The 1,153,433-nt window shown below is 43.9% G+C and overlaps 4 protein-coding genes and 1 pseudogene across 13 annotated transcripts in view; 3 read left to right on the forward strand and 2 right to left on the reverse strand.

The window, feature by feature from the left end:
• Positions 1-73,966: 73,966 nt before the first annotated feature.
• Positions 73,967-653,771, reverse strand: UBAC2 (UBA domain containing 2). 5 transcript variants are annotated; one of them, XM_033949111.1, is made up of 10 exons: positions 653,487-653,771; positions 600,461-600,588; positions 588,430-588,549; positions 563,758-563,864; positions 536,908-536,932; positions 350,522-350,645; positions 324,917-324,964; positions 273,434-273,564; positions 183,253-183,372; positions 73,967-74,479 (listed from the first exon to the last, which is right to left on the reverse strand). In XM_033949111.1, the coding sequence occupies exons 1-10, from the start codon at positions 653,515-653,517 to the stop codon at positions 74,372-74,374; spliced, it is 942 nt and encodes a 313-aa protein (XP_033805002.1). In that variant the 5' UTR covers positions 653,518-653,771; the 3' UTR covers positions 73,967-74,371. The 5 variants fall into 5 exon arrangements, with proteins under 5 accessions (XP_033805002.1, XP_033805000.1, XP_033805005.1 ...); XM_033949109.1 differs by lacking the exon at positions 536,908-536,932 and having other exon boundaries at positions 273,434-273,679; positions 653,487-653,752; XM_033949114.1 differs by lacking the exons at positions 183,253-183,372; positions 536,908-536,932 and having other exon boundaries at positions 273,434-273,679; positions 653,487-653,769.
• GPR183 (G protein-coupled receptor 183) lies at positions 376,315-417,010 on the forward strand. 3 transcript variants are annotated; one of them, XM_033949106.1, is made up of 3 exons: positions 389,304-389,386; positions 391,065-391,166; positions 415,835-417,010. In XM_033949106.1, the coding sequence occupies exons 2-3, from the start codon at positions 391,114-391,116 to the stop codon at positions 416,964-416,966; spliced, it is 1,185 nt and encodes a 394-aa protein (XP_033804997.1). In that variant the 5' UTR covers positions 389,304-389,386; positions 391,065-391,113; the 3' UTR covers positions 416,967-417,010. The 3 variants fall into 3 exon arrangements, with proteins under 3 accessions (XP_033804999.1, XP_033804998.1, XP_033804997.1); XM_033949108.1 differs by lacking the exons at positions 389,304-389,386; positions 391,065-391,166 and adding an exon at positions 376,315-376,421; XM_033949107.1 differs by lacking the exon at positions 391,065-391,166 and having other exon boundaries at positions 389,276-389,386.
• GPR18 (G protein-coupled receptor 18) lies at positions 504,165-530,162 on the forward strand. Its single transcript, XM_033949115.1, has 2 exons — positions 504,165-504,246; positions 528,805-530,162. Exon 2 carries the CDS (start codon positions 528,826-528,828, stop codon positions 529,822-529,824), a length of 999 nt encoding a protein of 332 aa, XP_033805006.1. The 5' UTR covers positions 504,165-504,246; positions 528,805-528,825; the 3' UTR covers positions 529,825-530,162.
• A 67,549-nt stretch (positions 653,772-721,320) lies between the features above and the next one.
• Positions 721,321-724,056, reverse strand: LOC117362908 (annotated as a pseudogene).
• Positions 724,057-727,569: 3,513 nt separating this feature from the next.
• The window catches only part of DOCK9 (dedicator of cytokinesis 9), a 1,074,749-nt gene continuing 648,885 nt past the window's right edge, over positions 727,570-1,153,433 (forward strand). For 2 of the 4 annotated variants that reach the window (XM_033947591.1, XM_033947593.1), the window contains exons 1-9: positions 727,570-728,046; positions 938,957-939,073; positions 969,360-969,449; positions 1,019,057-1,019,139; positions 1,055,331-1,055,400; positions 1,088,934-1,089,029; positions 1,111,959-1,112,093; positions 1,132,656-1,132,830; positions 1,147,898-1,147,965. In XM_033947591.1, coding sequence (XP_033803482.1) covers positions 727,930-728,046; positions 938,957-939,073; positions 969,360-969,449; positions 1,019,057-1,019,139; positions 1,055,331-1,055,400; positions 1,088,934-1,089,029; positions 1,111,959-1,112,093; positions 1,132,656-1,132,830; positions 1,147,898-1,147,965 — 951 coding nt within the window. In that variant the 5' untranslated portion in view covers positions 727,570-727,929. Of the gene's footprint in view, positions 728,047-917,852; positions 918,045-938,956; positions 939,074-969,359; positions 969,450-1,019,056; positions 1,019,140-1,055,330; positions 1,055,401-1,088,933; positions 1,089,030-1,111,958; positions 1,112,094-1,132,655; positions 1,132,831-1,147,897; positions 1,147,966-1,153,433 lie in introns of those variants that run through there. The other 2 variants (XM_033947592.1, XM_033947594.1) reach the window with 1 other exon arrangement.

Raw genomic sequence — 1,153,433 nt, forward strand, 5'->3', positions numbered from 1 at the left:
TCTCCACCGTCAAAAAAGCTTTATCTAGCTGGTCCCCCCTTCACCTGTCTTGGTGGGGATACTTGATACTTTGAAAATGATGGTAGTCCCAAAAATTACATGCATGTTCACCATGTTCCCTTTACTGTTCCCTCCCTCTTTTTATAAACAATTGGAAAAACTACTGTTCAATTTGCTAAGGAACAATAAACCTCATAGAATTTCACAACAAAGACTAAAATCTAAATCGTTAGGAGGAGTCAATTTCCCTGATCGTCTTATATACCATAAGGTCTTCCTCTTGAGACAGGGAACTGAATGGTTACATGAACCAGATGTTTCTCTTTTACCTAATTGGTTGAGGCTCCTGGCTTACTTTTCATGAGTTACAGCATAAATATAATTCGGCGGACTCTCAATTTTATCAATGGCTGCAATTACGTTTGGTCCTACAGAGGTCTGATCTTGATTTGACAGCTTCTATTCATCTCCCCACATTGCTCACTCTTTCCAACCAATTTCATATACTAGGTCACTTTGCATCTAAATACTACAAACTCCTTAAAAATATACACTATCCGCTTCCCAACGGTGAAAAAATCTTGGGAAGAGGATACAGGTTGCCCTATTTCAGATCATGACTGGACCTCTTTCCTGAAATCCATTTTTCATTCATCCAGGTCTGCCTCCATCACACAAAGCATGTTCTTCCTTTGCCACAGAGCCCAATGGACCCCAATTAAATCTCACCAGATTAATCCCACTTTTGCCAAAGAATGCTGGACTTGCAACAAAGACATTGGCTCCCTTAAACATTTACTATTTCTCTGCCCTTCCATTTAGACTTACTGGTCGTCGATATGGGATACTATTTGTTCTCTGTTCCATATCAATATAGCTCTCTCTTACCAAATTCTATTACTTAAATCTGCTCTCTCTTCCCGCTTATCACTAGAAGATGAATACCTCTTTGATGTCCTAATTTCTTTAGCCCTGAAAATTCTTCTAAGTTCCTGGAAAGACGTATCTAAGGCTTCTATGGCCCAATGGTGGAACCTTGTTTGCTTGACATATAGATTTGAAGCAAATCTAGCTAAAAACTGTGATAGATTTCCACAATTCCAAAGTAAATGGTGTTCTTTTAAGCTCTATTTGCAAGGCTCTGACTCTTGATTTCTTTTTCTGCTCTTCCTTTTCTTCATTTTCTTCTCTCTATATTTTCTTTTCCTTTCCTTGTCATAGAGTCAAATCTAGGTCCATATTATATTTTAGTATTTTTTAACTTAGATAATTGTTGCTTCCTTGTGAGACTTTTTTCATATATACCCTGTTACACATATGGTATGTTGTTCCATTTATTAGATATGCATTATTATGTACTGTTTTCTGTTTCCATCTCACATTGAATGTTTCTACATGTATTGTAAAATTATTCAATAAACAAACCTTGACTTAAAAAATATGGAGACAAATCGATTTGATTTTAGAATCTTCAATTCTGCTGTCTTATGAGGTGGTTATTTGTGGTATGTTGTTGTCACCTAAACCTCCTTTGGACAAATATAAAAGTAGATTATTTTCCATCATGACTAGGATAGCCACGCAAATGGTTACCAAAAACTGGAAAAATTGGGATCGACTTAATTTCTCCTTTTGGTGGGACTCTTTATGTTTATGTTACAAATATGAGAAAATGAATTCAGAAATGTTGTGTAATAATAAGTTATTTAAATTAACATGGAGTCCATTGACAAATTTTGTTAACGATGATTAGCTGGATTATTCTCCTGATTTCTTATTTGATTTACACATCCAGGGAGTGTGGGTGGGCGGAGGGGTATTATATTTTGATGTTATCATTGATCAATAAGTTCAATATGATTTTCACTATATGTCTGAAATAATGCATTTTGTTTTTGTTCCTGTATTGTGGTGGGAGGGAGGGGGAAATGTTTTTGAAATATTTCTATGATTGATGTAAATGCAATTTTGAAGTTAATTATATTTATGTATATTTTAATGCATTGTTTTTGAATGAAAAAATTAATAAAGATTTATATTAAAAAAAGAAACTTTCACTGAACAACCCCACCATTTTGCTTCCTTAAGCACTCTGCTTTCTAGTGCTGTCCGATTCACTGATTCAAATTGATTCACCGATCCATTTCAGTGAATCAGTTTGATTTGTTGTCCGAAAAAATTGGACTCACTGATTCAGCAAATCCCCTCCCTCCCCCCCCTGTGAAATCTGATATACCTCCAGGCCTTCTAAAGCATCAGCAGCAGTGGCAGCAGCAGCAGTGACTGGATAGCAGCAGCAGCACTCTGAATGGTTGCTTGTGGCCTGACCTGCGGGGCCTTTCCTCTGCTGCATCACTGATGATGTCACTAATGATGCAGCAGAGAGAAACCCTGATGGGGTTCATAGCACTGCCTTTTCAAGGCTGGCTATCGCCACACAGCTACTGCTTTGGGAGCCCGGAGGTATGTCAGATCTCACAGTGGAGAAGGGTCGGTGGGGTACTGCTGCACAGGGGATGGAAAACTATTACACAGGGGGATGGGAGGAAGGGATGGAAAACTGTACAGGGGGGATGGATGGGAGGAAAGCTCAGGGGGATGGGAGGGGAACAAAGTTGCTGCACATGGGAGGAGAGAGGAAGAATTGTTGGGGTGCAGGAGAGGTAGAAAGAGGTGAGAAGGAGAAATCCTGCATATGATGTAGGGGTGGGAGACATGCATGGAGAAGAGAGAGGGAGAAATGTTGGACTTGGGTGGAGGGCAGGGAGAGATTGTGCATGGGGAGAGAGAAAGAAATGTTGCACATGATAATGGAGGGTAGTTATGGAAAGATGCTACATGGAGGGGAATAGAGAGGTTTGACCCAGGGCACAAGGCAGTGAGGGGGGGGGAGAGATAAAGAGAGAGAGAGATGTTTGTTGGCCTGCGCATACGCAGATGAGAACAGGTTGAGGGGGCGGGGCTGTGTGGAACTGGGCAAGCCTGGTGGTGGGGCTATGGGTCTGGATTTTAAAACTTGAAACTTGAGGAGTAAAATCTGGTAACCCTAGAAATGTGTATCCTTCCAGAGCAGGTGTTAGACAGTGAGCATAAACTAGGACCTAACAGAAAGAAGAAGAGATTTTTTTTTGTTTATTTTGTGTAAACCACAGCACTGATGTGGGCTTGGAGAGGGCAAAGAGGGTAGGGTGAGTAGAAAGGCTACAAAATAAACCTGCCAGGACATTTGAAGAAAAATGCCCAATTGGGCAGAAAAAACAAATCATATCGAATCAAAAAAATCGATTCAATAGGTCAAATTAAATCAAAAAATTTTCCCCTGAATCATGCAGCACAGTCAATAATGGTTTGGGGACTCTTAATGATAGAGTTGCTATTATATGCAAAGATTCCTCCAAACTTCCTGCTGTAGACTCTCTGTCTCTCATCTCTATGATCTCCCTGCAGCTCAGAGGCTTTGTGCATGGGCTCATCCCCTGAGCAACCCTCAGCATTTCCTCTGCTTTAAATTTATATATTTCTTTTCTTTCTGTTATACTTTGGAAGAAATTTGGGAGAAGGGAGATATGATAGAGACATTTAAATACCTCTGTTGAATAAATGCACAAGAAGTGTGTTTCTTTCTGCAGAGAGGAAACTCTGGAATGAGGGAACATAGAATGAATGTGAAAGGAAACAGACTCAGAAGTGGCCTGAGGACATACTTCTTCACAGAAAGTATGGTGCATTTGTGGAATGTACTGCTTGTGGAATTGGTGGAGACGAAAACTGTATCTGAATTCAAGAAAAGCTTGGGAGAGGAAGGGATTGTAGATGACATGGCTAGGCCATATGGTCTATATCTGTCTTCATTTTTCTCTGTTTCTGTGTTTCAACTTGCTGAGGCTGCTGTGAGAGATCATGGCATTCATTTTTCTATGGCAGCTGCAAGAGGCAAGAGCAATTGGGCTTTTCTCTGCCCTCATGCCCCCCTCCCCCCCACTTGGACCACCAGGGATATCAGTTAAGCCTGGGAGGCCTATCTACATTGAAGGGGTTGGGAGGATGTACAGGAGGGGTTAGAGTGTTTAGAATGGTGGCAGGTTGGGAGGAAAGAGGATTTGGGGGGGGGCCAAGAGAGCAACTGGGGGTGAGTGGGATTTTTAAAAGGCAAAAAAGTTTTGTAGGTCTCGGCTGAAATCCTGCATGGCCAAGTTGGAACAGTTTTTGAGCCATCCTGACTTGTTAGGTATGTGGGTCCTGGAACAGTTTTTGAGCCATCCTGACTTGTTAGGTATGTGGGTCCTGGCACTGAATATGGTGTCAGTTGTCATAGTGTCACCCCTGTGTCTGTAAAGGAAATGCTGCAACACCAACAACTTCCTTTACATACCAGTTCTAAAACTGACAAATTGCCTAGAACTTGGTCTAATTTCTCAAATTGCCTAGAACTTGGTCTAATTTCTCAAAGAAGCTAACATCAGGGAAAGGTCAGGAACTACCAGTCCCAGCATGCCCCAGGGTGGGAGGAATGCAAACCAGGGCTGGAATAGCTAGACCATTCAGCCCAGGTGTAAAGAGCTGTAATCAGCTAAGAATAACCCAGAAGATAGCTGGCGAGTGCTAATCAGCACAATATAGCAGAAAAGGGAGTGGCTGTTAGGAAGCAAGGAAGCCCACACCATTTCCCAACTGATTTAGAATGGAGTTTACTCCAGCACCGGGCTGGAGGACAGCAAGCAGCTCTCTCACCAATGGCTCAGGTAAAGACTTCTAATGCTGAACTATCTTCTAATTATGAAGACATTGAAATGGAATCAGATGCTCTAGAACAGTGGTCTCAAACTCGTGGCCCCCCGGGTGCTATTTTGTGGCCCGTGGTCTTGTATCCGATCTAGCACTCTGAGCAGGAAAAGAGACGCCGGCGTTAGCTGACTTGCAACTTCCCGATACCGTCGCTTATGCCAGGACTCCTGCCTTCGCGTATCTTCCGGATACGTGCAGGCAGGAGTCCCGGCATACGCGACGGCTGCAGGAAGTTGCAAGTCAGCTGATGCCGGAGCCTCTCTTCTTGCCAAGTGTGCAAGATCAAGTACAAGACCACAGCTGCAAAATACAGGTACTGCTGGACAAGGGGAGGAAGGGAGGAAGGAAGAGAGAACCTGGCCAGAGGCAGGGAAAAATGCCTGTATCTTGGTGTAGTATATAGACCTCCAAGACAACTGGAAGACAAAGACTCCGAATTAATTGAAGACATAGAGAATATCACTCTACGGGGAGACGTTCTGCTAGGGGACTTCAACATACCTGACGCAGCAGGAGACTGTTAACATCCATAAAGGGAGCACGACTCAAACAAATGGTACTGGAACCCACTAGGGCCCAGGCGATCCTGGACCTGGTACTCACCAACGGGGATAGCGTCTCAAAGGTCTCGGTAGGAGATACATTAGCCTCCAGCGAACACAACATGGTGTGGTTCTACCTCAGGAAAGGTTTCCCTAGATCAAAGACGAAAACAAAAGTACTCAACTTCCGAGGCACTGACTTCGAACGCATGGGAGATTTCGTCCACCGGACACTGCAGAACCAAGCTACAAAAGATGATGTGGAAGCTATGTGGTCATCCCTGAAATCTACCATATATGAAGCGACAAGCTTCTACATTAAATCAGTACACAAACGGCGGAGAAACAACAAACCCCAATGGTACTCCGCAGAAATCTCGCACCTCGTCAAGGAGAAGAAAAAAGCATTTATTTCCTACAAACGAACGGAGACTAGGGAAGCTAAACTAGAATATAGGGCGAGGTCTGCAGCGGTCAAAAGGGCAGTCAGGGAGGCTAAACTTCAAGTGGAAGAGACTCTGGCAAAGAACATGAGGAAAGGGAACAAATCCTTCTTCAGGTATATTAGTGATAGGAAAAAGAACACAGACGGGATAGTATGCCTTAGAAAACCAGATGGGAACTGCGCAGAATCAGATTCCGATAAAGCAGAACTACTGAATGAATACTTCTGCTCGGTCTTCACCTGCGAGGCACTGAGGCACGATCCGCAGTTGCAGGCAAGGCCCAGCGTGGAAAACCCGTTTCAGAATTTCGAGTTCACACCTGGTGATGTCTACTATGAACTGGCAAGACTCAAGGTGAACAAAGCCATGGGACCAGACAATCTACACCCCAGGGTGCTCAGTGAGCCGCATGATGTCCACTATCAGGACTCTTCAATCTCTCCCTAAGTTCGGGGAGAGTCCCCATAGACTGGAAAACAGTTAACGTTGTTCCACTGCACAAAAAGGGTTGCAGGGCAGAGGCTGCAAACTACAGACCGGTGAGTCTCACATCAATAGTATGCAAACTCATGGAAACACTAATCAAACATAAATTAGACGCAATCTTGGATGAGGAGAATCTACGGGATCCCAGTCAACACGGATTCACCAAGGGTAGGTCCTGCCAATCCAATCTCATCAGCTTCTTTGACTGGGTAACAAAACAGCTAGACTTGGGAGAATCTGTGGACGTCGTATACCTAGACTTCAGCAAAGCTTTCGATAGTGTCCTGCATCGCAGGCTGTTGAGCAAGATGAAATCAATGGGGCTGGGAGAAACACTAACTACATGGGTCAATGACTGGCTGAGTGGCAGACTTCAGAGGGTGGTAGTTAACGGTACCCTCTCTAAAACATCGGAGGTGACCAGTGGAGTACCGCAGGGCTCAGTCTTGGGCCCGCTCCTTTTCAACATATTCATAGGGGACCTAACTCAGGGGCTTCAAGGTAAGATAATGTTATTCGCTGACAATGCCAAACTTTGCAATATAGTGAGAGATGGTAATTCACCCGATAGTATGACACAGGACCTACATTTGTTGGAGCTTTGGTCCTCGACCTGACAGCTGGGCTTCAATGCTAAGAAATGCAAGATCATGCACCTCGGCAGCAGAAATCCTTGCAGAACGTACACCTTGAATGGTGAGACCTTAGCTAGAACTTCAACAGAACGAGACTTGGGAGTGATCAGCGCAGACATGAAAACTGCTGATCTTGTAGAGAAGGCTTCATCTAAGGCAAGACAGTTGTTAGTCTGCATCCGCAGGAGTTTCGTCAGCCGGAAGCCTGAAGTCATAATGCCATTATACAGAACCATGGTGAGACCTCATTTGGAATACATTGTGCAATTCTGGAGGCCACACTACTGAAAAGATGTGCTGAGAGTAGAGTCGGTGCAACGGATGGCCACAAGGATGGTCTCGGGGCTCAAGGATCTATTATACGAGGAAAGGCTGAAAGATTTGCGGCTGTACTCACTCGAGGAATGTAGGGAGAGAGGAGACATGATCGAGACGTTTAAGTATATTACCGGCCGTATCGAGATGGAAGAAGAGATTCTCTTTCTCAAAGGACCCTCAGCCACAAGAGGGCATCCGCTCAAACTCAGGGGCGGGAAATTTCATGACGACACCAGGAAATATTTCTTCACCGAGAGAGTGGTTGATCCTTGGAACGAGCTACCGGTGCAGGTGATCGAGGCAAACAGCGTGCAAGAATTTAAGAGCAAATGGGATGCCCATGTGGGATCCCTTAGAGGGTTAAGCCAAGGGAACCTGTCACCAGGAGTGGAATCCCTAGGATAGTAGACTTGGGGGTGAGTCAGTAGAGTGGGCAGACCTGATGGGCTATGGCCCTTATCTGCCATCATCTTCTATGTTTCTATGTAAGTTGTGCAGCTGGACAAGGGGAGCAGGGAAGGGAGAAGGGGTACTGCTGGACAGGGGGAGCAGGGAACGGAGAAGGGGTTATACTGGACAAGGGGGAGGTGAAAGAAAGAGAGAAGAGGTGCTGCTGGACGTGGCAGAAAGGGAGGGAAAGGAAAGGTGGTACACACGGGAGGCTGAGATGGTGCATGGGGAGAGAGCATATTGGGTTGGGGGTGGGAAGGAGGGATGCCACTGAGGGAAGAGGCAAGGACAGAGAGAGAAAGCGTGCAGGAGGCAGAAAGTGTTGGACTCATGGAGATGGCGAGATGGATGGGGAAGACAGAAAGGAGGGAAGGAGAAATATTACACTGGGGACAGGGAAAGGGCAGAGAGTGAAAAGTTGGACTCTTTGAGGGAGAGAGGGAGAGATGTTGTTTGGTTGAGGGAAGGAGGACCAGAGGAGAAGCATGCAGGAGGAAGAGAGGAAAAAAATGTTGGACTGGTGGAAAGGAGGGAGAAATATTGGACTGGGAGGGGGGCCAGAAAGGAAGAACGGAAAGGAAGATGGACTGCAGGGGGCAGAATGGAGGAAGGGAAAGAGAAATGTTACACTGGAGGGAAGGAGAGAGATGTCAGATCATGGAAATAGGAAGGGAAGGAGAGAGAAATAGGAATGGAAGACATGGAAAAGTTTCACAGATTTTGAGAAGAAAGCAGAAAAATGGAAAAATTTAATGTTAAGTTAATGCCAAAGATGGATGATAGGGAGAAAGTGAAGATAGAGAGAAAAACAGTCAGTGGACAAGAAGGCCCTGGAAACAGTTAAAAGCACAGAAAAATAAAGTCACCAGACAACAAAGATAGGGAAACTGTGAGGGCCGCAGAAAAAATAGGGTATTTGGAGGCGCGCAGAAAAATAGTTAATGTCTTATTAAAGAAATGACAATTTTGCATGAGGTAAAACTCTTTAGAAACCAAAAAGAGTTTTACCTCATGCAAAAGTGTTATTTCTTTAATAAGACATTAACTATTTTTTACTGCGTCCCTCCAAGTACCTACAAATCCAAAATGTGTCCCTGCAAAGGGTTTGAGTTTAAGACCACTGTTCCAGAGGAGGCAAATGCCTGGAGCATGAAGCTGTAGAGTGTGGAGGTGGGGCTGATCTAGAAGTAAAGAAACTGAGCTAGAAGCTGCCATACATTAAATAATGCTTGCTGATAAAGAAGAATAGTTTGTGATTTGAAGATTATTTCCCCTTTTGCTGAAATAAGACCCAGATATTGCTCGAACTGTGTTTTTCTTTTTGCCTGAATGAGAACTTGTAAGGCAGCCAGTTTATGTTTTGGAGATTTCAGTGGGTAGGGAAACTAGAGTTCCGGTTCCTTTATGGGAGGTGAAATTCCAAGGTTGGGAAACGGTTATTCTTGTTTTCTCCCAAGAACTGGCAATTAAACATAGAGCAAATAACCTGAGCTACAAGCAAATCATGTTTTGTTTTTTGGAATGTTTGTGACTTACCTGGTTTTTGCACTGTGTGACAAAGCCAGAAGCAGCAGAAGGAAACTATGAATTTGAACTTTGATATGTTTTTTGTTGTTTTCATTGAATATTGTGAAGCCATAACAAGCTGAACTGATTTATGCAAATAAAGCACATTTTCTTTTTTCACCTAAAACCCTGTGTGTTTACTGCCTTTTCTCTACTCCATATTCCAAGCCTCACCTTACCACTCAGCCAAAGTCTGTGTGCTTCAGGCGATGCCCTAACTACAGCCACGCCTGGTCAAACAGTACAAGGTGTGTTGCTTTGGAATTTGTTACATGTCAAGATCAAGCAAGCTCATAGTGTGTTGCAATTTAGAAAAAGTGGGCCAGATTCACTAACCTGCCCGATTAGGCCCGATACGGGCAGGTCCGACAAATTCTCAAAGCCCCAATATGCAGATGGGGACGATCGGAGGAACACCCCCATCTGTCTGCACGGATCGCTGTTGTGCAATCCGTGCACATGCGCAGACCATCTCTAGATGGTCTGTGCATGCCCATCCGAGCCGTGAGCCCGTGGTTTTAACCTACTTTAAACCCGCAGGTTAAAACCATGGGCTCGCAGGCCGGGGAAGGGCAGGAGAGATTTGAGGAAGATCGGGGCAGAGCATGGTGGCATTCAGGGGGAAGCAGGCAAGACAGATTGCAGGGCAGAGAGCAGGGCTTCCAGTCGGAAAGATGTTTTCGACTGGTCCCCAGCAGTCGCTTCTTCAGTTGATTGACCAGCTCAGTCGGATCGGATTGATTGTGTTGTGAATTGCTGCCTTCCCTACTTTTGAATGTCCCTCACTTCATTTTCATGCCAGATTGGAATTTGATTGCTAAGGGGTTGCAAACTGATCGGTACACGATCGGTTTGCTTTGTGAATCTAACCCTATGTTGTTTGAAAGAGAATATATCTAAATAGATTTTTTAAAATTTTTTTTTTAATTCTTTATTCATTTTCAAAATTACATTAAGTGTTAAATATATTCATTCAGATTAACATTAACTACATCACTTACAAACAATCATTGATATATTACATAAAAACATATCCCTTCCCTTTTCCCACCCCACCCACCCTTATATTCCATTATCATATAAAACATGTAATAATAAAATTCCCCCCTCCCTACCCCTTAAATCGATAAGTATAAGGGAAACAATTTCAAATTAATCTTTTTTAAAATAAATTTTTTAAAAATTGATATCCAGCAGGCTTTTTTTAGTTTATTGCTGTTTTGAAAAAGTGTTAAATGAATGTTAGTTAAGAGAGAACTTTTGTAAAGGTTTTATTTTAAGTATATGTTTTGTGAGACAATCGTTTGCTTGTTATAATTTTATAATATATGTATTTTTATAACCTGCACAGAACTCTGGGAAGTCGTGAGCTATAAATGTTTATGTCAATCTGTCCATAACCTGGGTAACTGACTCAACCTCTTGTAATGTAAACGGACCTTGAACTGAATAGGTAAAGGTGGAATAGAAAACCTGATTAACATTACATATTATTGATACAACTCTGTACCACCCTAGTTCCTTTGTGAAAGAATTGTAAAAATCTACCTTAGGAAGGAGTTCTGCTGCCATATTGTAGGCCTGGTTTCAGTTTCTAAAACTGTGTTAAAAAAAAGTTTAGAAGGCAACATTCCTAGTCTGCAAGGAAGAAGGAAATGACAACCACTGCACAACTATCATTAATAAGTGGAATTCTAGCCTATCATAATCTGAGATGAGTCATGCTTGTCGTCGTGTTTTTTATGTTTTTTATATTATTTATGTAGGTGGTAATTCTATAACAGAAAGTAGGTGCCTACTTTCCTTTATAGACTACTCGTATAACTAGGTGTATATGAGTGTATGTGCTAGGGAGAGAATTTCTGATAGTCAAAAACTGCTGAAAGTGTTACATTACATTACATTTTACTTGTTAACTGTGTAACCATTAGTTCGACGCAGTTTACAAAAGATTATTAACGATAAACATAATACAGGAAATAGAAATTAATTAGTCAAATGCTTAGAAAAAAGCTAGGTCTTCAGTTGCATTCTAATATGTTTGTAGGAGTAAGCTGTGAGCAGTAGTGCTCGAAATTCTTTGTCATGAAAAGCTGCTTGGAACGCTAAAGTGTGATTAAGAAATTTCTTGCTTTTGCAGCCCTGGATAGGAGGAAAGTTAAAGAGGGCATGAGTTTTTCTGCTATGTTTATATGTAGCTATAGAAAATCTGTTAATCAAATAAAGAGGGGCTGTTCCATATAAAATCTTGTATGTGCCAATGTTCCAAAAATACGATTATATTTTTTATATGCTGCCCCCAAGCCAATAATGCAGTTTACAGTTACAGTAGGTATTTTTCTGGCAGAAGAGGGTTAAATGACTTGGGGATTTCAACCACACTGAATCCCCTTCTCAGCCTGCTGCTCTAACCATTAGGCTGCTCCTCCATTCCCATGCTCCTTCCAGACTTCAACCATGTGTACACTTACCTGCAAACTTCACATGCACCTAGTTACAGAATAGCTCTTAGGTGCATCTTCTCAGGCCATTGCACTGCTGTGTATCTTTTCAACAGCTTAAAAAACTTTTAAAGACTCGTCTTCTTGTGCAGGCTTTTATGATTACTTGAAGGAGATTTTATTAGAGGGGATGATGTAGAAGAGCTTCTATAGTAAATATGATATGACTATTTTGTGTGATTATATTATTTTAAGATTTTAATGTGCATGTAAATTATTTTTGTGAACTGTTTAGTTGTAGGCAGGTTATAGATGTATAAAATAAATAAATGTGTGTATGTGTTCATATATGCTGGTATACTCAAAATATTTTTAAAAACTATTTATTAGGATTTATTTGCCACCTTTTTGAAGAATTCACCCAAGGCTACTGCAAGTATAACCTAGGAATAGGCAGTAAACAATTACAGCAATAAAAATATTCTAATAACAGTACATATTATAGTATAGTATGCATAATACAATATACTTTAAAACATTTTAATAGATAGCATAGGAGGTAAGGAGAACATAATTAGAAAAGATAGGATGACCAAATTAAGGAAAATCATGTGTGGAAACAGAAATGGTGCACATGTGTTAAAGCAAATCCTAAGGCTCTGATTGGCCCAAGAGCCTAAGGCCTCTCTTATGGGAGACACCAGGAGGGAGTGGGCATCCCTCCTGCCGTCCTTCAATTAGGGGGTCTTTTTTAAAATTTGCTGGGGGATGGGAGTTTGTGTCTGAGTTGTCAAGCCTTACTTTGCAGTCAGTGCCTGAACCAATCAGCGCTCAGGCATTGACTGGAAAGTAAGGCTACAATAGCTCAGACCCTGTTGGAAAATTTTGCCCACAGATGTGGCACAACAAAGTTAGGGAATCACCTGACGATGGTAGAGAATCACCTGGAGTAGTGCTTTAAATATTGATGAGATCATTTTACTACCATTTTAATATTAATAACCTCATTGTGCTACATTTGCATGGCAGAGATGGATACTGTTAGGCAGCTCGGAAAAAGCTGTTCTGATAATCAGCCAGTAAAATACTGGCACACTAAACTGGCTGAAACTGGTTTAGTGGCTATCAGTGAGGGCACGGTAAGTTTTGAGAATCCTCCTCATAGTTCCCTATAGGCTGTGAAAACCTGCCTCCTTTCCTATCACCCCAAAATACACAAGAGCCTCTCCTCCTTTCCACCTCCTCCGCGTACCTCTTAAATGTTCACCAGCACGAGCAGCTTCTTCCACTTGCTGCCCATGCTGGCCTCGGCTCCCTTCTGAAGCCACTTCCTGGTAATGCTAACCATGTTATCTTTTCTAATTCCAGTATATCTTTTTTGAGATACGGCAACCAGAATTACATATAGTTCTCAATGGAGAAATACAGAGCATTATGCCATTTTTAGTGGGGTTTTTTCTATTCCTTATTAATTCCTAACATTCACTTTACTTATGAAATTATCATTAAGTAATTAAAAGAGTGATATAATTTACAAATATTCAAATTTTACTGTTTTCAGGATATCTATGAAATGGCCAGTAGAGGGCAGAAAATGATTGCTTTTGGGTGTAATCAGTAAAATATACTGATCCCTCAGAAGTGTTTTAACTGTTGCATTTTAACAAGTTATTTCTTTCCAAATAAATGTATATGTCATATTGCATCATTTGATCCTGCAGTGACTGTTAAAACCTTTCTATACCACTAGAAAACCCCTTGAGCTGTTTATCCTTAAACAAATACAGGTAGATCACTGCAACTGTTGTACAGACCAAGACACACTTGACACGATCTGTTATATTTCAGTCTTATGTAAACTTGCTCTTTGATAGATAGTGTATTATTCTTACACACTTGAATGAAAATATACAATGATACTTGATAGGGCCTATTTATAAGAAAAGGAAGTTCTTCACAAAAGTTGCCAATAGTAACCAATCCAGTTTCATCTTTTCTCTGAGAAAATGAAATGTGACATCTAATTGGTCACTATGGATAAGTACTTGAATACACATCCTACATGCTTTCAGCCATTCTGCCCTTCTCTCTCTCTCTCTCTCTCACACACACACACACACACACACATCCCACCTGCCCTTCAGGACCGGCATTCAGGGGGGGGGGGTGGCAAACAAGGCAGTTGCCCTTGGCCCCATAGCACCAGGGTGCCCCATGGCCCGGCTTTTCCCATCTATTTCTCAGCATGGTCTGACATTGCCTTCCCTTTCCATTCGCTTTACAATTGACAAAATCAATTTCCCACAGCAACAACTCCTATCAGCTGCCTTGAAGATATCTCTTTACCGCATTGGAAGTTGCATCGGGCAGGGTCAGAACATGGCACAGAGAAAGCTTTGGTCAGAGTAGCTGCCATGGGAAATATATTTGGTAGACTGGAAGGTGAGGAGGAGGGAGGGGGAGAAGGGAAGAATGTTGGGCCATAGGGCTCCCTGGAGCTATTTTAAGTTAGCACTGGGAGGGAGAAGGGATGTGAGACAGGGGGAAATGCTGGGCCAAAGGTAGGAGTGAAGAATCTCAAGAAGGAAATGATAGGCCCAAAAATGGGGTGAGGGTGAGGGAAGAAAGAGAAATATGGTAGACAGTGGGTAGGTGGGTGGGAGAGAAAGGAGAGATTTTGGAGGCAGAGGGGATGATAGAGATACTGGATGAGCTGCAATCAGGACACAAGAGTGATGTCCTGGGGGTGGGAAGGAAGGAGGGAGAAATGCTGTACAAGGAGGAGAGAGAGAAATGTTGGACTTAGGGGAGGGGATGAGATATTGGATAATGGGGCAGGAATAGGAAAGAACAGCAGGAAAGAGGGAGCAGAACTGGATGGGGAGAGAAAGAGGAGGGATGTTGGATCATGGAGGGGAGGAAAGATGGATCATGGTAGGGGGAGGAATTGGGAGAGAAGAGAGATGGTCCAGGAAGATGGTGGAAGGGAGGGAAAGGAGATGCTGAACAACAAGACCGGAGGGTTGGGAAATGATGGAATCTTGGGACAGATCAAGGGAAGAAGAGTCAAGGATATGAGCAAGAGGACATAGTGAATACAGAGGTAGAAATAGGATAATGAGTTGTAGATGAAAAGTAGCAGGGAATAGGAAATTGGGGAAGGAGTAAGATGGGAAATCAGAGTGCTAAAGCGTGAGAGAAATGATAAAAGTTGAAAAAGAAAAAGAAAAAGGAGGAAAAACCTAAGAGGGTGAAATTTGAGTGGACAGGGGCAGAAAAGAAAAAAGGAGAAAAAAACCTAAAAGGGAAAATAAGTATATCAAAGATAGGTGTGGTAAGGAAATGAAACAAGACAAGAATTAGGAATAGGATTAGAACTCAGAAGGAACCGTATGTGCTGGGAGGTGAGAGGCTAATATGCATGGATGGGGAGAGGGATCTTGGGATAATAGTGTCTGAAAATCTAAAGGTGAAGAAACAGTGTGACAAGATGGTGGCTGTTGCCAGAAGGATGCTAGGCTGTACAGAGAGAGGCGTGACCAGTAGAAGAAAGAAGGTGTTAATGCCCCTGTACAGGTCAATTGTGAGGCCCCACTTGGAGTATTGTGTTCAGTTTTGGAGACCATATCTGGCGAAGGACATAAAAAGACTTGAAGCAGTCCAGAGGAAGGCGACGAAAATGGTAGGAGGTTTGCGCCAGAAGACGTATGATTCAGATGTTCAAATACTTGAAAGGTATTAACATAGAAAAAAATCTATTCCAGAGAAAGGAAAATGGTAAAATCAGAGGGCATAATTTGAGGTTGACGGGTGGTAGAGTCAAGAGTAATGTTAGGAAATTCTTCTTTATGGTGGAAAGATAAGGAGCTCAGTCTTGGCCATGTTTAATTTTAGATGGCGGTGAGACATCCAGGTAGCAATGTCAGACAAGCAGTTTTTCTTTTTAGATTTCAGGTATAGAGATAGATCTGTGAGCCATTGGCATAGAGGTGATACTGAAAGCCATGGGCGGAGATTAGATTACTAAGGGAAGAAGTGTAGATGGAAAAAAGAAGTGGTCCAAGGATAGAGCCTTGAGGTACACCAACTGACAGCAGGATGGCAGTGGAGGAGGATCCACCACTGCAAACGCTAAAGGTGCAATGGGAAAGATAGCAAGGAAACAGTAAGATAACAGAGCCCTGAAATCCAAGCGAGGACCTGAAACCTGGTCTGTCTAGTCTTTATAAATGTGTTCACTCATATTGTATTCTTATACATTTATATTAACTCCAGACCTGGTATTAATGTGTGTGGTTTCATTATAACCATCATTTAGCAGATTTTCAGGGGCAAATTTATAATAATGGATAAGTACCTATTGGGTTCATTTTAAAAAAAAAAAAAGAAAAATGTCCAAAATGTGGTATAAAGGTGTAAATGAATGTTTTTCTTGCTAAATCCTTCCAATTTGCTATTTTTTAAACCTATTTTTTCTGAGTGATCTCAAACTCGCGGCCTGCCAAGTACTATTTTGCAGTCCGCAGTCTGTACTAGTGCTCTTTGCAGCTTCCTCCGGCTTCCCCCTCCGGCCTCCCGCTCTTACCTTCAGATAATTACCGCAGCCTGCAGAGAGTATCGCCGGTGCAGTAGCGATCCTTGTAGGCTGCCATAGTCCTCAGCAGCACGTTCCTCTGCCGCAATCCTGCCCCTGACGTCAGAGGAGAGGCAGGACTGCAGCAGAGGGAACGTACTGCGGAGGCCGATGGCAGCCTGCAAGTATCGCTACAGCACTGGCGATCCTCTCTGCAGGCTGCGGTTATTAGCTGAAACTAAGACTGGGAGGCCAGGGGGGAAGCTGGAGAACACTGCAAAGAAGGGGGGAACATGCAAGCCTTCAGGGAGGCAGGCCTTTGGGGGAGGGTGGCCCTGGTGTAGAAGTACACAGAGGGAGGGAAGGGAAAAGGGGTACTGCTGGACAGGGGAGGAGGGAAGGGGTACTGCTGGACAGGGGGGAGGTAAAAGGAAGGGAGAAGAGGTGCTTCTGGACCTGGCAGAAAGGAAGGGAAAGGTGCTACACAATGGAGGGGAGGTTGAGATGGTGCATGGAGAGAGAGCATGTTTGGTTGGGGGCGTGGAAAGGAGGGATGCCACTCGAGGGAAGAGGCAAGGACAGAGAGAAAAAGCATGCAAGAAGCAGAAAGTGTTAGACTCATGGAGAAGGCGAGATGGATGGGGAGGACAGAAAGGAGGGAAGGAGAAATACTACACTGGGGAAGGGGGAGAGAGCAGAGAGTGAAAAGTTGGACACATGGAGGGAGAGAGAGAGAGAGAGATGTTGGTTGGGGGAGGGAAGGAGGACCAAAAAAGAAGCATACAGGAGGAAGAGAGGAAAAAAATGTTGGATGGGTGGAAAGGAGGGAGAAATGTTGGACTGGGAGGTGGGTCAGAAAGGAGGAAGAGAAGGGATATGGACTGCAAAAGGCAGAAAAGAGGAAGGGAATGAGAGATGTTACACTGGGGGAGGGGGAAGAAGGGAAGGAGAGCAATGTCAGATCATGGAAATAAGGAGGAAAGGAGAGAGAGATAAGAAGGGAAGGTAAGACATGGAAAAGTAGACTGAGAAGAAAGAAAAATTGAAAAACCAAATGTTAAGTTAATGCAAAAGATGGATGCAAGGCAGAGAGTGAAGATGGAGAGAAAGCCAATCAATGGACAAGAAGGCCCTGGAAACATAGTTAAAAGCACAGAAAATTAAAGTTACCAGACAACAAAGGTAGGGAAAATGATTTTATTTTCAATATAGTGATTGAAATGTGTCAGTTTTGAGAAAGGAAATATGTTAAACTTTAACTGTGAGGGTCACAGAAACAATAGGGTACTTGGAGGGCCGCAGGAAAAAATAGTTAATGTCATTAAACAAAATGACAATTTTGCATGAGGAAAGATTTATAAAGACATTAACTATTTTTTTCTGCGGCCCTCCAAGTACCTGCAAATTCAAAATGTGGCCCTGCAAAGGGTTTGAGTTTGAGACCACTGTTCTAGATGGATATCTGTGGTGTTTGTCTGCATTGAGTCTAAATCTCAAGGGGGAGCTTTAGAGGCATGGTGTGGGCGGCTTAAGACTTGGATGTTTTTCTGTCATAATCAAACATTTTAAGAATATGTTTAGGGCACAATTTAGATGTTTGGAACTAGATCTGTTTTAATAATGAATAAGCATCAAAAAGGTGACCAGACTGACCAGATGACCACAGGAAGATGTATACATGACTCCCCCTCACACTCCCTTAGTGGTCACTGACCCCCCTCCCCCCACAAAGATGTGAATGAAACAGTGCATACCTTCCTGTATGATAGCTTCAGATGTTATGGCCAGTCCTTGTACAGCAGCAAGCAGATCTCTGGAGTAGCCTAGATGGTGGTATGGTCAACCACTCAGATAGGCACTCAGGCCTATATCCTACTCTAACTACTAGTGCTGCCCAATTCAGGAAAAAAATTTTGATTCGATTCAGCCTATTGAATCGATTTTTCAATTTGATTCTCCTGCCCAATTGGGTGTTTGTTTGTTTTTCAAACATCCTGGTGGGTTTAGTTTATAGCCTTTGCCCTCTCCTATCCACACTGGCAATGTGGTGTAAACAAAATAAATAAGACTTTTCCTCTCTCTGTTAAATCCTAGCTCAAGTTTGCAGTCTAACACCAGCTCTGGCAGGATACCCATTTCAAATCTGACAAAACAGAAAATAAAATTATATTTTATACCTTTTGTTGTCAGGTCATTATTCAAATCATGTTGGCCCCAGGCTCTGGTTACCTTTTGATAACTTGCTTCCCAGGGACTCCTTCTTTTTTCTTTCTCCATGCTAACCATCCATCTTCCATCTCTGTACTCCCCTTCCATTTCCCTTCCCTCCCCCGGAGGTCTGGCATCTTTCCTATTTTTCATCTCCATACCTGCAGCTGCAGCGATGGACCCCAGCATCCCCAGATCCACCATCTCTCCTTTTCTCAACTACCCTTTCATCCAGCATCTCTCCCTCCTTCCCCACCACCCCAGGGTCCACCAGCTTTCCCTTTCTCTTCCCAACTACCCTCCTGTCCAGAATTTCTATACCCCCACCATCCCTTGTGTCCAACTTCTCTCCCTTTGTGTTCCTTCCATCCCTATATCCCATTGTCTACCATCTCTCTCCTTCTCCTCTGTTTTTAGACCCATTAATTATTTCCCCCTCCCTCCCTCAGTCCGGTATATGTACATCTGTTTGAAGCCCCCTTCCCTCCCTCCATGTACTTCTACACCAGGGCCCCCTCCCCGAAGCCCTGCCCCTAAGAGTGGCTTGTGGACTGTAGGGGGTGATATCTGTGGTACATTAATGGAATGGACAGTGTAGGACATGATGGTGCAGTATTTTGTGGAGTTTTTCTACAAAAATGCCTACTGTTCGTATGGTTCTGGGTAACTCTAGTTAGATACAAGCATATGTGTTAGTTAAGGCCACGCCCAATAGAAGCATATGAAAAGTCGGTGAATATAAATCTGAATATGGATGTAGCCAAGGCCAGAAAAACACATTACAGATTAATATTAAGGAAAAGCATAATAATATTCTCTTTATGTACTTTGCTCTTAGCCAGACCACAGAGGAAATCAGGATATACATGATACATAGAAAGATATTAAGAACTCCATTATGAGGTAATGACTCCATTTTGTTTTCTGTCTTTCTGTATCTTCTGCTTGGCTTTATTCCACTTTGTGTTCGGCTTATGTTCCTTCTGAGCCTTTGTTCAGCTTCCCTCGTGGTTTTAAATTGATAACAGATGTGCTTAAGCTGGTTAGGAAGAGCATATTAGACTCCATATTCCAAACTGAGATATAATATGTATTAAGTATGAATGTAATATATCGTGTTGTGGATGAAAGGGGCCCCGAACGAATGATGGATGTATGAAAGATATGTGAAAGAATGGTGTGTACTTAATTTCTAATATTTTATATACAGTCAAACCTCGGTTTGCGAGTAACCCTGTTTGCGAGTGTTTTGCAAGATGAGCAAAACACTCAGCAAACTTTTGACTCGCAAAGGAATGTTGACTCAATTTGCGAACACCCCCCCGATAACCGGCATCGCTTCCCCCTGCTCGCAAAGGCCCCCTCGCTCCAACCGGCAACTCCCCCCACCGCGCGAACCGGCCCCCCCCCCGCCAGTAAAACTTAAATTTACCCACCTCCCTGTCTAGCACCAGCACTGGCACCGGCACGCAGGCACAGCTCGTGTGCCTAGAAAATCTTCCGGCTTCGGTTCATAGACAAAGCGCGCCTTTGTCCCGTCGCACATTTGACCTGACACCTCTGGCTTCTGCCTGCCTGCCTTGAGCATGCATCTGCGCATGCTCAAGGACTTCTAAGTCCTTGAACCGAAGCCGGGCAGAAGATCCTCTAGGCACATGAGCTGTGCCTGCGTGCCAGTGCCGGTGCTGGTGCTAGACGGGGAGGTGGGTAAATTTAAGTTGTACTGGCGGGGGGGGGGGGGGAGGGTGGTTCACACGGTGGGGGGGGGCTGTTGGAGCGAGGGGGCTTTTGCGAGCGGGGGGAGCGATGCCGGTTATCAGGGGTGGGGGGAGTGGGAACGTATCAAACTGAGTTTCCATTATTTCCTATGGGGAAACTCGCTTTGATAAACGAGCATTTTGGATTACGAGCATGCTCTTGGAATGGATTATGCTCGTAATCCAAGGTACCACTGTATTTTAAACCTGAAGGAACACTAAGGAGAAATCCTAAGGCAACATCTGGAAATAGTTAAGTTAGAATCAGAGACGCTGTACTAGCCCACCAGTATAGGAAGGTTTCTGAGTTTTTGTATCAGTGAAATTTGAAACTGTCAGTTTTTGCAAAGAACAGGGTAGGAGGTGGAATATCCCTCCTCCTTTTTTTCCTGTGCTGATAGGGACAAGAACTTTTCAGCAGGTTGCCTTTTACACAGACGAACAGTCTGAAATAAATTTTGAGAGTGACAAAAAGAATATTGGATATGTAGTAAAATGTTTATGTATATTCAGAAATGAATATAAACAAAAATATGATTTCTGAAAGTTTTATTTCATGTTAAAAGGAAGTTATTTGTCCAAATTTAAGGACAGCCTCTGTTAATGGATTGGTTGACAAGTAATGATGTCATGCAGGACAAAAGGTACATTTTGGGGAGCAACGAATTCTCAGATTGAGATCTTTGTCAGAAAGGCCAGCATTTTGGCGTCTGTAAAGACCTCCCAGATGACGCAAAACTAACCTTTTGAGGTCCATTATGACAATTAATAAAACGGAATAACTATTTTAATAAAATTTGCATCATGTGTCATTTTCCATGTACTTTTTGCACACCTAGAGTGAAAGTTAGCAGCTTAATTGGCAACTACTGCTTAAAGCTTGTGTACCCATTCTCAATTGGCGAGCCAGCCAGGAGTATGCACACTTCACACTCTTGGTGTTTCCACATATTGAAACTTTGGTGGACAATCGTTTCTCTTGGAGGTGGAGCAAAAGGTGATCTGTTATCAAAATAACAGATTTTGCAGATCCTATAGAAGATGGTTGATGGGCAGAACCATGCGTGGGATTTGTGAAGGGAAGAAGAATAACTAAAAATGTAAGAAAATTGTTGCTGTCTTTGGAACAGAGGGCGATGTATAATTTACCTTCAGTGCTGATCAGTTTTGATGCTGAAAAGGCGTTTGACAAGGTACGATGGGATTTTCTATATGATACATTAAAAGTATATGGTTTTAATGGTTTTTTTGTATCTGCGGTCCGTGCTTTTTATGCGCTTCCACAAGCTAAATTGGTGTTAAAAGATTTTGAAACTGATAAGTTCTCTATTTACAGGGGGATGAGACAGGGTTGTCCCTATCTCCGTTATTATTCGTACTTACTTTAGACCCCCTTATTCGGGATATATATGCAATGCCGTCTATACGAGGGACTGATATCGGAAATACAACTTTTAAACTTTCGGCTTTTGCAGATGATATTTTAGTGCACCTCACGGATCATTTGCCTTCTTTAATGGCATTATTGGAATTGATTAAAGAATATGGTGAATATGCAGGTTTCTGTTTAAATTTAGAAAAATCAGAGGCACTAGCGTCCTCTGTGATGGTAAAGGCCTTATGGGGGTCGGAGTTTCCGTTGACTTGGGCGCAAGGGCAATTTATGTATTTGGGGACAGTAATGACTATGTCGACTTCCCAATTATATCGCCTTAATGTGGATAGGCTTCAACATAAAATGGAACTATTGTTGGATACATGGCAAACGTTGCCCCTTTCTCTATTGGGTTGCATCTGCTTGGTTAAGCTGTTTATCTTTCCTAAATGGTTGAATATGTTACAAACTTTGCTGTTATGTTTACTGAAGAAAGATTTAAAGATCTTTTATAAAAAAATTACTTTTCTGTTGGGTTGCTAAGAAACCTAAACTAAAGTTGACATATTTACTGGGTAATTGGAATAGAGGAGGGTTGGGTTTGCCGGATATGCAGGTCTATAATTATGCATGTTTGCTTCGTCATTTAAATGATTGGGTAAATGTGACAAGCATTTATGCTCCACTTCAAATAGAACAGGAGTTTTTAGCTCCTTATGATATTTTTGCGTTACTACATAGTACGTGGAATGCATTACCATCTCTTATTCATTCAAGTGTGGTATTTAATACTTTACAGACGGCATGGCGTTGGCTTGTGCAATTTTTGGGAGGGAATCCGATGGTCACTGATCTCTTACCTTTGCAGGGTAATCCAGCTTTTCTCCCGGGTAGAGACTCTAGGGAGTACAGATTATGGGGAGCAAGAGGAATTTCAAGATTGGAACATATACTGGGAGAAGAGGGGGAGTATTGACCCATATAGAATTGTTAGCTAAGGTTGGAGAGACTTGGGGAGCACAGTTTACATGTATACAAGTGGAACATTATGTGAGATCCCTTGACAGAGCACAGTTGAGTTTGCATTTGGGGGCTAGATTGAGAGAGTTGTTTGTTCAGGAGGAGGGGATGTCTCTTTCAGTGTCTAGTATTCATGCTATTATACAAAAATTACAACCAGATAAGGAATATCAGAATATTCGGGAGAAATATTTGCAGCTTAATTTGATTCATTAGGATGTTGCCCGTACTTTAAGAGCGACAACTGGGGTGATGTCGTGTACATAGTTAAGAGAAACATATTATAGGGTTACATTACGTGCCTATTATACACATACACAATTGTTTTATAGTGGAAGTCTTCCTACACCATTATATCATAAATGTGGGAGGGAGGGTCATATTTTAGGTCATGCATTTTGGTTTTGTCCCATTATTAAGCACTTTTGGAAGCAAATAATAAATTATATGTCAAAGATAATTGGAAGACCTTTGCGCTGTTCTCCTTCCCTCTTTATTTTGGATTTGCCTAAGGGACATAAGGCGCTGTGTAGGAAAATGAGTCTATTGGCTAGAAAATGTATACTTCAATATTGGACGATCCCTTACCTTCCAAGGTTTTGGCATTGGCGAAACCAATTACATCAGTTGGCCATTTGAAAAGCTAGAGATGCTGGATTTACTAGAAAGCGAAAGATGTTTCTACAAACCTGGGATTCATATTTGCAAGATTTACATCCTAAGGGCCGTAGTGCAGTTTTAAGTTTGGTCTCTTAATTGGGCTTTTATTTAATTGAATGAAAATAATACTGGTATGTTTTGATAAGGTAGGGTAGAGAGTACCATTGGGTGGGGTGGGGAGGATGTGGAGAGGGGTGGTAGAGGTTATTGAAAGGTTCAAACACATAGTCACATATAAAGTGGGGGATTATTGAAAATTGAATATGTTTATTTTATTATGTATATTATTTTATTATATTTGTTGCATTATTCTTGTAATCAATGCCTTGATGTTATATTTGTTGTATTTGATGATGTTTGCATCAATAAAACCGTTTGAATCTAATTTGTAAGATAATAGCGAAATGTAAAAAATTAGCAGAAAACGGAAAAAAAGGTAACATGTAATAAGCTGTAAATATGTAACTAAAGTATAAATATTTAAGGAGAGGAGTTTTGAGGTTATAATATGTAAAATCCGTATGTTAATGAAAACCCCCCAGAAAAGGCAGGAAAAAGAAAAAAAGATAAAACCCAGGGGAAAAGCAAGCATGGTTTCTGGCTTCTTTGCTACAGTCCAAATTGCTCCTCCTCTGTGAAAATGAGAAAGAAAAAAATAAACCTGCAAATGGCATCTTTTAAATCTGGGTTTTCTCTGCTGAGTTGAGCAGAGCCAGCATGTTTGAATTAAGTTATGGAGAAAGAAAAACTTTGTAGTTGTGGTATCTTTTCTCTTCTCTGCAGTGTTTCCAAGCTGTCTCTCTGAACTAATTCGTACTTTTCTTCTCTGTGAAAAAGAAAAAGTAATGGCTGCCCGTTCTAATCTGATTGTGAGCGAACTTGTTTGGAAAAATGTTTTCCCGCCCTTCAGCTCTCTTTGTCTGAAAGGGTGGGCTTGCTTATTCACCCCCTCCTCCTTCTCCCTCAATGCCTTCCACAGTGCCTATCACATGAGCTGGAAGGCGGGCTTTTTGAAGGCCTCCCCCTTGTTCTCTAGGAAGAAGAGGGGGAGGGTGGGGGACTGAAGAAGCATGGCTTTTCCTTTGTTTCAGGGCTACAGACTTCCCAACAGTTTATATATTAATTAGCCAGTCGAGGAAAATAGTTTGCATATTAAAAGGTTTTATTGTGAATTTGTAGTTTAGTAAGGCATGAGAATTTTATGCATGTGGTTTAAATGTATTTCCGATGCTGAATATATTGCTTTAAGTTAAAAGGGGACAAGCACTTGGCATTTTGTAATTTAGTACGCTGAAGCCAGATGGAGAGTCTTGCATAATTAAGTGATCCCTGCTGTGTTTAGCTCTATGTGAGCCATGTGGATAGGTTTGCATCCCAGAAAGAACAAAGAGAGAATTTTGTGTAGCTAGAGCTGTTGAACTGCTAGCTTTGGAGAAAAAGCATGGAGAGAATAGGGGTTGGGAAATTGGTTAGAACTGGCTGCAAGCTTATTGCAAGTTATGCTTGGAATGAGTACATTTCCCTTGTCCTTTATTTTTAAAAGTTATGAGGGGACAGCAAACATTTGGTTGAGTTTTGTAAAAGTTTATAGGAAAGGAAATAGAATGTATGTCTAGAAAGAATGAGAAGTGTTTTTCAGACAAATAAAAGATTATAAAGATGAGATTGGTGGTTTAATATTTGTCAAATGAGCAAGGCACCAGAGTTGGATAGTAAGTGTGGTGGATTTTTGCCATAAGTGAATGGACAAAAGAAGTTTGAATAGCTAGATAGTTGAAATGTCTAGCTGTTTCAAAGCAGGACGTTAGAAAGAACGGACAGGAATGTGGAAGAAAGTTTTGTGAAACGTGTTCAGGAAAGTGTGTTATGGAATGTATTTAGCAGTGAAGGAATAATTTTGTGAAAGGAAAAAAATTTATTCTAAAAAAAAACCTGATACCATATTTAAACAAAAGATTGTTTTTGTGAGTGCAAGGACAGATTCGGCATGCATGTGGGGTTTGTGTTAGGCGTGCATAGAAAAAAAAAACTCTGCCTTTGTATTTTTATCCCAGTGTTTCAAATTAGTTCTGAATATGAATTTTTGTTCCCCTGCATGGCTTATAAAGTATTTTAAAATTGTGTATTGCCCTGAATGTATGCTTAGGGATTAATCACTTTTAATTCTTTTGTGCTAGCAGAAAGTTTAATTGTGTCCCGTAGATAGTGGGTCTGCATTTTAAATTTTCCTGTGGCCATATTTGGTATCACAGGACCCTGTAAAAAGTTTATTGAATCTTTGCTTTATCTCCCAGCAAATACAGGTCACAGTCTCGACAGAATACCGGTTAGTCCTGTCTACAGAGGGAGACACCACGTTATTTTCTCTTTGTCCTCCTGTTAATGAGTATGTGCTTTCTTTGCAGTGGCCACACCGTTCTCTGAGGGAAAAGAACAGTACCACATTCTACCACTAGAGCTGTATTTGAAGAGCACAGAGAATCCAAAGCTGAGTTTAGGAGGGAATTTCAGTTTCATTGTTCCCCACTAATTATGTGCTTATTTTCCAGCAGTAGCAGTGCATTCTCTCTACAGATAAGTAAATACCCCAGTCACTCCTCAAACATTGACCAATAAGTTATAACTAATATCAGAGGACAATGTCACAATTTTTTATCAATTTTCTTAGGGCTTCAGACATACCATTTGGTCTCCCGTTTTTTTCTCGGTGACACCAATATCTTGATGGATATGGCTGTGGCTTCTTCATTTGCCCACTCTATAAATATTTTCAGCGTTTTTTATTTTTATTTTCTTCTTGTTTTTCTTATATAAAGTGCTTAGTGCTCTCATAAATACTCATAAATAATTAACTTATCTTAAAAGATGATTTCCTTAATCGAATCGGGTCAGGGAGTATTTATGAGAGCACTAAGCACTTTATATAAGAAAAACAAGAAGAAAATTAAAAAAAAACGCTGAAAATATTTATAGAGTGGGCAAATGAAGAAGCCACAGCCATAGCCATCAAGATATTGGTGTCACTGAGAAAAAAACGGGAGACCAAATAGCATGTCTGAAGCCCTAAGAAAATTGATAAAAAATTGTGACATTGTTCTCTCTACAGATGGCATGCTTTTTACTCCCTTGCACAAAGGAAAGAAAGAAGGCACCCATATACTCCCAGCATCCAGTAGCAGTTCTGTAGTTACAGAGAAGACGAGCTTGAATTTTCCCCGGCAGATAACAGACAAGATTTCCTTTAAAACGCTGAAGCATGAACTTCTAGTCATTATTCAGTTTCACTGAAATTAATTCAGAGACTCTGACCTTACAAGTTGCTAAAATATTTGCAAAGACATTCTGGACTCTTAAAATTTGAAAAAACAGACTTTATCTTAAACCACTTTAACTTAAATCACTTCATTTGAATTAGGCTTCCTAACTTTAATTATGACATCGTGTTAGCAACTGTATTTACTTTATCATTGTCCTCATGCATTGTTCTCAGAAAATATTTTGTATATCCTGTATTTTAAATTTTACTTCATATTTGCTGTATTCTATGTACGGTGACAGGTTCTAAGCTTGTCACACAGTGCAACAGTGTCTCTTATTGGGTTTAACTGCTGACATCACCAGTTCTTTTAATGATTTTAATTTAAATTTGAGAAATAAGTTCTTGCACCACACACAGAAAAAGAAAACTTATATCTAGTGTGCATTCACTGAGTGCATTATCTGCACATGGGTTAAATTTACATATTTGGGTTTCTTAGCACTCTGCATTATTTTACACATTATTGATTTAATTTTAGATTACTATGCTAAACACTTCTGAGCATAGGGACCAATTCTAAGTTAGGTAATATTGAGGTTCTCTTATTTTAGGCAAAGTTAGGGATTTAGATATGTCTAATATATATCTAAGGTTCTATCTTTCTCTTAGCTATACTTTCTTTACATTTTCTGACCTTTATACCTCAAAAGTACTAGAGTTTCATTGATACCTCTATGAATAAAAGAACAGACGCAAGTTTAGTCTCTGCTCTGCTCTGCTCTAGGGATATTGCACCTGGACTAGAACAGACATTACCTATATACCTGCCAATGGAATGGTAAGTTCCTGTATGGTTAGCTTAGCCAGCAACTTACATAAATTACTTGAATAGGTTTTATCTAGGACAGTGGATGGGATTTGCTTGCATTCTCACTTGAAAATTCAAGTATGCTTTGGGTAAGATCTTCTAGGCACCTTCCTTTAAAGGTCTAGAAGGCCTTATATTTTTCTGGCTTTTGTGCAGTCAGTCCTATTTAATTGACATTAAAAGAATATACTTGCATGGACACACACTGATCCATAAGAAGGGCTGTACCCCAAGAAACCCCCCTGAGAGCCAGAGATAAAACCACGAGCACCCCAGCTGTGAATATCATGTGCATAAACTTACACAATATTCAAGAGGGGATTGAAGAGTGGCTCGTGGACTGTAGGGGCGATAGCTGTGGTACGTTAATGGAAGGACAGTGTAACATAGTAACATAGTAACATAGTAGATGACGGCAGATAAAGACCCGAATGGTCCATCCAGTCTGCCCAACCTGATTCAATTTAAATTTTTTTTTTTTTTTTCCTTCTTAGCTATTTCTGGGCGAGAATCCAAAGCTCTACCCGGTACTGTGCCTGAGTTCCAACTGCCAAAATCTCCGTCAAGACCCACTCCAGCCCATCTACACCCTCCCAGCCATTGAAGCCCTCCCCAGCCCATCCTCCACCAAACGGCCATACACAGACACAGACCGTGCAAGTCTGCCCAGTTACTGGCCTAGTTCAATATTTAATATTATTTTCTGATTCTAAATCCTCTGTGTTCATCCCACGCTTCTTTGAACTCAGTCACAGTTTTACTCTCCACCACCTCTCTCGGGAGCGCATTCCAGGCATCCACCACCCTCTCCGTAAAGTAGAATTTCCTAACATTGCCCCTGAATCTACCACCCCTCAACCTCAAATTATGTCCTCTGGTTTTACCATTTTCCTTTCTCTGGAAAAGATTTTGTTCTACGTTAATACCCTTTAAGTATTTGAACGTCTGAATCATATCTCCCCTGTCTCTCCTTTCCTCTAGGGTATACATATTCAGGTCTTCCAGTCTCTCCTCATACGTCTTCTGGCGCAAGCCTCCTATCATTTTCGTCGCCCTCCTCTGGACCGCCTCAAGTCTTCTTACGTCTTTCGCCAGATACGGTCTCCAAAACTGAACACAATACTCCAAGTGGGGCCTCACCAATGACCTGTACAGGGGCATCAACACCTTCTTCCTTCTACTGACTACGCCTCTCTTTATACAGCCCAGAATCCTTCTGGCAGCAGCCACTGCCTTATCACACTGTTTTTTCACCTTTAGATCTTCGGACACTATCACCCCAAGGTCCCTCTCTCCGTCCGTGCATATCAGCTTCTCTCCTCCCAGCATATACGGTTCCTTCCTATTATTAATCCCCAAATGCATTACTCTGCATTTCTTTGCATTGAATTTTAGTTGCCAGGCATTAGACCATTCCTCTAACTTTTGCAGATCCTTTTTCATATTTTCCACTCCCTCTTCGGTGTCTACTCTGTTACAAATCTTGGTATCATCTGCAAAAAGGCACACTTTTCCTTCTAGCCCTTCAGCAATGTCACTTACATACATATTGAACAGGATTGGCCCCAGCACCGAGCCCTGAGGGACTCCACTAGTCACCTTTCCTTCCTTCGAGCGACTTCCATTAACCACCACCCTCTGGCGTCTGTCCGATAGCCAGTTTCTGACCCAGTTCACCACTTTGGGTCCTAACTTCAGCCCTTCAAGTTTGTTCAACAGCCTCCTATGAGGAACTGTATCAAAGGCTTTGCTGAAATCCAAGTAAATTACATCTAGCATATGTCCTTGATCCAGCTCTCTGGTCACCCAATCAAAAAATTCAATCAGGTTCGTTTGGCACGATTTACCTTTTGTAAAGCCATGTTGCCTCGGATCCTGTAACCCATTAGATTCAAGGAAATACACTATCCTTTCTTTCAGCAACACTTCCATTATTTTTCCAACAACTGAAGTGAGGCTCACCGGCCTGTAGTTTCCTGCTTCATCCCTGTGACCACTTTTATGAATAGGGACCACATCCGCTCTCCTCCAATCCCCAGGAATCACTCCCGTCTCCAGAGATTTGTTGAACAAGTCTTTAATAGGACTCGCCAGAACCTCTCTGAGTTCCCTTAGTATCCTGGGATGGATCCCGTCTGGTCCCATCGCTTTGTCCACCTTCAGTTTTTCAAGTTGCTCATAAACACCCTCCTCCGTGAACGGCGCAGAATCTACTCCATTTTCTCGTGTAACTTTGCCGGACAATCTCGGTCCTTCTCCAGGATTTTCTTCTGTGAACACAGAACAGAAGTATTTGTTTAGCACATTTGCTTTCTCCTCATCACTCTCCACATATTTGTTCCCAGCATCTTTTAGCCTAGCAATTCCATTTTTTATCTTCCTCCTTTCACTAATATATCTGAAAAAATTTTTATCTCCCTTTTTTACATTTTTAGCCATTTGTTCTTCCGCCTGTGCCTTCGCTAAACGTATCTCTCTCTTGGCTTCTTTCAGTTTCACCCTGTAGTCCTTTCTGCTCTCCTCTTCTTGGGTTTTTTTATATTTCATGAACGCCAACTCTTTCGCCTTTATTTTCTCAGCCACTAGGTTGGAGAACCATATCGGCTTCCTTTTTCTCTTGTTTTTATTGATTTTCTTCACATAAAGGTCCATAGCCATTTTTATCGCTCCTTTCAGCTTAGACCACTGTCTTTCCACTTCTCTTATGTCCTCCCATCCTAACAGCTCTTTCTTCAGGTACTTTCCCATTGCATTAAAGTCCGTACGTTTGAAATCTAGGACTTTAAGTATCGTGCGGCCGCTCTCCACTTTAGCCGTTATATCAAACCAAACCGTTTGATGATCGCTACTACCCAGGTGAGCACCCACTCGAACATTAGATATACTCTCTCCATTTGTGAGGACCAGATCCAATATCGCTTTTTCCCTTGTGGGTTCCGTCACCATTTGTCTGAGCAGAGCCTCTTGAAAGGCATCCACAATCTCCCTACTTCTTTCCGATTCCGCAGTCGGAACATTCCAGTCCGCATCCGGCAGGTTGAAATCTCCCAACAGCAGAACCTCCTCTTTCCTTCCAAACTTTTGGATATCCACAATCAGATCCTTATCAATTTGCTGCGATTGAGTCGGAGGTCTGTAGACTACACCCACGTAGATAGAAGTTCCATCTTCTCTTTTCAGAGCAATCCATATCGCTTCTTCCTCTCCCCAGGTCCCTTGCATTTCGGTCGCTTGGATATTGATCTTTACATAGAGAGCTACTCCTCCACCTTTATGACCATCTCTGTCCTTCCTAAAAAGATTATATCCCGGTATGTTTGCATCCCATCCATGTGATTCACTGAACCATGTCTCTGTGATAGCAACAATATCTAGATCTGCCTCTAATATTAGGGCTTGCAGATCATGAACTTTGTTGCTTAGACTGCGAGCATTTGTGGTCATCGCTTTCCAGCTATTTTTCAGCGATAATCTCCTTTTTCGTATGGATTTTTGTGTCGTTTCACTTTCCGCTGCAATACTAAGAAATGAGTTGCTGATATTGCTTTTGTTGCAGCCTTTACTACTATCACATCTTTTCTTTTGCCGGGGGTGGTCTCTACATACACCACCCCCACCTTCTAGTTTAAATGCCTAGAAAAATATTGTCTAAATTTCTCTGCAAGGTTTCTTTTTCCTGCTGTAGTAATATGTAGCCCATCAGTGCAATATAGCTTCTTGTCCTTCCATGTATTTCCCCATCCTCCTATGTACCTGAAGCCTTCTTGATGACACCAGGCTCTGAGCCATCTATTAAAGTCCTCTGTGTTTTTCATTCTTTGCTCTCCTTTTCCATATGCAGGCAGTATTTCAGAAAAAGCTAAAGTCTTTACAAAAGGTTTCACGCCCTCACCAAGCTCCCGAAAAGCTTTCTGTGCTGCAAGTGTGGAGTTGTTGGCCAGGTCATTTGTTCCCAGATGGATAACAACATCAGTGTTAAAATCCTTAGTTTCTTCCTTAATTATAGTCAGTATTTGCCTGGAACTCCTGGTAGCTGAGGATCCTGGAAGACATTTCACTATTTTGGACTCCTCGCCCTGTGTTCCAAGGTTAATGCCTCTGATGATGGAATCTCCCAACAGTAATAGTTTTCTGTTTTTGGCTTTTTTATTTGTACTTAGGGTGCTCTTGTTCTCTTGAGTTTCTTTCATTGGTTCCAGTCCCACCTCCCTTCTGTTTTCCTGAGTATCGCAGTGCACTAGTGGAGCGAAGGAATTCTGTAGAGGTAATATTAGTGAAGGTGGATGTTTCTGTGTTACATGTCGCAGTCTTCCTGAGCCTACTGTGACCCATTTATTCCTGGGCTGTTTTATTCTTTGAGGTAGAGGTGGTAAGTTGGTATGATTTTGTGGAGTGATGGAAGCTGCTTTAATTGTATTCAATTCCTGTTTAAGTTTACAGAGCTCCTCCTTAATACTGGCAAGTTGAAGACAGATGGGGCAAGCCTTAAGCCTCCAAATAGTATGTCTTGGAATTAAAGCACCACAGTGATTGCATAGAATAAAGGTCATCTTGATTGGTTGTGAAGTCCTGATTATATGGGTCTCTATATATGAATAGTGGTCCCTGGGATTGGTGGGACTATAAGTAAGACTACTAGTAAGGCAGAAATATAGGCTCTATACCACCTAAAACACAGTATTTTAAACAAAACTGCAGGAAGAAGAAATAAGATTTAACAGAGGAAAGAGAAGGATTTTTTTGTGCTTTTTTTATATTTTTTTTTTAGTAAGAAACAGGGAGGAGAAGAGAAATTAAGCAGATATAATGCTGAAAACCAGTGAAAAGCTGAAATATGAAATGCTGAAATATGAAAATCTGAGTAACTTAGCTTTTAGAAGTTCACAGGGCAGCCTTGTTTCAGCAATGTCCCAAAGATAATGCAATTAACCTTAGAAGTAAAACAGAGCCCCTCCCTTCTCCACCTAATCAGACACAATGTTTAAAAACTAGTGAGTCAGAAATATAGGCTCTATACCACCTAAAACACAGTTTTTTAAACAAAACTGCAGGTTCTATCAGTGCTACCCTAAAACACAGGATTTATAACAGGATTTTCCCTACTTTAGTCACCTTGAGCCACAGGCACCAGAAATATAGGCTCTATACCACCTAAAACACAGTTTTTTAAACAAAACTGCAGGTTCTATCAGTGCTACCCTAAAACACAGGATTTATAACAGGATTTTCCCTACTTTAGTCACCTTGAGCCACAGGCACCAGAAATATAGGCTCTATACCACCTAAAACACAGTTTTTTAAACAAAACTGCAGGTTCTATCAGTGCTACCCTAAAACACAGGATTTATAACAGGATTTTCCCTACTTTAGTCACCTTGAGCCACAGGCACCAGAAATATAGGCTCTATACCACCTAAAACACAGTTTTTTAAACAAAACTGCAGGTTCTATCAGTGCTACCCTAAAACACAGGATTTATAACAGGATTTTCCCTACTTTAGTCACCTTGAGCCACAGGCACCAGAAATATAGGCTCTATACCACCTAAAACACAGTATTTTAAACAAAACTGCAGGAAGAGGAAATAAGATTTAACAGAGGAAAGAGAAGGATTTTTTTGTGCTTTTTTTTTAGTAAGAAACAGGGAGGAGAAGAGAAATTAAGCAGATATAATGCTGAAAACCAGTGAAAAGCTGAAATATGAAATGCTGAAATATGAAAATCTGAGTAACTTAGCTTTTAGAAGTTCACAGGGCAGCCTTGTTTCAGTAGGACATGATGGTGCAGTATTTGTGGAGTATTTCTACAAAAATGCCTGCTGTTCGTATGGTTCTGGGTAACTAGTTAGATACAAGCATATGTGTTAGTTAAAGCCACATCCAATAGAAGCGTACAAAAAGTTGGTGAATAAAAATCTGAATAAGGATGTAGCCAAGGCCAGAAAAACACACTACAGATTAATATTAAGGAAAAGCATAATAATATTCTCTTTATGTACTTTGCTATTAGCCAGACCACAGAGGAAATCAGGATATACATGATACATAGAAAGATATTAAGAACTCCATCTTAAGGTAATGACTCCATTTTGTTCTCTGTCTTTCTGTACCTTCTGGTTGGCTTTACGCCATTTTGTGTTTGGCTTATGTTCCTTCTGAGCCTTTGTTCAGCTTCCCTCGTGGTTTTAAATTGATAACAGATGTGCTTAAGCCGGTTAGGAAGAGCATATTAGACTCCATATTCCAAACTGAGATATAATATGTATTAAGTATGAATGTAATATATCGTGTTGTGGATGAAAGGGGCCCCGAATGAATGATGGATGTATGAAAGATATGTGAAAGAATGGTGTGTACTTAATTTCTAATATTTTATATATTTTAAACCTGAAGGAACACTAAGGAGAAATCCTAAGGCAACATCTGGAAATAGTTAAGTTAGAATCAGAGATGCTGTACTAGCCCACCAGTATAGGAAGGTTTCTGAGTTTGTGTATCAGTGAATTTTGAAACTGTCAGTTTTTGCAAAGAACAGGGCAGGAAGGGGAATATCCCTCCTCCTTTTTTCCTGTGCTAATAGGGACAAGAACTTTTCAGCAGGTTGCCTTTTACACAGACGAACTCTCTGAAAAAAGTTTTGAGAGTGACAAAAAGAATATTGGATATGTAATAAAATGTTTATTTATATTCAGAAATGAATGTAAACAAAAATATGGTAAAAGGAATTTCTTTATCCAAATTTAAGGACAAAATGTACATATTGGGGAGCAACAAATTCTCAGATTGAGATCTTTGTCAGAAAGGCCAGCATTTTGGCGTCTGTTTAAGACATCCCAGATGACGCAAAACTAACCTTTATTTTAATAAAATTTGCGTCATGTGTCATTTTCCATGTACTTTTTGTACACCTAGAGTGAAAGCTAGCAGCTTAATTGGCAACTGCTGCTTAAAGCGGGCGCTTTGTGTACCCATGCTCACCCCCCCAAGGCCTTCCACCCCATTAAGGCCTGGCTCCCCCTCCTGAAGGCCTGCATGTTCACCCAGCTTCCCCTTGGCCTCCTGAAGTTTCAGCTGATTACCACAGCCTGCAGAGAGGATCGCCGGTGCTGTAGCGATCCTTGCAGGCTGCCTTCGGCCTCCGCAGCATGTTCTCTCTGCCGCAGTCCCACCCCTCCTCTGACGTCAGGGGCAGGATCATGGCAGAGGGAATGTGCTGCTGATGACTACGGCAGTGTGCAAGGATCGCTAAAGCAACGGAGATCCTCTCTCCAGGCTGCGGCAATTTAGGTAAGAGCGGGAGGCCAGGGAAGAAGCTGGAGGACACTGCTGCACTTTCCGACTGACCCTCCCCCTCGTCAGTGGACAGCCAGCAAGAGGTATCGCTGCTGCTCCTGCTTAAGAAGACCTGAAAGCACGGGGAAGAGGGTTGGTCACCAAATCGGGAGGCCGATGTTTTAAAAAAACAAATTGATTCACCCAAAGTGTATCAGTGAATTGATCCGAATTGGAAATCATGCAGCACTACTAACTACTACATTTATTTATTTAAGTATTTATATACCACTTAAAGTCTAAGTGTTTTATATTCAGGTCCTCAAGCATTTTTCTCTATTTGTCACAGTGGGTTCACTCTATCTAATGTACCTGGGGCAATAGAGGATTAGGTGACTTGCCCAGGGTCACAAGCAGCAGTGTGGGATTTAATATATAGACTGATTGATGTGTATAGTGAAAAGAATAATAAAATAGGATGCTTGGGGGAGGGGGGTGGTGGCTGGTCTGACCTTATGTCTTAAAGTTATCGTAATATAAGGGGGGAGGGTTATGGGAGGGTGAAGGGAAGGGATTTTGCAATCTTATAAATATGAAATTCAAAGAATTAAGGGTAAGGGAGGATGTTCTATATTGTAAATTAAGGGAAAATAATTTTATGCAGAGAAATTATAAAAGGATGAAGTATTTGTTGAAGTTCAGGTATCATAGGTATAAATATCTTAATGGAGTTTAAATTATTTTTGTTAAATGTTAATGGCCTCAACCATCCAATAAAAAGGAAGAAAACTCTTGTTTTTAAAACAGCAGAATATAGATATATGCTATATCCAGGAGAGTCATTTATCAGCTATAGAGTCCAAAAAGCTAGAAAAAGGTTGGGTAAAGCATTGCTTTTTTGCCAGAGTTGTTAAGAAAAATGCAGGTGTAGCAATATTAGTGAGTAACAAATGTAATGTGAAGTTTAAGTTGATTGCCGCTGATCCTGCAGGAAGATAGATACATGTAGACATGAGCATGGGAAATACTACCATGGCGCTATTCAATGTATATGCACCTAATTCGAACCAGATTGAATTTTTTAAATGTCTACATTTGTTGTTACCACTGGCTGCTTCTAAATTAGTTTTGGGAAGGGATTTTAATGCTGTTATGGATCCTTTAATGGACAAAAAAACTAGCAGAATTATGAAATCATTAGGATTAGATAATTTGGTACAAAATTGTGACTTGAAAGATATATGGCGAATATTTCATTTTAATGATCGGGAATTTTCATTTTGCTCCCATGTTCACAAATCATTTTCAAGAATAGACCAAGTTTCCAAGTTTATTATATAGTTTGATTAATCGCCTATTCTACATTCTAGGCGATGTACAAATTATTAACAATATCTAAAATATGGGTAACATATTACGTAGACATACAGTATATCATATTAAATTTTTTAAAAAAAAAAGATATGGGCATTCTTATACAGAGATTAAATCATTTAAGTTAAATGGTTTGTAAATACAATATCAAAACAACAGGGAAATTATTTAGTGGTTACAATCAATATTAAATTTAATATATTAAGGTAAAAACATTAGGAGGGAAGACAAACATGAAAAAAAAAAAAGAAATGTAAGATAAAGAGAGATAAAAGAATTATTTATTCATTAAAAACATCATTAAAAAGGAAACTTTTAAGTTTGGTCTTGAATTTGTCTAAATTCTTTTCCTCTCTTATATACAGTGGGAGATCATTCCAAGACTGAGGAGCAGTCACTGAAAAAATAGTATGACGCCTCGTATTAACAACTCTCAGTGAGGGAATGGCCAATAAATGTTGATCCTGTGATCTCAGTGTTCTAGAAGTAGTATAAGGAATTAAAATTCTGAAAATAAAAGCGGGAGTTTGAGATATTAATGATTTAAAAGTAAGTAAACATAATTTAAATAAAATGCGACTATATATTTGCTTCAAATGCATTAATTCAGCAAGCAACACAAGCCTCCATTGATCCAATTATTTTATCTGATCATGGTGGGGTGTGGATTAAAATTAAAATAATTGACCAAGAGGATAGAAGACCTGTATGGAGATTTGATAATACTTTGCTGACGGAACCAAATTTTATAGAGGAAATACAGTTGAAAATTAATGATTATTTTCAAATTAATAATATGGAAGATATCTCTATGGAAACGCTGTGGGATGCTTTTAAGGCAAGATCCACAAAAAATTAATCAATAGAGCAAAAACCATCAAAATTTTGATGATATTAATCAAAATGAAGGAAAAGATCTCAGACTTGCCACTCCCAGGATCATAATAATATCATCCAGAATGGAATTGTGGCGTGGGTATCTTTCATTGATCAAAAAACCTTCATAATTAATATTATTTGACTTAATTTGTCATTATTAAATAAATGTGAATGTATTATTTATTAAACCTACTTCACATATAATAAAAATTTTTTATATACTTTTCTTTTTTAAGAAATATAAATTAATTTATCCGGAAACTGTGCAAATGAGCATGTATCAAAGCTGTGCAAATAACAATTGTAAAGTGGCTAGTGCATTAGCTAGCCTAACAATTGTAAAGTGGCTGGTGCATTAGCTTAGCCTATTCGATTATTCATTCATCGTTCAAAATGATTGTGCAAACGAGCATGTACCAGACTGTGCAAAATAGCAATTATCCAATTGGCTAATACGTTAGCTGGCCTAATGATGCAAAAAAACTATATGACAGAGCCAAAAAACTAGCACTTATCTTTTTGCTTGATTTATCTTTTTGGCTTCTTTTGGCTTAAAGTTGAAATTAGTTTGCAGAGACGGCATACAAAATATCACCGCTCTGGCCCCGGGTATCGTATCCAACAGGAACCCATTTTGCCGCTATCAAGCGGCTTCGTCAGGGTTAAGGATAAATGGGCTGCAAATAAATATAAAGAGATGATAAAAATAATTAAGATTTCAATGCATATGGATAAAAATAATTACAAACTGAATTGCTTTTGTTAAAGTAAGTACACTGTGCTTATATTTATGGCATTACTATACGCATTGAAATCTTAATTATTTTTATCATCTTTTTATGTTTATTTGCAGCCTGTTTATCCTTAACCCTGACGAAGCCGCTTGATAGCCAGAGCGGTGATATTTTGTATGCCGTCTCTGCAAACTAATTTCAACTTTAAGCCAAAAGAAGCCAAAAAGATAAATCAAGCAAAAAGATAAGTGCTAGTTTTTTGGCTCTGTCATATAGTTTTTTTGCATCATTAGGCCAGCTAACGTATTAGCCAATTGGATAATTGCTATTTTGCACAGTCTGGTACATGCTCGTTTGCACAATCATTTTGAACGATGAATGAATAATCGAATAGGCTAAGCTAATGCACTAGCCACTTTACAATTGTTATTTGCACAGCTTTGATACATGCTCATTTGCACAGCTTCTGGATAAATTAATTTATATTTCTTAAAAAAGAAAAGTATATAAAAATTTTTATTATATGTGGAGTAGGTTTAATAAATAATAAATTTGTCAATTATTTAATAAATGTGAATGAAGTCAAATAATATTAATTATGAAGGTTTTTTGATCAATGAAAGATACCCACGCCACAATTCCATTCTGGATGATATTATTATGATCCTGGGAGTGGCAAGTCTGAGATCTTTTCCTTCATTTTGATTAATATCATCAAAACTTTGATGGTTTTTGCTCTGATTAACCTTTTGTGGATCTTATTATTAGTGGTTAATCTTTTCTCCATTTTTTGCATTATTTGATTGATGCTTTTAAGGCAACCATGAGAAGTCAAATTATTTATTTTTCGGCATACATTAAAAAACAAATTAAAAAACAATTTTATAGATTGGAACAAGATATAAAGATATTAGAATCAAAATTGATTGACAAATGGGAATACTCTACATTACAAGATCTCTTGAAAGCTAAAGGAAAATATAATGAGATTTCTTTTAAAATGATAAAGAAATATTTATTTTCTCAACAGGCATTGTATTATGCAAATTCAAATAAGGCAGGAAGATTACTGGCAAATTATTTAAAAGCAAAAAAATGAAAAACAAAAGTAGTGGTGATAAAAGTTGAAAAAGGAAATGCTTTTACACAAATTGGTCCTATTTTAAAACAATTTTAACATTTTTATAAAGATCTGTATTCTTCTTCTGAGCCTTATTCAGATAAAGAAAAGGATGGATTGGAATTTTTAAATTTAATTAAGGGGCCAAAAATACCTGAGCATTTAAAAGAAAGCTTAGAAAAGCCAATATCAATAAAAGAATTGCAAACAGCATTGAAGTCCCTTAGAGTTGGATCTGCTCCAGGTGGAGATGGTTTTACAGTAGAGTTCTATAAATCATTCCAAATTACCCTATTACCATATTTGTTAAATTTATATCAGACTCAACTATCTAAAGGTTGTATTACGGGTACCATGGCGGAATCATTAACTATAGTCTTGCCAAAGCCAAATAAAGATCCCACACTGGTTTCAAATTACAGGCCTATTTCTTTAATTAATGTAGATGGAAAACTTTTAGCTAAAACATCGGCTATACGTTTGGCTAAAGCTCTCCCTTTTATTATTGGAATGTACCAAACAGGATTTGTTGCTTAAAGACATTCTTCTAACAACACTAGGCTTGCCTTGCATATGTTGAATTTGTCAAAAGCCTTAAATGATCCGGCTTTTTCTGTGTCCCTGGATGCAGAAAAGGCCTTTGATCGTGTTGAATGGACCTTCATGTATCAAGCGTTGGAATGGTTTGGTATTGGTTCAGGATTTATACAAATGATTCAAACATTGTATAGCTCCCCTGTTGCTAAATTGTATATTAATAATAATTTTTCAGAAGGTTTTAGGTTGCAGAGGGGGGTTAGACAAGGCTGTCCCTTATTTCCTCTGCTTTTTGATATTGTATTGGAACCCTTGTTATTAGCAATTCAGCAAGCGAAGGAGATTCAGGGTATTCCTCGTAGAGATCGGGAATATAAGGTCTCTGCTTATGCGGATGATATATTGCTCTATTTGATAAATCCTGAGACAACCATTCCTTGCTTACTTGAAATGAGAAATTTGGAAAATTTTCTGGTTACAAGATAAATTGGAGTAAATCAGAAATTCTTCCATTCAATGTCCACTGTACAAAAGGTTTGTTTGATTCATTTCCCTTTCTTTGGAGGGAGGATGGAATAAAGTATTTAGGCATTTGGATTAAAAATACGATGGAAGAAACAATTAAAATAAATGAAAAATCGTTATTACAGAAGGTTACAGAAATGTGTGAGCAATGGAATCCTTTACATCTTTCATGGTGGGGGAGAGTCCAAACTATCAAGATGATGATTTTGCCTGTGGTTTGTTATCAGATGGATATGTTGCCGGTTTATTTTCAAGGGTCCTTTTATAAAAAATTAAATAGCATTCTTATAAAATTTATTTGGCTGGGTAAAACTCCTAGAGTGGTTTTGGTATCTTTACAAAGGCCAATTTCAGAGGGAGGGGTAAATTTTCCCAATTTTTATAGGTATCATCAAGCCTATATTTTGCGCCAGGGTATGTATTGGGTCCTCCCAGAGCTCATGGAAAAACTCCCAGATTGGTTGTGGTTAGAATGGCAACTCATGTCTCCATTATGCCTTTGCCATGTGCTCAGTATCAAAATGCCTAGTTACAGTAAAGATAACAGAATATTAGCTGATACATGGAAAACATTGCGTTATGTAAGTAATTTAACAACTATTCCAATTTACAAATCTACAAATCAATCTATATGGCTAAACTCCAAGATTCAAATTGGCGGAGAAAAGATCATCTGGAAGCATTGGATGATAGCTGGTATACGTTTATTGAATGATGTTATCTCTAACGGTAAAACTGCTTGAGTTTTCACAGTTGCAATATAAATATGGCCTTAATAAATCAGAAAGTTTTAGATGGTTGCAATTGAGGCAGGCCATTCAGGCCGGGTTCCCTGAATGGAAAAATCTTAGTGATCAATATAGTATGGAGTTCTTATGCTTTCAGGCAGACTTCCTGGGTCACCAGGCTGCCCAGTGGTATAAATTATTAACTGGACTTAATAAAAAGAAACCAAACACTGGTCTGAGAGACATTTGAAGCATAGAGATCAAACATCAAATTTCTGTGTCTAAATGGATACAAATTTGGACTTGGAGCTATCCAATTTTTGTAACCGAACCGGGGTCCATAATGCTCTATATAACAGAAAAAACTATGTTTGTCTCAAAGATGCTGACATTGTACATCTCATCCTCCAAGTCTAATAGATGTTTGCACTCTCATCCTCCAAGTCTAATAGATGTTTGCACTGTCATCTTAAAGCAGGGACTTTAGATCATTTGTTATTCTAATGTCTATTTGTTATGACTTTTTGGAAATTAATTTGGGAACAAATTAATTGTTTATTAGAAAACCCAGTGGCATTATCATATGATTCTGTGCTGTTTGGTATGGTAATGAGTGCAAAAAGTCAGATTTCTTCAAACAATAACAAATTATTGCTTATAATGACTGGGGTTGCCATTCAACAAATTACTTAAAACTGGAAGAATTGGAGTAGATTAAATTATAATTTTTGGTGGAATTCCATATGTCACATGTATAAAATGGAAAAATTTATTGCAATACAGCGAGGATGTTTTAGGAAATTTCAAGATGTGTGGGAGCCATTAACAAATTATTGTACTGATTAGATGACATTTTTTCCCTTAAATTACAGGTTCAATTATGAGGGGGAGGGAGATAATTTTATAATTTTATTATTATATATTGTACTATGTATGTGATTATATAATAGGAAGGGGTGGGAAGGGTGGGTAATAATAGCATATTATTTATTATATTGATGTTTATTAAGTGATATATTTATGATTAATTTGTCTTAACATATTGATACACTTATTATATGTTTGAAAATGAATAAAGATTAAAAAAAAAAAAAAAGACTTTCCAAGATTACTGTCATAAACTCACAACCTAGTTATAATAGAAGCTTGCTTTGTAGATTTTACACAATTCCAAATCTTGTGGCTTTTAGAAAGGGAAAAAAAGTCTCTGTACAGCATCATCAGCTATTATATACAGAACAGATGTAAATGTACAGAAGACAGATGAAAATTATGCATGGAGACAGAAACAAATAGTACTGGAATTTAAGAAAGCATGGGACAAGCATAGAAGCTTCTTAGCTCTGGGGAAATAAAAGGAGAGCTGGTGACTGTATATTAAGTCAATATGAAGGTAAAAGGGGAAAGGGACATGTATACTGCCTTTTTGTAGTTTTACAACCACACTCAAAGTGGCGTACATAGAGGTACTGGAGGAGCCCGATAGGCCTCTATGACGGGGAGAACAATCCAAATGCAGGAGTCGTGAGGAAAATATGTCGATCATACAGTGGGGGGACTTGTCCAAAGTAAACTTTATTGGTCAACAGCATGATATAGAAACATAGAAAACATAGAAAAATGACGGCAGATAAGGGCTATAGCCCATCAAGTCTGCCCACTCCACAGACCCACCCCCTAAGTCTGCTCTAGAGCCCCTGCTCCAAATGACCCATCCTTACATTCACCCTCTCAGGGATCCCACATGGACCCTTAAAATCTGGCACGCTGTTGGCCTCGATAACCTGTATCGGAAGCTTGTTCCAATGTTCAACTACTCTTTCAGTGAACTCTTTCTGGTGTCACCATGAAATTTCCCGCCCCTGAGTTTAAGCGGATGCCCTCTTGTGGCTGAGGGTCCTTGGAGAAGGAAAATATCTTCTTCAACTTCGATACACCCGGTGATATATTTGAACGTCTCAATCATGTCTCCCCTCTCTCTGCGTTCCTTGATAGAGTAGAGCCGCAATTTATTCAGCCTCTCTTCGTATGAGAGATCCTTGAGCCCCGAGACCATCCTGGTGGCCATCTGCTGAACCGACTCTGCTCTTAGCACATCTTTATGGTAATGTGGCCTCCAGAATTGCACACAGTATTCCAGATGTGGTCTCACCATGGTTCTGTACAACGGCATGATGACCACAGGCTTCCGGCTGAAGAAACTTCTGCGGATGCAACCCAACATTTGTCTTGCCTTAGATGAAGCACAGTCTCAACTGACAGCGTTTAATTTATTTGCCCAGTCTCTGGTATCCAAAAGGGCAATTTATGATTTTTATTTTTTTTTATCATGATTATGGTCTCTATGCTACATTTATATTCAGCTTTACATGGTCAGTCTATGGTTTTAGTTCATTTACTTATGTTCGTCCAATGTGTTGACATTCCATGTACACATGATTTCTTTGATATATTTGGTGGTCTGTTGTTAATTTTTAACTTTTGTGATTACTTCATTTTAACTGATATGTTTTCATTTTTACTAAAGTGTTATGCTCACAATTTATATATCCTTGGGACTGTTTATGTTTGAGACGTTTTTAATATGTTTATTTTCTTTGGTATTAAAATTGTTCTTAAATATGAGAAAATGAATGCTGACATGCTGGGGCATAATAAGATATTCAGATTAGTTTGGGGGTCCATTGACGTCTTTTGTAGATTTGCTAAAGTTGTCCTTTATCTTTATTTTCTGTTGTTTTTCACCCACACATCCAGGGGGGTGGGAATGGGAGGGGGGTATATCTTTTGGTATTATTCCTGATGGTAATGATGGATGGGGGAGGGAATTTTTATCTTTTGTATAGATACTGATTGATTAGAAGTGCTTGGTTGATTATCATTATTTGTATATAAATTGTATTGTACTTTTTGTTGGCATTAAAAACTAAATAAAGTTAAAAAAATTGTTCTGTTACACATTTTTTAAAAATATGTAATTTAATATGTTTATACATGTAAATTTATTTGTTTTTGTTCTTATATTTTTTTGTACTCTTATGATTTATTAGCCTCTTGACAAAGGCAGAACTGCCAAAACACTGTCAGTATCGAGTCTGTACAATTCATATAGTGCTGTTGATGAACAAAGTTCACTTTGGACTAGAGAGTTGCGCAGGGACAGAAATCCCATCTGTCCCTGCCAACGTCCCACCCGTCCCCACCTGTCCCCGCGAGGAATCCCTCCATCCCCACCCGTCCCCGCGAGGAATCCCCTCCATCCCCACCCGTCCCCACGAGGAATCCCTTCCGTCCCCGCCCGTCCCTATAAACTTCAGAAATAGTTATTTCATTTAATTACGCTACTGAATTAAAGGCTCTGGTAGAAACCCATTTACAAATAAGCAAAAAGACTTTATTAATTTGGAAATATTAATTGGGAAGAATACATACTTTGTAAATGGGTTTCTACCAGAGCCTCTAATGTTTATAAATTTTTATCAACACAACTAATATACTACTTTATCCTGAAGCAAAAAAAAAAAAAAAAAAGAAATAGAATTTTTTTCCTACCTTTGTTGCCTGGTTTCTGCTTTCCTCATGCTCTCATTCAATTCCTTCCATCCACTATCTCTCTTCTCTCTGCGTCTTCCATTTGCTCTGTTACTGTGCCTCTCCCTTTCTCCCCCCTTCCAAATTGGTCTGGCACCCATCTTCTTCCCTCCGCTCCCCCCATAGTCTAGCATCTCTGTCTTCTTCCATGCCAGCGTCTTCTCCCCACTCTCTCTTCCCCATTTCCTTTCAGCGTCCTTCTCCCCCCCATCTTCCCTATGTGCTTTCAGGGTCCTTCTCCACCCCTTTGTCTTCCCCAGTGCTTTCAGCGTCCTTCTCCCCCCTCAGTTTTACCCATTTCCCTTAAGTGTCTTTTCCTCTCCACTCCACCTTTCCTCCCTTTCTCTCTCCCTGCCCCTTACCTTCGTGCCGCTTTCCCGCCCGCCCGACAACAGAACAGGCCCGGTCCGACAAACCTCCCTGCCCTGTAGCCGTGAATCTAAATTACCTTCTTACAGCAGCTGGAGTATTGAAGCTGCTGTAAGAAGGTAATTTAGATTCGCGGCTACAGGGCAGGAAGGTTTATCAGACCGGGCCCGTTGTTGGTCGGTCAGTTGGGGGAAGTGCCACAAAGATAAAGGGACCTGGCCGGCTGTGCACCCCCCCTAAGGCTGCACCCGGGGCGGACCTCCCTCCCCTTGGTACGCCACTGCCTTTCCCTACCTGCCCTGCTGCAGCACACAGCCGACCGGAAGTCTTCCCGATGTCAGCGCTGACGTCGGAGGAAGGGAGGGCTTCGCTTAAGCCCTCCCTCCGACGTCTGCGCTGACATCGTGGAAGACTTCCGATCGGCTGTGTGCTGTGGCAGGGCAGGTAGGGAGAAGACGAGCCTCGCGAGTACATCCAACCCCGCAGGAACCCCATGACCCTAGGGGACGTCCCCATGGGATCCCCGTGACCCTAGGGGGTGTCCCCATAGGATCCCCACGACCCTAGGGGGCGTCCCCACGGGATCCACGTGACCTGAAGGGGGAACCCGTGGGATCCCCGTGAGTAATGCGGGATTCCCGTCGTCCCCGTTCCCGTGCAGCTCTCTACTTTGGACAAGTCCCCCTGCTGTGTGATCGACATCTTTTCCTCATGACTCCTGCATTTACATAGAGGTACTTCAACCATTTTCCCTGTCTGTCCCAGTGGCCTCACAGTTTATCTAATGTACCTAAGGCAGTGGAGGATTGAGTGACTTGCCCAGGGTCACAAGGATCAGCATAGGGTTTGAACTCACAACTTTAGGGTGCTGAGGCTGTAGCTCTAACCACTATGCCATACTTTCCTCCAGGAGCAGCATAGGGTTTGAATCGGGTGCAGAGGCTATATCTCTGACCACTACGCCATACTCTTGAGATAGATGTAACAAAATAAGTTGCATTACTTCAGAGGTAATTCATCTGTCTACTAGAAGTACAACATATTTATAACGATGATCATTTATTAACAGCTAGCATTTGCTAACAATGTAATTGTGTGTTATCTGCCCATAAGGCAAATAACACATGATAATGGCATTAGAGTATGCTAGCTGCCACTGTATCAACAGGAACCAAAATTAAAATCACTGTTCAGAAATCAAAATTAAAGCAAAAAACAAGGACTTAATGTCAATCATCATATACAAGTTTCAAGTTTATTTAAAATATTTGATATACAGTACTTATAATAGTGCAAATTGCTAAAGATGTTTAGTGTGTTACTTTCAAGAACAGAAGACTTGATTGCTTGAGAAAACCAAGAGTTATCTGAACATAAGAATAGTTTTACTGGGTCAGACCAAAGGTCCATCAAGCCCAGTAGCCCATTCTTATGGTGGCCAATCCAGGTCACTAGTACCTGGCCAAAATCCAAAGAGCAGCAACATTCCTTGCTACCGATCCAGGGCAGTGCCTTGCCCTCTGTATATCTGCTCTAGAATTGTGACATTCCCATAAACAGAAGTCATGTATAGCACTATACTTATAACCAAAAATGTATGAAATATCTAAAAATACATTATAGAACATTTCAAACACATGTCAATATATGAATAAATGGAAACATCTAAAATACATTTTTAATGTATAGAAGCAGGTATTAGAGAAAAAATAGTAAATCAGTAGTGGATAAGAAGGAGAAATTCAGAAAGCTTGCTTTTATAACTTGTGTAGAAATAAGGGAAATACATCTCTTCAGTGTCTGTGCTTTAACACTTTTTATGATGTCATAATTTAGAAGACAAAAATATTTTTGACAGAATAAACAAAACAAAAAACTCCAAACAATGATAATGACTGGATATCAAGAAGCTGTAAATATCTTAGAAAAACAATAGTTGTGTCAAGTTGAATAAGTTTATGTCATTGTTGGACATAATTTCAGTTACTTTGCAAACAAAAATAAATGCGAAATCAAAAGCCTGGCTTTCCAAATTAAAAATCAAAGCAAAATTTTTGAAGGAATGCACAAACAATGTGAAATCCAGACCAGGTTTCAAGAATATCATTGCTTTTGTTTCAAGAATAAATTTCTGAATGCTACAGTATATAATGAGGGCTTCCAGTTGACCCTGTTCTAATTTTACAGCACATGATTAAAAGTTCATGCATGTATAGTATGCTATAACCAGGACTGAATCAGATTGTTGCCAAAACGAAATGGAGCTAAGTGGCAACCATAGCTGTAAACTGCAGAAGAAATTCCAGTAATGTTTCTTTTAAAGAAAACTTGATTAACTACACATTAACAGATTATTTACAAACTAGTAGGAATCTGAACAAACTTCATGTCTATATGGTGTATTTCCAAATTTATAGTTAGCATAATTTGTGAATTTCATTTACATTCACATCTGCACTGACAAACTAATTTTTAAAAAATTAAGAATAGCCAGTATTCTCTAGGATGATATTTACATAAACAAATATTTATGTAGTATCTTCAAAGTATTTATCCTCTGCATATATTACTATACTTGCACATATTTTTTACACATGTAGTCCCAAATTCTATAAAAGACACCTAGCCAATCTAGGCACCTTATTTAAAAAGTTTAATCGGCACTGATAACAAGCAATTAGCACTTCATAATTGGTTTCAATTAAAATTAATTGGTTGCTATGTGACTAACTCGGTAGGTGCCTACCACTTTCAGGTAGATGCCTAGTCCAAAGTACCTAACAGGAAATGGGCATGGTTAGGGGTGGATCCTGGGTGTTTTGCATGTAGACGCCTATAGTGGACTTAAGTTAGGCGGCATTTATAGAATCATGCCTAGTGGCACCTGAAGTGGACTTAGATTCTCCCTATTTATGCCAGGGTTTTCTAGGCCTAAATACCTGCGCCTAACTTAAGATAGACATGCGTTATGTGCCGTGCTCCTTGTTGCCTATTTTTTAGGTGCTGTTTATAGAATCAGGGCCATATTGCTCAGCAATTTAATAAGCACATATTCTTGTGCTTTTATGGATATTCAGCTAGTGGTGCTCAGGGTTAAAAAAAAAAAAATGCTGGCTACTATGGATGTTTTATATCTGGATAATCAGTACTGGATTGCACCCAGATAACAGCACTGAATATTTGGGCATTTGTTGGTAACCAACACTTATCTAAGAACCAGCAATATTCAGGTTAGATGGGGATAATGATCCAGATAAAGTTAAGACAGACCTTTTACTGTCCTAACTTTATCTGAATAATTACCTATTTAGCGGATTGAATAATGCTGCTAACCCTGGCTCTGCCTCTGAACCACCCTGGCATACCTCAGATACTGCCATGATGGTGTGCTCCAATTTTCAGCAGTACTATCTGGGTATGACTACTAGTACTATGTATTATTTCCATAGTGCTACCAGGCGCATGCAGTAGGACTTATCTGGATAAATTCCACTGAATATTGGTCCCAAACTGTTTGTATCAGGTAGCTTAGTGTTTCCAGTCTTGGCTATAATAATCTCATGATACTCGAGTCCTTCCCTGTTGCTTATTTTTATGCACAAAACCAGTTTTAGGAGATAGGACTAGTTGCCTAGGATAACATAATTCTGATGCACTAAACAATTTGCAATTGCAGTAATGGAAGCTATTGCAAACAGGAATGTTTGTGTGAGTGAGTCTGTTTTTATTTTTGTAGGTCAGGATCAAATATCCAAAAGGGTGGAGTGGGGGAGTAGTAGGCAGAGAAGAGAGACTTCTGTGTGTAAACTCATGGAAACTCTACTTAAAGGTAAATTAGACACGATATTAGATGAGGGGAATCTAAGGGATCCCTGTCAACATGGATTCACTAGGGGCAGGTCATGCCAATCCAATCTTATCAGCTTCTTTGATTGGGTGACAGGAAAGCTAGACTCTGGAGAGTCTCTGGACATAGTGTACTTGGATTTCAGTAAAGCTTTTGACAGTGTCCCACACCATAGACTATTAAACAAGATGAAATCGATGGGGTTAGGTGAGAAACTAACTCAAATGATTGGCTGAGTGGAAGACTTCAGAGGGTGGTGGTCAACGGCACCCTCTCTGGGACATCGGAGGTGACTAGCGGAGTGCCGCAGGGTTCAGTCCTGGGACCATCCCTTTTCAACATATTCATAAGGGACTTGACCCGAGGACTTCAGGGTAAAGTAGCACTGTTCGCCGACGCCGCCAAACTGTGTAATATAGTAAGTGAAAGCAATCTCAAGGATAGTATGACGCAGGATCTGATCACGTTGGAAAACTGGTCCTCGACATGGCAGCTGGGCTTCAACGCCAAGAAGTGTAAGGTCATGCATCTCGGCAGCAGAAATCCATGCAGAACATACAACTTGAATGGAGAAACACTAGCTAGGACTTCAGAAGAACGGGACTTGGGAGTAATCATCAGTGCAGACATGAAGGCTGCCAAACAAGTAGAGAAGGCCTCATCCAAGGCAAGGCAAATGATGGGATGTATCAATAGAAGCTTCGTCAGCCGCAAACCTGAAGTCATAATGCCACTTTACAGAACCATGGTGAGACCTCATCTGGAATACTGTGTGCAATTCTGGAGGCCACATTACCGTAAAGATGTGCTTCGAGCTGAGTCGGTCCAGCGGATGGCCACTAGGATGGTCTCCGGACTCAAGGGTCTCTCATACGAGGAAAGACTGGGCAAAGTGCAGCTCTATACTCTAGAGGAGCGCAGGGAAAGGGGTGACATGATTGAGACATTTAAGTACGTCACAGGTCGTGTCAAGGTGGAAAACTACATATTCTTTCCCAAGGGACCCTCGGTCACAAGGGGGCACCCGCTCAAACTCAGAGGAGGGAAATTTAGTGGTGACACCAGGAAGTATTTCTTCACAGAAAGGGTGGTAGATCACTGGAACAAACTTCCGGTGCAGGTGATCAAGGCCACCAGCGTGCTCGACTTTAAGAATAAATGGGACATCCATGTGGGATCCCTACGAGGGTCGCGTTAAGGAACTAGGTCATTAGCACTCAGACTTAATGAGGTGGGTCAGTAGAGTGGGCAGACTTGATGGGCTGTAGCCCTTTTCTGCCATCATCTTTCTATGTTTCTATGTTTCTGTGGGCCAAAATGAGATATCAGGATGGAACAAGGCCAAAAGCAGAACCAGTGTACAGGAGCAGGCCTAGGAGACTTGGTAACTGAACGGCGTTCTGCAGTAGAACATGGTTGAGGAACCATAAATCCTCAACTGTATCAAATGCAACTGACTTGGAGAGAAGAGGTAAATACAAGCTTCTTATCCGATGTGGCCTGACCTGGCTTTGTAATTTCTGAGTTTTAAACCCAAGTCTTAGAAGTAAAAAAACATTAAGCTACAATTTATTATAAACAAATGTATGTCAACCTAGATGGAAAACGTATTCTGGTTCTCCTCAACTGCAATATTTTAATTTTCTCTACTTCGTTCACAGTTCTGATTTTATTCAATATAACATAAATTGTAATAGCTGTGCTCTTTTTCCAAACTATAAAATGGTATGTAAAGAAATTAGAGAGAGAAACATGAAAAAGAAAAGGAAGGCCTAGGTTACAAATTCGTCATCTAAAATGTGGGAAACAATATCAACATCTCTCCAGCTGCAGTTCCCTGCTTCATGGTCTGCATAAAGTTAGGCATACTGTTGGAGGAAGTGATGTCATTGTCCTAAATGGAAACTTGATCCCTTTACTCCTTCCTCATGCTGCTGAATAAATCTAATCCTTGGACAACAACTACAGTATTAACTTCTCCCTGCAGCATATCCTATGTGTGCATAGCTGAATTATGACTCATAAGCTTAAAACAGCTAAGAAGGATTCTGGCAAGCTATCCAAACGACTCGGTGCCAAAAGTCCCTGGTACCGTACTTTCCCAGCCTTTGAATTGGCCTCTGATGTGGAATTGGACACCTCAGCAGTGGAAATGGTTAGGGTGGGAAACCTACGACTTATGTCATGGGCTTAAAAATATATATTGGGGAGGACTGTTAAGATGCCTGCTTGACTTGCAGATGATACGAACACTGGGACTTTAATTGGCATTCATACCTTTCTCTGGTGCCAATATGCCTCATACCAAATGCAAAGATGTTTGGTTTTCAATGACGTTAACCCAAACTTTGTCACCAGCACAGCAGACCCTGGATCATTTCACCATGAAGTGGTCTCTTTTGGAAACCAGAGGGAGTTCCGTTGTGGTGAAAGGTCACTTTGGTCAACCACAAAACTTAGAGACTTGAAGAAAGCACAGATGTTTTATTCAGCATATGAAGACCCCTGAGCCCCAAGCTGGCTTCAGAAGTCCCGAAACCAGGAAGTTACAGAGATATTTATACATTCTTCTGGCTATACAACTGAATTCTAGAAAAAACTTTTCACATGTTACTTTTCTTAACAATCATTGGTCCTAAGCTCACACTAGCAGGTCACTTATCTAAGCCCTGCAGTCTTTCTGTTACATGTCCAGGAGGGTGGAATACAATATCGTGTATGCTGAGATAGCCATAAGAAGCTAGAATGCCCAAGCTAAAACACCCAGTGCAGGCAGGCTAGAACATGAGATAAGTTAGATCTGCAATGAAACATAATTCAGCATTTTATTAAAGAGAAAACTTAGTTCAACACTTAGGAAAACCAGTACTAGACTCCTTCAGTGGAACCTGGTGAAGGGGCACCTGGACTCTTGTTTCTTGAGGCTTTGTGTTTGCCTCCAGTGGACACCATGCTGCTGTGTCCTGCTGCAACCTGATTCCTGGCTGAGGTTACAGCTCAGGTGGAAGTTGCTTGAATTGATTACAGCAGGGCCAGGCAGGATGAGTTACCTCAGTAATCCAGGAGAAGCTATCAATTTCTTCAAAAAATATCATATGCAGATTCTGAAATATACCCTAGAAGCTAAACCTCCTTTAAATAAATTTTATTTGCCTGATTTTACTAAAGATTCAGGGGCACCTTCAGAATATAGAGCTGAGATACAAACACAAGCACAAGGAGAAGGTGTTACTATCAGAATTTGTCTAACATCCTTGAAGACTAACTAATATAACAGATTGTGGAACGCTTTTAGTTTTCATTTGTCTTCAAGCAAGATATGAATGCAATTATGAGACTGACTGTTCTTTTGGAATTCCCAAAAAAGATGCACAGCTTTTTTTTGGCCTTAAGGGAAAAACTCATGGTTAAAATTTGGGCCAGAAATGTTTTCTTTTTACCAGAACAATTGAGGGCTTTTCTGGATATAAATACAATTTCCAATGGGACTGTAACTATATTTAAGTAGCATCTGTAGAAGTATTTGGAGGGCCTTTACAGGCTTATGGTTTTTTCTACTTATGACACATTGCATTTCTTTTTCCTTTGCTGATCTCCTTCCATGTTGACCTCTCCTATAATAATAATAAATTAATTTTTATATACCGCAATACCCAGGAGTTCTAAGCGGTTCACCACAATTAGATAAGATACAAACAGTACAAGTTATTTAAAAAAGCAGCAATTGAAGGCAGCTAATGGTGGAATACATAAATTATAAAATGCATGCAGTATAAGAGAATGCGGAGAATTTTACATAGCAAGATAAAAATATAAAAAAAGAATTAAGAAACTAGCCTGTTAAATAATTGAGTTTTTATCTGTTTTTTAAAATCCAGGTAAGAAGAGGCTTCTAACACACTCTGGGCAAGCCAAATATTTAATCTAATTCTTTCGCAAAACCTTTTATACTGGCAAAATTTAACTGAGGGATAGGCGAACAGATGTAATCTTCGAGAACTCTTGTTTGTATAACTCAGATTAAAATGAGAATTTAGGTAACTCGGAAGCATACCGAATGTTATTTTATAACAGAAGCAAGAAAACTTAAACAGAACTCTGGATTTGAATGGCAGCCAATGAAGCTTTTGATGGGAAGGGGTAATATGTTCCCATTTCTTTAGGCCATAAATAAGGCGGACAGCCGTGTTCTAGACCATCGTTCATTTTCTAATAATTTTCTTGGGTGGTTTAAAGAAGAGTTAACTTTACTAATTTGCCTATTATTATTGTTTATACTGTCAAAGTAGGTATTTTTAAATGATATAACATAAATAAAAAATATATATGGGATCTGCGACAAGAACTCAAATTGAAATTGCGCCTAGTGATCTGCAAGAATTAGGAGGCTGTGTGAAGGACATGGACAGCAGGATACAAGAGCAAGTACCGGACATTTTGGAGACAGGCTTATACAGATCATCTGACTGGATTGCTTTATAAAACAGATGATCTTTAAAACTGGGGCAAACAAAAGAACTCACAGGTGCATTAGATAGACTGTGAGTCTGCCAGGACAGACAGGGAAAAATGCTTGAGTACCTGAATGTATCACTTAGGTTATAAGTGGTATATAAATGCTAAAAATAAATAAATAAAATAAACATTGCCGGAAAGTACTGGAAGGTTTTGCTTCGGAGAATGTTGCAGTGATTGAACAGCACCTTTGCCGGTCCATGACTGGGACTGAGATAGCCTTAGTGGAAATTGCAATCGAAAGAGCACATAGGGCATTGGTAACTCCCCTGAATAACCAACCCTGTGAAATCATAGTAAAATTTGTTAATTCTGTGGATAAGGAATGCCTTCTGCACCTGACTCTGTGATTGCCTTACAATGAGGCCCTAATTCAAGTATTTCAAGATGATTCTAAATTCACATTACAAAACTGTAAGGCTATGAAGCCGGTAATGGACATTCTACTTAGAGAAAATTCAATAGCGCTGGGCATTTCACATTTCATTATGTTTCACACTAACTGGCAAGATGCATCATGCTAAGAGTGACACCAGTTTAATAACTACTTCATTTCCACTGTATGCAGTGGCACCAGCCACAAGAGCTAAGCTGAAGCAGTGGCTGAGACCAGTAACTCCTAAATCAGAAAAAAACAAAGGAAAGTGCTCCTGCTCCTCTTGAACAACTTTTCTACTTTGGACCTGTGGACATATTTATTCTAGTTGCTGGACTACATCAGGGATTTCATACACTGTATGGATGCTATCTGGCCCTTATATCATTTAACATAACATTACACTTTATTTTTATTCCATAAAACCTTCCAGTTCTATGCAGATAACAAAAGAAAAACTGCACAAACACAGTGAGCTACAAAATTGTAATCAATATAACAAAACATAGTAACATACATAGTAACATAGTAGATGACGGCAGATAAAGATTCGAATGGTCCATCCAGTCTGCTCAACCTGATTCAATTTAAATTTTTTTCTTCTGGGCAAGAATCCAAAGCTCTACCCGGTACTATGCTTGGGTTCCAACTGCCAAAATCTCCATTAAAACCTACTCCAGCCCATCTACACCCTCCCAGCCATTGAAGCCATCCCCAGCCCATCCTCCACCAAACGGCCATATACAGACACAGACCATGCAAGTCTGCTCAGAACTGGCCTTAGTTCAATTTTTAATATTATTTTCTGATTCTAGATCCTCTGTGTTCATCCCACGCTTCTTTGAACTCAGTCACAGTTTTACTCTCCACCACCTCTCTCGGGAGCACATTTCAGGCATCCACCACCCTCTCTGTACCACCACCCTCCTGGCCACGGCAACCCCCTACCCCCACCCCGCACTACATTACGGGCAGGTGGGATCCCAGGCCCTCCTGCCCTCGACGCAAATCCCTCTCCCCCCAGCGACTGCCCCCCCAAGAACCTCCGACCGCCGCCCCAGCCGACCTGCAACCCCTCTGGCCGACCCCCACGACACCCCCACCCCCCTTCCCCGTACTTTTGTTTAGTTGGCTGGACAGACGGGAACCAAACCTGCCTGTCCGGCAGGCAGCCAACGACGGAATGAGGCCGGATTGGCCCATCCATCCCAAAGCCCTGCCTACTGGTGGGGCCTAAGGCGCCTGGGCCAATCAGAATAGGCCCGGGAGCCTTAGGCTCCTCCTGGGGGCAGGGCCTGAGGCACATGGGCCCAACCCAACCAACTAGTGTGGGGAGGGGGGTCGCCAGGGCCAGGAGGGGGCAAGAGGGCTTGAGCTCCCTCTTGCCCCATTGTTGTGTGTGTGTGTAGGGGGGAGTGATGCATCGCGGCAGGAGAGATGCCTCATCTCCCCTACCATGATGCCATCACTCCTCTACCCGAACTGCCGCGAGTCACGGCAGTTCGGGAAGAAGAGCGATGGCATCGCGGTAGGGGAGATGAGGCATCTCTCCTGCCACGATGGTTAGGTTGCCGGGCCACTGAACTGATGGCGCCAGCGGCCATTAGCTCAGCGGCCCCTTTTTCGGCACTTAGACCTGGTTTTATTTCGTCTAAGTGAAAAAGGTCTAAGTGCCGACTAAACTGTATTGGTTATACCTGTTGTACGGCTAGGTGTAGATCGGCCCACCTCCCGCCCACTGCCCGCCCTTTCCCCTCCTCTAAACACACCTCTTTTCTCTCTGTGCGTTTAGAGGCAGGGGAAAGGCCTAAGCTGTTTTTAGATACGTCTAAAAACCAGCTTTGGTTATGGGTACTTGGACGATCAGGTTTTTTGATCGTCCAAGTAGCCATTTAGGACACTTTTTAGACTTTTTTTTTTTTAATTATTACCCCCAAAGCCTTTAGGTGAGGGAAATGTAAAGACCAAATTATGCAGATAATTACATACCTGTATGAGTTAAGATAATTTTGAAAGTGTTTGTCTGTTTGAGGTAGTGTGTGTGTGTCAATTGCGAGTTGGGAGGTGGGGGTGGAAGAGGGCTGAGGCTGGACAGAGTTTTGGGACAGGCCTTCTTTAGTATCAGTTTAGATATTTTGGGACTTTGCACAAGAGTGTTTGAAGTTGAGAGAGAGGGTGGATGAAGTTGAGATAAATTGTGGGGGGATATTCTGGGACTATTATATGGTATGTTTGTTATGTGACTTGCCAGACTTGTTTTATGCTAAATCCCCATAAGGGGGTAAAAATTTGAGCTCAGTGCCCAGAGATCACTCAACAAATTTTATTGCCTTCAGGGAGTATGAGTATTAATCTGGCCACTGTTACTTTAAATATTAAGGGATTTAACTTCCCTAGGAAAAGACAACTTATTTACAAACAGCTGACTTCATTAGCACTGCAATATTGTACTATTTTGAGACACACATCTCAGAATGGAGAATTTGCTTCTGATAGAACAGGCTCTAAAAAATAAAAAAAGGGAGGGGGAGGGTTGACAATTTTGTTTGATGATGATTCCTTATTGATCTGGACATGTAGAGGGCTATTTTCAATTGAATGTCTAAGTCTGACTTTGGATGTTTCCCATAAGACATTCAAAGTGGAGAAATGGCCATTTTCGAAACTGGCAAAACTGCTATATGCCCAAATATATATTTATTTTTTTACAAAATCGCCTACTTAGAAGTCTTGGCCGCCATGATGTCCAACCATAGGATGTTCAACTTTGATTGCTATTTTTGAGTACAAAAACATCCAAGTTCAAAATGTCCAAATCCAAACCATTTGGACATGGGAGGGGCCAGCATACCACACAATATACTGAGCAGTGGGGCACCTTAGAGGACACTGCTGTGATCTTCACAGAAAGGGTGCCAAATATACATTTCACCATATACGCTTTATAATTTTTGTCAAGTGCTCCAAAACCTACTATACCTACCTGTCGACCACCCCAATAGCCCTTATGGTTGCAGACGGCACATAAATAGCAGGATAATAGGGTTTTGGTGGCCTCACACTTTGCACCATAAATGTACTGTTTAGAGTGGCTTATGGGCCTGGGTCCTCCTCTCTATGGGTCACTAGCCCATGCACCAGGCTACTTAAGACACCTGTGTGGAGCTGTACTAGGCCTTCCCATTCCAGGTACTGCTGTTCTAGAGACAGGTATGTACTGTTTCATTCAGATCTTTGTGGGGTGGGAAGGGGTTAGTGATCACTGGGGGAGTGTGTGTTTGTCATAACTTTATCCCTCCAATGATTATCTGCTCAGTTTGGGTACCTTTTTGGCACTTAGACACTTTAAAAACAGGTCTAAAGGCTTCCTATAATCCAGAACCTACAGGGTTAAAACAATTAAAGAAAAATCAGAACCATGGTCCAACCCTTGCGGAGTTCCACAGGGATCACCTCTATCTTCCACACTATTCAACCTATATATAGCCTCCCTCAGCTCCTGCCTTGACAAACATGGCATAACCTCATACAGCTACGCAGATGACATCACCATTCTCCTCCCCTTCGACCACCCAGATCCCACCATAATAGGCATAATACACAAAACACTCGAAACAGTAGCAACATGGATGACTGAACACAAACTAAAACTCAACCCTGACAAAACAAATTTCATCCTCCTAGAAAACAGCAAAACTCCTACCTTCACAAACATAGCAATAAACTCAATTTCATACCCCATTCAACCCACACTAAAACTTCTTGGAGTACTGATTGACAGAGGCTGTACCATGCAACCTCAAATCAACAAAGTAATAAAAGCATCATTTGTGACTATGAGAAACTTAAGACAAATCCGAAAATTCTTCGACAAGAAACAATTCCAACTTTTGGTAAAATCTCTTATCCTTGGACTAATTGACTACTGCAACATACTATACCTCCCTTGCCCAACAACCATGATAAAGCAATTACAAACAATACAAAATACAGCCTTAAGACTCATCTACTCATTGAAAAAATATGACATCACAGAAGCATACCACAACTCACACTGGCTCCCAATACAAGCAAGAATACACTTCAAATTCTACTGCCTACTTTTCAAAGCTATTAATGGAGAAAGCCCATCCTACTGGAACAACCGACTAACTCAATCCACCTCAACTAGACACAGGAGAACTCACTCACTATTCACACACCCACCAACCAAAAATGTGAAACGAAGAAAACTATATGACAATCTAATGGCCTCCAAAGCAGCAAAACTAGACAGACAAATCACCACTCTGCTGTCCTTGACCACAGACTACAAAACCTTCAAAAAAGAAACTAAAACCCTACTCTTCAAAAAATGCATAAAACCTATTTAACACAACCAGTTCCTTCCCAATCTCTACCTACCACACCCACTACCCCTTTCAAATCTAAAATGTTTCTAATTTACCCAACATGTATTGCCTCAAGTTCCCGACAATTCTTATATAACTCCTATGTAATTCCTATGACAATTCTTATATAAAGTTACAATTCTTGTAACTCCTAATAAATCTTATGTAATCTGCCTTGAACCGCAAGGTATTGGCGGAATAGAAATCACTAATGTAATGTAATGTAACGTCTAAGTTCCATCCAGGACATCTTGGGAATGGTTTGACATGCCTAAAGCCTACCCAGAACATGCCTCCAACCCCCCCCCCTTTACTCTTGGACACACAGCAGCTGGAATGCCTCACAAGATGTCCAAAAAGATAGTTTTGAAAACTGACACGGATGTCCTGGCGAATGGAACGTCCAAGTACCAATTTATGTCATTTTTTGGATATCTGTGTTTTGAAAATGCCCTTAATAGACCCTTAAGGTATGTATCCATTATCTACTAGATAATCAAGAGATCATAATGACTTGTATTTACACTCTTAGTGCCACATTCTATAAAGAATGCCTATGTTACAAGAGAAAAAGCAAACCAATATGGTTCTCCAAACTAGTGGCGGAGAAAATAAAGGCGAAAGAGTTGGCATTCATGAAATATTTAAAAAAACCAAGAAGAGAAGTGCATAAAAGACTGCATAGAACTTCACGGTACTGCGGTATATAAACTGTTATTATTATTATTACAGGGTGAAACTGAAAGAAGTTGAGAGAGAGATACGTCTGGTGAAAGCGCAGGCGGAAGAACAAATGGCAAAAAATGTAAAAAAGGGAGACAAAATTTTTTTTCAGATATATTAGTGAAAGGAGGAAGATGAAAAATGGAATTGCTAAACTAAAAGATGCTGAGAACAGATATGTGGAGAGTGATGAGGAAGAAGCAAACGTGCTAAACAAATACTTCTGTTCTGTGTTCAAGGAAGAAAATCCTGGAGAAGGACCGAGATTGTCTGGCAAAGTAACATGAGAAAATGGAGTAGATTATGCGCTGTTCTCGGAGGAGAGTGTTTATGAGCAACTTGAAAAACTGAAGGTGGACAAAGCGATGGAATCGGACGGGATCCATCCCAGGATACTGAGGGAGCTCAGAGAGATTCTGGTGGATCCTATTTTTTAAAAAAATTCTTTGTTTTTTAAAAAATTCTTTATTATTTTTCAAACTACAAATGCGCATTCACATTTTTGTACATTATATAATAAGCGCAACAAACTTACAAATATTACTGCACAAAGAAATTCCCCCCCAACTAATAATATGTACAGTACTCATTGTATCTTCGCTGTAAATGTACAGTCTCTTACACTGTAAACCGCTCTGAACTGTTTGTGGTACTGCGGTATATAAAATAAAGTTATTATTATTATTATTAAACAAATATATCAAAACCTTCATTAAACTATTCATAAAATCCCTGGATCTATTCCAATTCCACTCCCTTCCCTTACCCCCCAGGATGTGTATGTTTACTTGTCAATAAAATAAAATTAATTATTTCTCTTTACAGTATTTAGCCAATGGCTCCCAAACATCCCTAATCTTGGCCACTTAGTGACACTTAACTTTAGGATCCATATTGTGGCCGGGCCTGGCCCAAGGTGAGTGGCAAACCCTGGTTCGGATCACAAGGAAGATTTTCAGTGCGCCTTTTATATGGCTGGTGTAATGAAAAATCCGAAGTCTGGATTTCTTGTAAACAAACTTCACCGTGTTTATTATTAAGTAAAAGAAAAATTACTCAAAACATAGAGTGGTTTCTCACAGTCACGAGTTCTACAGTTCCTACCACTTAGCTCCAGTGCAGGATGTCTGTGCTTTAGTTAATGGACTGGACAGTCCTTGTCCTCAAGTATGTAAATCAAAACAGGCTTTTCAGTCTCTCGGATTCTCCAAGTTTCCCACCTTAGGGCTGTTGGCAGCTATTAGCCACAGTTCTTGCCAGCTCTGGCTGAGCACTACAGGTGCCAGCCCTTCTTCAGTCAATCTTCACACAGAGAAAAACAAAAGTCCTCTTTGCCACTGCTTTTGTTATACTAGCACTTCTGTCCCCTATACGGACTTTCACAGCTCTGCACTGCAGGCTGTGTGGAAGCAAGCCTCCCTTTTGCTCACAGCTGTTCAGACCCTCCCAAATGCCCCCAAAGTCCAATATCTTTTTATGCTTTGAGGACCTTGCTACTAAAGCTACAACCGTTTTATCCTTCAGGCACTGTTGCCTTGCTATTTCCTGCTGCTTCAATTAGGCTCAGGCATCTCTGGGCAGAGGATTGACTTTTCTTGGAGGAAGGTAGTAACTTGTTACATTCAAATCACATCTCCATACCTTCCTCGAGCACACAGAACTCTCATTCAGCCTCACTATCCCTCCCCCACCTTGTATTACTGAGGCTATAGTCCATTAGGTCTCCTGTTCACTTTCCACCTCCCATCCCCCTTCCTGGGTGTTTGGGACAGATTCAAAGCAGGATTCTTTCTGGCTTGAGCTAACCTCTGGCCCTACCACCCAAGGCTTATATGGTGTATTACCATACCTCCCTGAAGGGAATATTCCTGCCCTTTCTGACCTGGAACAAAACTCCTGCATTGTTGATAAGGGAAGTTTTCTGGGCTGCTGCTCGTGTGCTGTGTCCTGCCTCTCCTGATAGAGTCAGCTGGAGTTAATTTATTCATCTGCAGTCCTGCTTGAAGCTGATGTGCCTGCCAAGCTTTGGGGTTAACTCCACCCCCCTCTGGGTTGATTTTGTGTTTCTCTATAGCTCTGGGAAAGGAATAATAGGGGATAGATTGTGTTTTCTATGCCCTCCCTACCTGAATACCTGGCTGTGACATCACCTGCCTTCTCTCCTTATTCCCTGGCTTTATGACAGCTGGGCTTTTGGTAGGCTGTACAGGCTTATTTTTAGGGATTGCCGGTTTGAGGGCTGTATTTTTGACTAGGTTAGCAGTCTTAGCCGTGACAGGAGCTTCCCTGTCACAATATGCATCTCTTTTTTGGGGGAGGGCTTAATCAGTATGGTAACTGACTATGCTGGTTTTCAGCCAATCCCCCCCAAAATTTGTAATTGCCAATTAATATTTTGGTGCCGAACTGTTAGGATGCCTTGCAATGCCTAAATGGAGGCACCCTCTGATGCTTAATGATGCCTACCTGAAAAGTAAGCATGATTAGGGGCGGAGAATAGACACAGTTGATTTAGGCATCGGTAAATTAGACCTGGCCTAATATGTAGGCATCTACCTCTAGGATACCTACTGACACTTAAGCAAGCCTAGGCACCACTAGGCAGGATTCTATAAACAGCACCTAGCAGTTGATTGACAAGCGCACCGAGTCAGGCCTACAATGCTTAGGCACCGTTTATAGAATCTGGCCCTTGAAGTAGAAAGGGAAAGATTGGTAGAAAAATTAGGCACATCTTGACAAGTTTTACAGGGAGTAAGCTGATTACAGAAGGGGATTTCAAAGCAGACAAGCATCCGGGGACAGACTGTACAGGGTTTCCCGCTGGAGAGGATTGTATGGCCTCCAAGGCACTGAAGTCTCTGAGGCATGTCTTTGATCTACGCGTATTTAACTCTTGGAGTACTGATCACCCCAGGGTGAGGGACTAAACATTCTACTCCCATTCACAAATGTCATTCTTTAGCACCGATTATGTATTTTTAGATAAGAACCTTTCAGAAACTAGTATCTCATCTCACGTTGGATCTATTACCATCTTAGACCAATGCCCCCTGTTGAGTAAACCTTTCTACTCTTTTAAATGTGGGAAAAAGAGAAATGCTGGTCATTGAATAACTCCCTCTTGCAAAATAAATATTAATGCTTAGTTAATAGAAAAGAGTTGTGAAACTTCCTAGACTGTAATTTGCATTCAGACCCTTCTTTGGGAGTACTGGATGCCTTGAAAGCTGTCTCCCAAAGTTCTTTCATTAGAAAAAGCTAGTTAGAATAAGCATAAAGCTGCAGTTCTTATATATGTACTTCAAAGAATAAACCAAATACAGAATCTAGAAGCTTAATACAAGCTTACAGTACTTCAATGTTCTTCATGAGGTTCAAATAGCCAGATTATAGCTGGACTATTTACAAACAGGAACTGGAATTTCATAATTGCTGCCTGTGGCAAATTGGTTATGAAAAAAGTAATAAAATGGGTAGACTTTTAGGGATAATTCTCTATAGATCCCCTAAAAAGTTAAGCACCAGGATGAAGTGCATTAAGTGTGAATTCTACAATGGCAGTTGTGAGCGCAGCTGCTGTTATAGAAAAAATAGTGTATTTACTCACCTAGCTTTAGGGGTGACGTTTATTAAGGTACTTATATAGTGTTCTTTGCAAGACCATCAAGGCGGTTTTTACATTCAGGTACTCTTAAGTATTTTTCCTTATCTGAACTAGTGGGCTCAAAATCTAGCTATGGTACCTGAGGCAACCAAGGGTTAAGTGACACCCAAGGTCATAAGGAACAACATGGGGATTGAAACTGCAATCTCAGGGTGCAGAGGCAGTGGCTTTAACCACTAGACCACTCCTCCACTCCATGTGATCACTTATGCTAGCTCAATAACTGGCATAAATACTTGCACCTAACTGTAGGCTGTTAGGCACGTAAATATTAGTATTCTATATCCCACATGCCTGACATGCCCTGACTTGCCCATGCCTCTCCCAGGTCCAGGCACTTTTGCTGGTCATGCCCTATGGTGTGTGCCTTTTGGAGAGCTATTCAATATACATTATAGCTCAGAATTAGTTACATTGTCAAATCTCATGGGACCCTGTGATCTTCATACTTAATAGATCTATGGCAGATGTGCTATGTAACCAGCAGCCTTTAATGTTGCAATACTAATAGCAAGCCACGGGAAAAAAAATGCCAATTCCATCCTTATCTAAATGGGTACAAAAGTTCTGGTATGTTTGTGAGATGAATGATTGACAGCTGAGCATTAGTGAACGCTTGGTAAATGGGAGAAAATCTGGACATCATTCTACTTAATTGAACATGAGTTTCCTCCTTCTCCTTTTTTGTTTTAGCCTCTGGTCTCCCTCTCTTCCTATGTATTTTGAGTTATTTTGCTTTGCCTAATATCTGGAGTCAGGGTTTAACAGTCTGGGAGGTCTCATTTATTTTTAATATGCTGCTCTATAGTTGGTTTGGGATGGGGAAGGGAGGAGTTCTGTTGTAAATTTCTTTCAAAAATTTGTACATAGATGTTATTAACACTCTACTAGCTTAAACAATCATTTCTAGTTTTGTTTTACACTATGATCATTTGGAGGATTTATAGAGGAACATGACTGCTTTTACAGTATCTATGATGTATCATGTATTAAAGTTTCTTTGGTGTAATATTGATGCCTGGTTCCTAACAAAATCCTCAAAAAAAAGTAGGCATGCTTTTTTGTGAGCATATTTTTAAAAATAAAAATATAGCCATGTGTAATTTTATAAGGACTTTTTACTACGTGAAGAATTTGCTTTGCATATGGGAAAAGCTTTACAAAATTACCCATATGGAGAGTACAGTACATAAGAACATAAGAATTGCCGCTGCTGGATCAGACCAGTGGTCCATCATGCCCAGCAGTCCGCTCACGCGGTGGCCCTCTGGCCAAAGACATCTGTGTTGTAATGACACCCCCTCCTCCATATTCGTGGGGCTTAGGTTCAGAGACCCTTTGTGAATAAGAAAAAATCATGAATAATTTTTAGGGCTGACTCTGAACCACCTCCTCTTCCAATCTGCCTTCCGGATCTCTCCACACTTTACTTTTCAATCCTGGTGGTCTAACTGTGAAGCAGGGCAGGAGTGAACTTCCTACTCTTCTGCTCCGTGCAGAGCCACGATCAAAAATGGCTGCTGTGAGTTCCCGCTACAGTCTTGCAAGCCCACATGAACTCACGGTACCCATTTTTGATAGTGGCTTTGCACGGGGCAGGAGCATAGGAAGATCAAGCCCAGTATCCTTTTTCCAACAGTGGCCAACCCAGGTCCCAAGTATCTAGCTAGATCCCAAGTAGTAAACAGATTTTATGCTGTTTATCCCAGGAATAAGCCAAGCCACCTCAAAAGTGGCCTATGGACCTCTCTTTTAGGAAATTATTCAAACCTTTTTTAAACCCAGCTAAGCTAACTGATTGCACCGCATTCTTCTAGTATTTTTGGAAAGAGTGAACAAGTGATTCATATCTACCCTTTCCACTCACTCATTATTTTATAGACCTCTATCATATCACCCCTGAGCTGTCTCTTCTCCAAGCTGAAGAGCCCTAGCCACTTTAGCCTTTCCTCATAGTGAAGTTGTCCCATCCCTTTTATCATATTCATTGCCCTTCTCTGTACCTTTTCTAATTCCGCTATATCATTTTAGTGATACGGCAACCAGAAATGCACACAGCATTCGAGGTATGCCATACTATGTATACAGCGATATAAGGGCATTATAACATTTTCATCTTTGTGTTCCATTCCTGTTCTGATCATTCCTAACATTCTATTTGCTTTCTTAGCTGCTGTCGCATAGTGAACTGAGGGTTTCAATGTATCATCAACAATGACACTAGATCATTTTCCTGGGCAGTGACTCTTAACATAAAACCCAGCATCACAGAGCTATAGTTCATGATCCTCTTTTTCACATGCATCATTTTGCACTTGCTTACATTAAACATCATCTGCCATTTTGATATCCAGTCTCTTAGTCTCACAAGATCCTCTTGCAATTTTTCACAATCCTCTTGCAATTTAACAACTTTGAACAACTTTGTGTCATCAGCAACTTTAACTATCTCACTAGTTATTCCCATCAATAGATCATAAATAAATGTTAAATTTTAATTTCAATTTCTTTTTTCTTCCTTTCTGAGAAGTAGCTAATTTTATTGTATGTTTTATAAATTATGTGAACCACTCTGTTATTGTATAAGGAAGGGCGTTATATTAAATAAAATAAACCATAAAAAGAAGTGGTCCCAGCATGAACTCTACTATTTGCTCTTCTTCATTGAGAATACTGACCATTTAAAACCTACTCTCTGTTTTTCAACCAGTTTTTAATCCATAATAGGACATTCTTACCTCTTATCCCATGACTTACAAATTTCCTTAGAAGTCTTTCATGAGGTACTTTGTCAAATGCCTTTTGAAAATCCAAATACACAATATCAACTGGCTCACCTTTATCCACATATTCATTCACTTCTTCAAAGAAATGTGATAGATTGGTGAGGCAAGATTTCCCTTGACTAAATCCATGTTGGCTTTCTCTCATTAATCCATGCTTACTTATATGTTCTTTTTTTTTAAGATTAGCACTATATCTTTATGTAATCGCTCTTGTGCAAGCAAAACTCTGTATACTGAAAATGTGAAATGGATGTCACTTCCACACCCCTTTCACACTTGTCAAAAGTTTCTTCAATATTCACACGGCGAAAGCTTTTAGAGGGATATGAGCCTTGAAAAACCCGTTGGGTGAAACATGTCGGCATAGATGTCCCTACAAACTGACCACCTGAAGGCAAAAAGTTAAAAGCTAAGTACCTTTTTTAGAAATGGTTGTTTACAAAATGTTTAAAAATAACTTTAAAAACAATTCAACTAAGACAGTTAGAAAAGTTGGACCCAGTGAAGATATAGTGCGTGAAGCCAGATACAGTGAAATGTTTTGAGTATCGTGGTGGCACTTCTGAGGGTTGGTTAATATTGAAGAAACTTTTGTCTATGGAAAGGGGTGTGGAAGTGACATCTGTTTCACATTTTCAATATACTTATATGTTCTGTCATTTTGTTCTTTATAATAGTCTCTACCATTTTGCCCAGCACCAACGTCAGACTCACCTGTCTATAATTTCCCGGATCACCTCTGGAAACCTTATTAAAAATCGGCATCACTTTTGCTACCCTCTGAATTTTAGAGAAAAATTACAAATTATTAACAATAATTAGAGCTATTAACAATAGCTCTAAAAGTTCTTGTTTCAATTCTATTAGCACTCTGGGATGTATATTATCCAGACCAGGTAATTTGCTACTGTTGAATTTGTCAAATTGACCTATTACATCATTCATTGTTACAGAGATTTGTTTGAATTTCTCTGATTCGTCAGAATTGAATACCATTTCTGGCACCGGTGAATGAATGAGGCAAAGAATTAATTTAATCTCTCTGCTATGGCCTTGTCTTCCCTGAGAACCCCTTTTATCCCTTGCTTATCTAGAAGTCCAACTGATTCTCTTCCTAGCTTCTTGCTTTTAATATCTCTAAAAAAGTTTTTACTGTGTGTTTTTGCTTTCAGTACAGTCTGAATAATTTTGGAAAAATAGTTTGTTTTGGCCCATTTAATGCTGAAATTGCAGATAATCTGACATTCTCTACAGACTTTTAAAGTTTCAACTTTGTGGACCTATAATTTGGATTAAGGATGACTGCTATAATGCTATGATGAAAATAGTTTGTGTTTTTGAAGGTATTGGGAAAGATATACATATATATATATATATTTTTTTTTTCTAATAAATAAAAGTAATTATCTTATCCAAGTTTGTATTGCTTTAACTTTCCATAATATCAATAGGGTATAGGATCAGATCATTTTATTTTAAACTGTCACATTTTGGCAGTGCTTGCCAAGAACAACCAGCTCTTGTTTTGACACACATCTCTGAAATTGTGATATTGGTTTGGTTCCACCCCTAACTATCTCCGTTCAGAAGTATCTCTTCCTCATATTAAAAATAAGTTTAAAACTTTTCTATTCCAAGACACTTTTGACACCTAACTGCCGTTATTAGGGCTAAATTTTTAATTATTTTTTAAATCCCTTTCCTACCGTACCTTACCTTTTATGTTAACTTTACTTTGATTATTGTAGTTCCTCCCTTTTTCCTCTTGTTCCCATTCGTTTATTACATTACATTAGTGATTTCTATTCTGCCATTACCTTGCTGTTCAAGGTGGATTACATAAGAAGTTATCCATTCTGAAGAGGCAGGCCTGCCAGCCAGAGGGAATAGGAAGCCCTCTGGCCGGCCTTGCTGAATAAGGTCTGGGGTGGGGGTGGTCAAGGTTTTGGGGGGTGCCAGCAGGAGGGCATGGGCATCCCTCCTACCAGGGATGTTGGGGAGGTGCCAGCAGGAGGGAATGGGGGGAGGGGTTCGGGGGTAGTGGCAAGAGGAAGTGAGCATCCCTCATGCCTGCCAACTTGTGGTGGGGTTTGGGAGCTCCCTGCCATGGCTGCTCAGATGATCGCAGAAGGGAGATTTCCTTGTTGCGATCAGTTTAGCGGCCGCGGCTATTTAAAATGTGGCGCTAAGGAGATGCCTAGGGCAGCTTAACCTCACCTAAGGCAACTTCTGTGCAAAACCTCGCCAACGACCAGACTTGGGTGAGCTTAAGCACTAGGGATACGCTTCCTTGCACCCCCAACAGATGCCTACAATGTGGGCGGCCTGCCTCAGGTTGTTTTTTTCAGAAAACATGTGTCCCGATTGGCTGCTTATACAGTGGTAGGATGTTTACCAAATTTAGCCCTTACTCTTTTCTTCTTATTTAAAACTATTGTTGGATAATAGCTGTCAACTACTGCTTTTGATCCCATTCCATCTCAACTACTGTAGTTAAGAACGTAGATGCAAGTCTATTACTGGCCCTACATAATTTCATTAACTCCAGTCTTTTGAACAGACTTTTCCCCACACTTTGATATGAAAGGGTTGTTAAAGATTAAGCAATAGTTTAAAGGTATCTTATGGTCTAGTTCTGGTTTTTTAATAATGGATGAACAACTGCATTTTTCCAAAGACATTCAAAAAGGTTTCCAATTAAGATCCTTTCTTACCTGTCAGTTTGGTTTCTGCAAATACCATAGCACAGAATCATGTTTCACTTTTTAATCAGTGATGCAAGTCAATTTTTGAGATTTTAGCAAATATGCCATTATTGCAACCCTGGACTTGTCAGCTGCCTTTGATATGGTAATAATCATGTATTACTTTCTTGACTTTCTGTCTTGGGAACTGGAGGTACTATTTATACATGGTTTACCTCCTCTCTGATTAACTATACTTTGTCCTCTAGACATTTTTGCTATGTACCAAAAGACTTAGTTCAGACACTAGTGTTATTTAATCTTTTACTTGTTGTTCTTGATGGTTTAGATATAAGTCCCTATTCTGTTGATTTCGTGCCCACTCAATTTATGCCTCTCTTGAGTTGCTCAATGGCTTGACGATCAACAACTAAAATTCAACCCTGATAAATGTCAGGCGATGTAGATCACTGATCACACCTCCATATCAGTTATATTCAAATTAACGCCTTTCCTATTCACTTCAATCATCACTATAGATATTAAGGATCAATTCTGACCCTCAATTATGCTCTTCTGGTCAAATTAATTTCATCTGTCATAAAGATTTCTTTTTTAGCATTGTATCAGATTAGATCCTTGAGGCCTGTACTGGAGAAGGTGGCTTTAGCCCTTTTATTCTATGCTTTGGTTATGAGACAATTGTAATTTACTTCACAATGATCTTTACCTGTCAGCTTTGAAAGAATTACAATCTATTCAGAACACAGCCTTACAACTATAGATAGATTAAAAACTGACAAATCTCCAGGCCCAGACGGAATCCAGGCCTAGGGTATCGAAAGAGCTAAAAGAGGAAATAGCGGAATTACTACAGCAGATTTGTAATCTATCCCTGAAAACAAGGGTGATCCCGGAGGATTGGAAGATAGAAAATGTTACACCCATCTTTAAAAAAGGATTGAGAGGCGACCCGGGGAACTACAGACCGGTAAGTCTAACTTCGGTTCCGGAGAAGATGGCGGAAGCTCTGATAGAATACAGCATCGATGAGCATCTAGAAAGGAATAAACTGACGAAAACAAGCCAACATGGCTTCTGCAAGGGAAGATCGTGCCTAACGAACTTATTGCACTTCTTCGAAGGAATAAACAAGCAAATGGATGAAGGGACCCCCATAGACATCGTATACTTGAATTTCCAAAAAGCCTTCGACAAGGTACCCCATGAACTCCTACTTAGAAAACTAAAGAACCATGGGGTGGAAGGGGATGTACATAGATGGATCAAAAATTGATTGGCGGGTAGGAAGCAAAGGATAGGAGTAAAGGGCCACTACTCGGACTGGAGAAGGGTCACGAGTGGTGTTTCACAGGGGTCGGCACTCGGACCACTGCTGTTCAATGTATTCATAAATGACCTAGAAACAGGGCTGAAGTGCAAAGTTATAAAATTCGCAGATGACACAAAACTTTTTAATGGGGTTAGGAATAAAGAGGACTGTGAAGAGTTACAAAGGGACCTGAACAAACTGGGAGAGTGGGCAAATAAATGGCAGATGAAGTTTAATGTAGAGAAATGTAAAGTCTTGCATGTAGGAAACAGAAACCCGATGTACAGCTATACGATGGGAGGGCTGGTAATGGGAGAAAAGTAGCCTAGAGAAGGACTTAGGGGTACTGGTGGACAAAACAATGAAGCCGTCGGCACAGTGCGCAGCAGCCTCTAAGAAGGCGAACAGAATGCTAGGTATTATCAAGAAAGGTATTACAACCAGGACCAAGAACGTTATCCTGCCATTGTATTGGGCGATGGTGCGCTCGCATCTGGAGTAAGTCCAATATTGGTCACCGTACCTAAAGAAGGATATGGCGATACTCGGGAGGGTTCAGAGGAGAGCGATGCGACTGATAAAGGGTATGGAAAACCTTTCATATGCTGAAAGATTAGATAAACTGGGCCTGTTTTCCCTGGAGAAGTGGAGGCTTAAAGGTGTCATGCTAGAGACTTAACAAGATCATCATGAAGGGCACAGAGAAAGTGGAGAGGGACAGATTTTTCAAACTTTCGAAAACTACAAGAACGAGAGGGCATTCGGAAAAATTGAGAGGGGACAGATTCAGAACCAATGCTAGGAAGTTCTTCTTCACCCAAAGGGTGGTGGACACCTGGAATGCGCTTCCAGAGGGTGTGATACGACAGAGTACGCTGCTGGGTTTCAAGAAGGGATTGGATGATTTCCTGAAGGAAAAAGGAATTGAAGGGTATAGATAGAGGATTGAATGATTTCCTGAAGGAAAAGGGAACTGAAGGGTATAGATAGAGGATTACTATGCAGGTCCTGGACCTGATGGGCCACCGCGTGAGCGGACTGCTGGGCGTGATGGACCTCTGGTCTGACCCAGCAGAGGCACTGCTTATGTTTTTATGTTCTACAGTATATAACATTACAACTTTAGATTTCATTTCTAAGTCTCACATGCTCCCAGTGACTTATAGGATTAAATTCAAAATACTTCTTAACTTTTAAGGCATTACAAACTGGTCTACTTCCCATGTTGTTTATATGTTTGATACCATATATTCCTTCTTGTGCTTTAGGTTCACAAAATGCTAATCTATTGTCTATCCCTTATCATTTCAGAGCCTGCCACAAATCTTCTTGAGGCTCTGCTTACTCTTACTCTTGATCTCTCTAAGTATCTCAAGGTTGAGAGTTCACTGCTTACCCTGGATCGGTAGCATGGAATATTGCTACTCCTTGGGTTCTGGCCAGATACTAGTGACCGTGAGAATGGGCTACTGGGCTTGATGGACCATTGGTCTGACCCAGTAAGGCTATTCTTATGTTCTTACTATACAAATATAATACATACTATTTTTTTCTAGCTTATGGAGAGTGACCTTCTGAGTTCCAACAGGGTATCCAATCAATATCTCAAGCATTTCTTCTTTTCTACATGTCTAATTTTCTAACTTACAGTTTTTCTAAATCTTTTTTTCATTCTTTTTTAAATTAATTGTAAAAAGCTTTGTTAAATATTTTGAAACGTGATAGACAAAGCACTATAATTAACATTGTAAAAATATAAACATAGCCTTGGCTGATCACAGACAAGTGGCAATTTATCTTGGCAATTTATTTTCCTGGTTCCTGAGGTAAATCATCTTCTACATCCCTGGTCATTGGTTTTATCATACCAGTACACCAATATAATATGCTCCATTAGGTTTAAATGCAGCTTTTTATATACACTTTAGTACAGATGTTTGCACACATTTAATGCAGAAAAGGAGTGAGCTAAACTAGTGCACTTCGGGGTCTTTTTACTAAGGTACGCTAATGATTAGCATTTGCTATATGTTACTAAAGACACCCATTGTATTCCAATGGGTATTTTAACATTTAGCATGTGCTAAACTGGTTAGAACACCTTTGTGTCCTAATAACCTGCATGTGGAATTATTTCCAGTGCAGAAGAGTACATTATACATTTGTGTATTCTTTCACTTATATTTTAGTGCTAAAACTTGAAGTCAATATGAATTTAAGAATTCACCTAACAAAGTTCTAAGATCCCTAATTTGGAAACCTCTGAAGTTGGGATTTCCAATTTGTGGGCGTACATATTACAGACTCCCTGACCCAGGCTAACTCAAGGTCTCTTGTACTTGGACAATCTGGAGTATTTTTGAAAGGAGGTGAAGGCTTAGTGGGTAAGAATGTTAGTGTGAGGCTCTCTGGGGAAGTGTGAGCATCTCCCTGCCTAGGGAGTCCTGAGTCATTTGGGACTGGTCTTGAGTCTCCAATTTAATAGTTAGAGATGCTAGTTAAACTTGACTTCCATCATGGAAGTGAAATAGAAATAAAGTAAACTTCAAAGTTAACTTTACTTCCATTTTAACACCTTTTTTTAACTTCAGTTTTAGTATATAAATTTATCTACAGTATTGTGTGGGTATATGCGGTGCATCTCTATTACTTACAAGGTAAAAATATGAAGGGCAATAACTCAGTGTCTAGAGTTAAGGCAGCACAAAAAGTGCCCATTTTAAGCTTACTTTTTTTTATACACTATTAGCATAAGTAGCTGAAAAACCACCTTAATTTAAGGCGCAATCACTTACACCAGCTCGAGACCTGGTGTAAATGAGCACACTTGTATTTTGCAAATATGTGCACAAATTAGAGTATCTTATGATCAACACATATATTTGCTCACGCTACTCATGCTCTGCCCAAACTCCATTTATATGCACGCCCACAGCGAAAATATTCATCATTCTAATACTGTGTGTACTTTTATGCTGGTTGATATTTTATAAGATGCTACTTATACACATAAATGATTACAATACCGCAATTTATGCGTGCTTTTGGCATCTAAAGCTAGATGGTTTCTTATAAGATTGTCCCCTTGCTAGGAAGTAAAAGTGTTAAAAATTTGTAACACAATTTTTTACTTCCATATTAAGGAAATAACCTTATAATGAGCTGCCTGTCTTTAGGTGCCAAGAATGCACATACGTGGTGGCATTTAATCACTGGAAACCCCTGGCCTACATTTCTGGTGCCTACATTTGTTGGAGGTGCGATTCTCTAACTGGTGCTGTCACATGATTGATATGCAATTGGTGGCCATCGACAATGACACCGGTTAGAGAATCTGGGCCATAGGTCTGGATTCTGTAAATGGCGTATAAATTGGTGGTGTCTAGAATCATGGCTAACAACGTCTAAGAAAAAACTTAAGATCTTGCAATGTAGGCCAGCGTTTTACTGGCTTACATGCAGGCGTCAAAGTTCCTTAGTGAATCACGCCTAAAGCACCTAAGTCCCGCTCTGCCCCAACTACACCCACTTAGACATAAGGCGCTGTTAGGTATCCTGCTGTAGATGCATTAATGGTGTCTGCATTGTAGATGTCTCCTGGCGCCTATTTTTTTAAACGAGTTTTTAATCAGTTTTAAATAATGCGGTCAATTAAAGCACTGATTTAGCCAATTAAAACAATTAAATTAGGCAGCAGTAGGGCGCCTACTGCCACCTAACTTACGGTGCCATTTATAGAATATACACATATATATACATGCACACAAATCCTATAATAATAATCCCAAATATAACTTCAATCTTCTATAAATATTTAAGAGCCCTTTTATTAAGCTATGCTGAGAAATGGCCTTAGTGCATTCTTACACAGGACTTTCCTCTGTGCCAAGCCCATTTTCAATGTGGCTGTCAAAAGGACTTTATCCTATTTGTCGAATATATGGCCATGTGCTAGCATTCAGTGGTCTGGTTGACGGAGTTAAATGTATTGAGGGATTATAAGCCTTAAGAAAACCTTCATGGGTGAAACATGTTGGCTCCTAGATCTCTGAAAGGAAGACCACTTATAAAAAGCTAAGTACCCTTAAGAAAGGAATATGCTATAAGGCAGTGGTCTCAAACTCAAACCCTTTGCAGGGCCACATTTTAGATTTGTAGGTACTTGGAGGGCCGGAGAAAAAAATAGTTAATGTCTTATTAAAGAAATGACAATTTTGCATGAGGTAGAACTCTTTATAGTTTATAAATCTTTCCTTTTGACTAAGAGACATATGATCAAGAAACTGTTTAAGTTTACTTTTGTGATTATGATAAACATACTGAGGGCCTCAAAATAGTACTTAGCGGGCCGCATGTGGCTCCCGGGCCGCGTGTTTGAGATCACTGCTATAAGGGGTGTTAAATAAAAAGAGAATTACCTCCGGTGAGGAGGTAGTACATAAAGCCTAGGGCAGGGGTAGGCAATTCTGGTCCTCGAGAGCCGGAGCCAGGTCAGGTTTTCAGGATATCCACAATAAATATGCATGATATAGATTTGCATCTCAAAGAGGCAGTGCATGCAGATCCATCTCATACATATTCATTGTGGATATCCTGAAAACTTGACCTGGCTCCGGCTCTCGAGGACCAGAATTGCCTAACCCTGGCCTAGGGCAATGAAAATCGTTTGAGCCCAGGTGGTACTTCTGAGGAACTGGGGACTATATATTGCATGTGAGGTGCTGGGAACGTATACTTATTGCAGTATAAGTTTGGAGAGATATATCATTAACACATGGCCCTATAAAAAAATTAACACAGGAGCATTTAGTGCCTCCTATTTAGGAAGCACTAAGGGCTCGCTTGTTGTGGACACGCTAACCAGTTAGTGTGGAAGTGATGTCAGTGAACTAGCTGATTAGTGCATCCACGTCTTCACCCCAAAATGCATACTCCCCTATAAATTTTTTAAAATAAATTAACACATGATTAGTACGCGCAGATGACAAAACAATCACAAAAGAGCGGGTCTGTTTTAGGCCATTTTTGTGCGTTCGGTGCACAATAGCACCTAACACAGCTTGGTAAAAGGGGTCCTAAATCAATAAAGTCTAAATATAATAATAAAGAAATTTTTATCACATAAAGAACTAATTAAAGAAATGCAGCAGCATTTTTATTTTGCTTTCTGAGAGGTATTTCACTTTGTTTGGCAGTTGAACCTCCTTCAGTATTCTTACTATGAGGAATGATAATGAACATTTCTAATATTAATTCCCATATTAAGAAAAAGACACCCCAATTATTTTCACATACATACTGAAAATAGAATAATGCATAAAGATCTAGATATTTTCAAAAGCATAAATCACCACAGTTTCCATCTCAGAAGAACATGCAGTGCTATTCACTAAGCAATATTTCACACAATATCCTTGTCAACAGACTTTTAGGACTTTAAGCTTGCAATACGATTATCTTGATTTTATCCAGTAGTTGACATTCATTGTTCCTTGAGTATTGTAGAAATGTGTTTTCCAAAAGAAGGAATAATCAGTGTTGTAGGAGAAAGTTGGTAGCTACATTGATGTCATTGTTTGAAGCCCTCAGTGCTTCCAGTACAGCTACCCTAGAAAACCCCATCTCCATGAGCCGTGTAACCTGCAAGTAAAACAAATATTTATGTTTCAAAAATGCACTCAATTTCTAGGTAAGGAGAAAATAGAACTCCCCATCATTTTTCCCACAATTAATCTAATCGTTCCATTGAATGAACAAGACTGTGTACCAGTATAACCTTCAACCTAGTAAAATTTAAAAGCCCCATCTGAGACAGTACATAGAAATAGGAATTGAGACATCTAGGTTGGGACATGTGAATGTCTGTTAATATTTCAGAACAGATTGGTTTATGTAGAGCCTTTTCTAAAATACATGCAGGAATGGATGTGTATGTGCTGGCTATAAGCTGTGGCAGCATCCATTTTAGAAATATCAACATCTCAAATTTCAATCAGGCCAATGAGGTTACATACACATGTATACACTGGCATATCATGTGCATTTTGGTATTTTACAAACAAAAAAAGGAACTGTAGATATGTACAAAATGCAGGCAAAATTTATTGTGACAAAGTGAGACGCTTTACAGCAGTTGGCGATTCAAGGCGCATCGGACCTTTTGGTTTATGACATTTTTTACTCTACAATTTTTTGTGGCATATTTTTCCAAACCTTTTTTCATCTTGGACCCCCGACGAAGGTTTGTCCGAAACACGGACTGTGTCGGATCCATTGTTTGGTAAAAAGGTTTTTATATATTTATATTTGTCACAATACATTTTGCCTGCATCTTGTACATATCTGCAGTTCCTTTTTTTATTTGTTCCTGGTTGGTTTTTTTCTGCAGACAAGGTTGGACCTTTCCTCCCTTTTTGTTGCTCCATTTTGGTATTTTAGAAATAAATGTGTATTTGTGTCATTTTACAAACCTACTGTACCTTCTCTAATCTTTTGTAAACCGCATAGAACTTCATGGTGTTGCGGTATATAAACTGTTATTATTATTATTATTACTTATATATACTCGAATATACTGTGAGATTTTTGGGCCCAAAAAAATGGCCCTAAAATGGGGGTCTCATCCTATATTCGGGTCATCATCTGACCCCTTCCCTGACTTGATGCAGACCTCTGATAGGCCAGGACAGGAGGGATCCCTCCCATCTCCCGTCCCAGCCGATACTAATAATTTTTTTTCCCCCTCTCCCACCGTGTACCTTTTCTGTTATCCCTGGTGGTCCAGGAGCGAGCTTCTCGAGCTCCCACATGGCCCGGTGCCACTCACTGAAAGGCTTCCGCCAGTTCTTGCTGGACCTGGCGGCAGCCATTCAGCGAGCGTTGCAGGGCTGAGTGCAGAGCCTGGCAAGGGAGGTCTTGAGGTTGAAGACACTGGGTGCAGATAACCACATCATTCTCTAATGTCTAGTTTTTGTGCTTGATTTGTGTATCAGAGGCCTACATCAAGTCGGGGAGGGGGTGCAGAGCCTGGTAGGGAAGGGGTCTGGGTGAAAAGCTTTGCAGGGCATGGAGGTAAAGAGACTGGGGGGTGGGCTGGAGCCGCCGGACCCATGAGCGAAGGGGGAGGTGGGCTGAAGCCACCGGGCCCATGAGGCGAAGGCCTGGAGCTGCCAGACCAGCGATGAGGGGAGGAATGGGGGATATCAGGACCTGTATTGGGTGAGGTTCCCCGCAGGAACAAAGCTGTTCCTACACCGGCGGTAAGCAGATATACATTTTACTTGTTCCTGCGGTTTTCTTGCGGTTACCCGTGGTAACGGGTCACCATGTCATTCTCTACTAGACATCTCTGGGAGTAACTGTAAACACCGAAGTTGATTTCAATGGGCCTCAATGTGCATCCCCCTTTAGAAATGAGTTTATTTTAGTCCTGTCCAAAATGCACCCAGACCATGCACCCTTGCCATATGCATGTATTCATGATTTAGACATTTGGAGGGGCATTTAAAAAAAACAAACAAAAAACCCCGGATGTTACCAGCTGGACGTTCAAAGTTGGAACAGAAATGACCATTTTCAAATGGCAAACTGCTGGATATCTATCTATCTATCTATATATTTAAATCATCTATTTAGATGTCTTTGTCATCGGGACATCTAGGCTGCCAGAAAGTCTAACTTTATACCCCATTTTTGATCAGGAAAACATCCAAAACCCAGACCATTTGGATGTGGGAGGGGCCAGCATAGTAATGGACTGGCCACATAGACATCCCAACAGAGCAATGGAACACCTCACTGCTGTGAATGTCACATAAAGGGTGCCAGATGTATATCTCACCATAACCTTATTATAATTTATAGTGAGCCTCCCAACCCCCCTATACCCACCTGTGTACCCCCCCAATAGCACTTATAGCTACAGATGGCACCTATATGGCAGTATAGTAGGGTTTGGGTAGGTTTATCTTCTTCCATACATGTAGTGGTTAGAGTGGTTTATAGGTCTGGGTCCTCCTCTATATGGCTCACTAGTCCATTCACTATATGGCTCACTAGTCTTTCCCTTCCTATTGTTTTTTCCTTTTTAAATGTACTTTATCTTATTTTAAATATTGTAGTTCTTCCCTTTTCCCCTTTTGTATGGAGTTTACTTTTTTTTTTGTCTTTAGTGGTCTTTTGTTAGGTGTAACTTTTAACGATTTCCCATATTTTACTATTATTGTACACCGCCTAGAAATTTATATAAGCGGTATAACAAACTTTTTAATAAACTTGGAAACCAGGCTTCTTAAGACACCTGTGTGCAGCTCTACTAGACTTCCCCATACCAAATTCTGCTGTTTTAGAGACAGGTATGCACCTTTTTGTTGTTATATTTGTGTGGTGGAAGGGGGTCAGTAAGCACTGGGGGAGTGTGGGGGATTAGAGAATGACACGATGGCTGTTAAGAACATAAGAACATAAGCAGTGCCTCCGCCGGGTCAGACCATAGGTCCATCCTGCCCAGCAGTCCGCTCCCGCGGCGGCCCAAACAGGTCACGACCTGTCCAAATCACCAGAAGGGGCCCCCATGCCACCTTGGTTTCCTATTGAGTCCTATCTTCCCATCAAAGTCCTAGCCCTCCGGTCTTGCACATGCACGACCTGGTCGGGTTTCTATACTTATTTTCTGGTTAGCTTTCTCAGTATCCCACGATCCCTTTATCCCTCAGGAATCCGTCCAGTCTCTGTTTGAATCCCTGTACCGTACTCTGCCCAATCACGTCCTCCGGTAGCGCATTCCAAGTGTCCACGACCCTTTGGGTGAAAAAAAACTTCCTTGCATTCGTTTTGAACCTATCTCCCTTCAGTTTCTCCGAATGCCCCCTCGTACCTGTTGTCCCCTTCAGTCTGAAGAATCTGTCCCTATCCACCCTCTCTATGCCCCTCATGATCTTGAAGGTCTCTATCATATCACCCCTGAGCCTCCTTTTTTCCAGAGAGAAGAGCCCCAGCCTATCCAACCTCTCGGCATATGGGCAGTGTTCCAGCCCTCTTACCAGTTTTGTTGCTCTCCTTTGGACTCTCTCGAGTACCGCCATGTCCTTCTTGAGGTACGGCGACCAATATTGAACACAATATTCCAGATGCGGACGCACCATTGCTCGATACAGTGGCATGATGACTTCCCTCGTCCTGGTTGTTATGCCCCTTTTTATGATGCCCAGCATCCTGTTGGCTTTTTTTGAGGCCGCTGCGCACTGTGCAGATGGCTTCAGTGATGCATCCACCAGCACTCCCAAGTCTCTCTCAAGACCGCTTTCTCCCAACAATGCCCCCCCCAATTTGTAGTTGAACAACGGGTTCTTTTTCCCTATATGCATGACCTTGCATTTTTCCACGTTAAAGCGCATTTGCCATTTGTTCGCCCAGTCTTCCAGCTTGTCTAGGTCCCTTTGCAGGTCCTCACACTCCTCCCTGGAGCTAACTCTGCCGCACAGTTTGGTATCGTCTGCAAATTTTATAACCTCGCACTTTGCCTCCTTTTCCATGTCATTGATAAATATGTTGAAGAGTAACGGCCCCAGCACCGATCCCTGCGGCACACCGCTCGTGACTCCCCGCCAGTCAGAATATTGGCCCTTTACTCCGACCCTCTGCAGTCTACCCGACAACCAGTGCTCTATCCATCGGTGCACATCCCCTCCCACCCCGTGGTTCCACAGCTTCCTAAGCAGCCTTTCATGTGGCACCTTGTCGAAAGCCTTTTGAAAATCGAGGTAAATGATGTCGATGGGTTCCCCATTGTCCACCCGACTGCTTATTCCCTCAAAGAAGTACAGAAGGTTCGTTAAGCATGACCTTCCCTTACAGAATCCGTGCTGGCTTGTTCTCAGTAGGCCATTTCTCTCAATGTGCTCGCAAATGCCGTCCTTTATCATAGCTTCCACCATCTTCCCTATAATTGAAGTCAGGCTCACCGGCCTGTAGTTCCCGGGGTCACCCCTCGATCCCTTTTTGAAGATAGGTGTGACATTCGCCAATTTCCAGTCCTCTGGTACCTCTCCAGTTTTCAAGGATAGGTTACAAACATGCTGTATTGTGCCCGCTATTTCTTGTCTTAGCTCCTTCAGAACCCTCGGGTGGATCCCGTCCGGACCCGGTGATTTGCCGCATTTTAACCTGTCTATCTGTTTGAGGACATCCTCCTTACTTACCTCTATGTGCTCCAATTTTTCAGCCTGTTCCCCACTCATGAGCTCCTCTGAGTCCGGTATATTAGATGTGTCTTCTCTCGTGAAAACCGACGAGAAGAACGTGTTCAGCCTCTCAGCTACCTCTTTATCCTCTTTAATCACTCCCCTCCTATCCCCATCGTCCAACGGCCCCACCTCCTCTCTTGCTGGTCGTTTCCCCTTTACGTAACTGAAGAATGCCTTGAAGTTTTTCGCCTCCCTGGCCAGCCCCTCTTCGTATTTCCCTTTTGCTTTTCTAACCTCTCGGTGGCATTCTTTTTGGCATTTCCTGTGCGCCTGGTGATTTTCCTCCGTTGGATCCTTTTTCCATCTCCGGAAGGATACTTTTTTGTCGTTTATTGCCCTCTTTACTTCTGCTGAGATCCAAATCGGGTCCTTTGACCGCTTGTTCTTGCAGCCTTTCCTGAAACTGGGGACGTACATTTTTTGTGCTTCCTGCAGGGTGTCCCTGAATAGGGTCCAGGCGCTTTCCACAGTCTCCATCCTAAAGATGTATCTGAGCTTCCTCCCCACCATTTCCCTCATAGCAACATAGTTCCCCTTCTTGAAGTTGAGCGCAGTTGTTGCGGTCCTCCTTACTATGGGTGTCCCCCTTTCTAAAGTGAATCTGATCGCATTGTGGTCACTGTTGCCTAGTGGTCCTCCCACTTCTACCCCTCTTGCAGGCCCTCCTAATCCGTTCAGGATGAGGTCAAGAGTAGCACTCCCCCGCGTCGGTTCCCTGGTCAGTTGCTCCATAAAGCAGTCCCTCACAGCTTCTACAAATCCTGTTTCCCTAGTGCAGTTGGAGTGACCCGTACTCCAGTCTATCCCCGGGTAGTTGAAGTCCCCCATCACTGTTACACTTCCAGTCCTGCACTCCTGTCTCAGTTCAGCTTCCAAGTCGTGTCCGACTCCTTCCGGCGCACCAGGTGGGCGATAATACAGCCCCAGTTTTATGTCTGCACCCTTGTTTCCCGGCAGTTTGACCCATAGCGATTCCAGCCCCTCTGCCTTCGTTGCCATATCCATCCCGACCGAGTAGATAGAGTCTTTTATATATAGTGCTATGCCTCCCCCCTTCTTGTGGGTCCTGTCTCTCCTGTAGAGCTTGTACCCCGGCAGCGCCACATCCCATTGATTCTGCACTGTCCACCATGTTTCTGTAATTCCAATTATATCTAGGTCTTCCCCCTTGGCCACGACCTCTAGTTCACCCATCTTGGCCATGAGGCTTCTTGCATTTGCGTATAAGCACCGCAGGTCCCGTTGTTTTTTCTCCACCTCTGCATTCACCTGGGCCGCCTCTCCTGTTCCCTGTACTTCTGCTTTGCCCTCAGCCTTTACCCTCGTAGCTTTCATCTTCCCCACATTTCCGCCACCCCACTTCCCCGCTTTTCCTCTGGGTTTTCTTGCCCCCTCCTGGGCCCCTGCCTCTGTTCGATCCCCCTCGCCTTGTGTAGCCCCTATGATACCCTCAACTTTCGCCCTCGCGCCACCCAGTCCTCCTGTGTCTCCATGCCCTTTAGTCTCTTCCCAGCAAGCTCCCTTTACCTGTTGTTTCCCTCGCTGTCTGATCATAAGGTCCACTGGTCTCTCTACTTCCTCCGTGCAGTCAGCCCGTTCAGCATCTGTTCTGGATACTGTTGTCCGAAGCGTCAACATCAGATCAGCTGTCGGCTTTCCCCCTCTCCTCAGTTTAAAGCCCTCTCGATCTCCTTCTTCACATTGGCAGCCAGTAGTCTAGTTCCCTCTGTGCTCAGGTGCAGGCCGTCCCGCCGGTAGAGCTTACTCTTTCCCCAGAAGGACGTCCAGTTCCTCACAAAGTGGAAGCCCTCCTCCTGGCACCATCTCCGCAACCATGCATTCACAGCTAACATGTTACCCACAGCTAACCCACTGAAACGGGGGGGGGGGAAGAGGGGAAGTGCTCATTGCGGGTACGGGGACAAGGCCATCCACCACCCCGTGGAGCAGTGGGGGATTAGAGAATGACACGATGGCTGTTACCCACGGCAAACCCACTGAAACGGGGGGGGGGGGTAAGTGCTCACTGCGGGTACGGGGACAAGGCCATCCACCACCCCGTGGCCTTGTCCTCGTAGTTAAGGGAGGGAACGCGCGCGGTCACTGGCAGACAGTGGATGGAAGGAATTGAATGAGAAGATGAGGAAAGCAGACACTAGACAACAAAGGTAAAAAAAAAATTTCTATTTCTTTTCTATCTTTTTTCTTTTTTTTTGCTTTAGGATGCTTTAGGAAAAAGTAGTATATTAGTTGTGTTGATAAAAATTTATAAACGAAGTCCTGTCAGCTGACCATCTTTTTCTCTAGTTCAGCAGCCAGAACTTTGATTTATAAGGAAGGAATAAGCTAAATATTGCAGTACTGAGGCTTGTATGGATGCTGTGGGGATAGTAGTCACGGAGATGGGGCGGGGACAGTGGTCGCGGGGACAGGGACAAATTTTTTCCCCGTGTCATTCTCTATGGGGGAAGTTTGGATACCTTTGTTACACTTAGATGCTTCTATAACAGGTCTAGTTCCAAACATTTAAGTTCCGTCCAGGACGTTTTGCAAAACGTTTGATTATCGCTGCAAGACATCCAAGTCTAACCCGCCCTTAGACACACCCAAAACCAGCCAATAACTCGCCTCCACCAAACCCATCTCGAGCTCTGGACACACAGAGGCTGGGACATCTCGCTAGACGTCCAGAAAGACGGTTTTGATTATCAACACTTGGACATTTATATTTTTTGCTTATGAACCCCCATATATTCTGGCTTTCTCAAATCAGGCCCCCAGGCAGCTAATTTGTTTTATGTGAACTACTTATATGCCAGTTCTTGGCATATGCAGTATATCAAGCAAATATAAATAAAATGAAAATAAATAGAGTTACGGTCATATTAAACTGTACTATTATTCCAAGATGGGATACCGAGTGAATGTCAGATACTATATTTCAAATTCATGGATTGTTGTTATTACAGGACAAAATACAGAACTAAAGTCGTATTAATTATACATTTTTGACAAAGTATCTAGTATCATATTTATTTTGAAAAAATTACTCTTAATGAATATCCAAATAGTTTAAGTAAACACCAAAAAGTCCAACAGGACAGAGAACCCAGGGTATAAAACAGTACAAAAGGAAGTGGGAACGGACAATGAACACTCCACTGAAGATCACTGATGTAAGACGAAATTGCCCCTAAACGAAATAGCAAAAGCTGCCTAAATAAATATAATAAATGGTTTGACACTGAACTTCTAAAAATGAAACAAGTAGTAAGACTATTGGAAAGGATCTGGAAAAAAATGGGAAAATTGTCAGACTGGAGATCTAACATAAAAATCTACAAACAATTGATAAAAGAAAAACGTAAAGCTCTCAGCCAGTCTCCTCTGGCTTTTCCAGGTCTCAGGCAATCCCACACATTAGCACAGCACCAAATTCTCACACAAAAACACTTGCCTTTCTTCAGCAAACGTCCACTACCTTTGGTTGCCCATTAACTGTATCAATTTCTATGTCCCAATTCATGGTTTGTTCTGGGCTTGTTTCAAGACTCTGGCTTTCTTTTTTCTGAAACACTGGTATCAATGTCCATACCTTCAGCAGGCTCTAGCTGTGTGCTTCTCAGCTGTCTGTGGTTCTGTGCTGTTGCTTCTCTCCCTATAACCAAACTCCCAGATTGTTTAAGGTGTGAATGCTACACCCAAAACTTCCAGCCTGAGTGAGGAAATCCTGTACTCTTTGACTACCTCTCTGGCCCTGAGAGAAAGGATTGGACAAATTCCTGCTGGAAAAGGGGATAGAGGGGTATAGATAGAAATTTACCGCACAGGACTGCTGGGCGCGATGGACCTCAGGTCTGACCCAGCGGAGGCATTTCTTATGTTCTTATGAGACATGCTGCTCTGATTCACACAGGGTTTTTCCCTCTCTGAGTTTTGTGTCTTCCCCTAGCTTAGTGGTAGGCAAACTCATTAGTCAAAAGAGCCAAAGATCAGCAGTATACTTCTCCCTCCGTATCCATGGGGGTTAGGTGCAGAGCCAGACCGTTAAGTGTGAAAAACTACAAATAACTTCTCGGCCGGCTCTGATCCACCCCCGCCTCTCTCCTGCCTTTCTTCCGGCATCCCAGACCTTACCTGGTGGTCTAGCAGGCTTTTGGGGCAGGAACGATCTTCCTACGCTCCTGCCCCGTGCAGATCACTCACAGGAAATGGCTGCCCCCCAAATAATCGCGAATAACCGAATCCGCGGATGCTGAAACTGCGTATTCGGAGGGAGAAGTGTACGATTAAGATTTCTTTTCAACAATCATGTTTTTAGGAGTCAGTTTAAACTAGCTACTAACATTAAATAAAACCAGATATCATAATAATAATAATTTTATTTATTGACAAAAAAATCATTTTCTACCTTTTGTCACTTCTGCTTTAATCATCTTGTCTTCACTCACTTCTTTCTAGCCAGCATCTGTCCTCTCCCTGTCTTCCATGCAGCAACAGCCCCTTCCATGTCTGCCCTCTCTCTCTCTCTGCCCCTGCCATCCACTGTCTGCTCTCTCCCTATTCCATATGGCACCTTCCTTCTTTCTATGCTCCTTCCATGAACTGTCTCTCTTGTGCCCCTTTTCTCCTTTGTACATGATTCATTTCAGCTCTGCCACCACCCCCTCACCTATTATCTGGCATCTCTCTCTTCTCCTTTCCTTTCCACTCCACGGTCTAGCATCTGTCTCCTTCCCTTCCCTGATTCCCTGGCATCTCTATCATTTCCTTTCATCTCTCCCTCCCCATCCATGCCCTAACATCTCCACCTTCCTTTTCCCTTGGTCTGGCATACCTTCCTCCATCCCTCCATGTCTTGGCATATCTCCCTCTCTCTTTTCCCCCATGTCCTGGCATCTCTTCCCTCCATGCCCTGGTATCTCTTTCCTCCATGCCCTGGCATCTTTTCCTCCCTCCCTCTCTTCCCTCCATGCCCTGGCATCTCTTCCTCCCTCCCTCTTTTCCCTCCATGCCCTGGCTTCTCTTCCTCCTTTCCTTCCCTCTAAGCCCTGGCATCTCCTTTCATTCCTTCCTTTTCCTCCAGTTGGGTGCAGCAATTCTCTCCCACCTCTACTCTCTTTCCTCCTTCTGTCACCCTGTCCCCAGTTGGCAGTGCAGTCCCTAAGCGGGTGCTCCAAGGCCTTGTGTCATGAACTTCTTCAGGCAGCAGCAGCAATCACAATTTGCTGCTGTTGCCGGCTTTGGGCCTTCTTTTCTGTTGGGTCCTGCCTTCATGGAAACAGGAAGTAGGCAGGACTCAGCAGAGAGGAAGGCCCGAAGTTGGCAACAGCAGCTAATTGTAAACGCTGTTGCTGCCCAAAGAAATTAAAGATGCCAGGCCTTGGAGCACCCAGGGTAGACCGCTTCTCTCCCTGTAGTCGGGGCCCCTCTGAAAAGGAACATTAAGCTCTCCCTTCCATGTGAACCCCGCTGACTCATCGCAAGACAACCGACAAACCTCCCTCCAGCACTTGTCGGCAGCTGCAGCACTCTAAACAGGCTGCTTTGAAGTTTGCTGCCTTCTGCAAGTGATTCCCTCTGCTGCATCACTGATGATGTCATCAGTGATGCTGCAGAGGGAATCACCAGCAGAAAGCCCTCATTGGCCCTTCTCCCCCTCCTGCCTAGCGTTTTTGTTAAGTCTGTAATCAAAAAAAATAAGAAAAACTTAGCTCAGCAGGGATGGTTATTCAAATGTATTCAAACACTGAAGTTCTTTCTTGCTATCTTTGCTGGTCTGCTCCCGCCAACGTAAAGCTAGCTGGCATTTCGCTATGTAGCTGCATCAGGGCGGTGGACTCTCGGCGATTCTAATCACGCTTAATACGGCAAAGATCTCTGGTTCAGAATTTTTTTTTTCTTGGTTTTTCTTCCTCTACACATAGGTGCGTCTGGTGGTAGGCAGCCCATAGCCCCCTGGTATCTTTTTTAAATGCCGGTGTCTGGTGGTAGGCAGCCCGCAGCCCCCCAGTACCTTTTATAAAAACCGGTGGTCCAGCGTGGCCTCCCCTCCCTTTCTTGACGGCTGCCTCCTTTCTTGCTGCAGAGCAGTGCATAAGGCAAGAGCACGAGTTTTTCGCTTCCTGCCTGGTCCCACACCGCTTCCTGAATGGCTGCCGACTTTTGCTTCAAGTCTGATTATTGTATTTTTCCAGCATTTTTCTGTGAAAAAGCCCGGAATGGGTTCTCTGTGAATATATGATGATATTCATAACCCATAAGGCATCTGTCAGTTTGGGTGTCTGGGTGTTTGAAATTCACAGGTTCATTTCTAAGTGATATCAGTAAATCTAGTTTTGCTTTATTTGTCTCAGAGTGTATATATATTAGCCAAACTTTAATGCCAAGAAATGCAAGGTCATTCATTTGGGCTGCAAAAACCCGAAGGAACGGTACAACTTAGGGGGTGAAGAACTTTTATGCACGGCAGAAGAGTGGGACTTAGATGTGATTGTATGTGATGATCTTAAGGTGGCCAAACAGGTTGAAAAGGTGACGGCGAAAGCTAGAAGGATGCTAGGTTGCATAGGGAAAGGTATGGCTAGTAGGAAAAGCACAGTTACTTACCGTAACAGGTGTTATCCAGGGACAGCAGGCATATATTCTCACACATGGGTGACGTCATCTACGGAGCCCCAGCGCGGACAGCTTTTTCAGCAAACTTGCTAGAAGTTTCAAGTTTGCACACTGCACCACGCATGTGCTAGCCTTCTCGCCACTAGAGGGCGCATCCCCACCTCGTGGTCCTCAGTTCCATATCCAGCAAAGAAAAGCCATCCCCGGGGAGGTGGGCGGGTTGTGAGAATATATGCCTGCTGTCCCTGGATAACACCTGTTACGGTAAGTAACTGTGCTTTATCCCAGGACAAGCAGGCATGATATTCTCACACATGGGTGACCTCCAAGCCAACCAGAAAGAGGGCAGGTGGGAAGATGGCAATTTAGGAAAACAGGTTACGTAACACCGACTGGCCAAACCGGCCGTCACTCCTGGACAAGGAGTCCAAACAGTAGTGGGAGGTGAACGTATGAACCGAAGACCAGGTGGCAGCTTTACATATGTCCTCCATAGGAGTAGAATGGAGGAAAGCAACCGAAGCTGCCATCGCCCGGACCTTATGACCCGTGACTCGACCCGAGAGCGGGAGACCAGCCTGAGCGTAGCAAAAAGAGATACAAGCAGCTAACCAGTTGGACAAGGTACGCTTGGAAACCGGATGTCCTATCCGATTAGGATCAAAGGACAAAAATAATTGAGGAACCTTCCGATGAGACTTAGTACGTTGGAGATAAAAAGCCAACGCCCTCTTACAGTCAAGCGTGTGAAGCGCCGTTTCACCAGGATGAGAATGGGGCTTTGGAAAAAATACCGGAAGAACAATGGACTGATTGAGGTGGAAATCAGACACAACCTTAGGCAAAAATTTGGGATGGGTGCGAAGAACCACCTTGTCATGATGAAACACCGTGAAAGGAGGGTCCGCCACCAAAGCCTGTAGCTCGCTAATCCGACGAGCGGACGTGAGCGCAATCAAAAAGACTACTTTCCAAGTGAGAAATTTAAGAAGAGCTTTATCGATAGGCTCAAAAGGAGGTTTCATCAGTTGAGCCAAAACCACATTAAGATCCCATACCACAGGGGGGGGCTTGAGAGGAGGATGAACATTCACAAGACCCCTCATGAAACGAGAAACCAGAGGATGCAAAGAGAGGGAACGACCCTCGAGATGTTGATGAAATGCAGCAATTGCACTAAGATGCACTCGAATGGAAGTTGTCTTCAGACCAGAATTCGACAGATGCAACAGATATTCCAGGACCGAAGACACAGGAACTGAATCCGGGTCCAGGTGATTGGTGGAGCACCAAGAAGAAAATCTGGTCCACTTCTGGGAATAACAAAGCCTAGTCGAGACTTTGCGAGAGGCCTCTAGGATTTCCCGCACTGAGTGAGAAACCGGAATCGAAGTCAAGGGGAAAGGAACCAAGCGGTTAGATGTAACGACTGAAGATTGGGATGTAACAGCGAACCCCGACTCTGAGACAGCAGAGAGGGAAAGACAGGCAGAAGCAGAGGCTCCCTGACACTGAGTTGAAGAAGCAGGGAGAACCAATGTTGCCTTGGCCAACGAGGCGCAATGAGAATCATAGTGGCTTTGGTCGATTTTAGATGAACCAGCGTTCTCAAAATCAGAGGAAAAGGAGGGAACGCATAAAGGAACCTCCCCTCCCAGTCGAGAAGAAAAGCATCGGCCTCGAGACGGTCCTGGGAGTACATCCGAGAACAGTAGAGGGGTAGTTTGCAAGTCTCGGGCGAAGCAAACAGATCCACCTGAGGAGTCCCCCATCGGTCGAAGACCTCGCGTAGAACTCGGGAGTTCAGCGACCACTCGTGCGGCTGGAGGAGACGACTGAGCTTGTCTGCCAGACAATTCAGCTCCCCCTGAATGTAAACCGCCCGCAAGAAAATGTTCTGAGAGACGGCCCATGTCCAAAGCCGCAGGGCTTCCTGGCACAGAGGCCAAGAGCCCGTCCCTCCTTGCTTGTTGACGTAATACATTGCCACCTGGTTGTCTGTCCGAACGAGAACTACTCGATCGTGCAGAAGGTGACCGAAGGTCCGAGCGGCCAGATAAATGGCACGAAGTTCCAACACGTTGATGTGACACCGACGGTCCGTGGCCGACCATAGGCCTTGCGTTCGTAAACCGTCCAGATGAGCCCCCCACGCATACTCCGAAGAGTCCGTGGTCAGGACCTTGCAATGCGGAGGGACGCGAAAGAGCAAACCCCCGGACAGATTGGTAGAGCTGGTCCACCAACGGAGCGAGCGTCTGAAAGACGGAGTCACAGTCAAGCGTCGAGACAGTGGGTCGCGGTCCTGACGCCATTGCGAGGCCAAGGTCCACTGAGGAATCCTCAGGTGCAACCGAGCAAATGGGGTCACTTGGACCGTCGACGCCATGTGCCCCAAAAGCACCATCATGCGTTGAGCCGACACTACCTGCAGTTGCGAAACCTGCCGGCCCAGGCGAAGCAGGGCCTCCAGTCGTGGGGAAGGAAGGAAGGCACGGAGGCGAACCGTGTCCAGCACGGCCCCTATAAACTGGAGGGATTGAGTCGGCTGCAAGTGAGACTTGGGAAAGTTCACCTCGAACCCTAGACCCTGAAGAAGCGTGATAGTCTGTTGGGTCGCTGAAATAACCCCCTCCCTTGTCGGGGCCTTGATCAGCCAATCGTCCAGATAGGGAAAGACCTGCAACCCCCGGGAACGCAGAGCAGCCGCGACCACCACCATGCATTTCGTGAATACCCGAGGGGACGAAGCCAGACCGAAGGGTAGTACACGGTATTGGAGGTGCAAATCCCCGACCCGAAATCTTAAAAACTTCCGAAAGTCGGGATGCACCGGAACATGGGTGTACGCTTCCTTCAAATCGAGGGAGCACATCCAGTCCCCTTCGTCCAACAGGGGATATAGAATCGGAAGCGATAACATACGGAACTTCTCCCGGACCAGGAACTTGTTGAGCTTCCGGAGGTCCAAAATGGGGCGCAAGTCCCCGGTCTTCTTGGGGACCAAAAAGTAACGGGAATAAAATCCCCGGCCTCGCTGATCGAGAGGCACCCTTTCGACCGCCCGAAGGCTCAACAGGGCCCCGGCTTCCTCTCGGAGAAGGGTCAACTGGCTTCGATTGGACGGGCACGCCCCGGGGGGCATGTCTGTAGGCTGTCTGGAGAAGTTTAACGAATAGCCCTCTGAGACGGTCCGGAGCACCCATGCGTCTGACGTAATCCCAGACCAAGCTCTGGCAAAAGCCGTGAGCCGACCCCCGATGGGGAGGGGGTTGAGTGATCTCGCGGCGGGGACCAGCCCCCGGCCGCTCATCCCGTCAAAAAGACGGCGCCGGCTTGGACGCCCCCTGGGCAGCGGGTTTGGCGGGTCCCCCTCTACCCTGTTGGGTAGAGCGACGGGGTGGAGGCCTCGAAAAGGCCGGCGTGGATTTTTGAGGGTACCGCCTAGGCGGTTGTTTAAAAGGCCTCTGAGCCGGCGGCTTAGGCTTTGGACGAACCAGAGACGCCAGAGAGCGCTCTTGCTCAGAAAGTCTCTTGGTGGCCGCATCCAGGGAGTCGTCGAATAACTCCGACCCGACGCAGGGTAGATTGGCCAAGCGCTCCTGCAAGTTGGGGTCCATCTCGAGGGTCCGCAGCCACGCCAGCCGGCGCATGGCTACCACACAAGCCGAGACCCTCGAGGCAAGCTCAAAGGCGTCGTAAACCGCATGAAACAGATAGAATCTGAGCTGGGACAGGTTCGACGCAAAGGTGGCAAATTTATCCCTGTGCGACTCAGGAATCACCCCCTGAAAATCCGGCAGATCCTTGACCATGGATCTGAAGTAGGAAGAGTAGGCGAAAGCATAGTTGAGGACCCTTGTGGCCATCTGGGAATTCGCGTACAGACGACGGCCGAATTTATCTAGGGTCCGACCCTCTCTCCCCGGGGGGACAGCAGCCGAGACTCTAGAAGGCTGCGTGCGCTTAAGAGCCGACTCCACCAAGAGCGACTGATGGGAAAGTTGCCCCTTGTCAAACCCCTTAGGGGGAAGGGTCCGGTATTTGGATTCCATCTTGGTGGGCACTACCGCCACTGTAAGAGGGGTCTCAAAGTTCCGCAGCAAGGTTTGAAGGAGGACCTTGTGAAGCGGGAGGCGGGGGGATTCCCGCTGCGGGGCCGGGGAATCCTGTTCCTCCAAAAATTCTGTGGTATAGTGCGACCCTGCCGACAGGTCCACCCCCAAAGCCTTCGCCATGTCATGGACAAACTTGGAAAAAGAGGATGTCCGTGCAGGCGGGGAGGGTGACCGAGACTTCTCAACGGAGCCGAAAGGAGAGGCCTGGCGAGAGTACCCGAACTGTCCCCCGGACTCCGAACCCCAAGAGGCACGCTCCCGTGACCTCGAAGGAGTCGGGGACACCGTCCGGCGAAGAGACCCCCGTGGGGAACCCCCCGGGGTACGGGGTATGGAGGCCCGTCCCTTCCGCCTCGGTGAGGAGGCACGGGAACTCTTCCCGATCGGGGACCGTAAAAGATCTGGGTTGTCGAGGCGGAGTTCCTCGACACGCAAGGCTCCGGTCTCGGGCGGGGTCGAACGCCGACTCCTCAGCGGCGAGGCTCGAGACCGCTTAGCCTTTTTAAGGCGGTGCTTCGCCCGAGGCTTACTCGAGGGCGAGGAGCCCCGTGACGACCTCGGGGACGAGGAGGAGGAGATCCGGCGTACCCGGCGCTGCTTGTCTCGGGATCGCACACTGACCTCGGGCTGTCTCACCGGGGTCGGATCCGAGGGAAGCGTCGAGGTCGAGGCTGAGGGAGCTTCGGCCGCTGAGAGGCCGGTGCCCGAGGCCGAGGTCACCAACTGCGGGGCCCCAGAGACCGAAGGCGAGGCCGAAGCCTGCTGCAAGGTCTCAATGGCCCCGGAAAGCTCCGAGGAGATTAAAGCGCGAAGCAACTCCTGGAACGCCGGGATAGTGAGACCCGGAGGCAACACCTGGGGGCGCTCCGCAGAGGGCGACCTCGGTTTCGAGTATTCCCTCGGGGCTGACCCCTTCGACACCTTGGGCTGGGTCGAGGTCGACGGTCCCGCCGCCGACGAGCCCGAGGATGGCTTCCTGTTAGATGAAACTGAGGAAGGAAGTGGAGACTTACCCGGGGCTTGCTTCAGCGAGGCAACCGGCTTCGCGGGAGCCGAGGGGTCCGATGTCGAGGCCGAGGTCGAGGCCGGGGCCGAAGCCGAGGCCGAGCTCGAGGCCTTCCCCGTCGGGGTATCGACGGCAAAGAGATCAGCCATGCGGGCCTTGCGCCGAGTAAGGGCCCGTTTCTGGAAGGTGGCACACTTAGGGCACGATGCTGTCGGGTGATGGGGCCCCAAACACCGAATACAGCACCTGTGAGGGTCAGTGATGGACAAAAGTCTATCACACTTACCACACTTCTTAAAACCCGTTACGGGCCGGGACATGGGCCCAAAACAAGGCCGGGAACAAACGAGGTTCCTCGGCCACGGCTACCGGGAGCCCCCGGAGCGAAAAGAAAAATGAATTTTTTTTTTTTTTTTTTTGAGAATCAAAGAAAACAAAGAAAGAAAAGAAACGTAGCGCAGCGACCGCGTCGAAAATCCGAACACAGCCGCAGCGACAGAAGGCAAAAGTAGCACAATTTTATCCACAGGGCTTCTGGCTCCGCGGATGAAAATGAACTGAGGACCACGAGGTGGGGATGCGCCCTCTAGTGGCGAGAAGGCTAGCACATGCGTGGTGCAGTGTGCAAACTTGAAACTTCTAGCAAGTTTGCTGAAAAAGCTGTCCGCGCTGGGGCTCCGTAGATGACGTCACCCATGTGTGAGAATATCATGCCTGCTTGTCCTGGGATAAAAGGAGGTATTGATGCCCCTGTATAAGACTTTGGTGAGACCTTATTTAGAATATTGTGTATAATTCTGGAGGCCGTACCATCAAAAAAGGATGGAGTCGGTGCAGAGGAAGGTTACTAAAATGGTGCATGGTCTTCATCATAAGACGTATGGGGACAGACTTAAATATCTTAATCTGTATACTTTGGAGGAAAGGCGGGAGGGTTCATAGTCTGTCGCGCGCAAGACACCGGTGCGCCGACAATCCAGCGCTGACAATTTGGCACAAGAAAGAAGTGCGTCGCAGAAAAACTTAATTTTAAAGAGCTCCAAAGCAGGGTGTGAGTGGGAACCCCCCACCCCCACACTTTACTGCATAGTGTTCTCGCTGCTGTTGGGGGGGGGGCTTGTGGGGTTGGAACCCTGCATTATAGAGAAAATGGAACTTTTTCTGATTTTTTTCGGGAAAAGTTCCATTTTCTCTATAATGTGGGGGGGTTGCACCCCCCCAATGGCAGTGCAAACATGATGCAGTAAAGTGGGGGGTTCCCCCCCATACCCCCTGTTGGAGTTCTTTAAAACGAAGTTTTTCCATGGTGCGCTTCTTTCATAAGAACATAAGCAATGCCTCCGCTGGGTCAGACCTGAGGTCCATCGTGCCCAGCAGTCCGCTCACACGGCAGCCCAACAGGTCCAGGACCTGTGCAGTAATCCTCTATCTATATCCCTTTATCCCCTTTTCCAACAGGAAATTATCCAATCCTTTCTTGAACCCCAGTACCTTACTCTGCCCTATTACGCTCTTTGGAAGCGCATTCCAGGTGTCCACCACACGTTGGGTAAAGAAGAGCTTCCTAGCATTCGTTTTGAATCTGTCCCCTTTCAACTTTTCTGAATGCCCTCTTGTTCTTTTATTTTCCGAAAGTTTGAAGAATCTGTCCCTCTCCACTCTCTCTATGCCCTTCATGATCTTGTAAGTCTCTATCATATCCCCTCTAAGTCTCCTCTTCTCCAGGGAAAAGAGTCCCAGTTTCTCCAATCTCTTAGCGTATGAAAGGTTTTCCATACCTTTTATCAAACGTGTCACTCTCCTCTGAACCCTCTCGAGTATCGCCATATCCTTCTTAAGGTACAGCGACCAATATTGGACGCAGTACTCCAGATGTGGACGTACCATCGCCCGATACAACAGCAGGATAACTTCTTTCGTTCTGGTTGTAATACCCTTCTTGATTATACCTAGCATTCTATTCGCTCTCTTAGCGGCCACTGCGCACTGTGCCGTCGGCTTCATTGTCATGTCCACCATTACCCCCCAAGTCCCTTTCTTGGGTACTCTCATTCAATAACATCCCTCCCATCGTACCTCGGGTTTCTGCTTCCCACATGTAGTACTTTACATTTCTCAACGTTGAACTTCATCTGCCATCTCGTCGCCCATTCCCCCAGTTTATTCAAGTCCCTTTGTAATTCTTTGCAGTCATCTTTAGTCCGAGCTCCACTAAATAGTTTGGTGTCGTCCGCAAATTTTATTATCTCGCACTTCGTCCCTTTTTCTAGATCGTTTATAAATATATTAAATAGCAGCAGTCCGAGCACCGAGCCCTGCGGAACACCACTCGTGACCCTTCTCCAGTCTGAGTAGTGGCCCTTCACTCCTACCCACCAACCAGTTTCTGATCCATCTATGTATGTCTCCTTCCACCCCATGGTTCTTCAGTTTCCGAAGTAGGCGTTCATGAGGTACCTTGTCAAAGGCTTTTTGGAAATCTAGATATATGATGTCTATGGGGTCTCCTCTGTCCATCCGTCTGTTAATTCCTTCGAAGAATTGCAATAAGTTCATTAGGCATGATCTCCCCTTGCAGAATCCATGTTGGCTGGTTATCAGAAGTTTGTTTCTTTCAAAATGTTCATCAATTTTGTCTTTTATCAGTGCTTCTGCCATTTTCCCTGGAACCAAGGTCATACTCACCGGTCTGTAGTTTCCCGGGTCACCTCTTGATCCCTTTTTAAAGATGGGCATAACATTGGCGATATTCCAATTCTCTGGGATCACGCATGTTTTCAGGGTTAGATTGCAGATTTGCTGCAGTAGTTCCGCTATTTCCTCCTTTAGTTCCTTCAGAACCCTTGGGTGGATTCCATCCGGACCCGGGGATTTGTCAGTTTTTAATTTTTCTATCTGCCTGCGTACGTCTTCAAGGCTCACTTCCATGGATGTTAATTTTTCTGCTTGATCTCCACTGAAGATTTGCTCAGGTTTGGGTATTTTGGATGTGTCTTCATTTGTAAATACAGACGAAAAGAACATGTTAAGTCTTTCTGCCACTTTCTGCTCCTTCACCACTCCCTTCCTGTCTCCGTCGTCCAGCGGTCCCACCTCTTCCCTAGCCGGCTGCTTCCCTTTAACATATCTAAAGAACGGTTTGAAATTTTGTGCTTCCCTGGCTAGCCTCTCTTCATACTCTCTTTTGGCTTTTCGAACCATACGGTGACATTCTTTTTGATACTTCCTTTGCTCTTTCCAGTTCTCCTCAGTTTTGTTCTTTTTTCCATTTCCTGAATGAATTTTTCTTATTGCCTATCGCTTCCTTCACTACTTTAGTTATCCACGCCGGGTCTTTTGTTCGACTCTTTTTGCACCCCTTTCTGAATCTGGGGCTATGCAGATTTTGCGCCTCGCTCACCGTGTCCTTGAAAAAAGACCAGGCATGTTCTACCATCTGCCATTTCTTGGAAGTATTCTTAAGTTTCTTCCTTACCATTTCCCTCATTGCTTCATAGTTTCCTTTCTTGAAGTTGAAAGTTGTCGCTATGGTTCTCTTTCCTTTCCTACCTCAACCTTGAACTTGATCATATTATGATCGCTGTTTCCCAACTACTGTTTCCCACTACTTTCTTGTGCAGATTTGTCAGCGCTGGCTTGTTGGCGCGCTGGTGTCTGGCGCGCAATTATCCCATCACCAGGCGGGAGAGGGGAGATATAATAGAGATGTTTAAATACCTACGTTATGTAAATGCACATGAGTCGAGTCTCTTTCATTTGAAAGGAAACTCTGCAATGAGAGGGCATAGGATGAAGTTAAGAGGCGATAGGCTCCGGAGTAATCTTTTTTTATTATTATTATTATTGCAGAAATATAATGTGCACAGGAAATCCTGTTTTATAAAAAGGGCGGTAGATGCATGGAACAGTCTCCCAGAAGAGGTGGTAGAAACAGAGACTGTGTCTGAATTCAAGAAGGCACGTGGGATCTCTTGGAAAGAGAAAGAGATAATGGTTATTGAGGATGGGCAGACTAGATGGGCCATTTGGCCTTTATCTGCCATCATGTTTCTATGTTTCTATACAAGGATTATGAAAAATTACAAGAGGACTTGTGAGACTGGAAGACTGGGCATCAAAATGGCAGATGATGTTTAATGTGAGCAAGTGCTAAGTGATGCATGTGAGAAAGAGGAACCCAAACTATAGCTACATGATGCTGGGTTCTATGTTAAAACATAGAAAATGACAGCAGAAAAGGGCCACAGCTCATCCAGTCTGCCCACACTTGTGACCCACCCCCTAACTTCCTCGATGAAGAGATCCCACATGCCAATCCCATCTTTTCTTAAAATCTGGCACGCTGCTGGCCTCGATTACCTGTAGTGGAAGATTATTCCAGCGGTCAACCACCCTATCGGTGAATAAATATTTTCTGGTGTCGCCATGAAATTTCCCACCCCTGATTTTCAGAGGATGTCCTCTTGTTGCCGTGGGTCCTTTAAGAAAGAAGATATCTTCTTCCACCTCGATACGGCCCATGATATATTTGAACATCTCGATCATGTCTCCCCTTTCTCCTCGTTCCTCAAGTGAGTAAAGCTGCAACTTACCCAGCCGTTCCTCATACGGGAGATCCTTGAGCCCTGACACCATCCTGGTGGCCTTTTGCTGAACCGACTCAATTCTCTGCACATCCTTTTGGTAATGTGGTCTCCAGAATTGTACACAATATTCCAGATAGGGTCTCACCATGGATCTGTACAACGGCATTATGACCTTGGGCTTACAGCCGACGAAACTTCTACGGATAAAACCCATGATTTGTCTAGCCTTGGAAGCTTTCTCCACTTGATTGGCAGTCTTCATGTCTTCGCTAATGATCACTCCCAAGTCTCGTTCTGCTACAGTCCTTGCTAGGATCTCACCATTTAGGGTGTAAGTCCTGCATGGATTTTTGCTGCCTAGGTGTATGACCTTGCATTTTTTGGCATTGAAACTTAGTTGCCCAGTCTTTGACCAATGCTCCAGTAGGAGTAGGTCTTGCGTCATACTGTCGGGCATTGAGCTTTTGTCGGGCGCTGTGCTTTTGCCTACTATGTTGCATAGTTTGGCATCATTGGCGAATAATGTAATTTTACCTTGAAGCCCCTTAGCCAAGTCTCTTACGAAGATGTTAAATAGGATCGGGCCTATGACCGAGCCCTGCGGCACTCCGCTGATCACCTCCGTCGTATCGGAGAGGGTAGCGTTTACCACTACCCTCTGAAGTCTACCTCTAAGCCAGTCCCTAACCCATGCAGTTAATGTTTCACCTAATCCTATCGAACTCATCTTGATCAATAACCTGCGGTGTGGGACGCTATCAAACGCTTTGCTGAAGTCCAATTACACGACGTCCAGGGACTCCCCTATATGCAGCTTTCTTGTTACCCAGTCAAAGAAGCTGATCAGATTGGATTGGCAGGACCTTCCCTTTGTAAATCTATGTTGATGGGGGTCTCGTAGATTCTCCTCGTTCAGGATCGTGTCTAATTGGCGTTTGATTAGTGTTTCCATAAGTTTACTTACTATCGATGTGAGACTCACCGGTCTGTAATTCGAAGCCTCCGTCCTGCATCCCTTTTTGTGGAGTGGAATGACGTTAGCCGTTTTCCAGTCCAATGGGACTTTTCCTATACTTAGGGAAAGAATGAAGAGCGCAGATAACGGTTCCGCCAGGACGTCACTCAACTCCCTGAGCACCCTGGGATGTAGTTTGTCTGGTCCCATAGCTTTGTTCACCTTAAGTTTTGATAGTTCATAGTAGACACTGCTGGGTGTAAACTCGAAATTTCAAAATGGGTCTTCCGAGCTCTCCCTTGTCTGCAGCAGAGGGCCGCATCCCAGCACCTCGAAAGTGAAGACTGAGCAGAAGTATTCATTTAGATGTTTGGCTTTATCGGAGTCTGATTCTACATAGTTCCCGTCGCCAGATCCTAGTGGGCTCTAATACCATTTGTCTGAGTCTTGCTCCCTTAATAGAGATTAATAGCTTTCTGCTGCTGCTGGTCGTAGTGGAAAGTTTGTTCCAATCCACATCAGGCATAATGAAATCTCCTAACAACAATGTGTCTCCATGCAAAGTGATATTCTCTATGTCTTCGACTAATTCTATATCCATGTCATCCTCTTGTCTTGGAGGTCTGTATACTATGCCAAGATACAGGCATTTGTCCTTCCCCCTAGCCAAATTCACCCAGAGGGATTCCCCGGTGTACTTGACATCTGCGATTCTGGTAACTTTAATGTCCTCTTTAGTGTATAGTGCTACCCCTCCTCCCATTTTGCCCTCTTTGTCTCGACGAAGTAAGTTGTATCCCGGTATAGCCATATTCCACCCATGGGAGTCTGTGAACCAGGTCTCAGATATCGCCACCACATCCAGGTCAGCGTTTCTCATTTCCGTCTCTAATTCCAGAATCTTATTGCCCAAACTGTGGGCATTAACGTACATAGCCCTCCATACCTTATGTTTGTTATGTCCCTGTGGAGATATTCCTGCTTGGGCTAATTGGATTCCTATAGTACTGTTTGCAATGTGTTTACTTACCTCAGTCTCAGAAATGTAGTGTGTACTTACCTCGGACTCAGAAATGGATTGGCATCTTACCTTGCCTGGTTGGTTACTTACACCAGTACGTGAGTGTGTACCCGCCCCCAACTTACCTAGTTTAAAGCCCTACAAAGTAGGCGGGTTAGTCGTTGTCCAAAGACATTCTTACCCCTTCTGGTCAGGTGGAGCCTGTTTGGTCCCTGTAGTCCTTGCAGCGCCTCTCCATGGTTCAGGAATCCAAAGTTCATCTCCCTGCACCATCGTGCAGTCGTTTGTCCTCTGGATACGATCCTCCCTGGCTCTTCCCTTGCCCCTCACTGGGAGGATCAAGAAGACCACCTGCACTTCCATCCTCCTCAGATTCTCACCTAGGGCTCCAAAGTCTTCAGGTATGCTCTCCAGGATGTTCCTGGCAGTGTCGTTTGTTCCGACGTGGATGAGAAGCATGGGGAAGTGGTCATGGGGCTTGTGTGTGAGTCTGTCTAGGCAGGCGGTCACATCTCGGATCCTGGCTCCTGGCAGACAGCAAACCTCTCTCGACTGCATATCTGGTCTGCAAATTGGTCCCTCGGTGTCTCTCAGCAGGGAATCCCCAATGACTACCACTCTGCACCTCTTTGGGGGGAGCTGATCTATTGTCACCAGAACCGGAACCGTCTGTTGGAAAACATCCTGCACCTCATTGGTAGGTCCTTCCTCTAACAGCTAGAATCTGTTCCTCAAGGTGATTAGTGGGGTCGATGTAAAACTGCCCTGTGTACGAAAGAATGAGACAAAAGAAGAGGAAGGTCTTCTGTGTTTGCCTGTGGAGGAAGTTACCAGCTGCCAGGAGTCAGCGTCTCCAGCCTCTTCTTGTACCCCAATCGTTGGTTTCAAGGATGCAGGTTTGGGCGGATTGGGCGTCCTGAGGATGGTCTTGTCTGGCTCCTGGTCGGTGATCTGGGATAGCTCCTGGATGACTCCGTCGATGAAGGCCTCGTCTTCCCGGATACTTCTCAAGCGCTTTACCTCCTCTCTCAAGCTCCTCAGCTCCTGCAAGATATCTCCATCTAGCTGATCCATCTTTTCTGTCTGTGTGGAGACTGTTAGGAGTCACTGCCCAGGAAAAGGATCTAGGTATCACTGTTGAGGATACGCTCAAACCCTCAGCTCAATATGTAGTGGTGGCTAAGAAAGAGAACAGAATCTTAGGAATGATCAGGACAGGATAAAAGAGAATAGGAGATGGGGGAATAAGTGAGTGGAAATGAGAGAGCTTACGACTAAAAGAAGATGGAAAGTCGATAGGTAGTTTAAAGGTACAAAGAAGAAAGTAGTGAAATGGACGTTGAGAAAGAGAAAAAAAGGGAAGAAAAAACTAAAGGGAAAGATAAGACAGACGTGAGGGAGTAGAAGACAGGAGTGAGGAAAAAGGATGATTAAAAACAGCTGCTAGTGAGTGTTAGCAGAAGATAGACAGAAAAGCAGAAAAAAACATCTCATCGGGACTAACATGACTGGAAAAAATAAAATGCCCAAACAACAAAGATAGAAAAAAATATTTTATTCTGAATGTATGTCAGTTTTGGGAAATGTGCATTGTGGATGTTTTTGTAAAGTGTTCAGTTCAAGAGGAAATTAATTTGGTTTTCTCTCTCCAGTTTTGTGGTAAATGCCGATTTTGACTTCTTGAGGTTACCAGTTCAACTTTTCTTTTCATATATCTATTTCAAATTTGTGATCTGTATTTGGTGAGGGTCTATCTGTGCATAGGTGCTAATGATTGAAAATGACTGTGGGCACAAGACACAGTACAATAAAAAAGCATGTTTAATATTAGGGGTGCTCAGCACCCACTAGATCCACAGAGTAGGCTCCTATGTGCAGTTTTGCCTGTGACCAGGGTACAGTATTTTGTTTTCGTGTAGTTTGTGTACAGATCTATAGCAGCCCCATTTGTTGTGTTTTACCAGGTATAAAGCTGTTTTAGAGCCCAGTCTAATATTTGTAGTGCTGCCTATTCATAAGTAGGGTTCTTGCTGTTTGATTCATAGGAATTAGTACTACTGTTGTATGACAGTTTTGCTACACGTATGTTAAGTTGGGATTTTTTTTTTTGTTTTTAGATTTTGTATTTTTCAGCTTGCCTGGTAGTGGACAGAGTTTTATTACTCAGATGACATGAGAATCAGAATATCAGAATAAAATTACTAGGAATAACAATCAACAGATGCTGTACCATGCAACCGCAAATCAATAAAACAATACAAAAATCATTCTCAATCATGAGAAACTTAAGACACGTTCGGAAATTCTTCGAAAAATCACAATTCCAGCTCATAGTACAGTCCCTAATACTAGGCCTACTAGACTACTGTAATATCCTCTATCTCACCTGCCCTGCAACAATAACAAAACAACTACAGTTCTGCATTGTGTCAGACTAAAGGTCCTTGAAATATTTAAGTTATATTTAAAATATTAACTATGGAGTCAATATTCAGCCACCGATGTTAAACCTGAATCAGCACTAAATTTCCAGGTTTCCAGATCTGGCTAACATATAATTGGTTACGTGCAATATTCAGCACTTAACTAGCTATAAGTTACTGACCTGACAATAGGACTGACTTTTATGAGGTTCTAATTATGCAGTTTCCTGGTTAAGTGCTGAATATATCGACACTTAGGGCTCCTTCTACTAAGCTGTGTTAGGGCATTAATGCGCGCTGAATTGCCGCACGCACTAGACCTTAAAGCCAGCATTGAGCTGGCGTTAGTTCTAGCTGCGTAGCGCGCAGTAATATCCTGCGTGCGCTAAAAACGCTAGCGTACCTTAACTGGCCAAGTGCCTGGAATGCTCCCATAATAGTTGGTATTCAGTTCAGCGCTAACCGCCTATTTTCAGTGGCACTAACTGTTAATGTTAAATTACACAATTTTTTCCACGGATTATGCATTGTTCTGGGGTGAACAATGTGATATCAAAGTATAAATGTTGAGAAAAACACTGATTAGTCTAAGATTTTGTTCATAGTGTGACAAAATTGTACTGCTGTTGGTGATATTCTTTAATCATTTTTAATTAAATATATGATTTTTTCAAAGTATATGTACATACCAGCTTCCTTTCTATCCACAAATGAAGTATTGTGTGTATAGGAGACAGGAATAAATTCATTTCTGGTCCTCCTGGCCCTGCAACCAGTTCCACTTCCTTTTTGTCTACAAATTAAGCCCTCCTTGTACTTATGGTTTGTAGATGATCTAAAGCTTTTTCAGCTCCATAATCATCATGTAGCAGAACAATTTCAAGTAGCACACAACTTCTCAGATGACAATAGGATGACTATTGGCCTGGATAAATGTGCCAAGGTAACCTTCCTTAAACGAAAGCTAAATAAAATGAAAACTTTTCTTTGAAAATTTCAACATAGAGGAACTTGAGCAGAAAGGTGTATATAAATATTTATGAAAGAGGAGGGAGGAATAATCCAAGACAAATTACTGAGAGAAATGATCAGCAAACAACAGTACAGGAGACTGAAAATACTGAAAACAGCTTTAACAGTACACAGTATGCTATCAACCATCTTGGATTTCCCATCATAAAGATGTTAAAAATTTTGGATGCAAGACCATTAAAATCCCACCATGCCTATGAGGTAATAATGTATAAGAATCACTGTATACCAAGACTATATATTCCAAGAGCCAAAGAAAGAATAGGACTTATAATAATAGATTATACATCCAGAACTGCTATATAAGCCTCCAGAAAATATTCAACAGCACACATAGATTCAAATATGCAAAACGTGCTATCCTATAAAGGTAAATGTCCACAATTGAACACACATTCTGACAAACAGGAGGAATGGATGAGAATTCACTAGCACAGGTGGTGAAAGAGAAAAACAAAATTTGCAAAACAAGAAAAAAATAGTGCAGGAAATACAAAGTTCTATTTCAGAAACCACACGTAGATCAAAATCTGACATAAATAGTTAAGAAGCGGTGAATTTAAACATAAAGATGAGAGGCTGCTAACTGCAGCATAAGATAGTAGACAGACTGTGGAGAAGATGGTTCACAGTCAGCATAGATAAAAATGTTAAAATAGACAAATTTAGATACTGTAGCACTGAACTGAAAATGGTTAAATATGTTATCAATGGCTATGATGTACTTTATCAGTTATTTGATAGACTACCATCATGGTTGTGAACATACTAAAAAGTGATTGCAAGGATAGTGTGACAGGGTGCACAGGATATTCAGGAGAGGTCTGCACACACACATAGCTAGGACACAACTGAACATGAAGAGAAAGACGTTTTATTTTCACTTCAGTACAAGCCTGTTGCCTTAATGGCTTAAGGAACAGTTCTACTTATTAAGGCACAAAAGAAAATACAGTACAGTTCTATGTTACAAATAGAGAATGACATGTGGAAAAAATTTGTCCCTGCCTAGTCCCCATCCCCACTCTGTCCCCACACACCATCTGATCCCATCTGCACAAACCTCGAATAGTTATGATTTTATATTGAACTTATTTTAAAGTACGGTAAGGATATTTTTATTGAGCAAGTGAAAACTGATACAAAGCATTGAAGCAAAAAACAAACAGCTCAACATTTTAGGCAAACAAAACCAACCCCCAAAGATCGCAAACCTTCCCAACATCCCCCTCCCTCCCTAAAGAAACCCAAACAAACCACACACACCCCCGGGTCTTCTTTCAAATATTCAGCATCAAGAAAACACACAAAAGAACAGGTTTACCAGTCAGAACAAAATTAGGCATAAAATAAAAGTCAACAGTTCAGCACCCGACTGCGAGCCAAAGGAGTCAGGGTTGTCCAAAATGGTTCCCAGGTTCGCTGAAAAACACGGCCTGGGAGATTAGAAAGATCCTTCACATCCCTCCGTTCCCACATCATAAGAGTAATCATCCAGCAGCGCCAGAGTGAGTAATCCGGAGCATCTGACTTGAGCCATTTCAACAAGATACATTTCAGAGCTACAAGTACAGTCCACTTGAGGAAGGATGCCACTCCCTTCAGACGAGGAAAATAATGTGGGACAACCCCAAATAATAGCAAAGGGGAACGGCGAATGGTAATGTCCCAAATTCTCTCCACGAAAACAAAAATATCAGTCCAAAAGTCTTGAACATTAGGGCAGGACCAGAACATGTGTCCCAAGCCCGCATCAGGGGCCCGGCAGCGAAGGCAGAGAGCAGTCTCACAGAAGTGTGCTAAGTAAGCCCTTTTCGGAGAGATATACAAACGAAAGACCAACTTGTAATGTTGCTCTCAAAATGTGGTGTATTCCCTAAAGGCAGGCAGCCGACGGACAGCCTGCAAAAGGGCATCAGATGGTAACTCCACAGCGAGATCACGAGCCCAAGCATCTCGCAACTTAGAATGGTCAAACAACGGGGACTCATCCTTCAAATGGCGATGATGGAACTTAAGAGGGACGGGAAGTTGAGAACCAATGGTAAAAGCCGTAGATAACAGCTCCTGACATGAGGCCTGTAAGGAACTAGAAGGTAAGGAGGAAATATAATGTTGGATCTGCATATAAACAAAATAATCAGTGGGCGGGAGATCAAACTCATCTCGCAACTGTGCAAAAGACTTGAGTTTACCATCATCATCCACCAAATGAAATATGTAATGAATCCCCCTTGTCTCCCACCGAGCAAAACTTGGCCCATCAATCCCAGACAGGAAGGAGCCATTAAAGCGGATAGGCAGAAAGGGAAAAACAGAAGCAGAAAGAGCGTGAAATCCACAAACCCAGCGCCAAACCTTCCACAAGGGACGGTGCTGCACTTGTACAGGAAGAGATTCAGGTACAAGAGAAGGAAGAGAATGAAGATAAGCACTAAAGTGATTAGAGTGAAAACAGGAAAGCTCCAAAGAAGTGTTAGTGAACATTGAGGTACCTCTAAAAAGATCATTAATGTGGCGCATGCCACAACCAACAGTCAAATATCTGAGGTTCAATAAGCCCAAGCCACCCCTGTACCAAGGGGTCGAGGCCCATTTATAAGGCAAACGAGGCTTCCTTCCGGCCCAAAGAAACCTCTGTACCAAACGTTCCAAGCGCCTCTCATCCCGGGATGTCCCGCTTATTACATTACCATTACTCGATCTAGATAAATTTAACTCTGTAACAATAAATGAACAATTAATTATTTGGAACAAAACTTGTCAATCACTTCTAGATAAAATAGCTCCAATAACATCCCAAACTATCTCTCCTAAAAAGCAAAAAAACCCTTGGTATAATTCTTCTCTTGCTTTATTAAAATGACAGTTGCGTTCAGCAGAATGCAAATGGTGCTCCAAACCTACACAAAATAATTTGGACAATTATAAACAACATTCTCAATATTACCGTCAAATGATTAATAATACAAAGAAACAATATTACATTAAAAAAATTTCTATAACCAAGAATTCCTCATCTCTTTTCAAAATTTTAAATCAATTAACAATCTTTAAACACAAACCAACAATTTCAACAGAAGATACTCCTTCTGCCAACTGCTTAGCAACTTTCTTTCAAACTAAAATTTCAACAATCAGAGTAAGTATAACTAATAAAGTCTCTACTAGTTCAGACAAGAACAGTTATAATATATCAAACTTCTCATCTACTGCCATCTCCGATACCTCAGACAAAGAACAAAAAAGTTATATGTCCTTAAAAGCTTCATGTTCTAAATTTATTCTTCCATCTTTAAAAGAAATAGAACATTTATTTCAAACTATTAAACTCAAAGGTTCCAAAATTGAATCTTTTCCACCTTTTCTTCTTAAACGCTATTTTTCATTATTTGGACCAGTTATTCTCCAAATTATTCACAAAAGTTTGTCTACTTCATCTATCCCAACAGAATGGAAACACTCTGTTCTCCTTCCGATTATTAAGGAACCTAAAAGCAGTCTCTATGACTGTTCAAATTATCGCCCAATAGCTAGTCTTCCATTTTTATCAAAACTTACTGAAAAAGTAGTATTTCAGCAACTGTCAGATTTCATTGATAAAACTCAGGTTTTGCATCCTAACCAATCAGGATTTCGTAAAAATCACTCAACCGAGTATTCACTAGTAGGTCTTGTCACATCTATTCACTACTACCTGGACCAACACAAATCTGTCATTCTCATTTCCCTAGATTTAGCAGCAGCATTTGACACAATAGATCACCATTTACTACTCCAACGACTTTCTTCCATCGGTCTAAATGACCAAGTACTTGAATGGTTCAGATCGTATTTTACAGATAGATTTTCTACAGTGTATTTCAAAAATTCTTTCTCAGAACCCTATCACACAAATTATGGACTACCACAAGGTTCTATATTGTCCCCATTACTGTTTAACATCTACCTGGCCCCTTTCCTAACCCTTTGTCAAACCATCGGATTCACAGTATATGCTTATGCAGATGATTTCCAACTACTGCATACAATCGACCCCACAAGTGCACAGGACATATCTAACATTAATCAAAAGCTAGCCAAAATCCATGACTGGCTAAATGTCAATCAGCTATTCCTAAGCATCAACAAAACAACTACTGTGCTCTTTTCAAGGAAAGAAGGGGCACAACTTATTAACCCAGTCTTAATCGACAACAAGCCACTTAATCAAACTAATAGCACAAAAATTTTGGGTGTTCTAATAGATAATAAACTTACGTTTCGGTCACACATCAGTTCATTGGTCAAAAATTATTTCTATAGGTTGAGGATGATTCGATCACTTGTCCCCCTCCTCGATAAATTATCCCTTAACACACTAGTTCACTCCCTAGTAATATCAAAACTAGATTATTGTAATTCCTTATTAAAAGGGGCATATCTTAAGGACATAAGGCGTCTTCAACTTATACAAAACACAGCAATAAAAATAATTTCAGGTTCAAAAAAATTTGACCACGTTACACCTTTGCTGCAAAAAGCTCATTGGTTGCCAATAACATATAGGATTACATATAAAATAGCCCTTTTAGTCTTCAAGATAATAAAGACCAACACACCAGCATTTATAGACAGGCTCCTGATTCCATATAGTTCATCTAGAGTTCTTAGATCATCCTCCCAGTTTACCCTTAATGTTCCCTCTTTAAAAATTATCGGAACACGCCGTGCTACTATTTTTTCTGTAACAGCTCCAATGACTTGGAATTCTCTTCCATTATACTTAAGACTCGAACAAGACTTGCAAAAATTTAAAAGTAGCTTAAAGTGTCTTCTTTTTAAAGAAGCCTTTAACTGAAAAAAAAAAAAATAACAATAAAGTTCATTGCAGCTGTAATACTTTAAGATTCTATCTTCCCCAAAACTAGATCACTAACAGCCTTTTCCTTTGATCCTTCTTCTGTCATTCTCTTCCCCCCATACTCCTATTATACTTCCCTTTTATGTACTTTTTCTTCAAAAATTGTATTTCTACCCCTCTATCCTACTGTTTCCCGTGGTTTTAAAAGTCAATTACCCTGTAAGTCTGATTAATATATTATGTATATTGTGATTTCTTTAAAAATCATTTTTTTTTAACTTTTTGTACAACGCTTTGTAATTTGGAAAAGCATTCAATCAAATATCTTGAATAAACTTGAAACTTGAAACTTAAAGAGGAAGGACCTGAAAGACATAGAGCCAACAGGGAACGACGAGCATGTTATACAGATGTACCCGGCCCAAGAGCGAGAAGGGGAAAGTTCCCCAAAACTGGAGTTTGTTCCGAAGGGCCTGAAACAGTGGTTCCACATTTAAGCGATACAAGCTAGACAAGTCCCGAGGAATAATGACCCCCAAATATTTCAAAGTCGATTCAGCCCAACGAAGGGGAAAGACACCCCTCCATGCTGCACATAATTCAGGGGGAAAAGGTAAAGCCAGGGACTTATCCAGATTAAGTGATAGACCCGAGTAAAAACCAAATTCAGAGATGAGGTCCAATACCGTCGGTAAAGAATCCTCAGGCCTAGTGAGAATCAAAAACATGTTATCTGCATACGCTAAGGTCTTGAGCTCAAAATCACCAATCTGCAGGCCCCGCACTTCCGCAAATCCCCGAAGGGTACACAGCAAAGGCACCAACGACAGGAGAAACAGCAGGGGGGAAAGAGGGCAGCCCTGTCGTGTTCCACGAAGGACAGAAAAAGAGTCCGTGCGAGTCCCATTGACTAAAAGCGAAGCCCTCAGATTAGAATAGAGGGAACGTATGGCGTCAAGATAAAACCCGCCCAAACCAACATGTTCTAGGGTACGAAATAAGAAAGACTAATGTATACTATCAAATGCCTTTGAAGCATCGAGACTGATGAATAGAGCCGGAATCTGATGAGAATGAAAATGAGCAAGTGCGAAGAGAACCTTGCGGATGTTATTAACCGATTGACGGCCCCGAACAAAGCCAACTTGATCTTCATGGATAGGTAGATGAAGAGCAAGACGATCAGCCAGCATGCGTGCAAAGAGTTTCAAATCCACATTAATCAAAGAGATGGGACGGTATGACTCAGGGAAAGTGGCCTCCTTTCCAGACTTTAACAATAAGGAGATAAGAGCCTCATTAGCATAACGCGGAAAGGAGCCCTTAGTAATAGCCGCATTGAAGTAAGCCAACAAAGGTCCAGAAAGAGTAGGAGAGAGAAGTCGGTAAAAGTCCCCCGAAAATCCATCCGGACCCGGGGCTCGAGCAGGATGGAGAGCCTTAATGGCTGACTCCAATTCAGCCGCCCGAAACAGAATGTTGAGAGAAGACACCACGTCCTCAGGTAAACGAGGAAGACCAGAAGAAGAAAGATAATCTGAGAATAACTCCGGCGAGATTTCATCAGGAGCATCATATAACCGGTGGAAGAAATAAAAAAGGACCTCGGAGATATCAGAAGTAGTGGTCACCCCCTCCCCCCCCCACTTGGGGACCGCAAGGACAAGATCGGTTTCCTACCCGTTTCAGTGCGAACCAGGCGGGCCATTAAGCGTCCAGGCTTGTTCCCGTAACGTTGAAAACGGTGCTGATAATAAGCCCTCCACTTCTGAGAATGAGAATGAAGTAGGGAGTTTAATGCTTCTTGAGTGGTCAAATAGCAATCCCGAGTCTCCCGTGAGGGACGCATATGAAAGGACCGCTTAGCCAAGTGTAAGGCACGTTCTAGATTAACGACACTCTGGTTGATATGCTTATTTTGAGCACTCAGAAAAGAGATAACGTGACCCCAAATCACTGACTTTCCGGCCTCCCAAAACAAAATAGGATCATCCATGTGGGGAGCATTATTGGTGGAGTATTCATCCCACTGAGTCTGTAGGAAGGTCCGAAATTCCTCATCCTTAGCAAGATAAGATGGGAACCACCAGGACAACATCCATAGATACGTGGTATCCAGGTGGATATCCACCCAAATCAGGGCGTGATCAGAAATATTCAGAGGACCGATCTCGGCCGACGAGACGGAAGAGAACAGATGCGAAGATAGAAGGATGTGATCAATCCGAGACCAGGTTCCATGGGCACGAGAAAGATGTGTGTACTCACGAACTTCAGGGTGAAGAAGGCGCCAAGGATCCACTACTGAAAGAGCATCAAAAAAGTCTGAAAGAAGGCGACCCCTAGAACCCAGAGAAGAAACAGGGGATCCGGACTTATCCTGATCAGGATTCATTACCAAGTTAAAATCTCCCATGAGGAGCAGAGGATCACCAGGAAAACGAGAACAAAGTTTAAGCAACCGTTGCAAGAGGGCCGATTCTCCAGAATTAGGGCCATAGACCACAAGAAAAAGATAGGAGCGACCTCCTAAGGTAAGTTGTAAAAGCAAGGATTGACCATCAGCCGCCTTATCAAGAACTTGTACTCCAATAGGCGAAGACTTGCGGACCAACACAGCAATGCCCCCATGGCGGCCTTGAGAGGAGGCAAAATATACCTCTCCCACCCAAGAACGGCGCAACTTAAGATGTTCTGCATCAGTCAATCGTGTTTCCTGTAGACAAGCAATATCTGACCGATAGCATTGTAGGGCAGCAATTATTTTGGACCTCTTGACGGGTGACATGATGCCTCCAACATTCCAAGATGTAAGTCTAAAAGGGGTACTCAAAGCAGGAAATCAGGAAAGAAGCAACAGAAAAGAAAAGAAGAAACAGGTGAAAACTACCCCAAGGGCCCAGCTACCCCCCAGAGTAGTAGTGACAATTAGATGATAGTGACTGATAAAGAAACTGAACAATTGCACATATCAAAAATATTGAACAAACATATAGAAAGAGGACCCCCCACCCCCACCCCACCCCACCCACGTATCCCCCCTCCCTCCCAAACCAATATCCCAGACACCAACGAAAGCCCCGTCCCACAAAAATGGAACGGAGAGAGAGCCACGTTAAGACGTATGCAGGGCCCCCAGTCCCTCAACCCCATCCACTCCATGCACCCCACGCCACCCCCAAGCACCCACGGCAAATCATCCACTCACCCCCACCCAGCCAATCAACCACCCAAGAAGAGTTGCAAAGCTACAAGTAGCAGAGATGCTTAAGAACACAAGACCTACCAGCGCCCTCGGGCTGCAGAGAGCACCACAGCCCCCCAACCTGCCCACCCAAAAGAGACACCAACACTCAAACAGGGATACCACCCAACATCCCAGGCACAAAGAGGCAACACAAACAAACACAGATCCAGGAAGAAAAAACCAACCCTGTATCCACAATCAAGCCCCACTCAAATAGAACAAACAGACCCCCCCCAGCATCCCAAACCCATCCGGACTCAGTCATTCCGCAACCCCAAGCAAAAGCAGAAACCCCACAAGCATGCTCCAAGCAATCAAGAAACAACAGGCACTCAAACAAGACGGAAAGCAGACACTCAATGGCCCTCTCAAGAAAGGAGGTAATACGCTCAGGCCCGAGAGGTCCAACAAGTGCAGACAACACAGCTGCACAGTCCATTAGGGAGCACACCAGTCCCAACCCCCCCACACACAAACACTCCCGCGGCGCCAGTGTTCCCGCTAAGCTGCGTTGGCCTGCGCTCGCGCACAAAATATTACATCGCAGCGCAAAGTTTCTCTTCACAGCGCACACACGCGTCGGTAAGGTAAGGGGACGCATTGGGGGGATTGCACTTCCCCACAATTGCCATGCTTCGGTTCCTCTTCTTCCTTCCTTCCTCCCCCCCCCCCCCCCCGCGGGACCCTGCGGCACCATCAACTCTTACTCCCTCTAATGTCGGCCCTGCAGCTCCAGACTTCCTCGCACCTTCTCCCCTCCCCCTTTGGATCGCTATTATTTTAAATGTTATAGCCGCGGAGCTGTATCCATCAGTGGAGATGTCTAACCTCGGCCTGCCCCGGAACTCTTACTGCAACAGTGACTTCCTGTTCCTGCCTAGACGGGCGTCTGCTGCAGTAAGAGTTCCGGGGCAGGCCGAGGTTAGACATCTCCACTGATGGATACAGCTCCGCGGCTATAACATTTAAAATAATAGCGATCCAAAGGGGGAGGGGAGAAGGTGCGAGGAAGTCTGGAGCTGCAGGGCCGACATTAGAGGGAGTAAGAGTTGATGGTGCCGCAGGGTCCCGCGGGGGGGGGGGAGGAAGGAAGGAAGAAGAGGAACCGAAGCATGGCAATTGTGGGGAAGTGCAGAGCTGCAGGGAAGAGTGTTGCGGTACCCAGCTGGAGGGAGAAGGAAGATGAGGGAGGGAATTAAAGGAGATGCCAGGGCTTGGAGCGTAGGAGGAAGGTATGCCAGTCTAAGGGAAAAGGAAGGGGGAGATGTGAGAGCATGGAGGGGGAGCGAAAGATGGAAGAAAAGGAAAGGAGAGAGATGCCAGAGAATCAGGGAAGGGGAGATACCAGACTATGAGGAGAGGTGTGGGAGAGGGAAGGCGAGGAGAGAGATGCCAGACCAATGGGGTGAAAGGAGAGATGGAAGGGGGAGGCATACAGTTTCTGGAAGGGGCATAGAAGGAGAGAAGATGCCATATAGGGGAAGAGAGACGGCAGACAGTGGATGGAAGGAAGAGAGTTACAAGAAGATGAGGAAAGGAGAAACCACAGAAGACAAAGGTAGAAAAAAATTTCTATTTATTTATTGCTTTAGGAGACATGTGTCACTGTTTCTGTGAAGCATTGTATGCAGAGTCCAGCTTCTTGCTGGTTCAATTTAACCTTTGTCTATGTATTTTTATTTTATCCCCCCTTTTATAAAACTGTGAAGCGTTTTTAGCACCAGCCTTGGTGGTAGCAGCTCTGATGCTCAGAATTTTATGAGCATCAGAGCTGTTACCTCCGTAGCTAAAATCCACACTACAGTTTTGTAAAAGAGGGAGGGGTTAGTTTGTGATTACATATTCCTTACTAGGCGAAGGTGTTTTCTGTGTTCTGTGTGTTCGAAAGACATGGTTTTCTGTTAGGATTGACGGTGTAGGATTGATCTGTGCTGGTCTGGCTTGTTTAGTTTTACAATGGGTGTATTGATGTACTGCTCACTGCAATATGTAAGATGCTGCCTTTTCCTAGGTACTCATGTGTGACGTGTGGTTTGTTACTAAAAATCATGTTTTTCTTACAGATGGGGGGGGGTGCCAAAAAATGATGGGCCCCGGATGTTACATATGCTAGGTACGCCACTGTATGTAAAGATACCAGAAAGCTGGCGTAGCAAAAACTTCTAAGTTTTGAGTATTTAACCCTCCCACAATCTCACGGGCACTCGTTTCAAGTTTATTGAGATTTTGATTTAAACGCAATATCAAATATTTTCAATGCGTATAACAAAAATAAATTTGGGGAAATAAATAAAACCATTTGAACCAGTGTTCCCGCTAAGCTGCGCTGGCGTGCGCTGGCGCACAAAATATTACATCGCAGCGCACACGTTTCTCGTCACAGCGCACGATCGGAAGAGGCGTACGGCAGATGGCAGGGCGGCGAGAGGAGAATCGGGCGAGTTGGCTCATAACTTGCTGGCGCCCGATATTTTTGGCTCACGGTGAAAAAAGTTTGCTCACAACACCCGCCCGCTTAGAGGGAACACTGCTCCCGCCATAGCCCCAACTATAGCCCCCCTAGTCAACCAACACCCCAACAGACAGCCTGCAAAAGACCAAAGCAAACAATATCACAGCCATGCACTCCTCAAAACAGCCAAAAAGGTCTTGGAGAGGCACATGGTTAAACACTATATACCGGAGTGCAAACACAGTAATGGGTAGGAGTAAAGTGTCACAGTTCAGGTGTAGCGTCAATGGGGCTCTGAACAACTCCATAGTAGAGCATGAGGAAACACCCCACCCAGAACCGAGATACAAGGGGTCATAGTAGGTGCAGTGAATCAGCAAGGCACTGCATGGCCAGTACCAACAGGAATGAAGAAAACGCCGCCATCAAAGAGTATCAGTGGTACGCTCCAGCTATGCCGCATGGCTAAGGGGGCCGAAGAAGGCCCAGACTCTCCCGGTAGAGCATTTATGTAGGCCTGTGCGGCCTCCGCCGAGGCATAGATCTCCCACCCTTTAGGGTCCAGATCTTCAGCTGCGCTGGGTAGAGAAATTGAAAGCGCTGTTTCCAATCGAACAGCGCTGAGCACACACGGGAGAAGCGATGTCGACGCTCCTGAAGCTCCTGAGGAGTGTGTGGTGCAGTGGTTGGATCTACAGCCTCAGCACCCTGGGGTTGTGGGTTCAAACCCCGCGCTGCTCCTTGTGATCCTGGGCAAGTCACTTAATCCTCCATAGCCCCAGGTACATTACATAGATTGTGAGCCCACCGGGACAGAGAGGGAAAATGCTTGAGTACCTGATTGTAAAAAAACCGCTTAGATAACCTTGATAGGCGGTATATAAAATCCTAATAAACTTGAAACTAATAAACTTGCTGGTGAGTAATCTTGAAACAAGCGCACCGGCGTCCCCTCATAGAGAAGGGTATTCCTTTTTTGTCTGTATTGCCGCATCAGCTCAGCCTTGACAGCCGAGTTATGAATTTTAAAGATGGTGACCCGAGTGCGATCTCGATCGTCAGAGCGCCGGCCCAGGCGGTGCGCTCTGTCGAGCTTCAGAGGTCCCACACTAGCCGGAAGGGGCCGCGCAGACTGGATCCACGACTCCAGAGTAGAAAGGAGGCGAGAGTCAGGAACCGCCTCGGGGAGACCGACCAGAAGTAGATTGTCCCTTCTCGAGCGGTTCTTGAGATCTTCCAATTTGTCCACTTGCCTCTGGAGTTGTGCTTTCAGGGACACCATATCCACAGCAGAAGCAGCGTTAAGAGTCTTCCACCAACGAGACCCGGTGTTCCAACTCTCCTGTGCGCCTGGTGGTTTCCCCAAGAGGGACTCGAGCGAGGTAAGCTGGGAGGAGAGCTGGACAAAGTGGGAATCCAACGCCCGCACCACCGATGCCGACAACGCGGCGATATGGGCCTCCGTTAAGGGGAGCGCGGAACCCAAGTCTCCCGCCGCCATCTTGGAGTCAGGCCGCGCCGATCTCGTCTCCCGTTCTTTAGTGGAGTGGCTCAATTTGGCACTCATGACCGGGCCAGTGTACTGCAGGAACTTGTCTATGCACTACCCCGACTGTTAGGGAAAGTGCTGGACCAGTAGGAAAGAGTAGGTTAGGCACAGAGGGACTCGGGGCCCCGGAGCACGAGCAAGGCACGTCTTACTCGGCTCAGCACATCACGTGACTCTACTTATTTTAAAGTATAAAAAGAAACAATATTCTGTACAATTGTCACTTTATAAAACCAAATAATACAGAACAAGAATAGGTGGCAAAGTTGGATAGAAAACAAAGGGTAGGGTTAAATAGTTATTTTTCTCAATGGAGGAGAGTAAACAGTGGAGTGTCACAGGGCTCTCTACTGGGATTGGTGCTATTTAATTCATTTATAAATGATCTGGAAATTGGAACAATTGAGGTGATTAAATTTTCAGATGACACTAAACTGTTCAAATACATGCAGATTGTGAAAAATTTCAAGCGGACCTTAGGAAATTGGAAGACTGGGTGTCCAAGTGGCAGATGAAATTTAATGTGGACAAATGCAAAGTGATGCACATTGGGAAGAATAACCCGAACCACAGTTACCGGATGCTAGAGTCTACCTTGGGGTTAGCACCCAAGAAAAGGATCTGGGTGTCATCGTAGACAATACAATGAAACCTTCCGCCCAATGTGTGGTGGCGGTGGCAAAAAAGTAAACAGGATGCTAGGAATTATTAAAAAAGGGATGGTTAACAAAGCTAAGAATGTTATAATGCCCCTGTATCTCTCCATGTGGTGCAACCTCATCTGTAATATTGCATTCAAATCTGGTCTCATTATCTCAAAAAAGATATAGTGGTGCTAGAAAAGGTTCAAAGAAGAGCGACCAAGATGATAAAGGGGATGGAACTCCTCTCGTATGAGGAAAGACTAAAGAGGTTAGGGATCTTCAGCTTGGAAAAGAGATGGCTGAGGGGAGATATGATTGAAGTCTACAAAATCCTGAGTGGAGTAGAACGGGTACAAGTGGATCGATTTTTCACTGTCAAAAATTACAAAGACTAGGGGACACTCGATGAAGTTACAGGAAATACTTTTAAAACCAATAGGAGGAAATTTTTTTCACTCAGAGAATAGTTAAACTCTGCAACACGTTGCCAGAGGTTGTAGTAAGAGCAGATAGCGTAACTGGTTTTAAGAAAGGTTTGGACAATTTCCTGGAGGAAAGTCCATAGTCCAATGCTTGTGCAGGATAGGTAGTGTGGAATATTGCTACTTCTTGGGTTTTGGCAACGTACTTGTGACCTGGATTGGCCAGTGTGATAATGGGCTACTGGGCTTGATAGACCATTGGTCTGACCCAGTAAGGTTATTCTTATGTTCTAACAAAACTTCTGTCTCCCCTCCTCTTCATAAATATCCCTTTCACTATCAAGAAAACTGAACAAGCCAATTTACTACAGAATGCTATATAGAAAAATCAAGCAAACAGAATTCTTCAGTCACACATGGCAGGAATAGTGTTAGGGGAGGGCAACTGCCCCCTGGACCACCACTAGCTCTAGCAGGATACATATCTCAAATCTGATATAAATAAAATTATTTTTTTCTACCTTTTGTTGTCTCATCATTTTATTCTTCAAATCATGTTGGTATCAGGCGCTGGTCTCTGTTTTCTTTTGTCCTCTCTTAACTCACTTGCCAGGGTCTCCTGACCATTTGACATTTTTTTTCTCTCCATGCTCACCATCCATCTTTTACCTCTGAATGTATTGTTCCCCATGTTCAGCATCTCCCTTCTCTATGTCTTCTATACATCCCTTTCTAGTATTTCCCTTGTACCCATCAAGTGGTACAATATCAAATAGAGGCTGGAAAATTAGGAGACAGGCTTAGAAGGAGGGGCTATCCAGAAGGGGCAATTAGAAAAGCATATCTAAGGGGAAAATATGCACAAAGGAATCTCCTTTTAGATCAAGTGAAGGAAATTCCTCAGGGAGATTTGGGCCAACTGACCTGTGTATTGTCGTTTTCCAGGGCAACGAGTGCCTTGGTAGGTATGCTCAGGAACCATTGGCATATATTACAGATTCACAAATCTCTAGACCAGTTCCCTCTGGTTGCCTATTCTAGGGGGAGATCTCTAGGTCAACGCTGTTGTTTCCAACGATATGGCAAGAGAGAAAAACATATGGGGGGGCACCATGGCAGTTGTGGGAAATGCCAATGGTGTCCGCTCACTATCCAGGGGGCTGATTGGTCGGTACCAGGGAGGGATCTGGTTTTAACATCTAGGAGGGTTACGAATTGTAACTCTCAGGGAGTTGTGTACATAATAGTCTGCCCATGTGACTTGGTTTACATTGGCCATACTAGCCGCAAGATTAAGCTCCGTCTGACAGAACACAAGTCCCGAATATTGAATGGGGTTGTCCAGGCTCCTTTGGTTGAGCACTGGATGAAGTGTAAACACACCGTTCAACAGTTGAGATGGCGAATCATTTATAAGTTAGCTGAGGAGGGGGGGGGAGGGGGATTCGAGATGTTTGAATGAACAGGAGCAAAGATATATTTTTTGGCTTAATACGGTAGAACCCCATGGGTTGAATAATATGATAGAGTGGAGTTCCCTGATATGAGTTATTTTCCGGGTCGGGCCAATGGACAGCGAGGGGGGCGGGTACTTTTCAACAGCTGAACAGTATTTAATTGATGTTCCAGGACGCCGACGCCATCTTTTGCTCTTTAATCTTTTGGAGTCGGATGACGGCGGCGCACCTCGGTAAGATTTATACATTGATGTAGAGATGGAATTATTGCGGGTAAGGGAGGGGGCGGTTCATAAATGGAGATAACGGCTCCTTCTCTATATATATTATATTTATTTTACAGGGAGACCCTTGAAAAAGCACGATATACGTGCGAAACATGTCGGGTCTGGCTCCCTTGGTTGGCTGAGATAAGTATTATCCCTTGAGGATTTCACTTTCTAATTCAATGCATTTGAGAAATTTAATACTAATATAAAGGAGTAACTAAGAAAAGATAAAAAAATTTTATAAAAAAATTTCAAAAAATATTTTTGTATTAAATCAAAGACAGCCAATGATGAAGCACCACCAGAGACTTCCCGCGATTTGAATGAAACTTTCTGCGGTGGAGTGGTGGGGCTGAGGCGTCTTGAGAAGCAGTGTATAGTTTCAAAGATTTAGATAAAATCCAGACCAAAAATAATTTGGAAGTTAATGTCTATCGATGTTGGCTGGATGAGGATATTTGTTAAGGCCAATATTAATAGATGCTAAAGATGGATGCAAGGCAGAAAGTGAAGATGGAGAGAAAAACAGTCAAAGGACAAGAAGACCCTGGAAACATAGTTAAATGCACAGAAAAATAAAGTCACCAGACAACAAAGGTAGGGAAAATGATTTTATTTTCAATATAGTGATTGAAATGTGTCAGTTTTGAGAAAGGAAAGATATTAAACTTTAAATGTGAGGACTGCAGAAAAAATAGGGTACTTGGAGGGCCGCAGAAAAAAATAGTTAATGACAATTTTGCATAAAGTAAAACTCTTTATAGTTTATAAATCTTTCCTTTAACTGTTAAAGGAAAGATTTATAAACTATACAGAGTTTTACCTCATGCAAAGTTGTCATTTCTTTAATAAGACATTAACTATTTTTTTCTGCGGCCCTCCAAGTACTAATAATCCAAAATGTGGCCCCACTAAGGGTTCGAGTTTGAGACCACTGCTTCCTGCTCAACGTTGGCTCGTGGGACTTGCAGTTTAGTAATAAAGCTAAGAAGTCAACAAGGGGAGGTGGGCAGGTTGTGACCTCAGAGAACACTTGCTACAGGTATAATATTCTCACATGTGGGACACCCAAGCTGCCGGGATCATGACACTGGAGAATATATAAAACATGATCCTGATGAAACCCAAAAAGGGTTGGCAGGAAAGTTGGCATTCAGGAAGTAAAGAGATTTTGCAGAACTGATTGCTCAAACTGATGGTCTCTTCTGGAGTTTTACTCTAAACAGTAGTGTGAAGGTATGGATTGAGGACCAAGTGGCCGCTTTGCAGATGTCTTCAAAAGATGTAGGGCAGAAATAGACTACTGAAGCTGCCATTGTGGGCTGTAACACGGCCTTGTAGTGTCAGCCCAATCTGAGTATATGGATAGGAGATACAGTCTATTAGCCAAGAGGAGATGGTTCTCTTGATAACAGAAGCTCTAAGTCTGTTAGTGTCAAAAGCCACAAAGATCTGGGAAGAATTTCTATGAGATTTAGTCCAATCAAAGATGGTAAAGGAGATGGAACTCCTCTCATATGAGGAAAGACTAAAACAGTTAGGGCTCTTCAGCTTGGAAAAGAGACGGCTGAGGGGAGATATGATTGAAGTCTACAAAATCCTGAGTGGAGTAGAACGGGTACAAGCGGATCGATTTTTCACTCCGTCAAAAGACTAGGGGACACTTGATGAAGTTACAGGAAAATACTTTTAAAACCAATTGGAGGAAATTTTTTTTCACTCAGAGAATAATTAAGCTCTGGAACACATTGCCAGAGGATGTGGTAAGAGCGGATAGCATAGCAGGTTTTAAGAAAGGTTTGGACAAGTTCCTGGAGGAAAAGTCCATAGTCTGTTATTGAGAAACACGGTGGAAGCCACTGCTTGCCCTGTATCGGTAGCATGGAATATTGCTACTCCTTGGGTTTTGGCCAGGTACTAATGACCTGTATTGGCCAGCGTGAGAACAGGCTACTGGGCTTGATGGACCATTGGTCTGACCCAGTAAGGCTATTCTTATGTTCTTATGTCAAAGTAAGTTTGCAGTCAAAAGTGTGGATAGCTGCTTCATCTGGATGAGAATGTGATCTTGGGGAAAAAAAAACAGGTAGACCTAAGGACTGATTGAGATGAAATTGAGACAACTTTAGAAAGGAATTTTCGATGGGTCCAAATAATTATTCTGCTATGGTAGAATCTTGTATGGGAGGGGATCTGATACAAGTGCTTGAAGTTCACTTACCTGGGGTGCAGACATAAGGGCTATGAGAAAAAAAATCACTTTCCAAGTACTATGTTTCAGTGAGTAAATAAATGTTGAGTGGTTCAAAGGGAGACATCATAAGTGCAGTGAGTACCATGTTAAGATCCCAAGCTATAGGCAGGGGGGGGGCCTTGATAGGTGGTTTAATATGGTAAAGTCCTTTCATGAACCTAAATACCAAAGGATGAACAGAAAGTGACTTTGTATCCAATGGAGAGTGAAATGCACTGATTTCAGTGAGATGAACCTGAACCAAGTTAGTCTTTAAGCCTGAATTGGAAAAGTGAAGAAGGTAGTCCAGAATAGATGGGAGTCGAAAAGTGACAGGTTCAAGAGAATGGAGTCCAACACCAGGCAGTGAATTTTTTTACCATTTGAAACAGTAACACCTTTGTGTGGAGGGTTTTCTGGTTGCTTCAATAACAGCTGAGACTGGAGCAGAAAGTGTGTAGGTATTTATGTGCTTGGAAAAAATACCATGCTGTGAGTGCCAATCAGCAAGGGTCGAGATGAAGGAACGAGCCTTCATTCTGTGCAAGAAGTGTTGACAAGAGTTGTAACTTGTAGGGTTCCTGACTTGAGAGATGTAGAAGTAGAGAGAACCATAGGGTGTGATGAAGGTCATGGTGTCCTGACCCTGGCAAAGTTTGAGAAGAGTTTTCTGGATAAAGGGTATTGGAGGGAATGTATATAGGAATCTTTTCCCCCATTCGATGAGGAAGGCAGTCAATCAGCTAGCGCAGGGGTGCCCACACTTTTTGGGCTTGCGAGCTACTTTTAAAATGACCAAGTCAAAATGATCTACCAACAATAAAAAATTTTTAAAACCCCCACAAAGCACACTGAAAGGCAGAGAAAATGTTAATTATCATTCATATTCCGGGTTTTTTTCAAAGAGGTCAAGGCAGATGACTCTATGTAATGTCATCTCAATAACAACCATACAAAAATAGACAAATATAGCCCCTCCCTTTTTACTAAACCACATAGCAGTTTTTAGCGCAGGGAGTTGCGCTGAATGCCCCACGCTGCTCTCGACGCTCATAGGCTCCCTGCGCTAAAAACCACTATTGTGGTTTAGTAAAAGGGAGCCATAGTGCAAAATATAGACAGCAGATATAAATTCTCAAAACAGACACATTTTGATCACTAAATTGAAAATAAAATCATTTTTCCTACTTTTGTTTGATGATTTCATGAGTCTCTGGTTGCACTTTCTTCTTCTGACTTCTTCTCACTTCACTCTGGCTGCACTTCTTCTGACATCTTCTGATTTCAGCCCACTCCTTCTTTCAGCCTCCTATATGCTTTCTCTCTTCCATACCTCATTCTCTCCCCCAACTTTTTCTTTCTTTCTCCCTGCCTCCTGTTCTTTCTTTCTTTCTCTCTCTCTCTCCATGCCCACTTTCTTTCTGTCTCCCTGCTTGCCCCCTTTGTTTCTTTCTCCCTGCCCTCCCCCAAGCCACTAGGTTTGCCGTCGCCACCGGGGAACAGGCCTCCAAGCCACCGCCCCCCAAGCTCTGCATGCAGAAGCCTTGCACTGACCAGCATTCTGCTCCCCTTCAATTCTGATGTCGGAGAGGAAGTTCCGGGCCAGCCAGGCAGCGATGTAAGAATTGATGTCGGGGAGAGGAATGCTGGTCAGCGTTAGGCTTCTGCAGGCCCAAATCTCTGGATCCCCAGGGCCGAGGAAAAGAAAAGAAAAAAAGCCAGTCTTCCATGAGAGCCGTTCCAGTCTCTTTTTAGCAGGACACTCAACTTCACATTTTCAGGCTCAAGACGTCAGAGCAGCAGCAGCAGCTCCGGCATTTTTGGGCAGAGCACCTCCTGCTCCCGACCGCCTTTCTCCAGTCTGGCTTGTCAATTCCACCAGGGGCAGCCGGCGCTCAGCTCTCAAGGGTCGTGACTTCCCTAGACCTCCCTCCCGCCTTCTCCCAAAGGAAGTGACTTCATCCCCCAGTCGGAAGACGCAGTCGGGCAGGAAGGGCGCAGCAAGAATGAGTGTGCGTGGGGAACCTTGGGGAGATTCCGGTGGGGAACCTTGGGGAGAGGAAGGCTGATCGGCCGGCCGATTGGAACGGCAACACGAGATCGACTGGCGTTGCCTTCCCGATCGACAGGTCGATCGCGATCGACGTGTTGGGCACCCCTGAGCTAGCGGCTCTGCACAGGCAGAAGTGAAGGAAGTTTGCACCTATTTTCTTAAAACAGTATTTAAATACACATTTCCCCACATACCTTCCATTGTTTCCACAGACATCTCTCATATTCCTATCTAATTTAGAGCACAAGAATTGCGGCTAGGCATTCTTCCATTTAAAACAATTCATCAGCTGATCACTCCTCCCCATTACATAAGCACACTGCATTACATTCGAGATGATCATGCTAATTCAGCGTTTAGGCCACTAGGTGTCACTGTCTGCAATTTATAAATGAAGATAGGTTAAAAGTAATTTTTGATCTGTTTCTACAGGGGGAAATCCTTGAAAAAGCAATTTTTGCGAAACATGTTGGATATTAAGTATTCCTGGTTAACGGATGGAACAAGATACTTAAGCTTTTAAGATAAGTTTTCTTTATTTATAATATTTATATGTCTACTTATATGGTTTAATACAGGGGTGCCCAAAAGATCGATTGCGATCGACCAGTAGATCGCAAAGGCAACGTGAGTCGATTGCGGAGCCCGGGATATGCAATAGACTTGCGTTGCCTTTGCATTATGTTCTCCCTGCTTCCCCGACGTCAGGCCAGGCGCGTACAAGTGCCAGGTCCACAGCCTTCCCCCCCCCCCCACACACACACATCAATTCCGACATCGGAGAGGAAGTTCTGGGCCAGCCAATTGCTGTCTGGCTGGCCTGGAACTTAAATTGACATGGGGGGGGGGGAGGTTGTGGGCCCTGCACTTGTACGCGTTGGCGTCGGGGAAGTAGAGAGAAATCGGTGGCTTGGGGGGCAGGGAGAGAGAAAGAAAGAAATATTGGATTTACAGTCAGAAGAAGGAAGTGGAACCAGAGTCTCATGAAATCACCAGACAGCAAAGGTAGGAAAAATGATTTTATTTTAAATTTAGTGATCAAAATGTGTCCGAATTTATATCTGCTGTCTATATTATGCACTATGGCCCCCTTTTACTAAACCATGATAGCAGTTTTTAGCCCAGGGAGCCTATGAGCATGGGGAGCAGCGCGGGGCATTCAGCGCAGCTCCCTGTGCTAAAAAACACTATTGTGGTTTACTAAAAGGGAAGGGGGTATTTTTGTATAGTTGTTACATTGTATATTTTATAGAGGTGACATTGTATATTTTAAATAGCCGCTGGTAACCCATATGTGATGAAAAACCAATGTATGATAGAGTAAACACTTTCAACACTTAATGTGAAGATGTCCCAAAATATAAGACAGGAACAGCATAGACCTAACTCAATCCAAAAAATGAAGGAAAAAGCCTCAGAAAGGGCCCTTCCACCTCACCAAAACGGCTCAAAGAGGTGGTCGAGCGTTCACCTCACTGGCAAAAAACCTTCATTATATGATAAAGTCTTATGCTGTGCTGTAATGTGCCAACGAAAATTAAATAATAGAGGAATTATTTTCACTTATCTTCACTGATTGACTGCAGGCAGTTCTCATGAGTCGTGAGAGCTGACTGCAGTCATTCAGGCAGGCGCGCGGGACCAGGCAAGCGCACCTGCCTTGTTCGCCGCTCTGCCTCTCTCTGCCGCAGCTGTCCGGCGAAGGAAGCGCTGGGATTAAAAACAGGTACAGGAGGGGGAAGCTCACTGCCGGGGGGGGGGGGGGAGCTCATTGCCACAGCCGTCCAGCTAGGGAAGTGCCGGGATTAAAAGCAAGCAGGGGGGGGGGATGGAAGAGGACAGGCTGGAAGGCAAAGGCAGTGAGGGGAACATAGGAGGGAGGGAAGGACAATTGTTGGGCTGAGGTGGGGGTGGAAATGACAAAGGCAGTGAGGGGAACATAGGACAGAGGGAAGACGGGACAATTGGGCCTGAGGATGGAAGGAAAGAAAGAAAAAAAAAATCCTCAGACAACAAAGGTAGGAAAAATGATTTTATTTGCAATTTAGGAATCAAAATGTGTCAATTTGGAGAATTTATATCTGCTGTCTATATTTTGCCCTATATTTAATAATAATAATAATTTATTTCTTATATACCGCTATACCGTGAAGTTCGAAGCGGTTTACAATAAAGCACAGTTACTTACCGTAACAGGTGTTATCCAGGGACAGCAGGCATATATTCTCACATGTGGGTGACGTCATCTACGGAGCCCCAGCGCGGACAGCTTTTCAAGCAAACTTGATTGAAGTTTCAAGTTTGCACACTGCACCACGCATGTGCTAGCCTTCTTGCCCACTAGAGGGCGCATCCCCACCTCGTGGTCCTCAGTTCCATATCATAGCAAAGAAGCCATCCCCGGGGAGGTGGGCGGGTTGTGAGAATATATGCCTGCTGTCCCTGGATAACACCTGTTACGGTAAGTAACTGTGCTTTATCCCAGGACAAGCAGGCATGATATTCTCACATGTGGGTGACCTCCAAGCCAACCAAAAAAGGGTAGGTGGGAGGATGGCAATTTATGAAAACAGGTTACGTAACACCGACTGGCCAAACCGGCCGTCGCTTCTGGACAAAGTGTCTAGACAGTAGTGGGAGGTGAACGTATGAACCGAAGACCAAGTGGCAGCTTTACAAATGTCCTCCATAGGCGTGGATCGGAGGAAAGCCACGGAAGCTGCCATCGCTCGGACTTTATGACCCGTAACTCGACCCGAAAGCGGGAGATCAGCCTGAGCGTAGCAAAAGGAAATACAAGCAGCTAACCAGTTTGACAAGGTGCGCTTCGAAACCGGGTGTCCTAAACGATTAGGATCAAAGGACAAAAACAATTGAGGAACCTTCCGATAAGACTTGGAGCGTTGAAGATAAAAAGCCAACGCCCTCTTACAGTCAAGCGTATGAAGCGCCGCCTCACCAGGATGAGAATGGGGCTTCGGAAAAAACACCGGAAGGACAATAGACTGATTGAGGTGGAAATCAGACACAACTTTAGGTAAGAATTTTGGATGGGTGCGAAGAACCACCTTATCATGATGAAACACCGTGAAAGGAGGATCCGCCACCAAGGATTGCAGTTCACTAATCCGACGAGCAGACGTGAGCGCAATCAAAAATACCACTTTCCAGGTGAGAAACTTAAGATGCGACTTGTCGATGGGCTCAAAGGGAGGCTTCATCAGCTGAGCCAAGACCACATTAAGATCCCACACCACCGGAGGAGGTTTCAGAGGAGGATGGACATTCACTAAACCCTTCATGAAACGAGTCACCAGAGGATGAAGAGAGAGAGAACGACCTTCAAGGTGCCGATGGAATGCAGCAATGGCACTGAGATGTACCCGAATAGAAGTCGTCTTCAGACCAGATTCAGATAAATGCAATAGATAATCCAGAACCGAAGCCACAGGCACCGAACTCGGTTCCAGACGATTCAAAGAACACCAGGATGTAAACCTGGTCCACTTCTGGGCATAACAAAGCCGAGTCGAGACCTTGCGCGAGGCCTCCAAAATGTCCCTCACGGCCCGAGACACCGGAATCGAAGTCAGGGGGAGAGAAACCAAGCAGTCAGATGTAAAGACTGAAGATTGGGATGTAACAGCGAACCCCGACTCTGAGACAGCAGAGAGGGAAACACCGGCAGAAGCAGAGGTTCCCTGGCACTGAGTTGAAGAAGCAGGGAGAACCAGGGCTGCCTGGGCCAACGAGGCGCAATGAGGATCATGGAGGCTCCGGTCGATCTGAGATGAACCAGCGTTCTTAAAATCAGAGGAAACGGCGGAAACGCATAAAGGAACCTCCCCTCCCATTCGAGGAGGAAGGCATCCGCCTCGAGACGATCCTGAGAGTAAATCCGAGAGCAATAGAGGGGCAGTTTGCGAGTCTCCGGAGAGGCAAACAGATCCACCTGAGGAGTTCCCCAGCGGTCGAAGACCTCGCGAAGTACTCGGGAGTTCAGAGACCATTCGTGCGGCTGGAGAAGACGACTGAGTTTGTCTGCCAGCTGGTTCTGCTCTCTCTGAATGTACACCGCCCGCAGGAATATGTTCTGGGAGATCGCCCATTCCCAAAGGCGAAGAGACTCCTGACACAGAGGCCAAGAGCCCGTACCCCCTTGTTTGTTGACATAGTACATCGCCACTTGGTTGTCGGTCCGCACGAGCACCACCTGGTCGTGCAGCAGGTGGACAAAAGCTCGTGCGGCCAGAAAAATGGCGCGAAGCTCCAGCACATTGATGTGACATCGGCGGTCCTCTGCCGACCACAGACCCTGCGTCCTCAGGCCGTCCAGATGAGCTCCCCACGCGTACTCGGAGGAGTCCGTGGTCAGGACCTTGCTGTGAGGTGGAACGAGAAACAGCAAACCCCCGGACAGATTGGAAGAGCCGGTCCACCAACGGAGCGATCGACGTAAACAAGGAGTCACTGATATCCGGGAAGACACCGGATCGCGATCCTGCCGCCACTGCGACGCCAGAGTCCACTGCGCGAGCCGCAGGTGCAAGCGAGCGAAAGGCGTGACGTGAACCGTCGACGCCATGTGACCCAGCAAAATCATCATGCTCTGGGCCGACACCTCCGACTGCCCTTGACAGTGGCGGCTCCACCGAAGCAGAGCCTCCCGCCGAAGCGTGGGGAGAAAAGCGCGGAGGCGAACCGTGTCCAGCACGGCTCCAATGAATTGGAGAGACTGCGCCGGGCACAATTGAGACTTGGGAAAGTTCACTTCGAACCCCAGGTCCTGCAGAAGACTGATAGTTTGTTGGGTCGCTAAGATAACCCCCTCCCTGGACGAGGCCTTGATCAGCCAATCGTCCAGGTAGGGAAAGACCTGTAGACCCCGCGAGCGCAGGGCCGCCGCAACCACTACCATACACTTGGTGAATACCCGAGGGGACGACGCCAAACCGAAGGGAAGAACCCGATACTGCAGGTGCAAATCCCCGACTTGAAAACGCAAGAACCTGCGGCAAGCGGGATGCACCGGAACATGGGTGTACGCTTCCTTCAAGTCCAGGGAGCACATCCAATCCCCCTCCTCCAATAGCGGATAGAGAACCGGAAGCGATAACATACGGAACTTCTCCCGGACCAGGAACTTGTTGAGCTTCCGGAGGTCCAAAATGGGGCGCAAGTCCCCGGTCTTTTTTGGGACTAAAAAGTAACGGGAGTAAAACCCCTGGCCCATCTGCTCGCGAGGTACCACCTCGACCGCCCGGAGGCTCAACAGGGCCCTGGCTTCTTCCATGAGAAGGGCCAACTGGCTCTGATTGGGAGGGCAAGCTCCGGGAGGCAAGTCCGGAGGCGGACTGGAGAAGTTGAGCGAATAGCCCTCTGAGATTGTCCGGAGCACCCATGCGTCTGACGTAATCGCCGACCAGGCCCCGGCAAAAGCCGTCAGCCGACCCCCGATGGGAAGGGGGTGGCACGATGTCGCGGTGGGGGCCCGCCCCCAACCGCCCACCCCGTCAAAAGGACGGCGCGGCCTTGGCCGCCCCCTGCGCAACGGGCTTAGAGGGGCCACCTCTATTCTGTTGGGGTGGACGCCGTGGCGGCGGTCTGGAAAAGGCCGGCGTAGACTTCTGAGGGTACCTTCTCGGGGGCTGCCGGAAGGGACGCTGGGTAGGGGCCTTAGGCTTCGGGCGCACCAGAGATGCCAGAGAGCGCTCCTGTTCGGAAAGCCGCTTGGTCGCCGCATCCAAAGATTCGTCGAACAATTCCGACCCAACGCAAGGCAAGTTAGCCAGGCGTTCCTGCAAATGCGCCTCCATCTCGAGGGTACGGAGCCACGCCAGCCGGCGCATGGCCACCGCACAGGCCGATACCCTCGAGGCAAGTTCAAACGCATCGTAAACTGCGTGGAACAAATATAGGCGCAGCTGGGCCAGATTAGAGCTGAAGGTGGCAAACCTGTCCCTATGCGACTCTGGTATCACCTCACGAAAAGAGGGGAGGTCCTTCACCATCGTACGTAGGAAAGACGAGTATGAAAAGGCGTAGTTCAGGACCCTCGTTGCCATGAGAGAGTTCGCATAGAGACGACGCCCGAATTTGTCTAAGGTCCGGCCCTCCCTACTCGGCGGGACCGCGGCTGAGACCCTGGAGGGCTGCGATTTCTTAACCGCCGATTCCACTAGGAGCGAATTGTGAGAAAGTTGGCCCTTCTCGAACCCCTTGATGGGGAGGGTGCGATACTTCGACTCCATTTTTGAGGGGACCACAGCGACCGTCAAGGGAGCCTCAAGATTCCTCAGGAAGGTCTGGCAGAGGACCTTGTTAACCGGAAGGCGCGGGGATTCCCGAGGTGGGGCAGGAAGATCCTGCTCCTCTAAAAACTCCTTGGTGTAAGTGGACCCTTCAGACAAGTCTACACCCAAAGCCGCCGCCATATCCTGCACGAACCTCGTAAAAGAGGAAGGTTTAGCAGGAGGAGAGGGAGACCGAGACTTCCCGGCGGAGCCGAAGGGAGAGGCCTCGTGAGAATATCTGGGCTCCCTACCGGACCCCGACCCCAACGAGGCACAGTCCTGCGACCTCGACGGAGTCGGAGACCGGGTGCGTCTAAAGGAACCCCTCGGGGATCCCCCCGGGGTCCGAGGCACCGAAGCCCGACCCTTCGGTCCCGGCGAGGAGGCCCGGGAGCTCTCCCTGGCCGGAGACCGGAACAAGACGGGATTATCTACCCGCAGGTCCCTCACCTGCAAGGCCTCGGCCCCGGCCGGCGACGAGCGACCGCGCCGCCGAGGCGAGGCCCGAGACCGCTTGGCCTTCCTCGGCCGGCGCCTCGCCCGAGACCTGCCCGAGGGCGATGAACCCCGCGAGGACTCCGAGGACGAAGACGAGATCCTCCGCACCCGGCGCACCTTGTCTTTTGGGCGCACGCTACGCTCCGGCGGATCCCGCGAAGCCGGGTCCGAGGGTACTGCCGAGGTCGAGGCCGTGGGCGCCTCGGGAGCCGAAGCCCCGGTACCCGAGGCCGAGGTCGTCAACTGCGGGGCCACCGAGGCCGGAGCAGCCGAGGCCGAAGCCTGCTGCAGATGTTCAATGGCCCCGGTGAGCTCCGAGGCGATTAACGCCCGGAGCAAGTCTTGGAACACGGGGATTGACATTCCCTGTGGCAAGACCTGCCGCTGCTCCTCAGAGGGCGACCTCGGTCTCGAGTATTCCCTCGGGGCGGCGGACGCGGGCATCTTGGGTTTAACAGAGGTGGACCCTCCCGCCGAAGAGCCCGAGGATGGCTTTTTGGACGATCCTGGAGCTGAGGAGGGAAGTGGAGACTTACCCGAGGCCTTGGATGAGGCCGGCTGCTTCGATGGCAACGAGGCCCGAGGCGAAGCCGATGGTCCCGAAGCTGAGGTCGAGGCCGATGTCGAGGCCGAGGTCAAGGCCGGGGCCGAAGCCGAGGCCGAACTCGAGGCCTTCCCGGGCGGGGACTCAACCGAGAAAAGTTCTGCCATGCGGGCTTTGCGGCGTTTGAGTGCCCGCTTCTGGAAGGTGGCACACTTCTCGCAGGACGCTGTCGGGTGTTGGGGCCCCAAGCACCTCAAACAGCACCTGTGTGGATCAGTGATCGATAGCAGCCGTTCACAGCGCCCGCACTTTTTAAAGCCCGTTACGGGCCGGGACATGGGCCCAAAAGAGGCCGGGAACAAGCGAGGTTCCTCGGCCACGGCTACCAGGAGCCCCCGGTAGCGATAAAATTCGAAATTTTTTTTTTTTTTTTTGAAAAGAAAGGAAAAAAAGAATAAACAAGACAAAAAAACGCAGCGACCGCGCGAAATACCCTACACAGCCGCGGCGACAGAAGGCACAAGAGCACAATTTTTTCCACAGGGCTTCTGGCTCCGCGGATGAAATTGAACTGAGGACCACGAGGTGGGGATGCGCCCTCTAGTGGGCAAGAAGGCTAGCACATGCGTGGTGCAGTGTGCAAACTTGAAACTTCAATCAAGTTTGCTTGAAAAGCTGTCCGCGCTGGGGCTCCGTAGATGACGTCACCCACATGTGAGAATATCATGCCTGCTTGTCCTGGGATAAAGATACATTTGACAGTACATGGGATAGAAACGGTTTACAATAAAGATACATTTAGTCAGTACATGGGATGCAAGTTACAGTAAAGATATATTTTGTCAGTACATGGGATACAAGTGGGTTACAGTAAAGATATATTTTGTCAGTACATGGGATACAAGTGGGTTACAATACAAGTGGTTTACTATCAAGGTGCATATTGTCAGTGTAAGGGATACAGGTGGGTTACCATAAAGATACATTTAGTCAGTACATGGGTTACAATAAAGATATGTTTTGTCAGTACATGAGATTCAAGGTGGAAAGTATAATTAGTTTCGGGCCTTGGAATTAGGAGGCGAGGTGGAAGGGTCATGGCGAGGAAGAGTTGGGTATGGGAATTTAGAATTTGTTAAACAGTCGAGTTTTCAGGGATTTTCTAAAGTCTGCGTATGTAGTGGCCTCATGTATGGGCTTTCCAAGCCATGTGTTCAGCCTAGCTGCCTGGAATGATAACATTCTATCTAGAAACTTTTTGTATTGGTAAGATTTCAAGGAGGGGTAATTAAATAGGTTTGTTCTGCGAGTGCTCTAGTTGGACTCGTTGGGCGAGAACTGGGAGATTAGGTAAGCTGGAAGAATCCCAAAGACAGCTTTGTAGCAAAAACAAGCAAACTTGAAGAGGACTCTGGATTCTGCGGGTAACTAGTGGAGTTTCTGATAAGGGGAAATGTGTTCCCATTTTTTTAAACCGTGGATTAGTCGGATCGCGGTGTTCTGAATTAATCTCAGCTTGTTGAGGTTCTTTTTATAAGCTCCTAGGTATATGATGTTACAGTAGTAACTAGTAAACGGAAAGACTTTTCATCGAAGAATTTTTTAATAGTTCGAAGTTTCCAGAGGACCGAAATACATTTTTTAAACAGTAGGTTTGTGTGGTTTTCCAGGGTTAGGTGTTTGTCAAGTGTTACCCCCAGAATCTTTATGGTTTGGTCAATTTTGTATTCTCGGCTCTGTAGGTGAACTGAATTTTCTTTTATCTTTTCGTTGGGTGATGCCAGGAAGAATTTGTTTTTTTCTGTGTTGAGTTTCAGTTTGAAGGCCATCATCCAGCGCTCTATTTGATTTAGGATGTTGGTTAAGGAGTTGGAGAATTGTGACGTTAGGGCGGTTAGCGGAATCACTACAGTAATGTCATCTGCGTAGATGTAGAAGGTGAGCCCTAGGCTTTGTAGCAGGTTTCCTAATGAGCTGAGGTAGATATTAAAATGGGTCGGGGATAGGGGGGAACCCTGAGGTAATCTGCAATTGTTATTCCAGCTATGGGAAAGTTTGTCATCTTTGAATACTTGGTAGGATCTGTTCCTGAAGAATCCCTGGAACCAATTGTGAGCGTAGCCTGTGATGCCTGTGGTTTCTAGGCAGTTCAAAAGAATGGTGTGATCTACTAGGTCAAAGGCGCTACTTAGGTCCAGTTGTAGGATCATGGCGCTGGTACCTTGGGCGAGGAGGGCGTAAAGGTGGTTAAGTAGTGAGGCCATGATTGTTTCGGTGCTGTGACCAGGTCTGAAGCCTGACATCTTCACATTCAGTGTTGAAAGTGTTTACTCTATCAAACATTGGTTTTTCATTGGTTGTTGTGCAGTAAGTTGAATTTGTCTAAATATGAGTCTATTTTTCTATAGTTGTTACTGAGGTGACATTGCATATTTTAAAAAGTCATCTGCCTTGACATCTGTGCCCTTTCCCTGCCCGCCCTGTGCCCTATCCCAGCCTACCACTAGACCACCAGAGGGGGGACAGGGTACAGAGCCTGGCAGGGAGAGGGGACAGGGTGCAGAGCCTGGCAATGAGTGTGGGGTTGAGTTCATAGCCTGGCAGGGAGAATTTGGTTCAGAATGTTTTTTTTCTTGTTTTCCTCCTTTAAATTTAGGGTGCGTCTTATTGTCAGGTGCGTCTTATGGAACAAAAAATATGGTAACATTTTTTCGGCATACAGTGTGCTTTGTGGGTCTTTTTAAATTTTATTGTTGGTAGATCATTTTGACTTGGTCATTTTAAAAGTAGCTCGCAAATCAATAAAGTGTGGGCACCCCTGGTGTAATATAGTGAGAAGAACAGTATTTAACGTGCATAACAGTGAAGAAAAGTGTGATGACGATTAAAACTTTGAGACAATGAGAGCTTTTGAGTCTTAAGTGGTATTGCTGACATCTGTGGAAACAAAATGAAGTACGTGAAAGAAGTTATTTAAATTTCTCAGTGGATGAATGTAAATTAAGAGAGTGTAATAAGCTGGGCTGAACAAGTCTGCCGATTGGTTGTAGACTAAGATTGCATACATATATCTAAGTAAATAAAACTGATTCATGTCAGTAGAAAATAACAGGTTTTGCGTCTGGCAGACTAACTTGAAAGACTAACTTGAAAGAACCAATGACATCAGCTGGTGTGAATGTTAGAACTAATACTTCACATGGGCGACAAATTATTAAAACTGAAATAAACCTGACATCATATCTATCATTAAAGTTGTTTTGATTGAACCTCAACTGGGTGGCCTTTAATGACTTTTTGCTGCAAACTAATAATTTCTAACAGGGCGATATGTACTATAAAAGTGTTTTTCTCGTTTATGTCTATGGGGAAAACACAATGTCTGGGGTAGAGTGAGGCAGCAGTATTTAGAAATGAGCAAAAATCCAAGGTAGTAATAGAAATGAAAAGAGAGCCAAGAGAAAATAAATCAAATTATAGAATATCACAAACCTGTAGTAAAGATTATGAACCTCTTTTACTAAGCTGCGATAGAAGTTTCTACCATGGCCCAGGGCGTTAAATGCTCCAATGTACATAGGTATTCTATGAGCATCAGAGCATTTAGTGCTCTGAGCCATGGTAGAAACCTCTACTGTGGCTTAGTAAAAGGGGGAGGAGGTATGTGAGAGGAAAGAATTCAAAAAAAATTATAAAGCGGTAAAATTATAAAGATTGAAAAAAACCCCCCCAACAAACCAACAGAGAAAAGACACTAAAGGAAAGAGAACAGATGATGAATATATAAGTCATAAATAATTGTTCGCCCTAAAACTGAAAAGAGTGTTCTGATGATGTGCTGGCACTTGAATGAGGGAAGGAGAAAAATGATGGAGACTATGGGGGGGGGGAGGAAAGAGAGAAATGATGGACATCATGGAGAAAGGTTGCAAGGGATGGAGAAAGAGAATGATGCTGAATGCCATGGGAGGAACTATGGAATGGTAGGAAAAGGCTGGGGTAGAGCTATTTATTTATTTAAAAAAAATATTTACATTATACTTATACCTGAGCAGATTATAGACTCCCCCCCCAATCATAAGATAAAAGTACCAAAACAGTATAAAACACAATAAAACAAAACCATGTACAAATATTTCCATTAATCACTTCATTCACTGCTTCTTAATTACTTAAAAAGCTTCTATAAAAAGAGATGTTTTTAATATTTTTTTTAAACTCTGAAAGTTATTATTCATTCTCAATTGTCCAACTAGAATATTCCAAAGCTTCACCCCTACCACCAAAATAGCCATAGCTCTGGTACTAGCATCTCTCACATGCTGTAATTTCATCAACAGATAAAAACATCGTGTGCTCTGACCTTAAGGATCGATGGGGCTGATGTAATGTCACACCATGTGAAAGATGCCATGGTATTCCTTGGTGAATTGCTTACAAAATCAATACCAACACCTTAGATTTAAAGACAGCCAATGCAATTTTCGTAGTAAAGGTGTCACATGCTCAAATTTACTGCCACCAAAAATTAAACACGCTGCAGTGTTCTGAATCACTTGAACAGGGGTAGGCAATTCTGGTCCTCGAGAGCCACAGGCAGGTCAGGTTTTCAGGATTTCCACAATAAATATGCATGAGATAGATTTGCATCTCAAGGAGGCAGTGCATGCAAATCCATCTAATATATATTCATTGTGGATATCCTGAAAACCTGACCTGCCTGTGGCTCTTGAGGACCGGAATTGCCTACCCCTGCACTTGAGGAACATAAACTGGAACTGAACTCTGATCCTGTAGATTACTATTTTTACATAATTTGAAATGATTGTTTTCTTACAGTTCATTTTAATAAACAATATGGTTTTCTTGCATATTTAACAAAATTATGCCTATTGTTTTGTGTTAAATTTTAAACAAGTTACTGTATATGATACATTTTATGTTTTGCTTGAACTTACAAGATCTTTTAAATGTGGGTTGGATACAGGGATGGGAAAGAAAACTGCGGGGATAGCATCAATATGATGGAAATGGGATGGAATTGGCTAGTGTTTTTCACCCCCCCCCCCCCTGAATAACAAGTCCTCAGCAGTACATCCTCTGATTTCTAGATTTATGAGGGGACTCTACAATATCAAGCCGCCTCCAAAACTTCCTCCAGCAGCTTGGGACCTTAATGAAGGCCTTTACGCACTCCTTCATCTCTATATTAGTGGATAATGCTCACATCCTCCCTGCCTTGTCGGCTTGCAACCTCAGGGTCATCTTTTGACTTGTCTCTCTCCTTCTCTTTGCATATACAACAGACTGCCAAAACTTGTTGTTTCTTTCTCTATAATATTGCTAAAATCCATCCTTTCCTTTCTGAGCATGCTGCCAAGACCATCATCCATGCTCTCATCACCTCTTGTCTGGACTACTGTAATGTGCTCTTCATAGGTCTTCTGCTAAGTCATATCTTTTCCCTTCAATCTGTTCAAAATGCTGCTGCGCACCTCGTATTCCACCATGGTCGCTATACCCACATTACTTCTCCCCTCAAGGGTCACCTGTGGAATCTGATTTCTTAAGAAAGTCCTCAAAGTTCAGTCTGGGTACATTTGTTTCAGTGGTTTTTATTTCTTGTTCTATATGCATTGTTGTTGCTCTTATCCAGTTGATTATTTTGTTTTCCGAGACTGATCAATAAAATTATTTAAACAAAAAAAAATATAGGTCTCATAAGTATGTTTTCTGTCCCCGGAAGCAGTAGCAGAGAGAAAACTTCCAGATGGCCGAAGGCAGTGTGTTTACATCACATATGCTGCCATCGGTTTGAAGAATTACAACAGTACCACTAGGAAGAACGGTGAGCAAGTACCAGATCCTGTGTGTGTGTGTGTATGAATAGCATTGGAAGGGTAAGAGAGGTGCTAGACCGCGGGGATGGGGAACGGAAGATGCCAGACCTCCAGGGGGGAGAAAGGAAAGGGGTAGATAGAGATGCAGAGGAGGGAGGGAATAAGAGAGATGTCAGACCATAGAATGGGGAAGAAGAAAGAGATGACAGACTAAGAAAGGAGAAGAGAAAGACAGAGAGATGTCAGACTACAAAAGAGAGAAGAGAGAAAGGAAGGAGGGAAGAGAGATGCCAGACTGTGGGAAGGACAGGATAAAGATCCCAGACCATAAAAGGGGGAAAACAGAGTGTTGGACCATAGGAGAGGGAGGAGATAGTACACAAAGGGGAAGGGGAGAGAGGGAGATCATAGTGTATGGGGATGGGAGAGGGAAGAAGGGAAGAGAGATGGAAGAAATGCTGTTTATGGATAACATAGATAACATAACATAACATAAGATTTTATGTATATGCCGTTAAATGCCTTTCGGTTCAAAGCGGATACAAGAAAAATAGGTACAACAAAGAAGAAGAAAAATTTTTTACTTTAAAAATTAATAGAATATTAAGGCACACATAATTTTCCTGCCTGTTCCAAATTGGAATCACAATATAAGCTAAGTGCCAAAGAAGTAATGAAAAGGTTAAGTATGAAAAAAAATACAGATCAAATTTAACACAAGAAATGATACAAGAATGCATATAAAGGGATGCATGTTGAAGAAGATAGGATGGGATTTCCTGGCAAGGCTCTGTGCAACTTATCTTAATGTTATCTACTTTAAACACTGCATCGCACAGAGCCTATAGTTACTTCAAGGGAGGTTTTATACGCCAATGAGGTTTTTGCCTGACCACCTTAAGCCACCATTGTGTGGTGGGAGGGTTTGTTTCTGAGGCTTTTTCCTCCCTTTAGTTTGACACTTTTGGCTTGTGCATCGTTTTGATTTAGCATTTGCTTCACTTTATTTTGCACTGTCCGTGTGAAAGTGTCATATGTCAGCACTATTGGATCTTCACTTATTCTGTGGCATATTGACTGGTCAGTTTTCAGAATTTACATCTACTGTCTATATTTTGCATTGTTCAGGAAGAAATGCATTTCTTTCTATTTCCCAGGTGTTGCATTGTACTCAACGCAGAGTTTGGCAGCTTAGGGTTTTGCTTGTGTATATTAGAACTTTGTTTGTGGTCCTGTATTTGCAAAGAGTTTATTTGTGTTCTGCACATGTGACCAAAGCCAGGTGTTCTGGTAGGAATGAATGTTAAGACCCCCAAGTAGGAAGATATTTGTCAGCAATTTGTCTGTGCTTTGGAAAACCCCAAGCTTGGAACCACGTCTGGAGTGCCTCTGCACATGTGTGGACGTCGTCCGGCAGGGTTGAGAGGAAAGGAGCCACCATCTTCTCTACTTGCTCTTCCAGACATGACTGCCAGAAGCCACATCGGGGCTGTTGCTCCACCCCTGCTCCAGCAGATGACTCTTCAGCCCTTTAAAGGGCCTTCGAGGGAGCACTGCAGCATTTCTTCGTCTGGCAGGGTTGAAAAGAAGGGAGCCACCTTCTTCCCTCTTTGCCCTGCCAGACCCGACCGCCGGAAGCCACATCAGGGCTGTTGCTCCGCCCCCTGCTACAGCAGACAACTCTTCAGCCCGATGGTCAGGTAGGCCTCTTCTGCCGAAGGGCCCTTTGAGCGGCCCTTCACGCAGACCAAGCAGAACCAGCATGGCCTATCAGGCCAAATCCCTCTATGGCAGGAAGCCCGGGTCCACCCACCTCAGGAGCTACTAACCTCCACCTTAACCCTCCTAAAGCTCCACCAAGCAACTTAACAATCCCTCAACCATTTCTATAATGTTCTCCCACCCCTGACTACCACTATCCTGCAACTAACGGCCTAGCTCTTAAACAGGCTGCCACAGGATCCCCTGCACCATCAGACAACAACTGGACAACACAGCGAGAAGGTGCGAGGCCACCAAACAATCAGGCCCCACTGAGTCTACATCCACTCAACCCCCTGAAAGGATCCCCACCCCAGACCTCCTCATTCCTCCCGCAACACCCAACCTCACCAAACCTACTCTCCTCCTCCCACAGCTCATCCCCACAATTCTTCCCCCCACAACAAAACAAATATATATCATCCTGCTGCTCGCTTTGCTCCTAACAAACTTGAAAGCAGCTGGGAATTACATATCCCCAATCCCAGTAGTGCCAGAAACCTGTAGACCACACCACCCAGCCAGGAAAGGCTATATAGACAGAAACCTGATAGATTGCTCATCCTACATGCACAAAAGCATACCCCTAATATGAGGAAGAAGACCATCATCCATACCAAGGAACACTCCTCCCGATCAAATAATCTTCTTTACCCCAAATGGATCATCAACACATACACAGAATACACCTCAATACACGGAATACACCTCAGTAACCTGTGCCTACATGAACATCAGAGCGATAGGCCCATAGGCTGACCTAAAAAAGGATTGGATAGAGAAAGAGCAGCTAGGATGCCTATTTGTTGCCAAAACCTGGCTAACCTCTGACTCTGACACTCGTATAATAGAATTCTATCCATGGGGCTACAAACTAAAGGTGGTCTGTCAAGAGAAAAAACAAAGGGGAGGACTGGCCATTCTAGTCAAAAACAACTTAAACACAGAAATACTGGACAAATCCTCCACCCCCTACATGGACCTACTCGCCTACCAATTATCAGATGACACACTAAAAAGTTCCATGACCTGTCTTCTCTGCTATATAACACCAGGAAAATGGAGCATTGCAAGACTGGAATTTAAAGACTTTATATACCAAAACTCATTATCGTCAGTACATATCCTTATCCTAGGTGACCTAAATCTTCACCTCGAAGACTGCTCCTCCAAATAAGCAGAAAATCTTCTCTCACTCCTCAAAGCACTATCCTACCAGATACTAGACACCCAAGCCACACATGAAAAAGGTCTCACTCCCTTGAAGATTTAAAGTTTGTTGTATTGGAAGCCCCTATTCTCCATAGGGGCGGGAATAAACAAACATTACTATGGAAACATGAACAAGCCTGGATTTTCCATTGGCAGACTGTCAGCCCGGCAGGTTTGAATAAAGAAGTGGAATGGTGGGCGTTCCTCCACTAAGATTGATAGGTGTATCTGCATATATAGTGGGAGTTTAGGTGGAAGTTGTTTTCAGGAAGTGATGTAATCACGAGTGACGAGGAAGGTACCACCGGCAGCGATGTAAAGTTCAGTGAGTGTTTATCTGTATAATTTTCTTTTAAAACAATGTATCATTGAAAGCACTCTCTTGTATTGGCAGGAAGAAGTTTTTACTCAGTTCCAGCTTGTTTGGCGGCTCTCTGAAGAAGCTTTGCGGCGAAAAGTGTTAGAGCCTGCTGGAGTGAGACAGCTTCCTAAAGCACCCATGCAAGCTAAGTTCATATTTTTGAAAAAAAACATTGAAGTTACTATTTTGTTCACACGATTGTTTTGGGACATTAATTCAATTTTTTGAAAAAATTGGTTCACTATATTCTTTCTAACAATGGAGAGGATGCAATGATAGAACACTGAAATGTCTATAGGGGCTTGTCCCCATTAGCATTCATTCCACCTTGTTTTTCAAGGTTCTGAGCACCTCTCAGGTTGAAAGTTTATATTTTCAAGTGAAGTTTACTTTATTAGTTCTTCCTTTCTAGTTCTGTTGTATGTAATGTAATGTAACATACTTCACCCCTCACAATCCAGGTTCAGAACCAACTATAGCACAGATACACTATTAGGATCTGTCCTGGACACAGTCCGACAGCACCTAAGCAAAGGCAAAAGGAAGCTGATCATTCAACTTGATCTTTCTGCAGCACTTGACCGGTTAGATCACACCATACTATTACAAATACTGGAAGCCATAGGGATCCCACACAGGGTACACACTTGGTTCCAAGGTTTCCTACAATCAAGATCATACAGAATCAAGACAAATGGTCATAAATCAGAATCCTGGTCCAACCCCTGCGGTGTTCCCCAAGGGTCTCCCACTATCACCAATGCTTTTCAACCTCTTTATAGCCTTCCTTGGGTCCAGCATAGACAAACTAGGTGTAACATCATACAGCTATGCAGATGACATCACCATACTCCTGCCCTTCAACCTATTAGCCTCTGCCATAATAGAAAAACTGCAAAAAACAAAACAAAACAAACCAACCCAAAACAACCCACTAGAAACAGTAGAAAAATGGATGACAGATCACAAACTAAAGATGAACACGGACAAAACAAAATTTCTACTGCTAGAAAAGGACAAAACCCCAACCATAACAGAATTATAAATAAACACCATCAAATATCTGATACAGCCCGCCCTAAAACTCCTTGGGGTGATAATAGACAGATGCTCCTCTATGCAGCTACAAACCAACAAGACCATCTAGAAATCCTTTGCAGTCATGGGCAATCTATGACAAATAGAAAATTCTTCGACAGGGAGCAATACTGTCTCCTAATTTAATCCATAGTCCTGGGACTTTTAGGCTACTGCAACGTCCCTTACCTGCCAGCCCTGCGAGCATGATAAAACAGTTACAGACAGTTCAAAACACAGCCCTCTGACTGATCTACTCACTAAGCAAATATGATCACATCACCACTGCATACCTTGACACACACTGGCTCGCTATGCAAGCACAAATATTATTCAAATTTTACTGACTATTATTCAAAGCGATGAATGGCACCGCCCCCACCTACCTGAATGATCGCCTAAACTGGAACAAATCAACCAGGCCAAGGAGGACTCAGACCCATTCTCTCACCCCTTCCCAATCAAAGGCACACAGTGCAAAAAGATGTATAACAGCCTACTAGCAATGCAAGCAGCGAAACTAGATTACCACCTTTCCAACATACTGATAACGACGACTGACTACAAAATATTCCAAGAGGAAATTAAAACCCTGCTATTCAAAAAATTTATCAAGACAAACTAATACATCACCTTAACTATTCCCAATCTTGTAAATTTCCCTGCTAAGACTCAGTCATGTAATTAGTACCCTGTCCAGTTCTCCTCTTTTGTAATCTGCCTAGAACTGCAAGGTATTGGTGGAATAGAAGTCACTAATGTAATGTAATCACACGCAAGCGCATATGAGCGTGATGTCATGATGTCGACATCCATGCATGCGCAGAGGCCCTCTAGTTGTGGCCTGGTACTCAGAGATGGAGACACAAGGCTCATGAGGGGGTGGGACCAGGGGCAGAACATGGCGGGGCAGGGGCGGACTTGTCCTCTTTCTTTAAAGAGGAAATCTGGTAACCCTACTAAAGTGTCCCCCCACTGTCATCATGGGCCTATTGGTCCTATTCCTAGTGGTCCAGAGGTCTTAGGGCAGGAGTGGTTCCCAGTATACTGTATAGAGTGGGCCAAAAGTAGATATACAGTATTTATTCATTATTTCTTTTTATTTTACAGGTGTCACAAATAACATTCGTGTGAAGTTTTTGTATTAGTTATATTATATCGTTTTGCTTTTACTTGATTATTGTTCAGTACTATATTATACCTATTCAATACGTGTACAATAAAAAGAAATAATGAATAAATATTGTATACTTCCTTTGGCCCACCCTGTATATTGAGAATTATTTAGCAATTGTTAACCACTTTGACACTGATCTAAATTGTGGTATATTAAGTCAATAAATCCAATCCAATCACTCCTGCCCTTCTGGCGTCATCTCTAAAATGGTGCCTTTAAGGGTAGTCTCATGCTATTGCCACTAGGAGTCATGTTTCCTATACAAAAATATTGAGGGACCCTTTCATAAAGCCGTAGTAGTGATTTCTGTGCAGCAAATGTGATACAGTCCATTCAGTTCCTATAGGCTGTGTCACATACATGTGCAAGGAGAACAGGAAGGAGAAAAAGATTAGTGACAAAGAGTCACACTACCTCATCTTACTGGTCCTCCAAAGTGAAGAAAAATAGGGAGGACAGGAAGAGGGTGCCCAAGGCCACAGCTTTGCAGGTGTTGCGCAAGATCTGCAGTACCCTGGAATGATGAGCTAACAGAGTCTGCAGAACAGTGTCTACCACCACTGGAAGTGGCTTAAGACCCCGAATGGGCCAGGTACCTATGGGAGGGGCCTTAGGTATCTAAGAAAATCAGAGCCTTAGGCCCCTCCACGATGTATCCCTCCACGATGCATCCCTCCAGAATGCACTGGGAAGGAGAAGACCTGCAATTTTGGTGTGGCGGGAATGCCAGCCGGAGGGTACAAGCATCCCTCCAGCCAGGCTTTGCACAAAGAGGTACGGGAGATAGGGCTTTGGGGTAAACTGGGGGGGAGGAGTTTGTAAGGGGGTGTCACCAATTGGGGGCAGTTCGGAAGTTCCAGGGTGGTTCCGGTGGGAGGGGATGGGCAGGTCATCCCTCCTGCCGGGGAAATTCACGGTGGGGGGGGAGTTCAGGGGTTCCGGCGGGAGGGAGTGGTCATCCCTCCTTCCGGGGGAATTCACTGGGGTGATTCCCTGCTGTGCATTTTGCTGGCCTACATTTTAGGTGTCTGTTGTGGCCCTAGGGAGATACCTAAGACCATTTAAGCTCACCCAAGGCCACTTCCGGACGAAACCACAGCCATGCCCAGCTTTGGGTGAGCTTAAGTGTCCCAACAAATGCCTAGAGTGTAGGCAGCCTACCTCAATGTTTTTTGTTTTTAGAAAACGTGCATCCCGATTGGCTAGTTAGGCAGTGGTAGAATGCCTACCGCCGCCTACAATTGGGATGCCATTTATAGAATCTGGCCCAAAAAGTCTGTATAGTTAGGTGCTGAAATAAAGGATAAGGAATGGATGGGTTTGAGGGGTCTAGGCTGAAGGAGCAGCCAAGAAGAATCTAGGAGCAGAAAGGTAAGAAGATCAAAGTTTAGAATACCAAAGGATACCTCTGCCCTAAGGAGTTTTTCTTCCCTTCATGTGAGGTGAATGAGACCAACAAAGTATCCACCAATGAGAGACCCAAGTGATGGGGACCAGTCACCTTGGTGAACCCTTAACACCCAATCCAGAGCAGAATTCCTAAGCTTTTGCCTTCATGGAATTTTTCTAAAATTTACCCTCTTGGGGATGAGAGTAAACATTCCCATTTTTGTACATCCATTTAAGCAAAGAAATGCAGAAGAGTGTTTTGATTTTGAATAACTGTTCAGAGAACAAGACTAATTGTATTTGCCCAAGATACGATACTAATGATTAGGAGTTTTGCATTTTGCAAGTGTTTTTGCAGATATACTTGAAGGAATATGCGTTGCTCTGCCTGGGATCCCTGAAGAGAGAAGAGTTAAAATCCAGAGAAACTACTTCATGGGCTCTTTTTACTAAGGTGCGTTAGGGTCTTAACGCACGGAATAGCGCTAGACCTTAACGCCAGCATTGAGCTGGCATTATTCTAGAAGCGTACTGCGCGGTGTAGCACGCAGTAATTTCGTGCATGCGCTAAAAACGCTAGTGCACCTTAGGAAAAGGAGTCCCAAGTCTTAGAACTTGAACTACTGATTCTTTCAGACACTGACTGAATTTACCCTTTAATTTTGCTCTGTTTTTGCATTTTACATAGTTATTTGGGGGTTATCAAAAATGTGTTTTATCCAAAGACACCTTTGGAGATGTAGTGTTTGAGTTTTAAATGTTTTCTTCACTTCAGCTTAGGCTTTGTTGTTTTGCTTTCCTTATTCTACCAGGACACTCGATTTTTATTGCATCAATAGATTTTCTTCTGTCCCCAACCCCTTCCTTATTTTCTTAGTAACAGTGATCTTTTATGTACCATCTCCAAGGACATCCTCGCCTCATTCAGTGAAATGTGTAGCTACAAAAGCATACAATAAAAATATTGAAAAAAACAAATTATGTATGGAAAAAACACGACTTATGCAGATCTGACCTTACAACTTCTTTTTTTAAAAATAGACATTAGTTTACATCAGTAATATCATGGGCCAGTACAGCAAACAATGACAAATTCACATGACTGGCATAAACCTACATGACTGGAAAGTCTGAAAATAAAGCTCATTCTTCCTTTCATAAAACTAAAGGTAGAATAAGTACTTATGAAAATATCAAATTTCCCAAACAAAACTGTATAAGTTTCAAGTTTATTAGGTTTTTATATACCGCCTATCAAGGTTATCTAAGCAGTTATCTAAGCATTTTCCCTATCTATCCTGGTGAGCTCACAATCTATCTAACGTACCTGGGGCTTTGGAGGACTGAGTGACCTGCCCAGGGTCACAAGGAGCAGCGCAGGGTTTGAACCCACAACCCCAGGGTGCTGAGGCTGTAGCTCCATCTGCCGCTCCCCAGGAAATGTGAATGTGTATTTTAAAGAGGGGCAAAGAGGAGCCTGAGATAATGTGTGGTGACCATAAGTGAGGAGGGGATTTTCCTTGCTGTCATCTTTATCTTATACTCTTTAAACTTATGAGCTCAAGCTTATGAGTCCACAATGCTCAATGGTGGGTGGTTGGATGGCACAGGATGGCACAGCATTGCACGGCAGAAGACAACGAGAGCGAGCCAGCTACCCTCCACATGGCTGACCCATAAGCCTCTCTCCGATGTGAACTCTGACATCGGAAAGAAAGCTTCTGGGCCAGCCACTTACAAAAGAGAGTGGGGCTCCAAGGGGAGGGACCAGGGCAGGATTAATGCTTCGAGGGCCCCTAGGCACACAAGTATATTTGGGCTCCCCTGGCCCTGCCCTGCCCCGCCCATACCCTGCCCCCATTTATCTGTTTGCTTATTCACTTCTATTTCTTTTTTTAAAATTCAAAACAAAGATTAGCATACCAGTGCACAATTTTTCTTCCATGCAACCCCCAAACATCTCTGAACAAATCCCCTTTTGCTTCCCACCTACTTACCCAGGACTTTAACTCTAAACTCTTTTCATCTATAATAATAAAATGCTAAGCGCGCATGCGCATTCTCACCGCGTGTTCCCTGAGATCTGATTTGTCGGGAAGTGGCCGGTAGGAGTGCGCATGCGCGCCAGACAAGCCTTCCTGCTCTCCATCTCGCACCGTTGCAAGGATTCCGAGGAAGGCGGCATAAACTTCGGCACTACACTCGCGGCTCTCTCCCCAAAGAAATAAATCAAAATCCCAGTTCATATCAGGAAACATCTGCACCTTTTGCTTCCTCCTTCCTCCCTCCGGCACAGCTGCCCTTCTTAGCAGCTTTCATGGTGTCCGGTTGGGTAAGGGGTCGGGGGGGGGGGGCAGAGTCCTGTGCTGTCCGGCGAGGATCCAGTCCTAAAGGGCAGATCCGGAGCGCTGGCTGCTCCCAACTCGGCTGAGGTCCATTGTAAAGCTCCAGGGGCGGAGAAAATTAGGGCCTAAATCCCGCATCCAGAACCAGAACAGCAAGAGCCCAAGGGGAACACGCAGTAGGTAACACACTTCCGGGAACCTTATCACAGACCGCAGAAAAGGAGCAGCATCCCCCCAAACCGTTTTCTTCTACATCAGGTCACCAACTTCGGCTTTATTCTACCCACCGAAAAATGTGACCGGTTTGAAAAAAAAGCCCCATACGCAGGCAAAGAATTAAAAAAAACCCAAAACAACCCAGAGAGCACTTCATAATCAAGTTATATCCAGCTGTCCATCAGTAAAGAAAGTGCTGGGTTTTGATTTTTTTAAAATTCCTCTTTTGCTCTCTTTTCAGTTTGTTCTCGCCCGGTGGAGATCAGCAGGTCCAGCCTTCCCTAATCCTGGCCAGCTCCAGCTGGGATGGTAGAGAGGAGAGAGCGCCCAGGCTGTCACAGGTGCATGGGGGGGGGGGGGAGGAGGAAGCAGAGGAGAGCAAAGGGAGCTCATGTGATGTAGTGGAAGCTACTCCTGAACTGGGCAAAGGGGGAGGGGGAGAGGGGGGAGGGCGGGGGAATAAAAAGGAAGGGAGGCCTACTACTGCTGGACAGGGGGGAGGTAAAACAAAGGGAGAAGGGCTGTTGCTGGATAAGGGGAGCATTGAAGGGGCGGTGGTGGACACAGGGGAGGTAAAAGGAAGGGAGAATGGACAGGGGGAACAGGCAAGGGGTGGTGCTGGACAGCCGAGGAAAAATAAATAAAGAAAGACAGAAATACAGAAACAGGCTAAGGAGAGAGAGAGAAAAAAAGAAAGAAAGACAGACACATACATCTATTCTAGCACCCGTTAATGTAACGGGCTGAAAAACTAGTACGTATATAATAGTGTTAAAATATATTGTAAAGCAGTAATACTATCTGAAATAAGTCTATATTAATAATCAAGTTTACAACGCCTCTCAACTGATCTCACTCTATGTCAAGCAACTGTAACCCATATGTATGTATAAACAACCAAATCTGTAACTCCACTAGTACATTCCATTCCATGTATGTTAACTTGTAACGAAACAAGGCAAGCAGTCCACCAAAGAATCCAACATGAAACAAAAGAAGATCGACAGAAAATAAGGAGATTCAAATCAGGTTTATTCAAGGTGCTCCCAAGAACCATGACCGATGCATTTCGCCAAACAAGGCTAGTCAACGATACTAGAAAACCATGTCTTTCATAACACACAGAACACAGATACACCCTCACCCAGTATGGAATAAGTAATCACAAACTAAAAATAGAAATATGTTGATAAAGGTTAAACTGAACCGCCAAGAAGCCATTTATACAGTGAAACACCACAGAAACAATGACATATAGCCCCCTAATACTCTGCAAAATATAAATATAGCAGATGCAAATTTGAAAATTCTGACAATCACCATTTTACAAATTAACAAATAAAAATAAAACAAAAATTGAAAATAGGAATATACCATTTTATTGGACTAATCCATTTTTCAATTAACTTTCAGAGGCTCTAGCCTCCTTCTTCAGGTCAATATAGTATACTGCTGTTACATTATACTATCCTGACCTGAGAAACGGGGTTTTGGTCTCTAAAAGTTAGTAAAAAATGTATTAAAATTAGTCCAATAAAAAGATTACCTTATTTTCTGCTTATAAAAGTTTTATCAATACAACTACAATACTATTTTATTCTAGAGCAAAAAAATTTTTTTTCTACCTTTTGTCATTTCTGCTTTAATCATCTTGTCTTTACTCTCTTCTTTCTAGCCAGCATCTGTCCTCTCTCTGTCTTTCATGCAGCATCAGCCCCTTCCATCCAGTCCGCCCTCTCCCTGTTCCATATGGCATCTTCCCTCTTTCTATACTCCTTCCATAAACTGTCTATCCTGTGCTCCTTCTTTCCTTTGTATATGATTGATTTCAGCTCTGCTACCTCTCCATTTTTCTCTCTCTGTCATCACCCCGTCCCCTATGCTCTGGCATCTCTCTCTTCTCCTTTCTTTCCTTCCCACCCCATGGTCTGGTATCTTCCCTTCCCTGATTCTCTGGCATCTCTCTTCTTTCCTCCCATCTCTCCCTCACCCTCCATGCTCTGACTTCTCCTCCTTCCTTTTCCCTTGGTCTGGCATACTTTCATCCTTCCCCTATGCCCTGGCATCTCTTCCTCCTTCCCTCATCTTCCTTGACCCTCTCTTTCTCCCTCCAGTTGGGTGTAGCAAGTCTCTCCCCCTCTGCTCCCTTTCCTCCTTCTGTCACCCAAGGCCTGGAATCATGAACTTCTTCGGGCAGCAGCAGCAGCAGCATTCACAATTCGCTGCTGTTGCTGGCTTCGGGCCTTCTTCTCTGTCGGGTCCAGCCTTCATGGAGACAGGAAGTAGGCAGGACCCAGCAGAGAGGAAGACCTGAGGCCGGCAACAGCAAAGAATTGTAAATGCTGTTGCTAGCTGAAGAAGTTCCTAACGCCAGGCTAAGTACTCAGGGCAGACCGCTACTTTCCCCTCCCCCCAACCCTCCAATCTCTCCCTCTTTTCCATCGTGAGACTCTAAACAGCACCACAGCACTCTAATCAGGATGCTTCGTGACTTTCTCCTGCCGGTGATTCCCTCTGGCCCATCACTGATGATGTCATCAGTGACACGCCAGAGGGAATCACAAGCAGGAGAAAGCCATGAAGCAGTCTGTTTAGAGTGCTGTGGTGCTGTTTAGAGTCTCACGATGGGAGGGAGAGATAGGAAGGTTGGGTCGGGGAAGGGGGCAGGGATGATGACAATGCTGCTGCTGCCGCCAGTGAATCTAGCAAGGGTGAGGCCCTAAAGCACCGCACCGGCGGGCCGTACTGGGCCTATTCTTTAATCCGGCCTTGGGCGGGACGAGGCAGTGTGGCAGTGCAGGATCAGGACAGCAGGATCGCGATGGTGTCAGTGATTTGCATCCCGTTTGTTTTCTGCCACTGCCACAATCCTGATCCTGCTGCCCTGATCCAGGATCAGGGCAGCAGGATCACGAATGATTGCAGCGGCAGAAAATGGGACATTTAGGCGTCCCGAAGCGATGGCTTGGGACAACGGGACGGTGGGTCTAATAACGGGACAGTCCAGTTGAAAACGGGATGTATGGTCACCTTATGCATGCAGGTAGTGCTATAGAAATCATAAGTAGTAGTAGTGGTTTAGGTAGCAATGCTATTTCTGGTGTAACTTCAATTTCTTATAAATTTTAGATCAGGTAGTGCTATAGAAATCATAAGTAGTAGTAGTGATTTAGGTAGCAATGCTATTTCTGGTGTAACTTCAATTTCTTATAAATTTTAGAGACTTTGGAGCTCTTTCAGTGCCAGTGTTAGGAGCCCCAAAATGTCTAACACCAACCCTGGTCCATTTACTTAAGCTGCAGTATAAAATGGGCTTAGTATGTCCTAATGCAGGATTTTCCCAGGTGCTTAATTTTTACCTCAGGTGTAAAACCGGCTTTTTTCTTTTTTAAATTTTTGATGGTTCGCTACTAATTTTTCCATTAGCACACAGGACTGGCAAAAATATTAAGGCAGGAGCACTTACTGCCTCCTATTTAGAAGGCAGTACATGCTCCAGCATTAACCCTGCATTAACCAGTTAGCATGCTAATGTGAATGTGTTAGTTGACTAGTACTTCCACATCTGTTCCCTGTGCATGCCATGCCCCCTCCCAAAAAATAATTCAGAAAAATAAATAGCAATCAATTAGCTACAAACCCGGGACATTATAGCAGGATGTTTAATCATGCCCTTCAATGAGCTTTTTTCACTGCTTTAAGCTTAAATTAGGGTTTAGCATACCTTATTAAAAGGGCCTCTTTATGTCTTCATCCCTATTTCTCTCCTTATGCCCAAAAAAAACAAAGATCCTGCAAGCAGCAGATTTGATAAATGAGATTTTTATTTTACAAGGCAATGGAGGTTCTAAACTTCTGGCAAGGCAGCAAATGTATAGTTTTTCTCTCTCCCTTTTTCACTACCAATGGGATACTGTCATATTGGGGTACAAGCTATATCGTAGTGACAGAGTAGATCGAATTGGTGGAGGTGTAGCATAATATGTATGCTAAGGAAGGTCTTGAATCGAATGGCCTGAAAATTCTACACTCCTTGGAATCCCTATGGGTAGAAATTCCATGTGTAAAGAGGAAAATGATAGTGATAGGAGATGAGCGGACAGATGCTGAAATGTTATCAGAAATTAGGGAAGCTAACAAACTGGGTTACACAATAATAATGAGTGATTTCAACTATCCTGATACTGACTGGATAAATGTAACATCTGGGCATGCTAGGGAGATAAAATTCCTGGATGAAATCAAGGTCTGCTTTATGGAGCAGATAGTTCAGGAACCAAGAACACAGTAACATAGTAAATGACAGCAGATAAAGGCCCGAATGGTCAATCCAATCTGCCCAACCATACATGCTCTATAAGTTAATAATTTAATTTAAATGGTCCTTTTTCTTAGATATTTCTGGGCCAGAAACCCAGAGCTATGCCTGGTAGTGTGCTTGGATTCCATATACAAGAGTCTCCGTCAAAGCTCACTCCAGCCATCGAAGCCCTCCCCAGCCCATCCTCAATTGAATGGCCATATACGGGAAACAGTCTGCCCAGTACTGGCCCTATATCTTCAATATATACATTATAATACATTAGGGATTTCTATTCCGTCATTACCCATATCTATTATTTTCTGTGTTCATCCCTTGCTTTTTTGAACTCTGTCATCGTTTTCCTCTCTACCATCTTCCTTGGGAGTAAATTCCAGGCATCAACCACCCTCTCCATAAAGAAGAATTTCCTAACATTACTCTCGAGTCTACTACCCCTAAACCTCAAATTATGCCCTATGGTTTTAACATTTTCCTTTCTCTGGAAAATATTTTTTTCTAAGTTAATACCTTTCAAGTATTTTAACATCTGAATCATATCTCCCCTGTCCCTCCTTTCCTCTAGAGCAGGGGTGCCCAAATGGTTGATCACGATCGAAAAGTAGATTGCAAAGTGAGTCGAACGCATTGCCTTTGCGATCTTGTTCTTCCTGCCTCCCCGAGCCAGGCCAGGTATGTACACCGGGCCCACAAGCCTTCATCTCCGATGTCAATTCTGACGTTGGAGAGGAAGTTCTGGGCCAGCCAATCGCTGCCTGGCAGGCCTGGAACTTCCTCGTCAATGTACGAATTGACGTTCGGGGGGTGGGGGGAGGAGACTTGTGGGCCCGGTGCTTGTATGCGCCAGGCCTGGCTCGGAGAAGTAGGGAGAAATCGGGGTGGTGGCTTGGGGGGGCAGGGAGAGAGAAAGAATCGGGGAAATGGAGAAATCAGCATGATGGCTGGGGGGGCAGGGGGAGAAAGAAAGAAGACAGGTAGGTAGGGGGAGAGAGAAATAAAGAGGGGATAGGGGGAGCGAGAAAGACAGGCAGACATGGGGAAAGAGAAAGAAAGACATAAATAAAGAGGGGGGTAGGGGGAGAGAGAAAGAAAGGCAGGGGGGGAGAAGAAAGACATAAATAAAGAGGGGGCAGGGGGTGAGAGAAAGAAAGAGAGCCAGAAAGAAAAGGGGGGAGGGGCAGAAATAAATAAATATTGGATTTACAGTCAGAAGAAGGAAGCGCAACCAGAGACTCATGAAATCACCAGACAAAATGGTAGGAAAAATGATTTTATTTTCAATTTAGTGATCACAATGTGTCCGTTTTGAGAATTTATATCTGCTGTCTATATTTTGCACTAGAAACATAGAAAGATGACGGCAGAAAAGGGCTACAGCCCATCAAGTCTGCCCACTCCACTGACCCACCTCCTTAAGTCTGAGTGCTAATGACCTAGTTCCTTAACTCGACCCTCGTAGGGATCCCACGTGAATGTCCCATTTATTCTTAAAGTCGAGCACGCTGGTGGCCTTGATCACCTGCACTGGAAGTTTGTTCCAGTGATCCACCACTCTTTCTGTGAAGAAATACTTCCTGGTGTCACCACTAAATTTCCCTCCTCTGAGTTTGAGCGGGTGCCCCCTTGTGACCGAGGGTCCCTTGGGAAAGAATGTCATTTTCCACCTCGACACGACCTGTGACGTACTTAAATGTCTCAATCATGTCACCCCTTTCCCTGCGCTCCTCTAGAGTATAGAGCTGCAATTTGCCCAGTCTTTCTTCGTATGAGAGACCCTTGAATCCGGAGACCATCCTAGTGGCCATCCGCTGGACCGACTCAGCTCGAAGCACATCTTTACGGTAATGTGGCCTCCAGAATTGCACACAGTATTCCAGATGAGGTCTCACCATGGTTCTGTAAAGTGGCATTATGACTTCAGGTTTGCGGCTGACGAAGCTTCTATTGATACATCCCATCATTTGCCTTGCCTTGGATGAGGCCTTCTCTACTTGTTTGGCAGCCTTCATGTCTGCACTGATGATTACTCCCAAGTCCCGTTCTTCTGAAGTCCTAGCCAGTGTTTCTCCATTCAAGGTGTATGTTCTGCATGGATTTCTGCTGCCGAGATGCATGACCTTACACTTCTTAGCGTTGAAGCCCAGCTGCCATGTCGAGGACCAGTTTTCCAACCTGATCAGATCCTGCATCATACTATCCTTGAGATTGCTTTCGCTTACTGTATTACACAATTTGGCGTCGTCGGCGAACAGTGCTACTTTACCCTGAAGCCCTCGGGTCAAGTCCCTTATGAATATGTTGAAAAGGGATGGTCCCAGGACTGAGCCCTGCGGCACTCCGCTAGTCACCTCCGATGTCTCAGAGAGGGTGTCGTTGACCACCACCCTCTGAAGTCTTCCACTTAGCCAATCTTTGACCCACGCAGTTAGTTTCTCACCTAACCCCATCGATTTCATCTTGTTTAATAGTCTACGGTGTGGGACACTGTCAAAAGCTTTACTGAAATCCAAGTACACTATGTCCAGAGACTCTCCCGAGTCTAGCTTTCCTGCACCCAATCAAAGAAGCTATGGCCCCCTTTTACTAAAACCGCGATAATGTTTTTTAGCGTTGGGAGTTGCGAGGGACATTCAGCATAGCTCCCTGCGCTAAAAACTGCTATCGTGGTTTAGTAAAAGGGGAGGGGGTATATTTGTCTATTTTTGTATAGTTGTTACTGAGGTGACATTGCATATTTTAAAGTCATCTGTCTTGACCTCTGAAAAAAAAAACCCAAATACAAATGATAATTAACATTTTATCTATGTACAGTGTGCTTTGTGTTTTTTAAAATTTTATTCACTCAAATTATTTAAAAAAGGGGAAAAAAATTTAGATCCAAGACTTAATGAGTAGATTAGTTAAATCAAAATAACCATCAAAGAATAGCTACTACTGAACAGAGAACTAATTAATATAAGGCACTGTTGTTACATCATTTTCAAGACATTTCATTGAAAGTAAACTTAAGTTAGAATGTCTTGATCACACTTTTCTGTACAAGATGTTTATGTTTGGTATATTTTTGTAAAATTGCATAAATAAAAAAAATAAAATAAAAAATTTTATTGTTGGTAGATCATTTTGACTTGGTCATTTTAAAAATAGCTCACAAGCCAAAAAAGTATGGGCACCCCTGCTCTAGAGCAGGGGTGTCAAAGTTCCTCATCGAGGGCCGCAATCCAGTCGGGTTTTCAGGATTTCCTCAATGACTATGCATGGCATCTATTAGCATACAATGAAAGCAGTGCATGCTAATAGATCTCATGCATATTCATTGGGGAAATCCTGAAAACCCAACTGGATTGTGGCCCTCGAGGAGGGGCTTTGACACCCCTGCTCTAGAGGGTATATATAATCAGGGCTTCCATTCTTTCATCATATGTCTTTTTGTGCAAACCTACTACTATTTTTGTCGCCTTTCTCTAGAAGTGAAGCTATTCTAGATCTAGTTCTTAGTGGAGCACATGAATTGGTACAGGAGGTAATAGTGCTGGGGCCGCTTGATAACAGGGGTTTGGTCACTGTTGGAAACAGGATACTAGGCTTGATGGACCTTCAGTCTGCCCCAGTATGTCAATTCTTATGTTCTTATGTATACTTGAAACGTGCTGGTTTATGCATAGCTTGTGAACCCCTTATCAGTAATGCTTACAATAATCAGTGACTTTCATTGGGCAACGCTATCATGTCAAACAAACAGTTCTGTAATCACAGGAGAGAAGTTTCTTATTCTATTTTTTTATAACTCAGCAGTTTCCTCCTGCTTCGTTATACATTCAGCTTAGTCAAAATCAGTTATGGTATCCAGGTGCCATGAGTCTTCACTCACAAATGCTCTCAGATTATTTTCACCAAAGTTCTTGGCTTGGAAGAGTAGCCTAATGGTTAGAGAAGTGGACTGAGAACCAAGGAAACAGAAATATAGAAAAATAAAGGCAGATAAAGATCATATGGCCTATCTAGTATGCTTAACCATACCATCTACTATCCCCTTTCCCTTAGAAATTCAATGTACTTACTACTAATGATAATAATAATCATTTCTATAGAGCTACAAGATGCATGCAGCACTGATTTGTCCTAAGCTTTCTTGAATTCAGATACACTTTCTCTCTCCAGTCTCCATCACATCCACCAGGAGGCTGTTTCTAAGCATTCACAGGTCTAGAACAATTCATTGCAGCCAGTTCATCATGGCTGTTTCAGCACACTGAACTAGCCACAATGAAACAACCAAAACCAAGGCTCACCTGCTGCAGGCACCTCATGCCAGTCTGTTCAGTGTCGAGCTCACTGGAGTAGGAATGGCCTCTCTTGCAGTGCCTGCCCTTGCGCACCCTGTGAGTAGCATTGTGAACTGTGCTAATGCCCTGATTCAATGTTTAGGGAGGCGATGCCCCCCCACCCAATTTATTCCCTCCCCCTCCTCCCTGTCTGTGATCTGGTACATCTCCCTCAAGCACTCCCACCAGAAAGGGACCCGGTACTTCTATCTCTTTCTTTAAAAAAAAAAAATACTTTTTATTGATAAAGCAGCCAACATCACAACATGAAACAGAAGCGGTGTTACAAAAACAGTTATAAACAATACAATCTGTCCAGGAATCGCAACAAAAAAAAAATCTGAAGAAGTCAGCCAAAAAAGGCCAACAAATGCAATGCCCACAGGAGACAAGGGTACTATAGCGGATCCTGTAGAAAGTCTTGAATCATCCTTCCAATATGAGTCTCTGGGACTCCCAAAAGTCGCCCTCCTGGAGAACTAGTCAGGGCCGCAATAATCTTTTATATGTATTAAAGAAGCAAACCCAAGTTCCCCCTCACACCCACAACCAGTCCCGCAGACAACAGTAATCAATACATACCATATTAGCCACACCACATAGACCCTAGACAAACCTCCATGCACACACCAACCATACACCCCCATTCATACCAGCTTGAGAGTAAGTAAACAGCACTGAGTCCCCTAGAACCATCAAAGCAGAATCACAACTGGGCAGTGGAAACAGTCGCCTCAGCTGCTATCCAGAATGCTCTCCACAAGGAAATGTAAAGGTGATTATAGCTAGATAATGTTGAATGATAGGTGTGGATCTCAAAGGAGGCAACCCCTTGCATCTTCTGTAGCCACTGTGGAAAGGAGGCAGGTGTTGAGACCACCCAATGATGTAACAAGAGCTGTTTCACTAACAGGAGCGCAGTGTACAGAAACTTCCGATATGGAAGAGCAAATCCCTTGTGAAGCATTTCCCTCTGATCCCCTAGTAGCAACAAGCCATAGTTCCGGGGCACCTGCCTCCCCACCAAGTCATTGAGGAAAGGGAGACGGACGGAATTGGAGCCAGACGGCCACATGAGGGCATTCCAAAAACATGTGGACCAGGGTACCCTTGGCCCCTTGGCAATGGGAACAAGTGGCATCATCCCAGAGACCCATAGTTCTACCCCACACTCTAGAGATATAAGCACGGTGCAAGATTTTAAACTGTGTTTCTCTGAGGTCTATAGAGCCTACTAAAAGGGAAATATTGGCAAAAAGATCCAAGAATTGAGCACTAGTATAAGCAACTTCCAGGTCCCTGGACCACAGGCCAGCCACTCTTGCCAGAAATGTATCTGAAGGGACAAGCTTAAGGACATTATATCACGTAGCTAACCTGTTCATCTGTGCGGGTATCAATATTAATTGTGAATCTAAGTTGCCAAGGGGCCATTGCTGCCCCCCATTGATGGACTATGGAAGAGTAGTAATGTCTTAACTCTAAATATGCTCAGAAGTGTGTAGCAGGAAGCTCCTACCTGGTCTGTAACTGAGAAAAGGAGGGGAAAACCTCCATGCTCCCTTCAAAAAGATGTTGCAGACTAACACAGCCCCGAGTCTCCCACAACTGGAACCCTGAGATACCTATTCCTGGAGAGAAGTCAGCATTCCCCACTAAAGGGAGGAAAGGAGATGCCTGAGGGGATCGCTGCTGTCTCCTCCTCTACCACCGCCATGCCTGGCGCAAAGGTTTCAGAAATTGGAGCTGAGAACCAACCTCCGAGACAGCCCGGGGCGACACATGAAAGAGATATAAAAAGGAATGAGGAGCGCACCACTCAGTCATCCAACCACTTGGGGAAAATTTATAGCAGCCCGTGATGCCCTCATGGACCAACCGCATCAGTGATGCCACATTATACAGATGAATATCTGGGAGATTCAAGCCACCCAAGCGCTTGTCCAAGGATAAGGTGCGGAAACTTATCCGGGCCGCTTTATTACGCCATATGAAAGAAATGAGAATAGATTTAAAGGCCCGCTCATCTTGTTGGTAATCCAGAGGGGGACAGCCTGCAAGGGATATAAAAGTTTAAGCAAAAAGACTATCTTAAACAAAGCTACCCTGCCCCAGAGAGAGAGTGGCAAGTCTTTCCATTTTACACAGAGAGTACGTATTGCCTCAATATGGTTGAGAACATTATATTGGTACATAAGTTTCAGATGGACACTCAGGTAGACCCCCCAGATAGCGCATCAGTTTCTGGACAGGTGGGATAGGTAGATTGTCATGCCATCGCTCATCTCAGAAGCCAACGGGAGCAGTTCAGATTTGGCACAGTTAACACGGAGACCAGATATGGTCCCAAAGGCCTGCACAATAGTAAGAGCTAGGGACAGATGTAAATGGGCGTATTCTATATATAAGAGGATGTCGTCAGCAAACAAGTTGACGCGACTCTCCCTAGCGCCTATCCTAATACCTGTAAGGATAGGGTCCGAACGAATCTTAACCGCCAAGGAGGAAGAGAAGTGGGGATAGCAAGAAGGAAGAGAAGTGGGGATAGTGGGCAGCCCTGATGTGTGTCCCGCTCCAGAGGAAAGGAAGGGGTGAGGTGGCCATTGACAAGAAGTCTAGCCTGAGAAGAAAAATAGAGGCTGCGCACCCACTCCAAAAACGTAATGACCTAGGATCCAGAAAAGATAGGACCAAGATATGCTATCGAACGCCTTTTCCATGTCCAGCATCACAATAGCTGCCCTACTGTTACCTTCCCTCCTCAAGTAGATGGCCATCAACGCTCTAGTTAAATTCATAGAGGCATATCTAACTGGGGACAAAGCCCACCTGATCCTCATGGATGAGGAGGTGCAGAAAAGCATTCAAACGCTTCTCTAGCAACGTAGCCAGCAACTTTGCATCTTGATTAAGGAGCGATATAGGCCTATAAGAGCCCACCTTGGATGGGTCTTTACCTGGCTTGGTCAGTAAAACAACATGGGCCAAACTGTAGCTGTCCAAGCCCCTCTGGGTTTGCAGAGAATTGAAGGCCGTACTCAGGGATGGCGAGATAATATCCGATAGAACCTTATAATATTCAGGCCCATAGCTATCGGGACCCGGAGATTTAGTGAGCTTAAGTCCTTTAATACCCGCTTCCATCTCCAGGCGTGTAATGGGAGCATTCAGTTCCTGAATCTGGGCCTGAGGAAGTAATACATCTTGAAAGAACGCATCTCGATCTGTCTCTGCATAAGGCTTGTGGGCATACAAATCTTTATAATAGGTCACGAATTGTTAAACTAAACTAAACTAAACTAAGCCTTAGGTTTATATACCGCATCTTCTCCACTGAAGTGGAGCTCGACACGGTTTACAAAGTTTAAAAAATATGGGAATAGAGAAAAGAAAGAGTTTACAAAGCATAAAAAGAGGGGATGTAATCAGGAGAAGAGATTATTATATGCTAGAGAAAAGCCAGGTTTTCAGTTGTTTTTGGAATTGCTGATGGATATGAGCTTCTGTCGTATGCGTATGACCCTGTGGGTCTGTAATTAATGTAATAACCTGGCGCTTACAATATGGTTGGACTAACTGGGCCAGCAAGCTACCCGCCTTCCCCCCAAATATCCTGTTCTGCCCGAGCTGTGAGAATAGCATCAACCCGCTGTCAGAGCTCGCACAGTCTAGAACAGTCTGACATCGTCAAACTGCACTGGTGGCGCCTACGTAGTTGTTGCATCTCTCCAGACAATGCCTGCAGCTCCTCCTCCTGTTGCCTCTTCTTACCCGCAACGTATGCTATAATAAAACCCCTTAGGATAGCCTTGGACGCCTCCCCAAAAAGGCCCGGGTCAAGGTCAGGCCATTTGTCCCACAGGAACTTATGGAAGGTAAGATCCTTGTACAAATAGCAAGGGAAACGCCAAATCCGCTCAGTAGGGTCAGCAGTTTTCTGGAGAGATAGCATCACGGGAGAGTGATCCGACAGGGGTACCTCCAAAATGTCCACCACCTCCACCACTGGTAGTAAGAAAGAGGACAGCAGGAGATAGTCCAGTCATGTGTAGAGGTTATGTGGGTTAGAGAAGAAGGTATAAGTATGCTCCGTAGGGTGCAACAACCACCAGATATCCAAAAGTCCAAGCTGCTGGGTCATAAAATTGACCCCTTTGCCACCGTGGTCTTGGGGAAAGCGTTTAGGAGGAGCGCAGTCCAGAGTTGGGTCCACGGTAATGTTAAAATCCCGGGTGCTGTGCCAGCCTCGCCAACATCCTTGAGAAGAAACGATGGTTATAAAGCAGGGGTGTCCAACCTATTGGCTTCCCTGGGCCGCATTGGCCAAAAATTATTTTTCTTGGGCCGCACAAACACTAACTAATGAGCAGGTCCCAAATTTACAATCACTAATATAGAAGATGTATGTATCTAATAATAAACCTTCTTTAAAGGGACACTGTGGAGAGGACCCCAAAAAAGCAGTAATACTTACCCTGACTGAGTGATCCTCCACGTACACCGCTGACAGTGGGAGCAGCCACAGGCTTCCGCATCCCCATTCTGATGAGCAGGGATGCGCGCTCCTGCTTCTCCCATTCACTTCTATTACAGCTACAGTAAGCCTCTTCAGAGGTGAGCCTCATCAGAGCGGGGATGCTGAATCAGCTCTCAGCAGGGCATGTGGAGGATCATTTAATCAGGGTAAATATTACTGCTTTTTTGGGTCTCCCACTTTGAGCTTAGGCTCCCTCAAAATGAATATCTCCCCTGCTGTAGCTAGTAGGGATAGCCAAGCCTCACCAACTGACAGCCACCTCCTCTCCCTCCAACTTCCCAAGTTCCACAGCTGGCAGCAATATTGCAGAGCTGCTGCCTTCCCTCCTCCCAGCTCCCCCCACCCCTTGGCTTTCAAGCATGCATGAAAGTAGGGGCAGCTTGAGGATATTGCCATTGGCTGCAAAGCTTGGAGATTTTGAGTTGCCAGACTGGAGGAAGATGTCTTCAGTTGGCAGGGCTTGGGAATCCCCACTAGCTCAAGTATTTATAAATTGCACTCAGGCAGGGAGAAACTTTGGTGCCCATCCACTAATTTTGGGTTCCAATCCCTCCCTCAAATCAGCTGTATATGACTACACCACTGAATACAAAAATAATTGTGATGTACATATCCCAAAGCTAACATATTCCAGTTAATAAATTCAAAATAAAACAATTTTTTTCTACCTTGTTGTCTGGATGTTTTGTTTTTTCATCATCTTTGTCCCAGTTTCTCTTTCTGCTTTTTCTCTATCTTCAACTAATTCTCTTTCCAGTGTCTGCTGTCCATTTTTTTTCTCCTCTTCTCTCGTTCCATTTCCTTCTTATGCCTATCTCCAATGTATTGATTTTTCACTTTCAGCTTTCTTAACTGTTTCTTTTCTGCCTCTGTCCACTCAAATCTTGCCTTCTTTCTCACCCTTCTTCTTTTTAAATGTTCAGCTACCTCTCAATTCTCCATCTTCTCTCAGTCCCTAGCTTTCCCATTTCCCATCTCACTCCTTTCCCACTCAAATCTTGCCTCCCTTTCTCACCCTTTTTCTTTTTAAATGTTCAGCTACCTCTCAATTCTCCATCTTCTCTCAGTCCCTAGCTCTCCCATTTCCCATCTCACTCCTTTCTCAGCCTCCTATTCCCTTCTATCTACTTCCCAATACCACATTTCTACCACTGTACTCACTGCTCTCACTCATCTTGTCATCTTCATTTTGACCTCATCCACATGGCTCACCACTTTCAGAATCCCCCCTCCCTCTCTCCACTGTCAGGCTATAACTCCCTGTCCCTTTCTTTCCATCCCCTAGTATCATCTTATCCCAGCTCTCGTCCCACCTGCTCTTCCATGATTCAATCTTTCCTCCTCTATCTCCATGGTCAAACATTTTGCTCCCTCTTTTCTGTTTTTCTTCTTCCCTCCCCCCTTGATGCTGAACAATGAAATGGAGAAAAAAGAGATGCAGCATCTCTCTGTCTTCCATCCACAGGCCTAACATTTCTCCCTCCCTCCCATCCCCAGATTCAACGTCTCTCCCTTTCTCTTCCCAACTGCCCCTATCCCATCTCTCCCCCTGCTTGCCTGCCTCCCTTCCCCAGGTCCACCATTTCTTTCTTTCTCTTCCCAACAATTCTCCCTTCAAGTATCTCTTTCCTTCTTCCTCCATACCACCCCAGGCCCAACTTCTCTCCCTTCAGACCACTGCACACCATCTCTCTCTCTGTCCTCTGTGTCTGGTCCCATAAGCTCTCCCCCCACCCCCAATCTGGCACTTCTTTTAATATCCTCCCCCCCAAAAAAAAAAGTCCATGAGGTTTCCTCTGCCCAGCATGTTCTCCCCTTCTCTCTGCGCCCATGCATCTCTACCTCACTCCTCTCCCACCACCATGTCCAATAATTCTCTCTCTGTCTCCGTCCCTCCTCTCTCTGCCCAATAGTTCTCCTCTTTCTTTATCTCCCTAATTGTACCATCTCTTTCCCTCTCTCAGACACCCAATTCTCCCTTTCTATTATCTCCCTCACCTCTGTATCTCTTTCCCTCACTCCCTCCATTCTTCCATCTTATGGCTCATGCTCCCTATCTTTCCCTTCATTCTGTGTCCTAAGTTCATGCTCATCCCTCCTTCCTTCCATCATTTTTCCCAAGTTTGTGCTCCCTCCCTCTCAAGTCCTTTCAAGTCTCACACCCTTCTCCCTCCCTCCTTCCCTTCTATGCCCCGGGTATTTACCTTCAGGCCAGCTCCCTCCTCACTGTTAGTTATTTTTTGCTGAAAGCCGTGGGCAGCGCCTCCCTCTCAAGTTCCAACACACCCTTCTCCCTCCCTCCCTTCTGTGCTGTGGGTGTTTACCGTCTTGCCTGCTCTCTCCTCCATCTTGCTGCAGCATTCGCTCAAAGCCACGGGCAGCGGCTTCCACGCACCTGGAAGCGTTCCCTCTGACGTTGATACAAGTACACCTACTCCCTGAAAAGGAGCATGCAGGAAGAACAAAAAGAGAAAAGGGCTTCCAAATCATACCAGCCAAGTCCTCATGGAAGCCAGGAAATAGGGAGCCATGTTGTCAGTTTCCACCCAGGCGACAAAAGGTCAAGAGAGCCCCAGCCGATCAAGAAGCATCCTGGTACTCATCCAGGAGGGGCTCCATATGCTAGGACCTGGCACGGCAAGTACAGAAGAGAACAAGGCACCAGCAAGAATCTTCTCAAAGTCCTTCCAGTCAGTCCAAGGCAGAGTTCAGGCAATCACCGCATCCCACCATTGGCAGCAGGCCACCCCACTCACGGGGCAGGCAATTTTGCCAGGAAGGCGTGCAGGTCTGCTGGGGTGTCCAGAGTAACTGTCCCATTGTTGTGGTAGATGCAGACTTTTGCTGGGTATTGAAGAGCAAATTTGATCTCCCCTGGAATGCAGCTGGGTGCAGTATGGGGCCAGGGCTCTGCGATGGTCCGATAATTTAACAAAGAAATCCTGGAACAGCAAGATTTTTAGTGCCCTGATACTCCAAAATCCTGGTCTGCCGGTAGGCCTCCAAGATCTGTGCCTTGACAGCATAATTTAAGAAAGCGGGCTATCACGGGCCTCACACCGTCTCCATGCAGAGCCCCGATGCAATGAGCCCTTTCCACTTACACTGGGCCCAATGATGCAGCCACCCCCAAAGTCTGTGGCAGCCAATTCGTTATTAGATCTCCCAGCTCCGAGTCTTTTATAGCTTCCAGCAGCCCTATTAACCTGAGGTTTTTTGCGGCGGCCATGATTTTCTGCATCCTCCGCTCTCTTCTCTAATGCTTTCACCTGTGTCTCCAGTGCGGTAACGCGCTGCTCTGTGATCACTGCCCGATCTTCCTGCGCCAAAATCCTTTCTTCTGCCTGCTGGATACGTGCAGCATGATCGGCGATGCTGTCCTTGACCTCCTCTAGCACGGTGTGTAGTTTGGATAGCTTTTCATCAAGGAGTTGAGAAAGGTGGCAGATGGAGACCTGCATGCTAACCTCGTGCGAGGGCGGGCTGCTGGGCGCTGAGCTAGAAGCCACCATGCTGGAGTGCTTTGCAGGCTTTTCTTTCCCAGGCTGTGATGCCTTAATGGGCATAACTACCAGGCTGCAAGGAAGGCAGCTCTGAAACTCTTCTGATGGTTAGCGGGAGCAATCTGGCGACAGATGGTGCCTCTGAGATAAATTAGTTTTGCTGAGAAGCACAATTTTAGGGGTTTTTGAATGGAGGCAGAGCGGAGCTCGAGCTATCTGATCAGAGGGCTTCCATCACGTGACCCCCCTCAGTACCTCTATCTCAAGCACTCCCACCGGAAGGGGAAGATTCAGTACAAGTTCATCGCAGCTGCACTGAAGCAGCCTGTGATGAAATGGTCACAATGAATCCTCCCATTCTGTGCAGCATAGATTTGTCCCAAGTATTCTTGAGTTCAGATACACTTTTTGTTTCCACCACCTCCACTGGAGGCTGTTCTAAACATTCACCACCCTTTCCATGAAAAAGTATTTTTTGAGGTTACTTCTGAATCTATCCCTTCACCTTTATCTTTTGCCACTTCATTCCAGAGTTTCCTTTCAGTTTGAAAGACTTGCTTCATGCGCATTTATGCAATGTAGATATTTAAACATCTCTATATCACATCACCCCTCTCCCACCTTTCCTCCAAAATATACATATTAAGACCTTTAAGTTTGTCCCTGTAGGTCTTATGCCGAAGACTACCAACCATTTTAGTAGACTTCCTCTGGACCTAATCCATCCTGTTTACTGTATGTCTTTTTGAAGGTGTGGTCTCCAGAACTGTACACAATATTCTATATCAGTGGTCTCAAACTCGTGGCCCAGGGGCCACATGCGGCTCGCTAGGTACTATTTTGAAGCCCTCAGTATGTTTATCAAAATCACAAAAGTATAATAAAAAAAGATTCTTGATCATATGTCTCTTTAGCTATAAATGAAAATATTATTATTAAGACTTAGCCAAAAAGAAAGACTTATAAACTATAAAGAGTTTTACCTCATGCAAAATTGTCATTTCTTTAATAAGACATTAACTATTTTTTCGGAGGCCCTCCAGGTACCTACAAATCCAAAATATGGCCCTGCAAAGGGTTTGAGCTTGAGACCACTGTTCTATACATCTCACCAGAGTATTCTACAAGGGCATCAATACCTCCTTTTTCCTATTGGCCATTCCTCTCCCTATGCACCCAAGCATCTTTCTAGCTTTTGCTGTTGACTGTTCAACCTGTTTGGCCACCTTAAGATCATTACATACTATCACATCCAAGTTCCACTCTTCCTTTGTACAAAGGTTCTTCACCCCCTAAACTAAAGCATTTCCTTGGATTTTTGCAGGTCAAATGAATGACCTTGCATTTCTTAACATTAAATCGTAGCTGTCAAATTCTGGACCATTCCTCAATCTTAGCAGACATCTCCTTCAGCAATATCGCTTACAAAAATGTAAAATTATGTCTTACCTGTTAATTTTCTTTCCTTTAGAAGCAGCAGATGAATCCAGAGACCAATGGGATACCTCACATCTACCAGCAGGTGGAGATAGAGACACTGATTAATAGGTGTACTTATTTGCTGGCACTCCTCCTGTCTCATCAGTATAGCTCCTTGCCCAAGCATATTTAACCATCAATAGGTATAGCATGTAAAAAACTTCTTTCCCAGAACACCTCGCAACCAGCAATGATACAGAATACCATCATTAAGAACACCCAATCACTACAAGTCGCACTCGAAAAAACCGACAACCAAATACCAGAAAGGGTGGGGCTCTGGATTCATCTGCTGCTTCTAAAGGAAAGAAAATTAACAGGTAAGACATAATTTTACATTCCTTAGCAAAGCAGCATATGAATCCAGAGACCAATGGGATGTAGCAAAGCAATCCTTAATCTGGGTGGGAAGCAAACGTCGCCTTCGCAACGACCGAAGCATCAAAAAACCCCTATCGCATGTGCCCGCACATCCATGCAGAGCCGCGGAGAGAAGGTACTCTCGGAAGACCAGTTAACCTTGAGACAAATCTCCTCCAAGGCACAAAACCTCTGGGCCGAGCCCACGAAGCAGCTATCGCTCCAGCGGAATGGTCATGAAGTTCAATCGCCATCCGCTCCCCGCCAGGAGGCAAGCACAAAGAATGTCCTCCTGGACCTAATGAGCGAAGTAGGCATCGGACACCGCCATACGCATGAGGCGGCCCTTGAAGAATATCCAAAGGAGATCTAAACAACAAACAGTTGATAGAACCGAGCTCGCGGAGAACTCGGCATACGTATCAAAAATTGTATTGAATAAAATCACTGCTCCCAATATCCCCTCCCAGGAAGAAGGAAGGAAACAAGCGAGCCTGACAGAAAAGAAACGATGACACCCTTCCAGAAAGAAATAGTGGTACCAACCAAACTGATATCCCCTATTTTGGGAATCCGACATAGGAATACCCGTTGAACAAGGCCTGCCATAAAGAAGATTGCAGAGCTGAAGCCATGGCCACAAGAACACCCTGTTCAACGGCACAGCCCTTTGGAATCCCAAAAGACACGGAGGAAATAAAACCTTCGGAAACCTGCGAAGACATACGTGAGGAATGTACTCCAAATCTTGCTCTCCATGAGGTGCCTGAATATACCCCACTCTGTTTAGGGACTGAACTACATAAAGCTGAGAAGGAAACGAAGAGCAACCTACCCAGTCCTTGTAACAAGCCAAGAAAGGCTCCAGAAGTGGAAGGGAATTGAACGCTAAGCCCTTGGCAATACACTTGTGTCATAAAGGAACTCTGGAGTGGTTCAAACGTGAAGAAGCGCCCCAGAAAGGAAAAAACCCTCCCCCAGGCAGCCGAAGCCACAGGAGATGTCTGTAGCACCTGGATAAGAGAAGAAACAACCATCTTCGCCTAACCCGTACACGTCAGCGAAGCTTAACCCAAAAACTAGGTTGTAATACTAAAGTAGTACCATATCCATGTGGATCGGACCCTAGGCGGGCAAAGCCGGAGACGCCAGGAAATTTCCTAGTCCAGCTGTCGAAAGACTCATCAAATCCGCCTAGTAACGATGGCGCCGCCAATCCAGAGATTCTACAAATACTGCGCCCAGAAAGCGAGCTCGAAATGGCAAAACCAAGCCATCATCAGCCAGCGGAAAACACTGAAAAAAGAGGAGGCAGAGGCGAGAAAGGAGCCCTGCAGCCACCCCCTCTGACTCCCACTCCCTGGGCCTGCTGAAGAAGCTAGGCAGCTTAGAATTGAGAGACAAGGTCATGAGGTCCAGTTCAAGGAGATCTCACGTCCATAAAAAGAGCTAGAACGCCTGAGCCCCAAACTCAACAACCAGGATGCAGAAGAATACACTATTACCAACATGCACACTTTCCAGCGTACACAGCGCTGTACACTGGAACCTACAAGAAAATGAGCCACGCTCAGATTCCGCAGAGAGAAAGTCTATCCAAACCCCGGTAACCGAAGATGAAGATGAAAGTCCACCCATTGCAGTAGACCAACTTCACCTGCCAACTGAGGACAACCCCTACTGCCTAAGCTGTAGAGAAATACCCCCATCCTAATACTGACCAAATGATCGGCGGTCATGAGCTATTCCAGTAAAGACCGCGGCATGCCTTGAAAAGAGAAATCGCTCTGAGCCACCAAAGATAAAGAGCGATGCAGGGGGAGCCTACCAAAAATTTGGAGTCCTGAGATACCAGGAACCACTGAAACAACAGTGACTGTTGAAGCGTAAGAAGGGGAAAAGGAAGCCACAGTTCCCAGTGGAGCCAGGAATATGGATCCTAGAAACTGTACAGAATCCCATACTCTTAGTCATGGTAAGCGAAGAAGCAGACCAAACTGAGACCGAGACCCCACGCCCAAGTCTGCGGAAAGAAACACATGTCACTCCAATATGAATAAAAACATCACCCCGTTAAACCTATGAATAGTACCGGAGAACAAAAGCGCTGTGCAAATTCGAAGATGCACGGGTAAAGAAATGAGGGAAGATACCACCCTTTTTCTGTCTGTCAAATGGCCCGACTGGAAGTCATCCGAATCAAGTAGGCGATCAAGAAAACACTAGATGAATCGCCTGGCATTGCCAAAATGGAACTACCGCCCACATCACCTAAAACGGTCGTGAAGCCTTAGGTAGGCGAAATGGCCTGTGCCAAAACCGAAAGCGCCGCTCCAAGAGAGGCAGGCATCCCAAGCGCCCATTTGGAGTCCATCGAGAAAATGTAAAAATATTCCCAGGGTGAATGCAGAAATGTGTAACCCCGAGAAACTAATTCAGCAGACCGGATTGAGCCTGCCCAATGCCCCCATCTCGGGCCCCACACAGGAAGTGGAAAAACGTCCCTTAGTTCCCGAAGAATTACAAGAACTGCCCTGAGGACCAGGAACACTGAAAAGGGAAACACAAAACATAGAGACTCCAAGAATGAACTGGAAACCTGAGGAGGATGCAAAGATGCAATCATCATGAAAAACCTACACCCCCCCCCTGACCTGACAGTACAGCGTCTTCTCCCTCATGAGAAAGCCTGAAGAGACATTGGAAGTGCATAAGGTCAGGGAATGTTAGGATGAGACTGCCGGATCTGTAAGAAGAGTTTCCTAGGACAAACAAGAGTCCGTGAAAGTGAAAAACGCACTAGACTTAATCAAGAGGCTGCATCTACCGCCCCGTGGAAAACAACAGCATCCTTATAGGTATCAGACAAAGCTCACATTGCTAATGAGAGCTTCAGGGATGAGGCTAACAGCCACATAGCTCGCGTCCTCCGCGGGTTTGATAGAATAGTTAACCGGCTCCTGGTTAAAAAGGAGCTGTACAGTCCGTCTTGTCTGGTCGGGGGGCCTATCTAGTATGTGCCATGATAAAATGGTGACAGGAGAAACTAGCACGATAAGCATGGAAATCCGAAGTCCAGGCCTCCTCGGAAACCAAGAAAGAGTGCCCTTAGGAAAAGTATACAGACCCGATGTCTGAAAGATAAGACACCCATTCCAAAAGAAAAAACGTCAGGGAATATTCAACTGACATATAGCCCTGTTGTCTCCTACTGAGAGTCCCTGCAAGGTGAAATGAACCCTCAAACAACCTGGCAAAACAGGGTGTACAGCCCCCTACGGCAGGAAAAGATGGTAGCCTCATAAGACTGCATAGAAGCCAGTCAACCACAGGACCTTACATCACTCCTGAAATAAGACAACCTAGCCCTGCCCGTAAGAGAAGGCAAGGCACCACCCGGCTACCCCACTCCAGCCATAGGTAGCCTCTCACTAGGAAAACCTAATAAAAAGTAATTTCCCTAGCGCTAGCAGACCACCGCTGCGCAGCCCGAAGGAGCAAGGAAGAGGAAAGCAGACAAACTGCATAAGCACCAGACAGGTACCCCGGGAGAGAGTAGGAGAGATCCGAACCCAGATCCGGATATCCCCCCCGTTGCTGACCTCCGTCAGTGACAATCTGACTGCTGCCGGTCTAGTGTTTTTTATTTTTATTTTTTTTTAGTGACTTGCCCAGAGTCACAAGGAGCTGCAGTGGGAGTCAAACTCGCAACCTCATGGTGCTGAGGTAGCTGCTCTAACCACTAGGCTATGCCTCTACTCCAGGAACAAGCAGCAACGCAGGAGCCTCCCTCTCTCTCGTCCTCTGGCCAGTCAGGACGACTCCCATGCCCGAGAAAAAACAGATAGGCCCAAACCACAGCCTCGGGAGAGAGTCTCTGGCCGCACTACTGGCAACTGCAACTCGCAGAAGCGGCCATGTCCAGCAATTGGGAGCTCGCAGAAAGCGCCGCGAGAGGAGAGATGTCAAAACAGACAAAAAAGACGCCGCGGTGCTCCCGCCATTTAATCAGTATAGCGTCGGAGCACAAGCGCGGGCGTCCGGGCCTCCGTAAGGCACCGGCTCCATAAACCGTCACCAGTAGTGCAATTACACACAGCTGCAGGATACGCCGTGCAAACAGCCGCATAAGTGACCAGGCCATAACCATCAGGATAGATCCCCGCCCACGCAAGAAGGCAAGCTCGCACCTTCCACGCGCGGGAAGGCACCGGCCCCACATACATTCCCTAGCAACCGCAGGGAGCTCTCCATCGACCAGTTACATCGAAATTTAACAACGCGGAGCCGCTGAGAAATCAATCATCCCCTGGTTGAGTCCCGTGACCACACCAAACATAAGCTCACCAACAAAACCCGCAGCTTCCAGAAATTATAACCCACCGAAGTAACATAAAAAGAAATACTCACAACCTGGTGGACAGGGCTTGCAGAGCCGGTAGGCCCTGGCTGAGCCCCAAAGACAGGGCAGAATCATACCTACCAAATGCGGTCTCCCTTTTTTTTTTTTTTTTGAAAGGGAAAGAAGAAAAAATTAGAGACCAAATTAAACCCTCTATCATTGGAGGGAGGGTGAGGCAGGGACAAGGGGGGGCCCAAGTGTAACCTCCAAAGCCGGCACCATTTAGCCGAACACCCCTGTCTCACTGAAGAGAAAAAACTCAACAGGAGAAACAGAATGGCAGTCTCACTGAAGAGAAAATCTCAACAGGAGGTAATAAAGTTCCAGCCACAGCCAGAATCCAGGAGCTAGTTGAATAGCGACTTCCACCTGCTTGGAGATAGAGAATACTGATGAGACAGGAGGAGTGCCAGCAAATAAGTACACCTGTTAATCAGTGTCTCTATCTCCACCTGCTGGTAGATGTGAGGTATCCCATTGGTCTCTGGATTCATATGCTGCTTTGCTAAGGAATGTTAAAAAGAACAAGCCCAAGAACTAAAGCCTTGCGGCATACCACTGATAAAACACAGTTACTTATCGTAACAGGTGTTATACGGAGACAGCAGGCAGATATTTTCACATGTGGGTGATATCATCCATGGAACCCAGTACGAACAGTGTTAAAAGTGAACTGTAACTTTAAGTTTTAAGAAACTTGTGATTGCCCGCTCCGCGAATGCCTTCCCACCAGATGCCTGTTCGTGATACTTCAGTTCCATAAGCAAGCTAAGAAGCCAAACCAGGGGAGGTGGGAGGGATGTGAGAATATCTTCCTGCTGTTATCTGTACTTGACATTGTACATAGGGAGTATCTTATTAAATGGTATTTCTGGATGTTTCAGCAGCATTTGATACCATTAATCATCAAATTCCAAGGGTGATATTGAACACCATGGGCATTGCTGGAACAGTCTTGGACTGGTACTGGTTGATCAAATCGGGAAGGATTCTGGAAGACTGGAAAGTGGCAAATGTTACGCCGATCTTCAAGAAAGGTTCAAGGGGAGATCTGGGAAACTACAGACTGGTGAATCGGACCTCGCTACTGGGAAAGATGGTAGAGGTGCTGATAAAGGACCGCATCATTGATCACTTTGACGGACACAATCTGATGAGGACCAGCCAGCACGGCTTCAGCAAAGGAAGACCTTGCTTGATGAACTTGCTGCACTTCTTCAAGGGAGTAAACAGGCAGATAGACAAGGGTGACCTGGTCAACATTGTATATCTGGATTTTCAGAAGACAAGGTTCCGCATGAACAACTACTTTGAAAAACTGCGAGCCATGGAATTGAGAATGAAATACTCACATGGATTAAAAACTGGTTGGCAGATAGGAAACAGAGAGTGGGGATAAATGGACAATACTTGGACTGGAAAAATGTCACAAGTGGAGTGCCTCAGGGTTCGGTGCTTGGACCTGTGCTCTTCAACATATTTATAAATGACCTGGAAATTGGTAAGACGGGTGTGAGGTGATTAAAATTGCAGACAATACAAAGTTATTTAGACTAGTAAAGACGCAGGAGGATTGTGAAGACCTGCAACGTGACAAACACGCTCGAGAAATGGGCTGCGACATGGCAAATGAGGTTTAACGTGGATAAGTTTAAGGTGATGCATGTCAGTAACAAAAATCTTATACACGAATACAGGATGTCCGGTGCAGTACTTGGAGAGACCCCCCAGGAAAGAGACTTGGGAGTACTAGTCAATAAGTCAATAAAGCCGTCCGCGCAATGTGCGGTGGCGGTGAAAAGGGCGAATAGAATGCTAGGAATGATTAAGAAGGGGATCATGAACAGATTGGAGAAGGTTATCATGCCGCTGTACCAGGCCATGGTATGCCCTCACCTGGAATACTGCGTCCAGCACTAGTTGCCAAACATGAAGAAGGACACAGTACTACTCGAAAAGGTCCAGAGACGAGTGACTAAAATAGTTAAGGGACTGGAGGAGTTGCCGTACAGCGAGAGATTAGAGAAACTAGGCCTCTTCTCCCTTGAAAAGAGGAGACTGAGAGGGGACATGATTGAAACATTCAAGATAATGAAGGGAATAGACTTAGTAGATAAAGACAGGTTGTTCACCCTCTCCGGTAGAGAGAACGAGAGGGCACTCTCTAAAGTTAAAAGGGGATAGATTCCGTACAAACGTAAGGAAGTTATTCTTCACCCAGAGAGTGGTAGAAAACAGGAATGCTCTTCCGGAGATTGTTATAGGGGAAAACACCCTCCAGGGATTCAAGACAAAGTTAGACAAGTTTCTGCTGAACCAGAATGTACACAGGTAAGGCAAGTCTCAGTTAGGGCACTGGTCTTTGACCTAAGGGCCGCCGCGTGAATGGACTGTTGGGCATGATGGACCACTGGTCTGACCAAGCAGCGGCAATTCTTATGTTCTTATAGGCTATTTTGTGTCAAAGTGGGACAGGAAAAATCAGATTGGTCCACATTGAATTGTGGCATTCCTCAGGCGTCTGCTCTGTCTGCGGTTCTGTTCAACATTTTTTGCCATTGTGTAAGGAGCTGCAAAATTTGGGTGTTAATTTTCATCTTTAAGCTGATGATATCCAGTTCCTGATTCCTGTGGATAAATCGTATGATAAAGCATCGTTAGATCTTAATGCTTACCTTTGGGTAATACAGGACTGGATAAGTCAAAATCAGCTAAAATTGAACATGGTAAAAATGGAGGTTTTGTTCATTAGTTGCCAGAACTTATCAGCGTGCCCTTCTGAAATCTTGTTAGATTGTGTTGCGGTCCCTGTTCTACAGCAATGCAGAAATCTGGGGGTTTTGTTAGATTTTTCTCTATCTTTTAAACTGCAGATCAAGGCTGTGCTATCTCATGTGTTTTCAAATTACAACTGTTAAATGGACTGACAATTTTAGAACTGTCATTGTTATGATGACAACTCCGGTATTTGATTACTGTAATTATCTCTACTGGGGTTACCTAAATGTGTGTTGCAGGCTATGCAATTAGCGCTGAATGCTGCTATACGCGTAATTGCAGGTGTCACATCGTTATCACGGAGCCAGGTTTCTGTAATCATGAGGGCATCCCAGCCCTTGCCAAGGATAAGATAATGGCCACCATCTCTCCCTCTCAGCCTCTTCCCCAGCCTCTTCCCCAACCTATCAGAGGTTGGCTACAATTGTATCATCAATGTTGGGCTCTCATCACGATGGACTCTTGGGTTCTAAAAGTCATCAAGGAGGGTTACTCTCTCCATTTCATAACCATACCTCCAAATCACCCTCCAAGAGAGTCCTCTTTCCTATCATAAAAGATGTCCCTTCTTCTTCAGGAAGTAGAAACTCTGCTTTAACTAAATGCCATAGTAGTTCTTCCTTCTCAGAAAAATCAGGGGTTCTACTCCAGGTATTTTCTAATCTCTAAGAAGATGGGAGGTCTTTGACCAATTCTTGAGCTCCGAGACTTAAACACATACCTAGTCAAAAAAAGTTTTGCATGCTATCTATAGGGATTTTATGCACTCTTATAGAACGAAACAAATGGCTATGCTCTCTGGACCTCAAAGAGGCTTACAAAATATAACCATATATCCTGCTCACAGAAGGTTTCTGAGTTTTCACATAGCTCAACAACATTTTCAGTACAAATTTCTGCTATTTGGCCTGACTTCTTCACCAAGAGCCTAGTGGTCATAGCAACAGCTCTACGTACTCACGGGTTTCAAGTGTTTCTATATCCGGACGACTGGCTGATAAAAAACTGCATCTCCTCAAGCAGTACTTTCCGCAACACAGTTGACGACAACATTTCTTCAGCAGCTAGGGATTTACAGTCAACTTTCCAAAAGTCCCAACTTCAACCCTCTCAAAGACTGCAATTCACAGGACACTGCAAAGTTGAATAAAAGTGTCTTGTCTTTGTTGGGGTAGAAAAACCTGTAGATGAACAATCAGGTCTTGCTTATACAAACCATTTGAGTCTGATAGATGATGCAGCGTTTGGGTCATATGGCATCCACTGTCCATGTTACCCCCTTTGCAAGGCTCCATCTCAGATCAGCTCAGTGGGCTCCCTTGTATCTCAGTGGTCTCAAGATCCTGATCCCTTCTCTCAAAAGATTACAGTCACCTCACCTCTTATATCCCTGTTGAAAATTGCAGGATATAAGTAGTTGTATTGTATCTCATCAGTGGTAGATGGATCCATCCAATCTTTCCAGAGATCTACTGTTTCACATCCCTCCACATCAGAAACTGTTTACCATAGACACATCCAAGTATGCTTGGGGAGCTCACCTTGGATGGTCTTTGCACACAAGGTTGCTGGTCTGTTCAAGAGAAGACATTAAACATCAACCTATTAGAGCAGAGGGCAATTTGAAATGCTCTAAAAACTTTTCAGAGCAGTCTTTCCAATCAGGTCCTCCTGGTTCACAAGGACAATCAAGTAGTGATGTATTATATCAACAAACATGGGGGAACAGGCTCTCTCCCTCTTTGTCAAGAAGGCAGCACATTTGGAACTGGTTGTTTGCTTGAAACATATTTCTCAAAAGCCATATATGTTCAAGGTTCACAGAATATTCTAGCCGACAAACTCAGCAGATTTCTTTGACTGCACGAGTGGACTCTCAACTCCAAAGTATTATGCCACATTTTCTCACTATGGGGGACTTCCTCAGATAGACTTGTTTGCTTCTGCCCCAGACAGTATTCTCCCCAATGTCTGAGATGGCATTTCTAGACACTTCCTCTCCATAGATCGCAATGCATTTGTTGGCCAATAAAGCTGCAAAGCAGTACGTAAAACAGACAGACAATTGTCCTGCAACAGCCTAAAAATTATGCATAGAACCTTAAATTTGATCCGAGCGCCAGTTGGCAGCCAATGTGATATGCAAACTTGATAGTGAATCAATCGCTGTTTGAAAATCGGCCAGATAATCAGACAACAGCAATTGAGTCACTATCTTTAGTGAATCTAGCTCTTTGAAAGCTATTTTCAAGTACAGATAACCTACTGCTTCTTTGAATGTATAACTGGTCCTCCTGCTGTGCTGATTGCTTAAAAGATTAAGATCGGCTTAAACAAACGTTGTGTTTAGCAGTGTCATGGCTAGAAAGCCATGAGACCACAGGCACTGAAGCTAGGCTTAATTACTGTTCTCTTCCCTGCCTAAGGAAAGGTGATTAATATCAGGAATGACACATAACTGTTTCTAAAGTCACTGAACCTTTATGGTTCTACCTTTTTCCTGTTTTTGGTAATTATTTTTTCTTGGTAGCTGTATTGTTTCTTTTTCCTTTGAACTCTTATATTTTAAGAAGGTTATGGAATAAAAACCTCAATGGGACATTCTTACCTGGTGAAGAATGTTGATACAAGTATTGTTCAGTCCAGGAGTGCAAGTGTTTGTGTTTGGACTTTTAAAAAGATAATATTGTACAGAGATTTTTTTTTTCATTTGAAACTGCTCTAATTGCCTGTTTTCCTTTGATGCCTGATTCTGTTTGGAAAGATCAGTGAAGCTGAAGACCAGTATCAGTTTATTAAAAGACCAACAATAAAGACTGATTTTTGTTACTCTGGCCTGGATTTCTATTTTCCTATGATTGGTTAAAACAATACCAAAGTTATACTTACCTGAAGAGAGTCTTCTCTCTTCCTAAGGAAGTCATGCCAAGGCCTCAACAAGTCACTGTCAAGGCTGCCTGCAAACCTTGGCAGGAGCTAACAGTGTGACACTCTGCAGAAAACGAAGAGCTGGCATCAGGTCAGAAGGCACTCATGCATGTGTGATGTGGGCAGTTGCAAAGTTTCTTAAAACTTCAAGTGACAGTTCACTTTTAACACTATCCATACCGGGGCTTCGTGGATGATGTCACCCGCATGTGAAAATATGCTGCCTGCTTGTCCTAGGATAACATCTCTTTCCTCAGAGAGTTCTCCGTTGACCCTTTGTCCCCTTCCACTCAACCAGTTCCTGACCCAGTCTGTCACTTTGGAGCCCATACCAATGGCATTCAGTTTATTTATTAGATGCCTGTATGGAACACTGTTAAAGGCTTTGGTAAAATCTAAGTATACCACATCTAGCGCTCTCTTTTTATCCAATTCTCTGGTCACCCAGTCAAAGAAATTGATCAGTTTTGTCTGATATGACCTGCCTATAGTGAATCCATGTTACCTCTGGTCCTGTAATTCATTGGATTCCAGAAACTTCACTATTCTCTGTTTTAAAATAATTTTCATTAATTTACTTATCAGGGAAGTCAGACTTACTGGCCTGTATTTCCCTATCTCTTCCTTCAGCTTTTGTGGAGAGGGACTCTACAGAAGTATTGAAAAGGTCAGCCAGTGGAGTTGCAAGATCTTTCCTATGTTCCTTCAGCACCCTCGGATGTATCTATCTGGCTCCATCGTTTTGTCCACCTTTAGTTTAATTAGCTCCTGACGAACACAGTCCTCTGAAAACTGTGAAACAAATTTTAACTTTTTTTCTGGAGCAAGAAGAAAATGAGGTTTACTTTATAGAATTTGACCTCCTGTATATGAAAATAGCCTCAGTTTTCCACTATCCCATATAGGTTTTGAGCAAATCACAAATATCTATAGCATGAGAAGTCATAATGTAACGCATTGCACTAATTTAAGTTTCTATATTGTTTTCTAGAATTGTTTTGCTGTTGAGGTGCATTTATAAATGAGATTAGGAGCATCTCTAATTAATATCCAACAATATCGGGAAGGGGTAAAATGCAGACCTCATGGACCTCGCGGCAGGGCCGCCATCAGAAATTTCTAGGCCCCTTACTGAGCAATCCTATTGGGCCCCCCACGCACCCCTTCCCCCCCGACCCCCCCTTCTTCCATGGGTTGAATACACACATACTTTTTTTTTCTCTGTCGCTGCACTCTTTGACCAAAAGATTTGTAAGCCTGCAAGTTAGACTCTTTCAGCAGGGCCCTAACCTAACCTAAACTAATCTATACCTATCTATTCTAAACTAACATATATCTAATACTGAACTAATAACAAACTAACAAACATCTGCATAATAAATAACTAATAAATAATAGTGCTAGTAGCTATAATTCACTTTTGAACGTAAAATCTCAGTTAAGGATTTCTTTTGACCTTTGTAGGCCAGAAGTAGATCACAATTGCACAATATTTTTTGTAACAAGTATTAAATGTGTTTTTATAAATACTGTAAGCTTAATAAATATATCAGAAAAAACTACACATCTGAGCGCATATTTGAACATACACATCTGTATGATCCCATCCTCCTCAGCTTGCCTATAGCTGCATCATGCATGTTAAAAATGTATGATATGTTCATATGTGCACCTTCCTTCCTTCCCATCCATCCTCCTCAGCCTGTCCTTACACATCCACAACTGCATGTTAATGATGATGTATATGTTATGATGATAAATAAGTGCATATGAGCACATCATTAACATGCAGCTATGGATGAATATAAAAAAGAAACAATATTCTGTACAATTGTCAATTTATAAATCAGCGTCTTCTCCCCACTCTCTCTTCCCCATTTCCCTTCAGCGTCCTCAGCCCACTCTCTCTCTACTTTCCTTCAGCGCACGCACATAAAAACAAGCAAGTAATTTATATCATTTTCATTCTATTCATTCATAGAAATTAAAGTCTAAATAATGCCAGTTGCATAACAAAACATGATTTTACAAAAATAATTCTCTGCACAGTCAAGCCTGCAAGGATTACTAGATGTCTTTCAGCAGCTCCCCTCCCTCCCTCCCCCATACCTTTGTGGCCAAGTCAAAATGATCTACCAACAATAAAATTTTTAAAACACAAAGCACGCTGTATGCAGAGAAAATGTTAATTATCATTTATATTCTGCAGGTTTTCAAAGAGGTCAAGGCAGATGACTTTATGCAATGTCACCTCAGTAACAACTACACAAAAATAGACAAATATTCCTCCTCCCTTTTTACTACAACGCGATAGCGGTTTTTAGCGCAGGGAGCTGCGCTGAATGCCCCACGCTGCTTTCAACGCTCATAGGCTCCCTGCGCTAAAAAACGCTATTGCAGTTTAGTAAAAGGGGGCCATAGTGCAAAATATAGACAGCATATATAAATTCTCAAAGCAGACACATTTTGATCACTAAATTGAAAATAAAATCATTTTTCCTACCTTTGGTAATTTCATCAATCTCTGGTTGCACTTTATTCTTCTGACTGTGCATCCAATATTTCTTCCCTTCTTTCAGCCTCCTGTATGCTTCCTCTCCTCCAGACCTCATTACCTCCCCAAACTTTTTCTTTGTTTCACCCTGCCCCTTCTTTCTTTTTCTCTCTCTCCATACCCCCTTTCTTTCTGTATGTTTGTATTTCTCTCTCTCTCACCCTGCCCCTTCTTTCTTTCTCTCTCCACATCCTCTTTCATTCTGTATGTCTGTCTTTCTCTCTTTCCGTGCCCCATTTTTCTTTATTTCACCCTGCCCCCTTTCTTTCTTTCTGGCTTCCTGCCCTCCCCTATGCCACCACCATTGGGAAAATGCTGCCACCGCCACTGGGGAATAGGCTGCCACTGCCGCCATCGGGAACAGGCCGGCGCCGAGTTCGCCCTGCTTCTCTTCCCCGCGGGGCTAACCAACTCTCACCATCCGACGTCAATTCTAACGTCGGAGAGGACGTTCTAGGCCAGCCAGGCAGCGATTGGCTGGCCCAGAACGTCCTCTCCGACGTCAGAATTGACGCGAGTGGCGAGAGTTGGTCGGCCCCACAGGGAAAAGCAGGGAGAACTTGGTGCCGGCCTGTTCCCGATGGCGGCAGTGGCACTGAAGTGGCTAAAGAGCCGCAGTTTGCCGGCCTAGGGAGAACACTGGAGGGTGGCCAGCTGTGCACCCCCTTGGGACGTAAACCCGGAGAGGGGCGGGGTGGACCGCCCCCCCCCCCCATCCTCCCCCACCTTGGTATGCCACTATCTGTACCTCACTCCCTCCTATGACCAAAAATTCTCCTTTCTTCTATGCCCCGTGTACACAACCATCTCTTTCCCTCCCTTCCCTCTCCCAAGTCCATGCCTTCTGTGTCCAAAAACCCATTCCCTCCCCCACCTCAGCATCTCTTTCCCTCCCTTCCTCCTCCCTTCCTCTCTCCAAGTCCATGCCTTCTGTGTCCAAAAACCCATTCCCTCCCCCACCTCAGCATCTCTTTCCCTCCCTTCCTCTCTCCCAAGTCCATGCCTTCTGTGTCCAAAAACCCATTCCCTCCCCCACCTCAGAATCTCTTTCCCTCCCTTCCTCTCTCCCAAGTCCATGCCTTGTGTCCAAAACACACTCCCTCTCCCCTTTTGTGTTCCGCGTTTGCCTCCCAGCCCATCTTTGCAACTTTCTCAGCAAAACGGAGCTCGAGCCGAGAGGCTTGTCTCCTGTTTCCTGCCTACCCTGCTGCGCACAAATAGCCGACCGGAAGTATTCTCCGATGTCAGCGCCGACATCGAGGAACACTTCCGATCGGCTATATGTGAGCGGCAGGGCAGGTAGGAACAGAAGACGAGCCTCGCGGCTCGAGATGTATTGAACTCCGCGGGTCCCCCGCAGTGTTCCCTCTAAGGTGAGTGCATGAGCAATTGCTCACTATTTTCAGTGGCGTCGCTCATGCGCTTTCTCCTGTTGCTCACTCGAGGGCGAGGTGAGAGGAAGCGGCGGCGGCCTGTATTTTAAAGTTGAAATATGCAGCAGCGGCTCCTCTCAAGATCCCTGACTGCATCGGACTTCCGACGCAGGTGGGGATTCGCGAGAGGAGCTGCTGCCATGTCTTCAGTGCCATAACGGGGGGGGAGGCGGTCCGCCCTGGCTGTGTACCTGCCCTAAGGCTGCAGTCGGAGAGGAAGTTCGGGCCAGCCAATCGCTGCCTGGCTGGGCGGAACTTCCTCTCCGATGGCAGAATTGATGTCGGGGGAAGCAAAGAGAGCTTGGGGCAGCTGCGGCAGTGGCTTTGGGGCCTGTTTCCCCCGATGGTTGCAGCGGTGGCTTTGGGGCCTGTTTCCCCCGATGGTTGCGGCGGTGGCTTTGGGGCCTGTTTCCCCCGATGGTTGTGGTGGTGGCTTTGGGGCCTGTTTCCCCCGATGGTGGCAGCAGTAGCTTTGTGGAGGGTAGGGAGAAAGAAAGGGGGCAGGCAGGGAGACAGAAGGGAAACAGAAAAAAAGAAAGGGGGCATCAAGAGAGAAAAAAAAAAAGAAAGGGCAGGGAGAGAGGAAGAAAAAGTTGGGGGAGGGAATGAGGTCTGGAGGAAAGGAAGCATACAGGCTGAAAGAAGGGAAGAAAGATTGGATGCACAGTCAGAAGATGAAAGTGCAACCAGAGACTCATGAAATCACCAGACAAGGTAGGAAAAATGATTTTATTTTAAATTTAGTGATCAAAATGTGTCTGAATTTATATATGCTGTCTATATTTTGCACTATGGCCCCCTTTTACTAAACCGCAATAGTGTTTTTTAGCGCAGGGAGCCTGAGCGTCGAGAGCAGCGCTGGGCATTTAGCGCAGTTCCCTGCACTAAAAACTGCTATTGCGGTTTATAAAAAAGGGAGGGGGGTATATTTGTCTATTTTTGTATAGTTGTTACTGAGATGACAATGCATAGAGTCATCTGCCTTGACCTCTTTGAAAAAAACCCAGAATAAGAATGATAATTAACATTTTCTCAGCGTATAGTGTGCTTTGTGTTTTTTAATCTTATTGTTGGTAGATCATTTTGACTTGGTCATTTTAAAGTAGCTCGCAAGCCCAAAAAGTTTGGGCACCCCTGAGTTAGAGTGTTGAAGCTGTGTATTTCTATTTTATCCCCCCTTTTACAAAACTGTGGAGCGTTTTTTAGCACCAGCCGTGGTGGTAGCAGCTCTGATGCTCAGAATTCTATGAGCATCAGAGCTGTTACCACCGTGGCTAAAATCCACACTACAGTTTTGTAAAAGGGGGAGGGAGTTAGTTTGTGATGACATATTCCATACTAGGCGAAGGTGTTTTCTGTGTTCGAAAGACATGGTTTTCTGTTAGGATTGACGTTGTAGGATTGGTCTGTGCTGGTCTGGCTTGTTTAGTTTTACAATGGGTGTATTGATGTACTGCTCACTGCAATATGTAAGATGCTGCCTTTTCCTAGGTACTCATGTGTGACGTGTGGCTTGTTACTAAAAATCATGTTTTTCGTACAGATGGGGGAGGGGGTTGTGCTAAAAAATGATGGGCCCTGGGTGTTACATATGCTAGGTACTCCACTGTATGTAAAGATACCAGAAAGCTGGCGAAGCAAAAACTTTAAGTAAATTTTTATTCTTCTAAGTTTTGAGTATTTAACCCTCCCACAATCTCACGGGCACTCGTTTCAAGTTTCAAGTTTATTGAGATTTTGATTTAAACGCAATATCAAATATTTTCAATGCGTATAACAAAAATAAATTTGGGGAAATAAATAAAACCATTTGAACAATAAACATACAAACATATCCATAGATGATTAAAAATACATAAGGAGTACAAGGATAAACTACATTTGTTTTAAAATGCGTCCTCCGCGCCTGCTCATAAATTTGTGGAGTATGTAACTTGTCGCTCATGCATATTTTTTTTTGCACACACCTCATCAATCCTTAGAGGGAACATTGGTCCCCCGTCCAGCTCTCTCCTGTGCACCTGGGGCGGACCTCCCCCCCTAGGTACGCCACTGGGACCGGCACCGGTCTGCGGACCGGCGGTTGAAGAACTGTGGCCTAGAACCCTGGGGGAGCCCGGGCCCCCTGTCAGCTCCGGGCCCCTGAATGCAGGACTGGTAGTACTGCCCTGATGGCGGCCCTGCCTCGCGGATCTAAAACCGCACGTCCTTAAAAATCTGAGGTCCGCGCCACTTTTAGTCTCTGGCTCTGACAGACCTCTATGACAATTTAGCTCTGACAGATCCGTCTCAGCATAGGGAGGGAAAAGGATTAGGATCCGTCAGCACTAAAATGTCATAGAGGTCTGTCAGAGCCAGAGACTAAAAGTGGTGTGGACTAGAGAATGACACGGTGGCGCAGCTACCGCTTTTAGCCGCGGGTAACCCGCCGGAACGGGAAAAGAAAAAAAGCAGTCGCTGCAGGGACGGGGACAAGGCCATTCACTGCCCCGTGGAGCAGTGAATGGTCTTGACTCCGCAGTGAGGTATCAAGGATCGTGCGGTCCCCGTAGCCACCGCCTGCCCGTAGCATTTAGCCAGCTCCCTCCCTCCACCTCACCTTAAATTTCGAGTTTTCCGGCTTCCTTTTTTCCGAGCCGCACGCGTTCAAAAAGCCGTGCACGCGCGGCTGCGTGAGTCAATCAATATTCTCCTCTGATGCAACCGGAAACAGGAAGTTGCAGGAGAGGAGAAGTTTGATTGACTTGCGCAGCCGCAAGTGCATGGCTGTTTGAACGTGTGCAGCTCGGGAAAAAGGAATCCGGCAAACTCGGAAGGAATATAAGGTGAGGTGGAGGGAGGGTGGGGGCTGCTGGACCATTCTTCATTACCTTGCCATACTAATTCCATTCTGTGTTAGGTGCCACGGACTCAGATTCGAGTCCTAGCGACGATGAGTTAAAGATCCCAAAAGAAGCCAACTTCTAAATCCAGTGGTTAGAGCTACACTCCTTGTGACCCTGGGCAAGTCACTTAATCCCTATTGCTTCTGACACAATGGGCAGTTCCAAAGACCAAGACTGGCCAATGTCAAAGACAGGATGCTGGGCTTGATAGACCCTTAGTCTCCTCTGTTTTTAGTGATCAACAAAGTTCTATGTTTCTATAATCACCCTAATTCTGTTATCATTGGACTAGATATTCAAAATGATTTAAATGACCAGGACAAGCTCCTTGCTGTTCAAATCATCTGTCCAGGGCTAACCAGGCATTTTCAATCTTCATGTTCAGCCCAAATGGTATCACACAATTCAGCAAAAATACCCAATGTTGTTCCTCATAATTTAAATATTGCTCATAGAAGGAACAACATTGGATATTTTTGCAAATGGAAGTTGGATGGTTAATTCCCTTGAAACAGCCAATTGAGTGAAACATGAATTCATGCTGGGACACAAGATAGGTTGAATATGTTTTGAATTTAAAAGGAAAAATGATCAATGAAGAATACTATAATGCTCTAAGGACAAAGTTTTGAAAGGCTAAAAGGCTCTGATGACCCAAACAAGGTTCTCTACTTTCTCCAATACATATATAAGCTAATTGTTATGCAGTGCCAGACTGCAAGCTGTTTTCTTATGCAGTTGATACAGTCTTTTCATGCTTGTTCTAGTCCAGGCTGATTGTGTTAAATTTTAAGGGGGAATGTTATCGATATGGGCTACTGTTAAGAAGTGATATTTAACTATTAACCCCAGTCATTGGAAACTAGGTCACATTGCATAAAATGAGATCTGTGCTAAAATAGTTAGTGGTAAAATAACATATGTTGCCATACGGAATAGGTCCATCAAGCCAGTATCCTGTTTCCAACAGTGGCTACCTCAGGTCCCAAAAACCCGGTAAGATCCCAAAAGAGTAAAACCGATTGTGTGCTGTTTATCCTAGTAATAATCAGTGCATTTCCCAAAGTCCATCTAAATATTGGCTTATGGACTTTTTTAAGGAAATTATCCACACTATTTTAAACCCTGCTAAGCTAACTGCTTTCACCACAGTCACTGGCAATGAATTCCAGAGTTTAATTACACATTAACCCCTGGATTCTCTAACCAGCACTCATGTTGGCAGCTGCCTTAAAAGCAGCTGCAGATCGTGTGTCAATCACACAATAGTGCCAGTTAGAGAATAGCACCTCAAGTGCCTACATAGACACAATTCACACAAAGAAAAGCGCCAGAAATATACGGTAGGTTCAGAAACCCCTGGCCTACATTTCTGGCACCTATCTTTGCCTACAACAGTCCACAGTCTGCAATCAGCAGATCATGGTAGAGGAATCCCTGATCAGCTGAGCCAGCAGGATTCCCAAAAACCGTGGCTTTGGGAAATCCTACCAGCTCAGGTGATTGGGGATTCCCTTGCTGCAATTAGCTGAACCAACAGAGCAAACACCAATTCCTCTCTCTCTCTCTCTGACCCCTCTCTCCCACCCACCTACCGACTGATTCCTTCCAAGCAATGGCGTAGCAAGAGTGAGAGGTGCCCGGATTGGTGATGTCCCTCCTCCGCCCTCTTCTCCACCCCACCCTCTGCTGCATGCGTGAACACCCCATCCCTACCCCGTACCTCTTTTGACTTTACTGTTTCGTTGTGGGTATTCTCCCCTCTTTAGCAGAACTGGTTTATCATTTTAAAATCATGTGTGGCACCAATGGCAAGAAAATATAATGATAAAACAGCAACTAATTTTGCCTATTTTTATATATTAAAAAAGTACTACATTTGAAATGTATATCACCCAGTCCATAAGGCGAATGTCCATATTGCTGTCTGTTGTTCTTCTGAGCACTGGCATTGAAACAGCAAAATGCATTTATTGCATACTTGTCCTCTGTCGGAAACATTATGGTGGTATATTAGTTGTGTTGATAAAAATTTATAAACAAAGCCCTGCCAGTTGAACATCTATTTCTCTAGTTCAACAGCAGGAACTTTGATTTATAAGAACAGAATAAGCTAAATATTAGAGTACTAAGGCTTATATGGATGCTGCGGGGACGGTGACGGGGCGGTGAATGGGATGGCAGTGGCGGTGACGGGGCGGTGAAAGGGATGGCAGTGACGGTGACGGGGCGGTGAAAGGGAACGGCGGTGACGGGGCAGTGCAGAGGATGGTGGGCTGGGGACGGGGCGGTGACGGGGACAGATTTTTTCCCCGTGTCATTCTCTAGTGTGGACCTCAGATTTTTAAATTTACTGAAAACAAACAATATATAGTACTCTTTAAAGAGCACAGAAAATCTTATACGTGCTAATCTGTGAATGCAAATTTCGTGCTATTTTGCTGGCAATAATTGAATGTTTATAGAGCCCGGACGGTTGGGCTGGGTCCCCACCACTGGTATCTTTTGCAGGAGAGATTTTCTGCAAAAGTTCATTAAGGGGAATGGTTTTAGTAGAGCCTAAAAGTGCAGCCTCCCCTCCTGCAAATAATGAAGGAAACTGAGTGGAGTAGCCCTTATGCAAAAATCACTGTAATGTTCAGAAAGTTTTGAAAGCGAGTATCATGGGTGTTGCCTTGCTGATCCATGAGTAGCGCTGCCGGATGATTTGCAGACCTTGAATTCATCAAATTACAAAAATATCGTCAATATGATTAGAGGTGGAGAACATTTTTAATACATTATTTTACCACACAGGATGTAAACAGTGTAATATATACCATGCTTTAAGCAAGCTGGAGAATAATTGTCTTTCTGATTTATCCGTTTGGGAAATGTATGGCTTCATTGTTGCTCATAACTAATATTTATTTATAAAACTTTATATACCCTCTTCGTGGCATCTGCAATTCAAGATCGTTCCTACAAACCAACAGAAGACATATAAAAATAACAATTACAATTATAAACCCCCCTCCCCTCTTTAAGATCCATAAAACAGTAACCAATGTGAAACAGAACACGAATGAGTATGGACAGCGCCCAGAAAGAAAGTCAGGTTTAAGCAGACACTTATAGGCAGAGTGGGATAGGGATATAGCAAGCACAACCACCTCTCACTTTCTTTTACCAGGAAAACAGTTTAAAGGATTCGTTTTAGAGCCACTCCAGCACTAGTCTCTGGCTCTGACAGACCTCTATGCCACTTTAGTTGCTGACGGATCCTAATGCTTTTCCCTCCCTATGCTGAGAATAAAAGTGGCACAGACTTCAGAGCAAAAGTTTTGCCGCCAGTCTCAGCATAGGGAGGGAAAAGCATTAGGATCCGTCAGAGCTAAATTGTCATAGAGGTCTGTCAGAGCCAGAAACTACAAGTGGCACGGACCTCAGATTTTTAAGGATGTGCGGTTTTAGATCCTCGAGGTCCGTCAGGTCCGTGAGGTCCGCGTTTTACCCCTTTCCAACAATATCCAACAATAGTTAGCCAGCATTGATGAATTCCATCTGCCCTGAAATAATTTCTCCATGTAGAAACAGCAAGGAAATCAGTTTAATAAGACTCACATGCCAAAAACGACTAAGGGGGTGACACACAATAGCAGCAGGACAAAAGTCTTGTGCATATCTGTAGTTTACTTGGATTTCCAGAAAGCGTTCGACAAGGTTCCGCATGAAAGGCTTATGAGAAAACTACTGAGCCATGGAATAGGAGGAGAAGTGCACAGATGGATTGGCAAATGGCTATAGAACAGAAGGCAAAGGGTGAGCATAAATGGGCAATTCTCGGACTGGGAGAGAGTGACTAGTGGCGTGCCCCAGGGTTCGGTTCTTGGGCCTATTTTGTTTAATATTTTTATAAATGACCTTGAAGAGGAAACAACATGCAATATAACGAAGTTTGCAGATGATACAAAACTATGTCGGGTGGTTGGCTCTCTAGGGGACTGCGAGGATCTCCAGAAGGATCTAAACCAGCTGGAAACTTGGGCGAAAAAGTGGCAGATGAATTTTAACATAGACAAATGCAAGGTGATGCATCTAGGAAAGAAAAACAAAGAACATGAGTATAAGATGTTGGGGGTGACATTAGCCATATGCGAACAAGAAAGGGATTTGGGGGTACTGATAGACAGAACCCTAAAGCCTTCAGCTCAATGTGTGGCGGCGGCAAAGAAAGCAAACAGGATGTTGGGCATGATTAAGAAGGGGATCACGAGTAGATCGGAAGAGGTCATAATGCCACTTTACAGAGCAATGGTCAGACCTCACTTGGAATACTGTGTCCAACACTGGTCTCCATACCTTAAGAAGGATATAACTCTGCTGGAGAGGGTGCAGAGACGAGCCACGAAACTAGTCAAAGGTATGGAGAATTTGAGCTACGAGGAACGTCTCAGAAAACTGGGACTGTTCGCCCTAGAGAAGAGAAGACTGCGAGGGGATTTGATAGAGACTTTTAAAATATTTAAAGGATTTGATAAAATAGACCAGGAAGCAGCATTGTTAACATTTTCGGAAGTCACACGGACACAGGGTCACAGCCTGAAACTGAGTGGCAGCAGGTTCAGGACAAACGTCAGGAAGTTCTGTTTCTCACAGCGAGTGGTTGGAGCTTGGAATGCTCTCCCGGAGGAGGTTGTGGCGGAGACTACTGTTCTGGGTTTCAAGCGCAAGTTGGATGCACATCTTCTTGAAAACCATATTGAGGGATACGGGAAATCCGGGTCTCCCAAAAGGTGTACTTAAATGGGCCACCGCGTGCGCGGATCGCCGGACAGGATGGACCTCGGTCTGATCCGGTGAAGGCATTTCTTATGTTCTTATTTTTCTACATTGTTTAAAAGAAATGTTCTGATGTCAGTACCACTGAACATCAACCGCTTGTGTGGCTAACATATCTTTTTTGTCTACGGAGAAAAAGGTATATATGCTTTTACCCTTACATCATCCTTTCAAAGAAATCTAAGCTATTGGATAAACATACTTGTTCTTCTGAAGCTTCAGCAGAAGGAGTTACTTGTTCAGCCTGATGATTATTTGGGAGATCCATGTTGCGTCTGGGACGCAAACGTGCAAAGAATCGACTCCAGTTAATCACTCTTCCCTGAAAACAAAACAAGATGTGAACAATGACTGTTTTCAAAAGCAAGCCTATAAGAAGGCAACTTTCTTAATAAGTACTTCTACAGTGGAACTAAACAATATTCTCTCCCATGACAAGGAAGTGAAGTGTGTGTATTAGTGCTGCCCGATTCAGAGAAAAATATTTTGATTCAATTCACCCTGTTGAATCAATTTTTCGATTCGATTCACTATTAATGACACAGCTTTTTAAGTTTAAACATTTTATTTAACCAAGGCAATATCATATCAAAAATTCCCAGCTTCCATCCCCAGCCCCCCAGACTCACCAGCCCCCCTGCCGATTCTGAGCTTCCATCCCCAGCCCCCCTGCCGATTTCAGCTTCTATCCCCAGGCCCCAAGACTTACAAGCCCCCATTCCGATTCTCAGTTTCCATCCCCAGCCCCCCTGCCGATTTCAGATTCCATCCCCAGCCCCCCTGCCGATTCTGAGCTTCAATCCCCAGCCCCCCTGCTGATCTCAGCTTCAATCCCCAGCCCCCAAGACTCACTAGCCCCCCTGCCGATTCTGAGCACTCCCTGCCGATTCTCAGCCCCCCTGCTGATTCTGAACACTCTCTGCCGATTCTGAGCACCCCCTGCCGATTCTCAGCCCCCCTGCCGATTCTGAGCCCCCCTAACATAGTAACATAGTAGATGACGGCAGATAAAGACCCGAATGGTCCATCCAGTCTGCCCAACCTGATTCAATTTAAAAATTTTTTTTTTTTTTTCTTCTTAGCTATTTCTGGGCGAGAATCCAAAGCTTTACCCGGTACTGTGCTTGGGTTCCAACTGCCGAAATCTCTGTTAAGACTTACTCCAGCCCATCTACACCCTCCCAGCCATTGAAGCCCTCCCCTGCCCATCCTCCTCCAAACGGCCATACACAGACACAGACCGTACAAGTCTGCCCAGTAACTGGCCTAGTTCAATCTTTAATATTATTTTCTGATTCTAAATCTTCTGTGTTCATCCCACGCTTCTTTGAACTCAGTCACAGTCACAGCTGATTCTCAGCCCCCCCTGCTGATTCTCAGTCCCCCTGCCAATTCTGAGCACCCCCTGCTGATTCTCTGCCCCCTGCCGATTCTCAGCCCCCCTGCCGATTCTGAGCACCCCCTGCCGATTCTCAGCCCCCCTGCCGTTTCTGAGCACCCCCTGCCGGTTCAGTTACTTACTTGACTAGATGTATAATCGCGGAGACAGCCAAAAAATACCCTTTGCTTCCAACTGGTCCGCTGCACGAAGTCTGATCGCTCCCCCTCGACGCTCCCATGTCCTTTCGTTTCTTCTGATGTAACTTCCAGTTTTGCAAAACCGGAAGTTACATTAGATGGGAACAAGTCCGGCGGCCGGCAGTGAAAAAAGAATGAACTTTAATCGGGATGAATCGGTAAGTCCGGCTTTTTACAAAAACGAACTGATTCGAATCGATTCACCTGATTCGAATCGGTGAACCAATTCGAATCGTGAATCGGGCAGCACTAGTGTGTATATATACTAAGCTATATATTTATTTATTTATTTTAAAAATTTCTACAACACCTAAGACCTAAGCGGTTTACAAAGTAAAGATACATAATCATGTATACACACACAATTAGTAAAACATCTACTTACTCCTCCAAAGCTGTCTAACTTACTAAAACTAGCACTTGGCTAATAAAACTTCAATAAAAGAGTTTGTCAAAATCTGAAACATCACTCCCTAGTAAAAGGCTTTCACAAACAAATATGTTTTTAGTTGCTTCTTAAAAGGCATCTTGTCTTTACATAGCCTCAAATATCCTGTTAAAGCATTCTATTTCAGAGGACCCGCCATAGAAATGACAGCAGATAAAGACCTGAACAGTCCATCCAGGCTGCCCAACATCCACACTTGTTATACATTCATGTTTAAATTGCCTTTTCTTTAATATTTCTGGGCAAAAGACCATAGAAGTCTGCTCGGTACTATCTTTAGGTTCACACTGCTGGATTTGCCATTGAAGCCCATTCCAGCCTATCCTAACCATCCTGTCACTGAAGCTTCTATCAAAGCCCTCCTCAGCTCATCCTAAACCGAATCACTATTCTGTACAGTATATAGGATGCCTAGTACCGGCCTTCATTTTATACTATTCATTTTCTAATTAGAGATCCTCTATGTTTGTCCCATGCTTTTTTTTGTTAAAGATCCTCTGTGTTTGTCCCATGCTTTTTTGAATTCTGTCACCATTTTCATCTCCACCACCTCCCTCGGGAGGGTATTCCTGCCATCTACCACCCTCCTGTGAAAAAGAATTTCCTTTTTTTTAACTTGAAAATTTATTGAAGTTTTGTAAATTACAAAAAGGGGAAAAAGTATACAGTTAATGTAGTAACAACGTTGGACATTCAGAAGGATTGGCAAAAGAAAAATTTCCCATTGAAAAAGACAAGGAAAAATGCAATAATCAATATTTTATAATCATTGTGTAAACAAAGGGAAGTAATAAAAAGAGGATGAGAAGATAAAGGAGGAAGAGAAATTCTACTTTTACACCTGTCTTCCAAAGTCCATTTTAAATGTACCGCCTTTTTGGAGCATCTAGATTCTCTCTAACATATTTCTCTCACTGCACATCTAAATGTCATCTTTGTTCTATCTATCTACTATCTCTTTCTATCTTTTCCTTTTTCTTCCTTTCCTTCCATGGTCTCTGAAGGACTTTTCTTCCTCTATCCGTTATTTCTTTCTCTTTCCTTAGACAAATAACGGATAGAGGAAGAAAAGTCCTTCAGAGACCATGGAAGGAAAGGAAGAAAAAGGAAAAGATAGAAAGAGATAGTAGATAGATAGAACAAAGATGACATTTAGATGTGCAGTGAGAGAAATATGTTAGAGGGAGTATAGATGCTCCAAAAAGGCGGTACATTTAAGATGGACTTTGGAAGACAGGTGTAAAAGTAAAGATCAATATTTCACATTTGTGCCGGAGTAGTACAAACTGAAACCAAAAATGTACCGAAAGTGAATCAAATAACTTCCAATTAGAGAGTATGAGTCTTAGAAGGATTGTAGTAGAGGACACTCATAGAGCATATGGAGAAGGGAGCCAGGTAGAGACTTACAATTCCAACATTTGTTAGAAGGGAGAAGACCAGCAATATGAAGCTTTTGAGGTGTCCAAGTCGTCCTATGGTGTAAGAGAAACATTGATTGGATCGAGTTTGCAGAGGGGATGGTTCTAATGATTTTGGACCAGAGGGCCATCCATGGTCTGTCTTGTATCAGGTGCCCTATATCATGTTCCCAGATTTTGCATAGCGAAGCATCCGTGTTTGTGTAAGGAGTAATAAGCAACTTGTATTTCTTTCACCAAACAAATATATTTCTTTCACCACTTCTAAACATAGCACAATCTCTAGGTTTTACAGCTTTCGTCTATGCAGATGATATTCAGCTTATTCATCCATTGGACCCAGATAGTAATGACGACATCGCAGCAATTAACAATAAACTGGTAACAATAAAAAATTGGCTAACTACAAATAAACTATCATTAAACATTAATAAAACAAAAACGATGCTTTTCCCTTGGAAAAAAGATATAATTTTGAGATCTCCAATCTCTATCAACAATACTAATTTAGAACAGGTCTCCTCTTTAAAAATATTAGGTGTTTTGATTGACGATAAGCTTTCATATCACGACTACATAAACAATATCGTTAAATCATGTTTTTATAAACTGCGATTGATTCGCTCTCTTGCAAAATTCTTACAACCAGAATCTATTAACATTCTCATTCATTCCCTAATAATGACTAAATTGGATTACTGCAATTCTCTTCTCATAAACATAACACAAAAAGAAAAAAGAAGGCTGCAACTTATACAAAATACCGCCGTGAAACTAATTTACAAAGCTAAAAAATATGATCATGTTACCCCGTTGTTGATTAAATCCCATTGGCTTCCTATAAGCCATCGTATCACCTTTAAATTACTGTTTTTGGTGTTCAAAGCTTTAAATTTTAATGAACCCCAATTCATTAACAGATGGCTTATCCCATATAGTACAACACGTTCACTTCGTTCATCTTCATTTAATCTTCTTACAGTACCTTCTATTAAAATGATAGGAACTAGAAGACAAGACATGTTCTCAGTTATGGCCCCTCATTCTTGGAACCTTTTACCACAATATATTAGAGAACTAAAAGACCTAACACTGTTTAAAAAAATGTTAAAAACCTTTCTCTTTAAAGATGCGTATGGATCCTAGGACAAATAAAAATTGATTATCTTTTAACCATTACCGAATTTTCTATTTTTTATTTTTTTTAAAAACAACCATTATAACCCACCTTTTGTTTTTCCCTTTTATGTTTTTTCTTCTCTTCTATCAAAAATTGTAACTATTCCCCCTCCTAACCCACACATGTCTTGTTTGTTTTACCCACAAATTATTTTAAACTTATGTTTACACTCAGTTTGTTAAGTGTGCTAAATTTTAACTAACAACAAATTTGTTTTTATGTCACCATCATTATTGTACTTGTTTCGTTTATTAATACATGTTATTTTATTGTACATCGCCTAGCAATTTAAATAGGCGATTCATCAAGAATAAATAAACTTGAACTTGAAACTTGTATAGTTGGGATGCTACATGACCTGTTGTAATAAGCAGAAAACAGTGTGAGACCAAGGAAGGGATTCCTACAACAGTAGAATGTAAAATTTTTGATTTTGTAATTAAGGTAGTAAGTTGTAATCACTGATAGAATGCCGAGGCTGGGAGGACAAATTTGTCCCGTAGATCTGCAAATGTCAAAAGTTGTACAGTTGGCGTACAAATGTCGGTTAGGAATTAGATCCCTAATTTAGCCCAGGTGGGCCAAAAAAATTGGTGTTTTGCCAATTAGAAATCGTGGATTATACCAGAGAGAAATCGAAGAAGAAGTATGGATCGATACATTGAGCAATTTATCCAATTCAAGTAGACAGGAAACTGATTGAGAGATGATAGTTAGTCTTGTGCAATTTTGTGTGAGATATCAACAGCGCAAGTAATGAAGGAGAGAAACTACAGAGGGAGCGCTCTAGATGCAGCCAAAGAGGACAATAGCTGGAGGCTAAGGAAAACCAGCAGCTAGACTGTTGCAGTATAAAGGCCTTATGATAAGTTGTGAAATCAGGAAATAACACTCCCGCCGTAGTTTGGGAAGCTTTAAGTTTGCTTTAAGTTTTTTAAGGGCAATTTTCGGTGGCTTTAGATTCCATAGAAAAGATGAGATATGTTTATCTATCGATTTGTAAAATAAGTCTGGAAATAATCGTGGGATCATACTGAGTACAAAATTGACTTTGGGGGCTATGATCATTTTAATAGTTTCGATTCTGCCCTACCAGGAAAGATGAAGGGGGTGCCATGATTGCAACAGAGTCTTGACATGATCAACAAGTTTTTCACTATTATGATGTATTGTAGCAGTTAGAGTAGCATATAAATCAATTCCCAAATATCTCATAGATGTGGGGGACCAAAGAAGTTGAAAGGATTGAACCAAAGCTGATTGAGAATGTGCGTTGAGTGGTAGCACTTCAGTTTTATTTTGATTAATTTTATAGCCAGAGAAGAGAGAGAAAGAGCAAATTAAATCAAAGAGGGCAAGTAGAGATTGGCCTGGATTAATAAGATATAAAAGCACATCATCTGCGTAAGCAGTCAAATTTATATTTCATCTTGTTGTGCAGAATACCTGAGATAAAAGCCTCCACAGACTTCAGCGGATTCAGAACGCCGCAGCTAAGCTTGTTTTCGCGAAAAGCAAATTTGATCACGTCTCACCACTCCTGTCTAAGCTCCATTGGCTCCCAGTAATCCCCAGGATCCACTTCAAATGTGCGTGTCTGGCCTACAAGATCCTACATGGCATCCTTCCTGCCGTTATCCCTTTATCCTGGAACTCCCCAACCCCTACTTCCTCCAGATCCTCCCAAATTTTTAAACTATTCTTCCCTTCCATAAAAGGTATTTCCCATGTAGGCAAACTTGGGTCATCCCTCCCCTTTAGAATCACTGAGATCTGGAATAACCTCACCTCCCCTCTCCGAATCTCAAGCTCCCTCCAACTCTTCCGCAAACACCTAAAAACCTGGCTATTCTCAAAACTGTAACACTTCCCCCCTCTTAGGCCTCTCACCTTCCCCCTTTACACCTAACTCTTTAATCTCTCCACTGTAGTTCCTCTCTCATCTTTCTTCCTGTAAACCGTGCCGAGCTCCGCATTCATGGAGATGGTGCAGTATATAAACCCAAGGTTTAGTTTAGTTTAGGTTCAAGAGCGATATTAAATAGATAGGGCGAAAGGGGACAACCTTGTCTGGTACCTCTATATAACAAGAAGGAGGTAGATAAGATATTGTTCATAATTATAGAGGCCTTGGGGAGGAATAAAGGATTTTAACATAATCGATGAATTGAGAGGGAAATCCAAACCAATGCATTGTTTGAAACAGATGACACCATTCAACCCAATCAAATGCTTTTTCAGCATCCATGGATTTTTGGAAGTACGTGCACTGGAAGCAAGATGAAAAAAGAGACGGGAATTATCTGTGATAAGTCACTCCGGCATAAAGCCCACCTGATGAAAAGAGATAAGTGAGCCTATTGAGCGTTGTAGTCTGGTGGATAGAATGGTAGCATAAATTTTATAGTCAGCTTTGAGTAGAGAGATAGGTCGATAGTTTGAAATTTGGTGAGGATCTTTGCCAGGTTTTGGAATAACAGTAATAATCTAGGAAGTGACTCTTGGACACACTCTGCGGATTTAATGAGTTGAATAAAAATGTAAGTGTATGAGAAAGTTTATCTTGGAAGAGTTTATAAAATTCTGTTGTGATACCATCAGCTCCCGGTGATTTACCAGAAGACAGATGTTTTATAGCTACAAGAATTTCTGACGACTCAAAGGGGCATTTAAGTTCTTCTATGTCTGAGGAGCCAAGTTTAGGCGATCGTAATGGGGCAAGAAATTTGTCAGCACGGAACGACTGTTGTGAGACTTCTGAAGAGTAAAGCCGAGAATAGAAATCGAGAAAAGCCTGAGAGATGTCAGAATGCGATGAAAGGAGTTTCCCATCTGAAGCTTTAATAGAGGAGATCTGAACTTTAGTTCTTTTTTGCTTAAGATAGTTAGCAAGCATTTATTCATCTCCAAATAATATTTAGTGGAGGTGGTAAAAATATCTTGTTGTGCAGCAAGACTAGCTAATTTATTAGCCTAATAGACTACTTCAACATTCTATATCTCCCCTGCCCAACAACAAAGATAAAACAACTCCAAACAATACAAAACACAGCCCTAAGACTTACTTACTCTCTGAAAAAGTACGACCACATCACGGAGGCCTACTACGACTCACACTGGCTCCCTATTCAAGCCAGCATACAATTCAAATTCCTTTGCCTACTTTTCAAAGCCATAAACGGAAACAGCCCTTCCTGCTGGAACAATCGACTAACTTATTCCACCTCAACCAGACACAGGAGAACCCACACAATATTCGCACACCCGCCAACCAAAAAGGTCAAACGGAAAAAAATATATGACAACCTTCTGGCCACCAGAGCAGCGAACCTGGACTGACAACTCGCCAATCTGCTGACTTCAACCACAGACTACAAAACTTTCAAAAAAGAAACAAAAACCTTACTCTTTAAAAAACACATAAAACCAATATAACATTACCAACAAAGTTCCAAACTCCACCGACACTACCAATCTACTCCTTAGCAAATTAGAAAATGTTCTCATTTAAGCTTATGTATTAAAATCATAACAATTCTTATGTAATCCGCCTTGAACCGCAAGGTAAAGGCGGAATAGAAGTCAATAATGTAATGTAATGTAATATTTTAATTTATAAAATGCAGGCAATAGAGTTTTATCATTGGAGAGAAAAAAATCATGTTGAAGACTCTTAATTCGGATTTCGAGATTGTGTTATTCTTTTTGATCCTGTTTTAATTTATATGCTTTAACACAAAAGAACAGGGGAAACAAAACCACAGATCTCAAAAGAGCAAAACCAAAGTGGAATTGTTCCAAACAGAACGGTGCACCAAGAAATTGTCTTTCAACTCATCTGTTAAATACCAAATATCTTTATTCATCCAAGGTTCCGTAAGTTCATACACTGACTCAATGACTCGACATGTACATGTTTCGGCCTACCCGGCCTGCATCAGGAGTCTATAAATTGTACATATAAAAATAAACAAATCAATAGTCATATACATAAATATAAAACATGAGGCAATTATGGAATACAGGGAGATAAAACAGAAAACATAAAACAATTCAAAAAGACAGCAAAGAATAAATTGAAAAACTTTAATAAAAAATGTATTATGCTATGCAGACATATATTAAAAAATATATTAAAAAACGTATATATGTATATATATATATATTCATCATTGCTAAAAATACATTTCATGTATAACATAAATCATAAAAACACCTAGGAAAATATACTAATATCTCTATCTTCAAAAATACTTTACTAGAACAATTCATGGAGCGAATATCTCATTAAAACAAAATTCATTCAAGTTAATCAATAATAACAACCCCAAAAGTATTTTAATACATAGTTTAAAAATTTACACTACCAAAGAAATAGAAAATAACCAATAATGTGTTTTCTAAAACCAATAAAGTAAAATATATGAGATATTAAAAACCATATATAATTTATAGAAACTCCTTTAGGCAATGATGTAAAAATATCTATAATTGTTCTAGTAAAGTATTTTTGAAGATAGAGATATTAGTATATTTTCCTAGGTGTTTTATGATTTATGTTATACATGAAATGTATTTTTAGCAATGATGAATATATATACATATATATACATTTTTAAATATATTTTTTAATATATGTCTGCATAGCATAATATATTTTTTATTAAAGTTTTTCAATTTATTCTTTGCTGTCTTTTTGAATTGTTTTGTTTTCTGTTTTATCTCCCTGTATTCCATAATTGCCTCATGTTTTATATTTATGTATATGACTATTGATTTGTTTATTTTTATATGTACAATTTATAGACTCCTGATGCAGGCCGGGTAGGCCGAAACATGTACATGTCAAGTTATTGAGTCAGTTTATGAACTTACGGAACCTTGGATGAATAAAGATATTTGGTATTTAACAGATGAGTTGAAAGACAATTTCTTAGTGCACCGTTCTGTTTGGAACAATTCCACTTTGGTTTTGCTCTCTTAATTTATATGCTTGACAGGAAATCAATTCACCTCGTAGGGAAACTTTGAAGGCCTCCCATATAGTTAAGGAATCAGTGTTATTAAAATGGAAAAATTTGTCAATAAATTTAGAAATCCACTGTCGGACAGATTCATCAGACAATAGATGATTGGGCAAACGCCAAAGGGGGGAATCTAGTTGGGTTTACTATATCCCATTTTAGTTTGAGCGACACAGGAGCATGATCAGAAATAACAATAATGGTAGTTGAAACTAAGTTAGGCAATAGTGAGGAGGAAATAAGGAAGTAATCAATCCTTGAGTAGCTTTTATGTGTGTGGGGGGAGAAATAGGTATAATCTCTATCATCTTGGTGTTGCAACCTCAAGGCTCCGTTAAATCATAGTGTTTAAGCAAGGATTTTAAGACAAGATTAGCTTTAGAAGGGGCGACGAAACTGGAAGAGTGTCTATCCATCCAAGTATCTAACGATACTTTAAAGTCGCCAGCCATAATAAGAGGAAGAGAATCAAATTCAGCAATAGTTTGAAGCAACTGAGTGAAAAATTCAGGAGAATCTGTGTTTGGGGAATATATATTAATCAGGAGAATTTCCTGAGAGAAAATGTTTGCCCTAAATATTAACCATCTGCCTTCAGTGTCATGTTTAATTTCCAAGAGTTGAATGGGAACCGCTTTGTGAGATAAGATTGGTACACCATGTTTTCTACCAAGCGCTGGGGCTTCTGCTAAGTGAGCTAGCCAATTATTGGTACCTAAATAAGGAGAGAGATTAGGGATATGAGTTTCCTGTAGAAAAACAATAGAAAGCTTAAGTTTTTTAAGATGAGTGAAGATTTTTTTCCTCTTTATTGGATGTCTCAGGCCATTAACATTCCAGGATATACCGTATTTTCGCGGATATAACGCGCACCCATGTAAAACGCGCACACGGGTATAGCGCGCAGAAATCACGATGATATGTACAAAAACTTTTGTATACCGCGCTCACGGGTATACCGCGCATGATGCCCGACGCTCCTTTCGCCCGCCCTGACTTTCCGTGCGCTGTCCCGACTCTCCGTTCACCCTCCCTGACTTCCGTGCACTGCCCTGACTTTCCGTGCGCTGTCCCTAATCTCCGTTCACCCCCCCTGACTTCCGTGCACTGCCCTGACTTTCCGTGCGCTGTCCCGACTCTCCGTTCACCCCCCCTGACTTTCCGTGCACTGTCCCCCCTTGAAGTCCTGTCCCCCCTTGAAGGTCTGTCCCCATCCTGAAAGCCTGATGCCCCCCCCCGACGTCCGATACATCCCCCCCCCGGCAGGACCACTCGCACCCTCACCCCGAAGGACCGCCGACTCCCCAACAATATCGGGCCAGGAGGGAGCCCAAACCCTCCTGGCCACGGCGACCCCCTAACCCCACCCCGCACTACATTACGGGCAGGAGGGATCCCAGGCCCTCCTGCCCTCGACGCAAACCCCCTCCCCCCAACGACCGCCCCCCCCAAGAACCTCCGCCCGTCCCCCAGCTGACCCGCAACCCCCCTGGCCGACCCCCACGACACCCCCACCCGCCTTCCCCGTACCTTTGTGTAGTTGGGCCAGAAGGGAGCCCAAACCCTCCTGGCCACGGCGACCCCCTAACCCCACCCCGCAGTACATTACGGGCAGGAGGGATCCCAGGCCCTCCTGCCCTCGACGCAAACCCCCCCCCCCCCCCAACGACCGCCCCCCCAAGAACCTCCGACCGCCCCCCCAGCCGACCCGCGACCCCCCTGGCCGACCCCCACGACCCCTCCACCCCCCTTCCCCGTACCTTTGGTAGTTGGCCGGACAGACGGGAGCCAAACCCGCCTGTCCGGCAGGCAGCCAACGAAGGAATGAGGCCGGATTGGCCCATCCGTCCTAAAGCTCCGCCTACTGGTGGGGCCTAAGGCGCATGGGCCAATCAGAATAGGCCCTGGAGCCTTAGGTCCCACCTGGGGGCGCGGCCTGAGGCACATGGGCCCAACCCGACCATGTGTCTCAGGCCGCGCCCCCAGGTGGGACCTAAGGCTCCAGGGCCTATTCTGATTGGCCTACGCGCCTTAGGCCCCACCAGTAGGCGGAGCTTTAGGACGGATGGGCCAATCCGGCCTCATTCCTTCGTTGGCTGCCTGCCGGACAGGCGGGTTTGGCTCCCTTCTGTCCGGCCAACTACCAAAGGTACGGGGAAGGGGGGTGGGGGGGTCGTGGGGGTCAGCCAGGGGGGTCGCGGGTCGGCTGGGGGGGCGGTCGGAGGTTCTTGGGGGGGGGCGGTCGTTGGGGGGGGGGGGGGGGTTTGCGTCGAGGGCAGGAGGGCCTGGGATCCCTCCTGCCCGTAATGTAGTGCAGGGTGGGGTTAGGGGGTCGCCGTGGCCAGGAGGGTTTGGGCTCCCTTCTGGCCCGATATTGTCGGGAAGTCGGCGGTCCTTCGGGGTGGGGGTGCGAGTGGTCCTGCCGGGGGGAGGATGTATCGGACGTCGGGGAGTCGGCCGGGCAAGAGGGCTTGGGCTCCCTCTTGCTCCGATCGTGGGTGGGAGCGCGTGCGAGCGGTCGTTCGGGGTGGGGGTGCGAGCGGTCCTGCTGGGGGGGTGAATCGGGCGTCGGGCGGGGTGGGAACTATGTTTAAAAACTTTTGTATACTGAGCTCAGGCATATAACGCGCGAGGGGTATGCGCGGTAGGTAAAAACGCGTATAACGCGCGCGTTATATCCGCGAAAATACGGTAAATGAAAGGTTGGATGGTACATTATTATCAGCCATAGCAATTCAATATACTGTTTGCATTTCAAGAAATAGTGAGAAAGAGAGAATAAGAAAGAGGGGCCTCTGAAGGAAAAAGAGAACGAAAGGCATAAAGAGCTGAAAGAAGCTCAGCCGGTTTGCAGAGATTGAGAATAAAAGGGGGTAAAGCAGATAGACAAGAGACGCCTGTGAGAAGAGCATCCTCCTATTAATAGGACATGGTGTAGGAAAGCCAGAAATCAAAGAACAATATGGTAATAGGAAATAGTGTGGAAAACTACATCAAAAGTTATAGAATAAATTATATAAGGCAAGAATAATTTCAGCAACATAGGCTAAGCAGAGCAAAAGACATTATACATATACTAGAAGATCAACTTATAAAAGTAAACAATGCATTAATCAATAGACAAAATATAAATCAAAGGACAGTGAAATCATCAGACTATAACAAATTCATCAGTGTGAAATAGGGAAATATCAAGTTGATATGGGAGTACCAGAGACAAATAGAAGAATCAATAGCACAAGGGAAATCAATCAGTACATCACATAAATTAGACAGACTAGGAATGTAAATCATGTGCTAGAGGAAATTATATAATTCATTAGAAGGGATGTTGAGAATCAATTAAGTCAGGAATCCAAGTTAATAGCAGGTAATATGACAGTAAAAAAGTAATCAGATAAACTACTTAAGATCATGTATAGTGCAAATAGGAACATTACATCAAAGCCAATGTTTAAAAGCAGGAATATATAGTTAATTAGAGCAATAATAGTAAGGAAGACATTGCAGTTAAATAAGGAACTTAAATGTAATTCATGTGATGAAAAAACTCAGAGCAATTCATCATTTGAGATATAATAATAAGAGGGACAACACTGGAGTTCTAAGCAGTAGAGGTCAATAAAGAAAATTCATTTTGTATAGAAGTAATAGTGTGAGAAAGTGTCACTCAGCATAAAAACTTGAAAGCTAAGTAAAAACAAATAAAATCTGCATTCAAAGCAGCAATTAAAAAGCATATCATGTAGTTAAAAAACAAAATGTTACTATAAGATCATACAGAGAATAAACAGAAGTAGTTCATTATATTAGTTGTGAGTTAGGCAATTAGCATCAATGGTTAAAGCAATTAATCTTAGAGCACAAAATTAAGAACAATTAATAATATGAGATATGTTTTATACATAGAGTTGTTATATGGCCTGATGGGAGATTAAGATGGTAAAAATAGCATTTTAGACAATAAGAAAAAAAATATAAACATAAATGAGGACAAGGTGTTGGCGTAGTTCATATACAAGGTAGAGAGATAAAATTCATAACAAATAGGATCCTAAATTAGGTAAAGTTGTCATATTTAGCAGTAGCTATGAAAAAGTGATAATGTAATCAGAGAAGAGGCTACAGGTTAAGCAAATCAGAAAGGAAATATTAAAACATCAGGAACAGGAGCGTATGAACAAATATCATGAAGAAATCACATCATAAAATGTATTAAAAATGAATTGCAGAGGTAGCAGGGACGAAAGGGTAGAAGAAAAATGAAATATAAGAATAAAGTCAGTCGTGAAACCTAAAGTCTAATATTTAATAGTTAAGGAAGAGAAGCAGTGTAAATAAAACCATAATAGTAAAAATCCACATCCTATAAGTAAACATTATGAGAAGAAAAGGAACATATACAGATCATTTAGGGAAGAGCAGCTAGAAAGGGAAAGGATATTTCGACGAGCGGAATGCGGTAGCATTAGGATCTGCTACTAACAGAAAGAGAAACAACAGTTCATATGCTAGCGACTATGGAAAAGCAAAAGAAATAAACTAAGGGAAGGAAAGGGAAAGTACACATTACATTAGTGATTTCTATTCCGCCATTACCTTGCAGTTCAAGGCGGATTACAAAAGAATTATCCAAGATGTATTATAACAAGAACTTACCAAAAAAAAAAAAAAAATTGGTCATTTTCAAAAAGAGTAAGAAATGGGTAAGGTTATTTGTTTGGGGTAGTTGGCTTTAGTGAGAGGTGGAGTTTGAGACTTGCGGTATTATTTCTTTTTTCAGAGTTTTCTTGAAGAGTATGGTCTTTATTTCTTTTCTAAAAGTCTTGTAGTCGAGGGAAGAAATGTTACGAATATCCAGTATTAAGAGGATAACGTATGGAGGATAACAACCGCTCGCGAACAGTAATTGCTAGATATATTAACTGGAAAGACAAAGAACTCATCATGCAAGCCTTTCGGAAACATGGTCGACTTGAATATGAAGGTCAAAAATTACTATTATTTAATGACTACTCCTTACATGTATCCACCCTTCGCAAGGCAATGGTGCCACTATGTTCCACGCTTCATCGTCGGGGAGTGAGGTTCGCACTTGTGTACCCGGCATCTTTACGCATATGGAGAGATGGGAAACCACATACATTCACAGACAAAGTAGCCGCACAACTATTTATAGACTCTATGTCTGAGAGTATGATCAATAATACCCCAACGATTTAACTCTACTTGTCATCAGTCGTGCAGTTTTCTTTGAGTCTCTGTCTGATCAAATCAATTCCAGTTTTGATATTTCAGATTGTGCCAATAAGTTCTTATCTCACTGTACTATGTAATGAAATACATACTTTGTATAGTCTACTAAGTTAAGCACACTAATCTCACATTTTATATTACTGATTAGGTGTGGATTTTGTTAATTGCTTCACATGTGTTATTCTTCTGTGCTCATAGGAGCACCCTTAAAATATTTTAAGATATGCATAATATTATGGTTTACTTCTTTTCTAACCATATATTATGCTGATAATACTGATTTCTTCTTTCTTATTTTAATGCTCTTTCTATTTTTCTTCTTAGACAGGAGTGTCTACCTAACTTTACAAATATATCAGCTATTTTTTCTTGACCAAGGGGATATACTTTATATTTCACCAATGCATATCATATATTATGGCTGACCTACATGTCTTTTCTTTTAATGTGAATGGTCTGAATCATCCCATTAAAAGAAAAAAGATATCTAATTATGTGTTCAACAAACATCCAGATATAATTTTCTTACAAGAAACCCACCTTCCACCCGCTGCTGCCACAAAATTCCAACTAAAGGGATATTCCGCTCATTTATACTCCCCTGCAACTCATCAAAAGAAAAATGGTGTTTCAATATTTCTTAAAGATAAACTCTCTCCCATTATTCATTCAATTAAAACAGACAAGGAGGGAAGATGGTGTCTGGTACATGCTGCGTTGCACTCAGTGGATTTTGTTCTTCTTAATATATATGGCCCGGTTAAAGATCACCTGGATTTTTTTAGAGATATTCAGCTAGCGCTAATTGAATTTGGTTCTTGTTCTCTAATATTGGGAGGGGACTTTAATCAAATCCAAGACTTGTATATTGATAGATCTTCTTCTTGTAAACCTTCCAAATCCAAGTCTTTCACAGCTCTTCAGGCTCTAAATGATGCCTTCTCACTTGTAGATCCTTGGCGATTACTCCACCCGAAAAGTAGAGAATACTCACATTTTTCACCACCACACAATACTTACTCGAGAATTGATTTCTTTCTCATATCCTCTTCTCTCATTCAGGATCTTACCAATGCTATTATACATCCAATCTCTCTTACGGATCATGCTGCCATTTCTTTATATATTTCTATCTCGGCTCCACGTAAAGAATCTCCTTCTTGGAGACTGAACAACGCCCTACTTTTAGATGACAAAACTGTTGAAAAAATTAATTCGTTCACAGTAGAATTTTTTGAAAATAACTCTAAAGACCCTGAAGTTTGTCCTTCCATAGTCTGGGAAGCTTACAAAGCAACCCTTAGAGGTGAATTGATGAAAATTGCCTCTTGGAAAAAAAAACAGTCCATGATAAAGGAAAAAGAATTAGAAAACTCTATTAAAACATTAGAAATACAACATATGTCTAATCACTTACATGACCCAAATATTCTCCAAAATATCCAAAAACTTAAATATGAATATAATACCTTAGTTTCATGCACAGCCAGACGGGATATCTTCATCTCCAAATCTGGCCATTATATGGGAGATAATCTTATGGGTCGCCCCTTGGCCAGATACCTTAAAATTAAATCCAAAAGATTACATATCACATCTATCCAAAATTCATTAGAACAATTAGTCAAAACCAGATCTTTAATTTCTTCTCAATTTGAAAATTTTTATGCTTCATTATACCAATCTGAATTTGCGGCTTCTGAATCAAATATAGACTCCTTTCTTTCCTCCTTATCTCATCCGACCATATCGGACACTCTTAAATTGGAACTAGATTCTCCGATAACCATAACAGAAATAGAAGCTGCCATATCTCCCCTACCGACTGGGAAAGCTCCTGGTCCGGATGGTTTCACTAACGAATTTTTTAAACAATTCAGAAACATTTTAGCTCCTCATCTCCTTAAATACTATGATTTCCTCCATTCCACTCCAGATAAACAATTTAATTTCACTGAAGCCACCATTGTAGTAATTCCTAAGCCTGACAGAGACCCCACTTTGGTCAAAAACTTCCGTCCTATCTCTCTCCTTAATTTAGATTACAAAATAATGGCAAAATTACTTGCATTAAGACTTACCAAAGTGATTCCACATCTTATACATAAGGATCAAACAGGGTTTATCAAACAAAGATATATAGGAGATAACCTGCGCCTCTTTCACCATATTAATGCTCATGCTAAAACTTTGACAAACCCAATAATAGGCCTAGCTATAGACGCTGAAAAAGCCTTTGATCGAGTGGAGTGGAGCCTTTTCTTTTCTGTGTCTTGAAATGGTATAACTTTGGCTCATTTTTCACGAAATGGATAGAAACATTATATCACTGTCCCACCGCTTGTATTCTAATTAACAATTCTCTATCCAATAAATTTCCCCTTCACAGAGGCACTAGACATGGATGTCCTCTCTCACTACTACTGTTCAATTTAGTGTTGGAGCCTCTTCTCTCTGCTATTCGACAAAACCCCTTAATTAACGGTATTCCCTCCTCTGATCGAAACTTTAAATTAGCAGCCTATGCTGATGATGTTTTAATTTTTCTTAGGAACCCTTAATATTCTCTTCCTCATCTTATACATATCATCAAACAATACTCCCGATTTTCCGGATATTCTGTCAATTGGGAGAAATCAGAAATCTTTCCTCTGAATAATAACATTCTTCAATCAGATTTGGCTAACTTTCCATTCACATGGTCTAATGAAGCTGTGAAATACTTGGGGATTTTAATACACAAGGATCCGGTCCTCGCTCAAGATCTTAATATATCTAAAATCAAAAATTTAATTCTTAACACTACATCTCGGTGGTCTCCACTTTATTTGTCTTGGTAGGGTAGGATAGCATCCATCAAAATGACCCTAGCACCTCAAATTAATTACATTCTCTCTATGCTTCCTCTTTTATGCCAGAAATCATTTTTCCATTGGCTAAATAGGAAGCTATCTGAATTTATATGGAACAAGAAAAAACCTCAAATTGCTCTAGCCAAGCTGAAGGCCTCTAAAATTAACGGTGGTCTTAACTTCCCGGATTTCTATCATTATTATATTGCTTCATTAGCTAAATATGGAGCCTACTGGGTTAATGACTCCTTTTCTCAAGACCCTCCTACTTGGTTTGAAATGGAGTGTTTTCTATGCAAACCTCTACACATCTCCTGCTTACTAACGATATCAATACCTAGACATTTGAGAAAGTATTCTCTGTTGAATTCAACGCAGCATGCTCTCCATCATTTAGATAATATAGCTGAGATCTCAATTAGTGTAAGCCCACTCATGTCTCTTTGGAATAATCCCAAAATCCAAAACCATGGCAAATCCCTTTCATGGAAACGGTGGCAGCGAGCAGGTATATGGTTTGCTCATCAATTGTCTACTCTCACTACGTCAATTCCTTTTGATATACTCTGCTCCAAATACATGTTGCCTTCCTCTGCCTATTCACAGTGGATCTCACTTATTGAAGTGCTGTCTTCTGTGCATATTGTAACCACCACTGTAGCCCAGGAGAGGGCTCAATATCACTCACAGTGGTAACCACAATAAAGCACTCTGACGTGTGACCCGAAATGGAGCCACCCTGCAGGACCGGATTCCAAACCGGAATCAACAAAAAAAAAAGTCACCAGAATTGTAATTCAAAGGAAAATAATACCATTTTATTCATTCCTTCATCAAGGTAAGTAGTCTTTCAATATAGCTGCCAAACTGGTCAGAATGTTCCCAAATAGCAGCAAACAAAAATATCAAAACAAGCAAGCAAACAACCAGCCTACAATAAAGTTCTTGGCTTGCTCTCAGCAAGGATTTAGTCTCAGCTGTGTCTGAGAATTCAGCTCTCCTCAGAGCCAGTTCTGACTGCTCCCAGGCAGGCAGTTTCAAAAACACAAAAAAAACAGTTCATGGCACTTATTCAGTAGTACTAGTGCTCAAAGTTCATTAAAGCCTCTGGCCAGTTCAATTCACTGCCAGGACAGGAGAGTGTCAGGTTTTGCAAAATAAAGCCTCTAGACAGGCTTTCAAAAATTCCCTCCCAGGGTGTTAGCAAAACCTCTCCCAAACAATTCACACTCCTAGCTTAAAAAACCCCAAAAATAGTCCCAAACAGTAAAGTGCAAAATCAACTCACTGTTTGCAGGCTGAGGCCCAGTCCACATGCATGGCTTCAGGAAAAACAGGAGCACCCTCAGTCAGACTTTCTTCACATTCCATGGGTTGTTCTTCTTCTGGAATCAGTAGCTCCTCAGCTTGTCCAGCCTCTAACAGCTCCATGGGTGTCGGTTGGTTGCTCCTGCTTGGCCCAGGGAACTCCCTAGGGAGAAAAGGTTTAAACCTTCTCCCTAGCTGGCTTCCTTATCTGTTCTCCACTGCTGGATTAAGTACTCTGGGGCCACGCCCTACTCTAATTGAGTCAGCCGTGTTCCTGGGACCTCTTGGGCTCCCCTGGTGGTGACTCGGGGATAGATCACCTACCTCTTCCTCAAACACCTCAGGCTCCCTCTGGTGGTCACAGGGTAAATTAGCATTCTCAGGAACCATATACCCCTTCCTGATTCCACCCCGGGCTTTCCTTTTTACATTTTCCCCTGCCCTAACTGGGACCTTGGCAGGGAGAATACCTGGCTGGTCACAATATACGGTATGACTTCATGTCTTCCAGAAACACTATCTACCATTGGTCTTTATGGTCTCTATCAAAAGGAAAAGCTATATCTTTTTTCTATAATATTCTGAGAGATCATTTATTCACTTTTTCATATCAATCTATGAAACACTGGGATAATATACTCACCATTCCGCTATCTGACATTGATTGGGAACTCTTTTGGTCTTCAACAAACCGCCCACTTCTATCTTCTAGAGTTTCACAATCAATGTTCTTTATTATGTGGAATGCAATATGGACCCCATTTCGCATGTGGAAAGCCAACTTAAAACTTGACTCTATTTGCTGGAACTGCTTGAAAGAGGAGGGAACTCTTGATCATATGTTTTTTCATTGTACTTTAGTCCGCTCTTTTTGGACCCAAATTTGGAATACCATACAATCTATCACTAACTGCTCAGAAGAAATTTCTATGGACATTATAATCCTTCGATCTCAACATCCCTGCTTCGCACAATCAAAATGTCCTCCTAAACTCATTGATACCATGATTGTGACTGCTCTCATGCACATTCTGAAAAATTGGAAATAATTTTCGTTATTAGATTATACGTTTTGGTGGAACTCACTATGTATGTATCATAGACTTGAATCATATGCATATGAGAGTAAAATCACACTCCGAATCTCCATGAATTTAAAAAGCAAGAAATCACCCTGGTCATTTTTAGATTCATATGTACGCTCTGCTTTGTAGACACTCCTGTCTTCCCTTCCTTTTCTCCACCTTTCCTCTTTCTTTCCTTTCTCTTTTTATTTTTACTCTGTCTTCTTTCATCTTTTTCTCATACAGTCTTCACAAACAACTCCATTACTCTGAGCTTTTCTTAATACTATGGTCCTTTATAATTAATTTTATATTTATAGATCATATATATATACAAAACGTTATCTTATTCTTATGTATTTGAATTGCTCCTTGTATTTTTCAAAATACTCAATAAAAATTTATTTAACTTAAAAAAAAAAAAAAAAAAAAGAAGATAATAAAAATAGGGTAGATAATTCATGAGTCAGAATCAATAAAGCTTACAAAACATAAGGCAGGAAAAAAATCTTCTGTAAGAAAATGGAGATGTAGCAAGTGCGGGAAAGGCACAGAGAGCAAAGTGAAGAAGACGACATATCAATAAGGTGGCAGAAACACATACACTAATTATATGCGATCAACAATTTTAAAAACTTTTTAAAAATTAGCGAGAACCAGACATAAGGATAAAAGTTCTATATTCAGTAAAGTGAACTCAGTTAATTCAAAGAAGAAAAAAGTCAATAATAATTGAAGAGAACCGGATATTTTACATCAACCAAGCCTGTTGCTAGGACCAGACAGGAACTAGTGTGTGAAGGAGAAACAGTCAGGTTCTCATTCCCTGCAATTGGATCTGATCCAGATGTGCCTGAAGTAAGTCTGGGGAATCAAATACTTGAGTAGCGTTATTAATGGTCACAATCATGCGAGCTGGGTATTGTAGACCATAGCGAGCATTCATTGATTTTAGTCTCGGTCGCATAGCCAGGAAGGACTTCCTCTTTCTAGCAGTGGTTTGTGCTAGGTCTGGAACAATGAAAATCTTTCTTCCATCGATGACTAATCCGGTATGCGATCTAGCAGCAGTAAGAAAATGAAGTGCTTGCTGAAACGGAACAGTTTAACAACAATCGGGCGTGGAGAAAATTGATTCTGGTGCATCCAGGAGGGCACCCAGTGAGAGCGCTCAATATCTATAGCACTTTCAGACTCCAGCTGCAGGACTTTAGGCAACCATTTCTGCAGGAAGGCAGACATATCAGATCCTTCAATTCCCTCTTTTAAACCGATGATACACATGTTGTTTCTGCGGCTTCGGTTGGCCAGGTCTTCCAGGTCCTGTTCAAATTTTTTAAAACGTTTGTCCATGAGGCTCTGAGATTGTGCTACTCCAGGGCAGCAGCGTCTGCACGTGATTCAAGCTTCTCTATGCGAAGCTGAAAGTTAGATAGTGAGATGTTAATTTCTGCTAAATCATCTTTCAATTCCTTTGTAGTTTCAAAGTGTTTAATTGTGAGTTCCCTGAGGGCACGGAATTCATCCAGTACAATATCACTTGCAGTAGTGGCTTTCTTTTCAGGTGATAACTTTTCTGGAGTCGGTGGATCAGGTTTGTTCATTTTAAGCCAGCAGATGAGCTAGCAGCCACATCCATTTTACATGGTTTTGACGACGACATTATGCTTTGTGAGAACTGCAGAGAAAAAAACTGCTTTCAGATAGTTAAATAGGTCTGGCTTTTAAAATTAGTAGAGAAAAGGAGGAGAACAGAGTTCAGGCGTCCATCTTGTCTAGAGCTCAGACACACCCCGAAAAACAGTTTCCTAACATTACTCCTAAGTCTGCCAGCCCACAACCTCAATTCATGCCCTCTAGTTTTAACCATTTTCCTTTCTCTGGAAAAGATTTGTTTCAAGTATTTAAATGTCTGTATCATATCTCCCCTGTCCCTCCTCTCCTCTAGAGTATATATATTCAGGTCTTCCAAACTCTTCTTGTACATCTTTTGGACAAGCCCCATACCATTTTTGTTACTTTTTTTGGGCCACTTCAAGTCTTTTTACATCCTTAGCCAGATACGGCCTCCAAAAATGAACATAGTATTCCAGGTGGGGTCTCACCAATGACTTGTACAGGGACATCAACACCGCTACACACACACACGCTTTAAATTTCATTTGAACTGTATTTATATAAAATGTATGCTTCTGTTATATTTTATTTATGCATATGTTTGTTCTACACCACCTTCTGATTTGATCTATACGTTTAAAAAAATGAAATTTCCTTTTAGCATTATTTAATGTAGAAATAACATTGGACAAGCACAAAATTGTATATTTATAATTTTAATACAAATTAGCAAGCATACATTTGTATCAGCAATTATAAGACAACTAATTAGGTCAATTAGATCATTTAATAAAATGAATAATAGGAAAAAACAAATCCATTACTAATTTCTAATAATATTAGTCAACAATCAAAAGAGAGGGTGGAAAAAACCCAACAGTGGAGTTACTTAAATTAAAAAAACAAATCAAAACCCAATAACAATAACAACAAATAAAGAAAAGGATATGGGCAAACTCTATAAACTAGCATCTAGAGACATATGCCACTTATGCAAGTCAAAGGCACAACTAATTGACAGGCACTTGTGCACTAGGTGCTATCCTATAATCCTATATATCCTAGGTGCCAACACACACATCCTTTATGCTCATGTGTATGTTTCTCAGTTACACACATAGGGATCGATATTCAACCAGTGGTGCTCAGCATTTTGCTGACCATTACTGATGTTATACTTGGAAATTCAATACTGGTTCATGACTGGGCTTCATCACTGAATTTCCAGGTTTGCGGAGTCAGCTAGAGCATAGCTAGTTAAGTGCGATATTCGGCACTTAACTGCCTCTGGGGTACCACCTTGAGATGGGACTAACTTTTACATAGTCCTGTTATGCAATTACCCTATATGATTAAGTGCTGAATATCAGCACTTAACCGGACAAGTGCTGTTTCCGCCCCTGGAATGCCTCCAAAATAGCCAGTTTTAAGGTAGATGTTAACCAGATATTTCCGGTTAGCCCTGAACAAGTGATTTAACCAGTCAGTTGCCATTTCTGGCTGGTTAAATCACTTAGAATAGTGACCCAGTAGTTTTAGATTATAGAATACTAAAAATTATGTACATTATTTGGCACACTTAGGTGAGCCAAATTACATCTGTCACTGACATGGTGTAAGAGGATGCACAAATTGTTGACATACATGGTTTGACATTTAAGTTCATGAACTCATCCTAGAAAAAGTACAACATACCTAAGGTGACCATATGTCCCGTTTTGAACGAATCCGTCCCGTTTTTAGAAACCCTGTCCCGTTGTCCCCGCACACAGCTTCGGGACGCCGAAATGTCCCGTTTTTCAGGGACAGTGTCCCAAAGCTATGTGTGGGGCCAATGGGACAGGTGATCACTTCCCCTCCCTCCCAGCTGTGCCAAAGCCAGCCTCTCTCCTTCCCTCCCTAAAGTGCCCGATTCAAACCTCCCTCGGGTCCACAGCCGCTGCTGCTTGCCAGCCTATCTTACCTCTCTCCAGCGCCGATTCAACCCCTCCCCCTGGTCTGCTGTCGCTGCTTGCCGCCCAGAAGCCTTCTTCCCGACGTCAATTCTGACGTCAGAAAGGAAGTTCCGGGCCAGCCAGGCATTCCTTTCCTGAATGGAAAAATTTTAACAATAAGTACAGTTTGCCTTTCTTGTATTTTCAAGTAGACTTTTTGGGTCACCAGGCTGCACAGGTATAAATTGATATCTGGATTTATAAATAAGAAACCAAAAAAGGGCCTTCAGGATATTTGGAGCATTGAGATTAAGCATCAAATTACTGCATCTCAATGGCCACAAATTTAGTCTTGGAGGATGAGATGTACAGTGTCGGCATCTATGAGACAAACTTGGTATTTTCTGTTACATAGAGCATTTTAGACCCCGGTGCGTTTACAAAAGTTAGATTGTTCTAAGTCTAATAGATGTTGACATTGTCATCTTGAAGCTGGGACATTGGATCATTTATTGTTTTATTGTCCTCTGATACACTGTTTTGGAAATCTATTTGGGGTCAAGTTAATAATTTACTTGAGAACCTGGTAGCATTTTCATATGATACAATATTATTTGGTACATCAATGAGAGCAAAGAGTCAAATATCCTCTAAAAACAATAAACTTTTACTCATAATGACAGGAGTTGCCATTCAACAAATTACAAGTAATTGGAAGAATTATGATAAACTAAGTTATAATTTTTGGTGGAATTCAATGTGCCACATCTTTAAAATGGAAAGAATTTTAGCTATTCAGCAGGGATGGTATAAAAAGTTCAATGATGTTTGGGAGCCATTAACAAAGTATTGTAATGATTGATTATAACTAATAATTTATTTTTCCCCTTTTGATTATTGAAGTATAGGGTGGGGGGAGGGGAGGTCTGAGTTTTTAAGATTATATGAATTTAAGAAGTTATATGGCATAAGGGAGGGAGGGAGAAATTATTATATGAATTAATATATGTTTGAATAATAAGTGATGTTACAATGCATAGAAATGTATTTCTTTTAATCATTTGTTGAAAGTTTAAAAATGAATAAAGAATTACAAAAAAAAAAAAAAAGCTGTGTTCTTCAACCTTTTTACACCTATGGACTGGCGGAAATAAAATAATTATTTTGTGGACCAGCAAACTACTAGGACTGGAATTTTAAAATCCTGTTTCCGCCACGTCTCCGCAAACTCGGTCCCTGCAAATCATCTGATCCCATTCGCACAAGCCTCAGTTATGATTTTATATTGAATGTATTTTATTAAAGTATAAAAAGAAACAATATTCTGTACAATTGTCATTTTATAAATACAAATAATACAGAGCAAGGATTAACAAAACCCCTGTCTCCCCTCCCCTTCACATATATCCCCTCTACTATCAAGAAAACTGAATAAGCCAAATTATTACAGAATGCTACACAGAAATATCATGCTAACAGAATACTGCAGTCACACATGACAGGAATAGTGTTAGGGGAGTGCAACTAGGGCAACTGCTCCCTGGTCAGAGAGAGCCCTAAGCCAGCTGGAAGCTAAAGAAGCAGTCACTAGTTATGTCTAACACCAGTTCTAGCAGGATATGTATTTCAAATCTGATATATTCTAATCACAAAATAGAAATAAAATTATTTTTTCTACCTTTTGTTGTCTCTGGTTTCTGCTTTCATCTTCTTTTCACTCTCTTCCTTCCAGCGTCTGCCCTCTCTGTCTCTTCAATCTGCATCTGCCCCTTCCATCCACTGTCTGCCCTCTCCCCCTTCCATATGGTATCTGTTTTCTTTTTATGCCCCTCTCCCCTTTCCATCCAGCCTGTGCCCCCTCTCTCATTTTTACATGATTCATTCCAGCTTCACTGCTCTCTTCATTTTTATCTCTCCTACACCAGATCTAGCATTGTTGTCCCTCTCTGTTATTTTTCTGCTGACCCCTTCCCATCAATCTTTCTACTTTCTCATGCCTGTCTCTCCCCTTCCCCTCCTCTAATCTCGTTGCCAGCTGTTTCCTTCCTTTTTTTCCTTCCTCCTTCCCGCCTCCTCCTGTCCAGCAGTAACTCTCTTCCCTTCCTCCCCTCCCAGCAGCATCTCTCCTCCTTCACTCCAGGTCCAGTAGCAGCTGTCCCTTTTTTCCCTTGTCCAGCAGCTTCCCAGACTCTTTTTCCTTCCTCCCCTCCCAGCAGCATGTCTCCTTCTCCGTCTCTCCAGGTCCAGAAGCAGCTGTCCCTTTTTTCCCTTGTCCAGCAGCTTCCCAGACTCCTTTTCCCTCCTCCCCTCCCAGCAGCATATCTCCTTATTCCTTCTCTCCAGGTCCAGTAACAGCTGTCCCTTTTTTTCCCTTGTCCAGCAGCTTCCCAGACTTCTTTCCCTCCTCCCCTCCCAGCAGCATCTCTCCCTTCTCCCTCTCTCCAGGTCCAGAAGCAGCTGTCCCTTTTTTCCCTTGTCCAGCAGCTTCCCAGACTCCTTTCCCTCCTCCCCTCCCAGCATCTCTCCCTTCTCCCTCTCTCCAGGTTCAGTAGCAGCTGTCCCTTTTTTTCCCTTGCCCAGCAGCTTCCCAGCCTCCAACAGTGGCTTTCTCCCCTCCCAGCAGCTCTCCTTACTTGCCAGTGCAGCGATTCACTAAGGCAGCCTCGGGTCCTTTGATGGGTTGCACCGCCTCTGAGGAAAGAGGAAGTTGCATCATCAGAGGCGGCCGCAACTCAGCAAAAGCCCCAAGGCTGCCTTCCTGAATCGCTGCGCTGGAAGGTAAGGAGAGCTGCTGGCAACGGTCCACGGACTGGCGGTTGAAGAACAGTGCTTTATAGTTATTAGATACATTTTCTTTGACTCTACACAGTTATCTAGATTTATTGTGGATAATGGGATAGTAATAGCAAGTACCCCGACCAATAGACAAGTTAGGAATTTGGGGTCTTTTTCAGGTTGTCTTTCTTGATTCCTAAATTATGATGAAAAAGTAATATGTTCTCCAATTTTGTGAAAACTCCTTCTCCAATTATTGTGGACTAATGTACAGTGGAAATAGGAATATATTATTTTGCCTTTTTTGTTTATTCCTCTACTGTAGTAGGAATGTATAACTATGGATACTGTTGTTTTCAATATGATTGTGTTATTATAAAAATGTGTAATTCAATAAAGAATAAATTAAAAAAAATAAAAAGTTCAGGTCGTTTTCATCTTAACTTTTTCATCCAGGCTTTTCAGCACTTCTAAATAGTAAACTTGCCCAGTTGGTACAAATTCATAATGAACAATCCCTCTGATATCAAAAAGGTTAGCAACATCATTTTGACTCTTGATTTGGACTGGTGGAACTTTTTTGGTTGTGGAGAATTGACTGACTTCCATTATGCACTTTGATGCTATGTTTCAGGGTCGTATTGGTTTCATCACGTTACCCAAGTGATAACATGGCCCAAAATACTGTCTTGCCTCTCCAAAAGGTCTTGGCAAACTTCAACTCTCCTTTACTTTTGTTCATCAGTGAGCTCCTTCAGGACCATTTTTGCACACACCTTTCTCAAGCCAAGATTTTCAGTTATGATTTTCCTGTTTTTCTATTGATGTTTACTAGGTCTGCTAAGATTCTCAGTCAGCTGACAATTTTGATGCACAATTCAAAAAATTTTTTGCAATATTTTCATCAGTTCTGCATGTTACTGGAATCCCTGACCTTTATTCATCAGTGACACTTTGAGGCATATTCTATACACGGCGTCTCGACTGTAGGTGGCGGTGGGCATCCTACTGCTATCTGACCAGCCAATCAGGTTGCACATTAAAAAAAATAAACACCGTAGGCATCTGTCGCGGTTGAGGGAGACATGTAGGGACGCTTAAGCTCACCCAAGGCTAGGTGTGGGTGTGGTTTTACCTGGAAGTGGCCTTGGACGAGCTTAGGCAACCCTACGTGTCTCCCTAGTGCCGCAATAGGCACTTGAAATGTAGGCCAACAAAAAGCTGGTCTATATTTCAAATATACGTGGCCGCTATGCTGATCGTGACAAAGAAATCTAACTGCTGCTTTGGGGGGATGCTTTGGGGGGGGGGGTAGCAGGAGGGAGTAGGCATCTTTCCTGCTACCCAACTTCGCAGGGGATGTAGGAAAGGGTTGGGGGTTTCCTGACGCTGCAGTTGTCACCGAGCTGACTACAGCAGGGAGATTCCCTTGCTGCAATCAGCTCAGTGGTAACGCAATTCTCTAACTGGCACCTGTGACATACATGGCGATTAGAGAATTGGGGTGGTTAAGTGGGATTACATGGGGTTAGGTGTCTGTCCATTAGGACAGACATGATTGTATATAGGATGTCTGTGTGCAATTCTCAAAAGCCGCTTAGGCGACTGCTGAGTCCAGGCGTCCTACACAGAATCAGGCCCTTTCTCTCCCCTCAGAAAAACGTTTAATCCATTTGTACACTGCTGTTTTTTTCATGGCATTATCCCCATAAACTTGGACTAACATGTCACTGATTTCACTTCCATCCTTGCCAAGTTTAACAAGAAATTTAATGTCTCAAATGTCCAATCCCAATGGGAGACCCTGTTTCGCAGATGCATCTTCAGGGAAAATGTGTAGATATTACCATGCAGCAAAGTAACAATGCAGCTACTTGTAGGAAGAAAGCTGACTCGTAGTTTAAAAACCTTCAGTGTCAACCATGCCCTCAATGTATCATACTTCAGTGTGATAACATCACTCACCCAGCATACTGACATTGTTCACAAGCATCCATCAATCAAGTACTGTTTTCTCTCGGTTGTCATTAATCCAATCCATGCCTCTTCAAACAGGCACCTATCAAAGAAAAGCCCTCTATTCTATAGCATGGTTCAGACCCACTGGCGATACTGATTGTAGTTTAAAAATCTACCATTGCTCTTTTTGTTGCAAATAGCGTCATATATTGCCATGACGATTAAACATTGATTGTTCCAGGACCACACAGTGAAATGCAGCAAATTCATGATTCTTTGCAAGGCAATAGTTACGAGAGCTCTCTGGCAGATAATACAGTGTTGATGTTCAATAGGAAATGTTTTAAGAGGACGGGAGGTTTGTCCCACATTTATCAGGATAGTGTTGTCAACTACCCCATTACTGACTAGGTAAATGTATCATCAGGGCATGCTAGGGAGATAAAATATCTTGATGAAATCAAGGACTGCTTTATGGAGCAGCAGGTTCAAGGACCTACAAGAGGTGAAGTAATTCTAAACCTAGTTGTTAGTGGAGCACATGAATTGGTGTGGGAAGTAATGGTGTTGGAGCCACTTGATAACAGTTATCATAACATGATCAGATTTTATATAATTCCTGAAATAAGTACACACAGGAAATACAAGAGCATTTAACTTTAGAAAAAGGAGTCTATGATAACATGAGAATGGTATGAAAAACTTAGAGGAGCATCTGTAAAGGTCAAAAATTTATATCAGGCATGAATATTATTCAAAAACTGCAGCACAACAAAGAAAAATAGGGAGACTCAATAATCCACAGTGAAAACAATCCACCAATGAAAACAAAAAACTGTGAATACAGATGTTCTGCATAAAATTTATTATATACTGCAGTGTTCTCCCCAGACATTTTTTCCAGCCAGGTGGCATGAAAAAGTAGCCGGGTGGGGCGCGATGGGAAAATTTGGTGGTGGGGAAAATTAACCCCCTCTTTTACTAAGGTGCGCTAACATTTTTAGCACGCGCAAACTCCTGCGCTACACGGGAAAACTAACGCCAGCTCAATGTTGGCATTAGCGTCTAGCGCATGTGGTAATTCTGTGTGCGCTAAGCACATGCTAAAACCATTTTCGCAACTTAGTAAAAGAAGCCCTAAATGTGTTCTATTTTTATTAGTTAATTATTATTATTTTCCAATGCTCAATATGACTTCCTTTTTTAAGGTTTGACACTTGTGCCAGAATATTTTTACTTAATTTAAGAAGCATCCAATGCTAGAAGGGAATAATTAGATATTTGCCCTCTTTCACATGGTATAGAGCAGGGATCTTAAAGTCCCTCCTTGAGGGCCGCAATCCAGTTGGGTTTTCAGGATTTCCCCAATGAATATACATTGAAAGCAGTGCATGCACATAGATCTCATGCATATTCATTGGAGAAATCCTGAAAACCCGACTGGATTGCAGCCCTCAAGGAGGGACTTTGAGACCCCTGGTATAGAGGTTTAAAAAAGGGAAAGGCGTTAATGAAGTCATTAGGTTCAATTTAGCCATTTATTTCTGCATGAATTTAAACAACTAAAAAAAAAAGATAAATAAAGCTCATCCAGTCATACAAGAATGGCTCTACAGCAGGAGTGCCCACACTTTTTGGGCTTGCGAGCTACTTTTAAAATAACCAAGTCAAAATGATCTACCAACAATAAAATTTTAAAAAACACAAAGCACACTGTACGCAGAGAAAATGTTAATTATCATTTATATTCCGCGAGTTTTCAAAGAGGTCAAGGCAGATGACTTTATGCAATGTCACCTCAGGAACAAAAATAAACAAATATACCCCCTCCCTTTTTACTAAACCACAATAGCGGTTTTTAGCGCAGGGAGATGTGTTGAATGCCCTGTACTGTTCTCGATGCTCATAGGCTCCCTGCGCTAAAAACCGCTATTGCGGTTTAGTATAAGTGGGCCATAGTGCAAAATATAGACAGCAGATATAAATTCTCAAAATGGACACATTTTGATCACTATATTGAAAATAAAATCATTTTTCCTACCTTTTTGTCTGGTGATTTCATGAGTCTCTGGTTGCACTTCCTTCTTTTGACTGTAAATCCAATATTTCTTTCTTTCTGCCACTTCCCTTTTCTTTCTGTCTCTCTTTCTTTCTCTCTCCCCCCCCCCTGACTGCCTGTTTCTCTCTCCCCCTGCCCCCTCTTTATTTCTGCCTTTCTTTCTCTGTCCCCCCCAAGCCATCACGCCGATTTATCCACTGCCCCATTCTTTCCCTACCCCCTAAGCCACCACGCCGATTTCTCCCTGCTGCTTCCCTGAGCTTAGCCAGGCATGTACAAGCGCTGTACTCACAAGACTTTACCTCTGACGTCAATTCTAATGTCGGAGAGGAAGTTCCAGGCCAGCCAGGCAGCGAATGGCTGGCCCAGAACTACCTCACTGACGTCAGAATTGACGTCAGAAGTGAAGTCTTGTGAGTCTGGCGCCTGGCCTGGCTCGGGGAGGCAGGAAGAAAAAGATCGCAAAGGCAAAGCAATCGACTCACACTGCCTTTGTGATCTACAGCTTCGGCCGGTGCAGGAGGCAGAGGGCACCGGCGAAGACAGCGACAGGAGAGAGAGAGGAGAGAAGCCGGCGAAGGAAGCAGGCAGCGTGGGGTAGCGGTGAGAGGAAGCTCCGCCCACCCCAATCGTCACTGCCAGCGTCATCAGAAGAGCGCCCGGACTCCCCCTTAAAGGAGAAGACCAGCGCTGGGACTAGGAGCTACAGCTTCGGCCGGTGCAGGAGACAGAGGGCACCGGCGAAGACAGCGACAGGAGAGAGAGAGGAGAGAAGCCGGCGAAGGAAGCAGGCAGCGTGGGGTAGCGGCGAGAGGAAGCTCCGCCCACCCCCATCGTCACTGCCAGCGTCATCAGAAGAGCGCCCGGACTCCCCCTTGAAAAGGGGGGGCCAACGAGCGCCTTTGGGAAGGAGCTTGGAGAAGGAGCCAGGAAGCCTAACTGAGAGCCCCAAAACGTAAGTAACATTCTAATTTGTTTGTTGTTTTATTTTTATCTAGCGGCACAACACACACCTAGACAAGAACTCACAATCAATTCAGCAGCATCATCACAACGTGAAACCGACAACCAACAGAAATACAGAAAACAGGAGATCAGGTTATACAACTAAGAAGGAGAATAGGATATGTGCACCCACAGAAGACAGGAGATGAGCTTTCCAGTCTTCTGCACCGGCTGCGGAATGTATGACTACCTCCCCTCGGGGACTAGGGCATACTTCTGCAGCCGATGCAAGGAGCTGGACAGCCTGAAACTGCAAGTTCGGCTACTGGAAGGAACTGTGATAGAGCTGGAAGAACTCCTTGCCAAGAGAGAAGAAAACCGCTTGCAGGAGAAGTTGCTAGGAAAGTCCAACACCAGTGAAGTGATTGTAGAATTGGAAAGATTCATCGAGGAAGCCCACCAGCAACATGTGGAGGTCCCAGGACTGGAAATCCCAGCAACCATGGAAGAGGGCCCGGGCGAAACGGTAGGAGGTTCTGCTTCAACTGAAGAAGAGACTGAAGCGGAGAGCCCAGGCGATACGGAAGGAGACACCGTTACATCAGCTGAAGAGACTGAAGCAGAGGTAAAGGATGAACACACACTTAGAGGAAATGAGAGCTCATCTGGGAATCCACTACAGAAGAGAGAAGACAGGTCCTACACCTTGGATACAGACTTGCATCCTCCTAAGAACCCCCGAATAAAGAAGATAGGGATCATCGTTGGAGATTCCATCATACGCAATGTGGATAGCCACATTGCAGGAGGAAGGGAAGATAGAATGGTCACCTGCCTGCCTGGCGCTAGGGTGAAGGATGTGGCCAGCAGGATCACCAGGATCATAGACAGCGCGGGAGGAGAGGACACTGCTGTGATCATCCATGTGGGAACCAATGATGTGAGCGGACGGAAGTACAACAGGGAAGAAATGATGGGACAACTCCGCTCACTCAGAAGAAAGCTGAAGGTCAGGGAGGTGAAAGCGGCCTTTTCAGAAATCCTCCCAGTACCGAGAGCAGATGGAAAGAGGCAGGAGGAGATACGAGCAATCAACGCCTGGATGAGAAGATGGTGTGATGAAGAAGGATTCGAGTTCGTGCACAACTGGGCGACATTCTGGGGAAGCAGATACTACAGGAACGACGGCCTACACCTCACCAAGCAAGGAGCAAGAGTCTTGGCTGAAAACATGAAGAAGACCTTTGAGAAGGCTTTAAACTAAGAAACAGGGGAGAGCCGACAGTCGACATCCAGTCGATGGCCCGGACATCAGGTGATCCCAAAGATGGATCTACAAACAACGGCTCAAATAAACGGGAAGATCATGCAGAAATTGAAAGTGACAGAGAAAGAACGCAAAAAGAAACAAAAAGAGTTATAAAGACTGGAAAGTCCAAGAAGACAACACAAAGGGATCTCAAATGTATGTACACGAATGCCAGAAGCTTATCAAACAAAATGGGGGAACTAGAAGCACTAACAAGACAAGAAGAACTAGATATCATTGGAATAACCGAAACTTGGTGGAATGAAGAAAATGAATGGGACACAGTACTAAAAAGGGGGTGGTATTGCCCTGTATGTCTATGAAGGAGTCGAGTCCATTAGAGAAGGGAAGACGGAAGGAAAAGAAAAACTAGAGTCCCTCTGGATAAAGATTCCAGGACAGAGCGGAGCAGACGCAAAAATTGGCCTCTACTATCGACCCCCAGCACAAACGGAAGAAGCAGACACAGCAATGAGGGAGGAAATCAACCATGAATGTAGAACAGGAAACGTAACGATCATTGGAGACTTCAACTTTCCAGGGATAAACGGGAACATAGGAACCTCAAATTGCAGCAGGGAAACAAAGTTCCTGGAAACAATAGGAGACTGCTTCCTGGAACAATTGGTGTGAGAACCGACAAGAGGAACCGCAACCTTGGACTTAGTCCTAATTGGCATAACTGGAAGGACAACAGATGTGGAAGTCTCGGTCCCGCTGGGGATGAGTGATCACAACATGATCAAATTTAAAATTGGCATCGGGAAGGGGAAGCGAACCAGGACCCAAACCACAACTTTTAACTTCAAAAAAGGGAATTATGATAGCATGAGAGCCATGGTAAAAAAACGACTCAAGAAAATGACAGCTGAAATCAAAACGGTCGACCAAGTATGGTCCCTACTAAAGAATACCATCACTGAAGTGCAGATTCTCTACATTCCGCAGATATCCAAAGGAAGGAAAAATAAGAACAAAGGAGAACCAGCTTGGCTAAATAAAGGGGTGAAGGAAGCGGTAAGGGAAAAGAGGAACTCGTTTAAAAAATGGAAACGAGAAGGAACAACAGAAGCTTGGAACAGTCACAAGGTCGATCAGAAGAAGTGTCACAAGGTGGTAAGAGACGCAAAAAAGGCCTATGAGGAAAAAATAGCGCAAGACGCCAAAATCTTCAAGCCCTTTTTTAGATACATAAAAGGGAAAAAACCAGCAAAGGAGGCAGTGGGCCCTCTCGATGACCAAGGAATAAAAGGGTGCATCAAGGAAGACAAACAAATTGCGGATAGGTTAAATTCATTCTTCGCATCTGTCTTTACCGAGGAGGACACTACAACAATGCCCGAACCAGGGAAAGCATTCAGGGGAGAAATTGAGGATAGCCTCATTACAGTGGATGTGGACTTGGACATGATATACTATCAAATCGACAGGCTAAAAAGTGACAAGTCCCCTGGACCGGATGGAATTCACCTGAGAGTACTAAAGGAACTTAAGATGGAAATCGGAGAGCTTTTACAAACCCTAGCTAACTTGTCAATTAGAACCGGAAAAATACCAGACGACTGGAAGATAGCAAATGTCATTCCAATCTTCAAAAAAGGATCGAGAGGGGAACCGGGCAACTATAGACCTGTGAGTCTTACGTCGGTTCCTGGGAAGATGGTTGAAGCAATAATCAAGGATAGCATAGTGCAACACCTGGAGAATCATGACCTGATGAGAGCTAGTCAACACAGCTTCAGGAAGGGGAAGTCATGCCTGATGAATTTACTTCAATTTTTTGAGAAGGTGAACAAACAAATTGATAGCGGAGACCCGGTGGATATAATATATTTGGATTTCCAGAAGGCGTTCGACAAGGTTCCACACGCTAGGCTTCTGAGGAAACTACAAAGCCATGGGATTGAAGGGGATATACTACGATGGATAGCAAATTGGCTGGAGAACAGATTGCAGAGGGTAAGCATAAATGGAAAGTTCTCGGACTGGGAAAATGTGACAAGCGGTGTGCCCCAAGGCTCAGTTCTTGGACCCATATTATTCAATATATTCATAAATGACCTGGAAGAGGAAACCAGAGTAATATAATCAAGTTCGCAGATGACACGAAACTATGTCGACCAGATGGATCACATAAGGACATTGAAGAACTCCAGAGAGATCTGAACCAGCTAGAAAAATGGGCAGAAAAGTGGCAGATGAAGTTTAATGTAGACAAATGCAAAGTGATGCATCTGGGTACGAAAAACAAGGAACATGATTATATAATGTTAGGTGTGACATTGGGCAAAAGCGAACAAGAAAAGGACCTGGGGGTACTGATAGACAGGACCCTGAAGCCATCGGCACAATGCGCAGCGGCAGCAAAGAAAGCAAACAGGATGTTGGGCATGATAAAAAAGGGTATTACAAGTAGATCGGCAGAAGTCATCATGTCTCTTTACAGAGCAATGGTCAGACCACACCTGGAGTACTGTGTCCAACACTGGTCTCCTTACCTAAAGAAGGATATAACTCTGCTGGAGAGGGTGCAGAGGCGAGCCACGAAGCTAGTAAAAGGTATTGAGAATTTGAGCTACAAAGAACGCCTCGTAAAACTAGGATTGTTCACCCTCGAGAAGAGAAGGCTGCGAGGGGATATGATAGAGACTTTCAAAATACTAAAAGGTTTTGACATAATAGAACAAGAAGCATCATTATTGATGTTGTCAAATGTGACTCAGACGAGAGGCCATAAACTAAAATTGAGGGGCGACAAGCCCAGGACTAATGTCAGAAAGTTCTGTTTTACACAGCGAGTGGTGGACGCTTGGAATGCTCTCCCGGAGGAGGTGGTGATGGAAATCTCCATTATGGGATTCAAGTGCAAGTTGGACGCACACCTGCTTGCAAATCACATTGTGGGATACGGGAAAACAGGGTCTTCATCTGGGAACATCTAGGACGTAAACAGGGAACACCTGGATTGGCCTCCGCGTGTGCGGGTCACCGAACTGGATGGACCAATGGTCTGATTCGGTGGAGGCATTTCTTATGTTCTTACTGGTTGATCGCGATCGACCATTTGGACACCCCTGCTGTTATGGTATCCTGTCCTGACCTGAGGAAAGGGGTTTAGTCCCAAAAAAACTGCCTTATTTCAATTTCCTATTTATAAACTTTAATTAATACAGTTACAATGCTACTTGATTCTACATAAAGCAATAAAAAAATTTTTTTTCTACCTTTTGTCATTTCTGCTTTAATTATCTTCCCTTCAGCGTTTATACTCGCTCCCTTCCATGCAACATCTGTCCTCTCTTTGCCCCTTCCATCTACTGTCCACCCTCTCTCTGCCCCTTGCATTCTCTGTCCACCCTCTCTGCCCTTTCCATCCAGTGTCCGCCCTTTTTCTGTTCTATATGGCATCTTCCCTCTTTCTATGTCCCTTCAATAAACTGTATATCCTGTGCCCTTTCTCTCCTTTGTACATGATTCATTTCAGTTTCACCCCTCCCCTATGCTCTGGCATCTCTCTCTTCTCCTTTCCTTCCTTCCTTCCCACTCCACCCCATGGTCTTGGCATCTCTTGCCTCTCCTCTCCCTTCCCTAGTCTTCCTTCTCCCCTCTCTCTCCCCAATTAGGTGCTGCTGCAGCAGCACTTCTCATCCCCCTCCCCCTCCCCAATTGGGTGCTGCTGCAGTACTTCTCTTCCCCTCCCCCTCCCCAATTGGGTGCTGCTGCTGCACTTTTCTTCCCCTCCCCAATTGGGTGCAGCAGCAGCTTTTCTCTTCCCCCCCAAATTGGGTGCACCAGCTTTTCTCTTCCCCCTCCCCCCAAAAAAAAATTGGGTGCAGCAGCAACATTTCTCTTCCCTTCCCCCCAAAATGGGTGCAGCAGCAGAATATTTTTCTTCCCCCTCCCCTCCCCTATTCGGTGCAGCAACAGCATTTCTCTTCCCATCCTTCCCAGCTCATAAACCCGGTAGTCGCTAGGCAAGTTGTAAGCTTCCCTCCATCGCTGACCTATCTTTCATAGATCAGCGATGGAGGAAAGCTTACAACTTGCTCCTTTTACTTGCTTCGGGCCTTCCTCTTTGCCGGGTCCTGCCTACTTTCTGTTTCCGTGAAGGCAGAACCCGGCAGTGAGGAAGGCCCGAAGCAAGTAAAAGCAGCAAGTTGTAAGCTTCCCTCCGGGGCTCTGTGTGCGTGCTGGCTTCCCTTCTCTCCGAAACCGGAAGTTGCATCCCGTGGGGGGGAGGGAAGAGAAGGGAAGCCGGTATGCACACAGAGCCCCAGAGGGAAGCTTACAACTTACTGCTTTTACTTGCTTCGGGCCTTCCTCGCTGCCAGGTCCTGCCTTCACAGAAACAGAAATTAGGCAGGACCCAGCAACAGGAAGGCCCGAAGCAAGTAAAAGCATGCTGGCAAAAAAAAAAAAAAAAAAAGGCAGGCGTCAAAACAAAATTTTTGGCGGCGAATCAGCCCGGGAAGGAGCATTGGCGGCAGCAGCAGCAGGATTAGCTGGGCGGTCATCTAAATCAGCCGGGCGCAGTGCCCGGCTGTAAGGCCCTGGGGAGAGCACTGCACTGACATATAAAAACATGAAAATGCAATTAAAAAAGTACAATGATTTAAAATACAGTGTAGGGTCCGGTTGGATTTTTATCACTGTATTTTTTATCATTGTACTTTATTAATTGCATTATCATGTTTTTATATGTCAGTGTATAATGAATTATCTCCAGAACATCTGTATCCACAGTTTTTTGGTTTTATTATTCAAAAATACCATCCTAGAAGCCCAGGATAGATATATTCCATGTATTAAAAAAGGAGGAAGGAAGACCAAATGGCAACCGGCATGGTTAACGAATGAGGTAAAGGATGCAATTAGAGCCAAAAGAGAACCCTTCAGAAGGATCTGACTGAAAATAATTGCAAACAGTACAAGGAATGGCACTATTACTCATCTTTGATCAAAAATAAACTCTGATCCCTGCAGGGCCGGTGTTAAGGGAGGGCAAACAGGGCAGCTGTTCCAGGCCCCACAGCTCCAGGGGGCTCCACAGTCCGGGCATCTATTCCCTTTGATGGCCCATCTCTTTCCCTTCCCCTTCCCCTCACCTTCATCTTTCCAAATCACAACATGGCAGCTGTTTTCATAAGTTGCAGGCGAATGCATGAACCACCCAAGCGGAAACAGGAAGTTGCATCAGAGGGGAAGCTTTGGGCAGGTAGCTACCTACAACTTATGAAAACGGCTGCTGAGCTGGGGCCCCATTGAAAAAGAAAACTGTGATTTGGAAAGGCAACCATGAAGGTGGGGAGAAGGGGGAGATGGGGAGGTTGAGTGGCGCTTGAGCTTTATTATGTGCCGTGAGGAGCATGTGGGAAATCAGCAGCAGCAGTGGGGAGGAGAGGGGGAAGGCTACTTGATGGAATTGGGATGGAGGGAGAGAGCGAGGGGGGGCAAGATACTCAATGGAATTGGGGTGGAGAGAGAGAGAGAAGGGGGCAGGAAACTTGATGGAATTGGGGTGGAAGGCGAGAGGGGGCAGAAAGAAGTGGAGTGGAGGCAGAAGTGGAGTGGAGTGGAGTGGAGAAGTGGAATAAAGGGGCAGAAAGAATAGGGCAGCCATTGGATGTCAGAGGGGAGAGAGGAAGAGCAGATGCAGAGGGCACAGACTGGATAGAAGGAGAGGATAAAGAAACAAGGACACATGCTGGATGGTGGAAAGAGGACAGAGTTAGTGAGATACTGGAAGGGGTGAAGAAAAGGGGTGGCAAGCTGTAGGTAGACACAGTGAAAAGAGGTAAATTGAGGACGGGATAGTAAGAGAATCTAGATGGAGGCAGAAAATAAATTGAGAAGGGAGACCAGGAAAGATAAGGGAAGAGAGGAGAGGGAGATACCAGATCTGGGGATAGAAAAGAAGGAAGGAGACAGAAATACCAGGGGAGGAAGAGAGAGATGCTAAAAACCATAGGGGGGGGTGAGGGAAGGAGATGGATGCCAGACCATGGGGGGAGTGGAGGTAAGATGATGGATGCCAGACCAATGGGGGATGGGAAGGGGAGATAGACAGTTTCTGGAAGGGGCATAGAAAGAGAACAGATGCCATATGGAAGAGGCAGAGAGAGGGCAGACTGGATGGAAAGAAGAGAATGAGGAAAAGATGAGGAAAGCAGAAACTAAATGACAAAAGATAGAAAAAAATGTCTATTTATTTTTTGCTTTAGGATAAAATACTACTGTAGCTGTGTTGACAAATGTTTATAAATAAAAAATGGAAATAAGGTGATCCTTTTATTGGACTAATTTTAATGCATTTTTTAAAATTAGCTTTCAGAGACCAAATCCCCCTTGTTCAGGTCAGGACAAAATACTGTTAACAGCAGAATACTTTACTGATCTGAGGAAAGAGGTTTTGACTTCTGAAAGCAAATTGAAAAATGTATATGTCCAATAAAATGTTATCATCTTATTTTCCATTTTTTGTTTTATTTTTATTTGTTAATTTGTAAAGTGATTTGTTATTTCTCTTTTCTCAAATATACATCTGCTGTCTTTATATTTTGTACAATATTAGGGGATATACATCACAGTTTCTGTGGTGTTGCATTGTATGCAGAGTCTGACTTCTTGATGGCTCAGCTTAACTTTTGTCTACATATTTCTATTTTTAGTTTGTGATTATTTATTCCATACTGGGCAAGGGTGTTTCTGGTTTTCTGCTAGCACTGACTATGCAGGATCGATCTGTACTAATCTGGCTTGTTTGTTTTACACTAGATGTATTGATGTTCTAGTGCTTGCTGCAGTGTGTAAGATGCTGCTTTTTCCTCTTGTAGTGACTTGTGGTTTATTACTAAAAATCATGTTTTTCATATAGAGGAGGGGATGTTATAAAATGATCGTCCCTGGGTGTCATATATGCTAGGTATGTCACTGGTGGAATATGTTAGCTTTGGGATATGACAAATATGAATATAAGTGAAGCAGTATAAACCATCTATAACACTGCTGTTAGCTACAGCGCTTGATCTTCAACTGGCAGGGTTTGGGGATCTCCTCCATCCAGATCAAGAGAGGTGGCAAATTTTTGGTGGACTTGGGCCTGGGTATGTTCAGTACAGAAAGAAGTGCATATCTGTTTTTATTTCTTACTTGCTTAGTTTAATTTCTTGGGGTTCCCAGTTCAATTTATATTTGTGGTCTCTTGTTCTGTATTTGGTAAAGGTCTGTGTTTTGTTTGTGAAGAAGTCATTTAAAGTTGTTTTATGTATGGTGGAAGTAAGGGAGGTGGGGATATCTAATCTAATCTTCTATTTGTGCATCTCACATACCTATTCAGGCTCAAGGTGACATCAAGAGAGGAAGGATCAGGACAAGAGGGGAGGAGGAGAGGGAGGGGGAAGGCAGGAGGAGGGGAGAAGGGGAGAAGGGGGTGTTATGTTTGGTAGAAATGGGAGGTAAGGATATCAGGGGGAAGGTGCAGAAAGGATAGGGGATCAGGGGCCCCCTCCTTAATTTCTGTCCTGGGCCCCAGAATGTCTAAAACCTGTCCTGGATCCCTGAGTTAGGCTTTTGACATATCCAGCCATATGAAGCAAACTGTTAATATCTGAAATTACTAACTAGCTTGAGGCAGTTAAGGCCTGGGGTTGTCTACTCCTGCTTTAGAATCACTGATGACCAGAGATAAATATCAAAGCCCATCTTCCACTTTGTGCAAATGAATCTGTGTGCTACATGGCAGGAAAATAAAGACTTCACAGAACACAAGCAAAAATAAAAAAGTTTCCTCCTGTGATGTCCATACAAAAATTTAACTCCTGTGATGTCCATACTTTTCTGTGCATGCAGTGAGCTTCAAGGCTAACAGGAGAGGGATAGATTGGTAAAAATGCCCTTTATCTTCAATGCAATCATCTGCTCAGCCTTACATTCAATATTAAATAATATATTGACATTTAGGGTGTATTCAGGAAGTTTACATTACATCTTGTGCACACACTGCTCCTCTAGCTGTTTTTCTGTTTAAGAATAAGTGCATTCGACTGCACTTTCAATTTTCATTCTGTGGTTTCCTTTATTTTTTTCTACTTTTCACGTAAACTAGATGATATACATCAAAACCCTGTACGGAAGAATTTTTAGTTTGCATACAGTTCATAAACATGTTTCAATAAACAAATGTTATAATCTAAACTACTAAACTAAACTAAACTAAACCTTAGAGCTCGGCACGGTTTACAGGATTAGGTTGAAAAGGAGCTACAATGAAGGGTTATAGGAAAGGAGCTAGGAAGATAAAGAGGGACAGGGTACCAAAGAGCGGGAGGTGTTAGATTTTTGAAAAGAGCCAAGTTTTCAGATGTTTGCGGAAGGATTGGAGGGAGCTTGAAATTCTGAGCGGGGATGTGAGGTTGTTCCAGAGTTCTGTGGTTTAAAGGGGAAGGATGTTCCTAGTTTTCCTACGTGGGATATACCTTTTGCAGAGGGGAATGATAGTTTCAGTTTTTGGGAGGATCTAGTGGAATTAGGGTTAGAGGAGTTCCAGAAGAGAGGGATAATGGGAGGGAGGATGCCATGTAGGATCTTGAAAGCTAAACAGGCACATTTAAAGAGGAACCTGGAATGAACAGGGAGCCAGTGAAGTCTGGACAGGAGTGGGGAGACGTGGTTGAACTTGCCTTTAGCGAAAATAAGCTTGGCCGCGGCGTTCTGGATTAGCTGAAGTCTATGGAGTTTTTTAGTTAGGCTTAAATAGATGGAGTTGCAATAATCTAGTCTAGAGAGGATGGTGGATTGAACAAGGACGACGAAGTGAGAATGATGAAAGTACGATCTCACTTTCCTCAGCATATGAAGACTAAAGAAGCATTTTTTTACCAAGAAGTTGAGGTGGTCATTGAAGGAGAGAGAGGAGTCTATGATGATGCCAAGGACTTTGCTTGAAAACTCAAGCTGAAGAGTGAAGCCGGAAGATAATGGGATGGAGATGGGTAAATGACCTAATATTGGGCCGAGCCAGAGTAGTTTTGTTTTGGACTCGTTCAATTTCATTTGTACAGAATGTGCCCAGGATTGAAGGTTCATTATACATGCGGATATGTTCTCAGCGAGGTTAGTGAGGTTCGAGTCGGTCTCAAGGAGGATGAGGATATCGTCAGCATAGGTGTAGAGAGTTTCCAGGGGGGATAGATGAAGGAGTTTCAAAGAGAACATGTAAATATTGAAAAGGATAGGAGAGAGGGGTGAGCCTTGCGGGACTCCACATATCGGCTTCCAGGGAGGGGATGAGGTACCGTTTATGTTAACGGTGTAGGAGCGTAAGCGTAGGAATTTCGAGAACCAGTCTAGGACTGTGGAACTTATGCCTATTTCAGAGAGTTGGAAGATTAGGATATCATGATGGACGACGTCGAAAGCTGCGGAGAGGTCGAATTGTAGAAGTACAGCGAATATGTTGCGAGAATGAAGTTGTTGTACCTTAGAGATTAGTGAGGCTAATAGGGATTCGGTGCTGAAGTTGGGTCTGAAGCCGAATTGGTGGGGTAGGAGAATAGAGAATCTTTCTAGGTAGGATGAGAGTTGAGTGGATATGATGGATTCTAACATCTTGGTTAGGAGAGGGATATTTGCTATTGGACGGTAATTGGAGGGAATATAGGGGTCAAGGTCGGTCTTTTTCAGTAGAGGGATTAGTGCAATATGTCCCATTTCGGAGGAGAAAAGGCCCGATGTTAGAGCAGCGTTTATAAGTTTGGTGAGGGAAGCGATGGCCTATGTAGAGATATTCTCGAATAGGTAGGAGGGGAAAGGATCCAAGGTACATTTGCAAGTTTTTAGTTTGAGGCAGAGTTTGGAGACTTGCAATTCGGAAACAAGCTCAAAAACGGTCCAGGATCTGTCGGCTGGAATGGGATTGGAGACAGGTAGGGAAGGGTTGAGGTCAGTAGAGATTAGGGAGTTGTAGGAGACTGTAGGCGGGAAGGAGCATCTTAGGGTGGTATCCTTTTCATTGAAGAATTTTGCAAGGGCATCTGCTGATAGAGATGAGGGGAGCAAGGATGGGTCCTTTTTTTGTAGTTAAGGAGCGCCACATGTTAAACAACGCACTGATCTGGTTGTTGGATCTGGAGATTTTATCTCCGAAGAAATTCTTCCTGGCTTTTTTTAGTAATGAATTGTAAAGTTTAATATTGACCCTCCAGGTCTGTCTATCTGAGGGGGATTTAGATTTTTTCCATTTGCGCTCCAAAGTGCGACATTTATTTTCAGCTCTCTATGGAGCGGTAGATACCAAGGGGCCTTTCGGGGGTAGGAGATGGTTTTTGTGGATATTGGAGCGAGGGAGTGATAGATGGATTCGGAGAGGGAGATCCAATTGCACCAGCAGGATTCAGAGTCTGAAGGCTTAGGATTGGAGGAGAGTTGGTTAAGAAATTTGGACCAGAAAAGATTACTCAAAATTTTCTTGCAGAAGGTTATTGAATGGGAGGAATGGGATGGGGATTCAAGATGTGACATGAAAATGGGGAGGCAAGTAGCCCCTAAGAAGTGGTCAGACCAAGGGACTTGTTCCCAACGGGTGTCATCGGTTGAAGTTTTGAAGGCAGTAAGGTCGAGGAAAGTGGTGAAGTCTAGTGTATGTCCTTTTTCGTGGGTTGGAGAAGAGGTAGGTGAGGGGAAACCTAGAGAGGTAAGGAAGTTGTTAAATTTTATCGTGTCCTTGCTGTTGGTGTCATCAAAGTGGAGATTAATATCACCAACAATCAGTAATCTTTGAAATTTAAGAAAGGCGTTTGTTATAGCCTCAAAGACGAGATTGGAGGAGTTTTCCAAGGGGTGGGTGGGCGGTAATAAGATGCCCAATGGGTGAGTTCATCATTGACAGAGACAAGCATATATTCTAGAGAGGTGTGAGTGCCCTTCTTGAGGAGCTGGACATCAAAGAAAGATTTGTAGAGCAGTGCCAGTCCGCCTCCTTTTCGGTTGGATCTGGGGGAGAAGAGGCCTTGATAACCATGATGGAAGAGTTCGTTTTGTGTAAAAAAATCATCTTTGGCGATCCATGATTCCGTGATGCACAGGAATCTAGGGTCGAACTCATCTAGAAGGTTCTTCAAGATTTGGGTCTTATTGCATGCTGATCTGGCATTGCAATAAAGAGTCGGGACTGGGGTGAGAGAGTCAGAGACAGCATTGGGAAGATTGGCTGGGGGCAGGGGCTTTAGTGAGTTTAGGTTGACTTTTCAGAGATTTTTCTTGAAAGGGGGACTTAATTAGGCTGGCTGAGTGCATAGTCAAGAGTAGGGAAGAAAGGCGAAACCTTTGGCAGTAATACAGTTTGGCACTGAACAAAAGCACAGACAGTAATAAACTTAGGCAACTAAAACAAGAGCATGGACAATAATAAAAAATATGGAGCTAAAACAAGAGTATAGACAGTAATAAAATTTGGCCCCCAGTGGATCTCGATAAGCCAAGGAGGGGGAGGGCGGTGAGATTGTCAGAAAGGAGCCCCGTTGGTTTGAGCATCAGACTGCAGCTCTCAACTGTCAGCTCTCCCCTAATCACATATTAATTCCTTGCAATTCTAACTATATAGTAAAATATTTGAAGATATAACTAAAAGTGGAAGAGCAGACTGGTTAGAGCAGCAGAACGAAAACCAGGGAAGTCAGAGTTCAAAGCCCAATGACATTCCCCTTGAGATCCTGGGCAAATTACTTTAGAGGGGTAATTCTATAAAAGTGCACCTATGTAGTACCTACAGTACCTCATATTCTATAAAAGAAAGCAGGCACCTACTTTTCTTTACAGAATACTAGCATAACAAATAAAATGCACAGGTATAATTTAAATGCAAGCACTTACCAGATCCAGAGAGCCATTGGACTCGTGTACGTAACTTATAGCATTCTGTAAGTTACACACACATGAGTCCTGCCCGCATGTGACCTAGAGGCTTACCTGAAAAATACACACTATGTAAGATAAGAGCATTAAGTAGTTACAAAATAACATTCAGATAGAATTTTGGCATTTACACACCATATGTCATTATTCTAAACATCCATGTACATAATTTGTGAATAAATGTTAGTGCCCACTTTATAGAATTACCCCCTTATCTTTCTATTGCCTCAGGTACAACCTCAGACTGTAAGACTCCAGGGGACAAAGAAATGTTTACTGAATCTAAATGCAATCTGCAAAAAAAAAAAAAAAAAAAAAAAATCTATATAAATAAATAAACTAAAAAAAATTCCAGTCCTCCTATCCCTTTATATTATAGTTCCAAGCATCACCAAGTGTCCTTTAATACTACTACTAATCATTTCTATAGCGCTGCTAGAAATACACAACACTATACATTAAACATTTAAGACATAATCCCTGCTCAATAGCGCTTACAATCTAATTAAAACAAACGGGACAAATAGAGGTTAAGGAATTTCTCACTAAACTAAACTAAACTAAACCTTAGGTTTATATACCGCATCATCTCCACAATCGTAGAGCTCGGCATGGTTTACAAGAGTTGAGAGAGAAAGGAACTCCAATGAGGTTAAAGGTATAGTGAGAAGGATATTTGGGGGGCTTAGGATGCCAAAAATGGGGTAGGTATTACATTTTTGAAAAAAGCCAGGTTTTCAGATGTTTACGGAAGAGTTGGAGAGAGCTCAGGATCTGGAGGTGGGAGGTAAGGTTGTTCCAGAGCTCAGTGAATCTGAAGGGGAGGGAGGTCCCTAGTTTTCCGGCACGGGAAATGCCTTTTAATGAAGGAAAGGATAATTTAAGTTTGTGAGTGGGTCTGGTGGTATTAAGATTTAAGGAGTTCCAGGAGAGTGGGATGAAGGGAGGGAGGATGCCTTGAAGGATTTTGAAAATTAGGCAGGCACATTTAAAGTGGACCCTGGCGATAATCGGAAGCCAGTGAAGCTTAGACAGGAGCGGTGATGACACGGTCGAATTTACTTTTTGCAAAGATGAGCTTGGCCGCGGCATTCTGGATCTGCTGAAGTCTATGAAGGTTTTTCTTGGTAAGGCTTAGGTAGATTGAGTTGCAGTAGTCCAGTTTGGACAGGATGATAGATTGGACGAGAACGGTAAAGTGATTTTGATGGAAATAGGATCTTACTTTCCTTAGCATGTGAAGGCTGAAATAGCATTTTTTTGCCAAGGAATTGAGGTGATCGTTGAAGGACAAAGTGGAGTCGATGATGATGCCCAGAACATTGCTTGAGGACTCCAGCTGCAGAGTGGAGCCAGATGACAGGGGGATGGAGGTGGGAAGTTGGTCTAGTTTAGGGCCGAGCCAAAATAGTTTAGTTTTGGACTCGTTCAATTTCATTTTGACAGTATAGGCCCAGGACTGGAGGTTCGTTATACAGGAGGATATGTTCCTTGAGTGGTTGGTAAGGTTTGGGTCGGTCTCGAGGAGGACTAGGATATCGTCAGCATAAGTGTAAATTGTTTCTAGGGGGATAGATGGAGGAGTTTAAGGGAGGACATATAGATGTTAAACAGAAAAGGAGAAAAAGGAGAGCCTTGCGGGACTCCACACGTTGGTTGCCAGGGGGCAGATGAGGTGCCATTTATGTTGACGGTGTAAGAACGAGAACGTAAGAATTTTGAGAACCAGTCTAAGACTGTGGAGTTGATGCCTATCTCGGAGAGTTGGTAGACTAGGATGTCATGGTGGATAATGTCAAAAGCAGCAGAAAGGTCGAATTGAAGGAGGACGGCAAACTTATTTCGAGAGTGGAGTAGTTGGACCTTTGAGATGAAGGAGGTCAGTAGTGATTCGGTGCTGAAATTGGGATGAAATCCATATTGGTAAGGTAGGAGGATAGAAAATCTCTCTAAATATGATGTGAGTTGAGTGGCTATGATGAATTCGAGCAACTTGGTTAATAGAGGGATATTTGCTATTGGGCGATAGCTGGATAGTGTGGAGGGGTCTAGGTCAGATTTTTTCAGTAGAGGGGACAGGGCAATATGGCCCATTTCTGGGGAGAAAAGGCCCGAGTGTAAGGCGGAATTGATGAGTTCGGTAATAGAAGAGATGGCCTGCACGGGAATTTTCTCATATAGGTAGGAGGGGAATGGGTCTAAGGAGCAGTTGCAGGATTTCAGTTTGAGGCAAAGTTTGAGGACCGAGGATTCGGATACGGGCTCATAGGTGGACCAGGATCTATCGACTGGGATGGGGTAGGAGGACGTTAGGGTAGAATTGGAGTCGGTGGGCACCAGGGAGTTGTAGGGAACTGTGGGTGGGAAGGGGGATCTCAAGGTCATGATCTTATCGTTGAAGAATTTTGCCAGAACATCAGCTGAGGGGGAGGAGGGGACCGAGGTGGAGCCTTTTTTGGAAGTTAAGGAATGCCAGATATTGAATAGAGTACTGGTCTGGTTGTTGTATCTGGTGATTTTATCTCCGTAGAAGTTCTGTCTAGCTTTTATCAGAACTGTATTGTAGAACTTGATGTTGACCCTCCAGGACTGTCTGTCGATAGGGGATTTAGATTTTTTCCATTTGTGCTCCAGAGCTCGACATTTCTGCTTTAGTTCTCTGTGATAGGGGAGAAACCAAGGGGCCTTATGGGAATAGGAGATGGTTTTAGTGGAAAGAGGGGCGAGGGAGTGATAAGTGGACTGGGAAAGTGTGACCCAATATGCCAGTTGGATTCTGGGTCTGCAGGCTGAGGAGTGGAGGAGAATAGGTTGAGAAATTTGGTCCAGAACAGGTCGTTCGTAATTTTTTTGCAGAAGGTAATGGAATTGGAAGTGCGGGGTGGGGCGCCAAAAGGCGACATGAAAATGGGGAGACAGAAGGTCTCTAAGAGATGGTCAGACCAGGGTACATGATCCCAGCGAGTATCGCCGGCTAAAGTTTTGTAGGCGGTAAGATCGAGGAAGCTAATGAGGTCAAGTGTGTGCCCCTTTTCATGGGTTGGAGATGGGGCGTGGGGGGGGGGAAGCCAAGGGAGGTGAGGAAGCTAATAAATTTGGTTGTGTCCTTGCTGGTGAGGTCGTCTAGGTGGAGATTGATGTCTTCAATAATAAGTAGAAAACCAAAAAAACTCTGTGGAGTGACGATGTTCCTAAATGGACTTTATTTGAAAGTATAAAAGTTCCAAAGGTACACTAAAATCATCCACATAAAATAATTCCATCCACATAAAAGTAAATCATCCACATAAGAGCCTTAAAGGACCTAGTCCGCTAGGGATACAGGACCCAACACGGTCCGCGTTTCAACAAAAAGTCTTCTTCAGGGGTCCTATAAATAATGAGGGGTACATTAAGAATGCATGTAAGTTATGAATAGTAGTGGTGATAAAATATGAAACTGTGAATGATATCTGGCATGCAAAGAGTATGAAAGATATGTGATAAAAGGACACAGTGATGTAAATGGCACTAATAAAAATGAGTTGGTGAAAAAGGTGATAAATATCATAAAAATGTGAAAACAGAAAATATTTGGATCTATGCAAAATGCAGAGTGGAGTGAAAAACTTAATTGCATTATAAAAATGGTGAACGTGCGAAGACCATGCTCAACAAATGATCAGTGAATACTTATGTTTAAACTAGAAAGACACAAAGGGGACTGTATAGGACAAAAAAAGGAAGAGGAATACATACCCTGGGGGTCCTATAAAGGTGTGTACGTGGGAAACTAAAATAATATTGAATTTAAAATTTCAGAAGTTAAAACCATATGTAAAACTCTATACTACTGTCAAGTTTAAAATTAAACATATTAGCAAAGCCATATAGAATGTTTTTAATAAAGCTATGTAGAATATTTTAAAACCCTAAAACAGATACAGATGATAGATGTTAGCAAAAAGGGGGCCATGCAGTAAAAAAGAGGGGGTGAGATCTTCCAATAAAGAGGCTAAATGAAAACCTAATTGAAAAACAAACAGGTCAAAAGCCATACAAGTTAGCATACCCAGTAAGCTGTGATTAAAAGAAAAACGGTGAAAAGGAGCCACAGAAAAGTGATAGTGGGGGATGGGCTCAGAAATGGAACCATGCTGCACATTACTAAAAGACACTAAAAAAATAATAAAGGATATAAAAATACATAGCTGAATACTGCTAATTAAGAGAAAAAAAGAAAAAGCCAAAGGAAAAAACCAAAAGAGAGTCATCCAATAAACAATATGGAAAACATCCAGTGAAAGTTAAGAGGAAAATTAAAACAGAGAAAAACGAAATCTAGAAGAAATCATCAGAGACCCATGACATCCTGAAAAGTGCAGTGTAAAAGAGTTGTGCAGGTTTGAACAGAACAGAAGCAGAAACCAAAATAAGAACCAAAGTATAAAACGAGTGAGAAGCACTTACCAATTGTGTGGTGAACCGGAAGTGAAACACTGCTTGCATTTGCAATGGAAAGGGAGTGCATTGAAGGAGGAGCAATTAAATATGCAATCTGATTGGTGGATTGTGCCACAAAACAAAAAGAAAGAGGGGGAAAAAGGAAACTAACAGAACTGAAGTAAGTGAATGCTAGTTAAAGTGAATTGTTTCAAACACATATTAAAAGTTAGGTGGATCGATAGAAAAAAGAAGGATTACTAGAAAAAGGATAGAACATCAAAAAAAGAACATCAAAGTAGACTATGAATTGCATTACAGAAATTAAAACGGACCCTAATTAATGGAACATTCCATGTAACAGGAGATGAGAAGAAATGGGAATTGCTGAAATGAATGAAATTAGTCAAGTGCAATGTAAAAAAAGCATGAACACATATTAAGAATATGTTTTTAAACATATCAGTGAAGGACTTTGATAAATGAACTTTATATAAAAAGATGAAAGATTTTAAATATAAAAAAGATTAAGATTTTCCATATATTATATCTGCCTACATCAGGAACAGAATAAATGACATGATTATAATGAATTACAAATAAAGATATGAATATGCATATAGAAACATAAATATGCAAATATGGATGTGTGTATATATATATATATATATATATATATATATAAATATGTAAATGTGAGTATAAATATGCGTATTAAAAGTATAAATATCATAAATATACATAATGATTCTATGTGGAATATAAAGAATTTCTGCCTTAACACTCTAAAAGCAGTCATATATAGAGAAAGATGTTCAAGGAATGTGTCCTATACTATAACAACAAACGATTGGTTTTTGGGATGGCTTAGTTCACATTGAACATATATAAGAATGCTTAACATACTGTGGTCTAGCCGGCGCCTGAGGATAAGGTAGGCTCCGGTCCAAGCACACAAATACTCACACTTGACGTGCTTCCATAAAGTTGGAAGTCCTGCTGGGCTCAATGTTCATTGGTAAAGCATGAAAACAAAAATTCAAAAGAGTCAGTTTTATAGTTCATGCTACAAGTCACTTTTATTGGGGCTTATATGGGGAGCCAACTTCCATTCAGTCTGTACTCCAAGTCACCAATACAAGTATCTCAAAACAAAACCAGAGTTGATGAAAAACAGTATGTCTCAGCTCTCATCTCCATACAGGTAAGTAACCAAAACACTTTACACAAACGTTTGTCATCAGTGGCCAAGATAAATCTTCAAAACAATACTGTTATCTTCAAAAAGAAAGGCAGTTAGCAAGGTTGCTATTAGCACTGCCTGTAGTGCTGTGTCCAAGCCTGAGAGTAAAATAGGCTTGGCCCCAGCCAGCTCCAAAGGAGTTGGTGGGGGAGGGGAGTAAGCGAATCCACCAAAATATCTGTTAACACAGAATGCCCAAATGGCCCCACAAACCCATCCAGTTGTACAGTGGATTCTCCCCACACTTACTTCCTCATTCTTCAGCATTCAAACACAAAAGTAAACTTAACAGAGCAGATTTCTTCCATTAAAGAAAAACGTTTTTTTTTTTTTTCTTTTCAAAAGTTCCCCTGAAGGGAGAAGTGCAGCACTGCTCTCTTTCTTCCCTCAAGTGCAAACAGCTGCTGTGAAGCAATCCAAACAATTTGCTCACCTGAGCTGGAAGAAAAACCCAAAAGTTTCACAAACATGTATCCTATTATTCTTCCATAGGCATACCTTCAGGAAAAACTGCAGATTCCTGGCAATCCATAAATTCAAGCTCTGCTGGCTGGTTAGTCTCAGGGTCAGTATCAAACTCTAGCATTTCCACATCAGCAGAGCTGTGAGGATCAGGAGCATTGTCCTGGATACCTCCTTCCTGAGCAGGCTCAGGGCAGACTGACTTCCTTCCCCTCAGAGCAGCTTCTATTACGTTCAGCCGGGCACGCCCAGTTCTCTGAGGGGGAGGGCCAGCCTGCAGCCCTTTCCTAACTCTCCCAGGAGCAGCAATCAGCTTTTGCAGCTGAGAGTTGGCAGGAGAGGAGGGAGTGTTCTCAGGCTGTTCCAGGCTGTTACATTCAGCGTCTTTCACACCCTGGAGCTCAGCTACCTGAGATTTAAAGGGAAATGAACCATCTTCCCTATTCTTTCCCTCTGGCTTGCTACATTGATCAGCCCTTCTGACAGTTGTAATAGGTTTAGACAAACCCCTGCCTGGCACAAACCCAGCTTTAAGGCTAGGGGTGTGACATACCCTCACCCTTTGCTTCTGACCCTCCCTAACCTCCAGGGGCGTATGGCTCTCCTCCTGCATCCTGGATAGGGTGTCCACGTTTGTGCTTAGTTTGCCCGGGCGATGCACCACCCTGAATCTAAATGTCTGCATGGCCAGATACCATCGTGTTAGACGGGCATTGTTGTTCCTCATGGTGTTGAGCCATTTCAGCGCCACATGGTCCGTTACCAGAGTGAACTCCCGCTCTTGCAGGTAATGCTCCAGGGTCTGCATCGCCCATTTGGCTGCCAAGCATTCCAATTCAACTGTGGCATAATTCCTTTCATTGGGATAAAGTTTGCGGCTCAGAAACAAAACCGGATGCTCCATCCCCTGGACCTCCTGGCTTAGTATTGCCCCTAACCCTGTCCCTGACGCGTCTGTCTGTAAGACCAAGGGTTTAGTAAAATCTATGGATACCAGCACCGGGTTAGTACATAAGGCTGCTTTAAGGTCCTTGATAGCCTGTCTCCCGCTATTCTCCCATCGAAGCTTGTCGGGCCTGTTTTTCTTTAACATATCTGTTAACACTGCGGCCCTCGTGGAAAATGCAGGAATGAAACGCCTATAATAGCCGAGAAGCCCCAGAAAGCCTCTCAATTGTTTTTTGGACTGGGGTAAAGGATATTCCTTCACGCATCTCACCTTATCAACAAGGGGTCTAACTTGCCCTCTCCCCACTACATACCCCAGGTACTTCACTTCTTTCTGCCCTAGATAGCACTTTTTGGGATTGATTGTAAAACCCGCCTTTCTCAAGGAATCCAGAACTGCCCTTACATGCTTCATGTGTTGCGCCCAGTCAGAGGAGAAGATAACAATATCGTCCAAGTAGGCTTCCGCATAATGGTGATGCCCACGTAGAACCTCCGTGATTCCTCTTTGACATGACGCGGCAGCACCATGAAGTCCGAAGGGCATTCTCTTAAATTGGTATAGCCCATGGGGAGTGCTGAAGGCAGTTTTAGGCCTGGCCTGGGACGTTAGAGGAATCTGCCAGTACCCTTTTGTTAGGTCCAAGGTTGAGAGGTATTGCGCCTGACCCAGCCGATCTAACAGGTCATCAACCCGGGGCATAGGGAAGGCATCAAACTGAGATACTTCATTAAGTTGCCGAAAATCGATACAGAATCTGGGTGTTCCATCAGCCTTCGGAACAATGACAATGGGGCTGCACCAGGGGCTCTGCGATGGTTCGATAACCCCTAGTGTCAGCATCTCCTCCACCAGATTCTGTACCAACTCCCTCTTCCCCTCAGTAAGCCTATAAGGTTTGACCCTCACCACTTTCCCCGGGGTGGTCACAATATCGTGAGTCACCACCTCCGTACGCCCAGGTATGGGGGAAAACACATCTTCAAACTCCTGTACTAGGGATCGTACTTGCTCCGCTTGCTCACTGGAAAGCTGGGTCCCTATATTGACCCCCTCGGCTTGGTCCATATCGGCAATTTGTGGGCCCAGATCATCGTCAGGAGTCTGATCAGCCCACAGGGTTAATATTTCCCTATCCCGCCATGGCTTTAGCAAATTGATATGATAGGTCTGTATCCTGTTCTTCCCGTCCTTGACCTGATAATCCACTTGATTCAATTTTTTTACAATAGTGGCAGGTCCCTTCCATTCCGCTAGGAACTTATGGGGGTCTGAGGGCACTAATATGAGCACCTTGTCTCCCACCTTTAAATGGCGTTCCTGGGTTTTCTTATCATAATAATATTTCTGTTTCTCCTGACTCCACTCTAGATTACGCTTTCCTAAGTGGGCCACTTGGCCTAGTCTCTTCCTTAACTGGGCCAAATAGGATATAACATTAGTCTCTTCTCCCTCTTGGGACCCCCAATGTTCCTTGACAATATCTAATATTCCCCGCGGAACCCTGCCAAACAGCATCTCAAAGGGACTTACCCCTAGAGAATCTTGTATTTTCTCACGTGCCGCGAACAGTACCAAGGGGATATACAAGTCCCATTCTTTTTTCTCTTGGCTCCCAACCTTCTTCAGCATTTGTTTTAACGTCTGATTAAATCGTTCCACCAACCCATTAGCCTGGGGGTGGTATGCTGAAGTTTTTAGGTGACGGATCCCAAAGCCTTGCCAGAATTTCTCCATTTCCCTCGAGAGAAAATTGCTTCCCTGATCGGTCAAGACTTCGCGAGGGAAACCCACCATGCAAAAAAGCCCCATTAATTCTTTCATGAGGGCCGCCGAGGTCGTTTTCCTCAAAGGAAAAGCCCAAGGGTACCTAGTGGCGACATCTATTATTACCAATATAAAGGTAAACCCTCGGGGCGTCCTTTCTAGTGGCCCCACAATATCAATAGCTAATCGTGTAAGGGGCTCCCCTACTTTAGGAATGGGAATAAGCGGGGCTCTGGCTGGCCTACTCAATGAAAGCTTCTGACAAGTAGAGCAGGACTTACAGAAATCTGCAACATCTCTAGATACCCCTGGCCAAAAAAATCTACGCAGTACCTGAATCTCCGTAGCTGCCGCTCCCTTATGTCCTGAGAGGGGGTGATCATGTGCTGTCTGTAAGACTACTTTTCTAAAACCCCGGGGAATCACTAGTTGTTCTCTGTTATCTCGCGGGTCTTTACCTGTCACACATCTATATAATAACCCTTGTTTTACTTTAAAATAATTCGGGTTATTCGTAGGGACAGCTGCCTGCTTCCAAAGTTCTAACAAGGATGCATCTGCTCTCTGTTCATCAGGGAAGGTGGGAAATAGCTTCACCAGCTCCTTTGGAAGCCAAGGGATGTCCTTAGCCCCACTAGCCTGCATTAATGCTTGGCTTCTCTGACGTTTCTGCCTCTGATTTTGAGCACGGGAATGGGGATTTGGAGCCCGGGTATTCTCTTCCACCACCCCTTCCTCAAAGGGAAAGATGGTCCCTAGCTCTTCCTCCTCAAGTGAGACTACAGGGCCCTGAGAGCGAGTTCCCACCAAACCTTGCTTGGGTTGGAGACATTCCTCCAGGCCTTTCCAATCCCTGCCCAGTATCAGATCATAGGGAGCACCCGGAACGATAGCAATCTTTACCTTGTATACTCTATCTGCGCTCAAGACAGTGATATCCCGGAGAGGGTATTGCACACTATCCCCATGAACGCACTTAATAGTGACCGTATCTCTCTTCTCATGTCTCTTCCCCCCAGGGAATAGATGTTGAAAACACCGGGTGGACATCATCGATTGATCGGCCCCAGTGTCAACCAAGGCCGACAGCTCCCTTCCTGACACACATACTAACACCTTATATGCCTCAGGGATAATAGGGGCGTCCTTTCCCTGAGTAACTACGAGGTCCTTTAGCACCCTACAGGCCCTTTGGATATGGCCTGCTTTCCCGCAGCGATAACACCTAAGTGCTTCTTTCTGCTGGGGTTCCTTGGCCTTAGGGAGTTCTGTGGTTCTACTTTGGAAGCCTTGTTCCCTGTCAACCTTCCCCTTTCCACGCATCAGAGGCACAGTAATACGTTCCTCCTCATAGGCACCCTGAGCATCAATATAGGCCTCTGCCACCTCGAGGGTTTGGCCTAGAGTTTTACAGCCCTGTCTTTGCACCCACCCTCGCAGGTTCTTCGGGGCGGACTGCAGAAACTGCTCACGTATCACCTCCAACACTAATGCTCTGGGGTTCCCCAACCATGGGCCAAGCCACCGCTCTGCCAGTTTGGTTAATTTCTGTACCACTGCCTTAGGCCTTTCTTTATCCTGCATTACCGTCGCCCTAAAACGCTGACGGTAATGTTCAGGCGTATACCCCAGATATTCTAATATATGATTTTTTACTGCCTGGTAGTCATTCGCCAATTCAGGGGCTAATGTCTGAAAAGCAGACAGAGTTTCTCCCGCTAAACAGGGTAGAAGCCTAACAGCCCACTGACCCTGAGGCCAACCAGCAGCAGTAGCTACCCTCTCGAATGCGACCAGGAATTCATCGGGCGCATCGGCTGGAGTTATCTTACACAGATTTACCAACGAGAGGGGGGGTAGCGGCTCCTGTGGTTTGATGAATGGCACTCAGTCCTGAGTCACTACCCGTAGCTGGCGGGGGTCTTTGCAAAATTTGAGAAAGTACCTTGGTTTGCTCCCCCATTGCCAGTACCATCTCATCATGTTGACGGCGAGACAGCTCCTGGGATCTGTACCAAAGTTCTTGATTGGTTTTCAAGACAGCCTGCAAGTCCTCGCTTTGTTTCTGCCTCTCCGCTGCCAGGAACGCCATCAGTTGTTGCTGGTCCATCTTCTCCCCGGCCTGAAACAGAAACAAAGAGAAAGACCAACCCAAGTGCGATACTTTTTACTGAGGTAGCCAATCTCCCTCACCCCCCCCTGGTCAAGTACCTTACCAGAGAGAAAGGTGAGTCTACGCCTTTTGTTTTTAGGCCTCCTTGGCCCCCAGTCGCTTACTGCGTTTTTGTCCTCTTATCAGTGCTGAGGTCCTCCTCCGACTCAGGTTCACCACCGGTACACTTGGATCCTTCTGGTCGCGTGTTCCCTCTGTACTCCCCGTCGTACGACTCTGGATACTGGGCACACTCGAACAGGAACCAAAACAATAAACTAAAACAACAAGCTAACACAACAAATTAGCCAAAGTCCAAAAACTTCTTTCTTTTTTTTTTTTTTTTCCTCCAAAAACCTTATTTTTTTTTTCCTCCAATAATATCAAAAAAAAAAAAAATTTTTTTTTTTTTTCCAACAATTCTCCAAATGTCCAGCAGGAGGCGCTCTATCCCACCACTGCCACCAATTGTGGTCTAGCCGGCGCCTGAGGATAAGGTAGGCTCCGGTCCAAGCACACAAATACTCACACTTGACGTGCTTCCATAAAGTTGGAAGTCCTGCTGGGCTCAATGTTCATTGGTAAAGCATGAAAACAAAAATTCAAAAGAGTCAGTTTTATAGTTCATGCTACAAGTCACTTTTATTGGGGCTTATATGGGGAGCCAACTTCCATTCAGTCTGTACTCCAAGTCACCAATACAAGTATCTCAAAACAAAACCAGAGTTGATGAAAAACAGTATGTCTCAGCTCTCATCTCCATACAGGTAAGTAACCAAAACACTTTACACAAACGTTTGTCATCAGTGGCCAAGATAAATCTTCAAAACAATACTGTTATCTTCAAAAAGAAAGGCAGTTAGCAAGGTTGCTATTAGCACTGCCTGTAGTGCTGTGTCCAAGCCTGAGAGTAAAATAGGCTTGGCCCCAGCCAGCTCCAAAGGAGTTGGTGGGGGAGGGGAGTAAGCGAATCCACCAAAATATCTGTTAACACAGAATGCCCAAATGGCCCCACAAACCCATCCAGTTGTACAGTGGATTCTCCCCACACTTACTTCCTCATTCTTCAGCATTCAAACACAAAAGTAAACTTAACAGAGCAGATTTCTTCCATTAAAGAAAAACGTTTTTTTTTTTTTCTTTTCAAAAGTTCCCATGAAGGGAGAAGTGCAGCACTGCTCTCTTTCTTCCCTCAAGTGCAAACAGCTGCTGTGAAGCAATCCAAACAATTTGCTCACCTGAGCTGGAAGAAAAACCCAAAAGTTTCACAAACATGTATCCTATTATTCTTCCATAGGCATACCTTCAGGAAAAACTGCAGATTCCTGGCAATCCATAAATTCAAGCTCTGCTGGCTGGTTAGTCTCAGGGTCAGTATCAAACTCTAGCATTTCCACATCAGCAGAGCTGTGAGGATCAGGAGCATTGTCCTGGATACCTCCTTCCTGAGCAGGCTCAGGGCAGACTGACTTCCTTCCCCTCAGAGCAGCTTCTATTACGTTCAGCCGGGCACGCCCAGTTCTCTGAGGGGGAGGGCCAGCCTGCAGCCCTTTCCTAACTCTCCCAGGAGCAGCAATCAGCTTTTGCAGCTGAGAGTTGGCAGGAGAGGAGGGAGTGTTCTCAGGCTGTTCCAGGCTGTTACATTCAGCGTCTTTCACACCCTGGAGCTCAGCTACCTGAGATTTAAAGGGAAATGAACCATCTTCCCTATTCTTTCCCTCTGGCTTGCTACATTGATCAGCCCTTCTGACAGTTGTAATAGGTTTAGACAAACCCCTGCCTGGCACAAACCCAGCTTTAAGGCTAGGGGTGTGACAATACAAAGAAAGTTAAAAACAATGGTGTATGAGAAACTTATAAACACATTAAAATAAAAATATCATAATAATAATCAATGATTCATAAAAAGTAATTAAAAACATACATAAAAATCATTACTGGATTCTCAATAGACATTAAAATGCAAAACCCATGGAGACATATAGATTGCATGACATATCGAGCCACTTAATGAAATTCAATTCCACATGAACATGATAAATTAAATTATCATACATAAAGAATCATTGTACAGTAGGCATTAAAAGGTTATGTGGTTATAAAATGTGAAGAACAAGAAATCTAAAGAGCCACAATGGCATGAGGGTCATAATAAATATCAGATAAAGTATACACATAAAAATATATTATATATTATATTTAATATAAAACCAGTTTAGAATAAATATATTAATGTTCAAAGAAAAGAGATATAATCTATATCCTGGTTAAGGCCTACAGGAATTATGGTGTCCATTTCGAAAATCGCCCTCTGCTCTGATTGTAAAAGTAACTGATTAATATCACCTCCCTACTGTCGTGGTTTAAATGTTTTGAAAACAAAAAAATAAAGATCGTCAATGGTGTGGTCCATTTCTATCCAATGAGTGACTAATGGAGCGGATACTACTTGTCTTAAGATACAGCTGCGATGTTCTATAATTCTAATCTTTATTTTCCTCTTGGTTTTCCCGATATATAGAAGGTCGCATGGGCACTTGATTATGTAAAGTACATTATCTGTATTACAATTGCTATTAAAGTTAAGTTTGTATTCTTTTTTGGTTCTTGGATGTTTAAAAGAATAAATATTCGAAGTATGTTTACAGACGGAGCAGCAGCCACATGGTTGGTGTCCATGGTGCGTTTCATATTTTCTCTTGATCGTAGGTAGTGCTGAAGAGACTAATTGGTCTTTCAAGTTCCGATTTCTGGACAAGGCAATAGTGGGCTTGATGTTACCAAAGCACTTATGTAGAGTAAGAATATGCCAATGTTTAATTAAAATTTTGCGTGTATCATTGGATAAATGAGAAAACCTAAGAGTACAGACGATGTCAGGCACTTTTCTTATTTTCTTTCCAGTCTGTAATAAATCTTCTCTGTGTAGCAGTTTGGTTTTCTGATAACCTTCTTTGATCTCCTTCTTTGGATATCCTCTCTGTTTGAAACGATTAGCCATAGTTATTGCTTGTGCCTCAAATTCAGATGGTTTTGAACATAATCTTTTTAATCTTAAAAATTGGCAATATGGTAAGTTATTTTTGAGCTGTGGCTGATGAAAGCTCGAATAATGTAAATAGTTATTTTTATCAGTTGGCTTCTTATAAATACTTGTTTGAAAGAAATATTTGTCCTTCTGAATGAGGATATCAAGAAAAGGTATACAGTTGAAATCATATTCCATTTTAAAGCGTAAATTGCTATCACAGGAATTTAACCAATTAAAAAAATCATACAATCTGGAGAGACTTCCTTTCCAAATAATAAAAATATCATCAATGTATCTCTTGTACAGTCTAAGTTCTTCCTTAAAAAGATGATCACTAAGGTGTTCTCTCTCAAACTGTGCAACGTACAGGTTTGCTATATCAGGAGCCATGGACGCCCCCATGGCTGTCCCCTTGATCTGAATATAAAACTTATTTTCAAAAGAAAAATAGTTTTGGGTAAGTGCAATTGTTGCAAATGTGACAATAAGTCTATTTGGTATCCTTAAATCAGTTGTCCCCAGTTGGAGTGTCTGTTCGATAATTTGGATAGCTGCTAACTGAGGTATATTAGTATACAATGATTCAATATCTAATGTCACCAGAATAAGATCTTCCATACCACTGTCGAAATTGTCTAAAATTTCGATCATGTGAGCAGAATCTCTAACATGCAAATCAATCTGGGGAACAAATGGTCGTAAGAAGAAATCTACAAAGTCTGACAGTGGTTCTAAAACAGAATTATTACCTGAAATAATAGGTCTTCCTGGGGGATCAATAAGAGACTTATGAATTTTTGGTAAAATGTATATGGTTGGTATGGTTGGATGATGGTTGATCAAAAAATGTTTCTCTTTTGAAGTCAAGATGCCAGCAGTATGTGCATCTTCTACCAAAGTTTTAATTTCTTCCAAAAGTGTAAACGTAGGATCTTGATCCAATGGAAGATAAAATTCCTTGTCCTCAATTTGTCTTTTTACTTCAATAATGTACTTTTCTCGATCCAGGATGACGATGCCACCACCTTTGTCAGCTGGTTTAATTACTATTTCGAGATTAGTTTTTAATTCTTGAATTGCCTCTAATTCAATATGATTAAGATTATTTTGATATTGATATTTTCTTTTCTGGCTTTCTAATTGTTCGATGTCCCTCATGACACAATTATAATATGTTAAGATTTGAGGATCACATGATCCTGGGGGGATCCATTTTGAGTTCTTTTTCACAACGGACATATCCGAGTAGGTGTCAATATTGCCATCTTTTGCGAAAAAATGTTTTATCTGCAGTTTCCTTTTGAATTTGAATAAATCTACTCTTGTTTGAAATGAATCATACCGTGTAGTGGGGACAAAGGACAGTCCTTTTTGTAATATTTTTAGTTGTGTACTAGATGGTATAAAAGAGGAGAGATTATATATAGGAATCTCATCTAGTACCATGTTTGGGTATTGTAGAATGTTCTGCCTCTGCCTCTCTGAAAGCCTCTGTTGGTATTGTTGTATTGGCCTCGTCCTCTCCTGGTTATGGATGAGCCTCGGATCTGATGTCCTAAATGCCTTCTGGTGGGGCCCACAGGCCACAGTAGATCTAAAAAAATCGCTATTAATGTTAGAGGACCCCGCCTGGGGTGTGTTTGGTAGATCATTTAGGGGACTTGTTGGTGGTGAAATATATTCTTCTAACGAACTGCTTCTAACTCTTTTTCTTCCACAATCATAATATTGAGCATTTTGATTATTAGAGTGAAAGTTGTGATTATTAGTATTATGTTTATTGTGTATAGTCTGGGAATTGTGTGTTTTAGGTTGTGTTATATTCAATTTGCCATTACGTGAGACAGATCTGGTACTCTTCCTGCGTGTGTATTTAGGTTTCGATTTGGACCAGGGATAAACACTGTCTCTTTGATAGTCAATTTGGTCCCTTTTAAATTTATCTAATTTGGAAATTTTTATGTCTTTTTTATACTCTGCCATTTTAGGTTGTATATCTTTAATAACAGTTTCAAAATTGGAATCTTCATTTTTAAGATGTGTGAATTTTGCATCTAGCTCTGTTCTTATTTTATTAGATTTATTTTGTGAAGTTTCAATTAATAAAATCATTAGATCTAGGGAGCATTTATTTAAAATCTTACACCAATCATTTAAAAAGTCCTGGTTATCAGTGAACATCGTCGGTCCCTTCATTATCCTCAGGCCACGTGGTATCATCTGTTTCCTGCAGTACTCTAGAAGGAATGCGTGATGTAAATCTAGTCTAATGACTTCTTTATTAAGTTCGACGATATCCTTCCACTGTTCAAAAAGGGTAGGTGCATTTTCATCAGCTTCCAACGGGGGTAAAGTAGTCTTTGGAATTTGAGGAAGGCATTTGTTATAGTCTCGAGGACGAGTTCAGAGGATTTGTTCCAAGGGGTGGGTAGGCGATATAGAAGCAGGATACCCAGTGCATGGGGAAGGAGTTCATCGTTGACAGAGGCTAGCATGTATTCTAGTGAGGTGTGACTGCCTTTTTCGAGGAGCTGGACATCGAAGAATGATTTGTATAGCAATGCGAGGCCACCTCCTTTACGGTTGGTTCTGGGAGAGAAGAGGCCATGGTAGCCGTGGGAGCAGAGTTCGTTTTGAGTAAATTGGTCATCTTTTGTGATCCATGATTCCGTGATGCATAGGAATCCGGGGTCAGAATCCTCGAGTAGATCCTTCAAAATTTGGATCTTGTTGCATGCGGATCTGACATTGCAATAAAGTGTTGGGACTGGGGTGAGGGAGTCGGAGACGAGGTTTGGGAGGTTGGCAGGGGAATAGGCTTTAGAGGGGCAAGGTTGGTTTGTCGAGGGTTTTTTTTAGGGGGATGGTTTCTAGTGCGTATCAGCGTGGGGATTCTGAAGCCAGAGCAGATATTACTGACACTTGCGGAATTAAGGGGATTGGGGGAGGGAGGTAGTAAGCAGAGAGTGATGTTGAGCGAGGAGTAGAGTAGGAGGAGAAGGAGCCACAAGGGTGGCTTCATGGTGAGAGATTGGGAAGTCTTAGTGGGTGGGGAGGCAGGTAAGAACTGGGGAGCCTTTGGAAAGGGGAGGCAGGACTTTTTTGTTGTTGTTGTATTTTGTTTTTTATTTATTTATTTTTTTTTTAAGAAAGCTAGGATGCCTTTAACACGGCAATAGACGGAAGAGGGGGGGATAAGATGAAGGAAAGCTTCCAACTTCCTCAGCCTGGGAAAAGTCGCTGGGGGGGATTTTTGGCGGCCCTCGGGGATCTGAAGATGAATCTGACGCTGGAAGCTTTCAGCGGCCCTAGGAGGGCTGAAGATGAGTTCGGCGCTGGAAGAGTTCAAAGTAGAAGTGGGCAGAGTCAGCCCAGGTGGTCCTGTACCGGCAGGAACCTTTGAGTCGGCGATCCCCAGAGGCTGGGGGGAGAACAGGGCTCTGAGGGCAGTGGCAGAGCCGATCCCTCTTGCTGAAATGGCGTCGGGCAGAGGGACAAGATGAAGGAAAGCTTCCTCCTTCCTCAGCCTGGGAAAAGTCGCTGGGGGGGGATCTTTCGGCGGCCCTCGGGAGGCTGAAGAAGAATCAAGGCGCTGGAGAATACAAAGGAGGAGCGGGCAGAGTCAGCTCCAAAGATGGCTGTTTTTTCGGCCAGGGAAACGGCTCAGCAAGGGCTGTTGGGGGCGGAGTTGGTCTCCCACGCGGGCCAACTCCTTCCCTTGTGGTGGCTGGAGCTGAAGAGGAGCTGGGCTTCGAAGATGGCTGTTTTTTCAGTCAGGGAAACGGCTCAGCAAAGGCTGTTGGGGGCGGAGTTGGTCTCCCACGCGGGCCAACTCCTTCCCTTGCGGTGGCTGGAGCTGAAGAGGAGCTGGGCTTCGAAGATGGCTGTTTTTTCAGTCAGGGAAACGGCTCAGCAAGGGCTGTTGGGGGCGGAGTTGGCCTCCCACGCCGGCCAACTCCTTCCCTTGTGGTGGCTGGAGCTGAAGAGGAGCTGGGCTCCGAAGATGGCTGTTTTTTCAGTCAGGGAAACGGCTCAGCCAGGGCTGTTGGGGGCGGAGTTGGTTTCCCACGCCGGCCAACTCCTTCCCTTGCGGTGGCTGGAGCTGAGCTTCCATCCACTGTCTGCCATCTCTCTCACAGAGGCCGAATAATAATACAGACACGGGTACTTTACAAGTGAGTGGGAGTTAGGAGTTAAAAGCAGCCTCAAAAAGCGGGCTTTTAGCCTAGATTTGAATACTGCCAGAGACGGAGCTTGATGAACTGACTTAGGCAGTATTTTCCAGGCATATGGTGCAGCAAGACAGAAGGGACGAAGTCTGGAGTTGGCAGGAGAGGAGAAGTGTACAGGTAAGAGAGACTTACCCGATGAATGGAGTTCCCAGTGAGGACTATAAGCAGAGATAAGAGAGGAGAGAAACTGAGGAAGTGTAAAGTGAATGCATTTGTAAGTCAATAAGAGGAGTATGAGGGAGTCTATAGAACTCTGCCACTTCCCCTAGGAGATTCTTCCTCTCTAGGTCAGAAGTACATTATGGAAAAGGGTGCATTCCACCTGTCAGCATTACAGCATTCTTGTAACAAAAAGTGGTTTAAAAAGACCGCCGGTCGTGATTTTCCTGTTCCTTAAGCGTTTGGAAAAGCGAATAGTTAGGCAGCATTGACTTTTCCATAGTGTTGTGTGTTTTCAATCGGTTGGTATGCTGACTATAGCATGGGTCAATGTTGGGGGGGGTCTGTTGTTTTTATTTGAATTGTTTCCTTTCCATTTCATGACAACATCAATGGATGCATGGAGTGGAGGGAGGGGGGCCTGTGTTTAATGCTTGTGAATGTTTTTGTGTGTTTCCATCAGTTTTGCAACATAACCTAGCAGATGCATGCAGTGGGAAGGAGGGAGAAGCTCATGCATACAGTGTTTGGGGATAGGTTCTTACCTATAACCTCTTTACACAATCATGTAACAGATGTTTTTGTTTCCATTTATTTGGCACCGAACAGTACATGGAGCAGCAGGTGGATGGGGAGGGGGGGCAGTCCGCAGTTAAACCCAAGCAGTTATGAGCACCCAAGTTCAGTGAGGGTGAGCTAGAGGTTTTGGTGAATTAGGCCTGTGATCAGTTTTACCAACTTTTTAAAAATCCATGGCTTTCTGCTAGCCACAAGAAACTGCTCTGGACCCAAATTGTCAGTGCACTGGGAGTGAAAAAAAACGCACTGTATGGCAGTGCAAGCACCATTGGCAGGACATCTGTGGCTTGGTTAAGGAGAAGGCGAGCAAGATAATGAAACACAGAAAGGGTGGAGGGGAGTGCCTCTTATGTCACACATGTGCCCCCAAAGAGTGTGATGGGCAGCCAGGTGGTGACATGCTGCTTAAATCTGGTGTGGTCCCTCTGAAACTAGGGGAGTTTCTCATGACATTACTCCCTAGGCAATAGCCTAGAATTGCTCTTGCAATTGATCTTGCAATATATAACATTTAGTCAGAATGGCCGTAAGAAAAAATATACACTTCTCCCTCCCTATTTGCGGTTTTAGCGATCGCAGTTTCGAATATTTGTGATTTTTTTTTTTGCCCAGGCCCCCATCCTACAGAATCGCTTGGAGGCAGAACCGGCCCCAGGACTTGGATCAGGGCGAGGAGGAGAAGGCGATCGGAGGCGAGCAGGAGCACAGCCCTCAGCCTTAGATGCAGCGCCAGAGGCAACTTCATGCGCAGACCTTATCTGGTGGTCTACTGGTGATGCGGGACAGGAGCGATCTTCTTACACTCCTGCCCCATGCAGAGCCGTGCTGCGAGTTCCCATAGTCTCATGAGATTACAATGGGAACTCCTGTTGTAGTCTTGTGAGACCACAGGAACTCACAGCACGGCTCTGCACAGGGCAGGAGTGTAAGAAGATCGCTCCTGTCCCACATCACCAGTAGACCACCAGGTAAGGTCTGGGGATGGGTCAGAGTTGGCCAAAAAGTTATTCGCGGGCCAGCTCTGCCCCTAACCCCTGCGATTAAGGAGGGAGAAGCATAAACTTTATTTGTCCAATGGCCTCAAAATCATAGTCCATATCCTGGGCTTGGTATTGCAACACAAACATAAGCTCATCACAGGTTTTCATGCAAGCAAAACATAATCAAAAGAAAAGATTCCTCCAAACAAACTTTAACTCAGCCCCAAGTTCTGGAATTTAGTAGATAGATCATACACAGTTCTCTTCACCCGAGCCTAATGTTAGGAATGCATTGTACAAAAACAAACAAACAAACAATAATTTTGATTAACTGCTCCACTATTTTACAGCAGCTCAAAATGAGCAGCTCTCTGTTCCTGAGCTGCAGGATGGGGGCTTACTGCAGTGATTAACAAGCCAGCAATACTGGGCTACAGGCACAGGTAGCCAGGAGAGTCAGCACAATTTACACTTCTGTGCAGACACTGGTTCTTAAAGATGAACTCAATCAAAACTAGGGAAACTGAGGATGAGAAGGTGTACCATGCACTCAACTTCATCCCATGCACAATTGAAGAAGGAGAGGAAAATGAGACATGGGCTGGGTCTCCAGATCATGTGTTTATCCCCAGGTCTACAGAGGTAAGGCAGGTCTCTCCTTGAGCTCCAAAGCCTGTGAACCCCCCCAGGGAGAGGCAGGTCTCAGCTTGAGCTTGAGGGCTTGTACGCCCCCCTAGTGAAGCATATGCAGATCTTCAATGGGTGATGGAGGAGCAGGACAAATGGAATAATAAGACGCAGGGTCTGCTGAGAAATACTGCTGATGGGGCACAAGACAGGCCATTGTTGGTGGAATGTCACAGCATTTCCAGAATCTGTTTATGGAGCTGTGGACACAGAATCAGCTTTTCTGGGATCTGTTTAAAGAGCTGCGGACACAGAACTAGGTTATGCTAGATATTCAGACAGAGCCAGGATCTCCAGAGACAGAACTAGGTGCTGGTTATGGAGCTGAATAGACAGACAGAGGCAATGCTTAGGGCGGTGTGCCCAAGTGGTAACCCGTGTAAGCCACAAGGTACAGTGGGTAGGTCACTACAATGTTTTTCTACATGTTTAGTATTCTGCCCTGTCAGGGGCCTGCGGTGATGACTGTGAAGTGTTTTATCTCCACAGGCTTCAATAATGTTTACAGTGTAGTTCCCCCCACCCCCATATCTCCAAGCCCTACCCTTCATGGTAAGTATCCTCTATGTGTGATAGGTTTTGTTGTCCACCCTCTAACCCAATAACTATATGTAGGCATCCCTGATCATCCTACTTACAAACTTCAGGTCTGCAAGATAGCTTTGCAAGTTGGCAGTCACCACTCCTGTTCCCTCCCTGGCCTTCATCATCAAATACAGGTATGCAGTTCAATACACAGCTTCACTAGTTGACTATCTTACACACACAAGGATGGGCTGTTCTTACTTCATATGTTTGTTTCTTTATCTGTAGTTGTGTGGGGGACTTCGACGTCCATGCAACATAGAAGGAAGAATATGCTTGTATTTTGCCTTATTTGACAATGTAGGGAGGTATAGTATCCAAGTATGTATTTGAGAAGATCTATGAACTTTATGATGTTTATGTTATAGTTTCATAGTTTATTAAAATTTGATTAAACGCTTATCATAACATTCAAAGTGTTATACAATTAAAAAGCTAAAATATAACATGGGGGAAACAAACAACAGATAGTAGACAAAATTTTCATACAATCATACATACTTGATTGGGAAAGGGCAATTGTAAACAAGAGGAAAGAGGGGAGAACTACAATTTAAAAGTAAAGTAAACATAAAAGGATAACACAATAAGATAAGAGAAGTAGGGATTTGCTTCAGAAATAAAGGACTGAAGAATTGGAAAGCTCAATCGTAGACGTCTTTAAACAGAAAACATTTTAAGCTACTCTTGAATTTGTTCAGACTTTGTTCTGCTCTAATAAAAAGTGGGTGGGAAATTCCAGATTAAAGGAGCAGTGATCAAAAAAATGACTAGTGCCTATTTTAAGTGAAGGGACTTTGACGTTATGTTGCGAGGTGGACCTTAAAGTTCTGGGGGGGATCATAAGGTATTAAAAGTCTGTCTAGGAAGGCGGGGGCATTAGTTTTTTGAATTTTGAAAGTTAATAAGGCAATTTTATATGTAATTCGGTGCGGAATGGGTGACCAATGTGCATTCTTTAATAATGGAGTAACATGATCAAATCTTTTCGCGTTCGTAATAATTTTTATGGCCATATTTTGAACGAGTTAGAGATGCCTAATATCTTTTTGACACAGTCCTTTGTAGACAGAATTACAATAATCGATTTTAGATATGATGAGAGAATGAATTAAAATGCTGGGAGACTAAGGGGCTCATAATAATAATATAAAAAAAAAAGTCTAAAGAGTGGCCTAAATCGGTACTTGGACGATCAAAAAGCCAGATTGTCCAAGTACCGATAATCAAAGCTGGTTTTAGAGGTATCTAAAACCAGCTTAGACCTTTCCCCTGCCTCTAAACGTCTAGAACGAAAAGAGGCGTTTTTAGAGGAGGGGAAAGGGTGGGAGGTAGGCCGACCTAGACTTGGTTGTACAGCAGGTATAACCAAAAGTTTTAACAGGTTGCCTAGTCGGCACTTAAGAACATAACAAGTGCTATCTCCGGATCAGACTCTAGGTCCATCAAGTCCGGCAATCCGCACACGCGGAGGCCCCGCCAGGTGTACCCTGGCATAGTTTTAGTTCCCATATCACTCTAAGCTTCTCGTAAAGAGAAGTGCATCTAGCTTACCCTTACCCATGTCACTCTATGCCACTCATAAGGAGATGTACATCTAACTTACCCTTAAATTCTAGAATGGTGGATTCCGCAATTACCTCTTCTGGGAGAGCATTCCAGGTGTCCACCACTCGTTGCGTGAAGCAGAACTTCCTGATATTTGTCCTGAACTTGTCCTCCCTTAACTTCAGTCCATGTCCTCTTGTCCGTGTCACATTGGAAATTTAAATAATATTTTTTCCTGCACTATTTTGTCGATTCCTTTCAGTATTTTGAGTCTCGATCATATCCCCTCGCAGTCTCCTTTTCTCAAGGGAGAACAACACCAGTCTCTTAAGTCGTTCCTCGTAATCCAGGTTCTCCATACCTTTCACCAACTTTGTTGCTCGTCTCTGCACCCTCTCCAGCAGTTTTATATCCTTCTTTAGGTATGGAGACCAATGCTGGACGCAGTATTCCAAGTGTGGTCTGACCATTGCTCTATAAAGCGGCATTATAACTTTCTCCGATCTACTTGTGATTCCCTTCTTTATCGTGCCTAGCATTCTATTCGCATTCTTCGCTGCTGCCGCACATTGCACTGATGGCTTCAGAGTCCTATCGATTAATATTCCCAGGTCCTTTTCCTGTTCGGTTTTTCCCAGAGTTGCACCTGACATACTATACTTGTGTTCCTTATTTTTTCTGCCTAAGTGCATCACTTTGCATTTTACACTTATATGTTTTGACTTAGACCAAGTCAAAACAGGTATAAGTGCTGAAAAGGGGCCATTGAGCTGATTGCGGCGGATGCAATCAGCTCAGCGGCCCTGGGAACCTGTCCACCCCCCACCACAACGATCGTGGCAGGAGAGATGCCTCATCTCTCCTGCTGCAATCCTCTCCCCGATGTGCCGCGGTTTGGGGGATCGCCATTGTGGCAGAAGAGATAGCCAATCTTTCCTGCCGAGACGTGACCCCTCATCCCCCCGATCCGATAAGGGCAGGAGGGAGCCCAACCCCTCCTTCCCTGGCGACCCCCCCACCCTCCGATCTGATAAGGGCAGGAGGGAGCCTAACCCTTCCTGCCCCGGTGACCACCCCACGCCCTGATCTGATACCTGTAGGAGGGATCCCAGGCCCTCCTGCCCCGGTGACCCCCCACCCCCCAATCTGATATGGGCAGGAGGGAGCCTAACCCTTCCTGACACGGTGACCCCTCCACCCCCCGATCCAATACGGGCAGGAGGGATCCCAGGCCCTCCTGCCCACAACTCACCCCCTCCACGACCACCCCCTGAACCCCTGATCAGCCCCCCAACCTGCGAGAAAGAGGTGAGAAAGAATGATGACTGTCTCTTAAAATATGATAGAAGGTAGATATCGCTTTCCTCGAAGAGATGACTAAGGAAGTCCAATGTTGCAGGGAGGACGCATATATTTTGTTCTTTGGATGTAGAGTCACATTTGTTATAGCAGCAGTCAGAGTGAGCCATTGCGAGTGGCATATCTTAAGAGGTGGGTAGTGAGTACATAATAATGAGAAAAGAGTAATCTGGCATTGCAGACGAGTTGAGACACTGACCAAACTCCAGCCTTTTGCCATTTCTTCCAAGCGAAGGTTTTCCCATTATGTTTGAGTTTGGGATTGTCCCAAATCGACATATCAGGGCTATTGTAGAACGAAACATCAGCCACCGCATTAAGATTACGCTAGGCTTGTTGTGTCGCACTCAGCAGGGATTAGATCCTCAGTTGTTTTGGAATGTTCATAGTGCCCAATGTATAAAAAGGATATGGGGCACTTATAAATGCCTCAAATTCTAACCAGGAGGGGGAGTCTTGAGTAGGTGGTGTATGAATCCAAAAAGCATCAGATTTGGCTAGTGAGCAGAGTTTTGGCTCTACCCTGCTCATAGGTGCACTGAAATGATGATAATTGTACAAATATTTCCCATAAAATATTTTTATTCAAAGTTTAGACAGTCCTGTTTCAAGGCATTCATTTGTACAATGGAGGAACAAGTCAGAGAGTATAAATGCAACTTCCCTAACTTAACGCCCTCAAAATTCTGTTCTGCTAGGTTCACTTAAATATACCTAACTAGTCCTAACTAGTCTTATAGCCCATTACATTAACGGGTGCTAGAATATATGTGTATGTGTGTGTCTTTATTTTTTTTCTATCTCCTTAGCCGCTTTCTGTATTTCTGTCTTTCTTTCTTTCTTTCTTTTTTTTTTCTTTGGCTGTCCACCACCACTCCTTGCCTGCTCCCTCTGTCCATTCTCCCTTCCTTTTACCTCCCCTTTGTCCTCCACCACCCCATCATTGCTCACCTTATCCAGCAGCAGCCCTTCACCCTTTGTTTTACCTCCCCCCTGTCCATCATCACCTCCTTCCTGCTCCCCCTGTCCAGCAGTAGGCCTCCCTTCATTTTTCTGCCCCCCCTATCCATCAGCACCTCTTTCCCTGTCCATCAACCCCTTTTTCCTGCTTCCCCTGCCCAGCAGTACGCCTCCCTTCCTTTTTCTGCCCCTCCATTTCCCTGTGCTGCAGCATTTCCCTCCCACCCCACTTCCCTGTGCAGCATTTTCCTCCCCCCCCCACATACCTTCCGCCTTACCTCCATGCCCTACCATTCTCTCCCCCTCTGCTCCCTTTCCTCCTTCAACTTCATTGGGCAGAAGCAGCAGCAGCATTTATAATTAATTGATGTTGCCGGCTTCAGGTCTTCCTCTCTGGCGGGTCCTGTCTTCATGAAAACATGAAGTAGGCAGGACTCGCCAGAGAGTAAGACCTGAAGCCGGCAACACCAGCAAATTTTAAATGCTGCTGCTGCCCGAAGAAGCCAGGCCTTAACCACAAAGCTGGGGGGGGGGTGGAGAGTTTTAAAAGGTACAGCGGCAGTGGTGCAGGGGGGGGGTTTGAAAAGCCATCGGCCGTGAAGTATGCTGCCTGCATACTTCACGGCCGACGGCTTTTCAGGACTTTAAAAACTTGCCCGTTTTATTTTTAAATGCCGTCTGGGCTTGGACGCCGCGGCCAGCAGCCGCTGCAGCCTGCAACCGCCAACAGCCACAGCGGCCGACATCTGCCTCGGGCCGCCGACAGCCGCCGCAGCCGACATCCACCTCGGGGGTGGGGCAGAGAGAGAGCTTCGCGTGCATGCGCACTCCTACCTGCAGTGCTCTACAGCACACGGAAAACGGAACACACAGATGGGAGTGCGCATGCGCGGCTAGCGTTTTATTATATTAGATACATGATGACATTTTACTGCCTGCATATAATTGGTCATGAATGCTTGATACCATATAAAGTGCTTGCATGCATATTGGGGGCGTGTCTGTCCCCCTTACACAAGAATTCTTAAAAGTTACATTTTAATACTAGGTTATCTAATAAAGAAAAGGTGCAGAAGAAACCAAGAAAAAGTATTACAATATACTTATAGAGGAAAATTATCCATACACACAGCTTTGAATCTTTTCTCCTTAAAAGTCAAACTACTGCTCCCATGTTACTGAGTCATTTAAGAGCATGCACTGAAAATCCTGTCTCAGCACTGAAAGGGGAGTGGCCAATCCACTCCCACAAACCCTACATTTTCCTATATGCATCCTCCAGTACAATTTTTAGAGGTAATTATATTTCAATCTGAACCCTTGAATATGAAAGTTCCTACGTTATTAGTTTACTAAAATTTAATTCATCATATATGCATTTTGTATATTCGATTAGAATTTCTAATTTACCCTGGAAAAAAGGAGAGGGAACCCTCCTCCCCTGGAATGTAATCTGTAGTAAGAAGAAAAGTCCATCTCTATAGCAACCAGGTCAAAAGCCAAACCTTATCTGCCATACAGGTCTTTGGAGACCAGACTGGACACACATTGAAACAATGGAACTTCATAAAAATAAGCTACAGCCTGTGTGTATCTTCTCTGGTCTTCAACAGAGCTTATATATTAATTCTAGTGACCTGAGAAAAGGCCTATTCATGTTTCCAGTGACCTCAGCACAAAACACATATTTAGGTCAATATATTATCCCATATTTGTCTTATCTGGTTTGTGTTCTGGCTTATCCAATTGTAATTTTATATAGCCAATTATAAACCCTTCTCCTCTGCCCTTGGATTAGATCCTTATCTTATAAATCAAACCCTGACTAGTAAACCCAGAGCAATGGGAGGAAAATATAATGACTATTTTATTTTTCATGTTTGCCCATTCCACCACATATCTGTCCATTTTTAATACGCTGCCATGCCCAGGTTCAAAAGAGCCACATCACTAGAGATGCTGTTTGATACAAATAAAAATCTGGAAGGTTCATACCACCATTCGTTTTGGAGGCCATCAATTTAGAGGCTTCTTGTTATTTCAAATGAAAGCAGAGAGTTTCCTATTAATCCACTGAAATATAGGCTTTTACAACAAAAAGATAGCATGGACAATATATATGTGATTTGGGGGGCAAGGGTCATTTTCACCGATGCAATTCTACCCCACCAAGATAAAAACAGGGGGACCATTTAGTTGTAGATTTAGTTTTTAAAAGCTTAATCCTATCAACATTGAGCTCCATGGTGTGGTAAGGGTCTTTGTGAATCAGTATACCAAGGTATTTGACAGCTTCAGAAGACCATTTAAATGGGAAATGAGACAAATCCGCCATGGTAATAAGGTCATTTAATAGAAAGAGTTCCAATTATTCCCAGTTGATTAGGTATCCCGATAAGGGGGAATATTGTGCAACAAGAGTGATGAGGGCCATTAAGGAGGAAAGTGGATCTCTGACGAAGATAAGGACATCATCCGCGTATGCAGCGAGTTTAATATGTCTGGGGTGAGAGATGATACCTTTAATAGAAGTGCACGAGTGAATGGATGCTAGAAGGGGTTCTATGGTGAGATTGAATAAAAGAGGTGACAAAGGGCATCCCTGCCTGGTGCCCCTGTAGAGGGAGAAGCTCTTTGAAAGAGAGTTAATCCAGTTAATAAAGTAATCACCAAAATTGAACCTGTGCAGAACCCGCAGTAGGAATGACTATTCAACACGATCAAAAGCTTTTTCAGTGTCAATGGCGAGGCCTACTACAGGCTCTGAGAGGTGTTTAACATGAGCATTAATATGATGTTAGAATCTTAAATTATCTCCTATATGGCGATTCCTGATGAATTCTATTTGATCTTTATGAACTAAAGAGGAAATCACTTTGTTAAGTCTGAGTGAGAGAATTTTGGCCAGAATTTTGTAATCCAAATTAAGAAGGGATATCGGTCTAAAATGTTTGATATGAGTAGGGTCTCTATCTGGTTTTGAGAAGACCACAACAGTGGCTTTGGTGAATTTGAATTGTTTTTCAGGGGAATAATGGATGAAATTATAGTAATTAAGAAAATGAGGGGCAAGGAGATCATTAAATTTTTTTAAAAAATTCACTGGTATACCCATAGGGTCCAGGGGCCTTGTTATTGGCCAAAGATGATACTGAAGGAAGAATTTCAGAGGAGGATATGGGAGATTCCAGTTCTGATTTAGAGGAATCACTCAAGTGCGGAAGGTTAATGTTAGTTAGGAATGGATCAATGTCAGAATCAGAGGATGTAGATTCGGCTTTATATAAGTTGGTGTAAAAGAGTTCAAATTGAGATGTAATGGCTTCATTAGAGGTTACAATTTGTCTAGAGGAAGTTTGAATAGAAGATTTATGAAGTTATTTTGCTCTCATCTTGAGATACCTGGCTAGAGGTTTGCCCATGAGGTTATCACCCATATAATGACCAGATGAATGCAAGAAAAGGTCTTGTTTGGCTTTGTATGAGATAAGGGAATTGTATTCATATTTAAGTTTCAGAAGCTGCTGGTATGCTAAGGGATCAGAAGTGTTATCTAGCATATGTTGAGATTCTAGTTGTTTGATGGACAATTCCAACTCTTTTTCTTTCCTTATTGTTTGCTTCTTCCTCCAGGAGGAAAGTTTAATTAATTCCCCCCCAAAGGGAGGCCCTTGTAAGCCTCCCATATGATGAAAGGACAGATCTCAGAATCTTTAGAGTTTAATGTAAAGTATTCGACAGTAAAGTCCTTAATTTTTTTGATAATGTCTTCGTCTAAAAGAAGGTGATTGTTAAGTCTCCAAGAGGAAGTTCTACTGGGTTTGGGGGATATGTTGAGATGTAGCGAGATAGATGCATGATCAGTAAGGTAGATTATAACATCAGTCACAGAATGTATGAGAAGAGGAGATATAAGATAGTAATCAATCCTAGTGTGTGTGTGTGTGGGGGGGGGGAGTAATGAGAATATTCTTTGCCTTTGGTGTTAAGAAGCCTCCATGGATCCACTAAGGAAAAATTATCAATAAGACTGTGAAGTTCTGAATAGGTTTTGGATTTGGAGGGTTTGCATAGAGATGATCTATCTAGTATCAAATCTTATATTTGGTTAAAGTCGCTTCCTGTGATAAGAGAACAAGAGCCAAATTCTAAAAGGGTGTTTTACAGAATTCTGAAGAAGTCTAGGTCATCAGAGACTGGAGAATAGACATTCAAGAAGATATATTCAACTGAATGCAACACAACATGTACCAAACACCATCTACCCTCTGCATCTGTTCTATGTGATTGATAATTTGGTGTTAAAGAGAATAGATACACGATTTTTTATCCTATGAGTGGCAGGCCAGTATAAGTGGGATAAAATCCCTGGATGTGGAATTTAGATGCAGCTGCCAAGGGAAGATGTGTTTCCTGTAAAAAAATGATATCAGGATGTTTTGCAGTAAGATAATGGGTTATTTTCTTGCGTTTGATGGGATGATTGAGCCCATTGACATTGTAAGAGATTATATGTTAATCAGCCATTGCTAAAATTATGAGATTCAGTAAAACATAAATCATAAGATTCAGTAAAACATAAACACAGCAGTAACCATGGAAAAATAATACATGATACCAGTAAAATGAAAGACCACTCCTGATAAGAAACTGTAAGAAAGAAGAAAGGAAAAAGTAAGACATATAGTCAGAGGAATGAACCCACTGCATGACAATGAAAGAAGCCATGTGAGTGAGATGTAATCACACAATTTGTGGGTGCTCCTGCAGAACACAGAGGAGGAACACAAGGAGCGTGCAGCAGTTCCACACTATTAGTAACAATACCACAGGTGGGCATTCAAGCAATATAAAAAAATGAGAATAGCAACTGGCCATTCGAAGAAAAATTGAGTCATTGCATTTTCAGAGAGTCTAAGAAGGATTTCAGGTCATCCTGATCAGTGTATGAGGAGGTCCGGTTGTTATACGTTACCCTCATCCTGGCCGGGTACATGAGGCCATATTTTGCACCAATGTCTCTCAGTTCCTGGTGGTGAGAAAGGAATTCCTTGCGCTTAAGCGCAGTTATTTTGGTGAGGTCAGGAACTATGTAGAATTTTTTGCCTTGATGCGGATGGGATTTCGCTTCAGAGATAAGTTGAAGAACGTGCTGAAAACATAGCAGTTTTGCTACAATGGGTCTTGGAGTAGTTAGGTGCGTGGAGGACCGAGATGGGACATGGTGCGCACATTCGAATTCCAGCAGAGCAGAAAAAGACAGGCCCAGGGCTTTTGGCAGAAATTCAGTGAGGAATTTTGTCAGGTCGGCCCCCTCAGAGGTCTCTGGAATACCGATGATTCGGATATTATTTCTCTTGCTGTGGTTCGATAGATCTTCGACATCACGCTGCAGAGCTGAGATAAGTTTTTCATGTTTGTCCACCAAAAGGAGTTTGGATTGAATTGAGGCAGTTTGTTCCTCGAGAGCATCAAGTCGGTGTCTGGCGTCAACAAACTGGGCATTAAGAGCTTCAATCTCCACTCGTAGCAGTTTAGTTTCTTTAACCTGTTCCTGCATGATATGTTTAATGGAGCGCAGCTCTTTGATAAGAGTGTCAAGTTGCGGGTCTTCGTGTTTAGGCGCCATCTTTTCAGGCATGCAAGGATTTGTCTTCGGCCTTTTACCGCTGGTATGTGGTGTCGGTATTAACTCTCCTTTTGCAGTTTTCGGCAGTCAATTATAAGAATAGGTCGTACACAGTTGGTGTAAAATATAGCAAAAATCAGCTTGAATGCGCTACTATAATCTATATTTAGATGCTGGTGTGGAGGAGCAATCACTCCATGCGTCTGCTCGTCTTGTTCATCAGGCTCCGCCCCCCGACTCGCCTTTTTAAAATCATTATAGTAGTGGCTGCAACAGCGGTCTGTCAGATTTTATCGCAAACATTTTAGAATTTTCCTATCATTCTTTTTTTCTTTTCCTTGTATCCCTATTAGTGGTATAAAGACAGGAAGATGCTCACCGTTAATCGTGGTGACCTGTGGACAGCAACAATATCGATTTCCTGTTAATACTTTTCAAGTTTATATTGCATAACTTTTAAGTTAATACTGTACAGTTTAAAAGTTTATTTTATCAATAGTTAGCTGTTAATTTATTTTCTCTCCATGTCATTATGTTACTGTTCAAAAGTGACCTTATTTACTGCAGATGTCAAACCTAAAAAAAAAAATGGTAATATGCTAGTTTGTTAGATTTCAAATACAACCAAACAAAATACTGGGTTTCACTCTTATTTATTTCCCAAAAATAAGGGAGAGAGGTACTGGTTCACCATGGCTAAACCATAAAAAAAGAACTTGGCAAGACATGGCCCATGCTCTAGAAATATGCACACAGTACATAATGATGTCCTGTCATTACAGCAAAACATAGATACACAGTAGGTTACAATGTTATGGTATTATAAATAAAAGAATAAATACGTACATTTGATGCTCTGGCATAAGAGCAATGTGGGAGAAAGGTACTGGTTCACTCAGTTTACAACTAGAAAGCAAGAACCCTGCAAGACAGGGTCCATGCAACCCCCCCCCCCCAAAAAAAAAAAAGACACATCATCTTGCTAATATAAAACAACAACAATTGGTTCATATCATAGACTGGTCTAGGGGCCCTATATCAGAGAGAGGTTACAGTTCAACATATAGAGAGCATGCACAAAGTCACAGTTCAGTTCATCACTTCAGTTTACAGCCAGAGAGCAGCTCAGCAGGAACCCTGTAAGACAGGACCCATGCAATCCAGAAATAGAGACACATCAGGGTGTAGTCCTCAACAGATGGTTGCTGCAGCTGCCACCCTCTGTGCTGCAGGGAGTCTGCTAACAGCCATGAGACAGTGTAGTCCACAAAGACCCCCAGTGCTGCCTTTGAAGGTTGTTGTCCTGTGCTGGCTGCAGCTGCTGCCCTCTGGTCAGAGTTAGGCAGAAAGGCCCCAAGGCCTTATGCATGCAAACAGGTACATGTAAGGGTGGGGAAAGAGAGTGGGAACAGTGGTGAGGGTAGAATGGAAGAGGGGTGGCACAGTGGGGAAGGAGTCTGGAGAGGGATGGACAGTGGGAAGGTGGGAGTCTAGAAGGGGGGGGGGCGGCACAGTGGTGAGGGGGCTGTGGTGCGGCACAGCAGAAGAGAGTAAGGGGGGAGGGATAGCCGAGCTGCATGAAGCTGGGACACGCCCCAGTGCCTCAGCCATGTTCTGGAGGGTCTCACCATTCCACCTAGACATGACAGGCACTGAAGTGTATCAATCCCCATATGCATCAGGTGAGCCGCCTGCTTAAGATCTTCCGCTGTTCTGGGGCTGGTAGGGAGAGGTATGGCCTAGGTGGCACAGTTGACAAGGGTGGGAATTGGCAAGGAGGAGATGGAACAGACAACAAAGGTGGGGATGGACAGGGGAGAGGTGGCATAGGCAACAAAGGTGGGGCAGGCAAAGGGGTGGTGGTACGGTCAAAGAGCATAACTTAGGAACACAATCCAATGAGAGACAGACAGACGAGGACAGCCAGCCAGATGGACACTTACCTGCCTAGATTGACAAATGCTGAAAGCACTGAAGGATAGGTGTAGTGGCAGGGGTTGTAGAGTGAGACAGGGTGGCTTTGTGGGTGTGGAGAAGACAGGCCATGGTGGAAGGGGGCTTGGGCGGGAGGTTGAACTGGCTAAGGTGGAAGGTGGGCTGGGACTGGAGCATGAGTGCTGGACTAGGGCAGTGGAGAGGGCAACACATAGACATGGGGGAAGGGAAATATATATGAAAGGAGGATGGGCCAGGCATGGGAAAGGAGGGAGCAGGGGGTGGGTCTGGGGCATTTAGGCATGGGGTCCTGGACCAGCTTGGGGTGAAGGAGGGGATTGGGAAGTAGAGGGCCTGGAGTGAGGGGCAGGACCAGCCGGGAGGGGGGTGGAGGAGAGTGTGCCGGTGCAGGAGACATAAAGGAGGATTGGAGACAGGAGCAGCCGCGCTGACTCCTCCTTCTCCTCCTCTGAACTCGTCGCTGAAGAGAGAAAACAAGAAAAAATACATCCATGAAAGATAATAGCAAATTCAACAGATAGAGCCCATTCCAATCAACACATATCACCATATCAGCCACCCATATGTTTTGGGACTGTACCTGGGGTGTTGTTCAGGTTTTCTCTGACACTTTTCACCCACTCTGGATGATTTAGGCAGAGGTTCCTGGTCCGCCTCTTCAGTTCTTCAACCTGGCATTCAAACCCAAAAATGCAATAACCACAAATACACATAGATGGTCTGTTTGTTTGAAATCTTAAAAAAAAAAAAAAAGAGGCGATAAGCAGACAAGAGAGACAACAAATACACTTCCCAGCCCTATCTGAAATAATAGTTAGAGGGAAGGCAATCCCATTATTAAAATGGGAGGAACAAACCAGTTTGAGGTAGAGAGAAGACAAGAGGGAGAAACAGGTGCCCAAAGTCCCCCTCCTACCCCCCCACACACACCCTCAGAGAAGCAAAGAGGAGAAATGCAGAGAAAGCCAAAGAATATAACCCATGAAAACAAGTCTTGTCTGTCTATGCTCCCATCCCATGGGAGTCCCTACACTACACTTTTAACACGCACATTATAAGCGTTTTTAACACACACACACATTATATGTGCGTATTAAACACTTATGTTTCAAATTCCACAACGGACCGCGAAGAATATTATGTATGGGAATGTTCGTTTACTGATCGTGGGATGGAGGCACCCTCATTAAACAGCCCCTGGAGGGTCTTCCAGGCGCTGTCCATCTCAATGATATTCCTCCTCCTCCCTGGTTGGGGAAAGAGGAGGTTCTTGTTAATATAGAATAGCTCTGTTAGCCAGAGCACATCTCTCTCTGTGAGATTTGGCTTGCAGCCCCTTGGAGTGCCATCAGCCATTTTCGCAATGGGTAAGTCAAACGATTTCATTCCATGCGCATGTTTGGCTGACATTACTGCTTAGATGTTCTGCTGTCATCTGAAACTAAATGTCCAAGACTGAGCTGCTCCTCTTTCCTCCTAAACCCTCTGCTCCTCCTCCTCCTCCTTTCTTCATCTCAGTAAATAATACTGTCATTGTTCCTGTCTCCTCTGCTTGCAATTTTGGAGTCGTCTTCAATTCAAACCTCTCATTTTCTATGCACATCCAACAAGCTGCTAAGACCTGTCGCTTCTATCTCTTCAATATCACCAAAATTTGCCCCTTCTTCTCTCTGAACACACTACCTGGACCCTTGTCCATGCTCTTGTAACCTCACGCTTAGATTACTGCAATCTACTTCTAACTGGTCTCCCAGTGTCACCTCTTCCCTTTGCAATCTGTGCAAAACTCTGCTGCACAACTCATCTTCTACCAACCTCGCTACGCTCATGTCCCACCTCTCCTTAAGTCACTTCACTGGCTCCCTATCTGCCATCGCATACAGTTCAAGCTCCTATTGCTGACCTACAAGAGTGTTCATTCTGCTGTTCCTCAATCTCCCCTCTTCTCTCTCCTTTCTCCTTATACACCTCCCAGAGAACTCTATTCCTCAGATAAGTCACCCTTAGCTTTGCCCTTCTCCTCCACTGCCAATTCCAGACTTCATTCCTTTCATCTAGCTGCCCCCTATGCCTGGAATAAATTCTCGAGTTTGTCTGTCAAGCACCTTCCCTTATTTAAATGTAGACTGAAACCCCACCTTTTTGATATAGACTTCAATCCTTAACTCTACTCCTCTGCCCTTCAACCCAGCCATCTGATTAACCGTTCCCCTTAACTGTATCCATGACATCCTGTTTGTCTGTCTTGGCTGTTTAGATTGCAAGCTCTTATGAGCAGGGGCTTTTTCTTCTTTGTGACTCTGTACAGTGCTGCATACAACTGGAAGTGCTATAGAAATAATTAATAATAGTAGTAGTAGTGTAGGGGAAGGGAGGGTTGTAGCGGGTCAATTGTGCACACATATGGTTTATTTTTAAAAGACACATATAGTTTATTTTTAAAAGGTTTACAGCTGAGGAGGCAGGACTTCCCGAGAGACAAGATTCACTATCAACCTATCCCCTCCTCACCCAACATGATCCCTACTTCTGCCTAAACATTCACCTATCTCACACAACAGTACCTAATGGGGACCTCTAAGAGAAATGTTACACAGCAAGTGTCCTGTACTAGTGCTGCCCGATTGAGGAAAAAAACATTTGATTTGATTCGATTCGATTCAGCCTGCTGAATCGATTTTTCGATTCGATTTTCCTGCCCAATTGGGTGTTTTTTTCAAACATCCTGGTGGGTTTATTTTATAGCCTCTTCACCCCCTTTGCCTTCTCCTAACCACACTGGCGATGTGGTGTAAACAAAATAAATAAACAAAAAAGACTTTTCCTCTCTCTGTTAAATCCTAGCTCACGTTTGTGGTCTAACAAAAGCTCTGGCAGGATATATGTTTCAAATCTGACATATTGTAATCACAAAACAGAAAATAAAATTATTTTTTCTACCTTTTGTTGTCTGGTCATTGTTCAAATCTTGTTAGTCCTAGGCTCTGGTTGTTTTCTGATAGCTTGCTTGCCAGGGTCTCCTTCTTTCTTCTTTCTCCATGCTAATCATCCATCTGCCATCTCTGTCCTCCCCTTCCGTTTCCCTTCCCTCCCCTGGAGATCTGGCATCTTTCCTTTTTTTCATCTCCATCTACAGATCCACCTTTTCTCAACTACCCTTTCATCCAGCATCTCTCCCTTTCTATAACTTTCAACCCTAAATCCCATTGTCCACCATCTCTCTCCCTCTCCTCTGTTTTTAGACCCCTTATTTCTTCCCCCAGAAGTCCGGCATATGCACGTCTCTTTGAACCCCCCCTTCCCTCCCTCCCTCCGTGTACTTCTACACCAGGGCCCCCCTCCCCTGAACGTCTGCACCCCCCTGAAGGCCTGCGTATTCAATTTACCTAATTTCAGCACCTTCCCTGCAGAAGATCACTGGCTCTAGCGATCTTTGCAAGCTGCCATACGTCGTCCGAGTTGTCTTCTCTCTGCCGCGGTCCCGCCCCTCCTCTGACATCAGAGAAGGGGCAGGACCACGGCAGAGAGAAGACAACTCGGACAATGTATGGCAGCTTGCAAAGATCACTAGAGCCAGCGATCTTCTGCAGGGCAGGCTGCTGAAAATAGGTAAATTGATGCAGGGAAGCCGGACACCAACGGGGAAGCCACTTCTCGACTGACCCTCCCCACTCACCCTCTAAAGCAGGAGCAGCAGGCCATCAAGAGGCAGCGCTGCCGCTCCTGCTTTAGGGGCGAGGGTCAGTGAACGAATCGGGAGACCGATTTTTTGTCGTGGTAAATCGATTCGAATTGTGAATTGGGCAGCCCGATTCTCAGCTTCCCCAGCCTGATTCTAATTTTCCCCAGCCCCCTGCCCGATTCTCAGCTTCCATCCCTAGCCCCCCTGCCGATTTCAGCTTCCATCCCCAGCCCCCAAGACTCACCAGCCCCCCTGCCAATTTCAGCTTACGTCCCCAGCCCCCCTGCCGATTTCAGCTTCCATCCCCAGCCCCCAAGACTCACCAGCCCCCTGCCGATTTCAGCTTCCATCCCCAGCCCCCAATACTCACCAGCCCCACTACCGATTTCAGCTTCCATCCCCAGCCAAGACTCACCAGCCCCTCTGCCGATTCTCAGCCCCCCCTGCTGATTCTCAGCCCCCCCCACCGCTGATTCTCAGCCCTCCTGCCAGTTACTCTTTGCTCCTGAGGTCTGCTTGCTCCCCCCTCGATGCTCCCACGTCCTTTCATTTCTTAGGATGTAACTTCCAGTTTCGCAAAACCGGAAGTTACATTAGATGGGAATGAGTCTGGCGGCCAGTGGTGAAAAAAAGAATTAATTGGAATCGGGGCTGAATCGGTGAGTCCAGTTTTTTTACCAAATAGAACCGATTCAAATTGATTCACCTGATTCAAATCGTGAATTGGGCAGCACTATCCTGTACTACTTAAGTGCAAAAACAGGTCCTCCACATCTTCACACAAGAGCTCCAACCCACTAACCCAAGTGGACAATCCTGGACCCACCCACACCATCACTACAGAGGGTAACCAAATGGCTGCAGAAGGAGGATAGCAGAATGAAAATTTGGGGTTTTGAACACGATGGAAGTGAAACAGGGTGATGATGGGGAGGAACTGAAAGAAATCTCTGTGAATCTGGAAGATGGACTAAGCCAAATCAACAAATTAAAAAGTGATAAATTGCCTGGACCGGATGGTATACATCCTAAGGTACTAAAAGAACTCAAACATTAAACTGCTTACCTGCTGTTAATAATCTGTAACTTGTTACTAAAATTGTCTGTAGTACCTGAAGATTGGAGGGTGGCCAATGTTACGCCGATTTTTAAAAAGGGTTCCAGGGAAGATCTTCAGTGCCAAGCAAAATGGTGGAAACAATTCTAAAAAATAAAATTCTGAACCCGTAGACAAACATTATTTAATGAGACAGAGTCAGAAAGGGTTCAGCTGATGGAGATCTTGCCTCACCAATTTGCTTGACTTCTTTGAAGGTGTGAATAAACATGTGGATAAAGGTGAGCCAGTTGATGTAGTGTATCTAGATTTTCAGAAAGCTTTTGATAAAGTTCCTCATGACAGGCTTCTGAGAAAATTAAAGAGTCATGTGATAGGTGGCAAAGGTCAGTTGTGGATTAGGAATTGGTTATCGGATAGAAAACAAAGGATAAGGTTAATTTGTCATTTTTCTCAATGGAGGAGAGTAAAAGTGGAGTGCTGCAGGGATCTGTACTGGGACCAGTGCTATTTAACTTATTTATAAATGGTCTGAAAATTGGAACGAGTGAGGTGATTACATTTGCAGATGATACTAAACTATTCAAAGTTGTGAAAATTCATGTGGATTGTGAAAATTTGCAGGCAGACCTTAGGAAATTGGAAGATTGGGCGTCCAAGTGGCAGATGAAATTTAATGTGGACAAATGCAAAGTGATGCACATTGGGAAGAATAACCCAAATCACATTCACTGGATGCTAGGGTCCACTTTGGGAGTCAGCACCCAAGAAAAGGATCTGGATATCATTGTAGACAATATGATAAAACCTTCCGCCCAATGTGTGGCGGCGGCGAAAAAAGCAAACAGGACACTAGGAATTATTAAAAAAGGGATGGTTAACAAGTCTAAAGAATGTTATAATGCCCCTTTATCGCTCCATGGTGTGACCTCACCTAGAGTATTCCATTCAATTCTGGTCTCCTTATCTCAAAAAAGATATAGCGGCACTAGAAAAGGTTCATAAAAGAGCGGCCAAGATGATAAAGGGGATGGAACGCCTCTCATATGAGGGAAGGCTAAAAAGATTAGGGCTCTTCAGCTTGGAAAAGAGAAGGCTGAGGGGAGATATGATTGAAGTCGCTAAAATCCTGAGTAGAGTAGAAAGGGTACTAAATGGATCAATTTTTCACTCCGTCAAAAATGATAAAGACTAGGGAACACTCGATGAAGTTACAGGGAAATACTTTTAAAACCAATAGGAGGAAATACTTTTTCACTAAGAGAATAGTTAAGCTCTGGAACACATTGTGGATAGTGCAGCTGGTTTTAAGAAAGGTTTGGACAATTTCCTGGAGGAAAAGTCCATAGTCAGTTATTGAGAAGCCACTGCTTGCCCTGGATTGGTAGCGTGGAATGTTGCTACTCCTTGGGTTTTCAGCAAATTGTAGCTCTATCCTTCCCCCCTTTCTCTCCCCCCTTCTACACATAAGTTCATGTAATCCTTTTTCTTCTTCTCTACCCACTATTTTAAGTTCTTGTAAACCGTGTTGAGCTCCATTCTCATGGAGATGATGCGGTATATAAACTTAAGGTTTAGATTAGATTAAATTAGATTAAGTTTTCAATGAAGGAAGAACAAAGCACTCAAATATACATGGTGTACAACAAGATTCGTGGATACCAAATTACTGCTCAAATTTACCAACACATTCTTGAGCCCTCCCCCCCATCCCACCCACACCCACCTCCCCTCCCATGTCCCAAACAAACAAATCATAACAAAAATCCACTCCAGTACAGTCTCAAATATATAGTCAAACATTTAACAAATGACTTCGAGCTCTTGATGTTAAAGTATCCCAGAAAGGAGCCCAACATTGACAGAACAACCTGCCCATTGCGGAGTCTAACATAGAAAAGCAAAGTCGCTCCATAGAAGCTTGCTGTATCATCAGAGTCCGCCAACGAGAAAGCGTCGGAGATTCAGACGAAATCCAGTAAAGTAGAATAGTCTTCTTCCCCAATAACATAGAACGGGCGAGAAAGCTCCGAAACCCCTTAGGAGCTGACAGGGGTACATATTCAAGGGTAAACAGCATCTGTTGATCTAAGGAAAAGTTGTAATTCCGCATGGTTTGAATATGCATACACAGCTGTTGCCAAAAAGCTTGAATCCGAGGACACAACCAGAACTGATGTCCCAAAGTGGACGGAGAATGAGAACATTTAAGACAGCAATCTGACAAGCACATCTTTGCTCGAAATTGGTAGGAGGTAGATCTGTACAACCGATGTAAAAATTTATAGTTCATTTCAAATTACTCCTTGGGTTTTGGCCAAGTACTAGGGACCTGGATTGGCCACTGTGAGTACGGGCTACTGGGCTTGATGGACCATTGGTCTAATCCAGTAAGGCTATTCTTATGTAGGGACTGGGTAAAACACAGACTTTGCAAACCCTATGAACCACATGGATCTTAACTGAATGTCCTTAATCTGCTCACCTCAGGGGTGAACAGGATCCGTGAGATCTGAGAGAGTTAAAACGAGGATCCCTCTAGTCTACTGCCACGGATAATTGAGAGACTGGCCGAGTCAGGTAACTGCCCCTGGTAACCAGCCATGACGTGGAGTCCGCAGAGATCCTCGTTTTAACTGTTGAGGACCTCATGGATCCTGTTCACCCCCAAGGTGAGCAGATTTTTAAGGGTGTGTAGTTAAGATCTACAAGGTGTATGGGGCTTGCGAGGTCTGTATTTTATTTGTTTTTAATTTAATAATCTTTTTATTGCAATCAAGGAAAATTACAACAACCACACAAAGACAAAAAAATTCTGTAACAATAACCCTTACCCATCCGTCCTCAAACCCCCCCCCCCACCCGCACAGGACCACTCTGCCCTTCGGCCCCTCTCCCCCCTCCCCCAGAAATACAGTAGGCAACCCAAGTATACAAGTCATAGATGGTTCAGAATCTGACTGCGACTCCTTGGAGCCAGGACATTCAGATAAGGAGTCCACACTTGAAAAAAAGTTTTACATTTACTCTGTGAACCAGCTACAGCTCTTGCCTCCCTCCGCATCAGAGTATGAAGTTTATTCCTCCAATACCACACAGAAGGAGGCTGGTCAGACAACCAATGGTTTATAATACATTTCTTCCCTAAGACATAACACTTACTCAGAAACAATTTTTCTCGAGCTAGATGCATATCGAACAAAGTAAAATGACAAAATAACATACCAGGCACCAAGAGAGAGACGATGGTGTTTAAAGTTGTACCCAAAAAGGAAGCCACCTCCCTCCAGAAATCCTGGATTGTTGAACACGCCCACAGACCATGCACATAGGAGTTCACAGCTGAATGACATTTGACACAAAGCTGTGTGTCTATACACCCCATATGATAAGCCTGGCTCTGGGGGACATAAGCCCTCATCACAGTACGATAATGACACTCTTGTAATTCTGCACTTCCCACTACCCCCAGTACACCCTTAAGTGCCCTCATTAATACAGATAGGGTTAATTTCCAATTGAGATTCCACTGCCAATGCTGAATGACCCCAGAGAAATCCCTAGTAGTTTGTAACTGAAGCAAGCCCTTATGGATATAGGAAACCGATATTCTGGTTCTGCAGATGCCTCCAGAAATTCCTCAAAGCGGACCCCAAATTCCCAGGACAGAGAACCTACCAGGAGGGACCTCACATAATGTTGAATTTGTTGATAAGCATAGTGTGTCCCCAAAGCTGGAATCCCTCTAGAAAGCAAATCCTCATAGGAAAGCAAGGTACCCCTTTCTTACAAAATATGACATAATTAGAAAATACCCCTGCTCCTCCACCAGCTGAATATAGAAGGCGTGAGCCCCGGTGGAAAGGTGGCATTACCCACCAACGGCATGAACACACTAAGATGTGGATCCTGCCCCCAATAGGAAAGAACTTGTTTCCATACTGCCCAAAAGGGGCGGAACAACACACTGCCCCGGATGGGCTGAGAGACATCTTTAAGCCGTGCATGCAAAAGATACAGCAGGTGGAAAGGGTAAAAGTAGTCTTTCTCAAAGGTAACATCAGTAAAGAGATCTGTGTCCAACACCCAGTCATGGATATGGCATAAAATACGAGCCTGATTATAGAGCCTGAGATCCGGTATGCCCAAGCCGCTTCGAGCCCAATGCTAGTCTAACCATGCTAGCCCACCTAAGCTTAGGCTTCCTCCCTCCCCAAAAGAACCCAGACAGCAGGAGTTGAGGGTTTGAATATCTTTCTTCAGTAAGTATACCGGAAGCGTCTGGAGAACGTATAACCACTTGGGGAACAAGATTATATGGAAAAGATGTATTCTACCCATCAAAGACAAGGGTAAACCCTTCCACCGCACCAATTGGGAGCACGTATCAGCCAACAACTTATCAATATTGAAATGATACAAATTTGCCACATTCATAGATAACTGAATATCCAGATAACGGAATGAACCCTCCGCCCATTTAAAAGGAAAGCCCCCATACCAAATCCTATGCAGGGAAGGGAAAGAAGTCAAGGAATCTGAGTTCCCAAAGTTCAAGGCACTACCCAAGAAGTCACCATATTCCTACAGACTCTCCAATAAAGTCGGCAGTGACCGATGCAAATTGGAGAGAAAAGCCAGTAAATCATCCGCAAACGGCTCAATCTTAGTGACTAGCCCCCCCCCCCGAGGTAACCCACTAATCTCTAAATTTGCCTGAATTTCCCTAATCAAGGGGTCTAACAAAAGTACAAATAACAATGGCAATAAGGGACAACCCTGCCTGGTCCCAAGATGTATTTTAAAGGGCACCGAAAGCGTCCCATTGACCCATATCCGAGCGCTTGGGTCACTGTACAGCAGGGGTGCCCACACTTTATGGGCTTGCGAGCTACTTTTATAATGACTAAGTCAAAATGATCTACCAACAATAAATTAAAAAAAACCACAAAGCACACTGAAAGGCAGAGAAAATGTTAATTATTCATATTCCGGGTTTTTTCAAAGAGGTCACGGCAGATGACTCTATGCAATGTCACCTCAGTAACAAAATACAAAAATAGACAAATACACCCCCTCCCTTTTTATTAAACTACAATAGTAGATTTTAGCACAGGGAGTTACGCTGAATGCCTCGTGCTGCTCTCAATGCTCATAGGTTCCCTGCGCTAAAAAACACTATTACGGTTTAGTAAAAGGGAGCCATAGTGCAAAATATAGACAGCAGATATAAATTCTCAAAACAGACACATTTTGATCACTAAATTGAAAATAAAATCATTTTTCCTACCTTTGCTGTTTGGTGATTTCATGAGTCTCTGGTTGCACTTTCTTCTTCTGACTGTGCATCCAATCTTTCTTCCTTTCTTTCAGCCTCCTGTATGTTTCCTCTCCTCCAGACCTCATTCTCTCCCCCAACTTTTTCTTTCTGTCTCCCTGTTCCCCCTTCTTTCTGTCTCCCTGTCTGCCCCCTTTCTTTTTTCTCCATGCCCTCCCCCAAGCCACTCGGTTTGCTGCCACCGCCATCAGGGAACAGCCCCTAAGCCACCGCCATCCCAAGCTTTCCCTGCAGAAGCGTCGCGCTGACCAGCATTCCGCTCCCTGACGTCAATTCTGACGTAGGAGAGGAAGTTCCGGGCCAACAAGGCATTTCTCCTCATTCCATCCAGCCTGAGCCCCATCTCTCCTTGATCCAGCATCCCTTCTGTGTCTGTCAGAATTACCATTCCACCTATTTTCCAGCATCACCCTTCTTTGTGTCCATCTGACCTATATCCCTATCTCACCACTTTTTCAGAATCTTCATTTGTCTCTGTCCTTGTCTTTACCCCATGTTCACCATTTGCCCTTTCAATGTCTTTATCTCCCCCCCCCCACACACTTTTTCAGCATTACTTCTATGTCTCTATTTCATCTCCTCTTTATGTCCCCTCTGTATCTCTATCCTTATTCAGTAGGTCCTGCTTACTCTTTCTCTTCTTTGTGTCACTATCTCCATTTTCAGCTTTCCCCCCTTTTCCTTTGTTAATGCACCCTGTAGCCAGAATCTTTCCACCCTCCTCCACTCCGGCCAAGCCCAGTATGAAATATTTCCTTTTGTTTCCCTCCCCTCTCTCTTTCTCTCTCTCTTCTTCTCCCTCACCCACGAGTCCTGCATCTGGCCCTCTCCCTTCTACCTACACCTGGCAACATCCCCCTGCTCCGCGGCTCTCTTAAGCAACTCGTCAGCAGCGGTGATCAAGACAAGCTGCCGACATCGAGGCCTTCCCTCTATGAGTCCCGCCTTTGTGGAAAAAGGAAGTTGAAACAAGCGGGACTCACAGAGGGTAGGCCCCGACGTCAGAAGCTTGTGTCGATCGCTGCTGCTGAGTTGCCGAAGAGAGCCGCGGAGCAGGGGGTGTGGCCGGAAGCAGATAGAAGGGAGAGGGCTGCTGGAAGAGGTAGAAGTTCCGGAGTATGACACCGACCCGGGCCAGGATGATTTCTTTTTCAGGCTGTTGCTGCTGCTGCCGCCACACCACCTCGCGCCCCCCCCCCCCCCGAAATGACAAAAACAGCCTAATGCCCTGCATTGGCGTCTTTGATGTCGTGGAGAGGAAGGCTGATAGGCCCGGTAGATCGGGACGGCAACACGAGTCTATCACAGAGCCCGGGATGGGCTCTGCAATCGACTCACGTTGCCTTCCTGAGCTACCGGTCGATCGCAATCGACGCGTTGGGCACCCCTGCTGTACAGCATCTGGACCGCACTGTAGAAGAATTGCCCCACCCCATAAGCCTGAAGCACCGCAAACAGATACTCCCACCATACCCTATCCGCGAGAACTGACGGCAGCCATTCAGGGAGTGGCGCAGGGCCAGGCAGGAGCATGAAAAAGCTCATGCCTGCCTTGTGTGACGTTCTACTGCAAGAGATGAGGAGGCAGCCATCCACCAAGGGAGGGGCAGGAGTGCGGAAAGCTCTTGCCAATACAGCGCTGGACCACTGGAATTTAAAAAAGGTAAGAACATAACATAAGAACAAAAGAATTGTCGATGCTGGGTCAGACGTGGGGGTCCATCGTGCCCAGCAGTCCGCTCACACGGCGGCTCTCTGTTCAAAGACCAGCACCCTAACTGAGACTAGCCCTACCTGCGTACGTTCTGGTTCAGCAGGAACTTGTCTAACTTTGTCTTGATTCCATGGAGGGTGTTTTCCCCTATAACAGATTCCAGAAGAGTGTTCCAGTTTTCTACCATTCTCTGGGTGAAGAAGAACTTCCTTATATTCGTACGGAATCTATCCCCTTTCTATTTTAGAGGGTGCCCTCTCGTTCTCCCTACCTTGGAGAGGGTGAACAACCTTCCCTTATCTACTAAGTCTATTCCCTTTAGTGCCTTGAATGTTTCGATCATGTTCCCTCTCACTCTCCTCTGTTCGAGGGAGAAGAGGCCCAGTTTCTCTAATTTTTCGCTGTACGGCAACTCTTCAAGCCCCTTAACCATCTTAGTCGCTCTTCTCTGGACCCTTTCGAGTACCCGGAGGTGTGTGTATGTGTTTATATTCACTCCATAAGACGCACCTACATTTCTACCCACTTTTAGGGGGGAAAAAGTGCCTCTTATGGAGAGAAAAATTTTGGTCGTATAAGCAAAGTTGTATAGAAATAACAGACATTTTCTGTCATTTTAGGCAAGAGCAATTAGGAAATTACACTTACTGCCCAGGAACAAAAATCGTATTACATAGTGTTATCTTTGATAATTTAATAAAACAGTTTACCTAAGATTAAGGTCACTAGAGATAAGCTAAACAGCTTTTACCTATACAGTATTTTACTATGTCTCAGATTTATTTGACCACCACCTCTATTACTTGGATCTTCCTCCCTCTTCTAGTTTTTAAAACAGAACATAAACCTTCATTTTAGTCTTTAAGAAAACTGTGTTTCATAATGCAATGGTTAAAAACTGAACAGGAACACCCTGTGGTTTCACAGTTGGCAAGGAAACCAGATACAGACTATTTCCTGCTAGCCTTATTTTCTTTCACTAAATAAAAATTGCATAAAAGAGTGTGCCATCTGGTTAGCCATGTAAGCAATATTTATGCTGACACTAAACTCTGAAAAGAAGATGGTAACTAATCCATAACATCTAATAATTCATTCTGCTATGGAACACAGCATAGGCCTCCGAGGATCACTGTAAGCAAGAAGGACCAAACTTATCACAGTATGAATTATAAAGAAAAGCTAACTACAAGATGGACAACAAATCATGGCTTGCTGCAACAAGGCAACACAAAAAAATGGTTAATTATTACCTGCTGTTGTCTCTGCTGTCTCATCTGATCAAACTGAGACAACATAATTTGCTGATCAATTAACTCCATCCTCTGTTGTCTCTGGAGGTCTATAGTTGCTCCCATTCCTTCTCGAGCCTCACTGGTTGGCTCTGCAGATGAGAAAATTGGTTCAACGGTCTGAGAAAATATCTTTGCCACCCAGTTGGGGACACAAAGTATTTGATGAATATTCAACATATTACTGTGGTAGAATAGCCCAGATACCTACATGGAAAAAGGAAATATATTTTTAATGTGTAAAATAAAAATAAATTGCTTTAATAAAAGTATCAGTTCTTTAATAGTTCTTAAATAATTCCTGTAGATTTTGTTTTATATGAAAAAGCAATCACAACATAACAGTAGTGAAGGACTTTTACCTCTTTAAATACAACACACCAGTTTTATCTTTCAATTTGTGCAAAAAAACATTAGATCTATTGCTTGAAGCATGAATTGTAAAAAATTTAAATGACTGGAGGCACCTGATTTCAATGTCGGGTATACAAATTCAAATGTGCTGCTGCCTGGTCTGTCAGTATCACTCTTCTAGTTGTGGAAAGATAAAAAGTGTATTTAATTAACCAGAAGCCACTGCTGTGGCTCTTACTATTTCATTGGAGGCAATAACAAATTTTCAGATGGGAGCTCAGATCTGCCAATTGATTTTATTTAGAATTTTGGGACTGGACGGTTTCCATGCACTTCTTTGGTATTCCAGTGCAATTAGATGCAGCTTTTACTGGAACCAACTATCTTAAGAACATAATAGTCATAATGGTCCATCTAGCCGAATATTCTACTTCCAACAGTAGCCAATTCTGGTCACAAATACATGGCAGAAAACCAAATACTCATAGGTTTATGCTTTTAGGTGCACCAAATGACACATATAAGACTCCTTTTACTAAGCTGTGCTAGCATTTTTAGCGTGCGCTAACCCTGCGCTACACAAAAAATATTAACGCCAGCTCTATGGAGGCGTTAGCGTGTAGCATGCATGGCAATGTAGCACATGCTAAGTGCGCACTAAAACCACTAGCGCAGCTTAGTAAAAGGAGCCCATAGTTTATAACATTCTATCAACTATGCATGTATCTGGGATACATACCCATGGGCTGCTCATTTTCTGTCCATGTGTACACTCCCCATGTACCTTCATTGAGTATCCCCTAGTATTTATACTTTTTAAAAGAGTGAAAAATCAATTCACTTTTACCCATTATACACCACTCAGAATTTTGTAGACCTCAATGATATTCCCCCTCAGCTATCTCTTTTCCAGAGCCCTAAGCTGCTTAGCCTTTCCTCATATGAGAAGTTTCATCTCCTTTATCATTCTGGTCACCCTTCTATGAGCCTTTTCTAATTCTGTTACATCTTTTTTAAGATACAGCAACCAAACCTGCATTCAGTACTCGAGGTGAGGTCGCACCATGGAGCAATACAGAGGCATATAATAATAATTCCTAATAATTCCTGGCATCCAGTTTGCTTTTTTGGCTGCTCTGCATACAGGGTGAAAGATTTCAATATATTGTCTATGATGACACTTAGATCTTTTACTGGGGTGCTGACTACTAAAATGGACCATAGAATCAAGTAACTATACAATTCAAATTATTATTCCCAATGTGTATCACTTTGCATTTGTCCACATTAAATTCCATCTTCCAATATCCTAAGGTCTTCCTTCAGTTTTTCATAGTCTGCATGTGTTTTAACATGTTTGAATAGTTTAGTGTGATCTGCAAATTTAATCACCTCACTTGTTCCGATTTCCAGATCATTTATAAATATGTTAAATAGCACCGGTTCCAGTAGAGATCCCTGGGATACACACTATTCATGTTCCTCTATTAACAAATGGAATATCTATCCTTAAGGATTCCATACTGCTATCAATTTAATGCAGAATGTTTAATTTGTTAGATTTGATGAAACAAACACTAAATAAATCACACAATATACTGTATAATTTCAACGCTGTTTATATAAGTCTAATAATTAATCAGCTCAACAATACTAAGAGGAGTGGCTTAGTGATTAGAGCAGCTGCCTCAGAGCTAGATGCACTAAAGTCAGCGATCATTTCTGACTGGTTTAGTAACAATAATAATAACTTTATTCTTATATACCGCCTGTAATCTTGCGACTTCTAGGCGGTTTACAGTAAAGAGACTGTAAATACAATAAATACAGTAAATACAATAAAGAGAGGCTGTACGTACAACGAATTAAGGAGTATAGCGGTGTACATCTCGTACAACGAATTAAAGAGTATAGCAGTATACATCTGATAACATTAATAGTGTTAACGACAGTTTGTGTGTTGCAAGGTCAGGAAGTGCCAAGCTGTTTACATAGAGGTAGAACTTTCCGTAAATTGAATAGAGTGTTCGTAGTTAGTGATTAGGGGTTGGGGTTAACAGTTTGCAAGTTCAGGTATGTGATGATTTTACGAGGGGGGGTTGATGTTCCGGTTCGTTACCTAGGTATTTCAAGAATAGGTAAGTTTTTAGGTGTTTCTTAAATTCTTCATAGTTGTTTGTGTGCGCAATTAGTTTTTCTAGGTCTTTACCCCATATGGCTGCTTGATATGATAGTAGTTGTTGATGGTGTCTCTTATATTTGCACCCTCTAGTCGGTGGGGAGACAAATTTCATGTGTGTTTTTCTTTCATGTCTGTTGGTTGGGAATGAGAAGAGGTCTGTAATGTATTTTGGGGCTAGACCATTTAATACTTTGAAGCAGAGACATCCTAGCTTGAACTTCGTGCGTGCCTCCATCGGCAGCCAGTGTAGGAGTCGGTAGGAAGGGGTTATGTGATCGGACTTCTTCAGCCCGAAAATCATCCTGACTGCTGCATTTTGTATCAGTTGTAGTCTTTGCATTTGCTTCTGGGGGATTGTCAGATGGGTGATGTTGCAATAGTCCAGGTGGTTTAGTATTAGGGATTGTACTAGAATTCTGAAAGCTGAAGTGTGGAAGTACGCCTTAATGGTCTTAAGTTTCCAGAGAGTGAAAAACCCTCTTTTGATTAAGGAGTCTATGTGGTCTTTCATGGTTAATCCTTGGTCTAGTATTACTCCTAGAATCTTCATCGTTGGTTGAATGGGGTAGTTTAGATTGTTAATGTGTAGTGATATTGTCGTGTTCTGTGCGTGTGGTGAGGCTATGAAGAATTTAGTTTTTTCTGAATTGAGCTTCAGTTTGAAGTCTGTGGTCCATTGTTCCATCATGTTTAGCGCTTCAGTTGCTGTGGGGGTGATTTCGGAGAGGGATGTCATAAATGGGATTATGATTGTGAAGTCGTCTGCATAGCTGAATACTTTTATGCCTCGCTGGGTTAGAAGCTATGTAGACGTTGAAGAGTAGTGGGGATAGTGGGGACTCCTGTGGGACGCCTGATGGGTTTCTCCATGTTTTAGAGAGGTTGCAGTTGAAGCGAACTTGATAGGTGCGGGTCGTAAGGAAATCTCGGAACCATTCCAGCACTTCGCCTCCGATGCCAATTGAATCTAGACATTGTAGTAGTTTTTTGTGATCAACCAAGTCGAAGGCTGAGCTCATGTCGAATTGCATCACTAAGGCTTTGTGTCCCTAAGATTCTAAGATTGCTGCTATCACTGTCTCAGTGCTGAACAGAGGTCTGAATCCTGATTGGGTTTCATGTAGCAGTGAGAACCGATCTAGGTAGTCCATCAGTTGGGTTTGTACCAAACCTTCCATTATTTTTACGAAAAATGGGATGGATGCTACTGGTCTATAGTTGGTTGCTGATGTAAGGGGTAGTTTACGATTTTTTGGGATTGGGGTGATTATAATGTGACCATTTTTTGATAGGAATTTTCCGTTTTTGAAATTGTTGGACATATGAGTCCAAAGTGTTATTTTAAAGTCTAGAGGGGCTGCTTTCATTATGTTGGGTGGACAGGGATCTAGGATGCAGTTTGATTTGGTATATTTGTTATAGAGTTTTATGAAGTTGTTCCATTCTAGGTCCTGAAAGGAGTTCCAATACATGTCCACTGGTGTTTCGTTTTCATGTATGTTGGCTATTTGCTGTTCATCTGTGTTGTTTGTTGGGCCGTTGTTCCTTAGGTTCACAATTTTTGAGTTAAAGTGTTGTGCTAGATCGTCTGCTGATGGAAGTTTTATGTCGTGCGTTGATTGACTGTGGCGTGTAGTGTCGCATAAATTTTTAACTAGATTGAACAATTCATGAGTGTTAATTCCTTTTGAACTTGTGTTGGATGTATATATTTTGGATGAGTAGAATTTTTTCCTTTTTTCTTTTATCAGTTGTTTATATTCCTTTATGTTTGATCTCCAATTGTTCCTGTCAGATATTTCACCTGATTTGTTCCAGATCCTTTCTAGTCGTCGTATTGATTGTTTCATTTTTTGTAGTTCGGAGTCGAACCAGTTGTTATATTTATTTGAGCGATTTGTTCTGATTTGTTTGGGAGCTATTTTGTCTAAGATGGTTGTGCTTGTTTTTGACCACTGTTCCCAGAATTCACCTTCATCTTTCATCTCCTCGTGCGCCTCATAGTGGGCCCAGTATTCCTCTGGGTTAATGTGGCCCCTTGTGAGATTTTCTTTTTTTGTCCTTGGGTGTGTTTTTTCTTTAGGTTGGTTCCAGTTTAAATTAAAGTAATAGGTGTAGTGGTCGGACCAGATGTCGTGATTCCAGATGCCATTTGATATGGAAATAGTGGGATTTAGGATTTCTTTTGAGGACATAGCTACTAAATCTAGTTGGTGGCCTTTTTCATGGGTTTGTGTGGATGAAGGGAGAATGAAGTTGAGTAAGGATAGGAAGTTTTTAAAATCTTTTGTGTCGGGATTTCCCTCGTTTTCTAAATGTAGGTTTGCGTCTCCTGCTATAATATTGTAAGACGGAGTGATTGAGTTGTGTAGGATGAATTCATAGAAGTCTTCTCTGGCCTTTGACCAGCATTTTGGTGGTACATAAAATAGAATAAAGGAGAGGTACTCTTCTAGGTCCTTATTGCTAATTTTGCATGCTAGTGTTTCTAGATGGTTGGTTATCTTGGAGTCAACTAATTCAAGTTCGAGTTCTTCCTTGAGGATGACTGCTAGTCCTCCCCCTCTACGGTCTTCACGGTTTAACATGTGAATTTTGTAGTTATCTGGTATTAGGTCATTTAGTATTGGATCCTCTTCTGATAGTAACCATGTTTCCGTTAGAAAGAGGCAGGCTATCTTTTTGTAGACGATCCAGTCTTTGATTAAGAAAGCTTTGTTCCTTACTGATCTAGTGTTGAGGTAGGCGCAGGGAATGGAGGTAGTTGTGGTGAGTGTGGTGGGTGTATTAGTTTTGATGAGTTTTATCTCCCTTGGTCTTTTTTTGAGGGTACGGTGAGGTCTATTATTACTTGTGATTATTTTAATATGATTTACTGTTTCTTCCTGTTGGTTAATTAGTAACAATTGGTTTAGTAACGATCGCATTTGCTGACCCAATGCACAATACAGCTCATCACATGGTTTTGTGCACGATCGCTCATTCTCCAATCTGGCCATGCAAATAAAGTAATTAATATTGAAATGCCATGTAAACTAGCAGAGTGATTGATGTTCTAACATGGCTTCCCAATGCACAAATAAAAAATGATTGCTTTTAGTGATCTTAAAAAAGTTACTGGTCAAGACCAGTCACTTACCTGTACTACCGATACATATTAATATATTTATAACGTCATACTTTTTTTTTTAATGGGCACAGACGCTATGTGTGTTTTACACACACACACACACAATATCTGCCCCATTAAAAAAAACACCCACAAGCTAAGCGGCTACCCCCCCCAACAACCATGGGTTCCCAAACCCCCCGACAGACAGGAGGAATGCCCACTCCCTCTTGCAACTGCAAAACCCCCTCGTGCCACCCAAAATTGGCAGGAGGGATGTCTACTTCCTCCTGCACACCGGATGCCCACCCATGCATGCTAGACGCCCCCCCCAAACCATCCCCTACCCTTCCACTTCCCCCCTCCCCCCAAAAAAGGCAGGAGGGATGCCCCTTCCTCCTGCCACCGGGCCAATCAGGGCCTTAGGATCCTCCCTTTGTATCCCTTGGGAGTGGCCTTAGGCATCTGAGGCAATCAGAGCCTTATGCCCCTCCCTGTGCATCACATGACGCACTGGGGATGGCCCGCCATTTTGGACTGGCAGGCCTCGGAGCAGGAGGGACCAAGCATCTCTCCTGCTCTCAACTTCTGACAAAGGTATGGAGGAGCAGTTTCGGGGGGTGGTGGGAGCATCCGGTTGCAGGAGGGAATGGGTCTTTTTGGAGGGGAAGAGGGAGTGGATGGTTCATGGGGGCGTCTGGAACAGGGGGGCCTCTGTTGGCAGGAGGGAGTGGGCATCCCACCTTGCCATTTTTGCTCCCTTGGGGTTTGGGGTAGGAGTTTGCCTGGTAGGAGAGAGTGGGCATCTCTCCTGCTATTTTCGCTACCATGGGTTGCTGAGGAAGGAGGGAGTGGGCATCCTTCTTGTCTCTCGTGGGGGTAGGCATCATCGTTGGGGGACGACGACCTGTGGTTGTTGTTGTGTGTGGGGGGGGTTATGATGGCTGTGGTCAGTGGGGAGAGCCGGCATGACTTTTTTTATTTAATGGGGACAGATATTGTGTGTGGGTAACATACACAACATCTGTGTTCATTAAAAAAAAGGTTTCCTGCCCGAACAGCTAAGTGGCAGGAGCTTCGGGACTTCCTCTGCCGGCTCTACGTATGTGTGAGAGTTGCTCTCACAGGAATTCATCGGTGAGATTGAACGGGGATTATGACGAACCTCCACTCAAATCATTTGTATGCAAACTTGTTTGAGCATCAGTCACTCTTTTGGAATCAGCCAAAAATCGGACCACAGCAAACCCATGTGGTCTTACCAACCCTGTTTAATTCATTTAGCCCTCAGTACCCTGATGCTGTGAGTTCAGTTCCCACTGCAGCTCCTTGTTGACTCTGGGCAAATTACTTAACACTTCATTACCTCATGTAAACCGCTTTGATTACTGTAAACCACACAGAAAAAGTGGTATATCAAGTCTCGTACCCTTTATCCTTCAATTCTCTCTTTTACATATAACACAACCCCTCCCCCTCCAATTTGATCTACTCTATCACTGCGATATAATTTGTTCACTGATAAAACAGTGTCCCATTGATTGTCCTCCTTCCACTAGGTCTCAGAGATTCCTAATATTATATCTACCTCTTCATTTTATGCTATATACATTATTCTAACTGTCCATCTTTATTTTTTAGGCTTACATCATTTGTATAGACACTTTAAATTATTTTTTTCCTGCATCTACAAGATGCTTGGAAGTTGATGAGGTTAATTTGTTTCCTTTACTCTGCTCTCCCTTTAAACACCAAGGAAGCAACAGGGTCTGCTAAATCCAAGATGGCAAAATAATATATAACAGATCCAAACAGGAAATCTTGTGTTCATACACTTTATTAGCTATAACCAATGATGCATAAGCATACTACACTCTCCGTGTTCTGCAAGCACTACTTCAGGGGCATAAAACAACCAAATGATGTTTCACTATTGTATCACCAACTTGATTAAACCACTCTCTCCTGAGGATGGCAATAGGATGCAGCTGCATTCCTTAAAACACTCCTGGCTTTATTTAATCGTTAAAACCTCTCTATTGGATTCTCTAAATGTCCTGTTTCAATACCATGTTTCCCCCAAAATAAGACCTACTCCAAAAATAAGCCCTAGCATGATTTTTGGGGTAGGTCTTAATATAAGCCCTACCCCCAAAAATAAGCCCTAGTTGCCGGAAGCAGCACACCCCCCACTGACCCTTCCATCTCACCCTCCCAACCCAGACCGTGAGACCGAAATACCTGGTAACAAATGGCAGCGTCAGCAGCACAGGCTGCATCGTGGCCTGCCCTTCTCACGTCCGGCCATTCCATGCCGCGATGCTGATGACATCATCAGTGATGCGGCAGAGGAACGCCAGGAAATGAGAAGGGCGGGCTGCAATGCAACCTGTGCTGCCAATGCTCCCATTTGAGAGGGAGAGATGAAAAGGTCAGCAGGGGGGGTGTGCAGCGGCGGTGGTGATGGGAGGAAGGGAGGGATAGAAGCTTCAAGGGTTCTACTGCAGGAGGGATAGAAGCTTCAATGATTCTGCTGCACAAGGGATGGGAGGGATAGAAGCTGCAAGGGCTCTGCTGCATAGGGGGATGGGAAGGAAGGACGGAGGATAGAAAGATACTGCACAAGGGGATGGGTGAGAGGGGAGGAAAGAAGCTGCACATGTGGAGGAGCGAAAAGAAATAGGAAGAATTGGGGTGGAGGAGAGGAAGGGAGAGATGATCAGTGTACATGAAAAAAAAAAAGATCTACCCAAAAATGAGACCTAGTGCCTTTTTTGGGCCCAAAATTAATATAAGACAGTGTCTTATTTTCAGGGAAACACGGTAGTATTCTTCAAGCATACTCTACTCTAAACCATACTCCTGAGCAATTATTAGCTTTCCCTCCCCATTCTAGTTTAAATGCCGCTTTATTTCCTTTTTAAATGTTAGTACCAGCAGCCTGGGTTCATCATGGTTAAAGTGCAGTCCCATCCTTTTGGAACAGCCTCGCCCTTTCCCAGAATGTTGCCTAGTTCCTAACAAATCTAAATCCTTCATTCTTGTACCATTATCTCAACCACACACTGAGACTTCATAGCTCTGAGTGTGGAACAAAGAACACTTCTGAAAATGCTACCCTAGAGATGTAGATTTCAGCTTTCTACCCAAGATACTAAATTCGACTTCCAGAACCTTCCTCCCACATTTTCCTATGTCAATAGTACCCACATATACTAAGACAGAAGACTTCTCGCCAGCACTACCTAAAATCCCACCTAGGTGATGTGTGAGATCTGCCACCTTTGTACCAGACACAGAAGTGTCCAGGCAGTCCTCACATCCACCAGCCACCCAGTTATTTACATGCCAAATGATGGAATCACCAACTACAACGGCTGTCCTAAACCTTCCCTCCTGGGCAGAATCCCCTGGAAACACAACCTCAGTGCAAAAGGATATAGCATCCCTTAGTTGGCAGGTTCAGGCCAAAGCATTACTTCCTACTTCACCAGGGTGATGTACTTTTCTCTTCCAAGGCAGCACAGGGTCTGCCAAACTGGAGGTGAGACTCCTCTACTATGTCCTTGTAGGTCTCCTTTATTTATTTTTTTTTTGAACGTCATTTTTATTCAAGAGACCACAACAGAAACAGGCAAATGTCCAATAAGACAGAACAAAATTGCAAAGACATGCAGGCAGTACAGAGGCAGAACATGCATAATAGCTTTATTTATATCCTGTTATACCTTTTCAGTTCAAGATGGTATACAATATTTAAACGATTATATGGTACTGGTACAGTTACAGGTACAGGTTTGGGGAGAGTACAGGTTTATCAGGATAAGACAATATGGGACTAAATGGAGGGAAGCAAAGTAAAAAGGAAGAGGGGATATTTTGGGGGAGTTAGTCAGTGAATGGAAGGTTGGGAATTCAAATGAATTTGTCGAATAGGTAGGTTTTCAGTGCTTTTCTGAAAGATTGGTATGTCGGGGAATTCAGGAGGAGGTCACTTAGGGTGTTGTTCCAGATGCCTGCTTAGAAGGATAGTATTCTATTCAGGAATCTTTTGAATTGGCATCCCTTGGGATTTGGGAAAGCAAATAGTAATGGTTTGCGAGAGAGGCAGGGTTTATCCTGTAGGACAAAGTGTCTCAGGAGATAGGTGGGTAAAGTGCCGAAAAGTGTCTTGTGACATAGGCACCAGAATTTGTAGATAATTCTGGCCTTGATCAGTAGCCAGCAGAGTTTTTTGAAGTATGGGGTGATGTGGTCGGATTTTTTCAGTCCAAAGATTAGTCATACCGCTGTGTTTTGGATCGTTCTCAGTCTTTTTATGGTTTTTTGTGAGATCCTAGGTAGATTATGTTGCAGAAGTCCAGTGAGTTTAGGATTAGTGATTGTACGATGTGAAGTCAAAGTAGGGTTTTAGCGTGCGTAATTATACACCTCAATGTTTTCCTCAGTTACTCTAGCCTCAAGCGACCAGACTTGTCCTCTGAGAGTTAGGAGCTCTTTGCATTGAGCATACATGTATAACTTCTCACCAACTGAGAGCTAATCAAACATGCATCACTCAGTGCAAAAGACCGGATAGCACCCCTCTCACTAGTGGACCGCTGTCTGCATCTTAGTACTGTTGAGATGTTTAATTAATTAAAACTTGTTAAAGTACCAGGGATATTAGACTAATATAAACAGCCTTATACAGTATATTGTGTGATTTAGTGTTTGTTTCTCAGCAAGTATAAAATTATTAAAGCTAATTACTTGCAGATGAAAATACTCTATAATGAGAAACTCTTCTCCTGCTATCCTAATTAGAATAACTGATTATAAATTAAGACTATAAATGAACAGATGTGCCAGAGGTGGGTGGGATTTGCGGAAGAATGGGCAGGAAAAAAGACTGAACTAGGCCCTACTGTAGACTATTATCAGTTAAATTCTAACCTCTGACAAAAATTTCAGTTTCAAAACTATGGGAAAAGTGTTTTGCACTAAATTAGTTAATAAAATTTGCTTTTAAAAAAAATCAAATTGTTTTTATCAATAAGTCTACAATATCTCTTTTATTCCTATCTTTATATCAAATTCTTTTTATTATTAGAATTCAATAAACAATCAGGTATACAAGAAAGTACAGCAGTCCCTGGGTTAAGAACGTCCGACTTATGTTGGATTCGTACTTACAAACTGGGGTCTGCTTCTCCCTTCCTGTCCCAACGTGACCCTCTTCCACCCTTCTGTATCCCAATGCGCCCCTCATCGCCCTTCCCTCCCTCTGTGCTGTGTCCCAAATGCATGACTCCTTCCCTCCTGCTGGTGTTTACCTTATCTAGCCAGCTCCCTGCTCCCAGCCACACTTGTCTTCAGAAAACTGCAGCCGCAGTTCTTACATGTGCCCCATGGCTTACCCAGAAGCCTTCCCTCCAATGTCAGAGGGAAGGCTTCTGGGTCAGCCGCAGGCAGTGTGCAGGAGCCGCTGCATGCGACGTTGTGAAAACAAGTGCAGTTGGGAGGAAGGAGCTGGCCAGAGTAAACACCCATAGGAAGGAGGGAGGCAAGAATTTGGGACACAGCACTGAGGGAGGGAAGGACAATGAGAGGTGCATTGGGACACTGAAGGGAGGAAGAGGGTTGCATTGGGACAGGAAGGGAAGAAGAATGTGTTGGCACAGAAAGGGAGAAGCAGGGTTGAGTTGGGACACAGAAGGAAGGGAGGGAGCACAAACTTCGGATAAGAGATGGAAGGAAGGAGGGAGGGAGCATGAACTTGGAACACAGAACAGAGGGAGAGAGGGAGGGAAGGAAGCATGAACTTGAGATATAGGATGGAAGAAAGAAGGGAGTGAGGAAAGAGATGCTGAGGTGGGGGAGGAAATAGAAAGGAAGAATTGTTGGGCATGGGTGTCTGAGTGAGAGGGAAAGAGATGATGCAACTTGGGGAAATGAAAAAAGAGGAGAACTGTTGGGCATAGGGAGGGAGAGAAATATTGGATGTGGTGGTGGGAAAGGTGTGAGGTATAGATGCATGGGGAAGAGAAAGATGAGAGGGAGAAATTTTGGATGTAGTGGTGGAGAGGGAACTGTGGGCTAGATGAAGAATGAAAGTGTAAACCTTCTATCTTTTCTTTCTATTTAAACTACAGTTTAATGTTCTTTAATGTTTTTATGGACTGTGTACTTTACAGGATCCGAGTTACATACAAATTCAACTTGGTCACTGTGGAAGGGCAGACTAGATGGGCCATTTGGCCTTTATCTGCCGTCATGTTTCTATGTTAAGAACGGTTTAAAAAACGGAACTTGATCTTAACCCAGGGACTGCCTGTATTATAAAGTCATTTTATACTAAACCATATCCCCATTCCTACCCAGAACCCCAGAACTAATACATCATCTACCCAATATACAAAGATGGTCTCAAGACTCATATCTGAAGAAAACATTCAGAACCCAACTCCCCCTACCATTCCTCTCTCCACCACTCTCGAATAAGAAACCACTATATCAAAGAGATTGATGTGATAGATCACCCAATGTGCTGGAGATTTGGACTCTTATAAGCCCCTATACTAAGAAAGCAAACATAAAACATAAAAATATCCTTACTGGGTCAGACCAATGTTCCATCTAGCCCAGAATCTCGTATTTATGGTGGCCAATCTAAGTCACAAATACTTGGCAAAAAAATCCCAAATAGTAGCAACATTCCATTCTACTGATTTCCAGGGTAAGCAGTGGCTTCCCCCATGTCTGTCTCAATAGCAGACTGTGAATATTTTCCTCCAGGATCTTGTCCAGACCTTTTTTAAAACCAGCTATGTTAGCTGTTCTTACCCCATCCTCTGGTGTTATATCTCTATTTTGATTTTAATATGATTATTATGTAATTTGAAATTTAAAAAGAAGCTTGACCCAAACAGTTGTATAAAGTTTCCAAAAGGGCTGAAGTATGAATCATGACAAGGATGCAGAGATTCTGGACACAGTGTCATCAACTTACTGGGGAACTGCAACAGAGGCTCCTAGGTCTCATATACATTCCAGGTCACTTTACTGATGTAATCACTTTTTACCCTACAAGCATGTTTTCAACCTAGTCCTCAGGACATACCTAGCCAGCCAGGCCCTCAGGAAAGCTACAAGGAACATGCCCTACATCCACTGCACACAAATCTAATGTAATCTGGTATTTATGAGTCACGCTATGCTTAAACAGGTTCAAGGCAACTTACAGTATTTTAAATTACAGCATTAAAATACTATTTTATAGTAGTTTGAGGAGGTCAGAATTATGGTTTTATAATAGAGAATAGAATGGAGGTTCTTATATTGTATTGGTAAAGTGTTTGAGCAGAGTGAGAGATGGAGTGGTATTAGTTATTTTGAGTTAGTTGTCTACAGTGTGTATACTTTCAAAGAAGAGAGTTTTTAATTTTTTTCAGAATCTGTTATAGAATGTTTCCATCCTGATGTTTGTCAGGAGGTTGTTCCAGGTCTTGGTGCCAAGATATATGAAGAGCAAGTCATATACACATTTGTATTTAACCCCTTGGAGGGACGGGAGCAGTAGTTGAAGAGATTTCAGTTTTCTGGTTGATAGACCAGGAGTTGACAAATACGTTTATGAGCGGTTCAGCAGTTTTTGCAAATAGGATTTAAAAGATTATGCATGATAGTTTGAAGGTGATACAGGTTTTGATAGGCAGGCAGTGTAAGTCCTTATAGTAGGGTGAAACAGAGTCAATTTTTTTAGTTTGAATATTAGTCTGACTGCTGTGTTTTGAATCATCTGTAGTTTATTCAGGAGAGAGGAGTTTAGGCCCGCATAGAGGGAGTTGCAATAATCCAGTTGGGATAGTATAAGCATTTGCATTAGTACGGCAAAGTGGCGCTCTTGAAAGAAGGGCCTGATGAGTCTAAGTCTTCTCATATTGTAGAAGGTTTTCTTCCTTAGATTGGATACTTGAGATTCATAAAATAGGGTAGAGTCGAGAATGACTCCTAGTACCTTAGACGTCTTGCCGATTTCTAGTGTAGAGCCTGAGGTTAGAGTTACAGCATTAGGAACCATGTGTACAGAGTTATGAAACCACAGAATTTTGGTTTTGTCTGCGTTTAGTTTAAGTTTGTTAGATGCGGCCCAGGTCTGTATTTTTTCTATTCCATTTGATATTATCAGCGTAGAGTCCCAGCAAATTGGGATAAGTAGAAGAATGTCATCTGCATATGAAAATATGTACTCCTTGTTGTCGAATGTGATTCTACCTAGTGAGCTCATAAACAGGTTGTAGAGGATCTGTGATAGTGGTGATCCTTGTGGTACGCCACAGAACACTTGCCAGTTTTTTGAAAACACTTAATCTTTGTATACAAGATATCTGTTTTGGAGGAAGTCCTTGAACCAGTTCAGGACGGTTCCTACGATGCCTATTTCATTGAGCTTGGTTGGTACAGTATAATCTCGTTATAACGGACTTCAAGGGACCTGGAAAAATGGTCCGTTATATCAGAGTTGCATTTTTAAAAATCTTTATTTAGGTCAACTTGAAACAATGTTCAATCAATGAACAACAGTCACTGCACAACCATATTAGCAACATCAAGAACAAAACTCAGCAAAACATTGGTATGACACGAGATGATTGCAAAACCAGAATACTAAAAGATGTTCTAAAGCATTATGTCGTACTTTACTGAAAAGAAAAATACTCTCATTTTTTTCTGAGCTACATTTTGATACTATATCACTGGCATGCCACGCGCCTTGTAGGCGGAGCCTGCATGTCCGTTATAGCTGAAGAAAACTACAGCTAAAAGCAGCTCTGGGGACCAAATTGGTTGTCCATTAAATCCAAAAGTTCATTATATGCGAGTCTGCTATATGAGATGATTTTCTGTATGTTTATAATGGCGCACGGCTGGGACCAGCGGGCCTCGTCTGCTATAGGCGAGGTTTCATTATAAGTGAGTCTGTTATAATGAGATTAGCTGGTGGTCCACTAAATCGAAGGCAATGGATATGTCAGATTGGAGGAGGATCGCCTGGTGACCAATGCTCAAGTGTTGCTCAATTTCAGTAGTTAATATCAGTAAAAGGATCTCTGTGCTGTGATTTGAGCAGAATCCAAATTGAATAGGATGGAGGCAAGAATGTTCTTCAATTTAGGTGGACAGCTGTTTGCTAATGTGTGTTTCAAGAAGTTTGGTCAGTATTGGGATTCGAGTTATGGGTCTGTAATTTGAGGAGTTAGAAAGGTCTACATTCTGGGCTTTAGGGATCGGCATGAGAGCAATTAGCCCAATTTGAGATGGTAGTTGGCCTTGGTGAAGAAAATTGTTTAAGAGTTTTGTCAGCCAGTCTATGATGTGGTCAGGGGCTTCTGCAAGTAGACAGTTGGGGCATCGATAAGCAATGCCAGCAAAGATTAGTCTTTGAGACCTGCACGAAACATTTTACTCGGTGTCCAAAAGACTTCATATGAAAGAAAATATAGGGATTGTGACATGCTGGAAGAGGCCTTGGGATGTAAAATTTGACTGAAGTAATGTTCCCAATTTTGTGTGGATCCATTCCAGGATGTTTCTTGCGACCACGTATTGGTAGACTTTTGTGATCTGGGGAAAAGTTTTGAACAAAAGTCTTTATAGAAAAGGGATGTAGTATGACCGAGGGTATAACTCAGATTTGAAAAAGAAAGGAAAGCTGAGGACTTGGAATAACTACTTATGGGTGGTGAACATTTTTGAATGCAATGGGAGAGTTGCAACCAGTGAAAGAACTCTGTTGAAGGCATGTTATGTTTAGTGATGATTTGTGAGAAAGATAGGAGAGTACTGTGTTCAAGGATATGATAAATTGACCATATACCCATGTCCATCTATCTGCGCCAATGAATTTGTTGATTATCAATTTGGAGTTGTGAATTATACCATAAAGGAGAAGAGGTGGAATGCCATCTCTTTTGATGAGAAATGGAGTCAAAGTGTTAAATCGCATGAATAGTGGCAACAATGGTGATTGATTTATTTGGAACCATATGTAAGGGTACATATGGTAAGCAAGAAAGTGGTTTAGGATATACAAGATTTTGTTCTATGGAAAACCATGCAGAGTATTGGTCTATTAAAATGGGTTCTTGAACCCAAAAGGAGCTATATCGAAGGAACGCAATGATGTGATAAGAAAGAAGTCTGGGAAACCCATGCCTCCACTTTCTTTGGAAGATTTTAGAATTTTTAGAGCAATCCGAGGTTTTTTTTTTACGCCAAAGGTATTTAGTTAATTTACTTTCTATAGAATTATAGAAGTCACAAGGGGCCAATTTAGGTAACATGGATAAATAGTAGTTGACAATATGGGTGACAGTCATCTTGATCGCTTCCATGCGACCCAACCAGGAGAGGGCTAAAGGTGACCATCGTCTTAGTAATACATCCACTTTAAAAAGAAATAGTCATAAGATTAATGGACATCATCACATTGTTATCATGGTGGAATAGAGCTCCCAAGTATTTCAGAGACATGGTAGACCAGCGGAAATTATTAGGTCCACAATTGGATATAGAAGTATAGTCATTCAAAGGCATGATTTCTGACTTGTCCCAGTTTATATAATAACCAGCACAGCATGAAAATTGAGATACGACTTGAGATACTGTATAAAGGAGGCAGGATTGGATAGAAATATTAAAAGGTCATCTGCATATGGAAGGGTTTAAAACTGCTTAGTGCCAGAGGGTATACCAGAGATGTTGGGATGAATTCTAATGGCTATCAGAAGAGACTCTAAAGCAGGGATCTTAAAGTCCTTCCTTGAGGGCCGTAATCCAGTCGGGTTTTCAGGATTTCCCCAATGAATATACATTGAAAGCAGTGCATGCATAAAGATCTCATGCATATTCATTGGGGAAATCCTGAAAACCCAACTGGATTGCGGCCCTCAAGGAGGGACTTTGAGACCCCTGCTCTAAAGCTATATTAAAGAGGAGTGGGGATAAAGGGCATCCTTGTTGGGTACCTCTGTGGAGAAGAATGGGAGTAGAAAGAGAATCATTGATGCACAGTTGCGAATAAGGTTTGGCATATAGTAACTGGACCCATTTCACAAAATCAGTCCCACAACCAAACCAATTGAGAGTGCTGATAAGGTGAGGCCATTCCACTATATCGAACGCTTTTTCAGCGTCAAGCGAAATAGCTACCATAGGATGAGAAGAGGACTGAGCAACATTTATTAAAGAGTGGAAGATACGTGCATTATCCCCAATGAATCGATTTTTCATAAACCCGACCTGGTCAGGATGAAATAAATGGCCTAATATTTTATCTAGTCTTGAAGCTAGTATTTTGCTAGAATTTTACAGTCCGTATTTAAAAGCGAGATAGGTCTATAATTGGCCACATTAGTTTCATCCCAACCGGTTTTAGGCATGACAATGATGTTTGCTTCCATGAAACTACCTTGGTCCTCGGGGTAGGAAAAGAGATAAGCATAAAGTTGTTTCAGAAGAGGAGCTAATTCAGGAGACAAAATTTTGTAGAGTTCTGCCGGATAACCATTAGGTCCAGGTGTTTTATGAGTGGATAAAAATTTTATGGCGGCTAGAATTTCTTCTTCATCTATAGGAGCTCCAAGACTTAGTGCTTGTGTATGTGGTATAGAGGGATGAAGGAGATCATTTAGGAAATCTGGACTCGAAGAAAACGAATTGAGAGCTGAGGATGAGTACAGGTGTTCATAAAAGGAGGAGAATACTCGGGAGATAGATGTATCATCTGTGAGAATATTTCCATTAGTATCAACCAGGGAGGCAATTCTGGAGCATTGTTTGCAATTAGTTAAATACTTAGCGAGGAGTCTACCCAATTTATTAGCAGACATATATTTGCTAGATCTGGAGAGCAGAAAGTCTTGTTGAGCTTTGGCATAGAAGATTGTATTCAGCTTTTTCCTGCACTAGAGCAGATGGCACAGTTTGAGTTCTAGATTCTAGAGTATTAAGTTTAAGGGATTCATCCTTTTTCTTTTATGACATATAGCTGAGAAATTCTCCTCTAAGACTCGCCTTGAAAGCTTCCCAGATAGTATTATATAAAGTTACTGAGTCCTTATTATTAAGGAAAAATTCCAAAATGAAGCATCGTATTTTATCCAGAAAGGTGGTGTGTATTCATTCTCCAGTGACTCTTAGATTTTGCATGTTGTATTTCCAGGTGCAGTCCGACAGAATATTAGGATGAATAACGGAAGCACGAGTTTGAGGTAGTAAAGTCTTGGATATAAGAAAATAGTCAATAATGGAATATGATCTGTAAGGTGCTGAGTAGAAAGTAAAAGAATTTTCTTTGGAGTGCAAAGTTCTCCACGGGTCACAGAGACTCAAGTCCTGGATAATATGGTGAAGGTCATTCCACATCTTAGGAATTCTAAACTTGGTGGAGGATTGTCTATCATTTATAATGTCCAATGGAAGATTGAAATCACCACCAATAAGAAGAGGGTAAGTAGAGAATTTAAAAAGTGTTTCTCTGAGGGAGATCATGAAGGAGGGTAAATCGATATTGGGTGCATAGACATTCATGATGGATAGACATATAGAGCCCAATCGACTTGAAACAATAATCCATCTACCATCTATATTAGACGTTTGATCTAGAATCTGTATATTGATATTGGCTTTAAACAGTATTGATACACCTCTCCTCTTCCTTTGAGCAGGGGAGAATAAATGAGTGCTAAACCCAGCAGGTTTAAAAAAGGAGCATTCCTTCACATTGAGATGCATCTCCTGTAAAATAAAAATATCATAGTCCTTCAGTCGAAGGTAGTCCAAGAGTTTTTTTACATTTGAGTGACCGATTTATGCCATTGACATTCCATGAGGCAAATTTAAGTGACATCATATTGACTTACGCGGAAAATATTTGAATAAATTCTGTTGAAGTAGTTACACACTCCATAGGTTATCATGTAAGGGAAGCATTGTGAGGAGACAACATATGAGTAAGAACAAAAGGGAAACCCTCTCCAGAATTCAGGCAGAAAGGAGCACTAACCGGTTTATCAAATGTGACCAATGGGGCTAGAGGAACCCACTTCCAGTTCCGTGAGGATATAATAAGATAAGGATTATAGCTTGAGATGTAATTACAACTATTATGTAAAAGCTTGGAATTGATCAAGTGATAGTAAAAACAAACCATAAATGTAAGTCAATCATTAGATTGTTAGCAACACTTCTACAATAAGAGAGTACACTTAATTAGTAGGAGAAGCATGTAGAAATTTGCTCTGCATTTATTCAAATAGTACAAGCAATGTTATCAAGAAAATATCAGAAAAAGAACTATGGAAGAAAGTGGCAGCTTGACATCATAGGGAGATCTAGTCAATATAACAGATCAGTCATCACACTATGATAGTATTCATCACAAAGAGGAAAGTCCTGTGAACATAATATTAAGCACAAAACTAACCCTCTCTTCCACTAAACTGCGCTAGCAGTCCGCAGCACAGAGAGCCATGCCACATGGCCCACGCCACCACTGACACCCACAGGAACTCCATGAGTGTCAGGAGCAGTGAAGGCCACCCAGCGTGGCCCACCATGATAAAAAACGCCAGCACAGTCCAATAGAAGAGGCCCTGAAGAAGGGAAACGGTAAACCAAAGAATATTTAATAGTTTTGGTATTATTGGTATGAAATCTAGATATAGTGCCAGTCCAAAGTCCCCATCCCTGCCCCGTCCCCGCGAGTTCGGTCCCTGTCCCGTCCCTGCCTTGCAGACTGTCAGATCCCATGCGCACAAGCCTCAAATCGTTATGATTTTATACTGAACTTATTTTATTAAAGTATATTTAAATCTTTTTATTGAGCAGTGACAACAGCAGGTATAACAATAGCAGAAAACAAGGTTTACAATAACAACCAGCTACCGCGGAGGACTGGACTCTGATGTCCTCCACAATCCAGATCAACACCCCAACCCCCCCAGACAGAACCCCACCCTCCCCCCTTCCCTCCCACCCCCTCAAAGAAAAATATTCTACAATACCCAAACGGGGGGAGGAGAGACATCAAACAGATATACTCAATTACATCTGGAGTCTATTCAGGATATGGCTACGACTCGCAGGGGACAGAATGTTCAAGTATGGAGTCTCTGCTCCGGCGACGAGAAGAACAGGCCAAACGGGCCTCCCAGCCCAAAGGTTCATGAAGTCGATTCCTCCAAAGCCAAAAGGAAGGGGGCTCAGAAGAGAGCCAACAACATAAGATACATTTCTTCCCCAAAATGAAACATTTACTAAGAAACAGTTTTTCTGAAGAAGTGTACACAGAGAATATAGTAAAATGAGCAAATAACATAGGAAACACCAATACAGGCACGAGAACCTGCAAAAGGGCCTATAAGAAGGAAGCCAGTGCCTTCCAAAAGACCTGAATCTCCGCACAACTCCAGATACCATGAAAGTAAGAGTTAACCTCCACAGAACAACAGACAGAGTTGAGTGCCAATACAGCCTATATAGTACGCCTGATTTTGGGAAACATAGGCCCGCAGGACTGTGCGATAGTGACATTCTCGCAATTCAGCACTATAGACCAGTCCAGCTGTACTCTTCAACACCTTTACAAAAAAGTGCCCCCCAAGTCCCTGCCCAAGTCATGCTGCCAAGCGTCCAAAACCCCGGGGAAAACCCTAGGTGAGCGAAGGGCCATAATCTGGCTATGAAAGTATGAAATCGAGACCCTAGTGTCTTGATCAGCTGTCAAAAAAGCACAGAGACGGATCCCAAAGTCCCCCCCCCCAGGGAGCTCCCCGGGAGAGAGCCCACATAATGCCTGAGTTGATAATAAGCAAAAGGAAGGCCAAGCCCGGAACCCCCTTCCTCTCCAAAGCATCGCAAGAAAGAAGGGTCCCATCGGCCTGCAGAACATGCCATAACTGCTCCACTCCCCGAGCCCACCAGCGACCAAAAATGGACAGACCCATCCCCGGAGGGAAAGATAAGTTCCCTACCAAAGGCAAGAGTACACTAAATGGGAATCCTGATTCCACAACCGAAGAGTCTGGTGCCATGCTATCCACAAAGACCAGAAAATAATACTCCGTTTACAGGGACTCGGCAACTTGGATAGAGGGGCATGAAAAAAATACAAAAGATGAAGAGGATAAAAATAGTCCCGCTCCATGGAAAGATCAGTATATAAAGAGGTGCCCAACACCCAATCACTGACATGACATAATAAGCAAGCCTGATTATAAACCCGGATGTCAGGCACCCCAAAACCGTCCCTGGTAGTCGGTCCAACTAACAAAGACCAGCGTAGTTTGGGCCTCCGCCCCCCCCCAATAGAACTTGGATAACAAAGAAGCCAAGGTCTTAACATCTCTCTGCAACAAAGAGAGGGGGAGAGTCTGGAGAACGTAGAGCCATTTCGGGAATACGACCATACGAAATAAGTGTATTCTACCTAACAGTGAAAGCGGCAGATCTTGCCAATTGACTAATAACATTTTAGTGTCTGCGAGAAGTTTATCGATATTAAGTCGATACATTCAGGAAGATCCATAGTCAGCCAGATCCCCAGGTAACAAAATGAGGAGTCTGCCCAGCTCAACGGAAAGCTACCCCCCAATGCTGCCGAAGCTGGTCCGAAGAAGCCAAAGCCTCTGACTTTGATAAATTCAGAGCAAAGCCCAAGAAATCTCCATATTCCCGCAAGCTCTCCAGCAATGCAGCAAGGAGTGCTGGGGTTCTGTCAAAAACACCAGAAGATCATCTGCAAATGCTGCAAGTTTAAAATGAGAATCACCTAGTGCCAAGCCTCGAACATCTGCATTAGCCCGGAGCTCACGAAGCAGGGGGTCTAAAGAAAGCACGAACAAGAGCGGTGACAGGGGGCATCCCTGTTGAGTGTCACGCCAAATATTAAAGATACTAGAAAAAGCCCCATTGACGTAGAGCAGTGCAGCCAGGTCACTATATAACGCCTGAATCGCAACAAAAAAGAAGGGATCCAGGCCATACATCTGAAGCACCACAAAAAGGTAACCCCAACGTACTCTCTGTCAAAGGCCTTCTCGGCGTCAAAACTAATAAGCAGGGAGGGGTTATCCTCTGCTCCCGCCCGCTCCAGAGCCAACAACATATGTTCTTAGCCACCGGTCGATCCCTCACAAATCCCATTTGAGATTCCGAAATCACCGAGAGCAACGCCTGCGCCAGACGGGTAGCCAAAATTTTTGCCATGAGCTTTGCCTCAAAGTTCAACAGAGAAATAGGCCTATATGATTCAGGTAAATGAGGGTCTTTACCAGGTTTCAGAAGGACAATAATATGCGCTAAGTTCAAATATCGAGGAAGAAAGCCCTTAGCAACACTCAGATTATAAACCTCAGCCAACACCGGTGCTATCTCGTCCACCAACAGTTTATAGAACTCACTCCGAAACCCATCTGGAACTGGCGCTTTACCAGGGGACTAACCCTTATTGCCCACTGCACCTCTGCCACAGTAAAGGGAAGATCCAAAGCACCAGCATCCTTATGGGACAAATGAGGCAAATCAACACTGTAAAGATAGACCTACCCGTCCAAAACCGCATCATCCAGATCCACATAGACTTCTGCGAAAAACGTCCGCAAAAGCTCACAGATCTCTGTTGGTCTATGATGCAGCACCCCATGAGAGTCCCGAAGAGCGGGAATGTCCATTGGGCTGCCTTGCGTACGCACCATTCGCACCAGCAACCGGCTGCTCTTATTCGCAAAACGAAATAATTGAACCTTATAGTGTGCCCGCATGGTCTGGAGGTGTAAAAATTAGTTCAATTCTTGCTGTACCTCCAAGAGTTGCATCCGAAGCAAAAACGAGGGTGTCCTGCTTTATCAAAGTATAAAACGAGACAATATTGTGTATAATTTTCCTTTTATAAACACAAATACAGAGCAAAGATCAACAAAACAACCCCCGTCTCCCCTCCCTTTCACAAATATCCCCTCCACTACTGTGAAAACTGAACAAACCAAATTACTACAGAATGCTACATAGAAAAATCAAGCTAACAGAATACTTCAGTCACACATGGCAGAAATAGTGTTAGGGGAGTACAACTAGGGCAAGAAGTCAGAGAGAGCGCCCTAAGCCAGCTGGAAGCTAAAGAAGCATAGCCTGGGCTTTGCGGTCTCCAGTTATGTCTAATACCAGCTCTAGCAGGATACATATTTCAAATCTGAAATATTCTAATCACAAAATATAAAATTAATTTAATTTTTTCTACCTTTTGTTGCTGGTAATTTTATTCTTCAAATCACATTGATCTCAGGCTTTGGTTTTGGGTTCCTTCTGTCTTCATTGTGGCATGGCTGACTCCTGAAAGGTAAAATAGGCACAAGAGGAGCTGGGGAGATGCTGAGTTTGATACGGGTGCAATTTTTTTTACCATGGGGTGGTGAAAGGTCTTGTCCCCATTCCTGCGGTAAACCAATTGCAAATGTCTCCATTCCTGCGGCGACCGTGGTTTACTGCGGTAAACGGTCCCCATGTCATTCTCTAGTGTACATAAGATAGGCCAAGAAAAAGCAGACAGTGCCTGCGATGAACATATAGGAATAAGCATTAAGATCGAAGCAAGAAGGTATTCAAGAATGAAAACAGTGACTATTAGGTTTTAAAGAAATCTGGTAAATTCAAAAAGCAAGAGGTCATTTTTATTCAACCCTTAGGTCAAACCCAATTTGGGAAGATTGCAGACAAGAGATATATTGAGAAAAATGTAGCCACTAGCATTTGCAACATAGTAGACTAGAACATTATTAGTAAAAGATTACATTCACACAAGAGAGTGTAAGAAGTAAAATATAAATGAATAACAGACTGTATCAGTCAGTATTATTATATAAAACAGAGCAGCTTAGCGTGTGAGCAAGAGTAAAAGAGGACAGCATGAAAGTCACCCCATTTTTGTTTGATGGATCCATTTGCAGAGGAATTCAGGATCTGTGTAGTTGTCAGTATGGTTCCGGTAGGTGACATGGAAACGTGCCAGATAGAAAAGACCATATTGCGCCCCTAGGTCTTTGACATCTTGACGGAGGGCTAGGAAGGCCTTTCTCTTTGCCGCAGTGGAGAGTGCCATATTGGGAACGACAGGATCTTGCGACCCTGATGCAGCATGGAAGCTTTACCTGCTGCAGCGGTAAGTATCTGAAGAGCTTGTTGAAACCGAAGAATCTTGACCACAATATATCTTGGATGCTTGTTGCCCTGGAGAGGTTTTGAAGGTGAACGGTGTGCTCATTCCAATTCGAGATTAGGAGAGAACTCCAGGTCGAGGAACTTTGGCAGCCAGGAAGAAATAAAAGCATCGTATCGGTTTCTTTCGGCACCTTCGGGCATACCCAAAATACATATGTTACTCCGCTGACTGCGATTAGCCAAATCTTCTATGTCGGTCAAGAGTTTGTTAATGGTAGTTGTATTGGCGCGCATAACCAGCATCTCGGATTCCACTTTTGAGAGACGGGGTGAAAGCTGCTCAAAATGTTGTTGAGAAGCAGCGATCTGGGAGTGAATTGACTCCAGTTCGACTCGCATATCCTTTGAGACATCGATATGATTTTTCATCATTTGTTTGATGTTTCTGAGCTCTGATAAGATGGGATCGTCAACCTCCTTGTGTTCTGCTCTCCTGCCTGACTTCTCTGGAGAAGGTGGTATGGATTTGAGTCTCTTGTTCGCTGGTTGTGGATCCGGTTTGCTTTTTTTTTTTAAGCCATTAAGTCAGGGTAGTGATAAACATGCACTAGTAACAGGTTTTAGTGCAAAAAGGTTCCCAAAATGTTGTTCTTAGATCGATTATCTGCAAAGGGAAGTGGGAGCTCACAACTCACGTGGCCATCACGTTCAAGCATCAAACGGAAGTCATCCATGTATTCTATTTCTGGTTGTATAGTTGAGTCAGCTAGTGAGAAGTGGAAAGAATTTTTGTAGATCAGAGCAAGGCAAGCTCCCCATTTTTTGGTCTCGGTGTATGAATGATGTTGTAACCTGGTGGACAGAGGTGGGGAAGTTCTGGATTTGCAATCTGTTGTAGCCTGGTTTCTGTGAAGAAGGCGAGACCTGCATTGTTTGTGGATATCAAATCATTTATTAGTAATGGTTTGTTGGCTAATGACCTTGCATTGATTCAAGGGGATTTTTTTTCAACTAGGCAATATTTCTATATGGTGGGGCTTTAGGTTTCCTTTTATTGGCTGGGTGGTTTCCAGTGATTGTGGGGACTGTTGTATAAGTTGAGTTTGGATTAATCATGATGAAGTGGTTGATAGGTAGAGAGAGTCTATATGGGTATTGGTTTTGATGTGCAGGATCCACATTGGATAAGAGGTGTTAATTGCTAGATGATCATTAGCTAGGTTGAGTTGTCCAAGTAGGAAGATTGGTGATGCTTGAGACCACTTCATGGAAGTGGTTTATGCATTAATGGGTGAGAGAGGCATGATGAATTGGGAGTGTGGTGGCTATTTTGCTATAGGGAGATGTATGGCTTCTAGATGTAGGGTATGGGTCTTGGTTGCTGTGCTCTGTTTGCTGGAATAGGAGGTAGGTGACAAATCTAGAGAGTCTAAAGAGACTGGGTTTGAAGTGATGATTGGTTGGAATGGATTAGCAGGATGGGTGGTAGGATTGACAATGGAAGCCTTAATTGGTGTCAGTTTGTAGTTGTGACAACCAATTGCTTAGGTAGGTAGGTGGGAGTATAAGTGTACTGTGAACCAAGGGATGGGTGGGATGAGGGGCAGGGTGGGTGGGTATAGACTTCAAGTCTGAGCACAGTGTGGCTGTAGAAACTACGGCCCAGAATCAATAATGATAGAGATTCAATCGCTGTTGGCTGATTCTTGGCCAATTTTAAAACAGCGATTGATTCACTATCATTTTTTGCATGCAAATGATTTGCACGGAAGTGCAAATCATTTGCATACAAACTCCCAACTCAATTGCTCAGTGAGTGATTGAGTTGGGGCAGAGCCCTGATAGTAGTGACAGGAGAAGCAGCCTCCTGTCACTGCTGGCAGGGCTTCTGCCGTTTTTTTTCTTAATCGGGCAGATATTTTGCGTGTATTACACATGCAAAATATCTGCTTCCAGTTTAGCTTTGGAGTTTTCTCTAAAGATACATTTTTCAAGGTAGGAACATATTTATTGTGGGCATTCCGAAAACCCAATGGCTGGGAGTATTCTGAGGAATAGACTGAGAATTCCTGTCCTATCAAAGTATCCACTAGGAAAATACAGCACAACTACAATGACTCTGTTCCATGAAGAACAGAATTGTGCAAGTCCACTTTAGTTCACCTCCGATCCGATTCCGATTCGTGCATGCAAATGAGGAGGAATGGCATTCAAATTATGGCAGGCAGCGATTCACTAACAAAAAGCCTGCAACACCGATTGGGCTGGCCAATCACAAACAAGCGACTGCTGGGGCTAGTCATTCACTGCTTTCTGACTGCCATCTCCTGCTCTCTGCCTGCTGTCTACCCCAACTTTTCAGCTCTCTGCCCCCGAATTCCTGCTCTTTCTGCCCCAACTCTCTGCCGCGATTATCTCCTGCTGCCCTGCTCTGCCCCAATCTTCTCTCCTGCCGCCCTGCTCTGCCCCGAATCTCCTGCATGGCTCTCTGCCTCATGCACTGCCCTGGCCTTTCGCGGCACTGCAAGCCCATGGTTTCAACCAGCGGGTTAAAACCACGGGCTTACTCGGCTAGGTAAAAGTTTTTTAAAAAGAGTCGCTGCTCTTCGATGCATATGCAGACCATCTACAGATGGTCTGCCCATGCATCGGGATTGCTACAGAGCAATCCCGGCAGTTGGTTGGGGGTGTGATTCTGATCGCCCTCATTTGCATGAGGGCGATTTGTGAATCAGCCCCCCCGGACACGGATCCGATCCGTGCCCTTAGTGAATCTAGGCCTTTGAGTTTTCCAGGTTAAGCAATTCTACATTTTATTAAGTAGACTGTAGAAAATTATTCTGTGTAGAAATCCTTTGTTATGGTGTGAAAGCAGAAAATGTTTGTTTTATTTTTCTGGGAATAGTTTTGTTTCCCTCTGTCATCATGGAAGCAATGTTGGAAAAAGCACAAACACTTTTGAAAAAGCACAAGTTTGTACACATATGAAATTGTGCTTTTTCTGCCAACAATATGAAACAAGATGGGATGTGTCACTGGCAATCAATAGATATCCCTTCTTTTAAAACCGTTCATTTACAAAAAGTTTAGGACAGTCTTTCTTATGACGCTGTACCTATCTGGAATGCTCTTCCAATTAAGATTAGAATTATTGACTCTTATGTTCTGTTTCGATATACTCTCAAGTCACAATTTTGGTAGATCTTTGTCTTGAATCAATTCTTTTTTATTTTTTAATCAATAGCTTTTATTAGCAAAACAAGCATATAAAACATCAATCCACAACTTCAAATAGATCAGATGTAAATATTTGGACAAGTGCACAGGGTTTCTTAAATACATTTACCCAGTACTCAACTGTTAATTATTGATTTCTACAACAAATTCTCCCTCCTCTTCTCAGAACCCATCCCACCCACAATCCCCCCTACCCTACTGCCCAAGGTGACAAGTTTATGACTAGGAGTTAAACTTCATCTCAGCATGAGGTCTTATCTTTTAGCCTTCCTGTGAAGCTGGTTATGTTAATTCAAGAATCACATGGACAAGGGGAAACTACCTGCCAAGAGAGAACAAAAAAAGCCAAGGGTATATCTACCTAATTTTTCCCTTCCCTAGAACCTCCCCTTCTCTGGAATTGACAACCCCCCCCACCCCACCTCAGCCACAACTCATCCCAGAGTAATTGGAGAAAGCCAACAGTTGCCCAGGAGCAAATGATTCAGTGTGGGGGTAACCTTAAAGAATACTGTTGAATCAGAACATTTAGGAAGTCCCAATAGAGAGGTTTCAAAAAAGATGAAAGAAAGCCAAGAGTGCTTAAGAGGGAAGCAGAGTAAAGATGTCAAGTTATCCCTGTCATCTTCTCAGCAGTCTGTAGATACAAGGAAAAAACATAATTTGAAGTGTCTGTATACAAATGCTAGAAGCCTAACAAATTAAAAAGGAGAGTTAGATATATAGCACTGAATGATGAGGTAGATATAATAGGCATCTTGGAGACCTGGTAGAAGGAGGACAATCAATGGGATACTGTATTACCTGGGTGCAAATTACCGTATTTTCGCGGATATAACGCGCACCGTTGTAAAACGCGCACAGGGGTATAGCGCGCATAAATCACGAAGATATGTAAAAAAACTTTTCTATACCGCGCTCAGGCATATAACGCGCATGCTGCCCGACTCTCCTTTCGCCCGCCCTGACTTTCCGTGCGCTGTCCCGACTCTCCGTTCACCCCCCCTGACTTCCGTGCACTGTCCTCCCTTGAAGTCCTGTCCCCCCTTGAAGGTCTGTCCCCATCCTGAAAGCCTGATGCCTCCCCCCGACGTCCGATACATCCCCCCCCCCGGCAGGACCACTCGCACCCTCACCCCGAAGGACCGCCGACTCCCCAACAATATCGGGCCAGGAGGGAGCCCAAACCCTCCTGGCCACGGCGACCCCCTAACCCCACCCCGCACTACATTACGGGCAGGAGGGATCCCAGGCCCTCCTGCCCTCGACGCAAACCCCCCTCCCCCCCAGCCGACCCGCGACCCCCCTGGCCGACCCCCACGACCCCCCCACCCCCCTTCCCCGTACCTTTGGAAGTTGGCCGGACAGACGGGAGCCAAACCCGCCTGTCCGGCAGGCAGCCAACGAAGGAATGAGGCCGGATTGGCCCATCCGTCCTAAAGCTCCGCCTACTGGTGGGGCCTAAGGCGCGTGGGCCAATCAGAATAGGCCCTGGAGCCTTAGGTCCCACCTGGGGGCGCGGCCTGAGGCACATGGTCGGGTTTGGCCCATGTGCCTCAGGCCGCGCCCCCAGGTGGGACCTAAGGCTCCAGGGCCTATTCTGATTGGCCCACGCGCCTTAGGCCCCACCAGTAGGCGGAGCTTTAGGACGGATGGGCCAATCCGGCCTCATTCCTTCGTTGGCTGCCTGCCGGACAGGCGGGTTTGGCTCCCGTCTGTCCGGCCAACTTCCAAAGGTACGGGGAAGGGGGGTGGGGGGGTCGTGGGGGTCGGCCAGGGGGGTCGCGGGTCGGCTGGGGGGGAGGGGGGTTTGCGTCGAGGGCAGGAGGGCCTGGGATCCCTCCTGCCGTAATGTAGTGCGGGGTGGGGTTAGGGGGTCGCCGTGGCCAGGAGGGTTTGGGCTCCCTCCTGGCCCGATATTGTTGGGGAGTCGGCGGTCCTTCGGGGTGAGGGTGCGAGTGGTCCTGCCGGGGGGGGGGATGTATCGGACGTCGGGGAGTCGGCCGGGCAAGAGGGCTTGGGCTCCCTCTTGCTCCGATCGTGGATGCGGGTGCGGGTGGGAGCGCGTGCGAGCGGTCGTTCGGGGTGGGGGTGCGAGCGGTCCTGCTGGGGGGGTGAATCGGGCGTCGGGCGGGGTGGGAACTATGTAAAAAAACTTTTCTATACCGCGCTCAGGCATATAACGCGCGAGGGGTATGCGCGGTACGTAAAATCACGTATAACGCGCGCGTTATATCCGCGAAAATACGGTATATTGCATGGATAGATTAGATCAAATTGGAGGGGGGTTGTGCTATATGTTAAAGAGGGAATTGAATCAAATCAAATAAACATTCTGCATGACACAGATAGCAGCGTGGAATCCATATGGATAGGAATTCCATGTGTGAAGGGAAGGAATATAAAAGTAGGGTTATACTACCGTCCCCTGACAAAATGAGCAGACAGATGAAGAAATGTTTTCAGAGATTAGGAAAGCTGGCAAATTGGGCAAAAGTATAATAATGGGTAATTTCGATTACCAAAAAGAATTAAGGAGAGAGCATGAAAAATCAACCCAACACAAAAACATGCCCTATAAAGCAACTCAGAAGATCCCCTCCTCACCAAAAGCCCCCCCCCCCAAAAAAAAATATATATATATTTTTCAATCACAAAAAATTCAAAGAAGTGGAGAAAAACATCAGTTGAACTTCATACGTAAAAAACCCCCCACCACTTCACAGGCAAACATCACTATACTACTCTCTTGAATTATGGTTTAAATCATATCGCTATATTCAGCATTCATTGTCAATTGAGGCACATTAGTAATCAGAGAGACAAGATCCCCACATCAAAACACTGGCACAAACACACTAATAATAGCACACAAAGTCCAAATTCAAATGCAAACATGCCCAGTTTAATAGTAATACATCTCATATGCAGTAAGAAATATTCATTTAGCAGCATCAATTGACAATGAATGTTGACTATAGCGATATGATTTAAAACTTAATTCAAGAGAGTACTACAGTGATGTTTGCCTGTGAAGTGGAGTTTTTTTTTTTTTACCTAAGATGTTCAACTGAGGGTTTTTTCCACTTTTTTGAATATTTTGTGATTGAAATTTTTTTTTTTTTTTTGGGGGGGGGGACTTTTGGTGAGGAGGGGAGCTTCTGAGGTACTTTATAGGGCATGTTTTTGTGTTGGGTTGATTTAAATTACCCCAACATTGACTGATTAAATGTTACATCAGGGAGTGCTAGATAGGTAAAATTCCTAGACATCATAAATGATCGCTTCTTGGAGCAGCTGGTCCAGGAACCGACAAGAGGAAGAACAATTTTACATATGGTCATTAGTGGAATACAAGGCATAGTACAGGAGTTGACTGTGTTGGGTCCGCTGGGAAACAGTGATCATAACATGATCAAATTTGAACTGATACCTGGAGTGACATAGCAAAAGAAATCTATTATAGAGGCATTTAATTTTCGAAAGGGCAACTATGATAAAATGAGGAAAATGGTTAAAAAGAAGCTAAAAGGATCAGTTGCAAAGGTTAGGACTATAAACCAGGTGTGGATGTTATTTAAAAATAACATTGTGGAAGCCCAGACCAGGATGTATTACATGTATTAACAAAGGTGGAAACAAGAGCCGGCATGGTTAAAAGGTGAAGTAAAAGAGGCTATCAGAGCTAAAACAAACAAACAACAAACAAACATTTTTTAAAGAATGGAAAAAGGATCTGAATGAAGAAAATAAGAAGAGACACAAACACTGGCAAGTTAGATGCAAAGCACTGATAAAGAATGCTAACAAAGAATATGAAGAGGAACTTGCCAAAGATGCAAAAACTCATAACAATTTTTTTAGGTATATCAGAAGCAGAAGACCTGTGAGGGAATCCATGGGACCACTGGATGATCAAGGAGCAAAAGGAGTGCTCAGGGAGGATAAGGCCATAGCAGAGAGACTGAATTCTTTGCTTTGGTCTTTATGGAAGAAGATGTAAGAGATCCACCTGACCCTGAAATGGTTTTCAAGAACCTGAAGACAATCTCATTAAATCTTGAAGATGTACTAAGCCAAATCGACAAGTTAAAAATTGATAAATCACCTGGACCAGATGGTATATATTCCAGGGTACTAAAAGAATGCAAAGTCCTATATTTCAAACTTACGGACTTTAATAAAATGGGAGAGTACCTGAAGAAAGAGTTGTTAGGATGGGAGGACATAAGAGAAGTGGAGAAACAGTGGTCTAAGCTGAAAGGAGCAATAAAAATGGCTACAGACCCTTATGTGAAGAAAATAAATAAAAACAAGAGAAAACGGGAAACCGATATGGTTCTTCAAACTAATGGCAGAGAAAATAAAGGCAAAAAAGTTGGCATTCCTGAAATATAAAAACCCCCTAAGAAGAGGAGTACGGAAAGGACTACTGGGTGAAACTGAAAGAAGCCAAGAGAGAGATATGTGTGTCAAAAGCGAAGCGGAAGAGCAAATGGCTAAAAATGTAAAAAGGGAGACAAAACTTTTTTCAGATATATTAGTGAAAGGAGGAAGATGAAAAATGGAATTGCTAAACTAAAATATGTTAGCAACCAATATGTGGAGAGTGATGAGGAAAAAGCAAACGTGCTAAACAAATATTTCTGTTCTGTGTTCAAGGAAGAAAATCCCACAGAAGGACTGAGATTGTCTAGCAAAGATACATGAAAATGGAGTAGATTCTGCGCCATTCACAGAGGAAAGTGTTTATGAACAACTTAAAAAACTGAGGGTGGACAAAGCGATGGAACTGGATGGGATCCATCCCAGGATACTGAGGGAGCTCAGAGAGGTTCTTGCAGGTCTTATTAAAGACTTATTCAACAAATCTCTGGAGACGGGAGTTGTTCCTGGGGATTGGAAGAGCGGATGTGGTCCCTATTCACAAAAGTGGTCACAGAGATGAAGCGGGAAACTACAGGCCGATAAGCCTCACTTCGGTTGTTGGAAAAATAATAGAAGTGTTGCTGAAAGAAATCTAATGGGATATAGGATCCGAGGCAACATTGGTTTACTAAAGGTAATAACTCCTTCAAAACTCTGGGACCTGCTCAATTAACAGTACAACTGCGAGCACTTGAGATCCATAATAAACCTTTTAATTCAATTTAAAGAATGTTATATGGTTCTGTGGCTCTGGCAGTAGCCTATATATATTTTATATTAAAGGTACATTTACTAAAGGTAAATCATGCCAAATGAACCTGATTGAATTTTTTGATTGGGTGACCAGAGAACTAGTTTGAGGACATATGCTAGATGTCATTTACTAACATTTCAGCAAAGCCTTTGCCATGGTTCCTCATAGGAGGCTCTTAAACAAACTTGAAGAGCTGAAGTTAGGACCCAAAGTGGTGAACTGGATTAGAAACTGGTTGTCGGACAATTGCCAGAGGGTGGTAGTTAATGGAAGTCGCTCGAAGGAAGGAAAAGTGAGTAGCGGAGTCCCTCAGGGTTCAGTGCTGGGGCCGATCCTGTTCAATATGTTTGTGAGTGACATTGCTGAAGGGTTAGAAGGAAAGTTTGACTTTTTGCAGATGATACCAAGATTTTTAACAGTGTAGACACCGAAGAGGGAGTGGAAAACATAAAAAAGGATCTGCATAAGTTAGAGGAATGGACTAATATCTGGCAACTAAAATTCAATGCAAAGAAATGCAGAGTAATGCATTTGGGGATTAATAATCGGAAGGAACCGTATATGCTGGGAGGAGAGAAGCTGATATGCACGGACAGGGAGAGGGACCTTGGGGTGATATTGTCCGAAGATCTAAAGGCGAAAAAACAGTGTGACAAGGCAGTGGCTGTTGCTAGATAAAGCGAAGTGTATAAAGAGAGGTGTAACAATCCAATATAGTGGATGGAGCCGTTAGTTGAGTGCTTCGCCACAGCACGTCTCATCAAAAGCTTGTTTTGGATTATCTACGAAAAATTTACCTGAGCTATGCCAAAAAGGAGAGGCCGAAGCGCCGCTGGAGCCTCGCAACGCTCAGGCCAGTCCAGTCTCTGTACTATTGATGAGCTCCTGCGACGACTGCAAGAAGTATCAGCGGCATCGATGCACCCACTGGAGACGCTCCGGGGTGAGACGGAAGTGATCTCCTTGGGTTTGGAAACCACCTTGAGCCCCGATGCCAGGGCACCTCCCCCTTTTCCCCAGACTGCCAGCTCCGCACGGGTAGAGGAACAACCGGAGTGCATAGTGCACTTCTCCCTGGATGCCAGTGAGATCAGTGAGGGGAACTTGGAGTTGGACTCCCTGGATTTATAGGAGAGCCCCGTGGAGCCTGAGGTTTCATCTGCTCTGAGGGTGGAATATAAACAGAAGAGCCCTGACCAGAGGGAGAAGCCGGCTGGTGAGAATATGAATATTGAAACTCAAAAGATTTCCTTTACATTGGAGAAACCCCTAGATGTAACATCCAAAAAAAAAAAAGACCACATTAGCCCCTACTATAAAAAAACTGCACTGGCTACCAATGGAAGCACGAATACTATTCAAATTTGCATGTATCTGCTTCAAACAAGTCTGGGGTCTATCATCTTCCTACCTGCAAACACACTTCATTCTGCACAACCCCACACGAACAACCAGAAACAAAATTATCTTTGCATACCCAAAGATCACAGGCTGCAGATACAAATCCTTAACCTTAATGTTCCAAGTGAATAGACAGCAAGTCTGGCTGAGAAACTTCATAAATGAACCCAAACTGACCTACAACGCATTCCAAAAATCAATCAAAACCGCCCTATTCAACAAATTCATTGACTAAACAAACGACCCTCTCTCACTACGATATTCCCCATTGTAAACACTAATTAAATCTCAGGTAACTCCAATTTTCTTGTATTCTTTACCCATGGATCCCCAATTAGTATATAACTTTGCTATCTTGCTTCCTGTTATTCGCTGACTGTCCAGCCTTCTTTCAATGTGAACCGCCTAGAAGTTGCTTGACTATGGCGGTATAGAAAAATAAAGTTATTATTATTATTATTTGGGATCTCGTGGCAGACCTGGCTAAATCAATTAAACCCCAGCTGGCTCAGCTGGAGCAAAAAGTTAATATCCAAGAAATTGAAATTAAAGATGTTAAAACTGAATTATAGGACTTTAAAAATTCTACTGCAGTATCTAAACAAATTACAGATACATTAATAAGAGACAATATAAATTTGAGAAGGAAATTGGAATCTTTAGAAAATTTTTCTCGTAACAATAATCTTAGATTTATTAACTTTCCTAGAGTAGCGACAATATCTCCTAGAGCTATGTTAAAACGCTATATGATGGAAGTTCTAGAAATATCAGAGGATCTGTTGCCACCTTTTTCTCAGGCGTATTATTTACCTATAAGAAGAGAAGGATAACTAAAAATACAAGAAGATCAACAATCACCTAATATTACATCGCTTTTGGACCTTTCCGATAGGGAAGCGGCAACACTTCTACTTACAGTGGCCTTAGCACCAGACAAAAATTGGTTACTCAGACTTTTCTTTAAAAATAAACAAAGGGAATTTTTTGGATTTAAAATACAAATGTTTCCAGACCTAACCCACTAGTCTCTGGATTCATCTGCTGCTGTTGCTAAGGAAAGTGTCGATGTGATGGGTGAGAAACTGTTAGTTAAAAAAGAGATGACGGTATTGGGAGTATGTTTGGATAGTTGTTTGATTATGGAAAAACAAATTTTGAAAACGATTCAGATAGGATATATGCAATTGCAATTGTTATATAGATTAAAACCTATACTACCAGTTTATGATTTTCGTAGTGTGGTGCAAGCAGTAATACTAAGTAGAATGGATTATTGCAGTTCTCTTTATTTGGGAGTTACTAAAATGAAGATGAGGGCACTGCAGATGTTAGTTAACTCTGCAGCAAGATTGATTACTGCGGTTTCAAGAATGGCTCATATAACCCCAGTGTTGAAACAACTGCACTGGTTACTATGCAGCAGAGAGTTCAGTTTAAGATTCTCTCAATCATACAGCAAATCTTATATCACGTTTCCCCAAGGGAACTAAAGGAGGTTTTTGAAATCTATCAATCCAGAAAATGTTTGAGATCTAAAAATGGTATGAAGTTGAATTTGGAGGGTAAGATGTTAGTCTCTCATGTTAAGATTGGGGCAAAAATGCTGTCTGTAGCAGGTGCCAAGCTTTGGAATGTGCTGCCTGGTATTCTGCGATTTTGTGATGGGAGACTGAATTTTAAGAAAATGTTGAAAACACAATTATTTGTTAATGCCTTCATGTGCTAATGCTATATACTGCTGAAGCCTTACTGTCCTGTAAATGTTTTTATGGGATTTTGTCTTTCCATCTTGGATTAATTTGAAAAAGGTTTTAATAATGCTACTGTTAGTTAATGTTTTATTGTGTTTGTTTTGTCGAAACATGTTTTAGTATTTTTAATATGTATGCATGTAATTTTGTAAACCACATAGTTTTTATGCGGTATATAAATTTTTAAATAAATATAATAAGTTACAAAAGAACGCAGAAAGAAGAAGACAGTCAAAAATATCTGGAAAAATTAAGAGAGGCTGGTTGTGTAGTCAGGAAAGCAAAGATGCAAATGGAAGAAAAAAAATAGCTGACATGGTAAAATGGGGAGACAAGACATTTTTTAAGCTAAATTAGTGAAAGGAAGAAGTGCAAAAGTGGCATTGTGAGGCTCAAAGATAAAGGAGAGAAATATCTAGAAGCTGATAAAGGCTGAATTGCTTAACAAATATGTCTGCTCTGTATTCACAGCTGAAGAAGCACTGGGACCGGGACTGCAAAAAAACAAACGTGAACAGGGATGGAGGAATGGTAGACCCTGATCAATTTTCAGAGGTTTGTGTTCATGACGAGCTAGCTAAAATAAAGGTAGACAAAGTGATGGGGCCGGATAGTGTACATCCAAGGGTGCTGAAGGAACTTAAGGAATTCTGGTGGCTCCGCTGACTGACCTTTTCAATGAGTCTCTAGAGTAGGGAGTTGTACCGGAGGACTGGAAAAGGGCAGATGTGGTCCCTTTCCACAAAACTGGAAGTAAGGAATTACAGGCCGGTAAGTCTGACTTCTGTGATAAGCAAATTAATGGAAACACTTTTAAAACAGAGAATGGTCAAGTTTCTAGAATCCTGTCGATTACAGGACCGGAGACAACATGAGATAGGTCTTCTCAGAAAAATCTGATAAATTTCTTTGACTGGGTGACCAGAGAATTGGATAGAGGATGTGCTCTAGATGTGATGTATTTAGATTTTAGCAAAGCCTTTGACAGTGTTCCACACAGACGTCTAATAAATAAACTGAGTGCCCTTGGGATGGGTCCCAAAGAGACGGGCTGGGTCAAGAACTGATTGAGTGGAAGGCGACAGAAGGAGATCACTTTGAGGAAAGGGATGTTACCAGTGGTGTGCCTCAAGGTTCTATTCTTTAGCCTGTTCCTTTTAACATTTTTATAAATGATATTGCTGTAGGTTTGTCGGGTAAGATTTCCCTCTTTGCGGATGATACTGGATGGTGTGAATAACATGAAGAAAGACCTGGCGAAGCTTGAAGAATGGTCTAAAATTTAGCAGCTAAAATTTAATGCTAAGAAATGCAAGGTCATACATTTGGACTGCAAAAACCCGAGGGAACGGTATAGTTTAGGGGGTGAAGAACTTATGTGCACAACAGAAGAACGGGATTTGGGTGTGATTGTATGTGATGATTTTAAGGTGGCCAAACAGATTGAAAAGTTGACGGTGAAAGCTAGAAGGATGTTAGGTTGCATAGGGAGAGGTATGGTCAGTAGGAAAAAGGAGGTAACGATGCTCCTGTATAAGACTTTGGTGAGACCTCATTTAGAATATTGTATACAATTCTGGAGGCTGCACCTTCAAAAAGATATAAAAAGGATGGAGTCAGGCCAGAGGAAGGCTACTAAAATGGTATGTGGTCTTTATCATAAGGCATATGGGGACAGACTTAAAAATCTTAATCTGTATACTTTGGAGAAAAGGCGGGAGAGAGACATTTAAATACCTATGTAATGTAAATGCGCATGAGTCGAGTCTCTTTCATTTGAAAGGAAACTCTGCAATGAGAGGGCATAGGATGAAGTTAAGAGGTGATAGACTCTGGAGTAATCTAAGGAAATAATTTTTTTTACTAGATGGACCATTCAGGTCTTTATCTGCCATCATTTACTATGTTACTATGTTACAGAAAGGGTGGTAGATGCATGGAATAGTCTCTCAGTAGAGGTGGTGGAGACAGAGACTGTGCCTGAATTCAAAAGGACCTAAGATAGGCATGTGGGATCTCTCAGAGAGAGAAAGAGATAATGGTTACTGCGGATGGGCAGACTGGATGGGTTGTTTGGCCTTTATCTGCCGTCATGTTTCTATATTTCTAAGTTAAGAGGTAATAGGCTCAGGAGTAATCTAAGGAAACACTTTTTTAAAGAAAGGGTAGTAGATATGTGGAACAGTCTCCCAGAAGAGGTGGTGGAGATGGAGATTGTGTCTGAATTCAAGAAAGCCTCGGATAGGCACATGGGATCTCTTAGAGAGAGGAAGAGATATAACACTGGTCAACAAAAAAAGTTTTCTTTGCTAGTGAGAACTTAATAAGTGTTCTTAGTTAATTTAATGATGCTGATTTCATATCTGTAATTGGAATTCAGCTAGCACATGAGGTTTCTCAGATACACATTACTGATTTTTTAGACAGTTTGCCATATCGGCACATTTCTATGTTTCTATTATTGCAAGTATGAACTGTGTCCCTCCAAACTTGTGTTAAGGAGTTTACTCTGAAAACTAACACGAAGATAATAAGGGGACATTTTATAGCATATATTTATGCCTCTCTTAACTCACACAAAAGTGATATCAGCATGTTCAGAAATGTTTGACACACTTGCTTTTACGCTTGTACTGTACATTTGTCTCTCTTTGCAAGAACCAACAACAATAGTCTCCCATCACTTGTGTTTTTTCGATAAAGTAGAAAATTTGTAGAAAGACTACTTTCTCAGTGAGTTTGGTGAGGAATGGAATGTTAGCTATCGGGTGGTTATTAGAGATATCTTGGGTACTAACTTTGTGATCCTTGACCATATGATAAATTATGAATTCCTTCCAACTTTTAGGCAGTGTAGCAGAGGATAAGCTAGTTTTGACAAGATCAAGAATGGGGGGGGAGGGTCCGAAAATGGAGTAGAAGTATTTTAAGATTTGTGAGGGAATTATTTCTAAATTAGTCCCTTTTATATTCATTGAGTTTAGGTATCTCTGGATATCTGTAAGAGTAGGAATGCTGAAGTGTGAGCATTTGGAAAACAGCAAGGTTGGATGGTCATACTTGGGACCAATAGTCTAAGTGTTCTGTGGTAAGATAGCTCTGATTTTCTCGATTTTATCAATGAAATATTTTGCCAAGGTGATGGAAAGCAGATATCAGGGAAACTTGGAAATCTTTCCCCATGCTCATCACTGACATCACCAAGATTGGGTACGAAGAAGTCGAGGTGAGAATGTAAGAAGTGCATTTTAAGTGACATTCTGGCACCCATTAGCTGATATGCTGTCAACATATTTTCCACAAGCTTAGCATAATTCTCTGATCTGTGATTATCAAGAAAATTCTGAACAACCAGCACAAATGCTTCCCATGCTGCTGATTCAGCTAGGTTCAGCTTCTGTTTGAACGCATCATCAAGGATCAGTTCACAGATTTCGGGTCCAACAAAAACACCTTCTTTGATTTTGGCTTAACTTTTCTCAAAACCAAAAGGACTTCTTAGATGCTGAAACGCATCACCATTTCTGTCCATCGCCTTGACAAAATTTTTCAGCAGACCCAGTTTTATGTGAAGTACTGGAAGATAGATTTTCTCATGATGTACTAACAGCAGGTGCTTCACATTGTATCTGCCAGGTATGGATTCATCTCGGTTTGGCCATTGTTTCTGCCTGTAGTGATTGGCATCATCACAACTGTTCCAAAGACACAAAAAGCACATGTATTTGGTGTACCCTAGCTGCAGACCCAGAAGGTGTGACACAACTTTGAGATCACCTCAGAGGTTCCACAGGTAATCTGCATAGCGTATGAGTTAAAAGTGTCTCCATTGACTTGTACGTTTCCTTCAACCCAACTGCACAAGCAACAGGAACAGATGGCTTCTGGTACCGCTTTAAGGCTTGCTTTGCTTGAATCAATGAATAGTCTCCATTCATAAGAAACATGTTCATATCCCAGTTCACGTATGAAACCATGAATATCAGTACAGAAACAAATGTTTCCTTTCATTTGATAAAAGGAAGCCAGGATGGTGTGATGATCACGAAAAAAATATATTTTAGTGTCCTGCCTTAAAAGATTCCATTGCTTCTGCCTGGAACCCAAGAATTCTGCTTTCTCCTTTGACAGTGACAAGTCTCTAACCGGAAAATTTAGATCTTCTTGAGTTAGCAGGTGAGGTTGTTTTTCATTCACTTCAGGTTCATATAACTCCTCCACAGCAGCAGAGGCACATTCATCATCTGAACTTTCGGCACATTGTGCTGCAGATGTAGAAGGAGGAATTGGAACAAGAGGGCACTCGGAAAAGTTGAAAGGGGACAGATTCAAAACGAATGCTTCTTTACCCAACGAGTGGTGGACAACTGGAATGCGCTTCCAGAGGGCGTAATAGGGCAGAGTACAGTACTGGGGTTTAAGAAAGGTTTGGACAATTTCCTGCTGGAAAAGGGGATAGAAGGGTATAAATAGAGGATTACTGCACAGGTCCTGGACCTGTTGGGCCGCCACGTGAGCGGACTTCTGGGCATGATGGACCTCAGGTCTGACCCAGGAGAGGCATTGCTTATGTTCTTATGTTCTTATGAGGAACGGGTTTAATTACTGACGGGCAATCAGGATACAGAATTTTTGATTTATTCCTCTTTGTGAATCCAGCAATTTTTGTCATGCAAAAATGACAGTTTGAGTGATGATTTGTTGGTTCACGACAGACCATGGGTTCAGTGAAAGGCATCTTCTTCCGTTTCCCATTCTGCCACTGTGATAATCTGGAATAATAGACAGTGCAACACACATGAAATGACCGCGCTTTATCTTGGTTGCCAACTTTACAGCCAAAATAATGCTTGTATACACTTTGAAGTCTGCTGGACTGATTATTTTGATGATCTTATGCAGTAAATTGTCCACAGACATAACAGAAATTATAAGTATAGTTAACACCTCATCTGTTGTAGTTCTTTCCTATTTCTCCTACTGTAAACCGCGTCGAGCTCTACGAACGTGGAGATGATGCAGTATACAAACCTAAGGATTAGATTAGATTAGATTAGAATTATAATATCTTAGACAAAAAAAACATATAAAAATTCACAGGTAAGAACATAAGAATGTAAGAATTACTGCTGCTAGGTCAGACCAGTGGTCCATTATGCCCAGCAGTCCACTCACGTGGCGGCACTCTGGTCAAAGACCAGCACTCTGAGACTAGCCCTACCTGCATACATTCTAGTTCAGCAGGAACTTGTCTAACTTTGTCTTGAATCCCTGAAGGGTGTTTTCCCCTATGACAGACTCTGGAAGAGCATTCCATTTTTCTACCACTCTCTGGGTGAAGAAGAACTTCCTTACGTTCGTATGGAATCTATCCCCTTTCAATTTTAGAGAGTGCCCTCTCGTTCTCCCTACCTTGGACAGAGTGAACAACCTGTCCTTTTCCACCAAGTCTATTCCCTTCAGTATCTTGAATGTTTCAATCATGTCCCCTCTCAGTCTCCTCTGTTCGAAGGAAAAGAGGCCGAGTTTCTCTTATCTTTTGCTGTAAGGCAAATCCTCAAGCCCCTTAACAATCTTAGTCGCTCTTCTCTGGACCCTTTTGAGTAGTACCGTGTCTTTCTTCATGTACGGCGACCAGTGCTGGACACAGTACTCCAGGTGAGGGCGCACCATGGTCCGGTACAGCGGCATGATAACCTTCTCCGATCTGTTCGTGATCCCCTTCTTTATCATTCCTAGCATTCTGTTTGCCCTTTTCGCTGCCACCACACATTGCGTGGACAGCTTCATCGACTTTCCTGGGAGATCTCTCCAAGTACCGCACAATCACTTTTTAGTATAAACTTTCAAATTAGTGGTATATGTGATCAACAAGCTGTCCTAAAATGCAATATTGTGTTACAGAAACTGTAAAATACCAACGCTTCACTGTAGTGTTATTGGTGAAAATGATATAAACACAAACTGATGCATAACTTAAAAACAGGATGTGATAGACGAAAACTGTTTTCAGATTTAGAGTCAGCATGTGGCCCTTGTTAAGGTATAGGTGACAGAACTCTAATAGCATAATGCTTGTTGACCAGTGTAATGGTTACTGCAGATGGGCAGACTGGATGGGCCATTTGGCCTTTATCTGCCATCATGTTTCTATGATCTGTAATCTGTTGTTAAAATCGTCTCTAGTGCCTGAAGATTGGAGGGTGGCCAATGTTATGCTGATTTTTAAAAAGGGCTCCAAGGGAGATCTGTGAAATTATAGACCAGTAAGCCTGACTTCAGTGCCAAGCAAAATGGTGGAAACAATTATAAGAAATAAAATTGTGGGACACATAGACAAACTGATTTAATGGGACAGAGTCAGCATGGGCTCAGCTGAGGGAGATCTTGCTTGACTTCTTTGAAGGTGTGAATAAACATGTGGATAAAGGTGAGCAAGTTGAGGTAGGGTATCTAGATTTTCAGAAAGATTTTGATAGAGTTCCTCATGAAAGGCTCCTAAGAAACTTAAAGAGTCATGGGATAGGTGGCAAAGTTCAGTTGTGGATTAGGAACTGGTTATCGGATAGAAAACACAGGGTAGGGTTATATGGTAATTTTTCTCAATATTGGAGAATAAACAGTGGAGTATCACAGGAATCGGTGCTATTTAACTTATTTATAAATGATCTGGAAATTGGAACGACGAGTAAGGTAATTAAATTTGAAGATGACACTAAACTGTTCAAAGTTGTTAAAATGCATGCAGATTGCAAAAAATTGCAGGCAGACCTTAGAAAATTGGAAGACTGGGCGTCCAAGAGGCAGATGAAATTAATGTGGACAATGCAAAGTGATGCACATTGGGAAGAATAACCCAAATCACATTTACAAGATGCTATGGTCCACCTTGGGGGTTAGCACCCAAGAAAAGGATCTGGGGGTCATCATAGATAATATGATGAAACCTTCCATCTAATGTGTGGCAGTGGTGGCCAAAAAAAGCAAATAGGATACTAGGAATTATTTTAAAAAGGGATGGTTAACAAAACTAAGAATGTTATAATACCCCTGTATCATCTAATGGTGTGACTTCATCTGGAGTACTGCGTTCATTTCTGATCTTCTTATCTCAAGAATGATAAAGCGGCACTAGAAAAGGTTCAAAGAAGAGCAACCAAGTTGATAAAGGGGATGGAACTTCTCTCATATGAGGAAAGACTAAAAAGGTTCGGACTCTTCAGCTTGGAAAAGAGACATATGAGGGGAGATATGATTGAAGTCTACAAAATCCTCAGTGGAGTAGAACGAGTACAAGTGGATTATTTTTTCACTCAGTCAAAAATTGCAAAGACTAGGGAACACTCAATGAAGTTACAGGGAAATACTTTTAAAACCAATAGGAGGAAATATTTTTTCACTAAGAGAATAGTTAAGCTCTGGAACGCATTGCCAGAAGTTGTGGTAAGAACAGATAGTGTTGCTGGTTGGCCCAAAAATGGGGGTCCCGGTTTATATTTGGGTCATCCTCCAGTGTTTTTATGTTTTTCTTTTTATTATACCATAATTTTAATGTAAATCGCTTAGAAATTACTTATAAGCGTTTTTCAAATTTTTAATAGAAACTTGGAAAGCGGCTGTGAAAAAGGATCAAAAACTGGAGACCATGTAAACGCCAGAGACTACTAGGTAGTTCAAAAATGAAGTATCATGAAGAAAGTAATATGGATTGAAGCCATGTGATCCAAGAGTCCCATCGGTTGTCTCACTGAAATAGGCAGAAAATGAAAGATTTGACTGGAAAGTTGAAAAAGGTGGTCCTGTCATTGCTGGGTGGTCCTATCATTGCTGAAGTAAGAAGGCCCTGATTATAATTATGTTGAGCAGGATTGTCATGAATTGGAGTGGTTAAGAGGATTAAAGCTGAGATGTCAAAAAAGCTAACTGGAAACTTGAATGTCTGAGAGCATCCTTGAGGAGAGGCATCCTATAGCAGCCAATCATCGAGATAGGGAAAAATGGCATCAGAACATCGCTATGATGAAGCCTCCTGGAGGCGGTCTGGCTGAAGGGCAGAACTGTGTATTAAAATTGTTGGTGGTTCATCTGCCAATGCAGCTGTAGGTCCCAAAGGTCAGGTGAACGAAGATTGAGGCATAGCGAAATCTAGTATGCTCGTCAGAGGCAAATGAAAAAGGACTGAGCATATTAGAAGGCGCTATTATGTGAATTTTCTGAGGTTGCTGCTGCTAGATTTCTGGTTTTGCAGCAAGAGCCCAGTCTTGCCTGTGACTCAAATAAAAAGGCAACTGTTATTCAAAGTATTCCAACTCCTTCCATGTTGAAATGTAATGTGACCACTAGATGTCTCAGAGCTCACAACATAGCAGATGCTATAGATAAGCATCAGAGATTAACCTTAAAATGCAAATTCCAGTCTATGAATTTGATACTATAAAAGGTACTCCGGAGAAATATACTGGTTAGAGACAGATAATTTCCTTATGAGTTGCTATTGGAAAAACAAAATCCTGTTCACCAGTATAAATTTTTGATAATGGCGACAAAGTTGTTAAGGTACTAAGGATTGTGTAGATTTGAACCCATGACATTTGGAAGAGAGAAGCAGTGCCTTTAACCACTGAGCTTCCTTGCAAGAATGTATTTTTTATTTTTTTAAATATATTTTTTAAATGCAAAAAGAAATTGAATTGCTATTCCAAACATGTAGGAACTCAGCAAGAGCTTTAAACTTAAAGTAGACCTGTGCTGAGCTCATTATATATCCAGGAAAGAAAAGATCTACTAGAGAAGATCTGATGCTGGGAAGCAATTCCTTGTAAAAACAGTTCTAAAGGAATGCTGGAAGAGTTAGGCATAGGTAAAGCCAAAGCAAAGCCTAAATGAAAGTTAAAAATTCCAGTCTTTGAGTAAAAATAGGATGATCTCGGTATCGATCCAATGAAGACAATGTTGAAGATTGATGAGTATCTCTTATTCACTTAAACACAATGCAATGGAGAAGAGCAATGGAGAATGGAGAATGTTGATGCAATGGTGAATGTTGATGAGAAGAACCAGAAGTTTGATAAAAGATCGATGTCTGGTTAATGGGAAGTGCTCAAAAAATCCACAAGTAGTAAGAAGCTCTGAGGGATAGCTAGCCCCGATACTTAAGAGGCCTCGTAGTGAAAATCTCAGCGGGTCGGTACCAAGGGAATGCATGCTAGCCTCAGCATGGTGCACCAAATTTCCTTCTATAGGACTCATGTAGGCTTGTCCTAAAACATGTACCGGTATCAGTAAGCGAATATTTAGTACCATCGGTGCAGAAGGTTGTCTCGATGCACATAGGAAGCTGAAGAAACAGTGGTGATGTTGAGTGTCTGCATCAAATAACTGGATGCTGTTGAGACCTACAACTCCTTGAAGTATGAACCGAGGGTACTGAACAGGCAGTACCCTCGGTGCAGCAGGTTGAATCAAATTGGATGACTTCAATAAGAATACATAACTAAGAGAAAAGTCAACCTGTGAAGCTAGAACACAATGGCATCAATATATGGTCTGCATGAAGATTCGATGCTGGTAGGAACTTTGACACTTTGAAGTATGCACCAGTACTATCCTGCTCAGCTGCCTTGACTCCATCGGCATCACTAGCCAAGTACTAAACTGGTTCTCAAGCTTCCTAACTAACCGTACTTACCAGGTCCACAGCAATGGAACCTTCTCCCATCACTGGCGCAATCTCTGCGGAGTCCTACAAGGCTCCCCTCTATCCCGGACACTAGCCGACTTAAACCTAAAATCATTCATATACGCAGATGACATCACCATTATCATTCACCTAGCTTCATTCAAACAACAGACGGAACAACTCACCTCTTCTGTCCTCACCAAGTTAGAACTGGGATGGGAGGACATAAGAGAAGTGGAAAGACAGTGGTCTAAGCTGTAAGGAGCGATAAAAATGGCTACGGATCTTTATGTGAAGAAAATCAATAAAAACAAGAGAAAAAGGAAGCCGATATGGTTCTCCAAACTAGTGGCTGAGAAAATAAAGGGGAAAGAGTTGGCGTTCATGAAATATAAAAAAACCAAGAAGAGGAGAGCAGAAAGGACTACAGGGTGAAACTGAAAGAAGCCAAGAGAGAGATACGTTTGGCGAAGGCACAGGCGGAAGAACAAATGGCTAAAAATGTAAAAAAGGGAGATAAAAATTTTTTTCAGATATATTAGTGAAAGGAGGAAGATAAAAAATGGAATTGCTAGGCTAAAAGATGCTGGGAACAAATATGTGGAGAGTGATGAGGAGAAAGCAAATGTGCTAAACAAATACTTCTGTTCTGTGTTCACAGAAGAAAATCCTGGAGAAGAACCGAGATTGTCTGGCAAAGTTACACGAGAAAATGGAGTAGATTCTGCGCCGTTCACGGAGGAGGGTGTTTATGAGCAACTTGAAAAACTGAAGGTGGACAAAGCGATGGGACCAGATGGGATCCATCCCAGGATACTAAGGGAGCTCAGAGAGGTTCTGGCGAGTCCTATTAAAGACTTGTTCAACAAATCTCTGGAGACGGGAGTGATTCCTGGGGATTGGAGGAGAGCGGATGTGGTCCCTATTCATAAAAGTGGTCACAGGGATGAAGCAGGAAACTACAGGCCGGTGAGCCTCACTTCAGTTGTTGGAAAAATAATGGAAGTGTTGCTGAAAGAAAGGATAGTGTATTTCCTTGAATCTAATGGGTTACAGGATCCGAGGCAACATGGCTTTACAAAAGGTAAATCGTGCCAAACGAACCTGATTGAATTTTTTGATTGGGTGACCAGAGAGCTGGATCGAGGACATATGCTAGATGTAATTTACTTGGATTTCAGCAAAGCCTTTGATACAGTTCCTCATAGGAGGCTGTTGAACAAACTTGAAGGGCTGAAGTTAGGACCCAAAGTGATGAACTGGGTCAGAAACTGGCTGTCGGACAGACGCCAGAGGGTGGTGGTTAATGGAAGTCGCTCGAAGGAAGAAAAGATGACTAGTGGAGTCCCTCAGGGTTCGGTACTGGGGCCAATCCTGTTCAATATGTATGTAAGTGACATTGCTGAAGGGTTAGAAGGAAAAGTGTGCCTTTTTGCAGATGATACCAAGATTTGTAACAGAGTAGACACCGAAGAGGGAGTGGAAAATATGAAAAAGGATCTGCAAAAGTTAGAGGAATGGTCTAATGCCTGGCAACTAAAATTCAATGCAAAGAAATGCAGAGTAATGCATTTCGGGATTAATAATCGGAAGGAACCGTGTATGCTGGGAGGAGAGAAGCTGATATGCACGGACGGGGAGAGGGACCTTGGGGTGATAGTGTCCGAAGATCTAAAGGCGAAAAAACAGTGTGACAAGGCAGTGGCTGATGCCAGAAGGATGCTAGGCTGTATAAAGAGAGGCGTAGTCAGTAGAAGGAAGAAGGTGTTGATGCCCCTGTACAGGTCATTGGTGAGGCCCCATTTGGAGTATTGTGTTCAGTTTTGGAGACCATATCTGGCGAAAGACGTAAGAAGACTTGAGGCGGTCCAGAGGAGGGCGACGAAAATGATAGGAGGCTTGCGCCAGAAGACGTATGAGGAGAGACTGGAAGCCCTGAATATGTATACCCTAGAGGAAAGGAGAGACAGGGGAGATATGATTCAGACGTTCAAATACTTAAAGGGTATTAACGTAGAACAAAATCTTTTCCAGAGAAAGGAAAATGGTAAAACCAGAGGACATAATTTGAGGTTGAGGGGTGGTAGATTCAGGGGCAATGTTAGGAAATTCTACTTTACGGAGAGGGTGGTGGATGCCTGGAATGCGCTCCCGAGAGAGGTGGTGGAGAGTAAAACTGTGACTGAGTTCAAAGAAGCGTGGGATGAACACAGAAGATTTAGAATCAGAAAATAATATTAAAGATTGAACTAGGCCAGTTACTGGGCAGACTTGTACGGTCTGCGTCTATGTATGGCCGTTTGGAGGAGGATGGGCAGGGGAAGGCTTCAATGGCTGGGAGGGTGTAGATGGGCTGGAGTAAGTCTTAACAGAGATTTCGGCAGTTGGAACCCAAGCACAGTACCGGGTAAAGCTTTGGATTCTCGCCCAGAAATAGCTAAGAAGAAAAAAAAAAAAAAATTTAAATTGAATCAGGTTGGGCAGACTGGATGGACCATTTGGGTCTTTATCTGCCGTCATCTACTATGTTACTATATGTTACTATGTTACTATGGACCTCACAATTCAAATTAAAATTGAACACCGAAAAAACCAAAATTTTCCTAGCAAGTCCTACCCATAAACTAACAAACACTTCCCTGAAATTGAACGGCCTAGACTATCCTATCAATCTCACCATAAAAATCCTTGGAGTCCTCTTAGACAGATGCTTGACCTTCGAAGATCATACCAGTGCCCAGGTCAAAAAATGTTTCTGCTCCCTCTGGAAACTTCGCACCATTAAACGCCACTTCTACCACCTCTCCTTCCAACTTCTGGTCCAGTCACTAATCTTAAGCATACTGGACTATTGTAACATCATATACCTGGGATCCTATAAAAACACCATCAAACATTTAAGAATAGTTCAAAATGCTGCCGTCCGCCTCATCTTCGGCCTCAAAAAATATGACCACGTTAGCCCCTATTACACTAAACTCCACTGGCTGCCGGTGGAGGCAAGGATCATCTTTAAATTCGTCTGCCTCTGTTACAAAACCTTAGCAGGCTCTTCACCAATCTACTTGTCTGAGCACCTTGAAATTGCAGGCCCCTCTCGTACACGAAACACCTACCTGTTTTCCTTTCCTTCCCTTCCCTGAAGGGCTGCCTCTACAAGAAATTCCTTGACAGATCCCTAGCATAGCAATCAAGAAGGGTATTACAACAAGGACAAAAGAAGTTATCCTGCCATTGTATCGGGCGATGGTGCGCCCACATCTGGAATACTGCGTCCAATATTGGTCTCCGTACCTTAGGAAGGATATGGCGTTACTCGAGAGGGTTCAGAGGAGAGCGACACGCTTGATAAAAGGGATGGAAAACCTCTCATACGCTGAGAGATTGGAGAAACTGGGTCTCTTTTCCCTGGAGAAGAGGAGACTTAGAGGGGATATGATAGAGACTTATAAGATCATGAAGGGCATAGAGAGAGTAGAGAAGGACAGATTCTTCAAACTTTCGAAAAATAAAAGAACAAGAGGACACTTGGAAAAGTTGAAAGGGGACAGATTTAAAACGAATGCTAGGAAGTTCTTCTTTACCCAACGAGTGGTGGACACCTGGAATGCGCTTCCAGAGGGCGTAATAGGGCAGAGTACAGTACAGGGGTTTAAGAAAGGATTGGACAATTTCCTGCTGGAAAAGGGGATAGAGGGGTATAAATAGAGGATTACTGCACAGGTCCTGGACCTGTTGGGCCGCCGCGTGAGCGGACTGCTGGGCATGATGGACCTCAGGTCTGACCCAGCAGAGGCATTGCTTATGTTCTTATGTTCTTATTCCAAGCGGGCAAATAGAACAAATGCCTCACAGCCCTCATCTCCAATTCCCCCCCTACCAAATGTTCAGGAACTCAATCAAAACCTACCTGTTTGACAAATTCCTCTAACTTCTCCCCCCTCTTCCTTGTCCTCCTCCTCTGACCTCGACTTACCTCCAGACTCTCCGACTCCTCCAATCTTGTCAGCCACTAAATGGCTTAACAAAATGGATCACTCTATCCAACTAATTACCCTGTCTTCGTTACTCCCCATACTAAATGCCTCTGCTCTGCCTTATCGAACACTGCAGTATGTATCTACGCCGTAGATAACACTGCTGTATGTAACACTGCTCTATGTAACTCACAGCAAATGCAACTTCTCTGCAAATGTAACCTAGCTGTAAAATAACTTCATCGTAAATGTAACATCGCCAAAAATGTAAACGTAGCATCGCCGAAAATGTAACTTCAAAATGTGATCTCTTCATCTGTAAACCGCATAGAACTTCCATGGTAATGTGGTATACAAGAATAAAGTTATTATTATTATTATTATTATTACTAAAGGCTCTATAGCCGATACCATCAGTGAAGCAGGTTGTCCTAGAATGGTTGACCTTGATGCACACCATGAAGGAGAGACAACCTGTGAAGCTGGGGAGCATCATTGTTGAAAAGTGGTCTGTATCAATTGACTTGATGCTGTAGAGACCTGCGACACTTACTAAAAAGGTGAAGTATGCACCAATACTAAAGGCTCTACAGCCAGTACCATCAGTGCAGCAGGTTGTCCCAGAATGGTTGACCTTGATGTACACCATGAAGGAGAGACAACCTGTGAAGCTGTGGAGTGTCGTCTAAAAAATGGTCTGCATCGACTGACTCGATGCTGTAGAGACCTGAAGTATGCACCAGTACTATAGGCTCAACAGCCAGTACCATCGGTACATCAGGTTGTCTCGAAATGGTTGACCTAGATGCATACCATGAAGGAGAGTCATGATTTCAATGTCAGAGACTGTGAAGACCTGGCATCGTCCATGCTTGCACCAAAGAACTGTTCTTGACAGAAAAAAAGGGCATGGAAGAAAGAAATTATTTTAAAGAAATAAATTAAAGAGGTGTTACAGAAGAAAGTCGCCAACCTTTGAAAAAGGTTACAAAAGACTGTAACTACCGCTGCACAAGCCGTCACCACTGATGGAAGAAGTCTTTAACGGAATTACTAAACTTGAAAGAAAAACATAGAATAGAAAATAAAAGACGTGAAACGGGAAGGCAACAAAAACTGAATGGAGTTCAGTGAAAACAAACTTCGCTCCACGGAAAACGAAGAACTAATGGGTTAGGCCTGGCGTCAGACAGGAAGGCATGTGTGGTGTGGGCAGTCGCAAAGTTTTTCAACTTAAAATTACAGTTCACTTGTCAAACTCTCCGTATCGGATTCCGTGGATGACGTCACCCATATGTGAGAATATGCTGCCTGCCTGTCCTAGGATAATTCAAAATATCCTAACTTAAGGAGTCTATCCCATCTGTTTTTAAGTGAAAACAAGGTGTTCTGAGGCAGATAGAGGCTTTTAAATTAAAATTGGATAATCCAAGATGACCACAGCAGCAGCAATTTTAGAGCCAAAAATGGCCTGGGGGTGCCACATCGAAAATAAAAACCAATCAATTTTAGAGGTAGGGGAATCTGGCTCTAACCCTAGAAACAACAACAAAAAAAACATTTTAAAGACACTTTCCTCCCTCCAATTTGGTTTGCCAGTTTGTCATCCTGTTACTCACTGTGCATTGCTGTGTGCTGGGAGCTGCAAACAGCTTACAGGGAGAATCTCTGCCTTAACAAGCCTGGAAACCGGCCTGCTTGTGACTTCTGACTTCCTCTCAGGCCCCATCCACCTACTAGAGAGCTCACCCTCTCCACGGATCTCATGCATGCCAAATGGGGGTGGGGGGGAAACAGTTGGCCCCGATCCTGAAAACTGCCACAGAGCCTCTAAGCCTGCACTCATGCCCACTGTGGATGAACCTCGGGTGAGCAGTGCTCCCAAGGGAATAGTCCCTGAGTCTTCAAACTTTGAAGGCTGTCCAAGTGGGTGAACTACAGAGCAGCCAGCGCCTTGGAAGCAGACTCTAGCCCTCAGAATCTATGCTCTCCCATAACCAGAACTGTCCTACTAAGGGGATCTTCTGCAGCACCAAAAGCCTCACAAACAAAAAGAACATAAAAGACTCACATTTAGAGAAAACAAACACAAGTAGAAAAGAAAAGCTTGCAGGAAGACAACTGAGGAGTTGAAAGACAGCCCAGAGGTAAGAGAGGAGTAAAAAAGTATGAAAATGAAGCTTCCTACAAGAATTCTCAAGAAAAGGGATTGATTACCTGAAGGTTCATACTGTCTGTCATACTAGAATTTTAATTGTTGGTAATGGAAAACATATTCACTCCTTAATGTTTGCAGACTTATTTTTTAAAGCTATCTTCGCCTATTCTTTTTGTCTTCAATAGTGTTTCAAATTGACCAATATTAACTTACCAATCCACTTAATCCTAAAATCCACATGTAAGAGCTGGAGGTTAAAATCTAGAAGAAAAAAACATGAAGGGTTCATATATAAAACAGCTTTTAATGCATGAAATCCTTTATATTATATAGTAATATAGACAAAACATTCTCATGCATTCTATTTGCTGACTGCATTTATAAATAATGAGATCAGTTTTAAGTGGCAGGCCAAATGCATGTTAAATATATAATTTATCTGCATATAACATTGAACAGATAAATATATATCTAATATTTTTACTGTGACACTTAAACAGATAAGTAACCTGTTTAGCAGATAAGTATTACTGCTTAAACAGATAACTTTTTTGAGGCTCTGAACAACCCTCCATCATATGTCTTCTTTAAACTGGATAAATTTTGTCATTTGAGGGATAATTTTATAAAGGTTTTCCAGCACATAAAACCTATTTTACAGCCAGAAAAGGCCTTTAATAATATTGCATGGATGTTCTACTTGTTTTTGTCTCCTGCCACATGCAGCACTGTATAAACTGTTTCTATTACCTCTGCTGAACTGCTCCTCTTACCTCCTAAATCCCCTGCTTCTTTTCTTCTGCTCTCAGTCTCTGTAAATAATACTGTAAATGTTCCTGTCTCCTCTGTTCATAACCTTGGAGTTATCTTCGACTCCGACCTCTCATTTTCTACCCATATCCAACAGATTACTAAAGCCTGTCGTTTCTATCTCTACCAAAGTTTGCAAAACCCGAGTTGGTATAGAACAAAGAATAATAGGAGAAAAACAAGTTCTATAACTTCAATATTAAATAAACTGTGCAGCGCTGCACAAACAATATAATATCTAGAATGTTTATAATTTTAATAAATTTTTAAGTGAAAGGAAGACCTCAGTGTGGGATTGTATAGTCAAATGAACGTAAAAACGTTCAATACTACAATCTGTGTGTCACCACACACCTCACCATCATAGCGAGATAAATTAGTGCCTAAATTAATGTGAAAGGTCACTAAACATAAACTAAACTAATAAAGCAGTGCTAGCACAGTGTATAAAGCATACAAATAAATAGGCAAGGAGCTTTCCTGAATACAATGCTACACTGAGGAACACTGAGTGCTAGGTGAGATGGGAGTGTTTCTCAGTGCAGCACTGCATTCAGGAAATCTCCTCGCTTGATTTCTTTGTATTTTTGCATAATTATTTCCATCCTATTTGGTTCTTGAAAATTCTTGTATTGAACATCCTGGACCCCTGAGGAAGAAGTGCTTTTTGAAACACAGACCGTGTCAGGTCCAGCACACTTTACAACAAGAACCAGCCCTTGGAATAATTATTTTTATTGATGTAATTATACATGTTTTTTTATGTCTTTTAATTGAATAAATTTCTGCACCTTGTACATGTTCTGCAGTTCTGTTTTGTTTCTTTTTACATTGCATTTTTTACTGCAGTACTTGTTGGCTTCTTTTTGCTTTGTACAATATTAAAAGACATGCATCACTGTTTCTGTGGTGTTGCATTGTATGCGGAGTCCGGCTTCTTGGTGGTTCAGTTTAACTTTTGTCTACATATTTCTATTTTTAGTTTGTGATTACTTATTCCATATTGGGCGAGGGTTTCTGTGTTCTGTGTGTATGAAAGACATGGGTTTTTTTTTTGTTAGCATTGATTGTGAAGGGTTGATCTGTTTTAATCTGGCTTGGGTTTGTTTTACATTTGGTGTATTGATGTTCTAGTGCTCACTGCAGTGTGTAAAATGATGCCTTTTCCTAGGTACACTTATGTGCAACTTATGGATTATTACCAAAAATCATGTTTAGATGATAACGCTAATAAGGATGTTAAAAGCTCGGCGCCAAGCTTCCCAGCTGACTCCACATTAGCTGACATTTCATCTTACTTCGATGTGGGAGCTTGCTCCACCCTGTCTCTTGCGTTGCAGCGGCAAGCTTTTTTAAAAGTTCAATGCCATACTTTTCAGCTGACCCCACACTAGCTGACATCTTATCGTACCCCGGCGTGGGAGCCTGCTTCCGCCCTGTCCCTTACGTGCGGCATCAAGCTTTTTTAAAAACTCGGTGCCAAGCTTTCCAGCTGACTCCACACTAGCTGACATTTCATCTTACTTCAGCGTGGGAGCCTGCTCCACTCTGTCTCTTACGTGCAGCGCCAAGCTTTTTTTTAGCTCAGTCAGTTCTATAATTCTCTCCACCCATTAGCTGTTAGACTGGACTTTGTGATTTCTGTTAATCTTCACCATGAAGTTACCTCTCTGGCTTCTTTCTCTCTTACTCTCTCTCTGTTTTAATCCCACTCATTCTGCAAATTCTCTCACCCCCAAGGTACTTGGCTTCAACAGTAATAGTGTGATCTGCTCTGGCCTTAGAATCCCCATATTGGTGCGTACTAGAAATTATTCTTCTAAAAAAACCTTTCAGGGATGTCAATTATGCCTCTCTAAAGCCTGTACCAATTACTAACTTACCTAGTCTAGCCTCTGACTCTCTTACTCTGGTCCCGATAATATATTGCAATGCCAGATCAGTATGCAACAAGGTTCAAATACTAAATAACCTACTAGGGGATTTTGATCCTGGTTTCTTGTGCATTACTAAATCGTGGATTGCTAAAGATGATTTATTTTCTCAAAATGAGCTCTGTTCCCATGGCTATCAAGGTCTTTTCTCTTCCAGAAACTGCCGGAAAGGAGGTGGTTTGGCACTTCTCTATAAATCATTTTTCGATGTTCAGCTTCTTGGAAAAGGTAGCGATGCATCGCTAGAATATATGCTAGCTGCTGTTAACGATGAGCTCTCCTGCAACCCATTAGGTATTCTGTTATTTTATCGCTCCCCGATTCCTTGGAATAAATCTTCTGAACTAGTATTCGAGACCATAACAAGTGCTTTCCTAAAATTCCAGAGACTATTGATTATTGGTGACATTAACCTTCATTTAGATGATAATGCTAATAAGGATGTTATCGAATTCAGCAGTTTTCTCACCTCTCTGGGTTTCCCTCCTCTTAGGTCCGCTCCAACTCATGAAAAAGGGCACTCTCTCGATATCATTAGCTTTCTTGATCTTACTGATCATAAAACTTTAGTTGAGGATGTTCTTTGCGAACAAGTTCCATGGTCTGATCACTTTCTGGGTGCCTCATGTTTTCCTGTTTTTATGTCCCATCTTGGGGCTCAATCTTGTATTCCAAAACTTATTACCTTCTGGAAGAAAATCACGAGTGAACAATTTTGGTCTTAATTTCTCCCTCAGGCCCGATACCTCAGAAGTCAACTGGCACAATTGGGTAAACCTTTCTGAGTCCACCTATTGTTCACTAGTTCCTCTATCGACTAAGGCTGTTTCTTACTCTCGTAAGGCTTCCTGGTACCTTCCTTATCACAGAGAACTGAAACAGAAATGCCGAGCACTGGAGCGTAAATGGAAAAAATCAAGATCTCCTGCTGACAGACAGTCATGGAGGGATAGTATCAGGTCTTATAATGCAACATTAAAAAAAGCTAGGAAAAATTTCTACGGTGATAAAATTATCAGATCCAACAATCAAAGTAACTCCTTGTTTAACATCTGGCACTCGTTAACTACCAACAATGACTCATCAATACACCCTTCCTCCCCATTAGCAGATGACTTAGTGAAATTTTTTAACGAAAAGGTTGCGGTTATAAGAGACTCTTTTCCATCATTAGTTTCTAATAATGCTTTGGTGCTGGGTGATACTAATCCAATCGCAATTCCAGCAGATAGAATCTGGACAGATTTTGAGTTTGTATCTGAGGCTCAGGTTGCAAACCTGTGTCATAAATTAAGGTCCTGCAAATGTGCTCTGGATCCATTCCCTTCATATCTATATGAGAAAATTCCTACTCAGGCCATTTCATCTCTTACCAAAGTTATTAATTCTGCCTTATCATCAGGTCTTTTTTCTGCAGAGATGGGTCACATTGTTCTGTCACCACTATTGAAGAAAGCTGACTTAGATCTATCCTCACCTCTACTGACCAAAATGTTAGTCCATTATATCCGCTCACCTTTCATCATATTTAGAGAGATTTTTCCATTCTTTTATCTTGCCAACATGGATTCAGACTTAATCTCGGTACCGAATCTCTATTCATCTCACTAGTCTCTAAGATTCAGCAACTACAAGCGCACAATAAGTTTGCAATTTTGCTACAATTCGATCTAGCGGCAGCCTTCAACGTCGTTCACCATAATATTTTGATTTACCAACTTTCTAAGATATGTATTGATTCCACAGTCTTAGACGGGTTTTCAAAATTCTTACGATCTCGCTAATATACTGTTAATATGAATGGCACCATGTCATCCTCTTGGAAGCCTTTATGTGGAGTCCGCAGGGATCACCTTTATCACCTATTCTTTTCAACATCTATATGACTACTTTGAAATTTTTCCATTTATTCCCCTACGAAACATTATTTACGTATGCAGATGACATCGTTGGTCTCCTTGAGATTGACTCGAACCTCACTAACTTCGTTGGGAATATAATAGAATGTATAATGAAACTTCAGTCTTGGGCCCTTACGGTACAAATGAAACTGAACGAGTCCAAAACAAAGTTACTTTGGCTTGGCCCAAAATTAGAGCAGCTACCTTCGTCCATTCTGTTGCCCTCAGAATCCTCACTGTAGATTGAATTCTCAAGTAAAGTTCTGGGTGTCATTATAGATTCAACACTTTCATTCACCGACCATCTTAATTCTCTGGTTAAAAATAAAAATAAAAATAAAGTTTTTTTTAGTTTCCATTATGTTGAGGAAAGTGAGATCCTGTTTCCATCATCAACACTTTGTTGTCCTTGTTCAATCAATCATCCTTTCGAGGCTTAATTATTGTAATTTGGTCTATTTAGGTTTGACCAAGAAAAGCTTTCAGAGACTTCAACTGATCCAGAATACTGCTGCTAGGCTGATCTTTGCAAAAAGTAAATTTTGATCACGTCTCTCCACTCCTGCAAAAACTTCATTGGCTTCCTATAATTTCCAGGGTTTATTTTAAATGTGCCTGTACTGCTTTCCTATGCTCAATACAGACCCATCTTGGGTTTTCCTTATTTTTCTAAGCTTGTTAAAATGAATTTTTTTCCAACTGTTTCATCATGTATAACTATCTCACATTTTACATCCTCATCAATCCAGCTTCAGACTAGGCCAAAGATCTCCACTCTGGTTTTGATACTAGTAGAGTGAGTTTATTCTCAACGGATGTCCTTGTTATCTCATTAACCATAACAGGTTGCTAGCCAGACTTTCTACTATCAGTATTTCTGTATCTGTTCTTAGCTGATTCCCTTCTTATCGCTCTCCCCACTCTTTCACTATTTTGTTAGCTTCTTTCTACTCTAAATCAAAGATCTCTCAATTTCCACTCTTTCAATGTCACACTGTCCTCCTCTAACTATACCGTACCATAGGGCTCCGATTTGGCCCCATTCCTTTTTCAATATTTCTCTTAGACCTTTTGCTACTCTAATCCAAGATTTTTCAATGTTTGCTTATTTCTATGTTGATAATATCATCCTGGTTTCCAATCATGACCCCTACTGTCCCAATCTGACTGCCCTTCTATCTTGTCTCAATTCCATCTCAGACAGTTATATTCACTCCACCTTATTCTCAATCTAACAAAATCTGTTGCCTGCTGATTTAACAGCTCTGAAAACTTTTTGTCATCTGCAAACTGATCACTTCACTTTTCATTTCCATCCATAAACTTGAAATATACTGGCTCCTCCTTCGCCTAAAAGCTATAGATCCCTATTGTACTCCACTATTCATTTTATCCATTGGCAAAATTGGCCATTCAACCCTACTGTCTTTTCTATCTTTTAATCAGTTCCCAATCCATGACGGAACATTTCCTCTTATCCTATGTTCCTTCTAAACCAGTGATTCCCAACCCTGTCCTGGAGGAACACCAGGCCAATCGGGTTTTCAGGCTAGCCCTAATGAATATGCATGAGAGAGATTTGCATATGATGGAAGTGATAGGCATGCAAATTTGCTTCATGCATATTCATTAGGGCTAGCCTGAAAACCCAATTGGCCTGGTGTTCCTCCAGGACAGGGTTGGGAACCACTGCTCTAAACAAAGCGCGCGAGCAATCGTTCATACATTTCACATGGGTGTTCACAAAAATACTGATCCGACTTGACTTTCAAACAAAATTAAACTATAAAAAATTAAACTAAACTAAACTAATGACCATATAAGAACTAATGACCATATAAGAACATAAGAATTACCATAAGCCATATGATTTTTTTTGTGCTATATACAGAAATGCATTGCTAACAAAATTGTTGGATTTTAGAACTTGTAACTCTCAGAAAAAAAATGTGCATGCACCCAGTCACTCCTTACAGCAGTGTCTCTCAAACTTTCTTGAGCCTAAAGGTAGTGGCCACGGCTTGAGGTACCCAGAAGTGAGCGGACATCGCCGTGATGACATCATACATATGCGTGACATCATCATGTCGACGTCCGTGCATGTGCAGAGGCCCTCTAGATGGGCCCTGAGATGCCAGTAGGAGGTGTCAGCAGGGAAAAGGGCCAAAGAGAACAAGAGGCACAGGCGCCAGCTGATTGCCTACAACAGTGTTTCTCGCTACTTCAAGCTAAGTACCCCCTAAGTCTAACAAATATCAATTGAGTACCCCAACCACAGACCTCCCTAGGCCCACACAAGCTCTGCCCCAGATCCCATCCCCTTTACTAATTGTAATGCAATAATTTTCATATTCATACAATATACACAGCAGATATAAATTCTCAAAACTGACACATTTCAATCACTATATTGAAAATAAAATCATTTTACCTACTAGCGATCCTCTGCAAGCTGCTGTAATTAGCTTTAAAGGTGAGACCAGGAGGCCAGGGGGAAAGCTGGAGGATGCTAGAGAGAAGGGGGAAACATGCAGGCTTTCGGCGAATCAGGCAGTGCTGGAGCTGTACCGCATAGGGAATTCAGCTGGCAGGCAGCTCTCTTCCTCCTCAGTGTGCCGCGACACACTTGGAATCTCAGGAGGCACACAGTTTTAGATACACTGCCTTAGAGAGAGCATCGTTTCTATGGGGAAGGGGGGTGGGGGTCGTGGGGTCGGCGGGGGGCCGATCAGGGGTTCGGGGGCGGTCATTGGGAAGGTTGCGTCGAGGGCAGGAGGGCCTGGGATCCCTCCTGCCCGTATTTTAGTGGGGGGTGGGGGTTAGAGAGTGTCGCCGGGCCAGGAGGGCTTAGGCTCCCTCCTGGCCGGATCGTGTGGGGGGGAGGGGAGTTGGTGATCGCGGGGCAAGAGGGCTTGGGCTCCCTCTTGCCCCGATGTCGACGGGGGGGGGGGGTTGTGGTTCGATGGGGCAGGAGAGCTTGGCCTCCCTCCTGCCCGGATTGTTGTAGGGGGCGGGGTGGATTCTGTAACTGGTGTTGTTTTTGACAGACACCAGTTACAGAATCCAGCTTTTAGGTGAAGGACTGGCTCCTCTTTCGCCTAAAAGCTCTTGTTTTGGATGTTTGGGGCTTAGGCTTTTTTTAGGTTGATTATATGGTGTAAGTTTAGACGTAGTGGTGGTCTGGGCGTTTAAACAGCTGAACGTAGAGGAAGGCCATTATCAAAAACCTCCTTTTGGACGTTGTTTTTGATAATGGACATTTTCCCTGCTTCTACTTTCAACGTTCAAGGCCTTAGGCCCAAAGGGGACTTTTTTATTATGCCCCTCATACTCTTGTAGTATAGCATACCTAATACCAGGAAGGTGATGCCATCACTGTTCCCACAAAGTCATAAAAACAGATTAAGTTTTATAGATTCTCTGATCTGTATTCTTGGTTAAGACAAAATAATGGTAAGCACACAGGCAGAGAGACACTAACTAATATTAATTACTAAAAGCAGCAGTACTAAATTCTGTATATGGGAAATTTCCCCAATGACTAACAGCCATGCTGAAAAGTAAATATTTGGGGGGGAAAGACACTAGAACCAAAGAAATGAGTAAGGCTGGATTTAGAGTTTCCACTTCTGCTTGTAGAGCAACTGGTGATTCCCCACATCATCCCATCATATTATAATGAGTATAACCACAGACTAGCCACAGATGGCAAAGCTTTCTGTCCAGAAAAAAAAATATATGAGCAACAGCAAGAAATACCACCACAATATACTGAGAGCAGACAGCACCTTAATTGGCCTACCTTGCTATGGGAAGGAAAGAGCCTCCAGCATCTTTAGAGCCATAGTAACACTAAAATCCATTCCGCTTCCTCTTTTTGTTTAAAGAAATATTTTGATGATAAGTCAAATATATCTGTAGCATGTAATACATTAAACCACTTATTTTTAGTAAGTAGTTTACTGACACTGAGGATTGATAGAGCAGCAATGAAACAGTTTACATAATTCTTAAAGTGACAAGGAAATGACCACCTAAATTGGGTAAAGATGACTTCTGGAGCACCCCATGGCTCTGCATAATCAGCATTCCTATTGAATATGTGTCCTCATCTACTTCTCTCATTTGTAAGTTGTTATCTTGTCTTGGTATTACAGAGTTTTTTTAAATCCCGACTGAGGAATCAGTTGTGATGAATAAGGAGATGTGCTCTTGCTGCTTGCATAAGGGAAAGCTGAAAAAAGAGGTACAAAACCTGGACTGGGAACCTTAAAGTGGGGATTAAAAAATCCCCAGTTGCCTTAGTGCTGGGAGAAGAAAAGGCCTAAGGGAATAGATATGACCCAAGAGGATCATGACTACATAGACATCTCTCTAGAAACTTCCTCCTTAACATAAGGAAAATCTGAGCGGTGGAGGAAAGATAGGGAAAGACAAAGGGGAGAAGGAGAGAAAGGAGCTCTCTCACTGATAGTCAGCAGCATAGGCGTCGGAACAGGGGAGGGGGGGGAACCACAGAGGCCGTGACCTCCCCCAAAATTGCCACTTACTCTCTTACTTTTATCCCTGCTGGTCTAGAGATGCAGTAGGCAGGAGCCCGCTACTAACCCGGCCAGTCGCGGCTGGTTTCTTCAGCCACTGAGCAGCAATGAGTGGAAGCGCGTTTGGCGCTCCTACTCAACGGCTTCTTTGACTGGCTCCTGCGAATTCTCATGATTCGCAAGAATTCGCGGAAGCCAGTCAAAGAAGCTGCTAAGCGCCGAGCAAACAGGGACTTCCTTAGGCTCAGCCCTAAGGAAGTCCCTGATTGGTTCAGGCACCTCAGGCCCCTCCCAAGGGAGGAGCCTGAGGCGCCTGAGCCAATCAGGGCCTTAAGCTCCTCTCCATGCATCACATAATGCAACAGAGTGGGGCCTAAGGCCCACATTCGCATTGCGTCGGGAGGAGGAGTAGGAAGACTTTGCGGTTTCTCCTGCTCCCGAAGACAGCGCTGGAGGCCTAAGTAGCAGGAAGGGCTGAGCACCCATCCTGCTCCCAACTTTTAGGTAGAGGGTATTGGCCGGGGTATCGGCCGGTCGGGGATGGGCTGGGCTAGTTGCTGAGTCAGTTGGTGGCAGGAGAAGCTGGCATCCCTCCTGCCATTTGTAGGTCACGGGGGGGGGGGGGGATCGCGTTTGTCAGAGGGGATTGCATTTGTTGGGTGGGGGACCCTCAGCCGTTTTTTGACAGGTCTGCCTGTCTTTTCTTTTTTGGGGGGGGCAGATATTTAGCGTGTGTAGAAGAATATTGTTAGTAAATAGAAAGGAAAAATACAGAAGATAGTCTTGCACAGAGAGAGAGACAGTAGGCCATGGATCTTGCACACCAGACTATAGTGTCAGAGACAACTGAAGACACAGAACTACATACAAACCCCTCAGCAGAGGAAAATGAGTTCCAATACTCTGGCAGCTCCAATCATTCCTTAAAGAGTTCTAGAACTAGAAATCTCTAAATCACATAGAACCAACCATTCAGGCCAATCTGCAGCCAGTTCAGCAGCTATCCAGGCTAAAGCAAAGGCTAAACAGTAACATAGTACATGACGGCAGATAACGACCCGAATGGTCCATCCAGTCTGCCCAACCTGATTCAATTTAAATTTTTTAAATTTTTTCTTCTTAGCTATTTCTGGGCAAGAATTCAAAGCTCTATCCCGTACTGTGCTTGGGTTCCAACTCCCAAAATCTCCGTCAAAACCTACACCAACCCATCTATACCCTCCCAGCCATTGAAGCCCTCTCCAGCCCATCCTCCCTCAAACGACCATATACAGACACAGACCATGCAAGTCTGCCCAGTACTGGCCTTAGTTCAATATTTAATATTATTTTCTGATTCTAGATCCTCTGTGTTCATCCCATGCTTCTTTGAACTTCGTCACCGTTTTCCTCTCCACCATCTCTCCCGGGAGCGCATTCCAGGCATCCACCACCCTCTCCGTAAAGTAGAATTTCCTAACATTGCTCTTGAATCTACCACCCCTCAACCTCAAATTATGTCCTCTGGTTTTACCATTTTCCTTTCTCTGGAAAATATTTTGTTCTACGTTAATACCCATCAAGTATTTGAATGTCTGAATCATATCTCCCCTGTCCCTCCTTTCCTCTAGAGCAGTGGTAAGCAAACTCATTAGTCAAAAGAGGCAAAATCAACAGTACAACGATTAAGATTTTTTTTTGAGAGCCATACCCCGTGCCCGCTTGCGCTAAGAAGGCTACGTCAACCCGACTGACACCCCGCTCGCCCGCACATACTATAAATTGATTCATGGCAGAGCCTAGAGAATGACACAGGGAAAAAAATTTGTCTCCATCCCCGCCCCGTCTCCGTGAGCTCGGTCCCCATCCCCGCAAACCATCTGATCACATTCACACAAGCCTCGAATAGTTTTATACTGAACTTATTATATTAAAGTATAAAAAGAAACAATATTCTGTACAATTGTCAGTTTATAAATCAACATCTTCTCCCCATTCTCTTCACCATTTCCCTTCAGCATCCTCAGCCCACTCTCTCTCCACTTCCCTTCAGCACACGCACATAAAAACAAGCAAGCAATTTTATATCATTTTCATTCTATTCATTCATTAAAATTAAAATCTAAATAATGCCAGTCACATAACAAAACGTGATTGTACAAAAATAATTCCCTGCACAGTCAAGCCTGCAAGGATTATTAGATGTCTTTCAGCAGCTCCCCTCCCTCCCTCCCTCCCCCTTACCTTCGTGGCCAAGTCTAAATAATCTACCAACAATAAAATTTTTAAAACACAAAGCACACTGTACGCAGAGAAAATGTTAATTATCATTTATATTCCTCGGGTTTTCAAAGAGGTCAAGGCAGATGACTTTATGCAATGTCACCTAGGTAACAACTATACAAAAATAGACAAATATACCCCCTCCCTTTTTATTAAACTGTGATAGTGGTTTTTAGCGCAGGGAGTTGCGCTGAATGCCCCACGCTGCTCTCAACGCTCATAGGCTCCCTGCGCTAAAAATTGCTATTGCGGTTTAGTAAAAGGGGGCCATAGTGCAAAAATAGAAAGCTTATATAAATTCTCAAAACGGACACATTTTGATCACTAAATTGAAAATAAAATCGTTTTTCCTACCTTTGTTTGGTAATTTCATCAGTCTCTGGTTGCACTTTCTTCTTTTGACTGTGCATCCAACATTTCTTCCCTTCTTTCAGCCTCCAGTATGCTTCCTCTCTTCCAGACCTCATTCTATCCTCCAACTTTTTCTTTCTTTCAACCTGCCCCCTTCTTTCTTTCTCTCTCCATGCTCACTTTCTTTCTGTATGTCTGTCTTTCTCTCTCTCTCTCCGTGCCCCATTTCTTTCTTTCTCCATGCCAACTTTCTTTCTTTCTGTCTTTCTCTCTCCATGCCCACTTTTTTTCTTTCTGTCTCACGTCTCCCTTCTTTCTTTCTGTCTCCCTGTCCCCCCCCCTTACTTTCACCCTGCCCGCCCCAATCCACCGCCATTGAGGAACATGCTGCCACCACCGCAGGAAAATAGGCTGCCACTGCCGCCATCGGGTAACAGGCCGCCGCTGAGTACTGAGCTCTCCCTGCTTCCCTTCCCCACGGGGCCGACCAACTCTCGCCACCCGACATCAATTCTAACATCGGAGAGGAAGTTCCGGGTCAGCTAGGCAACGATTGGCTGGCCCAGAACGTCCTCTCCGATATCAGAATTGACGTCGGGTGGCGAGATTGGTTGGCCCCGTGGGGAAGGTAAGCAGGGAGAGCTCAGTACTCAGCAGCGGCAGCGAGCACACTCAAGTGGCTAAAGAGCCGCAGTTTGCTGACCACGGCTCTAGGGTATACATATTCAGGGCTTCCAGCCTCTCCTCATACGTCTTCTGGCGCAAGCCTCCTATCATTTTTGTCGCCCTCCTCTGGACTGCTTCAAGTCTTCTTACGTCCTTCGCCAGATACAATCTCCAAAACTGAACACAATACTCCAAGTGGGGCCTCACCAACGACCTGTTCAGGGGCATCAACACCTTCTTCCTTCTACTGGCTACACCTCTCTTTATATAGCCCAGCATCCTTCTGGCAGCAGCCATCGCCTTGTCACACTGTTTTTTCGCCTTTAGATCTTCGGACACTATCACTCCAAGGTCCCTCTCCCCATCCATGCATATCAGCTTCTCAGCTTCCAGCATACACGGTTCCTTCCGATTATTAATCCCGAAATGCATTACTCTGCATTTCTTTGCATTGAATTTTAGTTGCCAGGCATTAGACCATTCCTCTAACTTTTGCAGAACCTTTTTCATATTTTCCACTCCCTTTTCAGTGTCTACTTTGTTACAAATCTTGGTATCATCTGCAAAAAGGCAAACTTTTCCTTCTAACCCTTCTGCAATGTCGCTCACAAACATATTGAACAGGATCAGCCCCAGCACCGAATCCTGAGGGACTCCACTACTCACCTTTCCTTCCTCTGAGCGATTTCCATTAACCACCACCCTCTGGCATCTGTCCGAAAGCCAGTTTCTAACTCAGTTCACCACTTTGGGTCCTAACTTCAGCCCTTCAAGTTTTTTTCAAAAGCCTCCTATGAGGAACCATAGCAAAGGCTTTGCTGAAATCTAAGTAAATTACATCTAGCATATGTTCTTGATCCAGCTCTCCGGTCACCCAATCAAAAAATTCAATCAAGTTAGTTTGGCACGATTTACCTTTTGTAAAGCCATGTTGCCTCAGATCATGTAACCCATTAGATTCAAGGAAGTACACTATCCTTTCTTTCAGCAACATTTCCATTATTTTTCCAACAACTGAAGTGAGGCTCACCAGCCTGTAGTTTCCCGTTTCATCCCTGTGACCACTTTTGTGAATAAGGACCACATCCGTTCTCCTCCAGTCCCCAGGAACCACTCCTGTCTGTAGAGATTTGTTGAACAAGTCTTTAATAAGACCCGCCAGAACCTCTCTGAGCTCCCTCAGTATCCTGGGATGGATCCTGTCTGGTCCCATCGCTTTGTCCACCTTCAGTTTTTCAAGTTGCTCATAAACATTCTCCTCCGTGAATGGTGCAAAATCTACTCCATTTTCTCGTGTTACTTTCCCAGACAATCTCGATCCTTCTCCAGGATTTTCTTCCGTGAACACAGAAGTATTTGTTTAGCACATTTGTTTTTTCCTCATCACTCTCCACATATCGCTTCCCAGCATTTTTTTACTTTAGCAATTTCATTTTTCATCTTCCTCCTTTCACTAATATATCTGAAAAAATTTTTAGCTCCCTTTTTTATATTTTTAGCCATTTGTTCTTCCGCCTGCACTTTCGCCAGACATATCTGTTTCTTGGCTTCTTTCAGTTTCACCCTGTAGTCCTTTCTGTACTCCTCTTCTTGGGGTTTTTTTTATATTTCACTAATGCCAACTCTTTCGCCTTTATTTTCTCTGCCACTAGTTTGAACACCATATCGGCCTCCTTTTTCTCTTGTTTTTATTTATTTTCTTCACATAAAGATCCATAGCAATTTTTATTGCTCCTTTCAGCTTATACCACTGTCTCTCCACTTCTCTTATGTCTTCCCATCCTAACAGCTCTTTCTTCAGGTACTCTCCCATTTCATTAAAGTCTGTACGTTTGAAATCTAGGACTGTAAGTCTTGTATGGCTGTTCTCCACTTTAGCTGTTATAGCAAACCAAACCGTTTGATGATCGCTACATCCCAGGTGAGCACCCACTCGAACATTAGAGATACCCTCTCCATTTGTGAGGACCAGATCCAATATCGCTTTTTCCCTCATGGGTTCCCTCACCATTTGTCTGAGCAGAGCCTCTTGAAAGGCATCCACAATCTCCCTACTTCTTTCCGATTCCGCAGATGGAACATTCCAGTCCGCATCTGGCAGGTTGAAATCTCCCAACATCAGCACCTCCTCTTTCCTTCCAAATTTTTGGATATCCACAATCAGATCCTTATCAATTTTGCTGCAACTGAGTCGGAGGTCTATAGACTACACCCACATAGATAGAAGTTCCATCTTCTCTTTTCAGAGCGATCTATATCGCTTCTTCCTCTCCCCAGGTCCCTTGCATTTCGGTCGCTTGGATATTGATCTTTACATAGAGAGCTAGTCCTCCACCTTTTTGACCATCTCTGTCCTTCCTAAAAAGATTATATCCAGGTATGTTTGCATCCCATCCATGAGTTTCACTGAACCATGTCTCTGTGATAGCGACAATATCTAGATCTGCCTCTAACATCAGGGCTTGCAGATCATGAACTTTGTTGCTTAGACTGTGAGCATTTGTGGTCATCACTCTGTAGCTATTTTTCAGCGGTAATCTCCTTTTTTGTATAGATTTTTGTTTCATTTCACTTTCCGTTGCAATGCTAAGAAGTGAGTTGCTGATATTGTTTACGTTGCAATCTTTACTACCATCACATCTTTTCTTTTGCCGGGAGTGGTATCTATAATTATTCTTCATATATACACCAGCCCCACCTTCTAGTTTAAATGCCTAGAAACACATTGTCTAAATTTATTTTTCCTGCTGTAGTAATATGTAGCCCATCAGTGAAATATAGCTTCTTGTCCTTCCATGTATTTCCACATCCTCCTATGTACCTGAAGCCTTCTTGATGAGACCAGGCTTTGAGCCATCTATTAAAGTCCTCTGTGTTTTTAACTCTTTGCTCTTCCTCTCTACAAACACAAGAGAGCACTCGGAGAAACTCGAAGGGGACAAGTTTAAAACCAATGCCAAGAGGTTCTTCTTCACACAGAGGGTTGTGGACACATGGAACGTTCTCCCGGAGGAAGTGGTCGGGCAGAGTACGCTACGGGGATTCAAAGAGGGATTAGATGGATTCCTGAAGGATAGGAGGATTGAGGGATACAGATAGGGGTAGATATCAGCATGGAAAGAGTATAGATAAAAACAAGGGGGCTATAGGGCTAAATCATGATAACCTGACAGGTCATGGACCTGATGGGCCGCCGCGGGTGCGGACTGCTGGGCGCGATGGACCTTTGGTCTGACCCAACGGAGGCAAATTCTTATGTTCTTATATGCAGGCAGTATTTCAGAAAAAGCTACAGTCTTTACAAAAGGTTTCAAGCTCTCACCAAGCTCCCGGAAAGCTTTCTGTGCTGCAAGTGTGGAGTTGTTGGCCAGGTCATTTGTTCCCAGATGGATAACAAGATCAGTGTTAAAATCCTTAGTTTCTTCCTTAATTATAGTCAGTATTTGCCTGGAACTCTTGGTAGCTGAGAATCCTGGAAGACATTTCACTATTTTAGACTCCTCGCCTTGTGTTCCACAGTTAATGCCTCTGATGATGGAATCCCCCCAACAGTAATAGTTTTCTGTTTTTGGCTTTTTTATTTGTGCTTAGGGTGTGCTTGTTCTCTTGAGTTACCTTCAATTAGTTACAGTCCCACCTTCCTTCTGTTTTCTTGAGTATTGCAGCGCACCAGTGGAGCAAAGGAATTCTGTAGAGCAGGGGTGCCCACACTTTATGGGATTGCGAGCTACTTTTATAATGACTAAGTCAAAATGATCTACCAACAATAAAATAAAAAAAAAACACAAAGCACACTGAAAGGCAGAGAAAATGTTAATTATTCATATTCCGGGTTTTTTCAAAGAAGTCACGGCAGATGACTCTATGCAATGTCACCTCAGTAACAAAATACAAAAATAGACAAATACACCCCATCCCTTTTTACTAAACCACAATAGTAGGTTTTAGCACAGGGAGTTACGCTGAATGCCTCGTGCTGCTCTCAATGCTCATAGGCTCCCTGCGCTAAAAACGCTATTGCGGTTTAGTAAAAGGGAGCTATAGTGCAAAATATAGACAGCAGATATAAATTCTCAAAACCGACACATTTTGATCACTAAATTGAAAATAAAATCATTTTTCCTACCTTTGCTGTTTGGTGATTTCATGAGTCTCTGGTTGCACTTTCTTCTTCTGACTATGCATCCAATCTTTCTTACTTTCTTTCAGCCTCCTGTATGTTTCCTCTCCTCCAGACCTCATTCTCTCCCCCAACTTTTTCTTTCTGTCTCCCTGTTCCCCCTTCTTTCTGTCTCCCTGTCTGCCCCCTTTCTTTCTTTCTCCGTGCCCTCCCCCAAGCCACTCGGTTTGCTGCCACAGCCATCGGGGAACAGCCCCCAAGCCACCGCCGTCCCAAGCTTTCCCTGCAGAAGCGTCGCGCTGACCAGCATTCTGCTCCCTGACGTCAATTCTGACGTAGGAGAGGAAGTTCCGGGCCAACAAGGCATTTCTCCTCATTCCATCCAGCCTGAGCCCCATCTCTCCTTGAACCAGCATTTCCCTTCTGTGTCTGTCAGAATTACCATTTCACCTATTTTCCATCATCACCCTTCTTTGTGTCCATCTCACCTATATCCCTATCTCACCACTTTTTCAGAATCTTCATTTGTCTCTGTCCTTGTCTTTACCCCATGTTCACCATTTGCCCTTTCAATGTCTTTATCTCCCCCCCACACACTTTTTCAGCATTACTTCTATGTCTCTATTTCACCTCCTCTTCATGTCCCCTCTGTATCTCTATCCTTATTCAGTAGGTCCTGCTTACTCTTTCTCTTCTTTGTGTCACTATCTCCATTTTCAGCTTTCCCCCCTTTTCCTTTGTTAATGCACCCTGTAGCCAGAATCTTTACACCCTCCCTCCACTCCGGCCCAGCCCAGTATGAAATATTTCCTTTTGTTTCCCTCCCCTCTCTCTTTCTCTCTCTCTTCTGATCCCTCATCCACGAGTCCTGCATCTGGCCCTCTCCCTTCTACCTACGCCTGGCAAAACCCCCCTGCTCCGCGGCTCTCTTAAGCAACTCGTCAGCAGCGGTGATCAAGACAAGCTGCCGACATCGAGGCCTTCTCTCTACGAGTCCCGCCTTTGTGGAAAAAGGAAGTTGAAACAAGCGGGACTCGAAGAGGGTAGGCCCCGACGTCAGAAGCTTGTGTTGATCGCTGCTGCTGAGTTGCCGAAGAGAGCCGCGGAGCAGGGGGTGTGGCCGGAAGCAGGTAGAAGGGAGAGGGCTGCTGGAAGAGGTAGAAGTTCCTGAGTATGACACCGACCCAGGCCAGGATGATTTCTTTTTCAGGCTGTTGTTGTTGCTGCTGCCGCCGCAACGCCCCCCCCCCCCCCCCGAAATGACAAAAACAGCCAAATGCCCAGCGTCGGCGTTTTTGACGTCGAGGAGAGGAAGGCTGATAGGCCCGGTAGATCGGGACGGCAACACGAGTCTATCACAGAGCCCGGGATGGGCTCTGCGATCGACTCACGTTGCCTTCCTGAGCTACCGGTCAATCACGATTGACGTGATCACCCTGCTGTAGAGGTAATATTTCTGAAGGTGGATGTTTCTGTGTTACATGTCGCAGTCTTCCTGAGCCTACTGTGACCCATTTATTCCTGGGATGTTTTATTGTTTGAGATAGAGGTGGTAAGTTAGTATGATTTTGTGGAGTGATGGAAGCTGCTTTAATTGTATTCAATTCCTGTTTAAGTTTGCAGAGCTCCTCCTTAGTACTAGCAAGTTAAAGACAGATGGGGCAAGCCTTAAGTCTCCAAATAGTGTGTCTTGGAATTAAAGCACAACAGTGATTCATAGAATAAAGGTCATCTTGATTGGTTGTGAAGTGACTTAATTTGAGTAGTCTTGATTATTTGGGTCTCTATATATGAGCAGTGATCCCTGGGGTGGGTGGGACTATAAGTCTTACCCTTATGCCTATGAAGAGGAAGAGGAAATAAGATTTAACAGAGGACAGAGAAGGGTTTATTTTTTTGTTTTTTCAGTAACAAACAGGGAGGAGGAGAAGAGAAATTAAGCAGATATAATGCTGAAAACAGTGAAAAAAGCAGAATATGAAGTTCACAGGGCAGTCTTGTTCACAGCACTGTCCCAAAGATAATGCAGTTAACCTTAGTAGTAAATCAGAGCCCCTCCCTTCTCCACCTAATCAACAGACACAATGGCTGAAAATTAGTTTTGTCATTTTGTTTGTTTTTGTGTTTATTGCAGTTGATGATTTCTGCTGTTTTCTGCAATGCCCTTTAAAATGAGAAAACCAAGCTTTTAACATAGCATTAAGAATCTAATCTATACAGTTGTTGTGCTTACAACATCTCTACTCTTCCTCATATTTGTTTCCAAAAACTCTTCACTGCTCTTTATTTAAAAAAAACCAATTGTGGCAGATGCTAGTAGAAGCAAAGAGATTTAAGAAGATACAGCATCCACCAGCATATTAACAGTACACATATTTCATGTTTTGTCTTCTTGTGAGAGGAAGCCATTACTAACAAAGAGAAATGCAAATCATTCTTCCTTAGAATGAAGTTTCTTTTTTACCTGTTTTCAACTCATTCACCCACTCCTTCTCTCTCCAGTGTATTTCAGTAAATGATTAAAGCAGTTCCTTCCCTTTATCTTCTTCATGAGTAATATAATACATTTCAGAAATTATATGCTGCTTAACTCCTAACAGTATATATCCATATACATCATGGTGCTTCTTGCAGACACTTGTTAGAAAAGTATATTGATGCTCTTTTTTATTCTAAGGTGCCAGTGGCGTACTAAGCATATGTGACACCCGGGGCCCATCATTTTTGAAACCCCCCCATCTGTACAAAAAACATGATTTTTAGTAACAAGCCACACGTCTCACATGAGTACCTAGGAAAAGGCAGCATCTTACATTCTGCAGTGAGCAGTACAACATCAATACACCCATTGTAAAACTAAACAAGCCAGACTAGTACAGATCAATCCTACACCGTCAATCATAACAGAAAACCATGTCTTTCGAACACACAGAAAACACTTTCGCTTAGTATGGAATATGTAATCACAAACTAACCCCTCCCTTTTTTACAAAACTGTAGTGTGGATTTCAGCTACAGTGGTAACAGCTCTGACGCTCATAGAATTCTGAGCATCAGAGCTGCTATCACCACGGCTTGTGCTAAAAAATGCTCCACAGTTTTGTAAAAGGGGGGATAAAATAAAAATACATAGACAAAGGTTAAATTGAACCAGTAAGATGCTAGACTCTGCATACAATGCAACACCACAGAAACAGTGACACATGTCTCCTAAAGCAATAAATAAATAGAAAATTTTTTTCTACCTTTGTCTTCTGTGGTTTCTGCTTTCCTCATTTTCTTGTAACTCTTTTCCTTCCATCCACTGTCTGCCATCTCTCTTCCCCTATATGGCATCTTCTCTCCTTCTATGCCCCTTCCAGAAACTGTATGCCTCCCCCTTCCATCTCTCCTTTCACCCCCATTGGTCTGGCATCTCTCTCCTCTCCCACACCTCTCCTCTGCAATCCCTTTCCCTTTTTCCCCTCATTTTCCTTTTCAATTTATTTTCTGCATCTGTCTAGATTACGTTCTTACTACCCTCTCATCAATGTCCTTTTTTACTGTCTACCTAAAGCTTGCTACCTCTTTCCCTCACCCCTCCAGTGTTTCCCTAACTCAATCCTTTTCTCCCCATCATGTGCCTCCCATCATGTGCCCTCCTTTTATTTATCCCCTCTTTCCATCATGCACTTTCATCCAGCGTCTGCTCCCCATTTTCTCTCCTCCCATTTCCTTCCTGCATTTGCTCTCTTATATCTCCCATCTGCACTTCCATCCAGCATAGGCTCCCCACTACCATCCAATGTCTGCCCTTTCTCTCTCCATCCACCCCTCTTCAATTAGCATCTGCCCCCTTTCTTTCCCTCCAATATCCTTCCCCCTTATGTCTCTCCCCTTTCTCTGTATATCAATTCCATCAGTACCACCCTTCCATATCACCCTGCCACCTTTCTTTCCCTCCACCACTCTTCCATTCCAGCAGTCCTGCTCCTTTCTCTTCCTTCATGCAGCAAAGTCCCACGATGACTGTAGCTGCCGGCTGCCAGTCCACCCCACTCCGACGTACTTGCTCTGGAGTGGACTCAGCAGCCGCATACTGAAAGGTCCTGTGATGACTCGTCTGCTGGCTCTGCTCCGGAAGATGTAAGTTACATCGGAAGGGGTGGACCTGGCAAACGCAGGAAGTTGTGGCAAAGTCCCGCAATGATTGCGTCTGCCGGGTCCACCCCCTACGACATAACTTACTTCTTCCAGAGCAGAGCCGGCAGAGGAGTCATCACGGGACCTTCCTGCACCTCAGCGCGGCTGCCGAATCTGCTACAAAGAAAGTAAGTCAGAGGTAACGTGACCATTTATTTTTTTCATTAAAAGGGGACATCTATTAATTGACTGTGTATCCTTTCTTTCATTTCTTTCTTTCTGCACTCAGGCACAACAATTGTCCCTTTCTATTCTCTCCCTCCTTCCTCCCCATGTCCTTAGTGCCCCCAGTGCCTCCTTCCCGTGTCCTTAGTGCCCCCAGTGCTCCCGTCCTGTGTCCTTAGTGCCCCCAGTGCCTCCGTCCTGTGTCCATGGTGCCCCCAGTACCTCCTTCCTATGTTCATGGTGCCCCCAGTGCCTCCTTCTTATGTACCCCCATTGCCTTCCAGATTTTGTCCACCCCCAAAGCCAGCCTGCCTACCTGCTTACCTATCTCCCACCCTCCTTGCCGCGCTAAAGCCAGCCAACTTGCCTGCCTACATCCTTCTCTCCCTACTGCGGAAAAAAAAAAGCACCTCTCTCCTTCCTTTCCCCGGTCTGCGCCGCTGCAATCTTACCTCCCCGTTGCTGCTGCTAATTGCCGCCGACAATACGTCTTCTTTCCGACATCAATTCTGACGTCGGAGAGGACGTTCCGAGAGGAAAACAAGAAAAAAAACCATTCTGAACCAAATTCTCCCTGCCAGGCTCTGTACTCAACTCCAAACTCCTTGTCAGCACCCTGTCCCCCCTCCCTGCCAGGCTCTGTAGCTTGTCCCCCTTCTGGTGGTCTAGTGGTAGGCAGGGGCAGGGCACAGGGCGGGCAGGGCACAGGGCAGGCAGGCCTAGTGGCCTAGTGACAGGCAGGCTGACCCCATACCCCTCACGTACCTAAATCATCCCCCATACCTCCTGGTACCTTAAATCATCCCCCTACGTACCCCCCAGTACCTTTTTTAATCATACCCCCAGTACTTTTTAAAATCACTCCTTCCCTCCCTAGACGGCTAACCTGGTATTTTAAACATCTCCCCACCCTCGGTACCTTTTAAAATCCCTCCCTCCCTTCCTAGATGGCTATCCTGGTATTTTAAACATCCCCTCACCCCGGTACCTTGATGCAATCCTGGAGGTCCAGTGCTGCATCGGCAGCCTCCCCTGCTGGACAGCCGCCCAAGTCCCCATCTGCTGCAACAGTAATAGGCAGGTGTGAGCCCCGAGCGCGCCTGCCTGGTCTTGTGCTGGCCAAATGGTGTCAGCTCGGTCCAGCGCTGCATCGGCAGGCTCCCCTCTCTACGCCGGAAGTGAAAGTCAGACGCGAGCCTCAAGCGCACCTACCTGGTCCCGTGCTGCCACTGAAATGGTGCCGACAACTCTCGCGAGTCTTGCGAGAACCAACAGCACCATTTGGGCGGCGGCACAGGACCAGGCAGGCGCGAGCCCCGAGCGCGAACTAGGGAAAAGGAAGGACAGGAGGACCCAGACCTGGCACCTGGCCGGCTGTGCACCCCCCCCAAGCCGTGCACCCGGGGCGGACTCCCCCCCCTCACCCCCCCTTGGTAGGCCAATGTAAGGTGCAAATACAACATATACAAATAGCTGAAGAATGACCTTTCAGAGAATTCGGGGGGGGGGGGGGGGGGGGAAGAAATATGGAATGGCCATAAAGGTATAATTTTATAAAAGAGGAATCTAGATAAAAAGTTCAAAAAGATGCCTAGCTTATAAAAGTGGAAATAAATCAAATAATCAAAACAATTCCACCTGAATTTCAAAGTGATTTTCAAATTTTGCAACTATAGCTTCAACTTCAGCTGGATCTTCAGAATGCTGGGAAAGTAGTATGACTTCAGCTGGCTGGTATTATCATTGATCCGAATGCTCGAGTGTGCAAAACATTTTTCATTTTTTTCTTTCTTTTAATATTTTTGCTAATAAATGTGTAATTCCTTATATCACACCCTTGTGATTAATTTTAATTCATTTTATATAAATATATTAAAACCAAGCCATAATAGATAATGATAGTACTTAGCTTAGTGTTGGCAAAGACACCTCATCCGACGAACATTCGTTTCAATCTACTTCTTCAGGGCTAAGGTGAATCTTAGAACATAATGCGCTGCAAAGAAAATAAAATAAGATTTAAAACCTTCCCAGAGCTTCATTACCTATCCTTCTATCAAGTAGAGCCTATCTTATAACGTTGCTCCATCCGTCTGTCTGTTGCAAAATCACTACTAAAAATGGCCGCGGCGTGCACTCACTTAAGAACTTAACAGCTGACATGTAGTGACATCATCACGCCTCATAAAGTTTCACACAAACGGCTAAAAAAGCAAAATGCCTGCGAACTTCTACAGCTGATAGAGTATACAGCATTAATTCATCAATATCAGCCTGCACTGCGATCTTCTTATATAAAGTGCAGGTAGCCAGGAAATTTTAGTCTGCCACTGCTAGCCAATCATTTTCCTCATTGAGGCCATACGGGGCTGTTGTGTTGGCTTCAAAAATCCATCATAGTTCTTTTCTTGCCAATGGATTTTTGAAGGATAATGATTGACTAGCAGTGGCAGACTAAAGTTTTCCTGACTACCTGCACTTTTTATAAGAAGATCGCAGTGCAGGCTGATATTAATGAATTAACACTGTATATTCTTTATCGCTGTAGAAGCTCAGGGGTTTTTGATTTTTTAGCCGCTTGTGTGAAGCTTTGCGAGGCGTGATGACATCACTATTTGTCAGCTGTTTGGTTCTTAAATGAGTGCATGCTGCGGCCATTTTTACTAGCGATTTTGCACCAGACAGACGGATGGAGCAAGGTTATAAGGTAGGCTCTGCTTGATAGAAGGATACGTAATGAAGCTCTGGGAAGGTTTAAAATCTTATTTTATTTGCTCACCTTAGCCCTGAAGAAATAGATTGAAATGAATGAGGTGTCATTGCAAGCACTAAGCTATGTACTATCATTATCTATCATGGCTTGGTTTTAACATATTTCTATAAAATGAAGAAAAATTAATCACAAGGGTGTGATATAAGGAATTACACATAAAGGATAAGAAAAAATATAAAAAAAGAAAGAAAAAAGTAAAAAATGTTTTGCACACTCCAGCATTCGGATCAATGATGATACCAGCCAGTTGAAGTTATACTACTTTGCTGGCATTCTGAAGATCCAGCTGAAGTTGATGCTATAATTGCAAAATTTGAAAATCACTTTGAAATTCAGGTGGAATGGTTTTGATTATTTGGTTTATTTCCATTTTTTTCATTATTAGAGACTTGCAATTGGTTACTCATAATAACTGATAAAAGTAACATAAGAATAGCCCATCTAGCTAAGTTCTGAGCTCTTTGGGGAGAATGGGATTGAAAATGAAATAAATAAATAACATCTGCCTTCTAACAAGTACCTGTCAGTAACCTTAAGAATAGCAACATTTCACACTACTAATCCTAGAGAGGTAATAGCTTTCCCCATATCTATTTTAATTACAGATTATGGGCTTTTCCTCTAGGAACTTGTCCAAACCTTTTTTAAACCCAGATCTACTAAGGGGATCATAATTGAAACGAAAATACGTCTAAAAACCTGCCTAAAGCAGCACTTGGACAACCTAAAAGACAGGTCATCCAAGTGCCGATAATGGAAATGGGTTTTTAGACATATCTTGAGGCATTTTAGGCCTCTGGATGCTGCACTGCGTCCAGAGCAAAAAGAGGTGTTTTTCAAGGAGTGGTTAGGGCGGGAGGTGGGCGGGATGTGGGCCAACCAAACTTAGTCGTCCTGCAGCGATAATTGAAAGTTTGACAAGGTTGCTTGGACGGAACTTATATGTTTTGACATATAGTAGATCAATTCAAAACAGGTTCCAATCAGGTTGTCGCAGAGCTGATTGCGGCTGCTGCAATCAGTTTAGTGGCCCAGGCAACCCGTCCCCCCGAATGATCGCTGGCAGGAGGGATGCCCAATCCCTCTTGCTGGACATCCCCCACCCCCCAAAGGTAGCCCACCTGGACTTCCCACCCCCACCTTGATCACCCAGACCCCCCTAACTTATTTTAGATGGACGGACAGGTCCTTCTTGCATCCGGCCAGCAGGCCCGCCTTCACTGGAATGGTGGGCCTGCCCCTTCCCAGTGCATCTTGGGATGCATTGGTGAGGGGCCTAAGGCCCTAATTGGCCCAGGTGCTTAAGGTCCCTTCTTTAGGAGGGACCTTAGGCACCTGGGCCAACTGGAAACTTAGGCCCATCTCCCAATGCATTCTGGAATGCGCTGGGAGAGGCCTAAGATTCCGATTGGCCAGGTCCTACAGGAGGGGCCTTAAGTGCTTGGGCCAATCAAGGCCTTAGGCCCCTCGAGAAGGGGCAGGCCTGCCAATCCAGTGAAGGAAGGTCTGCCAGCTGGACGCAGAAAGGACTCATCCGGTTGGCCATCTAAAAAAGGTTAGGAGGGTCCGGGTGGGCTACCTTTTAGGGGGAGGGGGTGGTCAGGTAGGAGGGAGTGGGCATACCTCTTCTGGAGATCATTCGGGAGTTCAGGGGGGTATCTGGCAGGAGGGATTGGGCATCCCTCTTGCTGTAGTCTTCGCGGGGGGAGGGGGGGGGAGGGAGAACAGGTTCCCCGATTCTTTAACCGGTGCTTATGACGGACACTGGTTAGAGAATCATGCTGTTAGGCGAAGGGATGGCCCCTCCTAGGCCTAAACAGTCTTGGTTTGGGTGTTTCGGACTTGGGCAAATTTTTGGTTGGGAATATGTTTTAAACATAGACGTAGTGGTGGTATGGGAGATTAAATGCTTGAACGTACAGGTAGGCCATTCTTGAAAAAAAACACATTTTGGACATTTTTTTCAAGAATGGACATTTCCCTGCTTCCGACTTTGGCCTTAGGCCAAATAGGGAGTTAGACGGTTTGTTTGATTGTGCCCCTGCAACTGTTTTCATCACATGCGCCAGCCAAAGTAATATATATAATGGATTGAAAAATGAACATACTGTACCTGCAGACCCACAATATAAACCAAGGTCTTGTTTGTAATAGGAAGCTGGCCTAATACGTGAGTCACTTGTACTCGTGGAATGGAACAATAAAATGGTACATATAAAGCAAACAGGAGGCCCAAGCTGTGAAATATAAACAAATAAAACCATTAAGTATGACAAAAAAATTACTTATTTTCTTAACTAACTTCATGATCGACTAACAATTTCTAGTCAAACCTAGAACATTAAACCAAACTAACCAAAATGTTCTCAAACAGTTAATATGGGGTTCATTTTCAAAAAAGATAGATGTCCAAAATGCAGCATAAACCAGCACTTGGACGTCTTACTAGTCAAAACGTCCAAGTGGGCATTCTCAAAACAGACTTTCTAGACATCTTTCTGGTTGTTTTGTCTTCAGTGTGTCCAAATCTTAAGGGGGCATGTTATAGGTGTGTTTTGGGCAGGCTTAGAACTTGGATGCTCCTCAGGCATAATCAAATCTTTGTACATATGTTGCCCATTTATAATATTATTATGCTTTTAGAACCCTTGAGGAAGGCTTGAAAAAGCCGAAACACAGCCCGTGTAGTGTCTTTGTCATTTTCCATGCAGTGTACTTACGTTGTAGGAGTTTGACTTTTAGCACGTTGTGATATTTTTGAATTATTGCTTGTACCAATAAACTTTATATTTTATACTCTTGGAAGTCCAGGACCTGGTTCCACATTTTGTTTTCAATAATCAAACCTTTAACAAAAGGTCCTAGGCTTTTTTCTAGATGTTTGGAGCTAGACCTGTTTTAGAATCATCTATATGCTAAAAGGTGCCCAAACTGAGCAGAAGACCACTGAAGGGATTAAGGCATGACCCCCTACCCCTTACTCCACCAGTGGTTATTGACCCTCTCCCACCACCAAAAGATGTTTTAAAAAACAGTACATTCTAGCCCAGACAAGGGCAAACTATGGCCCGCGGGCCATATCCGGCCCATTTAGGTTTTTAATCTGGCCCGCCAACCGCAATCTGGTAGCACTCTAAACAGCCGTGAAAAACCACTACAGAAGGGGAAAGACTGATAGACGGCGGTCTGCATCAATTGTAAAAACCCAAAGAAAGGCAGGAAAAAACAGAGGAACTCACCTCAGGAACTTACGCAGCAAATTCTGAAGAAAACTCTCCATGAGATTAGAAGACCGCCTTCTTACATCGGGGAATTTCCTCTGCCGCATCACTGATGACATCATCAATATTGTGGCACATGGAAGGCCCAGACGAAAGAAGGCAGTCTTCTAATCTCATGGAGAGTTTTCTTCAGGGTTTGCTGCGTTAGTTCCCGAGGTGAGTTCCTCTGTTTTTCCTGCCTTTCTTCAGGTTTTTACAATTGATGCAGACCGCCGTCTATCAGTCTTTCCTCTTCTATAATAGTTTTTCACAGCTGGACATTTTGTTTCTCTCCCGTGTTTTTTTTGTGGTCTTTTTCTTTTGTAATACACGCCTCCTTTTTTCTGCCCATGGCTTCTGACTTGCCACGTATGTCTATGCCAGTGTTTTATGAGCTCCCTCACATACCATGTTGCAGTGTTACATTTCATTGATTCTTTAGGTAAGTCTGTGTTTGTTATTTGCTCTTTCAACTAGAGAATGACACGGTGGCGGTTTACCCGCGGCCACCGCATTTTAGCCGCGGGTCACCCGCCGAAAACAGGGAAGAAAACTAGCAGTCGCTGCGGCGACAGGGACAAGGCCATTCACCGCCCGCAGGGCGGTGAATAGTCTTGTCCCCGCAGTGAGGCATGAAGGATCGCGCGGTCCCCGCAGCTCACACCCGCCTGCCCAATCGATTCTAGTGTTTAGCCAGCTCTCTCCCTTCTCCTCACCTTAGTTTGTAGATTTTCTTTTTCGCCGACCCGCACGCGCGGCTGCTCAGTGTTCAATCTTCTGCTCTGACGCAACCGGAAACAGGAAGTTGCAGCAGAGCAGAAGATTGAACACTGAGCAGCCGCGCGTGCGCGGCTCTCTGATAGCGTGCGGGTCGCCGAAAAAGAAAATCTACAAACTAAGGTGAGGAGAAGGGAGAGAGCTGGCTAAACACTAGAATCGATTGGGCAGGCGGGTGTGAGCTGCGGGGACCGTGCGATCGCTAGTGTTCCCGGCTCAAATTGGAAGGAGGGAGTGAAAGGGAAAAGGATTCTGGGCCAAGGGGATGAAGTCGGAAAGAAAAACCCACAGCAGGAAAGAAAGGGAAGGACTGGCAGGTGAGCCAGATGCTAGAAGCAGGGGGGGGGAAGAAAGAGGGAAAAAAGCTAGATGGGGTTGAAAAGAAGAGACACACTGGTATGGAAGAGGAAGATAGGGGAAATCTGGACACAGGAAGGTAACAGAAAGAGGGGAAATTATGTGCATGGGGCATAGGGACAGAGACATAAAGGGGACATGCCATGGGGATGGTATATGGACACAGGTGGGGCAATGACAGATACATAGGGGAGATATTAGAAATGGAGAAAATAGGAGCACAGAAGCGAGATGGTTTGTGGGGATGGGACAGGGACCGAGCTCGCAGGCTCCAGTGGCTTGCACAAATTACATTGTAACGTGCCATGAAAATAAGAGGGAGGAAGGTAGATAGATAAGCCACGTGAGAGGAGCTGAAGGGTAGTAGAAAGGAACAGATGGTAAAGGAGGGAGGGAAGGGTGGTGGTGGAAAGGAATAGGACAGACATTGAAGGAGGATGGAGAGGAACAGACCCCGAAGGGAAATGTGGAAGACAGAGTGGGAAGAAGACAGATGCCAGACTATGCGGGAGCGGAGGGAAGAAGATGGGTGCTAGACCAATTGGGGGGGGGGGGGGTTAAGGGAGAGGCACAGTAACAGCAAATGGAAGCCGCAGAGAGAAGACACACAGTGGATGGAAGGAATTCAATGAGAAGATGTGGAAAGCAGAAACCAGACAACAAAGGTAGAAAAAAAAAATTATATTTATTTATTTATTTTTTGCTTTAGGATAAAATAGTATATTAGTTGTGTTGATAAAAATTTATAAACAAAGCCCTGCCAGCTGAACATCTCTTTCTCTAGTTCAGCAGCAGGAACTTTGATTTATAAGAAAGGAATAAGCTAAATATTACAGTACTAAGGCTTATATGGATGCAGCGGGGACGGTGACGGGGCGGTGAATGGGATGGCAGTGGCGGTGACGGGGCGGTGAAAGGGATGGCGGTGACGGTGACGGGGCGGTGAAGGGAACGGCGGTGACAGGGCGGTGCAGAGGATGGTGGGCCGGTGACGGGGACAGATTTTTTCCCCGTGTCATTCTCTACTTTCAACCCTCTGGTCATTTTTGCATGCTTTATTTTCCTACACATCACCGGGTGTCGGCCCATTCATTCATTTATTTCGGTGCGTTGTTTATTTTTTAGCTCTGTACTTCCACTGTTTCATTGCCTTGTGTGCTGTGTTCTCTCCTTTTTATTGATATACGTTGTTGATATTTCAGCACACACGTTGTTATCTAGTGGATATATGATTATATAAATCTTTTTTTTTTTTTTCATCTGTTTTGCAATATGCTTTGTCTATTTCTACTTATTATTTGTTTACTATTTGAAGCCTTATTGAAATATTCTTTTGTTATGTGTTATGTTATGTGTTATGTTATTTGTTATGGTTTGACCATATGCATTTCAGCTTACCATTCTTCTATTTTCAGTATTTTTTTTCCAGCACCTTAGCTATTGATGTGCAAGTATATGCTCTATTTATATGCATTTTTAGCTTTTCATTTTTACTTTTGATGTCTTTTGCCTATGTTCAGTATATTAGTCATTGACATGCATTAATATGCTTTGTTTATTAGTACATTCATTTGGATGTTATTGCATTTTAATGTATCTTTTATACATCTTGCGTTTTAGATTGCATTTCCTGTTTTTATTGATTTTATATTTGTTTGATGTTTTACTTTTTTATTAATGTTTAGTTATGTTCCCTGAGGAAGGCGTCACTTGGATGCCAAAACTAGGATCTTTGGTGGGACTTGTGTTTTCAAATAAAGATAGTTTTCCAAGAAAAAGAGACTTGTGTCTTTGTATAAAGACAGTTTTCCTTGGCTGATTGGACTCCTCCTTTGCCTCTTCTGCTGTATTGCATCACTGATGATGTCATCAGTAACGCGGCACACAGAAGGCCCTAATGAGAGAAGGCCGCGAAGCAGCCTGTTTAATGTGCTACCATCCTGACACTGCTCTGGAGGGAGGTATATAGGGCTCACGGTCACCGGGGTTCGGATGGGACATTTACATTTAATTTATATTAGTTCACACAAACACACCATCCATCTGCTCTTGATCTGGCCCCTCTGTCAAATTTAAGAACCCATTGTGGCCCACGAGTCAAAAAGTTTGCCCACACCTGTTCTAGCCTGATTTAGGAGGGGGTACTGAAAAGTTCTCAGCCCAAACAGCTTCCAATGTTAACAAAGACATTTGAGCCCAGAGAGCAGAGGGGTACTCTAAGGATTACTGCAGTGAATTTCACATTAAAAGTTCCAGGTACAGATGTCACCTTATCTTTCTTATATTGTATGGTGAGCTCTCCAAAACCTACTGTACCTGCATTAAGATGACACCTACAGGCATAATGGCTATTGTTGTGGTGTACAGGTGGGTACACTAAGTTTTGGATGGGTTTTAGAGGGTTCACCATACAATGTACACTAAGTTTTGGATGGGTTTTAGAGGGTTCACCATACAATGTAAGCTGTTTATAGTGACGTGTACCTGGGACTTTAAAATGTGACAGTCCTATCAAAAATCTCTCTCCACATGTATAGTGAATTAAATTAATAATACATTTACTTTAAAGATAACAATGCCCTATTACTATTATCCAAGTTTTCCAAGTTTATTTAAAATTTTTTAGCCTGCCCTAGAGGGAACCTTCAGGGCAGCTTAGTCTAAAACAGATTGTAATAACAATACATTGTAAATAATAATAAAACCAATATAAAACATAAATTAAGGTTCAGGGGAAAGAACTACAAACAATTAATAGAAAGTAAGGGAGGGAAGTAACACTGGGAACTTTCTTCTGTTTTCCATGATACCAGCAGTGCTACCCATTAAACCTGAGAGTATGAATCCGAAAAAATATATGTTTTCAGATGTTCCTTAAATTTGCCTATAGAAATTATTGATTTAAGTGTTAAAGGTATGGAATTCCAATACTTTGGGCCACTGACAGAAAATTGCTTCTCTGACATGTTCATGGACTATTCCTTTGTGCAATGGAATTATAAACAGTTGCTTATTCGAGGATCTTAGATATCTTACAGATGTGTACGGGCTCACCAATCGAGCTAGGTACGGTGGCTCGTCTGTCATCAGTACCTTACATGTAATTAAAAGTAATTTATATACCATGCAATATTTTACAGGGAGCCAATAAGCATTTTTTATGAATGATGATATATGGTCGAATTTACAAAGATTATGAATTACCATATTTTTCGGTCCATAAGACACACTTTTTCCACCCTCAAAAAGGCGGTGGACAAGGAGGTACATCTTATGGCCCCCATGTACTCAACACTATGGGAAGTATCGACTTACAGTTTAACAGGCAAAACTTTGCCCAACTGCCTATGTATTTGGTTAAAAAAAAGTCTCTCTGAAGGAGATTTCCTTCGAGGAGGTGATTGCTGTGGAGATTGTTGTGGAGAAAGATTACATGAGTCAGGCTCAGACAAAGTAGGTCAACAGTCTGAGAAAGAATGTAAATCTGAATCATAAAGAAGGTTTGGAGATGGAGAACGACGATGACGATGACCATGAGAAGTCTTCTGACGCCGCTGGTACCGATCCCTTAAAGACAATGATGAGGATCGATGTATATCTCGTTTGCACTTCGATGCATGGGATCGATAAGAAGACCTTGAGGAGGAACATCGATGTCTCAAAGATGAACATCGATGAGAGAATCTGGAACAACAATGCAACGAACGATTACTGGATGGTGAAAGGCGTCGAAAAGAGGAATAATGATACCTCACAGGAAATGATTGATGCTCCACCGACCAACTGGCATTGGTACCTTCAGGCCTCATAATGCTATGCTCAAGCTGGGCCGATACTGAGGGAGTAGGCTGTGTCATCAGCAGCAGCTTGAACACACTACCCAGCTCCCCCTGGAAAACTCATAGAGTCTTTCCCAAAATGATGGAACCGGTACTGAAGGCTGAACAGCCGGTACCAATGGTGCAGCAGGTTGCCAAGGTGTGAGTGATCTTGACAAGAAAGCACACCTTGGAGATGAGACAACCTGCAAAGCTGGGGAGCGGTGGCATCATTGTTTGGTCTGCATTGACTGACTACGCTTGTTGAGAAGTAGAAGACTTCTTAGCAGGCTTCCCCGATACCGATATGTCCTGCGATGCCGATGCTGATGCCTTCAATGTCAATGGCTGCGAAGACTTGGCACCTTCCATGAACGCGCTGTAAAAACTGCTCTAGAGAAAAGAAAAGTGCAAATGAAGAAAAAGAAAACTATGTGAACCGAAAAGCTATTAACCTGAAGAAATTTGATAACCCAATGTAAAACCATCAGCCCCCTACCGCTATGATGGGGGAGTACCTTGACGGAAAGTTTTTTTTAAAAAACAACCACCTTCCATTGAACTGAATGAAAAGTAAAAATATACAGAAAAAAGAGACACTAAGCAGGAAGGCAAGTAAAAAACTTAACAGAGTTCTGGAGAAAATTAACTTCTCTCCACGGAAAATGTAGAACTAGGGAGCCTCGCGTACAGGGCTCCATGGATGATGTTTCAAGTTTCAAGTTTATTTAAAATTTCTTATACCACCTAATCAAGCCTTCTAGGCGGTGTACAAAAATGCCCAAAACTCTGCGCCAAATTAATTTACAATATAAACAAAGACAAATCGAGAGAAATGATAAATTTTTATAGCTATTGACGAACGGGAACGAAAGGGAAGAAGGGTTGGAACTACAATTGATAGAGAGAAAAGGAACATTCAAGGAAAAGAACAAAGGGAAGGGAAACTGAAGGTAAAAACCTTTCCTGAATCTAAGTTGCCCTTAAAAGGGCAGTTTAAGTTACAAAGGCATCAAGGAATAAAAATGTCTTTAACTTTGCCTTAAAATTGGCAAGATTGGTTATTTCACATAAATAATTTGGGATATTGTTCCAAAGAGAGGGGGGGCACTAACGGAGAAAATTGTAGCCCTCATTGTACTGATATATTTCAGCAAGGGAATAGTAAGAAGGTTGTGAGCTGTGGACCTTAGCAACCTAGTTTGATTATACGGAATAAGTAAATTGTTTATAAATTCAGGTTGGTTGTTTGCTCTGGTTTTAAAAATAAGTAAAATAATTTTGTAAGTGATCCTATGTTCTATTGGAAGCCAGTGAACTTTCTGTAGAGGAGGAGTGACATGGTCATACTTTCTTGCGTTAAATATGATTTTTACGGCAGTGTTTTGTACTATTTGAAGTCTTCTTATTTCCTTTTTTGTAATGCCTTTGAGGAGGGCATTACAGTAATATATTCATGAGATAACAAGTGAATGAATTAAAATGTTCAAGGAAGAAGACTAACAGTTTTGCTAAAGCTTTAATCATAGAAACATAGAAACACAGAAAATGACGGCAGAAAGGGCCAAGGCCCATCTAGTCTGCCCACTAATGACCCACCCCCTAACTACCTCCATGAAGAGATCCCACATGCGAATCCCATCTTTTCTTAAAATCTGGCACGCTGCTTGCCTCAATTACCTGTTGTGGAAGATTATTCCAGCGATCAACCACCCTTTCGGTGAAGAAATATTTTCTGTTGTCTCCATGAAATTTCCCACCCCTGATTTTCAACGTATGCCCTCTTGTTGCCATGGGTCCTTTAAGAAAAAAGAGATCTTCTTCCACCTCAATACGGCCCGTGACATATTTGAATGTCTCGATCATGTCTCCCCTCTCTCTGCATTCCTCGAGTGAATACAGCTGCAACTTACCCAGTCGTTCCTCATACGGGAGATCCTTGAGTCCTGAGAGCATCCTGGTGGCCATTAGCTGAACTGACTCAACTCTCTGCACATCTTTTTGATAATGCGGCCTCCAGAATTGTACACAGTATTCCAGATGGGGTCTCACCATGGATCTGTACAACGGCATTATGACCTCGGGCTTACGGCTGACGAAACTTCTACGGATACAGCCCATGATTTGTCTAGCCCTGGATGAAGCTTTCTCCACTTGATTGGCAGTCTTCATGTCTTCGCTAATGATCACCCCCAAGTCACGTTCTGCTACAGTCCTTGCTAGGATCTCACCATTTAGGGTGTAAGTCCTGCATGGGTTTTTGCCGCCAAGGTGCATGACCTTGCATTTATTGGCATTGAAGCTTAGTTGCCAAGTCTTTGACCAATGCTCCAGCAGGAGTAGGTCCTGCGTCATACTGTCGGGCATTGAGCTTTTGTCGGGCACTGTGCTTTCATCTGTTGTGCTTTTGCCTACTATGTTGCACAGTTTGGCATCATCGGCGAATAATGTAATTTTACCTTGAAGCCCCTAAGCCAAGTCTCTTACGAAGATGTTAAATAGGATCAGGCCTAAGACCGAGCCCTGCGGCACCCCGCTGATCACCTCCATCATATTGGACAGGGTACCGATTACCACTACCCTCTGAAGTCTACCTCTAAGCCAGTCCCTAACCCATGCGGTTAATGTTTCACCCAGTCCCATCAAACCCATCTTGCTCAATAACCTGCGGTGTGGGACGCTATCAAACGCTTTGCTGAAGTCCAAGTACACGACGTCCAGGGACTCCCCTATATCCAGCTTTCTTGTTACCCAGTCAAAGAAGCTGATCAGATTTGATTGGCAGGACCTTCCTTTTGTAAAACCATGTTGATGGGGATCTCGCAGATTCTCCTCGTTCAGGATTGTATCCAATTGGCGTTTGATTAATGTTTCCATAAGTTTACTCACTATAGATGTGAGACTCACCGGTCTATAATTTGCAGCCTCTGTCCTGCATCCCTTTTTGTAGAGTAGAATGACGTTAGCCGTCTTCCAATCCAACGGGACTCTTCCTGTACTTAGGAAAAGATTGAAGAGCGCGGATAACGGTTCCGCCAGGACATCAATCAACTCCCTGAGCACCCTGGGGTGTAGTTTGTCCAGTCCCATAGCTTTGTTCACCTTGAGTCTTGATAGCTCATCGTAGACACTGCTGGGCGTAAACTCGAAATTTCGAAACGGGTCTTCCGAGCTTTCCCTTGTCGGCAGCTGAGGGCCGGATCCCGGTGCATCGCAAGTGAAGACCGAGCAGAAGTATTCATTTAAAAGTTTGGCTTTATCGGAGTCCGATTCTACATAGTTCCCATCGGGTTTCCTAAGGCGTACTATCCCATCTGTGTTTCTTTTTCTGTCACTAATGTACCTGAAGAAGGATTTATCATACGTAATCGATGGAAACAGCATTGAACAATTGTACTAATATGTAAGTAATAAGTAAATTTGCTATCGAATGTAACTCCCAGTAATTTTAGAGAGGGTACCACTTTGATAGGTAGATTTTTAAGTATTAAAGAGGATTGAAGAGAAAGGCCATCTTTAAATGGAAAAAAAACATTAATTTTGACTTGTTTACATTCAAGGAGAGCTTATGTGCGTCAAGCCAAGAGTTAGTCTTTTCTAATTTTTGATTAATGCAAATAATTTCGTCAGGGTTATTTAGGTCTATTGGGTGAACTAGTTGGACATCATCCGCATAGGCGAATGTTGTAAAAAAATGTAAGCCTCTCTCCAACTTAGGAATCAAGAAAACTCTTATATCTCGCATCCCAAGTCCTCTAATATTCTTCACACTTCTACCTCTAACCCTCTGTTGTAGTTCTTTCCTATTTCATCTACTGTAAACCGCTCCGAGCTCTACGAACGTGGAGATGATGCGGTATACAAACCTAAGGATTAGATTAGATTAGATTGGCCTAGGATTAGGAGAGGGGCTAAAAAGATGTTGAAGAGTAAGGGAGATAGAATTGAGCCTTGCGGAATACCATATGCAGTTGTTATGGGGTCAGAAGATGTTGAGTTAAAAACAACCTTGGAGATCCAATCAGAAAAAAATGAAGAAAACCAGTCAAGAACTTGATCTGAGATACCAATATCATATAATTGCGAGAGGAGTTTATGATCTATGGTATCAAAAGCTGATGAAAGATCCAATGAAATAAGTACCGTATTTTCACGCATATAATGCGCACACGTGTACAACGCGCACACGGGTATAGCGCGCAGGAACAAGGAATTTATGTAAGAAAATTTTGGTATACCGCGCCCACGTCAGAGAAGGGGCGGGACCGTGGCAGAGGAAGCAGCGCAGGGCTCAGAGAAGGGGCGGGACCACTGGCAAAGGAAGCAGCAGGACTCACTGGCATCGCGAACCCACGATAGGCTGCTTCTCCACCGCAAACGGTGTGGGGGGCTGGGGGATGAATCGGACATCGGGGGGGTGCGAGCGGTTCTTCAGGGTGGGGGGGCCAGCGGTCCTTCGGGGTGGGGCATCAGGCTTCCAGGGCTGGGGATGAATCGGACGTCAGGGGGAGGGGGGAACCAGCAATGTAAAAAAAAATTGTAAAATGCGCTCATGCATATAACGCGCATGGTTATGCTCGGTTTGTAAAATCGTGTATAACGCATGCGTTATATGCGTGAAAATACGGTAATACCGACTGGTGATGGCCTAGGTCGGGGGTCGGCAACCCGCGGCTCTTTTCCACCTTTGCTGCGGCTCCGGTAAGTCCGGCGTCGCGGCGGGAAATAGCCATGCTGAGCAGTGAGCTCAGCACATACACAGATGAAAGCCTTGCTTGCTGATTGGTCCGGCGGCCCCGCCCCGCCGTGCCGCCGGACCAATCAGCAAGCAAGGCTTTCATCTGTGTAGTGCTGAGCTCACTGCTCAGCATGGCTATTTCCCGCCGCAACGCTGGACTTGTAAGGTGCCTGAAAAAGAAATCATCCTGGCCGGGGTCGGTGTCATGCTCCGGAGATCTACAGCCTTCCTATCTCCCTCTCCCTTCTACCTGCTTCCGGCCACATCCTCTGCTCCGCGGCTCTCTTCGGCAACTCAGCAGCAGCTTCTGACGTCGGGGCCTACCCTCTGCGAGTCCCGCTTGTTTCAACTTCCTTTTTCCACAAAGGCGGGACTCGTAGAGGGAAGGCCTCGATGTCGGCAGCTTGTCTTGATCACTGCTGCTGACGAGTTGCTGAAGAGAGCCGCGGAGCAGGGGGGTATTGCCAGGTGCAGGTAGAAGGGAGAGGGCCAGATGCAGGACTCGTGGGTGAGGGAGGAGAAGAGAGAGAGAAAGAGAGAGGGGAGGGAAACAAAAGGAAATATTTCATACTGGGCTGGGCCGGAGTGGAGGGAGGGTGTAAAGATTCTGGCTACAGGGTGCAGTAACAAAGGAAAAGGGGGGAAAGCTGAAAATGGAGATAGTGACACAAAGAAGAGAAAGAGTAAGCAGGACCTACTGAATAAGGATAGAGATACAGAGGGAACATGAAGAGGAGGTGAAATAGAGACATAGAAGTAATACTGAAAAAGTGTGTGTGGGGGGGGGAGATAAAGACATTGAAAGGGCAAATGGTGAACATGGGGTAAAGACAAGGACAGAGACAAATGAAGATTCTGAAAAAATGGTGAGATAGGGATATAGGTGAGATGGACACAAAGAAGGGTGATGCTGGAAAATAGGTGGAATGGTAATTCTGACAGACACAGAAGGGAAATGCTGGTTCAAGGAGAGATGGGGCTCAGGCTGGATGGAATGAGGAGAAATGCCTTGTTGGCCCGGAACTTCCTCTCCTACGTCAGAATTGACGTCAGGGAGCGGAATGCTGGTCAGCGCAACACTTCTGCAGGGAAAGCTTGGGACGGCGGTGGCTTGGGGGCTGTTCCCCGATTGCGGTGGCAGCAAACTGAGTGGCTTGGGGGACGGCATGGAGACAGAAAGAAGGGGGAACAGGGAGACAGAAAGAAAAAGTTGGGGGAGAGAATGAGGTCTGGAGGAGAGGAAACATACAGGAGGCTGAAAGAAAGGAAGAAAGATTGGATGCACAGTCAGAAGAAGAAAGTGCAACCAGAGACTCATGAAATCACCAAATAGCAAAGGTAGGAAAAATGATTTTATTTTCAATTTAGTGATCCTGTATATAGCATTAAGATAAGAAACAATATATGCAGTGTTAGATTTGTTTTATAATGGTTTTGCGGCTCCAAGTTTTTTTTTCTTTTCGAAAACGGGTCCAAGTGGCTCTTTATGTCTTAAAGGTTGCAGACCCCTGGCCTAGGTGATATAGGATTTTTGTGGTCAGCCCGATAAGTGAAAGTTTGGTGGAGTGGTGTTGACGAAATCCGGTCTGATTTGGATGTAACACCTTTGTTCGATAAAATCTGAGATTTGTTGAAAGACACCCCATATGTGAGAATATGCTGCCTGCTTCACAGAGAGAGTGGTTGATCATTGGAACAAGCTTCCAGTGCAGGTGATCGAGGCAGACAGCGTGCCAGACTTTAAGAATAAATGGGATACCCATGTGGAATCCCTACGAGGGTCAAGATAAGGAAATTGGGTCATTAGGGCATAGACAGGGGTGGGTAAGCAGAGTGGGCAGACTTGATGGGCTGTAGCCCTTTTCTGCCGTCATCTTCTATGTTTCTATGTTTAAGTGGTCTACAATAAAATGATACATATAAAAACAATTACAATACAATACATAATAGTCCTTACAATAGTCACAAGTGAGTGAATCACTTATAGCAGACACCTCCCTACTCCTATAAATGTGCTCAGGTAGTCAAAAAAAGGTAATGTGAATAAATATGCTTTAAAAATCATTTTAAACTGCTGGAATAATGTAAAGAACTGCACATGTCTTGGGAAAGCATTCCAAAATTGGGAACCCATAAGCGAAAAAGCACAATTTCTGGTCACAGAATGACCCCTACTTTTCCCATATCAGGACCCATTGCCTTCTCATTATTTACTCATAGCAACCTCTTTGAGCTCTAAAATTGCATAATGTGACAAAAACTTTAAGTGCTGTGAAGCCTTTGCTTACTTCTCCGAAAAGGTAAGCAAGACTGAGAGGAAATTAAGTTTCTAATTGCACAACCACTTATACAAAGTTTGATTCAGGTCAAAGATGCAGAAGACTTTGCAATAGAGAATCACTGCCCCATCTAGTTATAGGTGACAGGCAGATAGATAAACAGTTAAGAAGTTGGCCTCCAGGAGGTGAAATGTTGCACGTAAGGACAAGAATAAAGGTGGAGCCATTTGAATAGGTGTGTGACTGCAGGTGGGAATTGAGTAAGAGTCAATACCAAAGCAAGACCCTAGAGGTGAAAACCTCAGAGAATGTATAGGCTGAGGGGAATAATAGGTCAATGCAAGAGCTAGGAAACAGAGAAAGGAGGAAATGGTATGCTCTCTTTGCTGGGCAGTCAGAGAGGCCAAACTCCGAACAGAAGAAGATCTAGCACGGAACATTAAGAAAGGGGATAAATCCTTCTTCAGGTATATTAGTGACAGGAAAAGAAACAAAGATGGGATAGAACGCCTTAGGAAATCGGACGGAAACTATGCAGAATCAGATTCTGCCAAGGCAGAACTACTAAACGAATACTTCTGCTCAGTCTTCACCTGTGAAGCGCCGGGAGCCGGTCCACAGTTACGGACAAGAGACAACCAGAAAGACCCGTTTCAAGATTTCGAGTTTACGCCCAGCAGCGTCTACTACGAACTTTCAAGACTCCAAGTAAACAAAGCCATGGGACCAGACAACATACACCCCAGGGTCCTCAGAGAGTTGAGCCAAGTCCTAGCAGAACCGTTAGCCGTACTCTTCAATCTTTCCCTACGTACCGGAAGAGTTCCCTTGGACTGGAAAACAGCCAACGTTATTCCACTTCACAAAAAAGGCTGCAGGACAGAGACGGAAAATTACAGACCAGTGAGTCTCACATCCATAGTGAGCAAGCTTATGGAAACACTGAACAAGCAGAAACTTGACACAATCCTGGACGAAGAAAACCTACGTGATCCCCACCAACACGGATTTACCAAAGGCAGGTCCTGCCAATCTAATCTGATTGGCTTCTTTGACTGGGTAACTAGACAACTGGATGCTGGGGAGTCTCTGGACGTGATATATTTGGACTTCAGCAAAGCTTTTGATAGCGTCCCACACGGCAGATTATTGAACAAGCTGAAATCGCTGGGATTAGGGGACACACTAAATGCATGGGTTAGGGACTGGCTACATGGTAGACTTCAAAAGGTAGTGGTTAACGGTACCCCCTCCAAAACGTCAGACGTGACCAGTGGAGTACCACAGGGCTCGGTCTTGGGCCCAATTCTATTCAACTTATTCATAGGTGATATGACCGAAGGGCTTAGAGGAAAAGTATCTTTGTTTGCTGATGACGCCAAACTATGCAACATAGTAGGCAAAAGCATTTTGCCTGACAGTATGACGCAGGACCTACTACTACTGGAACAGTGGTCATCGACTTGGCAGCTATGCTTTAATGCTAAAAAGTGTAATGTAATGCACCTGGGTAAGAGAAATCCATGCAGAACTTACACACTAAATGGTGAGACCTCGGCTAGGACCACGGCGGAACGTGATTTAGGGGTGATCATTAGTGATGACATGAAGGCTGCCAATCAAGTGGAGAAGGCTTCCTCCAAGGCAAGGCAAATGATGGGTTGTATCCGTAGGGGTTTTGTCAGCAGGAGACCTGAAGTGATAATGCCACTGTACAGATCCATGGTGAGACCTCATTTGGAGTATTGTGTTCAATTCTGGAGACCACACTACCGGAAAGATGTGCGGCGAATTGAGTCGGTTCAACGAATGGCCACCAGGATGGTCTCGGGGCTCAGGGATCGCACGTATGAAGAAAGGCTAAATAAATTGCAGCTGTAATCACTAGAGGAACGAAGAGAGAGGGGGGACATGATTGAGATGTTCAAATATATTACGGGCCATATCGAGGTGGAAGATGATATCTTCTGTCCTATAGGTCCTTCGACCACCAGAGGGCATCCGCTGAAAATCAGGGGAGGGAAATTTCGTGGTGATTCCAGGAAATACTTCTTCACAGAAAGGGTGGTCGATCATTGGAACAGTCTACCTCTGCAGGTGATTGAGGCCAGCAGCATGTCAGATTTTAAGAGAAAATGGGATTTTCACGTGGGATCTCTAAGGGAGTAAAGGCAGGGGGGTGGGTCATTAGAGTGGGCAGACTTGATGGGCTATAGCCCTTTTCTGCCGTCATATTCTATGTTTCTATGAACCAGGAAGGGAAAGGGAAGAAAAATGCTGTGTGTATCAACAAAAACAGGTCACACTTCTATAGATCAGAACTCAAAGAGTGCTAGCAGTGCAATGAAAATGTGTCAAACTGTGCTTGTTGCTTGAGTACTAATAGACACTAAGAAAAAGAACATAGAAAGAGGCTATACCAGATGTATTTCTTGCCTGTATGTTAACTGAAGTTTCGAGCAAAAGCAAAAACAAACAAACACGATCAAGTCACATTATTATGACCACCATCTACCTCTGACATCAGGGATGCATAGCCAATGAACGAATGCACGTATTGAATGCAGACTTCATTGTCTCCTTGCAACTCAGGCAAAACAATTAAAACCACAACTGGAAATCTAACTTCAATACAGTCTCCCGCGATGACATAGTTGAGATACTAGGCACAATTTACCCTTCTGGCTCTAACCTGGACCCCTGTCCACCACGCCTCCTAGTGACAGTGAAAGAAGCCTTTGTAGACTCCATCCTTCCTCTCATCAACACTTCCCAACAAACGGGCATAGTGTCCGCAAACTGGAAGTTGGTGATCATCAGACCGATTTTGAAAAAATCCAGCTCGACCCTAATATGCCTGGCAACTTTAGAAGGAGGCCGAGAGACCCACGCAAGTGAAAAGCGGCGAGACGAACCTGGAGGTTCGGATGCCTAGCCACACTCTGCGCCAAGCGAGATGACGCATGGCAGGAGCAAATAGAGTTGGAGCTGAGAGAGAGTCACCTCTAGGAGACCAAACTCCGTACTATGAGAATCTGGCACGTCTGCCCGGAATGAATCGAAGAGAAAGCGGAAAACCCTCGACTCCCCGACAGGAGCCGTAGCCGTCGAGGTACAGAGCCCCAGGCGACGTCGAGGTACAGAGCCCCAGGCGACGTCGAGGCACAAAGCCGCAGTCAACGTCGAGTCACAAAGCCTCAGTCGACGTCGAGGCACAAAGCCACAGGCGACGTCGAGGCACAAAGCCTCAGTCGACTTCAAGGCACAAAGCCTCAGGTGACGTCGAGGCACTAAGCCTCAGTCGACGTCGAGGCACACGGCCTCAGGCGACGTCGAGGCACACGGCCCAGGCAACGTCGAGGCACACGACCTCAGGCAACGTCGAGGCACACGGCCCAGGCAACGTCGAGGCACAAAGCCCCAGTCGACGTCGAGGCACAAAGCCCAAGTCGACGTCGAAGCACAATGCCTCCGTCGATCCCAGGCGACGTCGAGGCACAAAGCCACAGGCGACGTCAAGGTCGTTAAGCCAAAGTTGAGGGTTCGGAAGATGGCACCGTACCAATGAACTGGTAATGAAGGTGCAGCAGTGTGCTCCATAGAGGGCAACCTCGAGGATGAGTATTCCCATGAAAGGAGGCATGCTTCGAAGGTCTCGTAGAGGCTGGCACGACTGCACTCGATGCCTGGAATGCCTGAGACTCAGCCGACAGCGTTACCAAGGTAATGCACCTAGAAAGAAAGAAAAAAACTTACCCAAGGATGGAACCCACGAGGCACAGTAGACGGGACGCCACCAAAGATGGATGCTACATCAGCTCGATTCCAATAAAGGAAAAAAGGGCCCGGCCATTCTGCTCACACGAGGCCAGTAAGAGGCCAGGGGAAGAAGAAAACACAGCCGCAGCCAAACGAGGCCTAGCGGCAGGGCCGAAGCCCAAGAAGGGCCTGCCGGTGGAAAACCAGCAGGAACATAACAAAACTCCAAATTATTTTTATTTTTTTATTTTATTTTTTTTTAAGAAAATACATGATCAATCAACAAAGCGCACAGCGACTCCCGAACAAAATAAAGAAGCCGCGGTGCTAGAAAGGCACGTAGAAGAACGCAGAGAAGAGAGACAGGGCTTTCTGGCTCCGCGGAAAACTAAGAACTGAAGACCACGAGGAGGGGATGCGCCCTCTAGTGGAGCAGGAAGGCACGCATGCATGGGCAGCACTAGCAAACTTTGAGATCTTCAATCAAGTTTGTTTGAAAAGCTGTCCGCGACGGGGCTCCATGGATGACGTCACCCACATGTAGAGAATATGCTGCCTGCTTGTCCTGGGATAATACTGTATATTAGAACAATAAGAAACAGCACCAGAAAATAAGCCCAAAAGGGGAAGCAACAGCTAATATTCTGAAGAAGAAAACTAACGATTTTAATTTCTCAGTTTCTATTCTGCTCAATCCAATAACAATAAGCTATTGCTGGTCCACCTCAAATGGGGAGTAACAAAAACAAAGTGTACTGATCTAAAACCTGAGATTAAAATGAATGAGAGAAAACAGATTTTGTTACAAAATTTAATGATGAACATTTGTTGAAGACACAGGAAATAAAGTTACAAAGCACAAAACATGATACCTCAGCATGCATACTAATAACTGTACCACAATATAAAAAAAACAATCCATTGCACATAGCCATGTTACAATAATGTCAAAAGAAGTGTGAAACTACATGGTTTCATATATTATACCTAGCCTGCCTCCTCACATAAGTCTGCGAAACTAGAGTGTATGGTTGTTGCAGTTTATTACATTTTACAGAAGCATATTCAATTATATAAAATAAAAACAAGAGGAGGACCTGACGCCATGAGCGAGTGAGGACGCGTCCCTGCTCAGCTCCGAGTCCCCACCGCTACCCCCGCACTCACCGCCAATATTCGGACCGCACGCGACGAAGACTGCCTAGCAACGGGAGCCGGACCCCATGGAACGGTATCTGACGCGCTCCCAGGAGGCGGCACGCTTAAAACCAGCGCGAAAAAACAAGAGCGTGCGAGCCCCGGGGCGGGCAAGATGGCGGCCGCACCCGGAACGGCGGTTACTGAATTATCGGCTGGGGCCTTGTCAGAATTGAAGGCGGCGGTGGCGCAAGTGCTGGGCCCCCAGATGGATGCCATAACTGCACAAATGACAAGACTCGAGCAACTTATGTCAGACACGACAGCCCGAACGTCTGAATTAGAGCACCGGGTATCGGCGGCAGAAGACACCCTAAACTCCCACGAATTGGATCTCTCGGCCCTGCAAGAAACGGTTCACTTACAAGCTGCTAAAATAGATGATCTAGAGAACCGTTCTCGCCGAGGGAACCTGCGCTTCATGGGTGTGCCCGAAAATATACCTGACAATCAACTAACTGCTGAGCTGGAGGGCTGGCTGGAGCTGGAATTTCCTGACACTGAATCCCTGGGTCCACTGTGCCTGGAAAGAGCACATCGCCTTGGCCCCCGCTCGCCCAAGGATTCCAGGCCCAGGGTGGTGATCGTAAAAATCCTCAACTATAGACACAAGCTGGAGATCCTGCGACAGTACAGAGCTAAACGCGATACTGTGAAGTTTAGAGGGTCTGCAATTCGAATAAGCCAAGATTATTCAGCAGCGCTCACCGAACGCAGAAAAGCTTTTTACCCACTGTGTTCCAAGCTAGAGGAAAACAAGCTTCGCTTTCAATTTATCTACCCAGCGGTCTTGAAGATCCATCATGAGGGCTCCTGGCACGTGTTCACCGAGGCCTTGGCAGCCGCAGACTACATAAACAAGACAGTTCAACCAACCTCTGAACCGACATAGGAACGGATGAAGAGGCATTGCATTCTACAACAGACGGAGGATCCTGCAAGCGTAACGTTGCATATTATAAGAAATGTTAAATGTTTGCCATGATAGGGGCATTGTTGTTTCGCTGTTGGCGGGGGTAGGGGTGGGGTCTCGTGAGGCGCCATCTTAGGACCTCCTGCATATTCCTTCGGGGATATGGTTTTTGGGTTTTCTGGGGGAATGGGGGGGTGGGAAAAGAAGTGTGGGGAACAGCCATTTGAATTGTTATTGGGGATGTTGTTTATATATTTTTGCCTGATTACTGGTTGCTACAGAGACATTAATGTCCACCTAGGTGAGGCTGGGCGCCTGGGTGTTGAGTACTTGCAGCGGGACAGTTCAAGCTGTTGGTGCTTTGACCCTGGGTGATCACTCTCTCTGTATTTTGTCCTGGAATGTATCAGGGATTTCATCACCAATTAAGCGTACGAAGCTCTTGAGACAGATAAAACACCATAGGGCCGATTTGGCATGCCTCCAGGAGACTAAATTGATCCGGGAAGAACACCAAAAATTACAAAGAGGCTGGGTGGGCTCGGTCTATTCGGCTTCATCCTCGGGGAAAAGAGCCGGGATTTGTCTGCTAATACGTAAAGGATTACACTGCACGGTATCGTTACTAGCAGAAGATCCTGAGGGTAGATATTTATTTGCAAAGATATCTATGCAGGGCACAGACTTCCGGCTGCTGATTGTGTATGGGCCAAACACATACTCTCAAATATTCTTTGATAAATTAGTATCCTTGGGCCTACAGGACTCCTCATTACCTTTGATAATAGCTGGAGACCTTAACCAAGTGCTGGACACTTCATTGGACCGTTCCAGTTCCCAACCACCGCTGGTGCCAAACGTAAGCAGGGGTATCCCTTTTCTATGCCAATCATTAGGACTGGTAGACCCATGGAGACTGCTCCACCCAACAGAGCGAGACTACACACATCAATCTCGAGCACACGGAACATTCTCCCGTATTGACTATGTACTAGTTTCGGAAGCTTGGTTTGTTCGAGTCTCTGAAACTACTATAGGCCCAATGGAGGTGTTAGACCACTGTCCCATTTGGATAGACTTGGGTTGGGGACAGCCACCTCTGGGAGCCCGCCGATGGAGATTCCCGGCATATTTACATGATGACCCGGACTTTGGGGCCTACCTCGGAGCACGTTGGGAGGATTTTTTAACGAATAATGCACCACATCGTGTGGAACCGTGTCTTCTTTGGGAAACCGCTAAATCGGTTCTCAGGGGGGACATCATTGCTTACGTTGCGGCAAGAAACAAACGGATAGCGGCTAGTATTATCAGTTTAGAAAAAAAAATGCTCGGCCTTAAAGGCAGACTTTCTATGTACACCAACTACAGCTTTGAAGGAAGAACTTCATGTAGCCCAAATAGAACTTAACACAGTAATACATGACCGTACTAAACGTTCTATTATTTACCGCAAATATAAATTCCATAGGTATGGAAACAAACCGGGCCGGATGCTTGCCTCATTAACGAAAAATTGGCAAGACTCTAGATATATTCCAAAGGTTAGACATGGTCCCTCTACCTACCACACTGCACCCAGAGACATAGCGGACGCATTCTATCAACATTTATCAACATTCTACGCAAAGCCCAGACCATACTCAGGCCCTGATGTGCTTGATTATTTAACCGATGCTGGCCTACCTAGTTTTACGGAATACCAACGAGAAATTCTGAATAGACCACTACAGGGCCAGGAGATACAGAAAGCCATTAAGACCTTGCGTTCTTGCACAGCCCCGGGCCCCGACGGGTTCTCGGCGGAATTTTATAAGATGATGTCACCCCAGCTCTGTGAGACATTGATGTCTTATTACGAGGAGGTATCAGAGAATGGAGCCTTTCCGGCATACGCTAACTCGGCCACCATTACATTGATCCCTAAACCGAACAAACCCAGGGAGGAAGTCGACTCCTATAGACCTATATCTCTGCTCAATGTGGACATAAAAATTCTATCCCGGTTGTTGGCAAATCGACTGACTCCGCTTCTATCACACGTCATATCTACGGCACAGGTGGGCTTTGTTCAGGGTCGCCACTCTGTCCTCAACGTACGATGCACACTTTTGGCGATGGCCAGGGCGCAGGAATCGAGCGTTGGGGGCATTTTGGTGAGCCTGGATGCGGCCAAGGCATTCGATCAGGTCCTCTGGCCCTATTTGTTTTCAGTTCTTGAATATGTAGGTATAGGAGGACATTTTTTGGCCGCATTGAGAGCATTGTACACATCCCCCACCGCATCCATATTGGTGAACGGAACCTTCACACCGGTTTTTGAGGTGGGCAGGGGGGCACGCCAGGGTTGCCCATTGTCGCCATTATTATTCATACTATACCTAGAACCTCTCCTAAGAACAATCCAAAGAGACGACATATTGGTCGGATTGCAGGAGGGAACATCTCAATTACGGGTTTTAGCATTTGCTGATGACATTTTGTTAACCCTGGCTTGCCCCCAACAATCCCTCCCTAGAGCTCTTGAATTATTGGACGAGTTCCATGTATTCTCGGGTTTAATCTTAAACAAACAGAAATCCTTAGTCATGCCTTTACAAGAAGAAGTCCGAACGTCCTGGCAGGGGCCCTTTCAATTAGAATGGGCATCGAAATCCTTACGTTATCTGGGGATTTGGATCCCGCAAGACCTAACTCAATTATATACGCTCAATGTTCTCCCCCGACTCCAACAAACGGGACAGAGACTTCGAGCCTGGCGCTCTTACCCTTTATCGCTATTGGGACGAATAGCCTTGTACAATATGATGATTATCCCCCAATGGTTGTATTTGTTACAGACTTTACCCTTGCTATTACAACACCGCCACCTTGGTGTCCTCCATAAATCATTAAATGGATATCTGTGGGGTGGCAGGCGCTCCGTACACTTTTCCTACCTGTATCCCAGGGGGGTCTTGGACTACTACATCTGGGGAGAATGAATATGGCTTGCCAACTTAGACATATAAACGATTGGCTCTGTGGGTCTTCCCATTTTTCAGTGGCTGAGGTCGAGTGCCTAGCATTTACCCCCTTTCATTGTAGTTATCTACTGCACGCATCCACATTACCTGTACGTGCACAGCATTATGGGGACATATTAATGGTTCCGTTGAGGAAAACTTGGAAGAAATTGTGCAAACAATTACACATTAGGCCGGATGTGACACCTTATTTACCAATACATGGCAACGCCGCCTTTGCTCCTGGAATTGGCTTAAGGGCCCCATCTAGGTGGGCCCGGGGAGGGGTGTTTTATCTGTCTCAAGTATTGAACGCAGATGGTACCTTATACCCGTTTCAGAAATTGTTAGACACTCATATCTGTACTGCTAGCGATTGGCTGAGTTACGGGCAACTGCTATACTATGTGAATTCACTGCCCAGATTGGCATTAACGGACACTGTTCATGAAACAATATCTGAGGCCCTCTGTCTGACATCACAAGACCCCACTCCACTCAGTGTATACCATCATTATCTGCAGGGGCTGGCTGGGGACCTTGACTACAGAACCTTGGCAGAATCTTGGTCCACAGACTTACAAACCACAATCACTGAATCCACGTTAAAGAAGAGCTTTAAATTGGGATCAAACATCCTAGTGGCAGCAACTGAAAGGGAACGGTACTACAAATTTTTGGTTCGCGCTTACATGGCACCCACAAGAGCATACCAAGCACATATCAGTACTTCAACGAGATGCCCTAGATGTGCGGCTGCCAGAGCTACTCTTGGACACATGTTTTGGCTATGCCCGGGTATTCAAGCTTTCTGGCGGCGCATAGGGCTCCTCATACAGTCCATGGACACAGACGTCGACTTTTCTCTTTACCTTGAAATTTTCACTGGACCCAGTTAGGCCAGGAATACATGCATTTGTTCAAAGGACTATTCTGGTGGGCATAAAGACCATTTTACAATGCTGGCTGTCACCGCAAACGCCTACTGTCTCACAGTGGCGGACTCAGATGATTTATTGGGCTGGTTATGAGAGACAGGATGTTCTTGATATGCATTCCAAAAAAGGGGAATTATTTCTACGTTGTTGGAGACCTTTTTGTTCTACTTTGTCTCCTGTAGCGAAAGCTCGATTATTGGAGTGACTACACTCAGGCATGTATGACAGTGGCTGTTCCCTCTTTGGGGGGGTGGGAAGGGGGGGGAGGGAGGGAAAGGGGGGGCTTAATCGCTTTGTATTGCACTATGTTTGGCTTGTATTGTATGTTGATTGCTTGTCGCTGATAATAAAACAAATTTAAACATAAAATAAAAACAAATTTTCAAAGCAATCACACAGTTAATCTAAATAACACAGTACATGTATAAGGGACATATATCCATCCCTAGAAGCTCTGATATTCTCTGCTTGGAGTATGGCTACTAGTTTGTATCACAAGGGCTCCTAGTATGCTCAGCCCATCTACTTGCAGTTTTGCTATTGTTTAATGCCTATCACTGCACCGGGCACCAGAGCCTTCTGAACTCTGACTTATAAGGGGTCTGCCCATAGCACTGCCAGATTCTGCCTACGTTAGCCTTGCTGCTGCACAGGCTTAGATGCCGTGATACTCAGACTCTCCTGGGTTTGCCACTAACTTGGGTTTTCTGCTTCATACTGCATGCTTCCTATTCCAGTGGTTTCTGCTAGCTTTAAAGTCAGGGCTGCTTTAGGCCCTAGACGGCTGAAGGAGGGCTGACACATGGCCATGGCATCAACCAATTTGTGCCAACATCCACCCCCATCTAAATACCTGGCCTTCAAATATAAGATAAGTGATCATAAACTATAAGAACTAATTTTGACAAAAATTAAACTGAACTCCTAAAATGCCAAACTCTGTATACAATGTAACACCAGAGAATTAGGGAGAAATCATTTTCATCTGTACAATGCAATATATAAAGACAGCAGATGTAAATTCTCAAAACTCAGATGTTTGTTTATTTTTTCTAATATTACCAGTTGCTAGTTCTGCTTTCTTCTGTCTCTGTTCTGAATGTTTCCAGGGCCTCCTGTTCCTTTGCTATTTATTTTCTCTCTTCCTGCCCTATATTCATCTTTGGCACTGATCTTTCAGTTCAGCTTTCTTCCATTTTTCTGCCTCCTTCTCAACTCTATTTAGTTGTCCATCTTTCCTTAACCCTTCCATTCATGTACAGTCCCCTCCATTCTCTCTTCCCCTCCATTCTCTCTTTCCCCTTCCCTTCACTCTTGCTCCTGTCCATTCATGCCAATCATCTTCACATATTCTTTCTTATATATCCTATTTCCAGCATCTCTTTCCATCTCTTCATGGATTGAACTCCCAGAAGTTTTAGTGCGTTTCCAGCTGAAAAGAGGAAGAGCGACATGCAAGTTTGTGATGTATAAAGAGCTATTTTCAGGGAAGGAGGATTAAGATTCAGTGACTACTCTGTCACCATGTAAGAAATTAAGTATATTATTTTATTTAATATGAATGGGGATAACAGAATGGCAGGTTTAGTGAGACAGTGCTAACTTAAAATGGAAGAGAAGAAGGAAATTTTTTCTCTGGAATGGCCGACAGACCTGATTGCTTAATTGGGTTGTTTTTCAGATCAGTAAAAGCCCTTTGGTTTGCTATCTGAAATTGGCAATGACCATATGTTTAAGTTGGACCCAGATATCGTTGATCATGCAAAACCCAACAGGGACAAACTGCAGATTTATCAGTGCCATAACATGCCTGGATATGAGGAAAAAGTGATCTGGACTGACAAAAGTTCTGGGGAAAAAAAGGAGATTAGCACGATCAGGGATACATCAATCATAAGCCCAGGAGAAGGCCCTGAAGGAAGCGAGTGCGGCTCAAGCAAGTAAGGGAGAGAGGGGACATGATCTGGGACAAAGGGAAAGGGGAGAGGGGAAGGAGCACATTGGGAAATGGGAAGGGTACGATTTTGGGACAGAGGCTGGAAGGCGAGGGATGGGGTGCACGAACTCGGGACACGGAAGGGAGGGGACATAAACATGGGAGGAAGGGGGCACTAATGGGACATAGGAGGGAGGGAATAGAAAGGGAGAATTGTTGAGCATGAGTGAGAGGGAAAGAGAGAGCACATGGGGAAAGGAAGAAATAGGAAAATTGGGCATAGAGATAGAGAGGAGTGAGGTAGAGATGCATGGAGATTAGAAGCATGAGAGGGAGAAATGTTGGATATGGTGGTGGAGAGGGAACAGAGGGACAGACTGAAAGGGATGCAAGGGGATGGAATGCTGGACATAGTGATGGAGGGAGAGATGTGGCATGGTGCTGGAGGAGGGTGATAGAAGGAGAAATGGGTATGGGGTTGGTGGTGTGACAAACCTAGCACCAGTACTAGTTTTGCCCCTATTAGGATCCAGTGCAGAAGATCTGACCAGATTGATTCTAGGGAGTAACTTGAGCCTGACCTCTCTTGTTCATATGACCAGAGCAGGAGTAATGTGGAACAGAGGCAGGCAGACTGGCCACAGCAGCAGCCGGTCTATAAAGTAGCTAGGAAAGCCAGTGAGAGATTGGCTGCACTTAGAAAACCTAGGCAGGAAAAACCTGCAGGGGAACCAAAGCCCATCCCACCTCTACAGGCTGAAGGGGATTGGCTCAGAGCTGTTCAAAAGTAGGCTGAAGCATACAGCAAGGGGAGGAGCGAGTGACCAGGAGGAGTCACTTCTGCAGCCCAAGGGAGGGCAGGAGCTGTGGAGCCAAGGAACAGACACAGAAGTTCCAGATTGGCCTATGCAGGAGGTGGAAGAAAGCCTCCCCACCAGACTTCCAGGAGCCTGATGGTGTGGAAGTAATGGAAGTACAGGATGCTAGCCCTATGACAGAGAGCCAGGCAGAGCTCATGGACACTGAATGAGAGTTTGTGAGTAGCTGGAAAACAGTTGGTGTTTTTTTTTTCTTCTTTTTTCTTTACAAGAAATGCCTGAAGAATTTGCTGCCTATCTTTAGGGTAGTTATTATTTTGGGTTTAAGAAAGATACTTACCTGAATGCTATTAACTGGGTTTAAACCTAAAGTAAAGTTTGGGGCTAAAAGAACCTGAGTACTGTATGAATGGATTTTTGTTTTGAGTTTTTGAAACCATACTGTGGCTACCGTTTGGTGGTGGCTAATCACCTAATCTCCCACAGCTGTACTACTCTACAGGAGGTAGCTGCAGAAGCAGTAGTCTGTTTGCAGGCTGTGCTGGGGCTTGCTGCTTCACTGAAATTCTACCATTCACTGTGACAAGAGATTGTTATGAACTTTATTTGAATGCTGAACATTTATGTTTCCTACCTTTTTGAGATGAATAATGCTAAGAGGAAGTTTTGGGATTCTGTTTGAATATCACTGGAAAAAATGCATTACTGAATCAGAGTGCCAGAACTTATGCAAACAACATGTATGGCATTTTTTTTTGGGGGGGGTTGTGTTTTGGGCAACTGGAGTTGTTTGTGTGAAATGCTACGGATATCTTTGATTTGTTTTTCACCTGTTTGGACTGCCAAGGTCACAAATAAATAAATATATATTAATCTTGTTTGAAGAACCTAGTCCGAGTGGTGGTGCCTTTAAAGCCAGTACTTAACCTTTCTCTCCCAGGCCTAGGCAATTCCCTAGGGCTGACCGAAAGACCAGAAGAGACCCCTGGTTATAGGGGACATGCCAGAGTATAAGTTTTGTCACTGGTGAGCTCTGCTCTGAGGAGTGTTTGTGACAGTGGGCAGTGGTGAAAAATGTTGCATATGATCTAGGAGATGAGAGAGGGAAAAATGTTGGATGTGGCAGTAGAGGGAGTGGGAGAGAAGAATCCTTGATCGATCTCTCTCTTTCCCCACTGTAGCAAGGGAGAGAATGAGAGGACAGTGAGCGAGAGAGGGAGACATGTTGCCAATGGGGGTGGAAAAGAGAGAAAGAAAAGTTGGACTCATGGAGGGACAGAGAGAGATATTGGTCGGGTGAAGGGAATGAGGTCCGGAGGAGAGGAAGTGTGCAGGAGGCAGAAAGAAAGAAATATTGGATGCACAGTTAGAAGGAAGTGCAACCAGAGACTCATGAAATCACCAGACAACAAAGGTAGGAAAAATGATTTTATTTTCAATTTAGTGATCAAAATGTGTCGGTTTTGAGAATTTATATATTTTGCCCTATATTTATCTATAGTTGTTACTGAGGTGACGTTGCATATTTTAAAGTCATCTGCCTTGACCTCTTTGAAAAAAAAATGAATATAAATGATAATTAACATTTTCTCTACATACAGTGTGCTTTCTGTGTTTTTAATTTTGTGGTTACCATTATGTATTAATAAGATTATATTTTGTGTATATGAAAAATGGATGGAAGAAATTGCATTACAATTAGTACTATTATTATGGTGGTGGGGTCAGGGGTGGAGCTTGGATAGCTCTGGGGCGGAGCCTGGGCGGGGTACTTAGTTGATATTTGTTAGACTTAGGGGGTAGTTGGCTTGAAAAAGTTGAGAAACTCTGGTATAGCATAATCTGGCCAGTGGAGATTGGCTTGTATTTTGTATCCTGCCCTTCTCCTTAGGAGTTGTAGAAAGAAAACAAGTGCCCTAAGCCAGTGTTCTTCAATCTTTTTACACCTATGGACCAGCAGAAATAAAATAATTATTTTGTGAACTGGCAAACTACTAAGACTGAAATTTTTAAAAAACCCATCTCCGCCCCATCCCCGCAGCTCGGTCCTCATCTCCATCCTGTGTACAAGGAGTGGGGAAAGAGATAGAGATCCATGGTACATCTCTCCCACTCCCTCTACTGCCATATCCAACATTTTTCCCTCTCTCATCCCCCGGATCATGTGCAGCATTTTTCACTATTGCCCACCAGCTCCATGCCCAACATTTCTCCTTCTATCACCCCTCTCCAGCACCATGCTACACCTCTCCTTCCATCACTATATCCAACATTCCCCCCTTGCATTCCCTTCAATCTGTCCCTATGTTCCCTCTCCAACACCATATCCAATATTTCTCCCTCTCATTCTTCTCTTCCCCATGTATCTCTTCCTCATTCTTCTCTCCCTCTATGTCCAACAATTTTCCTCTTTCTTCCTTTCCCCATGTGCACCATCTTTCCCTCTCATTTACACATTCATTCCCAATTCTCCCTTTCTATCCCCTCCCTTGTGTCCCCATCTCAAGAATCCAAAGTTAAACTTGGCCTACCTGCATTATGCTTCTGCAGGAAGTTCTAACAGAGGGCAGGACCCGATAGAGGAGAAGCTTCCGGGTTAGAAGCAGACAGCATGCAGCACCTCTCCCTTCCCTTCTCCTTCAAGTCCAGCAGCACCTCTCCCTTCCCTTTCTCTCTTGCCAGGTTCAGCAGCACCTCTTCCCCCCTTCCCTTTCCCTCCTCCCCTATCCAGCAGCACCTCTTCTCCCTTCCCTTTCCCTACTCCCCTATCCAACAGCACCTCTTCTCCCTTCCCTTTCCCTCCTTCCCTGTCCAGTATCACCTCTTCCTTCCATACCATACCATATTAACATAGTAACATAGTAGATGACGGCAGATTAAGATCCGAATGGTCCATCCAGTCTGCCCAACCTGATTCAATTTAAATTTTTAAATTTTTTCTTCTTAGCTATTTCTGGGCAAGAATCCAAAGCTTTACCCGGTACTGTGCTTGGGTTCCAACTTCCGAAATCTCTGTTAAGACTTACTCCAGCCCATATACAGACACAGACCGTGCAAGTCTGCCCAGTACTGGCATTAGTTCAATATTTAATATTATTTTCTGATTCTAAATCCTCTGTGTTCATCCCACGCTTCTTTGAACTCAGTCACGGTTTTACTCTCCACCACCTCTCTCGGGAGCGCATTCCAGGCATCCACTACCCTCTCCGTAAAGTAGAATTTCCTAACATTGCCCCTGAATCTACCACCCCTCAACCTCAAATTATGTCCTCATTTTCCTTTCTCGTTAATACCCTTCAAGTATTTGAAAGTCTGAATCATATCTCCCCTGTCCCTCCTTTCCTCTAGGATATATATATTCAGGGCTTCCAGTCTCTCCTCATATGTCTTCTGGCGCAAGCCTCCTATCATTTTCGTCGCCCTCCTCTGGACTGCCTCAAGACTTCTTACGTTCTTCGCCATATTGTTTCTTATACCCCGCAAATGTCAACTGGGAATCATTGCAACTTACAAAAGATTAATAAGGTTAGCAACATAGACATTATGAATCATAGCAAGACTATAATGAAAAGAGATATGTTTTTAGCACCTTCCTAATTTGAAGATAGGAGGAGGTCTGTTGTAAGCAGGTCAGCAGGCAGTTCAAAATTTTAGGGCCTTGAAATTCGAAGGTGGATTCGAAGAGTGATTTCCTCCTAACTTGACATGGAGAAGGAAGAGGCAATTTATAGCACCGAATCATGGTTGAGTTATAGAAGTAATGTGAACCTTTGATGGCTGAAGTTAGCCCAGTTGAGTTTTCTCCATTTAAAGAAAAACGTTCAAAACATTATGCACAGAAAATAGGGTCAGCCAAGATAAATAGTAGAGAATTATTTAAACTGGTTAATAACTTAACCGATACTACACTGGTTTTAAAAGAGGATAATGAATGCTTGCCATCTCCTGATACTCTTGCAGAGTTCTTCAATAATAAAATTTTAGATTTGAGAGCAACATTACAATCTCCTACTTGCAACTATGATGCTTCACAACTTAGTTTCTTGGAAGATGGCTCAAGGGCTGATATGTCCTGGAATCATTTCCAAGCCCCAGACTTGCAACAGTTTTTAAAGTTGTTCAATAAATATGTCAAATTGAACTGTTTGCTGGATGATTGTCCCCCAAACATAATGAAAAATGCTTCATCTACTTTTAAAGCGGATTTATTTAAATGGGCTACTTTTTCTTTGATTAAGGGACTGTTTCCTGATGAATTGGGTCAAATTTTGGTTATAGACCTATATCAAGCATTCCATTGTTTACCAAATTACTGGAAGGTTTAGTTAATTTAGAATTAGTAAGTTATTTGGATAAATTTAATATCCTTAATGACCATCAGTTGGGATTTAGAAGAGGATATAGTACGGAGACCGCCTTAACTTCAATGCTTGATTATCTTCATGGTCTATTTAGCAAAGGCACTAGTGCCTTAATTCTTCAGCTAGATTTTAGTAGTGCTTTTGATCTAGTAGATCATGAAATATTGTTGAGTGGTTTAGACACAACAGGACTTTCAGGAAGGGTCTGGAACTGGTTTCAAGGTTTTTTGAAGAAAAGATCTAAGAGCATAAGAACATAAGAAGTTGCCTCCGCTGGGTCAGACCAGGGGTCCATCGCGCCCAGCAGTCCGCTCCCGTGGCGGCCCATCAGGTCCATGACCTATAAGTGATCCTTTGTCTAAAACCTTTCAATCCCCAGTATTCTTCTATCTATATCCTTCCATAATCCTATCTCTACCTCTATCTATATCCCTCAATCCCCTTATCCTTCAGGAACTTGTCCAATCCCTCTTTGAATCCCCTTAATGTACTCTGTCCTATCACATCCTCCGGAAGCGCATTCCAGGTGTCTACCATCCTCTAAGTGAATAAAAATTTCCTAGCATTGGTTCTAAACCTGTCCCCTTTCAATTTCTCCGAGTGCCCCCTTGTTCTTATAGTTCCCAATAGGCTGAAGAATCTGTCCCTTTCCACCTTCTCTATGCCCTTCATGATCTTGTAATTCTCTATCATGTCTCCTCTGAGTCTCTGCTTCTCCAGGGTGAAGAGCCCCAGCCTTTCTAGCCTGTCTGCGTATGAAAGGTTTTCCATACCTTTTATCATTTTTGTCGCTCTTCTCTGAACCCTCTCAAGTATCTCCATATCCTTCTTTAGGTACGGCGACCAATATTGGACACAGTATTCTAGATGCGGGTGCACCATCGCGCGATACAGCGGCATGATGACTTCCTTCGTTCTAGTTGTAATACCCTTCTTAATAATATCCAACATTCTGTTTGCTTTCTTTGAGGCTGCTGCACATTGTGCTGTTGATTTCATTGTTGTGTCCACCAGCACACTCAAGTCCTTTTCAAGGTTACCTGCCTCTAGTACTAATCCCCCCATTTGGTAGCTGAACATCGGGTTCTTTTTCCCTATATGCATGACCTTGCATTTCCCTACATTGAAATTTGCCATTTATCCGCCCACTCCTCCAGTTTGTTCAGGTCCCTTTGTAGGTCCTCACGTTCTTCCACAGTTCTAACCCTGCTACAGAGTTTAGTATCATCCACAAATTTTATAACTTCACACTTCATCCCCATTTCTAGGTCATTGATAAATATATTGAACAGCAGCGGTCCGAGTACCGACCCCTGCGGAACTCCACTTGTGACCCTCCTCCAGTCCGAGTAGTGCTTCCTGCCTGCCAACCAGTGTTTAACCCATCTGTGTACGTCCCCTTATCAAGTGATTTGTGATGGTAACTTTTCTTATTCATGGAGCAACCCATCTGGTGTGCCCCAAGGTTCTCTGCTATCGCCTACCTTATTCAACATCTACATTTCTCCTTTAGGACATTTATTACAGAGTTTAAATATAAAATTTTATATATACGTTTCTATTTTAATCCCTCTAAATAATTTTACCACTGAAATTTTAAACCAGTTATCTTCTATTATGACTCAGATAGAACAGTGGACAATTAATTTCAAACTGAAACTCAATATGGAAAAGACCAAACTTTTCTTGGCTAGTCCCAACGACAAAATAACAAACTCATTGCTTCATCTTATTGGTCATTACTACCTGATTATTAAATCTATCAAAATTCTGGGAGTCGCACTAGACCAACTTTTAACACTAGAAGAACACACGAACTTAGTGGTACAAAAATGCTGTTTTACATTGTGGAAATTAAGAACCATAAAAAAAAAAAAATTGGGGCGAGCTCATGAGAGTGAGTGAGACGCCGCCAGATATTCTAACGAAACAACATTTACCTATTGACTTATCGATGCCGAAAAGGAGAGGGAAAGGCGCTTCTGGAGCCTCGAGGCGCCCGGAGACTCCTCTTCAGATGTCCATGGAGGATTTTTTGCGGCGTCTAAACCAAGAGGCAGCAGCTGCACCGGGGAGTTGCCCGCTGGAATCGCCGGGAAGGAGTGAGGTCGCAGCAAGTTTCCCTGGGCTAGAGTCGACTCTGAGCCCCGACGCTAGAACCCCGCCCCCTCAGCCGCAGCGTGCTAGCTCTCCACGGGAGAATAGTCAGTCCGAGGAGGCAGACTTCGTTTCCCGGGAGGCTGAAATGGGCGAAGCACTGGAGGAAGACGAGACTGCGGTGAGAACGAGGGGACTTGAAATGGAGCAAGGTTTCCAGAGAGAGAAGACTGCCACTGTTGTGGAAGCTGGGACAATGCAAGCAAGTATATTCTCTGTTCCTAAACCCCTGAATGTTACCCTAGACTCTATTTGGGACTTGGTAATTACTCTGGGACAAACATTGTCACCACAAATTAAAGTACTAGAAGAGAAATTCTTAGAACAAAGAAATGAAATAAATGGACTTAAACAGGAAAATATATCGATGAAAAATAATGTGGAAAAAATAGATAAAAAGATAAGTGAAGTAAATCAAATTCAAACGACACTGATTAAAGACAATCTCAACCTTAGGAGAAAGGTGGAAATGATGGAAAATAATATGTGGTTGAATAATCTTAGATTTTTGAACTTCCCAAACATTCCTTCTTTATCAGCAAAAGAAGTATTGAAGTACTTTTGTGAAGTTCTTAATGTTCCTAATGATGCCTTTCCTCCTTTTTCTAAAATATATTATTTGCCAACATCAAAAAATTCAGAAGAACAGCATCCACTAGAACAACAAGGTCAGGGTGAACAAATGGACATAACATCATTATTGGAATCTTCAATGAGGAAGATAGCTATTCCAGCTACCCTATTGGCTACGGTGGTCTTATCACCAGATAAAAATTGGATATTACAGCTTTATTTTAAAAATAGACATAAAGAATTTCTTGGATATAAAGTTCAAATATTTCCAGATGTGACAAGGGAATCTCAGAAACGAAGGAAGGAATTTTTGCTTCTTAAGCCTGGGGTCGCTGCAATGGGGGCATCATTTCTTTTACGTTATCCTTGCAAATGTATTGTAAAGTATAAATCTTGCAATTATATTTTCTTTGAACCCTTTCAGTTGACAGGATTTCTCTCCAGGAGGGGCCTTGAAGGGGATAAAGAAAATCTCAATGTATAAATTTACTCTTGGTCCATTTTCATCTGACCGCCTAATTTGTAATTTGAATTTTTTCTCTTTCCTTTAAATAGTTTCTCACTCAGGAACATCTTGGATCTCAAATTTTTGGGACTTTAATTTTGATTGAGCAAATAGTAATTTTGTCATATAAATGTTACTTCATTTGTTTTACATTATGTTGACTTAATCATATTCTGTACAAGAAGTTTATTCTTGATAATATGTTCAAAATATAAATAAAGAATTTTAAAAAATATATATATATTTTGATCCTTTATCGTTCAGACTATTGGTACAGGCATTAGTTTTATCTATTTTAGACTATTGTAACATCATCTATTTAGAAGCACCCAAAAAAATTCTAAGGAAATTAAGGATAATCCAGAATACAGCTGTTCAATTGATTTTTTGGTTTAAAAAAGAACAACCATATTAGTCCATATTATCGTTTACTTCATTGGCTGCCTTTGGAGGCAAGAGTATTATTCAAATTTTCCTGTATCTGCTTTAAGCTGATATCAGGATTGTCTCCAGCTTACCTTTTTCCTCATTTTGTGTTGTATAGACCATCAAGAGAAACTAGAAGCTTCTACTTATTTGCTTATCCACAAATTAATGGGTGTAGATATAAGACCTTCTTAGATAGGACCCTAGCATTTCAAGCTGGTAGGCAACAATCTTGGTTAGGAAAATGTATTCAGCAAGCTATGTTATCCTATGGCAGTTTTCGGAAATTAATTAAGACCACTTTGTTCGATAAGTTTATTACTTAGTGAGTTTTATTATTGAAATTCTATTTTACAAATACAGTGGAACCTTGGTTTATGAGCATAATTTGTTCCATAAGCATGCTCGTAAATCAAAGCAAGTTTCCCCATAGGAAGTAAGGGAAACTTGCTTGATTGGTTCCACCTCCCCTACACCCCGGCCACTGGCGCTGCTCCACCCCACTTCCCCAAAAGACCCCCCCACCCCCGAGGCCACTGGTGCGCTTCCACATCCCCCCCCCCGCAAACCAGCATCGCCCCCTCCATGAACGCCCCCCCACGTAAACCAGCATCCCCTGCCCGCCCAAACTGAAGGCTTACCCCCAATGTGGCACCAACCCACAGAAGGTACCAGTGCCCGAAGATCCTGCCGCTTCCCAGACTGGGCCTTGAGCATCTGCGCATGCTCAAGGCTTTCTGGCTCTCGTTCTCTCTGAAAATCTCAGAGAGAGGCGGGAGCTAGAAGGCCTTGAGCATGCACAGATGCTCAAGGCACAGTCCGTGAAATGGCAGGATATTCGGTCACTGGCAACTCCTGTGGGTTGGTGCTGCGTGCCGGCACCACATTGGGGGTAAGCCTTCAGTTTGGGTGAGTGGGCGATGCCAGTTCACGGGGGGGGGGGGGGGGGTGATGCCGGTTCGTGGGTGGGGGGGACTCGCAAATTGAATCAATGCTCAATTTGCGAGTCACGATTTGCGAAAATGTTTTGCTCGTCTTGCAAAACACTTGCAAACTGCAGTACTCGTAAACCGAGATTTGACTGTATTTTCATTTTTTACTGTATTATTGTATTTCACTGATTGTCCAGCTCTTTTTAGTGCAAACTGCCTAGAACTTTTGGTTATGGCAGTATAAAAGAATAAAGTTATTATTATTATTATTATTATACATGCAATTTTAAATTGAATTCTATACTTGATTGGCAGCCAGTGTAGTTCTATTAGCAGGAGACTGGCCCTCTCAAAATCGGGCCCTATTGAAAATCAGTGTTCTGGAGTAGCTGCAACCTCTGAAGTCCTCTCTTTGTGATGTTGCAATATAAAGAGTTGCAATAATCTAGAAATGGAAGTAGAACTGTTTGAGTCACGGCGTTCATGCATATATTGAATTGTGATGGCGAAAGAGAAGAGCCTTGTGGAACCCCACAGAAGACATCCCAGGTTTGAGATTTCTTATGACCCTGGGATACACCAAGGAGGGGCCTAAGGCTCTAATTGTTCCAGGCACCTAAGGCCCCTCCCATAGCAGGTACCTTAAGCATCCTGAGCCAATCAGAGCCTTAGGCCCCTCCCCGGCACATCCCAGGGTACACCAGGGAATGGAAGGCCCACCAATTTGGAGAGGTGGGCCTGCTGGCTGGAGGGAGTAGTCATCCCTCTGCCTAGACTTCATCAACAAGGTAGGGGTACAGGGGGTCATCAGGGGCACGATGGTGGCATCAGGAAAGAGTGGGCATTCCTCCTGCTGCCTGGGGCTGCGCAAGTGTGTTGGGGGGATTACTTTACGGTGGTGGTGGGAGGGAGTGGACGTCCCTTCCATTGCTGAGGGGGCATTGCTCAATAGCAGCGGCAGGAGGGAGTGGGAATCGCTCCTGCTGCTGGGGGGGGGGTCAGATGGGTTGTTTAATGGTGGCAGCAGGAGGGAGTGGGCATCCCTCCCACTGCTGGGGGTGGTGTCGGGGGGTTGCTTGATGGCAGTGACGGGAGGAAGTAGGCATCTCTCCTGCCAGGGTGTAAGGGGGAGGGGTAAAATTTTTTGTCAGGTCTAAACTGTCAAGCTTTACTTTCCTGTCATGCTTGAACCAATCAATGCTCAGGCACTGACCAGAAAGTAAGGCTACAACAGCAACAACCGGCTAGAAAATTTTGACAGCAAATGTAGGACAGCGAGGTTAGAGAAGCACCTGGGGATAATAGAAAATTGCTTGTTTAAATATTAATGACTTTGTTGTAATATATTTGCATTGCAGAGTCAGAGTCTGGCAGGAAGCTTGGAAAAGTCCATGGTGAGCCCTATTGAGAATTGACCGGTAATTCAACTGGAATCAATTTAGCGAGGATCACTGGAGTGGGCAGACTTGATGGGCCGTGGCCCTTATCTGCCGTCTATTTCTATGTTAAAGGAACAGTGGGGTTTGAGAATCTGCCCTCCCCCCCCATTACTAATAAATTAGGTTAACAGTAAAATAAAAAATTTTAACAGTAACTCACATTGATAACTTACCCCCTAAATGTAAATAAGACTGAAATTCTATGGATAGGAAAATCATTTAGTTCAACCTTTACAGCAAAGTCATCTTCAGAAGAGTGTGTTGGTTTCAAAGTTGGTGGCCAAAATATAAACAACCTGTACTATGCAGATGGTACAGACCAGCAGCAAAGAAGACATGCTGTACCTACTGAGAAAAGTCAAAGCTGAAAGTCATAACATGGGATTAAAACAGAACATAAAAAAGATGAAGATCATGAACATGAAAAGTGATGAAGATTTCGAGCTTGAAAGCGATAGAAATTGTAAAGGATTTTAATCTCCTGGGCTCTTTCATATACAAAGAAGCAACTAGCAGGAAAGAAATACTCCACAGAATATTACTTGGTTGCTCTTCAATGAAGGCTCTTGACAAAGTATTCAAAGGCAAGGAATTAACACTCTAAACAAGATCAGACTTTTCCATACACTCAATTTTCTCAGTGGTCAATTACAGATGCGAAAGCTGGACACTATGGAAACAAGATAGAAGATTGACTTATTTGAGCTTTGGCGCTGGAGAAGGATTTTATGTATGCCATGGACTGCCAGAAGAGCAAATCGATTCAGGAAGAGGTCAAGTCAGTTATGTCACTAGAAGCCCAAATGATGATGTAATGGCTAAGACATAAGATGTGCCATCTCCGGAACATACCCTAGGTCCATCAAGTCCGGCGATCCGCACACACGGAGACCCCACCAGGTGTACCCTGGCATAGTTTTAGTCCCCATATCACTCTAAGCTTCTCATAAGAGATGTGCATCTATCTTACACTTAAACCCTAGAACGGTAGATTCCGCAATTACCTCTTCTGGGAGAGCATTCCAGGTGTCCACCACTCGTTGCATGAAGCAGAACTTCCTGATATTTGTCCTGAACTTGTCCCCCCTTAGCTTCAGTCCATGACCTCTTGTCTGTGTCACATTGGACATTATAAATAATCCTGCTCTAATTGGACAATTCCTTTCAGTATTTTAAAAGTCTCGATCATATCCCCTCGCAGTCTCCTCTTCTCAAGGGAGAACAATCCCAGTCTCTTAAGTCATTCCTCATACTCCAAGTTCTCCATGCCCTTTATTAGCTTCGTTGCTCGTCTCTGCACCCTCTCGAGTATTTTTAAATCCTTCTTTAGGTATGGAGACCAATGTTGGACGCAATATTCCAAGTGTGGTCTCACCATCGCTCTATAAAGCGGTAGTATTACTTTCTCCGATCTACTCGTGATTCCCTTCTTTATCATGCCTATATCATGCCTATTTGCGTTCTTTGCTGCAGCCGTGCATTGCGCCGACGGTTTCAGGGTCCCACTCCTATCGATTAATACGCCCAGGTCCCTTTCGATAGTATTTTCGCAGAGTTGCACCTGACATACTATACTTGTGTTCCTTATTTTTTTCTGCCCAAGTGCATCACTGCATTTTTCCACATTAAACTTCAACTGCCATTTATCTGCCCAATTCTCCAATCGGCTCAAGTCGCTCTAGAGTTCCTCACTGTCCTGTGATTTGATTACCCGTCATAGCTTTGTGTCATCTGCGAACTTGATGATCCCACTAGATGTTCCATCCTCCAGGTCATTTATGAAGATATTAAATAAGATGGGCCCAACTACCGAGCCCTGGGGCACACCGCTAGTCACAGTCTCCCAGTCTGAGAATTTCCCTTTTATGCCCACTCTCTGCCTTCTGTTCTCCAGCCATTTGCCTATCCATCTTAGTATGGATAGTACTTATTTTGGTCACACCATCAGAAGAGAAAGATCATTAGCGAAGGACATCATATTTGGGAAGATTGAAGGAACCAGGCAAAGAGGGCAACCTGCAATCAGATGGCTGGACACATTGTAAACAAACACGGGGATGATGATGGAGGATTCAAACATGAGTTGATAGCACCTAAAAATTGGTGTTGTAACTGATTCCCAAACATTAAAGAAATGCTTCACGAACAATAGGGTAGGAATTACTGGAAAGACAGGATGAGACCAGAGGTTAGAATTGCCAGAAATATTAAGAGAGCTTAGTAAGAACTATATAAGCATGCAGGAATAAAAAGCTGCTGACTGGTCAAGGATGAGGAATTAGGAAAGACTGTTTAGACAAGAGATAAGGAAGTGGTTGATCAGATGTACAAGGACAGTTTCATCAAAATGTGAATGACAGGAGGCAGATGGACCAAGATTAAGAGAATATCTGAAAAAGAAATGGCTATATTTGTTGAAGTTTAACATACTCATCAATGAGCTGGAATTAAGAGGAGGCTTGAAAATATAGCAAACAGATGCATACTTGTAGGAGAGAATAAAACAGTGAACAGATGAAATATCAAGAATATAAGGAAAAGATTTATTTTTGAATAGAAAATTTAAAACAAGCAAAAACATTTAAAATCATTGACACGCTTTCACTTCCCATAAAAATGTGGGCGGAGAATCTGTGTTAGAAGACAGAAAAAATGCTTTTAACCACAAGGAAACAGAAGAGAGATGCCACAGCGTAAAAAAGGTCAACTGAATATAGCCTTCTAAAAAACAAATGTGCAAAGGGAACTTTTTTCATTTTGTAAAAACAAGTGCTGCATATCAACTCTTATGTAAGTACTATAATTATTGAGTCAATTTATAAAGGAATTTCTCATTTTATGGCAAAGGGAATTTTTTTTAATAAGTCATTTTAATAAGTCTATTTTTATTGTTCTCCATTTAAGAATATTGTGAGCTTTAATTTTGTACTATGCTGACTTTATGTTGTCCTGGGAAGGATGTTTTCCCTTAAGCTAAAAGAAATATTTCTGCTACGGTAAATAACTAAACACAGAAGCAATTGTTCAAGCCCTATCGTTTGTTACATAGACAAGGACATGCTTGGTATTATATTTCAACAACTATGTTTATGAATATGTGTAGACAAGTCTAAAATGTTTACGGGGTCATTCACTAACGGATATCAAAGTGACTAAACTAAACTAATCCAAACTATGTAGGCTACTGTAGAGTCACCAAACTAAGAACTCATTAAATCAAATAGCTTATAGCATTCTTAATGGATCTCAAGTGTTCACAGTCATAACGCCACTAGATCATGTCCCGGCGTATGACCAAATAGTGAACTATCATCGGTCCATATAATTGTTGAAGATTTTATTACCTCGATCTTTATTCTTATAATCTAAGTTGCTTTATGTTTTTATTTATATTTCTTTATGCATACGGCTATGTTGTACTGCACACTTCCTCTATTATTGTTAAAAAGGTACTTAGCTCAGGTATCATCAACCCGGCCAGCCTACATAGTTTGTTTGGAGAAGTGGGGGCGTAGCACATTAACTTTGAAGAAGAGCTTATTTATAAACTAAACTAATGCCATTATTATATATGGTTTTCCAAAACCCACCTCTCAAAATGGGCCCTGCTATAGATAATGCAGGTTAATCTTTAGTAAATGACCCGCTCTATGTTAAAATGGACATTTACTGATTAATGGTGAACAAAAACCATTCAAAGAATCACAATTTAAATTCATTCAACTGAAATTTTTCACAAACAAGTTATTTCTTGAAAGTAATGTAGAAGTTTTGGTTATAAGAAAGGTTTTTAAAAGCATAGGCTTGTTAAATGGGTGTTGGCACATGGAAGGGACATGGGAAACCACAGTGCAATTTCAAAGTTTGTGCTTTCTGCTAGTGTCAAGTTTGTCTTCATTGCCATCAGACCTCAAGTGGAATATTCCACACTTAATATAGCAACATATAGAAAAATATGCAGAAGAAATAAATGCTTCAAGGCTCAGAAATAGGTCTCTGAGGGGATCACTAACACTACAGGCATGTCAGTTTTTTTAAACACTTTTTAATGCAGTGGTCATTTTTTATTCTGACTTTTAAAATTAGAAAACTACTAATCTATGTAGGAACTCAGTGCAAAACTGTAATGCAATCATAATAAAAATAAACTTCAAAGTAGAGCAACTGTTATTTTCACGAGATTTGTTCTAGAGTTTAAACAAAATGTCTCGAATACAAGGGAAATGACAAGTAGATCACTGCAATACTTAAAGCAAGAATAAGCAGTTTCACAGAACTAATTAGATTGTAAGCTCTTTCGAGCAGGGACCATCTCTTTCATGTTTAATGTAAAACACTTCATGCATCTGGTAGCGCTATAGAAATAATAGATAGTAGTAGTAATTATCACTAGTTCATATCATCAGAATCTCCATTCTAATCCACTACTTAACAGTGGGATTAGTAACTGCTCTAACTTTTTTCACAGGCAGTGATAGCAATCATGATTTGGATTTCATTAAAGAATCACCCTCAAAATGACACAAAAACTGAACAACAGAAAAAACATCTTTACAAATAAAGTATACAGGTATCATTTCAGACAGTAATTGAAGTTTTCAACTATTATACTGAGACTCTTAATTCTAAAAAGACAGTTGTGGAAAGTATCTTGAAGAAATTAGTTTGGTTTTGTTTCAACAACTAATATAAAGTATCAACATTTCATTAAAGATTCATTTTTTAAACTGATTTGAAAATTCACTGAGTGAGGTTAAAATCTCCTATAATCTACAGAGATGTGCATTTGTTTGATAGGAGATAAGAAGTTTCAATGACATTTCCCAAATCATTTTGACCCAAACTGACAGGAACAAATTTGGGGTTTTCTATATCATCAATATTGTATCACAATTTATCAATAGATACATTACTAAAGAATAATGTGTACCATTCAACAATAGAGTGCATTATATTTTGTTCTTTTGGTTTATTTATTCAGCAGCTTTTTATACTTGTCATCAAGTTAGTCTTACTCTTTATTCTTGTTCACATTTTAGGCAAGCATATTTACATTCATTATTACACCCCTTTATTCATAATGTTCATGCACCTTCTATATCACGGATTTTCCATTACTTTGCTATTTATAGTAACATATTCATGGGTTTCATCAGCACCTTCTGACAAACATCATTTCACTATTCTTTCACACCCCCGTCTAAGGTCCCGATTCACTAAAGTCAGTGATCGTCACTAAACCTGTTTTCACAGATTTAACGACGATCGCTGCTAACTGACCCGATTCACAAAACGGCCTACCGTGTGTATTTCTCCTCAATCGCCCATTTTCCGATCCAGCCATGCAAATTTGTAAAACCGCATGCAAAATAGCCAAGCGGTTGATTCACTAACATTTGCTTGGCTATTTTGCATCGGGTTTTACGATTCTAAAACCCGACTGCTGTAGACCTGTCAGTAACTTGTTACCGACAGGTCTGCCGGAGTTTTTAAAATATTTTTTTTAATGGACAGATATTTTGCGTGTATTACACACACGAAATATCTGTCCTATTAAAAAAAAAATTTAATCCCCCACCACCGCTGACGGCCCTCCCCAATGACCCGCCAACAATCGCATGCCCCCTCCCCTGACAATTGCTGTGACACCACATGCTCCCCCGATGCTCCCCCCACGTGAATATGGCAGAAGGGATGTCTACTGCCATCGGGTGACCCTCCACCCCCCATTTGTAACTTTAAGTTGGGAGCAGGAAGGGTGCTCACTCCCTCTTGCTCCTCCGCCGGCCGCTCTCTGCGCAATGCGGGCCTTAGACCCCACCCTGGCTCAGGCACCTTGGGCTCCTCCCTTGATAGTGAATCAATCACTGTTTGAAAATTGGCCAGAAAATCAGCCAACAGTGATTGAGTCGCTATCTTTAGTGAATCTGGGCCTAAGTTTTGAGTACATTGTTTTCATTTAGATTCTTTTACATCTAAGGTTTTATTAGACATTTCAAAATATATTTTTTAGGATCCCTGATGTTTTACCGAAACACAAACTGTGTTTGGTCCAATCATTTGGCAATTGAATCAGGTTGGGCAGACTGGATGGACCATTCGGGTCTTTATCTGCCGTCATCTACTATGTATGTTACTAAGATCTCAATCAGCTGTGTTTGGATTGATTTTACCCATGTACTTATGTGGATTTGATTTTTGAATACTGCATATATTTAATACATTTTGCATTCATTTATCCGCTTCTTCTTTGACATCCAGAAGCTAAAGTTCCATTTTGGATTTGTTTTGGAGTTCCTCATTCTGTGTGTGGAACACAGGTTTTTTTTTCCTTTTCTGGTGTTTGTTTGCATTATGCTTTCCATCAGCTGTCATCAATAAAAATTCTCTCATGTACCTTTGGCAACCAGGGAAGTGCATCATCTCTTACTGCAGAACCAAAGCCTCACAAGAATAGCTACATAATTTCTAGTTGCTACTCTGTAATTTTGGCCCAAAAGCAGATGAGGCACTTAAGCACTTCCTCAAGCTACCAGATGTGGTGCTCAAGCAAACTGACTAAATAAAACTGGCAGGAAAAAGCATGGCAACTTTTTTTAAAAGCAAGTAATGTTTGTAGTGCTCTGCTTCCATGCCCACAGTATAGTGTTGCTGAGCACCCTTCTTGACTTACCCTCCTTCCTAATTGGGGAGGGGAGGTTGCTTGGACAGAATTAACACCAGTGCTTCGCCTATCCCTTACATCAGTGGTTCTCAAACTTGTCCTGGAGGACCAATAGCCAGTCATGGTTTCAGAATCTCCCTAATGAGTATGCATTATCTTCACAGTTTGCTCAAATAGCTTTGAAATACATACCATTGAGAAAGCTATTTAATTCTTTAAAATTATTTATTACAACCTTTTATGTTCAATCATGTTATAAATATCAATCACACAATACAAAATTTTTCTCGTCAATCTTACAAATAGCAAGAAACCCTCCCTGCCTCCCTATGATTAGAGATTAACTGTAAAGTGTCCAATTAAATATCCAATCATATTATACTAATTATACCACCATTTTCCAAGTCTTTTCAGAACACCTTGTCACAAATCACTTTGTTCATTAGAAAAGCTGTAATTCTTCATAATTTTCATGCTGAAAAAAGTTTGCTAGTCAGCCATGCTCAGGAAGCAGTTCTATGATCAGCCATGCTTCCTGAGCTTGGCTGACTAGCGAACTTTTTTCAGCGTTAGAATTATGAAGAATTACAGCTTCTCTAATGAACAAAGTGATTTGTGACAAGGTGTTCTGAAAAGACTTGGAAAACAGTATACTACGTAGTATACTACGATTGGATATTTAATCGGACACTTTATGGTTAATCATAGTGAGGCAGAGAAAAATTTTGTATTCTGTGATTGATATTTATAACATGATTATATGTAAAAGGTTGTAATAAATCATTTTAAAGAATTAAATAGCTTTTTCAATGGTATGTAAAATAATGAATATGCATGAGACAGATATGCATATAATGAAGGTGAAAGGCATCCAAATCTGTCTCATGCATATTCATTATTTTACATACCACTGAAAAAGCTATTTAATTCTTTAAAATTCTTTTCAAAATTTTTCAATGGTATGTAAAATAATGAATATGCATGAGACAGATTTACATGCCTTTCACCTCCATTATATGCATATCTGTCATGCATATTCATTAGGAATATCCTGAAAACTAGATTGACTGGTGGTCCCCCAGGATAGGTTTGAGAACCAGTGCTTTATATTATGCCTGACTGACTCAAATGAACTTGTTGACCCATGAGCTGGAGGGAAATTTCATTTAAGACACTCAGCATTGCAATATGACTGGCAGGAATTACCATCATAACAGCAGGCATTTTCCATCCTTCTTTGAGTCTCAGAGTCACTTCCATATGTCCTCAAAACCTACTGGACCTGGAGACTTTAATATGAGTCTCCTGTGCCACAGTTTGAAGTACTGTGATCTGAGACAACTCTGCGCAGCCCTGATAATTTTATTAGTAAGTGAGGATAGTATTCACTAATTTCCACTTGGTCATCTCACCAAAGAAAAAGGTATAAGACTACATAAATCTATCAAGTTCTAACTATTATGACTGGGTAGTACCTGACTATACATTTAAAATGACTATAATGTCTGTCTTAAGCATAGTGAAAAATGCATCATCTATTCTTGAAATGATCATATGATTTCTGAGTAAAAAGCAAAAACATAAATGAAAAAAAATCCAACCCCACCAGAAATTAATTAATGAATTAGAGGACTCTTAATAAAGTGTGGTGCAACCTCACCTTGAGTATTTTGGTCACCATACCTCAAAAAAGATAAAGTAAAAGTAGAAAAGGTTCAAAGAAAAGTAACCAAAATGATAAAGAAGTGGAACTCCTCTCATATGAGGAAAGACTAAAGAGGTTGGGGATCTTCAGCTTGGAAAAGAGACGGTTAAGGGAGTTATTATTGAGGTCTACAGAATCCTATAGTAGAACATGTAAGAGTGAATCAAGTTTTCACCCTTTCCAAAAGTATAAAAACCAGGGGACACTCAATGAAATTACATGGGAATACTTTTAAAACAAATACGAGGAAATTTTTTTTACACAAAGCATAGATAAGCTCTGAAACTCGTTGCCAGATGAGGTGGCTATAGCGGTTAGCGTAACTAGGTTTAAGAAAGGTTTGGATACAGTGGCATAATAAGAGGGGGGGCAGACTGCCCCGGGAGCCGTCTTTGTAGGGGGAGCCAGCGCCTCTCCTCCTCTTCACCCCCTGCATACCTCTTTAAATATTCATCCGGTGCAAGCAGCATCTTCCAGTTGCTGCTCTCGCCAGGCTCGGCTCACTTCTGATGTCACTTCCTGGTTGTGGGACCAGGCTGTGACATCAGAAAGCAGCCAAGGCTGGAAAAAGCAGCAGGTGGAAGATGCTGCTTACGCCAGCGAACATTTGAAGAGGTAGGTGGGGGGCGCTAATGCAGCAGGGAGGACTGGGGGGGTGCATGGTGCAGCGATGCCAGGCGCCACCGCTCTGGGCGTCAACCTCCCTTGTTACGCCACTGTTTGGAAAAGTTCCTGGAGGAAACGTCCATAGTTTGCTGTTGAGACAGACATGGAGGAAACCACTGCTTGCTCTGGATTGGTAGCATGGAATGTTGCTACTATTTGGGTTTCAGCAAGGTATTGTGACCTAAATTAGCCACTGTTGGAAACAGGAGACTGAGCTAGATGGACTATTGGTCTGACCCAGTATGGCTGTTCTTATGTGGTAAAACCTGGGCTTAACATATTTTCCTGTGTGCTAAGCCCAGATTTAATGCAGCATTTATGGAGGGGACACAGAGATGAAGCGGGAAACTACAGGCCGGTAAGCCTCACTTCGGTTGTTGGAAAAATAATGGCGGTGTTGCTGAATCTAATGGGTTACAGGATCCGAAGCAACATGGCTTTACAAAAGGTAAATCGTGCCAAACGAACTTGATTAAATTTTTTGATTGGGTGACCGGAGAGCTGGATCGAGAACATATACTAGATGTAATTTACTTAGATTTCAGCACAGCCTTTGATACGGTTCCTCATAGGAGGCTCTTGAACAAACTTAACTGGGTTAGAAACTGGCTGTCGGACAGATGCCAGAGGGTGGTGGTTAATGGAAGTCGCTCAGAGGAAGGAAAGGTGAGTAGTGGAGTCCCTCAGGGTTCAGTGCTGGGGCCGATCCTGTTCAATATGTTTGTGAACGACATTGCAGAAGGGTTAGAAGGAAAAGTTTGCCTTTTTGCAGATGATACCAAGATTTGTAATAAAGTAGACACTAAAAAGGGAGTGGAAAATATGAAAAAGGATCTGCAAAAGTTAGAGGAATGGTCTAATGTCTGGCAACTAAAATTCAATGCAAAGAAATGCAGAGTAATGCATTTGGGGATTAATAATCGGAAGGAACCGTATATGCTGGGAGGTGAGAAGCTGATATGCATGGATAGGGAGAGGGACCTTGGGATGATAGTGTCTGAAGATCTAAAGGCAAAAAAAACAGGGTGACAAGGCAATGGCTGCTGCCAGAAGGCTGCTGGGCTGAATAAAGAGAGGTGTAGCCAGTAGAAGGAAGAAGGTGTTGGTGTGCAGGTCGTTGGCGAGGCCCCACTTGGAGTATTGTGTTCAGTTTTGGAGACCGTATCTGGTGAAGGACGTAAGAAGACTTGAAGCGGTCCAGAGGAGGGTGACGAAAATGATAGGAGGTTTGCACCAGAAGATGTATGAGGAGAGACTGGAAGCCCTAAATATGTATACCCTAGAGGAAAGGAGAGACAGGGGAGATATGATTCAGACGTTCAAATACTTGAAGGGTATTAACGTAGAACATAATCTTTTCCAGGGAAAGGAAAATGGTAAAACCAGAGGACATAATTTGAGGTTGAGAGGTGGTAGATTCAAGAGCAATGTTAGGAAATTCTACTTTACGGAGAGGGTGGTGGATGCCTGGAATGCGCTCCTGAGGGAGGTGGTGGAGAGGAAAACGGTGACGGAGTTCAAAGAAGTGTGGGATGAACACAGAGGATCTAGAATCAGAATACATTGCTGGAAAGATATGTCTAAGGTGAACTACAACACATGGTGGAATATGCTATGCCTTACGGTAAAATATGAAAGCATTATAGTGGAAAAACACAAGGCCACGAGTTCCTATACTAAAATATGGAGTCCGGTTTACTCCTATTGCAACACAGGCTGACGACATTCAGCTCATGTGCGGAAACATGACTGTCATCATTTAAATCCTGCTCTTACCTTATGACTCATTCCCAATGTCTGTATGGGTGTATGGCTCCGGTGTCTCTCTGGGTTTTGGATATTACATGTACTTTTGGCTGCGTGTTGTGCTGCTACTCCCCTCTTTCTAGATAGGCATGGGTCTGCCTACTGTATTACATTATGTAGATAATTTCTTGTGACTTATTGCATTGGTGCAGCCTGCATGTTCCTTGCCTTGTTAACATTTATTGTACTTAATATACCAAACTCAATAAAATTTTTTGAACTTAAAAAAAGAAAATAATAGTAAATATTGAACTAAGGCCAGTACTGGGCAGACTTGCATGTAATGTGTCTGTATATGGCCTTTTGGTTGAGGATGGGCTGGGGAGGGCTTCAATGGCTGGGAGGGTGTAGATGGGCTGGAATGAATTTTGACGGAGATTTCGGCAGTTGAAACCCAAGCACAGTACAGGGTGGAGCTTTGGATTCTTGACCAGAAATAGCCAAGAAGAAAAAATTAAAAAATATTTAAATTGAATCAAGTTGGGCAGACTGGATGAACCATTTGGGTCTTTATCTGCCGTCATCTACTAAGTTACTATGAGGTATTTTTAAAAATATTTTGTTGCAGGTTGTGCGCTCAGGTTGTCCTTAGGATGTAGCACCTACACAGAGTTAATACGGGAGCACCTACTGTCTTATATTTAGGACATCCTGGGTGCTCGTGCATTAACTCTGCATTATCCAGTTAGTACATGCTAATCATAATACACTATCTGGCTAATGCAGGAATGCCAACTCTACACCCATAACATACCCCTTTCAAAAAATATTTTTAGAAAAATCAATAACATGGTGGTTATGAAGAGGCACATGCAAACAGGTAAAATACTGCAATATGCTTTAACTTATTTCTGTGGTAGTTTGTTCTCGTGCACTAACACCATAGTTTGGTTAGCATTTTTGCTGCAATTGCTGAGTGCTACATGGGTGTAGTCAGGACCGCCATAAGGGCAGTACTACCAGTCCTGCATTCAGGGGCCCGGAGCTGACAGGGGGCCCGGGCTCCCCCAGGGTCCTAGGTAGTGCTCTAAGGCAGGGGCGCCAGTAGCTCCCCAAGGCAAAGTGAGTCGATCACCCAGGACTCACTTTGTCTTGGCGATCTAATCTATCGGACCGATCAGTCTTCCTCTCCCCGACGTCAATTCTGCAGTCGGAGAGGAAGTTCGGGCCAGCCAATCGCTGCCTGGCTGGGCGGAACTTCCTCTCCGACGGCAGAATTGACGTCGGGGAGAGGAAGACTGATTGGCCCGAAGCAGGGAGAGCATGCGTCGGCTTTGGGGCCTGTTATCCATTGGTGGGTCCTGTTCCCCGATGGCAGCGGCAGTGGCTTGGGGAACGGCAGGGAGAAAGAAAGAAAGGGGGCAGGCAGGGAGACAGAAGGAAAGAAGAGAAACAGAAAAAAAGAAAGAAAGATCAGGGAGAGAGGAAGAAAAAGTTGGGGGAGGGAATGAGGTGTGGAGAATAGAAAGCATACAGGCTGATAGAAGGGAAGAAAGATTGGATGCACAGTCAGAAGAAGAAAGTGCAACCAGAGACTCATGAAATCACCAGACAAGGTAGGAAAAATGATTTTATTTTAAATTTAGCAAAGTGGAGGCAGTATTACCACAGTTTTCAAAGGAATTTGCCCAAATAACTTAATAGTTAACTGGGTAAATTCCCAGAGATGAAAACTTCCCTTCACTTACTATGCACAGTTCTGAATTTATATCTGCTGTCTATATTTTACAATATGGTCCCCTTTTACTAAACCGCAATAGTGGTTTTTAGCGCAGGGAGCCTATGAGCGTCAAGAGCAGCGCTGGGCATTCAGCGCAGCTCCCTGCGCTAAAAACTGCTATTGCAGTTTAATAAAAAGGGAGGGGGGTATATTTGTCTATTTTTGTATGGTTGTTACTGAGGTGACAATGCATAGAATCATCTGCCTTGACCTCTTTGAAAAAAACCCAGAGTAGGAATGATAATTAACATTTTCTCAGCGTATAGTGTGCTTTGTGTTTTTTAATTTTATTGTTGGTAGATCATTTTGACTTGGTCATTTTAAAGTAGCTCACAAGCTCAAAAAGTTTGGGCACCTCTGAGCTAGAGTGTTGAAACTGTGTATTTCTATTTTATCCCCCCTTTTACAAAACTGTGGAGCGTTTTTTAGCGCCAGCCGTAGTGGTAGCAGCTCTGATGCTCAGAATTCTATGAGCGTCAGGGCTGTTACCACTGTGGTTAAAATCCACACTACAGTTTTGTAAAAGAGTGAGGGGTTAGTTTGTGATGACATATTCCATACTAGGCGAAGGTGTTTTCTGTGTTTGAAAGACATGGTTTTCTATTAGGATTGACGGTGTAGGATTGATCTGTGCTGGTCTGGCTTGTTTAGTTTTACAATGGGTGTATTGATGTACTGCTCACTGCAATATGTAAGATGCTGCTTTTCCTAGGTACTCATGTGTGACGTGTGGTTTGTTACTAAAAATCATGTTTTTCTTATAGATGGGGGGGGGTGCCAAAAAAGTGTTACATATGCTACGTACGCCACTGTACGTAAAGATACCAGAAAGCTGGCGTAGCAAAAACTTTAAGTAAATTGTTATTCTTCTAAGTTTTCAGTATTTAACCCTCCTACAATCTCACGGGCACTTGTTTCAAGTTTATTGAGATTTTGATTTAAACGCAATATCAAATATTTTCAATGCGTATAACAAAAATAAATTTGGGGAAATAAATAAAACCATTTGAACAATAAACATACAAACATATCCATAGATGATTAAAATTACATAAGGAGTACAAGGATAAACTACATTTGTTTAAAAATGCGTTCTCCGCGCCTGCTTATAAATTTGACTGGAAGGATCCAGCAATGTGGCCAGATGCCATTCAGGACAAAGACAGAGAAAGAATTGTGCAATTTGGATTAATGATGGAAGATGATTTAAAGCAAATGGCACAGTCTATGAGTAAAGATCTTGACGGACGTTCTTTTTATGAATATTTCCTCTATGCCAAATCACCCAATGGACGTGAGAAGATTTTACGGGACTGGCTTAGGTGGAGCATTAGCAGAAAAGTATGTGTGTATTCGGCCCATGGAAGAAGAGGGAGGGTGTCGGGGGGGGGGGGGAAGGGGTGCATGGGGGGCCCCAATAGGATTGCTCAGTAAGGGGCCCAGAAATTTCTGATGGCGGCCCTGGGTGTAGTTATACCACTGTTGATGTTTTGGAGGGAATTGTAATTTTAATTCCTCTTCTTTGCTAATCCAACACAGTCCTGACAGTGGGCAAGACATGAATGTGTTTGACACCTCTTTTTAATTAATAAAATGACTTCTTTTGGATTTCAATTGCTCTTTTATGATCCACCTTTTTTGTTTACTGCTTACTGTTTGGGGATCATATAAGATTCTCTTTTGCTGCTTATTTTATAATGGGGAATACTCATATGTAGGGGAAAAAAATTCCCCATCAGGTTCCACACAAGTTCAAAGACACACAGAGATTTTTTTCCAGGGTTTATGTTTATTAAAATCTTTCTATACTACCTATAAAGCCAAAAAGGATCAAAGCGGTTTACATCACAACATAATCATTTTTAAGAAAGGAACTCCATTAGAAAATAAGAAAGGAAAGAAATTAACATTTCTAAAACATATCCACTAAAACTGTTATATGAAATAAACATCTGGTTTACATGAGGGATTAAGTTAAGTCATTCTACTCATTGTTTAGTTCTAAGTATTAAAGGGTAATTACTAGACGCATTAAGGCAATATTGCATGTGTCTCCCCTTACCATGCATTAAATGGCATTAACAGAACCTAACACAGCTCTGAGACTTATCTATTCACTGAGGAAACACGACCATATCACAGCGGCATACCTCGAATCACACTGGCTCCCAATACAAGCAAGAATAGTAATCAAATTCTACTGTCTACTATTTAAAACCATTAATGGAGACAGCCTAGCCTACTTGAACAACCACCTAATCCAAACTACCACTACCAGACACAGGAGAACCCACACACCATTCACGCATCCTCCAATCAGAGACATCAAACGAAAAAAAACTGTACGATGGCCTTCTAGCCACACAAGCAGCAAAACTAGAATACCAACTCTCCAATTTACTGATCACGACCCCAGACTACGAAACTTTCAGAAAAGAAATAAAAACCATGCTATTCAAGAAATCCTTAAAGACAAACTAACACCGGAAGAATCATCTCAATCCCCTGTAGCAACTCGCTCCACTCTGGAAATGTCTAGATAACTTCCGCAAGGTAATGGCGGAATAGAAATCACTAATGTAATGTAATTATACTACATAATGCATGTTAGTTTAGGTTGTCATGGGCTACCTACTAATGAGATACAAAGCATGTAAACATATACAAAACACCTCATTATTATGAAACTTGAATAATACAGCTAGGGGTAAACTTTGTTAGCTGTATTATTCCTGGAAAAAATGCCAGCTCAAAGCTGGCATTATTTTTCCTGTCCTGGAGCACCCATTTTTCCTGTCCTGAAGCACCAAGTGTCCTAACGCTCCCAGGTAAGAAAAGTAGGGATAGCTAAATGGTCTTCCAAATAAAAGGTGGTTTACCACTGTGGAATTTGTTGCTTTCTTTTTTTGTGTGTATTTTTGGCTTTGTTTTCCAACACACCCAAGTGCCACCTTAAATGGGCTAGCATGGAAAATACAGATGCAGCTCCCACTCCTCTGGAGACCTCCCCTGGTCTACCTTAAAGTCATTCCAGATGTTCTTGGGTGGATAGACAGGAGTGATTCTCAATCACTTCTGCCCATGTTGGCAGCCAGGTTCACATGTCAGCCATAACCCCTAATAATAGCCTTGCAGGGGATCAGGTTGCCAGATAAGGGCATTTTTAAGAAAATTAAAGAGCCATAAGTTTCTAGATATTAAAGAAGATTTTAATAGAAGGCATACTTATTTGTTAATTGCAACGGAAGCAGCTGGGGCTCAACATACTAAACCTGCTTTTCCAATAAAGCATATTTAGAACTCATATGATGAATTAACCCCAATTAATAATAAAAAGTATATAACTAAGTCACTGTAGTTTTCACAAATTGATTCACAATATACCAAATATCATTTAAGGAAACATCTGGGAGATTCTGACTGAAAAATGTAATGAGGTAGATAGGACATTTTTGAAAGGCAGGAAAAAAGGTGCTGGTACACCATACTGATGCAAACTGGCTGGGGAAAAAAAAGCCTTTATTCTATCAGCCATCTCATCACCAAGCTGGAGATCTCTAGCCTTCCTTCATATGAAAGCCATTTCATCCCTTTAATCATTTTAATCTCCCTTCGCTGTATCCACTACGTCTTTATTGAGCTGCCAACCAGAATTGCATACAAAACAAAAGGAATAGACTCAACATGGATTAATAGATTATTTATTTCCTAATAATTCCTAACATTGATTTTTGGGGGGTCCCTGCTGCAACTGAGCAGAAAATCTTAATATATTGTCCATGACGACAACTAAGGGCTTCTTTTACAAAGGTGCGCTAGCGTTTTTAGCGCACGCACAAGATTAGCACACGCTAGCCAAATTATTACACCCTGCTTAAAAGGAGGTGGTAGCAGCTAGAGTGCACTAAAACCACTAGCTCACCTTTGTAAAAGGAGCCCTAAATCTTTTCCTTGGTGGTGACTCCTGGTGTGGATCTTAGCATCATATAGCTATAATTTGGGTTATTTTTCTTAATGTGGTTGGAAGCAGCAGTTAGGATCTGCGTACTGATAACCTGGATTTGGCGCTAAGGCCCTGAAGCAGTGGTAACCGGCCACGAAACGATCGTCGGCCTGGCCTGTTTGTGTTCAGTAGTTTTTACCATTAATCATTCTTGGCTATTTTTTGCTCCCACCTGCTAACTTTAAACTTGTGTGAAAGTTTTTTGCCTATGATGCTTTGGTGAAAGAGTGTGGGTACACCTTTCCGTTTGTCTGAGGCTTTTCTTTCGCTTAAGTAATAAGCTAGCTTTCTTGGCTTGTGTGGTGCTTTTGTTTTGGAGTGATATTTTTGAATCTTTGTCACATTAAACTTGTCCACATTAAATTCCATCTGCCATCTGGATGCCCAGTCTTCCACCCTCCTGCAATTTCTCATAGTCCATATGCAGTTTAAAAACGGAATAATTTTATGTCATGAACAAATTTGATCTTTTCACTTATCACTCGCATTTCAAGATCATTTATAAATATATTGAAGAACAAGGGTCCCAGTATAGATCCCTGTGCTACTCTTATTATTTATATTCCTCCACTGAGAGAATTGGCCATTTAATCCTATTTCCTTTCTTTTAACCAGTTCACAATCCATAAAGGACATAGCCTCCCATCCCATGGTCTTAGCGGTCTCCTGAGGGATTTTGTCAATAGCTTCCTTAAAATTCAAACACTATGTCAATTGATCCACCTTTATTTAGGGGTTTATTCATGCTTTCTAAAATGTAGCAGATTGGTAAGGAAAGACTTCCCTTGGCTAAAATCATATTGATTCTGTCCAATGTTTGTCTATGTGTTTAGTAATAGTCTCCACTCAGTGGATCACACCTGGAGCCCTTTTAAAAATTATTGTTACATTGGCTACTTTCCAATGTTCAGGTACCAGATTACCAATAGGTCGGTATTTCATTTTTTAATTTTTTCAGTACTCTGGGGTATATACCATCCAGTCCAGGAGACTTGTTGCTCTTGTCAACTCAGTCTGTTACATCTTCCAGGTTCACAGAGATTTAATTCAGTTCTTCCGTATCAACTTTATACACCATTTCTGATACATGTAACTCACTTATATCTTCCTCAGTAAAGACCGAAGCAAATAATTCATTTGGTCTCTCCACTATGCCCTCCTCTACTATGCCCCTTTTTCTCCTTGATGATCTAATGGTCCAATTGACTATCTCACAAGCTTTCTGCTTATGAGTTTTGCCTTTGCAAAGCTTCTGCTCAAATTCTCTTTTAGCATTCTTTATCAACGCATTGCATCTAACTTGCATTGCTTCCTGTTTTCTTCATTTGGATCCTTTTTCCTTTCTTGAAAGATGTTGTTTTGGCTCTAATAGTTCTTTTACACCACCTTTTAATCATGCCAGCTGTCATTTGTCCTTCCTTTCACCTTTTTTAAAACGTGGAATATAAAGAGTGTCATAGCAATGACTGGACTGAGTTAAGAAAGGGATATAGAAACGTGGGATGCGCTGTTGAAATGAAATAAGAAAAACTAAACATTGTTAATTTTTAAAAATTTGGTTGCCATGGTCATCAACAGGTAGGGGTGATCCTGTCTGAATGGGGGGGGGGGTCTTTTTATTTGTGTTAACTTTAGGAGCAGAAAGAGCATGGGGTGATGCCCAACATGTTTTTCTTTCTTTTCTTTTCCTTTCCTTTATGCCTGCTGAAACATGATATAAATGCACCCTAGTTAGGCATAATAAGAACAAAAGATTTACTGCTGCTGGGTCAGACCAGTGGTCTATCGTGCCCAGCAGTCCGCTCTTGCAGCAGTCCTTAGGTCAAAGACCAGTGCCCTATTTGAGTCTAGCCTTACTTGCGTATGTTCTGTTCCAGTAGGAACTTATCCAACCTTGTCTTGAATCCCTGAAGGGTGCTTTCTCCTATAACAGCCTCCAGAAGAGCATTCCAGATTTCTACCACTCTCTGGGTGAAGAACTTCCTTACATTTGTACAGAATCTTTTCCCTTCTAACTTTAGCGAGTGCCCTCTCGTTCTCTTCACCTTGGAGAGGGTGAACAATCTCTCTTTCTCTACTAAGGCAATTCCCTTCAATATCTTGAATGTTTCGATCATGTCCCATCTCAGTCTTCTCTTTTCAAGGGAGAAGAAGCCCAGTTTCTCTAGCCTCTTGTTGTATGGCTATTCCCCCAGTCCCTTAACCATTGTTGTCACTCTTCTCTGGACCCTTTCGAGTAGTACTATGTCCTTTTTCATGTACGGCGACTAGGGTTGGATGCAGTATTCCAGGGGGGGAGGGGGAGTACCATGGCCCTATATAACGGCATGATAACCTTTTCAGATCTGTTTGTGATCCCTAGCATTCTGTTTGACCTTTCACCGCTGCCTCGCATTGCGCGGACGGTTTCATTGACTTGTCTACAAGTACTCCCAAGTCCCTTTCCTAGAGGCTCTCTCCAAGTATAGCACCGGACATCCTGTATTCGTGCATATGATTTTTGTTACCGACATGCATCACCTTGCACTTATCCACGTTGAACCTCATTTGCCATTTCGTGGCCCATTCCTCAAGTGTATTTATGTCTCTTTGTAGACCATACTCCCTTTTGAGTTACACATTAGTAGAGTCTGGCACCATGCCTTATAGAATAGGGCACAGCCAGATACATATGGAGATTTTAATGAATGCCAATTAACATCAATAATTGGTTGTTAGCACCAAATTATTGCTATGAATTGCATCTTGCATGCACAATTTTTGGCACAATATATAGAATTCAGGGATAAATATTTTGCAGGAATTAGGGAAATCTCAGAGGTATTCAAAATCTACAACATAAAAATTACTGACCCAAATGTTAATATTTTCTTCTGTATGATGTTACTTTTTATATACCTTGTGTTCAGAAGTGCTGTAAGTTATAAGGTAAAAGTGAAGAACTGCAAGATCTTTTGTCAAGTGAAACAAGGATATAAGTGATACTTGAATACATTCAATAAATTAGCTTTCTTGTGTTTGTTTATGCATATTTTAATAGGGTTAGTTACAGAAATCTAAATTCAGTTTGTTTATTTAAAAAATTTATAGCCCGCTTAAACTTAAGCAGTTTACAAAATCAAACATAATCATCATATAACATACAAAACAGACAGACAAAACAAGCTCATCTAAAATAATAATAATTAATATCACAGCCCATTCAGTTAAAAGCCACCATAAACAAAATTATGGTCTCATTCTCAAAAAATATATGGTATTAATTTACTGGACCTTATCTTGAACTGATGTTTAAAGTCACGTCCTTTCTATACTGGTACAATGTACCAGCCATATTACTATATAAAAAGAAAACTGTTTTTAAAAAGGCATTGAAAATAATGGTTTTAAATGTTTTAAAACAACCAAGATGTGTGATCCTCAGCAATTTAGCTGAGCAAAATGAGGAAGTCAAAACAGAAAGAAGCCAGGAGATAGAATATGTAACATAAAACAGGTGCACAGTGAAAGAAAGCAATATAATTAGAGAAAACAAGAGTTCTATAACTAACTGACAAGCAGACTGATTTCTAATATTGACAGGAATACACATAAAATTACATTAGCTCCTACGAGTATATGGGCTCCTTTTATCAAAGTGCAGTAGGTGGTTAACGCGTGGAATACCACGCGTTCAACCGTCTGCCGGGCTAGTCGCTAACGCCTCCATTGATGAGGAGTTAGTTTTTTGGCTTGCTGTGGGGGTTAGCGCGTGATGAAATGTCCGATGCGTTAACCCCCCGTAGCGCACCTTGATAAAAGGAGCCCTATTTTGCCTTTATTAAACAATGCTATCTGTAAATGAACCTTGCCAAAATACATTTACAGCTTAATATATTGTATCAAAGGCTTCCCATGTAGATCTGCTTGTACGGTATAAGTCTCATAAGAATTAACAATTCAGCTGTTAATATTTCTGATTCTTTTCCATCTTCATATGATACTTGCATTACCTTCAACCAAATGTTCATTTGAATAACACATTTTGTCACTTTGCTTGCTCCAAGAGGAAAACGCAACTAGAATAATGAAATACAGTTCTTGCAAATGAATCCTCATTATATAAAGATGGAAATTAATCAAAAACAAAAACAGTTTTTGGACTAAGGGGGGGAATTTATGAACATGAGCTTCTGTTAAGATAGGTGATTTTTACCACTCACTCGTGCTTTTTTTTTTTTTTTTTAGCACAGGTTCCATTTTGTGCAATGTGACCTAGTTAGTTACTAATGGTTTATAGTTTAATGGTTTATAGTTTATTGGTTTTATGATACTGCCTTTCACAGGTAATGTCACAGTGGTGTACAATAATTAAAAACAAAAGTTAACAGTAAAATAATGTTTTAACAGTAGCCCACATTGATAACCTCCTCCTATATTATTAATTTTTATGAGATTTATATGAGCAGATCTATCTGGGGTGACTTTGATACTTGGGATCTAGGTAGTACTTGGATCCTGGGTTGGCCACTGTTGGAAACAGGATGCTAGGCTTACTGGAACTTTGGTCTGTCCCAGTAAGGCAATTCTTATGTTCTTATATTAAGCATCAAATATACTATATTTAGGCAGGGTTCTTTTAAACATAGGGGGTCTTTTACTAAAACAGTGTAAATAAGCTGCCACAAAACCATTTTATTTCTGTGGGCCCTGCAGATAACAGTGCTAATCTTTACTACTACTATTAATTATTTCTATAGCGCTACCAGTCCCCCATAGTGCACTTGTTGACCCTCTAGAACAGTGATTCCCAACCCTGTCCTGGAGGAACACCAGGCCAATCGGGTTTTCAGGCTAGCCCTAATGAATATGCATGAGAGAGATTTGCATATGATGGAAGTGATAGGCATGCAAATTTGCTTCATGCATATTCATTAGGGCTAGCCTGAAAACCCAATTGGCCTGGTGTTCCTCCAGGACAGGGTTGGGAACCACTGCTCTAGAACACAGGTGTCAAAGTCGGTCCTCGAGGGCCGGAATCCAGTCGGGTTTTCAGGATTTCCCCAATGAATATGCATGAGATCTATGTGCATGCACTGCTTTCAATGCATATTCATTGGGGAAATCCTGAAAACCCGACTGGATTACGGCCCTCGAGGAGGGACTTTGACACCCCTGCTCTAGAAAGTAGAAGTTTTGTATTTCATTTATTTATTAAACAGTAGAAACTTATATCTAACATTTACAACAGGGGTGTCAAACTCAATCATATTAAGGGGCCGAAATCCAAAACACAGACTAAGTCATGGGCCAGACCCCATCCAATCTCCGCCCCAGTCCCCGCCCCCATAACAGTACTAACTGTAACACCATTTTTTCAATTCATTTTTCATATATACACACACAATATAATCTTATTAACAACACATAATGGTTAACCACAAAATTAAACTACACAAAGCACACTGTATGCTTCTCAACATTCATTCCTACCAGAACACAGATAACCCCTATGCAATACGGGACCAAAAACTAAAAGTACTAATATATACAAACAAAACCCTAAGATTCAAGACTCTGCATGCAGTACAACCCCCAGAGAAAAAGAAACAAATGCATTTCTTCCTGAACAGTGCAAAATAAAGACAGCAGATATAAATTCTCAAAATTGGCACAATTCAATCACTAAATTCAAAATAAAATCATTCCCTCTACCTTTGTTGTCTCCCTCTTTCCATGCTGTGCCTCAACTAGGTGCCTCCCTCCGGCGGGTGTCTTACTTTTTTGGCTAGCTCCCACCTGGCCATTTTGTGCAGCCTGCGGCAGGGCTGTGGAGTCGGAGTCGAGGAGTTGGAGTCGGAGGAAATTTCGGGTACCTGGAGTCGGAGTCGGAGTCAGAAGTACAAAAAACTGAGGAGTCGGAGTCGGAACATTTATCTACCGACTCCATTTTTGAACTTGGCATACCAATCACAAGCGATTCTTTCAGCTATAGCACCCACTATATACACAGCACAAATGTTGCGAGCAGCTTCTGCGGCCTTAGAACCTTGATTAAAAGCAAAAAGAAGGTGGTGTCGAAAATGCTCATTTCTCTCAACTTGACATTCCATTTTAACGATCTGAAAATTAACCAGTGCTGTGGAGTCGGAGTCGGAGGAAATTTCGGGTACCTGGAGTCGGAGTCTGAAGTACAAAAAACTGAGGAGTCGGAGTCAGAACATTTATCTAGCGACTCCACAGCCCTGGCCTGCAGTGCGATGTCCCCGGTGTTATCTTCTGGCTGGCTCCTTCCTCCTCACTGCCGCAGTGTGCACAAAGCTGCGGGCGGCGGCTCAATGCGTGTCCTGTGCCTGAACTGGAAGCCTTCTCTCTGTCATCGCAACATCAGAGGGAATGTTTCCGGATGAGGTACGGGACATGCGAGGAGCTGCCGCCGCCCGTGGCTTTGTGCACACTGCGGCAGTGAGGAGGAAGGAGCCGGCTAGAAGATAACCGAGGGCATCACACCGCAGGCTGCATAAAATGGCCCGTGGACCTTGAGTTTGACACCTGTGATTTATAGGATACACTTTTTAAATGGTTTCCATATGGGATCCTTTAACCACAGTCAGTCAATTCATAAATGAAAATCTTGAGAACTATTGTTCAGAGAAGGCATAAATGTATATATATTTTTAATCAATTGTCATGACCTTTCTGATAACAATCAAGGTGACCTACAAATATTACTCATTTACCCCCTTTTATAAAACTGCAAAAGCAGCTTTTAGTGCCAGTTGGCATACTGAATGCTCTGCTCCCAACACTCAAAATGCAATTCTTATGTCCATTTCTGCCAAAGCTGGATGTAATTTGGCAATATTCCAATGTTTCCTCACTATGCTAGTAGGGGAAATCAAAACGTCCCCTCCAGAAAGTGTAAAAATGCAACACCATGGGGAAGATAATGTGAATACCACCATCAACAAAGGGGAATAGGAAAGTAGGCAAGACTATACAGAAGATACCAGTAAAAAGTTGTTGGAAAGCAATGAGCCCAAATGCTCGTAGTTTAGGTAATAAAGTTTGGAATCTGTAAACTCTGATACAAAAGACAGATTTGGATATTGCTGTTATCACAGAGACATGGTTCAAAGATTCCCATGAGTGGGATGTAACCATATCAGGCTATAACGTTTTTAGAAAGGATAGAGATGGCTGAAAAGGTGGAGGAGTGGCGGTACACCGTCAATAGCACGCAGGACAGGAAACAGAGGGTAGGAGTAAAGGCCCACTACTTGGACTGGAGGAGGGTCACGAGCGGTGTCCCGCAGGGCTCGGTGCTCGGGCTGCTGCTATTTAATATATTCATAAATGACCTAGAAACAGAGACGAAGTGTGAAATAATAAAATTTGCGGACGACACCAAACTATTTAGTGGAGCTCATACTAAAAAGGACTGCGAAGAATTGCAAAGGGACTTGAACAAACTAGGGGAATGGGCGACGAGATGGCAGATGAAGTTCAACGTTGAGAAATGTAAAGTACTACGTGTTGGAAGCAGAAACCCGAGGTACAGCTATACGATGGGAGGGAGGTTATTGAATGAGAGTACTCAAGAAAGGGACTTGGGGGTAATGGTGGACATGACAATGAAGCCGACGGCACAGTGCGCAGCGGCCGCTAAGAGAGCGAATAGAATGCTAAGGTATAATCAAGAAGGGTATTACTACCAGAACGAAAGAAGTTATCCTCCCGTTGTATCGGGCGATGGTGCGTCCGCATCTGGAGTACTGCGTCCAATATTGGTTGCCATACATTAAGAAGGACATGGTATTACTCGAGAGGGTTCAGAGGAGAGTGATGCGTCTGATAAAGGGGATGGAAAACCTTTCATACGCTGAGAGATTGGAGAAACTGGATCTCTTTTCCCTGGATAAGAGGAGACTTAGAGGGGATATGATAGACACTTACAAAATCATAAAGGGCATAGATAGAGTAGAGAAGGACAGATTCTTCAAACTTTCGAATAATAAAAGAACAAGAAGGCATTCGGAAAAGTTGAAAGGGGGCAGATTCAAAATGAATGCTAGGAAGTTCTTCTTTACCCAACGTGTGGTGGACACCTGGAATACACATCCAGAGGACGTAATAGGGCAGAGTACGGTACTGGGGTTCAAGTAAGGATTGGACAATTTCCTGCTGAAAAAGGGACTAGAGGGGTATAGATAGAGGATTACTGCATAGGTCCTTGACCTGTTGGGCCGCCGCATGAGCGGACTGCTGGACCTCAGGTCTGACCCAGAGGAGGCATTCTTATGTTCTTAGGACAATTACACGCTGACAAGTCACCTGCATTTCTCCTTCCCCATGACATTCTCTCCATCTTGCTTGAACCCTTGAACCCTTTACTTAAATCATTGAAGAGGAAACTACACATTGTCTTTCCTCCTCCAAACTCACTTCATGTCCCTCTGATCCTTCTCTCCCGCTGTTGTGTTTTTGTTTGTTTATTTCGCTTATTTTTCGCATATGCCCATCCCTGTAACCAGTGATAAGCACATGCAAATTTAGTGAGTCTTCACTACTCTCCACTAATCTCATTTGCATGAATGTTTTTTGGAGAATGACTCACTTTTTTACAATTGCCACTAAAACGGCCGCGATAGCAGCCTGTCGGTATTTTACACAGTTTTTTGAAAATCTAGCCCTTAAAGAATCACTGTTGAATCACAAATGCATATGCAAATTGAATCCCATGCTACAAATCCTGGTTAAACCCAAGTCATCTTTTGATACTGAATTCTGGCTGACCCCAAGTGGCAGGTGATTGAACATATACCCCACTGCAGATGCTCTGTTATAAAATCAGGTCTATAGTTGTTATACAACCACAGCTAACTGTACAAAAAGGGGACATTGCAGGGGCAATATTCAGCCACTAAACAAACCAAATTAAAATTGGCATTTAGATGTCGATATTGCATGGACATCCAAATCCCAATTACCATGTTTTCCCCAAAATAAGACAGTGTCTTATATTAATTTTGGGCCCAAAAAACGCACTAGATCTTATTTCCAGGGTAGGGCTTATTTTCTTCATGTACATGATCATCTCTCCCTTCCTCTCCTTTACCCCAATTCTTCCTCTTTCCTTTCTTTCCCCCACATGTGCAGCATCTTTCCTCCCCTCTCACCCATCCCCTTGTGCCTTCCCTCTGCAGCTTCTTTCTATCCCTCCCTCCCATCCCCCTGTGCAGCAGAACCCTTGCCCAGCTTCCATCCTTCCCTCCCTCCCATCTCTCGTGCAGATCCCTTATCCAGCTTCCATCCTTCCCTCCCATCCCTTGTGCAGCAGAACCCTTGAGCACCTGCCTACACCGCCAAGCTGAACCCCCACTGACCCTCCATGCTTCCCAACCATCCAAACCCCACAAACTGCGAGCCCACATACCTCCCTCCAGAGCAGCGCCGGGCTGGCAGCACTCTATATAGGCTGCTTTGCAGCCTTCTCTCCTCTGGGCCGTCTGTGTGCCATGTTACTGATGACATCATCAGTGATAAAGCAGAGGGAAGTCCCCAACGAGAGAAGGCTGCAAAGCAGCCTAGAGTGCTGCCGGACAATGCTGCTCTGGAGGGAGGTATGTAGGGCTCACAGTTGGCACCTCAGTGGGGTTTGCATGGGAGGGAAGGATGGAGGGTCAGCGGGGGTTTGGCTGTGTGGCGGAGGCAGGGTGGCGGCGGGGCAGAGGGAAGCGCTGCTGCCGGTGAATTGAGGAACTAGGGCTTATTTTTGGGGTAGGGCTTATATTAAGATCTACCCTGAAAATCTTGCTAGGGCTTATTTTCGGGGAAACACGGTATATAAAATTAAGATATTGATGTCTATACTGTAGTATGTCCTTATGGCTAGGGGATGTAGTCTGGGCATGTTCCAGGCAGAACTTAGGAGGGACCAAAACATGGACATCCAACTCTGATCACAGAATGGGAAGTGATATTTATGTCTAAAAAGACAGAAATTTTTATTTAGACCTATAACTTGGCATATTCAGGTTACAGAAAGGTGTCCAGTGATTGCTGTCCCCCTAACTCTCCCCTGAATGTGAAACTGGCAAGAGATACCAAGTTCTATGATAGCTGCAGATACTATGAATATTCTTAATGATTCAAAATGCAGATCTGAGTAGTAGCCTAATGAACTGAGCACCAAGAAACCCAGATACAAATCCCATTTCAGTTCTTTTTTTGTCTTTTTAAATTGTAAGCCTTCGAGGGACAGAAAAATACCTACTGTACCTGATATACTGTATAAGGCACCTGCAAACCTGAAGTATTGTACATTCAGGTACAGTAGCTGTTTTCCTGTTCCTGGAGGGCTCACAATTAAAAAAAAAAAAATCACAAAAAACAGAAGTGGGATTTCAACCTGGGTCCCCTGATCCTTATCCCACTACTCTAACCATTAGACTACCCCTCTGCTCTCCATGGATTTCCGTGTGACCATTTTATAACATGGGCATTCCTATGCTGCTATACAGATGTCCATATTCTTGTTTTCCTGTTCATCCTATTCATAATTTGGACATTTCAGTTTGTAAAATGGATGTTCATGCTGTCCGTTTCTAGAACATGGATGTCCATTTCACATGTATTTTAGAATAAGTTGTATCCTGTTCTAAAATACATGTGATATAGCCATCCATTTGTGATGTACTGACTTAGATGTTCATATTCAAGGTGAGTGTCACAAATAGCAAGTACTGTATAACATGAAATGCCTAATTTTGACGTTTTATTTTATTTTGGATATTCAGTGGTACTGCCTAAATAATATATGCAAGTCAGACATATCAAATTATACAGTACTAGTATTTAAGCCCATTACATTTGTTACAGTAATGGGTGCTAGAATAGCCCCACCTATACCCTGAAGCCACCCATGCCCCGCCTGTACCATGGCTGGATTGTGTCTCTCACTGATCCCAGTCCACCACCTTGCCTTTCACCATTTCCTTAGTACTCTGTACCCTTTAGTCCCTCATCACGCCCTTTCCCTCTCTCACACCCTCTACCATCTCTCTCTGACCCTGTTTCACCCCTTTTGCCATCTTTTCCCTTCAGGTCCCCTTTGTCCTTCCCCAAGGCCATATGTCTTTCTTCTGCAGCAGCAGAAATTCCCTCCCCCCCACTTCCCTGTGTAGCAACTGCAGCAGCATTTTCTCCCCCTCCATTTCCCTGTGCAGCAGCATTTCCCTCCCTCCATCTTATTTCCCTGTGCAGCAGCATTTCCCTTCCCCCCACTTCCCTGTGCAACAGCAACAGCATTTCCCTCCCCCTTCCCTTTAGAACAGCAGCCGCAGCAGCATTCCCTCCCCGTCCATTTCCCTCCCCCCACACCACTTCCCTGAGCAGCAACAGCAGCATTATTTCCCTCCCCCTGCACTTCTCTGTGCAGCAGCAGCAGCGACATTTCATTTCCTCTCCACGTCACTGTGCAGCAGCAGAAGCAGCATTTTCCCCTACCCCCCTTTCCCTTTCAGTGGTCCCGACAAACCTCCTGACTCCAGCAGCAGCCACAGCACTCTAAACACGCTGCTTCGTGGCCTTCTACTGCCCTGATTTACTCTGACACATCCCTGATGACATCATCAGAGACGCGGCAGAGCAAATCAGGGCAGTAGAAGGCCGTGAAGCAGCGTGTTTAGAGTGCTGCATCCGCTGCTGGAGTCGGGAGGTTTGTCGGGACCATGGGAAGGGAAGGGGGGAGTGCGGCAAGGGACTACAGGAGCCAGCCAGACCGCGGAAGGGAGGGTCGGATGGGAGGGGTTAGAACGCGGTGGGAGGGTCGGATGGGTTCGTTGTAGTACTTTGTAGGGCCGTTGTAAGCACAGGAGTACTGTGTGGGGCCGCGATTCACTTTGGGTTCAGCTGCCAGGGCATTTCGCTCGTTGGAGTACTGTGTGGAACCGTTGTAAGCGCGCATGCGCACTCCTGGCTGCCACAAACATACGAATCACGGAACACACAGTAGGAGTGTGCATGCGCGCTTAGCGTTTTATTATAGTAGATACACTTTGCCCCTGATTATATAAATGCCACCTAGCAGCTAGGGTCCGCTCGCCGTAGTTGATAATCAACTACTAGGCGCCATTTGTAGAATTGCACCTAGTAGCACCTAACTCTACTTAGGCACTAGTAGGTGTCAATGTTAGGTGCCAGTATATTAGGGTAGGATTTTCTGGGCCTAATTTATCTGCACCTAAGAGAATCCATGCCCAAACTCTACCCTCAAACACGCCTACTTTCGGGTAGGCATCTCTGTGTAAATGTCTACTGAGTTTGGCACCTACCTGAACTTTAATTTTTTTAATGGTGTTGTTTAATTAATAGGGCTGATTGAACCAATTAAAAAATTAAGTTAGGAGCTTAGATTGGCTAAGTGCACCGATCTAGGTGCCTAATAGTAGGCACTTTTTATAGAATAAGGGCCTCTCTGTGTGGCTAAATATGGACCTCATTACATTTTTTTAAAAACTATTAACTTATAATTCCTTATGGAATAGTTTCTATTCATGATCAAAAGGGAATTGGGGTTGTATTTATTTTTTACGTTATTGTATCAAATGACATAACACTTCACTTCTTTGCTAACATGAAATGGGTAAATACAGTATATTTCCACACTGATTGTTCTCTTTTGTTTCTCGTAGAGATACTCATTTTTCAGATGTAAGAATCATTGTGAAAATGTATGCTAGTACATCAATGACAACTCTTCAGCACAACAATTCTGTTAATCAGACCTGTAACTTGTATGCACATCGAGATACAGCTAAGATCTTAATGCCCCTGCATTACAGTTTGGTTTGCATCATTGGGCTACTTGGAAATGGATTGGCCTTGGCTGCTATTTATCAAAACAAAAGAAAAATGAACTCTACCACTCTTTATTCCACAAGTCTTGTCCTGTCAGACATTCTTTTCACCACTGCCCTGCCTACAAGGATTACATATTATGCATTAGGATTCCATTGGCCATTTGGCGAAGCACTCTGCAGAATTACTGCATTTGTATTTTATATTAATACATATGCGGGGGTATACTTTATGACATGTTTGAGCATGGACAGGTTCATTGCTGTGGTTCATCCATTCCGCTACAATAAGATAAGAAAAATTAGATGTGCAGTGTACATTTGCGGTTTTGTCTGGATTCTTGTACTTTTACAAACATTTCCACTACTTCTACAAACTATGTCATATACAGAGCCAGGAGGATGGATTACATGTATGGAATATCCAAACTTTGAAAAAATACACCAATTACCAATCATGCTTCTTGGGGCCTGCTTTATAGGTTACCTCCTTCCTCTAGGAGTAATACTATTTTTTTATTGTCAGATTAGCAACAAACTATGCCATGCTGCTAAAGAAAACCCACTGACTGAAAAATCAGGAACAAACAGAAAAGCCATCAACACAATTGTTTTTGTAATTGTTGCATTTGTCATCTGCTTTTCTCCTTACCACATTGCCATTATGCAACATATGATTAAGAAGCTTCTTTATTACCCTTCATGTAAAGAACAACAAATCTTTCAGATCTGTCTGCATTTTACTGTCTGCCTAATGAATTTCAATTGTTGTATGGATCCTTTCATCTATTTCTTTGCATGCAGGGGATACAAGAGGGTAGTCATGAAAATACTGAGAAGACAAGTCAGTATGTCATTATCAAGTACTGCTAGACAAGCTCCTGGAGACAGTTCACGTGATGCCGCAGAATCACAAATGATGATGACATTTACAAATGTTACTAATGGAAGTAGCAATGCACTTTGAGGGAACAAAGTCAATATCATATTTTTGATTAAAACTGGTATATATTTGTCTACTAGAAAGTGTGTGTATTTCATATTTCATCAACTAAGAATAAGTACCTGGAAAACCGAGCTTTACTCGGGAAAGTGGGCTGTGTGATTATGATGTGGTTGTTGTTTGGATTATGAGACATCAACCTTTAGTCCCAGTTTCCCTGTAGCCTATTGGCTGACTAAACTTCCTTAGGAATGTCTGGGCTACAGGAGAGGGGGAGTTGGGAGCAGTAGCTACAGAGACAGTGCCTTAGCAACTTTAAGTCTTGTTTTTTTAATGCGTTCTACTGAGTGACTAAGCTTCCTTAGGAATGTCCGACCACTGAACTGCAGTTATGTTTGCATCAGTTTATCTTCAGATGTGTTCTCTCTTTTACATTCAATATCTATTCCCTTAGCCTCTGTTTCCCTCAAAACCCCTTAGCTACATTGCAGATTTTCTTCCTTAGCCAGCCAATAAGCTGCAGAGGAGACAGGACCAATAGGTTATGATGCATCATCCTTCAAGCCTGCTTTTGCCTGCAGGCTATTGGCTGGCTAAGCTTCCTGGGTTGTAGGGGGAGACAGGAGTAGCACCTACAGAGACAGTGTCTTAGAAACCTTCAGTCATTTTTTTCCTGCAGGCTATTGGCTGAATACGCTCTCTTAGGAATGTCTGACCTTAGGAATAGGCTGTAGGGAGAGGCAGGAGCAGTAGCTACAGAAGGAGTGCATTAGCAACCTTCACTTCTGGTTTTCCTTGCAGCCTATTGGCTGGCTAAGCTTCCATAGGAATGTCTCAGAAATGGGCTGCAGTTATGTTTGTATTAGTTTCCATGCCTCCCCCAGTTTGCATTAACTTCAGCAGTGTTCTCTCTTTTAGATTCCATATGTCTTCCCTCTGCTCCTCTCTCTCATAACGCCTTACCTACAGTGCAGGTCTTCTTCTTTTGCTAGCCTATAAGCTGCAGAGGAGACAGGACCACTAGATTATGACATCAACCTCCATTCCTTGTTTTCCCTGTAGCCAATTGGCTAAGTTTCTTTATGAATGTCTGACCAATGTGTTCAGGTTCAATTTATTTAATATACTGCAAATATAAAACCAGGGTTAAAATCTAAGCTGTTTACAGACTAATTAAAAAAAAAAAAAAAAAGAGGGCGGGGGAGCAAACTAAGACCAACTCTGCACTGCAGGTTTTCTTCCTTAGCCAGCCAATAAGCTGCAGAGGAGACAGAACCCATATGTTATATGACATCAACCTTCAGTCCTGGCTTTCCCTGTAGCCTATTGGTTGAATGAACTTCATTAGGAATGTGTGACCAAAGGGCTGCAATTATGTTTGTATCACTTTCCATGCCTCCCCCAGCTTGCATTAACTTCAGCTGTGTTTTTTCCCTTTTACATCCATAACTGTTCCCTCAGCATCTTTTCCTCTCAGAACTCCTTAACTACACTGCAGATTTTCTTCCTTAGCCAGCCACCAGCCAATAAGCTGCCGAGGAGACAGGACCAATAGGTTAGTTCTGGGTTTCCGTGTAGCCTATTGGCTGACTAAAAATCCAATGGACTGCAGGAGAGGCAAGAGCAGTACCTAAAGAGTCAGTGCCTTAGCAACCTGCTTAGCAACCTTCATTTTTTCCCCTGCAGTCTATTGGCTGAGTAAACTTCCTTAGCAATGTGTGAACAGTGGGCTGTAGGGAAAGGCGGAAGAAGTAATTATAGAGAGAGTGCTAAAGCAACCTGTTTAGCAACCTTTGTTTTTTTCCGCCCTGTAGCCTAGTGGCGGCCTAAGCTTCCTTGTGTGATCAATGGGCTGCATGGGAAGGGAAGGCAGGAGAAGTAGCTACAGAGACATTGCCTTAGCAACCTTTAGTCTTGCTTTTCCCTGCAGCCAACTGACTGGCTAAGCAACCTTGTCTGATTAATGGGCTGCAGGGGGAGGTGGGAGCATCTGAATAATTCCTCGTTTGACACCCCCCCAATCCCCTTCAAAATGAGATTTGCCAAACTCCAGACCTAGGTAAATCACTTTCTCACATTGAAAACCATAGAGTGATCCATATCATCCAAATCCTTAGAGCCGTTTTCAATTTCACAGTCAGAGTTTGCTCACTTTATATAATAGGATTTTATCCATTGACAACTGAGAGTTGGCAAAACATTACTAATCAGCACTTGTGGAGTAGCCACATTTGACTCAGGCCTAACCAGCAGTGGCACAGCAGCAATGTGGCTGGTGTGAATCTCTAAGCCCCATCAGCTGAAGACTCCTGACATCTCTCCCTCCAGGAGACTGAGTGGGTCCCCTAATTCCCCAGAACCTTTAAATTATTTAGATCTTTGCCAGCAGAGAACAGCAGCATATTTCCCCTGCTTGCGCTGGCTCAAGCCTTCTCTCTGATACAATTTCCTGTTCACAGGACCAGAAAGCTGTGTCACAGAGAAGGCTTGGAGCCTGTGCGAGCAAGGGAAATGAGTTGCTGCTCGCTGCCAGCAAGGATATAAAGGTGTAATGCCCATCGACTTTGGGCTCAGGCCAACCTAAGATTGGGTGTCTGGCTATACCCCTGTTTAACACATGGACAAATATAATCTAGCATGAGGATTAACTGCAACGTGGAAATATCTGTCCAGACAGAGTAAGCTGAAACACGTTTAGGTTTGTTTTGTTTTACCAAGATAAGTATCTGGAACAGCAAAAGTTGAGAAAAATAGGAACAAGTTATTTTACAACATCGTTCTTCTGTAAACAGGAAAAGAGGAAATTTGTAAGAGTATTACTGTCACATGGTTTAGCTTGCTCAAATAAAATAAAGTGGTTATCTTACTGAGAAAAACCAACTGTATTTTTACAAACTAGAATGTAATCATGTTGCAGGCACTTAGGAAAAAATGTAGCAATAAGTACATTATTGAATATAGACATTTCATTGCGTCTGTTTTAAATAAACATTCTGTAAATCAAAATGGCTTCAAGGAAATGAAGAGGGATGCAGGGCAACGTGCAGAGACTAATTGTGGGACTTCACATTTTAAAGTCTATCAGTGATAAAAAAGCAGGTCTAGCCCTGCTGTAGATATGTGATGTAATGTGATGTAAATATGTTAAATCTAAATGTCTGTGCTTGTATTCACTTCATATGAAGGGAGAAGTCACGTGATGTGCTGAGCCGAGTGGGTTGTGCTTTGCTCGAGCTCCAGGGCCCCGGGTCCCTCTGCGCCCTACCAATCTTTTGTGGATGCCTCTGCACCCGCGATCTTAGTTCCTCTGGTGCATGGATAAGTTTTTGCTGCCTTGCAACCCAATTATGAGCGGCAAGACGACCCGCAACAACAAAGATCGGGAGGTGAGAGCCCTGTGGCCTGACCCTAAGATGGCGGCGACGGCTGATGTGGATTCTGCGCTCCCATTGTCGTCAGCTCATATTGAGGTGTTGTCAGCATCGGTGGTGCGGGCTTTGGACGCTCGCGTTGAACAGTTATCTATCCAACTTACCTCGCTCGAATTTCTCCTGACTGAAACCACCAGGCATACCGGCGAGTTGGAAACCAGAGTGGCGCACGTGGAAGACGCTCACTGCACCTCTGTGTCAAATATGGTGTCGCTTAAAGCACAGATTCAGCGTCAGGCGGACAAAACTGAAGATTTGGAAAACCGATCAAGACGCGATAACTTGCGTCTGATCGGTCTGCCGGAGACGGTGCCGGACTCTCGTCTGCTTCCTACCTTGGAGTCCTGGCTTCAGGCGGAGTTGCCGCTCCCTGCTGGCATGGGGCCCCTGAGGCTGGAGCGAGCTCACTGCCTAGATAGGCGTGCCGAGGATCACACCCGCGCCCGTGTCACCATTTTCAAGGTGCATAACTCGGCTCACAAGGTGGAACTTATGCGACATCAGCAGAAGCGCAACACTCTTGCCTATGAGGGAGCTCCGATCCATCTGTTCCAGGATTATTCCCCTGCACTACAAGAGCGACGGCGCCGTTTTTCCAGAGTGTGTTCTGCCTTATTTGACCGCAAACAGCGCTTCCAATTACTCTATCCTGCGCTTTTGCAGATTTGGACGGCTACCGGGTGGAAGAGCTATACTTAGGCGGAGGATGCTCAGGCCTACTTGGATGCTCTTCCGGGGGAGTCTGGGCCTTCTTCGGCTCCATGATGTTCAGGGCCTCCTCGCTGTTGTCACCGTTTTATTTTGAGGATTACATTCTCCTGGATTGTTGGTTGGCCCTTCTTTCTGGGGGGTTTGCCTCCTGGTCTCGTTTGAGCTCTAGTTTTCGGCTCCCTTCTCTTCTGTGCCTGGTTGAGAGCCAGGTGGTTGCTGTGTGCTCTATTGGATGCAGTTTGGAGGAGTGAGGGCGTCCTTGGATTCTTGGAGCCCTCCCTGGACTGACTTGTTTCGGGGCATTGTTGTTTGCAGAGTGCTTGCGGTGTGCTTGAGGGGCTTTGATTGAGGCTGGGGGTTGATTGGTTGGGTATGTTAGGTTGGGGTTTGGTTTCGCTGGGGTGGGACTATCTACTAGCTATTTGCTATCTATTTGCTTGAATGGTGCTTCTTTCATGAGTGTGGGTGGATTCAATACTGTATAGTATTGGGTATGTATGTTTGGCTCCTGGGTGTGTGTGGAATTTGAAGGAGGTGTGTGAGCTTTGGAGATTGTGCCCGGCCGGGCTTTTTGGAGGGCTCAGGTGATTTCCGGAGGTTTTTGCTGACGATGCGCCTGGGTCAACACTCTTGTTTTGTTTTGTTTATGTTGAAGCTTTGGGATTTTCTTGGGGGGGCCTGGTGGGTGTGTGAGTAGAATGGCTGGTTCGGTGCGTGTGTGGGGGGGATTCTTGTCTTTGCTTTGCTTCTGATGGTGAGTGCACGAAAGGTGGGGTTGGAGGGGCGAGGGGTCCTGTTCACGTCATAGCATGACTCCATCTCCGCTCCACGTTTGTGGGACGGGGGTGTGCGATTGTGGTTGGGCTTATGGGGGGATTGGTTTGGGAGGGTGTGGGTGGAGTATGGGTGGGAACGGGTTGGGTTTTGGGGGTTAGGGGTCCTCCTTCAATTTATGTATTCAATTTCTTAGGTTTCTGCATTGCTTTTGTTCCACTTTCAGGCTCAGCCATATGTTTGGCAACACTGCTCTGGGGGTGGCTGGGCTCCTGGGGTATTCTACTACTTTTTCCTTTTTTCTCTCTATTTTGCTTCTCTCCTGACTTTCTGACCTGAGTACTCCCTTTAGGCTTACCTCCTGGAATGTCAGGGGCATCACGTCACCGATCAAGAGGTCCAAAATATTAGCTGCTCTACAGCGTTATCGCTCGGATATTGCTTGCTTACAGGAAACTCGACTGACTGACGCTGAACATCTAAAGTTGGGTCGTTCCTGGGTGGGGGAGGTGTATTTTGCTTCCTCTCCGGGCCGCCATGGTGGAATAGCTGTGTTGGTCCGTTAGTCTTCACCTCTTGGAGTGCAGGTTCTGGATAAAGCTGTTGATGGTAGATATCTGCTTTTGCGCCTGACCTTGGGTGATCGATCCTATCTATTGCTGGTGGTTTACAGCCCTAACTCGTCCAAATCAGCTTTTTTGCAGCGGTTGCTTCAACTTTGCTTTTGTTTCTCAGGGATCCACTTCTTGTCATGGGAGACTTTAATTTAGTGATGGACCCTGCTTTGGATAAGTCCGGTACCTCTTTTGCTTCTTTGGGAACTAAGGGTAGTCTTCTATCTGACTTCTTTGATACTCTCTCAGTGGTCGACCCTTGGCGTCTTCTTCATCCTGAAGTTCATGATTATTCTCACCTCTCTCGGGTTCATAGTATCTGGTCTTGGATAGACCATATTTTTCTATCATTGACTCTGTTCTCTTCGGTCGTTTCAACCGAGATTGGTCCCCTGAATATTTCTGACCACACCCCGATTTGGGTTGATATTCATCTGGACGAAACGTATCTTAGGACGTCTTTCTGGCATTTTCCGTTCTATCTAGTTCAGGATAAAGAATTTCAAACCTTTTTGCAGGTCCAATGGGAGGATTATTCTGCTTATAATACACCCCATATGGATGATCCCATTTTGTTTTGGGAGGCCGCCAAGACAGTGATTCGGGGACAAATCATTTCCTTTCTGAGTGCTCGAAATAAAAGTATTCACCAAGGAATAGGTAATTTAGAACGGGCCTTACATATAGCTAAGTGGTCGTTTCATTCAAATCCTTCAAGGGAGGCTAGAGAACGTTATTTGTCAACTCAAGACGCTCTTAATTCATTACTTCATTCCCGTTCTCAAAAATGGGTGGCTTTTCATAAACATAGATTCCACCATTTTGGAAACAAGCCCGGGCGCCTTATGGTAAAGGTGGAGTCCTGCAAGAAACCGATCTTGTCCCTATGGACCCAGAGTGGGGGTATGGTGACCCTGTACGACTGATGTCTCGGCACTCCTTTTTGATTTTTTTAGCCAATTATATGATGCCCCCGATGATGTCTCTCCGGACTTGCTGACAGACTATCTTCAGTCCTATGGACTTCCTTGCCTGCAGGTGGATGTCGTGGCTTCTCTCAATAGTCCGTTTAGAGCAGCGGAATTGGAATCCGCTATCAAAGCTCTTCGCTCTGGCAGAGCCCCAGGTCCAGATGGATTTTCGGGAGACTTTTATTGTCTTCTTTCTTCTCATCTATATGTTCCCTTGTTGGCTTATTTTAATACTGCTATTACTCAGGGATCGTTTCCTCGCTATGTTAACGAGGCCCTTATCTCATTGTTGCTGAAGCCTGGTAAGGAGGTAGACGTCCCAGATTCCTTTCATCCTATCTCCTTGATCAACGTGGATCTTAAGCTCCTTTCTCGTATGTTGGCTGATCGTATTGCTCCACAGCTCCCTATGATCATTCATGAGGTTCAGGTTAGCTTTGTTTGGGGACGTCAAACAGTTTGTAATGTTCGCAAGGTTCTTTTTGCTCTAGCCTATTGTCAATCTCATCACATTCCCGCTTTGTTTGCAGTGTCCATTGGTCCTTCTTGTTTCGTACCCTGGAACATGTGGGGTTGGGTGGCTTTTATCTGAATGCAATACGTTCTCTCTACTCTAACCCGAGGGCTTCTCTTCTGGTTAATGGGATACTAATGGATTCCTTCTCTATCCTTCGTGGTACCCGGCAGGGCTGCCCCCTTTTGCCATTACTTTTTCTACTTTCTTTAGAATCATTGCTTTGCACTCTTCGGGGGTTTGCTGCAGTACAGGGCCTTCGTGTTGATGGGGTAGAGTTAAATAGCCTATGCAAATGACATGTTCTTGATTCTTACCAGGCCTGAGGATTTCCTTACCGACGGCGTTAGACCTCATTTCTGTATTTGGCTTTTATTCTGGTCTTTCACTTAATTTAGATAAGTCCTTTGCCTTGCCTTCTCCTCCTGAGATACATACAACATGGAGGGGTGTCTTTCCTCTTCGTTGGGCCGAGTCTAAATTGAAATATTTGGGGGTCTTCATTCCTTTGGACTTATCTAGTCTGTATCGTTTGAATGTGGAGCCATTGCTCCAGGCCCTTCAAAATAAACTACAGCTTTGGGGTACTCTTCCCTTTTCGGTAGGGTGCATCTTTATAACATGCTTATTGTTCCGAGTTGGTTATATGTTTTTCAGGTCCTTCCTCTTTATTTGTCTTCTTGGGATGACCGCAGACTGGAACTCTTGGTCCAGAGATTTCTTTGGACTGGGAAACGGCCTCACCTGCCTTATAAATGGGTGGCAGCTCCGTGGTACAAGGGGGGCCTGGGCCTGTTGAACCTTTGTTATTTGACTATTGGATGTGGAATGCGCCACATCAATGATTTTTTCAGGGGTACTTCTGCATTCACTAACATCTCTTTGGAACTTTCCTGTTTTCATTCTACTCACTTTAGTGCATATCTTCATTTCATTCCATTCCTTCTTCTTTGCCTGAGCCTCTCTCTACAAGGGTGCTCCACCATCCCTTGCGGAAGATCTGGCGCTGGGTCTGTAAATACCACTCTCTCTCTGCTTCTATAACTCCCTTTCTGCCTATCCGCTTTAATAGCTCCTTTCTACCTGGGACAGATGGGCCGAGTTTTGCTCGGTGGGAAACAAGGGGCATTCATTATGTGTTTCAGTTGGTTGATGATGATGGCAAAATTAAGTCCTTTGCACAGCTGCGGAACGAATTTGATCTCCCACTCACTGATTATTTTGCTTATATGCAAATTCACCATTATATTTCTTCTTTACCCTCTGATTCTTTGCAGGCTTCTTGCCAAGAGATGCTGCCTACGGCCTTTACCATTGGTTCCCAATTTCCTGTTCCCTTAAATTCCATCATCGCCATTTGAAGGATGAGTCCCCCTTGTTTGACCATTCAAAAATATGGGCTGCTTGGGCTCGTGACCTTGCAATAGAGTTGTCTGATGATGTGCTTTTGCAGGCTGTTCGAAGGTTGCCTTCCTTTCGAAAATATACCACCTTTTGGGAGCAACATTATAAGCTGATCTTCCGTTTGTACATTTCTCCTAAGAGGGCTTATCTTTCTGGCTTTCGTGAGACTGCTGCCTGTCCTAGATGCCAGACTCCGGATGTGGGCTTGGGACACATGTTCTGGACTTGCCCTAATGTTCAACATTTTTGGTCTACCATATTTGTTTTTGTAGAGCGCATTGGAACATTACAATTCAACGCTCGCCTTTGCTCTTATTTGGAGCTGTTCCCCATTATTTCCCTCGCACAAGGGGGGCTGCTGCTTTCCTTAAGTGGACTGTCCTGGTTGCCTTTAAATGTATCTTGCTGAAATGGCTTGAGGGTGACGCGCCAGACTACTCCATTTGGCGCTGTCAGATGATTACTCTCTTGATGTGGGAAAGGAGAGATGTGACAGATTTTTCCTCTCGCCCAATGCTTATGGAACCCATTTTGGACTACCATGACTCCTCTGGCTCGCTGCCGTTTGCTTAACTGTTGACTCCATGTTTTCTGTTTCACCTTGTTGCTGTTGGTATGCCTGATTTCTTTTGTATTTTCTTTGTGACACTGTTGTACTTGTAAGGAGGACCCGGGGGGGGGGGGGGGGAGATTGTTTGGGAGTGGGGTGAGGTTGCTTGGGAGGGGGAGCAGTGTGGGAATTGGGTTCTATATGATTAAGTTGAGCATGTTTGCAGATTGTTTTGTATTTCTGTTTGGTATTTTTGATGAGCTCAATAAAATATATTTGAACACTTCGTATGAAAGTTGCAGTAACATGGTCTTAGAAATTGTGGAACAGAATGGTGTATTTTATTTCCTGGTTTAACGTTTTTATTAGCTACTAAATTCTGTGTATAGCTCATCATGATAACACAGAGGAGATAAAGAATTTAACAAGGCAGGAGAGGCCACCTAAGTGCTAATATCCAGTAGCATGTAACTGAACAACGCTGCTGTATATCACCACAGACCACTCACTGTCTGGGGCAGCACAGGCCAGAGCTTGGGTAGGGCCTGAAACGAAATGACCACATTCAACTCACTAATCAGTTAAGTAAGTAGCTAAGGTTAGGATACCAAAAAGCTGTCCTAACTTTAGCTGCCAAACTACCCAGGCACCAGATGCATAGCCAGAGTTTGATGTCAGAGGGAGCAGATCTATTGCACTGGTGCCTCATAATAGGTGTTTCAGGAGGAGTGTCAAGGGCGGGACGTGGGCAAGCTTAAACTTAGTCGCATTGCATGTATAACCAAAAGTTATACACTTCTCCCTTCGGATTCGCGGGGGATAGGGGTAGAGCCGGACCGCGAATGGTGAAATACCACTACGACGGGAACTCCCTACAGCCATTTCCTATTGGTGATCTACACGGAGCAGGAGTGTAGGAAGATCGCTCCTGCCCCGAAAGCCCGCTAGACCACCAAGTAAGGCTGGGACGCCGGGGGAAAGGCTAAACTATGAGTTTTTTCTTTTTCCCCCTCCTCAAAAAATTGCGAATATGTGAAATTGCGATTGCCGAAACCGCGAATGGGGAGGGGGAAGTGTACAGCAAAGGATCGACGGAACTTGGACATTGTGCCTTAGACCATTTAAAACATGGTCTAAGCCACAAAAAAAACACCTAAAGTGACCAGATAAGCACTGCAAACACATAATACAGACCCCCACACATTACCCCAGTGATCATCGACCCCCCTCAAATAAAAATATTAATCACAACTTGAAAATTGTGCCTCCAGAACATCATCACCTGGCAGCCTGGCATAGGAAAACCTAGTCATGCTACACAGAGGTGTCTTAAGCCGTCTTGGGGGTGGGTTAGGGACCCATCAAGAGGAGGACCCATGCCCATAAGCCCCTGTAATCACTGCATTGATACTGAAACATGTACACTCCCCTAAAACCCTTTTTTACTGGCATATAAGTGGCTCCTGCAGCCATAAGAGCTATTGGGGTGGTAGCTAAGTGGGTCTAGGAGATTCTGGAGGTGGTTTGGGGGGCCTCATCATGACCTATAAGGGATCTGTAGTGAAGAGAAGACATGGCACCCTTTTTGTGAAGTTCACAGCAGTGCCCTGTAAGGTACCCCACTATTTAGGTGCCATATCTGGGTGTTCAGTCCATCACTTTGCAGACCCCTCCCACGTCCAACAGGGCTTGTTCTAGGCATTTTTGACTTGGACGAAAAGTTGGACGAAAATGTGGTATAAAGATGGATGATTTAGTGACTTGGACGATCAAATCGACAGGATGTATACTTGGAGATTTTTGAAACGAAAAAATATTTGGACGTATTTTTCGAAAATGTGTCCTAAGCTGTTTTTTACTTTGGACAACTTGCGACTTAGACGAAAACAGACTTAGACGTTCCTTTTGGTTATGCTCCTCTATGTATATTATATATTTTTGAAAATTTAATAACTATACAGTGGTGCCTCGCATAACGGTCGCCTCGCACAGCGGACGCTGCGCACAACGAACTTTATGTCGTGATCCGTATAACGTACTTCGTTTCACACAACGAAGTCGCCCGAGCTGCATCCTTCCGGGGTTCCTGCGGGGTTGGATCGCAGCGGGGTTGGTTGAGGGTAGTCTCCTTCTCCTTACCTGCCCTGTCGCAGCACACAGCCGAACGGAAATCTTCCCGATGTCAGCGCTGACGTCGGAGGGAGGGCTTAAGCAAAGCCCTCCCTTCCTCCGACGTCAGCGCTGACATCAGGAAGACTTCCGGTCGGCTGTGTGCGGCTGCGGCAGGGCAGGTAGGAAGAAGGCAATGGCGAACGAAAGAGGGGGGAGGGGGCGGTCCGCCCCGAAGAATGTGCACAGCTGGTCAGGTCCCCCGATCGACCGACAACAGGCCCGGCCGACAAACCTCCCTGCCCTGTAGCCGCGAATCTAAATTACCTCTTACAGCAGCTTCAATAATCCAGCTGCTGTAAGAAGGTAATTTAGATTCGCGGCTACAGGACAGGGAGATTTGTCCGACCGGGCCTGTTCTGTTGTCGGTCAGGTGCAAAAGCGCCACAAAGGTGGAGGCAGGGAGGGAGGAAAGGTAGAGTGGAGAAGAAAAGACGCTTAAGGGGGGAGAAGGCCGCTGAAAGCACATGTTGGAGCAGGGGATGAGAGGGAGGGAGAGAAGGGGAAATATTGGACAAGGGCAGAAGGGATGCTAAATCATAGGGTGACAGGCAGAGAGAACAACAGGAAAAAGAGTGGAAGCAATCTTGAACCCTGAGGGTGAGGGCAGAGAGAGGTGGTGAGATGATTGATCATGGGGAGAGAGACAAAAGGGAATAGAGATGGGATAGGAAGATAGTGGAAGTAAAAGGACAGGGAGATGTATGTTTTTAGATGTATCTAAATAAAAATAATAACAAAAAATTTATCTTTTTTATGTCATCTTAGCATATTTTATGCTGCAGAACGAATTATTTTTTTTTACATGTATTCCTATGGGAAAACGCGTTTCACATAACGAACGTTTCACATAACAAACTTGCTCCTGGAACCAATTAAGTTCGTTGTGTGAGGCACCACTGTATATGGGAAGAGTGTACTACCATCTGCCTAGCCAGGATTAACAGACAGATGCTAAAATGTTATCACAAATTAAGGAGGCTAACAAACTGGGTAACACAATAATAGTAGGTGATTTCAATTACTACAGTATATTCAAAAGAGAAAGCACATCTCCCAAAACCAGAAAGTCAGAACAAAAATGTGCTAAGGCAATCTTATGCAGAGACTAATGTCCATATACATATAAATCCAGTTATTAAAGAGGAACAACAGACACAAAAAAAAGAAGAAAAAGGAAAAAAGTTGAGAAAAAGCCTGAGTTAGACTTTATGGGTCAAAAAACTCCACTCGTCAAAAACATTGTCCAAATCTTAAGTATATAGAATTCTTCTTTTTCCTCAAATCAACCAAGTTGTTATTATTTGCAAGTTCCAGGACCAAAGTCACTTCATATACTATGAAAATGTTCTCATTTATACTAGTAATATAAATCACGCAAACGTGAATATTTCAACTTAGCTGGAGATACGATGTCCAGTGTGCTGCCGCCACTGTTATATCATCCAGACCATTTTGGCTCCCGGCGTCAGACAGGTGTTTATCACTATTCTATTTGGCCTTCTCTCTCCACAGTTATTTAATCCCTGTTTCGCTCAGGGCTATGTCAGGAATCTCATTCACTCCACTATCCCACTCCCTTTGATTATCTTACTTTGATTTTAACACTTTCAAAATGGCACTCAGAATTCAGGATGCTGAGATTTAATCTCTTCCACAGTTCATAACCCCCCCCCCTTTGTAAATTTCCTCCAATCAGATCTCTCCTGTTACTCACTTCTCCAATCAAAGCTCTCATGTCAAAATACACACTATTCAGCATACCTTTAATAAAAATCTGACCATTCCACTCTATTATTAAGTCCACACAGGCTAACTGTATTCAATAAATAAATCCAGCATTCATATTGCCGCAAAAAGTGGCATAAGTTCCCTCTTCTTACTGACATTGTTCTATTACAATACATTTTAATGAGTTAAACTTATGGCGATATTGTTGACAGTGAGTTACCAGTGTCTTTTCTACCCTGCCGGTATGTATGCATGACCGATGGTCCAGCAAATGAGTTTTAAAAGACTTAGATGTCTGCCCAACATAAATCAGAGAGCTGGAGCATTGTATGATATAGATCATTCTATTTGTCAGACATGTAGTTTGTGCTCTTAATTAATATAGCTTATGTGTTGTAGGGTGTTCATATATCCGTGTTTCTATCATCAATGGGCACATACTACAATGTCCACATTTGGCATGTCCTCTAGGATTAGCACCTAACTTCTCGCCTTCTGATTATATTATGTTCTGACATAAGATATCACTCAGATGGGGGAGAGTGTCCAAGATGATGGTGGGACTAGTGTACTGCTAGCGGGTCTCTGTTTGTTTTCCCCAAGTGTGATGCCACATTCCAAACACAAAGGCATAGTCTATCTGGGATCCTTACCAGCGGACTCTTCTCTACCTTTGCACCAGACAACGCTGGATTTTAGAAACATGACGGCAGATAAAGGCCAAATGGCCCATCTAGTCTGCCCATCTGCAGTAACCATTATCTCTTTCTTTCTCTGAGATATCCCACGTGCCTATCCCAGACTCTCTTGAATTCAGGCACAGTCTCTGTTTCCACCACCTCTTCCGGGAGACTGTTCCACACATCTACCACCCTTTCCGTAAAAAAGTATTTCCTTAAATTACTCTGGAGCCTATCACTTCTTAACTTCATCCTATGCCCTCTCATTGCAGAGTTTTCTTTCAAATGAGACTCGACTCATGCACATTTACATTACGTAGGTATTTAAACGTCTCTATCATATCTCCCCTCTCCTGCCTTTCCTCCAAACTATACAGATTGAGATCTTTAAGTCTGTCCCCATATGCCTTATCACAAAGACCACACAACACTATTTTAGTAGCCTTCCTCTGGACCGACTCCATCCTTTTTATATCTTTTTGAAGGTGTGGCCTCCAGAATTGTACACAATGTTCTACATGAGGTCTCACCAGAGACTTATACAGAGGCATCAATATCTCCTTTTTCCTACTGGCCATACCTCTCCCTATACAACCTAGCATCGTTCTAGCTTTCGCTGTCACCTTTCAACCTGTTTGACCATCTTAAGATCATCACATACAATCATACCCAAGTCTCGCTCTTCCATTGTGCACATAGGTTCTTCACCCCCTAAACTGTACCGTTCCCTCAGGTTTTTACAGCCCAAATGCATGACCTTGCATTTCTTAGCATTAAATTTTAGCTGCCACCCTAAACTGTACCGTTCCCTCAGGTTTTTACAGCCCAAATGCATGACCTTGCATTTCTTAGCATTAAATTTTAGCTGCCAAATTTCAGACCGTTCTTCAAGCTTCGCCAGATCTTTCTTCATGTTATTCACACTATCTGGCGTATCTACTCTATTGCAGATTTTGGTATCATCCGCAAAGAGGCAGATCTTACTCGACAACCCTTCAGCAATATCATTTATAAAAATGTTATAAAGAACAGGCACAAGAACTCAACATTTATCAAATTTTTAAACTCCTATGAGCGTCGGGAGCCACGCGGGCCATTCAGCGTGGCTCTCTGCGCTAAAAACTGCTAATGCAATTTGATAGAAGAGGCCCTTGGTTTATCAAAATAATATATTGTTGTTGCTAATATACTACAAACATTTTTCTAAATCAAGTGAAGAGGTAATGTTATCATGAAAAACAACAACCAGAACTCTGCTTATATAAGATTTGCTTTTGGATTATGGTTCATATGAGAAGCACTATATTCTTTCCAGAGAGATTTACAGTAAAAGATTATATTTATTTCAGTTGCTATACCATCTTTAAATTTAATGTCAAGAGCAGTTTACAATAAAACCAATAAAAAGAAAGGAACTCCATTAAAATACAAGAAAGAAGAAATTAATTTCATAGGTGCTTCAAGACTCTGTGCATCCCCAGGTCAACCACAACCCACATACATCCCTGCAATAGTTATTACCCTGAAAAACCAAATTACAATAGAATCCTGATTATCTGAGTCAACGAAGCAGCAGTGGCAGCGGTCCTGAATAGACAATCCCTCTCCATTCTTCCCTACAGCTCCAAAGCAGCATCGACAGCAGTCCTTCCCCACCAGCCACCCTCCCTCACCTTTCTGAAGCAGCAACGGCAGCAGGTTAGAAGAGAGTGCTATAAATGGACATTTTACATCTAGCCCCGGCAGGGCTTTTCCTCTGCCGCACTCCTTCCAACATGACAAAGGAAAGCCCTACCAGGGCTGGCCGCGAGCAGCCTGTTTACAATGCTGCCTCTGCTGACCAGCTGCTGCTGCTGCTTCAGGTAAGGTAGGGAGGGGGTAGGCAGGTCAGGACTGCATCAGGTAAATGAGGGGGGTTCAAGAGGCCAGACCTGTGTGGAGAGAAGGAGGGCAGACCCGGGTGTGGGGAGGTGCTTCAGAAGTGGGGTGGGGAAGGGGGAAGAGAGAAGGGAAGGAGAGAAAGTGACCCAGATCAGAAAGGAGGGTGGGAAGGGAGGAACCAATGCTGGACCTACAAGTGGGGTGGGGAGATAAGGTGGGAAAGGAAACAAAACTATTTTATACTAAATCTCAAACAACTAGAAACTATAGTTATCCAGCATCTACCAATCCCCACTGGTGCCGGATAACTGAAAGTTTACTGTAGTTTTTAACTGAGCCCTAAACCTCTTCTGAGAGTGCTCTGAACTAAGACAAAGAGGTAACTGATTCACAGAGAGAGTTGATTCCGCAAAAAAAATAGAATAGTTGATTTTGCAATAAAAAAAGAATGACAAGCACAGGATGTAGCAGATAGGGCAAAATAGTAGTTACCGTATTTTTCGCACTTTTTTCCCACCCAAAATTGAGTGGAAATGTCTGTGCATCTTATGCAGCAAAGACACCCCCCACCCCCGGTACCATTTTAAAACACCGCCTGCCCTTCCTTTTAAAACACCTCTGCCTGCCTGCATGACCCCCCCCCTCCGTGCCCTCCCTTTTAAAACACCTCCCACCCCGCAGTACCTTTTTAAATGCCTCTTAAGCCTGGTGGTCCAACGGTGTATGGGCCAGCAGGAGCATGCTTTCTGCACTGCTGCCTGGGCCCGCGCCTCTTTCTGAATGGCTGGCATCAGTTCTCACGAGAACCGACGCCAGCCATTCAGAAAGAGATGTGGACCCAGGCAGCAGCACAGAAAGCACGCTCCTGCCGGCCCATACATCGCTGGACCACCAGGCTTAAGAGGTGTTTAAAAAAGTACTGTGGGGAAGATTGCATGCAATCGCTGCTGCCAGAGTAGTAAGGAAGAATACGGGGAAGAGCAGATGGAAAGGAAAGAAAGAGCCTGCATTGGAGGAGGGAAAGAGGGGAAAAGATGCCAGCATCGGGGGGGGGGACAGGCCGGGAAGATATGTGGCCGTGAGGTGAGATGGGGTGGGGAGAAGGGAGGGAATCTTTAGAAGACGAGAAGAGACAGGGGAGAAGCTGAACATGGGGAGAGATAAGAACTTAGAAGAGAGATGCTGGGCGAGGAGGGACCATAGGGTCAGGGATGCAGACTATCAATGATAGACAGGGAGAGGGCAGGAACAGTGGAACATAGAGGCAATGCTGGAAAATAGAGGAGATTAGGATACTGAGAGACAATGCAGGAAAAGGGGCAGATGGGGACTCAGAGAGGGCAAATACTGAACATGGAGGTAGGATAGGGACAGGGACAGAGAAGGAAGATGCTGGATAGGGCAAATATTTTGATGAAGCCTCTTTTCGGCTGTTGGTGCAATCTTCCATCTTGAGTTTACTGGACTACTGTAATATTGTATATGTAGGGTCTTATTTGAAAATTCTTAAGAGATTAAGAGGTAGTCCAGAACAATGCTGTTCGCCTCATCTTTGGGTTAAAAAATGGGAGCATATTACCCCTTTCTATCATAAACTGCACTGGCTACCGGTAGAATCTAGAGTAATGTTTAAATTTTCTTGTATTTGTTACAAAGTAGCATTTGGTCTGTCACCAGGTTATCTCCTCTCACATTTTTCTTGGAGTCATTTTAATAAAAATACATGGAGAGTGCAGCTACTTACTTATCCTTCTATAAAATTTTGCCGCTATAAGTGGTTTTTTGAGAAAACTTTCTCTTTTCAGGCCGCTAAAATGAATACATGGCTCAGAAAAATGATGTTAGAAGATTCTTCTTATTTAGATTTTAGGAAACTACTAAAGACTCAATTATTTAATAGGCTGACATCGTAATGGTTTTACATTTTCTCCTATTTTCAACCATGCTCGCATTTTATTCCTTATGCTTTTTACTTACATGGTTTTACATTTTTATCTTGATTAATTTTATTGAAATGCTTGTACTTTTTATTCTGATTAATCTTACTGAAATGTATGCACTGCCTTTTATTGTATCGTATTGAGATTTTTTTTTTGAAAATGTATGTATGTACTGTTTTTTCATGCTGTGAGCCACTTAGAACCTCCCCGGTATGGCGGCATATAAATAAAATAATAATAATAATAAATAGGAGTGCAGAAGGAACAAGGATGGTGAACCTGGGAATAGAAGAAATATCAGAGGGACAGGAGATCCTGCACAGACAGAAGAATTAGCTAAAACCAGAAAAGAGACACATGGAATCAAAGTAAATTACTAAAAAAAACACAACCCAAACGTGTTCAAACAACGAAGGTAGAAAAAAGTATTTTATTTTGCATTTATTAATTTAAATGTTAGCTTTTGGAAATAAACATCTCTGATATCTTGCATTTCAAAAAAAAAAAAAAAAGGTACTGCGGGGCGGGGTTTGTGTTAAAAGGAAAGGTGGGCGGGCACGGGGTGGAGTGTTTTAAAAGGGCTGGCGGGGTGTTTTCAAAAGGTATCGAGCGGGGAGGAGGAGGAGGAAAAAATTGTTAGTGTCCCAGCCTTCCACTAGATCACCAGAGGTGAGGGGGGCAAGGTTACATTTCAGGGTAGTGGGACAGGGTACAGAGTCTGGCAGGGAAGGGGGGACAGGATGCAGAGCTTAGCAGGGAGGGGGGACAGGGTGCAGAGCCTGGCAGAGAAGGGGGGACAGGGTGGCAGGGAGACTGGCAGGAAGTGAGTAAGGCTGGGTGTTTAATTTGGTTCAGAATGTTTTTTTCCTTGTTTTCCTACTCTAAATCTAGGGTACGTCTTATGGTCAGGTGCGTCTTATGAAGCAAAAAAAAATCCAGTACATAAACAGCAAAGAGCTCACACAGAAAAATGTAAAATATTTATGGAAGGCAAACAGGGTGAGGGAGAATATCTGTATCGAGAACTTATAAAAGCCAGAATTAGGATCTTAAATTGCATTTTTCACAGTACAGGAAGCCAATGAAGATGGATGAAAAAAGGGGGTCACATGGTCATGTTTGCATGCAGCTGTGTTCTGAACAGTTTGGAGACACTTAGGCCTAGAGGCCTAGAATCTCAAAAAACCGTGTTAAAAAACGATGGAGTCATTCTTCCAAACAAGTTCATATAAATGAGGTTGGTGGAGAGTAGCGAAGACTCGCTAAATTTGCATGTGCCCACTGCTGGTGATAAGCGTTGGGCACATGCACAGAAAAAGAAACCAAAAAGAAAACCCCCCAAAAACACAACAGTGGGAGAGATGTTCAATCTCTCCCGCTCACTACCAACAACCCCCCCCTCCACCTAGCAGCGGAAGAGATGCCCACTCTTTCCCACTGCCAAGTGAACACCCCCCCCCAGCAGTAGGAGAGATTCCCATTCTCTCCCACTGGCAGTGGGAGAGATGTCCATTTTCTCTTGCTGCCACACAACACCCCCCTGCCTCCGACCCCTTTCTGAAAAGAGAAGATGGAACTTCTATCTATGTGGGTGTAGTCTATAGACCTCCGACTCAGTTGCAGCAAATTGATAGGGATCTGATTGTGGATATCCAAAAATTTGGAAGGAAAGAGGAGGTGCTTGTCAGCCTAGCTATCGCTACCATTCAGCATTTTTAGTTGGCATTACTTATGTCAGCGAAGGCCTATGGGAAATTATATCAATCTGACTCTGGCATGGGAATGCAGATAGACCCTGAAGGCAGGGAGACTGTGTTAAGTATCCCTGATATGTTTCAAGTAGCCCTGATTGAATCATGACTAGCTAAAAGGTGTTAATGTCTGATTAAGAGGGTGCTTAGGACAATGGGTCCAGGTGCATGGAACAAAGAAGCCAGAGGCTAATCCCATCACCATGCTTGCAAGTATCACACCCTCCTTAGCAATTAAATTAACCATTGTTTCAAACAGTTTACAAATTCTAAACAGAAAGATACTGGGAGATACAATAATTTATTTATTCAGAATAAGATTCCAAGGTATAAAAGCCTCCTCTCTGCTCTATCAATGTATCTATCAATGGAGCTATCAATCTATCTATCTATCTCTGGAGGAGAGGGGTCTCAACTCTCCCTCTCTTTCTCTGTCTATCCTTCCCTTTATCTATGGAACACGAAGCTTAGACCATCCCCCTTTCTCTCTCTCTCTCTGCCTTTCCCAGAAACTTCACGCTTCCTTCTTGACTCTGTAAGGCAGGGAAACTGTATTGCTCTCTGCTTAATTGTAATGCTCTCTGCATAATTGTAATGCTTATAAATATTGCTTTTCTGTAAGACTATTTCTATAATATATTCTTTATGCAAACACCTCTGGCTATGCCTTCTTTATTCTACTTCCTGGTGAGTCATCTGTGAGGGAACTGAACCTGGGACCAGCGTTTGTCAGGACGCCTTTCACTTAACCCCTACCACCATACATTGGGGGGGCCACGAATAAAACTGACATTGCTGATGTTGGGAGATTTCAACCTGCTGGATGCGGACTGGAATGCTCCATCTGCGGAATCGGAAAGAAGTAGGGAGATTGTGGATGCCTGCTCAGACAAATGGTGATGGATCCCACAAGGGAAAAAGCGATATTGGATCTGGTCCTCACAAATGGAGAGAGTATCTCTAATGTTCGAGTAGGTGCTCACCTGGGAAGTAGCGATCATCAAATGGTTTGGTTTGATATAACTGCTAAGTTGGAGAGCGGCCGCACGATACTTAAAATCCTAGATTTCAAATGTACGGACTTTAATACAATTGGAGAGTACCTGAAGAATGAGCTGTTAGGATAGGAGGACATAAGAGAAGTGGAAAGACAGTGGTCTAAACTGAAAGGAGCGATAAAAATGGCTACGGACCTTTAGGTGAAGAAAAGAAATAAAAATAAGAGAAAAAGGAAGACGATATGGTTCTCCAAACTAGTGGCGGAGAAAATAAAGGCGAAAGAGTTCGCATTCGTGAAATATAAAAAAAACGAAGAAGAGGAGTGCAGAAAGGATTACAGGGTGAAACTGAAAGAAGCCAAGAGAGAGAGATATGTCTGGAGAAAGCACAGGCAGAAGAACAAATGGCTAAAAATGTAAAAAAGGGAGACAAAAATTTTTTCAGATATATTAGTGAAAGGAGGAAGATGAAAAATGGAATTGCTAAACTAAAACATGCTGGGAACCGATATGTGGAGAGTGATGAGGAAAAAGCAAATGTGCTAAACAAATACTTCTGTTCTGTGTTCACAGAAAAAAATTTTGGAGAAGTACCGAGATTATCTGGCAAAGTTAAACGAGAAAATGGAGTAGATTCTGCACCGTTCACGGAGGTGAGTGTTTATGAGCAACTTGAAAAACTGAAGGTGGACAAAGCGATGGGACCAGACAGGATCCATCCCAGGATACTAAGGGAGCTCAGAGAGGTTCTGGCGAGTCCTATTAAACACTTGTTCAACAAATCTCTGGAGACGGGAGTGGTTCCTGGGGATTGGAGGAGAGCGGATGTGATCCCTATTCACAAAAGTGGTCATAGGGATGATGCAGGAAACTACAGGCCGGTGAGCCTCACTTCGGTTGTTGGAAAAATAATGGAAGTGTTGCTGAAAGAAAGGATAGTGTACTTCCTTGAATCTAATGGGTTACAGGATCCGAGGCAACATGGCTTTACAAAAGGTAAATCGTGCCAAATGAACCTTATTGAATTTTTTGATTGGGTGACCAGAAAGCTGGATCGAGGACATATGCTAGATGTAATTTACTGAGATTTCAGCAAAGCCTTTTATACAGTTCCTCATAGGAGGCTGTTGAACAATCTTGAAGGGCTGAAGTTAGGACCCAAAGTGGTGAACTGGGTTAGAAACTGGCTGGTGGTTAATGGAAGTCGTTCAGAGGAAGGAAAGGTGAGTAGTAGAATCCCTCAGGGTTCAGTGCTGGGGCCGATCCTGTTCAATATGTTTGTGAGTAACATTGCTGAAGGGTTAGAAGGAAAAAGGTGCCTTTTTGCAGATGATACCAAGATTTGTAAAAGAGTAGACACCGAAGAGGGAGTGGAAAATATGAAAAAGGATCTGCAAAAGTTAGAGGAATGGTCTAATGCCTGGCAACTAAAATTCAATGCAAAGAAATGCAGAGTAATGCATTTGGGGATTAATAATCGGAAGGAACCGTATATGCTGGGAGGTGAGAAGCTGATATGCACGGACGAGGAGAGGAACCTTGGGGTGATAGTGTCCGAAGATCTAAAGGCAAAAAAACAGTGTGACAAGGCAGTGGCTGCTGCTAGAAGGATGCTGTGCTGTATAAAGAGAGGCGTAGCCAGTAGAAGGAAGAAGGTGTTGATGCCCCTGTACAGGTCATTGGTAAGGCCCCACTTGGAGTATTGTGTTCAGTTTTGGCTGAGGACATAAGAAGACTTGAAGCGGTCCAGAGGAGGGTGACGAAAATGATAGGAAGCTTGTGCCAGAAGACGTACGAGGAGAGACTGGAAGCCCTGAATATGTATACTCTAGAGCAGTGGTCTCAAACTCAAACTTTTTGCAGGGCCATATTTTGGATTTGTAGGTACTTGGAGGGCCCTAGAAAAAAATAGTTAATGTCTTATTAAAGAAATGACAATTTTGCATGAGGTAAAACTCTTTATAGTTTATAAATCTCTCCCCCCCCCAAAGGCCTGCATATTCCCCCCTTCTTTGCAGTGTCCTCCAGCTTCCCCCTGGCCTCCCGGTCTTAGTTTCAGCTAATTACCGCAGCCTGCAGAGAGGATCGCTAATGCCAGGGGCAGGATCGCGGCAGAGGGAACGTGCTGCTGAGGATAACTGCAGCCTGCAAATATCGCTACAGCACCGGTGATCCTCTCTGCAGGCTGTAATTAGCTGAAACTAAGACCGGGAGGCCAGGGGGGAAGCCGGAGGACGCTGCAAAGAGCAGGCAGCACTAGTACAAACCGTGAGCCGCAAAATAATACCTGGCGGGCCGCACATGGCCCTCAGGCCACATGTTTGAGACCACTGCTCTAGAGGAAAGGAAGGACAGGGGAGATATGATTCAGACGTTCAAATACTTGAAGGGTATTAACATAGAACAAAATCTTTTCCAGAGTAAGGAAAATGGTAAAACCAGAGGACATAATTTGAGGTCGAGGGGTGGTAGATTCAAGAGAAATGTTAGGATATTCTACTTTACGGAGAGGGTGGTGAATGCCTGGAATGCGCTCCCGAGAGAGGTAGTGGAGAGGAAAACGGTGACTGAGTTCAAAGAAGCGTGGGATGAACACAGAGGATATAGAATCAGAAAATATTATTAAATATTGAACTAAAGCCAGTACTGGGCAGACTTGCACGGTCTGTGTCTGTTTATGGCCGTTTGGGGGAGGATGTGCTGGAGAGGGCTTCAATGGCTAGGAGGGTTTAAATGGGATGAAGTAGGTTTTAATGGAGATTTCGGCAGTTGGAACCCAAGCACAGTACCAGGTAGAGCTTTGTATTCTTGCCCAGAAATAGCTAAGAAGAAAACATTTACAAAATTTAAATTTAATCAGGTTGGACAGACTGGATGGACCATTAGGGTCTTTATCTGCCATCATCTACTATGTTACTATGTATGTGAATCTAGGCCTTAAAGGGGCTGTTGCTTAGCAATAAATCCCTCCCCCTAGAACATATTCACCTTCTGCACTTCCTCCAGTGCCAACAGGACATCTTCCATATAGTTAATGAGGAGGAAGGAGCAAGAATGATATTTGTTCACTCCTTTCCTAGTGACTCCCTTACTCAAAATGGCACTCTAAGCCCCTAATAGCATTCTTGTGGTAAATAGAGAATTGCCATAAGGGGAATGATGATGACATTTTAATCAAGAAGCCACCACAATTTGTTCCTGCATTCCCTTCTCCCAAACAATCTACCAAGGATTTCCCAGTAGGTGCTAGGGGGTAGGGTTTGGGGGGGCTGGGATTTGGAAATGGACTTAGAGCCTCCCATTCTTGTGTTGCTGCAGCCAGGGCTAGTTTTAGAATTGCTGGGGCCCAGGGCAGAAATTAAGGCGATCTCCCCTGATCCCCTCTCCTTTCTGCACCTTAAGAACATAAGAATTGCCACTGCTGAGTTAGATAGTGGTCCATCATGCCCAGCAATCTGCTCACGCGGTGGCCCTCTGGTCTAAGACCAGCACCCTAACTGAGACTAGCCCTACCAATGCACGTTCTTGTTCAACAGAAACTTGTCTAACTTTGTATTGAATCCTTGGAGGGTGTTTTTCCCTATAACAGCCTCTGGAAGGGCGTTCCAGCTTTCTACCACTCTCTGGGTGAAGAAGAACTTCCTTACGTTTGTACGGAATCTATCCCCTTTCAACTTTAGAGAGTGCCCTCTTGTTCTCCCTACTTTGGAGAGGGTGAACAACCTGTCCTTATCTACTAAGTCTATCCCCTTCAGTACCTTGAATGTTTCGATCATGTCCCCTCTGAATCTCCTCTGTTCGAGAGAGAAGAGGCCCAGTTTCTCTAATCTTTCGCTGTACGGCAGCTCCTCCAGCCCCTTAACCATCTTAGTCGCTCTTCTCTGGACCCTTTCGAGTAGTACCTTGTCCTTCTTCAGGTACGGCAACCAGTGCTGGACGCAGTACTCCAGGTGAGGGTGTACCATGGCCCGGTACAGCGGCATGATAACCTTCTCTGATCTGTTCATGATCCCCTTCTTTATCATTCCTAGCATTCTGTGTGCCCTTTTTGCTGCCGCCGCACATTGTGTGGACGGCTTCATCGACTTGTCGATCAGAACTCCCAAGTCCCTTTCCTGGGAAGTCTCTCCTAGTACCGCCCCGGACATCCTGTATTCGTGCATGAGATTTTTGTTACCGACATGCATCACTTTACACTTATCCACGTTGAACCTCATCTGCCATGTCGATGCCCATTCCTCGAGCTTGATTATGTCGCAATGCAGATCTTTGCAATCCCCCTGCGTCTTTACTACTCTGAATAACTTCGTATCATCTGCAAATTTAATCACCTCGCTCGTCGTACCTATGTCCAGATCATTTATAACGATGTTAAATAGCACGGGTCCAAGCACCGAGCCCTGTGGCACCCCACTGGTGACGCTCTTCCAGTCCGAGTATTGTCCATTTACCCCCACTCTCTGTTTCCTATGCTCCAGCCAGTTTTTAATCCATGTGAGTATTTCACCCTCAATTCCATGGGTTGCAATTTTCCGAAGTAGTCGTTCATGCGGAACCTTGTCAAACGCCTTCTGAAAATCCAGATATACAATGTCGACTGGATCGCCCTTGTCTATCTGTCTATTTACTCCCTCAAAGAAGTGCAGCAAGTTCGTCAAACACAACCTGCCTTTGCTAAAACCGTGCTGACTGGTCCTCATCAGCTCGTTTCCGTCAAGGTGATCAATGATGCTGTCCTTTATCAGTGACTCTACCATCTTTCCCGGTACAGAGGTCAGACTCACCGGTCTGCAGTTCCCCGGATCTCCCCTCGAACCTTTCTTGAAGATAGGTGTAACATTCGCTACCTTCCAGTCTTCCGGAATCTTTCCCGATTTGATCGACAGATTGGCTATTAGTTGAAGCACTTCAGCTATGGTCCTTTTCAGTTTCTTGATGACCCTCGGATGGATGCCATCCGGTCCCGGGGATTTATCGCTCTTAAGCCTATCAATCTGCCTACATACCTCCTCTAGACTGACCGTCGATCCTGTCAGCTTTCCGTCTTCGTTTCCAGCATATAGCCTGATGGGTTTCGGTATGCTGTGTACATCTTCTTCGGTAAATACAGATGCAAAAAATGTGTTCAGTTTGTCAGCGATTGCTTTGTACTCCTTTAGTGCCCCCTTTATTCCATGGACATCCAACGGTCCCACCACTTCCTTTGTGGGTCGTTTCCCCTTAATATATCGAAAGAACGGCTTGAAGTTCTTCGCCTCCTTGGCTATTTTTTCCTCGTAGTCTCTTTTAGCCCCTTTTACCGCCTTGTGGCACCTGTGTTGATGTTGTTTGTGCTTGTTCCAGTTTTCATCCGTTTTTGACCTTTTCCATTCCTTAAATGAAGTTTTCTTGTCTCTGATCGCTTCCTTCACCTCTACAGTGAGCCACACCGATTCTTTGTTCTTTTTCCTCTTGGATCCCTTGTTGATACGCGGTATATATATATTTTGCACCTCGGTGACTTTGTCCTTAAAAAGGGACCAAGCTTGCTCTAGCGTTTTTACAGTGCTTATCCTCTTCTTAATCTTCTTCCCTACCATGAGTCTCATCCCTTCGTAATTCCCTTTTCGGAAGTTCAGTGCCGTGGCTGTCGTTTTGGACCGATGTTTCTCCCCTGCGTCCAGATCAAAGCGGATCATATTGTGATCACTGCTTCCCAGCGTCCCTTCTACTTCTACATCTTGTGCTGGTCCTCGCAGGCCATTTAGAATTAAGTCCAGAATTGCATTTCCTCTAGTATTTTCCTTGACAAGTTGTTCCAGGAAGCAATCGCCTACAGCTTCCAATAACTTGGTCTCTCTAATGCAGCCGGAGATGTCTAGGTTCCAGTCTATTCCTGGATAGTTGAAGTCACCCATGGTAACTGTGTTGCCTCCCTTGCAGTTGCGTTTAATCTCGTCTGTCATTTCTCCATCAATTTCTTTGGACTGCCCTGGGGGTCGGTAGTAGATGCCAATCTTCGTTTCCAGGCCATTTGTTCCTGGAATTTTGACCCATAGAGACTCTAACTTATCCGTCAGTTGTGGCTTGTTCTCTCCAGCAGATTCAATTTCCTCTTTGACATATATGGCAATGCCCCCACCTTTTTGAACCACTCTGTCTCTGCGGAATACTTTGTATCCCGGTAGCACAGTGTCCCAGACGTTTTCCTCAGTCCACCATGTTTCCGTGATGCCTATGATGTCAACGTTATCTTTTTGTGCTATGGCTTCTAATTCATCCATCTTATTTGTAAGGCTCCTTGTGTTTGTGTACATACATTTGAGTTTGCAGCTTTTTCCTTTCTTGCATTTCATTCCCTCTTGTGTCCTTTTCGATCTCTCTTGCCTGTAATCCGGTGAGTCTTTCCCTCTATCTTCTTGTACGGTATCCTCTGGGTATACCGGTTCCCGAACCATCGACTCTCTCTCTCTGTCGACTGTCAGCTTTCCCCTTCTTCCTAGTTTAAAAACTTGTCCACTTCTCTCTTGATGTTGCTTGCAAGTAGCCTCGTTCCGTCTCTGCTGAGGTGAAGTCCATCCTTCCTGTAGAGCTTGCTCTTCCCCCAGAACGTTGTCCAATTGCGCACGAAGTGGAATCCTTCTTCCTCACACCAGCGCCGCATCCACGTGTTGACTGCTTGCAGCTCCATCTGCCTCTTCTCATCTGCCCGGGGTACCGGCAGGATCTCCGAGAATGCTATCCTCTGCGTTCTGGTCTTCAGCTTCCTTCCTAGCATCCGGAACTGGTCCTTTAGTACTTCCCTGTTGTAGTTCCTATTGCTCACGTTGTTCGTCCCCACATGGATCCACACTGTTGAGGATCCTGTTGATGTGACTCACTATGTCTTCTACCTTTGCTCCCGGTAGGCAGGTCACCAGCCGATCAAGTCTTCCTCCCGTTATGTGGCTGTCAACTTGTCTGATGATGGAGTCGCCCACGACGATTGCTGTCCTCTCTATCTTCTCCTGATTCTCCAGCCTCAGGTCCGTGTCCCTGGTGTATGTCCATCTCTCCTGCCGCAGGTCCATATCCTTCGTTCTTGCTACTGTATCACCCATTTCTTCCTGGTGGTTGTCTGTCGGGTGGTTCACTCTCTGTAGGTGTCTTTTGGCAGTTCCACTGTTGCTGGTGATTTTCCACGACCTCCCTGTATGCCTCCTCTATGAACTTCTCCAGCTCTCGGACTTCTTTCTCGATGGTGTCTTCTGTCTTGTTCTCTGCTTCCTCTGTCTGGACGTTCTCTGCATTTCTGTCTCCCTCCTCCCCTGCTTGAAGTGCCTCCAGTTCCAATATTCTGCCCTCCAGGAGTCTGACTTGTCTCTTCAGGCCCTTCCCCCCCAATATTCCCACCTCCCATTACTACCACACATAAAACAAATTTAAATGACTTCTTTACATACAAAACAAAGACAAGCCTTTACTAAAGGATCACAAATAGAAATTGAAATTGAACAGGGAACCCCAAGAAATTAAACTCAGCAAATATTACAACACTGGAGAAATAAAACCAGATATGCACTTCTTTCTGTACTGAACACACAGGGATCCCAGGCCCAGGTCCACCCAAATTAGGCATCTCCCTTGCTGTGTCTGGTGGGGATCCCAAAACCCTGCCAGTTGAAGACCACCTCCTCCAGTCTGGTAGCCAGTAATCTCCAAGCTCTTCAGCTAGTGGCCACCAGCTGCAGAGCTTGAAGAGTTCTGACCGCTGAACTAGAGGAAGAGATCTTCAGCCAAAAGGGCTTTAGGAACATAAGAACATAAGAATTGCCGCTGCTGGGTCAGACCAGTGGTCCATCGTGCCCAGCAGTCCGCTCTTGCGGCGGCCCTTAGGTCAAAGACCAGTGCTCTAATTGAGACTAGCCTTACCTGCGTACGTTCTGGTTCAGCAGGAACTTGTCTAACTTTGTCTTGAATCCCTGGAGGGTGTTTCCCCCTATAACAGCCTCCGGAAGAGCGTTCCAGATTTCTACCATTCTCTGGGTGAAGAAGAACTTCCTGTTTCCACCTGAGCGAATTGTGATGAAGGAGAAGCTTCAGGGCAGCTGCACACAACTTGTGAGAACGGCTGCCGCATCAGGGCCCCTCTGTGAGAGAAAACTTTGAGTTTGAAAAGTGCTGCGAAGGTAAGGGAAATGGAAGGAGATGGCCCAACAAGGGGAAGAGGTCCCTGGACTGTGGGGCCCAGGGCAACTGCCCTATTTGCCCTCCGCTAACGTTGGCCCTGGCTGCAGCCAAGAACAAATGACAATTTTTTGAGACCGTGAACAAGCAAATTGATAGTGGAATGCCGGTGGACATAATATATTTGGACTTCCAGAAAGCATTCGACAAGGTTCCACATGAAAGACTTCTCAGGAAACTACAAAGCCATGGAATAGAGGGAGATATACAAAAGTGGATAGGCAAATGGCTGGAAAACAGAAAGCAGAGAGTGGGCATAAATGGGAAGTTCTCAGACTGGGAGAAAGTGACTAGTGGTGTGCCCCAGGGCTCGGTACTTGGGCCGATCCTATTTAATTTTTATATCAATGACCTGGAAGACGGAATATCCAGTGAGATCATTAAGTTTGCAGACGACACAAAGCTATGCCGGGCAATCAGATCGCAGGAGGATAGCGAGGAACTCCAGAGCGACTTGTATCAGTTAGAGAAATGGGCAGAGCAATGGCAGATGAAGTTCAACGTGGAGAAATGCAAAGTAATGCATTTAGGTAGTAAGAATAAGGAACACGAGTATAGAATGTCAGGAGCAACTCTGGGTAAGAGCGAACAAGAAAAGGACCTGGGTGTACTGATAGATAGGACCCTGAAGACATCGGCACAATGCGCAGCAGCGGCAAAGAAAGCAAACAGAATGGTAGGCATGATAAAGAAAGGAATCACGAGTAGATCGAAGAAAGTCATAATGCCGCTTTATAGAGCAATGGTCAGACCACACTTGGAATACTGTGTCCAACATTGGTCTCCAAACCTAAAAAAGGATATAAAACTGATGGAGAGGGTGCAGAGACGAGCAACAAAGCTAATAAGAGGTACGGAGAACTTGGAATATGAGGAATGACTCAAGAAACTGGGACTGTTCTCCCTTGAGAAGAGGAGGCTGCGAGGGGACATGATCGAGACGTTCAAAATACTGAAAGGCATCGATAAAATAGAGCAGGAAAATAAATTATTTACATTGTCCAACGTGACAAGGACAAGAGGACATGGTTTGAAGCTAAGGGGGGACAAGTCTAGGACAAATGTCCGGAAGTTCTGCTTCACGCAGCGAGTGGTAGACGCCTGGAATGCTCTCCCAAAGGAGGTTATTAAGGAATCCACTGTGCTAGGATTCAAAGGCAAATTAGATGCACATCTCCTTACGAGAGGCATAGAGGGATATGGGTGACTAAAACAACATCAGGTGTATATCTGACTGGGCCTCCGCGTGTGCGGATCGCCGGACTCGATGGACCATGGGTCTGATCCGGAGAAGGTAGTTCTTATGTTCTTATGACATTCCCTGCTGCTATAACATAAATATTAATTTAGCAGTGGATTCATGAGCCTCAGGTGTCACAGGCTAATGAATCCCACAGTAAAACAGTACACATATTTTACAGATCTATAAGCTTGAAGGACAGAAGTTCTTATACCCTAAGGGAGAGAAATTGAATTTTTGAATGCAATTCTACATTTCAAGAATATATGAGTATGATACATTTCATTTTCATTTTTCCAATTATTTAAAATTTGTAACCCATTTTATTCCAAAACAGTGAATATAAGGACATACATAATAATTTAAAACAAACACACTCAAATAATAAGAAACATAGAAACATGATGGCAGATAAAGGCCAAATAGCCCATCTAGTCTGCCCATCTGCAGTAACCATTAACCAGTCCTGCAGCCCATCATTTCATCCACTCTAGATAAGCAAGTGTCTTTTCAAGAGCCATTTGAATAAAGCTAGATTTTGTTCTTAGCGGAGTCCTACTGGCAATATATTCCAAGCCATAGGGCCAGCCACTGAACAACTCATTTTACATATCTGTTTCAAGTCCAGCTTCCCAAACTATTGGTACTACCAATTGGCATGAACTATAACTGATCATGCAAGTATTTACAAGCAAACCGATATAAAGATTTATGCATCATCATCAACAATTTAAAGTGGCTCCTAGTCTCAACAGACAACCACTATATAATTTCCTATGATAAGGAGTCCGTAGACACATACTGTATTTCAGTTTTTTTCACACTTAATGTCAGATGATTCTCAAACATCCAAGCATACAGTCCATCAAATAATTGCTGTAACCACACTAACATCTCAGAAACAGTGCCGACAATGAGCATCAAAACTTATATATTGTCAGCATAGAGTATGAAATCTCAAAAAACTGTAGTGCCTTACATACCAGGACTAAGTACATATTAAACAGCATACCTGATAGTGCTGACCCATGGGGAACTCCTGCTAATATTGACTGTACAGTCAAAACCTGTCCATCAAACGAACTTGAAACCCATGATCACAAAGATATGACTGGAACCATTTCAGTACAGTACCCCTAATATCACATTACTTCAATTTAAGTAACAGCATGTGGTGATCTATTATGCTGTTTATCCAGCCCATGACAGAGTTCATCAAGCAGTGTTGCTAGTAAAGATTCAATACTATGGACCTTTCGAAACCCATACTGGAATAGATCCAAGCATAAATTTTCCTCTAAGCATTCTTCCAGTTGGCAGAATACATGTTCTTAGACACAACTGACAAAGATGTGATACAGTGATGTCCTGATTTCTGATCTTTAAATAAAGGGAACTCGAGTAAACACATAACATGGTTTTTAAAGTATTACTTCATTTATCCAAGAAACAAAAATATCTATATCACCCAAGTGAAAATGTAACTGCCTTAACTAATTAATCAATCAACCACATTTTAATTGATAATTAGATTCCGCTGACTGAACACAGTCTGGATTGACAGCCAGCCCTGTTGAATCTAAACATTATTATTTATTGAACCTTACCATGAGAGTGAAGTGGTCACAAGGTTTCTATAAGAACGCTATATTACAATCGAAGGACATTCCAGAAGAGATAAGAAATCTATCAGTCTGAAAAGGGTTACAAAGCCATTTCTAAAACTCTGGGACTCCACTGAACCACAATGAGAGTCATTATCTCTAAATGGAGAAGACTTAGAACAGTGGTGAATCTTCCCAAGAATGGCAGGCCTGCCAAAGTTCCTTCAAGGACTCAGTGACAACTCATCTGTACGTCACAAAACATCCCAGAAGCAGATTAAAAAGAAATGCAGCTCTCTCTAGCTTCATCTAATGTCACGTGTTCATGACTCCACAATAAGAAACAGACTGGGAAGAAATAGGATTCAAGCGAGAGTAGAAAGGTTCCGACTCCTACTCAAGAGTAACATCAATGTTTATTTCACATCTGCTAAACACACCTAGATGATCCCTAAGTATTTGGGGATAATGTTACATTACATTACATTACATTAGTGATTTTTATTCCGCTTGTACCTTGCGGTTCAAAGCGGATTACATAAGAAGAGAACTGGACATTTCCAGGATGGTACATGACAATAGAGAATACAGTTTGAGGATAGAGACTTAATAACAGAATGATAGTAAAGACTTAATAACATCGGAAGATGTTTTGGACGGCAGTGTTTTGGTTTCTTGGGGGATGGGGTGAGGGAGGTTAGGTAGATTGTATATGCTTTTTGAACAGCAGTGTTTTGATTTCTTTACGGAATGTCTTGAGGTCTGATGTTGTGGTTAACAATCTGGTGATGGAAGGTTCGAGTTTTGCAGCATGTGTTGCCAGGAGGCTATCATAAAGCTTTTTGCGGTGAGTACCCTTGAGTGGTGGGTATGTGAATGATGTCAGTGTTCTTCTTGTTCTGGTTGGAAGGTTACGGTTTAGGCGGTCATTTAGGTAGGTGGGTGCAGTACCGTTAATTACTTTGAAGAGTAGACAGTATAGTTTGAATTGAATTCTGGCTCGAATCGGTAGCCAGTGTGAGTCTAGGTAGGCATTGGTGATGTGGTCAAATTTTCCGAGTGAGTAAATTAGTCTAAGGGCTGTGTTCTGAACAGTTTGAAGTTTTTTGATCATGTTTGTGGGGCATGGTAGATAAAGGATATTGCAGTAGTCCACGAGACCTAGTACCAGGGATTGTACAATTATCCTGTAGTGTTCTTTGTCAAAGAATTTCCTTATTTTTCTTAAGTTGCGCATTGTGAAGAATGCTTTTTGGGTAGTTTTGTTGATTTGGGTCTGCATAGTGCAGCATCTGTCTATCAGCACTCCCAAGATTCTGAGTGAGGTCTGGATTGGGTATTTGGTTGCTTTAATTTCTAGGTCTGTTATGGATGGGTTTTTGTCCGTTTCAAGCATTAGGAATTTGGTTTTGTCCGAGTTTAGTTTCAGTTTGTGGTTTGTCATCCATTTTTCTACTTCATCCAGAATTATTTCCAGGTGTCCTGTTGAGGTGTGGTCTTGGATTTCAAAGGGGAGGAGAATAGTTATGTCATCTGCGTAGCTGAATGATGTTACATTTAGGTTGTCTAAAGTGGTGCCGAGGGAGGAGATGAAGAGATTGAATAGAATGGGCGACAGTGGTGACCCCTGCGGGACTCCGCATGGATTTGACCATGGGTTAGATTTCGTGTTGTTTGTCTTAACTCTGTACGTTCTTGTTTTAAGGAATCCTTGGACTATGGACAGACAAGTCTAAACTATAACTCTTTGGTCAATACAATTCACATTATATCAGGTGTTAAGGCAAATGTGAATTCCACAGTAAGATCATGATACCAAAAGTCAACATGGTTGTGATGATGTGGGGAATGCTTTGCTGGCTCAAGATTTGGAAAATTTGCCATTGTTGAAGGAACCATGATTTCTGTGCTGTACCAGACAACAAAATTATTGAGGAGAATGTCAGGTCATCTGTCCATGTGTCGTTGCGGGAGGAGCAGGAGGTGTTTTCAGTACATCCTGCTCCCAACTTCAAGGTATAGGGGCCTGGAGGGGGAAGAGGTGTCCGGAGGGAGTGGGCATCCCTCCTGCCTTTTTCTTCGGGGGGGGGGGGGGGTGGAGATGTTTCTGGGCAGGAGGGAAGGGGCATCTCTCCTGCCTTTTACCGTATTTTCACGCATATAACGCGCGCGTTATACGCGTTTTTACCTACCGCGCATACCCCTCGCGCGTTATACGCGTGAGCGCGGTATACAAAAATTTTTTTACATAGTTCCCACCCCGCCCGACGCCCGATTCACCCCCCACAGCAGGACCGCTCGCACCCCCACCCTGAACGACGGCTCGCACGCGCTCCCACCCGCACCCGCATCCACGATCGGAGCAAGAGGGAGCCCAAGCCCTCTTGCCCGGCCGACTCCCCAACTCCCCGACAATATCGGGCCAGGAGGGAGCCCAAACCCTCCTGGCCACGGCGACCCCCTACCCCCACCCCGCACTACATTACGGGCAGGAGGGATCCCAGGCCCTCCTGCCCTCGACGCAAACCCCCCTCCCACCAACGACCGCCCCCCCCCAAGAACCTCCGGCCGACCCCCCAGCCCAACCCGACCATGTGCCTCAGGCCGCGCCCCCAGGTGGGACCTAAGGCTCCAGGGCCTATTCTGATTGGCCCACGCGCCTTAGGCCCCACCAGTAGACGGAGCTTTGGGACGGATGGGCCAATCCGGCCTCATTCCATCGTTGGCTGCCTGCCGGACAGGCGGGTTTGGCTCCCGTCTGTCCGGCCAACTACCAAAGGTACGGGGAAGGGGGGTGGGGGTGTCGTGGGGGTCGGCCAGGGGGGGCGCGGGTCGGCTGGGGGGCGGTCGGAGGTTCTTAGGGGGGGGGCGGTCGTTGGAGGGAGGGGGTTTGCGTCGAGGGCGGAGGGCCTGGGATCCCTCCTGCCCGTAATGTAGTGCGGGGTGGGGGTAGGGGGTCGCCGTGGCCAGGAGGGTTTGGGCTCCCTTCTGGCCCGATATTGTCGGGGAGTCGGCGGTCCTTCGGGGTGGGGGTGCGAGTGGTCCTGCCGGGGGGGGGGATGTATCGGACGTCGGGGGGGCATCAGGCTTTCAGGATGGGGACAGACCTTCAAGGGGGTGAACGGAGAGTCGGGACAGCGCACGGAGAGTCGGGGCAGTGCACGGAAAGTCAGGGAGGGTGAACGGAGAGTCGGGACAGCGCACGGAGAGTCGGGGAGGGCGAAAGGAGAGTCGGGGTGGCCAGAGGAGAGTCGGGGCGGGCGAAAGGACAGTCGGGCTGCATGCGCGGTATACCCGTGAGCGCGGTATACAAAAGTTTTTGTACATAAAATCGTGGTTTCTGCGCGCTATACCCGTGTGCGCGTTTTACACGGGTGCGCGTTATCTGCGTGAAAATACGGTACTTTGGGGAGGGGGAAGTCTTTCCAGGCAAAAGGGAGGGAGCGCTCACCACATTTGTCGGGGGAGGGGTGATGATCAGGGGTTGTTGGGGGAGGGCCGTTGGCAGTGTGGGAGGGGGGGTTGTCATTTTTTTTAATGGGCAGATATTTTACTTGTGTAATACCCGCAAAATATCTATGCTATTAAAAAAATGAAAACAAAAAACAGGCAGACCTATCAGTAACACAGTTACCGATAGGTTTACAGCAATCGGGTTTTAGGATTGGTAAAACCTGACGTTAAATAGCCAAGTAATGTAAGTGAATTAATCGCTTGGCTATTTTGCATGGGGTTTTATTAATTTGAATAGCCAGATCGGAAAATGGGCGCCCAAGGGGAAAAACACGCAGTGGGCCGTTTAGTGAATCAGGTCGGTTAACAGCGATCATTGCTAAACCTGTGAAAATAGGTTTAGTGATGATCGCTGACTTTAGTGAATCTAGCCCTAAGTGACTTGCCCAGGGTCACAAGGAGCAGCGTCGGTTTAAACCCACAACCTCAAGGTGCTGAGGCTATAGCTTTAACCACTGCCCAACACTCTCCCCTATAAATGGCGCCTAGATTGTAAGTGCACAGTGTGGTTATCAATCAATGGCTAGGCAGATTCCTGCCTAGCAGTGCCTAACAAAAATAAACCATACTTAATGGCCTGTGAACCATTCAGATTTTATCAAGTCCAAGAAATTGTTAGGTCTGAAGAGACACAAAAGAAATAAGACAGTAACATTCAGTGTTATTGGGAGGCAACTCAGACAGAATTGACTCACACAAAGATTAGAAATGGGTCAGCAGGAAGCAGAGGCATCAGCTGCACAGGCTGAAAGGGTCACAGTTTTGGAGGTGGGAGGTTTAAAAGTTGTTGAAGTCTAGTCTTGGAGCATGAAAGTGGAATGTGCTGGGATTCTGCCTGGAAGAGCACAGACAGTTTGTTTGAGTGTGAGCGTATGTGTGTGTGTGTGTGTGTGTGTGTTATATGTGAGTCATCAAAGACCGTCTTAAGGACTTCCCATTTATGGGTATTTTTCCTTTATACTCGTACGTAAAGTTAATGCGTGCACACGTTTTCCCTTTGAAAATTGCCAAAGTGAACAGATATCCAATATCTTTGTAAGCCAAATGAAAATAGCTTCCTTTACTTATACTTTTGCAATATGTACAAGGTAAAATTTCCTGAATATGAATCAGACAGGAAACATCTAGAAAGGCAGAAAAGATCACAGGCTGTCTGGCTTTCTTCCAAACCACTGCAACAACAACTTCAATTTTTTTTTTTATTATAACCTCAAAAGCCTGACATAATTTGTATTAAAGGTGAGAGACAGTTTTGTTTTTTCAGTGTTATTCAATGATGACAACTTGGTTAGGATGGACATCTAGTGGTAACTGACAGTCTCTGCTTCATAAAACAGTTATTCATCTACTTGCAGGGTTGAATATATTCAGGGCTAGCTCTAGGGTTGTGCAAACTATGTGGCCAAAGCTTCATAGGCATGGCAGCAGCTCTGAAGCAGTGCTGTCAAACACAGCACTCCTGGGGGGATTCCCTTAATCACAGCTATGAAGAGATAATAGTTTTCACCTAGAGCACTCAGGTGGAAACTATGCTGACCATGCAGAGTGCCATTCCCAGTGCTCAAAAAAGCTAACAATTTTATTTCATTTATTCCAATTTGGCAATGTCACTATCTGAAGACAAAAAGTGAAGAACACACATTTAAAATATACCAAATAAGAAATAAAATCATAAATAACATTTAATCTTACAAAAAAAACTATCTTCTTCATATCTTTATCACTCAAAAGAATGATAAAAAGATTCATGAAAGATAAAATTCAAGGAAAACCCTTAGAAAACAAATATGCTTTTACTATTTTCTAAAAGACAACAAATCTTGTGTAAATCTTACCTCACTGTGGAGCAAATTCCACAGGCTTGAAATTAAGATTGTTAATTTACTCTTGGGAGAATTTTACATCACTGCACAATGCAGAATTCCCCACCTGCACAGAATTGTACACATGAACTAAGGGATAGGCGTTAGAACGGGGGAGGCCTCAGGAGCCATGGCCTCCCCAAAAATTGCCCATAACTCCAGGGCTGGCATTAGCTGTAGCCCAGGGTTTCTCGCCACCCGCCCACCAATACATTAGAGTACAGCACCAGTGCCACAACTGCAGGAAGGGAAGAGCCAGCGCGTGCAGCGATTGCATGCCGCTAGCCCACAACTCTTCCCCCAGATGTCAATTCTGACGTTGGAGAAAAGCAGTGATTGGCTGGCCCGGACTTTCTTTCCCTTTCTGTAGTTGCAGCACCAGGACTATAATTTAATGTAGTGGTTAGCATGCGGTGGGCGGCGGACCGGGGAAGGGAATGAGAGGAGGGGAGGAGGAAGCAGCAGCGGGTTGGCTTGGGGGCAGGCAGGCTTTGGTGCGGCTTCAGGAAGGGGCACTAAGGACATAGGAAGGAGGCACTGGGAGCACTAAGGACATAGGAAGGAGGCACTGGGAGCACTAAGGACATAGGAAGGAGGCACTGGGGGCATTAAGGACATAGGAAGGGGCACTAAGGACATAGGAAGGAGGCACTGGGGGCATTAAGGACATAGGAAGAAGGCACTGGGGGCACTAAGGACATAGGAAGGGGGACTAGGGACATAAGAAGGAGGCGCTAAGGACATAGGAAGGAGGCACTGGGGGAACTAAGGACATAGGAAGAAGGGAGGGAATTTTAATTTAGTGATCAGTTTTGAGAATTTATATCTGCTGTCTATATTTTGTACTATATTTGTCTATTTTTCTATAGTTGTTACCAGGGCTGTGGATTCGGTAGATAAATCCTTTGACTCCGATTCCTCAGTTTCTGGTACCCACGACTCTAACTCCAAGTATTCAAAATTGTCTCCGACTGACTCCACAACCCTATGAGTCCAGCTGGAACTGAGCTTGAAGCACAGGAAATGCTCGAATGGACTTCCCCTCCAGGAATTGGCCAAGGTACTGCAACCCTTTTTGTTCCCATCTCTGAAATATACTCCCTTCCCTACCCGGTACAAAATTAGGGGGAAACCTCAAAGGTAGATGATGTAGCCTCTTAACCTTACCCAATAACTGTTGTGCATCCCCTTTCCAGACTTGCAAAGTCCACCTAGCAAATGGAATAGATACAGCCAAGAGGTCCTTTTCACCCATGTCAGTAGATAAATTCTTTGTCTCCAACTCCTCAGTTTCTGGTACCCACGACTCCGATTCCAACTCCAGGTACCCAAAATTGTCTCCAACTCCTCGACTCCAACTCCACAACCCTGGTTGTTACTGAGGTGAAACTGCATATTTTAAAGTCGTGTGCCTTGACATCTTTGAAAAAAACTCAAATATAAATGATAATTAACATTTTCTCTGCATACAGTGTGCTTTGTGTTTTTTTAATTTTATGGTTAGCCATTATGTGTTGTTAATAAGATTATATTGTATGTATATATGAAAAATGAATGGAAAAAATGGTATTACAATTAGTACTGTTATGGGGGCGGGGTCTTAGGCGGAGCTTTCAGGCCTCCCCCCCAAACAAAAAAGTGTTCTGCTGCCTATGAACTAATGAATTCTGCACAGGGAACAGAAAGAAAATGGAGTAGCATCCCTGGCTCTCCTGGATCCCACCTTTCCTAACCTCTACCCCACACATACAGTGACCATGCATCAAGAGGAGGTGACAAACAGCTTGCAACTTCTAAGCTAATCATAAAATTAAAAAAACACAAAGCACACTGTATGCAGAGAAAATGTTAATTATCATTTATATTTGAGTTTTTTTCAAAGATGTCAAGGCACACGACTTTAAAATATGCAGTTTCACCTCAGTAACAACCAGGGCTGTGGAGTTGGAGTCGAGGAGGTTATACCTTCCTCCTCTGCTAACTCCTGATTTAAGTTATGCTGTGTAGTTCAAATCAATAGTTGGAGGCCTGGCAGACGGAGGAGGAGGATAAAATTTGTAAACCTTTCGCTGTTTTCTTTTACTGGGTGGTAAAGAATGGAATACCTTAAGGGCATGTGCCATAAGTGGGTGGAGCAAACTGAGGGAATATTCCTGGGGATGAGGAAGAATAAGAGCTGGAGGTATGTGTTTGTGGGTGTGAAACAATGCGATAGGAGATGCAGGTCAGAGGGAAGAGGACAGTCATCTATAATAATAAAACGCTAAGCGCGCATGCGCACTCTCACCGCATGTTCCCTGAGATCTGATCTGTCGGGATGTGCCGGCAAGAGTGCGCATGCGCGCTTACTACGTATCCGAAGGTGCGCTAGAGACGCGACAGGCGCGTTCGGCAGTGGGACATTTAGAGGCAGCCACAGAAGGGTAAAATAAGTGTACCATAGTCGTCAGAGGATGCGGGGCAGCGGTCCAGGAGTGACAGAAAAGGAGAAGAGAAAGTTGACCGCCGCAGCCCCTGTCACCGCCTAGGCCTCCCGGCTACTCAATCCGAAGGGCTGGGGCACAAAGAGCGCCTCCTGCCCCCCCCCCCTCCCCGGGATGAACCGAGAAACGGAGCTGGCCCAGCCTCTGCGACAGACCCGAGGAGCCCAGCAACTTTCTGGCCAGGCTCTTGCACTGACCCCGCCGCCCGGGACCCGAGTCCTTTGCCGCCCTTCCCTTCCCTTCTCTTCCTGCGGTCCCGACTACGAACCTGGCGATTCCAGCAGCGTGTGCAGCAGTCTTCACATGCTGCTTCGGGCCCTTCTACTGCCCTGCCGCGTCTCTGATGATGTCATCAGGGACGTGCCAGAGTAAATCAGGGCAGTAGAAGGATCCGAAGCAGCGTGTGAAGACTGCTGCACACGCTGCTGGAATCTCCAGGTTCGTAGTCGGGATCGCGGGAAGGGAAGGGGGGGCGGTAAGGGACTAAGGGAGCCGGACAGACTGCGGGAAGGGAAAAGGGGGTAGAGGAAACGCTACTGCTGCTGCACAGGAAAGTGGTGTGGGGGGAGGGAAATGGAGGGGAAGGGAATGCTGCTTTGGCTGCTGCACAGGGAAGTGGTGGGAGAGAAATGCTGCGCATAGGAGGCAGGGAGAGAGACAGATAGACAGAAAGACAGACAGACAGACAGCAGGAGGAAGGGAGACAGAAAGAAAAGAAGAAAGACACAGGGGCAGGGAGATACACAGAAAGACAGACAGACAAAGGGGGCCAGGGACAGAGACAGACAGAAAGAAAGACAGCGGGAGTGAGTGAGAGACAGAAATAAAGACAGACAGACATATATTCTAGCACCCATTAATGTAACGGGCTAAAATACTAGTATTATATAAGAATCTTGTGGACGTTAAGCCTCCCCTGCCCCAACTATAACCTGATAACCTGCTCCTCTCTTCCATTGCCACCACCACTATGGCAGCAGTGTAAAAAAAAAAAAATTTAAAAAGACCCAAACCAGGAAGGAAAATGTTGAACCATTTCCTTGCATTTATCACTGCTAGCAAGCTTTGTGTATTGGAGGAGTGGAATTCACTTAGCTAGCAGGGGAAAAATGTAGAAAAATTATCCCAGGTTTCTTCTTAATGCTTTTACTGTTGACACCTCCTCTGCCTCAGCCAATCTACAATGGCAGCAAGAGGTGCAACAGGAAGGAAGAGGGAGAGAGAAAAAAAAGAAAGTGATGTTGGGGTGAGAGCCATGCTGGATTGAGGGGAGAGGTAGAAAGAGAGAGATAAATGAAGCTTGATAAGGGGAAGAGAGACACGGCAATGTTGAATGAGTGGAAATAGGAGACAGGATGATGCTGAATGGGGGACAAGAGCGACAGGACAATTCTGGGTGGGGAAAGAAAACAGAGATTTGGCAATGTAAGATGGGGAGGGGAAGAGAGAGACAGGGTGGTCCTGGATGAATAGGGAGGGGAAGAGAAAGACTGGGTGATGCTAGATAAGGGGGAAGAGAGAGAGGGTGTCTATGTTATTTTTTTTTAAGTTCTTTATCGATTTTCCAAACTTCAATAGTGCAATACATAAAAATGTAACATATAAAGCACAGTTACTTACCGTAACAGGTGTTATCCAGGGACAGCAGGCATATATTCTCACATGTGGGTGACGTCATCTACGGAGCCCCGGCGCGGACAGCTTTTCAAGTAAACTTGATTGAAGTTTCAAGTTTGCACACTGCACCACGCATGTGCATGCCTTCTCGCCCACTAGAGGGCGCATCCCACCTCGTGGTCCTCAGTTCCATAACTAGCAAGGAAGCCATCCCCGGGGAGGCGGGCGGGTTGTGAGAATATATGCCTGCTGTCCCTGGATAACACCTGTTACGGTAAGTAACTGTGCTTTATCCCAGGACAAGCAGGCATGATATTCTCACATGTGGGTGACCTCCAAGCTAACCAAAAAAGGGCAGGTGGGAGGATGGCAATTTAGGAAAACAGATTTTGCAAAACTGACTGGCCAAACCGGCCGTCACTCCTGGATAAAGTGTCCAGGCAGTAATGAGAGGTGAATGTATGAACCGAAGACCAAGTGGCAGCCTTGCATATGTCCTCCATCGGAGTGGATCGGAGGAAAGCTATCGAAGCTGCCATCGCTCGGACCTTGTGCCCCGTGACTCGACCCGGGGGAGGAAGGCCGGCCTGAGCGTAGCAAAAGGAAATGCAAGCGGCCAACCAGTTAGACAGAGTGCGCTTGGAAACTGGATGCCCTAATCGATTGGGATCGAAGGACAAAAACAATTGAGGAACCTTCCGATGAGGCCTGGTGCGTTGAAGATAAAATGCCAACGCCCTCTTACAGTCAAGCGTGTGAAGCGCCGTCTCGCCCGGATGGGAGTGGGGCTTCGGGAAGAACACAGGAAGGACAATGGACTGATTGAGGTGGAAGTCAGAAACAACTTTAGGTAAAAACTTAGGATGGGTGCGGAGAACCACCTTGTCGTGATGAAAGACAGTGAAAGGAGGGTCCGCAACCAAGGCTTGCAACTCCCCAATCCGCCTGGCGGAGGTGAGGGCAATTAGAAACACCGCCTTCCAAGTCAGAAATTTCAAGGGGGACTTGTTGAGTGGCTCAAACGGGGGTTTCATCAGTTGAGCCAGAACCACATTCAAATTCCACACGACGGACGGAGGCTTAAGAGGGGGACAAACCCTGAGTAACCCTTTCATGAAGCGTGTCACCAAGGGATGGAGTGACAGAGGGCGTCCCTCCAGAGGTTGGTGGAAAGCAGAAATCGCACTGAGATGAACCCGCACCGAAGTGGTTTTCAAGCCGGAGCGCGACAAATGAAACAAATATTCTAAAACCGAGGATACCGGAACTGATACCGGATCCAGGTGAAAAGACGAGCACCAGGTGGAAAACCTGGTCCATTTCTGCGCATAGCAAAGCCTCGTCGAGATCTTGCGGGAGGCTTCCAACACCTCCTTCACCGATTGAGACAGGTCCGGAGGAGTCAGGGAACAAGAAACCAGGCTGTCAGGTGCAATGACTGCAGATTGGGATGTAACATGGATCCTTGACTCTGAGACAGCAGAGAAGGAGAGACAGGCAGGGGAAGAGGCTCTCTGGCACTGAGCTGGAGCAGCAGGGAGAACCAGTGCTGACGCGGCCATCGAGGTGCTATGAGAATCATCGTGGCCGTGGACGATTTTAGGTGTACCAACGTTCGCATGATCAGAGGGAACGGAGGGAATGCATACAGGAACCTCCCTTCCCAGTCGAGTAGGAAGGCATCCGCTTCCAGACGGTCCTGCGAGTACATCCGAGAACAATATAGTGGTAGTTTGTGTGTCTCCGGAGAGGCAAACAGATCCACCTGCGGCGTTCCCCAGCGAGCGAAAACCTCGCGTAGAACTGCTGAGTGTAGAGTCCACTCGTGCGGTTGCAGAAGTCGACTCAGTTTGTCCGCCAGGCAATTCCGTTCTCCTTGGATGTAGACCGCCCGGAGGAAGATGTTCCGGGAGGCCGCCCACTCCCAGAGGCGAAGAGCTTCGGAGCAGAGGGGCCATGACCCCGTTCCTCCCTGCTTGTTCACATAATACATTGCCACCTGATTGTCCGTGCGGACGAGGACCACCTGGTCCTGCAATATGTGAACGAAGGCTCGAAGTGCTAGGAAGATGGCTCGCAGCTCTAGCACGTTGATGTGACACTGACGGTCTTCTGTCGACCACAGGCCCTGCGTGCGAAGACCGTCGAGATGGGCTCCCCACGCGTACTCCGAGGAGTCCGTGGTCAGGACCTTGCGAAAGGGCGGAGTGTGAAACAATAGCCCCATGGACAGATTTGAAGAGTCTGTCCACCAACGCAGCGATTTCCGCAAGGGCGGAGTTACCGAAATGAGGCGAGACACCGGGTCGCACTCCTGACGCCACTGGGACGCGAGGGTCCACTGAGGGATCCTCAGCTGTAGCCTCGCAAACGGCGTGACATGTACCGTCGAGGCCATATGGCCCAGCAGCATCATCATGCGCTTGGCCGATACCCTCGATAGTTGAGAGACCTGGCGGCTCATCCGTACCAAGGTTTCCAACCGCTGGGTCGGCAGGTAGGAGCGTAGGCGCACCGTGTCCAGCACCGCACCTATGAATTGAAGAGACTGCGACGGCCTCAACTGAGACTTTGGAAAGTTTATCTCGAACCCGAGAGTTTGCAGGAAGGCAATAGACTGTCGGGTCGCTGAGATAACCCCCTCCCTGGTCGGGGCTTTGATGAGCCAATCGTCCAGGTAAGGGAACACATGGAGTCCACGTGACCTGAGGGCTGCTGCAACCACCACCATGCACTTCGTGAATACTCGTGGGGACGCGGCCAGGCCGAAGGGCAGTACCCTGTACTGGAGGTGGAGGTCCCCCACCTGGAATCGTAAGAATCTTCGACAGGCGGGGTGCACCGGAACATGGGTGTATGCTTCCTTCAGGTCGAGGGAGCACATCCAGTCCCCTTCCCCCAAGAGGGGGTACAAAACCGGGAGAGATAGCATTCGAAACTTCTCCCGGGCCAGGAATTTGTTGAGCTTCCTGAGGTCCAGTATGGGGCGCAGGTCCCCGGTCTTTTTTGGGACCAAAAAGTAGCGGGAGTAAAACCCCGTACCCCACTGGTCCTTGGGGACCGGCTCGACCTCCCGAAGCTTCAAGAGAGCTTTGGCTTCGGTTATAAGGGTCGGTAGCTGCGAACGGTTGCAGGGGACTAAACTTGGGGGACTGTCCGGCGGCGAGGACACAAAGTTGAGCGAGTAGCCCTCGGAGACGATCCGGAGCACCCAAGCGTCTGAGGTAATCCCGGTCCATGCCTCCCGGAAGGACCGCAGACGGCCCCCGATAGGAAGGGGTTCCTGTGAAGGTGCGGAGGGGAACCCGCCCCGTCCGCTCAGCCCGTCAAAAGGAAGGCGCGGGCTTAGAAGGGCCCTGCGCCTGGGCTTGGGTTTGTCCCCCTCTGCCTCGCTGAGACGGACGTCTCGGAGGCGGTCTCGAGAAAGCCGGGGTCGACTTCTGAGGGTATCGGCGCGGCGGAGGCCGAAAGGGTTTCTGCGGCGGGGGTCTAGGTTTGGGGCGGACCAGGGATGCTAGAGAGCGCTCCTGTTCCGACAAGCGTTTGGTCGCCGCATCCAATGACTCGTCGAATAACTCGGACCCCACACAAGGCAAGTCAGCCAGGCGTTCCTGCAGGTTTGGGTCCATGTCGAGGGTGCGAAGCCAGGCCAAGCGGCGCATGGCCACCGAGAGGGCCGACACCCTCGAAACCAGCTCAAAGGCGTCGTACACTGCGTGGAATAGGTACAACCGCAATTGAGACAGGTTGGACATAAACTTATCGAATCCTGCTCTTTGGGAGTCCGGTAACGAGTTTCGATATTGAGGAAGATCCTTCACCATACCACGCAAATAGGAGGAAAAGGTGAAGGCGTAATTTAGAACCCTGGTGGCCATCAGGGAATTTGAATAGAGGCGACGGCCAAACTTGTCCAGGGTCCGCCCCTCCCTGCCTGGTGGAACCGCCGCAGAAACCCGTGAGGGCTGTGATTTTTTAAGAGCAGACTCCACCAGAAGAGACTGGTGGGAGAGCTGCGCCTTATCGAACCCTTTAGGGGGAATCGTCCTATACTTCGATTCCATTTTTGAAGGCACGGACGTGACTGTAAGAGGGCTTGACAAGTTATTCAGCCAGGTTTGCAGAAGGACACTGTTGAGAGGGAGTCTAGGCACCTCCCTAGGAAGAGTAGGGAGGTCCTGTTCCTCCAAAAATTCTTTGGAATACCGAGAGCCTACCATGAGGTCAATCCCCAGGGCTTGGGCCATGTCCTGAACGAAGGATGAAAATGAGGACGGCCTAGCCTGGGGGGACGGGGTTCTCGACCGCCCCACCGAGGAGAGGGGGGAGGCTTCATGGGTATAATGAGGATCCCTAACCGATCCCGAATCCCAGGATCCCCTCTCGAGGGCCCTCGAGGGGGAAGGGGAAGTTGTCCTCCTCGCAGAACCCTTGGGTGAGGACCCCGGGGTTCGTGGGACACTCTCCCGTTTCCTCGGCGAGGCGGCCCGGGAAGACTTCCCATGAGGTGAGCGGAGGAGCCTCGGGTTGTCGAGGCGCAACTCCGACACCTGCAGCGCCTCGCCCCCGAACGACGAGGAACGGTCGCGCCGAGGCGAGCCTCGGGGCCGCTTAGACTTCCTCGATCGACGCCCCGTCCGAGGTCGCGTCGAGGGCGAGGCGTGTCTGGAAGACCCGGAGGAAGAGGAGGAAAGACGGCGCACTCTGCGCAACTTTTCCTTGGGCCTTACACTCCGCTCAGGGAGTTCCCCCGAGGTCGAGGTCCGGGGCGGGGCCGAGACCGAGGCGAACGGGGCCACCGTACCCGAGACCGAGGTCGCCGAGGTCGGGGCTCCCGAGGGAGCCCAGGCCGGGGCCTCCGAGACCGAAGGCGTCCCGGCCGAGGTCGAGGCCGCCGGAACCGCAGCACGCTGCAACACTTCCAGGGCTCCCGACAGCTCCGATGAGATCAGGGCTCGGAGGAGATCCTGGAAGGCCGGAATCCCCACGAAGGTGGGGAGTTCCGAGTCCGGGGCACACTCCCTGGAGGGCGACCTCGGTTTCGAGTATTCCCTCGGGGTGTGCGGAGTCGAGGTCCGATGCGGGGCCGGGGTCGACCCACCCGCCTTGGCCTGACTCGAGGATGGCTTCTTTGCTGAAGGGGATGGAACAGAGGACTTACCCGAAGCTTGCTTCACTGACGACGCCTTCGAGGAAGAGGGCCGAGGCGAGGCCGAGGCCCCCGAGGACGCCGAGGCCGAGGTCAAGGCCGGGGCCGAAGCCGAGGCCGACGTCGAGGCCTTAGGCGGCGCGTCGACGGCGAACAATTCGGCCATTCTTGCCTTACGGCGACGGAGGGCCCTGTTATCCCAGGACAAGCAGGCATGATATTCTCACATGTGGGGTGACGTCATCTACGGAGCCCCGGCGCGGACAGCTTTTCAAGCAAACTTGATTGAAGTTTCAAGTTTGCACACTGCACCACGCATGTGCATGCCTTCTCGCCCACTAGAGGGCGCATCCCACCTCGTGGTCCTCAGTTCAAATTTTTCCGCGGAGCAAGAAAGCCCTGTGGATCTGAGCTCCAGTGTTTTTGCCTTCTAGCTGCCGCGTTTAGTTTGTTTTCCTTCGAATTAGTTCGCGGTGCTGTTTTTTTCTTTTCGTTTCCCTTCAAAAAAAAAAAAAGTCTTTCGTTTTTCATCGGACTCCGGGGGCTCCCGGAATCCGTGGCCGCGGGACGTCGGTACGTTCCCGGCCTTCTTCTTTTTCTTCGTGGATGTCCCGTCCTGTTACGGGATTCAAAAAGTGCAGCCGGTGCGAGAGGTTGCTTTCCATCACTGACCCTCACCGGTGGTGCATCGTCTGTCTTGGGCCCGAACATCCGACAGACTCGTGTGATCGCTGTGCTACCTTCCAAAACAGGGCCCTCCGTCGCCGTAAGGCAAGAATGGCCGAATTGTTCGCCGTCGACGCGCCGCCTAAGGCCTCGACGTCGGCCTCGGCTTCGGCCCCGGCCTTGACCTCGGCCTCGGCGTCCTCGGGGGCCTCGGCCTCGCCTCGGCCCTCTTCCTCGAAGGCGTCGTCAGTGAAGCAAGCTTCGGGTAAGTCCTCTGTTCCATCCCCTTCAGCAAAGAAGCCATCCTCGAGTCAGGCCAAGGCGGGTGGGTCGACCCCGGCCCCGCATCGGACCTCGACTCCGCACACCCCGAGGGAATACTCGAAACCGAGGTCGCCCTCCAGGGAGTGTGCCCCGGACTCGGAACTCCCCACCTTCGTGGGGATTCCGGCCTTCCAGGATCTCCTCCGAGCTCTGATCTCATCGGAGCTGTCGGGAGCCCTGGAAGTGTTGCAGCGTGCTGCGGTTCCGGCGGCCTCGACCTCGGCCGGGACGCCTTCGGTCTCGGAGGCCCCGGCCTGGGCTCCCTCGGGAGCCCCGACCTCGGCGACCTCGGTCTCGGGTACGGTGGCCCCGTTCGCCTCGGTCTCGGCCCCGCCCCGGACCTCGACCTCGGGGGAACTCCCTGAGCGGAGTGTAAGGCCCAAGGAAAAGTTGCGCAGAGTGCGCCGTCTTTCCTCCTCTTCCTCCGGGTCTTCCAGACACGCCTCGCCCTCGACGCGACCTCGGACGGGGCGTCGATCGAGGAAGTCTAAGCGGCCCCGAGGCTCGCCTCGGCGCGACCGTTCCTCGTCGTTCGGGGGCGAGGCGCTGCAGGTGTCGGAGTTGCGCCTCGACAACCCGAGGCTCCTCCGCTCACCTCATGGGAAGTCTTCCCGGGCCGCCTCGCCGAGGAAACGGGAGAGTGTCCCACGAACCCCGGGGTCCTCACCCAAGGGTTCTGCGAGGAGGACAACTTCCCCTTCCCCCTCGAGGGCCCTCGAGAGGGGATCCTGGGATTCGGGATCGGTTAGGGATCCTCATTATTCCCATGAAGCCTCCCCCCTCTCCTCGGTGGGGCGGTCGAGAACCCCGTCCCCCCAGGCTAGGCCGTCCTCATTTTCATCCTTCGTTCAGGACATGGCCCAAGCCCTGGGGATTGACCTCATGGTAGGCTCTCGGTATTCCAAAGAATTTTTGGAGGAACAGGACCTCCCTACTCTTCCTAGGGAGGTGCCTAGACTCCCTCTCAACAGTGTCCTTCTGCAAACCTGGCTGAATAACTTGTCAAGCCCTCTTACAGTCACGTCCGTGCCTTCAAAAATGGAATCGAAGTATAGGACGATTCCCCCTAAAGGGTTCGATAAGGCGCAGCTCTCCCACCAGTCTCTTCTGGTGGAGTCTGCTCTTAAAAAATCACAGCCCTCACGGGTTTCTGCGGCGGTTCCACCAGGCAGGGAGGGGCGGACCCTGGACAAGTTTGGCCGTCGCCTCTATTCAAATTCCCTGATGGCCACCAGGGTTCTAAATTACGCCTTCACCTTTTCCTCCTATTTGCGTGGTATGGTGAAGGATCTTCCTCAATATCGAAACTCGTTACCGGACTCCCAAAGAGCAGGATTCGATAAGTTTATGTCCAACCTGTCTCAATTGCGGTTGTACCTATTCCACGCAGTGTACGACGCCTTTGAGCTGGTTTCGAGGGTGTCGGCCCTCTCGGTGGCCATGCGCCGCTTGGCCTGGCTTCGCACCCTCGACATGGACCCAAACCTGCAGGAACGCCTGGCTGACTTGCCTTGTGTGGGGTCCGAGTTATTCGACGAGTCATTGGATGCGGCGACCAAACGCTTGTCGGAACAGGAGCGCTCTCTAGCATCCCTGGTCCGCCCCAAACCTAGACCCCCGCCGCAGAAACCCTTTCGGCCTCCGCCGCGCCGATACCCTCAGAAGTCGACCCCGGCTTTCTCGAGACCGCCTCCGAGACGTCCGTCTCAGCGAGGCAGAGGGGGACAAACCCAAGCCCAGGCGCAGGGCCCTTCTAAGCCCGCGCCTTCCTTTTGACGGGCTGAGCGGACGGGGCGGGTTCCCCTCCGCACCTTCACAGGAACCCCTTCCTATCGGGGGCCGTCTGCGGTCCTTCCGGGAGGCATGGACCGGGATTACCTCAGACGCTTGGGTGCTCCGGATCGTCTCCGAGGGCTACTCGCTCAACTTTGTGTCCTCGCCGCCGGACAGTCCCCCAAGTTTAGTCCCCTGCAACCGTTCGCAGCTACCGACCCTTATAACCGAAGCCAAAGCTCTCTTGAAGCTTCGGGCGGTCGAGCCGGTCCCCAAGGACCAGTGGGGTACGGGGTTTTACTCCCGCTACTTTTTGGTCCCAAAAAAGACCGGGGACCTGCGCCCCATACTGGACCTCAGGAAGCTCAACAAATTCCTGGCCCGGGAGAAGTTTCGAATGCTATCTCTCCCGGTTTTGTACCCCCTCTTGGGGGAAGGGGACTGGATGTGCTCCCTCGACCTGAAGGAAGCATACACCCATGTTCCGGTGCACCCCGCCTGTCGAAGATTCTTACGATTCCAGGTGGGGGACCTCCACCTCCAGTACAGGGTACTGCCCTTCGGCCTGGCCGCGTCCCCACGAGTATTCACGAAGTGCATGGTGGTGGTTGCAGCAGCCCTCAGGTCACGTGGACTCCATGTGTTCCCTTACCTGGACGATTGGCTCATCAAAGCCCCGACCAGGGAGGGGGTTATCTCAGCGACCCGACAGTCTATTGCCTTCCTGCAAACTCTCGGGTTCGAGATAAACTTTCCAAAGTCTCAGTTGAGGCCGTCGCAGTCTCTTCAATTCATAGGTGCGGTGCTGGACACGGTGCGCCTACGCTCCTACCTGCCGACCCAGCGGTTGGAAACCTTGGTACGGATGAGCCGCCAGGTCTCTCAACTATCGAGGGTATCGGCCAAGCGCATGATGATGCTGCTGGGCCATATGGCCTCGACGGTACATGTCACGCCGTTTGCGAGGCTACAGCTGAGGATCCCTCAGTGGACCCTCGCGTCCCAGTGGCGTCAGGAGTGCGACCCGGTGTCTCGCCTCATTTCGGTAACTCCGCCCTTGCGGAAATCGCTGCGTTGGTGGACAGACTCTTCAAATCTGTCCATGGGGCTATTGTTTCACACTCCGCCCTTTCGCAAGGTCCTGACCACGGACTCCTCGGAGTACGCGTGGGGAGCCCATCTCGACGGTCTTCGCACGCAGGGCCTGTGGTCGACAGAAGACCGTCAGTGTCACATCAACGTGCTAGAGCTGCGAGCCATCTTCCTAGCACTTCGAGCCTTCGTTCACATATTGCAGGACCAGGTGGTCCTCGTCCGCACGGACAATCAGGTGGCAATGTATTATGTGAACAAGCAGGGAGGAACGGGGTCATGGCCCCTCTGCTCCGAAGCTCTTCGCCTCTGGGAGTGGGCGGCCTCCCGGAACATCTTCCTCCGGGCGGTCTACATCCAAGGAGAACGGATTGCCTGGCGGACAAACTGAGTCGACTTCTGCAACCGCACGAGTGGACTCTACACTCAGCAGTTCTACGCGAGGTTTTCGCTCGCTGGGGAACGCCGCAGGTGGATCTGTTTGCCTCTCCGGAGACACACAAACTACCACTATATTGGTCTCGGATGTACTCGCAGGACCGTCTTGAAGCGGATGCCTTCCTACTCGACTGGGAAGGGAGGTTCCTGTATGCATTCCCTCCGTTCCCTCTGATCATGCGAACGTTGGTACACCTAAAATCGTCCACGGCCACGATGATTCTCATAGCACCTCGATGGCCGCGTCAGCACTGGTTCTCCCTGCTGCTCCAGCTCAGTGCCAGAGAGCCTCTTCCCCTGCCTGTCTCTCCTTCTCTGCTGTCTCAGAGTCAAGGATCCATGTTACATCCCAATCTGCAGTCATTGCACCTGACAGCCTGGTTTCTTGTTCCCTGACTCCTCCGGACCTGTCTCAATCGGTGAAGGAGGTGTTGGAAGCCTCCCGCAAGATCTCGACGAGGCTTTGCTATGCGCAGAAATGGACCAGGTTTTCCACCTGGTGCTCGTCTTTTCACCTGGATCCGGTATCAGTTCCGGTATCCTCGGTTTTAGAATATTTGTTTCATTTGTCGCGCTCCGGCTTGAAAACCACTTCGGTGCGGGTTCATCTCAGTGCGATTTCTGCTTTCCACCAACCTCTGGAGGGACGCCCTCTGTCACTCCATCCCTTGGTGACACGCTTCATGAAAGGGTTACTCAGGGTTTGTCCCCCTCTTAAGCCTCCGTCCGTCGTGTGGAATTTGAATGTGGTTCTGGCTCAACTGATGAAACCCCCGTTTGAGCCACTCAACAAGTCCCCCTTGAAATTTCTGACTTGGAAGGCGGTGTTTCTAATTGCCCTCACCTCCGCCAGGCGGATTGGGGAGTTGCAAGCCTTGGTTGCGGACCCTCCTTTCACTGTCTTTCATCACGACAAGGTGGTTCTCCGCACCCATCCTAAGTTTTTACCTAAAGTTGTTTCTGACTTCCACCTCAATCAGTCCATTGTCCTTCCTGTGTTCTTCCCGAAGCCCCACTCCCATCCGGGCGAGACGGCGCTTCACACGCTTGACTGTAAGAGGGCGTTGGCATTTTATCTTCAACGCACCAGGCCTCATCGGAAGGTTCCTCAATTGTTTTTGTCCTTCGATCCCAATCGATTAGGGCATCCAGTTTCCAAGCGCACTCTGTCTAACTGGTTGGCCGCTTGCATTTCCTTTTGCTACGCTCAGGCCGGCCTTCCTCCCCCGGGTCGAGTCACGGGGCACAAGGTCCGAGCGATGGCAGCTTCGATAGCTTTCCTCCGATCCACTCCGATGGAGGACATATGCAAGGCTGCCACTTGGTCTTCGGTTCATACATTCACCTCTCATTACTGCCTGGACACTTTATCCAGGAGTGACGGCCGGTTTGGCCAGTCAGTTTTGCAAAATCTGTTTTCCTAAATTGCCATCCTCCCACCTGCCCTTTTTTGGTTAGCTTGGAGGTCACCCACATGTGAGAATATCATGCCTGCTTGTCCTGGGATAAAGCACAGTTACTTACCGTAACAGGTGTTATCCAGGGACAGCAGGCATATATTCTCACAACCCGCCCGCCTCCCCGGGGATGGCTTCCTTGCTAGTTATGGAACTGAGGACCACGAGGTGGGATGCGCCCTCTAGTGGGCGAGAAGGCATGCACATGCGTGGTGCAGTGTGCAAACTTGAAACTTCAATCAAGTTTGCTTGAAAAGCTGTCCGCGCCGGGGCTCCGTAGATGACGTCACCCCACATGTGAGAATATATGCCTGCTGTCCCTGGATAACACCTGTTACGGTAAGTAACTGTGCTTTTTGGAAGGTAGCACAGCGATCACACGAGTCTGTCGGATGTTCGGGCCCAAGACAGACGATGCACCACCGGTGAGGGTCAGTGATGGAAAGCAACCTCTCGCACCGGCTGCACTTTTTGAATCCCGTAACAGGACGGGACATCCACGAAGAAAAAGAAGAAGGCCGGGAACGTACCGACGTCCCGCGGCCACGGATTCCGGGAGCCCCCGGAGTCCGATGAAAAACGAAAGACTTTTTTTTTTTTTTTTTTTTTTTGAAGGGAAACGAAAAGAAAAAAAACAGCACCGCGAACTAATTCGAAGGAAAACAAACTAAACGCGGCAGCTAGAAGGCAAAAACACTGGAGCTCAGATCCACAGGGCTTTCTTGCTCCGCGGAAAAATTTGAACTGAGGACCACGAGGTGGGATGCGCCCTCTAGTGGGCGAGAAGGCATGCACATGCGTGGTGCAGTGTGCAAACTTGAAACTTCAATCAAGTTTGCTTGAAAAGCTGTCCGCGCCGGGGCTCCGTAGATGACGTCACCCACATGTGAGAATATCATGCCTGCTTGTCCTGGGATATGTAACATATAATAATACAATAGAAGCACATTCAACTTACAAATATTCATAACCATTTTCTCCCACTCACCCACCCAATGATTATTCAATAAAACACAAAACATAGATTATCGAAAAAACCTTACCCTATTCTAAATAATAATATTCTCCCACCCTCCTACTCACCCCGAGTGTAAATACTCAAATGTAAATATTCAAATAACAATTAGGACAAAAAAACTCTCCCCTCCCACCCTTCCCTGGATGTGTACGAAAATAAAACTGACACACAACCAAAGACCTACTATAATGAGGTTATATAAGAAGTCAGTGGGCCCCAAACCATTTTAAATACATTACTGTGCCCCAAACTATCGGCATTCATCCTTTCATATCTATAGCTGGAGCAAAGATTTGCCCACCAGAAAGGGAAATTTAGACTATCGTAATTCTTCCAATTTCGGGTTACCATCTGCATGAGAGAGATCTATGTTAGACCTTCAAGATCATGAGGGGCATAGAGAGGGTGGATAGGGACAGATTCTTCAGACTGAAAGGGACAACAAGTACGAGGGGGCATGCGGAGAAACTGAAGGGAGATAGGTTCAAAACAAATGCAAGGAAGTTTTTTTTCACCCAAAGGGTCGTGGACACTTGGAATGCGCTACCGGAGGAAGTGATCAGGCAGAGTACGGTACAGGGATTCAAACAGGGATTGGACAGATTCCTGAGGGATAAAGGGATCGTGGGATACTGAGAGAGGTGCTGGGATGTAGCACAGGTATAGAAAGCTAACCAGGTAATAAGTATAGAAACCCAACAGGTCGTGCATGTGCAAGACCGGAGGGTTAGGACTACGATGGGAAGATAGGACTTCAATGAGAAACCAAGGTGGCAAGGGAGCCCCTTCTGGTGATTCAGACAGGTCGTGACCTGTTTGGGCCGCCGCGGGAGCGTACTGCCGGGCAGGATGGACCTATGGTCTGACCCGGCGGAGGCACTGCTTATGTTCTTATGTGGGCTGGGGGAAGTCAGAGCGAGACAGAGTGGTGCAGAATGAGGAAGAAGGAGAAACATAAAGAGTAGAGGAGTAGCCTACTGGTTAGTACAGTAGCCTGAGAACCAGGGGAATCTGTCCCTTTCCACTACAACAGCTTGTGACCCTGAACAAATCACTTAACCCTCCATTGCCCCAGGTACAATTGTGAGCCCACTAGGGACAGAAAAAAAGTACCTGTAGACAATATGTAAACCACTTTGATTTTATTCACAGTATATCAAATACCTTCCCTTGTCAAAATATGGGGGAAGAGAAACATAAAGAGTTGGGTATTGCTGGATCAATTAAGAAAGAGGGACAGGGTGATGCTGGATGGGTGGAGAGATAGGAAAAACAGAATAAAACTAGGTATGGGGAAGAAAGCAAGCAACCAATATTTGAAGGGACGGGAGGAGAGAAAGAGAGAGACAGAATGGTACTAGATGGAGGAAGAAAATGGGATGATGCTAGATGAGGTGGAAGAGAGAAATGGGGTAATGCTTGATGGGATATGAGAGAGAGAGGATGATGTTGGATAAGGGGAAGAGATAGAGAATGGGAGAAAGAAAAATAAGGTGAAACTGGGTTGAGGGAAACAGAGATGGGGAGAAAAATGGGTGAGGCTAGATTGAGAAAAGTGATATGGGGAGAAAAAGGTGGAGCCAGGTTGGATTTGGGAAGAGACAGAGAAGTTTCCAAGTTTATTCTATATTTGATATACCGACCATCAGCAGGTATCTGGTCAGTTTACAGTGTTAAAATTAATGTACAATTTTAAAAGATAGGGGGACATTTTATAAGTATAACATAAGAGACTGACAGGACATAGACAAGTTTGGTACGAGATGTACTGGAGTTGAGGCAATGAGGGTTCCTTACCAGCATTGTCTTCACTGCCCTCTTTCCCACTTGTGCGTTGTCCAGTTGGGCTGACATATTGCTGTTGGCATTCCTTTGCTCCAGCGGGTGATTTCTTGCTGGAACTGTGACCTTTCTTTGGCGGTTTGGCTCTTTCTGACCGCATTCTATAATGGGGAAGAGGAAGGGAGCTTTCAGGCTGAATCCTCTGGCATCTAGGAGCTCCAGAAATCCCATAAAGATGAAGCTGGACTTCAGAGTGATGCATCATCAAAAGGAGACACCCCTGATCTTGGGAGGGACGTCGAATCTCTTGGCGAACCTTAGTTTCGATTGGGCTTCTCTTAGCTCGATCCAGGGGCAGGTTCCTCTCCGACCCAGGAGAGAGATTTCTGTGCAGCAGCAGGCAACCCAGTTGACCCGAGGAAAGATACTACTGGGGAGCCCTGGAGGAGCAAAGGGAGGTGAGTCACTGGAGAAGAGGACTCCCCCTGAAGCCCAGTCAACAGCATCCAACACAGATGTGGGTAAGACCTTATCCTCTGAGACTAATAGTGATCATTTTGGAGAGCTGATTAAGCCTGCACTAGTCAATATGGACGAACTGTGGAGAGCCATTGTAACTATGGACTCCAACCTTAAAAAAGCAGTTTCTATGGTGCATTCTGATTGTGCATCTATCAACTCCCAGGTTAATGTTCATAGGGTAATGTTAAAAGAACAAAGTGAGAAATTACAGAGAGATGAATAACAGATTAATGTAATTAAACCCCTAGAATTGGAGATTATTAAAGAAAGATCTTCTATTCAAAGAAAATTAGAATATATGGAAAATGGATCCAAGATGGCCGAAGGTCCGTTGGGCTGAGCTGCACACTGTGGGAGCTCGCTCGGATAAACGCTGTTAACCCTTCAGGAAGCTTTTTTCTTCACTTATTATGCCGAAGAGAAGAGGCAGTAGCGCTGCTGGAGCCTCGCAGCGCTCGGGCACTTCTTCCTTCAGCGATATCGGAGAGCTCCTGCGCCGTATGCAGGATATTCCGGCAACGTCGGTATCCCCACTGGAGGTGCCTCAGAGAGGCAAGACTGAGGCGACTTCCTTGGGCTTGGAGACATCACTGAGCCTCGACGCAAGGGCACCTTCCCCACCTCCTCGCATTACCAGCTCCCCGCGAGTTTACCAGCTGGTTTGCACACACCCCCTGAGGCCAGGAAGAGCATAGAGGGGAGCAGAGAGATGGACTCCCTGTCTCTTCAGGAGAGCCCAGGAGAGGCTGAGGACTTTACAACTTCGGTGGGAAGCCGAGTCCAGGAGAGGGACAGCCGGGATTTACTCTCAGCTGGTGAGAACATCCAAGTTGTTAAAGCTACTTATATTATTGAAAAGCCCAGGGAGGTAACCCTAGACTCTATCTGGGATCTCGTGGCTGATCTGGCTACATCCATAAAACCTCAGTTGGCATTGCTAGAAGGTAAATTGAAAAATCAGGAAACTGATATTAAGAATTTGAGGGTTGAAATGGAGGACTCAAAGAACTCTATAGTGAATATAAAGCATGAATTAAAAGTCTCTAAACAACTTAGTGAAACACTAATAAAAGACAATTCAAATCTACGTAAAAAATTGGAATCCTTAGAAAACTTTTCGCGTAATAATAACTTGTGATTGATTAATTTCCCTAGGATAGCAGCTTTGCCGCCTAGGGATATGTTAAAACATTATATGAGAGAGATTTAGGAAATTTCAGAAGATATGATTTCCACCATTTACTCACATCTACTACTTGCCATCAAAAATTAAGGAACAGCAATTGCAACCACAGGATGACAATCAACCACTCAATGTATCAGCAATGCTGGAACTTTCTGATCGAGAGGCCGCAATGGCGGCTACATTACTTATTACAGTAGCCCTTGCACCAGATAAAAACTGGTTGCTCCGGCTCTTCTTTAAGAATAAACAGAAAGATTTTCTTGGTTATAAAGTATTAATGTTTCCAGATTTGGCACGGGACACACAGAAAGGGAGACGTGAATTTCTTATGTTAAAGCCAGGGGTTATCTCTCTTGGAGGGACATTTTTTCTTCGTCAACCATGTAAATGTATAATACATTATCGTATGAAAAAATATGTTTTCTTTGATCCTCCCCAGCTGACAGCCTTCTTGGCTGGAGCTCGAATGGATGAAGGGAAAGTTTTGAGTGCAGTTTGAGAATTAAGGGATATCCCTTCTCATTCGTGGGATCTTATTTTCCTTATGATGTTTTATATCATTTTGTTTATACTCGCTAATTTAATCTTGGATCTAAATTGAGGACTTGAGTTGAAGTTAAGCTAAGTGTTCTATTTCTCCTATTTAATTTGTATTGAAACAGCGCATTAGATGCGCTAGTTGTATTTTTAGTTTGTTTGCTTTATTCAACTTTCTGTACAAGTGAATACTTGAATATAAAATTTGAAATTTGATAAATAAATTATAAAAAAAAAAAAAAAAAAGAATATATGGAAAATAAGCAGAGAAGGAATAATTTGAGGTTGCTGAATTTTCCAAAATCTCCATTAATCCCTGGGGTAGAAATGGTCCAGAGATATTTGAAAGAGACTTTGCCAATACCAATGGAAAGTATATTTCCTTGGGAAAGAAACAGGATAGCTCTACCCCTACAGGACCAGTGGAAGCTGAAAAAATGGATATAAATTTATCAAATTTTTTTGAAAACTCACTGGAAGCGATAACTGAAAGAACTACACTCATAGTGACATTCGCATTGGAGTTTGATAGAGATTTAATTTTTCGTATTTACTTTAAGAATGATACTTTTTTTGGTTCAACAATTTGAATGTTCCCTGATATCTCTCAAGTGACACAGAAGAGAAGACTTTTTGGATTATAGACTGAGGGTCTTGGCTTTAGGAGCATCTTTTGTTTTGAAATTTCCTGCTAAATGTTGTGTGTCACTAGAAGGGAAAAATTTTGTTTTCTTTGAACCAAAACAACTGATGGAATTTAATGTGGCTAAAGAAGAGGGGGGGGGAGGGAGTGATTATTGGTTCAATGGTTCCACCCGCAGTTTAATGAACCGGCTTTCAGGGGTTTATTCTCCTAATCTGTCCCCGTGATATACAGAATCAGGCCTAGATCCACCTAAAATAAACCCAATTCTGTAACCGACGTAGACACGGCCCTCCCCCAAATCCCCACTATAACACCCCCCCCGGACCCTCCCTCACTAACACACCACCCCATATCCCCACACTAACCTTACTAGTTGGACGGATGGGTCTTCCTGCTGTCCAGTCGGCAGGCCTGCCTCTGTTGAAATGAGGCGGGCCCGCCCCTCTCCAGCCCATCCCACACGATCCTAAGGCCTGATTAGCCCAGGTTCCTAAGACCACTCCTATGGGCAGGGCCTTAGGTACATGGGTCATCTCTGCCCATGTACCTAAGGCCCCGCCCATAGGAGAAAGTATGATCCTATTTCATATTGGATATGCATCCCTGAATAAAAATGTTTTAAGTTTGCTCTTAAATTTATCGAGGGATTCTTCAAGTCGAATATCAGACGGGAGAACGTTCTAGAGTGCAGGGGCTGTAATGGAGAATATAGAATTGTGAGAGTGATGCTGGACATGGAAAGAGAAAAATGAGGTGATGCAGATGAAGGGAAATGAGAAAGACAGAAGATGTTGAGTGGAGAGAAGAGACAGAGAAAGATGGGCCAAGCTAGATAGCAGGGGAAGAGAGAGAGAGAGAGAGAGAGGAGACGCTAGATGGCAGGGAAAGAAAGGAAGAGATGCCGCTTACACATGTGTTTCTCCCCCAAACCTAAGGATTTTTTTCTTGTCCTACCATGCCCCATCCTGCTTGCTCCTAGTCTTGCCCCACTCTAAGCCTCCCCAAACATCTGAGTCACTAACTGCTATGGAGAGGGGGAAAGAAAGAGGTTTGGGGAATTTGCTGGGAGATACTAAGAGAGAAATGGCGGAGGCAGAGAAGGCTGAGAGGTAGGAAGAGAGAGTACTGGAAGGCACGGAGAAAGGGAAGGGGAAGGATGTGGGGGTGGGGTAGGAGAAAAAAATATATATATATATACGGCCGATATTATTATATCGCACTGTCACAGCAAAAAATTCCGATCACTCAATCTAAACAACAACAAAACATGGCGTTTTTAAACAAATACCTACTTATACTGGGGATTCTCTACTTAAAATGTTATAGAAGCTGGTGTAATGATGAAAAAAAACCCAAACCAATCCCTATTCATTTCTCCTGGCACAGGCCAACCAAGACGAGTAAACCAACTGGCCCACATCAATTTATACATGACTTTTCAAAGCTAGGCCCACTACAAATACCTGTGGTAAACAGAACACGCAACTCCTTCAAACACCATAGTAACAAGATCAAGGAAAGAAAATTGAAAACAATAGAATGTACTAATACTCCTACCCCAACTAAATATGCCAATTTCAAGGGATATTACCTAAACACCCGTTCAGTAAGAAACAAAGCTCAAATACTGCACGATTGGCTGATGCAAACTAACCCCGATCTCCTAAGCCTGACCGAAACATGGATGATTTCAGACACAGATACGATTATGAAAGAAATGCTGCCCCAAGGTTACAAAATAATACCACTATCTAGAAACTGGAAAAAAGGGGGGCGGTATAGCGATAATTTTAAAAGAATCCTTTGAATATAGCAAAATAGACGCAAAAAACACAAACGACCTAGAAATATTAACCTGTAAGATCACCAACACCCAACTAGAAGAGGCACTAACCGTGACACTATTTTACATCCCCCCAAAAAAGTGGTCTAATACTAGAGAAGAGTTCTTCGAATACCTCACCACCAACACCCTAAAACAGTGGTCTCAAACATGCGGCCCGAGGGCCACATGCGGCCCGCCAGGTATTATTTTGCGGCCCACGGTCTGTACTAGTGCTGCCCGCTCTTTGCAGCGTCCTCCGGCTTCCCCCGTGGGTCATTCCATGTCAAGTGATCAGATTCTTGGAAAGTGCCCTGCATGACCATCACGGATTTTGATCAAACTTCATATGCAGAGTCCACCATGTCTCAAACAAACTTTGGTAAAGTTTTAGTTTCTCCTGTGGAATATTTGTGGAGATATAGCCATTTGTTTGACCCCATACCCCAATGAAATACAGTACGACAATGACATTCTGACAACTTTGAGACACAATATCTCCCAAGCTGTGTTTCCAAAAAAAACTGAAACTTAGCTACCCTGCACAACTTTTTGAGCTCTGTTCATTGCTACCAATAACAATTTTTGCCGAGCACTGATTGAATGCCTGAATTACAGTAAAATTGGCCGAAAAAATTAGTGCTCCAAAAAAAGTCAAAGTTTGACATTACTTAGCTCCCACAATAATTGAGTAATAAATGCGAAATTTGGCGCATGTCTCAGTACAACGTTGTTTTCAAAAGTACAATTTCAACCTCCAAGCTCTTTCCATTAGTTTACAAATCAAGTGTAAAGTTGCTAATTTGTGTAAAAAGGCCAAAAATAGGGTATTTTCAGCCTGCTTTTACAGAAAAATACCTTTTAGAAACTCTTTCAAATCAGTCTCATTAGAAAGAGCATATTTCAAACCCCCTAGAAAAGTGGACTTCATTTTTCAACGCAGGTTAACAATGGCTGAAAAAGGGGGACAAAGTTGGGAGACGTTGCCACAGCAACAACCTCTATTTCAACATAGTTCTGTCATTTTTAAAGTTACAGTTTTGTATTGACGTATTGAGCTTGGAGGTTGAAATTGTACTTTTGAAAACAACGTTGCACTGAGACATTATGTGCCAAATTTTGCATTTATTACTCAATTATTGTGGGAGCTAAGTAATGTCAAATTTTGACTTTTTTTGGAGCACTAATTTTTTCGGCCAAGTTTACTGTAATTCAGCCATTCACTCAGTGCTCGACAAAAATTATTATTGGTAGCACTGAATAGAGCTCCAAAAGTTGTGCAGGGTAGCTAAGTTTCAGTTTTTTTGGAAACATAGCTCGTGAGATATTGTGTCTCAAAGTTGTCAGAATGTCACTGTCGTACTGTATGTCATTGCAGTATGGGGTCAAACAAATGGCTATATCTCCACGAATATTCCACAGGCGAAGCTAAAACTTTACCAAAGTTCGTTTGATACATGTGGGACTTTGTGCATAAAGTTTTATCAAAATCCGTGATGGTCATGCAGGGAGCCCTTGATCACTTGACATGGAATAACCCCCCTGGCCTCCCGGTCTTAGTTTCAGCTAATTACCACAGCCTGCAGAGAGGATCACCGGTGCTGTAGCGATATTTGCAGGCTGCAGTTATCCTCAGCAGCACGTCCCTCTGCCGCGATCCTGCCCCTGGCATCAGCGATCCTCTCTGCAGGCTGCGGTAATTAACTGAAACTAAGACCGGGAGGCCAGGGGGAAGCTGGAGGACACTGCAAAGAAGGGGGGAATATGCAGGCCTTTGGGGGGGGGAGAGATTTATAAACTATAAAGAGTTTTACCTCATGCAAAATTGTCATTTCTTTAATAAGACATTAACTATTTTTTTCTATGGCCCTCCAAGTACCTACAAATCCAAAATATGGCCCTGCAAAAAGTTTGAGTTTGAGACCACTGCCCTAAAAGGAACATATAATCTACTACTGGGCGACACGAACGTTCACCTAGAACAAGTGGATAAACCAAACGTGATAGAAATTGTCACTTTCCTAACAACCCTCGGCTTCTCAGTACCAAAACCAGAGAAAACACATGAAAAAGGCCACCAACTAGACCTAATTACCTTTTCACAAAAAGAAGTCCCTGACCCAAAGATCCAACATAGCATAGAGGCCTGGAAAGAATGCATCTGGTCAGATCACTACATTTGTACTTTTGATCTTTATTGGCAAAAAAAATCACCCCAACCAAAGTATAAAAGAAAAAACCCAAACCCAGCCACAATCACTAGAAGAGGAACTATAAACCCAATAGAATTCTGGACCCACTACGAATTACAACCCAATATGGAGAAAACACAAAACTTCCCAAACAGATGGGCAAAATCTAGCAAAGAAATATTAGATCAAATAGCACCGTTACAAACATACACAAAGAAAGAAAGAGAACCAAATGAATGGTACATAGAAACATAGAATATGACAGCAGAAAAGGGCTGCAGCCCATCAAGTCTGCCCACGCTAATGACCCACCCCCAGACTTCTCCCGGCTAGAGATCCCACATACATATCCCATTTCTTTTTAAAATCGAGCACGCTGCTGGCGTTAATCACCTGCAATGGAAGTTCATTCCAATGATCGACTACTCTTTCGGTGAAGAAATACTTCCTGGCGTCGCCATGAAATTGCCCGCCTTTGATTTTCAGCGGATGACCTCTTGTGGTTGAAGGTCCTTTAAAAAAGAAGATATCATCTTCCACCTCGATGCGGCCCGTGATATATTTAAAAGTCTCAATCATGTCTCCCCTCTCTCTACGTTCCTCGAGCGAGTATAGCTGCAGTTTATTTAGTCTTTCCTCATATGGGAGGTTCTTGAGTCCCGAGACCATCCTGGTGGTCATTCGCTGAACCAACTCGATTCTCCGCACATCTTTTTGATAATGTGGTCTCCAGAATTGAACACAATATTCAAGATGAGGTCTCACCATGGATCTGTACGACTTTGAATTACTAACTCTAAAACAGGAACTGAGAAAAATAGAAAGATTTCACTGGAAACAAAAAATGAAAAACTACAAAAATCTGATCAGAGAAAAGCGAACATACTACGCACAAAAAATAGGGACACCCAAAACAAATAGCAAAGAACTATTCAAGTTGGTAAACAGACTAACAGACACCACGCAAATCAAACTACAGAATAATGAATGTACACCCTCGGCAGAAACTCTTGCCACGTTTTTTTAAAAACAAAATCTTAGATGTAAGAACGACAATATCTTCACCCTCACCCAACTTCGATTTCCAATCAAAACCCCACGAAAAAGGAACAAGAGTAGACATGCTCTGGAACCATTTTGAACCTCCAAACTGGCACCAATTCCTAACCCTATACAACAAATATACCAAATCAAACTGCCTACTGGACGTATGTCCTTCCAAGACCATGACAGCAGCTACACTAGATTTTAAAAAGGACCTTTTTAACTGGATAGCAACCACTCTCGCTGAAGGAACATTCCACGAGGAAATGGGACACATACTAATAACACCCATTCCAAAAGACCAAAAAAACTCACTAGCCCAAAAAACCAACTAGAGACCGATAGCAAGCATCCCCTTATTCACTAAGCTGCTCGAAGGACTAGTCAATTTGGAGCTAGTAGACTATCTGGACAAATTTAATATCCTCAGTGAACACCAATCGGGATTCAGAAAAGGTTTTAGCACCGAGACAGTCCTGGCCTCGATCCTCAATCACGTATACGGCTTATTCAGCAAAGGAACAAGTGCTCTGATTTTACAACTAGACTTCAGCAGCGCTTTCGATCTGGTTGATCACGAAATAATGCTACACTGCCTAGACGGAATAGGAATCACGGGAAGAGTAAGAAACTGGCTACAGGGTTTCGTAACAAAGAGATCTTACCGGGTGATTAGTGGAGGGACGTACTCAAACACCTGGAAATACCCCTCGGGAGTACCACAAGGTTCACCGCTGTCACCTACTCTATTCAACATCTACATATCATCCCTAGGACACTTCCTAAAAAAGCTAAACCTAATCCACTACATATATGCAGATGACATTTCCATTTTAATCCCAGTAAACAGCATAACGAACGAAACCTCAGAATACATTTCTCAAATTATGATCAAAATAGAACACTGGACAATAAATTTCAAGCTGAAACTAAACACAGAAAAAACAAAAGTCTTCCTTGCAAGCCCAACAGACAAAATTACCAATACAACGTTACATATAAAAGATCATGCATACCCGATTATTAAAACAATAAAAATATTGGGAGTCACACTAGACACACACTTGACAATGGTGGAACACATGAACATAGTAGTAAAAAAATGTTTCCTGACACTGTGGAAATTAAGGTCCATCAAAAAATATTTCGACCCTCTATCATTTAGACTAGTGCAATCACTAGTACTTTCAACACTGGACTACTGCAACATTGTTTATATGGGTGTACCAAAAAAAACTGTAAGGAAACTTAGGATTGTCCAAAACACAGCGGTCCGCTTGATATTTGGATTAAAAAAGAGCGACCATGTTAGCCCCTACTACAGACAGCTTCACTGGCTGCCAATGGAGGCATGAATAATATTCAAGTTCTCTTGCATATGTTTCAAGCTGGTTTGGGGACTAGCTCCTACATACCTGTTTCCTCACTTCACTCTATACAGTCCTACGAGACAAACCAGAAACAGCAACCTATTTGCATACCCAAGCATTACCGGCTGCAAATACAAAAACTTCCTGGATAGAACTTTTATGTACCAAGCTAACAAACAACAACACTGGTTAGACAGCTACATAAATGGAGTAAGATTGACATATAATGCCTTTAGAAAAGCCATAAAAACTGCCTTATTCAACAGAATTATCACCTAAAAAAGTACCTACACCTAACACTACATATGTCCTTTTCTGCTATCAAGTCTGAAATGTCTAACATTATATTTTGCTGCCTTTTTAAGACTCTGTTTGCTGTATTCTCTCTGCCTTTTGTAAGATTCTATATGCTGTATCTCTCTGCCTTTTTGAAAGACTCTATATGCTCTTTGTAAGATTCTATATGCTGTATCCCGGACCTTTTGTAAAATTCTATATGCTTTTTGTAAGTTTCTATATACTGTATCCCGGACTTCAACATATTGTAACTTGCTGACTGTCCAGCTCTCTTCAGTGTGAACCGCCTACAAGTCTCACGACTATGGCGGTATAGAAGAATAAAGTTATTATTATTATTAAAATCTAAGTAGCAGAGAAAGAAAGAAAGAAAAGTGTCCACTCCAGAGGAGCAGAAAAATTGGATAATTAACCTGCCAGGTGAGGGAAAACAGTTCAATTTGAGCTATGAGAGAGAGAAAGCACTAGGGAAGGTGGAACCTGGTAAGTGATAAGCCTGGGAAAGATTAAGCCTGAGGAGGGAAGAAGCAGAGAAAGGGGTCAGAATCTATGATGGGGGAAATTCTTCACAAAAACCTTAGAAAATAAAGAATGCAGAATTTTAAAATAATATGCAAAGAATTAAAATTTTTGTTTGCACAGAAATCCCCCATGAATATTATTTCATCAAACAACCTTAAAATTGTGCAAATCTCAAATCATGAGATGATCGCACTAATTGTTCATGTATATACAGTGGTGCCTCACACAACGAACTTAATTCGTTCCAGGAGCAAGTTTGTTATGCGAAAAGTTCGTTATGTGAAACGCGTTAAGTGCAGTGACTAACGACTGCCTGCAGTGCCTGCGCGGAAGGATGCAATACATCGGCAGCGATCGTGGAAGCTCGGGCAACTTCGTTGTGTGAAACGAAGTTCGTTGTATGAATCATGACATGAAGTTCGTTGTGTGCAGCGTTCGCTGTGCGAGGCGTTCTTTATGCGAGGCACCACTGTACTCTGAAAGCACATATGTAAATAAGGTTATGCTTCTCCTGTAAAGCCTCAAAAATCCAAGTCTGTGTCTTAAATATAGAGTAATGGTTAAATAGCTAACCAATATACAGTATAATGCTGCTAAAGCCCACGCACACATTCAGAAGAAAGGGATGCATTAATCTTGGCTTCAACCTGTCATCCCAGCAACTCTTAAAAGACACAAATCTAAGACAGTGCTTTTCAACTGGTATGCTACCAACAGCTTACTAGTATACAGTGAAATTTGTACCAGTTGAGCCCCTCCTCACCAACCCCAGAAAGACAGCAATAAATGAAAATAGCAGCAAAAGGCCTTGAAGCTTATGTACTTGCTCAGTGTCTTCCAGTCCTACCCCCTGTGCATAAGAAGTTGTGTTGGAGGATAGAGAGGCCTAAAAGAAGTCAGGCATATGCTCAGGTTCTGAGGCTCTATGCTGAATATATGAGCGATTGCTCATGTGCTCAGCTTAGAGGGAACATAGCTCATGAGTCCACATTCTGATCATCAGTGCTCATTCCGGTCTGCCGGGTCATCCGAGAGTCTAAGATCTAAGTGCAGCAAGCTCTTCGGTTCACTCCACTGGGCCCGCCACTGGTCCTTCGCCTGCTGTAGGGATGTTTAGGGTGTCCAGAAACCTTTGCGCTACGGCCCAGTCCTCAAATGTGTGGGTTTTACCCTCCCTCCATACCCAGAGGCTCACCAGGTAAACCAGTGCGAACCACACCCCACGCCAGTGAAAGGAGGTACAGAGGGACACCATTTCCTGTTACTTGGCAGCTACCAGGGCAGAGTAGTCATTAAAGAGCAATAATTTCTGTCCCTCATATTCTAGTCCTTTTGACTGGTGATTGCTGCACGTGGCCTGGCCTGTTCCCCAGCTCGGGCCCCCCAGTCAGTGCGCCCTTTCTCACACAAACATGGATGACGACATCTCCAGGCCTAGCTGAGCAGGAAGCCTTTCGTGGAAAAATGAATATAGGTCCACCGCATGCGGCAGCTCAGGGAGGCCCACCACCCCAATGTTATTGTGGTGTTGCTGATTCTCTTGCTCATCGAGGCGCTCTGTAAGCTTGACTACTTGGGTTTATAGGTTGTCCGTCCATGCATGCTTCCACAGCGCCTCTTCTTCCTGATCAGAGATTCGGCGCTCAGCCTCAGAGATGCACTGGGAATAAATCTCAAACTTTTCTTTTATTCCCTTCATTGCTGATTGAAGTTTATTTAACCGGTCTTCCAGGGCGGTTGTCACTAGACATGAAATCTCTTGGGCCCATTTCCCTAGATTCGGAGGCGCCAAGTTCAGCATAGCTGCCATCTTGTGATTGGAAATGCTGGATTTACTTTTAGGCGCCTTGACCGGTTTTGTAGGCATACCGGGTCCCGCTAAGATTTGGAACTCGCTGCTTTGGCTGTCGATAAACTTTAGCTGCCCAGCTGCCAGCAACAGCTGCTCGTTAAAGTGATTTGTAGAGATAAATAGACGATTTTAGGATCTATGGTCCGCGGAGCCCTGCAGTACACATCTGCGCACAATGAGCACATCACGTGACCCCCCCCTCTTTGAACCTTTTCTAGCGCCACTATATCTTTCTTGAGATAAGGAGACCATAATTGAACGCAATACTCCAGATGAGGTTGCACCATGGAGCAATACAGGGGCATTATAACATTCTTATTCTTTCTGTGATGCCCTTTCTGTAATTAATCCTTGGCATCTCCTACACCCCGAGGTTCACGATTTTACTCATCTTTCTAGAGACCATAATACCTGGTCTCGGATTGATTACATTTTAGTGTCCCAGGAGTTGTTTTCCTCTGTAGTATCGGTGGAGATTGGCCCCTTGAATATTTCAGATCATACCCTGGTGTGGGTGGACATTCACTTGGATGTCGCCTATGTCTGCTCTCCTCGTTGGTGCTTTCCATTTTATCTTGCGCAGGATGTTGAATTTCGCACATTCCTCCAGGCCCGATGGGATGAATATTTAGCCACTAATGATCAACATCTGGATAATCCGATCTTGTTTTGGGAAGCTGTTAAAACTGTACTCCGGGGCCATATTATTTCCTTTCTCTGCGCCAGGAAAAAACGTATTCATAGTGGAATCTTAAATTTAGAAAAAGCCTTGCGAGCGGCCAAGCGCTCCTTTTACTCTACCCCTTCGGAGATGACTCAGGAACTTTATCTGTCAACCCAAGAGTCTCTTAATTCTCTCCTTCACTCCCACTCTCAGAAATGGGTGGCTTATCATAAATACCGCTTCCACCGCTTTGGCAATAAACCGGGTGGACTTATGGCACGCATGGTTGCTTCTAGGACTGGTCAGTGACCGATTTTGATGCTCCGGACCCCAGGAGGGGGAAGGGTGTCCTGTATGGCTGCGGTTTCGGGGGTGCTCTTGGAATTTTTTGAGCGTTTGTATGTTGCCCCTGATGATGCTTCCCCAGACTTATTGACGGATTATCTTAAATCTTAAATCTTCAGGATTGCCTAAATTTTCTGAGGATGCCATTTCCACTCTCAACTGCCCCTTTAGGGTGGCTGAACTGGAGGCTGCTATCAAGTCTTTCCGTTCTGGAAAGGCCCCGGGTCCAGATGGCTTTTCTGGTGAGTTTTATCGTATTCTCTCTCCCCAATTGTGTGGCCCCTTATTGGCTTACTATAATGATGCTATTACTCGCGGCTCCTTTCCCCGCTATGCCAATGAGGCACTTATTACCTTATTGTTGAAACCTGGCAAGGAGGCTGATGATCTCAATTCTTATCGCCCTATCTCTTTGATTAACGTCAATCTTAAGCTTCTTTCCCGTTTGTTGGCAGAACGGCAACAAAATCTCCAGATCCAACAACCAAAGCAATACACTGTTCAACATTTGGCGTTCCATATCCTCCAAACACGATCCCGCCACACCCCCCTCCTCCCCATCTGCCGATGAACTAGCTAAATTTTTCAATGAGAAAGTCACCACCTTAAGATGCTCTTTCCCTCCAACACCCTCCTACAACTCTCTGGTGCTCGCCGCCTCCAACACTAATCCATCCGAAGCCAACCATATCCCAGCTGATAGATCCTGGACTGCCTTCGATCCCGTCTCCGACTCCCAAGTTTCCAAACTCTGCCTCAAATTAAAATCCTGCAACTGTACCTTGGATCCCTTCCCCTCCTACTTATACGAAAATATTCCCACACAAGCCATCTCATCTCTCACCAAACTTATAAATTCCGCCCTACTCTCAGGCCTTTTTTCTGTAGAAATGGGACACATTGCATTATCCCCCCTACTGAAAAAAGCTGATCTAAACCCCTCCACACCGTCCAGCTACCGCCCAATAGCTAACATTCCTCTTCTGACCAAGATGCTGGAGTCCATCATCATGGAGTCCAACTCTCATCCTATCTTGAGAGATTTTCCATTCTTCTACCCTACCAACATGGCTTCAGACCCAACTTTAGCACTGAATCCCTTCTGGCCTCTTTAATTTCTAAAGTCCAACATCTTCACTCTTGCAACAAGTTTGCTGTCCTTCTTCAATTTGATCTTTCTGCAGCCTTCGACATTGTCCATCATGACATTCTTATCCTCCAACTTTCGGAAATTGGCATACACTCCACAGTCTTAGACTGGTTCTCGAAGTTCCTACGTTCGCGCTCCTACTTCGTTAACATGAACGGTACCTCATCCTCCCCTTGGAAACCGATTTGTGGAGTTCCTCAGGGTTCACCTCTATCCCCGATTCTTTTCAATGTTTATATGTCTTCCCTGAAACTCCTCCAACTATCCCCCTCTGAGACACTTTACACTTACGCCGACGACATCCTTGTCCTCCTTGAGACTGATCCCAACCTCACCAACCTCTCTGACAACATCTCCTCTTGTATAACGAATCTCCAATCCTGGGCTCTCACCGTTCAAATGAAACTTAATGAAACCAAAACTAAACTACTCTGGCTAGGCCCAAAATTGGATCAGCTGCCCACCGTCATCCCATTATCCTCTGGCACCAAACTGCAGCTTGAGCACTCAAGCAAAGTTCTGGGAATCATCATCGACTCTACACTGTCCTTCAACGATCACCTTAACTCCTTAGTAAAAAAAATGCTTTTTCAACCTTCACATGCTAAGGAAAGTCAGATCCTGCTTCCACCAACAACACTTTGCTATCCTCGTTCAATCCATTATTCTTTCTAGACTGGACTACTGCAACTCCATTTACTTAAGCCTAACAAAGAAAAGTCTTCTCAGGCTTCAGCGGATTCAGAACACCGCGGCTAAATTAATCTTCGAAAAAAGCAAATTCGACCACGTCTCCCAGCTTCTGTCTAAGCTTCACTGGCTCCCAGTGCTCCTCAGGGTTCACTACAAATGCGCCTGCCTAGCCTTCAAGTCTCTACACGGCATCCTTCCTCCCCTGTTTCCACTATCTTGGCTCTCCCCGAATCCTAACTCCACCAGATCCACTCAAAAACTCATACTGTCATTCCCCTCTTTGAAGGGCATCTCCCATACAGGAAGACTTGGAACATCCCTCCTCTTCAGGATCACCGAGCTATGGAACAGCTTATCTGCCCCTCTTCGAAGTTCGCCCTCACTCCAACGTTTCAGAAAACATTTGAAAACTTGGCTTTTCTCTAAAATGTAACCACCCCCTCCCTCTCCACTCTACTTAGTCCCCATCCTTCCTTCCTTTTTACCAAGCCCTCCTTCCTCCCATTGGAGTTCCTTTCTTTAGTAATTCCTGTAAACCGTGTCGAGCTCTACTTCCGTGGAGATGATGCGGTATACAAACTTAAGGTTTAGTTTAGTTTAGTTAGTTTTCGCATCTGGGTCGGGTGCATTTATACAATATGCTTATAGTGCCATGTTGGTTGTATGTCTTTCAGGTGCTCCCCCTTTATTTGACCTCTTGGGATGAACATAGATTGAGGCGCTTGGTTCAGCGGTTCCTTTGGGCTGGCAGGAGAGCTTGCTTACCTTATCGTGTTGCGGTGACTCCATGGTATAATGGTGGGCTGGGCTTATTGAATCTTCACTTTTTGACTGTTGGCTGTGGTATGCGACATATTAATGATCTTTTTTGGGGTTCTTCTGCGTTCACCAACACTTCTTTGGAACTCTCTTGTTTTCAGACTGCTCATTTCAGCGCCTATTTACATTCAATTCCTTCCTCTTCACCTGAGTTTCTTCCTAGCATGGTGCTTCACCGTCCTTTGCGGAGGGTTTGGCACTGGGTCTGTAAATTTCATTCGGTCGTCCATATTATTTTTCCTTTTCTACCTCTTCGTTTTAATGGTAATTTTCTTCCTGGGGTGGACGGGGCCAGTTTTGTCCGATGGGAAGCAAAGGGGATTCATTATGTGTTTCAGTTGGTGGACAATGCTGTCAGGATTAAGTCCTTTGCTTAACTACAGGAGGATTTTGATCTTCCTTCTACTGATGGGTTTGCCTATTTGCAGATTCATCACTACCTCAATTCCTTGCCTTCTTGCCATCTAACGGCTTCTCGTCAGGAGTTGCTGTCTACAGCATTCACCATTGGATCCCAGCTCCCTGTTCTGCTTAAATTCCATCATCGCCACCTAAAGGATGAGTCCCCTTTGCTTGACTACGTTTGACTAAGAGATGCTTGGGCCAGGGATCTCAATCAGTTATTATCCCCCTCCATATTATCTATGGCTGAGCTATTGTATCTGCATCCATTAGTGGTTCCTGTTTTTGTATGTAGCCGAAGGAGGACTTTGGGGGGAAACAAGAGGGGGGTCAGGGGCTTGGCTTTAGGGGTGGGGTGTGGTTGTTTCTGGAAAATTGAGAGCTTGTTCTTGGTATTTTTTTTGTTTTTGTTTCTTCTTGTTGAGCTCAATAAACATATTTTGACATAACATTCTTATTCTTGTTAATGATCCCTTTTTAAAATAATTCCCAGCATCCTGTTTGCTTTTTTGGCTGTCGCCGCACATTGGGCAGAAGGTTTCATCGTATTGTCTACGATGATACCCCGATCATTTTCTTGGGCGCTAATCCCCCCTTTTCTTGAGTGCTAATCCTCAAGGTAACAAAAATCTCATGCACGAATACAGGATTTCCGGGGCAGTACTTGGAGAGACCTTCTAGGAAAGGGACTTGGGAGTTCTGATCGACAAGTCGATAAAGCCGTCCCCACAATGTGTAACGGTGCTTTTCACATTTCTCTTAATGATAAACCTTTGGCTACACACACACCTTAGTTTTGAGATTCATGAAAGGCCTATTACACTGAAAACCCCCAATCAATCCTCCTCCAGTTGCTTGAGACCTCACCATTGTCCTTTTCATGCTCATGAAGCTGCCATTTGAACCACTAGCGTTGTCATCCCTCAAATATCTCACATGGAAAGTAGTCTTCCTGATTTGCATCACTTCAGCTTGATGAGTCAGTGAGCTTCAAGTGCTGGTTTCAGATCTACCATGACAGAGTTGTCTTTCATACTCATCCCAAATTCCTACCAAAAGTAATTTTGGAATTCTACCTCAACCAGTCTATAGTTCTGCCTGTCTTCTTCCCAAGAACACATTCCCATCCTGGTGAAGCTGCACTCCACACATTGACTGTAAACGTGCTTTAGCTTGTTACCTGGATTGAACGAAACCTCATAAAACCTCTACTCAGCTCTTCCTCTCATTTGATCCTAACAGACTGGGAACTCCTGTAATCAAAAGAACAATCTCTACATGGTTGGTCGACTGTATTTCGGTCAGAGCAATAGCAGCTTTAGTTGCTTTTCTCCATTCCACTGCTATTGAAGACATTTGTAAAGCAGCCACCAGGTCCTCCATACATACCTTCACATTCCATTACTGTCTGGAGACTCATTCCAGATGGGACAGTCAGTTCGGCCAAGCAGTTTTACAAAGTTTATTCTCAGCTTAATTGTCAACTTACTTCTGTCCCTTTTGAAATAGCTAGGGCAGGGGTCTGCAACCTTTAAGACATAAAGAGCCACTTGGACCCGTTTTCGAAAAGAAAAGAAACTTGGAGCCGCAAAACCATTATAAAACAAATCTAACACAGCATATATTGTTTCTTATCTTAATGCTATATACAGGATCATGCAGTTAGCTGTCAATCTGAAGAAAAAAAGGACTTTTTCACTTAACAATGTAAAATATATTTTTGCACATTAATAGCTAATTAAAATATTTAATTTAGCTGGTTAATGGGATTTTTGCTCCTGAATCTCAGTGCACAGTGTCTGCGCATCAGGGCTGTAAGACGTCACCTTCATTTTCACACAGGCTTGCAAGCTGTCATCTGTGAGGCGTGATCGATGTTTGTTTTTAATATAGTTCATGTTGGAGAAGACCTGCTCACATACATATGTGGAGCCGAAGATCGACAGCACTCCAAATGCATACTTTTTCATGTTTATATAAGTGTTGGGGATGGCATTCCATGTTTCGAATACAAGTTTGTCCAGTTTGGGAAGGTTTTCAATATCAGTCCATTTATGATTCTGAGCCATAATGGCCTTCTGATGGGCAACATCCTCAAGAGTAGCGGTCAAGCATTTGAACTTGGACACCCATAGATCTTTGTCGGCTATATCGGCCAATTCCATCTCAAGATCAGGTTGACTTACACCTGTAAATGCAGTCATATTCAATAGGGATGGATCTATCTCCAGGGGAGTGACAGGGAAGGATAATGTGGTTTTTTCCTCTCTGAACTCACAGAATCGTTTCCCAAATGAACTTTGCATTGCGGTGATTGCAGACTTGAAATATTCCAAATTGACTGTATCATGACTTTGTTTGAACTCTCTCAAAGAGGGAAAGTAAGACAGTGTGCCTCTCTGTAAATCTTTGATAAACACTGTCAACTTGCGCTCGAATGCCAAAACCTCCTCCAGCATATGCAGGGCTGTGCCTCCTTTCCCCTGAAGGGTTGTATTTAGCGTGTTTAGATGTGCTGTCATGTCTACCATAAAATGTAATTTTTCCAGCCACTCTGGCTGTTCCAGCTCAGCAAAGGTGAGCTCTTTGCTGTCCAGGAAGGTTTTTACTTCTTCCAAACATGTGACAAAACGTTTTAGCACCTCGCCTCTGGACAGCCACCGGACCTTGTTGTGGAGCAGGAGGTCAGAATATTTGCTTTCAACCTCATCCAATAACAAACGGAACTGGCGGTGGTTTAAACCCTTTGCCATTATCTTATTTACAATCTGAATGACCACATCCATCACTTTTGTGCATTCCGGCGGAAATGTTTGAGCACACAATGCCTCTTGGTGCAGGATGCAATGAAATGACAGCAGCCTTCTACCCAACGCCTTCTGCAGTAGAGCCACAAAGCCCTTCTGTGCTCCTCTCATGCTCGGTGCCCCATCAGTAGCTACTGCGACCAGGTGGTTAGTGTTTATTTTTTTAGCAGTTAAAAAGTCCAGGACAGCCTTACAGATATCCTCACCCCTTGTTTGGTCTTTTAATGGTATCAGCTTAATCAGTTCTTCCTGTGGCCCAAAAGAGTTCACATATCGGCAGAACAGCGCTATTTGTTCAATATCACCAATATCTTTGGACTCATCACAGGCAATGGAGTATGCCATAACTGAATTAATGTCTTGAATTTGCTGTTTGCTAATGTTTTCTGCCATTTTTAGGGTTCTGTCTTTGACAGTCTTCGCAGAGAGTGGCATGTTTTTGATTTTCTGCACAATTTCATTTTTTTTTTAACGTCCATGTATAGATGTTCCGAAATATTAATGAATGCTTCTTTTATATACTCTCCATCGGTGAAGGGCTTCCCGTGCTTGACTATTTCCTGAGCGGCCACAAAACTAGCATATGTTGTGGGATTTGCAGACTTCACCCACTTCTTGAAATTATTTTTGCTCATATTAACCTTCCTGATAAGTTCTGCAACAGCTTTTCGTCTCTCATCTCCATCTGTATATTTTTCAGCAAAGGCTGTGTGTTTATTCTGGAAATGTCTTGCAACATTGGACTTTTTGTGGTTTGCTAATTTCTCACCACATATTAAGCATACTGGTAAACCAGTCTCGTCAGTAGAGAATGCAAATGATTCTGTCCACATATCATTAAACACTCTGTTTTCTTCAAATTCAAGTTTCAAGTTTATTAGGATTTTATATACCGCCTATCAAGGTTATCTAAGCGGTTTTTACAATCAGGTACTCAAGCATTTTCCCTCTCTGTCCCGGTGGGCTCACAATCTATCTAACGTACCTGGGGCTATGGAAATTTTTCTTTTCTTGCCTTTATCCATGGATGGCCTACCAGGGGGTTGAAAATAGCAACGTAAGTATGGCCCCATACCAAAATTTGCTATGCCCACTTCCCCTTCCTTTACCTGCAACCTTTGTGAAAATTGTTCGGCGTTTCTGCCGCAATACCACTGTACTGCTAAAAATCACAGATCACCTACTGGGCCAATAAGCCCCCCATATAATGTGCCAGTAGCCACAGGCCCCCCTATAATATGCCAGTAGCCAATAGGAGCCCCCACAATATGCTAGTAGCCATAGCTCCCCCCTACATTGTGCTAGGAGTCATAGTCCCCCCTATAATGTGCCAGAGTCCAGGCCCCCCATATAATGTGCCAGAGTCCAGGCCCCCATATAATTAGCCATTGGTGTTAAAGAAAAGAAAAGAGGAAAAAAAAAGTGTGACTTACCTCCTGAGAGCGAATCACGCGCCTTCCTTCAGCCCGGTCTTCCTCTTTACGGCAGGCTCGGCAGCGCAGCGGCAGTCTGGCGGCCTCTCTGATAGGCTGCCAGCCAGCGGCAGCACACACGTCATCCTCCGCGGCGAGCAGCCTGACAGGTAAGGCGGCGCCTCCCATTCTTCAGGAGCGCGCCGCAGCCACTGAAAGACTCCGGCCCGCGTGACACACTACCGGAGCCGCGGCAAAGGTGAAAAAGAGCCGCATGCGGCTCTGGAGCCGCGGGTTGCCGACCCCCGAGCTAGGGAGTCCCATCTGTGAGAATATGCTGCCTGCTTGTCCTGGGATAAAGCACAGTTACTTATCTGTAACAGTTATTATCCAGGGACAGCAGGCGGATATTCTTACAACCCTCCCACCTCCCCTAGTTGGCTGCTTATCTTTTTTATTGAACTGATGGTCCTGCGAGCTGACGTTGGCATGTGCAGTATGGGCGTTCTTGATACTTCTAAGAAGTTAAAGTAACAGTACACTTTGAACTGTCCATATTGGGGCTCTGTGGATGACATTGCCCATCTATGAGAATATCTGCCTAATGTCCCTGGATAACACCTATTATAGGTAAGTAACTGTGTTTTAACGGTCAGTTACTGTTCAATAAAGGTCTGGATGTCCTTATGGTTAGTATGCAGGACTGTAAACCTAAGTACTTACCAGACAGTAGGCCCTGGTCCTGTAAGAGACCGGGGCGTTCTACTTTTCATGCCTCCAGATCTTATTGTCAATATTCCGGAGGTCCCTCTGGTTAAAGATAATTCAGAACACCAGGCAAAGATTTGGTGGAGCTAGACGCCCACAATCTTTGGGAGCATACTCTACTTCCATCCCAAAGAAGCAGTTATGATGCCAGGACATACGCCATGCCTCCATGCATTGGAGGGAGGCTCTCAGAATTCCTATAGCAATGGGAGACATCACCTTGGATTACTGGGTGCTGGACCTTCTACTAAAGAGGTACAAACTTGAGTTTTATCGTTCCCTCCCAGAGCTTTTTCTGGATTCCCCAGTGGGGAAATCAGAAAAAATAGCAAAGGTCAGAGCAACAATCCAGGGCATTTTCCATTTTAAATGTGGCAGCTGTCTCTAGGAAAATTTGACTAAAGTAGCAGATCCAAAATGTTGAGAATGACTGATTTTTCATGCCATGGATCCATAAGCGGTCTGCAAAAATTGCATGTTTGAATTTCTGTAACTTTTTCATTTTTTCATATTAAGGGTTCCTACATGTGTGTGTGGGATCGTCGAGCCCTGGACCATTGCTCTAGTATGCACTCCTGTTCGAGTGCACTGTTCTTAGGAGGGGGGACTGAACTGGCGTGTGTCTGTATGGTTTGAATGGTGTGCATGGATTGAGGCATGGCTGAGGGGAGTGGGGAGAGGACTGACTGATATGTGTCTATGGCTATCCATGGTCTGGGGGGGTTCAGGTGCAGGACTGGGAGCTTTTTGGGAATGTAGATTGGCAATATATTCTGCTCAGCTTTGCTGTTGAGGGGGGGGGAGGGCTGGCTGTGGGACCACTCATGCTTCTTGGGATACAAGTGATTTTTGTTTATTTACCTGCTTGCTTTTTGTAAATGAATAAATTGACTGTTTCTACCTTAAATGTGGATGGAATCCATTCCTCTATTAAACGAAAGAAAATACTAAATTGATTTAAAAAGAAGACAACAGATATTGCTTTCTTGCAGGAGACACACCTCTCTGCTGTGGAGCATGCCAAACTCTGAAGAGAATGGGTAAGGGAGGTGTGTTTCTCATCTTATAGCTCCAGAAAGCGCAGAGTAGCTATTCTGTTTCATAAACAATTACCAGTCAATATTTACAAAGTGGTGCAAGATAAGGAGGGGGGTTTTGTATTGGTGGTGGGGGAATTGTGGGGACAAAAGTAGTTGTTTTGTAATCTCTATGCACCTAATGTGTATAATAATCGCTTTTCTCTGACTTGCTAGCCAAGATAGCCATGCATCCAGAATATCAACCTTTAATTGGGGAGACTTTAATATTACAGCAGACCCTGGGTAATGGTGGCAATGAGTGAGGTGACCCCCCGATAGGAGGAGGAGGAGGATGAGATGGCAGAACGGTGGCTAGTCTCTGGATAAGAGAGTTAAAGGGATTGAGTAGATTTTTGCTGAAGTTGAGACTGCTGTTTCTGGGATCTTTGCTGTCTGGGATGCTTTTGTGGAGGAGGCCTAGTAGAAGATGTTGGCTGAGAATAGTGCCACTTGTAAGATGAGGACTGATACATAGGGTTGTAGTACCTCTTGTTGGTTTGAGGCCTAGAAGATTTTGAAGTAGACAGTCATCATAGTTTGCTCATGTTTTGTCATATTTTGTATAGCTTCTTCAATTTTTTCTCCAAACAGTTCATCTCCAAGACAAGGGATGTCAGTGAGATGATCTTGTTCATTAGGGTCTAGGTCAGATACCTGCAATTAGGCTTGTCAATACATGGCAACAGATAGTGCTAAAGCCCTGGAGGCGACATCAAATGCATCAAAAACTGACCTAGCTATGAATTTTCTAGTTTTGAAGCAAATTATGGGTTATATTTTGTAATTGCTCAAGGACATCTCAGGTATATATTGTCCAAATTTGGCCAACTGTTGAACCAATTGCCTGAAGTAGAAAGTCATTTAAAAGTTAGAGATGAGAAAATGACTTGTTAACATGGTGTTCTGGTAGTCGGTGATCAAATTTCTCCAGGGTTCAGCCCTCTCTCCCAGAAGGTTCCCTGGCATAAGTCCTAGTACTGGGGGATCTCTTAAGGACAGACTCAGCTAAGAGAAAGTGATGTTGTAGTTGAGGTTTGTCAAACCATGGACATTCCTGGACTCTGTAAAGGGAGTTTATCTTTCTTGGTATCACTGGTACAAGAAGAAGCATCTCCCAGTTTTAAATATAGCATCCTTCATGAGATGGTGGAAGGGAAACTTCAAGCAATCCTTTGGAATTTGATCAATGTCCAAGGCATCAAACAACTCAGTTCTCGGCTCAGATTCAGATTCCATCTTTACTGGAAGGGCTTGCCCCATCTGACGGATGAATTTGGTAAATGATAAACTCTGGTGGAGATCTCCTTCTAGGTAGGAGATGAGAAAAATCTCTAAGAATTGCAGACTGTTCATGGGTCTGAAGAGAACTTACAGAGGTTTGTAGAGAGGCTAAATAGTTGCCATCCCACATTCAATTTGAATTAACATATCATGCCAGTGAGATTCATTTTTTGGACATCCATATTTTCTATACGAATGAGTTTTTGACAACAGTCTATCACAAACCGACAGATCAAAACACTCAGTTGCAGTATTCAAGCATGCATCCTAGGCAATTTAAAAACAGTCTCCCAGTTTCCCAGTTCTTAAGATACCGAAGACTGTCATTCAGATAAAAACTTTCATGAACAGTCTGCAATTCTAAGAAAAAAATTGCTATTCGAGGATATCCTGTGGATGTTATAAAAAAAGCAAAGAAAAGAGCATTTTTAATCTACGTGATTTAATCTACGTGATTTAATCTACGTGACTGAAATATAGGGCAAAGATGGCTGATATCTCTATGATTCTCTGTGTATTGAAAGTTTCTTCACTTTCCCATTTGATTGGAAAGAGTATTAAACATTATTGGCAAATGCATGATTGTTTTAGGAATACTGAGTGTGTCCTGTCCTACAGTAGGAACCAAAATCTTAAGGAGCAATCGTGTAAATCTGATGTATGGACACAAGCAGTTGATGACCAAAAAGACATTTTATATGTGGGTGCTGCAACATTTGTTGCATTATGGTGGAGGGTCAAACAACATAAGTTCCAAATAGAAAGACTGTGTCCTTGCGCTTTTACACTACCTGCATGTCATCATATGTGGTGTATTTGTTATGGTGTCTTTGCCAACTGAGCTACATAGGGCAGACCATGCATCCATTGACAAGCACAGTTACTTGCCATAACAGAATTTATCCAGGCACAGCAGGCAGATATTCTCACATATGGGTGACATCATCCATTGAGCCCCAGTACGGACAACTGCAAAAGTACACTGGCACTTTAAGAACTTTACAAAGTTTGCGACTGACCGCACCATGCATGCACAAGTACCTTCCTGCCTGACATAGGTGCATGGCTCCTCAGTTCAGTAAGCCAGCTAAGAAGCCAACTAGGGGAGGTGAGAAGGTTGTGAGAATATCTGCTTGCTGTCCCTGGATAATACCCATTATGATAAGTAACTGTGCTTTATCACAGGATAAGCAGGCAGCATATTCTCACATATGGGTGACCTCCAAACTAACCAGAATGGGATGGGGGAAAGGTTGGCCTTTAGGAAAATAAATTTTGCAATACTGCTTGACCAAAGTGCCCATCTTGTCTGGAAAAAGATTCCAGACTGTAATGAGAGGTGAAAGTATGAACCGAGGACCAAGTAGCAGTTTTACAGATCTCATCAATAGTGGTAAAGCAGAGAAAACCTACTGAAGTTGCCATAGCTCTGACTTTATGGGCTGTGACACGACTCCCCAGTTGTAGCCGAGCCTGAGCATAACAAAACAAGATGCATGCAGCCAGATAATTGGAAATCGTTCTCTTGGAAATAGGATGACCCAACTTGTTAGGATCAAAGAAGACAAAAAGTTGAGGAGATTTCTATGCGGCTTTGTCTTGTTGATATAGTAGGCCAATGCCCACTTTCAGTCCAGAATGTGAAAAGCCATTTCTCCTGAATAAGAGTGAGGTTTAGGAAAAAATACTGGAAGAACAATTGATTGATTGAGATGAAATTCAGTGATGTTCTTAGGAAGGAACTTCAGATGAGTGCAGAGCACAACCTTGGCATGGTGGAACAGTGTAAATGGTGGGTCTGCCACTAGCGCTTGAAGTTCACCGATTCTTTTGGCAGAAGTGAAAGAAATGAGAACGACAACTTTCCAAGTAAGGAATTTGAGATGAGCCGTAGACATTGGTTCAAATGGAGGCTTCATCAATTTAGCGAGAACCACATTGAGATCCCAAACCACTGGATGTAGTTTGAGAGGTGGTTTGACACTGGAAAGTCCTTTCATGAATCTGGAGATAAGAAGATGAGCAGTAAGAGGTTTAACATCCACTGGTTGATGAAAGGCCATGATAGCACCAAGATGGACTCTAATGGATGTGGATTTGAGGCCAGAGTCAGACAAATGCAGGAGATAATCCAAAACTAAGGAAATAGAGATGGATTTGGGATCCTGGTGATGAAAAAGGCACCAAGCAGAAAAACAAGACCATTTTTGCTGATAACATTGCTGAGTGGCTAGTTTTCTGGAAGCTTCTAAAGAGTTTGACAGGCTGAGAAAGGTGAACATAAGAACATAAGAATTGCCGCTGCTAGGTCAGACAAGTGGTCCATCGTGCCCAGCAGTCTGCTCCCGCGGTGGCCCCCAGGTCAAAGACCAGTGCCCTAACCGAGACCAGCCTCACTTGCGCACCCTCTAGTTCCGCAGGAACTTGTCTAACTTTGTCTTGAATCCCTGGAGGGTGTATTCCCCTATGACAGCCTCCGGAAGAGCGTTCCAGTTTTCCACCACTCTCTGGGTGAAAAAGAACTTCCTTACATTTGTACGGAATCTATCCCCTTTTAACTTTAGAGAGTGCCCTCTCGTTCTCCCTACCTTGGAGAGGGTGAACAACCTGTCTTTACCTACTAAGTCTATTCCCTTCATTATTTTGAAGGTTTCAATCATGTCCCCTCTCAGTCTCCTCTTTTCAAGGGAGAAGAGGCCCAGTTTTTCTAATCTCTCACTGTATGACAACTCCTCCAGCCCTTTAACCTTTTTAGTCGCTCTTCTCTGGACCCTTTCGAGTAGTACTGTGTCCTTCTTTAAGTACGGTGACCAGTGCTGGACGCAGTATTCCAGGTGAGGGAGTACCATGGCCCGGTACAGCGGCATGATAACCTTCTGCGATCTGTTCATGATCCCCTTCTTAATCATTCCAAGCATTCTGTTTGCCCTTTTCGCCACTGCCGTGCATTGTGTGGACAGCTTCATCGACTTGTCGACCAGTACTCCCAAGTCTCTTTCCTGGGGTGTCTCTCCTAGTACTGCACCAGACATCCTGTATTCATGTACAAGATTTTTGTTATCAACATGCATCACCTTACACTTGCCACGTTAAACTTCATTTGCCATGTTGCAGCCCATTTCTTGAGTGTGTTTATGTCATGTTGCAGTTCTTAGCAATCCTCCTGCATCTTTACTACTCTGAATAACTTCGTATCATCTGCATATTTAATCACCTCGCTCATCGTTCCAATTTCCAGGTCGTTTATAAATATGTTGAAGAGCACAGGCCCAAGCACCAAACTCTGCAGCACTCCACTGGTGAAGATCAGTTGAAGTAAGCCCGAGAGATATCAAGCTGTCAGGTGTAAAGACTGAGGGCTGGGATATAGAAGAGAACCGTGACTCTGCGTGAGAAGAGATGGAAAAATTGGTAGAGGTATTGGCTCTTTGATACTGAGTTGAAGTAGAAGAGAGAACCAAGGCTGTCTGGGCCACTGAGGAGCTATAAGAATCATAGTGGCCAACTCCTGCTTGGCTTTGACAAGGGTCTTGAGAATGAGAAGGATGGGTAGAAACTCAGAGAAACTTGTGCATCCAGTCCAGAAGGAAAGTGTCTGCCTCCAGGTGATGAGGAAAGTACAATCTGGAACAGAATAGGGGCAACTTGTTGTTGTGAGGGGGACGCAAATAAATCTACTTGAGGAGTCCTCCATTGAGAGAAAATGGGATGGAGAGCTGTTGAATTGAGTGTCCATTCTTGAGGTTGAAGAATTCTGCTGAGTTTGTCTGCTAAGAAATTCTGTTCCCCCTGAATATAGATTGCTTTGAGAAAGATGTTGCGAGCAATCGCCCAAAGCCAGATCTTCTGCGCCTCTTCACAGAGGAGATAACCCGTCCCTCTTTGCTTGTTTATATAGTACATGGCGACTTGATTGTCCTGGCAGACTAGAACTTGACTATTAAATGCTGAAAAGCTCTGAGAGCATAGTAAATCACTCTGAGTTCCAATTTATGTTAAAGCGTTGTTCTCTGGGGGACCAGTGATCTTGAGTGCGAAGGCCATCCAGAGAGCTCCCCAAGCATAGATTGACGAATCCGTGGTCAGAACTTTTTGATGAAGAGGCGTGCAAAACAAAAGCCCTCTGGAAAGATTGGAAGTGTTCATCCACCACTGAAGCAATCGTCGAAGAGACGAGGTGACAGAGATGTGTTGAGAGTGGGTCGAGTGCCTAAGACCACTGTGATGCCAGAGACCATTGAGGCATCCAGAGATGAAGCCTCGCAAGGGGAGTCACGTGGACTGTGGAAGCCAGTAGACCATCATGTGCCTGGCTGAAATTGACTGAAGCTGGGCAATCTGATGACAAAGTTGGATGAAAGTGTCCTGACGTTCTTGAGGAAGAAACGCCCTGAGTTGAATGATGTCGAGTAGAACTGAAGCCTTTGAGACGGCTGAAGTTGTGATTTGGGATGTCCCTCTAGGAGGAGTCTTAGATGGAGACTGTGGCTCAGGAGAGTCATAATCCTCTGTGGTCGAATGAGAAACATCAACATTTGAATCCATTTGAAGATCAGAGTAAATGAGAAGTGATGGAGATCAATGCTGCCACTTGGAACAATGTCGGTCCGATGAGGAATGCAATGCAGGATGTTTACATTTCTCTGGATGTTTAGAAGTAGCATGTTTGGATTTACAAGAACACTTGCTGGACTGAGAACGTCATGGAGAAGAAGAATGATGCTTCGATGAACTGGAATGGTGTTTGGAGGCGTGATGCTTCAATGTATGGCTGGAAGATGACCGGTGTCAAGAGCCACGACAGTGCCTCGATGCAGCAGTGGCGGTACCAACATCCCGTGTGGCATGAATCTCAGGCTGGGCCGGTACCAGCGAAGTTGATGTTGGGGTAATGAGCTGAAACATATCACTATACTCTGCACGAAAGAAAGTATCGAACTTCTCTTTAAAGGTAAGCAGCGGTACCTGTGGCTTTGTCATTGGTACCAACGGTGCAGCAACTCGTTCTGGAGAGGATGACTCAAAAGATGATGCACCCCTCGATTTGGAAATGAGTCGCTAGGGGGTCTTCGCATGGTTGGCATAATTGGACTCGATGCCATAATGACCTGCCAACCCCATCTGGAAAGCTGGTGGCTTTTTAGCTGGCTTACTAGAAGAAGCAATGACCTGCGACACTGGAGTCGATGTCGGTGCATCGGACGACATCGGTGTCTTCGACGTTGAGGGCTTTGACATCGATGCAAGCGATGCATCAGCTCCCTCCATGCTGACACCAAACAACTTCTCTTGTTGTAGAACGCAGCTCTTAATGGTGTGTTTTGAAGAGTGGAACACACGCAGGTGTTGATACAATATTCCAGGCTAAGACACTGTATACACCAGTTGTGAGGGTTGGTGATGGAAATTGTCCTTTGGCATCGGCCACACTTTTTAAAACCTGTTACTGGGTGGGACATTGACGGGAACACCGCCTCAGCCAAATTGAACTCAATGGCTGAGACAAGAAAGAGGCTCCGCCAGTCAAACTGCCGAATGGTGACAAACAGGGAAAAAACTACTCCTGAAAAGTTAGTTGTTTGTTTTTTTTAAACAAAGGGAGAAAAAGGAAATAAAATTAAGAGAAAAATAACACGCAAGTGGGAAGGCAAAGGCAAAAAATGACAAACGTTTGAAAGCACAACTTCTTAGTTCTGCAGAAAACTAAGAACTGAGGAGCCATGCACCTATGTCGGGCGGGAAGGCACTTGTGCATGCGTGGTGCAGTCAGTCGCAAACTTTCTAAAGTTCTTAAAGTGCTGGTGCATTTTTGCAGCTGTCCATAGTGAGGCTTTGTGGATGACATCACCCATATGTGACAATATGCTGCCTGCTTGTTCTGGGATAAACTAGGATATCATTCATGCAAGGAGAGTGGACCGCTTAGGTGAAAACTGCTATGAAATGGGGCATGCTTTTCAAGATTTGAAATGGACTGTTCTGACTTGATTGTGCATACTCAACGTCATGGTAATTTAAAACATATATTACAACAGAGAGAACAGCAGCTGATTTTTGCAATGAACACTGTTTGGCCTGCAGAGTTAAACCAACAAGTTGAATAGAATGCTTTCTTTTAAGGTTCGCAATTTCACAGGGTTGGAAACTACATTAGTGATTTGGGCATTTAAGTTTCGGTTTCTCTTTGCTGTTTCGAGCTGCCATGCAGATTGTGTCACTGCACAACTATTGGATTTGTTTCCCCTAAAGCAGTTGTTTTTTGACGATGAAACGAGGTTCCTGTCATCGGGAGTTCTATTGGAGCCAGAGAATGGAATTTGGAAAGTTTTGATTGATCCACAGTAAGTTCTGGCAACATCAGATAAGTTCAGATAAGATAAGATAAGAGAGAAACTAAATTCCTAGAGGCGATAAGGGACTGTTTCATGGAGCAGCTGGTCACAGAACCAACGCGAGGGGATGCCACTCTAGACCTAATCCTCAACGGGCTAGAGGGACCCGCAAAGGAAGTGGTGGTACTAGCACCAATAGGGAACAGTGATCACAACATGATCCAGTACAAATTAAACATGGGAACATCAAAGGTGAAAAGAACCACAACAACAGCACTCAACTTCAGAAAAGGAAACTACAAGGACATGAGGAAAATGGTAGGAAAAAAGCTCAGCAGCAACTCAGGGAAGGTGAAGACTGTAAAGGAAGCCTGGACACTGCTTAAAGGCACAGTGCTTGAGGCACAAGACCTGTGCATCCCAAGGTTTAGGAAAGGGTGCAAAAAAAAATCGAACTAGAAACCCAGCATGGATAACATCTGCAGTTAAAAAGGCGATAAGCGACAAGAAATCATCCTTCAAGAAATGGAACAAGGAACCAACAAAGGAAAACCAGGAAGAGCACAAAAGACACCAGAAAGAATGTCATCGAGAGGTCAGGAAGGCAAAGAGAGAATATGAGGAAAGACTGGCAGGAGAAGCAAGAAACTTCAAACCCTTCTTCAGGTATGTGAAAGGGAAACAACCAGCCAGAGAGGAAGTGGGACCACTGGACGACGGAGACAGGAAAGGAGCGATAAAGGAGGAAAAAGAGATAGCTGAAAGGTTAAACAAATTCTTCTCATCGGTCTTCACCAGAGAGGACACATCCAATATCCCAGAACCCGAGGTGATTATAAACGGAGAACACGATGAAAGGCTGGTACAACTAGAGGTAAGCAAAGAGGATGTCCTCAGACAGATAGACAGACTAAAGAGCGACAAATCACCAGACCCGGACGGCATCCACCCAAGGGTACTAAAAGAACTGAGAAACGAAATAGCAGAGACACTTCGCCAAATATGTAACCTCTCCCTAAAAACTGGGGAGATCCAAGAGGTCTGGAAAATAGCAAATGTCACACCCATCTTTAAGAAGGGATCAAGGGGTGACCCGGGAAACTACAGGCCTGTGAGCTTGACCTCGGTTCCAGGAAAGATGATGGAAGCAATGGTAAAGGACACAATCTGTGAACACATAAAAAAACAATGGACAACTGAAGGCGAGCCAGCATGGCTTCTGCAAGGGAAGGTCATGCCTCACGACCTTGCTGTACTTTTTTGAGGGAATAAACAGTCAGATGAATAAGGGAGAATCCATAGACATCATTTACCTTGACTTCCAAAAGGCCTTCGACAAGGTACCTCACGAACGGCTACTTAAAAAACTGTGGAACCACGGGGTGCAAGGGGATATCTACCGATGGATCAAACACTGGCTAGCGGGCAGGAAACAGAGGGTTGGAGTCAAGGGCCAATACTCAGATTGGCAATGGGTCACGAGCGGAGTTCTGCAGGGGTCGGTGCTGGGACCTCTACTATTCAATATATTTATTAACGATCTGGAGAGAGGGACAAAATGTGAGGTTATCAAATTTGCTGATGACACCAAACTCTGCAGCAGGGTTAGAAACACGGAAGACTGTGAAGACCTGCAAAGGGACCTAACGAGACTGGAAGACTGGGCAAAAAAATGGCAAATGAGTTTTAACGTAGAGAAATGCAAGGTCATGCATGTAGGGAAAAAGAACCCGATGTTCAACTACAAAATGGGGGGAACACTGCTAGGGGTGAGTAACCTGGAAAGGGACCTGGGGGTGATGGTCGACACATCACTGAAACCATCGGCGCAATGTGCGACAGCCTCAAAGAAAGCAAACAGAATGCTGGGCATCATCAAAAAGGGTATCGCAACCCGGACGAAGGAAGTCATCATGCCGCTGTATCGCACAATGGTGCGCCCACACCTGGAGTACTGTGTTCAATACTGATCGCCGTACCTCAAGAAGGACATGGCGGTACTCGAGGGAGTGCAGAGGAGGGCGACTAAGCTGATAAAAGGTATGGAAAATTTTCCATACGCTGACAGGTTAAAAATGCTGGGGCTGTTCTCCCTGAAGAGGAGACTTAGAGGGGACATGATAGAAACCTTCAAAATCCTTAAGGGCATAGAGAAAGTGAATAAGGACAGATTCTTCAAACTGTGGGGAGCCACAAGCACTAGGGGTCACTCGGAGAAATTGAAAGGGGACAGGTTTAGAACAAATGCTAGAAAATTCTTTTTTACCCAGAGGGTGGTGGACACATGGAACGCGCTTCCGGAGGATGTGATAGGCCAGAACTCTGTACAGGGGTTCAAGAAAGGTTTGGATAGGTTCCTGGAGGATAAAGGGATAGAGGGGTACAGATAGAACTTGAGGTAGGTTATAGAAGTGGTCAGAAACCACTTCACAGGTCGCAGACCTGATGGGCCGCCGCGGGAGTGGACCGCTGGGCGAGATGGACCTCGGTCTGACCCAGTGGAGGCAACTTCTTATGTTCTGTGTTTGTGCACAATGGTAGATGCCATTTTCATTTGGACACTTAAGAGTCAGTTTTAGAGGAGTTTTTTTTTTTTGCCTATGAAAAATGTATTTATTTAATTCATTTTCTATCCCATTTTCCCCAAAGAGCTCAGAATGGGTTGCAGGGTAAACATACATAAAGAACAGGCAGCCTGATTTACTTTGGTAACGTGCTGCTGATACATGTCTGAGGCTTTTTTCTCCATTTAAGAAGCATTTCAATAGTATCCAGTGATGGGCCTCCAGTGAGACACTATTTATTTTTAGAATAGTTTCAATGCCATAGTGTCTCATGAAGTCAATACTAAAACTGCAGCCTTTATATATTCCACTTGGTAAGCATGTATAATTGTGTATTGTAAAATTATTATGAAAATGGAGTAGAGTTGGTTGCAGCTTCTCAGTTGCAGTATTTGCTCTACTTGTAAGTGAACACAGTCCCAGTACGAACACTGTGAATAAAGCTATATACTTTTAAAAGGTTTTCTGTCTTTTGCCAGAGAACCCAGATCTAAATGACGTATCATACTTTCATTTCCTGCCCATACTACAGCAAAAAAAAAAAAAGTCTTCTATTTTAGTGCAGTGAAGACATGGCCCTAGGAGGAAGTCACAATCTCCATCAGATCTGAGGTTACAAAGATTTTACGACTTGAGGCAACTATCATGTACACAAGGTAAGGAATGATTGATTCATTATCTTTATACTGAACCACTGACTTCACTTTGAAAAGCCATGAATTTTTATATTACTGAATTCTGGAGACTGAGACAACAGATTAAAGTATACTACACTAAGAAAATTATCAGTAAAAATTTTAAAATGCTGGCGTCATAAGTCTTTGTTCAATACAAATGAAAAGGACTGCATGAAACTGGTATGTTAATACAAGTTCTTTCTCAGTTCAGGCAACAAATACCAACATAAATCAAGATTGGTGAATGCATTGCTATCATCTCCAGAGAGAAATATTTGGGGTGGCAACAGGGGGACAAGCTAAGTATATGGGGAGGGGGCAAGCCAAACTGATATTTCCACAAATTGCCTTCACTCCTACAGCATGTTCCCCACTCCCCATTAAACAAAAAGCCTTCTGTACAATAAAGAAACCCCCTGGCCAGTTTGAACCATCCATCAAAATTGCTATTACAATTATTTAATAATATACAGTAATCCAATCAAGTCTTCTATATAGGAGTAAAGACGGGATTCTATATACACGAAATAGAAGCTGAGGGAATTTTATAAACTTTGTGGTTTTATAAAATTTCCTCTTAAAAGTACATATGATGCAATTAGGCACTTGTTTGCATGCAATTATAGAGTAAGCAAGTTCAGGGAAGAGTTTGAGAGGAGTGCAGGCACAGTCACAATTTACAGGCATATTCTAAACAAATGTAGATATACTTTAAACGCTATCATTTATGCCAGCTTCTAAGTGGGCATCACTGTTAGTATCTTCAATCTAGCTCAGTGGTCTCAAACTCAAACCCTTTGCAGGGCCACATTTTGTATTGGTGGGTACTTGGAGGGCCGCAGAAAAAAATACTTAATGTCTTATTAAAGAAATTACAATTTTGCATGAGGTAAAACTCTATAGTTTATAAATCTTTCCTTTTGGCTAAGTATTAATAATAATATTGTAATTTATAGCTAAAGAGACATATGATCAAGAAACTGTTTTATTTTACTTTTGTGATTATGATAAACATACTGAAGGCCTCAAAATAGTACCTGGCGGGCCGCATGTGGTCCCCGGGCCGCGAATTTGAGACCACTGCTCTAGCTGCTATTTCAGCTGAATTTTGCTAATATTTTACAAAAACACATAGACACCTTCCAACTTACATGACCTGTTATAAAATTATCTTCATTATGTATTTGCCTTTACAAATCAATAATAAAAATAAAATAAAATGTATATAATGATCTTCTTCTTCCCTTTAGTCATTAGGGACTTTTTAAGGAAATGCAGAACCAAAGCAAAAGTATTTCAACTAGGGAAGTGAAACACTTTTCACTCTACTAAGTTTACTGTAACTCTCAATAAATGTCAGCTTTATAATGTGAAAAAGAACAAGTCAGCCAGCTTCTAATCTCTTTAAGAGCAAAATATCTTTTTTTTTTTCCTGAAAAACTTTTGAAAAATGTCCTATTTTGTCATGTCCTTCTGAGATATAGTAATGTGTAGTGCCACCTCAAATTGATGAGTTCTGTCAGACCAACTACTTTTTATGTTTTCAGTAGAGTTTGAGCTTCTCAGCTTCATTGATTTGCCTCAAAGTCTTTTGAGAGATTTTCAAACTAAAGATGGTTAGAAACAACTTTAGGAACGGCAGTCCTTTAATTAAACTATTCTTCCTGGCTAAAATCTCCTCTCATTTACTCTACTAGAAGTCTATAGAGGTACAATTAGCAATGTTTAAGCAATGTAGCATAGAAAGTGCAAGAGGGAAACAACAAAAAAAAAATTACACAATGCATTGTAGTTTGAGCCTGACCTTAGTTTCAAGTTTATTTAAAATTTCTTATATCGCCCAATCAAACCTTCTAGGCGGTGTACAAAAATGCCAAAACAATGTGCCAAATAAAATACATTTTAAACAGAAACAGACCAAAAATTTGAATAGTGTTTCTCAACCTTTTGGCTGTCATGGATTAGCTGATTCTAGAGTTGCCAGATGGCTCTTACTTGGTCCTCCTAATCTGTTCTCATAAATATGCCAGCCAGCAGGACAGAAAATCAGCCAGTGATTTTCTGCCAGCTTAAACTCTCCAATTCCATAGGTTTCTTTGCCACAGCTTGCTATTATTCACCCCATTCTCATCCAGCACTTGTAACCTGCTTCCATCTACGAGTATTCTGGCATGCCTGGTGTCTTCTCTCTCTTCCAGCCATATGATTGAAATTTTGACCTGTAATTAAAATAGCTGATATCTGAACCACATAGGGCTCTGTAGATACATAGCCCTGCAATTCAGTTACTGTTTCAGACACTGAGCTATAGAAGGGAAGAGGCACCAGACACACCAGAGCAATAGTTAAGAGCAGCCATCAAATTAGGTTACAGATGGGCTTAAAGGAGAAAGATTTAGAGCAGGGGTGTCCAACCTTTTGGCTTCCCTGGGTCGCATTGGTCGAAAAAAAAATTTCTGGGGCCGCACAAATGTGCAAATGCTGCAGCAAGACAGAGGAGGGAGCCGGCAAGATGGTAAACACCCGGGGGCAGCATAGGTAAACAGTGCATCGCCCTCGACCGTGGCCGCACAAAATACTTCACGGGGCCACAGGTTGGACACCCCTGATTTAGAGATTTAACTAGATCCTTTTCCAGAGCAGCAACTCCTAACATAGAACCCAGCATCACATAGTTATAGTTCAGGTTCCTCTTTCTCATATGCATCACTTTGCACTTGCTCATATTAAATGCCATTTGCCATTTTGACGTCTCACAAGGTCCTCATGCAATTTTTCACAATTCTCTTGCAATTTAACAATTTTGAGTAATCAGTAAATTTAATTATCTCACTAGTTATTTTTATCTCTAAATCATTGATAGTTAGAGTTAGAGGAATACAACCCCTGGAGGAAGTAGGAGAGTTTTAAGGATTCAGGTCCTGCTGTTATTGGAGAACATTTCTTAAGGGAAATAACTTTGCTTTCTTCAAAGACAAGTAAGACTGTGAATCCTCAAACATGGGACTCCCTAGCTCCAAGTTGCCATCAGCATAAAAAGGTGGAAAACATCACATCAAGTGATGTTGCAATAGTAAACCCCAATATTTTTGGTGGCAACAGGCTTTTTTATTCTTAGAAGGCAGGTTGGAACTGATAGAGAAGATGGGGTTGGAGTTGGATTCTAAGCCCTTAATAGATTCTGTAGGAATGAACAGTCAACCTATGACCCTATCCCTTACCAATTGTTTATGTAATATATGGCCACCTGATTGTCTCTCTGAATCAGGATGATCATGTTGGATGGTTTGGTGACATTTAATCATGCAATACTTAGGGCTCCTTTTACTAAGGTGCGCTAGCATTTTTAACGCACGCACAAAATTACCATGCGCTACACAGCACGGTACACTTCTAGAATAACATCAGCTCAATGCTGGCGTTAAGGTCTAGTGCGTGCTATTCCGCGCGTTAAGGCCCTAACACAACTTAGTAAAAAGAGCTCTTAATCACAGATATTTAATCACATATTATATGATATTTTATACCATAACAGTTAATCATGAAATTAATTAAAATCAGTTAAATGTTACATCTTAATATGATACAACATTTTGACACTATCGTGGACATTTAATCACTGCAACATTATGGAGAAATTAGGTTCTTACCTGCTAATTTACTTTCTTTTAGCTTCTCCAGACCAGTAGAGGTTAACTTTACGAATGGGTATATATCTAATCATGACCAGCAGGTGGAGACTGAAAACAAAACTTTGGGACAGTATATCCTAGCCCCTCCTCTCTATTTCCCTCAGTCTGCCGAATAGCCAAGCAGAACCAAGAACTGGAAAACAACAGAGAGAAAAAAACAATACTCCGAAAGGAGTAACAAATAACATACCCAAAATGCTGTTGGAAAATGCAGAGGAGAAATTCCCGAAGGAAGAATGTCCCCACAGCTCGCCAGCTAAGCCAGCCGAGCCACAGCCGCTGTTCTTCAATTCTCCCCGGCCCTAGAAAAATACTAGAACCCGCAGCAAAAACCAAAAACTGCCCGCGCAACAGCCCCAACAACAACAACAACAGACAGGGTGGGGACCTCTACTGGTCTGGAGAAGCTAAAAGAAAGTAAATTAGCAGGTAAGAACCTAATTTATCCTTCTTTAGCACTCTCCAGACCAGTAGAGGTTAACTTTACGAATGGGACGTACCAAAGCAGTCCCTCTCACGGGCGGGACCCCCGAAGGGCCGATACCAGTACACGCTCACCGAACACCGCGTCCCGACGCGCCTGCACATCAACCCGATAATGACGAACAAAGGAATGCAAGGAAGACCAAACCGCAGCCTTACAAATATCCACTGGAGGCACGAGCGACGACTCAGCCCAAGAAGCCGCCTGACCCCGAGTGGAATGAGCCTTGAGAAACTCCGGAACAGGCTGCTGTTTCAGAAGATAAGCGGAAGCAATCGTCTCCTTGATCCAGCGCGCAATAGTAGCCTTAGAAGCGCCAGCTCCCCGACGAGGACCCGCCAGGAGGACAAAGAGATGATCGGACTTCCGGAATTCCTGGGTCCGCTGCACATAAGAGCGAAGGACCCGACCGACATCCAACTTGCGCAGCTGCCGTTGCTCAGAAGAGCCCTCCCGACCACCCAAGACCGGGAGAACCACCGATTGATTGACATGAAAAGGAGAAACAACCTTCGGCAGAAAGGAAGGAACAGGCCGCAAGACGACCCGCTCCCTAGAAAACTCCAAGAAGGGAGCCCTACAAGAGAAAGCCTGCAGCTCAGAAACACGCCTAGCAGAAGTAATGGCCACCAAAAAGACCGCCTTCAAAGTAAGGTCCTTCAAAGAACAGTCGTCCAAGGGCTCGAAAGGCGGACGCACCAAAACAGAGAGAACCAGATTAAGATCCCAAGAGGGAACCGAGGGCCGTAGGGGAGGCCTAAGCAACTTGGCCGCCCGCAAAAACCGAATCACATCAGGAAGAGCCGATAAACGCTGACCTGACACCAACCCTCGAAAAGCCGACAGGGCCGCAAGATGAACCCGGAGAGAAGACCAAGCCAGGCCTCTATCCAGGCCATCCTGCAAGAACTCCAGAATGTTAGGCAGAGAAGCGCGAAAAGAGGTCACTCCCCGCGCCCGACACCATTCCTCAAAGAGACGCCAAACCCGCACATAAGCCCGAGAGGTAGAAAGCCTCCGGGACCCCAACAGTGTATAGATCACCTTGTCTGAATATCCCTTCTTGCTAAGGCGACCCCTTTCAAGAGCCACGCCGTAAGACAGAAGGGAGACGGGTCGAACATGGGAATGGGACCCTGCATCAGAAGGTCGTCCGAGAGAGGCAGAGGAAGAGGATCCGCTACCAGGTGCCTCACCAGATCCGCATACCACGGACGGCGAGGCCAATCCGGCGCCACCAGCACCACCAAACCCGGATGGTGAACAATGCGAAGAAGCACTCTGCCCACCAGCGGCCAAGGAGGGAACACATACAACAGCCCCTCCGTTGGCCACTGCTGGACCAGAGCATCCAGACCCTCGGCCAGACCGTCCCTGCGACGACTGAAGAAGCGGGGCACTTTGGCGTTGCCACCCGTGGCCATCAGGTCCATCAGGGGCTGCCCCCAAGCCTGCACTATCAACTGAAACGCCTCGGCGCCGAGACACCACTCTCCTGGATCTAGGAAGTGACGACTGAGGAAGTCTGCCTGAACATTTTCTACTCCGGCTATATGAGAGGCCGAGAGGTCCAGCAGATGGGATTCCGCCCAAACCATGAGCAGAGCCGCCTCCTGCGCCACCTGAGTGCTCTTGGTGCCCCCCTGACGATTGACATAAGCCACCGCCGTGGCATTGTCCGACAGCACTCTGACCGACTTGCCCAGCAACAGGGAGTGGAAAGCCAACAGCGCCAGACGGACCGCTCTGGTCTCCAACACGTTGATCGACCAGGCGGCCTCCTCCGCGGACCAGGTGCCCTGAGCTGAGTGACCCAAACACTGAGCCCCCCAACCCAGGAGACTCGCATCCGTCAGGAGCACCGTCCACTGCGGGAGATCCAGACCCACCCCCTGAACTAGGTGAGGGGTCTGGAGCCACCAACGCAGACTGCAGCGCGCCAAGCCTCGCAGGGGAACCGGAACATCCATCCCGTGCCTCTGGGGAGACCACCTCCGGAGCAGAGCATACTGGAGAGGACGCATGTGGGCCCGCGCCCACCTCACCATGTCCAGGGACGCCGCCATCGACCCCAAGACCTGGAGGAAATCTCGCACCCGAGGACACCGGGACGCCAAAAGCAGGCGAATCTGAGATTGCAATTTGCTCACCCGGCCCTCTGGGAGGAAGACCTTCCCCAAGGAGGTGTCGAACAGCACCCCTAGGTACTCCAGACGCTGAGCCGGGACCAACCGACTCTTGGAAAGGTTGACCACCCAGCCCAGCGACCGGAGAAACTCCACCACCCGAGCAGTAACCCGGGAGCTTTCCTGCAACGACTTTGCCTGAATTAACCAGTCGTCCAGGTAGGGGTGTACCAGGATGCCCTCCGACCGCAAGGCTGCCGCGACGACCACCATCACCTTGGTGAACGTCCGAGGAGCCGTGGCCAGCCCAAAGGGAAGCGCACAGAACTGAAAGTGCCGACCCAAGATCGCAAAGCGCAGGAAACGCTGATGAGAGGCCCGAATGGGAACATGCAAGTAGGCCTCCGTCAGATCGAGAGAAGTGAGAAACTCCCCCGGCTGAACCGCCAGAATGACCGACCGCAGAGTTTCCATACGGAAAGAGGGAATCTTGAGAGCCCTGTTGACCCCTTTTAAATCGAGGATGGGCCGAAAGGTCCCCTCCTTTTTGGGCACCACAAAGTAAATGGAGTACCTGCCCGTGCCCCACTCCGGAGGGGGCACCGGAACAACTGCCCTGAGATCTAGCAAGCGCTGAAGGGTCTGGCGAAAAGCCTGCGTCTTCCCCGGAGTCTGACACGGAGAAACGAGGAAAAAATCCGGCAGAGAGCGGGCGAACTCCAGGGCATAACCGTCCCGCACCACCTCCAGGACCCACTGATCGGACGTGATCTCGGCCCATTTGGGGAAAAATTCGCGCAGCCGAGCCCCCACCGGAACCAAAGGGGGCGCCGGCAAGGCGTCATTGTGCAGGACGGGAAGCGGGGGAACCGGCGGCGGGATTCCCTGCCCCCCGACGGGCCCCCCGAAAGGGCTGCATGCGCTGGAAGAACCGACCCCGGGAAAATCCCGGAGACTGGAAAGAAGCAGCCCCACGCCCAGGGCGATACTTGCGAAAATCCCGCAAACGCCCCCGGGCCGCACCCCCCCGAGACGCCGGGCGGGCACGGTCCTCCGGCAGACGGGGAACTTTCGAGTCCGACAGAGTCTGAATCAACTTATCCAAGTCCTCTCCAAACAAAAACAACCCCCGAAAGGGAAATTTAGTAAGCTTAGCTTTGGACGCAGCATCCGCCGCCCAAGCGCGCAGCCACAACACACGCCTTGCGGCCACGCCAAAAGCCATAGACTTAGCCGATATCCGCACCAAGTCATATAGAGCATCTGAGAGGAATGAGGCCGCCATCTCAATCTTCGCAACCTCCTGATCCACCAGAGACCAGTCGTCAGACTCTCGATCCAAGACCCGCTCCGCCCACCGAAACACGGCGCGAGCGACCAGTCCCCCACAAATAGCCGCCTGGACCCCAAAGGCAGAGACCTGAAAATTTTGCTTAAGGATGCTCTCCAATTTGCGCTCCTCAGGGTCCCGCAAGGCAGAACCGCCCTCAACAGGCACGGTATGCCGCTTGGAAATTGCCGAGACCACCGCATCCACGACTGGCGAAACTAACGTAGCCCGATCCCCTTCAGGAATGGGATACAGGCGAGCCATGCTGCGCGCCAGCTGAAACGGCGTCTCCGGCGTTTTCCACTGCTCCAGAATAATATCCCGAATATCCTGATGCATAGGAAAAGAGCGGGAAACGGAACGGATCCCCCGTAACAGGGGGTCCCCCACACGCGGAGTCTCCGGCGGCGCGTCCTCAAAACGCAAAACCGAAGAAACCTGTTGAATAAGGTCAGGCAGCTCATCTTTCTGAAAAAGGCGCACCACGGACGCCTCGTCACTGGAGAATGGGAAATCCGACAACCCGCCGCCAGCTTCCGTCCCCTCCAGAGAGTCCTGGAACTCCTCAGAAGGGTCCAGGTCCTCCTCCAGACCGACCCGTTCCTCCGACCACAAATTCTCGTCCCACGACACCCGCGGACGCTTGGACAAGGGAGGCGGCGGAGGGGACATCACGCCAGACGAAAGAGGCAAAGCCGAAGGGAGCGCGGAGGAAAACCCACCCCCCGAAACCCCCTGGGCGCAACCGGGACCCCCAACCGCCTGAAAATAGGCTCTGCATAAAGAAAAGAAAAATTCAGGAGAAAACCCCCCCGAGGGTCCCAAGGGACTCCCTGCCACAGCAGGGGACCCAGCAAAACCTTGCCCCTGCATAGTCAAAACAGGGGGAAGGTCACCTGAGGTGGAAGACAAAATGGAGGGGCCAGACAGAGAAGATGGCGGTTTTCCCGCCAAAAAAGCTCCTTCCATAGCCTGAAGCGGCTGAGAGACCTGAAAAGTCTCAGCCGCTAAAGCAGGCAAGCCGGCATCAGCTGTCAAAAAATCAGCTGAGGGGGAATCCTCTAAAACCCGACCGTCGGCGGTTTGGGGAATCCCTCCGTGGGCGGACGGAGAAGACCGGGCTTCCCCACCGTTCCCTGCCGACTCGCGAGGCACCATCGGCGGGGAGCTCTGGGCGCCTGCAGCCGCTGCTGACGGAGCTCCTCCACCGCACCGGCCTGAACACCGCTTGCACAGGCCGGCCGCGAGTGCCTCGCGTCTGGAGCACAATGAGCACTTTTTCCCTTTAGAAGTGCTCATTGCTCCATACGCGACCTAGCTGCAAAAAAGTGCCGGTTAGTTGAAAAAATACAGTAAAATACAGTTTTCTTAAAGGGATACAACCCTCCAGACCAGCACTACCTCAGGATTTTTTTTTTTTTTTTTTTTACAGAACAGACTCCACAGGCTCTCGAAACAATATGCCTTGCTTGATTTAGGGGGCAAGGCTTACTGCTGAGGCTCCTCTAAAAAAATGTGGGGAGGTGGAGGAAGTGGGGGGAGGGACCCCGCTCGTGACCCGCCGGGTTTGACACCCCCGAGGTCGGACGAACCCCCAAACAGAGTCCGTCCAAGCTCCGTCCGGCTAAAAACAGGGACAATAAACCCCCTAAACAAATTCCAACAGCCCTACCAAGGGAGATGGGTACAGATCACTCAACACCTGCTGGAGACTGAAAGAAGACTGAGGGAAATAGAGAGGAGGGGCTAGGATATACTGTCCCAAAGTTTTGTTTTCAGTCTCCACCTGCTGGTCATGATTAGATATATACCCATTCGTAAAGTTAACCTCTACTGGTCTGGAGAGTGCTAAAGAATATGCAATTATTTAAACCATAACAATTAATCACAGATTGTGTAAAATAATTAAAATCAGTAAGTATTATATCTTAATATGAAACAAGTTTGAAGAGAAATAAGTGTATGTTGTCTACTTCAGTGTACTTAAGCCTGTCCTGAGGGACCCCCGGCCAGTTGGGTTTTCAAGAAATCCTCAATGAAAATACATGGGGAAGATTGATTTATTTATTTTAAAAATAAATATTCTGCATATCCTGCAATTCTATGTGGAGTACAATAAAACATACAAATAATAAAAAAAACTAAGGGCTCCTTTTATGAAGCCGCATTAGCAGTTTATCACGCGTAATAGCGTGCGCTAATTTGCCGGCCGCGCTAGCCGCTACCACCATCTTGAGCAGGCGGTAGTTTTTTGGCTAGCACGGGGGTTAATGCGTGCGATAAAGCCACTAACGCAGCTTCATAAAAGGAACCCTAAACATGTTACAATGAAAACAACAAAAAGCAGCATAAAAATAAAAAAATAACACCTTTCTCCTTCTGCATGCCCATCACCTCTATTATATGCAAATCTGCCTCATGCATGTTCATTAAGGATATCTTAAAAACCTAACTGGCTGGGGTCCCCCCGGACAGGTTTAAAAACCACTGGTCTACTTTATTCCGAGGTTGTGGCTATTTGTATGGATCTTCCATATTTGAAAATGGAGCTCTTTTCTTGAGTAGTCTGTTCACGGCTTTGACTTGCCCATCAGATAAGGTAGTGTGAATAATCTATAAACTAAATTATAAAAATTGCATGCAAATGCAATAGAACTTCCACAGCTGAGAAAAGCTAGACTGTATTCATGACATGCTGATTTAGATCAGGATATTTTTTTGATCCAGTTATAGCAGTGGTCTCAAACCCGCGGCCCGGGGACAAATGCGGCCTGCCAGGTACTATTTTGAAGCCCTCGGTATGTTTATCACAGTCACAAAAGTAAAATAAAACAGTTTCTTGATCAGATGTCTCTTTAGCTAGAAATGACAATATTAAGACTTAGCCAAAAGGAAAGATTTATAAACTATAAAGAGTTTTACCTTATGCAAAATTGTCATTAACTATTTTTTCTGAGGCCGTCCAAGTACCTACAAATCCAAAACGTGGCCCTACAAAAGGTTTGAGTTGGAGACCACTGGCCTATAGGAAGAGGAGATGCAAATGTTAAAAGCCTTAGCCAATAGGGAGAAGAGAAGATAGTGGATGCTGTGGATTGGGCATTTGGCCTTTATCTGCCATCATGTTACTATGTTTCTAACCATAAAGTTCTATGACATCACAATCCAGGTGCAAAGAGCCTTAGCCTATAGGAAGAGGAGATGCAAATGTTAAGAGCCTTAGCCAATAGGGAGAGGAGGAGATAGTGGATGCTGTGGATGGGCCATTTGGCCTTTATCTGCCATCATGTTACTATGTTTCTAACCATAAAGTTCTATGACATCACAATGCAGGTGCAAAGATCCATAGCCTATAGCAGTGGTTTCAAACTTGCAGCTCGCCAGGTACTATTTTGAGGCCCTCGATATGTTTATCATAATCACAAAAGTAAAATAAAACCGTTTCTTGATCATATATCTCTTTAGCTATAAATTACAATATTATTATTAAGACTTAGCCAAAAGGAAAGATTTATAAACTATAAATAGTTTTATCTCATGCAAAATTGTCATTTCTTTAATAAGACATTAACTATTTTTTTCTGAGGCCCTCCAGTACCTACAAATCCAAAATGTGGCCCTGCAAAGGGTTTGAGTTTGAGACCATTGAGTTACAATATCTGTGAGCCAGCAATACTCTGTAGGAAGAAGGCTTTTTTGTGCTTGCATGTCCTGCTTGAGACCAATAGGGAAACTACAAATTGTCAGGCGACAGCATTGAATAGGAACTGCAAACTGAAATACCAACCTTCAGCTGCATTTCCTGTATGTGCTTGGCCTTCGATAGTGGAATTTTTATGGTTCTATGTTTCAATTACACCCTCAACCATTAAGACATTATCCTCTTACACAATATGGCAAAATAGGATGAAAGTTTTGGCATTTTTTCATTCTCTTGCATAGGGTTACCAGATGTCCAGAAAAACTCAGACTTTCCAAAACCCGGTAGTTTGTCTGAGTTTTGGAAAGCTCCAGCCTCCCAGCCATGTCTGGAGGGCCTTTGAGCATGTGTGGATGATGTCACACACATCCACACATGCTCGGAGATCCTCCAGAGGCAGCCAAGAAGTTGGAAAATAAAGACGAGGCTTTTCGAGGGCAGGGCTACAGGCAGTTTGGGACAGGCTTTAGGCAGAGCAGGGCATGGCTACGGGTGGAACAGGACAGGGCCCTGTGTCCGGGTTTCTCCAGAAAAATATCTGGTAACCCTACTCTGGTATATTCTAGCCAGACGGTTGAATGACTCAGCTACACTGTCAGGAAGGATCATTGCAAGGGCAGGGAGGGAACAAACTGCAAAACAAATTTCAGTGGCGTACCTAGGCACCCGGGGCCTATTATTTTTTGACACCCCCCCCATGTAAAAAAATATTTTTTGTAATAACCATGAAACGGAATAAATGGTCAGAATAGAAACAGGCAGTGAAAATTTTCTTTTATTGAACCTCATATGTAACCATTATTCCAAACATAACATAAATTATGTCTGAATTGTCATGACATCAGAAGTACATATGGAGTAGTTGCAGGTGATGTTTGGGACAGTTCTGATTGTGTTAGTTCGGTTTTATGTGTTTTTTGAATAGAAGGGTTTTTTATTTATTTATGAAGGTTTTGTAGTCTGTGGGCGAGGTCAATAGGTTGTAGAGTTGGGGGTCAAGTGTTGCAGCTCGAATAGCTAGGAGGTTGTCAAACAGTTTTTTTTCTTTTGATGTTTTTGGTTGGAGGGTGTGTGAATGGTGCATGAGTTCTCCTATGTCTGGTTGAGGTGGATTGAATTATTTATCTGAAGAAATTAGTTACTCCCCCCCCACCATTCCACACACATTAATTCTCTTCCATTTTTGTTCCCATTATAAAAAAACACTGATAAGTTCTCAGAAAAAAAATACATTAAAATAAGAAGTGAAAACAAAGGCCCCTACAGATGAGAACATAACATAAGAATAGCTTAACTGGGTCAGACCAATGGTCCATCATGCCCAGTAGCCCATTCTCATGGTAACCAACACAGGTCATTAGTACCTGGTCAAAACCCAAACAGTAGCAACATTCCATGCTACCGATTCAGGGCAAGCAGAAACTTCCCCCATGTCTTAATAACAGAGTATGGACTTTTCCTCCAGGAATTTGTCCAAACCTTTCTTAAAACCAGCAACGCTATCTGCTTTTACCATAAGTTCTGGCCACTTCATTTTTAAGCTTAGATCTTTCCTTCCAAACAGAGACCTTGCTAGATGTCAAATATAGAAAGAACAAGGTAACTTCACAAGGACTTAGCTGTGCAGGAAATGTGAATCTCCTCATACACCCACCATATAGTGGTGCAAAGGTCTGATTTTTTCTTTCGATCACTACATAGCCTAATGCCACTTGAAAAACTGAAGGTGGACAAAGCGATGGGACCAGACGGGATCCATCCCAGGATACTAAGGGAGCTCAGAGAGGTTCTGGCGAGTCCTATTAAAGACTTGTTCAACAAATCTCTGGAGACGGGAGTGATTCCTGGGGATTGGAGGAGAGCGGATGTGGTCCCTAATTCATAAAAGTGGTCACAGGGATGAAGCAGGAAACTACAGGCCGGTGAGCCTCACTTCAGTTGTTGGAAAAATAAAGGAAGTGTTGCTGATAGAAAGGATAGTGTACTTCCTTGAATCTAATGGGTTACAGGATCTGAGGCAACATGGTAAATCGTGCCAAACGAACCTGATTGAATTTTTTGATTGGATGACCTGACAGCTGGATTGAAGACATATGCTAGATGTAATTTACTTGGATTTCAGCAAAACCTTTGATACCGTTCCTTATAGGAGGCTGTTGAACAAACTTGAAGGGCTGAAGTTAGGACCTAAAGTGGTGAACTGGGTCAGAAACTGGCTGTCGGACAGACGCCAGAGGGTGGTGGTTAATGGAAGTCGCTCGAAGGAAGGAAAGGTGACTAGTGAAGTCCCTCAGGGTTCGGTGCTGGGGCCAATCCTGTTCAATATGTTTGTGAGTGACATTACTGAAGGGTTAGAAAGTAAGTGTGCCTTTTTGCAGATACCACCAAGATTTGTAACAGAGTAGACACCGAAGAGGGAGTGGAAAATATGAAACAGGATCTGCAAAAGTTGGTTCATAGACAAAACTGCGGAAGACAAAGGCGCGCGTAGACAACTGAGCGCAAGACGGAGGCGCGTGCCAAAGAAAATGACAGTTTTTAGGGGCTCCGACAGGGGTTTTTGTTGGGGAGCCCCCCCACTTTACTTAATATAGATCGTGGCGGTGTTGTGGGTGGTTTGGGGGGTTGTAACCCCCCTCATTATACTGTAAACTTAACTTTTTCCCTGTTTTTAGGGAAAAAGTGAAGTTTTCAGTAAAATGTGGGGGGTTACAACCCCCCAAACCCCCCACAATGCCCCCACAAGGCGGTGCGATCTGTATAAAGTAAAGTGGGGGGGTTCCCCAACACACACCCCCATCGGAGCCCCTAAAAACAGTTATTTTCTTTGGTGCGCGCCTCCGCACTGCGCTCAGTTCTCCGCGCACGCCTTTGTCTTCCACGGTTTTGACCTGACACCGCAAAAGTTAGACGAATGGTCTAATGCCTGGCAACTAAAATTCAATGCAAAGAAATGCAGAGTAATGCATTTGGGGATTAATAATAGGAAGGAACCGTATATGCTGGGAGGAGAGAAGCTGATATGCACGGACGGGGAGAGGGACCTTGGGATGATAGTGTCCGAAGATCTAAAGGCGAAAAAACAGTGTGACAAGGCAGTGGCTGCTGCCAGAAGGATATATAAAGAGAGGCATAGTCAGTAGAAGGAAAAAGGTGTTGATGCCCCTGTACAGGTCATTGGTAAGGCCCCACTTGGAGTATTGTGTTCAGTTTTGGAGACCATATCTGGCGAAGGACGTAAGAAGACTTGAGGTGGTCCAGAGGAGGGCGACGAAAATGATAGGAGGCTTGCACCAGAAGATGTATGAGGAGAGACTGGAAGCCCTGAATATGTATACCCTAGAGGAAAGGAGAGACAGGGGAGATATGATTCAGACGTTCAAATACTTGAAGGGTATTAATGTAGAACAAAATCTTTTCCAGAGAAAGGAAAATGGTAAAACCAGAGGACATAATTTGAGGTTGAGGGGTGGTAGATTCAAGGGCAATGTTAGGAAATTCTACTTTACGGAGAGGGTAGTGGATGCCTGGAATGCACTCCGGAGAGAGGTGGTGGAGAGTAAAACTGTGACTGAATTCAAAGAAGCGTGGGATGAAAACAGAGGATTTAGAATCAGAAAATAATATTAAATATTGAACTAAGGCCAGTACTGGGCATATTTGCATGGTCTGTGTCTGTATATGGCCGTTTGGTGGAGGATGGGCTGGGGAGGGCTTCAATGGCTGGGAGCGTGTAGATGGGCTGGAGTAAGTCTTAACAGAGATTTCGGCAGTTGGAACTCAAGCACAGTATCGGGTAAAGCTTTAGATTCTTGCACAGAAATAGCTAAGAAGAAAAAATTTAAAAATTTAAATTGAATCAGGTTGGGCAGATTGGATGGACCATTCGGGTCTTTATCTGCCGTCATCTACTACTATGTTACTATGTTACAAGCAGCGCTGTTACAAACATATTCTGAAGGTCAATGCTAAGGTTAACAAAGTTTCCTTCCTTGGACCACAAGGAGATACTGACAAACCACTGGAAGAGATCCCAAAACAAATACCCAGGCACAACACCCAAAGACCCACTCAGTGTGTGAACCAGTTGAGTGAAGTGGACTAACTGGGGGGTGGAAATGGGCCCGGAGTTTGCTCAGCAGAATTTCCCAGACCACCTCTTCCTCTCAACACATTGACACGCTGCCACCACAACCACCATTAGGAAAACCTCACCGGATAGGCCAGCAATGCTTATAAACTTTATAAAACACATTATTATATTTTCTTATAAAGCACATATTTTAACTGAACTCTCTTGACATCCTCAGCCTTTCCATTCACAAAAATAGAAGGAAGAAAAGTTCCCATTTCCTGCTGTCTCATGTCCCCGGTCTATACAATATTTTTCTTCTGCAGACACTTCAAAAGTTTGACCAAATACTCGTTTCACTTGCATTATAAAGTACTGAGGATGCCATCTCTCCCCAATCCCAGGTCCTAAAGTCTAAGACAGTAGCGCAAACTAGTGCTGCCCGATTCAAGGGAAAAAAAAATAAATTTCAATTCGATTCAACCTATTGAATTGGTTTTTCGATTAGACTTTCCTGCCCAATTGGGTGTTTTTTTCCCAAACATCCTGATGGGTTTATTTTATAGCTTTTTCATCCCCCTTTGGCGTCTCCTAACCACACTGGCGCTGTGGTGTAAATAAAATAAAGAAACAAAAAGGACTTTTCCTCTCTCTGTTAAATCCTAGCTCACGTTTGCGGTCTAACACCAGCTCTGGCAGGATACACATTTCAAATCTGACATATTGTAATCACAAAACAAAAAATAAAATTAGTTTTTCTACCTTTTGTTGTCTGGTTATTTTTCAAATCTTGCTGGTCCAAGGCTCTGATTGTCTTCTGATAACTTGCTTGCCAGGGTCTCCTTCTTACTTCTTTCTGCATGCTAACCATCCATCTGCCATCTCTGTCCTCCCCGTTTCCCTTCCCTCCCCAGGAAGTCTGGAATCTTTCCTTTTTTCGTCTCCCTCCACAGATCCATCTTTTCTTAACTACCCTTTCATATAGCATCTCTCCCTCCTTCCCCACCACCCCAGGGTCCACCATCTCTCCCTTTCTTTTCCCAACTACCCTCCTATCCAATATCTCTATCCCCCCTCCACACCATCCCTTGTGTCCAACTTCTCTCACTTTCTGTTCCTTCCCTCCATAAAAACCATGGTCCATCATCTCTCTCCCTCTCCTGTATTTTCAGACCCATTATTTCTTCCCACCCAAAGTCCGGCATATGCGCGTCTCTTTGAACCCCCCCTTCCCTCCGTGTACTTCTACACCAGGGGCTCCCTCTTAAAGGTCCGCATCCCACCCCTGAAGGCCTATCCCCCCCCCCCTTGAAGGCCTGTCCTCCTCCCTTGAAGACCTGCCTGTCTGTCCCCCTTGAAGGCCTGTCCTCCCCTTGAAGGCCTGTCCCTCCCTTGAAGGCCTGCCTGCCTGTCCCCTCCCCTTGAAGGCCTATCCCCCCTTGAAGGCCTGCCTGCCTGTCTCCCTGGCCTTCCAGTTCCCCCCCCCCCCCTTGAAGGTCTGCCTGCATGACCCCCCTTGAAGGCCTGCCTGCTTGTCCCCCTGAAAGGCCTGCCTGCCTGCCTGTTTCCCCCCCCCCCTTGAAGGCCCGCCTGCCTGTCCCCCTGGCCTGCCTGCCTGTCCCCCCCCCTTGAAGGCCTGCCTGCCTGTCCCTCCCCTTGAAGGCCTGCCTGCCCGCCCCACCCTGAAGGCCTGATGCCCCAACCCATCCCAAAGGACCGCTCTCCCCCCTGGCCTCCCCGCACCACCTACGGTAGAGAAGCAGCCCGCAGCAGGATCACGATGCCAGTGATCCCTGCGCTGCTTCCTCCGCCGCAGTCCCGCCCCTCCTCTGAAGTCTCCATCTGAAGTACTCTACTGAAGTCTACATCAAAGCTCACTCCAGCCCATCTTAACCATCCCAGCCATTGAAACCCTCCCAAGCCCATCCTCAACTGAATAGTCCATGTACAGGACACAGGCCATACTGCCTGCCCAGTACTGGCCATAGTTCCTTCAATGTCTGCCCATTATTTTCTGATTAGAGATCCTCTGTGTTCATCCCAAGCTAGTTTGAACTCTGTCACCGTTTTCGTCTCCACCACCTCCCTCGGGAGCGCATCCCATGCATTAACCACCCTCTCCGTAAAGAATTTCCTAACATTACTCTTGAATCTACCACCCCTCAACCTCAAATTATGCCCTCTGGTTTTACCATTTTACTTTCTCTGGAATAGATTTTGTTCTACATTAATACCTTTCAAGTATTTGAACGTCTGAATCATATCTCCCCTGTCCCTTCTTTCCTCTAGGGTATACATATTCAGGGCTTCCAGCCTCTCCTCATATATCTTCTGACACAAACCTCCTACCATTTCCATCGCTTTCCTCTGGACCACTTCAAGTCTTTTTATGTCCTACGCCAGATACGGTCTCCAAAACTGAACACAATACTCCAAGTGGGGCCTCACCATCGACCCTTGAAGAGAAGCATCAACACCTTCTTTCTTCTAATGGTCCCACCTCTTTCTATAAAGCCTAGCATCCTTCTGGCAACAGGCACCGCCTTATCACACTGTTTCTTCACCTTTAGATCTTCAGACACTATCACCCCAAGGTCTCTCTCCCCATCTGTCCATATCAGTCTCTCATCTCCCAGCACATAAGACTCCTTCTGATTTTTAATCCCCAAATGCATTACTCTGCACTTTTTTGTATTGAATTTTAGTTGCCAGATATTAGACCATTCTTCTAACTTTTGCAGATCCTTTTTCATGTTTTCCACTCCCTCCTCGTTGTCTACTCTGTTACAAATCTTGGTATCATCCGCAAAAATGCAAACTTTTCCTTCTAACCCTTCAGCAATGTCGCTCACAAACATATTGAACAGGATCGGCCTCAGTACCGATCCCTGAGGGACACCACTACTCACCTTTTCCTCTGAGCGAATTCCATTGACCACCACTCTCTGGCATCTGTCAGTCAACCAGTTTCTAATCCAGTTCACCACGTTGGGTCCTAACTTCAGCCCTTCAAGTTTGTTCAAGAGCCTTCTATGAGGAACCATGTCAAAGGCTTTGCTGAAATCTAAGTAAATTACATCTAGCATATGCCCTTGATCCAATTCTCCAGTCACCCAATCAAAAAATTCAATCAGATTTGTATGGCACGATTTACATTTTGTAAAACCATGTTTCATCGGATCCTTTAACTGATTTGATTGTAGAAATCTAACTATCCTTTCTTTCAGCAACGTTTCTTTCAGCAACGATTATTTTTCCAATAACCGAAGCGAGGCTTACTGGCCTGTAGTTTCCTGCTTCATCTCTGCGATCACTTTTGTGAATAGGGTTCACATCCTCTCTCCTCCAATCCCCAGGAACCACTCCCATCTGCAAAGATTTGTTGAACAAATCTTTAATAGGACCCACCAGAACCTCTCAGCTCCCTCAATATCCTGGGATGTATCCTGTCCAGTCTCATCGCTTTGTCCATCTTCAATTTTTCAAGCTGTTCATAAACACTTTCTTCCGTTAATGACACGGTATGTACTCCACTCTCATGTGTAACTTTGCAAGATAATCTCGGTCCTTCTCTAGGATCTTCTTCCATGAACACAGAACAGAAGTATTTATTTAACATGTTTGCTTTTTCCTCATCACTCTCCACATACAGATAGCTGGTGGCTGGTGGATATGAGGATTGCTTGGTCACTTGCCTGCCTGGTGCGAAGGTGATGAAGTTCACTCGTCATCTAGATAAGATTTTAGATATTGCTGGAAAGGAGTCTGCTGTTTTAGAACATTTGGGTACAATGACATAGAGAAATGTGGTAGGGAGGTTCTGGAAGCCAAATTTAGGCTCTTTAGGTAGGAAGTTAAAATCCAAAACCTCCAAGGTAGCATTTTCAGAAGTGCTCCCTGTTCAATGTTTAAGACCAAAGAGACAGGGTAGAAACCATATCACAAAGATGGGATGGAATGAATTGGTGGAGGTGTAGTATTATATGTTAAGGAGAGCCTTGAATCAAATGGATTGAAAATTCTACAGGAAACACACCTTAGAATCCCTATGGGTATAAATTCCATATATAAAGGTGTAAGGATAGTGATAGAAACATGCCATCAAACGCCTGACTAGGATGAATGGATAGATGCTGAAATGTTATCAGAAATTAGGGAGGCTAACAAACTGGGTAACAATAATAATGGGTGATTTTAACTACCCTGATATTGACTGGGTAAATGTAACATCAGGGCATGCCAGTGAGATAAAATTCCTTGATGAAATCAAGGACTGCTTTATGGAGTAGCTGATTCAGGAACCGACAAGAGGCAAAGCAATTCTAGACCTATTTCTTAGTGGAGCACATGAATTGGTGCAGGATATAATGGTGCTGAGGGCCACTTGATAACAGTTATCACAACATGATCAGATTTGATATAATCATTGGAATAAACATAGTCAGATAAGTTCACACAGGAAATCTAATACAACAGAATTTAACTTTAAAAGAGGAGACTATGATAACATGAGAAGAATGGCAAAAAAGAAACTTAGAGGAACAGCTGCAAAGGTCAAAAATATACATCAGGCGTGAATGTTATTCAAAAATACCATCCTGAAAGCCCAGACTATATATATATTCCATGCATTATAAAAGGAGGAAGACCAAATGGCAGCCGACATGGTTAATGAGTGAGGTGAAGGAAGCTATTAGAGTTAAAAGAGAATTCTTCAGAAAGTGGAAGAAGGATATGACTAAAAATAAATGTAAACAACACAAGGAAAGTCAAGTTAAATGCAAGTGCTAATAAAAAAGGCAAAGAGAGACCATGAAAAGAAGATTGAGCTGGAAGCAAAAAAACAAAGTAAAAAACATTTTTAGATATATTAAAAGCAAGAAGATGGGAAGAGAATCAGTAGGACCGCTAGACAACTGAGGGATAAAATGGGCTCTCAGGGAAGATAAGGCCATACATGAGATATTAAATAAATTCTTTGCTTCAGTTTTCACTGAGGAAGATGTGGGGGAGTTAATGGTGGCAGAAATAGTACAGTAAAACCTTGGTTTGCAAGCATATTTCATTCTGAAACATGCTTGTAATCCAAAACACTCGTATATCAAAGTGAATTTCCCCATAAAAAATAATGGAAACTCAGATGATTCATTCCCCAACCCCAAAACTTTAATACAAAATACTGTACACTCCCGCACTATACACGCACTACACTCCCGCAGAGAGAGAATCACCATCGGCTCAGTTGTGATGATGTGACGCACATATACTATATGTACTCGTATTGCACTCATTTATCAAGTTAAAATTTAATAAAACGTTTTGCTCATCTTACAAAACACTCGCACACCAAGTTACTTGCAATCCAAGGTTTTACTGTATTTAATTCTGATGAATCAGAGAAACAAAAAAATCTCTGTAATGCTGGAAGATATAATGGGTCAATTTGACAGAATGAACAGTAGAAAATCCCCTGGACCAGATGATAAACATCTCAGAGTGCTGATAGAATTGAAAAATTAACTTGCAGAGCTATTGTTAGTAATTAGTAATTTATCTTTAAAATCCAGCATAATATCAGTATGCTGGAAGGTGGCCAATGTAACGCCGATTTTTTAAAATGGTTCCAGAGGTGATCCGGGAAATTATAGACAGTGAGTCTTCCATTGATGCTAGTTAAAATGATAAGAGTATTATAAAGAACAAAATGACAGAAAATATACATAAGCATGGATTAATGAGAAAAAGTCAACATGGATTTAGGGCTCCTTTTACGAAGCTGCATTAGGACATTAATGCATGGAATAGCGTGCGCTACATTGCCCCGCGCGCTAGACACTAACGCAAGCATTGAGCTGGCATTAGTTCTAACCGCGTAGTGTGTGGTGTAGAGTGCGGTAATATCCTGCGTGTGCTAAAAATGCTAGCGTACCTTAGTAAAATGAGCCCTTAGTGAAGGGAAATCTTGCCTCACCAATCTTCTGCATGACTTTAAAGAGGTGAATGGACATGTGGATAAAGATGAGCCAGTTGATATTATGTATTTGGATTTTCAAAAGGCATTTGACAAAGTTCCTCATGAAAGACTTCTGAGGAAATTAGAAAGTCATGGGATAGGAGATTGTCTAATATGGATTAAGAGCTAGTTGAAAGACAGAAAACAGAGTAGGTTTAAATGGTCAATATTCTCAGTGGAGAAGGGTAAATAGTGGGGTTCACCAAAAATATATACAGGAATGAGAAACAACAAATTAATCTCACAAAAATACCTTTCTCAAAAACTTATTATTGAAAGTTTTTGAGAAAGGTAAATAGTGGGGTTTTCCAGGGGTCTGTGCTGGGACCATTGATTTTTAACATATTTATCAATGATCTAGAGATGGGAATAACTAGCGAGAATTAAATTTGGTGATGACACAAAATTGTTTACACTGTTAAATTGCAAAATAACTGTGAAAATTGCAAGAAGACCTTATGATAATTAGAGACTGGGTGTTAAAATGTCAGATGATGTTTAATGTAAATAAGTGCAAAGTAATGCATGTAGTAAAGAGGCAGGGTTCCACGTTAGGAATCACTACCCAGGAAAAGGATCTAGATGTCATCATTAATAAATTGAAACCCTCAGATCAATGTGTGGTGGCGGCTAAGAAAACAAATAGAATGTTAGAAATTATCAGGAAAGCAATGGAAATCAAAGATGAAAATGTTATAATGTCATTGTATCATTCTATGGTACAGCCACATCTCAAATACTATGTGCAATTCTGGTTACCCTATCTCAAAAAAGATATAGCAGAATTAGAAAATGTACCGAGAAGGGCGATGAAAATTATAAAAGAGATGGGATGACTTCTCTATGAGGAAAGGCTAAAGCGGCTAGGGCTCTTCAGCTTGGAGAAGAGATGGCTCAGGGATGATATGATAGAGGTCTATAAAATACTGAATACAGTAGAAAGGGTAGATGTGAATTGCTTGTTTACTCTTTCCAAAAATACTAGGATTAGGGGGCATGTGTTGGAGCTACTAAGTAGTAGATTTAAAACAAACCTTAGAAAATATTTCTTCACTCAACTCTGAAATTTGCTGCCGGAGAATATAGTGAAATCAGTTAGCTTAGCAGGGTTTTAAAAGACTTGGATAATTTCCTAAAAGTGAAATCCATAGGCCATTATTGAGATGGCTTGGAGAAATTCACTGCTTATTCCTAGGATAAGCAGCATAAAATCTGTTTTATGACTTGGGATCTACCTAGGTACTTGAGGCTTGGGTTGGCTACTGTTAGAATCAAGATACTGGGCTTGCTGGACCTTCAGTCTGTCCCAGTATGGCAGTTCTTATATTATGTTCTTACAATTCAAAATCAAGTAGCATAGTAAATGATGGCAGATAAGAGATGTGAACAGGCCATCCTGTCTGTCCAACAAGATGGCCAGAGCCGTGCCTGCTAAGTAACAACAATGACAGACAGACAGACTTTGAATATACTTGAACAACGGGCTAATCAACTCCACACAAAAAAAAAACCAACAACACTCTAAAGAGGTCCCATGTAGCGGCAGGTGAGAACAGACATGTATATATGGCAAGATGATTCAAAAGCTTATGGAAAGTTGCTGAGGTACTGTTTCACATCCATCTGGCTCTGTCTTTATGTCACCCACACATAAGGATTCACAGTTTTGCTTGTCCTTGAAGAAAATTATATATTATTCAGCACCTTAAGGTACTTGATATTCTTCACATGGTAAAAGTACCGGTCACTGTTGAAAGCCATCTACTTGCTGCAAAAATAAGCAATTTCATATTATTCTTTTAGATCTCATATTAACAAAATTATTGAACCGCATAAGTTTCATAGTGACTATTACAAACTATTTATTCTCCAACCACAAACAACAAGCCTCTTTTTCTACAGTAGGCAGGAAGCTTGTACCAATATAAAGCAGTCACTGCGAGCCCTAGTGCTTCCATCCCCATGCTTATCACAATGTATCCTACTCCTATTCTATTTACATGTGGAGGAGCATTTTCAAAACAAACATCTAAGTCTGATTTGGATGTTTCAGGCAAAGCGACTAAATTGGAAGCACAAAAAAAGGCTATTTCTGAAACCCAAACTGCTAGACGTTCAAATATATATTTTTTGAAAATAGTCTACTTAGACATCTAGGTCACCGGAATGTCTAGACCACCAGAATGTCCAAAGTTATACCCTATTTTTGACCAAAAAATCATCCAAGTTGGAAATGTCCAAATGAACTGGACGTGGGAGGGGTCAGCATTATGATGGACTGACTCCACAGATATGCCCACAGAGCAGTGAGGCACCTTAGAGGGTATTGCTGTGAACTTCACATAAAGGGTGCCACATATACTTCTCATCATAACCCCCTTAAAAGTTGTAATGAGCCCCCCCATCAAACTCCCTCAAAACCCACTATACCCACCTGGCTATTACCCCATTAGCCCTTATGTTTACAGGTAGTACCTATATGGCAATAGAGTAGGATTATGGTGGGCTTAAACTTTCCACCATAAATGTGGGTAGAGTGGCTTATAGGTCTGGGTTCTCCTCTCTATGGTTCATTAGCCTATTTAAGACACCTGTGTGATGCTCTAGTAGGCTTTCCCATAGGAGATGCTGCTGTTCTACAGACAGGTATGTACTGTTTCATTTAGATTTGGGAGTGTGGGGTAGGAGGGAGGTCAGTGACCACTGAGGGAGTGTAGGGTGGTCAGTAGTTAATACGCCCAGTGTCCATCTGGTCAGTTTGGGCACCTTTTAGGCACTTAGATGCTTCTAAATAGGTCTAGCCTGAAACATCTAAGTTTCATCCAGGACATCCTGCAAAGCTTTTGATTATAGCTGCAGGACGTCGAAGTCTAAGGCTGCTGAAAGCCCACCCATATCATACCTCTTTACTCTCTGGACGCACAGTGGGTAAAACATCCCACAAGACATCCAGGCAATGAGTTTTGATTATCAGCACTTGGACGTTTTGGGGATAAAAACATCTAAGTGCTAACTCGGGCACTTTTTTGGACATTTGAATGTTTTGATTATGAGCCCCATAGTGTTTCTTTTATTTATGTATAAATCTTTGGTTTTAATTCAACATTTTTTTGTTTGCAGGGTTTCTGCTTTATAATAAAGATGATGGATACCAGTTACAATCAAAGTCAAGATGCCTTGCTCCGTTACTGGCAACCAATAGAATATAGGGTTTCTGCCCTTGTCTTCTACAGCTTTATTGTCATAATTGGATTTTTTGTTAACATCACTGCTCTGTGGGTCTTCAGTTGCACCACAAAGAAAAGAACAACTGTGACTGTGTACATGATGAATGTGGCATTTCTTGATCTAGTTTTTATACTTTTTATACCTTTTCACATGGTCTACTATGGAAAACAAATCTGGCCTTTTGGAGATATTTTCTGTCGGATTCTTGGGGCACTCACAGTGTTTTATCCTAGCATTGCCTTATGGCTTCTTGCATTTATCAGTGCTGATCGATACATGGCTATTGTACAACCTAAGCATGCGAAAGAGCTTAAGAACATCACCAAAGCTGTGGTAGCCTGTGTTGGCATTTGGGTAATGACCATAGCGTCCACCACTCCTTTGCTGTTTGCCTACGATGATCCAGACAAAGCTTTCAATTTTACCACCTGCTTCAAAATTTTTGACATCATCCATTTGAAAACCAGTAATGTTTTACACTTTGTTCGTTTGACCTTCTTTTTCTTTATTCCACTCACTATTATGATTGGATGCTACTGTGTCATTGTGTACAGTCTTGTACGTGGTAGGACTTCCAAGCTAACATCCAAGGTGAAGGCGAAGTCCATAAGAATCATCATTACTCTAATTGTGCAAGTGCTTGTCTGCTTTGTACCTTTTCATGTATGCTTTTTGTGTCTCATATTGCAAAATGGACAAAATCATTATAGTCCCTGGGGAGCCTTTACAACCTTTCTCATGAATCTCAGCACCTGTTTGGATGTTATCCTTTATTACATTGTGTCAAAACAATTTCAAGCCAGAGTCATAAGTGTCATACTTTATCGCAACTATCTGCGAAGCGTACGCAGGAAGAGTTTTCACACAGGCAGTGTAAGATCACTGAGTAATATAAACAGTGAAATGATATAAATCAAGAAAAGGGACTTTACCTGGTAAAAAGATTTTTACCGTACTCATTCTGTGCCACTATGCTAGGGAATGATGTTATCTATAAGCAAACCTCTCAAAGCATTTTTACAAAGTTCCAAAACTGCTAATCATGTATATTGCTTGTTTCTTAGACCTGTACCTTACAATTTCTTACTGAAGGCATGTCTCATGAGTTGCTTTTGTGAAAATGTTTCCTTTTGGGCTGCTGTGTGTTTGAAAAGAAGCTGTTGATATCCTGATTGTGCATTAACTAGTTGATACAAAATATGGAATCCACAGTCAAGTTTAAAATTATATAAAGTTGAAACATTTCAATTTTTTTTCTTTAAAACCTTCATGTGTAATCTCTCCTGAAATTGTGCATTAAAATAATGTAGAAGACAGGAAAAAAAGTCAGACAATCAAAAGTAAAAAACACTATAAAAATTCACAAATTCATGGCAGATATTCAATTTATTTATAATAAAGGCAAAACAAATAAAAAAAAGCTTCAACAGTAAAATCGAACAAGAACGCTCAGGTATGCATCATTTCTTTGCCTTTTGCCTCATATCAAATGTAGAAAACTGCCATACATTTGTTATGTAAACAAGGCCAACTTACCCTATTTTTGATACCAATGTTAATCACAAAAAAACCTAGAATCTGCATAAATACAACTCTAAACACTTTGTTGTTCAGAATGGAAAGACCATACAGGTCTTTTATCTGCCAACGTTTACTATGTTACTTTGTAAGTGTAAAATTATGGAAACATCATAGAAGTAACAAAGTTCTACTGTAGTCACACCTAACTATTCAGAATACTGAAATTTCCTTAGATCAGGGGTAGGCAATTCCAGTCCTCGAGAGCCGGAGCCAGGTCAGGTTTTCAGGATATCCACAATGAATATGTATGAGATGGATTTGCATGCACTTTCTCCTTGAGATGCAAATCTATCTCATGCATATTTATTGTGGATATCCTGAAAACCTGACCTGGCTCTGGCTCTCGAGCACCGGAATTGCCTACCCCTGCCTTAGATCATCAAAATTCATAAATATGTCTTTAAAAAGCAAAATCATAAATTCATTCAGTCCTAGCAAAAAACAAACAAACCAAGAAGCACAGTTACTTACCGTAACAGGTGTTATACAGGGACAGCAGGCATATATTCTCACATGTGGGTGACGTCATCTATGGAGCCCCAGCGCGGATAGCTTTTCAAGCAAACTTGATTGAAGTTTCAAGTTTGCTACACTGCACCATGCATGTGCATGCCTTCTTGCCCACTAGAGGGCGTATCCCCACCTCGTGGTCCTCAGTCCATAACCAGCAAAGAAGCCATCCCCGGGGAGGAGGGCGGGTTGTGAGAATATATGCCTGCTGTCCCTGGATAACACCTGTTACGGTAAGTAACTGTGCTTTATCCCAGGACAAGCAGGCATGATATTCTCACATGTGGGTGACCTCCAAGCTAACCAAAAAAGGGCAGGTGGGAGGATGGCAATTTAGGAAAACAGGTTACGTAACACCGACTGGCCAAACCGGCCGTCGCTTCTGGACAAAGTGTCCAGACAGTAGTGGGAGGTGAACGTATGAACCGAAGACCAAGTGGCAGCTTTACATATGTCCTCCACAGGAGTAGACCGGAGGAAAGCAACAGAAGCTGCCATAGCCCGGACCTTATGCCCCGTGACTCGACCATGGAGCGTGAGACCAGCCTGAGCGTAGCAAAAAGAAATGCAAGCAGCCAACCAGTTGGACAAGGTGCGCTTGGAAACAGGATGTCCCAACCGATTAGGATCAAAGGACAAAAACAATTGAGGAACCTTCCGATGAGACTTGGTACGTTGGAGATAAAAGGCCAACGCCCTCTTACAGTCGAGCGTGTGAAGCGCCATCTCACCAGGATGAGAGTGGGGCTTCGGGAAGAACACCGGAAGAACAATAGACTGATTGAGGTGGAAATCAGACACAACCTTAGGCAAAAATTTAGGATGGGTGCGAAGAACAACCTTGTCATGATGAAACACAGTAAAAGGTGGATCCGCAACCAAAGCCTGCAGCTCGCTAATCCGACGAGCGGATGTGAGCGCAATCAAAAAGACCACCTTCCAAGTGAGAAACTTAAGATGAGATTTGTCGATAGGCTCAAAAGGAGGCTTCATCAGTTGAGCTAAGACCACATTAAGATCCCAAACTACAGGAGGAGGTTTCAGAGGAGGATGGACATTCACGAGACCCCTCATGAAACGAGTTACCAGAGGATGAAGAGAGAGAGACCGACCCTCGAGATGCCGATGGAACGCCGCAATGGCACTGAGATGCACCCGAATGGAAGTCGTCTTCAGTCCAGACTTAGACAGATGCAACAAATATTCCAGCACCGAAGACAATGGAACTGAACTCGGGTCCAGATGGTTCGAGGAACACCAGGATGAGAATCTGGTCCACTTCTGGGAATAACAAAGCCTAGTCAAGACCTTGCGCGAGGCTTCCAAAATCTCCCTCACCGACTGAGAAACAGGAACCGAAGTCAAGGGGAAAGGAACCAAGCGGTCAGATGTAAAGACTGAAGATTGGGATGTAACAGCGAACCCCGACTCTGAGACAGCAGAGAGGGAAAAACAGGCAGAAGCAGACACTGCCCTGACACTGAGTTGAAGGAGCAGGGAGAACCAGTGCTGTCTGGGCCAACGAGGCGCAATGAGAATCATAGTGGCTCTGGTCGATTTGAGATTTACCAATGTTCTCAAGATCAGAGGAAAAGGAGGGAACGCATAAAGGAACCTCCACCCCAGTCGAGAAGGAAGGCATCGGCCTCGAGACGGTCCCGGGAGTACATCCGAGAACAATAGAGAGGCAGTTTGTGAGTCTCCGGGGAGGCAAACAGATCCACCTGAGGAGTCCCCCAGCGGTCGAAGACCTCGCGTAGAACCTGGGAGTTCAGCGACCACTCGTGCGGCTGGAGAAGCCGACTGAGTTTGTCTGCCAGACAGTTCCTCTCTCCCTGAATGTAAACCGCACGCAGGAATATGTTCTGGGAGACCGCCCATTCCCAAAGGCGCAGGGCTTCCTGGCACAGGGACCAAGAGCCCGTTCCGCCCTGTTTGTTCACATAATACATTGCCACCTGGTTGTCCGTCCGCACGAGGACTACCTGATCGTGTAGCAAGTGGCAGAACGCTCGAGCCGCCAGAAAAATGGCCCGAAGCTCCAACACATTGATGTGACAAAGACGGTCCTCTGCCGACTATAGACCCTGAGTCCGCAGACCGTCGAGATGAGCCCCCCATGCGTACTCCGAGGAGTCCGTGGTCAGGACCTTGCGATGTGGAGGAACGAGAAAGAGCAAACCCCCGGAAAGATTGGAAGAGTTGGTCCACCAACGGAGCGAGCGTCTCAAAGAAGGAGTCACCGTTATTGGACGAGATACTGGGTCGCGATCCTGACGCCACTGCGAGGCCAAGGTCCACTGAGGAAGCCTCAGATGCAAGCGGGCGAACGGAGTAACGTGGACCGTCGATGCCATGTGGCCCAGAAGAACCATCATGCGCTGAGCCGATACTATAGGCATCAGCGAGACCTGGCGACTCAATCGAAGTAGGGCCTCCAACCGAGGAGGGGGGAGGAAAGAACGAAGGCGAACCGTGTCCAGCACGGCTCCAATAAACTGAAGGGATTGAGTCGGGCACAAATGAGACTTGGGAAAGTTCACTTCGAACCCCAGACGTTGAAGGAAGATGATAGTCTGTTGGGTCGCTGAGATAACCCCCTCCCTGGTCGACGCTTTGATCAGCCAATCGTCCAGGTAGGGAAAGACCTGTAGCCCCCGAGATCTCAGGGCTGCAGCGACCACCACCATACACTTCGTGAAGACTCGAGGGGACGAAGCCAGACCGAAGGGGAGGACCCGATATTGAAGGTGCAACTCCCCCACCTGAAACCGTAAGAATTTGCGGAAGGCGGGATGCACCGGAACATGAGTATATGCTTCCTTTAAGTCTAGGGAGCACATTCAATCCCCTTCCTCCAAAAGAGGATACAACACCGGAAGCGACAACATACGGAACTTCTCCCGGACTAGGAACTTGTTGAGCTTCCGGAAGTCCAAAATGGGGCGTAAGTCCCCGGTCTTCTTTGGGACCAAAAAGTAACAGGAGTAAAACCCCCGCCCCCGTTGGTCGGGGGGTACAGGTTCCACCGCCCGAAGGTTCAACAAGGCCCTCGCTTCCACGAGAAGAAGGGGAAGTTGGGCTTGACTGAATGGGTAAGCAGCCGGCGGATGTTCCGGCGGCGTGGTTGAGAAATTGAGCGAGTAGCCCTCGGAGATAATCCGGAGCACCCAAGCATCTGATGTGATCCCGGTCCAGGCCGCAGAAAAGGCTCGGAGTCGACCCCCTATAGGAAGGGGGTTCGGCGAGAGTGCGGAGGGGGCCCGCCCCCATCCGCACATCCCGTCAAAAGGACGGCGCCGGTTTGGGCGTCCCCTGCGCCTGAGGTTTTTGTTGGCCTCCCCTACCCTGCTGCGGTGGGTGGCGGGGCGGAGGTCTAGAGAAGGCCGGCGTTGACTTCTGGGGGTATCGCCGTGGGGGAGGCCGAAACGGCTTCTGCAGCAGGGCCCGAGGTTTAGGACGGACCAAGGAGGCAAGGGAGCGCTCCTGTTCCGACAGACGTTTGGTCGCCGCCTCCAGGGACTCATCAAATAATTCAGAGCCAACACAGGGTAGATTGGCCAAACGTTCCTGCAAATTCGGGTCCATGTCCAAGGTACGTAGCCATGCCAGTCGGCGCATGGCCACAGCAAAGGCGGATACCCTGGAGGCCAGTTCAAATGCGTCGTAGACAGCGTGAAACAGGTACAGACGCAGCTGAGATAAGTTGGACATGAAAGTGGCAAACCCCTCCTTGTGGGAATCCGGCAGGACCCCTTGATAACGAGGCAAGTCTTTGACCATGCTTCGAAGATAAGAGGAGAATGTAAAGTCATAATTAAGGACCCTGGTAGCCATCAATGAGTTGGAATAGAGGCGACGACCAAACTTGTCCAGGGTCCTTCCCTCCCGTCCGGGTGGGACCGCCGCCGAAATCTTAGAGGGCTGCGACTTTTTCAGCGCCGACTCCACCAGCAACGACTGGTGAAACAGTTGTGCTTTATCGAAGCCCTTCCATGGTATGGTCCGGTACTTGGACTCCATCTTCAAAGGCACCGCTGTGACTGTAAGAGGGGAGTCCAAATTTCTCAGGAAGGTCTGGTGGAGGATCTTATTGAGAGGCAGACGAGGAGTTTCTCTCGGGGGAGTGGGCAGGTCTTGTTCCTCCAAAAACTCCTTCGTATACTGAGACCCAGCAAGCAAGTCCAGGTCTAAGGCCCTTGCCATATCCTGCACAAATTTTGAGAAGGAAGAAGGCCTAGCAGGCGGGAAAGGAGTACGCGAGGTCCGAGCCACCAAGAAGGAGGGGGAGGCCTCGCGGGAATACCGAGGCTCCCTACCAGACCCCCAGGAGGCCGTACCGAGCGACCTCGAAGGGGTCGGGGACCGCCTATGTCCCGAGGAGCCCTTGGGGGAAGTCCCCGGGGTATGAGGAACCGAGGTCTGTCCCCTCCGTCTCGGTGAGGAGTCTCTCGAACCCCTTCCTCCGGGGGTGCAGAAGAGCCTCGGATTATCAAGGCGGAGCTCCGAGACACGTAATGTCTCCCCCCCGGTCGGCGAGGAGTGATCGCGTCTCCGAGGAGAAGCACGAGAACGCTTGGGTTTCCTCGGCCGACGCCTCGTTTGAGGCCGACTCGAGGGCGAGGAGCCCCGGGAGGACCTCGAGGAAGAGGACGTGGAAGAGATCCTCCTAACCCGACGCACCTTGTCCCGAGGCCTGACACTCCTCTCAGGCTGGTCAACCGAGGTCGAGGTCAAGGTCGGGGTCGAGGTCGGCAGACCCCCGAGGGCCGAAGCCGAAGGCACCGAGACCGAGGCCGCCGACGCCGGGGCAATCGAGGCCGGAGCAGTCGAGGCCGAAGCCTGCTGCAGGTGCGCAAGGGCCCCGGACAGCTCCGAGGCAATCAGCGCTCGGAGCAAGTCCTGGAAGACCGGAACCCCCATCATGGTTGGCAGGTCCGGGGCCGAGGAGTGCTCCCTGGAGGGCGACCTCGGTCTCGAGTATTCCCTTGGGGCACTAGGTTTTGCTACTCGGGGTGGGGCTGAGGACGACCCACCCGCAGTCGAGGAGCCCGAGGATGGCTTCTTCGCTGACCCTGGAGTCAAGGATGGAAGGGAGGACTTACCCGAAGCAGGCTTGGTCGAGGCAGCAGGCTTGGAGGAAGTCGAGGGTCGAGGCGAGGTCGGGTGACCGGAGGCCGAGGTCGAGGTCGAGGCCGGGGCCGAAGCCGAGGCCGACGTCGAGGCCTTCCCCGCCGCGGGGTCCGCAGAGAAGAGCTCCGCCATCCGGGCACGGCGTCGGCGGAGGGCTCTAGTCTGAAAAGTTGAGCACCTATCACAGGACTCGGTAGGATGCTCAGGACCCAGACAAACCAAGCACCACCGGTGAGGATCGATAATTGAGAGCAACTGATCGCACCGGGTGCACTTTTTAAAGCCCGTCAAGGGACGGGACATGGACACAAAAACCGGCCGGGAACGAACGAGGTCCTGCGGCCGCGGCTACCGGGAGCCCCCGGAGCCGAATCAATTTTTTTTTTTTTTTTTGACGAAAACTGAAACAAAATAAAGAAAGAAAAGCAAAGTAAGCACAGCGACCGTGAAAGAAACACACAGCCGCGGTGTCAGAAGGCTAAATTCAAAGAGCACAAATTCCACAGGGCTTCTGGCTCCGCGGAAAAAACTGAACTGAGGACCACGAGGTGGGGATGCGCCCTCTAGTGGGCAAGAAGGCATGCACATGCGTGGTGCAGTGTAGCAAACTTGAAACTTCAATCAAGTTTGCTTGAAAAGCTGTCCGCGCTGGGGTTCCGTAGATGATGTCACCCACATGTGAGAATATCATGCCTGCTTGTCCTGGGATAAAAATTTTTACAAATCAAAAATGAAGTCCCACATAAATATAATTCTGACTAAACAGCATACCTTGGGACAGGAACGTCCTGGCAAGCTGAAAAGACAAAAGAATTTGAGCCGGTGAATTGGCATGGGACTTGATTTTGTACAGATTTTTTTTTAATTAATATTTTAGAGATTATTCATTTACAATAGTAAATATAGAAAACAAAGAGTAACCAAGTACAAGAAATAACATGAAAAGAACAAAACACAGAAAGAGTAATACTCTGAACTCATATCATAGAAAGCAATTACCAAAGAATTAAATAATAAACAAGAAAAAATTTAGCAAAATCAATACATAAACCCTAGTGAGACTGATACAATCCTAAAGCCTCCCAACCACTACCCCTCAGCCCACTACTCTGCTACTTGGGAAATAGGTAAAATAAAATTCTCCAACAGCGTAGTAGCTATAAATATATATTGGCTTCCCTTAAAAAAAAATAATAATAACTTGAGAAGGTATGTTGCCAGTGAGCAAGGACCCTAGCTCTAAGCTGAAGAAAACCCCTGCACCAAGCTTGGATTGTCCTGAATACATACATCTAACTCAGAAATAAACCTTCATGACCAGAACTCTGTCTGATTCCTTCACACCAAAAAAAACCCCAAAAACAAGAAGAGTGCATGATTAGGAACATACCAGAAAGATTCTAAAAAAAATGCTGATAGATCCAAACTATCCACTGATGAGAACCCACTCTCAACACTTCCAGTTTGTGAATCAGGAATGCTACTCTTAGAAACAATGCAGAGTTTAGCAAAACCAATAACTATTAACTGATGGCAACTGCATTGCCTCAGAGAAATATATAATCAATAATTATTTTGCATTTAAAAGCATTTGTGAGGAGATACTGATAATATTTCATCCCAGCAGCCCCCCAAAAAATCTTCTACTAGATACAGTAAGTAGAGACCAAACCTCAGGGTTCAAAAAAGGCCCAACTATGTACAGCATCACTAAAATGGAAATTCACAGCTTTCCCAGAAAAGTATCTGTACACTCTGATGCATATCACAAGGAGCAATCAATTAATTTCTTTTCTTCCTCTTCCCTATAGTGGTTAATACTTCCCAGTAAACTCTCAGACAGTAGAGGCACCAAAGAAACCTCAAAGGGTCCTTCCACTTTAGGCATGCACCTACGGCTACATGCCTACAGTCACACACAACACTGCAGGTCCAGCTTGTTATGCACCCCAAGGTGCACTTAGTTGACATCTCAACTGGGAGGTCACTTTTTGACTACATCCACTCCAGGCCCTCCAAAACTGAAAAAAGGGGTAACCATCGCAACATCTCAAGTGGTTCTTATTCCCAATTCTCTCTGAAGTGGGGCAAGCTCCTTATGTACCCAAGATGAACTTAGATGATGATTCAGATGGGAAGTTCCCTTTTCTGTCTTCCTCAAGCTACTACATCCACTTCTGCTTGGCATTTGATTTTCTAATTGTGGGATTTTTCTTTTCAGTTTTTTCTAATGTTTTCTGATAATATACACATTTAAATCTACCTAGTTTCTCTTAGTAAATACAACTTCCTAAATTCACTGTTCAAATTCTCTCAGTAAAATTAGTTTCTAATCTTGCTTCAAAAAAAAAAATTAAAAAAAGAGAGAGAGAGAGAAAACAGTATATTGGAAAAAGTTACATTTTGCTGCCCTGTGATGCTTTGAAATTTTGCAGCAGCATATAGTCATGTCTTAATGCAGAGCTTTGGATCGAAACACGATCATGTCGACTTTTCTGTGGAATTGTATGTGCTGTACCCTGCCTTCAAGGAACAGAGTGCACATTGGTTACCAGTTGAACAGTTATAAAATCCTACTTTTAACATTCACAACAAAATCAAACAACCAACCAGATTTTATCAACAGACTTTTAATTCCCTATAATACATTAAAATCTCTTCATTCAACGTCTCAGAATCTTCTCGTTATACCTTCTTTAAAATTGATTAATACGTTGCGCTCCAATAATTTTGCCATCACTGCCCCTACTCTCTGGAATTCGCTGCCTAGCCACTTGCGTGGTGAATCCGATTTAAAACAATTTAAAGTAAAACTAAAAACATTCTTGTTCCAGGATGCCTTTGGATAACAACTGTCCTTTTAAGGACAAAATTAAAGTAAATTGTTACTTTTTTACCCTAACCTATTGTACTTTCCTTTTATGTTGCACTTTTCTATAACGATTGTAGTTCTTCCCCACTTTTCTATTGTTTGAAGTAGGTCCAAATGTTTTATCTGTGCTTTATTATGACACTTGGATTTTATCCAGTATCCCTTGTTTTTATATGTTTTCACATTTTAATATGTTTTTATGTAATTTTATATTGTACACTGCTTAGAAACCTGATTAAGTGGTTTAAAAAATCTTTTAATAAACTTGAAACTTTATTTTTTTGTACAAAAATTGGGACTTATGATGATTATAACAAGATAAAAGCAGTAAGTGAAAAGTACAGTTTTTTTCAGCACAAAGTGAAAAGTGCTGCATTTATTGGGCAAGATTTACTGCCCTTTATATGACGGTCTTACCAAAAAATAAAACATAAAATATTTTGCATAATGATTATGAGGTGTTTTTTTAATAGCACATTTTTAAAAATTTTTTATGGCTTTACTATTTTAGAGTTTTTAATTATATTTTATAAAAGTAACATAGAAAGAGATGCATATATACAGTATATTTTCTAAAATAAGTGTGTATATCACACCTGTGCCTCAGCTTTGCACAAACAATGCCCAAGAGTGCTGATCATGTAAAATTAATCTAGTAATGCACAAATTTATATATGCTTTTCAAGGGAAGTATAACTCTAACAATAGAGAAAGAGACAGCCTTAACATTTTAGCTATCATCAAAACATCCCTAATATCTGTTTCCCAGATCCTCAGCGACACCACTTTGGGCTCAATACATCTCACTGCCCAAAGCTTTATGTGTCAGTTTGTCACTGGATCTATTTTTTAACTCATTTCAAGAGTATTAATTTACTTTATGTTTTAACTAAGTACCCATTGCCGCCCAGCACATTCTGATGAGTGTGGCTGAATTTAAACTGTTTGGTTTCCTGAAGCAGGAACACAAAACGTGTGCATGTTGAAACCAAGAAACCAAGTTTTAAGTTAAGCAACTTTAATTTTTTTTATTTGTTCACACTGATCTGATATTAATTTGGCATAAACTGACATTATTTATGCTTCAAAGTATGGAAGATACAGCAATGATTGGGTGGTGAGGTAGTATAAGAGGGGTTTTGCCTTCTGTAAAAGCCCTTCCATATCTCTGAGCTGATCTTTACATATGTATAGCATTGTCAAATCATTACTATTGCATATCCAGGGAAGTGTTTTTTTAAAGACAGGTGTAGGGCAGAAAGTGGAGAAGACAAAAACAGCAAAATGGATAAGAACGCCCTGGAAACAGAGTTAAGAGCACAGACAGAAGGAAGTGCAACCAGAGACTGGGAAAAGATGATTAGAAAAATAAAATCACCAGACAACAAAGGTAGGAAAAATGAATTTATTTTCAATTTAGTGACTGAAATATGTCAGTTTTGATAATTTACATCTGCTGTCTATATTTTGCACTTTTCAGGAAAAAATGCATTTCTTTCTATGTCTCTGGTATTGTACTGCATGCAGAGTCTTGGCAACTTTTACCTCCTCTTTTACTAAGGTACGCTAACCGATTAGCGCACGCTAATCGAATTAGCATGTGCTAAACGCTAACGCATCCATAGACTAACATGTATGCATTAGCGTTTAGCGCACACTAAATTGATTAGCGTGCGCTAATTGGTTAGCGCACCTTAGTAAAAGAGGGCCTTAGTTTGTGGTCCTGTATTTGCACCTGTGTTCTGCATGTGTGATCAAGGCCAGGTGTTCTGGTAGGAATGAATGTCAAGAAGCATTATTGGTGTCATGGCCCAAAGAAGGAACATATTTGGTGGCTCTCCTTCACCGTTTTTGGACCCAAAAAGACCATCGCTTAAACATTAGCGAAGACCACTGATGAAGGAAAAATATATACACCGCCCCCTCCCGATTTGCAATGTTAGGACTCGCGATTTCAATTATTCATGATTTCCTAAAACCGGAATCACCCCCACCTCCCGGACCTCAACTGATGTCCAAGCCAGGCTGGAAGACTAACATCGGAGCCAAAAGAATTGCCAGAATGGATTCTCTCTCCCACATGACTGGGCTAGAGACTCCATTCTGTGAATTCAAATAACATACATGAGGAAAAGCCATGTAATAAGCAAATAGGTTTTATTAATAGTTCTCCTATGCCTGGGGAGAACCAATACAGGCCATCACAATTTCAGTGCTCTCCAAAGGGAAAAAGCAAGGACAAACAGATTTATATCCTATGTGACATCATTTGTAGTAATTATCATGCTTTAGAATACAATGGCACAGTTGATCACATGACTTCCTTTCCAAGAATGCCTTACATCAGTGTTACATTTAAATCCTTAATTTTAATATTAAGTCCATTCTAATGTTAAGTTTTTAAACCCAGCAGGTGGCAGTGTTTCACTTTTTCTCCATATAACTTCTAAATCATTTTTGATCTCTGACCTTTTCAGATACCAATCATGTCAGTAAAAGGCCTGCATCCTGCAGACACATCCTTATTTCTTTATCCCAATTAGCATTGTATGTTCTAACCTATAAGGAACAGATTCTCTCTGTAAAACCCCCAAGTTTCCTGCTCCTCTGAGAACCTTATGAACAATGGTACTAGCAAGTTGAAGACAGATGGGGCAAGCCTTAAACCTCCAAATAATGTGTTTTGGAATTAATGCACCACAATGATTGCATAGAATAAAGGTCATCTTGATTGGTTGTGAAGTGAATTGATTTGAGTAATCCTGATTATTTGGTTTTCTATATATTGAGCAGTGATACCTGGGTGGAACGATAAGTCTTACCCTTTTTCCTAAGAGGAGGAAGAGGAAATAAGATATAGCAGAGGACAGAGAAGGTTTATGTGTGTGGGGGGGGGAGGGTTCTAAGTAAGAAATAGGGAGGAGGAGAAGAGAAATTATGCAGATATAATGCTGAAAATCAGTGATAAGAGCAGAATATGAAATTCTGATTAACTTAGCTTTTAGAAGTTTTCAGGGCAGTCTTATTCTCAGCACTGGAAAAATAATGGAAGTGTTGCTGAAAGAAAGGATAGTGAACTTCCTAGAATCTAATGGGTTACAGCATCCGAGGCAACATGGCTTTACAAAAGATAAATCGTGCCAAACGAAACTGATTGAATTTTTTGATTGGGTGACCGGAGAACTGGATCGAGGACATATGCTAGTTGTAATTTACTTAGATTTCTGCAAAGTCTTTGACACGGTTCCTCATAGGAGGCTCTTGAACAAACTTGAAGGGCTGAAGTTAGGATCCAAAGTGGTGAATTGGACTAGAAACTGGCTGTCAGACAGACGCCAGAGGATGGTGGTTAATGGAAGTCGCTCAGAGGAAGGAAAGGTGAGTAGTGGGGTTTGGTGCTGCAGATGATCCTGTTCAATATATTTGAGAGTGACATTGCTGAAGGGTTAGAAAGCACAGTTACTTACCGTAACAGATGTTATCCAGGGACAGCAGGCAGCTATTCTCACATATGAGTGACATCATTGACGGAGCCCCGATGCAGAAGCCTCGCAAGCAGACTTGCTTGTAGAAACTAGAAGTTTCGAGTTAGCCGCACCACGCATGCGCAAGTGCCTTCCTGGCCAGCACAGGGCGCATCTCCTCAGTTCAGATAGCTAGCAGAGAAGCCAACCAGGGGAGGTGGGTGGGTTGTGAGAATAGCTGCCTGCTGTCCCTGGATAACACCTGTTACGGTAAGTAACTGTGCTTTATCACAGGACAAGCAGGCAGCCTATTCTCACTTATGGGTGACCTCCAAGCTAACCAGAATAGGATGGTGGGAGTGTTGTCAATTTAGGAGAATAAATTTTGTAATACTATCTGGCCAAAATGGCCATCCTGTCTGGAGAAAACATCCAGAAAATAGAGAGAAATGAAAGTATGAACCGACGACCAAGTAGCAGCCTTGCAAATTTTCTCAATAGGTGTAGATCTGAGGAAAGCTACCGAAGCTGTCATTGCTCTGACCTTATGGACTGTGACTCTACACTGTAGGGGTAATCCAGCCTGGGCATAGCAGAAAGAGATACAAGCAGCCATCCTGTTGGAGATGGTAAGCTTAGAGATAGGATGTCCCAACTTATTTGGATCGAATGAGACAAAAAGTTGAGGAGCAGTTCTGTGCAGTTTGGTGCGTTCCAAATAGAAGGCCAAAGCACATTTACAGTCCAGAGTATGAAGAGCTGATTCTCCAGAATGAGAATGAGGCTTTGGATAAAACACTGGAAGAATATGGATTGTTGAGATGAAATTCCGAAACCACTTTAGGTAGGAATTTAGAATGAGTACGGAGAACCACCTTGTCATGATGGAACACAGTGAAAGGTGGATCAGCAACTAAAGCTTGCAGCTCACTGACTCTTTGAGCAGAAGTGAGAGCAATGAGAAACACCACTTTCCAAGTGAGATACTTCAGATGAGCTGTAGACATTGGTTCAAATGGAGGCTTCATCAATTGAGTAAGAACAACATTGAGGTCCCAAACCACTGGAGGCGGTTTGAGAGGAGGTTTGAAATTAAAAAGTCCTTTCATGAATCTGGAAACCACCGGAAGAGCAGAAAGGGGTTTTCCTTCAATTGGCTGATGGAAAGCAGCAATTGCACTGAGATGGACTCGGATCGATGTAGACTTGAGGCCAGAGGTAGATAAGTGCAAAAGGTAGTCTAAAACAGAAGATAAGGAGGAATGTTGAGGCTCCTTATTGTGAGAAAAACACCACATAGAAAATCTAGTCCATTTTTGGTGATAGCATTGTCTAGTGGTAGGCTTCCTAGAAGCCTCTAAAATGTTTCTTACAGGTTGAGAAAACTGAAGAGGAGTTATGTTGAGAGGTACCAAGCTGTCAGGTGTAGAGACTGCAGATTGGGATGAAGCAGAGATCCTTGACTCTGTGTAAGCAGAGATGGAAAAACTGGTAGAAGAAATGGTTCCCTGCTGCTGAGTTGAAGTAGAAGGGAGTAACGAGGTTGTCTCGGCCACCAAGGAGCAATGAGAATCATGGTGGCATGAGTGTTCTTCAACTTGACAAGAGTCTTGAGAATGAGAGGGAATGGAGGGAATGCATACAGGAAGAGATTCGTCCATTCCAGTAGAAAAGCATCTGCCTCGAGCAGAACTGAGGCAGTTTGTGGTTGTGGGGAGCTGCAAAGAGATCTATCTGAGGCGTTTCCCACTGTGAAAAAATTGCGATGTAGAGGCGAGAAATGCAGTTATTCGAGAGGTTGCAGAAGACTCAAGTTGTCTGCTAAGCAATTTTTCGCCCCTTGGATGTAGACAGCTTTTAGGAAGGTGTTGTGGCAGATTGCCCAGACCCAAACCTTCAGAGCTGCTTGATAAAGAGAGGAAGATCCCGTCCCTCTCTGTTTGTTGACATAGTACATGGAAATTGGTTGTCCGCCGGAATGAGGATGACCTGGTTGTGAAGAAGATGTTGAAAAGCTTTGAGAGCATTGAAGATCGTTCTGAGTTCCAACAGATTGATGTGACACAGGCGATCCGCACTGGTCCAGTGGACTTGAGTACAGAGACCATCAAGATGAGCGCCCCAAGAATAGGTCGAGGAATCTATTGTGAGGACCTTCTGATGGGGGGCATTTGAAACAGTAAGCCTCTGGAGAGATTGGAAGAGAGCATCCACCAGCAGAAAGACTGTCTCAAGGAAGGAGTGACTACAATGTGTCGAGAAAGTAGGTCGTAAGCCTGCATTCACTGAGGAATTCTGAGGTGAAGGCTGGCAAAAGAAGTTACGTGTACTGTGGAGGCCATGTGACCTAGTAGAACCATCATGTGTCTCGCTGAGATTGAAGAGCGGATAGACACTGCATGACAGAGTTGAAGGAGAGCTTCCAGACGTTGTTGCGGTGGGAATGCTCTGAATTTGATAGTGTTCAGAACAGCTCCGATGAACTGTAGAGCCTGAGATGGCTGAAGTTGGGAGTTAGGAAAGTTGATTTCGAATCCCAAACTTTGTAGGAACCAGGTAGTCCATTGGGTCACTATAATAACCCCCTGAGATGTTGAATCTTTGATGAGCCAGTCGCCTAGGTAGGGAAACACCTGGAGGCTAAGGTTCCTTAGAGCTGCTGCTACCACCACCAGGTACCTGGTGAATACTCTGGGAGATGAATCCAGGCCAAAGGGTAGCACTCTGTATTGATAATGCAGATTCCCCAACCGAAATCTGAGATACTGACGGGAGGTCGGATGGAAGGGGATGCGAGTAGAAACCTCCTTGAGATATAGAGAACATAACCAATCATTCTGATCTATATTTAAAATGGGTCTCAGATCGCCTGTCTTCTTCGGAACTAGAAAGTATCGAGAATAAAACCCCCTGTTCTGCTGTTCCAGGGGAACTTCCTTGATGGCACGGAGATGAAGCAGAGCTTGAGGTTCCTGAAGAAGGAGGTCGGTCTGAGATGGATTGGAAGGATACTCTCTTGGAGAAAGTTCTGGTGGAACCTGAGTGAAATGAATAGTTTCCATCCCTGATTGTTGTGGGATGGAAGGACAGAGGCAGAAGGATGCAGGTTATGTTCTGCTAGACAGTCAAAAGCTGCAAAGCCTTAGGTGCAGCAGAAGGATGAGGTTTCTGTGGCTTCTGTTGCTGCAGTGCCTGGGAAGGGGCTCGAGTGTAAGGAGCCGCTTTGGAGCATAACGCCTCTGGAAAACCGTATTAGGGCGTGAAGGTTTTGTAGGAGCTGGTTTTGGCTTTGGTCTGACAATGGAAGCAAAAGATTTTTCATGATCTGACAACTTCTTAGTTGCAGCCTCTATGGATTCATCAAAGAGGCCATTGCCCTGTCAAGAAATGTTAGCCAGACAGTCCTGAAGATTAGGATCCATGGCAATGGTGCGAAGTAAGGCCAAGCGGTGCAATGCTACAGAAAAAAACAGTGGCCCTAGCCGACAGTGCAAAGGCATCATAAGATGACTGGAGAAGATGCAATCCAAGTTGTGACAGAGTAGTAGTGATGTCTTAGGACTCGAAATGTCTAAGTAAATCCAGGTTCTTCAGAAATTCTGGAAGAAGATCAATAAGGAACTTGATATAGATGGTGGCCAAACTTGTACATAGTCTTATCTTCCTTTCTAGAAGGAACAGTAGCATAGACCTTGGAATGATGGGTTCCTTACAAAAAGGACTCCAGAAGAAGGGATTGGGAAGATAATTGTGAATTCTCAAACCCTTTGCAGTGTAGAGATCTATACCTCAAGACCAATTTGCCTGGAAGAGCAAGTATAGCATAAGGAGTCTCCAGACAACGTTTGAAAGCTTGAGATAAAAGCTTGTTAAGAGGAAGTTTAAGTGACTCTGCAGGAGGTTGAGGGATATGCAAGACCTCGAAATACTCCTTAGAGAATTTAGAACCAGCATTGAACTGAATTTCCAGATCATCAGCTGATCCGCCAAGGCCTTGCCTCGAGAAGGGCTCAATGACCTTGAGGAGCCTTGAGTGGAGAACAAAGGTGAAGCCTCTCTAGAGAAATGACAATCCAAAGAACATGGAGACTTGGAGGAGGTAATGAAAGTAGCTGACTCCTCAGGGTCCGGAAGCGGTGACCTGGAGCGAGGAGTTGGGGCCTCGAAGAACTGGAAAGTCTGGAATGAGGCCCAGATGAAGAAGGCTGTTCTTTAGAAGATCTGAGCCTCAATGGATATCTCTAGGAAGGCCTCGATCGGCAACGAGAGTGGTGCTTGGAAGCAGGTCTCGAGGATCGAGGAAACTTCGCCCTATGTATGGAAACAGGCAACACTGTTGGTGAATGGATAGGGTTCGAAGCTGTAGATTGAAACTTGGTGGTATGGATCGAGAAATTTCGAAGCACTCCCAAAAACTCTGCTCCTTGTATGGAGTGTGCAGATTCCTGTCGAGACACTCACAAAGAATCTACTCCTTGTATAGAGTGTGAAGGTTCCAATCGATACACTCGCAAAAATCTACTCCTTGCATAGAGTGTGAAGGGTTCAATCGAGACACTCACAAAGAATCTACTCCTTGCATCAAGTGTGTAGTAGCCAGACCAGACACTTGCAAAGACTCTGCTCCTTGCATAGAGTGTGAAGCTTCAGCTTGAGGCACAAGCAGGGACTCAACCTCACGGGATACTGAACAAATTGCTGCTCCAACATGGTCTGGAGAGAAGCCTGCAAAGGTGGATCCGCATCTGAAACCGGACCACTTGCTGAGGCTAAAGGCTCCAATGTGGCAGTGGTGAGGACCAGCGCAGGAACCTTCTGCTGAGGTATCTGAGCTCAGGGGAAGATAAAGCAGGTATACTCGAGGCGAAAGACAATCCAAACGAGGACGGTCTGATGAGGCTCAAGGTCGGTGAAAGCAGAAGGACCCTCGATGGAAGGTGGGACCGAGGTAGCACTCGAGGTCGAGGGTGTCACCGAGGAGCTCATGCTGAAGAATTTCTCCAAGAAAACTCAATGATGTTTAAGGGCTCGAGGTTGAAGAGTAGCCCAGCACTCGCACGACTTTGGATTATAGGCAGGCCCTATTCGTGAGAGAAATCGCACGCTGGCAGTGGCTATACTTCTTGAAGCCCGTGACGGCTGGGACATAGGAGGGAAGAGAGCCGCTGTGAAGTTGAAGCCCGCAGGCTGCAGTCGCGCGACCTGGCCCGCCAGTCAGTCACTGAAGAAAAAATTAAAAATTAAAATAAGTCTTCTTTTTTTTTTAAATGTAAAGAAAGAAAGTAACACAGCGATTTGCGAACAAAATAAACATAAAACGAGGTGACAGAAGGCACGAAGAAACAAAGTTAAACACCGAGAGTCAAAGACGGACTTCTCAGCTCCGTGGAAAACTGAGAACTGGGGAGATGCACCCTGTGCTGGGCAGGAAGGCACTCACGCATGCGCGGTGCGGCTGACTCGAAACTTCTAGTTTCTACAAGCAAGTCTGCTTGCGAGGCTTCCACAACGGGGCTCCGTCGATGACATCACCCATATGTGAGAATAAGCTGCCTGCTTGTCTGGGATAAAGAAAAGTTTGCCTTTTTGTGGATGATACCAAGATTTGTAACAGAGTAGACACCGAAGAGGGAGTGGAAAATATGAAAAAGGATCTGCAAAAGTTAGAGGAATGGTCTAATATCTGGCAGCTAAAATTCAATGCAAAGAAATGCAGAGTAATGCATTTGGGGATTAATAATCGGAAGGAACCGTATATGCTGGGAGGTGAAAGGCTGATATGCACGGACAGGGAGAGGGACCTTGGGGTGATAGTGTCCGAAGATCTTAAGGCAAAAAAGCAGTGTGACAAGACAGTGGCTGCTGCCAGAAAGATGCTGGGCTGTATAAAAAGAGGCATAGCCAGTAGAAGAAAGAAGGTGTTGATGCCCCTGTACAGGTCGTTGGTGAGGCCCCACTTGGAGTATTGTTTTCAGTTTTGGAGACTGTATCTGGCAAAAGATGTAAGAAGACTTGAAGCGGTTCAGAGGAGGGTGACAAAAATGATAGGAGGTTTGCACCAGAAGATGTATGAGGAGAGACTGGAAGCCCTGAATATGTATACCCTAGAACAGTGGTAGGCAAACTCATTAGTCAAAAGAGCCAAAGATCAGCAGTATTCTTTTCAAGAACCATGTTTTTAGGAGTAGGTTTAAACAAGCTACTAACATTAAATAAAACCAGATATCATAATATATCATTTAGAGAAACGCGGAGTAGGATACCAGTGGAGGAATACTGGAAGGAAATCACAGCACAAATGGAGTCCCTGAATGATGATATGGATCAGATTATAATCTCCTGGCATCACTTCTCCACGTCAGCTCTCAATAAGCTAGCCCCCACTAAACTTACTAAAATGAAAGAGAAAAATAATCTTTAGTTCACAAAAGAACTACTATCCTAGAGGACAAGAATGCGTAGGAAAGTAAAACATTAAAAGCTGGCAGGCAGAAACCAAAAGAACCCACTACGACACGTGGGATCTCTTAGGGAGAAGAGGAGATAGTGGATGCTTTGGATGGTCAGACTGGATACACTATTTGACCTTTATCTGCTGTCATGTTTCTATGACACCTATTTCTGTCAAAGCTCATTTGACTAGAAGTGTGACGGTTTCCTGGGCGGAGACTAGGGTAGTCCGCCCAAAGAGATCTATAGAGCAGCTACTTGATCTATTTTCCACAACTTTACAAGATTCTACAGAGTGGGTGTGGCAGCCTGGGAGGATGCTGCTTTGGGGGGTCCTCTGTTTTGAGGGCAGGCTCACCTGTCCCACCCTAGGCATCTGCCATTGCTTTGTTACGGCATTTAGAGTACAGACTCCTATGTTTATATAACAAAGTGGTCTCAACCCTGTCCTGGGGACCCCCCAGCCAATCAGGTTTTCAAGATATGCCTAATGAATATGCATGAGAGAGATTTGCATACCTGTCACTTCCATTATATGCAAATCTCTCTCATGCACCACTGATGTATCAGAATGGAAGATTAGGTTCTTACCTGGATAATCTTTCTTTTAATACGCATAAGAGTCTGTATGGCCAGCCCTGTCAGTTTTCAGTGCGCTTGCTTTCTGCCTCAGATAAACTTATAGTCCAGAAATGAAGTTTTTCTCCTGACTGTTGGAAGTACATGTAACCCATCGGGCGTGCCCCAAGGCTCCCCCTTATCGCCCACTCTGTTCAACATCTACGTTGCATCCTTAGGTCACCTCCTACAAAAACTAAACTTAAAGCACTACATATACGCAGATGATATATCCATCTTAATCCCTCTAACCGACATCACAAATGAAATTACCGACAACCTTTCAAACACAATGACAGAAATCGAAAAATGGACCACCACCTTCAAACTGAAATTAAATACAGCAAAAACAAAAGTCTTTTTGGCAAGCCCCAATGACAAAATTACGAGAACATCACTAAAAATCAACAACCACGAATAACCAATATCCAATACCATAAAAATACTGGGTATCACTCTAGATACACATCTAACCATGGCTGACCACACAAACTCACTGGTGAAAAAATGTTTTTACACGATGTGGAAGCTAAGGACCATAAAAAAATACTTCGACCCAACATCCTTCAGATTGCTGGTGCAATCGCTGATCCTATCCCTCCTTGACTACTGTAACATCATCTACATGGGTATCCCAAAAAAAAACAGTAAAAAAATTGAGATTAGTACAAAACACCGCTGTTCGCTTAATCTTCGGACTGAGAAAAAACGACCGCATCAGCCCCTACTACAAAAAACTACACTGGTTACCAATAGAAGCGCAAATACTATTCAAATTTGTATGTATCTGTTTCAAACAATTCTGGGGACTAGCACCTTCCTACCTGCAAACTCACTTCGTTTTGCACAACCCCACACGAACTACCAGAAACAAAAACATCTTTGCCTACCCAAAGATCTCGGGCTGCAGATACAAATCCTTCCTGGATAGAACCTTCATGTTCCAAGCGAAACTGCATAAATGAACCCAAACTGACTTACAATGCATTCCAAAAAGCAATAAAAACTGCCCTATTCGACAAATTCATTGAATAAAACAGACCACCCTTAAACTAAAACAAACCCCCCCATAAACGCTATTCAATCTCCCAGGAAGCTCCAATTTTCATGTATTCTTTATCCATAGAACTTAAATTAGTATGTACCTTGTTTATGTAACTTTTCTATTTTAGGCTCCTTATCATTCGCTGACTGTCCAGCCTTCTTTCAGTGTGAACCGCCTAGAAGTCGCCTGACTATGGCGGTATAGAAAAATAAAGTTATTATTATTATTATTATTATTATATTAATAACTAGCTTTATAGCCCGTTACATTAACGGGTGCTAGAATATATGTGTGTTTGTCTTTATTTCTTTTTCTCTGTCTCCTTAGCCGCTTTTTCCTGTCCATTCTCCCTTAATTTTACCTCCCCTGTGTCCACCACCACCCCTTCACTGCTCCCCTTATCCAGTAGCAGCCCATCTCCCTTTGTTTTACCTCCCCCCTGTCCATCAGCACCTCTTCCTGCTCCCCCTGTCCAGCAGTAAGCCTCCCTTCATTTTTCCCCCGTGTCCATCAGCACCTCTTCCTGCTCCCTCTGTCCAGCAGTAGGCCTCCCTTCATTTCCCCCCCTGTCCATCAGCACCTCTTCCTGCTCCCCATGTCCAGCAGTAGGCCTCCATTTCCACCCCCCCCCCGTGACCATCAGCACCTCTTCCTGCTCCCCCTGTCCAACAATAGGCCTCCCTTCATTTCCCCCCCCCTGTCCATCAGCACCTCTTCCTGCTCCCCCTGTCCAGCAGTAGGCCTCCCTTCATTTCCCCCCCTGTCCATCAGCACCTCTTCCTGCTCCCCCTGTCCAGCAGTAGGCCTCCCTTCATTTTCCCCCCCCCTGTCCATCAGCACCTCTTCCTGTTCCCCCTGTCAAGCAATAAGCCTCCCTTCCTTTTTCCCCCCCCGTCCATCATCACCTCTTCCTGCTCCCTCTGTCCAGCAATAGGCCTTCCTTCATTTCCCCCACCCCTGTCCATCAGCACCCCTTCCTGCTCCCCCTGTCCACGGGAGTTAGTACAGGGCTGGTGTCTGCCATTCTCCCCAGAGTCCTTGCGCCCCCCCCTTCCCTTCCCACGGACCTGACTACCTACCCGGCGATTCAAGCAGCGTGTGCACCAGTCTTCACACGCTGCTTCGGGTCCTTCTACTGCCCTGATTTACTCTGGCACGTCCCTGATGACATCATCAGAGACACGGCAGAGCAAATCAGGGAAGAAGAAGGGCCCGAAGCAGCGTGTGAAGACTGGTGCACACGCTGCTTGAATCGCCAAGGTAATCGGGTCCGCGGGAAGGGGGGTGAGCGGAAAAGGACATGGACTCCTGTGGTCTGTCGCGGAGGGTGGCCAGGCTCCATTTCAGCCGCCGGGAAGGCTCACTGCCCCAGCTCCTTACCCGTCCGCAGCCCGGGCCAGGCCTCCCGCGCTTTCTCAGCAGCCCGGCTCGTTCGGTTGTTTGTTTTTTTTACTCCGCTTCCTGCATTCGCTGCTCTCAGTGACGTAATAAGCGCGCATGTGCACTTGTCTTGCCACATCCCGACAGAAAAGGGATCAGGGAACACGCGAGGCAAGTGCGCATGCGCGGCTAGCATTTTATTATTTAAGATAATAATAATAACCTTATTTATTGACAAAAAAATATTTTTTACATTAAAATAAAAATATGACAAAACACGCATTTAATGTGAACAATGACCTTGCATTTCCTTGGAAAGTTTTGATAAGTCAGGTTTGTATGTCGTTTTTAATTTCAAGCAATATTCCAGGTTCTCATCAATAAGACGATTTCTCAATGTATTTTTGCTAAGGTTCATGCTTGAAAAGATTGTTCGCATGAATATGTAGAGCCAAAGAGTGAAAGAACACTGTACACACTAATGGACATGCTGTGACTGGCTCGCTCTCACTCAACTCGTGCATTAGTCGTGTGTGCCTCCTCCGCGCCACATACCCCGCGCCCGCTTGCGATACAAACGTTAACCCAACTGACACCCCGCTCACCCGCACATAGTCGAAATCGATTCGTGGCAGAGCCTAGAGACTGACAAGGGGAAAAAATTTGTCCCCGTCTCCGCGAGTTCGGTCCCTGTCCTCACAAACCATCTGATCCCATCCACACAAGCCTCAAATAGTTTTATACTGAACTTATTATATTAAAGTATAAAAAGAAACAATATTCTGTACAATTGTCAATTTATAAATCAGCATCTTCTCCCCACTATCTCTTCGGTGACAGGATAACCACGTGCTAAACACTAGCGCGCCGACAATCGGGCGCTGACAGTTCGGCGCAAGAAAGAAGCGCGCCGCGGGAAAACTTTGTTTTAAAGAGCTCCGATGGGGGTGTGTGGGAGAACCACCCACTTTACTGCATAGTGTTCGCGCTGCCACTGGGGGGGGTGGAGGGTGCAACCCCCCACATTATAGAGAAAACGGAACTTTTCCCGAAAAAAATTAAGAAAAAGTTCAATTTTCTCTATAATGGAGGGTTCCAACCCCCAAACCCCCCCTAACAGCAGCGCAAACACTATACAGTAAAGTGGGGGGTTCCCCACTCACACCCCGGTTCGGAGCTCTTTAAAACTAAGTTTTCCCGCCGCGCGCTTCTTTCTTGCGCCAAATTGTCAGCGCTCAATTGTCGGCGCGCTGGTGTCTCGTGCGCGACTGATTATGAACCCTCACTTGCCCATTTCCCTTCAGCACCCCACATGCATACCGGAGCCACCGGGTTTCCTGAACACTAGGTAGAAATACAATAGATATATGGGACTACAAGGAAGGACAGTCGGGTGATATAGAAAAGTGGTGAAATCTGCACAGTCAAGCCTGCAAGAATTACTAGATGTTTTTCAGCAGCTCCTTCCCTCCCTCCCTCCCCCTTACCTTTGTCGCGATTTTCTTTTTTTGTCTTCCGGCTTTCATCGTCACGTGTGGCTGCCGAAACTTCTCCTCTGATGCAATTTCCTGTTTCCGGTTGCGACAGAGGAGAAGTTTCGGCAGCCACACACAACTTGATGAAAGCTGGCTCGGGCAGCTGGAAGACAAAAAGAAAATTGCCATGGTAAGGTAAGAGGGAGGGAGGGAGATGCCCGATCGGTGATGTGTCATTCTCTAGCAGAGCCGCACTCAAGTGGCTAAAGAGCCGCATGCAGCTCGCGAGCCACGGTTTGCCGACCACTGCCCTAGAAGAAAGGAGGGACAGGGGAGATATGATTCAGACGTTCAAATACTTGAAAGGTATTAACGTAGAACAAAATCTTTTCCAGAAAAAGGAAAATGGTAAAACCAAAGGACATAATTTGAGGTTGAGGGGTGGTAGATTCAAGAGCAATGTTAGGAAATTCTACTTTTTGGAGAGGGTGGTGGATGCCTAGAATGCGCTCCCGAGAGAGGTGGTGGAGAGGAAAACGGTGACGGAGTTCAAAGAAGTGTGGGATGAATACAGAGGATCTAAAATCAGAAAATAATAGTAAATACTGAAGAACTAAGGCTAGTACTGGGCAGACTTGCACAGTAATGCCCTGATTCTACATAGTGCGTTCCGATTTTAGGCAGCTGTAGGCGTCCTACAGCTGTCTAATCAGCCAATCGGGATGCACGTTTTTTAAAAAAAATGATCCCCAGGCAGGCTTTCTATATTGAAGGCGAGGCCCGCAAGACACCTAAGCTCGCCTAAAGGCCTTAGGCGGGCCTTAGGCGAACCTAGGCGGCCCTACGCGTCTCCCTAGTAGAGGAAGAGACGCTTACAATGTAGGCCAACAAAATGCTGGTCTACATTGTAAGTAGACGCGGCCGCTATACTTATTGCGGCAAGGGATCTCTCTGCTGCTATAAGTATACCGACCGCCCACCCCCCCCGACACTACCGATCGCTGGCAGGAGGGTGCCCAATCCCTCCTGCCGGAAGATGCATCCCCTCCCCCCCCCCCCGCTAACAGCCCTCAACCCTCCCCCCAACCAAACTAACCTTTCCTTGTTGGCCAGACGGGACTTGCCCGTCTAGCCGGCAGGCCCGTCTCGTCGAAATGAGGCGGGCCCACCCCTTCCCGGCCCATCCTTCCGAAGCCTAAGGCCTGATTGGCCCAGGCTCTAAGGCGCCTGGGCCAATCAGGCCTTAGACTTAGTGGGGATGGGCGGACCCGCTATGCCTAAGGCCTGATTGGTCCAGGCTTCTAGAGCCTGGGCCAATCAGGCCTTAGGCTTCGGAAGGATGGGCCGGGAAGGGGCGGGCCCGCCTCATTTCGACGAGACGGGCCTGCCGGCTAGACGGGCAAGTCCCGTCTGGCCAACAAGGAAAGGTTAGTTTGGTTGGGGGGGAGGTTTGAGGGCTGTTAGCGCGGGGGGGGTGCGTCTTCCGGCAGGAGGGATTGGGCACCCTCCTGCCAGCGATCGGTAGTGTCGGGGGGGTTCGGTCGGTAGTGTCGGGGAGGGCATCTTCTGGCAGGAGGGATTGGGCACCCTCCTGCCAGCGATCGGTAGTGTCGGGGGGGGGGCGGTCGGTATACTTATAGCAGGAGGGATTGGGCACCCTAGGTTCGCCTAAGGCCCTTAGGCGAGCTTAGGTGTCTTGCGGGCCTCGCCTTCAATATAGAAAGCCTGCCTGGGGAGCATTTTTTTTTTTTAAACGTGCATCCCGATTGGCTGATTAGACAGCTGTAGGACGCCTACAGCTGCCTAAAATCAGGACGCACTATGTAGAATCAGGGCCTATGTGTCTGTATATGGCCTTTTGGTTGAGGATGGGCTTGGGAGGGCTTCAATGGCTGGGAGGGTGTAGATGGGCTGGAGTGAGCTTTGATGGAGATTTCAGCAGTTAGAACTCAAGCACAGTACCGGGTAGAGCTTTGGATTCTTGCCCAGAAATAGCTAAGACGACAAAAATTAAAAAAATTTAAATTGAATCAGGTTGGGCAGACTGGATGAACCATTCAGGCCTTTATCTGAAGTCATGTATACTATGTTACTATGGTACATAAATTTACTCTTGTCTTAAGAGTCATAAAGTCAAACAAAACTTCTGAACTTCCTTAGCTTAGCTAGAATGCAAATACAGCAATTTAAACTTTTCCCTAAACTTTAATATGTCCACTTATTTATTTATTTATTTATTTAGATTCATTCACAATCTCAGTTTTCATATCATCTGTGACACCTATCACATCGGTTATTTTCAGCACTGGTGGTCTAGCAATCTTTCGGGGCAGGAGCTATCTTCCTACGCTCCTGCCTCATGCAGATCACTCATACAAAATGGCTGCCGTGAGTTCCCGTCGTAATCTTTCAAGACTATGGGAACTCACAGCAGCCATTTGGGATGGACCAGATAAGGTCCGGGATGCCGGATGGAAGGTGGGAGGGAGGTAGGGGTGGGTCAGAGTCAGCCCAAAAGTTATTCACAAATTTTCAATATTCGTGGGCTGGCTCTGCCCCTAACCCCGACGAATATTGAGGGAGGAGTGTATTCATGCTTACAGAAAATCCAACACTTGTCCACATCATCAGGTTATCTAAACCTCTTGGATCTAGCTTGTAAAAAGGTTCTCAACTATTTAGGTTCAAAAAACAAATACTGAATAAAAGCATACCTAACATTATATATACAGACATAATGTACATTAAAAACAACGTCTTAGGCTTATAGCTGAAATCCTAGAGCCAAAACTAGGATTTATAAAGTTGAATTTAAAAAAACATTTTGGGAAACTTTCTATGACACGTCACCAAAATTTCTTATTTCAAGAATTAAAAAAACATCTTGAAAATCCAATCATGATCTGATTTTAAGGAAAGAGTAGCCTAATGGTTAGAGCTATAGCCTCAGCACCCTGAGGTTATGGGTTCAAATCCTGTGCCGCTACTTGTGACCCTGGGCAAGTCACTCAATCCTCCATTTCTCCAGGTGCATTTACAGAGCAAGGATAAACAAAACCCCTGTCTCCCCTCTCCTCCCCTTCACAAATATCCCTCCACTATCGAGAAAACTGAACAAGGCAAACTTCTACAGAATGCTACATAGAAAAATCAAGGTAACAGAATACTTCAGTCACACATGGCAGGAATAGTGTTAGGGGAGTGAAACTAGGGCAACTACCCCCTGGTCAGAGAGAGCCCTAAACCAGCTGGAAGCTCAAGAAGCACAACCTGGGCTTTGCGGTCCCCAGTTGTGTTCAACACCAGCTCTAGCAGGATACATATTTCAAATCTGATATATTCTAATCACAAAATAGAAAATAAAATTATTTTTTCTACCTTTTGTTATCTTGTCATTTAATTCTTCAAATCATGTTAGTCTCAGGCACTTGTCTCTGTTTTCTTTTGTTTCCTCTTAACTCACTTGCCAGGGTCTCCTGACCATTTGACATTTCTTCTTTCTCCATGTTCACCATCCATCTTCTGTCTCTGTTTATGTATTGTTCCCCATGTTCTATGTCTCCTATATGTCCCTTTCTAGTATTTGACTTGTGTCCATCTCCCTGCCTTCATCATCTCACCATTCTGTGATCCCTTCCCCCTGTGTACAGTATCACTCCTCTATATCCCTATGCCCCTCCTAAGTCCAGCATCTTCCTTCTGCATACTTTTTCTCCCCCATGTTCTCTGCATATTTATTCTCCCCTATGTTCTCTTTGTGTCCATATACCCTCCCATGTCTGGCATTATCTCTCTGTGTTCATATGCCACCCCATGCAGCATTCCCCTTTTTGTTCCTGTTCCTATGCTCCCATCCATGCCATCTCCCCTCTTTTTGTATATCTGTATCCAGCTTCTCCCCTCTCTTACTCCTTCACACCAATGTCTCTCTCACACTTTCTCTTTCTTTCTTTCCTCCCTCCCTCCGCTATGTTCAATAGTTCACTCACTCTTCCTTCCTTCCCTTGGTCCAGCTTTTCTCTTTCCCTTCCCTCTCCTCCTCCCTGCAGGTCCTGCACTTCTTTCCCTTCCCTCTAGCCCTCTTCCCATGGGTCTAACACCTCTATCTCCTCCTTTTAGTGCCCAGGTGTGGGTTTGGCACATCTCCCTCCACTTCCAGTTTAGCCGCAAGTTACATCAGAAGGAGGGACTCAGTCAAAGCAAGGTCCCAGAGCAGGCCTACGATGTTGCCTCTTCATCGATGAAGCTTCACAGAGGCTGGTAAGCCTGGGGCAGAAGGTGCAAAGGAGTTGACCCTGTAAGGAAGTCGCAGGTTTGTTTGTTTTGCCATTTGACCTGCAATCATGAGGAAGAGAGGGGGGTGGGCTGCCGGACCAGCAATCATGAGGGGGAACCTGGCCGGGAGGGAAGGGGAGGTGACTCGTGGCAGTCATCCTTTACTGTGGGAACAAGGCCCTTTACCACTCCTATGGGGCAGTGAAAAGCCTTGTTCCTGAACCCGCAGCAAAAGGCTGAATTTTTTCCCTGTTCCTGCAGGTTTACCATGACTTACCATGGAAAACAGTCACCGTGTCATGCTCTACATGGAACCTTATACCCTTGAGTCTTTGTGTTTAGCTCTCCTTTTTAAATTTTAAGGCAGCTCTGAAAACATACCTTTTTAGCATTATATAACATGGACTTGGAGACCCATTATTATAGCTCAGATTCTTATCTTCTCATAAATCTTATGCTGTGTTTGTTGTCTTATTCTGTTTGTTGTCTTATCCAGTTGTTTTTTCCCTATTCTTCTCCTGTCATCTGTTTCATATAGGGTTAATTTGTTCTTATCCCTTATATTGCAAGTTTCGTCACCTAGATTCTTAATGTGTCACTCCATTACTCTCTCTCACACACATACCTTTATTTTAACTTTTGTATGCTGCTTAGATATTTGTGATTTACTATATATTAAACAAAGTTGAACCTTGAACCTTCTTGTGTCTTCAGTTCATAACCATGGGGGTCATCTTTGATTCCTCTCTCTGTACATATCTAACAGACTATTAAAACCTGTAATTTCTTTCTCTATATCACCAAACTTCATTCCTTCCTTTCTGAGCACATTAGCAAAACCCTCTCATTATCTCTCACTTCGATTATTGCAACTTGCTCCTCACTGGTCTCCTATAACTTGAGATTTTTATCCACTAAACCATTTCTCTCCCCTTCAATTTGTTCGAACTTATGTCAACAATTTATCTTCCACCCTGTTTCTGTACACATTTCAAAATCCTCTTACTTCATTCTTTAGCTTATCTATTTCTTCTCTCTTATCTCTCCTTACACCCCTCCCCAGAAACTACATTCATCAAGTAAATCATTCTTATTTGATTCTTCACCACCACCACAAATTCTAAACTCCATTCCTCTCATCTTGCTGCATTATATGCCTGGAATAGGCTTCTAAAATCAGTATGTCATGCTCCATCTCTGGTTCTATTTAAATCCAGACTAAAGCCATCTTTTTGATAGTAGTTTTCTTTTAACCTCTTATTCACATGTTTAATACCCATGTTGTTTTAACCATTTCCATAATAAATTCAACTCCCTATTTCCTTATTTTTCCATTTTGTATGTATTTAATATACAGGAATTCTTTACTTGAAATTCCGAAAACCAAAAAGCTCTGAAAATCTATTTGATGTGGACCGGGAGTAGTCAATTTCCATGACATAACACACACTGAAACCAACACAGGTGCTTGTGTTTATCCTGTTCTCTGCGCAATTCTGGTCGGAGGGCTGGAAAATGGCAGAGAGCTGCAGATTCCATTCAGGGTAGCAGTGAGAATCAGGAAAGGAAGTATTTATCTCTGTCAATAGCACAGAAAGTTGAGGCACTGAAGAAGCTAGATCATGGTGTGTCTATACAATGGCTGACTGAAAAATATGGTGTGGGAACAATCACTATATAAGACTTAAAGAAACATGCATGCAAAAGCTTCATTTCTGTTTGAAGGTATTGCTCCAATACCATGGTTTGGAACAAGTTTGTGAATGTTTAATGTTTGCCATATTTTTAAATAAAAAAAAGTTTGGTGGAAATTTTATGGTCTTATGGTCTGTCTTTTTCTGACTTACATTACCATTCTGAAATCCCAAAAATTTTTAAAACTGAAATATGCCTACTCCCAAGGATTTCAGATGAAGGATCTTTTATCTGTATTTTAAGTTCTGCTGCTCATGGACTGATCGCTCTCCATAAAAGTGGAAGTAAGGAAGAAGTAGGGAATTACAGGCCAGTAAGTCTGACTTCTGTGGTAAGCAAATTAATGAAAACACTTTTAAAACAGAGAATGGTCAAGTTTCTGGAATCCTGTGGATTACAGGACCGGAGGCAACATGAATTCACTATAGGTAGGTCTTGTCAGATAAATCTGATCAATTTCTTTGACTGGGTGACCAGAGAATTGGATAGAGGATGTACGCTAGATGTGGTGTATTTAGATTTTAGCAAAGCCTTTGACAGTGTTCCACACAGATGTCTGATAAATAAACTGAGTGCCCTCGGGATGGATCCCAAAGTGAAGGGCTGGGTCAAGAACTGGTTGAGTGGAAGGCGACAGAGGGTAGTGATCAATGGAGATCGCTCAAAGGAAAGGGATGTTACCAGTGGTGTGCCTCAAGGTTCTGTTCTTGGGCCTGTTCTTTTTAGCATTTTTATAAACGATATTGACAAAGGGTTGTCAGGTAAGATTTGCTTCTTTGTGGATGATATGAAAATCTGCAATAGTGTAGACACGCCGGATAGTGTGAATAACATGAAGAAAGACCTGGCGAAGCTTAAAGAATGGTCTGAATTTTGGCAGCTAAAATTTAATGCTAAGAAATGCAAGGTCATTAGGGCTGCAAAAACTTGAGGGAACGGTACAGATTGGGAGTGAAGAGCTTATGTGCATGACAGAAGAGCGGAACTTGGGTGTGATTGTATGTGATGATCTTAAGGTGGCCAAACAGGTTGAAAAGGTGATGGCGAAAGCTAGGATGCTAGGTTGCATAGAGAGAGGTATGGCTAGTAGGAAAAAGAAGGTATTGATGCCCCTGTATAAGACTTTGATGAGACCTCATTTAGAATATTGTGTATAATTCTGGAGGCCGCACCTTCAAAAAGATATAAAAAGGATGGAGTCGGTCCAGAGGAAGGCTACTAAAATGGTATGTGGTCTTCATTATAAGGTGTATGGTGACAGATTTAAAGATCGTAATCTGTATATTTGGAGGAAAGGCAGGAGAGGTGAGATATGATAAAAATGTTTAAATACCTACGTAATGTAAATGCGCATGAGTCAAGTCTCTATAATTTGAAAGGAAATTGCTATGAAAGGGCACAGGATGAATTTAAGAGGTAATAGCCTCCGGAGTAATCTAAGGAAATACTTTTTTAAAGAAAGGGTGGTAGATGCATGGAACAGTCTCATAGAAGAGGTGGTGGAGACAAAGACTGTGTCTGAAATCAAAAGGGCCTGGGATAGGCACGTGGGATCTCTCGGCGAGAGAAATAAATAATGGTTACTGCAGATAGACAGACTAGATGGGCCATTTGGCCTTTATCTGCCATCATGTTTGTGTACAGTGTTGCAATAGAAATCAGTAGTAGTAAAAACAATGAAATTCAGCAATTATCCCTCTTTCTATACCAAAAACATACTCTTGTATGCTTTAAGAGAAATCAACATTAAACAAGATGAAACACAAGGGTTTTCAATTTTTTCTAAAACACAAACAAGAATTCTCAATTCATGCTTTAAGAAAAAGCAATAGAAAACAGATAAGCTTTCAATTTCATTGTAAAATACAACTCATAAATCATAAGAGTGCATTCCACATCTTAGCATCCACTACTGAGAACAAAGCCAGATGAATGGATCTCAAATAACAATCCAGCAGTTTGAGAAAACAACTACAGAAAATCATAACCGGGAATCTTTTTACTAAGACTCATAGAGGGGCATAATAAAAAAAAAAACGTCTAAGTCCCCTTTTGGCCTAGGCCCTAATCGTTGAAAGTAGAAGCAAGGAAAACGTCCATTCCCAAAACAAATGTCCAAAACGAGGTTTGTTTTCAGAATGGCCTGCCTCTACATTCAGCTGTTTAAACGCCCAGATCACCACTACGTCTACACTTACAACACATTATCAACCCAAAAACAGCCTAAGTCCCAAATGCCCAAAATAAGAGCTTTTAGGCGAAGGAGGGGCCAGTCCTTCGCCTAAAAGCTGGATTCTGTAACCGGTGTCTGTCAAAAATAACACCGGTTACAGAATCCATCTCCCACCCCCCCCCCCCCCCCCTCACCCCACCCCCCACCCCCGCAGCAACAATCGTGGCAGGTGAGATGGCCAATCTCTCCTGCCTCGGTTTGTGGCAGTTCGGGTAGAGGGGTGATCGCTATCGTGGCAGGAGAGATAGCCAATCTCTCCTGCCACGATCCAACCCCCCCAAACCAATACGGGCAGGAGGGATCCCAGGCCCTCCTGCCCTGACGCAGCCCCCCCCAATCGGATCAGGCAGGAGGGAGCCTAACCCCTCCTGCCCCAACAAAACCTCCACCCCACCCTGATCCAAATGGCGGGCCTTAGGGCCTGATTGGCCCAGGCGCCTAAAGCCCCGCCCACAAGAGGGGCCTTAGGCGCCTGGTCTAATCAGAATTGGAGTGAAAAAATAGAGAACTAGATTAACCAAAACTAAACAGATCCACAAAAAGGTTAATCAAAAAAGCCAAAAGACTACAAGGTCATATTATTAATTGACCAATATGTTTTCGTCTACATGAAGGAAAATGATCTCAGATATGCCACTCTTGCGGATTATATTGTTATAGCCCACATATGGATTAGTGGCGTGGTTTTCTTTCATTGATCTATAAAACCTTCATGATAGACATATAACGTGCGTGTTTGCACTATTTGCTGCGATTTTCTGTGTCAGATATACTTGCACATTCTCAGTGTTGCTTATTTGCACAAGAGATCTTTTTACTGGTTTATTTATTTCCAGTGTATAAATCAGCTGTTTTTTGCAAGGTTGCACAGTTACAAAAGAATTGCATATTTGCACAAATTGCTTATTGCACAAATGGTGTTTTTGCTTTAAATTGCATATTTGCACTATTTTGCTGCTATTTTCTGTGCTTTATATTTATACCTGCATAATCTCGGTGTTGTTTATCTACACGAGAGTGTATTTCGCTGGTTTACTTTTTCCAGCGATTATGAATCAGCTGTTTTCTCATTATTGTATTTGCAAGTTTGCACAGTTTTGAAAATTGCTTATTTGCACAAATAGATTTATGCTTGCTACATTTTCTAAATATTTTTTGCAAAAATTTGCACAAAGAAAAAGAAAAATTTTATAAAAAAAAATATTATTTATTAATATAAAATCATTGTATAAGATAGACATTCACACAATAAGAGTAATGGTTAAAAACTAACAATTTAGATACAATTAGTTATATGTCTATCATGAAGGTTTTATAGATCAATGAAAGAAAACCACGCCACTAATCCATATGTGGGCTATAACAATATAATCCGCAAGAGTGGCATATCTGAGATCATTTTCCTTCATGTAGACGAAAACATATTGGTCAATTAATAATATGACCTTGTAGTCTTTTGGCTTTTTTGATTAACCTTTTTGTGGATCTAATCAGAATTGGCCCAGTTGCCTTAGGTCCCTCTTGTGGGCGGGACCTTAGGCACATTGGCTGGGTTGGCCCAATGTGCCTAAGGCCCCGCCCACAGGTGTGGCCTAAGGCAGCTAGGCCAATTCTGGTTGGCCCAGGCACCTAAGGCCCCTCCCGTGGGTGGGGTTTTAGGCGCCTGGGCCAATCAGGCCCTAAGGCCCGCCATTCTGCCGATGGCTGGCCTGCCGGGCGGACGGGCTTGGGACCCGTCTGTCCGGCCAACTTCTTTGAGGTAAAGGGGGGGTTCAGAGTGGAGGTGTCACGGGGTCGGCGGGGGCATCACGGGGTCGGCGGTTGGGGGAGTTTGGGGGGCCGAATGGGGGTTCAGGGGCGGTCACTGGGGGGGTTCGTCATGGGCAGGAGGGCTTTTTGATCATCCAAGTACCGATTTAGGCTACTTTTTAGACATAGTTTTTTTTTATTATGAGTCTTGCCCAGACTAAATATGAAACATAAAGGTATCATAACAAACTGAATTCAAAATCTGATTGGTAGTCAATTTATTTCTCCTCATTTACTGTAACTGGACAAAAAAAATCTTTCAACATCATCTTGTAAAATACTACAGAATATTTACAGGTACTTACAATCCAGAAGGTAAGCGCTTGACTGTGATGCCAAATACATGCTGCAAGGCTTCTACAATAAGGAGATCAAATACAGCCGATAGTACCCAGGAACCCAATATAAAAGACTGAAAGTAAAAAAAGAACACAATTATAAGCAAATTTAGTTGCTAAAAGAAAATTTTTAGCTCTTTACAACTATGCCTATTTTGAAATGAGCTGCATAGACTTAGCAGTACTTGTTTTTCAGTGTTACTAATCCAAATGTTAACAATTGTGGAAAATTAAAAGGATCGCTTAAAATGTTGCAGAATTTGTGTAAGTTGACATGTTTCTAGAAAATTAGAAATTTCTAAAGAAACTTGCATGACAGTAGATCTAAGTTAAGGCCATACATAGGAGGTGATTCTATAAGGAGCCACCTTTTAGACAACAAGAGTATGCATAAATATCGGTATTCTAAATTTCCGCAAGCATTGGGCAGTTATGTACATAAAGAGCCATTTTTCAACTACATAATATTCTATAAGTCTGCACCAAGATGCTGTGGCACATATCTAGCAGTTGGACATTCATATGGGTTAAGTTTGGGCAGAAACTGAGCAGAATGTGACTGGTGCACACATTTAAATGTGTAGATTATAAATTTTTATAAGCTATGAGGCTTATAAAAAAATTTTAAAAAAAATTTTAAAAAGTGGCCTAAGTCGGTACTTGGATGATCAAAAGACAAATTGTCCATGTACCGATAAAGCTGATATATCACTAAGCTATCTTCCTGCTCCAATGCCACCCATTGTTTTATTTTCTGTGACTACCAGGCCAGAAAGGCCCACAATTAGGCTTCTAGATATTACCTCTTCTCATTTAATACAGCAAACACCCTCTTCAACTTACTGAACAAGGATGCCATTGCGCAGAGATAAACCTAGAAAACTGCTGCTCTATTGAATTTTAAGGGTATCTCAACAGGCAGGGTGGAAAAAAGATATAATAAGAACATAAGAATGCTGCTGCTGGGTCAAACCAGTGGTCCATTGTGCCCAGCAGTCCGCTCACATGGCGGCCCTTTGGTCAAAGAGCAGTGCCCTAACTGAGACTAGCCCTACCTGCGTACATTCTGGTTCAGCAGGAACTTGTCTAACTTTGTCTTGAAACCCAGGAGGATTCCTATGACAGACTCCGGAACAGCGTTCCAGTTTTCTATCACTCTCTGGATGAAGAAGAACTTCCTTACATTCAAACGGAATCTATCCCCTTTCAATTTTAGAGAGTGCCCTCTCATTCTCCCTACCTTGGAGAGGGTGAACAACCTGTCCTTATCTACTAAATCTATTCCCTTCAGTACCTTGAATGTTTCGATCTTGTCCCCTCTCAATCTCCTCTGTTCCAAGGAGAAAAGGCCTAGTTTCTCTAATCTTTCACTGTATGGCAACTCCTCCAGCCCCTTAACCATCTTAGTCGCTCTTCTCTGGACCCTTTCGAGTAGTACCGTGTCCTTCTTCATGTACGGTGACTATTGTTGAACGCAATACTCCAGATGAGGGCGCACCATGGCCCGGTACAGGAGCATGATCACCTTCTCCAATCTGTTTGTGATCCCCTTCTTTATCATTCCTAGCATTCTGTTCGCCCTTTTTGCCGCCACCATGCATTGTGCAGACAGCTTCATCGACTTGTCGATCAGAACTCCCAAGTCTCTTTCCTGGTAGGTCTCTCCAAGTACCGCCCCGTACATCCTGTATTCGTGCATGAGATTTTAGTTACCTACATGCATCACTTTACACTTGTCCACGTTGAACCTCATCTGCCATATTGATGCCCATTCCTCGAGCAGATCTTCGCAATCTCCCTGTGTCTTCACTACTCTGAATAACTTTGTATCGTCCACAAATTTAATCACCTCACTCGTCGTACCAATGTCCAGATCGTTTATAAAGATGTTAAAGAGCACAGGTCCAAGCATCGAGCCCTGTGGCACCCCACTGGTGATGCTCTTCCAGTCCGAATATTGTCCATTTACCCCCACTCTCTGTTTCCTATGCTCCAGCCAGTTTTTAATCCATGTGAATATTTCACCCTCGATTCCATGGCTCGCAATTTTCCAAAGTAGTCGTACATGCGGAACCTTGTCAAACGCCTTCTGAAAATCCAGATATGCAATGTCGATTGGGTCACCCTTGTCTATCTGTCTGTTTACTCCCTCAAAGTGCAGCAAGTTCATCAAACACGATCTGCCTTTGCTAAAACCGTGCTGACTGGTCCTCATCAGCACGTGTCCGTCAAGATGATCAATGATGTAGTCCTTTATCAGCAACTCTGCCATCTTTCCCGAGGTCAGACTCACCAGTCTGTAGTTTCCCAGATCTCCCCTCGAACCTTTCTTGAAGATCGGCGTAACATTCACCACCTTCCAGTCTTCCGGAATCTTTCCCGATTTGATCGACAGATTGGCTATTAGTTGAAGCAGTTCAGTTATGGACCCTCAGATGGATGCCATCTGGTCCGGGGATTTATCACTCTTAAGCCTATCAATCTGCCTACACACCTCCTCTAGACTGACCGTCAATCCTGTCAGCTTTCCATCTTCGTTTCCAGCATATAGCCTGATGGGTTCTGGTATGCTGTGTAATACAGACGCAAAAAATGTGTTCAGTTTGTCGGCGATTGATTTGTCCTCCTTTAGCGCTCCTTTTATTCCTTGGTCATCCAACAGTCCCACTGTTTCCTTCTCAGGTTGTTTCCCTTTAATATATCAAAAGAACGGTTTAAAGTTTTTCGCCTCCTTGGCTATTTTTTCCTTGTCTCTTTTGGCCCCTGCGTTGATATGTTTGTGCTTGTTCCAGTTTTCATCTGTTTTTGATCTTTTCCATTCCTTAAACAAAGTCTTCTTGTCTCTGATCGCTTCCTTCACCTCTACAGTGAGCCACACCGGTTCTTTGTTCTTTTTCCTCTTTGATCCCTTGTTGATACGTGGTATATATAGATTTTGCACCTTGGTGACTGTGTCCTTAAAAAGGGACCAAGCTTGTTCTAGCGTTTTTACAGTGTTTATTCTTTTAATCTTCTTCCCTACCATGAGTCTCATCCCTTTGTAATTCCCTTTACGGAAGTTCAGTGCCGTGGCTGTCGTATTGGACTGATGTTTCTCCCCTGCTTCCAGATCGAAGCAGATCATATTGTGATCACTGTTTTCCAGCGTCCCTTCTACTTCTACATCTTGTGCTGGTCCTCACAGGCCATTTAGAATTAAGTCCAGAATTGCATTTCCTCTAGTATTTTCCTTGACAAGTTGTTCCAGGAAGCACTCGCCTACAGTATCCAAGAACTTGGTCTCTCTAATGCAGCCGGAGGTGCCTAGGTTCCAGTCTATTCCCAGATAGTTGAAGTCACCCATGATAACTGTGTTGCCTCCCTTGCAGTTGCGTTTAATCTTGTCCGTCATTTCTCTGTCAATTTCTTCGGACTGCCCTGGGTGTTAGTAGTAGATGCCGACTTCGTTTCCAGGCCATTTTTGACCCACAGAGACTCTAACTTATCCATCAGTTGTGGTGTGTTCTCTCCAGTACATTCAATTCCCTCTTTGACGTATATGGCAATGCCCCCACCTTTTTGAGCCACTCTGTCTCTGCGGTATAGTTTGTATCCCGGTAGCACAGTGTCCCAGACGTTTTCCTCAGTCCACCATGTTTCCGTGATGCCTATGATGTCAATGTTATCTTTTTGTGCCATAGCTTCTAATTCACCTATCTTATTTCTAAGGCTCCTTGCGTTCGTGTACATACACTTGAGTTTGTGGCCTGTTATTTTCTTGCATTTCCTTTCCTCTTGTGTCCCTTTCGATCTGTCTTGCCTGTAATCTGGTGAGTCTTTCCCTCTATCTTCTTGCACGGTATCCTCCTGGTATACCGGTTCCCGAACCATCGACTCTCTCTCTTGGTCAACTGTCGGCTTTCCCCTTATTCCTAGTTTAAAAACTTCTCAACTTCTCTCTTGATGTTGCTTGCAAGTAGCCTCGTTACATCTCTGCTGAGGTGGAGTCCGTCCTTCCTTCCTGTATAGCTTGCTCGTCCCCCAGAATGTCATCCAGTTGCGCATGAAGTGGAATCCTTCTTCTTCACACCAGCGCCGCATCTACGCGTTGACTGCTTGCAGCTCCATCTGCCTCTTCTCATCAGCCCTGGGTACTGGCAGGATCTCCAAGAATTCTATCCTCTGTGTTCTGGTCTTCAGCTTCCTTCCCAGCATCCGGAACTGGTCCTTCAGTACTTTCCTGTTGCTCACGTTGTTCATCCCCACATGGGTCACCACCACCGTGTCTTCTTCGTCCACACTGTCAATGATCCTGTCGATGCGGCTCACTATGTCTTCTACCTTGACTTCCGGTAGGCAAGTCATCAGCCGATTCAGTCTTCTTCCCGCTATGTGGCTGTTGACTTGTCTGATGATGGAGTCCCCCACAACAATTGCTGTCCTCTCTATCTTCACTTGCAATATATTTAGAACATAGTTCCGATCGTTTTTAGACCATACAAATTAGCACTGATAAGTCTCAATTGGGGGGAGATGTACATATCTCTGGCACTGTTTTATACACTCCAGGAAACACTGGTAGGATCATCGATTTTGGTCTGCTAAGAGCTTAGAAAAGTATTGGCAAATGCCCACAAAAGCTGTGCAGTACGCATAGCTCTTGTGTGCATGTACAGTGAACAGTGGGGAGAGGGAGAATAATATACATGTTTGCTGGAATACATGGTTTTAGATAACAATTTTTTGAGGATGCTGAATTTCTCAAATGAAGGACAAACAGAAGGATTCTTGGGCTAGGGGAGAGTAGCGGCCAATTTGATTAGTTTAGCGATCAGCAGCTGGGTGGCAGAAAATGGAGGAGGGGTGCAGGGAGGTGTGCCATGCAGTCGTGCTTCCTCCTTCCCTGTTAGGGGGTGCACTCTCTGATTTCTGCTCATGACTGCCAATAACCTCTTGCCAGCCTGAAGTTTAGACCTGCTTCAAACCTTGCCTGCTCTTCCTGGGATGCAGAAACGACCCATATTAGGGGCATATATGTTCACTATAGTGTAGGTCCATCCATTTATCCATTAACCACCCCACCACTAGTAAAAACCAGCCCCCATTAACCCTGTTGCACTTTATTAATCTCCACCTACAATCCCTTCTCAAATAATATACCTAGAGAATGACAAATTTTTCTCCATCACAATGAGAACTCATTTTCCCGTCCCATCCCAGTAAGTTCTTTTCCTGTTCCTGCCACATTCCTGCAAGCTTTGTCCTCAACTGAACAAGCCTTAAATACTTTAAAATCACTTTAAAAGGCTTGTGTGGTTAAGGCAGAGTTTACAGGAATGGGGCAGGGACAAGGATAGCAACAAATCTCGCGGGGACGGAGAAATTGAGTGCCTGCGGGGACAGAGAAAAATTTATCCCCATGTCATTCTCTAAATATACCCACCTTTCCCTATCTTTTTCTCAAATTAGATGCCCAAATATGAGAAGGATAATGTGAATCTACCACAATCTATTCATGTACGCTTGACAAATGAGTCTCCTGTAAAAAACAGCTCTTACAATTTGTCTCCGGGTGCTCGAAGTGCTCTTCTGAATTTCTGACACTGGAGTACTTGGGGGGGTGAGGGGTGGGGGGGGTTTGGAGGGTGGGTTGTTCTTGGCTTTTGATGAGTATCTTTTGTCTCCGCGCAGAAACAACGCGGTAGACCCTTTTTGTCTTGGGTTTTGCTTTGTTTCTGGTTCTTTGTATTCCGATTGTGGTTTACTTCTTTGTATTCTTCTTTTCTTAATAAAAGAAAAATTACAAAAAAAAAAAAAAAAACAACCAGCTCTTTTAACTCACACAGCATCATTTTTTTGTTTTAATGGGAAGTTAAGTCCATGCACATTGTATGATAGAACCCTACATGATAGTAGCTAAATTCCCAAAGAACTGACCATTATCTCCTCTCTCCTAAATTCCCAGAATCTAAGCCCTGAGCTAACCATGGTCCACCTTCCAAACCGTAATGGGAAAAATACTTAGGGGCTGATTCTTTATAGGACGCCAGCCTCAGTGGCTGCCTAAGAAGCGGCTGAGAATCATGTACCAGCATCCTAAACAGAATTATGTCTGCCCTAATAAACAGACTCCTAACCCCCAGATTCTCTAACCAGCGCCCATGTCACTGACGCTAGTTAGAGAATTGCGCCTGATCGCAAAGATAGGCAGGCTCAGCCATTTTGAAGAGGCGGGCGTGTCAGGGGTTTGGGGGATCAGCAGCAGGAGGGAGTGGGCATCCCTCCTGCTGATTTCGGGGATATGTGGCAGGGGGGGAGGTTGGCCTCTGTCAGAGCTGGCTCTGCTAATCACGGCAGGGATACTTTATCCCCGATCAACTGAGCCAGCAGGACTCTCCAAAGCGCAGCTTCAGAGAGTCCTGCTGGCTCAACTGATCTGGGATTCCCTTGCCACAATTAGCTCAACTGGCCGCATCTACTTTTAACTTTTGAAATGCAGGTCAGCATTTTAGTATCTGTCGCAGCTCTAGGGAGATGCCTAGGGCCGCTTAAACTTGCCCAAGACAACTTCCAGGTAACACCATACCCACGCTCAGCCTTGGGCGAGCTTAAGTGTCCCCACCCGTCTCCCTAGACCCATGACAAATGCCTACAGTGTAGTCGTCCTGCCTCTGGGATTTTTTTCTAAAAATGTACGTCCCGATTGGCTACCTGACGGTGGTAGGACGCATACCATCGCCTGCAATCGGGACACCAGTTTATAGAATCAACCCCTTAATCCCCATTCCATTTTGAGGAAGCAGCCTCCCATGATTTCAGCCCTACTCCCCATTCTCAAATTCATCCACCCATATCCCCTCCAATCCCTACCATACTAAAACTGCATTACATTCACACACACACACACACACACACACATACCCCGCCTACATCCCTCCAAAGATACCAATATTTGCACCATTATACACTTATACCTCTATTTCCCCAAGACTCTTCTACATCAAATACATTCTCAGAATAATGCTCACAACTTTACTTAGCACTGCTAAAGCTATGTACCACAGTATAATCAAGGGATCTTGTCATTTTATCAGTCCTTTTCTTTCTTTGGTTTTTTTTTATTATTTATTTATACAATTTTATGAAATTTTTCCAAGCATAAACATCTTGTACAGAAAAGTACAATCAAGACACTTCTAATTTAAGTTAACTTCCAATTCTGAAAAGTAATTCACTCAAATTATTAAAGGAAAAGAAAAAATCAGCTTCCCTTGATCACACACCAGTCCTCTAAATTAGATTACATCCAAGATTTAAAGAGTAGCTTAGTCCTTTTCTTTATTTGGACTCAAGATCTCAAGCCACTGGACATCTGTATTATTTTCCCTCTTCACTCTATGCCAGCAGAATCTAGCAAGCTGTTGTCTCGCATCAGAATGCAGTGCCACGGGTTCCACCACAGGTGATCTCGAAATGCCTTCCTGATTTAATCCCAGGCCTCAACAATGGGCATTCTGCTTGTAATTAGAACATAATAACATAAGAGTATAAGAGTTGCCATACTGGGACAGACTGAAGGTCCATCAAGCCAAGAATACTGTTTCCAACAGAGACCAACCCTTCCAAAGAGTAAAACAGATTTTATGTTGCTTATCCTAGGAATAAGTTGTAGATTTTCCCAAGTCCATCTTAACAATGACTTATGGACTTTTCTTGTAGAAATTATACAAACCTTTTTTAAACCCTGCTAAGCTAACTGCTTTCACCACATTCTCTGGCAACAAATTCCAGAGTTTAATTACACACTGAGTGAAGAAATATTTTCTCCAGTATGTTTTAAATCTACTACTTAGTAGCTTCATTGCAAAAACCCTAGCCTAGTATTTTTGGAAGGAGTGAACAAATGATACACATATACCCATTCCATTGCACTCAGTATTTTATAGACCTCTATCATATCTCCCCTGAACCATCTCTTCTCCAAGTTGAAGAGACTTAGCTGCTTTAGCCTTTCCTTATAGGCAAGTCACCCCATCCACTTTATCATTTTCATCGCCTTTCTCTGTACCTTTTCTAATTCTGCTATATCTTTTTATGTTTTATTAAAATTTGATATACCACTTCACCTTATAACAGTTACAAGTGGTTTACAAAATACATAACATTTTAAAAAGATAGACCTAAAAAATTAATATAGAGCACCTACTAAAAACAGTGCCATTGCTTTTATGTGAAACTCATCATCTGCCGAAGTATGATAAACTAATAAATATGATGATTGCTGGGTATATTTTTGCACACAGTATTTAAGATATGGCCGCACCATGGAGTGACACAAAGCCATTACAACATTTTCAACTTTGTATTCCAGTTCTTTCCTGGCAATTCCTAACATTCTATTTGCTTTCTTAGATGCTGCCACACACTGAGCTCAGAGTTTCAACATATCCTCAACGATGGCACCTAGATCCTTTTCCTGAGTGGAGACTCCTAATGTGGAACCCTTCATCATGTAGCTAGAGTTCAGGTTCCTCTTCCCCACATGCACCACTTTGCACTTGCTCACATTAAACTTTATCTGCTGTTTTGATGCCCAGTGTCCCAAGTTCTCTTGCAATTTTTCACAATCCTTTTGCAACTTATCAACTTTGAACAACTTTGTGCCATCAGCAAATTTAATTATCTCACTAGTTATTTCCATCTCTATATCACTGATAAATATGTTAAAAAGCAGCAGTCCCAACACAGACCTCTGGAGAACCATACTATCTACCCTTCTCCATTGAGAATATTGACCATTTAACACTACTCTCAGTTTCCTATCTGTTAACTAGTTTTTAATCCATAATAGCACATTACGTCCTATCCCATGACTTTCCTATTTTCCTCAGAAGTCTTTCATGAGGTACTTTGTCAAATGCCTTTTGAAAATTCAGATACACAATATCAACTGGTTCACCTTTATCCACATAAAGGTCCTCCTTCACCAGTCCCTCCCTCCCCCACTCTCTACCTCCCCTACCTAGCTCGGTCAAACCTGCAATTTCTGTAATATTGATGTAAACCTGCCCTCTTTGCAGACAGTTAAGAATCGCTGTAACTTCACGGCTGACTGCGGCAAATCACGGTAATTTATCGTAATTCAGCCTGCAATTTTCTGTCAAAAATTCTTCTAATTATGCTGTAAATCTGCTTCTAATCTTGTAAACCTACTTCTAATTTTGTTGTAAATCTGCTATTCAATGCTGTAAATCTGCTTCTAATTTTGTAAACCTACCTCTAAGTTTGTTGTAAATCTGCTATTCAATGCAGATCATTTGCTAACTGATGTAAACCGCCTAGAACTCACTGGGTATGGCGGTATATAAGAATAAAGAATAAAGAATAAAGAATAATATTCATTCCTTTAAAAAATGTAGTAGTTTGGTGAGGCAAGATTTCCCTTGACTAAATCCATGTTAGCTTTGTCTCATTAAACCATGCTAATATATATGCTCTTTTTAATATTCTTTACCATTTTGACTGGCACTGACATCAGACTCGTTGATCTATAATTTCCTGGATCACTTCTACAGCCCTTTTTAAAAACTGGCACTATATTGGCCACCCTCCAGTCTTCCGGTATGTTGGATTTTAAGGATAAATTACAAATGACTAACAATAGACCTGCAAGTTCATTTTTCGATTCTATCAGTATACTAGGACAGTGTTTTTCAAACTTTTTACACCCGTGGACCGGTAGAAATAAAAGAATTATTTAGTGGAACGGCAAACTACTAAGACTAAAATTTAAAAACCATATTTTTAAAATGGAGAGAATATTAGCTATTCAGCAGGGACAATATAAAAGATTTATTGATGTTTGGGAGCCATTAACAAATTATTGTAAGGATTGATTATAGTTAATAATTTATTTTTCCCCTTTATTATTGAAGTATAGCGTGGGGGGAGGATGGGTGTAAATTTTAGTTATTTCTGAAAATGTTATATGGGAGGGAGGGGAGAGGGAGGAATTTTATTATGATACAATTATATGTATGATTAATAAGTGTTGTTAAAGTATATATGAATGTATATTTAAATTACTTGTTGAAGGTTTAAAAATGAATAAAGATTAAAAAAAATAAAATAAAATAAAATAAAAACCCCGTTTTCGCCCCATCTCCGCGAGCTTGGTCACCTCAGTAACTATAGAAAAATAGACAAATATAGTGCAAAATATAAACAGCAGATATAAATTCTCAAAACTGACAAGTTTTGATCACTAAATTGAAAATAAAATCATTTTTCCTACCTTTGCTGTCTGGTGATTTCATGAGTCTCTAGTTGCGTTTCCTTCTGTCTGTGTATCCTTTCTTTCATTTCTTTCTTTCTGCACTCAGGCCCAAGAATTGTCCCTTTCTATTCCCTTCCTCTTTCCTTCCTATTTCTTTAGTGCCCCCAGTGCCTTCTTCCCATGTCTGTATTGCCCCCAGAGCCTCCTTTCCATGTCCTTAGTGCCCCTTCCTATTTCTTTAGTGCCCCCAGTGCCTCCTTCCCATGTCCTTAGTGCCCCCAGTGCCTCCTTCCCATGTCTTTCGTGCCACTTCCTGCCTTTAGTGCCCCCAGTGCCTTCTTCCCATGTCTTTATTGCCCCCAGAGCCTCCTTTCCATGTCCTTAGTGCCCCTTGCCATGTCTTTAGTGCCCCCAGTGCCTCCTTCCCATGTCCTTAGTGCCCCCAGTGCCTCCTTCCCATGTCCTTCGTGCCACTTCCTGCCTTTAGTGCCCCCAGTGCATCCTTCCCATGTCTTTAGTGCCCCCAGTGCCTCCTTCCCATGTCCTTAGTGCCCCTTCCTGTCTTTAGTGCCCCCAGTGCATCCTTCCCATGTCTTTAGTGCCCCCCAGTGCATCCTTCCCATGTCTTTAGTGCTCCCAGTGCCTCCTTCCCATGTCCTTAGTGCCCCTTCCTGTCTTTAGTGCCCCCAGTGCCTCCTTCCCATGTCTTTAGTACCCCCAGTGCCTCTTTCCCATGTCCTTAGTGCCCCTTCCTGTCTTTAGTGCCCCCAGTGCATCCTTCCCATGTCTTTAGTGCCCCCAGTGCCTCCTTCCCATGTCCTTAGTGCCCCTTCCTGTCTTTAGTGCCCCCAGTGCATCCTTCCCATGTCTTTAGTGCCCCCAGTGCCTCCTTCCCATGTCCTTAGTGCCCCTTCCTGTCTTTAGTGCCCCCAGTGCATCCTTCCCATGTCTTTAGTGCCCCCCAGTGCATCCTTCCCATGTCTTTAGTGCTCCCAGTGCCTCCTTCCCATGTCCTTCGTGCCACTTCCTGCCTTTAGTGCCCCCAGTGCATCCTTCCTGTGTCTTTAGTGCCACTAGTGCATCCTTCCCATGTCCACTGCCTTCCACACTTTGTCCCACCCCCACCCTCGAAGCCAGCCTGCCTGCCTGCCTACCACCTTCCCTCCCTGCCCCACAAAAAAAAAAGCTTCCCTCCTTCCTTTCCCCGAGTCGGCTGCTATCTTACCGCCCTGCTGCTGCTGCTAAAGCCGACAGGAAGTCTTCTTTCTGACGTCAATTCTGTGTGGAGACAACGGGACAGGAGGTCTAAAAACAGAACTATGTATTGTTCATTATGGTTCTGATAAATATGTTTTCTTTGATCCGACACACCTAACTAAATTTGTGGCATTGAAACGTCTTGAGAAAGGTGAAAAAATGGAAGTAACAACAGAAATACATGATTAAGCTCCCCGCGATTTCATCCACTTAGATTTTCTTAAGTTTAAGATTAATATTATGATCTTTTAGTTTTATCTCACTCTATTGAAGTCTAGGATCCAATAATTGTGGACTAGAGATTGTTTTCATAAAGAGAAGAAGTTATGATATTTAATATCTTCTATATTGTATTGCAATTTGTTTTCTTTTTCTTCATTTGTTTTAATACAATCTTACTGTACAAGATGTTTATGCTTGGGAATATTATAAATAAATAAATAAAAACAGGGCTATGGTCATTTTAATCTTGCTGGCCCTGTGCGGACCGGCAGAAATTTCCTGTGGACCAACACCGGTCCGTGGACCGGCGGTTGAAGAACAGTTCACTAGGATGTATACCATCCAGTCCAGGTGATTTGCTATTGTTTTCATAAGGAGAAGAAGTTATGATATTTAATATCTTCTATATTGTATTGCAATTTGTTTTCTTTTTCTTCATTTGTTTTAATACAATCTTACTGTACAAGATGTTTATGCTTGGGAATATTATAAATAAATAAATAAAAACAGGGCTATGGTCATTTTAATCTTGCTGGCCCTGTGCGGACCGGCAGAAATTTCCTGTGGACCGGCGGTTGAAGAACAGTTCACTAGGATGTATACCATCCAGTCCAGGTGATTTGCTATTCTTCTATTTGTTAAATTGTTCCATTACATCTTCCAGTTTTATAGGGATGTGTTTCATTTTCTCTTACTCATCAGCACTGAATACCATTCCTGGCAATGCTATCTCCCCCACAACTTCCTTGCTGTAGATCAAAGCAAAGAATTCATTTAATCTCTCTGTTATGGCCTTGTCCTGAGTGTCCCTTTTACCCCCCTATCATCTAGGAGTCCAAATGATTCTTTTGCTAGCTTATTTCTTCTAAGTCACCTAAAAAAGTTATTTCTATATTTTTTTACTTCTAATGCAATCTTCAGGGTTTCTCTTTGCTTTCCTTATCAGTACTTTGCATTTGACTTGCCATTCCTTATGCTGTTTCCTATTATCTTCAGTTGGATCCTTCTTCTACTTTCTGAAAGATTTCTTTTTAATTTTTTTAAAACTCTAATAGCTTCCTTCACCTCACTTGTTAACTATGCCAGCTGTTGTTTGGCCTTCTTTCTTTTTTAATACATGGATTATATCTGGTCTAGACTTCCAGGATGGTATTTGAATAACATCCACGCTTGATGTAAACTTTTGACCTTTGCAGCTGCTCCTCTGAGTTTCCTTTTTACCATTCTCTTCATGTTATTATAGTCTCTGGTTCACACATTATCCACCCTGCAGATCTGCAAGATCTGCTTTATTTCCTGTACTGCATCTTTGATCTGCACTTTCAATGATGATATCTCATCTTTTATTTTACCCATCCACTGTACAAAAAAAATAAAATCAGTTCATTTGCAGGTTCTAATGCCATCTCCATTACCATCTGCATGGTTCCTGGGGTTTTCTCACCATTTGCTGCACTCCCTGCTTTCTCTTCATTTAAAGCTGCACCACATGGTACTTTAGTCACTGCTGGTTCTACTATCCAGGTTCTTGTTTTATCTTCACTGAGCCAATTTTTAGTCACCATCTCAGCTCCTCATATCTTCCCACCACTTGGGCAAATTGCAAATTTTTAAGCACTATTACAGGTTTTTGCTCTGTCCCACACAAGAGTACCTAGTCTAGGTGTCTGTCCTCCATGGTGAGATCATTTCCTCCAGGTATTCACTTTTCTTTATACAACAGGCCTCAAATGGTTCTTTCCTAAAACCTAAATCTAAGGACTCCACTATAGAATTACTCTCATAGAATCTATAAAACTGTGCTCCATTTCTGATACATGTTTTCTGAAACTCTATGACAAATTTCTATATTATACATATAAATAATGTACTTCGAAAAATATCTTTTCAGCTGCTCACTCTGTCCCCTTCTGATCCCTGAGAGTTCTTTTTTTCACTCCTCAGACCTGTCTCACTCTTTCCCCTACACTTCTTATAGTAACATAGTTAACAGCAGCAGAAAAAATCCAATTGACATATCAAGTCTGTCCAGTTGCAGTTCTTCCACTTTTGGATAAATTAAGAATATAGATTTCAATTCTCAAACAAATCAGCTATCAATCCCACATTTTATACCTGAACTTTCAAACCCTTTCTTACTACTGGCTATCTCATTACTCCCAAACACATACATGGACCCACTAACACAATTTTCAACAGTTAATTTTTAAGTCAGTTGAAAGACTAGAAAATAAAACACCAACAGTAATAGAAACCTGTGGCCATCCTCCATTACATTACTTGATTACATTCACTGTAGAAGCAGGAACTCAAGAAATTTCCTCATGTTAAAAACCAAAGGAGCATTCTGGAGCCCTATGGCAGCCTGAGAGGCAAGGAATGTAAGAAGGTTTCCTAAGAGAAAAATTCACTATATGAAGGTGTGGGACTCCTACTTACAAAGCTTGCACCCATGGGGATGTAGCCTTCTGTTAAATGAGTTGTTGAGCTCTGTTTTTGGGACATTGTACTCCTTGATAGTGATATATATTAACCATGTAGAATAATCACACCTCTTAGTAGTTTGGTTTTTTTGTAAAGTATATAGGTGAGAGGGGTTGGGTAGGGAGGAGGGGAGGGGAGGATTATAAGACTTCAATAATGAATGGGTTGTATTGTTATGGTATCTTTATTGTGGTTCTATTGAATATACTCTAATTATAAGGAAACAGTGGTAAAAAATATGTAAGATATACAACTAACCACTGTGAATATATGTATCTTTTATCTTCGCCACATTATGGACTAACACAAACAAATATGGAGTAGGAAAAGCCTCAGAAAGGGGGTGTGGCTTGAGGAACATGGTGACCGGACGCACTTTCTGAGCTCTCTCCACGGATGGCTTCTGTACAGAATATCGCTGCGTCCTATTTGCTCGAAATTGGATAATTTTACTTCATCCAATTCACATTTGCAGCACGGATGTCATTTTCCAAGCCCAGCAAGCCCAGCATGTGTTTCAGTTTCTTACCCTTGCAAGCGGTAAGAAACTGAAACACAACCCGTGTTCACCGGACAAAATGGCGCCTATATCAATTGAATCTCAAATTGAACTTTTACTTTCAGAAATGAGAGAATTCAAAGGCATAATGAGTAAGCAAGTCGAAGAATCAAAAATAATACGCACAGAAACTGAAACTTTAAATGCTCAATTTACAGATGCTAGACATCGTATTGATGCACTCGAGGAACTAACTAAAAATAACTCCCGAAGTATCATGCTTGCGACCAAATATGATCAAGCTATACACCAACTACAATCGGAGTTAGAAGATCTATCAAACAGAAGCCGGCAAAATAATATTCGCATACTTGGCATCCTGGAAAACTCTGAAGGTTCTGACACTATTGCTTTCTTAACTGATCTTATTCCATCACTTCTGGACCTCACGCTCTCCACCCCACTTGAAATAGAAAGAGCACACCAGGTTCCATCAAGACCGCTAACTAACCAGAAGTTTCCATGACCTATAGTGACAAGAATCTTGCGATACCAACACACTTTAACAATCCTAACTGCGGGAAAACTAAAAAGCAGCTTCTGTATCAAGGAAAAAAATACTTTTCGTTTCAGATCTGGCAGACAACAGCGACTCGCCAAAAATTATTCCTTCAATAGCGCCAAGATTTAAAAGATATTGGGGCAAGATGTGAGCTTCTTTATCCGGTGCGGATGAAAATTACTTACAACAATAAAAATCTCATCTACACCAAGCCAGAAGACCTGCAAAAGTTTATTGATTCAACCAAAATGCAATGAAGCTGCCATTCTCTTCCAGTTGAAATATTTGTATATTTACTGTCTACATATGGATGACAGACACTCTCACCTAGATTCCAATGCCGTCCAAGAGGGAAGCCAATTGTGCTTCGGTTTGACCACTGTGGTATCGATCCCACACAACTTTGTTTCTACAGTTCTATAGACGACACATTGCTAACTGTTTGAGTTTTTTTAAATCAAATGTGTCATTGTTTATGGTTATATGTTTCAGGATGTCATATTACTTTTACAAGGGCATATATAAGGTTTACTTTTCTTGCAATATTTCCATTTAGTAAGCAGCACGTGATACAGATAATTAATGGCTTTACTTAAGTTTCAAGCTTTTTTTATTTTTGATATACCGTCTATAAAAATACGTGTCTAGACGGTGTACATTATAAAAAATTATAAGAGGCAATTAAAATAAGCAAATAAAAACAGCAATTTATCAAATATTAAAAATACTGGACAAGTTCAGATTAACATACATGAAACGGAAGGAAAGTAGGGGGAAGAGGTTATTTAAAATACATCGAAGTAAAATTAATAAAAAAGGATGGTAAATGAGGAGTGGTAAAACATTAGGAAGGGAATTATTTCAGAAGAAGTATTAGATGTTTCAAAGTTGCAAATACATCAGGGAGTTAAAAGGCGGAGACTGATGCTAAAGAGTAAAAGCATCTTTAAAGAGGAAGGTTTTAAGTTTGGTTTTAAATTTTCCAAATGAGTTCTCTAATCAAATGTCTAGTGGAAGGGCATTCCACAAAGAGGGGGCAGTAACTGAAAAGATGGATTTACGAGCAGTGTCGTGAAACAATTCCCATATTGACGGTATAGAGAGTAAATTTTGATTACTATATTGAGCTATAAATGCTAGAATTACATATACTGTCGTTTAATGTCAATGGGATGAACAACTGTATTAAGCAAAAGAAAATATCGAATTATGTGCCCTCGCTTAATCCAGATACCTTAATGCTTCAAGAAACACATCTCTCAGCATCAGATAATAATAAAACGGTGTTTAAGGGTTATTCTTCCCCTTACTTCTCCCTAGCAGTTAAGAAAAAGAATAGTGTGTCTGTTTCTGTTAAATCGTCCCTGCCTTTTAAGGTTCTATCCCATTCTGCAGATCAGAAAGGCAGATGGTGTCTTTTACACATGACTGTCCAAAATAAAACTTTTCTACTGCTTAATATATATGCACCGGTATCTGATGCATCTGAATTTTTCAGGACCTTACAATCAACATTGCTAACATACCCTGCAATCCCAATTATCATTGAAGGAGACTATAACCAACCCACTGATTTCATACTAGACCACACCTCCTTATGTCACCCATCCATATCCAAAACTTGATCTTAAATTATGACCTCATTGACCCATGGCATATTCTTAACCCCACACAAAAATAATATACACACTACTCAATACCACACAATTCATATGCCAGACTTGACTACTTCCTAATTTCATCATCTCTCTCAACCTCAATTATAGATTCTGTTATTCATGCCATCTCACTCTCAGATCATGCTCCAGTCTCCCTTATACTAAAATTAGCCATACCTTTGCACTCCCAGCGTACTTGGAGATTAAACAATGGCATCTTAACTGATAAAGTCACCACAGAGAAGATTTCCTCTTTCACTGCAGAATTTTTTAACAACAAATAACAAACTTCTGTTTATAATGACAGGGGTTGCCATACAGCTCATTTTAAGGAATTGGAAGAATTGGGATCGATTAAGTTACAATTTTTGGTGGGAATCTCTGTGTTACATTTTTAAAATGGAACATTTCATGGCCATACAGCAAGGGCGTTACAGAAAGTTTATGGATGTTTGGGAGCCATTGGCTAAATTTTGTAAGGAAGAATAATTGGTTTTATTTTATAGACTTGAAAACCTATACATCCAGGGTGGGGAAGGGAGTTGCATTGGAACTTGATTCAAGATATATATGGATAGTTTATTGTGGGTTTTATTTTATTTGAGTATTGGGTGGGAAGGTGTGGAAAAATTTAATTGTATATTAATGTCTGAAAGTTTATTGAGCTTGTCCTTTGATATTTTATGTACTGAATTACTTGTTGTACAATTGTAGTTTGAAAATCTACTAAAGATATATATAAAAAATAATTTTTTTACAATAATGTACCTAATGATGACATTTCCCCTCTATCAATTGGGAGGCGTATAAAGCATCTCTAAGAGGAGAGATTATTAGCTTGATATCTTGGAAGAAGAAACATTCATCTCAACAACTAAAAAATTTAGAAACAGGCATTAAAAACCTTGAAAACAATTACAGCAATGACCCAATGAAAAACAAAAACACTCTATCTCAACTACTTAAATTTAAATATGAGTTTAACTCTTTACATTCTGGTATTGCTCACCAAGATATTTTTATACAAAAATCAGGTCACTATGTAGGAGATAATAAAGTTGGGAGATCCTTAGCACAATATCTTAAGGGGAAAAAGAGAGATATCATATATCCTCAATGCGAGACTCAACCAACCAAATTATGACTGATGAATACAAGATAAAATCTGAATTTGAGTCGTTTTATTCTCACTTATTTGCTTCAGAGTTCTCCCCATCTGATCAGGATATCTCTCACCTGTTAGATTCAATAGACTACCCCATTTTATCGCAACAACTAAAACATGACCTAGATCTTCCAATCACTGTTCAAGAAATTCTATCAGCCATCTCTTCCTTAGCTCCCTGCAAATCCCCAGGCCCGGATGGCTTGATCAGCTAATTTTATCAACAATTCACCTCCTAACTCATTCCACATTTGCTTCAGTATTATAACTTCATTCACAAACATCCAAATCAACAACATAACTTTGCACAAGCTACGATAATTGTCTTTCTCAAACCAGACCGAGATCCCCTCTTGGTCCAAAAATTATAGACCAATTTCACTATTAAATTCCAACTATAAAATTCTAGCAAAACTCCTTTCCAATCAACTTAACAAAGCGATAGAACTCCTTATTCTTCCAGATCAAGTTGGATTTATAAAAAATAGAGTCCTGGGTGACAATCTTAGACTCTTTCACAACGTCAATAGCAATGCTATAAACCTCTCAGAACCTGTAGTAGGTTTAGCCACAGATGCGGGAAAAGCGTTTGACTGGGTTGAATGGTCTTTCCTGCTACAGGTTCCAAGATGGTTCAATTTTGGGGATGCTTTTGTTTCTTGGATTCATTCCTTATACTGGAAATGTAGAAAGATTTATGGTCCACTAATCAGTTAAATAAACAAATACGTGCCTGTTAGTTTCTAGGGAAGACCATAATATCTCATCCAGGTTCAGCTTTCTTTGCCTACTTACACGACATAAGACCCAGGCTAATGAGGAATACTTTTATTATGAAAATAGAAAAATATAATTCACAAGCCAGCAGCAATATCTAATTATTGTTCACAAAATATCCAATTACATATATGAAACTCAGTACATAATTATCACAACACACTTGCTAGATAAATAAGTAACTAATTCATACACTCTATAATTCCTTATAATAATAATTCCTGATTAGCAGCAACTAAATATATCGCTTATCACCAAGAGTAGCTTCACTTCTCCTTATCCCGAACCACAATAGGATTCACTTATCTAACCCCAGCTGATAAGATAATAGAATTCTGTATTCTCACCATTCAATTAGGCTTTGACACAAAATCAGGTGAAAGGGACGATGTCTTCTACTCAGCACTGAAGATAAGAATTCTTTTGGTACCGGAACAAGAGTTCGTCAGCCACTGGAATAGCTGTAACTTAGATTGGCAGCAAAGGTTTCCTTGATGTGAAGGAATCCAGATCTGTTTAAAGTCCGATTCACTCTCTTAGACAGAGAGACACACAAGGTAACTTTTCAGGTCTTAATTATTATAGAGAATGCCAAGTAATCTATGATAAGATGCGAGTTCCCTCACATCCTGGCACAGACTAAATTATAATTAGCACCTTTTCACTTGGATCTCGTCAGATGACCTCTTCGGACTAATCCAGAGACAGAACTTAGATGAATAGCCTTTCTGTATAAAGTCTCACACAGGCTGTAGAACAGAGGCGCCTTTGTTAGATAAGAAGCATAGGAACATAACTCCCCCAAGATTCACATGGGCAGATCACATAGGCATAGCTGGATGTCCTTGACTAGAATACAGTTCTGGTACATACCCAGGATGCATCAGGCAGAAACAGCAAAGATGTGTTCTTCTTTCTCTTCTTGCTAGATTCAGGCTGGAATGATTTCTTGCAAATAATGGTTCAGGCTTGATGATGTCAGAGAGGTCTAACCTTCAGGTGCAAATAAGGAAACACCCCTACAGAAACCATTTTCAAAAGTTTTAAATAATTGCTTAACTAACCCCTATCCACCACTCAACGGAACTTGTCGTAAGAAACTATACGACAACCTCCTGGGGACACAGGCAGCCAAAATAGACTCTGACATCTCAAAATTACTGACCAAAACAACAGACATAAAAGAGTTCCGCAAAGAAATAAAAACACTACTGTTCAAAAAATATCTCCCATCACTCTAACCACCACCCAATGAGTTTCCAACCAACGACTTCGGAAACACCCATCTATACTATCTCTCTCTCTGTGACCTAAAATGTAATGTAACTCTTCTACTTTACACCCGATTTAAACGATCGAGTTGCCATGTATTACCTCTGCAAAATACACTATCTTCTGTTATATGTAATAACTTCTGTGACAAGTATTATCTTCTGTGAACTTGAAGTATCATAACTCTTTACTGTTACTGTAATATACTCCTATCCTGAAATGTAATTCTACTGGAACTGTCCAGATATCTTCTATAATGTAATCCGCCTAGAACCGCAAGGCACAGGCGGAATAGAAATCCCTAATGTAATGTAATGTAATGTAATAGAGGAACTCAACAAGGTTGCCCCTTTTCACCACTCTTATTTAATCTTTCCTTAGAACCACTACTTTCTTTAATTCGGCAATCTCCTCATATACTAGGTATACCGTCTTCATCAAGACAAATTAAAATAGCAGCCTATGCAGATGACATCCTTCTATTTTTTCGTAACCCCCAACTATCCATTCCAGCCTTCCAACAAATTGTACAATCAGATTCTCAGCTATTGGGGTATAAAGTTAATTGGGAGAAGTCAGTCATATTTCCACTAAATGATTTGATTACGGAAACAGGTGTTACACATCTTGGATTTGCTTGGTCAAACAAAGAAATAAAATATCTAGGTTCTTACATACACAAAGATTATTACCGTAGTATGGAGTTTAATATAGCCAAACTTGAAGAAATTGTTACATCACAATTCACAAAATGGTCCTCACAAAATGTATCTCACTTGGTGAGGAAGAGTCTCCTTAATTAAAATGACCCTCGCTCCTCAACTGAATTTTATTCTGGCAATGTTACCATCTTTATTTAAGGCCTCAGTTTACCAGTGGATTGATGAAAAACTACAAGATTTTATTTGGAATAATAAAAAAACCAAAAAAAAATTAAAGGCGGCTAAATGGCAGCATTAATTTGCCAGATTTCTATATTTCTTGGCATCCTTAGTAAAATATGGTACCTATTGGTTTCAAATAGACACATCTAAGACATTTCATCCTCCCACTTGGTTGGAATTGGAGCAATATATGTTTGCCGATTACCATCAAAGCGCTTCCTACGATGACTCTTCTGTCCTCCTTAAACACTTTCCACTTTTGAAAGAAACTCAAGCGGCTATACATATTCTAAATAAATCTGCTGCCCAATCAATATATACTCATCGAGATATGACAATTTGGAATAATCCAGCTTTAAAACATAACATGAAACGTTATTCCTGGAAACTCTGGCAAAAAAGCAGAGTTTGGTTTCTCCATCAATTATATGATAAAGAGGACCTATTACCCTTCCCCAAATTCATAGAACTTTACCCAGCATTGACACACAAACACCAGCAATGGTCCACACTAGTAATTACTCTATCGAAACTACAATTATCTTTGTCTGCCTGTATGATTAGCTGGTGCACCAAAGTAAAAAAGAAAGGCAAAGCTATTTCCTTACTCTATCAACTTCTGCAAGACTTACATTTTGTATGTGCAGAAGAAATTTGGACTAAAAACCATAATGTCTCTTTATCACATTCTGAATGGAAAATATTTTGATTAAAGACGAATAGACCTCTTCTATCAGCAAGCTTGTCTCAATCTATTTATTTCCTTATGTGGAAGGTTACCTGGACACCATCTTGTATGAAGAAAGCTGCACAAATGCTGGCATTGCAACATTTCCATAGGCACTTTTGTGCACATGCTTTTTGAATGTAAAGATGTTCGCCCCTTTTGGGAAACCATCTGGACTACGATTAAAACGATAAACTGTTCCTCTGATATTTCATATGATATAGTAATTCTACACTCACTGCATACTTGTTTTGCTCATACATTATGTAAACCAAAACTAATTGATATGATGATCCCTATTGGTATACAACAGGTTTTGCAAAACTGGAAATCAGCCTCACAACTTAATTATTCCTTTTGGTGGAATACTGTCTGTATGTATAAAGGATTGGAACAATATGCTTTTGAAAAGCGCTTTCCACTACTCACTAGCTCGCAAAATCATATATGGTGGAATCCCATAGACAATTTTGTGAACAACCAACATTGTATAACATTTTTTTCTGTTTTGACAGCAAAATTTATATTGCTGAATTGTACAGATCAGTGGTTCCCAACCCTGTCCTGGAGGAACACCAGGCCAATTGGGTTTTCAGGCTAGCCCTAATGAATATGCATGAAGCAAATTTGCATGCCTATCACTTCCATCATATGCAAATCTCTCTCATGCATATTCATTAGGGCTAGCCTGAAAACCCGATTGGCCTGGTGTTCCTCCAGGACAGGATTGGGAATCACTGGTATAGATTATGACTAAGATGGCATCCCTGACTGTTATGTTACATGTTTATGTATATCTTTTCATAAAAATTAATAAAAATATTGAACTTAAAAAGGAAAAGCCTCAGAAAATGTTTGGGAGCTCTTACTCAGTGCTAAAATGCACCTAAATGCTCCCATTATTTAATTCACTGGCATAATTTAATTACTTCAGTTAATTAAAAAAACAGTTCATGCTACTAACTATATCAATTATTCTCTATGAGTCAAATCTAATCATCCATGGATCAATTCTTCTAGTATTACACAATCACAGTTCATTCTTTGTATTTGTGTTAGTCCACAATGTGGTGAGGATAAAGATACATATATTCACAGTGGTTAGTTGTATATCTTATATGATTTTACATATAATATGATACATATAATTTGTTCTTGATACATATAATTTATTCTTGTATCTTATATAATAACATCAATATGTAGGTGGAATAAGAGGGCTACAAATCCAATCATTTCAACTGGTAAGGTTAATTATATATTGTTCATCCTTTAGATCGATGAGTGTATTATCTTGTCCTTTGTATAACCTGGATGCGAGTACTGTTTTGTGTTTATTGTGGTTAATGCACCAATAAAAATTGTTTGAAAGTAAAATAAGGCAAAATATCCTCAGGTATTTGTGAATGAAGGCTCATGACACCAGATCCCAGCCCTGGTTCCAACTGAATCAGAAGTATATAGGAGCACAAGAAAACTGCTAGTTCACAAAAAAAGTTGATATTCTGGCAAACATTTAGAAAACAGGTGGCAATATATGAGTTTCAAGATATTCACAATGAATATGCATGAGATAGATTTATATGCAATGAAGGCAGTGCAAGCAAACTATCACTTGCATATCATGTGGATATTCTGAAAATCTCACTGGTTGAGTGTATCCTGAAAAGTGAGTTGAGAACCATTGGTATGAATAATAGACTAGAATAAAATTATGATCCTGAGTGATGTTCTTTCTCAGAACAAGGAGAAATTCCAAACAGGATTGCATTTTCAATAGACCAATGCAAGGGTTGTTAAACACCCTAGGCAAACTCCAATTCCACATTCAATCATCAGATCCCTAATCTTCCTCCCTCCCCCCTTAATGATATCACACTTTTAAAATTAAACTTTGGGCCAGCCCTGATTTTCAAATAACGCAAGACAGAAGAAAGGGCTAGATTCACTAAAGCTCACCGATCTTTGCGATCCCTGGCCAAGTCTCGGCAGGCAACCAATTCACTACAGCGTCCTCATGCAAATGAAGTGATCGGATGCACACCCCTTACCAACCCCACAGATCGCTGCAGAGCGATCCAGATGCATACGCAGACCATCTCTTTGCCTGGAGATGTGATCAACGCATGCGCCTGCTCACCGCACAAGCTTGAGGTCAAAATGAAAGGAGGAGGGGTGACTGCAATCGCTGGATCATTGGAACAGAACAGAACACACCATAATAGTGCAGCCCTGCTTTAAACCCGCAGGTTAAAACCACGGGCTCACAGAGAGGAAGGGTGGCAGAGAGCAAGGTGCTTTTTTCATAAGGGACATGTTTTATTTTGCTGCTTTTACTTTTTGATACTAGGTTTTCAGGGTTGCATGGCTGGGATTTCAGGGCAGCAAAGAGCAGGACAGTCGGCAAGGATGTGAGTGACTGGTCCTCAGCAGTGGCTAAAATTTGAATCGGCAAGCCCAATCGGTGTTCCATCTTCTGTTTAGTGAATCGCTGCCTTCCTACTTATGCATGCCTTTTCCCCTCATTTGCATGTGCGGATCGTATCGGGTGCAGATGGGATCGGGCAGAAGGCTAGTGAATCGGGTTGAGGTCAGAAAAGGCTCTTAAACTGGTCGGGACACGATTGATGAGCTTAGTGAATCTAGCCCAAAGTTGTGTATTGATGTATGTGTTAACAAGGACACTAACCCCCTCTTTTACTAACACACAGCGCGGGTTTTAGCACCAGCAGTGGTAGTAACTGCTCTGACACTCATAGGAATTCTATGAGCATCTGAGCAATTACTGCTGGTGCTAAAACCCACGCTATGTGTTAGTGAAAGAGGGGGTAAATGCACTAAAGCAGCACAATGAGATTTATAATACAGGATACATACTGTGAATTTTCTGCTTCCATATCTTCTTTCAAATATCCTAAAATTATAAATGAGTAGACTGCTGCAAAACATGTCTTTCAGATCTAGACAAACTATTCGTCCACAAATAAGTCTCCATATCTGGAAAAGAATCAACACCAATATTTTCAAATTTTTTCATGGAATCTGCATTCAAAATAAATTTACCAGTGCTTGAGTTTGTATAAACATATTGTAATGACCGATGTACAAAGTATTTGTGCTGCTATACATAGAGATAATATAAAAAAAGAGAAAAAGCTCCCTGACACTGCTATACATAGACCAGTGCATTTATATATGCAAATACCAGAAAAAAAACCCATTTTAAAAAACTTAGCCTATATCCCTGTTTGAGGTCCTGGGGGCTATTAAACTGGGAAAGGCTAGCAAATCGAATGGCTGGATGGCTACTCCGCCAACTTTTATAAGCAGTTTTATGATCTATTGGGACCTCTATTAGTGCGAGTGGCGAATGGTGTGCGGGAGGGTAGGGTGCTGCCAAGATCCATGGGGGAAGCTGGCATCTCTTTTTTGTTGAAGCCGGATCGGGACCCTATGAGTTGTGGATCCTTTAGAACGATTTCACTTTTGAATGTTGATGCTAAACTTATTGCAAAAGTATTGGCTCGTCAAGTATTGGCTCTTCGGCTGGGGAAGGTGCTTCCGGGCTAAATTCATCAGGACCAGGCAGGCTTCATACAAGGGCAGAGAGTTGGGAACAATATTAGATGCACTTTACATCTGATGTGGCAGATACAGCAAAGACGTGAGCCAGCGGTCGATGGCGGTCGACACTGAGAAAGTGTTTGACTGGGTATCGTGGGACTTTTTATGGGCTGTTATGGAGAAACTGGGTTGGGGGGGTCTTTTTGTAGTTGGGTCCAGGAATTTTATTAGTCTCCGCAAGCATGTCTCCGGATTAATGGCAGCTATACTGAATTTTTTTCAATTGGGAGAGGGACTCGGCAGGGGTGTCCCCTTTCTCCACTACTCTTTGCTATACTTTTTCAGGGCATTGAGCTAAGGGGCTATGATCATTGTATCATGTTCTTCGCTGATGACATCTTGTTATTTATCACCAAACCTAGATCTTCTATCCCGCTCTTGTTATTTGTTTTTGAGATCTATGGAGCAATATCTGGCTTTAAAATTAATCTAGATAAGACAGAGCTTTTGAACCTTACATTGGCTGAGAAGAAAGTTAGTTATTTACGGGATAGGTTTTCCCTTCCGGTAGGCATGGCAGGAATTGCCCCACCCCTGGTACTTTTTTAAAGTCCTGGCAGGCCCCCCTGTACCTGTTTTTAGGTTTAAACAATTTTTTTTTATGATACTAAAATAGCAGAACAGCATGCTGTAAAAGACGAACAAACATACCAAGAGATTACAAATCAAACAAGCAGTAAGCAGGGAAATCTAGATCATCAAAGTTTTCCATATTAACAGAAACTAACAAACTTCGAAAGTTGGAAAAGAAAAAAAAAACCGACAGACAATATCCAGAAAGGGTGGGGCTCTGGATTCATCTGCTGCGTCTAAAGGAAAGAAAATTAACAGGTAAGAACATAATTTTTCCTTCCTTAGCAACAGCAGCAGATGAATCCAGAGACCAATGGGATGTAGCAAAGCAATCCTCAACCTGGGTGGGAAGCAAACGCCACCTCCGCAACAACCGAAGCACTAAACGCATCTACCGCATGCACCCCCACATCCAACCAGTAATGCTGAGAGAAAGCACTCTTGGAAGACCAAGTCGCCATGAGACAAAACTCCTCCAAGGAAAAAACCTCTGGATAGAGTCCAAGAAGTAGCCATCGTTCTGGCGGAAGGGTCATGAAGTTCCTTCGCCAACCGCTTCCCTGCCATCAAGCAAGCGTAAAGAATGTCCTCCTGGACCCATCGAGCGATGGAGGCTTTGGACGCCACCATACGTTTGAGGTGTCCTGTGAAGAATACAAAAAGGTGATCTAAACAACTAAAAGCCGTTAGAAACCTAGCTCGCGGAGAACGCTACGCACTTTCAAAAAATGCAGTGAATAAAAGCACGTCTCCCCATTTCTCCTCCCAGGAAGAAGGAAGGAAAAGTGAGAGTGTCATAAAAGAAAGGATGACACCAAAATTGTGGTACCGTCCGAACTGACGCCCCAGATTTTGTAAATCAGAAATAGGAATCCCCGCCAAACAAGGCCTGCAACTCAGAAAACCGCCAAGCTGAAGCCATAGCCACAAGAAACCCGGTGTTCAACGGCACAGTCTTTTAGAGTCTCAAAAGACAAGGATGAAATGAAGCCTTCAGTAAACTGCGAAGAAGTACCTTAAGACTGTACTCCGCACAGGGCTTTCTAAGAGATGTACGAATATACCATACTCTGTTTAGGAACTGAACTACATGAAGCTGAGAAGTAATCGAAGAGCAATATACCTTTAACAAGCTAAGAATGGCACTTGAAGCTGAAGGGAATTGAACGCTAAGCCCTTGGCAATACACTTGTGCCAAAAAAGAACTCTGGAGGGTGCAAATGTTGATAAGCATACAAGAAAGGAAAAACCTCCAAAAGGAAGCAGAAGCCACAGGTAAAGACGTCTGTATTGCCTGGATAAGAGAAGAAACAACCTGCTTCGCATAACCCTTACACGTCAGCCATGACTTCTTAAAAGCTAGGTCGCAATACCAAAGTAGTACGAATATCCATGTTGATCGGACCCTAGGTGAGCAAATCCAGAGATACCAGGAAACTCAACAGTCCAGCTGTCGAAAGATTCATCAGATCCGCATAGCAAGGATGGTGCAGCCAATCCAAAGATTCTACAAAAACTATGCCCTGAAAGTGAGCTTGAGATGGCAAATCCAAGCCATCATCAGCCAGGGAAAAAACACTGAAAAAAGAGAAACCAGAGGCGAGAAAGAAGCCACGCTGCTACCCCCTCTGACTCCCTCTCCCTGTGCCCGCCAAAGAAGCTAGGAAGCTTAGAATTTTGAGACGAGGCCATGAGGTCTAGTTCCAGGAGATCTCACTTCCATAAAAAGAGCTGGAACGCCTGAGCCAAAATTCTCAATATCCAGGATGTAGAAGATTTCACTAGTACTAACAGTTATACTTTCTAGAGCGTACACAGCGCTGTATACTGTAACATACAATAAATGGGCCATGCACAGATTTTGTGGAGAGAAAGTCTAACAAACTCTTTTCCTGACCCATAAAATGATCTGCCAACAGAAGAGGAAGATGAGGGTCCACCCATTGAAGTAGAACCACAACTTTACCTGCCAACTGAGCACATCATCTACTGCCCAGGCTGTAGAGAAATACCCCAATCATAATACTGAATGAAAAGATCTTCAGCGTCATTCCGGAAGAATGGTCTGCAGCTCCAGAAACGGTAGCCTGACCATGCTCCAGAGTAGAAGAATGAACAAGTACTGAGACTCCTCTTAAGACCAGACTCCTGGAGCTGAGGATGGAAGGCACTGAGCCCCCCAACCCGATAGCCCGGGATTATTGGTGGCCATGAGCTAGTCCAGCAAAGACCGAGGCATGCCTTTGAAAAGACAAATCTCGCTGAGGAGCCACCAAATCATACAGAGCGATGTTTGAGGAGCCTATCAAATAATTGGAGCCCTGAGATACTGGGAACCAGCGGAACAAAAGCGACTGCTGTAGCGTTATAATGGAAAAGCAAGCCGAAGTTCCCAGTGGAGTCAGCAACATGGATCTTAGAACCTGTACAGAATCCCATACTCTTGGTCATGGTGACTAAAGAAGAATGCAAACCTGAGACTGTGACCCATCGCTCTAGTTTCTGGGAAGAAACACATTTCTTTCCTATATGAATAAAAACATCTCCCCGATATACTTATAAATAGTACAGGAGAAAACAGTGCTGTGCAAATTCGAAGATTCATGTCCAAAGAACTGGGGAAAAGAAACCACCCTTATCGTGTAAGTCAAATGGCCAGACTAGAAGACGTCCGAATTAAGCAGTCAGTCAAGAAGAAATTAGGTGAATCACCTGGTAGCACCAAAATGGTACCACTGCCCACATTTTCTAAAATGTTCATGAAGCCTTGGGTAGGCGAAATGGCATGTGCCAAAACCGAAAGTGCTGCTCCAAGAGAGGCAAGCAAACCTAGAGCAGATTCGGAGTCCATAGTTTTTCTGCAGAAATGTGTAACCCTGATAAACTAATTCAGCAGAATGGGATCCAGCCTGCCCAATGCCCCCAACTTGGGCACCATGCAGTAAGTGGAACAACATCCCTTAGTTCCTGAAGAACTACAAGAACTGCCCTGAGGACCAGTAACACTTAAAAGGGAAACACAAAACATAGAGACTCCAAGAACGAACCAGAAACCTGAGGAGGATGCAAAGTGGCAAGCATCCTGAAAAAAGTTCACAGCCCCCTGACCTGACATTATAGCGTATTCTCCCTCATAAGAAAGCCTGAAGAGTCATTGGAAGAAGTCAAGATCCCCCTCAGAATGAAGTGCAGAAGGTCAGGGAACGGCAGGATGAGAACTGTAGGATCTGTAAGAAGAAAGAAATTCTCCTAGGAAAAATCAAGTTTCGCAATGTAAAGAGGAGTATACTGGAACCATGAAAACAGTACTAACTCCATGCAACATGAGCGAAATACGTATGTCCTTTAAAGTGAATAAGTACTAGACGCAATCAAGATGCTGCCTCTACCGCCCCGTGGAAAACAACAGCATCCTAACAGGTATCAGACAAAGCTCAAATCGCTAATGAGAGCTTCAAGGATGAGGCTAACCGCCACACAGCGTGCGCTCCTCCGTGCGTTTGATAGAATAGGTAACTGGCTCCTGGTTAGAAGGAGCTGCACAGCTCTTCCTGTCTGGTCGGGGGGTCCGTCTAGCACGTGCCATGAGAAGATGGTGACAGGAGAAACCAGCGTGATAAGCATGGAAATCTGAAGTCCAGGCCCCCTCAGAAATAGAGAAAGAGAGTCCTGGCCACAGGAAGATGCGAAGTGCCATTATGCCCATAGAGACAGCCTGAACTTGGAAACTGTTAGTATTACCTTTAGGCATATATATCCTATGCCACTACTAGACACATGCAGCGCAGCACAGAGGCCCAAATAAGAAGGACAGTTACCAACAAAGGCTCAATCTGCAGGGACCCCAAGAGAGACAATGAGATACTCGTGTGAAATACAGGGCACAATCTTACTGCTGATCTCACTGTGCCGTGAGTTGCTATATGTCGGCTCAGTCCGGAGACAAACCGAGACTGAGTGACCTAGCACAGGTCAGAGTCTGTCTGGTAATCCCCTTGAGTGCTAACCCCAGAGTCCGATTAAATTAGCAGCTTCCTTCAAGGGAATACAGCAGGAACACAGACATAGACATATAAATCTACCCAAGCTTGTCCCAAAGCTGGTGAAACACGTACAACTTGTCTGAACCGGAAAAGAGAGAAACTGCGGCATACCCTGACCAAAGTCAGCTGTAAATAAACTACCGGAATGTTGCAGCTCTCCCGCCATCACCGGAGACCCAAGTGCACTCCTGACATGTGGCCGCCACATCAATGCTCCTAAAAACATAGTCAGATTCAAGCCCCGCAAAATTTACCCTGCTGCGGCCTGCATAGAAAGAAAGACTCGGGGAATAACCAGAAGAACGGTGCGGTGCTTCCCACAGCGCCGGAAAAAACATGTCCCATCTCATGCGCGCTGCTATAAACTGGCACCTGCACAATCAGCTGCACATGGCTGTGACAAACACCGACGAAAGAGAGTCTCGGAATAAACAGGACTACTACTGCTACACTGAAACCCAATGAGCAGAACAAGTGCGAGCATGAAATCGCACTGCTACTGCTGCGCTGTATCCAACAAGGAAACCAAGCGCATGCATGCAAAGGGCAGGAAAGTCCTGGCTCCCTCAATGGATTTCTAGTCACAAAACATCCATGTCTTAAACATACATGCCTTAAACATACATTGACCGAACCCACAGAACTAAGACTCCCAAACAGAATCTGAAGTTCAAACAACAGTAAAACACACATACATACTCACAAGCTTGTTGTTAGGGCCGGTTGAAGCCAGTTAGAGCTGGATGTGCAGCACTAACAGAGCAGAATGTAGCAACTGTGGTCTCCTTTTTTTTTTTTTTTTTTTTTTAACCAGAGAAGAGAAAGAAGAAAAAAATCAAGACCCAGTCAGACCCTCTAGCAATGGAGGGAGGGTGAGGCAGGGACCTGGGGGGGCCCAGATGTAATCCCTAAAGCCGGCACCATTCAGCCGGACACCCCTGTCTCACTGAAGAGAAAATCTCAACAGGAGAAATAGTATTGCCAGCTCACTGAAGAGAAACCTCAACAGGAGAAACAGAATGGCAGTCTCACTGAAGAGAAACCTCAACAGGAGAAAATAATTTTTCAGTCACAGTTAGAATTCAGGAGCTAGTTGAATAGCGACCATTTCCTGCTGGGAGATAGAGAATACTGGAGATACAGGAGGAGTGCCAGCCAATAGGACCACCTGTTAATCAGTTTCTCTATCTCCGCCTGCTGGTAGATGTGTGCTATCCCATTGGTCTCTGGATTCATCTGCTGCTGTTGCTAAGGAAGTGATATTGCTGAAGGGCTGCCAGGTAAGATTTGCCTCTTTGTGGATGATACCAAAATCTGCAATAGAGTATACACGCTGGATGGTGTGAATAACATGAAGAAAGACCTGGCGAAGCTTGACGAATGGTCTGAAATTTGGCAGTTAAAATTTAATGTGGAGACAGGATACTTACTACTAAACTGGAGTCCTGGCTGACGCAGAAGTTTTCCCTGCCTACAAGAGTGGGCCCGCTCTGTATTGAACGGGCACATTGAGTGGTCCGTCGTCTAGAGCACAGTTCTTCAACCGCCGGTCCACGGACTGGTGCCGGTCCACAGGAAATTTTTGCCGGTCCACGCAGGGCCGGCAAGATTGACTTACTTCAACTTCCTGCCGGACCTCGCAGGGCCGGCAAGATCAACATCTGAAGTCTGCGCTGGGCCGGGGAGATCTTGGGGAGCCTCCGACAGTGGCTTTCTCCCCTCTCTGCAGCTCTCCTTTACTTCTCAGCGCAGTGATTAATGAAGGCAGCCTCGGGGCTTTTGCTGAGTCGCGGCTGCCTCTGATGATGCAACTTCCTCTTTCCTCAGAGGCGGCGAGACCCAACAAAGGACCCGAGCCTGCCTTCGTGAATCGCTGCGCTGGGAAATAAGAAGAGCTGCTGGGAGGGGAGAAGGCCACTATCAGAAGCTGCTGGGCAAGGGAAAAAAAAGGGACAGCTGCTACTGCAGAGGGAGAAAGAGAAGGAGAAATGCTTCTGGGAGGGGAGGAGGGAAAGGAATCTGGGAAGCTGCTGGGCAAGGAAAAAAAGGGACAGCTGCTACTGGAGAGGGAGAAGGAGAGATGTTTCTGGGAGGGGAGGAGGGAAAGGAATCTGGGAAGCTGCTGGGCAAGGAAAAAAGGGACAGCTGCTACTGGAGAGGGAGAAGGAGAGATGCTGCTGGGAGGGGAGGAGGGAAAGGAATCTGGGAAGCTGCTGGGCAAGGAAAAAAAGGGACAGCTGCTACTGGAGAAGGAGAAGGAGAGATGCTTCTGGGAGGGGAGGAGGGAAAGGAATCTGGGAAGTTGCTGGGCAAGGAAAAAAAGGGACAGCTGCTACTGGAGAGGGAGAAGGAGAGATGCTGCTGGGAGGGGAGGAGGGAAAGGAATCTGGGAAGCTGCTGGGCAAGGGAAAAAAAGGGACAGCTGCTACTGGAGAGGGAGAAGGAGAGATGCTGCTGGGAGGGGAGGAGGGAAAGGAATCTGGAAAGCTGATGGGCAAGGGAAAAAAAGGGACAGCTGCTACTGGAGAGGGAGAAGGAGAAGGAGAGATGCTTCTGGGAGGGGAGGAGGGAAAGGAATCTGGGAAGCTGCTGGGCAAGGAAAAAAAGGGACAGCTGCTACTGGAGAGGGAGAAGGAGAGATGTTTCTGGGAGGGGAGGAGGGAAAGGAATCTGGGAAGCTGCTGGGCAAGGAAAAAAGGGACAGCTGCTACTGGAGAGGGAGAAGGAGAGATGCTGCTGGGAGGGGAGGAGGGAAAGGAATCTGGGAAGCTGCTGGGCAAAGAAAAAAAGGGACAGCTGCTACTGGAGAAGGAGAAGGAGAGATGTTTCTGGGAGGGGAGGAGGGAAAGGAATCTGGGAAGCTGCTGGGCAAGGAAAAAAAGGGACAGCTGCTACTGGAGAGGGAGAAGGAGAAGGAGAGATGTTTCTGGGAGGGGAGGAGGGAAAGGAATCTGGGAAGCTGCTGGGCAAGGAAAAAAGGGACAGCTGCTACTGGAGAGGGAGAAGGAGAGATGCTGCTGGGAGGGGAGGAGGGAAAGGAATCTGGGAAGCTGCTGGGCAAGGAAAAAAAGGGACAGCTGCTACTGGAGAGGGAGAAGGAGAGATGCTGCTGGGAGGGGAGGAGGGAAAGGAATCTGGGAAGCTGCTGGGCAAGGGAAAAAAAGGGACAGCTGCTACTGGAGAGGGAGAAAGAGAGATGCTTCTGGGAGGGGAGGAGGGAAAGGAATATGGGAAGCTGCTGGGCAAGGAAAAAAGGGACAGCAGCTACTGGAGAGGGAGAAGGAGAAGGAGAAGGAGAGATGCTTCTGGGAGGGGAGGAGGGAAAATAATCTGGGAAGCTGCTGGGCAAGGAAAAAAAGGGACAGCTGCTACTGGAGAGGGAGAAGGAGAGATGCTGCTGGGAGGGGAGGAGGGAAATGAATCTGGGAAGCTGCTGGGCAAGGAAAAAAAGGGACAGCTGCTACTGGAGAGGGAGAAGGAGAGATGCTGCTGGGAGGGGAGGAGGGAAAGGAATCTGGGAAGCTGCTGGGCAAGGGAAAAAAGGGACAGCTGCTACTGGAGAGGGAGAAAGAGAGATGCTTCAGGGAGGGGAGGAGGGAAAGGAATATGGGAAGCTGCTGGGCAAGGAAAAAAGGGACAGCTGCTACTGGAGAGGGAGAAGGAGAAGGAGAGATGCTTATTGGAGGGGAGGAGGGAAAATAATCTGGGAAGCTGCTGGGCAAAGAAAAAAAGGGACAGCTGCTACTGGAGAGGGAGAAGGAGTGATTCTGCTGGGAGGGGAGGAGGGAAATGAATCTGGGAAGCTGCTGGGCAAGGGAAAAAAATGGACAGCTGCTACTGGAGAGGGAGAAGGAGAGATGCTGCTGGGAGGGGAGGAAGGGAACAGTTACTGCTGGACTGGAGGAGGAGGGAAGGGAGAATGAAAAAAGGAAGGAAACAGCTGGCAGAGAGATTAGAGGAGGGGAAGGGGAGACACAGGCATGAGAAAGTAGAGAGATTGATGATAGGAAGGGGTCAGCAGAAAAATAAGCAGAGAGGGACAACAATGATAGATCTGGTGTAGGAGAGATAAAAATGAAGAGAGCAATGAAGCTGGAATGAATCATGTAAAAAGGAGAGATAAAAATGAAGAGAGCAATGAAGCTGGAATGAATCATGTAAAAAGGAGAGATGAGTACAAGCTGGATGGAAAGGGGAGGAGCATAGAAAGAAGACAGATACCATATGGAAGGGGGAGAGGACAGACAGTGGATGGAAGGGGCATATGCTGGATTGAAGAGACAGAGAGGGCAGATGCTGGAAGGAAGAGAGTGAAAAGAAGATTGAAAGCAGAAACCAGAGACGATAAAAGGTAGAAAAAAATAATTTTATTTCTATTTTGTGATTAGAATATATCAGATTTGAAATATATATCCTGCTAGAGCTGGTGTTAGACATAACTGGGAACTGCAAAACCCAGGAAGTGCTTCTTTAGCTTCCAGCTGGCTTAGGGCGCTCTCTGACCAGGGGGCAGTTGCCCTAGTTGCACTCCCCTAAATCTATTCCTGTCATGTGTGACTGCAATATTCTGTTAGCATGATATTCCTGTGTAGCATTCTGTAATAATTTGGCTTGTTCAGTTTTCTTGATAGTAGAGGGGATATATGTGAAGGGGAGGGGAGACAGGGGTTTTGTTGATCCTTGCTCTGAATTATTTGTATTTATAAAATGACAATTGTACAGAATATTGTTTCTTTTTATACTTTAATAAAATACATTCAATATAAAATCATAACTGAGGCTTATGTGGATGGGATCAGCTGATTTGTGGGGACCGAGCTCGCGGAGATGGGGCGGAAACGGGGTTTTTAAATTTTAGTCCTAGTAGTTTGCCGGTCCACAAAATAATTCTTTTTTTTCTGCCGGTCCACGGGTATAAAAAGGTTGAAGAACACTGGTCTAGAGGACCATATATAAAATTGAATCGTAATTGCTAAGCTGCTTAATTACATCCATAAACTGGAGATTTTACGGGGCTTTAAGGAAAAGCGTGATTCTTTGCTCTACGAAGGCTCCTCTGTAAAAATATTTGAAGAATTTTCTCCTGCATTACAAGATTGCCGTTAGAAATTTCACCTGATTTGTGCAACCCTTGTGGATAAACAAATTCAATTTATGTTTCTTTACCCTGAAATTTTAAATGTGTACAATGCTGGAAAATGGGTGACTTATGATTCCTCTTAGGCAGGCCTCAAAAAACCAAAAAGAATTTACCAACAAATAATATCAACTATGAAAAATAGCTGGTAAGAATATCCAGGATAAATCACCATTGGGGGCGTGTGGCACTTAGAAAAAATCGGAAAGAATATTCTGAATGATAAAAAATAATAAATAAATAACTAAAAGGTTTCAGTACGGGCTTGGGTTTCCCTCCGAATGAACAACAGCCCCGGGCAGGCATTCATGAGTAAATAAGCACTTAGAACAACGTCTAAATAAATCCTGCCCGTACATCATGTAACCTTGAATAAATATAAAGTGCAACATGCATCCAATGCGAAAACCAGGAAAAATACAAAATTAAACAAAAATATAAAAAGAACCCAAACTATCAAGAACTAAATATCCCCTTGAATAAACAATCAAAGGAAAATCCAAAAAAGGTTATGAAAATATTTTTAAAAAATCAAATAGTCAATGTGGCGGTTTGATAAAAAATCAAGTTCCAATACAAATTCCAATACAACTGCAAAATAGTGTCTGAAATGGTGAATGAATAAATCAATAAGCAATCATCAATAACAAAAGAATAACTTAGCTCATGTGTAGAAAAACCACACAACTTGACTCTGTATAAGCAGACTGTCTCCTCTCGTGACGGAAATATCTCCACGAGACTTGGCTTTGTATAAGCAAGCTGTAACTCCTCTGGACAGGTCCTGCTTCGATATACTTCGTCAGGAGGGAGAAATCAGAACCGCAAAATTCTCCAGTCCGAGAGTTAGAAATGCAATTAATTTCATATAGTGAACCTCTCACCAAAAAACAGCGGCTCAATCATGCGTGACTGAGCCGCTGTTCATGATTGAGCCGCTGTTTTTTGGTGAGAGGTTCACTATATGAAATTAATTGCATTTCTAACTCTCGGACCGGAGAATTTTGCGGTTCTGATTTCTCCTGCCGAAGTATATCGAAACAGGACCTGTCCAGAGGAGTTACAGCTTGCTTATACAAAGCCAAGTCTCGTGGAGATATTGCCTTCACGAGAGGAGACACAGTCTGCTTATACAGTATTTTGTATTAAAGTTTTTGGGTTGTGGTTCTGAGTTTCCATTATTTCTTATGGGGAAATTTGCTTTGATATACGAGTGTTTTGGATTACAAGCATGTTTTCGGAACGAATTATGCTCGTAAACCAAGGTTTTACTGTCTATACAAAAAAATTCAAAGTTACTTCAAAAATTTTGTTTTGAGTTATAAACATTAAGCAGAAAAACAATTGTTTTGTTTATAATAGGCCTCACATATCACTTTCTGGTTTAAACATGGTGTTTAAATTGTTATTTGGCATTAATTTTATTATAACTACTTTAACTTTAGTGAACAGTAAAAATGATCACTGATATGTAAGACCAAGTTTTTCATTATTTGATAAGTGCAATAGGATCATAGCCTTCAGTTTTTACCTGAAACTCTTCTCTTATTGCTTGCAGATTATATGCGAAGAACTTCTGATGATGTTGGAAGACCAATGTCAATAAAATTGACAGGACACTTGGGATCAACAAAAGACTCTTTGATACAGGTGCTTTATCTTTTGCAAAAGAAAAAAGTAATAGAGTTTGCAAAACATAATTATGACTTGTAAAGCACAATAGATCCTGTTAAAGAAGAAACACAAACACTACTGTCAGCCTAGCATTGCTAGCGGTCAGCATTTTTGATTGGCCTAACCAATGACAGCAAAGGCCTATGGGACATTATATCAATCTGACTCTGGAATGTTGATGCACATAGACCCTAAATGCTCCTGCACAGAATTCTCATACATTAAGCATCCAGCCAGACTGGATTGTCTATCAATACGATATACTACTTGAATGGGACAAAGAAGCCAGAGATTAATCCCATCTACCATTCCTGTAAGTGTTACACCTTCCTTATAAATTAAACTAACCATTGTTTCAAACAGTTTACAAATTATAAACAGAAAGATACTGGGAAATACAATAAGATTCCAATCTATAAAAGCCTCCTCTCTGCAACAGCCCGGTCTCTCTCTCTCTGGAACCTGAAGCCTGGATATCACCCCCTCCCCTCTTCTCTACCTCTCTCTCTCTCTCTTCCTTTGTCCTCACAGCACCTATTCGGGAAACTGTCTTTTCTTTCTCATTCACAAGAGCACAGAAGCAGTCTCTGAATCCACTCTGTATTTGTAAAGCTTATGTCTATGTCTGTACATTTGCAATCCAGAATATTCTTGATGTATCTTTCTGAAGCCTATTTCTGCTCATTATATTCTTTATGCAATCACTTCTGGCTGTGCTTGTTATTTGATTTCACTTCCTAATGAGAATCTTCTACGAGAGTATTGAACCCGGCCGGGACCAGGCGGAGTGTAAGGCCGCCACAGTACACTTCTCCCTCCGGATTCAAGGGGGATAGGGGAAGAGTCGGACCGCGAATGGTGAAATACTGCGAATATCTTCTGGTCCGGCCCCTAACACAGATACCACTTCTGACAAAAGCCTTAATCCCAAATCAATTTTTGGACACTCCCAAGACCCTCCTCCTAACATCCCAACAACAAAGTGCAGGACAATAGCACCCTGTCAAATTGCACTAATGACTGAAAGAGAGCAGAATTGTCGGGAAGGGAGCGGATTTGTAAACTAAAAGGGAAGAATCTGGGAGTGGAATTGTCGGGGCGCAATTGTAAGTGTAGCGGAATTTTCGGAAAGGGAGCAGAATTGTAAACTCAAAATGAAGGCATGAGAACGGAGAGCACAGTTACTTACCATAACAGGTGTTAACCAGGGACAGCAGGCAGCTATTCTCACATATGGGTGATATCATCAGCGGAACCCGGATGCAGAAGCTCGCAAGCAGACTTGCTTGAAGAAACCAGAAGTTTCGAGTTGACCGCACCGCGCATGCGCGAATGCCTTCCCGCCCAGTGTAGGGTATGTCTCCTCAGTTCAGATAGCTAGCAGAGAAGCCAACCAGGGGAGGTGGGTGGGTTGTGAGAATAACTGCCTGCTATCCCTGGATAACACCTGTTACGGTAAGTAACTGTGCTTTATCCCAGGACAAGCAGGCAGCCTATTCTCATGTATGAGTGACCTCCAAATTAACCAGAATGGGATGGTGGGAGTGTTGGCAATTTAGGAGAATAAATTTTGTAATACTGTTTGGCCAAACTGTCCATCCCGTCTGCAGAAAGTATCCAGACAATAGTGACATGTGAAAGTATGAACCGAGGACCAAGTAGCAGCCTTGCAAATTTCCTCAATAGGAGTAGATCTGAGGAAAGCTACGGAAGCTGACATTGCTCTGACTTTATGGGCTTTGACTCTACTGTGTAGGGGTAATCCAGCCTGGGCATAGCAGAATGAGATACAAGCAGCCATCCAGTTGGAGATGGTACGCTTAGAGATAAGATGTCTCAACTTGTTTGGATCAAAGGAGACAAAAAGTTGAGCAGCAGTTCTATGTGGTTTGGTGCATTCCAAATAGAAGGCCAAAGCACGTTTACAGTCCAGAGTATGAAGAGCTACTTCTCTAGGATGAGAATGAGGCTTCGGAAAGAACACTGGAAGAACAATGGATTGGTTGAGATGAAATTCCGATACCACTTTAGGGAGGAATTTTGGATGAGTACGTAGGACCACCTTATCATGATGAAACACTGTGAAAGGTGGATCAGCAACTAAGGCTTCCTGCTCACTGACTCGTCGAGCAGAAGTGAGGGCAATGAGAAACACCACTTTCCAAGTGAGATACTTCAGATGAGCCTTGTCAATTAGTTCAAACGGAGGCTTCATCAGTTGAGCAAGGACAACATTGAGGTCCCAAACCACAGGAGGCGGTTTGAGAGGAGGTTTGACATTATGAATCTGGAAACCACCGGATGAGCAGAGAGGGGTTTCCCTTCAATAGGCTGATGGAAAGCCGCAATTGCACTGAGATGGACTCGGATCGATGTAGACTTGAGGCCAGAAGTGGATAAGTGCAAAAGGTAATCCAAAACAGAAGATAAGGAGGAATGTTGAGGTTCCTTATCCTGAGAAAAACACCATGTAGAAAATCTAGTCCATTTTTGGTGATAGCATTGTCTAGTGGTAGGCTTCCGAGAAGCTTCTAAAACGTCTTTTACAGATTGAGAAAAAACTGAAGAGGAGTTATGTTGAGAGGTACCAAGCTGTCAGGTGTAGAGACTGTAGGTTGGGATGAAGCAGAGATCCCTGACTCTGTGTAAGCAGAGAAGGAAAAACTGGTAGAAGGTATGGCTCCCTGCTGCTGAGTTGAAGTAGAAGGGAGTACCAAGGTTGTCTCGGCCATTGAAGAGCAATCAGAATCATGGTGGCATGATCGTTCTTCAACTTGACCAGGAGGGAATGCATATAGGAAGAGATTCGTCCATTCCAGAAGAAAAGCATCTGCCTCGAGGCGATGAGGAGAGTATATCCTGGAGAACGATGCTTGGAAGCAGATCTTGAAGATTGAGGAGACTTCGCCTCGGAGACTGAAGCAGCCGATGCCACCAAAGAATGGATAAGACTGGAGGCTGTAGAACGAAGCTCCAGAGGCTTGATGGAGGAACCTCGATGCACTCCCAAAGACTCTGCTCCTTGGATAGAGTGTGAGGATTTCTGCCGAGGCACTTGCAAAGATTCTGCTCCTTGCTTCACGTGCTTGGATACCATACCAGACACTCACAGAGACTCTGCTTCCTGCAAAGAGTGTGTAAGTTCAGACTGAGGCAAAGAAAGCGGCTCGACCTCGCAGGAGTCTGCTGAATGCCCAGGATGGATGAGAGGAAGAAGCTTCAGTCCCATATTAGTAAGGAACTGAATGAATTGCTTCTCCAACATGGTCTGCTAAGAAGCCGGCAAGGATGGATCCACGTCTGAAACCGGACCACCTGCTTTGGCTGGAGATTCCACCGAGACAGTGTAAATGTGCTTCAACTTGGAAGTCTTAGGCACTTTGAGTACCACCGCTGGAACTTTCTGCTGAGCTATCTGACCTGAGGAAACAGGGGAAGATACAGCAGGTGTCGTCAAAGAGAGAGCCGCTGCAAATGACGAAGGTCTGATGAGGCTCGCGGTGGAAGCAGTAGAAGCAGGAGGAATCTCAATTGAAGGTGAGGCCGAGGGCGTCTTCGATATCGAGGGATCGGAGGAAGAATACATCCCGAACAGCTTCTCCACCAAAAGATGACGACATTTAAGGCCCGATGTTGAAGAGTAGCACAGCGCTCGCATGACTTCGGATGATGTTCCGGCCCAAGGCACTTGAAGCACCGACGATGTGGGTCCGTAAGGGAAATCGCACGCTGGCACTGGCTACACTTCTTGAAGCCAGTGACAGGCCGGGACATAGAAGGAAAAATAGCCACCGCAAGATTGAAGCTCTTGGGCTGCGGCCGAGCGGCCTGCCCCGGCAAACGGACGGAAGATTGAAAATTTTTTTTTTAAACTAGAAATAAAAGAAATAAAGTAAGAACAGCGATTCAGAGAAGGCACGAAGTAACGAAGTTAAACGAAGAGAGTCAAAGACGGACTTCTCGGCTCCGTGGAAAACTGAGAACTGAGGAGATGCGCCCTACGCTGGGCAGGAAGGCACTTGCGCATGCGGTCGACTCGAAACTTCTGGTTTCTTCAAGCAAGTCTGTTTGTGAGCTTCCACATCTGGGCTCCGCTGATGACATCACCCATATGTGAGGATAGGCTGACTGCTTGTCCTGGGATAATTGTTTGTCGGGAAACGAGCGGAATTGTAAAGTGAAAAGGTGGAATCTTTTAAGTGTAGCGGAATTGTCGAGAAGGGAGCAGAATTATAAACTGAAAGGGAGGAATCTTTTAAGTGTAGTGGGGGGGTGGGGTTCCCCCCTCAAAAGTGAAGGCATGAGACTGGAATTGTTTGTCGGGAAAGGAGCGGAATTGTCAAGAAAGGAGCGGAATTATAAACTGAAAGGGAGGAATCTTTTATTTATTTATTTCTAATTTTACATTAAACTTCACAAGAGTAAATCTTGCACCATTAAACACAGGGCGGAAAATCAAGTCATGGTACTGAAAATTAAACTTACAATATCAATCAATCATAATAATCCCCTTCTTAGACCACAATTTGGGAATGAGTGGTCAAATTATATGAGAGATGAAAAAAGGAAATTAGATAAAATTAAAAAGGCTTAATGTATCTAAAGAACTGCTTTACTTTCCAAAACCCCTTGATGATCTTCTTAACATCTATAAATTCCTTCAGGTGGTCTAGAGAAAAGAAGGTATACTTGACTTCTAAGTACCTAACCAGGCACTTGCAGGGGTATGCCAAAAGGAACGTAGCACCTAATTTAGTTGTTTCTTGATGCAAAGATAGAAATTCTTTCCTCCGTTCTTGAGTAGTCTTAGCAACATCAGGGTATATCCATATGTTCTCCAAATAATTTTTGAGAATTTTTAAAGTATAATTTCAAAATCATGTTGACATCCTACTCAAATACAAATGGCACCAAGAGTGTAGCTCTATCATTGTCAACTGTTATTGTTTGTTCAAGAAGAGCAGTCACATTACCACAATCTATCTCATTGTTCTTTTTCCCATTTTCTTTTCCTTTTTCTTCTTCTCTTCCAGAAATCTTTTTATTAGGCAAATAATAGATCTTATTTATTGGAGGGATACAATTTGAGGAAATTCTTAGATTTTCAATCAAATACCTTTTTATAATAATAATAACAATAATAACTTTATTTTTCTATACCGCCATAGTCAGGCGACTTCTAGGCGGTTTACATTGTAAGAAGGCTGGACATTCAGCGAATAACAAAAGGTCTTAATACAAAACAATAAGTCTAAATACAATACAATACAAAATAGTACAGTACAATACAGTGAGTCTAAATACAATACAATACAATAGGACTAGATACAATACCATGCAATGTGTCTAATACAATATAATAGTCTAATGGGAAACTAACGTGCTAATTGGAGTTCTATGGGTAATGAATACCTGAATACTTTAGAGTTTACATATGAGTAGGAGTTCTACGAGTAGAGGAAATCTGGATAGATGAGGAGCTTCTTGAGAGGAAGAAAAAGGCGTTTAAGGGGAGGGGAGTCCTAGTGAGGGAGGGTCCTCGTGAGGAAGGGGACAGTTTTAGTAGATCCAGGGGTAATACACCCAGAATTAGTGGAAAATTTAGGAAACGAAGATTCAGTCGTCTATTAAAATTCTCAAATTGCTCCAGTTTCCTATGTATTGAAGTATTATCCTTAATTGATGCTATTTTAACTGCTGCAAATGGTGTATTTCATCCTGCATTTGCTTGGCTTGGCCTGAAAAATCCATTTCATTATTTCAACAGTTTTAGTTTGGGAGTCAAGTTTATCTGCTATTTTGATTACCTCTTCCATAGATTTAGCTAGATGTTATTCAAGGATGCTTCCGTGGGAGAGGATGAAAATTCCTCTCTCTTGCTTCCAGCCATCAGCTGTTCTGCCGTGGACGTCGTGCCCTCGCTGGGAGACCTGGTATCTCCACTTCCAAAATCATGTGTCTCCTGCCTCAGCGCCCCAGCAGTTGCTGGACACGGAGGATTGAGGAAACCCGGAGGAGAAAGAGATGTTTCCATGCCCAAAAGGACAAAAGACTCCCTCTCATCTCTGCCCAGTGCCAGGCTCTCCACTCTGGAATGCACAATTGCTGGGAGAGCCTAGAAGAAGCAATCCATTGTTGAACCGGGGTGGACGCCAGGGCCAGCGAGGAAATGGCCTTAAACACCCCTTCATCTTCATATGGAGCATGGAGGAAAACAAGGTACAAAATGCAGGAAAGCAGAGGCAGTTAGATCTTTACTGCATCTCACTCGGCTCCTCACACCGCCGCCATCTTGCCACTCCCATTTTGAATCAGGAGGAATCTTTTAAGTGTAGTGGGGGGTTTGGGTTCCCCCCCACCCCCCTCAAAAGTGAAAGCATGGGAATGGAATTATTTGTCAGGAAGGGAGCAGAATTGTAAAGGGAAAGGGAAGAATCTTTTAAGTGTAGCGGAATTGTCGGGAAGGGAGCATTGTAAACTGAAAGGGAGAAATCTTTTAAGTGTAATAGAGGGGTTATCCAGCCCCTTAAAACTGAAGGCATGGGAGCAGAATTGTCAGGGCGCAATTGTCTACATGCATTTGATGGGTCACCAAACACAGCCTGCACCATCAATAAACCCCACCCCTCTACCTCACAATTAGATTTCCCTCTAGTCAATAATGGTGGAAACGTGCCATTTAAATATGATCACGATAACACCATAACTGATTTTTGCATTTCTTCAGACTTGCATATTTCTGTACGTTTGATGTTATTCTCTGTGTTGTTGATACTGTCTTATGCTTTTCCAGTGTGCTTTAGAAACATGGTAGATAAAAGCCAAATGGACCATCCAGTCTGCCCATCCACAGCATCCACTATCTCCTCCTCTCCTACACTTTCTTGAATTCAGACAGTCTTTGTCTCCACCACCTCTACATAGAACTATTCCAGGCATCAATCACCATCTATTAATACCTTCTCGTATATGAGAATATGTTTTATGTGAGTCCTCTGTAATTAATGGTGTCAGGTCAAAAGCGCGCCGGGACAAAGGCGCGCCCAGACAATTGAGCGCAGCGCGCGCCGCTCTAAATTACTGTTTTTAGCGCTCCGACGAGGGGGCGTGGGGGGGAACCCCCCCATTTTACTTAATAGACATCGCGCCGCGCTGTGGGGGGTGTGGGGGGTTGTAACCCCCCACATTTTACTGAAAACTTCACTTTTTCCCTGTTTTTAGGGAAAAAGTTCAGTTTACAGTAAAATGTGGAGGGTTACAACCCCCCAAACCCCCCATAACGCCGGCGCGATGTCTATTAAGTAAACTGGGGGGGTTCCCCAACAAAAACCCCCGTCGGAGCCCCTAAAAACTGTAATTTAGAGCGGCGCAGCGGCATGCGCTGCGTTCAATTGTCGGCGTGCGCTTTTGTCTTTCGCGCCATTGTCTATGAACCATAGTTAATTAATAACAAGAACATGTCCCTTTTGATGGAAATATTATAGGGCTGTAACTTAATGCATGTTTAGATTAGCTTTTGAAGGTAATCCTAAAGAAGAAAGGTTACCTTTGAAAGCCAAGCAAAAAGGCATTAAGTTAGTTCAATATAAAAAGTATCACCTTATTTAATTTATCTTTTGTTTCATTTCTATATATTACCTTTAAAAGTAGACTAACATGGCTACCACCATTTTAGCTGTATTTTGTGAGCTAAGCATACAGACTACACTATAATGGGATGAACTGAGTTGGTGTGTGTATTTACTAAAAGTAATAGTGCCATAAATATGAGGCCAGTCATATTATTTACAACCTGCAGAGTTTACCATGTAAAAATTTATATAAATACACAATTTCTTTCTAAGCAGCTTGAAATAGGAACTACAGTAACAACGTTTAGACTTACAAGAGGGCGTTTACACATGGAGGGGCATTTTCAATGCAACGCCCAAATGCACGTGTGTTGCTGGAGCTAGACATCCAGCACAAACAACCTATTATGGAAGAGTATCGATTATAGAATTAACAAACAGATGGACAGAGGTGACCCCATAGACATCATATACCTTGATTTCCAAAAAGCCTTTGACAAGGTGCCTCATGAACGATTACTCCGGAAACTGAAGAACCATGGGGTGGACGGAGACGTACATAGATGGATCAGAAACTGGTTGGCAGGTAGGAAACAAAGGGTAGGGTTGAAGGGCCACTACTCTGACTGGAGGAGGGTCACGAGTGGTGTTCCGCAGGGCTCGGTGCTCGGGCCGCTGTTATTTAATATATTCATAAATGATCTAGAAACAGGGACGAAGTGTGAGATAATAAAATTTGCAGATGACACCAAACTATTTAGGGGAGCTCGGACTAAAGAGGACTGTGAGGAATTGCAAAGAGGCTTGAACAAACTAGGGGAATGGGCGACAAAATGGCAAATGAAGTTCAACGTTGAGAAATGTAAAGTATTGCATGTGGGAAGCAGAAACCCGAGGTACAACTATACGATGGGAGGGATGTTATTGAATGAGAGTACCCAAGAGAGGGACTTGGGGATAATGGTGGACAGGTCAATGAAGCCGACGGCACAGTGCGCAGCAGCTGCTAAGAGAGCGAATAGAATGCTAGGTATAATCAAGAAGGGTATTACAACCAGGACAAAAGAAGTTATCCTGCCGCTGTATCGGGCGATGGTGCGCCCACACCTGGAATACTGTGTCCAGTTTTGGTCGCCATACCTTAAGAAGGATATGGCATTACTCGAGAGAGTTCAGAGAAGAGCGACACGTCTGATAAAAGGGATGGAAAACCTTTCATACGCTGAGAGATTGGAGAAACTGGGTCTCTTTTCCCTGGAGAAGAGGAGACTTAGAGGGGATATGATAGAGACTTATAAGATCATGAGGGGCATAAAGAGAGTAGAGAGAGACAGATTCTTCAAACTTTCAAAAAATAAAAGAAAGAGGGCATTCGGAAAAGTTGAAAGGGGACAGATTCAATACGAATGCCAGGAAGTTCTTCTTTACCCAACGTGTGGTGGACACTTGGAATGCGCTTCCGGAGGATGTTATAGGGCAGAATACAGTACTGAGATTTAAGAGAGGATTGGACATTTTCCTGCTGGAAAAGGGAATAGAAGGGTATAAATAGAGGATTACTACTCAGGTCCTGGACCTGTTGGGCCGCCGCGTGAGCGGACTGCTGGGCAAGATGGACCTCAGGTCTGACCCAGCAGAGGCATTGCTTATGTTCTTATGACTGGACGTCCAGACCCGAATGATAATATATTCTACTAGACGTATAAAGTAGGTCATCTATTAGTTGTCCTGGCAAAAGTCCCAAATGATGTCAAAACATTCCCACATGGACGTGACTAGCTTCCTACACGTCTATTTATAGCCCTGCACGTAGAATGATTCTTTGTGGATGTAGTGGAGTGGAGTTTGGAGTTGTGGTGGAGGTGGTTGTTGGTGGTGGATAGAGAAAAAATCGAGTTCTGATTGAGATTGTGTGTGTGTGTGTGTGTGTGTGTGTGTGAGAGAGAGAGATTCAGAGAGTGCCAGGCTAAGTGAAAGCAAGAGAGACAGAGTGACAGACAGGAGAGACTGTGTGAGAGACTGAGAGACATGCAGTGAGAAAGGGTGTGATAGGGAGAGTGTGTGAGAGAGTCAGAGAGTGGGTCATTGAGAAAGTTAGGGAGTGAAAGTGGGTGTGATGGTGGAAAAGTGTGAGCCTAATTACTCCCTAGTGGGGAGACAGGATCTAGTAGAGCTGTGCCTGTGCCATAAGTCATGTGTTTGGACACAATGATCACAGACCAACCCATGATGTCTCCTTGAGGGCCTGGATCCGTATCACCGACACCCTCCAAAGGTGAGTGTCAGCCACTGCCCTCTACTATGTAAGCCCACACAGGAAACCTGTGCTTCTTAACGCTCAAGAGGTGCCAGGGGACTGTATAACACCAATGGCCTCCTAATATGAGGGGCCCCAATGATATCGGCCTCAACTAGCCCCTCCCCCCAAAAAAAAAAAACCTTCCTTGCAAGCAGCCTCTTGCTATCGTCTCTTAAGGTCATGTGTGCAGCATTGCATAGCATCTCTGCAATTCAAAAGAGACAAAGTCAGAAAACAATTTCTGTGCATTGCACAGGATTACATAATTCTTGCCAATATGTTATTATGAAAATACATCATCAAAATAATCATGAGAAATATAGTATAATGTGCTCAGTGCCCTCATAAACCTGCATATTTTGATTGATGGAATCAAAGGCCGCAGGTTGGACACCCCTGCTTTAAAATGTAACATCTGAGCAGAAATGGCTTTCAATGTCAGGAAAAAAAAGCAGTGTAAAAGTCGTAATTCAGTACAGTTTTTAGAGTTTAGAGAAAATTTGTATATAAGGGTACTTGATTTCATTGAAAAAGGTGTCTTTTTGCTCATCCTATAGTTTATTTTGGAATATTATGTGTTCACACATTGAGCAAAGGCCCAGTTTCTTGCTTCACTCCTTTTGGACAGTGAAGTGGTCTTTCCCATCTGCAATGCCATTAACAGTCTTATTTGGTGAGCAGCAAAGGGGACTGGAGAATTGAACTTAACAGGCCGAACAGGGGCCTTTCTCCCTCACCACTAGCACATTTTGGAACAATAGCTACCAGCTGTGTGATGGTACCGTGGCACCATATGAATGGGAGGAGTTATGGCTGTGAAACTGAAACACTGCATTCTGGAGGAAGTGGTGGCTGGATGGCTGTGAAATACAGTGGTGCCTCGCACAGCGGACGCTGCGCACAACGAACTTTATGTCGTGATCCGTATAACGTACTTCGTTTCACACAACGAAGTCGCCCGAGCTGCATCCTTCCGGGGTTCCTGCGGGGTTGGATCGCAGCGGGGTTGGTCGAGGGTAGTCTCCTTCTCCTTACCTGCCCTGTCGCAGCACACAGCCGAACGGAAATCTTCCCGATGTCAGCGCTGACGTCGGAGGGAGGGCTTAAGCAAAGCCCTCCCTTCCTCCGACGTCAGCGCTGACATCAGGAAGACTTCCGGTCGGCTGTGTGCGGCTGCGGCAGGGCAGGTAGGAAGAAGGCAATGGCGAACGAAAGAGGGGGGAGGGGGCGGTCCGCCCCGAAGAATGTGCACAGCTGGTCAGGTCCCCCGATCGACCGACAACAGGCCCGGCCGACAAACCTCCCTGCCCTGTAGCCGCGAATCTAAATTACCTCTTACAGCAGCTTCAATAATCCAGCTGCTGTAAGAAGGTAATTTAGATTCGCGGCTACAGGACAGGGAGATTTGTCCGACCGGGCCTGTTCTGTTGTCGGTCGGGTGCAAAAGCACCACAAAGGTGGAGGCAGGGAGGGAGGAAAGGTGGAGTGGAGAAGAAAAGACGCTTAAGGGGGGAGAAGGCCGCTGAAAGCACATGTTGGAGCAGGGGATGAGAGGGAGGGAGAGAAGGGGAAATATTGGACAAGGGCAGAAGGGATGCTAAATCATAGGGTGACAGGCAGAGAGAACAACAGGAAAAAGAGTGGAAGCAATCTTGAACCCTGAGGGTGAGGGCAGAGAGAGGTGGTGAGATGATTGATCATGGGGAGAGGGACAAAAGGGAATAGAGATGGGATAGGAAGATAGTGGAAGTAAAAGGACAGGGAGATGTATGTTTTTAGATGTATCTAAATAAAAATAATAACAAAAAATTTATCTTTTTTATGTCATCTTAGCATATTTTATGCTGCAGAACGAATTATTTTTTTTTACATGTATTCCTATGGGAAAACGCGTTTCACATAACGAACGTTTCACATAACAAACTTGCTCCTGGAACCAATTAAGTTCGTTGTGTGAGGCACCACTGTAACAGGTTTTTTTAAAAGCGCTTTGAAGTTTTTAACTTTTAAATTAAAGGGTAACGTTGATGCTTTTACTGGCTCCAGAGGTTACTGCTGCTGGCTACAACCTCTGGAATTTGTATATCTTACCTGGCCTGACTTCCCTTCTGCTAATAGGGCTGGCGCACAGTGGCAGAGCCCTGTGCAAGATGCTGGAAGATGTGTATTTTAAATAGATTTCAGTTAGCAAAATGATGTAGAGGGGAGGGAGGACAGAGTGCAGAGCCTGGCAGGGAGTGAGATGGGGGCTGGGTGCAGAGCCTGGTATATATTAGTATACAATTTGGTTCAGAATGTTTTTTCTTTGTTTTCCTACTCTAAATCTAGGGTGCGTCTTATGGTACGAAAAATACGGTATATGAAACTCCACATTCTAGAATTTCATATAAATGAAATAAGATTATACATTTATAGAAACGCACCTGAATGAATATTTAAAAATGGTATATGCTTGATCCGATGTTTTCAAAATGTAAAGCCAAAAACAAGAACTACAGAAATGGTTTCTTAAACTCCCTCACATGTATTCTCAATAGGTACATAACTTTAAACAACTGTAACAAATAATTTATGAGAACCCAAAGAATAATATAATTTAAAAGGAGCTCAATGAATTGAAGGAATATTTTTCTCCAATGGTGCCATTAAAGATGTTTCTACATTCATCAGAATATTTGAAATAGAAGGTTATGAACATTTAGGTTACTGATTCATTATCAGTATCCAGGTATTACCTTTTTGTATATATTCTATAAGCTTGAATAAGAAATTGATATATATATATAATGTTATAGTTGATTAGTAAAAACATTTTGGGGGGATATCCTGAATCCGTGATCATTAAAGCTATATGGGCAGGGCAGGATTAATTCTTCGAGGGCCCCTAGGCACACAAGTACACTGGGTCCCCTAGCCCCACCCCACCCACAAACTAAACCCCTTTTTTTACAAAAGCACGGAAGAGGTTTTTAGCGCTAGCTGGCGGACTGAATGTTCTGCGCTGTTCTGACGATCATAAGAATTACTATGACCATCGGAGCAGTGCAGAGAGAATCATGGAACTTTCATTCCCCCCCCCCCCCGCGATTGCGGCAGGAGGGATACCCACTCCCTCCTTCCCAAAGCCACAGCGACCCTCACAAATGATCGCCGGTAGGAGAGATAACCAATCTCTCCTGCCGCGATCCCCCAAACCCTCCCGCAATGTTCCCTGGGAGGGGGAATCCAGGGGGGTGTGAACTTTCAGGGTGTGTGGGGGCTGTCGGCTTGAGGGACTGGGTATCCCTCCTACCACCGAAAGCATCCCCCTATCATTACTCAAATAACCCCCTTTCTAGTCCACCCTCCCTCCCTATAAAGTATAACAATCTCAAAATAGCAGTGTGGGTAGTGAAAGCACCAGCAATAGATGAAAATCCTAATGTATCACAGGTTGAAATTTCTCACTTCAAGCAAGAAAGGGAGCCCTAATTTTCTGGAAATGAGGGTGCCTATTTCTACGAAGGCGATGACAGGTCAGTAATTCCAGAGGGGTGCCATTCAGCAAGCAGCAATCAATCGATTTGTCCAATGAGAAGCCCAATACCTTAGAGACAAAATCCATAACCTGTTCCCAAAATGCTATAACTTTGGGGCAAGACCACCATATGTGGAGAAAGGGACCCCCAGGCTCTCTAACGTTGTTCACTGGCACAGCATCTTATAGCCATTCTCAACCATATTACTGGCGACCGAGACTCATAAGAGAAATCCCAATTGCCTCTCCCATACCTTAGCCTCATATGTCTTGCCAGTGGCATTTTCCCAAGCAATATGATACTGCCTGGGCACTGGGATGGAGAGCAGTATAGCATTGTAAAGGTGCTGGGCACTGGGATGGCGAGTAGTATAGCATTATAAAGGTGGGTAACAGCACCCCTGCCTGCCCTCTGAAGGACAGCCCACTCCAGGAGAGATGGGGGCTGTTGAAAATCTGTGAGCACTCTCTTTTTCAAAAAATCCGCCAATTGTATGATATTCTTTTATTGTACCCTGTATTTTTAATATGGTATGTACACCACCTTAAAGTCTGATTTGGTGGTATAATAAGATTTTAATAAACTTGAAACTTGAACTTGATTGTCAATAATGAAAGAGATCTCACCCCACTAGTCCATACTCCTACTCCAAAAAGGAGGAGACCAACTCTCCTTCAGAAAAATGCTGTCCCAAGTTAGTAATCCCCTTACTGCCCAGCTTCGAAGTCCCCAGGAGCAAAATGAGGAGCATATGGTATGGCCGTCCCATAAAAATGTAGTTGCCCACCCAGTAACTGTGTACGAAGTTTAATCCAGAGATTGAGAACATGTTGCAGAATAGGGTTCTCAGTAGTTGCTAAGTCTCTAATAATGGAGCAGGGCAGTCCTGCTCAAGGTAGCCCAAGTTAGCTTAGTGCACCCAGCCCTTTGAAATCTCCCATTTCCAAGCCACTAGACAGCGTAGTTGGGCCGCCTGATAATAAGAAAGAAATTGTGGTACCTCCCCATTCCATCCTGTTTCTTCCACTGATACAGCATTTTACGCTGGACCCGGGGAACTTTATTATTTCAAATATATTGAAAGAGCTTCCTTTCCAAACGCTTGAAAAAAGAAGCAAAGGGATCAGCAGGGCTGAGAATAAATAAAGCAACTTGGGAAGTACTATCATTTTAATAGCATGGACTCATCCCATCCAGGAGATAGAGAAATGTTTCCAGCGCTCCAGTTCTTCATCTATTTGCTTCATCAAAGTGGGCTAATTCACTGCATAGAGGCCAGAAAGGTTCCTGTTGAGGTTAACTCCCAAATAACGTAATGAACTACAAGCCCACTGGTAAGGAAAGAAAGCTCATAGATTCCCCCTCTCTTCATCTGTAAGGGAGAGCTCCAGAATCTCTGATTTAGTGACATAAAGGTCCAGAGCCTAGCTACTGCCGGTAGCGATTCGCATGGGGCCGAAAGAGTAAACAGGATGTCATCTGCAAACAATAAAACTTTTTGTTCCACAGTGCCATGGTTCAGACCCTGAATAGCCAGAGTCTGACGCACCAATTGGGCAAATGGCTCCATCGCCAAAGCAAACAGAACAAGTGATAGGGCACAACTTGCCTTGTTCCACAACCCAACTGGAAACTTTCCGAGTATGAGTCATTAACCTTCAAACAGGCCAAAGGAGCCCTATAAAGAGTATGGAGCCACATCGAAAAAGTATTAGGAAGACCTAATTTTTCCAACACTTGGAATAGATAGGGCCAACAGACCCTATCAAAAGCCTTTGCAACATCTCTACATAAAATTAGAGCAGAGTCCCCTCCCCAGCAGGCTTGCCAAATCAAATAGCATACCCTGCTAATGTTATCAAAGGTCTGTCAACCCCGCACAAATCCCAATTGGTCATCTTTAACTAATTGGAGCATATAACGTTGTAATAGATTGGCCAGAATTTTGGTAAACACCTTGTAGTCAACCCCCAGTAATAAAATAGGCCAATAGGAGCTACACTACTTAGGGTCTTTATCTGGTTTCAATAATAATGTTATCCCTGACAGTCACTAGGAATGAGGAAGCACTGTACTTTAAGGCTATTAAGGAAGGCAGCCAATGGTTTGATCAAGTATTGCTTGAAAACTTTATAAAATTTTATGGAATAGCCATCAAAACTGGATGACTTACCCAGCTGCATATCCTTAATTGCCCAAAGAATTTCATCATCATTGATAGGTGCAGAGAGTTGATTAGCCTCTGAAGCTCAGGAGCTGTAAGAAGGACTAAATTACCCCCAGGGGGACATGTTGCTCAGGCGAATAAAAGATTTGATAGTACTGGACAAAAGCTTGTTGAATGTGTGTTGATGTGGTGTAGCGCACCCCCTGCGCATCTACAATAGTAGTGATATAATTGCAGAGCCGACACTTCTGCAATGTATGCGCTAATAACTTCCCAGCCCTGTTCGCCATTTCAAAATATTCCTGTTTGAGAGACTGTAACCTAACACTAATAGCAGCCAAATCTAAAGCTTGCAAGTCTAAGCTTAACTGTTTAAGAAGAGATTCAGCCTGGCTGTCAGCAGAGCCCGCATTATGTGACATTTCCAATTGCTAGATTTGAGAGAGGAGTGTGGCACTTTGAGGTTCACAGACTTTATAGATATGAGATCCCAAAACTATTAATTTCCCCCTCAAAGCAGCTTTAAGTGCATTCCAAATTGAGGATTGTGAGGTCTCCCTATTATCATTATGGTCCAGATAGTCCTGTAATTCCCGACCAATCTGTTGCACATTCTGTGGGTCTAATAGAAGGCTATCATCCAGCTGCCAATACTGGACACACACACACAAACACACCTTTCCTGGAGTAACAGTTGAATAATAGAAGTGATAGGAGCAAGGTCAGACCAAACCTGAGCTGCAAAATCAGTTACCGTACAGCGAAAGATTAGAGAAACTTGGCCTCTTCTCCCTCGAACAGAGGAGATTGAGAGGGGACATGATTGAAACATTCAAGGTACTGAAGGGAATAGACTTGGTGGAAAAGGACAGGTTGTTCACTCTCTCCAAGGTAGGGAGAACGAGAGGGCACTCTCTAAAATTGAAAGGGGATAGATTCTGTATGAACATAAGGAAGTTCTTCTTCACCCAGAACATGGTAGAAAACTGGAACGCTCTTCCGGAGTCTGTCATAGGGGAAAACACCCTCCAGGAATTCAAGACCAAGTTTGACAAGTTCCTGCTGAACCGGAATGTACGCAGGTAGGGCTAGTCTAGGGGCGCTGGTCTTTGACCAGGCTGCCGCATGAGCGGACTGCTGGGCATGATAGACCACTGGTCTGACCCAGCAGCGGCAATTCTTATGTTTTATCCACCCGAGGAAGAACATCTTTTCCTAACAGCCACATATCAATTCTCGAATAAGTGGAATGGGGCTCAGAATAGTATATACAGTACTCTCCCGCTTATTCGTTTTTCAGATTTCGCGCCCCCCAGTCATTCACAGTTTTTCATCCACAAATTTCCCTCAATCGCGCTTTTTCTTCTATTTTCCTGACGAGAATTAATTTAGAACCATATACTGAACAGTAATTCTTATTTCATATCTCTTATTGTCGTTACAGAAACTTACTGATACTGTACTCCCGATCGCTGCCTCGTTCCTTCCCATGTACAGCACAGTCATTGTTTCTTCATGGTGGCAAGGAAGGTTTTACTGTACATGTCTGAATTGCAGCATCAACGCCATTTCTATTAACTTTGAGAGTCCAAACCATACTGTCTAGTGATCCCATGCTTCAATCATCCCTTGCAAGCTAAATTTACATATACAAAACGTCTGGAAGCACAGTGGCCATTCAAGATGATTGAAAAGGTTTGGTGGGAGTTTTGAAAGTAGCCAGTCAGAGTGTAGCTATCTCAAGTGTTTCACAAACCGGTGAAAGCCCTAAGATGCCACCCAAATGCCCTGCACCTTCAAAGGCCTATGGCAATGAACCAAAGCGCCAGAAGTGTAAGACATTCCAGGAGAAAGTTGAGCTGCTGAATATGCTCCAAGAACAAAAAAGTTGTGATGCAGTAGCGCGCCATTATGGCATTAATGAAAGCACCATACACTACATAAAGAAGAACGAGACAGCAATCAGGAGCACCGTATCAGTAAGTTTCTGTGATGTTGCCAAATAGGTAATGACAGTAAGAAATAAGATTATCATTAGGATGGAATCTGCCTTGGCATTGTGGATCACTGACTGCAGGAAAAAGAACATCCCCTTGGACGGCAACCATCTGTGAAAAAGCTAGGAAATTGTACCAGCAGTTTGCAACAGATGCCATAGAACAGCAACCTGGATCGTCTACAACAGTGGTTCCCAATCCTGTCTTGGAGGACCACCAGGCCAATCGGGTTTTCAGGCTAGCCCTAATGAATATGTATGAGAGAGATTTGCATAGAATGGAAGTGACAGGCATGCAAATCTGCTCCATGCATATTCATTAGGGCTACCTGAAAACCCGTTTGGCCTGGTGGTCCTCCAGGACAGGGTTGGGAACCACTGGTCTACAAAACAAGAGCCTGAAGATTTTCAAGCTAGCAAAGGATGATTTGATCATTTTCAAAAAAGATTCAATATTAAAAGTATTTCTCTATATGGAGAGGCAGCATCTGCTGACAAAGAAGCCACTGAAAAGTACCCCAAGACCTTCAGGGACATCATAGAGGAGAAGGACTATAAGCCAGAACAAGTTTTCAACATGGATGAGACAGGCTTGTTCTGGAAGAAGATGCCGTCCAGAACTTACATCATGATGGATGAAGCCAAAGCTCCAGGGTTTAAGGCACAGAAGGACAGAGTGACGCTCATTATGTGTGTCAATGCTGCTGGCTACATGATGAAACCAGGACTCATCTACAAATCAGCGAACCTTAGAGCCCTCAAAAACAAAAATAAAAACCTGCTGCCAGTCCACTGGATGCACAACCCAAAGGCCTGGATTACCAAAATCCTAGCTTCAAACTGGTTTCACCGGTGCTTCATCCCTCAAGCCAAGGATTATCTCCACAACTTAGGCATGGACTTCCAAGTGTTGCTCATTATGGATAAAGCTGGTGGATACCCTTTGGATTTTATTATGAGGGAATCCAGAATGAATTCCTCCCTGCCAACACCACCTCCCTAATCCAACCTCTGGATCAAGAAATTCTCTCCAACACCTTGTGGATGCAATGGACACAGATGGTAATTTTACATTAAAGAGTTACTGGTGTAGCTTTACAATTGCAACGTGCCTGTCAGTCATCCAAGCTGCTCTTAAGGAGATGAAAAAGGAAACCCTCAACGCATGCTGGAAAAAGCTCAGGCCAGAGTGTGTCCATGACTACAAGGTCTCATTATCAGAAGAAATTCAGCATGAGGCTGTCGATAAGGCTGTGGGACTGGCAAGGATACTAGGTGGCGAAGGTTTTGATGACATCACTCAAGATGAATTCAACAATCTCATTGATGCCCACTCTGAGCCCCTGACGGGCCAAGATGAAGCTTGAGTCTTACCCGACCATGCCCCTCGGTGACGTCACCGGAAGTATATGTTTTAATATCTAAGTAAGTTTTTGTTCACCTATGTTTGTGTTTTCTTTTGTAACCTGCATAGATTGTTGGTTCTATGGGATATGAATATTTTAAATAAATAAATAATGTCCCCTGGTACTTAAGATAGAATGTGAGCCCACTGGGACAGATAAGGGTAATGCTTGAGTACCTAACTGTAAACCGCTTAGATAATTTTGATAGGCAGTATGTAAATACCTAAAACTAACTTTGGGATCTCTTTGCCAGGATGCTGGCTAGTGAGGTCTTTGACATTACTACCCTTCCTAGTGAAGGTCTCGATTTGAGAGCCCTGCAGTTTGAATTGGGAAAGATACAGCTTTGCCTCCAACTCAGATCTCTTGACAGTTAAGGGACCTGACTCCTATAATTCCCAAGACAGTCACCCTTTACTAGTAGACTTTTGGACTGGTTGGGCATGCACTTTTCTCTTCACTTATTACCTACTATGATATTCAGGAGAAAATTATGATATCCAGCAGAAGATTACTGAATTTTGGAGATAACTTTGCTTTGGTATGATTGTATTGTCTGTATGTTTCTTTTTTTATATATATATAATTCTTTATTAATTTTCAAGTCAAGTTCAAAAGTGCATTAGAATTTACATACAAGTATTATCATAAACAGCACTTACATTCGATCAATAACAATACAAAATATATTCCCCCCTCCCTTCCACTATATCTAATCAAGATAGAATACAAAATATATTTCCCCCCCTCCCTCCCACCCTCCCTGGATGTGTGTGCAAATCAAATAGAAAATAAAGGCACTATACAACTAATCAGACTTAACAAAATTTGTTAACGGACCCCATGTTGTTTTAAATAATTTATTATGACCCAATATATCTGAATTCATTTTTTCATATCTATAACAAACATAAAGTTTCCCACCAAAAGGAAAAATTAAGTCTGTCCCAATTTTTCCAATTCTTGGTAATCATTTGCATGGCAATTCTTGTCATAATAATTAAAAGCCTGCTTTTATACTTGTCTAAGGAGGTTTAGTTTTCCACAATGTCCCACATCGTAGGACAATGGAATCAATGTTTCCGGAATCAAATTAATTTGTCCCCATATTGATTTCCAAAAGTTGAGTATCAAAGGACAATAGAACAACAGATGATCCAGTGCCCCTATTTCAAGATGACAGTGCCAGCATCTATTAGACCTTGAACTATCTAACTTTTGCAAACAAACTGGGGTCCAAAAAATTCTATGTAACAAAAAGAACCAGGTTTGTCTCATAGGTGCTGACACCGTACATCTCATTTTCCAAGTCCAAATCCGTGGCCATTGAGTAGCAGAAATCTGCTGCTTTATCTCAATGCTCCAAATGTCTTTTATGCTTATTTTAGGTTTTTTATTCAAATATTCAGATATTAATTTGTACCACTTGGCAGCCTGATGCCCTTGCAAATCTTTCTGGAAACATAGGCCCGGCAAGCTATACTGATTTTTTAAAGTTGCACCAATCAGGGAACCCCCTTCTGAATGGCCTGCTTCAACTGCAACCATTTATAAGCTTGAGACTTTGAAATGCTGAATGATTGTTGCAGTTGTAATAAATTTAGCATTTTCCCATTTGAGATCACATCATCTAAAGTACGTATGCATGTATAAAAATGATTGATATAAATTTAAAAGATGAGGTAATAGCAAATTTTGAAAAGATTTTTTAAAACTCCACTGTGAAACCATCACTACCCAGAGCGGATCCAGCTCTGAGAGATTTCAATGCTGACTGGAGTTCTGTACATGATATAGGCATCTCAAGTTTTTCTTTCACATACTCAGACATTTTGGGCCCATTAATTTAAGTTTAAAAATTCTCTTCTTTCAATTCTTTATTTGAATAAAGTTCAGAAGAATATAAGGCTTTTTATCATAATCCAAAAATTGTCTTAAAACGTCTCCAATATGGGTATGAATTTTACCTTTTTCATCTTTAATTGCCACAATCTTTACTTTTCTTTTTTTGCTTTAATAATAATAATTTTATTCTTATATACCGCCAAAGCCATAATAGCTCGAGGCGGTTTACAATAAAAAGTGCTGGACAATCAGAGAAAAAAGCACAATCTGAGAAAAAAGCACAATGTAAAATCATCAGATAGCTACATACAAATAAAAGAAGTAAAACAATGAATCCTTTGGTTACAAATCGATTAAACAGTTCCGTTTTTACTAATTTTCAAAAACTAAAATAGGATGAAGAATGCATGATGATATTACCCAGCCAATCGTTCAATTTACCAGCCTGGAAAGAAAGAGTTCTGTCTAGGAATTTTTTATAGCGACAGGCCTTTATTGTTGGATAAGTGAACATGTGTTTTCTACGTGTAGGCCTGTTAGAACAATCCAAAATAAAATGAGAAACCAAATAATAATAACTTTATTCTTCTATACCGCCATAATCGTGTGACTTCTAGGCGGTTCACATTGAAGAGAGCTGGACAATCAAATAAGCAGGGGCCAAACCAAATATTGATTTAAAACAAAGACAAAAAAAAATTTAAACAGAACTTTTGCTTCTAGCAGCAGCCAGTATAATTTTTGATAATAGGGACTAACATGATCCCATTTTTTCAAACCAAAAGTCAGTCGAACTGCCAAATTCTGAATAACTCGGAGTTTTTGAAGAGTTTTCTTAAAAGTTCCCAAATAAATGATGTTACAATAGTCAAGCATGTTTAAGATGGAAGATTATAAGGGCCTGCTATTGAGTTTGTAAGGAGAAATTCAAATAAATCATCCTTAGCTGTGGACCATTTCTTAGGTGGAATATAGAATAAAGTAATTATTAAACCATCTTCTAACTGGTTCATTCAGAGTTTACAAGAAAAAATTTCAAGATCCACTGAGGATTTTGGAAGCTAAAATGGTAGACTCAAAGGACTCTCTTAAAATGATAGCTAATCCTCCCCTCTCTTCTAGGATGAGATATGATTTTAAAACCTGACGGAAGACAATCACATATAATAATATCATTATCTGAGACTAGACATGTTTCAGTTAACAAAACAAAATCAGGGTTGGTCTCCTCCAGCCAGTCTTTAACCAGCAGTGACTTGTTCCTAATAGAACATATATTTAAGTAAAAACCATGAAGATTTTGATGGAAAAGAGAATCAGTAGACACTGAATAGGTAAGATTCCTCAACATCCGCTGTTTTTTACAGTAAGATCTACTAGGTTTATGTGAAGGGGATACAACTGGTATTTGAAACAGGCCCCATTCTGAACAATCAAGTTTCAAGTTTATTTAACATTTGATGAATCGCCTATTAAAATTGCTAGGCGATGTACATAATCCAAGTAAAGAAACAGAGAAACTAACATATTAACAATAAAATTACATAAAGTACATACTTGAGGTGGGAGGAAAGAAATTAAAAAGTTACAATCTTGAGTTCGGAAAATAAGGTAAAAACAAAAGGTAGGGGGTTATAGAACCAAAGCACAATTTAAGGTGTCCCTACAACAAGTAAATTTCAAGTGTTAAAAGCATCATTAAATAAATAAGTTTTTAAAAGTTTTTTAAATGCTACAATGTCGTGTTCAATTCTAATATATTGAGGAAGGGCATTCCACCATTGTGGTTCCATCACTGTAAACATGTCTGATCTCCTTGTCCCTATAATTTTCAAAGAGGGTACGGAAAGTAAATTTTGATCTGATGATCGGAGTGGGCATTGGGTTTTGTATGGGATTAGTGATCTAGAAATAAATTGTGGTTCGTTAGTTGCTAAAGTTTTGAAAATGAGAAGCATTATTTTGAACATTATCCTATGGCCGATTGGTAGCCAGTGAGCGTCTTTTAGTAGTGGGGAAACATGGTCATATTTTTTCACGTTATAAATTAATTTTATAGCCGTATTCTGTATTAACTGCATTCTTCTTTTTTCTTTCTGCGTAATATTAATAAGTAGAGCATTGCAGTAGTCAATTTTTGATATTACTAGGGAGTGAATAAGTATATTTATTGAAGTTGAATTAAGAAATTTGGCGATTGAGCGAATCTGACGTAATTTAAAGAAACAGTTTTTAACAATAAGAGAAATGTGTTCGTGGTAAATTAATTTATCATCAAGTACTACGCTGAGAATTTTGACCGAGGATACCAGATTGAGTGGGATATTATTAAGGATGAACGGTTTTGAAAGTATTATGTTTTTTTTCCAATTGAATAACGTTGATTTGGTCTTATTGATGTTTAACGCTAATTTGTTTGAATTAAGCCAGTTTTGAATTTGTTCCAATTTATGGTTAATAGATGTAATTTCAATGTTATTTTCTGGGTCCAAGGGATGAATGAGTTGAATGTCGTCAGCATATGAAAATGGAATGAAGCCTATGGACTGACAGATTCCTAAATTTTCCCGCTTTATTCGCGCTTCCATAATACAGAGCCTACTGAGAAAACTAATCTTTCCTAGCCAAATATGAGGAAATCTCATTATATTTAGCTTTCAAAAGAGCTTGCAAAGTATTTTGTTCCCATTTCAAGGCCAATTGTGACTCTAAAGTTAAAATAATTTGTTCCAAATCAGAAAATTCTAATTTTAGTAATTTCCTAATATGCACCAAATACAAAATTATCTGCTCTTTCATTGTAGCTTTGAAAGCATCCCAAATAGTTTCCAAAGAGATTTCCTCTGATGTGGTGAATTGAAAATATTCATTCATTTTCATTTGAATTTCCTCAAGAAAGTTTGAATCTGCAAGCAATGTATTATTAAACCTCCAAACAGGTCTATTAGAATCTGCTTCGATAAATTGATATTCTATCCAAATTCCAGCATGATCCGACAAAAGAATCTGATCTATGCTGGATTTGGTTACCTGATTAACTAAATCAGGGGTGCCCAATAGGTCGATCGCGATCGACCGGTAGATAGTCAAGGCAAAGTGAGTCGATCGCGAAGCCCATCCCGAGCTCCGTGATAGACTCGCGTTGCCTTCAAAATCTACCGGCTGAACAGCCTTCCTCTCCCCGACTGCCTGGTGAAGACAGCTTCCCTCCCTTTCACTCACTCACTGCCCTCTTGCCCACAAACGAACTGAACTCAGGCTGCGGGGCTTTAACACTGCGTGTGCTGGCTTCCCTTCTTCGAAACAGGAAGTTATGTCATTCCTGTTTCAGAAGAGAAGGGAAGCCGGAGTGCGCAGTGTTAGAGCCCGCCCGCCGCCTGGGTTCAGTTCCTCTAACGATGCGTGCTCCGAAACAGGAATGACGCACACTGCAAACTCCGGCCTTGGGGCGCAACACTCTTGGTAGCTGGCTGCAGATGCATTCCGCATGTCCACAGCAGCAAGTATTTGGACTGCCAAAGGAGCAGGGGCAGGACGCGGCAGCCATGCTCTGAGCGTCACCTTCCCTCCCTGTGGAACGTTTCCGCCCGTGTCCGCCCCCGAGGAGAGCACCACCGAACATAAATGGGTGAGTGCCGTTCTCCCCACATATTTTTCTGTCACCCTCTCCCACTCCAGCATCCCCAGAGCCAGAGAAGGCAAGTGGCTGCGTCCGTTCCTTCACTGGGGCTTCTCCAGAAGGCAGGGCAAGTAGGGATTAAACATAAAACAAAAAATATTATAATGCATCTATATTGCTTGGCCACTAGCTGGCAAGTCTGAGAGGTCCAAACTGGACATTGTAACGTGTAGGGTGATGCTGCCCTTTACCCTCCAGCCTGTCTACCAAACACAGAGATGGCACGGAGAATGCCACAGGCTTCCAAGAGAAGGGAAGGAAAAGAGAAACCAGACCATGGAAGGAGAGAGAAGGGAAGGAGACAGATGCCAGGCCAGGGGCAAGGAAGGAGAGAAAATGCCAGATAATGGAGGGGGAGGAACAGATAGAAGAGAAGGAGAGCAGAAAGATGCCAGGGCATGGGGGGAGGGAAGGGAAATTAAGGAGACAGATACCAGACCAGAGAGAAAGGAAGGACAGGAGATGCCAGAGCATGGCAGGGGGAGGAAGAGTTAGAAGGAAAAGAGAGAGATGCCAGGCCATGGGGTTGAGTAGGAAGGAAAGGAGACATGAAGAGAGAGAGAGAAAGAAAGGGCAGGGAGAGAGGAAGAAAAAGTTTAGGGAGGGAATGTGGATTAAAGGATATATGGGGGATTTTCATTTCAATGCTTGCAAATTTTCATTTTGCTCTCAAGTTCATCATTTTCACGAATTGATTATTTTTTTGTTTCGGACCATTTAGTTCAGGGGTGCCCACACTTTTTGGGCTTGCGAGCTACTTTTAAAATGACCAAGTCAAAATGATCTACGAACAATAAAATTTTTTAAAAAACACAAAGCACACTGTACACAGAGAAAATGTTAATTATCATTTATATTTCAGGGTTTTTTCAAAGAGGTCAAGGCAGATGACTCTATGTACTGTCACCTCAGTAACAACCATACAAAAATAGACAAATATACCCCCCTCCCTTTTTACTAAACCACGATAGCAGTTTTTAGCGCTGGGAGCTGCACTAAATGCCCTGCAGTGTTCTCAATGCTCATAGGCTCCCTGTGCTAAAAACTGCTATTGCGGTTTATTAAAAGGGGGCCATAGTGCAAAATATAGACAGCAGATATAAATTCTCAAAACGGACGCATTTTGATCACTAAATTGAAAATAAAATCATTTTTTCTACCTTTGGTCATTTCATGAGTCTCTGGTTGCACTTTCTTCTGACTGTGCATCCAATCTTTCTTCCCTTCTATCAGCCTGTATGCTTCCTCTCCTCCAACAAGATTGTTTAGTTTTTGTCGATTGGGCTTCTGATTGGTTGTCCATTGATGACGTATCCTCTTACTCAGTTTTTAAGCACGCTTTGCGTTCTGCTCTTTTAGCTCCTCCTGCTCTCCACGGCTGACTTGCTGGTGCTGTACATGGCCTATCATCGCCGTTCGTCCTGTTTAATGGATTCCTGAGGAAGGGACCTAGAGTCACCAAAACCGAGCTTGGTAGAAGTTACTTCGGCGTTAGTCTTTCTTGCCTTCCAACTTTTTGGACCATGCCTGCAAGCTAAGTTGCTCTTTTTCTATCTAGGAGTCAGCTGGGGAACTCCCAGAGCGTCCTGCTCTGTCTTCTTGAGCACCATTTTGCTGTGAATTTTGGCACTTATTGAGTTGTTCACTGTTTGTGTTTATTTTGGGCACACCGGAGGGGTCCAGTGATGGTGTGCAGGTGAAGGCTATTAAACCTTCACCAGTGTGTGTAAAGCGCTGGAGAAGTTCTCCTTTCACTTATCCTTCACATTGAGGACCCTCCCCTTCACTGGTTATTATAACATTTGCTAGATATTACATTTATTTGAACTAGTTTTGGTGCTTTAGACCTCTTACTGCATTTTGTAGTTCTGATTAGTATTCAGTGCGTAAATATTAAAAAGCGTCAGGGTATCTTTTCCTGAAATCATACTAACATAGAGCCATCTACCCAATGGATCAGCTCTAAAGTTATCAAAGTTAGCAGAGACAGTCTTGTTAATCAGGATTGTCACACCTGCCTTTTTACCTACTGCTGGGGCTAAAAAGCAATGTTTTACCTATCTTTTCTCCAATTTGGCCGCCTCTACAGCGGATAGATGAGTTTCCTGAATAAAATAAATATATGATTGATGGCTTATCAGGAAATTAAGGACTTTTTTTCCTTTTGATAGGGTGACTGAGTCCATATACGTTTAAAGAGTATAGTTTTAAAGCTATTCTCTTTTATATATGAGTATTATCAAATGGAAATATAACATTCTTTTTACCAAAATTATAACTAATTGTCCCACACACATCCAGAATCCTAAACTAAAATGCCTCTCCTCCCTCCCCTAACCCATCCCATTAAGTATCTCATAAACTTGGGTGCGCGCATACTGACTAGCAATCACCATCCTCCCCTAGACACCCTAAAACTTCCCCAAAAATTAATCCTCCCTATTTAATAATTAATATTAACTAAATTGTGATTTCCAATTATTTAACTATCATATAATTCCAATAATGTTATTAAAAATTGAATACTCCACTGAACAGTATACAATGCCCTGCTTTGACCTTAAAGTAGTATCACATGTGATGTACATTTGATGTAAAATTATTACTTCAATTAATTGTTTAAAATAATAAATTACATCCGTGAAAAAGGAAATACCTCAGGAACCACTATAACCACCCTAGATAATGAGGGGCATAATCGAAAGGAACGTCTAAGTTCGTTTTCGTCCAAGTCGTCTAAAGTAAAAAATAGCTTAGGACACATTTTCGAAAAATTCGTCCAAATTCTTTTTCGTTTCGAAAATTGCCTAACTATGCGTCCTGCCAGTCTAATCGTCCAAGCCGCTAAATCGTCTATCTTTATACCACATTTTTGTCCAACTTTTCTGTCCAAGTCAAAAAATGCCTAGAACAAGCCCTGTTGAATGTGGGAGGGGTCTGTAAAGTGATGGACTGAACACCCAGACATGGCACCTAAATAGTGGGGTACCTTACAGGGCACTGCTATGAACTTCACAAAAAGGGTGCCATGGCTTCTCCTCACTACAGCTCCCAAACCACCTCCAGAATCCCCTAGACCCACTTATCTACCACCCCAATAGCCCTTATGGCTGCAGGAGTCACTTATATGCTAGTAAAAAAGGGTTTTGTGGGTGTATAGGGGAGTGCACATGTATCAATATCAATGCAGTGATTACAGGGGTTTATGGGCATGAGTCCACCTCTCTATGGGTCCCTAACCCACCCCCAAGATGGTTTAAGACACCTCTGTGCAGCACGACTAGGCTTTCCTAAGCCAGGCTGCCAGATGATGATGTACTGGAGGCACAATTTTCAAGTTGTGATTAATATTTTTATGGGGGTGGGGGGGTCGGTGATCACTGGGGTAGTGTGTGGGGGTCTGTATTATGTGTTTGCAGTGCTTATTTGGTCACTTAGGTGGGTTTTTGTGGCTTAGACCATGTTTTAAATGGTCTAAGTCACAACGTCCAAGTTCTGTCGATCCTATGCTGAATAACTTTCGATTATACATGGAGTACGACTAAGTCTAAGCTTGCCCATGTCCCGCCCAAATCCCGCCCTTGACACTCCTCCTGAAACGCCCCATTTAGCTATGGTCGTTCAGCGGCACTATGAAGGCCTAGGTCGTTTAGAAATATGTCCAAAACCTGGTTTGATTATTGGCACTCGGACGTCTTTCATTTATGATCGTCTAAGTGCCAACTTAGGCCGGTTTTTGGATGTTTTTCTCTTTTGATTATGAGCCTCAATATGTATAAACTTACCAAATGAATAAAATTAAAACCTCAGTTGGTATCATAACTGAACTAAATATACTGACAGGTCCATGCATTCATAAAAATTTGAGATATATAATAACATTCAATTAATTATTCCTTTGTTAATATATTCAATCACACCGAAACCGATCACACTACCATACTCATTCACTCTTTTACTTTCTATTCATAACTACCCTAAAACTCCCATCCCAAATAACACTATACCTATTTGTCCATTCATACAACCAATTACCACTACTATCCATCCATGTATCCCACAGCATTATAAACCAAAGCCTTATTTACGTATAACCCTTTTCCCCCATGTACAGCCTGTCAGCAAATCTACAGCTTGCCTCTCTGGCCAGCAGACACCACTCAGTGTTGAAAACCACAATAACCCTTGATGTCATAGGAAACTAATGCATCGAAGCTGCAGGTTTCCTCAGTGAAGTGACATGACACAGAGAAGGAAGCCCAAAGGACTGCTGATGCTTCTCCGATTCCGATTTTCTGGAAGAAAGCTATAGGCATTCTCCCTGTCATAACATATATTTATTTATTTATTTATTTATTTATTTAGATTTTTATCCCGTCCTCCCAATAGCTCAGAACGGTTTACAAATGAACATACACAGTGGGGAGCAACTAGACATATAAGTGGTACAACAGGTTTAGTGATTGGATTTAGTATTTGGAGAGAATTTAAATACAGGGAGAGTAAGCAGAGAGAGAGAAGGGGGAAATACAGTAGTTTAGTTTAAGGAAAGTTATAAGCATATAGGTACAATTTGTTAGTGGATAGAGTAAGAGAGGGTCATACTGGAATTTCGGGAAGGTGGTAGGAGAGTGGAGGGTGGGGCCTAAGGGGGGGAGAAGACAGAGGAGATCTTTAATTGAAGAGGAGGGTCTTTACCGATTTACGGAATGTTAATAATGAGTTCTGTTGTCTAAGTTGGGGGGGGAGTTGGTTCCAGAGGTGTGGAATGAAGTGGCTGTAGGATCGTTTGTGGGCAGTTTCTGTGAGCAGGGATCTTCCAGGGGGGGTGCATAGGCGTATCTCTCACTTTGAGCGGAGGGTGTGAGTGGGGTTATAGATGGGAAGTTTGGATTTTATGTAGGAGGGGGTGGTGGAGTAGATTCTCTTGTGGGCAATTGTCAGGGCTTTGAAAGTACAGCTTTGGCTAATTGGGAGCCAGTGTTCAGCATGGAGTGCCGGGGAGATGGAATCGTGGTAGTTGAGGTTGTGTAGGAGGCGGATGGCTGCATTTTGGACCCGTTGGAGGCGTTTGATATTATTTTTGGTTAGTCCATTAAATAGGGAGTTACAATAATCCATTCTGGAGAGGACATATGCGTATAGGAGTTGGGCGAGGTCTGGTGTGGAGATGTAGGGTTTGATCCTTTTCAGTTGGCGAAGGTAGTAGAAGGAGGTGGAGACTACTTGGGATATGTGGTTGGATAAGGATAGGTGTCCGTCTAGGGTTACTCCCAGGCTGCGAACTTGATCTGCTGCCGTTAGTAGAGTGGAATCCCATGTTAGTGTAGGTCGTAGGTATTTGGTGTTTTTGTTTCTGATCCATAGGGGATGGTTGCTTAGAGCAGTACAAAGTTGAGCAACAATGGCCCTCTGACTGCTGAAGAGAAGATACATACATCCTCAGTTAACAGGTAATCAGGAAAAGAGCAAAGGACATCACTAGGAGAATAAATGAGTAGAACAGTAGTAGTGATGACCCACAGTCTGCGAATTTCATCCCTGAGGTGCTGTCGCAGGAAGAGGTACTCAAGATGGTATACAAGTCTGAGGTGGAGTGTAGCCTTCAGACTGGAAGACATAAGCTGCACATGTCCTCGCTGCAGTCAGAATGCAAGAGGTTAGGTCTGTCCTGGTGAGGTGGCAGGGACTGGTGCTCCCAGAGTTTTTAATATTGTCTGTATGTTTCATTGTGACATCAGGTGACACTAGTGGTTGGGTTTAGAGAATGACATGGGGACAAATATGTCCCCGTCCCCACAGGAATTCAATTTCCCTGCCCCATCCCCGTGAGTTTTGTCCCTGTCCCATTCCTGTAAGCTCAGCCTTAACCATACAAGCCTCGAACACTTTTGATTTTACAGTGTTTGAGGCTTGTGCAGATGAGGATGGAGCTTGCAGGAATGGGGCAGGGGCAGGAAAAGAACTCACAGGGACAGGACGGGAAGATGAGTTCCTGCGGGGACAGGGAAAAATTTGTCCCCGTGTCATTCTCTAGTTTGGTTATGTTATTTGGGTAAAGTATGAATGGATTGGTATGTTTGTTTTGGATATTGTGTCTCTAGGATTGCTCTAGATTATTGGTGTAATTGTTATTTGGAGGGTTGGGGGGTTCTGTCACCAGATATAGCTCCAACGGGAGGGGAGAGGAAGGTAGTGGAGTGGTAAAGTTTGGGAATGGGATTAGGAATAACTACATTGGTGCAGGGCATAGGTAAGGGAGAGAAGATGCTGGGATATTTGCTACTTACCATGTGGAATTTGAGGGTTTTGGGGGTTAGGATAGGGATTTATTTTTCCTTTAGATCTCAAGCTCCATTGTGACCTACCAGAAAAGATTTTTATTACAGGGGTGCTCTCCTCTCAAGAGTTGGTATTGGGGGGGATATAGGGCTGGGGTGCCTCTCCACCAAGCTTTCCCTGCTTTTATCATGTGGATCTAGTTACTGGGACGCCTAGCAGCACCTAAGTCAACCACATCTAGTCCCCGCCCCTAACCATGCCTACTTTTCAGGCAAGCATCAGGCACTGGAGGGCGCCTCCACTTAGGCATCTTAACAGTTCACTACTGCAGCTTTGTAAAAAGACCCTTTGTCAATTATTTTGAGCCAAACTTGGGAGCCTAAGTTTTCAGCTGAAAACACACCTAAATTTAGGACTGCCTGTCATTTACCTAGTTTTTTTTAGCCTAATTTAGGGGCCTAGTTCTGAAAAATCAGTGCTAAGTTCCTTTTTCCCACACACTAAGGGCTCCTTTTATCAAGCTGCTCTAGCGGTTTAACGCGCATAATACCGTGCGCTAAACCGCCGGCCGTGCTAGCTGCTACCGCCTCCCTTGAGCAGGCAGTAGTTTTTAGGCCAGCACAAGGGTTAACGCATGATGAAACGCCATGCACGTTAACCCCGCTAGCACGGTTTGATAAAAGGAGCCCTAACTCTGCCTGTTGTCACCCACTTTTTAGACCCTTAAATTTGGAAGTTTACTGAAATTTTGAACATATTTGCAAATGTAGGCATTCAGCCCTAGAAAATTTTCAAAATGGCTAATTTAAGAGCCTAACTCTTAAAGTAAGGAGCCTAAATCCTCTGCAAATTTATCCTTTAATAAACCAGATTAGTAAATAATTTATTTCCAGTGAAGCTCTAATACTATTATTACAGAGTTTCTTTTCAGAACAGAAGAGGGGCTAAACAGATATGTTTTAACACTTCACGTTTAGATTACAATGAACACAGTTGCAGTTCTCCCTGAGGGGTAGCTGGCATTGAATCTTGCTGTTTTTTGGGATCCTGACAGGACCTTGTGACCACTACTGGAGACAAGGTGCTAGACTAGATAAGCCTTTGATCTGACCCAATAAGGCAATTTTTATGTACAAATTACCGTAAGAGAAACAAAATTACTCATCTCTAAACTTGAGACCACATAGGTACTCTGTAAAAATGTAAGAATCACCCATACAGGAAGTCATAAGAATAACAGTAACCTCAATTCTCTACAGGGCTTCCAAAGTCACCAAAAAGGTTAGTAACTTTAAGATAAACATCTCTCTGAAGAAAACCAAACAATGCAATACTGTGAACGTTTTATTTCTGACAAAATATCCAAACTGTCACAAGTAATTAGGGGGTGGATAATCAAAGCAATACTACGAGTATCTGGGTAATTTTGCTTTCATTATTGCATGAAAAAACAAAGGGAAAAAAGTATTCACATGACAGGAAGTTTGACTATTGCACGGTTAGCCTTTAAATATCACAGTGCTTTCTATAAATGTTTTGACTGCACAATTTTTCTCTGACTTTGTTTCATAAGAACATAAAAATTGCCATACTGGGACAAACCAAATGTCCATCAAGCCCAGTATCCTGTTTCCAACAGTGGCCAACCCAGGTCCCAAGTACCTGGCTAGATTCCAAGTAGTAAAACAGATTTTACGCTGTTCATTTTAGGAATAAGCAGTAGATTTCCCCAAGCCATCTCAATGATGGCCTATGAACTTCTCTTTTAGGAAATTATCCAAACCTTTTTTAAAACCTGCTAAGTTAACTGATTTCACCACATTCTCTAGCAACAAATTCCAGAATTTAATTACACATAGTGTGAAGAAATACTTTCTCCAGTTTGTTTTAAATCTACTACTTAGTAGCTTTATCGCATGCCCCCTAATTCTAGTATTTTTGAAAAGAGTATTTTATAGACCTCTATCATATCCCCCCTGAGCCATATCTTCTCCAAGCTGAAAAGCCCTAGCCGCTTTAGCCTTTCCTCATATGGAAGTCGTCCCAAACCTTTTATCACTTGACAACCTTCTCTAATTCTTCTATATCTTTTTTGAGATATAGCGACCAGAACTGCACATAATATTCAAGTTGTGGCCATACCATAGAGCAGGGGTGCCCAATAGGTCGATCGCGATCGACCGGTAGCTCGCCAAGGCAAAGTGAGTCGATCACCCAGGACTCACTTTGCCTTGGCGATCTATCGGGCCTATCAGTCTTCCTCTCCCCGACGTCAATTCTGCCGTCGGAGAGGAAGTTTGGGCCAGCCAATCGCTGCCTGGCTGGGCAGAACTTCCTCTCCAACGGCAGAATTGACGTCGGGGAGAGGAATGCTGGTCGGCCCGAAGCAGGGAGAGCATGGGGCGGCGGCAGCTTTGGGGCCTGTTATCCATTGGTGGTGGTTTGGGTCCTGTTCCCCGATGGCAGCGGCTTGGGGAAGGGAAGGGAGAAAGAAAGAAAGGGGGCAGGCAGGGAGATAAAAGGAAAGAAGAGAAACAGAAAAAAAGAAAGGGGGCATGAAGAGAGAAAGAAAGAAAGAAAGGTCAGGGAGAGAGGAAGAAAAAGTTGGGGGAGGGAATGAGGTGTGGAGGAGAGGAAGCATACAGGCTGAAAGAAGGGAAGAAAGATTGGATGCACAGTCAGAAGAAGAAAGTGCAACCAGAGACTCATGAAATCACCAGACAAAGTAGGAAAAATGATTTTATTTTAAATTTAGTGATCAAAATGTGTCTGAATTTATATCTGCTGTCTATATTTTACAATACTTAGAATCTCACTGGCTACCAATAAAAGCAAGAACACAATTCAAACTCTACTGTCTCCTATTCAAAGTAACCCACGGCACGGCACCCAGTTACCTAAACAACCGTTTTCACTACTACCTCTCACCCAGAAGAAGGAGAACACAGAACCTTTTCACCTACCCACCTCTCAATGGTACTCGACGTAAGAAACTTTACGACAACCTTCTAGGGACACAGGCAGCTAAAATTGACTCCGACATCTCAAAACTACTGATCAAAACAACAGACATAAAAGAGTTCCGAAAAGAAATAAAAACACTACTGTTCAAAAAATATCTCCCATCACTCTAACCGCCATCTAATGAGTTCCCAATCAATTCCTTTGGGAATACCCATATATAGTAACTCTTTATCCAACCCAAACTAAACACTTCTACAGTCCATATCATCAACATTAAGTAACCAACATCATGCAATCATCAACATTAAAAATACACCTTCGCTTATAGGTATATGATGCTACTCTCCACCCGAAGAAACTTGATTCAGTTCATGTAACATCTTCTGTGATCTAGAATGTATTGTAATTCTTTATTCTTCACCCGATGTAACTTGATTCAGTTGCTATGTAACATCTTCTGTGATATTGAATGTATTGTAATTCTTTACTGTTACCTGTAATTTACTCTTCTCCTGAAATGTAATTCTACTGGAAATGCCCAGATATCTTCTATATTGTAATCCGCCTAGAACCGCAAGGCACAGGCGGAATAGAAATCCCTAATGTAATGTAATGTAATGTAATATGGTCCCCTTTTACTAAACCGCAATAGTGGTTTTTAGCGCATGGAGCCTATGAGCGTCGAGAGCAGCACTGGGCATTCAGCGCAGCTCCCTGCGCTAAAAACTGCTATTGTGGTTTAATAAAAAGGGAGGGGGGTGGGTATTTGTCTATTTTTGTATGGTTGTTACTGAGGTGACAGTGCATAGAGTCATCTGCTTTCACCTCTTTGAAAAAACCCCGGACTAGGAATGATAATTAACAATTCTATGTGTACAGTGTGCGTTGTGTTTTTATTTAATTTTATTGTTGGTAGATCATTTTGACTTGGTCATTTTAAAAGTAGCTCTGTCAAAAAAGTGTGGGCACCCTTACCATAGAGCGATACAAGGGCATTATAACATTTTCATCTTTGTTTTCCATTGCTTTCCTGATAATTCCTAACATTCTATTTGCTGAAACTGGACCACTTGCTGAGGCTAAAGGCCGAGGGTGAAGAGGAAGGATGCTTCAGCTTGGAGGAATGCTTCTTGGGCAGTTTGAGAACCACCGCTGGAAGTGTCTGCTGAGGTATCTGACCTGAGGGAAGCTCAGGAGAAGACTTGGCAGATATAGTCGAGGTCGAGGACATTCCAAACAAGGAAGGTCTGATGAAAGTCGAGGTCGTGGAAGCAGGAGGATACCCCGTGGCAGGCTTGACTGAATCGGAGGTCGAGGTCGGAGTGGGGGTTTCCATAGTGAAAATCTTCTCCACTTGCACTCGACGACGTTTAAGGGCTCGAGGTTGAAGGGTAACACAGCGAACGCACAACTCCGGGCAATGGTCAGGCCCCAAACACATAAGGCACCAGCGGTGTGGGTCAGTGAGGGAGATCGCATGCTGGCACTGGTTACACTTCTTAAAGCCCGTGATCAGCTGGGACATAGAAGGAAAAATAGCCGCCACAAAATCAAAGCCCGCAGGCTGAAGGCATGCGGCAAGGCCCACCATCACTCGACCAAAAAAACAATGAAGAATTCTACTTTTTTTTTTCAAAAATGAAATAAAAGAAACAGTGACACAGTAATAAAGAAATAAAACACGAGCCACGGTGAGAGAAGGCACGAAGCGAACTAAGTTCAGCGCAGCGCATCAAAGACGGACTTCTCGGCTCCGCAGAAAACTGAGAACTCAAGAGACGCACCCTGCGCTGGGCAGGAAGGCACTCGCGCATGCACGGTGCGGCAGACTCAAAACTTCTGAGTTTCTTTCAAGCAAGTCTGCTTGCGAGGCTGTCCGCATCCAGGCTCCATGAATGACATCACCCACATGTGAGAATAGCTGCCTGCTTGTCCTGGGATAATGACGTCAAAGAAAGGGCGGGACCGCCAGAAGAGGAAGCAGCGCAGACGCAGGGCTCAGAGAAGGGGCGGGACTGCCGGCAGAGGAAGCAGCAGGACAACGGTAGGCAGCTTCTCCATGATGGGGGGGGTTGAGGAGGCTGTGGGGGTGCGAGCAGTCCTTTGGGGTGGGGGTGCGGGTGCGGATGCGAGTGGTCCTTCGGGGTGGGAGTGCGAGCAGTCCTGCGGGGTGAATTGGACGTCGGGGGGGGGAACTATGTAAAAAAAAATGTGTACAACGCGCTCACGAATATAACGCGCATGGTTATACTCGGTTTGTAAAATCGTGTATAACGCGCGTGTTATATGCGTGAAAATACGGTACTCTCTGTACACATCCCTGTTGCTTAGAAGGAGGAAACTGTCACTTATGTGTAAATGTACATTTACAAGTGTAATTTCAATTATAATGTGCCATGAAAAACATTTGCTCCATTTAGTGTGCTGGAGCTATAAATGTTTGCAAGACACTGGTTTACTTGAAAGAAGATTACCGAGGTAAGAATCTATTCTTTCCTTCTAGTACAACAGACACATTATTCATGAACCTGTGGAACGTATTAAAGCAGTCCCCTGAGTTTAGGGCAGGACAGATAAGTCTGCTGACAGAACAGATGATAAATGTGGAGTCTTTTTTGGCCACTACATCCACCCTGTAAAACTTCGTGAATGTATGGAAATACGACCATGTGACCGCCTCTACAGATTTCTTCCAGTGACACCACTGAAGATTCCACCCATGAGGAAGCCATATAGACAGTTGCTTTCCACTTTCAACACTGGCTGAAGAAATGACCATACAGATCCATCTTGAAATGATCAGTTTCATGGCTGGTTGGCTTTTACAAGCAGTACCCAAGAGTACAGAGATTATTCAAGCATCAAAATGTGTTCATAACCTCCAGATACTGCAGTAACACTCTGTGCACATTCATTAATTTCAGCACTTTATCACTCTTCCTCAATCCCGAGGACATGAAGGCAGACAACTGCACTTCCTGATTGATATGAAAAGATGGTACTGTATGCAGTACTATGCCTTACTCCGAAATTCTGAGGAAGGGATCTCTGCATGACAATGCCTGCATTTCCGACAGCAGTTGAACTGAAGTGATCACCACCAAAAACTCCATTTTGACTGCAAGATCTATGAGTGAAGCTTGCTCTAGAGCAGGGCTGCCCAAATCCAGTCCTTGAGATCTACTGGCAGGCCAGGTTTTCTGGATATCCACAATGAATATGCATGAGAGAGATTTGCCCGCACTGCCTTCTTGGTATGCAAATCTCTCTCATTCATGTTCATTACGGATATCCAGAAAACCTGGCCTGCCAGTAGATCTCAAGGACCAGACTTGGGCAGCCCTGCTCTAGAGGTTCATAGTGTGCTCTAGCAAGCGCCCATAGGACCAGATTAAGACTCCACACCTTAAAGACTGTCATACTGGAGGATATAGGCACAAAGCACCCTTCAAAAACCTGGCCACATCTAGATTGTGTAGCTACAGTGCTCTTCCAAGTTTATTAATCTCTTGATATACCATCTATTACAAAATAATATCTAGGCGGTTTACAATTTATAAAATAAATTTTAAAAGCAAATGTTAGAAAATAAAAAGGGGGGAAAGAAAAACCCATCACCGAATGTAGTGAAGGGGGGATTACATAACTTGTGACTAACATCACGGGGAAGGTTCAAAGTTTCAAAAAATACATCGAGATAAAAAAAATATAAATACAAGGAGAGGAAGGGTAGAACAAGGAGGGTTGGTTCGCCTCTAAGGAGGCGTTTGGATTTAAAAATCTGCAGGGAGAATTGTTCCAGGGAGAGCAAACGGTATCCTAGATTTAAATATCATAGGCATCATGAAGAGAAACGTTTTGAGTTTGGTCTTAAATATAGGGAGAGAGGACTCTTGTTTTACATGCAGAGGCAGGGTGTTCCAAAGAGAGGACACCATGACTGAGAAGATGGAATTACGGGTTGTATTGTAGAAGATTTCTCGAATGGAGGGAATAACAAGAAGATCTTGATAGTTTGAACTAAGTGTACGACTAGAGGTGTAAGGGATTAAATATTTATCAATAAAGGCAGGGATATGATGTTTGATTTTATAGGTGAGTAACAGAATTTTAAATGTGATGCGATGGGGATAGGGAGCCAGTGTGTGTCGAGTAGAAGAGGGATGATATGATCAAATTTTTTAGCGTGATAGATTAATTTAATGGCAGTATTTTGTAGAATTTGTAGTCTGCAAATCTTTTTGGTTTATACCTTGGTAAAGTGTATTACAGTAATCAATGTTTGAGATAGGGAGTGGATGAGAATATTTAGGGAGGTAGGATCCAGCAATGAAGAAAGAGATCAAATAAGTTTTAGTTTATAGAAGCATTTGCTAACTACTGAGCTGATTTGTTGGTGATAAGAAAGATTTTGGTCCAAAACGACTCCTAGTATTTTCACCTTGGAATCTGATTGAACTGGGATGGAGTCTATCTGGATGGAATCTACTAGAGAATCAGTAGCTGAGGCGGGAAACAGTACACATTTTGATTTATTGATGTTTAGTGATACCATGTTTTGCTTAACTTTAATCAGTTTAAGGTTGATTTCTAAGATATCAGCTTTGTTATTGGGATTGAGGGGATGAAGTAGTTGCTTTGCCTATGCTGATGACATACAAGTGAATCCGATAGATTGAGCAAAGTTTTCTTCAGAGAAAAAAAAAATGTTTAGCAAAATGTTCACAGGGAGCACAAATGTTCCTTCCCTGGGCTTTATCCTTATCAGTTAATTAGCTTTAATTTCATACAGTAAAGCAACAAGGAAAATCATATCAGCCTCAGTCCTTTCACTAAAAAACAAACAAACGTTAACTCACAGTCCTCCATCTTGTGACACTGTTCAAAAGTCCATGCTTTCCTCAGCATTATCCGGCAGTTCAAAAGCCGGCTGCCAGACAGACAGCCTTCTCTTAATCCAAGTCCTGCATGTCAATATTAGAAACTTCTACCGGCTCCTGTTTTCTCTCAAACAATTTTCTTAGGAATTCCATGTTTGGCTTCTTGGGCTGGTTCCTTCCTCTTTGGCTAGGTGCTGCTTCCCCCCCTAGCAAGCAGGGCTGCTTCCTAAAATTCCCTGCTCCAGGGCCCCTCCCCCTCCCTCTGGCTGGGACAGGAGAAGATTTAAAGGGACCTGTACACTTAAACTGGGACTCAGCTTTTGCAGTCTTTAAAGGGGCAGTTTTCCATCTAGCACTTCTAAATAGATTCTGTCTTTCTCTCAGGGGTTCTAAACCTTCCTTTTCTAAGCTGCTGGTAGGACAAGACTCATATTCTGGAGGTTCAGGCTCGGGGTTGGCAGGGTCCCTGTCACAATGCGCACGTTCGATCTCAAGTGGTTCTTTAAAAGTTAGGCCAAGAAGCTTGGGCAGAGTGTCGAGAAGGAAGGCAATGGTTTTAGTGCCTTCCGCAGACTCTGGTACACCTATGAGCCAAATGTTATTGCGACAGCTCCTATTCGAAAGATCTTCGACCTCCCTATGCTTTTTTCGTGCTGATCAATCATGGGTAGCTTTAAGTTCGTCAATGCAGCCTGTTCTTCAAGAGCATCTAAATGATGTCTCGCATCCAGAAATTGTGCATTAATGGCCTCTAGTTCCTCCCTTACTAATTTTGTTTCAGCCACTTGTGCAGTCATAATCGATTTAAATTATCTCACCTCAGATATGAGAAGATCGAGTTGAGAATCTGTGGATCCGGCCGCCATTTTCTCAGGTGTGCTGGGTTCTGGTTTAGGCCATTTCCCGCTAAGCTATGGTGCAGGATTCTGATTCACCTTGTTCGGCTTTGGTGGAGTCATTGATGATAAAGAAATGATCCGGAACACGGGTTGCTGTGTAAAATCAGCAAAGGAATAATCTGTAGATTTAGTATAAGTTCCAGAGGAGCTCCTACTCCATGCGTCTGCTCGTTGTGTTTGTCAGGCTCTGCCCTCCACGTGTGTAAGGTTTGATCGAGAATTTTTTTAGGTTGATTTTGGAGGTCGAGAGAGATCAAAGAATGGTCCATAAAAGGTATGAAATGGGAGAGTATGTTGGTGAATGACCAGATTGAGGAGGAAGGAACAATAATCTGGTGTGACCAGCTTTATGGGTGGGATTATGAATAAGCCGGGGAAGGTTGATGTCAGATATGAACGTTAGTAGTTCAGATGTATGAGAATTTTTAAGTTCATCAAAATAGATGTTAAAATATCCTAGAATAATGGGCGCCTCCACCAACTCACAATGCAGGTGAAGGCTTCCTGAAACAGTGACTAGTCCCCAGAATCCAGAGTCTTCCGGTTGAGGAAATCTGCTTGCACATTGCCACTCCTGCAACATGCTGCCAAGAGATGGGACTCTGCCCACTGAAACACCATCTTGGCTTCCAATCTGAGGGCTTAAACCAGTGTCCTGCAAACTTTCTCGAGCCATGGCACACTAAAGGTAGTGGCTGTGGCTTGAGGCACCTGGAAGTGCGTGGATAGCTCCGTGATGACATCATGTGCATACGTGACATCATCATGTCGATGTCCCCGTGTTGAATGCCCTCCAGACAGGCTCTGAGATGCCAGTGGGGGGGTACCAGAAGAGAAAAGGGCCAAAGAGAAGGATATGCAAACTCATGGAAACACTAATCAAACGTAAATTAGACGCAATCTTGAATGAGGAGAATCTACGGGATCCCAGTCAACACGGATTCACCAAGGGTAGGTCCTGCCAATCCAATCTCATCAGCTTCTTTGACTGGATAACAAAACAGCTAGACTTGGGAGAATCCTTGGACGTCGTATACCTAGACTTCAGCAAAGCTTTTGATAGTGTCCCGCATCGCAGGCTGTTGAGCAAGATGAAATCAATGGGGCTGGGAGAAACACTAACTACATGGGTCAATGACTGGCTGAGTGGCAGACTTCAGAGGGTGGTAGTAAACGGTACCCTCTCTAAAACATCAGAGGTGACCAGTGGAGTACCGCAGGGCTCAGTCTTGGGCCCGCTCCTTTTCAACATATTCATAGGGGACCTAACTCAGGGGCTCAAGGTAAGATAACATTATTCGCTGACGACGCCAAACTATGCAATATAGTGAGAGACGGCAATTCACCCGATAGTATGACACAGGACCTACATTTGTTGGAGCTTTGGTCCTTGACCTGGCAGCTGGGCTTCAACGCTAAGAAATGCAAGATCATGCACCTCGGCAGCAGAAATCCATGCAGAACTTACACCTTGAATGGTGAGACCTTAGCTAGAACTTCAACAGAACGAGACTTGGGAGTGATCATCAGCGCAGACATGAAAACTGCTGATCATGTGGAGAAGGCTTCATCTAAGGCAAGACAGTTGTTAGGTTGCATCCACAGGAGTTTCGTCAGCCGGAAGCCTGAAGTCATAATGCCATTATACAGAACCATGGTGAGACCTCATTTGGAATACTGTGTGTAATTCTGGAGGCCACACTACCGAAAAGATGTGCTGAGAGTAGAGTCGGTGCAACGGATGGCCACCAGGATGGTCTCGGGGCTCAAGGATCTATCGTACGAGGAAAGGCTGAAAAATTTGCGGCTGTACTCACTTGAGGAACGTAGGGAGAGAGGAGACATGATCGAGACGTTTAAGTATATTACCGGCCGTATCGAGATGGAAGAAGAGATTCTCTTTCTCAAAGGACCCTCAGCCACAAGAGGGCATCCGCTCAAACTCAGGGGCGGGAAATTTCATGGCGACACCAGGAAATATTTCTTCACCGAGAGAGTGGTTGATCCTTGGAACGAGCTCCCGGTGCAGGTGATCGAGGCAAACAGCGTGCAAGAATTTAAGAGCAAATGGGATGCCCATGTGGGATCCCTTAGAGGGTTAAGCCAAGGGAACCTGTCACCAGGAGTGGGATCCCTAGGATAGTAGACTTGAGGGTGGGTCAGTAGAGTGGGCAGACCTGATGGGCTATGGCCCTTATCTGCCGTTATCTTCTATGTTTCTATGATAGGTACTGGCACCCACTGATTGCCTACTGGATGTGCCTCTCGCCATGAGAGGTACGTCCTGTAGACAGTCAGCTGGCACCTCTCGTCCTTCCCAGTGTACTGCAGCACACCTGAAATCTCAGGAGGCACACAGTTTGAGATACACTGGCTTACTGTGCACAGTCAGGTCTTCTCTGAGATCAAGGGCCTCTACCAGATCCAGATCCGGCCTCCCTAGAGATGAAGCAGCATCTCCTCCTACTGAAGACCCAGAAAGTAAAGGCACTGATATAGAGCCCTCATCGTCCCTGTCCTCCTCAGACTGGGCCTCCCCATTTTGCACATGGCACTGTTGCCTGGGAATTGTGCTCTTACCAGGGGAGGGAGATGGGAACCCTCAGTGCCAGCATGGCCATGATCCCCAAGGGTTCCATGCGGCCCTTCTTAAATAATATATGTTTCAAACATTATACTGATGAATTAAGGGGGTAAGCCCCTGTTCAAGACATCTAGACAGTCTCTATGGATGCTCTCGAGCTCCTTTCTGGGTTTTTGCGGCAGCAGCAAGGCTGGGCTTCTCCAGGGATGCACTTCACTGCTCCCCAGCTCAAACCTGGACCTTTTCCCTGGTTCCCACACCCATTATTAACACTCCCCCGAAGAACTAGAGGAGGCTAAGCCAGCGGCTTCTGATCCCCCCCCCCCAATGTACTGCACAGCATATGAAACACAGTTGATCCTCAGATGGCCATCCAGCACAAAGCTGGCATGAATCCAAGGTATCTTGGCCTGAGGAGTCCATCACATCTTTTCTCACATCAAGCAGCACTATGGGGTAAAGATCTAGAACAATTACTCGTGCCTACTACTTATAGGGAATTCAGGAAACACCTATTCCTGAAATACTTAGGAAACCAACCTATGCAATCTTAGTCCTCAACAAACGATCTCTAGAACTGTTAATCACAAAGTCTGTACTTTGTTTATTCCACTCAATCTGTAACATCTTTAATCATTGTAAATCACATAGAACTTCACAGTCCTGCGGTATATAAATTGTTGTTATTATTATCACACCTGTTTTTGATTAAAATCAAGGTGTTTTGAGGTAGATAGAGGTTTTTGTTTTCAAATCGGGAAATCTAAGATGGCTGCCACCTCTGGGAGCTATACTGGGGTTTAAAAACTAGCAATTTTGGGATTTGAGAGATGGGGAACCCTGACTGTAACTCCAGAACCCAAAAAATTCCACTTTTAAAGACCCCTCTAATTTTGTTTTAAAGGCTGTCAACTTGTTACTCACTGTAGAATGTTGTGTGTTGGGGCTGCTTGTAGTGAAGCTGCAGACAGCTTATAGGGCAAACTTCTGCCTCAAACAAGCATGGAATCCAGACTGTCTCTTCATACTGCCTCTCAGGTCCAACGACCAGCAAGAGACCTCAGCCCTCACCAGAACTTCGCGCGTGCAGTGAGGGGGAAGGAAATCAGTTTGCCCCAATTCTGGAAAAACTGCCAAGGAGCCCCTGAGCTCCCAAACTGTTAGTGCACTGTCCAAGTGAGTGCACTGCAAGGCAGTCTGCTCCTTGAGGTGTCCCAAAATTGGGATTCTCTGCAGCACAAAAAATCCTTACAAACAGTAAGCAAAAAAACCAACCAAATTTAATGGAAAATAAACATGAGCAGAAAAGACAGACTCCTACCATCTAATTTGTAGAGAGACAACTGAGGAATTGGAGGACAACCCAAAGAGATGGGACACAGAGCAAAATAATGCTAATGAGGCTCTTTACAAGAAGCCTTGCAGGAATAGATCTACCCACAGGTTCATGAATAATTTCACACTAAAAACAGATAATACAAAAGACCAAAAAGAAATTCATAAACATAGTCATCTTGCTGGTTACTACTACTAGTACTACTACTTATTTCTAAAGTACTATTAAGTGTATAGAGAGCGCATATAAGAGATAGTTCATGCTAACCAATCCAGTCCAGGCAAACATAAATGACAAATCAAGAGATTTTAGAACGTATAAAGATAAGTGGTCAAGATGTAAAAGCAACCTCAAAAATATGAGCTTTTAGTTGAGATTTTAAAATGGCCAATAGGGACATACTGACATACTGACAAACTCTATTCCTGACAAAATAGTGCAGTAAAGTTGAAACAGTAGAGATGGGAATTACCAATGGAGCAAAAGGGCATAAGAGCAGCTTTCCAGATGAAGGGAGTCAGAAGGAGCAGCAGGAAGAGATAAATAAGGAGTTGCAGAGGGAATGGATTTATAGGTGAGCAACAGAAGCTTGAACTGTATGCAGAAACAGAAGAAAAGTCAATGACACAATTTGAGGAAAGGGATCACATGGTCATAGTGACACTGAAGGTTAACTACATAATCCTCCAATTTTAGAGCAGTAAAAAAGAGCCACAGTTTCAATGTTGTAAACAGCTGATGCATGAAATAGAAATTTATGAACTACAAACTTTTAAAATAAATGCCAAACCTGAATGGATATTGTATTTATGCAATCATTTAGAAACTGAGACTGAAAGGGAAAAAAAACAAAAAAGCAGCTTAAGTTGGATAAGATGGGTAAAGGGAATGAAGATAGAAAACTATATTATTTGTGAGACAGTGAATGACATTATGAATGCATGGAGAATGAAAAAACAGTAAAAAAAAACAAAAACAAAAAAAAGATATGACAGGTATCTTGATTAAATAGTTCAAGGTTTATAATAACTGAAAGATACCAAATTGTATATACTGTACAGTCAAAACTCGGTTTGTGAGTAACGCGGTTTGCAAATGTTTAGCAAGACGAGCAAAACACTCAAGCAAATCGTGCCTCGAAAAATGAGCATTGACTCGATTTGCCAGCCCCTCCCCCCTGAGAACCAACATCGCCTGCCCAAACCTTTACCCAGATCTGGCACTGGCACACTGCACCAACCCATAGGACGTGCTGGTGCCTGAAGAGCCTGCCTCTTGTATGGGCTGGGCCTTGAGCATCTGTGCATGCTTAAGGCTTTCTGGCTCCCGCTCTCTCTGAAATTCAAGGAGAGCAAGAACCAGAAGGCCTTGAGCATGCGCAGATGCTCAAGGCCAAGCCCAGCAGCAAGAGGCAGGATCTTCAGGCTCCGGCACTCACGGGCAAGGGGGGGGCGATGACGGTTCTCAGGGGTGGGGTGGAAGCACGCCAATTGCCTCGGAGGTGGAAGCAAGCAGCGCCGGTGGCCTGGGGGGGGAACCAATCAAGCGAGTTTCCCTTATTTCCTATGGGAAAACTCGCTTTGATATCTGAGCACTTTGGTTTACGAGGATGCTTCTGGAACGAATTATGCTCGCAAACCAAGGTTCCACTGTATTTCAAAAGGTGTTTCTGTTTAACAGCGGTTATAATATTGTATTTCCTTCATATCATCAATAAAAATAAAATTTTAAAATAGTACCTAAGAAAGCATGACAGTTAGTCAATGCAAAAATAGTCATGCATATGGGGTAGAGAAATCCAATGGATCAGCAAACAATATGTGTGATGAGTAGGAAAAATACTAGGGTTAATAGGGAGATGAATAATCAACTGAAATAAAACGGAGCTGATAAAAGCTTCATCAGCCATTGGTGAAACCTCACCTAGAATATTGTGTAAAAAATCTAAAGGCAAAAACAAGCAAAGAAATCCAACAAAACTGCAATAATATGTCAAACAGCAAACAAGGAAAACTGCAGAGGTGATGTACAAAATGTCAAGTCTTTAATCTGAATCAATAAACAGTTTGTATCCAAAAAATGTAGTTCACTTTGGGTTAGAAACCAGGTCCTGGTTTACTGAGATTTGACTGTTTATTTTATTTATTTATTTTTTTTATATTTATTGAAATTTTTTACATAATCCACAAAAACATTCTTCTTGTACAAGTAAAACAGAAAGAACTTAAATTAAAGAATACTACTCACATATTCAATCTTCCTTAGACCACTAACTCAAATGGGGGAGGAGAACTGAATGAATTAAAGAGATACAATATTTAGGAATATATCAATAAATGAAAGGCTTAACAGCTATTGACCCCCTCTTTCCTACCCGATTTTAAACATTCCTAGTAGCCAAACCTTTCAAGTCCAAAAAAGCTCGTAATTGATCTGGTGTATAATAGACATATTTAACGCCTTGATATTTAATCAAACATTTGCATGGATATGCTAATAGGAATGTTGCTCCAAGGGTTAAAGTCTCTACTCTCATAGCTAGGAATAATTTTCTTCGCTCCTGCGTTGTTCTCGTGACATCGGGAAACATCAATATTTTCTTTCCTAAGTTTCAAGTTTATTTAGTTTCTTTGATTGCCTCGCATAGTCCAAATCCAATGCGATTTACATAAGTTCCAAAGTTATGTAAAATATAAAAACCAACAAACTAACATTCATTCCTAATACAATAGTACATATAAGGAGGGAAACGATAAACAACTATTGTAATTCTTTATTAAAGGGGGCATACTTAAAAGACATTAAACGTCTCCAACTTATTCAAAACACAACAATTAAGATAATTTCAGGTGCTAAAAAATTTGATCATGTCACCCCTTTGCTACAAAAATCTCATTGGTTACCTGTCATACATAGGATAACATACAAAATTGCTCTTCTCGTTTTCAAGACTATTCAAACCAAAGCCCCGGCATTTATAGATAGACTTTTGATTCCGTATGATCCCCCTAGAGCCCTTAGATCTACTGCACAGTTCACCCTTAATGTCCCTTCCCTGAAAATAATTGAAACTCGACGAAATCTTATTTTTTCCGTAACAGTTCCTACGACTTGGAATTCTCTTCCTCTATATTTAAGAACCGAACTAAACCTGCAAAATTTCAAAAGCAGTTTAACATGCTTTCTTTTTAAAGATGCCTTTAATTGTTAATGCACTGCTTTTAACAGTTTTCAACATTGATATATATCTATGCCAGCAATTCTCCAATCCCATCTCTTATGTGTTTTCCATCTATGTACCTTTTTTCTTTAAAAAAAAAATTGTAGTTCTTCCCCTCTTTCCTATTGTTTCTCATGGCTAATAAAGTAGTCACCCAAGTATGTCTTATTAAGAATTATGTATATTTAATTTTTTTTAAATGTAATGTCCTTGTTATTTTTTAAATCTTTGTACAACGCTTAGAACCAAGGTTTAGATTAGATTAGATAAGCGTTGAATCAAAAACATGAATAAACTTGAAACTTGAAACATAAATACAATTCTTAAAAAAAAATTAAAATTAAAAAAAACAGGGGAGGATAATCCACAGAAGGTAGGGGAACAAATACCCGCTTGATTCTATTAGATAGTCTTCCTGAAACCATTATAGGTTATTACAGATCTATTGGAAAGCGTCCTTGAATAGCCAGCTCTAGTTGAGGATTTCGAAAGTACAATCGCATAATTGCATTTATATCTTGTTCAAAAACAAAAGAAATGAACAGTGTGGCCCTCTCTAGATTCGGAGATAGTAGATTCTAATAGTTGTGTAACATTGAGAGCGTCTGTAGACACAAATTACTCTGCGCTTGGTATGGTTGCAATTTTCTTTGTAGGCAAATAATAAATTCTATTAAGTGGAGGAAAATGTTCTGGGGAAAACTTTAATATATTAGTTAAATACCTTTTCCACATTTCAATAGGTGTAACCCCCAAGGCCTTCGGAAAGTTCAACAGGCATACATTCAATCTTCGGTTATAATTTTCCATTTGTTCTATTTTTTTACTCAGAATTGTTCATTCCTTTACCAAATTATTAGTTACAGTTTGAATATTTACCACATTATCCTTAACATCTTATTAGAATTATTATTATGGAGATGTTAACTGCTTAGTATTTTAGGGTTTTTTTTTTAACTTTAACTTTTGTTTTATTCTTTTCTATCCTATTTTTAAATGGAGTTCCTTTCTTAATGAATGTGTATTATATGTATTATATATTGTACACCGCTTGGCTCCTTTTTTAGGCTGTTATGCGGTATAGAAAGTTTTTAATAAACATAAACTATATTTTTTTGGATACAAACTGTTTATTGCTTCAGATTAAAGTCTTGGCATTTTTTATATCACCTCTGTAAAAATCTAGAGGTCACACTTCCAAAAGGATGTGACAAAGCCGGATGGAGGTGGATACCATACCGTTCATGGAAGAAAATGCTTATGAACAACTAGAAAAATTGAAGCAAGATAAAGCCATGGAACCAGATGGGATCAATCCTAGGATACTGAGGGAGATTATGGCGGGTCCTCTTAAAAGATTTGTTCAATAAATCCTTGGAGATGGGCGAGGTACCACAGGATTAGAGAAAGCAGACACAGTCCCTCTTCAGAAAAGTGGTGTAGGAGAAGAAGCGGGAAACTACAGACCTGTAAGTCTCACTTTGGTTATTGGAAAATTAATGAAAGTGTTGTTGAAGGTAAGATAGTTAATTTCCTAGAATCCAATGGAATACAAGATCCGAGGCAACATGATTTTACTAAAGGTAAATCATGCCAAATGAACCTGATTTAATTCTTTGACTGGCCAACCAGAGAACTGGATCAAGAACATGTGCTAGATATAATTTACTTATATTCCGCATAGGAGCCTCTTGAATAAACTCGATAGGCTGAAGTTAGGACCCAAAGTGGTGAACTGGATTAGAAACTGGTTGACGGACGAACGGATGCCAGAGGGTGGTGGTTAATGGAATTCACTTAAAAAAGGTGAGTAGTGGAGTGCCACAAGGATCAGTGCTGGGGACGATTCAGTTCAATACATTTGTGAGCACCGCAAGTGACGAGTTACAAAGTAAGATCTGCCTTTTTGCAGATTTCTAAGATTTGTAAAAGAGTGGATATCCAGGAGGGGTGGAAACATGAAAAAGGATCTGCAAAAGTTAGAAGAATGGCCTAATATTAGAAAGGCGATAGGTTGATATGCACAGAGAGGGAAAGAGACCTTGAAGTGAAAGTGTCTGAGAATCTGAAGACAATTAAACAGTGTAGCTAGAAGGATGCTAGGCTGTATAGAGAGAGTCATAACTAGCAAAAGAAAGGAGGTGTTGATGTCCCTATACAAATTGTTAGCAAGGCCCCACTTTGAGTATGGTGTTCAGTTTTGGAGGCCTTATCTGGCTAAGAATATAAAAAGACCTATTAATATCATTGCATTACTTATGAACAATTACAGAAACAGAACAACCTTATATAATCTGGCTTCAAACTGTCATCTGTGGATAGTCAAGTCCATCATGCAATGATAAGCTTAATTGGAATACAAAATGAGGAAACCCCCCCCCCCCGCATAAACACTTCCCGTCCCTCCCCCTACAAGTGACTAGAGATATTCAGGAAGAGACTTCAATGCAAACTTAAGACCATGAGTCACAGCTGCCAATATGATTAAAGATCTATTATGCTCAAAAAGGCAGAGCGTACCCTAATGGAAAGACTGTAAATGTGGTGTCCACAATTTAATAAATCTTTCCTTTACAATTCTGCCTTGAGAGTCCACTGAGAATCATTCCATATTCAATAACTAATACAGACAATTTTTCCATAAGGTAAGACTAGGGGGGAGGGGGAAAGAGTCCCCAATCCAGAATAACAAGCAGCGTTTTCCAATCAAAACTGCCTTCCTTAAGAAGAGAATCGACATATGGGTGCCCTCCACTATGAGTGGCATACCGGTATTATCCAGAAGACAGTTCTGAGGTATTGTCTGCCTGTGGTGTCCATAAATCCATCCAAGATATGTCCAAATATGTTTGACTATGTGGACAGACCAAATTCAGTGTTTATAGGATGCCTCCTGATGGCCACATTTCAGACAGGTTCCATCTGTTGGGAAGCCCATCGTCTTGGTTCCTGCTGGATGACTGTACATCTACTTGAGAAATTTGTAATGTATATCTTGCAGCTGGATACTTTCTTCAAGCCGAGGTATTAATGTAGAAACAAAACTGAATGGTAAAACTAGAGGACATGAATGGAGGGTAGTACACTTAGGAGTAATATCAGGGAAATTATTTTTCACAGAGGGTGGTTGAGGCTTGGCACGCCTTCCCGAGGGAGATAGTTGAGACAAAAAGTGATGAAATTCAAAAAAGTGTAGAATATAATCTCTATATCTTGATGTAAAGATGGTGCTTCATCTTGTTAAAGTAGTGTTACTGTATTAGTTTGATCTATGACTGTTACCTCCTGTTTATATATTGATGATACTGTCTATTAATAGTTTCCATGAGATATGTTGTCCTATTTATTAGGGTTGTTGTAATTCTCCTATAACTTTCAATAAAAATGACTGAACACACAAAAAGGCGTGGGATGAACACAGAAATTAGAAAATGGATGTAATTTTTTATAAAAACTTAAAAATTGTTGCATGTGTATTAGATGTGTCAAGTGGTGTTTAGATGGTGACTCTGGCTGTGATGAACTAAAGCCAGTACTGGGCAAACAGGCACAGTCTGTGTTTCACAGACGACAAGATAGTTTGGATAGGCTGGAGTGGGTTTTGACAGAAACTCAAATAGTTGGAACCTAAGGACAGTATTGGTTGGACTTCTGTCTCAGAAATGTCAAAGAAAGCCAAGTTAGTCATGAATTAATAGTATGACTGTTGGGCAGACTAGATGGACCATCCAGGTCTTTATTTGCTGTCATTTACTATGATACCAAAATGGTACAGGGTATGCACCAAAAATAATATGAAACAAGAGTTAGGACTTAAACATGGATCAAACAATGTATCAAATGCATGACCCTTACCGCTACCCTTTAAAAGAGGCAAGATGAGAGAACATAACACAGTGAAATACCTCAAAATTACAACATAACATAAGAACATAAGCAATGCCTCCGCTGGGTCAGACCTGAGATCCATTGTGCCCAGGAGTCCGCTCACGCGGTGGCCCAACAGGCCAGGACTTGTTCAGTAATCCTTTATCTATACCCCTCTATCCCCTTTTCCAGCAGGAAATTGTCCAATCCTTTCTTGAACCCCAATACCGTGCTCTGCCCTATTACTCCCTCTGGAAGCGCATTCCAGGTGTCCACCACACATTGGGTAAAGAAGAACTTCCTAGCATTCGTTTTGTACCTGCTTCATTCTTTCTGCCTCATCTCCCTCTCCCCAGGTTTGCTGCATTTCTGATGCAGCCACATTTTTCCAATTAGATTCACATCCCCTCAAATTCTTTGGCCATTTATGCCGTATTCATACCATGTGACATAAAACACTTCTTGTTTGTTCAAACTTTTGCTTAAATACAGTGCATGGAAGAAATGATTGAACTACATGCAGTTTTGCTCATGCTAGTATTTAAACAACTTAATATAAAGCAGAGGTTCTATTCTATTCCAAGATTTTATATACTGCTCAGTCAAGGAGACTGAAGTATTGAGCAGTTCACATTCAAAGAAAAAAATCAGCTTAATACTAAGCTTTACAAATAATCATAGAATAAAACAATCCATAAACACAATAAAACTTAATTGAAAAATCACTGATTTATACATAGTGACGTGTCCACTGGCAGTCCATTTGGTTTTAATCTAATATATAGATGTTGAGGTTGTTTTCTTATGCAAATAATGCTTTCATGTTGTGACCTACCTAAATCTGTGACAAGTGGACTATAAATACAATATATAAATAAACCTTTTGTAAAAAAATAACACTCTAGGACAGTGTTTCTCAACTCAGTCCTGGAATACCCCCTTGCTAGTCAGATTTTCAGGATAGCCACAATGAATATGCATAAACTTGATTTGCATACACTGCCTCCATTATATGCAAATATCTTTCATGCATATTCATTTTGGATATCCTGAAAACCTGACTGACAGGGGGGTACTCCAGGTCCAAGTTTTAAAACACTGCTCTAGGACAAAAGGTTAAGATTTGAAGCTCCAGGACACAGACTCAAGGAGCAACAAAAAAATATATATTTCTTCACAGAAGGGGTGAGGGATGCACTGAAGACAAACATTTTAATAGAATGCAAGAAAGCATAAGGAGAACCATGGGGTCTATGACAATGCACCAGGCTTGAGGTAGGGCATACTAGATCAGCCCTAGGACCCTCTTCTGCTGTCATATTCTACTATAACAGAGGTAGAAACAGGATTGGAAGCACTGGCATAACCTTGAGTAGCCCCAAGTGAACAAAGGCCCACCCACTTTTGGCTCAAGCTGACCCAGCAGTGGTGCACCCTTGCTGTAGCTGGCAGAGATCCACCAACACTCAGAAGAGGAAGACCACTTACAAGACTCAACAGTCGGCAGCAATGTTCCTGGAACAGCATCTACATGCTACACAGACTGAACTGAGGAGCACTGCCACCATCTGCCAAGCTTTGTAGGAGTTCTGGTCACTGGAGGTGGTCTTCAGCAAGCAGAGCTTGGGGATTCCTGCCAGCTAAGATATTTTGAGTGCGAGAATGGATAGGTTGGGAGCAGAGATAAAGTTTTGTGCTTCAGTCCACCCAAAATTAGCAGCAGGGTGCTTAGTATGACGCTGAACGACAGAACGGTTCTACAGACCCTGTAGTAGTCGTACAGGTCCAGCAGACTATAATGTCCCGGAAGCCAACTGGGACTCTTAACAAGCAGGTTAATTAATGGTGGCTGGGTGCTGTCCAACAAGGCCAAAGATCAGGCAACTATCTTACAAGTTTTGTAGATTACAAATTTAAAAAGAAGGCAAGGGGGTGGAGGACAAGATGTTGATTTAGTTAAGAATACTCACCTAATCAGAAAGAAAAATATAATCCTAATTAAACAGTGATGCCCTAGAAGCAGCAATACTTTTTAACAACTGAGATTATCTCTTTACAGTGCAGACAGGATAGGCCAACTAGATATCTTCAACTGTTGGCTACTAAGTAATTATACCTCAGACCCTGAGGAAAAAGGAGGGATAAACAGAAAAGAAAGGAATGCTGTCCTAGGACTGGAGAGAGAAAGAAAAAAAGGAGATATCTGCCTCAGGAGAGGAAGTATTAAGTAACAGATAGTAGTGGAAACATGTCTCAAGGAGACCAGTTCAATCCCTGTGAATAGAGGAAGAGAGAATGAACACCTGCTTCAATTCCTAGGGGGGAGGTACACAGAGGAAGAGGATCTCTGCCTCAGTGTTGGTTACCTACAGAGCCCGCTGGAGCCAGTGCTGGTAAACATGCTCCCGAAACTGGCTCTCCTTCCTCCTCCAGCTCAAATATTTGTGCTGCGGGACTTTAGATCAAAAATACACCATTCGTCCTACCCACGAGTCAAACTCGGAGCTACTGCGTACGGAAAGTAGGATGGGTCAAACTTGATACTCCCGCGTCTAGAAAACCGAAGAGAGCATTCGGCTCCCCGCTGTGGTTCTTTTGGGTACTGTGACACTTCAGTTTATTCAGACTGGTTCTGCAATAAGACTACGCAGCCGGGAAACACGAAGCACTTTCGTTTTGGGTTGTTGTTGGGTTTTTTTAAATCCTAACCACATTCTTCCAGTTACTTTAGGGCTACAGGAACTAAAATTCTGTGAATCTTCAATTCGCTCTGTGTGTTAGTTCCCTTATATATTCCATTACTCGTTATATTCCATTTGCTCATCCAGGGCAGTCATAGCTTTGACATAGCTGCCAAACCCAAATCATAACTTTTCAGGATTCTGGCATGTGTGTATCCAGTCCCTGGCCCGACCCATGGGTGTAGTACTTTGCTACAACTAAAACATTCCATCACCAGGCTCAGAGGTCGATGCGCAGAACTCTGCAAACAAGTGCAAAACAATGTTTTTACCCTGGGATGCTCAACACAAAGGGCATACAAATTATATGCATACCAAGTGTGTAATTGAGACTCAGACCCACCCAGCAGCTCTGAATATCCTTGGGAGAAAGCTGAGCTCTGTCCCACATCTCCCTTCTTTCATAAAAACATAAGAACTGTCATACTGGGACAAAGGTCCATCAAGCCCAGTATCCTGTTTCCAACAGTGGCCAACCCAGGTCCCAAGTAGAAGCTAGATCCCAAGTAGTAAAACAGATTTTATGATCCCTATCCTAAGAATAAGCAGTGGATTTCCCCAAGCCATCTCAATAAAGGCCTATGGACTTCTCTTTTAGAAAATTATTCAAGCCTTTTTTAAACCCTGCTAAGCTATAACAGCTGTCCTAACCCTTCCCTCTTGGGCAGAAGCCCCTGGAGACACATCCTGGGTGCAAGAGGACATTACATTCCCTGGCGAACAGGTCCTGACTACAGGATGCTCTCCTTTAAGAAGACCTAGGGTTTACCAGACATCTGAATTACCCCAAACATGGCCTCCTTTTAGAGGACATGTCCGCAGGGCTGGATTAAAGGGTAGGCCTAGTAGGCACGTGCCTAGGGCCTGAAATTGTCAGGGGGGCCCACTGAAGGAGGGCAAACGGAGGATTAACTTTTTCAAATTTTTTTTAACAGCAATGAGTCCTGGACCCCCCTCCCCCCCCCCCAGCATCAACAGCAATGTGGCACCCCTAGCATCGACGGCAAAGCGGCCAGCTCTGCTCTGGAACCAGTGGGGTGGACTGGCAACTGCGCTGAGGTCAGGAAGGTCCCACGATGACAGCATCTGCCGGCTCTGCTCGAAAGAAGTGACGTCAGAGGGAGACGCAGTCATTGCGGAACCTTCCTGACCTCAGTGCAGCTGGTTCCGGAGCAGAGCCAGCAGCATCTGCTGGTTATGGCTCTTGCTGAGAGCAAGTGAACAGAAAAGCTGCTTGATTTTTCTCTTGTATCCTCTCCTTTAGGCCTGCAAGGGATGTTACTGCTTTTCTTAAAAAGGGGGGGGGGGGGGAGAAAGGAAGAAAGAAAGAAAAATAAAGGGAGTGAGAGAAGTAATTTTACTTGTGAGATGACAGGACTGAACATAATAAGAGAACTGGAATTTAATCAGTGAAGTATCCATGGGAGGGGTCTCGGGATGAGAGGGTGTCTGCAGCCACTGGAGCCTTCAAAAAAGAATTGCCAACAGCTCTTCCCCAACAGGAGAAAGCTGATGGCAGAGACAGGGAGCCGGTAAGATAAGAGATGCTTTTGCAGGGTGAAAGTTGGATAACTTTTGGGAGTAGAAGGTGAATTGCTCTGGACTCTGGAGCTGCTCAGTGATCTTTTTTGTTCCCTGTCTGCCTGTGAGGGGTGTGTGTAAAGGCCTGGTAGGTGTTGGCAGTGTGTTATTTTGTGTGTTGAGGTAGACAGTTAAAGTTTGGTGGTGGGTGATGTATTAATATGTTTTGCATTTTCTCCTGCATTAGGAAAGCTGTAGGAAGCAGGAGTCCTCACTTACTATGGGTTGTTGGGGTTTGTCCTGGGCTTTTGTCCGATAGCTACTCCTTGGTTGCTGGGCTCTGACTGTACGCCACCTCCTGCTGAACCCCTGCGTATGGCCTCGGACCACTGGGGATCCCAGAGAACCACCACCATCCTACACCATTCTCATCAACCACCAGAGGTACCAAGCCCCACAAGGAGAAGGGAGAGAGAGAGAAGGGTCAGATGATGGAAGTGGGGAGATGATGGAAGGGAGGACTGGAGAAGGGGGCAGATGATGGAACTTGTGCCATCAGCGTCGGGCACATAGGGGAAAGCAGCAGTAGCAGTGAAGATGTGAGGGGCCCTTCCCTCCTCACCACTGCTGCTGCTTTCCCACATACTGGATGGGGGCAAGAAGATAGAGTTAATGAGATAGTGGAGGGCTGAAGGAAAGGGGTGACAAGCTGTGAGTAGACAATGTGAAAAGAGGGAAACTGAGGACTGAATAGTGAGAAAGAATTTAATTTAGACCAAGGCAGAAAATAGAGAAGGAAGACCAGAGAAGAAAAGGAAAGGGTAAAGAAAGGAGAGAGAGATGCCAAAGAATGGGGAAGGAGACAGAGATATCAGATCTGAGTGGAGGAAATGAGAAGAGAGAGATGCTAAAAACCACAGGGGGGATGGAAGGAGAGAGATGCCAGACCAAGAGGGGAACAGAAGGAAGATGATGGATACTAGAACAAAGGGGGGGGGCAGAGTTTCTGGAAGGGTCAGACAGTGGATGGAAGGAAAAGATTGACAAGAAGATGAGGAAAAGGGGAGATATATATATATATATAAAATCATTTAATAAAAAGCATAAAAACAAATAAGAACACAGGTAAATAAATGGGGGTGGGGTAGAGGTGGTGCAGGGGGCCCAGTGTATTTGTGTGCCTATGGGCCCTCAAAGAATTAATCCTGCTCTGCATGTTCAGACAGCTTTTCAAAACCTGGCACTTTGTCCAGGTTTTGAAAAGCTTCCAACAACATTGGGATGGTATCTGCGCATGAGCAGATGCAACGCGATGATGTCACGTGCATGCATGTGATGTCATCACGTCACACCAGTGCATGCGCAGATGCCCTCCCAACAAGTGAACAGGTTGAGGGGTATGTGGTTGGGGGCAGGGCTGGGGGGCGCAGAATGGGGCGAGCCTAGAGGCTGGTCCATGGTTCTGGATTTTAATTCTGGAAAATCTAGTAACCCTAAAAAGACCTCCCTTCCCCAAGGCAGCACAAAGGCTGCTAGACTGGAGGTGGAACTTTTCTACAATGTCCCTCTAGGTCTCCTCTATGTAACTCTCTATCTCCCTTAGCTCCTCCAAGTCTGCTACTCTAGCTTCAAGAGTTTGGACCCATTCCCTGCGTGCTGGGAGCTCTTTAAACCTAGCAACACATAAGACCTCTCACCAACTGGGAGATAATCAAACATGTGACACTAAGTGCAAAAGACTGGATAGCCCCTATCGTGCTGCCTGCATCTTAATATTGGTGATTTCTTTCTTAAGTTGCTATGGGAGTTGGAATATGTTCTCTTAACTTCCCCTAAGATTGCTAGTTATACGTTAGGTAATGTTTAAATTTTATTTTATTATTATTTTCCAATGTTGTAATTGGTAGGTTACCTTCTAAGGATTTCTCAGACAATTTCTTAAGAGCTAATTGGTTTAAGGAACTATAAATCAGGGTTGCTGTCAGCAGCAGTGATCCTCACATGCTCACACAACTAATGTGGAAGTTTTGCCTCTGTCATGTACCACCCAAAAACAGCAAGTTGTCAGTGGAAGCAGTTGAGACACTTTTGGGTTAGCCGCCTGAAGTGTATGAGGATTGCTGTCAGCAACCCTATGTTAGACAAATTTGTGAAGGGAGGATGAGGACAGACTGACAGAGAATGCATGGAGGGAAAGAAAAAAGAACCTTAAGAGGTGTTGCACATGGGGGGAAGTAAGAGAGATGGTTGATTACTGGAGGTGGGGTAGGGTGTGAGAGAGAAATGCTGTATAGGGTGTAGGGGAAGTAGGGTTACCACCCAAAAATCATGTGAAAAAATCCAAAGAAACAAAAATAAATAATGCTAAGGCTGTGAGCTCTAATATCACAAATATACTGAACAATTAGGGGGTAAGAAGAATCTTGGGTGGAGGAAAAGACCTCAAGGACTCAGTTAAACAGAACTACGAAGCCAAACAGCATTCAAGTACTGTTCACAAGTTTTGAACAATCATTGGTCAGAAAAATCTCCCTCATTCTTTTATTGAAAACACCCTTTGTACTATATTAATTATTTTATATGTATATTTTTTCTTTTATCAGTGTTCAATCAATATACCTCATTTAGAATCCCATATAACAAAGAGGAGAAAAAAAATCATCATGGGCAAACTAATTATGTCCACCCAAACACTATAAGACCACTTAACTGAACAGTATAATTAATCCAGCAGTTCAAACAGTCCACTGTGCCACGCAGATATTATAAAGTTGCCAACTGATTGCTCTGTGGAGCTTCTCCATTTCATTCAAAAATGTAAGCTTCATCAGGAGCAAGACATCATTAATGATCTTACAGAATGCGAACTGAAAAATGGTCGGCCAAAGCCAGACTGTAACTGTGAACAGCGACACAGGGAGGCACGTGATTTCTTTCTCTCTCTGTGACCGGTCACTGGAAAAGGAAGTAGGGTTACCAGACATCCGGGAAAACCCAGATGTGTTCTCTTTTTAGAGGACTGCCCAGATGGATTTTCAAAACCCGGTAGTTTATTAGGGTTTTGGAAGGCCCTGAGCTCAGGGCAGCATCTGGAAGGCCTCTGAGCATGCACAGATGTGATACTACATGGGCTAGGGAGAGTGAGGAATATTAGAACTGGCTTGGGAAGGAAAAGTGCTGCACAAGAGAGGAAAGGAGCAAGAGAGAGAAATGTTGGATATGGGGGTGGAGAGGAGAAAGGGATGGAGGGATGCTGCTTGGGAGGAAGAAGAGAGAGATGGTGGAACCAAGGTACAAGGAAGAAAAAGAAGAATGTGGAGAATGAAAGAGAGAGGGGGGAAAGAGAAGTTGGACATGAGGATGGAAAAGAGGAAGGGAGAGAGATACACAGGAGGGGGAAGGGAGAAAGAGGGAGATGGATCCATGGACAGAAGGGAGTGAGGGAGAGATACTGGAGAATTGGAGGGAAGAGGGAGAAATGCTGGACCATGGAGGAAGGGGAAGTGAGAAGGGACATGAGGATGCCTAGAGGGGGGGGAAAGGAAGGGACATGGATATGTCAGGCTACAAGGGTATGGAGGGCAGAAAGAGGGAGCATGTGCTAGGCTAGGAGGAAGGACGGTAGGGAGGGAGGAAGACGCTGGAGGGAGGGAGGGAGGAAGACACTGGAAATGGTGCAAGTATGTAGGACTCACCAGGAAGAGAGGAAGGGAGGGAAGGAAGAACTGCAAGAAAACAAAAGGAGGAGAACTGGCAAGGAAACAAAAGGAAGATAGTGATTATAGAGGCTAGAAATATGGTAATGGGGAGTTAATTAAATATGAAAGGGAATGGAAGGCTGGGGAAGGAGTGGGAAGGATAAAGGGAGAACTAGAAGAAAGGAGATGGAATTTGATAGGTAGCTGAAAAGTAAAAAGGAGAAGAACGAGAAAGTGTGTGAAATTTAAGTGAATAGAGAGGCAGTAAAGAAAAAGAGGAAAAAGCTAAAAAGGAAAGATCAGTATGTAAAAGGTAAGTGTAGTGAGGTTACAGAACAAGAGAAGAGAATAAAACAGACAGCCGCTTGAAGGAGAATTAGCAGAAGACAACTAGGAAAGCAGAAAAGAGAAACTGGATTCAACATGATGGAAAAATAAATGTCCACTCAACAAAGGTAGAAAAAAGCATTTTATTTTGAATGTATTAAATTAAATATGTATTGTTAGGTGCCATTGACTTTTGTTCGAGTCCTAGCAACTTGATGAATTACAAATCTAAAAAGAAATCGGTTTTGTACTAGTCCAGTAAGGTCCTCCAGCATCATCCCCATGGTTGTTTTCAGTGTGCCCAGCCATCTGATTGCAGGTTGCCCTCTTCACCTGGTTCCTTCGATCTTCCTAAACATGATGTCCTTCTCCAGTGATCTCTGTCTTCTGACGATGTGACCAAAATAAGATAGTTGTATCTTCATCATTTGAGCCTCAAATGGGTTTTAAACTAGAAGTGATAGGGAAGGGTGATCAAAGTCAATGGGTGAGTATAAGTTCTCAGGTAAGTAAATCACTGAATACCTCTACATGGATTGGAAAAGGGGACAATGTCTGGAAAGCAGTATATACTAATTCTCGAAGTATGGAAAACAAAATTCTGGATCTAGAAGCAGTGATGGTAGAAGATAAGTTGGCATCTCCCTTGTTGGTAAACTTGGCTCTTCCCTCCCTTTCAGAATCACTCAGCTCTGGAACAGTCTCCCTTCCCCTCTCCGCAATTTGAGCCCCCTTCTACCATTCCGTAAGCATCTGAAGACCTGGCTCTTCTCCAGAACGTAACCCCGTCCCGCTCCTGGCACTCTCACACCAACCTCTCTTCTCTCAGACTTATATAATTCCACTGGAGTTCCGTTCCTTCCCTAACTATGTAAACCGTGTCGAGCTCCATCTGCGGAGATGATGCGGTATATAAACCCAAGATTTAGATTAGATTAGATTAGATATAGTGGCGATCACAGAGACATGGTTCACAGAGAACCATGATGGATGTAGTTATACTGGGCTACAATCTGTTCAGGAAATACAGGGTAGGAAGAAAAGGAAGGGGAGTAGCATTATATGTGAAAGATCACATTAAAGTCACACAATTGCAGGATCTGCAGGGCAAGGAAGAGACACTGTGGATCAATTTGGAAAGAGGGAATGGTGAATCTATTTACATTGGTGTGATATACAGGCCTCCTTCACAGACGGAAGAACTGGACAGAAATTTAATAGTAGACATTCAGAATATATCTAAAAAAGGGGAAGTTTTACCATTAGGTGATTGTAACATGCTGGATATTGATTGGGGTATCTCTATTGTGGGGTCTTCTACAAGTAGGGAGATCCTCTACAAGAAGAACTGTTCCAACAGTTGGTAATGGAACCCCGCGGGATGGGGTCATATTGGACTTAATGCTTACAAATGGGAAGTGTTTCTGATGTTAAAGTGGGTGATCATCTGGCATCCAGTCAGTGGCGTACCAAGGGGGGAGCGGTCCGCCCCAGGTGCAAGCCATGAGGGGGTGCTCCCGGCCTTGGCATCCAGTTCCCCCCCCCCCCGACGTCCAGATTTCCCCCCGCTCCCCCCGCACCGTTTGCGCTGGAAAAGCAGCCTGCAGCGGAATCACAATGCCAGCGATCCCTTCGCTGCTTCGGCGCTGCTTCCTCCACCGCGGTCCCGCCCCTCCTCTGATGTCAGAGGAGGGGCGGGACCGCGGCGGAGGAAGCAGCGCCGAAGCAGCGCAGAGATCGCTGGCATCGTGATCCCGTTGCGGGCTGCTTCTCTACTGTAGGTGGTGCGGGGAGACCAGGGGGGCGAGCGGTCCTTCGGGGTGGGTCAGGGCATCAGGCCTTCAGGGTGGGGTGGCCAGGCAGGCCTTCAAGGGGGGGACAGGCAGGCAGGCAGGCCAGGGGGACAGGCAGGCAGGCCTTCAAGGGGGGGGACAGGCAGGCAGGCAGGCCTTCAAAGGGGGGACAGGCAGGCAGGCCTTCATGGGGGGACATGCAGGCAGGCCTTTAAGGGGGGGACAGGCCTTCAAGGGGGGGGGACAGGCAGGCAGGCCTTCAAGGGGGGGGACAGGCAGGCAGGCCAGGGGGACAAGCAGGTAGGTCTTCAAAGGGGGGGGGCAGGCAGTCAGGCCTTCAAGGGGGGGATAGGCCTTCAAGGGGGGGACAGGCCTTCAAGGGGGGGATAGGCCTTCAAGGGGATCAGGCAGGCAGGCCTTCAAGGGGGGACAGGCCTTCAAGGGGGCCCGGCAGGCAGGCCTTCAAGGGAGGGGACAGGCCTTCGGGGGGTGCAGGCCTTCAAGGGGGGGACATGCCTTCAGGGAGGGGGGCCCTGGTGTAGAAGTACACGGAGGGAAGGGGGGTTCAAAGAGACACGCATATGCCGGACTTTGGGTGGGAAGAAATAATGGGTCTGAAAATAGAGGAGAGGGAGAGAGATGATGGACCATGGTTTTTAGGGAGGGAAGGAACAGAAAGGGAGAGATGGTGGACCCTGGGGTGGTGGGGAAGGAGGGAGAGATGCTGGATGAAAGGATAGTTAAGAAAAGATGGATCTGTGGAGAGAGATGAAAAAAGGAAAGATGCCAGACTTCCTGGGGAGGGAAGGGAAACGGAGAGGACAGAGATGGCAGATGGATGGTTAGCATGCAGAAAGAAGGAAGAAGGAGACCCTGGCAAGCAAGTTATTAGAAGACAACCAGAGCCTTGGACCAACAAGATTTGAAAAATAACCAGACAGCAAAAGGTAGAAAAACTAATTTTATTTTCTGTTTTGTGATTACAATATGTCAGATTTGAAATGTATATCCTGCCAGAGCTGGTGTTAGACCGCAAACATGAGCTAGGATTTAACAGAGAGAGGAAAAGTCCTTTTTGTTTCTTTATTTTATTTACACCACAGCGCCAGTATGGTTAGGAGAAGCCAAAGGGGGGTGAAAAAGCTATAAAATAAACCCATCAGGATGTTTGGAAAAAAAACACTCAATTGGGCAGGAAAGTCGAATCGAAAAACCAATTCAATAGGCTGAATCGAATCGAAATTTTTTTTTTTTTTTCTTGAATCGGGCAGCACTAGTTTGCGCTACTGTCTTAGACTTTAGGACCTGGGATTGGGGAGAGATGGCATTCTCAGTACTTTATAATGCAAGTGAAACAAGGATTTGGTCAGACTTTTGAAAGGTCTGCAGAAGAAAAGTATTGTATAGGTCGGGGACATGAGACAGCAGGAAATGGGAACTTTTCTTCCTTCTATTTTTGTGAATGGAAAGGCTGAGGATGTCAGAGAGTTCAGTTAAAATATGTGCTTTATAAGAAAATATAATAATGTGTTTTATAAAGTTTATAAGCATTGCTGGCCTACCCGGTGAGGTGTTCCTAATGGTGGTGGTGGTGGCAGCGTGTCAATGTGGTGAGAGGAAGAGGTGGTCTGGGAAATTCTGCCTGGGAAACTCCGGGCCCATTTCCACCTCCCAGTTAGTCCACTCCACTCAACTGGTTCACACACTGAGTGGGTCTTTGGGTGTTGTGCCTAGGTAGTTGTTTTGGGATCTCTTCCAGTGGTTTGTTAGTGTCTCCTTGTTGTCCAAGGAAGAAAACTTTGTTAACCTTAGCATTGACCTTCAGAATATGTTTGTAACAGCGCTGCTTGTGTGGCATTAGGCTATGTAGTGATCGAAAGAAAAAACCAGACCTTTGCACATTTTTGCACTATATGGTGGGTGTATGAGGATATTCACATTTCCTGCACAGCTAAGTCCTTGTGAAGTTACCTTGTTCTTTCTGTATTTGACATCTAGCAAGGTCTCTGTTTGGAAGGAAAGATCTAAGCTTAAAAATGAAGTGGCCAGAAGTTATGGTAAAAGCAGATAGCGTTGCTGGTTTTAAGAAAGGTTTGGACAAATTCCTGGAGGAAAAGTCTATAGTCTGTTATTAAGACATGGGGGAAGTGTCTGCTTGCCCTGGATTGGTAGCATGGAATGTTGCTACTCTTTGGGTTTTGACCAGGTACTAGTGACCTGGATTGGTTACCATGAGAATGGGCTACTGGGCATGATGGACCATTTGTCTGACCTAGTTAGGCTATTCTTATGTTATGTTCTCATCTGTAGGGGCCTTTGTTTTCACTTCTTATTTTAATGTATATTTTTCTGGGAACTTATCAGTGTTTTTTATAATGGGAACAAAAATGGAAGAGAATTAATGTGTGTGGAATGGTGGGGGGGTAACTAATTTCTTCAGCTAAATAATTTAATCCACCTCAACCAGACATAGGAGAACTCATGCACCATTCACACACCCTCCAACCAAAATCGTCAAAAGAAAAAAACTGTTCGACAACCTCCTAACACTCGACCCCCAACTCTACAACCTATTGACCTTGACCACAGATTACAAAACCTTCAAAAAAGAAATGAAAACCCTTCTATTCAAAAAACACATAAAACCGAACTAACACAATCAGAACTGTCCCAAGCAACACCTGCAACTACTCCATATGTACTTCTGATGTCATGACAATTCAGACATAATTTATGTTATGTTTGGAATAATGGTTACATATATGAGGTTCAATAAAAGAAAATTTTCACTGCCTGTTTCTATTATGACCATTTATTCCGTTTCATGGTTATTACAAAAAATATTTTTTTACATGGGGGGGTGTCAATAAATGATGGGCCCCGGGTGCCACATACCCTAGGTACGCCACTGCATCCAGTGATCACTGCATGGTACAGGTATAAAGAGGGCTCATTCAAAAGCAAAGGTTCTAGACTTTAAAAAACTAACTTTATTCAGATGGCAGTTTACGTCAAGGAATTATTGTCTGGAAGGAGTGGAAATGCGGTGGACAAAACTGAATAAATAACTTTATTTATTAAATTTTTGAAAAAAAGAATAATCATATAAAATGCATCAATACAACACAGAAGCAAATAGTACAATAAACAGCTCAAGATCCCCCATTAACTAACTTAACCCCCCCCACACACACACACACACTCCTCCTCACCTCCCACCCCACCACCTACCCCAAAACAAAAAAAAAGACAAAAAAACATGAAAACAAAATTAGGAAGAGTGTTGTCTCCATCGTAGATATGGGTCCCATATTTTATGGTAAGCTGAGAGAATACTATGTCTCAGTGCGGTCAAGTTAGACATCAATTGTAAGAACATAAGAACTGCCATCTCCGGATCAGACCCTGGGTCCATCAAGTCCGGTGATCCGCTCCCGTGGAGGCCCAGCCAGGTGTAACCTGGCGAAATCTTAGTCACCCGTATCCCTCTATGCACCTTTCAAGAAGATGTGCATCTAACTTGCCCTTAAATCCTAGAACGGTGGGTTCCGCAGCAATCTCCACCAGGAATAAACTGTATTGAGAGTAGGTATCCTTCTAGTACACCAACACTGAGCCAAAGCAAGCCTCACAGCCGTAAAGACACATGCTGCTAACTTCTGCTCAGGTGCAGTCAAACCAGGAACTCCCACATTTAGTAAACAACATTCTAGTAATAACATGCTTAAGGATCTTAACTAAAGAGCACCCCTCTTGCTGCCAATAGAGGCGTATGCTAGGACAGGTCTACCAAATGTGTAAGAAATCGCTTTTCTCTCCACAAGCTCTCCAACAGCGATCAGAGCCCACATGAAAAATGTAAAAGAGCTTTTCAGGGGTATAGTACCACTTATAGTACATTTTATAACCATTCTCTATAATATTGATGGAGAACATCAATTTAAACAACCGCACATATAGAGAATCCCCACTAGGCAGCACCCATCCCCCTGGCAGATCCCTCTCCCATTGTGCTCTAAATGGATCTATAGGAGCTTCCCGTTTCAACAGAGCTATATATACCCGGGAAACTCCCCCCTTTCCTGCCTCCACCCGAATAGCTTGCTCAAGCCGTCTCCCCTAGGGACAACTCCTAAAAAGCCCTTCGAGATAAAAAAAAAATCCACAAGCACGTATATAAATTGGAATCCCTATATTCCAACCCGAGCTCCTCTTGTAAATCTTGAAAAAGATGCATATGCATATTTTCCCAAAGCTGACCCAAAGTACGGAGCCCTGCCGGAATCCATTTATGACAAATTACACTCTCCCTACCCAGCAGATCAACACGCCATGCCACAATCGCCATTTGGGAAAAAAAACAAACATTCATCTGCGCAGTGCATACCAACTCTGCAGAACAGTCTGCAAAAAAAGGATTAGGAGTTTTCAATACCAATTGCAAGCGCTCTCCTGGAACCCAGGGAAGCATCCAAAGTGACACTCCTGGGATAAAGCTCTGTTCAAGGTGAATCCATGGCTGATCTCATACGTAACCCACATTATCACCTCTTGTAGGAGGGCGGCCTGATAGTACAAATGGAAATAAGGAATCCCCATACCCCCTTCCAACTTTGATCTATAAAGAACACTCTGGTGGACCCGTGGAAGCTTTTTCCGCCAAATGTATGCGAAAACCTTACACAATAAGAGGTGAAAAAATCCATTTGGCAAAACAATGGGAATAACCAAACAAACAGAGCAACTAAGGTAAAATCATCATTTTTACAGCCGAAATCCGGCCTATCCAACTAAGATTCAGCCCCTCCAAATGCTCTAGTTCAGCAAACAAAGCATGCAAATGCTCTGGATAATTGAATTTATATAAATGCTTATGATCAGCTGTTAAATTAACTCCAAGATAAGTAATAAATTTAGAGGCCCAAGTCAATGGGAAAGCAGCCCGCCATCGCTGAACCATCCCTGCCCCTAAAGTTACATTCAAAATATCAGATTTAGCCATATTGACTTTGAAGCCAGAAAGCGGGCCAAACTGTTCCAACTCCCTAATCACATGGGGTAAAGATGACTCTGGGTCATGCAAAAGAAGCAAAATATCATCTGCATAAAGCAAGATTTTATGTTGCTGAACACCCACCTGAATCCCCTGTACCGTATTTTCACGCAGATAACGCGCACCCGTGTAAAACACGCACACGGGTATAGCGCGCAGAAACCACGATTTTATGTACAAAAACTTTTGTATACCGCGCTCACGGGTATACCGCGCATGCAGCCCGACTGTCCTTTCGCCCGCCCCGACTCTCCTCTGGCCACCCCGGCTCTCCTTGAAAGTCCTGTCCCCCCTTGAAGGTCTGCCTGTCCCCCTTGAAGGTCTGTCCCCATCCTGAAAGCCTGATGCCCCCCCCCCGACGTCCGATACATCCCCCCCCCCGGCAGGACCACTCGCACCCCCACCCCGAAGGACCGCCGACTCCCTGACAATATCGGGCCAGGAGGGAGCCCAAACCCTCCTGGCCACGGCGACCCCCTACCCCCACCCCACACTACATTACGGGCAGGAGGGATCCCAGGCCCTCCTGCCCTCGACGCAAACCCCCCTCCCTCCAACGACCGCCCCCCCCAAGAACCTCCGACCGCCCCCCCAGCCGACCCGCGACCCCCCTGGCCGACCCCCACGACACCCCCACCCCCCTTCCCCGTACCTTTGGTAGTTGGCCGGACAGACGGGAGCCAAACCCGCCTGTCCGGCAGGCAGCCAACGACGGAATGAGGCCGGATTGGCCCATCCGTCCCAAAGCTCCGCCTACTGGTGGGGCCTAAGGCGCGTGGGCCAATCAGAATAGGCCCTGGAGCCTTAGGTCCCACCTGGGGGCGCGGCCTGAGGCACATGGTCGGGTTGGGCCCATGTGCCTCAGGCCGCGCCCCCAGGTGGGACCTAAGGCTCCAGGGCCTATTCTGATTGACCCACGCGCCTTAGGCCCCACCAGTAGGCGGAGCTTTGGGACGGATGGGCCAATCCGGCCTCATTCCGTCGTTGGCTGCCTGCCGGACAGGCGGGTTTGGCTCCCGTCTGTCCGGCCAACTACCAAAGGTACGGGGAAGGGGGGTGGGGGTGTCGTGGGGGTCGGCCAGGGGGGTCGCGGGTCGGCTGGGGGGGCGGTCGGAGGTTCTTGGGGGGGGCGGTCGTTGGAGGGAGGGGGGTTTGCGTCGAGGGCAGGAGGGCCTGGGATCCCTCCTGCCCGTAATGTAGTGCGGGGTGGGGGTAGGAGGTCGCCGTGGCCAGGAGGGTTTGGGCTCCCTCCTGGCCCGATATTGTCGGGGAGTTGGGGAGTCGGCCGGGCAAGAGGGCTTGGGCTCCCTCTTGCTCCGATCGTGGATGCGGGTGCGGGTGGGAGCGCGTGCGAGCGGTCGTTCGGGGTGGGGGTGTGAGCGGTCCTGCTGGGGGGGGTGAATCGGGCGTCGGGCGGGGTGGGAACTATGTAAAAAAATTTTTGTATTCCGCGCTCACGCGTATAACGCGCGAGGGGTATGCGCGGTAGGTAAAAACGCGTATAATGCGCGCGTTATATGCGTGAAAATACGGTATATCTATGTGAAATTGAATTTGACTCGCCAGAGGTTCCATAGAAAGTGCAAAGAGCAGGGGAGAAAGGGCATACCCCTGATGTGTTCCTCGAGCTAGAAGGATAGGAGACAACAAGATACCATTAAGTTTAAACTGAGATAAAGGGGCCTCATATAGCAATTAAAGCCAACTATACAAACGGCCAATGCCCAATTTTTGTAGTACTTTAAATAAATAGATCCAACTTACCCTATCAAACGCTTTTTCTGCGCCGAGAGATAGGCGTACATGCCAAATTAAGTGCAAGGCTCCATACTATCCCCTCTGCTTTTCAACATTTATCTCGCTCCACTGTTAACACTCTGCCAATCCATTGGGTTTTCAATATATGTCTATGCTGTTACCTCCAACTTCTTCATACTATCGACCACTCTGATTCTAACGATATCGCTTCTATCAACTGTAAATTAACCAAAGTTCATGATTGGCTAACTTCAAACATGCTCTCGTTAAGCATCACAAAAACTAGTACCGTTCTTTTTCCTTGGAAGGAAGGCCTGCACTTAGTTTCACCAATTTCTATTGAGCAAACCCCACTTGAATCTACTTCGACAGTAAAAATCCTAGGTATCCTCATTGACAACAATCTTACTTACTGTCCTCAAATTAGTGCTCTGGTTTAAAATGTTTCTTTAAGTTAAGGATGATAAGATCCTCTCCTTGACTCTTAACTCTCTCAATATTCTAATTCATTCTCTTATAATATCCAAAATTGACTATTGCAATTCACTATATAAAGGATTATACCATAAGGACATCAGACGTCTCCAAATCATAGAAAATGCAGCAATAAAAAAATATCACAAATTCAAAAAAATTTGATCATGATCCTCCTTTGCTGAAGAACGCTCACTGGTTGCCCATTCATTATCAGATCATCTATAAAATTGCCCTTCTTACTTTTAAGACCCGACAGACCAATGCACCAGCTTTTATAGACAGAATTCTTATCCTATATGATCCCCCCAGAACTTTAAGTCCTCTTTCCAACATACTCTTAGGGCTCCTTTTACAAAGGTGCAATAGGGCCTTAACACGCGCTAGCCGCTACCGCCTACTCTTGAGCAGGCGGTAGTTTTTTGGCTAGCGCATGCTAATCTGGTGTGTGCGCTAAAAACGCTAGTGCATCTTTGTAAAAGGAGCCCTTAATGTTTCTTCACTAAAAATAATTGGTACTCGCCGTGCATACATTTTTTCGGTAACGGCACCTTCAATTTGGAACTCACTTCCCTTATATCTAAGAGCAGAACAAAGTCTGGATAAATTTAAGAGCAGCTTAAAATGCTTTCTTTTTAAAGATGTATATGATTGATTTATCCCATGCCTTTTTAATCTACTTTTACTTTTTAACAATTTTAAATACTTCCCAATCCTTTCCCTTTGTTTCTATCCTGTTTTTTCTTTTTTTCATAAGAATTGTAATTTTTCCCCCTCTATCCTTTTTGTTTTACCCTTCCCCCCAAGTTAGTCTGTTTCTGTACTATTTTTGTTTATTTTAGATTTTTACTGTACAACACTTTGAAATTTTAGGTTAAGCGTTTAATCAAATTTTAATAAACTATGAAACTATGAATATTATCAAAAGGCTGTCACCGGGAAATAAAGCACGTCTGGTTATGATGAACTAATTGAGGCATATAAGACTGTAATCTCATTGCCAAAAGTTTTGTGACTATTTTGTAGTCGACATTAAGCAGGAAGATAGGCCGATAAGCTGCATAGGAAGAGGGATCTTCCCCTTTTTGTGAATCAACGTCACAGACGCAGTGCGCCAGGTCTGGGGTAGTGGATGATTATCATCAAAACTGTTAAAGACTCTGATCAATAAGGGTACCAATAAAGACTAGAATGTTTTGTAAAACTTATTAGTGAACCCATCCAAACCTGGTGCAGAGCCCAAAGACAAAGAATGAACAACTTCCTCCACCTCAATAGCCCTTATAGGTCGAGATAACCGGGCCACTTTCCCCTCAGATAGAACCACCAGCAGAATCCAGTCTAAATAATCCTCAATCTCCTGCTCCCGAGAAGCCGAATCCGCTCAATAAAGATCACCATAGAACTGCAAAAAAGCATTCCCCATCTCCTGCACCGATGTACAATAGGTCCCCGTGGAATCAAGAATACATGAGATATAATTTCTAGTGGCCCAAGTCTTCAATCTATAAGCCAATAACCTACTACCCGGATCATAAATTCAAAAAATTATTGACGCATCTGACATAGAGCCACATCAATATTAGCCAATTCCAGAGCTCTTTAATCTAATTGTAACTGGGCTAGTTGAGCTTTTTTCCCCTCTGATCTCCTCCTCCCACAAACCCACGATTTCAAAGCTTGTAACTCCTGCCTCTTTGCCCGTTCCTCCCTCATTTTTACTTTCTGAGTATGAGCTTGTAAGGCAGTTACTTTCCCTCGAATCACTGCTTTCAAAGCCTCCCACAATAAAATAGGATTAATATCATTGATATCATTCAATTCAGGATAATCAATGATATCATTTGTTAATTGTGTAACATGAGCAGGGTCCGAAAGCAAACTATCATTAAACACCATTGAGTAGCTTTACAGGGCCCCCCCCCACCTTTCCCTGCCAATACCAGGCTGAGGACAGCATGATCCGCTAAAATTGTGGTATGAATCCTACATTGCTGAACATAGTGACATAAAGCGCCATCCCCAAACCAATAATCTATACTAGAATCAGTATTATGAACAACAAAGTGGAACGTGAAGACCCGTTCCCCAGGATGTTTAATACGCCAAATATCTTGGAGGCCCCAATGTAACCCCTTATGCTCAGCAGGAGCAATGGAGGATCTATAGGAAGAATTATCAAGGTGGGGATCCAAAACAAGATTGCAATCACCCCTGTGACAAACTCAAGTCCGTTTCGGGTTTTGTCTATGACAAACCCAAGTCCATTCCAGGTTTTGCCACTGGGATAAGAAAGAAATACACTATACCCCTATGCAAGAGAGCTGACCAAGTAGAATCATAGACTACAGAGCTAGTTGACTACTGCTCAGCCATTGAAGTGGAGTCAGAAGAGGCAGGGCAGGAAAAGGTTAAGCAGGAGAGCTGCACACAGTTTAAACCTGTCCCTAAGCCTGCCAGGAGATTACTACCTTTCCTGCAGCCTATCCATGTAAGAGGGCGGCTAGGCGAGGGGAAGAGAGGGAGGAGGCAGCTAGGCAAGGGGAAGAGAGGGAGGAGGCGGCTAGGTGAGGGGAAGAGAGGGAGGTGGCTAGACGAGGGGAAGAGAAGGAGGTGGCTAGGCGAGGGGAAGGAAGGGAGGTGGCTAGGCTAGGGGAAGGGAGGGAGGTGGCTAGGCGAAGGGAAGGGAGGGAGGTGGCTAGGTGAGGGGAAGGGAGGGAAGTGCAGGAAAGGAACCTGCACTTAGCCAGATGGAACAAGCCTGTGTGTGGAAGGCCCTTCCCCCACCTAGGCTGAGGGGGAGTGTCTCTCCACAGCTTAAAACAAAGCAGTGCAGAACACTAGGGGGGCAAGCAGAGTGGAGGCAAACCGGAGAGAGGAAACCTGGGGAGAGTCAGCCACTCTTTCTCCACCTGGAGGAGTCTGATAATACAGACTGGCATATGATAGATGCAGAGGAGCTTGCTTCTGCCTCTGAGGGTTGGGAAGAAAACCCAGGGGAAGCAATGGACACGCAGGAAAGTCTGGTAGTGAAAGGTCACTTGGACACACAAAGACAGAGGCGTGAAGAAGGTACAAGAGGTTTATTACAGTGAACAGCCTGCTTACAAGAGTATTAGAAATAGGAAATGCATGGACTTTTATGCCCTTTTCACTAAGCATATGCAAACTAATATATGCAAAAACTACAATTTTCATTTGTTACTTCTATAACTTTTCTACAATTATTATTGGTCCTAAGCCAGCACTTATGATAGGTTCAGGGATACAACTTATAGCCCTATAGGAAGCTAGCTCATTTCTCTGCTTATCTGAGCCTTGCAGTTCTAAATGTTACATGTTCAGGAGGGCAGGGTACATCATTGCTCAAACTCTTATCTATTTAGCTTACAATGTGGTAAGGTAGGGACATACATTTCAAGCAGATGATGTCAAATAGATTATACACTGTTATCAGCTATGTAGGCCAGAGCAGTATTTCAAACAACAGTTAACCATTTCATGACCCTACATTAGGACCTGAGGCTTTTCCCATGGGTATTGAAATGCAGTGAGAGATAGGTGTTGTGGCTTTGCCTACAACCTCTGAGCCTCCAGAGAAGACAGCATTTGCTTTTGAAGGGGATTTGTATTTCTCTCCTTTTATATTGAATATTAAGTTTGTGCCTGAGAGCTTTAATTTTGAGCTTAACAAATGTTTGGAGGTATTTTCCTGTTAGCTTCTAGGCTGAGCCAGGTACTTCCTCCCCCACAGCTGTGCATAATTAATCACAGTAACGTCTCAGCAGGGAAATGTTCTGAGAGCCCTGCATGTTCCCAGAGCCAAGGCTATCCAAAAGAAAACTTCTCCACAGACTTGGTTGTGCTATGTTTTCCCTATAAAACCTATGCATGTGAATGTTATGCCTACTTACAGAACAAGTTTGTTTGGGGAAACGTTGAGCTGGAGCTAAACCATGTGACAGACTTGCCTGTTTTGTTGCTCAGTTTTGTTTGGAGTTTTTTGTTTCTTTTCTGGGCTTTACATGCCCATGAACTGGCACAGCTGCTGGAGCATAAGCAGCTTAGTAAATGTTCTAAACTGATGTTCTTAAACTACCTGCTCTGGTGAAGAGGGCTGTGTATCAGAATACTGAGAAAGTCCAGAGGCAGGGGACTGAATGATAAGGCTTTACTTATAAAACCTGGACACTGGATTTGAGGATTTTGCCTCTGATTAGGAAGCTTATGTTTGTCTAAGGTGAATGATTGTGTGTTTTGAAACTGCTGAGCTGAAGCCTATCTTTTTGCTTGGTGAAACCAGTAACTATAATAAAGCTAAGATTTAATACATTCTGACTTGGACTCTTCCCTTGCATGCCCTTATTATGCTGGTAATAAGCCTGGCAAAGTCCTGAAGGGTCCCTTGGTGGTAAGGGACACGTCGGACCAGAGAACTTTGTCATGATCGCAACGCAGCTCAAGAGCGCGGGTGTGACACCCCCCAACAGGGCCGCCATCAGGGCAGTACTACCAGTCCTGCATTCAGGGGCCCAGAGCTGACAGGGAGCCCGGGCTCCCCCAGGGTCGCAAGCATAGTCTCCTCTCCTTCTCCTTACCTGCCCTGCCGCAGCACACAGTCAAACGGAAGTCTTCCTGATGTCAGCGCTGACATCGGAGGGAGGGCTTAAGCAAAGCCCTCCCTTCCTCCGACGTCAGCGCTGACATCGGGAAGACTTCCGGTCGGCTGCTTGCGGCAAGGCAGGTAAGGAAAAGGCAGTCGTGTACCGAAGGGGGGGGGGCGGTCTGCCCCAGTGCAGCCATGGGGGGCAGTGTGCACAGCTGGTCAGGTCCCCTTAGCCTTGTGGCGCTTCACCCAACCGACCGACAACAGGCCCGGCTGACAAACCTCCCTGCCCTGTAGCAGCGAATCTAAATTAGGTAATTTAGATTCGCGGCTATAGGGCAGGGAGGTTTGTCCGACCGGGCCTGTTCTGTTGTCGGTCGGGTGGGGAAGCGCCACAAAGGTAAGGGGCAGGGAGGGAGAAAGGGAGGAAAGGTGGAATGGAGAAGAAAAGACGCTTAAGGGAAATGGGTAAAACTGAGGGGGGAGAAGGAAAGCACTGGGGAAGACAAAGGGGTGGAGAAGGACGCTGAAAGGACATGGGGAGGACGGGAGGGGGGGAGAAGGATGCTGAAAGCACATGGGGAAGACAGAGGGGGGAGAAGGACCCTGAAAGGACATGGGGAGACAAAGGGGTGGAGAAGGACGCTGAAAGGACATGGGGAAGACGGGAGGGGGGGAGAAGGACGCTGAAAGTACATGGGGAAGACAGAGGAGGGGAGAAGGACCCTGAAAGGACATGGGGAAGAAGGACGCTGAAAGGACATGGGGAAGACAGGGGGGGAGAAGGACGCTGAAAGGACATGGGGAAGACGGATGATGAAAGGACATGGGGAAGACAAAGGGGTGGAGAAGGACGCTGAAAGGACATGGGGAGGGGGGAGAAGGACGCTGAAAGGACATGGGGAAGACAGGGGGAGAAGGACACTGAAACACATGTGGAAGACAGAGGGGGAGAAGGATGCTGACAGGACATGGGGAAGATGGGAGGGAGAAGGACGCTGAAAGGAAATGGGGAAGAGAGAGTGGGGAGAAGACGCTGGCAGGGAAGAAGACAGAGATGCCAGACTATGGGGGGAGCGGAGGGAAGAAGATGGGTGCCAGACCAATTTGGAATGGGGGAGAAAGGGAGAGGCACAGTAACAGAGCAAATGGAAGACACAGAAAGAAGAGAGACAGTGGATGGAAGGAATTAAATGAGAACATGAGGAAAGCAGAAACCAGGCAACAAAGGTAGGAAAAAAATTATTATTTTTTTTTTTTTTGCTTCAGGATAAAGTAGTATATTAGTTGTGTTGATAAAAATTTATAAACATTAGAGGCTCTGGTAGAAACCCATTTACAAAGTATGTATTCTTCCCAATTAATATTTCCAAATTAATAAAGTCTTTTTGCATTTATTAATTTAAATGTTAGCTTTTGGAAATAAACATCTCTGATATCTTGCATTTCAAAAAAAAAGGTACTGCGGGGCGGGGTTCTGGCCTGCTCCGTTCTGTCCCTCCCCCTTCTTTTACTGCCGTTGTTCTGCTGATCTAGCCTGCTCCTGACCCTCCTACCGCCAACAAACCTCCGGGCTCCAGCCGCGTAGGCAGCACTTTAAACACACTGCTTCGCGGCCTTCTACTGGCGATTTCCTCTTCCCCATCTGTCTCCGATGATGTCATCAGAGATGCGGCAGAGGAAATCGGCAGTAGAAGGGCACGAAGCAGCATGTTTATAGTGATGCCTATGCTGCTGGAGCCGGGAGGTTTGTGGAGGGTCAACGGGCGGAGCGGGACTGCTCTCCACCACTCAGTTGCTGCCACTGTCCCACAGGGCCGCGAGTGTGGGGCAGTTGTAGTCACGCATGCACACTTCTTCAGGCCACGGACATACGGAACACGCAAGTGGAAGTGCGCATGCGCGGCTTAGGGTTTTATTATAGAGATTAAGGTTGTCTCCAATTAAAGTTGTTTGTACATGATTTACTTCCAATATCTCTTTTTCAATTTTTTCCACATTAGCTTTTACAACAATATTATCCTGTTTAAGTCCATTTAATTCCTCCCTTTGTTCTAAGAATTTATTTTCTAACTCTTTGATTTGTGGTGACAAAGTCTGTCCTACAATAACTACTAAGTCCCATATAGAGTCAAGGATGACATTAGTGGATTTAGCAATAGAAAATATACTTGCAGGTATTGAACCAGCTCCAACAGTTTCAGGGATCTTCTCCCCTTGTAAGCCTTGCTTCTCTCCTTGCCCCGTCGCTGTTTTCACTGCAGAAACGATCTCAAGTGCTTCGCTCGATTCAGTCTCCCGAGAAATGGAGTCTGCCACCTCAGACTGGCCACTTTCCCATGGAGAGCTAGCACTCTGCAGTTGAGGGGGCAGGGTCCTGGCGTTAGGGCTCAGCGTCGACTCGAGCACAAAGAAACTCGCAGCAGCTTCACTCATAGCTAGCGGTTCCAACGGGCGATTCCCTGGTGTTAAAGACTCTTGCCATAGGTGTTTCAAAAAGTCATCCATAGTTGTCTGGGGGGGAGTTTCCAAGCGCCTCAAGGCTCCAGAGGTGCTTTTCCCACTCCTCTTCGGCATCAGGAAGAAGTTTTAGAGGTAATTGGTTGCCGAGTTTCTGGGAGCGACTCGCACACACTCAGCAACTCGCGGCCATCTTGGATCTAAAAAGATAAGTGCAGACCTTTTATTGCACTTAGGCCCCTTTTTATTAAGCTGCATAAGGTTTTTTTTATTGCAGACTGTTGCGGTAAAAGCTCCAATGCTCATAGAATTCCTATGAGCTTCAGAGGTTTTACTGCAGCAGTCTGTGATAAAACAAACAAACCAACCAACCCTTACACAGCTTGATAAAAGGGAACCTTAGTAAAAGGGCCCTTAATTTTCTAATTTTAGAAGCTCAACATTTTTTGAACATTGGGTTTTATTTTAATTAACATTCAATTTAATTAAATATGAATTGCTAGTTTAACTGTAATTATTTTTTTCAGTGGAGATTTATAAATCTTACCTTACTATACTTTTTGTCTTGAAATTACAAATGGTAAACCTATGCGTACACTACAGAACTAATTCCTGATAAGCCCTCATTATTTTTATTTCAAACAGAATGATTAATCCTTGCTTTCAATATAATCTTTGATTTCCTGTGTTAAATAGACTATGGGCTCCTTTTACAAAGTTCAATAGCATTTTTTAGCACGTGCAGAATTGACGTGCGCGCTAAACCCACGCTACATGGCTAGAACTAATGCCAGCTCAATGCTGGTATTAGCGTCTAGTGCGCGCTAAAACCGCTATCGCAGCTTTGTAAAAGGAGCCCTATTTGTACAAAGTCTTGTTTATATTTATTTATGTAAAAATATATATACCATATATATCCTAGATGGTTTACATAACAACATTCATAAATATTGGACAGTACATACAAGTTCAATAATAAAAAGAAAACACTTTTCTATATGATTCAGAATATTGCACTAAAGCATTTGCAGGTAATTACATTACACAATGTCTCAGCATAGGAAACCATTTACAAACAATTGCGTTTTCAGCATTTTCTTGAAACCTATCCCTTTGCATATAAGTGCAGAACTCCTGGAAGAGCATTCCAAAACTTTGAACTCCCTACTGTTTTATCATTTACTGCAAATATGGGAAATTAAGCTGTATCACATCCAAATTAAAGAATAACAATCTATTTGTTATAAAGCAATGGTCTCAAAGTCGCGGCCCGGGGGCCACATGTGGCCCGCCAGGTACTATTTTGCGGCCCGCAGTCTGTACTAGTACTATCCGCTCTTTGCAGCATCTTCCGGCTTCCCCTTTGGCCTCCCGCTCTTACCTTCAGCTAATTACCGCAGCCTGCAGAGAGGATTGCCAGTGCTGTAGTGATCCTTGCAGGCTGCCGTCATCCTCAGCAGCACGTTCCCTCTGCCGCGATATTGCCCCTGACGTCAGAGAAGGGGCAGGACCGCAGCAGAGGGAACGTGCTGCGGAGGCCGATGGCAGCCTGCAAGGAACGCTACAGCACTGGCGATCCTCTCTGCAGGCTGCGGTAATTAGCTGAAATTAAGACCGGAAGGCCAGGGGGGAAGTTAGAGGATGCTGCAAAGAAGGGGGGAACATGCTGGCCTTCGAGGGGCGGGGGAGATTTATAGATTATAAAGAGTTTTACCTATGCAAAATTGTCATTTCTTTAATAAGACATTAACTATTTTTTTCTACGGCCCTCCAAGTATCTACAAATCCAAAATGTGGCCCTGCATAGGGTTTGAGTTTGAGACCACTGTTATAAAGTGTTCATTGAAAGGTACCATACCAGAGACTATTGCAGAATCAAAAAATACAGTGGGAAAAAAATCCTCAAACTCCCATAGTGACAGCACACAGCACAAAACTCATAGTTGCCATTAATCATATCATCAGCTTAAAAAACTACAACATAAAATGGCTATCCTGCAAAATCTATTAGTATTCTACAGAATTTGATCAACATGTACAAGGGGGTGCTGAAAAGTTCTTAACCCAACCAAACAACTTCCTAAATTCTGAGCATTATTTTGCCACTCTAGCTGAAAGTGTTCTTATTTTGTTAAGTGTCAATTTGCAGAAATTAAATTATGTGGTTTGACATAGTTCAAACAATGATCTGAAACAATCTCCATGTCATTTTCTTGGTTGGGCTGAGAACTTTTCAGCATCCCCTCATATTGCTCACCATATGTAACTTACATTACAGCTGCTATCATGAAAATTTCAGTTTAAAATTATTCCAATGTCTCAAAGAACAAATTGGACTATCTCATTCTAGAGGTAACGTTTTGGCAGAAAGTAATAAGGCAAGCGTTCTGTCATTATTTTATACTCTACTTATGACTGGAATGCAGTTGTGAGAACTAGAATATATTTCACAACTGGGAACTCCCACAAACTACATTTTTCAAATACCATGTGGTTTTCAAAAAACAGAAAAGCATTTATATTTGACACATATTTTAATCCTCAAGAGAAACAAGAGATACAGTATATTATTTTGCTGCTATTTCTCTGAAATAATTATGCCAAATACTGTAATTGTTTTGCAATAGAACGGACACAAATGTATAGAACTTAGAAAAGTGATATTTAACCAAGCTATATACTCAACAATTAGCTCTAAATATCCAAGCTGATGAATAAATTGTCATTAAAAGATAAATCATAGGGGTGGTCATGATGAATAGAATATATCTAGTCTGAGCTTCAAGGATGGTATTTTTAAATAACATCATGCCTGATGTATATTTTTGACCTTTGCAGCTGCACCTCTAAGTTTCTTTTTATACTATTCTCCTCATGGTATCATAGTCTCCTTTATTAAAGTTGAGTACTGCTGTATTAGATTTCCTGTGTAAACTTATTCCAGGGATTATATAAAATCTGATCAAGTTATGATCACTGTTATCAAGTGACCCAGCATCATTACCTTCCTCACCAATTCACACGTAAGTGCTCCAAAATAGTAGATGTGAAATAAATAAAAGAAATAAAGAACATAAGAACATAAGAAGTTGCCTCCGCTGAGGCAGACCAGAGGTCCATCACGCCCAGCGGTCCGCTCCCGCGGCGGCCCATCAGGCCCATTGCCTGAGCAGTGGTCCCTGACTAGCTCTATAACCTATCTCTACTCCTATCCCTATACTTACCTCTACTCCTATCCCTATAACCTACCTCAACACCTATCCCTATAACCTACCTCTACACCTAACCCTATAACCTACCTCTACACCTATCTATACCCCTCAATCCCTTTGTCTTCTAGGAACCTATCCAAACTTTCTTTGAAGCCCTGTAACGTGCTCCTGCCTACCACAGCCTCTGGAAGCGCATTCCATGTATCCACCACCCTCTGGGTGAAAAAGAACTTCCTAGCGTTTGTTCTAAACCTGTTCCCTTTCAATTTCTCCGAGTGCCCCCTTGTACTTGTGGTTCCCCATAATTTGAAAAATCTGTCCCTGTCTACTTTTTCTATGCCCTTCAGGATATTGAAGGTTTCTATCATGTCCCCTCTAAGTCTCCGCTTATCCAGGGAGAAAAGCCCTAACTGTTTCAATCTGTCAGAGATTTCCATACCCTTTATCAGCTTAGTTGCTTTTCTCTGGACTCCCTCAAGTACTGCCATGTCCTTCTTGAAGTACGGCGACCAGTACTGGACACAGTACTCCAGATGCGGCCGCACCATTGCACGATACAGTGGCAGGATGACTTCCTTTGTCCTGGTCGTGATACCCTTCTTAATGATACCCAACATTTTGTTTGCTTTCCTTGAGGCTGCGGCGCACTGCGCCGACGCCTTCAGTGTTGTGTCTACCATCACTCCCAGGTCTCTTTCAAGGTTACTGACCCCTAGTAGTGATCCCCCCATTTTGTAAGTGAACATCAGGTTCTTTTTCCCCACATGCATGACCTTGCATTTCTCTACGTTGAAGCTCATTTGCCATTTTTTGGCCCACTCTTCCAGTGTCGTTAGATCCTTTTGGAGATCTTCGCAGTCTTCCGTGGTTTTAACCCTGCTGTATAGTTTGGTGTCATCTGCAAATTTAATGACCTCACATTTTGTTCCCGCCTCCAGGTCGTTTATGTAGATATTGAACAGGAGCGGTCCCAGCACCGACCCCTGCGGAACTCCGCTCGTGACCCATTTCCAGTCTGAGTAATGGCCCTTTACACCAACCCTCTGCTTCCTGTTTGCCAGCCAGTTTTTGATCCATCGGTGGACCTCCCCTTGCACCCCATGGTTCCATATCTTCTTAAGCAGTCTTTCGTGCGGTACCTTGTCGAAGGCTTTTTGGAAGTCCAGGTAAATAATGTCTATAGATTCCCCTTTATCCACCTGGCTGTTTACCCCCTCAAAGAAGTAAATATTGTATAATGTAATAATATTGGAGTGAACAAGTGATCAATAAATATTGGAATGAACAAGTGATCAATAAATAGTATGCTTGAAAAACCAACATAAACTAAACTAAACTAAACCTTGGGTTTATATACCGCACCATCTCCACGAATGCGGAGCTCGGCACGGTTTACAGGAAGAAGGATGAGAGAGGAACTACAGTGGAGAGATTAAAGAGTTAGGTGTAAAGGGGGAAGGTGAGAGGCCTAAGAGGGGGGAAGTGTTACAGTTTTGAGAATAGCCAGGTTTTTAGGTGTTTGCGGAAGAGTTGGAGGAAGCTTGAGTTTCGGAGTGGGGAGGTGAGGTTATTCCAGATCTCAGTGATTCTAAAGGGGAGGGATGACCCAAGTTTGCCTGCATGGGAAATACCTTTTATGGAAGGGAAGGATAGTTTAAAAATTTGGGAGGATCTGGAGGAAGTAGGGGTTGGGGAGTTCCAGGATAGAGGGATAACGGCAGGAAGGATGCCATGTAGGATCTTGTAGGCCAGACACGCACATTTGAAGTGGATCCTGGGGATTACTGGGAGCCAATGGAGCTTAGACAGGAGTGGTGAGACGTGATCAAATTTGCTTTTCGCGAAAACAAGCTTAGCTGCGGCGTTCTGAATCCGCTGAAGTCTATGGAGGCTTTTCTTGGTTAGGCTCCAAACATTAAAAGTGTGGCTAGTGAATGATGTGCCTAATTAGTAACTTAATGTGACCAAAGAATCGAAATACGTGAAATAAGATAATGTATCTGACGTCTTTGATTATGTGAAAATAATTGTGAAAATTAAAATAGCAAAATTGAAGCGTATAAAGTCAATGAGAAAACCATTAGTAGGAAAACAATATGAAAGTGAAAATTAGCGTATAATCAATATGGAGACAAACGTAATTAAACTAAAGCTAAAACAAAATATTGTGTCTATGGTTTAATTACGTTTGACTCTAATTAGGCTGATCAAATAACTTTAATGAAAATTACTGTCACTGACATTATATTACAATATCAGGTAAGAATTTTAAAACCGTTTCCTCAAAATTTAGCCAATTGTGACATTTAAGGCCAGCTTACTCAAAGCACGGTTTCACCGCTGTTCAATGTTATTTCACCATAAATTTGTTAGCTATATCACCTGGTTTTAGTTTTTAAACTATTCTATTTTAAATAATCTGTGTTATCTTCATCTGAGTACATAATTTTTTAAAATTGCAATCAGATTACTCATTGGTTGTGACATGAGATATTTTATAGCAGACATGTGAGCAATAGGTAAGAGATCCATATCGATTATACACTAATTTTCACTTTCATGTTGTTTTTCTACTCATGGTTTTCTCATTGACTTTATATGCTTCAGTTTTGCTATTTTCAATTTCATGATTATGGTCAAATAATCAAAAACATCAGATACATCATAATTTCAGGTATTTTGATTTTTTTTATCATATTAAGGTACACATTAGGCACATCATTCACCAACTACACTTTTAATATTTGGAGCATTTATGTTGTTCTTTTGAGCATACTATTTATTGATCACTTGTTCACTCCAATATTATTACATTATACAATACAATTTCCTTTATTTACGTATTTTATTTTATTCATTAAACATCTACTATTTTGGAGTACTTATGTAGTTTTTCCATGCACAACCTTCATTCATCATTTGTCTACTTTCATATCATTATATCATACATTATATCTTTAATTTGTTTCACTTTCTTTTAAGGACCCCTGAAGAAGGCTAAAAATGACAAAACACAGACCATGTTGGGTCCGAAACATTTTTCCATTCTGACATTATTTTTTGCCATTTATATGAGCAATTGGTATTTTCAGAACATCAAGTACACTAAGGCCTAGATTCTGTAAAGTGTGCCTAACTTTAGGTGTGCTATAGATGTCCTTGTGGCACAAGTGGTAATCAGCGTTATTTAGGCACTGTTTAGGCATCGTATAGACGTCTCTAATGCACTAAGCGTATCTTAGGCACGCGTTCACAAAAACTACTTATACTTTGAGAGCTTAAGAATATATTCCAAATTTAAGAGACTTAGCTTTATCTGGAACCAGAGACACTGATAAAGCTAAGTCTCTTAAATTTGGAATATATTCTTAAGCTCTCAAAGTATAAGTAGTAGCTTAAGTAATAACAACTAGCAACAGTTTTGACCCATATTTGAACACTGCAATGATTGGGTGGTGAGGCGGTGGATATTGCCTTCATGTCTCTGAGCAGAGTTCGATTAGGAATGGATAAAAATTATACATAGACTGTTCCATCACTTTATAGAGTGACTATTTCTAAAATTGTATCAACTATTTTTAGTCACTCAACATAATAGTATTGTTGAGTTTATTGGCCCTCTAGTATTTTTTGACTTAATATAAATAAGTAGGCTATCACACAAAATATATAATCTTCAAGGTAAGTATTACAGAGAGAAACCAGGGGTCTCAAGTGCTCCCAGCCAGAAGCCCGATATATGTTACAGAGCTAATGGCCAATGCGGTGAGCTATCATCGTTCCCGTTTATTTTCTCTGTAAAATTTTTAGCTATTTTTTTGCTCTTTAACTTTTCAACTTTTTTTGTTTTTTAACTTATTTTATATTGTATATGCTTTTTACTGCATTAAGCTTTTAACACAACTGTGTTGCTGATCTGTTACTCTTCCATTTTATGCATGAGTAACTATTAAGCCACCTTTAGCAACTTCACTTAACTTTCATATTGACGACGGATGATCTCCGTTTCGCCCCTATATTTCAAACAGGGGCTTCATCAGGAAAGAACGCCACAGGCAACACTAGAAATGAAATTGAAGCATAACAACATTTGTATCAATCTTTTTAACTTTAAAAAGTTTTAAACCTTATTTATTTATTTTAAGACCTTATTTTAAAATGTATTGTTCTTATCTAAGAGCAATGCTAACACCTTTAAATAAGTGTTAAATATATGTATTAAATAGGGTACCATAGCATCGCTCAGGGGAACCTTCCTCTAATTAACAATCTTGTTACAGGATTCTTCTAGCGTATTTTTCATTTATCTTTGAACTAAAGAGTTTTTCAACCAAATAATCAATACTAGAACCGCAATTTTTTACCACAAGTTAAGCCTCAACCAGAGACCCAGCTTAGGCGAACAGGCAACCAACTTCATAAGCCGCAATTTTTTACTACAACTTAAGCCTCAAAAAAGGACTTAGCTTTACCAATCAAGCAACACATTTTTTGTGCCATACCTGTTAATACCCTGGCGTTGCACAGTTACTTGAGCTGAAAGTGAAGCGACTGCTCCATAGGCTGACCCAGGAACATTAACGGATCAAAACGCTACCTCAAATGTCATGGCAATTTTAAACCAGCGGGAGCGTCTGACGTCACTTCCGGGTGGCGATTCAACATTTTGATCCACCTCTGTTCCGTTTGTAACAGTTTTTCCCCCCCTATCCCCTCCCCTTACTGATGCCACAACTCTATCGATAACCATGCATACAAGTTGTTCAAAAGAATGTTTATATTTAATACAATGTGCCACTAATGGGGCCTCTTTTCTCTGTAATTTCAAGCACGATTTATGCTCTGCCATTCGAATATTGAATTGTCTGGTGGTTTTTCCCACATATATTTCCCACATACACATAAAAAACTGTTACAAACGGAACAGAGGTGGATTGACCGCCTACATAGCCTACAACCTCGGGGTTGGAATATGGCTATTAATTGGCAGGTCTTTTTTTGAGGTAATGCATTACTTATCCTTTTTGCAAGTATGTTAGGTCTGTGTGTGAACTGGATTGGATGTATGCCAGTGAGACTGTGTAATAAATAAGGTAGCATTTAACAAATAAAATTTAGGTGACGCAATGTTGAATCGCCACCCGGAAGTGACGTCAGACGCTCCCGCTGGTTTAAAATTGCCATGACATTTGAGATAGCGTTTTGATCCGTTAATGTTCCTGGGTCAGCCTATGGAGCAGTCGCTTCACTTTCAGCTCAAGTAACTGTGCAACGCCAGGGTATTAACAGGTATGGCACAAAAAATGTGTTGCTTGATTGGTAAAGCTAAGTCCTTTTTTGAGGCTTAAGTTGTAGTAAAAAATTGCGGCTTATGAAGTTGGTTGCCTGTTCGCCTAAGCTGGGTCTCTGGTTGAGGCTTAACTTGTGGTAAAAAATTGCGGTTCTAGTATTGATTATTTGGTTGAAAAACTCTTTAGTTCAAAGATAAATGAAAAATACGCTAGAAGAATCCTGTAACAAGATTGTTAATTAGAGGAAGGTTCCCCTGAGCGATGCTAAGGTACCCTATTTAATACATATATTTAACACTTATTTAAAGGTGTTAGCATTGCTCTTAGATAAGAACAATACATTTTAAAATAAGGTCTTAAAATAAATAAATAAGGTTTAAAACTTTTTAAAGTTAAAAAGATTGATACAAATGTTGTTATGCTTCAATTTCATTTCTAGTGTTGCCTGTGGCGTTCTTTCCTGATGAAGCCCCTGTTTGAAATATAGGGGCGAAACGGAGATCATCCGTCGTCAATATGAAAGTTAAGTGAAGTTGCTAAAGGTGGCTTAATAGTTACTCATGCATAAAATGGAAGAGTAACAGATCAGCAACACAGTTGTGTTAAAAGCTTAATGCAGTAAAAAGCATATACAATATAAAATAAGTTAAAAAACAAAAAAAGTTGAAAAGTTAAAGAGCAAAAAAATAGCTAAAAATTTTACAGAGAAAATAAACGGGAACGATGATAGCTCACCGCATTGGCCATTAGCTCTGTAACATATATCGGGCTTCTGGCTGGGAGCACTTGAGACCCCTGGTTTCTCTCTGTAATACTTACCTTGAAGATTATATATTTTGTGTGATAGCCTACCAATTTAAGATTTTAGTGTGTTTCACAAGGTTTGGAAAGTGGATTTCAATATAAATAAGCACAAGGTGAAAAATGGTATAAGATTTTTATTGCATAGTCCAGGAAAGCAGCAACTGCAGTTTGATGAGATGGATGACAGGTATGCAGAGTAAGGCCCAAGTTGTTACTGTGGTAGAATTGGTAAGGTCCCAGAATCTGCTGCTGGTAGGAGAAGGCAGACTGAAGAAAAAGGAAGATGGATTGAGACAAATTAAGAGTTGATTGGTGAGTTTTAGGCTGTTTTTTTACAAAGATGCGCTAAATCCACACATGCACTAACTACTAACGTGTGCATAGGATAAAATGCACGCGTTAACCTTTACCACACTAACGGTGTCTAAACGGTGCCGCTTCAGCGTGCAGTAAAACAAACCTCTTACCGTGTTCTGATGTGGCACCATTTAGGCACCGTTAGCGTGTGGTAAAGGTTAACGCATGCATGTTATCCTATGCACACATTAGTAGTTAGTGCATGTGTGGATTTAGTGCACCTTTGTAAAGCTCACCAATTGACTGTTTTCTCAGAAAATCTTCTATAACTACACCCTTCTGAAGGAAAAAAGTGTGAAACATGATAGTATTATGAAAATGTTGATAGTTCATCAAAAGGGCAAACAAAGGTTTCAGTATATAATTCTCACCTATTCTGTCTTAGTATTTGAGCTTTGTCCAGGTGCAAGCTCTTGTGCTGAACCCAGTTTGAACAGACCTGCTTTGGCCTCTGGGAAACACAAGGAGAGTCATTAGCCATTCTGGGAACCGGAAATCAGGTGAAAAGGGGGAAAAGGTCAAGACATATGTGGCAAAAATAAAATGCAGCACCGTCTCATAATAACAGCTAGAATGAATAGAAGCAAAAGAAACACAGTTCCTTTTTATATAATAAAGGTACCTAACAATTATGATTCTCAAAAGATTTACCTTTAGCTCTATGAGGAAAAGCACTGCTATGGGTGCCACATATTCATGTAACTTGCATATCCTTTTTGCTGGCACCAAAGTTTCAAACAGCATGGGGGGTTTTTTCAGCTAAGACTCCCGGTACCAAATTTTATTATCACATTCTCAGACCTGCTAATGACCCTGTGGAATGGAGAGAATTGTGGCAGATATCAGGGGATGAAAAAGTTAATGGAGAATCACCATAAGCAGAATGGGAGTCCAAAAAAAGAAATCAGTTCTGCCTGAGCTTTTATCTAATAAAGACACCTAAGTAGCTAGCAATATATCATTCTCACCTACATTTGTTCCTGGAAAGATGAAAAAAGTTAGACAAACATCAAAATTGCAAACTACTATAGCTGCTAATGGTGCCAGGAGGAGGGCTTCCACTTTGTGAGGAACTGGACGTCCTTCTGGGGAAAGAGTAAGCTCTACCGGCGGGACGGCCTGCACCTGAGCACAGCGGGAACTAGACTACTGGCAGCCAATGTGAGGAAGGAGATCGAGAGGGCTTTAAACTGAGGAGAGGGGGAAAGCCGACAGCCGATCTGATGTTGACGCTTCGGACAACAGTATCCAGAACAGATGCTGAACGGGCTGACTGCAAGGAGGAAGTAGAGAGACCGGTGGATCTTATGATCAGACAGCGAGGGAAACACCAGGTAAGGGGAGCTTGCTGGGAGGAGACTAAGGGGCATGGAGTCACAAGGGGACTGGGTGGCACGAGGGCAAAAGCTGAGGGCAATATAGAGGTGCCACAAGGCGAGGGGGATCAAACAGAGGCTCAAGGGATGATAGCCCAGGAGTGGGCCGGTAGGGCTAGAAAACCCAGAGGAATAGCGGGGAAGTGGGGTGGCGGGGATGTGGAGAAGCTGAAAGCTAAGAGGGTAAAGGCTGAGGGCAAAGCAGAAGCACAGAGAACAGAAAAAATGCCCGAAATCCAAGAGCAAGTGGCCCAGGTAAATGCAAAGGTGGAAGAAAAACGACGGAACCTGAGGTGCTTATATGCAAACGCAAGAAGCCTCAAGGCCAAGATGGGTGAACTAGAAGTCGTGGCCAAGGGGGAGGACCTGGATATAATTGGAATTGCAGAAACCTGGTGGACAGAGGAAAATCAATGGGACGTGGTGCTGCCGGGGTACAAGCTTTACAGGAGGGACAGGACCCACAAGAAGGGAGGAGGCATAGCACTATATATAAAGGACTCTATCCACTCGGTCGGGATAGATATGGCAACAAAGGCAGAGGGGCTGGAATCACTATGGATCAAATTACCCGGAAATAAGGGTGCGGGTATAAAACTGGGGCTGTACTATCGACCACCTGGTACGCCAGAAGGAGTCGGACACGACTTGGAAGCAGAATTGAGACAGGAATGCAGGACTGGAAGTGTAACAGTGATGGGGGACTTCAACTACCCGGGAATAGACTGGAGTACTGGTCACTCCAACTGCACTAGGGAGACAGGATTTGTAGAAACTGTGAAGGACTGCTTCATGGAGCAACTAGTCAAAGAACCGACGCGAGGGGGTACTACTCTTGACCTCATCCTAAACGGATTAGGGGGGCCTGCTAGAGGGATAGAAGTGGGAGGACCACTAGGCAATAGTGATCACAACACGATCAGATTCACATTAGAAAGAGAGACACCCATAGTAAGGAGGACCGCAACAACTGCACTGAATTTCAAGAAAGGGAACTATGTTGCTATGAGGGAAATGGTGGGGAGGAAGCTCAGAAACATCTTTAGGATGGAGACTGTGGGAAGCGCCTGGACCCTATTCAGGGACACCCTGCAGGAAGCACAGAGAATGTACGTCCCCAGTTTCAGGAAAGGCTGCAAGAACAAGCGATCAAAGGACCCAGTTTGGATGTCAACAGAAGTAAAGAGGGCGATAAAGGACAAAAAGGTATCCTTCCGGAGATGGAAAAAGGACCCAACGGAGGAAAATCACCAGACGCACAGGAAATGCCAAAAGGAATGCCACCGGGAGGTTAGAAAAGCAAAGGGGGAATACGAAGAGGGGCTGGCCAGAGAGGCGAAAAACTTCAAGGCATTCTTCAGTTACGTTAAGGGAAAGCGACCAGCGAGAGAGGAGGTGGGGCCGTTGGACGATGGGGATAGGAAGGGAGTGATTAAGGAGGATAAAGAGGTAGCTGAGAGGTTGAACACGTTCTTCTCGTCGGTTTTCACGAGTGAAGACACATCTAATATACCGGACTCAGAGGAGCTCATGAGTGGGGAACAGGCTGAAAAATTGGATCACATAGAGGTAAGTAAGGAGGATGTCCTCAAACAGATAGACAGGCTAAAATGCGGCAAATCGCCGGGCCCGGACGGGATCCACCCAAGGGTTCTGAAGGAACTAAGACAAGAAATAGCAGGCACAATCCAGCATGTTTGCAACCTATCCTTGAAAACTGGTGAGGTACCAGAGGACTGGAAATTGGCGAATGTCACACCTATCTTCAAGAAGGGATCGAGGGGTGACCCCGGGAACTACAGGCCGGTGAGCCTGACTTCAATTATAGGGAAGATGGTGGAAGCTATGATCAAGGACGGCATTTGCGAGCACATCGAGAAAAATGACCTATTGAGAACAAGCCAGCACGGATTCTGTAAGGGAAGGTCGTGCCTTACGAACCTTCTGTACTTCTTTGAGGGAATAAGCAGTCGGGTGGACAATGGGGAACCCATAGACATCATTTACCTCGATTTTCAAAAGGCTTTCGACAAGGTGCCACATGAAAGGCTGCTTAAGAAGCTGTGGAACCACGGGGTGGGAGGGGATGTGCACAGATGGATCAAGCACTGGTTGTCGGGCAGACTGCAGAGGGTCGGAGTAAAAGGTCAATATTCTGACTGGCGGGGAGTCACGAGTGGTGTACCACAGGGGTCGGTGCTGGGGCCATTACTCTTTAACATATTTATCAATGACCTGGAAAAGGAGGCAAAGTGCGAGGTTATAAAATTTGCAGACGATACCAAACTGTGCGGCAGAGTTAGGACCAGGGAGGAGTGTGAGGACTTACAAAGAGACCTGGACAAGCTGGAAGACTGGGCAAACAAATGGCAAATGCGCTTTAACGTGGACAAATGCAAGGTCATGCATATAGGGAAAAAGAACCCGTTGTTCAACTACAAATTGGGGGGGGTATTGTTGGGAGACAGCAGACTTGAGAGAGACTTGGGTGTGCTGGTGGATGCATCACTGAAGCCATCTGCACAGTGCGCAGCAGCCTCGAAAAAAGCCAACAGGATGCTTGGCATCATAAAGAAGGGCATAACAACCAGAACAAGGGAAGTCATCATGCCATTGTATCGGGCGATGGTGCGTCCGCATCTGGAATACTGCGTTCAGTATTGGTCGCCGCACCTCAAGAAGGACATGGCGGTACTTGAGAGAGTCCAAAGGAGAGCAACGAAAATGGTAAAAGGGCTGGAACACTGCCCATACGCCGAGAGGTTGGATAGGCTGGGGCTCTTCTCTCTGGAAAAGAGGAGGCTCAGGGGAGATATGATAGAGACCTTCAAGATCATGAGGGGCATAGAGAGGGTGGATAGGGACAGATTCTTCAGACTGAAGGGGACAACAGGTACGAGGGGGCATTCGGAGAAACTGAAGGGAGATAGGTTCAGAACAAACGCAAGGAAGTTTTTTTTCACCCAAAGGGTCGTGGACACTTGGAATGCGCTACCGGAGGAAGTGATCAGGCAGAATACGGTACAGGGATTCAAACAGGGATTGGACGGATTCCTGAAGGATAAAGGGATCATGGGATACTGAGGGAGGAGCTGGGATGTAACACAAGTATAGAAAACTAACCAGGTAATGAGTATAGAAACCAAACCAGGTCGTGCATGTGCAAGACCGGAGGGTTAGGACCTCGATAGGAAGACAGGACTTAAATGAGAAACCAAGGTGGCAAGGGAGCCCCTTCTGGTGATACAGACAGGTCGTGACCTGTTTGGGCCGCCGCGGGAGCGGACTGCTGGGCGGGATGGACCTGTGGTCTGACCTGGCAGAGGCACTGCTTATGTTCTTATGTTCTTATGTTCCTATGAAATGGAGAGTTGTGGCAGATATAAGGAATGAAAAGGTTAAAAGATAATCAAGAAAGGTAAAGTCTCAGAAATAAACATTGACACAGAATAGGTGTCCTAAAAGAGAAAACACTGCTCTGATGGACCTTCTTATACTAAGCATGCCTAAGTAGTGTCTGACGTCATAGGCACCATTTGGACTTCCCACTAGAAAACTTTTGAATCTGATTGGGCGTGCCTTAGGTGTGGTTTGGGAAAACACACCTGTCCTGACTTTTAATCAATTCCCTCCCTTTTCAAAGCTTTTACTAGAAGCCATTTGTCATCTGCTTAGTCTGTAGAGGCTCTGTTACCAACTTCTAAATGCAGTTCCCTCTCTAGCTCTATGCCTTAAGGCGCTGCTTTTATCTTCCATATATCAGGGATTTAAGTCTTGAGTATGGTTAGCAAATATTTGATATTCATTTTTCTACCAGAAAACCTTCAAACTCTTTGGCCATTCCTTTGCTTAAACATATTTGAGTTGATCTTTAAAATGATCTGCAGCAATTCTCAGATGTTTAAAGCAGCCTGTTCTAACTCATCCTAAACCCCTCTCCCCCACCCCAACACACACTCCTCAAGCATGAAACCACAAACAGCCAAGATGAATATACTAACAGGAGTATCTCTAGGGTACATCTCAAAAACATGTACCTTCCTTCAATACCTGTCCAAGCCCTTTGAAGTTTTAGTAAACTCTTCTATCTGTTGCCCTGTGCAGATATTGCATAGAAGGAAATCCATTCCTACTACAATAGCTTGTAGCAGAGAGAAGATGAATGTATCTGATGCACCTGTGCCTGCAAACTGCAGAATGCTGATGAAAAACAGCAAAGTCCACCACCTATGAGAGCTGTTAGGATGCTGTTAAAATGAGTGAAGGTGAGGGTGAGATTTGAACTGGGGAGCTTCAGAAGATGGACAAGATGCAACAAGGCGCAATAACCTGGTGAGCCACAAATGGCATCTTTCTGTCAGAGGAGAAGTTTCCTCCCATGACAGCTTAGGATGTCCTAGCCATGGGAAGGAGAAAATAAGTTTGCCTGGAAAGGGAAATAAGCTGATAAAAACGGCAAAGTCCACCATTCTAGACCCTCTTATGACAGCTAATAGGAAGCTGTTAACATGAGTGAAGGTGGTATTTGAACCAGGGTGCTTGAGAAGATGGACAAGGCGTATTAACCTGGTGAGCCAGAAATGCTTTCTTTGTGGTGATTGTGATATGATAGCTAATCAGATGATACATAGGGAGGTCAGTCAACTATTATATGAAAGGGCACTGAGGTCCACCTGAGTAGAAGCTGATGTAGCTCTATCAGTTAAAGTTCTGTGCTGATCATACAGAGGCTGTGAGTTCAACACCCAGCGCATCTTTTAATTGTGGCATACTACCTTGAAGGTGCAGCTTGATGATCTCACAATGAGGTCAGCTTTGTGAAGCTGAAGAGCTCCATTTTGCAATGAGGGAAAATGCATGTTAAGGTCTGTTTTTAAGCGCTGAGAAATAAAGTAATATGTGCAATAATGATATGTTTTTCATGTTCTTTCTTTGCTTTCAAGAAAGAGCTGATTGCAGCACTGTTTGTTGAGAAAAAAGGGGGTTCTTTTTAAGCAGGAAAGCCAAAGCTGGTGTAATGAGTAAATCATATTACTATTTGGGCAGAAAAGTACTATGTTTTTTCCATGCAATATGTTTATATTGGTGTGCTCTACTGATATGGTAGCTTATTAAATCTATTAGGAGGGAGAAAGAAGAAAAAAAACCCCATATTCAAACTCACTATAGGAAATATCATTGCGGAAGCAGAAAGCACACCTAATCTGTGTCTATAGGAAGTCTCTGACTAAGAAAGCTGAAACCCCATTGAAATGAAGCAAAAACTACACTTAGACCAGCTTTTCCTTCACCTACATTTTCCAAGCTGTTTAGATGCCCTCTGCCATCTAACTAGCATCTATGTAGTGCCTATCCTTAATCATGACCCGGTTACGCCAACGTCTACAAACTTAGATGTGACTATTCCCTAAATCTGCGCCTATCTCGCGTCTGTGTTCTAAGAACCCCTAAAGGACGCCTAACTCCATCTAAGTCCCAATTAACGCTTGTTAAGACCCTTAAATCGCTCATTATACACTTAAATCGGACGCCTAAAGTTAGGCGCAGTTTACAGAATTGGGGCCTAAGTGTTGATTTTGTTATATTTGGACAATTGATCTCAATAAAAAAACATTCTTTACCATATGGTTCCTGTGACATCCAGAGACTAGTGTTCCTCTTTGTTTTGTTAGAGATTCAGGATCCCACTTCTTCTCCTATGAAGAGAATCCTTTCTCAGAATATTGGAGTCTGTACCTTCTTTCTTGCTGAAAGTGACTTCACATTTCATATCAACCAGGAAGTTGATATGTCCTGAAATTGTGGGACATTCGCACAATGCTGCTTCGTTATCTGGAAGTGATAAATCAGTTTTGACTGTCTGATCATCTCTTTGTGCTGACAGGTGTGGCTGTAAGGACAGATCCAGCTTCTAAAGTGACCATTTCAAAGGGGAATTGTATGGCCATTTTGTCGACCTATATCTGGTGCAGAAAGCAACCTCTGTATCCTTTAAAAGCACATTCCACTAGGGGAGAGCATCCTCCTAGGCAGAGGCTAAAGCAATTTTCCTTTAAGAGATTTGCAGAGCAGCCACATGGTCCTCCCTTCATACTTTCACAAAATTGTACAGGGTAGATGCAGCAGCTAAATTGGACTCCATCTCTGGATCATCTGTACTTTCAGTAGGCTCATCTGTCCCACCCTAGATTCTGGGAACTACTTTGATATATCCCAAGAGTTCAGGAATGATGTGCCTATTGCACTAAAAGGGAAGATTAGGTACTTACCTCAGTAATCTGGAGGAGAATGTGGTGTAGTGACTAGAGCTATAGCCTCAACACCCTGAGGTTGTCGGTTCAAACTAAGTGCTTCTCCTTGTAACCCTAGGCAAGTTACTTAATCCTCTATTGCCCCAGGTATATTAGATTGTGAGCCCACTAGGACAGATATAGAAAATGCTTGAAGTACCTGTATGTAAACCGCTTTGAATGTGGTATATAACTTACAATCCCTTTCCCCTAATCGTTCTAGTAAATAGGTACATCATTCCTGAAGTCCACCCTGTTATATGTTAATTAGCCTGCTTACAATCTCATATAAGCTGGGAAGTCCAGTTTTCTTGTTTCTTTCCTTTTTCCAGTAAGGACAAGGATAGAGGATGACATGGAATTCAGGAGGTATCCTTTAGAACTCTGAGACTATTAGTTCAGGTTGCACTCAGGTAGGTGGCTAGTTTGTTCCACCTCATTATATGCTTAAATGTTTATGTTTCAATAGTTCATGTTCTAAGTATTGTGTTATATGACATGAGCAGAACAGACTTGGTACCTCTCCCTCTTATGTTTCCTCTCTAGCGCTGACCATCTGCTTTGATACGAACTGAGAAGTTACAAGACAGAAAGGAACTGACTACCCAAGAGTTCAGGAATTATATGCCTATTTACTAGAAAGAAGATTACTGAGGTAAGTACCTAGTCTTCCCATAACAAACCTCAAGAGAGAAGTTGAGAATTTTTAAACTAGGAAGAAGGGGAAAGCTGACAATCGAACGAGAGAGAGAGTCGATGGGTATTGAACTGGTATACCTGCAGGGGAAGATTCACCGGATCACAGGCAAGACAGATCGAAAGGGACACAAGAGGGAAGAAATGCAAGAAAGTAACAGGCCACAAATTCAAGTGTATGTACACGAATGCAAGGAGCCTATGGAATAAGATGGGTGAATTAGAAGCTATGGCACAAAAAGATAACATGGACATAATTGGCATCACATAAACATGGTGGATTGAGGAAAACGTCTGGGACACTGTGCTACTGGGATACAAACTATACCGCAGAGACAGAGTGGCTCAAAAAGATGGGGGCATTGCCATATATGTCAAAGAGGGAATTGAATCTACTGGAGAGAACATACCACAACAGCCAGATAAGTTAGAGTCTCTATGGGTCAAAATTCCAGGAACAAATGGACTAGAAATGAAGATCGGCATCTACTACCGACCCCCAGGGCAGTCCGAAGAAATTGATGGAGAAATGACGGACGAGATTAAATGCAACTGCAAGGGAGGCAACGCAGTTATCATGGGTGACTTCAACTATCTGGGGATAGACTGGAACCTAGGCACCTCCGGCTGCAGTAGGGAGACCAAGTTCCTGGATGCTGTAGGCGATTGCTTCCTGGAACAACTTGTCAAGGAAAATACAAGAGGAAATGCAATTCTAGACTTAATTCTAAATGAACTGTGAGGACCGGCACAAGGTGTAGAAGTAGAAGGGATGCTGGGAAACAGCGATCACAACCAATGTTCCCTCTAATTTTTCATAGGCTGTGTGCGCAAAAAATTTCATCTGTGCGCATTTTAAAGAAAAACTAAATTTGTGTGCGCTATAAAAATGATTGCCAGAGGGCCCAGAGTTCAGTTATGGGCATTTATGGGCAGGTCTTTGAGTTTAGTCTGAATTAACGAAAACACAATGTAATTTTAGTTACACTTTATGTTAGTTACACTTTATGTAACATAAAGTCTCATTTCAATAAACATAAATTATGTTTCATTGAAATGTTTCATTGAGCGCTATCTATAAATAAGGTATCATTGTACTTTATACTTAAAATTTAGAAAAATAACAGCAATTTAGTTTTTAAAGTTTTTCCCTGCGATCATTAATATTTATCCAGTCCGAATAAATTCTGTCAAGATCTGTTGAGCCTCCATCTTGAAGGTGACTCTTAACATGCATCAGCATTTCCAAATGCTCTAAATGTAAACGATTCTTTGTTTAGTCTTCAAATTGTTCATTAGACTAAAACCACGCTCACAATCTGAACTAGATGCTTAGAATGTGGCACCAATGTCCATCAATTTTGCTAAATCTGCAAATTGATCATTCTGAAATGCAAATTTTGTCATATTTGGAAAGCTGTTTATCAGATTGCTTTTGATTTTTTCTGCAACAAGGAATTTAAAGTCATTGTATTGCTGAATAATAACACTTTCCTCCGGAAGAAATTGTTTATACTTTAAACAAAGAGATCTGATATGTCCATTTCTGAAGTCAAAGTCGCATTGTGATATTGCTGTACAGTCAAAAACAGTTCATTCCTCAACTTCCTTTCGATTATGCCCCTCCACGTGTCTAGATAACCAGCACACTTCATTCAGAGGTCTGAAAGCAATTGATTCACATTCAGATGCATCTACTATTTCTTGAAATTTGCATCGTTTAGTAGAAGACCGACAGAACACCGTGTACACAGTTCTCATTACAGTTTCTACTTCTTTCATCAATTTTACTTCTTTCCATGAATCAGAAAGTCCCAAATCTTCCCGATGTGCAACACAATGTTGCTGCATTAAATGTGGAATGTCTTTTCTCAGCTGTGCTGCAACACCATCTATTTTGCCTAACATAACAGAGGCACCATCAGAGGTGAACATAACCATTTTATTCAGGTCAAGTTCATGTTTCCTATAGAATTCCCTAATTGTTGTTACTATTGATGTAGCATCACATGCTTCCAACTGTAGCATACCACCAAATGATGTCCTATACTCATTTGAATTGACTGGCTGATACTTAAAGTAGAGTATTAAGTACTTGTTGACAGAAATGTCTGTGCTTTCATCAACAGTTAAAGTATGATACGTTGCTAATTTAATGTCTGCCATACGATCATCTTGCACAATGCCATTGATAATTCCAAGAAATTCAAACTCATAGTTTTTGCTTCTCCAGCTATCAGGTATACTAACATACTTCGCCATGTGCTCATTGATATCTTGAACAGAGAGCATTGAGATATTCATCTTAATGGCCAGCACAACACTGTCGACAAGAACCTTAATTTCATCAGGACTGGAATGCTTCCGTTCATTACTAATTTGCCTGTTTTCTTTTTTGGTTGGGCTTTCAAGCAACATGTTAACCAGTCCCCCTCTTAAATTCTGATTTTTACTTCTGAGTTTCCTAATTCTGTCGGTATGAGATTTACTTGATAGATGGCATTTCAGAAAGTCCAGTTTCCAAACATCATCCCATATTTTTCCAGTAGAGAATTTTCCAGTTGCTTTGGCATCTTGACAGTAACAACACACAACTCCTTCATCTTCGTCATAGGTAAATATTTCACACAGTCGAACATGCATTGTTTTTCGAGATTCCGGTGTCTCCGTTTCAACAATTTCTTCAAGCCATTCAGAACTAAAAGCTGTTGCAGCTCTCTTGCGTTTTACACTTTTCACCATTTGCGGTTTAGACATTTTAAGAATTATATCTGGTTGCAATGTAATAAACAAATACAGTTATACAACCCCAGTACCACGCTGCACACTACGATTCCACAAAATAAATAATATGGCGGAACTTCAGGAAGTCAAAGAATCGGAAGTGTTTCATATCCTATGGGCCATAGGCTATGGCCCTATGGGGCACGTGACGTGTCAAGTTCAACTGCCAAAGATAATGGAATCACGTGAATGACTTAAAATTTATATTATAGCGCTTCAATAAATGTGATAAATGGGAAATCGGAACAGCTGGTCTTCTGCAACATTTCATTTTAGCAGTGAAAATCATTTTAGGCAAAAAAATTTTTTTTTGTGGGCGCTATTTTAATTTGTGTGCGTGGGTTCAGCAAGTTGTGTGCGCGCGCTGTAACCCACACTGTGGACCGAGCGGGACTCCACAGCGCTCCAAAAGGTTACTACGATGAGTTACACCAGTGTGTGACTCAAGATGGAGTCACCCTGCAGGACTGGACTGGACTCCAGGCAGGAACCAAAAACCAAAGTCACACAAACTAGGTTTATAGGAACATAATTCAGCTTTACTGTTCCACACATAAAGATAAGCAATTCATAAATAAAAATGCAAATGTCAGTAGGCAAAACAACAGCAAAGCAAAATGCAAAAAAGGCAGGAAAATAAAGCAGCACAAAATAAAGTCAAAATGGCAGCTGAGGTTTCAGCTCTCCTCAGAGCCAGCACAAGCCTGCTCCCAAGTTCAATTTATCACAATACAGTTCAGTGCACTGGTTTCAGCAACTCACAGGGCTCCAAAAACTAAAGCCTCCAGCAGCCTGAAATATCACTGCCGGGCAAAGGGGAGTGTCACATGTTTTGCAAGAAAAAAGCACAACTAATGGCTTTCAAAAATTTCCACCCAAGGTGACAACAAAACCTCTACCCAAAATGACACTTAGCTTTACAGAAAAACAAAATAGTCCAAAACAGGCAAGCAGTCACTTGAAAACCCAAAACTCACTGTTTACAGCTGCCAGTCAGGCCCACCTGCATGGCCTCAGGAAAATTGATATCCCCTTCAGGAAAACTCTCTTGGCATTCCATGGGCAGTTCAGCATCCAACAAAGACAGCTCCTCAGCTGGTCCAGACTCCTCCACTTCCATCGGTGTAGGGTTAGTGCACCTGCTTGGCCCAGGGAGTACCTCAGGGAGACAAGGCCTAAACCTTCTCCCTAACCGGCCTACTTGTCTGTTCTCCACTGCTGGCTTAAATACTCTAGGGACATGCCCTACCCTGCCTGAGTCAGCAGTGTGCAATGAGGCTCTTGGGCTCCCCCAGTGGTGACCTGGATACAGCTCATCTACCTCACTATCAGAAAGCTCAAGCTCCCTTTGGTGGCCAATAGGAAAATGATCAGCATTAGGAATGGAATGCAACTTGCCAATTCCTTTCCTGACTTTCTTTTGGGCCTGGCCCTGAGCTCTAACTGGGACCTTGGCGGGGATAACGCCTGGATGGTCACAGCGCACAAGCGCACAGCTTAGAGGGAGCAGTGATCACAACATGATCTGCTTCAACCTGGATGCAGGGACGAAACATCGGTCCAGAACGACGGCCATGACACTGAACTTCAAAACAGGGAATTACGAAGGGATGAGACTCATGGTGGGGAAGAAGATTAAGAAGAAGATAAGCACTGTAAAAATGCTAGAGCAAGCTTGGTACCTTTTTAAGGACATAGTCACCAAGGTACAAAATCTATTGTGATGGGGCCAGGGGTAAACCTAGCTCTGGCAACCCGGCTCCCGCCCCAGACGCACGTATTAGCTCTCTTTGGAGTACCACTGTGGAATAAACACAGCAGAGAAAAAAAAACTTTCCACCAATAATTGCTAGTTCCAAGTTTTATTATCCAGTTCAATTGCACTGGTTCTAAGGCTGCCACACTGGCTGATGAGGCTTGGAAAAGATTTATCATAAACAAAAGTTCGCTTTTAGCAAGTCCGTGCTTCAATCAGGAAAGAAAAAAAAGCCCCAAACATTTCCCTTTAAACCGGGATTTCTCTTTCTCATAGTTCTGCTGCCAGGCTTTGCACAGTTCTGGGCAGCTCCACTCTTTTTAGGCTTGGCACAATTATTGTGTAGAGCCCACTGTTTCTTCAGGAATTTCTTCCCACCTGACTACCTGAAGTACAAATACCCCCACTACCATTCTGATTTCCGGGCAGGGGGCTGGGAACCATCCACCCTTGTTTTAATGGTCTAAGATTCCCCTCCCAAAAGTTCCCACCATCAGGGATGTGAAATGTCAGGTCACTGAATCCACTCCGGGCTTTATTTCTCCCTTTAAGGTTAGTTAGCATTACCCATCCCCACACTCACTATGCTGTGCTTGCATACAGGGATTCTGATTTGATTTCTGCTACTAACCAATCCTCACATTCACACATCAAACTCTCATTCATTATATAGTCCCACATAAGGACAGAAATATTTATTTAAGTACTTTAGACCATTGTTATAGAATAAACTTTCATTCCCTTCCCCCACACAGTCCCTTACTCAATCTTGCTGCATTCAGACATATAGTCCACGGTTTCAGGGCTGCAATCCATTTCATTTCCCTCAGAGATATCTCCCTCTACCTCCATAAGGGATTCCTCACTCTCTGAAGCTGGATACAGGCTATCCTCTGAAGCAGCATTTGGCAAGCCCTGCTCATGGAGCTTCTCCCTTCCAATTAGCCTCTACTTGGAAAGCAAAGTTTTGTTAGTATGGAAGTGCTGTGGGACAGGGAGTTTCTTAGCAGTAACTAGCCTTCAGTTCCCTGTTCTGTGAGGAACGTCTTTCCCTCCAGGTTCCTGATTGCTTGTGGGTGTTCTCAGCTGGCCCTGATTTATTCTGCTAGGTAACTTTCACTCCTGCTCTAGCCAGGTTCTGCCTGTCAGCTCCATCCCCTTTCCTTAACCCTTGCTGAGTCAGATAGCCTGAGCAGAGGTTTAACAGGAGAATTAACAGATGGTTTATTAAAGGGATTATAGTGACTGTTCTTCTCTGCCATCCCTTCTCTGTTCTGTCCTGCCTGTCTGATCCTAGCACTGGGAACAGGATTAATGGTCAGCTTCCTTGGCTTAGGAATAGGCACATTTTCTTTAGTGGCAGGGTATAAAGCAGGTTTTGAACCTGTGACAGGGGCTTCCCTGTCACACTATATACATCACGTATCAACAAGAGATCCAAGAAGAAAAAGAACAAGGAACCGGCGTGGCTCACTGTAGCAGTAAAGGAAGCGATCAGAGACAAAAAAACTTCGTTTAAGGAATGGAAAAGGTCAAGAACAGACGAAAACTGGAATAAGCACAAACAACATCAACGCAGGTGCCATAAGGTGGTAAAAGGGGCCAAAAGAGACTATGAAGAAAAAATAGCCAAGGAAGCAAAAAACTTCAAGCTGCCCTTTTGATATATTAAGGGGAAATGACCCATGAAGGAAGCGTTGGGACTGTTGGATGACCATGGAATAAAGGGAGTGCTAAAGGAGGACAAAGCGATCGCTGACAAACTGATGTGACAAACCCAAGTCCGTTTCGGGTCTTGTCTTTAACAAACCTGAATCTGTCCTGGGTTTTGTCCCAGAAATGAAAAGAAAACACATTGAGCCCAGATGTAAGAGAGCTGATCAGGTGGCTTGCCAATTTACAAAGCTAGCTGACTACTGCTCAGATAGTGAGATGGAGTCAGAGGAGGCATGGCAAGAAAGGGATAAGCAAGAAAACTGTACACAGTTTAAACCTGTTCCTGCCACTGTTAGAGGTTTGCTACCTTTTGAGCAGCCTGTGCCTGCTAGAACTAGGGCTAGAAAGATCCCTGCCAGTAATCATAGGGAGCAGGCAAGTATGGGGAAAGCCCTTCCACCACCCAGTCTGAGGGGGACTGGTTCTCCACAGGATAAAACGTGTCTCCTCAGAACAGGAAGGGGAGGGAGGCAAACCAGGAGAGAGGCAATCAGCAGAGGAGAGCAAGTTCCTCTCTTCCCAGTCAGCGGAGGCTGTGGATACAGATTGGCTGATGGCTGAAGCAGAGGAGCTGGGTTCTTCCTCTGAGCTTTGGGAGCAGGATCAGGGAGAAGCCATGGACATTCAGGAAAGTCCGGTAGGAGCTGAGTCTTGTCCAATAGCTATGGAAATACAGTAAAGCATAAGAGTTTTGTTTGCTGCCTTAAGTCTCTGAGCTTCTAGTTAAAGAATATTTTTTTCTTTGAAGAGAGTTTAGGACCTCTCCTTGAAAACTGAACTTTGAATCTTATCTTAAAGCGGTGAAGTGTTTGTTTCCAACAAACGTGTGTATGGGTTTCTTGCTGGTTGCCAAGCTGGGTAATTACATTGTTCTCTCTCTCAGCTGTGGGTGGTTACTGCAGCAACGTTTCAGAGGGAAACGTATGTATGGTATGTAAAAGTAAAGCCATGTGAAATTCCTGCCTGCTTTACTTCTCAGTCTGCTGGGAGTTTGTTTTTTTGTTCCTGTTCATTAACTAACCAAGTACTGGTAGTACTCTTTGAATGGATTGTGGGATAAAGGTTGCAAATATATCTGCTCTGGTGAAGAAGGCTGAGCTCTATTTAACTTTTGAAGCACAGAAGCAGGGGACTACACTTGAACCATTGCTGACAGACTTGAACACTTTGATTTTGATGTTTTGTTTCTTATATGTTTTTCCTGCAACTGCCAGGCTGAAGCCTGTATTTTTGGTTTATTGGGCCAGTGGCCGGAATAAAGTGATTATTTTGCCATATCTAACTAGAACTCATTACCTGCATGCCCTATTAGGCAGTTACCTTGCCAGAATAAAGTCCTGAAGGGTCCCTTAGTAGCAAGGGACACACTGGGCCAGAGGTTTTGTCATATCCCCGTGAGCTCGCTGCGCATTTCAGGGGCACGGATGTGACACTGAACACATTTGTTTGCGTCTGTATTTACCGAAGAGGATATACACAGCATACCGGAACCCATCAGGCTATATGCTGGAAACGAAGACGGGAAACTGACAGGGTTGACAGTCAGTCTAGAAGAGGTATGCAGGCAAATCAATAGGCTTAAGAGCGATAAATCCCCGGGACTGGAAGGCATCCATTCGAGGGTCATCAAGGAACTGAAAGGGACTATAGTTGAACTGCTTCATCTAATAGCCAATCTGTTGATAAAATCGGGAAACATTCCGGAAGACTGGAAGGTGGTGAATGTTAAGCCGATCTTCAAAAAAGGTTCAAGAGGAGATCCAGGAAACTACAGACCGGTGAGTCTGACCTTGGTACCGGGAAAGATGGTAGAGGCACTGATAAAGGACTGCATCATTGATCACCTTGACGGACACGGTCTGATGAGGACCAGCCAGCACGGTTTCAGCAAAGGCAGATATTGTTTGATGAACTTGCTGCACTTCTTTGAGGGAGTAAATAGGCAGATAGACAAGGGCGACCTGGTCAACATTGTATATCTGGATTTTTAGAAGGCATTTGACAAGGTTCCACATGAACGACTACTTCAGAAAATTGGAAGACATGGAATCGAGGGTGAAATACTCACTTTGATTAGAAACTGGCTAGAGCTTAGGAAACAGAGAGTGGGGGTAAATGGACAATATTCAGACTGGAAGAGCGTCACCAGTGGGGTGCCGCAGGGCTCGATGCTTGGACCCATGCTCTTCAACATGTTTATAAATGACTTGGACATTGGTACGACGAGTGAGATGATTAAATTTGCGGACGATACAAAGTTATTCAGAGAAGTGAGGACGTGAGGGGATTGCGAAGATCTGCCACGTGACATAACCATGCTCGAGAAATGGGCATCAACATGGCAAATGAGGTTCAATATGGATAAGTGTAAAGTGATACATGTCAGTATCAAAAATCTTATGCACGAATACAGGATGCACGGGGCGGTACTTGGAGAGACCTCTCAGGAAAGAGACTTGGGAGTTCTGATCGACAAGTCGATGAAGCCGTCTGCACAATGCGTGGTGGCGGCAAAAAGGGCGAACAGAATGCTAGGAATGATAAAGAAGGGGATCACGAACAGATTGGAGAAGGTTATCATGCTGCTGTACCAAGCCATAGTGCGCCCTCACCTGGAGGACTGCGTCCAGCACTGATCACCATACTTGAAGAAGGACACGGTACTACTTGAAAGGGTCCAGAGATGAACGACTAAAATGGTTAAGGGGCTGGAGGAGTTGATGTACAGTGAGAGATTGGAGAAACTGGGCCTCTTCTCCCTTGAAAAGAGGAGACTGAGAGGGGACATGATCGGAACGTTCAAGATACTGAAGGAATAGACTTAGTAGATAAAGACAGATTTTTCACCCTCTCCAAGGTAGGAAGAATGAGAGGCACTCTCTAAAGCTGAAAGGGGACAGATTCCGTATAAATGTAAGGAAGTTCTTCTTCACCCAGAGAGTGGTAGACAACTGGAATGCTCTTCCAGAGTCTGATATACCCTCCAGGGATTCAAGACAAAGTTGGACAAGTTCCTGTTAAACTGGAACGTACACAGGTGAGGCTGAACTCATTTAGAGACTGGTCTTTGACCTGAGGGCCGCTGAGTGAACAGACTGCTGGGCAGGATGGACCACCGGTCTGACCCAGCAGTGGCAATTCTTATGTTCTTATGCCTCCTTGGCTATTTTTTCCTCGTAGTCTCTTTTGGCCCCTCTTATAACCTTATGACACCTGCTTTGATGTTTGTGCTTTTTCCGGTTTTTGTCTGTTTTTGACCTTTTCCATTCCTTAAACGAAGTATTCTTGTCTCAGATTGTTTCCTTCATTGCTATAGTGAGCCATGGCGGTTCCTTGTTCTTTTTCCTCTTGGATCCCTTGTTGATACGCGGTATAAATCTGAGCTACTGGGAGGATGGAATAAAAATCTAAATAAATAAATATATAGATTTTGCGCCTCGGTGATTGTGTCCTTATAAAGGGACCATGCTTGCTCTAGCGTTTTTACAGTGCTTATCCTCTTCTTAATCTTCTTCCCCACCATGAGTCTCATACCTTCGTAATTCCCTTTTCAGAAGTTCAGTGCCGTGGTCGTCGTTCTGGATCGATGTTTCGCCCCTGTGTCCAGGTTGAAGCGGATCATATTGTGATCACTGCTTCTCAGTATCCCTTCTGCTTCTGCACCTTGCGCTGGTCCTTTCTTGGAGGATGGAATATAAAATGAAATAAATAAATATGAATTGCCATACTGGAACATATTGGGATAGAACAAAGATCCATTTAGCCCAGTATCCTGCTTCCATCAGTGGCCAAGCCAGGTCACAAGTACCAGGCAAGATCCCAATGAATAAAACAGATTTTATGCTGCTTATACTAGGAATAGGTTTCACGAAATCTGTGGCAGAATTCTGGTAAGTTACTCACAGGCGAGGGGGTAGAAGATACCAAAACGTGCTCCAATGTCTTTCAATTGTGGGCGGTATGCAAAAAGCTTTTTGTGGGCATCAGCCGTATACTTGCTGAGATCAGGGATGAATAATAATGTGCTACCCTCATGTTTAACCGGCACCATGGTCCGAGCCACTTGCATTATCTGCAGTAATTGAGGGTAGCGCAGCAGCTTGATTATTATTGGCTGTGGATATTTTCCATTAGCTGGTCTCATGGCAGGCACATGGTGGGCTTGTTCAATCTCAAAGGCCCTCTCGAACGTGATGTTAAGAACTCTCGGGACCAAGTTTTCAATAAATTTAATAATGTCAGAGCCCTCTGTGCCTTCCAAGCACACCTAGGATCCGCAAGTTATTCCATCTCACCCAGTTGTTGGCGTCGTCAAACTCCTGTTCCAGTAATGTAATTTTTTTTGTTGTTTTTGAATTGTTCCTTGTTTGTTGTTTTTGAATTGTTCCCTTAGCCACTGCCAATTTTGTTTCTAGGTCATTATTCCAAAGCTTTAATTGTGCCACTTCGTTGGTAAGATTGGAGAGCTCATCCTTAATTTCAGTGGTGTCTTCCTTTGTTTCATTCATAATCTCACAAAGAGCCCTCAATTCCTCGAGAATTTCAGCGTTGCCGCCATTTTCTGTCAGCGGGAGAGGCGTTTTAGAAGGTGAATGCAGGTCAGGTTTATGTCTTTTCCCCGCTTTCTTCAAAGCCATACTTCAACAAAATTGGGATGAAATGAGATACAAGATATTTAGCTCTAGGAGAGGCAATTTTTGGAGATCTTGAAGAAAGGTATATCAGTTCTGTTCGATGATTAGTATCAGCTGTGCGATCATGCTGTCATTCTTATCAGGCACTCTAGTCTCTAGTGCCCCCCCACCCCCGCTTTTTTTTTTTTTTGACAGGAAGGTAAGCAGGAGGAGATGTGCCAACGATTTTTCTTTTGAGCACAGTTCCTCTCCCCCTTTACCAGCAATTTTCTGCACACATAGCATGCATGTAGGGTGAGTCAGTCTCCATAGATCAGTCAGACCAAATTTTTTGTTTAATATCAATTATCTTGGCATTAGATTTGGTATACTTATAAGGGCTTTGAGATTGTCTGTCTAGAAAACCATCCTGAATCTGATTGAAGTCTCCTCCTACAATGATGTTATGATGATTAGATTTGGCTAATTCAAAAGCAATGTCTTGAAAGAAAGCTGGGCATTCCTTGTTAGGTGCATATATGTTGAGGAGAACATACTTAATCTTTTGGCCAATGATCTCTAACATAAACCATCTACTCTGTATGTCATTTGATTGGCCCACAATGGTAGCATTAAGTGAGTTCTGTATAAGGATGGCTACTCCATTATGTTAATTTAAGGCCGGAGAAGACCCATCTATAGAAAATATATTGGTTTTTAATCTATGGTGGTCAGCGTGATTTAAGTGGGTCTCTTGTACGAAAACAATATCAGCATTGAGGTGCTTTAAGTAACTGAGTAATTTTGTTCTTTTGATGGGATTAGTTAGTCCCTTGATGTTAAGTGAGGTTAAATACATGTACAAGTTAATATATGTAGTGAGGACTAGTGCTGCCCTATTCAGGAAAAAAAATTTTGATTCCGCCTATTGAATCAATTTTTTGATTCGATTCGATTTCCCTGCCCAATTGAGTGTTTTTTTCAAACATCCTGGTGGGTTTATTTTATAGCCTCTTCTCCCCCTTTGCCTTCTTCTAACCACACTGGTGCAATGGTGTAAACAAAATAAACAAACAAAAAAGACTTTTCCTCTCTGTTAAATCCTAGCTCACGTTTGCGGTCTAACAAAAGCTCTAGCAGGTTACACTTTTCAAATCTGACATATTGTAATCACAAAATAGAAAATAAAATTATTTTTTCTACCTTTTGCTGTCTGGTCAATATTCAATTCTTGTTGGTCCCAGCAGGCTCTGGTTGTCTTCTGATAACTTGCTTGCCAGGGTCTCCTTCTTTTCTTCTTTCTCCGTGCTAACCATCAATCTTCTATCTCTGTCCTCCCCTTCCGTTTCCCTTCCCTCCCACGGAGGTCTGGCATCTTTCCTTTTTTTCGTCTTCATTCACAGATCCACCTTTTCTCAACTACCCTTTCATCCAACATCTCTCCCTCCTTCCCCACCACCCCAGGGTCCACCAACTCTCCCTTTCAGTTCCCAACTACCCTCCTATCCAGTATCTCTATGCCCCCCTCCACACCATCCCTTGTGTCCTGCTTCTCTCCCTTTCTGTTCCTTCCCTCCCTAAATCCCATTATCCACCATCTCTCTCCCACTCCTCTGTTTTTAGACCCATTATTTCTTCCCCCCCAAATCCGGCATATGCACGTCTCTTTGAACCCCCTCTTCCCTCCCTCCCTTTGTGTACTTCTACAACAGGGCCCCCTCCCCTGAGGGCTGTCCCCCCTGAAGGGCACCCCACCCCTGAAGACCTGACCCCCTGAAGGACTGCACCTCCCCCAAAGATCTGCACCTCACCCCTGAAGGCCTGTCCCCCCGAAGAACTGTACCTCCCCCTGAAGGCATATCCCCCCTGAAGGGCACCCCACCCCTGAAGGCCTGTCCCTCCGAAGGACTGCACCTCCCCCTGAAGGTCTGTTCCCCCTGAAAGCCTGCACCCCCCTGAAGGCCTACACACCACCCCTGAATGCCTGCCTGTTCTCCCTGAAGGCCTGCACCCCACTCCTGAAGGCCTGTCCCCCCGAAGAACTGTACCTCCCCCCCAAAGGTCTGTCCCCCTGAAGGCCTGCACCCCCCTGAAGGCCTACACACCACCCCTGAATGCCTGCCTGTATCCCCTGAAGGGCAGCCCACCCCTGAAGGTCTGTCCCCCCGAAGAACTGTACCACCCCCCAAAGGTCTGTCTCCTCCTGAAGGCCTGCACCCCCCCGAAGGACTGCACCTCCCTCCCGAAGGACTGCCTCCTCCGGAAGGCCTGTATGTTCCCCTCTGGCCTCCTGCGCCTTCTTTACCTGATTGCAGCAGAGAGCAGCCTGCAGAAAGGATCGCGGGTACTTTACCGATTCTTGCAGGTTGCCATACGCCTCCGAAGCGGTCGTCCCTCTACCGCAATCCTGCCTCGGACATCAGAGGAGGGGCAGGACCGCGGCAGAAGCATGACAGCTCCTGAGGCCTATGGCAACCTGCAAGGATCGGTAAAGTACCCGCGATCCTTTCTGCAGGCTGCTCTCTGCTGTAATTAGGTAAAGGGAGCCGCGGGAGGCCAAGGGGGTAGCCGGACACTGCAGCACCTCCCAACTGTCCCTCTCCCCTCGCTCTCTAAAGCAGGAGTGGCAGTGCCGGCCAGCAAGAGGCAGTGCTGCCAATCCTGCTTTAGGGGGTGAGGGGGGAGGGTCAGAGTGAATCGGGAGGCCTATTTTTTGGGTTTTGAATTGATTCAAATCGATTCACCTGAAATGATTTGAATCGTGAATCGGGCAGCACTAGTGAGGACACCATAGGTCAGGTGGCAATAGTATGTTAGAGAATGTATAGTGTATATCATTGCTTGATAAAGTAAAAGACAACAAAAAAGAAGAAAAAAAAAGAAATATACAAGAACAATCAAATGGTAAAAGGAATCAGCAAGATAGCTGCATTACCATGTAGTGTATAAGCAATGGTTGCTGATGGTACAAACATATGGAAACGAGTTCCAGCTCGAGAGAGCAATAAGATTATAATGGCAATTAGTGCATCAATAGAAATATAGCAAACATTATGGTCAACCAGTATAACAAAAACAAGTTAAATAGCAGCAAGTAAAGCTAGTAATATAAACAGCATGGAACAATATCAGCAGAGCACAAGCACTTTACATATAAGGCACAAGACTTGAGTTCAGTGCTAACAGCCCTTAACTGTATGAAACAATACCAGCGATGAAAACAGTAGAAACAACCACCAAGCATAGTGAATTAAAGTGTAATGGCGAAGAAGCCCCAATACTGCAGTAGCTGCATATAAGAAGTGAGTAGACGTGGTTCAAAGGCTCAGAGAATATGCTCAGTTCGTGAGCACATTAGGTAGAAGCATCAAATATCTTATGATCTGCATCAGTATGTCTGGTGAAGAAGCTGGTGCCTGCAACTGCCAGACAAACTGCAAAAGAGTTTATTAAGGGGAAAAATGTCAAACAAAATACAGGCACAGGGAATGTAGACCCAGCCTGAAATCACTCTAAAGCTCCAGCTAGTAAACCACGCTCTCCCCCCAAGTTTATATTACCTGGGTGTCTTCGTAGACAATATGATTAAACCTTCTGCCCAATGTGTGGCGGCAGCCAAAAAAGTAAACAGGATGCTAGGAATTATTAAAAAAGGGATGGTTAACAAGACTAATAATGCCCCTGTATCACTCCATGGTGCGACCTCATCTGGCGTTTTGCATTAAATTCTGGTCTCCATATCTCAAGAAAGATATAGTGGCGCTAGAAAAGGTTTAAAGAAGAGCGACCAAGATAATAAAGGGGATGGAACTCCTCTCATATGAGGAAAGACTAAAAAGGTTAGGGCTCTTCAGCTTGGAAAAGATATGGCTGAAGGGAGATATGATTGAAGTTTACAAAATCCTGAGTGGAGTAGAACAGGATCGATTTTTCACTCCGTCAAAAAATTACAAAGACTAGGGGACACTCAATAAAGTTACAGGGAAACACTTTTAAAACTAACAGGAGGAAATTTTTTTCACTCAGAGAATAGTTAAGCTCTGGAATGCATTACCAACCGTAGCTGGTTTTAAGAATGGTTTGGACAATTTCCTGGAGGAAAAGTCCATAGTCTGTTATTGAGAAAGACATGGGGGAAGCCACTGCTTGCCCTGATTCGGTAGCATAGAATGTTGCTACTCCTTGGGTTTTGGCCAGGTACTAGTGACCTGGATTGGTCACTGTGAGAACGGGCTACTGGGCGTGATGGACCATTGGTCTAACCCAGTAAGGCTATTCTTATGTTCTGAGATGAGAGATCCAACAAAAAAATCTAAAGTGAAAGGGTTACTGAGCATTGGGGGTAAAACAGGAGAAACACTGAACGAAACTGTGCTCAGAGGAGCAGCAGCATCTTACCGTTGCTCAAGGATCATCGCTCCCCTGAACACTGAGTACACATGGCCCCCACATGATGGAGAACATGGGAAGCCATTACAGCTACCACAGATGTCTGAGGGAGCGCGATGCCAGGGAACAGCAGGGAAGTAGACACAGGCAAAAGAGTTTATACAAGGTAAGGTGGCAAAGGGTGAAGTTCATTATATATTTGGTGGTTAATTAAGCACCAGACACAGCGTAAAAAAAAAGAACTCAAAACAAAAAACTTGATGGAGAACGAATTAAGTCCACAGGGAAGAAACCAGGCCAGGATCATGGCTCCAGATTGCTGGGCAGTGTACTTGCCTCAACGTAGTGTTAGAGGTGAAAAACAGTTCCTTTGAGGCTATGGTAAAGAGTGGTGTGGAGCAGAGGACAGTTATGTGACAGATCCCATTAAGGTATGTGGGCTGGAAGAGAGTCCAGGTAAGCTTGCAGAGCCATCGGGTTGTCAAAATTATGGGTGGAGTTGTACAAAGTTACCCATATATTGTCACAACCCCAGTCTTAAGGCCAAGCTTGTGCCAGGTAAATCTCCTCAAAACCCAGGCCTTAACCCTTAAAAGGGCTGATCAGTGTAATAGGTTCTACTCAGACAAACAAGGAGGTTCTGAGTTCAAATTGAACCAGCATGATCCAGAACCCTGGGGAGGGGAGGAATATTGGGACAACAGCCAGGAGCAACAGGAGGTGCCTTGCAAAAAGGGACAGCCTAGGAGGCAGGCTCCTAGCTCAGAGAATTCACAGCTTTTGAGCCTAATTAAGGCTAAACAGAAGACTCAGCAGAAGCAGCAGGTTGCCCTTCCCCCTCACAGGTTAGGGCGTGGCCAGCTCAGTGCTTTAGAAGCTAAGCTGAGAAAGAACAATTCAGTCTACCCTAGGTCAGCCCAGGAAGGAGGCTCGAGGGACTGGGCTCCTGAATCCCAACAGAACCAGGACATTGAAATGGCGGATGTAACTTCTGTCCCTGAGGCAAACCAGACAGCCAGCCAGGACACCATAGAGCTTATGGATACTTCTATGGAACCTGAAGAAATACACATGGATGAGAGCTAAGTGAATTTCCTGACTGTTTGTGTACTTTTGAATTTTGAAGTTTTCTTTTGGACTGTCTGAAAGCACAAGTGTGAGCAGTGCTAAGCTCACGGCTGGAGTTGGAGCCTTATTTTTTGGGACATTGAAAGAAGTGTGCTTTTATGCATTTTTACTTTTTGCCTTTTCTGTTGCTGTTTGCTTGGGACTTGATTGCTGAAGGTGTGTAGGGATATTAGTGGGGAGAATCCACTGAAGATCCTCGGGTGGGATTGTGGGGCCAATTTTTGGCAAGTTAAAAAGTATAGTGGATTCAGCTACTCCCCTCCCCCACCAGCTGCTTGTTAAGTTGGCTGGGGAAGGCCTGTTAAAAACCAGGCCTGAGCAACACGTTCCAAAAGTGTGTAAAAACAAAATGAGGAACCAGTATAAAGACTGAGTAGTACTTGTAGCCTGATTTTGCCCTGTTGAACTGTGGGACTGGTAGGGCAGAGCTACAACTCAGCTACTGGGGCACTTACCTGCAAGAAAGGTGTGGGCTATGTTTTTGTAAGCCCGTATTTTCTGTTTGTGTTTGAATTCAAAGACTAAACTGTAGCAGTTGCTACTTGGGAAATAAAGTTGGACTCAAGTTTATTGAAAAGCTTTATTGTTCCTGACCTTTTGCTTTATTTTACTCTTAAGAACCAGCAGGACCTTCAACATCTTTTGAAGGCATGTCGAGTTCGGTATTTGTTGAGCCCTGGTCGGTGGCCATTTGCAAAACCCGGCACTGGCAGGCTCACAATATGGACAGGGTAGAGCAAGCCAAATTGAGCTCTGAGGTTTTTAAGACGATCTCTGAAAGCTAGAAGAGCCTTGCGTTTCTGAACTGTTGTTTTATTTAAGTCCGGAAAGAACATGATCTTCATCCCTTCATAAAGCATTGGAGCCTTCATTTTGGCCTTTTGAAGAATTTGTAGTGCAAAAGGGTATCGGAGAATTTTCAGAATGAATGGTCCGGGGTACTGTTGAGAAGCAGATCTTGATGAAGGTGTACAGTAAGCATCTTCTATTTCAAATGATAAGGTCAGTTGCAAATCCAGTAAATTAGGAATCAGATTTTCAAGGCATTTTTTGGGATCTGATCCTTCTGCACCTTCTTTTTTTTTGTAAATCTTTATTCATTTTCAGAACTTATACAAAACGCCAACAAAATATACAGTAAAATAATACAAATAACAGCAATTTTTGAACAAATAAGAAACAAAGTACTTTACTCCCACCCCCACCCTCCCTCCCATCCTCCCTGGATGTGTGTAGAAATCATCAAGGTTAATCAACCAATCAATCTTTTATTTGACAAATGCCTCTAATGGATCCCATATTAAAAAAAATTTTTTTATTATTACCCAATTGTTCTGCATTCATTCTTTCATAACTGTAATACAAACAGAGCGATTCCCACCAAAAAGAAAAATTTAATCTGTCCCAGTTCTTCCAATTTCTGGTTTTCAATTGCATGACCACCCCTGTCATAATCAGAAGTCTGCTTTTATAAATGTCTATTGGATTCTTAGCTTTCAACAATGTCCCAAATAGGATCATCAACTACTAATTAGAGAGATATATTACTCAGTAATCTGTGACACTAATAACTATATATTCTTATAATCACAGCTATGTTCAAATAGAATTATTCTTCATTAACTATACTTTTATTTGAATTATTGTTGATTATTTTATAAATTGTTTGTGAAGTGCTCAGACCAAGAAACCCATACAGTAGTGATGTCACTACAATGAGGTTTTCAAGGGGACCATCATAGCCTTCACAAGTCCCCGGCCCTCCCTATACTATTCTGTTTGATATATCTAATAATTATTGTTGCTATTTCTCGGAGAACTGCTTCAGGTGTTACTTCTCATTGGTGACATTGAACTAAACAACTAAATATGTGATTAAACCAAAAAAATAAAAAATGTAAAAGTGCTTATCTAAAATGTTGCATTGCTCATTGTTTCATTGTCTGTTTGGAGTCCCGTCCCTCCGACCCGGATTTCGCTACTTCTTCAGGGAGGAACACTAAGAAAGATCAGACAAACTCTATGTTAACGTGTTAAAAAGAAATAAACAACTAAATAAAATGATATGGAAAAACTCTAAAGAAAATTATAAATAATAACCCTACCATGTGATTCTAGATCTAAACTTGGTTATAGCTTAAGTAATAACTTTAAAGACCCAATCTACCGGTTCTTATAAATTTTATATATTCAATTTGTACCTGGTGACGGCTCACTTGAGGCTTGAACAGACCAAGCGGACGTAACGTCTGAACATATCTATTATTCAAGCACTATTTATATTGACTAAACGGAAGTGAGGAAATCTCATACTGCCGGAAGTAGAGACAGCATTGAGAGTACTATCTGTTGGCCTAAATTGCCAACCAATCAATGTCTAAATTCAAACCATCAGGTTCTAGAGTGTGCCAATTATATATTATACGTTGTTCTTTTTGTATTAAAGATTTAGATATGTCTCCATCAGTTTTTCTTGTTTGGATCAATACTGTGTATTTTAAATCTTGAAGTGTGTGTGATTTTTCGGTCCAATGTGAAACCAGGGGAGCAGAGATCCGATTTGTTCTGATATTACTTAAATGTTCAGTAATACGTGTTTTGATTTTGCGGATCGTTTGGCCTATGTATATCTTATTGCATGGGCATTGTATATAATATACTACTCCCCTGGATTCGCAATTGGTACCGCTGTTAAGAATGAATTTTTTCTTAGAAGTTTACCGGAAGGACTTAGATATAAATCTAACTGGATGCCACCAGGACAACCAGATCCGTTAATAGCTTCATTTGAGAAGTTAGTCCTTAAAGATATACTTAACCTAGAAGCTAACACCAATGAGTACAATTATTCTAATTTGACTCGATCACAACGACAAATAATACAAAATTTGAAGAAAGATACCTCCATATACATCTCCAGAGCTGACAAAGGAGGGGGAATAGTAATCCAGAATTACACGGATTACAAAAATGAAGCTATACGGCAATTATCAGAAGAGTCTTACTATCAAGTACTTCAACAGGATCCTACTGCCGAAATTAAACACAGCATTGATGAGTTACTAAACAAGGCCAATACCGAACAAATTTTGTCTTCTAAGGAAATCAAATTTCTTACCAACGATTTTCCCAGGATACCCAGAATCCATTTCATACCTAAAATACACAAGTCGGATAGTTCACCACCCGGCCGTCCAATTGTTGTAGGCACTGGCTCAGTTCTTGAGCCAGTGTCTCAATACCTGGATAGCCAATTAAAACATTTGGTTCCTCATGCTGAGTCATATATTAAAGACTCAACACATTTTTTACGATTTATAGATCAATTTTCTGAACAGCTTCATTCTGAAGAAACATTATTAGTTACAGCAGACGTGGTTGCGTTATACACTAACGTCCCTCAGATAGAAGCAGTCCAGCTGGTACAAACTCAACTGGCTAAGATGAATTACTCTCTCCCTAAAAAGAATTTGTTGAAAGAATTTGCCAAGTTGGTTATTCACAATAATTATTTCAAATTCGAAAATGAATTCTATCTTCAAATCAAGGGAGTTGCAATGGGGGCCACGGTAGCCCCCACATTAGCGTGTCTATATATGACTCAGTATGAGGAATCACATGTTTACACTTCATCACATTACCACCTAGTTTCCTGTTGGAAACGTTTTATAGATGATATATTCTTTGTGTGGAGAGGGGGTGAAACTACTTTAAGAATTTTTATGGAGGAATTAAATCAAAAGGATCCCAACATAGCATTAACCTATACATATAACAAGTATCAAATTTCATTTCTGGATATACAGATTAACAAACATCAACAAGGTTTCTCCACCACTCTTTACAAGAAAAAATCAGATCGTAACACTCTCTTACAATATCAGAGTTTTCACCCTAAAACTTTGAGAAATAGCATTCCTACCGGGCAGTTCCTTCGCGTTCGAAGGATCTGCTCGGAGGAATCCGATTTCGATATAGAAGCTAATCAAATGTATAATAAATTTATGCAAAGAGGGTATCCTGGGAAAATCGTCAAAAAAGCATGGAAAAGAGCCAAAAATTGCCATCGTCCCTGGCTAATGCTCAAAGAACAAACCAAACAAAAACAACAAGAAATGGTCTGTGTAATGCCTCACACACATAACAGTACAGCAATAAAACACATAATACTTAAACATTGGGCAATACTACAGTACCATCCGTCACTCAATGACAAACCAAAATTTGCATATTCACGTGCGTCTAATTTGGGCGAAATGCTTAAACATAGTCAATTCAACCAGACTACGGAAATAAAATCTCCACATAAGCCTTGTGGAAAATGCCGAACATGTAAACATATTTTGGATGCCAAACACGTGAATATTCCAACTTCTAAGAAAAAATTCATTCTTAACAGCGGTACCAATTGTGAATCCAGGGGAGTAGTATATTATATACAATGCCCATGCAATAAGATATACATAGGCCAAACGATCCGCAAAATCAAAACACGTATTACTGAACATTTAAGTAATATCAGAACAAATCGGATCTCTGCTCCCCTGGTTTCACATTGGACCGAAAAATCACACACACTTCAAGATTTAAAATACACAGTATTGATCCAAACAAGAAAAACTGATGGAGACATATCTAAATCTTTAATACAAAAAGAACAACGTATAATATATAATTGGCACACTCTAGAACCTGATGGTTTGAATTTAGACATTGATTGGTTGGCAATTTAGGCCAACAGATAGTACTCTCAATGCTGTCTCTACTTCCGGCAGTATGAGATTTCCTCACTTCCGTTTAGTCAATATAAATAGTGCTTGAATAATAGATATGTTCAGACGTTACGTCCGCTTGGTCTGTTCAAGCCTCAAGTGAGCCGTCACCAGGTACAAATTGAATATATAAAATTTATAAGAACCGGTAGATTGGGTCTTTAAAGTTATTACTTAAGCTATAACCAAGTTTAGATCTAGAATCACATGGTAGGGTTATTATTTATAATTTTCTTTAGAGTTTTTCCATATCATTTTATTTAGTTGTTTATTTCTTTTTAACACGTTAACATAGAGTTTGTCTGATCTTTCTTAGTGTTCCTCCCTGAAGAAGTAGCGAAATCCGGGTCGGAGGGACGGGACTCCAAACAGACAATGAAACAATGAGCAATGCAACATTTTAGATAAGCACTTTTACATTTTTTATTTTTTTGGTTTAATCACATATTTAGTTGTTTAGTTCAATGTCACCAATGAGAAGTAACACCTGAAGCAGTTCTCCGAGAAATAGCAACAATAATTATTAGATATATCAAACAGAATAGTATAGGGAGGGCCGGGGACTTGTGAAGGCTATGATGGTCCCCTTGAAAACCTCATTGTAGTGACATCACTACTGTATGGGTTTCTTGGTCTGAGCACTTCACAAACAATTTATAAAATAATCAACAATAATTCAAATAAAAGTATAGTTAGTGACCAAATAGGATCATATCATAAGACAAAGGTATCGAGACCTCGAGTATCATATTAATTTTTTCCCATATTGATTTCCAAAAATTGAGCATCAACGGACAATAAAACAACAAATGATCCAGTGTCTCTATTTCAAGATGTCAGTGCCAGCATCTATTAGACTTTGAACTATCCAACTTTTGTAAATGAACTGGGGGTCCAAAAAATCCTATATAACAAAAAGAACCAAGTTTGTCTTGTAGATGCTAACGCTGTACATCTCATTCTCCAAGTCCAAATTAGTGGCCATTGTGTAGCAGAAATATGCTGCTTTATTTCTATACTCCAGGGGCCTGATTCTCCAAAGTGCGTCCCAATTTTAGGCAGCGGGGCCACCACCATTCATTCCTATGGCAGGGGCGGGGTGTGGGCAGAAAGTGGGCGGGAGGGGACTTGGTGTGGGTGGGACATGGTTGGGGTTAAGGCAAAAGTGGGCATGGTATGGGCGGGGCATGGGCAGGGTTTGGGTAAAAGTGAGTGGAGAGTGGGCATGGTGTGGGTGGGGAGTGGGCATGGCTTAACCCGGAAGTGAATGCTGATTTGTCAATCCTTAACTTTGACAGCTGTCAATCATTTTGACAATGAGGTGTACCCATTATACTACTCACATTAATTAAAGAAATAGGCCTGTAGTTTCAAACCAACATGGGATCTATGTTTGGCTTTGGCAAAACTATTATTAAAGCTTCTGCCATAGTACCTGATATCTGACCCTTCGTTAGTTGTGATTAATATAATTAAAAAAGATGAGGTAACAGTATAGTTTTAAAAGATTTGAAAAACTCCACTGTGAATCCATCACTACCTGGAGCAGACCCAGCTTTGAGAGATTTCAATGCTGACTGAAGTTCTATAACCAATATAGGCGCCTCCAGTTTTTCCTTTAAATGCTCTGGAATTTTTTGCCCAATAATTGAATTTAAAAATTCTCTTCTTTCATCTTCTTTATTTGAATACAGCTTGGAAAAATATAATAATCCAAAAATTGTTTTAACAGATCTCCAATATGGGTATAGTGTTTTAACACATCTCCAATATGGGTATAGACTTTACATCTTTAATAATAATAATAATAATAACAGTTTATATACCGCAATACCGTGAAGTTCTATGTGGTTTACAAAAGATTAGAGAAAGTACAGAATAATTGGACTTAAGAGCGGAAAGAGTGAGTGAGTACGAGGGAGAAGAACATGTCAGTTGTCTAGGTATTTCAGGAACAGGTATGTTTTTAGACGCTTCCTAAATTCCTCATAAGTAGTGGGCGAGAGCAATTGCTCTAGGTTCTTACCCCATAATGCTGCCCGATGTGAGAGAAGGTGTTCATGGTGTTTTTTTAAATTGCAGCCTCTAACTGAAGGGGAAACAAAGTTTGAATGTGTGCTTCTCTTATGTTTGTTGGTGGAAAAGGAGAAAAGGTCCGTTATGTATTTGGGGGCTAGTCCATATAGTACTTTGAAGCAGAGGCAGGCGAATTTAAACTTTACGCGTGCTTCCATCGGCAACCAGTGCAACTGCCGGTAGTAGGGTATTACATGATTGAATTTCTTTAGCCCAAAGATAAGTCTGACCGCTGCGTTTTGCATTATTTGAAGATGTTGCATATTTTTGGGGGAGATTGTTAAGTAGGCGATATTGCAATAGTCAAGTTGACTTAGTACGAGGGATTGCACTAGGATTCTGAATGCTGACATGTCGAAATATGATTTAACAGATCTAAGTTTCCAGAGAATGAAAAAAACCCTTTCTGATCAAGGAGTCCACCTGGTCCTTCATGGTTAGGTATTGATCTAGAGTTACACCCAATATCTTCATGGTGGACTGAATAGGTTAACTAAGTTCATTTATTCATAGTGGGGTTTTGGTGTGGAGAGGCAACAAAGAATTTAGTTTTTTCTGGGTTGAGTTTGAGCTTGAAATCTGTCATATGGACGCAATCTTTATTCTTCTTTCTTTTGCTTTTCTGCTCTTTGGTACCCTGTCCCTCTTTATCTTCCTAGCTCCTTTCCTATAACCCTTCATTGTAGCTCCTTTTCAATCTAACCCTGTAAACCGTGCCGAGCTCTACGCTTGTGGAGATGGCGTGGTATACAAACCTAAGGTTTAGTTTAGTTTAGCTTTAAGATAATTAGCCAATAATCTTCCCGCTTTATTCAAGTTTCCATAATACACAGCTTGCTGACAAAACAAATCTTTCCTAGCCAATTGTGAAGAAATCTCATTATATTTAGCTTGCAGCAGGGCATTCAAAGTATCTTGTTCCCATTTCAAAGCCAATTGTGACTCTAAAATTCAAATAATTTGTTCCAAATTAGAAAATTCTGATCTGAGTAATTTCCTAATGTTAGTTTGAGTTGTGTTAGACCGCTTATCTAACAAAATCTAGGCGGTGTACAATAAAATATTTTTTTAAAAATAATACAACTTGACATATGACATATATAATAAGACCTTTTACAAGAGACAAATTGGACAGAGGGGAAGAAGTACAATGTATATATAGGAAAGAGGGGGAAAAGGGGAAAGCACAAGGTGGGGGAAGATAAAATGTGCTACATATCATAGTTCTTCTAAATCTGCTCTAGAAAGTTTACCAATGTTCACATATGATGCATTTGCTCCTCCACATGATTAACCTCCCTTTTTACTAAGCAGCAGGTAGAGGTTTAGCCCAGAGTGCTAAATGCTCTAACGCTCATAGAATACCTATGAGCATCGGAGCATTTAGTGCCCCAGGTCACAGTAGAAATCTCTACCACAGCTTAGCAAAAGGAGGGCCTAGATTTGCTCAGCTGTTACTTAAAGATCTATTTCTCTAGTTATTTTCTTTTAAACTTTTCATTTTACAATATAAGAAACATCGCTTTTTGTCCATTTATTTAAGTTCAGAACAAGACTATGAAGAGAAAGCTGTTCAAACACTTGCTGTGAACTCTCAATCATGAGCTTATTCTAAATCCTGGGGCAGAAAAGAGTAGAAACATAGAAACATAGAAGATGACGGCAGATAAAGGCCATAGCCCATCATGTTTGCCCACTCTACTGACCCACCCCCAAGTCTACTATCCTAGGGATCCCACAACTGATGACAGGTTTCCTTAGCTTAACCCTCTAAGGGATCCTACATGGGCATCCCATTTGCTCTTAAATTCTTGCACGCTCAGCGAGAGGGAGAATTAGAAGGCCTTGAGCATGCGCAGATGCATGCCCAAGGCCCGGCAAAGGCAGGAAGTTTTCAAGTGGCACCGGCACGTCCTGTTTGCTGCGTGCCAGTGCCAGATGGGGGGTAAGTTTCACGTTGTTCTGGCAGGGGATGCCAGTTCATTTGGGGGGGGGGTGCCGGTTCGAGCGGGAGGAGAAGTGCCGCTGGCCTCGGGGGGGGGGGAGGGGGGGCTGAACGTATCAAGTGAGTTTCCATTATTTCCTATGGGGAAACTTGCTTTGATATACGAGCATTTTGGTTTGCGAGCATGCTTCTGGAATGAATTATGCTCGTAAACCAAGGTACCACTGTATAAGATTATCCAGACCTAATGATTTTAATCGTCTACTCGGTTGTTTATCCATTATTGGATCCATAACAGCACTGAAGTCTCCAGCTACAATTAAATTAGTCTTAGCCATTATTTGTTGGAGTTTTTTTTTTTTTTTTTTAAAGAAATCTGCCTGATAGTGTTAGTTGTGTAAATATTACGAAGCGTCAGGGTATCTTTTCCTGAAGTCATATTGACATAGAGCCATCTACCCATTGGATCAGCCCAAAAGTTATCAAATTTAGCAGAGATGTTCTTATTAATCAGGATTGCCACACCTGCTTTTTTTCTTTATTGCTGGTGCGAAAAAACAATGCTTTATCCAACCCCCTTATAATTTAGCCACCTCGATTGCTGTTAGATGAGTCTCTTGAATGAAATAAATGTCTGCTTTTTGCTTTTTCAAAAAATTAAGAATTGTTTTCCTTTTGATGGGATGATCAAGTCCATTGACATTTAAGGAATATATCTTTAAAGCCTTTTTATTTAATTACAAAATCTTAAAGAATAAACCATTAATATCTTTTGACCAAATTTAAAAATAGACTTTCCACATACATCCAGGACCCTAAATTATAAATCCCCCTATTCCCACCCATACCCCATCCCTGTAAATCACACGAAAACCTGCATGTAAACATTTAGGGCTCCTTTTACAAAGCCGCGCTAGGGCCTTAACATGCGGAATAACATGCGCTAGCCGCTACCGCCTCCTTTTGAGCAGGCGGTAGATTTTCGGCTAGCACATGCTATAACGCGTGCTAATCCGGTGCATGCGCTAAAACCGCTAGTGCGGCTTTGCAAAAGGAGCCCTTAGACTAGGAAATCACCATCTCTCCCCAAGCACCCTAATTTATCCCAAATTAACACTCCATGCTCTGCTAAATATTAATAAAATCATGAATAAAATCACAATAGCTTATAATTACCATACAATATTAATTCATCTTAAGTAATTAATAAACAGTATGCATTACCAATTATCACTGAATATTTCATTTGAATTACAAGAAAATAATACATTCTAGGACAGGGGTGTCAAAGTCCTTCCTCGAGGGCCGCAATCCAGTCAGGTTTTCAGGATTTCCCCAATGAATATGCATGAGATCTATTTGCATGCACTGCTTACATTGTATGCTAATAGATCTCATGCATATTCATTGGGGAAATCATGAAAACCTGACTGGATTGCGGCCCTCGAGGAGGGACTTTAACACCTCTGGTCTAGGACATGGACATTTGTATGAAGTTAGCAAAATAAAAAATATAATAAATTCATTATGAACCTTACTCTACTAGGAATGTCAAATTCATGACATTCTATTAACTACTATCAACCATGTTTCCAGAAATTATCTAATGATGAAATGAACAGTAATAAATCATAATGAACACCTATAAACAATCTACTGTTAGATGCCATCAAATGGAAGCTATAATGAATAAAAGACACCATATAGAGGCTCTCTTAATTACATTACATTACATTAATCATAGTTAAACTCATAAGTATACATCAAATTTAATAAAATGAAAATTCAAAATCCATAGAACCAATAAAATAAATAAAGAAATTCTAGAGTTGAAGTTAATTAATATTGTTCCTTATAATGAATTATACTCAAATCTCACTATACTCTAATTACCCAAAATGTAATCAAATTAATAGAGATCAATATTCCCTCAATGGAATAACAAGACCATTTAAAAAACATATAATTTACTATTATTGTCAGTTAATTATAAAACCATATATAAACTTTAAATAACAATAAACCAATAAGAAGGATAAACCAACCCTTATTAATCATGTAATAGTATTAATAATAATAACTGAATAAAATAAAAACAAAATCATTGAGTTCTAAGAACTATAGATCCCCTTAATAACAGACAACTCATAAAGGTAAGGTTGTGCCACAGGGCCCTGGCAATAAAAACTGCAGCTGGAGTTAGCAAGTTTTCATGTTAAAGTCATGCCATTAGCAATCCTCCAGTCGCTAATCAAAAAGCAAACCCGTCCACAGGATAGACCTCTAAAACAGTCACAACCACTAGGCATAAGTCACTTTTTTAACTAAAATGGATAATTTATTTTAAAAAATTTTTTCCAAAAAATGACCTATAGATTTTCATTGGAAATTACCAATGCAATAAAATCAATAACATTAAGAAAAACATATTAAAAATATTTTATATTGGTGGGAAATACTATTCTATAGAGGAGATAAATACAAAAGCCTGACTAACAGTTGTAATGAACAAATCAAGATATTTCTCTGAACATGTAATGAATAAAGAACTCAACTTGTAAGACCAATTTACAGAACAAGTTCTTCTCTGTCTTCCTGTATCACTTGTCTTATGGAATTCTGGTTCTGCTGTTTGATAAAACACTGCTTTTTACACTCCATAAGCTGTTCAAAGTCACGCTACATCTTAGCCTGCTTCATGTTTTGGCCATGGCTCTCACGCACCAATTTTTGTTTCTCTCACAATTTCTTCCCAGGATTTTCTTGTTCCACAATATTCCTTGTATATTGATCTTTAATAGCCTTTCTTCTTTCTTGTGGGTCAGGAGAAACATAAACCTTCATCAGCTGCTTGCTGCAACAGGATTTCCACATTCTTTCACATGCTCACCCCCATCCATTAGATCACTAGACAGTCTTTGGAACTCCAGAAAAGCTTGAAAACCTTCCTCCTTACAAGGATCCAGCTTCTTGAAGACCCACGTCTACACCCCGGATGGATAGAATCCCAAAGACACCACCTAATATACCAAACGGAATCTCGCTAAAACTTGCATGCCACCACAAATATAACCTGAATTGCTACCACATTCTCTGACAACAAAGATGTACCCACCTGCAAAAAAAGCTATTTCATTTCCTAGTATATCTACACCGGAAATGCTGCAATTTAAACCACCCTAGGTCCACTAAGTCTGTATTTGTAAGTCTGCATGTTATGTCTATACTGTAATTGCTATAATCTAAACCCCTTGTCCATGTTGTAAATGCTGAAGAGTCTATGTCTCACTAAAGTTTGTCCTACCCATACTATTAATGTACTCCTGTAACCCATTCTGGGCTTCTTTGGGAGGACGGGCTAAATAAATGACTAAATAAATAAATATTGACTCTCTCCCTGTGCACATTCCTTTTGAAGCCCTCAGACTTCCTGTTCAAGTTTGAAACAATTGCTTTCCATACCTGCTGTACAGCTGTCATATTGGGCTTTCTTTTCATCATACTCCTGTGTTAATTCCTGGTACTTCTGTCGCAGGACCCTCAGCTCTTTGAGAACTGGAGCTAATGCTGACTTTCTCTCTGCTAGCAATGTGTGCAGTTTCTTTACCATTTCAGACATGTTGTTTAATGTTCAGCCCTTCATTTCATCCAGTTCACTCTTAAGGGCAGATATCCTTTTGAGTTCCTCCTGTGTGTCACTGTACCCAGAAATGCCTCTCTTCTGTTCAATTGTTTGCATTTGCTCTTGCACCACCTCATGACGCTGTTTTAAAGTTTTCTCTGTTCTCTGCAGAACCCCATGTTCTACTCAAGAGTTCTGCTATTTCCTGGTGCTTCTTTTTGAACACTGTGCTTTTGCCACGAAGCTTACTAACATAACGCTTAAACTCGTCCCTCTTTAGAACTTCAGTCCCATCAAATTCCTCTGTCTGACTTGCTTTTATTGCCATTTATTTTTCCAAATTTGTGATATCTTCCTTTGCTTCTAGCCTTTTCACTAACCTTTCAGGCTTTGCATCTGCTGCATGACAAATATCCTTCAGTTGCTTCTGCGATCTCTGCAACCTCTGCTCTGCATGAAACAAGCCAGGGAAGCTGAACACCACTGCAGCTCCTCGAGGCCAGGCAGGAAATCTCCACAGTTTTCTCTTGCACTATCACAAACATCTTCTGTAAACTCTCCGGCGCCATTTTATCCAACGAATAACAGTTAAACAGTAAAGTTCCTCCCCTTCAATTTGAATCTCCTTCTCCATTGGCTCTCACCAAAATCAATACAAATTTACCCATAACAGTTTTGCCACAAATCAAAAGAGGAAACTAGGTTTAAATATAATTAATAAGGAACTCCTTCATGTGCAGACTATATATCAGCCATTAAAAAAAAAAAAAATTCAAGTTGAAATAAAAATCCAAGTTGAAATAAAGATTGATAGCAGAATCTTCCTTTCATATCACCCTCTATGTCATCGAGTCTAAGTGCTGATTAATAAAGTCCTGTAACTTAGTTGGGTCCTCATAATGACTGGTTTTATTATTAAATGTTATTTTCATTACCGTCAGATATATCAGCCCATATTTTGCTCCCATTTGTTTCGGCTGAGGTCTGAGAAGCAGGAACTGCTTTCTTAAGCCAGCCGTGACTTTGGCAAAATCAGGCAGGAGATGGATTTTTGCTTCCTGCCACTTCAACGACCTCATTTGCTTAGCGGTAGACAAAATATCCAGAGCTTGTTTAAAATGCAGTACCCTGAATATCATGGGCCTGGGACCGTTTTGATTGTTGGAGGCTCTGGATGGAATTTGATGTGCTCTTTCTAATTACAGAGGATATTTCAGGTTGAGGGAGAGCAACTTTGGCAATAAATCTTCAAGAAAAGATCAGCATCTGATCCCTCTATCCCCTCTGGGGACCCTAATATTCTAATGTTGTTCCTCCGACTTCTTTTGTTAGTCTCCTCCAATTCTTTAGTCAGGCAATCCACTGCTTTATGGTCAGTCTGAAACTTATTTAAACTGTCTTCCTAAACAGAAACCCGGTGTTCCAACTGTACAGTTTTATTATCACATATCTGTAACTTCTGGCCAAGATTTTGAACTTATTTTTATTGTCTTTAGTTCAGTTGTATTAACCTGAATCATATCTCTTATAGTTTTCAGTTCAGATATAGCTTGTTCCAACAATTCTGATATATCCTTAGGTAATGGCACCTTTGAAGGAGTGGGTGGGTCTTGTTTAGCCCTTATAGCTGAGGCTCCTGCAGCAAATGCTGACTCCAGTTTAGACTGTCTTCCTGATGCCATATCAGCTGCAGAAGATTTCACAAATCAGATTATTCCCTTTGGGAGTGTGAATTTGACCTCTTATGTTATCAAATTAGCTGAATTGTGCTGATGAAGGAGGAGCAGTAAAATCACCCAGCCACCTTGTGTTGCAGCCAAGTTCCGGCCTTCTGCACCTTCATTAATACCCAAGATACGTATATTATTTATTCTGAATCTATTGTTTTGATCCTCCAGATCCTTTTTAAGTATGTCTAGTTCTTTGATTTTCCTTTGAATTGAGGTGATGCTTTCAGAGTTTACCTTTCATTGTATTTCCATGCTGATGAAGCGGGATTGTACTTCAGAAAATTGAGCTTTTAAATCGGTAATATCTTCTCTCAGAGCTGAGAGGGAACTATAATTATTACATCACATTAGTGATTTTTATTCCGCCATTACCTTGCAGTTCAAGGCGGATTACAAAAGAGGATTTTTGGACATGTCCAGAGGTGTTACAGAGTAGAGCGGGTTGCTTCAGAGGACTGAAATTATATCTTGCAAGATGCCCTTAATCAAAAGGATTAGAGAATGACACGGTGGCGGTTTACCCGCGGCCACCGCATTTTAGCCGCGGGTCACCGCCGAAAACGGGGAAGAAAACTAGCAGTCGCTGCGGCGACGGGGACAAGGCCATTCACCGCCCGCGGGGCGGTGAATGGGTCTTGTCCCCGCAGTGAGGCATGAAGGATCGCGCGGTCCCCGCAGCTTACACCCGCCTGCCCAATCGATCCTAGTGATTAGCCAGCTCTCTCCCTTCTCCTCACCTTAGTTTGTAGATTTTCTTTTTCGGCGACCCACACGCTATCAGAGAGCCACGCACCCGCCGCTGCTCAGTTTCGATCTTCTGCTCTGACGCAACCGGAAACAGGAAGTTGCAGCAGAACAGAAGATTGAACACTGAGCAGCCGCGTGTGTGCGGCTCTTTGGGAAAGCGTGCAGGTCGCTGAAAAAGAAAGCCTGCAAATTAAGGTGAGGAGAAGGGAGAGAGCTGGCTAAGCACCTGAGCACCCCCAATATTTTGGGGACCACATGTGACATGTTATCATCGTCCCTGCAGCTTTAGGGAGCTCCCCGAAGGCCGGCATGTTCCCTTCTCTCCACCATCATCCGCCTTCGCCCTGGCCTCCCAGTCTCACTTTAAAAACTAATTACAGCCTGCAAAGGATCGCCGGTGCTGTTGCAATTCTAGCAGGGTGCCGTCGGCCTCCGCCGCATGTTCCCTCTACTGCAATCCCACCCCTCCTCTGACATGACATCCTCTTTTGGTCTGGGATGGACTGCGGGTGAGGCGGACAACAGCCTACTAGAATCGCAACAGCACCGGTGATCCTCTGCAGGCCGTAATTAGTTTTTAAAGTGAGACCGGGAGGCCAGGGGGGAGCCGGATGGTGGTGGAGAGAAGGGAACATGCCGGCCTTCGGGGAGCTCCCTAAAGCTGCAGGGACGATGATAACATGTCACATGTGGTCCCCAAAATATTGGGGGTGCTCAGGCACACACAGCGCTGGCACCCAAGCCTCTATACAGCACTTCCCAACAGCCCCCCCCCCTCCCACCACAGTTAGCTCTTACACCAAGCCTTCTTTGTGTTGTTTTTATTGTGCATTTGCATTAGTTTATATATAGTTTCAAAAGTATTTGTAATGATTTTTTTTTGCTGGACTTGCGGGTCTCTGTTCTTTTGCTTGCATCAATTCCCTACAGTAGGGTTTGCTTTTTTTGTGTGTGTCTTTGCTCCCCCAACTCCGACCTATGTTTTATTATCAAAGAAAGGGTCTTGAAGGACTTGAACAAGAGAAAATTGATCCTGCCCCTTTCTTTGCTTTCAGTGGGTTACATGCTTATAAACTGTTAGAAAGAAATAATTTCCATATTATACCGCAAACACAGCTTAGTATATAGGGGCGCATGTTATCTTATATGTGATCTTATATCCTGCCAAGTCCTCCAAAGCAGAGTTCAAGGCAGGTTACAACAGCATTATCATTGCACAGAAATAAACATACAGTGCAAGTTAGAATCAGATTAAACTTGTTGCCGACTGTTGTCGATGGCTTTGTTCTGGCTGTCTAGCCTGTGGATGTTTGTTCCTTTGCAATTGTTAATAAAGATATTGAAAAAAAACCCCCAAAAAAACTCCTAATAAAGACTTCCGATACAGTGGGTTACAGATAATATTTTTGCTTCTCAAAGGTAGGCATACAATGCAAAATCAAGGTCAAGCTAAACCCCCTAACCAGGATTTCTGGATTATGTCCTTGTTGCCAAGGCTGGCATAGTAAACTAATTTCTTCTTGAGGGGACATGCCATGGGGATGGTATATGGACACAGGGGGGGGGGGGCAATGGCAGATACATAGGGGAGATATTAGAAATGGGGAAAAGTATATAAAATCGTACCCGTTTGAGGCTTTTATGTATGCAGCGGTGACGGTGACGGGGCGGTGAATGGGGTTGCAGTGGCGGTGACGGGGCGGTGAATGGGGTGGCAGTGGCGGTGACGGGGCGGTGAAGGGAATGGCGGTGACGGGGCGGTGCAGAGGATGGTGAGACGGGGACGGGGCGGTGACGGGGACCAATTTTTTCACCGTGTCATTCTCTAAAAAGGATCTCATCCATAATGAGTTGCTGAGATATTTCTCCTTCTTTAAGTGGAGCCATCTTTGTAGGAGACCGAGCCTTGTGTTTCTGCTTTTTGGATGCAGGCATTGGATTTGGGATTTTTTGGTAGACATACTCATAAATTCTATCTTCAAGAGTAAAATTTTCATAAAAGATTGAGAAAAATATAGAATAATCGCCAGATTCTTAGAAGAATCTCAGGAGCAAGGAGCTCAAGTGTCCATCTTGGTTGAAGCTCACCAGCGCCTCCCTCCCCCCCCCCCCCAAGTGATAAGTTTCAGCTGTAGTTTTGGTTTGGCAGAAAGCTTTCAGTTTTGATGGCAGTTTAGGTTTCTGACAAAATTGAAAAAAAAAAAAATTCTGTTCGTCTGTCTTTACTGACTCTGAACTTAAATACCTGTACATTTGAAATGAAAATGATAGATACTGTATGTAATATGATGAAACTGAGAAAATAATTAAGATCTCAGCTTTCTAATGCAATACCAGTAATTAAATTCGTGTTGCATGTTGATCACCCATCGACCACTTCTTGTTCAAGAAGGAAAAGGATGTTTGCTGCTGAAAAACTAGCCAAGAAACGTTTAACCCAATAAAAAGTCTCACCTTATATATTAACTTGTGTACATCTAATTTCAATTAATTCATGTTGACTAACACGGCAACCGATATAAAGGTGAATTCCTACCCATCCATTTTCTTATAGCTCCAGCCCACAGGTAGCTTTGAGAATAGCCCTATAAGGAGGTGGGGGGTGAGAAAAGATTGAGGATGACCCGCCCACTGCGTCCTGCGCGAATTCCAAAAGAGGCGGGCAGATAATTAGAGGCGGCGCTGTGGTTGGTAGCCGCGGGATTACGGGAATGTCGGAGCAGTGTTTAAGTCCGATAGTGGGAGGAGTAGGGAAGCACAGGGTCTGCACAGGGCGGAGATAAGAGCGTTGAAGTGAAGAGAGCGCGGCAGTTCCGGGTTAGCTATTGACAGTAGTGCATTCAAAGCGTTGTTTTTTTTTCTTTTTGAGGGGGGAAAGGGTTATTGGAGAGGTGGTAATTAAAGAAGTAACAGCTTGTCTGACTGTCTCATAAGGTTGTAGCCTTGCAGTGGCTCCGCCCCGGAGCATCGATGGTGTGCCGCGCACTCCCGCTTCGCCTCTCCATTTCCTCTTAATGTGCTTATTTATTGGATTCTTTTGTTCCTGCTGCTGCGGTGGTTGGTAATTGGTTCCCAAGGATGTCTCACACGCTTCTTCCGGAGACCCGCAAGTTCACCCGGGCTCTCAGCAAACCGGGAACGGCGGCGGAGCTGCGGCAAAGCGTCTCGGAGGTGGTGCGGAGCTCCGTTCTCTTGGTAAGTGCTATGTTCCCTGGCCAGAGGCTGGAGCCGTCGCAGACTGACCTTCTGTCCCTTCTCAAGCAATTACTATAGGCTGTGGCCTGCGCTGACCAAGTCTGGCAATTGGGTTTGTTTTTGGCACAATGATGAAGTTAAGTTTGCCGGTCGAATGCTTCTTGAGGAGGCGGTGAAAAGCACATGGGTAAGTTTCTATTGCTGAGGCAAGGTAGAGAGGGTGGAGCGCAAGCTCCCATATTTACCCATCGCTCTCGGGCCGAGAACCTAGTGTCCACCCTGCTTGATCACGTTAGGTGAGAAGTGGGCGGGAGCCGATGGACTTCCAGGATGATGCTTTTCTGTTTAGCTCCTCTGTGTTCCTTTTTGGAACATATAACATTAACCCAACACTTTGTTCGCTTTTAATACGTTAAACTCTTCTTTTTTAGGGGTGGGGGAGGAGAGTTGAGGAGGAGGGTGGCGGCGTGTTGTGGTTACTTGGCGCCTGAGTGCGCTTTTTGTTTTTCTAAGGTGTGCAATAACATTTTCTCAGGTGTCGTTAATGCCACTATTTCCCCTCTATTGTCAACCCTCCCCCTTCTCCTATTCTAATAGCTATAATCCTTATTGTTTTTTGGACTACTATTTTATTTTTTTCTGATTTTAGAGAAAAGAAAATACGTACTATGCCTGGGACCTCGTGACCAAAACACGTTCCAATGATGAGACAGTTGATTCTAGATTTTTTTTCCCCCCCAAACCTTTTTGAGCTCTAATACAGACGTTTCTTTTCCATAGCTGAAGAGTCTTATAAATCCGAGATGTTCGCTGAGAGGACATAAAATTAGCTTTAGAACATTAAAGAGTCAAGTATGTTAGGTAAATTTTGAGTTAGTAGCACATGTGAAAGTTGATGCCATTTTAAAAAATTGAGAATCTGGTAGGTGAAATTTATCTTTCAACTGATCAAAGGTTTTTAAAGTACTATTCGATAATTGACTTAAATACCATATGTTAATAAGTTTTCCCATTTAGATCAATAAACTGGAGATTTATAAATTAGAATAGATAAATTGTTTTAAATGATCATGTTATAGAAAGTATTTGAAGGGAGGGACATGGAGGATCTCTAATCGGAAAATAATGGGTATACATTGAAGGAACTAAGGCAGGCTTGCACGGCCTGTGTCTCCTACGTGAACATTCAGTTGAGGACAGGCTGCAGAAGGTTTTGATGGCTGGGATGGTTAAGATGGGCTGGAGTGAGCTTTGATGGAGATTCCAGTAGATGGAACCTAAGTACACTACTGGGCAGGGCTCAGGGTTTTTGGCCCAGAAATATCTAAGTAAAAGGACCATTTAAACTAAGTAATTTATGGAGCATGTATGGTTGGGCAGACTGGATGGACCTCTCGGGTCTTTATCTGCCATCATTTATTATGTTACTATGTAAATATGTAAAAGAGGAAATTGTGGCAGGTATATCATGAGATAGTACACTTCCCCCTCCCTGTTATTCGTGGGGTTTTTTCCCAGGCCCCTCCCCCGGAGAGACGCTCGTTGGCAGGCCCACATAAAAAAAGCAGCCCCAGGACTTGGATCGGGGCAAGGAGGGAGGCGGAGGGGGGCCATCGGAGGCAGAGGAGGCGAGCAGCTGCCCCAGGAGCACGGACCTTACCTGGTGGTCTAGTGGTGAAGCAGGGCAGGAGCGATCTTCCTACACTCCTGTCCCGTGCACAGCTGTGCTGTGAGTTTCTGTGGTCTCACGAGACTACAACAGGGAGTTCATGTTGTAGTCTTGTGAGACCAAGGGGGGAGTGTGTGGCGCAATGGTTAAAGCTACAGCCTCAGCACCCTGAGGTTGTGGGTTCAAACCCACGCTGCTCCTTGTGACCCTGGGCAAGTCACTTAATTCCCCCATTGCCCCAGGTACATTAGGTAGATTGTGAGCCTGCCGGGACAGACAGGGAAAAATGATTTGAGTACCTGAATAAATTCATGTAAACCGTTCTGAACTCCCCTGGGAGAACGGTATAGAAAAATTGAATAAATAAATAAATATTGAGTGGTGTAGGACAGGTACATTAAAATAATACAAAACGCAGGAATTAGCACATTTATGTGTCAAGATATCTTGCCTCTGGTAAGGGTGTCTGCCCAAATACTAAATCTTAAAGCATTGCAATTGTCTGAATCAGGTTCAAGTTGGTTGCAGGAGCAATGTTTGGTTTTAAATGGGTCCAAAACTGCTTGCTGGATCATTGGATTATCTGATTGCTCTGATACCGTGTTTCCCTGAAAATAATTCCTAGTGTTTTTTGGGCCCAAAATTAATATGACACTGTCTCTTATTTTTGGGGTAGGTTTTATTTTTTTCATGTACAATTATCTCCTGTGTGCTGTTGTTGATGACATCAGTGATGTGGCAGAGGAAATGCTCTGGTGGAAGAAGGCCGCAAAACAGCCTGTTTAGAGTGCTGCTGACACCGCTTTTTGCAGGGCGGTATGTAGGTCTTGGGGTTCAGACAGGAGGGAGAGATGAAAAAATGGGAGGGTCAGCGGGGGTTCGGCTGTGTGGCGGGGAAGTACTGCTGCCAGCGAATCCAGGGGCTAAGGCTTATTTTCAGAGTAGGGCTTATTTTCAGGGAACCACAGTAGTTCAATATTGTTTGGGGTTCCAATAAAGTTTGTAAACTCCTTTTTAGATAGAGTAACAAATTATCAGTTAAATATTTTTTTATAATAAATTTCTGATTGTTTAAAAAAGGAGTTTATAAGTATTTTACACCAACTTAGAGCAGTGGAATGTGCAACAAAGGTATTGCGTTATTCCTTTTTATTGCTGCGCTTTTTTCATTGGCTCCCCAGTCATGTACAGAATTAATTTTAAACGGTTTCTATTTGCACATTAGGCATGTAATCGTACACTAAGGCCTCTTTTTACAAAACTAAGATAGCAATTTCTAGCGTGGGAAGCTGTGCTGAATGGCCCGCGCTGCTCCCAACGCTCCTATGAGTGTCGGGAGCAGCGTGAGCCATTCAGCGTGGCTCTTTGCGCTAGAAACTATCGCAGTTTCGTAAAAGTGTAACTTCATTCTGTGTTCCTACTAGATGGCTGAACCCTCTTTTTCTGAGCCTAGAGTGATAATTCTCCATCCATTGAGTGCATGATGGGGTATTGAAGCAGGAGTGTGCTTACATTGAGAGGTGCTTTCATTGTGGATTGCATTGCCTGTACAGATTTGGACAGAAGTTAAAAAAAAAAAAAAAGTAATTTTATTTAAGACATTTTTTTTTTTTTTTTTTAAATGGCTTTTGGTATGCAGCTCCAGGAGAGATTAGGGAGTTGGGTTTTTTTTTTTAATCTGTAGTTAATTATAGGGTTAAGATTTAAATGCTTTCTAATCTTTATTTGTAGCTCTTTTCCTTTTGAAATTTTGTTTTATAAACTGCTGAGATTCTTGTAACCTAAGCGGTGTATCATTTTAATAAACTTCATTGTGAAGACTACAATATTGAAAATTTAACATACTTTGAGATTAATGGCAGAATTCTCCCATCATAACGCGTTGCCATTTTTTTCCCCCTCAGGCCTGACACTCGCTTTCTTTTTAGGCTTGACTTTTCCTAGCCATCTCAGTTTCTAGGCCAATGTCTCTCAAACTGTGTGCCTCAGAGATTCAGAGTGTGTCATGAGAGATTCCAGAATTTTACTTTATTAAAAAAAAAAATTCCTTTTATAAGCATACACTAGAATAGATGACATGAATGTCACGTAAGCAAGAGTGTCAATGTTATGTATGTCTATGGCCCAGATGTACTCAAGAGGATTGGTAAGACCACATGGGTCCACTCTGATCCAATTTTTGACAGATTTTTAAAAGAGCTATAGATGCATTAAAAATTTTACTTGTAAATGATTTGCGTAGAGGTTAGTCATAATCCCCTTCTCTCCTGTCTGATTGATTACTCTGAGAGCGACTCTTGCACATGCACAGAGCCAGCAGTGGAAGCCTCCTGTCACTCAGCTGTTCAGGGCAGGAAATCTTTCTTCTTTTCTTTAATGGGGCATGAACAATATTTGGCCCATTAAAAAAAAAAAGCCCCCTGCCGATGATGGCCCTCCCCAACATCCCGGCAGTGAAAATGGCAGTAGGAATGCCCACTCCCTTCGGCCATCCCGAGCTTCCCCTCCCCCCCCCAGTGTGAGAAAATATCGGCAGGAGTGATGCCGGATACTCCTCCAAACCTCTCTCCCACCCCAGTACCTTTTTGTGAAGAGAGCAGGAGGGAGGCTGAGGCCCGCCAATCCAAAATGGCGGGCCCCCTTCATGTGATGCATAGGGAGGGGGCCTAAGGCCCTGATTGGCTCAGATGCTGTTTAGTGTGTCAGAGCTAAAGTTTGAGAAACACTGCACTCTAGGTTGTACTATCCCCAACTGTTTTCCACCACAACTGAAACCTATCCCGATTCTCTCTCCCTCCCCTAGCTATTTTTTTTTTTTTTGTCATGTCTCAAGGGTGGAAACCAGCTGCTTCTCTGCCTTTTTTTTATTTTTTATTTGTTTTAACCACATACCCCCTAACACTTTCCCCTCTCCTTGTTCTATATCTTAGTATAACATTGGGCTATGAACTGATCCAGTAAAGGTAAGAGAAATTCTACTCTGTCTAAAACAGGGGTGCCCACACTTTTTGGGCTTGCGAGCTACTTTTTAAATGACCAAGTCACAATGATCTACCAACAATAAAATTTAAAAAAAACACAACGCACACTGTACGCATAGAAAATGTTAATCATCATTCCTATTCCAGGGTTTTCAAAGAGGTCAAAGCAGATGACTCTATGCACTATCACTTCAGTAACAACCATACAAAAATAGACAAATATACTCCCTCCCTTTTTACTAAACCACGTTAGCAGTTTTTAGTGCAGGGAGCTGCGCTGAATGCCCAGCGCTGCTCTCGACACTCCTAGGCTCCCTGCGCTAAAAACCTCTATTGCGGTTTAGTAAAAGGGGACCTTAGTGTAAAATATAGACAGCAGATATAAATTCAGACACATTTTGATCACAAAATTTAAAATAAAATCATTTTCCCTACCTTGTCTGGTGATTTCATGAGTCTCTGGTTGCACTTTCTTCTTCTGACTGTGCATCCAATCTTTCTTCCCTTCTTTTAGCCTGTATGCTTCCTCTCCTCCAGACCTCATTCCTTCCCCCAACTTTTCCTTCCTCTTCCCTGCCCTTTCTTTCTCTCTGCCTCCCTTTCATTTTTTCCTGTTTCTCTTCTTTCCTTCTGTCCCCCTGCCTGCCCTTTTTCTTTCTTTCTCCCTGCCCTCCCCCAAGTCACTGCCACTGCCATTGCCATCGGGGACTAGGACCCAAACGCCACCAATAACAGGCCCCAAGCTCTCCCTGCTTCGGCCAACCAGCATTCCTCTCCCCGACGTCAATTCTGCCATCGGGAAGAGGAAGGCTGATCAGCCCAAGATCGCGATCGACCTATTAGGGGAAATGCTGCCGGGTCCTGCCTTCGCGGAAACAGAAAGTAAGCAGGACCCGGCAGGAAGAAGAACAAATGCTTGTCTCCCGCATTAGCCCATAGCGAACGCTTGCTTCAGGGCTCTCAACATGTGCGCGCCGGCTTCCCTTCTCCCCTCCCCCCCCGGACATAACTTCCGGTTTCGGAGGGAAGAGAAGAGAAGCCGGCACGCACACGTTAGAGCCCGGAGCATAAGTTCGCTACGGGCTGAAATCTCCAAGCCGGTTTTTTGTTCAGCAGCGGCAGATGACAGCTGGGCGGATCGCCCAGCTAAAAGGCCCTAGGGAGAAAGAACACTGGAGAGGAAGGCTGATCGGCCCGTAGATCAGGACGGCAACACGAGTCTATCACAGAGCCCGGGATAGGCTCCGCGATCGACTCGCGTTGCCTTCCTGAGCTACTGGTCGATCGCGATCGACGCGTTGGGCACCCCTGGTCTAAAACATTTATTTGGATCAAAAAAATGCTGGGCAGCACATTGATATGTTTGAGCTGGCAGCTCCTCTTCCCCTTCAATTGATTACTTCTTCAAAAGACTTGGACACTAAAAGCTTACTCTGATTCAGTAAACCAGTGATATGCAGAGTATCAACAGAGTTAAAACTGGATGCTGATTGGGGGGGGGAGGGGGAAAACAGTATACGCTGCTGCAATAATCTGTCGGAGTTTATTTCACTGGATGTTTCTTCCTATCAATGCACAATTGGGGATTAGTTTATGAAATGACAGAAAGGGACACAGAATAATATCCCTGATAATCGAGTGCTGCCTTCCCCCACCAAACACCAGCATTGGCACTTGTTTCTGGTGCAGTTACTGTCCTGTTCTTGTGCTGCCATTTTGGAAAATGACAGCACCTGCCTCCATGCAGTGGATTAGGATATACCACTAGAGGTCAGACATGGGACATTTTATAAGAGGGAAAGTGGTGGAGTGAGTAGGAATCCCCACCAACTCCAAAGATGGGTATGGGAGTCTGTCCCACTGGGCCATTAGGAAAAGATTGTAAAGATATGTCAGACTGGCATGCCCACTCTCCCCACTACTATTTGATCTAGTATTGGAAACTCTTCTTTTGGCCATTGAGCAATCAAATAGTATTAAGGGAATATTTTATGGAAATAGTATGTATAAGATCTCTCCTTATGCCGATCTTTTATATCTTACGAAACCAGAAATATCTCATGTTCATGTTGATTAATGCCTTTGGAAACTTTTCGGGATACAAGATCAACTGGAGTAAATCTGAGGTATTACCTTTAAATGTTCATTGTGTGAAATCTCTATTAGATCCATATCCATTTATCTAGAAATCTTTTTTTTTTTTTTTTTTTTTTTAATAATTCTTTATTTATTACTTTTAAATTTTTCCAAGAAACCTCTTGTACAGAATATTGAAAAAGAAAACATCATATTAAAAGAAAACAATACAATATCGCCATTGGACAATAGCATTCTTGAAAAAGACTCGTATTAAAAAAAGAAAACAGTATCTCCATTGGACTATAACATTCTTAATCAATACTATTAATCCCAAAAAATAGATCTAAAATTCCCAATGTGTGCTGATAAAATAAATCATATTATTAACAAGAAAAGCAAAGCATCTGACTACAGTGGAGGAGTCTATCCAATTATTCTACTATTGATGTTATTTTGTTAACCCCTTCCAGGCGCCTCGTAGAGAGGAACCCTGTTAGTTGAGATGGGTCAAAAAAATACATATGTATTGGATCTATATTTAACAATACATTTACAGAGATATCGTAATAAGAAAGATCCTCCTATCATTGTTACTCCTGGTTTAAGAAGCAAGAATTGTCGTCTACGTTTTTGGGTATCCTTAGTCACGTCCGGGAACATCTGTATCTTTAGTCCCAAGAATTCTTTGTCTATTTTTAAAGAAGATTTTTAATAACCAATCTCTGTCCGGCAATAAAGCCACCTTTAGAATTAGTGTAGCAGGTATTACTATATCTTTCAAAGATGTTTCAAGGATTGCAGCAGCATCCTTTTGTAGATCCTGATTTAAAGAAGGAAAATCTTCTTCTTGTTCTTTCTCTTTCGATGGTAAATAAAATACTTGTGCAAAAGGAGGAAGCATTTCTTCTGAAACATTCAAATTTTCCATAAGATTTTTTCAACATTTCTTTTGCGGAAATCATTGGATTTTTTGGAAAATTTAATAATCTAAGATTAGTAGAGCGGAAATTATTTTCCAAATTTTCAATTTTTCTTCTCATAATAGTATTATCCTTAATAAGGGTAGTCTGTAATTGCTTCACTCCTAACAACTCTTTTTCAATATTTTCGACCTTATTATTTGTTATAGCAATCTCTTGTGTTAAAGTTTTTCAGTTCTTCTTTTTGTTTTAATACTGTTTTTTCCAATTCCTTTATCTGTGGGGATAATGACTGCCCCAAACTGATGACTAAGTCCCATAAGGAATCCAGGGTAACATTGGTAGGTTTTGTTAAGGCATAGGCAAAAGTACCTGCTTGTACTGGGTCAGTTGTCTCAATCTCCAGATTCCTCTCTTCCTCACCTTGACTTTTCAGCTGCTCCAAAGCTGTTCCTGCCGTGGGCTCGATGGAATCCATAGCCTGGCTCATCGAAGCCTCCCAAGAGAATAAGTCTGCCTCCTTGGCTAGACTGTCCTCTCTGGGTGAGCTGGCTCTCTGCGGCTGTGGAGGCGGGGTCCTTGTGTCGGGGCTCAGAGTCGTATCTAGCCCAGGGAGGTTCACAACGGCTTCACTCTCAACCGGGACCTCCAGCGGGCGATTCCCCGACGCCACCGTCTCCTGCTCCAGACGCCTCAGTATTTCGTCGATCCTAAACAGAGGAGAGGTTTCCGGGCGCTGTGAGACTCCACCAGCGCTCTTACCTCTCCTCTTCGGCATCGTAGTGAAGTAAGTACAACTTTAAGGGGAATTGCTGAGAGCGTCTCTCCGTGGTCAGTCCTTCGTGGCCATCTTAGATCTCAGTCAAGCTGCCTATCTAGAAATCTAAGGGTGTTAAATATTTAGGAGTAATGCTCTTGCAAACTGTGGGCGGCACTATCAACTAATGAGGAGTAGTGGCTCGTGGCCAGCAGGGGGTGATGTTTATGGGACGGTAATGGAATGGATGTCAGAACATGATAAGTGCAGTATTTTTTGTGAAGTTTTTCTACAAAAGAGCCTGTTTTTCGTATGATTCTGGGTAATTCTAGTTAGACAAATACATGTGTTAGTTAGGGCCACGCCCAAATAGAAGCGTACGAAAAAAAGGGTGAATAAAAATTTAAATATAATGTAGCTAAGGCCAGAAGAAAAACACACTATAGATTAAAATAAGGGAAAGAATGGTGTTTTTTTAATGCACTTTGATGCTAGGTTAGATCATGGAAGAAATCATGGGGTTTACATGGAATCCATTTTGGGTTCTCTGTTTGTACTATCTGTCTTTGGACACCATCTTGTGCCAGTGACTAGTTTTCTGTCTTCTTTGTCCTCTCTGAGTTTTCCCGCTCCCAGCAGCGTGGTGTTAATTAATACCACATGTGCTTGCTTTAGACTGGTAAAGAAAGATAACGTGTCCCAAACTGAATTAGATATAGTTTTGAATGAAAATTATGATTTATTGAATGGAGGCTTGGCCAAGCAAAGAGTGAATGAACAAATATGATTGGAGTGTGTGTATGGCTGTGTATTTTGAACAAAAGGAATAAGTTTTGAAAAACATAATATATATTTGCAACCTAAAGAAATCCTAAACCAGCATCTGGAAGTAATTTAGTCAGAGACTACTCTTGCTCTTTGTGTGTGAGACTGTCAGCTCAGGCAGCCCGAGAGTTTTTACTTTAGGGCTGAGAACTTTTCAGCACCATGTTGATAATTGTAGATTCTTTTGAATAATGTTATAATGTTAATTCAGAAATCAAAAGTAATTTTCTAAAATTGTCTAACTTGGAAATGAGGAGGAATTTTCCTTTGTCCAACTTTTAAGACCACCTCTTTGGTGAAATGTTATTGGTTGTCAAACTTGATGATGTCATAATGAGCCAACAGCATATAATAGAAAATCTGGAGCTATTGAGACGAGATCGTTATGAGAAGGCCAGCATTTGGCAACTATGGCGATCTCCCATTAGCGCAACTGTTAAGCAGTTATGCTTGATTCTTTTGATCTCATAATGGAAAAATAGAAACAATAATTAAATAAATCTTGGTTATTTTTAAAACCTTGCGCTGGTGTCATTTTGCATGTGTCATTATTTTCAAACCGAAGCTTTCAAAGAGGCGTCTATGTCCCTTGCTCACTAATGAAAAATGTCTTTCTAAAATACAAAGATTGTGTGAGAAATGGTGCCCTTTGCATCTATCTTGGTGGGGTAGGGTTCACACTGTGAAAATGATGATCGCTTCAGTGATACAGTACTGTTTGAGTATGTTACCCATCTTTTATTCTGAAGGATTCTATAAACAGGTTAACAGAATGTTTGCTAAATTTATATGGTTAGGAAAAACACCTAGAATTGCACTTGCAGCATTACAGATAAAGTTAGAATTGGGGGTGTCAACTTTCCCAATTTTAGATTATACTTTTGTGCTTATATATTGAGATGAGGAATGTATTGGATTGGGAGCAAGGCAATACTGACAAACTATTGAACCTCAAAGGAACATAGATGGTAGATGGTTCTTTTATTTTAACACCTTAACCCCTAGAGGTTTAAATGAAGATATGGAATGGATATTGTTGGTACAATGAGAAGAAGGATTATAATATATGGATAAGGAAAATGGCTATATGGAATATCTTTAATATGTGGTATACTTACTAATATTAATCATTGCTTGAAGTATAATTCTGGTACAACCCCTTGTTTTTAAGTCAACTTGATTACTGTAATATTGCCTATTTGGCAATTGCCCAAAAGAATATGCAACGATTACAACTGGTGCAAAATGCAGCGATTAAACTGATCTTAGGCCTGAAGAAGTCTGATCACCTTACTACCGACTACTGCATTGGCTGCCGATGGAGGCACGTGTGAAGTTTAAGTTCGGTTGTTTTTGCTTTAAGGCACTATTCGGTCTAGCCCCTAAATATATAACTGACCTTTTCTCTTTCTCAGTCAACAGACATAAGAGAAGCTCACACTTGAAACTTTGTTTCCCCTCCAGTTAGAGGATGTAAACTTAAGACATCAACACCTTCTCTCACATCAGGCAGCATTATGGGGTAAAGATCTAGATCAATTGCTTACGCCTACTACGTATGGAGAATTTAGGAAACGCCTAAACATATATCTGTTCCTGAAGTATTTAGGCAGCTGACCTGTACAGTTCTTACTCCAAAATAACTGTTAATCTATACCTATTAAATCACTAGCTCTTAACTCTGTTTATTCCACTCAAGTTGTACCATCTTTTAATCCATTGTAAACCGCATAGAACTTCACAGTCCTGCAGTATATAAACTGTTATTATTATTATAATACACTATGCAGATCTGGAATTACTCATTAGCGAAATGCCTGCTTGCTCTCCAATCCTAGACAGTCATTAATATTTACAATGTTCAAGATTGGATTTGCTGTAAAACTAACATTGCTGAGAGACTGAAGATTTCATTCAGGAATGAAAGCTAGAGATATTTATGAATGTATACACAGCATGCAGTTTGATTGGCTAGCAATCTATACTGATATCGGGCAGTTTTTTTTATATGTGCAGTGGCCATTTTGGAATGCATGGGATATGAGATTGGATGTTGAGGACTTCCAATCTTTTTTTTTTTTTTTTTTAAACATTGATTAGTGAAGCCGTGGGATTAAATATTTCAGAAACAATGTTTGAAAGCTGGTCATGTTGAGATGATTTAATGAAGTGCTTCTCAGTTACAGCTTTGTTTGACGCTTAGCACCTTTACCCTGATTAAGTGGGTAAAATTAGATTTCACATTGGTAGTGATGTCGGTGCAGTTTAGCTACATGCAAATATAATTTCAAACTTTTTAAATAATAAAGAATATATAATGTTTCACTGCAAGAAAAGAAAAGTCATAAATAATCTTTATGAATCAATGAGGAATGTAGCTGTCCGGAGTAAAATAAATATACAGGTAGTCCCTGGTTTAAGTTCACCCGACTTACATCAAACTCATACTTACAAACTGAGGTCCTGACTCTCCCTTCTTGTGCCAATGCACCCGTTCCTCCCTTTCTGTTAAAACACGACCCTCCTCCCTTCAGTGTCCAACGCGCCTCTCGTCATCTTTCCCTCCGGTTAGCGTACCAAATCTGTGCCCCTTGCTGGTGTTTACCTCTTCTGGCCGGCTTTCTTCTCCCAGTCACACTTTGCAAAGCCATGGCTGCTGGTTCCTGCATGCAGCTTGGTGGCTGAACCAGTAGCCTTCCCTCACTTCCAGGTCAGCCGCAAGCAGCGTGCAGGAACCAGCAGCCACAGCTTTGCAAAGTGTGACTGGGAGGAGAGAGCCGGCCAGAGGAGGTAAACACCCACAAGGGGCATGGATTTGGTACACTGAACGGAAGGAAAGACGATGAGGGGTGGGTTGGGACACTGAAGGGAGGAGGAAGGTCGCGTTTTGACAGGAAGAAGGGAGGGAGCACAAACTTTGGACAAAGGAGGGAGAGAGGAGCATGAACTTGGGACAGGATGGAAGAATGAAGGGAGTGAAGAAAAGATGCTGAGGTAGGGAAATAGAAAGGAAGAATTGTTGGGCATGGGTGTCTTGAGAGAGGGAAAGAGATGGTGCACATGGGGAAATGAAGAAAGCTGTGAGTTGGACAGAGGGAGGGAGAGAAATATTAGACATGGTGGTGGGAGAGGTGTGAGGTACAGAAGCATGGGGAAAAGAGATTAGAGGAAGAAGTGTTGGATGTGGTGGAGAGTGAAAGTAAGTGTAAACCTATCTTTCCTTGGCTCCGGCAGCAGATGAATCCAGAGACGGTAAGATAGCACACACATGCCAGCAGATGGAGATAGAAAACTTGCTAGCAGGTGTATATCTTGGATGGAATCCCTCTTGGCCAGCCAGTATGCTCTATCTCCAGCAGGTTGGATGACTGCTATTCCTCTGGCCTCCTGGCTTCAGCTACCTGGATTAGAAAGGAGAACTCCTCCTGTGGCTTAGGCTTCAGCTGAGAACTCTTCCTGTGGCTTAGGCCTCAGTTGAGCTGCGGGTTGTTGGCTGAATGGTGTCAACTTTGGGGGAGGGGGCAACACCTGGGCTCTCTCAGGTCCCTTCTCCACCTGAAGAACCTGAATACCTGAGGAGCTTCGTTGTTTGAGGGATTCTTTCCCATAAGAAAAAAAAAGTCCAACTCTGGTTTTTCCGATGGTGTTTGCATTTCGACTTTGGGAGGAGTGTGAACAGCAGTTGTGCTGGGAATGGCAGCAGAAGCGGTTAAGTGAGGTAGGTGCCGCATGCTGTCAGGAGTGGCTTCCACTGCGGAGACGGCATCCTGCGAGAGTTGGCCGCAGCAGTGAGTGAGCTCCACCTGTCGTCTTTGGGGGCGGTGAGGAATCTCAGGCAGACATGCAGCTCTTCTCTCCAGAGTTTGTCCGGTTGCTACACAATGCTTCTTGCTGCAATGGACAAAACCATAGGGGGGAGGGGAGGACTCGGTGGTGGAATGGCCCATGTATCTTTGTCCCAACCTCAGTTAGGGGTGGGGGAGGACCAACAAGGTGCCAAATGGCATAAGGTAGTGCAGGATGCAGACGTTTTTTGGTCTGTTAACTCTGAGCTCTCGTTTCCCCTGTTTGACCCTGGGGAGGCTGATAATGAACAAGATGTGGAGATGGGAGCAGAGGTCGATGATCCCTTTGTATTGAGACTTTTTTCATAAAGAGAAGCTATTGGCATTTATCTCCAAAGTGCTAGTGTCTGCATATTTCTCCACCTGATTCAGGGGTGCCAAGGGTATCCAATCCCCTGATGGCTAGAACGAAGAAGCCTCCTAGAGCCTTCCCGGTGCATGAGGCCATGCAGGAATTAATATCGGAGCAATGGACTGCTCCGGAGTCAGGTCTCAAGGTAGCTAAAGCTATGAGGCAGTTGTATCCTGTGACTTAAGGATTCACAGGACAGGAAGCTTGAGTCTACCTTAAAGTAGAGAGTTGCAAGGGGACAGAAATCCCACACATCCCTACCCGTCCCCGCCAGGATCCTTTCCGTCCCCGTCAGGATCCTCTCTCCGTCCCCATCCATCCCCGCAAGGAATTCCCTCCATCCCCGCCCGTCCCCATAAAAAGCAGCAATTACTTCTGACAGGATCATCAATTCCACAGTTTCTTTTGTGTTTGCGCTGCTGTTTTCCTTGTGAAATCTTTTTGGTGGAACCCTTTTTTTGTTTTCTGTTCAGGTAATTAACTTATAAACCCCCTCTTTTACTAAGGCTGACATGTCCATTATATTATATGGATGAACCCTGCTTCCAAAGCTTTCCATCCCCGTGGGAGTCCTGTGGGCCAGAGGGGGGTCCCCGTGGGAGTCCCTTGGGTTAGGGGGGGATTCCTGCGGGACCCGCAGGATTCCTGTGATCCCCGTTCCCGTGCAGACCTCTACCTTGAAGGCTTCATTCAATGGGGCAGCCCTTATTCTGTAGACGTCCATGTGCAGCTATGTGGCACTGGCCTGTCGTCAATGGGTCCATTGGATCATGGATGGTATGGTGGATCAAACCCCAGACTTTCAGGATGTGGAATCAAAGCTGACATACCTAGCAGATGCCTTATGATATGATTAGGGCCTCAGCTAAGCAAATTTCTCTGGCCGTGGTGTCTAGACGGCATTTATGGCTGCGGCATTGGGCAGTGGATGCGGCCTCTAAGTTCTGTTTAGTACATTTGCCGTTTAAGGGTCAGTTGTTTGGAGAGGACCTGGAGAGGTTAGTTAAGGAATTTGGAGACTAAGTCGCAGAGGTTACCGGATAGACCAAGGAGTTTGGCTTGGTCACCACCCTCTAGGCCACGTTTTAGGGATACCAGGAGGTTTAGACCAGGGAGATTGACATATAGGGCATCATACGACATGTCCTACAGTGCCAGGTCAAGGTTTAATCAGAAGCGATCTAGGCGTCCTCCCAAGCCGCCTTCTGTCTAGTCAAATGGTCCTCAGATGTCATGGTGTAGGGGGACGGCTGGCCTCCTCTGGGGCTGGGGGCCAGTTGGTATAGGACATTAGGTCCTCGTTTTTGTGAGTTACGAGATGAATTCTTCTCTCATGGCATAGATTGTGTTGGGATTACCTGTCTTCTGGTTATCTGGTGTGATACAGGGGGTCAAGCAGGTCTTCCTCATAAGGCTGCTTGGGTTTTTGTTTTTTCAGTTTTTGTATGAAAGGACTTAAGTGCTCTGGCGCTATCTGTATTCTCTTTATGATTTCAGAGATCGGTTCTCCTCTTTATGCACTTCCTGGTAGTAGGAAGGGCTGTGCAGTCTCTGAGGCCTTAGAGGTTTTCCTCTGTCAGGAGGCGGTAGGTTTGTCCCACCCGGTTTCAGGTTTACTTTGTTACATCCCACTTGTCTCTGGATTCAACTGCTGCCGGCGCTAAGGAAGGTAAAATAATGTCCTACCTGTTAATTTTCTTTCCTTTAGACATAGTAAATGAATCCAGAGCCCCACCCTGGTGTGTTCTCAGATGTGGGGGGGGGGGGGTGGTTTTTCTCTTGCAGGTTGATGTCCTTGGTGGATCAGGTTGTTTTTGTTTATGGGAAAGAAGTTTGTTGATATGGGGCCGAATTGTTCCTGATGCTTTGGCAAGAGTGATACTGGCTGGCCAGGAGTGATTTCATCCAAGATGTACACCTGTGAGTCAGTTCTCTATCTCCACCTGTTGGTAGATGTGTGCTATCCCACTTGTCTTTGGATTCATCTGCTGAATCTAAAGGAAAGAGAATTTAACAGGTAGGACATAATTTTACCTTTCTATTTAAACTACAGTACTTTATTTTGAGGACTTTTTTTTTTTTTTTTTTTAATGTTTAGTGCTTTTATAGACTACTGTACAGCAGTGTTCTTCAACCTTTTTACACCTATGGACTGGTAGAAATAAAATAATTATTTTATGGACCGGCATCTGTCCAAGGACCGGCAGTTGAACACTGAGCTAAGTTGTGGGCTAGACGCCGCCCATCTCTACCCAATCTCCACCCCAGCCCCAGCCCCCATAATAATTGTAATACTATTTTTTTCCATTCATTTTTCATAGATATACACAATATAATCTTAACACATAATGGTTAACCACAAAATTAAACTACACAAAGCACACTGACAGCCTATGTAAATTCTCAAAACTGACATAATTCAATCACTAAATTCAAAAATAAAATCATTCTCCCCCTACCTTTGTTGAGTCTAGACTATGCCTTACCTTCTGGCCTGCTCCCACCTGGCCATTTTATGCTGCCCCCGGTGTTATCTTCAGGCCGGCTACCTCTTCCTCACTGATGCAGTGCACAAAACTGCGGGCAGCGGCTCCTTACACGTCCTGCACCTCATCTGGAAGCCTTCCCTCCGACATTGTGATGTCGGAGAGAAGGCTTCAGGTTAAGGCGCAGGACGCACGTAGGAGCCGCTGCCCGTGGCTTTGTGCACTGAATAAGTGAGGAAGATGGAGCCGGCTCAAAGAAAACTCCACACTGAGCGCACCGTGGACCAGCAGTTGAAGAACACTGTTTGGGCCTGATGCACGTGCCAGCTCTATGGACCGGCAGGAAATTTCTGTGGACCAGCACCGGTCCATGGACCGGTGGTTGAAGAACACTGCTGTACAGGATCTGAGTTGCGTACAAATTCAGCTTAAACTTAAGAACGGTTAAAAAAATGGAACTTGTTGTTAACCCAAGGACTGTCTGCACTGAACAGTTTTCTGAAGATCCTGATAAGAAAAAACACACAAGTATATGAGCGTTATAAAAACAACAACAAAACTTTATAGAGCTTCACTATTGGAGTGTTATGATTGTTGATCAGCCTTGGTGGTATTAATAGCTTTGGAATTGTTCTTACTAACTATATGGCATATAAGTTGTGGTTTTTTTTTATCGCACTTTTTATACTTATTTCAATATGCATATACAATTTATACTGTATAGTTGTTTGAAATATCTAAATAAACACTTAAATACACTCAGAGCTCCTTTTACGAAGGTGCGCTACGGGTTTTACCACACGCACCGGATTAGTGCGTGCTGTAGTGTGCGCTAGCCAAAAATCTACTGCCTGTTCAAAAGGAGGCGGTAGCGGCTAGCACATGTGGCGCTATTCCACGCGTTAAGGTCCTAGCGCGCCTTTGTAAAAGGAGCCCTTACTGTGTGTGATATCGGCTATTTCAGCTGAAGCAGACAATGTGAGTAAAATTTTAATTATTACAAAACAGTAGCTATGTAGCCTGAAATTTTAAAAATTATCTGTCATAGGCGGAGAATAAGGGAGGCCAGAATTCCAATCTCCTACTACTATTTTCTGACCTTGAACAAGTTACTTCACTTTGTTACTTCAGATATAACTAAGGTTGTAAACTATCATGGCTAGGAAATATGCTCTGTTTCCGACTTGTAATTCATCTTGAGCCCAGATCTAGAAAGGTGGAAGATTTGAATTTTTGTTCTCATAGCTATATTTATACCATTAAATTTGGTGGATAAATGAAAGCTGAGGCTTTCCCCATACTGAATGTTTTAACAGCTTGCAGCACAGATAGGGATCACATAGCGACATTTTTACAAGAAAAAGGTGCATAGCAACACTGCAAACAAAACATGTTGTGCATAGTTGCTCAGATACTTGATCCATTCTGGTAACCCTTATAAAGCTTGAAGGAGCAGCAGTGAGGCATGAGCTAAATGAGGAATAGATCTACTTTAAAAAAAAAAAAAAAATTTTAAGAACTATAGCTACTTTTGAGCATACTCTTGTGTATGTCTAGTAGTGGTATAGAAATTAGTAGTATAGATTTCCAGGCTTATTCAGCAGTATCAATTAATCCAAATACACAGAAGATACCAAGGGGTAAAAATATAAATGTCCGCAATTGATTTCCAACCTTAAACTAGGCCAAGAATACCAAAAATAGAATGAATAAGGGAAATGCCAACAGTACAGTAGGGAAAATAGCAACAGAATTTGGAAAACAAAAGTACTTCAGATCAGACAACAGTTTCTAAAGTTTAGATTGAGCCTGCCAGGACAGATAAGGAAAATACTCGAGTACCTGATTACAATTGAATAATAAACTGCTTTGGGTGAATCTTTTCATGGAAAAGTAGTAAATAAAATCTAAATAAAAAATCCTGTTTCACACTTTGTTCTAATCCCAGGTTGCTCAGTTTATTCATGAATTTCTTATGAACAGCAGTACCAGAGGCTTTGCTGAAATCGAAGTAGACCACATCTAGCACATTCACTTTGTCTAGTTTTCTGGTTACAAATCAGGTTTTGCACGATTTGCCTTTTTGGAGAAATCTTTATTAAATATTCAAGGCTAATACAAAATGCAGAAAATTATACGTACATTAATAATTAAAATCAGCACTTACAATCAATCAGTAACAATACAAAATGGATTCCACCCCTTTCCAATATATCCATTCAAGGAATAAAACAAGAGATATCCCCCCTCCCACCCTTCCCTGGATGTGTGTACAAATCAACAGAAAATTAAAGGTAAAAGACAACTAAACCGAAGTAACAAAAGTCTCTAATGGACCCCAATCTAATCTGAATAAATTATTGTGACCCAACATGTCAGCATTCATTTTCTCATACTTGTAACATAAACATAAATTCTCCCACCAAAATGTAAAAAAAAACAAAACGAAGCCGGTCCCAATTTTTCCATTTGTGAGTAACCATTTGCATGGCAATCCTGGTCATAATAATGAAAATCTGGCATTTATACCGGTCTAATGGGGGTTTAGTATGCAATAGTGTCTCGCAGATGACTACATCATAGGTTAATGGAATCGATGATTCCAGTATGTTATTAATATGTCCCCATATTGACTTAGGACAATAGAACAACAGATGATCCAGTGTCCCTATTTCAAGGTTACAGTGCCAGCATCTATTGGATTTAGAATTAACTTCTGCAAACGAGCAGGGGTCCAAAAAGCTCTATGTAACAAAAAAAAACAAAAACAGTTTTGTCTCATAGATGCTAATGCTGTACATCTCATCCTCCAAGTCTAAATTCGTGGCCATTGAGTAGCAAAAATTTGCTCCTTTATCTCAATGCTCCAAATGTCTTTTTAGGTTGGTTTTTGGTTTTTATTTAGCTACTCCGATATTAATTTATACCACTTGGGCGGCCTGATGCCCTAGCAAATCTGTCTGGAAACATAGGCCTGGCAAGCTATACTGATCTTTTAAATTTCACCAATCAGGGAACCCCTTCTGAATGGCCTAATTTATACTGAATAATTGTTGCTGTCGTGAAAAATCAAGCATTTTCCCATTTGATAATTCATCATCTAATGTTCGTATGCCTGCTTGCAGCCAATGCTTCCAGAGGATCTTAGACTCGCCAATTTGAATCTCGAGTTAAACCATAAGGATTGACATGTGGATTGTTGTACTGGTATAGATAAGTTGTTGATGAATTTTAATGTCTTCCATGTGGCCAAAAGGATACTGTTGTCCTTGTAGATTTGGGGCAAGTTGATACTCAAAATAGGGCTTAACTGCAATGGGGACATAAGTTGCCATTCTAAAATAAGCCAGTCTGGAAGATGCTCCAAGACTTCAGGAAGGATCCAATACATACCCTGCTGCATAATGAAAGCTTGATGGTGCTATTTGATCTGTGTGTTTAAGCTTTGTCACACAGTACCGCTGAGGTGTATAAAAAGTAATACTTGAGGTACTTGTTTGTGAAGTGATGCCTAATTTGACATTCAGAAAGTTTTCACCAAGCTGGGCGCTTCTTCAGTGTCTGCCCGGAGGATGCTGTAGATCAGGCAGGGGTCTGGTGACTCCTCCTCTGAGGCCACCCTGAACACGTTTCCCTTTTTTGGGATGGTGTCAGTTCAGCCAGGGTCTGGATGATCTGGCAAGTACACAAGACCACAAGCCGAAAGCTTTGCCTGGGAACAGGACACGTCCCACCAGGGGTTCGGGACGTTCTGATTTTAGGCAGACCTCAGCGGTTTTTGCCTTGCTTTTCCTCTTCTTTTTTTTCAGGTTCGGCTGTCACAGGGCAGGGGCCGGAGAAGGCAGGAGAGTCAGCGAGGGCAGGAAGCCAGAAGCAGGCAGAGAGCGCCTTTGCGAAGGAAGCCTTGTGAAGTAGCCCAGGCAGCCCAGCAGCATATCTAATCCAACTTCTAACCTCAATAACTTCTAACTTCAAAAAAAAAACAAAACACTTTTCTCCTCTTCTCACTCTTTCTCTCTCTCTACTTTTTCAGCTAACTGCACGCCAGGCACCACTCCCAAATCACCGAGGCTATAGGAATGGAGGCTACAGGAACCCAGGGGAGCTACCCAGTTTTCTGCGTTGAGTGTCATATGTATGACTACCTCCCCTCCGGGAGGCAGGCATACTTGTGCAATCGATGTCAGGAACTGGATAGCCTGAAGACGGAGGTCGGGAGACTGCGGGTTCGAGTACAAGAACTGGAGGGACTGTGCACCATGGAAGAACAGTGTTGGACAACCGAGGACACCGCCAGAGATAGCCACATCACGGAACAAGTTAGGGGGCTCGAGAAATTCATTGAGGAGGCCTGCAGGATGGTGGAGGCACAGGACCACCAACACACCAGGAGAGAACCGACAGTTGGACGACAGGAACCACCAGACACCATGGAACTAGGACCTTGCGGAGGACCTGGGCAGGCAGAGGAGGAGGAGATCCATCAGAGCCAGGAGAAAGGACTAGCGGACCGCGCAGATGACACAGACCTGAGACCAGGGGCGGAGACACAGCAGAGCCCAGGGGACGGACAAATGGACTGCACATATGACACAGATCTGAGACCAGAGAGACAGTTGAAGAAGGGGAGATCGGCTATCGTGGTTGGGGACTCAATCCTGAGAGGAGTAGACAGTCATATAGCCGGAGGGAGAGAGGACAGACTGGTAACATGTCTCCCAGGGGCAAGAACAAAGGACATCATCAACAATATCGAGAGGATCCTGGAGGGAGCCGAGATGGAGGAGACAGCAGTAGTGATCCACATCGGAACCAACGACATCAGCAGGAGAAACTTCAACAGGACTACACTAACTGACCAGTTCAGGACCCTGGGGAGGAAACTGAGACTAAGGACAAGGAAGATAGCCTTCTCAGAGATCCTGCCAGTACCGAGAGCGGACACAAAGAGAGCGAACTACAATCAATTAACGTTTGGCTGAGGAGATGGTGCGAGGAGGAGGGTTTCCACTTTGTTAGGAATTGGACTACTTTCTTGGGGAAGAACAAGCTCTACAGAAGAGATGGACTGCACCTTAGCACAGCTGGGACGAGGATGCTGGCACGCAACGTCCAGAACGTCATAGACTTGGCTTTAAACTAAGGAGAAGGGGAAAGCCGATAGTCGACCTGACCTTGACACATCGGACATCAGTACCTGACAAGGATACTGAACTGGGACATTGTAAAGGAGGACTCGGGACTGAGTGTGTATGTTTTGAAAAAGGACCTAAGGACGCATTGCAGGGATCGAGGACACAAATGGACCTGGTAAGCGGCACCAACACAGAACAGGAGCCAGAGGGGCAAAGACATTGTGAAAAAGAGCCCAGGACTGAGTGGGAATTAGGAGAGCAGGAGGTGCAGGGGAAACAGGCAGAGGACGTTACACACACACAGCAGGAGGAGGACGAAGCTCAGGGGCTGGCAAACCATGAAGAAAACTGCAGGAGTACCAAAGCACAAGGGAAACAAAAAGAGAGGACAAAAAACTGGGTCTTAAACTGCCTATACACAAATGCTAGGAGCCTGAGGGCCAAAATGGGAGAACTGGAAATCACTGCCAGCAATAAGGACCTAGACATAATTGGAGTCACAGAAATGTGGTGGACTGAGGACGATCAATGGGATGTGGCCATACCAGGGTACAAACTATACAGGAGAGACAGGACACATAAAAAGGGTGGAGGAATAGCGCTGTACATAAAAGACTCCATACCATCAGCCAGGATGGAAACAACAGTACGGGAGGATGGCTTGGAATCACTATGGGTTAAGCTACAGGGAGGAACTGGGGCAGACATTAAATTGGGTCTGTACTACCGCCCACCTGGACAACCGGAAGAAATCGACCAGGAGCTGGAGGCTGAACTGAGGCAGGTATGCAGAAGCGGAAATGTGGTGGTGATGGGGGACTTCAACTATCCTGGGATAGACTGGAGTATTGGGCACTCAAACTGCGCAAGAGAGACCAAATTCATAGAGGTCACGAGGGACTGTTTCATGGAGCAACTGGTCACGGAACCAACACGGGGCGATGCCACTCTTGACCTAATGTTCAACGGACTAGGGGGGCCAGCAAAGGAGGTGGCGGTATTACCCCCGCTAGGTAACAGCAATCACAACACGATCCAGTGCAGGCTTGAAATTGGATCATCAAAGGGGAAAAGAACCACAACGACGGCACTCAACTTCAAAAAAGGAAATTATGATGCCATGAGGAAAATAGTGGAAAAGAAACTCAAAGGCAACATAGGGAAGACGGAATCCGTAGAAACAGCATGAAACTTACTCAAGGAGACTGTGCACGAAGCACAAAACCTATGCATCCCCAAGTTCAGAAAAGGGTGCAAAAAAAATAGAACAAAAAACCCAGTGTGGATAACAAATGCAGTGAAGAAGGCGATAAGCGACAAGAAAGCATCGTTCAGAAAATGGAAAAAAGACCAAACAGAGGAGAACCAAAAAGTGCACAAAGAACACAAGAAGGAGTGTCACCAAGTGGTTAGAAAAGCAAAGAGAGAATACGATGAGAGACTGGCAGAGGAAGCAACAAACTTCAAGTCGTTCTTCAGATACGTCAAGGGGAAGCAACTGGCGAGAGAAGAAGTGGGACCATTGGACGATGGAGACAGAAAGGGAGTAGTAAAAGAAGAGAAAGAGATAGCTGACAGGTTAAATGAGTTCTTCACGTCAGTCTTCACGATGGAGAATATAACCAACATTCCGGAACCCGAGGAGATCGTAATAGGAGACCAAGACGATAAGCTGGTCGATTTTAGAGGTAAGCCAAGAGGATGTACTCAAGCAGATTGACAGACTAAAGAGCGACAAATCGCCAGGTCCGGACGGCATTCACCCAAGGGTACTCAAGGAACTAAAAGACGAAATAGCGGAGCCACTTCGACAGATATGCAACCTATCCTTAAAAACCGGAGAGATCCCGGAGGATTGGAAAATAGCAAATGTCACGCCATCTTCAAGAAGGGTGCAAGGGGAGACCTGGGAAACTACAGGCCGGTGAGCCTGACCTCAGTCCCGGGAAAGATGATGGAGGCACTGATTAAAGACAGCATCTGTGAGCACATCGAAAAAAATGGGCAGCTAAAACCGAGTCAACATGGCTTCTGCAAGGGTAGGTCATGCCTCACAAACTTACTGTACTTCTTTGAGGGGGTGAACAGCCAGGTGGATAAAGGGGAATCTATAGACATCATTTACCTTGACTTCCAAAAAGCCTTCGACAAGGTACCACACGAGAGACTGCTTAAAAAGATATGGAACCACGGGGTACAAGGGGAGATCCACTGATGGATCAAAAACTGGCTGGCAAACAGGAAGCAGAGGGTTGGCGTAAAGGACCACTACTCAGACTGGAAAGGGGTCACGAGCAGAGTTCCGCAGGGGTCGGTGCTGGGACCGCTCCTGTTAAATATCTACATAAACGACCTAGAGGTGGGAACCAAGTGTGAAGTCATTAAATTTGCAGATGACAACAAACTATACAGCAGGGCTCAAACCAGGGAAGACTGCGAAGATCTCCAAAAGGATCTAACGCAGCTGGAAAAGTGGGCCGAAAAATGGCAGATGAGCTTCAACGTGGGGAAATGCAAGGTCATGCACATGGGAAAAAAGAACCCGATGTTCACATACAAAATGGGGGGAACACCACTAGGGGTCAATAACCTGGAGAGAGACCTGGGAGTGATGGTAGACGCAACACTGAAGGCATCGGCGCAATGCGCCACGGCCTCAAGGAAAGCAAACAGAATGTTGGGTATCATTAAGAAGGGTATTACGACTAGGACGAAGGAAGTCATCATGCCGCTGTATCGTGCAATGGTATGGCCACATCTGGAGTACTGTGTCCAGTACTGGTCACCGTATCTCAAGAAAGACATGGCAGTACTTGAGGGAGTACAAAGAAGAGCAACTAAACTGATAAAGGGAATGGAAAATCTCCCATACACCGAAAGATTGAAGCAGTTGGGACTTTTCTCCCTGGAGAAGCGAAGACTTAGAGGAGACATGATAGAAACCTTCAAGATCCTGAAGGGCATAGAAAAAGTAGACAGGGGCAGATTTTTCAAATTAAGGGGCACCACAAGTACAAGGGGGCACTCGGAGAAATTGAAAGGGGACAGGTTTAGAACAAACGCTAGGAAGTTCTTTTTCACTCAGAGGGTGGTGGATTCATGGAACGCGCTTCCAGAGGCTGTTGTAGACAAGAAAACATTAAATGGTTTCAAAGAAGGTTTGGATAGATTCCTAGAAGAAAAAGGGATTGAGGGGTATAGATAGGTATAGACCATTGTTCAGGCAATGGGCCTGATGGGCCACCGCGTGAGCGGACCGCTGGGCAGGATGGACCTATGGTCTGCCTCAGCGGAGGCAACTTCTTATGTTCTTATGTAGTCCGTTTCGACATCCTCACCAGGGCAGAGGTACCCTGCATTCTCTAGGCACCATTTCAGGGGCTGGCCATCGGCAGTCTTTAGTCGAACATCCAGCAGCCCTCCCCCCCCCCCCCAGAAGACACAGTTCTGGTGCTTGGCCTTTGGCTCCTTTCTTGCGTATTGGGGTAGGGGCAGCTGTCCGCTTTCTTAGCGGAATGGGAGATCATCACATCAGACTGCTGGGTCTTGGAGGTGTTGCGCGGCGGGCTCACTTTGGAGTTTTCACATCCTCTCCATGTATTTCTAGTTTCCCCTGCAGACAGCCCTGAGGTGGCGTGTGGTGTACAGGCTGTGGTCCGCAGATGGTTGGATCTTCTGGCTCTTGAGCCCATGCCAGAGGATGACTTGGGCTCAGGGTGATGCTCGATATGCTTCATCCCGATGAGACTCCAAAGTTTGGAGACCAAGCCTGGATATCAAAGTGGTCAATTTGGCACAGAAGGTGCCCTGCTTCTGCATGAAAGACGGTATGTTCAGTCATTGATTCTTCTAACACTGGGGGAGTTTACGGCCTCCATGGATCTCACGGAGGCATATCTTTGTCCCCATTTTTCTGGCGCACAGGAAGTTTTTGCCGTTTCACATCCTGGAGCAGTACTTTCAGTTTGCGGCTCTTACCTTCAGGTTGGCAACGTTGCCCAGGACCTTCACCAAAGTGACGGTGGTAGTGGCAACGCATCATCGCTGTCTGGGTGTCCTGGTCAAACACATATCTGGACAAATTGCTATTCAGAGCTCCCTCTCTGGCCGAAGGGATCCAGGCAGTTCAGCAGGTGGTCCACTTGCTGCAGCATCTGGGCTGAGTGATCAACCTTCGTTGGAGTCACTTGAAGCCCACCCAGGATTTGGAGTACCTTGGGGGGTGGAGGGTTGTTTTCTCACAGGATAGAACAAAGTGTTCCTCCCATCTCCCATCATGAGAAGATTCGGACAATCGTCGGACTTCTGTCCACTCAGACCTCGACAGGCTGGCAGCACATCCGGGTCGTGGGTCTTATGGCAAAGATCATTAGAGTGCAGTAGGCCAGAGCTGGACTGTGTCTCTTGCATTAGGCTCTATTGTCCCAATGGAGTCCACAGTGGGACCCCCATTGCTTGCCATCTGGCCTTGGTTGGCGACAGTGCGCAGCTCATGATGTGGTGGTTGCATCCCATGATTCTAGCCAGGGGTTTTATGCTCCAGATTCAGTTTAGGTGACTGTCAAAGGATGCGAGTCTCTCTGACTAGGAGGCAGTCTGTATGAATGCTCTGGTACAGGACTGCTGAGCACCCTCAGGGCAAGGAGTCGACTATTTTCCTGGAACTGAGGGCGATTCAGCTGCCTATTTTGCCTTTCCATGCCCGTCTCCGTCATCGAGCTGTCCAAGTGTCCTTGGACGTTGCCATGTGGTGATTTGTCACCTGGCAGGGGGGGCACAGGGAGTCCCTCCCTGAGCTGGAAGTCTCAGTGGCTCTTTTGCTAGGCGAAAAGACTCCGGGTTGGGACTGTCTGCTATGCACATGGCAGATGTGGGCAGCATTCAGGCAAACTCTCAATAGCCCCCGGACAGACAATAGCCCCCGGAAAGTGTGTCTCTCTAGGAGAGCGTTAAGAGTGCATAGTGCATCTCAGGCGACTTATACTTTACAATACATTTGCATGGATATCGTAATAAAAATAGTGCACCCATTGCAGTGACCCCTGGCTTAAGGAGCAAGAACTGTTTCCTATGTTTCTGGATTTCTTTTGTCACATCAGAAAATATCTGAACTTTGTGTCCAATAAATTCTTTATGTCTATTCTTGAAGTACAACTTTAATATCCAATTCTTATCAGGTGATAGAACCACCGTGACTAATACAGTAGCTGGTCTAGCTACCTCCTTCATTGAAGTTTCCAACATCGTTGTTAAGTCCATCTTTTCATCCTGTTCTCGTTGTTCTAAAAGATATTGTTCCTCCAATCTTTTTGTTGTACAGTGTTCTCCCCAGAAATTTTTTCCAGCTGGGTGGCATGAAAAAGTAGCCGGGTGGGGCGGGATGGGGAAATTTGGTGGTGGGGAAAATTAACCCCCTCTTTTACTAAGGTGCGTTAGCATTTTTAGCGCGCGCAAACCCCTGCGCTACGTGGGAAAACTAGCGCCAACTCAATGCTGGCGTTAGCATCTAGCGCGTATGGCAATTCCTCCGCTCGCTAAGCACACACTAAAACCACTATCGTAACTTAGTAAAAGGAGCCCTAAATGTATACTATTTTTATTAGTTAATTATTATTATTATTTTCCAATGCTCAATATGACTTCCTTTTTTAAGGTTTGACACTTGTGCCAGAATATTTTTACTAAATTTAATAAGTATTTGCCCTCTTTCAAATGGTATAGAGGTTTAAAAAAGGGAAAGGCATTAATGAAATCATTAGGTTCAATCTAGCCATTTATTTCTGCATGAATTTAAACAACTAAAAAAAAAGATAAATTATAGCTCATCTAGTCATACAAAAAATGGCTCTACAGCAGAGGTGCCCACACTTTTTGGGCTTGCGAGCTACTTTTAAAATGGCCAAGTCAAAATGATCTACCAACAATAAAAATTTTAAAAAAACACAAAGCACACTGTACGCAGAGATAATGTTAATTATCATTTATATTCCGTGGGTTTTCAAAGAGGTCAAGGCAGACAATTCTATGCAATGTCACCTCAGGAACAACTATACAAAAATAGACAAATATACCCCCTCCCTTTTTACTAAATCGCAATACTGTTTTTTAGAGCAGGGAGATGCACTGAATGCCCTGCGCTGCTCTTGATGCTCCCTGCGCTAAAAAACGCTATTACGGTTTAGTAAAAGGGGGCCATAGTGCAAAATATAGACAGCAGATATAAATTCTTAAAACAGACACATTTTGATCACTAAACTGAAAATAAAATTATTTTTCCTACCTTTTTGTCTGGTGATTTCATGAGTCTCTGTTTGCACTTCCTTCTTCTGACTAAAAAGCCATTATTTTTTTCTTTCTGCCCCTCCCCTTTTCTTTCTGTCTCTCTTTCTTTTTATCTCCCCCTGCCTCCCCAAGCCATCTCGCCAATTTCTCCACTTCCCCGATTCTTTTCCTACCCCCTAAGCCACCATGCCAATTTCTCTCTGCTTCCATGAGCTAGACCAGGAATGTACAAGCGCCAGACTCACAAGACTTCACCTCTGATGTCAATTCTTACGTTGGAGAGGAAGTTCCAGGCCAGCCAGGCAGCGATTGGCTTACCCAGAACTTCCTCTCTGACATCAGAATTGATGTCTGAGGTGAAGTCTTGTGAGTCCGGCACTTGTACGTACCTGGCCTGGCTCAGGGAGGCATGAAGAAAAAGATTGCCAAGGCAACGCGATCGACTCACATTGCCTTTGCGATCTACTGGTTGATCGCGCTCGACCATTTGGGCACCCCTGCTGTTATGGTATCCTGTCATTACCTGAGGAAAGGGGTTTAGTCCCCAAAAAACTGCCTTATTTCCATTTCCTATTTATAAACTTTAATCAATAGATACAATATTACTTGATTCTACGTAAAGCAACAAAAATTTTTTTCTACCTTTTGTCATTTCTGCTTTAATCATCTTGTCTTCACTCTTCTTTCTAGCCAGCATCTGTCCGCTCTGTCTTCCATGCAGCATCAGCCCCTTCCATCCACTGTCCACCCTCTCCCCGTTCCATATGGCATCTTCCCTCTTTTTATGCTCCTTCAATAAACTGTCTATTCTGTGCCCCTTCTCTTCTCCTTTGTTCATGATTGATTTCAGCTCTGCCACCTCCATTTTTCTCTCTCTGTCAACACCCCGCCCCCTTTGCTCTGGCAACTCTCTCTTCTCCTTTCTTTCCTTCACACCCCACAGTCTGGTATCTTCCCTTCCCTGATTCTCTGGCATCTCACTTCTTTCCTTTTCCCTTGGTCTGGCATACTTTCCTCCTTCCCTCCAATCCCTGGCATCTCGTTTCATTCCCTCCCTCATCTTCTTTCTCCCTCCAGTTGGGTGCAGCAAGTCTCTCCCCCTCTGCTCCCTTTCCTCCATCTGTCACCCAAGGCCTGGTGTCATGAACTTCTTCAGGCAGCAGCATTCACAATTCGCTGCTGTTGCCAGCTTCGGGCCTTCTTCTCTGTCGGGTTCTGCCTTCATAGAAACAGAAGTAGGCAGGACCCGGCAGAGAGGAAGGCCTGAAGCTGGCAACAGCAGTGAATTGTAAATGCTGTTGCTAGCCGAAGAAGTACATGACGCCAGGCCGAGCACCCAGGGCAGACTGCTACTCTCCCCCCCCCCCCCCACGACCCTCCTATCTCTCTCTCCCTCCCATCATGAGACTAAACAGCACTGCTCTACTCTAAGCAGGCTTCTTCAGCACTTTCTCCTGCCATGATTCCCTCTGGCACGTCACTGATGAGGGAAGCAGGGAGAGATAGGAGGGTTGGATCGGGTTTGGGGGGGGCGCCCGGGATGATGATGAGGCTGCTGCTGCTGCTGCCAGCGAATCCAGGAAGGGTGAGGCCCCAAAGCACTGCACTGGCGGCCCCCCTGACCATTTCAGGCCCTAGGCCTGTGCCTACTGGGCCTATCCTTTAATCCGGCCCTGCTTCCCCCCCCCATATGTCCTGACATCTCTCTCTTCCACTCCATGGTATGGTATCTCCTTTCCCTCTCTCCCATGGTCTTTGCATCTCTTTCCTCCTTTTCCTGATCTTCCTTCTCCCTCCTTACCTCTCTCTCCTAAATTGGGTGCAGCAGCATTTCTCTTCCCCTCCCCCCATTGGGTACAGCAGTATCATCAGCATTTCTCTTTCCTCCCCCCAATTTGGTACAGCAGAAGCAGCATTTCTCTTCACCCTCCCCCCTAATTGGGTTCAGCAGCATTACTCTTCCCCCTCCCCCTATTGAGTACAGCAGCAGCATCATCAATATTTCTCTTAAACCCCCCCCCCCCAATTGGGTACAGCAGAAGCACCGGCATTTCTCTTCCTCCTCCCCCTCTAATTGGGTACAGCAGCATTTCTCCTCCCATTCGCTACAGACAAAGGCAAGTTGCAAGTTTCCCTTCGTCGCTGACCTAGTTCCCAAAGGTCAGCGACAGAGGGAAGCTTACAACTTGCTGCTCTTGCTTACTTCGGGCCTTTCTCGTTGCTGGCTCCTGCCTTCGCGGAAACAGAAAGTAGGCAGGACCCAGCAGCAAGAAAAGCCCGAAGTAAGCAAGAGCAAGTAAGCTTCATTCCGTGGCTGGCCTATCTCCCGCATGCTCCGGGGCTCTAATGGTCCGTGCCGGCTTCTCTTCCCTACCCCCCCCCCCCCGACGTAACTTCCGGTTTCGGAGGGAAGCCGGGTTCGAGTCGCTTGCTGGGGGTTTGTTTTGTTTAAAAGTCCGGCGGGAGTCTTTCGGCGGCTCTTCAGGCTGCGTTAAGCAGTGGTGGCAGCAGGATTTGGCAGATGACAGCCGGGCGGTAATGTAAATTTGCTGGGCGGAGCATCCGGCTGAAAAGCGCTGGGGAGAACACTGTAGTATATTTTTGAAAAAGGAGGAAAAGTATCTTCTTTAAGACTTCTTTAGCAGACAATGAAGGTACTTTTGGGAAATGTCTCTCATATCAGAGCACCTGGGAACCGTGATCTTGGTGGTTCCCGATTGGCTGAGACTACTATGGTATGCCGACCTGGTGCAGCTCCGGCGGGGCCGGGGGGCTGAGTTTGTCTGTTACCCTCGGTCCCAGGCCTCTTTGCTCTTGTGTCTGGCTATTGAGAATGCCGCCTTGTCGGCCTGGAGCTGTTCTATTGCAGTGATAGCTGTGCTGCTTCACAGCACGAGGAAGACCACACGGTGGCAACCTATGCGGAAGTTTGGTGGTGCTACCGGGTTTAGGGCCCTAGCCATCAGGAGGATTATTATTCTCCCTCGGTTCTTCAGGTGCTGGAGTTTCTGCTGGTTGGCTTCAAAATAGGGCCTCGTAGTGGCTTTCCTAAAGGTTCAGATTGCAGGTTTGACCTGCCTGGTCCCTATTGCCCAGAGAGGATCTTTGGTTCTTCCAGACATGGTCCATTTACTATGGGACACGGTTCGTCTGAGGCTTTCTTTGCACTTCCCTTGTCTGACGTACAGTCTGCATTTGGTCTCCGCTCAGCCATCTTGTGAGCTTCTTGAGCAGGCATCCGTAATAGATCTCTCTCTCAGGACGGTATTCCTTTTGACTGTCATGTCAGCTTGGCTTCAGGAGGGAGGAGGGGGGGTCAGGCAGAGATCCACGGCAGTGCGACTTCAGGCAGGCAGAATATCCCTGGTGGCCATACCATGTACCCCCAACAAACATCCCGTGTACCCCATGTTGAGAAACACTGCTCTATCCCATGACTTCGGAGTTTTAGTAGCTGTTTATTGAGCTGCAGGTAGTCTGGTGGCTTGGGTCGCTAAACGTACAGTTCTCCTGAGTGAAGGAGGGATTTTCTTGAAAGATGCATAGGATCGCAAGGTGGACATGGTTCTGAAAAAGTAGTTTAAGGTTCTTGCTCTGGGGATCAGAGCTGCTGCAGCATCTTTCTTTGCTGCTTAGGCCAGCCAGACCAGATTGAGACTGGAGCCTTCCGTAAAGGACATCTTCCCCATCTTTTTATTGGAGGTGAATTACATGGCAAATGCCTTATATGACCTTGGGTCATAAGCAAGTGTAGGCATATTTGGTCTCTGCTTGCAGAATTCTTTGGATCCGGTAGTAGGCAGGTGACTTGGCTTCCAAGGTGACCTTAAACAGACTGCCCTTCAAGGGGCAAATGCTTTTCAGTAAGGGCCTGCCCTAGATGATCTTATGGCCAGTGCAATAGATTGCCACCTTAAGTTGCTGCCAGAGAACAGGTTGTGCTGATCGTAGAAGTAATTTTCATCTTTCCCACTGTTCTTGCCAATAGAACTTGGGTTCCTTTACCCAGAGATCATTCCTGGGTTACAGATAGCGATTTTAAGCTGCAATAAGCATGCAATAAGGTGCTTGCTGCAGCTTAGTAACACGGTCCTTTAGTAACTTTTGTTCAGTTCTGTGTAGTTTTATGTATTCGCAATTGGCTTAGTTTGGCGACTGAATAGAAATGCTCTCTCTTAGTTTAAACAGGATGTTAATAACTCTAGAGAATACAGGTTGTAACAAATCTTAATTGCAAGAATGTCCTGCCTTTAAAAAAAAAAAAAATCTTTAGAATTACTGACTTGTACCTATTGCAGATAAAGCTTGCAGTTGATTACTTAAGCAGTCTCCCCACCCCTGCAAGCCTCTAGGGTAGGGATAGGCAACTTTTTCTCAATTTGGGAATGCATTCTCCCTCCCCCCCCCCAAAAAAAAAAAATAAAAAAAAAAATAAAATCTTCATGTTTTGGTAGTTTCAGTGTTTAGAGCTAGCATTCATTATCACATTTTATAAATTCTTTAAAAAGTCATTTGATAATTAAATAGAACAGTTTTGGGAATGTTGATAACTAGTACTTCACAAAAAGAGAAATGAAATTTGTAAAAACAATGGACTTTTGGGGGAAAGTGTGTTTGCATTTATTCCACCATTAGAAAATGATATATTTGAAACATTTTAGAAGGGCTGATTAAATAATCTTTATTCATTTTAAAATAATTTCAATAAGTGAAGAACTGACAATACATTTTACTTTGATTTTTTTTACATATATAAAACCAAAGATTTTGGTTATAAGGTACAGTAAAATACTATTCACAAATGCTCTAAAATTGGATCTTTTTTTAAACAGCCCTTCTAAATTAAAGAAATTAAATTAAAGGGAGGGAGGGGGAGGGTGGGAGGAATATAAGGGTTATAATCAATTGTTATGGATGGGGACAGGGTGATTTTATAAGTTTAAAATATGTCTAAGTGGATAAATGTGTAATTTTATGTTTAAAATATGTAGTGAATTATGGAATTATGATAAATTAATAGATACTTGAAGGATAAAGAATAGTTTGGGTGGGGTGTTATTGATCTGTAAGAATCTTGTAATATTTTAAATGTCTCTAGTATAAATGTTTTATTGTTTTGCCGCTGTACCAGTAATTACAGCTGTTTTACATTGGGCTTGTATTTTGTTTTGAGAGCTATGCACAACACTAGTTTCATCAGGAAACCTGTTATAATTTGACTTTACAAAGTTCATAACCATAAATGATTCACATAAGTGTGTGTGTGTGGGGGGTTTATTTAGTTTTTTATATGGTGAAAAATTTCAGCAATGGCATTCCAAAGTTTGAGATCTTCATTATCTGCAATTGTTTTTACTATCAATTGTTTTGTTTTGTGTTAGCTTTCTAGTTACTTCTCAAGCAGACACATTTCTGCCTCCAAATAGAACTGCTTTATAAGTGGACAAATTGCATCTGAAAATCCATTGCAAGATTTTAAAATTAGTATAACATTAGACAATTTGTATACTCTGATTTTTTTGCAGTTCAGGTGACCTGAAAATTATAAATATTGAAGAACCTTGTTCTATAGTTGAAACAATGATGCTCCAAAGTTGCATTTTAAAGCTCTGGATGTCTTCTCGTGATTTTTATCATTCATTACATGTCTTTTCAGATTTGGGAAATATTTAAATATGCTGTTTTATCAATGTCATGTTTTAAAAGCTGTTTGATTTCAAAGGCTTTTATGTTACCAAATTTATAATAGCTTTTTTACAAAGTTGTGGTAGTATATCCCAATGTGGCAAATGTGACCAAACCCATAGGAATTGAATGGGTTGCATCATATTCTTTAGCTCCAGCAGCAGATGAATCCAGAGACTAGTGGGTTATCGCACATCTACCAGCAGGTGGCGATGGAGAGAACTGATTTGCAGATGCTCTTCTTGGATGGAACTCCGTGCCAATTAGTATTCTCTAATTTCCAGTAGGCGGATGGATGCCATTCCTCTAGCTTCTGGCTAAGGTTGAAATAGCTCTTAACTCCTATTTTCTCTTTTAGTTGAGTGTAGGGGTCTTTGGCTGAGTGGTGCCTGCTTTAGGGGCTACATCTGGGCATCCTCAGTACCTTCCGCCCCCACCTGCAGTTAAGGGGTTTGAGTCTCTGCCTGATTTTTCTTCTTTCACATGTGGGGAAAAAAAATCTTGGTAAGGCAGTTGCTGATCTATCATTCCCTAAATGACTTCAACCACCAGTGTTGACAGGAGTTGCATTCATCTGCTGTCAGACCAGGGCTGCATAAGTGGTGTGTTTCCCTTTAAAAGTTTTTTATTACCGTTGGGATTTTTTTTCATTTGGGTTTTCAGGATTTCCCCAATGAATATGCATTGAAAGCAGTACATGTAAATAAATCTCATGTATATTCATTGGGGAAATCCTGAAAACCTGACTGGAATACAGCTCTCGAGGACCAAACTTCCCTACCCCTGCTCCAGAGCCAAAGGGGCCAGGGAAGGTACTCTATTTACTTTGTGGTGCCCAAGAAAGGGGGGGGGGGTCAGTCAGGCCCATTTTAGGTCTTAAGAGGGTCAATCAGTTACTCAATGTTGGTCACTTCCAGATGGAAATGATGAGATCAGTCATTGCAGCAGTTTAACTGGGAGAATTCCTCACACTTAATGAAGCACTCGATCTTAATGAAGCGTACCTGCACATTCCCCATCTGGCCTCCGCATCAGCGCTATCTTCGGTTTGCCATTATCGGGCAGCATTTTCATTTTTGGGTGATGCCTTTCAGCCTTGTGATGGCTCCACTACTTGGATGATTGGTTAATTTGGGTGGCTTCTCATCAAGAATATCAGGTAACCCAAAGAGTGATTTCTCTTCACTCTAGGGGTTGGGTCATCAAATTTCCTAAAGAGTTCTCTGGTACCCTCTCAATCGTTAGAATATCTGGGAGTCCAATTTGATACGGCCAAGGGGAAAGTTGGGTTTTTTTTTTGTTTTGTTTTTTTTAAAAAAATTTTTCCTTCTTCCCAAATGCAGGGGTGAAAAGTTGCAGTCTCAAATTAGTCTCCCCTGGGGCTGAGAATTTGGGATTATGTGCAAGTTCTCGGTTCTATGGTAGCGGCTCTGGAAGTAATACTTTTGAGCTTGATTTAACATGAAACCGTTGCAAATCTCTCTGGTCCAGATGATCGCCTGTATCTCAGGTTTACAATCACCGAATTTGATGGACACCAAGTCTCTCAGCATGTGGCCTTCTATACGGGTTTTCCCCCCCCGGCCGATGATGGGCAGAGTGTTGTATCGCATTGCTTGCTTCCCAAGAACAGTAGTCTTGGTTGCCCCTGACTGGCCACACTGTCCGTGGTATGTGAATCTGATGGTGCTAACTATGGATGATCCATTACAGTTTCCAGTAATGCTGGACTTACACAGGATCCAATACGGATGGATCCCTCCCGCTTTGGTCTTATGGCCTAGCTATTGAAAGGTTGCAGCTGAGGCGGAAGGGGTATTCTGAGCAGGTTATTTCTGCTCTTTTCCAGGTGAAAGATCTATGTTCGTGGCTATGTTCTGGGTATTGTGAGTTTTCAATTCTTGGTGTAGTCAACAAGGCGTATCAGTTTCAGTCTTCCCTGTCTCGCATTCTCTCCTTCTTGCAGGATTACGTGTCCAAAGGACTGGAGTATAATTCCCTTAAGGTACAAGTGGATGCCATTGCTTGTTACAGAGGCGGGGTGTCTTGCTCTTCTATGGCTTCTCAGTCAGATGTGGTTCGTTTTCTAAAGGAGGTTCAACATCTTCACTGCCTATGAAGAAGCCCTGGACTGGAATCTCAAATTAGTACTTCGTATTTTGCAAAGATCTCCCTTCAAACCTTTGCATTAAGCAACGCTCAAGGATGTTACCTTGAAAACGGTTTTTCTGGTAGCCATGGCGTCAGCTTGAAGGGTGTCTGATTTGCAAGCGCTATTCTGCAGAGATCCATTCTTACGTTTCACAGAATCAGGGGTCTCGGTTCGAACAGTGCCTTCCTTTCTTCCTAGGGTAGTTTTGACCTTTCATTTATTTTTATTTATTTATTATTTTATTTATTTTATTTATTTATTTATTTATTTAGATTTATATTCCGTTCTCCCAGTAGCTCAGAACGGTCTACAAGTAAACATACACAGTAGAAGTAGTTAGGCAAATAAATGTGCAATAGGTTTAGATGCTTGGACATACAAGATTGAGCAGTATTTATCAGGCTACAGACAATTTTTCGGAGTATAGACAATTTATCAGAGTACAGACTAAGAGAGGACTATACTGAAATTTAGGAGAAGTTAAATAGGGGAGAGAAGAGAGAGGTGGGGTTTAAGGGGGGGTGTAGACTGAGGGAGACCTTAGTTGAAGAGGAGGGTCTTTACCATTTTACGGAATGTCAATAAAGAGTTCTGTTGCCTGAGTTGGGGGGGGAGTTTATTCCAGAGATGTGGGATGAAGTGGCTGTAGGATCGTTTGCGGGCAGTTTCTGAGAGGAGGGACCTTCCAGGGGGAATGCATAGGCGTATTTCCGATTTTGAGCGGAGGGTGCGAGTGGGGGTGTAGATGGGAAGCTTAGATTTTATGTAGGAGGGGGTGGTGGCATAAATTCTCTTGTTGGCTACTGCTAGGGCCTTGAAAGCACAGCGCTGGCTAATTGGGAGCCAGTGTTCAGCGCAGAGTGCTGGGGAGACGGGATCATGGTAGTTGAGGTTGTGTAGGAGGCGGATAGCTGCATTTTGGACACGTTGGAGGCGTTTGAGATTATTTTTGGTTAGTCCATTGAATAGGGAGTTACAGTAGTCCATTCTGGAGAGGACATATGCGTAGAGGAGTCGGTCTTTCTTCCTTCCGGGAGGAGGACTGTGGGTCTCAATTTCGTTCCTTGCGATTGCTCGATGTTCATAGAAATGCTCATGCACTGTTGTCGATTACTAATGACCTTAGATGTTCGGATGACCTTTTTGTCTTTGTCTTGTTCTCAGGATGCAACAAGGATATGACGGCATCCAAGGTGTCGGTAGCATGATGGATCAGGAACTATTGCTTCTGCTTCTACTTGTTGGCGGACAAGTAGTTGCTGGCAGATCTTCATGCTCACTTGACCAGAGCGTTAGCTACTTAATGGGCTGAGTCCAGGGGATTCTCTGTAGAAAAGATTTGTAGAGCAGCGATATGATCATCCTCTAACAGTGTTCTTCAACTGCCGATCTGCAGAAAATTCCTGCTGGTCTGTGCAGGGCTGTCGAGACAGACGCGGTTAAATTTCCTGCCGACTGCAGTGGTGTTGGCGGAATGCTGCTGTGTCCGCCCAGCCTTGGGCAATCAAGACAGGCTGCCGACGTCGGGACCTTCCCTCTGAGTCTTGCCTATGTGAAAACAGGAAATTGAAACAAAATAGGCGGGACTCAGAGAGGGAAGGTCCTGACGTCAGCAGCCTGTCTTCATCGCCGCCCCTGCTAGGTTGCCAAAGAGGGCTGCGGGGAAGCTGCAGGCGTAACGGCAAGAGGTGCAGGTGGAAGGGAAATGGTCAGCGTGCGCGGGGCCAGTGTGTGGATTGGAGCTATCGGCAGCGTCTGGGCTGAGTCCGCCCACGTGCGGGATGCTGTTGAGAAGGTGCCTCTAGGTGCACTGGGTTGAGCCCATGTGGCTGCGGGGTCGTGCCGTGTTCGTTGGCTGCCACTGGGTTGTTGACAGCGTCCACGGGTGAGCGAGTGGTGTGGCAGTGGCCCTGAGCTTTCCTGTCTGCGAGCCGCTCACTCATGGAGACTCGACGGCAGGGCGGCGGGTGAGGCCTCGGGCTTATCTTGGGCGGCAGGGCCTGCAGTGCAACGCTGTTTGTGCTGGCTTGGGGGGGCTGCGAATGTGCAGGGCGCGTGGCAGCAAGATCATGGGGAGCCTTTGACAGTGGCCGTCTCCCCTCAGCTCTTGTACTTGCCAGAGCAGTGATTCACTTTGGCATCTTCCTCTTTCCTCAGAGGCAGCAACAGACCCAAGGCTGTCTAAGTAAATCGCTGCTGCAGGCAAGTACTGAGAGCTGCTGGAAGGGGAGGAAGCCACTGTTGGAGGCTGGGAAGCTGCTGGATAAAGGGAGAGTTGCTACTGGACCTGGAGGGAGGTAGAAGGAGGGGAGGAGGGAAAGGGATGGGAAGAGTTACTGTTGGATAAAGGGAGGAGGGAAGGGAGAAGGAAAAAAAGGAAGGAAACAGCTGGCAGGGAGATTACAGGAGGGGAAGGGGGTTGGGGGTCAGGGTGGAATGGAGAGATCAGATGAGGGAAAGGGGAGAGACAGAGGAATGAGAAAGTAGAGAGAGATTGATGCTGGAAAGGGGATCAGGAGAGAAATGAGAGAGGGATAAAGATGCTTAGATCTGGTGTAGGAGAGAGAAAAATGAAGAAAGCAGTGAAGCTGGAATGAATGATGTAAAAAGGAGAGAGGAGGCACATGCTGTATGGAAAGAGGAGAGAGACATAGAAAAGTCAGATACATATGGAAGTGGGAGAGGGCAGATAGTGGATGGACAGATGCTGAATTGAAGAGACAGGGCAGATGCTGGAAGGAAAAGAGTGAAAAGATGATGAAACCAGAGACAACAAAAGGTAGAAAAAATAATTTTATTTCTATTTTGTCATTAGAATATATCAGATTTGAAATATATACCCTGCTAGAGATATAACTGGGGACTGCAAAGCCCAGGCAGTGCTTAGGGTGCTCTCTGACCAGGGGGCACTCCCCTAACACTAGTCCTATCATATGTGACTGGTGTCTAAGGGAAGAGCCAGAGATGAACGTATCCTGAGGACGAAGGAGTGGCTACAGGGATGGTGCCGGGATATGAACTTCGGATTCCTAAACCATGGGGAAGCGCTACAAGACTTCAGGGACCAGACGGATTCCATCTGACCAGTAGGGGTAAGAACGTCTTCGGACACCGACTAGCCCGCTTGCTTCACAGGGCTTTAAACTAGATAAGTTGGGGGAGGGTACCCATTCACATATTAGTGCAGAAAGGAATTATCTGGATGAGGTGAGTCGAAACTCCACTTCCATGTCCAAGGTAAGTACCCACATTGCAAACAATTCTTTAGGAGTCACACCGACTCGGGTAGGATACGCCTCACAGGGACTTAGCAAACACAAGATATGGAAGGCCATGTATGTCAATGCACACAGTTTAGGTAACAAAATTCTAGAATTGGAGGCTGAAATAAGGAATGCCGACCTAGATGTGGTGGCAATATCTGAAACTTGGTTCACGGACTCACATGGGTGGGATATGGCTATACCGTAGAATTGGAGGCTGAAATAAGGAATGCCGACCTAGATGTGGTGGCAATATCTGAAACTTGGTTCACGGACTCACATGGGTGGGATATGGCTATACCGGGCTACAATCTACTAAGTCAGGACAGAGAGAACAGATTAGGAGGGGGGGTAGCTCTATACATTAAAGAGGACATCAAAACCACCAAGATCACAGATGTCAAGTACACCGGGGAGTCCCTCTGGGTAAACCTGGCAAGAAGCAGAGAAAAATGCCTGTATCTAGTTGTGGTATACAGACCCCCCAAGACAACTGGAAGACATGGATGCAGAATTAATTGAAGACATAGAGAATATCACTCTACGAGGAGAAGCTGTACTGCTAGGGGACTTCAATATGCCTGATGCAGACTGGAACTCATTTTCAGTGACAACCAGCGGTAGCAGGAGGCTCTTAACCTCCATAAAGGGAGCACGTCTCAAACAAATGGTAACGGAGCCCACTAGAGCCCAGGCGATCCTCGACCTGGTACTCACCAACGGGGAAAGCCTGTCAGAGGTCTCAGTAGGAGATACGCTAGCCTCCAGCGACCACAACATAGTATGGTTCAACCTTAGGAAAGGCTTCCCTAGATCAAACACGAAAACAAAGGTACTCAATTTCCGGGGCACAGACTTCGCACGCATGGGAGATTTCGTCCATCGGACACTGCAGGACCAAGCGGAGACCGATGATGTAGAAGCTAAGTGGTTAACACTGAAATCAACCATACATGAAGCAACTAGCCGCTTCATAAAATCAGTAAATAAACGACAAAGAAACAATAAACCCCAATGGTTCACCGCGGAGATCTCGCACCTCATTAAGGAGAAGAAAAAAGCGTTTCTCTCCTACAAGCGCACGGAGAAAAGAGAGGCAAAGGTAGAATATAGGACCAGGTCTACAGCAGTCAAAATGGCAGTTAGGGAGGCAAAACTTCGAGTGGAAGAAATTCTGGCAAAAAACATTAAAAAGGGGGATAAATCCTTCTTCAGGTATATTAGTGACAGAAAAAGGAACACAGGCGGGATAGTACGCCTTAGAAGACCGGATGGAAGTTATGTGGAAGCAGATTCTGATAAAGCCGAACTACTGAATGAATACTTTTGCTCAGTCTTCACCTGTGAGGCACCGGGACACGGTCCGCAGTTGAAGGCAACACAAAGCACAGAAGACCCGTTTCAGAATTTTGAGTTCACACCAGGTGAAGTTTACAGTGAACTGGCAAGACTCAAGGTGAACAAAGCCATGGAACCAGACAATTTGCACCCAAGAGTTCTCAGAGAATTGAGCGATGTCCTGGCGAAACCGTTGGCTGAGCTATTCAATCTGTCCCTAAGTAAGGGGAAAGATCCCCTGGACTGGAAATTAGCTAATGTCGTTCCTCTGCATAAAAAGGGTTGCAGGGCAGAGGCTGCGAATTATAAACCGGTGAGTCTCACATCAATAGTGTGCAAACTCATGGAAACACTAATTAAAAGCAAATTGGACACCATCTTGAATGAAGGGAATCTTCGGGATCCCAGTCAGCATGGATTCACCAAGGGTAGGTCCTGCCAATCCAATCTCAACAGCTTCTTTGACTGGGTAACAAGAAAGTTGGACTTGGGAGAGTCTTTAGACGTCGTGTACCCTGAATTCAGTAAAGCTTTTGACAGTGTCCCACACTGCAGGCTGCTAAGCAAGATTGAATCGATGGGGTTAGGAGAGACACTAACTGCATGGGTCAATGATTGGCTGAGTGGTAGACTTCAGAGGGTGGTGGTTAATGGTACCCTCTCTAAAACATCGGAGGTGACCAGTGGAGTGCCGCAGGGCTCGGTCCTGGGTCCACTCCTTTTCAACATATTCATAGAGGATCTGACTCAAGGGCTTCAAGGTAAAATAACACTATTTGCCGATGACGCCAAACTATGAAATATAGTAAGTGAATGCAGTTTACAGAATTATATGGCGCAGGACCTGCTTACATTGGAAAGTTGGTCCTCAACCTGGCAGCTAGGCTTCAATGCTAAGAAATGTATGGTCATGCACCTCGGAAGCGGAAATCCATGCAGGACGTACTTCTTGAACGGAGAAACTTTAACTAGGACTTCAGCAGAACGAGATTTAGGAGTAATCATCAGTGCAGACATGAAAACTGCCACTCAAGTGGAGAAGGCTTCATCTAAGGCAAGGCAGATATTGGGTTGTATCAATAGAAGTGTCGTTAGCCGAAAGCCTGAAGTCATAATGCCATTGTACAGGGCCATGGTGAGACCTCATCTGGAGTACTGTGTGCAATTCTGGAGGCCACATTACAGTAAAGATGTGCGCAGAATTGAATCGGTTCAGCGGACGGCCACCAGGATGATCTCGGGGCTCAAGGGTCTCTCGTACAAAGAGAGATTGAACAAATTGCAGCTCTACACTCAAACGTAGGGAGAGGGGAGACATGATCGAAACATTTAAGTACCTCACAGGACGTGTCGAAGTGGAAGATGATATTTTCTTTCTCAAGGGACCCTCGGCCACAAGAGGGCACCCGCTCAAACTCAGGGGCGGAAAATTTCATGGTGACACCAGAAAGTATTTCTTCACAGAGAGAGTGGTTGATCATTGGAACAAGCTTCCAGTGCAGGTGATCGAGGCAGACAGCATGCCAGACTTTAAGAATAAATGGGATACCCATGTGGGATCCCTACGAGGGTCAAGATAAGGCAATTGGGTCATTAGGGCATAGACAGAGGGTGGGTAAGCAGAGTGGGCAGACTTGATGGGCTGTAGCCCTTTTCTGCCGTCATCTTCTATGTTTCTAGTCTGTTAGCATGATATTTCTGTGTAGCATTCTGTAATAACTTAGCTTGTTCAGTTTTCTTGATAGTAGAGGGGATATAATAATAATAATAATAATTTTATTTTTTATATACTGCCATACCCGGTGAGTTCTAGGCGGTTTACATCAATTAGAATAGGATCTACTTTTTCAAGCAGATTTACAAACAAATAAACAATTAAGTAACAAGATAATTACATCAATTTACATCGGTTTACATCAATTAGAATAGGATCTACTTTTTCAAGCAGATTTACAAACAAATAAACAATTAAGTAACAAGATAATTACATCAATTTACATCGGTTTATATCAATTAGAATAGGATCTACTTTTTCAAGCAGATTTACAAACAAACAATTAAGTAACAAGTAAATACCGAAATTGACAGAGGATGGAGGGAGGTTGTAGAAGAAAGGGAAGAGAGAAGCTATAAAGGGGGTAGAGAGTTGAGGGGGTGGGGGAGGAGAAATGAGAGCGGGTAGGGCCGCTAGGGGTCTTGTTTGGTGAATAGGTAAGTTTTGAGAGATTTTCTGAAGTCGAAGTAGGAGGGGGCTTCGAGTATCATTTGGGCCAGCCATGTGTTGAGCTTGGCTGCTTGGTAGGCGAAGGTTTTGTCTATGAATCTTTTATAGTGACAGAGTTTTGGCGAGGGGAAGGCGAACAGTTGAGTTCTACGGGATTTCTTGTTTGTGATAGAGGTTAAAGTGGGGGTTGATGTAGCTTGGTGTAGAACCATTAACCGATTTGAAGCAGAAGCATGCGAATTTAAAAAGGACTCTTGAAATCGAATGGCAGCCAGTGTAGTTGGTGATAGAAGGGGGTGACATGTTCCCATTTCTTTAGGCCGAAGATGAGACGCACGGCGGTGTTTTGGATTATTTTTAATCTCCTGGTGGTTTTCTTTGTTGCGTTTAGGTAAATGATGTTACAGTAGTCAAGAATGCTGAGGATAGACGATTGAACCAGTAGGCGGAAAGTGGTGTCGTCGAAGTATTTTTTATTGTGTGTAGTTTCCATAGTACGGAGAAGCTTTTCTTGATCAAGTGGTCAGTGTGGTTTTCTAAGGATAGCTTTTTGTCCTGAGTGACTCCCAGAATTTTTAGGGTGGGTTCAAGAGGGAAAGTAATTCCTTTCAATTGAATCGAAGTGTTTTTGATTTTGTCATTGGGGGTGGCTAGGAAGAATTTTGTTTTGTCGGGATTGAGTTTCAGTCTGAATGAGAGCATCCATAGTTCAATCTGGTTAAGAATATTTGTGATGTTGGTTAAGTAGTTCTTGTGAGAAATTGTTTAGAGGGATGGCTATTGTGATATCATCTGCATATATGAAGAATTTGAGCTTGAGGTTGTGTAGGTTACCTAGGGAGGCCAGGTAGATATTGAACAGGGTGGGTGACAGGGGGGAGCCTTGAGGGACCCCACGGGTGTTGTCCCAGCTGTATGAGAACGCATTGTTTTTGAAAACCTTGTAGGATTTATTTCTTAGGAACCCCTGGAACCAGTTGAAGACCTGATCAGAGATGCCGATGTGTGCCAGGCATTCTAGGAGAATATTGTGGTCGACCAGGTCAAAGGCACTACTCGGGTCCAGTTATATTATCAGGGCACTTGAGCCTTGGCTGAAGAGCGTGTGGAGGTGGTTTCGGTGCTGTGATCTGCGCGGAAACCTGATTGATTGTCACTTAGGATGTTGAATTTTTCTAGATATGCTGCGAGTTCCGCCTTTACCAACCCTTCTACTATTTTGGTAAATAAGGGGATGCTTGCGATCGGTCTGTAGTTGGATGGGGAATCTGGTGGTTCTTTCATATTTTTTATAATTGGGGTAATCATGATATGACCTTGCTCAGACGGGAAGTTTCCTGTGGATAGAAGGGAGTTAACCCATGTCATCATATTTGCTTTGAAGTGGAGCGGGGCAGCTTTCATAATGTTCGGAGGGCATGTGTCCAATTTGCAGAAGGTGTGTGAGTATTTGTTGTAATAGGTATTAAAGGTGTGCCAGCCGATTGTTTTAAATTGTTTCCAGCTTAGGTCTGTTCTCGTTCCTGGGTCAGGATTAGATAAATCCGGGTCTGGGAGAATTGGGAAGTGCTCGAGGGGGTTGGGTATGGTGGGTAGAATGGACCTTAGTTTTTGAATTTTGGTGTTAAAGTAGTCTGCAAGTGAATTTGAAGTTAGCGTTGATTCTTCGTGTGTATTTGAAGGTCTCGATGTTGTAAAGGTCATTGACCAGTTTGAAAAGGTTACTACTGTTGGTTTTAGTGTTGCCGATTTAGTGGGAGTAGAAATTTTTCCTTTTTTCATTAGTGAGGTTTTTGTAATTTTTTAGTTTTTGTCTCCAGGCCAATCTGTGTTCTAGGGTTCCAGATTTTTGCCATAGTCTTTCTGCTTTTCTGAGGTCCTTCTTAACTAGCCGCAGTTCTGAATCGAACCAGCCCTCTTTGTTTGTGGATCTAATTCTGCGGGTTTTGAAGGGGGCTATTTCGTTTAGAGTATTTGTACTATCTTTGATCCAGGTGCTCATGAGTTGTTCTGTTTCTTCAGTTGGATTAGTGTTGATTTCGAAGTGGGACCAAAATTCCTTAGGGTCGATTTTTCCTCTGGTGGTGTGGGTTTTGGTGATTCTAGTTTTACTATTTTTGGGGGGTTTGTGTTGGCATCCTATGGTGAAGCTGCATAGACGGTGGTCAGACCATAAAGAGTCTGACCAGTTACCTTGTTTCCAGTAGAAGGTGGGGTTGATCTGTTCCTTGGTGGAGAGAGTCACCAGGTCTAGTTGATGACCTCTTTGATGGGTTTTGATAGGGGGGTGTTTGTCGTAGCCTAGTTGAGTGAGCAGTGACCAGAAATCCGAGATTTCTGATTGGTCAATTTGCTCGAGATGGATGTTTATGTCCCCGCATAGAAGGTTGTAAGGACTAGTTAATGAGTTGGTTAGTAGCGTTTCCGCAAAGTCCTCTTTGGACATGGTCCATTTTTTTGGAGGGATGTAGAAAAGGGTGATGGTTAGTGCTGAGGGCAGTGGTTTTGCTGTTAGAGAGATGGTTAGAATTTTTGCATTGGGTGAAGATATTGTGTTGAGAGTGGAGCAGTTTAGTTGGTCCTGGAAGATTATTGCCAGGCCTCCTCCTCTCCCCCAAGTTCTGGCTAGTGAGAGGATCTTGAATCCTGGGGGAAGACAATCTTTAATGATGATGTCTTTGTCAGATAGCAACCAGGTTTCAGCAAGGAGGACGAAGTCGGGGTTTGTTTCGATCAGCCAATCTTTGATCAGAGTCGATTTGTTCCTCATTGATCTGATTAAGTAAAAACTGCGTAAGATCTGTTGGTTGGGGTGGTTGATTGGGGAGTAGTGGGTGTATGTCAGTTTTTTTAGAGTTTGTGGTTTTCTTGAGTGGGGCTTAGTTGGTTTGTGTGGGTGAGGGGGGATAGTGGGCGGATTGGTGTGAGGGTGGTCTTGTGAGTGAGGGAGAGTGTGGGTAAGGATTTTGGGTTTTGCTGATGGGTATGTTGTGACATGGATGGGGGAAGCATTAGAGTTGTCTGCGATGCAGATCCTAGTGGTGAGCAGGTAGAGTAGGCATAGTGCTGTGCATCGGTTTGTGCTTGGGCAGGCCATTGTGAAGGGCTCGTCCTGTCACGATGGCTATGGTTTGGTCGAGGACAGTATAGTAGAGACCGGTACAGTACAGTGCAATACAGTAAAATACAATCAAACAGTGCAATGTAATATCTAACAGAAAAGTTCCAATACAGTTCAGAACAGTATCAAATCCATGCAAATTTGCGGAATACAAACCAACACAGTATTTGGGCAGGCTGAGGGGTTTACTAGTTCAGTTATTCTTATCCTGCGTATACTGTATATGAGGATATGTGGGCCGCTGTTAAGTGATTGAATGGGCTGGGTGCTGTGTCGTGTTACAGTATGCAATGGGCTAGCAAGGGGATACAGTGTCCAACAGTGACGCAGCAGTAATACTTATCCGATTGGGCTATCAAGTCTGGCTCCGTGGGGCTTTGAGTCTGGCGAGGCAGTCCTGTTTGGGTTTTCTCTTGAGAAGGAGCTCGTTTGTGGGTGGAACCAGCTGTGACTCAGTCTGGTTGCAGTGTATATGCTTGTAGTGGCGATTTGTGGTCGGCTCTGTTTTCAGTGGTCTGGGCTTAAGTTGGATGGTTCTGGGAGCTGGAATCGTAGGCTATCTATGCGGGTGCCTCGCGCAGGTGCTTCGCAAAGGCGCGTGCTAAGGCGCACGCGCCTTTGACGTGCGCCTTCGGCACGCCGAACGGCAGCACGCCGTTGGTGCGGCTTGTTTTAACGTCGCTGGACTCTTGCTGGTTCGGGAGGGGGGCGGAGCAGGGCTCCCATGCTCCTCTCCAGCTAAGCAGGCACTAAGTCGAGGCTTGGCTTCCCGCAGCCCACCGAGCAGCAGCCAAAGCAAAAAGGCTGTTCTCTGATGGTGCGGCTTGTTTTAACGTCGCTGGACTCCTGCTGGTTCGGGAGGGGGGCGGAGCAGGGCTCCCATGCTCCTCTCCAGCTAAGCAGGCACGAGGTCGAGGCTTGGCTTCCCGCAGCCCACCGAGCAGCAGCCAAAGCAAAAAGGGGAGTAAAGGGGAGGGGAGACAGGTGTTTTGTTGATCCTTGCTCAGTTTTCTTGATAGTAGAGGGGATATATGTAAAGGGGAGGGGAGACAGGGGTTTTGTTGGTCCTTGCTCTGTATATTTGTATTTATAAAATGACAATTGTTCAGAATATTTGTTTCTTTTTATACTTTAATAAAATATGTTCAATATAAAATCGTAGCTGAGGCTTGTGCAGATGGGATCAGACGGTTTGTGGGGACTGAGCTTGCGGAGACGGGGCGGAAATGGATTTTTAAAAATTTCAGTGTTAGTAGTTTGCCGGTCCACAAAATAATTCTTTTATTTCTGCCGGTCCATGGGTGTAAAAAGGTTGAATAATGCTTTGCTATATCCCACTAGTCTCTGGATTCATCTGCTGCTGTTGCTAAGGAAGGAAAAATTATGTTCTTACCTGCTAATTTTCTTTCCTTTAGACCAGGGGTGCCCACACTTTTTTTTTTTTTTTTTTTTTTTTTTTTTGACTCGCGAGCTACTTTTAAAATGACCAAGTCAAAATGATCTACCAACAATAAAATTTTAAAAAACCACAACGCACACTGTTCGCATAGAATTGTTAATTATCATTCCTATTCCGGGGTTTTTTCAAAGAGGTCAAAGCAGATGACTCTATGCACTGTCACCTCAGTAACAACCATACAAAAATAGACAAATACCCACCCCCTCCATTTTTACTAAACCACAATAGCAGTTTTTAGCGCAAATGGTGGGTGCTATAGCTACAGCACAAATGTTGCGAGCAGCTTCTGCGGCCTTAGAACCTTGATTAAAAGCAAAAAGAAGGTGGTGTCGAAAATGCTCATTTCTCTCAACTTGACATTCCATTTTAACGATCTGAAAATTAACCAGTGCTGTGGAGTCGGCGTCGGAGGAAATTTCAGGTACCTGGAGTCGGAGTCGGAGTCTGAAGTACAAAAAACTGAGGAGTCGGAGTCGGAACATTTATCTACCGACTCCACAGCCCTGGTTGCAATTCTATAATTTCATGATTGACATGCAGTTGGTTGTCTTTTAGGTGGTGACCACTAATGGATTTACAGAATACAGGCCAAGATGCATATACGTATTGCTTTATCCTCCATCATGCTAAACCTTTCACGCTACCTACCACTCTTGATCTCTACTGCTGTTGCTGCTCCCTTCATTTGAGTGCTTTTATTAAAAATTATAGTAGGTTATTAATAAAATCACAATTCTTGTATTACAGCTAAGTTACCATAGGTATAATATAATTGCAATAAATACTAACCTAGGCTAAACATGTATAGGAACCATTGTTAGTATATTTTTCTGAGGGGGTGCTGAAAAGTTCTATGCCCAACACACTTCCTAAATACCTACAGTTATTTTACCACTATAGCTGAAAAGTATTTTTTTATTTTGCAATCTGCCAATTTGCAGAGTCGTAATGTCAAAACATAGTGTTTCAGATTATTGATCCGTGTCAGTGTGGAATTTTCACACGTGGAACTCCAAGTCGTCATGAAGCTCTGTTCCTACAGGAGAAACTCCAAAGGAAATCCATGAATGTATGATACGAAGGGTCCAGGGCCTGTAAGTCTAAGAACAGCATTGTATAGTTTCATGACTTGTTTGTCTCTTTTGACTGTTGCTCTAGCCAGCTCCAGTTGAGTTCTTGATAGTAATGCCTACTAGCACCTGGTAGTGCCTTTTGGTGCTTATGCAGACAGAACAAATGCCCCCTCTGATCAGGATTTGTACCTTTGTATACTGATAACAGCAAGCAGATGGTTTGTTTTTGGACATGAGCTATCCTGAGTATGTTTGAAAGGTAAACATTGCATGCAAATATTACTATAAAGCTGGGGTGTCAGTCCCTCATCAAGGGCCACAATCCAGTCGGGTTTTCAGGATTTCCTCAATGAATATGCAGGAGATCTACTAGCATACAATGAAAGCAGTGCATGCAAATAGATCTCGTGCTTATTCATTAGGGACATCCTGAAAACCCGACTGGATTGCAGCCCTTGTGGAGTTACTTTGACACCCCTGCTATAAAGGAAGCCTCTCAGCGGCATTATGTTTGTAGCTCAATTGCAGAGGGAACGCACGCACTGCCTAGAAGAAGCCTTTCCTTGGAAGAGCTCCCCACCTGACCATAAAGGGCTACCCGGTTTGTGAGAGATGGAGGATGCAGGCATAGGCATCCATAGTGAAGCATTTATTTTCTCTGTAAATAAATACTATATTCATTCTTAGAAGTTAGTGTGTGCTGTTCTATTCTCTTTAAAGAAATTGGTGGGTTGTCAAACGTGTTTTGCACTGGCCTGTTGTGACAGGTATGGCTAGGCAAAACACCATCATACTGCATGGTGAAGAGGTATGTAAATTTTCAGCATGGAGATTTTGAGACCGAAAGGTCAGGGAGGCCGCAAACAATGTCAACTCCTGAAATTTTTGACAGGCCCATGAACTGATTTTGGCAGATGGCAAATATCAGCCAAAACAATTTGCTGAGATGCTACAGATATCCAGGGAACATGTTGGATGTATAATCCATGAGCAGCTGGGTATGTAGAAGCTGTTAGCCAAGTGTGTGCCCAAATGTTTGAATGCTGATGTTAAATGTTGTCGAGTGGACATTTCTAAGTTGATTTTACAGCATTTTCAGCAAGGTGTTGCCAACCTTTTGGAATGATTTAGTTACTTTTGATAAAACATGGTTATGATCCTGAGACAACAGACAATGCAGTGGCAGAACTCGGGTTATCTAAGGCCAAGGAATTCAAGACCTGAAAGTCAGCAGGGAAAGGTCATGGCCATAGTGTTTTGGGCTCAGGAAGGTTTTAGTATCTTCCAAGGGGCCAAACAGTTAATGTTGAATACTTGAACTTGCTGTGCTGATTTAAAGGAAGCAATAAAAGAAAGGAGAAGGAAGCTGCGGGAAGGAGTTCTCTTTTTTTTTTTTTTTTTGCAAGACCATGCACCTGCTCACAAGGCTGGCAAAATAATATAATATAAGAATAGCCTTACTGGGTCAGACCAATAGTCCATCAAGCCCAGTAGCCTGTTCTCACGGTGGCCAATCCAGGTCACTAGTACCTATTCTACCAATAAAGGGCAAGCAGTGGCTTCCCCCATGTCTTTCTCAATAACATACTATTGACTTTTCCTCCACACCTTTCTTAAAGCCAGCTATGCTATCCAATCTTACCACATCCTCTGGCAACATGTTCCAGAATTTAATTATTCTCTGAGTGAAAAAATATTTCCTCCTATTGGTTTTAAAAGTACCATATGTTTCACTCTATAAGATGCACCTACCTGTAGAGGAGGAAAACCCAAGAAAAAAAATTCCCACCACCCTGCCTGCCCTGTACCTCCTCTGGTGGTTTAGTGCCAGGCTGGGACAGGGTCTTATAAAGCGAAAAACCCGTAGGCAGCAGAAGCAGGCCTCTGTAGGCAACCCCCCCCGGTACCTTTTTTTTTTTTTTAAAAAAAAATCTGTTGGAGTTTTCCCTGCTCCTGCCTGTCTCCCTCACCGGACAGCTCATCTGTTCTGGCAGAGTAGTGCAGAAGGCAGGCATGTGCTGTTCACGTTCCTATCTGGTCCGGTGCCATTCCCCGATTGGCTGTAACTTCATCAAGTGTCCCCTAGTCTTTTTAATTTTTAACGGAGTGAAAAATCGATCCACTTGTATATGTTCTACTTCACTCAGGATTTTGTAGACTTTAATCATATCTCCCCTCAGCTGTCTCTTTTTCCAAGCTGAAGAGCCCTAACCATTTTAGTCTTTCCTCGTACGAGAGGAGTTCCATCCCCTTTACCATCTTGGTCGTTCTTCTTTGAACCTTTTCTAGCGCCACTGTATCTTTCTTGAGATAAAAAGACCAGACAGGGCCTGGGGTGGAGATTGGGTAGAGATGAGCGGGGTCTGGCCCACGACTTAGCCCAGTGTTCTTCAACTGCTGGTCCACAGAATAATTCTTTTATTTCTGCCGGTCCATAGGTGTAAAAAGGTTGAAAAACACTGGTCTACGTGTTCCACAATTTTATTTTTTATAATTGTTTCTACCATTTTGCCTGGCACCAAAGTGAGGCTTACTGGTCTGTAATTTCCTGGATCTCCCCTGGAGCCCTGTTTAAAAATTTTTGTAACATTGGCCACCCTCAATCTTCAGGTACTACAGACGATTTTAGCGACAGGTTACAGATCACTAACAGCAGGTCAGCAGTTTCATGTTTGAGTTCTTTTAGTACCCTGGGATATATACTATCTGGTCCTGGCGATTTATCACTTTTTAACTTGTTGATTTGGCTTTGTACATCTTGTAGATTCACTGAGATTTCTTTCAGTTCCTCCGTATCATCATCCTTGAAAACCATTTCCGGTTCAGGTAGATCTCTTACATCTTCTTCCATAAAGACCAAAGCAAAGAATCCATTCAGTCGTTCCGCTATGGCCTTATCCTCCCTGAGCACCTCTTTTGCTCCTTGATCATCCAATGGTCCCACAGGTTTTCTGCTTCTGATGTACCTAAAAAAAATTGCTATGAGTTTTTGCTTCTTCTGCAAGTTTATCTTCATATTCTTTTTTAGCTGTCTTTATCAGTGCTTTGCATCTAACTTGCCAGTGCTTGTGTTTCTTCTTATTTTCTTCATTCAGATCTTTTTTTTCCATTCTTTAAAGGAATTTTTTTTTTTTTTGCTCTAATAGCCTCTTTCACTTCACCTTTGCTGATACATGGAATATATCTGGTCTGGTATTTATAAATAACACCCATGCCTGATTTACAGTCTTTACCTTTTGCAACGGATTGTTTTAGCTACTTTTTAACCATTTTCCTCATTTTATCATAGTCGCCCTTTCGAAAATTAAATGCCCCTACAGTAGATTTCTTTTGCGACGTTACTCCCGGTATGAGCTCTAATTTGATCATGTTATGACAACTGTTTCCCAGCGGACCCAACACAGTTAACTTCTGTACTATGTCTTGCATTCCACTAAAGACCAAATCCAAAATAGCACCCCCCTCTTGTTGGTTCCCGGACCAGTTGCTCCAAGAAGCAATCTAGGAATTTTACCTCCCTAGCACTCGCCGATGTAACATTTAACCAGTCAGTGTTGGGGTAATTGAAATCACTCCTACTAACAGCTATGTCCCAAATGGAAACAGGGGACCTAAAAGACATTGCAAGGCTCCACACCCCACCCACAAACACACGGGCTCTCGCACACACAACCCGAGCACTCAAAATCGTAAAAAAACAAAGTGGAGAAAAAGCCTCAGTTCAGCTTCATTTGGCAAAAAACTCCACTTTCTAGAAAACACTCGGAGGTTGGAAATACTTGCACACATGTGGTGGTAATTATAGGTGGAAAAGCCAGCACTGTCCCTCAGAGGAACTACCCACATACAAAGGCACACCAAAATAAAAAATGTGTCCAAGATCTGTACAAAAACATAGTCACCAGCAACTTAAAAAAAAAATTCAAAAGCAGAAAGACACAAATTTAGCTGCAAAAATGGTATGAGTAGTTCACAGAGTACTACACCCTCCAGACACTGCAGCCAGTAAACCTGTCGGGGAAATCTCCTCTTTTTTGCACTGCTGCTTCAGGGGTTATAGTCTTTCTGCCCTCCAGATGAATTGAAATCACCCATTATTATAGTGTTGCCCATTTCTCTAGCATTCCTAATCTCTGATGACATTTCTTAATCTGTCTGCTTATTTTATCCTGAGGGACAGTAGTATACCTTACCTGTATATTCCTTCCCTTCACGCATGGAATTTCTATCCATAAGGATTCCACACTATCTGTCATGCAGAATGTTTATTTTATTTGATTCGATTCTCTCTCTTAACATATAGCGCAACCAGTGTTCCCTCTAAGCGGGCGGGTGTTGTGAGCAAACTTTTTTCACCGTGAGCCAAAAATATCGGGCGCCAGCAAGTTATGAGCCAACTCGCCCGATTCTCCTCTCGCCGCCCTGCCATCTGCCGTACGCCTCTTCCGATCGTGCGCTGTGACGAGAAACGTGTGCGCTGCGATGTAATATTTTGTGCGCCAGCGCACGCCAGCGCAGCTTAGCGGGAACACTGGTTCAAATGGTTTTATTTATTTCCCCAAATTTATTTTTGTTATACGCATTGAAAATATTTGATATTGCGTTTAAATCAAAATCTCAATAAACTTGAAACGAGTGCCCGTGAGATTGTGGGAGGGTTAAATACTCAAAACTTAGAAGTTTTTGCTACGCCAGCTTTCTGGTATCTTTACATACAGTGGCGTACCTAGCATATGTAACATCCGGGGCCCATCATTTTTTGGCACCCCCCCCCATCTGTAAGAAAAACATGATTTTTAGTAACAAACCACACGTCACACATGAGTACCTAGGAAAAGGCAGCATCTTACATATTGCAGTGAGCAGTACATCAATACACCCATTGTAAAACTAAACAAGCCAGACCAGCACAGATCAATCCTACACCGTCAATCCTAACAGAAAACCATGTCTTTCAAACACACAGAACACAGAAAACACCTTCGCCTAGTAAGGAATATGTAATCACAAACTAACCCCTCCCTCTTTTACAAAACTGTAGTGTGGATTTTAGCTACGGAGGTAACAGCTCTGATGCTCATAAAATTCTGAGCATCAGAGCTGCTACCACCAAGGCTGGTGCTAAAAACGCTTCACAGTTTTGTAAAAGGGGGGATAAAATAAAAATACATAGACAAAGGTTAAATTGAACCAGCTGGACTCTGCATACAATGCTTCACAGAAACAGTGACACATGTCTCCTAAAGCAATAAATAAATAGAAATTTTTTTCTACCTTTGTCTTCTGTGGTTTCTCCTTTCCTCATCTTCTTGTAACTCTCTTCCTTCCATCCACTGTCTGCCGTCTCTCTTCCCCTATATGGCATCTTCTCTCCTTCTATGCCCCTTCCAGAAACTGTATGCCTCCCCCTTCCATCTCTCCTTTCACCCCATTGGTCTGGCATCTCTCTCCTCGCCTTCCCTCTCCCACACCTCTCCTCATAGTCTGGTATCTCCCCTTCCCTGATTCTCTGGCATCTCTCTCCTTTCCTTTTCTTCCATCTTTCGCTCCCCCTCCATGCTCTCACATCTCCCCCTTCCTTTTCCCTTAGACTGGCATACCTTCCTCCTACGCTCCAAGCCCTGGCATCTCCTTTAATTCCCTCCCTCATCTTCCTTCTCCCTCCAGCTGGGTACCGCAACACTCTTCCCTGCAGCTCTGCACTTCCCCACAATTGCCATGCTTCGGTTCCTCTTCTTCCTTCCTTCCTCCCCCCCCCCCCCGCGGGACCCTGCGGCACCATCAACTCTTACTCCCTCTAATGTCGGCCCTGCAGCTCCAGACTTCCTCGCACCTTCTCCCCTCCCCCTTTGGATCGCTATTATTTTAAATGTTATAGCCGCGGAGCTGTATCCATCAGTGGAGATGTCTAACCTCGGCCTGCCCCGGAACTCTTACTGCAGCAGCCGCCCGTCTAGGCAGGAACAGGAAGTCACTGTTGCAGTAAGAGTTCCGGGGCAGGCCGAGGTTAGACATCTGCACTGATGGATACAGCTCCGCGGCTATAACATTTAAAATAATAGCGATCCAAAGGGGGAGGGGAGAAGGTGCGAGGAAGTCTGGAGCTGCAGGGCCGACATTAGAGGGAGTAAGAGTTGATGGTGCCGCAGGGTCCCGCGGGGGGGGGGGGGGAGGAAGGAAGGAAGAAGAGGACCCGAAGCATGGCAATTGTGGGGAAGTGCAATCCCCCCAATGCGTCCCCTTACCTTACCGACGCGTGTGTGCGCTGTGAAGAGAAACTTTGCGCTGCGATGTAATATTTTGTGCGCGAGCGCTGGCCAGCGCAGCTTAGCGGGAACACTGAGCGCAACCCCTCCCTCCAATTTGATCTACTCTATCCTTGCGATATAATTTGTACCCAGGTAACACTGTGTCCCATTGATTGTCTTCCTTCCACCAGGTCTCCGAGATGCCCATTATATCTATCTCATCATTCAGTGCTATATACTCTTAACTCTCCTATTTTATTTTTTAGGCTTCTAGCATTTGTATACAGACACTTCAAATTGTGTGTTTTCCTTGCAACTCCAGGCTGCTGAGAAGATGGGGAAAATTGAGTCTTTTACTCTGTCTTCCTCCTAAACCCTCCTGGATTTCTTTCACCATTATTGGAACCTCTCTACCGTGGTTCCCTAAATATCCTGTTTCAATAGTATCCTCCAAGGATACCTCACACTGAACCATACACTCCTGGGCAACTGTTGGCTTTCTCCCGCATCTCAGTTTAAAAGCTGCTCTATCTTCATTTTAAATGTTAGCGCCAGCAGCCTGGTTTCATACCGGTTAAGGAGGAGTTTGTCCTTTTGGAACAATCTCCCTCTTTCTAAATTGCTCAGCCTTCCACCATTGTCTGAACCACGCATTGAGACTTTGAAGCTGTACCTGCCTCTTGGGTCCTGCGTGTTGAACTGGGAGCATTTTTGAAAATGCAGCCCTTGAGGATCTGGATTTTGGCTTTCTATCTAAGAGTCTAAATTTGGCTTCAAGAACCTCCCTCCCACATTTTCTTGTGTCATTGGTACCTACATGTACCAGGAAAGCTGTCTCCTCCCCAGCACTATCTAAAATCCTATCTATGTGATGAGTGAGGTCCGCTACCTCTTCACACCAGGCAAGCAAGTGAGCAGGCGATCCTCATGCCCACCAGCCACCCAGGTATCTACATGCCTAATAATCAAATCGCCAACTACAACCACTGTCCTAACTTTTCCCACCTGGACAAAAGTCCCTGGAGACACATCCTTGGTGCGAGAGGATATTGCATCCCCTGGTGGGTGGGTCCTAGCTACAGGATTATTTCCTACTTCACCAGGGTGATGCTCTCCTTCTAGGAGACCTCTCTCCTCCAAGGCAGCACAGAGGCTGCCAGACTGGAGGTGGGACTTCTCTACAACATCCCTGTAGTCTCCTCTATGTACTTCTTCTCTGTCTCAGCTCGTTCAAGTCTGCTACTGTAGTCTCAAGGACATGTTCTCGTTCTCTGAGAGCTAGGAGCTCTTTGCAGCAAGCACATATAACTTCTTCCCAACTGGGAGAAAGTCATACATGTGACATGCAATGCAAAAGACTGGATAGCAACCCTCTTGCGTCTGGACTACTGTCTGCATCTTGTTGAGCTAATTAATTAATTTTATTAAGCTACTAGGAATATATTAGACTAGTATAGAGAGCCTTAGGAATTTATTAAGTTTGTTCTTTTAAGATCTAAACTGTCTTTAGAAGGGAACCTACAATTGAGCTTTTCTCTCCAAAGCTCTTTAGAAGGGAACCTACAATTGAGCTTTTTTCCTCAAACCTATCAAAGCTCAGAGCAAAATAATGTATTCTTAACCAAAGATATGTCTTCTACTTTTCTCCTCTCAGAAAGAGAATGTTCTCTTCACTCCTTCTCTAACAGACAGATAGTTTTCACAGCAACCTGTGAACTACTATCTTTAATGCAGATCCTCTATAACAGTGGTCTCAAACTTGTGGGCCGGGGACCACATGGGGCCCCCAGGTACTATTTTGAGGCCCTAGGTATGTTTATCATAATTGCAAAGTAAAATAAAACAGTTTATCCCAGGACAAGCAGGCAGCTATTCTCACATATGGGTGATGTCACTGATGGAGCCCCGATGCAGAAGCCTCGCAAGCAGACTTGCACGGTCTGTGTCTGTATATGGCCGTTTGGTGGAGGATGGGCTGGGGAGGGCTTCAATGGCTGGAAGGGTGTAGATGGGCTAGAGTAAGTCTTAACAGAGATTTCGGCAGTTGGAACCCAAGCACAGTACAGAGTAAAGCTTTGGATTCTTGCCCAGAAATAGCTAAGAAGAAAAAATTAAAAATTTAAATTGAATCAGGTTGGGCAGACTGGATGGACCATTCGGGTCTTTATCTGCTGTCATCTACTATGTTACTATGTAGAAACTAGAAGTTTTGAATCAGCTGCACCGCGCATGCGCGCGTGCCTTCCCACCCAGCACAGGGCGCATCTTCCCAGTTTTCTGCAGAGCCGAGAAGTCCGTCTTTGACTCTGCGTTTAACTTTGTTTCTTCGTGCCTTCTCTCACCGCAGTTTGTTTTTATTTTCGTCACGAATCGCTATGTTTCTTTCTTTACAGTTTAAAAAAAAGACTTATTTTAATTTTTTCTTCAGTGACTGACTGGCGAGCCAGACCGCGCGACCGCAGCCTGTGGGCTTCAACTTCACAGCGGCTTTCTTCCCTCCTATGTCCCGGGCTTCAAGAAGTATAGCCACTGCCAGCGTGCGATTTCTCTCACGAATAGGGCCTGCCTATAATCCAAAGTCGTGCAAGTGCTGGGCTACTCTTCAACCTTGAGACCTTAACCCTTTCAGGACCATAAGGATCGTAGGCCAATTTTTGTGGTTTTGACGACATTTTTATGGTAAAAAGGGCTTGCAGATGCCAAAAAATTGATTTTTTTTGTGAAATATCATTATTCTTATTTAAAAAAAATCACACTTCTGGCTTATGGACAGTGTGGCAAGTGAATCTTCTCGTCAATCTAGCAACGACGCTAATGAATGAATGTCGGAACCAGTTTGTTTACATAAAGGCAGTATCATATGGAATCCGTACATATCAAATTTAGAACTGTAGACTATCCCAATCAAAATTTATAGGATTTTAAAGTTATGGGACAAATATGTCCCTTGGTCCTGAAAGGGTTAAACGTCGTCAAGTTTTCTTGGAGAAATTGTTCAGCATGAACTCCTCAGTGACACCCTCGACCTCGAGTGTTACCTTGGTCCCACCTTCCAGCAAGGGTCCTCCTGCTTTCACCGACCTCGAGCCTCATCAGACCATCCTCGTTTGGATTGTCTTTCGTCTCTAATACACCTGCTTTATCTTCCCCTGAGCTCCCCTCAGGTCAGATACCTCAGCAGAAGGTTCCTGTGCTGGTCCTCACCACTGCCACCTTCAAGCCTTTAGCCTCAGCAAGTAGTCCGGTTTCAGATGCGGATCCACCTTTGCAGGCTTCTCTTCAGACCATGTTGGAGCAACAATTTGTTCAGTTATTGAGCAAATATGGTTCTGCCTCGACAATGCCTCCTGTAACCCAGCCAGGGCAATTAGTCTCCCGCGAGGTCGAGACCCTGCTTGTGCCTCGAGCTGAAGCTTCACACTCTATGCAATGAGCAGAGTCTTTGCGAGTGTCTGTTCTGGCATCTACACACTCGATGCAAGGAGTAGATTCTTTGCGAGTGTCTCGATTGAAACCTTCACACTCTGTGCAAGGAGCAGAGTCTTTGCGAGTGCTTCGAGATTTCTCGATCCAAACCACCGAGTTTCGATCTACAGCTTCGAGCCCTATCCATTCACCAGCAGCGTTGCCTGTTTCCATAGGCCAAAGTTTTTCCTCGATCCTCAAGACCTGCTTCCAAGCACCACTCTTGTTGCCGATCGAGACATCCATCGAGGCGCAGATCTTCTTATAAAGAACAGCCTTCTTCATCTGGGCCTCATTCCAGACCTTCCAGTTCTTCGAGGCCCCAACTCTTCGCTCCAGGTCACCGCTTCCGGATCCTGAGGAGTCGGCTATTTTCATTACCTCCTCCAAGTCGCCATATTTTTGGGATTGTCATTTCTCCAGAGAGGCTTGACCTTTGTTCTCCACTCGAGGCACCTCAAGGTCATTGAGCCCTTCTCGAGGCAAGGCCTTGGCGGATCAGCTGATCTGGAAATTCAGTTCGATGCTGGTTCTAAATTCTCTAAGGAGTATTTCGAGGTCATGCATATCTCTCAACCTGCTGCAGAGTCACTTAAGCTTTCTCTTAACTAGCTTTTATCTCAAGCTTTCAAACGTTGTCTGGAGACTCCTTATGCTATACCTACTCTTCCAGGCAAATTGGCCTCGAGGTAAGATCTCTACACTGCAATGGGTTTGAGAATTCACAATTATCTCCCCAATTCCTCCTTCTAGAGTCCTTTTTGTAAGGAACCCATCATTCCAAGGTCTATGCTACTGTTCCTTCAGGAAAGGAGGATAAGGCTATGTACAAGTTTGGCCGCCATCTATATCAAGTTCCTTATTGATCTTCTTCCATGTTTTCTGAAGAACCTGGATTTACTTAGACATTGCGAGTTCTAAGACATTACTACTACTCTGTCACAACTCGGATTGCATCTTCTCCAGTCATCTTATGATGCCTTTGAACTATCGGCTAGGGCCTTGTTTTTTCTGTAGCACTGCACCGCTTGGCCTTACTTTGCTCCATTGCCATGGATCCTAATCTTCAGGACCGTTTGCCTAACATTCCTTGTTGGGGCAATGGCCTCCGATGAATCCATAGAGGCTGCACCTAAGCATTTGTCAGATCATGAAAAATCTTTTGCTTCCATTGTCAGACCAAAACCAAAGTCAGCTCCTACAAAACCTTCACGCCCTACTACGGTTTTCCAGAGTCGTCATGCTCCAAAGGGGCTCCTTACACTCGAGCCCCTTCCAAGGAACCGCAGCAACAGAAACCTCAGCCTTCTGCTGCACCTAAGGCTTTGCAGCTTTTTTTGACTGTCTAACAGAGCATAACGACCTTCTACTTCAGGAACCTCAAGCTCTGCTTTGTCTCCGTGCCATCGAGGAAGTTCCCCTGGGAGTTTTACTCTAGTTTCTTTCTAATTTCGAAGAAGACAGGCGATCTGAGACCCATTTTAAATATAGATCAGAACGATTGGTTATGTTCTCTATCTCAAGGAGGTTTCTACTCGCATCCCCTTCCATCCAACCTCCCGTCAGTATTTCAGATTATCCCAGGACAAGCAGGCAGCATATTCTTGACTGATGGGTGACGGCACCGACGGAGCCCCGGTACAGACACTTTTAGAGTGATTGCACTCTAAGAACTTGGAAAGTTCTAGAGGCCGCACTGCGCGTGCGCGAGTGCCTTCCCGCCCGACACAGGCGCGTGGTCCCCAGTTTCTTAGTTTCCGCGGAGCTAAGAAGACGTGTGTTCAACGGCTGTTGAATATTTTTTCCTTTTTTTTTTTGCCTTTTACGCTCGCGTAAACCCCTTGGGGAAACATTTTTTCCCTCATTTTTTCTTTATTTCTTTAAAAAAAAAACTTCTATTAGTCATTTTTTTCCTTTTCTTTCGGTTTTGCCCCGGCGGGGCCTATTGCCACTATCGAAGCCTCGAGCTTCGATTTGGCTGAAGCCGTTTTTCCATTCATGCCCCCTCAACCCGGCTTTAAAAAGTGCCAGCGGTGCGCTCGGCCAATTTCACTGACAGACCCACATAACTGGTGTCTTGCAGTGTCTTGGTCCGGATCATCGAGCGTCAACTTGTACCCGCTGCGCATCGTTAAAGAAAAGGACTCTGAAAAACCGCCAGATCCAACAGCGGTTGCTTTTCGGTGCCGAGATGTCCGACTCTGCTACACCGGCACCGACATCAGTTCCATCTCAGTCGGCACCTTCCTCGTCGACACCGCGCGATACCGCGCCGGCGTCGCACCCTCCACGTAAGCCGGCTAAGAAGCCTTCCCCGCTGGAGTGTCCTCCGGTATCCACTGCAGTGAGCCCAATCCTGCCGACCGTGAAACGCCAGCGGAAGTGCTCCGCTCCGATTGAAGTTAGCCCTTCGACATCGGGTTCTTCTTCGGAGTGTAGAGCGGCACCTAAGGTACCGCAGAAGAAAAAAGCGGTACCGGTGCCCTCCTTAGATGAGCGCATTGCCGCCGTCTTGCAGGTTCAGCTCAGGGAACAACTCCAGCAGCTGCTTCCTGCTATTTTAACCCCGATCCTTCCAGAACCGGTCCGGTCTGAGCCACCAGTACCGATAGTGGAGCAACCTATTCTTGCATCCACTCCCTCGGTGCCGGTGCACTCGGCCTCATCGACATCGATGCCACTTCTTGCACCGGAGCCGAGACATCAGTCAGTACAGACTTCGGCACCGGTGCAACAGGTGACATCTCCTGGTACCGTGTCGATGAGATCGGGTAAGTCGGTACGCAAATCCCGACATTTGGAACCCTCGACTCCAGAGTCTCGGGATCGTACATCTCATGCAAGAGACCCTGATCTGTGGGGGAGACTCTGAAGAGCCATTCCTCTCTGAAGGTGAATGTTCTTCTGAAGAAGCGGATTCTGCGTTACCTGATCCTTCTTCAAGACAGGAATCCACATCTTTTACTTCCTTTTTGAAAAATGTGTGATTCCATGTCTATTCCTTTGGAGGCTGAGTCTAAAAAATCTAAAGCTTTTTTAGATGCACTTGATTTTGACCAGCCTCCTAAGGAATTCTTGAAACTGCCTCTCCATGATATATTACGGGAGACATTCTACAAGAATTTGGAGACTCCTTTAACAATTCCTGGAGCTCCCCGTAAGCTCGATTCTTTGTACAAGGTGATTCCTATCCCTGGATTCGACAAACCCCAGCTTCCTCACGAATCCTTGTTAGTGGAATCTACCCTAAAAACATCTTCAGGAGCTAGTGTATATGCTTCTGTACCTCCTGGCAGAGAGGGTAAAGCCATGGACAAATTTGGTAAGAGGCTTTATCAAAATGCAATGTTGGCCAATAGATCTGGCAACTACGCATTCCATTTTTCATTTTATCTAAAACACCTCCTTACCACCATGGCCTCTTTTGAAAAGTCCTCAACATCATCCTTCACGGCTACTCTCTCAACTTTCAAACTCTGCCGGCTCTAAGTCCACCAAAAGAGTCTGCTTTGAACTCTCCTCAATCTGTTCTTCTTGTTCAAGAAGTTCAATCTCTTCTTCTTTTAAATGCCATAGAGGAAGTTCCTCCAGATCAGCAGGGGCAGGGGTTCTACTCCCGTTATTTTCTAGTCCCCAAAAAAACAGGAGATCTAAGACCCATTCTAGATCTTCGAGATCTCAACAAATGTTTGGTCAAAGAAAAATTCAAAATGCTTTCTTTAGCCACTCTTTACCCTCTTCTCAATCAAAACGACTTGCTATGCTCCCTCGATCTCAAAGAAGCTTACACTCACATTCCGGTCAATCTGACCTCCAGGCAATATCTTCGTTTCATGATCAATCATCGTCATTACCAATACAAGGTCCTACCCTTCGGTCTTGCCTCCTCTCCAAGGGTGTTCACCAAGTGCCTCATTGTGGTTGCAGCTTTTCTTCGCTCTCACCACCTCCAGGTATTTCCTTACCTAGACGACTGGTTGATCAAAGCCGTCTCATCTCAGTCAGTTCTTCTGGCCACGAATCAAACCATCTTTTTTCTTCAACTCCTGGGATTCGAGATCAATCTTCCAAAATCTCACCTCATCCCCACTCAAAGACTCCAGTTCATTGGAGCAATACTGGACACAATCCTCATGAGATCATTCCTTCCATCCAATCGTCTTCAGACTCTCCAATTTCTCTGTCAGCAGATACTGTCTCTAAGTTCCATCTCTGCCAAACAAATGATTCTTTTGGGTCACATGGCCTCCACGGTTCACGTCACTCCCCTTGTGCGTCTCCACCTGCGCACTCCCCAATGGACCTTAGCCAACCAGTGGTCCCAAGCGACAGATCCTTGCTCACGACACATATGTGACATCATCACTTCGTCGATCTCTGCAATGGTGGTTGATATCCTCAAATCTATCCAGAGGTCTTCTATTTCATCTGCCTCAGTATCAACTGGTCATCACCACCGATTCATCCCCTTATGCCTGGGGAGCACATTTGGACGAGTTTCAAACTCAAGGATTTTGGACACCTCAGGAAATGAAGCACCACATCAATTTCCTGGAACTCAGGGCAATGTTTTATGCCCTCAAAGCATTTCAGCACCTTCTCTTTCCTCAGGTCCTTCTACTGTGCACAGACAATCAAGTTGCAATGTATTACATCAACAAACAAGGTGGGACAGGCTCTCGCCTATTATGCCAGGAAGCCCAGAGAATCTGGACTTGGGCCACAGATCATCACTTGTTCCTGAAAGCGATCTACATCCAGGGGGAACAGAACTCGTTAGCGGACAAACTCAGCAGAGTTTTACAACCACACGAATGGACTCTCGATCCATCGACCTTGCAGTCCATCTTCGACCAGTGGGGCACTCCTCAAGTGGACCTCTTTGCAGCTCCTCACAATCACCAACTGCCCCGCTTCTGCTCCAGGCTCTACACTCCTCACTGTCTGGCAGCGGATGCGTTCCTCCTGGATTGGTCCAATCTGTTCCTGTATGCTTTCCCTCCACTTCCACTCATGTTACGCACCTTGTTCAAGCTCAAGAGGGACAAAGCCACCATGATCCTAATCGCTCCAAGATGGCCCAGGCAGCATTGGTTCTCCCTTCTACTTCAACTCGGTTCCAAGGATCCTTTTCTACTTCCAGTATTTCCTTCTCTGCTTACGCAGCATCAGGAAACCCTTCTTCATCCCAACCTCCAGTCTCTACACCTGACAGCTTGGTATCTCTCGGGCTGACTTCACATGATTCTCTACTATCTCAGCCCGTTCGTTCTGTCCTGGATGCTTCCAGGAAACCGACCACTCTTCAGTGTTACCATCAGAAGTGGACAAGATTTTCTTCTTGGTGTCTTCTTCATCATCATAATCCCACGTCTCTTGCAGTGGAGACCTTGTTGGATTACCTACTTTTTCTGTCTGACTCTGGCCTCAAATCTACCTCCGTCAGAGTTCATCTCAATGCTATTGCGGCTTTTCATGAGCCAGTCCATGGAAAACTCCTTTCAGCTCATCCCCTGGTCACCAGATTCATGCGAGGTCTTTTTAATTTAAAACCTCCTATTAAAGCACCTCCTGTGATCTGGGATCTTAATGTGGTTCTATCCGCTTTAATGAAGCCTCCATTTGAACCTTTGGCGAATGCCTCTTTAAAATTCCTTACTTGGAAGGTTCTTTTCCTTATTGCTCTCACCTCTGCCAGGAGGGTCAGTGAGCTCCATGCACTAGTTTCTGACCCACCTTTCACAGTCTTTCATCATGATAAGGTGGTTCTGCGTACACATCCAAAGTTTCTCCCTAAGGTTGTCTCTGAATTCCATCTCAATCAATCCATTGTTCTGCCTGTCTTCTTTCCGAGGCCTCACTCTCATTCTGGAGAACAGGCTCTACATACTTTGGACTGTAAGCGGGCTCTGGCTTATTATTTAGACCGTACTAAGCCCCACAGATCATCTCCCCAACTCTTTCTGTCCTTTGATCCGAATAAATTAGGACACCCTGTTTCTAAACGTACGTTGTCGAATTGGCTTGCAGCGTGCATTTCATTCTGTTATGCTCAGACCGGACTGACACTGGAAGGTTCTGTCACGGCCCATAGAGTCCGAGCTATGGCAGCATCTGTAGCTTTCCTCCGTTCCACTCCTATTGAGGAAATCTGCAAGGCGCCACTTGGTCCTCAGTTCATACTTTTACATCTCACTATTGTCTGGATGCATTCTCCAGACGGGATGGACACTTCGGCCAATCTGTTTTACAAAATTTGTTTTCTTAATGGCCAACCTTCCCACCATCCCTCTTTTTGTTAGCTTGGAGGTCACCCATCAGTTAAGAATATGCTGCCTGCTTGTCCTGGGATAAAGCACAGTTACTTACCTAACAGGTGTTATCCAGGGACAGCAGGCAGATATTCTTGCGTCCCACCCACCTCCCCGGGTTGGCTTCTTAGCTGGCTTATCATAACTGGGGACCGCGAGCCTGTGTCGGGCGGGAAGGCACTCGCGCACGCGCGGTGCGGCCTCTAGAACTTTCCAAGTTCTTAGAGTGCAATCACTCTAAAAGTGTCCGTACCGGGGCTCCGTCGGTGCCGTCACCCATCAGTCAAGAATATCTGCCTGCTGTCCCTGGATAACACCTGTTACGGTAAGTAACTGTGCTTTTCGGGTGGGGTATCTGCATTATAAATACAGAGTGCTACCCTTTGGCCTGGATTCATCTCCCAGAGTATTCACCAGGTGCCTGGTGGTGGTAGCAGCAGCTCTAAGGAACCATAATCTCCAGGTGTTTCCCTACCTCAATGACTGGCTCATCTAAGATTCAACATCTCAAGGGGTTATTGTACTGACCCAATGGACTAAGTGGTTCCTATAGAGCAGTGGTTCCCAACCCTGTCCTGGAGGAACACCAGGCCAATCGGGTTTTCAGGCTAGCCCTAATGAATATGCATGAAGCAAATTTGCATGCCTATCACTTCCATCATATGCAAATCTCTCTCATGCATATTCATTAGGGCTAGCCTGAAAACCCGATTGGCCTGATGTTCCTCCAGGCCAGGGTTGGGAATCACTGCTATAGAGTTTGGGAATCGAAATCAACTTTCCTAAATCCCAACTTCAGCCCTCTCAGAATCTACAGTTCATCGGAGCTGTTTTGGACACTATTCAATTCAGAGCTTTCATTCTGGAAGCTCGCCTTCAACTGTCATGCAGTGTCTCCTCGCTCTTCAATCTTGGTGAGATACATGATGGTACTAGTAGGTCACATGGCCTCCACAGTACACACAACTTCTTTTGCCAGCCTTCACCTCAGAAATCCTCAGTGGACCCTGGCATCTCAGTGGACGCAGGTTTGCGACCCACTTTCTCGACACATTGCGGTCACTCCTTCATTGAGACAGTCTCTCTACTGGTGGATGCTCTCTTCCAATCTCTCCAGAGGATTGCTGTTTCAAACGCACCTCATCAGAAGGTCCTTGCAACAGATTCCTCGACCTACGCTTGGGGCACTCATCTCGATGGTCTCCGTACTTGGGGCCACTGGACCAGTACGGATAATCAGTGTCACATCAATCTGTTGGAACTCGGAGCGCTTTTCAAGGCTCTCAAAGCTTTTCAACATCTTCAAGATCAGGTAGTCCTCATTCAGATGGACAACCAAATTGCCATGTATTATGTCAACAAACAGGGAGGGACGGGATCTTCCTCCCTTTGTCAAATAAGCTCTGAAGGTTTGGGACTGGGCAATCTGTCACACCACCTTCCTCAAAGCTGTCTACATCCAAGGGGCGAAAAATTGCTTGGCGGATAACTTGAGTCATCTTCTGCAACCTCACGAATGGACACTCCATTCCTCACCTCTACATCACATTTTTTCACAGTGGGGAACGCCTCAGATCTCTTTGCAGCTCCCCACAACCACTGCCTCAGTTCTGCTCCAGGATCTATTCTCTCCATCGCCTCGAGGCAGATGCTTTTCTTCTGGAATGGATGAATCTCTTCCTATATGCATTCTCTTCCTATATGCATTCTTTCTCATTCTCAAGACTCTTGTCAAGTTGAATTGCCATGCCACCATGATTCTGATTGCTCCTCAATGGCCGAGACAACCTTGGTACTCCCTTCTCCTTCAACTCGGTAGTAGGGAGCCATATCTTTTACCAGTTTTTTCCATCTTTGCTTCCACAGAGTCAGGGATTTCTGCTTCATCCCAACTTGCAGTCTTTACACCTGACAGCTTGGTACCTCTCAACATAACTCCTCTTCAGTTTTCTCAATCTGTGAGAGACATTTTAGAGGCTGCTAGGAAGCCTACCACTAGACAGTGCTATCGCCAACAATGGACTAGATTTTCTACGTGGTGTGTTTTTTTCACGATAAGGAGCCTCAACATTCCTCCTTATCTTCTGTTGTAGACTACCTTTTGCACTTATCCACCTCTAGCCTCAAGTCTACATCGATCCGAGTCCATCTCGGTGCAATTGCTGCTTTCTATCAGCCTATTGAAGGAAAACCCCTTTCTGCTCTTCCAGTGGTTTCCAGATTCATGAAAGGACTTTTCAATGTCAAACCTCCTCTCAAACCGCCTCCAGTGGTTTGGGACCTCAATGTTGTTCTTACTCAATTGATGAAGCCTCCATTTGAACCAATGTCTATGGCTCATCTGAAGTATCTCACTTGGAAACTGGTGTTTCTCATTGCCCTCACTTCTGCTCGAAGAGTCAGTGAGCTCTAGTTGCTGATCTACCTTTACTGTGTTCCATCATGACAAGGTGGTTCTCCGTACTCATCCTAAATTCTTACCTAAAGTGGTTTCAGAATTTCATCTCCACCAATCCATTATTCTTCCAATGTTTTTTCCAAAGCCTCATTCTCATTCTGGAGAATCGGCTTTGGCCTTCTATTTGGAACGCACCAAACTGCACAGAACTGCTCCTCAACTTTTTGTCTCCTTCGATCCAGATAAGTTGGGACATCCTATCTCTAAACGTACTATCTCCAACTGGATGGCTGCTTGTATCTCTTTCTGCTATGCCCAGGATGGATTACCCCTACAGAGTAGAGTCACAGCCCATAAGGTCAGAGCAATGGCAGCTTCGGTAGCTTTCCTCAGATCTACACCTATTGAAATTTGCAAGGCTGCTACTTGGTCCTCGGTTCATACTTTCACTTCTCACTATTGTCTGGATGTTTTCTCCAGATGGGATGGCCATTTTGGCCAGAGAGTATTACAAAATTTATTCTAAGTTGCCAACACTCCCACCATCCCATCCTGGTTAGCTTGGAGGTCACCCATATGTGAGAATAGGCTGCCTGCTTGTCCTGGGAGCACAGTTACTTACCGTAACGGGTATTATCCAGGGACAGCAGGCAGCTATTCTCACAACCCACCCACCTCCCCTGGTTGGCTTCTCTGCTAGCTATCTGAACTGAGGAGACGCGTCCTGTGCTGGGTGGGAAGGTACTCGCGCATCCGCAGTACGGCTGAGTCAAAATTTCTAGTTTCTACAAGCAAGTCTGCTTGCAAGGCTTCCGCATCGGGGCTCAGTCAGTGACTTCACCCATATGTGAGAATAGCTGCCTGCTGTCCCTGGATAACACCTGTTATGGTAAGTAACTGTGCTTTCTTGATCATATGTCTCTTTAGCTATAACTTACAATAGCACAGGGAAAGGAAATAAAGACAAGGATATACAAGGATCTAAATTGCATATATACTAATGCAAGGAGCCTAAGAAACAAAATGGGGGAATTAGAAGCCATGGCCAATGCAGAGGACATAGACATCATTGGAGTCTCTGAAACATGGTGGAATGAAGAAAACAAATGGGATACAGCACTGCCGGGGTACAAGCTCTATCGCCAGGACAGGTCAGGACAAAAAGGAGGTGGAATAGCCCTCTACATAAAAGAAAGCATACAATCGACAAAAATGGACACAGCAGAAACGACCAACAAGCTAGAATCGCTATGGGTTAAAATACCTGAAGGAAAGGGCCTGAAATAAAGATGGGCTTATACTATCGTCCGCCCGGGCAATCAGGAGATATTGATGAAGAAATGGAAGCCGAGATGAAGCGAGAATCCAAAAGCGGTAACGCGGTTATTATGGGAGACTTCAACTACCCCGGAATAGACTGGAGTCTTGGAAGCTCAAATTGCACTAGGGAGACGGAATTCTTAGAGGTTATACAAGATTGTTTCATGGAGCAGCTTGTCAGAGAACCGACGAGAGGAAATGCCACTCTGGATCTAATCCTAAATGGGTTAAGGGGACCTGCTAAAGAAGTAGAGGTAGTGGGACCGTTGGGAAACAGCGATCATAATGTGATCAAGTTCAAGGTTGAGGTAGGAATACCGAAAGGAAAGAGAACCATAGCGACAACTTTAAACTTCAGGAAAGGAAACTACGAAGCAATGAGGGAAATGGTAAGGAAGAAACTTAGGAACACTTCAAAAAAATGGCAAAAGGTAGAACTTGCCTGGTCTTTTCTCAAGAACACGGTGAGTGAGGCGCAAAATCTATATATCCCCAGATTCAGAAAGGGGTGCAAAAAGAGTCGAATAAAGGACGCGCGGCGTGGATAACCAAAACAGTGAAGGAAGCGATAGGCAATAAGAAAAATTCATTCAGGAAATGGAAAAAGGACAAAACTGAGGGGAACTGGAAAGAGAACAGGAAGTATCAAAAAGAATGTCACCGAGTGGTTCGAAAAGCCAAAAGAGAGTATGAAGAGAGGCTAGCCAGGGAAGCAAAAAATTTCAAACCGTTCTTTATATATGTTAAAGGGAAGCAACCGGCTAGGGAGGATGTGGGACCGCTGGACGATGGTGACAAGAAGGGAGTGGTGAAGGAGGAGAAAGAAGTGGCAGAAAGACTTAACGCGTTCTTTTCATCTGTATTTACAAACGAAGACACATCCAGCATTCCGGAACCTGAACAATTCTTCAATGGAAATCAGGCAGAAAAATTAACAACCATGGAAGTGAGCCTTGAAGATGTACACAGGCAGATAGATAAATTAAAAACAGACAAATCCCCGGGTCCGGACGGAATTCATCCAAGGGTTCTGAAGGAATTAAAGGAGGAGATAGCGGAACTACTGCAGCAAATTTGCAATCTATCCCTGAAAACAGGCGTGATCCCGGAGGACTGGAAGATAGCCAATGTTACGCCCATCTTTAAAAAGGGATCAAAAGGTGACCCAGGAAATTACAGACCGGTGAGTCTGACCTCGGTACCGGGGAAAATGGCAGAAACACTGATAAAAGAAAAAATTGATGAACATTTTGAAAGAAACAAACTTCTGATAACCAGCCAACACGGTTTCTGCAAGGGAAGATCTTGCCTAACTAACTTATTGCACTTCTTCGAAGGAATTAACAAACGGATGGACAATGGAGACCCCATAGACATCATATCTTGATTTCCAAAAAGCCTTTGACAAGGTGCCCCATGAACGCCTACTCCGGAAACTGAAGAACCATGGGGTGGAAGGAGATGTACATAGATGGATCAGAAGCTGGTTGGCGGGTAGGAGACAGAGAGTGGGAGTGAAGGGCCACTACTCGGACTGGAGGAAGGTCACGAGTGGGGGTCCCGCAGGGCTCAGTACTAGGGCCGCTGCTATTTAATGTATTCATAAATGATCTGGAAACAGGGACGAAGTGTGAGATAATAAAATTTGCAGATGACACTAAACTATTTAGTAGAGCTCGGACTAAAGAAGACTGTGAAAAACTGCAAAGGGACTTGAACAAACTAGGGGAATGGGCAACGAGATGGCAGATGAAGTTCAATGTTGAGAAATGTAAAGTATTACATGTGGGAAACAGAAACCCGAGGTACAACTATACGATGGGAGGGATGTTTTTAAATGAGAGTACCCAAGAAAGGGACCTGGGGGTGATGGTGGACTTGACAATGAAGCCGTCGGCACAGTGCGCAGCAGCTGCTAAGAAGGCAAATAGAATGCTAGGCATCATCAAAAAGGGTATTACAACCAGAACGAAAGAAGTTAACTTGCCATTGTATCGAGCAATGGTGCGTCCGCATCTGGAGTACTGCGTCCAATATTGGTCGCCGTACCTTAAGAAGGATATGGCGATACTCGAGAGGGTTCAGAGGAGAGCGACACGTCTGATAAAAGGGATGCAAAACCTTTCATACGCTGAGAGATTGGAAAAACTGGGACTTTTTTCCCTGGAGAAGAGAAGACTTAGAGGGGATATGATAGAGACTTACAAGATCATGAAGGGCATAAAGAGAGTAGAGAGGGACAGATTCTTCACACTTTCAAAAAATAAAAGAACAAGAGGGCATTCAGAAAAGTTGAAAGGGGACAGATTCAGAACGTGATAGGGCAGGCGTGATAGGGCAGAGTACGGACTGGGGTTCAAGAGGGAATTGGACAACTTTCTGCTGGAAAAGGGAATAGAGGGGTATAGATAGAGGATTACTGCACAGGTCCTGGACCTGTTGGGCCGCCGCGTGAGCGGACTGCTGGGCACGATGGACCTCAGGTCTGACCCAGTAGAGGCATTTCTTATGTTCTTATGTTCTTATTATTATTAAGACTTAGCGAAAAGGAATGATTTATAAACTATGAAGAGTTTTTTACCTCTTGCAAAGGTGTCATTTCTTTAATAAGACTTTTTTTTTTTTTTTTGCGGCCCTCCAAGTACCTACAAATCCAAAATGTGGCTCTGCAAAGGGTTTGAGTTTGAGACCACTGCTCTACAACCTCCCTCTTAGAACCAGGTTTACTGAGGATTAGGCACTAGGCCAGCATTCCTCCCCTCAAGGGTCACCTGTGAAATCTGATCTTTTAAGAAAGTCCTCAGAGTTCAGTCTCCAAATGATGGGTGTTGCGATGCAATTGGGGTTTCAGTGCTTAGACGAGCCACCCTACTCACTAGATCTTGCATCCTACTCTCCATATCTTGCACCATCTGACTATTTTCTGTTTCCAAACCTTAAAGAGTTTGAAAGTGCAACAAATTGAGTGATTTGGAGGTAATTGCTACGGGGGAGCAGTATTTCAGTGACCAGGCAAGAGTATTTTTTGGAAGGGTTACAGAAACTTCAGACATATGCCAAGTGTGTGTTGAACTTAGGGGTGAATATGTGGAATAACTTGTAAGTTTCGTGGCTCCATGTCATTCCCTTCTTGGGTGGGCTGAGAACTTTTCAGCATCCCCTTGTCTATAGTAAATTTTCAAATTTCTATAACTTTTTACTATTTTAGATTTGAGAATGTGCACATAATATCCAAACATAGTAGTGGCTGTCATCTAAGTGTCACTGCTTCTGCAGATAAGTGAGCGCATGCTGGTGCATATGCCATACAAAGTGCGTTGTTACTTCTAGGTCTAGGTTCCAGAGGTGTTATGCTACATGGCACCAATTTTTTTGCTCGACAGATTGCTCATTCCTGCTCTAGGGGGAAACCTGTCTTAAAATGTATAAAGATATTCTTTTTACTTCTTATTTTGTTGACTTACAAATGTTCATGTCATCAGTATACTTAAAGTAAGAGCACTGCTTTCTTTGGTCTCGGAATCTTTCAGACTTAAACCACGTTAAACTCGATAGCTGTTAGAAAAACATATTGTAAACCACTAATGATCCATCATTTAGATTGTCTTGAAAATTTGTCTTGGCTTGAAAATGTGTAAGTTTGAAGTTATAGTATTACTTGGTGTTAGTTGTCACAACTGTTTAGCTTATGGAAAAGCAGGAATTTTGTGGATTTTGGTAATTGTTTATACAGTGCTTTGGGTTTTGTTAATGTGAAAAGTGGCAGTTTGGTTTAAAGAGTAATAGATATCCAGTTTTCCAATGAAGTTTACCAGTGAAAGGAATTAAAAAAAAAAAAAAAAAAGTAGGTTTGAACTGTAAACTTAGCAATACATTTTATAGATTCTGAAATATTTCCCCTTCTGGTTCTTTAAAAACTTTGAATTCTATAGGTCTAGTTTAAGTACGAAGAGATGCAGAAAGCTTTGTCCTTAAGGATTCTCATACCATTTTTGGAAACTGTGCTGAATCAGTTATAAGGAGGCTGACAGATGCCATTTATATAACCAGAAAGTAAAGAATTTTAGCTTATGCACAACACTTGATAAATATTTTTGACCTTTTTTTTTTTTAGATTACTAAACTCTTATTCTTTTCTGCAAAAAGTGATGTCACAAGTTGGGATTTCTTTTCTGAAGAACCAGTAAAAGTATTTTGGCAGAGCATAGCTAAAATAGTATTCTTGTTGATTATTTGTATGTTATTGCCTCCCAGATATGAGAACCAATTTACAGTAGCAATAATAATAATAATAATAATAATAATAATAACTTTATTCTTATATACCGCCAGCAATCTTGCGACTTCTAGGAACAATAGGAAGTACATAGCATTAACGCAAGCCCCCACCCAATCTTTCCAGCTTATATAATACTCTAAAACAGTGTTGTTCAACCTTTTGACACCTATGGACCAGTGGAAATAAAATAATTATTTTATGAACCTGCAGTTGAAGGACATTGGTTTAAGTCGTGGGCCAGACCTCACCCATTTCTACCCATTCTCCGCCCCAGACCAAGCCCCCATAATAGTACTAATTGTAACACCATTTTTCCATTCATTTTTCATATATACACACACAATATAATTATATTAACACACATAATGGTTAAGCACAAAATTAAACTACACAAAGCACACTGTATGCTTCTCAATATTCATTCCTTCCAGAACACAGATAACCCCATGCAAATACGGGACCAAAAACTAAAAATACTAATATATACAAACAAACCCTAAGATGCAAGACTTTCCATGCAGTACAACCCCAGAGGAAAAAAACAAATGCATTTCTTCTTGAACAGACGGCAGATGTAAATCAATCCCTAAATTCAAAAATAAAATCATTCCCCTTACCATTGTTGTCTCCCTTCCTCCATGCTGTGCCTTGCCTTCTGGCCGTTTTATGCTACCCTCCGGAGTTATCTTTGAGCCAGCTCCCTCTTCCTCAGTGCTGCAGTGCAGAAAGCCATGGGCAGCAGCTCCTTGCATGTCCCGTGCCTCATCTGGAAACCTTCCTTCTGTTACGACATCAGAGAGAAGGCTTCTGGTACAGGCACAGGATGCGTATAGGAGCCTCTGCCCATGGCTTTGTGCACTGCTAGCCTGAAGACAACGCCGCATCGATCGCACCATGGACCGGAGGTTGAAGAACACTGCTTTAAAACACCTTATCAGTTAATCTATCATTAAGGCCACTGGCATAATCAAGATCTGAGGAAGTCTGCTTGAAGTCTGTGGCGTACCCCAAAAATCCCCACTATCCCCTTCTCTCTTCAATCTCTATACTGCTTCCCTCAGCGCCTGCCTGGATAAAATAGGCCTAACCTCATATAGCTATGCAGATGACATCACCATTATCATACCTTTTGATCAACCCAAGTCCTCCATGACAAGACACACTACACCAAACATGGATGAAAGATCATAAACTGAAGCTGAACCCAGACAAAACAAAATTCATCCTCCTCGAAAATAACAGTCCCAGCCATAACCAATATAAAAATTAACTCAATTACCCCATTCAACCCACCTAAAATTACTAGGAATGACATAAGAACATAAGAATTTCCACCGCTGGGTCAGACCAGTGGTCCATCGTGCCCAGCAGTACGCTCATGCGGTCCTCTGATCAAAGATCAGTGCCTTAACTGAGACTAACCCTACCTGAGCATGTTCCGGTTCAGCAGGAACTTGTCTTAACTTTGTCTTGAATCCCTGGAGGGTGTTTTCCCCTATGACAGACTCCGGAAGAGCATTCCAGTTTTCTACCACTCTCTGGGTGAAGAACTTCCTTACGTTTGTACGGAATCAATCCCCTTTCAATTTTAGAGAGTGCCCTCTCATTCTCCCTACCTTGGAGAGGGTGAACAACCTATCCTTATCTACTAAGTCTATTCCCTTCAGTACCTTGAATGTTTCAATCATGTCCCTTCTCAATCTCCTCTGTTCCAGGAAGAAAAAGCCCAGTTTCTCTAATCTTTCACTGTACAGCAACTCCTCTAGCCCTTTAATCATCTTAGTCGCTCTTCTCTGACTCTTTCGAGTAGTACCATGTCCTTCTTCATGTACGGCGACCAGTGCTGGACACAGTACTCCAGGTGAGGGCGCACCATGGCCCGATACAGTGGCATGATAACCTTCTCCGATCTGTTAGTGATCCCCCTTCTTTATCATTCCTAGCATTCTGTTCGCTCTTTTCGCCGCCGCTGCAAATTGCGTGGACGGCTTAATCGACTTGTCAATTATAACTCCCAAGTCTCTTTCCTGGGAGGTCTCTCCAAGTACTGCCCCGGACATCCTATATTCATGCATGAGATTTTTGTTACCTACATGCAACACTTTACACTTATCCACGTTTAACCTCATCTGCCGTGTCGATGCCCATTCCTCGAGCCTGATTGTCACATTGCAGATCCTTCGCAATCCCCCTGCGTCTTCACTACTCTGAATAACTTTGTATTGTCCACAAATTTAATCACTTCACTCGTCGTACCTATGTCCAGATCATTTATAAAGATGTTGAAGAGCACGGGACACAGCACCGAGCCCTGCGGCACCCTACTGGCGACGCTCTTCAAGTCCAAGTATTGCTCATTTACCCCCACTCTGTTTCCTATGCTCCAGCCAGTTTCAATCCACGTGAGTATTTCACCCTTGATTCCGTGGCTCGAAATTTTCCGATAGACAGATGCTGCACCATGCAACCACAAAACAATACGGAAATCATTTGCAGTTATGAGAAACTTTTAAGACAAGTTCAAAAATTCTTCGATAGAACACAGTTCCGGCTCTTAGTACAATCCCTAGTCCTAAGTCTTTTAGACTATTGCAACATTCTCTACTTCCCCTACCCAGCAACAATGATAAAACAACTACAAACAATCCAAAACACAGCACTGAGACTTATCTATTCATTAAGGAAACACGACCACATCACAGAGTCATACCTCAACTCACACTGGCTTCCAATTCCAGCAAGAATACTATTCAAATTCTACTGTTTACTATTTAAAACCATAAATGGCGACAGCCCAACCTACCTGAACAATCGCCTCATCCAAATCACATCTATTAGACATAGGAAAACTCACACTCCATTTACGCACCCTCCAATCAAAGAAGTCAATGGAGAAAAAACTATATGATGTCCTCCTAGCCACACAAGCAGCAAAATTCAACAACCAAATCTCCAATCTAATAAATTATGACCCCGGACTACAAAACGTTCAGAAAAGAAATGACTACTTTTTCAAGAAATTCCTGCAAACTATTTAATACCGCTAGTTCCTTCCCACTTCCCAATACCTTCCTGATTTCCCGAAGCAACCTTATTTACTCTTTATCTCCTCTAGAAATTACTAGATATCTTTTTTTTTTTTTTGTAATTCTTTTGTAATCCGCCTTGAACCGCAAGGCAATGGCGGAATATAAATCGCTAATGTAATGTAATTTTTGTTTTAACTAACTTCCTAAAGTAGATTGTCTTTACTGAGGCCAATTTTCAAGTTGGAACTAATTCTACCATATACAGCCTATAAGAGTTCTCTAGTTATCTTTTGGGCTTTTCCAGGGAACACAGAGATCCTTCTCCAAGGGTAGGTGTTGCACATGGTATAAAAGGTTCTAGTTTATTACTAAGAACATAAGAAATGCCTGCACCGCATCAGACCTGGGGTCCATCTAGTCCGGTGATCCGCACATGCGGAGGCTCAGCCAGGCATACCCCGGCGAATATCTTAAGTCACTCGTATATCTCAATGTGTCCTGCAAGAAGATGTGCGTCCAATTTTTCCGTAAATCCTAGAATGGATGCTTGTGTCATCTCATTTAATTCTTAATTAGGTCCAGACAAGAGTGTGGCACAATGGTTACTGCTACAGCCTCAGCCTGGAGAAATAACCAGAATTTCTATGCAGCTGGAGAAGAAAAACTATATGTTCCACTTCATGATTAAACACTGGCATCATAAATGGGCTAGTAGACAACTTGCCACCTTGCCATTCTTATATAGCCAGTTATATAATTCAATCTTAGAAAATAATACTATGATGATGTTGCATTCAACCCTGAAGTCTTCCTTTTCCCCTTAGTGCTAATTAATCTCACTTATTTACTGATACCAATTTTGGTTCTACACCACCACTATAGCGATATACAACACTTGCAAATTATACCATATGTTTTGAATGTGATAGGAGAGAATTCGTGGGAGCCAGTCAAGAAGCCGCCCGGTGCCAAGCAGGAGCACCAAAGTGCACTCCTGCTCTTTGCTGCTCAGCGGCAGAAGAAACCGGATCCCACACTTGCCGCCTCCAACTGGGTTAGCGGGGCAGGAGTGGAGAAAGCTCGCTCCTGCCCGCTGCACCTCTTGATCACCAGGGATCAAAGTGTCAATTTTGGGGGAGGCCATGGCCCCTGTTCCGCCACCTATGCCAAGAGCTTCAGAATAGTACCTGGCAGGGCCAAGAGTTTGAGACCACTGTTCTAGACCATAGGGTTATTTCCCTTTACCCGCATGGACTGCAGAAGAGAACCATCCCAGGTTTTTCACCCCACCTCTAGGGTACTTCACAGGCTAGCTTAGCTTCTCCCATCAGTCAGTAACTAAGCATAAAAGGACACTCGCATCGGTGAAGTAGAGGCACCTGTAATGACAGACTAAACATTGTTCTGCTCAAAATAATTAAACAGCACCCATGACCGCCAACATAGGCTTCAAAGGAGCTCAGGAGCTACTCCCAGAACAGGGTAAACTTATGTACAACTATCTCTCAGCCCCTAAGGACTGACTGGTCTCCACGTAACAGCGAAGGAGACTGAAATGTGACAATGAAGTCTGAAATATGAATCTGAAACCTGAAAGCAGGCACAGCAAGGACAGGGCAGGGAGTCTAGAATGTCTCGCCTATCTACTGGGATGGATCTTACCAGCATAAGTACATAATCTCTCTTTTTCCAGTGCAATAGGTGAGACATTCTAGGCCAGTGGTTCCCAACCCTGTCCTGGAGGACCACCACGCCAGTCTAGTTTTTAGGATAGCCCTAATGAATATGCATATGAGAGATTTGCATATAATGGAGGTGACAGGCATGCAAATCTGCCCCATGCATATTCATTAGGGCTATCTAAAAAATCGACTGGCCTGGTGGTCCTCCAGGACAGGGTTGGGTACCACTGTTCTATACCATAGGGACATATAAAAGTAGGCCCCCAGAGTGACAGAGTGGGCTTGCTGCACCGGCCTTCAAGACCGAGGACCAGAGAGTCAAGTCCCGTCTGGCAGCAACATCCACTCTGTAAATTTTGGCAAATGTGTGAAGAGATGACCATGTTGCTGCCTTGCAAATCTCAGGAGAACAATCGTGTTTCTGCCCACGAAGAAGCCATGCTCCTAGAAGAATGCGCCTTAACAAACACAGGAGACTAATTTCCCACCAAAATGTAAGAGGAAGAAATGGCCCTACGGATCCACCGGGAGATCGTGGCCTTAGAAGTGGGAGTACCTCGCTTAATTGATTGCGTCGGCATAAAGAAATTGTCAGAAAGTCGAAATCGTTAGTGACCTCCAGGTAACACTTTGGAACTCTGCGCACATCCAACCTTATCAGGAGACTATCTTGATGTTTGGAACTTGTCGGCTGAAAAACAGGTAAACATATCTCTGATTGACATGGAATGCTGACACCACCTTAAGCAAGAAGGAAGGAATGGTCAGAAGCAAAACTCCGTCTACGAAATGCGGAGGAAAGGGTCTCTACTAGACAATGCCTGCAGCTCGGAAACCCTACATGCAGAAGTGATGGTGACCAGAAAAACAGTCTTGATCGTAAGATCCAGCAGCAAGGATCCAGCAGCAAGGTATTGAAGAGGCTCAAAAAGAGTCCAACACAACTACATTAAGGTCCCAGGCCGGGAACGGATTCTTAACAAGCAGTCAGATCCGAAGAGTCCCTTTCAAAAACTGAGCCATATCTGGATGCAACGCCAACAAGGCCCAGCTATCTCGAGACCGGAAACAAGATAGACCGGCCACCTGGATTCTTGAGGACGCCACAGTGAGGTCCTTATTCAGACTAGCCTGGAGAAAAGCAAGGACCCACGACACAGGAGCCGAAAAAGGCCTAGATTCACTAAACCTCCAAACCTTGTGCGATCTATTTCCTTTTGCATGCCAGCCGACAAATTCAGTAAAGGCCTGCATGCAAATGGGGATGATCGTTAACATGCCTTCTACCCACAGCTAGAGCGATCCCCGCTCATGCGTACACCCTGACAGTAGTGACAGGAGAAGCAGCCTCCTGTCACTGTCAGGGCTCAGTCAAGCCCAGATCTCTTTTGCTTTCTCCCGGACTCTCCTGTTCCCTGCATTGCAAGCCTGTGGTTTAAAAGCAGGCCTGTACTGCGGGGAATGACAGCAGAGAGCAGGAGAGTCTCTGGCAAGCAGACAAGAGAGATCGGGCACCGGCCTGACACACCGGCCCTGCCAGACACCCCCTGATCTCTCCTGCCTGCCCTACTCTGCCCAGATCTCTCTTGCCTGCTCCCGGACTCTCCTGCTCTCTGCCGCCGGAAGGAGCCTGAGGTGCCTCAGCCAATCAGTGCCTTAGGCCCCTCCCCGTGCATCAGATGATGCGCCGGGGTTGGGCCTAAGGCCACTATTACACAGCGGCGGCCCCGGGGAGCAGGAAGACTGTACTCCTGCTCCCGGGAGCAGGAGCGTCCGGGCACCCCTCCTGCTCCCAAACATGGATCTCCTTGGTGGAAGGAGCAAGAGGGACCGGGCACCCCTCCTGCTCCCAACTATTTCAAAGGAACCGGGGTGGGTGGGCTGGGCCCAACCGTTTGGGCTGACCAGTAGTGGGCCTGGGTAGGAGGCCAAGGAACAGGAGGGATTGAACACCCCTCCTGCTCTCAACGTTTTGGTGTCAGGGGTGGGTGGGCCGTGCCGGGAGTGGGTGAGGGCCATGCTGTGCTGGTTGGGAGGCGCGTTTATGTGTGGGGGTACTTTTGACAGGCCTGCCTGTCTTTTTTTTTTTTTTTTTTTTATTCACTTTTTTTTTATGGGGCAGATATTTTTTGTGTGTAACACACGCAAAATATCTGTGCCATGGAAAAAAATGAATAAAGACAGGCAGGCCTGTCAAAAAGCCTGCAGACCTGACGGTAAGTCAGTTACCGACAGGTCTGCAGCAGTCGGGTTTGTCAGTGGTAAAACCCGACTCAAAATAGCCAAGCAATTGTTAGTGAATCAATCGCTTGGCTATTTTGCATGGAGTTTTACTAATTTGCATGGGAGGATTGGGATCGGATCGCTATAGGCCTATAGTGAATAGTGCAGGAGGGAAATTTGGTCGCAAAGAGCTCACAAACCGATCGGTACATGATCGGTTTGCTTAGTGAATCTAGCCCAAAGGGTTTACTTGATCCTGAGTACACAAATGTCGGAAGGTGCTCATGCCTTAGTGTAGGCTGACACTGGAAGACTTTTTGGATTTGAGAAACATAGCCATCACAAGCTCCGAATAGCCTTTATGTTCTAAGGCCGCATACTCAAGAGCCAAGCCATAAGAGCAAAGTGACCCGGATCTTCTATGGCCACCGGGCCCTGAGTAAGAAGGTCCATGGAGGTGCTCAGGCGCAGACCGTGTCCTATTTGCAGTCGCATCAGATCTGCGTACCAGGCTAGTCAGGAGCCACTAAACTGACTCTGGATGAGTCGCAATTCGAATAACCCTGCCTATCATTGGCCAGGGTGTGAAGACATATAGAAGAACAGCCGGAGGCTACGGCTGTACAAGGGCACTGATTCCTGTGCTTCTGGGCTCAAATCTTCGGCTGAAGAAGCATGGCACTTTTTTTTGTGCCGTGGCCATGAGATTGAGGTGGGGTTGACCCCAATGTGGCACAATCTTCTGAAATGCCTGAGGTGACAGGGTTCACTTGCCGGGATCCAAACCCTGACAACTGAGGAAGTCCGCTTGAATATTGTCAACTCTGGCCATATGGAACGCCGTGTCCCTCCAGATGAGTCTGCAACGCTCTCAGGGCTAGCCGAATGGCCCTTAGCTCCAGCCTGTTGATGGACCACTTTTTCTGCAACGGGGTCCAACAGCCCTGAAGGGGATGACTATCGCAGTGAGCCCTACAGCCACGGAGGCTGGTATCCGTGGTTACCACAATCCCAGAGGCAATCTGCAACGGGACTCCCTTACAGAATGATTGCGGGCAAAGCCACCTGGCCAGACTTGCTCTGGACTCCAACGTCCATGACAGATGTATCTCCAAGGCATCTTGGTGTGGCGCCCATCGAGAAAGCAAGGCATGTTGAAGAGGACACATGCGCTCTTGCCCAGGGGACCACATTCAGCGTGGCTACTGTCAGCATAGCTATTGCTAGCATTCAGCATTTCCAGTTGGCATAACTAATGTCAGCGAAGGCCTATGGGAAATTATATCAATCTGACTCTGGCATGTGAATGCAGATAGACCCTGTGGGCAGGGAGACTGTTTTAAGTAGCCCTGATTAAATCATGATTAGCTAAAAGGTGTTAATGTGTTAATGTCTGATTAAGAGGGTGCTTAGGACAATGGGTCCAGGTGCACAGATAACTAAAGTTAATCAGAAACTATTGTCAAATACATACTGGAAATACATATATGACTTCAGCCTATTATTCGTCTGTCTAGCACAAGTTTACTATGGAGGGGGAGATTTAACTTCTATTGAAGCGCAATAGATTCTGGTTTTTAGAATAAGTTTCCAAACTATAAAAGCCCCCTCGCAGCATCACCCCCCCCTCTCTTGGCTCTTGGCACTCTGGTTCTCTCTTGTTTCTCTTGAGATCTCTCTTTCTCTCTGTCTATCCTTCTCTTTATCTATGGAACCCGAAACTTAGACCATCACCCCATCTCTCTCTCTCGCACTCTCTCATATCATTCTAGTGAGGGAACTGAACCTGGCGTGTGTAAGGGCGCCTCTAATATAACCCCACCAACCATACATTGTGGGGGCCACGAACAATCCTTACATTTGGGGGGCTTGTCTCGGGCCTTCCTGATGATTTCATTTGGGTAAGTAGAATTCAATTTTTTTTTTTCTCCTTGTATGCACTGTGCAATAGGATTATGTATAGACAGAGTGACATAGAAATCAAAAGACCTTGGACAAGAGATTGATTGTACTTTAGACTGGATGACACACTGGTGAAAAGTTCCAGTAATATTGTGAGTTTTATATTTGGTGAGATTTTACTATCAAAAGTCTTTGTGCCAGTTTGCATTTTATGCTTTGCTATTATAGGCTTGCTAGAATATTTGAGCTGCTCTGAAGAAAAGCATGGTCCAAAATTAAAACAGTCACTCAATTAAGACACGCCACATCTGTACTAATAACTTTTACTTTTTTTACCTTGTGCTTTTAATTCTATTTCTTGTCAGTCTCTGCCCTGGTGAAAGGCCCAGTGCACACAGGACTGGAACTGGCAGCTGGCATCTCTCCTCTTCTAACAGACTTCTTATATTTTTTCCTGCTAAACTTCTGCCTGTAAATTTCAGGTAGTAACCTTAGCATTTAAAGTGTGGGCATAAGTGTATTATTTATGCCAGTGACTGTTGCCTAACACGCTTTACCTCATTTTTCTACCTATTAACTAAAATCTCCCTCCTTCATCAGTGGCAGCATTTCAATCTCAAAGGCTACACGCAGACAGGGATGAGCAAGGCCCACGTACCATGGCAGACTGCAGCCTCAAATATGACCCCTTTTGATTTTCAAGAACTCGCAGATATTGTACACAAATATTTTGACAAGAAAGGGGGTCCATATGAGGGTAATTTTCCAGAACACACATGGCACGATATTCAGAAAGAAATGGTTTTTCATTCAGGGCTTATGTAGAGGACTTATTAGCCTAAGACAAGAAAACACTGACTTGAACACTCAGTGCCATCAGCTGTCCAAAGACTTAGATGAGGCACAAATTAATATATCTATGCTAAGAACTCAAATTGTTTAAGCTACAAATTCCTTTTTAGCTGTAAATGAACAATTAGAAGAGGCCAAGGCACAATTAAAGTATTTAAAATCAAAATGTGCCTCACAGGGACAGGTTAATGCTGTCTCCTCACAGATTCTGCCAACTGCACCAGTGCCACCTTCACCATATAATCCATGTAGTCAGTTTATAGAGAAACAGAACACAGTTTTTGTAGCAGGTCAGAGAAAAGGTAAACTAGCTACAGATGTAGAACAGGAAGAAGAACCGACAAATGAAGATGAGGAAAATTCATTACCAGGCCAGAGCAATACCAAAAGTACCCCTATAAGTGACACGGCTCCAGTAACAGTAGTACTGCAGGGACATATGAAAGATAGTGACGTTGAAAGAATAGTGGAGAAAGTGGGCCCTATGCCTTTTAACATAAATCAGGGGTGTCCAATGTCGGTCCTCAAGGGCCGCAATCCAGTCGGGTTTTCAGGATTTCCCCAATGAATATGCATTGAAAGCAGTGCATGCAAATAGATCTCATGCATATTCATTGGGGAAATCCTGAAAACCCGACTGGATTGCGGCCCTTGAGGACCGACATTGGACACCCCTGATATAAATGAATGGTGCAAATGGGCTACTGACATACTGATTCACTGGGGTCTAGGGAAATACAAAAGGAACAATGCAGATTTTGATAAGCTTATGCACCTAGCCCTGGGTCCACGTTATTATAAATTTGGATCTCTTGTTCATCCATACCAATTTGTAAAGATGGGCATCGGACAACTTTTTCGCTGCACCTCTTTGTAAGTACTTAGAACTCTTTCACCCCTGCCAAGTGATACACTAGAGCAGTTTGCATATAGGGTGTGGATAATACACGCTATACTTAAAGAGAATGAACACTGGCCCATTTCTTCAGATTATGGTCAGAGAGAACATAAGGAATTTCTATTAGAATTATTATCCCCCGAGATTGTTAAACACCTTCTGTTGTTTTCGGAGGACCCTAAAACTACCCCTTTTGACACTTTACTGCTCAGGATTGGGTCTGTGTGGAAGACCCAGCCAGTTCAAATTATTTCAGTATCAGAAGCTAGAAGGTGGCGTGCTGAGGGAGCACCCCAATACAAGAAAACACCACACACAGGAAGTATAGGGCATGGCAGAAGTAGTTACAGAAATACCTCCACTTACATTCCTTTCCATGAGCTCAGAGCACAGACAGAAGCATTAGAAAAAGAGAAAATCAATTGGGAACAGAATCGGCACACAATGAACATAAGAACATAAGAAATGCCTCCACTGGGTCAGACCAGAGGTCCATCGTGCCCAGCAGTCCGCCCACGCGGTGGCCCAACAGGTCTAGGACCTGTGCAGTAGCCCTCTATCTATACCCCTCTATCCCTTTTTCCAGTAGGAAATTGTCCAATCCTTTCTTGAACCCCTGCACCGTACTCTGCCCTATTACGCCCTCTGGAAGCGCATTCCAGATGTCCACAACACGCTGGGTAAAGAAAAACTTCCTGGCATTCGTTTTGAATCTGTCCCCTTTCAGCTTTTCCGAATGCCCTCTTGTTCTTTTATGTTCTGAAAGTTTGAAGAATCTGTTCCTCTCTACTCTCTCTATGCCCTTCATGATCTTGTAGGTTTCTATCATGTCCCCTCTAAGTCTCCGCTTTTCCAGGGAGAAGAGCCCCAGTCTCTCCAATCTTTCAGTGTATGAAAGGTTTTCCATGCCTTTAATCCTTCGTGTCGCTCTCCTCTGAACCCTCTCAAGTATTGCCATATCCTTCTTAAGATAGGGTGACCAATACTGGACACAGTACTCCAGGTGCGGGCGCACCATTGCCCGATACAGCAGCAGGATGACTTCTTTCATTCTGGTTGTAATACCCTTCTTGATAATACCCAACATTCTGTTTGCCTTCTTTGAGGCTGCTGCGCATTGTGCCGTTGACTTCATTGTTGTGTCCACCAGTACGCCCAAGTCCCTTTCAAGGCTACTTCCCTCTAATACTAATCCCTCCATTTGGTAGCTGAACATCCGGTTCTTTTTCCCTATATGCATGACCTTGCATTTCCCTACATTGAAGTTCATCTGCCATTTATTCGCCCACTCCTCCAGAGTAAAAAATGATTTGACAGATAGGAACAACAGTGCTAGTGCATAGGGATGTCCTGACTTTCTGTGTCCAAATACCAAGGTCACTCAAACCTTCACAGCCCTGCCGGACTCCTTTCACTTACCTGTGGACTTACTTTTGGAGACGCAGGATAAGGGAAAGAAGTCAGACTCAGAATTCAGCTTGAGGTATGTGGCACCTTTTGATTTTGGACACTTGCGGCCGCCCCAATGTTAATACTACCATAGAGGGTCAGGATAAATTAACTTTAATTGATACAGGGGCCAGAATCAGTTTTACAGATAAAGTGCCTCCTAATGGAGATCAGAAACATATGGAAATTTGTGAGATTCAGGGTCTAAATGACAAAGCTTCAAAGTGTGTGTCTATCCCACAAAAGGAACAAATGAAAGACATTGTAGAAATTACTGCCAGCACGAGTGAGAATACAGGCAGTTGAGGTGGCTGGTCTTGCATTGGGTACAGGAATTCTAAATGCTTCTAAACCTTTGGTTCACAAGGTTATTCCTGTGCAGTTAGCCACACAGTGTAGCATGCTAGTGCAGCAGCATGATCATAGTATAACTCACTCAGAGGTTGCAGATGTTTCAGTTTGGACACAAGATTGTGGGAAAGGTACACAGAAATTTTGTTTGAGGCCGAAGATCCTCAACCACAAACACAGCAACCAGTACTTCCTCCAGCAACCGAACTAGTGTCTAAGATGGAGGAGAGGGGTCTGAGTGGACCTATCTCTTTAGCATGTGGCTCTCCAGCTTGGTCAGATGCTAAATCAGGGAGCTCCAGTAGGCTCACTATAGACTCTCAGGCCCTAACTAATATTTCAAAGCCTGTAATACCAGTGGCAGCCTCTTACTCTGACATTACTGTGAAACTTAATCCTAAATGTGCATTTTTCTCTGTCCTAGACATGACTAATGATTTTCGGAATTTGCCCCTTGCCTTTGAATGCCAGGACACAACTGTGCAGACAAAAGAAGACACATCTAGCCTGCACCTGACTTCTCCACCGCAGTGCCCACTCCGAGTGCAGTGGGACCTAGGTGGCAGACATGTGGTCCAGGTCGGCTTGAATGGAACATGGATGAAGTTTGCTCTAAGTGACCTTTTCCCCATTTTTTTAAACTAGCCCAATTGGGTAAGGTTCTTTTTACCTATTGTTTCATGTCCTAAATGTAGTTAGGGGTTATATTTTTAAGTAAAAGTTTCACTTTATACCGTGTTTATTCTATGCTCCTTACTAGATTCAGTACACATTTCTGACATAATTTTTTTTATATATACATTCAGTACAGAATTATGGTCTCTCTGAAGTGCCATAATAGTTATATGCAGCACACAAAAGCATATCTTTTTGGAATGTCTGATTAAGAACCTTAAGTACCTGAATATTGTCTGTCTTTTGCCATAACTATACCAAGTAAATGCATTAATATTGTTACATATTGCCACATTTAGTACAGGCAACCTGGTGTCTCTCTCTCTCTATACATTCAGTACAGGCAACATGGTTTCTCTCTCGTTTTCTATCTCTTATTTGGATCACACTGGAGTACAGCTGCTGAATGATATCTGGACTCTTTTCAAGCCGGTGTATCCCTCCCTGTATGCACAGACATCATTTCATCTCAAGGGTGAACACCACTTGTTTCCAGTGACTGACAGATCCTGTGCAAACATCATTTCATCCCAAGTGTGCATCTCACCAGTTTAAAGAGACTGTCAGTTCCTGCTGGACTAATTCATCTTCCTGCTCCCTGTCCGCAAAGATCTCCTACTCCTCTACTTCTTCACACACGTTGTACTACCTTGGAGCTGGACATTTTTGTTTTCACCTATTTTTTCCACAAAACGTTTCCTGTTCGTTGGATCCCTGGATTCATGACAGCCCCCTTCCTAAGAACGCTTTGCTGTATAGTTCAACTTATTTACTGAACAATACCTGGTATAGTCATTCACCTCTGTCCTCCATCACCATTAATGGGACAACCTACTCCACACCTCTGGTAACTAATGATTCTATGGACATTCCAGACTTTATTTCTTATGCTGTGCATCCACTACCTCTTGGTATGGGGAATGAGACATTCCACAAGCTGCTGAACTTTACTGAACTCCATACTTACATTGAACAACTTAAGAAAACCTCCAAAGAAGTGAATCATACTATCACTTTTGAAAATGGACAGATTGCACAAACTGTAGAAAATTTGCTACGAGACGCTCATGTCTCAGTTTGGGAACTTTTCTTTGGGTAATCGCCCACTGCAAACCACGTATTTAATGTTTTAATTCACCCTATCATTATCTTAATTATTGTACAAATTTTGTTATGTATTGTTATGATTTTCCTTTGCTGTAAAGTGAAACATGTACATTTCTTTACAACGCATATCATACAAAGTTCCTTCTCACTTTTAAGGCAGTTATACATGTATTTTCAGTATCTTCTCTGACACTTGCTAATTTGGCTTTAATTTGGCATGGCCTATTGCATTACCAGGGTCACACATAATATTATCTCATACTTGCATACTCTCTCATGACATCTTGGTACCTTTATACTTGAACCTCCTGAAAAAGCTTCCTGCATCCCTTTTGCACCGTTCATTCGCTCAACGACGGGTAAGATATAAGCATATTGGGGTCCCCGCCCAGATGACGGACTATACAACCTAAGACAGAGGTTTGAACTCATAATGGGAACTGTTTATCTCATAGCTTGGAGATTCTGCAGGACAGGGGACGTGCTGTTGGAGGTAAGCGAGGCATCTGCAAAATGCAGACTGGCTGTTTATAGAAGGGTACCACAAGCTTGCCTTCATTTAAAAAAAAAAAAAAAGTATGGGATGTCAGCATAGCTATTGCTAGCATTCAGCATTTTCAGTTGGCATAACTAATGTCAGCGAAGGCCTATGGGAAATTATATCAATCTGACTCTGGCATGTGAATGCAGATAGACCCTGAGGGCAGGGAGACTGTTTTAAGTAGCCATGATTAAATCATGATTAGCTAAAAGGTGTTAATGTGTTAATGTCTGATTAAGAGGGTGCTTAGGACAATGGGTCCAGGTGCACAGATAACTAAAGTTAATCAGAAACTATTGTCAGAGACATACTGGAAATACATATATGACTTCAGCCTATTCGTCTGTCTAGCACAAGTTTACTAAGGAGGGGGAGATTTAACTTCTATTGAAGCTCAATAGATTCTGGTTTTTAGAATAAGTTTCCAAACTATAAAAGCCCCCTCGCAGCATCACCCCCCCCTCTCTTGGCACTCTGGTCCTCTCTTGTTTCTCTTGAGATCTCTCTTTCTCTCTGTCTATCCTTCTCTTTATCTATGGAACCCGAAACTTAGACCATCACCCCCATCTCTCTCCTTAGAACTTCAGACTCTCTGTCTCTTTGCCTCTGAACTCTGTAAGGCAGGGAAACTGCTTTGCTCTCTCCTTAATTGTATTGCTTATAAATATTGCTTTCCTGTAAGCCTATTTCTATAATATATTTATGCAATCATTCTGGCTGTGTTTCGTATTTGAGTCTACTTCCTGGTGAATCTTCAGTGAGGGAACTGAACCTGGGACCTGGTGTGTGTAAGGGCGCCTCTAATATAACTCCACCAACCATACATTGTGGGGGCCACTAACAATCCTTACAGCTACCATAGAGTCTCAACACCTGCAAGTAGTCCTACGCTGACAGAGCTGACTTCAACAGGGCTGAAATCTGCACACACAGTTTTTGTCTGCGAGGTTCGGGAAGGGAAATGTGACCCTCTACCGTATTGAACATAATTCCCAGGTATTATAGGGATCACGTGGGCAGCAGGTGCTTCTCCCGTAAGTTGACTATCTAGCCTAAGGATTCCAGTACCCGGAGCACCCTTTCCGCCATAGAATGACTCTCTTTCAACCAGGGCGCTCTGCTCAACCAGTCGTCCAGATACAGGTGAACTTGGAACTCCATCTTCCTCAGATGAGCTGCTACTACCACCACCACCACCATCACTGGGGTACTGTTGCCATGCCAAAAAGGCAGAGCTGAAAATTGATAATGCTGACCCAGCACATGAAGCCTCAGAAATTTGCAGTGAGCTGGAAAAATGGGGATGTGCAGGTATGCCTCAGAAAGATCCAAGGAGGCCAGAAACTCCCCTGGAGACAGCGCCGCGATGACCGACTTTACAGTCTCCATCTGGAACGGAGGAATCTTGAGGACTGCATTCACATGTTTCAGATCTAGAATAGGTCTCCAGTTTTCTGACCCTTTGTGGCATGATAAAGTAAATAGAGTATCTGCCTGAGCCTGAAAAATCACTTGGCACTGGCTCTATTGCTCGAATATCCAGCAAGCGCAGAACTGTAGCTTGGACTCTGCGTGCTTTTTCCTGACCCCCCTGTAGGAGAGGTCACAAACCAATCATGCAGGGGTTGGTTGAATTCCAGCTTGTAACCCAATCGAATAATTTCCAAGACCCACTGATCTGTGGTAATGCGCATCCAGGCAGGCAGAAACTCTAAAAGCCAACCCCCTGTCTTTGGTGGGATCCCTGGCTTCCTGACATCATTGTGTCTTATGGCAGGTTGGGCAGGATGGGCAGTGGCAGCCTTGGAACATCTGTAGCCCGCATATCGCCCTTTAACGCTCCGTGAAGATCTTTGTGATTGTGCTGAGGAGGAAGAAAACTTTTTAGTCCTGAAAGGTTCTTCTGGAGCCATGAAAAGTAGAACTCCCAGGCCCCTTAGGTATGGCTCGACTAGCTGGCAGAGACTTAGGGCGTTGGTCCATCACAGCATCCATGAGATCATCCAATCCTTTGCCAAATAACTGCCCCTTAAAAGGCAGACGAGCCAGGGTTGCCTTGGAGGTGGAATCTCCAGCCCACTGCCGAACCCAGAGCATTCAGCAGGCTGATATCAAATAGGCTGAGACCTTTGAACATAAGAAGTGCCATCTCCGGAACAGACCCTAGGTCCATCAAGTCCGGCGATCCGCACATGCGGAGGCCCCGGCAGGTGTACCCTGGTATAGTATTAGTCCCCATACTCTAAGCTTCTCATAAGAGATGTGCATCTAGCTTAACCTTACCTATGTTACCATACGCCACTCATAAGGAGATGTACATCTAACTTACCTTTAAACCCTGGAATGGTGGATTCCGCAATTATCTCCTCTGGGAGAGCATTCCAGGTGTCCACCACTCGTTGCGTGAAGCAGAACTTCCTGATATCTGTCCTGAACCTGTCCCCCCTTTAGCTTCAGTCCATGTCCTCTTGTCCATGTCACATTAGACATTGTAAATAATTTTTTATCATGCTCTATTTGGTCGATTCCTTTCAGTATCTTGAAAGTCTCGATCATATTCCCTCGCAGTCTCCTCTTCTCAAGGGAGAACAATCCCAGTCTCTTAAGTCGTTCCTCATATTCCAAGTTCTCCATGCCCTTTATTAGCTTTGTTGCTCATCTCTGCACCCTCTCAAGTACTTTTAAATCCTTTTTTAGGTATGGAGACCAGTGCTGGACGCAGTATTCCAAGTGTGGTCTGACCATCACTCTATATAGCGGTAGTATTACTTTCTCCGATCTACTCGTGATTCCCTTTTTTATCATGCCTAGCATTCTATTTGCCTTATTTGCTGCCGCCACGCATTGCGCCGACGGCTTCAGAGTCCTATCGATTAATACGCCAAGGTTCCTTTCCTGTTAAGTTTTTCCTAGAGTTGCACCCTACATACTATACTTGTGTTCCTTATATTTTCTGCCTAAGTGCATCACTTTGCATTTTTCCACATTAAACTTCATCTGCCATTTATCTTCCCAATTTTCCAATCGACTCAAGTCGCTCTGGAGTTCCTCACTGTCCTTCTGTGATTTGATTGCCCGGCATAGCTTTGTGTCATCTGTGAACTTGATGAGCTCACTAGATGTTCCATCCTCCAGGTCATTTATGAAAATATTAAATAAGATAGGCCCAAGTACCGAGCCCTGGGGCACACCGCTAGTCAGTCTCCCAGTCTGATAAATTCCCATTTATGCCCACTCTGCCTTCTGTTCGCCAGCCAGTTGCCTATCCATCTTAGTATATCTCCTTCTATTCCATGGCCTTGCAGTTTCCTGAGGAGTCTTACATGTGGAACCTTTTGAATGCTTTCTGAAAATCCAAGTATACAATATCCACTGGTTCTCCACTATCAATTTGTCTGTTCACTGTCTCAAAAAAATCGAAGTAGGTTCGTCAAACATGACTTCCCTTCCTGAATCCATGTTGACTGGCTCTCATCAGGTCATGGGTGTCTAAGTGCTGGGTTATGCTGTCCTTGATCAGCGCCTCAACCATCTTCCCAGGGACCGACATGAGACTCGCAGGTCTATAGTTGCCCGGTACTCTTCTTGATCCTTTTTTAAATATCGGCGTGACGTTCGCTATCTTCCAGTCGTCCGGTATCTTTCCTGTTTTGATTGCCATTACTCTCACAAGGTCATAAGCCAGGTAGTCCATCCCAGCCATAAGAAGCTGAGGAGTAGGATCTACCGCCTCAATCTTGAGCGTATGCAACTGAGCAATACAAGCACAGGCTACAAATGACATAGCCACAGCAGCTTTGACACCTAAATTAGCTATCTCAAAAATTTTCCTAAGGATCACATCCACTCAGCGATCCTGCATATCTTTTAGCACACCCTTGTCACTAGGTAATGAACTGTGCCGGGCCATCGGGGCCACCAACGAATCCACCTTGGGTTGTCCAAGCAGCTGCTGATACTCCTATGACAGAGGATACAACCAAGACATTACCTGAGCATTCCACAAGGAACCTTCTGGAGAGTCAAACTCTTCTGTGACTAAAAAACTCAAATCTGGATGCTAGGGAAAAATGGCAGATTGGGCGTGCATACTACTGAGCCATGGAGAAGTGGAAGAAGAGGCAGCAATGGGCTTGTCATCCAAGCCCAATTCCTGTAAGGATTCATCAATCAATTCAGGAAGTGCCACAACTTTAAACAAGCGCACAACAGTTGGGTCTTCTTCAGGATCCAGAGCCCCTAAGGATCCATGGTTCCAGTATCCCAATACAGATCCTCCAATCCAGGGAATAAATGATCAGCAAGATCCGGTTCCACCACTGCAGTCTCCTGAAGAGGCTGTGAAACAGCCAGGGCGGTCTGAGAAACTGACGGCCCTGAAGAAATACCGGCGCTGTGCGACTGCGGAGGAGCAATAAATGAACGTCCAGCAGCCGGACTCCTCAATTGAAACTCGGACCATAAAAATTTCATGAACTCGGAGATGGCATCTGGGCCCTGGTGCATAGAGTCACCCTTAGATAATTTAGACTTGCATTTCTAAGGCTGTGGAGAGTCTGTCTCATAGCTGGCCATTAAAGGCGCGGACCCAAACCCCGAAAATAAAGGCGGCCCCCCCAACAGGCTAGCTGAGTGTGTAATCACCTGCTTCTGTGAAGAGGAGGCTGAACCAGCAGTTATTGCGGGTTTCCCCCGACTGCGTTATGTGGCACATGGCACAAAACGCTCTAAATGCAGCAATTTTTTCTCAAATTTGGCATGAATCCACACATGGAGACCCTAAGGACTCCATTCCAGCAGTTTTCCTGGCTACATTTTGAATTTACAGAAGCAGGGAAAAGTTGAAAAAAGCTCATTTAAAATGGCCCACAGACCCGAATTTACTTCAAAAATGACATTTCTGAAACTTTAAAACCTACAAAAATAATAAATTTCAGGTGGGGAACATAGGGGGAACCCTTCAAAATTAACTTTTTTAAAAGATCAATTTTTTTTTTTTCTGAGCCTGTCAGCTCTACTTACAGACAACATACACAGAAAAGCTCCTGATGTGTCCAGCCTTTTCAATGGCTGGTTCAGAATTCATTGTCAAACTGCTGGAAATTTATCTTTCAAGCTGATCTTCAGGCTGCTAGTCAAACACCCCTGTCTGACTATGCCTCCACCCTTGCGGACCACCGGATGCGCATCTGGGCGTGTAGAGGTGTGAAAATGCAGCCAGTGTGCTGTGGAACACTGCTGAGCCCCCCCTAAGCGCACTACACATTCTGCGCTTGACCTCCCCCCCCGCCACTTAACAGGGAGTGAGACTAGGTCAGAGGACGGCCCTGAACTCCAAGAAAGACTATGCAGACTGGCTAATAGGTACCCCGAAGGGATTGGCCTATTAGCTACAGACCAAAGTCTGAATTTTCAGACAGCCTGTTAAAATTGCTTGAAAAACGAAAACTGTGAAAGGGAGTGAAACGTCACCGAATTAAAAATAATAAATGTGGGAGAGGAGCGCTCTAACACCTGCATCCATGAATGCAGGGAGAAAGACTGATGAGAGGACCTAAGCTAGCCTGTGAAGTACCCTAGATGCGAAATGGAAAACCTGGAATGGTTCTCTTCTGCAGTCCATGCAGGTAAAGAGAAATAACCCTATGGTCTAGAACAGTGGTCCCCCAACCCTGTCCTGGAGGATCATCAGGCCAATTGGGTTTTCAGGCTAGCCCTAATGAATATGCATGAGAGCGATTTACATATAATGGAAGTGACAGGCATGCAAATCCTCTCCATGCATATTCATTAGGGCTAGCCTGACAACCCAATTGGCCTGGTGGTCCTCCAGGACAGGGTTAGGGACCACTGGTGTAGAATGTATCGCCTATTGCACTGGAAATCCAAATCATAGATGTATGATTCAAGGTTCCACATTAGGAATTACCACCCAGAAAAAGGATCTAGGGGGTGAAAAAAATCCTCTGCTGCACCAGCAGCTAAAAAGAAAAAAAAGTTTGGGATTACTAGAAAAGGAGACTATTATGTTTTGTTTTCCATTGCTCTATGGTGCACTCTACTGCATCTTGACTATTCTGTGTAATTCTGGTCACAACATCTCAGATATTATATAATTAAAAAAGGGTTGCTGAAATAATAAAGGGGATAGAGTGACTTCAGCTTGGACAAGAAATGAGTGAAGGGAGAAACTATAAAGAGCTCTATAAAATCCAGAGTGGAGTGAAATTGGGTGAATGTGAATTACTTGTTATACTCCTTCCACAAGTACAGACTAGGGGACATGCACCACTAAAATTCCAGATTGAACTTTATAGTTGGATAACCTATATGTTGGTTTTAGGAGAATTTCCAGCAAAGGATAGGCACATTTGTTATACCTATAATTAAAACTTCAAAGGAATCGCTATCACTTATTTCTAACTACAAGTTAATAGTAAGTATTCCTTTTTTCATTAAGATAATGGAGGGATTGGTGTATTCAAAGCTGCTTGATTATTTTAGAACAATACTCTTTTACATTCATCTCAATCGGGCTTTCATCATCTTTATAGTATAGAGACTGTTTTAGCATCCCGTTTAGACTACTTGTACAATCTGTGTAGTCAAGGTATTGGGGGCATTGATATTACAATTTGACCTAAGCAGTGTATTTGATCTTGTTGATCACTGTCAACTAATTAGATGTTTGGATGCTTTGGGCATTTCTGGTAATGTCCTTAAATGGTTTCAGGGCTTTTTCCATTTTCAGAGCTAGCAGGTCCGATTTGGGACAGTATTTTCTAACAAATGGACTAATTTTTGCAGAGTTCCTCAGGGATCTTCTCTCTCTCCTTTATTCTTCAGTGTCCACTTGTCATCTCTGGGACATAGGTTATCTAAATTAGGTGTGACATTTTACAGTTATGCTGATATTACTGTTGCAATTCCAATATATTCATCGTTCTCATGATCGATGCAGTTAATTTCCACCACAATCACAACTGTAGAATTATGGATTACCAAATTTAAGTTAAAACTCAATACAGAAGAAACAATATTCTTCTATGCTACTCCTTGCAAGAAGAAGAAAGCATTAGAGACAAGTATAAATTTGAATGGAATTTTGTATTCTATTAATCCTAATCCAGAGGATTAGGATTAATCCACATAAAAAACAGAAGGGCTGGTACAGCCGTTATAGTACCGATTTTATAAAAAAAAAAAAAAAAAAGTCATTTTCCAAAAAAAAAAAAAAAAAAAATGCTCATGCAAATGAGGTTGGTGGAGAGCAATAAATTTTGTTAAGTTTGCATGTGCCTGTCGCTCGCCCTAGTGTTGGGCACATGTGCAGAATAAATGTAAAAAAAACCCATAAAAAATTGAGCCACCAAGGCAACTGGACCTGCCATCAGTTACCCTAAAAACTAAATAAGGCAACCAATAAACAGAACAGAATCCCCATACTCAGGACATCCTTCCCCTACCCTCTACCCTATCATCAAGACTCCCTACCAGCATGAAAGGAAGTATCAGCTCCCAGAAGCCATTAATCCACATAGAACAGGAAAATAAATCCCCAAACTAAAGATTATAATAGACATATGCACGCCCCACTTACACAAGCAGTCATACCTACAAATATCTGCTTTTTCTTGCACACCAACCTGTCAACACCCCCATCCAAACACTCAACTGCAAAAATCCAAGGGCGTACCAGTAAACAAAGGATCCAAGAAAATTGGCCCCCCCTTTACATCCTCACACAAACAACCATAAGCCCCTCCAACTCCTACATCCCAGGGCAATAGCCCACCTCCCATATCCTCGTCCCATTCATACCACACACACAATCCTTCAAACTGACAAACAAAACCAAGGTGGCCTTTAACCACCGTAGAGAAAACGAGCTGAAACAGTTTGCAGGAAAAAAGCAGAAAGTTGCACAAAGTCCTCGGTCTGGGTGAGATCATGAGGTTCTAGCATCAGAATTCGATGCAGCCGAATCGGATGCTCTATGATCTGGCTGGGGAATTCATTCCAATCTTTGCCAGTTAAAAGTAGCCTTAGCATCTTTATACTGTGGGACATCAGGCACACCCCGCCTGTGTATGTTATTGCAGGGGCCCAGCTCTCCATGTCTTCTACCTTACCGATCAGCTCTGATAGCTCGCCCTGCTGAGATCCAACTACCGTCTCGCAAGAGTCCATACGGAGCTCCACCATATCAATCCTGCTCCCCCATCTCAGCAAGGTCTTGGCGTAGATCTTGAACGGCCTTCCGGATTTTTTCTGCAACCCTAGATATCTTGGACTTAACAGCAGTGAGCAGATCTTTCAAATCGGCCTTGGTCAGTGCCTCCATGCTATCATCCCGGAGTGCGGAATCCTCCACTAACTTCCTGTTTTACTAAGGTGCGCTAACTGATTAGCGCACGCTAAACACTAATACGTCCATAGACTAACATGCACGTGTCAGCGTTTAGCGTGGGCTAATAGATTAGTGCACCTTAGTAAAACAGGGCCTAAGTCTCTAGGCCAGGGGTGCCCAACACGTCGATCGCAATCGACCGGTCGATCGGGAAGGCAACGCCAGTCGATCTCGTGTTGCCGTTCCAATCGGCCGGCCGATCAGCCTTCCTCTCCCCAAGGTTCCCCACCGGAATCTCCCCAAGGTTCCCCACGCACACTCATTTGCTGCGCCCTTCCTGCCCGACTGCGTCTTCCGACTGGGGGATGAAGTCACTTCCTTCGGGAGAAGGCGGGAGGGAGGTCTAGGGAAGTCACGACCCTTGAGAGCTGAGCGCCGGCTGCCCCTGGCGGAATTGACAAGCCAGACTGGAGAAAGGCGGTCGGGAGCAGGAGGTGCTCTGCCCAAAAATGCCGGAGCTGCTGCTGCTGCTCTGACGTCTTGAGCCTGAAAATGTGAAGTTGAGTGTCCTGCTAAAAAGAGACTGGAACGGCTCTCATGGAAGACTGGCTTTTTTTCTTTTCTTTTCCTCGGCCCTGGGGATCCAGAGATTTGGGCCTGCAGAAGCCTAACGCTGACCAGCATTCCTCTCCCCGACATCAATTCTTACATCGGAGAGGAATTTCTGGGCCAGCCAATCGCTGCCTGGCTGGCCCGGAACTTCCTCTCCGACATCAGAATTGAAGGGGAGCAGAATGCTGGTCAGTGCAAGGCTTCTGCATGCAGAGCTTGGGGGGCGGTGGCTTGGAGGCCTGTTCCCCGGTGGCGACGGCAAACCTAGTGGCTTGGGGGAGGGCAGGGAGAAAGAAACAAAGGGGGCAAGCAGGGAGACAGAAAGAAAGTGGGCATGGAGAGAAAGAGAGAAAGAAAGAACAGGAGGCAGGGAGAAAGAAAGAAAAAGTTGGGGGAGAGAATGAGGTATGGAAGAGAGAAAGCATATAGGAGGCTGAAAGAAGGAGTGGGCTGAAATCAGAAGATGTCAGAAGAAGTGCAGCCAGAGTGAAGTGAGTAGAAGAAAGTGCAACCAGAGACTCATGAAATCATCAAACAAAAGTAGGAAAAATGATTTTATTTTCAATTTAGTGATCAAAATGTGTCTGTTTTGAGAATTTATATCTGCTGTCTATATTTTGCACTATGGCTCCCTTTTACTAAACCACAATAGCGGTTTTTAGCGCAGGGAGCCTATGAGCGTCGAGAGCAGTGTGGGGCATTCAGTGCAACTCCCTGCGCTAAAAACTGCTATGTGGTTTAGTAAAAAGGGAGGGGCTATATTTGTCTATTTTTGTATGGTTGTTATTGAGATGACATTGCATAGAGTCATCTGCCTTGACCTCTTTGAAAAAAACCCGGAATATGAATGATAATTAACATTTTCTCTGCCTTTCAGTGTGCTTTGTGGGGGTTTAAAAATTTTTTTATTGTTGGTAGATCATTTTGACTTGGTCATTTTAAAAGTAGCTCGCAAGCCCAAAAAGTGTGGGCACCCCTGCTCTAGGCAGAGGCATCAATGTTTCCTCAGAAGACCACATGCCATCATTGCCGAGCACACCGCCACCATGTGGTGGCCGAGCCATGAGCTTTTCCGCTATGTGATTTGTGGCGCCTCCGCTTCTGCTTTCCGCTTGGAGGACATGGTGACTGCAACAGCAACCGGCGCCAGTAACACCCTGAGGCATATAAGCAAATGACAATATAAAGCTGTTTTAGGGAATAAGCGTTGTATGGAGAACGGAGCCCTGAAATCAGGCTGTCATCTTCCCTGATTATGTCACTTCCTCTCTCGTAATGTATGTCTAAAAAAAAAAAATGGACACTGAATATTAATTGGAAACCACCTAGGTATTTTTAGGCAGGATATAAATTTTTAAATAAGTAAATAAAATTATGATCTTGTGACCACTATCTCAAATTCAGAAAACTTTTAAAAGCATTTCTGTACTAAGACAGAGAGCCAATCCAGAAGTAATTGAAATGGTAATTGTAAAAGCCCATTTCTAAACTGTCCAATGCAACTCCTGGGACATAACGATAAGCCAAAGAGGACCTACTTAAACTTGTAACTATGTATTTTGTGACTATAACCTAACTATATTAATAACTGTACTGATCTACCTGTACTAGCAATTCTATTGAATGCCCATTGTAACTTCTGGGTAACTTACCCAACCTCTAGTAATGTAATTTGACCTTGAACTGAATAGATAAAGGTGGAATAGAAAACCTGATTAACATAAAATAAGCTGATCTCCCACTAAATTAACCTTAACCTGCTAATGTAATTTCAAAAGTTTTCTGTAATATTGCTGTCTGTATACAGCCTCTTCCTCTGTAAATCGCTCTGAACTGTTTGTGGTATTGCGGTATATAAAAATAAAGTTGTTATTATTGAGTACAGTGTTCACAAATATAAAATTGAGCCAGTGATATTTTGGGGGGTGGGGGATACTTGCCCATTTTTAGAAGTAATAGGTTTTTCAGATCCAGTAATTGTCAAAACTTTGTGACAGTTGTTTTCATATATTACACACAGATAATACAGAACTGGAATATAAGTACTTACTATTGGTTTGGTAGCATATACAAATATGTTGCCTAAGGCTGACAAGGCAAAATCATGTCTGAACATGACCACAAAACTAGTCAAGCTTGTTGCAAGGATTTGATAGTCTTTTCAACTATGTTGTATGTTGTCTTGTCATGTTGAATTGGATTGTTCAATAAGGTAGCAAAACATTTGTGTATGGAATGTGGATTGCATAACTGTTCGATTTGAATTTAAAAGGAAATATTTTTAACATAGTGTATTCTTTTTAATTTTGAGCAATTTTTTCATTGGTGATCAAAATAAAAAAGTAACAGTAATTCTATAAACTGAATATCAACACCAAGATGTCAAATTCTTTTAATGTTTGATATATTAACACTAATGTTTATATTAACACTAAGGCCTGGATGCTCTAAAATTGCTGTTAAAATACTGTGGGTCACTCCTTTAGACCAGTGTTTTTCAACTTATTCAAGCCAAATACCCCCTAAGCCTAACAAATAACAACCGAGAACCCCAGCCTAAGCTCCACCCCTAACCCCATAATGTTACTAATTGTAACACAATTTCTTCATCCATTTTCCATATAAACACAATATTTTAATACATAATGGTAACCACAAAATTAAAAAACACAAAGCACACTGTACGCACAGAAAATGTTAATTATCTATATTTGGGGTTTTTTTTTTCCCAAAGAGGTCAAGGCAGATGACTTTAAAATATGCAATCAGTAACAACTATAGAAAAATAGACAAATATAGAGCAAAATATAGACAGTAGATATAAATTCACAAAACTGACTCATTTTGATCACTAAATTGAAAATAAAATTATTTTTCCTACCTTTGGTGATTTCATGAGTCTCTGGTTTCAAAGCATTTCCAATATTTTTCTTTCTGCTTCCTGCATGGTACCTTTCCTCCAGTCCCTATTCTCTTCTCCAACCAACATCTGTCTGTCTCCCCCCCAATTTTCCTTTCCCCATGTGCACCATTTCTCACTCACACACTCATGCCCATCAATTCTCCCTTTCTATTCCCTCCTTCCTATGTTCCAAGTTAGTGCCCCATGTTTATGCCCCCTTCCTTCTTTGTCGAGTTCGTGCCCCCTCCCCCGCAGCCGACCCATCCACAGAATCTGCAGGTGCCACTGGGGATGCCACCCGCTGCACCCCCACCTCAGAAGCCTGCCACCTCGCTGGAGCCAACACTCTTCATTCCCCCCTAAGCAGTAACTCCGCGCAGGGACGGGCCATATGCTGCACATGGTCAGCTCACAAGCCTTCCCCCTTGATGTCAATTCTGACATCTTGAGAGAAGGTTCCAGGCCAGGCAGCAATTATAGTGTTGGTCTCTGTTTGGCTTCTGCATACGTTTAGGTTCAGTGCAATTCTGTCTCTAGTTCTGCCACCTCATTGATGTTTTGGAGTTCACTACCTTGTGGATTGTGCTTTTTATTTTTTTTAATTAATCATTTTTGCTCTATGCACATTGTCCATTCATATTTTAAGCATGGCATCTTCGTTTTATCATACATGGCTCCTTATGACATTTTCTTTTGAATGTCTTTTCAATGTTTCATGTACACTTTTTATTCACGGTTTAGCATGGTATCATTTTCTCAGATATGGTTCTGTTTCTTGGCTTTTATTCATGTTTTATTTAAGCAGTCTCTGCCTCATGACATCAGCCTCATATGGTTTATTTTAATATAGTTTGCATGGTTATGTCTTTATTTAAATTGTTTTAAATGCTGTTTTATCAATGTATATGTCTTGTGCCTTATGATTTTAAATGGTTTTTCTATGCGTTACATCCTCCGAGGAAGGCGTTTTTATATGCCAAAAAAGAGATCCTTGTTGGGCCCACCACTTTTTCAATAAAGACTTTATCATTGGTTGAAAAGACACCTCCCTTGCCTTTTCAGTATAATTAAGGACACATGTAAGCAAAACTATCTGAATGAGACCTGTGCCCTAGTATAAGATGATGCAGTACAAAGTAACTTTAGGTTGCAACAGCCCCTCAAAACTGAGCCAGATGCATTGGAGCCTGAGTTCTTAAAGTCCCCAGAACTGATATCGCAAGACAGGTCGTAGCCCTTGACATCAAAAGATTATGTAGAGCCAGAATTCTAAGAAATGCATCTTGAATGATGAGACATTCCTGTGGTTTTTCTAGCCAATTACCTTCTGAAATGTCTATCTTTCATACTATTTCTGTTAAGTGATGCCAGATGTTCTGATAACATCTCCTGCACGTAGCCTTTGTAGATGCCTCCGACTTTTTCACCTGAACTTCCAACAAAACGGAGTACCCAAATCTTCTATCGGGGAGTACTGCCTTGATAAAGACCATCCCTGCAGCTTCAGATATCCCCAGCTGACACTGGTAACACATGCAGTTTGTATAGTCAAACTTTGTTATGAAGGGGTGATAAGACCATGCAGCCTTTAGGATAAAGTGCTTGTTAGTATAGACTAATTTCTGATATGTCTCTTCTGTAAACCTTATTTCCTGAGGACAAGCATGTAATTTTGCATGTGGTGATGACATCCACAGAAACCAGTACAGAGACATACCATGTGCATTGTCGCTTTAAATTTTAACTCATTCGACAATTAGTGGCTAAATGACTAATTACATATCACCCTCACAATGCCAATATTCGGACACAACTTCCAAATCTTATATATTTGATCCTCAGATGGCTGCCATGGCCATGCACATCTCTCATATACAGACCAGTGTTGCTGCTCAGTTCTTCACTGGTTCAAATATATATATTTTTTATGTTTTTTGTTTGTTACAATTTCATTTTTTGAAACCATTTACCGCAATCTTGTTTCAAATAGTGAAAACCTTTGAATGAAGTTACTCTGTAACAGTGGAAATAAATGTGAGGAGCCTTGACCCTGAGGAAGAGTCTTGAAACATGGTCATGTCAGGAGAGGCAACTGATTGAACTAGAAGTCTTAAGATAAATGAAGGTTTTCACTATTTGAAACAAGATTCTAGTAACTGGTGACTATATACAAGAGACGTGCAAGTCCACGACAGCCATCTGAGGATACACAATATAAGACTCTAAATTTTAAGGTAGTGACCATAATGTGGGTAAGCTGCTGCCTTCCTACTTGGCGTTGGCTCCTGGGACCTATAGTTCTTCATTTTCTGCGGCGCTGAGAAGCTGAAAGGGAGTGTGCCATAATGGTTAAGAGCTAGAGCTACAGCCTCAGCACCCTGAGGTTGTCGGTTCAAATCCTGTGCTGCTCCTTGTGACCCTGGGCAAGTCATTTAATCCTTTAGATAGATTGTGAGCCCAGCGGGACAGATAGGAAAAATTCTTGAAGTACCTGTATGTAAACCACTTTTTAGTGTAGTTGTAAAAACTTACAAAAAGGCGTTATACAAGTCCCAATCCCTTTCCCTTTCCCTGTGTCCTCAGTATTCTCAGTGCATCAAACCTTTTTTGATTTTTGGTGCCTTCCCATGGTTTTTATTTGAAGAGTTCTTTCATTTCTGCTGAGTTTAATTTATTTTTACAACTTCTTGTGTTTGGCCTTCAGGTCACTTTGAGCCTTCCTTTTATTCCCTGGAGCATCAGTTGATTTTAGGTTGCTTTCTACTTGAGCTCCCCGGGCCATTAAGCCCTTTGTCACGTCAGCTGTTTTCCCCTCCATGTCAAAATTGGTACCAAGCAGCTTCAAGAAATGCTCTTGAAGGACCATCTTAAGCTCTGATCCGCATAATTGGTGTGTCAAGTGCCTAGGGTCCTGAGCATCGGGACATTGATTGTCTTCTATTCCCATATGTAAAAAGGTCACTGGAATTGAAGTTTGTGAGCTTTCAAACTTTTGGTATTGCAGCAGCATAAATATTGAGCATGGCTAGGGATTTGGAACCAGACACTCAAATTTCTGCAACCCCGGCATTGACATTTGCACCATTTACATTGATACCTCATTGAGATTGTTGTGTATTGGAGTAGATAAAACGCCAAGGCTATACTTCATCATTGATTCCTTAAGTGTTGGGGGATCTAGTATGTAAGAAAGCTAAGAAACATAAGCACTCTGCTTCTAGGCATACCATTGTATTTATGCATGCAAAGCATTGACTTGTGAATGATCATTCCTTCATCCATCCATCCTTCCAGCTGGTGTCTCCACACAGATGTACCTTGATATTGAAGTCTCCCATGTCTCGCCAACTGGTACAGCAGAATGCTCTTGTGCCACTGTTTGTCAGTGGTGGCATAAACTCTACAGGAAGAAATCTAGGCAATGCTCAGATGAGCTTTCGAGGCTACTGCAGATGCTTCAGAGGCTCCCATGCCTGCTTCAGTTCAAGTTGATCAGTTGATCAAGGACATGTTCACTGATGCATCTATAAGTTCCCATGTGACACATAACATCCAGTTTTTTGGAATCCAGGAACACACAAACCAGAAACCGCTTTCTCTCTGGAGACTAGCAACATTCCAAGTTGCAATATTCAAACCTGGACACCCCCCCCCCCAATCATGACACTAATTTAGATTTCTTCCCCCCCTTCTCTCCACTCCCCTCTTCACCACCATCCCTGGTGGGACTGCCTTGCCCTCCACCAGAATCAGCTCTTCCCCCAATTCCTTCCCTGTCCTTATCTTCCCCTTCCTTAATCACATCCCTCCCCACCATCAAAATGTCCCCCTGTCTACTTCCATACCCTCCCCTCCACTCCCCTTCGTATTTAGAAAATCCCCCTCCCCATCCCCCCTCCCGACTTTCCCAACCTGCAACCTTTCCAGAACCACCACCTGCTGCTCTCCCTCCTGACCTTTTTTCCCTTTCCTCTCCTGCGACACCCTACCTCCATCCTCTTCCTCCAATACACTAAACCTATTAATATCCTCATCCCTATACCCCCTTATTTTCCTCTGGTGTTTCCCCGCCTTCTTACTATATACCATTTCCCATGTACTCTCACTCCCAGCTCCTTTCCCTGCTTCCTGCACCAGCCCTACACCCTGCCTCACCCTTTCCTGGCTATCTTCCTGGCCACCTTCCTGATCCCGTTCCTCCTCCTGGGCCCGCTCCTGAGGTTCCTCCCCTCCCCTTCATCTTCCTCCCACCACCTGTTATGTGCAGTCCTCGGACACTTGCTGAACAGGTGCCCCAGACATCCACATAAGTTGCAATGAATGAGGTCACACTCCTTCCTAATATGCCCCTTCCCTCCACATTTTACACATATCAGGGTAGGACACTCCATACTTAGATGTCTAATCGATCCACATCGAAAACAAATCCTGGGCTGCCCCTTGTAAAAACATTGGACGCGCTCTCTCCTAATGTATGCTACCGATAGAATATGCTGTATCACATTACCCACTTGACTTAGCTTCATGCTGGCCGTCCAGCCACCAGCCCAGACCCTACTCGGGTCCATGATCTTCACTAATAGAGTCAGAAGCACCCCATACCTATTCAACCAGTATGTCAGGTCTGAACTGGGGATGGTCTCATTTTCTTCACTAATAGAGTCAGAAGCACCCCATACCTATTCAACCAGTATGTCAGGTCTGAACTGGGGATGGTCTCATTTCTCACCAACACTGTGACTTGCACAAGGTCAGGTTTACTCACAGGCATGGCTTTAAATTTTGCCCACTGCTCCCTCCCCCTCACGCCCTCATATTTTTCCCAAAATAACCCCAAACCCCTCTGTCTCTGGAAACTGACGTCATACTCGAACTATTACCAGGTGAATATAGGCATACAGGTCCTCAAGGATGAAGCCCAACCCCATCCATTCTCAACACCCTGTCCCTTGTTGGCATATTCCCCACTCCCACCCACTTCAACTGAACCACATTTCTTCTCTTGAAAACACCACTCCTCCCCTGTTGACCCACCCCCCCACCACCATTACCATTCTCTCCATCCTCCCTCCTACCCTTCCTCCGGCCCTAATCCTCCAGCCACCACATCTGCAAAAGATATTCCCCTTTTAACCCCTTTCCGGGCACCATGCCCACCACCACCAGATCCCCCATCATCACCCACATTCACATCCATAGGGACCTGTCCTACTTCAAACTGCCCTGCATTCAGTTCTCTCAACTGCAGTTCTTCAGACCAAGGCAAAACTTGCTTGGTCCCTTGCTGCCATTGCGGCAGCGCTGCTCCATCACCTGCAGCCACCTCCTGCTGTACTTCTCTCTGCAGATCCTCAGGTTCCAGCTCCTCACTCCACTCCATCCAACAAGCTGGAAACACTTTTCTGCTGTACTCTGCACTTTGAATTAGGCTGAGTTTCTTCAGCACAGCTCAGAGAAGACTCCACCCCTTTCTCATTCACATTCTTAGTCACACAAATGATTTCACTCACCAGTTCTTGGGAGCTCCTCCCCTGAGCTGCATTCTGCCCTATTCCCATTAACTGGGATGTGCCTTTCAGCTGGAGCTCAGGTGTTTCCTTCCAATCCCTGCTGCTGCTCAGTCACTTTCAAACCACATTCCTCCTCCATGAGTTGTAGCAAGTTACTGGGCAAACTATTCTCAGCTACCTGCTGTTCCAGTACTCCCTCAGGTGCTTTTATTAAAGTTTGTGGTAGCTCAATCTCTGTTTGTGGTTTCTCAGTCTCTGCTTGTTCCAGGTAGTTCACTCTTTGTATGGCTTTCTTCTTCCTGCGCTCCTTTGTCTGCCCCTCCTCCCTCCGGTTTCTGCTGTGACTGTACTCTTTCCCCAGCTGTACCAATTCAGGCTTGTCTTCTAACTTTTCTCCAGTAGCCTCTGGTAGCTTTTTCTTCCACTGCTGTGGGAGTTTCTTGTACCTCTTAACTGTCCTGCTTCTGTACAGGGTTCTTCTGTAGAAACTTCTGTTTGTAATTTCCCCTGGTGTCCCTGCAACCCTGCAGTTCTCTCTCTGTTCCAATACACTTCAGCCATGGTGTTAGCCGTATCTTTTGTGATAACAGCCATTTCTGTTATGCAGTTCTTTACCTGCCACTGAAGGTATTTCTGTTATTTCTTATACTTTTTCTTTTGCTCCTCTGGAGCCAGCTTATACAGGGTGGACACCATACGTTTTTTCTTTTGTAAGTCCTGCAGCTTTTTCGCTAGTCCAGCCATCCCCTTAACTGTTAGTATGGCTCTTGTGGCCAAATCCATGTCCTTCTCCACCTCCTCCCCACTGAAAATATCCTCCTCTGACCCTTATGAGTCCTTCGTATCCACCACCACTATAACAGCCTGGGCTTTCTGCCTGCCCGTCTTCACCTTCAACTCCTAGGCCCTGGTGTACCTTCATGCTCCTTGGTGGCAACTTCGGACCAGGAACCCTTCTTCCAGAAGCTCTGGGATCTGGCTCTCCTGGCCTCCTCCAGCCTGACGTCCCAGGCTTTTCACCATCTGGTTTCATAAGAACATAAGAACATAAGCAGTGCCTCCGCCGGGTCAGACCATAGGTCCATCCTGCCCAGCAGTCCGCTCCCGCGGCGGCCCAAACAGGTCACGACCTGTCTGTATCACCAGAAGGGCTCCCTTGCCACCTTGGTTTCTCATTTAAGTCCTGTCTTCCTATCGAAGTCCTAACCCTCCGGTCTTACACATGCACGACCTGGTTTGGTTTCTATACTCATTACCTGGTTAGCTTTCTATACTTGTGTTACATCCCAGCTCCTCCGTCAGTATCCCATGATCCCTTTATCCTTCAGGAATCCGTCCAATCCCTGTTTGAATCTCTGTACCATACTCTGCCTGATCACTTCCTCCGGTAGCGCATTCCAAGTGTCCACGACCCTTTGGGTGAAAAAAAACTTCCTTGCGTTTGTTTTGAACCTATCTCCCTTCAGTTTCTCCAAATGCCCCCTCGTATTTGCTGTCCCCTTCAGTCTGAAGAATCTGTCCCTATCCACCCTCTCTATGCCCCTCATGATCTTGAAGGTCTCTATCATATCTCCCCTGAGCCTCCTTTTTTCCAGAGAGAAGAGCCCCAGCCTATCCAACCTCTCGTCGTATGGGCAGTGTTCCAGCCCTTTTACCATTTTTGTTGCTCTCCTTTGGACTCTCTCAAGTACCGCCATGTCCTTCTTGAGGTGCGGCGACCAATACTGAACGCAGTATTCCAGATGTGGACGCACCATCGCTCGATACAATGGCATGATGACTTCCCGTGTTCTGGTTGTTATGCCCTTCTTTATGATGCCAAGCATCCTGTTGGCTTTTTTCGAGGCTGCTGCGCACTGTGCAGATGGCTTCAGTGATGCATCCACCAGCACACCCAAGTCTCTCTCAAGTCTGCTGTCTCCCAACAATACCCCCCCCAATTTATAGTTGAACAACGGGTTCTTTTTCCCTATATGCATGACCTTGCATTTGTCCACGTTAAAGCGCATTTGCCATTTGTTTGCCCAGTCTTCCAGCTTGTCCAGGTCTCTTTGTAGGTCCTCACACTCCTCCCTGGTCCTAACTCTGCCGCACAGTTTGGTATCGTCTGCAAATTTTATAACCTCGCACTTTGCCTCCTTTTCCAGGTCATTGATAAATATGTTAAAGAGTAACGGCCCCAGCACCGACCCCTGTGGCACACCGCTTGTGACTCCCCGCCAGTCAGAATATTGACCCTTTACTCCGACCCTCTGCAGTCTGCCCGACAACCAGTGCTTGATCCATCTGTGCACATCCCCTCCCACCCCGTGGTTCCACAGCTTCTTAAGCAGCCTTTCATGTGGCACCTTGTCGAAAGCCTTTTGAAAATCGAGGTAAATGATGTCTATGGGTTCCCCATTGTCCACCCGACTGCTTATTCCCTCAAAGAAGTACAGAAGGTTTGTTAGGCACGACCTTCCCTTACAGAATCCGTGCTGGCTTGTTCTCAATAGGTCATTCTTCTCGATGTGCTCACAAATGCCGTCCTTGATCATAGCTTCCACCATCTTCCCTATAATTGAAGTCAGGCTCACCGGCCTGTAGTTCCCGGGGTCACCTCTCGATCCCTTCTTGAAGATAGGTGTGACATTCGCCAATTTCCAGTCCTCTGGTACCTCACCAGTTTTCAAGGATAGGTTGCAAACATGCTGGATTGTGCCCGCTATTTCTTGTCTTAGTTCCTTCAGAACCCTTGGGTGGATCCCGTCCGGGCCCGGTGATTTGCCGCATTTTAGCCTGTCTATCTGTTTGAGGACATCCTCCTTACTTACCTCTATGTGATCCAATTTTTCAGCCTGTTCCCCACTCATGAGCTCCTCTGAGTCCGGTATATTAGATGTGTCTTCGCTCGTGAAAACCGACGAGAAGAACGTGTTCAACCTCTCAGCTACCTCTTTATCCTCCTTAATCACTCCCTTCCTGTCCCCATCGTCCAACGGCCCCACCTCCTCTCTCGCTGGTCGCTTCCCCTTAACGTAACTGAAGAATGCCTTGAAGTTTTTCGCCTCTCTGGCCAGCCCCTCTTCGTATTCCCCTTTTGCTTTTCTAACCTCCCGGTGGCATTCCTTTTGGCATTTCCTGTGCGCCTGGTGATTTTCCTCCGTTGGGTCCTTTTTCCATCTCCGGAAGGATACCTTTTTGTCCTTTATCGCCCTCTTTACTTCTGTTGACATCCAAACCGGGTCCTTTGATCGCTTGTTCTTGCAGTCTTTCCTGAAACTGGGGACGTACATTCTCTGTGCTTCCTGCAGGGTGTCCCTGAATAGGGTCCAGGCGCTTCCCACAGTCTCCATCCTAAAGATGTTTCTGAGCTTCCTCCCCACCATTTCCCTCATAGCAACATAGTTCCCTTTCTTGAAATTCAGCGCAGTTGTTGCGGTCCTCCTTACTATGGGTGTCTCTCTTTCTAATGTGAATCTGATCATGTTGTGATCACTGTTGCCTAGTGGTCCTCCCACTTCTATCCCTCTAGCAGGCCCCCCTAATCCATTTAGGATGAGGTCAAGAGTAGTACCCCCTCGCGTCGGTTCTTTGACTAGTTGCTCCATGAAGTAGTCCTTCACAGTTTCTACAAATCCTGTCTCCCTAGTGCAGTTGGAGTGACCCGTACTCCAGTCTATTCCCGGGTAGTTGAAATCCCCCATCACTGTTACACTTCCAGTCCTGCATTCCTGTCTCAATTCTGCTTCCAAGTCGTGTCCGACTCCTTCTGGCGTACCAGGTGGTCGATAGTACAGCCCCAGTTTTATACCCGCACCCTTGTTTCCGGGTAATTTGATCCATAGCGATTCCAGCCCCTCTGCCTTTGTTGCCATATCCATCCCGACCGAGTGGATAGAGTCTTTTATATATAGTGCTATGCCTCCTCCCTTCTTGTGGGTCCTGTCCCTCCTGTAGAGCTTGTACCCTGGCAGCACCACATCCCATTGATTTTCCTCTGTCCACCAGGTTTCTACAATTCCAATTATATCCAGGTCCTCCCCCTTGGCCACGACTTCTAGTTCACCCATCTTGGCCATGAGGCTTCTTGCGTTTGCGTATAAGCACCTCAGGTTCCGTCGTTTTTCTTCCACCTCTGCATTTACCTGGGCCACTTGCTCTTGAATTTCGGGCAGTTTTCCTGTTCCCTGTGCTTCTGCTTTGCCCTCAGCCTTTACCCTCTTAGCTTTCAGCTTCTCCACATCCCCGCCACCCCACTTCCCCGCTTTTCCTCTGGGTTTTCTAACCCTACCGGCCCCCTCCTGGGCTATCTTCCCTTGAGCCTCTGTTTGATCCCCCTCGCCTTGTGGTACCTCTATATTACCCTCGGCTTTCGCCCTCGTGCCACCCAGTCCCCCTGGGTGGCACGAGTATCCATGCCCATTAGTATCCATGCCCATTAGTATCCATGCCCATTAGTTTTCTCCCAGCAAGCTCCCTTTACCTGATGTTTCCCTCGCTGTCTGATTCTAAGATCTTCCGGTCCCTCTGCTTCCTCCTTGCAGTCAGCCCGTTCAGCATCTGTTCTGGATACTGTTAACCGAAGCGTCAACATCAGATCAGCTGTCGGCTTTCCCCCTTTCTTCAGTTTAAAGCCCTCTCGATCTCCTTCCTCACATTGGCTGCCAGTAGTCTAGTTCCCGCTGTGCTCAGGTGCAGGCCGTCCCGCCGGTAGAGCTTGTTCTTTCCCCAGAAGGACGTCCAGTTCCTCACAAAGTGGAAGCCCTCCTCCTGGCACCATCTCCTCAACCATGCATTCACAGCTTGGAGGTCTGCCTGCCTCTTTGCATCTGCTCTCGGTACAGGCAGGATCTCCGAGAATGCTATCCTCCGTGTGCTCCGCTTCAGCTTTCGTCCCAGGACCCTGAACTGGTCAGTCAGTGTGGCCATGCTGAAGTTCCTCCGGCTCACATCATTCGTTCCGACGTGGATTATTACCGCAGTCTCCTCTGTCTCTGCTCCATCCAGGATCCTCTCAATCCTGTCAGTGATGTCTCGTGTCTTGGCCCCTGGGAGACAAGTCACTAGCCGGTCCTCCCTTCCTCCAGCTACGTGACTGTCTATCTCTCTCAAGATCGAGTCTCCCACCACAATAGCAGACTTCCCTTTCCTCAGCAACCTCCTCTGCCTCAGGTCCGTGTCCTCGATGTAGTGTGGTGTCTCTCCCTCAGGGTCCCGGTGCGTCGCGGACTCCTCCTCTTGCGTGGTTCCTCCGCTAGGTCCTTCCCCGGTGTCGCCTTGTGGATCCTGGGTCTCGTCTGCCGACATCCGTCTGTGCTGCTGCTGATCTCGTTCCTCCACCTTCCTATAGGCCTCCTCGATGAATCTCTCAAGGTCCCTCACCTGGTCCACAATGGGGCCTGCTCCGTCTGTGTTCTGGGTAGACCAGCTCGTCTCCTCTGTGGTGCGCAGTCCCTCCAGTCCCTCCAGTTCCTGGACCCTGACCCTCAATCTGCCGACCTCCATCCTCAGGCTTTCCAGTTCCTGACACCGACTGCATATGTACTCCCGCCTTCCCAAAGGGAGGTAGTCGTACATATTGCACTCTGTGCAGTATACCGGAAAGTACCTCTGGGATCCTGGGTCCTCCATCGCTCTTGTAAAGTGCTGGTGTGCTCCTGCAGAGAGAAAAGAGAAAAGAAGGTGATTTCTTGGTGTTTCTGTCTCCCTCGCAAGGCTCCTTCGCAAAGGCGCCGCGCGCCGAACGGCTGTGCGCCGTTGGCTCCCTTCCTATTAAGGGGGGAGTCCGGGCGCTGACGTCGGTGGTGACGCGGTGCGGGTGGGCGGAGCTAACTCTCGCCGCTACCCGCTCGCACCGTCCCCTTCCTTCTCCTTCGCCTGCCTCCTCTCACCCGCTCTCCTGCTGCAACAGCCGCCTCACCCGCTCCCCTGCTGCAAAAGCCGCCTCTCGCTCAGCTTCCCTCCTCGCGGCTGCTTTCTTCGCCCGGGGCTCCCTTCCTATTAAGGGGGGAGTCCTGGCGCTGACGTCGGTGGTGACGCGGTGCGGGTGGGCGGAGCTAACTCTCGCCGCTACCCGCTCGCACCGTGCCCTTCCTTCTCCTTCTGTCTTCAAATGATTGTGAATGTCTACTTGTAACCCATTCTGAGCTTCTGGGAGAACGGGATAGAAATCGAAATAAATAAATAAATTACATAGAAATCAAAATAAATAAATTACATACAAAATATAAAACAAACAATTTAAACATTCTTAGAGCTAGGACCAATGCAGAATTCTCAACATCAGACTGGTGGGTATGCCAGGTGGTTGGTTGTTCAGGGTTTTGCCCTGCTCTTCCTAAGAACCTCCAAATCACTTTCCAACACCCTCTAGAACAGTGGTTCTCAACCCTATCCTGGAGGACCACCAGGCCAGTCGGGTTTTTGGGATAGCTCTAATGAATATGCATGGAGCAGATTTGCATGCCTGTCACCTCCATGGTATATGCAAATCTCTCTCATGCGTATTCATTAGGGCTATCCCAAAAACCCGACTGGCCTGGTGGTCCTCCAGGACAGCGTTGGGAACCACTGCTCTAGAAGACCCTCCTTTGCCAAGAACTCCCCCAACCCTTCTCCAGCTCAATGCAATAGAACCAGTTCCTCTGCAGGAGAAAGACCAGGGTTTCTTCTCTAAGTATTTAAGTATTTCCTAATACCAAAAAAGACCAGAGTTCTCTGCCTAATTCTAGACCTGTGTTTCAACAAATTGATGAGGAAATGTTTTTTGGAAGGGTTACAGAAACTTCAGACATTGTGCCAAATGTGTTGAACTTAAGTGTGAATATGTAGAATAACTTGTACGTTTCATGGATCCATGTCATTTCCTTCTTGGTTGGGCTGAGAACTTTTCAGCATCCCCTTGTATATGTGAAACAGAAAACGTTGCTGCAGTTTTAATGGATATGAAATTTGAAGGTCCACTGAAGTATGGAGTGGTTGCTTTTAAATTTGTATTAAGAGGCTGTGATCCCTGCCGCCGTGATGTGTGCCTCTGTGCCGAATTCCATTTGTGGCGTGTGGGGTAGCTTGCGGCGCGTGCGGTAGTTTGTCTCTACAACGGCAGGAGGGTGTCGTGTGGGTGCTGTGAGTTGTGCTGGTAAGAAGTGGAGGGGGAGAGAGAAAAGGGGGCTGCTTTGGTGGGAGGGGTGTGATGGGGGAGAAGACAGCAATCGTGCTTTGCTCTGGGAGGGGGAGGGAAACAGAAGGGGGCCACGGAGAGACAGGCAGGCAAGGCGCAACAGTGAAATACAGGGACAGAGGAGCAGTGAAAGGATGCTGCTGGATGAGGGGGAGGTAAAAGGAAGGGAGAAGGCCTGCTGCTGGACAGAGTGAGCAGGCAAGGGGTGGTGATGGACAGCTGAGGAAAGAGAGACAGACAGCGGCCAAGGAGAGAGAAAGAAAGACAGACAGACAAACATCTATTCTAGCACCCGTTAATGTAACAGGCTTAAAGACTAGTATATATATATTAGAATATTAAGTGGTTTCCTCATATAACAGAAGGTAGAAATGGTTTTCAGAGGGGTGTTGTGGTTTAGAAAAAAATGTGCTTGTGTGCAGTGAATCCCCCCTCCCATCATCTCCTATTTATAGTGAACAAGATGGTGGTGTATTAAGACCTAATTGGGATGCTGATAAACTTGAGACCTGTGAAAATATAAAAATAGAGCAGGTTGGTGGTGTGGAAGTGGGATACTGCATTTGCTAGGAAGGAAGTGAACTCATAAAGCACCCCTTGTCATCCTCTCTCAGAAATATTTTGGGGAGAGAGAGGGGAGCAAATGTATAACACATGCATTTCATCCCTGTCGGTTCTTGAGAGGTTTTCAGAAATATACTTGGTTGGATTCTTTGGAGGTAATTTTCACTTGTAACGCATGTTTTTTACATATAGAAAAAAAAGGACATATATAAGTGCTAACAAGCACACATCCACTCATAATAGTGTCCATACCTAGCTTTACCTGCTTTGGAGCAGGTATGGCTTTGTGCTCTATTCGGAATAGTTTTGAGTGTCTTGTAAAACTGCATGTGTTTTTGAATTTGTAAAGAATCTGTTATAAAATGACCCCTTACATTTAGCTTATGTGCTTGTCTAACAAAGCTATAAGCCATTTACATCTGCATTCCATTTTGTGGTAGCTATGGTATTTTCTTTGGCTATCCACTAGGTGGAGTGAGGCACATGCAATTGCTTGCTTTTACAAATAAAATCTGAAGTATGCTCGTGAAGTATAAAGAATTGGATCTATTGCCACATTATTTTTCTTTTGCTGGAGTGAAACTAAGTTCAATTGTTGGTCCACAGTGACATTCATTACTGGTAATGAATGGGCAAGTCGAGCAAGGGCTGAGAAGCTGCATTCTTCAGTCACCTTGATGCGTCAAGTTTGTTCATTTTTGTGCCTTCTGGTACAGTAGACTCGGCAATCTGGCACCCATGGGGATTGGTGGATGCTGGATTAACTGTAGTTTCTGGTTGCTTGAGTTACTGTAAAAATTTTGTCTCACTTCCCACCTCATTCTATCATCTCCCCCCCACCCCCACTTGTAGGTCTAGCATCTGTTCAAAAAGTATCTGCATCACTTTCTCGCCCTCTTTCCCCCCACTTATAGGTCCAGCATCCATCCGTCTCCTCTGCCCTTCCCTCTACAGGACCAGTATCCATGTTCCTTTCCTCCCTCCCCCTCCACTTATGGGTCCAACATCCATGGCAGCCTATCCTGACAAACCCCCTCCCTCACTTACAAGAAGCAGCAGAGCTGGTCCTGACTAGAGAGTTGTGCGGGGACAGAAATCCCACCCATCCCCGCCAAAGTCACACCCATCCACACCAGTCCCCGCGAGGAATCCCACCCGTCCCCGTGAGGAATCCCCTCCGTCCCCCACCCGTCCCTATGAACTACAGAAATAGTTATTTCATGTAATTATGCTACTGAATTAAAGTCTCTGGTAGAAACCCATTTACAAATAAGCAAAAAGACTTCATTAATTTGGAAATATTAATTGGGAAGAATACATACTTTGTAAAACGGGTTTCTACAAGAGCTTCTAATGTTTATAAATTTTAATCAACACAACTAATATACTACTTTATCCTAAAGCAAAAAAAAGAAATGGAATTTTTTTCCTACCTTTGTTGCCTGGTTTCTGCTTTCCTCATGTTCTCATTGAATTTCTTCCATCCACTATCTCTTCTCTCTGTGTCTTCCATTTGCTCTGTTACTGTGCCTCTCCCTTTTTCCCCCCCTTCCAAATTGGTCTGGCACCCATCTTCTTCCCTCCGCTCCCCCCATAGTCTGGCATCTGTCTTCTTCCCTCCAGCGTCTTATCCCGACTCTCTCTTCCCCATTTCCTTTCAGCGTCCTTCTCCCCCTTTGTCTTCCCCATGTGCTTTCAGTGTCCTTCTCCCTCCCCGTCTTCCCCATGTCCTTTCAGCGCCTTCTCCCCCCGTCTTCCCCATGTCCTTTCAGCGTCCTTCTTCCCCCCGTCTTCCCCATGTCCTTTCAGTGTCCTTCTCCCCCCCGTCTTCCCCATGTCCTTTCAGCGTCCTTCTCCCCCCCGTCTTCCCCATGTCCTTTCAGCGTCCTTCTCCCCCCTGTCTTCCCCATGTCCTTTCAGCGTCCTTCTCCCCCCGTCTTCCCCATGTCCTTTCAGCTTACTTCTCCCCCTCCCCGTCTTCCCCATGTCCTTTCAGCGTCCTTGTTGCCTGGTTTCTGCTTTCCTCATGTTCTCATTCAATTCCTTCCATCCACTATCTCTTCTCTCTGCATCTTCCATTTGCTCTGTTACTGTGCCGCTCCCCCCATAGTCTGGCATCTGTCTTCTTCCCTGCCAGCGTCTTATCCCGACTCTCTCTTCCCCATTTCCTATCAGCGTCCTTCTCCCCCCCTGTCTTCCCCATGTCCTTTCAGCGTCCTTCTCCCCCTCTGTCTTCCCCATGTCCTTTCAGTGTCCTTCTCCCCCCGTCTTCCCCCATGTCCTTTCAGCGTCCTTCTCCCCCCCCTGTCTTCCCCATGTCCTTTCAGCGTCCTTCTCCCCCCCTTTGTATTCCCCATGTCCTTTCAGCGTCCTTCTCCCCCCCTGTCTTCCCCATGTCCTTTCAGCATCCTTTTCCACCCCTCAGTTTTACCTTAAGCGTCTTTTCCTCTCCACTCCACCTTTCCTCCCTTTCTCCCTCCCTGCCCCTTACCTTTGTGGCACTTCCCCGCCCGACTGACTACAGAACAGGCCCGGTCCGACAAACCTCCCTGCCCTGTAGCCGCGAATATAAATTACCTTCTTACAGCAGCTGGAGTATTGAAGCTGCTGTAAGAAAGTAATTTAGATTCGCGGCTAGAGGGCAAGGAAGTTTGTCGGACCAGGCCTGTTGTCGGTCAGTCGGTCGGAGGAAGCGCCACAAAGGTAAGGGGATCTGGCTGACTGTGCACCCCCCCCTATGGCTGCACCTGGGGCGGATCGCCCCCTCTTGGTACGCCACTGCCGATCGCAGCACACAGCCGATCAGAACGGAAGTCTTCCGAAGTCAGCGCTGACGTCGGAGGGAGGGAGGGCTTTGCTTAAGCTCTCCATCTGACATCAGCGCTGACATTGTGGAAGACTTCCGTTTCGATCGGCTGTGTGCTGAGGCAGGGCAGGTAGAGGGAAGACGAGCCTCGCATCCAACCCCGCAGGAACCCGGCGACCCTCAGAGGCGTCCCCACGGGATCCCCACGACCCTAGGAGGCGTCCCCACAGGATCCCCACGACCCGAAGGGGGAACCCGCGGGATCCTCGCAGGTCCCGCAGGATTCCCGTCATCCCCGTTCCCGTGCAGCTCTCTAGTCCTGACAACCTCGAATCACTGTAAACAGTCTGCTTCCAACCAGCCCCGGCAGGGCCTTTCCTCTGCTGCGGCTGGCCAGAAGCAGCCTATTTTAAGGTGCTTCCTCTGCTCACCAGTTGCTGCTACTGCTTCAGGTAAATGGGGGGGGGGGGAGTTGTCAGGACTGGCTCTGCTGCTACGGGGAAGGGAGGGGGGTTGTCTGAACCGGCTGCCTGCTGCTTCAGGGGCTGTTGGGAAAGAAAGTTGTTGAGTCAAGAGCACAACTTTGGACTTTGTCTGAGGAGCACCAGAGACTATTTTTATTTGCCAGCAATTTTTTTGTGCCAGTTAGTTAAATACCGGTTAACTGGGATTCTACTGTATATTTTTCCTTCCTTTTTTTCTTTATGGTCAAATATATTTTATTGAGCAATCAAAAAAAAAACAACAGAGATCAAAAACCAGCTCAAGAGAGTTTGAAATATCCCCCCCGAGAACCTCCCTCCCCCACACCCAACCCAATACACCCCCCTCCCAATCCCACCCCTGGGTCCTCCTTCCAATTACCAATTACCAAAAAGAAACAAAGAACAAGCTATACACAAAATTAAACAAAAGAAATATGCATTACAAAAAGCATCAATTAAGTATCCGGCTACGAGCCAGAGGGGTCAAAGTAGTCCAGAAGGGTTCCCAAGTAGTCTGGAAAAGACGGCCCTGTTGAGAGGACAAATCAGTCACATCCCGTCGCTCCCACATCAAAAGAGCAATCATGCGGCTCCTCCAAAGGGAATAGTCCGGAGCTTCAGCTTCAAGCCATTTCAGCAAGATGCATTTCAAAGCAATCAGGATAGACCACTTGAGAAAAGCTGCAACGCCTCTGGAGCGTGGAAAGTAGTGAGGAACAGTCCCAAACAAAAGCAAAGGTGAGCTGCGGATGGTAACATGCCAAAGATTCTCAACAAAAGCAAAGATAGTAGTCCAAAAATGCTGTACCTGAGGACAAGTCCAAAACATGTGTCCCAAACTGGCTTCTGGAGCCTGACAGCGAAGGCAGGCTGCGTTGAAACGAAAGCAAGCCAAATAAGCCCTTTTAGGAGAGATATATAAACGAAAAATCAATTTAAAATGTTGTTCCCAAAAGGAATGCTGGCAGACGACGGACAGCCTGAAGACGTATGTCCGAAGGCAAGTCTACAGCAAGATCACAAGACCAAGCATCTCGCAGCCGAGAATGGTCAAACAAAGGGCATTCATCTTTCAAGTGGCGATGATGGAACTTGAGAGGGACCGGCTCCTGCGAACCAATGGTAAAGGCCGTAGACAACGACTCTTGTCAGGAGGCCTGCAAGGAGCTAGGAGGTAAGGAAGAAATGTAATGATGGATTTGCATATAAGCAAAAAAGTCTGAAGGGGGAAGATCAAATTCGGTTTGCAATTGAACAAAAGATTTGGGTGTACCATCATCATTAACCAAGTGAAATAGATAATGAATGCTCTTCGTTTCCCACTGAACAAAACTCGGCCCATCAATCCCAGGCAGGAAAGAACCATTAAAGCGAAGAGGTAGAAAGGGAGAAACAGAGGAAGAAAGAGTGTGAAATTTACAGACCCAACGCCAAACCTTCCTCAAGGGTCGATGTAATACTTTCAAAGAAAGAGACTCAGGTAATATAGAAGGGACAGAATGTAGATAGGCACTAAAGTGAGCAGAATGAAAACAAGTAAGTTCTAGAGAAGTGTTAGTGAATGCTGAAGTACCCCGAAAGAGGTCGTTAATATGCCGCATGCCACAACCAATTGTCAGATAACGGAGATTCAATAAGCCCAAACCACCTCTATACCAAGGAGTCGCCGCCCGCTTATAAGACAAACGAGGTCTCCTACCAGCCCAAAGAAATTTCTGGACTAATCGCTCCAGTCTACGCTCATCACGAAAAGTCAAATAAAGGGGAAGGACCTGAAAAACATAAAGCCAACAGGGAACTAAGAGCATGTTATACAAGTGTACCCGGCCCAGAAGCGAAAAAGGAAGAGATTCCCAAAGGTGCAACTTATTTTGTAAAGCCTGAAACAGCGGCGTTACATTTAACCGGTACAGATCCGATAAATCTAGCGGAATGGTAACCCCTAAATACCGTAAAGTGGAATCAGCCCAACGAAGAGGGAAAGCACCCCTCCAGGAAGTTCTTAAATCCGGTGGACAAGGTAAGGCCAAGGATTTATCCAAATTAAGGGACAGCCCTGAATGAAACCCAAATTCAGAAATGAGATCCAGAGCTGCCGGGAGAGAGTCTTCAGGGCGGGTAAGAATTAAGAACATATCATCTGCATACGCCAGAGTCTTAAGTTCGAAGTTGCCAACCGAGACACCTCTGACCTCCGCGAACCCCCGAAGAGTGCATAACAAGGGTTCCAAAGAAAGAAGAAACAGAAGAGGGAAAAGAGGTCAACCCTGTCAGGTTCCACGAAGAATAGGAAAAGAATCTGAGCAGGTCCCGTTGACAAGCAGAGAAGCATGCGGATTAGAGTAGAGTGAACTCACGGCATCCAAAAAGAACCCCCCGAGCCCTACATACTCCAAGGTGCGAAACAAAAACGACCAGTGAATGCTATCAAACGCCTTGGATGCATCCAGGCTAACAAATAACGTCGGAATATGGCGAGATTGGCACTGAGCAAGAGCAAAAAGAACCTTACGGACATTGTGTACAGACTGGCGGCCCCTAACAAAACCAACCTGATCTTCATGTATAAGCTGTGGTAAATGAGGAGCAAGACGATCAGCCAGCATGCGTGCAAAAAGCTTTAGGTCAACATTTATTAGAGAAATGGGGCGATAGGACCAGGGCAAATCCGCATCCTTACTCGGCTTCAAGAGTAAGGTAATAAGGGCCTCATTTGCAAAGCGCGGAAAAGAACCACGGGCAATTGCAACGTTAAAATATGCCAACAATGGTCCATAAATAGAAGGAGTAAGGATCCGATAGAAGTCACCCGAGAATCCATCTGGGCCTGGAGCCCGATCAGAGCGGAGCGATTTAATAGCAGACTCTAATTCAACTGCCCGGAACGGGCTATTAAGAAAAGAAATCGCAGCCTCCGACAAACGAGGAAGCCCAGAAGAGTGAAGATAGTCCGTCACCATCTCCAAAGAAGCGTCATCCGGAGCGTCATATAACCGATGAAAAAAGTCAAACAAAACCCCGGAGATTTCAGAAGTTTGAGACACCACCCCACCGCCCTGGGTCCGCAAAGACAAAATCGGTTTCCTCCCAGTCGTAACGTTAACCAAACGAGCCATAAGGCGTCCGGGTTTGTTCCCATAACGATGAAAATGATGCTGATAAAAGGCTTTATTTTTTTGGAAACGAGAATGAAGAAGGGAGTTCAAGGCCACCTGAGTAGACAGATAACAGTCTCGAGTCTCCTGAGAAGGGTGAAGAGAAAAGGACCGCTTCGCCAAATGCAAGGCCCGTTCGAGAGTAACAATCCCCTGGTTAATACGCTTGGTACGAGCACACAGAAATGAAATGATATGACCTCGAAGCACCGTCTTCCCAGCCTCCCAAAGCAAAACAGGATCATCCATGTGGGAAGCATTGTTCAATGAATAGTCATCCCATTGGGCCTGCAAAAAGGTACGAAATTCCGTATCTTGTGCAAGATAGAAGGGAAACCGCCAGGACGACGTTCGGAGATACGAAGAATCCAAGAAAAGATCAATCCAAATCGGGGCATGATACGAATAGACAGAGGTCCAATCTCAGCCGAGTGAACGGAAGGAAACAGAGAGGAAGACAAGAAGATATAATCCAAGCGAGACCAAGTGCCATGGGTACGAGAAAGATGAGTGTAGTCGCGAACTTCAGGGTGCAGGAGGCGCCAAGGGTCCACGACCGAAAGAGAGTCACAAAAGTCCGAAAGAAGGTGACCCTTTGAACCCAAGGAAGAAACAGGAGATCCGGATTTATCCTGATCAGGAGTCATGACCAAGTTAAAATCTCCCAGGAGAAATAGAGGATCACCAGGAAAACGAGAACAAATTTGGAGCAACCGCTGCAAGAAGGTGGATTCACCCGAATTAGGGCCATAAACCACTAACAAAAGATAGGAGCGCCCTCCCAAGGTAAGGCGTAAAAGCAGGGATCGGCCGTCAGACTCCTTATCCAAAACCTGTACACCAATAGGAGAAGACTTGCGGACCAACACAGCAATGCCCCCATGACGGCCCGAAGAGGAAGCAAAATACACCTCCCACCCAGGATCGACGCAACTTAAGATGTTCTGAATCGGTCAATCTAGTTTCTTGTAAACATGCAATATCAGACAGATAACGCTGTAGAGCAGCAATTATTTTGGATCTCTTAACAGGCGACGTAATCCCCCCTACATTCCAAGATGTAATTCTAAAAGGGGTACTCACAGCTGAAAGGCAGAAAAGATGCGAGAGAAGAAAAAGGAATCCAAAAGGAAAGCCCCCCCCCAGAGTAGCAGTGACCGCTGAAGAACAATGCAGCAAATATGGAACAAAAATCACAGCAAAATTGAGGCAAACATGTTGAAGGAGGACCCCCCACCCCCCAATACCAACCCCACCCACACCCAAACCTCCCCCAACCCAAACTGCCCCCCCAAAATCCCCCCAAAATCCCACTACAAAAATACACCCCAGTCAATGGACGTGGAGTGAGAGAGAGTCACACAAAGATGGCAACAGGGCCCCCGATCCCCCCACTCCACAGAACAGTGTAGAGCAAATCCCCACATACATACAAACACCAACCTAACATTACCACAACACACCAGTCCTTATCCACAAGAGGAAGAGAAAGGGAAGGCCAAGGGTAAAAGGCCCAAACAGCTCAAGAAAGGGAGACCCAAGGAAAATGATACCCCAAAACCCCCCCATCCCCCCCCAGCAATCACACACACACCCTATCCTAGGCAAAAACAGTAATAGAAAGCCCTCATATATACACCACAAACCTGCAAAACAAGCAACAGCATCCTCCAAAGATCGAAGCTCTCTAGCAGAACATCAAACATTCCCCAGCCCTGTACAGCCATGATAAAGGAAAAATTGTTGAACTGAAAATGGGTGCAAACAGTAAACAAAATACAAAGCGCCATAATGGCGTGCAAAGAGGCTAAGGCACATCGTAAACCTTTCCAACAATCCTAGTCCCCTAAAAAAGACCACAAACCCTATTCAGGGAGTCCACAGGAGGCGAGCAATGTATAGGAGGCACACAAAGTCCACCGGCAGGCCCAAATGAAGCTAGAACCGCCTGCCTGGCTCAGCATCCAGGATGTCCCAAAACACAGGGTCATTACTCCAGCGCTCCAGGGAAGGGGGACAGTACACAGGAATGTCAGAGGCCCGACCACCTGCCAGACTATAGGTGGGCGACAACTGTCCGCCCGGCTCAGCAACCAGGATAGCCCAAGGAACAGGCTCACTGCCCCAGACCCCCCGGGCAGAAGAACACAGTACAAGAATATGAGGAGCCAAACTTCAGGCAGGACTGCAGGGAGGACAAGAACCGGCTGCCCGGATCAACAGCAAGGATGGTCCATAGCACAGGCTCACTCCTCCATACCCCAGGGAAGAAGGACACAGTTCAGGAATGTTAGAAACTAAGCCACAGGCAAGATTATAACAAGGTCCCATCCAAAAATAGGCCCCAAGGAACCAAAGAAAGAACCAAAACAAACAGAGACCAGCACCAAGGCTCCCAGGGCCTCAAGGGGCTGATGATGGGCCAGATTCCCCGGGGAGGGCATCCAAATAGGCCTGCGCTTCCTCTGCGGTAGCATAGCTCTTCCAGCCGTCGGCAGTCCAAATCCTCAGGGTGGCAGGATAGGAAAGCTGGAACCGATGCTTACGTTCAAAGAGGGCCGAGCAGATCCTGGAAAACCGACGCCGCCGGTCCTGTAGTGCAGGGGAGTAGTCCTGGAACAAACGGACTGTGGCCCCATCAAAAGCAAGCATGTTTTGTTTTTTCCTATAATGCCGCACCAGTTCAGCCTTATGCGCCGAATTCAACACTTTAAAGATAGTAACCCGCGCCCGGGTATGGTCGTCGGACCGCCGCCCCAGGCGGTGAGCACGTTCCAATCTAAGGGGCCCCATCCCAGCAGGGAGCGGCAGCTCAGACTGTAGCCAGGACTCCAAAGTGGTGATTAAACTGGCATCTGAGACCGTCTCAGGCAGTCCAATGAGACGCAAATTATCCCGTCTGGAGCGGTTTTCTAAATCTTCCAGCTTGTCTTCGTGCCGCCGAATCAAATCTTTCAAGGAGGAGAGTTCCGCTGCCGAGGCATCGTGAGCGTCCTCCACGTGGGCTACTCGGTGCTCCAGTTCCCCGGTGCATCCAACGCCCGCACCACGGAAGCCGACAAGGCTTCTATATGTGCCGCCGAAAGTGGGAGCGCGGAACCCGTCTCGGCCACCGCCGCCATCTTGGAGTCCGCACGCGAGGCTCTTACCTCCCGATCCTTGGTAACGCGGCTAGACTTCCCGCTCATAGTAGTAGGGCTGCCCGACTGAAGAAAACGGTCCATACACCACGAAAACACAGTGCACAGCCAAAAATGTGGAAAACCAGCAGTAAACGGGTGCAGGGGGATCTAGGGCCCCGGAGCTCGAGCAGAACACGTCTTGCCCGGCTCAGCACATCACGTGACTCCCCTTTTTTTCTTTATAAATTTTATCATAATACATTTTTTCTTGATGGTGTTTTGTTGTTTGTTTTTTGTTACAACTTTCCTATTTCAGTCCTTCAGGCTCCCCCTTGCATTTTCCCATACCTGTAAGGCTTCGACTTTTCCGAGTTGAATGTACTAGAGTTCCTCAGACCATCAAAATTTTTTGATTTCTTTGTGTCTTGACGTTTTCCCTTCTATGTCCAAGAAGGTGCCAAGTTCTTTAAGAAGTGTGCTCAATGTAATAGGATCATTTTAGCCACTGATCCCTATAACTGGTGCGTTCAGTGTTTGGACCCTGAACATGGAGACACGTGCTGTGACCTCTGTATATGCAAATGAGATCATTTAGTCTGCAGAATCTAGTGTAATCTTTTTGGTTCCACTTTGGCATTGATATTGAGCATGGTGGGAGATTCAAGACTGGACACATAGCATGAATTGGCACAGGCAGTGCCAATACTACATCTAGAGCAGCAAGCATCAGGCTCCCACAATAGACAGGACTCTACATCCTCTTTTTCCATGCCCTGTTCATTGAGGTATGATACACATAAATTTAAGAAGCACATACATTCTTCCCCTTTTGGGTATGGTATAGCATCCTCTTAGGCATTAGCATTTTTGATGCAGTCCAAACCTAGAGGACCACACTGCTTCCCTTCAGATCATGTCTTTTGCACTATGGCAAGGTTTCCCATGCCTAGATAACTAGTACCACAGACTGCTTTTACACCGGCATCTCAGCCATTACCAGCACCAATTCTTCAAGAGGAATTATGGGTTATGGGTCATGCTCAGGCAAGAGCTTTTGTTGTTACTGTAACCAGTCTTCACTGAAATTAAGGGCTTTCATGCCTGCCTTGGCCCGGTCGAGGATGCATCAGTCTGTCATGGAGAATAATGCATCCCTGCTCGACATTGAGCATAAGGGTTGGCATGGATCCATCTGACTCGCATATTGACATTGGCAGATGTCTTATCTCCTGGGTCAGATGATATATCCTTGCCTCAATTCTTCTCCATGCATAGTCAACGCTCATCTGTACACATACTTCCTGACACTCTCTCAGGAGAGATTACTTTGAGGAATCTGACTGATTTGTCATGGCACTTGGACCCTCCCAGATTTTGGGGCTATAGAATCATATGGGATACCCTCAGATTCTTCTCTGCCATCTTGGACATAGTCTTCTCCTGAAAATATTTTTTATTGGATTTGTGCATCAGATGACCTAGGCCAGGGGTACGCAAAAGATCAATTGCGAAGGCAACGCGAGTCGATCGCGGAGAACATCCCAGGCTCCATGAAAGACTCGCATTGCCTTTGCATTCTATCTGCTTCCTGATGTGATAAACAGAAGCGCCGGGCCAACCAGCTTCCCCCCCTCCCACCTTGACATCAATTCTGACGTCGGAGAGGAAGTTCTGGGCCAGCCAATCGCTGCCTGGCTGGCCCAGAACTTCCTCTCCGATGTCAGAATTGATGTCGGGGGAGAAGGCTGGTCGGCCTGGTGCTTCTGTTTACCATGTCGGGAAGTAGGGAGAGCTCACAACTCGGTGGCGTGCGGCTTGGGGGCCTGTTCCCTGATGGCGGCGGTGGCTTGGAGGAGGGCAGGGAGAAAAAGACATAGAAAGAAAGGGGGCAGGCAGGGAGACAGAAAGTAGGGAAATAGAAAGAAAGGGGGGACAGGGAGACAGAAAGAAAGGGGAGATGAAAGAAAGGGGACATGGAGAGAGACAGACAGAAAGAAGGGGGGCAGGGAGAAAGAAAGGAAGGGAAGGGGGGCAGGGAGAGAGGAAGAAAAAGTTGGTTGAGGGAATAAGATCTCGAGGAGAGGAAGCATATATGATGCTGAAAGAAGGGAAGAAATATTGGATGCACAGTCAGAAGAAGAAAGTGGAACCAGAGACTCATGAAATCACCAGACAACAAAGGTAGGAAAAATTATTTTATTTTCAATTTAGTGATCAAAATGTATCCATTTTGAGAATTTATATCTGCTGTCTATATTTTGCACTGAGGCCCCCTTTTACTAAACCGCAATAGCGGTTTTTAGCGCAGGGAGCCTATGAGCATCGAGAGCAATGTGGGGCATTTAGCGCAGCTCCCTGCTCTAAAAACCGCTATCGCGGTTTAGTAAAAAGGGAGGGGGTATATTTGTCTAGTTTTGTATAGTTGTTACTGAGGTGACATTGCACAAAGTCATCTGCCTTGTCCTCTTTAAAAAAAAACCCGGAATATAAATGATAATTAACATTTTCTCTGCATACAGTGTGCTTTGTGTTTTTAAAAATTTTATTGTTGGTAGATCATTTTGATTTGGTCATTTTAAAAGTAGCTCGCAAGCCCAAAAAGTGTGGACACCCCTGACCTAGGCCATTCCCTTCAAACTGGAGACAAGAGGATGAACCTCATGCAGAGCTCTTTGAGCTCCTGGACTATGATTCCTCAAACCCCCTCCCTTTACATCACAGTCCCTTTACATCAGGTAACGAGACACTTTAAGAACTGGGCAGCTCCCTTATTAGTTCAAATAGCTCCTAAAAAATAGACACACAGTACAGAATACAAGTGTCCTGACTTTGACTGAACTCAGCTGTTGCAACATTCTTTAGTTGTGGAGCCTAGTGCTCTTGTAGTTCAAGGTCTTATACTTCTATGCTTCCCCATCCTTTCTCCCTCTCCCCACTGGAAGGAAGGCTAGGACACAACATTCTTTTTGGATGTTTCATGCTTAACAAAAGAATTATGAACTACCAATTGTACACATCCATTTAAAATCTTTAATACAGTAGCTGATATCCTGTAAAGAATTTCTCTCCCTAGACAAACTTCCTGACTTCCAGAAACTAAAGCATGAAACTTTTGAGTAGTTATCAAGCTTTATCAGAGGCCTATTTGATTCTTTCAAGGTCTCTTCCTGCATGTCAGCCATATCAATAACTATACGCAGGCTTGCTTAGCTCAGTTTCTGGTTTAGAACATTCAGTTCAGTAACACCTCTCGGATGTTCCTTGTAGAAGAGACAACCTTTTTGGAGAGGAGTTTGAAGAGGATATGGATAAAATTAACAAGCATGCAGATATTACAACCTTGTCAAAATCAAAGCAATCATCTTCCACATCTAGTAGAAGATATTCAGATCCTTCTAGATCAGTGTTTTTCAACCTTTTTTGGGCAAAGGCACACTTGTTTCATGAAAAAAATCACGAGGCACACCACCATTAGAAAATGTTAAAAAATTTAACTCTGTGCCTATATTGACTATATATAAAGTAATTCTCTTGAATAGGAATCAAATAAACACAAAGAAAGTATTTTATAATTACTTTATTATGAAATATTAAGTAAACAGAATAGTGAAAAATTATAAAATACTTTATTCAGTGCGAAACCTGGGCCTGTTTGGCTGAACACAAAGCTGATATTCTGGCTGGAATCGAAGAAAGACACACACGTAGCTCTTCGTCAACAGCTCTCAGTCTCTCTCTGTATTTGGTTTTTATAGCATACAAAAATAGACAAATATACCCTCCATCCTTTTTATTAAACCACAATAGCAGTTTTTAGCGCAGGGAGCTGCGTTGAATGCCCAGCGCTGCTCTTGACGCTCAAAACCACTATTGCGGTTTAGTAAAAGGTGACCATATTGTAAAATATAGACAGCAGATATAAATTCAGAACTGTGCATAGTAAGTGAAGGGAAGTTTTCATCTCTGGGAATTTACCCAGTTAACTATTAAGTTATTTGGGCAAATTCCTTTGAAAACTGTGGTAATACTGCCTCCACTTTGCTAAATTTAAAATAAAATCATTTTTCCTACCTTGTCTGGTGATTTCTGGTTGCACTTTCTTCTTCTGACTGTGCATCCAATCTTTCTTCCCTTCTATCAGCCTGTATGCTTTCTCTCCTCCACACCTCATTCCCTCCCCCAACTTTTTCTTCCTCTCTCCCTGATCTTTCTTTCTTTTTTTCTGTTTCTCTTCTTTCCTTCTGTTTCCCTGCCTGCCTCCTTTCTTTCTTTCTCCCTGCCGTTCCCCAAGCCACTGCCACTGCCGCTGCCATCGGGGAACAGGACCCACCAATGGATAACAGGCCCCAAAGCCGACGCCGACGCATGCTCTCCCTGACGTCAATTCTGCAATCGGAGACGAAGTTCGGCCCAGCCAGGCAGCGATTGGCTGGCCCGAACTTCCTCTCCGACTGCAGAATTGACGTCGGGGAGAAGAAGACTTATCGGCTCGATAGATTAGATCGCCAAGACAAAGTGAGTCCTGGGTGATCGACTCACTTTGCCTTGGCGAGCTACTGGCGCCCCTGCCTCGGGCCCCCTGTCAGCTCCGGGCCCCTGAATGCAGGACTGGTAGTACTGCCCTGATGGCGGCCCTGCGGCACACCAGGCAACATCTCGCGGCACACTAGTGTGCCGCGGAACAGCGGTTGAAAAACACTGTTCTAGATATTCCTATTGCTACAATATGAAACATAGATTCAACCAGCCTTTTGCCTTTGTTTCTAGATCCTCTAACCAGCAATGTCCTCGAGCATGGCAGCAGAAGTCTCAAAAGTTGCAATCTCATTGTTAAAGCAATAACAATTCTTTTGACTCCTTTTTTGGGAGCATAGCCAACATTCTGACTCTACTGGCAAATCTTCTGATTGGGGGGGGGGACAAATTCATTTTCACTAGGGTTACCAGATGTCCGGGAAAACATGGACTGTCTAGGCGCTTGGATGGATTTCCAATACCTGGCAGTTTGAACAGGTTTTGGAAAGCCTTGAGCTTGGGGCTGTGTCTGGAGGACCTCTGAGCATGTGCAGATACAATACAATGACATCGCATGCATGTGATCTAGATTCACTCAATACACTAACAGTATCAATATTACTTTCTTTGGGTCTTGCGCAGTTTAGAAGACTGCAGAGATTGTCGTCAATCCAGTGATGGGGGTAGTGTTAGCCAAAGGTTAGCAGGAACATAACTTGTAATACTATTAAAATAATAATTTTTATAGAAGGGACTGCTGTGTAATTTACTTCTGAGTGGCAAGGAAGCTGAAAACTGATAGTAATTTGAAGCTGCAAGATTATCAGCTTTTTTTCTTGTGTGAATAAGGGACAACCTTGAAAAAGCCTGCACGGCGAAACATGTCGGTAGTGTCCCCAACTGACAGAGCTTCTATGCAAAGATAAGTGCTGAACTTGCAAAAGTAAAATTCTTTTTAAGTAGAAATGATGATTTAAAAATTAAAGTTATTGCAGTATAAGAATATAGTAATAATAATTTGAAAAAAAAAAAAGTAAAAAAGATAATTAATTTGAAAAAACTGCGTCGATGACGATCTCTGCAGTCTTCTAAACGAGTGAAAGATTACTGCGCAAAACTCTGAAGATCCAAAGAAAGTAATATTGATATTGATGGTGTATTAAGTGAATCTAGATCACATATTATTGGGAGGTGTTAATTACAGTGTGATTAAAAGACAATTAGCCATACATAAGTAATTGCATGCATGTGCACATACTTGGAGACTCTCCAAACATGGCTCCAAGATCAGGGAAGAAGAGACGAGGTTTGTATGGGGTGGGGCTTGGGGCAGAACAGGGTGTGACTGGGGCAAAATGTTGGGGGTTTTTTTTAATGAGGAAATTGGTAACCCTAATTTTCACTAACATTGGGTTCCTCATACTCATAGACCAGAGGGTCATTAGAATTATCTTGCAGGGCTATGCCCTAAAGTTTATCGACAGATCCTTAGACTGTTTGAATTCCAGCATAAATCTCTCCTTCACCAAGAATGCTCAGCCCTCCTCCGGTTATGGGCAGTAGATCCTGTTCTTCTCCAGGACACGGACCAGGGGTCTACTCCATGTACTTTCCAATACCAAAAGAATCCAGAGGCTTTAGATAATATCTTAGATATTCAAAGTCTAAGTACTTAGTGAAGGAGAAATTTTGCAAGATAGCTCTAGGAACTCTTTCCTATGTTGGAAAGAGAGTGACTTTGCCCTCTAAGAAAGCATATAATACATTTCCATACTATCTGCTCACAGAAAGTTTATTTTCTTTCAAGTGGGAATTCAACATTTCCAGTAAAAGATTCTGCCTTTCAGCCTGGTTTAGGCCCCTAAGTGCCTAGTAGTAGTAGCAGCAGTTACATTTTGCAACAGGGGTTTTTACATCATTACCTATCTAGACTGGTTGATTAAAAGCATCATCATGGCAGTTAACTCAGATGCAATCAACTCAGCCATTCGTCGGCTTGAGCTAGTAACGAATTATTCTTGTACAATCCCCCTTTATGCTGGGGGACAGATGGGTGTTATGTACCTTCGGTAGCCAAGGTCTGTAGGAACTTCACTTGTTAGGAAATTTTCGGCTCCACCTACCATTTCCCTACTGTTTGGCATGCTCCCTGGACATCAGTTTTGTATTCTTAAAAGCCAAGCTGTAGGAGCTCATCTCTTCCGCTTGTGTTTAATTTCTTAAATTTAGTATATTTATATATATATATATATATTTTTTTTTTTTTGTGGGTCTGCCCTTGTGCTGTGGGGACATTCAGCGGGATATCGCAGAGTTTGGAGTAGTCTGCCTCTGGGGGGGTTACCTTCCACTGCAGTAAGCACCCCCCCCCCCCCCGACAGCCTGCACGTCAGATCGGGGCTCTGGGATTGGGAGCTAGCTCACCCCAGGTTAATCTGCTAGTGGGTGGAGCGCAGGTTGCACGGTTCCATGCAGGCATGCTTGGGATCAGCTCTGGACTGCGTACCTTCCCTGAGCAATCCGAAGGTGTTGAAGTCACTGACCGAGGAGGCTGGGCAAGTGAGGCAGTCAGAAGATTTGAAATCCAGTTTTCCAACTTCCTGAGGCTTGAGATCTTCCTGCATGTTGTTTCAGCATTGCCTGCCATTTCTCTCTTACAGCACAAAAATTAATGAGTAGCTGCTTGCTTGCTTGCCTGGTGTAGCAATTTTTTTTTTGGGGGGGGGGGTCCTAAAAAGGATTTTCTGGGTGGTTTCCCTGTATGCCCTATCCCCATCTCTAAAATCACAAAATTGCCATTTTCCAGGGATTCCTGTGTGTTTTTCCTGGGCAACTAGTGGCCTCTGTACTTTTCTTTTGCCTAAGTCTACCCCCCCCTTCCCCCCAAAGCAACTTCCTGTTTCTGCTTGGCTGGACCGCAGCAAAGGAACGGTGCAGAAGAGGCTGCGGGCAACACAAGAGAATTGCTTCTGCACCGGTGACCTCTTTGTAGTTTTCATGGTGAGGGTGGTGAGAACATTTGGTAGACCTAGGGTGGTGGGGAGAGAGGAAAAAGCACAGTTACTTACTGTAACAGGTGTTATCCAGGGACAGCAGGCAGATATTCTCACATGTGGGTGACGTCATCTACAGTGCCCCGATGCGGACAGCTGCAAAAGTCCAGAAACTTTGGTTGGTGTCGTGATCCCAAGTAGGAAAATATTTGTCGGCTCTCCTTCAGCTTTTTTTTTTTTTTTGAATTAAAACAACCTCAACTGAAAAATTAGTGATTTACTTATGGCATGATCACTGAAACACTCGCATATCATCTAACATTGGTTTATAAAGAGTCAATCTTTTTTTCTCCTTTTTTTTTTGGGGGGGGAAAGGTTATCTGTTTGTATTCAGATCTGTTTAAAGTCGAGTATATACAGTAATCAATTTGATTTCAATACATGCCATTCAGAGAGGTCCATATGTACTGGTGACATTTATGATGCTGAAAATGCATATTCATAATTGATTGGTCTTGCAAAACTGTTCTAAAATCATCATTGACTTTTTCATTATACCATATCTTCCTACCGCCGCGTCTTCAGGTGAACTTCCTACTTTTGCATTGAAATCTCCCTATAATGACCAAACATCAAAGACCTACTGATTTATTACATTTTGAAGTTGTTCATAGAACAATTCCATGTCTTTAGAGCATATACTTGAATCAATGTAACATTGATCGGCTTTCCCTGTAGAAGGACCAACATTATACTTTAGTACCATCTTTGAAAGTTTGTTGAGGATTAATACCACACCATTTTTCCTGTGTGCATTTCATGACCAGAATGGCAAATCCAATGCTCACCTGATTGAAAGTGGCCCTGTCCTATTTAAGTTCACTAACCCCTATCAAATCGATTCTAACTTTTCCCATTTGATCTGAACTGGTTCCAATTTTCCTCTATTCATACTTCGTACATTCCATGTCCCTACATTGAGAATATCTTTACAGCTTCTAATCCTCCTTTTCTGTCCAGCAACATCAGCACGACCCATCAACTTCACAAACACCGGGCATACTCCGAGTGACCAACTCTTCGCTCATAGCATGGTGAGCGCCTTCCAACTTAGGGGATCATCATATGTCAGTTCTCTTTGTATCAATTTCATCAAGTTTTCTTGGCAAAAATACAGAACTAGTTTGCCAGGCCCTTCTGCACAGTGTAAATTCAGTGTTGTTGAGCAAGAATTACCTGAAGTTCAGGCTTGTTTCTGAAAATATTGAGGAACTAGAGACATTGCCAGTGTTAGATGGATATTGGAGAAGAGTAGAGAATATCAATATCAAAAACCTGAATACGTCTTCATTGATTATAGCAAAACTTTTGTGTGAATTATAATGGACCATGGAGAACGTTAGTGCAAATAGAAATACCAAAACATACAATTCAGTTGATAGAGCCTCTATGAAAATGAGGAAGCTGCAGTGAGCACCGAATTATGGTAATACTGATTGATTGGTTCCCAATAAAACGTGGTGTAAGGCAAGGATGCATCTTGTCACCCTGTTTTAATCTTTTTGGCGAAGCTATTTTCAGAAAAGCAAATTTGGAAGAAGTGAGCATTGGTGTTTTTGTTTTTGTTGATTTTTTTTGGGGGGGGTTTGTAATTCTTTATTGCTTTTCAAGTCAAGTATAAAGTGTAAAAATTTTTTTCAAACAATACTTTAAACAGCACTTCAATCAATCAAATAATACAAAATATATTTTCCTCCCCTTCCCCCTCTCCCTCCCCCCTCCCTGGATGTATGTGCAAATCAAGTAGAAATTGAAGCTTATACAATTAATCAGAATTAACAAATTTTGTTAATGGACTCCACGTTGCTTTAAATATTTTATTATGTCCCAATATTTCTGAATTCAATTTTTCAAATCTATAAAATTGACACAAAATTCCCCACCAAAAGGAAACATTTAGCCTGTCCCTCATTTGTATGGCAACCCCTGTCATAATTATAAGAAGTCTGCTTTTATACCTATCTAATGGTTTTTTAACTTTCAACAGTGTCCCACATATGATCACATCATAGGACAATGGAATCGATGTTCCCAGTATCATAATATGTCCCCAGATTGATTTCAAAAAATTGAGTATCAAGGGACAATAAAACAAATGATCCAGTGTCCCTACCTCAAGATGACAATGCCAGCGTCTATTAGACTTTTAACTGTCTAACTTTTGTAAACGAACTGGGGTCCAAAAAATTCTATGTAACAAAAAGAACCAGGTTTGTCTCATATGCTGATGCTGTACATCTCATCCTCAAGTTCAAATCCATGGCCATTGAGTATCAGAAATCTACTGCTTTAACTCAATGCTCCAAATGTCTTTTAGGCTCGTTTTAGGTTTTTTATTCAAGTATTCCGATAATAATTTATACCACTTGGCGGCCTGATGCCCTTGCAAATATGTCTGAAACATAGGTCCGGTAAGCTATACTGATTTTGTAAATTTTGCTAGTCAGGGAACGCTTTCTGAATGACCTGCTTCAACTGCAACCATTTATAAGCTTGAGACTTTGAGATGCCGAATGATTATTGCAGTTGTAAAAAAATTTAGCGTTTTCCCATTTGAGATCACATCATTTAAAGTACGTATGCCTGCAGCCAATGTTTCCAGAGGATTTGATTTTATAGATTTGATAGAATAGAAGTTGTAAAGAGTTTTTTAATCTTTTAGGCTTTTTGGTAAACAAGGAAGCAACTAGTGATAAAGAAATAATCCACAGAATAGTAATAGGTTGCTCTATAATGAAGGCTCCTGATAAGGTATTTAAAGGCAAGGAAATAATAATTAAAACGAAGATAAGACTGGTCCATACACTCATTTTCTGAGTGTTCGATTACTTATGTGAAAGCTAGACATCATGGAAACACAGAAAGAAGATTGACTCATTTGAACTCTGGTGCTGGAGAAGGATTTTATATGTGCCATGGACCGCTAGAAGAGCTAATACACAGATTTTGAAAATGATCAGACTGGATATGTCACTCTAAGCCCACCTGATGAAGTTATGACTGTGTTATTTTGGTCATACTGTTAGAGAGAAATCACTGGAGAATGACATCATGTTTATGAAGATTGAAGGATGTAGGCGAAGAGTGATCTGCAATTAGGTGGCTAGATACATTGACTACTATGGGAATGACACTAGAGGACCTTGATGGACTAGCACTAGACAGAGAGAATCTCCATTGGTTCAGGAACAAGCTTAGATTGTAAGCCCTCTGGATGCAAGGAAACACCTAATTGTACCTCAGTTCAACTCACCTTGAGCTTACTTTAAAAATGAATGAGCTAAATCTAACATACACCCAAGGCACTACTTAAAACATTTTTTCATGCCCTTGCTGGGGTGGTGTATTTATCATTGGTCTTTAAGGCATATACATAACTGATGATAATTCTTAATGGCAGGCTGTTAGGACGTAACAAGAATCGTCTGCAAATTTACAAAAAACAAGTCAAAATGAAGGCTGCTGTGTGGAGTAATTGAAAATACAGATGATTGAAGTAGCATAGCCCCTGAAGAAACTGCTTGATGAAATGGTTGGTTAACCATCAGACAGATGTTAGGTGCTCTTCTTTTATACTCTTATCACATACAGCAGTTTATTTCTCAGCCTGCCATTAAGAATTATCAGTTATGTATATGCCTTAAAGACCAATGATAAATACACCACCCCAACAAAGGCAGGAAAAAATGTAGTAGTGCCTTAGGTGTATGAGGTCTGGTGGAAGAAGTTAGTCACATTCTGTACAAGTTTATTTTCTGCAAGTTTGAGATTTTTGGTTCTTTTGAACAAATTGAAGTTTTCCTTTTTTTGTTTGGATTATCCTAAATCTAACATACCCATAGTCATGTCCTTTACTGAAGTGTATTTGTTTCCAGCTTCTGTTGACTTGGAAAGAATTAAAGCTGGTCTTAATGGTAATGACGTAAGCAATACATTCCAAGTCAGTTTCTTGGTATTGCCTTTGAAATTCTCTACATCTTTCCTCCTATGAGTGGGATGAGAGAGAGAATTACAATGCCAGTCTTCTGTTCCCTTGTGTTAGGCTGTCAGCATGCTGCTAGTGTAGGCAATGCTTTTGTGGGCTTCTAAAGCATGCAGTGTTTCCATAGCAGCAGTATGATTTTCACTTCTCTCCTTCCCGTCAAAGATTCTGTAATGCAGTATTAAACATCAAACAGTGTATTTAGGTCAAGAAAAGAGTGTTTGTTAGTGTTAACTGCAAAGCATTCTGGGGGAACAGTATTGCAGCAGCAGCAGCTGAAGATTTCTGACTGGCAGCAGTAACTGCAGCAGTGTCACCTTATTTTGAGCCTTTCAACTATTTATATTGAAGACATTTATAGACCTTTTTCAGTAACTCGGTGGACAGCTATAATGTAACATCTTGTATGGAGATTCCTTTACAAAAAGATGTTTACTGAGATTGTAGTGGAGATGTCGTCAACCTCATTTATGCCTCACTTTTTTTTTTCTTTACCGGAGGAGTCTTTGATCATTATAACATGACAGGATTGCAATTTATGGCTACTGACTTCTATATTCATTAGATATCACAATTTTGGATCTGCTGAACATATTGGGAGAAAAAAATATTGATGGAGGAGGAGACTGTTTGCAGATGGAACAACGATTGATGGTGATGCCGACATTAACAAATTTGGAATGGGTTGTACTACTAGTGTGATCCTATTTAAAGGCATTCGTACTGCTTTCGAAAGGAACTGTTCTTATATTTGCAAACAAGGAGATAATAATGCTCTTGAATATACACCACACAGTTGCTTGAAAGAAGATTCACGACTGTTGCTCCAATCTTCCCCGGTAAATGTTTGTTTTATTATAACACACAAGGCACAGCATTCATTAAATTTACTTCTAAGCACTTAATATGCAACTAATAAACTTAAGTGGTCCCTATTATAAATGTGTTTGATACTTTAATAGAGTATATAATTTATGGATAAATACATATACAAAAATTTTGTAATGTAATTTTTTTGATTGTTGTGCAAGCTGTTACGGAGAAGGTGCAGAAAATTTTATTTTTTACTTAAGTTACAACAAACTGAGTGTCATTAAATTGGCATAACTCGAACAAGATGGTTGGCTCAGGAAATGAAATTGATGGACAAACAGGGCTTTTTCTAACTTTTCTAATTCAGTTTGCCATCAATTTGCTAGAAATATTGGAACATATGTGAGATTTTTGTACTTTTTAAAATCCTTTTCTTTATTAGGGATTCTGTGTTCCATAAAGTAAATGTGATGGGTAAGATAAGTCTGTTGCAGAAAATGTCTGTGTTCATTTGATGCACAATCAAGCTGTGAAATTTGTTGAAGATTGTGATTAAGACATTCAGCAAGACTTTTTTTAATGGGGGTTTGGACAAGTTGCTGGAGGAAAAGTCCATAGATTAATCCAGGGGTTCCCACACTTTTTGGGCTTGTGAGCTACTTTTTAAATGACCAAGTCAAAATGATCTACCAACAGTAAAATTTTTAAAAAGCACACTGTATGCAGAGAAAATGTTAATTATCATTTATATTCTGGGGGGTTTTCAAAGAGGTCAAGGCAGATGACTTTATGCAATGTTACCTCAGTAAAATAGACAAATATACTCCCTCCCTTTTTACTAAACTACGATAGCGGTTTTTAGCGCAGGGAGCTGTGCTGAATGCCCCGCATTGCTCTTGACGCTCATAGGCTCCCTGTGCTAAAAACTGCTATTGCGGTTTAGTAAAAGGGGGCCATAGTGCAAAATATAGACAGCAGATATAAATTCTCAAAACGGACACATTTTGATCACTAAATTGAAAACAAAATAATTTTTTCTACCTTTGTTGTCTGGTGATTTCATGAGTCTCTGGTTGCACTTTCTTCTTCTGACTGTGCATCCAATATTTCTTCCCTTCTTTCAGCCTCTTGTATGCTTCCTTTCCTCCAGACCTCATTCCCTCCCCCAATTTTTTCTTCCTCTCTCCCTGCCCCCTTTCTGTTTGTCTGTCCCCCCTTCTTTCTGTCTTCCCTTTCTTTCATTCTGTTTCTCTGTCCTCCCTTTCTTTCTTTCTCCCTGTCCTCCCCCAAGCCACCGCTGCCGCAGAGCTGTGAGCTGTCCCTGCTTCCCAACGCAGTAAACAGAATTACCGGGCTGACCCAACCTTCCATCCGACGTCAATTCTGACATCAGAGAGGAAGTTCCGGGCCAGCCAGGCAGCGATTGGCTGGCCCAGAACTTTCTCTCCAATGTCAGAAATGACGTTAGGTGGGGGGTGGGGGGGGGGGGGGAGGGAGGGCGCAGCGGAAGCTGGTCAGCCCGGCGATTCTGTTAACTGCGTTGTGAAAGCAAATATCCATAGAGAAGCAAGTAGAATGCGAAGGCAACGCGAGTATCACAGAGCCTGGGATGGGCTCCACAATCCACTCGCGTTGCCTTCGATCTACTGGTCGATTGCGATCAACCTTTTGGGCACCTCTGGATTGATCAGATAGACTTGAGTAAAGCTATTGCTTACCTCTGAGTGACCAAGGACTGGATCTATACTTTGGTGTTTGTCAAATATTTCCAGGTGATCTGAATTGGCCACTCAGACAGGATGCTGGGCATGGATCTGGTCTGACCCAGTATAGCATGTTTTAGGTTGCTGTGAACATTCACTTACATTGGAAACTTCTTTTAAACTCTTGGACACTTTGCACTAGTGTGCAGTATTTTACTGCAGAGAGGAGCTGTTGGAGAGAGATGCAGTAAGCCTCACAGTAATTGTAGTTCTGCAAAATACAGCATGCTATAATCAATGAACATATACTTCCATGTTAATTTTTTCTGTTGGCTCCTGAGCGGTGATTTGCTCAGGCACTGATGAGAACGGTCACATTATATATAGACTGTATTTCCTCTCTCCGCCCTTTTCTCAACTCCCCTCCCAAATTAAATGTTTTCCTAGTAGTCTAATACCTCTCCCCAATTTATATATGCACACTTATATTTCCTTGGTAGTGTATATTCCTTTATATGGCAGCAGAGCAAGGCACTTCCATAATTTCAAGATGATGGTGCCAGAGGCAGGAGCAAGTAGGGTACATTGGGTTCGCTGGGTAAGGGGGCAGGGGCTGGGAGAGTGATACCAGGGATTTAATATTTCATGGAGGGAAGGGGTTTGGGTCTGGTGGGCAGTGGCGTACCAAGGCGGGGGTGGTCTGCCCAGGGTGCACAGCCGGCCAGATCTGGAACCTCCCGCGCTGCTCCAAAAGGCATCTCAGCGCGGCTGCCGTACTTAGAGCAGAGTCAGCAGCCGCGCTGAAGTAAACGAAGGTCCCGCGATGACTGCGCTGTCTATCGCCTCTATTCTGGAAGAGGTAAGTGACGTCGGGGGGGAGGGGGGTGTGGACCGGACCGGCAGCCGCAGTCATCGTGGGATCTTGCCGCAACTAACTGCATCTGCCGGCCCAGCCCCCTTCGACATCACTTACCTCTTCCATCCGGAGCAGAAGCAGTTATCGCGGGACCTTTGGGATGAAGAAAAAAAGGAGCATAGTAGGGTGGTGAAAGGAAGTCAGGGTGGCATGGAAGGGTGTGGAGGGTGAGAAAGGAAGTCAGGGTGGTATGGAATCATGGTGAAGGGTGACAAAGGGGGGTCAGTGTGGTATGGAAGTTTCAAGTTTAAGTTTCACAAGTTTATTAAGATTTATTATCTACGCAATATCATTTCAATGCGTATAACAATTTGTTAAAAAAAAAGGGAGGACAAGACAAGACATTGGATACAAATTATATACTTTCTGAAACAAACTGGTACAAAAGGCAAGAGGGATGAACTACAATCTTTAAAGAAAGAAAAGATACATTTAGGAAAAAACACATGTGGTGGGAGCACATAAAAAAAGAATAATTTAGCGACCTGCTCGTAAGATTGATGGCGATCTACTTGTAAGATTGATAAAGGTCTAAAGGTTTAGTAATTGGTGAGTTTTGCTGTCTGTTTTGAATGCGTCCTTATATAGAAAGCTTTTTAAGGGTGTGGAGGGTGACAAAGGGGGAGTCAGGGTGGTATGGAATCATGGTGAAGGGTGACAAAGGGGGTCAAGGTGCTATGGAAGGGTGTGGAGGGTGATAAAGAGGTGGTCAGGGTGGTATGGAATCATGGTGAAGGGTGAGAAAGGGGGTCAGGGTGGTATGGAAGCATGGTGGAGGGAGAGAAAGGGGCAGATGCTGATGGAATTGCAGGGAAAGACATAAGGGGGAGGATACTGCATGGAATTGGGTTGGAGGGAGAGAAAGGGGGCAGATGCTGATGGAAGTGGGGGGAAGGGAGAGGAGAGAGTGAAATGCCAGACCATGTGGGTGTGGGAGAGGAAAAGGAAGAAGAGGAGAGATGCCAGACCATTGGAGGAGGAAAGGGAGGAAGATGGATGCCAGAGTAATGGGGGTGAAGGGGGATGCATAAAGTTTCTAGAACGGGAATAGAAAGAGAGAAGATGCCATATAGAAGGGGCAGAGAGAGGGTAGATAGTGGATGAAAGGAAGAAAGTGACAAAAAGATGAGGAAAGCAGAAACCAGAGAAAAGGTAGAAAATTTTTTTATTTATTTTATTTTTTGCTTTAGGTGAGATGCATCGCTGTTTCTGTGATGTTGCATTGTATGCAGAATCTAGCTTCTTGGTGCTTCAGTTTAACCTTTGTCTACATATTTTTATTCTATCTCCTCATTTACAAAACTGTAGAGCGTTTTTTAGCATTGGCATCAGAGCTGTTATCACCATGGCTAAAAACCACACTACAGTTTTGTAAAAGGGGGAGGAGTTAGTTTGTGATTACATACTAGGCGAAGGTGTTCTCTGTGTGTTCGAAAAGACATGGTTTTCTGTTAGGATTGACTGTGTAGGATTGATCTGTACTAGTCTGGCTTGTTTAGTTTTACAGTGGGTTTATTGATGTACTGCTCACTGCAGTATGTAAGATGCTGCCTTTTCCTAGGTATTCATATGTGACGTGTGGATTGTTACTAAAAATCATGTTTTTCATACAGATGGGGGGGTGTCAAAAAATGATGGGCCCCGGGTGTCACATATGCTAGGTACGCCACTGCTGGTGGGGAAACAGGGGGATCATGTTGAGTGGTTGGAGAGAGAGGCCAGTGTAGGCATCTAGGGCATGTCAGGGTCCTTAGGAAAGGAATCCTGGCAAATACCTACCCCTCTCAACAAACTCTTCTAAACTGACCTGTACCTTGGGCATTATTTTTCCTGTGGTACTCACCTGGGGAAAAACTTTATATGTTGTGGGATAGCAAGTGCATCACATTTATATACATTTAAATGCAATTGCTGTAAGGCAGGGATGTCCCCAATGAATAAACATGAGATCTATTTGCATGCACTGCTTTTATTGTATGCTAATAAAGTGGTTTCCAACCCTGTCCTGGAGGACCACCAGGCCAATCGGGTTGTCAGGCTAGCCCTAATGAATATGCATGGAGCAGATTTGCATACCTGTCACTTCCATTATATGCAAATCTCTCTCATGCATATTCATTAGTGCTAGCCTGAAAACCCGATTGGCCTGGTGGTCCTCCAGGACAGGGTTGGGAACCACTGGGCTAATAGATCTCATACATATTCATTGGGGAAATCCTGAAAACCCGACTGGATTGAGCCCTCGAGAAGGGACTTTGACACTCCTGCTGTAAGGGCTTCTGTATGAAATAACACATCATTGAAATTCTTTCTGCATTTCTATCCTGATTCTCATGGTAAAATTAAATTAAATCTTTGAAAGCTTTCAGTATTGGCCCTTTAGGGGAGGCTATCTTCATTATGAGTTGCTAGTCCAGCAACAACTAGTAACTGTTGCAAAAGAGGTCAGTGAAGAAAGATTGCATTAGAACCGTGTGCAGATAGCTTAGTGCAGTGTTTTTCAACCGCTGTTCCGCGGCACACTAGTGTGCCGCAGGGCCGCCGGGCCCGGAGCTGACAGGGGGCCCGAGGCAGGGGCGCCAGTAGCTCGCCAAGGCAAAGTGAGTCGATCACCCAGGACTCACTTTGTCTTGGCGATCTAATCTATCGAGCCGATAAGTCTTCTTCTCCCCGACGTCAATTCTGTAGTTGGAGAGGAAGTTCGGGCTAGCCAATCGCTGCCTGGCTGGGCGGAACTTCCTCTCCGATTGCACAATTGACGTCAGGGAGAGCATGCGTCCGCGTCGGCTTTGGGGCCTGTTATCCATTGGTGGGTCCTGTTCCCCGATGGCAGCGGCAGTGGCAGTGGCTTGGGGAACGGCAGGGAGAAAGAAAGAAAGGGGGCAGGCAGGGAAACGGAAGGAAAGAAGAGAAACAGAAAAAAAGAAAGAAAGGTCAGGGAGAGAGGAAGAAAAAGTTGGGGGAGGGAATGAGGTGTGGAGGAGAGAAAGCATACAGGCTGATAGAAGGGAAGAAAGATTGGATGCACAGTCAGAAGAAGAAAGTGCAACCAGAAATCACCAGACAAGGTAGGAAAAATGATTTGATTTTAAATTTAGCAAAGTGGAGGCAGTATTACCACAGTTTTCAAAGGAATTTGCCCAAATAACTTAATAGTTAACTGGGTAAATTCCCAGAGATGAAAACTTCCCTTCACTTACTATGCACAGTTCTGAATTTATATCTGCTGTCTATATTTTACAATATGGTCCCCTTTTACTAAACCGCAATAGTGGTTTTTAGCGCAGGGAGCCTATGAGCGTCAAGAGCAGCGCTGGACATTCAGCGAGCTCCCTGCGCTAAAAACTGCTATTGTGGTTTAATAAAAAGGATGGAGGGTATATTTGTCTATTTTTGTATGCTATAAAAACCAAATACAGAGAGAGACTGAGAGCTGTTGACGAAGAGCTACGTGTGTGTCTTTCTTCGATTCCAGCCAGAATATCAGCTTTGTGTTCAGCCAAACAGGCCCAGGTTTCGCACTGAATAAAGTATTTTATAATTTTTATAATTTTTATTTCGTAATAAAGTAATTATAAAATACTTTCTTTGTGTTTATTTGATTCCTATTCAAGAGAATTACTTTATATATAGTCAATATAAGCAGAGAGTTAAATTTTTTAACATTTTCTAATGGTGGTGTGCCTCGTGATTTTTTTCATGAAACAAGTGTGCCTTTGCCCAAAAAAGGTTGAAAAACACTGGCTTAGTGCATGACTTCTAATGTAAGCTGAATGCATGGTTTTTACACAGTGCAGTGAACTTAATGCAAAATTACTGCTGTATTAAGCTTGTATTGTCTGGAAAAAAATGTACAGTGCTGTGGTAGTATGCAGCTGTTTGATTCTGAAGAGCAAAAAAAAAATAAATCCATTGGTGTTTGAGTCGAGCTGTGACTTTAGCTAATGCACTGACAGGAAGGGGCACAAAAGAAAAACCCACACTATCCTCCTCTACCCACCAAAAATCCCCCAGCTTCTCAAGATCTCTCATTGTATAATTTAAAACAATGTATTGCAAACTGTGTGCCACAGAACACTAGTGTACCTCGGAGGATTCCAGGTGTAAATCGCATAGATGTTCGTTTATCCCAGGACAAGCAGGCAGCATATTCTTAATGCATGGGTGACGTCACCGACGGAGCCCCGGTACGGACACTTTTAACTAGAAAGTTCTAGTTGGCCGCACCGCGCATGCGCGGGTGCCTTCCCGCTCGATGGAGGAGAGCGTGGTCCCCAGTTTCTTCGTTTCCGCGGAGCGAAGAAGACGCATGTGTTTTCAACGGCCGTTGAAAAATCAATTCCTGCCTTCCCGCTCGCATAATTTTTCGTTGTTTTTCTCTTTTTTCCCTTCGGGTTACTTTCCTTTTTATTTTCAAAAAAAAAAAAAAAAAAATTGTCGGATTTTCTTTATTTTTCAGGCCGGCCCTGGCGGGGCCTGTTGCTACCATACAGGCCTCCGACTTTGATTTTGCGGAGGCCGTGTTTCCCTTCATGCCCCCTCAACCGGTCTTTAAGAAGTGCCAGCGGTGTGCACGCCCGATCTCTCTTACCGACCCGCACAATTGGTGCCTGCAGTGCTTGGGTCCAGAGCATCGGGCGGACTCCTGCACCCGCTGTGCTACGCTTAAAAAGCGTACCTTAAAAAATAGACAGATCCAGCAAAATATTCTATTTGGTACCGGATCTGCCATGGAATCTGCTGCGACGTCGACGGCACCGCAAAAGTCAACACCGACTACTTCGACTCCACCGGATCCTTCTTCGGGGTCGCTGGCCCCAGGTAAGCCGGCTAAGAAGCCTTCCACTTCCCTTGAGCGCCCTCCTGCCACGGTTGCGACATCGGCAACCCCGGCACCGCATCGACCCCGTAAACGCTCCGCTCCGATATCGGTGAGTGCCTCGTCATCGGCCTCCTCATCGCCGGAGCGTAGAGCGGCACCTATGGTACCGAAGAAGAAAAAAGCGGTACTGGTGCCTCCCCTGGACGACCGCATTGCAGCCATACTCCAAACACGGTTACAGGAGCAGCTGCAACAACAGCTCCAACAACTGTTGCCGGCGTTGCTGGCACCGCACCTTCCGATACGGGACCGGTCCGAGCCTCGCACCGTTCCATCGGTGTCGACCCCCTCGGTACCGCTCAACACTTCCATGCCGGTCCTCTCGGCTGAGCCACATCTTTCCCAGCCTACGGTACAGACCCGCTCTGATGCCGATCCTCCTCGGTATCAGGTACGGCACCGGTCTTCCTCACCCGGTACCGCCTCGGTCCGCTCTGGCAAGTCTCTCTCCAAAACCCGCCATGCCGAGCCCTCCACACCGATGTCCCGCCGTGCGCACCCCGACATCAGGGACCCAGACTTATGGGAAGAATCCCCACACGGTACCGAGGAAGACGCTTCCTCCACGGACGAGGAACCTTCAGTGACTGATACCGTCTCAAAACCTGAACAGTCCTCGTTCACCAAATTCCTTAGGGAGATGTCTGCTGCTCTTTCCATTCCCTTGGAGTCCGACTCTAAAAAGTCACAGGCCTTTCTCGATGCTTTAGACTTTGAGCAGCCTCCTAAGGAATTCCTCAAGTTACCCGTACATGACATCCTACGGGAAACTTTTTATAAGAACTGGGAGAACCCCCTCACTGTCCCGGGGGCCCCTCGCAAATTGGATAGCTTGTATCGGGTCATTCCCATCCCAGGGTTTGACAAGCCTCAATTGCCCCATGAATCTCTCCTGGTGGAGTCCACCTTGAAGAAAACTCAGGGCTCCAGTGTCTATGCCTCCACCCCTCCTGGCAGAGAGGGAAAAACTATGGATAAGTTTGGCAAGCGCCTTTTCCAGAATGCAATGCTGGCCAACAGGGCAAATAATTACACCTTTCACTTCTCCTTCTACATGAAGCATCTGGTGCAACAACTCTCCGCCTTACAAAAATACATCCCTGAACGTAAGGTACCTCTTTTTCAACAACAAATTTCCAGTCTGCTCCAACTCCGGAAATTCATGGTGCGCTCCATTTATGACTCATTTGAGCTGACCTCTCGAGCGTCTGCCATGGCTGTTGCCATGCGGCGTCTGGCCTGGTTGAGAGTTTCTGACCTCGACATTAACCACCAAGACCGCCTGGCTAATGCACCTTGTCTTGGTGATGAACTCTTCGGGGAGTCCCTGGACTCAACAACCCAAAAACTCTCGGCTCACGAGACCAGGTGGGACACCCTGGTGAAGCCTAAAAAGAAGACCCCGCCTGCTCGCCCCTACAGACAGCAGTCTTCCTACCAACGCAGGTTCTCGGCCAGACCTCTCATCCCGCCTCAACAACAGCCTCGCCGACCTCGTCAACTGCATCAAACTCAGGCTCGCTCACAGTCTCACCAACCTGCCAAGCCTCTTCCTCCGTCAAAACCTTCTCAGCCCTTTTGACTTTTTCCTCCAGGGCATAGCCAGTCTCCCACCATCATTGCCTCTTCCTCAGCCTATCGGAGGTCGCCTCCAAATCTTCCTCAGCCGTTGGGAGGTCATCACATCAGACCAATGGGTCCTCAACATCATTCGCCACGGCTACTCTCTCCACTTCCAGACTCTTCCACCAGACAATCCTCCCGTAGAGTCTGCTTCTCACTCCTCCCAAACCCCCCTCCTCCTGAGGGAGGTCCAATCCCTCCTTCTTCTCAATGCCATCGAAGAGGTGCCTCCGGACCAAAGGGGTCAGGGATTCTACTCCCGCTACTTCCTGGTTCCCAAGAAGACAGGAGACCTCCGTCCCATCCTCGATCTCAGGGACCTCAACAAGTGTCTGGTCAAGGAGAAGTTCAGAATGCTCTCCCTTGCCACGCTTTACCCTCTTCTCTCTCAACACGAGAGGTCCCTGGACCTCAAAGAGGCCTACACTCACATCCCAATCAATCTGACTTCACGTCGCTACCTACGGTTTCAGATACAGCACCGTCACTATCAGTACAAAGTGCTACCCTTTGGCCTCGCATCATCACCCAGGGTGTTCACCAAGTGCCTTATTGTGGTGGCGGCCTTCCTCAGGTCTCACGACCTCCAGGTGTTCCCCTACTTGGACGATTGGTTGGTGAAAGCGCCTACATCTCCGCTTGTGCTACAAGCCACTCATCACACCATCTCGCTCCTCCATCTACTGGGGTTCGAGATCAACTACCCCAAGTCGCACCTACTTCCCACACAGCGACTTCAATTCATTGGAGCAGTTCTGGACACCACTCTGATGAGGGCGTTTCTTCCCGCCGACCGACAACGGACCCTGCTCCATCTCTGTCGTCAGGTGCTCCTTCACCACTCCGTCCCAGCTCGGCAGATGATGGTCCTCCTGGGCCACATGGCCTTGACGGTCCATGTGCTTCCTCTGGCGCGACTCCACCTCAGGACACCTCAATGGACTCTTGCCAACCAATGGTCACAGACCACGGACCTTCTTTCTCATCCCATCTCTGTGACATCGTCTCTTCAACAATCTCTTCACTGGTGGTTGAACTCCTCAAATATTTCCAAGGGTCTACTCTTTCATCTACCCCCTCATTCCACGATCATAACCACGGATGCCTCCCCCTATGCGTGGGAAGCTCACCTGGGAGATCTACGCACCCAGGGACTCTGGACCCCTCAGGAGCGTCAACATCACATCATTTTCCTGGAACTCAGAGCCATGTTCTATGCTCTCAAGGCCTTCCAGTACCTTCTCTACCCTCAGGTTCTTCTCCTGTGCACGGACAACCAAGTCGCCATGTACTACATAAACAAGCAAGGCGGCACCGGATCCCCCCTCCTCTGTCAGGAGGCCCTCCGAATATGGACCTGAGCCACGACCCACAGTCTCTTCCTCAAGGCTGTATACATCCAGGGCGAACAGAACTCCCTGGCCGACAATCTCAGCCGCATCCTTCAACCTCACGAGTGGACTCTGGACCCTCCAACACTCCACTCCATCTTTGCTTGCTGGGGCACTCCACAGGTGGACCTCTTTGCAGCTCCTCACAACCATCAGCTGCCCCAGTTCTGTTCCAGACTCTTCTCTCCTCATCGTCTGACCCCAGACGCATTCCTGCTCGACTGGACGGATCGGTTCCTCTATGCCTTTCCTCCTCTACCTCTGATGTTGCGGACGTTATCCAAACTCCGCAGGGACAAGGCCACCATGATTCTCATCGCCCCTCGGTGGCCTCGCCAACACTGGTTCTCCCTCCTGCTTCAGCTCAGCTCCAGGGAGCCCATTCCTCTTCCTGTGTTTCCTACTCTACTTACGCAGCAGCATCAGTCTCTACTACATCCCAATCTGTCTTCGCTCCACCTGACAGCTTGGTTTCTCTCGGGCTAACTCTTCAGAGAATCTGTCTCAGTCCGTCCGTCGCATTTTGGATGCATCTAGGAAACCGGCCACCCTCCAATGTTACCATCAGAAGTGGACCAGGTTCTCCTCTTGGTGTCTACTGCGTCATCACGATCCCACCTCATTGGCGGTGGAAACTGTATTGGACTATTTGCTCTCTCTCTCCGACGCTGGCCTCAAGTCTACCTCAATCAGAGTCCATCTCAGTGCCATCACTGCGTTTCATGAGCCTATCCTCGGAAAACCGCTTACGGCTCATCCTTTGGTTTCCCGGTTCATGAGAGGCCTCTTCAATGTCAAACCACCTCTGAAGCCTCCTCCTGTCGTCTGGGACCTGAATGTGGTTTTATCAGCTCTCATGAAACCTCCTTTTGAGCCTCTTGCCACAACTTCGCTCAAACTTCTAACATGGAAGGTGCTTTTCCTCATTGCCATCACCTCTGCCAGGAGGGTTAGTGAGATGCATGCACTGATGGCCGACCCTCCTTTCACGGTTTTTCACCATGACAAGGTGGTTCTGTGTACCCATCCTAAATTCCTTCCCAAGGTGGTCTCGGACTTCCACCTCAACCAGTCCATTGTGTTGCCTGTCTTTTTCCCTAAGCCCCATTCTCATCCTGGGGAACAGGCGTTGCACACGCTGGACTGTAAGCGTGCCCTTGCATACTACCTTGACCGTACCAGGGCTCACCGCTCCTCACCTCAGCTCTTTCTGTCCTTCGACCCTAACCGTCTAGGTCGCCCTGTCTCTAAATGAACGCTTTCCAACTGGCTTGCTGCCTGCATTGCGTTCTGTTATGCTCGGGCCGGTCTCTCACTGGAAGGTGCTGTTACGGCCCACAGGGTCAGAGCTATGGCTGCTTCTGTGACTTTCCTCCGTTCCACGCCCATTGAGGAAATCTGCAAGGCTGCCACTTGGTCCTCAGTTCACACGTTCACTACTCACTACTGTCTGGATGCCTTCTCCAGACGGGATGGACACTTCGGCCAATCTGTGTTACAAAATTTATTTTCCTAATGGCCAACCATCCCTCCTCCCTCTCTGTTAGCTTGGAGGTCACCCATGCGTTAAGAATATGCTGCCTGCTTGTCCTGGGATAAAGCACAGTTACTTACCGTAACAGGTGTTATCCAGGGACAGCAGGCAGATATTCTTACGTCCCACCCTCCTCCCCGGGTTGGCTTCTTAGCTGGCTTATCTTAACTGGGGACCACGCTCTCCTCCGTCGAGCGGGAAGGCACCCGCGCATGTGCGGTGCGGCCAACTAGAACTTTCTAGTTAAAAGTGTCCGTACCGGGGCTCCGTCGGTGACGTCACCCATGCGTTAAGAATATCTGCCTGCTGTCCCTGGATAACACCTGTTACGGTAAGTAACTGTGCTTTATTGCAGTATATGAAATGCCAAACTTCGAAACTTGGTACCCCGAGATGCCAGTGAGGAGGAGAGGTGCTGATGCTAGCTGTGTTTTACAGGATGCGCATCTTGGCGAGAGGCACGTCCTGTAGTCAGCTTGTTAGGGGGGGCGATAAATAACCACTATCCGCAGAGGTAAAAGAGTGAATAGGCAGACGGAGTGGTCTTCAAATGAGGAAAGGCTGTGGGATAAAGAGTGAAGAGGTTGGAATCTGCAAAAAGGAGATAGAAGAAGCCCAACACTTTCGCCTTGACCAGTAGGGTGAGGACTATGGGAGAAGTGTTAGCCACCATGGGAGAAGGCAACAGCTGCAGTAGAGTCCTTGGGGCAAATCCATGTTTCAGTTAGAGCAAGCAGGTGGAGGAACTGGGAGATGGTGGTCATGAATGTAGGGCAGTTTGTTGGAGGCAGAATGAGCATTCCATAGGGCACATGAGAAAGGGAGAGAGGAGGATTGAAGGAGAGGAATAAGGTTAGAGCGGTTACACATGTGGGGAAGCAGCTGGTGTGGAGGGCCAGGGTTTGGATTCACATCCTCAGCAGAGAGTAGAAGGAGTAAGAGAGTGTGTCAAAGCTAAGTGGAATAATGACAAAGACTGGAGGGCTCAAAGAGAAAGGAGATGGATGAATGGAAGAGAGAGAATGCTTGAGTGTAGATGACAAGATGGCTGGTGAGAGAATAGGAAAAGAAGGATATTGAAGGCTTATGGTGTGTGGGAGGGAAGGAAATAAGACTGGGGAGAGTGAGTATTAGAAGCAGAAAGTGAATAAGAGCCATAAGGAGAGGAACAGAGAAAGGAAATAAGAGGAAGCAAAAATAGAGCTATAGAATAAGAAGAAGCGAAAATATGGAGGTGCCCAAAGGAGGCACACAAGGAGCAAACTAAGGAGCATGTGCTCCTTGTTCACGTGCTGGAAGCACGTGCCGCCCAGAAAGGGTTCAAATTAAATGGCAAGACTAGTGAGGTCACCTGAGTGCTTGCTTGGGAGAGTCTACAGACAGCCAGCTACAGGCAACGGGGGAAGGACCTAGCTGTGGACTGTAAGAGAGATGGGGGATGGAGAGTAAAGAATGACATGGGGACAAGTTTTTCCCCGTCCCTGTGAGAACTCATTTTTCTGTCCCATCCCAGCAAGTTCTTTTCCTGTCCGTGCCCCATTACTGCGAGCTCTGTCCTCATCTGCACAAGTCTTAAACACTTTACAGGAGCTTACAGGAATGGGACAGGGACAGGACGGGGAAATTGAGTTCATGTGGGGACAGGGAAAAATTTGTCCCCGTGCCATTCTCTAATGGAGAGATCAATCTGTTTGCTGACCACCCTGAGTGCTTGCTTGGGAGGGCAATAGACAGCCAGTCAGAGTACAAAAGTGCTTTTAGTTTGTGGGTTTGTATTTGAAAGGGTTTTTTTTATTTTCTGCATTTGTGACTGAGGCCAGGTGTTCTGGTGGGGATAGAAGTTCAGAAACTTGGTTGATGTCTTGGCCCCAAGTAGGAAGATTTGTTAGCTTTTTTTGGACTCGAAACAGCCCCAACTGAAAAATTAGTGACTACTTATAACACTTACGTACTCAAATTTCTAATCTCTGTTGGTGGCGTAGGACGTTCCCCTTAACTTAGAGGCTCCTGAGATATGGGACTAGAAAAGAGATTCCCTTGAATGGATATTCCAGATGAGGAAACTGGATGTTTGTCCATAGGGCCTACCTTAGAACTTGCTGAAGGTTGCGACGACAGTCTTATCTATCTTCTTTCCCCTCGTTTCACTCAATAAATAATAAGTAAAGTATCTGAAAAAATACCAGGCTTCTCTTGGGCTCCGAAGGGACTCAAAAGGGGTGTGCTCCTTTAGTTATGCCCTTTTGGGCATACTTAAGTTCACCTCCAGCTGGCCCTGAAGATGGCATCTTCTAGCCTCTTACTGGAACTCGCAGACCTCTCCTCCATGCAGGTATACTACCGCTTCTCTTGATTTGGAAAGATATTGGCTTGCTTAAGTTCATATCCAGCTGGCCCGGAAGATGATGGCACTGGGACCAGCTGACACAGTCTCTTACCAGAACTCACAAGCAGTATATCAAATTTTAAATAAAACTTGAAACTTGGAAAACTTGAAACTCTCCTCTGTGCAGGTGCACCATTTCTCTCTCTGAAAAACTGGAAACTTGCATTTTGGGATCTACTGGGTACTTATGACCTAGAATAGTTACTGTCAGACGGGATGCTGTGCTCAAGTTGTTCTTGGGCTGACTTATTGGGATTCTTTATGTTAATTAACTTATTGGGGTTTTATATTAATTGGAGGCAATCATATTTTCAGACTGTCCCATCCGCATAAACTGTATTAAATTGTAAAGTCTTTGCTGAATTCTAGAGAGATCTAAATGTTCATATTTTTTTTTAATATTAGGGCAAGACTAGTGGATTGCAAGATTATCTTAAAAAATCTTCACCATTATGGTTACAACCAAATAAAGCCAATAAGGAATAAGCATGACCAGAAATCTATCCAATAAGCAAATGTTAATTTAAGCTGAAATTTAATCATTTCTCTTCATGCAAGTAGTTCTTGTAAGAGTATTCATCTGGGCCTGAGCATGAGCAGGGTGGTGAAATGTGCTTCCTAAGTGTTGTGTTGTGCTATAACAATAGTAATTCATAAAACAGGAAAGTATGCCACAGAAGATAGAAGTCTTTGAAGGTCATTGTTGCTGTTCAGTCCTCGCACAGGAACTGGGAGGGAAAGTCACAGGATACGTGTGGAAATATGAGATATTGTTAGATTTTGCACAATGGAAAGTACAGTAATTAGTGCACAGTAGCAGTGGCGTACCTAGCATATGTGACATCCAGGGCCCATCATTTTTTGACAACCCCCCCATCTATACGAAAAACATGATTTTTAGTAACAAGCCACACGTCACACATGAGTACCTAGGAAAAGGCAACATCTTACATAAGCAGTGAGCAGTACAACATCAATACACCCATTGTAAAACTAAACAAGCCAGACTAGTACAGATCAATCCTGCAGGCAATCCTAACAAAAAACCATGTCTTTCGAACACACAGAACACAGAAAACACCTTCACCTAGTATGGAATATGTCATCACAAACTAACCTTACCTCCTTTTACAAAACTGTAGTGTGGATTTTAGCCATGGTGGTAACAGCTCTGACACTCATAGAATTCTGAGCATCAAGAGCTGCTACCACCACGGCTGGCACTAAAAAACGCTCCACAGTTTTGTAAAAGGGGGGATAAAATAGAAATACATAGACAAAGGTTAAATTGAACCAGTAAGAAGCTGGACTCGGCATACAGTGCACCACAGAAACAGTGACACATGTCTCCTAAAGCAATAAATAAATAGAAAATATTTTTCTACCTTTGTCTTCTGTGGTTTCTGCTTTCCTCATTTTCTTGTAACTCTCTGCCTTCCATCCACTGTCTGCCGTCTCTCTTCCCCTATATGGCATCTTCTCTCCTTCTATGCCCCTTCCAGAAACTATGCCTCCCCCTTCCATCTCTCCTTTCATCCCCATTGGTCTGGCATCTATCTCCTCTCCTTCCCTCTCCCACACCTCTCCTCTGCAATTCCTTTCCCTTTTTTCCCTCATTTTCCTTTTCAATTTATTTTCTGCATCTGTCTAGATTACGATCTTACTACCCTCTCATCAATGTCCTTTTTTACTGTCTACCTAAAGCTTGCCACCTCTTTCCCTCACCCTTCCAGTGTTTCCCTAACTCAATCCTTTTCTCCCCATCATGTGCCCTCCTTTTATTTATCCCCTCCTTCCATCATGTACCCTCTTTCTCCAACCCTTCCATCTAGCACCTTCTCCTCTCTCTGTCCACTTCCATCCAGCGTCTGCTCCCCTCTTTCTCTCCTTCCATTTCCTTCCTGCATTTGCTCCCTTATCTCACCCATCTGCACTTCCATCCAGCATAGGCTCCCCACTACCAGCCAATGTCTGCCCTTTCTCTCACCATCCACCCCTCTTCAATCAGCATCTGCCCCTTTCTCTCTCTCCAATATCCTTTCCCCTTATATCTCTTCCCCTTTCTGGGTACATCAATTCTATCAGCACCACCCTTCCATACCACCCTGCCCCCTTTCTTTCCCTCCACCACTCTTCCATTCCAGCAATCCTGCTTCTTTCTCTCCCTTCATGCAGCAAGGTCCCACGATGATTGTAGCTGCCGGCTGCCAGTCCACCCCACTCCGACGTACTTGCTCTGGAGCGGACTCAGCAGCCGCATGCTGGAAGATCCCGCGATGACTCGTCTGCTGACTCTGCTCCAGAAGAAGTAAGTTACGTCGGAGGGGGTGGACCTGGCAGACACAGGGAGTTGTGGTAATGTCCTGCAATGACTGCGTCTGCCGGGTCCAATCCCTCCGACGTAACTTACTTCTTCTGGAGTAGAGCCGGCAGGTGAGTCAGCACGGGACCTTCCTGCACCTCAGCACGGCTGCTGACTCTGCTGCAGAGAAAGTAAGTCGGAGATAACGTGACCATTTATTTTTTTCATCAAAAGGGGACATCTATTAATTGACTGTGGATCCTTTCTTTCTGCACTCAGGCCCAACAATTGTCCCTTTCTATTCCCTCCCTCCTTCCTTCCCATGTCCTTAGTGCCCCCAGTGCCTCCGTCCTGTGTCCATAGTGCCTCCAGTGCCCCGTCCCATGTCTATGGTGTCCCCAGTGCCTCTGTCCCATGTCTATGGTGCCCCAGTGCCTCTGTCCTGTGTCCATGGTGCCCCCAGTGCCTCCCTCCTTCCTTCCCATGTCCTTAGTGCCCCCAGTGCCCCGTCCCGTGTCCTTAGTGCCTCCGTCCCGTGTCCTTAGTGCCTCCGTCCCTGTCCTTAGTGCCCCCGTCCCGTGTCCTTAGTGCCCCCAGTGTCTCTGTCCCGTGTCCATGGTGTCCCCAGTGCCTCCCTCCTTTCTTCCCATGTCCTTAGTGCCCCCAGTGTCCCCGTCCCATGTCCATGGTGCCCCCAGTGCCCCTGTCCCTTGTCCATAGTGCCCCCAGTGTCTCCTTCTTATGTCCCCCCACTACCTTCCAGATTTTGGCCACCCTCAAAGCCAGCCTGCCTGTCTACCTATCTCCCTCCCTCCCTGCCGCGCTAAAGCCAGCCAGCTTGCCTACCTACATCCTGCCCTCCATGTAGGAAAAAAAAAGCGTGTCTCCCCTTCCTTTCCCCCGGTCCGCGCCTGCAATCTTAACTCCCCCAGCTGACAAGAAGTCTTTCCGACGTCAATTCTGACGTCGGAGAGGATGTTCCGGGCTAGCCAATCACTGCCTGGCTGACCCGGAACTTCCTCTCCGACGTCAGAATTGACGTGGGAAAGTCTTCTTGTCGGCTGGGGGAGGTAGGATTGTAGCAGCGTGGCTGGGGGAAAGGAAGGGCAGGAGGACCTGGACCTGGTCGGCCGTGCACACTGGGCGGACCACCCCCCGCCTCCCCCTTGGTACGCCACTGCACAGTAATGCATATGCATAACCAAGTTGAAAAAAGTGCCCTTTCACTACTACACTGAGCTTATCTGGTCAAGATTTCGGCAGTTGGAACCCGAGCACAGTACCGGGTAAAGCTTTGGATTCTTGCCCAGAAATAGCTAAGAAGAAAAAAAAAAAAAAATTTAAATTGAATCAGGTTGGGCAGACTGAATGGACCATTTGGGTCTTTATCTGCCGTCATCTACTATGTTACTATGTTAAGATAGCTGTATAAACTTAAACATCACTGCTTCAAAACTATATAATATATATGGATGTTTACATTATGTATTGCTTTTCTTCATGTGTGGGTTTTTTTTAAAGAATGTGAATGTAAAAAAGCAAACTAGTTTTTCCAAAAAAGCAAACTTGTATAAGACTTGAGCAGAATTTCCTCACTTTTCCCTTTTAAACCTTCTTGTAAGTACTGGGGAGGGGGGGGGAGTCATGGTCATTTATTAAGGGTGATACTTGGTGGCTGGAATTAGAACCCATGATAAAAAGGTTCCAGAAGGTACCTTAGGGCAAGGTTCTCAGCCTCCCATCTTTGTCTAGAATGAATAGAGTAGGAAGAGCAGAAGGGTAACATAGAAACATAATGGCAAATAAAGGCCAAATGGCCCATCTAGTCTGCCATTCGCAGTAACCATTATCTCTTTCTCTCTCCGAGAGATCCCACATGCCTATCCCAGGCCCTTTTGAATTCAGACTGTCTCCACCTCCTCACTGGGAGACTGTTCAATGCATCTAACACCCTTTCTGTAAAGTATTTCCTTAGATTACTCCGGAGCCTATCACCTTTAACTTCATTCTATGCCCTCTCATTGCAGAATTTCATTTCAAATGAAAGAGACTTGATTGGTGTGCATTTACATTGCGTAGGTATTTAAACATCTCTATCATATCTCCCCTCTCCTGCTGTTCCTCCAAAGTATACAGATTGAGATATTTAAGTCTGTTCCCATACACCTATTAATGAAGACCACATACCACTTTAGTAGCCTTCCTCTGGACAGACTCCATCCTTTTTATATCTTTTTGAAGGTGCAGCCTTCAGAATTGTACACAATGTTCTACATGAGGTCTCACCAAAGTCTTATACAGGGTCATCAATACCTCCTTTTTCCTACTGGCCATACCTCTCCCTATGCAACCTAGCATCCTTCTAGCTTTTGCCGTCACCTTTTCAACCTGTTTGGCCATCTTAAGATCATCACATACAATCACACCCAAGTCCTGTTCTTTTGTCGTGCACATAAGTTCTTCACCCGCTAAACTGTACCGTTCCATCGGGTTTTTGCAGCCCAAATGCATAACCTTGCATTTCATAGCATTAAATTTTAGCTGCCAAATTTCAGACCATTCTTCAAGCTTTGCCAGGTCTTTCTTCATGTTATTCACACTATCCGGTGTGTATACTCTATTGCAGATTTTGGTATCATCCACAAAGAGGCAAGTCTTACCTGACAACCCTTCAGCAATATCATTTATAAAATATGTTAAAGAACAGGCCCAAGAACAGAACCTTGAGGCACACCACTGGTAACATCCCTTTCCTCAGAGCGATCTCAAGTGATCACTACCCTCTGTACCTGCATCAATGGCATATTAGCATCGAGTATATTTGATGTATGCCTTTCTGTAACTGATGTCTCAACTATGTCAAGAGAGTTCATGGGCTTCATACATTGAGTAAATTCATGCATACTCTTATATGACATCGAGGTACAGATGCATTGCAGCGGAAAGTGCCCTGCCACTTGAGCATCGAGTCAATTTGATGCATGGCTTTATGGGTGTTACAAGTTGTCGTTTCTGAAGCGCATCACCTTTTCAGGTACTCGCGCTTCGACGCATGTGGCACTGTCGATACTACTTGATATATGTTCTTGGTGCCTCCTCTTCAGTCGGTACTGATCTATGCTAAGTGTAGCATGTTCAGCAATGGTACCTTCTCCAGGTTCTTCTTGCATCGTAGCATCGATGAACATCAAACCTTGATACAGTATATTATTGCAGTAATAGTCTTTTCTTCAGTACTGCGGCGTCTACACTGTTGGTAGTGGCCTAGATCTGAGGGGTGTACATCAATGAGGAATACCTCCACATCGATGCAGGCATTCTCCTCCTGTGCAGGCTCTCTCTCCTATTTGGGCGTGCATTCTCTTCGAGGTCTGTCACCCCTCAGCACCATTGATACCCGCGCAGACTCATGTATTGTGTATTGGTGCAGGATATACAGGGTGCCTACAAAAACACTCTGATTTTAAATGGTTACAAAATTAAAACTTATTGGAATATGTTTATTAATAAGATAACAACATATACAAGTCCCAAAAAGCACGGTTAGCAAGATCTTACACAATCACTTGCACTTTCACCCTTATAAGCTGCAATTGGTGCAGAAGTTACAACCTTCAGACAATGCAATGTGACAAAATGACCAGGTGTTCCTCAAGTGGCCCAGAGATCACTGGACATTACTATTTGACTTTTTCCTTTGGGGGTATGTGAAAGACAGAGTGTACGTACCTCCACTACCCACAACTATGGATGATCTGCAGGAACGCATCACTAAAGCTATAAACATGATCACGCTGGATATGCTTCGGACAGTCTGGTCCAAGCTTGATTATCGCATCTATTGTTTGCTGAGTAACAGGTGGGGTGCACATCGAGTGTATGTAATCAACAGATACCATATGAAACTGAGTTGATAAAACTGTAGCCTCAAAGGTGAGAGAATATTCCAATAAATTTTGGTTTTGTAACTTTTTAAAATCAAGGAATGGTTTTGTAGGCACCCTGTACATTCCAGAGTCAATGACTTTCTTTGCACATTGGAGCAGGTCCAAACAAAGCATCTATATAGGCCTCGGTACCAGCCCAGCTTCAGCATAGCTCTTTCAGGTCGCAAGGTACCGTCTGGGACTCTGCTCCTAAGCGTCACTCTGCTTTGCATTCTTTACATCAGTCTAGATCATGACAGCATCAAATTGGCTGCAGGTTGGGAGAATATGGTGCTGGAGAGAGGGTTGATAGAAGGAGAAATGTTGGGTCATATGGCTAGTATGAGCATCATGGATGAAAACCTGCTTAATCTTTGCTTAAAGTGTGCTTTAATTGGATATCTTGGCACAGGTTCAAAAATTTTAAACATACTTGACTAAAGCATGTGAATGGAGCCAAAGCAATAAACAAATGTCTAAAATGATTGGTAATAATGGGTTCAACAAACCCTACTTCGTTTTTACAATCAGAATTGATAGGTTATTTTAATACCTGGAAAATACAAATGTTATACATAGCAACCAACTGATAACCCATTGCTGCCTTCACTGGAGAAACCGATGAAGCTGAATTGTTTAACAATTATTTCTGTTCTGTGTTCACGGATGAAAGACCAGGGGTAGAATCACAAAAAAAGAATGCAAATGGGAATGGATGTGTAGTAGACCAGCAAATACTCTCAGAAGACTGTATTTGTGAGGAACTAGCTAAATTAAAAGTAGACAAAGCAATAGGGCCTGACAGAATACATCCTAGGGCACTCAAGGAACTCAGAGATTCTGGCAGCTCCATTGTCTCATCTTTTCAATGCTTCCTTAGAGTCTGGGGTGGTGCCAGAGGATTGGAGAAGAGCAGATGTGGTTCTGCGCAAGAGTGGAAGTAAGGAGGAGGTTGTTAATTACAGGCCTGTTAGTCTAACTTCAGTAGTGAGTAAACTAATGGAAATGATTCTTAAGCGAAAGATAGTGAGATTTCTAGAATCAAATGGACTGCAGGATCCGAGACAGCATGGTTTTTCGAGAGGAAGGTCTTGTCAGATGAATCTGATTTTCTTTGACTGGGTGACAAAACAGTTAGTTATGAGAGGGGTGCTAAATGTAGTGCACTTGGACTTTTCTTTCTTTAATTTTCTATACCCTTCTCCCAAGGGCGCTCAGAATGGCTTACATGAATTTATTCAGGTACTCAAACATTTTCCCTGTCTGTCCTGGTGGATTCGCAATCTATCTAATGTACCTGGGGCAATGGGTGGATTAAGTGACTTGTCCAAGGTCACAAGGAACAGTTTGGGTTTGAACCTACATCCTCAGGGTGCTTGAGGCTGTAGTTTTAACCACTGGCACCACACATGGTGCTGCATAGGCGACTTGTAAATAAACTGAATGCATGCATTATGGGCCCGCGTTATCGGCTCCAAAGTGACAAATTGGATTAAAAGTTGATTAAGTGTAAGGAGACAATGAGTAGTCGTAAATGGAGCTTGCTTAGAGGATAAGGATATTAGTGGAGTGCCGCAGGGATCTGTCCTTGGGCAAGACTGTCTGTATTGTGGCAGGACTGTCTGGGAAAGTTTTTGTCTTTTTACGGATGGTGCCAGCCTCTGTAATAGGGTAGACACTCTGGAGGATGTGGATAACATGAGGCGAAGCTTGAAGAATGATCTGGTAATTGGAACTAAGATTTAATGCTAAAAAATGCAGGGTCTTGCAAAAATCTAGGAAACCATGATAGCAGGTGAAGTACTTCTGTATGCGGAAGAAGAGTGGGACTTGGGGGTGATTGATGATCTCAGGGTGGCAAAACAGGTAGAAAAGGTGATGGTCAAATCCAGGAGGATGCTTGGGTACATAAGGAGAGGAATGGCCAGTAGGAAAAGGAGGTGATAATGCCGTTGTTTAAGTTTCTAGTGATGCCCCATTTGCAATATCAAAAAGATATAAAGAGGATAGAGTCGGACCTGAGGGCTGCTACAAAATTGGTTAGTAGTCTTTGTCATAAATTGTATGGGGACAGACTTAAGAGACCTTAATATATATACTCTGGGAGAAAGACGGGAGAGAAGGGGATATTATAGAGATGTTTAAATATCTCCATGGAGTTATGTACAGAAGGAGAGCCATTTTCAAATGAAGGAAAACTCAGGAAGGAGAGGCCTTAGCATAGGATGAAGTTAAGAGGTGATGAGCCTAAGAAAATACTTCTTTATAGAAAGGGTGCTAGATGTGTGGAATAGTCTCCCAATGGAGGTGGTGGAAATGAAGACTATTAAAATTCTAGATTGCATGGGACAGGCATGTGTGGGATCTTAGGGAGAGGAGGAGATAGCAGATGTTGTGGGTGGGCAGACTGGCTGGCATTCGACCTTTATCCTCCATGTTTCTATATCTCTGTGAGGCCAATTCATCTGTGAATAATCCTTCAGCTTGAAATCTAAAGTTTTCTCTTAAGCTCAACTCAAAAATATATATATTCAGCCTTCTGTATGATTAGCTCATTGTAAATTTGTACCGTATGGTTTTGTAAAAGGGGGTGGGGGGTTAAATTTGTTTGCCATATCTTGGATAAAGGTGTTCAAATGCTAAAATAAGCTGTCTGGCAAATAAGAAATTTTAAGCAGCTACTGTGGTTACAGGGAAGGGAACTCCCATGATGATTTGACTTGACAAATACTATTTAATTTTCCACATAAATGTAAATTCTTAATTGTTTAAAAATAAGCATAAGGAACTACTCTTCTATTGTTACCTCCTTCAGAGAACAGAAGCACAAGAATGCAGGAGACTAAACACCATTCCTGAAGGATGCAGCTGCCTGAACATCACAATTTTAGCTTAAAGGTTGTTTTTCTAGATAAACTGCCTTTCCAAAAATATATGTATTTATAGCTGATTTTGCTAAGTACATACTCCATTTTGAAAATACCAAGAAAGTGAGGACAGTCCAATGTCCCTTGCTCAAAAGTTATCACCTAGAGTACAGAATTCTTGTAGTTAACATTGATCCTGGAAATCTCTCTTTTTAAAGGCTAATCTACACAATAATCCCCTACTTATTACAGAATAAAAGGAAAATAGGCAGTATACTAAATGCCCAATTAAAAAAATATTTTAGAAAGGGAAAGAGGCACAGAACTCCCAAAGCACAAGAAACAGTGCTGGAACACTGGCTCCAGCATAGACTCAAAAATACCAACCAAATGCTTAATACTAACAGTATGCAAATTAGTGTTGAGCACGCAGTACACAGCATTAGTGTTGAGCATTGGTTGGTAAAGGGGTCCAAACCTAACTGGCACATGCCCAAATGAGCTGTACAGTGAGTGAATACCTCCTGACTTTTAAAAAATTAATCGGCCCATTAAATCCCTCACATCCCCACCCCTCCCAAACTAAACTACCCTGGTAGTCCAGTACCATCAACTCAACTCAATAGACCTCAGGCTGGGCCAGACTCCCTAGTAAACACATTGCCCTTGTGGTATAGTGAAATCCCACCCCACTCCTTTCCTCTCTATCCTGCATACCTTTGGTCAGAGGCAGGCCTACTCCCTCCTGCCTCTGGACCTGCCCTCATCAAAATGGCAGCACATAGGCCCTGTATGCCTAGGCACCTGCCTGTCCTACTATAAATGATCTGCCCTCAGTTCACCTTCTTGCACACACCTCCCTAGTTTCACCTTCAAGCTTCCATACTTCTATTCTTCCAGCCCCCACCAAACCAAAAGCCCTAGTAGTCTAGCAGGCCTCTCCCTGATATTAAACATTGCTGATAGTGTAAATACTCCCAAATCCTCCCCGAAAAACCTTCTGAGATGCACCACATGGGGATCAACCTGGCAAATGAATTTTTTCCTTATTTGGTAGTCTCTGCTGACTCGTAGTTCTGGAGCCAGAGGATCAGATATTTGAATAAAGTGCTCACTATGTTTTAAGTTTCTAATACTTCTGAAAATCACCTTGTGGAGGATCAGTAGTTAGAAGAGGGATGTGTGTACCAAGTGACATAAAGACAGATTAAGGGAGCCTAGGAATATTATAATGCCCCTGTATCGCCCCATGGTGCAACCTCATCTGGAGTATTGCGTTCAATTCTGGTCTCCTTATCTCAAAAAAGATATAGTGGTGCTAGAAAAGGTTCAAAGAAGAGCGACCAAGATGGTAAAGGGGATGGAACTCCTCTCGTATGAGGAAAGACTAAAACGGTTAGGGCTCTTCAGCTTGGAAAAGAGACGCCTGAGGGGAGATATGATTGAAATCTACAAAATCCTGAGTGGAGTAGAGCAAGTACAAGTGGATCGATTTTTCACTCAGTCAAAAATTACAAAGACTAGGGGGCACTCGATGAAGTTACAGGGAAATACTTATAAAACCAATTGGAATAAATTTTTTTTCACTCGGAGAATAGTTAAGCTCTGGAACGTGTTGCCAGAGGATGTGGTAAGAGCAGATAGTGTAGCTGGTTTTAAGAAAGGTTTGGACAAGCTCCTGGAGGAAAAGTCCATAGTCTGTTATTGAGAAGGACACAGGGGAAGCCACTGCTTGCCCTGTATTGGTAGCATGGAATATTGCTACACCTTGGGTTTTGGCCAGGTACTAGTGATTGGCCACTGTGAGAATAGGCTATTGGGCTTGTTGGACCATTGGTCTGACCCAGTAAGGCTATTCTTATATTCTTATGGATTGTATTTGACGTCCCTTCATGTGGTCTCCCTAGTGCCTAAGTCTGTGGTATAAAGATTTTTATATTATTTATGGGAAGCTGTCTTTGCAGGCTATCCTTAGAGGTCCCAAGAATTTAGCATATCACTCTGAAGAGGTGGAAGAGGTAGTATCTTACCTTATGATCTCTTCCTGTCGTATCTGTTTAAGAAAGGAAGAAGAAAAAATGAATCTCTAGTTCAAAGCAGCTCCTGTAATGTTAGATCAACTTACCTATTTGTCTAACTCAGGTAAAAAACAAAAATATATTAGCAAAGTCAGGCTGTTGCTCAGTAAGGAATTTTGTTTTTAAGCCCTGCCTGGCAATTGGATTTCTTGGTATGGAATAAGATCCAGCTGAGAAGAGCACTCAAACAGGGCTCTGAAAGTAATCTTTTCCACCATTCATTCCCAAATGGCATCTGCTTTAAGAGAGCAAAGACTTTAGCCACTGTGCCATGGTTCCTTCTTTTTTTTTACTTTTTTTTAAAATACATTTCAAATTATCAAGCATACAAAACTTGTACAGAAAGAAATTGAACTTAGATCATATTCAAAAAGAAAAAGAAACAAATGGCTACAAGCCAACTAATATAAAGCAATTAACATTAAGGTTCAATTTTACTCAAATCCACTTTGATCCAAGATTTACTATCGGCGAGAAGTAAAGAAAATTCCTAAAAAAAAACCAAGAACTTGAAACTGAAGCAAAATGTAATACATAATTCTTCTAACGAGCTTAAGATTTTTCTTTACCCAGTCGGGTGAGTGACAAGAAGGAAGTTAATTGACATGGTTCAAAGAAAACATATTTGTTTGGTAATGCACAATGCACTTACAGGGATGAGGCAAATAAAAGGTAGCCCCCAAAGCTAAGACTCCTGATTTAAGTAGAAGAAATTCACGTCTACGCTTCTGCGTCTCGCGTGATAAATCTGGATATATCTGTATCTTATAACCCAGAAATTGTTTCTGTCTATTTTTAAGGAATAATCTCAAAATCCACAGCTTATCTGTTTGAAGAGCTGCAGTTATTATCAAAGTTGCTAGAGTAGCAATTTCTTTATCTAACGTCTCCAAAAGAGCAGAGACATCCATAACTTCTTGATTTATTTGTCCTTGGTTTTGGGGTTGATCTCTTGAAGGTAGGTAATAAACCTGAGAAAGTGGCGGTAAAAGTTCCTCAGATATACCCAAAACCTCTTGAAAATATCTTTTGATCATTTCTCTCGGGGCCACCATTGTGACCCTAGGAAAGTTTATCAACCTTAAATTATTACTCCGTGATGTATTCTCTAAAATTTCAAATTTTCTTCTAAGGTTTATATTATCTTTAATTAAAGTCTCTTGTATTTGTTTAGAGGAAATTAAATCTTGTTCAATCTTCTGAATATTGGATTTAGAGTCACTCAATTCTACCTTAACTTCTTCCAATTCCTTTGTATGCTGAATTAATTTCCTTTCTATATAATGAAAATGGGGATTTATGGCTTTCCTAAAATTAGCCACCTCAGGGGTTTGTTAGGAAAAGTTTGCACTTTACCAGTGAAAAAATCCTGTTTATCAACCTTAAGTTTATCAACCTTAAATTATTACTCCGTGATGTATTCTCTAAAATTTCAAATTTTCTTCTAAGGTTTATATTATCTTTAATTAAAGTCTCTTGTATTTGTTTAGAGGAAATTAAATCTTGTTCAATCTTCTGAATATTGGATTTAGAGTCACTCAATTCTACCTTAACTTCTTCCAATTCCTTTGTATGCTGAATTAATTTCCTTTCTATATAATGAAAATGGGGATTTATGGCTTTCCTAAAATTAGCCACCTCAGGGGTTTGTTAGGAAAAGTTTGCACTTGACCAGTGAAAAAATCCTCACCACTTGAAGATTCCTCTTGTTTCCCTTCCATCTGGGTAATCCCTCCACCCACTGGTGGAACTGACCCGGTTTCCTGGAGGGGCTCTCTCGTTGAAGTGCTCTTCCTTCTAATCTCTCCAACGATGTCTGGCTTGCCTCTGGTGGTGGAAACAACCCTTCCTCCGGGGTTTCCTCACCTCTCGGGGAACTTGTTATCCGGGGCTGCGGGGGCGGTGCTCGAAGGTCGGGGCTGAGAGTTGTATCCAGCCCAGGGAGAACTGCTGCAGACCCGCCCATATGCAGCGTCTCCTGCGGGCTGCTCACCAACGTTCCGGGTACATTTTGCATGCACCTCAGGGTTTCTTCAATGGTGCCGACCGTGACTCCTCCGGTTCGCCGTGAGCCAGTAGTGGCGCTCCGCCCACGTTGCTTCGGCATTACAGGTAGGAGAGAAAAAAGTTCCCCTCACTACCCGTAGAATTTCTTGAATTAATCGGACAAACTCCCAAGGCGTCTATTCAGCCGAACAAGCTCACAGCCATCTTGGATCCTTGTTCCGCCATGGTTCCTTCTTAAAATGTACCTAGGTGTTACACATTTATAAAATGGCTTGCAGATTTTTACAGTGTTAATACAACATATCACCTTAATAGCATTTCCCACTACTTGGCTACTTTTTCCATGCTGAACTATAATTGACCTGATGTCATTACAATGAAATTCCTCCTCTACTACCCAAGGGAACATTTATAATATGTGCTATGTGCTTAATTCCAAAACAAACAGAAGGAAAACTAAAAGGAAGCAACTCATTAAAAAAAAAAAGTTTGTATTCCATTTCTCTCAGAATCTTATTGTACAGCCATACATTACGTGTTGGTTACAGTTTTTTTGTATATTATGCTTACTTAGTAACCATGCAGATAGGCACTGCTAAATTCTTTTGTACATGGGTACATCTCTTTAATAAAACCCTAAGCCGCGCATGTGCGCATTTCTACTTGCGTGTTCCGTATATCTGTGGCCGGAAGAAGTGCGCATGCGCGCCTACAACTGCCCCGAGCTCGGAACAGCAAACAGGGCCAGGCGGAGGGTCGGGCGCTGCTCCTGCACAGTACAGCCGAGATGAAGGTGTTCGCTGCCGCATCTGCAGGCGGCTATAGGTCCCCTGCCCACCCACCCCACTGCAAGGCCAACGCACCTATCTGGAGTCCCCTGCTGCCGATCCTTCCCTCACAAAATCCAGTGCTTGCTCACCGTTCTCGCAGTGCTGCTGCTTTAACTCTTCGGCCATAGGCAGCATGAGTGAAGTAACCAAACTGCCTTCGGTGACCCAGAAGCTTTTCCTCTGCTACTGCTTCCTGCCACCAAATGGGCGGAAAACAGTAGCAGAGAGAAAGCTTCCAGGTCACCAGAGGCAGCGTGTTTACTTCACTCGTGCTGCCTACGACCAAAGAGTTAAGAGCAGCACCGCAAGGAGATCGGTGAGCAAGCAGTGAGGGATGGGGATGGATCAGGCAGTGAGGGATGGGGAGGAATAGCATGGCGAGGGTAAGAGATGCTGGACCTCAGGGATGGGGAGAAAAGTAAAGTAAAGGACCAGACCTGCTAGGGAAGAAAGGGAAGGGGCAGATAGAGATGCCAGACCGTGGGAGGAAGAGGAAGGAAAGGGGATATTAAGACTACTGGAAGGGAAAGGGGGTGGGGATGGGGGACAGAGAGAGAATAGAGAGATGTCAGACCAGGGAAAGGAAGGAGGGGGAAGAGGTTCAAGACTAAGGCAGGGGGAGGGGAAGGGAAAGTCAGAGATGCCAGAACAAAAAGGGGGGGAAGAGAAAAAGGGGAGAGAGGTGCTAGACTGGGAAAGAGGATAAAGATACCAGACCATAGGAGGGGTAAAGAGATGGAGGAGATGGTACACAGGGATGGAAGGAAAGAGGAGAGATAGGGAGGACATGGTGTACGGGGATGGGATGAAACAAAAGGAAGTAAGCCAGAGAAGCATAAGAGTTACCATACTGAGACAGACCACAGGTCCCAAAGAGTAGAACAAATTTATGCTGCTTAAATATAGAGGCAGGGCATGGGTGGGGTCAGAGTCAGGGTATAGGTGGGGCTATTCTAGCACCCATTACTGTAATGAATGTAACGGGCTAAAACACTAGTTTAAGTATGTTTGCTTTGTAACCAACCTTTTATCATGTGCTAAGCTCATCATTCCCACTTAATATTTGATTACTTGATCCTTGAGAATGGTTTATGATAATAGGAAATTGTGCTAAACTAAAGGCTTGTATAGGGATTTAGGGGAGTGTTGAACAATAAAATTACCCACAATTTGTGCTAATCTTTAATAGCCATTTTTTGAAGCAGAAGTAATTAATAGGATAACATCTTAATTGAGTCAGTTGAAATTATAGCGTCTTGGAAAGATCAGCACAGCAGCCCAGGCAACCTGCCCACTCCCAACTACAACAATCACGGCAGGAGAGTAGCCTAATCTCTCCTGCTGTGATTGCGATTCCGCCCCCCCTCATGGCCATGAACCAGCAGGAGGGAATCCCTAAACCCTCCTGCGGACACCCCCACCCAAACCTGCGATTACAGCAGGAGGGAGCCCAGGCACTCCTGCTTTAGACTGCGAATCATCCACCCCTCCCAAACAACCCCACCACCACCTCGGACCCCTCCACACACTAACCTTAACATTGGCCAGCCGGTCCATCCATCCAACAGGCCTACCATCCTCGGAATGGCAGGCCTGCCCCTACCCGCAGCATTGTGGGATATACCAGGGAGGGGCCTAGGGCCTGATTGGCCCAGGTGCCTAAGGCCTATCCATAGGAGGGGCCTAAGTCAACTGGGCCAATTCTGGGTGGCCTCGTAAGGGCGGGCCTTAGCACCTGGGCCAATCAGGCCCTATGCCCCGCCCTGGTGCATCCCACAATGCACCGGATAGGGCAGGCCCGCCATTCCGAGGATGGTAGGCCTGTTGGATGGATGGACCGGGGACCTGACTGGCTGGCCAATGTTAAGGTTAGTGTGTGGAGGGGTCCGAGGTGGTAGTGGGGTTGTTCGGGAGGGGTGGAGGATTTGCAGGGAGCAGTCGAAAGCAGGAGTGCCTGTACTCCCTCCTGCTGGTATTGTTGTAGGTTTGGGTGTTCGAGAGTGGCTGTGCCTTCAGCAGAAGGGCCTGGGATCCTTCCTGCCGGTGTTGGGGATAGTGGGGGGCTATCTTCAGCAGGAGGGCCTGGGCTCCTTCCTGCTGGTATTGTTGGAGGGGGGGGAGGGGTTCGGTGGCTGCATCTTCAGTAGGAAGGCCTGGGATACCTCCTGCCGGTATTGTCGGGGGTTCGGGTATGTTGGCAGGAGGGCTTGGGATCCCTCTTGCTGGTTTGCAGCTGTTCCCGGGGGGGAGGGGGGATATCGCAATCACGGCAGGAGAAAATCTCTCCTGCCGCTATCGTTGCTGGGGAGGAGGGGGAGAATTCTGTAACCGGTGTTGTTTTTGACAGATGCTGATTACAGAATCCAGCTTTTAGGCGAAGGACTGGCCCCTCCTTCGCCTAAAAGGTCTTGTTGTGGGTGTTTGGGATTTGGGCAATTTTTTTTTTTTGGTTGGGAATGTGTTTTAAGGTTGATATAGTGGTGGTCTGGTTGATTAAACTGCTGAACGTAGAGGTAGGCCATGCTCATAAAAAAACCCTCATTTTGGACATTTTTTAAAAGAATGGACATTTCCCTGCTGCTACTTTCAGCTTAGACCAAAAGGGGACTTAGACTTTTTTTTTTTAATTTTTATTATACCATCTTAAAGTCCACAAAAGTGTAGCTGCGGCCACAGCATAGTAAATAAGAAAGCTTCAGACAGCTTTCTACCTCCAAAAATCGTTGTCACTCCAGAACAAGAATAAGAACCCAGCTAAACTTATGGGCACTCAGGTGGTTTGCTCTGCATGATCAAGTTGAGTATTAATATAAGTATCCGCTGCTCAGAAAGTATCAAAAGTGTGCCAGAGACCTTGATGATGTAACCGCAGAATAGCAGGGTAAATGAACATAAAGCAAATCTTTTTTCCACAAATTTAGAACATAGAGTAGAAAGGTTTGCGCTTCTCAGAAAGTGCTGCGGAATAATATTGGAAAATGCTCGTGTCAGTTCTTGCAGGGCCTTTATATCCGTAGCTTATTCTCTATGCTCATCATCCAAGGTTGATACTCGAGTTTCCAAATCTGTCGTCCAACGAGTTGTATCTGTAATTAATGCCTCAAGATTGTATAATTGTTCTGAAAGACAATCCAATCCCGGCTACATCACTGTTACAGCTCAGGTTAAGTCTTGTAGTGCTTCTGGGGAAAACTGGCTAATCTCTGCTGTCGCCACTTTTGCCATCTTGTCCTCAGCAGTGTGTGGTTGGTCCTGATCATTTTTGGTAGTTTTAGATGACATTTCTTCCTTCGTACGAGTAAAGAATTTGTCCATGAGCCACACATGCCACACGCTGATCAATTATGTGCATAGGCGCAGGCATTTTATACTCAAAGCAGCAAAATTATGGCTCGGGGCCCCGGAGCTAGGTTGACTCGTATCTTCCCCAGCTGACAGCATCACATGATCTCCCCTTCCTAACTGTTAATGTTAATAGCAAACATCTCATGAGTTGAACTACTTGAGGCTGTACAAAGTTTTCTATCAAACCTCCTACTGTGTTGTGGAATCTCAATGTGGTTCTCAGTCAGCTGATAAAAGCTCTTTTTGAGCACTTGATTTCCTGTCACCTGATGTTTTTGATCTGCAGAGTTGGTGAGCTTTAGGCTCTAGTTAGATTCACCTTACACCAAATTTCATCACAACAGGAGTACTCAACTCACCTGAAACTCTTTAGGTTGGGAGAAGCCATTGGTAATGCAGAATCCGTAATTGGCTGGCAAATATTTATGCCCAGGCTAGGCTGACTCTTGGGGGAGATATCAAGGCTCATATTGTCAGTCATGGTGGTCAGTTGCCCACTTAAGATCAGGGGATTTGTGAGGCTGTGACATCGTCATCTGTCTACACATACATCTCATTACTGCCTTGAGCAGAATTACCATCATGACAACTGTTTCGGTCAGATAATCCTGCAGAACTTGTTCAGCGTCTAGAATCTAACTCCACAATCTAGGTCTATATTTTATGCTGCTGCAGGCTGCACCTCCACAACAATATGCTTTTTTCCCTCATGTTGATAAACGGGCCTCAACATTTCCCTGTTGTCCTAGCTGCCTTGTTTTCGTTGAGACTTGACGTCTGAGGTGAAGGCTTGTGGCTCCGACGCTTTTACGCACCTGGCCTGGCTTGGGGAGGCAGAAAGAACAAGATTGTAAAGGCAACGTGATCAACTCGTGTTGCCTTTGCGATCTACTGGTTGATCGCAATTGACCATTTGGTCACCCCTGATCTATTGAATCAAACGCTGCAGATAATCAAACGGAAACAATAATGTCCATTTTCTAAAACTCATAATCTTTCTTATCTCAGAAACTAAAATTAATAAGTTTCAGTACTATGGAGTGGTTGAAAACCATGTTGTGTAGGGTTCAGGCAACCCTTAGAAGATATATAATCAACAAACTGATACACTATAAATTCCAGCAATTTTGCCTGCCATGGAATAGTTGCTACTGAATGATAATGCTTGATTTTACCCAAATCCAAATTCAATGCTTTTGGAATTAGTATCAATACAGTATCAGCAAGCTGACCTGGATATAAACCCTCAATTAAGACCTTATTTATAAAACTAGTCAACCAACACAGTATTTTTATTGGAATTGATCTTAAGAAAGGAGGACAAGTGTCCAAAACAAGTTTTTTTAAATCTTTTCTGCAGTAGGTACAGACTCTTTTGCTATGGAAGTAACAGAATCCAACTTAACCCCCCCCCTTTATGAAGCTGTGTTAGCATTTTTTATTGACAGCCTAGGTGGTAAAAGATCTGATTCTCATAGAATTGCTATGTGTTGGAACCTTTACCGCTGCTGCCGGCGATAAAAGTTAACGTGGCTTCATAAAGGGGGGGGAGGGATTAGCTTTGCAAAAATTTAAAAATAGTCTCGTTTTTGTTCTTTTTTTCAATTCAAAATTTTTAATGAAATTTTGAAATACAAAGAAATACATAATAAAATGTATGAAAAACCAGTATATAAACAACCGTATGCTATAAAACTAGTGAACTATTATCTACAACTAAGGTATCAGTACACAGAAATACTGAATCATAAAAGGTAAAATAGGAAGAAAGTAATTAAGTAAATAAAGAGAGAAGGAAAAGGGTAGGGTATAAACTAAGAATCAGAAGAACAGAGAGATATGAAGTGGTCAGGTTGGAGAGTGAGATTGCATAAATCGATCAAGATATATCCATGGAGATTTTTTGGCGGAAGCTTGAGAGGAGAAACTAGAAATTCTGGAGATATGAAGTTTTTCAGTAGCATATTGTTCATGTTTATAATATAGGCACAATGAGTTCCACCAAAAAGTGTAATCTAAGAGATGCTGATTTCCAATTTTAAAGTATATGCATGAGGGCTGTTTCAAACATAGTATCAGCTTCGGAGGGCATTCCGAGTTGGCAAAGCAAGGGTGTTGAGAGCAAAATATGATCATGTCAAAAGTAATATCACAGTCTCACAGTGTAACATTTTTTATAGTCGTCCATATACGAGACCAGAAGGGATAAACGGCTGAGCAGTGAAACAGCATATGATCAAGGGTTCCATCCGCCACAAGACAGTGCCAACATTTAGGGTCCATTCTCAGTTTTGCTTTCCACATATGATGCGGGGTCCATAGAGCTTGCCAAATGATGAAGTATAACGATTGTGAGACTGGAAGAGAGTAAGGGACGGTTTGTTTTGGACTAGTAAAGTTTCCAATATATATCTGAGATGGGAGATGTCATCATAGTTGACCATTGAGTAAGATCTTGAGGAGAAAGAGTATCGATGATCCCGTAGAATTTTATAGAAAGTAGAGACAACTCTTCCACGGGATAACACAAGGTCACTCCAGCGATAAAATATGTTCAAGGAGGGAGAGAGGTCAGCTTCAGAATGCAGTGTTAGTCAACAGCTGCAGACAATAACAGCCATTGAGAATGACAAGGCTTAATTTGGGGATATTGAGTACATAATACAGAGAATGGTACAATCAAGTTTTTATGCAGTAATTGTTCTACAAACCATATTCCAGCATTTTGCCACTTCTTCCAACAGAAGGGTTTACCATTATGTTTGAGTTTGGGGTTGTTCCAAATGGACATCTTAGAGTAATTAAAAAAACGATATTTCAGCCATGTTATCTAGAGATCGAATGGCCTGTTGCGTTCCACTCAGCAGGGTGTATCCTTTAAGTTGCTTGGGGATATTCATGGTGCATAGAGCTTGTAAAGGGTAAGGGAGACATATGTGTTTCCATTTCCAGCCAGGGTTGAGATTAGGTGAATTGCCATCACCGGGTCAGACCCTGGGCCCATCAAGTCCGGTGATCCGCACACGCGGAGGCCCCGCCAGGTATACCCTGGCTTAGTTTTAGTCCCCATATCACTGTATGCTTCTCAAGGGAGATGTGCATCTAATTTACCCTTACCTATATCACTCTATGCCACTCTTAAGGAGATGTGCATCTAGTTTACCCTTAAATCCTAGAACGGTGGATTCTAGGTGTCCACCACTCGCTGCGAGACTCCATATTTAGCAAAGGAGGCTAGTAAATAAAAATGAAAGTCAGGAAGGTTCATACCACCATTAACCTTTGATGCTTTAAGTTTGGTGAGAGCAATACAGTTTTTCTTTTTTTTTAAATTATTCCAGATGAATAAGGAGAGCTTTTGGTTGATCCACTGAAATTATTAAGGCTTTTTGCATCGAGAGGGTAGCATGGATAGGACATATGTGAGTCTAGGTGCTAAGGTCATTTTAATTGATGCTATCCTACCCCACCATGATAAGAAGAGGGGTGACCAGTTGGCGATAGAGTGCGTAACCATTTGCTTGATCTTTGTTAAGTTCAGTTCCATTACATATGCAGGGTCTTTATGTATCATGATACCCAGATATTTAACAGCTGTATCTGTCCAGTGGAACGGAAGATTGGATACATCCGATAACGTTATAAGATCATTTAAGGGGAACATTTCAGATTTTTCCCAATTGACCAAGTAGCCAGAGAGCAAGGAATATTCTTTACACTGACAAAATGCACCTTGATAGTAAACCACTTGCATCCCATGTACTGACAAAATATATCTTTACTGTAATCCACTTGTATCCCATGTACTGACAAAATATATCTTTACTGTAACCCACTTGTATCCCATGTACTGACAAAATGAATCTTTAATGTAAACCACTTGCATCCCATGTACTGACTAAATGTATCTTTATTGTAAACCGTTTCTATCCCATGTACTGTCAAATGTATCTTTATTGTAAACCGCTTCAAACTTCACGGTAAAGCGGTATATAAGAAATAAATTATTATTATTATTATTATTAATAGTTGAGATAAGAGCTGGTAAAGAGAGAAGAGGGTTATGAATGAATAGGATGACATCATCTGCATAAGCAGCTAGTTTTATTTGTCTAGAGGTGGTAGAGATGTCTTGAATTTGAGGACACTGATGGATGACAGAGAGAAGGGGTTCTAGCGCTAAATTGAATAATAAGGGTGAGAGGGGGCAGCCCCGTCTTGTACCTCTATGTAGATAAAATTTCCTGGAGAGAGTATTATTTATAAGAATTTTAGAGGCAGGATGGAAATAAAGCGTCTTAATCTAGTTGATGAAGTAATCGCCAAAGTTAAACCAGTGAAGGATTCATAGAAGGAAAGGCCATTCTACATGATCAAAAGCTTTTTCTGCATCGATGGCCAATCCCACTATGGATTCTAGAATATTTTTGACATGGGCGTTGATATGATGAAAGAGTCGTAAGTTATCTCCGATATATCGATTTTTAATGAAGCCGACTTGATCTTTGTGTACCAATGTGGAAATGATTTTATTTAATCTAGTAGAAAGTATTTTGGCCATGATCTTATAATCAAGATTCAGGAGGGAGATGGGTCTAGTTTTTAACAAGTGTGGGGTCCCTATCGGGTTTTGGAAAAACTATAATAGTGGCTTCCGCAAAATTAAACTGTTTTTCAAGGGTGAAGTGTATAAAGTTATAATAGTTTAAGAGGTGTGGAGCGAGAAGAGTATTTAGTTTTTTTAAAAATTCATTAGTAATGCCATCAGGTCCAGGGGCTTTATTTTTTTGCTTGAGAGGAAATCGCTGATAATAATTCTGAGGTGGTGATGGTGAATCCAGTATTAGCTTGGTTGCATCATCTAATCAGGGGGATGATATTGAATCCAGGAATGTATCGAAGTTGGGTTCTGATTTATAGACATTTAAATAGAAGGATTCAAATTGAGCAGATATAGAATCAGTAGAGATAACCATCTGACCTGTTGTGGTTTGGATAGATGCAATATTGATTTTCTTGTTTTTGATTTGAGGTATCTAGCTAAAGGTCTACCCATGGTATTATCTCCCATGTATTATCTGGAGGCGAGCATGAATAGATATTGTGTAGCTTTATATGATGACAGAGAGTTATATTCGTATTTAAGTTTCAACAGTCGGTGATAGTGTGAGATTTGACATGTGTTTCGATTAGAGTTGTTTAATAGAGCATTCTAAGGCGGTTTATTTTTGTGTCAGGAGTTTTCTTTTCCAAGCGGAGAGTTTTTAATCAATTCTCCCCTGAGGGTAGCCTTATATGCATCCCAAATTATGGAGGGACAAACTTCGGGGTCTTTGGAATTGAGCATGAAGAACTCAACAATAAATCTTATTTTTTCGACAATTTCCTCATCTATTAGAATATAATTGTTTAATCTCCAAGAAGGGGATTGAGGAGCTGAAGGTGATATAGTAAAATGTAATGAGATAGCCTCATGATCTGTAAGTGTGATCGGATGTATGATAGCATTGGATAGATTATGTACTAGCTGAGACGACACTTCTGGTGTATGTAGAATAAGGTGGAGAAAAATGAGAATATTCCTTACCCTTTGGATTCAAAAGCCTCCAGGGGTCAATCGGGGAAAAGTTGTTCTTGAGGTTGAGTAGTTCTTGGTAGGATTTCGATTTAGATGGTTTACAGGAGGAAATTCTGTCTAGGCAGTAGTCTTGTATTTGGTTAAAGTCTCTCCCAATAGTAATGGGTTGCGAGTTAAATTCAAGTAAGATGGTCTGTAATTCTCTGAAAAATTCTGGGTGACCTAGGACAGGAGCATAAATATTCAGGAGTATATATTCCACTGAGTGCAACATAACATGAGCCAGGCACCACCTTCCCTCCACATCTGATTTATGAGCTAGAATGGTAATAGGTAAGTCATTATGAAAGAGGATAGAGACACCGATTTTCTTTTTAATCGTTGCTGGGGATGATAAATGAGAAGAGTATCCTTTGATGGATAGTTTGAGCGCAGCAGCGGAGGGAAGGTGTATCTCTTGTAGAAAAATGACATCAGGATGTTTAACCTTAATATAATTCGATATATATATATATTTTTTTATTTTAATTGGGTGATTTAGCCCATTAACATTGTATGACAGTATATGTAAATCAGCCATTGTCAAAGAAATAAGGCAAAGAATATATACAATCTCCAATACATAAACAAAATAAACAGAGAATGATGTGACCACTCAAAGAAGAGGAGAAACAAGAGGGAAGAAAAGGATCAGAAAAGGAAACACATAGCATGAGCGAAAAAGACATACTCACACTGATGTGTGCACTAACCAAACAATCCAAGAGTATTCCTGCAAGAAACAGTGAGAAACACCTGGGCATTGGGCAACTCCACACCATAACTATAGAATGAACAATGCTATTCCAATATATGTAGGTAAGGCCAAAGGCATGCAGTCTTATATAAGTCAGGTCATGGCATTTTTGATGGAATCTATGAAGTCTTTGAGGTTGGCTGGATCTGTATAGAAGGTGGTGCGATTATTGTAGGTAACCTTCATCCTTGTGGGGTGCATGAGACCATACTTTGTCCTGATATCTTTAAGCTCCTGCTGATGAGAAAGGAATGCTTTCCGTTTGCTTACAGTAGACTTTGCAAGATCTGGGATGATAAAGAATTTTTTCCCTTGATGGAGGAGTTGAGGATGTGATTTTGCTGCGGTCAGGATTTGAAGAACATGAGGAAAGCGCAAGATTTTTGCAACAATAGGCCTCACAGCAGTTTGCTGTGTAGAAGGATGAGAAGGGACACGATGCGCGCGCTCAATTTCAAGCGGGCTCGCGAAAGTAAGACCTAGGATTTTAGGTAAGAATGCAGAAAGGAAGGCAATCATGTCAGAGCCTTCCGATGATTCTGGCAGCCCGATGATTCTAATGTCATTCCGCCTGCTATGGTTGGCAATATCTTCCAGGTCGTGTTGCAAATTAGTAATCATTTTTTCATGTTTTTCAATTATGGCATATTTGTTTTGCAGTGTAGTGGTCTGCTCTTCCAATGCATCAATGCGATGCCTAGCATCCACAAATTGATCATTCAGGGATTCGATTTCCGCTCGCATCAGTTTAGTATCTTCAACCTTCTCTTGCATAATATGCTTGAAAGAACGCATTTCTTTAATCAATATGTCGAGCTGCGATTCCTCGTGCTTCGACGCCATCTTTTCTGGGGAGTCAGTCTTAGGCCGCTTACCGCTCGGTAGCTGAGTCAGGGTCGAATCTCCTTTAAGATTTTTTGGTGGCGATGTAGAGCAGGATGAGCCAAGGTAAAATACTAGCAGAATACCCTGTAATTGAAGCTAGAATAGCCACTATAATCAAGAAAATAGGCGTTGGTGTGGAGGAGCTGTTACTCCATGCTTCTGCTGTCCTTTCCTGTCGGGCTCCGCCCCCCTCTTGTTTTCTGTTTAATTCTTTTTTTTCATAACTCCTTTTTCATTTCATTCAATTTAATTTTATACTCTTTAAATTTTCCTTTCCATTCTTAAGTCTCTTCCTTTGTTTTCTGCCATTGTCAAGTTGTATAATTTTTTGCTAAGTATTTGTAATGATATGCACAGCCTTCAGGGATCCCAGGAAGCTATATTGATTTTATTCTCCAATTGAGTACACTAGATTTTTAGTAATAATGCAGCAAGTTAAATGGAAACAGTCATGCAGAATGAAGGAAAAATGTCAATTCAAATTGGTAAATACAATCTCCTATATGTATGTAAGCTTCTGAACAACTTCAGGAAAATTTTCATCCCATCTATGGAATTAAAATGGTGCTTGACTTCGGTGTAATATGCTTATTTAACTTGAGAATTGTGTGAGGTTAATTGTAAATACAAACTTAAATAAATACTTACTTTTAACCAGGTCTTAATACTGAATTGCTGACTACACGAGCAGAGCTGATTTACATTGTACAAGGGTTCGGCTCATATCCAAATATGAATCCCCAGTGTTTGGTGTTTAAAACAAGTGGAAATTCTGACTCTGCACAGATGTTTGTTTTTTCTGTAAACTTGGAGGTGGTCAGAAGTTCAAGCCAAACAGTAATGCTTGTAATCTAAAAACAAACTGTACCTTTTTCTGTGTAATTTGGACAGTGTGACTTGTAGAAATGTAACTTAAAGTAGTTGTCTGTTTATCTTTTTTTATAATCTCAGCAGTGTGTACTGCTCCCAGCTTTTCCCCAGTTGCTTCGGCTGGTTGACTGGCCAGCATTGCTACTACAATGGCTAATATATTTCCCTATCAGGCTTCAGCTCAGTATCATTGACCTGGTCTAACTAGCCTTGTCAGAGAACCTGGGTAAAAATATTCCATCTATGATGCCGTGTGTTGTCTGAGTTAGTGATCAATGCCCCCTTTTTATTCTTTCTGATCTAATTATGTTGGAAAGAAATTATATTGAAGGGGTACAACCAAAACTGTTCACATTTTATATACAGTGGTACTTTGGTTTGCGCGCATAATTGGTTCCAGAAGCATACTTGTAATCCAAAGCGCTTGTATATCAAATTGAATTTCCCCATAGGAAATAATGGAAACTTGGACAATTCGTTCCCCATCCTAAAAACTTTAATAGAAAATACAGTACTGTACGTACTTCTATTGCAAGATCTCACTCGTTTCGAACAATCACTACACTGCGGATGAATTGGGCTTTTATTACATTCAGTTGCGCTCAGTGTGAGATGTGCGTATGTTGTGTGTGTTTGAACTGCGAGTGTATGTGATCATTGATGCGACACGCATATATTGTGTATATTTGATGTGATGCACGTATATGCTCGTACTGCAAGACGATGCTCGTTTATCAAGTTACAATTTAAGAAAATGTTTTGCTCATCTTGCAAAACACTTGGAAACCACGTTACTCACTATCCAAAGTTTGACTGTATAAGTACTTTCTCTGACACTAGTGGGCACTCATAATCTAAGTTGTGTACCCGGGGTAATGAAGGGTTAAGTAACTTGTCCAAGATTATAAACTGCTGTAGTGGCAATCCAACCTAATTCCTCTGGAAACTCTTCTATCAAAGTGGTTGTGGTTCTCCAGTCCCTGACACTTTTTAATCTCCCAACTCCACAATTCTCCCCCCTTCTTGCTCCTGCCTCCTTATAGATACCTTCTAAAATGGGGAGAGGGACATGCAGAGGGGGAGGGAAGAGAGGTGCAGAGACTTGCAAGGGTTGGAGGGAAGAAAGACGGGAGAGAAACTAGACCTTGGGGCGGGAAGAGAGAGCGGGAGACCTGGAATATTTAAAACTCCCTTCTCAACCCATTTCAGCTCTATGTAAATCTTGGGTCAAATTTTTAAGATAAATTAACTCTTTGCTTTAAAAAGGTTGCCAACCCCTGCACTAGACTATACTTCACTTTGCAAGGGGTTACACAAATTTGTTTAGGGAAAAATAAATTTTGGAAGAGTTAACACAGGAACAAATGGCATGAGGGGACAGATAAAAAACTGGGTCTGTTAAATGAGGAGGTGCTAGAGAAGTTCCCCAAAGAATGGCCCACTGTATTTCTATGGGAGAATCGGAACTGCTGCGGCATAGAAAATGGCATTTAATGAAACATAAAAACATAGTAGGTAGGGAATTAAACTTTTCAGACTGCTTCTCCCCTCCTTTCTACTATTCTGGTTATAAACACAGAGCAAACATACCCTCCCCCCCACAAAAAAATACATATACATACAAAATAGGACTGCATATTTAATGCATTAACAATTTAACTCATGTTAAAATTTTTAATGCAATTAACTGTGTCTTGACCTTCATACTCGTATTCATTTTCTCTCTAGACTAGACTAGACTAGAGGGGCCAGCAAAGGAGGTGACAGTATTAGCCCCGCTAGGTAACAGTGATCACAACACGATCCAGTGCAGGCTAGAAATTGGATCATCAAAGGGGAAAAGAACCACAACGACGGCACTCAACTTCAAAAAAGGAAATTACGATGCCATGAGGGAAATGGTGGGAAAAAAACTCAAAGGTAACATAGGGAAGATGGATTCCGTAGAAAAAGCCTGGACCTTACTCAAGGGAACTGTGCACGAAGCGCAAAACCTGTGCATCCCCAAGTTCAGGAAAGGGTGCAAAAAAAACAGAACAAAAAACCCAGTGTGGATAACAAATGCAGTGAAGAAGGCGATAAGCGACAAGAAAGCATCGTTCAGAAAATGGAAAAAAGACAAAACAGAGGAGAACCAAAAAGTGCACAAAGAACACCAGAAGGAGTGTCACCGAGCGGTTAGAAAAGCAAAAAGAGAATATGAAGAGAGACTGGCAGAGGAAGCAACAAACTTCAAGTCGTTCTTCAGATACGTCAAGGGGAAGCAACCGGCAAGAGAAGAAGTGGGACCATTGGATGATGGGGACAGGAAGGGAGTGGTAAAGGAAGAGAAAGAAATAGCTGACAGGTTAAATGAGTTCTTCACGTCAGTTTTCACGAGGGAAGATATAACCAACATCCCAGAACCTGAAGAGAGCGGAAAAGGAGACCAAGATGTAAAACTAGTCAATTTAGAGGTAAGCCAAGAAGATGTACTCAAGCAGATAGACAGACTAAAGAGCGACAAATCTCCAGGTCCGGACGGCATTCACCCAAGGGTACTCAAGGAACTAAAAAACGAAATAGCGGAGCCACTTCGACAAATATACAGCCTATCCTTAAAAACCGGAGAGATCCCGAAGGACTGGAAAATAGCAAATGTCACGCCCATCTTCAAGAAGGGCTCAAGGGGAGACCCAGGAAACTACAGGCCAGTGAGCCTGACCTCAGTCCCAGGAAAGATGATGGAGGCACTGATTAAGGACATCATCTGTGAACACATCGAAAACAATGAGCAGCTAAAACCGAGTCAGCATGGCTTCTGCAAGGGTAGGTCATGCCTCACAAACTAATTGCACTTCTTCGAGGGGGTAAACAGCCAGGTGGATAAAGGGGAATCTATAGATATCATTTACCTTGACTTCCAAAAAGCCTTCGACAAGGTACCACACGAAAGGCTGCTTAAGAAGATATGGAACCACGGGGTACAAGGGGTGATCCACCGATGGATCAAAAACTGGCTGGCGAACAGGGAACAGAGGGTTGGCGTAAAGGGCCATTACTCAGACTGGAAAGGGGTCACGAGCGGAGTTCCGCAGGGGTCGGTGCTGGGACCGCTCCTGTTCAATATCTATATAAACGACCTAGAGGCGGGAACCAAGTGTGAGGTTATTAAATTTGCAGATGACACCAAACTATACAGCAGGGCTCAAACCAGGGGAGACTGCGAAAATCTCCAAAAGGATCTAACGCAGCTGGAAAAGTGGGCCGAAAAATGGCAAATGAGCTTCAACATAGGGAAATGCAAGGTCATGCACGTGGGGAAAAAGAACCCGATGTTCACATACAGAATGGGGGGAAAACCGCTAGGGATCAGTAACCTGGAGAGAGACCTGGGAGTGATGGTAGACGCAACACTGAAGGCATCGGCGCAGTGCGCTACAGCCTCAAGGAAAGCTAACAGAATGTTGGGTATCATTAAGAAGGGTATTACGACCAGGACGAAGGAAGTCATCATGCCGCTGTATCGTGCAATGGTGCGGCCGCATCTGGAGTACTGTGTCCAGTACTGGTCGCCGTACCTCAAGAAGGACATGGCAGTACTTGAGGGAGTACAGAGAAGAGCAACTAAACTGATAAAGGGAATGGAAAATCTCCCATATACCGACAGGTTGAAGCAGTTGGGACTTTTCTCACTGGAAAAGCGGAGACTTAGAGGAGACATGATAGAAACCTTCAAGATCCTGAAGGGCATAGAAAAAGTAGACAGGGACAGATTTTTCAAATTAAGGACCACCACAAGTACAAGGGGGCACTCGGAGAAATTGAAAGGGGACAGGTTTAGAACAAACGCTAGGAAGTTCTTTTTCACTCAGAGGGTGGTGGATACATGGAACGCACTTCCGGAGGCTGTGGTAGACAGGAACACATTAAATGGTTTCAAAGAAAGTTTGGATAGATTCCTAGAAGAAAAAGGGATTGAAGGGTATAGATAGATATAGACCACTACTCAGGCGATGGGCCTGATGGGCCGCCGCGGGAGCGGACCGCTGGGCAGGATGGACCTATGGTCTGCCTCAGCGGAGGCAACTTCTTATGTTCTTATGTTCTTATGTTCTCTCTCTCTTATAATCTGGCATCCTCTTTCTGGCCTTTCCCTGCATGCCTGCTGCTTCCTCCCCAATGGTCCATATCTCTCTCTGCCCCTCTTGGCTCTTGGAAACATCTTCCTCATGGAGCAATGTGGTTGCAGTTCTGCAAAAATGCTGAAGTTGCTAGGTGTTTTAAAAAAAAAAAAAAATCTACAAGCTAAATTTGGAAATACTTTGTCAGAATAGTGATTTTAAGTGTTCGCTCATCTGAATTCAGTAATTAGAATTTAAAAATGTTTGTACATTAAAATTTAATTTAAAATGGAGTTCAGGTTTGTGAGTCTTTGTAAGAAACTCTCATTTAGGAGAATGGGATAGAAAACTAAATAAATAAATTGGCTACATATATCCAGAAAGGAACCTAGCTGGAGAGCACAACTGAAGAGAGAAGATGCTTTTGCTGCTTGCTCTGTGTATGTGATAGTTTGGTGAGAAATTTGAAAGTGATGATAAATAAATTGAAGAGTATATGTGAAGAGACATTTTGTGAATTTTTTAAATTGAAATCTCTGAAGAAATTTTGAACTAATCTCATTAAAAGTGCCTAATTGTGCATGGTGGAAAATAAACCTCCCCTTTTATGAAGCTACGGTGGTAAAAGCTCTGGTCTGGGCCAATCAGAGCCTTAGGTCACTCCCCAGTTCCCAGGATAAAGCCCACCATTTTGAAGAGGCAGACCTACTGGCCAGAGGGAGTAGGCATCCCTCTGGCCTGCCTTTGTGAACAAGGTAGGTGGGGCTGGGGTGGTCACTGGGGCATGGCAGTGGGAATACCTCCCTCTGTTGGGGAGATTTGCTTAACTTCAGCAGCAGGAGGGAGTAGGCATCCCTTGTGGGGGAAGGGTGCTTAATGGTAGTGGCAGACTTTGCAGGGTGGGGGAGATTTTGGGGTTCCAACAGGAGGGAGTGGGTATCCCTCCTGCTGGGGGACTTGGTAGGGATCCCCTGCTGCAGCAGATCATGGCTGGGGTATTTTACCCCTGATCATCTGAGCTGGCAGGACTCTGGCTCATCTGATTGGGGATTCCCTTGCCGCAATCAGTTTGGTTGGCCACGTCTAGTTTTTAAGATGCAATTCTGTAACTGGCGCCTGTGACATGGGCACCGGTTAGAGATTCGGGAGGGTTAGACAGCGGGTTTAGGTGTCTGTCCATTAGGGCAGATGCAGTTCTATATAGGATGTCGGTGTGCAATTTTCAGCCGGCTGCTGAGAGTGGCATCCTATGCAGAATCTTCCCCTAAAGGTTTTAATCTGGATTTTAGACTGATTTTAAGGTTTTAATCTATTTATTGGGAGTTGAATGCAATAACATTTTTTTGCATTTTTAAATAGTGTCACTTCCATTCTTACCTCAGAGAAACACTCAGAATATAGTAGCACCATATCTGATTCTCTTTATCATAAGGTACCCTAGCCAGAGAGATGCTGGGATGTGAGATGGGATAAGTACAGGGAAAAGAGAGAGGAGTAGAACAGACACTGAACCCAAAGATAGTGAAGGACAAATTGTTGCTGGAATGCAGGGAGAAGGAAAGAGAAATATCCTGACTTTGAGATGGAGAGTGGAGAAGAAGGGTAAGAGAGGTGGAGAATCTGGGAGAGACAGGGTCATAGAGGATGCGTGCTGAACATGGGTGAGGGATGATAAGTACAGGGATACAGAGGGAATGATGGTGAACATGGAGCGAGAAGAAATGTCAAATAGACCGGAAGAGGAAAAGATGAATGGGATTGTGGGAGATAGGGGAGCAGAGCAGAAGAAGGCTGGGACTCATGGGTTGGGTTAGAGAACACAGCAGAAGATAAATGGGACTTAGTGACTGAGTGGGAGAATGTTGAGGTGGGGGAGGGGAGCGTGGAAGAGCAGAGAATTATGGATGGGAAGATATGGTTGCAGAATTTTGAGGGGATGGCAAGGACCTGGCATTTGTTAGGTATGAATAATGGTGTGTTTTGTGGGTAGGAAAATGAATGAGCTTGTGAAATGAGGGGATTAAGGCCCATATGCTCAAAACTCACCATACATTTAGAAGTCTACTCTAAACCAGTTTTAACATTTACATATGATTATCGGAGGTTGCTACAAACCACAGATAAGACCACAATTAGCTATTTTGGACATCGATAGCTGAAGTATTTCAACTATCGATGTCCAAAATGGCTAATTGCGGTCTTTTCCGTGGTTTGTAACAGCCTCTGATAATTGTATGTAAATGTATTACAATGAAAATGAGCACTCTGATGCCTAAATGATGCACAAAATCCAAATTTAGTGACAGGTTGAGGTGCCAGTAGTGTGAAAATGCATGTGTTAGAAGCATATACCAGCAGGCCTGGGCCGCTAATTGCATGTGGAAGTTCCTAAAAATACTTTTTAAGGGATTGGAGACCATATAATATACAGTCATGTGAAAAAATTAGGACACCCCATGAAATATTAAATTCTTTTGTAAGAAATGTTCACATTTCAATGCCAAAACTTTTTTTTTATTTATCCCTGGAAAAGAATGCGATGTAATTGCAGATAAACAACAATTTTCCTTGATTTACTCATGAAACAAAAGATATCCATAAAAGTGTGTATTCTAATTGAGGAATAAATTAGGACACTATATACCCTAATAGCTAATGTTACCCTCTTTGGCTGAAATAACCACAGTGAAATGCTTCTTGTATCCATCTACCAGTCTCTGCCATCTGTCTGAAGAAAGTTTGGCCCACTCCTCAATGCAGAATTCTTTCAGCTGTGAGATGTTTGAGGGGTTTCTTTCATGTACAGCCCTTTTCAAATTGCCCCACAGCATCTCAATGGGATTAAGATAAGAGCTTTGACTCCACCACTCCAGGACTCTCCATTTCTTAGTTTTCAGCCATCCTTGGTGGGTTTACTGGTATTTGCCGTGTTGCAGGGTCCAGTTCTGCTTTAGCTTTAATTTTCTTACAGATGGCCTCAAGCACTCTTTGATACATGGTAGAATTCATGGTGGATTCTATGATGGTGAGCTGGCCAGGTTCTGCTGCAGCAAAGCATCCCCCAAACCATGACACTTCCACCTCTGTGCTTCAAAGTTGGTATGAGGTTCTTTTCCTGGAATGTTGTATTTGGTGTATGCCAAACATGTCCTCTTTTCTGGTATCCAGATAATTCAATTTTAGACTCATCTGTCCATAGAACACTATTTCAGAAGTCCTGGTATTTGTCTACGTTCTCTCTGGCAAACTTCAGTCTGGCCTTGATGTTTTTCTTAAAGATCAAAGGTTTCCTCCTTGCACACCTTCCATTCAAGTTAAATTTGTGCAGTCTCTTTCTGATTGTAGATGCTTGCACTTTCACATCAACAGTAGCAAGAGCTTGCTGTAGGTCCCATGATGACATTTTAGGGTTTTTTGGAGATTTAGCATCTTGCGGTTTGCTCTGGGGGTCAACTTGCTTGGATGGCCAGACCTGGGCATGTTGGCAGTTGTATGGAAAGTTCTCCACTTGTACACTGTGGAATGGCTAATATCAAATTCTTTTGAAATCTTTTTAAATCCCTTACCAGACTTATAAACTGCTACAATCTTCTTTCTGAAGGCCTCAGACAGCTCTTTTGATCTCACCATGGTGTTCACTTTCACCGCAGCAGTCATGAACTCACCAAACTAAATGTCTGAGGATTAAGTAGGGCAAACCTCCTTCAAAATGCTGAGTAACAATGTTCTAATCATTTACACCTGATGTGATAAAAGTGGCTCAAATCACACACAGGTGTAAGTGGGAGGATATGTGGGGTGTCCTAATTTATACACATTTTTGTGGATATCTTGTTTCATGAGTAAATCAAGGAAAATTTTTGTTGTTTACCTGCAATTACATCACTTTCTTTTCCAGAGATAAATAAAAAAATATTTCACATTGATATGTGAACATTTTTTAAGAACTACTGAATATTTCATGGGGTGTCCTAATTTTTTCACATGGCTGTATGCGTGTGTTAAGAGCGCATCTCATGTGCATGTGTTAAAGGCATGTTAAAAGCGTATATTGGCTGGTCTGGGGCTTCTGATTACATATGTCCCGCTGAAGCAGTGTAGAAAAAAGCATACAATAGACTCTCAGTTTACCATCATTGATTGATAGATGCTGGATAAATGTAGTTTCTGGTTGCTTGAGAGCTACTGTTAAAAATAGGCCTAACTAATACTATACCTTGTACCATACCATAAACTGGTCCAGACAAACTACTGCTATCAGGTTGGACACTGTGTAGCTGCATTACAGGAGCTTCATGATGCCTGTTTCACCCGAATTTTATGCCAGTCCGTTCTACATCATGTGGTTCTCGTTAGAATGACTGAGAGATTTGGACCCCTGCGGAAGGAGTGTTTATATACCGTTTAAACCTAAAGGGTTTACATATCATTACATACATAATTCAGTCAGGTCCCATCTTCTCACAAATGAGAACCACCTGTTGGATCACTACAATTTATTCATTACATTTAAGTTCTTGTGCCTTGTACATAAATTCTGCAGTTCTCTTTTTTTCTTTGGTTGCCAGACAAACTACAGGACATATGGTAGGTAAAGTATTACAATATTTCTTTTTTTTTTTTTTTTGCTGGTTGCTTGAGAGTTCTGTTTGCTTAAGTTCTGTTTAACAGAGAATCTACTTTACATATCTTGTGTTTTCACATTTGCATGGTTTAGTTCTCCGCCCCTCCCCTCTGACATTTGCCAATGATGCTCTACAAAAAGCTATACCTATGATTGACTCTCATGCGTCCAGTAGCTATTCTGGGCATGTGCCAGTTGCTTTCTATGTGTGATCAAATGGGATTACTGCAGACCTCCGCAAAACTCTTTTCCATGCAAAATTGTTTGAACATTGATTACCGTTTTTAAAATCGGCCAATTTACCAGCACTATAGTGAACCACAGGATTTTTATGGCGATTTTTAGAGCATCCAGCCCTAAGGCCCATATGCTCAAAATTCACCATACCTTTAACAATTGATGCTAAACTAGTTTTAACTAGTAGTTACCTACCAATGCACATAATGGCTCCCCATGGTCTTTTCTGTACTTCCTAGCAGTCTCCAACTCTGTTATGCAAATGTTGTATAATGAGGCCATTAATATTAAAATGAGCAGTCCAAGCGATGCCTTGGTGATATACAAAAATGAAGTGCTGGTTTTTAATGCTTCAAAATCACTAACAGGTCTGAAGACGCTAGCAGTGTTAAAATAGCGCCAAACTCAACTGTTTGGGGGCAGGAAGAGTAATTTTTCTCTTTTTTTTTTTTAATGGGCACAGATATTGTGCATGTGTTACACATGCACAACATCTGGGCCCATTTAAAAAAAAAAAAAAAAAGAAGAAGAAGTCAGGCCAGGATCCTCCCCCCTGAACTTAAAAAAAAAATTAAAAAAAATGGGCAGGAAGGATGCCCACTCTCTCCTGTCAAAGGTCCAGACCTCTCCACATACCCTGATCCCCTGTAAAGATGGGAGGGATGCCCACTCCCTCCTGCTTTAGCCACTTGTACCTGCCTTCCCCCATACTTTATTTAGACAACCAGCAGGAGGGAACTCCTTTAGTATTACTTATACTTGTTGACTGAGCAATGTAGAGTTGTTTGCATGTTCCTGTTTTGGGATTTTTTTTGTGAGGGTGCACTGCAAGATGTCTGTTTCTATCCCTTTAGGTTCTTTTGATTTATAAAGACTGTTGATGTACTACATTTTTGAAAATGACTATTAGAATTTGTGCGTTTGAAACTCTACTATTCATATTATTTGTCTGCTTTTGGCATTGTTTTCAACAGTCTAGGCTTACACACTTGAATCTTTTTAGTCTGTTTCTTTTAGACAATAGAAAAAAAATGCTTGAAGTTTTATTACAAGTCGAAATAAAACTTACCAAGTCTGTTTTTAAGGTAGTAGTATCTGAATATAGACAAACAAAACCCAAACAAACAAAAAAAAACCATTTATGTCATGAAGGAAACCGTATTCTTTAAATAAGTTTTCCTTTTGGCTTCCAATTCAGCCACAATAAGCCTTTTATTGTTATTTTTTTTTTTTTATAGTATCTTAAACCTTAATTTACAGTGACCTGGGAATTTTTTATATCTTCTCAATAAATCACTTGGCACAGTTACTACAATGACAATTTTAAGCTGGGGCCTTTGTACCAGTACTTCTTCCTGCAGTTGTTGGCCTTTAATATGACCACTAAATATTACCATTGTGTATGGACTGTGACTCTTTCCCTGACTGTGGCTGTGAATGTTGCCTCCATGGCATCTCTAGCATTTTGAAATGGAAGATCTGATGCTGGGAATTAAATGCAGGTCCTTTGCATGAAAATATGCAACAGCCACTGACTGAGTCGGCCAAAAATTACTTTTTTGATGTCAGACTACAGGAAATATCTGCTTTCATTATGAAATGCTTGTGTACGTGTCTGTTGAGATATATGTGGTTATTTTATAGTATCATTGTTATGGTTGAATAAAATATGCAAGTTCAAAAAAATAAGACCTTGAAATCTCTTTAAAGACAGTCTTAATGTTGGCACAATACAAATGAAACATCGTAATAGATATGCATTAGAACATCCAAATAACATAGATGAAAACATTGTGGTCAGTGATAGCTGCAGTGAGCCAAGGAGAGATCCTAACAACCTCGAATCACACAGTCCGATTTGGTGGCCACCTCAAATTCCTTCAGTTCACAGTTCTGGGACATTACTTATCAGTTTTAAGCCCTGCAATTGGGGTTGGCTATGACTTTCCAAACTTTCTCAAAGATGATGGTTATTATGGTGACAGTGTTTTGCTGGGAAGGTATCATGGTAGGCCATATCTGTATGACCAGCTCACAGGGGCCAAAACAGAAAACAATGAAGTCACTGCTTATGTGGCACGATTATTGCAACCAAATACCTTAGTTATGTATGATCTTCATAACTTACGTAACAATTCATATATCAATTACTTGGATTATCGGAATTTAGTATAATAATCCTTCACATTTTGTATAGAAAGCTACTGAAATAGTCATTGATACTTGTATATTTAGTGTACTTTATTATCTTTTCATATTTATATTGTATTCTACTTAATTTAATAATTTAAAAACTTTTTTAAAGTTACTTTTATCTTTATCCATTGAAAGCTGTATCAAGACTGTCCCCTATGCACAGAAAAAGACGGTTACCCTTATCTTCACCCAAACTTCATTCTCAGTTTTCCCCATGCATTCAAAAGATACTACTACTAAATTACCCAATAAAAACACTGGTTACAATGTAACCACTTCTCTTTCATTTGTTATTATATTGTTTACCTTTTACTATTGCCATTCACCATCCAGTCTGTTTACTTCTTTTGACAAGATAGCAGCAGCATTTTTCATCCCCCTTTAATTCAAACTCGCCAGTGATGTAATTTAAATCCTACTTTCTCATTCGTCCTCAGATTTCTATTGATCTTTCCTTACTTCGTAATCACCGATCTATGGAACTACACTACAGTTTTTTCATATATTGCCTTTGTTTTTCACAATAAAGTTGTCCATTCAATTTCCAGGTTTAAGCCTTTATGTCATCCAGTCAAAGAAATTGATCAGATTTGTCTGACAAGACCTATCTCTAGTGAATCCATGTTGCCTCCAGTCCTGTAATCCACAGGATTTCAGAAACTTCATCATTCTCTGTTTTAAAAGTGTTTCTATTAATTTGCTTACCATAGAAGTCAGACAAGTTTGGCAAATTAGCCTTCCAGGGTACAGTGCTTGCTAACAGAATACTAAATTACAACTTTTAAATGACCTTTTTATATGAAATTCTCTCAACAGTTGTCGTCCTTTGAACAGTACATTACATCAGTATACCTCAAACCCTTCCAGCACCTTGCCAATAATATCCTGGAGACCAGAAAATACATGATATGGTGGAGAAAAGCTTGGTTTTGCATTTCAAATTTAGATGTCAATGTCTAGTCCAGTATACATAGGAGATGATCTATTTGGAGATCATAATGAGTAAGGTGTGCAAAAGATCAAGTCTCACAGTGACTGCAAGACAACTTTGTCAAGCACCAAATCTTCTCAGTCACAAAGATCTAGAGCAGTGTTCTTCAACCACCGGTCCATGGACCAGTGCCGGTCCACAGAAATTTCCTGCCGGTCCACAGGGCCAGCACGTGCATCAGGCCCAAAACAGTGTTCTTCAACCGCCGGTCCACGGTGCAATCGATGCGGTGTTAACTTCGAGCCAGCTCCCTCTTCCTAACTGATTCAGTGCACAAAGCCACGAGCAGTGGCTCCTACGCTCGTCCTGCGCCTGAACCGGAAGCCTTCTCTCTGACGTTGCAACGTCAGAAGGAGGGCTTCCAGATGAGGCAAGGGACGTGCAAGGTGCAATTAGTACTATTAAAGGGGCGGGGTCTGCGGTGGAGATTGGGTAGAGATGGGTGGGGTCTGGCCCATGACTTAGCCCAGTCTTCTTCAACCACCGGTCCACAGAATAATTCTTTTATTTCTGCCGGTCCATAGGTATAAAAAGATTGAAAAACAGTGATCTAGAGAGTATCCCAATACCCCTAAACACTCTTTCTACTACTCCAAGTATAAGTATAATCAGAACAACCAATAAAAGGTATCCTAGGCCAGTGTTTCTCAGCTTGGTCCTGAAATACCCCCTTGCCAGTCAGGTTTTCAAGATATCCACAATGAATATTCATGAAAAACATTTGCATATAATGGAGGCAGTGTATGCAAATCAAGTTTATGCAAATTCAATATGGATATCCTGAAAATCTGACTGGCAAGGGGGTACTCCAGGACCAAGTTGAGAAACACTGTCCTAGGCAGCAGAGACAACAGAAGATTCAATCTTAATCTCATTCCAAACAGTCTTTTTGACTTCTTTTTAGAGAGTATTGCCACATTTGTCTGTCATTGTCATTGTTTGTCTGTCTCCTTTGTGACACTGTACAGCAGGGGTGCCCAAAAGGTCGATCATGATCGACCAGTAGATCGCAAAGGCAATGCGAGTCGATCACGGAGCCCAGGATACTCGCGTTGCCTTTGTGTTCTGTTCTCCCTGCTTCCCTGACGCCAGGCCAGGCATATACAAGCGCCGAGTCCACAGTCTTCTCCCCCCCCCCCCCCCCCGATGTCAATTTTGAATGATAGGAAGTCTTGTGGGCCCAGTGCTTGTATGCACCTAGCCTAGCATCGGGGAAGCAGGGAGAAATTGGCGGCGATGGCTTGGGAAGGGGCAGAGAGAGAGAGAGAAAGAAAGAGGAGGGGGCAGGGAGAGTTGAAGAAAAAATTGGACTCATGGAGGGACAGAGAGAGATGTTGGTTGGGGAATGGAATAAAGTCTGGAGGAGAGGAAGCATGCAGGAGGCAGAAATAAATAAATATTGGATTTACAGTCAGAAGATGGAAGTGCAACCAGAGACTCATGAAATCACCAAACAGCAAAGGTAGGAGAAATTATTTTATTTTATTTTAAATTTAGTGATCAAAATGTGTCCAAATTTATATCTGCTGTCTATATTTTGCACTATGGCCCCTTGTACTAAACCGCAATAGCGTTTTTTAGCGCAAGGAACCTATGAGCATCATGGGGCATTCAGCACAGCTCCCTGTGCTAAAAATTGCTATTGTGTATAGTTGTTTCTGAGGTGACATTGCCTTGACCTCTTTGAACCCCCCCAAATATAAATGATAATTAACATTTTCTCTGTGTACAGTGTGCTTTGTGTTTTTTTTAAATTTTATTGTTGTTAGATCATTTTGACTTGGTCATTTTAAAAGTATCTCGTATGTCAAAAAAGTGTGGGCACCCCTGCTGTACAGTGCTGTGTACATCTGGTAGTGCTCTAGAAATAGCAGCAATAGTAGTAGCAGCAGCATCTCTTTCTCTACCTCACTCTTCCATTGGAGGCAGGCTCCACCACATTTACCATCGATGGACCCTCATAATGTCAGACTAGTGGGTTCTAAAAGTGGTGGTGAGGTTGGGTTATGCCATTCACTTAATACAAAAGCCTCCGGATCATCCTCCAAAAGAGTCTTTTCAACACTCTCCAGGAGACCCTGCTTCACCAAGAGCTCTTGGCCCAGAAGGGGTATTCTGAGCAGGTTATTTCTACTCCAAGCAAAAAAGAGGACTGTGGCTTATGCCAGAGTATGGAGAATTTTTGATTCTTGGTGTGGTTGACAGGGTATTTCACCTTTTCAGGCTTCTCTGTCTCACATTCTCTCAATTTTGCAGAATGGCGTGTCCAAAGGGCTGGCGTATAATTCCCTTAGGGTTCAAGAGGCTGCCATTTCTTGTTAAAGAGGCAAGGTGTCACACTCTTCGTTGGCTTCTCAGCCAGATGTGGTACGGTTACTGAAAGGGGTACAACACCTTCGCTGCCTTTTGAAGAAACCCTGTCCAGATTGGAATCTCAAGTTAGTGCTTAGTGGTTTGCAGGGGACTCCATTCAAACCTAAGCATAAAACAACACTCGAGGATGTTACCTTGAAGATGGTCTTTCTGATGGCCATGGTGTCATCTTGACCAGTGTCGGAATTGCAGGTGTTATCCTTCAGAGATCCTGTTTTTGCGCTTCATGGATTCAGGAGTTTCAGTTCGGACAGTTCCTTCCTTTCTTCCTAAGGTAGTTTCGACCTTTCATGTCAACCAATCTCTTTCTTCCTTCCGTTTGGGAGGAGGACTATGGGGCTCAATTTCGTTTCTTGCAATTGCTCGATGTGCACTATCTTCTGATTACTACACCTTTTTGTTTTGTTTGCAGGATGCAACAGGGGTATGGTGGCGTCCAAGGCATTGGTAGCTGGCTGGGTCAGAAAGGCTATTGTTTCCGCTTATTTGTTGGCGGGTAAGCAGTTGCTGGTGGTTCTCCATGCTAACTCGACCAGAGCAGTAGCTACTTCATGTGCTGAGTCCAGGGAATTCTCCTTGGAAGAGATTTATAGAGTGGTGACATGGTCGTCCTCAAACACGTTTTCTAAACATTTCCATTTGGATGTGGTGGTGTGTGCAAAGGCATCCTATGGTGCTTCAGTCATTGTGGAGGCGGCGTTCGCTTCCCATCCAGAGTAAGGATTGATTTGCTACATCCCACTAGCCTCTAGATTCATCTGCTGCTCTTGCTAAGGAAGGAAAAATTATGTTCTTAGCTGCTAATTTTCTTTCCTTTTAGATCCAGCAGATGAATCCAGAGCCTCACCCTATATTACTATCTGCTGTTGGTTCCCTCGCTGGGGGTGGGGTGGGGTGTGTGTTTATGTTGTGTGTTTCGGTTGGTTTCAGTTTGGGTGTTTTTCAATTTGACATTGCTAGTTTAAGGGAATGAAGTTTTTTTTACTTGTGCAATCTGGTTATTCGTAATGCTTTGGCAAAGAGCGATACTAATTAACCAGGAGGAATTCCATCCAAGAGGAGTACCTGCAAATCAGTTCTCTTTATCTCCACTTGCTGGTAGATGTGCATTACCCCACTAGTCTGCTGCGTCGAAAAGAAAGAAAATTAGCAGGTAAAAACATAATTTTTCCATTTCATTAACTAACCCCCCCTTTTATAAAGTTTCATTAGAGGTTTTTTAAAAAAAATCACAGGCAACAGCGGTTAAAGCTCCCGCGCTGATAGGAATTCTATGAGCATTTGAGCTTTTATCTCCACTATCTGCAATAAAAAGCCCTAATGCAGCTTAATAAAAGTGGGGATAAGCTTTTGTATTCTTTCAAAAAGTTCCTTATTTGGTTGAGCAATTGCTCAGAAACAGAAGCAATTGGGATTAATTTGAAGTCAAAAAGAAAAGTCTGGTTTTGAGACTGAGGTAGAAAAACAGGGTAATGATTTATTCTTATAAATCATGTGGTCAGAAACAATTAAAAAAAAAAGCCAGAGGAAAATGGCATGGTTCTCAATGACTTTTCTATACAGTTCTTTCTAAGAATGCTCAATCGTGTATTTGTGCTTTCTCATGTCATTTTTTTTTGTATTAGGATTTAGTAATGCCTTTTAAACAATGTTTACACTGGTTTTGAAAGAAGCCTTTTATGTCATAAATGTCTAATAGGATTAAAGACATAATGAATATGGCTAGTTGAGAAATAGTGTGCCAGGCTGTACCGTTTTGGGTTTGTAGCTTGTGAGTGGATCTTCCCTATAAGGCTGCAGTACGCCCTTCAGAGGCTGGACTTCATCTGTCATGCATTCTCACCATGACACTCGACAAACTGTAGTTCAGTTCTAACTTGCTTCAGCTTTCCAAAACTTTCTCCTGATGGAAGTTTTTATTTTTCCCTCTTCCTTTTCTCGAGTAATTTACATATAGTGTACATTCTTGGTAGCAGAGAAGTTTTTAATGATTTTTAAGTGCTGTGAGGCATTTTTTGTTCTGGTTAAAGAATGCAAGGAAGAATTACTAATAAAAGCATGAAGAAAGAACTTGTGATTGAGTCTCCGCAGCAGTACAAGGATGCAGCTCATGCTGATTTGGAAGTTGATACCCCTGTCATAGAGCTGGTAAGGATTTGGAAGCCTAGTGTTGATTCTCGTCTGCATTTGACTGTTTTCCAGGAGTACAGCAATTGATCATTTATAAAGATCACGATAGGTGTGTTTCACATTGAGTTTATTTTGAAAGATTTGAGCTTTATGACTTTTTTTTTGCCTTAGTGCAGAAACATATGCTTAGTTTTATAAGTTTTATCTTTCTGAAGTATCTTTGTAAATTAATGATGGAATGGCTAGTTTTGGGAATGACTATCTTCTCTGGATGATTTAAGTATAAAATGTATTGCTGCCCTTAATTTAATTCACTTGTTTTCTTTGAATTGTTTTTGTATAAGATTTCTGTTTGGTAAAATATGCATAAAATCTTTAATGTTGATATGAAATTTTGATTACATATGATAGCCACCCTAGTGTTAGTAGCTTTATATTTCTCTTTAACCCTCCTTTTTTCAAAACTGTGATATGAATGTCGGGAGCAGCGGAGAGCACACTGGCCTGCACACTGGCCTGCGCTAAAAACTGCTATTGCGATTTTGTAAAAGAGGGAATAAATTTTTTTCTAATACTCCTTTTTTTTTTTTTTTAATAGTGTACAGACATTTTTGCCTGTAACTTAATTTTTCCTCCTTCTTTGGCTTCTGGCTCAGTCAGATTTGATCAATACTGGGTTATGACACCATGAGTCTTCATCCACAATTGTCCAGAGGTTTTCAGCAATCTTCTATACCATTGTCTTCTCCCCTCATGTAGCTGAGCTTATTTGGCAACAGATTACTGTTACTTTTGGAGCCTTGTGCATCTTTAGCTACTTGAGGTTTCACCATTTTGCAGTAGCTGAGACATCTTTTCTCTAGGGATTAAATACTGTCTCTGTTGTATCCCTGCTTCAGCCATTCCTGAGTACAAAAGGCTAAGACCTGGAATATTGGGGGAGCATCTTTGTTCTTAAGTGCCACCACATCTAATGAAAGTACAAAAAAGTACCCCCATCAGATCAGGGGTAGGGGAGTATATAAGCTTTTGACCTTGTTGATCATAATTTACTTTTACTTATATTACAAAATTTGGGTTTAGAGGGTCAAGTATTAAACTGGATAAGTAGGTTTTTGTCTCATCAATTTATATAAGATTTAAACAAATGGTCTATTATCTATTAATTGGAAAACAGGTTGTGGGGTGCTGCTACAGGGTTTGCCCCTTTCCCAGATATTATTTAATGTTATGATGCAGTCCTTGAGTACAGCTTCAAAAGTATATCATGTGTTTAGTTATATTTATGCAGATGATATTAAAAATACAACAAAAAGCAGTAGATAGTCTAATAGACTCTCAGAGCGACCCAACCTGTCTAAGGCACTAAATCCTAAATATAATATGTGAAAGGAGGCGTCCTCAGTGTGGAAGGTAAGCGAAGGGAGAGAATTCTCCGGCGCTTTACACAAAATGGTGAAGATTCAATGACCTCCACCTGCACACCAACACTGGACCCCTCCGGAGTGCTCAAATCAATAATAACAATGATAAATAAGCAATGTAATTAAAGTGATATAAATTATTCACAAATACTGAAGTGCTAAAGTAAAGGCAGGGCAAGTCGCTCTGAGAATCCCCCAGCCAGCTCCTAGGTAAAAAAACATTAGACTTAGCTTGAAAACATAGTCCGTAAGACTGGAATCAATGGCGGGGCAGGAATCCACCAACAAATAATCAGGTTCTACCAAGCCCGGTTTTGGAGACTCTGGGTCCCTTCCTCAGGAACCTGTTGCTAATAAGGAGACATCAGCAAAGTAGCCATGAACGGCCACTGAAGTGTAAAATCTATATATATCGCTTATCAACAAAGGGATCCAAGAGGAAAAAGAACAAGGAACCGGTGTGGCTCACTGTAACGGTGAAGGAAGCATTCAGAGACAAGGAGACTTCGTTTAAGGAATGGGAAAGGTCAAAAACGGACGAAAACTAGAAAAAGCACAAACATTAAAGCAGGTGCCGTAAGAGGGGCCAAAAGAGACTAAGAGGAAAAATAGCCAAGGAGGTAAAAAACTTCAAGCCGTTTTTTCGATATATTAAGGGGAAACGACCCGCGAAGGAAGCAGTGGGGCCGTTGGATGGCCATGGAATAAAGGGAGTACTAAAGGAGGACAAAGCCATCGCCGACAAACGAAACACATTTTTTGCGTCTGTATTTACCGAAGAGAATATACGTAACATACCAGTAGCCGACAGGCTATATGCAGGAAACGAAGACGGGGCACTAACAGGGACGACTGTCAGTCTAGAAGAGGTATGCAGACAGATTGATAGGATTAAAATTGATAAATCCCCAAGACTGGATGGCATCTATCCGGTAATCAAGGAACTGAAAGGGGCTATAGCTGAATTGCTCCAACTAATAGCCGAAAGACTGGAAAGTGGCAAATGTTACATCGATCTTCAAGAAAGGTTCGAGGGGAGAAACGGGAAACTACAGACCAGTGAGTCTGACCTCTGTACTGGGAAAGATGGTAGAGGCACTGATAAAGGACCAAGGACCACATCATTGATGGACACAATCTGATGAGGACCAGCCAGAACGGCTTCAGCAAAGGAAGATGTTGCTTGACGAACTTGCTGCACTTCTTCAAGGGAGTAAACAGTCAGATAGAAAAGGGTGACCTGGTCGACATTATATATCTGGATTTTCAGAAGGTGTTCGACAAGGTCCCGCATGAACGACTACTTTGAAAAATTGTGAGCCATGGAAGAGAGGGTGAAATACTTTTGTGGATTAAAAACTGGTTGGCAGATAGGAAACAGAGTGGGGGTAAATGGGCAGTACTCGGACTGGAAAAGCATGACGAGTGGAGTACCACAGGGTTCGGTGCTTGGACCCGTGCTCTCCAACATATTTATAAACGACCTGGCAATTGGTACGATGAGCGTTGTGATTAAATTTGCAGACGATACAAAGTTATTCAGAGTAGTGAGGATGCAGAAGGATTGCGAAGACCTGCAATGTGACATAAACACACTCGAGAAATGGACCGCGACATGGCAAATGAGGTTCAACGTGGATAAGTGTAAGGTGATTGCATGTCGGTAAGAAAAATCTTATACACTAATACAGGATGTCCAGTGCAGTACTTGGAGAGACCCTCCAGGAAAAAGACCCTCCAGGAAAGAGATTTGGGAGTACTGGTCAACAAGTCATTGAAGCCGTCTGTGTAATGTGCGGCGGTGGCGAAAAGGGTGAACAGAATGCTAGGAATGATTAAGAAGGGGATCACAAACAGATTGGAGAAGGCTATCATGCTGCTGTTTCGGGCAATGGTACGCCCCCACCTGGAATACTGCATCCGGCACTGGTCACCGTACATGAAGAAGGACATGGTACTACTCGAGAGGGTCCAGAGAAGAGTGACTAAAATGGTTAAGGGACTGGAGGAGTTGCCGTACAGTGAGGGATTAGAGAAACTGGACCTCTTCTCCTTTGAAAAGAGGAGAATGAGAGGGGACATGATCGAAACATTCAAGATAATGAAGGGAATAGACTTAATAGATAAGGGCAGGTTGTTTACCCTCTCCAAGGTAGAGAGAACAAGAGGGCACTCTATAAAGTTAAAAGGGGATAGATTCCATACAAAGGTAAGGAAGTTCTTCTTCACCCAGAGAGTGGGAGGGAGAGAGGCACTTATTTGGGATGCAGAATGGAGGGAAAGACAACAAGGGGTACGTTGGGACACAGAAGGGAGTTGGAGGGTAGTGTTGGAATAGGAATGGAGGAAGAGGGGGGCGCATTGGCACAGAAAGGGAGAAGCAGGGTTGCATTGGGTACAGAGGGAAGGGAGGGAACACAAAATTTGGATAAAGGAAGAAAGGAGGGAGGGAGCATGAACCTGGGACATAGGATGGAAGAATGGAGGGAGTGTGGGAAAGAGATGCAGAGGTGGGGAGGGAATAGAAAGGGAAAATTGTTGGGCATGGGTGTCAGAGAGAGGGAAAAAGATAGTGCACATAGGGAAAGAGAAATATTGTGCATGGTGTTGGAAGAGGTGTGAGGTACAGAGATGCATGGAAAAGAGAGATGAGAGGGAGAAATATTTAATGTGGTGGGGAGGGAACAGTGGGATGGATGAAGAACAAAAGTAAACCTATCTTTTCTTTTTATTTAAACTACAGTACTTTATTTTGAGGACTGTTTAATGTTCTTTAAATTAATGTTTTATAGACTGCACTGTACAGAATCCAAGTTACATACAAGTTCAACTTAACAGTTTAAAAAATGGAACCCCTTCTTAAACCGGGGACTGCCTGTATTTGGGTTATATTTGAGTATATATGGTATTTGTTAGTTTTTTTTTATTTAAAAAATTTATATTCCGCATATCCCACAATTCTATGGGAATTACAATAAAACATCCAGAATCATAGACATACAGGTAATAAATTGTAACCTTATGCTAATAACATATGAAAAACATAAAACATCATAACATCACATAAAATGTAATAAAATATCCCAACAGCATGGCAGATTCCCACCCTCCCATATTTTGACTGAGAAACTACTCTTGGCAAATCACTGCTATAAGTACACTCAATGGAATAGTTTGAACCTACAACTGTTCCTTCCCAAAGCATAACACAGAAGAGGCCTAAGTTCCAAAGGAAGCTTATTCCAACAAATATGGCCCTGCACAGAAAACATTGTCTTGCGGTAACTCAAAAGCTTCACTGCAGACAAGGAAGGCACATCAAGACATTTATCATTTGAGTGTAAACTCCATGCTGACTGATAAATATGTAACAACGAACGCACTACTTTAGGATCAGCATCATTCAGTAACTTAAATAGCAAGCAAAGAATCTTAAATTTGATGCGTACATTGTAATTCTTGCAAAACTGGGGTAATGTGTTCAAACCGAGACATACGTCCCACAATCCGTGCAGTGGCATTTTGAGCAAGTTGCAAGGCTTTGAGAACAGGTAAACCTAAATATAAGGCATTGCAATAGTCAAAAACTGGATTGACCATTATTACAACAGTGGTCTTAAAGTTATCCTCAGACAAATAGTCTCTTAATCTACACAACATGCATAGCCGGTAAGACACCTGACACAACCGATTTTACCTGGTCCTTAAATGAATGTGCAGAATCAAGTATTACAACCAAGTATCTGCATTACCGGTACTGGAACATTGTCCAGTACAAGCTCTGAGGGGAAAGCCTGTAAATGATTTGAACGCCCAGTGCACAAAATCTCTGTTTTGGAGACATTCAGCTTCAGCTGATTGGTACACATCCACTCTCAAATTACCTGAAAAACATCACAGAGCACACGCAGTGCTTCAGACATAGAATGATGAATTGGAATCAACTGTTAGTCATCGGCATAGAGATAAAAGGTAAGACCCAGATCTCTTAACATCTTACAAAGCAGCAACAAATATATGTTAAATAACATCAAAGATAAAGCTGATCCCTGCAGAACCCCATACCACGATGAAGACCAAGTAGATTTCATCTGTTTCTGTTCCACACAAAATGATCTATTCTCAAGGAACATAGAAACATAGAGTATGACGGCAGAAAAGGGCAGTCGGCCCAACAAGTCTGCCCACTCAAAGAACCCTCCCTCAACAAGAACCCTCCTAAGCATTTCCCCGGAGCGAACCCACATGTTTATCCCATTGTCCCTTAAAGTCGAACGCGTTACTGGCCTCAACTACCTGACATGGAAGACAATTCCATCGATCAACCACCCTTTCGGAGAAGAAGTACTTTCTGATGTCACCATGAAATTTCTCACCCTTGAGTTTGAGCGGATGCCCTCTTGTTGCTGTGGGACCTGTAAGGAAAAAGATACCTTCCTCCACCTCAATAAGGCCCGTGAGATATTTTAATGTCTCTATCATGTAACCCCTCTCTTTGCGTTCTTCGAGAGAATATAACTGCAGCCTGCTTAGACGTTCTTCATATGGGAGATCCTTAAGTCCTGAGACCATCTTGGTGGCCATTCGCTGAACCGACTCCATTCTCTTCACATCCTTTTGATAATGTGGCCTCCAAAACTGAACACAGTACTCCAAATGAGCGTAACTAGTCTAACACCACTCCCCCGATGCCTAAATCATGTAGCCTGCCTAACAGAATGGCATGGTTGACAGTATCAAATGCTGCTGACACATCCAGCATTATCATAAAATAGGAAACACCATGATCCAAGCCCAAACGTACTATATCAACAAGAGATAGAAGCAGCAGTTCCGTTGAATGTTTATGTCTAAAACCAAATTGAGAAATATCCATCTGATGACGTTCCAGAATGTCATTTAACTGTTGTAATACAACTTTCTCTAAGATTTTAGCCATGAAAGTTAAGGATGAAATCGATCGGAAATGATCTAATTTTGTTCCATTCTTACAATTCTTTAACAGCGGGCGAACTACAGCTTTCTTCAAATCAGGATGAACACAACCAGCTTCTAATGATTTTATCACAATCTGTGTGATGGATGGTGCAATAGCATCAACCATCGAGGTCAAAACCCTAAAAGGGCATGGTTCCAAAGAACAAGTCGCTTTATTAAGGTGATGAATAATACATTTCACATCCTCTCCAGACACAATATCAAACTCAACCCACAACTGCTTCCAGTCAGTATTTAAAGCTAGTAAAGGTGCAATAATAAACTCATCCGAAATGTATGAACCTTTGCAGTAAAATACTGTAATAATTGTTGACATGAAAAAGAACAAGTCAGTATGCTGCCCTGGAGCAGCTGTGAGTTTCTTCACTATCTTAAATAACTCACAAGCAGAGCTAGATACAAGAACAATTCTCCAATCAAACTACTCCGCTGATAACGTTAAGGGACTTGTACACCTTCAGACATTCAAGATAGAGGCTCAAAAACGCATTATCCTGCTTCTTATACCATTTTTGCTCCACCTACCGCAGACCCTATAGCACAGAGTTTCTCAACACGCAGTACATGGGCTGACCGCCCATCCCTTCCTCTTCCACTCGCCTCTGCCACTCGTTTGCCCCAAGCCTCTTCCCCCCCCCCCCCGACGTCTGAGAGAAGGGCTGGGCCAGCCAATCCGTACCTTCTTTCCGATGTCAGAATTGACGTCGGGGGGGGGGGGGGGGGGAAAGGCTTGTGGGCTTGCACCTTGCCCTTCCCTTTGTTGCAGCACCAGCAGGGCTGTAAGTAAATGTAGTGGGCGAGTTGCAGTTTGCGGGCGGAAGACCGGGAGGGGGGAGGAGGAATCGGCTGCGGGTTGTCTTGGGGGCAGGCAGGCTTCGGCGTGGCTTTGGGGGAGGGCGGGAAGCACTGTTCCCTCTAAGCTGAGCAGGAGTCCTCCACCCACAGTCTCACCAATAGAGGGTGCTGTTTTACTGTCACATTTTTCAATTGTGAGGGACAGGCAAGTTCTGCAGGACTCCAGGGAACATACCTGTCCTTAGCGACTGAAAATATTCCACCCCCTAGTGGTAGCAATGCAGCTGGAGGACACCTGCTCAGCTCAAAGGTGTCAAGGCAGATGACTTTAAAATATGCAATGTCACCTCAGTAACAACTATAGAAAAATTCCCGCCGCGGGAAGTAATTAAATGCAGCTGGTGCGTGACAGGTGGCAGCGGGTCAGTTGGGGGGGCAGGCAGGTTTCGGCGTGGCTTCAGCGGGAGGGAGGAAGAGGGCACTAAGGACATAGGAAGAAGGTACTGGTGGGAACGGAGGACATGGGAAGGGGCACTAAGGACATAGGAAGGAGGCACTGGGGGCACTAAGGACATAGGAAGTAGGCACTAAGGACATGGGAAGGAGGCACTTGGAGCACTAAGGACATTGGAAGGAGGCACTAGGGGCACTAAGGCCATAGGAAGGAGGGAGGGAGGGAATAGAAAGGATCAATTGTTGGTACTGAGTAAAGAAAGAAAGAAATGAAAGAAAGGATGCACAGTCAGAAGGAAGTGAAATCAGAGACTCATGAAATCACCAGACAGCAAAGGTAGGAAAAATGATTTTATTTTCAAATTAGTGATCAAAATGTGTCTGTTTTGAGAATTTATATCTGCTATCTATATTTTGCACTATATTTGTCTATTTTTCTATAGTTGTTACTGAGGTGACATTGCATATTTTAAAGTCATCTGCCTTGACACCTTTGAGAACCCCCCAAATATAAATGATAATTAACATTTTCTCTGCGTACAGTGTGCTTCTTGGTTTTTAACTTTGTGGTTACCATTATGTATTAATAAGATTATATTGTGTGTATATGAAAAATGGATGGAAGAAATTGCATTTATTAGTATGGGGTGGAGTCAGGGGCAGAGTTTGGCTGGGGGTACGCGGTTGTTATTTGTTAGGCTTAGGGGGTACTTGGCTTGAAAAGGTTGAGACACAGGTATAGCATCCAAGAACCAGAACACACAAGGGTACATGGGCTACCTCTAACTTTCAGTGGAGTAACTTCATTCAACACTGAAGACAAAGATGTGTACCACAAGTCGACAGCATCCTCTACCTCCAGCTGTGTAATACTGTCTTAACAATGGCATTCACTTAACCTTCAGCTCCCCAGATCAACCTCTTCTGTGAATCAAAAAGGCGCCCCTACTTTATTGTCAGCACAGAAAAGATACAGAAAGTACAATCTGGTACAGATAAGCTCACATTTCATATAACAAGAAAATGCAAAGAGAGGGCTGACGAGTGTCAGCGAGATCCAAGATGGCCGCGAGCAGATGAGAGTGAGAGAGACGCCGCCAGAGACTCCAAGTAACAACGATTACTCACAGCTTTATCGATGCCGAAAAGGAGAGGGAAAGGTGCTTCTGGAGCCTCGAGGCGCCCGGAGACTCCTCTTCAGATGTCCATGGAGGATTTCTTGCGGCATCTAAACCAAGAGGCAGCAGCTGCATCGGGGAGTCGCCCGCTGGAATCGCCGGGAAGGAGTGAGGTCGCGGCAAGCTTCCCTGGGCTAGAGTCCACTCTGAGCCCCGACGCCAGAACCCCGCCCCCTCAGCCGCAGCGTGCTAGCTCTCCACGGGAGAGTAGTCAGTCCGAGGAGGCAGACTTCGTCTCCCGGGAGGCTGAAATGGGCGTAGCACCGGAGGAAGAGGAGACTGCGGTGAGAACAACGAGGGAACATGAAATAGAACAAGGCTCCCAGAGGGAGAAGACTGTCATTGCTGTGGAAGCTGGGACAATGCAAGCAAGTATATTCTCTGTTCCTAAACCCATGAATGTTACCCTAGACTCTATTTGGGACTTGGTAATTACTCTGGGACAAACATTGTCACCACAAATTAAAGCACTAGAAGATAAATTCCTAGAACAAAGAAATGAAATAAATGGACTTAAACAGGAAAATACATTGATGAAAACTAATGTGGAAAAAATAGATAAAAAGATAAGTGAAGTAAATCAAGTTCAAACGACACTGATTAAAGACAATATCAATCTTAGGAGAAAGGTGGAAATGATGGAAAATAATATCCGGTTGAATAATCTTAGATTTTTGAACTTCCCAAAGATTCCTTCTTTATCAGCAAAAGAAGTTTTGAAAAAGTACTTTTGTGAAGTTCTTAATGTTCCTAATGATGCCTTTCCTCCCTTTTCCAAAATATATTATTTGCCAACATCAAAAAATTCGGAAGAACAGCGTCTACCAGAACAACAAGGTCAGGGTGAACAAATGGACATAACATTATTATTGGAATCTTCAATGAGGGAGGTAGCTATTCCAGCTACCCTATTGGCTACGGTGGTTTTATCACCAGATAAAAATTGGATACTACAGCTTTATTTTAAGAACAGACATAAAGAATTTCTTGGATGTAAAGTTCAAATATTTCCGGATGTGACAAGGGAATCCCAGAAACGAAGGAAGGAATTTTTGCTTCTTAAGCCTGGGGTTGCGGCAATGGGAGCATCATTTCTTTTACGATATCCTTGTAAATGCATTGTAAAGTATAAATCTTGCAATTATATTTTCTTTGAACCTTCGCAGCTGACAGGATTTCTCTCCAGGAGGGGCCTTGAAGGGGATCAAGAAAATCTCAATGCATAAATTTACTCTTGGTCCATTCTCATCTGACCGCCTAATTTGTAATTTGAATTTCTCTTTTTCCTTTAAATAGTTTCTCACTCAGGAACATCTTGGATCTCAAATTTTGGGACTTTAATTTTGATTGAGTAAATAGTAATTTTGTTATATAAATGTTACTTCATTTGTTTTATGTTATGTTGACTTAATCATATTCTGTACAAGAAGTTTATTCTTGATAATATATTCAAAATAAATAAAGAATTAAAGAGAAAAAAAAAAAAGAAAATGCAAAGAATCCCCAAAACTATCAACCCCGCCATACCCATCCTTCTCCCACGCCCACCCCAATCCCCCTTCCAGTCAACAATGTCAGAATTGTACAAAAAGGAAATACAAAAGTTGAAAACAAGACATCTGATCAACAATTCAAGAGTCGACTCCTAGCCAAGGGAGTCATGGTGTTCCAAAAGGGCTCCCATATACATTGAAAGGACCTCCCAGGCAATGAGGAAAAGTCTACAATGTTTCTCCGCTCCCACTCAAGAGTGTAATCAAGCGACACCTCCAGAGAGAGAAGGCTGGAGCATCCACCTCCAGCCATTTAAGCAAAATGCACTTCAAGGCAATCAGCACTGTCCACCTAAGGAAGGCAGGTGCTCACTGTTGACGAGGATGATAATGCGGGGAAGCATCACACAAAAACAGAGGAGAGCGTCTAATAGTAATGTTCCAAATACGTTCCACAAAATTAAAGATGGAATCCCAAAAGGCCTGGATATAAGGACAAGTCCAGACCATATGACCCAAGCTGGCTTCAGGGTCCCTACAATGTAGGCACTCTGCAGAGGCTCAAAACCGAGAAAGATAAGCCCTCTTAGAAGAAATATATAATCTCAAAAACAATTTGTAATGCTGTTCCCAAAAGGTGATGTACTTGCAAAAGGTGGGTAGTTCTTAATAGCGAGCAATACCACCTCCTCAGGCAAGTCCTGCTGCAGATCCCGAGACCAAGCGTCATGTAATCTAGAATGATCAAACAGGGGGGACTCATCTTTCAAATGTATGTGATGAAATTTAAGAGGAACAGGGAGCTGTGAACCAATGGTATAGGCTGTGGATAATAGTTCTTGGTTTGAAGTAGTAAGATGATGAGGCTGCAAAGAAGCAATATAATGACGAATCTGCATAAAGACAAACCCATCAGTGGGAGAAATATAAAATTCCTGTTAGAGATGTGCAAAGGTCTTAATTCTCCCATCCTCTTCAACCAAATGAAACAAGTATTGAATTCCCCTAGCTTCCCATCTAGGCAAACGCAGCACTATCCATTCCTGGAGGGAAGTCTCTATTGAAACATAAAGGTAGAAAGGGAGAGATAGTACTACTGACAGCATGAAACTTACAGACCCATGCCAAACCCTTTGTAGAGAGTGATGAAGGACTCGGTGATGGAGAAGCCCGGACAAAGAAGAAGATGGAGAATGAAAATAGGCACTGAAATGAAAGGTACAAAAACAAGAAAGCTCAATAAAATGTTAGTAAAAAGTAGAAGTGCCCCGAAAGAAATCATTAATATGGCGCATGCCACAACCAATAGTCAAAAATTGAATGTTCAGCAGCCCCAATCCTCCCTTGTACCACGGAGTAGCTGCAATCCAATAAGAAAGCCTAGCTCTCTTAACTGCCCAGAGAAAACCCTGAACCAGACGGATCAGTCTGTATTCATCCTTGTGGGTCAGGTAAAGAAGGAGAACTTGGAAAACATACAACCAGCATGGGACGATAATCATGTTATACAAGCTAACCCTGCACATAAGAGAAAGCGGAAGCCCTTGGCACAATTGTAACTTATTAGTCAGGGTCTGAAACAAAGGATCAATGTTAAGAAAATACAGTTTAGAAAGGTCACTAGGTATAAGAACTCCCAGATATTTCAGGTAACAATCGGCCCACTGAAAAGGAAAAGACCCTCTCCAAGTGGTACGGATCTCAGGAAACAAGGGCATGGCAACAGACTTATCCAAATTTAAAGAGAGGCCAGAGTAAAAGCCATAGTCTGAGAGAAGATCCAGCGCCGTTGGTAAAGAGACATCTGGACGGGTGAGAATCAAAAACATGTCATCTGCAAATGCTAAGGTTTTAACTTCCACCCCTTCCACTTGCAGACCATTGACTTCATCAAAGAGATGCAAGGTACAAAGCAAGGTTTCCAAAGAAAGAAGAAACAGTAAAGGGAAAGAGGACAGCCCTTTCTAGTGTCCCTTAATATGGGGAAAGAGTCAGTGCATGTCCCATTTACCAGCAGAGATGCCTGCGGGTTAGAATACAGGGAGTGGATGGCGTTCAAATAAAGACCCCCAAGGCCTATATATTGTAGGGTATGAAATAAAAAAGACTAATGAACACTATCAAAGGCCTTGGAGACATCTAAGCTCACAAAAAGAGCTGGAATATGATGATGTTGGCAGTGAAAGAATCCGCAAAAAGAACCTGCTGCACATTACAGACAGATTGGCGACCATGAACGAAGCCCACCTGATCCTTGTGAATCAAGGCAGGGAGGTGAGGGGTAAAACAATCCGCTAGCATACGTGAAAAAAGCTTAAGATCAGCATTGATCAAAGAGAGAGGGCGATAGGAGCCAGGGTCATCAGCTACTTTACCTGGTTTTAATAACAGGGTAATGAGGGCCTCATTGGCAAAACGGGGAAAAGAACAGTGGACATTGCATTCATTATAGTAAGATAACAAAGGGCCACAAAGGTGAGGCGATAACAACTGGTAAAATTCACCAGAAAACCCATCAGGACCTGGAGCCTTTCTGGTTTTCAAAGCCTTAATTCGCCGTCTTTAATTCTATGGCGTGAAAAGGACGATTAAGCCAGTCACCATTTCTTCAGAAAGGCAAGGAAACCCCGACTCCCTAAGATAATCCACAATAAGGTTGGACTGAACAACAGGGGGAGAATCATAAAGCTTTGCAAAGAAATCGTGCAACTGACTCGCTGCCTCAGAGGTGTGAGAACCCCTCCCCCCCCCACTACCACCACGAGTACGAAGCATTAAAATCGGTTGCCATCCCTCCTTACCATTCACCAAACGAGCCAAGAGGCAGCCTGGTTTATTACAAAATCGTTGAAAACGGTGTTTATGATATGCCGCCCACTTCTGAGAACGGGAATGAAGTAAGGAATTAAATGCCTCCTGCACAGTCAAATATTACTCCCTAGTCGAAATCGAAGGGTTAGATAGACCCGTTTAGCAGTGTGCAGGGCCCACTTCAGGTTAATAATGCCCTTATGAAGACGTCTAGTATGGGCACAAGTATACAAGATAATGTCCCTGAGCACCATTTTAGTTGTTTCCCAGATGTTGAGCATTATGAGTCAGAAACTCTTCCCACTGGGTCATTAAATATGTCTTAAATTCAACATCTTGGGCTAGATAAATGGGAAATCGCCAAAAGGGAGATCTAACATAAGAAGAGAGGAAGTTCTGGGCCAGCCAATCACTGCCTGGCTGGCCTGGAACTTCCTCTCTTCTTATGTTAGAATTGACGTCTGAGGTGAGGGCTTGTAGGTCCGGCGCTTGGACATGCCAGGCTTGGCTCAGGAAAGCAGGGAGAAATTGGCGTGGTGACTTGGAGGGCAGGGAGAGAGAAAGAATCGGGAAAGTGGAGAAATTGGCGCGATGGCTTGGGGGGGCATGGGGAGAGAGAAAGAAAGGCAGGCAGGGGGAGAGAGAAAGACAGAAATAAAGGGGGGGCAGGGGGAGAGAGAAAGAAAGAGAGTCAGAAAGAAAAGGGGAGGGGGCAGAAAGAAAGAAATATTGGATTTATAGAAGAAGGAAGTGCAACCAGACTCTCATGAAATCACCAGACAAAAAGGTAGGAAAAATGATTTTATTTTCAATGTAGTAATCAAAATGTCTATTTTGAGAATTTATATCTGCTGTCTATATTTTGCACTATGGCCAGTGGCGTACCAAGTGGGGGGTGGTTCGCCCCGGGTACACGCCCCAATGGGGTACACAGCCCTATTCTGCCACTGCTGCTTTCACGGGTTCAGCTTCTGGCCTTCTCCCCTGTTTAAAGCCGCGAGCATCGGCTCCTCACACGATCTGCACAGGCAAGGGGGGAGAAATGCACAGGCAAGGGGGGTAGAAATGTTGCACAGACAAAGGGGGGAGAGAGAAATGCTGCTGCTGCAGCTACCAATTGGGAAGAGAGAGGGAAGGAGGGAGGAGGAAGACAACGGAGAGGAACCAGAGGTGCCAAGTCTATGGGAGGGAGGGAAAGGAAAAAAGGAAAGGAGATACCAGACCATGGAGTGGGAGGAAGAGATCCCATGGCATGGGGGGAGGAAAGGGAAGGAGATAGAGATACCAGACCATGGTGTGGGGTAGGAAGGAAGGAAGGAAAGGAGAAGAGAAAGAGAGAGATGCCAAAGCATAGGGAAGGGGGTGGAGACAGAAAAATGGAGAGGGGGTGAAGCTGAAATGAATCATATGCAAAGGAGAGAAGGGACACAGGATATACAGTTTATTGAAGTGACATAGAAAGAGGGAAGATACCATATGGAAGAGAGAGAGGGTGGACAGTAGATGGAAGGGGCAGAGAGAGTTTGGGCAGTAGATGGAAGGGGTAGAGAGAGAGGGCAGAAGCTGGGTGGAAGGGGCAAAGAGAGGGCAGATGTTGCATGGAAGGGAGAGAGGACAAATGCTGCATAGAAAGAAGAGACCAAAGAGAAGATGATTAAAGCAGAAACAACAAAAGATAGAAATATTTTTTTTGTTGTTGCTTTACTTAGAATCAAGTAGTATTGTAACTGTATTGATAAAAGTTTATAAATACGAAATGGAAATAAGGTAATTTTTTTGACTAAACCCCTTTCCTCAGGTCAGGACAGGATACCATAACAGCAGTATACTGTACTGTTCTGAAGAAAGATTTGGCCTCTGAAAGCTAATTGAAAAATGGATTAGTCCAATAAAATGGTATTTTCTTATTTCTCAGTATTTGTTTTTTTTAATTTGTTAATTTGTAAAGTACTGATTTTTATGTATCAGTTTTTTCAAATTTACATCTACTGTCTTTATATTTTGCACAGTATTAAGGGATATGCGTCAATGTTTTTGTGGTGTTGTGGTGTTGCATTGTATGCAGAGTCTGGTTTCTTGGCGGTTCAATTTAACTTTTGTCTACATATTTCTATTTTTAGTTTGTGATTATTCCATATTGGGCGAGGGTGTATCTCTGTTCTGTGTGTATGAAAAGGACATAGTTTTCAGTTGGCATTGACTACAGGATCAATTGACTATGCGGGATCTGGCTTGTTTAGTTTTACAATGTATGTGTTGGTGTTCTAATGCTCACTGTAGTGTTTAAGATGCTGCCTTTTCCTAGGTACACTCTTGTTGTGCGTTATGTGGATTGTTATTAAAAATCATTTTCCATATAGATTGGGGGGGGGTGTCAAAAAATGATGGGCCCCGGGTGTCACATATGCTAGGTACGCCACTGACTCTGGCCCCCCCTTTTACTAAACTGTGATAGTGTTTTTTAGCGCAGGGACTCTATGAGCGTCGGGAGTTGCGAGGGGCATTTAGCGCAGCTCCCTGAGCTAAAAACCTTTATTGCAGTTTAGTAAAAGGGGATGGGGTATATTTGTCTAATTTTGTATAGTTGTTACTGAGGTGACATTGCATATTTTAAAGTCATCTGCCTTGACCTCTGAAAACCCCCCGAATACAAATGATAATTAATATTTTCTCCAGTATGCTTTGTGTTTTTTTTAAATTTTATTGTTGGTAGATCATTTTGATTTGGTCATTTTAAAAGTAGCTCGCAAGCCAAAAAAGTGTGGGCACCCCTGCTCTAAGGCAGTGTTCTTTAACCATTGGTCCGTAGAAATTTCCTGCCGGTCCACAGGGCCGGCACATGCATCAGGCCCGAGACAATGTTCTTCATCCGTCGGTCTGCGGTGCGATCAATGCGGTGTTATCTTCGGGCTGGCTTCCCTCTTCATTGCTGCCACAGTTCACAAAGCCACGAGCAACGGCTCCTATGTGCATCCTGCACCTGTACTGGAAGCCTTCTCACAACATCAGAGGGAAAGCTTAGAGATGAGCGAGGAGCCACTGCCCGTGGCTTTGTGCACTGCGGCAGTAAGTAAGAGGGGAGCGGGCCCGAAGATAACACCGGAGGTGGTATAAAATGGCCAGGCGGGAGCAAACCAGAAGGTAAGGCACAGCATGTGTATAATGAAAAAAGGCCCCTGCTCTTTGAGGCCTTACTGCTTAAATAGTATCCTAGGTTATCTTTCCACTACTCTTATTTTCTAACCTGCTGATTTTTTTACATGGTGGATAAATCATATATCACAATCATTAATTTAAGTTTTAATCACATTGTTACATAATTTTCATTCACAAAAGGAAGTATTGTCTGATTCAGTGTGTCTGATAGAGCTTTTGCTAAAATTGTCTCCCTTTCCCTGTAAACGGAAAGAGAAATCTAGTAAAAATAAAACAAACATGGAGGGAGGGAGATAACAGAGGTAGAGGGAATGATTTTATTTTGAATGTAGTGATTGAATTGTGTCAATTTTGTTTCTCATCTGCTGTCTATTTTGCACTGTTTATGAAGAAATGCATTTGTTTCTATTTCTCTGGGGTTGTACTGCATGCAGTCTTGCATCTTAGGGTTTGTTTGTGTATATATTAGTACTTTTAGTTTGTGATCCTGTATTTGCATAGGGGGTTATCTGTGTTCTGGTAGGAATGAATGTTGAGAAGCATACAGTGTGCTTTGCGTAGTTTAATTTTGTGGTTAACTATTTTGTGTTGTTAATATAAGATTATATTGTGTGTGTACTTTATATATGAAAAATGAATGGAAAAAATAGTTACAATTAGTACTATTATGGGGGCGGGGTCTGGCTTGGAGATTGGGCAGAGATGGGCAGAATCTGGCCCATGACTTAGTCCATGACTTAGCCCAGTGCTTTTCAGATTCCGGTCCACAAAATAATTATTTTATTTCTGTCGGTCCATAGGTGTAAAAAGGTTGAAGAACACTGCTCTAAGGTGTCTTTGTCTTCTGTTTTGTCTAAGTGTATGTTCAATTCTCCTGAGCAAGTGGCACAGATTAGTTTGTCTTTTAGGGAGGGGTCTTATTTCTCATGCTATGATCTCCAGTGATTCTGAGAGGTAATCATGTGTTATAGTGACTTCAAAAGAGTTCTTATAGATGATTGCTACCCCTCTTCTTTTTTTCTTTCTGCACAGATGTAGTATTTTATAACCATTTAAAAGAAGGTATTTTGTTACTAGGTCATTCTGTTATAACAATCATATATATGTTGGTTGTAACTGTGGTTTGTTTTTTTTCCTTATTACTATGGATGTTCCTTTTGTTCATTAATTCAAACTTTGTGTAACAGCAAAGTTAAATTTAAAAAATAAAGTTAATGTTCCACATGAACTTGGAGCTTATAGAAGTATTTTACAGTACTCAACCTAAATAATTGCACATCTTCAGGATCAATCAATTTTACTTTAACAATTTTTATTGAATACAAATATAGAATAGTATTCACTGTAACAGATACAGTTCAAATAATTTTCTTAATTCACTTAACAGAAAAACGCATCACATCTAAAAACCCCTTAAATCTCTCCCCGCCCCGCCATCAATCTGCCCTGCCATCACATAAACTTAAAAGAAATACAAGCATTCATGGGTAGCAAGTGCAGGCTACACAGATAGGGAGTAGAATGATCAAACTTTTTTCTAAGCTACGTAGCTTGAGTTTATAAAATGTCTGAAGGTATAGGTCCAGCATATTTGATTAGTTTATTCCTAATTCTTGAGCTGGAGATATTCTCTATATTTTGTCATTCTCTGGGGTTAAACATAAAAAATCTTTGCAGATATATTTTTCATATGAAGCAGTTCATACATATTTTGTGCTCTTTGCTTATTAAACTTAGAACTATGCCCACCTATCTATCTTTTTGAGAAAAAAAAAAGTGAAGGTCTATCTGTTTCAGAAGTAATATCTTAATGTTTTATTTAAATTTTGTTATTCACTTTGAATCAAAATGATGCTTGTAGTTTGCCAACTCCCAAAATTTAATTTCGTATAAGAAAACACTGTCTGTGATACAGTGTATATATACTGCCACACCATCTCCAGCCCACACACAAAGGGATAGACAAAACTGTGAGGTTGACAAAGTGATAGGTCTCGTACTGATTTAATCCCTTAACCTAATAATCCTACACCCCTTTCCCTCACCTCCCTTATTACTCCTAAACTGAAAATTCCTGTACTATGGAAAGTATGGACTTGTACAACCTCCTACAATCAAATATCCCATGCCCCTTCCCTGCCATTCAGCCCATACCTCAAGTTCTCCATATAAAGATGCAATAAGAAAGGATAACATATATCTAGGTCACTTAGAATCTTACTATATATCCCAGGTACCAGTGTTTGCACATAGACTTTCCATTTAGCCCAGAACTGTTTTCTTCTGCTTAAGGATCAATTTTAATACAATCAAGCTCGTCAACAAACAGTTTCAGATTTACTTCATTTATGTGATGTAAATATTGGACACTGCATTTTTCTTTCACTGCAAAAATTGATCTAGGCCATTTATATCGAAGGCAATTAGAATTGCATAATAGACAAACTCGGCAAAGTATTTCTACTGCAGTAGTGCTGTCTTGACCATCAAACTTTACCAAACATTTTTGGGTATGGGGTGGTATTCAAGTAGACCTGTATACCAGTATCAAAACTACAAAAATTCCTCACTGGTCCATCCATCCCCATATCAACCAGTATAAGACATTGTGGCCATAAGTTGGAAATATGGCCATAATTTGGACTTGGCATCAACACTATAGAACACTTCACATATGTAAAATACACAAAATTTGTTTAAACAGAGGAAAAATATCTCAAAATGCCCCTAGGATCCAATCAATAGAAGGATTCATTTTGGGGTTAGGGTCTCATCATTGATCAAAACCTCTGTTGAATAATTTACTTTATAATTTAATATTTTTATAAATTGTAAATGTTTTTTAGTGAATAAATATTTCAATTTAAATTTCTATTTTCATTTCTCCAACATTAATGAAAATGAAAAAAATGGCACCATCACTGGCAACTGTCAAAAATAACCCAAGACTAGAAATCCGGCATGCTGAAATTAAACAACAAGAAGCTATCTTTAACATTTAGACTCGACGGAGGCCAAATCCGTTTCACACCAATGGGCTTCTTCAGGGGAAACACTGAAGCTTGTTGATGCCAGTTTCAATAGATTTAAAATTGTATGATCATCTTCAAAATCAAAAAAAGAGAAGAAAACTGCATTACATTTGATTCTTATTCAAATCAAGACTCAAATGAAAGTGTTTAAACTTATTTCTCTAGAACAGAGTCAGAGTACTACTTACATGATTTTAGATCGCCACTGCCAAGCTCTTAAAATGTTAACAAAATGGCGACCGTATTTAAACAGAACGCTGACAGATCCAATAACCATAATTTGGACTTGGCCATTCCTCTACATTTATCTTCCCATCTCCTTTAATAGCAAAAATCCTGCAAGTTTCAGAAACAGTTCAGCTTAATGTTCATTAATGTACTGGCCTTAACAGAACTGGTTTCTTCCTAGTCAAAATATTCTGCCTCTGTACAGACTTTAATAATTCTTACTCTTAATGCAGCACTGAGAAATCCTACATCTGAACCTCAAAATCCTACCCTTAATCATATTGAAATTGATCAGTGCTTAGTTTTCCATCTAGGTCACCATTGTCAGGAGTTAAAAGAAATAGTTTCTCTGTTCAAGGCTGTGTGGTCAGGCCACCTCTGGTCCAGGCACCCCTTGACAACAGCATCTGATGATAAAATACCTGCTTCTGGGGAGGCATTCAGCAGCATAGTCTTCCTTCAATTTTTGTAAAATCATAGTGCTTGAACATTAGTAAGCATTGCTCCTGCCTCCAAATCCCAAAGATGGGAGGGAGGGGATCAGGTGTTTCTGGACCCACTCACTGAGAAATGAGTGACATGGTTTTGTAGGATCGGGGAAAGACCCAGAGACCCATTGGGCTATAAAGTATATGCTTCTGGGGTGGGGCTGGGCAATGAGGTCTGCACTTCAGATGACCTGTTCTTGCATTGAGAAATTTATTCCAGTCCTGAGCTATGAGAAATGTTTGGAAAAAAAGCTAAAATGTAATACAATATCTATATTCAAAGGTACTTAAAATATTGGCTCTTGCATTTGTTTTGCATATTTACAGCACTATCCTTTAGCATAATGGGCTCATTGCTGATTTTCTGACATTAAAAATTCTAATTGTATCTAAATGTGGGAAAATTTCGTACTACTACACTGCCCTCAGACTGAGTACACAGCTGCATTCAGGAAGCATCATGCATACTCGACTTTAAACTTTAGTTCTGAGTTTTGGGAGAGCTGTTATTACCCTGGTGCTGTTGATGAAGTCAACCGATTGTCTGATTGATCAAGGGAAATAATTATTGAGTTTAGTAGCATTTTAAAGCAAAGTTACTCATTGTCCTGGGAAAATAGGTAATCCCCAAAATATTTTGTTCAAATTTTTTTACTAAAATGAGAGGAAAAATTGCATGGATAATGTTTTTCATTGTTAAATTAAAAAAGCTGACACTTTTTTCTGTGATGCTGACTATTGGGCCTGTACAGATCAAGTCTATTAAGAATATTTTTTCTTAAGCATTTTGATAAGTTAAAATATGCAGTATAACAAAGTGTAACTAGAACTTAATTCTTATTGGGTTTTGTTTTTTGTTTTTTTAAAAATCTAGGCAAAGCCAAAGCTAATTGAGCCAATAGACTATGAAAATGTCATCGTCCAGAGGAAGACACAAATTCTAAATGATGCATTACGGGAGATGCTTCTGTTCCCTTATGATGACTTCCAGGTAAATTTTTTTTTTTTTTATAGTTCAGAATTAATTGCCTTAAATTGATAATATTTTGCTCTTCTAACTGAAGAAAGGTAATAAACGTGGAGGGGCATTTTCAATATGACGTCTAAATCTGAGTAAGGCCATCCAAAAATCCAGTAGAGAAACTGACCATTTTCAAATGAGAAAAATGCCTTATCTTTTTATTTTGAAAATAGCTATTTCCTAGATGTTTGTTCTCAGTGTGTCTAATCTTTTGAACCATTTGAAATGCCACTAATACAAAAAGGCGGTATACAAGTTCCTATTCCCTTTCATGAATATGGGGACAGATCAGTTGGGATTAATGCAATCTACTCTTTCTGAGAAATCAAAATTCAGATTCCAAGCTCAAATTAAAGCAGTGGTCTCAAACTCACGGCTTGGGGGCCACATGCAGCCCACCAGGTACTATTTTGAGACCTTGGTATGTTTATCATAATCACAAAAGCAAAATAAAAGTTTCTTGATCATATGTCTCTTTAGCTATAAATGACAATATTATTATTAAGACTTAGCCAAAAGGAAAGGTTTATAAACTAAAAAGAGTTTTACCTCATGCAAAATTGTCATTTCTTTAATAAGACATTATTTTTTTCTGAGGCCCTCCAAGTACCTACAAATCCAAAATGTGGCCCTGCAAAGGGTTTGTTTGAGACCACTGAATTAGAGAATAAATCTGTTGTTCAAAATCAATAATGGGCTTTATTCTTTTTCCAGAAGGAAATAGTTGTTGAGTTGTACCTTAGTTCACACTATTAAATATGCAATTATCAGGAAAATATATGGTCACAAGCATATAACATTTAAATGTGTATTTTTCAAAGATATAATGTTAACTAACCTCCATGTAGATTTAATTAAATACCCTTTGTCACTTTGAGGCAGTAGCATAGTAAGAGATCTAATTTTAGGTGGACACTAATTATCCTTTCCATACCCCCCACTGCCCTTTAGGCTTTTGATACTGAATCGGTCAACAGATGAATCATAATTGCTATAATGGGCAGGTCTGTGATGTCCCTTGCCACCATCTTGAGGTCAGCCATTTTTGCTGCTTTTGAAATTTTGCCATTTCTACTTGATATCGGAAAACAAATTTGTCCATTAAGTCTGTTGGCACTGGCAAGCATAGAGATTACACCAAAAGAGTATCGAAAGCAAGATGAGCCAGTTTCCCAAAGACTGCAGGAGCCTGCAAATTGGGTTTCCTCTCACTGTAAGCTCATCATATAATTGTCTACCATTATTTACTTTGCAGGAGTAGGCTCTGTTCGTTACTAGTGATCTAAAAAATTCACAAGTTGTCTAGCATATTTTTAGCAAAAACCTTGTTTTGTTACAGTTTTTGAGACCTCTGATATACAAGGTGTGTGCCAACAGTATTAGGGCGTGTAACTGGTAAGCATGTATTGTTACTGCTTTGTTATTATACATTTCTGCACATTTACTGAAAACTTTGGGGGAAAAAATCAGGAACTCGCACATTTTACCTCAATCACTGCAAATGAGGAACATAAACATACATATACCAATCTGTCTATAGTGGTTAAAGTGGTGTCAGCACAGGTTAGACGGGGATTTCATCTGCTCAGAGGAGCTGCTGGTGGTGGAGACCAAATGGAGAGAAAGAAATGGAAAGAGATTGGAAGGGTGGGAGTGAGTGTGAGACTAGCATTGATGAGGTATCTGAGAAATTAGATTCTCTTTTGGTGATTATGGTGATGGAGCTGTCCCACTGCTCTGTTCATGGTTTTTGGTGAGTGAAAAACTTGTCCACCCCTTGTTTTGTCCAAATGTACGTATCCAAAAGTATGAAAGCTCCCCTACCTTTAAGTGCAACTTAACAGAAAAAGAGAATAATATGAGAAATAGTAAGCCTTTACACAGACTACTGTTAGATTAGTAATGTTCATCTTTCTTATACATTTATTGTATACTGCATACCTATTCAAATTTGCTGCTCAAGGTAGTTCATAATAAAAGGGGCGGGGCCAATCAGCAAAGTCAACTTGGAGCTTGAGAAGGCAAGCAAGAGAAAGGAAGCAAAAGGAGCGAGAGAAAGAGTAAGAGGGAAGCAAGAGCAGAAAGCAAGAACAAAAGCGCACGAGGGGAAGAAGAGGCAGGAGACTATAGGGGAGAATCGGTGAGAGTTAGCTCCGCCCACCACCAACATCGACCACCGAAGCTCCCTGAGAAGGGATGCTAAAGGAGAGCAGAAGGAGACCACAGCAGGTGCAGAGGACACTGCCAGGCAGGTGCAGAGGACACTGCCAGGCAGACACAGAGGACACAGTGGGTGCAGAGAACAGACAGCAGGCACAGAAGACATCCACAGCAGACTGGCAAGCAGGCAGCAATGGAAGCAGCAGACAGAAGCAGGATGTTGAGCTACTCAGTTTTCTGCACCGTGTCTGGGAGGTGGTCTTATGTATGTGCTCGATGCAGAGAACAGGAGAGCCTGAAGAAACAAGTCAGACTTCTGGAGGGCAGAATACAGGAACTGGAGGCACTTCAAGCAATGGAGGAGGAAGATAGAGGCACAGAGAACATCGAGACAGAGGATGCAGCGAACACCAAGACCGAGGACACCATCGAGGAAGAAGTCTGAGAGCTGGAGAAGTTCATAGAGGAGGCATACAGGGAGGCCATGGAAAATCACCAGCAACAGTGGAACTGCAGAAAGACACCTACAGAGAGTGTGGACCACCCAACAGACAACCACCACGAAGAAATGGATGACACAGCAGCGAGAACAAAGGATACGGACCTGCGGCCGGAGAGATGGACATACACTAGGGACACGGACCTGCGGCTGGAGAATCAAGAGAAGATAAGAGAGGACGGCAATCATTGTGGGGGACTCCATCATCAGACAAGTCGACAGCCACATAGCGGGAGGAAGACTGGATCGACTGGTGACTGCCTACCTGGAGCCAAGGTAGAAGACATAGTGAGCTGCATCGACAGGATCATAGACAGTGTGGAAGAAGAAATACAGCAGTGGTGATCCATGTGGGGACGAACAACGTGAGCAACAGGAACTACAACAGGGAAGTACTGAAGGACCAGTTTTGGATGCTAGGAAGGAAGCTGAAGATCAGAACGCAGAGGATAGCATTCTCGGAGATCCTGCCGGTACCCAGGGCTGATGAGAAGAGGCAGATGGAGCTCCAAGCAGTCAATGCGTGAATGCAGCACTGGTGTGAGGAAGAAGGATTCCTCTTCGTGCGCAACTGGACAGCATTCTGGGGGAAGAGCAAGCTATAAAGGAAGGACGGACTCCACCTCAGCAGAGATGGAACAAGGCTACTTGCAAGCAACATCAAGAGAGAAGTTGAGAAGTTTTTAAACTAGGAAGAAAGGGAAAGCCGACAGTCGACCGAGAGAAAGAATCTATGGTTCGGGAACTGGTATACCCTGAGGATACTGTGCAGGAAGATAGAGGGGAAGACTCACCAGAGGATACTGTGCAGGAAGATATAGGGGAAGGCCCACCGGATCACAAGCAAGACAGATTGAAAGGGACTAAAACGGGTAGGAAATGCAAGAAAGGAATGGGTCGTAAACTCAAGTATATGTACACGAATGCAAGGAGCCTAAGGAATAAGATGGGTGAATTAGAAGCTATGGCACAAAAAGATAATGTTGACATCATCGGTATCACAGAAACATGGTGGACTGAGGAAAACGTCTGGGACCAGGATACAAACTATACCGCAGAGACAGAGTGGCTCAAAAGGTGGAGGCATTGCCATATATGTCAAAGAGGGAATAGAATCTACTGGAGAGAACACACCACAACTGACTGATAAGTTAGAGTCTCTATGGATCAAAATTCCAGGAACAGATGAACTGGAAATGAAGATTGGCATCTACTACCGGGCAGTCCAAAGAAATTGATGGGGAAATGACAGACGAGATTAAGCGCAACTGCAAGGGAGGCAACGTAGTTATCATGGGTGACCAACTATCCGGGGATAGACTGGAACCTAGGCATCTCCGGCTGCGCTAGGGAGACCAAGTTCCTGGATACTGTAGGCGATTGTTTCCTGGTACAACACATCAAGGAAAATACGAGAGGAAATGCAATTCTGGACTTAATTCTAAATAGACTGCGAGGACAGGCACAACATGTAGAAGTAGAAGGGATGCTGGGAAGCAGGGATCACAATATGATCCGCTTCGATGAGAAACATCGGTCCAAAATGATGGCCACGGCGCTGAACTTCCGAAAAGGGAATTACGAAGGGATGAGACTCATGGTGGGGAAGAAGATTAAGAAAAGGATAAGCACCATAAAAACACTAGAGCAAGCTTGGTCCCATTTTAAGGACACAGTCTCCGAGGCACAAAATCTATATATACTGCGTATCAACAAAGGATCCAAGAGGAAAAAGAACAAAGAACCGGCATGGCTCACTGTAGAGGTGAAGGAAGCGATCAGAGACAAGAAAACTTAGTTTAAGGAATGGAAAAAGTCTAAAACAGATGAAAACTGGAATAAGCACAAAGAACATCAATGCAGGTACCATGAGGCGGTAAAAGGGGCCAAAAGAGACTACATGGAAAAAATAGCCAAGGAGGCGAAAGACTTCAAGCCGTTCTTTCGATATATTAAGGGGAAACGACCCGCGAGGGAAGCGGTGGGCCTGTTGGATGACCCTGGAATAAAGGGAGTGCTAAAGGAGGAGAAAGAAATCACCGACAAACTGAACACAATTTTTGCGTCTGTATTTACCGAAGAGGATATACACAGCATACTGGAACCCATCAGGCTATATACTGGAAATGAAGATGGGAAACTGACAGGGTTGATGGTCGGTCTAGAAGAGGTATGCAAGCAGATTGATAGGCCTAAGAGCGATAAATCCCCAGGACCGGATTGCATCCATCCGAGGGTTATCAAGGAACTAAAAGGGTCTATAGCTGAACTGCTTCAACTAATAGCCAATCTGTTGAACAAATCGGGAAAGGTTCCGGAAGACTGGAAGGTGACGAATGTTACGCCGATCTTCAAAAAAGGTTCAAGGGGAGATCCGGGAAACTACAGACCGGTGAGTCTAACCTCAGTACCAGGAAAGATGGTAGAGGCGCTGATAATGGACCGCATCACTGACGGACACAGTGGTGTACTTAGCATATGTGACACTCGGGGCCCATCATTTTTTGACACCCCCCATCTATATGAAAAATATGATTTTTAGTAACAATCCACATATCGCACAACAAGAGTGTACCTAGGAAAAGGCAGCATCTTAAACACTGCAGTGAGCACTAGAACACCAACACATACATTGTAAAACTAAACAAGCCAGATCCCGCACAGTCAATTGATCCTGCAGTCAATGCCAACTGAAAACTATGTCCTTTTCATACACACAGAACAGAGATACACCCTCGCCCAATATGGAATAATCACAAACTAAAAATAGAAATATGTAGAAAAAAAAACTGAACCGCCAAAAAAACAGACTCTGCATACAATGCAACACCACAACACCACAAAAACAGTGACGTATATCCCTTAATACTGTGCAAAATATAAAGACAGTAGATGTAAATTTGAAAAAACTGATACATAACAATCACTACTTTACAAATTAACAAATAAAAAAAACCCAAATAATGAGAAATAAGAAAATACCATTTTATTGGACTAATCCATTTTTCGATTAGCTTTCAGAGGCCAAATCTTTCTTCAGAACAGTACAGTATACTGCTGTTATGGTATCCTGTCCTGAGGAAAGGGGTTTAGTCCAAGAAATTGCCTTATTTCCATTTCCTATTTATAAACTTTTATCAATACAGTTACAATACTACTTGATTCTAAGTAAAGCAACAAAAAAATCTTTCTTCCTTTTGTCATTTCTGCTTTAATCATCATCTCTTTGCTCTCTCCCTTCTATACAGTGTTTGTCCTCTTTCCCTTCCATGCAACATCTGCCCTCTCTCTCTACCCCTTCCATCTACTACCCACATTCTCTCTGCCCCTTCCATCTACTGCCCACCCTCTCTCTCTTCCATATGGCATCTTATTTCTTTCTATGTCCCTTCAATAAACTGTATATCTGGGGTTCTTTCTCTCCTTTGCACATAATTCATTTCAGCTTCACCCCCTCTCCATTTTTATGTCTCCACCCCCTCCCCTATGCTTTGGCATCTCTCTTTCTCTTCTCCTTTCCTTCCTTCCCACTCCACACCATGGTCTGGTATCTCTATCTCCTTCCCTACCCTCATGCCATGGCATATCTTCCTCCCCCTCCATGGTCTGGTATCTCCTTTCCTTTCCCTCCCTCCCATGGACTTGGCATCTCTGGCTCCTCTCCCTTGTCTTCCTTCTCCCTCCTTCCTTCTCTCTCCCCAATTGGGTGCTGTAGCAGTAGCATTTCTCTCCCCCCTTCCCTGTGCAGCAGCAGCATTTCCGCGCCCCTTCCCTGTGCAGCAGCAGCATTTCTCTCCTCCTTCCCTGTGCAGCAGCAGCATTTCTCTCCTCCTTCCCTGTGCAGCAGCAGCATTTCTCTCCCCCTTCCTTGTGCAGCAGCAGCATTTCTCCCCCTTCCCTGTGCAGCAGCAGCATTTCTCCCCCCTTTCCCTGTGCAGCAGCAGCATTTCTCCCCCCTTCCCTGTGCAGCAGCAGCATTTCTCCTCCCCTTCCCTGTGCAGGAGCAGCATTTCTCCCCCCCCTTGCCTTTGTAGCAGCAGCAGCATGTCTCCCCCCTTGCCTGTGCAGCATTTCTACCTTCACCCCCCTTCCCTGCTCAGCATGTCTGGCCGGTTCCCCTGCTGAAATCTGCGGGCGTCTACACCACACCGATCCGCGGCTGTGTCGGAAGCCTTTTCTCTGACATGGTCACTAGGGACTTGAAAATTATTGGGCAGGGTGGAAGGTTGAAGTGAAGGTCTAGGGCAGGGGTGCTCACACTTTTTGGGCTTGTGAGCTACTTTTAAAATGACCAAGTCAAAATGATCTACCAACAACAAAATAAAAGAAAAACACAAAGCACACTGTACGGCGAGAAAATGTTAATTATCACTCCTATTCCGGGGTTTTTTCAAAGAGGTCAAGGCAGATGACTATGCACTGTCACCTCAGTAACAACCATACAAAAATAGACAAATATACCCCCTCCCTTTTTTACTAAACCACAATAGCAGTTTTTAGTGCAGGGAACTGCGCTGAATGCCCAGCGCTGCTCTCGACGGTCATAGGCTCCCTGCGCTAAAAAACGCTATTGTGGTTTAGTAAAAGGGGGGCCATAGTGCAAAATATAGACAGCAGATATAAATTCAGACACATTTTGATCACTAAATTGAAAATAAAATCATTTTTCCTACCTTTATTGTCTGGTGATTTCATGAGTCTGTTTGCACTTTCTTCTGACTGTGCATCCAATCTTTCTTTCCTTCTTTCAGCCTGTATGCTTCCTCTCCTCCAGACCTCATTCCCTCCCCCAGCTTTTTCTTCCTCTCTCCATGCCCTTTCTTTCTCCCTGCCTCCCTTTCTTTTTTTCTGTTTCCCTTCTTTCCTTCTGTCTCCCTGCCTGCCCCCTTTCTTTCTCCCTGCCCTCCACCAAGCCACTGCTGCCACCATCGGGTAACAGGCCCCAAAGCCGCCGCCACCGCCCCAAGCTCTCCCTGCTTCCCTGCGTCGGGCCGACCAGCATTAGAAACATAGAAACATAGAAATAGACGGCAGATAAGGGCCCACGGCCCATCTAGTCTGCCCACCTTAATGTCCCTCCCCTACCTTTGCCCTGTGAATAGATCCCATGTGCCGATCCCATTTTGCCTTAAAATCAGGCACGCTGCTGGCCTCAATCACCTGTAGTGGAAGACTATTCCAGCGATCAACCACTCTTTCAGTGAAAAATAATTTCCTGGTGTCACCTCGTAGTTTCCCGCCCCTGATTTTCAACGGATGCCCTCTTGTTGTCGTGGGACCCTTGAAAAAGAAGATATCTTCCTCCGCCTCGATGCGGCCCGTAAGATACTTGAACGTCTCATCATGTCCCCCCTCTCTCTGCGCTCCTCGAGCGAGTATAGCTGTAATTTGTCAAGCCGTTTTTCGTATGGTAGATCCTTGAGTCCCAAGACCATCCAGGTGGCCTCTCCCCGACGTCAATTCTGCCGTCGGAAATTCCGGCCCAGCCAGGCCAGCGATTGGCTGGCCCGAACTTCCTCTCCAATGGCAGAATTGACTTTGGGGGGAAGAAGGCTGATCGGCCCGGTAGATCGCCAAGGCAAAGTGAGTCTGTAACGGAGCCCGGGATGGGCTTCGTGATCGACTCACTTTTCCTTGGCGATCTACTGGTCAATTGCGATCGACCTATTGGGCACCCCTGATCTAGGGTATCTAATCTTCTCGCATAGGCCCTTGTTTTGCTTTTCTAGAAAGGCACCTTTTCTCCAACTTAGATACAGGTATTCTTTTATAAAAATATATCCCACGTATGAACGACATAAGAATCCTTTTATAAGAATATGCAATGTGAGTATTCTTACAAGCGAGAGCATGCATATATGGAATGCATACTGCACAGTCATGCTCTGAAATCAGTGCACTTCGGTTGTCGCATCTGCAAGAGCACAAGGGAAACTCAGCCAGACAAACCATCCGTTGCTTCCTACATTCTTTCAGACGTCCATAGGGAAGGAGAGGACGGAGCGACCCCTGTCTCCTCCAATCGCACTCAATTTTAATTCAGATCTCTTCCCATTCCAATTGTTCGCACACTCAGTAGCTCATCACGTGCCATGTATCCTTCCCCTACTCTTACCATTCTCTTTTGTCGCGCACCCTTGTATTCCCTGGTTCCTTCTTTTCTCCGAAAAGGGGCGGTAGGCGTGACACCTGTTCATGCTGCATCTCTCTTCCCCTCCCTCATTAATCTCTTATCAACAAAGCCAATCAGCATTCATCTTCTTTTTGCTTTAGCTCCTTCTTTTGGGGTATTGGTTTAGTGAGCTGCGGGTCGCGCGGCTTGCAGCAGGGGAGCCGGCCAGAAGCTAAGCAACGCCGGTGAGCACCTGCGGACACCCCTGTTTACTGCCGCTGCTGCTGATTAAGGAAAGGCAGCAGTGGCAGAATAGGGAGGGTGGCCGGCTGTGCACCCCCTTGGGGCGTGCACCCGGGGCGGACCGCCCCCCCCCATCCCTCCTTGGTACGCCACTGGACAGACACGATCTGATGAGGACTAGCCAGCACGGTTTCAGTAAAGGCAGATCTTGCCTGACGAACTTGCTTCACTTCTTCGAGGGAGTAAACAGGCAGATAGACAAGGGTGACCCAGTCGACATTGTATGACTGGATTTTCAGAATGCGTTCAACAAAGTTCCACATGAACAACTACTTCGGAAAATTGCATGCCATGGAATCGAGGGTGAAATACTCATGTGGATTAAAAACTGGCTGGAGCATAGGAAACAGAGAGTGGGGGTAAATGTACAATTCTCAGACTAGAAGAGCGTCAACAGCGGGGTGCTGCAGGACTCGGTGCTTTGACCTGTGCTCTTCAACATCTTTATAAACGATCTGGACATTGGTACAATGAGTGAGGTGATTAAATTTGCGGACAATACGAAGTTATACAGAGTAGTGAAGACACAGGGGGATTGTGAAGATCTGCAACATGACATAATCAAGCTCGAGAAATGGGCGTAGACATGGCAGATGAGGTTCAATGTGAATAAGTGCAAAGTGATGCATGTTGGGAACAAAAATCTCATGCACGAATGTAGGATGTCCGGGGTAGTACTTGGAGAGACCTCCCAGGAAAGAGACTTAGGAGTTCTGATCTACAAGTCCATGAAGCCATCTGCACAATGTGCTGTGTCGGCAAAAAGGGTGAACAGAATGCTAGGAATGATCAAGAAGGGGATCACGAACAGATTAGAGAAGGTTATCATGCCACTGTACCGGGCCATGGTGCGCCCTTACCTGGAGTACTGCATCCAGCACTGGTCGCCATACATGAAGAAGGACACGGTACTACTCGAAAGGGTCCAGAGAAGAGCGACTAAAATGGTTAATGGGATAGAGGAGTTGCCATACAGTGAGAGATTGGAGAAGCTGGGTCTCTTCTCCCTTGAAAAGAGAAGACTGCGGGGGGACATGATCGAAACATTCAAAATACTGAAGGGAATAGACTTAGTAGAGAAAGAGACTGTTCACCCTCTCCAAGGTAGGGAGAACGAGAGGACACTCTCTCTAAAGTTGAAAGGGGATAGATTCCGTACAAACGTAAGGAAGTTCTTCTTCACCCAGAGAGTGGTAGAAAACTGGAACGCTCTTCTTGAGTCTGTTATAGGAGAAAATACCCTCCAGGGTTTCAAGACAAAGTTGGGCAAGTTCATGCTAAACTGGTGAGACTGGACTCATTTGGAGCACTAGTCTTGACCTTGGGGCTGCCATGTGAGCAAACTGCTTGTCAGGATGGACCATTGGACTGACCCAGCAGGGCAATTCTTATGTTCTTAAGAATAAAAATCATATCAACATAACTTTTTCCAGCCCTACATTTCCACTTCCCTTCAACCCCAAGATTTACTACTAGTCTGATATCAGGCAGGCATTTGTGAATTAAGTTAGAAGATCTAGCAAGAAAACAAATCCTAAAGTCTCCTGGAAAGACGCTACTAAGAATGTGACACCCTTCAGGGATCAGTAAGAGTAGTTGTAGGCAGTGGCGTACCTAGGGTATGTGGCACCCGGGGCCCATCATTTTTTGACATCCCCCCCCTATGTAAAAAAATATTTTTTGTAATGACCATGAAACAGAATAAATGGTCAGAATAGAAACAGGCAGTGAAAATTTTCTTATATTCCAAACATAACATAACATAAATTATGTCTGAATTGTCATGACATCAGAAGTACATATGGAGTAGTTGCAGGTGATGCTTGGGACAGTTCTGATTGTGTTAGTTCGGTTTTATGTGTTTTTTGAATAGAAGGGTTTTTATTTCTTTTTGAAGGTTTTGCAGTCTGTGGTCGATGTCAATTGGTTGTAGAGTTGGGGGTCGAGTGTTAGGAGGTTGTCGAACAGTTTTTTTCTTTTGACGTTTTCGGTTGGAGGGTGTGTGAATGGTGCGTGAGTTCTCCTATGTCTGTTTGAAGTGGATTGAATTATTTAGCTGAAGAAATTAGTTACCCCCTCATCCCACACACATTAATTCTCTTCCATTTTTGTTCCCATTATAAAAAACACTGATAAGTTCCCAGAAAAAAAATACATTAAAATAAGAAGTGAAAACAAAGGCCCCTACAGATGAGAACATAACATAAGAATAGCCTAACTGGGTTAGACCAATGGTCCATCATGCCCAGTAGCCCATTCTCATGGTAGCCAATCCAGGACACTAATACCTGGTCAAAACCCAAAGAGTAGCAACATTCCATGCTACCGATCCAGGGCAAGCAGACACTTCCCCCATGTCTTAATAACAGATTATGGACTTTTCCTCCAGGAATTTGTCCAAATCTTTCTTAAAACCAGCTACACTATCTGCTTTTACCATAACTTCTGGCCACTGCATTGATTGTCACATGTATGACTACCTTCCTTCCGGGAGGCAGGCCTACATGTGCAATCGATGTCAGGAACTGGCTAGCCTGAAGAAGGAGGTCGGGAGACTACAGATCAAAGTACAGGAGCTAGAAGGACTCCGCTCCATACAGGAACCAAGGGAGCTTGAACCAACTGAGGACACCACCAGAGAGAACCACTTCAACGAACAGGTCAGGGAGCTCGAAAGATTCATCGAGGAGGCCTGCAAGATGGTAGAAACACAGGAACACCCGCTCTTCAGAAGGGAACAAACTGATGGAGGACAGGACCCGCCAGGAGCCACCGGGACCCACCAGGACCCATCAGGAGCCGAGGGAGAGGAACCAAGCGGAGAAACAAATCAGGAGGAGGAAGAAGTGGAGAACCCAATCAACGACACAGACCTGAGACCCAGGAGGAAGCTGAGGAGAGGAAAATCTGCTATCGTGGTGGGAGACTCAATCCTGAGAGAGGTGGACAGTCACATAGCAGGAGGCAGAGCGGATTGCCTAGTGACATGTCTCCCAGGGGCGAGGACAAAGGACATCTCCGACAGGATTGAGAGAATCATGGAGGGAGCTGAGACAGAGGAAACAGCAGTGATAATCCACGTCGGAACCAATGACGTCAGCAGAAAAAATTTCAACATGACTACACTGACCGAGCAGTTTAAGATCCTGGGGAGGAAGCTGAAGCTGAGGACAGGGAAGATAGCCTTTTCAGAGATCCTGCCAGTGCCAAGGGCAGATGCGAGGAGGCAGACCGAGCTGCAAGCAACAAATGGATGGCTGAGGCGATGGTGTGACGAGGAAGGTTTCCTCTTTGTACGGAACTGGTCAACCTTCCTGGGGAAAAACAAGCTCTACAGGAGAGACGGACTGCATTTGAGCACGGCTGGGACAAGGATGCTGGCACGTAACATCCAGACCTGCATAGACATGACTTTAAACTGATAACAAGGGGAAAGCCGAGAGTCGATCTGACCTCGACACATCGGACCACAGTATCGAGCAAGGATACTGAAACAGGAAAGGAAGATAGTGGACTAGAGGCAAAATGGACACTTTATGGACATAAACCCAAGGATACAGTACAGGGACCCGAGAGGCAAGTAGAGCTAAAGAGCAAGACATGGAGGACACAGCCGGAACCAGAGGACTATCAAAGATCAAAGAAGCGGGAGGAGGACGGGATAGACACACCACAGGAGGTAGCCCGTGAGGAGACCAGCAGGAGCATCAAATCAAGAGTAGACCCAAAAGAAAAGGTAACTAACTGGGACTTAAATTGCCTATATACAAACGCTAGGAGCCTAGGGACTAAAATGGGGGAGCTAGAAGTTATAGCCAGAAATAAGGACCTAGACATAATAGGAATCACAGAGACATGGTGGACAGAGGACAACAAATGGGATGTGGCCCTGCCAGGGTATAAACTCTACAGGAGGGACAGGGCACACAAGAAGGGGGGAGGAATAGCACTGTATATAAAGGACTACATTCCTTCATCCAGATCAGAAACAACAATAAGGGCAGACAGGCTGGAGTCACTATGGGTTAAGCTAACAGGAGGGGAAGGAGCTGACATCAAATTGGGACTTTACTATCGCCCACCAGGACAGCCAGAAGCAAACGACCTGGACCTGGAGGCCGAACTGAGGCATGTGTGCAAAAGTGGAAGGGTGGTGGTTATGGGGGATTTCAACTATCCGGGAATAGATTGGGACACTGGGCACTCAAACTGCACGAGAGAAACTAAATTCATAGAGGTGATAAGAGACTGTTTCATGGAGCAGCTGGTCACAGAACCAACACGAGGGGATGCCACTCTAGACCTAATCCTCAACGGGCTAGAAGGACCCGCAAAGGAAGTGGTGGTACTAGCACCGTTAGGGAACAGCGATCACAACATGATCCAGTACAAATTAAACATGGGAACATCAAAGGTGAAAAGAACCACAACGACAGCACTCAACTTCAGAAAAGGAAACTACAATGACATGAGGAAAATGGTAGGAAAAAAGCTCAGCTACAGCTCAGGGAAGATGAAAACCGTAAAGGAAGCCTGGACACTGCTTAAAGGCACAGTGCTCGAGGCGCAGGACCTGTGCGTCCCAAGGTTCAGGAAAGGGTGCAAAAAAAATCGAACTAGAAACCCAGCATGGATAACAACTGCAGTTAATAAGGCGATAAGCAACAAGAAATCATCCTTCAAGAAATGGAAAAAAGAACCAACAAAGGAGAACCAAGAAGAGCACAAAAGGCACCAGAAAGAATGTCATCGAGAGGTCAGGAAAGCAAAGAGAGAATATGAGGAAAGACTGGCAGCAGAAGCAAGAAACTTCAAACCCTTCTTCAAGTATGTCAAAGGGAAACAACCAGCCAGAGAGGAAGTGGGACCACTGGACGACGGAGACAAGAAAGGAGCGATAAAGGAGGTAAAAGAGATAGCTGACAGGTTAAACAAATTCTTCTCGTCAGTCTTCACCAGAGAGGACACATCCAATATCCCAGAACCCGAGGTGATTATAAACGGGGAACACTACGAAAAACTGGTACAACTAGAGGTAAGCAAAGAGGATGTCCTCAGACAGATAGATAGACTGAAGAGCGACAAATCACCAGGCCCGGACGGCATCCACCCAAGGGTACTAAAAGAACTGAGAAACGAAATAGCAGAGACACTCCGCCAAATATGTAACCTCTCCCTAAAAACTGGAGAGATCCCAGAGGACTGGAAAATAGCAAATGTCACGCCCATCTTTAAGAAGGGATCAAGGGGTGACCCGGGAAACTACAGGCCTGTGAGCTTGACCTCAGTTCCGGGAAAGATGATGGAAGCAATGATAAAGGACACGATCTGCGAACACATAGAAAAAAATGGACAACTGAAGGCGAGCCAGCATGGCTTCTGCAAGGGAAGGTCGTGCCTCACAAACTTGCTTTACTTCTTCGAGGGAATAAACAACCAGATAGATAAGGGGGAATCCATAGACATCATTTACCTTGACTTCCAAAAAGCCTTCGACAAGGTACCTCACGAACGGCTATTAAAAAAGCTGTGGAACCACGGGGTGCAAGGAGATATCTACCGATGGATCAAACACTGGTTGGCAGGCAGGAAACAGAGGGTTGGAGTAAAGGGCCAATATTCAGACTGGCAATGGGTCACGAGCGGAGTTCCACAGGGGTCGGTGCTGGGACCTCTATTGTTTAATATATTTATTGACGATCTGGAGACCGGGACAAAATGTGAGGTTATCAAATTTGCTGATGACACCAAACTCTGCAGCAGGGTTAGGAACACAGAAGACTGTGAAAACCTGCAAAGGGACCTAACGAGACTGGTAGACTGGGCAAATAAGTGGCAAATGAGTTTTAACGTAGAGAAATGCAAAGTCATACATGTAGGGAAAAAGAACCCGATGTTCAGCTACAAAATGGGGGGAACACGGCTAGGGGTGAGTAACCTTGAAAGGGATCTGGGAGTGATGGTTGACACATCACTGAAACCATCGGCACAGTGTGCGACAGCCTCAAAGAAAGCAAACAGAATGCTGGGCATCATCAAAAAAGGTATCACAACCAGGACAAAGGAAGTCATCATGCCGCTGTATCGCGCAATGGTGCGCCCGCACCTGGAGTACTGTGTTCAATACTGGTCGCCGTACCTCAAAAAGGATAGGCGGTACTCGAGGGAGTGCAGAGGAGGGCGACTAAACTGATAAAAGGTATGGAAAATTTCTCATACGCTGACAGGTTAAAAAAGCTGGGGCTGTTCTCCCTGGAGAAGAGGAGACTTAGAGGGGACATGATAGAAACCTTCAAAATCCTAAAGGGCATAGAGAAAGTGAATAAGAACAGATTCTTCAAACTGTGGGGAGCCACAAGCACTAGGGGTCACTCGGAGAAATTGAAAGGGGACAGGTTTAGAACAAATGCTAGGAAGTTCTTTTTTACCCAGAGGGTGGTGGACACATGGAACAAGCTTCCAGAGGAGGTGATAAACCAGAACTCTGTACAGGGGTTCAAAAAAGGTTTGGATAGGTTCCTGGAGGATAAGGGGATAGAGGGGTACAGATAGAACTTGAGGTAGGTTATTGAATTGGTCAGTAACCACTTCACAGATCGCGGACCTGATGGGCCGCCGCGGGAGCGGACCGCTGGGCAGGATAGACCTCTGGTCTGACCCAGTGGAGGCAACTTCTTATGTTCTTATGTACTTCATTTTTAAGTTTAGATCTTTCCTTTCAAACAGAGACCTTGCTAGATGTCAAATACAGCACAAGGTAACTTCATATGGACTTAGCTGTGCAGGAAATGTGAATCTCCTCATACACCCACCATATAGTGCAAAAATGTGCAAAGGTCTGTTTTTTTCTTTCGATCACTACATAGCCTAATGCCACACAAGCAGCGCTGTTACAAACATATTCTGTAGGTCAATGCTAAGGATAACAAAGTTTCCTTCCTTGGACCAGAAGGAGATAAACCACTGGAAGAGATCCCAAAACAACACCCAAAGACCCACTCAGTGTGTGAACCAGTTGAGTGGAGTGGACTAACTGGGGGGTGGAAATGGGCCCGGAGTTTGCTCAGCAGAATTTCCCAGACCACCTCTTCCTCTCAACACATTGACACGCTGCCACCATCACCACTAGGAACACCTCACTGGGTAGGCCAGCTATGCTATAAACTTTATAAAACACATTATTATATTTTCTTATAAAGCACATATTTTAACTGAACTCTCTGACATCCTCAGCCTTTCCATTCACAAAAATAGAAGGAAGAAAAGTTCCCATTTCCTGCTGTCTCATGTCCCCGGCCTATACAATATTTTTTTTCTGCAGACCCTTCAAAAGTCTGACCAAATCCTCGTTTCACTTGCATTATAAAGTACTGAGGATGCCATCTCTCCCCAATCCCAGGTCCTAAAGTCTAAGACAGTAGCGCAAACTAATGCTGCCAGATACAGGAAAACAAATTTTGATTCGATTCAGCCCTATTGAATTGGTTTTTCAATTCGATTTTCCTGCCCAGTTGGGTGATTTTTTTCAAAACTCCTGGTGGGTTTTATAGCTTTTTCATCCCCTTTGGCTTCTCCTAACCACACTGGCGCTGTGGTGTAAATAAAATAAAGAAACAAAAAGGACTTTTCCTCTCTCTGTTAAATCCTAGCTCACGTTTGCAGTCCAACACCAGCTCTGGCAGGATACACATTTCAAATCTGACATATTATAATCACAAAACAGAAAATAAAATTAATTTTTCTACCTTTTGTTGTCTGGTTATATTTCAAATCTTGTTGGTCCAAGGCTCTGGTTTTCTTCTGATAACTTGCTTGCCAGGGTCTCCTTCTTTCTGCATGCTAACCATCCATCTGCCAACTCTGTCCTCCCTTTCCATTTCCCTTCCCTTCCCAGGAAGTCTGGTATCTTTCCTTTTTTTCATCTCCCTCCACAGATCCACCTTTTCTTAAATACCCTTTCATCCGGCATCTCTCCCTCCTTCCCCACCATCCCAGAGTCCACCATCTCTCCCTTTCTTTTCCTAATTACCCTCCTATCCAGTATCTCTATCCCTCCTCCACACCATCCCTTGTGTCCAATTTCTCTCCCTTTCTGTTCCTTCCCTCCCTAAATCCCATGGTCCATCATCTCTCTCCCTCTCCTCTATTTTCAGACCCATTATTTCTTCCCCCCCCCAAAGTTTGGCATATGCACGTCTCTTTGAACACCCCCTTCCCTCCTTGTACTTCTAAATCATGGTCCCCCCCCAAAGGCCTGTCCCCCCTTAAAGGTCTGCCTGTCCCCCCTTGAAGGCCTGCACCCCCCTTGAAGGCCTGTCCCATCCCCTTGTAGGTCTGGACCCCCCGAAGGCCTGCACCCCCCCGAAGGCCTGTCCCCCACTTGAAGGCCTGTCCCACCCCCTTGTAGCTTCTCCCCCCCCCTTGTAGGCCTGTCCCCCCTTGAAGGCCTGCCTGCCTGCCTTTCCCCCCCTTGAAGGCCTGCACCCCCTTGAAGGCCTGCACCCCTTTGAAGGCCTGCACCCCCCCTCGAAGGCCTGCACTCCCTTGAAGGTCTGCACCCCCCCCCGAAGGCCTGTCCCCCACTTGAAGGCCTGTCCCACCCCCTTGTAGCTTCTCCCCCCTTGTAGGCCTGTCCCCCCCTTGAAGGCCTGCCTGCCTGCCTTTCCCCCCCTTGAAGGCCTGCACCCCCTTGAAGGCCTGCACCCCCCCCCCGACGGCCTGCACTCCCTTGAAGGTCTGCACCCCCCTTGAAGGCCTGTCTCCCCCTTGAAGGCCTGCACCTCCCCTTGAAGGCCTGCACCCCCCCTTGAAGGCCTGTCCCACCCCCTTGTAGGCCTGTCCCCCCTTGAAGGCCTGCCTGCCTGCCTGTCACCCCCTCCCCCTTGAAAGCCTGCTTGCCTGCCCGCCCGCCCCACCCTGAAGGCCTGATGCCCCGACCCACCCCGAAGGACCGCTCGCCCCCGTGGCCTCCCTGCACCACCTATGAAGCAGCCGCAGCAGGATCGCGAAGTCAGCGTCAGCGATCCCTGCGCTGCTTCCTGCGCCACGGTCCCGCCCCTCCTCTGACGTAAGAGGAGGGGCGGGATCGCGGCGCAGGAAGCAGCACCTAAGCAGCGCAGGGATCGCTGACGCTGGCTTCGCGATCCTGCTGCGGGCTGCTTCACAGGTGGTGCAGGAAGGTCAGTGGGGCGAGCGGTCCTTCGGGGGTGGCGGGGGACTGAACGGCAAGGCCGGGAACACCCCCTTAGGGCTGGCACCCAGGGCGCACCGCCCCCCCCGCCCCCCCCTTGGTACGCCACTGGTTGTAGGGTTTGAAGATCTAAACCCCAAGAACAATGTTTAGATATGTTTTCACAAGCACATTAAATTGGTTCAACTTAAAATAATATTACCATGTCTAAAAAGATGAGCAAATGAATAGGTTCTTGAAAACCTTTATATACTGCATACACTCAAATATAAGATGATTCAAATAAAAAGTTGATGTACCCTTTTCCCCCTAAAAAGGAGGAAAAAGGTTGATTCTAATATAAGCCAGGGTTGTGTGTGTAATATTCATATGCCCTGCCAGAATCTGCACCCAGCCCCCCCTCACTTCCTGCCGGGATCTGCGTCCATGCTCCCACTCTCCCTGCCCTGCCAGGCTCTCCATCCTGTCGCTCCTCCCTCCCTGCCAGGTTCTGTGCCCTGTTCCCTGTCCCCCCTCTCTCCCATTGTCCTGCAGGTCTCCACTGAGCTTGCCAGATGACCTGGTGGTCCAGTGGTAGGCCAGGACAGGAGGGATCCCTCCTGGCTCCTGTCCCGGCTGACTCTGACAATTTGTTTTACCTCCCTTCCACCTCCCCTCTGTACCTTTTTGAATCCCTGGTGGTCCAGTGGTGTATTGGGCAGGAGTGAGCTTTCTGCATTCCTGCCCATGCTGAGCCCCTCTGAATGGCTGCTGTGAGTTCTCGCGTGATAACTGGTGACAGCTATTCAGGGAGCGGCTCAGCGCAAAAAAGCTCACTCCTGCCTGGTATACCGCTGGTATACCGCAAAAACTCACAGCAGCCATTCAAAGAGGCTCACCATGGGGCAGGAGTGCAGAAAGCTCACTCCTGCCTGGTACACCACTAGACCATCAGGGATTCAAAAAAGTACACGGGAGAGGTGGGAGGGAGGTAAAACAAATTATCAGAGTCAGCTGGGACGGGAAGGATCCCTCCTGTCCCAGCCCACCAGATCATACGGCAGGTCCATTGTAGGCCTGCAACAAGTTCGGGAGGGGGGGCGGGTGTTGACCCCAATATAAGATGAGACCCCATTTTGTAGCTATTTTTTGGCCCACAAATTAGTCTTATATTTGAGTATATATGGTAACTACATGATTTGGAATTTAGAGAGCCTTTAATGCATTATGGGCTTCCTTAAATATGCAAAAATATTAATTGGAAATTTGATTAGAAAGTTTGTAGTGAATTTAAAATTTTCCTAAGAATGAAATTTAATACAGATTTTTGAGCTGTGGTATTAAACTAAAATGGGACTAATACAGGTCAACACAGCAGATGATGCTTCAGACAGTAGTTCTTTGCAGAATGTGGTAGATCTGTTCCCCCCTCCCCCACCCCTTCCATGTTACAGCTTAAGATGCTTGTATGAGTAAATATTTCCACAGCATGAACTAAACCCATTGTTACTGGGACACAGGTTCACTAACCACTACCGTCAGTTTCCTCTAATTCAGGAAATCCTAATGAAAAGAACAAAAGATAAGGATACACTGACCCTTTCATGCTTGCCCTTGGCAATACAAGATTGATTTCCTGTTCTGGAAGAAATGTAGCCGTTGGTCTCAGTAGATACAAATTGGGCTAACTTTGGCATAAAAAATCAGAGTACTGCTTTTCTCATCAAGACTGACTTTAATGAAAAAAAAAGATAAAAGGGTAAAATTAGACCAGCAAAAGTACTAATGAATGAGAGGAGAAACATAGAAACATGATGGCAGATATAGGCCAAATGGCCCATCCAGTTTGCCCATCTGCAGTAACTATTAGCTCTTCCTCTCTCTAAGAGATCCCACGTGCATATCCCAGGCTTTCTTGAAATTGGACACGGTCTTTGTATCCACTACCTCTAAGCATCTACCACCCTTTCTGTAAAAAAAAGTATTTCCTGAGTACTCCTGAGCCTATCACCTCTTAACTTCATCCTATGACCTCTCATTCCAGAGCATCCTTTCAAATGAAAAAGACTCGACTCATGCGCATTTAGGTAGGTATATAAACGTCTCTATCATAACTCCCCTCTCCCGCCTTTAAGTCTGTCCCCATACTCCTTATGACGAAGACCACACACCATTTTAGCAGTCTTCCTCTGGACAGACTCATTCCTGGGGGCTGGAGGAGCTGCCATACAGCGAAAGATTAGGGAAACTGGGCCTCTTCTCTCTCGAACAGATGAGATTGAGCGGGGACATGATCGAAACATTCAAGGTACTGAAGGGGATAGACTTAGTAGATAAGGACAGGTTGTTCACCCTCTCCAAGGTAGGGAGAACAAGAGGGCGCTCTCTAAAGTTGAAAGGGGATAGATTCCATACAAACGTAAGGAAGTTCTTCTTCACCCAGAGAATGGTAGAGAGCTGGAACGTTCTTCCAGAGGCTGTTATAGGGAAAAACACCCTCCAAGGATTCAAGACAAAGTTAGACAAGTTTCTGCTGAACAAGAACGTGCGCTGGTAGGGCTAGTCTCAGTTAGGGTGCTGATCTTAGACCAGAGGGCCGCTGCGTGAGTGGACTACTGGGCATGATGGACCACTGGTCTGACTCAGCAGTGACAATTCTTATGTTCTTATCTTTTTGAAGGTGCGGCCTCCAGAATTGTACACAATATTCTAAATGAGGTCTCGCCAAAGTCTTATACAGGGGCATCAGTGCCTCCTTTTTCCTACTGGCCATACCTCTCCCTATGCAACCTAACATCCTTCTAGCTTTCGCCATCACCTTTTCAACCTGTTTGGCCACATGCAATCACACCCAAGTGCCACTTCTGTATCTTAAACTCTTTATAGCAAATTTTACTCTGAAAGCACAGTCTCAGCTGGTACACACTCAGTCTAATCCCAGAAGATCATTTAGAATCAGCATGAGCTGCTAATCACAAACAGAAAGGGAGACTTAGCTTCTGCAGAGATCCAGCGATATTCAATTTTTCTGCCGGTTCTACTTTCCACACAGGCTCCAGACGTCCCTTCCTGAAACCCAACAGGGAGTCCCTGTTTCGCTTGTCAAAGCTGCGTCAGGGGTCTTGCCAACAGGACAGCGTTACTGCAAATTCAAAATCACACAAATCCATCCTCTTCTCTCTGAACACACTACCAAAATGCTCTCATCACCTCGCGCTTAGACTACTGCAATGTACTTCTCTTGGGCCTCCTGTGCATCCATCTCTCTCTTCTTCAATCCGTTCAAAATTCTGCTACCTGACTCATATTCTGTGAGAGCCGCTATTCTCACATTTATCCCTCCTCAAGTCACTTCATTGGCTCCCCGTCCATTTCTGAATACAGTTTATACTCCTCTTGCTCTCCTCACTTATCTCCCCCTATGCTCCCCCCGTGATCTCCGCTCATCGGGCAAGCCTCTCTTATCTGTACCCTTCTCCTCCACTGCCAACTCCAGACTCCATCCCATCTTTCTTGCGGCACCGCATGCCTGGAATAGGCTCCCTGAATTAATACATTGTGCTCCATCCCTGGCAGTGTTCAAATCCAAGCTAAAGACCCACTTTTTTGAAACTGCTTTCAAATCTTAACTCCCACTCACTGTTGTCAGATACCTATACCATAATCTCCCCACCCTGTAATGTCCTGTCTAAATTAGATTGTAAGCTCTTCTGAGCAGCGATTGTCTATTGTATGTTAAAATGTACAACGCTGCATACGCCTTTTCAGTGCTATAGAAATAATAAATAGTAGTAGTAGTAGTAGTAGAACTGAAAGTCAGCTAGCGGAGCTGCCAGAACTTCCCTAAGTTTCCTCATTACCCTCAGATGTACACCATCTGGCCCCATCACGTTATCCACCTTTAGTTTAGCAAGCTCCTGACGAACACAATCCTCTGAAAATTGATCAGGGTCTATCACACCTCCATTCCTATGTGCATTTGCCTTCTGTGGTCTCATTCCTGGTGCTTCAGTTGTTAAGCAATTCAGCCTTATCTTCTACAGATCCCTCCCCTTTACCTTTGAGTCTGACAATGCCACTTTTGCACTTCCTATCACTAATATACCTGTATCTTTTAAAAAAAATAATAATTTGCCACCCCATTTTACAGTCTATTTTTTCTTCCATTTGTATCTTTGCTTCCCTGACTACGCAATCAGCCTCTTTCTTATCTGTGATTTTTTTTTTTGTAGTTTATGAAAGGTAATCTTTCCGTATCAGTTCTTTCAGTTCAGCTACTACTTTTGAGAACCCAAATGGGTTTCTTTTCTTCTTACTTTAACTTTCTTTTCTTACAGAATGGTTTGTTGCCCTAACAATAGCTCCTTTCAATTTTTCCCACTGCTTCCTACTTTTTCCAGATGTTTCCATCCAGTCAATTCCTTGACATAATCCACCATCTGAAAAGTTTTGTTTTTTAAAAAGTTTTAGACCCTTCACTTTTGAATGAGCCCTTTCTACACCTGTTTTAATATTAAACCACACCATACAATGGTCACTGGATGCCAAATAATCACCCACTAAACATCAGAAATACTTTCTCCATTTGTAAGCACTAAGTCCAGTATAGCTAACGTGACCATTTATTTTTTTCATCAAAACGGGATATCTATTAATATTCAGCCCCACCCCCAATCCTGCCCTAGCCCCACCCCCAGTTTCTTCCATTCATTTTTCATGTACACACAATATCTTATTAATTCATAATGGTAAACATAAAATTAAAAAAAAACACAAAGCACACTATGCAGAGAAAATATTAATTATCATTTACTAGTTTTGGGTTTTTTCAAAGATGTCAAGGTAGATTACTTTAAAATATACAATGTCACCTCAGTAACTATAGAAAAATAGACAAATATAGTGCAAAATATAGACAGCAGATATAAATTCTCAAAACGGACACATTTTGATCATTAAATTTAAAACAAAATCATTTTTCCTACCTTTGTTGTCTGGTGATTTCATGAGTCTCTGGCTGTACTTCATTCTAACTGTGCATCCAATCTTTCTTTCGCAATCCAGCCCCATCCCCTTTGGGTCCAGGTCTCTCTCTTTTCCCTCTGTTACCCTCCCCAGATCCAGTGTCAGTTCTCATTTGTACCTTTGTTCCAGGTCTCCCTCTCTCTCTCTCCTCTGTTATGATCTTAAATCTCCCTGTTCTTCCCTAGGGTCTCTCCCCCTCCCATAGTCCTGCATCTGCCTCCTATCTTTCCCCTTTGGTCTAGGCCTTTCTCTCTAGTCTTTCTAATCTGCTTACAACCCCCCCTTTCTCTGCCTCTTTCTCGCCCTCCTTCCCTCCCAGCAGATTTTAGCATATCTCTCTCTTCCTTTTCTCCCCTCAGATCTGGTATCTGTCTCCTTCCTCTTTTCCTCCTCCCAGGTCTGGTATCTGTCTCCTACCCTTCCCCCCTGCTCAGGCATCTCTCGCTCCGCTCCCTTCCTCCTGTTCTTCCTTCTCAATTTATTTTCTGCCTCTGTCTAAATTCTTTCTTACTATTCAGTCCTCAATTTCCCTCTTTCATTGTGTCTACCTATAGCTCGCCACCTCTTTCCCTCACGCCTTCCAGTATCTAATTCTATCCTCTTCCAATTCAGCATGTGCCCTTTTTTCTTTCTCCTCCCCACTTCTTTCCAACATCTACTCCCCCTATCCCCCACACTTCCATTCAGTGTCTGCCCCTCCTCTCCCCCACGCTTCCATTCTGCGTCTGCCCCTCCTCTCTCTACCCTTCCATCTACTGTTCACCCTTTGTCTTGCCCCTTCCATTCTCTGCCCTCTCTACCATTTCCATCCAGTGTCTGCCCTCTCTTCCATATGGTATCTTCCCTCTTTCTAAGCTCCTTCCATAAACTGTCTCCTTTGTACATGATTCATTTCAGCTTTACCTCCTCTCCATTTTTCTGTCTCCCTATGCTCTTGAATCTCTCTCTTCTCCTTTCATTCCTTCCTTCTCACTCCACCCCATGGTCTGGCATCTCTACCTCCTTCCCCTTCCCTCCCCCATGCCCTGGCATGTCTCTTACTCCATGCTCTGGCACCTCCTCTCCCTCTGGTCTGGCATCTGTTTCCTGTCTCTCCCCCATGCCCTGGCATATTTCTCCTCTCCTTCCAACTCCCCTGCCCCCTCCATTATCTGGCATCTCCTCTCCTTCCTTGCTCTCCCTCCTGCCTGGCATCTGTCTCTTCCCCCCCAAGCACTGGCATCGCCTTTCCTTTCCCTCCCTCCCATGGACTTGGCATCTCTCGTTCCTTTCCCTTTTCCTTATTCCTCCTTCTGTGTCAGCATGCCCCGTGTCCAGCATCTCCCACCTTTCTTCCTACTCATGTCATGTTTGTGTTTTTTCCTTCACCCTACAACTTCCATGTCCAGCATCTTCCTGTGTTCCTTTTTTCTTCCTTATCTGATTTAGCAGCTTTCTCCCCTTTCCTGAGCCAGCCAACCCACCATCTTACCACATCCCATTCCAGTACCTCTCCTCTTTTCCCCAGCTTAATAGGCCGTGATGGTATAGAAGTCCCTCAGGGAATCAGCCCTCAGCTTAATTTAGAGGCGATTGTTCCAGTGCTGCTGCGAGACTGGAGGCGATTCTTAGCTGCCATCAGCCCTGCCTTCGACTGCTATACCGCTAAACTGGATGGTAAAAACTAAGACAGAAGCCGCAGAACTTTTCCACTTGCCTGCATCGCTCTAAGTTCTGCTGCTGTTGATCCTGCCCCCTCTGAAGTGACTTCCTGTTTTTGAGGGGCGGAATCGAGAGTGGCAGAACTTAGAGCGATGCAGGCAAGTGGAAAAGTCTTGTGGCTTCTGTTTTAGTTTTTACCATCCAATTTAGCATTACCGGCGCAGCCGAAGGCAGGGCTGATGGCAGCTAAGTGAGCTGCCTGGATCACGGGGCCCCCTTGCCATCTCCTAATGCCGGCCCTGAGAATAGGGAGGGTGATTCCGGACCTGGCGGCCCCCCTTGACCATTTCAGGCCCTAGGCCCATGCCTGCTCTTTAATCCAGCCCTGGCTACAGTGGACTAGGGTTTGATCGGCACTGTAGGGAGGGAAGGAGGGAGGCAGGCTTTAGTGTGGCAGGGAGGGAGGGGAAACGATCTCCGGTCCGTTGTCCCCGCGCACAGCTTCGGGATGCTGTCCCTGAAAACGGGGCATTTTGGCGTTCGGTCCCATAATGGGATGGTCCCATTGAAAACGGGACGTATGGTCACCTTAAGTATAGCCCCATCCTGCTTAGGTTCCATTACCAACTGATAGAACAGTTCTCTTTGCAGAGAATTCTCTATTTCTAGGAGATCCCACAAAAGGGATACTCCAATCAACATCTGGCATATTAAAATCTCCTATTAGTAGTACTTCATCTTTATAGCTATATTTGAAGGATTTCTATTAAATCTCTTTCCATTACTTCCATCTGTGAAGGAGGCTTGTATATCACAGTAATGTAAATACATTTTCTATTTCCTCTTTCAGTTTGACCACAGTGCCTCTTCCTTACCCTGTAGATCCTGCAAGTGTATGGCTTTAATATTGTCACACCCATGCGTCTCCCATCCTCAGTTAGTGCTCTGGGTGTGGCAAAACTTCACCCCAGTGTGCCTTCTAGAACAACAGTATCCCTTCAGGACTTAATAAGGTGCTAGGCCACTAACTAGGAGTGCAAGCACAGATAAATAATGGTAATTTCCTCTTAATAACCAAGCAACCAGTCAGAATGTCCAAAATGAACAGAAGTTTATTAAGGTCACCGGCCAAAGTAAGTTTCAAAAGGTTCTAAAATTGCTTTATTTTAATGAGAAACAACAACTTTTCATAAGTACAAAAAGAAAACAATTCAGTTTCTGAAAACTGGTCAGTCTGAATTATAGTTCTTAACAGACTCTGGTCTCAGGGTCGACAAAACTGGCTCAGTTAACTTCACTGAGTCAGTTAAATGAAAAATCAAAATAATACTGATACCAAAATAAATTCTTATCACAAACAAATGTATTCCTGGTTCTCCTGTATCAGGGTAGTGCTAGTGCTGAGCTGGAATAAGGTGGGTAGGATAATGATAGTCTTTGCCAGTAGTTAGCATTTACACCAGGTCAACAGCTATCTGAGCACAAGGCTTCAGCCACAGTTCTTTCATTGGACTGAATAAAACATTTCATTCACAAACTTCTGCAGTACTACTGCACCTACAGTTCTTAAAAATGAGGTGCTTTTCATATAGAGAACTCAGAATAGGCTTTAGCAACATTAGGGGTTAATTCAACAGCAAGCCTGCATAACTTAATCTCCCCTGTCTCTGTGGTAACCACCAAGAGCTGCCTCAGCTGGACGGAGCACATTGATTGAAGCAAACAGCAAACAAAAACTGCTTCAAACGAAAACTTTCTCATACTCATACATTACAAAACGAGATATTTAAAAAAATGCTTTGGTATCTGAACACATAAAAGTTCAGCTTTTGAATATTCAGGTAAGTGAGAGTGCAATTTGTCATACCAGAAAAACAAAGGAACAGGCTGTTCAGAATACAGTACTGAGCAGGTTTAACCCCCTGCTTCTAGCAGATCTCTGACTTAAAGGTATAGGCTATTTAAGAGAGAAGAATCTGGATAAATTCAAGAGCCAACTTAAGAGCTTTCTTTTTAAAGATGCTTTCAATATCTAATTGAAATGTTAATTGCTCTTTCTATCAGCTCTCTATTTTATTCTTTTGTGCATAATTTACTCGTTTTTCCCATTCCTTTTGGATTTTACCCTTAATCGTTCTCTCTTTCCTATCATAAATTGTATTTCTTCCCCTTCTACCCCATTGTTTCCTTGTTATGTTTTTAACTACCTTGTTTTAATTTGTCTGTTTTAATGATTTTTATATTGTTGTTAATGTTTATTCTCTTATTTTTTGTACATTTTAGAAATTTATGTTATTTGTACATCGCTTAGTAATTGTGATAGGCGATTAATCAAATAACTAATAAATTTGAAACTTGCACTCCATCGGGTACTCAACACTTGGCTGAGCTTGGGCTTCTCCCAGCCATGTCAAAGCTTCTTTGCTCCACATTCTCCTTCAGCATGATCTTTCTTATTATCCCAGGGTAGTCTGCTCTTCCTAGGATCCAGGCACTAACCTGATGTGCCTTCCTACAATGGGGCTTGGTGAAAATCCAGTGTTTTCTTGGGGCAAATCCTGAGCTGGCTATGGGTTTATCACAATATGATCTTTAACATATAATACTAATCACCCTCCTTTCTTCCTACCCTGTTTTCTTGAACAGATTATAGCCTGGCATAGTCAGTCATGACTCTCCGTGAACCACGTTTCCGTGATTGCCACTAAGTCCAACTCAGCCTTTTCCAAATTTATTTATTATTTGATATACTATCTATCAAGTATAAACTAAACGGTTTACGGTAAGAATTGTATAGAACAAAAAACAACTTAATATATTGTACAACAATAAAAGGTAAAATAAACACACAACAAAGGGGATTTGAAGATTTTCGAAAACGAACATGACTAAAAGGAAAGGACACAGGAGTATAAAAGTTACATCGAGATAAAATTAGAACAAAAAGAAATGAGGGGGAAGGGAAAGTACAAGAGGGAGGAGGTCACTTCTAAAGAAGCGTTTTGCTATTCTTTGCTGGGACGTGATCCTTGACTGGAAAGGGAGGGGGATCTCAGAGTATTGTAGGTGTCTTTGAAGAGGAAAGGTTTAACTTTGGATCAGAATTTTTCCAGAGAGGGTTCCAATTTGATGTGTAGGAGAAGGCCATTCTAGAGTGTAGGTGCAGTGACTAAGAAGATGGCCTTTTGGGTGGTGTCGTAAAATATTTTGTAGGAGGATGGGACTAGCAGATTCTGGTTATTGGATTGTAGCAATTGGGAGAAAGAGTAGAGGATCAGATATTTGTCAATAAAAGCTGGAATGTTAGAATATTTGGTTTTATAGGTAAGGAGAATTTTGAAGGTGATATGGTGAATAATAGGTAGCCAATGGATGTCACGAAGGAGGGGGGTGACATAGTCAGAATTTTAGCTTTGTAAATAAGCTTAACTGCTGTATTTGTAGGATTTGTAGTTGTCTGATTTTCTTTCTGCGTTATGCTTTGGTATAATGAGTTGCAATTGTCAATATGTACAATAACTAAAGAGTGGATAAGAGTGTTTATAGAAGGGGGTCAAGAAGCAAAATGATTGAACAAATTCATCACATCCTCAAGATCAAGAACCTTGTTTCACATATAAGCATTAGTATATACTACTTTCCAGATATTGCCCCTTTTTTTCTCATTTGTGTAAAGGTTTTTAGTGATTCACTTACCAGAGGGCTATCACCTGGGGGCTTTGATCACCCTGCCCCAATGATTCTAGTTTAAGGCTCTCTTCACTAGGTTAGCCAGTCTCCTGCTGAAGACACTTCTTCCCTACTTTGATAGATGTATATCATCCCTGCTTAGCAGCCCTTGGAAAATCATCCCATGGTCCAGGAAGCCAGATCTCTCATGATGATACCATCCATATAGCAACTCATTTATCTCCGGGATGCGAGCTCTTCCTAATTACATGATTTTGTATTTATATTTCTTTGAGTATATTTTATGTAACATTTCTTTAGGTATGTTTTACAGTATGCTTTGATTATATATTCTTCATGGCTTAATATCTGTTTTAATTCATTTCTATGGTTTTTATTGATTCTTCATTGTTCTTGTGTTTGCTTCTAGTATTTTAGCTCCTGTTTGTTATATGCCATTACCATACGTTTTTACATATGTCTTTTGAACATGCTTTATTATACTCTGTTTGAATTTATGCTATGCAATATATGTATATTCTAACACATATTTATGCACATTTTTATGGCTTTTGTTTTTATTCATTTGTTTTTATGCTTTTGTTTTGGAATATGTTTCTTATTACACCATGTTTTTATTCACGTTATGTTTGGATTATGTGATGTTTTATATGTTTATGATGTTTTAGTTTGTAATCATGTTTTGTTTTGACATAGTCCCCTTAGACCAGGACTACCCAAGTCTGGTCCTTGAGATCTACTGACAGGCCAGGTTTTCAGGATATCCACAATGAATATGCATGAGAGAGATTTGCCTGCACTGCCTTCTTGGTATGCAAATCTGTCTCATGCATATTCATTGTGGATATCCTGAAAATCTGGCCTGCCAGTAGATCTCGAGGACTGGACTTGGCAGCCCTGCTTTAGACTGTTGATAAAGGCACAGATGCCTAAACACTGCCAGTGTCGAGTCTATTGAGCCATTGCGGCATATTCATTAATAAAGTGGTTGTTTTGAACAATACACCCTTGGCTGATCTATTGACATCCTACCCTCACGACTCCCTCGTTGTGAGGGATTTCAGTGTCCCACCCTTGGAAAGTACTATTTTGGTACAACCCAAACACCTGGACTGGTCTAGTGGGATGATAAGGAAGAGTAAATTAGTTCTTAACCAGCTAACTTTCTTTGCTTGAGTATCTCCAAACCAGTTCAGAACCTAACATTTGTTTTTCTATTATTTGAATCATAAAAATTTTGATTTTGGCTAGTTTGTTAATTCATGTTTGTTCTTTATTCTGGAGGGCTTTATCCTTCATTAGTTGCTCAGTTGAGTAGTTTAGATCCTAGGTGATCTTTTTTCCTTTTAATTGCCTTTACTCTGCTTTGTTTTATACTAACTGGCCAAGGGTTTGCATAGGTTTCTTAAGTGTTGACATCATAGTTCAGTAGTTCTCGGTCTTCACATGCTAGCAGGACAGCACAGACTGCATGGACTGATCTAGAGGGACTTGTGAGAAAGAAATTGACAGGTAAGAAATAAATCACCTATTTCATTGAAATTACTGTCATATTAACAAATCTAGACCAGTCATATATGCATAATTACATGTCTAAACTTGAAATTATTATATAGATATATTTCATAAAGTATTTAAATTGGATATGTCTTCACAGATAGCAACATTGAAACGGCAGGCTCGATACAAATGCTCCACTGTCCCAGAAAATGCTGAGAAGGAAGCTCAAAGCCTCTTTGTTACGGAGGTAAATATTATGCATGTTATGTAGCTGTGTGTTTGCCAATTCAATATATTTTTCTTAATGTAAGTGTTTTGTTTTTAAACTTCACTGAAATACTTTAATATATTGGATTTTGATGATTTAAATACTGATATTGTTTGTGGTTCAGCAGTACATAAGCATTATGAATATGTTCAATGTGACACACTTATCCCTTGCTCTAACCAGCAGAGGGATTAAGTGTGTTGAGTTCTGGCCTGTCGGCGTGGCCTCCTCAGGTTGGAGGAAGGCTTTTCAGGTTATAACAAACCTAGGCGCCTGCCTAGTCTGCCAGGCCACACTGAGAGTAGCTTGTAAAGAGAAGACCACACAGGTAAGTCTTGTTACAAAAGAATGTTCTTGTACTTTATTGAACCCGGGTGTCTGAATACCATCAGCCACCTGCATGTCATGTCAAAAATATAAAATACAAAGTAGCTTGCAGTTGTCAGAATGGCTTGCTACAAATGCCACATACAGTTCAATACCCTGGACTCTTCAGTCTAACTACAGTCCTCTTCACCAGGGGTAAAGGTAAATGAAAAATATCAGAAAAATAAACTTTCAAACTTTTGCAAACACAGCCAGAGTAATTACAGTTCCCAAACCTAGCAATGAATTTCTCAAACATTTCAGCTTACCTAGCTGAGACACGGGTAGGTTTTGCTGAGCAGGCTTCACAGCTCGTTACTATCAGCTGAGCTTCCTAGCCGACGGAACATAGCATGACATTAGGTAAGCTGTGAACTTCACTGAGGTTTTCACACGGAGCTTTCACACCCCTATAGATAAAGTTCCTTGAACAAACAATGCTCTCCGGGGCGTCACACAGTGTAACGGAGAGATTTTCCTGCTCTCCCCCCTAATCACTCTCAGCTGGGCTTGGGTTACAGGAGCCGGCATAAGCACAGCCTTGCTTCCTTCCCCTTAGCAACTAACCTCCATGTCAGTGGGGAAATAGCCAGCTTCCAGCAGTGGTTCCGAGACATCCATAGCCTCTGTCTGCTCAGCAACCTCTGGGGTGGAGCTGAGGTAGTCCTCGGTCATCTCCACATCCTCACTGCTGTGGGCTGGAGGAGAGAGACTTTTCCCCTCATCTGCCTCCAAGCCTTGCTGCTTCTGCCGCTGCCTGAGCTCGTTAGCTCTAGCCCCGTCCTGGCTCTCCCTGCTCTCTCTACTGAGATCCCATACTCTGTTTTTATGTGGGTTAAAACCCCACCCCTCTCTCCTAGGAGCAGCTGTGTTAGGCAGGAAATCCCTAGGGAAATAATTCAGGTTTCTCCTAGGCTGGTAATGAGCATACCTTCCAGCACTGGGACTCCACTTCTCAATAAGAGTCCTATCAGGCGGGGAGGAAGTGACGTCATCTCGCCGAATGGCAGCTTAAAGCAGAAGCTCCGTCGGGCTTTTGCTGCACTGCGCGCTGAGCGCTTCCAAAGTGAGGAGTTTCGGCCACTTTGTGGGTGATCCGGGGTCCCCTTTCCATGGCGACTCGCAAGCGCCTCGAAAAATTTAAATTTTTTGGAGATCCGCCCGAGAAATCGGGCTTAGAGGCGGCGAGCAGCGGGGGGGAGAAAAAAAAGATGGCGGCCGGATCGGCGATTCCCTCCGAGTCGGAGGATGAGGGCCTGCCAGAGCAGATGGGGGATGCTGGAGAGCTGCCCCCGAAATCAATAACGGACTGGTTCAAAGACTTGAAGGCAGAAATCGTTGGAGTGAGGGGGGATGTCAGAGCTGCAATAATGGAGCTGAAATCTGAGGTCAGTGCATTGGGAGCCCGAGTCTCGGCTTCTGAAGACCACGTGGCCACTCTTACTGCGGAGGTGTCTACAACCAAGGATGTTACTGGCCGCATATCTAACGAGCTCCGGGACCTACAGAATCAAGTGGAGGACCTTGAAAATCGCTCTCGGCGCAGCAATCTGCGCTTTAAGGGAATCCCTGAAACTGAGGCTTACAGAGACTGTAAAGCGGTGGTTAGAGCTTTTTGTGAACACCTGCTGCGAGCTGACGGGGCGGATGTACCGGAGACCATTGTGCTGGTACGTGCCCATCGTAGTCTGGGAACTGCCCGAGCCCAGGGCACCCGGGATATCATCGCTTGCTTTGGGGAGTTCACCCTAAAGGAAAGAATTTTGCTGGCTGGCCGTCGACAGTCTGCTCTCCGGTGGAATGATTTGGCTGTGGGAGTGTTTCAGGACCTGGCTTGGACTACGTTGCAGAAGCGGAGAGCGTTTCATGAAGTCACGCAAGTGTTGCGCTCTGGGGGCCATAGATACCGTTGGCTCTTTCCCTTCGGCATGTGGCTGACTATTAATGGTTCGTCTAGACGTGTGAGCACGGTGTCGGAAGCCTGGGCGGAGATGCGGGCCCTGGGCTGTGGGAATCTACTGGATGCAGACCGGCCGCCGGCGGTGGCTTCTGCATCGGCGCAGAGTGAGCCTTGGAGCACTGTACTGCGCTCGGGCAAGAAGTCAGCGAAGCCCCAGTCCTGAACACACCGGTTTCCTCTTTTTCTGGTTAGCCTTGATACCAGGCTTGGCCTTGGCTGGTTCGGAGTGGACTTCTTGGACTTTTCTGGTGGAGCTGGAGGCTATAGCTAGCCCTCTGCTTTATTGGACTGGAGATTTCTGATAGCTTTGTGCTGTCCAATATGTTACCAGTAATATTGCCGATTTAGCATGTACTAGTGCTAAGGTTGTATGGTAGTATTGCCAATTCTGCATGTAATATTTCACAGCGTGGTTGATGGGTGGTTTAGTTACCTGGCTGTTTGGGTTTGGACTGTGTTATGTGTTACGGTTGGTCTGCTGGGGGTTGGGTGAGAGGGGGGAAGGACTGGGAGTTGAATACAAGGGAGGGGGGGGTGTGGAGTGGCACATGGTGACAAGGTGTGGAGGTATTCTTTGGGAGTTTCTTGGACATAGTGGAGGGGTGAAGATTGCCTGTAGGGGAGGTTTGCACTTTCTCCGCGCTGGCGAATCCTGGAACTAAGGGTTCGAGGCAGCATGGGGGAGGGGGGAGGGGGGTGGGGTCTGGGGGGGTTAGGGTGGGGAGGGGGGGGGGGGGGAGGGGGGAGGAGAAGCTTTTCACTATAGGTTCGTGGAATGTTAATGGGCTTAATAGCCCGGGTAAGCGTAGTATTGTATGTAAAGAACTGGCTCGACTGCAATGGGATGTTTGTTTACTTCAGGAAACACATTTGAGGCCTCGAGATGTGGCTGTTTTACGTTCCCCCCTTTATGATCAGATTTGGACTCACCAGGGGGCGACTCCAGGGAAGAAGGTGGGGGGCTTGGCTATATTAGTGCGCAAGGGCTTGGGGCTGGTGGTTAATCAAGTTTATCGTGATGGTGCAGGGCGCTGTTTAGCCCTTGTGGCTACGTTACAGGGTCGCACCATAACTCTTATCAATCTGTATGGCCCCAATACAGATCAGGCCAGCTATTTTGGGTCTCTTAAAGCGGATCTGGTTGGGTTGGTGAAGGGGTCTGTGTACCTTGGGGGGGACTTTAATGTTACACCAGATGTTGTTTTGGATCATTCAGTAGGCGGGACTCGCTCTCCGTCTAGGGCTGCTAGACGGGCTTTACTGTCATTGTTCTCTTCTCTGGGCTTGGTGGACTGCTGGAGGCTGTCTCATCCCACACAGCGTTCCTATACTCATTACTCACATGCACATAAATCGTATGCACGTATAGACGGGCTATGGACCCATCGAAATTCGTGGGGGGGGATTCGACAAGCTGAAATAGGAACTATTCAAATTTCTGACCATGCGCCTGTATGGGTGGCCTGTACGGGTTACTGGGCTGGGGAGGGACGGCGTTTCTGGAGACTCAATGAGTCTTTATTGAAAGATCCTGTGGTGGTTCGGGAGGTGAATGAGGCGGTAGACCAGTACCTCCAGATTAATGATAATAACACGGTTAGCGATGCGACTTTGTGGGATGCCCTGAAGGTGGTGGTGCGGGGTATTTTCATTAAGTGGGGGGCTCGTCGTAAGCGTCAACGGGCGCAACGTTCATTGGCATTGCATGAACAGTTAGAGCGGTTGGGGAGGCAGCATCAGAGACACCAGGACCCCTTGGTGTATGAGCATCTTCTTAGGGTAAGGGCGGAACTTTCTTTATTGCAGATGGGGGAATATGAGTTTTTGAGAGAGCGTTTGAGTCAAACGGTTTATGAGTATAATAATACCCCGGGATCTCGACTGGCTCGGCTTATTAAGCTGAAGCAAGCGAGAGCAGCTATTACAGAGATAAGGGATCCGCGGGGTACGGTACATCGTTCAGATTCGGCTATTAGCGCGGTCTTCCTTAAATTTTATTCTGATTTGTATCAGAAATCCGGGGGGCGAGATGCAATGGCTCTGGAGGGATATCTCTCGGAGTTGCGGCTTCCTCGGCTTTCGGACGTGGATAGTGATATGCTTAATGAACCTATTGAATTGGGAGAGGTCCTGGGAGTCATTGCTAATTTGAAGTTGGGGAAATCGCCTGGCCTGGATGGGTATACTAATCAGTTTTATAAACTTTTTCGGGAGATTCTCGCTCCGCTGTTGGTTAGAGTTGCGAACGGGATACGGGGAGGTTCATCGTTGCCCTCTACTATGGGAGAGGCTGGGATCACAGTCCTGCTTAAACCGGGTAGGGATCCTACTGGGTGTGGGTCATATCGACCGATCTCCTTATTGAATACGGATGCAAAAATTTTAGCAAAGGTCTTGGCGCTTCGCTTGGGCCGAGTTCTGCCCTCTCTGGTGCACTTGGATCAATCGGGTTTTGTTCAAAGGCGGCAGGTTGGTGATAATATTAGACGAACGTTACATCTCATGTGGGCGGCACAGAGGTCTTCTGCCAAGATTGCCTTTTTGGCAATTGATGCGGAGAAGGCTTTCGATCAGGTTGACTGGGAGTTCTTGTGGGAAGTGATGACTCGGATGGGGTTGGGAGCTTCTTTTTTGGCCTGGGTGCAAGCCTTCTATGCGGCCCCCAGAGCCACAGTGCGTGCAAATGGGGTTTATAGCGAGTTTTTTTCCATAGGGAGAGGCACTAGACAGGGATGCCCTTTGTCTCCTCTGTTGTTTGCTCTCTCTATGGAACCTCTGGCCATTCGTATTAGGGAACATGGTGATTTATTAGGGGTGATGATTGGGGATATGGAACATCGATTAGCACTGTTTGCCGATGATGTGTTATTGTATGTCCGAGAACCGGAGGTCTCGTTACCTATTTTGGTGGATCTTTTGTTGGACTATGGGAGGGTTTCGGGGTTTACGGTGAATATGGATAAATCTGAACTGTTGAGTGTAACTTTAGGGGCTGAGGATCAGCGTAGATTAGCTGCCCGGTTTCCCTTTCGCTGGGCTCCTGGGGTTATCCGCTATTTGGGGATTCGTTTACCGGTTGATTTATCCCAATTATATACAGCTAATTACGCTCGGATTATTCACCAAATTCGGACTGATATACAACGCTGGAATGGGTTTTGGTTGTCTTGGTGGGGTCGCATTGCAGTTTTAAAAATGAATATTTTACCCCGCTTGCTTTTTCTCTTTCAAACGTTACCGATTTCGGTTCCCAAATTGGTGTTGAAACAGTTGCACACTTTGTTCTTTCGGTTTATTTGGCAGGGGAGATCCCCTCGTATTTCTAGAGCTGCATTGTGGGCGGCCAGGGACAAAGGGGGGCGGGCGGTGCCGAATTTGTTCTGGTATTACCGGGCTGCTCAGCTGCGGCTCCTATTGGATTGGGAAATAGCGGACTTTAAATTGGCGGTACGCATGGAGCAGCATTTTGTGGGTCGTCCCTGCTTGAAACATTGGCTTTGGTCCTCGTCCATGGGGGGCCGGACGGTGGCGGTTCCGGGGAATCCGTTTTTGGACCATCTAGTGAAAGTGTGGTGTGTCACTCGAAAGCGTTGGGGGGGTGGGGTGGTCCCATCGGTGCTTGGTGCGATGCGGGAGGAGCCCATGTTCCCGGCCGGTGGGGAGAGTTCTGTTTTTGTGCGCTGGGCGCAGTTGGGGCTACACACCTTTAGGGATGTGCTTCAGAAGGGGGTCCTGGTGTCTTTTGAAACCTTCAGAATCAGTGCTGCCTTGCCCAAAGGAGATTTTCTAGCCTATTCTCAGATACGTCATTTTCTTCACTCCCAGAAGTGGGATCGGGAGCCTATTCAGTCTCTAGATCCCTTGGCTCACTTGTGGGTCACACTTAGGGGCCTTCCTAAACCGGTTTCTGTTCTTTACCAATATATTCGGGGCTCCTTTTCTTTCCCGGCTCTCTACCAGCGGGCTTGGGAGGTGGATCTGGGTTGTACCTTCTCGGTTGGGGAGTGGGCACTGATCACTACAGAAGTAGGCAAGGCATCCTCTTGTGCACTTATTAAGGAAAATGCCTATAAAGTGGTCATTCGGTGGTACTACACGCCGGAGCGACTACATCGAATGTTCCCTGGTGCTTCGGTACTGTGTTGGAGATGTGGGTTGGCTTCGGGGACTTTTTTGCATATTTGGTGGGACTGCCCTATCCTACAGCCTTACTGGAGGAAGGTCGTGGGATGTTTATCACAACTGTTACAAATTTTATTGCCATTTTCTCCACAGGGGTGTTTGTTGGGCCTTTATAATGTGTGTTTATATTCCTGGCAAACCAAACTTAGACGCTGGGGTTTGGCGGCTGCCAAGTGCTTGATTGCTGCTCATTGGAAGCAGGAACTGGCACCTACTCAACTGGATTGGACTCTTAAGCTTCAATTTATTTATCAAATGGAACTGTCTATTGCAAAGCGTCATGGTTACTATTATACTTACACACGGACTTGGACACGAATCCTTGAAAAAATCGAATCTTTGTTTTAAGCTTCTTTCGGGGGGGGGGGATGGTGGATGGGGGGACTCTCCTGCAGAACCAACAGGGAGTCCCTCTTTGTTAGTGGTAGTGCGGGGGGGTGGGGGGATATAGTGGAGTTAGGGTTACTGCTTTCTACTGGGGGATTGTTGGTAGGGGTGGGAGCACTCTTTGATGATTGTATTGTTGGGGGAGCATGATGAGACTTATAGATCTCTGGTTGTGGTTTTGTATGCTTGTTTGCACCTCTGTTGTTTCTGTTATGCAATTTCTGGTGTGTATACTTTAATACTCAAAATCTTTTAATAAACATTTAATGATAAAAAAAAAGAGTCCTATCAGGCTTTCTAGAGTACCTGTCCTGAGATGGCGCTCTCTGCTGGATGTACCTATATTCCTGTCTCTCCTGCCCTGCCTCACTGTCTGAGGGGTAGTCAGCCAAAACCAAACCTTTACTTTTAACCTGGTCAGCCCTTCTGACCAGGGACCGTGTTCTGCTTTTATCCCTTACAGGGACGAAGCTGGCCACAGGTTTGTCACATCAGTCATCAAACTGTATAGACATGTGACGCTCCTTTCTGTAGATAATGAGCCTGATTTTACAATGGCTTTTTTCCCAGTCTTTATGGGGAAATAGGTTAGTATAGTTTTCCTGGGCGGTGTACTACATGATACCTGAATGCCTGTAGAGCTAAATACCAGCGTGTTAGACGCGTGTTATTATTACGCATAGTATTTAGCCATTTTAAGGCAGCATGGTCTGTGACTAGGGTAAATTGTTTTTCCTGCAAATAATGTGCTAATGTCTGTACAGCCCACTTGACTGCCAGACATTCCTGTTCCACTGTGGCATAATTCCGTTCGTTAGGATGGAGCTTCCGACTAAGGAACAGGACTGGGTGTTCAACCCCTTCACTCTCCTGACTCAGGATAGCCCCTAACCCTTTTCCAGAGGCATCTGTTTGTATGTTGAGAGGCTTGTTGAAATCTAGAGCCTTCAGGACAGGCCGTTTACACAGGCTTTCCTTCAAGTCTCCAAAAGCCTGTATAGTAACATAGTAACATAGTAGATGACGGCAGATAAAGACCCGAATGGTCCATCCAGTCTGCCCAACCTGATTCAATTTAAATTTATTTATTTATTTATTTTTTCTTCTTAGCTATTTCTGGGCAAGAATCCAAAGCTTTACCCGGTACTGTGCTTGGGTTCCAACTGCCGAAATCTATGCTATCTGATTCCCACTGTAAGGTATCTGGTCTCCCTTTCTTCAACATATCTGTCAGTGGGGCTGCTTTTGAAGAGAAATGCTGGATAAATCTCCTATAGTAGCCTATTAGACCTAGAAAGGCCCTAAGCTGTTTCTTGGTACATGGCCGAGGGTAGTCTCGAATGCACTGGACCTTGTCCACCAAGGGCCTAACCTGCCCCCTTCCTACAATGTAGCCTAGATATCTAACCTCTCTTTGGCCTACAAAACATTTTTTTGGGTTGACCTTGAGGCCTGCCTCCCTCAGTGACCTCAGAACTGCTGCTACCTGTCCCAGATGTTCCTCCCATGATGTCGAGTGTATGACAATGTCATCAATATAAGCGTCAGCGTAATCATAGTGGTCCCTTAATACTTCCTGGACCGCCTGTTGGCAAGAAGCCGCCGCCCCATGTAAGCCAAAGGGCATACGCCTAAACTGAAACAAACCCTGGGGCGTACTGAAGGCTGTCTTAGGCTTAGCCTCCTTGGTCAGCGGTATTTGCCAATAGCCCTTTGTCAGGTCTAATGTTGTGAGGAACTGGGCTTGCCCTAACCGATCAAGCAGCTCATCCACTCGTGGCATCGGGAACGCATCAAATTGCGAAATTTCGTTCAACTGTCTAAAATCAATACAAAATCGTGGGGTCCCGTCCGCCTTTGAGACAATAACTATCGGGCTGCACCAGGGGCTTTGGGATGGTTCTATTACCCCAAGGGTCAACATTTCCTGGACCAATTCCTTCACTAAGGTCCTTTTCCCTTCAGCCAGTCTATAGGGACGAAGCCGGACCACCTTTCCTGGGGTAGTGACGATATCGTGAGCCACTATCCTAGTCTTCCCCGGCATCGTGGAAAACACATCTTTAAAGTGATAAATCATATCTTGAACCTGATGTGCTTGTGTCTCAGTAAGTTCCGTCCCTATGTTCACCTTCTCTTCGGCAACCATATCAGCTATCTGGGGACCCAAGTCCTCATCCTTACATTGCTGGGCCACCAAGGTCAACACTTCCCTATCTTTCCAGGGCTTCAGGAGATTAACATGGTATGTCTGTACCCTGTTCTTATGGTCTGTCACCCGGTAGTCTACCTGACCTATTCTTTCTATTATAGTGGCTGGGCCCTTCCAATGAGCTAAAAATTTGTGAGAGTCCAAGTGGATCAGTACCAACACCCGATCTCCTACCTGCAGCTGGCGAGTCTTCGTCCCCCTATCATAGTAGGTTTTTTGACGACGTTGACTCCACTCCAGGTTATCCCTGCCTACCTTCAATGCCCGGTTCAACCCCTGTCTTGATCGTGCTAAGTATGTAATTATACTGCTCCCTGATTCTGCGGGAAAATCCCATTTTTCCCTGAGCATATCTAGCATACCCCTAGGTGGTTGTCCGAACAACATTTCATGAGGACTTACTCCCAGAGAGTCTAGCACCTTTTCTCTAGCTGCAAATAAGGCCAATGGTATGAACAGATCCCAATCTGTAGGTTTGTCTCCAACGCCTTTCTTTAACATCTGCTTTAACGTTTGATTAAAACGTTCGACCATGCCATTAGCCTGTGGATGGTAAGCAGAAGTCTTGATATGGCGTATACCAAAGCCTTCCCAGAAAGCCCTCATCTCGGTGGAAAGGAAGTTACTTCCCTGATCAGTAAGAACCTCCCTAGGGAATCCTACCATACAAAAGAGTCCTAACAGTTCCTTCATGATGGCCGCTGATGTCGCCTTCCTTAAAGGAAACGCCCATGGGAATCGGGTCGTAACGTCCATTACAACTAAGATGTAATTATTCCCTCTCGGGGTTTTCTCTAGGGGGTCCCACAATGTCCATAGCAATCCTTACTAGGGGTTCTTCTACTATGGGAATGGGAATGAGAGGAGCTCTAGCAGGTTTTGCCAATGATAGTCTCTGACACACTGGGCACGATTGGCAGAAGTCTATCACCTCTTGACGCGCTCTTGGCCAGCAAAACCGTTTCTTCACTTGCTGCCAGGTGGTTTCAGCCCCCTTATGTCCCGACAGAGGATGGTCATGGGCTGCTCTCATCACCACCCCTCTAAACCCCTGTGGTACCATAAGTTGCTGTTTTTCTTCCCCCTGTTCTCCCCCCCAAGCTCTCTTGATATAACAGGCCTCTTTTGACTATCAACCGGTATCCTTCTTGGGTATTTCCCACCCGTTGCCAATCTTCCCTTAGGGTAGGATCTGCCTTTTGTTCTGCTTGGAAGGTGGGAAAGGTGTCCATAACCTCCTGGGGTAACCAAGGCACTTCCCTATTCTTGACAGATTGTTTCAAGGCCCGGCCCCTTTGCTGCTGTTGCTTTCTCCTCTGGGCCCTGGTCCGGCACTCCTGCCTTTGCTAGTATCTATGGAATGCTTCCCCTGTGAAGGGAAATATTTTTCCTAGAGGGGTCTCTGACTCTGGCGCTGGGGCCCCTTTCGACTGGGTGTTAACCAAATTCTGTTTCACCCCAATCGCTTCTGTGAACCCCCAACCAGTCTCTTCCTAATATAAGATCATACGGGACAGCTGGCACTAGGGCTACAAGTGTCCGGTACACTTTATCCTTAAAGCACACCGTAGTGGGCCTTAGGTCATAACGGACCGTATCCCCATGTACGCATTTAATCATTACTGAGCTACGGTTTCCCTGTTCCTTCTCTCTAGGAAAAACTTTCTTCCAGAATTGGAGAGCCATCATGGATTGGTCTGCCTCCGTATCGAGCAAAGCCATAGTAGCCTGACCCCCTACCGATACTGGAATGAAATACTCTCCTCCATGCTCTTCTTTAGTTGCAGAATAAGTCCACATAGAACGCCCCTTCTTCTGACCCTCATCTTGTCTGTGCCCTTTTCCCCCGTTCCTATAGCCCTGACTCCCTTTAGAAGTTAAGGGTTTCCTATACTCAGGGTGGGTGGGACGTTGGGTGTTGTTAGGCTGGGGTCTAGTATCTCTAGGACCTCGGGACTGTGATCTATGAGGCACGCTATCTTCCTCGCTAGGAGTTTGGGCATCTAAATATGCCTCTGCAGATGTTAGAATGTGTGCCAAATTTTCACTTCCCTGCTTCCTCAGCCACCCCCTCAGATCTTTGGGCATAGATTCCAGAAATTGTTCCCGGACTACCTCCGCGAACATTGCCCTGGGGTCTAACATGTAAGGGTGCAACCATTTCTCTGCCAGCCTGTTAATCCGCTGGAGGAGAGCTTTTGGTCTTTCTTTGTGGTGCATTTGCACAGACCTAAGTGTCTGCCTATAGTACTCCCTCGTGTACCCTAGGTAATCCAAAATATGCATTTTTATAGCAGGGTAATTATTAGCTTGCTCTGCAGGAATGGTCTGAAAAGCTGCTAATGTATCACCCGCTAAGCATGGCAGTAAGCGTACAGCCCACTGCTCTTGTGGCCACCCGGCTGCAGTGGCAATTCTCTCGAAAGAGTTCAAGAAATCATCCGGTGCATCTGCTGGGGTAATCTTATTTAAATTCAAAATATTTAAAGAGTTTTGTCCTACCGCCAGCTGAGAAGTCCCTGTTCCCAACACCGGTGTCCTACCAGGATTTCTTGCTGGGTTTTGTAATAGCTGCGCCATGACCTTGGTCTGTTCGCCCATGGCTATAACCAGTTCATCATGGTGTCTCCAATTGGCGTCCTGTCCTGCTCGCCATAGCTCTTGGTTGGCCTCCAGCACTTTGCGAAGATCCTCGCTCTGGCGCTGGCGTTCTCCTGCCAAGACTGCAAGCAGCTGTGGATCCATCCTGCAGACCTGTGGACGTAATCAGAAAGACAAAAACCTCCAAGTGTGGTATTTTATGGATTCCCCAAATACCAATTACCGCCCTCACCAGTCCCCGCAGCCTAGCGTGCTTACTGCAGTACTGGTGAGTCTGCGCAGGTGTGCTCATTAAGAGTGCACGGCCCTTTCTCTACGATCCTGTAATCCCTCTGGTCCCGGCCTCTCCATCTGTCTGTGGGGTTGGTCTCCTTCCTGAACCGCTCCACTCCGGATCCGCCGCTGTGAAGTCCTAAGGGATTTCCTCCACAAACTTACACTAGAACCAGGTTGAAGTATCCTCCAGGTCCTCAATATCGAGTTTCCATATAGTGGTCAAATAATTTCTCTAGTAAACAAACTTTTTGACTCTCAGTGCTCCTGAAAAGGTTTGCCAAAATCAAATGTCCCCCCCAAAAAAATAATCCAGCACTTCTGATACCACTTGTGACACACTTATCCCTTGCTCTAACCAGCAGAGGGATTAAGTGTGTTGAGTTCTGGCCTGTCGGCGTGGCCTCCTCAGGTTGGAGGAAGGCTTTTCAGGTTATAACAGACCTAGGCGCCTGCCTAGTCTGCCAGGCCACACTGAGAGTAGCTTGTAAAGAGAAGACCATACAGGTAAGTCTTGTTACAAAAGAATGTTCTTGTACTTTATTGAACCCGGGTGTCTGAATACCATCAGCCACCCGCATGTCATGTCAAAAATATAAAATACAAAGTAGCTTGCAGTTGTCAGAATGGCTTGCTACAAATGCCACATACAGTTCAATACCCTGGACTCTTCAGTCTAACTACAGTCCTCTTCACCAGGGGTAAAGGTAAATGAAAAATATCAGAAAAATAAACTTTCAAACTTTTGCAAACACAGCCAGAGTAATTACAGTTCCCAAACCTAGCAATGAATTTCTCAAACGTTTCAGCTTACCTAGCTGAGACACGGGTAGGTTTTGCTGAGCAGGCTTCACAGCTCGTTACTATCAGCTGGGCTTCCTAGCCGACGGAACATAGCATGACATTAGGTAAGCTGTGAACTTCACTGAGGTTTTCACACGGAGCTTTCACACCCCTATAGATAAAGTTCCTTGAACAAACAATGCTCTCCGGGGCGTCACACAGTGTAACGGAGAGATTTTCCTGCTCTCCCCCCTAATCACTCTCAGCTGGGCTTGGGTTACAGGAGCCGGCATAAGCACAGCCTTGCTTCCTTCCCCTTAGCAACTAACCTCCATGTCAGTGGGGAAATAGCCAGCTTCCAGCAGTGGTTCCGAGACATCCATAGCCTCTGTCTGCTCAGCAGCCTCTGGGGTGGAGCTGAGGTAGTCCTCGGTCATCTCCACGTCCTCACTGCTGTGGGCTGGAGGAGAGAGACTTTTCCCCTCATCTGCCTCCAAGCCTTGCTGCTTCTGCCGCTGCCTGAGCTCGTTAGCTCTAGCCCCGTCCTGGCTCTCCCTGCTCTCTCTACTGAGATCCCATACTCTGTTTTTATGTGGGTTAAAACCCCACCCCTCTCTCCTAGGAGCAGCTGTGTTAGGCAGGAAATCCCTAGGGAAATAATTCAGGTTTCTCCTAGGCTGGTAATGAGCATACCGTCCAGCACTGGGACTCCACTTCTCAATAAGAGTCCTATCAGGCTTTCTAGAGTACCTGTCCTGAGATGGCGCTCTCTGCTGGATGTACCTATATTCCTGTCTCTCCTGCCCTGCCTCACTGTCTGAGGGGTAGTCAGCCAAAACCAAACCTTTACTTTTAACCTGGTCAGCCCTTCTGACCAGGGACCGTGTTCTGCTTTTATCCCTTACAGGGACCAAGCTGGCCACAGGTTTGTCACATCAGTCATCAAACTGTATAGACATGTGACGCTCCTTTCTGTAGATAATGAGCCTGATTTTACAATGGCTTTTTTCCCAGTCTTTATGGGGAAATAGGTTAGTATAGTTTTCCTGGGCGGTGTACTACATGATACCTGAATGCCTGTAGAGCTAAATACCAGCGTGTTAGATGCGTGTTATTATTACGCATAGTATTTAGCCATTTTAAGGCAGCATGGTCTGTGACTAGGGTAAATTGTTTTTCCTGCAAATAATGTGCTAATGTCTGTACAGCCCACTTGACTGCCAGACATTCCTGTTCCACTGTGGCATAATTCCGTTCGTTAGGATGGAGCTTCCGACTAAGGAACAGGACTGGGTGTTCAACCCCTTCACTCTCCTGACTCAGAATAGCCCCTAACCCTTTTCCAGAGGCATCTGTTTGTATGTTGAGAGGCTTGTTGAAATCTAGAGCCTTCAGGACAGGCCACAGTAGTGAGGACGTGGAGATGACCGAGGACTACCTCAGCTCCACCCCAGAGGCTGCTGAGCAGACAGAGGCTATGGATGTCTCGGAACCACTGCTGGAAGCTGGCTATTTCCCCACTGACATGGAGGTTAGTTGCTAAGGGGAAGGAAGCAAGGCTGTGCTTATGCCGGCTCCTGTAACCCAAGCCGCTTTCTTTCTTTCTGTCTTTCTCTTTCCTTGGCTGTCCATCACCACCCCTTGCCTGCTCCCCCTGTCCATTCTCCCTTCCTTTTACCTCCCCTGTGTCCACCACCACCCCTTCACTGCTCTCCTTATGCAGCAGCAGCCCTTCTCCCTTTGTGTTACCTCCCCCCTGTCCATCAGCACCTCTTTCCTTCTCCCCCTGTCCAGCAGTAGGCGTCCCTTCCTTTTTCTCCCACCCTCCTCCTTCTTATCCCTATGATACCCTTACCTTGCTCTGCCCCTGATCAGAGGTTCCCGACAGTCGCCCAGTTGCACCCATTGGAAAAGTTCCTTCTGCCGCATCCCGCACCCCTCCTGACACGACTCCCGCTGTCTTTCTTTCTGTCTGTTTCTGTCCCTGGCCCCCTTTGTCTGTTTGTCTTTCTGTATATCTCCCTGCCCCTGTGTCTTTCTTCTTTTCTTTCTGTCTCCCTTCCTCCCTCTGTCTGTCTGTCCGAAGCAGCATTCCCTCCCCCTCCATTTCCCTCCCCCCACACCAGTTCCCTGTGCACCTGCCCCTGTGTCTTTCTGTCTCCCTTCCTCCCTCTGTCTGTCTGTCCAAAGCAGCATTCCCTCCCCCTCCATTTCCCTCCCCCCACACCAGTTCCCTGTGCACCTGCCCCTGTGTCTTTCTTCTTTTCTTTCTGTCTCCCTTCCTCCCTCTGTCTGTCTGTCCAAAGCAACATTCCCTCCCCCTTCCATTTCCCTCCCCTCACACTAGTTCCCTGTGCAGTAGCATTAGCGTTTCCTCTACCTCCTTTCCCTTCCCACAGTCGCGACTACAAACGTGGTCCCGAGTCCTTTGCTGCCCCCCCTTCCCTTCCCTTCCCGCGGGCCCAACTACACATGGCGATTTAAGTAGCGTGTGCAGCAGTCTTCACACGCTGCTTCGGGTCCTTCTACTGCCCTGATTTACTGTGGCACGTCCGGAGCAAATCAGGGCAGTAGAAGGGCCCGAAGCAGCGTGTGAAGACTGCTGCACACGCTGCTTAAATCGGAAGTCGGGCCCGCGGTAAGGGAAGAGGGGGGGGGGGCGGCAAATGATTCGGGTCCTGGGCAGTGGAAAGTTGCTGGGCTCCTCGGTGGGGGCGCTGAGCGGCCGCGATCCCTCTCCTCGTTGTGAAGAGGCGGCGTGGTGCGGTCTGCTCTGAGGGAAGGGGGGAAGTCTGCTTCAGTTTCGCTGCGCCTGTTGTGACGTACGCATGCGCACTCACGCCAGCAGTTCACGACAGAGCGGCGGCGATGGGTGAGTGAGAGAAGCCTGCTGGCCGAAGAGGAGAAGCGGCGGGGTCTGAAGAGGCTGAGCTGCGGCTCCCCGACCTGAGATTTCTGCCGTTGGCTCCTTCGGTCCCGGCTGTCTCTTTCGCCATGTTCCGGTAGGGCCGTATTGTGATGTGGAGAGCAGGGAAGGGCGCGCATGCGCACGTGTCTTGCCATATCCCGACAGAAAAGGGATCAGGGAACACGTGTGGCAAGTGCACATACGCTGCTAGCATTTTATTATTTAAGATGACAAAATAGAAATAAAATAATTTTTTTCTACCTTTTGTTGTCTCTGATTTCTGCTTTCATCTTCTTTTCACTCTTTTCCTTCCAGCATCTGCCCGTTCCATCCAATGTCTGCCCTCTCCCCCTTCCATATGTATCTGACTTCTTTCTATGCCCCTCTTCCCTGTCCACCTCCTCTCTCCTTTTTACATCATTCATTCCAGCTTCATTGCCTTCTTCATTTTTATCTCTCCTACACCAGATCTAGCATCTTTATCCCTCTCTCATTTCTCTGCTGACCCCCTTTCCAGCATCAATGTCTCTCTACTTTCTCATTCCTCTCTCTCCCCTTTCCCTCATCTGATCTCTCCATTCCACCCTGACCCCCTTCCCCTCCTGTAATCTCCCTGCCAGCTGTTTCCTTCCTTTTTTCTTTCTCCCTACCCTCCTTCCTTTTTTTCCTTCTCCCTTCCCTCCTCCCTCTATCCAACATTAACTCTCTTCCCATCCTTTTCCCTCCTCCCCTCCCAGCAGCATCTCTCCTTCTTCTCCCTTCCCTCCTCCCTCTATCCAACATTAACTCTCTTCCCATCCCTTTCCCTCCTCCCCTCCCAGCAGCATCTCTCCTTCTTCTCCCTTCCCTCCTCCCTCTATCCAACATTAACTCTCTTCCCATCCCTTTCCCTCCTCCCCTCCCAGCAGCATCTCTCCTTCTAACTCCCTTCAAGTCCAGTAACAGCTCTCCCTTTATCCAGCACCTTCCCAGCCTCCTACAGTGGCTTCCTCCCCTTCCAGCAGCTCTCAGTACTTGCCTGCAGGAAGTTGCCGGTAAATCACTGCCCTGGCAAATAGGAGAGCTGGTGGGAGGGGAGACAGCCACTGTGAAGGCTCCCCAGGATCTTGTTCGCACACGCTGACCATCTCCCTCCACCTGCACCTGAATCTGCAGCTCTCTCCGTTCTAATCGCAACTTCCCCGCGGCCCTCTTCAGCAACTCGGCAGGGGCGGCGATGAAGACACGCTGCCAACGTTGGGACCTTCACTCTCTGAGTCCCGCCTATTTTGTTTCAACTTCCTGTTTCCGAACAGGCGAGACTCAGAGAGGGAAGGCACCGACGTTGGCAGCCTATCTTGATCGCCTGAGGCTGGGAGGAACATTAGTCAGCAGGAAACGCAGTCGGGAGGAACCGCAGTCGGCAGGAAATTTAACTGCCGACTTGATCTCACCGGCCCTGCGCGGACCGGCAGAAATTTTCTGCGGACCGTGGTTTAAGAACTGTGGTTTAGATGGTAATAGGCTCTACAGAGCATCTCTGTTTCACTTGAAACCGAGCTTCATCAAGAGATCATCCAAATGGATAATACTTTTAATCAACCGCATCAAACTTTATTTAGCGCCTCTCAATAAGATACCACGGACGCAGCTCCTTCTGCCGCTCTTACATATTTGCAATAAGTAGTTCAAATTATAAATGCTGCCAGTAAGTCAGGTGCCATTGCAGGAAAAATGTTCTTGTATGTGAGAGTATAAGTATACTATCAATATAAGGGGATTTATGAAACCAATGATAGCTCGCAAAAGGCAGATTTGACAAAAACAAGTCCTTAAAATCAGACTGCTGCGAGCACTTGAGGTTTTTATAGTCCTAGTTCAATCATAACTTAGTTCAATCATAACCATTTGTATATGAATAACCTAAATAGTGGTTAGGAAAAGTTTATCAATATAAGAGAAGAATAAAATAAGATCAAAAAGAAAAAAGGAGAAAAAGCATTTCTTTATTTCATCATTTTTTGATAAGGGAAGTTTGTCATTGACTTTGATATTGTGGGGAATAGAACATACATTTAGCATATTTTTATTACAGTGGTACCTCGGTTTACGAGTGCACTGTTTGCGAGTGTTTTGCAAGATGAGCAAAACATTCACAAAATCGGCGCCTCGGAAACCGAGCATGGCTCAATTTACGAGCACCCTCCCCCTGCGATCCGGCATCCCCCCCACCGTGATCGGGCACCCCTCCACCGCAATTGGGCACCCCCCCGCCGCTGCTTACTATCATCTGAGCACCGGCATGTCCTGTGCGTTGGTGCCGGTGCCCGAAGATCGGCCTCCTCTTCTTGCTGGGCCTTGAGCATCTGCGCATGCTCAAGGCCTGCAAGTTCACGGATGCTCAAGGCCCAGCAAGAAGAGGAGGCCAATCTTCGGGCACCGGCACCCAACGCACAGAACATGCCGGTGCCCAGATGACAGTAAGCAGCGGCGGGAGGGGGGTGCCCAATCGCGGCGGGGGGTATGCCCAATTGCAGCGGGGGGGAGGGGGTGCCGGATCACGGGGGGGAGGGGGTGCCGGATCGCAGGGGGGGCCTTCGAGGGGAACAATGCCGGTTCTCGGGGGGGGGGGGGGGGGATAGAGCAGCGCCGCTGACCTCGGGGGTGGGAACGTATCAAAGCGAGTTTCCCCATAGGAAATAATGGAAACTCGCTTTGATAAAAGAGCATTTTGGATTAGGAGCATGCTCCTGGAATGGATTATGCTCATAATCCAAGGTACCACTGTATATGAAAGCAGAATACAAATGATGTACTATGGTAGGCAGCATGGAATAACATTAGATAACAAATATGATATTAATAATGTTAAACATAACACAAAATAAACATCTTGACTGACAAGCATTAAAACAAATCAGATAACATGTATATGATGCTCATTGACAATATAATGCAATGAAACATCTCAATAGGCAGCTGTGGATGGGAGCAAGTGTTCATCAGATAAATAGACAAGATTGGTAGGGCAAGGCATTGGGAAACTGGGGAAATAAATTGGTGGTTAAATTGAAAACAAATGTACAGTTGATTAAAATACATATGTGTAACCGGTCTTAGTAATAAGATGTGCAGGAAACTAGTTCAGATGGTGGAATGAATGGATAGTTACCACAGGCAGTAAATGCCTTGGAGAGCAGTCATGCTTTGAGTTAGGTCTAGGTGTAGGCATCTATCTATCTGTCTATCTTATCAAAGATTCACAATTAAATGCAAACAAATATGCAAAATGAGTAACAATGCCCATCAGGCCCAAGTGCACATATGCATTCAACATTCTGCAAAGGCCTGATAACCCACCCCCCAAAAAATAAAAGTCTTAAGTTCTTTCATAAACAAACTCCCATTCTGAATATCCCTCAACTTCTGTGTTAATGCATTCCAAAGTTGTGGACCCATTACAGAAAAAATAGATTTCTGATATTGCTCCAAACGCACTAATGATTTATAACGAACCATCAACAGCAGCCTTTCATCACCAGAAGATCGAATTGTAATAGGACAGCGAATTTGTTACGCGAATGTAGTTGTTGCACCTTTGAAATTAGGGAAACTAGGAGGGATTCGGTGCTGAAGCTGGGTCTGAAGCCATATTGGTAGGGATGGAGAATGGAGAATCTCTTGAGGTAGGAAGAGAGCTGGGTAGCGACTATGGCTTCTAGAAGTTTAGGAAGTAGAGGGATATTTGCTATGGGGCGGTAGTTAGATGGTAAGGAAGGGTCGAGATCGGCTTTTTTCAGAATAGGTGACAAGGCAACGTGTCCCATTTCTGTGGAGAACAGGCCTGATAGTAAAGCAGAATTAATAAGTCTAGTAAGGGAGGAGATGGCCTGCGCAGGAATGTTTTCGTAAAGGTGGGAGGGGAAAGGATCTAGGATGCATTTGCAGGATTTCAGTTTGAGACAAAGTTTAGAGATCTGGGGTTCAGATACGAGTTCAAAGGTAGTCCAGGATCTATCAGCGGGGATAGGGTTGGAGTCGTTGGGAGGTAGAGAGTTGTAAGAGACTACTGGGGGGAAAGAACTCCTTATAGTGGAAATCTTTTCATTGAAAAATTTGGCTAAGTCGTTTGCGGATGGAGGGGGGAAGGGGGAAAGGTGGAGTCATTTTTTGAGGTTAGGTTTCGCCAGATGTTGAACAGTGTACTATTTTGATTTTTTGATCTGGTGATTTTATCTCCATAGAAATTCTTTCTTGCTTTTTTTAATACTGTGTTATAGAACTTGATGTTGTCTCTCCAGGATTGTCTGTCTGAGGGGGATTATGATTTTTTCCATTTACGTTCCAGGGCTCGACATTTCTGCTTTAATTCCCTGTGGTATGGAAGATACCAGGGAGCCTTGTGGGAGTGGGAGATAGGTTTTGTAGATAAAGGGGCAAGAGCGCGGTAGGTAGTCCCGGAAAGGATTACCCAGTTATGCCAGTTGGACTCTGGGTCAGCATGTTTAGGAAAAGGGGGAAGTTGATTAAGAAATTGGGTCCAGAAATAGTTCACTTGTGATTTTTTTGCGGTAGGTGATAGTTTGTGGGCTGGGGTAGAATGCCTAGATGAGACATGAAAATGGGGAGGCAGAAAGAGCCCAGAAGGTGGTCAGACCATGGGACATGTTCCCAACGGGCCTCTTCGGCAGAAGTTTTGTGCTCAGTCAGGTCAAGGAAGCTGATGATGTCTAGTATATGTCCTTTATCGTGGGTAGGGGTGGGCAAAGGAGCGGTGAAGCCTAGGGAGGTGAGGAAGTCTTTGAATTCAGTTGTGTCCTTGCTGGTGTTATCGTCTAGGTGGAGGTTAATATCTCCAATAATCAGTAGTCTCTGGAATTTTAGGAAGGCTCTTGTTATAGTCTCGAACGAGTTCTGAGGATTTATTCCAGGGGGTAGGAGGGCGGTAAAGTAACAAGATACCTAGTGTGTAGGGATGAAGTTCGCCATTAACTGAAGCTAACATGAATTCTAATGAGGTATGGCTGCCCTTTTCAAGGAGCTGAACATTGAAGAATGATTTGTAAAGCAGAGCCAGGCCTCCTTCTTTCCAGTTGATTCTTGGTGAGAAGAGGCCATAGTAGCCAGGGGGGCAGAGTTCGTTTTGTGTGAATGAATCATCTTTTTCGATCCATGATTCTGTGATGCACACGAAACCCGGATCGTAGTCACCGAGTAGGTCTTTTATTATTTGGGTCTTATTGCGGACTGATCTGGCGTTACATAGAGTGTGGGGACAGGGGTGAGAGAGTCAGAGGTAAGGTTGGGTAGGTTGGCTGGAGGAACAGGCTTTTTTGAATTTAATATTTATTGAATTTTTCAATATATTCAAGCATACAACTTGTACAGAAAGGAAATTTAGCAAGAAATTAATACAGATGAAAACATATATCAAAGAATATCAAATATAAGCATAAATTTCTACCCAAGTCCTCAATCGGATCCAAGAAGGGAAATAGGCGAATCAAAGTCATTATATTTAAACCAGACAATAATTAGTCGGATGAGATTAAAGCACCCTTACTTAAACTAAGCACTTTCTTTCTCCAGAGATGCAGTTGAGAGAAAAGTTGTCAGTTGAGATGGCTCAAAGAAAACATATTTATGAGAATGATAATTAACAACACATTTACATGGCTGTCGCAAGTAAAAGGTCGCCCCCCAGAGATAAAACACCAGGTTTCCTTAACAAAAATTCTCGTCTCCTTCTCTGCGTATCCTTGGCCAAATCTGGGAACATCTGAATTTTACAACCTAAAAACTCTTTTTGTTTATTTTTAAAGAAAGGTCTCAGCAACCAGTTTTTATCTGGTGCGAGAGCTACTGTCAAAAGTAAAGTAGCCGGGGTCACTAATTCTCTATCAGACATCTCCAAAATATTAGATATGTTCATTGTATCAGGTTCCAATTTCTGTTGTTGTTGGTCTTGAGGCTTATTTGGAAGATAATAAACCTGCGTGAATGGTGGTAATGACTCTTCAGGAAGCTCCAATACTTCCGTCATGTAACGTTTCAACATTTCCCTTGGGGCTATCATAGAAACCCTAGGGAAATTTATCAGTCTGAGGCTATTATTACGAGAAAAGTTTTCCATTGCCTCCATCTTCCTTCTTAAGTTAGTATTGTCTTTGATTAATACCTCAGTAATTTGTTGGGAAACTTTTAATTCTTGATGAATATTTTGTGTTGAAGTTTTTGAGTCCTCAAGTCCAATCTTTAGATTTTTAATCTCAATTTCATGATTATTTAATTCCTTTTCTAATTGTTGTAATTGCGGGTTAATGGATCTTGCCAAATTGGCTACCAGATCCCACAGAGAGTCTAATGTAACCTCTCGGGGCTTCACAATTTGAAATGGTTGTAGTTTTAATTTAGTTAGCTCAACCTCTGGCAGCGTGTCTCCTACTGCAGTCTGTTGAATTCTCTCATCCCCCACCGCTTCCTCCTCAGTCTCCTCGCTCAGACTCCTCTGCACAGGCAGGGAGTCCTGCAACACAGTCCCCCCGTTGTTTTCCTTAGCCTCCGGGAGGAGGTGAACTCCAACCTCAGGAAGTACCTCCTCTCGCGGGGAACTTGTCGACTGAGGGCGTGGGGGAGGTGCTCTTACTTCGGGGCTTAGCGATGTCTCCGGCCCCATGGAGAACGTCATTGACGCGCCTCCACCATGCGTCTCCTGCGGGGAACTCCCCGAAGCTGTCGGCGTGCCCTGCATTCTCCTCATCAACTCCTCAATATTTCCGAAGACGGCCGTTCTGGAGCGTTGCGAGGCTCCAGCAGCGCTATGTCCCCTCCTCTTCGGCATCGCAACAGGTAAAGAGTTGAAAGTAAGCAAAAATATTTTAAGGAGTTCCAGGGAGAGTGAAGCTCAAACAACTCCTCGTGCAGCCATCTTGGATCCTGGAGGAACAGGCTTTAAAGAGGTGTGATTGATTCCTCAGTATTTTTTGAAATGGTGGGTTCTAGTGCGTACTAGTGTGGGGATTCTGAGGCTTGGGCAGGTGTTTGAGTTTGTGGAGTCAGAGAGGTTGTGGGGGAGAGGATTTTGGCAGTGGGAAGTATTGGTGAAGGAGCAGAGAAGTAGAAGGAGGAGCCAAGAGGGTGGCTTCATGGTGGGAGCAAGGAGAGCTAGTGAGAGAGGGTTTGGGCAAAGCTTGTCAGACAGGAGGGAGGAGAGTTTAGTGCTGATAGTGAGATGCAGACTGAGGAGGAGCTAGGCTATATATGCGGTAATAGTGATGGGCAGAGCAGGCTATGTAAGTGGTGGCAGACTAGATGTGCAGTAGTTGGTTATATATGCGGTAACAGTAATGGAGTAGCACAGGATATATATGCGGTGGCAGCCTAAATATGCAGTAGCTGATTGTACATGCGGCTATACATATAACATGTGGTAACAGGTTGTACATGCGGTGGCTGGTTTTAGATGCAGTCAGTGCACGTTTTAGCAGGCTATAAATGCAGAATATAAAAGATGCAGATTATAATAGGCTATAGATGCAGTTTATAACAGAAAAAGCTCCCAACCCCCTAAGCATCTGTCCCCTGCACCCAGCCTCTCCCTGCTAGGCTCTGCACCCAGCCCTCTTCCCTACCCCTCCCTGTCAGTCTCAACACCCAGCCCTTTTCCCTCCCCCCCTCTGTTAGGCTCTGCACCCTTCCTTCCCTCCCTCCCCTGCAGACTCTGCACTCAGCCCCCTTCCCTCCCAACATAACAAATACACGGATGATATAATAGTTATTATTCCCGTAACCTCATTGACCCAAGAGACAGAACAATTCATCTGATCTGTTCTTACCAAGATAGAACACTGGACTATGCACTCCAAACTAAAACTGAATCCTGAAAAAAACAAGATTTTCTTGCAAGTCCCAATAATAAGATCGTGAACACCTCCTTGAGACTAAATGGATCAGGCTACCCAATTAATTCCACAACCAAAATCCTTGGCGTCACCCTGGATCGAAGCCTGACGTTTGAAGATCACACTAATGCTCAAGTCAAAAAATGCTTTTTCACTCTATGGAAACTTTGTAACATTAAACAATACTTTGATTTCTTTTCCTTTCGCCTGCTTTTTCAATCCCTGATCTTAAGTACCTTAGACTACTGCAATATTATATACTTGGGATCTCTCAAGAAAATCATCAAACTGAGAGTCATCCAAAATGCTGCAGTCCGTCTCATTTATGGCCTCAAGAAATCAGACCATGTAAGCCCGTATTACAAAAAACTACACTGGCTGCTTGTGGAAGCAAGGATCATTTTTAAGTTTGCTTGCCTTTGCTTCAAAACCATGACAGGTTCATCCCCAACCTATCTGTCTCACCAATTCGAATTCCCAGGTACAACTAATACATGCAGTACCTACTTGTTCGCTTTTCCATCCCAATATTGGTCGCCGTACCTAAAGAAGGATATGGCGATACTCGAGAGAGTTCAGAAGAGAGCGACACGTTTGATAAAAGGTATGGAAAACCTTTCATATGCTGAAAGACTGGAGAAACTGGGGCTCTTTTCCCTGGAGAAGCGGAGACTTAGAGGGGATATGATAGAGACTTACAAAATCATGAAGGGCATAGAGAAAGTGGAGAGGGACAGATTCTTCAAGCTTTCAAAAACTACAAGAATGAGAGGTCATTTGGAAAAATTAAAAGGGGACAGATTCAGAACCAATGCGAGGAAGTTCTTCTTCACCCAATAGGTGGTGGACGCCTGGAATGCGCTTCCAGATGGCGTGATAGGACAGAGTACAGTATTGGAGTTCAAGAAGGGATTGGACAATTTCCTGAAGGAAAAGGGGATAGAAGGGTATAGATAGAGGGTTACTATACAGGTCTTGGATCTGATGGGCCGCCGCGTGAGCGGACTGCTGGGCATGATGGACTCCTGGTCTGACCCAGCAGAGGCACTGCTTATGTTCTTAAAAGGCTGCACCTACAAGAGATACCTCGATAGAACACTATCATTCCAAGCAGGCAAATAGAACAAATGTTTAACCAACTTCATCTCAAATGCAATTTTGTACCAAATGTTTAGGAAGTCAATAAAACTTATCTCTTTGACAAATTTCTCTGACCCCCCCACTTCAACTTGATGTACTTCCAAAACACTTCCAGATAAACCTGACTAAACTTAACATGCCAATGTAATTTCAAAAGTTCTCTGTAATGTCGCTGTCTGTATACAGTCTCTTCCCTTGTAAACTGCTTAGAACTGTTTGTGGTATGGCAGTATCTATAATAATAAAATGCTAAGCGCGCAAGCGCACTCTTACTGGCGTGTTCCCTGATCCCTGATCTGTAGGTCTGTGGTTGACAGGAGTACTCGTGCGTGCTTACCACGCATCGCTCTCTCTCTCTCGCAGCGGTCTTGCCGGCTCCGGACTGACTGACAAAGTTTATTTTTCTCTCTCTCTCGCAGCGGGCTTGCTGGCTACGGAACCCTTGCAATTGACTGACAAAGTTTATTTTTATAGTTCAAAGCTGATGCAGGTGGGGATCGAGAGAGGAGCCGCAGCAGCGACTTTGAAATAAAAAATAAACTTCACAAAACAACTAAGTGTTTTTTTTTTTTTATTAAGTGCTATAATTGAGAAAGGAGATAAGTGGGCCCTTCTACTGCCCTGATTTGCTCTGCCGTGTCTCTAATGATCCTCCCTCACTCACAGTAAGTCAGTTCGTTGTTGGCAACCCCCCCACCTCCTTGACTCACCCAAACCCCCATTGACCCTCCCATCCGACCCTCCCACCGCGGTCTGACCCTCTCATCCAACCCTCTCTTTTCGTGATCTGGCCGGCTCCCTTAGTCCCTTGCCGCCCCCCCTTCCCTTCTCGCGGTCTCAAAAAAACTGCCAATTCCAGCATTGTCCGCAGCACTCTACACACGCTGCTTCAGGGCCTTCTACTGCCCTGATTTCCTCTGCTGCGTCTCTAATTAAGATGTCATCAGGGACGTGTCAGAGTAAATCAGGACAGTAGAAGGCCCCGAAGCAGCATGTGTAGAGTGCTGCGGACACTGCTGGAGTCGGCAGATTTGTCGTGAACGCGGGAAGGGAAGGGCAGGCGACAAGAGACTAAGGGAGCATGCCAGACCGCGGGAAGGGAAAGGGGGGGGGTAGGGGAAAATGCTGCAGCAGTTGCTGCACAGAGATGTGGAGGGGAAGGGAAATACTGCTGCTGTTGCTGCACAGGGAAGTGGTGTGGGGGGGAGGGAATGCTGCTGCGGCTATTGTACAGGGAAGTGGGGTGGGGGAGGGAAATGCTGCTGCACAGGAAAATGGACAGGGGAGGGAATGCTGCAGCAGCTGCTGCATAGGGAAGTGGGGTGGGGGGGGAATGCTGCTGCACAGGGAAATGGAGGGGGAGGGAATGCTGCTGTGGCTACTGCACATGGAAGTAAAGAGGGGAGAGAAATGCTGCATAGGGGCAGGGAGAGAGATAGAAAGAAAGATAAATAGTGGGAGGGAAGGAGACAGAAAGAAAACAAGAAAGACGCAGGGGCAGGGAGAGAGACAGAAAGAAAGAAAGATAGACAGACATATATTCTAGTAATGGGCTTAAAGACTAGTATAAAAATAAAGTTGTTATGTTATAATAATAATAATATCGTACTTCTTAACCACGTAACCATGAGTTCTACTTGGTTTACAAAAGATTAAAAATAAGAACAAATTAAGGATGACTGAAGGAAAACTAATTGATCAAATATTTAGAAAAAAAGATATGTTTTCAATTGAGTTCTAAAGTATTTATATGAATGGGCTCAAAGCAATAATCAAAATTCTTTATCATGTGAGGCTGCCTGGAATGCGGAGGCATGATCAAGAAATCTCTTACTTTTACAGCCTTGTACTGACGGAAAAATGAACAAGGCATGAGATTTCCTACTATATTTATGAGATGCTATAGAAAAACTATTAGCCATTTAATGGAGCAGTTCCATATATAACCTTATAACAAAAGCAGCCTAACTTAAACAGAATACGCGACTCCATTGGCAACCAGTGCAACTCACAGTAAAAAGGAGATACATGATTGTACTTTTTGAGACCATAGATCATTCTAACCACTGTGTTCTGGATCAGTATTAGTCTAACCATATCTTTCTTGGGAATTGTTAAATATACAACATTACAGTAAACAAAAGACTCAATAACAAAGACTGTACCAAAGTTTAAAAGCCGAAAACTCAAAAAAAGGTCTAATGGTGCGCAATTTCCAAAGCGTGTAATAACTCTTACATACCACAGCATCTATTTGTTTTCTCATAGTCAGATGCTGATTCAAAACATCTCCAAGTACTTTAATTGTAGGTTCAATTATATATAAAGAAGAATTTATACTAATTGAAGATTCGTGAGTTATCTTATGTGGCGACACGACAAAAAACTTTGTCTTATCAGGGTTAAGCTTAAGTTTAAAATTCTGCATCCAAGAGTTCATCAATTTCAACAGATTCAATTTTATGAGAAATATGGGATAGAACTGTACCACAAGGTATAACAATTGTAATATCATCAGCATAGCTAAACAATTCAGTATTTAGGTTACTCAACCTGTAACCCAGGGAGGAAAGGTATACATTAAATAATGTGGGTGAAAGTAGGGAACCTTGAGGTACACCAGTCGGGTTTTTCCAATTAGAAGAAAACCCCTGTCAGACTCTGTACCCAGCCCCCTTCCTTCCTCCCTCCCCTGTCAGACTCTGCACCCAGCCCCCTTCCTTCCTTCCCTCCCTCCCAACCCCTGTCAGACTCTGCACCCAGCCCCCTTCCCTCCAAACTCCTGTCAGGCTCTTCACCAAGCCGTCTTCTTTCCTTCCCTCCCCTGTCAGACTGTGCACCCTGCCCCCTTCTTCCCTCCTTCCACCCCCGTCAGACTCTGCACCCTGCACTCCTCCCTCCCATCCACCCAGGTCTATGAAAATCATTTCCTGTGGCAGCAGCTCTGATTGGCTGCCTCCTACATCCTTATGTGACCCCTCTGTGTATCTGTCCTTTTCCTTCCTCCAGTTTCAGCATCTGCCCTCAGTTTCCCCTCTGTATCTTTGTCTTGATGTGTCCTGCATTTCCCTCTTTGTCCCTATCCCCTCCTGTGATCAGCATTGCTTCCATGTGTCCCTATTCCCCCCACCCCCATCCAGTGTTGGCCCACTATGTCCCTAACCCTTCTCCTGCCATACCTAGCATCTTTTCACTGTCTCCCTGTACCTACCCTTTCTCTTCCCTTCTTCCCACCCCCATCCTGGGGCCATGATATCTCACTCTCTCATCCCAATCACCCCACAATTCAGTATATCTCCTTCATAGGTCTCCAAAGTGCCCCACCCTCCTCCCAGTCGGCTGTGGCTGGTTTCTTCTGTTGCTGAGCAGCAACCAGCAGGAGTGTGCTTTGGCATTCCTGCTCGGCACTCAGCGGCTTCTTTGACTGGCTCCCGCGAATTCTCGCGAATTGTGAGAATTCGCGGGAGCTAGTCAAAGAAGCCGCTGAGTGCTGAGCAGAACGCTAAAGCGCGCTCCTGCTGGTTGCTGCTCAGCAGCAGAAGAAACCAGCAGGTGCGCAGAAAGCTTGCTCCTGCCCACTGTTCCCCTGGACCACCAGGGTCCAAATTTTGGGGGAGGCTATGGCCCCTGTGGCCCCCCGTTCCAGCCCCTATGGGTGGAATAGTACCTATCTCAAAACAACTAGTAGTAATAGTGGTAAAAGGAGAGATTGAAGTCTCCCACACAACCTTAATCATAGAAAGATGACAAGTATCTGAATCACATTTACAGTAGAGTCATTCACATGCAATACAACTTTAATAATGAAAACGTCACCCTCGGGGGTGGGAAGCATCACAAGCCTTTATCAAGTGACGGGCACTCTGTCTCCGAGGGCAACCCAACAGTATCAAAGTTCTAGTTGTAGTCTTCACTTTACTGAGAAAACCACACACAAAATCAGTAACAGTCAAATCCATACTCAGCGTATCTCTTGAAGGCATCGTCAGATTGGAGACCACCTGAAACATCTTTCTTGAATCTGAGGGCACCTGCTCAATCTTAGCATGAAGATAATATTTAGTTTGAACAGCCTCACAATAACAACATAAGAAATTATAATAGCCTGTTCCATGAAGGATATTTTCGCCACTCTCTCCTTCCTCCTTAAACACTGCATCAACAAGCGCAATTCATTAGTGAACCATAGCCTCTTAGGCTCCCTGCCCACCTGTTTCTCCCTTTATAGGCGCTACCAAATCAAGTGAGGCCTGCAAAGAACTATTCCACAGATTCACTGCTGATCTCTGCTTCTAATGACTTAATACCTACAAGACACTGATCCAACTCGCTTTGTAAGTCAGACATACTAAAGGTACCTCAAACCAGCCACTTAATTTCAGGCTTAGAGTAAAATCACTTGTGTCAAATTCACACCAAATAAAATGAAAAAATGATCAGACCATGGCACCTGTTCAATCTGCAAAATCTGACAAAAATTCCAAGCCAAATGCTTTCCCATAAAAATTAGATCTAAATGGCGACCTTGCGCATGAGTCACTTCAGCAGAAAGCAGTTGCCAACCCAGCACCTCTATAGCCTAAAGGAAATTAGATCATGTTAACCTGATCAAGGTTATCAGCTGACAAATTAAAATCACCTAAAAATAAAGAATTTTGTATTTGAAAATTCAAATCGTCTAAAAAACTCCACCAAAGGGAGAAAATTGCTGGGAAAAATTTCAGGAGCCGCATAAAATAAAATAATACAGGCAGTCTCCAGGTTAAGAACGTCTGACTTACGTCGATCTTGTATTTAAGAACTGGGATCTGCTTCTTCCTTCCTGTGCCAACGTGACCCTCTTCCTCCCTTCTATGTCTCAATGCGGCCTTCGCCGACTTTCCCTCCCTCTGTGCTGTCCCAAATTTGTGCCTTCCTCCTTCCCGTAGGTATTTGCCTCCTCTGGTCGGCTCCCTCCTTCCAGCCGCACTTCTCTTTACAAAGCCACGAGCAGCAGCTCCTGTACGCTGCCCACAACTGATCTGGAAGCCTTCCCTCTGACGTCGGAGGGAAGGCTTCTGGGTCAGCAATAGGCCGTATGTAGGAACTGTGGCTTTGTGAAAAGAAGTGCAGCTGGGAGGAGGGAGCCTGCCAGAGAAGGTAATCACCAATGGGACACAGCGCAGAAGGAGGGAAGGATGGCGAGGGGTTCGTTGGGACACAGAAGGGAAAAAGAGGGACGTGATGGGACATGGAAAGGAGTGGAGCCTGAACTTGAGACACAGAATGGAGGGAGGGAGGGGAGCACGAACTTGGGACATAGGACAGAAGAATGGTGGGAGTGAGGGAGCTGAGGTGGGAGAGGGGATAGAAAGGGAAAATTGTTGGGCATGGGTGTCTGAGTGAGAGGGAAAGATATAGTGCACATGGGGAAATGAAGAAAGAGGAGAATTGTTGGGCATAGGGAGGGAGAGAGAAATATTAGACATTGTGGTGGGAGAGGTGTGAGGTACAGATGCATGGGGAAGAGAGAAATAAGAGGGAGAAATGTTGATATGGTAGAGGGGAGGGAACAGTGGGATTGATGAAGAACAAAAGTAAGTGTAAACCTCCTATCTTTTCTTTCTGTTTAAACTACAGTACTTTATTTTGAGGATTGTTTCTTTAATGTTTACCAGTCTCTTTCTTTAATGTACACCACTAGCCAAAGATATACGCTGTAGTCTTTAAACCAAATGGACCAAATGTAAAGCTACTTGAGAATTGAATGACCCACTGGCAGGGCCAAGGAAAGGAGTTCAACGAAAGAAAATCAACATCCATTTTTACTTTGGATTTCTGTTGATTTTTCTCTACTGTGAGAATAGCCAAAAAATGGAGTTTTTATTTAAATTCTAGTAATTTTGCCTTTTGTCTATTAATTTCAGGCCTTCAACTTTGCCTCTCCCTGTCAGGTTCCTTCTATTATCCCAGGACAAGCAAGCAGCATATTCTCTACATGTGGGTGACGTCACTGACAAAGCCCCCTAGTGGACGTTTTCGCAAGCAGACTTGCTCGAGGACCTTCAGGCTTGCGATTGGCTCACGCATGAAACATAGAAGATGAAGATGAAGACATAGAAGATGATGGCAGAAAAGGGCTACAGCCCTTCAAGTCTGCCCACTCTGCTTACCCACCCCCTGTCTATGCCCTAATGACCCAATTTCCTTATCTTGACCCTCGTAGGGATCCCACATGGGTATCCCATTTATTTTTAAAGTCTGGCACGCTGTCTGCCTCGATCACCTGCACTGGAAGCTTGTTCCAATGATCAACCACTCTCTCTGTGAAGAAATACTTTCTGGAGTCGCCATGAAATTTTCCGCCCCTGAGTTTGAGCGGGTGCCCTCTTGTGGCCGAGGGTCCCTTGAGAAAGAAAATATCATCTTCCACTTCGACACGTCCCGTGAGGTACTTAAATGTTTCGATCATGTCTCCCCTCTCCCTACGTTCCTCGAGAGTGTAGAGCTGCAATTTGTTCAGTCTCTCTTCGTACGAGAGACCCTTGAGCCCCGAGATCATCCTGGTGGCTGTCCGCTGAACTGATTCAATTCTGCGCACATCTTTACTGTAATGTGGCCTCCAGAATTGCACACAGTACTCCAGATGAGGTCTCACCATGGCCCTGTACAACGGCATAATGACTTCAGGCTTTCGGCTGACGAAACTTCTATTGATATAACCCAATATCTGCCTTGCCTTAGATGAAGCCTTCTCCACTTGATTGGCAGTTTTCATGTCTGCACTGATGATTACTCCTAAATCTCGTTCTGCTGAAGTCCTAGTTAAAGTTTCTTGTTCAGCATAACGAGATTTAGGAGTAATCATCAGTGCAGACGTGAAAACTGCCAATCAAGTGGAGAAGGCTTCATCTAAGCCTGAAGTCATAATGCCGTTGTACAGGGCCATGGTGAGACCTCATCTGGATTTCCGCTTCCGAGGTGCATGACCTTACCTCGGAAGCGGAAATCCATGCAGGACGTACTTCTTGAACGGAGAAACTTTAACTAGGACTTCAGCAGAACGAGATTTAGGAGTAATCATCAGTGCATGGCATGGCGCATGCCCCTTCCGCCCTGCCTAGGGCATGCGTCTCCTCAGCGTGTCCTCAGTTCTATGTTTTCTGCAGAGCCAGAAGTACTGCTCCCTTGCTGCGCGCAATCTCATTGTCCCTCTTGCACCGCGGCTTTCTTTCTTCTTTTTGTTTAAGTCGCTGTGCTTGCGTCTTTCATTTTCCTTTAATTTCATTTTTTTCAGTTCGTATAATTTTGACTGGGTTCCCGGTCCTACCCTGGCCACCTGGCCTCTTGACGCATTGTCGTGACTCCTTTGTTGAGGAAGTCTCTCCGTTGGTGAATGCTCTCTTCCAATCTTTCCTGAGGTTTTCTGTTCCATGCTCCTCCTCCGCAAAAGGTCCTCACGACAGACTAGTCAACCTATGCTTGGGGGGTCCCATCTGGATGGTCTGCGCACCCAGGGTCTTTGGTCCCATCACATCAATCTTCTGGAGCTTTGTGCGATTTTCTTCGCTCTGAAAGCTTTTTGTCACCTACTTCGCGACCGAGTGGTGCTGGTTCGCACGGACAACCAGGTCGCCATGTATTATATCAACAAACAGGGGGGCATGGGGTACAGGTCCCTGTGCCAGGAGGCGATGCGGCTCTGGGATTGGGCCGTCCACCGCAACATATTCATCCGAACTGTCTACATTCAGGGCCAGTGGAACTGTCTGGCAGACAAGTTGAGTCATCTTCTGCAGCCTCACGAATGGGGTCTCCACTCCGTAACCCTGCGTTGGGTGTTTGCTCAATGGGGGACTCCGGACGTCGATCTGTTCACGTCACCCCTCACGTTGCCCTGCTTCTGCTCCAGGGTTTACACCCCTCTCAGGATCGAGGCGGATGCCTTCCTTCTGGATTGGATGAACAAGTTCCTGTATGCGTTCCCTCCATTCCCTCTGATTCTGAAGACTCTCGTCAGGCTCAAGTCTTCGCGTGCCACCATGTTTCTGATTGCTCCTCGGTGGCCCCGACAGCCGTGGTTCTCCCTTCTGTTGCAACTCAGTTCCAGGAAGCCTCTTTCTCTGCCTATTTTTCCTTCTCTTCTTACGCAGAGTCAGGGTTTTCTCCTTCATCCCAACCTCCAGTCTCTGCACTTAACAGCTTGTTTCCTTGAGACTTGATGCCCTCGTTCCAGCTCTCCCAACCTGTTCTGAATGTCCTGGAAGCGTCTCGGAAGGAGTTCACTCGCCAATGTTACCATCAGAATTGGACCCGCTTTTCTTCCTGGTGTGCTGCTCGACAGCTGGAGCCTCTATCTGCCTCCTTATCTGCTGTCCTGGATTATCTGTTACACATGTCTGGCGCTGGACTCCAGTTCTCTTCGGTTCAAGTCCACCTTAGTGCCATTGCTGCTTTTCATCTGCCGATTGACGGGAAGCCTATCTCTGTTCATCCTGTGGTTTCCCGCTTCATGAAAGAACTTTTCCACGTTCATCCGCCCCTCAAACCTCCTCCGGTGGTTTGGGATCTTAACGTGGTCCTTGCTCAATTGATGAAACCCCCGTTCGAGCCGCTAGCGCGGACTCACTTGAAGTATCTTACTTGGAAGGTTGTGTTTCTTATTGCTCTCGCTTCTGCCCGTCGGGTCAGTGAGCTTCAAGCCTTGATTGAGGACCGCCCTTTCACTGTCTTCCATCATGATAAGGTGGTCCTCTGTACCCATTCTAAGTTCTTGCCCAAGATTGTTTCTGATTTTCACTTCACCAATCCATTGTTCTTCCTGTGTTTTTTCCGAAGCCCCATTCTCACCCTGGTGAGGTGGCTCTGCATTCTCTTGATTGTAAGCGTGCGCTGGCCTTCTACTTGAAGTGGACCGCTCCTTACCGTAATGCTCCCCAGCTGTTCATCTCTTTGGATCCCAATCGCTTGGGTCGCTCTGTTTCTAAGCGAACCATTTCTAACTGGTTGGCCGCTTGTATCTCTTTCTATTACGCTCAGGCTGGTCTCTCCCTGCTGGGTCGAGTCATGGGCCACAATGTCAGAGCGATGGCGGCGTCTGTTGCTTTCCTTTGCTCGACTCCCATCGAGGAAATCTATAAAGCTGCCACTTGGTCCTCAGTTCATACGTTCACCTTTCATTACTGTCTGGATGCTTTCTCCAGGCGTGATGGCCCCTTTGGTCTGTCTGTTTTGTAAAATCTGTTCTCCTAAATTGCCAACTTTCCCTTCATCCCATTATAGTTAGCTTGGAGGTCACCCACATGTAGAGAATATGCTGCCTGCTTGTCCTGGGAATAAAGCACAGTTACTTACCGTAACAGGTGTTATCCAGGGACAGCAGGCAGATATTCTCGCAACCCACCCACCTCCCCGTGGTTAGCTTCTTTGCTTGCTATCTGAACTGAGGACACGCTGCGGAGACGCATGCCCTAGGCAGGGCGGGAGGGGCTCGCGCACATGCACGGGCCAATCGGAAGCCTGAAGGTCTTCGAGCAAGTCTGCTTGCAAAAACGTCCACTAGGGGGCTCCGTCAGTGACATCACCCACATGTAGAGAATATCTGCCTGCCGTCCCTGGATAACACCTGTTACGGTAAGTATCTGTGCTTTATGTTTGTGCCCTGGTATTTGTTTTCTCCCCGTTTTCTCTTTATTTAAAACACAACACCAGTTTTTTGGTGTATGATCTCTAGGGGTTGGATGAGGGATGACCTCCATCCCTTAGTGATTACAAATGGATGGACTGCCCTTAATGGTTGCCCTGACCTTAAATTTAGCATTGAAATAACCCTATATAAACTCTAGTAAACTTCACTCCAAATAACAAAAATGGATCCCACAAAAATCCATTTGAGATCTAAAAGTTTAACTAATCATTCATTGTATAATACATTGTGGGCTACATTGCCAGGTTTTTTTTCCCTTATCTAGTGCCTGTGATGAAAATAGTTATAGTTTAAAATCTTTTTTTAAAAAAATGAATTCTCTGGAATGATGGATACAGTTGATATTTATGCGCTGAATTTTAGTGAATTCTCTTTGATTGGAGGATGATAAAGTTCAGTGAGGACAGTGTAAAATTATCATTGTCTGTTTTGAAGGAGGCCAAGAATATTTAGCCAGGACTATGATTCAGCAGCCTGGGTGGAGTACTTCCTGCAATCTAGTTTAGAGCAGAATGAGATAATTCCTTCGCAGAAGCAATAAACATCACTATGTAGTTTTGTTTGTTTTTGCTTAGAAATCATTAGATTAGAGTTCCTTAATTTTACATTTCTTAAATTATAAGAAAAGTTCATTTGAAATGACTGAAACGAGATTCTGTTAAAATCATTTGTCTTTTTTTTTTAGGGGTATAATTTTTATGGGAGGGGAGTGAGAGTAAGGTGTGCAATCTGATGATCGTTCCTTTTCCTTGGGGTTCCTTCTCATGCTGGTGTAGTGGTCTAAGAACCAGAGGAACTGGGTTAGATTCCCACTGTAGCTCCCTTTGACTCTGGGCAGTCACTTAACACTCCATCGCTTCAGGTACAAAATATGTACCTGATATAATATGTAAACTGCTTTGTAACCACAGAAAGATCATATGGCAAATCTCTTTCCCTTTCCTGCTTTAGATTTAGGCAGGATTGGGCACAGAGAAGTGCTTCTCAACCTTTATTTTAGGGCATACTTTCAAGCTTGCTGATCTCATGACACATCAAACCTAATGTTGCAAAGTTGTCACAGTACTCCAGATGTCGGCGCACCATTGCACGATACAGCGGATGATGACTTCCTTCGTCCTGGTCGTGATACCCTTTTTAATGATACCCAACATTCTGTTTGCTTTCTTTGAGGCTGTCGCACACTATGCTGATGCTTTCAATGCTGTGTCCACCATCACCTCCAGGTCTCTTTCAAGGTTGCTTACCCCTAGCAATGATTCCCCCATTTTGTAGCTGAACATCGGGTTCTTTTTCCCTACATGCATGACCTTGCATTTCTCTATGTTAAAGCTCATTTGCCACTTTTTTGCCCACTCTTCCAGCCTCGTTAGGTCCCTTTGCAGGTCTTCGCAGTCTTCCGCGGTTCTAATCCTGCTGCAGAGTTTGGTGTCATCTGCAAATTTAATAACCTCACATTTTGTTCCCGCCTCCAGGTCGTTAATAAATATATTGAACAGGAGCGGTCCCAGTACAGACCCCTGTGGAACTCGGTTCGTGACCCATTGCCAGTCTGAGTAATGGCCCTTTACTCCAACCCTCTGTTTCCTGCCTGCCAGCCAGTGTTTGATCCATCGGTGGACATCCCCTTGCACCCCGTGGTTCCACAGCTTTTTAAGCAGCCATTCGTAGGGTACCTTGTCGAAGGCTTTTTGGAAGTCAAGTTAAATGATGTCTATGGATTCCCCTTTATCCATCTGGCTGTTTATTCCCTCAAAGAAGGACAGTAAGTTCGTGAGGCATGACCTTCCCTTGCAGAAGCCGTGCTGGCTCGCCTTCAGCTGTCCATTGTTTTCTATGTGTTCGCAGATGCTGTCCTTAACCAGTGCTTCCATCATCTTTCCCGGAACCGAGGTCAAGCTCACCGGCCTGTAGTTTCCCGGGTCACCCCTTGATCTCTTCTTAAAGATGGGCGTGACATTTGCTATTTTCCAGTCCTCCGGGATCTCCCCGGTTTTTAAGGATAGGTTACATATTTGGCGAAGTGTATCCGCTATTTCGTTTCTCAGTTCTTTTAGTACCCTTGGGTGGATGCCGTCCGGACCTGGTGATTTGTCGCTCTTCAGTCTGTCTATCTGTCGGAGGACATCCTCTTGACTTACCTCTAGTTGGACCAGCTTTTCATCCTGATCCCCACTTATGATCTTCTCGGGTTCTGGAATATTGGATGTGTCCTCTCTCGTGAAGACTGACGAGAAGAACTTGTTTAACCTGTCGGCTATCTCTTTTTCCTCCTTTACCACTCCCTTTTTGTCTCCATCATCCAATGGTCCCACTTCCTCCCTGGCCGGTTGCTTCCCCTTCACATACCTGAAGAATGGTTTGAAGTTTCTTGCTTCCCCCGCCAGTCTCTCTTCATATTCTATTTTTGCTTTCCTAATCACTCGGTGACATTCCTTTTGGTGTCTTTTGTGCTCCTTCTGGTTGTCCTTGGTTTGGTCCTTTTTCCATTTTCTGAACGATGTTTTCTTATCCCTTATCGCCTTTTTCACTGCATTTGTTATCCACACCGGGTTTTTTGTTCGATTCTTTTTGCACCCTTTCCTAAACCTGGTTATCCCAGGACAAGCAGGCATGATATTCTCACATGTGGGTGACGTCATCTACGGAGCCCCAGCGCGGACAGCTTTTCAAGCAAACTTGATTGAAGTTTCAAGTTTGCTACACTGCACCACGCATGTGCATGCCTTCTTGCCTACTAGAGGGCGCATCCCCACCTCGTGGTCCTCAGTTCAGTTTTTTCCGCGGAGCCAGAAGCCCTGTGGAAATTGTGCTCTTTAGCTTTTGCCTTCTGACACCGCGGCTGGGTGTTTTCACTCGGTCGCTGTGGTTCATTTGTTGTTTTTCTTCGTTCGTGTATTAGTTAACGTTAAAAAAAAAAAAAAAAAAAAAAAAGGTTTTTGTTCGGCTCCGGGGGCTCCCGGTAGCCGCGGCCGCGGGACATCGTTCGTTCCCGGCCTTTTTTGAGTTCATGTCCCGTCCCTTGACGGGCTTTAAAAAGTGCACCCGGTGTGATCGGGTGCTCTCTATCACCAATCCACACCGGTGGTGCTTGCTCTGCCTGGGTCCTGAGCATCCTACAGAGTCCTGTGATAGGTGCTCGACTTTTCAGTCTCGAGCGCTCCGCAGATGCCGTGCCCGAATGGCGGAGCTCTTCGCTGTGGACCCCGCGGCGGCAAAGGCCTCGACGTCGGCCTCGGCTTCGGCCCCGGCCTTGACCTCGGCCTCGGGTACCTCGACCTCGCCGCGACCTTCGGCTTCATCCAAGCCTGCTACCTCGACGAAGCCTGCCCAGGGTAAGTCCTCGCTTCCTTCCTCGACTCCAGGGTCTGCGAAGAAGCCATCCTCGGGCTCCTCGACGGCGGGTGGGTCGTCCTCGGCCCCGCCCCGAGTGTCGAAGTCGGGTGCCCCGAGGGAATACTCGAGACCGAGGTCGCCCTCCAGGGAGCACCCGACGGCCCCGGACCTACCCACCATGATGGGGGTTCCGGTCTTCCAGGACCTGCTCCGAGCGCTGATTGCCTCGGAGCTGTCCGGGGCCCTCGCACACCTGCAGCTGGCTTCGGCCTCGACTGCTCTGGCCTCGACCTCGACGGCGTCGGCGGCCTCGGCCTCGGTCCCCTCGACTTCGGCCCCCGGGGTTCTCCCGGTCTCGACCCCGACCTTGCCCTCGACCTCGGCCTTGGTTGACCAACCTGAGCGGAGCGTGCGGCCTCGGGACAAGGTGCGTCGGGTTAGGAGGATCTCTTCTTCTTCCTCTTCCTCGAGGGCCTCCCGGGGCTCCTCGCCCTCGGGCCGGCCTCGGGCGAGGCGTCGGCCGAGGAAGCCCAAGCGTTCTCGGGGTTCTCCTCGGAGACGCGGTCGCTCCTCGCTGACCGGGGGTGAGACGTTGCGGGTCTCGGAGCTCCGCCTCGACAACCCGAGGCTTTTCCGTTCCTCCGAGGGCAGGGGTTCGAGAGGCTCCTCGCCGAGACGGAGGGGGCGTGCCTCGGTGCCTTGTACCCCGGGGGCTTCTCCCAAGGGCTCCTCGGGGCATAGGCGATCCCCAACCCCTTCAAGGTCCCTGGATGTGGCCTCCTGGGGGTCGAGGTCTAGTAGGGAGCCTCAGTATTCCCGGGAGGTTTCCCCCTCCTTTTTAGTGGCACGGGCTTCTCGAACTCCTTCCCCGCCTTCCAGGCTCTCCTCATTTTCCAGATTCGTGCAGGATATGGCACGTGCTTTGGACCTGGACTTACTCGCGGGTTCTCAATATACGAAAGAGTTTTTGGAGGAGCAAGACTTGCCCACTCCCCAGAGAGAAACTCCTCGGCTGCCTCTCAATAAGGTCCTCCACCAGACCTTCCTGAGAAATTTGGAATCCCCTCTTACAGTCACAGCGGTGCTGTCTAAGATGGAGTCCAAGTACCGGACCATCCCATGTAAGGGCTTCGAGAAGACACAACTGTCTCACCAGTCGTTACTTGTCGAGTCGGCGCTGAAGAAATCGCAGCCCTCGAGGGTTTCGGCGGCAGCTCCTCCCGGACGGGAAGGGCGGACCCTGGACAAGTTTGGTCGCCGCCTCTATTCCAATTCACTGATGGCTACCAGGGTCCTCAATTATGCCTTTACATTTTCCTCCTATCTTCGACGCATGGTGAAAGACTTGCCCCGTTATCATGGGGTCATGCCAGATTCCCATAAGGAGGGGTTTGCTACTTTCATGGCCAATTTGTCTCAATTGCGTCTGTACCTGTTCCACGCTGTTTACGACGCATTTGAACTGGCCTCGAGGGTCTCCGCCTTTGCGGTGGCGATGCGCCGGCTGGCGTGGCTCCGTACGGTTGATATGGACCCGAACTTGCAGGACCGTCTGGCCAATCTACCGTGTGTGGGATCGGAATTATTCGACGAGTCCCTGGAGGCGGCGACCAAACGACTGTCGGAACATGAGCGCTCCATCGCCTCCTTGGTCCGCCCTAAACCTCGGGCCCCGCCGCAGAAGCCATTCAGACCTCCCCCGCGGCGATACCCGCAAAAGTCCACGCCGGCTTTCTCGAGGCCTCCGCCCCGGCGCCCCCCGTGACAGGGTAGAGCGGGCCAACCAAAACCTCAGGCGCAGGGGGCGTCCAAGCCGGCGCCGTCTTTTTGACGTGATGTGCGGATGGGGGCGGGCCCCCTCCGCACTCTCGCCGGACCCCCTTCCCATCGGGGGTCGACTGCGGGCCTTTCATGCGGCCTGGACCGGGATCACCTCAGATGCTTGGGTGCTCCGGATCATCTCCGAGGGCTACTCGCTAAATTTCTTAGCCACGCCGCCGGAACATCCGCCTGGGGCTTCTCCGTGCAATCGAGCCCAGCTTCCTCTACTCCTCGCGGAAGCCAGGGCCTTGTTGAGCCTTCGGGCGGTGGAGCGGGTTCCTCCCGAACAGCGGGGGCGGGGGTTTTACTCCCGCTACTTTTTGGTCCCAAAGAAGACCGGGGACTTACGCCCCATTTTGGACCTCCGGAAGCTCAACAAGTTCCTGGTCCGGGAGAAGTTCCGTATGTTGTCACTTCCGGTTTTATACCCTCTTTTGGAGGAAGGGGACTGGATGTGCTCCCTGGACTTGAAGGAAGCATATACTCATGTTCCGGTGCATCCCGCCTTCCGCAAGTTCCTACGGTTTCAGGTGGGGGAGTTGCACCTTCAATATCGGGTCCTTCCCTTTGGACTGGCTTCGTCCCCTCGAGTCTTCACGAAGTGTATGGTGGTAGTCGCTGCAGCCCTGAGATCTCGGGGGCTGCAGGTCTTTCCCTACCTGGACGATTGGCTGATCAAGGCATCGACCAGGGAGGGGGTTATCTCAGCGACCCGACAGACTATCATCTTCCTTCAACGTCTGGGGTTCGAAGTGAACTTTCCCAAGTCTCAGTTATGCCCGAATCAATCCCTTCAGTTTATCAGAGCTGTGCTGGACACGGTTCGCCTCCGTTCGTTCCTCCCCCCCCTCGGTTGGAGACCCTGCTTCGATTGAGTCGCCAGGTTTCGCTGAGGCCTGTAGTATCGGCTCAGCGCATGATGGTTCTTCTGGGCCACATGGCATCGACGGTCCACGTTACTCCATTCGCCCGCTTGCATCTGAGGCTTCCTCAGTGGACCTTGGCCTCGCAGTGGCGTCAGGATCGCGACCCAGTCTCTTGTCCGATAACGGTGACTCCTTCTTTGAGACGCTTGCTCCGTTGGTGGACCAACTCTTCCAATCTTTCCGGGGGTTTGCTCTTTCTCGTTCCTCCGCATCGCAAGGTCCTGACCACGGACTACTCGGAGTACGCGTGGGGGGCTCATCTCGACGGTCTGCGGACTCAGGGTCTATGGTCGGCAGAGGACCGTCTTTGTCACATCAATGTGTTGGAGCTTCGGCCATTTTTCTGGCGGCTCGAGCGTTCTGCCACTTGCTACACGATCAGGTAGTCCTCGTGCGGACGGACAACCAGGTGGCAATGTATTATGTGAACAAACAGGGCCTTTGGGAATGGGCGGTCTCCCAGAACATCTTCCTACGTGCGGTTTACATTCAGGGAGAGAGGAACTGTCTGTCAGACAAACTCAGTCGTCTTCTCCAGCCGCACGAGTGGTCGCTGAACTCCCGGGTTCTACGCGAGGTCTTCGACCGCTGGGGGACTCCTCAGGTGGATCTGTTTGCCTCCCCGGAGACTCACAAACTACCCCTCTACTGTTCTCGGATGTACTCCCGGGACCGTCTCGAGGCTGATGCCTTCCTTCTCGACTGGGGGGGGAGGTTCCTTTATGCGTTCCCTCCTTTTCCTCTGATCTTGAGAACTTTGGTACATCTCAAATCGACCAGAGCCACTATGATTCTCATTGCGCCTCGTTGGCCCAGACAGCACTGGTTCTCCCTGCTCCTTCAACTCAGTGTCAGGGAACCTCTGCTTCTGCCTGTTTTTCCCTCTCTGCTGTCTCAGAGTCGGGGTTCGCTGTTACATCCCAATCTTCAGTCTTTACATCTGACCGCTTGGTTCCTTTCCCCTTGACTTCGGTTCCTGTTTCTCAGTCGGTGAGGGAGATTTTGGAAGCCTCGCGCAAGATCTCGACTAGGCTTTGTTATTCCCAGAAGTGGACCAGATTTTCATCCTGGTGTTCCTCGAACCATCTGGACCCGAGTTCAGTTCCAGTGTCTTCGGTGCTGGAATATTTGTTGCATCTGTCTAAGTCTGGGCTGAAGACGACTTCCATTCGGGTGCATCTCAGTGCCATTGCGGCGTTCCATCGGCATCTCGAGGGTCGGTCTCTTTCTCTTCATCCTCTGGTAACTCATTTCATGAGGGGTCTCGTGAATGTTCACCCTCCTCTGAAACCTCCTCCTGTAGTTTGGGATCTTAATGTGGTCTTAGCTCAACTGATGAAGCCTCCTTTTGAGCCTATCGACAAATCTCATCTTAAGTTTCTCACTTGGAAGGTGGTCTTTTTGCTTGCGCTCACGTCCGCTCGTCGGATTAGTGAGCTGCAGGCTTTGGTTGCGAATCCACCTTTTACTGTGTTTCATCATGAGAAGGTGGTTCTTCGCACCCATCCTAAATTTTTGCCTAAGGTTGTGTCTGATTTCCACCTCAATCAGTCCATTGTTCTTCCGGTGTTCTTCCCAAAGCCCCACTCCCATCCTGGTGAGGCGGCGCTTCACACGCTTGACTGTAAGAGGGCGTTGGCCTTTTATCTCCAACGTACCAAGTCTCATCGGAAGGTTCCTCAATTGTTTTTGTCCTTTGATCCTAATCGGTTGGGACATCCTGTTTCCAAGCGCACCTTGTCCAACTGGTTGGCTGCTTGTATTTCTTTTTGCTACGCTCAGGCTGATCTCACGCTCCATGGTCGAGTCATGGGGCATAAGGTCCGGGCTATGGCAGCTTCTGTTGCTTTCCTCCGGTCTACTCCTGTGGAGGACATATGTAAAGCTGCCACTTGGTCTTTGGTTCATACGTTCACCTTCCACTACTGTCTGGACTCTTTGTCCAGAAGCGACGGCCGGTTTGGCCAGTCGGTGTTACGTAACCTGTTTTCCTAAATTGCCATCCTCCCACCTGCCCTTTTTTGGTTGGCTTGGAGGTCACCCACATGTGAGAATATCATGCCTGCTTGTCCTGGGATAAAGCACAGTTACTTACCGTAACAGGTGTTATCCAGGGACAGCAGGCATATATTTTCACAACCCGTCCTCCTCCCCGGGGTTGGCTTCTTTGCTGGTTATGGAACGAGGTGGGGATGCGCCCTCTAGTGGGCAAGAAGGCATGCACATGCGTGGTGCAGTGTAGCAAACTTGAAACTTCAATCAAGTTTGCTTGAAAAGCTGTCCGCGCTGGGGCTCCGTAGATGACGTCACCCACATGTGAGAATATATGCCTGCTGTCCCTGGATAACACCTGTTACGGTAAGTAAGTGTGCTTTCTGTGCTTTGTGCACCGTGTCCTTGAGTAGGGACCAGGCTTTTTCTACGGTCTCCATCTTCCCTGAGCTGCTGCTGAGTTTCTTTCTCACCATTTTCCTCATGGCCTCGTAATTCCCTTTTCTGAAATTGAGTGCTGTCGTTGTAGTTCTTTTCACCTTTGATGTTCCTATTGCTAGCTTGCACTGGATCATGTTGTGATCGCTATTTCCTAGTGGCGCTAGTACTACCACCTCCTTTGCGGGTCCCCCTAGTCCGTTGAGGATTAGGTCAAGAGTGGCATCTCCTCATGTTGGTTCCGTGACCAGTTGTTCCATGAAACAGTCCCTCATAGCCTCCAGGAATTTTGTTTCCCTCGTTCAGTTTGAGTGTCCAATACTCCAGTCTATTTCAGGGTAGTTGAAATCCCGTAGTGAGCACTTTCCCCTTCCCCCCCCCCCCGTTTCGGCGGGTTACCTGCAGCTAGCCACAGGTAACAGCCACCATGTCATTCTCTAGTACTAGCCTTAGGGATCAAAGTGGCAGGGGCAGCCTTTTGTGGCATGTCCTTCGAGGCTATGTGCTTGACACACCAGGTTAATACAAAGTCTGGCCAAGGAGAAGGCTATCTGCCTAAGCTGGTGTTGAAAAGGGTGGATTATGTGTTAGATGCTCTATATAATATCATTAGTCATAAGCAAGGTGTTGGCATATGCAGGTTCTGCCTGCCGCATGCTTTGTATCAGGCAATGGGCAGGCGATTCAGCCTCCAAAGTCACCTTAAGCAGACTGCCCTTTAAAGAGCAGATGCTATTTGGTAAGGGTCTCGACGACCTTATGGCCAATGTGCAGATCATTGCCCCAAATCTTTTCCTGATAGCAGACCTTGCCGATCCACTGGGGAAGGCAAAGGCAATTTTCGTCACTCATGATATTTCACCCCCTCCCCTCAATTCTATGCAGGTTCCTCTGCTCAGGGATCTTATCAGGGATCCAGACAGCAGTTTGGCACCTCTCGCGTTATCACAACCTCCAAGAATTCACAGTGATACCAAGTTGGCTGCTGCGCTCCCACACATTGGCAGGAGGCTGTCAGCATTCTGGAGGGAGTGGGAGCAAATTCCTCAGACTGCTGGGTTCTAGATCTTATTCAAGAGGGTCACAAGATCGAGTTTTATCGGCCTCCTTCAGATCTGTTTATTGACTCTTCAGCCAGACGGCTGGAAAAAGAGGCCATGGTTAAAGCAATGGTGCAAAGGCTATTGGACATTAAAGCTTTAGAACCAGTTCCTGAAGAAGAATTGGGCTCTGGCAGATACTCTATATACTTCATAGTGCCCAAGAAAGGCACTGAAGACTGGAAACCGATCCTAGACAGTCTGTAAATGGGTTACTGAGAGTACCACACTTCCACATGGAAATGGTTCAGGGGAATTCCTAGCCTCTCTAGATCTGATGGAGACATACCTTCAAATTTCCATTTTCTTGGACTACAGGAATAACTTCAGATTTTACGTCCTTAAATTATATTTTCAGTTTAAAACCATGCCTTTTGATCTGGCAATGACCCTTCACACCTTCACCAAGGTGATGGAGTTAGTCGTAGCTCACTTCCACAGGATGGGTATATAAGTGCATCCATACTTTGACTATAGCGCCATCGAGACTGGAGGGTGAGCAGATAGTACGACAAGTCGTGGATCTCAGACAGAATCTGGACTGGATTGTCAATTTCAATAAGACATCTGGAGCTGACCCAGTGCCTGGTGTATCTGAGAGTCTGCTTCGACAGGAATGGGACAATTTAGCACAGCCCTTTCAGAGCCAGATGTTTCATTTCTTAATATTAAGACACCCTCTTAAAGTCAACCTTTTTACCCTGGAAGTCTTCCCTCTGGACAACTTTCTGTTGCAATATAGGGAAACCTTACGATACAGATGATCGATCTGTGATGATGCTTCCCTTTAAACCTTGAAGTCGCCAGATGATGCAGAGGTAGGAGAGGAAGACCATGGGTGGGGGAAAGGAAAGAAGCACCAATGTGACGAGGGAGTTTTTCCCCCCTCTCTTTCAAACCTCACAGCTTCAGCAAGGTAAGTGCTCACCATTACAGCGACTGCAACTAAACAGCTTCACTGAAACTGCCATGCTGGTTGAAATGGCCGTGCTGAACTGGCTGTGCTGACAGCTATGCTGAATCGTTCTAGACCCGCTTTGACACGGCGTCTTTTTTCCTGAGCCATGCAAACAGAAGCTCAGGAAGCAGATTTTTGATCTCTTAGTAATGCCAGGTGCTGGGCTCGATGGCATCTACCCTAGAGGAATTTCCCTAGGCAAGGGTGCATATGTGCTCTTTTCAGGATGCTTTGCTGTCCAGGTGGTCTCTGCAGAGGCTTTACTTACAGCGGCACCAAGGGGACACACCTCATCGAAGGACTAGCCCCTCTGAATCTCTTCATGGGTGACTCTAACAACCAACAGCAGTCTGTTTTGCTGGGGAGCACATTGTGGCGGTCCTCTGGTACAGGGTCAATGGACTCTCCTGCAGAGGAAGTAGTCTATAAATTGCCTGGAACTCTGAACCAGTCACCTAGCACTGTGGGTGTTGGAAAAGTACCTGGAAGGGAAGGCAGTTCGAGTGTTCTCTGACAATTCCACCATGGTAACTTATGTGAATTGACAGGAGGGGGTGGGGACGGAGGGGCACAGAAGTATTCCCTTACGTCTGGAGGCTCAGATGTTTCAGTAGGCAAAGTCCTCAGACTGCCGGTCCAAGTGAATCATCTTAGTCAAGGACCTGTCTCTATTGAGAATCCAGAACACTGTGGTCTTATGGCATGGCTCTTGAGCAAGCGATCCTGATGATTAAGGGTTATTTGGATGTGGTAGTCACCACTTGCTTAGAACTAAGAAGCCATTGGCAATGACAAGACTATGCTAAGGCCTGGAAGTCCTTTCAGCACTGATGTGTTGTGGAGGATGTAGAGCCCTTCCGAGCTCCAAATTCGGTAGTTTTGGACTTTTTGCAGAAGGGACTTCAGAAGAGTCTGTCCTTTGGATCACTGAAAGTGCAGATAGCAGGCCTTTCCAATTTCCAAGCTTGGGGATGGAGGCTTCCTAGCTTCTCACCCAGATGTTGCGTAGTTCATTAAAGGTGCTGCATTTATACCCTCCAGTGCATTTCCTGTTCCCTTCCTGGAATCTTAACACTGTATTGCAGGGTCTTGGTGGACCTCCATATGAGATCTTATGGGAGGCTTCTCTTCTGGATCTTATAGTCAAGACAGTGTTCTTGGTGGCGATTATGTTGACAAGACAAGTCTTAGTTGCAAGCTTTTGCCTTTAGGGAGCCATTCCTCAAAGTTATGGAAGCAAGGTTCTCCTTGTGCATGGTTCCATCCGTCCTTACCAAAAGTTGTCTTGGCCTTCTACATTAATCAGGAAGTCTGCTTGCCCACTTTCCACCTTATGGGGTCGAAGGAAAAGGATAGTATTGCATTTGCTAGATGTCAAGGGAGCTCTCCTCCAATACTTTGAGGTTGCCAGTGAGTTTTGTGATCACCTTTGTGTTCTTACAAGTCATGCAAAGAAAAGGAGGTCAGCGTCTAAAGCCTTGATTTCCAGATGGATTAAAATGGACATTTCCTTAGCATATTTTGGCTGTGGTAAGCAACCACCGATCACATTAAAATTGCACTCCACTAGAGGAGTTCCTACCTCATGGGCAGAGACCAGGGTTATCTCACCTGAGGAGATCTATAGAGCAGCTATATGGTCTACTCTCCATACCTTCACCAAGGGTATAGCGGCATCCAAAGCTTCCGTCGCTCGATGGTTTAAGGAGGTGATTGCTTCTGCTTACTTGATGGCAGGGAAGCGGTTGCCGGAGGAACTTCATGCACATTCAACCAGAGCGATGGCTACTTCATGGGCTGAGTCCAGGGGGTTTTCCTTGGAGGAGATTTGTCATGCAGCTACTTGGTCTTCTAAGAACACCTTCTCTAAGCATTACTGGTTGGATGTGGTGGCATGTGCGGAGGTTGCTTTTGTTGCTTCGGTCATTGCAGAGGCAGCGTTCACTTCCCACCCAGATCGAGGATTGCTTTGCTACATCCCACTAGTCTCTGGATTCATATGCTGCTGTTGTTAAGAAAGGAAAAATTATATTCTTACTTGTTAATTTTTTTTCTTTCTTTAGACGAAGCAGATGACTCCAGAGCCCCGCCCTTCCTGGATATTGGCTGTCGGTTTATGTTCCTTGAGTTTCAGAAATTTTGTTATAGTTGGTAGTTGTATTCTTTGTTATTACCTTTGAAATTTGTTATGGGAAATTTTTTACATACTGAGCATATTACTGGTTCTGGATGCTCGGGCAAGGAGCAATACTGAAGGAGTAGGAGACATTCCATCCAAGACGACCACCTATTAATAGGTTCTCTATCTCCACCTGCTGGTAGATGTATGCTATCCCACTAGTCTCTGGATTCATCTGCTGCGTCTAAAGGAAAGAAAATTAACAGGTAAGAACATAATTTTTCCGTCTTCTGTGATTGGAGATTGCCTCTTTGCCCACTCCATGAGTCTTTTAAAATGGCCCTCATTTATTGTTTTACTACTTATTTTACATAAATTGTTAATCGCTTAGCTTGTAATAAGCGATCAATCAAATTTTAATAAACTTGAAACTTGAAACTTGATACATAAGGATTGGATGGTGGCCAGATTAATGTTTAAGAAGGGTTCAAGGGATGACTTGAGAAACTAGAATACTGATATCAGGCATGCCAGTGTATAAAAGGTAATTGATCATGTAAACACAGCTTACTCTGGGAATGAATCAGCATGGATTTAGCAAATGCAACTGTTCCCCCAGCTCATTAGTCTTTAGAAGGTGTAAGCAAACATGCATTAAACTGTGCAAGGTGATGATAATGTATTTGAGTTCTGAAAGGTATTTCAGAAGGTCCATTATGAGAAACTCCCTTGAGAAACTCCTTAGGAAATAAGTCATGGGATAGGAAGCAGTGCTCTGTTGTGGATTGAAAGCTGACTAAAAAGGAATAAGAGTAAGGCCTAGATGCTCAAATACCATGGTGCGAACATTTTTCTTTTACTAGCGATGCTCAGCCCAATAGCATGAAAATTTATATGCATGCTACTTGTGTGGAGAACCTCCGGTAGAAGAGGTGGAGGAACTGTGCCTGGTGCTTACTCAGAAGAGCAGTTGCTAGTCACAGCTCCTCCCTCCTGTCAAGCTGCTCTTCCTGCCCCGATCAACTGAGCCGTAGGACTCCCCGGGGCTTCCCCTGCTTCTCAGCTGTTCGGGACAGGAAGAGCAGCTTTTTATTTTAATGGGCACAGATGTACATGTGTTACACACACACATCTGTGTTCATAAAAATAAAAGTAATTACAGAACCACTGTGATGGACCCCTGACTCTCCCACCTCCCCCTATAGGATCAGCAGATCGAACACCTTCCTGCCTCGGGCCACCACCATCCCCGATCCCCATCCCCTAGGCATTCATGGCCTCCCAAAACCAAAGGAAAGGTACAGCAGAAGGGATGCCTACTTCCTCCTGCCTTGGCTCCCACTGACCGGAGCCCTCACACCTCATGACACCCCCCTGTACCTTCTAATGAAGACTGGCAGAAGGGATGCCCATTCCTTCCTGCTGGCAGGCCCGTCTCTTCAAAATGCTGGCCTTCCTTTTTCCAGTGTATCCTGGTATGCACTGGGATCGGTCTATGTCTCTGATTGGCTCAGGCAAATAAGGCCCCTTCTCATGGGAGGGGCCTTAGATGCCTGAGTCAATCAGGGTGCTACATTCCTTGGGAAGGGGAAGGCCTGCCATTTTGAAGAGGTTGTCCTGCCAGCAGGAGGGAAGTGATCATCCCTCCTGCCTGTCTTCATTAGAAGATAGGAGGGTTGGGGGAGGGAGCAGTGGCCTCAGCAGGAGGGAGAGAGCATCCATATTGCCAGTCTTCATTAGAAGTTGGGGAGTTGTTGGGGAAGTGGGGGGGGATCCAAGCTGCGGCAGACAAAGCAGGAGGGAGTGGGCATTCCTCCTGCTGATCTTGAAAAAAGTATGGAGGTGTGGGTAGCATCAGGGGGAGGGGGATGGGGGGTATAGATGTGGGGAGATTGGAGGAAGGGCTTGTTTTGATTTGATTTTCTTTTTATGGTTGTCAGGGCCTTTACCGGCAGGGTGGGCTGTCATAGCCTTACTTTTCTGTCAGTGCCAGAGTGAATCAGCATTCAGACACTGACAGAAAAGTAAGACTGACAGCTCAAACCCTGTTAGTAAAGTTTGCATGAGAAACATGTTTCCCTGCTGTGCATTATATGGAGTGCTCATTAGAATGCTAATGAGCTCCTTATAATTCATAAGCATAGGATACTCAGTGGCTGTTACCAATGATCAGTAGCCACAGAAAACCCTTTTGTGCATTGGCAGGAGAGTTTTTTTGCAAGTAAGACTGGTTAAAACCAATTTTACTTGCAAGGAAACCATTTGTGCATTGTGGCCTAAATGGCCAGTTTTCTAATTGGAAAGGGGGCAATAGTGGAGTGGCCCCAGAATGGAACCTATAACGTTTTGCTTATTCATAAATGTCCTAGAAAAAAGAGCAATAAATAAGGTGATAAAAGTTGTAGATGACAATTATTTAATGCATTTAAACAGCGGGGAATTGAGGAATTTCTTGAGGATTGTAAGACTTTGCAGCCGGTTACTTCATATTTCATATTGGTCAATCTTTTTTGAAACAGTGCATCAAAACATACAATTCCGACTGGCATGTTGTTAACTACAAATATGAAGACTACTCTGGAGATTTTCGCCAGCTTCCATGGTGAGTATAGAAGGTGATAGCATAAGCCATCATCTCTATTGGAAATCACTAAGTTGTTTAAATCTTAAAACTTTTTGTTTGTTGAAAAAACTAAGTGCAAAGAATGAATTTGTGCCTGAGGTTATTTGTATCGAAATATGTGATTGGAATATATCTAGTATTAAATACAGTGGTACCTTGGATTATGAGCATAATCCGTTCCAGGAGCATGCTTGTAATCCAAAATGCTCGTTTATCAAAGCGAGTTTCCCCATAGGAAATAATGGAAATTCGCTTTGATAGGTTCCCCCCCCCGCGATCCGGTACCCCCCACCGCCATCGGGCACCCCCCTGCCGCGACCTGAGGTCCCCCAACCCACCCGAACCCTCTTCTTACTTTAGTGTAGCCTCCGCACCAGCACCGGCACCAGCATGTCCTGTGCGTTGGTGCCGGTGCCCGAAGATCTGCCTCCTGTGCTGGGCCTTGAGCATGTGCGCATGCTCAAGGCCTGAGAGTTCACGGCGGCGGGGGGGTGTATGTGCCGGTTCACTGGGGGGCGCTTGCAAATCGAGGTGCGCTCGGTTTCCGAGGCGCCGATTTTGCGAATGTTTTGCTTGTCTTGCAAAACACTCGCAAACCGGTGCATTCGTAAACCGAGGTACCACTGTATTATGCATCCAGAGAGGTCCTGTAGTGTTGCTTTTAATGTCCTAGTCTATTAGATCAGTTGCAGTCTGAACAGCATGTCATATTTTCCACACTCCTCTTGAACAATTAGGTGGAAGAGTGGGAGTGGACCTAAAAGGGAGCAGGTCAAAATTACCTATTTTATTTTGTGCGAGACCCCTGGCTATGGGCATTGGGCAATCCATTGTACATATGAAGTAGTATTTTGGGTTGTGTTGCAAGTGTTTTAAAGTAGAGGATACATTGAGTTTATGCAAAGTGTCCATGCTTCCTAGTATCTGAGCAATCTTGTGGTGGCCATTAAACTAAAAATGCACAATGTAAATGAGGATGTTTGTGTTTGGAGCTTCCTAAAACTTTTCTGTTGACCCTACACCCAGCTGTTTTTCAAGATATCTACAATAAACTTGAATAATCTGGGTCTTTGAAGTATGCAGATCTGTCATACATATTCTTAGTTATGTTTTGGGCTTCCCTTCCTTTCTCTTTATTGGAGAGGAAATGATGGGCAAGTTTTAATGGCAAATAGTAAGCTATATAAGCAAGGTCCTTGAATAAATTTGTATCTAAAAAATAATTGGCAAATTTTAAGGCAAAAGCTAAAATTACAAATGTCTGACACTGTTTCTTTGGTTCATGTGAGAATTTAATACAACTCTCGTAAGGCTTGGCAGTTGTAAACACTGTTTTGTCTCTGTGATTTGAACATTTTGGAGAACAAATTGTGCTTAACAGGCACTTATTGGTAGATGCTAGATAAATGTAGGTGAAAACATAAGACTAACCTTACTGGGTCAGACCAATGGTCCATCAAGCATGGTAGCCAATCCAGGTCACAAGTACATGGCCAAAACCGAAGGAGTAGCAATATTCCATGCTACCGAACCATAGCAAAGCAGTGGCTTCCCCTGTGTCTTTCTCAATAACAGATTATGGACTTTTCCTCCAGGAAATTGTCCAAACTTTTCTTAAAATCAGCTACGCTATCCGCTCTTACTACAATCTCTGGCAATGCGTTCCAGAGCTTACCTATTCGCTGAGTGAAAAATAAATTCCTCCTATTGGTTTTAAAAATATTTTCCTGTAACTTCAAGTGTCTCCTAGTCTTTGTAATTTTTGATGGAGTGAAAAATTGATCCACTTGTACCTGTTCTACTCCACTCAGGATTTTGTAGACTTCAGTCATATCTCCCCTCAACCTTCTCTTTTCCAAGCTGAAGAGCCCTAATCTTTTTAGTCTTTCCTCATATGAGAGAAGTTCCATCCCCTTTATCATCTTGGTCGCTCTTCTTTGAACCTTTTCTAGTGCCACTATATCTGTCTTGAGATAAGGAGACCAGAATTGAATGCAATACTCCAGATGAGGTCGCACCATGAAACGATACAGAGGCATTATAACATTCTTAGTCTTTTTAAATAATTCCTAGCATCCTGTTTGCTTTTTTGGCAGCCGCCACAAAATGGGCGGAAGGTTTCATCATATTGTCTACAATGACACCCAGATCCTTAGACCCTAGCATCCGGTAACTGTGATTTGGGTTATTCTTCCCAATGTGCATTACTTTGCATTTGTCCACATTAAATTTCATCTGCCACGTGGATGCCCAGTCTTCCAATTTCCTAAGATCTGCCTGCAATTTTTCACAATCCGCATGCGTTTTAACAACTTTGTACAGTTTAGTGTCATCTGCAAATTTAATCACCTCGCTCGTCGTTCCAATTTCCAGATCTTTTATAAATAAGTTAAATAGAACCGGTCCCAGTACAGACCCCTGCGGCACTCCACTGTTTACTCGCCTCCATTGAGAAAAATGATCATATAACTCTACCTTCTGTTTTCTATCCGATAACCAATTCTTAATCCTCAACTGAACTTTGCCACCTATCCCATGACTCTTTAATTTTCTCAGGAGCCTTTCATGAGGAACTTTATCAAAAGCTTTCTGAAAATCCAGATCAACCGGCTCACCTTTATCCACGTTTATTCACACCTTCAAAGAAGTCAAGCAAATTTGTGAGGCAAGATCTCCCTCTGTTGAACCCATGCTGACTCTGTCTCATTAAATCATGTTTGTGACTAAAGATTGTATTTAAGGTACTATGGTGGAATCTTTAACCATTATTTTGCCGAAGCCAAATAAAGATCCCATATTGGTTTCAAACCAAAGGCCTATTTCTTTAATTAATGTGGATGGGAAACTCCTGGCTAAGTTATTGGCTCTAAGACTAGCCAAGGCTCTCCCTTATATGATTGATATGCACCAATCGGGTTTTGTTGCTCAAGGACATTCATCAAATAATACCAGATTGGCATTGCATATGCTAAATTTAGCAAAAACAATAGATGATCTGGCCTTCTCTGTTTCCTTGGATGCAGAGACCTTTGATCGTGTAGAATGAACCTTCATGTATCAAGCAATGGATTGATTTGGTATAGGATCCGGATTTATTCAAATGATTCAAACCTTGTATAGTTCCCCCTCAGCCATATTATATATTAATAATACTTTTTCAGAGCGTTTTTGTCTGAAGAGGGGAGTTAGGCAAGGGTGTCCCTTATCTCCATTGCTTTTTGATATTGTTTTAGAACCCTTGTTGCTGGCTATTTAGCAAGCAAAGGAGATACAGGGAATTCCATGTGCAGGTCGGGATTATAAGGTTTCAGGCTATGCAGATGATATTGTGCTTCATTTGAAGAATCCCAAATCTACCATCTCACATTTACTGGAATCGATTGATCGATTTGGTAAATTTTCAGATTACAAAATAAATTGGAGCAGATTAGAGATTCTTCTGTTAAATGTACATTGTGTAAAAGGCTTATTTGATCCATTTCCATTCCTCTAGAACAGTGTTTTTCAACCGCTGTTCCGCGGCACACTAGTGTGCCGCGAGATGTTGCCTGGTGTGCCGCAGGGCCGCCATCAGGGCAGTACTACCAGTCCTGTATTCAGGGGCCCGGAGCTGACAGGGGGCCCGGGCTCCCCCAGGGTCCTAGGCAGTGTTCTAAGGCAGGGGCGCCAGTAGCTCGCCAAGGCAAAGTGAGTCGATCACCCAGGACTCACTTTGTCTTGGCGATCTAATCTATCGAGCCGATAAGTCTTCTTCTCCCCGACGTCAATTCTGCAGTCGGAGAGGAAGTTTGGGCCAGCCAATCGCTGCCTGGCTGGGCGGAACTTCCTCTCCGATTGCAGAATTGACGTCAGGGAGAGCATGCGTCAGCGTCGGCTTTGGGGCCTGTTATCCATTGGTGGGTCCTGTTCCCCGATGGCAGCGGCAGTGGCAGTGGCTTGGGGAACGGCAGGGAGAAAGAAAGAAAGGGGGCAGGCAGGGAAACAGAAGGAAAGAAGAGAAACAGAAAAAAAGAAAGAAAGGTCAGGGAGAGAGGAAGAAAAAGTTGGGGGAGGGAATGAGATGTGGAGTAGAGAAAGCATACAGGCTGATAGAAGGGAAGAAAGATTGGATGCACAGTCAGAAGAAGAAAGTGCAACCAGAAATCACCAGACAAGGTAGGAAAAATGATTTTATTTTAAATTTAGCAAAGTGGAGGCAGTATTACCACAGTTTTCAAAGGAATTTGCCCAAATAACTTAATAGTTAACTGGGTAAATTCCCAGAGATGAAAACTTCCCTTCACTTACTATGCACAGTTCTGAATTTATATCTGCTGTCTATATTTTACAATATGGTCACCTTTTACTAAACCGCAATAGTGGTTTTTAGCGCAGGGAGCCTATGAGCGTCAAGAGCAGCGCTGGGCATTTAGTGCAGCTCCCTGCGCTAAAAACTGCTATTGTGGTTTAATAAAAAGGATGGAGGGTATATTTGTCTATTTTTGTATGGTTGTTACTGAGGTGACAATGCATAGAGTCATCTGCCTTGACCTCTTTGAAAAAAACCCAGAATAGGAATGATAATTAACATTTTCTCAGCGTATAGTGTGCTTTGTGTTTTTTAATTTTATTATTGGTAGATCATTTTGACTTGGTCATTTTAAAGTAGCTCACAAGCTCAAAAAGTTTGGGCACCTCTGAGCTACAGCATTGAAACTGTGTATTTCTATTTTATCCCCCCTTTTACAAAACTGTGGAGCGTTTTTTAGCGCCAGCCGTGGTAGTAGCAGCTCTGATGCTCAGAATTCTATGAGTGTCAGGGCTGTTACCACTGTGGCTAAAATCCACACTACAGTTTTGTAAAAGGGTGAGGGGTTAGTTTGTGATGACATATTCCATACTAGGCGAAGGTGTTTTCTGTGTTCTGTGTGTTTGAAAGACATGGTTTTCTGTTAGGATTGACGGTGTAGGATTGATCTGTGCTGGTCTGGCTTGTTTAGTTTTACAGAGCTGTCATCTGGAGCTGTCATCCGCCGGCTCATCGGGGATCGATCAGAAGAGTGCTGAGTGTGACGGACAGTGGCTATCTGGAGGAGACAAGCGCAGTAAGTCCTGAGTGACAGTGAGATACTGCAGTGATGGACAAGTTTTTGAAAAGGAAAGAACTAGACTCTGAACAAAATTTGGAGCCAGATGAGAGCCCAAGTATGAGTGGAGGTCAAAAGAAAGCAAAGATGGTTAGCGCAATCAAATTCTCTGGCGCAAGGCAATATAGCGAAAGCTATATTTCAGTTGGATTTACTTTCACTGGAGATGCAAACAAACCAACTCCACTGTGCGTGGTGTGTGGTGAAAAGCTAGCTAACAGTGCTATGGTCCCAAGCAAACTTAAACGCCATCTCCAAATGAAACACCCTTCGCTTCAAAACAAGAATGCGGACTATTTTGTTCGCCTGCGTGACAACACGGAGAAACAGGCAACTTTCATGAGAAAAACCACAAAGGTAAATGAAAGAGTTCTTAAAGCTAGCTATCAAGTTGCTGAACTTATAGCCAAGTCAAAAAAGTCGCTCACTGTGGCAGAGACATTAATACTTCCTGCCTGCAAAGCTATTGTAGAGGAGATGCTCGGACCTGAAGCAGCTAAGGAAATAGCCAAAGTCCCTCTCTCAGACAACACAATTTCCAGACATATTAATGACATGTCTGCAGACATCGAAAGTGTGGTTTTGGAAAAGATCCGTATCAGTGAGAAATTTGCATTGCAACTTGACGAGTCTACTGATATCAGTGGACATGCTCAACTCTTGGCCAATGTGCGTTTTGTTGATGGTGATGCAATTAGAGAAAACTTCTTTTTTTGCAAGGCATTGCCAGAGAAGAAATTTTTCGGGTCACATCAGAATACCTTGAAAAAGGAGGACTTAAGTGGGAAAACTGCACAAGTGTCTGCACCGATGGAGCTGCAGCCATGGTCGGGCGCACCAAAGGCTTTGTAAGCAGAGTGAAGGAAAGAAATCCAGATGTGATTGTTACGCATTGTTTTTTACACCGCGAGGCCCTCGTAGCCAAGACTTTACCAGCAGTCCTAGTTCATGTGTTGGATGATGTTGTGTGCATGGTAAACTTTGTAAAGTCACGACCCGTGAAAAGTCGCATATTTGCAGCTTTGTGTGAGGAGATGGGAGCGAAGCATAAAACCAAATACAGAGAGAGACTGAGAGCTGTTGACGAAGAGCTACGTGTGTGTCTTTCTTCGATTCCAGCCAGAATATCAGCTTTGTGTTCAGCCAAACAGGCCCAGGTTTCGCACTGAATAAAGTATTTTATAATTTTTCACTATTCTGTTTACTTAATATTTCATAATAAAGTAATTATAAAATACTTTCTTTGTGTTTATTTGATTCCTATTCAAGAGAATTACTTTATATATAGTCAATATAGGCACAGAGTTAAATTTTTTAACATTTTCTAATGGTGGTGTGCCTCATGATTTTTTTCATGAAACAAGTGTGCCTTTGCCCAAAAAAGGTTGAAAAACACTGCTCTAGAAGGAAGAGGGTATAAAATATTTGGGTATCTTGATTCAGAGAACATTGGAACACACAATGATAGTAAATGAAAAATCCTTATTATTGTGAGCATTGGAACCCACTACATCTTTTTTGGTGGGGGAGAGTCCAAACCATCAAAATAATGATTTTGCCTGTAGTTTACTACCAAATGAATATGTTGCCGGTTTATGTCCAAGGGTCCTTTTATAAAAAATTGAATGGTATCCTTACAAAGTTTATTTGGCTGAGTAAATGTGCTAGAATAGCCTTAATATCTTTGCAAAAACCACCATCGGCGGGGGGGGGGGAATAAATTTTCCAAATTTTTTATATATATCATCAAGCTTTCATTATGTGTCAGGGTATGTACTGGATCCTTACTGAACTCATGGAGCATCTTCCGGACTGGCTTATTTTAGAATGGCAACTTATGTCCCCATTACGGTTAGCTACAATTGGATAATGGCTGTGGTCTTGAGTAGTTGCTAGAAGCAGGAAGGGATTATTGCCTTGAAAAAGCCTAATCGGGTGAAACATGTTGGCTCAAGATCCCTGTGTTTTGACCACTAAGCTAAGTACTATTAAATAAACAATATTTAAGCTAAGTTTATAAAATAGAATAAAATAATTAAATTGGTCCGATAAGGAAAGGGCACTTAAAGCCACAGACTGTGAGTTTTTCGAGTCTCTGGTGGTGTCGCTGAAGACTTAGAGTTTGTTATTGAGAAATCCTAATGGTTGCTATTTGAAGATATAATATCTACTTAATTGTAGTTGATGTGATTGATTTCTCTGAAAGATAGTTTAATAGTGGAGTGCCTTGACCATCTAAATGTACCCATTACGTTTAGGCCATATTTTGAGTATCAAGTTGCCCTGAATATACAAGGACAATAGTGTTCTTTTTGCAACATGGAATACATTAAAATTCATTAGCAATTTACCATCTATACCAGTACAGCAATCCACATGTCAATCCTTATGGTTGAACTCCAAGATTCAAATTGGTGAGTCTAAGATCCTCTGGAAGCATTGGCTGCAGGCAGGTATACTTACTTAGATGATGTGATCTCCAATGGGAAAATGCTAAATTTATTACAACTGCAACAATCATTTGGCACTTCAAAGTCTCAAGCTTATAAATGGTTGCAGTTGAAACAGGCAATTCAGAAAGGGTTCCCTGAATGGTGAAACTTAAAAACTCAGTATAGCTTGCCGGGCCTTTGCTTCCAGACAGATTTGCTAGGGCACCAGGCTGCCGTGGTATAAATTAATATCTGAATATTTGAACAAGAAGCCTAAAACTAGTCTAAAAGACATCTGAAGCATTGAGATAAAGCAGCAGATTTCTGCTACTCAATGGCCACGGATTTGGACTTGGAGGATGAGATGTACAGCATCAGCATCTGAGACAAACTTGGATTTTTCTGTTATATAGAGTTTTTTGGACTCCAATTCGTTTGCAGAAGTTAGATAGTTCAAAATCTAATAGATTCTGGCACCGTCATCTTGAAATAGGGACACTGGATCATTTGTTGTTCTATTCTCCTTTGATACTCAACTTTTGGAAATCAATATGGGGACAAATCAATTTGATTCTGAAGTCTTCGGGTCTGTTGTCTTATGAGGTGGTTATCTTTGGTACTTTGTCACCTAAACCTACATTAGATAGATATAAAAGCAGACTATTTGTCATAATGACTGGGATAGCCATGCAAATGGTTACCAAAAACTGGAAAAATTGGGATAGACTTAATTTCTCCTTTTGGTGGGAATCTTTGTTTATGTTACAAATATGAAAAAATGAATTCAGAAATATCCTGTAATAATAAGCTCTTTAAATTAACGTGGGGGGGGGGGGGTCTATTGACAAATTTTGTTAACTCTGATTAACTAGAATATCCCCTTATTTCCCATTTGATTTGCACATCCATGGAGGGTGGGTGGGAGGGAGGGGGGTATTATATTTTGATGTATTCATTGATCATATGTAAGTGCTGTTTATGATATTAATTGTATGCATGTAGTAATACACTTTGTTTTTGTTCTTGAACTAGGGTAGGAGGGAGGGGGGAATGTTTTGTAGTATTTCTTTGATCGATTGTAAGTGCTGTCTTGAAGTTAATTGTATGTATATTTTAATGCACTGTTTTCGAATGGAAAATTAATAAAGATATATATTAAAAAAAAAATCATGTTTATGTATGTATTCCACAATTTTTTTTTTATAATTGTTTCCACCATTTTGCCTGGCACTGAAGTGAGGCTTACTGGTCTGTTATTTCCCTGAACTCCCTTGGAGCCCTTTTTAAAAAATTGGCATAACATTGGCCACACTCCAATCTGCAAGTACTACAGACAATTTTATCAATAGTTTACAGATCACTAACAGCAGGTCAGCAATTTCATGTTTGAGTTTTTTTTAGTACCCTGGGATGTATACTGTCCAGTCCAGGTGATCTATCACTTTTTAACTTGTCGATTTGGCTTAGTACATCTTCCAGATTCACCGAAATTTCTTTCAGTTCCTCCACATCACCCTTAAAAACCATTTCTGGTTCAGGTAGATCTCATACACCTTTTTCCGTAAAGACCAAAGCAAAGAATTTATTCAGTCTCTCAGCTATGGCCTTATCCTCCCTGAACGCCCCTTTTGCTCCTTGAACATCCAATGGTCCTACAGATTCCCTCACAGGTTTTCTGCTTCTCATGTACCTAAAAAAAATTGTTGAGTTTTTGCCTCTTTTACAAGTTTTTCTTCATATTCTTTCTTAGCTGTTTTTATCAATGCTTTGCATCTAACTTGCCAGTGCTTGTGTCTCTTCTTATTTTCTTCATTCGGATCCTTTGTCCATTCTGTAAAAGATTTTTTTGGTTCTAATGGTCTCCTTCACTTCTGCTTATAACCACTATGGCTCTCATTTCCTCTTCTTTCCACCTTTGCTGATACATGGCATACATGGGCTTCCACAATGGTATTTTTAAATAACATCCACGCCTGGTTTATAGTCCTAGCCTTTGCAACTGATCCTTTTAGCTTCTTTTTAACCATTGTCCTCATTAGTCGCCCTTTTGAAATTAAATGCCTCTACAGTACATTTTTTTTATGATTTTACTCCCGGTATCATCTCAAATTTGATCATGTTATGAATCACTGTTTCCCAGCAGACCCAACACAGTTAACTCCTGTACTATGCCTTGCATTTCACTAAGGACCAAATCTAAAATAGCTCCCCCTCTTGTTGGTTCCCGGACCAATTGCTCCAAGAAGCAGTCATTTATGACATCTAGGAATTTTACCTCCCTAGCACTCCCTGATGCAACATTTAACCAGTCAATGTTGACGCAGCGATCGAGTGAAACTTGAAATTTTCCTAGTCAGGTTTACAGGACATTGTGTTTCCACGCAAGAGCCTGGACTGGGTCTCTATATGAAAGAATGCTGGTGCTATGCCGGGCAACAGATAAGGCCTTAAAGTTACCAACTGTTTGACCAACCATTTTTATTATATTTAGTTTGACCAACCATTTTTATTTTATTTAGTGGGGCTTAGCAGTGCCTTACTACAGGGTTTTTCCTGGTATTAGTTGCTGTGATAGAGCCTTGGGGCAAACCAGTTAGGAGTTGCCTTTTTTTCAGCCCTAAATAGGGCTGGCATACTCTAGAGGGAGTAGAGGTTTTTTCCTTAAAACCCATGAAGCCTAACTGAGGTTTTTTTCTCCATCCCTGCTTTATGCCATTGTCACTTGGCTTGTGTTTACTGGTGTTGTCTTTTTGTTCCTGAAGGTATATAGTACTTGCCAGGAACCCCATGTGCATATTTAGGAGCAGACTTTTTTAGTGTATGTAATTGAAATCACCCATTATTATACTGTTGATCAATTTTCCAGCTTTTCTAATCTCTGAAAACATTTCTTCATCTGTCTGTTCATCTTGTCCCGGGGGACGGTAGTATAACCCTACCTTTATATTCCTTCTCTTCACACATGGAATTTCTATCCAAAAGGATTCCACATTGCTATCTATGTCATGCAGAATGTTTATTTTATTTGAATCAATTCCCTCTAACATATAGCGCAACCCCCCTCCAATTTGATCTACTCTATCCTTGCGATATAATTTGTACCCAGGTAACACAGTGTCCCATTGATTGTCCTCCTTCCACCAGGTCTCTGAGATGCCTATTATATCTATCTCATCATTCAGTGTTATATACTCTAACTCTTCCTATTTTATTTTTTAGGCTTCTAGCATTTGTATGCAGCCACTTCAAATTGTGTTTTTACTTTGCAACCTCAGGCTGCTGAGAAGACAGGGAAATTGAGTCTTTTATTCAGCCTTCCTCTTAAACCCTCCTAGTTTTCACCATTATTGGAACCTCTTTACTGGGACTCCCTAAATATCCTGTTTCAATAGTATCCTCCAAGGATACCTCACACCGAACCATCTGCTTCCGGGTGACTGATTTTCCCCCACATCTCAGTTTAAAAGCTGCTATATCTCCTTTTTAAATGTTAGCACCAGCAGCCTGGTTCCATCCCATTTAAGATGGAGTCCATCCTTTCGGAACAAGTTCCCCCTTTCCCAGAAGGTTACCTAGTTCCTAACAAATCTAAATCCCTCATCCCTGTACCATCATCTCAACCATGCATTGAGACTTTGGAGCTCGACCTGCTTCTTGGGTCCTGTGCGTGGAACTGGGAGCATTTCTTAAAATGCTACCCTGGAGGATCTGGATTTCAACTTTCTACCTAAGAGCCTAAATTTGGCTTCTAGAACCTCCCTCCTACATTTTCCTGTCATTGGTACCTAAATGTACCAAGACAGCTGGCTCCTCCCCAGCACTCTCTAAAATCCTATCTATGTGATGTGTGAGGTCCACCACCTTCACACCAGGCAGGTGATCCTCACGCCTATCAGCCAGCCACCCAGCTATCTACATGCCTAATGATCGAATCACCAACTACAATAGCTGTCCTAAATTTTTCCACCTGGGCAGAAGCCCCTGGAGACACATCCTTGGTTTGAGAGGATATTGCATCCCCTGGTGGGCAGGTCCAAGCTACAGAATTAGTTTCTGGTTGCCTGAATGCTATTATTTAAAATAGGCCTTACTACCATATATACAGCACTCAGATATAAACATATTTTTGACTTTAAAAAAATGGGCCAAAAATGGGGATCTCAGTTTATATTCGAGCCCCTCCTGAAGACCACTATCGCTGCTGCCCTGCAGCAGTCCTGCATAGAACATCGGTGGCAGGCTCTTTTCAGCACTGGAACGTTTATGGTTATGAACACACAAAATTTACCTTGGAGAGGGACACAGACAACACATACTACAACAAAGTGAGTGCAGATCCCACAAAAGATTGTCATACACCAGGGACATAGACCTGCGGCTAGAGAGGCAAGAGAAGATAGAGAGTACAGCAATCGTCATGGGGGACTTCATCATCAGACAAGTCGACAGCCACATAGCTGGTGACCTGCCTACCGGGAGCCAAGGTAGAAGACATAGTGAGCCTCATCGACAGCGTGGAAGAGGAAGATTCGGCGGTGGTGATCCATGTGGGGACAAACAACGTGAGCAACAGGAACTACAACAGGGAAGTACTGAAGGACCAGTTCCAGATGCTAGGAAGCAAGCTGAAGACCAGAATGCAGAGGGTAGTGTTCTTGAAGATCCTGTCGATACCCAGGGCCGACGAGAAGAGGTAGACGGTGCTGAAAGCAGTCAACGCGTGGATGCGGCGCTGGTGTGAGGAAGAAAGATTCCACTAGTGGAGTGCCTCAGGGTTTGGTGCTTGGGCCAGTGCTCTTCAACATATTTCTAAACGATCTGGAAATTGGTACGACGAGTGAGATGATTAAATTTGTGGACGATACGAAGTTATTCAGAGTAGTGAAGACGCAGGAGGATTACGAAGATCTGCAACGTGACATAAACACGCTTGAGAGATGGGGCGCGACATGACAAATGAGGTTCAACATGGATAAGTGTAAGGTGATGCATGTCAGTAACAAAAATCTTATACATGAGTACAGGATGTCCGGTACAGTACTTGGAGAGAACCCCCAGGAAAGAGACTTGGGAGTACTGGTCGATAAGTCGATGAAGATGTCCGCGCGGTGGAGGTGAAAAGGGCGAACAGAATGCTAGGAATGATAAAGAAGGGGATCACGAACATATTGGAGAAAGTTATCATGCTGCTGTACCGGGCCATGGTACGCCCTCACCTGGAATACTGCATCCAGGACTGGTCGCCGTACATGAAGAAGGATACAGTACTACTCGAAAGGGTCCAGAGAAGAATGACTAAAATGGTAAAGGGGCTGGAGGAGTTGCCGTACAGCGAGCGATTAGAGAAGCTGGGCCTCTTCTCCCTTGAAAAGAGGAGACTGAGAGGGGACATGATAGAAACATTCAAGATACTGAAGGGAATAGACTTAGTAGATAAAGATAGGTTGTTCACCCTATCCAAGGTAGGGAGAACGAGAGGGCGCACTCTAAAGTTAAAAGGGGATAGATTCCGTACAAACGTAAGGAAGTTCTTCTTCATCCAGAGGGTGGTGGAGAACTGGAATGCACTTCCGAAGGCTGTTATAGGGGAAAACACCTTCCAGGAATTCAAGACAAGGTTAAACAAGTTCTGCTGAACTGAAATGTACGCAGGTAGGGCTTTGGTAGGGCACTGGTCTTTGACCTGGGGGCCGCCATGTGAGTGGACTGCTGGGCACGATGGACCACTGGTCTGACCCAGCAGCGGGAAATTCTTATGTTCTTATGTCAGGCTAACATTTAGGTTATCTTTTGGACTCTCTGGTCTGTGTTTGTGAATCAATCCAAGAGCCATCTCTCACTTCATCTCAGTTTCTGGATGGTTTTACTTCTGGAGGAGTGGAATGAGAAGCTGAAAGTGCAGAGGTGCCGGTTCTGCAAGATTCTTCAGCCCATGGTCTGGGGTTATCTGCAGCTATTGGACTCCATGTCTGCAACTCTGGAAGTGGCAGTTTCAGAAAGTTGCTGTGGGAATTCACGGTAGCTATTTTTTTTTTTTCTTTACTAAAGAGGCTGCAAGAGTGGGAATGTAGAAGGATCCATCCTGTCCTGCCTCACTACTGGACAACCAGGGTTGTAAAGTAGACCTGTAGGGTGATTGGGGAGGGGGGGGCAGGCTGGTTGCTGAGCTGGCACGAAAGTCACCACGGGGAAGGGAAGGAGGGATGTCACTCCAGCTTCCTGCCCCTTTTGACCATCAGGTCAGTAAGGACTAGGACTGTAGTGGGTCCAGGATGGGGGGAGGGGGATGGCTGGATAGGATTTTAATATAAACATTGTCCCTCATTTTGGGCCATTTTTCTGCACCAAAATCTTTATATTTAAGTATATATGGTAACACTGATTTAGTTCAGAAGTGTCACTGACTAAAAAAAATAAAATTATCAGGTAAGACATATTTGAGGACAAGCAGGCAACATATTCTCACATAATATCATCTATGAAGCCCAGCAAGGACGGTACAAAAGTGTACTGTCACTAAAGTCTCTAGACTGTCTGTACCTTATATGCATTAGCGCCTTCCCACCCAATGTTGGCTTACGGGACCTTCAGTTCTCATTTTTCTGAGGAGCTAAGATTTTTTTTTTTTTCTCCTTGGAGTTTCTCTAAGCATGTCAAACCTTTACATTTTTGGGCATTCCCATTCCTTTTTTACCCTTCTTTTTGTCATATTTTTCTATTTTATTTCTTTATCTACTTTTCTGTATAAAAAATTTCATTCAGGCCTTTGGACCCTTTGCAGCCTGTTTTCAGGCTAGAAGTGTCAAGCCTTTTTCTTGGTTTGTCATCTTCTCAATTTCCCCAGACCATTGAGTCCTTTGACCTAGTGTCTGTGGTTTTTCCTTCGAAGGCTCCTAGCATCTTCAAGCGGTACACTTGGTGCCAAAGGACCATCTCATGTACAGACCTGCATAATTGTGTCTAGTGTCTAGGTCCTGAATACTGGGACATTTCCTGCCTGCCTGCTGTGCTCTAAACTGCAGAAGAGGTCACTTAAAGCCAGGAAGTTGCGGTACAAAAATCATTTCGGGTCAACTTCATCTGCATCAAAGATGGATGGAGATTCTGACTTTAACATCGAGCAGTTCCAGCATCGACGCCATCGACAACCAATTTCACGTTTTCATTGGTGTTGCCTGCTTTGGGGGAAACTCATAAGAAAGCTAAGAAATATAAACGTCTTTCCCCCTTGAAGCATGCTTCAGCATCATCTCGAGCATAGTCGTCATTGATGCATTCCAAGTTTTCAGCATCATCTCGAGCATAGTCGTCATTGATGCATTCCAAGTGTCGGCCCACTAATGCTAGAGCTCCTCTACAGTTGGTGTCTTCTATGAGTTGTGCTGCGACATCGAGGTTCCCAGTGCCTCGACATCCAATGCAACTACGGCCTGATATACCCTTGCCAAAATTGGTACTGGCGTTATCTCTGCAGGAACAGCTTCACATGCTATTGCAGAAAAAGCTAGCTGGGCAAATGCAGACACACTCTTGTCAATTTCTGCTCTCACGCTCTCAGTCTCAACTCAGTCTGAGTAATGCCCAAGAGCTTCATCGAGGCATCAAGCTTGGATGCCATGATGTTGAAGGTCTACATTGAGGCTTGCATAGTCATCGAAGGACAACAGTTCATCATCCCATTCTCAATGCTCCTCTCCATTTTCATCACGACACTCATGTTGACGATAGTCTTGGCACTCACCTCGATGCTTATCACATTGATCTTCTCACTATCAGTCTCATTCTGCAAGGCCTGACATCAAGGGCTATGACTCTGACTTGTCTATGTGCACTTCCACTGACTGTCTAAAGACAACTGGTTGATCAAGACTTCCATACCTCAACAGGCTCACCAAGCCATGAGTGCAACAGTTCATCTCTTGGAGCTCCTAGGATTTGCAGTCAACTATGAGAAACTCCATTTAGAACCTATTCAATCTCTAAAGTTCATTGGAGCACTCTTAGACACAACTCAAACTCATGCACTTCTACTTTGGCAAAGACTCAGTACTCTAATTCATATCTACCAAAAGATCTCTTCTCATCACTACATACTGTATATGCACATTGAATGCTGCTACTCCTTGGCCAAATGGCCTCTAAAGTACATTTATCTCCATTTGCCCATCTACATCTCAGGGAGCCTCAATGGGTACTTTCAACCCAATGGTCTCAAGCCACTGGACTTCTATCCCAACAACTCGCAGTAACTTCACATATTCAAAAGTTACTTCAGTGGTGGTTATTGCCGGTCAATTTCTCCAGGAACCTTCTATTCTAGATGCTACCACATTAAAAGATATTGACAACCGATGTCTCAATGCTTGGTTGGACAACCCACATCGATGGCCTTAATACCCAAGGCTCATGGAGTCCTCGTGAAAAAGATCTTCACATCAGTCTCCTCTAGCTTCATGGAATTTGCAATGCTCTATTCATATTCCAGGATTGTCTCCTCAGTCAAGTAGTATTCATCTTTACAGGCAACCAGGTAGCCATGTACTACGTGAACAAGCAGGGAAGTACAGAATATCAATGCCAAGAAGCGATCCAGATCTGGTCTGGGTGATTCTTCACAACATTTTCTGAAAACAGTCTACCTAGCAGTAGAGCAGAATATCTCAGCCAACAAGTTGAACAGGATCCTGCAACCACACAAGTGGTCACTCAACTCCAACACTTTACATCAGATTTTTGTGGATTGGAAACCCCCAGAAGTGGATCTCTTTGCTTCTCCCTACAATTACAAGCTTCCTCTGTTTTGCTCTTGAATCTATACTTCAATTGTCTGGAGTCAGACACCTTTCTCCTCGGTTGGAGGAACAAGTTCCTTTATGCTTTCCCTCTAAACGAAACTAAAACTTAGCTTTATATACCGGGTCTTCAGCTAGAAAGGAGCTCGACTTGATTAACAGTAACTAAAAAAATACTTTAAAAAGTAACAATAAGAAAATATTAATATGACTAGTTTCCAAAGTGTTTGGCAAATAAAATAGTTTTTAAAGATTTACGAAAAAGTTGAAAAGAACCAAGACCTCTGTTTTCCTCTACTCATGAAGTCTCTACTCAAACTTCGCCAGGAACAAGCCACCATGATTTTTATTGCACCTCGGTGGCCATGTCAACCATTGTTCCATCGCCTTCTACAACTCAACAAAAGGGAACCCATCACACTTCAAATCTTTCCAACCTTGCTGACATAGAACAAGGGCTCTCTCCTCCATCCCAGTTTATGTTCATTTGCACTCATAGCATGGTTTCTCTCTCCCAACCAATAATGCCTTTGCATTACCTGTACCGGTGTCAGCCATCATTGAAGTCTCTAGGAAGCCTTACATGCAGCACTGCTATCATTTCAAGTGGATTTGTTTTACCATCTGGTGTAATGTTAACTTACTAGATCTATTACCTGTCCTCTTCCATCGATCCTAGATTATCTTCTACATCTCTCTAACTCTGGACTAAAAACTACTTCAGTCAGAGTTCATCTTAGTGTCATTAGTGCTTTCTGTATTCCACTTGATAAAAAGCCATTGTCTGTACATCCTTTGGTTGCTAGATTCATGAAAGGCCTTCTCTATACCAGATCTCCAATCAAGCCACCTCCTGTTGCTTGGGATCTTAATTTTATTCCTTCCACTCTGATAAAAAGTCTCCTTTTGAACCACGCTCATCTTCATCCTAAACATCTTACTTGTAAAGTAACCTTCCTTATTTCATCACATCTACAAGCTGTTGTGCCAGATCTACCTTATATAATATTCTACCATTATAAGAGTAGTTCTTCACTCATTCCAAGTTCCTCCTAAAGGTCGCCTCAGAATTTCCAAAGCCACATTCTCACCCTGATGAAGCAGTACTCCAAACATTGAACTGTAAATGTGCTCTTATTATTTGGTTCGCACCAAACCTCACAGAACTTCCATTCAACTGTTCCTGACTTTTGATCTAAACAGACTTGGAGCTCCTGTCACCAAGAGAACCATTTCCACATAGCTGGTGGAATGTATCTCCTTTTGCTATGCTTGGGCTGGGTTGAGGCTTGGAGGCCATGTCATGGCACACAAAGTTTAGCAATGGTAACTTCAGTATCTCATTGACAACGTTCTCCCATTGAGGATATCCATAAAGCAGTCACATGGTCCTCAATTCATACATTTACATCCCACTATTAATTAGAGCAGGGGTGCCCACACCTTTTTGGCTTGCAAGCTGCTTTTAAAATGACCAAGTCAAAATGATCTACCAACAATAAAATTTTAAAAAAAACACAAAGCACGATGTACGCAGAGAAAATGTTAATTATCATTTATATTTGGGGTTTTATCAGAGGTCATGGCAGATGACTTTAAAATATTCACTGTCACCTCAGTAACAACTATACAAAAATAATGACGTTTATTTTTCTATACCGCTATAGTCAAGCGACTTCTAGGCGGTTCACATTGAAAGAAGGCTGGACAGTCGGCGAATAACAAGAAGCCTAAAATAGAAAAGTTACATACTAATTAAATATACCCCCTCCCCTTTTACTAAACTGCGATAGCGGTTTTTAGTGCAGGAAGCTGCGCTGATTGCCCTGTGCTACTCTCGATGCTCATAGGCTCCCTGTGCTAAAAACCGCTATTGTGGTTTAATAAAAGGGGGCCATAGTGCAAAATATAGACAACAGATATAAATTCTCAAAACGGACATATTTTGATCACTAAATTGAAAATAAAATCATTTGTCCTACCTTTTTGTCTGGTGATTTCATGAGTCTCTGGTTCCACTTCCTTCTTCTGTAAAGCCAATATTTCTTTCTTTCTGCCTTTCTTTCTCTCTCCCCCTGCCCCCCTCTTTCTTTCTGCCTTTCTTTCTCCCCCCTGCCCCCCCAAGCCATTGTGCTGATTTCTCCACTTCCCAATTATTTCCCTACCCCCACCCCCAAGCCACCAATGTGATTTCTCCCTGCTGCTTCCCCGAGTCAGGCCTGGCGCGTACAAGTGCCGGACTCACAAAACTTCACCTCTGTCATCAATTCTAATGTTGGGGAGGAAGTTCCAGGCCAGCCAGGCAGCGTTTGCCTGGCCCAGAACTTCCTCTCCGACATCAGAATTGGCGTCAGAGGTGATGTTTTGTGAGTCCGGCGCTCCTAAGTGCCAGTCCTGGCTTGGGGAAGCAGCAGGGAGAAAAAGATCTCAAAGGCAACGTGATCGACTTGCGTTGGCTTTGCGATCTACTGGTCGATCGCGATTGACCTTTTGGGCACCCCTGATTTAGAGAATCATTCTAGACTGGATAGTCGGATCAGCCAAGTAGTTCTACAAAATTTATTTTTTGCTTGGATGCCAATGTCCCTCCAATCCTTGTGGTTTTGCTAGGATCATGGTAGTTGTCAATAACCACAAGCAAAGGAGAAGGACCGATGTTCCACAAACAAAATCGAAGTACGAAAGTTCAAAGTGGAACTCAAGACTTTGGATGTCCAGGAAATATTGTTTATTGAAAAAGTCAGATTAAAAAAACAAAAGCAAACTCAGGATTTATTTAGGTACAGAATGTGTCACTGATGGTACATGCTCACAAAAGTGAGACTTGGATCCTATAGTGGTGTGCAAAAGTCCTTACTTGTTTGATGCATTTTAAGCTACATTTGTTATGTATTATCTTATTTAATTTTCCATTCTACTATCATATGTTCAGTTATTGTACATGTATATTTGATAAAGATGTACCTTCAAATAAATTTTTTAGTCCAGAGAAATGTTATTGACAATGATAATGTATTGTGCTCGTACGGTTGTATGATATTAAATTGTAGTAACAGATTCTGTTATATTACTATTAATTTTACTTTTATTTCTATAGTTAGCCCTGAACAAGGCTGTTTTGTCCTGTCTATTGTTTTCAATATTTGATTGGCAAGCCTTTGATCTTGCGGACAAGCTGACTGACCCCTTTTGGACATAGAATGAACCAGCTTCACCAGATGCTTGTAGGTGATAATCCAAGCTTCAATCAATGACACAATCAGCTCCTTGCTTCATTGTTGGCTGTTTTTTAAAAAATATTTCCAGTGGCAGCTTGTTCCACAGGTTCTCAATTGGATTGAGATCTGGTGACTAAGCAGGCCAATCTATTGTCTTTACTCCCTTCTTTCTCATCCATTCAAGTACAGTTTTTGTTTGATGACGTGGTGCATTATCATTTTGAAAAAAGTAATCACCAGGAAACAAGTTCTCAATAAGTTTCTGCAGGATTTTAATGTACTTCACTGCATTTAACATGCCCTCTACAATATGAAGTTGGCCAACACCACTTGCCGCCATATATCCCCATACCATGACTTTTGTAGGATGCTTAACTGAGAGGTTAAGGCATTCAGGCTTGAATTCTCCTGGACATCTGCATACATACATTCTGCACTGATCACCCAGGATGCAGAAAGTGCTCTCATCACTAAATAACTCTTTCTCCAACATTTCCTTTGTCCACTTGCCGTATTGCACAGCCCATGCCATTATTCACTTTCTTTGCTGCAGTCAGTAGTGGGTTTTTTCCTAGTTTTCCACTCTCTCAAACCAAATTCCAGTCACCTACGCCTTACTAGGCTTGTACTAACCATGGCTGAGCACTTGTCCTGCCACTCTCTCTGCAACAGAGGTGACGTCCGCTTCCTATTGCTAAGAGATGTTGTGTCTCAATACTCAATCTTGTCTGTAACTTGTCTTTCTTTCGACCTGAACATTGTCTATCTGGTGTTCCTCCTGTCTCCTTCTGAAGCACCCTGATCACTGTACTTTGATTATATCTCACATGCTGTGCAATCTGCCTGTTGGAATACCCCTCCTCACCAAGAACCACTATTCGAACCTGACTTCTCTGACAAGAACTGAAATTTGGACTTCATTGCTATTGATGTTGCTGGTCAATCAGTTTGAATGATACCAGTTGCAGGAATCCCAGGAATTTATGCTTCCCCACCATGTAGTGAAGCTTAATGCTGATTGGCTGCAAAAATATCACTTCTGATTTGCTGCAAATGCTACACTGCTGATTGGTGAATTCAATTCAGTTTTCACACAAACTTATTCCTGATAACAAAATCATTCTGATCAATCTGATGTAACTGAATAGTCACAGTTATCAAGGAAATACCAGAAATTGTATGAAATTACATGGAATTATACTTTTCAGACAAAATTATGTTCAGTTAGTAGCTTAAATTATGTTAACTGAGTCTCAAATGACTAAATAATTGAATTTCACAGTGTGATGCAGGACTTTTGCACACCACTATACACGGTCAATGTTTTGGCGAATACTCAGCCTTCCCCAGGGGTCCTTGAAAGTAAATTGACATTAAAATTAAAATGGAACATAAAAAGAATGAAAGGAATAAAGTGTAGTGAAACAAAGAGTGACTTATAGTGAAAATGAAAGAAATATATAATATTTGGTGTGTGGGTGCTATAATATGGTGTGCTTATGGAAAGGATAATGAATGGGGGAAGGAAACAAAATTGAAATACTCAATGGGATGTGATTATGACTCAATCCAAATGGAGTGTAAAGTTACAGTACATGGCTCATTGATCAGAAAGTGCCCATCTTGATAAGTTATGTTAACAAGTTGACAATGCTAGAGTGAGAGAGAAAAACAATGCCGTGAACTGGACTAACCTGAAACTAAATGACACAAAACATGTGGTACCTAATACCTCAGATAAACCTAAGAGGGAAAACATAAGTAACAAAAATTGTGATGTGCACATATGTCACAAAAACCAAAACAAAGAGAAAGACAAGAGAGAAGTCCTATTCAACCAGAATGCAACCTTTATTCTAAATAAAGTCCCAATAAAAATCTAAAACATACTTAGTAAAAACTAGATGAGTATCAATCTGCCGTGACTTAGGAAGAAAATATGGCTTGACTTAAAACTTAGGAAGAAAGAAAGCAACAAGGGACAACAAAGAGAACTGGCAATGATTAAATCAAATATAAAAACAAGCGAGAACTTGCAGCCAATCAGCCAGTGGCCTCGAATGGAACAGGATGGCAGGAAGATTGCTCCTGCTCCATGCACCGGATGGCTACCAGGGACCCAAAAAGTACATGGGGGAAGTGTGGTTGTCAATTGTGGCAGGCACAGGAAGCAGAAGGTATTCCTCCTGTCCCTTCCACCATGTGGCTGCCAAGGAATCTGGGGGTACACTGGGGGAAGGAGATAGTTGGATTCAGCCGGGACCGAAGATGGGGAGATTCCTCATGTCCCAGCACACCGCTGGACTACTGGGTCTTGCGGCAGGCCCTGTAGAGGTCTGCAATAGATCCGGGAGGAGGTGGGTAGGTGATGGCCCGAATATAATGTGAGACTCCCATTTTTGGGCCATAGTTTTGGCCCAAATATCTCGGCTTATATTTGAATATATACGGTAAGTTCAGAAGCACATAGTTTCTTGTTGTGATTGAATTTTCTATTTGCTCTTTAAATAAACTATTATGATCTGTCTTACTGCATGTAATAATTGTAGAAGTAAAGTGCATCACAGCAAAAATATTTTCATGTTGAACAAACTTTGTTTTTCTGATGTATGTAGACACAACTTGTAGACTTTCAGTGTATTGATGCATGCATGGCTTATCTCCTGTCAGGATAGAGTCCCTTTAACAATCTTTATAGCACAATTCATTATGTGTAGTAAGAAATGTAACAGTACTGCTCCTCAGTTGCCCTAAACACAGTCTGCTTTGTGTGACCCAGACACACCTTAGTGTTATCCAGCCCTATTTCTCATTGTCCTTCCATTAACCTCCTATTGCTTAAACATAACTTTTGTAGTGATCTCTTTACCAGATGGTTTTCATTTGTTCTTGTTTAGTGGCCAAAATATTGCAGTTTCCTGTTTCTTCCCACCCCTTCATATTTTTCATTCCTAAATGTTGGTCTTGATTTTAGTGCTTGATGTTATCTATGATTAAATACTGTTATACTTTAGAAACTGATTATTCTTGATCAGTGTTCTTCAACTGCCGGTCCGCAAAAATTTCCTGCCGGTCCATGAAAAATTAGTGTCCCCTGCAAGCACGTTTCTGTCTTCCTTCTGGCTTGGCTGCTCCTTTCAACACCAGCTGCACTTGTTTGCCGGGACAACGCATAGTGGCTCTTGCACGTGGCTGACCTGGAACCAGAATTGGGTCAGCAATGTGCAATAGCCGCTGCGTACTGTCCCAGCAAACAAGTGCAGTTGGCGCTGAAGATAAGGAGCAGCCAAGCCGGAAGGAAGACGGACATGCGCTTGCAGGGGGACTGATCCGTTTTCGGCAGAGGTTGGACGGCCCTGAACAAGTAAGGGAGAGAAGCTGGACGGCCCTGAACAAGTAAGGAAGAAAAGAGGGGGGGAGGAGCGCGTTGGGACATGGGAGGGCCATGAATTTGGAACAAAGGTTGGAAGGCAGAGGAGGGGGGGACACGGGATGGGGACAGGATGGGGCCTGAGCTGCGGAGATGGAGCAGAGAGGTTTTTTAAAAAATTTCAGTCTTAGTTTGCCGGTCCACAAAATAATTCTTTTATTTCCGCCGGTGTAAAAGGGTTGAAGAGCACTGTTCTAGATCTTTGCTACCTGTTTTTCTGTCTGAAGCGGAAAGTAATGTCCTTAGATCTTAGCTTCAGTGGAAAAACCTTTAGGTTAATTGTGTATTTAAGCTCTGAATGTACAGTTGCAGAAATAAAGTAGCATGCTTGCTTTATTAGTCAATTAGGTAAGTTGAAATACTGGTCAACAAGTAAGTTGTAGATATACTGTATATTGAATTAGTGTATTGCGTTTGTGACCAGCTTTCAAGGCCTATGGTTCTTTCAGTTCATTACAAAAAAAATAAGCTAAGCATAAATTATTTGAAATGTACGAACATATTCAGGTTATATTACAGTTTGAAGAAATAAAGTAAAAGTGCTGGGAGGGGGTTGGGATAGAAACATGATGGCAGATAAAGGCCAAATGGCCCTTCTAGTCTGCCCATCCGAAGTAATCATTATCTCTTTCTTTCTTCAAGAGATCCCATGTGCCTATCCCAGGCCCTTTTTTACAGAAAGGGTGATAGATGCCTGGAACAGTCTCCCAGAAGAGGTGGTGGAGACAGAGACTGTGTCTGAATTTAAAAAGTATTTCCTTAGATTACTCCGGAGCCTATCATCTCCTAACTTCATCCTATGCCCTCTCAAAGTTTCAAGGTTTTATTAAAAATTTGATTATTTGCCTATTAACTTTCTAAGCGATATACAATACAATTAAATTGAGGGGATCAAAATTAAAATAATTAATGAGAACCAAAACATGGACAAGACCCACAGCCAAACTGAAAATAAAAGGGTAGAGGATGAAATACAACATTTTTAGAAAAGAAAACAGTTAAGGATAACACAAAGGGATAGAGGAGAGTTAGTTGAGCTCTGCTTTTTTCATAGATTGTGAAAGAGTCCTGAATTATATAGTAAAAGCGTGTCTGTAGAGGAAGCTTTTTAATGCTCCTTTTAAATTTATCAATATTTAATTCTTCCCTCAGATATGAGGGCAGGGAGTTCCAAATTTGGGGTGCTGTAACTGCAAATGAAGTGGTACGTCGCATATGAAAAGTTTTGAGGGAGGGAACAAAAAGTAGATTTTGAGAAGAAGATCTTAGAATTCTAGCTGGAGTGTTCGGAATCAATAGCTTATCGATAAAAGCTGGTAGTCTGGATTTGAGCGCTTTGAAAGTGAGATGTACAATTTTGAAAGTGATACAATGTGAAATGGGAAGACAGTGTGCATTTTTTAATAACGGAGTGACATGGTCATATTTTTTTGCATTGCTAATAATTTTATGTTCAAATGCTTTTTATTATTTCAAGTATAACAGGCAAGTACAAGAAATAGCATCAATCATAACTAACAGTACAAACATTTCCCCCCTCCCCCCACCCCTCCCCATCCCGGGAGTCCAGAGCCATGTCAAAAGTTGAGAGATAAACTTAAAGGTTCAAAAGTCTACTGCGAGCACGAGGTGTAAGGTCCTGCCAAAAGTATTCCCAAGTCTGACAAAATCTACGACCCGGGCCATGCTCCAAGTCACCCACTAGTCTCCGCTCCAGCGTGGCATGAATTATCATCAGGGATCTCCATTGTGCATAGGTCGGAGGATCAGGCGAAAGCCAGTTAATAAGGATAGTTTTCTTCCCCAGTAAAAGCACTCTGGTGATAAAAGCTGACATTCCCCTGGGTTTGGGCGTGGCTATGTTATAAAAACCAAATAGCGCTCTCGGTTGTGGGAGCCAACGCCTCCCCCAAAGCAACGTAACATAGCGTCCCAGGTGACTCCAGAACTGTTGAATTTTGGGGCATGCCCAAAACATATGGCTCAAAGAAGCGTGAGCATGGCTGCATTTCGGACAGGAATGAGATGTCGTAATTCCCATCCGGGCAGCACGTTCCGGCGGAATATAAAGTCTCAGAACAATCTTCAATTGCATTTCCCAGTGGGTTATGTTAGGAGACACCCTTTGAATGTTCTTCAATACCCGCTGTAGCTGCTGGGCTGTTAATGTACATTGCAGGTCCTCGGCCCACGCTGTCGCTAAAATGTCCAGGTTGGTGCCCGATTGACAGTCTCGGATCCCCACCACGTGAAACCGCAGTGGAATCCGCTGTTGGGCTGAGAGACTAAAAAGTTCGGAAAGTGCATCCCTGCTGTCCTCTGTGAGAACGGTCACTGGTAAAGACTGGACATAATGTCGAATCTGGTAATAAGCAAATAGATCAGTAGGCGGTAAGTCAAAGGTGTGTTGTAGCTCCGCAAATGTTGCCAAGTTCCCCTCCTCCGAGAACAGGTGAAAAAGATATTGAAGTCCCTTTTCCCTCCACCTAGGAAAGGCAGCATTCTGCAATCCCGGCCGAAAAGCTCCATTGCCCTGTATAGGTAAATATAATGAGACCCCAGCAGGCAGTTTAGCAGTTTTACAAACCCACTTCCAGGTTCGCCGAGCTGGCGCAAAGATCGGATAGTACGACACCAAAGGACGGACCCCTGGATCCGTCACATGCAAGAAATAGCTCACATGAAACGGAGCCAATAAAGATAGCTCCAGTGGTGTAGCAGAAAAATCAGAGGTCCCTCTAAACCAATCATTAATATGTCGCATCTGACAGGCCATAGCATACCAACGTATGTTTAATAAACCATAACCCCCCCTATCCCTAGGCAGACACATCCGAAGAAATGTCATAAGGGGTCGCTTGCCGCCCCAGAGAAAATGTTGTAAATCTTTCGTTAATCTTGTGTTATGGGCATAGGATAGGAGCAGAGGCAGGACCTGAAAGCGGTACAACCATTTGGGAAAAAGCACCATATTAAAGAGAGCTACCCAGCCTGCCATCGATAAGGGGAAAGTGGACCAATTCTGCAGATGTTGTGTGGTGTCACGAAGCAGTGGGGTGATATTGCTGTCGTATAGGGTCTTAAGGTCTCTAGGTATCCAAACCCCCAGATAGCGAATCGCGCTCACGGCCCATGTAAACGGAAACTGGCCGCTCCATTTCTGTTGCAGTGTCATTAGGCTGGCCAAAGCCAGAGATTTCTGGTAATTCAACGTAAAACCCGAATAGAATTGAAATTCGTCAAGCGCTTGCAATAGATGCGTAACAGAATGAGGGGGATCCGTGAGCAAAAAGAGGAGATCATCTGCGAAGGCTAACACTTTGAGCAAGTGTTTCCCAATGTTCACACCCACAATGTCAGGGTCCAAAGACACTGTACGAAGAAATGGTTCCAAGTACAACAAGAATAGTAGGGGCGACAGGGGGCATCCCTGTCGAGTGCCTCGCTCTATAGAAATTGGGTCAGTAATAATGTCATTGACAAGTAATCTTGCTGTAGGTGTCGAATAAAATGTGCGTAGCGCCGCGGCAAACCATCCAGATATACCCATATACTTCAACACCTCAAAAAGATACTTCCAATTGACCTGGTCAAATGCCTGTGCCGCATCTAAACTAAGCAAAAGCATCGGGATGTTATTAACTTGGGTGTGAGCTAAGGACAACAGTGCTTTACGTACATTGTGTACCGCCTGACGCCCCTTTACAAATCCCACCTGTGTTGATGCTATAATGGTAGGGAGAAGGGTCGCTAGCCTATCAGCTAATATTTTAGATAGTATTTTAATATCCACATTTAGCAGAGAAATTGGGCGATAGGACTCGGGAGCAGTACTGTCTTTGCCAGGTTTCAAAATCAACGTAATTAATGCCTCATTGGAGCCTACAGGAAATTGTTCATCATGAATTACCTGCGCATAATAGTCCCTTAAGTAGGGACTCAGCTGCCCTGATAATAATTTATAGAATTCTGCCGTGAAACCATCCGGCCCTGGGGCAGAAAAGTTTCGCTGGTTCTGAATAGCTTTATGCAATTCTTTAGGGGTGATGGGTGCGTTAAGAAACTCGACATCCGAATCAGAAAGCGGCTGTAATCCAGAATCCACTAAATAATCCCTAATAAGGGGATCTGCCCCCGAGTCCTGGCATCCGTATATCCCCCGAAAGTGGGACATGAAAAGCTGTGCAATTTGGTCAGTAGTATGTTGGAGACAACCTAGGCTATCCCGCAATCCCAACACATAGCGATGACCCCTAGCTTGGGAGGTCAATCGGGCTAATAACTTCCCTGCGCGATTACCATAGTGATGATAGCGATATTTTTGGTACAAAAGCATTTTCACCGTGCGCTCATGTATGTAAGAATTAAGGGTCGTTTCCACCGAGATCAAGTGTTCTCTAGAGGTTCGGGTCGGGTAGTGGGTGTAATGACGTTTGGCTAGGGCAAGTTCCTTTTCTAACCTAAGTATTCCCCGTGATAGACGGCGGTTGCGCGCTATTACGTAGGCTATGCAATCTCCTCTGAGCACTGCCTTGACTGTGTTCCAAAACAGCTGCGGATCATTGCAATGCTGACCATTAAAGTCTAAGACTTCATCCCACTTTGATGTTAAGTATGTTTTGAAATGTTCATCAGAAAACAAATAACTAGTAAAGCGCCAGCGTGCAGGTCCCCGTAAGCCAAAGCCCACATTCACATCAATCCAAATCATCGCGTGGTCGGAGATCACAGCCGGGCCTATTACCGCTGCATCCACATTTAGGAAGGCCCTACGCGTGGTAAGAATATAATCTATTCTAGATTGGGTGTTATGGGCCCTGGAGCGATGAGTGTAATCCCGTTCAGAGGTATGGAGAATTCTCCATGGGTCAACTAAATCCAGAGTGGCGCATAGATAGGGAATGCCTCTGGTTTGGGATGAAGCGGTGCCAGGTCCCGGCTGGGAGCGATCACAGGTCGGGTCAAGAACCTGATTGTAATCTCCTGCTACATATACCAGTTCAGTAACTCTCCCAAGAAGCAGTGCTGTAATGCCCTCAAAAAAAGAATGGTCATATGTATTGGGCGCGTACACATTCATTAGATAAAAAGAATATGTGCCTACTGTCACTTGCAACAATATATATCTGCCCTTCGAGTCAGAGGCTACCACTTTTGCTGTATATGGTAAGGTCTTACTAATTAATATCGCTACCCCTGCACGCTTATGTGTAGAGGAGGACGCATACACCATGTCCACCCAGGACCTCCTCAACTTCTGATGCTCTAACTCCGTCAATCGGGTTTCTTGGAGACAGGCTATGTCAACCTTATGACGTTTGAGCTGTGTTAAAATTTTTGTTCTTTTAATAGGGGAGGTAATACCCGAAACATTCCAGGATACCAATCTCAAACTACTAGCCAGCAGGCATCAGTAAGGCATGTGTAAATAGAGAAGATAGAATGTGTAAAGAGGATCCACCCCGGGCTCCCAGCCACACCCAGGGTAGCCATGTGGTGCTCAGGACCCGCCCGAGCGTCAGTGTTACCATAGAAAATGCAATTAACTTTAGTCTCACTGCCGTTGCAGAACCCATACTCTCCTGTAACCCAACAAATGCCAACAACATCCATATTGGCAAAGGACTCCCCCCCCTTTAACCCCCACCCGCCCTCCCCTCCCTTCCCCACCTACCCCCCATTCGCATGGTTGTGGTCACAGCCCTAGGGCCGTCCGAAGGCGGTCCCAAAGGTGTGAGGGATCACAATACCATGCCACTCCGGGTCCCGAGTCCCCCAGACCATTAGAAAACATTTTACAGATTATTAGCCTAACGAATAAAACTCATTGAGAAAGTCCCCAACCACATTATATATACCAGTCCCTGAACTAGAACCAGAGAACATTAAAATGCAAACAAACTGAAATCTTAGTGCAACATTACAGCCGAAACAATGAAAAGCAGCGTGTCCCCCGAATCAGAAGAACCTGGAGTCCATCAGCTGCAAATCCAAAGTCACCTAAGAGGTAACAAGCCGAGGTCTGCTTGCACCACTTGCTCGGTCAGATTGGGTCCGACTGGGGTAGCACCTGGGTATTTACGTAGAGAGCTGCCTCCGCTGCTGCCTCAAAAACTTGCCATTGTCCCTGGTGGTGAATTTTCAAAATGGCCGGGTACAAAAAGAGAAAACGTACTTTTTTTTCAGCCAAAGAGGAACAGATGGGATAGAACTGCTTCCTGCGCTCAGTCAATGCTGCTGAATAATCTTGAAAGATGCGCACCTCTGATTCCTCAAATGCTAAAGTCTCTCGTAGTTGTTTATATTTGCGCAATATTTCCACTTTGTGATTGTAATTTAAAAGTTTGGCTATCACCATGCGAGGCCTCAGCTCTCGTGCCTGCTCCCTTCCCAGCCGGTGTGCCCTCTCCAGGCGAATAAGCCCCAAGCCTTCTTTCAATGAAAAGGTGCTAGTCAGCCAGGCCTCCAGCACCTGTAGTAGTTTAGGTCCGGGCACAGTTTCTGGAATTCCTAAGAAGCGTAGATTCGATCTCCTGGATCTATTTTCCAGATCTTCCAGTCTGTCTGCCTGTTTTTGGGCTAGGGCCTGCAGTTCCTGCAACGTGTTGTCATGGGCCCGCTGCGTGTCATCAAGGCTGGAAACTCGGGTCTCTAAAGCTGTAGTCCGGCTGGTAGTTTCCATCAGCAGATTTTCAAGCTTTAAAAGCTGGTCAGAGAGTTTATTAATGCTAGGCTGCATTGCCACTGTCACTGCCTGTGTGATAGCCGTCAGCGCCTCCGGCGCTATTTGCTGGAGCGGTGCTGCGGAGGTTACCGGCGCCATTTTGTCCACGCCGGGCTGCTGGCGTTCTCGATCTTTTTTCTGGGTGCGGGTTGACATCTGCGGCGCGGGCGAGGACAGAAATCTGTCCATGTAGTGTGTGCCCGATGCGCTGCAAAGCGCGGTCCTCCGGTGCTCCTCCGAAGGTCAGCAACAGTGCGATTTGGGACTCGGGGCCCGGGAGCTCAGGCAGCTAGCGTCTGCCGCGGCTCAGGGCATCACGTGATCTCATTGCTAATAATTTTAATAGCGGTATTTTGAATGAGTTTAACCGTCTGATTTCCTTTTGCGTAATTCCTTTATGGAGAGAGTTGCAATAATTAATTGTATGGATGACTAGCGAGTGAATTAGAATATTTAGCAAAGAAGGTTCCAGGAAACTAGAAAGAGATCTGATCAGTCGAATTTTATAAAAACAGTTTCTGACCACGGCACTGATAATTGAGTTTGCTATATATGATCACACCCAGGAATTTTGTTGCGGATACCTCGGTGATCAGTAACCTATCGATGCAAATTGGGGGTGACAGTTGTATGCCCTCCTTCCAGGGAAAGAGTAGGCAGTTTGTTTTGGATATGCTTAAGGACAGCATATTGTCTCTGAGCCAGTTTTTGATCTTGATAGTTTGAGTTAATGCCTTGTATTTCAGTAGGGTTTGTGGGATCTAAAGGATGAAGTAGCTGAATGTTGTCAGCATAAGCATAGGATGTAAAGCCTATAGATTGGCATAATGTCAGAAGTGACGTTAAATAACAGCAATGACAAAATTGAACCCTGAGGAATGTCGTAATTGCTAGCGTAAGTTTTGGATGAAATACCGTCAAGCAATACTGTGTAAGTTCGATCTTTAAGATAGGAGTAGAACCATTCAAGAGCATGTTCTTTGATACTTACTGCAAATAATCTGTTCAGAAGAAGTTGGTGATCTATTGTATCGAAGGCATTAGATAGGTCTAATGAAGTTCAAGTTCAAGTTTAATTATTCTTAATGAATCGCCTATTTTAAATCACTAAGCGATGTACAAAACCTTAATACATACAAATTAATACCTAAATACATACAAATTAAATATTAGTGACAATTTAAACTGAATTTTATTAAAGATAAAAAAATTAACATACTAAAGTACACGCGTATAATAAAATGTTAGTTGGGGTAAAAAGACATAATTGAATTGTGAGGATAAATGGGGAAGAAATTACAATAATTGGACAGTAAAGATAAAGTAATAACAAGGGAAAAACAAATAGGAGGGGGATATATATTTATTGATAAAAAAGAATAATAAAATATTAAGAATCATATGCATCTTTTAAAAAAAACGATTTTAGTGTTTTTTTAAAAATGGTTAAGTCTTTTAATTCCCTAATGTGTTGCGGAAGGAGATTCCAAGACTGAGGGCCAATAACAGAGAACATGAAATAAGAATTACTGATTTGTGTTGGTCAAGAAAGTATTGAATTGAATTAGTCAAGCCGAGTAATGAATGTTCAGTGGAATGTTGTTACCGAAAACCTGTTTGATTAGGGTGAAGAATGTCAGTTTTTTAAAATGAAACTTAGGATTTGATTATATACCATCTTCTCTGTTATTTTGGCAAAAAAATAGTAAGTTTGTGATGGGCCGAAAGTTGTTACAGTCCTGATTTGATGATTTGGGATTTTAATGATAGGATGGATGGTTGCATGTTTCTAATCCCTTGGGAAAAATGGAATACTTAGACATTGGGTGATTAAATGTAAGATGAATGGAGCAAAATTAGCAAAATATTTTTTAAGTAGGAAATGGAGGAATAGCATCTGCTTTACATCCTTTTATGTTTAGTGATTGAATGATTTTTTGAAGCTCTTCTCTGGACCTTTTCGAGTAATACCATGTCCTCCTTCATTTACGGCGACCAATGCTGGACACAGTACTCCAGGTGAGGGTGCACCATGGCCCGGTACAGCGGCATGATAACCTTCTCTGATCTGTTTGTGATCCCCTTCTTTATCATTCCTAGCATTCTGTTCGCTCTTTTCACCGCCGTCACACATTGTGTGGATGGCTTCATTGACTTATCGATCATAACTCCTAAGTCCCTTTCTTGGGAGGTCTCTCCAAGTACCGTCCCAGACATCCTATATTCGTGCATGAGATTTTAGTTACTTACATGCATCACTTTACACTTATCCACGTTGAACCTCATCTGCCATGTTGATGCCTATTCCTCGAGCCTGATTATATCACGTTGCAGATCTTCGCAATCCCCCTTTGTCTTCACCACTCTGAATAACTTCGTATCGTTCACAAATTTAATCACCTCACTCATCGTACCAATGTCCAGATCATTTATAAAGATGTTGAAGAGCACGGGTCCAAGCACCGAGCCCTGCGGCACCCCACTGGTGACGCTCTTCCAGTCCGAGATCTTTAAGTCTGTCTCCATACGCCTTACTATGAAGACCACATACCATTTTAGTAGCCTTCCTCTGGACCGACTCTATCCTTTTTATATCTTTTTGAAGGTACGGCCTCCAGAATTGTACACAATATTCTAAATGAGGTTTCACCAAAGTCTTATACAGGGACATCAATACCTCCTTTTTCCTACTAGCCATATCTCTCCCTATGCAACCTAGCATCCTTCTAGCTTTCGCCATCACCTTTCAACCTGTTTGGCCACCTTAAGATCATTACATACAATCAAACCCAAGTCCTGCTCTTCCGTCGTGCACATAAGTTCTTCACCCCTAAACTGTACCGTTCCTTCTGGTTTTTGCAGCTCAAATGAATGACCTTGCATTTCTTAGCATTACATTTTACCTGGCAAATTTCAGATCATTCTTCAAGCTTCGTAGGGTCTTTCTTCATGTTATTCAAACCATCCTGGGTGTCTACTCTATTGTAGATTTTGGTATCATCCGTAAAGAGGCAAATCTTACCCAACAACCCTTCAGCAATATCGTTTATAAAAATGTTAAAAGAACACGCCCAAGAACAGAACCTTGAGGCACACCACTGGTAACATCATTTTCCTCAGAGCGATCTCCATTGATCACTACCCTCTGTCGCCTTCCACTCAACCAGTTCTTGACCCAACCCGTCACTTTGGGACCTATCCCGAGGGCACTCAATTTATTTATTAGACATCTGTGTGGAACACTATCAAAGGCTTTGCTAAAATCTAAATACACCACATCTAGCGCACATCCTCTATCTAATTCTCTGGTCACCCAGTCAAAGAAATGGATCAGATTTGTCTGACAAGACCTACCTCTAGTGAATCCATGTTGCCTCCGGTCCTGTAATCCACAGGATTCCAGAAACTTGACCATTCTCTGTTTCCATTAATTTGCTTACCACAGAAGTCAGACTTATCGACCTGTAATTCCCTACTTCTTCCTTACTTCCACTTTTGTGGAGAGGCACCACATCTACCCTTCGCCAGGCCTCCAGTACCACTCCTGACTCTAGAGACTCATTGAAAAGGACATTCAGCGGAGCTACCAGAACTTCCCTAAGTTCCTTCAGCACCCTTGGATGTACATCATCAGGCCCCATTGAACATAAGAACATTAGAATTGCCGCTGCTGGGTCAGAGCAGCAGTCCTTCGTGCCCAGCAGTCTGCTCATGCAGTGGCCCTTAGGTCAAAGATCAGTGCCCTAACTGAGTCTAGCCTTACCTGCGTACATTCTTGTTCAGCAAGAACTTGTCTATCCTTGTCTTGAATTTCTGGAAGGTGCTTTCCCCAATAACAGTCTCCGGAAGAGCGTTCCATATTTCTACCACTCTCTAGGTGAACAAGAACTTCCTTACGTATGTACGGAATCTATCCCCTTTTAACTTTAGAGAGTGCCCTCTCGTTTTCTTTACCTTGGAGAGGGTGAACAACCTGTCTTACTAAGTCTATTCTCTTCATTATCTTGAATATTTTGATCTTGTCCCCTCTGTCTCCTCTTTTCAAGGGAGAAAAGGCCCAGTTTCTCTAATCTCTCACTGTATGGCAACTCCTCCAGCCCCCTTAACCATTTTAGTTGCTCTTCTCTGGACCCTTTTGAGTAGTACTGTGTCCTTCATGTACGGTGACCAGTGCTGGATGCAGTATTCCTGGTAGGGCGTAACATGGCCCGATACAGCGACATGATAACCTTCTCCGATCTATTTGTGATCAACTTCTTAATCATTCCTAGCATTCTGTTCACCCTTTTCGCTGCCGCCATTCTTTGCTTTGTCTACCTTTATTTTAGCTAGCTCCTCACGAACACAATCCTCTGAAAATCGATCAGGGTCTATTACTCCTCCATCCTATTCACGTTTTGTCTTCTGCGGGTCCATTCCTGGCGCTTCAGCCGTGAACACAGAACAGAAATATCTGTTAAGCAATTCGGCCTTATCTTATCAGTTTCTGTATATTCCTCCCCTTCCCTTTGAGGCTCACAGTGCCACTTTAGCACTTCTTCCTATCACTAATATATCTAAAAAAAATGTCTTCTCTCCCCGTTTTACCACGTCAGCTATTTTTTTCTTCCATTTGCTTTCCTGCCTACAAGACCAGCCTGTCTTAACTTTTCCAGATATTTTTGCCTGTCTTCCTCTTTCTGCGATCTTTTGTAGTTTATGAAAGCTAACCTCTTATTCCTTAACTTTACAGCTAATACTTTTGAGAACCAAAGCAGCCTTCTTTTCCACTTACTTTTACTTGCCTCACAAAAAGGTTTGTTGCTCTTACAATGGGATGGGGTGTTATTTATAGAAGACTAGCTGATGGCCCGGCGTTGCACGGGTATTTAATTATAGCAATAACACAGTAAATGGATTCAAATAAAGATACTTTATAGTGGTGAATGAAATTCTTTTTTTACAGCTTTATAAAAAGTACAATATTCAAATTATAATGTGAAATATTTGACAAAATGAATACAATACAACTAACATAAAACTTGATTATAAACAACATTTTTAGTTTCACCTCCAGGAGCAAGAACATATAAATTCTTGGGTGAACCCACCCTTGAGCAAGCAACATAGAGTTGACCATGGGAAAAACAGGGGGATCTTAAATCCACTCCACAGTATGTAATAGTCTGTCCCTGTGATTTGTTGATTGTGATAGAGAATGCAAGTCTCACTGGAATTTGCAAGCTCTTAAACTGAAAAGGAAGATGTGTTGCAAGTTTCGTTCAAATCGGGCAAGCCGTTTTTGCGTTGGCAGCTTTTTACAATTTTTCCATTGACATGAATGGGTGAAATCTGATTTTCTGTTTGTAGCTCCGCCCACGTGTGCAGATGGGCCGCGAGACCCCCAGAACATATACCCCAGGTAGTGAGGGATCTGCATACCAAGTTTAGTTCAAATCGGGCAAGCCGTTTTTTGCGTTGGCAGCTTTTTACATTTTTGCCATTGACATGAATGGGTGAAATCTGATTTTCTGTTTGTAGCTCCGCCCACGTGTGCAGGTGGGCCGCGAGACCCCCAGAACATATCACCCCAGGTAGTGAGGGATCTGCATTCCAAGTTTCGTTCAAATCAGGCAAGCCGTTTTTGCGTTGGCAGCTTTTTACATTTTTGCCATTGACATGAATGGGTGAAATCTGATTTTCTGTTTGTAGCTCCGCCCACGTGTGCAGGTGGGCCGCGAGACCCCCAGAACATATCACCCCAGGTAGTGAGGGATCTGCATTCCAAGTTTCGTTCAAATCAGGCAAGCCGTTTTTGCGTTGGCAGCTTTTTACATTTTTGCCATTGACATGAATGGGTGAAATCTGATTTTCTGTTTGTAGCTCCGCCCATGTGTGCAGGTGGGCCGCGAGACCCCCAGAACATATCACCCCAGGTAGTGAGGGATCTGCATACCAAGTTTCGTTCAAATCGGGAAAGCCGTTTTTGCATTGGCAGCTTTTTACATTTTTTCCATTGACATGAATGGGTGAAATCTGATTTTCTGTTTGTAGCTCCGCCCACGTGTGCAGGTGGGCTGCGAGACCCCCAGAACATATCACCCCAGGTAGTGAGGGATCTGCATACCAAGTTTCGTTCAAATCGGTCAAGCCGTTTTTGCGTGATCGCGGCACATACACACACACATACATACACACATACATACCTCCGATTTTATATACAGTATATAGATTGAGAAAACTGACCTAAAGTGTAAACCTTCAAGACAGAGATTTAAAATAAATTTTGTTGTAAGTTAAAACACCTATTCTGCATATTGTGTTACACGTAGAGGAGGATTTTAATGTACGCTGCTGTGTAAGACTATATAAAGAGGAAGTCCTTGAAAGAAGAGACTTGCTATCTCAGTGAACATTGTTCAAATTATTAAATATTTGACTCTTAAGATATTTCCCTCCTTTCTCTTAGCAAAGGAACCAAATCTGATAAACTTCCAGTTCATGTGTATGAAGTGGATGAAGAAGCAGATAAGGATGAGGTGAGCTTGCTTTTGATGTGTAATAAAATGCGTTTTGCTATGAGCCCTGGAGAGCTTAATTTTTTTTTCTTCCTGAAATCTATATCTGTAAAGTAATCCTTGTTTACTGTTTGAGAAAAGATTAGATGGGAGCTCCATGCTCTGATCAACTATAAGATATATGTAGACATTCATAGCAAATATACTATGTTTATGTCTAGGGTTTGAAAGTTTACTTTCAGATTTAGGAGCCAGAAATGAAATGTATTAATCATGCTAAACCCTTCTCACATTCAGGAATAATTTCCTTTTCAGAAGGTCAGGGTAAAGATGGGTAGGAGTACAGTAGTGCATTTCTTCCTTAGAGAATGTACACCACCATTCACAGCATATATGCATGAAATAAATTAACATATACTGGGTTTCTCATGCATGTAGATTTTTCAGGCATATTTATAGTAGAGAGCTCTCCTCCACATCCAGGTGCAGTCCTTGCCTGCCCCCTTCCCCTACTTAGATGTGTATGCCTCTTATTCTCTTCAGAGATCTCTGTATCTTCCACTGCTTTTTTTTTTTTCTTTGCTGAAACAGTAGAAAATGTTTGATAGATCTTACCAGCTCTGAAATTAATTTGCTTGGGTCATGCAGACAAGTGTGTTTTTTAAAATCCCTGTTTATATCTAAGGAGTTAAATTGTTATTGTTAATACATAGTTTTGTTTAAGGGTTTGACACACATTTTAAAGTATATTCCATCAAGATAAGACGATGAAAAAGAGTTTGATAAATATATATATATATATATATATATATATACACACACACCATATTTTTCACCCAATAAGATGCACTTTTTTTCCACCCAAAAGTGGGTGGAAATCTCAGTGCATCTTATGTAGTGAAGGTACAAAAAATTACACCTTCCGTACCATTTAAAAACACCCCTCCCGCCGCCGAACATTTTAATGTAAATCATGTTTTATTGATGCACAATCAGCAAATACACAATACAGAACAAGAGTACAACAAGGTTGAGATCACCAAAAGTACAACAAAACAAGTTTTCAAATAAGCCCCCGTCCCAACCCCCACCCACCCCAAGTGCAAATACCCCTCCCACACCGGAGTTCCCGCCCAACCCCTATCCATACCCCCCAGACTAGCAAAGAAAGCAGAGAGACTGCTGAGCAAGCTGTGTTCTTATGCCGCTCAGTAAGCACCAAACGGGACAACCTCCCCCATCCACCCCCCACCCCCCAGAATCGATCCCCACCCTACCTGACTAACAAAGTACACGCACCTGTCCATCCATACCAACCATTCACACTTAGCCAAACAGCATACCATCCATCCCGGGGAAGCATCTGAGGGCACACAGTATTATCATCTAAAACGAGTTTAAGACCAGACTTCTGGCCCTAGGGGAAAGCAATTGAATATAGGAGTCCCAGGTCTGCAAAAAAACTTTTTTCTGCTTGAAGGACAAACGGGCATGGCGCTTCTCCAAGAACATCAAATTATGAAAGCGATTCCTCCAAGCCCAGTAAGCAGGTGTGGTTGCTTGCATCCAGACACTAAGTATGATCTTCTTTCCTATAACTACAGCCTTCCAGATCAACATCCAATGTCCCCGAGCAGACACTCTCAAAGATTCATATTGATCCAAAAGGAAGCCCACCGATGACATCGGAAGAGATTGTCCAAAAAGCCGTTCCAGGAAGCTGAGTACGGCCCTCCAAAAAACTTTCACTTGAGGGCAACCCCAAAATGCATGAAAAAATGAATTGCATCCCTGTTGACATTTAGGGCAGGTTGGGGAAGAAATACCCCCGGCTTTGTGTACCCGCTCTTGGGAAAAATATGCTCGATAGACCACTCGAAATTGGCATTCCCTCAGTTCAGCGTTGATAGAAATAGAGGAAATACGATTAATAAAGGAATGGAAATTCAAAGACTCGACAGGTATGCCCAAATCACTCCCCCAGCGATGCCCCAAAGCCTCATAAGACTACCGAGGAGAGAGACATCGTAAAGCGCCATGCAACACAGACACCGTCAGGCCGCTAGCATGAAACTGGGCAAAAGAGAGACGAAATTGGTGTCCCAAATGAAACCGTAGGCCTGGCAAGCCTACATAATGATGAATTTGTTTATAGGCAAACTAGTCTTACAGCCCGTTACATTAACGAGTGCTAGAATATATGTGTGTGTGTCTGTCTTTTTTATTTTTTCTCTCTCCTTAGCCGCTTTCTGTATTTCTGTCTGTCTTTTTTTTTTTTTCCTTGACTGTCCACTACCACCCCTTGCCTGCTCCCCCTGTCCATTCTCCCTTCCTTTTACCTCCCGTGTCCTCCACTACCCCATCACTGCTCACCTTATCCAGCAGAAGTCCTTCTCCCTTTGTTTTACCTCCCCCTGTCCATCATCACCTCCTTCCTGCTCCCCCTGTCCAGCAGTAGGCCTGTCTTCATTTTTCTGCCCCCCTCCCTGTTCATCAGCACCTCTTCCCCTGTCCATCAATCCCTTTTCTGCCCCTCCATTTCCGTGTGTTGCAGCATTTCCCTCCCACCCCACTTCCCTGTGCAGTATTTTCCTCCCCCCAATACCTTCCTCCTGAACTCCATGCTCTACTTATGTGGACATCCGCCTCGGGGGGGGGGGGGGAGGAAGAGAGAGAGCGAGCTTCGGGCGGCCAGCATCCACCGTGGCCGACATCCGACTCAGTCCGGGGGAGGAAGAGAGAGAGCGAGCGAGCTTCGGGCTGCCAGCAGCCGCCACGGCCGACATCCACCTCGGCAGGGGGGGGAAGAAGAAGACCGTAAGCTGCGCATGCGCACTTCCTAGCTATAGCTCACGGAAAACGGACGCACGCATAGGAACTGCGCATGCGCGGCTTACCGTTTTATTATATTAGATAAACCACCCACCCCAAAGGAATGGAGCATGAGAAGAGCTCCCCAAGATTTCATAGCCCCCTCAGTGTCTAATAAATGTTCAAGAAGAAGCAAACCCTTTCCAGACCATCTCACAAAGATGGGGTTATCGCTGCCAGGAAGGAACTGTGAATTACCCCGAATAGACAACTGATCTGAAACCTGAAGGTCCCCCCCCAGCAACTCGACCAAGGCCCTCCAGCAAAAGCGCCAAGACCGAAGAAGAACACTGGACAGAAATGCGGGGGGCAAAAGGCGGACGGATATCTGGGACAACGAAAACAAGTACTAAGGATGAAAAAGAGCAGATTCGAAGTCCCAAGAAAGATAATTATCGCTCCGTAAGCACCAGTTACCCAAGAAACGAAGCAGGCATGTCCCAAATCGCCGACACTCCCCGGGCCAAATAAGTAAGTGAGCGAGATCTGAGACTTCTTACCCTGCCAAAGGAAGCAAGTCAACTGCCTATGAAGCTGTTGAAGATCCCAGCGCTGAAGACAAAGGGGCAGTAGCTGGAGTACGTATAGCCAGCGGGGAAAAACAACCATCTTATACAATTGAATCCTACCGTAGAAGGAAAGAGGCGGGGACATCCACTGTGTGAAATTACAAGTCGTAGCGGCCAACAAAGCATCAACATTAGCACAATATAGCAATCCCACACAGCTCGTGAGCTGCACACCCGAATACTTGAATGAGCTGTCCACTCAACGTAAAGGAAACTGACCCGGCCACTCCCGAAGCACAGAGTCTGCAGTAGCTAGCACCAAGGATTTATCATAATTAAGCTGAAAGCCCGAAAAATCCCCATACTCCTCGAAAAGTGACATGAGTGGGGAAGGAAGCCCATGGGGAGGTCAAATGAACTAACAAATCGTCCGCAAATGCTGAAATCTTAAACTCATGACCCCCAAGACGGACTCCCTGAACCTCCGTATTAGCAGAGATCTCGCAAATTAAAGGATCTAACGTGAGTACAAAGAGAAGAGGCGACAAGGGGCAACCCTGTCTAGTACCCCAATTAATCAAAAAAGCTGCAGAGAAACCCCATTAACCAACACCGTGGCCTGCGTATTATGATACAATGCTGCCACAGTAGCACTAAAGAAGCTCCCCATACCATAATATTGAAGAGTGCAAAATAAAAAGTCCCACAAAACTCTTATCAAAGCCCTTGTGGGCATCAAAACTGACCAACAAAGAAGAAACCCTCTCACGCTCCACCCACTCCAGGGATGCCAGAATAGTACGTAGATTCTGAGTTGAAGACTGACACTGGACAAACCCAACCTGAGGACCCGCTATAAGCGAGGGTAAGATCTTCTCCAGCTGGTTGGCCAATAATTTAGCAAAAAACTTTGCTTCAGCATTCAAAAGGGAGATGGGGCAGTAAGAGGGGGCCTGTAACGGATCTTTCCCAGGCTTAAGCAAAACAACAATCTGAGCCACCCGAAGAGAAGATGGAAGAGCCCCATCGTGTACCACACCATTAACATGTCAACCAGAACAAGGAGCAATGTCCGCAAGTAGAAGTCGATAAAATTTGTTCCGAAAGCATCGGGCCCGCCGCCTTACTCAGTGGGGAACTTCCAATGACCAGCGTTAACTTATTGCCCGTAAAAGGGGCCTGTAATCATGTGTTCTGAGGTCTTGGATACCACCCGCTGAACATTTTAAACACCCCGCTCACTGCCCCACCGCACGCTGCTACACCTCTGTAATAACACTCCATACCCTGCATGCCCACCACCATCCATCGCACCTTTTTAAAACCCCGCCCGGCTGCCATCTGCAACCGCTTACAAATTATCTGGTGATCCTGCGTGATCCCATCCCTCCCTAGCTGTCTCCTCTTCTTATTTCCCAGCCAGCGGCATGGAGGTCAGAAGAGCGCGGCGGTCAGGAGCAAAGTTTTCCGTGCTCCCGCTTTGAGCCCATGCTGTTTTCTGAATGGCTGCGATCAGTTCTCATGGGACTCATGAGAACTGATCGCAGCCATTCAGAAAACAGCATGGGCCTAAGTAGGGAACATGGAAAGCTTTGCTCCTGACAACCGCGCTCTTCTGACCTCCGTGCCGCTGGCTGGGAAATAAGAAAAGGAGACAGCTAGCGAGCATGGAATGGGATTTTAAAAGGTACCGGGGTGGGGGGATGTTTAAAATATGAAGACAGCCGTTGAGGGAGGGATTTTAAAAGGTACTGGGGGGGAGGGGTTGAAAGAAGTGTTTAAATATCCTGATAATGGGCTTCCTCCTCTACATAAAATATTGTCTTTTGCCTGTTTCAGTTAAAAAACCTTCTTCTGAATCTGCTGCTTTGCCTCAGCCTTTATTTTTGAGTCCTATGGACCTATCTAAAATTTTGGAAACTTCAGAGGAAGAAGTTATTCTGTGTACAATGCTTCTTGTGACAGTCATATTTCAGCAAGATAAACTAAACTAAACTAAACTAAGCCTTAGGTTTATATACCGCATCTTCTCCACTGAAGTGGAGCTCGACACGGTTTACAGAGTTTAAAAAAATATGGGAAGAGAGAAGAGAAAGACTTTACAAAGCATAAAAAGAGGGGATGTAATCAGGAGAAGAGATTATTATATGCTAGAGAAAAGCCAGGTTTTCAGTTGTTTTCGGAATAGTTGGAGGGAGTCCAGGTTCTGCAGCGGGACAGTGAGGTCGTTCCAGAGGCCGGTGATTTTGGAGAGGAGGGATCTACCCAGTTTACCTGCGTGGAGGATGCCGTGTAGAGAGGGGAAGGATAGTTTATGTCTGTGGGCAGATCTGGTGGTAGTTGGTGTCGGGGCGAGGAAGGATAGAGGGATTAAGAACATAAGAACATAAGAACATAAGCAATGCCTCTGCTGGGTCAGACCTGAGGTCCATCATGCCCAGCAGTCCGCTCACACGGCGGCCCAACAGGTCCAGGACCTGTGCAGTAATCCTCTATTTATACCCCTCTATCCCCTTTTCCCAGCAGGTAAATTGTCCAATCCTTTCTTAAACCCCTGTACTGTACTCTGCCCTATTACTCCCTCTGGAAGCGCATTTTCCAGGTGTCCACCACTTCGTTGGGTATAGAAGAACTTCCTAGCATTCGTTTATAATCTGTCCCCTTTCAACTTTTCCAAGTGTCCTCTTGTTCTTTATTTTTCGAAAGTTTGAAAGAATCTGTCCTTCTCTACTCTACTATTTGACCCTTCATGATCTTATAAGTCTCTATCATATCCCCTCTAAGTCTCTCTTCTCCAGGGAAAAGAGACCAGTTTCTCCAATCTCTCAGCGTATGAGAGGTTTTCCAATCCCCTTTTATCAAGCGTGTCGCTCTCCTCTGAACCCTCTCGAGTAAACGCCATATCCTTCCTAAGGTACGGTGACCAATATTGGACGCAGTATTCCAGATGCGGGCGCACCATCGCCGATACAATGGCAGGATAACTTCTTTTGTCCTTGTTGTAATACCCTTCTTGATTATGCCTAGCATTCTATTTGCTTGTCTTAGCGGCTGTTGCGCACTGTGCCGTCGGCTTCATTGTCATGTCCACCATTACCCCCAAGTCCCTTTCTTGGTTTGCTCTCATTCAATAATATCCCTCCCATCGTATAGTTGTACCTCGGGTTTCTGTTTCCAACATGCAATACTTTACATTTCTCAACGTTGAACTTTATCTGCCATCTCGCCGCCCATTCCCCCAATTTGTTCAAGTCCCTTGCAATTCTTCCGCATTCCTCTTTAGTCCCAGCTCCACTAAAATGTTTTGTATCGTCCGCAAATTTTATTATCTCACACTTTGTGCCTGTGTTTCTAGATCTTTTATGATATATTAAATAGCAGCGGCCCCGAGCACTGAGCCCTGCGGAACACCACTCGTGACCCCCATCCAGTCCCGAGTAGTGGCGCCTTCTCACCCCTACCCTTCTGTTTCCTACCGCCAACCAGTTTCTGATCCATCTATGTACGTCTCCGTCCACTCCATGGTTCTTCAGTTTCCGGAGTAGACGTTCGTGAGGCACCTTGTCAAAGGCTTTTTGGAAATCAAGGTATATGATGTCTATGGGGTCTCCTCTGTCCATCCGTTTGTTAATTCCTTCGAAGAAGTGCAATAAGTTCGTTAGGCACGATCTCCCCCTGCAGAAACCATGTTGGGTTGTTTTCAAAAGTTCGTTTCTTTCCAGATGTTCATCGATGTGTTCTTTAATCAGTGCTTCCGTCAGTTTCCCCGGAACCGAAGTCAAACTCACTGGTCTGTAGTTTCCCGGGTCACCTCTTGATCCCTTTTTAAAGATGGGCGTGACATTGGCTATCTTCCAATCCTCCGGGATCATGCCTGTTTTCAAGGATAGGTTGCAAATTTGCTGCAGTAGTTCCGCTATCTCCTCCTTTAATTCCTTCAGAACCCTGGGATGGATTCCGTCCAGACCCGGGGATTTGTCAGTTTTAAGTTTTTCTATCTGCCTGTGTACATCATCAAGGCTCACTTCCATGGATGTTAATTTTTCTGCTTGATTTCCATTGAATATTTGTTCAGGTTCCGGTATGTTGGTTGTGTCTTCGTTTGTAAATACAGACGAGAAGAACATGTTGAGTCTTTCTGCGACTTCTTTCTCCTCCTTCACCGCTCCCTTCCTGTCTCCTTCGTCCAGCGGTCCTACCTCCTCCCTAGCTGGCTGTTTCCCTTTAACATATCTGAAGAACGGTTTGAAATTTCGTGCCTCCCTGGCTAGCCTCTCTTCATACTCTCTTTTGGCTTTTCGAACCACACGGTGACATTCTTTTTGATACTTCCTGTGCTCCTTCTGGTTCCCTTCAGTTTTGTCCTTTTTCCATTCCCTGAATGAATTTTTCTTATTGCCTATCGCTTCCTTCACTATTTTAGTCATCCATACTGGGTCTTTTGTTCGACCCTTTTTGCACCCCTTTCTGAATCTGGGGATGTGCAGATTTTGTGCCTCGCTCACTGTGTCTTTGAAAAAAGACCAGGCATGTTCTACTGTTTGCCATTTTTTGGAAGTGTTCCTAAGTTTCTTCCTTACCATTTCCCTCGTTGCTTCATAGTTTCCTTTCCTGAAGTTGAAAGATGTCGCTATGGTTCTCTTTCCGTTCGGTATGCCTACTTCAACCTTGAACTTGATCATATTATGATCACTGTTTCCCAACGGTCCCACTACTTCCACTTCCTTTGCAGGTCCCCTTAGTCCATTTAGGATTAAATCCAGAGTGGCATTTCCTCTCGTTGGTTCTCTAACAAGCTGCTCCATGAAGCAATCTTGTATAGCCTCCAGGAATTCTGTCTCCCTAGCGCATCTTGAGCTTCCAAGACTCCAGTCTATCCCAGGATAGTTGAAGTCTCCCATAACAACTGTGTAACCACTTTTGCATTCTCGCTTCATCTCGGCATCCATTTCTTTATCGCTATCTCCGGTTTGCCCGGGTGACGATAGTATAGGCCCATCTTTATTTCATGCCCTTTCCTACCCGGTATTTTAACCCATAGCGATTCCAGTTTGTTGATCATCTCCGCTGTGTCCATTCTTGTCGATTGTATGCTTTCTTTTACGTATAGGGCTATTCCTCCTCCTTTCTGACCTGACCTATCCCGGCGATAGAGCTTGTACCCCGGCAGTGCTGTATCCCATTTGTTTTCCTCATTCCACCACGTTTCAGAGATTCCAATGATGTCTATGTCCTCTGCATTGGCCATGGCTTCTAGCTCCCCATTTTGTTTCTTAAACTCCTTGCATTAATATATATGCAGTTTAGATCCTGGCATTTTGTCGTCTTCATTTCTTTTCCCTGTGCTTCAGTCTTTGGTGTCTTCTCTTTTGCTACAATCTTTCTAACCTCCTCTTCTGGGTTAGTTGACTCCTGTAATTTGTCTCTTGTTTCTTCCCTGCCTTTCTTTAGTATCTTCACGGGATACCTTCTTCCGAATCATCGACGCTAGGTCGACTGTCGGCTTTCCCCTTTCTCTTAGTTTAAAGCCTGTTCTATTCCTCTCTTGACGTTGTTTGCTAGAAGTCTTGTTCCCGCCACGCTCAGGTGCAGTCCATCTCTCCTGTAGAGCTTGCTCTTGCCCCAGAACGTTGTCCAGTTCCTCACGAAGTGGAACCCTTCTTCCTCACACCATCTCCTCATCCATGCATCATTTATTGATTGTAGTTCTTCCTGCCTTTTCACATCTGCCCTCGGTACCGGTAGGATCTCTGAGAATGCTATCTTCTGGGTCCTCATCTTCAGTTTCCTTCCTAGAATCTTGAACTGTTCTATCAGCGTGCCTCTTCTGTAGTCTCTCCTGCTGACATCATTCGTCCCGATGTGGATCATTACTGCGGTCTCTTCCGTCTCCGCTCCTTCCAGGACCTTCCCAATTTTGTCCACGATGTCCTTGGTTCTCGCTCCTGGGAGGCAGGTCACCAGTCGATCCTCTCTTCCTCCTGCTATGTGGCTGTCCACATGCCTCAATATCGAGTCTCCCACCAGGATTGCTGACTTTCCCTTCTTCAATTTTCTTATCGGTCTCAGGCCAATGTCCTCGGTGTGCTTAGCTCTCTCTTCTTCTGGGCATCGACTAGCCAATTCTTCCCCCTCGTGTGGTATTCTTCTGTGGGTGTCTTCTTTGAGGTCATCTGCTTCTTGCTCCCCCTTCCAAGTTGGTGTTGCATCATCTCTCATCTGGAGTTCGTTCTCTTCCACCCTCCTCCTGTATGCTTCCTCAATGAATTCCTCGAGTTCCCTGACTTCCTTCTCGATGTGTTTCTCACTCCTGAAGTCTTCAAATGCCCTGGTAGGGTCCTCCGTGGTGTAAAGTCCTTCTAGCTCCTGTATATTGTCCTCAAGTCGCTTGACTTCTTTCTTCAAGCTTTTCAGCTCCTGACACCGACTGCATACGTATGACTGTCTCCCCGAGGGAGGTAGTCATACATATGACAGTCCGCGCAGAACACTGGAAAGCTCATCTTCTGGTTACCTTCTGCTTCCATCGGGGTTACTACTTTAAGAAAACAGATAAGTTTACGTGTTCCTTCGGTGCCTGCTTCCTTCTGCACCTGCTTCTTGCTTTACTGCCTTCTGCCTTTGTATGGACTGCCTACGCTCTACCTTTCCTTACTTTTGTTTGTGTGATTGTTCTTTCTGTGCCTGGTGCCTTTGCACAACCTTGCCTAACTTTTGCTTGTGTGTGGTTGTTCCTTCTGTATCTGCTTCTTGCCTTGCTGCTTTCTTGTGTGTGTTGTCTTTTCTCTTCCTTACCTTACTGCTGCTTGTGTGTTCGTCTCTTCTGCGCTGCTTGCCACTTCCTCACCTTTCAGTCCTTCCCTGTGCTCTTGGGTGTAGTGACTTGGCCCTTCTTGAGGCCCTTCGCAAAGGCGCTCTCGCTAAGGAGAGCGCCTTTGCCGCTCGCCTTCGCCGCGCGCCTAACGGCTGTGCGTCGTTGGCTCCGCCCCCTTTTATGGGGGGTTCGGGTGCTGACTCCTCTGACGCGGTGGGGGTGGGCGGAGCTAACTCTCGCCCAGCCCCTAGCCTCCTGCTCTCCTCTGTCTCCCTCCTCTGCTCGATTTTGCTTCTAAAACTGCTTTTCCCTCCTTGCTGCTTCTACTCCTCTTGCCTGATGCTGTGCACCACGTTCGTCGTTTGCTCCGCCCCCTTTTATGGGTGGTTCGGGTGCTGACTCCTCTGACGCGGTGGGGGTGGGTGGAGCTAACTCTCGCCCAGCCCCTAGCCTCCTGCTCTCCTCTGTCTCCCTCCTCTGCTCGTTTTTGCTTCTAAAACTGCTTTTCTCCCTTGCTGCTTCTACTCCTCTTGCCTGATGCTGTGCATTAGGGGCGGAAGGATGCCGTGAATGATCTTGAAAGCCAGGCAGGAGCATTTGAAATGAATTCTGGAAAGTAGCCAGTGAAGATTGGTAAGTAGAGGGGAGACGTGGTCATATTTGCGTTTAGCAAAAATCAGCTTAGCCGCAGTGTTCTGGATAAGCTGGAGTCTGCGAAGACTTTTTTTCGTTAGGCCTAAGTAGATGGCGTTACAATAATCGAGTTTGGATAGGATGATGGATTGTACAAGGACGGTGAAATGCTTTTGGTGAAAATAGGATCTAACTTTCCTCAGCATGTGAAGGCTGAAAAAACAAGATTTTGCCAGGGAATTCAGGTGATTGTTGAGGGAAAGGGAGGAGTCGATAGTGATGCCAAGGACCTTGCTTGAGAACTCAAGGTGTAGAGCAGGGCCTGTGGGTAGGGTGATGAGGGTGGGCAGGTGAGCTAATTTTGGGCCGAGCCAGAGTAATTTTGTTTTTGATTCATTTAATTTCATCTGTACTGAGAGGGACCAGGCGTGAAGTCTCATTATGCATGATGTGATGTTCTCTTGGAGGTTTGTAAGGTTTGGATCTGTTTCGAGGAGGATGAGGATATAGTCTGCATATGTGTAAATTGTTTCAAGGGGGGATAGTTTAAGGAGATTCAGGGAGGCCATATATATGTTGAAGAGAATAGGGGATAGGGGAGAGCCCTGTGGAATACCACAGGATGGTGTCCATGAAGCGGATTTGGAGCCGTTTGTGTTGACAATGTAGGAACGATCGCGAAGGAAATTTGAGAACCACTTTAGGACAGAAGAGTCTATCCCAATCTTGGAAAGTTGGTAGATTAGTATGTCATGAATTAAATTGAATTTGAATTAAAGAAGCACTGAAAGGTGAAGTGATTCAACCTCCTCCTCTTCCGATATATCGCACCACGGAGGAGGTTCACTCACTTCGCCGTTCAGTCTTTCTGAGTGGGTTTTTTTTCCAGTTGTTATCCTTATGGTTCCCCTGACAGTGGGTTGAGCACCTGTTAGGACCCTGAGGAAAGGAGTGTGTTTTTGAAACACGGACAGTGTCGGGTTCCGGTTTTCCACACAATTGGACTATATTTGGATACAAACTGTTAATTATTTTAAGGATTGTGATTAAAGACTTGTTTTTATTAAGAACTTGGCATATTGTACATTATTACTGCAGTATCTTTTTTTGTTTGCTGCCTGACATTTTTTTCACTGCAGCTGTTGGATTTTTTGTTTGTTTGCCTTCGAGATTCTGGGTATACCATGAGAGATTCCAGAACTTTTCTTTATTTTTAAAAATTCCCTTCATAAGTATATATAGGAAGAAGGAATATATATTGGAGGAAGGAATGGCCTAAAGCAGTGATGGCTAACCTTTTTGAGCCCGAGTGCCCAAACTGCCGCACAAAACCAAAGAATTTCCTCAAAGTGCCAGCACGTCAATTAAACCTTAATAACAAGATTTTAGTATCTAAAAACTCTTTATAAAGTTGCCTGAACTATGCAACATCATTTTTAAAGGTTGGAATCTTTGTATTGTCAGAGAATCAATTTGATTCACAATCCTTTGGTTTTCATTTCAATTTATTGGCAATTTATAATGTTTTAATGATTTCATTCATGGGCCGAATACACACATACTTTTCTCTGTCGCCGCACTCTTTGACCAAAAGATTTGTAAGCCTGCAACCACGTCAAGGTAGACTCTTTCAGCAGCTCCCCTCCCTCCCCCTTACCTTTGTGGCCAAGTCAAAATGATCTACCAACAATAAAATTTTAAAAACACAAAGCATGCTGTACGCAGAGAAAATGTTAATTATCATCTATATTCCGCGGGTTTTCAAAGAGGTCAAGGCAGATGACTTTATGCAATGTCACCTCAGTAACAACTATACAAAAATAGACAAATATTCCCCCTCCCTTTTTACTAAACCGCGATAGCGGTTTTTAGCGCAGGGACCTGCGCTGAATGCCCCACGCTGCTCTTGAAGCTCATAGGCTCCCTGCGCTAAAAAACGCTATTGCGGTTTAGTAAAAGGGGGCCATAGTGCAAAATATTGACAGCATATATAAATTCTCAAAACGGACACATTTTGATCACTAAATTGAAAATAAAATCATTTTCCTACCTTTGGTAATTTCATCAGTCTCTGGTTGCACTTTATTCTTCTGACTGTGCATCCAATATTTCTTCCCTTTTTTCAGCCTCCTGTATGCTTTCTCTCCTCCAGACCTCATTCCCTCCCCAAACTTTTTCTTTGTTTCACCCTGCCCCCTTCTTTCTTTTTCTCTCTCTCCATACCCCCTTTCATTCTGTATGTCTGTCTTTCTCTCTCTCTCCATGCCCCATTTTTCTTTGTTTCACCCAGCCCTCTTTCTTTTTTTTTTTTTTTGGCTCCCTGTCCCACCCTTTCTTTCTTTCTCCTTGCCCTCCCCTATGCCACCACCATTGGGAAAATGCTGCCACCGCCACTGGGGAATAGGCTGCCACTGCCTCTATCGGAAACAGGCCGGCGCCGAGTTCGCCCTGCTTCTCTTCCCCACGGGGCCGACCAACTCTCGCCACTCGACGTCAATTCTAACATCAGAGAGGACGTTCTGGGCCAGCCAGGCAGCGATTGGCTGGCCCAGAATGTCCTCTCCGACATCAGAATTGACGCGGGTGGCGAGAGTTGGTCGGCCCCACAGGGAAAAGCAGGGAGAACTTGGCAACGGCCTGTTCCCAATGGCGGCGGTGGCACTCAAGTGGCTAAAGAGATGCAGTTTGCCAGCCTAGGGAGAACACTGGAGGGTGGCCAGCTGTGCACCCCCTTGGGGCGTAAAACTGAGGCAGACCGCCCCCACCCCCACCTTGGTATGCCACTGTCTGTACCTCACTCCCTCCCTATAACCAAAAATTTTCCTTTCTTCTATTCCCCATGTACACAACCATCTCTTTCCCTCCCTTCCTCTCTCCCAAGTCCTTGCCTTCTGTGTCCAAAAACACATTCCCTCCCCCACCTCAGCATCTCTTTCCCTCCCTTCCTCTCTCCCAAGTCCATGCCTTCTGTGTCCAAAAACACATTCCCTCCCCCACCTCAGCATCTATTTCCCTCCCTTCCTCTCTCCCAAGTCCATGCCTTGTGTCCAAAAACCCATTCCCTCCCCCACCTCAGCATCTTTTTCCCTCCCTTCCTCTCTCCCAAGTCCATGCCTTCTGTGTCCAAAAAACCCATTCCCTCCCCACCTCAGCATCTCTTTCCCTCCCTTCCTCTCTCCCAAGTCCATGCCTTCTGTGTGCAAAAACCCATTCCCTCCCCCACCTCAGCATCTCTTTCCCTCCTTTCCTCTCACCCGTTCATGCCTTCTGTGTGCAAAAACCCATTCCCTCCCCCACCTCAGCATCTCTTTCCCTCCTTTCCTCTCTCCCAAGTTCATGCTTTCTGTGTCCAAAAACCCATTCCATCCCCCACCTCAGCATCTCTTTCCCTCCCTTCCTCTCTCCCAAGTTCATGCCTTCTGTGTCCAAAAACCCATTCCCTCCCCCACCTCAGCATCTCTTTCCCTCCCTTCCTCTCTCCCAAGTCCATGCCTTCTGTGTCCAAAAACGCATTCCCTCCCCCACCTCAGCATCTCTTTCCCTCCCTTCCTCTCTCCCAAGTCCATGCCTTCTGTGTCCAAAAACCCATTCCCTCCCCCACCTCAGCATCTCTTTCCCTCCCTTCCTTTCTCCCAAGTTCATGCCTTGTGTCCAAAACGCACTCCCTCCCCCTTTTGTGTTCCCCGTTTGTCTCCCAGCCCATCTTAGCAACTTTCTCAGCAAAATGTAGCTCGAGTCGCGTAGGCTTGTCTTCTATTTCCTGCCTGTCCTGCCGCGCACACATAGCCGATCGGAAATCTTCCCCGACTTCAGCGCTGACGTCGGAGGGCGGGCTTTGCTTAAGCCCTCCCTCAGACGTCAGCGCTGACGTTGGGGAAGATTTCCGATCGGCTGTGTGAGCGGCAGGGCAGTCGGAGTAGAAGACGAGCCTCGCGGCTCGAGTTATATTTAACCCCGCGGGTCCCCCATCGTCCCTGTTCAGCTCTCTCTCCTGTGCATCCCCTGGTAGTACTGCCCTGATGGCGGCCCTGCGTGTGCCAGCTGCAAGGCCTTCGCGTGCCACAGTTGGCACGCGTGCCATAGGTTCGCCATCGCTGGCCTAGAGGTTAGAGCTACATCCTCAGCACCCTCATATGTTGCGTACGCAAGAGTCTGTCAATGTTATGAGCGTCTGTGTGCTTAAGGATACAACCACCCAGACACGCATCATTCTTTGACGTGATTGGTCTTTGAAAACTAATGACAAGTAATTTTATTTTTTGTGCAGTACTTAACCTAACTTGAGCAACAAAGCAATCAAGGCTTTGTTACTGTTTGGATCTTCTTATCTTTGCAAACTTGGATTTTCAGCTCTAACAGAAATTAAATCGAAAAAAAAAAAGAGAACGACTGCAGATGGTAGATGATGAAATGCTTGTTTGCTTGTCGACTATTGAGCCACATTTTGAATCAATTTACACTCAAACAAGCACATTCATCACATTGATTAGCAATTGTATTCTATCTACTTTAGTCTCACTGTTCTTCAATTGCCCATACAAAGCTTAAAGAATTTTAAATAAATAACTATCAAATTTAATTTTTTGTTGATTTTGCAATTGTATAATTTCAAATATAATGTACCATGAAAAACATTTGCTCTGTTTAGTGTGCTGGAGCTAAAAATGTTTGAGAGACACTGCTTCAAGGTCTCTGATCTAATTTTTCTTTGTACTATTCACTGTAATAAAACATTACAATTACAAAGAAAGAAAAATAAATCTGACATGTGATAGTAAAGGACATATGAGGACCTTTGGCTTCTTAAATATTTAGTGAAACGTTAGAAGACTGTGATAAATTCATCTTCAGTTTAATAGAAAGGAGAAAATGATCAATCCAGGACAAAAGCAAAAGTGGAGCAGGCATGATTTAATCAGTATTTAAACTCAAAGTGAAAAGATGATCAAGTGAATGGCATGCTTATTACATAGGAACATGAATCCCAGACATCATACAGTATTAACAAAATGAATTTCTGGTCCCTAAAAGGAAAGTCAAAGTGAACATTGAAATTGCCTAAAATGCAAAGCTTAAAATAAGCAGACTTGTGAAATTACTAAGAATTTGTCCCATAAATCTGTTGTCAAAGTGGATGAGCACTAGAAGAGAAAGTAGCACCATTCAAGTCTATGAAACTAGACAAGAAGAGTTTCTGGGTACCCCGGGTCAATAGCATCTGTTATCAAATAGGATTACTAATCTTCCTCCATGTTTGTCTAAGCGATACTTATCTAGGATTTAAAAAACAAACAAACCCACAAACCCCCACCATCAGGAGCAACTCAAGAATTCTCTTCTCTCCTGGTATGTGTCAGATTTCAGACGGGAAAAAAATACTGCAAGTTGAATAAAATCTTCGAGTTGATAAGCTAATTGAGAGACTGGGAGAAGCCCAGTTTATGTCCACATTGTATCTGATCAAGGATTATTTGTAAGAACCCTTACTCCAGCTATCAAGGAGAAGATGGGCTTCTCTACTTAAGGGAAAGGAAACGGAATGGGGACTTTCAAAGCAGTGGGCACTGAAGGATTAAGTGACTTACCCAGGATCACAAGGAGCAGTACTGGGATTTGATCTCTCAACCTCTGGGTGCAAAGGCAGCAGCTCTACCAGTGAGCCACACCTTTCCCTATTTACTGTGCTTCCCTTTGGGCTTCATATTACCGCAATGTCATACCAAACTCATCACTACCGAATGCTGTATGAGGTCTTGTTATGTCGTATTCTATTGCCATGATTTTTGATTAATATCATGCTCCTCTATGTATTCTCCTATCATGCCATGACCTAACATGTACTGTCATGCTATACTATCCCCTGTTCTACTTTATGTAAACCCAGTTATACCTTATTTTGTACAGTCATGTGAAAAAAGTAGGACACACCATGAAATATTCAGTTCTTTCTTAAGAAATGTTCACATATCGATGTCAAATATTTTATTTACCTCTGGAAAAGAAAGTGATGTAATTGCAGGTAAACAACAAAAATTTTCCTTGATTTACTCATGAAACAAAGGATATCTACAAAAATGTGTATTCTAGCTGAGGAATAAATTAGGACACCCTAATAGCTAGTGTTACTCCTTTGGCTGAAATAACTTCAGTGAGATGCTTCTTGTAGCCATCTACCAATCTCTGACATGGTCTGAGGAAAGTTTGGCCTACGCCTCAATATAGCCTGTTTGAAATCACCCCACAGTTTCTCAATGGGATTAAGATCAGGGCTTTGACTCGGCAATTCTTGGTGGATTTACTGGTATGTTTTGGGTCATAGTCGTATTGCAGGGTCCAGTTCTATTTCAGCTTTAATTTTCTTACAGATAGTCTCACATGTTCCTCAAGCACACTCTGATACACAGTAGAATTCATAGTGAATTCTATGATGGTGAGCTGGCCAGGTCCTGCTGCTGCAAAGCATCCCCAAACCATGGCACTTCCACCTTCATGCTTCACAGTTGGTATTAGGTTCTTTTCCTGGAATGCTGTATTTGATGTATGCCAAACATGCCCTCTTTTCTGGTGTCCAGATAATTCAATTTTAGACTCATCGGTCCATAGAACACTATTCCAGAAGTCCTGGTGTTTGTGTACATACTCTCTGAAACTTCATTCTGGCCTTGATGTTTCTCTTAGAGATCAAAGGTTTCCTCCTTGCACACCTCCCATGCAAGTTAAATTTGTGCAGTCTTTTTCTGATTGTAGAGGCATGCACTTTCAAATCATCAGTAGCAAGAGCCTGCTGTAGGTCCTGTGATGATATTTTAGGGGTTTTGGAGACTTCTTTTAGCATCATGCGGTCTGCTCTTGGGGTCAGCTTGCTTGGACGGCCAGACTTGGGCATGTTAGCAGTTGTTTGGAAAGTCCTCCACTTGTATACTATTTTCTGGACCGTGGAATGGCTAATGTCAAATTCTTTTGAGATCTTTTTAAATCCCTTACCAGACTTATAAGCTGCTACAATCTTCTTTCTTCAGACAGCTCTTTTGATCTCACCATGGTATTCACTCTCTCACCGCAGCAGTCATGCGCACTCCAAACTAGAGAGCTGCACGGGAACGGGGATGACGGGAATCCCGCAGGGATCCCTTGGGTTCCCCCCTCGGGTCACAGAGATCCCGTGGGTTCCCCTCTCGGGTCACAGGGATCCCGTGGGTTCCCCCCTCGGGTCACGGGGATCCCGTGGGTTCCCCCCTCAGGTCGCAGAGATCCCGTGGGGACGCCTCCTCGGGTCGCGGGAATCCCGTGGGGACGCCCCTCATGGTCTTGGGGATCCCGCAGGGTTGGAGGCAGCGAGAGGCTCCTCTTCTTTTCCTACCTGCTCGCACACATAGCTAACCGGAAGTCTAACCCCCGATGTCAGAGCAGGCGTCGGAGAGAAGGCTCCACGTCAGTCACGTGCAGGGTAGCGGGCAGTTCTCTTTCTGGCTGAAGAACACATAGCTGTCGCCTCTGGCAGCCTTGTGGAGGGCCGCGCAGTCCTTCTCCTCCAAGAACCAGTAGTTGAGGTAGGTGGGAACCTTGAGCACCAGTGAGCAGTGGAAAGGCTGGTCGGAGGTGGTGTACTTGAACGCTCAGTAGAGCCGGGGAGCGGTGGTGGAGACGCCTTTTACTAGAAAGACTCAAAGCTTATGGCAAACTGCGTTTGGGGGATAGGGTGAGTTAGAAGCTCTCCTTAAAAGCTTTTCAAGGATGGGTTCTGAGTTCTTCCTCCAGGCAGATCTCAACACAAGGAGGCAAACAGGCAATAGCTCACTCCCCGTTTGGGTATCTCCCCCTCTCTCTCAAATCCAAACCCTCAACCTCTGTCCCACCAGCAGTTCAACAACCCCCCCCCCCTAGTTCTTCCAACCTGTTCCACACAACTGTCTTTCTCCAGTCTCTCGCTCCCTCTGATGCCTTTTCTGCTGTTTCTCCGGCAGGGCAGAGGGAGAGCCAAGGCAAGAAGTGGTATTGGAGGGGGCGGGGTGCTGGAGAAGAAAAACGGCGGGTGATTTCAGGCATGAATAAGAAGTTAGGATTGGAGGGGGGAGGGAATGAGATTAAAGTGGCTGTGTTGGATGGCAAGCTGGGAAGAGATGGAAAACCACAGGGTGAGATGGTAGACCACAAGGTGAAGAGGGGTGCTTAAAGGGTGAAGGCAGTCAAATGTGTATGACTTGGTCTCTTTGGTGGGCAGTGGTTGGCAATTGAAAGTGTGGGAGTTCTTTGGTGGAGAGCATCACCTACCCCCCCCTTCCCATCTTCCGAATGGTTCTGCCCACTGGAAGCCGAATGTGTTCATCCCTGCTGCACCCGTTCGCAGATGGACCAGCATGGCGGGGTGGCCTGCTCCTGCACCATGCACACCAGAGTGTACATGGAGCAGAGGAAAAACTTGAGCTCTGATGAGCAGTGCACCTTCACCAGCGGGTAGAACTGGTGCACCTCCAGGCCAGCGTCCTCCTTGTTCTTGTGGCCCAGCAGTTCCAGTTAATTACCAGGTAACAGTAACTGGAAAGGCACCAGAGAATTTTCTAGCCTGAAACCCAACCATACTTGATTTGTTTGGGCTTTTATTGCTTTATTTTGATGATGCCAGTTATGGAAAAATGCTCAATATATAGGCGATATCCATGCACAGGGGGATGGAGATGGGCTGGCAGAAGCCGTGGTCCTGGATGTAGATGCCCCTTTCCCCGTGGAACTGGCACGCCACCCAACATTTCAGGAAGGGCAGCAGCGGAGAGACCAGACGGTGCCAGATGCCAGGGACAGGCATGGCTGATGAATCGGAGCAAAAAATCACTGCAAAAAAAAACACAAAACTTGGGGGGAGAAATCCTCAGTTCTGTGGCTTGTGGAGACCAAACGGATCTGCCGTGCAAAGAAAGTTTTCAGGACACAAGCTCATGGGCGCTCAGTATTTCCAAATAGGCCCTGCACGTGATTGACACAAAGCCTTTCCTCTGACGTCATCTCTGACGCCGGGAGAAGACTTCCGGTTGGCTACATGTTCATGCTGTAGGCAGGAAAAGAAAATGAGCTTCTCTACCAGAGACTTTAATTCAGTAGCATAATTAAAATAAATAACTATTTCTGAAGTTTATAGGGACGGGTGGGGACGGAGGTGATTCCTCGTGGGGACAGGTGGGGGACGGGTGGGATTTTGGCGGGGACGGGTGGGGATGGGTAAGATTTCTGTCCCCGTGCAACTCTCTACTCCAAACTAAATGTCTGAGGTTAAGTAGGGCAAACCTCCTTCAAAATGCTGAGTAACAATGTAATAATCATGTGCACCTGATGTAATACACCTGTGTGTGATTTGAGCCACTTTAAGTGGGAGGATATATGGGGGTGTCCTAATTTATTCCTCAGAATACAAATTTTTGTGGATATTTTTTGTTTCATGAGTAAATCAAGGAAAATTTTTGTTTACCTGCAATTACATCACTTTCTTTTTCCAGAAGTAAATAAAAAAAAAAGATTTGACATCTGTAAGGATGAGCTCCCACCCAAAATGTAAGGTTTTGGAGGGGTGATGTTGAAGCAAACAAGCCCCCAATGATATAATGTGGCGGCCTTACAATCCGCCTGGTCCCGGTTTCAATACTCTCATAGAAGGTTCAGTAGGAAGTGAAATGAATGACAATGACAGCCAAGAATGATTGCATAAAGAATATATTGTGCAAAAATAGGCTTAATATTACAGAAAGACAATGTTTATAAAGATACTAATAATGTACAGAAAAATATTCTATTATGTAGTTGCTTCTGTATTCTTGTGAATGAGAGAGAAAACACAATTTCCTGAATAGGTGCTGTGAGGGCAAAGAGAGAGTGAGAGAAACAAGCGTTCAGAGAGAGGGGGGCCAACCAAGGGTCCGGAGAGAGAGAGAAAGAGGGGTGTTGCAGAGAGAAGGCTTTTATAGGTTAGAGTCTTATTCTAAAAATAGAATCTATTGTATTTCCCAGTATTTTTCTGTTTATAATTTGTAAACTGTTTGAAACAATGGTTAATTTAATTGATAAGGAAGGTGTGACTTTGCAGGAATGGTAGATGGAATTACAGTGAACCCTCGATTTTCTGAACTTCGGATTTAATGGACCTTATAACTGTCACCAAGCACTTCCGGGCAAGAAGGCCGAGCATGTGCACTGTTTCTCAAACAGCCTTTCCGTTTCTGGCAGTGAATTAAGACAAAGCTTAGTCATGGATAAAAAATGAAAACGCGCAAACTTGAGTATAAAACAAAAATTGGATCTCATCGAGAAAGTGGAATTGGGCGTATCTGTGGTATGAATTTGTGAGGAATATGGTGTCTAAAAATAAACGGTATTGGATATTCGCAAAGCAAAAGAAAAGCTGAAAAAATTGGCTTTTTCCAATGATGTGGATTCTAACACTTGGCCGAGAAAAAAATCTTAAAAAGGGCCCAAGAGTTTTCGCTGGAAGATGCTATAATAAAGTGGTATGTTCAGCAACGATCCTGTGGTGTAAATGTGTGGGGAGTTGAATTGCAATCTGCAGCAAAGACATTAGCTACGCATATGAACATTGAAATAAAAATTAGTGGTGGGTGGTTGTGGAGATTTCGCAAGAGACATGGAATCATGAATAAATGGACTTATGGCAAAGCATTCAGTGCGCCGACAGAAGAGATCAAACGGTTTCATAAGAAATTATCCAATCTAATAGAAGAGGAAAATTTATTGAAATGTCAACTTTATAATGCAGATGAGATCAGTTTGTTCTGGCATTCACTGACAGAAAATATCCAAGCCCCAGAAAATACCCAAGCTTCTAAAACAGAAAGAACTGTTTCTGTCAGCAAATTAAGCAAAGAACAAATCTCCGCCCTACTTGTGTGAATGCTGATGGTTCTCATAAATTAGCAAACCGGAAATGAAGCAACTGTGAGAGGATAGCAAGGGAGAAGTTTTCCACTGTTTAACAGCCAGTGAGAGTGGGTTCTTTGAAGAAGCCACCGGCGAAACACGTCAGAAACCGCCAGTACACGCTGCAATGAGACAACTTTTGAGACTTCTTTTTTGGCTACATTTAAGTTAAGTTATAGTTTTGCAGTTCATAAATTGAAAACATTTATATTTAAGAGATTGAATATTCTATTTCGTTTGACACAGTAAAAACTTTTTCTCTGGCAAAAAAAGATGGTGCAATGATAGACTCTGGAAAGCGCATTTAGGGGCTTATCCCTGTTTATGATTTTCTTACCACCTTTATTGGTTCTGATCACCTCTGTCAGTTTAAGGGATTAAATATTTTAAATGTCCTTTTTTTTGTTTTGTTCTCATAAATTAGAACCAGTGATTGTTGGCAAATCATGTCATCTAAGAGCGTTGAAAGACTGCATGAATAAATTACCTGCAATTTACAATAATTCTAAAAAAAGCTTGGTTTACATCAAGTATTTTTACGACATGGTTTTTTGAACATTTTGTGCCAAAAGTTAAGAGGTTCCAAGTGGAAAAATTATCCATCAAAGCACTGTTAATACTTGGCAATGCACCAGCACATCCTTCTGAAAAAATTATTTGGTCAGGATGGGAAAATAAAAGCATGTTTCTTAAAAAAAAAAAAAAAAACAACATCATCTATTCTCCAGCCTATGGACCAGGGAGTTATTTTGGCAACCAAGAGGATATACAAGAAACATTTTTTTGCAAGAAGAGGTGGTGTTGGAAGATGAAACCGGAGAAAGAGACATCAGAGGGGAACGCACTTTGCAAAATCTTAAAAAATATAACATCAAATCAGCTATATATAATTTTGCAGCCACGTGGAAGGTGGTGAAGTGTGAAACGGGTGGAATAAACTTCTAAATAACATCGAGAGCGAAATGCAGTTCAATGGATTTGAAGTTGAAGATTTTTATACAACGATGAAAAATGCAGGAAAAAATTAATACAACAAAAGAAGCTCTACTAGAATGGCTGGAAGAAGAAGAGGGTGATCCTGGTTATCTAATTATGTCAGAGAGTGAGATAGCTGAAGAAGTTATGAACCAAAAAATGACAGATGACGAGAGTGATGAAGAGCCTACAATAAAAAGAATGAAACAGTCAAGTAAGAAGTCATCTAGATGACTTGGTTTCGTTTATTGACTCATCGTTAAAACCTGAGTTGCAACAATATTATTCTCATTTCCGAAATTTCAGAAAAGTTATAATTAATAAAAAACAATGTTCTAAAAGGCAAGTGACATTAGAAACTTTTTTCGGCCAATCCGAGAATAAACCTGACTCATTGTGTGCTGCAATACAGTGCAGGCAGGCAGAGAGAGGCAGAAGCCCGATCCTGCAGGGCATGTGAATTGATCCGCCCCCTCCCCCGAACCAGCGGGGGCTTCTTTAAATTCAGCAGCACCAGCGGGAACTGCCTTTCCCCGCACCGAAACCGGCGGGCAGGCAGGCAGAGAGAGGCAGGAGCCCGATCCTGCAGGGCGTGGGAATCGATCCGCCCCTCCCCTGAACCAGCGGGGGCTTCTTTAAATTCAGCAGCGCCAACGACACACAGCCGTTCGGTGCGCTGGAGAAGGCAAATGATGAAGGCCTTAGTACGCCCTTTGTGAAGTGACAGATTTGTGAAGCGACGGATTTGAATAATCTCGGCCTAGACCTCCTATCTCTCACAGATAGATTAGTCCCCACAGTTCTAACCTCGGCAGATCTAACAAGGCAGGTACTCGCTTCTGCGAAGAGACTGAGTGGAAAGACGGAAAAATCTGAAAATAAACAGAAAGACTGATACCAAAACCACCTGATAAGTATAACAACCTGTTATATCTCTTAAAAAAAAAAATTCTAAAAGTTTAAAAATTTAAAAATTTTAATAGCTTGTTAAATATTTGTTGAATCTAAAAGTTTAAAGCTAATGTTTACAGAATTTAAAAGTCTGACTAATGCAAACTATTACCACTAGATAACAGACATATAGTAGATTTGAAACTATTACCATTAGAAGACAGAATAATATTAGATTAGAAACTCAATATATTAAAATTGATTAATGTATTAGAATTGATTAACTCCTCAAACCCATACCGAACTAAATATGTTAGGTACAATGATCACCACACTCAGTACCACCATGAGAACCACATCTCCAAATTATACACAAGCAATCCTTCTGATACTCCTGCTCCTAACTGACTGGAAAGCAACTGCAAACAATATACCGTATTTGCCGGCGTATAAGACGACTGGGCGTATAAGACGACCCCCCAACTTTTACAGTTAAAATATAGAGTTTGTTATATACTCGCCATATAAGACTACCCCTTCTTCCGCACACCTTCTGCACAACAAATAAAACTTAAAAGAACATCAGAATTTATTTTAACAATTTTAATTAATTCACTAAAGCTGAATAGAACAATAAACCCATGGGAGCTGCCATGCTATTTGTTTTCTAAACTGTTAACCAAACTGAAACTGTCAATGATAGAAGGAAGATAACACATAGAGGGAGAGAGCAAGTGCCGGGCAAGTCCCTAGCAAGTTTGCTGGCATGACAGTTTCCCTTTAAAAGCCTTCAAAAGCCTCCTGTTCGCCCCCGCAACTTCCTTAAGGGCTAGACTCCACACACGGCCGCATGTGCGAGAGACGTAGTAAAGAGAAAAGGGGTGGGGCCAGAGCGCCGCTGCTTCCCGCTGCGCAGGATGAAGGAGCTGGCACCCTTGTCACACTGATGTCCCGCCATGGCCCCGCTGATGTCCCGGCAGGTTTACTAGTACCGTAAGCACCGTAAGGAGGTAAGGAAGGAGATGTTAGGGCATGTAAAGTAAGGGCATTTAAACAGTACCCGGCGTATAAGACGACCCCCGACTTTGGGGAGGATTTTAAGGTACTGAAAAGTCGTCTTATACGCCGGCAAATACGGTATATCCAATACCAATCATAGCAAACTCCAAAGGAATTACCCAACCAAACTGGCATCTCACAATAGACAGAAACTCAAACCATCAGTCTTACACATACCAACCCTCCCCTAAAGCAACAAGTAGAAAACCAACAAACCCATACAAAACAAAAAAAAAAAAACCCAACCCCACCAATGATCAAAAAACAGCTCACAACGTACCAATAGAATACACCACTCTCAAGTGTGCATATTTGAACATCAGAGCCATAGGCCCTAAAACAGACCGCATAAAAAACTGGATAGAAGAAGATAACCTAGATTGCCTTTTCCTCACAGAGATCTGGCTTACCTCTGACACGGACCCCAGAATAACTGAAGTTTGCCCGAAAAGCCACAAATTAACATTAGTCCACAGAGAAAATAAAAGAGGAGGAGAAATTGCCATCATAGCCAGAAACATCATAAACCTAAAAATACAAGACAAAACGGCCAACCAATACATGGATTTACTAGCCTGTCAACTTTCAAGCACATCACTTAAAGGAACACTGCTAACATGCATTCTATGCTACATAACCCCAAGTAACTGGAGCACAGCTAAACAAATATTTTAAGAATTTATTTATCGAAACTCTCTAATGACAACCTATTTCTAGGAGACCTCAACCTCCACCTCGAAATCCAATCCTGCAAAAATGTAGAAACCTTACTAGCATATCTCGAAGCCTTAACATATAAAATCTTAGATCCTCAAACCACACACAAAAAAGGACTAGACATCGCAGCCTATATGTCCCAACATGTCTGATCACTACACATACTCCTTGGAAATCAATTGGATCAGTAACAAAAACATTCCAACTACTCAACAAACAACTTACAACTCACGCAAACATATAGATCCCACCACATTCTGGACAAAAACAAACACCATAATCCAATATTACACACCTAAAGACTTCATCTCAAATTGGAACCTTCTAAGTACTGCAATCCTGGACGAACAAGTACCAGAAAAACCCAAAACCAAAATCCACAGAAAATCAGACAAGTGGTTCGACAACAAACTACTCATCTGATTTTCTGTGGATTTTGGTTTTGGGTTTTTCTAGTGCTAGTTCGTCCAGAGTTGCAGTACTTATATGGTTCAACAATGAACTACTCCAACTCAAAAGACAATGCAGACAACTAGAAAGAAAATGGAGAAAAAGCAGCCAAGAATCCACAAAAACAGCATGGATAGTAACAAACTGAAAATACAAACAAAAACTGAAAGAAAAAAGAAAGACATACTACTCAAAACAAATAGGAGAAGGACCCTAAGACACAAAAAAGCTATTCCAGTTCCTAAAAAATCTCACAGACACCACACCCTACATAGCCAATAGCAACTCCCCCCTCCTTCAGCCACCCTCTTAGCCACATACTTCAAAAACAAGATCTCAAACATCAGAGCCTCATTCAACGGAACCCACACACATAGAGACATCATTTCCCCCCCACAGAAAAAGAACCAGTCGCAGCAGATAGAACCTGGTCCCATTTCCCACCATACAATGGTCAGACTTCAACAATCTATATAATAAATACAGCCATGCAGCCTGCGACCTTAACCATTGCTCCCCATACCTACTGAAAACCTCAAGTACATTATTTCGTTCCCTGCTTCTATAATGAATACATTCTTTACTACTAGAGGGTTATTTCCCACAAGAACTCAGTGAAATCATCATAACTCCGATATTAAAAGACCCCAAAGGAGCAACGGACCAACCATCCAACTACAGACCCATAGCCTCAATCCCACTGTATGTCAAGCTGATGGAAGGCCTCGTAGCCAAAACTTTAACCTCATATCTAGATAATCACAACTTACTCCACCCCACACAGTCTGGCTTCAGAGCCAACTACAGCACGGAGACCCTACTAGGAACACTAATGGACACTGCCAGACAATACCTCTGTACAGGCAAGAAAATCCTGCTCCTACAACTAGATCTCTCTGCAGCCTTCAACCTGGTAGATCACGACATTCCTCTACAAACTCTAGACTCCATAGAAATCTCCATAGGAATCTCAGGCAAGGTACTTGCATGGTTCAAAGGCTTCCTACAATCCAGAACCTACAGGGTTAAAACAAAGCAAGAATAATCAGAACAATGGTCCAACCCCTGCGGAGTTCCCCAAGGATCACCCCTATCACCCACACTATTCAATATATACATAGCCTCCCTCAGTTCCTACCTAGACAAACATGGTATAACTTCATACAGTTATGTAGATTACATCACTATTCTCCTCCCCTTCGACCATCCAGAACCCACCATGATAAGCACAATACACAGAACACTTGAAACAGTAGCAACATGGATGACAGAGCACAAATTAAAACTTAACCCTGACAAAACAAACTTCATCCTCCTAGAAAACAACAAAACTCCAACCTTAACAAATCTAGTAATAAACTCGATCTCATACCCCACAGTTCTTCAACCGCTGGTCCGCGGACCGGTGACGGTCCGCAGAAAATTCCTGCCGGTCCGCATAGGACCAGCGAGATTAACTTCTTCAATTTCCTGCCGGTCCGCGCAGGACCGGCATGATCGAGGAGCGCAGGGCTGGAGATAGAATGGGGAGCCTCCGACTGTGCTTTCTTCCCTCCCAGCGGCTCTCCTTACAAGTGCAGCGATTCAGGAAGGAAGCCTTGGAGCTTTTGCTGAGTCGGGCCGACTCTGATGATGCAACTTCTGCTTTCCTCAGAGGCGGTGCGACCCAACAAAGGAACCGAGGCTGCCTTACTGAATCGCAGTGCTGGTAAGTAAGGAGAGTTGCTGGGAGGGGAGAAAGCTGCTGGCATGGTGGAAAAAAAAAGGGACAGCTGCTACTGGACCTGGAGAAGGAGAAGGAGAGATGCTGCTGGGAGGGGGAGGGAAAGGAGTCTGGGAAGCTGCTGGGTAAGGGGGAAAAAAGGGACAGCTGATACTGGACCTGGAGAGGGAGAAGGAGAGATGCTGCTGGGAGGGGAGGAGGGAAAGGAGTCTGGGAAGCTGCTGGGCAAGGGGGGAAAAGGGACAGCTGCTACTGGACCTGGAGGGAGGGAGAAGGAGAGATGCTGCTGGGAGGGGAGGAGGGAAAGGAAAAGGAAGAGAGTTACTGCTGGACAGGGGGAGGAGGGAAGGGAGAAGAAAAAAGGAATGAAACAGCTTGCAGGGAGATTAGAGGAGGGGAAGGGGAGAGATAGGAATGAGATGGGAAGGGAGGGTCAGCAGAGAAATTGAGAGGGACAAAGATGCTAGATCTGGTGTAGGAGAGATAAAAATGAAGAGAGCAGTGAAGCTGGAGTGAATCGTGTAAAAAGGAGAGAGACAAATACCATATGGAAGGGGGAGAAGTCAGACAGTAGATGGAAGGGGCAGATGCTAGATTGAAGAGACAGAGAGGGCAGACGCTGGAAGGAAGAGAGTGAAAAGAAGATGAAAGCAGAAACCAGAGACAACAAAAGGTAGAAACAAATAATTTTATTTCTATTTTGTGATTAGAATATATCAGATTTGAAATATATATCTGCTAGAGACATAACTGGGGACTGCAGTATTCTGTTAGCATGATATTTCTATGAACTTGGCTTGTTCAGTTTTCTTGATAGTAGAGGGGATATATGTGAAGGGGAGGGGAGACAGGGGTTTTGTTGGTCCGTGCTCTGTATATTTGTATTTATAAAATCACAATTGTTCAGAATATTGTTTCTTTTTATACTTTAATAAAATACGTTCAATATAAAATCATAATTGCGGCTTGTGCAGATGGGATCAGATGGTTTGCGGGGACCGAGCTCACGGAAATGGAGCGTAAATGGGGGTTTTAAATTTTAGTCCTATTAATTTGCCGGTCCACAAAATAATTCTTTTATTTCTGCCGGTCCACGGGTGTAAAAAGGTTGAAGAACACTGTCATACCCCATTCAACCCACACTAAAACTTCTGGGAGTAATAATTGACAGAGGCTGTACCATGCAACCACAAATCAACAAAGTAATAAAAGCATCGTTCGTGACCATGAGAAATCTAAGACAAATCCGAAAATTCTTTGACAGGAAACAGTTCCTACTTTTGGTACAATCTCTTATCCTTGGACTAATAGAGTACTGCAACATACTATACCTCCCATGCCCAGCGACCATGATAAAACAATAAAAAATACAGCCCTAAGACTCATCTACTCACTGAAAAAATATGACCATATCACAGAAGCATACCATGACTCACACTGGCTTTCAATACAAGCAAGAGTACACTTCAAATTCTACTGCCTACTTTTCAAGGCTATTAACGGAGAAAGCCCAACCTACTGGAATAACCGACTAACTCAGTCCTCCTCAACCAGGCACAGGAGAACCCACTCACTATTCACACACCCATCATCCAAAAATGTCAAACGAAAAAAACTGTATGATAACCTAATAGCCTGCCAAGCAGCTAAACTGGACAGACAAATTACCATTCTATTGTCATCGACCACAGACTACAAAACCTTCAAGAAAGATACTAAAACCATACTCATCAAAAAATACATAAAACCCATCTAGCACTGCCAGTCCTACCCAAACCCCACCTACCCTCTCTATACCCTTAATATACTCTAATGTGCTTCTAACTACCCAACGAATTCTAAAATGCCTCTAATTACCCATTTTATCACCCTAAGATCTCGACAACTCTTTGGTAATTCTTATTACCCAACATTTATCACCTTAAGATCTCGACAACTATTTGGTACTTCTTAAGTAACTATTATAACATCTCTTATGCTATTCCTGTAAACTTTTATGTAATTCTTGATAACTGTGATGTAATCCGCCTTGAACCGTAAGGCATTGGCGGAATAGAAATCACTAATGTAATGTATTTAGCATGCATTCAGATTTTCCGGACACTCGCATATAACGGACACCCCCTCCCTTCGAGCAGTCCGTTAAATCCAGTCTGGCTGGATGCTTAATGTATGTGAATTCTGTGCAGGAGCATTTAGGATCTATCTGCATCAACATTCCAGATTCAGATTGATATAATGTCCCATAGGCCTCTGCTGACTTGGTTAGGCCAACAAAAATGCTGACAGCTAGCAATGTAAGGCTGGGCTGACAACATCGATATTTGAACATTTCTTAAGAAAGAACTGAATATTTCATGGGGTGTCCTAATTTTTTCACATAACTGTATATTTTGTTATGCTTTATTATGTATACCCTGTTATGTTTTATTATGTATGTAAATTTGTAACCCATTCTGAGTTCTCCTGGGAGGACTGGATATAAATTTAAATAAATAAGGGCTCCTGCTATGTTCCAGCACTTGGCAGACTACTTTTAAGGCCCCAAGGATGTCGTGCATCAGCATACATAGACATTGTGATATACAGTACAGACTGGCGGACACACTTGACCCAAGTTCAAGATGACCTGTTGAGTTTGCGGGAAGCTGTTTTGATGGTTAATCTGAAGATGTGTATTCTGGGAGAACAAGAGGTTCAATATCCACAGATGTAAGAAGTGAAGGCAATTACCCAAGTCCCTGTTTCTCACTTGAAGTATGTGCTTTACTGGGTTTGGTCAGATTATCACCAATGATTCACACCAAATTTTGCAGAAAGGCAGAGTCATTGGCCCACTTCTACAGGAAGGTAGCACCAGGTAAGGTTATCTAGTGCAAAGTTTTAAAGAAGCACATAATTTAAAGAGGACATAATTTGAGGTTGAGGGGTGGTAGATTCAGGGGCAATGTTAGGAAATTCTACTTTACGGAGAGGGTAGTGGATGCCTGGAATGCGCTCCCGAGAGAGGTGGTGGAGAGTAAAACTGTGACTGAGTTCAAAGAAGCGTGGGATGAACACAGAAGATTTAGAATCAGAAAATAATATTAAATATTGAACTAGGCCAGTTACTGGGCAGACTTGCATGGTCTGTGTCTGTGTATGGCCGTTTGGTGGAGGATGGGCAGGGGAGGGCTTCAATGGCTGGGAGGGTGTAGATGGGCTGGAGTAAGTCTTAACAGAGATTTTGGCAGTTGGAACCCAAGCACAGTACCGGGTAAAGCTTTGGATTCTTGCCCAGAAATAGCTAAGAAGAAAAAAAAAAAAAAAATTTAAATTGAATCAGGTTGGGCAGACTGGATGGACCATTCGGGTCTTTATCTGCCGTCATCTACTATGTATGTTACTATGTAAACTAGTCTTGATTAGTCCTGACTTTAATCAGCCATTCATTATTTACTCTGGCATTTTGAAGGTAAGCCTAAATCCAGACCTGCCTCAATGACTAGATGAGACTGTAGCTTTAATTAATCAGAAGTTTCTTCCATGTGAAAGATTATGCAATGATTGAAATGACAGCACCAGCTCTAAAATGGCAATGCCTATCAAGTTTCAAGTTTATTAAAAATCTTTTTAAACCGCTTAATCATTATTCTAAGCGGTGTACACTCTAAAATTATTTAAATACATGTTAAAAAAGGGATACTAGGTAAAAACCAAGGCCCTGATTCTCTAAAAGTGCGTCCCGATTTTAGGCAGCTGTAGGCGTCCTACAGCTGTCTAATCAGCCAATCGGGATGCACGTTTTTAAAAAAAAAAATGCTCCCCAGGCAGGCCGCCTATATTGAAGGCGAGGCTCGCAAGACACCTAGGCCCTGATTCTGTATAGGACGCCCGGGAGAGGCGTCCTATTCAGAATTGGCCTAAACTAAACCCCGATTCTGTAACCGGCGTCCATGTTACAGACGCGGGTTAGAGAATCGGGTTAGATTAGACACGGCCCGCTACACTTATCGCGGCAAGGGATCTCTCTGCCGCTATAAGTATAGCGGGCCGTGGCCCCCTGACCGATCACTGGCAGGAGGGTGCCCAAACCCTCCTGCCCGAAGACGCACCCCCCTCCCCGACACTACTGACCGCCCCCCCCGACACTACCGACCGCCCCCCCCGACATTACCGATCCCCCCCCCGACAATATCGGTCGCTGGCAGGAGGGTGCCCAATCCCTCCTGCCCGAAGACGCACCCCCCCCGGCGCTAACAACCCCCACTCCACCAAACCTGTTCTTACAGATGGGTCTTGCACGTCGAGCAAGCAGGCACGCCTCGTCGAAATGAGGCGGGCCCGCCCCTTCCCGGCCCATCCCGCCGAAGCCTAAGGCCTGATTGGCCCAGGCTCTAGAAGCCTGGACCAATCAGGCCTTAGGAATAGCGGGTCCGCCCATCCCTACTAAGTCTAAGGTCTGATTGGCCAATCAGGCCTTAGATTAAGTGGGGATGGGCGGACCCGCTATGCCTAAGGCCTGATTGGTCCAGGCTTCTAGAGCCTGGGCCAATCAGGCCTTAGGCTTCGGCGGGATGGGCCGGGAAGGGGCGGGCCCGCCTCATTTCGACGAGGCGTGCCTGCTTGCTCGACGTGCAAGACCCATCTGTAAGAACAGGTTTGGTGGAGTGGGGGTTGTTAGCGCCGGGGGGGGGTGCGTCTTCGGGCAGGAGGGATTGGGCACCCTCCTGCCAGCGACCGATATTGTCGGGGGGGGATTGGTAATGTCGGGGGGGGGGGCGGTCGGTAGTGTCGGGGGGGGGGGCGGTCGGTAGTGTCGGGGAGGGGGGCGCGTCTTCGGGCAGGAGGGTTTGGGCACCCTCCTGCCAGTGATCGGTCAGGGGCCACGGCCCGCTATACTTATAGCGGCAGAGAGATCCCTTGCCGCGATAAGTATAGCGGCCGCGTCTACTTACAATGTAGACCAGCATTTTGCTGGCCTACATTTTTAAGCTTCTCATCTGCTAGGGAGACGCGTAGGGCCGCCTAGGTTCAGCCTAAGGCCCGCCTAAGGCCCTTAGACGAGCTTAGGCATCTTGCAGGTCTCCCTAGGCTCCCGGAGGCGCCTTCAGTCCTGCCTGGGGAGCATTTTTTTTTTTTTTTAAAACGTGCATCCCGATTGGCTGATTAGACAGCTGTAGGATGTCTACAGCTGCCTAAAATCGGGACGCACTTTTAGAGAATCAGGGCCCAAGTGTCATAACAAAACACTGATAAACATATGGACTTAATTCAAACAATAGGGGAGTGGGGAAGAACTACAATCGTGAAAGAAAAGAGCAACATAAAAGGAAAATACAATAGGTTAGGGGAAGAATTATCAATTTAATCTAAAATTTAATCTAAAATGTCCTTAAAAGGACAGTTTTTATCCAAAGGCGTCCTGGAACAAGAATGTTTTTAGTTTTGTTTTAAATTGTTTTAGATTGGACTCATTGCGCAAATAAGTGGGCAATGAATTCCAGAGAGTAGGGGCAGTGACAGCAAAATTATTGGAGCGCAACATGTTCATCAATTTTAAAGATGATATAACAAGAAGATTCTGAGATGTCCCTCAAGTGGCCAGCATAAGAGCATCCAATCAAAAAGGATTCAAACAATTGTAAGACCTTCCCTTCTAAACCACAAGCTTCCAAATGAATAAGTAAAATCTTCATGATCAACCAAATCAAATGCAGACACAAGATCTAGAGATACAGTTAGAACAATCAGACCACTATCCAAGATGGCATAAATTTCACTCGGTAAAGCTGCAAGGACTGTTTCAGTACTAAAGCCATGTTGAAGTCCTGCTTCCTTTGAATGTAAAATATTCCCCTCCCAAAAAAACCCCCCCAAACTCATTCCATTGAGAGAGAACTAACTTCTCAGTTGCTAGGTTATGAAGTTTTTACCTGGGTTTGCAAAGTTTATGTTCTCAGAGAAAGTTGTTTTGCACTGTATTGAGATGTATGTTTTGATTCTGTTACAGGATGCAGCATCTTTGGGATCTCAAAAAGGTGGAATTACAAAACAGGGTTGGCTGTACAAGGGCAATATGAACAGTGCCATCAGTGTAACAATGCGGGTAAGCCACTTCAGAGCCTTATCCTTGAAGGAATGTAATAATGGATTACAATTGCAGCTTTCCCTTCATGATATTCACAAATTGCAAATACGGTCCCCCATCCCATATTTCAAGCTCCAACACCTAAGAATTTCATCGCACAGTGCAGTTAATTTCATTGAATATAAATTTTGAAATTGAGGTTTAACTAAATATTTGACTTCAGATTCTGTGTGAAGCTAGGTATGAAATATTAGGTTTATATGGGTTTGTATGTTGCCTTTTCAGAAGTTCCATCCACTTGCTGCTTGATTTCGCTGTTTTTTGAATATTTTATCGGCGCCTCCCTCCCCACCTCTCATATACATATATTCATATATTTGACCATGTCACACTGCTTCTTATAGAACTACACTGGCTACTGATAGAAAAGCGAATAGTTTAGTATTCGAAATACTATATTGTGACACCCCTAATAACTTCCCCAGATTTACTGAACTATTAGGTAGTTATGTTACATATACAGAGGAGTTCGTATGTAAGCTCTTGGTTCCCATTATCCACAAATTGTCAGAAGGGTGTCCCTTTAAGATTTTGAACTCCCCTTCTGCAATGCAGAACAGCTCCATCTTCAGTTAGTACCAAAGCAGTTGAACTCCACTGAAACAAGAAACGAGAAGGAGGGGCACAGGGAGTTTCTCCAGCAACAAACCATTCTATTTTGCTCTGTAACTTATGAAGTAGAACTGGGTTGTTTAGAAGTTTTTCCATGCCTTTATTGTCACATGGCTCTTCTGTGTCTGGCTTTAGAATCCCTGACGGGGTCAGGAGGTAGGAGTGGTGGCAAATAACTATGATGATCCCTTAGTGTGTTGCCATTTCAAATCAGCTTTTATTTCACATGTAATTTCTGATGACTTCTCTATGTTGAAGCTCATTACCTAGCAGCTCTCCACCTCTGTGCTCCGTTATGTGTGGCACTAATGCACAGACGACCTTTTTCCTGCTTATCCAGACATTACCCTGAAAGCTCTCTAAAGGTGGTCAGAGCTATGTCTAGGTTCTATCCTATGGCTCCAAACTTCCAGCAACTGTTTGTACAACAGGTGGATTCTGCAGTAGCACAAGTGACCAAGCACACCTCCCTGCCTAGTGAGAGTTGTGATGCTCAAGGACGCACAGGACCATAAAGTGGACATGGTCCTTAAAAGACAGTTTAAAGCACTGTTCTTCAACTGCCGGTCTGCAAGAAATTTCTGCCGGTCCATGCAGGGCCGGCAATATTAAGGTGACCATAGGTCCCGTTTTCAGACCTCCTATCCCGTTGTCCCCATACACAGCTTCGGGACGCCGAAATGTCCCGTTATCAGGGACAGCGTCCCGAAGCTGTGCTCGGGGACAACGGGACAGGCGATCATTTCCTGTCGTGCAAAAAAAAAAGCCTTCCTCCTTCCTTTCACCCGGTCCGCTGCTATCTTACCGCCCTGCTGCTGCTGCTAAAGCCGACAGGAAGTCTTCTTTCTGACGTCAATTCTGATGTTGGAGAGGATGTTCTGGGCCAGCCAATCATCGGAAAGAAGACTTTGTGTCAGCTTTAGCAGTAGCAGCAGCAAGGCTGTAAGATAGCAGCGGACCGGGAAAAGGAAGGAGGGAGGCCTTTTTTTTGAGTGCGGCAGGGAGGGAAGGAGGTTGGCAGGCTGGCTTTGGCCAGGGAGGTAGACAGGTAGGCAGGCTGGCTTCGGGAGTGGGGGTGGGACAAAGTCTGGAAGGCAGTGAGAGGGACATAGGAAGGAGGCACTGGGGGCACTAAAGACAGGAAGGGGCACTGGGGGCACTAAAGACAGGAAGGGGCACTAAGGACATGGGAAGGAGGCACTGGGGGCACTAAAGACATGGGAAGGAGGCACTGGGGGCACTGAACACATGAGAAGGAGGCACTGGGGCACTAAAGACATGGGAAGGAGGCACTGGGGGCACTAAGGACATAGGAAGGGACACTAAGGACTTGGGAAGGAGGCACTGGGGGCACTAAGGACTTGGGAAGGAGGCACTGGGGGCACTAAAGACATGGGAAGGAGGCACTGGGGGCACTAAGGATATGGGAAGAGGCACTAAGGACATGGGAAGGAGGCACCGGGGCCACTAAGGACATAGGAAGGAAAGAGGGAGGGAATAGAAAGGGACAATTCTTGGTCCTGAGTACAGAAAGAAAGAAAGGATACATAGACAGAAGGAAACGCAACCAGAGACTCATGAAATCACCAGATAGCAAAGGTAGGAAAAATGATTTTATTTTCAATTTAGTGATCAAAACGTGTCAGTTTTGAGAATTTATATCTGCTGTCTATATTTTGCACTATTTGTCTATTTTTCTATAGTTACTGAGGTGACCGAGCTCACTGAGATGGGGCGGAAACGGGGTTTTTAAATTTTAGTTCTAGTAGTTTGCCGGTCCACAAAATAATTCTTATTTCTGCCGGTCCACGGGTGTAAAAAGGTTGAAAAACACTGGTTTAAAGTACTGGCTATGGGTATCAAAGCTACAGCAGCTGCCTCTTTGTGGCATAGGCCTGTCATTCCAGACTACAGACTAGTCTCCCAGAATGGGGGGACAGCTGATTAAGGAGAGAGTAGATTATGTGATTGATGCTCTTTGACTTATTCCATTTCTACCCACCAAATACTCTGGGTCAGAAAATGGGTGGGCGATTCAGCTTCCAAGGCCACTATCAGCAAATTACCCTTTCAAGGGGCAGACGCTTTTTGACAAAGGGCTGGATGACCTCGTGGCCAGTGTAACAATCGTCCTAAATCTCTCCTGGACAGTAGGGGTTGTTGTTCGTCCAGGGGCGGCAGAGGCAGTTTTTGTATCTCTAGGCGATTCTGCCAAATTTCCTCCAGTTACTCATCTTAGAGGCCCTTTCAGGGGTCCAAACAGAGAATGGCAATTACAGGCATCAGGTGGCTCATCCTCCAAACTGCAGCAATGATGCCAGGTGACTGCTTCTCCTCCTCATATTGGGCAACTGTTGGCTTTCTGGTAACAATGGGAACAGATTTCATCCGACCATTGGGTTCTGGACATTAATCTGGAGGGGCACAAGATGCTTTCTCGGCCCCCTCTGGATCTGTTCTTTGACTCCCCAGCTGGATGACCGGAGAAGGAGGCCAGAGTATGAGCAACAGTGCAATGACTCTTAGACGTTCATGCCATTGAACCAGTTCCCAAAAAAGAATCAGGCTTAGGCAGGTACACCTTATACTTTATAGTGTCCAAGAAAAGTGCAGAAGATTGGGGTCCCATTCTAGATTTATTCAGTAAACAAGGTGTTGAAAGTCTCCTGCTTTTGCATGAAGACGGACTGCTCCATAGCGGTGGCGGCTCCAGGAGAATTTCTTGCCACTCTGGATCTAACGGAGGCATATCTTCATATCCCTATCTTCTCATATCACAGGAAATATCTGAGATTACATGTTTTCAGCGTCACTTCCAGTTTGTAGCATTTCCTTTTGGTTTGGCCATGGCTCCCTGCACCTTTATCAAGGTGATGGTGGTTGTAGCAGTGCATCTTACCTAGATGATTGGCTGATCAGGACCCCCTCTCTAGAGGACGATGAGAACACCGTTCAGGTGGTGAGCCTCCTCCAGAGCCTGGGTTAGTCAACTTCCGAAAGAGTCACTTTCAACTGATTCAGTGCTTGGAATATTTGGGAGTACATGCCGCAGGGCCGTGTTTTTCTTTAAGAGTTTCACAAACAAGCTCAGAAAGCAGATTGTGGAGATTTTGGCTCTTCTGAGCCCCACAGCCTGGCATTACCTGCAGGTGCTGGGCTTGATGGTTGTCTCCCTGGAAGTACCCTGGGCGTGAGCTCATATGTGCCTTCTTAAGTACTTCTTAAGTCCATGTGATCTCTGCAGCACCACTCCCTGCAGATGCAGCTCCCCTGGACTGCGGAGGGAAAGCACATCTTGCGTTGGTGGCTCCAGGGAAATGCCTTGTCGAGGGGTATGCCTCTCAGGATCGATTCATAGGTGACCCTCACAACCAATGTCAGCCTGAGTGACTGGGAAGGGGGGGCCCACTGCTGCGGTCGCCCACTCCAGGGCATGTGGTCCCTATTAGTCCATAAATCAACTGGAACTGAGAGCCACCTGATTGGCCTTGCAGGAGTTGCAATCTTCTCTGACAGAGAAGGCAGGGTATTTCAGACTATGCCACTGCAATGGCTTATGTGAACAGACAAGAAGGCACCAGAAGTGCTCCCCTATGCTTGGAGGCACAGATGTTATTCCAGTGGGTGAAAATTCACTTGCAAACTCTCTCAGCTGCCCATGTGTCAGGGGTAGAGAATGTTCAGGCAGACTTCCTCAGCAAACAGACTCTGGATCCGGGGGAGTGGGGTCTCTCCCAGAGAGCGTTTTCCTTTATTGTACAGAATTGGGGCAAACTGGACAGTTTGCTTCTACAGTCGAAGAGCTGAACAGGGAAGCATAGGGCTAGATGGCATGGTTCAGCCATGTCCCAAAGAGAAGCTTCTCTGTGTTCCCACCTTGGGCTATGGTGAGTTGGATCTTCTACAGAATAGTAAACCTGAGGGTTGGTGATTCTGTTGGCTCTGGACTGGCCCCGCAGGCCTTTGGGGATCTGGTGCATCTGCAAAGAGGCAGGTGCCTGAAGCTGCTGGTTCATCTGGGGCTCCGCAGTCAAAGCCCAGTCTCTGTGGAGAAGCCAGAGCGCTTTGGTCTTAAGGTATGGCCCTTGAGCACACAGCTCTGCTTCAGAAGGGTTACTCGAAGGCTGTCATTACAACTCTTCTTAGAGCAAAGAAGCCTGCAGTGTTTGTGACTTACACTAAGACCTGGAAGACCTGCGCATAGGAGCAGGTGGAGCCGAGAGGGTTTCCATTGTGGTGGTCCTTGCATTCCTGCAAGCCGGTCTTCAAAAAGGCCTGGCACAAAAATAACTTTTCAATTTCAAGTCCTGGAACCTGCTTGCATTACTTGGACAGGTTCCCCACAGTTCTGTGATTATGGAAATTCAGAAGCAGTGATTCTTAACTCTTCTGTTACCCTTAATTACATCAGAAGCAGTGATTCCTGATCCTTCTGGTATTCTTAATTCAATCAGAGGCAGTAATTCTTAACTCTTCTGGTATTCTTAGTTTTGTGAGGCAACACCACCTTATCAGAAACAGCATTTTTACTTTCCCCAAACTTTACTCTGTAATCATGCTCTCAAACAAGCATGCCTCCTCAGGTTCCATTTCAACATCATTTGTAAGCATTTCTTCTGGCATTTCTGTATCCAATTAATTATTACCTTCAGAAGAATGATTAGAAGTTTCAGTCCTGAGGTTTGCTCCTTGCTTTCTGTGGGGAATGCTGGTTTCTGTGTTCTGAATCCTAGCTGGCACAGGCAGTGGCGTACTTAGCATGTGTGACACCCGGAGCCCATCATTTTTTGGCACCCCCCATCTTTACGAAAAACATGATTTTTAGTAACAAGCCACACGTCACACATGAGTACCTAGGAAAAGGCAGCATCTTACATACTGCAGTGAGAAGTACAACAGCAATACACCCATTGTAAAACTAAACAAGCCAGACTAGTATAGATCAATCCTGAAGTCAATCCTAATTGAAAACCATGTCTTTCGAACACACAGAACACAGAAAACATCTTCGCCTAGTATGGAATGTCATCACAAACTAACCCCTTCCCCTTTTACAAAACTGTAGTGTAGATTTTAGCCATGGTGGTAACAGCTTTGGCGCTCATAGAGTTCTGAGCATCAGCTGCTACCACCACGGCTGGCGCTAAAAAACGCTCCACAGTTTTGTAAAAGGTGGGATAAAATAGAAATACATAGACAAAGGTTAAATTGAACCAGCAAGAAGTTGGACTCTGCATACAATGCAACACCATGTCTCCTAAAGCAATAAATAAATAGAAAATTTTTGTTCTACCTTTGTCTTCTCTGGTTTCTGCTTTCCTCATCTTCTTGTTACTCTCTTCCTTCCATCCACTGTCTGCCATCTCTCTGCCCCTATATGGCATCGTCTCTCCTTCTATGCCCCTTCTAGAAACTGTATGCCTCCACCTTCCATCTCTCCTTTCACCCCCATTGGTCTGGTATCTGTCTTCTCTCTTTCCCCCTACTCTGGCATCTCTCTCTCCGCTCCCTTCCTCCTGTTCTTCCCTGGTCTTCCTTCTCAATTTATTTTCTGCCTCTGTCTAAATTCTTTTTTATTATTCAGTCCTCAATTTCCCTCTTTCACTGTGTCTACCTATAGCTTGCCACCTCTTTCCCTCACCCCTTCCAGTAACTAACTCTATCCTCTTTCATCAATCCTTCATGTGCCCTTTTTTATTTCTCCTCCCCACTTCCTTCCAGCATCTGCTCCCCCTATCCCTCACACTTCCATTCAGCAGCTGTCCCTCCTCTGCCCCACACTTCCATTCAGTGTCTGTTTCCCTTTCTCTACCCCTTCCATTCACTGCCCTCTGTGCTCTTTCCATCCAGTGTCCACCCTCTCTCTTCCATATGGCATCTTCCCTTTTTCTATGCTCCTTCCATAAGCTATCTTTCCTTAGCAACAGCAGCAGATGAATCCAGAGACCAATGGGATAGCTCACATCTACCAGCAGGCGGAGATAGAGAAACTGATTAACAGGTGGTCCTATTGGCTGGCACTCCTCCTGTATCCCCAGTATTCTCTATCTCCCAGCAGGTGATGGTCGCTATTCAACTAGCTCCTGGAATCTGGCTGTGGCTGGGCCTTTATTTTCTCCTGTTGAGGCTTTCTCTTCAGTGAGCTGGATGATCTATCTCTCCTGTTGAGATCTTCTCTTCAGTGAGACAGGGGTGTCCAGCTGAACGGTGCCGGCTTTAGAGGTTACACTTGGGCCACCCCATGTCCCTGCCTCACCCTCCCTCCGATGATAGAGGGTCTGCCTTAGTCCCTATTTTTTTCTTCTTTCCCTTCAAAAAAAAAGGGGGACTTCACAGCTACTTTTTGCCCTGCTAGTGCTGAGCAGCCGACATTTGCCAGCACTACTACCAAGGTTGTGAGTATATGTTTACTTCACTTTGCATTTGAACTGCGGGGCTATTTTGTGCTGGTATGAACGCTGGTGGTTCCTTGTGGAGTGGTTCTTCTTTTCTGTTGTTATACGCTATTTGTTGTGGGGAGAGTACAAAAAAAAAAAAAAATTTTGGTTTTCTCCAGGGTGGCTTCGGTAATGGGCTACACTCGGTTTCGGGAGTAGGTGCCTTCCCACGCGGCAGCAGCGAGAGCTTCTCTTCTTGCCCGGGACATGGGAGCTGCAGTGTTTGTAGGTTCTGGGGCTGTCCCTTCTCGGAGTTGCCGCGGTCAGTGGGGGAGGCCATGTTTGGACGGCTCCCGGTGTTGACTTGGGGAGGTGCTTGATTGCATTACTCCCAGTGTGCCCGCGGGGAGGTGAGCTCGGCTCCGGGGTGTTCTTTGGTCATCGGCCAGGACCCGGGTCTCTGCTGAGCGCAAGAGACTCCCGCTGGTTCTCAACTGCTGTTGAGACCGAGCAACTTTGTTTCTTTTCCTCCCCGAGGTGAATTTTCAAATTTGGGCGATGCCAGTATGGGTGTCTGTTTCATTGCGGGCTCTGGGTCTGTATGCAGCGCTGTTCTAGGAGCCGGCATATTTTGGCGCGAAACTTCCCGCGCTTGGGTCTCCTACGTGAGCGGGACTGCCGCAGCATTCAGGGAGCTATTTTATACGGGTGCATTTATTAGCGTGTACTACGGCTTATCCTTTTCGGAGTGTGCTATGACGGGTCTGTTAAGACAGCCTTACCCTTTGTGGCGGTGCTCAAATTTGGGGTGTGTGTATGTTTTCCCCTTGCTTCCCTTGGCAGATAGGCTGCTAGTTTTCTTGGGTCTGTTATGTCTCAGGGGACTTCAAGAGAAAGATTCTGCCATGTGGGGTCACCTGCGCTTCATTTTTTCTATGTCATGGGTTGTCATTGGGCACCGGGCAGTGCCCGGAGAGTTCCCGTGTTTCCTACAGGTAGTTCATTGTCTCTTTCCGGGTCCATGCAAGGTGGATCTATGTAGGTTGGAGGTTTCTTTGATGTTTCTTCCGGTGTGTAGCGCTGCATGTGTCTGGTAGCGCTATTACCCTACTTCTTTAACATATTTTATCTGGTTTCCCAGTGAGGGGACTCTCTTGGGGCCTGTTATCTCTTCACTTCTTCCTGTGGGTATGGGTGTCTCCGAGGTCGGCAGGTCCTTAAGGCTTATGGCGTGCAGGTCACCTTCTGCTGCTGGCGCGTGCTAGGCAGTCCTCCTATCTTGCAGACTGGTCTCTGAGGTTGCTGCTGACTAGGGGCAAGTTTCCTCTTCTTCTGCATGCTTATGGTGCAAAACACTATATGCCTGTTGACTTCGTCCCTGAGGCTCTCTTTTGGCTTGGGAGCGTTGTCTGCTATACATCAAGGTGCAGATCGTTTTCTATTTAGAGGCGAATGCTCTTTATGGATTCCGCCTAGGGTGTCTTGCATTCCAGTGGCAGGCATGAAGTTGAGACTGTTTGCGGGCTTTCGCCAGGCCCCTTTTTACTTCGCCTGCTGGGGTCTTGTTGGGGAGAGTTTCTTTTCTGTCCTTTCAGCTCTCGACCAGCCCTTTTCTGATTTTCCTGCGCTTCACTTTGAAGGGGTTTTGACTTCCTCTTATTTCGCTTTAGGCGTCCTCGTGGAGGGGGGATTCTATGTTGTCGGGTCAAAGGCTTTGGCCATTCCTCAGGAGGTTTGCAACTTTGAATCCTCTTCTTCCTTTTTAGATTCTTTCTTGGGATCACAGGGTTTTGGGCTTCCATCGATTATGTTGGTACGAGAACCCCATTTGCGGGTAACTGGAACTTGGAGCCATAGTTTTAGTTCTTCCGGAGCTCACAGAAATTGTTCTGTTTAATTCATACTGCCCGGGGAGATGAAGTTGATCAACTTGGGACTTGGTTCTCATACTGGTCAATAGGTTTTTTTCAGAGTTAGACATTTCCGCCCTGAAACGGTGAGTTTATTTCCTATTCCTGGTGGCCACGGCATCAGCAGTGTCTCCACTTGTATGTTCTTGGGCAGCTCTCTTTGTTTTGGCGCATACCGTTTATCCTAGCCACGACTCCAAGAACTCTTTATGGGTTGCGGCCCTTAGGGGTGGCTTTTTGGCAAACAGGGGGTATTCAGGGGTTTGTTTCTTGGATGTCTGCTTCTTGGGCCATCTTGCCGCCAAATCAATTGGGCAGACGCCATCGGATGATTTACTTTCTTCATTTTATTTCAAAGATCTCTCTTACCTCTGCCATTTGTTGGAATGTCTGGCTGTGTTGTTAGCCAAGTGAGGGCACAGTGTGTTTCTTCACAGATACTAGGGGGGGACGGGTTACAGTCTCAGGTTCCCCTTCTTGTTTAGTCACCTAGATCTACGTTCTGCATTTCTATATAGGTGCTGGAATCTATAGTGGTGTCTCTTCTGTCCCCTTAGAATCGCCTTTGCATGGGCCTGCTGCTGCAGCCACTTTGGTTACGATGGTTTCATCTAATGGTGGTATTTACTAGGCTCCTCACACTTCGCTTTGCGTAGTTTGGGGGCTCAGCGAGATAGGTGTTTTCCATGTCCTGTTATGGTCTTTGCTGGTTTGTTACCTAGTAGCCCACCGTACCAAGCTGTCGGGTTCGGGGGCTCAGTTCTTTCAGGAGCTTCGGACCATTCTTCCGGAATGACGCTACAGGTCCTTTCAGTCAGTGTGATGATGGGGGTATTGCTCTACTGCTGGGGCAGTTTGTGCTATGCTCAGTTGGTGGGTAAGGTTGTGGTTCTACTTCAATGGGTGGACCCTCAACTTCCTCTTCTGTTGACAGATCATTTTATGGGTCAGGTAAGAAGTTTGGATAGACTTCTCTCCATGACATCTGAGCATGGCCCATTTCTTGTATGTAACAATGTCCAGCGCTGTGTACGCTCTAGCAAGTGTGCATGTTGGTCATAGTGAAATCTTCTACTTCCTGGATATTGAACATTTTGGCGCAGACGTTCCGGATCTTTTTCTGGAAGTGAGATCTCCTGGATCTAGTCCTCTTGGCCTTGTCTCGAAATTCTACGCTTCCAAGCTTCTTCGGCAGGCACAGGGAGTGGGAGTCAGAGGGGGTAGCAGCGTGATTTCTTTCTCGACTCTGATTTCTCTTTTTTCAGTGTTTTCCCCTGGCGGTTGATGGCTTGGATTTGTCATCTCCAACTCGCTTTCAGGGCACAGTATTTGTAGACTCTCTGGATTGGCTGCGCCATCCTTGCTATGCGGATCTGATGGGTCTTGCGACAGCCGTACTGTTGAGTTTTCTGGTATCTCCAGGTTTGCTCAATTAGGGTCCGATCAACTTGGATATTCGTACTACTTTGGTATTACGGCCTAGCTTTTGAAATGTCATGGCTGACATGTAAAGATTATGCGAAGCAGGTTGTTTTTTCTCTTATCTAGGCGATACAGATCTGTGGCTTCTGCTTCCTTTTGGAGGTTTTTTCCTTGGGTACTTCTCCACATTTGCACCCTTCCAGAGTTCTTTTTTGGCACGAGTGTATTGCCAAGGGCGTAGCGTTCAATCCCCTTCCGCTTCATGTGCCATTCTTAGCTTGTTACAAGGGCTAGGTATATTGCTCTTCGCTTACTTCTCAGCCTCATGTGGTACTGTTCCCGAACGGAGTACAGTATATTCTTTCAACTCTTGGAAAGCCCTGTCCGGGGTGCAGTCTTAGGGTACTTCTTCTCAGTTTACCGAAGGCTTCTTTCATCCTTGTCTTTTGAGACTCTAAAGGGCTGTGCTGTTGAACACGGGGTTTCTTGTGGCCTTGGCTGCAGCTCGGCGGTTTTCAGAGTTGTGGGCCTTGTTCGACGGGGATTCCTATTTCTGATTTACATAATCTGGGGTGTCAGTTCGGATGGTACCACACTTTCTTTCTAAGGAGATGTCATACTTTCTTTTGTGACACTCACTTTTCCTTCCTTCTTCCTGGGAGGAGAAATGGGGAGCTGTGCTTTTATTCACTGCATTTTTTGAATGTGCGTAGCGTTCTCCCGAGCTAGGTTTCTAACGACGTTTAGTTGTTTAGATCACCTGTTTTGTATTCTTCAAGGGACGCCTCAAACAAATGGCGGCGTCCAAAGCCTCCATCACTCGATGGACATTATTTACGCTTGCTTGATGGCAGGGAAGCGGTTGGCGTAATGGCTTCATGGCCATTACACCAGAGCGACGGCTACTTCTTGGACTCGGTCCAGAGGTTATTTCCTTGGAGGGGTTTTGTATCGCGGATGCTTTATCTTTCGAGAGTGCTTTATCTCAGCATTTCCAGTTGGCTGTGGGGGCGCATGCGGTGGATGCGTTTAGTGCTTTGGTTGTTGCGGAGGCAGCGTTTGCTTCCCACCCAGATTGAGGATTGCTTTGCTACATCCCATTGGTCTCTGGATTCATCTGCTGCTGTTGCTAAGGAAGGAAAAATTATGTTCTTACCTGTTAATTTTCTTTCCTTTAGACGCAGCAGATGAATCCAGAGCCCCACCCTTTCTGCGTATTGTCTGCCGGTTTTTTCTTTTGCAACTTTCGCAGTTTGTTGTTATTGATGGTTGTATTCTGTATTATTTCCTTTTGGGATTTGTTATGGGAAATCAGTTTTTTAAATGCTATGCCTATTGCTGGTTATGGATGCTTGGGCAAGGAGGTATACTGGGGATACAGGAGGAGTGCCAGCCAATAGGACCACCTGTTAATCAGTTTCTCTATCTCCGCCAGCTGGTAGATGTGAGCTATCCCATTGGTCTCTGGATTCCTCTGCTGCGTCTAAAGGAAAGAAAATTAACAGGTAAGAACATAATTTTTCCATCCCGTGCCCCTTCTCTCCTTTGTACATGATTGATTTAAACTCTGTCACCTCTCCATTTTTCTCTCTCTGTCACCACCCCCTCTCCTATGCTCTGGCATATCTCTCTTCTCTTTTCTTTCCTTCCCACCTCACGGTCTGGCATCATCCCTTCCCTGATTCCCGGCATCTCTCTCCTTTCCTTTTCTTCCATCTCTCCCTCCCCCTCCATGCTCTGACATCTCCTCCTTCCTTTCCCCCTTCCTTTTCCCTTGATCTGGCATACCTTCCTCCTTCCCTCCATGCCCTGGCGTCTCTTCTTCCCTCCAAGCCCTGGCATCTCCTTTCATTCCCTCCAGTTGGGTACAGCAACACTCTCCCCAATTCTCTCCCCCTCTGCTCCCTTTCCTCCTTCTGTCACCCAAGGCCTGGTGTCCTGAACTTCATCTGGCAGCAGCAGCATTCACAATTCACTGCTATTGCTGGCTTCAGGACTTCCTCTCTGTCGGGTCCTATCTTCATGAAAACAGGAAGTAGGGGCCCCTACTGAGGCTAACCTGAATACGTTTACTTTTTGGGAACAGTGTTGGTTTGGCCAGGATCAGGAGGATCTCCTGGCAAGTGTTCAAGATCGCAGGCTGACGGCTTTGCCTGGGAACAGGACGCATTCCTCCAGGGGTTCAGGGCCCTCAGCGTTTAGTCTGTATTGGATATCCTCACCAGTATGATAGTCCTCTCCCCTCAGGGCAGAAGTGCCCTGTGTTCCCCAGACCCTGTTTCATGCCCCCCACCCGCCACCAGAAAACACAGTTCTGGCATCTGACCTTCGTCTCTGTACCACGCATTGGGGGGGAGGGTGCGGCAGCTGTCTACTTTCTTGGTGGCATGGGAGTCCATCACATCCGACCACTGGGTCTTGGAAGTGTTGCGAGATGAACTCACTTTGGAGTTTTCACGTCTTCTTGCCATATACTTTCTGGTTTATCCTGCAGACTCGATCTTCCCACTGACTCGATGTGTTTCATCGTCCCAATGAAAGACTTCAAAGCTGGAGAACGAGCCCGAATTTCAAAATGTTCAATGCAACCCTAAAGGTGCAGCACTTACACATGGAGATGGTGCTTTCCGTCATTGATTCACTAAAGCAGGGGAAGTTTCTGTCCTCCCTAGATTTCATAAACAAGTATCTGTTTATCTCCATTGTTCCAGCACACAAGAAGTTTGCGGTTTTCACATTCTGGTGCTGCAATTTCAGTTGTGGCTCTTTCCTTTGGATTAGCGATGGTGCCTAGGACTTTCACCAAGATGGTGGTAGTGGCAGGTTATATTCACTGTTTGAGTGTCCTGGTCCACATGAATCTGGACGCTTTTTGTTCTGAACTCCCTCTCTGGCAGAGGGATTCCAGATGGTTCAACAAGTGGTCCGCTTGCTGCAGCATCTGGACTGGATGATCAACCTTCAGTGGAGTCACTTGAAGCCACTCAGGATTTGGAGTACCTGGGGGTTCGCTTTCTCATGGGTTAGAACGTAGTGTTCCTCCTATCTACCATCATAAGAACATAAGAATTGCTACTGCTGGGCCAGACCAGTGGTCCATCGTGCCCAGCAGTTCGCTCCTGCAACGGCCCTTAGGTCAAAGACCAGTTCCCTAACTGAGTCTAGCCTTAGCTGTGTACGTTCTGGTTCAGCAGGAACTTGTCTAACTTTGTCTTGAATCCCTGGAGTGTGTTTTCCCCTATAACAGCCTCCAGAAGAGCATTCCAGTTTTCCACCACACTGGGTGAAGAAGAAATTCCTTACGTTTGTATGGAATCTATCCCCTTTTAACTTTAGAGAGTGCCCTCTCGTTCTCTCTACCTTTGGGAGGGTGAACAACCTGTCTTTATCTACTAAGTCTATTCCCTTCATTATCTTGAATATTTCGATCATGTCCCATCTCAGTCTCCTCTTTTCATGGGAGAAGAGGTCCAGTTTCTCTAATCTCTCACTGTACGGCAATTCCTCCAGCCCCGTAACCATTTTAGTTGCTCTTCTCTGGACTCTTTCAAGTAGTACTGTGTCCTTCTTCAATACGGCGACCAGTGCTGGATGCAGTATTCCAGGTGGGCCCGTACCTTGGCCCGGTACAGTGGCATGATAACCTTCTCCGATCTGTACGTGATCCCCCTTCTTAATCATTCCTAGCATTCTGTTCGCCCTTTTTGCCGTACATTGCGCGAACAGCTTCATCGACTTGTCGACCAGTACTTCCAAGACTCTCCGAGTACTGCACTGAACATCCTGTATTCGTGTTTAAGATTTTTGCTACCGACATGCATCATCTTACACTTGTCCACGTTGAACCTTATATGCCATGTTGCGGTCTATTTCTCGAGCATGTTGATATCACGATGCAGGTCTTCACAATCCTCCTGCGTCTTCACTACTCTGAATAACTTTGTATCGTCTGCAAATTTTATCACTTCACTTGTCATACCAATTTCCAGATCCTGACGGCCTGACAGCTTTTCCAGGTCGCCGTACTTGAAGAAGGCATGGTGAGCGAGGCACAAAATATATATATCCCCAGGTTCAGAAAGGGGTGCAAAAAGAGTCGAACAAAAGACCCGGCATGGATAACCAAAATAGTGAAGGAAGCAATAGGCAATAAGAAAAATTCCTTCAGAAAGTGGAAAAAGGACAAAACTGAGGGGAACTGGAAAGAGCACAGGAAAAATCAAAAAGAATGCCACCGTGTGGTTCGAAAAGCCAAAAGAGAGTACGAAGAGAGGCTAGCCAGGAAAGCACGAAACTTCAAACTGTTCTTTAAATATGTTAAAGGGAAGGAGCCGGCTAGGGAGGAGGTAGGACCACTGGACGACGGAGACAGGAAGGGAGTGGTGAAGGAGGAGAAAGAAGTGGAAGAAAGGCTTAACATGTTCTTTTCGTCTGTATTTACAAATGAGGACACATCAAACATACCGGAACCTGAGCAATTCTTTCATGGAAGTCAAGCAGAAAAATTAACATCCATAGAAGTGAGCCTTGAAGACGTAAGCAGGCAGATAGAAAAACTAAAAACTGACAAATCCCCGGGTCCGGACAGAATACATCCAAGGGTTCTGAAGGAATTAAAGGAGGAGATAGCAGAACTACTCTAGCAAATTTGCAACCTATCCCTGAAAACAGGCGTGATCCTGGAGGATTGGAAGATAGCCAACGTTACGCCCATCTTTAAAAAGGGATCAAGAGATGACCCTGGAAACTACAGACCGGTGAGTCTGACCTTGGTTCCGGGAAAAATGGCGGAAGCTCTGATAAAAGAAAACATCGATGAACATTTCGAAAGGAACGAACTTCTGATAACCAGCCAACATGGTTTCTGCAAGGGTAGATCGTGCCTAACGAACTTATTGCACTTCTTCGAGGGAGTTAACAAACAAATGGACAGAGGAGACCCCATAGACATCATATATCTAGATTTCCAAAAAGCCTTTGACAAGGTGCCCCATGAATGTCTACTCTGGAAACTGAAGAACCATGGGGTGGAAGGAGATGTTCATAGATGGATCAGAGACTGGTTGGAAGGTAGGAAGCAGAGGGTAGGAGTGAAAGGCCACTACTCGGACTGGAGGAGGGTCATGAGTGGTGTCCTGCAGGGCTCGGTGCTTGGGCCGCTGCTATTTAATATATTCATAAATGATCTAGAAACAGGGACAAAGTGTGAGATAATAAAATTTGCAGACTATAGAGGACTGCGAAGAATTGCAAAGGGACTTGAACAAGCTAGGGGAATGGGCGACGAGGTTGCAGATGAAGTTCAACGTTGAGAAATGTAAAGTATTACATATGGGAAGCAGAAACTTGAGGTACAACTATACGATGGGAGGGATATTATTGAATGAGAGTACACAGGAAAGGGACTTGGGGGTAATGGTGGACATGACAATGAAGCCGATGGCACAGTGCGCAGCGGCTGCTAAGAGAGCGAATAGAATGCTTGGTATAATCAAGAAGGGTATTGCGACCAGAACGAAAGAAGTTATCCTGCCGTTGTATCGGGCAATGGTGCGTCCGCATCTGGAGTACTGCGTCCAGTTTTGGTCGCCGTACCTTAAGAAGGATATGGCATTACTCGAAAGGGTTCAGAGGAGAGCAACACGTCTGATAAAAGGTATGGAAAACCTTTCATATGCTGAGAGATTGGAGAAATTGGGTCTCTTTTCTCTGGAGAAGAGGAGACTTAGAGGGGATATGATAGAAACTTACAAGATCATGAAGGGCATAGAGAAAGTGGAGAGAGACAGATTTTTCAAACTTTCAAAAAATAAAAGAACAAGAGGGCACTCGGAAAAGTTGAAAGGAGACAGATTCAAAACGAATGCTAGGAAGTTCTTCTTTACCCAACGTGTGGTGGACACCTGGAATGTGCTTCCAGAGGATGTAATAGGGCAGAGTACAATAATGGGGTTTAAGAAAGGATTGGACAATTACCTACTGGAAAAGGGGATAGAGGGGTATAGATAGCGGATTACTGCACAGGTCCTGGACCTGTTGGGCCGCCGCGAGAGCGGATTGCTGGGCAAGATGGACCTCAGGTCTGACTCAGCAGAGGCATTGCTTATGTTCTTATGTTCCTGGGGCTTGTGGTGGTGACCATCAGTGGAAGGTCTGTAGGCCAGAGCTGGACTGAGTTTCTTGCAGCAGGCTTTGTTGTCCCATTGGAATCCACAACGGGACCTATTGCTTGGCCTCTGGAATTTGTTGGTGGCGGTGCACAACAGTATGACGTTGTGGCTGCTTCCCTTGGTGCTAGCCTGTGGCCTTATGCTCTGGATTCAGATTTGGCGACTCTGTCATAGGATGTGTCTCTCCAGTTAGGGGGCAGTTTTTAGGTCTGCTCCGGTATAGGGACGGTGTTTCCCCCTCAGGTCGGATCAACTATTCACCTGGAATTGTAGGTGTCTCGGCTGCCTCTTTGGCCTTTCCAGGCCCTTCTCTGTCATCGAGCTGTCCGAGTGTCCTCAGATGTTATCAGGATGGTGATTTCCGTCCACTGGTAGGGGGGTCTAAGGGTGCCCTCCTCTCCCCAGAGTATGGTGTCTCAGTTGGTTCTTTCGCTGGACAGATAGACTCCGGGTTGCGCTGTCTGCAGGGCATGGAATGGATGGTGTTTGGGCAGTCTTTCTCAGTTTTAAGACCCTAGACCCAGGACAGTGTCTCTCTCTAGGAGGGCTTTAGAGGGCATAGTGCCCTCATGGCAGCTGCGATGAGACCAGCAAAGAGGGCCTGGATGCTCTGGTGCAATTCTGGCCACAGGAGGGCCTTCTTTATGCCTTCCCTCCATGGCCTATATTGGGGCATTTGATGCTTCACATAGAAAGTGCCTGGAAACTGCTGTTGGTGGTTCCTGATTGGCTGAGACTACCATGGTTTGCCGCCCTGGTGCGGCTTTAGCTGGGCCAGGGGAGGCTGAGTTTGCCCTATTTCCCATGGTCCCCCTCTCTTAGGGGCTGATCGCTTTGCAGGACCTGGGTCCCTTTGGTCTTGCATCTGTTTTTTGAGAGCAGAGTCTTGTTGGCCATTGTTCTATTGTGGTGATAGCTGTGCTGCTTCACGGCACGTGGAAGGCCATGATGGTGACCTACATGGAAGTTTGGTGGTGTTACCAGGTTTGGTGCACAAGATGTCAGGAGGATTTTTATTCTCACTCAGTTCTTCAGGTGCTGGAGTTTCGGTGGGATGGCCTGAACAAGGGCCTTACAATGGCTTTGATAAAGGGTCAGATTACCTGGTCCCTATCGCCTTAAGAGCTTTGGCAGTTCTCCGGATGTGGTCCATTTCCTATGGGATATGGCTCGTTTGGGGCCGCCTTTGCACCTCCCTTGTTTAATGTGCAATCTTCTTCTGGTCTCCGCTCCCTGGCTCGTTCACTTTGAGTCTCTGGAGCCGGTGTCCATGTTGGATCTCTCTCTTTCTCTCTCAAGACATAAGAATTGCTGCTGCTGGGTTAGACCAATGGTCCATCATGCCCAGCAGTTCGCTCACGCGTCAGCCCTCAGGTCAAAGACCAGCGCCCTAACTGAGACTAGCCCTACCTGCGTACATTCCGGTTCAGCAGGAACTTGTCTAACTTTGTCTTGAATCCCTGGAGGGTGTTTTCCCCTATGACAGACTTCAGAAGAGCGTTCCAGTTTTCTACCACTCTCTGGGTGAAGAAGAACTTCCTTACGTTTATACAGAATCTATCCCCTTTCAATTTTAGAGAGAGCCCTCTCGTTCTCCCTACCTTGGAGAGGGTAAACATCCAGTCCTTATCTAGTAAGTCTATTCCCTTCAGTACCTTGAATGTTTTGATCATGTCCCCTCTCAATATCCTCTGCTCTAGTGAGAAGAGGCCCAGTTTCTCTACGCTGTACGGCAACTCCTCCAGCCCCTTAACCATCTTAGTCGCACTTCTCTGGACCCTTTTGAGTAGTACCATGTCCTTCTTCATGTACGGTGATCAATGCTGGATGCAGTACTCCAGGTGAGGGCGCACCATGACCCGGTACAGCAGCATGATAACATTCTCAAATCTGTTTGTGATCCTTTTCTTTATCATTCCTAGCATTCTGTTCGCCCTTTTCGCTGCTGCCGCACATTGCGTGGACGGCTTCATCGACTTTTCTGGGAGGTCTCTCTAAGTACCGCCCCGGACATCCTGTATTCGTGCATAAGATTTTTGTTGCTGACATGCATCACTTTACACTTATCCACGGTATTCCTTTTGACTGTCCTGTCAGCTTGGATAGTTTGGAGTTTTCAGCTCTTTTCTATCGGGTTCCTTATTACGTTTTGTGGATTCCGAGGTGCCCTTGCGTACAGTTCCTTCTTCCTCTGAAAGTAGTTACTGTTTTAGCTGTGTATCGGGTAGTTCACCTTTCGACATTTGTTCCTTCCAGTTCAGGCCAGGGACTGAGCTATGCGGTCTTTGGAGGTAACCTCTGAGTTTCGGGTTTAGGTCCACCAGTTTGTCTAGTGGGTCCTGCCCACCGTGCAAGGGCTAGCCTGCCTTTGGAGCTCCCATTTCGTGATGGATTTGAGCGACTGTTTCTGCAGTTTATGTAGCGGCAGGGGATGAGCCTCCCCTCAGGGTGAGGGTTGCTGAAGTGCAGTGAGGTGGTGAGAGGGAAGGATGGTGGTGGAAAAAAAAGGAACAGATGTGGAAGGGGGGTGGAGAGGAACAGACGCTGAAAGGAAATGGGGAACAGAGAATGGGGAGAAGATGCTGAAGGGAAATGGGAAACTGAGAGTGGGGAGAAGATGCTGAAGGGAAATGGGGAACAGAGAGTGGGGAGAAGACAGAGATGCCAGACTAAGGGGGGAGCAGAGGGAGAGACACAGTATCAGAACAAATGGAAGATGCAGAGAGAAGACAGACAGTGGAAGAAAGTAATTGAGTGAGAAGATGAGGAGAGCAGAAACCAGACAACAAAGGTAGAATTTTTTTTTTTTTTTTTTTAGTTGTGTTGATAAAAATTTATAAACAAAGCCCTGCCAGCTGAACATCTTTCTCTAGTTCAGCAGCCAGAACTTTGATTTATAAGGAAGGAATAAGCTAAATATTGCAGTACTGAGGCTTGTATGGATGCTGCGGGGATAGTAGTTGCGGGGACGGGGCAGGGACAGTGGTTGCTGGAACGGGGATGGAGTGGGGACAGTGGTCACGGGGATGGGGCGGTGACAGGTTACGGTGGTCGCGGGGACGGGGACAAGTTTTGTTTTTTTTTTGTTTGTTTTTCCTCCTGTGTCATTCTCTAGTGCAGATTTACAAGAAAGAAGATTAGCAGAGGTAAGAACCTAATCTTTCGTTACTGGGGAAACTCCCCGTGCCCCTCCTTCTCCTTTCTTGTGGTTCTATGGAGTTTGATTGCTTTAGTACTAACTGAAGAGGGAGCTGTTCTCCACTGCAGAAGGAGAGGTATTCAAAATCTTAGTGCCACCCTTCTGCAGATTTGCAGCTAATGGGAATCAACAGCTAACGTACGGACTCCTGTGTATATTACCAGAAACAAGATTATTCAGGTAAGAATCTAATCATTCAGTCTGTTAATCATCATAACTGACTTCTTGATCATGTCATTCCCAACTCTAAAAGACATAAAATACAAGACACCTCATAGCAAATCATTTAAGTACCAAATTGCAAAAGTATGGAACTCGCTTCCCATCAAAATTCATGCAACCACTATATGTGCACCATTCCACAAAAGTCTGAAAACATGGCATTTCAAGAAGTCACTGTTAGGGGCCTAAAGAGTCAATTTATTGAGTAACCGTTTATTACAATGTTGGTGGTTACTTACTGTTTTACATGCTTTATCTTACATTACAGGTATAATATGTATAAACTTTATGTAATATGTATAATAGAGAATGACATGGGGACAAATTTTTCTCCGTCCCCACAGAACTCAATTTCCCCGTCCCATCCCCATGAGTTTTTTCATTGTCCCTGGCTCATTCCTGTAACCTCCCTCCCTCCGCAATCACTCTAGCCGACCACTTCGCGAACAAAATCCACACTCTAAAACTGTCTCTTTCAGCTCACAGCCCCGATCCCCCACTCAACCTACGCGCAGCAGACACAGAAGGTTCAATAGCCGACATGTCCTGGACCTCCTTTGTAAATCCTGACTGGAATCTATTCCTCGAACTTTATTCTAAATACGCCAATTCCAACTGCCTATTAGACACTTGTCCTCCCACCATCATGAAATGCGCCCCCCCATCATTCAAAGCAGAACTCTTCAATTGGGTATCTCTATGCCTGTCCACTGGACATTTCCCGTCCGAACTTGGCCACATCCTCATTTCCCCTATCCCTAAACAACCCAAGGAGCCAATCTCTTCCATCACCAACTACAGACCCATCGCCAACATACCACTCTTCCAAAAACTCATGGAAGGTCTTGTCAACAACAACCTTACGAATTACCTCGACAAGTACAATATTCTTCATGACTCCCAGTCCGGTTTCCGCCCAAATCATAGCACCGAAACCGTCCTAGCTGCCCTGACAAATTACCTCCTCCACCTGTTCTCACTGGGTAAAAGCGCCCTGATACTTCAATTCGATTTGAGTAGTGCCTTCGACCTGGTCGACCACGACATTATGCTCAACTGCCTTGACTCCATCGGCATCTCCGGTCAGGTAATAGATTGGTTCACAGGCTTCCTAACCAACCGTACCTACCAGGTCCACAGTAATGGAGCCTTCTCCCACCACTGGCGTAACCCTTGTGGAGTCCCACAAGGCTCTCCCCTATCCCCCTCCCTATTCAATATTTACTTGACCCCTCTGGCACGAAGCCTAGCAAACTCTAACCTAAAATCGTTCATATATGCAGATGACATCACCATCATTGTTCCCATTACCTCACTCACTCTAGAAACGGAAAAACTCATCGCATCTATCCTCACCAAGTTAGAACTGTGGACCTCAAAACTCAAATTAAAATTGAACTCTGAAAAAACCAAAATCTTCCTAGCGAGTCCCAACCACAAATTAACAAACACTTCCCTCAGATTGAATGGGTTAGATTACCCTATCTTACCCACCATAAAAATCCTTGGAGTCATCCTGGACCGCACCCTAACCTTCGATGACCATACCAGTGCCCAGGTGAAAAAATGTTTCTGTACCCTCTGGAAACTGCGCACCATCAAACGTTACTTCGACCACCAAGCCTTCCGTCTACTCGTCCAATCTCTGGTATTAAGCATATTAGACTACTGCAACATTATTTACCTGGGATCCTATAAAAATACCATCAAACGTCTTAGAACAGTCCAAAATGCGGCCGTCCGCCTCATCTATGATCTCAAAAAATACGACCATGTTAGCCCCTACTACACCAAACTCCATTGGCTCCCAGTAGAGGCAAGGATCATCTTTAAGTTCGCCTGCCTCTGTTTCAAAACTCTAACAGGATCTTCCCCAATCTACTTGTCTGAGCACCTTGAAATAGCAGGCCCCTCTCGCACACGAAACGCCCACCTATTCACCTTTCCCTCCCTAAAAGGCTGCCTCTACAAGAGATTCACTGATAGAACCCTAGCATTCCAAGCGGGCAAATGGAACAATTGCCTTACCGCCCTCATCTCCAACTCTCCACCCTACCACCTGTTCAGGAAGTCACTAAAAACCTACCTCTTCGACAAATTCCGCTAACGCTGCCTTCCCCCCTTCCCTGCACCCTCCTGACCTCGACATGCCTCCATTCCCTCTGACTACGCCCCCCTCCCAAGCCACTATGGCCTCTCTTTCTCAAGCTCTGTTTTATCTAATTGCCCTGCCTTTCCATAGCCTCATATTTAACATCACTGTAAATGTACCACCGCTTTAACATGGAACATCGCTGTATACGTACAGTCTCTTCTTTAGTATATGCCTTTTTATTACTGCTATTTATGTAACATCTTTGTAAATATAATAACACTGTAATATGTATCATCGCTGTAAATGTACAGTCTCTTCTATTGTTAACCGCATTGAACTTCCATGGTATTGCGGGATACAAGAATAAAGTTATTATTATTATTATTATTATTATTAAATGCACAAGCCTCAGACAGTTATGATTTTAAAGTGTTTGAGGCTTGTGCTGATGAGGATGGAGCTTGCAGGAATGGGGCAGGGTAGGAAAAGAACTCACGGGGACGAGACAGGAAAATGAGTTCCCGCAGGGATGGGGAAAATTTTGGCCTCCTGTCATTCTTTAATATATAACTTTATGTAGTGATATGCTGCTTGTAACTAACCTAGAACATCGATTTGTGAGGATTGTGCAGGATATAAGATTGATTGCACATAACAACACAAAGTTGTAGGCATATCTATTCTGGAGAAAGTGAATATGTCTGATGTTGGTCCAATATGTTGTCTAAAGCTGGTGATGTACATGAGCTTTTGTGACCATATTAGACAGCTGTTTCTCAATGATGTATATAGCATCTATTCATGAGCAAATAGTTTTAAATCATTTTCTGTTGGAGGTGTTCAAGGATGGAGCTGCTAATTTGCCTTTGTTTTTCTACAGTCGTTTAAGAGGAGGTTTTTCCATTTAATCCAACTGGGAGATGGGTCATACAACCTTAATTTCTACAAGGATGAAAAAATCTGTAAAGAACCCAAAGGCTCAATATTTCTTGATTCTTGTATGGGTGTAGTACAGGTAAGGTAGTAGTATCTTAAATAAGATTTGATAAAATGATTTGTGTTCTAGATACAAGTATTCCAATTTTATCAAATTCTAACTTCTGGATTGGGGTAATCTCATTTATTCGATTTATTTTAAATTCTCGTATACTGCTAATCAAGCTTGCTTGACTATTTACACATGCACCTAAGAAATTCAGCCTCTGCTGTGTTTAAAGGAAAAGGGTGCACCTGTGAAATAGCTGTCCTTCTTACCTCTAAAATATATAAATATTGCTAGCTGAGTCTTAAGGGCCTGTTTTACAAAGCTGCGCATCAACAGCCCTGAAGTCCTTTCAATTTTCAAGTTTATTAGTGTTTTTGATTAATCGCTTAATCACAATTCAAAGCGATGGACATAAATAATAAACAATAAAATTACAGTATTAGGGAATAATACAATACTTAACATAAACTTAAGTCTGAACAGGACTATTAACAAACTTAACAAACAAGAATAAAGGGGAAAAAGGGAATTGAACTACAAAATATTAAAAATAGAATAATCAAGGAAAAAACACAAGGGAGGGGATGTAAAATTCCATAGTCATAATCAACTCAATAAATAAATCCAAGAGAGATAACTAATAATCGAAAGCATCTTTAAAAAGAAAAGTTTTTAAATTAGTCTTTAAATCTCTATGGGCTTCGAGGCTGTTACCGCGCTGCAGCCACTAGCGTGGCTTTGTAAAACAGCTCCTAAGAGTAAGTTTATTTGATTTTTTTTTCTTATATACTATCTTTCAGAAACTTCTAAACGGTTTACAGTTTAGTTTAAAAAAAACAACCCAAAAAACCAGAATCAGTTATAGGCAGATTAATTATTGACTGAAACGAAACAGAAGAGCTAAAGGAAAGAAATATAGTGTAATAAAAGAAAAATAGAGGAAGAAGGAAAAACACAAGAGGGAAGGGAGAGTGTGTAGATTATTCCTCTCGAGTTATTTTCTCATACATTAATATAACATAAAATAATGAACAGAAATTTGATAATGAAGTTGATACACAAAACCAGAGTGGAATTGTCCCAATCAGAATGGTGAGCACCAAAAACGTGTCCTTCAGCTCATCTGATAAATACAAATGCCTTTATTCATCCAAAGTCTCATATATGCATCCAATGACTCAACGACCCATAAATAAAGAGGGATATTTTTTCATAAAGCAGTAATACCAGTTTGAATTATGAAAATATCCAAGAAGCCAGTAATTTCTTTCAATTAAAGATACAGTAGAAAGAACATCAAACACAAATAATCTTGGCAATTATATACACATTGTAATAGTTATTCCAAGAAAGCAAACATACTAAGCCAAATGTGTAGCAATTAGAATTAAATAGAATACCTTGCCCAAATTTTGTCTAAAGAATAGTATAAGAATTTGAATTGTACTGATTCTCCTTGAAGTAACAAACCAAGCAAATTGGAATACACTTATGCACCTACTGTATTAAGTTTGCTGCCATATGCTCTTTGTATGAGCTACTACTGTGATATGATTTGTACAATAGGACTAAAGACTTCAGGCTCCTCAACCGTATGGGAAAACCTGCTAGTATGTCATGCAGGGTAGCCTTTATTCATTGTGTCAATCAAGGGCTTAAAACACTGATTTTTCAAATCTATTTAGCAAGGCTGCTTTAAACTGTTCTCAGTCAGCAGTCTGGTGCACCTTTTGAATCCATCCCAAAGTAGATGGGTTGGCATCCTTATTTTTAGCCAAAATAGCCAATCTTACTGCTAGAAATTTTTTAAAAATAAAATAACTTGAATAAACTATGATCCAAGATGAAACAGTCCAGACATGCGGCTCAGTGGTGACATGTAGCATTGCCAGAGTATATGATTGCCTTATATGTTCTGCGATTTGGGAACAAAAATTCTATACTGTACTCCAAAATGTTACTAACTGTGGGCAATACCACCATATGGGCCTAAAACTGCTTATCTCACTGCATTGAACACTGTTCTCAGAGGAGAAGCTTTATCTGGAAGTTACATCATTGAAACATCATTGAAACAGGTGAAATTGTCTCGATTCCGTTGCTTGATGATGACAATGCAAGGCGTTCGATTGTGGAATGCATTGCCTTTCAAAGTAGAGTGCTCCGTCCTTCTTAAAGTTTAGGAAGTTGGCTAAAACAGTGCTGTTTGAGAAATATTTCTCATGTAAGTGGTGATGCTAGTTCTTAGACCTTTTTGTATTGAGGTTGGTTTTTTAGACATTTTCATATTTTAATATATTATCTAATGTTTATTTGTTAAATTGAGTGTTTTTCTTGTAACACTCAATTGTAGATGTAGCAAGTAAGAAAATTGTTTAATTAAATAAATTGATTAGAATGAGTATTATAGATGCTACTGAGTCTGAAGAGAAAATGTCATCTCAGTATTTTATATTGTAAGTCTTGATGAAAAATGGAAGTGGAAATTTTCCTTTAGTTCAGTTTGATTAGTTCCGACTGGTTCTGGTGAAAACTTCACTGAAGTTTCTGCCCCCATTTTAGTCAACAATTTTGAGGGCTCTGTAGAATAAAGCTTTCAATTGTTTAGGTGAGTGGTCCTTCCAAAATAGTCTCAACTGGATTCAACACTCATAGAAACTTATGTATCTGTAGAAAATGTTCCAGCTGTAGAACTTCAAATGGATTTGGTGGTAATTTACAATGTACTGTACATTACAAATTGTACAGTATTATTGTACTCAAATTACAGTATATGCTTGTAAATGGGGAGAAGTCAACATTTCAACTTATAGAAGTTGACCACTTTTTCCACACAAAGCATGGACCACAGAATTATCCAAGTCTACAATATAGATACTGCCTGATCACTGTTGGAAAATGGGGCAAAACATCAGAACATAAGAATTGCCACTGCTGAGTCAGACCAGTGGTCCATCATGCCCAGCAGTCTGCTCACACGGCGGCCCTCTGGTCTAAGACCAGTACCCTAACTGAGACTAGCCCTACCAGCGCACGTTCTTGTTCAGCAGAAACTTGTCTAACTTTGTCTTGAATCCTTGGAGGGTGTTTTCACCTATAACAACCTCTGGAAGAGCGTTCTAGCTTTCTACCACTCTCTGGATGAAGAACTTCTTTACGTTTGTATGGAATCTATCCCCTTTCAACTTTAGAGAGTGCCCTCTTGTTCTCCCTACCTTGGAGAGGGTGAACAACCTGTCCTTATCTACTAAGTCTATCCTCTTCAGTACCTTGAATGTTTCGATCATGTCCCCTCTCAATCTCCTCTGTTCAAGGGAAAAGAGACACAGTTTCTCTAATCTTTCACTGTACGGCAGCTCCTCCAGCCCCTTAACCATCTTAGTCGCTCTTCTCTGGACCCTTTCAAGTAGTACCGTGTCCTTCTTCATGTACGGCGACCAGTGCTGGACGCAGTACTCAAGGTGAGGGCGTACCATGGCCTGATACAGTGGCATGATAACCTTCTCTGATCTTTTTGTGATCCCCTTCTTTATCATTCCTAGCATTCTGTTTGCCCTTTTTGCTGCCGCCGCACATTATGTGGACGGCTTCATCGACTTGTCGGTCAGAACTCCCAAGTCCCTTTCTTGGGAGGTTTCTCCAAGTACCGTCCCAGACATCCTATATTCGTGCATGAGATTTTTGTTACCGACATGCATCACTTTACACTTATCCATGTTGAACCTCATCTGCAATGTCGATGCCCATTCCTCGAGCTTGATTATGTCACGTTGCAGATCTTCGCAATCCCCCTGCGTCTTTACTACTCTGAATAACTTCGTATCATCCCCAAATTTAATCACCTCACTCATCATACCAATGTCCAGATCGTTTATAAAGATGTTGAAGAGCACGGGAAAGATGTTGAAGAGCATGGGTCCAAGCACCGAGCCCTGCGGCACCCCACTGGTGACGCTCTTCCAGTCCAAGTATTGTCCATTTACCCCCCACTCTCTGTTTCCTATGCTCCAGCCAGTTTTTAATCCACGTGAGTATTTCACCCTCAATTCCATGGCTTGCAATTTTCTGAAGTAGTCGTTCATGCGGAACCTTGTCGAACGCCTTCTGAAAATCCAGATATACAATGTCGACCAGATCGCCCTTGTGTATCTGTCTGTTTACTCCCACAAAGAAGTGCAGCAAGTTCGTCAAACACGATCTGCCTTTGCTAAAACCGTTTCTGGGAGCCAATGTTATAACTCAGGCCAACGCAGGCTAGCAGTGGACAGTTTACCCAAAAATGTACACAAATAGTACTTTTTAAAAATTTGGAATAATCAGTTCCACTGCTGCAAAGGGTTGTCTTTAGTGTTATTTGTGGATTCCTCTCCACCCACAAGAAGGCAGAGAAAGGCACCTGGTACAAGACAGGGTATAGCATAAGTATTACTATATTCATTTTTATATAAGCCCTGGTGTTGAGAAAATTTGTTTGGAAAAAAAAACCCCTCCATTTGTGCAAGTCTGCCCTCACTCTTCCCAGTATTACAGGATAATGTACTTTGTGTTGGATTGATAGATGAGAAGGAAGTATCAATTCTAAATGTCTCATCTCTTGGGTTATCATATTCTTCTCCAAAAACCACTGTGTAAACAATCATTGTGCACATCTTTGCATATTTATTCCATTATATTACAAATTCTTGCAGATTTTTCTACACACAGTTGACAGCTGAAAGCAGGTATGGAAGGAGAAAAAGCCTCAGAAATTATCAGGGTTAAATACTTATTTATAATACCCCTTTCAATCATGGGCATAAAAACCTCCATCCTCTCAACTTCAGTTCTTAACTTATTTGACTGTTTATTTTCTAAAAAACCAAATTTCGCTCATTGCTAATATTTATTAAACACTCCCTTCAAACAATCTCTCCATCCCAGATATCCTCTTCACACAAAAAACTAAGGGCTCCTTTTACTAAGGTGTGCTAGCGTTTTTAGGAAAGGCACTTATCTTTGTGCACAATTTATGCAAAGCCTTTTGATAATTAATAAAAATATTTATTGCACATGCTATTTACTAAGACCAATGACCAATGATGAAAATACCACCCCAGTAAGGGCACAAATAGAATTAGAAGTAGTGCCTTGGGTGTTTGAGGTCTAGCAAGAAATCCACTTATTGTAGATTTGTCCTCACTATCTGGTATCTATATTAATTGGACATTTCTTTAAGTTTCCTTATCTAGTTGATAAAGGTAAGACGAGCCTTTTTTGTTCTCTGACAGCTAAGCTGAATACAACAATACTTTTTTTTTAAAAAAAAATATATGTTTATTAGAGGAACAAAGCACAGGAGAAATATACAGTGGTCAAGCTGGAAGCACCACAATAAAAACATCAATACAAGTGAACATTGCTACCAGGCGAAGAATCAAACAAGCAAACAAATAAAGAGAACTCCCATGCAAAGTCCCAATTTTATACATAAATACAGAAATCCACACCCCTCCTTTCCTATGCCCTCCCCCTCAGCCCCCCCCATGCATCCTAGGAATCGGACCCAATATAGAAAGAACTCCAACAGTCCTAATAAGCCACTGATTGCCAACTAGTGTCACCCCTTTTGCGCTGTCGCTCCCAAATCGCCATCTGGGACATACTAGCCTGCCACTGCTGGATCGTAGGACGCACCTCTCCCACCCAGTGTTGCAAAATAAGCTTTTTAGTGAGCCCCAGAGCTATCATCACAAAGCGTCACGAAGGCTCTGTAATACCATCCTCAACTAGAGATCTCGTGACACCAAGCAGCAGAGTCTTATTAGACCACTCCAGAGACTGCCCCAAAACAACCTCCACCGCCCGAAGCACCTGCACCCACAAAGATCCCACAAAAGAGCATTCCAAGAAATGATGCACCATCGTACCTCGGAGAGCCGCGTGGGCAAAAAACATCCGGCCACAGGCCCATGGCACTCCCTTTACATCAGATTATGTAAGCCCTGTGTAATACCTTAAAATGGATCTCTTGCAAAGCCACATTGGGGGTAGCCCCAGCACCCTCAACAAAACACAAAGTCAAGTCCTCAACTGTGACCTCCTCTCCCAGCTCAGAGCTCCAAGCTTCAGCCATTGATATCCAAAACCCGGCAGGCTTCCAGGACCTCCCCAGTTTATACCAGTTCGATAGCGTGTTAAACTCTAAAGAAAGGGAAAGGAAAGCCTGATCTAGCAGGGAGAAAGCGGGCACCTGCCCAGTTCATGAGCGAAGTGAGGAGCAGTAACTACGAAGTTGTAAATAAGCCAATATGGATCCCGCACTCCATGCCCAAGAATCCTGACAAGTTTAAAAGCTAGGAATCAATCCTGAGCCCAACTCGGTGACTTGGCCCACAAACCGGCTGCCGGTCTTGCGAGCTCTCACAAAGAAAACATGCCCACCAGCGGGAAGTGAGGATTAGCCACGAATTCCACAAAGGGGGAGGGGCCCGTCGAACCCCCCACTTCCCTGCGCCACCAATACTACACGCTGCGCAAGGGTTGAAGCAAGGAGGCACAATCCCCAGCTCTACTCCCCAAAACATTAAACACCGACGCCGGATCCGCCAACACTTGCCAGAACCCTTTCGGGGCAAACCTAGATGCACCAGAGTACACCTCATGCACCCAGCGGAGCAAAGCCGCCACATTATAGAAACGGAGGTCAGGTAAATTCACTCCCCCATGGGCACGTTCCCTAATCAATTTATGATATCCAGTTCTCACCCTCCGAGAGCGCCAAATGAAGGAAGAAACAATACCTTTATAAACCTGCACATCCGCGTGTGTAATCCAAAGGGGCGCCATTTGCAGGGGATAGAGCAATTTCAGCAGGAGGACCATCTTAATAAGAGCAATTCGACCAAGAAAGGAAACCGGAAAGTCCATCCACCTCTGGCATAACACTCGAATAGCATCCAATTTATCCACCACATTTTTCCGATAGACCACCCGAGGATCTGCATGTAAATAGACCCCCAGATACTTAAGTGTACCCTGAGACCACTGTAATGGAAATGCGGGATCATTATGTGAGAGCAGATTGCGAGTGAATTGCCAGAGCCTCAGATTTGTCAAAGTTGATCTGCAAACCTGAAAACGCACCAAAGTGACGAATAAGCCCTATCAACACAGGAACTCCCGTACCCACATCACCCAAGAAAATGAGCATATCATCTGCAAACAGGTTGATTTTAAATTCCTGAGACCCCAACTGTATACCACGCAAGGCCAGATGTTGCCGAATCTTGGCTGCTAAAGGTTCTAGGGTTAACACAAATAACATAGGAAAAAGTGGGCATCCTTGCCGAGTGCCCCGAGCCAAGGAAAAGGGGGAGGAGGGTGCACCATTTACCAAAATCTGTGCAGTCGGCTGCTCATAAAGAGAACGGATCCCAGCCAGGAAACCCCCCAAAATACCCAACTGTGGCAAGACCCAAAACAGGTAATCTCATAAAACCTTATCAAATGCCTTTTCGGCATCGAGACTGGCAATAAGGGCATTTTCCTGGCCGGGATGCCTCCTAAGCAGGGCAGGATTTTGCAACACCGCCAATGCTCGCAGGACATTGGCAGAGGAAAACCGGCCCAGAACAAATCCTGCCTTGTCCGGATGAACCAGAAAGGGCAAAACCTGACCAAGCCGCGCAGCCATGATAGCAGCAAATAATTTGATATCTTGGTTTAACAAAGAGATTGGCCTATAAAACCCCAGCTGGTCCTCCGGTCTACCAGGCTTTGGGAGTACAACAATATGGGCGTGGGTAAGTCTATGCGGAGGCAAACCCCCTTCACAGAGGGCCTGACATAAAGCTCGGAAGGGGCCCAACACCCCGATCCCCTAGCAGTTTATAGTATTCGGGGCCCAAGCCATCAGGGCCAGGTGCTTTAGCTAGTTTTAATGCCCTTATAGCTCTCTGAATTTCCACCGCCTGCACAGGTGCATTGAGCTTATCCCGCTGGTCTTATGTCAAAGCAGGAAGAGAAAGGTCATGAAAAAATGCATCTCGCTGCTCAGTGTCACAGCTCCCCCGATCATACAGGGTCTGATAGAATGTTACAAAGCTCTGTTGAATAGCCGACAACGAGATCACCTCAGAGCCATCTGGAGCCCTTATTTTAGAGATATTACGCTTGCGGGCTCTTTGACTGATCAGAGAAGCCAGAAATTTCCCTGCTTTATTTCCCCAACTGTGCAATGGATACTTATACATCTGGATGTCCCATAAGGCCCTCTGAGCCAACAGCTCATTGATTTAATAATAATAATAATAATAATAATTTTATTCTTGTATACCGCCATACCCAATAAGTTCTAGGCGGTTCACATCTGTTAATTAAGATCCGCGATGACACACGGATTTACAAAATTTTAACAAAGTTACAGGCAATGAAGAGGGGAGCGTGGGAACGCTTTAACTGAGATTTAGCAGAGGTAAAGGTAATACAGAAGGTATGGTTGGAAGGTATGAGATAACGAGAGAGAGACCAAGTGGGGGGGAGGGGGGAAGTGGGGGAGCAGAAGGAAAGGGGTGGGTGTGGGAAAGGGGAGAGACAGGGGGCAAGGGGGTTAAAAGACCTGTTCGCGGAAAAGGTGCATTTTGAGAAGTTTTCTAAAACTAAGGTAAGAGGGGGCCTCGAGTATCATTTGGGCAAGCCAAGGGTTCAACTTATCTGCCTGGTAAGCAAAGGTTTTGTCGAGGAATCTTTTAAAATGACATAATTTTAGGGATGGGAAGATGAACAGCTGGATTCTGCGGGATTTCTTGTTGGTGAGATTCAGAGTGAAATGGTGATTGAGGTATCTAGGTAATAGGCCAAAAACTGTTTTGTAGCAGAAGCAGGCGAATTTGAATAGGACTCTGGATTCGAAAGGGAGCCAATGCAGTTGGTGGTAGAAAGGCGTGATGTGGTCCCATTTGTTCAGGCCGAATTTGAGGCGGACGGCAGTGTTCTGGATCAATTTTAGTCTCCTAATGGTTTTCTTCGTGGAGCTCAAATAAATGACATTGCAATAGTCTAGTATGCTGAGAACGGAGGACTGTACCAGAAGGCGGAAAGAGGAGTCGTCAAAGTATTTTTTTATGGTGCGCAGTTTCCAGAGCACCGAGAAGCATTTCTTGACAGTGAGATCGGTGTGATTTTCTAGAGATAGATGTTTGTCTAGAGTGATTCCCAGTATTTTTAATGTTTGTTCGAGGGGGAAGACCAATCCTTTCACTTGGATTGTGGAGTCTTTGATTTTTTCATTGGGGTTGGCTAGGAAGAATTTTGTTTTGTCCGGGTTTAGTTTTAATCTGTAGGATAGCATCCAGAGTTCTATCTGATTAAGTATGCTTGTGATGTAGGCTAGTAGTTCTGGGGAGAAGGTGGTAAGTGGGATGACTATTGTGATGTCATCTGCATAGATGAAGAATTTGAGTTTGAGGTTATGAAGGAGGTTACCCAGGGAGGCAAGGTAGATATTAAATAGTGTGGGGGACAGGGGGGAGCCCTGCGGCACCCCGCAGGAGTTGACCCAGCTAGATGAGGAAGCGTCGTTTTTGAGTACTCTGTAGGATCTGTTTCGTAGGAATCCGTGAAACTAGTTGAAGACCTGGTCGGAGATGCCAATGTGGGTCAGGCATTCTAGGAGAATGCTGTGGTCTACTAGGTCGAACGCACTGCTCAAGTCGAGTTGAAGGATCAAGGCGCTGGAGCCCAGGCTAAAGAGGGGTGCAAGTGGTCAATTAAGGCTGCAATGATGGTTTCGGTGCTGTGGTCTGCGCGAAAGCCCGATTGATTGTCACTTTATATGTTGAATTTATCCAGATATGCGGTGAGTTCAGCATTTACCACCCCTTCGGCTATTTTGGTGAATAGTGGGATGCTAGCGATAGGTCTGTAATTAGAAGGGGCGTTTGGGGGTTCTTTCGTGTTTTTTATGATTGGGGTTAACATAATGTGGCCTTGATCTGGTGGGAAGTATCCTGAGGAAAGTAGGAAGTTCACCTAGGTTAGCATGTTGGCTTTGAAGTGGATGGGCGCAGTTTTCATGACGTTTGGAGGGCAGGTGTCTAGTTTGCAGAAGGAGTTAGAATATTTGTTGTAGAATTTGTTGAAGGTTTCCCAGACCAGTGTTTTGAATTGGTTCCAGTTTAGATCTGCTCTGGATCCTTGGTCTGGTTTGTATATGTCGGTGTCAGGAAAAATGGGAAAAAGCTCAAGGGGATTAGTCGAGGTAGGTAAAGTAGATCTTAGTTTTTGGATCTTGGAGTTGAAGAAGTCAGCTAAGGTGTTTGCGGTTAATGTGGAATCTTCATGGTTGTTGGTGAGTGTCTCGATGTAGTATAGGTCATTAACCAGCTTAAAGAGATTGCTACTGTTATTTGTAAAGTCACCAATTTTGTGTGAGTAGAATTTTTTTCGTTTTTCCTTGGTAAGGTTTTTATAGGTTTTTAGTTTAAGTCTCCAGGCGTCTCTATGTTCCTGGGATCCGGACTTTAGCCATACTCTTTCCGATTTTCTGAGGTCCCTCTTCATCTGTAGTAGCTCTGCGTCGAACCATCCCTCCAGCTTTGTAGTTCTGATTTGGCGGGTTTTTATGGGGGCTATTTCGTTTAAAATGTTTGTGCTGTCATTGATCCAGTTGGTCATAAGTTGTTCTGTTTCTTAGCTTTGTTTTGTGTTCTTTTCGTAGCGGGCCCAGAATTCCTCTGGGTCAATCTTTCTCCTGGTGGTGAGAGTTTTGATATTTCTTGTTTTGCTGTTTTTTGATTTGGCGTCGCAGCCCCAAGTACCGACTCTTGAGTGCCACAGACCCTGATTTATGCAGCTCCCCCCTCACCGACCCCAATTGGCGTGCCAGATCCAGCAGTGCCCGGTCTTGGACCTTCCTCTTGTGTGTAGTATAGGCAATAATCTTACCCCTTAGAACAGCTTTACTAGCCTCCCGGAACAACACCTCTGAAACATCGGAAGAGGGGTTGTCTGCTAGGTAAGAATCCCATTGTTCTATGAGAAAAGTCCGGAAGTCTGCGTCTTCATACAAGGTGGGATTCATTCTCCAATCAGACAACGACCTCTGTGGCACCTGCGGATCAAGTAGCTCCATCCATACTAAGTGATGGTCAGAAAAAACGCCATCGTCAATCATCACTTGCTTAACTCCAGACAATAGGGACGGGGCCACTAACAAGTAGTCTAAACGACTATGCACATTGTACATGGGTGAAATCAGATTCATCAGGATGGCATGTACGCCACAGGTCCACAAGTCCCAACTGAGAATTGACAAAGTTGACTCCCTTGTGTTCCCCTTGCTGTAAACGAGGCTTAGGAGGTTTGCAATCAATAAGAGGATCAGCAGTAATATTAAAATCCCCATCAAGCACTAGCTGGTACTCAGAAAAAAGGGGCAAGGGCAGCCACAAGAACAGAAAAGAAGCGATGGGAATAAACATTGGGAGCATATATTGAACAAAAAGCATATTTGTTCCCCAAGAACTACCCAGTCCAGATCGCAAATCGACCCTCAGGGTCCGTAAGCAGTTTGTGTAGCGTACAAGTATGTTTCTTATGGAAAAGCACAGCTATGCCTCTTTGTCTGCTATTAAAAGAGGCATACACAAGTTCACCCACCCAATCCCTTCATAACTTGGCATGCTCAAAGGCACTGAGGTGCGTCTCTTAAAGAAGCAAGACATCCACCTGCTGTTTCCTACAGTACTGAAGCATCTTGCTGCGCTTTATGGGGGAGTGCAACCCATCAACATTAAAGCTAGCAATTTTAACACCACTCATAAGAGCAAGGTATAGCATTGGTGTATGTGAAAAACCATAGATCACATGGGGCAATAGCAGCGGCCTCCGAGCCAAGCCGACACTTTGCCCACTCACACAAGAAATCATACTGAGCCAGACTCCCAGGATGCAGCCCACCCTCCCACCCCCTCCCCAACAAAACTTCCTGTTCTTTCAGACAAACCCCCCAACCCTCACAGACATCTCCCCTAGCTGCCCCCCACCCCCACTCAACAGCTCCCCATCCCAAAGCCACACTCTCATCCACAGCCCCATAACACCAACCCCAACTACAAGCAGACACAGATACTCACACTCCCTCCTAACTCCCTCCCCCCTCCACCCCCCATGATTGAGTCCAATAGCAAAAAACAGTGTTGTCCATGACCTATGTGGGAGCTAAAATGCAAAGGCATGCAACAAGAACCTGAAACAGAAAACTTGGAAAACTGGGAAGGCGGCAAGCCCCCCCCAGCAAAACTGAAAGGAGTCCAAGAAGAGTCCAACGAAACTCCGGCGAAGCTCCTGAGGGGAGGTAGCCCTGCCAGAAATGCCTACTTTTCGGGTGCCCCAGGAGAGGCCCCCCTCCGTCCAAGGCAGCAATCACAAACAGCAAGGTCTTCCAAAGAGTCTCTCTCAAGGTGACACCAGAGACACCACCATGTACAATGATGGGCCCCTCTCCCCTAAAATGGAAACACAAAGAGGAAAGGGGAATCAAAGAGCATCGTACAAGGCTGGATCGCCGCCAGGCACCCATTAAGTAGAGAGCATCAAGGTGTTCACAGAGTCCCTACTGGGCGGGGAGACTTTCGATGAAATGCTTCAGCTCCTCCACCTTGGATGCAGTAAAGGTGCGATTCTCATGGGTCAAGCGCACCTTAGCCGGGTATAAGAAGGCAAATCTGATTCCTCTTGCGACCAGTTGAGAGCAACCTTAGTAGAAAAGTCTTGAAAGATCAAAATCTTAGTGCCCTCATAAGCCAGATGCCCGGGATTTCTTAAATAAATCAATTAGGCAAGCTTTTATAGCATAATTGTGGAAACGGGCCAGCACGGCTCTCGGTCTGCCATTACCATCATTCTCTCGTCGCTGCCCCACACGATGGACACGCTCCACCACCACAGGGCCCGCTTGTTCTGGCAGGCCCAGCTCCTTCGATAGCCACCTCTCCACAAGATGAAGGAGCTCAGGATCCCGAACACTCTCTGGGATGCCAATGAGCCTAAGGTTCTTCTGTTGGACCCTATTTTCCTGGTCCTCAACTTTCTCCATAAGTTGACAGACTCGTGCTTCCAGAGAGTCCAGCCTACCGTCGGCCACCCCCACATGATCTTCCTGGGCCTACAATCTCACCTCCACTTGTTGAAGTTGTACCGCTTGGCCCGCCAAGGTGTCCTTTAATTCGTCCATGGAGGCATGCAGTTTAGCAAGTTTATCATCCAGCAACTGCGATAAATGCCTCATGGACACCTGCAGCACATCGTCGGAGCGGTCCATCGAAACGTCCGTTTGCGTCCCCGCCATCTTGCACGCCGGGCTCCCACACTGTTTCACCAGCTGGGAAACTTTTGGTGGCATGCCCCGCGACACAAAGACGAAATCGGCGCCTCCCAGATCGCAACGGCGTGCCCCTGCACTAACTTAAACACAGGCGTCCGAAAAGGAGTCTCCACCCGTCATGGACCGCTAGTAAGGGGGAGAAATTGGGGAAGTCGGAGCGGAGCTCTGTGCTCAGACGTCTGCTCAGGAACCAGCCATCACGTGACCCCCCCCCCAACAATACTTTGATCATGACACTTCTCATTCCCTTATTCTCTCCTGTTAATCACTAGACTAGATTACAGTAGCATTGCATACCTTGGTTGTTCACACTAAAATCTGAAGTCCATTCAGAATACTGCTATTAGGTTATTATGTCATTCCCGGAAATCCGATCATGTCTCCCCATTACTTCATCGCCATCATTAGCTTCCCGTTGAACAATGCATAATATTCAAGTTATTGGTCTTGACATTTAAGGCATAGGATAGGTCTCTTTATGAATCCAGAGACTAGTGGGATAGCAAACATCTACCAGCAGGTGGAGATAGAGAAACTGATTAACAGGTGGTCCAATTGGCTGGCACACCTCCTGCATCTTCAGTATGCTCTATCTCCCAGAAGGTGATGGTCGCTATTCAACTAGCTCCTGGATTCTGGCTGTGACTGGAAAATTATTTTCTCCTGTTGAGGTTTCTCTTCAGTGAGACAGGGGTGTCTAGCTGAACAGTGCCGGCTTTAGGGGTTACACCTGGGCCTCTCCAGGTCCCTGCCTCACCCTCCCTCTAGTGATAGAGGGTTTAATTTGGTCTCCATTTTTTTCTTCTTTCCCTTAATTGTTAAAAAAAAAAAAAAAAAAAGGAGACCACAGTTACTAAATTCCATTTCTTCCCTACTACTGTTGAGTATCTGGCATTTACCAGCACTTACCGGCATCTACCAGCACTATCAAACAGCTTGTGAGTATATTTGGCTGTAACTGTGTGCAATGCAGGTTTGGTGTCGTACGAGTACAACAACTGTTTTGTGTATTTAACTCTAAGGTTTCTGTTGGGCAGTACTACTGTTTAGTAATTCAAGTGCGAATATATATTTTTGGAGGGCTTCGGTTTTGTATTTCGCAAGTTGAAGACTGACTGACATTTTTCCCGCATGCAAGCGGCACGCACTTCCTCTCCTCCGCTCTTGGCAGAGCCGCAGCATTTCCCAAGGCTGTAAATTTCAGCGGGGCCGAGCTCCTTCACTGTCGGCAGAGCCACGGCATTTCCCGAGCCTGCAAATTTTACCAAGCTGAGGTCTCCGGGTTCTCAGACATAGATGAGTTGGTTGTAATTTTTTTCTGCATTTTGAAAAAATGACACAAAAATGACGCGGTTGTCGGTCTCGGGGAGTGTTTCTTTGCGCTTTGTCTTGTGTTTCAGGCATGTGTTTGTGTTATGAGCCCAGATTGTTAGACATGACAGATTATTGCAGGGAGAATTAAACTTTGTGTTGCCTGCCCAGTTCAGATGCTCTCTGCACCGGATCGCCACAAGGCACATCGTGACAGAGCGCCATCAGTGATTGGAGATTATCTGGTGCTTTATGCAGGTTTCTCCTTGTCTCTCTTGGGGTCTTCCAATCCAGAGGCTTTGCCTACTTGGATGTTTTATTCTCTGGATAGCGCTATGAGTGTCTGGTAGTGCTGTAGAAATATTTAATGGTAGTTTAAGTAAGAATTTCCGAGTTGCAGCTGACTATAGGGGAGGAGCAGAGTGGCTTGATTGCACTTCTCCTATTCATGAGGACAGGACTGTCTTCCTCTATTTTTTTGAATGGCAGCTCCTCCAGGTTTCAGAGTCTATTCAGCAGCAGTCTGGGACCACCATCTTCTAATTCAGCATATTAGACGGCCCACCAAGCTGGCAGTCAGTGCTGTGCAGCTACTTGTGGCCTGGGGCTAATTTTTGGTGACCAGGGGAAAGTCAGTTATTTCCCTAAACCTACATCTTTGAATGCCAAAACCAATTAAAAAGGATGGTATCAAGTCCCCTTTCGCCAATTACTCCCGGTTCAGATGTTTAGGCTTCCTCTCCTTATGGCTCCGAGCTGCGCTGCAGGTAGGTTTCAGGAGGGGCGAAGGATATTTGGAAGTTGACAGCCTTGTCTTATAGACATCAAGGTGCAGTTCGTTTGCCATAGGGCGCTGAATGCAGCTTCAAGATTCCGCCTTGTGCGTCTTCCCTTTAAGGGCAGTTGGGTTTTGGAAGCTTCCATGGACTTGCTAGTGGCTTTTAGGAATTATGGCTAACTGAACTTGCCGCAGGTTAATCCTAGGAGTTCTTTTGAATCTTTCCTCTTGCGGCCCTGTTTTCAGAATTAGAACAAGTTTAGTACAAGTTGGCCGTTTTCAACTTCTTATATTTCTTCTTTCACTGCAAACTGGATTTTTTCATAGCACAGGTTTTTTTCTTCCATCTAGAACTTATAACTCTTGTCTAGACCAGTGGTTCCCAACCCTGTCCTGGAGGACCACCAGGCCAATCGGGTTTTTGGGATAGCCCTAATGAATATGCATGGGGCAGATTTGCATGCCTGTCACCTCCATTATAAGCAAATCTCTCTCATGCATATTCATTAGGGCTATCCCAAAAACCCAACTGGCCTGGTGGTTCTCCAGGGCAGGGTTGGGAACCACTGGTCTAGACTGTGCCACATCCTCTCACTCTTCCTTTGAGGGGGTCTTGGCTTCCCTCTGTCAGCTTATCAGGCTTTCTCGCAAAGGGGGAGACATGATGTATGGTCCATGGGTTTTTTGATGTTATTTAGGTTGATTGCAAATTTGAATCCTTCTCTCCTATTCCATATTCTTTCTGGGGGGATCACTGTTTATTGAGCAGCCAAAGGTGATGTTGGTGCTAGGCCCTTTAAGCTGTTAATGGAACTCAGGACAGTAGTTTCAGTTCCTCTGGACAGTAGTTTCAGTTCCTCTGGAACATAGGGACAAGGGAAGTTATTCCTTTTTCCTTTATGGTACCCAAGAAGAGAGGATTGGTCAGACCGGTGCTGGATCTTATACAGATCAATTACTTTCTCAAAATCAGTTATTTCAGTATGATAACTGAGATTAGTCATTACAGCGATTCAACCGCGGGAGTTCTTTTCAGCGTTGATTCTCGAAGAAGATTGCTTACATATTGACATATTCCCCAATATCAGCAGTATTTTTGCTTTGCTGTCCTTGGGCAGCATTACCACTTTCGGCAGATACCGTTTGACATAGCCACAACTCCATGTACATTTTCAAGGTAATGATAGTACAGATGCTGTTTCATCGCAAAGCAGGGAATTCAGGAACATCCTTTCTTGGATGAATGGTTGATTTGACTGATTTACAGACAGGACAGTTTCAAAGTGACGCAAACGGATGATTTCTCTTCTTAAATCTTTGCCGTGGATATTTATTTTTGCAAAGAGCTCTCTTATCCCGTTCCATTTATGGGAGTATATCAGGGTGGTGTTTGATTTAAATGTGGGGAATGTTTTTCTTCCCAGAGACTGGGGCGAACAGTTACAGTCTCAGGTTCTTCTTCTTCTGTCACCTACAACAAAAATAATAGATTATATAACAGGTTCTAGATTCTATGGTGACAACTCTAAAATTGGGATCATAGGCTCACTTTCACGCGAGAAAGCTGTAGCAGTCGTTTCTGTACCAGTGGTTCCTGATATCTCAAGACTACAATCATAGTATCTAGTGGACTCCTCAATCATTGCTCAGCATTATTTGGTGGTTTTGCGAGATCAATCTCTTCAAAGGCATTCCATGGTCATCGCTGGACTGGCTCCTTCTCACCAAGCATGCCAGACTCTTAGGTGGCGGGACTCAGTGCCTTCAATTCTCAATACAAGGAGTCTGGTTTCAGAAGGAGAATTGTTGCTTGCTCAATCTCCTATAGGTGTGGACGATCAGGCTAGCGTTCCAGGCTTTTTTTGCCTATCTTCAGAGCTGACAGATACGACTCTTTTGCGACAGATGATAATTGGCTGTGTGTGTTCATTCTCACGACTCACTTTTACGGCACAGTGATCCTGGTATCTCCAAATTTTTTGCGCTGTCCATGGTATATGGATCTCAAGGGTTTGTTGGGGAACAAGCCGTTGTGGTTCCCGGTTCCTCAGGATTTGCTTTTCTAGGGATCCATCAATATGGCATTACACCTTATTTCTTAAAAAGTCGTGGCTTAGGCGTACGGGTTATTCAGATCGGGTTATTTCTATTCTTTTCCATGCAACACAGACTTCTACATATGCGGCTTACACTAGCATCTGGACGGTTTTCCATTCTTGGTGTAGTTCTTAAGTAGTTCCATTCTTGGTGTAGTTTCACCATTCCAGCCTTCTCTGTATCGCTTGTTGTAGCGGCCAGGGCTCTCTCTCTCTCTTTTCCCTTGCTTCTCAGACCAATGTAATTTGATTCCTGACAGGAGAACAGCATATTTGTTTTGCTGTTAAGAACCCCTCTGTAACATCCCAATAGAGTATTGGGATGTTACAGAAGGCCCCATTTCAACTTTTATCTAATGAGACTCTAAAGGATATGATATTGAGAACGTTTTTTTTTCTTATCACCATGGCTTCAGCCTGCCAGATTTCTGAGTTGCAGGCTTTCTCCTGCAGAGATCATTTTTACTGAATCTCGGATTCTAGCATGCCAGTTAGGACAGTACCAGTGTTTCTTCCTAAGGTGGTGTCATCATTTCATCTCAACCAGTCTCTTCCTGCTTTCTGGGAGGAGGACGGGAGGACGCGCTTCTCTTCGCTATTTTCCTAGATGTGTGTAGCTTGCTTTTACACTATCTGCAGGTTGATAACCACTTTCGAAGTTGAGATCACCGCTTTGTTTTTTGCGGGATGGCAGGTATGGTAGCGTTCACAGTTTCCATTGCTCGATGGGTCAAAGAGACCATTGCTTCCGCTTATTCAATAGCGAAGAAGCCGTTGATGAAAGAACTTCATGCTCATTCAGCAAGAGCAATGGCTACTTCCTCGGCTAAGCCGAGAGGGTTTTTTCCTTGGAGGAGATCTGTTGTGAGGCTAATTGCTCTTCTAAGATTACCTTTTCTAAGCATTCACGGTTGCATGTGGCAGCGTGTGCAGAGACTGTTTCTGGATGCTTTAGTCATTGCAGAGGCAGCGTTTGCTTCCCACCCATATTGCTTTGCTACATTCCACTAGTCTCTGGATTCATCTGCTGTTGCTAAGGAAGGAAAAATTATGTTCTTACTGTTAATTCTTTCCTTTAGACGCAGCAGATGAGTCCAGAGCCCCACCCTTTCGGTAAATTTCTGTTGGTCTATGTTTCGTGATTTTTGGAAGTTTTGTTTATGGTTGGTAGTTGTATTCTGTATTAATACCTTTGAAATTTATGGGAAAGAAGTTTTTTACATGCTAAGAATATTCCTGGTTCTGGATGCTTGGGCAAGGAGCAATACTGAAGATACAGAAGGTGTGCCAGCCAATAGGACCACCTGTTAATCAGTTTCTCTATCTCCACCTGCTGGTAGAAGTGTGCTATCCCACTAGTCTCATCTGTTGCGTCTAAAGGAAAGAAAATTAACAGGAAAGAACATAATTTTTCCATCAGTTCTCGCTATTGCCTACTCACCTGCTCAGCTGACCACCATCTGGTTCTTCAAAATCCTAAATTGGCATAGTTTGAATTTACTAGACACCGTGAATTCTACTTTGCTGCCCCTTCCTGTTGAAACTCCCTTCTTCTTCATATCTGTGCTGAACTGTTGCATAAAAGCTTTAAGGTTGCTTTTAAGAACAGGAATGTTCAATTTAGCATATAAGATTAATCAGGATTCTACCTAGGTTAGTTTTGCTTGACCCACCTACTCTACACTACTCTGAATCTGTATGGAATAAATGTGCTGTTTCTATCATTATTGTAGTTCCTATTCCTTTTGATTTTGATTGTAAATTGCTGAGATCTGAGTTAATCCAGGCAGTATATCAAATTTTAAATAATCCATGACCATACAGTTTTGGTGAGATGGACTATGTGTGTGGGATGGAGGGGGGAGTGGTCAAGATTTTAGAGTGTCTGAAACTGAGACAAAATTGTTATTAACTCTTATCATTTTTTTATCTTGTTCTCAAAATAATCTTTTATTAGTTTAACTGCCTTTGTTAGTTGAACAGCAAGGCAGTGTGCAAACAAAATAAAAGAGCAAAGATGGGTGAGCAATTGCCCAGAAAAAAAACAATTAGACAAGGAGATGCTGTACATTAGGATAGAAACGGTCACCAGATAGGTGAAAGGGAAACAAGGTGTCGGAAAGATGCTTGTAAATTCTAACTGGGGACAGGAACACAGGCTGAATATGGGTCTGCAGCAAGCTAGAATGGTCCCCAAACCATGTGTTTGATACCTTTGGTTTAATCAATTTAGGATTAGTACTTGAGTTAGGAATTGGAGATCTTTTACTAACATATAGATTGCAAAGAGCACAAAAAAGATGGATTTATAGGAGCTGAGAATTATGTGCTAAATGAGAGTGTCAGACTATTCTTCTCTCCCCCCCCCCCCCCCCCCCCCCGAATTGATACACAATCTTTGAGAGTTAGCTTCTCATAAGATGATGGGTGAAAGAAAAGGGACTGACTTCTCTACAAATCAGAGGCTTCTGATGAGATTGAGCATGGCATTGAGTCCACTGTGATTTGCTTTTCAAGTGTTCAACAAATGTTTTGTATTGAATGTGATTGATCTGAGAACCAGGCTAATTTTGTTATAGTTTGACTAATCTGACAATCGGACCTGAATTGGAATTGTTGTGATCTCATATGAGCAGTATGTCGAGTTTTCCAACACCTTATGGAAGCATTTTTTTTTTTTTTTTAGCTAATCTCTTGTAGTATTCTTGAGCATAAGTATTTATGGAGACAGTGTATAAAATGGTTGATGGAGAGAAGGAGGGATTTAGATGTGGTATAGGGTAGAATGGTTTAAGAAGACTTCTTTCATGTACCTCCAGAATCCTATTGAAATTAATTTCTGACTTGGCTTTCCTGCAATTATATCTGGCCCCAGATGAAGTAGCAGGAAAGAATAAAAAATGAGAGAGTAAGATTTGAAGATGAGCTAAGTCACATTCTGTACCCTTGTGCAGAAAAAAAACATTTTTACTCTTGCTAAAAATCATGCTTTTCTAATAAAGATAAAATGTGAATGTTTTTGTAAAAGGTGTGTCTCTCTTTAGAACAATAGAGTCCGGCGCTTTGCTTTTGAACTCAAGATGCAAGACAAAAGCAGTTATCTTTTGGCTGCAGACAGTGAGCTGGAAATGGAAGAGTGGATAAGTACTCTAAACAAAATCCTTCAGCTTAACTTTGAAGCAGCAATGCAGGAGAAAAGAAATGGAGAATCCCATGAGGGTAAGTTGTTTGTCTCTCAGACACTAATAAAGTTTCAAGTTTTATTATTTTTAATATATCAAGTTTATCAAGTTTATTAACAAAATTTGATTAATCGCCTATTATAATCACTAAGCGATGTACATAACAAAAATATAATAAAGTAAAAAGGGATTAACAATTTAACAAAAAACATTTAACTTGAACAAACATACAGTTGGGAAGGAAAAGATAAAAGTTACAATTTTTGTTTGGGGTAGAATAAAGGAAATGACAATAGGTAAAGGGGAGTAAAAACCTCAGCAATTATAAACATATTATGCTTTAAACATTAAAAGCATCTCTAAATAAATAAGATTTTAAAAGTTTTTTAAATATTAAAATATCTTTTTCATTGCGAATGTATTGGGGAAGGGCATTCCACCATAGGGGACCTGTCATGGAAAAAATGTCGGCCCTTCTTGTACCAATGATTTTCAGGGAAGGTACTGAGAGAAGATTCTGGTTGGAGGAACGAAGTGAGCGTTGTGTATTATAAGGTATCAAGAGTCTAGATATGAATTGGGGTTCACCGCATGCTAAAGTTTTAAAGATGAGTAGCATTATTTTAAATGTGATTCTATGACTAATAGGTAGCCAATGAGAATCTATTAACAGCGGAGAAACATGATCATATTTCTTTGCATTGTATATTAACTTTATTGCAGTATTTTGAATCAATTGTAATCTCCTTTTTTCTTTCAATGATATGTTAAGAAAGAGAGAATTGCAGTAATCGAGTTTCGATATTACTAATGAGTGAATTAGTATTGTGATAGATTTAGGGGTCAGAAATTTGGATATTGATCTAATACGGCGTAATTTAAAAAAACAGTTTTTAACAGTAAGAGAAATATGATCATGGTAAGTGAATTTTTCATCAATTAGTACGCCAAGAATCTTAACTGAAGGAACTAAGTTTAGTGTGGTGTTATTAAGAATGAATGGGTTTGACAAAGTTATATCATTCCTCCAAGTAAATAATACGGCTTTCGTCTTCTTTATGTTAAGAGCCAATTTGTTTGTGTTAAGCCAAGAATGAATTATTTCTAATTTGTGATTAATGGATTTGATTTCATTATCACATTTGGGATCTAAGGGATGTATAAGTTGAACGTCATCTGCATATGGAAATGGGGTAAAGCCTATAGATTGACAAATGCTTAACAGTGGAGAAAGAAATATGTTAAACAGAAGAGGAGATAAGATGGATCCTTGAGGGATACCAAATGTGGAAGAATGAGTTATAGACATTTCATTTTTAAATTTAACAGAGGAAGTGCGATCAGCGAGATATGAAGTTAACCAGTTTAGGACATTATCTGTTATGCCTATTGATTCTAGTCTTTGTAACAATAAGTCGTGATCTATGGTGTCGAACGCTGCTGAGATATCTAAAGAAAACAGGATGACGGATTTGTGATGGTCTAAATGGTATTGAATATTTGAAGTTAGCCCTATTAGAGAATATTCTGTGTTTTGGAATTTTCTAAATCCTGTTTGGTTTGGATGCAATGCATTAGTGCTCTCTATGAAATCAGAGAGTTGATTAAATATGAGTTTCTCTGTAAGTTTTCCCAAGAATAGCAAATTAACTATTGGCCGATAATTAGTTGGATCATTTATGCTGGTATTATGATCTTTGATGATAGGAGTGATGGTTGCAGTTTTCCAAAGAGGGGGAACGGTCGCTGTCATTAGACTCTTCTGAATTAGTGAGTGAATGAATGGTCCAAAATGAGAGATATATTTTTTAAAATAGTAAGGTGGGATGATCTCAGAACCAGAATTTTTTTAGATTAATTTGTTGAAACAGAGATTCTATGTCTGTAATAGAAGGGATTTTGAAATTTGAGCATCTTGCTATAGGGACAGATTTAATTTGGTCTATGTTAGTCGTATTACTACATAGTAACATAGTAACATAGTAACATAGTAGATGACGGCAGATAAAGACCCGAATGGTCCATCCAGTCTGCCCAACCTGATTCAATTTAAAAAAAATTTTTTTTTTTTTCTTCTTAGCTATTTCTGGGCGAGAATCCAAAGCTTTACCCGGTACTGTGCTTGGGTTCCAACTGCCGAAATCTCTGTTAAGACTTACTCCAGCCCATCTACACCCTCCCAGCCATTGAAGCCCTCCCCTGCCCATCCTCCTCCAAACGGCCATACACAGACACAGACCGTACAAGTCTGCCCAGTAACTGGCCTAGTTCAATCTTTAATATTATTTTCTGATTCTAAATCTTCTGTGTTCATCCCACGCTTCTTTGAACTCAGTCACAGTTTTACTCTCCACCACCTCTCCCGGGAGCGCATTCCAGGCATCCACCACCCTCTCCGTAAAGTAGAATTTCCTAACATTGCCCCTGAATCTACCACCCCTCAACCTCAAATTATGTCCTCTGGTTTTACCATTTTCCTTTCTCTGGAAAAGATTTTGTTCTACGTTAATACCCTTTAAGTATTTGAACGTCTGAATCATATCTCCCCTGTCTCTCCTTTCCTCTAGGGTATACATATTCAGGGCTTCCAGTCTCTCCTCATATGTCTTCTGGTGCAAGCCTCCTATCATTTTCGTCGCCCTCCTCTGGACCGCCTCAAGTCTTCTTACGTCTTTCGCCAGATACGGTCTCCAAAACTGAACACAATACTCCAAGTGGGGCCTCACCAATGACCTGTACAGGGGCATCAACACCTTCTTTCTTCTACTGACTACGCCTCTCTTTATACAGCCCAGAATCCTTCTGGCAGCAGCCACTGCCTTGTCACACTGTTTTTTCGCCTTTAGATCTTCGGACACTATCACCCCGAGGTCCCTCTCCCCGTCCGTGCATATCAGCTTCTCTCCTCCCAGCATATACGGTTCCTTCCTATTATTAATCCCCAAATGCATTACTCTGCATTTCTTTGCATTGAATTTTAGTTGCCAGGCATTAGACCATTCCTCTAACTTTTGCAGATCCTTTTTCATATTTTCCACTCCCTCTTCGGTGTCTACTCTGTTACAAATCTTGGTATCATCTGCAAAAAGGCACACTTTTCCTTCTAACCCTTCAGCAATGTCACTTACATACATATTGAACAGGATTGGCCCCAGCACCGAACCCTGAGGGACTCCACTAGTCACCTTTCCTTCCTTCGAGCGACTTCCATTAACCACCACCCTCTGGCGTCTGTCCGACAGCCAGTTTCTGACCCAGTTCACCACTTTGGGTCCTAACTTTAGCCCTTCAAGTTTGTTCAACAGCCTCCTATGAGGAACTGTATCAAAGGCCTTGCTGAAATCCAAATAAATTACATCTAGCATATGTCCTCGATCCAGCTCTCTGGTCACCCAATCAAAAAATTCAATCAGGTTCGTTTGGCACGATTTACCTTTTGTAAAGCCATGTTGCCTCGGATCCTGTAACCCATTAGATTCAAGGAAATACACTATCCTTTCTTTCAGCAACACTTCCATTATTTTTCCAACAACTGAAGTGAGGCTCACCGGCCTGTAGTTTCCTGCTTCATCCCTGTGACCACTTTTATGAATAGGGACCACATCCGCTCTCCTCCAATCCCCAGGAATCACTCCCGTCTCCAGAGATTTGTTGAACAAGTCTTTAATAGGACTCGCCAGAACCTCTCTGAGTTCCCTTAGTATCCTGGGATGGATCCCGTCTGGTCCCATCGCTTTGTCCACCTTCAGTTTTTCAAGTTGCTCATAAACACCCTCCTCCGTGAACGGCGCAGAATCTACTCCATTTTCTCGTGTAACTTTGCCGGACAATCTCGGTCCTTCTCCAGGATTTTCTTCTGTGAACACAGAACAGAAGTATTTGTTTAGCACATTTGCTTTCTCCTCATCACTCTCCACATATTTGTTCCCAGCATCTTTTAGCCTAGCAATTCCATTTTTTATCTTCCTCCTTTCACTAATATATCTGAAAAAATTTTTATCTCCCTTTTTTACATTTTTAGCCATTTGTTCTTCCGCCTGTGCCTTCGCCAAACGTATCTCTCTCTTGGCTTCTTTCAGTTTCACCCTGGAAGAAATACTATTTGTATTTGTAGTAAAAGAATTTCGAATATTATTAATTTTTTGGATGAAGGCGTATATACCGACCATCGACATGTATCTAGCTGGTTTACAATGTTAAAAAAAAGTTAAAAGGTTAAAATAATAAATTATAGATGGGGGGAAAGTGAACATTAAAAAGACAATTTACAAATACAAACATGAACTTGAAGGTAAGAAGGGGGAGTCGATAATTACATCATTAAAAACAAAGTTAAAAGGAAAGGGAAAAGGGGGGGATATAACATCAGGATTGGGGGTCGCTTCTTAAAAGTGGTTGATGTTAAATTTTTTTCCTAGCTGTTGGAGAAGTATTTAAAGGCTGTGATATGCATCTTGAAATAAGAACGTTTTTAGTTTAGTCTTGAATTTGTCGAGAAAATTTTCATGGCAGAGTTGAGGTGGCATGGTGTTCCATAAAATTGGAACGACTATGGAGAAGTTAGTTTTCCTAGTGTAGTATAATTCTTTGATGGAAGGGATGGTGAATAAGTTCTGATCTGCTGATCTAAGGGTTCGAGAAGGGCAGAGAGGGATGATGAGTTTATCAAGAAAAAGTGGAAGACACGAAAGTTTGATTTTAAAGACCAGCATTAAGATTTTATAAGTGATACGGTGTGTAATAGGTAGCCAGTGGGCTTCTTTCAGAAGAGGAGTAACATCACTTTGAAGTAAACCTGGTGCAGGGATTAATGCAGGAAACTCTCTATAGCACTGGTTTTGTTGTTCTGGTTCTAATGTTTCATAACATGTTTTCATTGTTGCTGTTTTGCATATGTTAATATGAGCAGAATTGATTTGTTTGGCAGAGAGTTTTCCATTTCCCTCTCTCTCGTTTATTATCTTCTGTAGATGTTCCTGGCTGCTTGAAGACTGACTGGGATCTAAGGGGCATGCTCCAGGATATGCAAGCAGAGGGAGGAGTTAAGACTTCAACCATCTGAATCTTTCTTTAGTACCTGGCGGCTAAGGATGCATAAAACCCACTGGTCCTGGAATAAAGGGGGATTGTACAAGAATGCCTGGTTGATTAGTCATCTCAAAGTGAGAACTATCCATTTAGTATTGCTATAGTTCATTGCTCCTTTTAGACAGGCAGTGCAAGAGCAGTGGCATATGAGCAAGTATGATCAATCACAAAGGATGAATGAGGACTCGGCTAATAGCATAGGAATTCAATTTGATGATGTGTTGGGTGGAGTCACTACTTGGTCCTGATCAAATTGCAGGAATGGGAAAAGGCCAAGTAGACTTTCTCAACAGAAATGTTCTGAATCTGTGCAAATGGGTTCTGCTTGAACTGATGTTCAGCAGCAGCACTTTGAAGGTGTGCAAACATAGATCTTATGGTCACCTTCCAGAGCCCAAAAGCTTCCAGGTTTTTCTTTCACAAGAGATAGTGGCATTTCAAAGGCATAGATGCTAGTCTCCTGTTTGTGTTAACTCCATAGTTCTTGCTGGATTAGGTGATTCAGAAAATTACCAGTGTCTAGAAGTACTTGTAGCTCCAAATTAGCTGAGGGAAACCATGGTATATCTTGTGAGACTGCTGGTAGGGCATCCTCCTCTTTTTGTCAGCAGCAGGCCACTATTAGTGAAGGGGCTGATTCCAATACAGGATGAATCTCCATTTATCTTATGGCTTACCTCTGGAGAGAGCTAGATTCCATGTGGGGTTATTCCTCTAGTGATAGTGTTTTTATTGTGTTCCAGGAAATCCTCTAAATCTTTAACGTAGATGAGGGTCTGGAGGATTTTTGAGATCTGGTGTATGGATTATCAGATAACTCCATTAAGAACTTTTGTTTTGGATATTTTGAAGTTCTTACAGAATGGTTTTGATAAGTTTGGTGCTGTCATCCCTTAAGGTTCAGATAGTGACAGTAGTGTATAGATGTTTGGTGCAGGGTCAGTCTTTGGGACCATACCCAGATATGAGGTTTTTCAAAGAACAGAAATGACTCAGACTGCCTAGAGGCCCTGGTGGTGCCTCCTTGGGATCTTAGTTTGGTATTGTCAGCCTTGGTGCACATTCCTTTGGAGCTGATATAGCACTCTTACCTTAAAGGATTTTATCTTGAAGATGTTTTTTTCTGGTGGCTGTGCTCAGTGAGAAGAGTGTCACTGTTGGGGACTATTTAGTCTTTATAGAGGAAAAAGAGGTTCTTAGGTTCCTTTTCTTCCTAAATAATTACTGTTCCTTAGCGCCGTCAGCAGATGAATCCAGAGACAGTGGGATAGCACACATTTACCAGCAGGTGGAGATAGAGAACTGATTCACAGGTGTATATCTTGGATGGGAGCCCCTCTTGCCAGCCAGTATGCTCTATCTCCATCAGGTTGGATGGTTGTTGTTCTGATAGTTCCTGGATCTCTGAGGCCCCTGTGTAGAAGGCTGTTGCTCCTGCTGCTTCGGCTCCAGTTGAACTTAGGGGTGTCGACGGGTTTCAGTTCCAACTTTGGGGGCAACACCTGGTCCCTCCCAGATCCCTTCCCTTCCCTTACCGCCCGTGAAGAAAGTTTCCTGATCCAGAGTGGGTTCCTGATCCAGAGGGCTTCTTTCCCATAAGAAGAAACCCCCCCTGCCGTTTGGCTTGGACCAGGTTTGCCGGCACAGCGTTGGGGCTTTGTGCTGGAGTAGGCCTTTCAGGACAGAAGCATGTGAGTACCCCTGTTTTTTCTTTACCGGAGGGGGGGAGAGAGACGTAGGGTACCCGAGGCTGAGGACTTGGCCTACCCGAAGAGCCCTCTACCTCTGTTCGGTTCCAGGGGGGGAGGGGGTGAGGGTGGAGGAGGAGGTGGGGATGTAGGACATGGATGTAGAAGAGGCTGGTAGGGATGATCCCTCACCATTGCGTCTGTTCCTTACGGAGGAACTGGTGGCCTTTATTTCTAAAGCTATGGAATGTCTGCACATTTCCCTGCCAAATACAGAAGGGTGGGGGGGGGGGCAGTGCCCAATCCCCTTATGGTGGGCACTAGGCAGCTGTCTAAGACCTTTCCTGTGCATGAGGCCATGCAGGAGTTGATTTCTGAGCAATGGACTACACCTGAGTCAGGCCTCAAGGTGGCAAGGGTTATGTGTTCATTGTATCCTGTGGCTCTTGAGGAGCAGGATAAGTTTAATCTTCCTAAGGTGGACGCCTGGCTATTGAACAGTCGAGGCTGCAGCTAAGGGGGTATTCCGAGCAGGTTATCTCTACTGCAGGCAAAGAAGAGGTCTACCTTTACGACTTATGCTAGGATCTGGCGGGTGTTTGAATCTTGGTGAATTCAATTTGAGTTTCTTCCTTTTCAGGCTTCCCTGTCTCAGATTCTCTCTTTTCTGCAAGAAGGGGTTGCTAAAGGGTTGGCCTACAATTCCATTTGGGTACAGGTAGCAGCTATTGCCTGTTACAGGGGGAAGGTGTCAGGTTTGTTCATAGGGTCTCACCCTGCTGTGGTACGGTTCCTTAAGGAGGTTAACCGCATTAGGCCTTCTTTGCGGAGGCCCTGTCCAGATTGGAGTCTGAAGGTGGTCCTTAAAGGTTTACAAGGGACGCCTTCCGAGCCTTTAGATACCGCAACACTCAAGGATGTTACCTTAAAGGCGATTTTTCTGATAGCCCTGGCTTCGGCCAGGCGGGTTTCTGAGTTGCAGGCTTTATCCTGCAAGGATCCATTCTTACGTTTTTCGGAGACCGGAGTTTCGATTTGGACTGTTCCTTCTTTTCTTCCAAAAGTAGTATCTCCTTTTCATGTCAATCAGGTTCTCTTTCTACTGTCCATCAGGGAAGAGGATTGGGGGTTAAGGTTTCCTGCCTTGCATTTGCTCGATGCAAGGAAGAATGCTCTTTCACTAGGGTTACTAATGATTTTTGACGTTCGGATCACCTCTTTGTGCTCTTTTCAGGTCCTAGAAAGGGTTTGGTGGCTTCTAAGGCCTCTGTGGCTCGGTGGGTCAGAGAGGCTTTTTCTTCTGCTTATTTGTTAGCAGGTAAGCAGGTGCTGGAGGCTCTACATGCTCATTCGACGAGAGCGTTGGCTACATCTTGGGTGGAGTCCAGAGGGTTTTTCATGAAAGAGATTTGTAGGGCGGCCACTTGGTCGTCTCCCAACACGTTTTCTAGGCATTACTGCTTGGATGTGGCGGAGCGTGCAGAGGCATCCTTAGGTACTTCGGTGCTCACCCCACCCGAGTTGAGGTTGCTTTGCTACATCCCACTAGTCTCTGGATTCATCTGCTGATGGCACTAAGGAAGGAAAAATTATGTCCTACCTGTTAATTTTCTTTCCTTTAGATGCAGCAGATGAATCTAGAGCCCCACCCGATAGGTATTGTTCATGGATTTTTCTCACAGGTGGTGTCTCATGGTTGGGATCAGGATTATTTTGCTTATGGGAAAGAAGTTGGCTAGGTTGCAACTGCATTGTCTGGAAGCTTGGACATTAAGCGATACTGGCTGGTAAGAGGAGCTCCATCCAAGATATACACCTGCGAATCAGTTCTCTATCTCCACCTGTTGGTAGATGTGTGCTATCCCACTAGTCTCTGGATTCATCTGCTGCGTCTAAAGGTAAGAAAATTAACAGGTAGGACATAATTTTTCCTTTCACCTTATTCTCCTAACTGGTCTTTAGACAGTCTAGTGATGGGGGAACATTATAGTTGTCATAGGTTTGATGTAAGATGAATACTCTGTTATTTGTTAAGGACCAATTACTTTAGGAAGTTAAGAGTTCTTTGTATTCTTTAGACCCAGGAAGGGTAAAATGATCTTGAATACTATTGTTGCATGCTAGATGGAGGGGCTGTGTATATCTACTAGCGCTATAGAAATGAGTAGTAGGCAATTGTGGCATGCTTTTTGTTAAAGTAGTTTCCTCAGTTCTCAGTGCTCATTTTAATCAAGATCGAGTATTATCTTAATATACAGAGTGGGGGAGAGTGTGGCACAGTGGTTAAAGCTCCGACCTCAGAACCCTGAGGTTGTGGGTTCAAACCCACGCTGCTCCTTGTGACCCTGGGCAAGTCACTCAATCCCCCCATTGCCCCAGGTACGTTAGATAGACTGTGAGCCCGCCGGGACAGAGAGGTAAAACTGCTTGAGTACCTGAATAAATGCATGTAAACCGTTCTGAGCTCCCCTGGGAGAACGGTATAGAAAATTAAATAAATAAAAAAATACAGATTATTTTCACCTCGGGTGATTTGCAAGGTGGCCACTTGGTAGTGGTTGCATTTTTTTGTCAAATATTACAAGCTAGATGTGCAGGCAAGATGCTGCTTTTGGAGCCTATGTGCTGTTAGTGGGTGGTGCTTGTTCCTACCTTTGAGAAATACTGCTTTGCTATGTCCTGTGCATCTGGACTAGTCTGGAGGGATGATAAGGAAGATTAAATTAGGTGTTACCTACTACTTTGAGTCCCTCCAGACCAGTACAGAATTTGCTCACTGTAGTAAAAAGCTAAGCAGAACTATGTTTTAAGAGATATATAACTTGTTCATTTTTCTGCTTGTGGTTCCATTTATTGATGCATCAAATGTTTTACAATGTCTGGTGCTGGGTATCTCTTAGTGTTCTGGTGACCAAATTAGAGTTCAGCAGTTTCCTCAATTCTCAATGCTCATTTGAATCAAGCTGAAGAGAAAGAAGTTAGCCTTGTGGAAATGCTATTACAATGGACACTTGTCAATTTTTTGCTCTGCCAGTTTTATTGTTCTTAAGCCTTAATGCCTTAAGCCTTAAAAAGAAAGAAGTGTTGTTCATGTGTGGCATACATAAGACAAACCTTTTGGTAGTGCTTTTTGTGCAACTGATGCCATCAGTTTGGGGGGGGTGGGGGGGATCCAGTATTTGTACAGCATGGCTATCCCTTCCGCGTTATGCTGGGTGCAGCTGGTTTGTCTAGGGCAGGTAGAATTTTTTCCAAGCCCTTTTGCAGTCAGCCTTGGGATCAAGTAGAAATACTTGCCTCATCAGATCACTGTCTTGTCAGATTTTTCAACCCTTTGAGTGTCAGTTATGTCTTCTAGTTTAGACTTTATTCATTCTTTCGCTTCACAGTTCATTCTCTTGTTACATAAAGCTTTCTGTATGGGAGAGGGATGCCTTTTCTACCCTGGGGCTTAATACTCTCCAGAAGTTTCTCTGGTGGATCTTGCAAAATGTTAGATTTGGGAACAGATTTTGGATAACTTTGGCCCATTACTCTCTAGTGAGGGAGAAATTCAGGATATGTCTGCAGTGGAGCAGTTAGAGAGTCTAGAACAGGGGTGCCCAATACGTCGATCGGGAAGGCAATGCGAGTCGATCGTGGAGCCCATCCCGGGTTCCGTGATAGTCTCGTGTTGCCGTCCCGATCGACCGGCCAATCAGCCTTCCTCTCCCTGAGGTTCCCCACTGGTCATCACTTCACACCCATTCTCACTGCGCCCTTCCTTGCCCGACTGCCAGAACCCGTCTTTCCTCTCTCGCTTTCTCCCGTAGACAATCTTTAATAGACTGGGGTACGATGTCACTTCCTTCGGGAGAAGGCGGGAGGAAGGTCTAGGGAAGTCACGATCCTGGAAAGCTGAGCGCTGACTGCCCCTGGTGGAATCAACAGAGCTGCCAGACTGAAGAAAGGCAGTCGGGAGCAGGAGGTGCTCTGCCCAAAAATGCAAGAACTGCTGCTCTGATGTCTTGAGCCTGATAATGGGAAGTTGAGGGGGTGGGGGGCGCTACGCATTCTTGTAAGTGCCATGCTGAAAGGAAACTGGAATGGCTCTCATGGAAGGATTTATAGACTGGCTTTTTCTTTTCCTCGGCCCTGGGCGTCCAGAGATTTGGGCCTGCAGAAGCCTCGCGCTGACCAGCATTCCTCTCCCCGACGTCAATTCTGACATCGGAGAGGAATTTCTGGGCCAGCCAATCACTGCCTGGCTGGCCCGAAACTTCCTCTCCGACATCAGATTTGAAGGGGAGCGGAACACTGGTCAGCGCAAGGCTTCTGCAGGGAGAGCTTGGGGCGGCGGTGACTTGGAGGCCTGTTCCCCGGTGGCGGCGGCAAACCTAGTGGCTTGGGGGAGGGCAGGGAGAAAGAAACAAAGGGGGCAGGCAGGGAGACAGAAAGAAGTGGGGGCAGGGAGACAAAGAAAGAAGGGAAACAGAAAGAAAGAGGCAACAGGGAGACAGAAAGAAAGTGGGCATGGAGAGAAAGAGAAAGAAAGAACAGGAGGCAGGGAGAAAGAAAGAAGGGGTCAGGGAGAAAGAAAGAAAAAGTTGGGGGAGAGAATGAGGTCTGGAGGAGAGAAAGCATATAGGAGGCTGAAAGAAGGGAAGAAATACTGGATGCAGGAGTGGGCTGAAGTCAGAAGATGTCAGAAGAAGTGCAGCCAGAGTGAAGTGAGAAGTCAGAAGAAAGTGCAACCAGAGACTCATGAAATCACCAGACAACAAAAGTAGGAAAAATGATTTTATTTTTAATTTAGTGATCAAAATGTGTCCGTTTTGAGAATTTATATCTGCTGTCTATATTTTGCACTATGGCTCCCTTTTACTAAACCGCAATAGCGGTTTTTAGCGCAGGGAGCCTATGAGCGTCGAGAGCAGCGTGGAGCATTCAGCGCAGCTCCCTGAGCTAAAAACTGCTATGTGGTTTAGTAAAAAGGGAGGGGGTATATTTGTCTTTTTTGTATAGTTGTTCCTGAGGTGACAGTGCACTTTGAAAAAACCCGGAATATGAATGATAATTAACATTTTCTCTGCCTTTCAGTGTGCTTTGTGGAGTTTTAAAAAATTATTTTATTGTTGGTAGATCATTTTGACTTGGTCATTTTAAAAGTAGCTCGCAAGCCCAAAAAGTGTGGGCACCCCTGGTCTAGATGAAGAGATTTTTGCCTATGCGGATGTTCCTCTGGGGAAGGATCCTTTGTACTATGCACTTTTCCTAAGGAGAAATTACCAACTTTAATTGCTCAAGACTTTGTCTAATCTTAAGATTTCAGTGGCACACTCTCTCATCTTTTTCTCTTCTCAGGATCCCTTACTTGTAGGGCTCTGTAAGTAATTTAAAACTTCCCTTTGCTTCAGATAATGGATGATATTGTTGCTCAGTGGGAAATTCCTGATGCAAATTTTAGGATGAAATGATATGTTGGCTTTATCTGGTGGACTGTCAACCTGCAGACTAGTTTAAGCTACCTCCAGGTTTATGCAATGGTTTCAGCTGTAACAAAACAGGCTACTGTACTGGTGGAAAGGTGGTGCTGCCTTGATGGATCATAGAATAGAATATTGTCAGTAAGCCTTCAAAGCTGCTTTTCTAGAGTTTCAGGCAGCAGTATGTGGAGTTTATGGCTTGTGCTTCTTTCAAGTGGGTTGAGCAGTTGAATCTTCGGCCTCCAACTTTTTTTTGGATTTGGACACTTCTATTTGGACACTCTTTGTGACCTAGTTAGGGCTTCTGCCAAAAATATAGTGTTCTGGTAATGGCTCTCTGTCTGTGGCTCTGAAATTGGTTGGCGGATGTTTCAGTTTAGACTTAGTAAGTTTAGTGTATGGTGAAGATCTAGAGATATCGGAGATGCTTTTAGAGTCCAAGGTAGCTAGGTTACATAGTAGTAGTTTGTGGGTCTACTCTGATACCTCATGTTATTGGAGTTGGACCCGAAGAACCACAGATCTCTGGATATTCGAGGTCATTTGCATGGATCTTTCCTCTCATCCTTTTCTCTGGCCATTTCTGAATTCCCTTGTCACTCTCATCTAAAGTTAATGGTAGCGAAGCAAACCCTAACAAAACTGACTTACAAGCTGTGGTTTTGGTGCTATCTTGGGAAGAAAGGACTGGATGTGATTCAATTTATTTTGTAGTTCTAATGAAGGAAGGAACTTTTCGACCTGTTCTAGATTTCTAAGCAGTCAATAGGTTTTTATAAGTACTGTACCAAGTTTCCAGATGGAGACCTTGATGTTGGTAATCGTAGTAGTTCAAAAGAAGAGTTCCTTACTTTCTTAGATCTTCACACCCAGTCAGGGTGGCTCATCAGTGTTGTCTTAGATCAGGGGTGCCCACACTTTTTTGGCTTACGAGCTACTTTTAAAATGACCAAGTCAAAATGATCTACCAGCAATAAAATTTTAAAAAACACAAAGCACACTGTACACAGAGAAAATCTTAATTATCATTTGTATACGGGGTTTTTTTCAGAGGTCAAGGCAGATGACTTTAAAATATGCACTGTCACCTCAGTAACAACTATACAAAAATAAACAAATATACCCCTTCCCCTTTTACTAAACCGCGATAGCAGTTTGTAGTGCAGGGAGTTGCCCTGAATGCCCCTCGCAGCTCCTGACGCTCATTGGCTCCCTGCGCTAAAAACTACTATCACGGTTTAGTAAAAGGGGGCCATAGTGCAAAATATAGACAGCAGATATAAATTCTCAAAATGGACACATTTTGATCACTAAATTGAAAATAAAATCATTTTTCCTAACTTTTTGTCTGGTGATTTCATGAGTTTCTGGTTGCACTTCCTTCTTCTGTAAAGCCAATATTTCTTTCTTTCTGCCTTTCTTTCTCTCTCCCCCTGCTCCCACTCTTGCTTTCTGCCTTTCTTTCTCTCTCCCCCTGCCTGCCTGTCTTTCTTTCTCTCTCCCAAGCCATCGCGCCGATTTCTCCATTCCCTGATTCTTTCCCTACCTCCCCCCCAAACCACCATGGAGATTTCTTCCTGCTGTTTCCCTGAGCCAGGCCTGGCGCGTACAAGCGCCGGGCCCACAACACTTCACCTCTGACATCAATTTAACGTCTGGGAAGAAGTTCCAGGCCAGCCAGGCAGCAATTGGCTGGCCCAGAACTTCCTCTCCAATATCAGAATTGACATCGGAGGTGAAATCTTGTGAGTCCAGCACTTGTACGCGCCAGACCTGGCTCGGGGAAGCAGCAGGGAGAAAAAGATTGACCATTTGGGCACCCCTGTCTTAGATTTACAGTATTAGGTCAGCATTTCCAATTTTGTGCATACAAAGAAGGGAGTTTTAGTTCAAACTTAATTAGATGATTGTTTAATTTGTGTGCATTCCCCAAAGGAGAATGGAGCAGTAACTACTCAAGTAATTCAATTTCTGCAGGATTTGTGCTGGGTAGTATACTTTTCCAAGAACAATATTACTCCTTTCCAGACTCTGAAATATTTGGAAGCCAGATTTGGCACCAATTTAGGCAAAGTGTTACTCAAAAGAATGAGAGAGTTTTATTCACAGATTAAAAATCTGACTCAACTCCACAAACCAACCATGTATTGGGATTGATGCAGGAACCCTGGATTTATGCCATGAGCCATGATGCACATATGCTCCTTGCAAAGATCTTTCTCTCATTTTCTATTGCAGGATTGTGACAAAAGGTTACCATTGACTCAGTAAACCAAAAAAGTCTCAATTGGTGAATCAAGAGTAGTAATCTCCTCAAAATAGGACTGGAATCAAGCCTGTCATTACCAGAAAAAGATGCGAGCTTCACTGGTTGGGGGAGGGGGAGTGTATTGTAGAGACACATGACTCAAGTTTGCTGGTCACAGAAGGCAGCCCAATGGTTAATCAGTTGCTGCAGATGTGAGCTATTCATTTACTTCTGAGTTCCTTTATTTAGTATATTGCAGAGCAGTCAGAATTCTGTTAGGGCTATTTTGAAAATTGCCCTACTTGGAAATTACCTTTCTTAGAGCAACTAAAAGTACATGTGGGGTTCACAATATGAAATATTTTAAGGATGTTCCTTTGGGCATATATATAGATAGCGAACTTAAAAATGATCTTGAAAAAGAAGTATGCTGTTTTACTTCCCTCTAATGCGTACTCATAGTGCAGTCAAGTATGCCTGTGTGATCTAATGAAAAATCTCACCAGAATGCTTAATTCAGTGAGAGTAGGAAATTTAGGTATAGTCAGTACTTTTTTCCTTGTGTTATAAAATAGTAGGATCCCCTTCAGACTGGCTTTTTCATTGTAATTTCAGATGACGAACAAAGCAGATTGGAAAACTCATCATCCAGCCTGGATGGCTATCTACCTGATATTGCCAAGGTATTCAAATATTCTTTTTTTCTGTGAAATTGATGGAAATGATGGAAAATAAGATATATTACAAGAAGTTCTCATGCTTGACTCAGTTCAGTGGATGGAATAATCACATATGCGTTGTCGCTGTGCCATACTCTACCACTTAAACAGGCTTGTGGGACTCAAAATACAGACTTTGTCTGGTCTTATCAATATGCACTAATAAAGACCCCTTTGAAGAATTCAATATGTCTTCCGGGAGCGTTTCTTTTACTGCATCCAGAGCTGGACATAATAGGCTCATCCCTAATTCTTTTTCTGATTTGTATATATTATATATACTCCCTAGTAAGCTTAGAGAATCCTGGTGGAATTGCCTCTCTTCCTGTTTATCAGGATTCCCCTTCAACTAAAAGTAGCCTTCATTGGAATGAAAAACGAGGAAAACCAATGAATTATAGTCAGTCCTCTAGTTGTAAGTACATAAATTAATTTTTTTTCCATTCCATTCCTGGAGACAGCATGTCTGTTTCTTATTTGCAAAGTTTAAACCAAATTGATGCAATAGATCCTGAGATCTAACAATTTGAATATATGCTCCATTTTTGGAATGTTGGTGGCTAAAAGGTTAAGAAAAGCACTGGACAAGTTTGATTGGAAACTCACAAATGGCAAGAAATTTTGGTGTGCTGTATGCCCTAGCTATGTAGGGCTAAAATGTTATTTTAGATTTTTCCTACAGACTTTGCTGGAAGTAATACAGCAGTTCATGGATTTCCCAAAAACAAGACACACATATATCGTCTGACTGGGACATCTATACCCTTTCACTGTAGCCTTCAGGGAAACACCACAGAACATGTAGTAATGTAGTAAGGGGGGTGGACCACTCTAGGCACCGGCACCTCTCCACCCTCCATGCTTGCGCCCCACCCATCGTACCTCTTTAAATTTTTACCAGTGTGAGTAACTTCTCCAGTGTACTGCTCACACCAGCCTGGCTCCCCTCTGAAATCAATACGGGTTGTGAGGCCAGTAAGTAATGTCAGAGGGAATGTAAACACCGGTGTGAGCAGCAGGCTGGAGAAGCTGCTCATGCTGGTGAAGATTTAAAGAGGTACATGTGTGTGTGTGAAGGGAGAGCACGAGTGTGACGTGGGGTGGGGGGAGGCACCTACCCTCGCTATGCCACTGTGGATACAGATGCTATGAAAAATACAGATAGAAAAATGAGAGAATAGACAAATATAAAATAGACAACTTGAGAGTTAAAATTCTGCTTAAAGAATTAAATATAATCAGCATGTCAAACAATAGTGATGTAAAATTGAAAAACGTTTTGTATTTCAAAGTGCATTGTATGAATTGTACGATAATGGTTCAGTTTTTACCGTATATATTCAGGAAGCCACTCAGCGTCAAACATCAGCGTCAAAGTGCGCTCCTGATCGCTATCACTCAGCGGCTGAAACTGGAACTTACGGCATGACCGACTGGCTTAGCAGCGGGGCAGGAGTGCAGAAAGTTCACTCCTGCCCGCTACACCTCTGGACCACCAAGGATTCCAGCGGCAGAGGAGATACAATGGACAGGGCAGGAAGGGGGGACAGGGTGGAGAGCCAGGGAGGGAGGGAGGGAGGGAAGGAGGCTGTGTGCAGTGCCTGGCAGGAAAGGGGGCTGGGTGTAGAGCCTGACAGGGGATGGAGGGAAGGGGGCTGTGTGCCTGTGTGCAGTGCCTGGCAGGAAAGGGGGCTGGGTGTAGAGCCTGATAGGGGATGGAGGGAAGGGGGCTGTGTGCAGTGCCTGGCAAGGAAAGGGGCTGGGTGTAGAGCCTGACAAGGGAATGAGGGAAAGGGGCTGGGCGCAGAGCCTGACAGGGGAGGGGAGGGCGCTGGGTGCAGATCCTGGCAGGGCACTTGAATATTAAGCCACCTGACTTGTATTTGAGTCAACCATTTTTCCTCATTTTGGGGGGGGGGGAAATGGGGGGTCTTGACTTATATTCAGATCGACTTATTCGAGTATAAATGATAATCGGGATTTACAGTTCCTGGCATTTTGTGATCAGCAACACCTATAAGAACAAATGCTGGAAAGAATATCAATCTCTCTACCAATGAAAGCTCAAGTACTGTTGAAAGACAACTTAGTTTAGAAAATGGTCCCAGGTAGAGAATGACATGGTGGCTGTTAGCCGTGGGTAACCTGTCGAAATGGTGGGGGGGGGAAGTGCTCACTGTGGGCATGGGGACAAGGCCATCCACTGCCCCGTGGAGCGGTGAATGGCCTTGTCCCCGCAGTTAAGGGAGGAAATGCGCACGGTCACTGATCACGCGCAGACACCTCCTTCCTACCTACCGAAACTATCTCCCTCCCTCCCCCTTATCTTCGCGGCGTGTTAGTAAAGTAACTTGCTGAAGCCTTCCGAGCCTGCCTGCAGTTGCGTGTGTGTGGGCGGATGTTTCTCCTCTGATGCAACTTCCAGAAGCCCACACACACGCGACTGCAGGCAGGCTCGGCCGGCTTCAGCAAGTTACTTTACTAACGCGCCGCGAAGGTAAAGGGGAGGGAGATTCTCGGGCCGTGCTAGGGGTGCTGAATGGCGGTGAGGTGGAGAGAGGGAACGGGGGTGGTGGTGGGAGGAAGACGCTGAAGGGAAATGGGGAACAGAGAGTGGGGAGAAGACACTGAAGGGTAATAGGGAAGACAGAGTTGGGAGAAGATGCTGAAGGGAAATGTGGAACAGAAAGTGGGGAGAAGATGCTGAGGGGAAATGGGGAACAGAGAGTGGGGAGAAGACGCTGGAAGGGAATAAGATAGAGATGCCAGACTATGGGGGGAGAGGGGCAGGTTTGCAATGACCCGAATATAAGCCGAGACCCCCATTTATGGGTCATTTAAAATAAAAATCTCAGTTTATATTCAATTACTGTATATACGGTAATAGCACCAGCTGCTCACATGGTAAAATTAAAATAACATAATCTTAATTATAATACTAGAATACATGTAGATTTTGATTTTAGTAAGGGAGTTGTGGTGGTAAAAAGTATACCTAACTACAATAGAAACATGATGGCAGATAAAGGCCAAATGGCCCATCTAGTCTGCCAATCCACAGTAACCATTATCTCTTTCTCTCTCTCAGAGATCCCACGTGCCTATCCCAGGCCCTCTTGAATTTAGACACAGTCTCTTGTTTCCACCACCTCATCCGGGAGACTGTTCTATATGTCTACCACCCTTTCCGTAAAAAAGTATTTCCTCAGATTACACCGGAGCCTATCACCTCTTAACTTCATTGCAGAGTTTCCTTTCAAATGAAAGAGACTCGACTCATGCATATTTATATTACGTAGGTATTTAAACGTTATCTATCATATTTCCCCTCTCACGCCTTTCCTCCAAAATATACAGATTGAGATCTTTAAATCTGTCCCCATACACCTTATGATGAAGACCACATATCATTTTAGTAGCCTTCCTCTGGACCAACTCCATTCATTTTATATCTTTTTGAAGGTGCGGCCTCCAGAATTGTACACAATATTCTAAATGAGGTCTCACCAGAGTCTTATACAGAGGCATCAATACCTCCTTTTTCCTACTAGCCATACCTCTCCATATGCACCCTAGCATCCTTCCAGCTTTTGCCATCACCTTTTCAGCCTGTTTGGCCACCTTAAGATCATCACATACAATCACACCCAAGTCCCACTCTTCTGTCGTGCACATAAGTTCTTCACCCCCCCTAAAGTGTACCATTCACTCTGGTGCAGCCCAAATGCACGACCTTGCATTTCTTAGCATTAAATTTAGCTGTCAAATTCCAGACCATTCTTCAAGCTTCGCTAGGTCTTTCTTCATGTTATTCACACCTTCCGACGTGTCTTCTCTATTGCAGATTTTGGTATCATCCGCAAAGAGGCAAATCTTACCTGACAACCCTTCATCAATATCATTTATAAAAATGTTAAAAAGAACACGCCCAAGAACAGAACCTTGAGGCACACCACTGGTAACATCCCTTTCCTCAGAGCGATCTCCATTGATCACTATCCTCTGTCGCCTTCCACTCAACCAGTTCCTGATCCAGCCTGTCACTTTGGGACCCATCCCAAGGGCTCTCAGTTTATTTATCAGACATCTGTGTGGAACACTGTCAAAGGCTTTGCTAAAATCTAAATACACCACATCTAGCACACATGCTCTATCCAATTCTCTGGTCACCCAGTCAAAGAAATTGATCAGATTTGTCTGACAAGATCTACCTCTAGTGAATCCATGTTGCCTCCAGTCCTGTAATCCACAGGATTCCAGAAACTTGACCATTCTCTGTTTAAAAGTGTTTCCGTTAATTTGCTTACCACAGAAGTCAGACTTACCGGCCTGTAATTCCCTACTTCTTCCTTACTTTCTCTTTTGTGGAGAGGGACCACATATGCCCTTCTCCAGTCCTCCGGTACCACTCCCTACTCTAGGGATTCATTGAAATGGTCAGTCAGCGAAGTTAATATAACTTCCCTTTGTTCCTTCAGCATCCTCGGATGTACACCATCTGGCCCTATCACTTTGTCTACCGTTATTTTAGCTAGCTCCTCATGAACACAACCCTTTGAAAATCGATCAGGATCTATTACTTCTCGATCCCTATTCACGTTTGTCTTCTGCGGTCCCACTCGCAGCGCTTCAACCGTGAACAGAAATATTTTTTAAGCAATTCAGTCTTTTTTGTATTCCTCCCCTTTACCTTTGAGTCTCACAATGCCACTTTTGCACTTCTTATCATTAATATATCTAAAAAAAAATGTATTGTCTCCCCGTCAGCTATTTTTTTTTTCCATTTGTATCTTTGCTGTCCTGACTACACTTCCAGCCTCTCTTAACTTTTCCAGATATTTTTGCATGTCTTCCTCTTTCTGCGATCTTTTGTAGTTTATGAAAGCTAACCTCTTATTCCTTACCTTCTCAGCTACTACTTTTGAGAACAAAAGTGGCCTTCTTTTCCTCTTACTTTTACTTACTTGCCTCAGAAAAAGGCAGAGAGAGAGAGAGGACACCAGCAGCAGGCAGAGAGAGAGAGGACACCAGCAGCAGGCAGAGAGAGAGAGAGAGAGAGAGAGAGAGAGAGAGAGAGAGAGAGGACACCAGCAGCAGGCAGAGAGAGAGAGAGAGAGAGAGAGGACCCCAACAGCAGGCAGAGAGAGAGAGAGAGAGAGGACACCAGCAGCAGGCAGAGAGAGAGAGAGAGAGAGAGGACACCAGCAGCAGGCAGAGAGAGAGAGAGAGAGAGGACCCCAACAGCAGGCAGAGAGAGAGAGAGAGAGGGGACACCAGCAGCAGGCAGAGAGAGAAAAAGAGGACACCAGCAGCAGGCAGAGAGAGAGAGAGAAGACACCAGCAGCAGGCAGAGAGAAAGAGAGAGCGAGAGGACACCAGCAGCAGGCAGAGAGAGAGAGAGGACACCAGCAGCAGGCAGAGAGAGAGAGAGA

This window comes from Geotrypetes seraphini, chromosome 6 (assembly GCF_902459505.1).
Source record: "Geotrypetes seraphini chromosome 6, aGeoSer1.1, whole genome shotgun sequence".
In the NCBI taxonomy this organism is placed as follows: Eukaryota; Metazoa; Chordata; class Amphibia; order Gymnophiona; family Dermophiidae; genus Geotrypetes; species Geotrypetes seraphini.

Coding starts and splice junctions, on each gene's coding strand:
- GPR183 (XM_033949106.1), top strand. CDS start 391,114: ATGACACAAAAACTGAACAACAGAAAAAACATCTTTACAAATAAAGTA. Junction 391,167..415,834: donor TTTACAAATAAAGTATACAG/GTATCATTTCAG, acceptor TGTTTCTCGTAG/AGATACTCATTTTTCAGATG.
- GPR18 (XM_033949115.1), top strand. CDS start 528,826: ATGATGGATACCAGTTACAATCAAAGTCAAGATGCCTTGCTCCGTTAC.
- UBAC2 (XM_033949109.1), bottom strand. CDS start 653,517: ATGTTTACCAGCACTGGCTCCAGCGGGCTCT. Junction 324,965..350,521: donor TTTATATTGTGGGTCTGCAG/GTACAGTATGTT, acceptor TTTTTCTTCTAG/ATTTTAACCTCCAGCTCTTA. Junction 183,373..273,433: donor GACAGCAGAGACAACAGCAG/GTAATAATTAAC, acceptor TTTTGTTTTCAG/GGAAGAGTGATTAACTGGAG.